Source organism: Ornithorhynchus anatinus, chromosome 7, assembly GCF_004115215.2.
Source record: "Ornithorhynchus anatinus isolate Pmale09 chromosome 7, mOrnAna1.pri.v4, whole genome shotgun sequence".
Taxonomy (NCBI): domain Eukaryota; kingdom Metazoa; phylum Chordata; class Mammalia; order Monotremata; family Ornithorhynchidae; genus Ornithorhynchus; species Ornithorhynchus anatinus.
In genome coordinates, this window is record NC_041734.1 from 31,937,575 (window position 1) to 32,881,458 (window position 943,884).

The 943,884-nt window shown below is 41.9% G+C and overlaps 2 protein-coding genes and 2 non-coding genes across 10 annotated transcripts; 3 read left to right on the forward strand and 1 right to left on the reverse strand.

The window, feature by feature from the left end:
- The first annotated feature begins 129,879 nt into the window (after positions 1–129,879).
- On the forward strand, positions 129,880–886,978 carry AGAP1 (ArfGAP with GTPase domain, ankyrin repeat and PH domain 1). 7 transcript variants are annotated; one of them, XM_029069277.2, is made up of 20 exons: positions 129,880–130,131; positions 414,929–414,987; positions 432,804–432,891; positions 433,546–433,557; positions 465,418–465,503; positions 466,064–466,205; positions 472,836–472,970; positions 540,560–540,687; positions 543,509–543,664; positions 552,109–552,201; positions 640,438–640,542; positions 662,675–662,843; positions 691,927–692,088; positions 741,619–741,780; positions 780,879–780,956; positions 794,563–794,717; positions 797,574–797,664; positions 805,998–806,220; positions 881,506–881,761; positions 885,897–886,978. In XM_029069277.2, the coding sequence occupies exons 1-20, from the start codon at positions 129,969–129,971 to the stop codon at positions 886,098–886,100; spliced, it is 2,667 nt and encodes an 888-aa protein (XP_028925110.1). In that variant the 5' UTR covers positions 129,880–129,968; the 3' UTR covers positions 886,101–886,978. The 7 variants fall into 7 exon arrangements, with proteins under 7 accessions (XP_028925110.1, XP_028925111.1, XP_028925114.1 ...); XM_029069284.2 differs by lacking the exon at positions 129,880–130,131 and adding an exon at positions 349,474–350,691; XM_029069278.2 differs by lacking the exon at positions 433,546–433,557.
- LOC114813454 lies at positions 725,845–725,982 on the forward strand. Its single transcript, XR_003761174.1, has one exon. It is a non-coding gene; the product is annotated as a small nucleolar RNA SNORA7 (small nucleolar RNA).
- A 20,418-nt stretch (positions 886,979–907,396) lies between the features above and the next one.
- Positions 907,397–907,534, forward strand: LOC114813507. The gene has a single exon (XR_003761224.1). It is a non-coding gene; the product is annotated as a small nucleolar RNA SNORA7 (small nucleolar RNA).
- A 24,139-nt stretch (positions 907,535–931,673) lies between these two features.
- Positions 931,674–935,380, reverse strand: GBX2 (gastrulation brain homeobox 2). Its single transcript, XM_001509369.5, has 2 exons — positions 934,690–935,380; positions 931,674–932,264 (listed from the first exon to the last, which is right to left on the reverse strand). Exons 1-2 carry the CDS (start codon positions 935,198–935,200, stop codon positions 931,741–931,743), a joined length of 1,035 nt encoding a protein of 344 aa, XP_001509419.1. The 5' UTR covers positions 935,201–935,380; the 3' UTR covers positions 931,674–931,740.
- Between the last annotated feature and the right edge of the window lie 8,504 nt (positions 935,381–943,884).

A 943,884-nucleotide genomic window follows, 5' to 3' on the forward strand; every position in this document is an offset into this window, starting at 1 on the left:
GATGGTGATGATTATTATGGTGCTTCATTTTCATTCTTCCTTCCTCAAAATAATACCAATAAAAAGCTTTCTTAAAGAATTAAATCTTAAAGAATTAAATCGAGACCTAATAATAATAATGATAATTATGGTATTTGTTAAGTGATTTCCCTGTGCTGAGCACTGTACTAAATGCTGGGATAGATACAAGATACTTAGATCAACCATTCTAAGTAAGAGGGAGCACAGGTATTGAATCCCCATTTTGCAAATGAGGGAACTGAGCAAAGAGAAGTGAAGGGACTTTCCCAAGGTCACATACCAAGGCAGGTATATGGTAATGTATGAGGAAGCTGGGATTAGAACCCAGGCTCTCTAACTCCTGGGCCTGAGCTAGTTTCACTGGGTCATGTGGCTTCCTATCTTGAGTAATGAGGCAGGATTCTCTTTTCCCCACTGCGTTGTCTGTCTTCACTTTTCCCCATTACTAGCAGAGACTCACTCATACCAGGTGTCTGTCCACTTTGCATTTTTTTGTTTCTTTAATTTCATTTGTGTAACCATACCTTTTAACATGCAAATACAACCAGGAAAATACTAGATTTCAGGCTAAACAGTAGTGCAAACCTCCCTTGCCACTGGCTCCAAAACCTGCTTTGCATATTTATGTTTATTCAAACTGAATACAGCTGTTTTTTTCAGACTATGAAAGTTTCCAAGAGGATCAAACATTTCAGCTGTTTTCCCTCTGACCCAGCAAAGGGCATCTGATACCTCCTGAGGTGTTAAATCTCTTTATCAGATTCTCAATCTTGGACATACCTCAGCTCCCGGGATTTCCATTTTCTGAAATAAAATGGGAAAGACTTTGAAAGACTACTTCCTATCTCTGTCATCAAACACTGAAAACCAGTGGAAAGAGCATGAGCTTGGGAGTTGGAGGATCTGGGTTCTCACTCTGGCTCCAGTATGTTCCTGCTATATGATCTTGGGCAAGTCACTGAACTTCTCTGTGCCTCAGTTTGTGGCAGGGACCATGTCTTCCAACACTGTTAGATTGAACTCTTCCAAGCACTTACTACACTGTTGTGCAAATAGTAAGCACTCAGTAAATGTGATTCCTTCCTCTTCTGTAAAATGCAAATTCAATACTTGTTCTTCCACTTAGACTTTTAACCCTATGTGGGACAAGGATAGTCCAACCTGATTGTCTTTTATTTACCCCAGTGCTTAATAAGGTGTTTCACACATAATAAGCGCTCCACAAATATCATCATTATTTATCACCAAAAGTACTGATTGAACACTTATCATGTGGGAACACAATACTGGGCATTGAGGGACTATATAGAAGTGTAAGACTCACTCCCCCCCCTTGAAGAGATAATCATCTTTCTTGATTAATATAAATCCTGCTCTCCTGAGGATGTCTTGGAAGTCATGTAATCCTTCCAGAGCACAGGATTCTGGGTTTCAAATGGAGAGGACAATACCGTTGACCTTCTCATGGGGCTCTTGTGAGGAATGAGTGATTTAATGTTTTGAAACTTCTAGAGTAACAGCCTATTTTCTGAAAGACAGAGAGAGCCATCCAGGAAAACATTCAAAAGAGTCTTTAGTGCCACTCAGTTTAGCACATCCTCATTTTCCATTCCTGGTGGTCAGAACATCAAAGAGAAATCCCTGGATTTGTTGGGGAGCAGGAAACATGTCTACCAACTCTGTTCTTTTGGACTCCCCCAAACACTTAGTAAATTTCTACACACAGAAAACGCTCAGTAAATATGACTGATTATTTGATTGACTGGACATCAGTTCATCCTGGGTTTGGGGAAGCTCATTGTGGGCAGGCAATGTGTCAGTTTATTGTTATATTGTATTCTCCCAAGCTCTTAGTACAGTGCTTTTCACACAGTAAGCGCTCAATAAATTGAATTGAATGAATGAACAAATGAATGAAAATGAAGATTCTAGCCCAAGTATTTTGAGAAGTAACTATTAAACAGGTGGTCAAAGCAGCAGGAGCACAGTGTCAGGCAAGCAACAATGTCAACTATCTCATGTTGGGGGTTTGGATTGAAAGATTAGCAAAGCAGGTTATGGGGAGATACATTCTGTGCTTTTCTCTCACACCTCAGTGAATAAAATAGACTCTACCTTGGACACTAAGACTGCTCAGCACCAGGCAAAAGTCCAGAATCTGTCATTCCTCACTTATGGACATGACTTTTTCAGTTAAATCATATGTTTCTCCTTCCCTCTCATAATTGTGATATTTTAAGTGCTTGCTATGTACCAAGCATTATAATAATAATACTGATGATGACACTAATGATTGTGGTATTTGTTAAGCACTTACTGTGTGCTAAACACTAGGATAGATACAACATAATCAGGTTGGACACAGTCGCTATCTCACAGGGGTCTCACAGATGAGGGAACTGAGGCACAGAGAAGTTAAGTGGCTTGCCCCAAATCACCCAGTAGACATATGGGAGAACCCGAATTAGAACTCAGTTCCTTTGACTCCCACTAGGCTATGTGTCCATTGGAGAAGATGCAAGATACTTAGACCCCACACAGGGCTCAAAGTCTAAGTAGGAGGGAGAAAAGATTTTGAATCCCCATTCTGCAGATGAGGGAACTGAGGCACAGAGAAGTTAAGTGATTGCCCAAGGTCATATATCGAGACAAATGGCAGAGGCGGGATTAGAACCAAGACCTCTGACTCCCTGGTCCATGCTCCTTTTATTAGACTCTGCTGCTTTCCTGATGCTATTGCCTGCAAAAAATTAATATGTCTATCAGTCCAATTCACCCGTAAGTGGCTAGATGCTTTTCTGAATTATTCTCATGCATCCCCCTCCCATAATTCTAATCTTTGCTTGACTGCCTCATTCTCAAGGTTATAAATATTTTAAAATGGGTACTTGTTGCCCCATTAGTGCTGATGCAGCAGAAAGACATTCTGATTTTTGCTTACAGAGCACATACGGACAGCTGATTTTCCTTCTGTCTTGTCTGATTTGAGTGCGGCTTCTGACAGTAGCTATATTGGGAGCTCAACCAAAGCTGCTTTTCCAGTTTCCCCACTCCCCTTCCTTTATTTTACCTCTTTCCTCTTTCTCTTTCTCATTCAGCATATCCTGCATCCAAGGTTCCAATCTCGGCTCTACCACTTGTCTGCTGTGTGACCTTGGGCAAGTCAATTAACTTCTCTTTGTCTCAGTTACCTCATCTGTAAAATGAGAATAAAGACTGTCTGCTCCATGTGGGACAGGGATTATGTCCAAGCTGATTATCTTGTATCTACTATGTGCGCTTTCCACACAGTAAGCACTTAATAAATAGCATTATTATTATTATTATTATTATTATTAAGACAGATGAAAACAGAGCACCAGATTAATACAGTACTTCCTATTATGCTGAGAACAAGCATGGCCTAGTGGAAGGAGCAAGGGCTGAGGAGTCAGAGGGCTTGAGTTCTAATCCTGGTCCAGCCACTTGACAACTGTGGGAGTTTAGGTCTGCCAATTTCCTGGGCCTCAGTTCCTTCATCTACAGAATCAGGATTCAGTACTTACACTGTCAGTCCCATGAGGGACAGGGACTGTATCCAACCTGATTATCGTGTACCTACCCCAGCACATATTACCATGCTTTGAATAGAATAAATGCTTATCAAATATTACAATTATCATTATCAATACCCAAATTCCCTCTGACAATGGCTGCTCCTGGGTGCAAAGGAACTGGACCTTGTGGTCAGGGAATGTGTTCATCAACCCTGTTGTATTGTACTCTCCAAAGTGTTTAATACAGTGTTTTGCACACAGTAAGCACTCAATAAATTCCAATGATTGATTGACTGGATAAGAGGATGTGAATGATTCAGTGCAAGCCATCAGTCCTACTGCAGAAACAACTCAACTGCTCATAGTAGGACATACTCTTCTCCGGGTATATAAGCAGTGCTCACCGGACGAGCAAGATAATACATTACCCTCCCTATATCACAGGCCTGTAACCTTGGCATTAGCCTCAATTCTTCTCCCTCATTCAATTCACCTATTCACTCTGCCACCAAATCCTGTTGGGTCTACCTTCACATCCACTAAAATCAGCCTTTCCTCTCCATCCAAACTGCTATATGCTGATCCAAGCACTTATTTTACCCTCCCTTGAGTAGTTCATCAGCCTCCTCAATGAGCTCCCTGCCTCCTGTCTCTCCCCATTCCAAACTTCACTTTGTTGCCTGTATCATTTTTCTAAAAACATTCAGTCCCCATCTCCCCACTCCTCCAGAATCTCCAGTGGTTGACCATCCACCTCTGCATCAAACAGAAACCCTCTACCAAGAGCTTTAAAAGCACTCAATCAACTTGCCCCCTACTACCTGACCTCACTCCTCCACTCTTCTAACACCAGTATACATACTCTATCTCAATCTCATCTATCTTGCCACCAATCTCTTGCCCATGGCCTGGAACTCCCTCCCCTTCCATATACAATAGACCACCACTCTTCCCACTTTCAAAGTCTTACTAAAATCACATCTTACCTCTGCCTCTTTTCCCCTACTTCCTCTCCCTTCTGCATCCTCTTTGCACTTGGATCTTCATCTTTTAAGCACTTGATACTTAGCCTACCCTCAGCCCCATCCACCACCACTCTCCCCATCTTCACATTATTATTAAGTGCCATCGAGTCATTTCTGATTCATAGCAACTCCATGGATATACTTTCTCCAGAACGTCCTGTCCTCTGCCATAATCCAAAACATTTCTAATAGTTCTTCCATTATCACTGTTTTGGTCTCTATCCATCTAGCTGCTGGTCTGCCTCTTCCTCATTTTCCCTGGACTTTTCCTAGCATTAGTGTCTTCTCCAGAGAATTAGTCCTCCTGGTTACATGTCCAAAATATGCTAATCTAAGTCAAGTTATTTGGCCTTCCAAAGACCACTTTGGTTTAATTTGCTCTAAAATCCTTGTGTTTGTTTTTCAGGCCATGGTATTCACAAAAGCCTTCTCCAACACCACATTTCAAAAGAATCAATGCTCTTTCTATCCTGTTTTTTCATTGCCCAGCTTTCAGATACTAATTGGGGTATTTGTTAAGCACTTACTATGTGCCAAGTACTGTTCTAAGTGCTGGGGGGGATACAAGGTAATCAGGTTGCCCCACATGGGACTCACAGTTTTAATCCCCATTTTACAGATGAGGCCAGAGAAGTTAAGTGACTTATCCAAAGTTACACACCAGATAAGTTGTGGAGACAGAATTAGAACCCATGACCTCCTGGGTTAGTTCCATACACTGTCACTGGAAACACCATAGAATTGACAATTCATATTTTTGTGGTAATTGCTTCATCAGCACATTTCATGACTTTTTCCAGGCTCTTCATAGGATGTCTTCCTTACACTAATCTTCACATCTAAAATCATGTCTCTCCCAAGAAGCCTTTCTTGACTAACCTCTTTCCCACCCATTCTCCCTTCTGCATCACCTATATACTTGGTTCGGTACTTTTATATCCATCTCACCCTAGCCCCATAGCACTTACATACACATCCTTATATTCTGCTATTCCTCTTACTTGTAATTTATTGTACTGTGTCTCTCCTACTAGATTATTAGCTTCTTGAGAGTAGGAATCATGTCTACCAACTCTATTGTATTGTACTCCCCCAAGTGATTAACACAGACTTCTGCACCCAGTAAGCACTCAATAAGTACCATTAATTGTTTAATTGCTTCAATGTATGATGCAACATCCAGAAATAAATTCTGTTGAAATGTCTGGATGCCTTATTTTGTATTTTTCTCTACAGTTGAAGTTGTATTACTGTCTCTCGACATGATATTGTTCATGACTAATTATTGGCAAATCATATGCATTATGTCCAAACTGACAAGTAAGCATTATAATAGCCCTGCATTAAATGAAGTCTTCACATTCAACTGGTTCCTAAGGAAATTATTTTAGAAGAATTTCCATGGGGATTTAAGAAGTAAAATTAAAGCCTTCCTTATATCTGCATCCACATCAATAACATTCCCAATCATGTGCTTTAAGAGAGTGTCCGAAATTTCAATCTTGCCCAAGCTTAGTATGGACATCATTATGGTACAACACAAACTTTGGGAATAAGGAGCAAACTGCATCTGCTGCAGATACAACTCTAATCAGAATAATTTCCTCCTGAATTCTACAAAACTCAAAGGTATTAAGAGACCGGCCAATAAAACAGGTTTCTACAACTGAGCAAACTCCCGCTGTCAACAGAACAATATCATTTCCTATAAGCATGAAAATTATAGGAATACACATTCACCCCACTCTTTGACTCTTCCTCCCCCTTTGTTCCACTGTTCTAGTGATAAGAAAATACTGGTGCAGGAAAAAGAATCTCACTTGTCAGCCAAAATCATTGTAAATTCTGAGGAGCTGGATACCTTGAATATTGCCCTGATGTGAACAGAGAGACTATGGGACTCTGGCCCAATTTGGCATATATAAGTGTGTACGATGGTAAACGTAACTGTGATATCTCATCTTGGCCCATCAGGGAGCCTCCTCAGTGCTTTCTAATTACTGCAGTAAGGTTCCTAGTCATTAAACACAGAGAGTTTGATAGAATTAGTTCCCTCTGAAATTCAAATTTTCTTGTATCCTAGCTTTTAACTCCTCAGGTTTGGTTGGTAACTATGTAGCAGACCCAGATGATTGGTTCTTCTCTGGGATGTGTTTAGGAAATGCTGATAGTCTCTGATCTTGCTCCATGTTCAGTTCATTGGTGTATGATACTGGCGGGGTCTACATGGAGCAAGTAAAGTGGAGAATCTTCAAATATCTCTGACTTTCCCCCTTTGTTTTGTGTCTTCTTTGTGCAGAACACTGTACCAAACACTGGGGAAAACACAGAGATGGTAGTTATGCCTGAAACCTGGCAGTAATAATAATATTAACCACAACTGTGGTATTTGTTAAGTGCTTACTATGTCCCAGGCGCAGTATTAAGTCCTGGGGTTTGATACAATGTAATCTGGTTAGACACAGTCCCTGTTCCACATAGAGATCATAGTTCTAATCCCCATTTTACAGATGAGGGAATTGAGGCACAAAGAAGTGAAGTGACTTGGCCAACGTCACCCAGCAGACAAGTGGCAGAGTTTGGTTTAGAACACAGTTCCTTCTGACTAAGGTACTCACAGTCTAAAAATAAGGAAGAGGAGAGGTGAGAGACAACAAACATATAAGAAAGAATGGACAAATAAACATACAAAAATGATATAAAAGATGGGTAATGGTAAATACAACAAAAAGGATAGGCCATGTGGCAGGAGGATTAGAATTTGGTGACCCTCATAGCTTAGAGTCCAGTGGTCTCAGGTGAGGCTACAGTCTCTGTCATAGAAACCACCACCAGCTTTTTTTAATTTATGGTATTTTTTGAGTGCTTAAAATGAGTCAGACACTAATAAATATTGGGAATATACAAGCTAATCAAGTTGGACACAGTCCATGTCTCACATGGGTCTCACAGTCTTAATCCCCATTTTACTGATGAGTTAACTGAGACACAGAGAAGTTGAAGTGACTTGCCTGGGACCACCCAGCAGACAAGTGGCAGAGCTGGGATTAGAACCCAGGTCGTTATGACTCCCAGGCCCGGCCTCTTTCCATTAGACCACACTGCTTCCCAAGTTACCTGAAAGTTGAGGACACAGGCTGCGGCTGCTTCCTCACTCTCCTGGCTGTAGAAGGAGGGGTGAATGGGGTTTTTGGTGGTGGGTGAGGTGTGGGGAAGGCTCTCTCTCAGGCAGCAGGCCCCAGCAGGCTGGAGTGAGAGGGCTGGATGAGGAGATGAAGGAAAGTTGAACAAAGAGGCAAAGTGAAAACAGCTAGGTGATGGAAAGTAAACACACCAGCACAACGAGGATGGTCTTTGTGTGTGTTCATGTTGTGGTTGGGACTGTGAGCTCCCACACTGACTTTTTCAGCCACAAACTCCTGCCCCCTATACATACACACCCACAAATAAATTTCACCATCATTGGTGCCTTCTTTCCAAAAGAACCTAGCTGACAATCTTTGAGTTTTTTACTGCAAATTCTGCTACAACAGCATTATATTAATTTTTTAAGAGTTTGGCAGTGCTGACCAAAAAAATCACAGAGGTGAATTAACATTCAAAGTTAATTTTTTTGTGAAGCTGTAATGCTATTTAAAGTTATATTACTAAGACGTGGTTTTTGACATCACACAAGAAAAGTTGCTGCTGGAAACATCGGAAAGGCATGCTGAGCTCATATAATATGATGAAATAAAGTAGCATATTAGAGCCACCCCAGCCCAGAGAAGGTCAGCATTAATGAATGCACTTTAGGAAAATAAATACTTACTAACATTTTGTAATCTGCTGCTCTTGCCACATGTATATAAGCCTGAATGCCCTGACTCTGTCCTGCTGTTAAAGACTTCAAACCACAGCCCACCATTTGTAAATCCGATAAATCTTCAGCCGTTTGGATTAATTAACAAGGTTTGACTGTTCATGAAAAGAGATGGTAAGCACAGAGAGCGCAATGCATCTACTAAACTCTATAATCTGGGTGGGCCCAGTAAAATGCATGCTGGAATGACCAGCACATGATTACATGAGAGATAAATGAGGAAAATCCATCCTCCCTCGCACTCAAGTACACAGGTGTGGTAGCGCAGAGCACAGTCATCACGCTTGCCTTTAGGCCTTGGCCCACAGCCCAGAAAGGGAAATGTGGCTGGGGTGGAGGTGGGTCCAAGAAGCCTGCCCAACCAGGATTCCAGAGGTTATGCCCACTGCCTCTGCCCCTCCTTTGTAAGTAAGCCCATCCCTGTGAGCCTAACAAAACTCTTTAGATAGCTTCCACTCCCATTTGGGAGCTCAGCCTTTTTTTTTTAATAGTATTTGTTAAAGACTTACTGTGTGCCAGACACAATACTAAGCGCTGGGTAGATTCAAGGTAATCAGGTTGTATAGAGTCTGTGTCCCACGTGGGGCTCACAATCTTAATCTCCAGTTTTCAGTTGAGGAAACTGAGGCAACAAGAAGTGAAATGGCAACTCCAAAGTCACATAGCAGGTAAATGGCACAGCGATGATTTTATAATCGTTTAGACTGTGAGCCCATCATTGGGCAGGGATTGTCTCTATCTGTTGCCGAATTGTACATTCCAAGTGCTTAGTACAGTGCTCTGCACATAGTAAGTGCTCAATAAATGCTACTGAATGAATGAATATAACCTGCACATTTATTTACTCTTCCCCAAGGCAAGAGGGTGTCCTTTGAATCCTCCCCGTAACATCAACATCATCATCATCATCAGTGGTATTTATTGAGTGTTTACTATGTGCAGAACACTGTACTAAGTTCTTGGGAGAGTGCAGTACAACAGTTGGAAGACAGGTTCCCTGGCCACAACAACCTACACTCCAGAGGTCTAGGAAACACACAGTCCTACAATCAAGTTGATTGTGCTTCCTTCACAAGCATTCCCCAAACGCTTGGTCTCAAACATCTGCCTCACTGATGTTTGCTAAACACAATTCTTTGAAGAGAAATGTATTTATAATTCATATATTTTCTCTCTGGGTTAGGATTACTCCTTCATTATCAGTGGCATTTGCATTAAAGTTAAATTTGGGATCCTGTAGAGAGCACAGCCAGCTTCCTGTTTCCTATTCATAACTTGCTTCTGAAATCAAAATATTGCAGCGTCACCACTCCTGGTTGATGTGGGAATGATTATGCTCGTCAAAGGAAAGGCCAACACCTCAAGTAAAGGAATAAGGAGTGGGAGCGGACACAGAGGCAAGAAATATGGATCCCTTTTCCTTCTGAAATGACAGATGAAAGAAACATACTCTAGAAACTCTGAGACATGAAGGTAGAATTGGTTCAGAATCTTCATTAGGCATCAGCCACTTTGGGGTGGAATATTAAATAAATGTGTCTGCTAATGTAAACATTCATGACCGCAGTAAAGGAAGGCACAAAGAGCTCAACCTTCATTTGGTCATTCTGCATTATTCTTTCCTGACAAATGGGATCATTGTAATCACTTCCAGATATAGTTCATGCATTCAAATTCTTTATGGAGATGAGAGGAATATTTCATTCCATAGTGCATGAAACACACGCCACACATGCTTACATAATGGCTTCTCAGTTGCTCTTTGCAGATAAAAGGCGTTGTGCCAACTTCATTTCCTGGGCACCAACCCAAGCAGTACATTTGGTATCTGACATAGGCTTTTGTCACATGACACCTCATAAGCTCTGAGTATTGCAGAATTGAAAATCTACATGTAACGAACAATATGATTTGTGAAAAAAATGTATTTTGTGTACTTAAATATTTAAATGCCCAGGTTGAAAATAACTTCTCTTAATACTATCAATGTATCTGAAGCTTTAAACTGGCTCTAGGCACCCTTGCTCAATTCTCATTCAGCTTTAAATCAATGAATAGATGATGCAGAATGGGTAGAAAAGAGGATTAAAATGCAATCGTCAGAAACCTACTAGATAATCGCTTAATCACAAATTGTTTTTTATGTAAGGAAATCACTTTGGGAGGGAGACAGAAAAATAGGATTGAATTACCATGTCCTTAAAACAACATCTTAATGATCTAACAACTATAGCCTATGAAAAATCATGGTGACTTTACAAAACACTGCTGCCCCTCATATTCGCTGCTGCTGATGCTATGTTCTTTTCCATTTCTTTGTGACCTAGCAGTTCCCAAAATGGGACATCTTAGAAAAAAGAAATAGCATGGTCTAGTGGAAAGAGCCAGAGGACCTGGGTTCTAATCCCAGTTCTGGCATTTGTCTGCTGTGTGACCCTGGAGAAGTCATTTAACGTCTCTGTGTCTCAGTTACGTCATCTATAAAATGGGGGTTAAGATTGTGAGGTACGCGTGGGACATGGACTGTGTCCAACTTGATTAGCTTGAATCTACTTCAGCGCTTAGTACAGTGCTGGCTCATAGTAAATGCTTAACAAATATCATAATAAGGTTAAAGGAATTCTACTTTCGTTTTCTTTGTCTTTGATCAACAATAAGATTTCCTCCTTATCTACTAAAATAAGAAGCATTTTATAGTTTTTAAACCAAGACAAAAGCTTTCTGATAATAACATAGAAATCTGCCCAAATTCTTGCACTGTATATGAGATCCAATAAACTGTTAACCTAGAGGCTGTTGACAAATTCCCAAGACAAAGTTGACATATTGTGGGGTTGACTATCAATTTCAGAGAAACCAAGACTCCTCCAAGGAGCAGCACTTGAAGGCAAGCAGATCTCTCCCCAGAACCAAGCAAGTTAGGCCATGAAACTGCAGTATCAATAATGAAGAACGATGACAGACAATAATAACAATACTACTTTAAGCCTCTGAAAGCTGATTTTATTCAGGTAGGGAATATTTGTCAGAATACCAAGGCTTTAATCTCTAATCTGTTTTCTAAGAATACTGGTGCTTTACCTTTCACCTATTTCCAGAAATTAAAGAGAATTTTCAATGTTCCCAGAACACACACACACACACACACACACACACACTCACTCACGCACACACTCACACACTGTCTTTGACATAATCCAATGTGGGAAAGTTATGTAACAGACTGAAATTGTTTGGAAAGAATAGGAAATAACAAAGAGAAAAACGAGTACACAATATTTACACATAGCTCTAGTGTGTTTCCCCCTCTAGACTGTAAACTCGTGTGGGCAGGGAATGTTATCTGTTTATAGTTATAGTGTACTTGCCCAATTGCTTAGTACAGTGCTTTGCAAACAGTAAGTGCTCAGTACGTATGGTTGAATGTATGAATGAAAATCCTCAGTCTGAGGAGATTGGTGGCATAAGAAAGATCTTCAAGGAAAGCTAGAACCCCTCCAGCTGTCCACCCCCATCCCACTGTGATTTGTTAGGAGCCCACACCAGAGAATACAGTTTAGACTCACCAAAGAAGAACAGGATTTTCTTCCAGGGCTGTAACTGAAGCTTGAACTAGAAAATGCAGTATCTGTGGCAATTTGTGACTTCTGGGTAGCTGCCTACTATTAGCCCTCTGGCTATCTGTGCTTAGTACAGTGCTCTACACACAGTAAGTGCTCAATAAATATGATTGAATGAATGAATGAAACAGCCTCCCCAAGGCTCTTGACTCCTTTCTTTGCGAGGCATTATTACCCACTGAACCCTCTTTGGAAGAGATGAGGAAGGAGAATCTAGGGATGGATTAATTCTTCCCATTGCATCTGGTCTTTCATTCCAGCCTACCACCAACCAGTGGGAGGGAAATCAATCAATTGATATTTTTGAGTGTGCTCACTGTGTGCAGAACACTGTATTAAGTGCTTGGGAAAGTACAGTGCCATAGTATTGGTAGACATTATCTCTGCCTATGAGGAGGTTGCAGTCTAGAGGGGGAAACAGACACTAAAATAATAAAGATAATAATCATATTTGCTAAGCACTTACTCTGTGCCAAGCACTGTTCTAAGCACTGGGTTAGATTCAAGGTAATCAGGTTGGACTCAGTCTCTGTCCTACATGGGGCTCACAGTCTTAATCCCCTTTTTACAGGTGAGTTAACTGAGTCACAGAGAAGTGAAGTGATTTGCCCAAAGTCATACAGCAGACAAGTGGCAGAGTAGGGATTAGAACCCATGACCTTCTGACCCCCAGGTCCACACTCTAACCAATAGGCCACAAATAAATTACAGATAGGGGAAATGACAGTGTATAAGGGTTTGAACATAAGTGCTGTTAGGCTCAGGGTGGAGTGAAGAACAAATGCTTAAGGGGTACAAATTTGAGTGCTTAGGTGATACAGATGGGAGTGCCAGTAGTGGAAATGAGGACTTGGGGAAGACCTCTTGAAGGAGATGTAATTTTATTAGGGTTTTGAAGATGGGGAGAATGGTGGTCTGTCAGATATGAAGAGGGAGGGAGTTCCAGGAGAGAAGGAGGATGTGGGCAAGAGGTTGGCAGGAGGATAGATGAGAGCAAGGTGCAAAGAGTAGGTTGGCATTAGAGGAGTGAAATCTCATGGCTGGGTCATAGTAGGAAATCAATGAGGTAAGATAGGCAGGCAAAACCTGAGTGTGAGTTTTAAAGGCGATGAAAAGGAGTTTCCTTTTGATGCACAGGTGGATGGGTTTTTGAGGAGTGAGGTGATGTGGACTTTTGGAAAAATGATCCAGGCAGCAGTTAAGTATGGACTGGAATGGGGAAAGACAGGAGGCAGGGAGGTCAGCAAAGAGCCTGATGCAGTAGTCAAGGCAGGATAGGATAAGAGCTTGGATGAGAGAGGTAGCAGTTAGGTAACATTCCAGCATAGACCCCACCTCCCATGCTGTGGGCAACACCAATACCTTCTCCCTTGAAGAGTTCCAAGAAGAAAATACCTTTCCCCTATTACTCCAGTGAAGGGAGCTGAGAGGTCGATCAAGATGGAGACTCCACTCCTCGTCCTCTGCCACCGGATGTGAATGTGGGCCCCAACCTAAGAAATTATCCACTGTCTTGACTGAGTGGCAGGGCAGACTGGAACTGTTTTCTCCTTCTCCCTCCCCTGTGGTGAGCTACATGCTGAGCAGGGAAGTGCAGAAGCCGGGGGGCAAGAACAGCCCCCACTCCAAGCTTCAAGTTACCTACATGGGCCAGTGCAGCCATGGCCAACTGGCACACTATGCAGAGGGCCAGAAGTGCCCTGCAAGGGGTCTGTACATCAAGGGTGAGCTGCACTACAGACAGGGGGCAAGAAGAGCCTCTGTTCCATGCTTCAGCACCCTTGAGGAGAATTAGTCAATCAATTGCATGTTTTGAGCACTTACTGTGTGCAAAGCACTGTACTAAGCACTTGAGAGATTATTAATAATAATAATAATAATAATGATACTTATGGTATTTGTTAAGAGCTTACTATGTGCCAAACACTCTTCGAAGCACTGGGGTAGATACAAAGTAATCAGGTTGTCCCCCGTGGGGCTTACACTTTTAATCCCCATTTTGCAGATGAGGTAACTGAGGCACAGAGAAGTTAAGTGACTTGCCCAAGGTCACACAGCAGACAAGTGGTGGAGCCCGGATTAGAACCCATGTCCTCTGACTCCCAACCTTGGGCTCTTTCCACTAAACCATGCTGCTTCTTTATAGATTATGCTATAACAGAGTTGGTAGACACATTCCTCTTACTGTGGTAGTCAGATTTAGAAGGGCAGCAGCAATGGCAGGGCAGGAGGAGGAGCAGGAAGAGGAGCAGGTGAATAGGATCACCTTTTCTCTCTCCTCTCTTTTTATTGCTCTCTACTCTCTTTTATCTCTCTAGTTCTCTCTCTTCCTCTTTCCATTTTCTTTTCTCTTCTCTCCCGCACTCTTTCGAGTAAATTGTGTATGATTGGCATGAACAACTTATTCCATATGGCTCCTCCTCATGAAAAGACTACAGACCCCTGGTTTAGGATGAAGAGCACGAGCTGGGGTGAGGTAGAAGAAGAGAGCTACTAGGTGAAGGTATAGCAGATATTTTTTTCATGGTATTTGTGAAGGGCTTACTATGTGCCAACCACTTAGTAAGCACTTAACAAATGCCATCATTATTATTATTATAGGGTGATGGGGGCATATGGGCCCCCTGGATCATCTGGGGGTTGGGGGATTTACTAAACCAACTCCAACGACTCCTCCCTTGCTCTATCTTCTCTTGCCATGACCTATGCCTTATGTCTGCTTTCCACAGGGGCTGCAGGTAAACTCTCCCCTACTTCCTCTGTGAGTGTCTTGCCTTCTCTAAGTGGAGACAGCCCCTTCTAGACTGTGAGCCCATTGTTGGGTAGGGATTGTCTCTATCTGTTGCCAAGTTGTGCTTCCCAAGGGCTTAGTATGGTGCTCTGCACACAGAAAGCACTCAATTAATATGATCGAATGAATGAATGGTGTAGATACAAGTTAATCAGGTTGGACATAGTACATGTCCCACATGGGTCTCACAGTCCTAATACCCATTTTACAGATGAGGTAACTGAGGTACAGAGATGTGAAGTGACTTGTCCAAGGTCACACAACAGACAAATGGCAGAGGCAGGAATAGAACCCAGGTCCTTCTGACATCCAGCCTTATGCTCTAATTACTAGGCCATGGTGCAGCTGGACAGTCCCAAGAAATGGTTAGAAGATTTGGCTTTTTGCGAGAAGAAAATGGATGACCATTGAACATGCCAAGAAGGGGAGTGATTTGCTCCAAATAACATTTTTAAATGTTCTGTGCAGCTGTATGTAGGATAGACTCAAAAGGAGAGATGCTTGTTGCAGGGAGGCCAGTAAGGCTCATCATCATCAATGGTATTTCTTGACTGCTTACTCTGTTTAGAGCACTGTACTAAGCATTTGGGAGAGTATCCATTCATTTATTCAATAGTATTTACTGAGCACTTACTATGTGCAGAGCACTCTACTAAGCACTTGGAATGTACAATTCGGCAACAGATAGAGACAATCCCTGCCCACTGACGGGCTTACAGTCTAATCGGGGGAGACAGACAGACAAAAAACAAGACAACTTAATCATGATAAATAGAATCAAGGGGATGTACACCTCATTAACAAAATAAATAAGGTAATAAAATATATACAAATGAGCACAGTGCTAAGGGAGGGGAAGGGAGAGGGAGAGGAGCAGAGGGAAAGGGGCGAAAGGGGGCTTAGCTGAGGGGAGGTGAAGGGGGAGCAGAGAGGGAGCAGACAGAGCAGAGGGAAAAGGGGAAGCTCAGTTTAGGAAGGCCTCTTGGAGGAGTTGAGCTCTTAGTAGGGCTTTAAAGAGGGGATGAGATAGTTTAGCAGAGATGAGGAGGAAGGGCATTCCAGGACAGCGGGAGGACGTGGGCCAGGGGTCGACAGCGGGATAGGCGTGAACGGGGTTCGGTGAGGAGGTGAGCGGCAGAGGAGTGGAGCATGCCGGGTGGGCGGTAGAAAGAGAGAAGGGAAGAGAGGTAGGAGGGGGCAAGGTGATGGAGAGCCTGGAAGCCTAGAGTGAGAAGTTTTTGTTTCATGCAGAGTTGATAGGCAACCACTGGAGGATTTTAAGGAGGGGAGTGACATGCCCAGAGCATTTCTGCAGGAAGATGAGCCGGGCAGCAGAATGAAGAACAGACTGGAGTGGGGAGAGACAGGAGGAAGGGAAATCAGAGAGAAGGCTGACACAATAATACAGTTAGGATATTATGAGAGCTTTTACCAGAAAGATACCCGTTTGGATGGAGAGGAAAGGGCAGATCTTGGCGATATTGTAAAGGTGAGACCCGCAGGCATTGGTGATGGATTGGATGTGTGGGGTGAACGAGAGAGCTGACTCAAGGATGACACCAAGGTTGTGGGTTTGAGAGACGAGAAGGATGGTCGTACCATCCACAGTGACAGGGAAGTCAAGAAGAGGGCAGGGCTTGCGAAGGAAGATAAGGAGCTCAGTTTTGAACATGTTGAGTTTTAGGTGGCAGGCAGACAACCAGGTGGAGACATCCTGGAGGCAGAAGGAGATCCAAGCCTGAAGGGAGGGGGAAAGAATGGGGAGGAGATGTAGATTTGTGTGTTATCTGCATAGAGATGATAGTTGAAACCATGGGAGCGAATGAGTTCACCAAGGGAGTGAGTGTAGATGGAGAATGAGTGTAAATGGAGAACAGTAGAGGGCCAAGAACTGACCTTTGAGGAACCCCTAGAGTTAGAGGATGGGAGGGGGTGGAGGAGCCTGCGAAGGAGACCAAGAATGAACAGCCAGAAAGATAAGAGGAGAACCAGGAGAGGACGGAGTCCATGAAGCCAAGGTGAGATAAGGTGTGGAGGACATGTCTAAGGCAGCTGAGAGGTCGAGTAGGATTAGGATAGACAACACAACAGAGTTAGTAGACATGTTTCCGGCACGCAGCAAGCTTACGGTCTAGAGAAGGTTGCTAGAGCAATCAAGTTCGGAAGTAATGGAGGCATTTTTTAAAAATGGTATTTGTTAAGTGCCTTGTATGTGCAGGACCTCTACTGAGCACTGGGGTAGATGTAAGCTAATCAGGTTGGACACAGTCCCTGTCCCACATGAGACTCACAGTCTTAATCCCCATTTTACAGATGAGGTAACTGAAGCACAGAGAAGTTAAGTGACTTACCCTACGTAACACAACAGACAAGTGGCAGAGCTGGGATTAGAACTGAGGTCTTCTTATTTCCAGGCCTGGGCTGTTCCCTCTAGACTGTAAACTTGGTGTGGAGAGAGAACGTCTGCCAACTCTGTTGTATCCCCCAATCACTAAGTACCGTGTTCTGCACATAGCAATCACTCAATAAATGCCGTTGGTTGATTGATTTCCATGAGGCCATGGTGTTTCTCAGAACTTGAAACTTTTCCTCTAGTTTCCATCAGTCACAGGCATTGGATCCTCTCAGCCAACAAAGGAATAAAAGCATCAACAGGCAAAGCCGCAATTTTGTTCACCAAATCCCACAACGCCAGGACATGGGAATCACCTACTGAATCTTGGAGGTGGAAGGTTCTGAACAAATAAAAGGAAATACTTCTCCCACTGGGTATTAAGTATATGCACCTTGCTCCTCTGGGAAGGTGTGCAGCTGAAAAAATCATCAGGGTGAAGAGGAGTTTGGTTAAATCCATACACAAGAGGTTCAGAGTGAGTTACTAGAGGGAAAGGTTGCTAAGTGGTCTAGCTGTACCTACTAGGCTATATTTATGCAGCTGTCCATCAGAGCTGAACATGACGGCATTAACAGTCATGTTCACGTGTAAGTTTGTGTGTAACTGAAAAGGCCAAAGTGGGATCTGCAGTCTCAGCCATACTGGACACACAATAAGGTGGTCTCTTGCTGGGTTGTTGTGGGTAATATTTACAAGGTCTGGCACCATTTTTTAATTTATGTTGAATGTTGAGAAAATCCACCACCACACTGTTCCTTCCAACATCCCCCTGTCACCTTAAAAGGCAGAAACCTGAGCTAAACTGACCTTCGGTGTGATCCAGTGAAGGCAGTGCTAATTAACTTAATAATAGTGGTAGAGAACCCACGTGGCCTAGTGGACAGAGAAGGGGCCTAGGAGTCAGAAGCTCCTGAATCTTGGGTTCTAATACTGACTCTGCCACTTTTCTGCTGTGAGACCTTGGTCAAGTCACTTCTTTTTGGTCTCCATTACCTCATCTGTAAAATATGGATTAAGACTATTAAACGCATGTTGAACATGGATTGGATCTAAACTCATCAGCTTGTATCAATCCCAGTGCTTATTATAGTGCATGGCATGTACTGAGTGCTTAACAAATATCATAAAAATTGTTATGCACCTACTATGTGCCATGCACTATACTAAAAACTGGGGCAGATACAAGATAGTCAGGTCTCACAAGGGACTCACAGTCTAAGTAGAAGGGAGAAAAGATATTGAATCCCCATTCTACAGATGAGGAAACCAAGGCACAGAGAAGTTAAGTGACTGGCCCAAGGTTACACAGAAAGTACATGGTGGAGTCAGGAGTGAAACCCAGGACTTCTGACTCCAGTCTCTGCTCTTACCACAGAGACACGCTGTTTCTCCCGTGGAGATTCTTATTCTGGGAAAGAAGGCTAGGGCCTTAGAGGACAAGTGATTCCAGACCAGGAAACAATTCCAGTGATCTGAGACTTAAGACTCTGAGCCTTACTCGTGGGTTTTCCATTCAGCTGCTGTGTTGCTACAGGCAAATTACACAGCATCTCTGGATTGTGACTTCCTCATCCGTTTGCTATTATCTTGCAATGGTGTTTCATAAATGAACTAATTAATCAACAAGACTAAGTTAATTAGCAATGATAAAGTGCTGCATAAGGGTTCCATGATGTTATTATTTTTAGCTACGACGCTTGTATTGTGATGTGAAGGGTCATTAGTGAAGACTGTGACAGTGTTTTAATAAGACTTCTGGGAAATGTCAACTTATATTTCTTGGGCTCAGATGAATCATGGCAACAGTCATCTGGCAAGTTTATAATAAAAACTTGTGCTTATTTTGCTATTCCCTCTTTGTCCACCTTTTTTCCCCATCTAACAACAAAAGGGGAAGAAAATGAATGAGAAGAGTAAAAAAAAAATAAACGGGGTGTGGGGGTCCCAGGGCCCATGATTGACATTTGGGCTGAGGGGTTCTTCAACAGGAAGATTTCCTAAGAGTGTTGGAATCTGAGAAATAAAGGAGCCTATGGTGGCATTCACATACCAGACAGGAAGAAGTATGGGATGTCATATGCATACTCTGGGTGTGCAGCATAACAAAGTGATGTCATATATGCTACTCTGTGGAAATATATCCCATTGCCCAAAACTGGAGCTCCCACTTACTTCACACTCTTGGTGTTCCCCTCTAAGTTCCCTCTGAGCACGGTCTCCGCTTCCAAGAGGGGGAACTAGGCAGCAGAGCCTGCAGTGGAAGGAGGCTGGCTGCTTATATAGACTTTAAGGCACTCAATCATCTTGCCCCCTCCAACCTTTCCTCCCTGATTTTCTGTTACAACCCAGCCTGCACACTTTGCCTCTGTAATGCCTACTTACTCTTTGAATCTCGATCTCATCTATCTCACCACCGACCCCTCGCCCATATCTTGCCTCTGGTGTGGATCGCTCTCCCTCTTCAGCTCCTACAGATAATCACTCTCCCCACCTTCAAAGCCTTATTAAAAGCACATCTCCAAGAGGCCTCCCCCAGCTAAGCCCTAATTTCCTCTTGTTCAACTCCCTTCTGCATCACCTCTCTCTTTATTCAACCTTTCCTCAGCCCCACAGAACATATACTTATGAACATATCTATAATTTATTTACTTATTTACAATAATGCCTGTCTCTCCCTCTATACTCTAATCAGGGGACGTGACTACCAATTCCCCTATATTATGCTCTCCCAAGCATTTAGTACAGTGCTCTGCACACAGCAAGTGCTCAGTAAATACAGTTGATTGATTATATGAAAATACCAGATAGATGGGCATCAGGGGGGACAGACCAGCTGAAAACTGGACCATCCAGGACAAAGTAGAATGACCAACCTCTCCTTTGAGAAGAGGATTGCCTAATGGCCAAGAGACACTTGGCAGAGTTTGTATACTGTAAAGCATAAACTATGGAGGAAAGAAAATGCATGATGAATGAAATTCTGCTGCTATAATGCTCTGAAGCCAAGGAGGGGCAGTTTGAATTTGATGTGCAAGGGTGAAGAGGAGCAGTCAGATAGTTTAGAGATGCCACTAAATTAACCGGCAGAGAGACAGAGGGGGGCTAAAACAATCCAGCTGTAGTATTCCAAAGGAAAAAAGACTCAAAATTTGGCCTGAGGATGAGCAAAAAGGATAAAATAGACCAGAAATGTGATGTATGGGCTGTTGGAGTATGTTGAAAGTACAAATGTGAGGGGAGGAAGAATCAAAGCTGTCGCCCAGAGGTCATGTTAATTTGAAAGGAAACATGGTTGTACTCCATACAGTAATCAAGAAGAGGAGGATAAGAGGAAAGGTGGTAGGAGAGGCAAAGGAGCTCAGTTTTCTTCTAGTTCAACATAAAGTGGTAGTAAGACAGGAGGAGACAGAGAATTTTATGGAGTGAGAGGAATCAGAAGGACAAAGATTGAGTTGAGGAACCTGGGGAGATAAAAATCAAGAAAGAAAAGTAACAGACCCACTACAGGAAAAGGGTCTCTTGAAATGGATGCTTGTGCCAAGATTTGAAAAGTGTTGAAGGATTTGGCATGCTGAGAAGGTGCCAGAATGATATATCCTTTCAAATTTATGAAGTGGATTGGAGTGACGGAGACAGCTCCGGAAAAAAAAAGGTGCAGAATTATGTCAAAAAAATACTCTGTGTAAACTATCTGCCCAAGGAAAGTCAGCTGCCAGTTTGTCACTGAAACAGATAGCATTACTATGAGCTTTTGGGGAACATGTCAGCTCTATCTGATAATAGGCACACTTAGAGATTAGTTATTGTCATAAGATAAAGGAACATGAGGATTGAAGGAAAAACCAAAACAATATCTTAAGGCCTGCACTGTAAAAAATTTCTTCATTTCTTTAAGAGATTACAGATATGGAATAACTGTTTTCACTAGCCATTCTTTAGGAAAGTATTATAAGGGCAATTGATAAGAGCTAGGCTCAACAAAACTGCTAGTAGTGTTTTCTACTCAAAGTAAAATGCATTTTCTTTTTTTGATATATATCATTTTAACTCAGAAACCTGCAAATCCCAAATTTAGTAGCGACCAGCCTGGAAGCAGATCATTGGTTCATTTCCTCAAAAGGTTTAGAAAAAACTAGGAGTAAAAGAGCTGCTATACCTATGAGGACTAAGTCTGGGAATGGGAAGAGGTGAGATTTGGGTACTATGGAACTGGCAGATAATATCTGCATATTTTCTAAACTAAAATTCCAAGGTCCAGATATGTATAGAAGCTTACCCCTCTAAGAGAGACAAGAATAACCCTCCCCCCTGACTGCTCCAATCTATTCAGAATTTCACTTCTTTTTTAAAAGCTGCCTTCCCTGATTAAAACCTCTTTTCCCCCTACTCTCTCTCCCTTCTACATTGTCTAGGGACTTGAATCTATACCTTTTGGAAACTTGATGTTCACTCCACCCTCACTGCCACAGCACTTATGTACATTTCTATAAATTATTTATATTAATGTCTGTTTCTCTCGCCCTGCTCCAGACTGTAAGCTCCTTGTGGGAAGGGAATGTGTCTGCCACCTCTGCTGTACTGTAATAATAATTATGGTACCTGTTAAGTGCTTGCTATGGGCTAAACATTGTTCTAAGCACTGTAGATACAAGTTAATCAGGTTGGACATAGTCACTGTCCCACATGAGGCTCACAGTCTAAGTAGGAGGGAAGAGGGAGATTTAATCCCCATTTTACAGATGAGGTAACTGAAGCACAGGGAAGTTAAGAGATTTGCCCAAGGTCACACAGCAGACATGTAGCAGAGTCAGGATTGGAACCCAGGTCCTCTGACTCCCAGGCCTGTGCTCTTTCCACTAGGTCATGCTGCTTCTCAGTGCTTTCCCAAACAGTACAGTGCTCTGCAAACAGTTAACACTCAATAAATACCATTGATTGATAGACTGATCGACTGATCAGTTCATTCAAATATCCCAGTCTTCATTGTTTGGGATACACCTTTGCTGACAAAGCAGTTCATGTTCACTGATATCAGTCAATTAGTATGTCTTGTGTAGGTTACACCTGACCACAGTTGTAAGCAGGCAGTAGCTCCTGGATCATGGGCTAAAGGATTTTCAACACTTCTTGTAGTTCAGTGAGCTGAAATAATTTCCTTACTCCATCACTATCTTCCCTGGCCTGAGAAGCTCACATCCACGAGCCCATTGTTGGGTGGGGACTGTCTCTATTTGTTGCCAAATTGTACTTTCCAAGCACTTAGTACAATGCTTTCCACACAGAAAGTGCTCAATAAATTCGATTGAATGAATGAATCATCCTCAATTTTTTGCTATCTTCTACCTCTCACATTCACTCCAGTGCTAAATCCTCCCTGTTCTTCCTCCATAACACCACCCAAGTTCCCCCTTCTTCTTCATCAATCAGTCAATCAATTTCATTTATTGAGCACTTACTATTTGCAGAGCACTGCACTAAGTCCTTGGGAGAGTACATGACAGAGTTGGGAGCCAAGTTCTCTGCCCACAGTGAACTTAGAATCTAGAGGGGGAGACAGGCATTAATATTAATAAATGAATTATGGATATGTACATAGGTGATGTGGGGCTGAGGGTGGGATGAATGTCAACTGTCCAAAAGTCATAGATCAAAGTGCATAGATGATGCAGAAGGGAGAGGGAACTGGGGAAAAGAAGGCTCTCCCAAGCATTCAGTACAGTGCTCTGCACATAGTAAACACTCAATACATACCATTGATTGTTTGATTGAAAAGGGTCACTCCATTTGAGGAAAGCTGAGAAGTCTCAGTGATTAAGGCAGATTCACAAACCACAACAGGCACAGCAAATGGCAAACAGGTGATCATTGCATAGGTCAACCTTTACGTGCCCACAGTACAGAATGGTTGATTAGACACACATCAGTCTTTGCAGTCACACCCTTACATGTGAATATGATCTCATCATCAGTCGCGTCACCTTCAGATACAGAGGGCCACTAACTCTCTAGACTGTAAATTCACCGTCTAGACTACAAGGTCCCCTTCTAGACTGTAAGTTCCTCCAATAGAGTGTAGACTCCTGGTGGCGGGAACATGTCTACCAACTCTGATGTATTGTACTCCCCTAAGAAATTAGTACACAGCTCTGCACACATTAAGCACTCACAAAATACCATTGATTGACTCTCCATGTATTCATGAAGGCTAGCTCCTCTATCTCTTCCCAGAGTCTCTCTACCACTGGATCACGCTGCCTTTGACTAGGAGCCATATGGAGTTTTCTTTCTAAGTCTCAAACTTAAACTGTCATTGACCTCTTCGGTACTGGACCCAGAGTCAGGCTGCCCAAAACTTGTACAGGCATATGCCCAGTGGCCAGCAAGATGGTCTGGATATCCCTGGAAAAAAGGATGTATGGAAAAATAATTCTAGCTCCACCTTATTCTAGTTCTAACCCATGATGGTGTTAAAAAAAATGGCATCAGTCCCTGAGAGGCCTAAGACCAATAGCAGTGGCCTAGCATCTTGTTGTCTTGCCTTATTTCATCTCCAGTCTTTTCTGACCTATAGCAACACTACAGACACATCTTTCCCAGAACGCCCTGCTCTCCCTCTGCAATTGTGCTGGTAGTGCATCCATAGACTTTTCTTGGTAAAAATATGGAAGTGGTTTACCATTGCCACCTTCCGCACAGTAAACTTGAGTCTCCGCCTTCGATTCTCTCCCATGCCATTGCTGTCCAGCCTGGGTGAGTTTTGACTTATAGCAGATTGCCTTCCACTCGCTAGTCACTGGCGAAGCTAGAAATTAAATGGGTGGGCCTCTGCTTGACTCTCCCTCCCCTAACTGAGACTGGTAGAGAACTGGAAACTCTCCAGATGCGATCCTAAGAGGGGCTTGTTGGTTTAGAGGATGGGAATTACTCTAGCCTGCTGGAAGGAGGTTAATTAATCCTTAATGGAAGCCTTCAGATTCATTCATTCATTCACTAGTATTTATTGAGTGCTTACTATGTGCAGAGCACTGTACTAAGTGCTTGGAATGTACAATTCGGCAGCAGATAAAGACAATCCCTGCCCAATGATGGGCTTACAGTCTAATCGGGGGAGACAGATGGACAAAAACAAGACAACATAATCACAATAAATAGAATCAAGGGGATGTACACCTCATTAACAAAATAAATAGGGTAATAAAAATATATACAAATGAGCACAGTGCTGAGGGGAGGGGAAGGGAGAGGGGGAGGAGCAGAGGGAAAGGAGGCTTAGCTGAAGGGAGATGTAGGGGGGGAAGCGGAGAGAGCAGAGGGCGGAAGGGGAGCAGAGAGGGAGCAAAGGGAAAGGGGGAAGCTCAGTCTGGGAAGGCCTCTTGGAGGAGGTGAGCTCTCAGTAGGGCTTGGAAGAGGGGAAGAGAGTTAGTTTGGCGGAATTGAGGAGGAAGGGCAGTCCAGGACAACGGTATGACGTGGGCATAGTCCCTATGTATTCTCTGTGATCACTTTTCCAGTCAACCAGTGGTATTTATTGAGTGCTTACGGGGTGCAGGACTATGTATCAAGTGCTTATTCAACTAGACTCCCACCCCTCATCTAGCCCCCGAAATTTGATTGAGTGGGAACAAATAAGAATAATGCACCAAGAGGTATTTAAGAATAACTGCAATACCTGTCCATGTTTCTTTTTTTAACTCACAAAGCATCTTAAAACCTAAAACTACTTGGACTTCTTCCTGTTTGAATTCCAAACATCCTTTAGAGGTAGAGAGCAAGAACTGTAATTACTCTTCCTATTGTGTTCATGGACTCCTTCTTTGTCCTGGATTTTAGGCATGTCAATGGAAGGATTTATAAAATGATTCTGGCTTCTGATTTCCACTTCCAACATCGCTTTGGGGTCACTAAATAAACACAAAGACAGAATGAAAATTGTAGTCTGTATAATTTAGAGTGCTTCAGCCTATTGAGTATTCATATCAACAGTATTGATTGAGTGACTACTCTGTCTAGATCCTCTGCTTGCTTGGAGAATATACAAAAGAAATATCAAATATGATCCCTCCCTTGCATCCCTTGCACTTGAAATTAGAGGAGACACACTTCGATAACAAAGTAAGCCCAAAATTCAGTGCCAATTTTTGAGTTTTAAAATGAAAATGAATAAATGAAACACAGAAACACAAGGGTGGGGGTAAGGTTTTAAATTATGTAAATTATGAAGAATGGATAAAAGGGATTTATGTTCAGTATGGGCAGTCTTTGGCCATTATGACAAAGGCTGTCGCAATGTTCTTAAACCTGAACTCTTCTGCAGCTTTATGACGCATCAGTTTTGGGTTTATACACTAGCCTCCTTTATGTTGCCAGGTCTGGGATCATGGCTCGTAGCCAGCCAGGGAAAACAGGAGCCACAGGGAAATAGGGAAATAATTTCAAAAGTGGTGATGGTTTGGGGGAAGAAAATGGAGGGAAAGTGTGAAGAGGGTGGGAAGAGATGAGGGGAATTAGAGTCACAGTGAAAGGAGTTACCTGATCTGAGTCACCCGGAAGTGTCAATACATCCATTTAACTTCTGATTAAGTAAAAGGAGGTTACCTTATCATGAAACCTCTCTGGCTCAATAAAAAGACATTAGTGCATCTAGAGTACTCATCTACTATTGATTGAATGAGCCATTCAGGGTTACTTTAGTAAAAATAGGGTATCTAATTACTGTGGTTCATAGATCAATTCCCAATTTTGTTCCTATGAGAAAATGGTTCCGAATTACATTTTAAGATTTTTTTCAGGAACTGCCTAAGTCGTGGGTCCAAGGACTGCCTGAAATTCTGGTCCTAAAAACTAACCCAATTCTATCAGAATGGCTGAAACCATTTATAGTGGAAATGAGCCCTAAGAGGGGATAAAAATGGATCATCAAAGTAGAACCACTAAATTTTTGAGGTTAAGAAATGTCTCATATGAAAAGCCTTCCTGAGCAGAGAAGCCCAGATTGCCCATCAGGACATAAGACATCAATATCTACCTCAGCGCTCTCTCTCTCTCTCTCGTTCTCTCTCTTTTGCTCACTTTGTGGGGGGAAGGGAGGCGGGGGGGGGCGGCGCGGTGTGTGTGTGTGTGAGAGAGAGAGACAGACACAGAGAGACAGAGAAAGAGAGTGCAAAAGAGAGAGAGAGAGTTTATCTCACTTTAGATAAACAAAATATTTACTCTGGGTGATTTCAAAGAATGATACTATGTCTTGTAATGATAGAGGTGCTGTGAGAATCAAAAAATGAAAATATGCCAAATCCAGGCTCCATTGTTAATGGATAGACTGTTCCATCATTTAGGCATTGCAAAATATGGTTTCCCAGATTTTCTAAAAAGGAGTGCCATATGATGTGTATATGAAAACACTCTTAAGAGGCTATTGTTAGAAACTGCTCTATAGCACCATTAGAAGATAAGAATAGTCCAGGGCCATAAGTCAAGTAATATGAGCCAGCATGCAACTGTGAAACAAAGCCATTAGAAAGCTCTGCAGAACTCAGAAACAGTTAACACAAACCCAGAAACAGCTAGTAGTTAGCTTTGGCCATAGCATCTTGGAGGATGTAGAGATGAAAATTCAAAGGAGGCTTGATTCGGGAAAAGGAAAAACACCAGAATCCATTTTTGCTTGGCTGAGTTTTAATTTGCCAATTAGAATCATTCCTAAATTGCAGAGTGGGTTTTTTTTAAAAAAAGCTCTCTCCATCCATTCTTTTCTTCTTTTTTCTTCTGGACATTTGGTTGCATATGCTTATATGCTAATATTGATGTGATTATTATTGTGCAGTTACAATTGATGCTTAGTGGATCTAGTGTGACTTACTGGGTCCGATTATAAATTTAGCCCAGTTATTATATTTCTAACTCCACTGTATAGCAGAACTCTGTGATGGCTTAAAAAAGTGACTTCTCTTCCAGAATGAGAGTAATTCACTCCCTTATCAGGAAGGATCACACATCCAATGTTCCCTATAATTGCTGCAATTAAGGACCATTTTTGAAATCCGGTTTGTCAAGCATCTCTTTCTCATTAGCGGTGCCTTGCACTTGAGGGACTCTATTGAATGAACAATTAAAAATGTGTAATTCACCCTGATATTAATGTAATATGAATCTAGACACTCTTCTGCAAACAGTATCTCCAGTAGCTACACCTACTAACTCAGGAGCAACAGCAACAGTTTCCCCTTTTCTGCCTTCCTCCTCCCCTCTGCAGAGTAAGCTCCTTATGGATGGGGAAGGTTTCTCTGCTTGTTTTGTGCTACTTGAGCATTTAGCATAGTTAATGATCAATAGAAGCTACTACTACTTTTATTACTACTTCACTACTATTTTTACTACTATTATTACTTTTGCTCTGACTGTTACTACAATAAAGATGACATTCGTTAAGCACTTACTGTATGCTAGTACAATGTACTAGAGTAAATTTATTTTAATCAGATGAGACAGAAGATCAAGCAGATCTTCCCCATCCCGCATGAGGCTCACAGTCTAAAGGAGAGGAAGAACAGGTATCTCACCCTCTTCTTGATATTTGAGGAAACTGAGGTAGAGATAAGTGGCCTGCCTAAAATAATTCTAACAATGATAATGATATTTATTCAGCAGTTACTATGTGCCAAGTTCTGGGGTAGATAGAAGATAATCAGGTAAGACATACTTGGGGCTCACAGTCTAAGAGGGAGGGAGATCAGGAACTTAATTCTCATTTTTATAGAGGAGGAAACTGCAGCACAGAGAAGTTAAGTGACTTGCCCAAGGTCATACAGCAGGAACGTGGCAGAGCCAGGATTAGAACCCACCCACAATGAGCTTATGGTGAATAAGAATAAGAATGGCTTTGGTTAAGCACTGAACTAAGTGCTGGGTTACACCAGATAATCAGACCTGACAGAGTCCCTGTATCACACTGGGCTCACAGCCTAAGAAAAAGGGAGAACAGGTATTTAATCCTCAATTTTAAAGGTGACACACTGAAGCACAGGGAAATTAAGTGAGTCGCCCAAGGTCACAGAGCAGGAAAATGGCTTCCAGGATTGGAATCTAGGTCCTCTGACTCTTAGGCCCATGTTTTTTCCACTAGGTCATGCTGCTTCTCAGCTTGGCCCTCATGTCTGAGTTATTGTGCCACACATGTTGTACCTGCCCCTGTAGGCTGCTGGGACTCCCATTGGACCAACACTCTAGTTGACCCCAGCAGACCTGCTGCATGTAAGTCATTTTGACTCCCAGAAGGGAGGTTTGGGCCCATTTCAGTCAGCTTGTGCTTACTTCTGATTCCAAGGCTCTTAGACCGTGAGGCCCATATGGGTCAGGGACTATGTCCAACCAAATTAGCTTGTATCTACCCCAGCGCTTAGTACAGTGCTTGGCACATAGTAAACTCTTAACAGATGCCATAATTATTATTAGCCACCTCACTGTTCTTCTTCTCATTTAGAATGTGAGCCCCATTTTGGACAGGAATTGTGTCTGATCTGATTAATCTATATCTACCTCAGCACTCTCTCTTTCTCTCTCTTTTGCTGACTTTGGAGGGGGTGTGGGTGTGTGTATGAGAGATACAAACAGACAGACACAGAGAGACAGAGAAAGAGAGTGCAAGAGAGAGAGAGTACAAGTTCGTGTTTCTCCTGCAATGGTGGCAAGGTGAATGGCATGTTTCTGCCTTTATTCCCAAGAAAAAAAGCTCTTGAAGTGAGATGAAGAGTCTACTGCCCGAGAAGCCAGATGATTTTTGCTTTCATTCATTCACTCTCTGGCCTTTGATAGAGGACAATTGGGATATTTCTATCTTACTGCCTGGGAGACCTTCATCTTCACACACTCCAGGAGTCAGTAGGAGCCTGTCAACCTAGTTGCCTCCTGGGAAATGAACAGTTCTACTGACTGTACTAGCATTACACCTCTAAAGGCTAATCGCACGGACTAACCTTTGGGAAGAGACAGCAGTTCCTGGGAGGTGGTGTACCTGTAGGATACAAAGTCCCAGTGAAGTCCACAGTTCAATCCCTCATTCCCTGAAGTGGTACCTTTGGAGTTCAGTGTCACTCCAGGTGTGCAAGCAGTCCAATTTTATAATTTACTGCTTATTCTGAAAGACGGAGAGGGTAGAAAAGGTGCCATAAGATTGCCTGTCTCAGCAAAGTAAAATCTGGGTGATCTGAGGTCTGTGCCTGATGAATTTAATAACAGCGGTATTTACTATGTACTGGCTATTGCCAAGATACAATACAATCAGATCAGATATTTCCTCTGCCACATAAGACTCACAATCTAAGTGGGAAGGAGAACAGGTATTTTATTCCCATTTTACGGAAGAGGAAAAGGTATAGAAGAGGTTCAGAAAAGTCAAGCAACTTGCCTAAGGGTATACAACAGAACAAGTGGCAGAGCCAGGATTAGAACCCAGGTCTCCTGACTCCCAGTCTTGTATGTTTGCCACTAGGCTATGCTGCTTTGATACAATTTTGTAGCTCAGTGCGATAGGAAAAACTTACAAATAGAAAATATCCATCGTGTCATGGAACATCAGGACACTCCAGGAGTGATGACAACAGCAATTGTCCCCATTTGCTCATGTAATGGCCAGGCTCTGAACCAACATTCTGGGATTGAGTTGAAGAAAAATAATTCAGGTTTAGAGTTTGGGCTGGAACTGAGCTCTAGCTCAGTTCCTTTTGGATACAGCTTGCCTCTTTGAATTAGTGCTAAATAAACCAAAGGAAATCATAACTATTTCTCTCAGGAAGAGAGGAGTTTGGCTGCAAGTGTTTCAGTACAGTACCTTGCACACAGTAAGCACTCAACAAGTATGATTGACTCATTGATTTTAGGAAGGGCAACCAGCCCCTCCCCTACATTCTGTCAAAGTATCAGGGATCCTCTTGGACTATGGGAGAGAAAAACATTAAATGATTGGGTTCACCTCCTATTATTTGAATGCAGTCACTGGCTTCCTTTTTCCGAGTGATCCTTCATGTTTAGGTTGTTCTCCGGGTCTCTCATTCACCTACTGCTCTCCCGTTATTTTTTCTGTGTTGACAGGTGAAATGTTCGTCATACAAGTTGTTTGTTCAGTTTACAAGGACTCAGGGCTCTTCAAAGACAAAGCAACTTGATTACAGGGAAAACAGCATCTCCCCAAAAATTAGTGGGCAGAGACCTAGGCTTCCCAAAAATTAGCTGGGCTTCTAGCCTCCTGGAAATATGCTGTTCGCCTCTACCCAACACTGACAAATCCAAATTTTGGCCCCAAATTACATCTAAATAATAAAGGCTCAATTGAGGCTGCCTGGAAGTTATTCAGCCTTTTCCAGGAACAGGCGTGAGAAAGGCAAAAAAGAATTGTAGCACACACACAGCCTGAATGAATTCTATAATCCAGTTCCCACCAAGTTACAATGAGAAACGCATTCTGACAGCTACTTAGACATGGTCCTTTTGGATACAGCTTGCCTCTTTCAATTAGTGCTAAATGAACTAAAGGAAACCCTAACTATTTCTATTGGAATAGAAGGCTGAACATATCTGATGCAAAAGCGGAGCAGCAAAATTACTGACAGCTCTGGATGCCTTGAGGAAGCAGAATCAGTTTCCAGGAGCAGGACTGGAAAAAGTAGGGAGAGGGACATAATCAATAATCAATCATGTTTATTGAGGGCTTACTCTGTGCAGAACACTGAGAGTATACCATAACAATACAACACAGTTGGTAGACACATTAATAATAATAATACTAGTATTTGTTAAGAGCTTACTATGTGCCAAGTACTGTTCTAAATGCTGGGTAGATACAAGGTAATCAGGTTGTCTCACATGGGGCTCACAGTCTTGATCCCCATTTTACAGATGAGGTAAATGAGGCACAGAGAAGGAAGTTAAGTGACTTGCCCATGATTACACAGCAGACAAGTGGAGGAGGTAGGATTAGAACCCATGACCTCTGATTCTCAAGCCTATGCTCTTTCTACTAAGACACGCTGATTTACACTAAGCCACCGTGCTTCCCTTCCTACAACAAGCTGACTGTCTAGAGATGTGAAGAACAAGGGGGTGAGCCCACCTAGAGCCCTGCACCATGTGATCAACACACACCAACTTTCCTGTCTCGTAAGCCCAAAGTCTTGGAGTTATCTTTGACTCATCTCTCATTCAACCCACATATCACTAAATCCTGTCGGCTGAACCTTCACAACATTGCTAAAATCCCCCCTTTCCTCTCCATCCAAACTGCTATCAAGCACTTATCCTATCCTGCTGGGGTTACTGTATCAGCTTCCTTGCTGATCTCCTTACCTCCTGTCTCTTCCTACTCCAGTCCATACATCACTCTGGTGCCCGGATTATTTTTCTACAAAAAAAATTCAGTCCATGTTTCCTCATTTTGCAAGAACCTCCAGTTGTTGCCCTCCTCAACAAACAGGAACTCCTTACCATAGGCCTTAAAGCACTCAATCACCTTGCCCTGTCGTATCTCACCTCTCTGCTCTCCTACTACAACCCAACATTTACACTTCGCTCCTCTAATGCCAACATACTCACTGTCCCTCTATCTCATCTATCTCTCTGCTGATTTCACCCAAATCTTGCCCTTGGCCTGGCACATCCTCCCTCTTCCTATCTGATAATTATTCTCCCTACCTTAAAAGCCTTACTGAAGGCACATTTCCTCCTGGAGACCTTCCCTGACTAAACCTTCATTTCCTCTTTTCCCATTCCCTTTTACATCATCCTGATTTGCCCCCTTTATTCACCTCTTCCTCAGCCCCAAAAGAAATTATGTACATATATGCAATGTATTTATGTTGTCTGTCTCCTCCTCTAGAATGTAAGCTCACTGTGGGAAGAGAATTTATCTACCAACTCTGTTATATTGTTCTGCCCCAAACACAGTACAGTGCTCTGCGCACAGTAAACACTCAAAAAATATGATTGAATGATCATCTGACTTACTGACTGACACCAGTATGCCTGTCAGTATAAGAAGGACCCCCGTGTCACCACTGTAAGATTCCCTTCCACAGCCTGATCAGTGGCATTGCAGAGAAAGTTGTGGTAATGCTTTTGGAAGGACCCTTGTTCACTTTTACCCCACTGCTCTGCTGCCCTTGGCCATGGAAGAAGTCTCACTACCACCAGCATCACTTCCCACAGCCTGAGTGCTTCTGAAACATAATAATAATAATAATGTTGGTATTTGTTAAGCACTTACTATGTGTAGAGCACTGTTCTAAGCGTTGGGGTAGTTACAGGGTAATCAGGTTGTCCCATGTGAGGCTCAAAGTTAATCCCCATTTTACAGATGAGGTAACTGAGGCACAGAGGAGTTATAAGTGATTTGCCCACAGTCACACAGCTGACAAGTGGCGGAGTCAGGATTTGAACCCATGACCTCTGACTCCCAAGCCCGGGCTCTTTCCACTGAGCACGAGGTTCCAGAAACGAGATCCACTTTCCAGACAGAATTATCCCTATGGCAAGCCCTAGAATCAATGTCATATTTATATCAGAGCACTTTACTAAGTATTTGGGAGAGTATAATATAACAGAATGGCCTATGACACTGAAGCCTTCTCTCACTATTGCCCCTCTCTCACCTTGACCCTTCTACTTCAATCTTACACCTCGATGGAAATGGCTATGACCAGGAGAAAAGGAGAAAAGGGACTCAGGCTTTCAGTAAATGCAGTCACCCAGAAACTATTGTAACCTTTTCAATTCTCCAGAGCTGGGGCAGAGTTCTCTCCCATCTGAGAAAGAGGAGATCCATCAAATGCTTATCCAGGAGTGCTCTTTTAGGTCAGCAGAGTATATTGATAGCACCTGCTCTCATGTTCTCCTTTGCCAATTGCGGTATCAGAAATCAAAATTGTATGGTGGGTTATCACCCCCTACCTCTGTTATCTCCAGGCAGTCAGTCAATCATATTTATGGAGTGCTAAGTGTGTGTACAGCACTGTACTAAGTGCTTGGGAGAGTGCAATATAACAATAAACTGACACCTTCCCTGCCCACAACGAGCTTAGTCTAGGGGGGAAGCAGACATTAATATAAATAAATAAATAATTACAGGAATGTACATGACTGCTGTGGGGCAGGGAGGGGAGATGAATAAAGGGAGGAAGTCAGGGTGATGCAGAAGGGAGTGGGAGAAGAGGAAAGGAAAGGAGGGCTTAATCAGGAAAGGCCTCTTGGAGGAGATGTGCCTTTAATAAGGCTTTGAAGCGTGAAAGTAATTATTGCATATGAGGAGGGAGGGCATTCCAGGTGAGAAGCAGGCTGTGGTTGAGAGATCAGCTTCACCAAACTAAATATTAGAATGAACTTGATAGTGCTGACTGTGGGAGCATCTTCTATACTATGCTAACTATCTTAAGAGGTAAGAATAATCACCTTTGGAGGACTTCCTGGAAGTTGTTTTCTGTTTCTGCTGAGGACAGACAATGAGAAATGGATTTAATGTTCAACAGGGATGGATTTAGTGAGACTTGTAGAAAAACTTTCCAACTGCTTTGGTGATGAGTTCATTGAGAGACATTTCCAAGGGAGGTTATGGAGCCTTTGACACTTGGGATTTTTAAGAAAGGAGCAGGCCCATTTTTCTGGGATAGATTCAGGGCTATTTAGAGGCTGGGGGTTAGAGTCTATGACCTCTTACTAACCCTTATCACCCCTTGAGCCTATATTGCTGGAGATCATCTTCTCCAGCAAATCTTCCCTGATTGATCTTTCACATACAGCACTTATGAAATGAGGGCTAGACTATAAATTCATGATAGATAGGGACCATCTCTACCAAGTCTGTTATATTGTATTCTCCCAAGCACTTAGTACAGTGCTCTGCACATAGTAAGTGCTCAATAAATACCCTTGATTGATTGATTGATCAATTTTCTCCAAAATGTGTGAAATAAGGGGTTAGTTAGGGAAAGTCTCTTGGAGGAGATGTGATTTTAGGAGGATCTGAATCAATCAATTGTTTTTATTGAGTACTTACTGTGTGCAGAGTACTATAATAATAATAATGATGATGGTATTTGTTTAGCACTTACTATGTGCCAGGCACTGTTCTAAGCACTGGGGGAGATACAAGGTAATTAGGTTGTCCCAAGTGGGGCTCACAGTCTTAATCCCCATTTTACAGATGAGGTAACTGAGGCACAGAGAAGTTAAGTAATTTGCCCAAAGTCACACAGCTGACAAGTGATGGAACTGGGATTAGAACCCATGACCTCTGACTCCCAACCCAGTGCTCTTTCCACTGAACCACGCTGATTCTCTTATACTAAGTGATTAGATGAATACAATACAACAGAACTGGCAGTCATGTTCCCTGCTGACAGTATCTCTGGCCTTAGAACATTTGATATTTACCCCAGCCTCAACTCCAAAGCATATCTTCAAATTATATATTATAAATTATTTATATTAATGTCTGTCTCCCCCTCCAGACTGTAAGATTATTGTGAGTAGGGAACTTGATTGCCTACTCTGTTGTTCTTTCTCACACACTTATTCCAGTGCTTTACACAGAGTAAGCATTCAGTAAATACCACTGATTGATTGAGGGGAAGTTAGACATTAACATAGCTTAACATAAATTATAAATTGGGTACAGAAGTGCTGTGGGAATGAGGGTGAGGTGAGTAAAAGGTTCAAAACCAAGTACAAGTGTGACACAGAGGAAGAGGGAGTAGAAGAAATGAGGGCTTAGTCAGGGAAGGCCACTTGGAGGAGTTGTGATTTTAATAAGGCTTTGAAGGTGGGTAAAGTGATGGTCTGTTGGATATGAAGAAGGAGGGAGCTCCAGGTCAGAGGCAGGATGTGGAAACTATGTGCTTGAACCAAAACAGCTGATGTCACATTTTAATAATCTAATCCCTGGAAATAAAACTGGTGTTGTGCAGTGTGCTCTAAAATCCTAGCAGTATGGTAACTAAATGAACTTCCTGCAGTTTATATTGACTAGACCAATAGATCTCCTTCGCTGCAGGGTGTCCCTGATAGGGTAGCTAATTGGAGAAAGGCTGGGGTTACCCAGTTGTCAGGCAAGGCAGCCGGGAAGTTTGACACAACCATTTTACTTCTGCTGACGTAGAAGTTGGGTAGCCATTGCAGTATTCCTTTGGAATGACATGGATCTGAAATCCCTGGGTAGAATGTTGCAAACATACATCAGTGGTTCTTCCCCTAAAGGTGCTCTCTTCAAACCACAGGCTTGCCACTCTTTATCCAATGCCCCTGAGTCCTTTCACTAATGTCCTTATAGCATCTCCCTAAATGATGGGGCAAGGTGGCCCATCAAATCCCATCAGAAAAGGAAGGACTGTTCCTCAGATCCTCCCTACATGGCTATGGCCTGTCTGAAAATATCTGCATTCTCACCTTAATGGTCCATGGGTTAAAAAAATATTTAAAAACTGGAGAAAAAAATCTCTGTTCAATTGCCTTTGTAAATCATGTTAGAAAAGTATTGAATCTCTTCTTGGAGGCATGATTGAGGAACATGGAAACCAAGAGAACTCCAGCTGTGTGATTAAGGAGATGCAGATTAAAGCTACAAGGGATTGTATTTGATCTTCAGTCAGAAATTAGAGAAACTCTTTCACTGTGGAAGCCATAATCTCATTTTAGCTGCCACAATGTCCCTGCCCTTATCAGGCCCACAGACAAATATCCATTTGCACAGTGTTGGATGAAACGATCACATCACTATGTCTTCTCCCTCCTTAAACAGGACATGCATGACACAGTTTGAATGAGGAAAAAACATCACTGGAGCAAATTGCCTCTATTGAAAGGAATGAATCAGGTAGACCTGCCAGGAAAGAAATTATTCCACTTTAGAAGGCTGTGGTTACCAAATTTGCCTCAGAAATTGATACAGAAAAGAGAGAAAGAGGAGTTAGAGGAGAGAGGGGGTGGAGGCAATGAGAGAAAGAGGGAGAGAGGGAGGAAAAGAGAGACGTGAGTTTTAGAGAGAGAGGGATGGATGGATGGATGGATGGATGGATGGATGGATGGATGGATGGATGGATGGATGGATGGATGGATGGATAGATGGATGATGAAAATATGATGGATATATGATAGATGGAGGGATGGATGGTGGATGGATGGGAGGAGTAGAAGAGAAGAGTGAAATTACAGAGGCAGCTGAGGGAAAAGAATCAGCGAAGCAGTTATTTAAAATGTGGTCTTGGGCTGGGGGCACAAAATGCTGACCTTTCAGAGTTAGCTGTTTTGTGAATATGCAGTCAAGATTGTTGAACTCAGAGTCGTTACCCTACATAAGCTCCCACACCTGGTAATGCATTTCATTTTGAGGGGGGAAGCAGACATCCTAAAGAGACTAGAGCATTTAAACTTTTGGTATGCAGAGAAATATTTTGCATTAATTTAACAGCCGTCCCTAGCATCTATGTATTTATATCTATGACTATAGATATTGATCGATTGATGGGGTGAATGAACTGGGGCAAAGGAGGCTGAGTATTACGTATAGACAAGAGATCAATTAATCAATTAATGGGATTTATTGTGCTCTTACTTTATATATAGCAATGTAGTAAGTGCTTGGGAGAGCATAACAGAGTTGGTAGACATGAACCCCATGCTCAAGGAGTTTACCTACTAACCAGGGAGACAGGAATTAAATTAAAAATAGGGAAAGCAATCTGAGTATAAGGATAAGTGCTGTGGGACTGGTGCTGGTGGGGAGGGTGAGTATCACAATGTTTAGGAGGAATGAACCCTGGTTCATAGGTGACACAAAAGAGAGAGAAGAGGATTGGGAGATGTGAGGTTATTCAGAGAAGGCTTCCTGGAGGAGAAGTGTTTGAAGATGGAGAAAGTGGTGGTGTGTCAGATATGAGGCTAAAGGAAAGGGTAGTTTCTGGCAGGAGAGAGGGCTGAGTAAAAGGTCAGTGGCAACAGAGAAGAGATCAAGAAGAGGCAGTATTTTATTATTAGTCAATAGCATTTCTTGAGAACCCACTCTAGGCAGAACATTTTGTTAGGGGTGAAGGGTTACTAAAGGAAAAAGACCAAGTTTTACTGTCTAATGGAGTGCACTTTGTTGGAACAGGATTGGCTTCTTCCAAGCTACTTTAAATTCATAGAGCTCAAAAGGACCTAAAGAGGATCACCTAATCTTTTCCTTTGAGACACAGGCACTAACACTTGGGCCAGAAGGAAAGGGAAGAAAGGAGCAAGTGACCAATGCTGATTAAGAAAACCTCACTGAAGCAACATCAACACAACAAGGTGATAGTCAAGGATATCAAGGGCAGGAATAGTGGTTGACATACTCACGCATAATTAATATTAATATTAATGCCTGTCTCCCCCTCTAGACTGTGAGCTTGTTGTAGGCAGAAGTGTGTCTGTTGTTATATTGTACTCCCAAGTGCTTAGTATAGTGCTTTGCATACAGTAAGCACTCAATAAATACAGTTGAATGAATGCATGAATGAATTCACCCCTGCTCTAAATACAGGTGTCGCTGTCAGTTACCCCACCTCTGGCTCTACCCTCCCAGACAACATCAGTCCTCTCCTATCCTCCAACCATTCCTCAGTGCTCGAATGTCCAGGCAACACTGTGGGACTTTTTTTAATGGTATTTGTTAAGTGCTTATTATATGAGATGCAGCATGGAATAGTGGATAGAGAGTGGGGCTGGGAATCAGAAGGTCATGTGTTTTAAACTCAGCTGCACTTGTCTGCTGTATAATTTTGGGCAAGTCACTTTACTTCTTTCTGCCTCAGGTACCTCATCTGTAAAATAGGGATTCATTCATTCATTCAATAGTATTGAGCTCTTACTATGTGCAGAGCACTGTACTAAGCACTTGGAATGAACAAGTCGACAACAGATAGAGACAGTCCCTGCCGTTTGACGGGGTTACAGTCTAATCGGGGGAGACAGGCAGACAAGAACAATGGCAATAAATAGAGTCAAGGAGAAGAACATCTCATAAAAACAATGGCAACTAGATAGAATCAGGGTGATGTACATCTCATTAAACAAAATAAACAAAATAAATAAGGTGGTAAAGATATATACAGTCGAGCGGATGAGTACAGTGCTGAGGGGATGGGAAGGGAGAGGGGGAGGAGGAGAGGGAAGCAGGGAGAAGAGGGTTTAGCTGCAGAGAGGTGAAGGGGGGGTAGAGGTAGCAGAGGGAAAAAGGGGGGAGCTCAGTCTGGGAAGGCCTCTTGGAGGAGGTGAGTTTTAAGTAGGGATTTGAAGAGGGGAAGAGAATTAGATTGTCTGAGGTGAGGAGGGAGGGCATTCCAGGACCGTGGGAGGACGTGGCCCAGGGGTCGACGGCGGGATAGGCGAGACCGAGGGACGGTGAGGAGGTGGGCGGCAAAGGAGTGGAGCATGCGGGGTGGGCAGTAGAAAGAGAGAAGGAAGGAGAGGTAGGAAGGGGCAAGGTGATGGAGAGCCTTGAAGCCTAGAGTGAGGAGTTTTTGTTTGGAGCAGAGGTTGATAGGCAACCACTGAAGGTGTTTAAGAAGGGGAGTGACATGCCCAGATCGTTTCTGCAGGAAGATGAGCCGGGCAGCGGAGTGAAGAATAGACTGGAGCGGGGCGAGAGAGGAGGAAGGGAGATCAGAGAGAAGGCTGACATAGTAGTCTAGCTGGGATATAACAAGGGCCTGTAGCAATAAGGTAGCCTTTGGGTGGAGAGGAAAGGGTGGATCTTGGCGATATTGTAAAGGTGAAACAGGCAGGTCTCGGTAACGGATAGGATGTGTGGGGTGAACGAGAGAGACAAGTCAAAGATGACACCGAGATTGCGGCCCGAGAGACGGGAAGGATGGTCGTGCCATCCACAGTGATAGGGAAGTCTGGGAGAGGACCGGGCTTGGGAGGGAAGATGAGGAGCTCATTCTTGCTCATGTTGAGTTTTAGGTGGCGGGCCGACATCCGGGTGGAGACATCCTGGAGGCAGGAGGAGATGCGAGCCTGAAGGGAGGGGGAGAAGACAGGGGCAGAGATGTAGATCTGCATGTCATCTGCGTAGAGATGGTAGTCAAAGCCGTGAGAGCGAATGAATTCACCAAGGGAGTGAGTGTAAATGGAGAACAGAAGAGGGCCAAGAACTGACCCTTGAGGAACTCCAACAGTTAAAGGATGGGAGGGGGAGGAGGCGCCTGCGAAGGAGACTGAGAATGACTGGCCAGAGAGATAGGAGGAGAACTTCTTCAACCACCTTGACCCCTTTCTCACCTTCCTTCTCTCCTTCTCTCTGCCCACTCTGATCCTTGGAGACTTCAACATCCATACGGATGTACCCGACGACTCCTCTGCCGCCCGCCTGCTATCCCTCCTCGATTCTGCCGACCTCCTCCTCCACCATTCCGCGCCCACTCACCGACTCGGTCACACCCTCGATCTTGTCATCTCCTACCGCTGCACTATCTCCTCACTCACCAACTCTGAAATCCGTCTCTCGGACCATAACCTTCTCACCTGCCTCATCTCTCACACTCCCTCCCCCTGCAAATCTTCGCTACTGCCCCACAGAGACCTCCGCTCTCTCGATCCCATCCGTCTTTCCAATAGCATCTCGCCTCACCTTGCCGCCCTGTCCTCTCTTCCCACTCTCGACGATCAGGTCTCCGCTCTCAACTCCACCCTCACTACTCATCTCGACTCTCTCGCCCCCCTTTCCCTCCACCGCTCTCGCGCCACTAACCCACAGCCCTGGATCACCTCCTCCGTCCGCCTCCTACGCTCCTATGCTCGAGCTGCTGAGCGCCGCTGGCGAAAGTCCAAGCACCAAGCCGACCTCACACACTTCAAATTTATCCTTTCCTGCCTTAACTCTGCCCTCTCCTCCGCCAGGCAAAGCTTCTTCTCCTCCCTCATCGACACCCATGCCCGTCACCCCCGCCGATTGTTCCGGACCTTTAACTCTCTCCTTAGGCCCCCTGTTCCTCCCCCTCCCCCATCTCTCACCCCTAATGATCTGGCCACCTATTTCCTCACGAAAATCAACACGATCAGGTCTGAGCTCCCCAAAGTCACCCCTCCGCCTCTCCCCTCCCCCCCCAACAACCCCCTCCCCTACTTTCCCATCCTTCCCTGCAGTATCCTCAGAGGAGATCTCCTCCCTCCTCGCAAGTGCCACCCCCTCCACCTGCGCCTCGGACCCCATTCCCTCTCACCTTCTTAAAACCATCGCCCCTGCCCTCCTCCCTTCCTTAACTTCTATTTTTAACCACTCAATCTCCAAGGGCTCCTTCCCCTCTGCCTTCAAACACGCCCACGTCTCCCCCATCCTAAAAAAACCCGCTCTTGACCCCACTTCCCCCTCCAGTTATCGTCCTATCTCCCTACTACCCTTCCTTTCCAAAATCTTAGAACGAGTCGTCTACAATCGATGCCTAGAATTCCTTAACTCCCATTCTCTCCTAGACCCCCTCCAATCTGGCTTCCGTCCCCTCCACTCTACCGAGACTGCTCTCTCTAAGGTCACCCATGACCTCCTTCTTGCCAAATCCAATGGCTCCTACTCCATTCTGATCCTCCTTGACCTCTCTGCTGCCTTGACACTGTCGACCATCCCCTCCTCCTCCGTACCTTATCTCACCTTGGCTTCACGGACTCTGTCCTCTCCTGGTTCTCCTCTTACCTCTCTGGCCGATCATTCTCGGTCTCCTACGCTGGAGCCTCCTCCCCCTCCCATCCTTTAACTGTTGGAGTTCCTCAAGGGTCAGTTCTTGGCCCTCTTCTGTTCTCCATTTACACTCACTCCCTCGGTGAACTCATTCGCTCTCACGGCTTTGACTACCATCTCTACGCAGATGACACGCAGATCTACATCTCCGCCCCTGTCCTCTCCCCCTCCCTTCAGGCTCGCATCTCCTCCTGCCTCCGGGACGTCTCCACCTGGATGTCTGCCCGCCACCTAAAACTCAACATGAGCAAGACTGAGCTCCTCATCTTCCCTCCCAAACCCGGTCCGCTCCCAGACTTCTCCATCACCGTGGATGGCACGACCATCCTTCCCGTCCCGCAGGCCCGCAATCTCGGTGTCATCCTTGACTCGTCCCTCTCGTTCACCCCACACATCCTATCCGTTACCAAGACCTGCCGGTTTCACCTCTACAATATCGCCAAGATCCGCCCTTTCCTCTCCACCCAAACGGCTACCTTACTATTACGGGCTCTCGTTATATCCCGGCTAGACTACTGTGTCAGCCTTCTCTCTGACCTCCCTTCCTCCTCTCTCGCCCCGCTCCGGTCTATTCTTCACTCCGCTGCCCGGCTCATCTTCCTGCAGAAACGATCTGGGCATGTCACTCCCCTTCTTAAACAACTCCAGTGGTTGCCTATCGACCTCCGCTCCAAACAAAAACTCCTCACTCTAGGCTTCAAGGCTCTCCATCACCTTGCCCCTTCCTACCTCTCCTCCCTTCTCTCTTTCTACCGCCCACCCCGCACGCTCCGCTCCTCTGCCGCCCACCTCCTCACCGTCCCTCGGTCTCGCCTATCCCGCCGTCGACCCCTGGGTCACGTCCTCCCGCGGTCCTGGAATGCCCTCCCTCCTCACCTCCGCCAAACTGATTCTCTTTTCCTCTTCAAAACCTTACTTAAAAATCACCTCCTCCAAGAGGCCTTCCCAGACTGAGCTCCTCTTCCCCCTCTACTCCCTCTGCCATCCCCCCTTTACCTCTCCGCAGCTAAAGCCTCATTTTCCCCTTTTCCCTCTGCTCCTCCACCTCTCCCTTCCCATCCCCACAGCACTGTACCCGTCCGCTCAACTGTATATATTTTCGTTACCCTATTTATTTTGTTAATGAATTGTACATCGCCTTGATTCTATTTAGTTGCCATTGTTTTTACGAGATGTTCTTCCCCTTGACGCTGTTTAGTGCCATTGTTCTTGTCTGTCCGTCTCCCCCGATTAGACTGTAAGCCCGTCAAACGGCAGGGACTGTCTCTATCTGTTGCCGACTTGTTCATCCCAAGCGCTTAGTACAGTGCTCTGCACATAGTAAGCGCTCAATAAATACTATTGAATGAATGAATGAACCAGGAAAGGACAGCTGTGAGCCCCATGTGAGACAGAGACTGTGTCCAACCAGATTTGCTTGTATCTATCCCAGTGCTTAGTTCAGTGCCTGGTATATAGTACGTGCTTAACAAATTGATATTATTATTATTGTTCCAGGCACTGTACTAAGCACTGGCATCGATACAAGATAATCAGTTTGGATACAGTCCCTGTCCCACATGTGTTAACCTCCATTTTACAGATGAGGTAACTGGCAGAGCTAAGATTAGAACCCAGGTCCTCTGACTCCCAGGCCTGTGTTCTTTCCATTAGGTAATGCCGCTTCTCAGTTTCACCCCATTATAAAACCAGCCTTGGTGAACTTTGTCCTACAGTCTTCACTGTGGTAATGACTGCACTGAGCAGCAAGTTGTGTGTGTGAATTTAGTAATGCCTACACTTTCTGCCTTTCTTATTTGATGGTAGCAACTCCCTTCACAGATGATAAATGAGCCTTGGTCCACTCAAGAAGATTTTGGGACCAAGAACCTTTTTAAAGGAATGGATTCTCTTGTTTATGGTGTGTATATGACCAGTCCACCAAATCATATTTATTGAACATTTATTGTGTGCAAAGCACTCTACTAAGCACTTGGGAGAGTACAATATAAGAGACACATTCCCTGCTCACAATGAGCTCTCCTGCCAGTCATGGTTCCATTGGGATAGGAAGTGCAACAGCTTAGAACAGTGCTTTGCACAGAGTAAGTGCTCAGTAAATACAATTGATTGATTTGGAAAGAGCCCTGGATTGGGGGTCAGAGGTTGTGGGTTATAATCCCAGCTCCACCACTTATCAGCTCTGTGACTTTGGACAAGTCACTTAACTTCTCTGTGCCTCATTTACCTCATCTGCAAAATGCGGTGTATGACTCTGAGCCCCACGTGGGACAAACTAATTACCTTGTTAGTAAGCACTTAAATACCATCATCATCATCTTCACTGATTAAGGTAGGTGAAGCTGGAGTACTCTGAAAAGAGCATGTGAGAATTTTACATAGGATACCAGTTTACGGCCTGAGGCCAAAGAACAGTGCTCATGTGATTGATTAATTGTGCTGCCATGCCACAGACCAATAGGCAGTTGCCTAAGGAGCCACTGTGATCTTCACCCTCATGAGACACACTAAGTGGTTTTTTTCAGACCTTCACCACTGATGGTTTATCTCAGTGACTAAGCTTTCCCAGACTAATATCTCATCTCCCTATCCTCTTTCCCCTCCCTATTGCATCACTCCCTCACTTGAGTCCATACTCCCTAAACACTAAGATCCTCAACCCACCGTCATGACCACATTGCTCACGTACCTAATCATATACTTGGTTGCTTCCCCTTGTCTTCTCTTATGCTGTAGAGTCGTTTCTGACTGATAGCAACATCACGGACACATCTCTCCCAGAACGCACTGCTCTCCATCCACAATTGTTCTGGCAGTGTATCCGTAGAGTTTTCTTGGTAAAAGTATGGAAGGGGTATACCATTGCCTCCTTCCGCACAGTAAACACAAGTCTCTGCCCTCGACTCTCTCCCATGCTGCTACTGCCCAGCATGGGTGAGTTTTGACTTGTAGCAGATTGCCTTCCACTCACTAGCCATTGGAAAAGCTCTGAATGGAATGGGTATTCATTCATTCAATAGTATTTATTGAGCGCTTACTGTGTGCAGAGCACTGAACTTAGAGCTTGGAATGTACAAATCAGTGACAGATAGAGACAGTCCCTGCCCTTTGACGGGCTTACAGTCTAATCGGGGGACAGACAAGAACAATAGCAATAAATAGCCTCTGCTTGACTCTCCCTCCCATAGATAAGACTGGTAGAGAACTGGAAACTCTCCAGGTGTGACCCTGAGAGGGTGTTGCTTCCCCTATCTGTAGTTTATTTCAATGTCTCTCTGCCCCACTAGAATGTAAGCTCCAAGAGGACAGGGATCATGTCTATTTATTGTACTCTCCCAAGCAGTTAGGACATGATGCCGATAATGTTGTTTGTAACATACTTACTATGTGTCAGGCATTTGTTCTAAGCACTGGGGTAGATAAAAGGTAATCAGTTTGGACACAGTCCCTGATGGATATGGGACGCACAGACTAAGTGAGAGGGAGAACAGGTATTGAATCTCCATTTTACAGTTTAGGAAACTGAAGTACAGAGAAGTTGAATGACTTGCCCAAGATGACCCAGCAGGTACAAGGTGGTGTCAGGATTAGAAGCCAGGTTCCACTAGGCCATGATGCTTTGCAATGCTCTGTAGGCAGTAAGTGCTCAGTAAAACCCACTGATTAACTGATCGACTAACATTACTCTCCCACTTCTGATTCACTGTGGTAAACTGTGAGCCACATTTGGGGGGATGTCTTTACATACTATTATCATTATTATCATATTTTATTATTGTATATTATTACTATTATTACTATATACTATAGCTCTTGCTACCTTGCAAGAACAAATATCTGCTTGTCTTTCCTGCAGACTCTCTATTAATTATGCCAAGCAAATAGGGCAAGGGAAAGACCAAAGGCAAATGGCAATGTAATAAAGAGAGAGTTTCCATTGAATGAAACCTCTCATCACTCCAGTGTGAACTTTGGTAGCTTACTGGCAGTGACAGCTGGGTGGCATAATGGTGGACACAGAGAAAGTTCCAGACTGTTCTCCTTTACCCACAAATGGTCTCGAAGGCTGAATCTATCAATGGAATGGTTAGAGTTAAGTTTAGGGAGTAGGCAGAGGATGCAGTATATAAGTGAAGTACACCTCATGCCCATATGTCGATATGCATGTAATGATCCACCTGTATCTCTCTCTACATAGTGTATTTATTGGTGGATATAAATTTATATTATCTGTACTGTGAATGTTTCGATGTGCATGCTTATATCCATCCACCCACAAGCTGTTCTTCTATGTGTACAAAAAAAAAATTAAGCACAAACTGCCTTTGAATTAGGAGGGTTTTTTTTCACAATAGGTTGAAATGTGTTATGCCTCTCAAGCATCCTTGGGATTTTAATCTTTAAATGGACAGGTGTCATAAAAAAAATAGCCTCAGTGACACTCCAGGCTCGTGCAACAAATCACACTCTGACATGACGACCTTCCTTCTCTCCACAGCTATAAATTCACTGCCAGCTGAGAGAGAAGGAAGCCCTTGCAAACCCCCACATGGTGAAGGGTTTTGCCAAGCGTGAGGGTCATATCAGTAGCATGTGTCTCCCAGGGGGAAAGTTCAAGTGAAATGAAGTGTCTCAACTCACGCCCCTGATGTGACGGAGGAATCTCACAGTTGCTAGCTAGCACAGTGCTATTTCCATCTGTGCCACACTCTAATAATACCTTAGAAGAGAAAAAGGCAGTCGTAGAGAACCAAGAAGAATCATATGGCAACTTTCAGAATTCAAAAAGTTTTCTCGAAGTTAATGTCTGGTTAATTCCCATGCTCCCCATTTTCATCTTCCTACTCCCCCAAGCCCAGTTCCCAGTCTGTGTGTTACTGGAGATTGAATTCTGGACTGCTTCCATTTTGACAATTTCCTCTTTGCTCAAAGAAGCTGTAATATTATAACCTCTTTCCCTCAGCCTGACATCTGTTGTCTTCAGTTACACACATGGTATGGAAGGGAGGCTATTCAGACTCATGGACTTCTGCTTTCTCAGTGGAAAAGATATGTTGGTGTGTGTGGTCCAAGAAATGAAGTTTGCATATCTATGCAGGTCCATGGGCCTCAGTTGAACTGAAATCCTCAGTGGGACTAGAAGGTAAATCCCCCTGACAGCCATATGGCAGAGGGAAATGAATTTAAAAATATGCGAACAGCAGTATGGAGGTTTAATGACAGGCAGTGTTGTCAGCTGTGACAGTTGCCATCAGAGAAGGATAACGGATACTGAGACGTAATTAACTTAAAAGGGGGAAAATAGGATTTTAAAGAGGACTTCTGTCCAGGAGAGCAGTATGAGAACAGTTTCATTTGGCTGTTACAGAGCAGAGTGCTGTTGGTGCTTTTCATTTACAAAATCACCAGTATGGTGAGATTTAAGCACCAGATTTTTTTTTGTAGAAAAAAGTAATAGTCTATCGAATGTGTTTAGTTGCTAAATCAAAAAAGAAACATGGCTGCTCTTTGGCTTTCAAATGTAGTCTTCCTCTTGTTGTGGGGAGTGGATATATGCACGTAAAATAACTGATGTTGTCTCGGTGTGTGGGACTCAGAACATATACAGACACATTAGCTTATTGTCTAATGAGAAGGGCGATACTACATAAATGGACAAATTTATAATAATTGAAAGAGCTTAAGCATAGCTCAAACTATAAATTAATTGAATACTGAAGAGGTGGACACATAGGAAGGGGAAAGGGAAATATTGCCTTTATTCCTCAGTAAGAATATGAGAAAGGATCCCTATTTTATTCAGTACTAGGCACTATACTAAGCGCAAGATTTCTCAGTGACAACAAGAACGGAGCATTCGTTTTAAGTTTATACTGGTTTTGCATTAGGAAACTCAAGTAGCTAAGTGGCTATTTCTAACACTTTGCCCCCTGGTTCCCTTCTTACCCAAAATCCCCCAAACCAACTGCAGGGTTATAGAAGAGCAAACGTGAGAAATACAAAGCTAAAATGTAAAATGGAAAGAAACTTTTTAAGTGATGAAAATTGGAGCTCAAAATAGAAATGACATCTCTACCTGAACTATGTTCCTATGATGCTATAATTATATGTTAAATGCAGTAAATTTCCTCTTAAACTGAGTCAACTTAAGCTTGAGAAATCAAAAGATTCTATGGGGCTGCCAAGCACTGCAGTATGAAAATGTTCAGGCTACAAAGTCTTTTAGCACCTTGCGTGGGGATGACATTTCCCATTTTAGTAATAAATTCTGAGCTTTCTGCTGGGGTCAAGCTTTTGGACCTGTGATGTCAGTATCAGAAGTGTTCCAAAATAAAAGATTAGAGTGACTCCATAACTGAGGTTGCTATAAAAGTAGCATGGCATAATATAGAGCACGGACCTGAGAATCAGAAGGTCATGGGTTCTAATTCTGGCTCCACCACTTGTCTGCTGTGTGACCTTGGGCACATCACTTCCCTTCTCTGTGCCTCAGTTACCTCATCTGTGAAATGGGGATTGAGACTGTGAGCCCCATGTGGGACAAGAACTGTGTCCAACCTGGTTTGCTTGTATCCACCCCAGCTCCTGGCACAGAGTAAGCGCTTAACAAATACCACAATTATTATTATTTTTATTGCTAACATTACTCATATGGAATGGGTTCTCTCAGCCCAAAGTACCAGCATGTTTGAGAGATTTGAAAATTTGTGGATGAGTGAGCCATGATAGGCTAGTAGAGGGAAACTAAGGAACATGGATAGTCAAGGTAGGGTTCATCCAAATGGAGAGGGCAGGTGGGCTACCATCCCTTTTTTTTTCCGAGCAATCTGTTGCCCCTGCCAGAAGGAATCATCCTGGTCTGGATGAGTTGTGGTCCCACCTAGAAATGGCATTGTTGATGGGTTTATGTTCTTGTGTTTTCAAGTATTACCAAGTTCCAGCTAGGAGACAAGTTTTAGTGCTTTAATTTATCCCAGAAAACTTCAGAAATTGAATTAAATTTCCACCCTCAGACATTACAGCAAGGATTTCAACTCTAATAAGTGTAATTATTCTTTAAGAGATCCATATGGTGCTCTGTCCTCTAGTTTAATGTTTTAAATGCAGAAGAATGTCCTAGCCCCGGGCTCGAGTAGTGAAATGGGTCTCTGCCTGTTTCCCCTCCATCCCCTCCCCTGGTCAGCCGGACCTGGAACCTGTCATGTCTGCAGAAATGGGTGCTGACCTCAGTCCCAGTTCTGAGCAGTCTCCAGGCCAGGACAATTTGGGAGTGTGCCCATTTCTAGTATTTGGCAACTGAGAGCAGACATGGGGCCAAGCAAAGGGGAGTGGGATTAGGGTGGGTATGAGGAAGGAATGGGAGGGAAAGGAGAAGAAGAGACAGGAAAAGCAGCATGGCCTAGTGGAAAGAGCACAGGCCTGGGACTCAGAGGATCTGGATTCTAATTCAGGCTCTGCCAATTCAATCAATGGCATTTGCTGAGCATTAACTAAGTGTAGAGTACTGAACTAAATCCTTGGAAGAATACAATAAAACACAATTAGCAGACACATTCCCTGCCCACTAAGCTTTCAGTATAGAAGGGGAATTACCAGCTGCCTTCTGTTCGATCTTGGACAAGTCACTTAACTTCTCATAACTGTAAAATGGGGATTAAATACCTGTTGTCTCTGCTGCAGGCAAAGCTTTAGTGTTTCTACAGATAGACTCCTCTCTCAGCCATTTGTGTTGGGTTCTTGAAAGGTCTGGTGCCTTGCAGAACTGGTGAAGGCTTATGGGAAGAATGGCTAAAGGAACTCTGTGCTTTGGACACTCTGGGTCGAATTGAGAAGGTATCCAATGGCCAAAAACAAGCATTTATGCCTGCCCTGCATATGATAATATTTAGTAATAAAGGAACCTACAGTAGTAAAAATACATTTTCTGTCTTTAGTACTGCTAGTTTGATACGCTATAAATACAAATTACTCCATACCTTTATAATAAGTGTCCTACCTATTCTGACCAGAGCCATGGCCAACCCTCTTCCCCCCTCCACCCTCCATGTGCCAAACAGCACTTTGCTGCCTCTGCTTCCCTGTGGTCCTTACCCCAAGAAGGGGGACCTTCTAGGCCTGGGAGTGACCACATGCCCCCTTCTTTTCTGCCTGGCCAACCACCCCCATTCCCCCTGCCACTGAGCATGAGACGAATAGATCCAATTCATCCTCCTGACCCTCGCAGTGGGAGAGCCAGTGATGCCAATTTGAAATGAGAAGCAGCATAGCCTAGTGGAAAGAGCATAGACCTGGGCACCAGAGGGCCTGGGTTCTAATCGCTGCTCTGCCACTTGTTTTCTGAGTGACCTTGAGCAAAGTCATTTAAGTTTTCTAGACTTCAGTTTCCTCATCTCTAAAATGAAGGTTAAAAACCTGTTTCATTCTTATTTACTTAGACTGTGAGCCTGATGAGGGACAGGGACCTATGTCTAATTTAATTGTACTGTATCTACCCCAGCGATTAGAACAGTGTTTGGCACATAGTAAGTACTTAACAAATATCATTAAATAGATGTGGAAAGGCAGGTCATGGGCATCCATGGAAAAGTCTAGTTGCTCATAAGTGTTTACTCTGGCGGCCAAATTTTCCCAGCATAATCATGGTTGGAAAACTCAGGGTAGGAAAGCAAATTTCATTCATTTATTAATTCAATCGTATTTACTGAGGGCTTACTGTGTTCAGAGAACTGTACTAAATGCTTGGAAGAGTACAATATAACATGAAACAGACATATTCCCTGTCCACAGCAAGCTTACAGTCTAGAGGGGGAAACAGACACTAGTAGAAATAAGTAAATTACAGATATGTACATGAGTTCTGAAGGGCTGGGAGGGGGTATGAACAAAGGAAAAAAATCAGTGCAATGCAGAAGGAAGTGGGAGAAGAGGAAAAGAGGGTTTAGTCAGGGAAGGCCTCTTGGAGGAGATGTGCCTTCAATAAGACTTTGAGGTGGTGTCTGTTGGACAAGTTGCTGATAAGATTACTGTGCCAAGCACATAGTCTTTATGTATCCTAGAGTGGGAGTTCCTTGTGGGCAGGGAGCATGACTTGTACTTCTATTAAATGTTTCCAACCACTTAGTAAAATACTTTCACTTAGGCATCAGTGCCATTACTACTAACCTCTACAACTATAACTACCACTACTACTACTGGTACTATTAATATTACTACTAAATATGAGTTGTAATGTGTAATACAATGTGTCCATTCAACATTTTAAGCAGTAACTGTACCAATCTATAGGTGAACCTCAAAATGTGTACTATGTACATTATTAGTTTAGGAAGAGATTCAGCACACAGACCTTTTTAATTATTTATTAAGAATAACCTTTTCTGGCGGCTTCCTGATGGTTGAGATGGAGGAAGAAGCCGGAACAGTAAGATTATCTTGGTATTTTGGTCCCAGAGACCAAAACTAGAGTCTGAACAGCTTTTTGGCAGTGGTTGGGCAGGGCAGGTCTTCCCACTTTTCTAGCTAAACTGTTCATTTGCCTGCATGCTTTTCATTTGATGATGATAATAATAATTTTGATATTTGTTAAATGCTTACTCTGTGCCAAGTACTGTTTTAAGTGTTGGAGTAAATACAAGGTAATCATGTTGGATGCAGTGCCTGTCCCACATGGGCCCAACAGTCTAAACAGTAGAGAGAACAGATAATTTAATCCCCATTTTACAGATAAGTCAATTGAAACACAGAAAAATTGAATGGCTTGCCTAAGGTAACACCACAGGCAAGTGGCAGAGCCAGGACTAGAACCCACATCCTCTGACAATCTGGCCCAATCTCTTTCCACTAGGTCACACAGCTTCTCAGTTCGAGGTTGATTGTGCACTGAACACTCATTAGGACTCCTGTGTTGCATAAAAGACATATAGAGGATAAGGGGAAAAGTGATCTTCTTAGTGTGATACCTGAAGGAATTTAGTTTATGCAGAAGCATGGGGATTTACATTTCTGAGTTCTAATCTTAACTCTGTGTGGTCTCAATAATCCTGGGAAAGGAGAGGCCTAAATGCATGCAGCTCAGTGGGAATGGGTGATTTCAGGAGGAGGCTCTGACCCTCTACTGTCTTGGGATGATGACTTCAGAAATGATAAGGAGGGACCAACTTGGTACTAATTTGACCTCTTGAGCAAGATTGTATGTCTTCTAGTTAAGTAGTGGTTTTCACCAAGGTTTCATTTGCTACAGAGGTCCGGTTCATCACCCTGATGAAGGAGGGATTATCCCCAAATACATCTGCCTCAAAGAATAAGATGTTCTCCATGGGAGGCTGCTCTCACCCGAAGCAAACACAAGGGATTTCAGTCACTGCAACTGATTTATTGCATGGCCAACTTGGGGCTTTGCAGAGGAAGGAGATACCAAACCCCTGCCCCTTTTAGAGAAGGCATTTCAAAGGGATCCTGCTTTTCCTCTCCATCTTAAAGCAAGAAGAAGCTATGTCCAGGAATCCTGATTCCCATCCCACTGGGACCCCCAGGCCTGTCCTCTGGAGGAAGGGCTCTGTGCATCTCTGGTGTGTCTACTCCCTTGGCTCTCAGAAGAGAGAGAACAAAGATGGACTTGCCCAGGCAAGTCTCCTGAGGCCACTTGACTGAGTGATATTGGGGGAGGGAATAATAATAATAATTATGGTATTTGTTAAGCGCTTACTATGTTCCATGCACTGCACTATGCACAGCTGTGTATGCCAGCAAATCGGGTTGGACATAGTCCCTGCCCTGCATACGGCTCACAGTCTTATTCTCCATTTTACAACTGAGGTAACTAAGGCACAGGGAAGTGAAGTAACTTCCCAAGGCCACAGCAGACAAGTGGTGGAGCGGGATTAGAACCCATGACCTGCTGACTCCCAGGCCCAGGTTGTATCCACTAAGCCATGAAATTACTTTCAGGTACAATAGTTCCACTTCTTAAAACACCCCTCTGCAGATCAATTCATTGAAAGCACAGCTTCTTCAAGAGGCCTTTCGTGACTAAGCCCTCCTTTCCTCTTCTCCCTCTCCTTTCTGTGTCACTCTGACTTGTTTCCTTTATAGATCCCCACCCCCAACCCCCAACCCCGATCCCAGCCACATAGAACTTAAGTACATATCTGTAATTTTTTAATTTATATTAATGTTTGTCTCCACCTCTAGACTGTAAGCTCATTCTGGTCAGGGAATGTGACTGTTTATTGTTGTACTCTCCCAAGTGCTTATTACAGTGCTCTGCACATAGTAAGCACTCAGTAAATAAGATTGAATGAATGAATGAATGAATTCACAGAATCATGGAGTCCAAGGTTTCTGGACCATTCAACTCATCCTCACTGAAGGGCTCTTAGTTGAAGAATAGGGTCCTCTGAAACCCACCTGTCCCTGAATCCAGTGAGACTGGCACGGTAGAAGAGTCAATATCTTACAACTTCCTTTTGGATCCTTCCAGGCCACCCCAAAACTGAAAATCACCCACATCACCCAAATCACCCACATCACCCAAAGAGAAGCATTATATCCTAGTGGAAAGAGCACAGGCCTGGGAGTTAGAGGACCTGGGTTCTAATTTCAGCTCTGGAACTTACCTGTTGTGAGATCTTGTACAAGTCATTTCACTTCTCTGTAACAAGTCATTCCACTTCTCTGTACCTCAGTTCTCCCATCTGCAAAATGGGAATTAAATCCTATTCCCTATACTTAGACTCTGAGCTCCTTGTGGGAAAGGGACTGTGTTCAACCTGAATATCTTGTTTCCTGTGTGACCTTGGGCAAATCACTAACTTCACTGTGCCTCAGTTACCTCATCTGAAAATGGGGATTAAAACCTATTCCTGCCTACTTACACTGTGGTAAGGGACTGTGTCCAATCTGATTAACTTCTATCTACCCGGCACTTAGAAGAGTGCTTAGGATATAGTAAGTGCTTAATAATAATGATGATAATGATATCATTATTATTATCACTATTATTATCTTCTTGGATGAGTTAGCTTCTGGAACCCAGTACAGCAAGAGCTAAACTCTTCATCTTCTCTTCTACACTCGTCCTCCTCCTAACTTCCCTATCCCAGTTGTCACCACCAACCTTCTTGTTCTAGAAGCTTGGACTCTTTTATCTGCCCCAGGGCTTAGAACAGTGATAGGCACATAGTAAGCACTTAATGAACATCACTATTATTGTGATTATTATCCTAAATCCCTTTGTTCTTACTGTACATAATATTTCATGGATCCACTCTTTCATCTTCACTGTTACCATAGTCCTGATTCAAGAAGCCTTCATCACTATCTTTACTGGTCTCCCTGCCTCAAGCTTCTTTGCTCTAAGTTTGTCCTACAAACCAGCTACCTGGATCATCTTCTTTAGACACCAGTGAGAACAAGTCATTCCTTTCATCAAAAGTCTCCAGTGGCTGCCCATTTCCCTTCCCATAAAACATTGCTAATAGTATTTATTAAATGCTTAATTATTTATTAAGTGCTTCCTGAATGCAAAATACTGTACTAAGTGCTGGGCAAGAGTATACAAGTGAGAATTAGACATAGATTTTGTCCCTTGGAGATTTCATAGTGAAACTTCTAACCAATGGTTTTAAGTATCTCTACCAATTGTCTTCCTCGTCCCTTTAACATATCCATTTTCATCCACCTCAACTGGCACTTCCAAGTTACCCTCTAATGATACCTGGACCTCAACTTTTTCATCTAGGACTCATTGCTCAGGTCTTTCCCGTTGGATAAAATAATTTCCCAAAACAAATATACCAAACCATGGCCCTCCCCATCTTCAAAGTCTCAAGAGCCTGAGCAAGCAAACAAGGATCTATTTGACATTTCAGAAATCAGTGGGCCTAGATTTCCTCCTGCTTTGTAGCATCTGTGCAGGAGCAGAGGAAGCTTTCGGTACAGGTGCTCCACCGCTAGAATAATAATGATGGCATTTGTTAAGCGCTTACTATGTGCAAAGCACTGTTCTAAGCGCTGGAGAGGATACAAGGTGATCAGGTTGTCCCACATGGGGCTCACAGTCTTAATCCCCATTTTACAAATGAGGTAACTGAGGCACAGAGAAGTTAAGTGACTTGCCCCAAGTCACACAGCTGACAAGTGGCAGAGCCAGTATTTGAACCCATGACCTCTGACTCCCAAGCCCGTGCTCTTTCCACTGAACCACGCTGCTTCTCTAGAAGCAGCATAGCTTAATGGAAAGAGCACAGGCCTGGGAGTCAGAGGAACTGGGTTCTAGTCCCTGCTCTAGCATTTACCTGTTGTAAGACCTAGGACAAGTCACTTCACTTCTCTCTGCCTCAGTTCCCTCATCTGCAAATTGGGAATTAAATCCTACTCTCTATACTGAGACTCTGAGGTCCATGTGGGACAGGGACTGTGTACAACCTGAATATCTTGTATCTACCCCAGGGCATAGAACAGTTCTTGGCACATAGAAAACACTTAGAAATACCATAATTATTAATTATTATCATGGATCTCACTGATTTCCTACTACAATCCAACCCGCACTCTTTGCTCCAGTAATGTCAACCTATTCATTGTTCCTCAGTCTCATCTATCTCACTGCCGACCTCTCGCCCACATCCTGCCTCTGGTCTGGAATGCTCTCCCTCTTCATATCCAACAATCACTGTCTCCACCTTAAAAGCCTTATTGAAGGCATATCTCCTCCAAGAGGCCTTCCCTAAGTCCTCATTTCTTTTCCAATTCCCTCCTGCATCTCCCTGATTTGCTCCCTTTATTCACCCCTTCCTCAGCCCCACAGCAAGTAAGTACATATCCATGATTTATTTATATTAATGTCTGCCTCCCGCTCTAGACTGTAAGCTTGTTATGGACAGGGAATGTGTCTGCCAGCTCAGTTATATTGTACTCTCTCAAGTTCTTAGGACAGAGCTCTGTTCACAATAACCACTCAATAAATATAATTGATTTATTCACTGGGGTTTGCTGAAAAAAAATGGATAGAGATGGAGGAGTGAAGGAGTTCAGTTCAGAGGAGAAAATGGTAATGAGGGTGTGGATTTATGCATCAAGGAAGGGGAGGGAGGGAAGGGAGTCCAGGTTAAGTATGATGTTTGGGATGCAAGTGTCAGGGAGCTAAATATCAAAAGTCTCTGGGGAAAGAGGTGACAGTTTTGTGGGGAGATGGAATGTGGGTGAAATGGCTGGTTAGAAGCTTGTGGTTTGGGGAGATATGAAATGTTGCAGTGATCACAACCAAGTATTTGCTGAAACAGTTTGTGTTAGGGACATGATATTCCTTTTTATCAAGATGGTGGCCATCTTCACTGAGAATCTTTGTTTTAAAACACCTTCCCCAAAAGATACATTTCTCACCCTTGAGTCTCTGCTTGCTCTGCTGAGGAAGAAGTATGGCCTTGTTTTGTTTTATTTCAATTAGGTATTGATAATGCATAAATGGGGTTTGTAATTTGGTTATAAAGTCAAAAAAAAAAGAATTCAGGAGGGTAACTTCCAATTGCAGGATGTGCCTCAGCAGCCTACCACTGTCTATAGCACATGGGGCATTTTCTATACCCAGTCCATGCCCTGTCACCCTCTTCTTGAGATGCAAATGCCAGCCAGTAAACACGGCTATCAGTGAAAATCTTCTATATCATTCATATTCACAGTTTATAATGTTGGCTCTTGACACTTCTCGACCACACAGCATGAAAACATACAGGTTTTTAAGGCGAGAAAATAAACTCTAAAAGCTCACATTTTACCAGCACAAACAAAATGAGATTCCCTTAGCAAATGTCTTGGAATGTGTCAATTCATCTTCAAAAGAGGTCGTAGATCTTCAATGAGCCAAGAGCTTGGGAAAAGGTTTTTTGGCCTTTTCAGATAAAAATGAACTCACTCTAGAGTGGTCCCGCAATTATGAACCTCTATGTATACTATTTCCCCTTCCTGTAGTTGATTTGAATGTCTGTTTCCCCAAGTAGACTGCAAGCTCTCTGTGGGCAGGGATCATATCTACCAATTGTATTGTACTCTCCCACTCAGTACAGTGTTCTGCATACAGAAGCAGCGTGGCTCAGTGAGAAGCAGCGTGGCTCAGTGGAAAGAGCATGGGCTTTGGAGTCAGGGCTCATGAGTTCGAATCCCAGCTCTGCCACTTGTCGGCTGTGTGACTGTGGGCAAGTCACTTAACTTCTCTGTGCCTCAGTTCCCTCATCTGTAAAATGGGGATTAAGACTGTGAGCCCCACGTGGGACAACCTGATTCCCCTATGTCTACCCCAGCGCTTAGAACAGTGCTCGGCACATAGTAAGTGCTTAACAAATACCAACATTATTATTATTATGTTCAATAAATACCACTGATTGATTGACTGATGTCAACAGCTGAAGATGGATCTGAAAATCCTGATCAAAACTTCAGGTTTCTCCTATTTCTATGTGCCACATAGAATGTGGCTTCCTCCATTTATTTAGATGGCCAAGCTAAATAAGGAGCATTCCACTCATTCAACATCATCGTAAATATTATCTTCAACAGCATTATTGAACATCTCCTCCACACCGGGTCCTATTTAAACTCAATCTTGCAAGTACTTACATAAACATTTCCCGCTTTACACAAATATTTTTCCTTTCACTAACCTCCTCAAAAGTTCACAGGATACAGATATTTATCTATAAATATATATATGTATATATATATACACATGTACATATTATATATTTGTATATATATATATTTCTCCTCACTCTGGGGGAATTAATACTAGTCTTGGTCAATTGGTTATTTTCAATTCATTTTATTTTCTTCCATTTATTTGGCACTCATTAATTTGGAGTAACCTAGAGGGAACCCTGTTTCCTGAAGTTCAAACTTTGTAACCTCTAACCTGGGAATGTAAATGAGCCCTAGCTAATTTAACCAGGATTTAAAAGATATCAAGCTGCAGCCCCCAGAGAGTTGATAATGTGGCTTCTCAAAGGAATAGTGCTTATGGAGACAGCTCTGAATATATTTTTAAACTGAATGAATTCATAATCTATAGTGAGAGGCTGAGGACCACATGACAGCACTCTTATTGAAAACTGGGACATCCAGACACCATCCTTAGCTAATATACGCCTTCCCCTCCCATCTCAGAGACTGGTAGAAGTAAAGAAAGAGGGAACGTGTGTGGTTAAAGTCCTCAAGCATTTGGGGGTTTCCATGCTGAATTTCCCAGAATGCTGTCAGACCTGAACAGAGCCTACCCTAGACCAGATGTGGAAATTAAAGCATGACACACAAATTTCTGAGGCATTCCATAATTTTCTGTAATTTATTTATTCATATTAATATTGCTCTCCCCCTCTAGATTGTAAGTTCTTTTGGGCCCGAGAATGTGCCTGTTAAATTGTTATACTGTACTCTCCCAAACGCTTAATTCAGTGCTCTGCACACAGTAAGTGCTCAATAAATACGATTGACTGACTTAAGTGAGCAAGTGCAATTAGGGCTGGGGCCAGGTAGGTTGACCAATTTAGCCAAGACTGACTCAATCAATTAATCAATCAATTAGTTGTATTTATTGAGTGCTTACTGTCTGCAAAGCACTATATAAAGATCTTGGGACAGAACAACATAACAGAGATGTTAGAATGTTCCCTGTCCGCAAGGAGCTTATAGTTTAGAGAGGGAGGCAGATTTAAAAATAAATTACAGATAAATGCATAAATGCTGTGGTGCTGACGGTGGGGTGAATATCAAGTGCTTAAAGGATACAAATCCACTTATAAAGGTAACAGAGAAGAGAAAGAGAATAGAAGAGGTGAGGGCTTAGTTGGGGATGGCCTCTTGGAGAAGATGTGATTTTAATGAGACTTTGAAGGTGTGGAGAATTGTAGCCTGTCAGATGTGAAGGAGGAGAAAATTCCAGACCAGAGGCAGGATGTAGACAAGGAGTTGCAGAGAGATGGATGACATTGTGGTGCAGTGAGTAGGTTGATGTTAGAGGAGCAAAGTGGACATACTGGGTTATATAGGTATTCAGCGAGTTAAAATAAGAAGGGACAAGGTGAGTGAGTGCTTAAAAACCAAAGTGAAGGAGTTTATGTATGATGCAGAGGTGAATGGGCATCTGCTAAAAGTTCTTGAGGAGTGGGGAAACATGGACTGAACAATGTTTTAGAAATATAATCCAGGCAGCAGAATGAAGTATGGACTGGAGTGGAGAGGGAGAGGAGGCACGGAGGTCAGCAAGGAGGCCCATACAGTAGTCAAGGTGGGATAGGCTAAATGCTTGGATCACATAGTTTCCTGGATGGAGAAGAAAGGGCAGATTTTAGAGATGCTGTAAAGATAGAACCAACAGGATTTGGTGACAGATTGAATATGTGGGTTGAATGAGAGAGATGAGTCAAGGATAATGCCAAGGTTATGGGCTTGTGAGACAGGGACTCTCAGTTTCAAGACATGATATATTTTTCTAAAATTGCCAAAGACAACTTATAAAAATCTGTACTTTGAATTTTGAAAATAATGCTACCATAAGTGGGAGAGTTTCTGATATGATGAAAAAGTGGGCATGTGACCACCAATCCCTTCCACATTGTGCCCATGGAAAGGTAGGCACCTCTGTAGTTTAAGTCCCCTCACAGTCTGTGATGTGAAAACCACAAATCCCAGACTGTTATAAAACCTAGCCTCAATATACCTTTGCTACAGTCACGTTCCAACTAGAAGTACCTGAACTGATTTTGATTCTGCCTTCTGATTTCACAGTCTTCTAAGACCTTAGCTCTAAAAGAGTACTCCCTTTCTACATTGTACACAGCAGCCTTAAGTGCTGTTTCTGTCTCCAAGTTGCCCTCAGCTGGATCACCTCACCTGAGGTAGTGTATCACTAAAATATTTTCTCTGTCCTTTCCATTGATGATTCATCCACTTGGCTCTGCATAGAGAAGCGTTTTCAGGTCTCCTCCAGAGAAAGTGGGATGGGACAAGCATCCCTTTGAGACTGGTAGACTGACTCTTGTTCCGGGAAATCATTCTGCTCATCTGCCATTTGATGTTCATTATGAGTTACCTGTGGCACTGGTAGTACTTGTCAAGAAGTCGGATAACTCTGATATATCTTCAGCCAATGAGGAAGTTGTACACTCCAACTGCTCTTCAGTTTGCCCTACAGATTGATGGCATGGTGGAGACATAACACAGCTAAACAGAACACTGGGAGCTGGGAAGGCACTGCTGAATATAACAAGGCAGCATTGGCAAAGTGGCCAGAGGATAATCTGAAGGTGACCCAAAAACACTGTCTTGCAGGAACTCCACAACTAAATATAATTGCTGGAAAGCCTCATGTCTCTTTGAAGAAGGAGCTGTACTTGAGACTAATATTAATAATGTTGGCATTTGTTAAGTGCTTACTATGTGCAGAGCACTGTTCTAAGCGCTCGGAGAGATACAGCGTTATCAGATTGTCCCACGTGAGGATCACAGTCTTCATTCCCATTTTACAGATGAGGTAACTGAGGCACAGAGAAGTTAAGTGACTTGCCCATAGTCACACAGCTGACAAGTGGCAGAGCCAGGATTTGAACCCATGGCCTCTGACTCCCAAGCCTGGGATCTTTCCACTGAGCCACGAATTCTTACTGTGTACAGAGCACTGCCCTGAACAAGTGTTGGAAAAACACAAGGATGATAAGTCTATCAGTGTCTCTGGTCCACAGGGCCTCACAGCCTGGATCACTGGGGTCAGATGGGCACAGTCCTTCGAGGAAATATTGAAATGATAAATGCAGCAGAACAAATTAGAAAATAAGAACACACATACACACTAGTTTCACCCTTCTTCTGCTCCTGGGATTTCTATCACCCAAACATAGTAACTATAGTACTTGTTAAACCCTTACTATTTGCCATGCACTGCTTTAAGCTCTAGGGTAGATACCAGTTAATCAGGTTGGACACAATCCCTGTCCCACATGGGGCTCCCAGTCTTAATCCCCATCTTACAGATGAGGTAACTGAGGCACAGAGAAGTTAAGTGATTTGCCCAAGGTCATAGAGCAGACAGGTGATGGACCCAGGATTAGAACCCAAGTGCTTCTGACTCCCAGGCCACTGCTCTGTCCACTCGACCTCACTGTTTTTAGTGTGCATGTATCCTTATTTTCCAACTTGCTCTGCTGCATTTATCACTTTAATCTTTCCTCACAGGATTTTGCTCAACTGACCCCAGTCCCTGTGATCGTAGACTGTGTTGCCTCTCTCCACTAAGCCATGCTGCTTCTGTATGACCATCTCACCTATTTCCAGAAAGTGGGGTAGAATCGGCAATGAATCCAATGACAATCCCAAGAATATAGAGATCCTGCCAACTCTAGATTGCCCCATATACATTTCTATGAATAATAGAGTAGATTTGCATTAGCCATACAACTGTATGGATCTTTCTCTTCATCCTTATATCTCACCTCCTCCACTAAGCCTTCCTTGACTCACCAGTACTTATGAACATACCTATACTTATCCTCAGCATATATATATGTTTATGTATCTATATATATTTAAATACGCTTTCAATTATTTATCTTAACTACTTCATTGTAAATATTTTTATGTGTCTTCCCCATTAGAGTGGAAACTAATTGTGGGTGAGGAGCATGTGGCTTCTTCGTTTTGTATTTCCCAAGAGCTTTAGTACAGAGTATCACACCTAGTGAGCTCAATGAAAATGAATACTAGTACAGTTATTAATCACAGAGGAAACTGCAGCATGAGACTAGATTTGCATTCTGTTTGAGTTAGAAGAATGTCAGACACTTTGACTTCATGAAGAAAGAAACCAGCGCTTAGAAGCTGACAGGGAACAGGATAGGTCGCCAGCACTAAACACTGTATAAGTGGAAGTTGATGTTCAGGCAAAAGTATGAGGAAATGTTGAAACTAGCCAGTAGAGAGTCTTCAGTCTGCTCCCCTGAATCCTGGGGCCCACTGGGATTACCTCAATGCTACGATGGTGGGCTGGGAGGCTTCCAAGAACCCACTCCAAGTCCCATACACCTCAGGGAACTCGAGACAAGCTTGGGTAGCTCAGGTTCCCCTGCCCCTCACCCTGCCCTGGTGAAGGCAACAAGGCCCAAACCTCTTTCCCACACCCACACCCTTTGCCAAGTCCTCTGGAACCCACTGCCGCAGCCAAGAAGGAAATCCTAAAGCAAGAGTATCCCTACAGCTCCACAGGATTCAGACTCCCCATTATTTCTTCTTCCCTAGGAAGTTTGGCATGTTATCAGGCACTTCGCTGGCCTTCATACTTTCTTTTTTCCCTACCAGATGGCTCCTGTGATCATTATGTTCTTAAAAATCTGTAACTAGTCACTCACACATCAGAATGATGTCTCCAAAAAAGACGAGGTGCCTTAGAGAGAGCAATGGCTGTTTCATAAGTTCACGAACTTTCCTACATATTTTGTCTACATGACGACTGATGGCACATTTGCCTGCCACTGGGATGGAGGCAGGGTCTCAACCGACGGGTGATGAAAGAAACTAAAAAACGCTTAAATTGCTTCCTCCTCTTTCAGTGGCAATTACCTCTATGTTTCTCCAAGTTTCAAAATCCCCAAGTGATTTTCTGTAGATGTCTACCATTGGTCTTTAGTCACCGAAGATCATGCCTGCATATTTTCCCAGCTGTCATATCCATCACCAAGATCTTTTTGGCTCCCTGTGGTCCTCATTTCTTACTTCCAATATCCTAGCACAACTGACAGCCTCTTACCATTTGTTTGGTGGCATTGGATTCCCTAATTAGCATATGAAAGATGCTGTTAATTGTGTGGGTTTGTCTAAGCAACTTTCAAATTCATCCATAGCTTTTTAGTAAAATCTACACACATTTAAATGCCGGTTCTTCCATAAGCTTCAGGAGTCTTTCAAATGTAGCACTTAAACAAGCACAGTTCCAAACTGGTCAATGGCCTCGCTTGGCTTTTCAGCTGTAAAATTTGTTAAATCCAAACTGAGAGAGAAATAGGCTCTTTCAAAAAATTGCTCCATTATGCGATAAACTATCTCTTCCATGTATTTGCTTGGATCCTTGAACTAGTTCATTCACCTTCCAGAATGTGGTTTGTTTTTTCTCCTCTGTAAGATCCCTCTAGACTGTAAACTCATTATAGGCAGGGAACACAACAGCTATTTTTGTTGTATTGTACTCTCCAAAGCTCTTAGAACAGTGCTCTGCACATAGTAAGGGCCTAATAAATACCATAGATTGGTTGTCCTTGTGACTCACAATCAGGGCTATTGCTAAAAGTCTAGCAACTGTGTTATACATAGCCTTGTAACCTACACAATATTCCACATACTAAATAAGCGAAGGGTGGCCCAGCTGCACAAAAGATCAAGAGTGGAACCCTTTCATTTTCAACAGTGATACCTAAAGGATGTTCCTATTATTATCTCCAGACATGGCTGTTGCTCTGATTAGCACCAAAATTTGACTAGGGACATAACCAATGTCCAAAGTAGCATTGAACTATCCAGGTGACTTAATACCAAAACTCTTGGAGGATAAAGGTATTACATCAAGAACATAAACTCCTTTTGGTTAGGAAATAAGTCTACCAACTTTACTGTACTGTTCTCTTTCAAGGGCTTAGTACAGGTAGAGATGTCCTAAAAGGCAGGTGGATTGCAGGGAAGAAGAGAGGTGAGGACTGGAGATAAAGATTTGGGAATCATATGCATAGAAGTACACACATCTTCATACAGAACTTTTTCTCAAGACAAACTTTTCAAGACTTTTATCCCTTTTGTTATCAAGGAATACCTGAATTTGTTCTCCCAGGATTAGGCTGAGTTTGCACAGGCAATTACAAACCCATGGTTGAAAAGGCGAAAAGCAGAGTCACTAATGAGGAATGAAGTAATTCATAAATAATTATTGAATGTTTAATTAAAATCCTACAGCAACATAAGATGGGAAATAGCCCTGTGCATATTTAAATATGAAAAACAAATTTTCTTTACAAAATCTACTTTGTTCCATTTGCTCTAAACTCATGAAATTTAATAACCCTAGGTAATTCATGTCCATCAACTATCAAACAGACTGAAGAGCCTCTTTTTCCCATGAGAGGGTAGCAAAAATTATGATGTGCATTGTACACTTGGCCCTGTCTCTCCCACAGAGACATAACCAGCACGACGATGATGGAGCTTCTGTTGCTTTGGGGCAGGTGGCAGGAGTTCACTAATTTGCCTTAGGTTGGAGGATGTGGAAGGCAAAAAGGAAGGGCTGCACTGGAGATTTCAAAATTCCCCCCTCCCCTCCTCAGGTGCAATCTCACTAAGGTTCTCCCCAAGCTATATATATGTATATATGTATATATATATATATATATATATACATACACACACACACACACACATCATTTGTCTTTGAAGTTGGCATGGTCTCAGTGGAAATACTGGGCTCTGCTTCTCAACTCAAGAATCCCCTTCCACTCTTGCCCTTTTATGAACTTTCTAATCTAGAGAGTATTGAAAGTATCTGATCCAAGAAAGAAAATGAGTTGGAAGTTCAAAAACTGAACCTGTCAACCAACTCTGTTATAGTTTACTCTCCCAAGTGCTTAGTACAGTGCTCTGCACACAGTAAGTAGGTCTCACCTTTACAATATCGCCAAGATCTGCCCTTTCCTCTCCATCCAAACGGCTATTTTACTGGTACAAACTCCCATAATATCCCAGCTGGATTATTGTGTCAGCCTTCTCTCTGATTTCCCTTCCTCCTGTATCCCCCTGCTGCAGTCTATTCTCCATTCTGCTGCCCGGATCATCTTCCTTCAGAAACGCTCTGGGCATGTCACTCCTCTCCTTAAAATCCTCCAGTGGTTGCCTATCAACCTCTGCACGAAACAAAAACTTCTCACTCTGGGCTTCAAGGCTCTCCATCACCTTGCCCCCTCCTACCTCTCTTCCCTTCTCTCTTTCTACTGCCTACCCCGCAATCTCCGCTCCTCTGCCACTCACCTCCTCACTGTCCCCCTTTCACGCCTATGCTGCCGTCGGCCAAGAGGCCTTCCCAGACTGAGCTTCCCCTTTTCCCTCTGCTCTGTCTGCTCCCTCTCTGCCCCCCCTACACCTCCCCTCAGCTAAGCCCCCTTTCGCCCCTTTCCCTCTGCTCCTCCCCATCTCCTTTCCCCTCCCCTCAGCACTGTGCTCATTTGTATATATTTTTATTACCGTATTTATTTTGTTAATGAGGTGTACATCCCCTTGATTTTGTTTATCGTGATCAAGTTGTCTTGTTTTTGTCTATCTCCCCCGATTAGACTGTAAACCCGCCACTGGGCAAGGATTGTCTCTGTTGCTGATTTGTACATTCCAAGCACTTAATACAGTGCTCTGCACTTAGTAGGAGCTCAATAAATACTATTGAATGAATGAATAAATAAATATGATTGACTAATTGATTCATTTTTGAATCATCAAGAAGTTAAGATGAGACCTGCTCCCAGAAAGTTGCCTGCTGAAGGTAAACCACATAATTCAGTTCTTGTTCATTCCAACAAAGCACTCTTTTGAAATAAAAGATTTGCATACCCATGCATCTTCACTCAGAGAAACTAAATACTGTAATCGATGCAGATAAAATACTCTCTGCATATGGGTTAGCTGTCCCAGTCTAATGTTGCCCAGATATTCCTAACCAGCAAATTTTACCTTCATCTTATCTTGGGCTCTGAAATCATTTCCCTAAATGCCTCTTGCTCAAATTCTACTCTAACTCTGCACTCTCTGAGTGTTGGCAGTAAGAAATTTTCAACATTCAACACAGACCCTGATAGATAGCACAGTGCTGTGCACACAGTAAATGCTCAATAAATATGATAGAATAAATGAATGAATGAATAGATTATAGATACAGGCAGGATGTGGGATGAATTATAATCAGACCAAAGAGCATTTCCTGGTCTAGACCTGCACCACAGGCCTGGGTAGACACCAGGCAAGGGAGAAAATGGGGACTGTATGTCAGGCCATCCTCCTCCATTTTCACTTTAGCAGATCCCTGATATAGACTTGCTAAGCGTCTGGTGGGCGGGGATCAGTTGTACTTTCCCACAGACTGATTGATAGTAGTAGTATAGTAACAGTACTTATTAGACATTAAGCAGAGGACTTTACTAAGTGCTGGGGAAAGAGTAACCAGGGGAGAATTAGATACAACCCCTGACCTATTGCCACGGTTAGGGGAAATAATAAATCTGAATCAGAATATAAAGAAGGTTGTTGCTGCCTTTTTAAAATCACCTCTGTTTAGAAACATACATATAGTCTAAAATATTACCTCAACTGTGTAACTTGGAAGAACAGACAACTTTAAAATTTAACTGAATGTTCTGAAGGCTATAAAAAGCTTCTTTGGTTCATTTCTGGGAAAATAAAAAGTCACAAAAGGCCTTCCTAGTATTAGGAGAGGCACTATTTCAAGTCTTCTGGCTGTTAAATAGGTGTTTGTGTCAGCCCACATGATTACACAGTTTCTGTATCTCGACTTCCACCTGCCTGGGTGGTGAAATTGACCATAATGAGGGTGTATATTCACCATGAGCATGCCTTAATCGAATTATTTCCTCTCCTGTGGTGTGAGCAGCCTTAAAAAAATGATGCAAATAGTACAGCATAATTCATAGATACAATACGATCTAATCAAGCACAGACCCTCCCTACATGGAACTCACAGTCCGAGGGAGAGGGAGAACATGTTTTTAGGCCCAGTTTACAGATGAGGAAACTGAGGTTCAGAAACTCAAAGACACATGCCCAAGGTCAGAGAGCAGGCAAATGACAGAGCTGGAATTAGACCCCACGTTACCTGGCTTACAGTTCTATGCACTTTACAATAGGCCACGTTGTTTTCTTGACAACGGTGATTCAGAAGTCAGATTAGCTTGCAGCTAACTAAGCCTGCATCATCATCAACTTGCATCTCCAGAGGGTCCGTAGAAAAGGGTTGCATAGTGAAAGGTCTATAGCATGCAGGTTAGGCTGAGGCATATACTTGGAAAGTGGTAGGATGGCAAGGCTGCATATATCTAGGCCAACGTTGGCCACCACTCATTCATTCAGTCGTATTTATTGAGTGCTTACTGTGTGCAGAGTACTGTACTAAGTGCTTGGGAGAGTACAGTGCAACAATAACAGTCAAATTCCCTGCCTGCAACAAGCTTACACCACCCAGCCAAGACCCTTTCTATAGCCCATTCATTCATTCATTCAATAGTATTTACTGAGCGTTTACTATGTGCAGAGCACTGTACTAAGCATTTGGAATGTACAAATCAGCAACAGATAGAGACAGTCCCTGCCCATTGACAGGTTTACAGTCTAACTGGGGGAGACAGACGGACAAAAACAATAGTAATAAATAGAATCAAGGGGATGAACATCTCATTAAAACAATAGCAATAAATAGAATCAAGGTGATGTACATCTCATTAACAAAATAAATAGGGTAATGAAAATATATACAACTGAGCGAACGAGCACAGTGCTGAGGGGAGGGGAAGGGAGAGGGGGAGGAGCAGAGGGACGGGGGGTTAAGAGGGTTTAGCTGAGGGGAGGTGAAGGGGGGTAGAGGGGGAGCAGAGGGACCAGAGGGAAAAGGGGAAGCTCAGCCTGGGAAGGCCTCTTGGAGGAGGTGAGCTCTAAGTAGGGTTTTGAAGAGGGAAAGAGAATTAGGTGGGCGGAGGTGAGGAGGGAGGGCATTCCAGAACAGCGGGAAGACGTGGCCCAGGGGTCTTTGGCGGGATAGGCGAGAACGAGGGACGGTGAGGAGGTGGGCCGCAGAGGAGCAGAGAGTGAGGGGTGAGCAGTAGAAAGAGAGAAGGGAGGGGAGGTAGGAGGGGGCAAGGTGATGGAGAGCCTTGAAGCCTAGAGTGAGAAGTTTTTGTTTCGTGCAGAGGTTCATAGCCCAGTAGTATCCACTCGAAATCAATCCATTTGGAATATGATTGATTGATTGAGCACTTATTGTGCACAGAACGCTGTACTAACCACTTGGAAGAGCCCACTATAACAGAGTTGGCAGACCCATCATCATCACAAGCAGTGAATCCTGTAGAGGTAGAAACAAGCTTTCTTCTTAGAATAACTTCCCCCAGTGATGATGGCATCTCACAAAAAATAGAGAATTTGCTAATGTGTAAAGACATAGCCTTGAGGCCGATTTTAATGAAGCCACTGCTAGAAGCATAAGCAATGGCAGAAACTCCATGCCTGGAGGACATCTCTACCAAAACCTTTAAGCCAGAAGCTGTTGTTTCTCTCGAACATCTGTACACTTTTCCAAGGAAATTCATCTCAGTTTCAGAAAAAGTCACTTTTGTTTCCATCTTCAAGAAGAAAAGGAAGAGAGTTAGTTGTAGAATCTATACTAGTAGTAAAATGTAGCCGACAGCGTTTAGTAGCTATTACAGTAGATACTGTCACATCTCTTTGTTCCCCATTACTGACAGAAACCTAGCCAGAGACCTTCTGGGTGAGCTCTTCAAGACTTTCTCTATATGAGAATAAATGTGGCTTAGTGAATAATGCGAGGCAGCATGGCCTAGTGGTTAAAGCACAGGCCTGAGAGTCAGAAGGATCTGAGTTGTATTTCCAGCGGTACGACTTGTCTGCTTAGGTAAGTCACTTAACTTCTCTGTGCCTCAGTTACCTCATCTTTTAAATGGGGATTAAGATGGGGAGCCCCATGTAGGATAGGGATTGTGTCCAACCTGATTAACTTGCATCTACCCCAGAACTTAGTATAGTACCTGGCACATAGGAAATGTACCTTTAAAAAAAAACAACTAACCAACCAACACAACTCTATGTGAATGTCCATAGATCTCCCTCTCTAGACTTGTAAGCTTATCGAAGACAGGGATTGTGACTGTTGTATTGTATTCTCCCAAGTGCCCGCTTTATGCACAGTAAGCGCTTAGTAAATACTATTGATTGATGCCCAGCCTGCATCACAGTTCAGTGTGTTTAAAACTAAATTCCTTATAGTCGCTCCAAATCCTCTCCTCCATTTAATATTCCCATCACAAATGCATTGAGAAGCAGTATGGCCTAGTGGGTACGGCATGGGCCTGGGAGTCAGCGTGACCTGGGTTCTAATTTCAGCTCCACCACTTGTCTGCTGTGTGATCTTAGCAAGTCACTTAACTTCTTTGTACCTCAGTTCTCCTATACTCTCTCCTACTTAAACTGTCAGCCCCATATGGGACAAGGGAATGTGTTCAACCTAATTAACTTGTATCTACCTTAGTGCTTAGAACAGTGTTTGACATACAGTAAGCACTTAACAAATAAATGCCATTAAAAACCCCCCAAATCAGATGAAACCCAATCCCACATGGGACTTACAGTCTAAAAGGGAGGGAGAATAGATACTTTCATCCACATTTTACAGATGAGGATACTGAGGCACAGAAAAGCTAAGTGACTTGCCCCAAATCACCCAGCAAGCAAGTGGCAGAGCCAGGATTAGAATCCAGAACTACTGATTCCCAAGCCAGTGTTCTTTCTACTTGCCCACACTGCCTGGTCTTACCTGGAGTTTCTTTCCAAATAAAAGTGCATTTAATTTAAGGCATGAATGAGACAAGCACTGTCCCTTTAAGCAGAGGAGATCGAGCAGCCACAATTAATGTTCAGATCTTTCTTTTCTGATCTCTAAAATGAGGTGAGCATTGATGCTCAAAGATTTTCAGAAATAAACATTAATTTTAGGCTTCAAACTGCAAAGATATTTTTACCTCATGTTCTACGACTCTTTAGTTCAGCAAATCTTGTTGCCTCCCAACCCCTTGCACAGGAGCTCCTACCACATCTGAAGGTACAAAGGCTGACTTACGGTTAAAAAAGTGGGGAGAGGGGCCTTTTATTTCTCTAACCTTGGTATACAAATATAACCATCTGTCAGCCTGGTCTGAACATGACATGCAACCTTTTTCTTAATATTTCCCCCTACCCCCGGCCCAAAGGAAAGCCCAGCTTTTCTTGGTAAAACACGTGGACAAATATTTTCTAGTCATATTCTGAGTATTTTTTTAAAACTGAGATGTGAACCTCTTTGATACCCTGACTCCAAACCCTGATCTCAATTCCCCTGGTTTAAAGACATGTGTGAACACTGGCACCTGAGCGGAGGAGGAGGAAGAGAAGTATGACAGTGAGGAGAAAGAGGACAGGGGGAGGGAGATAGAGCGTGGCTCAGTGGAAGGAGCATGGGCTTGGGAGTCAGAGGTCAAGGGTTCGAATCCCAGCTCTGCCCCTTGTCAGCTGTGTGACTGTGGGCAAGTCACTTAACTTGTCTGTGCCTCAGTTCCCTCATCTGTAAAATGGGGATTAAGACTGTGAGCCTCATATGGGACAACCTGATTACTCTGTACCTACCCCAGCGCTTAGAACAGTGCTCTGCACATAGTAAGCGCTTAACAAATACCAACATTATAGAGGGAAAGGAGAAAGAGAAGGAGGAGAAGAAGGAGGAGGAGGATAAGAAAGAAGGGGCAAGGAGGCAGGGTCGGTGGGAGGGGGGAAGAAAAGGTGGAGGAGGAGATCTGCAGACTCCGAAGATGTTGTTCTTCCTTTCTGGACCATCTTCAGGCTGTCAGAATATTCACCATTACATCTAGCCCATTGACAGCTGCCAGTCAGATGTGGATCCCTTGAGCCACTTGCCAATCATAAGTCCCACTCAGAGGCAGGGGTAAGAGTTTACACCAGCCAACTGCTTGTTTTGGCTGCTTTCATTAGGCACTAATGAACCATTTGGGCTGGCAACCTCTCCTAATTATAGAAAGACAGACCAGTTTGAGGCCAAAATTTTGCAAAAACATTTTACCAGCTGTAATCAGTCTTGCTTTTAAAGAATACTGTCCACCAATTTATTCTGCTCTGCCACTGACTCCTTGGTCAAGTTTTTTGACCACTGTATTGTCTTGGCTCTGGAGATTCATGTAGGTGAATTTAGAGCTGCAGTTTAAAGAAAGAAAAAGGAGTGGGGCAGATCTTCAGAACAAGAAAAGTTCTTCTCTTGACAGGATGGGAAAAAAAAATTCTTTATTTTCTCCCTAAAGGTTGGATTTCCAGTGAATGTAGATTTCTCAGCCAGGCATTCAAATTATCTCCTCCAAGCTCACATCATTAATTTTTCAAAGAAGTCTTATCAACAGTAACTCTGACAGATTGTTTACAATTGATGGTTAATGAGTGAACAGCAGCAGGGAAGCAGCGAGACCTAGTGGAAAGAGTATAGCAGGGGAATTAGGGGACCTGGGTTCTAAGCCTGGCTCCTCCACTTGTCTGCTGTGGGACTTTGTACAACCTACTTGACTTCTCTGTGCCTGTTACCTCATATGTACAATGGGAATTGAGATTGTAGGCTCCCTGTGGAACAGGGACTGTGTCCAACCGGATTATTTTGTATCTACCCCAGTGCTTAGTACAGTACTTGGAATATAATAAGCCCTTAATGCATACCATAAAATATTTTTTAAAAAATCAAACATTAAACCCTTTGCCAGTAAACTACTCTTGAAGTAAGGCAGAAAACTTAATTTTCTACAAATTCTACTGGGAAAAAGTAGACAGATTTAATTGAGTTCAACGACAACATCGAATTGCTGTTTTATCCACACCTCTGTATTATGAAAACCCTCGCAGAGTCTAGGCATTCCAGGAGTTTATTTGAAGTGGCAACTACAGTTTTGATTATATCTTAAGAAAAAAAAATAGAACCCGGTGAAACCCCACCTTAAACTAGCAACATCCATCAGTCAAGCCAACAAAGTCCTTCTGTACATGTTCACAATGGGGAAGAGATTGTCAGTCATGCATCAGAAGATTCAGTCACCCTCTCATACATAAGGAAACTCAACATCAGAGGCTCATAGAATACAAACAGGTACTCCTTCAGTGATATTCCGCCTCAATTAATACTTGACTTCTAAGTCTATACAGTTCCCTAAAACATTCTGACTGCGCACTGTAAGGTCAGGATAATCTAGTAGGCTCTAGCCCCAGTGTCTGTACAATAGAGTTGAAAAGCAATAGTGGACAGAGCATTAAGACTGGGAGTCGGGAATCCTGTGTTTTAATCCTAGCTCCACTACTTGCCTAAAGTGTGGCCTTGAGCAAGTCACTTCTCTTTGCCTCAGTTTCTTCATCTGTAAAAGGGGATTAAATACCTGTTATTCCGCCTCCTTCAACTATGAGCCCCGTGAGACAGGGACAGTGTCTAATCTGATTAAACTACATCTTCCCCAGAGTTTAGCATAGTGCTTTGAACATAATAAGCACTTAACAAATATCACCAGTACAATTAATATCATTATGTGTATTTTTCATTAGCAAGTTTGGGAAATGCCCCAGGAGCATGACCAATTGTGATGCTTAGGAAGAGGAATAACTCATTCCCAAGTCATTTGAGTTACCTCGTTGTTTCCTTACTGTTCATTTAGAAGCACCTGTAATTCTTTTCAGGCCTTCCTGATCTAGCCCAGGAATATAGCGCAGTCTATTTATAGTACCCTCTCTTTAGTGCCCTAAATGAGGTCTATCATTAATAGGTCCGCTTCTGGGAGAAAGGCCTGCATTTTTATTCCATTTGGTCTAATCCTTAGGCTTGGTTCTTGTGGGGAAATTGAAAATAATTCAATTTTAAGAATCTTGCATTTACAAAGCAAACCTTTCCAGACCCAAAGGAAGATTATAGGGTGGGAGTGACCGGTGATACTGATAGAATATATTTCCTTCAGGCAATAATTAATTTAATTCCTTCTCCTTTCATTAGGGAACTCATTCCCCACAGATGCTAATGAAGACAAGTTTTTTCTGCATCCTTCTTGGAGTTCACCATTCCATAGGTTTAGGCCAAAACCATGATGCATAGGTATAGCTGGACAAAAATACTTGCTTTTGTCTGCATAGGAATTCTGAAAAGTAGCTGGCTGACATGGACAGTTGAAGATTGCAGCCAGGTACCAAGGCAACCAGGTTATACCTTGGTTGCCATGGCACAGCAGTGTCACAGTGTTCTGGTTCCTTTGCTTAAAAATGGTTCCTGCATGAAAAAAATCCATGCAAGCACTTCACAGTGAGTCCCTACAAATGCACTGCACTCCATGCCCTATGGTGTTTACTGAGCATTTACTGCTTGAAGACTAATCAATTAATAGTATTTAGCGAATGCCTATTGTGTGCAGAGCTCTCTACTAAGCTCTTGGGAAGGTACAATGAGAAGCAATGTGGCCTAGTGAAAAGAGCATGTCCTGGGAGTCAGAGAACCAGGTTTCTAATCCCAGCTCTGCCACTTCTCTGCTGTGTGACCTTGGGCAAGACATTTAACTTCTTTGACCTTCAGTTTCCATGTCTGTAACATGAGGATTAAATCCCACTCTGCCCTACCTAGACTGTGAGCCCTATGCAGGATCAGGACTGTGTCCAAACTGATAACCTTGTAATAATAATAAGAATAATAATGGTATTTGTTAAGCGCTTACTATATGCCAAGTAAGGGCTAAGGGCTGGGGTAGATACAAGGTAATCAAGTTGTCCCACGTGGGGCTCACAGTCATAATCCCCATTTTACAGATGAGGTCACTGAGGCACAGAGAAGTTAAATGACTTGCCCAAAGTCTCACAGCTGACAGGTGGTGGAGCCGGTGTTAAAACCTATAACCTCTGACTCCCAAGCCCATGATTTTTCCACTGAGCCATGTTGTATATCTACCCCAGTACTTTGAACAGCACATGGCACATAGTAAGCTCTTAACAAATGTCATTATTATTATTATTACAATCCAGGGGGATTAGTAGACATGATCCCTGTCTTCCAATTCTCAGTACTAAGTCTAAGGTCCAATATGTATCTGTCATTGTCATTCTCAGTGGGAAACTCCATAATTATCTTTATGGCATATATAAGCACCATATGTATTTAGGGCTTTTTTTCGTTTTCAAAGGTAATACTATGGGCAGTAAGATTTTAACCACATGTGTGAGTGTGACTGAAAAGAACACACAACCTCTAAACTGAGCTTCTTCTGGGTAGGGAAAGTGTCCACTAACTCTATAATATTGTCCTCGCCCAAGTGCTTAGTCCAGTGTTCTGCACACAGTAAACACTCAATAAATCCCATTGTCTGATTGATTGATGATTGATGCACCCTGCCATAATGTTTGCATTTAAGAATAATTCCTTGCTGAGTTAATTGGTTTAACCCAGAGTCTGTCCCTGTTTTCAAGTCTGTCTTTTGGTATCTCAATCTCCATGAAGTCTTTGTTCAAGGAGAGCAGTTCTCCTGGTTGTTGCCCATCAGGCGGATCTCTTCACTACAGTGATCAGCCAACATTGCACTGTTATGTAATAATAATAATAATTGGTTAAGTGCTTAATATGCACCAGGCACTGTATTAAGGGCTGGGGTACATATAAGGAAATCAGATTGGACACAGTCCCTGTCCCAAGAGGGCTCACAGACTTAATCCCCATTTTACAGAGGAGATAAATGAGGCACAGAGAAGTGAAGTGACTTGACAAAGGTCACATAGCAGATAAGTGGCATGCCAGGATTTGAGCCCCGGTCCTTCTGACTTTCAGGCCTGTGCTCTATCCAGTTGACCATCCTGCTTCTATAATCACATATAATCACACTGTTTGAGACTTTGCTTCTCTAGGTCTTGAGGACAGGGTCACCTTCTCACCTTCACAGCATCACTAAAATCACCCTTTCAACTCCATCCAAACTGCTACCAGATTAATACAATCACTCATCTGATCTCCCCTGAATTACTGCATCAGCTTCCTTGCTGACCTCCCAGCTTCCTGTCTCTCCCCACTCCAGTCCATACTTCACTCTGCTGCCAGGATCATTTTTCTACAGAATTTCTACAGAAACGTTCAGGGCCTGTCTCCCCACTCCTCAAAAAACCCCAGTGGTTGTCCATCCACCTCTGAATCATACAAAAACTCCTCACCATTGTCTTTAAAGTATTCAATCACTTTACCCCCTCCTACCTCACCTGGCTACTCTCCTACCACAATCCAGTCCACACAATTTGCTCCTCTAATGCTAAACTTCTCACTGTTCCTCAATCTCACCTATCTCGACAACTATCCCTTGCCCACGGCCTGCCTCTGATCTGGAATGTCCTCTTCCAATCTGTCAGACAATTACTCTCCCCTGATTCAAGGCCTTATTGAAGGCACAACTCCTTTCCTCTTCTCCCACTCCCTTCTGCATCACCCTGACTTGCTCCCTTAGTTCTTCCCCTCTCCCAGCCCCATTCACTTATGTACATATCTGTAATTTATTTATTTATATTAATGTTTGTCTCCCCTGTCCTAGACTATGAGTAGAAAATGTGTGTGTTTATTGTTGAATTGTACTCTCCCAAGTGCTTAGAACAGTGCTTTGCACACAGTAAGCACTCAATAAATAAGATTGAATGAATGACTCAATCCTCAATAGCTAATTGATAGGGTATTCAAACATGGTCAAATCTACTGTCCCTGAAAAAAGTGTTGGAACTAGTATGACTTTAAGAGGGAAAGTTCCAGATAGAGGAAAGAGGACCCAAGAGATCCAGTACCTGCAGCAGAGGAACTGTCCTTAACAGCTCTAAGTCCAACTTAGACTGTAAGCCCCATATGGGACAGGGACTATGTCCAAACTAATTACCTTGTATTCATTCATATTTTTTGAGCACATACTATGTGCAGAACACTGCATTAAGCACTTGGGAGATTTCAGAATAACAATAAACACACACATTCCCTACCCATAACAAGCTTACAGTCTAGAGCTTAGAACAGTGTTTGAAATATAGTGAGCCCTTAACAAATACCGTAAAAATGAGGGGCTCACTTGGACATAATTTTCTTTACTACAAGGAAAGAAAAACAAAAACCAAGCCAAACCATTTAAATTAAGGATATCTAAGGATATCTGTTTAAAATGATCTATTTAAAGTGGGTATGTGGTCACCCTAATGATTGTATAAAGTATCCCTGTAAAACTACTGTGATTCTTCCTTCTGGAAAACAATTTTGCCAATAGAGCATATAAATGTAGTTGGAAACCGGAATGGTGACGGTCAAACCAAACATACTTTGACCAAAAATGGCTCTATTGGTTCTTCATCCTTTCTCTCCACTTTGGCTTTGTAGATATAGGGCAATGTAGCTCTGTAGCTTGTAACTTGAGTTGCAATTGGTGACAATAAAGCAGTCCCTCAGCCAAATGGACCACTGTGACATGGGTTTCACCTCCAAACAAAATATTTTTTTCACTTCCAAAATTCACACATACCAAGAAGAACTTGCCCATGAATGCTTCTTTCATTCATTCATTCGATCATATTTGTAGAGAAGCAGCGTGGTTCAGTGGAAAGAGCACAGGCTTGTGAGTCAGAGGTCATGGGTTTGAATCCCGGCTCTGCCACTTGTCAGCTATGTGACTTTGGTCAAGTCACTTAACTTCTCGGTGCATCAGTTACCTCATCTGTAAAATAGGGATTAAGACTGTGAGCCTCATGTGGGACAACTGATTACCCTGTATCTACCCCAGCCCTTAGAACAGTGCTCTGCACATAGTAAGTGCTTGACAAAAGCCAACATTAATTAATTAATCAATTAATTTGAGTGCCAAGCGCTGTACTATGCACTTGGGAGAGTAGATAATAACAATAAGCAGACACATTACCTGCCCACAAGGAGCTTACAGTCTAGAGGGGGAGGCAGACAATAATTTAAATAAATACAATTACAGATATGTAAATAAGTTATGTGGGGCTGGGAGGGGGAAAGAATATAGGGAGAAAGGGAGAAAGTCAGAATGATGCAGAAGGGAGTGGAAGAAGAGGAAAAGAGGGTTTAGACAGGGAGGGAAGACAAGGAGAAGGAGATGTGTCTTCAATAAGATTTGAAGAGGTCTTGAAATGAACTGAAAGGATAGAAATGTTAATAATAATAATTATGATATTTGATAAGTGCTTACTATGCACCAGGCACTGTACTGAACACTGGGGTGGACACAAGCAAATTGGGTTGGACACAGTCCCTGTCTCACATGTGGCTCACAGTCTTGAACCCCATTTTATAGATGAGGTAACTGAGGCCCAGAGAAGTGAAGTGACTTGCTCAAGGCCACCCATCAGAAAAGTGGCAGAACCAGGATTAGAACCTATAACTTTTACTACAGGCCCATCTTCTATCCACTACACCAGGCTACTTACAGAATGTATACTAGTATTGTAATATCATGGCCATGGGTACTGTGACCTTCGGTGGGATTAGAAAGACTCTCAAGTGTAGTTTCTTACACTGCCTCTATTCCTTGAAAAAACCTACCTGCAAGGCAGGATGTTTGAATTGTATGTGTTTTTTCCAAGCAGTTGTATTTGTGATTCAGTACAATGTACTATAAAAAAAAACAGTGCTTTAAAAAAGCTCTCTTAAAAGCATGCATATACCTATAGATGTATAGAGCAAAGGGAAGTTTGGAATACAATGCTTTATTTTCCTGCAAAACAACAGTTCAATGATACTAATTTTGCTAGTAACAAGCTCTCAGAAATGTACTTTTCATTCATTCAATCATATTTATTGAGTGCTTACTATGCTCAGAGCACTGTACTAAGTGCCTGGAAAGTACAATTCGGCAACAGATAGAGACAATACCTGCCCAACAATGGGCACACAGTCTAAATGGGGGAGACAGACAGCAGAACACAACAGAACAAAACAAAACAAGTAGCCTGGGGTAAATATCATCAAGATAAATAGAATCATAAATATATACACATCATTAACAAAATAGAGTAATAAATAATTTATACAAATATGCACAGTGCTGTGGGGAGGGGAAGGGGGAAGAGCAGAGGGCAGGAGAAGGGGAAATGGGGAGGGGAAGAGGAGCAGAGGGAAAGGGGGGCTCAGTCTGGGAAGGCCTCCTGGAGGAGGTAAGCTCTCAGTAGGGCTTTGAAGAGGGGAAGAGAGTTAGTTGGGCAGATATGAGGAGGGAGGGCATTCCAGGACAGCTACAGGGGTCGACGGTGAGACAAGTGTGAACGAGGGACCATCAGGAGGTGAGCGGTAGAGGAGCAGAGTGTACGTGTTGGCATTAGTGAAGGACTATTCATTATATGTGAAATATGTATACACCACAAGAGGTGTATGCATATTTAGAAGCAGCATGACCTAATGGAAGGAGCACAGGCCTGGGAGTCAGGGGATCTAAATTCTAATCCCAGCTCCACCCCTTACCTTCTGTGTGACCTTGGTCAAGACACTTAATATCTCTGGGTTACAGTTATCTAATCTGAAAAAAAGGGATTAAGACTGTGATACCTATGTGTAACAGGGACTGTGCCCAACTCATTCATTCATTCATTCAATCATATTTAATGAGCGCTTTCTGTGTGCAGAGCACTGTATTAAGCACTTGGAAAGTACAATTCGACAACAGAGAAAGATAATCCCTACACAAAAACGGGCTCACAGTCTCATGGGCTCACAGGGGGAGACAGGCAACAAAACAAAACAAGTAGACATTCATCAGTAGCATCAAAATAAATAAATTCTAGATATATACACATCATTAATAAAATTAATTGAATAATAAATATGTATAAATATACACAAGTGCTCTGGGTCGGGGAAGGGGGTAGAGCAGAAGGAGGAAGTAGGGGTGATGGGGAGGCGAGGAGGAGCAGAGGAAAAGGGAGGCTCAATCTGGGAAGGCCTCATGGAGGAGGTGAGCTCTCAGTAGGGCTTTGAAGAGAGGAAGAGAACTAGTTTGGTGGATGTGAGGAAGGAGGGCATTCCAGAACAGAAGTAGGATGTGGGCCATGGGTCGATGGCAGGACAGGCGAGAAAGAGGCACAGTGAGGAGGTTAGTGGCAGAGAAGTGGAGTGTGCAAGCTGGGCTATAGAAGGAAAAAGGTGTGGTGAGGAAGGAGGGGGCAAGGTGATGAAGAGTTTTGAAACCAATAGTGAGGAGTTCTGTTACATGCAAAGGTTGATAGGCAACCACTGGAGATTTTTGCGGGGGGGAGTGACATGTCCACAGCATTTCTGTAGAAAGATTAAAGATAATCCAAGCAGCAGAGTGAAGAATAGACTGAAGCAGGGAGAGACAGGAGGATAGGTGATCAGAAAGGAAGCTGATAGAGTAATCTAATTGGGATATGATGAGAGACTGTACCAACAAAGTAGCGGTTTGGATGGAGAGGAAAGGGCGAATCTTAGCAATGTTGTGAAGGTGAGACCAGCAGGTTTTGGTGACGGATTGGATGTCTGGGGTTAATAAGAGAGCAGAATCAATGATGACACCAAGTTTGCTGGCTTGAGAGATGGGAAGGATGGAAGTGTTGTCCACAGTGATGGGAAAGTCAGGGAGAGGATCTTATATCTAACTCAGTGCTAAGAACGGTGCCTGGCACACAGTAAACACTCAACAAATACCATAAAAAAGAGGTTCAAACGTGTGTGGCTTTTAGAGAAATGAGCAAGCAAAAACATTTTAAAAGCATATAAGCATTTCTGAGAAAGTGTGTGTGTGTGCAGGCAGGTGTGTGTCTCTGTGTGTGTTCTTCTATAAGCAAATTCCAAGTGACTGCTTCATCCTGATGCTACTGTGCATTTCCGAATTTGTAGGTTGAGATAGCACCCATTACAGTCTAGTTTAAGTTAGTAAACCCAAAGAGTTTGACAACTTTTGACTCTATAACTTGCTATAGGAAGTTGTACTATTTGAGTATCCACTATGAGTAGAATATTATAGGATGGGGAAGATACAATAAAAACAGATGAGAGCCCTTGCCCTCAAGGTGTTGGCAATCTACAGATCCAACAAGCAGAAAGGCTTGGACACATAACCCTTCCTGTTGATCTATCTTTACACTACATACAAAAAAAAAAAGAAGAAAATTCAATCCAAGCCAAATAAAAAGAATTTGTCAGAATTTGCTATAGGAAACCTATTGGCTCATGAACAGAGGGAGCAGGAAATCTGCTTTGAAATGCTATTTGACTTTTAATTGTACAACAGATTGTTCAGAAATGTTCCCCACTCGTTTTTGTGAATGGGTAGAGATTAAATGTTAGTGCCATTTGTTCCCCATACACACACAAACACACACCACTCTCTCCCTCCCGCTCTCTCTCTCCCTTTCCCTTCCCCTCTCTGCCCTGTAGTAATAAACCAGTCACAGTGTCTTTCTGTGTTTCTATGAGAGGTCCAATAATAATAATAATAATGGTAATTGGTAAGCACTATCTATGTGCCAAGCACTGTTCTAAGCGCCAGTGAAGATACAAGGTAATCAGCTTGTCCCACATGGGGCTCACTGTCATATTCCCCATTTTACAGATGAGGTAACTGAGGCACAGAGAAGTTAAGTGACTTGCCCAAAGTAACACAGCTGAGTAGTGGCGGAGCCGGGATTAAAACCCACAACCTCTGACTCCCAAGCTTCTGCTCTTTCTACTAAGCCACACTGTTTCCGGTGAGTGTTGCTGCTCTAACATGATCATATGATTAGACAACATGAAAAGAAGCCTCAACTTCAGCAGTGACCTGGATGTCATAACCGTAGCAACCACAACAGAAACAGTGTGGCATAATGGAAAGACCCCAGGCCTGGGAGTCAGAAGGACCTGGGTTCTAATCCTGTCTTTGCCCCTTATATGTTGTGTGATCTTGGGCAAGTCACTTAACTTCTCTGTGCCTCCATTACCTCATCTGTAAAATGGGGATTATTACTGTGAGCCTCATGTGGGACATGGACTGTGTCCAACCTAATTAACTTGTGTCTACCCCAGATCTTAGTACAGTACCTGGCACATAGTAAGCACTTAACAAACAACATTTATTTAAACAGTAGCCTCTAATTACAGAAAAGCAGAATTGATAGTGAACACACCACAAGAAGATTTCTGTGAAAGCATCAGTGGACTTTCAACATAAGACCTAAAGGAAGGCAAATATGTGGAGGGTTTATGGTGGACTCACATCTGGCCTAAAGGCAAATAACTGCTGTCATAGTCAGAGGAGCCATTATTTGGATACTTGTCAGTCAGTGAGTCAATTATATTTACTGAGTGATTACTGTGTGCAGAGCGCTGTACTAAATTTTGGGAATGTACAGCAGAGTTGACACATTCCCTACTCACAGTTAGGTTACAGTCTAGCTTGCTGCTGCTGCTGCTTCATATAATGACATCACTCAAGGGCGATAAGATTTTCCTCCAATTATGAGAAATCCCAAGGCACTCGCAAATTAAACATTTGTGAGCAATTCAATGTCTATTTGTGGACTTTCCCCTGCTAGGAAGGCCTCTCATGCAACATAACAGGGCCTAACTGAACCTCATCCGGTGATAACCCCATCATATAGGCAGATAGGGAGATGGGTTGTAAGAGGTGCCAGCTGGAAGCCCGAGTGCCACTCTGGCACCCTTCCCACCACTACCACCTTGCTGGCACAGAAATTTAAACTATGCCCAGTTTACAGGAAATGAATACAGGAAATCATGTCAAGCTACTGGCTTGAGAGATTCATTCCTTCATTCCTTCATTCATTCAATCATATTTAATGAATGGGATAGAGGAGCGGAGTCTTGTCGACTGCTGGTAAAGTTAGGTGGAGGAGAGGGTACGGGAAGGAAGGTGAGGAGTTCAGTTTTGGACATGCTGTGTTTGTTGTGATACCAAAGCATCCATGTAGACATCTCCTGAAGGCAGGAGGAGATGAGAGATTGCAAAAGAGGGAAGTTGGGGCTGGCAAGATAGATTTAGGAATCATCCACCTAGTCATGGAAGCTGAAGTCTTGAGAATGTCTCTTCCAAGAGGCCTTCCCCGACTAAGCCCTCATTTCCTCTCCTCCCACTCCCTTCTGCATCACCCTTACCATTGGATTTGCATCCTTTATTTACCCCCTTCCTCTTCCTTATAGCATTTACATTCATATCTGTAATTTATTTATTTATACTAATGTCTGTCTCCCGCTCTAGGGTGTAAACTTGATGTGGGCAGGGAAGTTGCCTACTACCTCTGTTACACTGTAGTTTCCTAAGCATTTAGTACAGTGCTCTGCACACAGTAAGCGCTCAATAAATATGAATGATCGACTGAGTGGATGAGCTAGCCCAGGATGAGTAGTCGCAGTAGTAGTGCATTACTAGTGTATTACTAATAGTAGTGATAGTATTTATCAAGCACCTACTGGATACAATACCCCATACTAAACACTTGGAAAGAACCAAAGAGATCAGTGGGGTGAGGCAAGCAGCAGCCTCCCCTCACCTCCAATACTGAAGTGTTAGCCGCTTCTCCTAGAAAATCCTAAAATACTGCCCCCTCACTCTGTCTCTGGCAGGGGGTGAGGAAAAGAAGTAACATGGATACTTCACAACACTGGATTTGGGATTCTCATTACAGAGGCTGTAGTGACTACTGGTTTCTGGCCAGTTCTGTCTGGGTGGTGAGGAGGTTGAGTCTTAAACTCACTCCTCTCTCATTATAACCCAGCTGGCATATTATGCTCCTCAAACCCAACCTATTGACTGTCCCCTGATCACATCTATCTTGCTGACGACTCCTGGCTCAGACATTTTTTTATAGTATTTTTTAGGCACTTACTATGTGGTAGGCATTGTACTCTGGGGTAGAGCCAAGCTAATTGAGTTGGACGCAGTCCTTGTCCCACGTAGGGCTAGTCTTGATCCCCATTGTACAGATGAGGTCACTGAGGCACAGAGAAGTTGTAACTTGCCTAAGGTTACACAGCAGAAAAGTGGCAGAGCCAGGACTAGAATCTAGTACCGTCTGACTCCCTGACCCATGCTCTATCCAGTAGGACATGCTGCTTCTCCCTCCTGCGTGGAACTCCCTCCCCTTCATTTCAGACAGACTAGCGCTCTTCCCATCTCTGAAGCCCTACTAAAATAACAATGCCCCCAGGAAGCCTTCCCTGACTTGCCTCTTATCTCCCCATCCTATTTTCCTTCCTTACTGCCTCACCTACACCCAGTCCCACCACCTAAGCGCTTAGATAAACACCCCATCTCCATAGCACTTAATGCATGTATTCTTATGTGCAGTTGCTTCCCCAAACTACATTTTTTTAGTTTCTATTTTCCCTTCACACTAGCATCTTCTTGATGGCAGGGCTCATGTCTACCAACTTTATTGTAATTACTCTCCTTAGCACTTAGCACAATGCTGTACATAAAGTTAATAAATACCATTGATTTATCTGTGGAAACTCCTAGGAAACATATTCTTTTTTCCCATTTTTGTTGTTTTTCTCTCTTTTGTTGTTACCCCTTTTCTTCTATGTCTATAACAGACCACCCTGCATCTTGGAGTTGGGAAAAATGATCTTTTAACCTACCAAACATAAGAAAATCCATATTAATCTTGGGGCACACCAATGGTCTCTTCTCTCTCCAGCCGTGGCAGCAGGATTCTTGGGTGAAGCAATCAATCAATTATATTTATTAAGCACTTACCATGTGCAGAGCGCAGTGCTAAGAACTTGGAAGAGTACAAGGCAACAGAATCAGCAGACATGCTTCCTGCCTATAATGAGCTGAAGCTGAAAATAAATAAATATTTATCTTAATGTCTGTCTCCCCCTAAACAGTAAGCTCATTAAAGGCAGGGAGTGTGTGGTATTTTGTTATATTGTACTTTCCCAAACCATTAATACAGTGTTCTACCTGCAGTAAGAGCTCAATAAATAAAATTGACTGTGGTGGTGGACCCCTCAACATCCACCCTCAACTACACCCGACACTCTTTGATATCTTGGGTATTGGTTTGGGATGTGCCATTTATATCCACCACTGACCTCTCTCCCGTCACTGGGTGGCACCTGGAGTACTCTACCAGTCTCAACAATGGTAGGGAGAGTCAAGCAGAGGCATACTCATTCCGTTCCTAACTTGGGCAGTGGCTAGAGAGTGGAAGGCAATCTGCTACAAGTCAAAACTCACCTGTGTTGGGCAGCAGCAGCATGGGAGATAGTCAAGGGTGGAGAATCAAGTTGACTCTGCAGAAGGAGGCAATGGTAAACCACTTCTGTATTTTAATCAGAAATCATTTTACCAGAACGATTGCAGATGGAGGTGGGGTGCTCTGGGAGAGATGGGTCCATGGCTTCGCTATGAGTCGGAGACAACTTGTTAGCATAAGACGAGACAAGACTGACCTCTCTCCCATGAATTGATCCCAATCCTTTTATAAACCTTATATTTATTTGTCATTTTGGTAACTACTCAAGCAGTAGGCCTACTATAGAGCTCAGAGTTCCTTCTTTTCTCTAATAACTTTGAATAGTGATATTTAAGTACTTGTATTTTGTAAAGAGCCCGGAACTCTTGTGAAGATAAACATTTCAAGTGTTCATATTTTTTCAATTACCTTTCATAGTAGTTGTGCGCAGTAACTGTTTATTAAACTTAAAAATGTTCATCTGTAAAAGTAAAAAGACTGAGGTTGTCACCTTCCTAAAAAGATAGAATAAGCCAGTTGTCTCCTTGTGCTACTTTGCACTGAAGGAATCCACAATCCCAAACACTTTCCCATACCTCCTGAATGACACTCTTTGGATCAGTAGGTTTTTTTCCCTTCACCAGTGGGGTGGTCAAGAACTACCCTTGGCCAATAATCACTCTAGGATTCTAGCCTTTTTGATTCTAAAAGAGTAACTTTACCGATTAATGGACGGGGGCAGGTGTTGAATTTCCTGAGCCTTCTGGGAAAGTTCTTGGGAAATTTGCCTCAGTTACCTCATCTGTCAAATGGGGATTAAGACTGTGAGCCCCCTGTGGAACATGAACTGCATCCAACAGTGTTTGGCACATAATAAATGCTTAACAAATGCCATAAAAGAAAAAAAGTCTGTCATTTCCTGGTAATTTGTGCAAAGCTATCCTATATTAATCTGTCATTGAAAATCACACATAAAACTCCATCTGAGTCTCTACTGGGAGTTTCATTATACTGTACATCTTGCATGTACACTGTGCAAATTCTTTTTTTTCCTTGAATTTTTAAATCTTTCGTGGTTTGAAAAACAATCATCATTTTTGTCCTCATGGACATTTTGCCCCTGGAAAGTCTTAAGCCTTCTTGCATCCAGGCTCTTGGATGGTTCACACATTTTTTTTGCCATCAAGGCAGACCAGGAAGAAGCAGTGCAGCTTAGTGTAAAAGGTACAGCCTCCAGAGCCAGAAGCCCTGGGTTCTAATCCTGACCCTGTCACTTGCCTTCATTTTCAGGTGTCTAAGTTTCCTCATCTGTAAAATGGGGATGCAATATCTGGTCTCCTTTCCCTTTAGACTGTGAGCCGCATAAGGAACAGGGATTGTGTCCATCCTGGTTATCTTGTATCTACCCCAGGACATGGCACATAGTAAGTGCTTAACAAATGCTACAGTGATCATTCATTCATTCATTCATTCATATTTATTGAGTGCTTATGTGTGCAGAGCACTGTACTAAGTGCTTGGTAAAGTACAATAAAAAATAAAGACACATTCCCTGCCCTTGTCCCTTAGGGAAGGCCTTCTGGAGGAGCTGTGCCTTCAATTAGGCCTTGAATCTGGGAGAGTAATTGTCGGTCTGATTTGAGGAGGGATGGTGTTAAAGGCCAGAGGCAGGATGTGGGTGATGGGTCAGCAGTAAAATAGGCGAGATGGAGGCACAGTGAGAAGGTTAGCAGTAGAAGAGCAAAGTGTATGGACTGGGTTGTAGTAGAAGAGTAGTTAGGAGAATTAGGAGGGGGCAAGATGACTGACTGCTTTAAAGCCAATGGTGAGAGTTTTTGTTTGATGGGGTGATGGATGGACAACCACTGGAAATTTCTGAGGAGTGGGGAAACACATCCTGAACATTTTTGTAGAAAAATGATCCAGGCAGCAGAATGAAGTATCACTTGAGTGGGAGAGATGGGAGGCTGGGAAGTCAGTAAGGAGCCCGAGGCAGTAATCCAGGCATGATAGGATGCTTGATTGTATTAACCTGGTAGCAGTTTGGATTGGGAGGAAAGGGAGGATTCTAACAATGCTGTGAAGGTGGGACAAACAGGATTTAGTATTGGATGATTAGTATTATTATTAGGAGGCAGGAGTGGCTTTTACCAGTAGCCTGACTGTTTTCTACAGCTTATTCACTCTGATCCCTTTCCGTCCTTTCCCAAAAGGCCACAGAGGGGTCAGCAACAACAGGAATAACAGCAACAAGATTGGATTTCAGTAAAAGCCAATCAGACATTCGCCTGCCACCTGATCTAGTCTTCTTGGCCTGGAAAGCTACAGGAGCCATGGGACAAAGGACAGAGAAGCATCATGGCTTAGTGAGAAGCAGCATGGTACAGTGGATAGAACACAGTCCTGGGAATCAGAAAGTCATGGATTCTAAGCCCAGCTCCACCACTTCTCTGCTGTGTCATCTTGGCCAGTCACTTCGCTTCTCTGGGACTAGTTATTCCCAGAGAGACAAATGGGGATTGAGACTGTGAGCCCCAAACAGGACACAGACTGTGTCCAACCCAAATTGCTTGTATCCATCCCACCACTTAGTATATTGTAAGTGCTTAACAAATACCATTATTGTTATTATTATTACTATTATTACTAAAAATAACTGGAAATGAATGGGCAAGTGTCGACCAGAGTCCAGATTTGTGTGTCTGCCAGCACTACTCACATGGGTGCACCAGGCCTGGTCAAGAAGAATGAGGACATTTAGTGGCATGCCTTGCAATACCAGGGCAGATCCAACCTAGCACAAGCCCCTGAACCCCTCTAGGCTATAAGATTGCAGTGGACAGGGAATGTGTCTGTTTATTGTTCTTTTGTATCTCCCAAGAGATTAGTACAGTGCTCTGCACCCAATAAGTGCTCAATAATTATGATTGTCTGAGGCTTGGTAAAGGCGTCTCCACTAGAAACCATGGCCTCTCCAATCAATCATATTTATTGAGCACTTACTGTGTGCAAAGCACTGTACTAATCTCTTGGGAGAGTACAATATAACAGAGTTGATACACATATTCCCTGCCCACAATAGGTTTGCAGTCTAGAGGGAAAAGCCTTGGTCTGTGATGGAGAACAACTCCATGACCAAGGCAGAAAGGAAGAGAAAGAGAGAGAGACAGAGGCAAAAAGGAAGAGGAAGAAGGGATAGAGAAATCTAACACTGAAAAGACTTTCCCGTTCTTTTCTTTTTAATTTAAGCGTTTATTACATGCCAGGTACTGTACTAAGAGCTTGGGAAATACAAGCTAATCAGGTTGGACATAGTCTCTGTCCCTCATTGCCCTCACAGTCTTAATCCCCACTTTATGGATGAGGTAACTGAGGCACAGACAAGTGAAGTGATTTGCCCAAGGTCACAGTCACACAGCAGACAAATAGAGTCAGGATTAAAACCCCAGACCTTCTAACTCCCCTTATGAGCCTCTTTTTTTGTCACAGGGCAGAGAGCAGAGCAGTTCAGAAAAGCCATTCAATTGAGTTCCCAATGGGACCACTTTTCACAGCTTTCAGGGAATTGAGCTTCTGCTGCCTAGAAGGGCTGTAGAGATTTAGGAAGCTGTGGAGATAGGTTACAGCAGGTAAAAACATTTGGAAAGGCTGGAGGGCAGAGATGGCTTTAATTGTGTGTCCGTTTGTTTGGGGAGCTGACCTCTTCTGAGGACTAGGATTAACTGTATGGTAGGCTTGGGTTTGGTGGTTCATTATTTACATCTCACAGTTTGATTCAGTCTATTTAAATAGTAATAATTGTATTGGTTAAGTAGTTATACTGTGTCAAGCACATTACTAAATTCAGGGTAGCTCTAAAACAGTCTGATCAGACATAGTCCCTGTCCCACATGGAGTTCACAGTCTAAGTAGGAGGAAAAACAGGCATTTAATCCCCATTTACAGATGACGAAACTGAGAAGTTACATGACCTGCCCCGGGTCAAGTGGCAGGCAAGTGGTGGAATGGGAATTAGAACCCAGGTCCCCATATTCTCAAGCCCATGCTTCTTCCACAAGTCCAAAGGCCTGCTCAACACCTGGAATCCTGAAAATTGTCTCAGTTTGCTCCAAGAAGTTAGTTTGACCTGGGCATTGGCAGCAGAGCAGTGGATGCCATAACTGCCTCTCTCTTCCCCAGCCCCCCAACCTCCACCAATCTTTCTCCATTGCCTCTCAGACCTCAGGAAGTAGATCTGTGTCCAAAACCCAAATCATCACACTCTCAGCTCGGCCCTTATGCAGTGTATGATAAGGACAGGCCACTTCTGTAACCTGACAATTTAACACCTGGTAAAACAACGATATTATCATCATCACCTTGCATTTTTATGAATATCCAAAGTTGATTTTTTTCCAAGTAACATATGAAAGGTTAGACACTCAGTCTCCATAGAAATAGAAACCAGGCAGCTGCTATCAAACAATATTACACACTTAGCCAAATTGACATTATTAGTTACTTTGTACTACATAGACCTTTCTGTGGAAGGCTGGCCGAAATTGAATCATATCTAGGCATCAGCTTATTAAATGCTCGTTATTAATTTTAATTATTACTAATGCCCATTTTAGGCTCTCATTCTTTATAATCTCATTATCATTTCAAAGAAACAAACTATAAGAATTATACATAAGAAGATCGTACTTGTTTCAGTGATGAAAATGCTAAATGAGCTTTGTTATATTGTACTCTCCCAAACACAACAGTGTTCTGCACAGAGTAATTTTGACCCTTAGGACCAAGAGCCTGTAGGACCACAGTGTTCTTTCAGATTAAACATTAATATTGTGCTTGGATTTTATATTATTTGTATATTATGTATCATCTTTTATGTATCGCTCTAACAGACTTCATATTTCACATATATTGTGTTCTTTACCCTTACACAACATTCTTTAAGGGCAGGGAAGAAAACAAAAATGGAGGGGAGTTACAGTGAATGAGGGAGAAAGAGATGAGGGGAAAATGGGGAGAGGGAAGGAGGGGTGTGGGAGAGGAAAAGGGAGACAGAGAAAGAGAAAGAGGTGGAGGATAGAGGGAGAGAGAAATTTACCAGAGAAAAAATTTTTGCAAAGAATGAAAAGTTTATATACTGTATTGTAACTGATCTGTGAAGGGGCTAAGATTAAAGCACAAATCACATAGTGATTTGCAGCCATACCTGGAAATAGAGTAATAGGTTTGAGGACCTCTGGAGTTTCCTTCCAGTTCAATCTTAGAAATCTCTGCTGGGGAAACAGTCTTTTACTGTGATACTTGAATTATTAATGAGAGTCAGAAATCAATTTAAGGAGAAAAGTTTAATTTGAACCATATTAAAAAGGTAAACCACTTGTTTGCAGCTGAGGTCCTTACTGGATTATTGATTTTCAGACTTGAAAGAAACCTCTAAGATGATTGGAACTTTCAGATTAAGTCTATAAGAGAGTTCGTCTCTGAAATCCCACCTCTACTGCTGATCACTGACTTTGTGCTAATTTGCAAGAATGTGTCCAGTGCTGCACAGAAGCCAGCATAATTTTTGAAATAAATTTTCCAGTTGAAAAATCCCCATCTGAACAAACCTCCCCCGGACAAATCCAGCCTTCAGCACCAAATCAATCTTAGCCAAGATCTTGCAGTGTGGCCCAGATTCATGATTTTGGAGTCCTGCACTGCTTCACAGCCCACTTCAGTCTCCCTGATGCCCTCTTGAAAGTTAGGGTAAACATTAAACTTTTCCACCTCCCTCTAGCCCTACCTGTCCAATGACAATGTTAGGTGGCCCCAGGGCAGTTCTAGAGTCCAGGCATGCTGAGGAAGAATGAGATGGAGCCTAGCTCCATCCTGGATGGCCATTTGGGGAGAGAGCTAGTATGAAAGGAGGCTGGAACAGTTGTATGAAATTATTTCTCTTCTTTTCAGTCTTTCCCCTGGTGCAGAAAAGTTAGTGTTATTAGAAAGGTAAGAAAAAAACAAATAGAAACACATATCTTTAAACCCAATAAAGCCATTGTAATACTAATAATTGTGGTATTTGTTAAGTGTTTACTATGTGCCAGGCACTGTACTAAGAGCTGGGGTGGTTACAAGGAAATCAGATTGGACAGAGTCCCTGTCCCACGTGGGGCTCAGTCTTAATTCTCATTTTACAGATGAGGTAACAGAGGCACAGAGAAGTGAAGTGACTTGCCCTAGGTCACACTGCAGACAAGTGGCAGAGCCAAGATTAGAACCCAGGTCCTTCTGACTCCCAGGCCCATGCTCTATCCATTAGACCAAGCTGCTTCTCATGAAACTATAGAATAACTGTATCTGGAATATTGCGTGCAATACAGGTTGTTGCATTTAGGAAGGACAAAAAAGGAGATGGAAATGGGCTACTAAGATAATCAAGGGATGGAGATCTTTTCATGAAAGAATAGGCCAAAAAATGACAAAGGAAGACATTTGAAGTTTTGGGTAGAGCATACTTTGGTTCTCCAAACCCTACCACACCATGGTGATGCATTTAAATAAAGAGTAGGGAAATCTTTCTCACTGAGCAGGTGCTAAGTGTACAGAATCTGTTTTCACAGGGAGGTGTATACGCTGTAAACATTCATGGGATCAAAATGCATTTGAGAAATAGAGGAGGTGTGTGTGTGTGACGTATGTGTGATGTGAAACAGTGAAGATGGATGTCAAAGAGAGCAAGCCTCACAGTGTTCCTCCAAGTGTTCATTGTTGCCATTGTTGGAGACAGAATGTTGAAGGGATGAGCCAGTCGTGTGAATAAGCAACATGGCCTAGTGGATAGAGCACAGGCCTGAGACTCAGAAGATCATAGGTTCTAATCCTGGCTCTGCCCCTTGTCTGCTGTGTAGCCTTGGGCAAATCACTTTACTTTTCTGTGCCTCAGTTAACTTTTCTGTAAAATGGGGATTTATAATGATTATGGTATTTGTTAAGCACTTACTATGCACCAGGCACTGTACTAAGGGCTGGGGCAGATACAAGAAAATCGGTATGAACACAGTCCCTATCCCACGTGGGGCTCACAGTCTCAATCCTCATTTTACAGATTAAGACTGTGAGCGTGATGTGGGACAGGGACTGTGTGCAACCTGACTCTCCCCCAGCCCTTATTACAGTGCCTGGCACATAGTAAGCACTTAACATACCACTACTGTTATTCTTAATTTTATTTCATATTTTAAAGAGAATTGTTTTATTTAACAAAAAAAGGCCTCCCCTCCTTCAAACTCCAAAGACTTTTTCTGTTCACTGATGGGCTCCAATTGCCCATTTTTAGCAATAAGAGAAAAAGAATCCTCGGCAGCAGGTCTTAATCAGTCTGACTCTTAAGTCGGTCAGAAATAATGCCTGATGGTTTGATCAAGGCAACAAACTTGGCCAGTGAATCCTCTCTTAATCCATCATTCTATCCCTGAAGAAATACAACCATTAATTCTTGAAAATTTGTTTCCTGTAACTATATCCATATCTACAGACCCTTTTCAGAATAAACAAGTTATTGTGCCTTCTTCTGTTATCTTAAAAACATGGATCATTACTGATTGGAAGAGTCTCCATCTTCCATTCAATCAATCAATCAGTGTTATTTACTGAACACTTACTGTATGCAGAGCACTGTACTAAATGTTTGGGGAAGTGCAATGCAATAGTTTGTAGATATGATCCCTGCCCACAAAAAGCTTACAGTCAAGAGGGGGAGACAGACAGTGAAATCAATACACATAGAGGAAATGTTCAGCTATAAGGATATATACGTAAGTGCTGTAGGTCTGAGGGAGGGTTTGAATATCAAGTACTTAAAGGAGGGCTTAGATGGAGCAGAGAGCTCAGTGGAAAAGAGCCTGGGCTTCGGAGTCAGAGATCATGAGTTCGACTCCCGGCTCTGCCACTTGTCAGCTGTGTGACTGTGGGCAAGTCATTTAACTTCTCTGTGCCTCAGTTACCTCATCTGTAAAGTGGGGATTAACTGTGAGCCTCACATGGGACAACCTGATTACCCTGTATCTACCCCAGCGCTTAGAACAGTGCTCTGCACATAGTAAGCGCTTAACAAATACCAACATTATTATTATTATTATTATGGAGAAGGACTCTTGAGGAGATGTGATTTTAATAAGGCATTGATGATGAGGAAAGTGGTAGTCTGTAATATATAGAGGGGGAGGGAGCTCTAGGCCAGTGGAAGGACTTGGGCAAGGGATGGGGAGTAAGATAGATGATACTGAGGTACACTGAGTAGGTTGGCATTAGAGGAGTCAAGTGTGGGCTGGGTCATAGTAGGAAATCAGCAAGGTAAAATAGGATGGGGACACCTGATTGAGAACCTTAAAACCAATGATAAAGAGTCCCTGTTTGATGTGAAAGTAGATGTAGGATGGAGGTTTTTGAGGACCAGGGAGATGTGGACTGATTGATTTTTTAGAAAAAATGATCTGGTCAGCAGAGTGAAGTAAAGACTAGAATGGGGTGAGACAGGAGGCATGGAGGTCGGGAGGAAGCTGGTGCAGTAATCAAGATGAGATAGGATAAATGCATGGATTATGAATCATATGGCTGCAGTTTGAAAGGGTGGATTCTAGATATGTGAAAGTTAAAACCAACATCTCCCTTAATCACCTGGTATGTTATATGTTTCCCCTACGTTTCTGCTTTCATTAGTTCTTCAGACTTCATAAAATTCTCCAGTAGGAGGGGTGGGGAGAAAGGGGAGGCAGCTTGAGCATGAGTACAGTCGTCTAATTTTCTTATAACCTCCAAGACCCTAGCATAATAAACAATGAATACTATTCATTGAGGACAATGCTTTCAGCTTGAAAGAGTATAAGAAAGTTAAAAGACTCAATCTATGCCTTCAAGGAGCTTACTAATAGTGTTCTGCACACAGTAGGCAGTCAATAAATATTGATGATAATGGTGATAACTAGAGAGTAAGAACATAATCACTGAATCAAATTTCCACCCAGGATGATATGGCGACTAATGTGATTTTGAATCTGGAACGCTTGCTTGGATTGCTCAAAGTTGAATTTTGGCCATGACTCCTGGTTGCCCCATGATGCTTAAAGAGGTTCAAAGTGTAGTGTTGTATGCATGTTCAAACCTGAGGAAGAACCAGAGAACAGCAGAGCTCTTCAACCATTCAAACACTGGAGTCATTGTGGCCTGGTGGAAAGAACAAGGGTCAGAGGATTTGAGTTCTAATCCTGGCTCTGCTGTTTTTCTGCTGGGTGACCTTGGGAAAGCCACTTAACTTCTCTGTGCCTCGGTTTCCTCATCTGTAAAATGGGGATTAAATCCTACTCCCTCCTATTTAGACTTTGAGCCCCACTAGAATTACTCAGAAAGATACATTTTCTCACCAAAGAAGTGTTACACAAATAGCCCACAGTTCCAACTTCCTCCCACTGGCCTACCTTGAACCATCACTGAAGACAGCAATGCAACTTTTTCCATGAAATCTTCTTGGATCAAGAGACAATTGATCATAAAGAAAAATCTGCCCTTTATTCTTCTGATAAACTAAAAAACTGGGTTTAAATTCATCATCTGTGTATTTTGAAACATGATTTTATTTCTAAAACTCAGAATCATGGTAGCATATGGTATTATTTAAGAAAAAGCAATATGTTGCTCTTTGCCTGAAGAGATTGAACAGATTTATCTGGTAATTCTCTTTCTACAAAAAAAGCATCCAGAAACATCAATTTCCAGGTCCCAGATTCACTGTGGATCTATGTGGGGTGATGGAAAACAAAGGAAGAGAAATGGGAAAAAAATCCCTCAATAATGTTAGTCCCAGAAACCTAAGTTAAAAGACTCCAAACAGCTGAATGGTGGTAAACAGGACCAGGCTGCTCTTTTGAGATGCCAGATTGCTCCATTTATCTTTTCCAAGCATAGGTGCTCACTCTCTTATTTTTGATGGTAACTATGGGATACATTTCAGCTTTTCACTTTTCCCAATAACAGGTACTGAAGCTCCATTTTCATGTTTTCCTATGGGAAAATGCCATGTTTCTATCTTTTAAAAAGGAAAAGAGAGATGGACTGAGTAGCTCTGATATTAAAATACTCAATTGTTATTCTACATTAGGCGTGACTTTTCCTTGGGTAGTTTGGTGTTTACTAATCTTTTATAAGCATAGAAGCAATATTATCTCATGCCTGCTGTTGTTTAGCTGGGCTTTTCTCCAAGAAAATCAAGTGGTAAAACTTTCCCCATCAGGGCCTGAAAAAGACCAGGACTTTATATCTCATTTGCCAGACTTACTATGCAAAGAAGGGGTTAATGGGGAAAATGACCCTGGCCAATCAGAACAATGGAATTGCAGGTCTCATTTCTTGAGCAAGGAAAAATCAACACTCTTTCATCTAAATATCCAATTATTCAACTTGAGACATGTGTTTGCAGAACTGCTGTCCTAGAAGGCAAATAATAGCTCTCCAGCACTAATAGTAATTTTTATTGGTTTCTTGTTACATTGACAGAGATAACTTCTGCACTACAGTTAATTATTCCTGAAGGAGTAGCCAGGCTTAAACAGCTGGGGCCATTCCCAGGACTCTCAAGCCCCAGCTTACTGAACAGAAATAGGTCACTTAGAAACATGGGCTAGTCAAGGAGAATGCAAACGTAATGGCTAGGCTTCCAAAATTATACACAAAAGACCAATGCTTGTTGTTCGCTTCAGGAAATGATGTCAAGGAATAAATAGGGTCACTCAATCCATGGAGAGAACAACTGAGAAGCTTTCTACAGCCTGGGGCATCCTGTGAGGAGAGGGAATTCAGTAGTGGGAATATAAATGGTGCTCTATTGCAATTCCATTTCTTTGTAAGTCTTTACCAAGTCTGAAGAGAAAATATTGGTTCTCCATGCTAATTCTTCTACATCCCTGCCTGTCTCTTCTTCATACAAGTCTACCAAGGACTTCAAGAGGAGTCAGTCATACTGATAGACCTGTGGGGTAAAATTAACAGGATGTTAATTAAAATTAACATCCACGAACATGAACAGGTTAAGATGTAAAGTAATAGGAGTCAGGGAGGCAGTCATTCAGTCAATCATATTTATTCAGTGCTTACTGCATGCACTAAGCACTTACTAAGCACCTGGGAGAGTACAGTATAACAGACATATTCCCTGTCCATAGCAAGCTTACAGTCTAGAGGGGGAGACAGACATAAATTTATTTATAAATAAATAAATTACAACTGTGTATTTAAGTGCTGTGGTGTTGGGAAGGGGGATGAATAAAGGGAGCAAGTCAGGAAGGAGAAGAGAGTTCAAGAGAAGGAAGAGAGGGCTTAATCAGGGAAGGCCTCTTGGAAAAGATGTGCCTTCAATAAGGTTTGAAGCAGAGGGGAGTGATTGTCATTATGAGGAGGAAGGGCTCCAGGCCAGAGGCAGGATGTTGTTGAGAGGGTGGCAGCAAACTAGATGAGAACAAGGTATAGTGAGAGGTTAGCATTAGAGGAGCAAAGTGTGCAGGCTGGATTGTAGTAGGAGAAGGAGGGAATTTAATGATACAAATATTAAAAGTCCAGTAAAGACAAACAAGCTACATGAAGGTCACATATTAATTCAGTAACATTCATGAAGCACTTAACTGTGTTCAGAGCACTGGGGAAAAAATACACAGCTAAGAAGTAGACATGGTCCTTGGCCCCAAAAGGGGCTCATAATCTAAGAAGAGAAGGAGATTGGGAACTGTCACTGGACATATAAGGAATGATGAAAAATAAAAGTGCAAAAACATATCAAAGATAAAAGACAATGCAGGCAACAAGAGCAAAAATGACTTATTTTTCAAGCCAGTTTCTCAGGCATCCCATAAAAGTAGGCAGGATTTTCTTTCAAAAGTATCAACACCTCTGACTATAGGCTCCTCACAGACAGCGATTGCATCTTTTTCTTCTATTTCATGCTCCCCACATACCCAATACAGTGCAATGCCTATTGTTGGCCCTCGATTAATCATCAATGGCATTTATTGAGTGCTTACTGTGTGCAGAGTGCTGTACTGAGCACTTGAGAGAGTGCAACAATACAACAGAGTTAGTAGAAATATTCCCTACCCTCAGTGAGCTTACAGTCTAGAGGGGGAGACATTAATATAAATAAACAATTTATGATATAGTAATGCTGTTGTTGGTGATGATGATGAATCACAAGGCATATCCTCAAGAATATAAACTTGTTATGGGCATGGAACATGTCTGCTAATTCTGATGTACTCTCCCAAGCAATCTGTACATAGTAAGAGCTTAATATGTATGATTGATTGCTGAGTGTGCCTGCACTCTAAATTTTATATTAAAATGTTATTTATATAGATGGTTAAAAATGGTAGATAATAATTATAATGAGAAAAATAATAATAACTGTGGTATTGGTTTAGCACTTACTCTGTGCCAAGAACTGTCGAAGAGCTGGGGTAAATACAAGATAATCAGTTTGGACAAAGTCCCTGTCCCATACAGGGCTAACATTTTAAGGGAGAAGGAATACAGGTATTTAATCTCCATTTTACAGATGAGGGAACTGAGGTACAGAGAAGTTAAGTAACTTACCCATGGTCACATAGGCAAGTGGCAGCGAGGTGGTAAAGTGTGTTTTTATGTATTTCCTGCCAATATATTCAGAAAACCAAAAAAGTTTGAGTGTTAGGCCTTTGTTTCCAAAAGTATCCCAAACTGTATATCCTCAAACCATGTGGCTGCGCAGTGTCGCTTCAACAAACTGCTCATGCCAATCATCTGAAATGTGGTTGTCAGTATTAAATGGATTTTCAAAGAAGATATAAAAAGAATTCCTGAAGGAAATAGATTTGAAGGTGTTTTTACTTTCAAAAGACAGCTTTTTCCAAGCTCAATTGCTTTAGTTTCATTTGTTCCCGGCATACTACCAAATCCTGGGTTTTGATATCATGGCTTTTCCCCCACTAGAAACTAAAGTACCAAACTCTGCTACCTCTGCCCCTGTGAAAATGAGCATCTTTGTCTCATATTCTCTAGCTTGTTTTCTCTATCAAAAACCCTTAATCCAAATGGCATGTGGAGTTAAATGCTTGCATTAGTGTTTCCTTTGTAGTTTAGTGAAAACTAGCCATCCCTTAGAAGTAAAGGCTTGGTGATTTATTATATTTTCTATTATGTGTCCATCACTTCAGCCTTTGGTCCTTTTTTAATTAGTTAAAGCCATGGTTCCTGCCAGTAGGGCTTGCACTAAAACATAATAGGTTTGATGTAAAAACATGCACCCATTCTAATCCCATTGTCAGTAATGGTTTGTGCCTGGGAGACTACTATATTAAAGTCTAGAATGGAGTCCCTATTCTACACTGTACTAGTTTTAGTGGAGAAGTAGGAAGACACTTGCCACAGGGATTATGTCTACCAACTCTACATACTCTCCCAAGTGCTTAGTACAGTGATCCACACACAGAAAGCACTCAATAAATACCACAGATTGATTAACAAAGGAAGGGCTATTATCTTCATGCTAGACCTGCTGTCAGCCAGTGAAGAGCCTTGGGTTGGGACACTTTATTCTTGGGCCTAGTATAGGATGGCTGAAATGCCCAACTATCCCTGATAATAATAATATAATAATGGTCTTGTAAAGTACTTACTATGGCCAAACACTCTTCTAAGTGCTGGAGTAGTTAAGATAATTAGATTGGACACAGTCCCTGTTCCACATTTTTTGCTCTCTGTCTGCCCCTTTTAGACTGTAAGCCCATTGTTGGGCAGGGATTGTCTCAATCTGTTGCCCAATTGTACATTCCAAGCACTTAGTACAGTGCTCTGCGTACAGTAAACACTCAATAAATACAATTGAATGAATGAATGAATAAACCATGGCATGGGGGCTTTCTCCTTTCCCCACCCATTAAACAGCTCATTCTCTCTCTTCCTCCCCACACCAGCCAGGAGATCAGGGCAGGGATGCCAGAGGGAGGCCGGTGGGGAGGGGCCACCCAGATCAGAGTTCCAATACTTAAGATGCCCCCACCTCACTCCTAACCCATAGTAGGATATCCTTAGAGACCAAGAGTCCACCTTCAGTTATTCCCTTTCCCTCCATGTGTCATGCAAAAGCCAAAGTCTGTTATTTTAATAACAATAATCATAATGATTAACAATATAATTGTGGTATTTGACAGTTGCTTGCAGAACCCTTCCTGAAAAATGCTCAGGATTTTGATGGCCTTTTGGCTGCTACTGTACACTAAGCGAATGCATTTGACAAAGCTAATTGTGAACTTCTTGAGGGCAGGGATTTTCATTCCACTGATACTTTGATTAACTGACTGATTGGTTATAACAATCAGACCCTGATTGAAATGTTTTAGAGCCCAAGGGCCAAGTAAATTCAAATACTTTTTGGACAGAATTCAAAAAGTGGTCTTCAGCACTTCCACATTTTTGTGGTTCTGACATTGCATAGTTTGCATTGTTTGAAAGCAAGGCAGCCCCACACTTTTTTAAATGAAAAGTTTTAATGAGAAGGGTTTGATGAAAGAGTAAATTCATGTATACTCTCCTCTCAGAGATTGTAACATATAGAAGGTACTCAATAAATACTGATGATGATGGCGATAAAAAGCATCTAACACGAAAAAACTCTAAAATGGAAAAAAAAACCCAACTAGAAATAAGGGCTCTCCACAGTAGTTTTGAAGGCATCCTCTTCAATACAGAGAAGCAACGTGGCCTAGTGGAAAATGCACGGACCTGAGAGTCAGAAGGGCCTATGTTCTAATCCCAGCTCCACCACATGTTCTGCTGTGTGCTCTTGGCAAATCACTTAACTTCTTTGTGCCTCCATTCCCTCATCTGTAAAATGGGGATTTAGACTATCAGCCCTATGTGGGCAGGATCTATGTCCAACTTAATTATCTTGTACCTACTCCAGTGCTTAGAATAGTGCTTGGCACATAGTAAGAACTTAACCAATACCATGATTATTATTAAATCCAACAGCATTTCAAGAACTTTTCTCTGAATCGTGACTTACAGCCAAGGGTCCAAAATCCTGCATCAAGCCTCCTCCCTGATTTCTCTGCCTCCAGTCTCTTCCCACTCCAGTCCATACTTTTCTCTTCTGCGCTGGATCATTTTTCTAAAAACAATTATATGAATATCTTGCCAATCCTCAAAAACCTTCAATAATTGTCCATCCATCTATGTATCATACAGAAATTTCTTACCATTGCCCTTAAGATACTCAATCAGCAATCTCCCTCCTATCTTACCTCACTAATCTCCTTACTTACAACTCAGCCCACACTTACGATCTTCTAATACCAGTCCATTCACTGTGCCTTGATCTTGTCTCTCTCACAACAGTGACTTGCTCAAGATCTTTCCTCTAGCCTGGAACTGCTTCCCATTCCATATTCACAGTCTATCACACTCTCCATCTTCAAAGGCCTATTAAATATCTCCTTTGATAAACCTTTCCTGACTAACTTCTCTTTTCCCCGCCCAATTCGTCCTCTCTTCTGCACCATCTATATATTTGGGTCTCTACTCTTTAAACCCCCTCTCAGGATCACTCTGGAGAGTTTCCCAGTTCTCTACCAGTCTTGACTATGGGAGGGAGACAGAGGCATGGTCAATGGATATGTCAAATGGAGGCATTATCCATTCCTTTCCTAGCTGGGACAGGTGGCTAGTGAGTGGAAGGCAATCTGTTTACAAGTCAAATCTCACCTGTGCTGGGCAGCAGTGGCATGTGAGGGGAGCCGAGGCAGAGACTCAAGTTTTACTGCATGGAAGGAGGCGAGTGGTAAAATTGCTTCCATATTTTTACCAAGAAAGCTCTATGATACACTACCACAATGATTGCTGATAGACGTGGGATATTCGGGGAGATGTATCCATGGTGTCGCTAAGGGTCAGAGATACCTCAGAACATAAGACAAGACCCTTAAATACTTTCATACTCCCCCACCCCCAGTCCCATACCGCCTATGTACATATCCTTATTTTACTCTTCTACTTCCCTATCTCAAATTTATTTTAATATCAATCAATCCTATTTATTGAACTCTTGCTATGTGCAGAGCACTGTACTAAGAGCTTGGGAGAGTACAGTGTAACAAAATAACAGACTTATTCCCTGCCCAAAATGGCTTTACCCCCCACTAGACTGCAAGCTCTTTGTGTGCAGGGATCATGCCTACCAACTCTATTGTTTTGTACTCTCCCAAACACCTAGTACAGTGCTCTGTACACAGTGAGGGATCAGTTAAAACAACTGATGGATTGCACTTGCTCACACTGAAGCTCATCTGCCACTTTTCTGCCTACTGAGTAGTATGAATTCTTTCCATATTTGGTCTCAACTGTATAGTATCAGAAGAGTTTAGTGTCATCCGCAAGTTTGGAAAGTCCTTTATGGGAACATTAACTATAACTTGTCTTGGAACTGATCATAGGCATAGTCCTGAAAAGTGGCCACTTTTCCCGACCTTTCGTTTCCTATCTTTTAATCATTCATTACTTTACTCACTTCTCTCCAGTCCCATGAGGCTCAAGAGATTTTTTTTTAAGCCTTTGAGGAAGACTTCTGTCAGAGATGTTTTGAAAACTCTAAGAATAATATTCCCATTTGTTTATCTAAAGCCACCTGCTTACTGACCCTTTCATAGCATAGTTAATTAATGAAGCAAGATATCTTCTTAAGGTAACCATGTTGTCTTTCCTCCAAAAGACTGTAATTTTTCCTAAGTGATCCCAAATTGAATTATATTTTCTGCTATTTTGCCAGCTATGTAAGTGAGAGTCACCTGCCCAGAATTTCCAAGGTCATTTTGGGGCCCTTTTCAATATATGGGAGATATGATAGTGATCTGCTGATGGCCAAAGACAATGTAGCCTAGTGGAAAGACCATAGGATTACAGGGCAGGGGTCCCAGTGTCAAGTCCTAGTGCTGTCACTCACTTTCTGGGTGACTTTGGGCAAGTCACTTAATTTTTCTAGACCTCAGTCCCTCATTTATAAAATGGGAATGAGATACCTGGTTCTTCCTTCCTCTTGGACTGTAAGTCTTGCACTTGGAGATTGATGACTATGGCATTCGTTAAGTGTTTACTATATAACATGCCCTACCAAGCCCTGTTCTAAACACTGGGTTAGATAAGCATCAGTCAGGTTGGAAACAGTCCCTGCCCCAAGTGGGGCTCACAATCTAGGTAGGAAACTAAATTTCTCTAGACTATAAGCTCACTGGGGCAGGGAATGTGTCTACCAACTCTTGTATTTTATTCTCCCAGGTGCTTAGTACAATGCCCTGCACACAGTTTAAGTGCTCAATGAATACCATTGGTTGATTGATTGATTGAAGGAGAATGGGTTTTGAATCTCCATTTTACAGATGAGGAAACTGAGGCACAGAGAGGTGAAGTTATTGGTCTAAGTTCTCCCAGCAGTCAAGTGGCAGACCTAGAATTAGAACTAGATTCTGTCACTCCCAGGCTTGTGCTCTTTCTAGTAGTCCAGAAGGACTGTCTCTGTTAGGATTATCTTGTATCATTCCCAGTGCTTAGCACAGTGCTTGGCACATAGTAAGAATTTAATAAATACCATCATCACTATTATTAAAGCATCCTTCAACTTCCCCATGAATCCCTTCAGAACACTTAGGAGAATTTCACTGAGAAGTGGGAACATTCTAATATATTCCTGGTTTAAGCTTGAGCTAAAGCATCCATTGATATTAACAACTATCTCCTTTTCAACTCTGAATGGACTTTTTATGTCATTAACATCAAAGGGCGCCAGAGATTCCTTAGTTGGCTTCCTGCTTTTAATATATTTGAAAAGTCATCATCACCAGCATTTCTTGAGAATCAACTAGGTGATAGAACTAGGAAATTGAGAAGCACACAGTAGAAGTGAAAGCTCTCACAACTGAATGAGTGAATTCTTTATGATTAACTTTGGGCCTTTTTTATGGCATTTGTTAAACACTTATTTTGTTCCAGGCATGGTAATAATAATAACTGTGGTATTTTTTAAGCACTACTATGTGCCAGGCACTGTTCTAAGGCCTGGGGTGGATATGAGCAAAGTGAGTTGGACACAGTTCCTGCCCCACATTGCATCCCTGTCCTACATTGTACCTCTAGACTGTGAGCTTGTTGTGGGCAGGAAATGTGTTTGATGTTATATTGTACTCTCCCAAGGGCTTAGTACAGTGCTTTGCATATAGTAAGTGCTCAATAAATATGATTTGAAAAAAAATTGCACTCACAATCTTAATCCCTATTTACAGATGAGGTAACTTGGCTCAGTGGAAAGAGCATGGGCTTTGGAGTCAGAGGTCATGGGTTCGAATCCCAGCTCAGCCACTTGTCAGCTGTGTGACTTTGGGTTTCTCGGTGCCTCAGTTACCTCATCTGTAAATTGGGGATTAAGACTGTGAGCCCTACGTGGGACAACCTGATTCTCCTGTGTCTACCCCAGTGCTTAGAACAGTGCTCGGCACATAGTAAGCGCTTAACAAATACCAACATTATTAACTAAAGCACAGAGAAGTTAAGTGACTTGCCTGAGGTCACATAGCAGGTATGTGGTGGAGTCGGGATTAGAACCCAGGTCTTCTGACTCCCAGGTCATTGTTCCATTCACTAAGCTATGCTGCTTCACCTAGTGCCCTTTCAGAGCACTCTTCTTATTCCTTTTTGTCCCACTGAATTTCCAGGTTGCCACTGTTTATATGGAGCATTCCTATCCTCCTCATCAGGGTGGATTTTGCATTTCCAAAAGGGTGACCTTTAATCACTAAGCCAGCTAGCCATGCAGGTATCAGTAAGCTATTGTTTTTTGGTATGTTTTCAGCAGTTTTCTAACTTTCACATTTTATCTCTGTTTCCTTTTGTAAAATTAATATTCTTGCGCATTCTTTTTTTTCTTACCATCCCCAGCAAGACTTTGAATTTAATTTTGTTTGATCATTTTATAGGAGTGACTCTCTGCCATAGAGTTTCTGCAACAAATCCTATCCGCTATTCAGAGATGTCTTTATGTATCCAAAAACCTTGTGTCCATTTCTCATTCTAATGAGTTATTTAGTCAGTCAATATGTGGAAAATTTGAAATCTTCCTGAATTTCTGCCAAGAGAACAGTGCTGATCGGAGCAGGTATCTGAGCATGTTTTGCCTCAGAAGTAACTTCGAACTCCAGCTCCCTTTTACCCTTGAAATCACTCATCAAATAATGGTAATTATTGAGCATTTGCTGGGTGCAGAGCATTGTACTAAGCATTTGGAAAGATACTACCTCCTATATATCCAGACCTCTATTATCTCATTTTTCATGGTATTTGTTAAGTGCTTATTATGAGCCAGACACTGTACTAAGCTCTGGGAAAGATAATCAGGTTGGACACGGTCTCACGGTCCCTCTCACAGTCTTGATCCCCATTTTAAAGATGAGGTAACTTAAGGCACAGAGAAGTAAGTGAGTGCCAAGTTCACACAATGGACAAGTGCAAGTCAGGATTAGAACCAGGTGCCTTCTGAATCTCAGACCCATTCTCTATCCATTAGGCCACGCTGCTTTGTCTTGGAAAATCCTGCTGACTGCCACTCTCCCAATATCCATGCTCACAGTGTGGCCCTGAGTAGGCCTCTCCCAAGGTCACTATCAAAAGCCTTGATCCCTCTTTTGAGCTCTGCCATTTACCGGCTGTGTGATCTTGGACAAGTCACTTAACTTCCCTGTGCCCCAGTGCTCTCACCTGCAAAATTGGGATTCAATAACTGTTTCCTTACTATTTAAAACTGGAAGCCTCACTTGGGACCTGTCTCTCTGTATCTACCCCAGTTAGAGAACAGTGCTTGGCATATTGTAGCATTTAACAAATACCACATTTATTATTATGTTATTGTGATGATGATGATATCCTTCCTTTCTAGAGTAAAATACCCTTATTGATGATATCTGGCTTAATCTAGGAGGTCAAATTTTTTTATCATATTTGTTAAGCACTACCATGTGTTAAATACTGTTCTAAGAGCTGGGGTAGATACACGTTAATCAGTTTGAGTACAGTCCCTATCTTATGTGGGCTGGCAGTCTAAGTAGGAGGAGAATGGGTACTGAATATGCACTTTACAATTGAGGAAATTGAGACACAGAGAAATTAAGTGATTGCCCAAGGTCAAACAGTAGGCAACTGGCAGAACCAGAATTACAACTTAGGTCTTCTGACTCTCAGGCTCAAGTTTTATGGATTGAGTAAATTTGTTTACCAAATAAATGCTAAGGGGTTGAGGATGTTTGGGCTGTTAGAATTCCAGCTACAAAAGTCTTGCCTAAGTCAACTCCCTTCTGCTTGTGATGAAAAATCTTCCCTGCTTTTTAATTTCCTCATTGGTTGTCCATCCTTTGGAAATCACAAACAGATTCTCCCTTCATTTCCAAACCTCTCTAAATTCTGCCAAGTTCTCTATTTCTCTACCACCTTTCACCCAAAAAAATTGCTTCCTCTGTGGGGTCCAGATTTCCACAAATCACCACTCTATCTCTTGCTTCACCCACTATACTTGTTTCCCCACCATCCTGTTTCTGGAACAGTATACAAACTAACTCATTTCCCTTCTGTCTTTTGAAAAACAATTCTTGAACACCCTTCTGTTCAGTAAAATAGTGTGCAATGATCCTAATGCTAATCCTAATACTAGATCTCACTTTTTGAAAAAAAGAAAAAATTTAAGATAAATAGGAATTATAGATCTTCCCTGACTTACTCTACGGGCCTCTGAGACCATCTATTTAGACAGTGGTCAAGTCTGCACAAGATCCGTATATTTTTTGAGCCCAAAGAAGATGAAACTATGTTAGTGGAAAGGCAGGGACTTGGCAGGGAGATAGTTGAGGAAGGAACACTGTGAAATTTGGAGTTACTGCATGGAGCATGATGAGAGCTTACATAAAGAAGTTTAAGGAAATGGAATATTCCATGAGACCTGATAGAAAATTCAGAGTTCTGAGGGAAATATATATCCAATCATCTTAGTGTCTGGGAAAAAAAGATAAAGCCAGGCTGTCAGCTTGGAAACAGGATGGGGTGTGGGTTTGAGGAAAAGTTGGAGTAAGAAACAAGGCAAGTTTGGTCTTGATATATTGATTTGAAAAGGTAGCAAATCTTTGTGAAATGAAATGGAAAACATAGGAAAATTTGGTGGAGGATTGAAAATAGTACTGATAATCCTCATAAATTTAAAGAATAATAGAACTAATTAGAATAGCTTAGCTCTTGGACTATTGGAACCTGTGAATTTATTAACTCTGTTGTATTTTCCTCCCAAACACTTAATAGAGTGTTCTGTACATAGTGTTCAGTAAATACCAGTGATTGATTCATTGATTTGTGACAAATATAACTTGCTGGGGGAAATATAACATGGTTACTCTAAAGGCAAATCAAACTTCATTAATCTGATGAGGTTCTGTGAAAGAGTAAATATGCATGGTCTAGAACCAGGAACCCCCAGTGGACATAATGTTATTAAAGTTTTCAAAAGGACTGTTGTCAAAAATTTCACATCAGAAGTTTTCTTTTTTTGTTCTGAGTTAACATGGAATTGGAAGGAATGTTTAGTTATGGATAGAAAACTAATTAAAATAGAGAAATGTAGGTAGGGATAAAGTTACTTTTCTGCAAGAAGAAGTTTAATTTTGTGTCCCAGGGACTGAACCAAAGATAAGACATTCATATCCAATAGATCACACCTCTACCTTTAAAGTCCTTCTGAAATTTCACCTCCTCCAGAAGACCTTCCCAAATTCATTTTCTCCTATCCCCAGTTGTATCCCTTCACTACCACCTTAAGCACTTCTGAGCCAACTTAGAAAAAACTACCTCCATACATACTGTTATATAGTGCTCTCCCAAGCTTTTAGTATAGTGCTTTGTACACAGTAAGCGCTCAATAAATACAATTGAATGAATGAATATTGATTTACACCGCCTCTCATTCACCTACATATTCACTCTTCCTTCTTCCTTTTTCATCTGTAAGTTATTTCAGTATCTTCTCCCCTGCTAGGATGTGAACTCTAGCGGTAGGGAGAGTGCCTATTAACTCTTTTGCAATCAAATGTTTAGTCCAGTTGTTCTAAATATGATTGAGTGATTGACCTGAAGAGGGAACTTGCAGTGAAGGTCTCCAGTTTCACAGATATTAAGCTCTTTCGCATGTGAAATGGCCATGAGGAAAGATCTCAGAAAGCTGAGAGCCAACAGAAAAATGTCAGATGATGATGATGGTATTTGTTAAGCACTTACTATGTTGCCAAGCACTGTTCTAAGTGCTGAGGAGGATACAAGGTAATCAGGTTGCCCCAAGTGGCACTCACAGTCTTAATGTCCATTTTACAGATGAGGTAACTGAGGCACAGAGAAGTTAAGTGATTGCCCAAAGTCACACAGCTGACAAGTGGTGGAGCCAGGATTAGAACCCTTGACCTCTGACGCCTAAGCCCATGCTCTTTTCCATTAAGCCACACTGCTGTTGCCAGCACAAGTGCAAGATAATTCACCTAGGAAAAAAATAATCCAAACTTATAAACTACAAGATAATGGGTCCACAAGGAGATCTTGGTCAGTGCCAACTAGTGCAAACAATAATAGGGTTAGGGGTTAGTAGAGGTGGTTATAGTTAATAGTAGTAATAAGTGATAGCATTTAGTGAATGTACAATTGGTATGGTTTACTCTCCTAGATGCTTGGGAAGTATGAAATGAAGAAAATCCCTGCAAACAAGGAATTTACCTTCTAATTGGGGAGATTTAAAAAAAACTATATAGTTGAACAACTATGTGCATATATATACATATATATGCATACTTGCTCAATTATTTACATGTGTACTAAGTAGGGTGTAAGTGCTAGAGTTGGCTGAAGAGATGACATGGGTCAAGGTGCTGGGATGTTAATTGGGGAAAGTTTTTGGCAGACATGGAATTATAGGAGAGATTTGACTGGGGAGAACTGTGTTCTATCTGAAGAGGGGAAGGAGAGAGTTCCAAGGTAAAGTGCTTAGTATAGTGCTAAGTGCTTAGCACAGTGCTTTGCACCAAGTAAGCACTCAATAAGATTGAATGAGAACAATGTGAGCAAGGAGAAAAGCAAGAGAGCTAAGGGTGAAGCATAGCTAAACAATTAACCAAGCAATGGCATTTATTGAGCACTTTCAGTCAGTCAGTCAATCATATTTATTGAATGCTTATTGTGTGCAGAGCACTATACTAAGCACTTGGGAGAGTACAATAATAACAATGAAAGGAAACATTCCCTTCCCTCAATGAATCTACAGTCCTAGAGGGGCTGTTTTTTTACCCCTGGGCAAGTACAGTACAATAGAGTTGGTAAACTCAATCTCTCTTCTACTTTATAGTGTATGGGGGAGGTAAACATTAAAATAAATTAGGGGAAATAATCAATTGTACTTATTGAGCACTTACTTTGTGCAGAGCTCTGTACTAAGCTCCTGGGAGAGTACAAAATAACAATATAACAGGCACATTCCCGGCCCACAATGAGCTTACAGTCTAGTAGAGTAAAAGGATATCAATCAGTCAATCAATCAGTGATATTTGTTGAGTGTTTACTATATGCAGAGGACTGTACTAAGTGCTGGGGAGAATACAACAGAGCTAGAAGATGCATTCCTTGCCCACAATGAGCTTACATTCTAAAGGGAGCCTAGAATGCAGAGGGGATGATGGGTAGGGGAAAAGAGGGCTTAATTGGAGAAAACCTCTCAGAGGAGATAGGTAGGACTTTGCAGGAAGGGAGAGTGGTGGCTGTCAAATAGGAAGGGCAAAGGAGTTCCAAACCAGAAGGTGGATGAAAGTGAAGAGTTGGTGTTGGGATAGACAAGATCTGGGTTCAGAGAGTAGGTAGGTGTTAGAGGAACAAAGTGTGAAGGTTGGGTTGCTAGAGGGTTGGCTTGAGAGGAATCAAGAGAGCAAGTTCTGGAAGAGAGTTGGGGAAGACAGCCAATAGGTAGGGTGGGGCCAGGTGGATGAGAACTTTGAAGCTAATCGTGAGATGATATTGTTTGATGCATAGAAGCACAGAAAGCCAGTGGAGGGTAATGAGGAGAGAGAAGTCTAGAGGATAGTACATGGGCCTGGTAGACAGACGAACCTAGATTCTAATCCCAGCTCCACCATTTGTCTGCTGTGTGATCTTGAACAAGTCAAATCTACATCTCCTCCCCTGTTCTCTCCCCTTCCCTCCAGGCTCGTATCTCCTCCTGCCTCTAGGATGTCTCCACCTGGATGTCTGCCCGCCACCTAAAACTCAACATGTCTAAAACTGTGCTCCTCATCTTCCCTCCCAAACCCTGTCCTTCTTCCTGACTTCCCTGTCACTGTGGACGGCACGACCATCCTTCCCGTCTCACAGGCCCGCAACCTTGGTGTCATCCTTGACTCAGCTCTCTCATTCACCCCACACATTCAATCCATCACCAACACCTGCCAGAGTCACCTTCACAATATTGCCAAGTTCCACCCTGTCCTCTCCAACCAAACTGCTACCATGCTGGTACAAACTCTCATAATATCCCGACTGGATTATTGTGTTAGCCTCCTCTCTGATCTCCCTTTCTCCTGTCTCTCCCCACTCCAGTCTATTCTTCATTCTACTGCCCGGATCATCTTCCTACAGAAACACTCTGGGTGTATCACTCCCCCTCCTCAAAAACCTCCAGTGGTTGCTTATTAACCTTCGCATGAAACAAAAACTCCTCACTCTGGGCTTCAAGGCTCTCCATCACCTTGCCTCCTCCTACCTCACCTCCCTTCTCTCTTTCTACTGCCCGCCCCATACACACTGCTCCTCTGTCGCTCACCTCCTCATGGTCCCCCATTCGCACCTGTCCCACTGACCCCTGGCCCATGTCCTACCACTGTCCTGGAATGCCCTCCCTCCTCACATCCACTAAACTAACTCTCTTCCTCCCTTCAAAGCCCTACTGAGAGCTCACGTCCTCCAGGAGGCCTTCCCAGACTGAGCCCCCCTTTCCCTCTGCTCTTCCCCCTTCCCCTCCCCTCAGCACTGTGCATATTTGTATGTATTATTTATTACACTATTTATTTTGTTAATGATGTGTATATCTCTATGATTCTATTTATCTTGATGATGTTGTTCTGTTTTGTTCTGTTTGGTTTTGCTGTCTGTCTCTGTCTCCCCCGTTTAGACTGTGAGCCCGTTATTGGGCAGGGATTGTCTCTGTCTATTGCTGAATTGTACATTCTAAGAGCTTAGTACAGTGCTCTGCACATAGTAAGTGCTCAATAAATACTATTGAATAAATGAATGAATATGGAAACTCATGCCCAATGCCTTTGCCAATTGTTCCAGACATATAACTTCCTCCTCAGGCCCCCCCATCCCTCTACCTCCCTCATCCCTTGCTCCTAATAATCTGCCCATTTGCTTTATTAAGAAAATTAACATCATCAGGTATAAGCTCCCTAAAATCGCCACTGCCCTCCTCAGCCCTCGCAACTTTCTGGCCCCCTCTTCAACTTTCCCATCCTTCCTAACAGTATCTCCAGAGATCTCCTGCCTCCATTCAAATGCTACCCCCTCCACAATGCGCATCAGACCCATTCCTTCTCACACCATAAAAACTCTCGGCACCCCTCCCCCCAACAGCCATCTTCAACCATTCACTCTCTAATGGTTTCTTCCCCACTGTCTTCAAACTTGCCCATGTCTCCCATGTCCTAAAAAAAAACTCTCCCTTGACCCCATGACTCCCTCCAGGTATCTCCCCATCTCCCCCCATCATTCCTCTCCAAACTCTCTGAGCGTCTACACCCACCATCTCCCTCTGCTCCTCCCCCTCTCCCTTCCCATCCCCTCAGCACTGTACTCGTCTGGTCAACTGTATATATTTCCATTACCCTATTTATTTTGTTAATGAAATGTACATCGCCTTGATTTTATTTAGTTGCCATTGTTTTTACGAGATGTTCTGCCCCTTGACTCTATTTATTGCCATTGTTCTTGTCTGTCTGTCTCCCCCGATTAGACTGTAAGCCCGTCAAAGGGCAGGGACTGTTTCTATCTGTTGCCAACTTGTTCATTCCAAGCGCTTAGTACAGTGCTTTGCACATAGTAAGCGCTCAATAAATACTATTGAATGAATGAATGAAATTCCTCTCCTCCAATCCTCTCCTGGACCCCCTCGTATCTGGCTTCTGTCCCTTCACTTCATGGAAATCGCCCTCTCAAAGGTCACCATTGATCTCCTTCTTGCCAATCCAAGGGCTTCTACTCCATCCTAATCTTCCTCTACCTCTCAAATGCCTTGACATTGTGGGTCACTCTCTTCTCCTGGAAATGTTATCCAACCTTGGCTTCACGACTCTGCTGTCTCAAGGTTCTCCTCTTATCTCTTTGGCCATTCATTCTCAGTCTCCTTCACGGGCTCCTCCTCTGTCTACCACCCCCTAACTGTGGGGTCCCTTAAGGTTGAGATCTAGGTCTCCTCTATTCTTCATCTACCTTCATTCCCTTGCAGAACTCATTTGCTCCGTGTCTTCAGCTACCATGTCTATCCAGATGATACCCAAATCTACATCACCTCCCTGATCTCGGTCCCTCTTTCCAGGCTTGCATCTCCTCCTGCCTTCAAGACATCTCTACTCGGATGTCTTAACATGGCCAAAACAGAGCTCAATACCTCCACCCAAATCCTGTCCTCTCCCTGAATTTTTTCTGTAGACAGCACACCATCCTTCCCATCTCACTAGGCCATATGGTTATGGTTATGGTTATGGCCTTGGTGTTATCCTTGACTCCTCTTTCTCATTCAACCCACACATTCGATCCTTCAACAAATCCTGTTGGTTCCACCTTCACAACATCGCTAAAATCCACCTTTTCCTCTCCATCAAAACTACTACCATTAATACAATCACTCATCTTATCCTGCCTGCATTACTGCATCAGCCCCTTCCTGACCTCCCAACCTCCTGCTTCACCCTCCCCAGTCCATACTTCACTCCGCTGCCCAGATCATCTTTCTACAGAAACGTTCAGGACATGTCACCCCCCTCCTCAAAATCTCCAGTGGTTGCCTATCCATCTCCCTATCAAAGTATCATTGTTTTGCCATTAATCTCCTAAAATTATATATGGGGATTGTATGGTGCAACATCAGTACATTATGTACAGTGTCAGTGTGTGAAATGTTGGGCTGCTGATAAGTCCTTACTATGTGCTAAGTCCTGGAGTAGATTCAAGATTATAAGACCAGACATAGAGCCTGTCTCATGCAAGGCTCACAACCTTTCTTATCCCCAATTTTTGGAAGAGGAAACTGAAGCTCAAAGGTATTCAACTCCTTGTAGACAGGGATCATCTAATCCTACTCTCTCCAGTGGTTAGTACAATACTCTGCACACACAGTCAAGACTTTCCCAAGGTCACAATATGGGCCAGTGGCAGAGCTTCTACTCCAAGCCCTGTGCTCTTCTCACTTGCACATGCTGCTTCCCTACTGCTGCTGATGGGAATGAACTGCAGAAAGCTCTCATAAAGCTGAATGATAGGGCTGAAAAGTGACAGGTGAACTTCAGTGGGAATAGTATAAAGTACAAAGAGTTGCAGCTAGAGAACAGTAATCAACACTAGAGCTATAAGATCTCAGAGTTTGGTGACTGTTGCTTCAAATTGTTAGCATGGTGTGTGACAAAATTCAATAGGGTCACCAAAATGCTAGCATCTGTCCAGAAAGGTTTGAAAAACAGGTCAAATAGCCAAACCTTGCCTCCATAGAAAACCATGCCCAAACCTGGATTACTGTGTTCAACTTGGGCGGCCTCCTCTTGGAAGGACTTAGAACTGGAAGTCTGTCCAGAGATGGAGCTGGGATGAGAACCCAGGTCTCCTGACTCCCAGGCTTGTGCTCGTTCCACTAGGCCATGCTGCTTCCCCTGCTGCTTCCCATATAAAAGAGGCCCTTAGTTACTCATTAGAGTACTGACAAATTTGACACCTAAGTTTCAATACAGAATAGCTATTTTTGGTAGTGCAATTAGATACAGAAAGATCTTGGTTGTCTTTCAGAATCTAGTATGAGATCCTAGGAAAATCATCTTTTGATTTGTAGGACTACTTTTCTATTTGCCAGTTACTTGACAAATGCAGGATTCTATGGTGGATGTTTCAGAAAGATGCTTTTGTTTCGCACTACACTTAGAATGCTTTATTTTCCAATAAAAGACAAATAATAAGTTAAATTCTCATGTGATCCTAGTCACTGCCTGTTCATATACTCAAGAACAGCAGATCTATGTAGTCAGAAAAGGAGCATCAAATTAAAAAGCCAGAAGTGGCTCCTTTTCCTCATTCTTATTTTGAATTTGAAGGCTTTTTTTTTCCTGGCTTAGCACAATTTCTGTCAGTTCTCTAACAAGGATCTTTCGCCCCAGTCAGACTGCCTCCAGTCAATCAATCAGTCAATCACCTGGTCTTGTTTACTGACCCCTTCACCCCCCCCACACACACTTTGCCAAGTAGGGGACACAGATGTTACATGTCTGTACTCTAGGCAGCAGAAACGTGACTAGCAGGGAGGAGAGAATGCAAAAGGCACTGTGCAAGCCACTAGCACTATAATCCACTCTTCTGCGCAGGTTCTCAGGTTCAGGACTGAGGTTCATCCATCCTTCCTGAAGGAAGACATCACCATCATCAGTTTACCATAGACACCCACACTGCCTAACTTCCATGTGCAACGACAGCACATCTCATAAACACTCTAAACTGGAAGTGATGTAATTACCCTGCTCATTTCTCTTTCAGCCAAAGAAAACCACCAGGAGCTAAATTATAAGCTGACTCAAGCTGCACTCTATTTCCCATATGGCTTGAATGAAAGCACTTCAGGAGGCCATTTAAATTGTCTTCCTTAAACGTTTAGAAATCTGGGTCTTTTTTATAAAATACCCAGTATTACCTATTTGATGTTGAGCTTTTCATTATTTTCAGCAGTTTTCCCCAATGCATGGCTAGAGTCCATACAGTTTACCCATGGTATGAGATTGTTCTGATGCACCTGCTCCAATGGCTTGGCTAATTTTACTTACTGCCACATTTGGGGAAAGCAACATGAGTGATAGGGGAGGGAAAAGTACAAAAAGGACATTAACATGAGTGGCATCTTGGACTCCTCCTTCCTGCTGCACTGGCATGCATCTCTCTCTCTTTCTGATATCACCCAAGTTAACAGTTGGATCATAATTGCTACTCAGGATGCCACATGGTCTAGTGGAAAGAGCACGGGCCTGGAAGTTGGAGGACCCGGGTCCTATTTCCAGCTATGTCACGTACCTGCTGTCTGACCTTGGGCAAGTCACTTAACTTCTCTGTGCTTCAGCTTCCTCATCTATAAAATGGGGATTAAATCCTGCTTCATCCTACTTAGTCAATCGCATTTATTGAGTGCTTCCTGTGTGCAGAGCACTGTACTTAAGTGCTTAGACTGTGAACCCCACGATGGAAGGGACAGACCATGTCCAAACTGATTACCTTTTATCTACCCCAGAGCTTAGTAGTGTGCTTGGTACATAGTAAGCACTTAATAAATACCAAACTTATTACTAAGGAGATGAGTAGGGGATTTAGAGTGATGGATTTTATTGTTATTATTATTATTATTATATTTATCAAGCATCTACTCTGTTCCAAACACTGTAAAAGTGCCAGGTTAAGTTCAAGATAATCAGATCAGACGCAGTACTTGTCCCATATATGCCTCACAATCTATGCTGGCTTTACAGATAGGGAAACTGATCCATAGCATTTAAGTGACTCATCCAAGGTCATGGAGCAGGCTAGTGGTCAAGCTAGGAGTCAGTCTGAAATTTTCCAGTCTGAAATTCTTTCCACTAGGTCACACTGCCTCTTCAAAATCACAGGTGACTTATTCCTCCTTTCATTCTCTAACTGCCACCTGTGCAATTTCCCCCTCACACATGTGCTGTTGCAGCGTGGCTCAGTGGAAAGAGTCCGGGCTTGGGAGTCAGAGGACATGGGTTTGAATCCTGGCTCTTCCACTTGTCAGCTGTGTGATGTGGGCAAGTCACTTAACTTCTCTGTGCCTCAGTTACCTCATCTGTAAAATGGGGATTAACTGTGAACCCCACGGGGGACAACCTGATTACCCTGTATCTACCCCAGTGCTTAGAACAATGCTCTGCACATAGTAAGCACTTAACAAATACCAACATTATTATTTTAGCAGTGGAAAGTTAGTAGCTGCTGTGCTGCTAGCCAGGTACCACACCATGCAATTTGACTAGATAGAATGGGCCTGAAAAGTGGAGTTAGAGTAACACCAAGCAGGGTACTTAGTGGAAAGAGCATGGGCCTGGGAGTCGGGTGACCTGGGTTCAAGTCCCCTCTCCACCACTTGCCTGCTATGACACTTTGGCAAGTCACAGCATGTTCTAGTGGGTAGGGCAAGGTCTGGAATCTGAAGGATCTGAGTTCTAATCCCGGGTCTGCCACTTGTCTGCTGTGTGACCTGGTGCTAGTCACTTAATTTCTCTGTGCCTCACTTACCTCATCTGTAAAACGGGGATTAAAATTGTGAGCCCTTGTGGAATAGGAACTGTATCCCATCTAATTAGCTTGTATCTACCCCAGCACTTAGAACAGTGTTTAACACATAGAAAGTGCTTAACAGATGTCATAATTATTATTATTATTCTCTAGGCCTCAGTATCCTCATCTGTGAAATGGGGATTAAATACATTTAGCCCAAAAAATGTGAGCCCCAGATGGGCCAGGTCTTATATCTAACCTGATTATCTTATCTCTAACCCAGCGGTTTAATATATGCTTTGTGCATAGTAAGCATTTAACAAACACCACAGTTATCATGAAGAATGAATATAAGGTTGATGTTGAGTACTGGAAGCTCTAAAGCCCACAAGTACAATTTAAAAATGCCCTGGGTGTCTCACTGCTAAAATCTAAGGGAGACCTTTTGATAGCATTCAGCTCTGACTCAGAGAATGATTTAATAGCAGGAAATTTTGTCAGTGGTAACAAGCCCAGGAACTCTGTGTTGAGTAAATCCTTGCTAGCAGTAGAGATGAAGAGAATAAATGGTGTTGATCTAGGTTCTGTCGTTCTCAACAGAAGTTTCTATTAACAAAAGGTGAGCACAGGTGCATAGATAATGAGGAAGTGTGGAGGCTGTGAGGGACTGCTGAGATAATTTAAGATTACTCAGAGACGGCATTGGATATGCTATTTCTCCTCATAAAATAGAGCTTCTGGGGAGTTTTGAGCAGGGAGATGACACTTTGTAAAACTGGAGTGAATCTGCAGAGAACAATAAGCATTATTTAGGGGCTATCTGGGTTTACACTTTATATCTTATTTCCTCAGGAAAAGGTAGGATGGAAGTGATGTGGTATAGTCCTTCACTGTAAATTGACGATTTGCTTTGCCCAATAACCGATCTTGATGAAGGAGTCTATTCTGTACTACGCCTGAGAAGTGCGGTGCAGCATACAGGGTATAAATGGAAGCTACAATCTTAGGCAGAGTGGTGGGAAATTCTAAAAAACCTGGGATTCTAGTCTCATTCATTCATTCAACCATATTGATTGAATGCATACTGTGGGCAGAACACTGTACTAAGCGCTTGGGAAAGTACAATGCACCAATAGAGACAATCCCTGCTCACAATGAGCTTACAGTCTAGAGGGGATAGACAAACATCAATACAAGTAAACAAACATCAATATAAATTAAAAATTACAGGTATATACATAAGTGCTGTGGGGCAGGGAGGAGGAAGTCAGGGTATGCATAAAGGAGTGGGAGCTGAGGAAAAGTGGGGCTTTTATCACCAGCTCTGTCATCTGCCTATTAGGTGACTTTGGGAAAACCACTTACTCTTTCTGTGCCCCAGTTTCTTTATCTGTAAGAGGGGGATATTAATTTCTGCCTCTCCTTATTTCACAAGAATGGTTTGAGGTAAGATGGAATAATTTGGATTGTACTGTATACAATTATACTGAATAATGCTCATTGTATAAAGGGCTTATGATGTGCCAGGCACTGTACTAAGCACTGAGGTGGATACACACAAATTGGTATGGACACAGTCCTTTTCCCACATGAGGTTCACAGTCTCAATCCCCATTTTACAGATGAGGTAAGTGAGGCCCAGTGAAATGAAGTGACTTGCCCAAGGTCACACTGCAGACAAGTGACAAGTGATGCTGCGTACTTGTTTGTTTTGTTGTCTGTCTCCCCCTCTAGACTGTGAGCCCACTGTTGGGGAGGAATTGTCTCTATCTGTTGCCAATTATACTTCCCACCTGCTTAGCATACTGCTGTGCACACAGTAAGCGCTCAATAAATACAACTGAAGGAATTAAGTGATGGAGCTGGGATTAGAACCCATGACCTTCTGACTCCCAGTCCCATGCTCTAGCCACTACACCATGCTTAGTACAGTTCCTTGCACACAGTAAGTGCTCAATAAATTACAATTAATTGATTGATTGATAACCAGTGTGAAAACACTTTGAAAAAAAGCTATACTTCATTGATTCCAGGTATTGTATCATTAGCTTCAGAGAGAACCAATAGAGATAAGAGGAATTCGCTGTGAGCAGAGAATGTGTCTGTTTATTATTATATTGTACTCTCTCTAAGCACCAGTGCTTTGTACACAGGAAAGTGCTCAATAAATATGATTGAATGGATGAAAGAGGAGGAAAGGTTGATTAGAAGTTTGAGTTCAATACCTCCCAGAAATAAGTACTTATTTACAACTTTTGCGATTTGAGCTTGGAGGAATAAAAAAATCTTCTGTCAAATGGGAAATTTGTCTGTTCTTGTCTTGATGAAATCATTCTGTTTTTTTTTTTAAAATAATATCTATGTCAGTTGCTTCAAAGAACATTTTTGGCTAAAAATAATCAGCAAAGTTCTCAGTCCTCAAACCACATTCTTGATAGACTTGAAAATCACTACTTGTCATGTGATATTTCTTTGTCCTCCTAAAGTTCAATTAAAGCTGTGAGAAGGTAGAATTGGTTTTCATTAATAAAATTAATGTGACTTCAGAGAATCAGATGGTTTTCAAATAGTTTTGTAAAGATAATCAGAAGGTGATTGTTTACTTTGATTCCAGGGCAAAATTTTTACAGTCCAGTGCATGAAAAATGCATTTTGTTTACATCTGAGGGAGTAGGTTTGTGATCTTTATTTCCAGATATAATATGACCTTCCATAAAAGTTAGAAGTGGATAGTAAATCTATAAGAAACTGTCTGGTGTAAAGATTTGTGTGGAAGTATGGAAGCAAAGAATCAGGGTACTGTATTTCACTATAGAAATTGCTCCCTGGGCCTCAGAGAAGACACTTGGGGATAGTAATTGGATGTTATGGAAGTTCGTCAAGATCCCCAGATAAAAGGTGATATACAAGTGTCATTATAATGGCATTTGTATTCAAGTTGGGCTTTCAATTCCTAATTCTCAAGAGTTTTCCTTTAGGAATTAAGTAATAGTACAGATTCTCAGCCTCATGGTGTAACTACTACTTTTTAAAAGATGTTTATCATAAAATACCATTTATTTTTTGGTATTTTAAATCTTTAAGAAGTTTAATCCCAAATATTGTACAAATCAAAAGTCTTATTTTACAGATCGATTTCTCTTCTTCCAGGTCATAGCCTCCAAACAATCATTCCATATTTTCTCCAAACTTAGCCATACTGCTTTAGAACCCATTGATATACTTACTCTACTATAAGCATTTATTCAGCCTAATATCCTTCTTTTTATTCTCTTCTTCTTCCACTCAATAATGTGTCTGTCTCCCTTGTTAGATTGATGGACTCTTCTTCTCCAAGAGCTTAGTTCAAAATAAATGCTCAAATACGATTGGCTGATGAAGCCCAGTGTTTTCTTTCTTTACAGCAGCATCTCAAAAGATAACATCATGGCCCAGTAGGAAGAGCCTGGGTCTGGGAGTCAGAGGACCAGGGATGTAATCTCAGCTCTGACTCTTTTCTGCTGAGTGACCTTAAACAAGTCACTTAACTTCTCTGTGCCTCAGTTACCTCATCTGTAAAATGAGAAAAAAGTGGGACAGGGACTATGTCCAAATTGCTTATCTTGTATCTACCCCAGCATTTAGTACAGTGCCCTGGAATAAAGTGTTTTTAAATGCCATTTTTAAAAAACAACAAAAAACCAACACAGGAAACTCTAAGTGTACCTAAGAGAAAGATCATGAGATGTCAATATGTTACAGTAGTTTAAATAATAATTGCTCCAAAACAGTCCAAGAGCAAAGTTCCATGAGAAAACATGAAGTTTCCCAAATCTTACAATTGATTCATCAGTTTTCCAAGAAGATGACAAAGTTTTGTAGATGATCTTCTACAATGGAATATAAATAAGTAATCAACTGCAGACACCACTGTGATAAGGAAGAAAAAAATTATAGGGAATATTATATCAATGCTTCCTTTTAATTCTCTGAAGCTTTTTAAGATTTTCACATTATGTAGAAAGGAGAGATTATATAATTTGCATAGTGTATGTAAACTACTAATTTGCATCTGATTTCTCTGTGTCTAATTTGTTCATCAGCAAAGGCTATGTGTATGAAACACACATTTTAATCAGTTAGCATAATGCTTGTAAGCAAATTAATCTTTCAGTTTACTAGAGAAGGATACCATAAACCTGGAATTAATATAAATCTATTCAACTCATGGAGAAAGCAGTGATTTGCATGGCTAGGTCGTAACCGCCTATAAACTCTGATTTTAAAAACACTGCAAATTATTGAATTATGTAACTGCTGCTAACTCACACATGTGCATAGGCCTGATTCTTTTCCAAATGCAACTGACAGTTAACTTCCTTAAATCAGCTTTGCCATAAGGCATTTTAAGGGTAAATTGGGATTTTGTAGAAGTAGGAAAACAATCGCAAGGATGTTCTTCTCAGGAATTTCCTTCTAGGGATAAATTATTGTGTTGTTGAACTCCTATCAGGAAAACAACATTGGAATTTCCTTACTGCTCTTCTCTCTAGTCTCTGTTGCCCGCACCATCTCGCGTGGTCTTCATTGTTTGACATCAACAGATATTTTGGGTTCCATGTCCAAATTGATTTACTACTCTTTGCTTTATTGAAAATGTTGTAACTATATTTAGCAACTTCAGACATCGCTACCAACAGAAGTGTCCTATTGTGTTCCTGTTTAGATCCTGCAATTGCATGATCTAAACTCTCACCATTTTTGTCTTGATTTTGTTCTTGTGGGGTTAGGTTTACTAAGAGACAGGTGGTTTTGCATATCTTGGGGTCTTGCAACGTGAGGATCATGAAAAACTTGCACTACACATTGGCCTCATCACTGGCCTTGTCCTTATCTTCCCACCCTCCTCTGCCAATCAGAAGGAAGCAGCTTAAGCTAGGATAACTTTCAAATTTCCTTTAGCATTTGTTTTCTAGTGGGGGATAGATGGTGGTAGGAGAGATAACATTTGTTGAATGTTCACCAGCTGCAGTAGGGAGTAGAGGCAAGGCCCAATCTTACGTCAAGTCTCTACGATAAAGTTTCTGCTATTGCCGGTTTCTCCCTAATGCTCTCCCTGGACTCTGCCTCCTGGCTAATGATAATGAATAATAATAATAATTGTGGCATTTGTTAAGTGCTTACTATATGACAGGCACTGTTCTTAGTGCTGAGATAGATATAAACTAATCGGGTTGGACACAATCACTTTTTTACATAGGGCTCACAGTCTTAATCCCCATTTTACAGATGAGGGAATTGAGGCACAGAGCAGTTAAGTAACTTGCTCCAGGTCACCCAGCAGACAAGTGGCAGAGCCAGGATTAAGGCCCGGGTACTTCTGACTTCCAGGCCTGTGAACTTTCCACTAGGCACACTGCTTCTCTAGACTTCTCTTGACTTGGGCTAGATTCCCAAGAACTTATCTTGTCATTGTGCATGGTATTCCGTTCTCTCATTGGTCCCCATTGCTCCATCTTTCCCTAATCCCTCCCACCACATCCCCATGAAATTGGAATTGGAATTGGAATATGAAATTGGACAGTGCTGGCTCTGGTTCAGACATGATCTTCTCCTCTCCCCTTCCACTCTGTTTCTAGTTAATCAGCAGGTCATGAGATTATAGTCTGCTGGCAGAGGTGCTAGCAGGTTTGCAAATATCCATATGATCAAATTTCCCAGAATGATGATGATGATGGTATTTGTTAAGCGCTTAAATATGTGCGAGGCACTGTACAAAGCACTGGGTTTGATACAAGCCAATTGGGATGGACCCAGTGTCTGTCCCATGTGGGGCTCACAGTCTCAATCCCCATTTTACAGATGAGATAATTGAGGTCCAGAGAAGCGAAGTTACTTGCCCAAGGTCACACAGCAGACAAGTGGCTGAGCCAGGATTAAGAACCCATGACCTTCTGACTCCCAGGCCATACTCTATCCACCCATGCCATTCTGTTTCTCAAAAAGAAAAACCGTGGAGAAGCCGGGGACTGAACCCAGGGCCTCATACATGCAAAGCATGCGCTCTACCACTGAGCAACATCGCCCAGAAGCCTCCAGGACACCCACGGACCTGCTTCCAGTCAGACTCGGGTTCACTTTCAGACCAGTTCAGAACTACCAAAGCCTGATTGGGTCACTTTAGACCCTAGACTTCCAGGTTGTGTGAGATTCTACTCTATGGTAGAGTGTTGGCTTGGGTGAGATTCCAGGTGTAAAGATGGGAAAGGCCTTTCCTTTCTGTTCTGGATCAGAGTTCCACTTTTTGACACTGCACAGCTCCACCAACACTGTCAACGGCCTCAGCTCAGGAGTGCCCCAAGAAGTAGAAGCTGATGAATGACTCACATTTTCATTCCCAAAGACTGTCCACTTATAACCTAACCCTAAGAGTTCAAGTCAGTGCCTAATGGCAGTAGGGCTATGGGAGTCTGCACTCACGTCAGCAGGATTGACTGAGCACCTACTGTATGCAGAGCACTACCTTAGGTGGCAAGGGAATTGTACTTTCCAAGTGCTTAGTACAGTGCTTTGCACACAGTAAGCACTCAATAAATATGATTGAATGAATGAATGAACATACAAAATTAGCTAAAGGCATGAAATCTTCCCTGGAGGAGCTTACAATCTATAGGAAAAGACAAGCATATAAAAACTACTAATTGTGCAAGAGGAAAAAGAATAACAGAATAGTCACAAATGACTCATTCATTCAATCGTATTTATTGAGCACTTACTGTGTGCAGAGCACTGTCCTAAGCACTTGGCAAGTACGATTTGGCAACAGAGACAATCTCTACCCAACAACGGGCTCACACTCTAGAAGGGGGAGAGAGACAACAAAACAAAACAAGTTAGACAGGCATCAATAGCATCAAAATAGATAAATAGGATTATAGCTATATACATGTCATTAATAAAATCAATAGAATAATAAATATATACAAATATACACAAGTGCTGTGAGGTGGGGAAGGGGATAGAACAGAGGGATGGAGTAAGGGTGATGGGGAGGGGAGGAGGAGCTCCTTCTTGGTTCTAGGGATGTAAGGGTCATTTTGTGACTGATTGTGATGTCCCCCCTTCTTCCTCGTTTCTGCAGTTGTGGGTTTCCAACTTAGTAGAAATGGGGTCTGGTTCAAGGAGAGAAGCAGCATGGCCTAGTGGATAGAGCCTGGGCACAGGAGTCAGAAGGTCCGGGGTTCTAGTCCCAGCTCTGCCAATTGTTGGTGTGACCTTGGGAAAGTCATTCAACTTCTTTGTGCCTCAATTACCTCATTTGTAAAATGAGATTGAGACTGAGCCCCATGTGAGACATGGACTGTGTCTGACCGTGATTAGCTTGTATCTATTCCAGGGCTTACACCATCGCCTGGCAGGTGGTAAGTACTTGAGAAATACCACTGTTGTCATTATTTAGGATAAATTCACTGGGTGTCCGCATAGGTTGTTTCCTTTTCCCCTAGTTTTCACAAGGTAGTGGAAAAGAACTCTTTCCTCTTGCCCCCATCACTGCCTCCCCAAAGCTGAATTAAACTAAGTCATTCAGATCATAATCAATGAGGACTTATGAAAAAGCTGAGCTCTGCTCTTGGTCCAGAGGAAATACTACAACTCTGGAAATCAAGAAATCTAGGTTCTAGTCCCAACTCTGCAGGTAGGGAAATGGCTGATTGGCCTACACTTTCAAAGGTAAATTTTTCTGATCAAAGAACCACCTAGAATGTTCTGTAAGGTGGGAAGGCCCACAGGACTCTTGAAAAACAGCTGGCTAATGTGGGCAGCAAAGACTACAGCAGCTACCAAGGCAACCACCTGTTTGGTTATGGTACTAATGGTACTAGAGAAGCAGCGTGGCTCAGTGGAAAGAGCACGGGCTTTGGAGTCAGGGTTCATGAGTTCAAATCCCAGCTCTGCCACTTGTCGGCTGTGTGACTGTGGGCAAGTCACTTCACTTCTCTGTGCCTCAGTTCCCTCATCTGTAAAATGGGGATTAAGACTGTGAGCCCCACGTGGGACAACCTGATTCCCCTATGTCTATCCCAGTGCTTAGAACAGTGCTCGGCACATAGTAAGCGCTTAACAAATACCAACATTATTATTATTATTATTAATGCATAACACTGGCATTATGCTGTGGTCATTTTGACCATAAAATGAGTCCTACACATTAAAAAACCCCCTCTTCAGTGTACTTCGTGGTATGTGAATCTCTGTGTGTCTATTTGCTTGTTGTACTCTATGGCCCAGAGCACTTAGTACAGTGCTCTGCACATAGTAGGCACTCAATAAATACAATTGAATGAATGAATGAAATGTGACCAGAAGAGATGAGAGAAAGGCACCTATGCAAACCATTTTTACTATAATTAGCCTATCATTGAGTGGTATTTATTGAGCACTAATTAGGTATAGAGCACTGTACTAAACACTTAAGAAATTACAATTAGGGTAGCAGTGTGGCTCAGTGGAAGGAACCCGGGCTTGGGAGTCAGAGGTCATGGGTTCAAATCCCGGATCTGCCCCTTGTCAGCTATGTGATTTTGGGCAAGTCACTTCATTTCTCTGTGCCTCAGTTACCTCATCTGTAAAATGGGGATTAAGATTGTGAGCCCCATGTGGGACAACCTGAGTACCCTGTATCTATCCCAGTGCTTAGAACAGTGCTTTGCACATAGTAAGCACTTAACAAATACCAACATTATTATTATTACTATTATTACAATACATCAGAGTTGGTAAATGCAATCAGCCCCACAAGGAGTTTACAGTCTACAAGGGAAAATAGACATTAAAAGAAATTATAGATGGGGGAAACTGGAGAGTATAAGGGCATGTACATAAATGTTGTATGTTGGGGTGAGTACTGAAGTACTGAAAGAGTACACAGCAAAGACCATAGTTGACGTAGAGGGAAATGGGAAATGAGGGCTTAGTCAGGGAAGACCTCTTGAAGGAAATGTGATTCCTCTGTGTAGAGTCTTGGATCATTTCCATAGTCTGCTTCCTTTACTCCTGTGCATGAGGCACAGAGCACTGCTGTCAGAAATCCAGATATTAGGATCACCTCGTCCACCTTGGGTTCATCCTTCTGTGCTTTGAGCAGAAAATGATTTCTCCATCCTTAGTGGCACCCATATCCATTGCCCTCACCAGTGGTTTGAGAAGTTTAACTTGCTCCTCAAACCCCTTCTCCTTCCAGCTCCCCCATCTCTTGTCCCTAATGACCTGGCTGCTTACTTTATTGAGAAAATTGATACTATCAGGCATGATAGCCCTAAAATTTCCCCCCCAAACCTCCACCCAGACTGTGAGCCTATAGTGGGCAGGGATTGTCTCTCTTTATTGCTGTATTGTACTTTCCAAGTTCTTAGGACAGTGCTCTGCACATAGTAGGCATTCAATAAATGACTGAATGAATGAAAGAATGGCCTCTCTCCCTCTTTGCAGTCTGCCTCTCTGCAGAGGCAGTCTCCTGCCTTCAAGACATCTCTACTTGGATGTCCTTCTGTCACCACAAATTTAACATGTCTGAAGCAGAATTCCTTATCTTCCCACCCAAACCCTGTCCTTCACCTGACTTTTTCATCACTGTGGACAGCACCACCATCCTTCCTGTCTCTCAAGCCCCTAATCTTGGCGCTGTCTTTGACCAACACTCTCATTCAACCCACATATTTAACCTATCACTAAATCCTGTCAACATTGCTAAAATCCACCCTTTCCTCTCCATTCAAACTATTACCCCTCCTCATCGCCCCCACTCCTTCCCTCTGCTGTACCCCCTTCCCCACCTCACAACACTTGCGTTTACCTATATACATATTTATAATTCTATTAATTTTATTAATGATGTGTATAGATCTATAATTCTATTTATTTATATTGATGTTATTGATGCCTGCTTACTTATTTTGATGTCTATCTCCTCCCTTCTAGACTGTGAGTCCACTGTGGGCAAGGATTGTCTCTGTTGCTAAATTGTAATTTCAAAGCACTTAGTACAGTGTTCTGCACACAGTAAGCACTCAATAAATACGATTGAATGAATGAATGATTACTACCATGTTAATCCAAGCATCTATCCTATGCTGCCTTGATTACTGTATCAGCATCCTTGCTGACCTCCCCACCTCCTGTCTCTCCCCCCTCCAGTCCATACTTTGCTCTGCTGCCAGGATCATTTTTCTACAAAAACATTCAACGCATGTTTCCCCACTTCTCAGGAACCTCCAGTGGTAACCCACCCACCTCCACATCCAACAGAAACTCCTTACCATCGGCTTTAAAGCACTCAATCATCTTGCCCCCTTCTACCTCACATTGCTACTCTCCTACTACAACCCAATGCGAATGCTTTGCTCCTCTAAGGCCACCCTACAACCTTGTACCTAAGTCTCATCTATCTCACCGCTGACATCTCAGGGATGTTTCGCCTCTGGTTTGGAATGCCCTCCCTCTTCATATCTGACAGTCAATTATTCTTCACACCTTCAAAGCCTTATTTAAGGCACACCTCCTCCAAAAGGCCTTCTCTAAGTTCTCATTTTCCCTTCTCCCACTCCCTTCTGCATCGCCCTAATTTGCTCCCTTTATTCACTCCCCCTCAACCCAAGTACTTGTGCATGCATCCATAATTTATTTATTTATATTAACGTCTGTCTGCCCGTCTAGACTGTTAAGCTCACTGTGGACAGGGAATGTGTCTACCAACTCTGCTACACTGTTATATTGTGATCTCCCAAGCACTTAGTACAATGATTTGCACACAGTAAGTGCTCAGTGAATACAACGGTGCTCAGTGAATTCGACTGATTGATTGATCTTGGTCCTGAAGCCTCAGAACTGTAACTCACCTATTATTTTCAGGGGAAGACTCCATCATCATGAAATGGATGGGGGCCTAGTGGTGCCTTCTGCTATTGAGATCTCATGGTTTTCTTCCTTCCTTGACTGCTCTTCTCAATTGCTCACTCTGGTGGTTTTTTCACATAAATTCATTCAATCGTATTTTTTGAGCACTTACTATATGAAAAGTGCTGTACTAAGTGCTTGAGAAAGTACAAAACAATAATAAGCAGGCACATTCCCTGCCACAACAAGCACAACCCTATGCTTCCCCTATGTTAAAAAAACCTTCTCGATACCCCCCCGGCACCACATACCCACTTCTCCATCTCCCTCCACCATTCTTATCCAAACTCTTTGAATGGGTTGTATATATTGCTGCCTTCACTTTCTCATCTCCAACTCCTTTCTTGACCCTCTATAATTCTGTTTCTACCCCCTTAACTCTGTTACTCCACTGCAACAATTGTCTCTAAGGTCTTCTGTTACTGCCATCTCACCAAATCTAGTGTATTCTACTCCGTTCCTAACCCTCTTGACTTTTTGGCTGCCTCTGATAATGATGATAATGATAATGATCTCCTCGATTTTCTGCCATAGTTCTATCCCTGTCTTCTTACATATCTGACCAATATTTCTTGGTCTCTTTCACTGGCATGTCTTCTGTCTCCCATCGTCTAACTGTGGGTATCCCTCAGAGCTCTGTTCTTGGCTCCCTTCTCTCCTCAGTTTATACTCAGTCTTTTGGGGAACTCACCTCTCCTCTAGCTTCTATTACCATTCCTCTGCCAATGCCTTCCAAATCTGTCTCTCTAGGCCTGACCATTCTCATTCTCTGCAATCTTGTTTTGCCTTTAAGATATCTTTAGGTGGAGGTCTCACTGATACCTGAAGCTCAGTGTGGCTAAAATTGAAGTCACCTTCCCTCCTAAATCCTCTCTCCTACTTTATTTTACCATCAAGGTAAACAATACCACTGCCCTCCCCATTCTGAAATCTGTAATCTTGGCATTATCTTTGATTCTGTCTTTCAACCCCCATATTCACACTGTTGCTAAATCTGTTAGGTTTTTCCTCCACAACATTTCCAGGATCTCCCCCTTGCTCTCCACTCAAATGGTCACCATGCTGGTCCAGACAGTTGTCCAAACTCAGCTTGCCTCCTGAGTCACCCTCTTCTCTGATCTCCCTGCCTCCAGTCTCTCCCCTCTCCAGTCCACCATACTTCCCTCTGCTTGCTGACTCATTTTTCTAAAATGTCAATCTGTGAACACATCCCTACTCCTCAAAAGCCTCCAATAATAATAATAATAGTATATGTTAAGCACTCACTATGTGCCAGGCCCTGTACTAAGCACCGGGGTAGATGCAAGATGATCAGGTTGGACACATCCCTAGCTCACATGGGGCTCACTGTTTTAATCCCCATTTTACAGATGAGCTAAGTGAGGCACAGATAAGTTAAGTGACTTCCCCAAGGTCACACAGTAGACAAGTGGCAGAGCCAGGATTAGAACCCAGGTCCTTCTGACTCCCAGGCCTAGGCTCTATTCAGCTCAGGGAAGGACTCAATCGGCATCAGGCTGAGGCTTACTCAATTTTTATAATGTTCAGATCACCTCTGCAACAGCATGGGGCTCAACAGACTAGATGGGAGAGAGGAAAGGAGAATCGCCATTTTATAGTCAAAGAAAGTGAAACACAGACAATTCTGAATGAATTCTTTCATTCAGTTGTATTTTTTGAGCACTAACTGTGTGCAGAACCCTGTACTAAGAGTTTGGGAGAGTACACATACAACAGTAAACAGACACATTCCTTGCCCATAACAAGCCAACAGCCTAGAGGGGAAAAGACAGAGATTAATATAAATAAATTACAGATATGTGCATAAGTGCTGTGATGCTGGGGGCTGGGGGGATGAACAAAGGAAATGAGTCAGGGCAATGCAGAAAGGAGTGGGAGAAGAGGAAAGGGGAGCTTAATCAGGGAAGACCTCTTGGAGGAAATGTGTCTACAATAAGGCTTTGAACAGGGGGAAAGTAACTGTATATCGGATTTGAGGAGGGAAGGCTTTCCAGGTCAGAGGCAGGACATGGGCGAGGGGTCAACAGTGAGACAGATGAGATCAAGGCACATTGCGAAGTTTAGCATTAGAGGAGCAAAGTGTGCGGGTCGGATTGTGGTAGGAGAGTAGAGAGGTGAGGTAGGAGGAGGCAAGGTGATTGAGTGCTCAAAGCCTATGGTGAGGAGTTTTTGTTTGATGTAGAGGTGGATGTGCAAACACTGGAGTTTCTTGAGGAGTGGGGACACATATCCTGAGCATTTCTGTTGAAAAATGATCTGGACAGCAGAGTAAAGTATGGAGTGGAGTAGTGAGAGATGGGAGGCAGGGAGGTCAGCAAGGAGGTTGATGCAGTAATCCAGGTGGGATAGGATGATTGACTGTATTAACGTGGTAGCACAACACTTTTGGATAGAGAGGAAAGGGTGGATTTTAGCGATGTTGCAAAGGTGGGACCGACAGGGTTTAGCGATGGATTAAATATGCTTCAAAAGTTGTGTAATGGCCTGGGTCGAATGCAGGGTACTGATTGGCTTTTGAAACTTTTGAATATGTGGGTTGATTGAGAGAGAGGAGTTGAGGATAATGCCAAGGTTATGGGCTTGTAAGACAGGAAGGATGGTGGTGTCATCTGTAGCGATGAGAAATAATAATAATGTTGGTATTTGTTAAGCGCTTACTATGTGCCGAGCACTGTTCTAAGCGCTGGGGTAGACACAGGGGAATCAGGTTGTCCCACGTGGGGCTCACAGTCTGCATCCCCATTTTACAGATGAGGTAACTGAGGCACCAAGAAGTTAAGTGACTTGCCCAAAGTCACACAGCTGACAAGTGACCGAGTCGGGATTCGAACCCATGACCTCTGACTCCAAAGCCCGTTCTCTTTCCACTGAGCCAAAAAGTGAAATGTCCCCTCAATTTGGCAGCCTGACCACCCCTTTCCGCCCCCACCCACCCAAACTCATAAACCCCTAAGTTATATTCCAAGCTGCAACTCCAGTGTGGAGAAGGGGGAACCTGTGTGAGAAAGGAGGAGAGGTTGGGAGCCCCACTTCCCTGCTCAGGATCATTTTTCGACTTCCCTCCTACCAGTTTCCTGGTGAATTACTCTGCCTAAAGAAGGCCTGGACTTGAAACTGACCAGGAGCAAAACTTGTTGATTGGTTCATCCTACCCATCCAACCCTTCGATCCTACTCTCCTCCTCTCTAGGCTCTAAGTCCGTTCTGGGCATGGAACGTGTCTACCAACTCTGTAGTAGTGTACTCTCCCAAGGGCTTAGAGCAGTGTTCCGCACACAGTAAGGGCTCAGCATATCTGATTGATTGATCCACCCCTTGTGAAGGAATGATGATTTTTATATTGTTAAGCACTTACTATGTGTCGGGCATTGTTCTAAGCGCTGGGGTGGGTATAAAAAAGGCAAATGGGTCACAACCCCTGTCCCACGTGGGGCTCACCGTCTCAATCCCCATTTTCTAGCTAGGGGGACTGAGGCCGGAGAAGTGAGGTGCGTTGCCCAAGGTCACAGAGCAGGCAAGTGGTGGAGCTGGCATTAGAACCCATGCACTTCTGATTCCCAGGCTCGTGCTCTATCCACTACATTCATTCATTCAATAGTATTTATTGAGTGCTTACTCTGTGCAGAGCACTGTACTAAGCGCTTGGAATGTACAATTCCGCAGTAGGTAGAGACAATCCACTACAGTCACCTGAGGTCAGACGGCTCGTTGTTGGGTAGGGATTGCCTTTATCTGTCTTGAATTGTACTCCCCAAGAGCTTAGTACAGTGCTCTGCACAGAGTAAGCGCTCAGTAAATGTGCCCTTTTTTGGGCAGGGATTGTCTCTATGTGTTGCCGCATTGTACAGTCCAAGCGCTTAGTCCAGTGCTCTGCACAGAGTAAGCGCTCAATAAATACTATTGAATGAATAAACACGACTGAATTGAACGAATGAACAAATACGCTTGAACGAATGCGGCAATGCCGGATGCTCCCTTCTGATGGTCCACAGCATCCCGGTTCAGTTCGAGTTGCCCACAAATGTAAGAGCTAACGAAGTTGGGTTGGCTTTTTTAAAATTTCTTTCCCCCGCAAACTTGGAGAAAGTGTCCCCCGGGCCGGCGATGCACGTCGGATTTGGGGGGGGGTCCCCCAAAGTCGGGGTGTCGGGCAGACGCCTCCCGGCGGATCCGGGCCGCGGAGCAGCGCAGGGAGCGAAGGAGGGAGGGAAAAAGGGAGGGAAAAAGGGAGGGAAGAAAGGAAGGAAAAAGGGAGGGAGGAGGGAGCGGGGCGTCCGGGCGTCCAGGAGGAGGCCTGCAGGACTACGACTCCCATGAAGCACAGAGGAAGGAGCGGCGGGCCAGGCTCCTCCCGAATTCCTCGGGATCCGGCCTGTTGGGAAGAGCGGCGGGGAGGACGCAGCGGGTCGGGAGGAGGAGCAGGAGCAGGAGGAGCCGCGGCGGCAGCCGGAGCACGAGCAGCAGCAGCAGCAGGAGCAGGAGGGCGAGCAGAGAGAGGGGGAGGCGCCGTTGCCGCCTCTGCTGCCGGTGCTGCAGCCCCGGCTGGAGGGGGCGGGGGCGGGGTCGGAGCGGGCAGGGAGCGGGCAGGGAGGGCGCCAGCCCCGCCGCCGCCGCCGCTTCTCCCCCTCCCCCGGTCCGCCGATCCGCCCAGGCCGGGCCCCCAGCCCACCGCGGCCGGCCTCGACATGGCTGCTTGGCGGGCGAGTGCCTAGCGGGCTCGGGCTTGGCGGCGGGGTGCCCGGCTGCCCGAGAGCTCACCCCCCCGGGGGGCCTCCTGGGCACGGGGGGCTGCCGGCTGCCAGGGAGTTGAGAGGCTGCCGCGCCTCCCGTCCCCCTCCATGGGGGCCGCATCCCCCCGGACCGGCCGCTGACCCCCAGGACTGGCCGCCGCTCGCCCCCCCCAGGACTGGCCGCCGCTCGCCCCCCCCAGGACTGGCCGCCGCTCGCCCCCCCCAGGACTGGCCGCCTCTCGCCCCCCCAGGACTGGCCACCAACGCCCCCCCCCAGGACTGGCCGCTGACCCCCAGGCTTAGCCCCCCATTCCCCTTCCCCCCGATCGTCTCTGCTGACCCCTCCAACCAGCCGCTGACCCCCTTTCCCCCCAGCCCCTGCCCGGCGATGAACTGATCTTCCTCCTCTCTCTGTGCCCGTCGGCGGTGCGCCCGCCGTTGCTGCTGCTGCTGCCCGGGGGCCATCGTGGTGTCGCCCTCCCCGCTGCGGTCGCTCCCCTCTCCCGCTCCCCACTCCTCCCGGTCCCTCTCCCGGGGTCGGGGCCGGGCTGGCGGCCGGCGGGGCCCCGGCGCGGGCGGAGGAGCTGCTGCAGCAATATGAACTATCAGCAGCAGCTGGCCAACTCGGCAGCCATCCGGGCCGAGATCCAGCGCTTCGAGTCGGTGCATCCCAACATCTACTCCATCTACGAGCTGCTCGAGCGGGTGGAGGAGCCCGTGCTGCAGAACCAGATCCGCGAGCATGTCATCGCCATCGAGGGTAAGAGGAGGCGCCCCCGGGGGAGGTGCGGGCGCCCCAGCGGCTTGCGCAGAGTGCCACGCACCCTGGCCCCGGAGCGGGGCTGGGAGGAGACCTCAGTGGGCCTGGCCGGACTCTGGAGGGTGGGCGGGGGGTGACCGGCTCGTTCACCTCGACGATGAGCGCTGGGGTGCTTCCTCCCCCTCCTCGGGTTAGGGGTCAGAGAAGCAGCGTGGCTCAGTGGAAGGAGCCCGGTCTTGGAGTCGGAGGTCATGGGTTCTAATTCCGCGTCCGCCGCTGGTCAGCGCTGTGACTCCGGGCCAGTCACTTCCCTGGGCCTCAGGTACCTCATCTGGAAAATGGGGTTGAAGACTGTCAGCTCCACGTGAGGCATCCTGACCACCTTGTATCCCCCCCCCAGCGCTTAGAACAGTGCTTTGCACATAGTAAGCGCTTAAGAAATACCATTATTATTATTATTAGAGGATTGCCGGGGCCTGTTGAAGACTGTCAGCCCCATGTGGGACAACCTGATGACGTTGTATCCCCCCAGCCCTTAGTACAGTGCTTTGCACATGGTAAGCGCTTAAGAAATACCATGATGATTATTATTAGAGGATTGTGGGAGCCTGTTGATAGGTCCTGGGCTCTTGAGGCCTGACTTCGGGAAAGGTGAATGAGTTGGTGGAGGTGATAACTGGATGGATAAGGGCTCCCTACTGGAAAGAAGTTGTTCTAGGCTGCTACTTTTCAGGGCGTCCGGCCCACGGCGAAGGCCCCGGTGCCCAGATGAGCACATGCCCAGGCCCTTGGTGATGGTGGGGGGGCTGTTCATTCATTCCATCATATTTATGGAGCACCTACTGTGTGCGGAACACTGTACCAAGCGCTTGCAAAGTACCATTCGGCAACACACGGAGACGATCTCTGCCCACTATGGGCTCAGGCGGGTGCAGAAGGTAAAAGTTTCTCTTTTGTCCGGTGGTCTCGAATCCGCTGCAAGAAGTTTCATTATTTGATGTACTAAGAGATCATCGGAAGGTACGGCTTGCAACAGGCCACTGTTGAAAGCCAACTCACAACCTGGATGAGGAAGAACCCCCAGTCGGGGGGGAGTCTTTAGAAACAGAATAATTGATGCCTGGCACATAGTGGGCTTAGAAGCCTAGGAGGGTCTGGCATTCTCTCCCCCAAGCTGATGAGAGATGCAAGGTGAACCGATAGAATTGTAATTTAGTCGTAGAAATTAGCTTTCTGCTCAGCCAGTCAAGATTAGGCTTCTAATTTGTTTCAGTAGTACAGTAATGCGGCTAAGGATTTGAGGCAATTTGTTTCGAAAGTTGTGTGATGGGCTAGGTCGAATGCAGGGTATTGATCAGCCAAATCACTTTCACTGCTTTCCATGCCCTGCACCACCATGGAGGGCCTTTGCCTGAGAATCGTTCCGACCCCAGGTGGAAGAATTCAAGTTAGAGTTCACCCTCATTGTCTGTAGTTATCTCAGCTGAAACCGTGCTGCTGTTTGAGCAGGTATGTTTTGGCGTGAGTAATCTGAACAATCCACTTAACCAGAAGTGTTTTGTAAACAGCTGATTGTCTCAGGCCATTGAAGAGATTGATTAAGTTTGAACAATTTAGAGGATTCACTCCAGGTGGTGGATATTGTCCCCGATAAGGGAAACCCAAGGAATGGTTTGGGTGTCAGAACCCACAGTGCTTTGTAAATAACTGGGAGGTGCAATCTCGCTCCTCACATACCTGGACCTTCGGTGACTATTTTCATTGGAGTTTTTTTTTTCCCCCTTCAAGAGGAAAGCTGCTCTTGGGCCTTTTTTTTTTTAAGCAAAGAATATTTGCACATGCCAATTGGTTGCCTTCTTTCAGTAATGCATAACAGCTTTTTCATTGTTATTTTTAGTTCTTCTGTTCTTGCACTCTGCCTGTTCTCTGGTGAGGGGTTAAAGTGCTGGGAAATGCCACTTTCTGATGTACAACATCTGCCCTGAGAAAGATGTGCGTCATGATAACATAAGATGCCTCTCAATTCCTGGGAGAAGCGAGGGCCTATTAGGCCCTCTAACAAGATCTTACATTAGAGGAAGCTTGCAATACTGCACCCACTTTCCATTAATCTGCTGAACCAGAGGGAAGGTTAAATCCGAGGCCCATCCTTTTATAGCTGTAGAATTGATTTGTGTGCTAATATTAATTTTCCATTCTCTTATCTCCATTTGGCTGCTCCCACAAGAGACCGAGTTGACTCTTAAAGGTGGGGGAAAGAATGAGTTTCCGAAGTAGGAGCTGGTGATGAGCGAGCTTTTCCGAGAGCACCGTGCCACTCTGGAAGGACGGTTGGACAGTGAGTTATGGAGCTAGATGATGTGATCTGTCTGTGAGACAGTCCTTTGTATCTTCCCTTAAAGTGAAAGCTTGGATACTGCCCATCAGCAAAACGATGTAAGTGATTTGTCTACAGTCCAGTTGTGAAGAGGGCAAAAGTGTTTGCCATTCTGGCCCCAGGTTTTCATGCATCAACCTGGCTGCTTTTCTGGATGAAATTTTGAGGTATTGAAGCCTCTGCAGTTTTAATTTTGTGTCTATGGTTAATTAGGTCTTTCCTCATTCAAAAGAAGCAGATATTTGCTTTCCCCTCCCCACCCCCATTTGGGGAACTTGGGTGAGTCTTAGAAAGTTCCAGAAAGTATTTAACTAGTGGAAAGAGCACAGACCTGAGAGTCAGGAGACCTGGGTCCAAATCACCATTCTGCCCATGTGTTTACTATGTGATCTTGGGTAAGGCACTTAACTTCTCTGTATAATGGGAATTCAGGACCTGTTCTCCCTCCCCCTTAGACTGAGTGCCCCACTGGGACGGTACTGAATCTGATCTGACTGGCTTGTATCTATCCCAGCTCTTGGTCCATAGTAAGTGTTTAACAAATACTGCAAATGTTATCGTTATTATTATTGTTAGAATCACTAAAAAAATTGGAAATGTAGTTATGCTGACATCCATTTTTGCTACAGAAAGAGAGAAAAATAATACTCTGCGATTCAAATACAGACTAAGTTGAGGGTGGGGAGGAATTGTGAGACTGGTGGTGGTAGAGTTGGAGAATGGTGGAGTTAATTGGGGAAAGATTCTAGGCAGTGATGGGTCTTGAGCTATGATTTTAAGGTTGGGAGGGATAAGATTGAAAGTGAACAGAAAAGAGGGAGTTGTTATGTGGATAGGAGAAATCTTGGGTTGCATTGAACAGGCAAGATGCGGGCGGACCTCACATTCTAAAGTGTCACAGTGGTGATCTCATTTGTCTTCTCTGTGAGTTTTTAGTGAACATCCTTATACACGTGAGCATGTTATTCTCCAAAAGTTGGAAGCCTCCAGATCAGGTTGAGATGGGCAGAATCCCCTGCCTGCTGAAGTCCCAACCCTTTCCTCCCACCCTCCCTTAGCTTGCCCACCCCGGGAGGGAGATACTGACCTCGTAAGTCTACATACCTTGCCAGTCCTGAAACAGCGGCATCCAAGCCATCCCACTTTTCAGATGACTTCCATCTTGACATTCCCAGCAACGAAGCCTATATTAGCAAAGTTAATATATCCCCGATATTCCTGAAATGAGACAGGATAGATAGTAGTGTTTGCAAATAAGGATTTTAGGTAATTCTCTTCTTCTTAGAACATGTTTCAAAGCAATGTCCCACGGAGATTTTTGTGGCAGGAGTGGAGACTTGGATGTTTAGATTATTGGCATTAAAAGAAAAAAAATATGTTTAATGTATCGCACAGCCAAGCACCTGTGAGAGCCTTCCATGTACATTTCATTCTGCTCAGGGGTTTTCCTTCAAGCAAATTTGATGTTCGTTCCATTTCTTTTGAAACTGGCACGTTCTTGATGGTAGGAGTGAAGCACCGGTATTTTCAAGAAGTAGTGTTAGAAGCTATTCCTAAAAACAATGCACATGGATGACGATTTGCTTCCCTCTTATCACCTTGTCTCCTCTTTGGTGCTTTAGAAAATGTTCATTTTTAGTTGGTGTGATTGACCTTGGAGGTAAATGAGAAAGTGACCATTCCTGTTGGCTGTATCATGATCATTCTCTTCATATAAATCTTTTTTTTATGAGTTAAGTATTTTATCTCATCTTGCATAGCAACAAAATGTGATTTGAATGACAACTACTTGTTCTACTCCAAACTATCAAAGTAGCTGTATGTAGAATGATTTATGGTGCAAGAATTATTAATATGAAGTTATTTCAAGATATTCATAAGTTTTATTTTCATATGTGCAAAATCTAAGTATTACTGATCGCATTCACAATGTTGAGAAGTCACTGTAAACCCCAACATCCACACTCCCTCCCTCTCCCCATGCCCCCAGTAATTTAAGAGACTGCAATTTGCAAAATTTTCCCCTCTGAACACATACTGTTGTTCTAGATCCCAACATGAAGTCTGCTGGACAGTTTCTTCTACATTGCAGGAGCTTCTTGTATGATGGATAATAATAATAATAATGTTGGTATTTGTTAAGCACTTACTATGTGCAGAGCACTGTTCTAAGTGCTGGGGTAGATACAGGGTAATCAGGTTGTCCTGCGTGAGGCTCACAGTCTTAATCCCCACAGTCACACTGCTGACAAGTGGCAGAGGGGGCATTCAAACCCATGACCACTGACTCCCAAGCCCGGGTTCTTTCCACTGAGCCACGCTGCTAAATTTGTGGTAGGTATTTTTTTCCTGAAATAAAAAAGAAATCACCAACTCACCTGTCTCTGGTTTAAAATAGTCTCCCTACAAACTACCACTTCCCATTGTATTATATTGCAGCCAAAATCTGATTGCAGAGTTGATAGTTTGTTCAAATAGCCATATCTTGAGATTTCTTCATCCAGCAATTGGTAGGAAAGCTAAAAGGCTGCCGAAATCTTGAAACTTGTAAATAACAGTAGTGAAATATACAGACCCGAGCATTTCCAAATATAATGGGTTTGTATAAATCTAAATCTAATGTCACATAGCATTTGGGTATGAGGTCAAGTCTTATCCGAGCTTGTGGGGAATATGGACTTTCTGCAGTTGCCGTGAACAAGTGGAGGATTCTTTTCCAATTGGAAATAAGTTACACTGGGAGTTAAACTTCTGTTCTGGTGGAGAATTGGTCTTGTGAGTTTTATTTTGTCCCTTTTTTTTTTTTCAATTATGCTTTGGTCAGGCGTTTCCATTTATTGCAGTCTTTTGAAAGGGTCACTCATTTTTTCCAAGTTTTTTTTTTTAGACTCTGAGCCCTTTTAAAAATGAATCTATGCTCTTGGAGGACTCAAAGAGATGCTAAAGGAGTCTACAGGAAGTGACTCAGAGCTGAAAAAACAAGCTATGGCAATTGTAGAAGCATTGCAAAAGAGTACCTGTTGCTGTGATATCACTGCTTGCTTAACCTAGGCATTTTAAGCTGACTCTGTTTATATATAAAGCTAAAAAGTCTGTATCTTTTTGCTTTAAGCAAGTATGTGCAATACCTTACTCGGTGATTTTTCTCTTACTTTTTTTAATGCAGGCTTTGTTGACCTGTTTGTAAATGCTTTTGAAAATGGAAATTAATACAATGTGTTATTTAAAGTCTGCTTTGGGACATGATCTTGGCCTTTGCCTCGCAATCTTTTAACTTTTAACTCAGCACCTTAATCTGAGAAATTCAAGACGTTAAGTCTGGTTTTCTCGGTTCTAATTCTTTTTTGCATTAGTATTTGAGAGGATGTTTGTATATGTCCTGACTAGTTCCCAACTTGCACTTGGATTTTCTCTCTTTATTCACCCCTCCCTCAGCCCCCAGCACTTATGTACGTATCTGTAGTTTGTTTATTTCTATTAATGTCTGTCTCCCCCACTGAGCTCATTGTGGGCACGGAATGTGACTATTAACTCTGTTATACTCTCCCAAGCGCTGAATGCAGTGCTGTGTACACAATAAAAGATTGATTGATCTGAACTAGTTTGGGGGCAAACAGCGTCGCCTAGTAGAAAGAGCCACTAGGTCTGGAAGTCAGAGGACCTGGGTTCTGATTCTGGTCTACCACTTGACTGCTGTGCATCTTTGGGCAAGTCACTTGTCCTCTCCGTGCCTCAGTTTCCTCATCTTTAAAACGGTGACTAAGCAGCGTGGCTCAGTGGAAAGAACACGGGCTTTGGAGTCAGAGGTCATGGGTTTGAATCCCGGCTCTGCCACTTGTCAGCTGTGTGACTGTGGGCAAGTCACTTAACTTCTCTGGGCCTCAGTTCCGTCATCTGTAAAATGGGGATTAAGACTGTGAGCCCCACGTGGGACAACCTGATTCCCCTGTGTCTACCCCAGCGCTTAGAACAGTGCTCTGCACATAGTAAGCGCTTAACAAATACCAGAATTATTATTATTATTATTACTTGTTTTTCCTCCTTTCTGTGTGAGAGTGTTTCTGACCTGATTCTCTTGTATCTACTCCCAGAGCTTAGAAAAGTGCTTGGCACATAGTAAGCACATGACAAATAGCACAGAAATGATCATTTATATTTACACAGAGAAAATCTGAAGGAGAATGATGCAAAGTGACTTCGTCACAGACTGCTAGGGAGTAGGGAGACGAAGAAGGAGTAACATGTAAATCTCTAGTCCAGAGGTCCTCTTATTTAAACTAGACTACCTTCTCCAAATGCTGGGGCTGTGGAGCGGACTTGGGATTGAATGGAAAGATGTGACATGCTTGGTCAAAATGAATCACAAATGGAAGATTTTAATAACCAAAACTAAAGGGTCTTGAAATTTTCCATGGATGGGGTAGTGATGGACTCTGAGCCCAGGAGGGAGCTTCAAAGGGACTCTATTGTTGGTTATGTTGATCACTTTTAATCAGTTCTAACCATCATTGACAGCCAGTGGTCATTCTGCAATATGGGTGAGCCGATTTGTGGTTGTGTTTTTAAAAAGGGAGGCTCTGTGGATTTAAGGATAAGTTACAAATTTAGCACTCTTTCTGCTACAGTAAAATGATTGTGGCCTTTCCAGATTCCAGTATTTGTGTGGCATTTCTATACAAACAGTCCTTCCTCTAATCACTGGAATGGCTCACGCAATCTGCTTGTAATTAGTAAAGTAGTTCGTAGTAAAACAGGGTGGGAAGCATTTTAATCTTTTCATTGTTTTGGGAGATGAATTCCAAATCAATTCCCAGTCATGTTAACAAATTGTTTTTGCTCTTGGATTTCTGAAATGTCAGTATTCAGCAAGATCAGGTGAACTGAATAATGACGATTTTCAAATCTTCAGTGGCTGTGGTTCATGCAGAGTGCTGCACAGATACTATACCCATTATTTTGGATAAGGGAAACTCAAAAATACAAAGGTCTGGCACATCAGACTGAGTTATAGTTTGTGCATTTTGATTTTCAGTTAACTCCGATTGACTAAAGCTTTTCTGTGTGTTTTTATTTTGGTTTTTTTTTGTTTTTTTTAAATTTCGGAATCAATGCCTATGGCTTCAAGAACTTTCTGGGAAAGAGTTGTTATTATTAAGGGTCACTCAGTGATCCTACCCTTTTCTTTTTATTATCATCAACTGACTGGTTTGACCTATAGTTTTAATCAAATAAGAACTTGGGAATTCATCGCTGCCTTGAAATGTTGATGTTACCCTAGTATTTTCAGTTAGTCTTTTTGTTATGAGAATTTTGTAAATTTTCCAGGGAGTGTTCAGTTGAGAGTCCCTCAGCTTCCTACTCTATTTTTTGTTGTTGGATATTTTTGTGTGTCTGTAAGCAGTGATAACAGTGCACCTATTATGTGTTTAAGCTGCTGTACTAAAAAAAAAAGTCATTGTTTCAATTTTAGCATCAACAAGCAAGTCTCATGATTTTAGGAGAGGTTTATCAATGCAGTGTTGGGTAATGGCATGCAAATGAGAATTAAACTCCAGGAATTTTAGAAAGTGCTAGAAAAAGGACGTACTAAATTGTAGACATCAAATGTTGTAGGCTTTTATTATGTTGGCAGTTTGAGTGATCATATCTTGCATTCATTTTAGTACTGAGAGCATGTCTCCTCAGTATAGTTGTCAAAGAGAAGGAAGCAAGCTCAGAATCACAGCCCATTCTCCACTTCATATATTTTTCGTTTAGCCCTGATTTTTCTAAAGAGTTATCTCTTTTTAATGCCATCTCTTTGCTTTCTACAAAGTGACCAAAGTAAGATTCCCCCAGGCCAGGTGGCCCCTTATCTGGTGAGAGTCTGTTGCTGTTCAAGGGTCAGTTTATTTGCTGTCTTTCACTTTGCTTTTGTCTTCTCAAAATTACTCATTTCCAGTTCTCTGGCAGTAACAGTCTACTGCCCCTGCAAGAACCATTGCTGGTGGGCTGAGATAGCCTTCTTGCCTAGAATATTGTGGGTGACCTGAGAGAGACAAGCTTCTTGCATAGAATACTGGGGCAGGACCGCTCTACGTAGGGGACGGTGCATGGGACAAGTAATTGATGTTCCAGGTGTGTATTGTGCAGTTCAGCCATTGTGCCAGCTAAGAGGAAGTTATAAAAAAAAAGGAAAATCATTAGTGCACCAAAGACAAAGCACTTCTTTTTTTGGTAATGCACAATGGCGTTCCTCATCTGGAGGGTAGGAGCATGCAGAATTTCAGTTCACCACCAACACACCAAAAAGTGTGTAAGAGGACATCTCCCACATAGAAGATAGATATATCTATAACTTTTCATCTGACAAATTGTAGTCTGAGGAACATACTTTTGTACGTTGACACTGTTCTTCACTGTTTTAGAAAAACACTATTGAAATTGGTACGTTTGTAGATCTATTTGGCTGATAATGGGTGAAAAATTTGAATAGTGCTGTAGTGGACTTTCAGAAGAAATGAAGACAAAATGAAGAGAAATTTTACTGGGATTCTTGGACACAAGTCAGTAGTTGTGGATTTCGTTTCTACCAGGTCAGCAAATGCCTTCAGCCTGCTTTGGATCAGGGACTGCTTCACCCCTGTCAAGTGACCACACTCACTCACAGAGCTGGAGACCAGAGTGAGAAGGGGGAAATCTAGGCCTCTGCTTTTTTAGAAGAATGGTTTCCATGAGAGAGAGAGTTTCAGTTGAGAGTTCAGTCCAAGAAACTGAAAGTGTATGCCAGTGATTAAGGAAAGGAAATGTCAGCCATATAAATGTAGAGTTCAACCCCCAGTATTTCAGAAACTTTCCTTGAATAATTATATTGGCCTCTTTCATACACATGATTGATTAATGATATTTATGTAGTAATTACTATGTACCAAGCACTGGGGTAGAGCCCAGATAATCAGCTCAGACATAGTTCCTGTCCCACCTAGGGGGCGGGTCTCACAATCTTAAGAAATCCTAACAAATATATATCCTGTCACAATTTCTTTACAACTTTCATTCTGCATTTGGATGGGGAAATCCTTTTCTTTCCCTTCCACCCTTCCCCCTTATTCTATATCTAGAAATTGAAGGACAGTGAGTCTGAACTGGCATCTGTTTCTCTGCTTGGCTGTTCAAACCACCATAACTACTAGAGGAGGAACTTGAGCAATGGATGATCATTTATATGAAACTGAAAAGTATCCGAAATCCAGACAAAGTTCAAGCTTAAGCGATCATATGTTGTCCCTGACCTAGTAGGTAGAACACAGGCTTGTGAGTCAGAAGGACCAGGGTTCTAATTTTGTCTCTGCCACCTGTCTGCTGTGTAACCTTGGGCAAGTCACTTGACTTTTATGTGCCTCAGTTACCTGATCTGTAAAATGGGGATTTAGACTGTGAGCCCCATGTGGGACATGGACCATGTCCAAGCTGATTAGCTTGTATCTACCCCGGTGCTTAGTACAGTGCCTGTCACACAGTAAGCACTTAAGAAATAACATAAAATATGGACTGAGATGCTCTAATGCCATTGTAGTGCTTCAGTTTTCAAAAAACAAGAAGGACTATATCAAATCATCCATTGGTTTCTCTTACTAGTGCCTATGGAGATCCAAATTTAGGTTCATCAATCAGTGGTATTTAGTGAATGCTTATGTATGCAAAGCACTGTATTAAGTGCTTGGGAGAGTGATGGTAGACATAATCGCTGCCCATAAAGAGTTTACAATCCAGAAGGGGAGACAGCCATTGAAATAAATACAGGAAGGGAAATCAATCAGTGGGAAATGGCAAGATATATTAATATGTACTTAAGTATTGTGGGTGGAATGAATATAATAATTATGGCATTTAAGTGCTTAACTGTGTGCCAGGCACTGTACTAAGCGCTGGGGTGGATACAAGCAGATCGGGTTGGACGCAGTCCCTGTCCCACGTGGGGCTCACAGTCTCAATCCCAATTTTACAGAGGAGGTAGTTGAGGCCTAGAGAAGTAAAGTGACTTGCCCACAGTCACACAGCTGACAAGTGGCAGACTCGGGATTCGAACCTATGACCTCTGACTCCCAAGCCTGGGCTCTTTCCATTGAGCCACGCTGGAATATCAAGTGCTTAAGAAGTATGATCCAAATGCATAGGTGGCACAGGCAACGTAAGGGAAATGAAGTTTTAGGCAAGACCTCTTGGAAGAAATCTGATTTTAGGAAGAGTTTGAAAGCGGGGAGTGTGGTGGACTGTCATATATAACGGCGGAGTGAGTTCCAGGCCAGAGAGAGCAAAATAATAATAATGATGTTGGTATTTAAGTGCTTAGTATGTGCCAAGCACTGTTCTAAGCGCTGGGGGAGATACAAGGACATCAGGTTGTCCCACAATCTTAATCCCCATTTTACAGATGAGGTAACTGAGGCCCAGAGAAGTTAAGCCCAAAGTCACACAGCTGACAAGTGATGAAGTGGGGATTAGAACCCACGACCTCTGATTCCCAAGCCTGTGTTATTCCACTAAGCCACGCTGCTTCTAAATAAAATATTAATACTAATTGTGGTATCCCCTTGCCCCCTCTTACCTCACCTCCCTTCTCTCCTTCTACATCCCAGTCCACACACTCCCCTCCTCTGCTGCTAACTTCCTCACTGTGCCTCGTTCTCATTTGTCCCGCCAAAGACCACTGGCCCATGTCCTACCTCTAGCCTGGAATGCCCTCCCTCCTCACTTCTGCCAAAGTTGCACACTTTCCCCCCCTTAAAAACCCTACTGAAAGCTCACCTCCTTCAGGAGGCCTTCCCAGACTGAGCCCCCCTTTTCCTCTGCTCCCCGTCCCCTCCTCATCTCCCCGACTCCCTCCCTCTGCTCTACCCCCCTGCCCCACAGCACTTGTGTATATATGTATATATTATCCTATTCATTTTATTAATAATATGTATATATCTATAATTCTATTTATACTGATGCTGTTGATGCCTGTCTACTTGTTTTGCTTTGTTTTGTTGTCTCTTTCCCCCTTTCTACACTGTGAGCCCATTGTTGGGTAGGGATTGTCTCTATTTGTTGCCAAATTTTACTCTCCAAGCACTTAGTACACTGCTCTACACACAGTAAGCACTCTATAAATATGAATGAATGAAATGTATTTAAGTACTTACTGTGTGCTAGACACTGTACTAAGCATTGGGGTAGATACAAGATAATCGGGTTGGACACAGTTCCCATCCTACACAGGGATCACAGCCTTTACCCACTTTTTACAGATGAGGTAACTGTCACACAGCGAATTTTAGAATCTTGCCCAAGTCACACGGACAACTAGCAGATCCGGAATTAGAACCTACATCTTCTGACTCCCAGACTCGTACTCTCTCCACTAGGCCACACGGCTTGGAAAGGGGTCAGTGAAATAGACAAGACCAACATACAGTGAGTAGGTTGAAAGGGAAATGAAGTGTTTAGCGTGGGTTATTTTAGGAAATCAGAGAGTTTAGATAGGAGACAGAAAGCGGACTGAGTACCTTAAAGCCAATGGTAAGGAGTTTCTGTTATGAGCAATGATTGGAGGTTTCTTGAGGAGTGGGGAGATGTGGACTGAACTTTGTTTAGATTCAGGCAGCAGGGTGAAGTGCAGGCAGGTCAGTGAGGAGGTTGAGGCAGAAGTTGTCCGGATATAAGTGCTTGGCTCAGCATGGTAGTAGTTTGGATGGAGCAGAAAGATTATGTAATCTCAGTTTCTTGTAAAAGGATCCTTGGTGTCCAAGTTGAATTATTAAAGAGAATTGACACTGTCCATTTCCTGTATGTTTTTTTTCCACCATGTAGTTTTCTTTCCATGGTAATATCAGTTGTTGCATTAAATTTTCTAAAGTCAAACAGTTGGAGTTTCACAAGCAAATGTTAGTTGAATTTCTTTGCTATAGAAACAAGTTTTCTTTGTGGTTTGTGGAGTTAGATTTTACAAGGTTGCAGTTTGTAACCGTATTGAAGTACTGAGTGCAAAATGAAAACAGAACAAAAAAGATATATTACCTTCATAGAAATGCACTGAGCTGTTAGCCCATATTTTACCCTTAATCCACCTGGGCAATCAAGTTTGCCTCCCAGGTTGTATATCTTCAACCTTTAGAAAATTTGAGATTTTTCTTTGATAATACAGTTTGTTTAGCATATGTTGGGAATAGGAAAAGCATCAGAGTTAAAATGTATCACCAGTAAACTGGATGCAAAATAGTGTGGTCAATGGTTTTTAAAATTTGCTTGTTCAATCTTATTAAAAACCTGGATAAGTAAGGACTTTCCATCCAAAATGACAGGATCTGGAAATTTCTGGCCATTTTAGTGCAACTACCATCTGTATGTATGCTTGGGAAGTTTTGACGTCTATGTTTGAATGGAATCCATATTAGTATTCAAGATTAAGTGGAATTTCAAGTAAATGACTCTTCTGAGTCCTGAGATTATGGTGATTCCTGGGAGGTGGAAATAGAGGCTGACTTTTAAAATTTTGGTGTAGCTCACAATTTAGCTGTTGCTGAAATAATTTTGCTTTCTTGATTTTTTTGAAAGCAGTGTTTGCCTCAAAATGAAAATGTTACTTGTCCAGGTCAGTAACCATCAATAACTCTTTGGTGCTAGCTTCTTTGGAAGGTGGCCTAGGAGATCTGGAATCCTTCTGTTTCAGTGAGCAGACAGTCTATTGATTTGATTCTTTTAAGTATATTGGAACCCTTTGGCTCTTTCTTGAGGACAGAAGGAGAGAGTAGTGTGACAAGGCAGAAAAATACAGCAGGAGGAACAGCTGTCTGCGCTGCTCTTTCACCCATTCATTCATTCATTCAGTAATATTTATTGAGTGCTTGCTATGTGCAGAGCACTGTACTAAACGCTTGGAATGTACAGTTCAGCAATAGAGACAATCTCTGCCCAGTAACGGGCTCACAGTCTAAACAGGAGAGACAGATAGCAAAGCAAAACAGAACAAAACAAGTAGTCTGGCATAGATATCATCAAGATAAATAGAATCATATATACCCATCATTAACAAAATAAATAGAGAAATAATATATACAGATATGCATAGTGCTGAGGGCAGGGGAAGGGAGAAGAGCAGAGGGCCGGAGAAGGGGGAATGGGGAGGGGAGGAGGAGCAGAGGGAAAGGGGGGCTCAGTCTGGGAAGGCCTCCTGGAGAAGGTGAACTCTCAGTTCAGTCCAGCTCCTTTCCCAGCCTTGAAGTTGTGGATTTGGAGCTGTGAGTTCAGGGATTGCTTTGTTATGGACCAGCTTTGGTTATCTGCACATACTCGAAGATCTGGGTCCAGAGGTTTAGGTCTATTCATTCCCTAAACAGGCCCCCCTCCCCCCTCCAACCTTGTGGCCAGATTAATGTGGCCTCCCCACTGCTCTCAGGCCCAGACACTCTCCTAGTCTCAAGAAAGATCTGAGAGACATAACTGGGTCTCTCAAGGCTTCTCCAGGTTGGAGTGGTTCCTCCTTACTTCTGGCATTGTACAGGGCCGTCCCCTTAAACCGGGTTGGTGTTCAGGGCTGTCCCCTTAGACCGGGTTGGTGTGTGACAGAAATAGTAATAATGGTAATGATGGTATATCAAGTACTCTTCCAATCACTGGGGTAGATACAAGTTAATCAGGTTGGACACAGTTCCTTTTCCACAGGATGCTCACAAGTCTTAATCCCCATTTTACAGATGAGGTAACTGAGACCCAGAGAAGTTACGTGACTTGCCAAGATCAAGGCATGTGGCAAAGTGGGGATTAGAACTCAGGTCCCTCTGACTCACAAGCCCATGCTCTGTCCATTAGGCCCCGCTGCTCCTCAGTAGACAAGTAGGAAAAATAATAATTTTTTCTCTAAGTTGTCTCCTGATCAGTTATGGGGTGAATGCTTCAGGTTTCTGGATAATTTCTAGCCCTTTTGCTGGCTAAAGCCAAGGAGAGGATTTTTTTTCCTCCCTGTCAATCCGTCTTATTTATTGAGCACTTCCTGTTTGCAGAGCACTGTACTAAGCACTTGGGGGAGTTCAGGAGACATGTTCTTTGCCCACATTGAGCTTACAGTTTAGAGGAAGTGTCTAGGAAGTGGTCCATTTTCCTTCTGTCTGGAACCTTATCTGGACTCCAGTCAGCCGACCCTATCTTTCTGCCCTGAAGGATCTCTGGTAAAAAATTTTTCCTTCCTACATCATGTGGAGTCTTTCCTTCTCAGGCCTTGGAAGAAAATTTGGGAATTTAGATTGTTCGTTCATAACTGTGAGAATGAATGCCCAGGAGGGAACCATAATGTGGTCCCTCCGAGAACCCTGGGAGGGAAGAGCCATTGGTCTGATGCAGGAATGAGACTGCTGCCATAGAAGCCAAAATCAAGACTAGGATCCTGAGCTTTTTGTTCTGATAATCCAAATATTAAAACAAAGCAAAAGAAAGCAACAACAAAAAAACTCTAGCCCTACATTCCACTTTTTGTACACAGTAAGTGCTCAGTAAATACGATTGAATTCCACTTTATCCCTCAGCCTCGAATTTCGTGTTTACAGGGACTATTACTAAGATGCCTCATATTTTCAGGGGAGAAGCAAAGTCCAAACAAACTTTTATTTACACATTATTTCTAATAATATTTATTCTTGCCTCTCTCATTTTGATTTACTGTTTCCTGCACTGAAAAATTTGATAAATTTGAGGCAGGAAAAGGCTGATGGAACAGCATGTTGTTCTTTTTGCCTAATATTTTATGTTGTTTTTAATTATGCTAATGTGCCTTTAGGGTCACTTAGAAAACCCTTGTCTCATAAATGAATGTAGGAGGACTCATTAGTGAATTCATTTGGGCATCCATTTCATCAACTCAAGTTTACATCAATTTTAAGTTATAGATATAGCTTCTATTACACTGTCTTCAAAGTCACTAGGAAACACCCATTGGTTTTGTGTATTTCCTGGCATATAATAATGTGATACTTTTTGTGTGCACTCCCCACCCCCGTAACTTTAGCCGTTCTCTTAAAGCACTAGCTGGATCTGCACTGGGTAAACCAATGAGAAGATGAGGAAATTTCATGGATTCTACCTGGTGTTAATGATATACTGGTTAACTCACTACCTGTGGGAAATTTGATTTAGTACCTGCTCTCCTTTCCCCTTAGACTGGGAGTCCACATGAGATGGGAACTCTGAGCTGATTGTGTTAGATCAATGCAGTGTTTAGCACATAAGCCAGTTAGTAGTACTAGTAGTAATACTAATGCTTTAACGCAGTTGAGCATGGGAGACTTAAAATAATTTAATTAATTTCTCTCTGGCAGTGGGGTAGTTTGGTAGAGAGATTGTCTTGGAGGCACAGTGTGTCTTCAGAAAGGACCCAGGCCTTCCAAATGGTAGATGCAGACCTGTTTTTGTGTTTCCCAGTACAGCTCTTGGGTATGGGGAGGGTCTTGGAAGAGAGACAAGGTTACAGTGTGGTTTTTCAACCAGGCAAATGTGCTGACCTGAGAGTTTCCGGGATGAGATGGGAAGCTGACCTAGTAGTTTGTGGCTCCAAAAATGTTAATCTTGTCTTCAAGCACAGTCCCCACAGCCCTGTAGACTATGAACTCCTAGTGGGCAGGGAACATATCTACCAACTCTGTTATAGTATACTCTCCCAAGTGCTTAGTACCGTTTTGCACATAGTAAGCACTCACTGAATATGACCAATTGACTTCAGTAGGTTGGCATGTAATACATTCAGGCCCAAACCAAAATTTTCTTCTGAAAAATTATCTTCAAAGAAATATCCGGGGTGCTGGGCACGAGAGCTGCTCTGTGGCATTAATTTACCTGCAGTGTTTGCAAATGCCAGTCTTAATTAGGGCCCCAGATTTGCAGATGTATTTTGGAATATGCTTTCTGTATTTTAAGATTACTGACATTTAAAAAACTGGATTTTTCATTGTAAAATATTTTTTTCCCCCACATGAACAAATACAGTATGGAGTGACTGCTCTGTGCAAAAGGACAGCTATGCATTATTTGGCAGGCTGGAGTTTGGCCTCCCAATTGGCAAAGAACCCTTCTATAATATAAATCTCACCACTAAGGGCTCTGAAGACAAAGCTGAAGAGTGTTCACTATTTGCTTTTAAAGGGTAACAATAAGCCCACCCAAGCCCAGGTTTTGTTTTCTTTGTAACCAAGAATTTTAATTGGGGGAGGAAGATTGAAGAAGCTTATTCTTGGAAAACAAACAAAAGTAACCCAAAGTATATCTTTCTAGAAGAACAATGCAGTAGTTTTATTGCTCTCTTTCTGCACTGAGATATTTTATATTCAGAATTCACTGTGAAGGATTCTGAATCATTCCAAAATAGATAGTTGAACAAGCTGGTCGTGCACCTGGAATAACATCATCCTATGGGATAGGGGATTTCTTAGTCTGGGAAATTGAAAGGAGGGAAAAGTGGTGACCTTGGGTCCTCCCCACAATGAAGGTGTTGGTGGTTGTGAGAAGATGTAATCCCCACAATCATCAGGAAGGTGAAGAAAATGAAGAAACACCCGTCTTTTACCAACTTGAACCCAGTTCCCATAGCTCTGGGGGTGGCAAAGCCTCCTGAGCAAGGTTTGGGAGGAGTAGATGTCAGCTTCCTAAGGGCAGACATAGTGTTGTCTACCAAATCTCTTCTTCTCTCCTAAGGGCTTAGTACAGTGCAATACAGCAGTAAGTGCTTAATAAATACCATTGAGAGATGACATGAGGCGGGGAGACTGGGAGTCATTGCTGGCCCGTGAGCAGCCAGAGGGCAGGGACTCTCCCAACATCTCCTGGCCCCACTAGGCCCCAGGAGGCAAGGAGGGCAGGGGTCTAGTGAGGGTGGTAACCCTTTCCATTGCCCTCTGACTTGGCCAGTCCCAGGATCTGGAGAAATAAAGCAGAGATACTTTAGGCCCCAAACTTCAGGTGGCTCTGTTTCATTTCTGGAAGCAGCTTCACTTTGGAAAAATTGAGTTGGCAGGCTTATCCAGGGAGCCAGGGGGAGTGGCTGAAGGAGCAGGAAGTACTGCAGTTTTTTGTTGTTTTTTTTTAATGGCATTTGTTAAGTGCTTACAATGTGCCAGGCACTTTACTCAGCCTTGGGGTAGATAAAAGCTGATCAGGTTGGAGACAGTCCATGTCCTACATGGGGCCCACTGTATTAATCCCTATTTTATAGATGAGGTTACTAATGCACTGCAAAATTTAGTGACTTGCCCTAAGTCACACAGTGGACTGGGACCTGAGCTGAGATTAGAACTCATGTCCTTCAGACACCCAGACCCGTGCACTGTCCATTAGGCCACTCGGCTTCTTCTGCTCCCTAAACTCCTAAACTCCACCCCTCCTTCTCAAAATCCTACTGCTGCTGATTTGCCCGCAATCCATTATCTAAGACAGACCTGACCTCTGGCACAGTCATGCGTTTGGGATAAACAGGCCCCTCCTCCCCCAGCAAAGGTCTCAGTGGTGGGGAAGGATTAACCTGACCTGATTCAGATGATAGGAGAGAAAGAAAGAGGCAAGTTCAGTCTCGCACAGAGGTGGAAAGAAATACCTGGGTGGGGTAAATTGGGTTAACTTTATGGAGGGAATTCCCAACTGCAAGGCAGGCCTGGCTATCTGCGTATCTGGGGAAGTTCCTAGGGTTCTGGGTGGATCAGGAGCTAGAATTGATCTTGCTGATCAATTCTAGTAATGATAATCAACAGCCCACAATTCAAAGCTAATGCTTGATTATTCCCTCTGCATGTTTGATATAAAATAGAGACGCAGGGGGCTATGCTTACCTGCTTATTTACAGCTGGGGCAGAAATTCAGGGGTTTTAGGTACATTACACACTTTACACTTGAATAAAACTTTGCCTTGCCCCCTGTACATCCGGAGCTCATCCTTGATTTTAGGCTCTAGGAAACTTTGTTTTGTATAATGTTGCATTAGTGAAGTGTATGATCTAGGTGATCAAACTGTGCTACCCTGACACTCTCAGGAATATGGGAAAGTTACCAAGGCTGGATCTATATTAGACAAAATCTGTAACTGGATTCTGGGACTCTAAAGTTGCATGTCATCACTACCATAGCTGGGGTTATTTGGTAAGGGTAAAGAAATATTTGAGTATGGGGGGACAAGTGATCTGTAAATTAGCTTTTGTCTACAATACTTGAACAATACCACTGAAGGATGTTGAGCCAATCCATATCAAGGGTGCTGAGGGAAGGGTGAAAATAAAGTGCTTAAGGGGTAGAGATCCAAGTTCACAGGTGACACAGAAGGGAGAAGGGAGTTGGGGAAATGAGGGTTTAGTTGGAGAAGGTCTTTTGGAAGAGATTTGATTTTTTAAAATTAAGCTTAGAATGAGGGGAGTCTCATAGTCTGATCCATATGAAGAGGGAAGGAAGTCCAGGCAAGAGGGAGGATGTGGGCAAGGGGCAGTGTTGGCATGAAAGGAGCAAAGTGTGCGGGATGGGTTGTAGTAGGAAATCAGTGAGGTAAGGTTGTTATGAGCAGGGAACTTCTTATATAGCTCTGTTATATTGTACCCACCAAAGCACTTAGTACAGTGCTCTGCACACAGTAAGTGATCAATAAATGTGATTGATTGTGGTAAAATATGATTGGGTAAGCCATTGGAGAGCTATAAAGCCAGTAGTAAGGAGTTTGTTGTGTTGCAGAGGTGGTTGGGAAACCACTGGAGTTTCTTGAGGAGTGTGGAAATGTGGACTGAACTCTTCTTTAAGGAAAATGATCTGGGCAGCAGAATGAAGTCCACACTGGAATGGGGCACTCATATAAGTGCTTGGATCGGTGTAGTAGCAGTTCTGATGAAGAGCAAAAAGTGGATTGTAGAAATGTTGTGAAGGTAGATAATGGGTCACAAGATACAGTGAGAATAACTAGGATTTTAAATCTGAAACATTTCAAAATTTTTCTAAAGAAAAACAGTGAATGCAGTACCCAGACACTTAAATGCTAGTAGTAATGGTAATCATCAGTGCTTGGCACTTAGAGAAGTAGCGTGGCTCAGTGGAAAGAGCCTGGGCTTGGGAGTCAGAGGTCTTGGGTTCGAATCCTGCGCTAACACTTGTCAGCTGTGTGACTGTGGGCAAGTCACTTAACTTCTCTGTGCCTCAGTTCCCTCATCTGTTTAAAAAAAAAAATGGGGATTAAGACCATGAACCTCACGTGGGACTACCTGATTACCCTGTATCTACCCCAGCACTTAGAACAGTGCTCTGCACATAGTAAGCACTTAACAAATACTAACATTATTATTGTTGTAAGTGCTTAACAAATACCATTATTATTAATAGTCTTTATTAAGAGCTTACTGTGTATTCATTCATTCAGTAGTATTTATTGAGCGCTTACTATGTGCAGAGCACTGTACTAAGCACTTGGAATGAACAAGTCGGCAACAGATAGAGACAGTTCCTGCCCTTTGACGGGCTTACAGTCTAATCGGGGGAGACGGACAGACAAGAACAATGGCAATAAATAGGGTCAAGGGGCAGAACATCTCGTAAAAACAATGGCAACTAAATAGAATCAAGGCGATGTACATTTCATTAACAAAATAAATAGGGTAATAAATATATACAGTTGAGCAGACGAGTACAGTGCTGAGGGGATGGGAAGGGAGAGGAGGAGGAGCAGAGGGAAATGGGGGGAAAAGAGGGTTAAGATGCGGAGAGGTGAAGGGGGGTGGTAGAGGGAGTAGAGGGAGAAGAGGAGCTCAGTCTGGGGCAGGTACTGTGCTAAGTCTTGAGGTAAATAATTCAGACATGGTGTCTAACTTGTGATAGGGTCATAATCTAAATGAGGAAAAATGGACATGTTGACAAAGAAGAATTATGAACAATAAATATCAATTAAACTGCCCAAAATAACAATGCTAAAATAATTACTTGCCACACTGGCAACAATCAATGTTAACTACTACAGTATTCAACCTTCAGAAGTTAAAAATATATTGAGAACAGCTGCTTGCCTAGTGGTTAGAGCGTGGGCCTGCGTATCAGAAAAACCTGGTTCTAATCCTGGCTCTGCCACTTGTCTGCTGTTTGACCTTGGGCAAGCCACTTAACCTCTCTGGTCCTCACCAGTTACCTCATCTTTAAAATGGGGATTAAGACTGTGAGCCCGATATGGGACATGAACTGTGGACTGTGTCTGATTATCTTGATTCTACACCAGTGCTTAGAACAGTGCTTGGTATATAGTAAGTACTTAACAAATACCATGAAAAAAAAATTGAACTCAAACTTTTAAATTACAGAACACTGTACTAAGCTGTGGGACAGAGTACGCATATAGGGATTAGACATTCTCTGTTTTTCGTGTGTGTGTGTGTGTTGGGGGCTCACAGTCTAAGGGTATAAGTGAGGAGAAGAAACTTTGCTATGGATAATAATTCATTATATTCATAATAAAGCCTATGCCCTGAACTGATTAATAATAAAGGTCAGCATCGTGATGATGGCATGTGATTTGCTTGGTTAGGCATCCTTAGGAAATTATTTCCAATACACAAGAAAGCATGTTAGAGAGAGATAGAAATTGAGCTTGACGATACCATTTGGCCTGAAAAGCATTACACAATTTAAATGACTTGGATTGGGATTTTATTTCTCTGTGCTTTACCAGAGTGGTTAGTGGCAGGAATAACATTTCCCCCTTGATTTTTGAGGTAGGCGGTAACAGCTTCAACTTACTGAATAACTGTTTGGAACTTTTTAAAAAGCTGACATTATTTTGAGTTTGAGAAAAGAGGGTAGAAACACATTTTTAAAAATTCTTGGCACTTTATGAAGGAAAATAGGATGCTGACAAAGATGAAAATTTTATAAGTAGAATGTAATTTGTTTTTCAGTGTGCTTTGTCCCTGTTATTTTTCTACTTGTGAATCAGACTTTTACATAAAAGTTTATTTAATTTAATAGCTTACACTTGAAAAAATCTTTAGTGTCTGGAATTTTCTTTGGATTTTTTTTTTCTTCGTGATTAAACACTTTTCTGTTTGAAAAAAAGCAAAAGTTATCTTTTATAGCAATGCTTCAATTTGGTCTCTTGGATAAGTTTGCTGAGTGGCTTTGACTGCAGAGGAATACACAATGGCAGGTTAGTTGTCTGCAGTAGCAGGTTGCAAAGAGGAAAGTTTCCAACTTTCCTTTTAAAATGATTGTTGAATAAATATGCCCTTTTAATCCCAGTAGAAAGGATATCTTTTTAAATTGAAGCCATCTGAATTATGCCCCATTGTAAAAATAGATGTACTTAGCAAGATGTTAATTTTCTCATATCTGGAAGTTAATTGTCTCTGAACTGGTCGTTAGAATAATAGGGAGGAATTGATACAGGGATAGTCCAAGGGATTTGCCTGAGGGTCAAAGAGGGGTCAGTCATGGAAGGAGGAGGAGAATGGATATCCTGTCTCCCATTGCAGTGTTGTATCTATTATGCCAGTGTTCTGAACGGTGGCCGTGCGGGTGGTCGTGTTGAATATTTATTGAGCCCTTATAAAGAGCTCTTCAGAAAATTCACATGACCTGGTCCTTTCCTTTTAGTAACTTGCATTCCAAGGCAGAGTGACCCGTTAGTGCATTATGTATAAAATATATAAGTAATAGATCTCAATATTCAAGCACTTAATAATTATCATTTTTTCCAAATATTTATTTTATCATTTGTTGGTTTTCTTTATTTGCATTTTCTGGCTTCTGGGGGTATTGGGGTGAAAAAGAATTATTAGAGATTTGGGGGAAGTGAGATTCCTCATTCCTCTTTATCTCCCTGAATCTGGCCCTCTCTCCCTTGTCTTTCTTTCACTCCAAAGGCCTTTGCGCCATTCTTAGCCAGAAGTGTGGTTGGCAGGAATATCCTACCACATCACGGCTGGCAGGCAGCCTTTCTCCTCAGCCCTCTAGGCTGGTAGACCTTAGTACCTACTGAAACGTTACGTCCCTGGAGGGCACTCAGTGCCCATTAGTCAGTGACAGAAGGCATGACTTCTTCACAGCTGGCTGAGCAATGAGAATAAAGTCGAGAGCAGGAGGAGGAAATGTGCTGATAATTTGGAACTTGCACATTAGCATGGAACTGGGATCAGAGGGGAAAGGAGAGTTCAGGTGCTTAGTAATGCCAGTGTGGCTCTTGGTACTTCACCTTACATGGGCCGCAGGGCCATTTAAACTGTTGTGATGAACCTGGTGACTGGACCACCCCTCTTTTCCTCAGCTCCCCTTCCCTCCCCATCGCCCCAACTCACTCCCTCTGCTCCATTCATTCAATCATATTTCATGAGCGCTCACTGCATGCAGAGCACTGTACTAAGCACTTGGGAAGTACAATACAAGTCAACAACAAATAGAGGCAATCCATGCCCACAACAGGCTCACAGTCTAGAAGAAGTCTAGCTCTACTCTCCCTCCCCGCCCCACAGCACTTGTGTATGTAAGTACATATCTAGAATTCTATTTATTTATATTAATGCATATTTACTTGTTTTGATGTCTGTCTCCCCCCTTCTAGACTGTGAGCCCGGTGTGGGCAGGGATTGTCTCACTTTGTTGCCGAATTATACTTTCTAAGCACTTAGTACAGTGCTCTGCAAACAGTAAGCGCTCAAAAAATATGATTGAATGAATGACTGGATGACCGTTCTCTGAACTAGTACGTTGCTTTTCACCCAGTAGGCAGTCAGTAATACTGCTGGAGACAAAAGTGGGTAACACAGCTGGTTTGGAAGGAGAATGGAGGATCCTTTTCCCACATCATTTCCCCACCCCCCAAATATATGCCAAACCACTACTTTTCCCAACTTCAGGGCATTATTGAGGTTACATCTTCTCCAAGAGGCCTTCCCCTATTAAGCCGTTTTCCCCCTGCCCCCTCTCCTGTGTCTGTTTGTTGTTGTACTGTACTCTCCCAAGTGCTCTGCACACAGTAAATGCTCAATCAATACAATTGAATGAATGAATGTGTCATCTATGCATTTGGAGCTGCACTCTTTGGGCATTTGATATATGCCCCACCTTCAGCCCCACAGCCTTTATTTACATTTCTTTAAATCATATATTATGAAATTATTTATATTAATGTCTGTGTCCCCCTGTGGGCAGGGAAGGTGACTGCCAATTCTACTGTAAGAGCTTAGTGCAATTCTCCGCACATAATAAGCCTTCAATAAATTCCACTGATGATGAATAGTGGGTAGGTTTTCTTCTCGAGCTCCTGACTCATAGAAGCTCAGTGCCTGGAAGCAAGGCCGTGATAAGAGGAAGAGAATCTCTTTCACAGGGTTTGTGCCCCATATCGTTTACTGAAGAATGTGTCTCATGGCTCACCGAAGAGAGCTTCCTCAGGATTTTTAGTGTCTTACCTTACATTATGTTTTTGGAGAATGTAATCTAGAGATTTATACCAAGTTTTACCTAATCCTAATAGGATACAGTGACAGGGCTGAAACTGATTTGGATCTCTGATTTTGTTTTGTGATTGTGGTTTCAGAGGCTGTGGGGAGGAAAGAATGAGATGTGCATGTTTCTCTGGCAAGGGAAGATGAGGGTCCTGAGCTACCCCCTCTGTGAGTAGTAAGGTTCTCGGCAGTGTCGTCTGGTGAAATACCACTGGGATGGAGTGAGAAGCAGTGTGTCCCAGTGGACAGAGCCTGGGCCTGAGAGTCAAGAGGACCTGGGTTCTAATTCTGGTTCTGTCACTTGTCTGCCCCTGTGAACATGGGCGAATCACTTCACTTCTCTGAGCCTCAGTTACCTCATCTGTAAAATGGGGATTAAAACCCTGAGGCCCCTGTGGGGCATGGACTGTCCCCCACCTGATTAGCTTGTACCTAACCCAGTGCTTAGCACTCTGACAAGTGTACTGTAAGCGCTTAAATACCATTGAAAAAGTGGGCAATAGTGGTTCTATTCTCAGGGTTTCTACCAGTTCACCATGTGGCTACTGGCCCTCTACGTAACCTTTGCAGGCTTTTGTTTCCTTCAATGCAAAATGAGAGTAATAGTATCTACCCTCTGCCATCTTCTCCAGGAAGCTGTGGAGATTAGCATGTCCAAAAAAAAATTTAAGTGCTTTGCATGTCCTCGAAAGAGCAAAAAGAAAAATATGGTGTCAGTAATAAAATTGGGATAATTCTGCACAATCTTAAGAGGTGAACAAGGGAAAGCAAGCTTGTTGAAAAGGTCTGTTCAACATTTAGATATTCTGTGGTGATTTTTGGAACAGTTATCTGAGGTTTGGCATTGCAGATTTTGATTGCCAAAATTGCTCTGTAGAGGGTCATTTGGCTCCAGTATTAGTTACAGACGAGTTTCAGGGGAGGAAGTAATGTTATTGTGTCTGTTACATAGTAGCCGTTTTTAATGAGAATGGATGAAGCTTGATCATGCTTTGGGCTAAGTGATTTTTAAGGGCCGTGGACCACCAGAACTGAATGATATTACTGAATGCAACCCAGCTGTAACAAATGTTGGTTTCAATCAGCCATTAAACTCTATTACCACTCCTCAGGTTCACTTTGGCTGGTGTACTAAGACTGAGGCTTATCTGTTTTGTTTTGTGGTCTTATTTCAGCTCTCCCCACCTCCCACTACTGTTGGCTCATCAACTATGATTTTTCACTTTCATGTGGAGTATCAGACAAGTGTATATGTTAAGTCCCATGCATATTGTGGTAATGTTTTCTAACAAGTGTTTTAAGTCTTGTTTCATTACTGTATATTCAAGGAATTAGTCCTACTCCTATTTATTACAGACCTGATGAATGACCTTTAAAATTTATTGTGGAACTTCTGATGCACTGCCACATTGCACATTCAGTCTAGATTTGGAAATGTTTTTTGTAGCTTGCATCATTTCATTTAAGGTGGTTTAGGAGGCCTTTATTTGAAGGAGACTATAAATGGAAAAAAAATTTTCACTGCACAGAAGTAGAAAACAAAGATTTAACAGCTAAATCTTTCTCCCTCCTTCCCTCCCCACTTTTTAGTGGGTTACTCTCTCCAACATACTAAATTGATGTATATAGTAAAGGAGTAAGGATGACAGTTATCAACCCTACAGTATTTTTTGTGGAAGAACCTAATTCTGGTTCTCCAGGCTCAGAAACCGATCCCCTCTGTTTAAGGAGAGTAGGCTTTAGCTATCAGTACTGGTAGTCAATTGATTATTTTTACTGAGTGCTTCCTGTGTGTAGAGGACTGTACAGAGTGCCTGGGCAATTGCTTACCTGCTTTCACTCTCCCCTCTCATTTGGATTTGGCCAGCCACAGTACTTCTCCATCCTTATTGACTGCTGTGCCCTTTGTTCGCTGCAGTTGTTTCAGACATTTAAGTCCCTCCTCAAACTCCTGATTCCATCTCCCCCCCCCCCATCGCATGCCCCTAATGACCTGGCCTCTTACTTTGTTAATAAAATTAAACCATCAGGTGTGGTCGCCCTAAAATCTCTCCTCCTCCAGAGTTCCTGCTCACTCCTTGACTCTCCCCTATTTTCCAGCAGTAGCTCAAGGAGTTTTCCCACCTTTTTTCAAATTCTTCCTCTCCTTTCTTCGCTTCCTGATTGCCATCTTCAACCACTCACTTTCCATGCCCATGGAAACATGCCCATGTATCCTGTATCCTAAAAAACCCTCCCTTGACCCCCCCCGGCTCCCTCCATTTCGCCCTAAGTGTATCACCCCATCTCCCTCCTACCATTCCTCTCTGAACACCTTGAGTGAGTTGGCTACACTTGCTACCTCCACTTCCTCTCCCAATTATCTCTTTGACCCCCTGCAATATTGCTTTTGCCCCCATCTACTCCGTGGAAACAGCTGTCTTAAAGGTCATCAGTTACCTCCTTCTTGCCAAATCCAGTGGTCTCTACTCCATCCTAATCTTCCTCTATCTTTCTGTTGCCTTTCACACTGGGACCACTGCTTTGTTTTAGAAATATTATCCAGTCTTGGCTTCATTGAAACTGTCCTCTCCTGGTTTTTCTATCTCTCTTACTGCTCCTTCTCAGTGTCTTTTGCAGGCTTCTTCTCTACCTTCCTCCCTCTAACTGTAGGGGATGCCTCAAGGGTCAGTTCTAGGTCCTCTTCTAGTCTCCATTTACACCCACTCCTTTAGGAGAACTCATTCACTCCATGGCTTCAACTACCAACTCTATGTGGATGATCATCTATCACTCTTGCTTTGACTTCTCTCCATACTGCAGTTTCAAATTTCAACTTGTTTCCAGGGCATCTCTACTTGGATGTAATATTGACACCCCAAACTTAACATGTCCAATATAGAAGACTTCATCTTCCCACCCAAACCCTTGCCTCCCTGTGACTTTCCTATCACTGTAGACAGCACCACCATTCTCTCTGCTTTGCAAGCCTGGGACCTTAGATTTATCCTTAGCTCATCTTTCATTCATTCAATTGTATTTTTTTGAGTGCTTACTGTGTGGAAAGTACTGTACTAAGTGCTTTGGAGAGTACAGTATAACAATAAAGTCTCATTCCTTGCCATTAAATCCACACAATGTCTTGTCAGTTTTACCTTCACATCCCTAGAATCCACCCTTTCCTTTCGATTCAGACTGCTACCATGCTGATCCAAGTGCTCATGATTTTTCAGCTTGATTATTGCATCAGCCTCTTCATTGACCTCTCTGTGTTTTATCTCTCCCCGCTCCGCTAAATACTGCACTCTGCTGCCTAGATCATTTTTTCTGAAACACCATTCAATCCACATCTTCCAACTCATCCAATACCACCAGTGATTGCCCATCCACCTCTGCATCAAACAAAACTCCTTGCCTTTGACTTTAAGGTGCTTAAACAGATCTTTCTCTCCTACCTTCTTTGCCTGCAGTAAGCCTTGCTTAGAGAAGCTGTGTGGCCTATTGGAAAGAGAATGGGCCCGGGAGTCAGAGGACCTGGATTCTAATCCTGGTTTGGCCACTTTTCTGCTGAGGGACCTTGGACAAGTCACTTAGCTCTCTGTACCTCAGTTACCTCATCTTTAAATGGGGATTAAGACTGTGAACCCCATGTGGGTAATGGAGGGTGTCCAACCTGATTAGGTTGTTCCTACCCCAGAGCTAAGTAGAGTGCCTGGCCCTTAGTAAGTGCTTAACAAATATTATTAAAAAAAGGAAATACCTTTGATTGTTAAGAGGTGGTATCCAATCCTTTTTGGGTCTTCCCACAATTTTTTTTATTTTTTATTTTTATTTATTCATAGTAATGTCTGTCTCCTCCTCTAGACTATAATTTCCCTATGGGCAGGAAATCTGTTGTTAACTTGTACTCTCCCAAGTGCTTAGTACAGTGCTTTGCACATAGTAAGTGCTCAATAAATATGATCAAATGAATGAATGAACTTCCCATAAAGCATAATGTGTTATATGATCAGCATTTTTTTCTCTAGTCATCAAGGTGAAAGGTGAGATGAGAGCAGGAACCTTAAAATCCATAATGATTTTGTCATTTTTGATTTTACTCATCTAAATTCCTGCTCTTCATGTTTTTCTTCTCTGCCATTTCTGGGGGTTTGTTGTCAAATACCCATTTCAATTCTTTCTTAATTAAAAAAAAGTCATGCTGAGAATTCTTGAACCCTCCTGACACAATAAATAATTTTTCAGGCTTTGAAGGTTCTAAATGCTACCCTGATAATCCCTTAGGTTATATAAGAATGTTTCATATTAGCAGTCATTGTATACATTTTGTCCTAGTATTTCTTTGATTTGTGTGTATGGGTAGCTAGCGTGCCTGTTTATATAAACAAACATATGCAGTAACTAATTATAGCAAGTTAAAACTCAGGAAAATATCCCAGTAGGGTTTGTATGAGAAATTTAGATAATCTTGTATTTCAGATTTGGAAAATTCATGTGGTTAGTGATGTTTGGCATTGGTAGTTTTTATGTCAGGGTTATTCTTAAATAAAGAGATGGCTTCCCAAGGTTGCTCTTTTTGGTTATGTATGCTTTTAATCTGGTTTGTTAACTCATTAGTTAAGAGGATATAAAATACAGTTATATACATCTTCTATATAGACAGGTATAACTTAAAGATGATAATGTTAGAAAGTTGCAGACTTTGCTGTTTTCCTCTTAGTATTCAGCAAGGAACAGACTGACCTGGAAATAGGGGAGAAAGTGGTACTAACAGACCAGGCACATCTCTTCCAAGAAGCCCTCCCTAACTAAGCCCTCCTCTCCTTCTGCACCGCTCTTAGTTGCTCCTTCATTCATTCTTCCTCCCTCCCATCCCCACAGAATGTATGTACATATCTGTTTATATCTGTAACTTATTTATCTATTTATATTAATGTCTGTTTGTCCCTCTAGACTGTGAACTCATTGTGGGCAGGAATGTGTCTGTCTTTGTACTTTCCCAAGCAAGTACAGTGCTTTGCACACAGTAAGCACTGAAATAAATAAAATTGAGTGTATGAATTAACAGACATTCTGGCTTTTGAAATTCTAAATAGTGAATGGGAACTACAATAATTATTTGGTAACTGAAATTATCTTGCAGGGCAATAAGTTGTTCCAGTATCAGGGTGTAAGGAACCATGGCACCAGGCTTGGGGGTGGTCCAAATGGTCATAACTGGCCCCGCCACTTGTTTGCTGTGTAACTTTGGGCAAGTCACTTGACTTCTCTGGGCCTCAGTTGCCTCATCTAAAAAATGGGAATTAGGACTGTGAGCTCCATGTGGGACATGGACTTTCTCCAACCTGATTAGTTTGCATCTACCCCAGTGCTTAGAACAGTGCTTGGCACATAGTAAGCACTTAACAATGCCATCAGCATTATTATTATTTCGACCAGTTCAGGAATGTGTCAATTTATTGCTGTATTGTACTCTCCCAAGCACTTAGTCCAGTGCTCTGCACACAGTAAGCATTCAGTAAATATGACTAACCCCGATCTGTTTGGACCAATTCTAGGAGAAAGAGGAACACTATGTCAAGGACTGACATGACTCCCATGCAATATTAGGCCTAGCAATATGTGAATAATACCTCATACCCACTTCCAGGATGACATGGCTGGGGCTGGAGGCAGTAGTAGTATCAGGGGAGGGCGAGGCAGGCTTTGGAATTCTGGTCAATGCTGGGTGGCCTGAAAAGTTCAGGAATCTCAATTCAGGGGAACCCATCTGTAGCCAAGCTGAAGAGTAGTGTGGCCTAGTGGATAGAGCATGGTTCTGGAAGTCAGAAGCACCTGGGTTCTAATCCTGGTTCCACCATTTGTCTGCTGTGTGACTTTGGGCAAGTCACTTCATTTCTCCATGCCCCAGTTACCACATTGGTAAAATGGAGATGAAGACTGAGAGTCCCATGTGGGATAGAGGCCTTGTCCACCCCAATTTGCTTGTTATCCCCCCCAGCACGTAGTATAGTGTCCACCACATAGTAAACACTTAACACATACCACTATTATGATTAATAATAAATGGCCCTTCCATTTGGCTGTAATTGAGTCTTGTTTGGAGTAAGAGAAGGGCCTGGGAAAAGTGTTTGATCCAAGGCTGGTGGTTAGTGGATCATGTCTTTCTCATAAGGACTGTAGGGGCTAAAGGCCTCTTAGATCTCTTCCATCTTCGTAGTCCCTCCTAGCTCGTGTCCCCTGCTGCCTGGGTATTTTTTCTAAAAGGTCATTCTTCACACATCTTCCCACTCCTTAAATACTTTTAATGGTTAATCATTCTTTCCACATCAAGCCATAGTTCCTCACTGTTGCCTTTAAGGCACTCAAACAGCTCTTTTTCTCCTAGTTTTCCATTCCTCCCTCCCACTACACCCCAGCTTGTACTCTTCCACTCTTCTTTGCTCTCAAGCCAAATCACTTGTTATCTGGCTCTTGTCTCTCCTGACTTTTAACCCTTACACACATTGATCCTCTGGCTTTAAACCTCTTCCCCCTTCATGCCCACTAGATCACAGCTCTCAATCTTTTCAATCCTGAAAACCTACCTCCTCCTGGTAGCCTTTTCCTAATCATTTTCTTCTTCCCAGGTTCTATTCCCAAATCGATTAATCAATTATATTTTTACTGAAGAAAATAAGAAAAATAAGAGGTTTAAGTTGGTGCAAATTTTTGACATTTTATAAAGTATATACTTAAAGCACAGAATTCCAAACATAACCATTTGCAAATGTAAATATGCCCTTATTTTAAACCTCCTGTGAGTTAGCTGACACATTTTAGATTTGAATTTTATCAGATATTGCTCCCCTGAGGGCTTCAGTTTTATTCTCATTCTCACTCTCTTGCTCTAGCTCTCTCCCTCTCCCCTCAATCCCACCCCCCCATGGGAGTTTTCAATATTCTCTTGTCTCATTTACATCTAGAGTTATGGAATGCCCTTACAGTTAGTTGGATCCACCCTTTTCAGGAATTACAAACCTTTCAGAGCCAACTAACTGCAACATGTTTTTACTCTGCATGTGAACATGATGAAGAGGATCATTATGCACCTGAATTCTGGTGAGTGTGGTAGGTCTATTTTATTTCTATATGATATACCCCAAAGTTCCCATGGGGAACAGGATATTTAATCTTAATTAACCTTGCCTTCTTAAAACTTAACATGTTTTAAAAGAGAGCTGAATGAGATGACTTAATAAATCGGGAAGATTTTTGTCATTTGACTTTTCATATACAAATAAGAATTGGGACATTGTAAATGGCTCCTATCCCAATAATGTCCAAAACTCTCTTGTCCAATCCTCCAATGCCGTAGTGAAAGATGCTTTGTAAACAGCAAGCAGTTTTCAATAACATTTTTTCAGTATTTTGGAAATACTATGAATTTCTTGCCCACAATAATTCTAAGGTAATATTTTCCTTTCTTTGATCATAGGGTACTGACTTAATTCCTACCAGGGCCATTAGTGTCTCCCTTTTCTTATTAGTCTTTTCCTGCCTCATAGAGTGTGTGTTGGAGAGGGCATTAAAAGTAGTGTCACAATGAGCCTCAGGAATAATGTGTTTTCCTCCATTCACTTTTCTCATGCAAGTTATTCGTTCTGTCTTAGGTCTTTGCACCCAGGAAAAAAGCATGTTTTGTTGAGTAGGATATGTCATGTTCGTTTTAGTGGATCAAAAATCCAAACCACATAAATAGTATGACATCTGCTGGATAGTGTGGTAGCACTGCAGTGCTTAGTCTTCTCCAATCTCTCCCTTGAATTTATTTCTCAGCCACTGCAGTAGATATTCAAGTTTTGGACTGAAATGTTTCTTCTTTTCCTAAAAGAAAAAGGTTAAGGTTTGGTTTAAAGAGTTTCCCACAACTCTTGCACAGTGTAGATTCTCTCAGAAAATGTGTTTTTTTGGCTAGTACCATTTTGCCACTTCATTCCTGCCATGTTCCTATGAGACAAAAAGTCAAGTCCCCGATATTGGTGTGATGCAGTTGACAGTCCACAGGGAATTAATTTGGTTTACTTGTGCCTAGCTTTGGAGGGTAGTTACACTTCGAAACTATAATTTGGGATAACTTCATTCAGGGCTAACCCAACTATTAAGTTTCAAAAATGATGATTCATCAGTACTTGTTAAGTGCTTATTATGTGCCAAGCACTGTTCTAAGTGCTGGGGTAGATATGTTAATCAGATTGGACACAGTCCCTGTCCCACATGAGGCTCCCAGTCTTAATCCCCATTTTACAGGTGAAGTAAGTAAGGCCCAGGGAAGTTAATTGCCCAAGGGCACACAGCATACATGTGGCAAAGGCAGGATTAGAATCCAGGACCTTTTGATTCTCAGGCCTGTGTTCTCTCCATTAGGCTACGCTAATTTGCCCAAGGACACACAGCGGTTAAATGGTGAAGCTTGTATTAGAATCAAAATCCTCCTGACTCCCAGGGCCTTGTAGTATCTACTAGGCTACGCTGCTTCTTAATTAATGATTAATCAGTTAATAATAAATATTCATTACATTATGATTAGCACTAACTTATTAAAAACTTAATTCCATTTAAGAGAAGTAAAATTAAAATACTTTTGCAGTATTTGTCAGAAATGTTAAGCCCCTCTAAAAAGCATCCTATCCCATTGTTCCCCCTCAGCATTTTACCATTTATTTGTTAGGGATTTATTCACTCATATGTATTTTCTTTCAAAACTATTATATAATTGTTGATTTTTCTACTAGATTGTAAACTTGTTGAGGACAACTATTCTTTCCTTTTCTTTATTTGATTATGCCCCTAAACACCTAGTATAGTGTTCTGGGCACAATTAGGGGCCCAGTAAATACTGCTGAAGTGTGTTCTACCACCATGTATTTTCTAATGGAAAGCAAAATCATTCCCACCCTCCCCAACCCCTATCTCCCCTCCCACCCCCACACATATACTAAGGCTTAGAAATGCCCTGCATCTATTGAGATAACTTGAAGTATTCTTGTTTTCACAGTTCAATTTGTAACATCACCAGTGCAAGTAACTCTGAAGATGGAGTCTTCCATAAAGAACTTTTCTGCTACCCAGAGGACATGTTCTATGGCAATCTAAGCAGTTTCTGCCATGACTCTGTAAGGATTGATAGAGTTCATCTGCTTCTAGCTTGCCTTAGAACATTTGTGAGGCTTCTCTTCAATCTATTCTACTGTTGGTTCCTGAAAGCTCTTTAGGAGCAAGATTCATTCATGATGTCTGTTCGAGTAGATTCAGAACTTGCAGAGCTGCTCTAGGAACAGTTTAAAATTCCCAGTTCTAAATGCCTAGAGACTGAGTTAGACATCAGGTAGTGGTGGACAGGATTCTTAGTAAACTCAATTACTTGTTCTCAGAAAGGCCCTGAGGAGACCCTGTTTTGAAAAGTTGAAGAAAAAAAAGAAAGTTTAAATTAATTTTGTGTAAATTATGGGCTGACACTAATAGTTACTGACAGTAAAACCATTTATTGAAATCATCCATTTACTGGGTTCAGGACAGTTATTTGGGTGTAAGTATATGTGGGAGTATATGAATGTGCATGCAAATTTGTCATTCTGGGTATCCATAGACACACATGCACCCAAACATTGAGGCCTCCAGAGCTTGATTCAGTGGATAATGAGATTTAATCTGTACTTGTGTATGTGTAGGTGATAAGAATGACCACAAAATCAACAATTGCTTCCCTTGTGTATGTAAATATTTTTCCTAGTCAGCAACTTCTGTTGTGCATAATGGCCATACTAAATGTTGGGCTTTTTTGCTTTTGGCTGAAACCAGTGAAAATGGGCTCTTAAATAAATGAGGGAGATTTACTCCATAATGAAGACAAGCAGTGTCTTTTAAATGAGATCCATATGAAAATTATGTAGAAACTTTGAGAAGGGTCAAACCGAGGATAAAGAACCTTCACCAGATAAATGAAACATTCAAATTCATATTTTAAAATTTTGGAGATTCATTATCAAAGAACAGATAGGTATTGCTGGATGCAATTGGCAAAAAGTTCGTAGAAGGTTCAAAATGACCACTTCCTGCTAGTTTCCCATTGCAGTAACCCATATAAGTGTTCCAGGTGTGCTTTATGCTTCAGCTTTCACAAAGTCCTGCCCCCAAAGGAATAGTTTCTGATAAATCGCTTTAACATTGGCATGAAAATGAAGGATTTATGTCAGAAATGAAGAGCCTTTTTGATTTTTACAAGTGATTCAAGCTGATTAAATCAAGAGGATAATTTTGAAACAGCCCACTAATCAGTCACTTGCCCCAATAGTATTGAGTGCCTACAGTGTTCAGAGCATGGTAGAGCGATTGGAAGAGTACAGGAAAATAGAAATATACAGCTCGCCCTGGTTCTCCTCTTAATTCTCTGACCATTCCTATGCAGTCTCTTTCATTGTAATTTCTGTAATTTATTTTTACTAATATCTGTCTCACCCTCTAGCCTGTAAGCTTGAGGGCAGGAAAATGTCTAAAAAGTATAATAAATGATGGTGTTTGTTAAGGGCTTACTAAGTGCCAAGCACTGTTCTAAGCGCTGAGGTCGATACAAGGTAATCAGATTGTACCCCGTAGGGCTCTGTCATAATCCCCATTTTACAGATGAGGTAACTGAGGCACAGAGCGGGTACGTGACTTGCTCAAAGTCACACAACTAACAAGTGGCAGATCTGGGATTAGAAACCACAAACAACTTTGTTATATTGTACAGTGCTTGGCACATAGTATGCGCTTAACAAGTACCATAATTATTATTGTTACTCCTGCTAGTGCTTGGTAAAGTGATCTTCACCAGAAGTGGTTAATAAATATGAATGATTTCACTGGGAATGTGTCTGCAATATTGTTTTACTCTTCCAAATGCTTAAGATAGTGTTCTGCACACAGGAAGTGCTCAGTAAATACGATTGACTGAGTAGTTCTTCCTCCACTGCCCTAAGAGTGGTATCTTTTGGGGCCCTCTCCAGAGTCCCTTTCACTTCTCAATCTACATTCTCATATTTTGAAAGATGACGTACTTACTAGGTGAAAGCATCCTAGATTTTATCCAGATAAATGATTTTTTTTTCCCCACACTAGCTGTTTGGGAGGCAGGTTTTCATACTAAGTTGAGATGCAAGTTTAATATTAGGTAAATTCCTCAACAGAAAAGCCAGATACTTTTATAGGATTAGTGACTTACAGCACTGGGTTGCATCATGTAAAATGCTATATTTTTCCCATGGCAAAGAAGAAGCAATGATGGACCGGGATAATGTTGTTTAAACATAATCTTGGCCTAGTTTGCAAATGCAGCAATATGATCACAGAGCCATTCTGCAACTGCGTTATAAATATGTATCCTGGAGCACAGTGATGTGACCACAATGCTTCCAAAATATGCTGCTGCTGCTGCAAATACTTGTCTTCCAATGTTTGAAAAGTTGTAAGTGGTCTGCAGATCACTTAGCTGCTTTTCATCCCTGCTGGGGACAACCAGGAGGACTAGAAAAAATAAAAATGTTTTCTGTTAGGGAAAATGCTGCAAAAATATCTGTGTGTGTGTTGAATCACCAAAGATGCTCAGGAAAGTAGATTAATTGTTGGTAGAAGATAAGTTCCCTTACATTTGAAGTTTTTTTTTTTTAAATAATCCAGTAGAATAGCTGTTGCAAAGTTACATTCCAACTTGTTCCTTGGATCTGTGCTTGAAGATGATGCTGCTGCTGATGAAGCTGCAAATAAGTGGATGTGTCTTTGTGAAAGAAACTCATGCACACCATGCCCATGAAAATCTACTTGGGCACCTTTCCTGGATCCTGGCCATTTGGGTGATGGTTACTGACACTGTTGGTAAAGGAGGGAGAGATGTTCAGCTGCCAGCGGGACGTGCACTTGAATAGGTTTTGCTCATGATGGTTTGCACGAGCATATCGGTATAGATTTCAGATGGCATTTATCATCTCATGTCCCTTACCCTCCCCTCATGGAAAAAAATAATGTAAAATACTCTTTGAAAGAAGGCTCTCCCATTGCCATTCATAAAAAGGCAAATCAACTCCTCTACTGCACTGCAGCATTTAAATAAGTAGGTTCTATTTTGCTTTTGTTTATTAGGCTAATGGAAATCCAGTGGCCACTGATAAAGTTCCACATATTTAAAATACTCTGTAGAAGTGATTAAACGTTTTCAGAGCAAAACTGAGGTGTGCTTGGAGATGATTTGATGAATGGTTTCTGTCAAATTAATTTTAGATACAAGGAAAGCAGGGAGTGATGCTTTGTGGATAAAGATGTGATCGTTTCCAAGAGTGAAATGTGTTTTCAAAGTTATCCTTACAGTGGTGTGTTTGTGGGTTTTTTTGTATTTCTGGATCTTGACACTATTACTTTATCTCCCACTCAGTCAATCATATTGATTGAGTGCTTACTTTGTGCAGAGAACTGCATTAAGTGCTTGGGAGAATAAAAAATAACGGATTCATTCCCTGTCCACAGCGAGCTTGTCTCATCTTACACCATAGTCATTTCCGACCCATAATAACACCACAGACACATCTCTCCCAGAACGCCCCCTCTCCAACTGCAATTGTTCTGGTAGTTTATCCATAGCATTTTCTTGGTAAAAATATGGAAGTAGTTTATCATTGATGCCTCCCGTGCAGTAAACTCGAGTCTCTGCCCTCGACACTCTCCCTAGTCACTGCTGCCCAGCACGGTTGAGTTTTGACTTGTAGCAGATTTCCTTCCACTCTGTATCCACTGCCCAAGCCACTGCACTTCCACTCCCTAGGAATAGAATGGGTCGGCCTCTGCTTGACTCTCCCTCCCATAAATGAGACTGGTAAAGTAGTGAAAACTCTCCAGGTGTGACCCTGAGATGGGACAGCGCACTTAGTCATAATATGTAATTTTAAATCATGTATACGTAAATACTGTGGGTCTTAGGGTGAGCTGAATTTCAAATGCCCAAAGGTCTCAGGTCCAAGTGCAGAGATGATGCAGGAGCTTAAAACATCAGATTTGCCTTGCTAGTAGACTGTGAAACTTCCATGCAAGACGATTTTTAGGTAGCAAACCTCCACCCCAGCTTCTTCCGGAAGCAATTTGGCAATCATTCACATTGTTTTAATTTCATTTCACAATCTTTGATGAAAAACTGAGCCAGTGAATTCCAACTGATTGAACCCAACAATAATTAAATCAATACATCAACACTGAACTGATGTTTGAAGGTACAAACCCCGGACTGGTCTTTCATTCTAGTTTCTGGCAGAATGATCGTATTCACGTGGCTTGGGTCATTGCCAAATGAAATGAACACAAAAATTGATAATTTTCTTATGGTTGGCAAAACCTTATTAGGTATGAGATATGGCAGGCTGGTGGTCTTTGGAGATTTTAATTCCTTAAATGATCAGGTGGTAGGAACGTGTGTGCACTCTGAAAAATAATTTGTATTCTTCTGTTTATCCTTCTCGTTTGTTTGGATTCTGCTTTTCATTACAGTGGTAGTATTGATAGCTTGAGTTTGGAGCATGTGACCTGATAGTGTGTTCTGTTGATCTCACGCTGCGGTGATCTTTCAATTCCTGCCTGCTGAGGCTGTTGGAGACCTTGGGATGTGTAATATTTGAGAGGCAGAAACCGGTGTTGGTAATATTTAGGCGGTGCAAAGTGGCACATCTGCCAAGTTCCAATTAGGAATAGATTCTTAGGGGGCTACCCATTTCTACAAAAGTGAAAGAGAAGCAGCGTGGCTCAGTGGAAAGAGCATGGACTTTGGAGTCAGAGGTCATGAGTTCGAATCCCAGCTCTGCCACTTGTCAGCTGTGTGACTGTGGGCAAGTCACTTAACTTCTCTGGGCCTCAGTTACCTCATCTGTAAAATGGGGATTAAGACTGTGAGCCCCATGTGGGACAACCTGATTCCTCTGTGTCTCCCCCAGCGCTTAGAACAGTGCTCTGCACATAGTAAGTGCTTAACAAACACCAACATTATTATTACCTTGTATCCCCCCAGCACTTAGAATAGTGCTTGGCACATAGTAAATGCTTAACAAATGCCATTGAAAAAAAAGACCTGGGTTCTTTTCCCAGCCCTGCCACATGTGCACTCTGTGACGTTGGGCAAGTCACTTAATTTTTCTGTGCCTCAGTTACACCCTCTGTAAGATGGGGAGAAAATCCTACTCCCTCCTACTTATACTATGAGCCCCATGTAGGAAAGAGACTTTGTCCAACCTCATTAACTTGTACTTACCCCAGCACTTAGAACAGTGCATGGCACATAGTAAGCACTTAAGTATGATGATGATCATTAATTATTAAAGGTGTGTTCACCTCATCACTGTCCCACTCACCTTCCATTTTGGTCAGGGAGAACAAGAGCAGAGCTTCTGTGATACCCTAACACATTGTGCAATCTCACCACAAAACATTTCACTGAAAAATTGGGGTTTCCTGGCAAGAGTCAACTGCTAAGCCCTACTTGTAATTTATTTTATCATCTTTCTCCCTGCTAATTTGTAAGTAACATAATAATAGTAATAATATTTAGATGCTTACTATATGCCAAGTACTGGGATAATTACAAGTTAATGCCTAGAGTAGGTACAAGGTTATCACCCGCTCTTGACCCCACTTCCCCCTCCAGTTATCGCCCTATCTCCCTACTACCCTTCCTTTCCCAAATCCTAGAACGAGTCGTCTACAATCGATGCTTAGAATTCCTTAACTCCCATTCTCTCCTAGACCCCCTCCAATCTGGCTTCCATCCCCTCCACTCTACTGAGACTGCTCTCTCTAAGGTCACCCATGACCTCCTTCTTGCCAAATCCAATGGCTCCTACTCCATTCTAATCCTCCTTGACCTCTCTGCTGCCTTTGACACTGTCGACCATCCCCTCCTCCTCCATACATTATCTCACCTTGGCTTCACGGACTCCGTCCTCTCCTGGTTTTCCTCTTACCTCTCTGGCCGGTCATTCTCGGTCTCCTTCGCTGGCGCTTCCTCCCCCTCCCATCCTTTAACTGTTGGAGTTCCTCAAGGGTCAGTTCTTGGCCCTCTTCTGTTCTCCATTTACACTCACTCCCTTGATGAACTCATTCGCTCTCACGGCTTTGACTACCATCTCTACGCAGATGACACGCAGAGCTACATCTCCGCCCCTATCCTCTCCCCCTCCCTTCAGGCTCGCATCTCCTCCTGCCTCCAGGACGTCTCCACCTGGATGTCGGCCCGCCACCTAAAACTCAACATGAGCAAGACTGAGCTCCTCATCTTCCCTCCCAAACCCGGTCCTCTCCCAGACTTCTCTATCACTGTGGATGGCACGACCATCCTTCCCGTCTCTCAGGCCCGCAATCTCGGTGTCATCCTTGACTCGTCTCTCTCGTTCACCCCACACATCTGATCCGTTACCAAGACCTGCCGGTTTCACCTTTACAATATTGCCAAGATCCACCCTTTCCTCTCCACCCAAATGACTACCTTACTGCTACAAGCTCTTGTTATATCCCGGCTAGACTACTGTGTCAGCCTTCTCTCCGATCTCCCTTCCTCCTCTCTCGCCCCGCTCCAGTCTATTCTTCATTCTGCTGCCCAGCTCATCTTCCTGCAGAAACGATCTGGGCATGTCACTCCCCTTCTTAAACAACTCCAGTGGTTGCCTATCAACCTCTGCTCCAAACAAAAACTCCTCACTCTAGGCTTCAAGGCTCTCCATCACCTTGCCCCTTCCTACCTCTCCTCCCTTCTCTCTTTCTACCACCCACCCCGCATGCTCTGCTCCTCTGCCGCCCACATCCTCACCGTCCCTCGGTCTTGCCTATCCCGCCGTCGACCCCTGTGTCACGTCCTCCCGCGGTTCTGGAACGCCCTCCCTCCTCACCTCCGCCAAACTGATTCTCTTCCCCTCTTCAAAACCCTACTTAAAACTCACCTCCTCCAAGAGGCCTTCCCAGACTGAGCTCCTCTTCTCCCTCTACTCCCTCTGCCACCCCCCCTTTACCTCTCTGCAGCTAAACCCTCTTTTCCCCCTTTCCCTCTGCTCCTCCACCTCTCCCTTCCCATCCCCACAGCACTGTACTCGTCCACTCAACTGTATATATTTCCATTACCCTATTTATTTTGTTAATGAATTGTACATTGCCTTGATTCTATTTAGTTGCCATTGTTTTTACGAGATGTTCTTCCCCTTGACTCTATTTATTGCCATTGTTCTTGTCTGTCCGTCTCCCCCGATTAGACTGTAAGCCCGTCTCTATCTGTTGCCGACTTGTTCATTCCAAGCGCTTAGTACAGTGCTCTGCACATAGTAAGTGCTCAATAAATACTATTGAATGAATGAATGAAAGGTTGGACATCATGCTCCTTGTCCCGCATGGGACTCTCAATCTAAAGGGTGGGGGGAGTTGAGAGAGAGGGAGACAGAGAAGGAGGGGGGGAGGGAGAGAGGGGAAAGGGAGGAAGGGGGAGGAGGTTGAATCCCCATTTTACAGATGGAAAACTGATGGCCAAAGAGGTTGAGTGATCTGCCCAAGGTCACACAGCCAAAGGGCAGAGATGGGGTTAGAATGCAGGTCCTCCAACACCCAGGGTTTTGCTTTCTTCATTAAGTAGGGATTGTGTCTAGTAACTTGATTGTATTTTTCCATGCTTTTTGTACAGTGGTTCTGTGCAGTTACAGCACTCAGTAAATTCTAATCATTCATTTATCAACTGAGGAACCCAGGTGAGATTAGGATGCAGGACTGCCTATCTGGGCAGATGAAATTATCACTGTTTCAAGGCAGCTAAAGGGTAATAATAATTGTGGTATTTGTTAAGTGCTTACTATGTGCCAGGCACTGTACCAAGCATTGGGCTGGTTACAAGCAAATTGGGTTGGACGCAGTCCTTGTCCCACATGGGCCTCACAGTCTCGATACCCATTTTAAAGATGAGGTAACTGAGGCACAGAAAAGTGAAGGGACTTGCCCAGTGCCACACAGCTGACAAATGTCAGAGCAGGATTAGAACCCATGACTTTCTGACTCCCAGACCCATGCTGTATCCACTACGCCATGCTGCTTCCAGCCCTTGGGGAGAGCTCACCCCACAGTCTAATCTGGTGTGTGTACTTTCAAAAGCTCAATGTACAGATGAGTAACTCTTGGAGGTGCTTATGTGCTAATAATATTTTTATGGAGCAGCAGACTGAGCTGAATAAGAAACCTCATTGAATGGTTCTGGGTTTAATGTCCACTGTCAATTGGATATAGTCTTTACTTAACTTTTCAAATTGCTGTAAGAATGATTTAAATAGTAAAAATCTTATTGTGCCATATATTTCATGTAGTGACACAAATTATATCAACTGCCCTGGGCTGAGAATTTTCTTTTGAAAATATTGTCTTGAGTCCCTTAAAGTATTTGCAGTGGAAGCTGCAGAGTGCAGTGGCTTTCTAACAATGCCTTGACTTTGATCTGGCTTTGGATAGATAAGCACAATAAAATTAGGATTAAAGAAAAAAGTCACCAGAAAGGACAGATAATTCTAGACCTCTGTGTTCTCCTTAATTACCCTTGTGCCTATGAGCAGAATGTATCCAAAGTGCAGTAGGATCAGCTATTCATTATTGGTGTGATGTGATATTTCTTGTTAAATATTAACAGTAGAGGAAAGACATCTGTCTTTCTTCACCTTCCCTCTCCTCTTACCCCAAGATACTTGTTTAATTAGTAAACTTTCTTTTTTGTTTATACAGCTTATAATTAAGTCATTTCATGGTGTTAATTGAGCGCTTATTTTGTGCAGAGCACTGTACTAAGTGCTTGGGAGAGTACTTTATAACAGAGTTGGTAGGCGTGTTCCCTGACCCCAACGAGTTCAGAGAGTTACACTGAAGAGTTACTGCCCCTGCAACAAAATAGGAGTTGGGATGAATTCATTGACAAGAGGTCCATAGTTGGTTAACTGTGGAGGTCACATGGCCTAGTGGAAAGAGCACTGGAATCAGAAGGACTGGGTTCTAATTCTGGTTCCACCACTTGTTTGCTGTGTGACTTTGGCAAGTCATTTGACTTCTTTGGGCCTCAGTTACCTCATCTGTAAAATGGGAATTAAGACTGTGAGCCCCATGTGGGAAAGGGACTTTGTCCAACCTGATTAGTTTGTATCTACTGCAGCGCTTAGAATAGTGCTTGGCACATAGTAAGCACTTAACAAATAACATTATTATTATTATCATTATTGTATCCTTAACCATTAAATCCCGGATCTGCCCTGTGTCTGCTATGTGACCTTGGGCAAGTCACTTCAGTTTTCTGTGCCTCAGTTTTGTCATCTGTAATAGAACAGGCTGTGTGTCCAACCTGATTGGTTTGTATCTACCCCACAGCTTAGAACAATGCCTGGCATATAGTAAGTGCTTAACAAATACCACAATTATTATTAATACTACTACTACTAATAAATGTATTGTTAAGAAGGATCACCACAGCACATTGTCTCCAAGCATTCTGTGACCCTTGGGCAAGTTGGACCATTTATCTGACTGTCAGGGCTGAAGTACTTTATGTTCTTTTGACTCACCTGGATGGAAAGAAGGATACGTTTGTGATCACCAGAAAGACATCTTGCAGTAATCAGAAATCTCCAGAAATGTCATATTACGAGGCCGTTCATCTGTTTATTCATGTAGAATCTGAAACTATTCCTGATCTAGCAAAAAGCACTTTAGAATGAACTATTGAGTTGATGAGATTTTTTTTTAAATAGTAGCCATTGAAAAATAGAAGTTTATTATGTAGGAACAAGCAGCAAAATTGTAAGGATATGGAATTTGAGTAGTCAAGGAAAATCAAACACTCAAATCCACTTAGTAAACATATACGAAAGAACTGTGGCTGAGAGGGAATCCAACTAATATTACATAGTTATCATTATAGTAACAAGTAAGAAAGCTTGACTGCATAAAATGAACTCATCTTCAGTAGTTCCATAATATTTGATGCCATGTTTTAGGAAAATGTCTGTTTCTATTTGACAATATAGTATGGGATAATTACAAGTTATCTAGAAAAAAATGTCAGAAAATGGAATACAGATAAGTTTTGGTGGCTTTGAATTTTAATCACTTGTTACTATTTTTTAAGTGCCTCCTATGTACAGAGCACTGTACTAAGCACTTTTAAAGAACCATTTGTAGAATTCTAGTAGAGCTGATAGTGCTGGTGCTAACTCTTCATTTCTCTGTTTGTTGAACAGTAAGTTTTCATTTGTTGGTCTAGTGGAAAAACATCAGTGCTACAAAGCAGGAAGTGCTGAAGGTGATGTGATGTTGAGAGGGAGCCCCAGCATGAATTATTCAAAATATCAATGAGCAGAATAAAGTGGGCATCTTTTGCACTTTCAATTTTATTAAAAATTTAGTACAAACTGTATAATCAGCTTTATTTATTGACATTGTAGACATAGAAAGTTGCACTGTTGAACAGCGAAAAGCATAATTGGATGGTGAGGTCCCCTGTGTTTGTTTCTAATTTCTACAAAGGGCACATTTTGGGAAATGGACCTTGAGAACAAGGTCAACCTTCAACAGTTCCATTAATCATTGCAGTCTATATCCTGGCACTCTTCTGATGGGTGTTCAAACTCTAATTATTAAAAGCTGTCTGAAGTATTTTTTTCCCCACTGTCCTATGACTGTAGGGGGTTATTTTGCTATTGCGTGGAAGTGGCTAATGAGTTCCAAGTTTGGAGAGCAGAAGGGAAAAACTAGTGGGGCACAGTTGCTGGAAAGCCCAGGTGGGGAAAAAGGAGTAAATGAGAAACTACAAATTTCTTGTGAAGGTTTTTCTGTCCACCTGAGGTTCAGGGGGAGATGACACTGAAGAGGACATAGAGCATTACCTCCAAGTCTTAAGGTCCTACTAACAGAAGATTTGTATTCCCAAAGAAAGGGCACAGGAGGGTGATGCTGTGCTAATCAGTGGTATTTACTGAGTGTTTACTTTATGCAGAACACTGTACTAAGGACTTGGGAGAGCACAGTTTAACAGACACATTCCCTGGCCAAAAAGAGCTTACGGTCTAGAGTGGGAAAGACAGATGTTGAAATAAATTGCCCATAGGAAAGTGGCAAGTTATATGGGCCAGATTGTAGTAGATCAGTGAGGTCAGAAGAGCTGATTCATCACCATCAATGATATTTATTGAGCACTTGTGCAGAGCACTGTGCTAAGCACTTGAGAGAATAAAACACAACGGAGATAGTAGATACATTCCCGGCGCTCAACAAGCCTTAAAACCGATGGCAAGCAGTTTGATGTGGAGGTGAATGGACAACCATTGGAAGAGTGGTCAAATAGGGACTGAACGGCTTTTCAGAAAAAATGATCTGATCAGCAGAGTAAAGTATGGATTGGAGAGGGGTGAGAGTTTGTGGGAAGGTCAGTGAGGAGGCTGTTGTAGTAGTCAGGCAGGAAATGAGTGCCTGGATCAACAGAGTAGCATTTCGGATGAAGAGGAGTAGATTCTAGAAATGTGGTGAAAGAAAGAGCCTGTGGGATTGGTGACAGATTTGAATATGCAGGTTGAACAAGAGGGATGAACCAAGCGGAACGACAAGGTTATGGGCTTGTGAGATGGAGGATAGTGGTGGTGTCTATAGTTATCGGAAAAATGGAGAGGACAGGGTTTGAGTGGGAAGAAGAGCAATTCTGTTTTGGATATGTTAAGTTGGAACCTCCCAGTAGAGAAACCCTGAAGGCAGGAGGAAATGCAAGACTGCAGAGGAGAGGTGGAGTTGAGAATCATCCCTAACTGTGGTATTTGCTAAACACTTACTGTGTACCAAGCACAATACTACACACTGGAGTAGATAGAAGCAAATTGAGTTAGAGATGGTCCCTGTCCCACATGAGGCTCATAGTATTAATCCCCATTTTAGGGATAAGGACCCTGAGGCACAGAAAAGTAAAGTAACTTGCCTAAGGTCACACAACAGACAGGTGGCAGAGCCGGGATTAGGTCCTTCTGACCCCCAGGCGCATGGTCTATCTACTATGCTACGCTACCTCCGTGTAGGTAGTAGTTGAAGCTGTGGGAGTGAATGAGTTCTTCAAGGGAGCAGGTGAAGATGGAGAATAGAAGGGGATCCAGAAATGAACCTTGAGGCACTCCCTACATTAAAGGATGGGAAGCAGGGGAGGAGCTTACAAAAGAGATAGAGAAGGAAACAGGCAGAGAAAGAGAACTAGGAGAGGACAGTGCCAGTGAAGCCAGGGTAGGTGTTTCCAGGAGAAGGCAATCCACCGTTCCAAAAGCAGGCAAGCCGGGAGAACGTAGTCTCTCCCCTCCTCCAGAATGAGTGAAGTCCATAATGACAGAGAATCTATTTACCGCAGAAGAAGGGGTCCTGTACGCTATGTGTGCTTCAGCTTCAGTGACCGTTAAGATGGAATAGCTGGGTTAATTACACTATAATCACCCCACCCCCATCCCTCAGCTTTTATGTACATGTCCTTATTTTCAGCCTCTTGCCCTGTTTTTAATGCCCATCTCCCCCACTGGATTATAAGATGCTTGAGGTCATGCTAACACCTCTAATGGATTGTACTCTCCCAACAGAGAAGCAGCGTGGCGCAGTGGAAAGAGCACGGGCTTTGGAGTCAGGGCTCATGAGTTCGAATCCCAGCTCTGCCACTTGTCGGCTGTGTGACTGTGGGCAAGTCACTTAACTTCTCTGTGCCTCAGTTCCCTCATCTGTAAAATGGGGATTAAGACTGTGAGCCCCACGTGGGACAACCTGATTCCCCTATGTCTACCCCAGCGCTTAGAACAGTGCTCGGCACATAGTAAGCGCTTAACAAATACCAACATTATTATTATTATTAACTGCTTGTTACAGTGCTCTGCATTCAGTAAGTATTCAATAAGTACCACTGATTGTTTGCTAGAAGATGGGCTTGCTGGTAGTGGAGAAGCAGAGTTGTATAGTAGATAGAGCATGGACCTCGAAGGCAGAAGGACCTGGATCCTAATCCCTGCTCTGCCACTTGTCTGCTGTGTGACCTTGGGTAAGTCACTTCACTTCTCTGTGCCTGTTACATCATCTGTAAAACGGGATTAAGACTATGAGCCCTATTTGGGATGAGGACTGTATCTAACCCAATTATCTTGTATGTACCCCAGTGCTTAGTACAATACCTGGGACATAGTAAGTGCTTACAAATACCATTAAAAAAAAAGGTAGCATGACGCTGCTGTGCAGAGCAGACCCAAAGTTTTTGAGCTAACTAAACTTAGATCCGCTGACACCTCAAATTTAGCATGTCCGAAACAGAACTCCCTATCTTCTTATCCAAACCCTGTCCTCCCCCTGATTTTCCCATCACTGTAGACAGCACCACTATTTATTCTGTCTCTCAAGCCCATACTTTGGCATTATCCTTGCCTCTTGCCTCTCATTCATCCCATATATTCAATCTATCACTAAATCCTGGCAGTTCAACCTTCAGAACATTGCTAAAATTGGCCCTTTCCTCTTCATCCAAACTGCCACCATCGTAATCCAAGCATTTATCTTACCACATCTTGTATCAACCTCCTTGCTGAACTCCCTGCCTCCTGTCCTTTCCCACTCCAGTCCACACCTGACTCTGCTGCCCAGTTCATTTTTCTAAAAAAACATTCAGTCCATGTTTCCCCACTCCTCAAGAACCTCCTGTGGTTATCCATCCATCTCTGCATCAAACCATCGGCTTGAAAGCATTCAATCACCTTGCTCCCTCCTTCTTTACCTCACTGCTCTCCTATTACAACCCAGCCCGCTCACTAAGCTCCTCTAATACCAACCTACTCTCTGTACCTCCATCCGACCTCTCACCTACATCTTGCCTCTAACCTGGAATGCCCTCCCTCCTCTTATCAGAAAAACAATTACTCTCTCCACCTTCAAAGCCTTATTGAAGTCACATCCTCTCCAAGAGGATTTCCCTGAGTAAACCCTCATTTAATAATAATAATTATTATTATTATTATAATAGTGGTATTTGTTAGGCATTTACTGTGTGCCGAGCACTGTACTAAGAGCTGGGGTGGACACAAGCAAATTGGTTTGGACACAGTCGCTGTCCTACATGGGTCTTAGAGTCTTAATCTTCATTTTATAGATGAGGTAAGTGAAGCATAGTGAAGTGACTTGCCCAAGGTCATACAGCAGACAAGTGGCCGAACCCGGATTAAAACCCAGGTCCTTCCAACTTCTGGGCCTGTGTTCTATCCACTCTTCTGTGCTGCTTCCCCATTTACTCTTTTCCCACTCCCTTTTGTGTCACCCTGATTTGCTCCCTTTATTCACCCCTTCCTCAGCCCCACAGCACTTTTGTGCTTATCTGTAATTCATTCATTTTTATTAATGTCTTTCTCCTCCTCTAGACTGAGCTCAGTGTGGGCAAGGAATGTGTCCGGTTATTGTTTTATTGTCTTCTCCATAATGCTTAGAACAGTGCTCTGCTCACAGTAAGTGCTCAATCAATATGATTGACTCTAACCTATTAAGTGACATTGGCTATAAAAGCCAATTTCTTCACCCCACCCTCAGCCCCACAGCACTTATGTAAATATCCATAATTTACATTCATGTCTGTCTCTCCTTCTAGTTTGTAAGCTCACTGTGGGCAGGAAACATGTCTACCAACTCTGTTATATTGTACTCACCCAAATGCTTAGTGCTATGCACACAGGAAGCGCTCAATACATACCATTGATTGATTTATTGAAAAGCCAGAGAGGTGGCACTCAAGATCTAAGGTACTCAAGATCTAAGACACAGGAGAGCAACCAGTAGCGTTGAACCCCAGAACACACCTTTCAACATTGAGGATGAGACTCTTTCAAACATTTAAAAAAAACTGGCCAAAATGTCTTAGCTCTAACTTTATATTAAGGAACTTCCCCAGTCGACCCAATATCTGCTGCCATTACTGCATAAATCTACAAATAAAGATGGGTTCCTGGGCAAATGTTCAGCATCTGGAACACTGTGGGAGTTGCCATAAGATTTCAAAAATGTCACCACAGTTACCATCTTCATAAAAAATGAGAGAACTGGCTAATACCTGGGCATCTCACTGTTTTCTATCACCAGCATGAAGGATCTCTCTACATGTATACGATACTGAAGACTTTGGGTTCTGAATTGGTCTCTGCAGCTAAATTCCTGCAGTGATAGTATTTCACCATGAATAACATTATTTCAAACACAAAGTGCAGCGCTTTTTCTTTCTGTCTGTTCCTTCACGCCCAGTTTAGGGGAGGGACTATCAACAGAACATAATCCATGGAAATACAAGAATTGGAAGTTGGAAAACTTGTATTTCTGAGGTTGGAATGGGTAGGAGAGAGTGAAGTGACATGTTTTCCAAAAGTCCTTGTTTCTTCCCTGTTGATGCACCTTTGTCCTCCCCATACAATACTGGGAATGATGGGGCTCCCTCACTTCTCTGCCACCCACAGTCAGCACTAAAAGATTGGTGGAGGGAGGAGAGGCAATGATTTGCCAGGAAACTCTCTTGTCTTTTCAAACTCATCCATTAATTACAGCACCAAGACTTAAGAGATGTTTCTATTATCTCTGTATTTTTAATTTGACTCGTGGAGCTTTAAAAATGGGATGAGTTTTCTCTTAATCCGTTGTAGGTTCATGTGATTTTTACATTTGTATAAAGGAAATCCCAGGAGGGGTGTAGGTGGATTACAATCTCTTTTAAAGAAGGTATTCCTGTCGTCTTAATATTATTATTTTGAAGAAGGCAATCCAAAATGATATCATTGCCTGGGTGAACGAACATCAGGATACAGGCACCCATACGAAGGTTTCTCCACAGAGTCTCTTTGACCTTCACTTTCCCTCTTTCATGTGCTCTAAGCTCACACACCTTGTGGCCAATCAGGTGACTCATGGTTGCGCACAAGGCAACATCAAATTGGAAACAGCTTTAGGTATCTTCAACTCATTTGCATGTGAAATGGGCAAAGAGCAGAGGCCAGTTTGGCATTGGGACCAGATCTGGTTTCTTCTCCCTTGCCAAAAAGCCAGTGTTACCCAGAGGAAAGGTATGATCATGTGTCTTAGGTAGCGTGTCCAATTTCATCCTAAACAGCTATTTCATGTGTGTAAGAGAAGTTCCAGAAAGAACTATAATAGCAAATTGAGTTAAAGAGTGAAATGCTGTACTTGAAGTAGCATACTGAAGAAGGTTTAGAAGTTACTTTCAGTTTGACCTTCATTATGTTCAATGTGACTATCTTAAATTAGAACTTGACTACCTTTTTTCTGCTAAGGTTTAGAATGAATCAGTCTTAAATTCGTATTTTGGATAAAAAAAATTGAAGAGAAACATTCCCTTTATCCTCTTCCCTTTTTCTATTCTACACTGCAGGTAATAAGAAATGCTATAGCAGGGGAAGAATTCCTCAAAGAGCATAGGTGGTAGTGAACTACTGCAGAAGGAGATGAGTGATATGTTTCAGTTAAAGCTTTTCCCTCTCTAACTTCTGCTCTTTGACATATTATACTTTCATTTTGTATTGAAAAGGCTTTTTTCCACCTTTTAAAGGAACTTATATTTCAGCATGAATAAGTGAATATGTGGGAAATACAATAAGCTGTAAGAGCCATAATATGTGGAACAGGATTATGTGGAAGGGCACTGTGTAATGCTCAATTGATTGGACACATGTCTGTCAGAGTTGAAACTGCTTTCTTCGAATGCTAATTAAACAAAAAAATCTTGAGTCTGTGGGAAAAAATGGTTCCCAGGGACAGATAAGAAAGCTGGAAGAGGGAGTCGGAAAGTGTTAGAATTGTGTTGCAAGAGAGCTGTTGAGTAGGCTTATAAAAGTGAATTTTTAACTGGAGATGGTTTGGCTCTGTTTAATAAATTTGGGGTTCTCTTGCCTCTCGTTATTGTGGTGGTATTGCTGTAAATTCCCTCTGCCTTGCCCACCATTTCCTCCCTTCTCTGTCTTCTGGAAATGGGTGTTGAGATTTTGCCTACTAATTGATGAGTTCTGCTTGTAGTGATGTCTGCTGAACTGAGTAATGGAGTGAGGGTTAGATTAGCATTCTAAAGGGGCTCTCCTCTCCATATTGTGGGGGTATTTTGGGGTAAATGCCTATTCCCCTTTGTCTCCTGGCTTGTGGGCATTCCTGAGGGTGATTTTCAAGATTAAAGGTATTGAATAAACAAGGAAGAACAGCAGGGATGTTTGACTTTAGCAAATATAGTTACTGGTGTTTTACTCTTTTGATCAGAGTGGAAGCCATTTGTATTTAAAATTCCATGCTCCTGCCAACAAAAAAAGCTGGGTTTGTGGGATGTTGAACTCAAAGGGTCATTTTGAAAGTCTTATTGCACCTGAATTTATTCAGTCATATTTATTCAGTGCATACTGTATGCAGAACACTGTACTAAGCTCTTGGCAGAGTATATATAACAGTAAGCAGACACATTCCTTGAATTAAAATGTGGTTTGCATGTGGCTATAGGTCACTTGTTCATGTTTGATACTTCCAAGGTATGGGAATTTAGGAGACATAGAGGTTTAAAAGACCTTCCTTTTCATTCCCTGATCTGAGAAAGATAAAATGCTAGGATTCTAGACTGTAAGCTCATTATGGGCAGGGAATGTATCTTCTACTTCTGTTGTATTGTACTCTAACAAGCTCTCAGTACAGTCCTCTGCACATAGTAAGTGCTCAATAAACTGATTCCAAAATGACTGAACCATAGTTTGAATACAACAAAGAAATAATAGATGTTTCTGACTTGTAGAAACTAATCGAATGCTCTAGTTTTGCTCATCCTGGGATCATCTGGTCGTTTACACTCTACAGTGTTTCAAAGTGCAGGACATTAATATTATTCTTAACTAACCAGTCTTCAGTTTTCAGAGGAACATAAAATGTTTGCCTTATCAGATAGGACTTTGAATACTATAATATGGGAAAAGCTAACTTAATTGCTTTCTTTAAAGTAAACAAAATATAGTCAATGTTTCTTTTATTACATAGTTTCCAAGGGGAGTCTGAAGGCCTTTGATGTTTGCCTTTCTCAACTGTTTTCTAGGTGACAGTTAATTTGCAGCAAGGTAGGTGCATAGTAACCAATGCATTTTTCATAGTGAGTAGCGATACTTTCATTTGGCTTGTTTTGGCAGTGTCCCTTACCCTCCCTTAGCCTGGAGAAAATTTTGTTTGGCCTGTGCTTATGGCTGGATTTAAGAGTTTGAAAGGCAAATCACATTAGAGAGGCAGGACATCAGAAGGAGAAGGTGAGCTTTTCTATGATCCCTATTGGTCAGACTCAAGAACTTCCAGGAGGTTCCCATTCCCAAAGGATTTTGGAACATGTAGTCCCAAGTCAGAAAGAGCTCACTGGAATAGGATTTCTACTTCTTCAGCCCTCATAAAACCACTTCACTCCCAAAGGGTTTTTGTGATTTCGTCATCTTGTGCTTGAGGGAGAAAGATAGCAAGTAACTCTTCAGATGAGATGAATATTGGACCAAATAGCCAGTTTGCTTTCAAAAGACCATTAATATGTAAGCTTCTTGAGGCCAAGGATCAAGACTCCTCCTTTTATTGTACTATGCACCAAGTGCACAGTATTGTGCTTTGCACACAGTAAGTGCTCAGTAATGCTGTTGACTTATTATTTTCATCATAATCATCATCCAGTGATTTTAGTGTGTGACTGGTGCTCCCCCCAGATTAGCTAAAGGCTGAATTCTTTGAGAAGGGAAACAGCTGGAGCATATGTAGGTATGTTGTAGAATGCTGGCAGTCTTACAGGATATATATGTACAGGAGAGAGGATGAGGCCTAATTGCTACTACAATTAAAGTAAATGCTGTATTTCCCCAGGTTATAAATGGAATGTTGATTGGGGCTGTTTGGTTAGGGTTATGTTAAAGAATTTAGTAAGATTTGCATTTTCCCATTTACTTTTTATTCATCAGCTAATATGGCCATGAGCAACATGCCTGTGCTTATCAAAGCCTGTCCAAATTGAAGAAAAGGAACTTCATCATATTGCTTATCTCACTAGTTAGCTTACACCTTAGTTTCCACACCAGGAAATAATTTCCAGTTTTGGTAAAGTATTCTGTTAATTGTCTTTCAATTTCTAGGTAGATTAAATTAGTTCCTTTGTCATGTGCAGGGCTATGGCTTTTTATGCCCATTTAAGGAATTGCAGTGATCTTCTCAAAGCTGAAAATCCATCAAAACCCCATATTGAGGAGCGGAGCCCCAATTAAATAATTCAGATGGGCATTGTAGGTGAAGTAGCCTTGTCCGTAACAGCCTTGCAAGTATATTCCTTCAAATATTTCTTGATAGTTGACACTATGTTTTGTTCTCCTGCCTACTTGTTTTAAATAGGGAAGTAAGGTGGCCTATGGATAGAATGCAGGCCTGCAAGTCAGATGGACTTGGGTTTTAGTTCCAGCTCTTCCACTTGTCTGTTATGTGACCTTGGCCAAGTTACTTAGCCCGTTACTAGCCAAGTTACTTAGCTCTCATTATATCCCGGCTAGACTACTGTGTCAGCCTTCTCTCTGACCTCCCTTCCTCCTCTCTCGCCCCGCTCCAGTCTATTCTTCACTCCGCTGCCCGGCTCATCTTCCTGCAGAAACGATCTGAGCATGTCACTCCCCTTCTTAAACAACTCCAGTGGTTGCCTATCAACCTCCGCTCCAAACAAAAACTTCTCACTCTAGGCTTCAAGGCTCTCCATCACCTTGCCCCTTCCTACCTCTCCTCCCTTCTCTCTTTCTACCGCCCACCCCGCACGCTCCGCTCCTCTGCCGCCCACCTCCTCACCGTCCCTCGGTCTCGCCTATCCCGCCGTCGACCCCTGGGTCACGTCCTTCCGCGGTCCTGGAACGCCCTCCCTCCTCACCTCCGCCAGACTGATTCTCTTTCCCTCTTCAAAACCCTACTTAAAACTCACCTCCTCCAAGAGGCGTTCCCAGACTGAGCTCCTCTTCTCCCTCTACTCCCTCTGCCATCCCCCCTTTACCTCTCCGCAGCTAAACCCTCATTTTCCCCTTTTCCCTCTGCTCTTCCACCTCTCCCTTCCCATCCCCACAGCACTGTACTTGTCCGCTCAACTGTATATATTTTCGTTACCCTATTTATTTTGTTAATGAATTGTACATTGCCTTGATTCTATTTAGTTGCCATTGTTTTTACGAGATGTTCTTCCCCTTGACTCTATTTATTGCCATTGTTCTTGTCTGTCCGTCTCCCCCGATTAGACTGTAAGCCCGTCAAACAGCAGGGACCGTCTCTATCTGTTGCCGACTTGTTCATCCCAAGCGCTTAGTACAGTGCTCTGCACATAGTAAGCGCTCAATAAATACTATTGAATGAATGAATACTTAACTTCTCTGTGCCTCAGTGACCTCATCTGTGAAATGGGAATTAAGACTGTGAGACCCACCTGGGATGTAAACTATGTCCCACCTGATTAGCCTATATGTGCCCCAGTGCTTAGTACAGTGTCTGGCACCTAAAAGCAGCTAACAAATTCCACTTAAAAGAAGTAGGCTGAACCACCAGAGCAGCAATTTTAAGACACTGGACTTTCACCTGGTTGGCTTTTTTCTTTGCTCCCTGAGCAACCTGGTTATCTCATTGACCACATCTGAACTGCTTAATTCTCATTTTCAACTGAATTTTAGTTCAGGTCATGTTTGAATTCCAGTAGTGGGTTTTAAAGTCCATCAGGCTATACGTCATGGCTTCAAAGTCCCTTATGGCCAGGGAACAGATATCCCATCTCAGTTAAATTGTACACAGTGCTCTGCACACAGTAAACTTTAATAAATACCATTAGTTGAATTGGGGAAAGGTAATGGGCATGAGATGATAGATTCAGGAAATACTTTTAGCAGCAGTTCATCTCAAAATGGAGGTTGAACATGTAAAACGGTGATTTCCCCTAGCAGAGTGATAAAAGGATTAAACTTGTTTGCTGGAGAGGTTTATAGCTGCAAACCAGTTTTATACCTGCACTAACAAAGTTAACTCATCACAAACTATTCATGTAATAAAACTTGCAGCGTCTGTAAAATGGGAATTAAATACTTGTTCTCCCTCCCCCTGAGACTGAGAGCCCCATGTGATACAGGGTCTATGTTTGACCTGATTACCTTGTATCTACCCTGGCACTTAGTACAGTGCTTGGCACATAATAGATGTTTAGCAGTAAACCAATATTATTGTTATTATTAGATTTAATTGTGCATTTCATCAGAATTACTTTAATTCACCTTTTGCCAGGGATCAGATTCAACACCAGAAATGCTCTATTCCATCCCTTTCCTTCTTTTTCTATTCAATCCTGCTTCTACCGGATTGAAAGAAAAGGAAGAATACTTTAATCAAAACATTCACCAATCATCTAGGTGAATTCTAAAGTCTGAGCGTCATTTAATTTAATACTGCAAATGCTTTCTTTACCTGATAGTCACTAAATGGTTGTTTATCCTTATTTGAGGCAAGTCAGGAATGTACTTACTTGAATGAGACGAAAGTATTGTGCTATGTCATCTCTAGACTGTAACTTCATTGTGGGCGGGGAATGGATCTGTCAACTCCATTGTACTGTACTCTCCCAATCACTTAGTTCAGTGCTCTGAACATAGTAAACACTCAATAGATACCATTGATTAATGTAGCATACTTGTAGGGCAAGATGCTATAAAAAGAGATGTACCCAAAATAATTGTGAAGGCAGTAGTAAGCACTAAATAAATTTATTGATTGATTGACAGTGGAACATTTGAGTATGTCCTGGGTTTCAAATTACATGAAACAGTAACTGGGGAAAGCTTGCCACCTGAACATAACCTGCACATTCACTGCCCCTCAAAAGCGCCACCATTTTAATTGATGGTTGTCCATTACTGGGCAAGTTGGCAAGAAGTACAGTTAACAAATGGAGGAATTACAGTCCAAAGCCAGTGATTCACTCAATCATTCGTATTTACTGAGTGCTTACTGTGTGCAGAGCATCATACTAAGTGCTTGGAAAATACAATACAGCAATAAAGAGAGAAAATCCCTGCCCACAATGAGCTCACAATCTAGTCGGGGAGACTGACACCAATAGAAGTAAACAGGCATCAATATAAATAAATAAAATTATAGATATATGCATATATACATAAGTGCTGTGGGGGCAGGAAGGGGAGAAGAACAAAGGGAGTGAGTCAGGGTGATGTGAAAGTTGAGGAAAAGTGGGGCTTAGTCTGGGAAGGCCTCTTGGAGAGGTGCACCTTTAGTAGGGCTTTGAAGCAAGGGAGAATGATTGGCAAATTTGAGGAGGGAGGGGGCATTCCAGGCTAGAGGTAAGATGTGCGCCAGGGATCGGCAGCGAGACAGGTGAGATCGAGGCACAGTCAGATTAGCACCAGAGGAGCAGAGTGTGGACTGGGATGTAGAAGGAGAGAAGGGAGGTGTGGTAGGAGGGGACAAAGTGAGGGAGAGCTTTACAGCGAGTAGTGAGGAGTTATCTGACCTAACTGGAAATTGAGGCTAGTTTAAATAGTTGAATGTAGGTTTGACTGTTGCAATCCTTTATGGTAGGTTGTCTGCACAGTTTTTTAATAAACTATTGGTTCAATTGGTATGCTCAGTTGACTTAGGGAGCTGGTGCTTTGTTCCCTACATTGTTAATAACTGGTTTTATTAAGCGCTTACTCTGCCAAGTTCTGAGGTAAGTGCTGGACTAAATATAAAATATCCCACCACTGTAGCCAGCACTACCATTTTCCTTGTCTCACAAGCCCTTAACCATGGTATTAACCTTGAATCATAACTCTCCTTAATCCCATATTTTCAGTCTGTCACCAAATATTGTTGGTTCAACCTTCATAAAACTGCTGAAGTCTACCCTTACCTCTCCATCCAAACTGTTACTATGCTGATCTAACCACTTGTCTTATCCCACCTTGACTACTACATCTGCCTCCTCTCTGACCTTCCTGCCTCCTTTCTCTCCCCACTTCAGTCCATACTTGACTCTGCTGTCTGGATCATTTTTCTAAAAAAAATTTCAGTCCATGTTTCCCTATTCCTCCTCTACCTTCACATTAAACAGAAGCTCCTTACCATAGGCTTTAAAACACTCAAACACCGTTTCCCCTCTTATCTTACCTCTTTGATTTCCCATACAACCCAGCCCAAACAGCTCATTCTGCAAATGCTAACCTACTCACAGTACCTCAATCTTGTCTGTCTTACCGTTCACCCCTCACCCATGTCCTGCTTCCGGCCTGGAACTCCCTCCCCCTCTAGATGATCACTCTTCCCATCTTCAAAGCCTTTATAAAATCGCATCTCCTCCAAGAGGCCTTCCCAGTCTATGCCTTCATTTTCCCTACTCCCCTTTGTGCCACAAGGGTGGACTTGGATTCGTACTCGTTATTTGCCCCACCACATTTATGTACATATCCATACTTCATTTTAATGTCTGCCTCCCCAACAGCACTTATGCATATATCTATAATTTATTTTAATGTCTGTTTCCTCCTCCTAACTGTAAACTTCTTGTGTGAAAGGAGGTTGTCTACCAAATCTATTATTTTGTGCTCTCTCAAGTGCTAAGTACAGTGCTCTGCACACAGAGTTCAATAAATATGATTCATTGATAGACCTGTCCAACAGGGACTCACTTCAGAGGGTGGAGGAGGAACAAGTATTTAATCTCTGTGTTACAGATGAAGAAATGTTACAGATGAAGAAATTTAGGCACAAAGAAGTTAAGTGTCTTGTCAAGGACACAGAGAAGGCAAGTAACAGAGTGAGGATCAGAACCCTAGCTATTTCCACTAGGCCGTGCTGATTCTGTCCATGTTGGGAATTTACTTGAGAAGCATAGCTGTGACTGGTGTCCTGTAGAAATTCTGTAGCTCCATTGCCTGTAAATGACTATTTTCAGAATTCAGTGGTATTTTAACCACTTTGTGCAGAGCCCCATGCCATATTCAAAGGCAATACAACTGTTTGAGGTTCTGTCTCCTAACCGTTGCTCCTGCCAGGGCATTTTAGCTTTCATTTATTTTCAGAGAGTTTGACTAATGTGTGATGGAAATGAAACATGTTCCGATCGGAGCAAAATCCCAAATTTTGTGAAAGAACGGCGTTTTACTTTTCCTTCATACTTGTAACTGGAAGCCAAAATGTGGGATCAAACCCAATATACTATGGACATCTCCTGAAAACTGAGCAGGAAGTAGAACCTGAGAACTTTCCTTTCTCCCCTTGTAGGCTTTACAGTTAAATGTTGACTGGCTTCTTCTTGAGGTTCTCTGCTTAAGGATGTATTTTGGGGTATAATCAATGATGTGGCGCATAAAGGATTACATTTCCAACTCTGAACACTGAAGTTAGTTGCAATGGGTGTGAGATCCTATCACCACTTGCCTCTATAGATATCTTTAAGTATAGGTACCACTTGCCATCAAAGACTCCTCTCTAGCAGTTGGCTTTCGGTCTACATTTGCAGGCAAAGGTCGACCCCTGTGTACATGTGATTATTTGTAGAAATTTTACCCTATTCCTTCAGAAGCTTTTTCACCTGCTTGAATTTTTTCGTTCTTGCCAAAGCTCTTCGATATGCTAGAAGTGCAGTAACTCAATATGGCCCTCCCCCAAACTGTCAAACTTGAATTTCCAGTTTATTAAGCATGGAAACCTCCCTTCCTATTAATGTTGACTTTGGTGTACAATTTGTCTTAGACCAAGAGGTTTCTTTGTTCCTTTGTGGTGAAGTCTTGACCAAGTTCAGAATGCAGTGCTCTGTTTCATTTTTGCCCTCTGGTCAGGGGAGATTCCAACGTGATCACCTGCAAGTATTAATATGCCACAAAATAAGATAAAACTAGGCCTTTGTATCCTTTCTCTGCTTCTAACTCTGCTAAATACTTGCCCTTATCAGGTAGAGATCCTCAGGATCTTAAAAAAGCTCAGAGGCTGCATGAAAATTGATCTTGTCTTGCAAAGTGTAAGATCAGTATTGTCATCCAAAGTGGTTGCATAATTAATAGGAGTGTAGAAAATCTTCAAATTAGGACAAGTTAATTGTGGGTAGGGAATGTGTTTGTAGAATGTACCCTCTCAAGCACTTATTACAGTGCTTTGCACATAGTAAACACTCAATAAATATGATTGAATGAGTGAATGACATAACCCACGAAATTTGAGACTGAATTACGGGCTTTCTGTGTGATATTGTCTTTTGAATAAGTCAAGGAAATAGGGAGGCTTTTTTCTTAATCTGTATATTTTGTTTCTCTTTACTTTGCATCCAGATGACAGAAAGTACTCTATAAATAAGGGTTTTTTTAAAACGGTATTTGTTAAACCCTTATGTCAAGAACTGTACTAAGTATGGAGTAGATATCAGGTTGGACACAGTCCCTGTACATCATAGGACTCCCAGTTTGTCAGAGGGAGGAAAATTTAATCTTAATTTTACAGGTGAGGCAACTGAGATCCAGAGAAGTGAAGTGACTTGCCCAAGACCATACAGCAGAAAAATGGCAGAGCTGAGATTAGAACCCTGTTTTGTTTTGTTCTCTTTTGTTTTGTTGCCTGTCTCCCCCGTTTAGAATGTGAGCCCATTGTTGGGCAGGGATTGTCTCTATCTGTTGCTGAATTGTACGTTCCAAGGGCTTAGTACAGTGCTCTGCACATAATTAGCGCTCAATAAATATGAATAAATGAATGAATGGTCATCTGACCCCCAGGACTAGGCTCTTTCCACTAGGCCCTCTTGGGCAATAACTCTTATCTAGGATACTGAAGCAGGGAATTTTCTGATTTTTCATCCATGCTTTTCTACAAAGGAGTCTAACTTTGTATAACTGTTTAACTGACCAGGGCATGCCCACCTGGTTTTCCACTTTGGGAGGCCCTTACCTTCCAAGTGCACTTCCCTCCTTCATGAGTCCTCATGGTCCCGGTAAAGCGGATGCTGGGCAGGTTGGGAGTCTTAGAAAAGATGAAGCAAAGATGATTGGCAGCAAATATCACAGCTGTCAGCTGGTTTGCCAGCACCATCATAGTTCCTGATTTGCTTGGCCCTAGCACCGTGAATTAATCTTGTTGATACTTCAAATATTCTCTAAATATTTGTAATGTACTTTTGTCTCTTGCCAGAATAAGTCATGGTCTTCTAATTTCAGGATTTCAAAGATCCTCTGGGAACAATTTGGAGTAAACTTGCCTTCTGGAGGTGGGCTCCCTTCTTTTTGCCCATATGTGGTTTTGGGAAGATTTCAGCAAGAGAACACTTTGTTGGTATTTTCAGTGTTTAATCTCTTCTCCCTACTTGTTGTCATGCTGGAAATTTGGGGAGTCATTTGGAGTGGAAATACCCTGCTACCACAAAAGATTGCCAACAGATTGAGAAACAGCGTGTCCTAGTGGATAGAGCACAGTTACAGACCTGGGAGTCGGCAGGACCTGGGTTCTAATGTTCCTAGCCACTTGTCTGCTGTGTGACCCTTGTCTGCTGTGTGACCTTGGGCAAGTGGCTTCACTTCTCCATGCCTCAGTTACCTCATCTGTAAAATGGGGATTAAGACTGTGAGCCCCATGTGGGATATGGACTGTGTGCAACCTGAGTAACTCGTATCTACTTCAGCACTTAGTACAGTGCCTGGCACACAGTAAGCACCTAACAAATACCAAAAAAAAAAAAATGACTGAGAGGGTCATGTTGCATCCTTAATCCTTGCCATAGTTTATTCCCATTGTAATAAGAATTCATTAATTACACTCTACTTCTAATAGGTACAGTGCTATTTCCTCACAAATAAACCCAGTAAGTAACTATATCTATTTTATAGGATATTGAACTCCTGAATAGAAAGATTTGTTCAAGTTAACAAGAGGGCCCAGTGGAAAGAGCCTAGTCCTGGGAGTCCTGGTGTTTCAGCTGAGATGAGAACCATGTTCTCTAATTCTGGATTCATTTCTTGGCCTACTGAGCCATACTTGCTATCTTACGGGGATGATAATCAAAACATTAGTACGATTAAATCTCGCTCATTAGTGTTGTAGGAATCAGTGTACAAGAGCTACTTGAGTCTAATGAGATCACTCATATTCATTTATAAATTTTCAATATCTGCTTTTCTATTAAGTATGAAAGGTAAATATTATTTTTAATAACCTTTGAAAGCTTTCTTGAATCTAAGCAGAGCATTAATTGGTAACCCATATTTTTGTAAAGGCCGTTTCTAAACTGGCAAAGAAAGATTACTTATGAAAATTCTGGGAAAAAGGTATGAGCAATAATATGTTGCCAGAAACACTGGAAAATGCACTGATTCATTGAAAAATAATCTCCCCATTGCGTTGAAGTGCTTAGGCTACTCAAACTTTGGGAGAGACTCTAGTTGTCATAGATTCTGGATAGCACTAGTGTGAGCTGCTTGTGGACAGGGAATATATTTACTAACTCTGTTATATTGCACTCTCCCAAGCACTTTGTAATCTGCCCATAGTAAGCACTCAGTAAAATGAATGATCAACTAGGTAGTCTTACTTTCACCTCCCTTCTCAGTTTTTCATTTTCCTCTTGTAGTTTTAGTTTTATTTACTAGGTTATCTTCTTCCTCAGTGCCATTCTTTGAGACCAGGTAGAAAGGAAAAAGCATAAACTTCTTTCTCGCTTGTTTAGAAACTCATATGTTCTGGGGAATGTAATATTTACTTTGCCAATGAAGAAACAGCCTTAAGGTATTTGAATATCTAATTGCTTTGGCAGTGTGAATATTTGTATATGCTTGCATTAATTTTTCTTTTGAGCACCCTGCAGTTCATATCATTCAAAAAAAAGCTATTTAGTTTGTATGGAAAGACAACCTGGATCATAACACGAAAAACTTACTAAATGTGGGCTGTTTCTTCCATCATTTAACACTGGAGGGTCACAAAGAAATTGCGATGGACTTGGTGCCATAAGGTATTAACAGGTACTATTTTATTCAGTTTTTCAGCATACTTACAAACATAATTATCCCAGTATTTGACCCAGATTTGCATATTAAGGATCAGGTTGAAAGGAATTCGATTTATCAAAATATCCTTTCTCTACATTAGGTATTCACTGCTTTGATACAGAGTAGAAGCCAGAAGAGAGCAAGAAAATGCTGTCAGTGATTATGTAGTGCTCAGGGCCAACCTCTTTAATTTTTTTAAAAGTGCCCTTCAGAAATCAGGCTTGTAAAGGCCTGAATCTCTGTAAGGTGAAGGATTTTTTTTTCCTTTGCAGCTTGATTGGCATTTTCAGTACAAAGAAACCACTATCATCACTTTCACATTTTGGCTCTGCTGTGTGACCTTGGGAAAGTCACTTAACTTCTCTGTTCCTCAGTCACCTCAACTGTAAAATGGGGACTAAGACTGTGGGCCCATGTGGGACAGGGACTGTGTTCAATCTGATGATCTTGTATCTACCCCAGCACTTAGAACAGTGCTTGACACATAGTAAGTGCTTAACACATACCATCATTATTATTTTGGGTATTTTATGTGTCTAACAGTTTTAAAAAGAAAATTCCATGGTTTTTTGAGCTTCCTCACTCCACAGGAGAGGAAATACTTGTAGTAAATATGTGTGGTAAATATACACCCTCATTTTTTCAGTTTCACCACACAGACAGGTGGAAGTCGATATACAGAAGATGTGTAGTCATGTGGGATGACACAAACACCTATTTAACAATCAGAAGACTTGTTACCACAATCAGAAGTCTTGTAACAGTGCCTCTGCAGATACCAGGAAGGCCTTTTGTGACTTTTTAAATTTCCCCAAAATAAACTTTCCATGCTTTTGATATCCTTCAGAACATTCAGTTAAATTATAAAGTTGTCAGTCTTCCAGGTAATACAATTGAGATACTATTTTAGAATATAATGTATTCATGAGCAGAGATGGTTTCAAATAGGCAGCAGCAACCTTTTCCGTAGCATGGTTCAAGTTCATTTGATTCCCCTAATTGTGGCAATAGGTCAGGGGCCGTCTCTAATTCTCCCTGGATATTCTTTCCCCAGTGCTTAGTAAAGTCCTCTGCCTAGTGTCTAATAAGTACTATTACTCTACTGCTACTACTATCAATCAGTCAGTGGGAAAGTACAATACAACTGTGATGGTAGATGCGATCCCTGCCCACAGGAAGCTTAGCAAGCCCATATCAGGGATCTGCTGAAGTGAAAATGGAGGAGAATGGTCTGACATACAGTCCCCTTTTTCTCCCATGCCTGCTGGAGACAGCCTAGTGTCTACCTAGGCCTGTGGTGCAGGTCTAGATCAGGAAATGCTCTTTGGCCTGACTGCAGTTCATCCTACATCCGGCCTGTATCTGTGATTATCTGCCAGGGACTATGGTGAATGTTGAAAATTCTTTACCTCTAGCACTCAGAGATTGTGGAATTATGGGTCTGGAAGTCAGAGGACCTGGGTTCTACTCCCGGCTCTGCCACTTGTCTGCTGTGTGACCTTGGGGAAGTCACTTAACTTCTCTGTGCCTCAGTTCCCTCATCTGTAAAATAGGAATTGACTGTGAGGCCCATGTGAGACAGGGACTTTGTCCAACCCAATTATCTTGTATCTAACCCAGCGCCTAATAGAGTGGTTGGCACATAGTAAGTGCTTAACAAATAGCACAATTATCATTATAATTATTATTATTATAATTTGAACAATGACAGGTGTGTGTGTGTGTGTGTGTAGCTTGTGGGGAGGGCCCTGGTGAGATGGCACCTTAGAAGGGGAAGGGGAGAAATGGGTCTGCACATAATAATGTTGGTATTTGTTAAACTCTTACTATGTGCAGAGCACTGTTCTAAGCGCTGGGGTAGATACAGGTTAATCAGGTTGTCCCATGTGAGGCTCACAGTCTTAATCCCCATTTTACAGATGAGGTAACTGAGGCCCAGAGAAGTTTAGTGACTTGCCCACAGTCACACAGCTGGCCAGTGGAAGAGCCTGGATTCGAACCCATGACATCTGACTCCCAAGCCCAGGCTCTTTCCACTGAGCCACGCACATCTCCATGAGGCTACAGCCAATTGCTGCATTCTTGAAATTTCCACTGCAGGTCCTCCTTTCTGCCTTCCACATCTGCCAACCTATGGCAAATCTGGTGAACTCTTGCCACCTGCCTCAAAGCAACAGAAGTTCCGTCAGGACCGTGCTGGTTACATCTCTGTGAGAGGGACAGGGCCAACAGCCTGTTACTCAGCTGGTTTGATAGTTGATGGGCATGAATAAGTTAGGATCATTAAATTTCATGGTTTAAGAGCAAATGGGACAGAGTAGATTTAATGAAGGAAATTTGTTTTTTCTTTTAGATATGCAGAGGGCAATTTCCAACCTTATGTTGTTGTAGAGTTTTAATTATACATGCAGCAATTATTCATGAATTACTACATTCCTCATTAGTGACTCTGCTTTTCTCCTTTTTATCCATGAGTTGATTCCTGCTTGTGCAAATGGGCCTTCTTTTGGGAAAACAAATTCAGGTATTCCTCAATAACTAAATAGGTAGTCTCAAAAGGCTTCTCTCGAGAAGAAGTTCTGTAAATTCTAGTTACTTTCCCTTTAACTTTTTTTCTTATCCTGGAGATGCATCTGCCTCTTGGGTTATCTCAGAATTCTCTATTCTAGAATTGGCAGTGCTTTCCTATTTCCATCCTGACCCACCTGCCGCAGAGTTATCCTCAGTGGCATCCAGAGATGAAGCTTTAGGAGCAGGCATCAGGATCAGAACTCCACCACCCATGGTTTTCAAGTTAATTTGCTTTCAGCCATGGTGATTCCTTAGCTACCAACCACTTTTGGAGCTTAGAGGCTAAATACAACTAGATCTTCAAAGCTAGGAGTTGTGTGAGCTATTGCCATCCTTGAGTTTTCAGTGTTCTTAGTGGTTTTAGTGCCTTTTACCACCTAAACCATAGTAGATTTAAGGAAGGCTTTGAAATTAAGAAGTAGCCTGAAATCCTGGTTCTGTCAGGTGGAGCTTCTGGGATTATTGCCCAGGGACCTGATGTCCTTCCCTTAGAGGGAAGGCAAGGTAAATATTTATGATCCTTAATATAGAATCTTCAGAATTCTAAAATGCCCTCTGTCAAATTGCTTGAATACTTGTATTTACATTATTTCACAATGGCTGTACTTTAATCATATTTGAATTACATGAGAACACCTGAAACCTCATTTAAACAACACCAGAAAGTTGCTTTTTATTGTTTGAATTGGCTAGGAAGCAAGATTTTCCCTTCTGTAGAGGGAGCTGGATACACTCCAAGGGTTTTGAAGGTCCCACTAAGCAAAGCTCAAAGACATTCAAGAAGTTGAATATAACTTGATGCTTTTTAGGAGATTTTCACCACATATGGTAGTGGATAGAGCATGGGGCTGGCAGTCAGAAGGACTTGGGTGTGTGACCTTCAAGTCGTAAACTTCTCCGTGTCTCAGTTACTTCATCTATAAAATGGAGATTAAGACTGGAAGTCCTTTATGGGACATGGACTGTGTCAAGTCGCTTAGTACAGTGCTTGGCTGTACAGATACCATCCCCCCCCCTACACACAAAGGATTAAGGACAAACCAGTTTAGTGTTTAATGCTCCAGACTGGGAAGAGAGATCATCTCTGCAAGCTCATCCTCTAGACTGCAAACTTGCTGTGGGCAGGAATTATGTCTATCAACTCTGTTATAATGTATTCTCCCAAGTGCTTAGTACAGTGCTCTGCACACAGTAAGCACTCAATAAATGACTGATTACATTCACATTATTCTTTAGATGCCTAAAGCTCAATTTCTGAATTACATTTCCTCAACCTTTAAAATAAGGATGAATATATTTGCCCGTTACTGCCAGAATTGTCGTAGAGAAAACTTATTATGCTGTTCAACTTCTCCAGATAAGGTGGAGGTTGTGGATTAATATTATCAAATTATTTTTTTTTTATCTCAGAACTTCAAGCTCTGTTGTAAGGACCTTGCTTGAAGTAGTATATGCCACTTGTATATCCCTAAGTACTTAATTGTTAGGTTAGTTATCAGATCTTGTTGGCAAGAATCTCTTAAGAAGCTTAGATTTTTTAGGAGGCACATTAACTCTTTCAGTTCACTACAATACCATTAAAAGAATTATGGTTTCAGGGATGTCCCTGTCCTTTTCACTGGCCCGAGAGTGTTAATGTTCTTCCAGTTGCTTACTCACCCAACAGGATAATAGGATAATATGCCTAGCAAAATGTTTGAACACTAGAAGAAGTAAAGGTCAGCCAAGAAGACTAGGCAATACAGCGTGAAAAAATTCTCAGTCATGGTCCTTAAACACACACTTCAGTGTGCATGACATGTTATCCCTTGGATAGATTAAAAGAAAAAGAAGTTATTGAATGTTTGCTTTGTGCTAAACACCGTACTATGTAGGCCCTGGGAGAACTACAAAATGAGCAAAATCAGACTTGGTCCCTGGCCCACAAGGGGATCACAGTCTTGGTTGGGGAGAACAGACAGAAAAGAAAAATGAATTGTAGAGAGGGGACAAGGCAAGTTGTAGCACTGAGAAAACAGGGTTTAAAAGCAAGAGCAATAGAAAGGTGTATGAATGAATAAACAGGGCATAGGCAGTTGTGATGGTCACTTTGTCGAATATGAGCACTTACTGTGTGCAGAACACTGTACTAAACACTTGGGAGAGTACAATATATCCTGGTCGATAGACAAGTTCCCTAACCACAAGGAGCTCGGCTTCAGACACAGTTCCTAGTTTGGGTATCTCAACCCCTGTCACATTCTAATATTTATGTAGGCTCCCAAGATGACTTGGGGGGTGGAGGAAGACTATTAGGGGCCCCAGGAGGCTTCTGAGTAGGCAAAAACTCATGGCTGCGCTGACCTCCCCAGTCTCCGCTGGAAGGTGGAGAGAGGCTTTTCAGAGTCCAGGGAGGCCTGTGCAAAGGCCTGAGCAGTGGTTGTGGTAATATTGGTCCTCTGCTGAGGCCAAGAGAATGAGAGAAAGTAAGGCGCCAACCCAGGAGCTGTATTTCATAGCAAACAAAAGATGTACGTTTTCGAGAATTACTTAGGAATGAAATTCAATCAAGTGGAGTGAAGTCCCTTAAAATGGCCATGTTAGCTATCTGGGACTCTGCAGATTCCTTCTCCCGGCTTGCCATGCTGCTGAGCTGTATTGATAGTCTTGTAGAAGGCCGGGGATGTACTTACTCAGTTCTGCCACAGCATATTTCTTCCTTGCATTGTGGCTTGAACACTGTTAAGAAATTAGGGAGTGTTCCTTCTGACAGTGCAAACACTGTCTGGATACAGAGCACTATGGTGCCAAGAGAAGTGGCCTAAGTACATACTGATAGAAATGGGTGAGTATTAGAACCCTGGTTTTGCAAGAACACAGTCATCACTTTAGAGGAGAACCAAGTTTATGTCCTCTTGAAACTTGATCTATTTAAGGAATTTTGTAAAGATAAAGCAATTTATGTGTTTATAGACATGTGTAAATGAGACAAGGAATATCCTCTTAAGCACTTTGATCCCCCAGCCCCACAATACCTGTGTTAGTAGTCTTACACTCCACTTTTTCCTTATCTTTAATCTATTTTAATATCTGTCTCCTTCTGTAGACTGTAAGCTCATTGTGGGCAGGGATCATGTTAACCAATTCTGTAGTATTGAACTTTCCTAAGCGATTAGAACCGTAAGCAAATATTAAGCACTCATTAAATACCATTGATCACATGGAGAGAATTCCCTAATGGATGTTCCAGTGGTTATTTTTGCATTGCTTCAGTTGTATTTTGAGCAAAGTGCCTCTCTTGGAGGCAGATGATGTTGGAAGAAGGGGTCGAGGTTCTTTGCTTCCAATATAATACTTTTTTTCATTAGAACCTGCCACCTCTCTACTAAAGGAGTTTCTTAGGGGCAGGATGGAGGTGGGGCCAGGGTAGACTAGTGGAAAGAAGAGGCCAAGTTTTCCCAAAACAAAAACTTGTCCTATCTCTTGTTCTTTGTACAGGTTATACCAGTTTCTTTTATATTCCTTTTCCAAGCAGCAGAAGTATTTATAAAGCATGAGTTACGATTAACATAACTGAAGAGCTGGCATATGTTGTTATGGCAACTATCTAGCTGGAACCTGAATGGAACTAGAGTGAGACTGTGTGCAAGCATCCTTGAATTAAGGAAGTCAGTTTTATAGTAGTTAAAATTAATATCAGTTTATTATTGGTCAAATAAATAATCATCTTCTGTAGATACATAGTTCTCTGTCACTCAGTGTCTTTTATTTCCACGTAAAACGATCCAGTTAGTACTGGCAATATTGGTGCTAGGATATTTTCAGGCCCATGCTATGACTGGTGTGGGAAGTTTCATTCTTATATTTCTAATGTCATTGGGATTTTAAGTTATCAGTGTCTGAAATATTCTGACATTAATATAAGAAATGTCATTTTGAGTCAGATCAACTGTCAGCTAATTCAATATTTTGCCTGACAGTGATACTGTAGATTGCATCCTAATGGCTAAAAGGCATCATCTAGTATCCCTAAACTTTCGGGCATCATCTAGTATCCCTAAACTTTCCTTGTTAGCCTGTGTTTGTGCCCATGTTACCCATTTTTGAACCTATTGATATTTTTGTCCTGACGAGCTTTCTGTGGTTCCACATGGAATGTGTTCATTGTTCATTGAAGTGTTTTCATGCATGAAACAACTTCCCACTTTCGAGCTTAGTTGGGAACCTCTGGTTCTCTAATTTTGTGAAAAGTGGTTAACAGTGATTCTGTTGCTTTGGTCTACAACTTTTTGTGATTTTTATTAACTTCAGTGATGTGCCTTCTTAGGCATTGTCTTTTGAGACTTGAGGAGTTCTAATTTTATCAGTCTTTCTTTTAATGGCCACTGTTCCATTCCTCTGATGAATTTAGTTTTCCTTCTCTCCTTTTTCTACTTCTATTGTGTCTTTTCCAAGTTATGACAACCAATTCTGCTTGAATTGTTCCATGTGTGGATAAGTGTCCTATGGTTCACATTGTAGTGAAACTGCTCTCTCTGCTCACTGGGCTCCTTTCATTGCTGACTACAAATTTGTCCTCTTGATGGGCCTGAATCACTTGTACAAGTGTGCTTTAATTGTATCACCCAACTGAGAACAACATCTGGCAGCCTAAAAAGCTGCATCAACTGTGGCCCATGACTTTGTTAGCCTCTGGCTGACTCTGCATGGTCCAAGTAAATTGGAGTATTAGGCAGTTATCTATTTGTAGGCAGCCAAACTGGGTAATTCAGGCTCCAAAATGGACTTTTTGTATTGAGCTCACCAAGTGGGTATTTATGTGGAGTTGTTTACTTACTTAACTTCATTTCCTTTAATTCCTCCTAGGACCTTTTTTCTTACTCTACCACTTTTATCAATTTTGGCCTTTTTTCTCTTGTTTCTTCACCCCCTTTTATTAAAGTAATAGTGACCAAAACTCACACACATACCAAGGGTCTACTCAGTGTCCAGCTTCTTCTAAGACTTTCCCAAAAGCATTGCCGACTCACTACACTTTTGGCCGACTATGACTCTCAGGTTCCTTTCTGAGGTGTTTGTGGTGGCATTTTGGTTCCTAAGTGGACTAGTACCTTGCACTTGTCCCTATGGAATTTCTTAGTGTTGTTGTAGGACACCCTCCCAATTTTCTTAACCACAAAATTCAAATCTTCCAAAGCATTAACTACCCCAGCCAATATCATGGTCTGTGTACATGTGATAAGCATACCCCTCATTTACTTCAGCAATCAAGTATACCATCTCCAGTACTGCTCTTGGTGAGTACCACTTAATTCTTTTCCTAAGATTTACTAGGGCTCATTGATGACTATCCTCTGAGGACAATCCCAAACCAGTTGTGCTTTGGCCTCAAAATATTGTGATCAAGACCATATTTTCCCAGTTTATCAGGAAGAATGTCTTGTGGGTGGACAGTGTCATGTCTTACAGGAAGCAGAGTGGCCTAGTGGAAAGAAAACACTCCTGGGTGTCAGAGGACCTGGTTTCTAATCCCAGCTGGCCAGTAATTTCACTTCTCTTTGCCTCAGATACCTCATCTGTAAAATGGGGATTATGACTGTGAGCCCCATGTGAGACAGGGACTGTGTTCAACCCAATTGTCTTGTATCTACCGGTGTTTAGAACAGTGCTTGGCACATAGTGAGCCCGTAACAAATACCATCATTATTATTATTATTATTATTATTATCATGGCAAACTACAAGTGTGGCACAGCCACAGGCAGCAACGGCAAGTTGCCAGTTGGCAGGGGTTTTTGTGCAGCTTTCAATATATTATTTCATGCCAAAAATAAGACTATCCAGCAAGCAGTAAGCTAAGTTGCAACTCACTAAATAAAAGTTCTAGACAATAGACTTGTGTTATAGTTCTGAGAAAAAGTGACATATAGAAAGGTTTATTATACATTGGACATTGGTGGAGAGGATGGGGAGTGATACAAAAGTAACGATGAAAGAATCTGTTATAAAGCACGTCATTTCTGCACAATAAAGTAAAAATACTAATGTGGAATTTTGTAGGCTAGCCCACCTTAATTCCTCCCCCCGCTTCCTGCTCCATTTTCACCTTCTTCCCCTCCTTTGCCACTTCTGGAGTTTCTGCCGAAGCAAATAATTCTGCAGTTGAATAGTGTGGCCTGGCTAGGTTTTGTGTCAAGTTGAATGCTTTATGAAACCTGAGAAATGATAGAAAGTGTTCTTGAAAAGAATGCAGTTTGTGGAGTACTTGAATGGTCCTTTGTGTTTTTATTCATTACAGCCTCCATTGGTGAAGTAAGCTTTGTCTTTTAAGGTGGGATTGATGTGGAATCTATTATTCAAGAAGCTTGTATTGGTATTAAGTGTTTACTTCAGCTCCTTTTGGTTAGTGGAGAGAAGGACAGAATGTGTATTTATTTGGAAGGTGTTCTTAATAGGTTATTGGAGTAGGTATAACCTTTTACGGTGGAGAAATGCATTATCGTTGCTATTTTTTCAGATGGAGAAATTGAGGTAGAAGATTAAACACTCAACTGTAGACCATAAACTCTAGAGTGTAGACTTGTATGGGCAGGGATCATGTCTACCAACTCTGTTATGTTGAACTCTTCCAAGTGCTTAGTACAGTGCTCTGCACACAGTAAGCACTCAATACATATGATTGAGCTGAAGTGGTGGTTGTACAATCAGTAAAATCCAATTTAGTTAGTTTAGTTATTATTAATAACAGGTGCCCATCTATGAGCAATCCACTGAGGGAATCTACAAATGAAGGCCCAGGCAAGTTGCCTTCAAAGAGCTTACAATCCAGTGAGATGAAATGTTAAAGAAGAGCAGTGTAAATTAAAATATACAAAATGTCATAGGTAAATTCAGACCTGCTCAAGGAGCTGAAGAGGATAATGCTACCAGAAAGCACTGTGGGTGCTGGAGTGAGCTGGAGGGAAGGAAAACTAATCTAAGGAAGGTTTTGTGGAGGAAGGGGGTATTCAATAAGTCTTTCTTTGAAAAGGGGCAGGGTTGTAGTTGGAAACATGAGTTCATTCTGTGGAGTTGATGAATCCCTTTCTTTCAAAAACTCTAAAAATCTCAACCTAACACCTCCCACCCCCAGGGAAGGCCAAGAGACAAGGAAAAAATTCATGAGTTAATGGCATTTATTGAGTTCTTATTGTGTGCAGCACACTGTACTAAGCACTTGGAAAAAAAGAAAATGAATTTCCTCTCAAAGGAATTCCTGATGATCTGATATTTAATGCATCCATAGATCTTTTCCATTAGGATCAAGTTTAGAATATGTTTTTCCCTTTAGCTTTCAAAGGCACTGAGAGGGAAAAATGTTTATCTTGTCCCCGTTGAATCTTCTCGTTTGGGTTATCTTGAGTGAGGTGCAGAGCTGGAGGAAAGATTGACGACACAAGACAGGAGTTATTTGACAGTTTTGGCCCATTTTTGCCTTTGGGTGAAGGCAAGCAAGTGCATCAAACCAAAGCCTGACTATGGGAAGATTCTCATAAATTTTACTTGAAAGCTTGCTTACAGAAACCCAACTGAGTGGGTGGGGAGAAGCACTCTGTGCGCCCTTGCAAAACAACAGGCAGTTATACTGGATCTTTGGGCTCCTACTGTAAATTACTTCCTATTTTATGGAAGTTGGATTATAGTAAAAATGCTGTACAATATAGAGGGTTATTTATGTCTATTGTACTGTTCAATTCACATAATGAGAACTTCATGAAACAACCATTTTGGAGGGCTGGCCAAATATCCTTTTTATTAATTCCTTGCATTTATATGGCTTTTCTTTCAAAGGGTTTTCCCTTAGGTTATCTGAAACGAAAGGCATTAAGGTCTAGGAGAGAGAGAGAGAGAAGCTCAAGGAGTCAAGAAACTTGTATTCTAATCCCAGTTCAACCATTAATATACTGTGTGACCAGGACCAAGTCAGTTAATCACTTTGTGCTAAAGTTTCCTCAAGGGTAAACTGAGGATGCTAGTAGCCACCTCTTCTTACTTAACAGGGATGCTGTGAGGGTAAAATGAGATAGCGGATATAAAGTGCTTTGGATAAAGAACGCTTCCACTGGGTTTTGTGGGGTGCTTCCTGGCTGAAATATACTCAGGAAGGTGAGAGCCATTATCAGCTGTATGGGACTTCGTTCTTGGGCATATGAAGGGTGTAGGGCAGAGGAAGTAAACTGTCTTCCCCCAAACAGAAACTCCTCACCATCGGCTTTAAAGCACTCAATCACCTTGCCCCCTCCTACCTCACCTCGCTATTCTCCTACTACAACATAGCCTACACGCTTCGCTCTTCTAATGCTCATCTTCTCACTGCACCTCCATCTCATCTATTTTGCTGCTGACCCCTCGCCCACGTCCTGCCTCTGATCTGGAATGTCCTCCTTCCTCATATCTGACAGATAATTACCCTCCTTCAAAGTCTTATTGAAGGCACATCTTCTCCAATACGCCTTCCCTGACTAAGCCCTCTTTTCCTTTTCTTCCACTCCCTTCTGCATCACCCTGACTTGCTCCCTTTATTCATCCCCCTGCCTCAGCCCCACAGCATTTATATACATATCTGTAATTTATTTATATTAATGTCTGTCACCGCCTCTTGACTGTAAGCTCGTTGTGGACAGGGAATTCATCTGTTTACTGTAGTACAGTGATCTGCACCCAGTAAGGACTCAATAAATTCAATTGACTGTCTGAACTTAGCTGCTTCCTCCAGGAAGCCTAAAACTGTGGTTCCTTTGAAGTATTACTCTCAAACCTTTTTTCAATATGTCTTGTCCAGCTGTGCCCACGAGCTGCCTACCAAGCTATCAACAGTTATTAAAGACCGACATCTCTCAGGAATAAATCTCTGTCAGATTTATTCGTGCTCTAGCCCCATCAGCTGTAGGCAAGGGATTAAGTGTCAGAACAAGATTTAAAATAGGGATTGGGGGCGTGGGTGTGGCCAAAGGGACGTAGCTGTAAATGATAATGTTCTCCCCACTCTGAAACTACCACCCCCATAGGGAGATGAGCAAATCAGAAGCAGCACACCAGAAAGAGAAGCCTTTGTTTTATCTGATTTGCTGTTGGTCCAGTGATAGGAGCACAATTCTGGAAATCAGGAGATTGGGGTTCCCTCTTGGGGCTGTACTATCTGCAGTGTTTCCAACCATCAAACCACTTGGGGTGTTTCGAGGGGTGGATAAACCCAGGAGGAATCCTGAAAAATAACCAATTAATATGGGCAGCACAGAGAGTAGCAGTTTCTGAGCAACTGCTTGCTGGCTTATGATAGCTTTGGCCCTGTGCTATTGTGACCGTGGCCATAAATAGGTACTGCATGTGAAAAACAAAAAACAAACTTCCATATAAATTTCAGTGTGCTGCCCCCTACCTTCAATTTGCTTGTTGCACTCAATCAATTAATATTAAGCAGTGCTTACTGTGTGCAGAGCACTGTGCTGTGCCCTTGGGAGGGTATAGTGCACCAGGTTTGGTAGTTATGTTTCCTGCCCACCAAGAGTTGACAGGGTAGATGGGAAGGCACACACTAAAATAAATTGTGGATATGTACATAAGTGCTCTAGGGTTGAAGGTGGAATGAATATCACCTGCTTTAGAGGAGTAATCCAAATGGATATGCAGTTTAAGAAAGGGAGTAGGGAGATAAAATGTTTAATTGGGAAAGGCCTTTTGGAGAAGATGGAATTTTAATATGGCTTTGAAGGAAGGGGAGTCATGGTCTGGGGGATATGAAGCGGGGAAAGAGTTCCAGGCCATAGAGGGGACATGGACAAGATGAAATGGAAGTACAGTGAGTATGTTGGCATTAGAGGAGCGAAGTGTGTGGGCTGGGTTGTAAGAAATCAGTGATGTAAAGTAGGAGGGAAAGCAGATTGAGTGCTTTGAAAGCTAATAGGAGTTCCTGCTTGATGTGGACATGGATGGGCAACCATTGCAGGTTTTTGAGCAGTGGGGAGACAATCACTCCTCAGAGAGAACATGACTGGCAGGGTCAAGATAGTGTGAATTGCAATGTGCCATATATTATCCTATAATTAATTTCTTCATGCAGGTTCTTGGTCCTGAAGTCTTCAACACTAGACTGTGAGCTCTTTGAAGGCAAGGATTGTGTCTTCCAACTCCATTATACTCTCCTAAATGCTAAGTACCCTGCTTTGCTCACAAAAGCCAAAGAATAAATAATTATAATGGTACTTGTTGCGCACTTACTATGTGCCAACAATGTTCTAAGTGATATTATTGACTGATATATCCTGACTAAGGGTTTTTCTATTGGTCTCAAGAAAGAACTTCATCATCATCAAAATTATGTGATGGGTGAAAAATTTTGGTTTGAAAATGCAATTCACATTGAATCAGAGGATTTCCCTCCAAAGGCCTGCAAGAAAAGCATTCTTCAAGATTCCCCTCCAGGACATAGAAGTCTTTCTTTAAAGGAAGATGGCTCTATCCTGGTGAACAACACTATTTCTTCTTTAAAATTGAAGAAATAGGAAAATGCAAGAGCTAATATTTGTAAAGCGTATTTGAACTACTTGAATAATGTGAAATGAAATGTTATTTTGAAGGGTAGCATACAGTAGTGTTTCATTCTTAAAATGGAACATAAAGCCTTTTTCCTTAAATGTTGATAGATGAGAAGTTAGGTGGTTGCTTCTATTTACACAGGACAGCTGCATTCTGTTCATGTTTAAACACATTCTCTCATCTTGTGACCTTAAATCTGCGCTGTTGTGCATTTTCATCATTTAAATTTTACTTACTTTGGTTATTTTTACGAAGATGAGCATTCAAATCACATTTAGAATAACTAAATTAAAACGGTATTATTATGGAAGCAGGATGAACAAGAATTGGAGCAAATGATTAAAAAAGTATTTGAACATGGATTTGTGGAATGAATAGACTGTAAAGGTATTGATGCTTGAGCTTAGTTATCTTAAGCAAGTCTCTTAAAATATAACACAACGCTTAATTAACCTTCAAGAAAGCTATTTGTAATGACACAGATTCCTTTCTTATCTATCTGGACCCCTCTCCACTGGTTGGCTAATTGAGGATGTATCATTATTTCCACCTTTTACATCAAGGAGTGATTATAATTATAGCTAAATGATATTATCTGCATGTATTATGTAACTATGGCATTTGGAGAATGGGATATTTGAGATGGTGGTTTGCTGTATCCTTTGTCCAAACTGCTGGATGTGGTAAATTGGATTTTTACTTTGATTCTTTGGGGATTATTTTTCTGCACACTGAATTAGCAGTGCCCAGTAGAGAGATTTTGTGAGGTCATACCCTTGATCAGAGAGCACCTCAAGCAAGATGGTGTTCAGATGCCACTGGAAATGACACTGGCTGGATTGTTATTGGTAGACTATACTTGTTGGAAGCAGGGAGTGTCTACCAACTCTGCTATATTGCAGCCTCCCAAGTGCTTAGACCAGTGCTCTGCATATAGTAAGTGCTCAAAAAATACTGTTGATTTGAACCTCTAACAGAACCCAGATCAGCTATGGTACACCAGCAAGATAATGGGATTCTTTCTTTCATTATTTTGGCCCAAGTGATTTCATTAGCTGGGAAGTAAATACAGAATAAGAGTTTGCTTTAGACTAGAGGGAACAAGATGTGATTTTAGGCCCAGCAGGAGTCAGAGAACCAGAATAGATTATCTTTTCTTTGGATAATGCCACAAAACATGCGAATGAAGCCAATCTGCAATTGATAGGACCTAAGTAGAAGCTGTAGTTTAATTTACAAATTCTATGTATTTGGTTGTGGAGCGCCACTCAATGAACTATTGGATGCCAAGAATTAATCCAAAGTAGAGTCCTTGAGAAAGGCCTGATGGAGGACAGTGGGGAGAAATATACTATAGGTGTAGAACACTAAAATCAATAAGATTGTAATGACTGATGAAGATTTACAGATTCTGAGTAGATTACAGCAACTGAAAGCCAATTAAATACCACTGCTGAGGGGGTGGCTGGCATGGGGAATGTGGCAAAGAATACTTTTTGAATCAACCAGGTCCTACTTCAACCAGATGGCTATTCATTCTAAATTATACCCTTTCTTGACCTTGGATTTTGGCTTCTGACCCAGGAATGAATTTTGGAAAGTTTCTATTTTTTATCAAACTGGATAAAAAAATAAACCCCTGAAAAGAAATGGGAGTGTTTGAGATGTTTGGATGTAAATTAAGAATTACTTTACTCAATCAATTATTAGCAGTAACACTGAAGATACTAATGCTATTGATGGCTAATATGCAGTCATAATTTTTTTTGGGAGGGATAATAAAGCTTCCAGTTTCTCATGGAGTTAGAGCTTAATACTGTGAGCCCCACGTGGGACAACCTGATTCCCCTATGTCTACCCCAGCGCTTAGAACAGTGCTTGGCACATAGTAAGCGCTTAACAAATACCAACATTATTATTATTATGGAGTTTCTAAAATGTCCAGGGAAGTTAGTAATTTTCCTGGCTTTCATTTTCCACTGAAGTTCTAACTCTCTCCCCCATCATATCTGACAGATTACCATTCTCCCCCTTTCAAAGCCCTCCTAAAATAATATCTCTTCCAAGAGGGCTTCCCCTACTAAGCCCTGATTTCCTCTCCCTGCCCTCCCCTCTGCATCACATGTGCACTAGAGTCTGTACCTCTTAAGCATCTGATATTCACTGTACCCTCAGCCCCACAGCACTTGTGTGTGTGTAACCTTACACAACCTTTTTTCCCTGTCTGTAATTTTAATGTCTGTTCTAGACTGTAAACTCCTTGTGGACAGGCATCATGTCTAACAATGCTATTGTATTCTGCTTTCCCAACTACTTATGAAAGTATCCTGCACAGATTCATCACTCAATAAATACCATTGATGGATAGATTGATTCACTTATTTCAGCTGGATTTCAGGTCTAAACATCCCCCTCAATCTTATGGTAATGTCCTATATTCCAGCCATAAAAGGGTTTGAGAGCACAGTCTCCAAATGATAACCAAATAGGAGAGGGAATTATTTGTTATAGTAATCTTGAGAACTGTGCAAATGTGAGCAAATTCACTTTAAATATTATGCATAAAACATGCTTAATCCAGAAAATTCTTGCCCCAAACCAATTAAGTTTATACTCATTTAGGGCCCCATTAAATACCTTTTGCTCCTGCCCAACTGGTTTTTCAGCACTTAAAGTGATATTTTGGTCCCAAAGCTTAGTTTTGATTAACATGAAAAGAAAATATTACAATTTAGTGGGTTACCACTTGAATATGCCTAATTCCAGGCAGCATTCCAGGGACTGTAAATCTGAATGACCAAAGGAAAACCCAAAATTATGATCGATAATGGTCATGCATGAAGAGTTTTGCCTTAATTCTCTTAAAGTTCTTTGTTTAAAAGCACACTTGATTTTGCTTTCTGTCAGGGCTAAAATTTAAGGTGCTCAAATTAGACTGTTGTATGAGAATTTCTGCTAGCATAAGAGTTTCTCCTTATCAAAGCAAAGAAGCACAACCTAGTGGATAAAGCATTCATTCATTCAATTAATCATATTTACTAAGTTCTTATTATATGCAGAGAACTGTACTAACCTCTTGAGAAAGTACCATACAGCAATAAAGACTGACATTCCCTGCCTGTAATGAGCTCTCAGTCTAGAGTGTGGGCCTGGGAGTCAAAAGGACCTGTGTTCTAATCCTGGCTCCACCACCTGTCTGCTCTGTGACTTTGGGAAAGTCAGTTCACTTCTGTGTGCCTCAGTTACCTCATCTGTAAAATAGGAATTAAGACTGTGAGCCCCAAGTGGGACAAGGAGGGTGTCCAATGTGATTAACTTGTATCTACCGTACAGTGTAGTACAGTGCTTGGCATATAGTAAATTCTTAACAAATATCATACAAAAAAAATTAATTCATTGACTATTAACTTTGCTGCTCATCACCCCTTTGCCACTATGTGGGACTATCCTTAGAAGAAACATGTTTGCATTAAGCTATATATTTAATAGCACTGCTTAGTTGCTGTGTTTTACTTCTGTTAAGGCCTCTTTTACCCAGTGTGATGTGAAAATATTTAGCCCAGACACAGCCCTTGTCTCATGTAGGCCCCACAGTCTAAAGGGGAGGGAGAACAGGTATAGAGCACCTCCCCCATTGTACAGATGAGGAAACTGAGGCAAAGAATGATTAAGTGACAATCAAAATTACAAAGGAGACAAGTAGGGGAGTTGGATTAGGAACCCAGATCTTCTGACTCCCAATCCTGTGCTCTATTTTTTAATAATATTTATAAGTGCTTACTCTGTGCCAGCCACTGTACTACGTGCTGGGGTAGATGGAAGCAAATGAGGTTGACTCAGTCCATGTCCCATGTCGGGCTTACAGTCTTGATCCCCATATTATAAATAAAATAATTGAGGCTCAGAGCTGTTAAGTGACTTGCCTGAGGTCACAAGATAGACCGGTGGCTGAGCTGGGATTAGAACCCAGATCCTCAGACTACCAGGCCTGTGCTCTTTCTACTAGGCCACTTTTACCACTAGGCCACTCTCCTTTACATCTCATTTTTAGCCTCATCTTTCAACCTGAAAACATGTGTTAGAATGGTCACAGGATATGTGACAAATATAAGAAAATATAAAAATTTAAATTTGTCATTGTCCTGTATGCCAGAGTTTTCTTGTTATATTGCTCTCTCTGTACTCCACCTATTTTTTGATAGGACAGGTAGAAGAATTGCTCCATGGAATGATTTTAAATCTTAACATGATTCATGATTTTGTCCCACTGACTGGCTTGCTGTTCTTTTTTTGTTGGCTGTTTGATGAATCTTTGTGGGCTGCATAATTCCATTTGTTTTCACCTAAAGCTATTAATCTTCATGGTTTTGAAAGGCAGGGACAGCTGCTCTGAGACTAGCTTTGAGAAATGGCTTAATTTAATCAACTTTCATTAATCCAGTGCCCCGACAGATCAAGAAGACTAAATCCTTCATTTTTAGTTTTCAAGTAATAACAATAATGGTGGTGTTGGTTTAGCATTGACTATGTGCCAAACACTGTACTAGGCTCTAGGGTATATACATATATATGCATTACATATAAATATATATATGCACACACACATATGGTATAGGGTATATATGTATATATGTATATATGAGTGTATATAGAGAGGGGTAGATGTACATATCTCTCTAAGTGGTAATTGGGTCAGATATGGTATACTTTCTATATATATATATTATATATCTCTATATATGATAATTGGGTCAGGCACAGCCCCTTTCCCACATGGGGCTTGCAGTCTAAAGAAGTGAAAAAACAGCAATTTCATCCCCATTTTACAGATGAGGAAACTGAGGCACAGAGAAGTGAAGTGCCTGGCCCAAGGTCTCATTTTGGGCAAGTGGCAGAGCCAGGATTTGCAATCAGATACTCTGACTTTCAGGCCGTTGCTCTTTTCACTGTGCTGCTTTTTTATATTGTGAATTACTAACTTCTGTCTCATTAAGTTCTTAAGGGGTTTATTTCTCCTTTCAGAAAAGAAACCAGAACTCTCTGGGAAACAATACTACCAATGGAAACACTTTCTCCCTGCCAGTTGGCTGTTTGGGATCTGATTATAGCTCATTGTGGGCAGGGAATTTGTCTACCAACTCTGTTATATTGTACTCTCAAGTGCTGCGTACAGTGCTCTACACACAATATTTGCCCCATAAATACCGTTGATTGATTGATTGTAATTGGGCCCTACATTCTGTAAGGTGGAATATAAGCCTTGCCATAGTAATGGATTTAATGTGGCTTAAGTAACTACAATGTAGCCTATCCAGAAACCTCATTAATCCAGGGTGACTTTAGGGGTACATTTTTATGAAGGACGACAGCTGTCAATGGATTTGTCCAGGCATTCTTTACTGCCACTCTGGGAGGGAGATGACTGAACTAAATGGACCAGTCTCTTGATCCAGCGTGGCACTTCATTTGTTCTTCTGTTGAGAGGTTCCTCATTGAAGTTTTTTAATTTAATTTTCCACTTGGTGAATTTCATCTCCTATTTCATCACTGACTCTATTAACACCAAAAGAATTCCTTGTTTAAAACGCAGATGCGTTTTGAAATTTTATTAGCAAGAATTGATTTTTTTCCAAGGTTGCAAAGACCTGAGTTTGAAAAGCTAGAACTCAGGGTTCAGATCTGCAGCGACTTGAAAAGTGACCTTGAATGTGGGTTTTGATTGTTCAGGAATCTGTTTCCATATTTGCAAAAAGGGGAAAATAGCGCCTGTCACGAGAAGAACATCGACTTATCTTACATAGACTGTAAGCTTGTTGTGGGCAGAGACTGTATCAACCAACTCTGTTGCATTGTTTTCTCCCAAGCGCTTACTACAGTACTCTGCCCACAAAAGTGCTCAGTAAAGGTCCTTAATGATGAGGTAGTGAGTGAAATCATGAAAAGCATGCTTTTAATCACCTGTCTCCCCTGGTACTGTGTTGTGAGCTCTGCAATTCTCAAAATTCAAGGTAATAATAATTGTGGTATTTAAGTGCTTACTCTTGCCAAGCATTGAACTAAGCACTGGGGTAGATACAAGATAATCAGGTACCACATGGGGTGTGGTCTAATTAGGAAGGAGAATGGGTATTGAATCCCTGTTTTGCAGGTGAACTTGCACAGAAGTCAGGTAACTTGCCCAAGATCACCCAGCTTATAAATGGCAGAGCTGGGATTAGAATCCAGTTTTTAGGATTCCAAGACCCCAGCACTTTCCATTAGGCCACACTTATCCTCCTGCTGAGCAGCAAATGTTTAAAACACTGGAAGAAAGGGAAGAGGGGATCCAGACATTTCCACTAAGTTGGTACATTCTAATTAAGATGAAAAAATTTCAATGCCAATGAAAGGGAATTGATTTTGAAGGGCTATTATTCACTTAGCCACCTAATACAGTGCTCTGCTCAGAGTTGGTGCTAATAAGCAAGGCACTGATGAGTATTTACCCTCTTTGGGCTATTTTATTTAGTTTTCTGCAATTGACCTTAATCCAGACCTGAGTACTTTCAATCCAGTCTGTGGACCTATATGAGAAAATTATACAGTGATTCCGTTGAGGTTGAGCCCATTTAAATGATTCTCTGATTTCACCTGGTTAGGGTGACACCCTGTGTCTTCCACACCGATGTCAAATCATCACCCTCCTGCCATTTTCATCTTGACCTGGTTTTCTATCATGTTAGTTGTCATTAGTGCATATTGTTTGTTACTTGAATTCACGTGGGTTGCTTTTAGCCCATTTCGAGACTAACCTAATACTTCATTCAGAAAGCAGACTCATGACAACTCAAGAGGGTTGACACAGTGTTTGTAGGTTTAATTGAAACTGCAGACTTGATTTTGCTTTCTGGAGTATATCCCCCAATGATTAGCAGTTAATTGATCTTAGTTACTGACCTCATGTGTTTCACTGTTGATAGGGACATTTTGATATGCTAAATTTCAAAATTACTTAAAATTCCATTTCCTCATACTCATGGATTTTATAATTTCCCTGAGGAAGTTTTCCCCAATTAATTTGCAAATCTTTAGATATGTCAACCCAACAGGCACCTTTGTAGCCCCTGAATATTTTATTCCTATAATGATAATAATGTTGGTATTAAGTGCTTACTATGTGCAGGGCACTGTTCTAAGCGCTGGGGTAGATACAGGGTAATCAGGTTGTCCCACGTGAGGCTCACAGTTAATCCCCATTTTACAGATGAAGTAACTGAGGCATAGAGAAGCTAAGTGACTTACCCATAGTCACACAACTGACAAGTGGCAGAGCTGGGATTTGAACTCATGACCTCTGACTCCCAAGTCCGGGCTCTTTCCACTGGGCCACACTGCTTCTCCACATCCTATCCTCAACATGATTTCTGTATTCAGTTATTTATTCAGTAATTTTAGCCTGACATATTTGAACTACTACCTTTTATATCCGTGTTCTTCCTATTCCCACTATTTTCAGTTAATTTTTGTCTGACTCCCTCATTAGCTAGTAAGTGTCCTGAGGAGAGGAAACATGTGTCTTGCTATTATTGTACTCTCCCAAATACTTAGAATAGCGCTTTATACTCAATATCATTGATTAAATTTTGGATTATACATACCTGAATAAGGCAAAATAAGGATGCATTTTCTTCATAATTCTGGGATGCGTATTCATGAGTGTGTACATTTCTGTACTTCAGTTTGCATGTTCTTTACCTGCGACATTAGGTATCTGAATAGATATTTACCTCATCTGTGACAACTTCCCCATTGTTCCTTAGTGTGAAGATGGAGCGGGTGGGATGGGATTTCTCTGGGTAGATTTGATATTTAATTTTCTTCTGAAGAATTTTCCATGTGGATTTTCTCAGGGCAGCATTTTCATGGAAAAGGTCCTTAAGGACTTTACGGAAAGTGGCAGCTCCTCTCTGTCTCTCCTCTCCTCCCTCCCCCAAACAAGTTTCCTGGAATCCATTAAATTCATGAAGCTCTAATTGCAAGTATGTAAAATGACCATAGACTGCACATTCTACTGAATTGGTTTTCAAGTTTGCTATAACACAGCCCATGGGAGAATGGGATTTTTGTGGCAGAGGAGGTTGCCTTCTTTGGGTAATTCCCTTAAAGCAAGACCAGTACCATGAGTGTGTACTGTTCGTAATTCAAGGACCAAAACTAAGGACAGACTTGAGAACATCATCCCAAGTGTTTAGTACAGTGCTCTGCACACAGTAAGCCCTCAATAAATGATTGAATGAATGAAGGCTCCTTGTGGGAGCAAGTAACAAGTCTATCATCTATGTCATATTGTACTCTCCCAAGCACCTCGTAAAATGTTCTGTGTAAAGAGCACAAAAAATTTGACTGATTAATTATGCTGTGATCTAAGGTCCCTCACCATACTAGCATCTAATTGCAGGAACAGGGAGGGTGCAGCTACATTGGGTTGAAATTTGGAGGTTAAATTGGACCTTACTTATGTACAGATCTTTAAATTATGTATGATAAATTACTTATTTACCTGAATGTCTGTCTTACCCTCTAGCCTATAGGTTTCTTATAGGCAAGGAACATGCCTGCTAACTCTAAAGTATTGTACTCTCCCAAGTGCATGCTACAGTGATCTGCACATAGCGCTCAATAAATACCATTGATTGCTAAGGACTTACTGTGAACTAAGCACTAGGGTAGATTACAAATGAATTTGGTCTGACACATTCCCTTTCCCTCCTCATTCCCTTTCCCTCCTGTGGCTCCCAGTCTAAATAGGAGGGAGAACTGATACTCAATCCCCATTTAAAAGATGAGGAGACTGAGACACGAAGAAGTTAACTGACTTATCCAAGATCAGATAGGGAAGTTACAGAGCTGGCATTAGAGCCCAGGTCCTCTTCCAGGCCTTTCCACTAGGCAATATTACTCCTCCTCCCAGGGCTTCATGATTGCATAAGAGCATGTCATTGGTTTTTTGGAGAAATTTAATCAAAATTCATAAGCACTTAGTACTGAGCTCTGCACACACTAAGGGCTCAATAAATGCCATTGAAGATGATGATAATATGGGAAGGTAATGAACCTAGTGGCTTCTAGCACCCTCATTGCACTGAAGGGGTGGTGCAAGGGCTGATAATTACTCCATGTAACATGATCCAGTCAAAACATCTCTTTGCAGCTCAGAGCAAAACATCCTTTATTTGTTTGACAAGCTCAGAGTTTCATTAGATTGAAAGCTTAACCTTAGTGAAAACAGCAATTTGGGACTCTCTTGTGAGGACCCATCTGACATATAGTATTGAAATAGTGAAAAGATTAAAATGGTGCAAGATGATACCAGGCAAACAATGATTAAATATTTATTCACAGAATTTGTCAGAGAGAATGCATAACTGCCCAGATAATACTCCACAACTGAACAGATATGTAATAGCAGGAGCAGAGAACCAGGCACTGTTAGTGGAATATCTGTCTCTATGATGAAATATTTCAAAGTCTTGCATTCATTTTGCTCTCCAGTGGTCAGAGAGATCTGAAATTATAACACCAAGAGGAAGAAAATGTAGTTTGTTGCTTTATCAGGTATTGTGTCGGTGCCTGAGGAGAGAAGAGCAATGATTCTGATTAATGATTGTAGATGGTTTTGGTGGTCTTCTGGGTGATGCAATGGTTGGATTCAGGTTAGCGCCTTGGCAAAGAAAAGTTATTCCATAGCCTTGAGCAGTTGCCTCAGCAAGCTCTGGATGTGTAATAATTAGAGGGAAACAAAATGTCTTGGACTGCTGTCTGATTTCCAGGGACCTTGAAGAAGATCTGGCTTGGTCTGACAACCCACAACCAAGGAAATTGGTCCTGGGTCATCCTTAGACTAAGGATCTCAGGTAGATTAGGAGGGTTCTGGGCCCAGGAAAGCAAATTGCCCTTCTCCATGTGTCCTGCTTGTTGCCAGGTAATGTAGACGACCTCTACACTCCTGCCTTTGTGTCCCTGAAGCAGCTTCCTATCAGTGTGGGTTCTGTTCAGTGTGGGCAGGGAACATGCGGGTCATTCCACTTCACTGTGCCTCAGTTACTGCATCTGTAAATTGGGAATTAAGACTGTGAGCCCTATGTGGGACAGGGACTGTTTCCAACCCTCTTATCTTGTTTCTATTCCTGCGCTTAGTACAGTGCCTGGCACATAGGAAGTGCTTAACAGATACAAAAAAAAAAGCAAACAAAAAGAACACAACAAAAAAAAGCTTGTATTCTCCCAATTGCTTAGTACCGTGCTCTGCACACAGTAAGTACTTGGAGAAGCAACATGGGCTAGTGGAAAGAGCACAGGCTTGGGAATCAGAAGGACCAGGGTTCTGGTCCTGGCTCCACCACTTGTCTGCTGTCTGACCTTGGGTAAGTCATTTACTTTCTCTGTGCCTTGGCCTCATCTGTAAAATGGGAATTAAGACTGTGCCCCCCACATGGGGCAGGGACTGTGTCCAACCTGATTACCTCATAACTACCCCAGCATTTAGAACAGTGCCTGGCGCATAGTAAATGCTTAAGTACCACCATTAAAAAAATGAATGAATCCCACTGATTGATTAATTCCCCTGGCCCAAACCTCCTGTTGACTGGCTATGGAGAAGAAAGCTCCTTCTTCCCTCTCACCCAGGAATCCTGATTCTATGTCAGTCTGCACTTATCTGCCCCCTCTTTCTCCTCTGCTGTGACTGGGAGAGAGGAAGCCTGTTTCCTTTTAGATCTCACCTCTGCTGGGCCTGGGGAGTGGGTGAAGATGCAGGGGTGAGGCTGAGAGGGCAGAGGTGAACCAGGGAAGAAGAAAAAAGACAAAGAGGAGAAGCATAAGATTTAGGAAGTCCAGAGACTGCTTAGCTGTTGCTTCAGGTAAAGTGCTTCCATGAGGTGGGGGCCAGGTTGGGGACAGGGCGGCTGGAGTATGGGCTTCAATAATTTCCGTGGTCTCTTCCTCTTCTTCAAGTCTTCTTTTCCTGCTTTTACCCCTTCCATGCCATATATCTGCAGCAGTGACCACATCATCTGGAGAGGCCACTTAATCTTTTGGGGATTCTGTTCTTCGAACATACACATTTTTCAAGTAGGGGTGGACTATCAAGTAGTCTGTTCAGGTTCATGTCCAGCGATCTGCTTTCAGTCAGTTGTATTAATTGAGCACTTACTGTGCACAGAACACTGTACTAAGCATTTGGGAGAGTACATTATAACAATAGGGCAGAAGTATTCCCTGCCCGACAATAAGCATACAGTCTAGAAGAGGAGAGAGTTATTAATATACATAAATTACATATATATACACATAAGTGCTGTGGCTTTCATAGGTCCTGAATCAAACGCTACCCTTGGGGAACTTTTCGTTCACAAATACTGCATTCCCAAAGTAGTTGTAATTAGATGAGTACAGCTTCTGTGATAATGACCTGCACAAGCCAGGACTTGTCCATTTATGACCCTGTATTCCCGTCCATATGGGTAACTGCTTCCCCGCTGATCTTGTGAAATTTTCCATGTTGGCAGGGATGTTCTATCAGGCAGGTTCAGGTATTTAGCACCACATATTTCAGGCAGGACCATTTCCTGGAATCCCTAGTCCCTGTTCTTCCACCAAAGGAGTGTGGCCTAGTGGAAAGAGCACAGGCCTAAGAGTCAAGGGGACGTGGTTATAATCCCCACTCTACCACTTGCTGCTATGTAGCCTTGTGTAAGTCATTTAACTTCTCTAGGTCTCAGTTTCCTCAACTGTTAAATGGGGATTCAATACTTGTTCTCCTTCATACTTAAACTGCGAGCCCCATGTGGGACAGAGACTGTGTCTAACCTGATTATTCTGTGTCTATCCCCAGCTGTTAACACAGTTCATGGCTATAGTTAACTGTAAACAAAGACCACTATTATTAGTAGTAATAATATCATAATTTATCTTTGCTTCTTTCTCTTTCCAACCGCACCTTTTTGCTGTGGGTATTCTCTCCATTGGTGAGAATCTGCCAAAGTTGCTATAAGCAGCACATTAGCTTGAGTTACTTTATTAGATTTAGGATGGCTTTTGGTTGGCCAGTAGAGGGTTGGTAATGAACTTGAATGTAGCAACAAGCTGCAGCTGCTGCTAAAGTTTCAACTGTGTTTGAGGAAGAAGTAGTTAGGGGCCTCAAAGGAGAAAGATGGGGAGAAAATGTGGGGCAGCAAAATCCAAATGAGAGAATAATTTGAGGAAAGCATTCCTAGGTGAGGAGCTGGTGATCTTGTGTGAAGGTATTTTATAATCCACAAGGAAGATTGAAATAATGGTGCAGAAGAATTTAAGGGCAAGAAAAGAAAGTTTGGGAGAAAAACAGTTGAAATTTGGAGGTAAAAGGAAATAGTAATAATTCTGGTTAAACATGTATTATGTGCCAAGCATTAAGCTAAACCCTGGGGTAGATAACAAGATAAGAGTATTGGACCCAACCCTTATAGCAAATGGGGATCACAGTCTAAAGGGCAGGGAAAGCAGGTATTTAATCTGCATTTTCTGGATGAAGAAATGGAGGCACAGAGAAGTTAAATGACTTGCCTAAGCTCACACAGCAGGAAAGAAAGCTATTTTGCAGAGGAAAGAGTTGTCCAGATAAAGGAGATTATGGCTGTGGGTGGTAACACACTTAAAATTAAAATTGGTGTGATGACTGAGAGCTCCTTGTGGGCAGGGAACATGAATACTAACTCTGTTATACTGTACTCTCCCAAGTGCTTAGAACATCACTCTGCATACAATAAGCACTCAATAAATATGATGGATTGACAGAGGGAGGAGTTGCCAGTTTTATAAGAGCTGCAGGGTTAAGGGAGCTCATAGGGCACAGAGGGGTTGAATGCCATGTGTCCTGTGTCACAGCCTTCTTTAATATATGCAGAAAGCACCAGATGACATCAACAATGTATCACCCTTCTATGACCTAGGACAAAAATGGATTTGACAAAAATGTATGGTGGGTTGTTAAAAGGCAAAAGGATCACACTGCTTATCCTATCCTGCCTTGATTCCTGTATCAACCTCCTTGCTGACCACCCAGCTTCCTGTCTTGCCCCACTCCAGTCCATACTTCACTCTGGTGCCAGATTGTTTTTCTAAAAAAAAAATTCAGTCCATCTTTACCCATTTTGCAAGAACCTCTAGTTGTTGCCCATTCACCTCCTCATCTAAATGGAGCTCCTTACCATAGGCTTTAAAGCACTCAATCACCTTGCTCTGTCCTACCTCACCTGGCTTCTCTCCTCCTACAACCCAGCTCACACACTTTGCTTCTCTAATGCTAACCTTCTCACTGTACCTAAATCTCGTCTATCTTGCCACCAACCTCTCGTCCACATCCTTCCTCTGGCCTGGAATGCCCTTCCTTCTTATATCTGACAGACAGCTACTCCCCCCCACCTCACCCAAAAGCCCTATTAAAGGCGAAGCTCTTCCAAGAAGCCTTCCCAGATTAAGCCCCACTTTTCCTTATTTCCCATTCCCTTCTGCCACCCTGATTTACTCCCTTTATGTTGACCCTGCTATTTCCAGCCCTACAGCATGTATGTACATATCTGTAATTCATTTATTTATATTAATGTCTTTCTCCCCCTCTAGACTGTAAGCTCACTGTGGGTAGGGAATGTGTCTGTTTCATTGTTCTCCCCCAAGCACTTAGTACTGTGCTCTGCACACAATAAGTGTTCAATAAATACTACTGACTGACCAACTGACTCTTAGAGCATTCCAGGGAGATTTTTATCCATGAGAAGGTAAAGTCGTGGAATGAGAACCCAATATGTGCCAATCAGAAGTCCATCAACAGTGTAAGTCCTGTCTTTAAAATAATTTTAAAGTCTTTAAATTTATTTAAAAATTTTAAAAGTCTTTAAATGTATTGGGAGTGCTTAGGTGAAGGCTGGAGTTGGTGGGAGGAAGTTTGGAAGGAGGGGGATGAATAACAGTACATGAGAATAGTCCAAATGCTCCAGACGTGAAAGGGTAGATAGGAGAAGACTCCTAGATACAGAGGAAGTCCAAGATTCCCTGATAGTCACTATTATACTTATAAATCCCCACCTAAGGCATGCAGAAAAACTGCACCTGGTGATATGCAGAAACAGCTATGGGAAAGCAACACAGTGGTCAGTAGAGGCCTTCTCTGATTGAAGCATCTTTTCCCTTCCTCTTCTGCTCACCTGTGCACTTGGGTCTGCATCTTTTAAGGACTTGGTATTTGCTCCACAGCATTAATGTACATATCCATATTTTATTTACTTTAATGACTGTCTCCCCTTTTAGATGGTTAGCTCCTCGTGGGCAGAAAGCGTGTCTACCAGTTCTGTTGTATTCTCCCAAGTGCTTAGTTCAGTGCTCTGTATTCAGTAAGTGCTGGATAAATACCATTGGTTGATTGGTAATTCCAAAGTGGTTACAGGAATGGTTTGGAGACAGTTTTTCTTGAGTTACGTATTAAAAGGTGTTCCTTAAATAAAGCAAAGTGTTCAATAAATGCTTTTGGTGACATTTATTGAGCACCCTCTTTAGGCGATACACTGTTCTGGGCACTTGGGAAGTACAGAAAAATGAAATGATAGTCCCAGCCTCACCAGGAGCTTGCACTCTATTAAGGGGAAACAAACACAACATTATTTCCAAATAGAGAGCTCAACTGTCCTACGGATCAACCTTTCCCTTAGCGGGAGGTTTCTTGATAACATGCTCTTGCCTGAGGGAACTGAGTGTATAACTGGAAAACAGAATTATAAGAATCTGGCATGTGATTATGATGATGCTTTAGAAAGGGAACACGTAAAAAATGTAGAGGTGAAAGGCTGCTGTTAGTTCCTTGTGTTTCATTTCTGTTTGCCTGGGAGCAGTCATAGGAAATGCCTTTCAGTTTAACTTAATACAACCCCAAAGTTTAATTTCACAGGGAAGAAACTTTTCCTCCAGGAAAAGGTAATTAGAACCATCAAATATGGTTTAAGAATTGAGCTTTTAAAATTTTCTTTAAAGAAGTGTTTGGCTGTGGATAGGGAATGCGTCAATTAGATTGTTATATTGTACTCTCCCAAGTGCTTGGTACAGTGCTGTGTACACAGTACGTACTCAATAAATGTGATTGACAGAAGAAGGGATTTTATTCATTCATTTAGTCATATGTATTGAGCGCTTATATACAGATCAGTGTTCTAAGCACCTGGGAGAGTACAATACAGCAGTAAACAAGCACATTCACTTTAGTTTCCAGGAGATAGGTTGGGGTAGCAGCGTACTCAGCTCTCACTATTCACCTATTCCCAGGGTTCTGCGCTCCATTTCTGATCCAATTGGATTTACACAATTCGGCAACAGAGACAATCCCTACCCAACAACAGGCTCACAGTCTAGAAGGGGAAGCAGACAACAAAACAAAACAAGTAGACAGGCATCAATAGCATCAAAGTAGATAAATAGAATTATAGATATATGCACATAGTTAATAAAATAAATAGAATAATAAATACGTACAAATATACACAAGTGCTGTGTGGTGGGGAAGGGGGTAGAGCAGAGGGAGGGAGTAGGGGCAGTGGGGAGGGGAGAATACTTATTGAATACTGTATACAGAGCACTGTACCAAGCACTCCTGGTAAGAAATGAGTGAAAAATGCTTATCTCAGTGCTGTTGATTTCATTGCATGATAATGAACACTTTAGCAAGTTTGAAATTAATATCACAGCCTTTTTGATTAAAGGCTGTCATTGAACAATACAAAATAAACTCAAGTACTAATTTCACCTCCCAGGAACTGGAACCGGAGAAGTGAAGGTACTTGCCCAAGGTTACATAGCAGACAAGTGGTGGAGCCGGGATTAGAAGTAGGTCCTTCTGACTCCCAGCTTCCTACTCTACCCACTCGGCAATGCTGCTTCTTGGAATTCTTGGGCATTCATTACAGTGGTTAACTTGTATCTACCCCAGTACTTATTACAGTGCTTGGCACCTAAGAAGTGCTTAACAGAAACCAGTATTATTATGATTCTTCATGCCTTTCCCCCTTTTGTTTAATCATTTATATTTATTGAGCTCTTACTGTGTTCAGAGCATTCTACTAAGCACTTGGAGAGTTACAATACAGCAGAGTTGGTAGACCCATTCCCTGCCCACAATGAGCTCACAGTCTACTGGGGGAGATGGATGTTAAATAAATAAATTGCAGGTATGTACATAAGTGCTATGGGGCTAAGGGAGGGGTGAATAAAGGGAGCAAATCAGGTTGACTTGTAGTAACCCTCCTGCCTATGCGGAAGGGACTGGGATGGAGTTTTAGCTCTCTGCACCCCAGCCCTCTCCCTGCACCCCATGGTGTGTTCTCTGGGTCTATGGGATGCTCCCTGGGTTAAAGGATCTTCAAGACCTTGCATCTGGCCTCAACCTAAGTCACTCTGAGCAATTGGATTGCTCCTTCTTGCCCCATCTTTATTCCTTGCCATCTTCTCTGCCTCTGTGGTACAGTGGGCGGGGGGAGGGGAGGTGGCAAATCAATCAGCCGTAATTACTGAGCATTTAACTGTGCAGAATACTGTATTAAGCATTTGGGAGAGTACAGTATAGCAGAGTTGATTAACATTTCCTGCCCACAGTGAGCTTACAGTCCTAGAGGGAAAACCAAAGATTGGAGACAGTGGGGTCGAACTACAGAGGGCCTCATATAAGCAAAGCCTCCACTTGACCACTGAGCTACATACCTGCAAAGTGGAGCTGCCCTCTCCTAATTGCCATCTTCCAACTAATGTTAGTCTTTTTGCTCCCAAAGAGCCATGCACTGGACTGAAGGGAATGAGAAATCTTCCAAGCCCTCCTAAAAATCACATATCCTCCAAGAGGCCTTTCCTGACTAACCCCTCATTTCCCCACCCTTCTGACGTCCCTTCTACATTTTGTGAATTTGACTCTCACCCTCCTCTCTTACCTTGCTGATTTCCTATTGCAACCAGCTCATTCACTTCACTTCTTTAATGCCAGTCTGCTCACCCATACCTCATTCTCATCTGTCTCACCACCGATCCTATACCTGTGTCCTCCTTTCATTCATTCATTCAATAGTATTTATTGAGCGCTTACTATGTGCAGAGCACTGTACTAAGCGCTTGGGATGAACAAGTCGGCAACAGATAGAGACAGTCCCTGCCGTTTGACGGGCTTACAGTCTAATCGGGGGAGACGGACAGACAAGAACAATGGCATTAAACAGCGTCAAGGGGAAGAACATCTCGTAAAAACAATGGCAACTAAATAGAATCAAGGCGATGTACAATTCATTAACAAAATAAATAGGGTAACAAAAATATATACAGTTGATATATACTTCTGGCAGAGGGACATGTTCCACAGCAACAGCAACAGCAGTGGTGGTAGGAATTCCTCACCTTACTTCATTCTTTCATTCATTCAATCGTATTCATTGAGCCCTTACTATGTGCAGAGCACTGTACTAAGCGGTTGGAATGTACAATTCGGCAACAGCTAGAGACAATCCCTGCCCAATGATGGGCTCACAGTCTAAACAGGGGAGACAGACGGCAAAGCAAAACAGAACAAAACAAAAACAAGACATCATCATAAAGATAGAGTCAAGGGGATGTACACCTCATTAACAAATTAAATAGGGTAATAAATAATATATACAAATGAGTACAGTGCTGAGGGGAAGGGGAGGAGCAGAGGGTGGGGGAGCAGAGGGAAAGGGGTGCTCAGTCTGGGAAGGCCTCTTGGAAGAGGTGAGCTCTCAGTAGGGCTTTGAAGAGGGGGCCTGGAGCTTCCTCCATCTTCAAATACAACAGACCACTCTCCAGTGCCTTATTAAAATCACATCTCCAAAAGGCCTTTCCTAACTAAGCTGTCATTTCCATTATTCCCTCTCCCTTCGGCATCACCTGTGCATTTGGAGCTGTACTCATTAAGCACTTGATATTCACCCCAGCTCCATAGAACTTATGTATATATCCGTGAACTGTTTTAATTTCTCTTTACCCATCTAGATTGAAGGAAGGTCCTTTTTGGCAGAGAACATGTCTACCAACTCTACTGTACCTTCACAGGTGCTTGGTAGAGTGCTCTACACATAGTACATGCTCAGTAAATACCACTGATTGATGACATGAGGGAGGAGAGTGCAAAGGTGGAATCTGCACCAGAGTCAAAGGTCTGACTCTGAAGAGGAATGGACTGTGTGCTTCCTTGGCTCTGGTTGAGGTCCACAAAAAGACTTCCCATACTCTTTAAAATTATCTTGTGTCTAGCTCAACACTTAGCGCAGTGCTTGGAAAATAGAAAGTGCTTATAAAATACCATCATTGTTATTATTACTTTTTGAAAGGTGACACGTTTCAGAATTATCAGATCATGTATAAGGTATGGTTTAAAGCTGGATACAAATAGAGTTAGAAAATGATCTTCCTTGTGTGCCCTTCCAAACCCAATTTCCATATCCTTTTTATAATATGGTTCATTCGTGGTAGGAAATGGAGGATGAGGTTATTAGATTCACGTGTCTTAACATCTCTAGGTGTTGGATAAAAAAAAATGCAAGTGCTAAAAGCAACGAACACCCACTTTTGTTTCTTGGCGAAAAGCTTTGCTAATAGCTGCAAACCTCTGCAGAGCTTTTAAAATTTCATGAGCTCACATTCTCACCCCAGAATTAAATCACTTCATATAAAGATAAATAAACCCAGAGATTAATTCCATTTAAAGGCCAAGCAGAGGGAGCCATTCTTTAATATCCTAGGTGTCTAATTGTAAGTGGAGTGGTAGATTCAGAACTCCAGGGTCACAGGTACAAAATCAGGCTGCCTTACCCCAAACCACTTGTGTGAGGAAAGGCAGAAAAAAGAAGCTGCAGGACAGTTAGATGAAAGAGGAGCAAATAATTAATTACATGCGGCTTTACCTGTTAGTGGAGCCTTGAGTTTTTTTATTTGAAACAGGTTCATCTGTGAGTCTGAGTTGTCTTTGAGTAGTGGTTGAATGAGGCACAAGCTATATTTTTGAGACTAGTATTGAGCATGGCCCTGATTAGACTGTAAGCCCGTCAAACGGCAGGGACTGTCTCTATCTGTTGCCGACTTGTTCATCCCAAGCGCTTACTTAGTACAGTGCTCTGCACATAGTAAGCGCTCAATAAATACTATTGAATGAATGAATGGCTTGCCCTAAGTTGTGAACCAGCTGAGCTCTCTATTGGTTTAGAATCAAGTGTGCAAATATCCTTCATGCAGCCTGGCCCAGTAGAAAGACCATTGGCCTGAGAATCAGAAAACCAGGGTTCCAATCCTGGTTGTGTCACTTACTTGCTGTGTCATCTTGGACAAGTCACTCAGCTTCTTTGGGCCTCAGTCTCCTCATCTGTAAAATGGGAATTCAGTATCCGTTCTCCCTCCCTTTTAGACTGAGCCCCATGTGGAACAGAGACCATGTCTGACCTAATTATCTTGTATCTATCCCACTGCTTAGGACAAAGCTTGGCACACTGTGTTTAACAAATACCAACGTTGTTATTATTATCATCATCATTATTATGCCTCTAAAATCCTGGAATTAGGAAGTCAGATGATGAAGTGAAGGTCCCACTTCTAGGAAGTGGCTGTGTCATTTCAGTGTATGGTGCCTCTACCCCTCTCTTTTAAGGAACTGGGTTTCTCACCTGTAGAATGAAAAGCAGTAGTCCACTTTGGGGAAGGAAATCTCATTATGATGAATATTGAGCATATGAATCAATCTTCCACAGTGTCATGTTTGCATTTAGAAGATACTGCTACACCTTGAGGCACTTTGTGACCCAGAGCCACTATTTTGGGGAGAAAAGGACTCAGCAAACAATCCCATATAGCTTGTGCCAAAAGTCACAGGGGTTTGATGTTTCTATGTTGACAATGTGAAGATTGTGGCAAAAAAGAACTCAAACATCACCTAGACTACAGGAAAGGCATTGGGAAGAAAATATAAACCTGAAAATGGAGTCTGAACAAGTATTAAAGAATAATCAGCTTTTGCAGGTGGAAGAAATGTCTTCTGGTGTAATATTAAAATAGTGAGGGCAGGCGAAACCCTTCTCTAAGAAGTGAATAAATAAACCAAGATAACTGTTTACAGTGGAAAAGCACTGTTCCAAGAGATTGGCAATCAATCAGTTGGTCAGTGGTACTTATTGAGTGCTCTTATTATGTGTAGAGCGCTATATTAAGCTCTTGGGAGGCAGTAGACAACCCCTGCCATCAAGGAGCTTATTGTCTAGCTTGGGAGTCAGAGGACATGTGTTCCAATCCCAGCTCTATCACTTGTCTGCTGTGAGACCTTGGGGAAGTCACTTAACTTCTCTGTGCTTCAGTTACCTCATTGTAAAATGGGGATTAAAGTTGTGAACCCCATGTGGGACATGACTGTGTCTGACCTAATGATCCTGTATGTACCCCAGCATTTAGTACAGTGCTTGACACTTAGTAAGTGCTTAACCAAAGCTCTTTTTTTAAAAAAAAAGGTTTAGGATGTTATAGTTTACACATCTCACCTATGGGGTTGTTACTGTTGAAGAGATTATCATAGAGGGGTATGGTTATGGTAGAAGGAGAAAGCCCTCTGGTTTGAATCGTAACTGTTTATAAGACCAAAAAATTGCTTCCATTGTTTGCTTTTCACTTTTAAAGCCAGATGGTTCTTGCCTGAGTCTATTTCAAGCCCCTTATCTGTTGTTTCAAAAATTTATAGCCACCTATTACAGGCGGTAACACAAGCTGAGAGCCTACCAGTAGCTTACTATATAGGGCATTGTCTTTTAGGGGTGTGAGTTCAGACAAGGCTGGCATTAGGCAAGTAGAGGCCCCAAACCGAAACATCCTGCCCGTTTCCTACCCAAATGGCCTTCCAGGGCTGGAGGCTGAGGGAGAGGGGAATGGAAGGGGAAATTCTTGCTAGTCTAGATGCTCCACTCCTTGTTACCTTGGATGGCATCTTTTATTTCCAAGTGATCCACACAAGATTTATCCTCCTCCATCGCTGCCGAGTAAAGCACCATGGTAACCACCGCCTTCCCTCCTGCCGCTGAAGTTCACTGTTTCCAACCTCCGTGCCTGCTGGGTTGAGCTTTGAAAGGTGCTCCCGCATACTCTCGAACTCCTCCATCCCTGCCAAGAGAAGCATTCATTCATTCATTCAATCGTATTTATTTAGCACTTACTGCATGCAGATCACTGTACTAAGCGCTTCAGAGAGTACAATATAATAATAATAGACACATTCCCTGCCCACAATGAGCTCACAGTCTAGAGGAGGAAACAGACATTAATATAAATAAATAAATAAATAAATAAATAAATAAATAAATAAAAGCACCCTTGGTAACCTCTCCTTTGTGTGCCCACAGAAGGGGGCCTGCCCAGAACTCCAATCAAGCAATCATATTTATTGAGCACTTACTGTGCACAGAATACTGTACTAAGCACTTGGGGGAGTACAGTGGAACAATATAACAGACACATTTCCTCCCACAAGGAGTTTACAGTCTAGAGGGAGTGGTTGCTGTGGCTATAGGTGTGCCCTGAATTAGGAGCCTAATTTGTGTATTCATATATGTTGTGGCATTATTTTCTTTTTTTTTTAATGGTATTTGTTGAAGTGCTTACTTTGTGCCAGGCACTATACTAAGAGCTGGGGTAGATACAAAGTTGCAGGTTGGATACAGTCTTTGTCCCACATGGGGCTCACAACCTTAATCCCTGTTTTGCAGATGAGGTAAATGGGGCAAAGAGAAGTGAAGTGATTTGCCCAAGATCACACAGCAGACAAGTGGCGGGTCCGGGATTAGAACCATGATCTTTATGACTCCCAGGCGTGTACTCTAGCCACTGGGCCATGCTGCTTCTCAATGCATCTATGCATTCTTTCGCACGATATAGTACAGTGTCCTGCACACAGTGAGCACTAAAATAGTGTTACTACTACTCATTGGCACATTCCCATCCTCCCCAAATTGGGAGCAATAGGGAGGTAAAATAGGAGTTCTGTCCAATGTGAGGCCCTGGGCAATTGCCCTGCCCCTTCTCCCTATCCCCCCCCGCCCAACCCCTATACTTATTTTGAGAAGCAGCATGGAGTAATGGATAGAGCAAGGCCTGCGAGTCAGAAGATCATGGGTTCTAATCCCAGCTCCCCCACTTGTCTGCTGTGTGACTTTGGGCAAATCACTTCACTTCTCAGTACCTCAGTCACCTCATCTGTAAAACAGGGATTGAGACTGTGAGCTCCAGGTGGGTTAGGGACTATGTCCAACCAAATTTGCTTGTACCCACCCCAGCGCTTAATACAGTGCCTGGTTTATAGTAAGCACTTAACAGATACCATAATTATGGAAGCAGCGTGGCTCAGTGGAAAGAGCCTGGGCTTTGGAGTCAGAGGTCATGAGTTCGACTCCCAGCTCTGCCACTTGCCAGCTGTGTGACATTGGGCAAGTGACTTCACTTCTCTGTGCCTCAGTTACCTCATCTGTAAAATGGGGATTAACTGTAAACCTCACGTGGGACAACCTAATAATAATAATAATGTTGGTATTTGTTAAGCGCTTACTATGTGCCGAGCACTGTTCTAAGCGCTGGGGTAGACACAGGGGAATCTGGTTGTCCCACGTGGGGCTCACAGTCTTAATCCCCATTTTACAGATGAGGGAACTGAGGCACCGAGAAGCGAAGTGACTTGCCCAAAGTCACACAGCTGACAAGTGGCCGAGCTGGGATTTGAACCCGTGACCTCTGACTCCAAAGCCCGTGCTCTTTCCACTGAGCCACGCTGCTTCCCCTGTATCTACCCCAGCGCTTAGAACAGTGCTCTGCAAGTAATAAGCACTTAACAAATACCAACATTATTATTATTATTGGGAGTCAGAGGTCATGGGTTCTAATTCCAGCTCTGCTGCTTGTAAGCTGTGTGACTTTGGGCAAGTCACTTAACTTCTCTGTGCCTCAGTTACCTCATCTGTAAAATGGGGATTAAGACTGTGAGCCCCATGTGGAACATTTAACAACCTGATCCCCTTGTATCCCCCCCAGTGCTTAGAGCAGTGCTTTGCACATAGTAAGTGCTTAACTTAATGTGTCTCCCAACTCTGTTGTATTGTACTCTGCTGAGCATTTCATATAGTACCCTGCACACAGTAGACATTCAGTAAATACGACCGATTGATTTAGAATTCTCTGGGTCAGCCTGAGGACCAATAGAACACCATGTTGGTGTAGGATGCTCTGAGCTGGATAAGGGCTGGGGTCAAATTCCCAGATCTCTCCCTTTGAATTTTTTCTAAGAAGTGGGTCTAGAAGGGATGGAATGGTCTTGTGTAGACTCTCCCAGGTATATAAGCATCAAGCATATGGTTCGCTCTCTAAATGAAGGGGGAAGTAAAGGAATGTTTGCCTGTTTTGTACTGATGTTTCCATGCGAAAGATAGGGGTATGTGCGTGTTTAGGTGGAATATTTTAAATTTACACTATGAGTAGCAGAGAAAATAACTCCCGTTTAGCAGAAAAGTGTGGTTCACAGTGTAGTAACACCTTTGAAAGGTGTTATTATCATGCCTTTTACAAGAGAAAAAGTCTAGCTCTATATCATTCCAGTGAAGGTGTTTTCTCACCCAATTTGGAATTACCTTTTAAATTAATAACAGAAAAATACAGCCCTGCAAATAAGCAGATTTGCTCTAGTCCACCAAAATCCCATAATAGCCTCTCCCAGCCCTCATTTTATAATGCCTTCTCCTTCCCTTTACTCCCCTTTGAAATCAAACATCCCACCAAGTTCTTGGGAATACCAAGCAGAATAAAGCAGAATGATATTGGCAAGGTGACTGATTCCACTTAGGCCTTTGGCACATGCTAACTGCCAGGCTGTATTGATACATTGCCTGGAAAATGTCTTTAATTTCCCTTCTGGAATTTAGATTTGATGTAACTTGTGTTTTAATACTTGGGCAGCTGGTGCACTGCCCTTTACCTCTGGCCTTATTTTGCGAAGTTGTTTCATTCCAAAAAAAATTATCCTTATCTGTAAATTCCCGCAGTAATATGCTGCACCTTCTAGAAAGAGTATTTATTCTACTAGCAAATTCTATACTCAAGTTAGTTTCTTACTAACTCCCAAGATTGTTTTTTATTTATTTATAACTGCCACTTGAAGCCCAAAGCTTTATATACTGTAATCACTTAAGATAGTTCTGATGTCAAAACCTTACTTCCTTAGGGTAGAACTTAAAATTTATCTTTGTGAAACCAGAAACTCCTAGCAGGGTAAAACATTCTGCATTTTTACCAGTGAAGAGTTTACATTGTACATCCAAACCACAATTATACATAATGTATCTGATAAACAAAAAGTACATTCACATACTACAGTAGAGACTTTTTTTTTCCCTCCTGGCCTTCCCTCATCCTCCCCTCCTCCCAGAATAGAGTGTAGGCTGGCTATTCCTGAAATTTAATCGCTCTTTCAGAACAACACAAAAGGCTCATGGCTGCAAGGCTTAGGCCTTGATAGATTGCTTTTGTACCATTAAAAAAAATGGACTCAATAGGACTGTTTAGAAAGGGTCATATTGCAGAGAATGGGGAGCAGACAGAGAAAGTCTCTGACATTTCCTTTGAATCAGTAGAACTTGGAGGGGAACTCAGAGGAAGTTGACCAATTCAAAACTTACCCTGAATGGTTATAGGGATAGAAATGATAGGGCATCTCCTGAGTTCTTTTTGTCTGTTGGTGAATCCTAAATGATTACTGATTAAGTGTCAGGAATACCTGAATTTATTTAGGTTTGAAGAGATAATGAATACTGGATGTCTTTTTTTTTAAAGGGCAGAAGCTTTTTAGAGACTTAATTAGAAATGTCAGGCATCCAGATTAGAGTTTTTTTCTGTCAAGCTGCTTTAAGAAAATTAGTTCACTTACCGATTCCCATCATTTTCCTCCTTTGCCCAACCCTCAGATCCTATGAGGTAGAAAAGAATGAACTGTAAAGGGCAAGTCAGAAAATCCCCAAAAGACTTCTTGGAAATAGAATCATGGAAATTGTATTTTTTCATATAAGCAGTCCTCTCTCCTCCACCCCAAACCAGATCTTAATAATCAAAAAAGCATATTCATTTTTTCTGGCCCTTCTTTGACTGCCTGCTCAATTTTGTGGAATTAGAGGGCCTGACATTTGCTGGAATTTGATTCCCTGGGTGGAAATGAGGATGCCTTATTTTGACTATTTTCTCACAATTGTAAGTACAGTTTTTCCAAATATTAAATATAATGAGCAATCAGCATGTCATTATTTGGTTGGATAGCAAAGCGTTTCTCCTGAAAACATGCCCTGCTTAAGTCATCATCCTCTTTGCAATGGGTTTGTGATTATATATCTTCCATGCTCATAGCTAAGAACACTGTAGTTGGTGACTATAATGCTAACATTGTACAGAAAAAATAGGGAAAAACATGCATTTTTCATTGTTATTCTGACCTCTGGTGGCTTACAGATTTTTCAGCATTTTTGTCCCTTTTAAGTTTATTCTAGTTTTTGTTTTTCTAATTGCCTCAAAGTAATCCTGTCCTTTTAATTGGTATAGAGATGCTGATCTGATTTTCTTCCCTCCCTGACCTTCATCTTCAACTGTTTATACTCTGATGACTCCTACCCATCCATTTTCAAACATACCCATACCACCACACTCTAAGAAACAAAAAAAATTATTCTCAGTATCATCCAGCTACCACTCACTCTCCTTCTTACCATTTTTTGATGGTATTTTTAAGCACTTACTATGTGCCAGGCACTGAACTAAGTGCTGGGGAATCTACAAGGTAATGAGGTTGGACAGAGTCCCTGTCCAATAGTGGGCTCCCAATATTAATCCCCATTTTACAGATGAGGGAACTGAGGCACAGAGAAGTTAAGTGATTTGCTCAAGACCACACAGTTGACAATTGGCAGAGCCCGGATTAGAACCAGGCTGAGTACAATTCTGTTGCCAAATTGTACATTCCAAGCGCTTATTACGGTGCTCTGCACGTAGTAAATGCTCAATAAATACGATTGAATGAATGAACCCAGGTCCTTCTGACTTCCCAGGCCTGTGCTCTAGCCTCTAGGCTAGGCTTTTTCCCTTTTCAAACATGCTTATACTCATTGCCTCCACTTTGTCTCCTCCAACTTCCTTCTTGAAAGTGACAGTATTTGTTAACAGTTATTATGTGCCAAGCACTATACTAAGTGCTGAGATAGATTCAAGATAATCAGGTGAGACACAGTACTTGTCTCTCATGGGCCTCACAGGCTAAGTGGGAGGGAGACAGATATTGAATTCCCATTTTACAGATGAGAAAACTGAGGCATAGAGAAGTTAAGTGACTCGCTCAAGGCCACATAGGGAAATGACAAAGCCAAGATTAGAACTAAGGTCCTCTGACTCCCAGGCCTGTAATGTTTCTGGTAGGTCCCTCTGCTTTTGAAGAAACCTAAAACTTTCCTAACACTCAGTAACCTAAGATCTTGCCTGCTCCTTGTGTTTAAAATCATGCATTTGAAGGTGCCAACATTACTTATTTCTTACATAGTAGCACCCCAAAATGGAGCCTTGGCCTTCAGTCAAACTTTCCCACTTGCTCCCATTCCTGAGTTCATCAGAGTGTTGTGAAAACCCCAAGATCAATGTGGGGTTATCCCCTTTGCAAGCACATTTCAGTGGCAATAATCCAGCTCTTTAAATTTTTTTATGGTATTTAAGTGCCTACTATGTTCCAGGCACAGTACTAAGCACTGGGATAGATACAAACCAATCAAATTGGACATAATCCATATTCCATGTGGGACTCATACTCTTAGTCTCCGTTTTACAGATGAGGAAACTGAGACATATAGCAATTGTCAGTCAATCATATTGAGGGCTTACTATGTGCAGAACATTGTACTAAACACTAAACATTGTACAGTATAACGGTGTAATAGGCACATTCCCTCCCCACACCTAGCTAACAGCCTATAGATGGAGGCAGACAATATATATAAATAAAATTACAGATTCGTACATAAGTGCTTTGGGGCTCAAAGAGAGGATGAATAAAGGGAACAAGTCAGGGTGATGCAGAAGGGAGTGGAAGAAAAAGGAAAAGAGGACTTAAGGAAGGTCTCTTAGAGAAGATGTGCCTTCATTAAGACTTTGCAGTGGGGATTGGTGGGTGGGGGGAGAGGGTAGTAATTGTCTGTCGGATATGAAGAGGGAGGGTGTTCCAGGCCAGAGGCGAGATAAGGGCAAGACGACATTGGTGAGGTAGATGAGATCAAGGTTCATTGAAAAGGTTAGCATTAGAGGAGCAAAGTGTATGGGCTGGCTTGTAATGGGAGAACAGCGAGGTGAGGTAGAAGGGGGCAAGGTTATTGAGTGCTTAAATGCTGATGGTAATGAGTTTCTGTTTAATGATGGGGTGACTGGGCAACCACTGGACATTATTGATGCATGGTGTGTCTTCCCCAAGGTCATACAGCAGACAAGCGGCAGAGCTGGAATTAGAACCCAGGTCCTCTGACTTTCAGGCCTGTTCTCTCTCCCCTAGTCCACACTGCTTTTGGCTTTCACTCTGCTGATACTGCCATCACCAACGTCTCCAATAATCTCTTTCTGTACATCTCGTAAACTCTCCTATTTCCCAATGCTCCTCGACCTCTGGCTGCCACTGCCACTCCCACTCCCTTCTGGAAACACTCGCTACCCTTGTTTTTTCTAACAAAGTCGTCCTCAAGTCCTCTTACCTCTTTGTCTGTTCCTTCTCAGTCTCTTCGGCCAACTCTTCCTCTTCCTTCTACCTAACTGAGCCTTGAGGCTCAATTTTGGTTTTCCTTCTAGTCTCAGTCAACACTCACTGTCTCTTGAATATCAATTAATTTGAGATTTCATTCTCAAATCTACAACATTTACCCTGTCATCTATCATTCTCTGCTATCTCAGATCATCCCCCTAGCCTGGAATTCCCTCTCCCTCCATATAAGGTCACATCTTCTCCAAGAGGCCTTCCCTGATAAAGCCTTGCAGTCATGTCTAGTTCTAGTGTTGTATAGCACTCAATTGTATTTATTGAACACTTACTGTGTATGGAGCATTGTACTAAGCGCTTGGGAGAGGACAATGTAACAATATAACAGATGCATCCCCTGCCCAGAACTATCTAATGCCTTCTAAAGTCATGCACCTGCTGGGGTCCAAAATGCAAAAAGTGAATAAGCGAGGGATGCAGTGCATTATGAAGTGCCTGTGTGGTCTTTACCTACTTTAGCCAACTCGAGACAGATCTGGACCTAGAACCTATGTCTCCTGATTGCCAGAGCAGTGCTCTTTCCACTTGTAGCTCACTATGGAGAAAGAACATGTCCACTAATTCTGTTATATTGTATTCTCCCAAGCTCTTAGTACAGTGCCCTGCACATACTATGTGCTCAATAAATACCTTTGATTGGACCAACAGCAAGGCATCGTTCCTCTCTCTCAAACCTCTTAGAATGCCTGATTTATAAATGATGCCCCTTAAGGATATAACTTGTGAATACTATAACTTGTGGTAGTAATTGTGAATTACTACCAGAGTATGATCATTTCTAAGGAACCAGAAAGTTCGGAGATGTGAAACAACTGAGGTGATTGAATGAGCCAAGCAATTTGGTAGCTTTTTTAAGTAGTAGTTGCTGGGAGCCAGACACTACACGTTTATTGTCGAAGTCTGTTATAATTTGGACATGTCCTAGGATTAATGTCAGTATCCAGCATAATGAGAATCACAAAACACCCTTCCTATTTTCTTGGTTTCCTTCTCTTTTTCTTATATTGGTATTTGCTTAGCCCTTTCTATGTGCCAGATGCTGTACTAAGTACTTGAGAGAGAAAACCGCTTTTCAATTCTATATTGAAAAAGCCCCATTTTACAGCATTGGTATGACTTACTTTAATGAATCAGTTACTTAAAATGATTGCAAAGAGCAAGAGGTAGAGTTAAGATTCCCTGTTTGCTGAATTCCAGGTAAAAAACACCCAGAGCATACTTTCTTCATTTTAACATCTCCAACTAAGATGTTCTTTAGCACATCAGATGGCCACTCTAGTCTATTGCACTAACATTGATTGTAGTATTTTCACAATACAAATATACAGTATTTTCACCATGGTTTTTAGCAAAATCTTTTTGGGGGAAGTGGAAGAAGGGGAGTGTTGTACCCCCTGCCTCTGAACAAGGTAGGATTTATCCACTCTCACAGAGACATTCAGAGACAATTACCTTCGCAACATCTCAAGAACTTTCCATTTCCTCTCCATCCAAACTGCTACCATGCTGATCTAAGTGTTTATCACGTCCCGCTTTGATTACTGCATTAGCCTCCTAGCTGACCACCCTCCTTTCTCTCTCCCCACTCCAGTCCATCCTTCACTCTGCTGCCCCGATCATTTAAAAAAAAAAATCCAGAATGAATCTCCTCACTGTTCAAAAATCTTCAGTGGTTGCCCACCCACCTCCACATCCAACAGACACTCATTATCTACTTTAAAGAACTCAGTCAACTCTACCCCTCCTCCTTTATCTTGCTGTTCACCTTCTACCACCCATCCCACACCATTCACTCTTCCAACACCAACCTACCCACTCTACCTCAATCTCATCTATCTCACCATCTTCAAAACCCTCCTAAAGTCACATCTCCTACAAGAGGTCTTTCCTGATAAATTAATTTTCCCTACCCACCCTCGCCTCTACTGGCCTATAGACTCAGATATGTATCTCTTAAGCATCTGATATTCACCTCAGCCCCACAGTACTTATGTATGTATATTCATACACTCTACCATTTCTTCAATCTGTAATTTATTGTAATGTCTTTCTCCCGCTCTAGACTGAAGGCTGCTTTTATTTAAGGATCAGGTCTACCAACTCTATTGTACATCCCCAGGTGCTTAGTAAAATGCCCTTGCACAGTAAGTGCCCAGTAAATATCATTGATTGGCAGGTGTAGCATTAGAATTTGATTTCCTTACTGTTCAGTATTGTAAATTCCAGTGGCTATAGCGTTTCTCTTCCATATCTTGGTGTGCAGGTGGAAGGGCTTTGTATTTCGATGTTGGAAATGTCTATTTTTATTGGTGGCCTCCAGATGACATGGGTCACATTTAAACACCAACAGAAAATAAGGAATTTAAATAGATTAAAATGTACATGCAAATTTTCATCCAGCAGTATCTGAAGAGAAAGGAACTAGCAGTTGAATTCAAATATGAGTTCATGTTATCTCTGAACTCACAAGAACAAAGTAGTCAGGAACAATAAGATCTTCCTTTCCCATAAAGCAAAGCACAATAGGTTCAATTTTGTCTCCCTTTTCTGAGAGTACCATTTAGGCAGTCTAATAATCTGGAGACAAAAGATGGCAATTTGGGCAAATAATTTTCAAAACTTTCTCTAGAGAATTATCAGGTAAGTCTTAAGCAAGAAAGTCGAAGGCATCATTTTGTCACTTTATAAGTTAACGTGGTGTGACTGTTCCTGAAATTCTGTGCTTGGGAAAGACATAAAAGAGTTGGACAAGATACGGAGAAGAGTAACGAGAATGATCACTATACAGCTTCTGAATGAGTATAGTCTCAGCACTCCTGTTTACAAAAAGACATACATGATGTTTACAGAACTCTTAGGGGTGTGGACAGGATAAACAGGTAATTACAATTCACCATACCAGGGCAAAGGGGCACCTATTGAAGCATGGAAATGGCAGATTCACAACCAGCAAAAGCAAACGTCTTCACCGAGTAGATGGTAAATATGGAATTTGTTGCCTCCGAGTTGTGCAGGCTGAAAGTATACCATATTTCCTTGCATAATTGCCACCACTACATTATTTGCCCACTCTGATTTTTAAGGAGGAAGTACATAATGGAAGGCAATGGTAGGGCATTGGTGGGGTAAGAAGAGGAGACACGTAAAAGTGGAGCAGAGTGCCTCATGCCAGTCCATTTGCGGGTGCCCTGTGAGAGAAGATGAGAAACATGGGGAAGTTAATTCATCTAATGCCTACTGTATGCAGCACTTGAATGAATACAAAAGAAGTAGGAGTAAGAAGTAAATGAGAGACAGCCTCAAGTACCTCTTGGTGTAGTGCACTGCACTAGGAGCTTGGGAAGTAGTAAATCAAGAAGTGACACATTCCTTGCCCACAATTTGTACTTTCTGAGAGAGCAGAGCTAGCATAAAACATATTTTTTTATGGTATTCTTTAAGTGCCAGGCACTGTTCTAAGCTCTGATGTAGATGCAAGGTTGTCAGGTTGCACACAGTCCATGTCCCAAGTGGGACTAGCAGTCTTAATCTCCATTTAATTGAGTACAAAAAGGGAAGTGATTTGCACAGCAGACAAGTGGAGGAGCTGAGATTAGAACCCAGGTCCATCTGACTCTAAGGCCCTGGATCTATCCACTAGAAGTCAAAATCCAGCTTTGAATTTTCATGAGTGCTGAGGGTGGGTACAGTTGATTTCATCAGTGGTAGAGTTGGCTGATGGATATATGCGATTTAGAGTGTTGGGAATTAGGAAGACATGGTGGAAGAGGTGGAATTTCAGGATGGACTTGAACATGGGGAGAGCATGATCTGTCATATTTGGGGCTCATACTCATTTCCAGAACTGGTAAGGAAGATGGTGTTGGATCCCAAAGTGTAGGGAACTGGGCCTGGAGGCTGAGGAGCTCACCCAGCCTCAGAAAGTGCCCTGGAATAGCTGGAGAGCCCACTTTTTGGATGTCCTATGCCATACTTAATTTTTCCAATGAGCCAAGCGACCATGTACCATTTCAGAGAAGTAAGTGGAATTTGAGTATCGGTAAAGGATTGAATTACGGTGCCTGCTATATTGGTATCCAGAAATGTTCTCTGTAAATATAAAACAGTAAGTATAAAAAAGTATGGGAAAATATGAAGGCACAGCAGAATATATATATCAGATAACAAAATGCCAGAGGACAAATGACTGGTGGAATTCCAGTTGACAAAGCTTCTTGCAATAAAAATGCTTGCAGACTATCTGTAGTGGACATTTTAGAGCAGATTGCAATACAGGCTAGTTTAAATGGAAGCTCACACAAACAGGAAGCCCTGGCTGACTTTGCCAGAGACCTGAAGTGTTTGTTTATTGACCCAGCTGGGATGTGATTGTTGGGAGACAATACATGTAGGAATCCAGAACTTCTAGTTCCTGCATTGGCCTCATGCCATAGACTCAGCTAGATAGCATACCAGATGCTAATTAGGAGATTTTTAAGCACCAACACAGGCTTTCTGTTGAAGAAACAGATATCGAAAGTGGCTATTATTTTTTATTTAATTGGAGAAAATAGGGGAGATACCTCTATATAATGCAGGTGGTCATTCTAATAGGCTTCCAGGATCTCACCCTAGCATTCAGGCAAGCATCTCATCACGTTATTTGAACCCCAGTTTTGTAGTTAAAGGAACGCTAACCACTTGAAATCCGGCAAACAATAAAACAGCATGGCCTAGTGGAGAGAGCATGGCCTGGAAGTCTAATATTGCCTCTACATCTTACCAGCTATGTAACTGTGGTTAAGTCACTTCTCTTCTCAATGCCTCGGTTCCCCCATTTGTAAAATTGGGGCTTATTACCTGTTCTCCCTCCCACTTCAACTCTGAGCCATATGTGGGGAAGGCACTATGACTCATCTTATTGTTCTCTATATACCCCAACACTTAGTATGTTCTTGGCACTGTTGTTTCTGCCAGAGTAGAGGGGCACTATTATTATTATTAATAATGTATTGACAGAATTTTTTGTTAGAATCAATCAGTGGTATTTACTGAATGCTTACTTATGTGCAGAGCACTTTATTAAGCACTTGGGAGAGTACAATGGAGTTGGTAGATACGATTCCTGCCCACAAGGAGCTTACAATCAAGACTGGAGGGAAACATTAAAAGACACTAAGAGAAATTACAAATAGGGGAAATGACAAGATTATTATTATTATTGTATTTTTTAAGTGCTATGTGTCAGGCACTGTTCTAAGCATTGAGCACCTGGGTGGATACAAATTAAGTTGGACAAAGACCCTGACCCACCTGGGACTCACAATCTACATAAGGATCTAAAGATACAATAATAATAATGGTATTTGTTAAGTGCTTACTATGTGCCAAGCACTGTTATAAGTGTGGGGGTGGAAGGTAGTCAGGTTGTCCCACGTGGGGCTCACAGTCTTAGTCCCCATTTTAAAGATGAGTTAACTGAGGCACGGAGAACTTAAGTGGCTTGACAAAGCAGACAAGTGGCGGAGCAGGATTAGAACACACATCCTCTGACTCCCAAACCTGTGCTTTTTCCACTAAGCCATGCTCCTTGTTCTGGAGCTGAGGGTAGGGTGACTGTCAAGTGCTAAAAGGGTACAAATCCAAGTGCATAGGTGAGGCAGGAGTCTTGCCTTGTCTTATGCTGTTGAGTGGTTAACTACCCAGAGTGGCTCCATCTCTCCCAGATTGCTCCATCTCCATCTGCAATCGTTCGGGTAGTGTATCCATAGAGTTTTCTTGGTAAAAATACACAAGTGATTTTCCATTGCCTTCTTCCATGCAGTAAACTTGAGTCTACATCTTTGACTCTCTTCCATGCCACTGCTGCCCTGCACAGGTGAGTTTAGATTTGGAGCAGTTTACCTTCCACTCATTAGCCAGTGACCAAGCTAGCAGTGGAATGGGTATGCCCCAGCTTGGCTCTTTCTCCTGTAAGCCAAAACTGGTAGAGTACTGGAAACTCTCTAGGTGCAATCCTGAGATGGTGAGGCAGGAGTAGGGCCGGTATATTGCAGGGTGGTGGCAACAGTTATTGGATTGTTGTGAAGGACATTGTTGGTTTAATTGGTGGGGAACCATCCCACTCGGCTTGGTGAACAGTGACACTTAATATACAATCTACACCTCAGGAAAAATCATGTATGAATGACTGACTTTTATAAACTCTAGCCCACGATTCTGCTCTTAATTCAGCCACTGTTTTTGAGATCCATTTAGAAACAACACCCCCTCCGACCCTCCCCCCCAAAATACTTTTGTAACTCAAGCTACACAACTCTCATAACAGGTACATATTTCACAAAGTAGGCAAATGCATTTCAAAATAACAGTATAATTTTGTTAATTTAACTATGCACAAAATCATTGGAAATACAGCTTTCCTGAAGTATCACTCTCCTTATGCCCAGATTACTTTTACATAGGTTGTAATCAGTTCTTGTATCATTATCACTGTCTATAGAAAAAGTGTTTGCATTTTCAGTCGGTTAAGACTCCAAATCCATGTGTCCCCGCTCCTCTCTGCCCCCCCCACCCCCACCCCAAACACACACACACACAAAGAGAAACCAGGAAAGCAACAACAAGGTAAGCAGATGTTATGGGAATATTCTCATTCCCATATTCCCATTGTTATGGGAGAATTCTGCTTTTGGCTTATCTAAATCTGAGGTTCCAGGCACAAGTCGAAGCAAGTGTAAAGTCAACAGTTTTTATATTGGGACCTAGTGAAAGCCCATCACTTGAAACACAATTTATGTTGTAGCAAAAAAACTTTGCCAGAAGTATGTGCACTTAAGCGTTCAAGAATGTTATCCTGTTGTCCTCCACAGTTGCTTTAAATATTTTGTGATGTCTATTCTCAAAAATTTTTGAATGACTTAGTAAATTGCTAGCACATCCCAAGTCTATCAAGTTAATTACAGCTTGAATTACGGTCCCTTTTATCAAAGCTTCTTTCACATTCTGTTAGTTTGAAGGGTCCTCTGAAAAAAAAAATGCTTGTCACATTAATAAATGGTTTAATTCTGGAAAACAATATCCTGTTATTATGCAGTGTCATTCTAGACTAGTGATCAGTTACTAGTTTTTGCGTTTTGGGTATGAGCAGAAGCCTTTTTCTACCTTCAAAAAATATACATATGTAGGATACCTTCTTAGTCTAAGCCAATCTTTACTGATCTTTTCCTTTTCGTGACCATTGGAGTTTATTGAACACTTAATAGGTAATTTCACCACTCCCATTATTAACAGTGCCCCTCATCGTTTTTTCCAGAAAAAAATGTATTGGGAGTAGGTTTTCCTCTTTTCCAAGAAATCTATTTTGACTTTCATTTAGACTGATTAGCTTTCCCAACCTCTTAGTGCAGTGTATTACACTCAGGTGGTGCTCAATAAATTTCATTACTTCTACTACAATTACTACACTATTATATTCCTTCTCTAGTAAGGAATCTCATCTCTGTGCTGCCTTGTGTTCTTTATTACTGTAAATGTGATAATTAATCATGCCACTTTCCAGTATCTTATGATCAGTATTAATTTAAAAGTTTGAGTTCAATTTTTTTTTCATGGTATTTGTTAAGTACTTACTATATACCAAGCACTGTTCTAAGCACTGGTGTAGAATCAAGATAATCAGACACAGTCCACAGTCCATGTCCCATATCGGGCTCACAGTCTTAATCCCCATTTTAAAGATGAGGTAACTGGTGAGGCACAGAGAGGTTAAGTGGCTTGCCCAAGGTCAAACAGTAGACAAGTGGCAGAGCCAGGATTAGAACCCAGGTCTTTCTGATTCCCAGGCCCACGCTCTAACCACTAGGCAAGCAGCTGTTCTCAATATATTTTTAACTTCTGAAGGTTGAATATTGTAGTTGTTAACATTGATTGTTGCCAGTGTGGCAAGTAATTATTTTAGCGCTGTTATTTTGGGCAGTTTAATTGATATTTATTGTTCATAATTCTTCTTTGTCAACATGTCCATTTTTTCTCATTTAGATTATGACCCTATCACAAGTTAGACACCATGTCTGAATTATTTACCTCAAGACTTAGCACAGTACCTGCCATATAGTAACTGATCAATCAACAACTTAAACATTTGCCTTTAAATTGTTTATTATAAAGTAATAAATAGGAATAATTTCTCCATTTATGTAGTAGCTAAGGTGATTATTTCTTTGCCATTCATTTTTATCCTAAAACTATTCCTTGTTTTTTTTTCTTTGTATATTTTTGAAAAGTTAGCATGTATTCTGCAAGTAGCCAAATTATTACTATTTCCTTTCTTTCAATGCTTGGAAATATCCTCTTCCTAATGAAAAAATCAGATTAGGAATTTGAGCTTAATTTTCTTTGAAGGAAGGGTTCTGGATGTTTATTGTGTTTTCTGAATTTGAATGACTGACAATGATATAATGAATGAAAAATAAATGAGAGTAGTCTGAAAGTCTTTTTTAAGGGACCTATTTCATCCTTCTCCCCCTTCATAATAATAGTACTTGTAAAGCACGTACAATATGTCAGGCAATGTTCTAACCCCTACCCATTTACCCTTCCTAATTCCTAATTTCCTTTAGTTCTAGGATTTAGAGATAGCTGATTCAGAGGATGATTGACAGACCACCTGAGTAAATGGGAATGGAACTCAAAGTCCCAAGAGAATGAAAAACATTCTGCCTTTCTACTAATAAGCGTCTTCATCTGAGACCCTACATTGGTCAGCTACCTCAATAACTGGCTGCCTCATGGCAGGGTACAATGCAGTGGAAATTGCCCATTTGATGTCCTGGGAAATCTTTTGGTTCTTTCCCTCCTTATCCTGACCTGGATTTTTATTTTAGGTTCAATGTTTGTTTACAACTGACTACCTCTCTGCCCTCACAACATTTCTCCTTTCACTGCTAACAAAGTCACATGAAATGAAGTGAAAGCCACATGTTGAAATGATTATGTAGCTCTAACATTATGGCTTGTTTGGTAGTTTAATCAAAAGTGTTTGTGGCTCATCATTCTGACTGGGCTAGAAGGTCACCCACCAGCTGGAGTGCACACACCTCCAAATCATCAGGTGACTCCAGGACACTATAGGATCACCCTAGGAGATTTTATGTGTTTGTGTGTGTGTGTGTGTGTGTGTGTGTGTGTGTTGGGGGTGGGCAGGGCGAAGGGCTGGGGAGAGATGGACTAGAGGACTCATGCAATCTTCTTGAGGTCATAGTTGCAGGAAAAAAATGGAGAGAATTCGCTAGGGCTGGAAAAGTTCCAAGTTAGGCACTCTGATAATCCATCAGAGGTATTTATTGAGTACTTATTATGTACAGAGCACTGTGCTTGAAAGAGGACAGTACAACAGAGTTAGTAAACATGTCCTTGGCCACAGTGAGCTTACAGTCTAAAGGACTTTTTCCCTATTCTCCATTCTACCCACTTCTGCCAAGGAGAGGAGATCTGTATTGTCCAGAACCTGCTCCTGGTGGCCCGTTGGCCTGTACCCTGCTGACTGGGCACCATAAACTGGGGGAAAAGGCTGGGGAGGAGCTAGGAAAGGGGATGAATGGGACAAGGGGAAAAAAGGTAAGTGTGCCTTTAAGCATTTTCTTTCTCATCCTTGGTGGGAGGGCAGTTTAAACATTAGGAGACCTAAGTGAGTATTTAACCTTCCTGCTGCTGCCACTAGCCACTCATCCATTTAAAAAAAAAAGTCAGCCCTGTCTCTCTGGTAAAACAAAGATAATTCATTGCTCAACTGGGCTTGAATTGTGAAGGGCCCAGGCACAATTGGCTTGGACTCCCCCAAATCTAGACAAACAGGATCTCATCTCCCAGGAGCACTTCTGAACAGATCCTCCCCTAGGTCAGCCTGAGTGAAGGCAGAACACATTTGATAAAGTTATAATTTGCATGTATTTATGCTATCATCCAAGGTGGGGTTTGATTGCAAGTAACAATGAAATTGAAAAGGAAGCAGCAAGACATAGTGGAAAGATCATAGGGATGGGAGTTGGGTGACTTGGACTCTAATCCCAGCTCCGCTACTTACCTGTTGTGAGACCATGGGCAAGACACGTAACCTCACTGAGCCTCAGTTTTCCCCCTGTAAAATAGGGGTATGCTACCTGTCATCCCACCTGTTAAGATTGTGAGTTCTGTGTGGAACAGGAGCAACATCAGCAGTTATAAAATGCTTTGACATAGGACTGTGCTATGTAATAATGAAGGAGGTATTTCGCTTCTCATCTTGTACCCTGGCTGGTAGTTGAAGAAAGCGGTTCTGAAATTTTAAGAGGGAATAGTTGAACAGATTACATCATCTGAGTCAGCCTGATCAGCCATTCTGGTGAGAATGCCTTTAGTTTCTTGGAACCTGACCCTTTTAAACTTTCTTCTGTTTATAATCTACCAAGTCTTGTTCTGGATTGTTTTTCCTGTCTTTTGTCTGATTAGTCACCCTTTCTAATGGGTACCATCCCTCGGCTTGATGAACACAGGGCTATCTTTATCATTCAATAAATTCTGGTGAATTTTTTAGTGACAGATTCAAGGAGGTGGGTTCTTAGTTCAGCCAACTTCCCTTGTTGGAGATTGTCACTGATAATTATTTGAATGTGTCATTAAGGCCAATGTATATTAAGAAGACTGGGAACCCTAAATTAGGTGGGGTGATAACCGTCTTCTGTAGGTGGGCTAGTGGGACCTCACAATTGCAATGAGGATGAAGGGGCAATCCATTGAATTTACTTAACATGTGGAACAAGGTACTAATCACTTGGGAAAGTACAATATACCAAGAGTGGGTAGGCACATTCCCTGACCACAATGTACTTACAGTCTAGAGGGGCAGCCATGGCAGCAGTGACTGAGGCAGAAAGCCAGTGACAGCCGCAGATAAATGTAAAGAAATACTACCCCTCTTGTTCACTCTTTCTTCCATTTCAGCTCCCCAGTGGAATCCAAGGTCACTGCCACCCACAGACTGTTCCCTCTGGGTTTCTGGGGCAGAAGCAGGGAGTGTAACCCCGAGTGAACCCAAAGGAGCAGTGTGAAGGGAGACTGCCCTGCAAACCTGTCGAACAGCTGATAGCAGTGGGGGAAGGGAACATCATTGCCTCTTTTCTCCTCACTTACCTGGCACTGACATTGCTGGTTGCCTATGCCAAAAACATCATCTGACTGAGGAAGTGTTTCTACTTGTGTGTGCTTATGCAGGAAGTCCTTGAATTTATGGCAATCTTGGTTTCTAAAAACTGCATCCTAAGTCAAAACATAAGTCAAAACCAGTTTTCTCTAAGGAACACATTACCAATGTTACCAAAAGTCAAGTGACTTCTATTTCAACAGAAGTAAATTGGATGGGTCGACCCTTTCTGATGACTCTGTTCTCCTCTCCCCCACCATTTTGGCATGCTGCCCTGAGCAGCATGGCATAGTGGATAGAGCATGGGCCCAGGAATCAGAAGGACCTGGGTTCTAATCCCAGGTCCTCCACTTGTCTGCTGTGTGACTTGGACAAGTCATTTAACTTCTCTATGTCTGTTACCTCATATGTTAAATGGGAATTAAGACTGTGAGCCCTATGTGGGACAGGGACTGTGTCCAACCTGATTATCTTGTATCTACCCCAGCCCTTAGTACAGTGCTTGGCACATAATAAGCACTTAAATACCGTAAAAATACAATAAAAAACCAAAACTATTCACACATTTTCTTTTGGCTCCTGTGAATGACTGCTCTCCCTAAAACAGTGCACTACCCTAAACTAGGGTAGTATAGTTAAAAGCAATATGTTGTAAGGTTAGAACAGAGTGGAAATTTACAAGTATTGAAAATTCTGTTTGCAGTAACTCGAATATCTTAAGTCAACATTTATGTTTGAATGCAGATTTATTGCCCTGCTATTGACTTTGTTGCCTATGTCCCTCTGTTTTTCTTGCCTTTCCCCACTTGAGGACTCCTCCTCCCCCAAATATGGTCAATTTAGTGTATACTCAAATAATGCTCAAATAACAGTTGAACACTGTATGAGCTCTATTTGACTTGTTTATGCCCAGTGTCTCTAGTTGTTCAAGAGCATACTTCAGTCTTACTGTTGGAAAATTCAACAACTAAGCAGGGCTAAAATTTAGCCTAGGCACAATGTTTTACCCACTGTTATGGGAAAATCTTTGATGTGACAACTCACAAACTGAGAGTAATGAAGATACTTGTTTTAAAATCATGCTTTTCTTTTGGGTTTGAAAACGTTCATCAGCTCTCTAATGAAATATTCTTGTTGGTTTAGAGGTTTGGTTTGCTCTGATTTTAAGAAATTATCAGTCAGTCAATAGTATTCATTGAGCAGCTACTGTATGCAGAGCATTGTATGAAGCACATGGGAGAGTACAGTAGGGAAAGTGTAATCACTGACCAAAAGGACCTTATAGTATATTGGGGGAGACCTATATTAAATTGTTTACCAGTAGGAGAAAAACATGCTAAAGTAGTATGGAATATGTAAAATAGTACATACAAAAGTGCAATGGAAAATCCTAAAAGCAAAAATACTGAGATGCTTTGGAGGGAGGAAGTAGAAGTTCCTATGTTACTACAGAGGTTACTATGTGCCGAGTGATGTACTAAGCTTTTGGAAGGATACACTAAAACAGAATTAGCAGACCCATTATCTACTCATGCGAGCTGCAGAATGAAGCATAAACAGGATAGAGGAGAGATTGGTGAGGAGGTGGCTGATACAGTGGCACCATTATAGCAAGGACCTGGAGCAGTGTAGATGGAGGAGAAAGGATGCATCCAGAAGATGCTGTGGAGGAACAAGCAATAGAATTTAACACCAGAAGGCATGGGAGGGGTGAAAGGGAGTGAGGAATCAAGGATGAGTCAACAATGCAGGTTTGGGGCAAGGAAGTTGGTGGTGATGATGGTAACTGTGGTAGGAAGAGTCTGTAAAGGAGAGGACCTACGAGGGAAGATGAGCAGTTCAGTTTTTTAAAGTAGTGTCGTGTTGGTTCTTGCCAGTGTAACCTTTTTGCCACTAGTGAAGAATTATTGAGAAGTGGTATGGCCTAATGGATAGACCGTGTGTCTGGGAGTCAGAAGGACCCGAGTTCTAATCCCAGCTCTGCCACTTGTCTGCTCTTTGACTTTGGACAAGTCACTTAATTTCTGTGTGTCTCAGTTACCTCATCTGTAAAATGGGGATTAAGACTGAGAGTTAGGTGTGACAGGGACTCTGTCTAATCTGATTAGCTTGTGTCTACACCAGCACTTAGTACAATGCCTGGCACATTGTAAGTGCTTAACTAATACCATTTTTTAAAAAAGATGGTGATGTAAAAGCCCATATAATGACATCAAAACTCTATGTGATGGCATTAAATCAAGGTCAGTTTTTAAGTTCAGTTTGGTGAATCTCTATTATAAATGGCTGATGCTAAAATAAGGAATAACTTAAATTTCTTTCATTAGTCATTCAAGAAGAGACTTCTGGGTCTAGCCTATTTCTTGAAACTGGGGATTTCAGCATTATCTATCTCTATGAAAAGGGGATGGGCCTCTTGGATTAGAGAAAACAAAGCTTTATGAATTAGTATTTCCTTGATCTCTCTCTGGAGAAAGGAAGTGGGAAACAGTATATTAAATCATGCCTACAACTGTGGACCTCTGTTTGAGCCACATAATTACTGGTGCAGGCTGTTGAAAATTTTGATAAACACTTGCTCTTCTGTTGTTTTTCTCATTTTCTTTCAACTAAGTTGAGTTAAAGGTTAGTTCATTTTGTGAGACTTTTGGGGAGCAGACTTTTGCCTCAATTGTGGTATTCTGATGAAAAGTCACTTCCTGCAGGGGCAAATGCATAACAATTTTTGTTTAGTACTCCCTTGACAGTGACCCTGACGCAGACTGATATAACGTGAGTTATTTATGTTTTATATATGAATTATATGTATACAAATATGTACATATATATCTTATTTATAAATATATTACATAAAGGAATTTGACAGAGTTGACATAATTTTCTGGTAATCAAAAAAACTCACACCTTGCACGCCTCGTTCTTTTAAGATGACAGGTGTGCAGGAACATCTTCAAGCCTAATCCTATAGAGGACATTGATTTGAAATAATTTTTCTGTCCATTTCCCAAAATACGGAACAGGAGGAGTGAAATTGAATCCATTATGAGCTAGAGTTTAAGGTTAGATCATTGAAGGATACATATTGAAGTTCAGTCCGTATTTCTAGACTGTGAGCCCACTGTTGGGTAGGGATTGTCTCTATCTGTTCCCGAATTGTACTCTCCAAGCACTTAGTACAGTGCTCTGCACACAGTAAGCACTCAATAAATACAATTGAATGAATGAATGAATTTTATTTTATTTGGCTACCATTAGGTGAAAGAAGGTGGTTATCAGGGAAGGTTTTTGAAGGAGGAATGTCAGTGGATTTCCTACTTGAAAGTGGAAGGGGCTGTCATACCATGGGTGTGATAGAAACTCAAAATGGTGTTAAAAATGTCTGAGTGTATCATCCATCATCATGTCATAGTAGCTGAAGATAAGTTTTAATACTTGCTGGTGATACAGTAACCCTTTTGGTCAAGGGTTCCTCTGATTAGTTGTTAGCTTGTCACTTGTTTTTGCGGTTTTCCCAGCCACTACACAAGCGAATTTAAAAGCAGACTGAAACCATGACCCAGAATATGCCTGCTTTGTGACCACACTTTGTTAGCCTGGGGATTTATTTGCTTGTAATAGTTTTTGTAGCAATTCATTGCAGTGAGGCTGAAAACTTAGACACAGCCCATGTAGAAAGGACATATTGCTTAAGGGACTGCACCATTTTTTATATCTCCTAGCTGGTCTGGGATGTCTCTGATGTAGATCATGGTTAGGGAGCTGGCAGTGCTGAATTTTCCACATTGTCCCCCCTCCAGCCTGCTTAAGCTCCTCGTGGGTTGTAGGGATGTAGTTCCTCTGGATTGTAGCTCGCTGTGGGCAGGGAACATGTCTGCCAGCTGTTACACAGTAACACAAAGTAAGCACTTAATAAATACCATAATTAAATGTCATAATTATATTATACTCTCCCAAATGCTTAGTTCGGTGCTCTGCACACAGTAAGCACCAGTAAGCACTTAACAAATCCCATGGATTGATTGATTGAGATAGGGTTAGGGAAGCAGAGTGGAACATGAGTGTGAATGCTGTCTGACCACATGCAGAGTGCAGATCTAAGAGTTTTGGTATCAGGATGGAAGAAGGACAAGTGGTGGAGTGAGCTGGATGTGCAACCAGGTGCATTTCTTGGTGATGCTAGCTGGCCTGGGGAATTTTTGGAGATAATTTTGGTGCTTAATTTTTAATTTGCTCTATAAGTGTTCAAGTCAAAGGCTTTATTTTCTCCTGAAAGGATATCCTAAAAAAAAAATCGCTGCATGGTCCAGACGTGGTTGATGTCTCTTAATTGTTTCAACCTTACCGTGCATCTACTACCTGCTCTTTTTACCCGAGAATAACCCCGTCTTTTCTACTCTAAAGATTGCTCTTTAGAAAGAATGGCCTGGCCTTTTTCCTTTACCCTAAGGAAAATCTTCAGTTCTTGGTTTTCATTATCTCCCACTCACACACACCTTGATGTTGGTGATGTTGTTTATCTGCTGAATATTAACATAAATGGCCCAAATAATTATTTGAAAGTGACTTAAATCACCATGGTATGTATGTAACATGCAAACGTTGTTTTTTCTCTTCATTTCTTACAGTAGCCACTGTACCAAAAAAGTTTACACAACATGGCAGTAACTAACATAAATTCAAAATCAAGAACACCACAACCATCAGTAGCAGAGAGGTTTGGTGGAAAGAGCCTGGGCCTGAGAGTCAGAAGCCCTGGGCTCTGGTACTTCCCTGCCACTTATCTCCTGTGTGACCTTGGGGCAGTCATTTAACTTCTCTGTGCCTCATTTCCCTCATCTGTAAAATGGGGATTGAGACTGTGAGCCCCACGTGGGGCAACCTGATTACCTTATATCCCCCCCCAGCACTTAGAACAGTGCTTCTTCCCACTTCCTCCCCACCCAATGTATCACGGACCCGGTAGTCAGAGGATGTGGGTTCTAATCCCAGCCCTGCAGTTTGTCTGTTGTGTGACCTTGGTCAAGTCCCCTTACCCTCTCCCCCAAACTGTGAGCCCGTTGTGAGCAGGGAATGTCACTGTTTGTTGTTGTACTTTCCCAAGCACTTAGTACAGTGGTCCACACACAAGTGATTAATAAATGATTGAATGAACTTCTCTGTGTTTCAGTTAACTCATCTGTAAAATGAGGATTAAGACTGTAAGACCTATGTGGGGACATGAAATGTGTCTAACCTGATTATTTTGTATCTACCCTAGCACTTAATACAGTTCCTGAAACGTAGTAAGTGCTTAGCAAATATCATTTAAAAAAAGGTGTACATGGTATGTCACCTGACACTTCAAAATATTGAAAGGAAATGGATCTCTTCCAATCAATCTGGGATATTTATTGAAGTACAGCGTTGTGTTCAGAGCACTGTTTTAAATGCTTGAGAGAGTACAATACAACAGAATTAGTAGACAGGTTCCCTGCCCATAAGGAGCCTACAGCCTAGAGGAATAATGATGGATCACATAATGCACTAGGGAAGCATCTCTAACTTGTAACTTGTAGCTCCATAAACTGAGGAGACAGATTGAGACTGCATGGGTTGCAAAATTTAAAATTCAGATCGGTAGCTGAAATCATAAATGTGCAATTTATGTGATCATTAAATTGGGTCCATGTCTGTTTATCACAAAAGGCTGAAACTAAGTCGTTCTGCATCGTCGTTAAGATGCTGCCCCCTCCAGGTAACTCGAATAATTTTCCCCATCTGTTTCTTGTAGAAAACATCCTGATGATTAGTGTTGCTCTTATGCTTCGTGAGCTATCAGGGGAATTGGTTTCACTGGATTCATTATAAAGATCATAAAGGATAAGTGACTATTATTGAGAGTGCAGATGAAATAAGCAATAGGGGAAACAAAATCCTATTTTTGCTTCCAGGAGGAATGACTTGAAAGGTGGATAGACGGAAAGGTGTTCGGTCTGGGGACTGGGTTTCTGGTGCTTGTAGGATGCTCTGTTAGTTGAATTAGAGCCCATTTAAATAATTTTCACTTGACATCAAGTCATTACTATCCTGCCATGCTCTTCTTGGCCTGGTTGTCTATGCTCATTGACATAGTGCATATTGTTTGTCATTTGAATCCACGTGGAGAAATTTCAGCCAATTTGGGGGTTAACACAATTTTTTTACTCTATTGGAAAGCAGATTCAGAAATAAACAAGGCCTAATAAGAGGCAATCATAATGTTTGCAGACTTAGACTTTGCTTTCTGGAAAGCAAAAACAAAATTTAGCAATTAATTGAACCATGTTTTTGAACAAATAAGACACCTTGATCTCAAATACCCACAGTTGATAGTCTTAATCATACTAATTTCAAAAGTTCTTAAAAATCTATTGATTCATTTACATAAATTACATCGTGGTTTACAGACCCAACTCTGTACATCATTTGTCTTCCTCATGCAAACAGAAAGTGAAAGAAAAAAGCGCAAGAGCTTTGTAAAAAAAAAAAAAAAAAGACCATGTTAAATACTCATCATGGTGTTCAGAAAAGTAAATGCAACATAGGAGAGAGACCTAAAGAAGAAATATAAATTAGGCTCAATTCTCTTACTTTGGAAAGTGAAACTTAAAAAGGTGACCATAGAAATTGGGAAATCATAGGCTTTTGGTTTTTCACCATTTCTCCTTCTCACCTTGAATGTTATTCCTGACTTCCAGAGTTTGAGCAAATTGGATGAGCCCATTCCAACTAGTCAGTAATTGGGTTGGATAGGACAGGTTCCAAAATCAATTCCAAAAAAGCACCACTTGATAGGATTTATCTTCCCATTCCCCCCCACGCACCCTCTCCTTTCAACCCCCACCAGTAGCCTTTCACTGAAGATCACTCCTCTTTTTGGATGTAACTCTCAAATCAGCTGTGTTGTTGTCATGACCACCATATGTTCTTTGCTTACAAATGAGGATGTTATGTGGTGTGGAATCAAAAATATAATTGAAATCTAGTTAGATTACAACTACTGCTTCCCCTTAACTATACGGTCTCATTCTAAAATAAAACTGTCAGGCACAGTTTGCTCATACAAAGCTGTTTGTTTCTCCCCAAAATCTTTTATTGTTGCCAATTGTTTTTTTCTGAGGACAAGTGTTGATATTAAGCCTACTACCTTGGAGTTAGCCAAGGATTTATTTTCAGTCTTATAAAGATGGGCAAATCATTTTCCCATTCCCAGGCTCTGAGGACTTCTCCTGCCTTCATGGATTTTTCAAAGATAATAGCTTATGGTACTGCAATAACGTCCACCAATCTTTAAGGACCCTAAGATGCTAGGGATATCCTAGGACCCTGCTGATTTGCATAGAATGTTTGGTAGGATGCCCTTTAGCTGTTTGCTCTTCTATTTTAGTTTAGCTTTTTAACCTTCTCTTGCAGATGAGACTTGTCCTGGACAGCTGTTCACTTGTGATTTTTTTTTTTTGATGGGTGAATGGTGGGAGGGTTAAAGCTGAAATGAACAAAACATGGAAGTCTTGTGTCTTCTCAATCACTTGACCCAGGTGTTTTTAGTTTCAGTATCCCATTGCTTCAATTCCCCAATACAACAAGCTCTTTCAAGAGGCTCTTCTCAGTAGTAATAAGATAATTCCATGTTTACATAGATAGCAAAGATCCCATTGATTTTTAAATCTCAAGTGCCTCTCTGAACAATGGCAAAAAAATAAAAAAAGCAGATAAGGATACAGGAGTGTTTGCTCATGCTCCCGTGCATAGATATTCTGCTTGTGCCATAGACCACAACATCTATTGGCTGGCTTATATTGCCTGATCTCTGGGAGAAGTGGGGGAGACCCTAGGTGGCTCAGTGCAACCATTTACTTTACTGCAAAAACAGTTCCTGCTGTGTGCGGGGAAAATTTAATCAAGAGTTCTATGTGCTTAAGGGGCCCTTGAAATTGACTTCTATTCAGAACTGATATCTCCTTCACTTTTCCCAAATTTGAGTCCAAATCTTAGAAAATTGACTTTCCTTTTAAGTAAGGTCAAGCAGAAATTTAAGATTTTGTTAATCATCTCTAAAAAAATAAAAAAGAATGCTTCTTGCTTTATCATTTTCCAGAGAAAAGAAGGACTTTTCATCCCAGTTGGAGGTGAAAAATTGAATTCTTTCTAATTTTTAACATAGTCGAATCATGCACCAACTCTGCATTGCTTACACTTGTCCACTGAAATTTGAACTTTCAAAAATTGTTGCATCAATACACCAGTTCAGCACTCAGCTCATCGTAGGCAGGGAATGGTCTACTAACTTTGTGGTATTCTGCTCTCCCAGGTGCTTAGTATGGTGCTCGGCACACATTACTCAAAACCATCGATGAGTACATGTTTAGGAACATAAAACTCATGTATGTAAAGTTACCAGAAACAGAAATCGTAGGGGTGGCACTGTGTTTCTTACTTTTTTATTCCATGTGTTCCTGTTAACTGTAAGGTTAAATTTACACTGAACTTAAAACCCAGTGGAATTGAGTTTATATTGGTGCACACAGATGAAAATTGGATTTTAGATGAGAATTGTTGAAGACATGGAACATTTCACCTTAGTTTTATTGAAACAAATTTTCAACTGCTGCCAGCAGATGGAGCGAGCGAGGCATAGAAAGGAAGAATTGATCCTGCATTATTTTCCTGTAAATCCACTGTTGCTCGTGTGCTCCCACAGAAGCCCTCTATGCTAAAAATCAAATCTCAACAATTAATTATTTAACTGAAGTATAAAAATCAGAAGTAGTGTGCTGATCCACAATGGATTACCCCTCTCCCCACCTCCAGACGGTAAGCTTGTTGTGGACAGGGAATGTGTCTGTTTATTGTTGTATTCTCCCAAGCGCTTAGTACGGTACTCTGCACACAGCGAGCACTCAATAAATACCACTGAGTGAATTATATTGTCTTTGTTGCTGAAGAGAGCCCAGGAAAGGATTACAAGGTGGAAATCAGTTACTATCAGACTATGTCCGATCTGCTTATGAGTGCTTAGTACAATGCCTAGCCCACAGTGACCACGTTTTGTCATAAACCATCGGGTAATGTTTGTGGGCAAAATAGTTTTGAGGTTGACAGCTTGATTCTTGTTTGAAGCTGATGGATATTCCAACCCTAGAGTTTCATAAGTCTTTTTTTTGGTCCGTCTCTTAATGTGCTCATCTTGCCTATAAAATGGGAGTTATTTCTTGACAGAGCCCATCATTAAGGAACACTCATGCTAGCAACATGTGCCTTGCCTGCGTTCACAAAAGTACTTCTTCCAGCATCACAGCACGTTCTACCCAGATAGTAGTGTCTGTCAGAAGAACATTCCCAAATTCCCTAAATGTATTTTATCCAAAACATGTGGTGAAAACACGTGTTATGGAAAAACTGAGTGTAGGCAAAACTTAATGTGACCAGGGAAGCATTCTGCAAAAATAAGTGGAGGTTGTCTTAGGCTACTTTTGACAGGTTAGATATTTTTTTATTAAGATAAGAAATGGCCACACTCTCTCCAGGGTTTGTGGTCCCTCCTAAGCCTATCCATTTCTATTTGTAAGCCCATCAGTGATGGAAGGCACCTGGCTGCTTTCCCATGCATCGGGGTTGGATCTCTGGCAGCTGGAATGCTAATAGATCCCAGCAAAGCTCCTGGTTGGGAATTTTGTCAGTGGCAGAAAGAGACCTGGGCCCATGAGATCTTTTGTTTCTCCCTGTGAGGTCTCTTTCCTTCCTGTGTAGCCTAGAAGCAGCATGGTTTAGTGGATAGAGCATGGGCCTGGGATTCAGAAGGACATGGATTTTAATCCTGGTTGTGTCACTTGTCTGTTGTCTGACCTTGGGCAAGTCCCTTAATTTCCTCGTGCCTCAGTTCCCTCATCTGTAAAATGGGGATTAAGACTGTGAGCCCTATCTGGGACAGAGACTGTCCCCAACCAGATTATCTTGTATTTATTCATTCATTCATTCATTCAATTCAATTGTATTTATTGAATGCTTACTGTGTAGAGAGCACTGTACTAAGCACTCAGAAAGTACAATTCGGCAACAAATAGAGATAATCCCTACCCAGTGGGCTCACAGTCTAGAAGGGGGAAGACAGACAACAAAACAAAACAAAGCAAGTAGACAGGCATTAGTAGTATCAATGTAAATATTTAGAATTATACATTCATTCATTCAATAGTATTTATTGAGCGCTTACTATGTGCAGAGCACTGTACTAAGCACTTGGAATGTACAAATTGGTAGCAGATAGAGACAGTCTCTGCCCTTTGACGGGTTTACAGTATAATCGGGGGAGACGGACAGACAAGAACAATAGCAATAAATAAAATCTAGGGGATGACCATCTCATTAAAATAATAGCAAATAAATAGAATTAAGGCGATGTACATTTCATTACCAAAATAAAGAGGGTAATGAAAATATATACAGTTGAGCAGACGAGTACATTGCTGAGGGGATGGGAAGGGAGAGGGGGAGGAGCAGAGGGAAATGGGGGGAAAAGAGGGTTTAGCTGCAGAGAGGTGAGCGGGGGCGGTAGAGGGAGTAGAGGGAGAAGGGGAGTTCAATCTGGGAAGGCCTCTTGGAGGAGGTGAGCTGTAAGGTTTTGAAGAGGGGAAGAGAATAAGTTTGGCGGAGGTGAGGAGGGAGGCGTTCCAGGACCACGGGAGGACGTGGCCCAGGGGTCGACGGCGGGATAGGCGAGAACGGGGGATGGTGAGGAGGTGGGCGGCAGAGGAGCGGAGGAGGAGCGGGTGGGCAGTGGAAAGAGAGAAGGGGGGAGAGGTAGGAGGGGGCAAGGTGATGGAGAGCCTTGAAGCCTTTAAGCCTGTAGATATATACACATGATTAATAAAATAAATAGAATAATATGTACATCTATACACAGTTGCTTTGGGGCAGTGGGTAGAGCAGAGGGAGGGAGTTAGTGGTGATGGGGAGGGAAGGAGGAGCAGAGGAAAAGAGGGGCTCAGCCTGGAAAGGCCTCTTGGAGGAGGAGGTGAGCTTTCACCCCGGTGCCTAGAACGGTGCCTGGCACATAGCAAGCACTTAACAAATACCATTACCATCATCATCCTGTTAACCTCAGCCTTGAGCCAGCAGCCAGGTTGGAGGTCATGGTGTGGGACAGTGTGTTGGACAGCAGGTCAGATGACACTGTGGGTGGCAGATTTCTCTTCCTTGGGATGACAGATGGCAGAAACTGTAGGATCCCTGTCGCCTTCAGTAGCTGCCGAAGCCGGGTTCATCTTAGCAGGCTCATCAATCAGTGGTATTTACTGAGTGCTTACTGTGTGCAGAGCACTATTGTAAGCACTTGGTCTCCCAAGTGTTCCATTAGAAGCAGTGTGGCCTAGAATAGAGTAGGGGCCTGTAAGTCAGAAGTGAGTCAGACAGTCCACCACTTGTCTGCTGTGTGACCTTGGGCAAGTCACTTCACTTGTCTGTTCTTCAGCTACATCATCTGTAAAGTGGAGATTAAGACTGTATGCTCCACATGGGACAGGGACTGTGTCCAACCCAATTTGTTTTCACCCCTGGGCTTAGTAAAGTGCCTGGCACCTAATATAGTGCTTAACAAATACCATAATTACTAGTATTATTACAGTCCAATCTAATTGGTATACATTCCCTGCCCATCAGGAGCTTACAGTCATGGTGGAACAGGATTAGTTTGTTGATAGTGGTGCTTATTAAGGACTTATTTTGTGCTGACCACTTTGGTAGACTCTGGAGGAGAATCAAGGTAATGGTACAGGTAGGAGAGGAATCAGCTTAAGGCATGCAGTCTGCAGAAAGTTGGGGACTGGTGCTCTCTCTCGCCTCAGGGGAGGAGGGCATGAGTGCTTCAGCTGTGGATGTCCTGTGATGGCAGCTATGCCTTCTGACCCTGCCAGGGCTGCAGTCTTGCAGTGGGAAGGCGAACACGTGGCAGGGCTAGGGCCAACAGAAGCAAATGTCCAAATTCACTACTGAATTTAGTAGTCTTTCAAGTAATTCAAGACAGATTTCTTTCTCTGCTGGTGGAGCAGCTGAAGTGCCTCTAATACAGGAGTTGTTTGAATCTGAATGATTCAGACACGAGGAGTTAGCCATCAGTAGCCCTGTGAATACTGCAGACATGTATTTTGTATTTCTCTTCTCCACAGCTGACTCCTTTTCCTGAGGGAAGTAGTTAGTGGAAAGAGCATGGGCTCAGGAGTCAGGGGACCTGAGTTCTAACACCAGTTATGCCACATGCCTGCTGTGTGATCTTGGGCAAGTCTTTTTACTTCTTTGTGCTTCAGTTACCTCATCTGTAAAATGGGGATTAAGAAGGCTGTGAGTATTATGTGGGACAGAGACTGTATCCAACCTGATTAGTAAATGATGAACAAGTACCATTATTATTAGTTAACTGTAAAATAACGATGGATGAAATACCTATCCTCCCTCCCCTTAAACTTCAAGCCCCATTTGGGTCAGGGACTGTGTCCACCCTGATTATCTTGTTTCTACCCAAATGCTTAGTACAGTCCTTGGCACATAACTTTGCTTAACAAGTACTCCTTCCAGGAGTCATCTAATGCCCTCACTCAGTTTTGCAGCCACAACCTATTGGATGGAAGAAAAATTGTTGCCCCCAGATACAGCATTTTCATTAGGAACAAGCAAAGAAGATTATAGAAAACCAGCCTTGCATAAATCCTTTCCTTCGCTTCTAGTTATCCCAGGAGCAAGAAAGGGTTGGCCCAGAGTAGGCAGTCAAAGTATTCACAGCGACCCCAGTAAACCAGTCTAATTATGTCATGGGCTAAGTAGACCAAATGTACCCGGCTTTTCCCTGAACAGTTTAGGACTTGTCTCAGCAGCACCACAGGGGTCAGGGAGATTTGTAGCCCCCTTTCTGTTGGAGGACAGATGGCCTCCAGACTCCCCTCCTTCCCAAGTGGGCCTCTTGGAGAATCCTGCAATACACGCACACTGGGAGTTCGTTGCCTTGTTCCATTTTAGGGAAACAACCCCCCCCTCCAACAAGCCTTCCATGACTAATTTCCCGGTACCGTTGATTGATTGATAATCCCATTAGTCGAACCTAGCAATTATTAATGTATTTATACCCAAATCTCAGCAGTTAGGTATGTATGCTTATTCATTTCTTTATATTTGTCTCGCCACTTAGAGAGTAAGCTCTTGTGGGCAGGGAACATGTCACTTCCTAACTCTGCTCTTCCCTAGGCACATAGTATCATGGAGCACACCATTTGGGAGCTCAATAAATACCACTGTTACTGATGGGACACGGAAGGGAAAAAGAGGTAAAGAATGAGGGAGTCCAATCCATCAGAGTAATTGAGTGCTGACTGTGTGAAGAGCCCTGTACTAAGCACTTGGGAGAGTACAGTATAAAAGAGTTGAAAGATCATTCCTTGCCCACAAGGAGCTTACAGTATAAAGTCCAACTGAATCCACTTCGGAAAGCTGAACAATTGAGGTATTGAGACTCTAGGGGCAGCTTGGTTCAAGCCTGAGAATAATAAAAGAATAACATTGCCTTCCTTAGTAAAAGTATCTAAACAACTACTATAGTCAGTCAGTGGACTAAATATTTAAAGTGGCAAATGGGCTAAACTTCCATTAATATGGTGTTGAAAGGTTAAAGTTAAAATAAGAAAGTTTTTTGTTTGTTTAACTTAATGATAACAAATGAGCTCATTGTTTCCCCCACCAAAGGTGGAGAATGTGTCCTTGCTATTACTAGAATCCTTTGAGGGATTCCCACTTGTCTGCCCTGCTAGAGGATACCTTCATTGAAACCAGCTTAGAAGAGCTGCAGGCACACTGTCCGTTCAGCCAGCTAGATTGACTTGTGTTCTATCCTCGCTCTCTCCCATTTCTCTTCCGCTCCATCTGGGGCTGAAGGGACCACCACAGGACCTTTCAGGTGGTGTGTTCTGGTCCGTCTAATTGTCTCTTGAGGCCAAACTATTCTAGTAGCTCCTAGAGATGCTCATACACCATTTGTTCATTTCATCCCCTTTTTATGAAAGAGGAAACTGAGGCACAGAGGAGTCAAGTGATTTGTCCAAGCACACAGGGCAGGCAAGCAGTAAAGTCGGGATTAGAATCCAGGTGACCTGACTCCCAGGCCCGTGTCCCAGGCCATACTACTTGTTGGCTGTCTTGGCCCAGTAGTTACCAGAACCTCATGAAAGCATTTGGAGTTCCTTCTGTGTCACCCTAACTTACTCCTGTTATTCATCCCCCTTCTCAGCCCCCCCAGCACTCAAGTACATTTTCTGTAATTTTATTTATATTATTGTGTGTTTCCCTTTCTACATTGTAAGCTCTTTGTGAGAGGGAATGTTTCTGTTACTTTGTACTCTCCTAAGAACTCTACACACAGTAAGCACTCAATAACACGATTGACTGACTGTCTCCCACTCCCACAGGAGGTAGGGCAGCCTGCCTGGAAGTGAGGCTGGGTGGGACCCCATCCCCTTGGACTCAACCAAATTGACCTGCCTCAGCCTGGGCTGGTACAAAGGTTATCAGCCCTTGAAGGACTGTGTAGGAGATAAGGCTTCAAGAGGTGGTGCAAGGACAGGTCAGAGGGCACATTGTGGAAGGAGCCAGCCTAGTGGAAGGATGATGGGCCTGGCAGTCAGAGGACCTGGGTAATCATCCCTGCTCTGCCGCTTGCCTACTGTGGGACCTTGAATAAGTCACCTAACTTCTCTGTTCCTTAGCTTCCTATCTGTAAAATTCATTCATTCAATAGTATTTATTGAGCGCTTACTAAGTGCAGAGCACTATACTAAGCGCTTGGAATGTACAAATTGGTAACAGATAGAGACACTCCCTGCCCTTTGATGGGCTTACAGTCTAATGGGAGGAGACAGACAAGAACAATGGCAATAAATAGAATCAAGGGGAAGAACATCTCACTAAAACAATAGCAAATAAATAGAATCAAGGTGATGTACATCTCATTAACATAATAAATAGGGTAATAAAGATGCATACAGTTGAGCGGATGAGTACAGAGTACAGTAAAATCAATCAAACAGCTTGGCCTAATGAATAGAGCCTGGACTTGGGAATCAAAAAGACCTGTGTTCTAATCCTGACTCCTCCACTTATCTGCTCTGTGACCTTGGCCAAGTCACTTCACTATGCCTCAGTCACCTTATCTATAAAATGGGGAGTAGTACTATAAGCCCCATGTGGAACATGGACTGTGTGCAACCTGATAACCTTGAATCTACCTCAGCACTTAGAATAGTGCCTGGCACATAGTAAGCGCTTAATAAATACCATAAAAATTGGTACAGAACACTTTATTAAGCGCTTGGGAGAATAAAACACAACAGACTTGGTAGAGACATTCCCTGCCCACAGTGAGCTGAAAAGCACTGTAGCCTGTCTACTGTCAGCTTCATGTGAGACATGGATTGTGGCCAACCTCCTAAGCTTGTGTCTATCCCAGCAGTTAGTTCCACTGAGCCATGCTGCTGCTCTAATTTACTATATACACACCTACCTTTTGTACTAGAAAGAAATGCCACTGATATTAAAATTCGTGTGTGTATGTGTGTGTTTGAGAGAGAGACTGAAAATAATAATAATGTTGGTATTTGTTAAGCGCTTACTATGTGCCAAGCACTGTTCTACACCGGGGTAGATACAAGGTAATCAGGTTGTCCGACATAGGGGTCACTGAGGGTTCACAATCCTCAAGCCCAAGTCTTTCCCTCGGTATGTGGCCAGGGACATCTCTCTAGTTTGAACTGGGCAAAGGAGTACTAAGTTAAATTGATATTAATCAATTCTTCTGGACTGTAAGATCATTACGGGTGGGGAAATGTGTCCGTTAACTCTGCTCTGAGCACACTAAGCGCTCAGTAAATACCACTGACCGATTGATTGCAGATGAGGAAACTGAAGCACTGAGAAGTGAAGTGATATTCCCAAGGTCAACAAGCAGGCAAGTGGCAGAGCTAGGTTCAGAACACAGGTCCTCTGACTCCCAGGCCCATGCTCTTTCAGGCCGCATATTTACTCTCTAAATCCTCAAATCCTCAGTCTGTGAGCACTTTCATCATTATTGCACCACATTTCTTACATTCCAATCAGCTCCCCTGTTTGGGAAGCAGCCATCTTTAGACCCATTCCAAAAAAGAGAGGGGAAGCATAATCAAATTCCGTGACTCAGTGTTGTAGAAAATAAAGAACATACGGCATTTATTTTTCAAAAGTACTTGAGCACTTCACGGTTTGGCATCTAAATGTGTTTTATTAGAATGAGAGGTGGCGATAAGATATCGAGCGTTCATCTGACCCCCAAAGACGATCCCTCTCACAGAATGTAATTAGTCGTGCTACTAGGTGTCCATGTTTGACCCAGATAATGAATTCATCTTACTCAGGCCTCCGCCATCTTTGCTCAGGGGCACTCAGCCTCAGAAAAAAGAAAAAAGAAAAAAAGAAAAAGTTGCAAGGTCTTTCTTCCCCGCTGACCACCAAGGGGGCAATTTCTATTCTGGTCCTTTGCTCTCCCTGTTCCTTGTCTGTCGAGTCATAAAACTCACCTCCTCCAAGAGGCCTTCCCAGACTGAGCTCCTCTTCTCCCTCTACTCCCTCTGCCACCCCCCCTTTACCTCTCCGCAGCTAAACCCCCTTTTTCCCCTTTTCCCTCTGCTCCTCCACCTCTCCCTTCCCATCCCCACAGCACCGTACTCGTCCGCTCAACTGTATATATTTTCATTATCCTATTTATTTTGTTAATGAATTGTACATCGCCTCGATTCTATTTAGTTGCCATTGTTTTTACGAGATGTTCTTCCCCTCGACTCTATTTATCGCCATTGTTCTCGTCTGTCCGTCTCCCCCGATTAGACCGTAAGCCCGTCAAACGGCAGGGACTGTCTCTATCTGTTGCCGACTTGTTCATCCCAAGCGCTTAGTACAGTGCTCTGCACATAGTAAGCGCTCAATAAATACTATTGAATGAATGAATGAATGAGTCGTTTCCTACCCATAACGACTCCATGGACATATCTCTCCCCAAGCGCCCTGCTCTCCATCTACCATCGTTCTGGGAGTATATCTCGTCCGCTCAACTGTATATATTTTCATTACCTTATTTATTTTGTTAATGAGATGTAAATCACCTTGATTCTATTTATTTGCCATTGTTTTAATGAGATGTTCATCCTCTTGATTCTATTTATTGTTATTGTTTTTATCTGTCTGTCTCCCCGGATTAGACTGTAACCCTGTCAAAGGGCAGGGACCATCTCTATCTGTTAACGATTTGTACATTACAAGCGCTTAGTACAGTGCTCTGCACATAGTAAGCGCTCAATAAATACTATTGAATAAAATGCCTAGCACATAGTAAGTGCTTAACAAATACCACAAAAAAGAGCTTACAGTCTAGAAGACTGTAATAATGGGGATGAATTAACTATTCTCCCTCCTCAGTAGACTAGAGCCCCATTTGGGACAGAGACTCTCTGACTGGATTATTTTATATCTTCATTGCTTAGTACAGTGCTTGGTGCATAAGTACTTGAGTACTATTATTATTAATTATTATTGTTTTTGTGCCTAGATAAAATGGGGGCAACATATTTACAGTGTTCAGTGCTGGACAAATCTTTTCTAAAGCAGTTTTGCAAAAAAAAAATATGAATTTTAGTAAGTTAAAATAATCATCAGCAACAAAAAAGTTTTGGATTGTTTGTGTTCTATTTTCCTGCCCTTTTTTCTGTCTACTAAGCACAATTATCAGTTTCAACAAAACTATACTACTTGGTAATATTTCTAAGAAGTGCTTCCAGCTGATTCAGCTGATATTTTGTAGAAATCAATGCATTTTCTCTTCGCTGCTTTGGATAATTTAGGTATTTTTTACATTGTTTTTGCAGTTTGCAGACTTGAGGAAGGGACAGAAGGGGCAAAAAATGTTTCTAGATGGGTCTTCACTTAAACTGCTTATACGAGTTTCATCAACATCAGCACTCCCATCCCATCTTGGTTCCAGCTACTTTACCTGTTCAGAATGTTATTGAGCCAAAACTGACATTGACTTTGTCTTTTGACATTGCCAGTCTCACTTCGGAAGGGGCCTGGGTCTGGCTCAAACAAATACCCAAGACTATTTGGCATTCAGAATGAAATGCTAAAGCTGAACAGCTGGTTATTCTGTGTGGAAGAACAGACCCAGCAGCTGGAGGGAGAAAGATGCTGAGAGAAGATCTCACACAAACTAAAACTAGCAAACTGGCAAGCCAGCAACAGCATACATAGACAAAGACAGAACGCCTAGGAATGTTGACATTTTGTGGAAAGGGTGATCTAGGCCAACGTTTGTTGAGTCATGGGCTTGGAGAAGAAGGATTGCTAGAATGAGCTGTGTCTGCAGTGTACCAGTCCTGCTCCTTTTAGTATTTGTTTAAGCTTATTTATTGAGAACTTACTGAATGCAAGGTATAATTCAATCATCCCTTGGTATTCGCGGGGAATTGGTTAGAGAAACCTTTGTGAAGGAGGAGAAATCTCAAATACCGTCTGTGCTCTCCTTTTTTTTTTAATATTTGCTAAGCTCTTACTATGAGCCAGCTTCTGTCCTAAGCGCTTGGGTAGATACAAGCAAATTAGGTTGGACACATTCCCTGTTCCATATGGGGCTCACAGTCTTAATCCCCACTTTACAGATGAGGGAACAGAGGCCCGGAGTAAAGAAGTGACTTGCCCAAGGTCACACAGCAGCCAAGTGGCACAGCCAGGATTAAAACTCATGTCCTTCTGACTTCCAGGCCCATGCTCTATCCACTAGGCCATGCTGTTTCCAGGCCATGCGGGAAGGAAGAGGCTTCATAGGGAGAGATGGAAGATCTCATGGGCCCAGGTCTCACTCTGCCATTGACAGAACAATTCCCAACCAGGAGCTGTGCTGGTGTCCTACTAGCCTTCCAGCTGCCTGAGATAAAGTACTGGAGAGTAGTGTGGCTGGAGAGAAACAGCATGGCTTAGTGGATAGAGCACGTGGCAGAGAGAAGGGATTTAGGTTCTAATCCCTGCTTCACCACATGTCTGCTCTGTGACCTTGGACAAATGGTTTCATTTCCTTGGACTTCAGTTACCTCATCTGTAAAATGGGGATTGAGAGTGTGAGCCTCATGTGGGATGGGACTGTGTCCAACTTGCTTACTTGTATCTACTCCAGTGCTTAGAACAATGCTTGATATTGTAAGAGCTTAACAAATATAATGATTATCACTATTACTGAGAGTGAGCATGAATAAATAAATAAGGCCACCTCCATGCTAAGCCTCCCTGTTGAATCCCTTTCACACAGGCAGAGTTAGACTGCAGAGAATTCCTGGACCTCCCTAAGTGGCCCCAGAAAAACAAAAGGAAGAGCATTCTTTAGTTATAGCAACATCTGTCCAGCCCAGTATGCTGTCTCCTACAGTGGCAGTGGGATTGTGGCCTTTCTGAACAGCCATCCTCATAGTAGAGATGTACTATTCATTCATTCAATAATATTTATTGAGTCCTTACTATGTGCAGAGCACATGGCTTGGAATGTACAAATCGGCAACAGATACAGTCCCTGCCCATTGATGGGCTTACAGTCTAATCGGGGAGACAGACAAAAACAATAGCAATAAATAGAATCAAAGGGATGTACATCTCATTAAAACAGTAGCATTTTAAATAGAATCAAGTTGATGTACATCTCATTAACAAAATAGCAACTGGTTCAAGACTTGGGAGATACTGGCATGGTGAGTGTGAGATCCACTAGAATAGTGTGGAATCTGGTCACTGGCACATCTGCTGAAGTTGCTGGGATCAATACCAAATACATTCAGGTACATAGAATCAATCTCCAAACATCAGTCCATGAGTAAAATCTACCCAGGAAAAATTGAAAGGATCTGTGGGGAAGGAGGCATTTTTTTTCCCCAAAGTAACAAAAGTCAGTGTGAAGACAGAGTTGAAAGGACAGGAAAGAGAGGAGCACAGCATAAAAATAAATGCAATTGTCGAGGTAATTTGAAGAGGAGAGAGAAAAGGCTTCCGTGTCTTTCAGGACTGTCTGAGCACACAATTCCTTAATATCCCTTTTGCAATATTATGTAGAGTGTTAACTTTCAATATTGAGAATGATTGCTCCTAAAATATACTGCTTTTTTTTCCATTTGGGAGGTTTTCTCTCAGAACTCAGTTTTTCTTAGTTTTAGTTTTTAATGTTTTAGATTACCCTTAGGACCATCCCATTGTCTGGAATCAGATAATGGCGTATCCCATTTAACTCTTCCCTTCTCACAGCTCTTCCTCCCAAATTCCTCAGTTTTCTAAGCCTTGCAGATTTGTGCTTCAACCACGGGGATCTCCCTCAGCCACACTGTGGATCCCTCTCAGCCCCACTGTTTAGGAAATAGACCTCAAATGACACAAGGGAGCAAACCCTTGGTTCCTCTGTCTCACTGAAATTCACAATACTGAATAAAGGAATTTCTTGGATCTTCACACATCTCATTGACTTATCCATTGTTTAAAGATGGTACTACTAATGACTTGAGAATTATGCTGAAAACATTGGAAAGTTGCTGGCAGGTTTTGCTACACTAATTGGTTGTATTAGTCTGTCCTTAGATAATGGAAGCAGCCACTGCCTTCAGGCCCTTTTACCACTGCAGTCCGGTCTGGTCTCTTAGCTCCAAGGTTTAGCATGCAATTAGCCATTCCCTTTTTTCTCATTAGTCTACCTAAATAGAATGTCTTCCTCTGCTATTTCCTAGCAGTTCCTGACAGCTTTTCATATCTTTGGTATTTCTCTTGGCTATGTCAACTAAGATTTTCATCTTTTAGTGCATCATTTTGTTTCTGCTGTGAAATTCTAGTATCGTCTATTCTCATCACATGATCTGCCATTTTCATACTAAGCTTATCAGAGTGACTGTAACCATTGTGGTCTCTCTTGGAAACCACAGTGTTGGAGATGCTGCCTTTTGAATGTGTGTATTTCGTTGAAGGGGAAACAACTTTATGCATGTGTTCCCAGTGCATAGTACAGAGCACTGTACACAGTAGCACTTAATATTATTACTTCTAGGTACCCTGAAGAATAACCAAATTATTCTCATAAAATAGCACTACAATTTTGAACAAAAGAGTCTAACTTTAAAAAAAAAATTGAGTCATTCCAATTCAGGATAGGGGAGGTCTGTGGAAATGATGCATTCTAAATATTTCCTCCCCAAACCAACTAACACAGTTTCTGTTTAGTAACATTTAATCTCAGCCAAACATTTAGTCATTGAATCTTGAATTTCAGCCATATGTCCTATTAAGGAGCCTGGAATTAGTGAAATATACTGCTGGATATCATCATTATACATATCTATATGTTTTTATGTGAAATGTAGTCATCCACAAAATGTTTCAGTGATCTTCTTAACGTAGGTATGGATGCAGAGAAAAAAATCTTATCTTTCACAGTGGTACTGAAACTTCCTAACCTAATTCCATTATGTTCTTTTGTATCCAAAGCCTCCCCCAGATCAAGGGCCTTTTTATCTCTCATGACTAAATGCTTTAGAGGGATGTATGCGGTACTTTGTTGTGTTCCCATAGGCGTTCTAGTCCATGTTTCTGTCCATACAGATCATTATTGTCCAGATGTTTCTGCAGCTGCACATTCAACACGTTCTCCAGGACAGTGGCCAGATATGGTGGGCAGGAGATGGATGTGTTCATTCTAATCCTGTATTGTGAAAGGAAAACACATTTAGCCTCACAAAAGCAGGACTAATTTGAAAGAGTCTACCTTATGATATTCAGCATGGCCTAGTGGGTAGAGCCCAGGCTTGAAAGTCAGAAGGATCTGGGTTCTACTTCCAGCTCTGCTACTTGTCTGGTGTGTGACCTTGGGCAAGTCACTTCATTTCCCTGTGCCTCTGTTACCTCATTAGTAAAATGTGGACTAAGACTGTGAGCCCCTTGAGGGACCGGGGCAGTGTCCAACTTGATTAGCTTGTATTTGCCCCAGTGCTTAGAACAGTGCTTGGCACAAAGTAAGAGCTTAACATATACCATCATCATCATATTCCAGGATGGGTTTAGTTCTGGCTGAGGTGGACAAATGAGACTGCCCAGCACAACGGACAGCTGTCAACTGAAAACCGACTTGTGACTGCTCCACTAAACTTGTCTAACTGTTCTGAATTCTCGATGACACACATAAAATGTATCTTCATTATGTAGGGCAGTAGATGAGCTCTTCAGTTCATCGATCAATCAGTCATATTTATTGAGCACTTACTGTGTGCAGGGCAATGTAATAAGTGCTTAAGAGAGTACCGCACAACAATATAACAGACACACTCCCCACCCATAACAAGCTTACAGCCTAGACGAGGAGAAGCACGTTAACATAAATAAATTACAGATATATACATAAGTGCTGTGGGGCTGGGGCTGGTGAATATCGGAAACGTTCAATCGTTGATTCATTGTCATATTTGTTGAGCACTTACTCTGTGCAGAGCACTATACCAAGCACTTGGAAGAGTACAGTACAATAATTCCCTACCCACAACGAGCTTTCAGGCTGGAGGGGAAGGCATACATTAATATAAATAAATTAAACATATGGCAAAAGTGACTTGCCCCTTTATTCACCCCCCACACCCCACCCCCACCCCCAGCTCCATGGCACTTGTGTGCATAGCTGTAATTTACTTATTCGTTTATTTAGTCATATTGTCTGTCTCTCCCTCTAGACTGTAAGCTTGTTGTGGGCAGGGAATGTCCCCATTTATTGTTGTGTTGTACTTTCCCAAGACAGGAGGCAGGGAGGTCAGCAAGGAGGCTGATGCAGTAATCTTGGGGGGGTGGGGTAGGATGAGTGATTGTATTAATGCGGTAGCAGTTTGGATGGAGATGAAAGGGTGGATTTTAATAATATGGTGAAGGTGGGACTAACATAATTTAGGAAGCAGCAGTGCGTAAATTCTGTGTAAGAATTAATTATGCTCAGCCCTACAGCACTTTTGTGCATATTCATAAATTATTTATATGTATATAGTAATATCTGTCTCCCCCTCTAGACTCCAAGCTCATTGTGGGCAGGGAACATTTCTATCAGCTCTGTTATATTATACTTTCTCAAGCACTTAGTACAGAGCTCTGCATACAGTAAACACTCAAATGCCATTGATCGATTTGGTAATTTCAAAGTGTTACAGGAATGGTTTGGAAACAGTTTTCCTTGAGATATATATAGAAAGTTGTGTTGATCCTTACATAGGGAAGTGAGCCAGATCTTTAAATTGTTGCCAAAGCAATAAAGTAGATGAAAAGTAAGTAAATGGAAACTGAGACATTTGCAGGAATGAAGAAAAGCACAGAGGCAGGAGCATGTGTAAATATATGTATACGTAGGTATACATATATAGAGATCTAGAGAGAGGGAGGCAGGTGGGGAGAGGAGATCTGAGGAAAAGGGAAGAAATGCACAGTCAAAAATTGGAAAAAGGCACAGTAGCAAGCACCTCAATACAAATTAGAGGAATGAAACAGGAAAAAAAGCTGTAGAGATAAAACAAGTGAGACAGTAGTGGGTTCAGATTCTCCACCTTTTTACTAGCAATGATTTTTAAAAGGAAAATAATATTTTCTCAATATTCAGTGATTCTAGACAGGTAAAGTCATGCAGTACTGCTTAATTGAATGCTGGAAATTCAGGCCTAGTGCTGAAATAGAAAATGGACATTTTCTCTTACCTTATCTTTAATTACAGAAGCCAAAATTTTATACTTTTCCAGACTGAGGAGGAAATTTTCAGAAACTCTTGATTTGGGTGTCCAGGAAAGTTAGAAAAATACTCAAATTGATGATTTAATAGTTGGCTTTAAGTTTCTAAATATATTCTGTCAATTTATTTGTACATAGAGAAGCAGCGTGGCGCATTGGAAAGAGTACGGGCTTTGGAGTCAGGGCTCATGAGTTCGAATCCCAGCTCTGCCACTTGTCAGCTGTGTGACTGTGGGCAAGTCACTTAACTTCTCTGTGCCTCAGTTCCCTCATCTGTAAAATGGGGATTAAGACTGTGAGCCCCACGTGGGACAACCTGATTCCCCTGTGTCTACCCCAGCACTTAGAACAGTGCTCTGCACATAGTAAGCGCTTAACAAAATACCAACATTATTATTAGTGTAATTTTTTTCATGATTTTTTTAACGGCAGGACAACTTGATGACTCTTGTATGGGAATCAGTGACCAAGTTAGAGCTCAGAAGCAGAATTTTAATTTGCTATCAAGTCCCTTCATGCCAAGTTACTATTTAACAATTATTTTAAGTTTGTCAGAATAGTATCTATTAAGCACCTACTGTGCGCAAAGCAGAATGATGAAGAAGATTTCACTGGTAAGGACTTGACACCATTCTTGGCCCTCAAAAAAGTCACAGTCTAAGAATAAAAGGGGTTTAGGAGACTGACGGCAGCCACTTAAGGAGAGTTGAAGCAGTTAAAACAGCAAAGCAGTGTAAGAGGTGAGGATAAATACCTCCCCTCCCCACAAAGAAAATAAAGCCATAGGTCACTGGGGCTACTCACAGGCCCAGAGTCCAACAGTCACACATGTGGCCACAGTGACAGCAGCCACCAGAGCCATCCTGGTGATTGTGGAGGGCTCATGCTGTGGTTCCTGTCCTTTGCAATGCATTGGTGCATGCAAGGTCAGGATTCAGGCCTCAGGAGATCCCAGAGGTGGGGTAGGGTGGGCCACCTGCAGAGTAGCTCAGCTGCCTGAGTCACTAGGGAGATAGAAGGGGCACGAGTGGCTGCCTCTGTTCTTCCTGCTGCACTAGTGCCATAGCACCCGTATTAGATTCCTTCATACTATGTTTATTTGAAATTTATTTTGAGAAAATATGAAGCCTTAATCCTTGGACCCTTGATAAATATTTCTTAAACATTGAATGTCCATCATGCAGGCATTTTCTTGAGAATTTCAAAGCATTTTTCAGTTAATTCATCCTAGCAACAACTGAATTGAGAAGTAGCATGGCCTAATGGATGCAGCATAGGCCTGGGAGTTAGAAGTACCTGAGTTTAATCCCAGCTCTGCCACTTATCCGCTGAATAACCTTGGGCAAGTCACTTAACTTCTCTGTGGCTCAGTTACCTCATCTGTAAAATGGGGATGAAGACCGTGAGGCCCATGTGGGACAAGGGTAATGTCCAACCAGATTAACTGTTATCTTCCCTCAGTGCTTCGTGCAGTGCTTGGCACATAGTAAGCACTAAACAAATACCATATAAAAGCCCCAAACTGAATGAGAATATAGTGCCTGGTATTCTCATTTCCTTTTCACAGAAAGATAAATTGAGGTGCCAGATCAATGGAATTTTCCAAAGACTGTGTAGATCAGCGGTGAAATTTGGAAACCAATATTCTATCCCTGTTAACCCAGGGTTCAGGTGACCTGTGCTGCACTTCCATTCTTAGTAGAAAAGCTTGAGTCCCCAGATCTGGTTGCTGCAAGACATCTGGCCCATTTGTTCACGAACTGACTTTTCCAGGACGTTTCCCCCATTTCGGTAATTCCACAGCACACCGTTATCTCCATCAGAGAGATCCAGTAAAGGGCGATGAGAGTGGGAGATGTGTACTTGCTTCATAGGAAAAAAAATAGTAATTTGGATACAGCCAGTTAATAACTTGGCTCCAATTTCTGAATCCCATAAGGTATAATTTATACCTGTGTTTGAGCATTAGGACATATGAAATTCTTTTGTTTGTGTCTTAGGATCACCAAGGCAGTGTTTTGCCACAGAAGTTCTTAAAAACAGTGGTGACTATGTCAAGGGAAACCTTTTGTGGTTGGTATATGATCCAAACCTCAATGAAAAGTCTCAAAGTTAGAACTGGAATGGTATAATTATAATGTTCCACATCAATCAGTACCTATCTCCCCAATTTTTAATAAGATGAGGATTCATTGTGCATGACCTATTTACACAGAATAATCTGTTTTCATGCATTGTGCTTGAGATCTGTTTCATTGTGGCGTTTCACATTTCCTTCTAAGAATAGTGATTCATTTCTAACTTTGCAGTTGAGAAGGAGTTATAGAGATGTAACTAGAGATTCTATCTGCTTAAGTGCAAGCTTTAAGTGGAATAGTATCTTCAAACTGTATTAAAATAGGTTTGTGATTTAATATTTTGGGAGACTGAAATTCTCATTGTGAGAGTGAGGAAGACATATAGTCTTTGGGAAAAATCGTTTGTTACCCCTAGCTAATAACAGATTTGCCATCAAAAAATCTTATTTGTGAATGTGGCAAGTGAATTACATAAAATCAAATTGGTGATCTACATAAAATTCATAGGTGTGACCTAGTTAAAAGTGAATTATGCTTTATGATTTTACTATTAAGAGTAGCACCACTTTGGACTTTTCTGGGTTTTCTTTTTTATGGTATTTCCTAAGTGTTTACCATGTGCCAGACATTGTACTAAGTGTTTACGTGGATACAAAGTAATCAGGTTGAACATAGGCCACATACCTCATGGGGCTCACAGTTTTCATCCCGATTTTACAGATAAGGTAACTGAAGCACAGGGAGATGAAATGACTTGCCAAAGGTTACATGGCAGAAATGTATTGCAGCCAGAATTAGAACCAGGTCCTTCTGACTCTCAGGCTTGTGCCCTTTATGCTAGGACTTGTTGCTTCTCGTAATATAAAACTGTGCTTTATATTATAGGTGATAGACATATCGTTGACCCCTAACTTTCATATTTGAAGGATTGGCATACTAATTATAATATAGATTATGGGCATAATTAGCAGGAAGCAGCAAGGCCTAATGAACAGAACATGGGCCTGGAAGTCAGAAGGACCTGGGTTCTAATCCTGCTTCCACCACTTGTCGGCTCTCCTTGGGCAAGTTACTTAACCTCTCTGTGCCTCAGTTACCTTATCTGCAAAATGGGGATTAAGACTGTGAGCCCCATGTGGGACAGGGACTATGTCCAACCTGATTAGCTTGATTAGCAATAATAAAGCTGATTAGCAATAATAATTAACAACACTAATAATAATAAATATTTAATCCCAACATTTATATCTTCTCATCTCTTTGGAACGTAAAAGCTCTAGTTAATTGAATCCAATTTCTCTGTGGTGGTGTGGAGTTTGCTCAGCTTTTACTATGTTCATTCCACATGGCTGTTTTAAGTGGGGCACAGATGCACCTTCTGTATATAATGCATGCGCATAATCAAAAGCACAGGATTGCAGTAAATAATTCATGTCAGCTGGAGGGTTCAGCTGTGGTAATGAGATCTCAGGGGCAACGCCTTGAGTGCTGGCCATTTCCAGATGATCTATGAAATGGTCTTGGCTTTTATAGTTATTCAAACTGACATATACTTAGTTAAGAGCTATTGGGATTCATGGGTTTGGGAAAAAGGCAATGAATTCATATAGATTTTTTTCTCAGATGTGCAAGATTTTAAGGGGAATTGTTGTCATGACTTGGTGGTAGGTGAGCATTTTCTAACCACTTTTGGGATTGGACTGTGGTTTCAGTGGATGTTTTGGTGGTGTCATGAATCTGTGTGTTCATTCACTCCTGCAAGTGATCTCTCTCTCTCTCTCTCTCTCCCCTTTTCAAATCATGCCTCATCAAATACATTCAGCCGCTTCTCCATGATGAATGAAAAATCAAGATGGAAGAGGGCACTGGCCCTTTCTTTTGATATGTAATTAGCAAACATAGTAGTGGGAGGCAGGGAGGTACTAAGAGAAAACATCAGACATACCAAAACAAACACACAGTTAAACAAAACAGACCATGGTGAGGTCCATAAAAAAGGTAACTTTGCTTAACTGGTGAAATTTCTTTACAGTTATAACTATTGACATTGAAACATACTGGCCCATGGTGATTGATGGGGATAAGACATCTCATGAGAATATGAGCTGACAACCTCTGAAATCATAGGATGTCTCATGCGTAATGCAAGCATATGAAACTTAATAATCAAAATCTTTCAATTTCATATTGCCTCTAATTAGAAGGACATAGCCCATGCAAATGGAAAACAGTAATCAGGAGAACTAATAGACAAGATTGGCTCTATACCATGTGAGGTTGAGGTAAAGACTGGGAACAGTGCATTGTCAGACCTCAAATAGCATTTGCTTTTTATCCACAATGAGAATTAGTCATTACTGTGTCACAAATGAAGATCCCCATTTTAGGTTTGACCAAGCCATGTTATCTGGTTGTACATGAAAAAAATACCAAAGTAAATTGTTAATTACCTTAAAATATTCCTTCGTGATCATGCTTAATTGGTAGACTTCCCTAGTGTGTATTACTCAAGCAGCCCTGAATGGCTTCCCTAATTAATAGTAAATTGGCATATGGCCTTGCTGTGCAATCAGTTGTGTATCTCCGCCCATCTGCTGCTGTTGGAACTTTTGTGCTCCCCAGTTTGTCTTTGAAGCCATATTGATCCCAATATATTCTGTGGATTGGGGAGCCCCCATTTACCCAGGATATTTTGAAAGAAGAGGCTGTCAGATTAGACTGTAAGCTCCTTGTCAGCAGGGTTTGTGTCTACTTCTGTTGCACTTTTCCAAGCACTTAGTACAGTGCTCTGCGAAGAGTAAGTGCTCAATGCAAACCACTGATTGATTCAGAGATGAGAGCAAATGCTGGAATGTAACTTGTATCACTTTCTTTGCAGTAGTTGGGCAGCCATTGCCCTTAACTAAGTTTACAAAAATAAGACTGTAAGCTCATTGTGGGCTGGGAATGTGTTTGTTATAGTGTTATATTGTACACTCCCAAGTGCTTAGTATAGTGGTCTGTACACAGTAAGTGCTCAAAAAATATGATTGACTAAGGTTCATGCTTCTCAAGCTGGAAGTGGGTATTTCTTGGGGAGTCATTGGCAGTGCCCAAGAGGGTTGGGGGGCCCCTGGCTGCAGGCCCCTCCAGGAGCCCTTTGGTGGTTCATTCATTCAGTTGTATTTATTAAGCGCTTACTGTGTGCAGAGCACTCTTCTAAGAGCATAGGAGAGTACAATACAACAGTAAACAGACATAGATGGCGGTGTCTGGCATTCACGTATGATCATGCATATATTATTTTCCATTTCCCACAACTAGTACCTAGTTCCAACCAAATTCTTTCCTCCTTTTAATTTCTTCTTCTGGGTGAATTTATTTTGGGTGAATCCAAGTAGCAATAATAGTAATAGTGGTGGTGGTTAATAGCATTTATAAAGCACCGACTGTGTGCAAAGCACCATACTAAGTGCTGCAAAAGTATTCAGCAGGAATAAGAAAGGAACCCTGTCCCTTGAGGGGCTCACAGTCAATAAATATAGGTGTGAGATAGTATGTAGTGGGAGTGATCGGTTGTATTTATTGAGCACTTACTGTGAGTAGACCACTGTAGTAAGCGCTTGGGAGAGTATAACAGTTGGTAGACACGTCTAGAGTGTAAACTCATCCAACTAGACTGTAAGCTCGTTGTGGGCAGGAAATGTCTATGTATTGTATTGTACTTTCCCAGGCACTTAGCACTGTACTCTGCACACAGTAAGTGCTCAATAAATATGAATGAATGAATGAGTGGGAGGCAATGAAACAATAAAATGTTAAAACAGCATAAGAAATGAGGATAAATACACAATTCGCAAAGACTGAATTCACAATTCACAAGACTGAAGCCAGTAGGGAGTTGTGGCTAAGAGAGCAGAATTTCAGGTTTTTCATGTTCAAGAGTCCATGGCCCACCTACAACCTCAGTCAATCATGTTTATTGAATGCTTACTGTGTGCAGCGCACTCTACTAAGCACTTGGGAGATTATGATATAATAATTAAAAGACACACCCCCTGCCCAAAATGAGTTTACAGTCTAGAGGGAGAGACAAACATTCATATAAATAAAAAAAAATTACAGACATGCATGCTTTGTGGCTGGGAGGGGGAATGAATAAAAGGAGCAAGTCAAGGTGACACAGAAGGGTGTGGGAAAAGAGGAAAGAAGGGCTTAATCAAGGAAGCCCTCTTGGAGGAGATATGCCATCAGTAGCTATAGCAGTGGCTAAGCAGCCACTAACTTTCCCAAGACTGCATGAGGCCTCTTGCTGCAAGTGCTGTTGTGTTTTCCTCTGGGGTAGTGGAAAGCAGGAGAGAATGGGGTCTCCTTGATAGTGCAGAGCGGAGCCAGTGGCAGTCATTCATTCATTGAATTGTATTTATTGAGTGCTTACTGTGTGCAGAGCACTGTACTAAGCACTTGGGAGAGTACAGTATTGTTTTTACGAGATGTTCTTCCCCTTGACTCTATTTATTGCCATTGTTCTTGTCTGTCCGTCTCCCCCGATTAGACTGTAAGCCCGTCAAACGGCAGGGACTGTCTCTATCTGTTGCCGACTTGTTCATTCCAAGCACTTAGTGCAGTGCTCTGCACATAGTAAGCGCTCAATAAATACTATTGAATGAATACAGTATAGCAGTAAACAGACATGTTTCCTGCCCACAAAGAGCTTACAGTCTAGAGGTGGGAGACAGATATTAATATAAATATATTAAAAGTGCATATAGGTGCTGTGGAGCTGGGAAGGGGAATGAATAACAATAATATTTATGACATTTGTTAAGCACTTAACTGTGTGCCAGCACTGTATTAAGCACTGGGGTGGATACAAGCAAATCAGGTTGGATACAGTTCCTGTCCTTCACAGGGATCAGTCTTAATCCCCATTTTACAGGTGAGGTAACTGAGGCACAGAGGAAGTGAAGTGACTTGCCCAAGGCATGTAGCAGACAAGTTGAGGAGTCGGGATTAAAATCCATGACCTTCTGACTCCCAGGGTCATGCTTTATACACTGTGCCATGCTGCTTCAGGTCAAGGTGACATGAAGGGGGTGGGAGGAGAGGAGGGGCTTAGGGAAGGCCTCTTGGAGGAGATATGCCTTCACTAGGGCTTTGAAGGAGGTCCCCGGAGAGGCAGTGTGGCTGGCACACCAGTTCACTCAGCCACAGTGAGGGTGTGGCAAGAGCATGTAAGGAGGCGAGCGGCAAATGTTGGATGTTTTATTTGGCTCTGGAGATGGAGAGGCTGAGGAGGCAGATAGCGGCTTTTATACCCAGCCTGTGTGCATGGAGCATGCCAGGGATAGGCAGAGATTTTTTATTGTTTTTTTTTTAAATGGTATTCATTAAGCACTTACCAAGTACCAGACACTAAGCACTGGGGTAGATACAAAATAATCAGGTTGGGCCCAGTCCCCATTTTATAGATGAGATACCTGACTCACAGAAAAGTGAAGTGACTTGCCCAAGTTCACACAGCAGACAAGTGGCAGAGCTGGGGTTAGAACCCAGGTTCATTCATTCAATCATATTTATAGAGTGCTTACTCTTTATAGAGTACTGTACTGAGGTCTTGGGAGGGTACAATACAACAATAAGGGAAATTCCCTGCCCAAAATGAGCTTACAATCTAGACGATGGGAGACAGACATCAATACAAATAGATAAAATTACATATATATACAAAAGGCTTTGGGGCTGGGAGGGGTGAAGGGCAAAGGGAACATGTCAGGGTGATGCAGGAGGGAGTGGGATATGAAGAAAAGTGGGGATTAGTCCAGAAAGGGCTCTTGGAGGAGATGTGCCTTCAATAAGGCTTTGTAGTGGGGAAGAGTAATTGTTGGATTTGAGGAGAGAGGGCATTCCAGGCCAGAGCCAAGATGTGGCTAGGGGTCAACAGAGAGATGAAGGCACAGTGAGAGGGTTAGCACTAGAGGAGCGAAATGTTCATTCATTCATTCAATAGTATTTATTGAGTGCTTACTATGTGCAGAACACTGTACTAAGCGCTTGGAATGAACAAGTCAGCAACAGATATAGTCTCTGCCATTTGATGGGTTTTACAGTCTAATTGGGGGAGACAGACAGACAAGAACAATCGCAATAAATAGAGTCAAGGGGAAGAACATCTCATAAAAACAATGGCAACTAAATAGAATCAAGGTGATGTACATTTCATTAACAAAATAAATAGGGTAATTAAAATATATACAGTTGAGCAGAAGAGTGCAGTGCTGAGGGGGTGGGAAGGGAGAGGGGGAGGAGCAGAGGGAAATGGGGGGAAAGGAGGGTTAAGCTGCGGAGAGGTGAAGGGGGAGTAGAGGGAGAAGGGGAGCTCGGTCTGGGAAGACCTCTTGGAGGAGGTGAGTTTTAAGTAGGGTTTTGAAGAGGGGAAGAGAATTAGTTTGGCGGAGATGAGGAGGGAGGGCATTCCAGGACCACGGGAGGACGTGGCCCAGGGGTCGACGGCGGGATAGGCGAGACTGGGGGATGGTGAGGTGGGTGGCAGAGGAGTGGAGCGTGCAGGGTGGGCAGTAGAAAGAAGGGAGGAGAGGTAGGAAGGGGCAAGGTGATGGAGAGCCTTGAAGCCTAGAGTGAGGAGTTTTTGTTTGGAGCGGAGGTTGATAGGCAACCACTGGAGGTGTTTAAGAAGGGGAGTGACATGCCCAGATCGCTTCTGCAGGAAGATGAGCTGGGCAGCGGAGTGAAGGATAGACTGGAGCGGGGCGAGAGAGGAGGAAGGGAGATCAGAGAGAAGGCTGACACAGTAGTTTAGCCGGGCTATAACAAGAGCCTGTAGCAGTAAGGTAGCCATTTGGGTAGAGAGGAAAGGGGGTGGATCTTGGCGATATTGTAAAGGTGAAACCGGCAGGTCTTGGTAACGGATCGGATGTGTGGGGTGAACGAGAGAGACGAGTCCAAGATGACACCGAGATTGCGGGCCTGAGAGACGGGAAGGATGGTCGTGCCATCCACGGTGATAGGGAAGTCTGGGAGAGGACTGGGCTCGGGAGGGAAGATGAGGAGCTCAGTCTTGCTCATGTTGAGTTTTAGGTGGCGGGCCGACATCCAGGTGGAGACATCCTGGAGGCAGGAGGAGATGCAAGCCTGAAGGGAGGGGGAGAGGACAGGGGCAGAGATGTAGATCTGTGAAATGTGTGGGTTGGATTGTAGAAGGAGAGAAGTGAGGTGAGGTAGAAGGCAAGGTGTGGTGGAGTGCTTTAAAGCCAGTGATGAGTAGAGTTTTGTATGATGTGGAGGCGGATGGGCAAACCAATGGAGTTTTTTGAGGAGCAGGTGATGTCCTCAACATTTTTGTAGAAAAATGATCCAGTCAGCAGAGGGAAGTATGGACTGGAATGGAGAGAGACACGAGGCTGGGAGGTCGGTAAGGATGTTGATGCAGTAAGTGATGCAGTTGATGGTAATTCAGGTGGTATATAATGAGTGATTGTATTAACGTGATAGTGATTTGATTGGAGAGGAAGGGGTGGATTGTAGCTATGTTGTGAAAGCAGGACCGACAGGATTTAGTGATGGATAATATGTGGGTTGAGTGACAGAAAGGAGTCAAGCATAATGCCAAGGTTATAGCCTTGCGAGACAGGAAAGATGGAGGTGCCATCTACAGCGATGGGAAAGTCAGGGGGAGGACAAGGTTTAGGTGGGAAAATAAGTTCTGTTTTGGACAGGTTCTTTGACACCTAGGCCCGTACTCTATCCACTAGGCCATGCTGCTTCCCAGCCACATTATGGAGGCGCTGAGGTCTCACAGGGAGATAAGGATGCAGTTACTGGATAATACATTTGAGGAAATATTTTGTTTCCATTCTCTTTATCAGTATTATGGAGACCTGACCACAGGTTTTATTTTTGATGAGGGATTGATAGGAGCTTTGGAGAGAAGCCTTGGGATTGAAATCTAAAAACCATGGTGATATTTAAACAAAATTAACTTGCTGCCCATCATAGTCCAGTGACAAGCTATAAACGTATACAAAGAATCATAAAAACTAACAGGCCTTTATCTGTTCAATTAAACATTTATGCTTGAGTGTGTAACTATTACTAAAGCTTTTTGAAAAAAAGCTCTCATTATAGCTTGTTGCTTCTTTGGAAAAATCATCCTGTTGGGAGTCCCACTGACATTGTTTTCCAAATTAAAAAAAAAATGTTAAACAGTCCTCCTTGTTTATTCGCATATGGAAAATTGTTTTCCTTCCAAGCACTAAATCTTTGGCATTCTTAGGCAGAAAACAGTCAAACATTTTGGCCAAATTTATCTCCAAATATGAATGAGAAACTCATTTGGCATTCCACTCTCCTGTGAGCAAATAGAGCCAACCTGGTGCCAGTATTACAAAACAGCCAGGTCAGCTGTGCCGCAGAAACTGGATTTCACAGGATAAGCACACATTCTGTTTCTTCTGGGAAGCTTGGCATGAGCAAGTCCTATGGGTTTTTGTGAAAGTGGGTCAAGTGCATTTTTTCCTCTCTCCTTTGGCCATTTAAAAGAGAGGAAAAAAAACCCTTCTCATGCACCTGCTTCCAAAAGGGAAGGGAAAACACATACAGCTCATATTGAGCTTCAGGGGCTCACCCCTGCCCCTTCTTTCAGGAGAAAGTAAAAATACACAGATCCCTGTTTTAAGAAGCTGCAGTTGAAATTTCAAGTGTTCACAATTTCACTTCTTTAAGGTACCATGTCAGAAAACCAAGCAAAGAGGTGTTTTCATTTTAGCAACAGCCAAAGAGAGCTCTGTGGTTCTGATTTCTGGCAACCTTTCATTAAAGCTAGTTTGAAGTGAAAGAAAGCATTAAGTAATTGTAAAATTCCATTGTTGGCTTTCTCAGGGTTGCATATTGAATTAACAAATGTGTAAGTGTCATATTTGAGCTTTTAAGTGAATATAAAAAAAGAAAGCATGCTAGTTAGGTCTAGTGGGATTGGGCAGGGCACACATTTTTTTAATTTGAAATACAGAAGGGAAACATTTATATGACTTTTGGCAACTGAAGTGGTATTAGCCAACTTCATTACCAATCAGTTTGGACTCTTCTTGCGTAGGCTTAACAGTTGAGATAGAAAAAGAAAACATTTTTCGAAGCAAAGTTTAGTATGTGTGAACACATCTAACACACACGAACACACACCAAAAAAACCCAACTAGGTTAAAATAACAGCAAAAGATCTGGGTTACTCCATCTCAAACTAGGAAAGTCTCAGGTTTATGCTGTAATTCTGTTCTTGTTTCCTTTGCTGAGTTTAGCACTTGTGCTGACCTCTGATGATGTCATGTTTCACCCAGCTTACAGAATGTGACAAATTTAGGATGCCTGTAAATATTTGAAATGTTTCCCAAATCCCCAATCAGTAACATCTTGGTGGTTGGCTACCCACTTAGTCCCAAACTGAGAGGAACCCAGGGCTGTTACCCTTTTATAGCAGGTGACTTCCAGGGCTGAGGAAAAAGAACCTAAAAGCTGGAAGTAGATCCCTCTTGCCTTTTTTGGCCTAAATGTCCACAGCTTTGTTCTCCACCTATGGCAAAGACTGATGTTGGTTACAGTTAAACCTGGTTCTGTTGTACTGTTGATGTGGAGTCATGAAGACAAGGCAACTCATCTGTGGGTCTCCTTTCTGGACAGAGCTTGGCCTCGCTCCAGACCGGCTGAGGTTGAGCAACACTGAAAACTCTCGATACTTAATGATTCTGGAGCCTAAGAGTGAATTTTGGGGGACTTTTCCCTCAGATTTCCATTTTGCTTCCTTCCCCCCTCAAAAGCTGTCCTCCCTTCCACCCCTCTGCCCTGAGGTTGGGGCAGAATAGGGAAAAGATGACCATCAATTCTTCAGATCATTCTGGAGTTATCAAGATTCCCAGGCAGAAGGACTCACAGGATGGGGCAGAGGGTCTCAATAGCAAATGGGGTATCAGGAGGAAACCCCACAGAAACACTCATTAAGGGCTGAGGATGCTTGTTGGCAGGGAACATGTCTACCAATTCTGTTGTATGTACGCTCCCAACTGCTTAGTACAGTGCTGTGAACATAGTAAGCACTCAATAAATAGCATTGACTGATTGGTTGGAGACCAATCTGCCCCCAGTCTAGCCTGCTTATTCTCCTGGGATTTCCATGAAGCCCTCAAAGAATGGGGTTTGCGGTGCCCAGTGGGGGGCAGTGGGAGAGACATGAGGACATGGCAGAAGGTAAAAACCAAGTCTGAATTATCCATCAATGTAATGTGATAGCTGAAATATCCATCCTTGAGAAATGTTTTTCTGACAGTCCCATTATGAGAATTATTCTGAATGATGACTCCTGGTCTTAGAAGCTAATTGAAGACCAGTTTATTTCCAAAGAAAAGCTCAAAATGCATAGGTGTACATTTTCTGTAAAATTAGGTTGGTGGTTTGATAACAGCTCTACTTCCATATTCTGAGCATTATCTATGAGGAAACCTTTAATGTAGTGAGCCATTGCAAAATAGGAAGGGTTCTTTAGTGATAAATCAAGACTAAAAATAAAGATTTACCTTTGGAGAAACATGGTGTGATCCATGGTACATGTGTTCAATTTACCAGTTTTGGCTGTGTTGATTAAAATTCCATTCTTAACATGTCTTGGGCTTCATGAACTGTTTTGGTGGCATGCACAGCACTCAGATTTACATTGCCCTGAGGTTATAATTTCTCAAATAGTCTGGAAGTTTTAACGACTTCCCAGAATTTGGAGACCCAAGGGCTGTGGGTTGGCATGATGCTGCCTTTCACATTATGGTTAGTCTTAGCCCACAAATGGAAAAGCATTTTAGTTCCTTAGTGGGCTTCCATAGGTGTCATTCAGTGCCAGTAGTCAGTGAGGCTCTACATCCTTCCAGCACATGGAAACTGAGCCAGTTCCATACATTTGAAGTCTTGTTATTGTAAATTCTAGAGAAATTGATCCCTTATTAATCATTTCTGTTCCGTTAATCTCTTCTACTATGTGGTTACAGCATTTATAATGAAATTATCTAGGCTGAGGTGATATACCTAGTATCAGAAATTAGTTTAGTGTTCTACCTTCAAACTTCTTTGGTTCTGTGAGATTTTTTTCCACTCTTGGCAATTTGATCAAAAGATACTCTTTGCCAAAAGGCATTTCCAGCCCATTTGGAAAACTTTAACCCTGAGGTCTCCTGTTTTACCTGAAGCCCCCTTCTTCCCAGCCAGTTCCCCCACATATGTAGTCTCTTTCCATATGCACTGCTCCTTTCATATCCTTCCTTACTCTCGCTAGGAGGGATTTTTTACTGAAGCAGCAACAGTCAAAGCAGGGAAGAAGGGAAACTCATTTTTCCACTGCCTCTGTCCTTAAATCCTTTCTGAGGCAGCAATGCCTCTTGTTGCTGTGCTCCCAGCAGAGGCAGGAACTCTAGGGAGTTGGCAAAAGCTGCAGGAATGGATGTCGTCTTGCCTGCTCTGCTTCTTGCTCGGCCCCTTGAGTCCTCACCTCCTCAGGGAATCCAGCAAGAAGTAATTAGATGTAAACTGTCATCAGTCAAACCCCCAGAGGCCTTTTGGGTACTTAGATAATTGTTCATTCATTCAATCCTATTTACTGAGCACTTACTGTGTTCAGAGCACTGTACTAAGCTCTTGGAAAGTACAGTTCGGCAACAGATAGAGACAATCCCTGCCCACAATGAGCTCACATTATAGAAGGAGGGAGACAGACATCAAAACAAGTAAATAGACATCAGTAGCATCATTATAAATAAATAGTATTATAGATGAATGCAGATCATTAATAAAAATAAATAGAATTATAATTATAAATATGTACATATACACACAAGTGCTGTGGGGCGGGGACGGGGGAAGGGCAAAGGGAGTGAGTTGAGGTGATGGGGAGGGGAGGGGGAGCAGAGGAAAAGTCATGCTTCACTTTCCTCATCTGCAAAATGGGGATTTAATGTCTGTCCTTTGTCGTACTTCCTGTGAGCCCCAGGGTGAACGGGGACTGTATCTGATTTGTTGAACCTGCATCTTCCCTTGGGTTTAGTACAGTGTGTATCACATATTAAGTGCTTAATCAGAACCATTTTTGTTATTAATCATAGCTGCATTTTATCTTTCCTATTAATTTTCTCTTGCTTTCAGTTCCCTGCCAAGTGCCCTTTGCTTCCCTCTCCCTGTAATTTATTTTAGTGTCCATCTTCCCCACTAGATTGGAAGATCCTTTCTTGTGCTCTCCCAAGCATTTAGTGCTGTGCTCTGCACAGAGTAGGTGCTCAGTAAATACTATTGATTAAGAATCCGAATAGGAAACTTGAAGGTCACAAGGAATCTGAGCTGTTTTGTTTAGCCCTCTAAGAGTTTGTTAGATATTCAAATCCTAGGAAACAAAGCATTTCTGTCTTACTCTACTTTTTCTCAGGGGCATGTTCCAAATGGAATTGATTAAAAAATGAGTCTCAGGTATCTGAAGCTATCTTTTCAAAAAACAACTTCCATTTCAAAAGCTGAAATTCATCAGGGTGAAACCCAGCCACTTGGTAATAGAGAGATAACTCAGACAGGTTTAATCTCTTATGAATTTTCTGGGAGAAAACCAATGCTTGGCTCAGTTGGTATAGTCATTTTTAAGTGCATATTTGCCTATTCAACCCTTTTAAATCAAATAATTTCTCATTACACTATAGAATGAGTATTTAGGGAGTAAAGAATATTTTTCATGCCCAGAGCATTAGGTAAATAAATGATTCCAAGTAGGCAGAACACTGAAGTTAAGCAGTTAGGGATGTTCTGAATGTAGCCAACATTTGTTACCCATGATTTTTACTTGTCAGTGCCAAGTAATCTTAGTAATTATATCTGAGGGCCCAGAAAGTGCAATATACTGTACTGAGCACTTGGGAAAGTACAGTAGATAGAAGTGACACAGTCCTTGCTCATAAGGAGTTTTCATTCTAAAGTTCAAACTTGTTTTACAGGAACTAAATAAAAAATTTCCTTTGTCCAAGAGGTAACTCCTGGAAACTCACTTGATTGGATTAAATACCTGCTGTTATTAACATTAGGTTTAAGAGAAGTACATGTGAAGTACTGCAACTTCACAAGTGGTAAGAGCAGTGAAAAATGCACTATTTTCTGTTTATGCTTTTGCTGTGCCTTCCATCTTCCTACTGTCTAATTGTTTCCCTTCTTAATTGCCCACACCCCCCCCTCCTTCCAACACTCTTTTTCTGATTACTTTCCATTATCACAAGTCATTATCAGTCATCTCTAGCATTTGTGTACTGAATATTATTATTATTGTTATGCAGTGCTTATATTTGTCAAGCATTATGCTAAGCACTGGGGTTAGATGCAAGTTCATCAAGTCAGATACAGTAGTCCCTGTTCCACATGAGGCTCACAGTCTACTAATAAGACTAAAAATAGCATTTTTTGTTAAGCTCTTAATGTGTCAAGCATTAAACAAGATAAATATAGATAATCAGGTCCCGCATGGGGCTCACAGTATAAGTAGGAAGAAGAACAGGTATTGAATCCCTATTGTGCGGATGAGGGAACCTAGAAGCAGAGAAGTTGTTCATTGCCAAAGGTCACACAGCAAAAAGCGGCAGAACTGGGATTGGAATCAGGTCCTCCAACTCCCAGGCCCGCATGCTTTCCGTTAAGCCCTAATGCTGTGAGTCTAAGTAGGAGAGGACCCAGGGATCCCTGGAAGTATCCACCAGGAGAAACTTCCCTCCATTCTAAGGAGCCTTACTTTCAGATCTGTCTGATTAGCAGCAGTACAGGGCACCACACCAAGAGGGAACTCAATACAGCAGAGAACCAGTTTGGGGAACACTGGGAAGGCAGCAGTTTCATTGGAAAGACCCTGAAGCCAGTCAGCACCTATATATGTATATGTTTATTCTATTGTACTTTCAATTATTTCTTCAGATTATTCGAGAAATACTTTGTCTGTTTTACCCATCAGGGTGTGAACACTTTGGGCAGGGAATGTGTCTCTTGTTGTGTACTTCTCAAGCTCTTACTACAGTGCATAGCACTCAGTGGCTACTTAATAAATGGAAATACCCCCACCACTACTTCATTCCTTACCCTCTTTTCATTTCTCAATCCCTTTCCCTGTTTCTCCCCTTTCTCCTTTCATGTCTTCATATCTGTCTCTTTTTATTTTCCATATTGAGACCAGGCTCATCTAGCTATCCCAGAAATTACTCAAATATGTACCCTCTGACAGAAGATCATACTCTTGAATGCGCGTGCTCCTGCGCGCGCGCACACACACACACACACGCACCCTACCCCCCCACCTTCCCCAATTTTTGGTTATGTTTAGAACATGTGTTTAGAACAGTGCTATGCACATAGTGTGTGGTCAGCAAATACCATTGATTTATTAGCAAACATTTTGAGGTAATGATACTAATAATTGTGGTATTTGTTAAGAGCTTACTATGTACCAGGCACTGTACTAAGCGCTGGGGTAGATACAAGTTGAGCAGGTTGGACACTGTCCCAGTCCCACATGGGGATCACAGTGCTAATCGCCATTTTGAAGATGAGGTAACTGAGGTACAGAGAAACAAATTGAGTTGCCCATGGTCACACACCAGGCAAGTAGCACAGCCGCGATTGGAACACTGTTCCTTCTGACTCTCAGGCCTGTGCTCTATGCTCCTAAGAGAGGAATTTCTAGCCCTGTCAGGCTTGTGACAGAGGCAGAAACAGGACCCAAGCCCGGTGATTCCCAGACCTGTGCACTGTAAAAGTTGTGCAGAAAATTAAAAGCTTTTTAATTAGAATGCAATAAATACTATTGATTGATTGCTAATACTCTGGAAGTCTAGGCTGAAATATTAATGAAATTGGAGACAGCAACCATGTTTTTGAGTAATCCCCTCATGTGGAATTTGAACAGTTTAGAAGCCAAATGGATCATACTTTTTATGGACAAGTCCATTTATTACAGCATATTTCCTGGATGACGGCTACGTACTGGCAGGCAGCGTGGTGCGGCCTTAACACTTTGCCCCAGTCTTCTCCAAAGCCATGGATATTTTTGTAGGAATGGACCTTCTTTTTCCTGGTTGGAAGTTAAATGCAGCTGCAGAAACAGTTCAAATGAATTGGTTTGCCCTCTGATGGAAACCTTTGAGATTTATGTGCATTCTGCAGAATGACCTCCGCTTGTTGATTTAGGAAGCTATTTGAAAGGCAGAAACATTTATGGAAATTTGCCAAAATGCCAAATCACTTATTTTTGTTGAGTGCTGTGATTGGCAAATGTAAACAAACACACTTGGCAAGGAGTGCCGGGGGGTGTGTGTGTGTGTAGGGGAGATAAATAAGTAAAAAATAGGTTAACCCGCATTATCTCATTAAGCAGTTTGAATGGTGAAGGGTAACTTAGCAGAGAGGAAATGAGAGATTATGTTGGGTATGCCCAAGCAGAGTATAAAATGCTCTGAAAAGCATATCTCAAGTGAAGGGGTCAAATAAGAAGTGGGAGTGTGGAGGAAGTAAAGTCACAGGAAAGAATGGGAGAGATGATGTAGGCATGGAGGAATAAGATTTCCACCTGTCTTGCTGAACGCATTAGTATCTGAGCCCAGGAGAGGCAGATAGGAAGGCAGTGATCTCCAAACACCCCGTCTTCCATTATTCAGGTCAGAAGTGACCCACAAAGCTTGCTGGAGGGGTTAGAAGCAGCAGAATTCCTTGAAGCCAGGAATCTCTGGAAATGTGGCAGCAAAAGTGATCCCAATTGCCACCAATTGGATTCTTTGGTGTTCCAGAGATTCAGATTCCATGCTGTAAATATTTATATATTCAACTCCAGCTCTCTCCTGGACCCCCTCCAATCTCGCTTCCGTCCCCTCCACTGCCCCGAGACTGCTCTCTCAAAGGTCAGCCATGACCCCCTTCTTGCCAAATCCAATGGTTCCTACTCTATCCTAATCCTCCTCGACCTCTCAGCTGCCTTTGACACTGTCGACCATCCCCTTCCCCTCCACACCTTAATTCACCCTGGCTTCGTGGACTCCGTCCTCTCCTGGTTCTCCTCTTATCTTTCTGGCCGTTCATTCTCGATCTCCCTGTCACATCCACTAACTGTAGGGGTTCCTCAAGGGTCAGTTCTTGGCCCTTCTCTGTTCTCCATCTATACTCACTTCCTTGGTGAACTCATTTGCTCCCATGGCTTCAACTATCATCTCTATGCAGATGACACCCAAATCTACATCTCCCCTGTTCTCTCCTCCTCCCTTCAGGCTTGTATCTCCTCTTGCCTCCAGGACGTCTCCACCTGGTTGTCTGCCCACCACCTAAAACTCAACATATCCAACATTGAGCTCCTTATCTTCCCTCCCAAGCCCTGTCCTCTTCCTGACTTCCCTGTCACTGTGGATGGTACGACCATCCTTCCCATCTCACAAGCCCGCAACCTCGGTGTCGTCCTTGACTCAGCTCTCTCATTCACCCTACACATCCAATCTGTCACCAATGCCTGCCGGTCTCACCTTTACAATATCGCCAAGATCCGCCGTTTTCTCTCCATCCAAACAGCTATCGTGCTGGTACAGGCTCTCATAATATCCCGGCTGGATTATTGTGTCAACCTTTTCTCTGATCTCCCTTCCTCCTGTCTCTCCCCACTCCAGTCTATTTTTCATTCCGCTGCCTGCATCACCTTCCTACAGAAACACTCTGGGCATGTCACTCCCCTCCTTAAAAACCTCCAGTGGTTGCCTATCAACCTCTGCACGAAACAAAAACTCCTCACTCTTGGCCTCAAAGCTCTTCATCACCTTGCCCCCTCCTATCTCACCTCCCTTCTGTCTTTCTATTGCCCACCCCCTACAGTCCGCTCCTCTGCCGCTTACCTCCTCACTGTCCCCCGTTCACGCCTATCCCACCGTCGACCTGTGGCCCACAGCCTACCGCTGTCCTGGAATGCCCTCCCTCCTCACATCCGCTAAACTAACTCTCTTCGCCTCCTCAAAGCCCTACTGAGAGCTCATCTCCAAGAGGCCTTCCCAGACTGAGCTCCCCCTCCACCCTCTGCTCCTCTCCCTTCCCCCTTCACCTCCCCTCAGCTGGGCCCCCTTTCTCTGCTCCCACTCCCCTCCCCACCTCATCTCTTACTCCTCCCCCTCCCCCCAGCACTGTGCTCATTTGAATATATTATTTATTGCCCTATTTATTTAGTTAATGAAGTGTACATCCCCTTGATTCTATTTATCGTGATAATGTTGTCTTGTTTTTGTTTCATTCTGTTTTGCTCTGCTATCTGTCTCCCCTTATTAGACTGTGAGCCCATCATTGGGCAGGGATTGTCTCTAACTGTTCCCAAATTGTACATTCCAAGCACCTAGTACAGTGCGATGCACATAGTAAGTGCTCAATAAATATTATTAATTGAATGAATGAATTTGAGTGTTTTTACTGTGTGCAGAACACTGTAATCTAAGCACTTGGGAGAATACAGTATAATAGAGTTGGAAGGCATGTTCCCTGCCCACAGTGATCTTATGGTCTAGAGGGGGGCACAGACATTAATATAAATAAGTACTTATAGGCACAAATACTCTAAGTTCCAAGAAACTCATATGGTGATTGTTTTGATTGGAGGGAAATGAGAAACCAGTGGAAGGAGCAGAAGAGTCAACCATGCATTGGATAAAGAGGTAAGAGGTACACAGGTCAGTGGGATGAAATTATAGTAATCTGGATATGAGATGAATGGAGTTTCAACTAGGCATGGTGGTGAGAGTACCTCCTTGAAATACTCTAGAGGGGGAGCAAAAGAGATATTTGATTGAGAGGATATTAGGGAAGTCTGCATTAAAGATCCTCCATAGTGTAAGTTCATAACTGCCAACTTCATTATATTGTACTCTTCCAAGCACTTAATACAGTCCTCTGCACACAGTAAGCGATCAATAAATAAGATTGATAGTCACAAAATTGTATATGCAATATTTTGCCTAAGAGTAACTTTCAAAGCAAAATATTATTTTGTGGAATTCCTCCTAAGTGGTCTACTGCTATTCTACATGTTTAAAACTTATACTACCCTATTTATGTATGGCAGAGTGGATAGAGCACAGGCCTGGGAGTCAGAAGGTCATGAGTTAATAATGTTGGTATTTGTTGAGCGCTTACTATGTGCAGAGCACTGTTCTAAGCGCTGGGGTAGACATAGGGGAATCAGGTTGTCCCACGTGGGGCTCACAGTCTTAATCTCCATTTTACAGATGAGGGAACTGAGGCACAGAGAAGTTAAGTGACTTGCCCACAGTCACACAGCTGACAAGTGGCAGAGCTGGGATTCGAACTCATGAGCCCTGACTCCAAAGCCCATGCTCTTTCCACTGCGCCACGCTGCTTCTCATCCTAGCTCTGTCACTTGTCTGCTTTGTGACCTCGGCCAAGTTACTTCACTTCTCTGGGCCTCAGTTCCCTCATCTGTCAAATGGGGATTGAGACTGTGAACCCCACATGAGAGAAGGATTAAGACCAAGCCAATTTGCTTGTATCCACCCAGCGCTTATGACAGTGCCTGGCACATAGTAAGCGCTTAACAAATGACATAATTATCTCCCTGTAGACTATGAGCCTGTTGTGAGCAGGCATTGCCTCTATTTGTTTCTGAATTGTATTTTTCAAATGCTTAGTACAGTGCTCTGCACACAGTAAGCGCTCAATAAATACTAACAAATGAATGAATCTAGCATGCATACAAGTGGGAGAGAAAGCACTCATATGTTAAAGACCTAAATGTTGAGAGAAAGGATGCAGTATATCATTCCAGTTTTTAATGTATAGCCATATCTATATTAATATGTACATATTTCTTGAGTAGTCATATAATAGATGAGTCATATTATCCGTATTTATTTGAATAACATGTTTTTGAGGGTGAAACGGAAGATAAATTAATTTTTGAACCATAGAGATCAGTTTTTGACTTGCGACCCCGTGTCTCCGATGACAGAATGAAGTGATGCTTATTTTCCAGATTTGTTTTTCACTTGTCTGAATATGAAAAACAGTGTAGTTTTAGAAGAAAAGAATTGACGTGAATATGAACTTGAAGTTGAAAAAAATGGTCACAAAACAGGGAAGTTTTGTCAAGTTACCTTTGAAGACTTAAATCTATTTGGACAGTTTCTGTACTATCTTTGCCTCTTGTGTCTGTATTTCCTTTTGAGGCCTTAGCCGAAGGCAGTAAGAATTCACAACCTGGAGTGCCGACGATCTGGATTATTATGAGTATTCTTAAGATTTCACATTCTAATACCTCATCTAGCATGGATTGAGAGTCAGACTTGGATCACAAAAAGCATGGTGTCCTTTAGTCGACTGCAGTTTTGCCCTTCTAAAGATCATTTAGTGAATCCTTAACAATAAGATGTCTTTCATCAATGTTTACAGCTCCTTGCTTTGCAAGGCCATTCCCCAAGGCAGAGATAGAAAAATAGTTTTCTCCTAAGGGATATTCCAGTTACTAATTTTGATATTCCCTCCTGAGATGACTCAGTATTGGGGTTCATACTAGCTGCTGAGAAAAGGAAATTGTTTTTCTTGGAATCTCTCTGTGGTTTGAGCATTATCTTTGAATCCTTGCCAAGGTGGAGATGGTGAAGGTTGGAGCTAGGAAAATTTTAGCTCTGAAACCCTTTTGGCTGAAGGAAGACAATCTCTGATAGATTGAATTAAGAAAAGCAAATAACGTGTGTGTGTTGCAAGGGGAAATGAAGGAGAATACTCAACAGGTAGTTGATCAGTCAAAATGATGTATTGCTTAAAAGCATGTACTGGACCGTACTTTGCTTTCTTCTGGTTTTTCCCTGCATTTTGTGCTGGAAAATATGTAATTCTGAATGCTAAATCAATGGTCCTATGTTAATTAGATAATTATTTGTAAATGAGGAATGATGTAGAAGCTTTGGGCCTTGGCACTAGATTTGTGCATTGATTTGTCTGCTGTGACCTTAGGCAAGTCACATAACTTCTCTGTTCCATAGTTACCTCATCTGGAAAATGGGGATGAAAACTGTGCGTCCTATATGGGACATGGACCGTGTCCAACCCGATTACCTTGTATCTACCCTAGTGCTTAGTACAGTGCCAGGCACATAGTAAGCGCTTAACTAATACCACAATTATAGTTGTTATCATTATTATTATTATTATTACTAGACTTTGTAGAGGTTTACAGTTCTCTGGACTGGTCAGGGAACAAGTCTGCCAATTCTATTGTATTGTACTCTTCCAAGCACTGAGGACAGTGTTCTGAACACAGTAAGTGCTCAATACATGCAGTTGAACGATTGAATGTTTGTTGTGGTGGTGTACTCTCCCAAGTGCAGAATACAGTGCTCTGCACACAGTGCACACTCAAACATGACTGATTAATTGATTTATTCTCATTAACATCTTTCAGTTAAGGACGAGGCCATTGAAGGCAAGCATGTCCTCTTCCTGCAGCACGAGGCCCCCTTTGATGGCAGTCGCCGCCATGGCAACTGCTTCTCTTGACACAGCCTCCGTTAGGCATTCCCTTAATTATTTGAAATGACGCATGTGTGCTTGTTCCAGCTCTGTGCTGGGTCTGCATAATACATGAACACAAAATGACAGCCAACAGCAGGGTGGCAAAACAAAAGAGCACTCCTGTGAATGATGGACAGAGTTGGAACATATTGCGAACACATTTTCTGCTAAACGTGAACCGTGACAGCAGACTTATTTGGGGGAGCTGTCAGAAAAATATTATGAGAGAACCAACGACCTGGCTCCTTCACGTGCAAATGCAAAATGTTGGTAACTGAATCGGAAGGTAGTCGCAGAGAGAAGACTCTAGGGATCTGAAAAATATTAGTTTTTTTCCTAATCCAATAAAAAATGGGTTGAAAGTGTTTTTTCATTTTTTCTTCTATATCAATTGCTTAGCTTCGTGGAATTATTTCACCATCAGTCAAATTAGATATTCTATCAAATCGCATTAAATTGTCCAGTTCAAATTAGAATTCTGAAATGCTTATTTTGAAGCATGCAGATCAAGGAATTATAGCCATGATCAGTTTAAGTTCTCTTACCGACTAGAAGCTTAAAAAAAGATTCTGTTTTCTGATTTGAAAGTTTTTTCTAATTAAGCCTGGATCTCTTTCGGGTAATAATATAATAATGATGGGATTTGTTAAGTGCGTACTGTGTGACAGGCACTGTACTAAGTGCTGGGGTGGATACAGGAAAATAGTTGGACACAGTCCATGTCCCATTTAGAGCTAACTGTCTCAATTCCCATTTTCACAGATGAGGTAACTGAGGCACAGAGAACTGAAGTGACTTGCCTAAAATTGCACAGCAGACAGTGGCAGAGCTGGGTTTAGTACCCATGACCTTCTGACTTCCAGGCCCGTGCTCTATCCTCTACTCCATGCTGTGGCAATGTCCATTTTCCTGCCATTTTAATTATCCTTTTTTTATGGGAATGTAAAAAATGCTATTTTAAAAATGAATATTAAAATGTTTGGCGCTTTACACAGCAAATATTTCATTTCAGGCTTAATTGTATGGTGAGTGGTAAAACTATGTTTCCCTTTTTTTTGAAATGTGTATTTGCTTAGTCTAACTCATCCTGTTTTGGAACAGAATTGGAAACATGAGACTCAGAAGATGACTTTCCATAACCACAAACCCTGATGTCCAGGAGCGGTATCTTGGGTGTCAGAAGGACCTGGGTTCTAATTTCACCTCTGCCAGTGTGGCCTAGTGCATTAAGCATGGTCCTGGCAGTCAGAAGGACCTAGATTCTAATCCTGGCTCTACCACTTCCTGCTGTGTGACCCTGGGCAAGTCACTTCACATCTCTGGGCCTCAGTTACCTCATCTGTAAAGTGAGGATTAAGACTGAGAGTCCGATGTGGGACAGAGACTGTGCCTAACTTGATTATGTTGTCCTTACCCTAGCACTTAGTACAATACTTGGCACATAGTAAGTGCTTAACAAATACCACAGTTATTATTGTTATTATTGTCTGCTGCATGGCCTTGGGCAAGTCACTTCACTTCTCTGTGTCTCAGTTACCTCATCTGCAAAATGGGGATTAAAATTGAGCCAGAAAGTCAGGGGTTCTCATCCTGGCGCAACCACTTGTCCATTGTGTGACCTTGGGCAAATTACTTCACTTCTCTGTGCTTCAGTTACCTCATCTGTAAAATGGGGATTGACATTGTGAGCCCCACATGGGACAGGGAACTGTGTCCAACCCGATTTGCTTGTATCCACCCCAGCACTTAGTACAGTGCCCAACACATAGTAAGTGCTTAACAAATACTACAATTATCATCATTGTTATTATAATATGGGCTGTGTACAATATAAGCTTTTATCTACTCCAGCATTTAGTAAGCACTTACCAAATGCCATGGGAAAAAAAAGGTGGGCAACTATCACCCGGTTCCTACCACCAAACTTTAGTACCATTCTCCGAGTCAGATCCTTAGCTGTGGGGCCCGTCAGTCTGGCATTGCTGATGGTCTTCTTTTAAGAGAGTTCAAGTTCAAGTTGAATTTGCTTGGAATAGATCCTCCAGATTTCCAAATTCTGATTCCGTGTCTGGGCTTCCACAACCCGTCAGAGAGGCTGAGCTCACATCATCCTGACCCAGTTTTGCAAATGGAAGCAGACTTTGAAGTCTTACAGCGGTTCCTGCATTACCATCCCCGTGACCTTTCGAGTTGTAATGTGCTCTTCCACGGCCCAACAACCAGAGGACTTTTGCCAGGATCTTCCTTCTATTGGGCGCTTATAAATAAATGGGAACCACAGGAAGAAGGCATCCCTTTGGAATAAAAAAAGTTGAATGGCTTTGCTTTCTACCAGACTAAGCCACGTTCCCTTCAACTCTTTTGAATTATTGATCTCCACAGAGTATCCCCAGAACATCAGCTAATTGATGATGGGAGCCCCGTATGGATCCTGGTATTTTGGATGGATGGATGTATTACATCAGTGAAGTTTTTCCTCTTACTTATGCAAAGTCTTGAGAGTTCTACTGCCTTTAGAAACATCCACATGCATTCTCTTCTTGGTCATCCTTCCCAGTGAGTTCTATAGAAAAAATGAGAAATTTAGGGCTGGAAGAGCTTACAGATCATCCACCAATATGAAGTTAAGTGTGGAGGTATTCCATTATAAAAGCTATCTCCCCACATCGTGGTTCCTTTTCATTAGAAGCTGGTGAGTATTTCCAGATGCTTCCTTGTGAGTTCCTCTTTCCAGGGCTGTACTTAAGCTTTGAAGCAAGAAGACAAAATTGTTTGGTTGTATTGCAAGCTTTGCGGTCCGTGTTCTCAACATAAAGAAGTTTGCCTACAAGAAAAATGTCATTTAATGGTGGAAAAAAAAAATCTCTTCAACTCAAACGTAGGTCATGTATTTCCCTGCCTTCTGAGAAACTTGTAGTGCTTATTTTATATAATGCTTTGTACTACCAACTCTATTGGATTGTGTTCTTCCAGCCGCTTCTATATAGCGAGCAGTACCATCCCCGTGACCTTTCGACCTGTAATGTGCTTTTCCACGGCCCAGCAACCAGAGGACTTTTGCCAGGATCTTCCTTCTATTGGGCGCTTATAAATAAATGGGAACCACAGGAAGAAGGCATCCCTTTGGAATAAAAAAAGGTTGAATGGCTTTGCTTTCTACTTGACTAAGCCACGTTCCCTCTATTAGTAGCTAATAGTAGATTAGTAGCAAGCTATTAGTAGATTTCCCAAATGATGCTCATATCACATTTTTCATCATCCTCATCAGTGTTATTTACTGAGAGCTTACTATGTGCAGAGCACTTTAATAAGTGCTAGTAAGAGTATTCATTCAGTCAGTTGTATTTATTGAGCACTTACTGTGTGCAGAGCTCTGTACTAAGTGCTTGGGAAGTACACTACTATAATAAACAGTGACCATCCCTGCCCACAGTGAGCTCATAGTCTGGAGGAGGGGCAGTTGGGGGACAGACATAAATACAAATGAACAGATATCAATACAATAAATAAAATTACAGATATATTACTATAAGTGCTTTGGGGCTGGGAGGAGGGGGAAGAACAAAGGGAGCAAGTCAGGGTGACACAGAAGGGAGTGGGAGTTGAGGAAAAGTGGGGCTTAGTCTGGGAAGGCCTCTTGGAAGAGAAGCAGCGTGGCTCAGTGGAAAGAGCGTGGGCTGGGGAGTCAGAGGTCATAGGTTCAAATCCTGCTCCGCCGTTTGTCAGCTGTGTGACTTTGGGCAAGTCACTTAACTTTTCTGTGCCTGAGTTACCTCAACTGTAAAATGGGCATTAAGACTGTGAGCCCCAAGTAGGACAACCTGATCACCATGTATCCTGCCCAGTGCTTAGAACAGTGCTTTGCAAATAGTAAGTGCTTAACAAATGCCATTATTATTATTATTATTGTTATTATGGGCCTTCAATAAGGCTTTGAAGTGGGGGGAGAGTAACTGTCTGGCAGATTTGCGGAGGTAGGTCATTCCAGGCCAGAGACAGGATGTGGGCCAGGGTTCGGTGGTGAGACAGGCAAGATCGAGGGACAGTAAAAAAGTTAGAACCAGAGGAGCGAAGCATGCGGGCTGGGTTGTAGAAGAGAAGCAAGTTGAGGTAGGAGGGGATGAAGTGATGGAGTGCTTTAAAGCCAATAGTGGGGAGTTTTTGTGTATTTTGGAGGTGGATAAGCAACCACTGGAGATTTTTGAGGAGTGGGGTGACATGTCCTGAACATTTCTGTAGAAAGATGATCTGAGAAGCGGAGTGAAGTATGGACTGGAGAGGGGAGAGGCAGGAGGTTGGGAGATCAGCAAGGTGGCTGATGCAGTAATCTAGGCGGGATAGGGTGAGTGTATTAACTTGATAGCAGTTTGGATGGAGAGGGAAGGGTGGATTTTAGCAATGCTGTGAAGGTGGAACCAACTGAATTTGCTGACAGTATAACAGGATTGGTGGACATGTTCCCTGCCCGCAATGAATTTGTGGTCTAGAGGGGAATGAGGGCAGATGATTTACAGATGAGGTAGCTGAGGCCCAGAAAAGTTAAATAACTTGCCCAAGGTCACCCAGCAGACAAGTGGTGGAGCCAGGAGTAGAACCTACGTCCTTCTGACTCCTAGAGCCATGCTCTATCCACTAGGCCATGATGCTTCTCAGTTATGAATGGAGTGACTTCTTTACTCTGCAGCTGTGTGTGTGTTTTAGCCCCCTCAGCTTTATCAACACTCAGGCTTTGAGTGACATTTCAGAGGAGGTGAGCAATTCTTCTTAACTAATGAATTATGGTACATGTTAAGCGTTTACTGTGTGCCAAGCATTGTACTAAATCCTGGGATAGATACAAGATAATCAGGTTGGATACAGTCCCTGACCCATATGTGACTCACAGTCTAAGTAGGAGGGAGAACAGGTATTGAATCCCCACTTTACAGATTAGGTAACTGAGGCACAGAGAGGTTTAAGTGACAGCAAGCAAGTGGCAAAACTGGATTAGAACCCAGATCCTCTGACTCCCTGTTCCGTGATGCTTTTTCAACTAAGCCACGCTGCTGCTGTTAGTTTTGCAGAGGTGTGTTACTTGTTAAAGCAGAATGAATTTCACCCATACCCTGATCATTCAGAATCTTAGTAGAAAGCAATATCTTTCATTAACCACTTGGCAAAACTTGACCAGCATTTTAGTAAGTGTGCTAGAAAGGAAAATTAGGAAGATTTTAGGGCCCTTGCTAAATAAATAAGAACTGAAGAACAGCAATATGAAATCACCATGCTGAAAAGCAAGCAGTTTTCTGGAGGCATTAGTCAGTCAGTTGTATTTATTGAGCACTTACTGAGTGCAGAACACTGTACTAAGCACTTGGGAGAGTACAATATAGCAGTAAATGGATACAATCCCTGCCCATATCGAGCTTACAGTGTAGGGGGGAGACAGACATTAATATAAATAATACAGATATGTACATAGCAGTGTAATTGACAGAAAAAAGGGACAGAGGGAAGTTTTCTGGAGGCATTACCATTGAAGCTGCTTGATTTTCAGTTTCTGTTCCCAAGTGGCACATCTGGGAACTCAGGAATAAGGTACCTTGACATTACTGCTTTAAAGTCTCTTCTTCATGGGCTTGTAATCAATCAGTCATATTTATTGAGAGCTTACCATGTACACTGTATTAAGCACTTGAGAGGGTACAATACAGCAGAGTTGGTAGGAGTTGGTAGACGTGATGCCTGTCCAAAGGGAATTTATATCCTAGCTTCACACCCCGGTTTAGCCTCCAAATGGTCTGCAAATGAATCTGCGTAGTAAAGAATGATGGTTCTTTGTGTCTTTCAGCCAACCTTCGATCTTTTCAGCTAGACTCTCGCAGTGGTTGCAATCTCGTCGTCGTCTTTGAACCTAGAGAGTAGTCATAACCCATTTGTATTTTCTTAAGAAAACTTGACATTTTTGTTTGAAGTAAAATGAACTTTCCAGAGACTCTAGGTTGGAAGCAAAAGGAATCGGTTAATCTAGGAAGTTGGGCAAATAGATAACCAAGGGTTTAGAAAGATGAATGGGTCTGGAGTGCCTTGCTCATTAAAAGAGAAGTGGAGATTCCAGAGGGAAAATGTTAGGAGACTTGAGAGGGTATAAGAGACGGTAACTTCATTGTGGGCAGGGAAAGTGTTTATCAGCTCTGTTTTATTGTATTCGCCCAAGTAATTCATACAGTGTGCTGCACAAAGCAAGCACTCATTAAATAAGATTGATCCATTAAAGAGATCCATGTGTTACTGCTGTTGCTCCATAATGGGCTATTAAAGTGAAAGGTTGGGAGGTGTTAGCTGGACCACTCGTTAACCATGGGACCGGTCATAATGCTGGCTCTTTTTTTTTTATTGTATTGGTTAAGCGCTTACAAAGTGCCAGACACTGTTCTAAGCGCTGGGATAGGTAGAAGGTAATCAAGTTGGACACACTCCATGTCCCACATTCATTCAATAGTATTTATTGAGCACTTACTATGTGCAGAGCACTGTACTAAGCACTTGGAATGAACAAGTCAGCAACAGATAGAGAGTGTCCCTGCCGTTTGACGGGCTTACAGTCTAATCGGGGGAAACAGACAGACAAGAACAATGGCAATAAATAGAGTCAAGGGGAAGAACATCTCGTAAAAACAATGGCAACTAAATAGAATCAAGGCAATGTACATTTCATTAACAAAATAAATAGGGGGCTCACACTCTTAATCCCCATTTTACAGATGAGGTAACTGAGGCCCGAGAAGTGAAGTGGTATTTAAGTGCATACTGTGTGCTAGGCATTATACTAAGCGCTGTAGTAGATACAAAGTCATCGGGTTGGGCACAGTCCCTGTATCACACAGGACTCACAGTCTTAATACCTCTTTTACACATGAGGTAAATGAAACACAGAGAAATGACTTGCTTAAGATCACAGAACAGACAAGTGGCGGAGCCAGGATTAGAACCCATGTCCTTCTGACTCCCAGGGCCATGCTCTATCCACCAGGCCATGCTTCCTCTCTAAGTAGTAGTCTCTTCAAGTAGTATGGCCCAGTATGGAATTCTAGCATTCCCTAGCTTCCAGATGTTCTTAATAAGCTCAGTTTTGTCATGAAGTGTGATTTCACTGGGTTGAGCATCATGGGATCAGGCCCAGTCTGGGGCCTCTCACAGTCTCCACCCTGTGGGCGATCACTGGCCCTTGCTTTTGAACAACACACTGTTAAGGAATTAATAATAATCATAATGAAAATTATGGTATCTGTTAAGTGCTTACTACGTGTCAGGCACTGTTCTAAGTGTTGGGGTAGATGTAAGATATTTGGGTTGGACACAGTCCCTCTCCCATATAGGGCTCACAGTCTTAATTCCCATTTTACAGATGAGGGAACTGAGACACAGAGAAGTTAAATGAGTTGCCCAAGGTCACACAGCAAATAAGTGGCAGAGCCAGGATTATAACCCATGACCTTCTGACTCCCAAGCCCGTGCTCTATCCATGCTGCTTTTGTTCACCCAACAGCAAGAGCTGGGAGTGTATTTACCAACTCTATTCTATTGTATTTCCCAAATGCTTAGTCCACTGCTCTGCACACAGCAAGCACTCTATAAATATAATTGAAGAGATCCATGTGCAATAACTCCATGATGGGTTATTAGAGTAATAGTTTGGGGGGATGTCAGCTGCCCCACTGGTAACCATTTTATAAGAGAGAAAATGAAAAACCGTGAACTTCTCAGAGGGAAATAAGACCACTTGACAGAAGCCGTCATCCGATCAGAAAGGCACCCACAACAACGGCCCCACGTTCAGAACTTTACCTTTCTAGGATTTCTACGGCTTGGTAGCTCACGGATTTCACTAGGCCCCATTGTTCACACAGGAGAAACACAAACTCTGCCAGAACAAGAAAGAAAAGTGCAGTTCACCAGTGTAACTAGAACTGCGCTGTGGAACTGTGTCACCAGGGTAAAATAGAGATGGGGCGAGGGAAGAAGTGTCTGGTGGGGAGTGGAAGTGGTCATTAATGCTGTCTTTCCAAGTAGCATGTCCCAATATGGAATTTAACATTGCATTGCTTCCACGTGTTCTTAATTAGCTCAGTTCTGCCATGAGACTAAGGAATTAGGGAACATTCACCCAACATCAAGAGCTGGGAGCCTACTTACCAACTCCCATCTATTATACTCTCCCAAATGCTAAAACAATGCTCTGCACACAGTAAGCACTCAGTGATTACTATTGTGCTTAGCTGGCACATTGCCAAAGATCCAACCACATTTTCAAGAAATGTAACTTTATTGCATTGTGTGGTGCACCTGTATTGGATAGATTTTGACACCTATAAGTGGGATACTGTAAATCTGGCATCATTATAGCCTCAATCATTATCAGTTGTTAAGGAGGTCAGCCATAAGGCTGTTTCCAGTAAACAATTCTGTCGTAGTTTCCAAACTGGCAATAATTAATACCAAGCTTATCCATATTTGTATCCACATAACCTTTGTAATGACCTGATTCATGTTACTTTGCTTTGAAAGATTTTTAACCTACCGCCTCCTACTTTTGGTCTCCCAAACTTCAGAGTTTCCCATCGGAAGTGGAAATTCTGAGTTACGGGGAGAAAATGCTTAAGTAAATAAATAGCTCAGTTTCATTCCCACTGGGTTTACAGATGGTGAAGAAATTGTGTTATAAACTTCTATTACAGGATACCATTTCCTGTCCTTGAATTGAACTGGTATCTCTATGAATCTGTCTAGGTTCTCTGATGCCAGGAACAGCAAAGCTTAATGACCTTCTGGATGCAAGCCAGAAAAGATGGCACATCTCTGCCACTCAACAGTGAAGAGTTGGGGTGGGCGGTGGGGGGAGGAAGAGCATTGAGGAGTTCAAAGTCTGAGTCTACTGGAAAAGTCTTTGAGTTTATGCCCCTCTCAGATCTTTAATCAGTTTCCTGACTCATTATGGAGAAAGCGTAGCCCCCTCCTTCCCATCCCCTCCCCCCTCCCCCCAATATCAAAACAGTGATTTTTCATATACAGACAGGCCAGCTTTTCTTCAGAGAATGTCAGTAAACAGTGGCACTTCCAGCTTGTTTACTGAACTACCATATTCTGTTAACATCCTGAAGACCTCATTAAACCATCTAATTTGGAACCATGGAAATGAAAAATCTGAGCAGATAGAAACTAACCTCAGTTGTTTCTCAGTGATTTTCAATTAATTGTCACCCATTTTTCCACCACCTCTCTTTGGAGGTCCTGTAAAGCTGCTTAGATGCAGGTTTTCAAGGGCACTGGTATGAAAGTGCAAAGAATTACTTTCATGTGCATGTCTAATGAAGAAAAACAGATTCATCCTCTTTCTGCTCGGAGAAGGAGGATGGTGGGAAATTCTGTGGGCTGAAGAGGTTGGGAAGAAAGAATTTTCTCCATGTTCCCTCGTATCTATTTGTAAAATGTATTTAAGCAGCTGTGGATTTTTGTTCTTCTTTAAAAACAAGTTCTTCTTAACCTTTAGCTTACTTATCTCTTTCCCCTCAAAGGGCTTATTCTGTTCTTTAATTCATCAAATAGTTGTGTTCCATAAATTATACAAGAGATGGAAACCACTACTACACCTAGTATGTTGAAGAGTGAGAAAGAGTTTGGAACTTCCAACACAACATTTTCAGAATGGCATTTCAGAGAGGAGGAGGAGGAGGAGGAATCAACATACACTGTAATTCTGCTTAGTTTCACCTGTTGAAACACAATTTTAAGATTATGAAGCTCTAAGGAGTATGAAGAGTTATTTCTAAATATAGGGTGTGCCTGCTGAATTTTAGAGAAACTTGTAATTAGAAAAGAAATGGTATTTTGGTGCAAGGTTCCCTACATTCCAGAACTGCATTCAAGCAGCCCTTTGGTAAGTCAGTATTGGTCGACACAGTCTCAGTTGAATCTCTTACACGCCTCTTGCATTGCTGACCCCTTTGTGCCCATGAGGCTGTTTTCTAGACTGATTACAAGGAATGTGCTTTTTCAGGTTCCTTACTCTAAAAGCCGTGAAACTGTTTTCCTCTCCCAGAGATAAATATGGATGTAAGAACGGGAATTCTGTTCCACCAGTTGCAGCTGTTTCATTTTGTTTGACTGCATGAACGCTTGTGTTCTAAATTTTAAGCGTAATGGTGATGTTTGTTGTGATTTGAAAGTGGAAAGAATGATGAACTAAATTAAATCTCCCAGATTGATTCCTTTAGCCCCCATTCATTTAAATTTATCGGGATGCATTCATCAGGGTATTTCAGAGAAATCTGTTGTAAGCCCTTAATGGGATATGTAAGTAGGAGGCTAAGTAATGAATTTTTATTTTTGAATCTCTTGACATGTTGAATTTATTTTAACACTAGAAGCTTCTGGAGTATCTGAGCCCAACCCTGTGTAGCTCATACTGTACTTTGAAGGTAGAAAGAAGGAAGGGAAGATTCCAGCAAGAGCATTCAAGGACACAAGGAAAATAGAAGAACTAGTCCTAAAGGCCAGTGAGTCCTAGCCCCTTAGGATCAGTCAGTGGTTTTTATTGAGCGCTTACTATGTGCAGAGCCAAGAGGACTTCTCTCATCCTTTTTTCTTCTCCCCTCTCCTCTGCATCGCCCTGACTTGCTCCCTTTATTCATCCCCCTTCCCAGCCCCCAGCACTTATTTATATCAGTGTGTGTCTCCCCTTATAGACCACAAGCTCATTGCGGGCAGGGAATGTCTGTATATTGTTCTGTTGTACTCTTCCAACTGCTTAGTACAGTATTTCACGCACAGAAAGCACACAGTAAGTATGATTGGCTGACTGGCTGCACTAAAAGCTTGGGAGAGTACAGTGCATCAGAATTATCAGGCACGTTCCCTGACCGTAATGAGCTTACAGTCTACAGGACCCAGAAGGGGCAAGGGGATCCCCTCGGAAACTGGAAGAAGTTCTCATTCATAGCTCAGCCATCCATGAAGTCTGAGCTGGAAGTTGTGTATCCCGTAGACCTCCTACATATGCAATATTGTATCATACTGTATCATGTTGCTGTATTACGGATTTCGCTTGTTATTGTTTATTGTTGTCAGTGCTGCCACCTACCTCTCTGGCCTCACCATGTCCCTCCACCTCCCCCCCTCCTGCCCCTTCCTATCCTCCCCTTCCCCTCTCTCACCCAGCTCTTTCCCACTCTCTCCTCTGCCTCCTCCCCCCCCCGCCCTAGAATCCCGCTTTACCAGCGCCACCCCTCTTCCCCCTCCCCCTACTCTCCCACACACCAAACCCCCTCCTCTCACCCTCCCCTCTTCCCTCTTCCCTACCCATGCCCCATCCCAGTCCTCCTGTCCCACCATCACCCCCCCCCCCCCCATCCAGGGCCCCACCACCTCCTTCCCATCCAAACCCTCCCCTCCCCCCGTTCCCCCCCTCCCTCCCTTGCACCCACATCTACTTTCAAGTTTGGCCTCTGGAACCCCCGCTCCATTACAGGTAAACTACCTTTCATCCATGACCTTTTCCCTTCCCGCTCTCTCCTCCTCCTCGCCCTTTTGGAAATATGGCTCACTCCTGAAGACATGGTCTCCGCCGCTGCTCTCTCCAGCGGAGGCTTCTCCTTCTCCCACTCCCCCAGACTCACCGATAAGGGAGGAGGCGTTGGCTTCCTCATCTCACCCCGTTGCCGATTCCACACTATCCCTCCTCCCCCCTCCCTCTCCTTCCCCTCCTTCGAAGCCCATATCATTCGCCTCTACCACCCCCTTCAGAGACTTGTTGCTTTCATCTACCGCCCTCCTGGTCCCACCTCCGACTTCTTCAACCACCTATACCCCTTTCTCACCTTCCTTCTCTTTGCCCACTGTGATCCTCGGAGACTTCAACATCCATATGGATGTACCCGATGACTCCTCTGCTGCCCGCCTGCTATTCCTCCTCGACTCTGCCGACCTCCTGCTCCACCATACCACACCTACTCACCAACTCGGTCACACCCTCGATCTCGTCATCTCCCACCGCTGCACTACCTCCTCCCTCACCAACTCTGAAATCCCTCTCTCTGACCATAACCTTCTCACCTGCCTCATCCCTCACACTCCCTCCTCCTGCAAATCTTTGCTACTCCCCCCCAGAGACCTCCGCTCTCTTGATCCCATCCGTCTTTCCCAAAGCATCTCTCTCCACCTTGCCACCCTGTCCTCACTTCCCACTCTCGATGATCAGGTCACCGCTCTCAACTCCACCCTCTCTAATCATCTCAACTCTCTTGCCCCCCTTTCCCTCCGCCACTCTCGCTCCACTAACCCACAGCCCTGGATCACCACCTCTGTCTGCCTCCTACGCTCCTATGCTCGAGCTGCCGAGCGCTGCTGGCGAAAGTCCAAGCACCAAGCCAACCTCATACATTACAAATTTATCCTTTCCTGCCTTAACTCTGCCCTCTCCTCCGCCAGGCTAAACTTCTTCTCCTCCTTCATCGACACCCATGCCCGTCACCCCCACTAATTGTTCCGGACCTTTAACTCTCTCCTTAGGCCCCCTGTTCCTCCCCCTCCCCCATCTCTCACCCCCAGTGATCTGGCCACCTACTTCATCACAAAAATCAACACAATCAGGTCTGAGCTCCCAAAAGTCACCCCTCCCCCTCTTGCCTCCCCCCCCGCAACCCTCTACCCTACTTTCCCATCCTTCCCTGCAGTATCCTCAGAGGAGATCTCCTCCCTCCTCGTAAGTGACACCCCCTCCACCTGCTCCTCGGACCCTATTCCCTCTCACCTTATAAAAACCATCGCCCTTGCCCTCCTCCCCTCCTTAACTTCTATCTTTAACCACTCAATCTTCAATGGCTCCTTCCCCTCTGCCTTCAAACATGCCCATGTCTTCCCCATCCTAAAAAAAACCCCTCTCTTGACCCCACTTCCCCTTCCAGTTATCGCCCTATCTCCCTACTACCCTTCCTTTCCAAAATCCTAGAACGAGTTGTCTACACTCGCTGCTTAGAATTCCTTAACTCCCATTCTCTCCTGGACCCCCTCCAATCTGGCTTCTGTCCCCTCCACTCTACCTAGACTGCTCTCTCTAAGGTCACCCAGGACCTCCTTCTTGCCAAATCCAATGGCTCCTACTCCATTCTAACCCTCCTTGACCTCTCAGCTGCCTTTGACACTGTCAACCATCCCCTCCTCCTCCATACCTTATCTCACCTTGGCTTCACGGACTCCGTCCTCTCCTGGTTCTCCTCTTATCTCTCTGGCCGGTCATTCTCGGTCTCCTTCGCAGGCGCCTCCTCCCCCTCCCATCCTTTAACTATTGGAGTTCCTCAGGGGTCAGTTCTCGGCCCTCTTCTGTTTTCCATTTACACTCCCTTGGTGAACTCATTCGCTCTCACGGCTTTGACTACCATCTCTACGCAGATGACACGCAGATCTACATCTCCGCCCCTGTCCTATCCCCCTCCCTTCAGGCTCGCATCTCCTCCTGCCTCCAGGATGTCTCCACCTGGATGTCGACCCGCCACCTAAAACTCAACGTGAGCAAGACTGAGCTCCTCATCTTCCCTCCCAAGCCCGGTCCTCTCCCAGACTTCCCTATCACCGTGGATGGTACGACCATCCTTCCCGTCTCTCAGGCCCGCAACCTCAGTGTCATCCGATTAGACTGTAAGCCCGTCAAACGGCAGGGACTGTCTCTATCTGTTGCCGACTTGTTCATCCCAAGTGCTTAGTACAGCTCTGCACATAGTAAGCGCTCAATAAATACTATTGAATGAATCTCTGACTCGTCTCTCCCGTTCACCCCACACATCCGATCCATTACCAAGACCTGACGGTTTCACCTTTACAATATCGCCAAGATCCGCCCTTTCCTCTCCACCCAAATGACTACCTTAATGCTACAGGCTCTTGTTATATCCCGGCTAGACTACTGTGTCAGCCTTCTCTCTAATCTGCCTTCTTCCTCTCGCCCCATTCCAGTCTATTCTTCACTCTGCTGCCTGGCTCTTCTTCCTGCAGAAACCATCTGGGCATGTCACTCCCCTTCTTAAACACCTCCAGTGTTTGCCTATCGACCTCCTCACATTAGGCTTCGAGGCTCTCCACCACCTTGCCCCTTCCTACCTCTCCTCCCTTCTCTCTTTCTACTGCCCACCCTGCATGCTCCGCTCCTCTGCCGCCCACCTCCTCACCGTCCCTCGGTCTCACCTATCCCGCCTATCCCGCCGTCGACCCCTGGGCCACGTCCTCCCTCCTCACCTCTGACAATCTAATTCTTTTCCCCTCTTCAAATCCCTACTTAAAGCTCACCTCCTCCAAGAGGCCTTCCCAGACTGAGCTCCCCCCCTTTTCCCTCTGCTCCCTCTAGCCCCCCTTCACCTCTCCGCAGCTAAGCCCTCTTCTCCCCCATTTCCCTCTGCTCCTCCCTCTCTCCTGTCCCATCCCCTCAGCACTGTACTCATCCGCTCAACTGTATATATCTTCATCAACCTATTTATTTTGTTTAGTGATATGTACATCACCCTGATTCTATTTATTTGCCATTGTTTTAATGAGATTTCTTCCCCTTGACTCTATTTATTGCCATTGGTCTTGTCTGTCTGTCTCCCCCGATTAGACTGTAAGCCCATCAAAGGGCAGGAACTGTCTCTATCTGTTGCCCATTTGTACTTTCCAAGCGCTTAGTACAGTGCTCTGCACATAGTAAGCACTCAGTAAATACTATTGAATGAATGAATGAATTTGGAACCAAACAGGGTCTGAGTCTTCCCCCCACCTTGTACTTTCCCCTCTGTCTGCTCACCAAGACACCTCAGCATTTGAAGTTGATAGACAGTCAAGGAACTTCATCTTCCTGTCCCACTTGATAAAGGAGAAACTCACAAGGAAAGTGGATGAGAGGCTCTTAAGTTGGAGTGAATATGTGAGAGAATATTCGTTATATAAATTCATTCATTAAATCATATTTATTGAGCATTAACTATGTGCAGAGCACTGTACCAAGCACTTGGGAGAGTACAATAGAACAGTAAACAGACACATTCCCTGCTAGTGGAGTAATTCCCTGCTGTAGGCAGTTACCATTGTAGCCTCTGTGGTCTTGATATTTTCTAAATTGTATTAACCATAAAATTAAAAATTATGCAAGTAAATCAAAAGGTATGACTTTACCCTTTAATGTTTACACTTGGTACAGGGTCTCAGGCCTTAATCCCTCTTCAAAACCTGTAAAGTCTTTTATTTTCAACAGGAGTGAATAAATTCTCTTGAATCTTGAATGGTGGAGAGTTCACAAGTTCAGGATTGCTTGGAATGTGAAAAATGGATCTTTAAGTTGATATCTCATCTTCAGTGCTCTATACATTTTGCAAAACAATCCACGATATGGTGAATGTCACCACTGTTTGTGCTTTGAGGTATGATCCTAAATGATTGTTGGAAATTCACATAAATCCTAGAAATTTGGTTTATCGAAGTGGAAGATGGAGTTTCCAAGGGAATTTGAAATGCAGTCATTTTAAGTGTTCAAGGCCATCATGGTGTATGCTTAATTAATTTGTGTGTCAGGAAGGTCTGATTATTGGGGAAGGGAACGTGTCTGTCAATTCTGTTGTGTTGCGCTCTCCCAAGTGCGTAGTAGAGTGCTCTGCTCATAGTCTAATGTATCACTGATGATAATGGTGGCAACTATCCAATCATTATGATATTCATTAAGCACTTTATGTCAAACTCTGTGCTAAGAGTTGGGTAGATAATATATTATCAGATGATACACAGTTCCTCTATCGGTTGGGGCAGCCTAAGGGGTAGGAAAAGTAGGTAACATATGCCCATTTTACAGATTAGGAAATTGTAGTTCAGAGCTCATTGTGGGGCAAGGAATGTGTCTATTAGCTCTGTTATGTTGTACTCTTCCAAAAGCCTAGTACATTCCTCTGCATAGAGTATGTGATCAATAAATATGATTGATTGTCATGCCCAGGGTCACACAGGTTAGTGGCAGTGCTCTCAGTAGAATTTGTGGTTCCTGATTTTCAGTCCTTTAGTCTTTCCACTAGGCCATGCTACCTCTCTAATATGAGGGTGGTTGTCTAGAAGGACAGCCGTCTCGTGCATCCTGTTATCATGTTAGAAGTCAGTCAGTTGATCGTATTTATTGAGTGCTTACTGTATGCAGAGCACTATATTAAGTACTTGGGAGAGTGTATTCTAACAATACAACAGGCACATACCCTGTCCACAACGAGCTTATAGTTTAGAGGGAAAACTGTAATAATAATGTTGGTATTTGTTAAGCGCTTACTATGTGCAGAGCACTGTTCTAAGTGCTGGGGTAGATACAGGGTAATCAGGTTGTCCCACGTGAGGGTCACATTCTTCATCCCCATTTTACAGATGAGGTAACTGAGGCACAGAGAAGTTAATTGATTTGCCCACAGTCATACAGCCAACACGTTGCAGATCCTGGATTCGAACCCATGACCTCTGACTCCCAAGCCCAGGCTCTTTCCTCTGAGCCAAGCTGCTTCTCAATAAATTGTGGTATTTGTGGTATTTGTTAAGCACTTACTATGTGCATAGCACTGTTCTAAGTGCTGGGGGATACAAGGTGATCAGGTTGTCCCATGTGGGGCTCACAGTTTTTTTTTAATCCCCATTTGACAGATGAGGTAACTGAGGCACAGAGAAGTTAAGTGACTTGCCCAAGGTCACACAGCTGACTAGCTGCAGAGCTGGAATTAGAACCTGTGACCTCTGACTCCCAAGCCCGTGCTCTTTCCACTGAGCCACGCTGCTTCTCAAAGACAGAATTCTGTTCTGGATGGATCATTGTTTTGATGATGATGATGATGATGATAGTGATACTTGTTAAGCTCTTATTATGTGCCAAGCACGGTTCTAAGCGCTGGGGTAGATACAAGGTAGTCAGGGTGCCCAGCGTGGGGCTCCCAGTCATAATCTCCATTTTACAGATGAGGGAACTGAGGCACAGAGAAGTTAAGTGAGTTGCCCAAAGTCACACAGCTGATAAGTGGCAGAGTCGGATTAGTACTCATGACCTCAGGCTCCCAAGCCTGGGCTCTTTCCACTAAGCCACACTGCTTCTTGTGATCCTGGAGAGTATTTCTGTGTTCAGCGTGGCTCAGTGGAAAGAGCCCGGGCTTGGGAGTCGGAGGTCATGGGCTCTAATGCCGGCTCCACCGCTTGTCAGCTGTGTGACTTTGGGTGAGTCACTTAACTTCTCTGTGCCTCACTTCCCTCATCTGTAAAATGGGGATGAAGACTGTGAGCCCCACATGGGACAACCTGATTACCTTGTATCCCCTCAGTGCTTAGAACAGTGCTTGGCACATAGTAAGCGCTAACAAATACCATCATTATTATTATTATGTTTACTTTTCTTGAACAGTTACCTGCTTTGTTGTAAGCACACATAAGTATACACCATGCACTGATAACATCAATTTGTATAAACAGTATATGCAAATTTTTAAATGTTTAACTCATTCCCTTGAAATCCAGTCAGAGCTATTTCTAAGATGGTGTTGAACCTAGAGTAGGAGAATATGGGATCTGGAAGAAGAAAAGCAAAAGGAAGAAGGAATTCTAAGGCTCATATGTTGATAGTTATGCTGTTTTTGAAGGGCTGAGTTTTTAGAACTTCATTTTCCAGAAAAGTTAAGGGCAGTGGAAGCGTAGAGGTAGCATGGGGCCCTGTCTAGCTGCTGCTGTTTTCGTCATCCTGGAATTTCTGTAATGAAATGAGCAGTAAGCCTGTCATTATAGAAGCCCTGATGACAGTTTTCTCCTTGCCCACTTCTTTGGCATTGATGCTCACTCATGTTTTAAAGTGGTTTTTTCCTTTATGTAGCAACACTAGAAACTATCTTTTGGAAACTTAAAAAATGGAAACTTGGTAGTTGAGATAAACATATAAAATAGTATTGATAGTTGATATATAGCAAGATCACATTACTCTTCCTCTTGTTACTGTTATGCATGAAAGTGTTTTAATATCTGCCAATAGAGTGCAGAAAATTTTCTATTCTCCATGGTTGTATACTTCTTTAATTACACCCCATATTATTTATCTTTAATTATTCCCAACCTATTCCAACCTGATGATATATGTAGTGGATAACTTAAAATATATGTGGCCATTTTGGATTTTATTATCCATTCTGCCACCAAGTTTGGGAGATGGCTTGAACATTTTAAATAATCATTATTAACACTGCAAGTTCTTAGCTTGAGACAACTCATTTCCCTTCAATCAATATATTTTCAGAAATTTAGTAAGTAATCAAAAAGGTAATTGCAATCACCATAATTTGGAAAAAATTCTGACTTCATCTGAGACAAATTTAGTGGAAGAGGTAAGTTTAGTGTGAAAAGGTGAAATGTGTGTGGCATGGATGCCAAATGTATAGCATTGGGAACTTTTAAAGCCAACTGAAATTGCATCAATTCTGTAGCATTCCCTTTTTTTATAAACAGTAATTAGGTACTTCTTAGAACTATTACTTTAAACAATAGAGATCTGAATATAATTTCAGACTTTTTCTTCTTTTTTTTCTCACAACTGACCAGAAGTTTAGATAACCTTATTTAAAATACTTGAATTGCTTGTAGCCAAACTTTGATATGTTATGGGGTAGTTATAAATACTGATCTGCCAATTTGACACATGAATATTTTCCTTATTATGCAGAGGACTCAAGTGGTCCAGTATGTGTATGCTTTGGAGAATGATTAGTAAAAATATTCGATCTTGTAATTTTCAGAAGTATTGTCTGTAAGTAATACTAAGTAGATGAAGCATTCCAAGTCAGCCTTAATGTACTTGGTCAAAGTATGTTCTTTTTTGCAGTCCTTTTCTTTCAGGAAATAACAAAAAGTTGAATAGGACCATGAGCTTTGTATATATGTGCAAGTGAAATATACTATATTTTTGCTTTTAAGAAATGAAACTTAAATATTCCAGTAATGAAACAAAATCAATTAAATTAATGTCCTTGTCTACTTCAGAGTAAACAAGGTGTATATTTATATGCAACAATTTTATCTCCTTTTGCCACAGACTAATAGATTATCATTTGAACAACCCCAATTAGAAGTGTATTGTAATCTGGTGAAGTGGTTAAATTTCCTTCGAAAACTTAAATTTGATCTTTTAACGAGCTCATATTAAAGAACTAAAAATGATGGAATATGAATGATTTCAACAAAAGGAAAATTCACCTTCATATAGCCCTTGGGCTATTTCAAGTGGTTTCTGTAGGTATGTATAGCTGTCCTTTGTGTCTTAACGGCCAGCTTCTGGGGACAAGATCCTGTTTATACACATGAGTTTAGCTGAAAATGACCCTCTGTTTCACTCTGGACATGAAGATTGTCTTTGTTATGCTGGTCCATTGGTCTCTTGCAGCACCTCTTGATTTCTAACTCTCCCTTGACCTCTGCAAAGTCTCTCTCTTTGCTTACAGAGAAGAAGACTGTAAGCCCCTTCTAAACTGTGAGCCCCATGTTGGTTAGGGATTGTCTCTATCCGTTGGTGAATTGTACTTTCCAAGAGCTTAGTAAAGTGTTCTGCACTCAGTAAGCGCTCAATAAATACCATTGAGTGAATGAATGAACCTCTTTCCTGCTTGTCTCAGCCTCTGTTGGCCTGTCTGATGCTGTCCTGTCTTATCATCTATGGCTCCATCTCATTACTTTTCAAATGTTTGTCTGCTTTTCCTGTTTGCAAATACGCCCATTTTAGTTCAGCACCCAGCAGTTTCTTCATATCCTGTTGCCTATTCCGTGCTACAAAGCTGCCTGCCAACAAAGTTAGGTCACTTTGAGCAGGCCTGTAATACTGGTACAGGACCTACTTTGTAGTGAGTTTGCCGTGCCCTTGTTTGTTCACATATGATGCCGATGAGGCTTCTCGAGTCACATGTGTCTCCTGTGGGAGGTTGATTAGATCTAGGTCTCCTGCCCTATAGAAACCTGAATATTACTCATCCAACTCCAGTTTTGGAGACTTTTTTGTTTGGGATGAAGCTTGGTGACTCATTGTCATCACCTCCTGCACTTCTCTCAGATGAAATACTGGTCTTCAGTAACTATTCTACTAATCTGTTAGAGTGCCATACTAGATTGTATTCCCTCCAGGTAGTAAAATTTGGTGACATATTTAGCAGGGTGCTGCCAGTGAAAGCCTGTTGAGTTTAAGATTTCAAAGATTCAGATTGGTACGATCTCAGATCGGATTTATTGTCAGTCCGCAATGCTGCAGTGACTCTGCCAGCTCTTCATAATTATAATGATTGTCCTCATCAGGTTAGACAGCCGTGGCCTAGTGGATAGAGCACAGACCTGGGCGTCAGAAGGACCTGGGTTCTAATCCCAGGTCCTCCACTTGTCTGCTGTATGACTTGGGGTAAAAATCACTTAACTTCTCTGTGCCTCAGTTACCTCATCTGTAAAATGGCGATTAAGACTGCGAGTCCCATGAAGTATAGGCATGGTGTTCAAACTGATCAGATTGTATCTACCCCAGAGCTTAGAACAGTGCTTGACACATAGTAAGCACTTAAGAAATACCATCATCATCATCGGATTATTTGTTAAATGCTTACTTGTGTGCCAAGTACCCTACTAAATGTTGGGGGAGATCCAGTTGTATGTAGATGAGACACAGTCCCTATCCCACATGGGCTTATTGTCTAATGATCTGTATGTCTGCTTGTGTTTCTGCTTCCAGGGTCCAAGCATCAGCAAATAACAGTTCTTGGATAACTTTTTCAAGGATTTTTAATGGTATCCATTGCTTCAGTTTGTAAGCATTAATTGGTGGGGCAGAAACATATTCAGATCACAATTTATTGGTCCCTTATCGCAACTTGCAGTCCACCACCCGAGGTTGATCAGGATAGGATTTACTGTCCAGGCTGCTTTACTCCTGATTCTCTCCTTGACTCAGATGCAGGGATGTTGTGTTGCTCCATGCAACAGCTTCTTCTGCTGGGAGGTACTCAGACCTTCACACTTGGGTTCAATAAGTACCAGTACTAGCCCTTTTTGATGACTGTACTTCAATCCCACGTCATTCTCTCACCTTTCTGGCTCTGGTCCACCCCCAAAAGTTACATGGGTTTCCCTCTCCTATATAGACCCCCTCCTGGGATCCTAACAGCTAATCCCCAGCGAAGCTGACCAAGTATCAGCAAACCTGTATCATTCCCACCTGAATATTTTTTTTTCTCAAAACTGAATACAGGGCTCTGCACATTATAAGCACTTAAGTACTAATACTCCACCTACTGCTACTACTAACCAATGCCTGGGGCTCTACTGGGCACAATCAAGGGTAATGTTTTGCTTGTTATTTTTGTAGAAATCTAGAAGTGAGGTGATCTTATAGCAATACATATTGTTATGAAGACAAGAAAACCCTAAATGATCTCTTACATTAATATCACAAATAAATGTTAGAGCCAGAGCACATGCTTGGACTCTTAGGCTATCCTCAGAGGAAGTTCATGGGAGTCTAATCGCATGGAGGAAAACAGATGGGAAATGGATGACACAGGTCTATTATGAAATATGTTACTCTGCTAATTCCACATTCATGTGGATGCCAAGAGTCTTTGGGTTATTTTGCAGGAATGAAAAAAAAATTAGATTCCCATATAATTGTACAATTGGTATTCCTTTGGAATTATAAAAAAGACACTTTGTACTCTTGAATATGCAATGGATACATTTGAGTCTCTCATGCTCCAGGGGGTTGGAAAGAGCTCTAACTGTTGAGAGCAGGAGAGAAAAGATAGGAGGGAAAATTCCTTTTGCTTTTGTTTAGATAATGCAGAAGAAGAGCAAGGAGGAGAGGATGCCATATATGGAATCTTCCTCCCAATGTACCACTTTCCAATGAGGCTAGGCGTCTCTGGAAAGTTTAATCCTCTACATGTGTTTGTACATATGCATTCCAGTAGTTTGCAGAATGAAGTAATAGAAGGATAGTCATCAGTGGAATCCTTGGTTAAATGATTTGCTTCCATATGAGACAAGCTAGCTGAATTTTACATTTAGCAATAAAATTCAGTCTGTAAAGAGTTAACTGTTAAGTTTTCTTCATTAGAGATGAAGAGGTGACCTAATAATTGTGGAAAGCTCCAGCCGATATTGTCTGAACTCAGGGGAAAACTATCCAGTGACAGGTGAATTGACAGGTGACCAGTCTAAGTAGAATTTGGTCAGAGAGCTTTAAGGGATTTGTGCTCCCTTTGGTGATCTTTTCCGGTCAAGGCAAGTAGAATTCTTTGTAGTCATCTACTGGCAGGGAATGTGTCTGCTAATTCTACCATTTTGTACTCTCTCTGGTGCTTAGTACAGTGCTGTGCACATAGTAAGTGCTTAATAAATACCATTGATTGCTTGCTTAATTTGTTCAAAATAGTTTATTTGGGTAGACTATACCTGAGACTGTCGATATTAAATGCAAATGCAGTGATTTAGATTAAGCTGCTTCTCACAATGTAATTACTTGCCAGATTGCAAATACAATGAGACCACTTTCAGTCAGTCATATTTACTGATATTGTACTGTGTGCAGAGCACTGTACTTAGCACTTCGGAGAGTACAATACAGCAATAAACTTTGCTCTTCCTCCCCTCCCTGCCCCACCAAATTTATGTACATATTTGTAATTTATTTATTTGTATTGATATCTTTCTCTCTGCCTCTAGAAGATTGTAAGCTCGCTCTAGGCAGGGAATGTGTCTGTTTATTGTTGCATTGTACTCTCCCAAGCACTTGGTACAATGCTGTGCACACAGTAAGCACTCAGTAAATACGTTTGAATGAATGAATGAATAAATAGATAGAAGGGATCATTTTGCCACAGAAGGAAAAGAGCACTTTGAGGTTTGAACCAAAAGCACTCACACAACCAGCTGTACCCATGGTCATCGTGAAAGGAGTGATCGTGGATGGTACCCAAATGGAAGAAAAAATTTCTTCCTCCATTTAAACTAAACTTGGATTTACAGAAAAGAAGCTTAATAAATGAAAGAAAGATCTCTGGAATGTTGGAAAACCCGGCAATATTTTAGTGAGTAGAAATAGTATTTATTAGGCATGTACTATGTACTAAGAGCCGAGGAAGAATACACAGGTGGGAATAGATATGGCCCCTATCCCTTGAGAGGCTGACAATCTAAGAAACTCAATTGGCAACTTTGCCCTAATATGGGCCCTAGGTGCAACTTGTAGAGGGTATTTCTTAATGGCTCCTTACCAAAGTAATGACTGTTAGGATTTTGGGGGGCATTACGTACAAGCTTAAACATCATTTAGGGAACCCTACAGTCCTTGCAGAAAGTCCTTGTCTCAGACTAGGCTGCTAGATAGAAGATGGTATGTCTCATATATTCACTCTGTGGGAGCCTCAGTATAGGTGAAGCAACATTAAAATCTCAGTTTTGTTCAGAGGGAATTTAAATCAAAGTCTTCTAAATTCAATTCTGCCAATTGTGGTTGTGCAGCACCCTATAAACATAAGATTAATGAGTCCAGGACGGTTGCCCATTGTGTCCCATACATTGGCCTCAAAGACTAGCCTTTTTAAAAGATTCCTTAGGAAAGATTGCACCCAACCCCCCTTCCCCTGGCCCTGGTCCATCCCCCATCCAATGCTGTTTCCTCTACCTCTCCAATGAATTTTAAAGGAAAACAAATAGGGGCAAAAGCCTGCTGAATTGCACCTGGAGATTCACTGATATTCTTAGAATCACTATTTGTCAGGGTTACAGCACAGGACTGTTAATCTTACCTGGAAAACAAAAATCTCATAGCATTTGAAAGAAATGTATGTAACCACTTTTTGGTATATTTAGGTAAATTATCATATGCAACCTGCCCTCCCTCCATCCCCCCACTCCCATATGTGAAGATTTTGGTCTTACTGTGGGATTCATCCTAGTCATAGATTTTTTTCAGTGGGATTTGCATGCTTACCGTGTGCAGAGCCCTAGGCACTTGGGAGATTACAGTGAAGGCAAAAGACAGGGCCCCTGCCCTCAAGGAGTTTATCAATCAACAATATTTATTTAGCATTTACTGTTTGCAGAGCACTGCACTAAGCACTTGGGAGAGTTCAGTACAACAGAGTTCGTGTACACGTTCCCCACCTAACACGAGCTTACAGTGAAGAGTTTGTGGTCAACAGCGGAGACAGACAAACATAAATTGTCTGAAGCCTTAATAGTTGTCAATACAGAGTACTTGTGGAGAATACAATTAAATTCCAGATATAGCACTGCGGGCCAGTTGTTCTTGAGATCACACTAATAATTTATGATTGCAAAGCAACATCTAATTGTGGAATTTAGAAGCATTGCTTAGGTCTTTTTTTAATAACATACCATCTAATTCCTCCAAAGTCATAGGAGTTATCACAGAAAGAGGTCAGGACTACTGGTATTCTGTATTGGTTAAGTCAGGATGTGAAAAGCAGCATGGCTTAGTGAAAGCAGCACAGGCCTGGGAGTCAGAAGATCTGGGTTCTAATCCACTACTTGTCTGCTGTGTTACCTTGGGCTTAACTTCCCTGGGTCTCAGTTACCTCATCTCTGAAATGGGAATTGACTGTGAACCCCCTGAGGGACATGGACTGTGTCCGACTGTGTCCAAAAGTGGGGCTTGTGTCTAACCCAGTGCTTAGTATAGTGTCTGGCATATAGTAAGTGCTTAATAAATACCATAAATAAAAAAGGACAAGTTATTCCTCTATGGAAAAACAGTGTTTTCTTGGTCACTCCTGAAAATAATTATGGCATTTGTCTTTATCCTCTTCAGCAGAATGAATTAAGGCTACTGCCATAGAGGCATCTCCACTCAGAAACCATGACACTCATTGGTGCTGGGAGCCCTCCAAGAGCACAGCTTTTACAATTAAATGTAAGGATGCTCTATTGGATCCCAGGAGTATCACTCAGGCTTCACTCAGCACTCCAGGGACCACAGCCTCAGGAAACCTCCAAGTCTTCAGTCTTTAAGCCCCTGTCTCTCCAGAGTAATTGCATTTGCTCTCAGGGACCACATACCAGTATTGCAGCATCAGTCAATCAATGGTATTTATTGAGTGCTTACCGTGTGCAAAGCACTATACTGAGTGCCTGGGAAAGTACAGTTCAGTAGAGTTGGTAGATGCGATTTCTGCCCAGAAGGAGCTTACAGTCTACAGGGGGAGACAGACATTAAAATAGATTAGGAATAGGGGAAAAAGAAAATGACGGCTGCACCACCAGAACTGAAATTCTGTTTTGGGTCTCCAAATTATATTATTAAGGAAAATGAAAACAGATTGTGACAAAATTCCACACTAAGGGGAAGAGGTACAATTAGGATAATCATGATGAATTGTGGGGGAACTACGAAGAACAATTAAACTTGCCTCACATGTTTTAAATCCCTCACCGTGTAGCCCCAGACTACCATACTGACACAAAATAAAGGCAATTAGAAAATTACAAAGACTGATAATTAGAGAGAGTAGAGGAATATAGTGTTGGCATCTTAATAGCAATGATGCAGGGTATTTTTATTTCGGTAAGATCTTGAGTGGCCTATCAAACATACAACTTGTGTCACAAGCAAACAGAATGGAATTAAGTTGCACCATACTCTTGCAACCAGATAAGATGAATATGGCATTCCCTGTCTCACATCACTCATTCCTTTTGCCCCACTCCTTAGTGCTCTTATTGGTCATGCCCCACTCATAACCTCTTCTTTGTCTCTTAGGTGGCTCCCTTCATTCTAGCCTTCACCCAGCTATTAAAATCAGTTTTCTTACCTACCACTTCAGCTACATCATTGCTTCACCCTGATGTGGCTCCTGCTTTCTGTCGTTCGCTTCTTGTCTTTGTTTCCATCTTTGATACTTTATTAATCTGTCTCTTCACTGTGAGACTCTATCCTCTCCCTCAAATGTAGCCTCCCAGCTCTAGAATTCTCTCAATCCTATTCCCTCCTTACCCTCTTCAGAGACTGTTAGAAAATTCCATTTTCCTCCAAAAAGCATTTTGTCCACCAAGTGGATACAGGAATGATAGATCCAGCCCCTCAATCTTTCACTGTCCCAAAATGTTCATATGTACCAACCATATATTTTTAATATAATTTGTTCTTAGGCTAAATTAATTTATATATGGAATTGTTGATATGTCATTTTGGCTTTTTTTTTTTTTCAAGGCAGTGTCATGGGTGTTAGATCCTATCTCTTGAGGGGCACCGTTCAAGACTTATTTGTTCTGAAGAGTGCCAGGTGAAGGTGAAGACTAAATTTGTACTACAGGATATCAGGGCCTACCCTTGGATGTACTTTCCCTCCTTTGAAGATATCTTTAATGTAGATTAAAGGCAGAATAAGGAGTTTTTAGTGTAGCAGCTTTCTGCCAAAGAATTTGGAGTTCTTGGCAATATTAACTCACCCTCCAAACGTTGCAAGGACAGTGAGAATATTCTCATAGCTGGCTTTACTGATCCACTTCTTCCTTATGTTTTTAGAGAAGTACTTTGGCCAACAGTTCTAGGAATAGCAATGCATAACTTCCTGGAAGATGGATAATAACTGTATTCAGGGCTGTGTAGCATTATGCTATAATTAAATCTCTGTTAACCAAATATCCAGAAAATCATGCTGGATATTTAAATAGAACTTTAAAATCATATTTTAGGTGATACAATCTTACAATCTTACAATCAATACAGGGACAATACAATCGTCTTGTATTGTCCCTGTATTTTGAAAAATATAAAAGCCATGCATCTAACCAAATGAAAAGTCCTTAGCTATATGTCATGAAAGCTCAATTAATTCTGATGTTCAAGAACAGGACATAGGTGAATCATTAATGGTGGGAGGTGAGGATCAATAACAGGGAGGACTGTATTTAAAGGAGTCCTGGCAGGCTGTTTGCCAGATTTTTATATTCTCCTCATGCCTTGGAAAACATAGGATGGCTGTTTCACAGGCCTGCTTTTTGTTGAAATTAGTGACTGAGAAATGTTCAGAGGAGGAAATCTCTCCGGCTCTTCCTTAATCCCTCACCATGTAGCTCTAGACTACTGTCCTGACACTTTCTGACACTCGGCAACTATAACTATTCATTGGTAACTAGGCAATGAAAGGACTCTGTATGCTCTTTTCTCTGCAACCTTTATTTATGAGGGCTATATCTAAAATACCATATTTTGAAAATTGAAACAAACTCCATGATACTTTAAATTGTTTCTTAAAGTAACCTATTAGAAGCAATGTTCATGATATTTGAAAGATGAAAATCAGAGAATTTGAAGAAATGCAAATACAGTGAATTGGGTAAAGTGTTTTTGGTGTGGCAGGGGAAAAATGTCTTGGTAAACAATTAGGTGTGTCTTCAGTTAGTGTTTATGGACTTAAATTGAAATGCAGATTTGCAGAGGAAATGGAATCACGTTCCTCCATATTGCTTAGAGTTAAGCTTCAATTTTAAACTGTTGCAACTTTTCCCTTGAGAAAAACGCCTTAGAGAAGCAGGGTGGCTCAGTGGAAAGAGCACGGACTTTGGAGTCAGAGTTCATGGGTTCGAATCCCGGCTTGGCCACTTGTCAGCTGTGTGACTTTGGGCAAGTCACTTAACTTCTCTGTGCCTCAGTTACCTCATCTGTAAAATGGGGATTAAGACTGTGAGCCCCACGTGGGACAACCTGATTCCCCTGTGTCTACCCCAGCGCTTAGAACAGTGCTCGGCACATAGTAAGCGCTTAACAAATACCAACATTATTATTATTAACATTATTAAAACTGTGTTCTCCAGCTAAGCTGTCTGACTTTACATTTTTGAACTACTTATATCATTTGCTCAAGTCTATTTTGACAATACCAAGTCTTTTGAACATCTTTCCCAACTAGTTTGTGCCCAGGTATCTTTCTTCTTTTACTCTGAGAACATATTTGCAAAGATAATTAGGTAGCTATTCTAAAAAGAATGATTGAGAAGACAGATGAACTGCAGAAAATTGGAGCATTCCCCCTCATTTTCAGTAACTACCGGTTGGGGTCTCTGACATATCCAGGCTATCATGATTTAAGAATAAAATAAGAACATGTGAAACCACTGATGCCTGCTAAAGCTCTTCCTCAAATATGTAAGCTTTTTTATTATGGTGTGCTTTCTGTATTTCCCCTCCCTTTTTATTTATTGAGAAATGTTTTACATGAAAATATTTTCTTGAATTTATCTTCCAAGTTAGTGACATTATTTCCAAAGCTTTAATATATAGTACAGCATACTGAAGGCTTAGTAAGAAGTAAGGTTTTGGAGCTGTAACCTATTTTGGTTCAGAAGTGGTGTAGGGAATGCATAAGGGCCCCCAAAGAGTAATTGATAAAGCAATACATTGTGCAATCCAAAAGAGCTTTTAAAAGTCCTTTAAATATTCTCCTCTGGGTTTTTTTCACAAGTTAAAATTTCAAGGAAATGCTTAAAATTTATGCTAAACTCATGTCCCTGTGAGCTTTTGTCTCACGTGGCTTTCATATCAGTGCATTCATTTTCTTGAAAAGTTCTAAAATAGAATAATTTTACACTGCCTATTTTAAAGAGGAGTACCCTCTGTTAGATTTCTATAAACCTCATAATCTCACATATCAAAATTCCACACCATAGGGTAAGAGTGACAATTAGGATAACATGGTGAATGCTGGGGGAACCACAAAAAACAATTAAAGTTGCCTCACATGGCCTAAATTCCCACAGAACTTAGAGACACTGTAATTTTGATTTAAGATGGCGAAAGACTTCTACAAAATCTGGGGGAGGAGGGAAGCTAAATTCATGGTTTTCATTTTGAAGAAGCTTCAGAAGAGGGCAAGCAGAAATATTAAAGAATTGGAAAACCGCATTTTTGAGGAAAAGTTAAAGAAACTGATTCTTTTTCATATAAGGGAAGAAAAGGCTGAGAGTGACTCAGTAATGGCCTCCGAATATGTGAGGAGCTATTTGGAATGTAGCCATTCATTGTCTATTAAAGAGACAAAAAAGAAAACAGATGAGATAGGGTCCCAGCAAGAGAAATTTAGAACAACTAGCACCTCCTCTAGAGATGCCTTACATTAGGGCAGATAGAATAAGATTTTTAGTTAAACTGCAGCCTTGAATGGAAGTGAGGGAATGGATGATATGAATTTCAAGTCAATTCCAGCTCAATTATCCTATTTTTTTTTGTTTACAGTTTATTGGATGTATTAAAAGGTCCCATGAAGTATTTAGAGATAAGGGAGTTCCTGGGAGGTGTTTACAGATAAGGATCCTTTGGAGCATTGAAGGGAGTTTGATGGAGTTAATTTTTTTTTAATGGAATGTTTTAGATATCTAGCGAAGTGATCCTGATCCTCTTGTCCTTGCTGGTTCTTATTCATGAGATTTGTATCTGCATTCTTGAGTTTTTTGGTATCGATTTGTAAAATGATAAGGTGACAAAAGAAAGTTGAAAAAGGTTTCATTTTATAAGAATACACTTTATGTGCTGTTTGGATTTCTGGCCTGTTCACAGCATGGAAAACCTTTGACAGGAGTCCCGATTGATTCTTCCATGTTCAATAATGTGTTCATTGCGATGGTATTTCCTGGACAGCTGGGATTGCTTAGCCTTGGAACTGCAACTGCAAAACCAAAGAAATGAATTTTCCAATTGTACATGAAAAAAATAGTTTTGTTAAATATTATACATCACATGTTGACAGAGTGAGAGTAAAAAGACTTTTCCTAGCTATCATTTTGATAGGTTTGTTGACCCAACAGTATGAGTTGGGCACCATGTCAAAGTGAGGTGCTGTGTCTCAGACCGACTATGGGCAGTCGGTTTCTCCAACCCCAACATTAAATCTTGAAATTACTGGGATCGGTGGTGGTTTTCTGGGAGGACAAAGCGGATCAATACTCTGGACCATACAAATTACGGGCAATGACCTGGAATAGAACTTAATTTTTAAAAACCTATTTCTGTTTTCACCTCATTAGAAACTTTATACAGATCAAAATTAAATGTGAATGAACAATGACAAATTTGCTTTTTGTTACCCAAATGAAGCCTGTGAGGAGCCCCAAAGGACTCTCTTGGCTCAGGGCCCCATGAACCCTAATGACACCATTGGTGTAGTAACTTCAAATTTAGCTATGTTGGCCCCAGTCCTGGACAGAAATCATCTCATATTCCCACCAGTGCAAAATGTTGAGCAGCACTCTTTCCTCAGTTGTTTGTTCACAAAAAGAAAATATAATTGAAAATTAAATTTTCCTGTGGGCCAGATCTCTATTGCCAAGATGATTTTATCAGTGCCCTGCTATGGACAGGAGAATGTGGTAAGGCTTTAATTTTATAGTTTTTTTTCCCTCTCATAATTCTTATGTCCATAACAGAGACATTCTTGTCATACAGTCTATAATGTCTCCTATAAATATTCATAAATTTGGCTTCTGTGCTTTGGACCCTGGCAGTAAGCCTTACGTACATTTGAAAAGAAGTGTGATACTATATATGTGTTTAGAGTGGTCTTCTTAATTCAGATTGGTGTCTTTTAAGAGTTAGATGGACAATTTGATCGCCTGAGTCTCAGCCTCCGAAATACAAGAAAGAAAATGACTGACCCCCGTGACTTCCCCCAAATACAAGGGATTTGCTGTTATGATCAGGTCCTTACCCCTCCAACTGAAAGAAAAATTTAATAAGGGTCAGGGCGCTCTCAAGATATCAGTTCCAAAATCTGCCAAGACACTTGTCATGGGGGATTTCAGTGCTGCATGGATGTTATTTCTTGTGGGTAGGGGGGTAGGAGGGAGTGCTGTTTGGGGTTTGACTAGAAATTCTTGGCCCATGAAGGGTTAGAAAGTTAACAAATAATGTTGACTCCTTCTTATTGGATGTCTCAAATGCCACCTCATAATTACCAACACTGTTTACCATCATGAAAATAAAAAGAACAAATCCTGTCTTCACTGAAACTTGTGACTCTAAACCATTCTTGTGTGCCTGGGGAATCTGAAATACTGTCATGTGCAGTGCCAGGGGCTGGATTGACCATTGTCTGAAGGAGTCTAACTCATACTTACAAGACATCCAGTACATGGAAAGGTTAACATCCAAGCTGTCAGGACAATTCCATGTCAAGCACCTGAAGAATGCAGATATTTTTTATGTGCTTACTGTGGAGTGGCTCATCGGGCACCTATCACTTCCATCAGCCAGGCACACACATCAATAAATCCTCTTTGATTGTGTAGGGCAGGCCTACCGAATCTCTCAAATCAAATATAATATTCCACGAATGAAGTACAGTAATCTCTGAGTTATAACTCAGTTCCTGGTTCCAGCTCAGTCCATTGTTGTTGTCCGTTCAAAGAAATGTTTGTTTCAGTACAAAGTCATAATGGGTTTAACAGAGCCGATTTGCGTTGTGAAAATTACTCATGGTTGAATCTACTTCACTGATTGAATTGTATTCGGTGTATAGGGACTGAATTACAGGATGGCACTGCCAATATTTGTCTTGGTTCATTTGCACTCATTTGTTCTAACTTTAAACTGTTCATTTTTTGTTTATTGTAGATTTTGAATTAAAATTTGAATATATATATATTTTCCTTGGCGTATGTAAAGGAATTAAGATTGTGCAAAAAACTAGGTGTGAAGTTCCCCAGAAAACCCTACCCTGAATTTCACTCTAAGTAATCTCAAGAGAACATTAACAATGCCTTTCAAAGTTAGGAAACAATTCAAGGTAACAACTAAAACTTTTTATTTTTCCTGAAGCATTCACATTGGCAAAAGTGCTGAGTCTGTGCTGAGTACTTAGCCGTCAACATCTAGGGCACTGGAGGAGAGGAATTTGGGAGAGAAAACCCTATTCAGGGAAAGAAAGGTGGAGGGAGGAAGTGTGTTAAATAGCTGCTCTGCCTCCGGGACCATCTGACAGAACCAGGCCTGGAAGTCAGAAGGACTTGGGTTCTAATCCCAGCTCTGCCACTTGTCTGCTGTGTGACCTTGGGCAAGGCCCTTCACTTCTCTGAACCTCAGTTATCTCACCTAAAAAGTGGGTATTAAGACTGCAAGGCCCATGTGGGACAGGGACTATGTACAACCCAATTATCTTGTATCTACCCCAGTGCTTAGAACAGTGCCTAGCACATAGTAACTGCCTAGCACATAGTAGCTGCTTAACAGATACCACAATTATTATTTAACTGTTCAGAACCCCAGGTGCAAGGATTCTGGGCAAGCGCTGTTGTAGATGATTACCCAGTTCAACTTTAGTCTCTCAGTCATACTTTAACCTATAAATGAAAGTTCTAGGATCAATCAATTAATCAACCAGTGATATTAATTGAGCCCCTACTTAGAGCAATGAACCATACTGAACACTTTGGAGAGTCCTTAGGACCGTTTTTGGCCGAAAAAGAGCCACTGGCACCACCTCTGAAACCTTTGCAAGCTTTGGTTGTCCTTTTATCATGGGTAGAAGTAAATTTAAAATTGTGTTTTATATAGAACAGTGCTTGGCACAAAGTAAGTACTTAACAAATACCATCATTATTATTACATTGCCTTTCTAAAGTGTTACTGCAAAAGTTCAAGGAAATAAAATCTGAGACCAGTCCAGCCATGATTATTCATTTGTTTGAATTCCACATGTTTAATGTAACCATAAGCAGTTTTTTATTAAAATGCTCTTATGTGAAATACCTTTCCCTGGAAGAATTTCTTATTCGTGCATATTGGGACATTATCTTGGAGAAAAAAGTATTTGCTTAGAGTCAATCAATCAATCCATCATATTTATTGAGCAGAACACTATTCTAACTGCTTGGTTGAGTACAATATAACTAATAGACATTTTCCCTGCCCACAAAGAGCTTAGAGTCTAGAGGGGGAGACAGGCATGAAAATAAATTACAAATATTACAGATAGGGCTGAGGGTGGGTGAATAAAGGGTACAAATGCAAGTGCAAGGGTGATGCAGAAGGGAGAGGGAGTAGGGGAAATAAGGACTTAAGGCAGGTGTGTAGGAGGAGATGTGATTTTAGTTAGGCTTTGAAGGTGGGAAGAGGTGTGGTCTGTCAGTTATGAAGGAGGAGGGAGTTCTAGGCCAAAGGGAGGACATGAGTGAAGGGTCAGCAATGAGATAGACAAGATCTAGATGATAAGCAGCGTGGCCTGTGGAGAGAGCTGTCCTGGGAGTCAGAGGACCTGGATTCTAATCCTGGCTTTGCCACATGTCTTTGTGACCTTGGCAAGTCATTCAACTATTCTGAGCTTCAGTTCCCTCATTCATTAAATGGGGATTCAGAATGTGAGCCTCATGTGGGGCAAGGACTATTCAACCTGAATAGTTTGTATCTACCGTATCACTTACTATGTACGTGGCACATAGTAAGCCACATAGCATTAAAAAAAAATAGTGAGTAGGGTTGTGTTAGAGCAGCAAAGTGTGCTGACTTGGTTTTAGTTTGAAATAAGCAAAATAAGATTGGAGCAGCAAAGTGATTGAGTCCTTTAAAGCCAATGGTAAGTAGTTTCTGTTTGATGCAGAAATGAATGGGCAACCGCTGGAGGTTCTTTAGGAGTAGGGAAACAGGGTCTGTACGGTTTAAAAAAAAAATCCAGGCAGCAGAGTGAAGTTGGACTGGAGAGGAGAGGGAGAGGAGGCAAGGAGGTATTTAGTGAAATAATATCCTCAGGTCAGTTATATCCTTAAGCAATTGAGGCTTACACAGTCTTAAATTTTTCTCAAATTCAAAGATGTTTGTCAGTGTTTTGACTGCCACTTCCCTAGTATTATCAGGGCTGAGTCTGGTGCTTCTGGAGTTGGGATTTTATGGCCCTGGTTCTTCTGGGTTTGAATGATGCATTTATGGGTCTGGAACATCATGATGCTACTGCTGCTTGCTCTATCTCCAGCAAATCTTGGATTAAAAATTAAGCCTAGTATTTGAGGTGCATTCATTCCCAGAAATCAAATGTGACATAAAAGTAGACTGGCAAAAGCATTTCTGTGGGCATCAGACCATGCTACTTCCATTTATTTTACTGACTGGGCACTTCTTATGGGGAAGATGGGCTTGTAAAAATACCTGTGGGAAGGTAATTTCTTGTATTTATTAAGAAAGCTGCTTCACAGGCATCTTTATTAAACAAAATGAGGTCAATATATGGTCCATTTCTACTCATGATCTTTATTGTTGACCTTGGTGACTTACAAAGTCATTAAAACCAGTAAATAAGATAACGGAAAAGGTGGGAAAAATTTCATTCCATGCCAGGGATCCTTTATTAGAATTTTATTTTCAAAAAATGAGGTTCACTAGCATCAATGGTTGAATTTGCATTTGGAATTAAATGAACCTAACTATGTTTGGAAGCTTCATGATACCAAACAACGAAGGGTATTTATTGAGTGCTTACTCTGTGCAGGGTACTGTACTAAGCATGTGGGAAAGTACAATAGAATAAGTAGACAGGCTCCCTGCCCTTAAGAAACTTAGCAACACATAATTATGATGAAAGATGAAAAAGATTTCACTAGTGTACTCTAAAAGCAAATACTAGGACATATATTTGAATATAACCTTTATGGTTTCTTCTCTATTCTCAAGGTAAAATTGAAAGTGGACTTTCTTCCTTTTGTTTAAGATGAAGATGCACTTAATTGCTCCTTAGCTTACGTGTAGCCTCATATATATGAGATCCTGATCTATTTTAAGGCCAGAGTGCCTCAGAAGTTGAATTAAAATCGATTTTAGGGACTTCATCCTATTCATTAATAAGGTCATGGCCCAAATGCTGAACAACTTGCTTAGTAGTCTCAGTGCCTGGATTAAGTGTGTTGAGCCCTTCCGAAAAAAGGCTTTATTAAATCCATAGTATTATAAGTTTTAAAGAAGTAAATATCATTAGTAAGCTGATTACTGGATGTAAATGGCTCCCCTTTGTTGCTTCCAAGTCTTTGTGTTCATTATTAGTACCCTGGACTAGATGATGGGACTTACTACTGAAGTTGAATTTTCAAACCTGTCTGCACATTGCTTTCTGTTCAAAGTCAAGAAAGCTTTGATGAGGTAAATTAAACATTCATGAAAAACATTTTTCTCTAACTTTTCTTCATTCATTTGGAAAATCATTCATTATTTTTCCTTTGATGTTGATATCTTTAACTCTTGCCAGAATTGCTTGGGTATGAGAGCTAAGACTGAAGGTTTATAGCTCTCACTGGTCATCACTGTCCTCACTGGTTAGACATGGTCATTCTGAAAGAGGATTTTCTCTTTCTGGGTTATGGTCGCCTCCTAAGCTGAGAACAGTCAATGATGCCTCATGCCAGCTGCTCTTTCTTTGATCTGAATGTATGATTATAGCTGGGCTAGTTCTTGCTGATAAGAGGCAAAAAGATGTAGAGTTACTATACTAATCATATGGCTCCAGGAGATGAGGACAGAAATGGAATGATGCTGCGTTCACAGGAAATTACTGTTTCTCTTTCCCAAACCCTCTTCCAAGATGAGGTTTTTGGTTTTCTGGTGGCAAATGTGTCTGCGTAGCATAGAACAATTTTGACATGCCAGTGGTGGGGAATGGAGTGTCGGGTGGCATAGGGCTTATCAACTAAACCCACACACAAGAATATGACCTCACTTATCATATTTGAATACAAAGGACTATCTCTCTAAGCCTGAAAGCCCCATAATTAGAAGAAAAAAGTGTAAGTAAGGAATTTTAGAATTTTCTTTGGTTTGACATCATTTTACTAGCAACCTCAAATACAAATATCACTGCCTAATCCTACAGCCTCCATCACCACCTCTCCTCCCATCCCCTTCCTTCCCTGTGGCCAAGTTTTGCAAAAGTTAATAGTGAAGATGTATAGCAAGAATTGCCTGTTGTTTATAGCCTCATAGTTATATATAGCTGAGTCAGTACAAATAAGATGGCCAACTGAATATGTTGATAAATATTTGGAAAACCACCCTGAATCAACTATTCCAGATAACAAATCGCCCAAGAAAGTCCAAATGATTGCACCAGGGACCAGCTGCTGAATTATTAGATATTAATCTAGCCAATCAGTGACAGCCGATGGTGGAATTGTTGGTGTTTTGATTTCTAATTCCCGCACAATGTTCCATTGACCTTTTTCTATTAATGTCGAAAACCACTGTTGGCTATGTTCCAAGCATTTGTATATCACGGAGGAAAAGGAGATGCCAGATTTGGCCAACCTACTTCTGTAATTTTTCAAGTAGAGGATTCATTTTAGTTTTGTCTCTGCCCTGAGCCGGACGATAGATGCTTTTTTCTAGGGTTTCTTCTATTAGATATAGAGGGAGTTTATGCAGATTGCTGGCAAGATTGTAGAATCTGCTCCTGTATTCATTTATTAGCCAATTCCTCTCGAAGTCCACCCTCTGCACCTGGGCCTCCAACCCCATCTATTTGCTATTTCTCAGGACATTTGCCCCCTCCCTTCTTTCCTCCTTGCCCTCCCTCTTCATCTGTTCACTTTCCAATGGCTTCTTCCCCTCTGCTTTCAAATATTCTCATGTTTTTCCCTGTCCTAAAAAACCCTGCCTTGACCCTATAGCTCTCTTCAGTTATCGCCCCATCTCCTCCTACCATTCCTCCAAACTCCTTGAGCGAGTTATCTACACACTCTTCTTCCTCCTCTCCAATTCTCTCCCTAGTCCCTTCCAATCTAGCTTCTGCCCCCTTCACTGCACAGAAACAGCCCTCTCACAATTCACCAATCTCCTCCTTCTTGCCAAATCCAACAACATCTACTCCATCCTAATCCTCTTCAACTGCTCAGCTGTCTTCAGCACTGTGGATTCCCCCCCCCCCCCCTTTTGGAAACATCATTCATTCAATCAATCATATTTATTGAGCTCTTACTGTATGAAGTGCACTGTACTAAGAGCTTGGAAGAGTACAATACAATAAATAGGCAGATTTCCTGCCCACAATGAGCTTACAGTCTATAGGGGGAGACAGACATTAATATAAATAAATTACAGATATGTACATAAATGCTGAGGGGCTAATCTTGGCTTCACTGACACTGTCCTCTCCTGGTTAGTCTCCTATCTCTATGGCCACTAATTATCAGACTCTTTCGTGGGCTCCTCCACTGCCTCTCACCCCTGAACTGTGAGAGTCCCTCAAGAGCTCAGTTCTGGGACCCCTTCTAGTCTCCATCTTATATTACTCCTTGGAGAACTCTCATTCACTCTCCCAGCTTTAACTACCATCTCTTTGTGGATGACTCCCAAATCTACATCTCCAGTCTGGATCTTTCTCCTTTTCTGTAGTTTCACATTTCCTCCTGTCTTCAGGACACCTCTACTCGGATGTCCCGCAAACATTTTGAACTTAACATGTCCAAAACAGAACTCCACATCTTCCCACGCAAACCCTGTCCCCGCTCCGATTTACCAGTCACTGTAGACAGTACCACCATCTTCCCTGTGTCACAAGCCTATAGCATTGGTGTTATTCTCCTCTAATATCTCTCATACAACCCACAAATTCAATCTCTCACCAAATCCTTTTGATTATACCTCCACAACATCTCTAAAATCTGCTCTTTCTTCTCCATCCAAACTGCTACTACACTTATCCCAGGTCTGCCACTTGTCAGCTGTGTGATTGTGGGCAAGTCACTTAACTTCTCTGTGCCTCAGTTCCCTCAACTGTAAAATGGGGATTAAAACTGTGAGCCTCATGTGGGACAACCTGATTACCCTGTATCTACCCCAGTGCTTAGAACAGTGCTCTGCACACAGTAAGCGCTTAACAAATACCAACATTATTATTATCTTATCCCACCTTGACTACTGGATCAGTCTCCTTGCAAATCTCCCTGCTTACTTTCCCCTCTCCAGCTCATAATTCACTCTGCTGCCTAGATCATTTTTCTTAAAAAAAACAAGCCCCATTCAGTCCATATTTCCCCGTCCCTCAAATATCTCCAGTGGTTGCCCATCCACCACCACATCAAACAGAAACTCCTTATCACAGGTTTTAAACAACTCAATCACTTGACTCCCTCCTATCTTTCCTCTGCTTTCCTTCTACAACTCAGCCCATGCACTTTGCTTCTCTAACACCAACCTTCTTATTCTACCTCGATTTAATCTGTCCTGCCATTGAGTCCTTCCGCCCATCCTCCCTCTGGCCTGGAATTCCCGCCCCTTTCGTATCCAGCAGACCACCATATTCCCCACTTTCAAAGCCTTTTAAAATGTCAACTTCCCCAAGAGGCACTCCCAGTCTAAACCCTCATTTCCCTTTCTCCCTGTCCCTTTTGAATCACCCTTACACCTGAATTTGTATTCTTTATTCATTCATTCAATAGTATTTATTGAGCACTTACTAGGTGTAAAGCACTGTAGTAAGTTCATTCATTCATTCAATAGTATTTATTGAGCACTTACTATGTGCAGAGCACTGTACTAATCGCTTGGAATGAACAAGTCAGCAACAGATAGGGACAGTCCCTGCCATTTGACGGGCTTACAGTCTAATCGGGGGAGACAGGCAGACAAGAACAATGGCAATAAATAGAGTCAAGGGGAAGAATATCTTGTAAAAACAATGGCAACTAAATAGAATCAAGGCGATGTACATTTCATTAACAAAATAAATAAGGTAATGAAAATATATACAGTTGAGCAGACGAGTACAGTGCTAAGGGGATGGGAAGGGAGAGGGGGAGGAGCAGAGGGAAATGGGGGGAAAAGAGGGTTAAGCTTTGGAGAGGTGGGGCGGGCGGTAGAGGGAGTAGAGGGAGAAGGGGAGCTCAGTCTGGGAAGGCCTCTTGGAGGAGGTGAGTTTTAAGTAGGGTTTTGAAGAGGGGAAGAGAATCAGTTTGGCAAGGTGAGGAGGGAGGGCGTTCCAGGACCGCGAGAGGACGTGGCCCAGGGGTCGACGGTGGGATAAGCGAGACCGAGGGACGGTGAGGAGGTGGGCAGCGGAGGAGCGGAGCGTGCGAGGTGGGTGGTAGAAAGAGAGAAGGGAGGAGAGGTAGGAAGGGGCAAAGTGATGGGGAGCCTTGAAGCCTAGAGTGAGGAGTTTTTGTTTGGAGCGGAGGTCGATAGGCAACCACTGGAGTTGTTTAAGAAGGGGAGTGACATGCCCAGATCGTTTCTGCAGGAAGATGAGCCGGGCAGCGGGGTGAAGAATAGACTGGAGTGGGGAGAGAGAGGAGGAAGGGAGATCAGAGAGAAGCCTGACACAGTAGTCTAGCCGGGATATAACAAGAGCCTGTAGCAGTAAGGTAGCCATTTGGGTGGAGAGGAAAGGGCGGATCTTGGCGATATTGTAAAGGTGAAACCGGCAGGTCTCGGTAAAGGATAGGATGTGTGGGGTGAACGAGAGAGATGAGTCAAAGATGACACCGAGGTTGCGGGCCTGAGAGACGGGAAGGATGGTCGTGCCATCCACGGTGATAGGGAAGTCTGGGAGAGGACCGGGCTTGGGAGGGAAGATGAGGAGCTCCGTCTTGCTCATGTTGAGTTTTAGGTGGCGGGCCGACATCCAGGTGGAGACATTGTGGAGGCAGGAGGAGATGCGAGCCTGAAGGGAGGGGGAGAGGACAGGAGCGGAGATGTAGATCTGCGTGTCATCTGCGTAGAGATGGTAGTCAAAGCCGTGAGAGTGAATGAGTTCACCAAGGGAGTGAGTGTAAATGGAGAACAGAAGAGGGCCAAGAACTGACCTTGAGGAACTCCAACAGTTAAAGGATGGGAGGGGAAGGAGGTGCCTGCGAAGGAGACCGAGAATGACCGGCCATACTAAGTGCTTGGAATGTACAATTCGGCAACAGAGAGAGACAATCCCTGCCCAATTATGGGCTCTCAGGTAATATTTACCCCACCCTCAGCCACAGAACTCATATATATAGCCATAATTTGTTTTAGTGTTTGTCTCCCTCTCTTGACTGTAAGCTCCTTGTGGGCAGGGAGCATGTCTACCAACTCAGTTCTGTTATACTCTCCCAAGCAATTAGTACAGGGTTCTGCACACAGTATGTGGTCAATAAATGCCATTGATTGCTAGTTGAATGGAGTTCTGAAGGAAGCAGTGTGGCTTAGTGGATAGAGCATGGGTCTGGGAGTCTGAGAGCACGTGCTTCAAAGTCAGAGGTCATGGGTTCTAATCCTGGCTCTGCCGTTTATCAGCTGTGTGACTTTGGGCAAGTCACTTAATTTCTTTGTGCCTCAGTTACCTCATCTGTAAAATGGGGACTAAGACTGTGAGCCCTACACGGCATAACCTGATTACACTGTATCTCCCCCCAGTTCTTAGAACAATGCTTGGCACATAGTAAGTGAGTAACAAATACCAAAAAACAAAACAAACAAACAATCCTGGCTCCCCCACTTGTCTGCTTTGGGTCTTTGGAGAAGTCACTTAACTTCTCTTTGCACAGTTACCTCATCTCTAAAATGGGGGTTCAATACCTGTTCTCCCTCATACTTAGACTTTGTCCCGTATGGGTTAGTAACTGTATCCAACCTGATTATCTTGCATCCACTCCAGTGCTTAGTACAGTGCTTGGCACATAGTAAACACTTAACAAGTACCACAGTTAGTTAACAGAATGGCTCACCTCCTCTGAAATGTCACTCAATGCCCGAATGGTGAAGAAGCTGAGGAGACTAAAACACATTCACAGATGCAGAGTAAAAAAGTCACTCCATTCAAAGCTGAGAAACATTGTGGTCTAGTGGATAGAGCATGGGCCTGGGAGTCAGAAGGACCAATGTTCTACTCCTGGATCCACCACTTGTCTCTGTGTGACCTTGGGTAAGTCATCTGTAAAGTGGAGTTCAAGACTGTGAGCCACATGTGGGACAGGGACTTTGTCCAACCCGATTTGCTTGTACCCACCCTAGGGCTTAGTAGAGTGACTGGCACATAGTGACCGCTTAACAAATAGTGTAATTAATTACACAAGGCAAGGGTAAGTGCAACAAGAGTGTCTGTGTTTTGGAACCAAACCCCAAGGGCTTTAGACGCAGCTTGGGTTCACATTCTGGATGGCTGTTATGCACTAGCTCTAGAGTATTTATTCATTCAGTTGTATTTATTGAGTGCTTACTGTGTGTAGAGTACTGTACTAAGCATTTGGGAGAGTACAATAAAAGCTTGAGCATTTGGGAGAGTACAATAAACAATAAGCAGTCATATTCCCTGGCCACAGTGAGCTTAGAGTCTGGGAGTTGAGGTTGGGGAGTGGGAGAGAAAGACTTTAATACAAATTAATAAAACAGACATATGTATCTAAGTGCTATGGGCTGGGAGAGGGGAAGAGCAAAGGGAGTAAGTCAGAGCCATGCAGAAGGGAGAGGGAGATGAGGAAAAGTGGGGCTTAGTTTGGGAAGGCTTCTTGGAGGAGATGTGCCTTCAATAAGGCTTTGAATGGGAGGAGAGTAATTGTCTGGTGGATTTGAGAGAGGGCATTGCAGCCCAGAGGCAGAACTTGAGTGAGGGGTTGACCGTGAGACGAGCAAGATCAAGGCACAGTGAGAAGGTTAGTACTAGAGGAGCGAAGGGTGTGAGCTGAGTTGTAGAAGGAGAGAAGTGAGGTGAGGTAGGAGGGGGCAAGGAGCTGAATGCTTTAAAACCAATGGTAAGGAGTTTTTGTTTGATGTAGAGGTGGATGGGCAACCACTGGAGCTTTTTGAGGAGTGGGGTGATGTCCGGAATGTTGTTATAGAAAAGTGATCCATGCAACAGAGTGAAGTATGGACTGGAGTGGGGCAAGACAGCAGGCTGGGAGGTCAGCAGTGATGCTGATGCAGTAATCCAGGTGGGATAGGATGAGTGTATTAATTTGGTAGCAGTTTGGATGGAGAGGAAAGGGCGGATTTTAGCTATGTTGTGAAAGTGGGACCAACAGGATTTAGTGATAGATTAAATATATGGGTTAAATGACAGAGAGGCGGCAAGGATAACGCCAGAGATATGGGCTTGTGAGACAGGAAGTATGGTGGTGCCGTCTACAGTCATGGGAATGTTAGGGGAAGACAGGGTTTAGGTGGGAAGATAAAGAGTTCTGTTTTGGACGTGTTAAGTTCGAGGTGACAGGAGGACATCCAAGTACAGATGACTTGAAGTCACGAGGAGATGCGAGACTGGAGAGAGGGGGAATGGTCAGGGCTGAAGATGTAGATTTGGGTATCATACACATAGAGGTGGTAGTTGAAGCCATGGGAGCCAAAGAAGTCTTCAAGGGAGTGGGTGTAGATGGAGAATAGAAGGGGAGCTAGAACTCAACCTTGAGGGACCCCCCCACAGTTAAGGGATGAGAGGCAGAGGAGGAGCCCGCGAAGGCAACTGAGAATGAGTGGTCAGAGAGATATGAGGAGAACCAGGAGAGGACAGAGTCAGTGAAGGTTGGTTTAATATTTCCAGGAATAGGGGGTGGTCGACAGTGTCGAAGCCAGCTGAGAGGTTGAGGAGGGTTAAGATGGAGTAGAAGCCATTGGTTTTGGCAAGATCATTGGTGACCTTTGAGAGGGCAGTTTCTGTGGAGTATTCTCTTCCCCATCATACTCCAGCATTGCACGCTGATTTTTTAATGACAAACAGTGGGTGGAAAGCTGTGTCTTAAATCTCTAGTTAGGAAAGGAGATTGGAGTTTCACCTCATTTTATAACAACAGAACTGCTTCTGGTGACCTAATTTTCCCCTTTTACAAACGGATCTAATACAAGATGCAGGTACTTGGGAGAGATAGCTGGCCCCAGAATTTAACCTTTAGCATATTTATCTTCTGAAAGCTATAAAATATTAAGTTAGCAATTTGTAGGCTAATAAAAGAACGGAAATGGCTCTGTCATTCGCAGTGTTTTTGACAGAAGACGTAAGCATATGCAGTAGAAAAGCAGAATAGGACTGCCCCCTTTTGAAGTGGTAATTTAGAAAAAACATATTCATATTAGAAATAAGTTATAGAGTATATTGTTTGGAAAGTAATTGCAGCCACCACACATTTCCTATTCTGTACTATGTTGCTGTGTATTCAGGAAAAAGAAATAGCTGTAAGGTTGTAAATAAGTAATGGTTTTCGGTGCATATTAGCTAACAAATCATGAATATATAGGAATCTCTCCTAATAAATTCCAGCTCTCCTGTGAGGTGATGTGCAGTTATCAAATGCCTCCATTGGGACAAACTGAGCTTCATGAGTCCAGTCTAAGTAATTCAGGCAGCAGTATTTTGCTTTGGCTTTTGTTTAATTCCCAGTTCAATCAAGATTGTGCAGTCTATGGTTTACAGTGTCAATAAATGTACTGTAGAGGAGTTGCTTGCTCTCTTGTAGTGCTTTCCTGGTCAATTTATATTAAGGAAATCTGCAAAATGATCTTTTAGAAGTTCTAGTTTTGATAACAGCACCTGACTAATAACCACATCCAAAGCTTGAGAGAGCAAATGCCCAACATCTGACCCACATCCAAAATGAAAGAATGCCAGTTTTGCCTCAGCAAGACAGGTTCTACTAGGTACCTTAATTCGCAGACAGGACAGTAGATTAGAGAAGTCTTTCAATTACCAATCCTGCAAACTTAAGCCTTACTTGCCTGCAGCTATGTTTCAGTCAGGTATAAAATTATTTCCTACCTTTGGAGGGACTTTGATGTTTTCAGAGTGTTCCTCACCTTACCTTCTACTGTAAAGCACAGGTATGTCAGAGGAAGGTATTGGTAGGGAAATCAGCACCAAGATGAAATAAACTGTGGAAGTGCTTTGGGGTACGTCCAGTTCTCCTACAATTCACTATATATCTGACACTATGCACATGTGCACAACCCTTTCTTCAGAAAGGGTTGCACTAAATCCAGACAGGCTTGTGTTGTCAGAAAGATGTTCCCTAATGCTGCTGTTGGGGTCTATTCAAAAAATGACTGAACATGCCCATTAATGGGAGAAATGACCCTAGCTGCAGTAATACATTTCCCTTCAAATAACTGAAAAAATAGAATACATCCAACCGAGTATATAGTGCATCTTTGCTAAAACTAGTTCCTTCTTTTCTCCAGCTACACCCTCTCCCTTGGAGAACTAATTTGCTCTCACAACTTCAACTACCATATCTGTGTGGATGATTCCCAAATCTACTTCTCTCCTTCTCTGCAGTCTCACATTTCCTCCTGCCTTCAGTGCATCTCCACTTGGATATTCTGCCAACACCTTAAACTTAACATGTCCAAAATGGAGTGCCTCATCTTCCCACCCAAATCCTGTCCTCTCCTGATTTTCTGTCACCGTATACAACCTTACCATCGTCCCTCTCTTACAGGCCCATAACCATATCCTCGACTCATCTCTCTCATTCAGCTGGCACACTGAGCCTGTCACAAAATCCTATCAGTTCTCCCTTCACAACATCTCTAGAATCTGTCCTTTCCCCTCCATCCAAACTGCTGCCATGCTGATCCAAGCTCTTACCATTCTCTGCCTTAACTGTTGCATATGTCTCCTCCCTGACCTCCCTTCCTCCTGTTTCTCCTCGCTCTGGTCCATTCTTCACTTTACTTCCCAAATAATTTTTCTGAAAAAACATTCGGTGTGTGTTTCCCCATTACTCAGAAACCTCCATTGATTGCCCATCCACCTCCATGTTAAACACAAACGCTTTACAATAGACTTTAAGGCACTCTGATAGCTCCCTCTCTCTTACCTCACCTCTCTGATCTACTACAACACAGGCCACACTCTTCACTCCCTTAACGCCAACTTACTCTCTATCTCAATTTTGCTTTTCTTGCTGCGATCCCCTTGCCCAAGTCCTTCCTCTGGCTGGAACTCCTTCCCCTTTCATATATGACACAGGTCCACCCTCCCCACCTTCAAAATACTCCTAAATGACACAGTTCCACCCTCCCCACCATCAAAAGCCTACTAAAATCACATTTCCAAGACTCTTCCCTGACTAAATTCTCGTTTCCCTTACCCACCCTTCCCTCTCTATGTTGTCTAGGCAGTCAGGTGTGTACCCCTTAAAGATATTCCCCCGATTAGACTGTAAGCCCATCTAAGGGCAGGGACTGTCTCTGTTACCGATTTGTACATTCCAAGCACTTAGTACAGTGCTCCGCACATAGTAAGCACTCAATACTATTGATTGAATTGAATATTGAATGAATACTCCAGTCCCACAACACTTATGTACATATCCTTATACTGTATTTCCCCTATCTGTAATTAATTTTAATTTTAATGTCTCTCTCTCCCCCTGTAGACTGTAAGCTCTTTGGTGGGCAGGGATCATGTTTACTCTGTTGTTCTTTTCCAACTCCAGGGAATGTGTCTGTTTATTGGTATATTGTACTCTCCCAAGTGCTTAGTACAGTGCTCTGCACACAGTAAGCACCCAGTAAATACAGTTGAATGAATGAACTCCATTATATTTTCCCAAGCGTTTAGTATAGTTCTCTGCACACAATAAGTGCACAGTAAACATCATTGATAGGTATCTGTTGAATGTTTAGTATTGGCAGTTTAAAATCAATCAGTATTATTAACTGAGCACCCACTCTATTTGAGCACAGTGCAAAGTGCTTGAGAGAATAGCAGTAGAAGACACTATTCCTGCCCTCAGGAAGATAGAGTATAATGGAGTCCATCACTCCTTTCCTGTTTGCTGTTCACAGGGCTGGTTTGCCTGTGGCAAAAATGATCCCAGTTTTCATTTGGGGTACAGCATTGTCTACAGCTATGGTTTATTTTTTCCTTAGAGCATTTCTTCAGTCCTTCTTACTTGAGATTTTCCACTTTCAGCCTATTGCACAGCATCTATGTGGGTATCCTGCTGTCATCCATTCTCTTCACGTTTCTCTGCTCAGCACAGTTATTTTGCTTTAAGCAGAGCATCAGGAAAAGAGACTGACTTAGGTCTTTGTGATCCAGCTCTGTAATTTGATGTTGAGCATACCCTGTGAGTTACCCTCTTGGAGCAGCTCAAGTCATCAGATGGGACAACAGGGTGAGTCCAGATCTCCCAGCTATAAAGCACTTACAACAGCACTGAAGCCCTGTAGACCATTAATTTGGTTTAGAGCCTGGTAATGATGCTGTTGTCACATTGTTTGAATGAGCTGGTCTTCTTGATTCAATTTAGGCAGCCAGTCCTCCTCACTTAGATTTCCTTACAAGCCCTTGGCTTCTGAGCCAATTGGCACTATTTATGATCCTACTTAACTTTGCTTTTCATGTGACCATGATTTTCCCCCATCCCTTTTTATTTTTGATTCCTCCTCTGTTTTTGCCGTGAAATGTAGGACACCTTACCAACTGGTATCAGGCAAATACAACTTCTGAATCAGTGTGGTGACTGATTTCAGGAAATATTTGCATATTCAAACACAAATTCAGTGGTACAAAAATGTGTGGGTGTTCAATATTATTCCCATAAATCCACTTGAAACCTCAGTGACAGACCTGAAACCACCTACTCTAGTTCAGAATTGGGTCTCTGATTATGGCAATGAGATGCAGCAACAAGCAGCATGATCTAGTGGAAAGAGCACAGGTCTGGGAGCCAGAGGAACTGGGTTCTTTTCCTGGCCCTGCAGCTTGCCTGCTGTGTGACCTTGGGCAAGTTGCTTTACTTCTCTATGCTTCAGTTTTATCTGTTAATTGGGGGTTCAATACCTGTTCTCCTACTTAAGAAGGTGAGCTGTGGATGGGACAGGGATACCATGATCAACCTGATTACCTTGTACCTAGCCAAGCAGTTAGTACAGAGCTTGGCATATAGTAAGCACTTAAATATTATTCTTCTTTTTATTTTTAGATAAATTGCAATGGTTACTTTCCTTGTCAGCCACCCTCATGATTATGGAGGCACCATCAATTCTGTCACAGTATTTATCCAGCATTTACTCTGTGCAAAGCACTGTACTAAATGCAATAGAACTGGAAAACACTCTCCCTGCCCTCATTGATTTTACAACGATTTATATCCCTAACTTTACTTCTAGATATCTAATATGGGCTTATTTTGGGTTTATTCATACCTCCTGAAGAAATTCCATGTGATAACCAACTCAGTTTCTGTGGTCTGCTGTTTTCAGATTGTACAAGGAGATAGTCTTGGCTCTAGTAGTTAACAGATAATGGGATAGGCTGTTGAATAGTGTTTAGTGACTTGATCAAGGTCATTCATTGGTAGAGGACAGATAAGAACTCAAAGTCTAGGAGTTAACCATCTTTTGCTTAACCCACTGAACATTTTGGTTTCCCACAAGAAGAGTGCAATTACCTCACTGAGAGTTTCTCAGCCTTCTCACCCTGAAATGTGTTTGTGTATGGAAGCACTAGGGAAACTGCTTGTGGGTGTGATTATGCACCTGATTTACAAAGTTACTTTGAAAAGGTGCTGGGTAAGAGTGAAATGTAGGCGCCTGCCTTCAGAAGAGCAGGTGAAACCTTTTACAATGAAATAAATTCACCATAGGGCACAGGTGTCTCCAGTCCCTGGCAGATGTTCATGGAAAGTAATTTTGTTGATCTTGTTAGCGTGTTAGCGTGAAAAGAATAGTACAGATAATGAATCTTTTTTTTTCTTCAAACTAGTCACTTGATTGCTTGCATAATTGACATGATTCACTACAGGATCTTTACCCCCTTTTCCCTTCCCTTTTATTCCCCTTCATAAGATGTGTTTCGCAGCATGACTTAGTGGAGAGAACATAGGTCTGGGAGTCAGAGGACATGGGTTCTAGTTCCAGCTCTGCCACTTGTCTGCTGGGTGACCTTGGGCAAGTCACTTAACTTCTCTGTCAGCTGTGTGACTGTGGGCAAGTCACTTAACTTCTCTGTGCCTCAGTTACCTCATCTGTAAAATGGGGATTAACTGTGAGCCTCACGTGGGACAACCTGATTACCCTGTCTCTACCCCAGCACTTTAAACAGTGCTCTGCACATAGTAAGTGCTTAACAAATACCAACGTTATTATTATTCTCCTCTGTGCCTCAGTTACCTCATCTGTAAAATGGGGATTAAGACTGTGAGCCTCATGTGGGATATGGATTGGGTCCAATCTGATAATCTTGTATCTACCCCAGTGCTTAGTACAGTGCCTGGCACATATTAAGCACTTAACAAATACCATAAAAAAAATTTTGACCCAAGGGAGGACCAGACCATGTGGCCAGCAACTAGTATTTTTCTTTTCTGTCGTCTTCCTTTGCTAGCCATCAAATTCATGCTGTATGCTTTCTGTTCTTCTGTTCTTGGGATTCATTTATTCAATTGTATTTATTGAGCACTTACTATGGGCAGAGCACTGTACTAAGTGCTTGGGAGAGTAAAATATTACAATAAGCAGACACATTCCCTGCCCACAATGAGCATGCAGTATCACACTCTCCCTAACAATTTCTCTGCCCTTTTTCTACCTCTTCCCACTTCTGGACTGGAAGCATGATGGTAATGGGCAAGTAGAGTGAACTGGTTACTGGTTCTCAAGCCTGTCTGGCTACCAGGATACCCCATAACCCTGTGGAAACAGGTACTCCAGTACAGCACTAAACTCTTTAGTACTCCAGTACAGCACTAAACTCTTTAGCAAATTTGAAACTTTTTTTTTTTAGCTTGCAGTTTCTAGCCATTAGCTCTATAACTTTACTTCTGGGAGAACAACAATTCTGGCTATTCATACTAAAGTGAGGACCCAATATAACTGTATTTGATTTTGATTTTCCCAAATACCACCTTATATAGTTCTTTGTAAATGCACACTTTATGACAAAGCTGCAATATGTTCCTTGAAAACGTGTCTGTATTTTGACCAATTGTATAATGAAGTGCATTTTTCCATAGTTTTGTATGTTATAAGTTGGAATCTATTCTTACAACTCTGGAAATTGAAATTTCTCTGTTTGAACTCTCTCTCTCTCTCTCTCCCTCTCCCTCCATATATATATATATATATACACACACACAAATCAAAACCTGGGAGACTAGTTAGTTATATATACATATATATATATATATGCATAACCCAGCCATATATATTTAGCTGTATACTTTTATATTAAGTATTACTAAATTATGGTTTAATCTTTTGGGTTTTTGATTAAGACATTTGTTAAGCGCTGGGGTAGATGCAAGTTTATCAGGTTGGACATGGTCCCTGTCCCACACAGGGTTCACAGTCTAGATTTGAGGTGGAGTATTTAATCCCCATTTTACAGGTGAGGTAATTGAGACAGAGAAATTAAGTGATTTGTCCAAGGTCAGGCAGGAAGCAGTTGGCAAAGCTGGAATTAGAACCTGGGTCCTGAGACTCTCAGGCCCATGTTCTTTCCACTGGGCCATGCTGCTGTAAAAGTAATTCAAGGCATAATATCACAACATTTACTAAATGAGAGGCTCCACAGTGATTATGAATCTTTGCAGCAGGCTGCCAAAGCAAGAGTGTTTGGTCTGGTGACTGGTGTACAACTTTAGTGAAGAACTTATTCAATTTAGATTGAACTGCAACCTTCTTGTCTTCATAAAATATCTCATAGCAGGCCAACTCTTTCTAAACACCTTTAAACACCTCTCCCCATCAAGCTCTCTTTCAGTTACTATAATCAATTTCATTAGGTTATGTGAAAAATTGGTACATGACTTTGTAATTCCAAAATTTTAGGTAGTCACGGAGAGTCCATAATTTTATCGCCTGAGTGTACAGTGGATCTTGCAATGACGGATTGGATCATCAGTAAGTTGGACAATAACGTCTGGGTTTCCGTGCTGTGGGTGTCATAGGGGGTGGAATATTGGGGTCTGCCTGCACTCTTGTACTTCATCACCCCTCTGTCGTGTGAGGAATGAAAGGTATACATGCCCATAGCTTGTTTGGCTGCTTTCATCTTTGAGGTCAATTAGAGTCATCAAAAGACTGCTCTGGCAGAGAAGGGTATAGTACCTATTGAAGTCATAGCTTTCATCTTCTGAGATCTGGTTTTAGTGGGCTAGCAGTCAAGGTGAATGAATTCCTCATTTAAATTGTTGCTTCACTTGGACTTTTGCTAAGGAAAGGGGGGAAATTGGGGCCTCTCTTTGGTCTAGGAAATGTTTTGCTGATTTTATTGTGTCTATCTAGTGTTACTCATCAAGGTAGGGGTCAACGAGTGCTGGGTTCTGTTCAAGCCGGGGACTACACCAGCTGAGGAGCCCCAAGGTCTGTAGGGACCCACAGAAGCTTCTTTACACCGCTGCAGGAGAGCACTTGGTCCTCGGACACCATGGGGCTCCCATCTGGAAGCTACACTGTCTGGGCCCGGGGGTGCAGGAAGCAGGATGGCCTGGTCGATAGAGCAGGGGCCTGGGAGTTAGAAGGACCTGGGGTTCTAATCCCGGCTCCTCCACTTGTCCGCTGTGTGACCTTGGGCGAGTCACTTCACTTTTCTGGACCTCAGGTACCTCATCTGTAAAATGGGGATTAAGACTGAGAGCCCCATGTGGGACAGGGACTATGACAAACCTGATTAGCTTGTATCTACCCTAGCGCTTAGAACAGTACTTGGTATGTAATAAGTGCTTAAGAAATATCATCATTATTATTATTAGTGGTGCAGGAGTGGAGGAAAGGCAGCTTGAAGGGTGGAGCTAACTTCCAGGCCTAGAGAAGAACCACCCTTCCACTGGCAACATGGCCTAGTGGATAGAGTACGGGCCTGGGAGTCAGAAGGACCTGGATTCTAGCCCCGGCTCCACCATTTGCCTGCTGTGTGACCTTGGGCAAGTCACTTCACTTCCTCTGTGCCTTGGTGACCTCATCTGTAAAATGGGGATTAATAATAATAATAATAATGATAATGTTAGTATTTGCTAAGCGCTTACTATGTGCAGAGCACTGTTCCAAGCACTGGGGTAGATACAGGTAATCAGGTTGTCCCACGCGGGGCTCACAGTCTTCATTTTACAGATGAGGTAACTGAGGCACAGAGAAGTTAAATGACTTGCCCACAGTCACACAGCTGACATATGGCAGAGCTGGGATTCGAACCCATGACCTCTGACTCGCAAGCCCATGCTCTTTCCGCTGAGCGACACTGCCTGAGCCCCACGTGGGGGAGGGTTTGTGGCCGAAGTGATTACCTTGTATCTACCCCAATGCTTAGAACAGTGCCTAGCACATAGCAAGAACTTAGCAGATACCATTTAAAAAAAAATCCATTTATGTGGATTTACATAAAAAAATTGAACCTGGAGACTAGTTAATTTTCAATCCTGGTAGACCCACCCACAGTTTATGGTCTCCCTAAGATTAGATTTATTGGCCCTGGAAACATGGGCTCATTATATCCTCAATGCTGCCGGAGTTTCACAGAAATTGGCCTAGAGGTTATGTCAAATGTAAGAAGCAGAGCTCTCGTGGAATTGAAACTGGTTAAATGCAACAGCTTCGAGCAGGGATTTTAAAGGAGAACCTGTCTTTCACTTCTCTAAAGATGTAATTAAATGTTTACAGTGCGTGACAAGAGCGTGTGTGCCATTCTTTGCATTGGAGCAGTCCATTTTTATTAGCAAGGGGTGGAAGTGGAAATGCTAAATGAGGCCAGATTGTCCTTTTTTTAGTATTTATCTCATAAACAAAATTATGGAGCTGTGTGGGGAAAAAAATCGGATGATTCTCTTGAAAGGGACAAACCCCTTAAAGGTGCTTGTGAACAGTTTGCTTGCAGTGGTTTCTGTGGTGAATGTGTCATCTAAGGTGGGTAAAAATGGATTATTCTACTCCATAGTGAGAAGTCTACAATCATTTTACGGTCTTGTGGAAATTGTGGTGTGGATTTTTGCAGAAGGCACAGTCCTCTAAATGGTAGATGAAAATGTTGTTGTATACATATTTTGTGCTCTGGAAAATATTTTCTTTCTGTGGCAATACATAGATAATACCCCACGTATGCCTCAGCTAGTTAAGTTTTAATAGTTGAATAGTTAGGAAATTATGATGGATTGTGACTGAATCCCCAGGTGATCAATGACCCTCGTAGGAGCTGAGAGTGTTTTCTATTTTCAACAGATTTTTCCAGTTTGAGAAATGGTATGGATTTCAGATTTGTACTGTAGAATTCCATTACTGGAAGCATTACAACGATCCATGGGGTTATTTTTAAAGGGCCGCTCTTGTAATGCAGAATACTTGTCATCCAACAGCTATTCTTGTAATCAGACCTAAGGCATATATGTAGGTGTTTGCTCCAGGTGTGAAAATGTCTGGTGTATAGTGTCACTAAACATAAAAGATTATTCCAGTATATTTTAAATCAATCAGTGGTATTTATTGAACATTTATTGTATCCAGAGCATTGTAGTTTCAATGATTAATATTCATTTGTTCATTCAATCATATTTGAGTGTTTATTGGGTGCAGAGCACTGTACTAAGCGCTTGGAAAGTACAAATCAGCATTAGAGACAATCCCTGCCCACAACAGGCCTACAGTCTAGAAGGTGGAAGATTGAAACAAGTCAACAGGCACCAGAATAAAAGAATTATAGATATATACACATCAAAATAAGTAAACAGGCATTAATGTAAACAAATAGAATTATAGATTTGTACATATATACACAAGTGCTGCAGGGTGGGGAGGTGGGTTAGAGAAAAGGGAGCGAGTCGGGAAGGGGAAGGGGAGCTGAGAAAAAGAGGGGCTTAGTCTGGGACGGCCCATTGGAGGGAGGTGAGCCTTCAGTAGGGTTTTGAAGGGGGGAGGTGTGATTGGCAGATTTGAGGAGGGTGGGCATTCCAGGCCAGAGGTAGGACGTGGACCACGGGCCAGGGGACGACGATGGCGGGACAGGTGAGAATGAGGCACAGTGAGTAGGTTAGCACCAGAGGAGCAGAGTGTGTGGGCTGGGCTGTAGAAGGAGAGAAGGAAGGTGAGGTAGGAGGGGGTAAGGTGATGGAGAGCTTTGAAGCCAATAGTGAGGAGTTATTGCTTGTTACGGAGATTGATAAATAACCACTGGAGATTTTTTGAGGGGGAGCGGTGACATGCCCAAAACCTTTCTGTAGAAAGATAATCTGGGCAGCAGAGTGAAGTATAGATTGAAGTGGGGAGAGACAGGAGGTTGGGAGATCAGAAAGGAGGCAGATGCAGTAATCCAGTCGGGCTATGATGAGAGATTGTACTAACGTGGTAACGGTTTGAGTGGAGAGGAAAGAGCGGATCTTGATGAAGTTGTGAAGATGAGACCGGCAGATTTTGGTGACATATTGGATACGTGGGGTGAATGAGAAACCGGAGTCAAGGATGACACCAAGTTTGTGGGTTTGTGAGACGGGAAGGATGGTAGTGCCGTCCACAGTGACGGGAAAGTCAGGGAGAGGACAGGGTTTGGCGGAGAAGTAAGGAGCTCGGTCTATTTCTAAATTGCCTGGAAATATGGCAGAGTCGAGGAGAATTCAGTGTAGGATAGTGGTTGAGCCCAATTTAGAATATGCAGCTTTTAAAACCACTAGAGTACCATCCCACTTTATCAATTCCAACCTTCTAGTTTTAGTGACTTTTCCAGAAAACCCTCAGGAAGCTGCTAGCCTGTGTTATTCCCTTCAGGTATTTCATCTTTGCCAAAGCTATAGTTGCTCAAGTTTTTTCAGTGATTTTTATTTTGTTTGTGGCAATTGTTATATATGGGGACAGTGGGGTGAGTTCAAAATGTGGTTATAATCAGAAATGTTTCTTAAAAGTGTGCCAAAATAAGCTCACCAACCTCCCCCTTCCATATTTAAAAAAGTGACTCGGCTAGTGGTTTACCTTTGTCTTACCACTGAATGGCCAGCTCCGCTTTCCAAACAGGGTTCATAGGAAGACGGTCTTTTATTTTGTCTGTGACTGCCACTTGGAGAGCTTGTTGTTGCTTTATTGTCTGCATTGCACCTTTGTTCACAAGGAGCAAAATAGTGGCATCACAGGGCATCCATTCCCACAGACCTCCATCGGGGCCCAGTGAGATCCATACTGCCCACCCTGGTCTAGCAGCACTGCTTTGAAGATGAGGTATGGTCTATGCCACCTCAGTCTTCTTGGTCAACATGGAGCCCTAGGTGCTTCCCTTCCTTAATCATAATTTTGGCATTTAAATGCCTACTGTGTGCTAAGCACCATACTAAGCTTTCTACTGAGGTAAAAACAAGATAATCACATTGTACACAATCCCTGCTTCCCACATTGGCCTCTCAGTCTAAGTAATGCTCTTAATGCTCTCGTATTTCCCAGCTATGTCCCAGATTAATTGATCTCTTGATTTTGTTCTGCAGCAATGCTACTTCCTGACATTGGTGGGTACCCATCTGTTGTTCCTTCTGCCTGCCCTCTTTGGCGGGCGGGCGGGCGGGCGGGGGCCTCTCCCTTAATTATATCTAGTCTATATAGTCTATATAGTCTAGCCGTTATATCCCGGCTAGACTACTGTGTCAGCCTTCTCTCTGACCTCCCTTCCTCCTCTCTCGCCCCGCTCCGGTCTATTCTTCACTCCGCTGCCCGGCTCATCTTCCTGCAGAAACGATCTGGGCATGTCACTCCCCTTCTTAAACAACTCCAGTGGTTGCCTATCGACCTCCGCTCCAAACAAAAACTCCTCACTCTAGGCTTCAAGGCTCTCCAACACTTTGCCCCTTCCTACCTCTCCTCCCTTCTCTCTTTCTACCGCCCACCCCGCACGCTCCGCTCCTCTGCCGCCCACCTCCTCACCGTCCCTCGGTCTCGCCTATCCCGCCGTCGACCCCTGGGTCACGTCCTCCCGCGGTCCTGGAACGCCCTCCCTCCTCACCTCCGCCAAACCGATTCTCTTTCCCTCTTCAAAACCTTACTTAAAAATCACCTCCTCCAAGAGGCGTTCCCAGACTGAGCTCCTCTTCCCCCTCTACTCCCTCTGCCATCCCCCCTTTACCTCTCCGCAGCTAAAGCCTCATTTTCCCCTTTTCCCTCTGCTCCTCCACCTCTCCCTTCCCATCCCCACAGCACTGTACTCGTCCGCTCAACTGTATATATTTTCATTACCCTATTTATTTTGTTAATGAATTGTACATCGCCTTGATTCTATTTAGTTGCCATCGGTTTTTACGAGATGTTCTTCCCCTTGACGCTGTTTAGTGCCATTGTTCTTGTCTGTCCGTCTCCCCCGATTAGACTGTAAGCCCGTCAAACGGCAGGGACCGTCTCTATCTGTTGCCGACTTGTTCATCCCAAGCGCTTAGTACAGTGCTCTGCACATAGTAAGCGCTCAATAAATACTATTGAATGAATGAATGAATGAATAATTCTGTTTTCAGGGTTTAGCTTTATGATGCCACAGGCAACACGGAAGCAGGTATTTAACTAGACTTCAAGATCTCTGGAAGTCTTCTGACCACCTCCAAATGTTATCAAGGATCCTACTAAAGCAGAGTTTCTGGTGGGGAAGAAAAATATTAGAGAATTTTCACTAGGCAATGGTGGTCTATTATTAGCTTACCATCGAAAATATCCCTCAAGCTGCTTTGAAGCAGAGTAGGCAATTAGTGTGTCTTTAATAAATCAGTAAGTTGTATTTATTGATCAAACAATTATATTTCTTGTGCACTTACTGTGTGCAAAGCCCTGTAGTAAGTACCAGGAGAGTGCAATCTGACAGAGTTGGTAGACAGGTTCCCTGCCTATGAGTGCTTACTATGTGCAACACTCTGTACTTTTAAGCATTTAAGCACGGGAAGCACCTATGTCTCAGTTGGAGTTAGGGAAGCTACCTTAATCCTGCAGTTGGGAAAAGTCAGAATTATTTTTTTTTTTGAAAGATTCTACTAAAGACCTCATATCTTTACCTCTAAAGTCACTAAACTAAGCTTTTAAAAATTGTTCTTGACTAGCATCCTAAGGAAGGTCTGGATGAGACTTTTCGTAGAGCTATTTTGAGGTCAGCAGAGAGGTTGTCTGTGGGCTCACTACGGATGTATGTGGGTAGATAAAGATAGTAAATGAACAAAGGCGGTAGACAGATATAGCACTCCAATCCCTAGTTGGTGTCAAGTGTTTTGGACCCTTTCCCAAACTCAAGTAAGTCCAAGCAATCGATCAGTGGTATTAACCGTGTGCAGTGCGCTTGGGAGATTACAACAGAGTTAAAAGTTGGAACTTGAGTTCCTTTGACAGGTCATTGAAATGATATTTTAGGGACCATTTTCTGTCGCCAAAAAAAAAGTCTTCTTAAACAGTGAATACCTTGAGCAGTTGTGCCTCAGTTTCTTCATTGGAATTTGGGGGTTACGCACCCGTTCTCCTTTCTTCTTAAACTGTGAGCCTCCAAAGAGGAAAGGTATTGCACCTGATCTCATTGTATTGCAGCTACCCCAGTATTTAGCCAGGTGCTCATTCCGTAGTAAATGTTTAGTAAACAGACACCACAATTATTGTTGTTACAGGATGGCTGTAAGTAGTTGGGTAGTGGGAGACATCAGGAAATGTCATTCTAGGACTTCCTGTCCACGGCAATCTGCAGATAATTTGGCGTTTCACTGTGTTTAGGCTTGGCACAGGAGTTTGATACTCTCAATTAAGCAAGGTTGCTGTAAACTATGTAAGGAATGTCCACAGGTAGTTGGGAAGTTGAGTGTTCATTTAGTCCTCTGCAAATACAGGCAAGGAGCCACAACAGCAGAGAAACCGTCACCACGTAGATTTGCTTCATTTATGTGACTCGTCATGGTGAAGACTAAAACCCAAGGCGTTGGGGAAAGCAACCCGGATTTTTTATTCATTGATTTTTAACTGAACCACCCTCGGAAATGTGTGTCTTGTATACCCCCCAGATTGGAGAAGCAGCGTGGCCTACTGGCTAGAGCCTGGGATTGGGAGGCAGGGGTCGTGGGTTCTAATGCCACTTCTGCCACTTGTCAGCTATGTGACTTTGAGCAAGTCACTTGATAATAATAACAATAATAAGTTGGTATTTGTTAAGCGCTTACTATGTGCAAAGCACTGTTCTAAGTGCTGGGGGGTATACGAGATGATCAGGTTGTCCCTTGTGGGGCTCACAGTCTTCATCCCCATTTGACAGATGAGGTAACTCAGGCTCAGAGAAGCTAAGTGACTTGCCCAAAGTCACATTGCTGACAAGTGGCGGAGCCGGGATTAGGTCATGGGTTTGAATCCCAGCTCTGCCACTTGTCAGCTGTGTGACTGTGGGCAAGTCACTTAACTTCTCTGGGCCTCAGTTACCTCATCTGTAAAATGGGGAATAACGGTGAGCCTCACATGGGACAACCTGATTACCCTCTATCTACCCCAATGCTTAGAACAGTGCTCTGCACATAGTATGCACTTAACAAATACCAACATTATTATTATTATTAGAACCCATGACCTCTGACTCCCAAGCCTGTGCTCTTTCCACCAAGCCACGCTGCTTCTCTGACTTCCCTGGGCCTCAGTTCCCTCACCTGCAGAATGGGGATGAAGTCTGTGAGCCCTCCTTGGGACCTCCCTGATTACCTCAGAGCCGTGCTTTGCGCATAGCAAGCGCTTAATAATAATGTCGGTATTTGTTAAGCACCTACTATGCGCAGAGCACTATTCTAAGCACTGGGGTAGATAGAGGGTAATCAGGTTGTCCCACATGAGGCTCACCATCTTCATCCCCATTTTACAGATGAGGGAACTGAGGCCCAGAAAAGTGACTTGCCCACAGTCACACAGCTGACAAGTGGCAGAGCGTGGCTCAGTGGAAAGAGTCCAGGCTTGGGAGTCAGAGTTCATGGGTTCGAATCCCGGCTCTGCCACTTGTCAGCTGACTGTGGGCAAGTCAATTTACTTCTCTGGGCCTCAGTTCCCTCATCTGTAAAATGGGGATTAACTGTGAGCCTCACGTGGGACAACCTGATTACTCTGTATCTACCCCAGTGCTTAGAACAGTGCTCTGCACATAGTAAGCGCTTAACAAATACCAACATTATTATTATTATTTGAACCCATGAACTCTGGCTCCCATGCCTGGGCTCTTTCCATGGAGCCACACTGCTTAACACCACCATCATCATTATGATTATTATATCTTTACGCCAGCTGTGCAGTTTGGGAGGTAGGTTTAGAAGGGAGGAGGGCCGTGGCAGGCCTGGCTAGGGCTGCCTGGAGGCGGCGGCTGGAGGTCGAGAGGTTCGTTCCTTGCAGAAGCGACTGCGGAATCCGGTCCGAGGTTTGGCTGCGGCTGCCGCTCGCCCCTCTCCTCTGGAATAGCTCTTTCCTGATGTCGGGAGGCCGGGCGCGCTGATGGCCCTGCTGCTGCAGAGGATGTTTGTCTGCAGCTCGGATTACCTTGCCCCTCCGCCGCTGGCAGCAGCCGTCATTTTCATTCCTTCCTTCCTTCCATAGTAGTATCTAGCGCTTACTATGTGCAGAGTACTGGAATGAATAATTTGGCAACACACAGAGGCCATCCCTGCCCGATGACGGGCTCACAGTCCCAACGGGGGAGGCAGGCAGCAAAGCAAAACACAACAATTTTTCTGTTTCATTAGACACCTCCCTGTCCCCCTCTCGTCCCCCAGCCCACCCTTCCCCCTCCCCCAGGTCGGGGACTGGCCGCCTCCTCCAGGAATAAATACCCTCCCGCCTCCCTCCTAAGGAAAGAGGAACGGGGACGTAATGGGATTTAACTGTGCAAAAGCCAAAAAAGGGGGGTGTGTGTGCAAGAAATGCAAGCGTGCAATCCGCAGTAAACAATGAACCGGCCGAGGAAGTCGCTGCTGAGCCTTTTCTCCAGCCTGGAGCCTCCCTCCTCCTCCCCCTCCTCCTCCCTCCACTCTCTCCGGGCGATGCAGTGTGGAGCTACAGGAAAATGCATGTAATCTCAGGACGGGGGCTGGGGGTTTTGCGGGTGGTGGTGGTTTTTTCTTGGATGTCGAGGATCTGTCGGTGTTCCTGAGCTCGCACGGGCGGAGATGGGGGCGTCCACGGGCCTGGAGTCCCGCAGCAGCAATAGGGGGATCGGCGGTGCGGGGATCCAGAGAGAAGCAGCTGTAGGATCGGCGGTGCGGGAAGCGGGAGAGGCGCAGCAGCAGCTGTAGGATCGGCGGTGCGGCAAGCGGGAGAGGAGCAGCAGCAGCTGTAGGATCGGCGGTGCGGGGATCCGGAGAGAAACAGCAGCAGCAGCTGTGGGCTCGGCCGGGCGGGAAGCGGGAGCTGGAAAATCGACCGCGCTCGGAGAGCAGGACCGGCGCTCCCACGCGGGAATTTCTGGCCCCGAAACCGTGCGGCACCTTCCTCCTTCCCGCCTCCCCCGATTTATCACTGTCATTATCCTTCTGATTCGTCTTTTCCGCCCTCCCCGGCGGTCGCTCTGCGTCGACCCGGAGCGTCGGGGCTGAAGATGCCTCGGCTGGATGCTGCGGCGTGAGCGGCCCGACATGTACCTCCTGGACGGCGCCGGGGAGCCCGCCCAGCCCGGGCCGGGGTCCCCGGAGGGGCCGATGCAGCGGGGCGGCCCGCAGAGAAAGACGGTCTACCGCATCTCCGTCACCCTGGTGAAGAAGGAGCGGCTGCCCCGGCCGCCCGGAGCCGACGAGCCAGGAGCCCGGCCGGACCCGCCCCGACGGCGGCGGCGGCGAGGAGGCCCGAGCCCCCGGCCCCCGCCGACCCCCGACGGCCCCGACGACCCCGGCCTGCTGCTGTTCCTCCGGGAGGACGGCCACTCCCGGGACGATGACGACGACGACGAGGAGGAGGACCGGTCCCCCGGCGGAGGGGAGGAGGAGAAGGACCGGTCCCTCGGCGGAGGGGTGGAGGAGAAGGACCGGTCTCCCGTCGGAGGAGCGGAGAAGGACCGGTCTCCCGTCGGAGGGGCGGAGGAGGAGGACCGGGCCCCCGTCGAAGGGGCGGAGGAGGAGGACCGGTCTCCCGGCGGAGGAGCGGAGGAGAAGGACTGGTCCCTCGACGCAGGGACGGAGGAGGAGGACCAGTCCCCCGTCGGAGGGGCGGAGGAGAAGGACTGGTCCCCCGTCGGAGGAGCGGAGGAGAAGGACTGGTCCCCCGTCGGAGGGGCGGAGGAGAAAAACCGGTCTCCCGGCGGAGGAGCGGAGAGGGACCGGTCTCCCGGCGGAGGAGCGGAGAGGGACCGGTCCCCCGTCGGACGGACGGCGGAGGAGGAGGAGGACCGGCCCCCCGACGGCGGGAAGGACCGCCAGTTGGACGGCCCCGGGGCCTTCCGCAACTTGAGGACCCGCAGCGCCGGGCAGCTGGAGCTGGGCCGCCTCCAGGTGTCCCGGCGGGAGGCCCCGCGGCCCGCCTGCCCCCGGGAGCGGCCCTTGGAGGCGGAGCGGCCCGCCGAGAGTACGCCTGGAGGGGAGCCGAGGGCCTCGCCCCGCAGCCCCCAGTGCGGGCAGCTGCGGAGGAGCTTGAGCTTCAGGCACCGTCCCGGCGGGGAGCGGCGCGGGGCGCCAACCCTCAGCCAGGACCGGCCGCCGGGCAGCTCGGGCGGCCTGGCCCCGGGGGTGCCGGGGGTGCCGGGGGTCCCGGGCTCCCCGCCCCCGGAGAAGCGCAACACCCTGGACGTGGGCGAGGTGCTCAGCAAGACCGAGTCCCTGTCGGACCTGGAGCGCTGGGAGCGGAGCAAGAGCAAGAACCGGACCCTCGATAACAGCGACTTGCAGCGGCTGGAGCGGGCCCGGGCCGGGAGCGGGAGCGGCCCCGCCTCCGACCGCCGCCTGCTGCGCTTCTTCAGCGGCATCTTCGCCCGCCGGGACCCCGGCCCCGGCCCCGGCTCGCCCCGAGGAGGCTGCTCTCGCCCCCGCGGATACTTCGGCAGCCTCAAGCGGCCCGTCCTCGACGGCCGCTCCAGCAGCGAGAGCATCCACGGATCCCCCCGGAAAGGTCGGGCCGTCGGGGGGCGGCGGGACGGGGCGGACGGGGCGGGCCGGGGACCACGACCTCCCTCCATCCGACCCCCGCCGGGAGGCCGCCGCAGCGGAGGAGCGGCCTGGTCGGTGGGAAGAGCCAGAGGTCAGGGGTTCGAATTCCGGCTCTGCCACCTGTGTGACTCTGGCCAAGTCACTTCTCTGGGCCCCAGTTCCCTCATCTGCAAAATGGGGATGAAGACGGTGAGCCTCATGGGGGACAACCTGATGACCCTCTATCTGCCCCTGCACTTAGAACGGTGCTCTGCGCATAGTAAGCGCTTCACAAATACCAACAGTATTACTGCGCGCAAGTCACTTTATCGAATCCCATCTCTGCCACCTGTGTGACTGTGGGAAAGTCACTCCACTCCTCTGGGCCTCAGTTCCCTCATTTGCAAAATGGGGATGAAGACTGTGAGCCTCATGGGGGACAACCTGATGACCCTCTATCTGCCCCAGCGCTTAGAACGGTGCTCTGCACGTAGTAGGAGCTTAAATGCCAACATTACTATTATTGTTAAGCACTTACTATACGCAAAGCACTGCTCTAAGGTGATCAGGAGGATTCCAAGGAGGGCTCACAGACTTCATCCCCATTTTGCAGATGAGGGAAGTTAGAGAAGCAGCGTGTCTCAGTGAAAAGAGCCTGGGCTAGGGAGCCAGAGGTCCTAGGTTCGAATTCCAACTCTGCCACCTGTCAGCTGGATGACTTTGGGCAAGTCGCTTCACTTCTCTGTGCCTCAGTTACCTCATCTGGAAAATGGGGATTAAGACTGAGCCTCATGTGGGACAACCTGATGACCTTGCATCTGCCCCAGCATTTAGAAAGGTGCTCTGCACATAGTAAGCGCTTAACAAATACCAACATTATTACTGTGCACAAGTCACTTTATCGAATCCCCGCTCTGCCACCTGTGTGATGACTGTCGGAAAGTCACTTCACTTCTCTGGGCCTCACTTCCCTCTTCTGCAAAATGGGGATGAAGACTGTGAGCCTCATGTGGGACAACCTGATGACTCTGTATCTACCCCAGCGCTTAGAACGGTGTTCTGCATATAGTAGGCGCTTAGCAAATACCAACATTATTACTTTGTGCAAAGCACTGCTCTAAGGTAGTCAGGGGGGTCTAGTCAGGGGGGTCCCAAGGAGGGCTCACAGACTTCATCCCCATTCTGCAGATGAGGGGAGCTAGAGAAGCAGGGTGGCTCAGTGGAAAGAGCCCGGGCTTGGGAGCCAGAGTTCATGGGTTCAAATCCCGGCTCTGACAAGGAGCCAGAGTTCATGGGTTCAAATCCCGGCTCTGACACCTGTGTGGCTGTGGGCAAGTCACTTCACTTCTCTGGGCCTCAGATCCCTCATCTGCAAAATGGGGATGAAGACTGTGAGCCTCATGTGGGACAACCTGATAACCCTCTATCTACCCCAGCGGTTAGAACGTTGCTCTGCATATAGTAGGTGCTTAAATGCCAACATTATTATTATCGTTAAGCTCTTACTGTGTGCTAAGCAGTGCTCTAAGGTGATTGGGGGATTCCCAAGGAGGGCTCACAGACCTCATCCCCATTCTGCAGATGAGGGACATTAAAGAAGCAGCGTGGCTCAGTGGAAAGAGCCCAGGCTTGGGAGCCAGAGATCATGGGTTCAAATCCCTGCTCTGCCACCTGTCAGCTGTGTGACTGTGGGCAAGTCACTTTATTTGTCTGGGCCTCAGTTCCCTCATCTGTAAAATGGGGATGAAGACTGTGAGCCTCATGTGGCACAACCTGATTACCTTGTATCTACCCCAGTGCTTAGAACCGTGCTCTGCATATAATAAGCGCTTAACAAATGCTAACATATATATTCATTTGGCCGCAGTTGTGGAGCGCTGAGCATTCCAAGGGCTTACTACAGTGCTCCGCACATAGCGCTCAATAAAACGAATGAATTCAATCGTATTTATTGAGTGCTTACTATGTGCGGAGCACTGTATTAAGCCCTTGGAATGTGCAGTTCAGCACTGCGCTGCCCCCTCCTCCCCTCCCAACCGCCTCTCTCCTGGGGCGTTTTCATCTCAGTCGTCATCATCATCGATGGCATTTTCCTTCAGCAGCATTTATTGAGCGCTGGCTAGGTGCAGAGCACTCTACTAAGCGCTTGCTGGCAGCACTCACTACGAGTAGGGCACTGTACTGTGTGCTCGGCGCAACAGCGTTGGCAGACACGTTCCCTGCCCACGGCGAGCTTACCTGGGCGGAAGGCCTGCGCGGGCCGGGAAGGGGGAAGGAAGCCTCACCATTGGGTTTCAGAAATAGGGCTGTCTTCTCAGGGATGATGATGGTATTTCTTAAGCGCTTACTATGTGCCGCGCACTGTACTGAGCGCTGGGGTGGATACAAGCAAATCGGGTTGGACATAGGCCCTGTCCCATGCAGGGTGCACAGTCTCCATTCCCATTTTCCAGATGAGGTCACTGAGACCCAGAGAAGTGAAGCGACTTGCCCAAGGGCACACAGCAAACAAGTTGTGGAGCTGGGATTAGAACCCATGACCTTCTGACTCCCAGGTCCGGGCTCTATCCACTGCACCATGCTGCTTCTCCATGCCACACTGCTTATGTATATATGTAGAAAGGTGTGGGCCCATCATCATTTGCTGCTTCAGAGCTTCCTTTATGGCTCTGTGAAGCAGTTGGTCAGCCGTTTGTGGTAGATGCCAAGGGAAATGACAGTAGGTTGGGCTTGGTACCGCTTGGTACCACGGACAGGATCCTGGGGAAGGCCATCATAGCTCCTTAGGTTGGTAGGGCCCCCTTTCCGGGGGACCGTCGCACAAAAGATATTTGGCTGCCAACCGGTGTGCATCTTCGAGGATCATCGTATTTTTCAGAGGATGGAGTTGAGATGTAATGAGGAAACTCTAATGACATGGCCCTATCCCCCACTCGGCCAGTCCCGTGAAAATTTAGACAGACACACCCGCCTCCACCATGGAATGGTACAGGACTGCTTTGTTTTGTTAAAATAATAAAATGAAGCAAAATGCTACCGCCACCAATTAAATGTGTTCAGCCGAATGCCAAATCACCGGGTCCCACTTCTCTGTTTAATAGTAGTCTTACGTGTTGATAAACATAGATCTGAAAGGAAAACAGTAATTAGCTGCTTAGACTGCAGACAAGTACCTCTCAAAAGAGGTAGATGAAGTAATGCATAGTCAATTGTTTAGAGTAAAAATATCCTACTGTAGTACCTGTTCTTACAAGTTGTAAATCGTAGTTAGTTTGGTATGCCGCCTTTTATAGAAATGATTGACGTCCATTAGAGGACTCGAGTGATAAACCTGTTCAGTGGTGGTTGCGGGTTTGTTGGGGGAAGGGGAGAGGCTTTTTCCTTAGTGTCAGGCAGTTGGCAATAGTTCCTATCCGAGGTATTGTGACCGAACTGAACCACTGTGTAATATCTTGGATGGAGAAACGTCTTGAAGTACATGCCTCTAATCATAATGATGTGGTGGAATTTGTAGGAGTAAGTTGTGTGAAAAAAAGAAGTTTTTGGAGATTATAGAAAATCCTTCCAGAATTTGTCCTTTCACTTTGTTTTGAAGATTTCGGTAACCACAACAGAAAGCTTTCCCTTTCGCATAGATAAAGCATTTTTTCTTTGTTGAAATGCCTGGAATGTCAAAGGGTTTTATGGTGTAGTTTAGAGTGATGATTGTATGATACTTAGCCTCTACAAATTCCATTCCTCAGATGGAACTTTTATTTCATTTTGAGAAATGACTTCAACCAAAAGAAAATCACTTCAGTTTCCCCTCAGATTTGCTTGGGCTGTTGATAAGGCAAAAATAATGAAAAGCTTGTTATAGTAATAGTAGTAGTGGCATGGATGGAGTATCTGTGACATAGATGGAGTATCTTTGTGGTGCTAAGCCCTGTGGAATGTACAACAGGTGTGCAAGACTTGTTCCCTGACCAAAGTGAATTTGTGCAATAATTTAGAGCTATATGTATATATATGCATAGCACTATGATTTCCCACATCCTCACTGCCCTCTTAACCTAAGGTTGTTGGTTTTTTTTCTGGTATCTGTGTAACACTAACTCTGTGTCAAACACTGTTCTAAGTGCTGGGATAGGTACAAGTGAATTAGGTCGGATGCAGTCAGTCCCTGTCCCACAGGGAGAACAGGCAAATCCCTATTTTACAGTGGAGGTTCTCTTCTCTTTCCCTCCCTCCCCCCCGATTCTCATTATTGAATTAGGTTTTCATGAGGTTATTTAAGTCTGATGAGCTTTTTGGGCAACTGGTTTTGGGCAAAATTCAACACTTATTTTATCTTGTCCATAATCCACCAATTGAGAGAAATATCAAATGATCCCTAGGTTTGCTGTATGTCAATCAATCAGTGGTATTTAATGAGCGCTTACTGTATGCAGGGCACTGTACTAGGCGCTTGGGGGAGTTCAATTTAACAGAGTTGGTAGCCATGTTTCTTGCCCTCTAGGCAGGAATTAAAAAAATTAAGCGTATATTTATATGTATATAAATGCTGAGAGGGCAGAGGGTAGCCTGAATATTAAGTCCCTGAAGGGCACAGTTCTAAATGTGTAGGCAATGAAGAAGGGAGAGGGAGTTGGGAAAAAGAGGCCCTCATTGGGAAAAAGAGCTCCAAGGCTTTGAGGGGGTAATGGGGAAAAATGGTGGTCTGGCCTATAGGGGAGCGGAGAGAGTTCCAGGCCAGAGAGAGCACATGCAAAAGGGGTCGGTGGAGAGATAGGTGAGAAGAGTCTCTGGTAGCCCATGTGATTAAACTGGAGTTTTAGGAACAAAATGTTGGTATTGGGTTGTTGCAGGAAACTAGCGAGGTAAGGTAGGAGGAGGTGAGCTGATTTCTGTAAAGCTGATGTAAGGAGTTTCTGGTTGAAGTGGATGGACAATCACTGGAGGTCCTTGAGGAGACCCTCCTCTAGACTGTAAACTCACTGTGGGCAGAGAATGTGTCTGTTATATATTGTACTCTCCCAAGCGCTTAGGGGAAGCGGCACCGTATAGTGGATAGAGCACAGGCCTGGGAGTCAGAAAGTCATGAGTTCTAATCCTGGATCCACTGCTTGTCTGCTGCTTGGGCAAGTCACTTCACTGCTCTGGGCCTCAGTTACCTCATCTCTAAAATGGGGATTAAGACTCTGAGCCTCAAGAGGGACAGGGACTGTGTCCAACCCAATTGGCTTTTATCCATCCCAGAGCTTAGTACAGTGCTTGGCACATAGTAAGTGCTTAACAAATACCAAAATTATTATTACAGTGCTCTGCACACTGTAAGCACTCAATAAATATGATTGAGTGGGAAGATAGGGACTGGATTTTTTTTTTTCTAGAAAAATGATCCAGGCAGTAGAATTAAGTATGGACCTGAGTGGGGAAAGACAGGAGGCCTGGAGGTCAGCAGAGAGATTGATTTAGTAGTCAAGGTGGGATAGGATAAGTGCTTGGATCAACATAGTAGCAGTTTGGATGGAGAGGATAGGGCAGATTTTAGTGATGCTTTGAAGGTAGAACCGACAGGATTTGGTGACATGGAATAAGTGGGTTGAATGAAAGAGATGAGTTGAAGGTAATGCCAAGGTTACTAGATTGAGAGATAGAGAGGATACTGGTGCTATCTATAGTGATGAAAAAGACAGTGGGGATCAGGGCAAGAATGAGTTCTGTTTTGGACATGTTTAGTTTCAGGTATTAGCAGGACATCTAGGTAGAAATGTCCTTCTGAAGGCAGAAGAAGTGAGAGATCATGGTGGGAAAGGTAGATTTGGGAAGAGATTGTAGTTGAAGCCACAGGAGCAAATGAGTTCTCCAAGGGAGTGGGTGTATATTGAGAATAAAAGGGGTCCTTGAGGAATTTCCCCAGATAGAGGGTGGGAGGTAGAGGAGCCTGCAAAAGAGGCTGAGAATGAGCAACCAGAGAGATAGGAGAACTAGGAATGAACAGTGATAATTATTATGGTATTTCTTAAGTGCTTACTATGTGCCAGGCACTGTTCTAAACACTGGGGTAGGTACACAATAATTGGGTTGAACATAGTCCCTGTCCTAAAGTTCCTGGTTCACAGTCTTAATCCCTGTTTTATAGTTGAGGGATCTGAGGCACAGAGAAAGTGACTTGCCCAAGGTCACACAGCAGACAAGGGGCAAAACTGGAATTAGCACCCGTGACCCTCCGACTCCCAGGCTCATGCTCTCTTCACTAGGCAATGCTGCTTCCATGTCACTGGCAGTAATGTCAGTGAAACCAAGATGAGATAATATTTAAAGGATTGGTCAGCAGAATCAGGTTTGGACTGGAATGGGAAGGGACAGGAGACAAGGAGGTCAGCGAGGAGGCTGATGCATAGTCAAGGCAGGATAGGATAAATCTACAGTGTTAGAGGCAGCAGAGAAGTCAGGGAGAGTTAGAGGGAATAGAAGAGTTCATAAATGTTATGTGGTGCTGATAATGCCCCCTTAATTTATTGGGGCACTTTTGAATTCAGCTTCTGCTTTCAATATATTTTACAACGATTTTTAGTGTTATAAATAATTGCATAATATTTCAAAGATTAAGGAAAATTAGGAGGTGATCAGTAATAAGGTCTCAACAGAAAAAAAAATCACACCATTTTGGCCCCTTTAAAAATATTCGACATATAGTCGTCTAATTTGTACTGAGCCTAGTTCTCCAATTTATGTTGTGGATATAATGGACGTTGGAAAATCAATGTTTAAATGCAAAATTTCTATCTGATAGCCAGAAGAATATGTTAAGTCAATTTAAAAAATAAAATTCCTTCTCCAAAATTAGGTTATGGAAATTTGCATGTTAACTGCTATTTAGTGTAGGTCTATTGACAAAAAGGGAAATTAACTAGAGAAAGAGATCAGAAACTAAATACAGCAAAAAGCCGATAATCTCGACTAATTGGGACCAAGACTGGTCTAGATGAAAGCTCGGCCAAAAGAAGGCTAAGGTGACTGAAGCAAATTTTGTTTGTCTCAGACAGGCAGTAGCCTTATTTTGTTTTGGTTCTTCAGGCTTTTAACAATCATTTGGTTAGGATAACTAGTGGGTTTAGAAAAGTAAGAGTTTGATACCCGGCTTTCTTCTGTCATAAATGTCACGCCAGTAGGCCACTTTCCTTATTGATAATAATAATAATCAACAACAATAGTATTTGTTAAGCGCTTACTATGTGCCAGGCACTGTAGTAAGCGCTGGGGTGGATACAAGCAAATCAGGTTGGACACAGTCCCTCTCCCACACAGGGCTCACAGTCTGAAGGCTGTCCCCATTTTACAGATGAGGTAACTAAGGCAAACAGAAGTGAAGTGGCTTGCCCAAGGTCACACAGGAGACAATTGGTGGACCTGGGATTACCAGCGCTTAGAACAGTGCTTTGCACATAGCGTTTAAAAAATATCATCATTATTATTATTATTAGAACCCATGACCTTCAGACTCCAGGCCTGTATGCCATCCACTATGCCATGCTCCTCCTTTTTTCATACTATCTGATTTATAGTGAATGGCATCCAAAGAATCTTGAGACAGTTCTTCAGATTTGATAAAGGCCTAAATTTGCCAGGGCCATCATAGCTATTTAAATGTCTTTTGACCACGATAAAAGGAATTGTGAGAAGAAAATGATTTATCAATGGGCTGGAGCTGGTGGTTTTGCAGTTAGTAATTCATAAATCAGTTTTGGTATCAGAATGGTCAGGTGGAGTTGGTAGGTGACAGGGCAACTTTGGTACTTTCGTTCTGCTCATGGAACATTTTTCCAGAACAAGAAGTTTCTGTTTTAACGCTTTAGACAGCAAATTTTGTGTGGTTTGAGTGATCATATATTAAGACTGTTTTGATTTTTTTGATGTTACAGGGAGCCTTTTCCCTTCTTTCTCCTAGTTATTATTATTATTAATAATAATAATAATAATGGTAATTGTAAGCTCTTACTATGTGTCAAGCACTGTTCTAAGCATTGGGGGTAAATACAAGGTAATCAGGTTGTCCCAAGTGGAGCTCACACTCCTAATCCCCATTTTACAGATGAGGTAACTGAGGCACAGAGAAGTTAAGTGACCTGACGAAGGTCACACAGCACACAGGTGGCGGAGCTGGGAGTAGAACCCACAGCCTCTGACTCCCAAGCCCGTGCTCTGCTCTTCTTACAAATATGGAGTCCCTAATGAATTTATTAACTTTGACTTGTATTTGATACAATGTCTGGAAGTCTTGTGGAACTCAAGCTCAAGCTTTTGAAGAAGAAAGAGGTAGTTAAGGTCAGCCAAAATGGTTAAGCCTTTGCTGGAGTCTTAAGTATGAATCATTCTGAAGTTTTAGGGATTTTTTTTTCCTTAGAACAGATTTCTTGTCCCTTAAAGATATGCTATTCACCCCAACCAAGACCCACAGCATTTACGTACATGTCCTTACATGCTGCCACTTCCCCTCTCTGAAATTTAATTTGTCTGTCTCCCTCTCTAGATTGTTAGCACTTGTGTCTATCATGTCTATCAATTCCATGGTATTGACCTCTCCCAAGGACTTAATACAGTGCTCCACAAGTACTAAGTGCTCAATAAATACCATTCATTCATTGATTGATCTCTTGTCAGCAAAAGTGACTTTTAAAGATGAGAATCCAAACTGGGATATGTTGTAAACCAAAGGAATCTGAAAGTGAGGATTAATGCTAAATTCCTGGAATTTTAAACAACTCCCAGTTTCAGGTGTTTTTGTGAGTCAATGAGTATGTGTCTGTTTTTGGAAGACTTCTACGTTATTCACTCCTATTTAGGGGTCTTGGAGAAACAAGAGAGCAGGATGTCTTCAAAGGTTCTCACTAGTTTGCACCAGAGCTAGCTTCTCTATAGAGGTGATATACTTGTTGCTGTCATCTACCGCCCTCCTGGTCCCACCTCCGACTTGTTCAACCACCTAGACCCCTTTCTCACCTTCCTTCTCTCCTTCTCTCTGCCCACTCTGATCCTCGGAGATTTCAACATCCATATGGTTGTACCCGACGACTCCTCTGCCGCCCCCCTGCTATCCCTCCTCGACTCTGCCGACTTCCTGCTCCACCACAACGCGCCCACTCACCGACTCGGTCACACCCTCGATCTCGTCGTCTCCTACCGCTGCACTATCTCCTCCCTCACCAACTCTGAAATCCCGCACTCTGACCATAACCTTCTCACCTGCCTCATCTCTCACACTCCCTCCCCCTGCAAATCTTTGCTACTGCCCCACAGAGACCTCCGCTCTCTTGATCCCATCCGTCTTTCCAAAAGCATCTCTCCTCACCTTGCCACCCTGTCCTCACTTCCCAGTCTCTATGATCAGGTCTCCGCTCTCAACTCCACCCTCTTTACTCATCTCAACTCTCTTGCCCCCCTTTCCCTCCGCCGCTCTCGCTCCACTAACCCACAGCCCTGGATCACCACCTCTGTCTGCCTCCTACGCTCCTATGCTCGAGCTGCCGAGCGCTGCTGGCGAAAGTCCAAGCACCAAGCCGACCTCACACACTTCAAATTTATCCTTTCCTGCCTTAACTCTGCCCTCTCCTCCGCCAGGCAAAACTTCTTCTCCTCCCTCATCGACACCCATGCCTGTCACCCCCGCCAATTTAACTCTCTCCTTAGGCCCCCTGTTCCTCCCCCTCCCCCATCTCTCACCCCCAGTGATCTGGCCACCTACTTCATCACAAAAATCAACACAATCAGGTCTGAGCTCCCAAAAGTCACCCCTCCCCCTCTTGCCTCCCCCCCCAACCCTCTACCCTACTTTCCCATCCTTCCCTGCAGTATCCTCAGAGGAGATCTCCTCCCTCCTCGCAAGTGACACCCCCTCCACCTGCTCCTCGGACCCTATTCCCTCTCACCTTATAAAAACCATCGCCCCTGCCCTCCTCCCCTCCTTAACTTCTATCTTTAACCACTCAATCTTCAATGGCTCCTTCCCCTCTGCCTTCAAACATGCCCATGTCTCCCCCATCCTAAAAACACCCCTCTCTCGACCCCACTTCCCCTTCCAGTTATCGCCCTATCTCCCTACTACCCTTCCTTTCCAAAATCCTAGAACGAGTTGTCTACACTCGCTGCTTAGAATTCTTTAACTCCCATTCTCTCCTGGATCCCCTCCAATCTGGCTTCTGTCCCCTCCACTCTACCTAGACTATTCTCTCTAAGGTCACCCAGGACCTCCTTCTTGCCAAATCCAATGGCTCCTACTCCATTCTAACCCTCCTTGACCTCTCAGCTGCCTTTGACACTGTCGACCATCCCCTCCTCCTCCATACCTTATCTCACCTTGGCTTCACGGACTCTCCTCTCCTGGTTCTCCTCTTATCTCTCTGGCTGGTCATTCTCGGTCTCCTTCGCAGGCGCCTCCTCCCCCTCCCATCCTTTAACTATTGGAGTTCCTCAGGGGTCAGTTCTCGGCCCTCTTCTGTTTTCCATGTACACTCACTCCCTTGGTGAACTCATTCGCTCTCACGGCTTTGACTACCATCTCTACGCAGATGACACGCAGATCTACATCTCCGCCCCTGTCCTATCCCCCTCCCTTCAGGCTCGCATCTCCTCCTGCCTCCAGGATGTCTCCACCTGGATGTCGACCCGCCACCTAAAACTCAACATGAGCAAGACTGAGCTCCTCATCTTCCCTCCCGAGCCCGGTCCTCTCCCAGACTTCCCTATCACCATGGATGGCACGACCATCCTTCCCGTCTCTCAGGCCCGCAATCTCGGTGTCATCTTGGACTCGTCTCTCTCGTTCACCCCACACATCTGATCCGTTACCAAGACCTGCCGGTTTCACCTTTACAATATCACCAAGATCTGCCCTTCATCTCCACCCAAATGACTACCTTACTGCTACAGGCTCTTGTTATATCCCGGCTAGACTACTGTGTCAGCCTTCTCTCCGATCTCCCTTCCTCCTCTCTCGCCCCGCTCCAGTCTATTCTTCACTCTGCTGCCCGGCTCATCTTCCTGCAGAAACGCTCTGGGCATGTCACTCCCCTTCTTAAACACCTCCAGTGGTTGCCTATCAACCTCCGCTCCAAACAAAAATTCCTCATTCTAGGCTTCAAGGCTCTCCATCACCTTGCCCCTTCCTACCTGTCCTCCCTTCTCTCTTTCTACCACCCACCCTGCACGCTCCGCTCCTCTGCCGCCCACCTCCTCACCGTCCCTCGGTCTCGCCTATCCCGCCGTTGACCCCCGGGCCATATCCTCCCGCGGTCCTGGAATGCCCTCCCTCCTCACCTCCGCCAAACTAATTCTTTTCCCCTCTTCAAAACCCTTCTTAAACCTCACCTCCTCCAAGAGGCCTTCCCAGACTGAGCTCCCCTTCTCCCTCTACTCCCTCTACCGCCCCCCCTTCACCTCTCCGCAGCTTAACCCTCTTTTCCCCCCATTTCCCTCTGCTCCTCCCCCTCTACCTTCCTATCCCTTCAGCACTGTACTCGTCTGCTCAACTGCATATATTTTCATTACCCTATTTATTTTGTTAATGAAATGTACATCGCCTCGATTCTATGTAGTTGCCATTGTTTTTATGAGATGTTCTTCCCCTTGACTCTATTTACTGCCATTGTTCTTGTCTGTCCGTCTCCCCCGATTAGACTGTAAGCCCGTCAAATGGCAGGGACTGTCTCTATCTGTTGCCGACCTGTTCATCCCATGCGCTTAGTACAGTGCTCTGCACATAGTAAGCACTCAATAAATACTATTGAATGAATGAAATAGCATATCCTTGAATACAGTAAGCGTTTAATAAATTCCATTGATTGATTAGATGGAAAAAGGATGAAATTGCTGCATGATTAGAGATGTTTTATAAGATGCTGCATTTATTTTCCAAAGTAGGTATTCCTGTGTAGTAACCACATGTGAGACATGACTGATTTCTGGCCACATGTTTCCACAACATTTTATGTACATATTGGTGATTTATTTATATTAATGTCTTTCTCCCACTCTAGAATGTAATCTCGTTATGGGCAGGGAATGTATCTGTTGTTTATACTCTCCCAAGAACTTCATACAGTGCTTTGCTCACAGTAAGCTCTCAATAATTATGATTGAATTAATGAATACTAGGTATTTTCAGAATAAATTATAGGCATTTGATTCTTAGGTTTTATACGATTTTAAGTTTTATCACATGGTGAGAGATTTCTATTTTACACTGTTTTTTCTCCTATTGGGGCAGTTTTATATCAGAGACAAAGTGGATACCAGCTGCGTTGATATAGCCCGATGATTAAGAACTGAAGTGGTATTAAGGTCACTATCTGAATTAGAAGGGAAGAGCTTAGTGTCTGCATTATTTAGCGATGGCACCAGATGCCAGAATTTATTTTTTTTTTTATTTTGATTTAGGCTAAAATTGCATTCTAATTTTTAACTTGACACTGCTTTGACAAGAGGAATAAGTTCCAAAAAGAAGAATGTTGAGGGCTATATTACTTGGAAATGGTATTTTACATCTTTTTCACAATCTAGGTTACTTAAGAGTTTAATATATTTATAAATGTTGCTTCTCCTCCATTCTGAGCCCCTTGTGGGCAAGGAACATGTCTAGCAAGTCTGTTATATTGTATTCTCCCAAGCACTTAGTACAGTGTGCTGTACAATTAAGCACTAATAATGATTGATTGATTGGTTTAAACAGATGATTGGGGCACATCTAATCCTTCTCCTCTCACTTTTGTTAAGAGGAAACTCAAGACTAATATGGCACAGTCTTTTTTAAGATGGTTTTCTAGATGTCAATTCTCATGTCTGGCGCAGTGAGAGAATCGTGGAGCTCCTGTAGATCACAAAGTAACCAGGAGCTGGCACATAGGAATATGTATGCTCCTCTCCTCTCTTTAGGAGCAGCCAAAGGGATCCATTTGTCTTCCATTGAAGGAGGATCACCTTGTCATCTAGTGAACCTATTAATGAAGATCTTTTGAAACCATTATTCCAAGGAGACTCATTTCAGACTGCTTAGAAGACAGCATAAACTGCAGGCTTTGATTTATTTCTTGTAGCTAGAGAGGTGCCACTAGTGATAGTAGCATTAGCAAAGTTATTTATTGAGTGTCCATTGAGGGCAATGCATAGTATCAAGCGTTTGGGAAAGAACAAAAGAAGCCTTAGGTGATTTAGCTGCCCACAAGGAGCTTACATTCATAATGTAAGCCAGGACCATGCAAAGCATTGTTAAAATTAAGAGGATTTGGACGCTCCAGCAGCTTGCACTTGCTGAACTTTAAAAATTATATTTAATGGGTATGAGGAATTAATGTCTGAATTTAGTAGAGAGTCTTTGGATCAGTGAGTAATGTATTCATTTCATTCGACCTGTGTGTATTTTCATTCATGTAAAACTTTTTAAAAGAGCCTGCTGTTCCCAGCACCTCTTCACTATTTCAGTGTGGGCCATTGCATGGATTTCTTTCAACACTACTGGGAGTGTCTCAGCAAACCAGATCTTAACCTTCCGCAAACAGTTCTCTTGCTACTCGCACCCTCAGGTTAGACAATACTAACTCAGGTCATATTAGGTGGAAGATAGTTGGTGCCCAGAGTTTACATAATTGCTTCCTGTGTCAGATAAATAGGAAGCGACCTTTTGTTTCTTAATGGTATTTCTTAAGCACTTACTATGTGTCAGGCAATGCCCTACATGCTGGGTTAGATACAGGAAAATCAGGTTGAATGTCATCTATGTCCCATATAGGGCTCATAATATAAATTGGAGGGAGAAGGATTAAATAACCATTTTATAGATGTGGTAGCTGAGGCACAGAGAGAAGTGACTTGCCCAGCATCACACAGCTGACAGTGGCAAAGGCAGGATTAGAACCCAGGTCTTCCGATTCCCAGGCCCATTCTCTTTCCATTAGGCCAAGCTACTTCTCAAATATACTGACTTCCTGCCTAGGAAATAGAAATATAAGCTAGAAGTGTATGGGAAGTTACATGGTTCATAAGAACCCACACTCCAGGAAAAGGGAAACTGTAGACTTGCTCACTGTGGGCAGAGAATGTGTCTGTTTATTGTTATATTGTACTCTGCCAAGTGCTTAGTACAATGCCCTGCACAGAGTAAGCACTTAATAAATATGATTGAGTGACTGACTCGGGAGACTACAGTGACTGTGTGGGCGACACTGTTTGTAGAAGCCAAGTGCATTTGTCTTTGTGGAATCAGTTTTGCATTGTCAGAATGCTCAGCAACACCATGGTGTCTATCTGGAGTGGGTACCTCCCAGGGCCATTCTGGAGAACTAGATGCTGGGTAGAGCCCCATTCCAGGAGAAGTGGGAGTCCAAGGAATTTGGGAGGAGACAGAGGAGAAGCTTCACTCACCCAGGTTAGTTCACCAGGTTTGTTACTGAAGAGATGACTTGGGTGTATAATCAATCATTTTTATTTATTGAGAACTTACTGTGTGCAGAGCTCTATACTCAACTCTTAAGATAGTTCAATAAAACAGATATGGTAGACTTGTTTCCTGCTCACAAGCAGTTTACAGTCTTACAGTCTAAAGTTTGTTCTCTTTGCCGTGTTGCTGCTACTGCTCAGCTCTTCTCACCTGCTCCTTATTTTTCAATGGTATTTGTTAAGCACTTTTTTTAAGGGGTTTGTTAAGCACTTCCTATGTACCAGGCACTATACTAATGCTAGTGTAGATAGAGGCTAATCCTGTCCCACGTGGGGCTCATAGTCTTAATCCCCCATTTTACAGATGAGGTAACTGAAGCACAGAGAAGTTAAGTGACTTGCCCAAGGTCCCACAGCAGACAAATGGTGGAGTTGGCATTAGAACCCAGGTCCTCTGATTCCCAGGCTGGCGTCCTCCCATTAGGTCGTGCTGCTTCTCTATGTGCCGGGCACTGCACTGAACACTGGGGTAAATACAGGCTAATCAGGTCGTATATACGTCCAACATGGGGCTGACAGTTTTAACAGCTGAGGTAACTGAGGCAGAGAGTAGTTAAGTGACTTGCCCAAGGTCACACAGCAGACAAGTGGCAGAGCCAGGAGTAGAACCCAGATCTTCTAACTCCCAAGCCCATCCACTAGGCCACAATGCTTCTCTTCCCAGTTTCCATCCTGTTGTTTCCCAAAGCAAATCCCAGGAGCAGGAGTAATAATAATAATAATGTTGGTATTTGTTAAGCGCTTACTATGTGCCGAGCACTGTTCTAAGCGCTGGGGTAGACATAGGGGAATCAGGTTGTCCCACATGGGGCTCACAGTCTTAATCCCCATTTTACAGATGAGGGAACTGAGGCACAGAGAAGTTAATTGACTTGCCCACAGTCACACAGCCGACAAGTGGCAGAGCTGGGATTCGAACTCATGAGCCCTGACTCCAAAGCCCATGCTCTTTTCACTGAGCCACGGAGTAGAGTGCCCCCTTACACTCCCCACCAGTCACCAGTGGAATAAGTCCCCATGGTTCTGCTCTTGTAACTCTTGGTCTCTTCCCCACAAATGGGCCTGAGTGTGGTCTTTCTGGAGCCAGCAGCTGCCCAAGTCAGCCCTTCTGGGTATGGACACCCCGAGTGTAAGTGTCTGGCAACACTGCAGTGCCTTCGGCAAGGTCTTGAATCATTATCCCCGCAATAACTGATTCTGTCATTCTCTTTCTCCTGGATCACCTTGACAGGCTAAGGCAGTTCCCAGGTGGAGCAGCTGTTTCACAGAGCTGCAGGAAACATTTTTTCATTCTCCCTTTTAGGTTCTTGAATATATACTTGGAGGCAAAATGTGACTACAGTTATCTTAGGCTCAAAAGTGTCTTTAGGATGCAGGATGGATTTTTCTGTAATACATCCTCCACATTTTCCGAAGAATAAAGAAAAATCAAATATGTGACCGATGTCGGATTTATAGTTACATTGAGATGGCCATACCTCTGGTTCCTGTGGAATTCCTGCTTGTATTCAGTGCCCATTTTCCATGAGTTGATTGTATTGTTCTTCCTTTTCTGGGCCTGAGGTTTGATGTGTTTTTAAAACAGTGTGGTGTTTTTTTTTGGTGTATGTTCAGCATCTACTGTATGCCAGGCATAAGATAATCAGGTTGGACACAGTACATGTCCCACATGGAGCTAGCTCACAAGCTTAAACCCCATTTTGCTGGTCAGATAACTGAAGCACAGAGAAGTTAAGTGACGTGTTCAGGTCACACACAGACAAGTAACAGAGCAGGGATTAGAACCTAGGTCCTTCTTATTCCTAGGCCCTTGCTGTTTTCACTAGGTCATGCTGCTGCTCTAGTATTGCCCTTGGAAAGTCAGAAATGCTGAATATCTAAAAATGCAATGACTTTGATTCATTTTCTGTGGCTTTCTGTTGTTTTTTCTTGAGGAAATCGCTTTGTAGATTTTGGCATTCATTTGCATACTGATTTATATCAAATACTTTTTCGTTTTGAAAACCAACCACGGTCTGAGCCTTAGCATTTCCCTTAAAATTGTTCTTTGGACTTTTCCACAGAACTAGGGTATATATTCCAAATGCACACTTTTTGGTCCTATAATTCTGGCCTAGGCTTTTTATGTCAAAAGATATATTTTCAGAATGCCTAATCTGTATATATCTTAACTTAAAATGTAGAGTGTGTTGGGTGAATTTCTTGACACTAATAATTATTCTGGTATTCCTTTCATGCTGTTGAGTCGTCTCCGACCCATAGCGAGTCCATGGACACATCTCTCCCAGTATGTCCCCACCTCCATCTGCAGTGGTTCTGGTAGTGTATTCATAGAGTTTTCTTGGTAAAAATGCGGAAGTGGTTAACCATTGCTTTCTTCCGCACAGAAACTTGAGTCTCCATCCTCCACTCTCCCATGCTGCTGCTCCCAGCATAGGTGAGTTTTGACTTGTAGCTGATGGCTTTCCACTCTCTACCCACTGCCTAAGCTAAGAATGGAATGAGTATGCCTCTCCTTGACTCTCCTTCCCATAGCCGAGACTGGTAGAGTGCCGGAAACTCACCAGGTGCAATTCTGAGAGGGGGATTCTGGTAGTAGCTACTTCAAAATAAAGTGTTAGTATTTTGTCAGTGATATTTACGGAGATTGCACTTTATGCAGAGCACTGCACTAAGTGCTTCTTGTTTAAGTGGTACATAATGTGATTGTGCAAAATAACCTAATACCAACATACCCAAGCACTAGTAAAACAAATCTAAGGGGTGATGTTGCATTGAACATTGCTGCAAGGTAGACCAGTTACAATCAAGCCAACTTCTGCTGCTTCTTGTTTGTATCGAGCTTCTGGAGGAAGCTACTGTGATGTAACCATCTAAGGTAGCACGATCTAGCCTCCCAGTATAAATAGAAACCATAATTGACTATAGGCTGGAAGCTGAAGGTTTACATAAGAAGGATAAGATTACATTAAGTGCATGTAATGACCTGTATCATTCTGAGCTGGAAACAAACTTAAGTCTATGCTGTGTTTTTAATGAGCTGAATTTAGTTACCAAAGTTAAGGTTACATGGAATGAATTTACTATCTGAGAAAACAAGCCCCTATTAAACCTGGATACTTTGTGGGCCTGGGTGGGGGTCAGTAATTTCATGCCTTAAAAAGAGTAACTTTCATTCACCGTCCCAGAGGATGGGAGTGGAGAGGCTTGGGGGAGGTGGGGTATCATGAAGAGAGGGGGTAAAAAATCAGGGAAAGTCTCAGTTTCCAAGATATTGCTTGAACAGTTTGGCTTTTGAACCAGAATTTGAAAGCTTTGATTGATTTGAGCCCTCAGGATCCTTGCTATGTAAGCTTGTTGTGGGCAGGGAATATGTGTATTATATTGTTATATTTTACACTCCAAGTGCTTACTACAGTGCTTAATAATAATAATAATGTTTGTATTTGTTAAGCGCTTACTATGTGCCGAGCATTGTTCTAAGCGCTGGGGTAGACACAGGGGAATCAGGTTGTCCCACGTGGGGCTCACAGTCTTAATCCCCATTTTACAGATGAGGGAACTGAGGCACAGAGAAGTTAAGTGACTTGCCCACAGTCACACAGCCGACAAGTAGCAGAGCTGGGATTTGAACTCATGAGCCCTGACTCCAAAGCCCGTACTCTTTCCACTGAGCCACGCTGCTTCTCTAGCCATGCTGCTTCTCTAGCCACGCTGCTTCTCTAGCCACAGTGCTTGGCACAGAGTAAGCATTCAGTTAATATGATTGATTTTCCTGGGGGAGAAGTGTCATTGTTAAAGTAGAAGGTAAAACTGTGACAACACCCTAATTCCTGAAGTGACTGTTGGACGCAAGACGGAAGGTATCTCTTCATGCTGGATATAAACTGGTGAAAAGCATTTGTATTCTCACTGCGGTGCAGTTGTAAGATTTGTATCAGAGTGGCTTCTCAGAAGGTAAAATTGCTGTCCTACTTGCATTTTGGGAAGTCACATTGGACACGTGCTTAGTAAACTATAGCTGTTCTCCAAGAATGGGTAAAAGTCATTTTGGATTGTAGCCTTTCATTGCAGGGCCTGAAACTGAAAGTGAACCAATGCTGTTGTCACGGTGGCTGTCGTGGTGGAGTAGAAGAGCATTATTCAATGTTCATGTGGTAGTCAGTTATCCTGAATCTTTGGCTTTCATTGTTGAGTGTTTTGGACAGGTGGTGGACTGCATGCTCTACTTACATATTGGTAAAATCCTCCATATTACTGCATGTGAGGAAACTGCAGGTCACGGTAATTTTTGAACATTTATTTTGCACACATCTGCACAATTAAAATCATTCTTCTTGACAGCACTCAGACAAATGTAGGGGGTAGAGTCGAAGGGGACAATTAGGAGAAGCTCCTAATTCCACCATTCTGTTTCTTTCTTCTTTTGCTTGGGATTACATGATTATTGCTTATTCCATCGCAGGGGAAAAGAGGAAGCAGAATGTTTTCCCCATGGGCCACAGTTTAATCGATAAATCAGTGGTATTTACTGAGTGCTTACTATTTGCAGAGCACTATACTAAGCATTTGAGAGAGTACAGTACAACAGAATTAGCAGACCCATTCTGGGATAGGCATTTTGTGGGCCCTGTGTGGGACAAGGCCTGTATCCGACCTGATTATCTTTTATCTACCCCAGCATTTAGTACAGACTTTGATATATAGTGAGTACTTAGCAAAAACCACAGTTATTAACCACATCCATAAGCAACTTTACTGGAGCCAGCGGCTGTCCCAGACAGCTCTTCTGGTAATGACACCCAGATGTGTCAGCATGAGGCATCATTGCATTGTCTCTGGAGGGTCCTGCAGTGGAATCTGATTCTCTCATTCTCCTTCTAGGTTATCTTGATGGGCAGGTGACTTCCCAAATCCAGTATCTTCTCAGTTCTGGTTAAAAGAAGTATTCTCCCATTCCTGTTCCTAGGGATGTCCTTTAAGGCAACACATTACAGCTTTTATCTTAGTCTCAGAATTGTCTTTTGGATACAAGGTGAATGATGCTTTGAGGTTGATTTTTTTTTTTTAACTCACAGTCACCTGTAGCACATATATATGCCTCATGTATGCTCCTTTACTTCCTCCTATCTGTAATTTACTGTGTCTTTCTCCCTGGCAAGATTGTAAACTCCTTGAAGGCAGGGAACTGTAAGCCCATTAGGGGCAGGGATTGTCTCTCTTTATTGCTGAATTGCACTTTCCAAGTGCTTAGTACTGGGCTCTGCACACAGAAAACACTCAGTAAATGCGACTGAATGAATGAATGAATCATTAGTATTAATTATTATGGTATTTGTTAAGCACTTACTGTGTGCCAAGCACTGTTCTAAGCGCTAGGGTAAATACAAAGCGATCAAGTTGTCCCATGTGGGGCTCACAGTCTCAATCCCCATTTTACAAATGAGGTAACTTAGGCACAGAGAAGTTAAGTGACTTACCCAAGGTCACACAGCAGACAAATGGCAGAACTGGGATTAGAACCCACGACCTCTGAGTCCCAAGCCCAGCCTCTTTCCACTAAGCCATGCTGCTTCCCTATTTACTCTGTTGTTCTCTCTTACATGCTTACTATAGTGTTCTGCACTGAGTCAGTGTTGGCTAAATGTTATTGATTGAATGTGGAATTGGGAACCGTCTATTTGTCCAGGGTTTGGAGTAACTGTAGCCCTAAAGTGTCAGCAGATACAAGAAGGTATTTTAGGGGTTTTCCTGAGCTTTAAAATAATATAAAGGCGGGCAGCCATAATGCTATTTTACTGCCATTGTTGGAGACATAATATTTTGAATGATCTAGCATAGCCATGACCAAAAAACACAATCCTTTAAGCTCAATTGTATGGAAAGCTCAGGGAAAAGGAGAAAAAAAACACACTTGCACTTGTCTTTATACATGGTTGGTCTTCCCCTGTCCTCAACTCTCACCCCTTTCATATCTGGTAGCCTAAAACTATCCCCATGCAGCATGGCCTAGTGGAAAGAGCTTGGGCTTGGGAGTCAGAGGACCTGGGTTCTAATCCTGACTCTGACACCTGTCTGCTATGTGACCTTGGGAGAGTCACTTAATTTCTTTGTGCCTCAGTTACCTCGTCTATAAAATGGGGATTAAGACTGTGAGGCCCATGTGAGATAATGATGTTGGTATTTGTTGGTATTTGTTAAGCGCTTACTATGTGCAGAGCACTGTTCTAAGCGCTGGGGTAGATACAGGGTAATCAGGTTCTCCCACGTGAGGCTCACAGTTAATCACCATTTTACAGATGAGGTAACTGAGGCACAGAGAAGTTAAGTGACTTACCCACAGTCACACAGCTGCCAAGTAGCAGAGCCGGAATTCGAATCCATGACCTCTGACTCCCAAACCCGGGCTCTTTCCACTGAGCCACGCATAGGGATTGTGACCATCTTGATGAGCTTGTATCAACTCCGTTGCTTAGTTCAGTGCCTGGTACATAGTAAGCTCTTAACAAAAACCATGTTTAAAAATTCCTAATTCTGCTTCTTAGCTCCTGTGTGACCTTGGACAAGTCACTTAACTTCTAGGCTTTAGTTTTCTCATCTGTAAAATGAGGATAAAATATACATCTTCTCTCTCCTACTTAGACAAGATGTTCTATGTGAGACTTGAGCTGTGTGTGACCTCATTATCTTTTCTCTGCTACAGAGCACTGTTCTGAGTACAATGCCTAACACATAGTAAGCACTTTAAAAATACCACAGTTTTTATTATTGAAATCACATTTGCTTTAGGAGGCTTTCCCTAGTTAATTTCTAGTCTCCCTATATTCCTGCAACTGCCATATTCATTTTTTCATTCAACTGTATTTATTGAGCGCTTACTCTGTGCAGAGCACTGTACTAAACACTTGGGAAGTACAGTCAGCATTGCTTAAACATTTTAGGACTCGTGTTCCATATCATAAATACTCTATAATAATAATTAATAATAGTAATGCATTCCAGTAATGTTAATGCAAAATCATGACATTTAAGTGCGTATTAGGTGCCAAGCACTGTGCCAAACATTGGAGTAGATACAAACCAACCGGTCCCACATAGAGATCACAGTCTAAGTAGGAGGGAGAACAGGTATTGAATCCCCATTTTGCAGATGAGGGAACTGAGGCATGGTTAAGTTACTTGCCGTGTCCAAGGTCAGAAAGCAAACAAATGGCAGAACTGGGATTAGAACCCAGATCCTCTGACTCCTAGGCACGTGCTCTTTCCACTAAGCCACAATGCTTCTATATATAATAGATTTTAAAGTCAGTCTCTCTCACTAGGTCATGAACCCCTTGAGGGTAGAAATCCTATCTACTAATTTTATTTTGCTCTCCAAGTTGACTGCTCTGCACATGCGTACTCAGTAAATACGTATGGTAGAATGATGACATCTCACTTGGCTTCTCACTAGGCATCTCACTAGGAGAAGCAGCGTGGCGCAGTGGAAAGAGCACGGGCTTTGGAGTCAGGGCTCATGAGTTCGAATCCCAGCTCTGCCACTTGTCAGCTGTGTGACTGTGGGCAAGTCACTTAACTTCTCTGTGCCTCAGTTCCCTCATCTGTAAAATGGGGATTAAGACTGTGAGCCCCACGTGGGACAACCTGATTCCCCTGTATCTACCCCAGTGCTTACCACAGTGCTGGGCACATAGTAAGCGCTTAACAAATGCCAACATTATTATTATTATTGGCTTGGGCAGGTCATTTAGCCTCTCTGGGCCTCAGTTTCATTGTCTGTGAAATGGGGGTAAAATACCAGTTTTTTCTCCCTTCCTCTGACTGTGAGCCCTGTGTGGGATAGGGTCTGGTGCTAACCTTCTCACTGTGCCTCGCTCGCTCCTGTCCCACCTTGGACCCCTGGTCCATGTCCTACCTGTGGCCTAGAACGCTTTCCCTCCTCAAATCTGCCAATCACATTGCCTCTGTTCAAAGCCCTACTGAAGGCTCTCCTCCAAGAGGCCTTCCCGGAATAAGCCCCCCTTTTCCTCAGCTTCCCCTCCCCTCTGCATCACCCCGACTCACTCTCTTTGTTCCCCCCCAAAGTACTTGTGTATATATGTACATATCTGTAATTCTATTTATATTAATGCCTTAGTTGTTTTGATGTATACATATCTATAACTCTGTTTATATTGATGCCTGCTTACTTTTTTGATGTCTTTTTTGCCCCTTCTAGACTGAAAGCCCAGTGTGGGCAGAGATTGTTTCTTTATTGCTGAATTGTACTTTCCAAGCACTTAGTACAGTGCTCTGCACACTGTTAGCTCTCAATAAATATGATTGAATGAATGAATGAGGCATAGATTTGATAAATGCCTTTTCTGCATTCAGTAAACTGAAAGTTTGTGATTTGATTTTTAAATCCAGAAACGAGTGGCTTTTTTTGAAAGAAAAATATATGTTACTTGCCCATAGAAATGAGCAGTTGGTTTTTTTTGAGACATTATTAACCCAGACTTAGTACTACTTAGTAAGGCACAGCGAGGATTTACTAGTGGTTCTACTTCATGGGGGTTTATGAATGTTTTTTTCTTCAGCCTTCTGAAGTTTTCATTTTTCTTCCCTCGTTTGTTGACACCAGGCTTGTCTGTGGAGGCAGGTAATCAAATTTCCCTTCAGGCAGATAGCCAGCCTTTCTGCTGCTACACATAGCACCAAATAAATCAGGAGCCCTAACATTCTTAAGTGTCAGTTTGTGTCAGTTTATAATCAATTTCATTTAAATTGCCAATGCTTTCTTTTCCTTGAGTAATTTTGTGTGTGTGCATGGGTGTGTACTGTACCCTACAGCATCTTTTATTTTTTGATCCCTTGTTGACTTTTTGGGGGGGACAGTCTGGGGTGTAAAATGCAAATTACAGTTTGCATTGATTGCCTATTAGCTTTCCATTTCCAAGAAAGCTGTCCACTGACTATTTTAAATCAGATCAATAAGCACGTGAAAAGGGAGCTTGGAAAATTGAGAAGGATTTATTTTGCATGTTAAACTTCAGGAAGACCAAAGTTATTTTGGTTATTGACCAATCTTTGTGGAGATAAAAGGCCAGCTGTGAAGGAGAAAGCTTTTGGTCTTCCCAGTGAATTAATGCGCTCTGTGATCCATCTAGGTAGAACTGCCTTTTGTGTTGTTCACAGAATAGAGCCCCTCACAGAGTGCTGTGCGGAGCCTCTGTCCTTTACACTCACAAGGGCTGTTGGCATGAGACTCAGCACTCTCCATAACTTGAAATTCCTGAGCTTTTGACTCCTCAAGGTGTGTCTGTATGGGAGGGACACAGGGCCAGGATGCCTCTTTGTTTGGTTTCCCTGCAGGCAGATAGCCAGGCCTTCTGCTACCTCTCCCGGTTCCCTGGTGTTTAGTGAAATAAATGAAACGAAATTGAGGCTCTCCTCGGTTGTCTAGGGAGCCAAAGATGGCATGATCCTGCCTGTTTTGAATGCAGAAAATGCAATCAAGCAGCCAGGCAGGGACAACCATTGGACGGATTAGAGGGTTTTTCCTGCTTTCACTTCCCCACAACCATTTCACCCGAAATAGAATGGAAAACATAAAAAAGACCAATCTCAGGGCCCTCACGTGCCTCTTATTCTGATGACATTTGTGTATGGGGAAGAGGCTTGAAATGATCATTTCAGTCGTATTGGCTGAGGGTAAGATAATAATGATCATGGGTGCCAGAAAGCAGCCCAGTTTTCTATCCTTTTCTTGGGGTTTTGGTATCTTGATCTCTTAACAGCTGTCACTTTTGCCGGGCCTTAATTTCTCAAATATTGTTTGCTCACCAGGGCTGGTAAATGAGAAGTTTTCTAGAAGACATTTGTGTGTGATTTTGAACCCCTGGGTCCTATGTGCTAGTCTGCTAATAGGTTTAACTACCAGCCATTGGTTTCTATTTTTAGCCCGCAAAGGGGAAATAGCATTGTGTGGTGTTATGTCTTTGATGTCTAACTATCATCGCATTGTGCAGTCAATATAAGGTCCATAACTAAAGCGGTCATTTCCCTTCTGGGACAAAATAAAATGGACTCTGCTACAGAAAGTGAAACCGAAGCATCTGTTCTCAGATGTGCCTTTGCAGTTTAGTCTACAGTGACTACAGACATACCAGGTGCAACCAATTTTCAAACCTAAAAGCAAACTATTAAAGGTTTGAGTAGCTGGTGAAGCAACCAATGACTCTTACACTGTAATCTGCTGTGTTCCTCATGACATTGTTTTATCTAATTATCTTGTTTCTATCCCAGTGTTTAGTCCAGTGCTTAGCACATAGAAAATGCTTAATAAATACCAGTCATACTAAGCACTTATTGTGCACAGAACACTCTACTAAGTGTTTGGGAGAGTACAACATAACAGTTGGTAGACATGTTCCCTGCCCTATTATTACAGTCTAGAAAATTATTATTATTGTTACTATTAGTATAGTAGTAGTGAAAGTTGTTTTTTTTTAAGTTCTTACTGTGCTTGCCATGTGCAAAGGACTATATTAAGCATTGGGAAAGAATACAGTGGTGGGAATTAGATATGTTCCCTGTCACATTATGGTACTAAAAAGCCTATATTTACATAAATGAGCTCTTTAAGAAGTGACTGTAATTTAGGGACAGACAGCAACCTTTGGTTATCTGGGTTTGTGTTCTCGTGTCTGTTACATGGATTTCAAAGCCTCTGACCTGCAGGAATTGTGCTTATGTTGCCTTTTCTTTACCTGTGGAGGTATAGCTAATCTGTTCATCCAGCATAAGATTGCTGGTTTGACCCTTTGCATTTCTGGATCTGTGTGGGAACCAGAAGGAGAGGAGTCCTTACTCTTATTAGAATAAATGAAATGAATAAATGGTATTAGCAGCAATTAATGGTATTATTAATGATATTAAGGAGCATACTGGGGAAAACACAGAGACACAAATAATATACTCAATTTAGACTCCAGTTCTTGGAATAGGTTTAGATACGTAACTGCTGAGGGTGGTTGAAATCTATACAAGTGAGGATCAATACATTGCTCAAGTTGGCTGTTGCAGAATTTACCTGGGGATGATGGAACTTAATCAGAAAAGGCTTCTTGGAGAAGGTGTCTTTTAGGAGGGCTTTGAAGATAGAACTGTGGTATTTTGGATCTTAAGGGGAGGGGAATTCCAGGTATGGACATCAGAGGCGGGAGAGGGATTAAACCTCTACTCAGTGCCAAGCACATTGCTAAGCCTTGGGGGTAGATATAACATAATCATATCAGACACAGTCTCTGTTAAACAATACTCACAGTCAGAGAGGAAGGGAGGGCAGCCATTCTATCCCCATTTTACAGATGAGAAATTCTCTGGCCTAGCACTTAAGCAAATATTTTATGCAATGCACTCTATTACTTACTCTTATTGATAATTTACTAAAGTGTCTGCCTCCTGTGCTACATTGTAGCTCCGAGGGATCATGTAGATATTTTTTGTTGTACTCTCCAAAGTGCTTATTTCAGTGCTGTGGTACACAGTGGGTGATCACTAAATACTATTGGTCGACTGAATGGATCCAGCTTTGATTCCAGTGAATGAACTTTGCTGGCCTATCTCCTACAACTTGGCCACTTTATCCACCAACCATCAGAGGGTCATCCTGAGAACAGAGTGGTAGGATGAATGTCGTTGTGCATCTGAAAATGCCGTGCTGGGGCCCTGCACAACTTTTCACAGTTCTCATGTGTATTTTCTGCCCTTGGTGATTTAGCTAAAACTAGTGTGAGGGGGTGGGGATGAGGGTTTATTGGTGACTGTCCTCTTGCCTCACTTGCTGGAAAAGATTCATCCCATTCTGATTCTAGTGTAAGCATGAGATGTATGATAACTGTGCCACAAAGTACTGTAAAGCAAGTTATGGGAAGGGAACGTATGTGCTAATTCTACTGCATTGTTTTCTCCCACATGCTTAGTACAGTGCTCTGCACATAGTAAGCGCTCAATAAATATCATTCATTGGCTCTTTTTTGATATGTAGCGAAAATATTGTAATTTCTGGCTTTTGCGTTAGGGAGATGGTAGGTGTATAACTAAAAAACAATGGCCATAGTGATGATGGGGGGGCGGGGAGAAGAAAGGCGGGATTAACCTGGGTCAAAATGACAAGGGTAATGCCAAGGTTACATCATCCAAAATTGGTCAACTCTAAAATTTAGGAATAATAAGTCAGGTATTCCTGGGGTTACAAGAATGGTAATCTGGAGCTAGAAGAACAAGGCTGTGTCTTCCATGCAATGTTCTGTTGGGACGATGAGGGAAGGAAGGTTGGGAGGGATCTATGCTGTATCTTTAAATTCCCTGCAGGACTTGGTTGTCACATCAAGGACTGGAAAGTAATTTATGTTTGATTCCATGAGAAAACTTATCCCACAATATGATGTTTCACAACACCCCCACATTTTGAGGAGCATCTTTTTGAAGCCTGGGAGTCAGAATGACCTGGGTTCTGTGACCTTGGGCAAGTCTTTTAAATATTGCGCCTCAGTTACCTTATCTGTAAAATGGAGATTAAGACTGTGAGTCCCATATGAGATATGGTCTGTGTCCAAACTGATTATCTTGTATGTACCCTAGCACTTTGTACAGTGCCTAACTGTGCTAGGAAACATCTAACAAATATCTAGTCTTACGCCATCGAGTTGTTTCTGACCTATGGTGATGCCATGGGCACATCTCTCCCAGCACGTCCCACCTCTGTCTGCAATCATTCTGGCACTGTAGCCATTGAGTTTTCTTGGTAAAAATAAGGAAGTGGTTTACCAATGCCTCCTTCTGTGCAGTAAACTTGAGTCTCCGCCCTCAACTCTCTCCCATGCCACTGCTGCCCAGCACAAGTGAGTTTGTAGCAGGTTGGCTTCCACTCGCTAGCCACTGCCCAAACTAGGAGTATAATGGATATGCCCTCTGCTTGACCCCCTCTCCCATAGTTGAGACTGGTAGAGTACTGGAAACTCTCCAGATGCAACCCTGAGAGGGGAACAAATACCATCCCCATCCCCCCTAAAAATGTATATATTTCCTTGAGTTTACCCCATCCCCCCTAAAAATGTATATATTTCCTTGAGTTTACATAGAACAATTTCATTTGCATGTAGTGAAGTATATTTTAAGAATCAAATTCTAAGTAGGTAAGGAGTCTTAAGCATTAGAGTAGTCAATGATTCCATTATTACTCGGATGATTAAACCTTTAGTTGTTCCCAAACGAATAATTATGTTTTAAAAGTCTAATGCAAAATGCAATTTGCCAGTGGTTAGTATTTGAGGGACAGCACTTCACACTTTCCTTCTAAAATTCATTTAGTTTTCTTCAAGTTCCTATTTTAAAGAACTGAAAAAATGGTATGTGTGAATGGAACAACTCTATGGAGGTTGCTGTTGCAACAGATCTAGTATGGCTAAAGTGTCTTGCATTTTGGACCTTTCATTAATTCAGATGTATTTATTGAGCGCTTGCTGTGTGCAGAGCACTGTACTAAGTGCTTGGAGTGTACAATGCGGTAACAGATAGAGATAGTCCCTGCCCAACAACAGGCTCAAAGTCTAAAAGGGGGAGACAGACAACAAAATGAAACAAGTAGTCAGGCATCAATACCATCGAGTTAAATAGAATCATAGCTATATACACATCATTAATAAAATAGAGTAATAAATAATATAGAATGCTTGCTGGAAGGGGAAGAAAAACAAGGTGTCTATTTCTAAGGTAACCTTGAAAAGAATAGGAGATTGTGAAAGCAACCCAGGGGAACATTGGAAAAGTGTCATTGAAGTGACTGGCCCTGTTATGGGAGCTGCAGTAGACTCTGAGATTTGACGGTTTGTACTACACTTCCCTCAGCTCTCTCAGCATGGGCTGGGTCACATGCTTTATTGCCTTGTTGAAAGCCCATCTCTTTCAAGAGGCCTTCCCCGATTAAGACCTCTTTTCCACTCCCTTCTGCGTCACCCTGACCTGCTCCCTCTTTCATGCCCCCTCTCAGCCCCACCGCACTCATATGGACATAATTTATTTATGTTAATTTTTCTCTCCCCCTCTAGACTCTAAGGTCATTGTGGGCAGAGAATGTGTATGTTATATTGTTCTGTTGTACTCTCCCAAGTGCTCTGTATGCAGTAAGCACTCAATAAATACAATTGACTTACTGATGTGCCCTTCTGAGGCCTCTGCCGTCTCTTCGGAGACAGACCAGTTTCCACTTGTGTAGATTCTAGGTACTCAGGAAATGTTAAGGTTGTGAATGGAAGTCAGTTGGAAATGCAGAGCAGGGCTTGTGGTCAGATTGGGCCAGGGACCATTCTTCCCCGTCTAACAGGGCACGGCAGGGTGACTTGAAGATGTGTGGTACAGCAAACTTGAGGCTCACCCAAGATGGTGGAGCAGGAATCCAGTGTCTATATCATCTCTCCCATTCCCTCTGCTTCCATTTTGATTAATAATTCATTTATTCATTCAATCATATTTATTGAGCATTTACTCTGTGCAAAGCACTGTACTAAGCACTTGGAAAGTACAATATGGCAACAAATAGAGACAATCCCTACCCAACAACGAGCTCACAGTCTAGAAGGGGGGAGACAGACAACAAAACAAAACAAAAACAAATAGGCTTCAAGAGCATCAATATAAATCAATAGAATTATAGATACACAATAAAATAAGTAGAATAATACATGTACATATGTACATAAGTGCTGTGGGGCGGGAGGTAGGTAGAGAAGAGGGAGGGAGTCTGGGCGATAGGGAGGGGAGAAGGAGCATTGGAAAAGGGGGGCTCAGTTTGGGAAGTCTTCCTAGAGGAGGTAAGCTTTCAGTAGGGCTTTGGAGGGGGGAAGTGTGCTAGTTTGGTAGATGTGAGGAGGAAGAGCATTCCAGGCCATGGGATGTGGGCCAGGGGTCGATGGCGGAACGGGCAAGAACGAAGCACAGTCAAAAGTTTAGCACCAGAGAAGCAGAGTTTCCGACTGGGCTGTAGAAGGAGAGAAAGGAGGTGAGGTAGAAGTGGGGCAAGGTGATGGAGAGCTTTGAAGACAATAGTGAGGAGTGTTTGCTTGATATGAAGGTTGATAGGCAACCACTGAAGATTTTTGAGGAGGTTAATGTAACTTCACTTAGGTTATGTGCCCCATATTCCCAGCACAGGGTTGTGTCCACCCTGATCATCTTGGATCTACCTCAAGGTTAACACAGTACTCTTGACATAGCAGACACTTAACAAATACCACAATTATTGTTGCATTTCTTTTGAGAGCACATATTATGTTTGGATTGTGATCCTAATGGGCCTATTCTGAGATCAAACAGGATCCTGGTATTAGGGAACGATGAGGTAAACAAAGAGAATATATGAAGGTTGCAAGCATTTGGTGACTCGAAGGACTGAAATTCCAATCATAAAACTGGGGATTAGAAATGTCCAAGCTCTCTACCTTGGGGAGAAAACTGACCATTTTATTTTTAAAAATAAAACAATTAAGAATTTTTGAAGTAGGACATGACAGTTTTCTCTACTAGCGTATCAGGTTCTCCAAAAAATTGGTGGTGTAAGTAAACAAAGATAAGAGGAAAGCTCTCTTGCATCTACTGACCATCCCTTTATTTGATGAATTGACTTCAGAGTGCATCTCTTTCCCTGACACTCTTAGCTCCTCTCCTGTTAAGCAATTCTAAGAATGGGCCAATCTTTCCACCTCATCTACTAGTCAGTTTGTTTATTTACAGACATTCCTCTGTCTTCTGCCCTTATCTGGCAACTTTTCCAAGATTATTTTTCTTTTTTTTAAAAAAAAAATTGAATACTTGGTGGTACATTGTTGGGAAATAATTAGTTTGAAAGAAAACAAAGGAATGGAGACTTAGATTTGTGTTTCCCCTTCCACTGGGGCAGTTTACTTTTAAGAGAAATGCAAAAAAGAACTCCTGGTTCCTACAGAAGTACCACAGACCCCATTGAATTGTGAATAAGAAACAGGCACAGTTGAATCGTGGGTGCGGAGTGATGAATTAGGTTCCTGTGGTTTGAGAATTTATCTTGCATCCTCCCTCATGTGAGTCCCTATCTTTAAATCTGTTCATATTAACCATTGGGGTCCCTGTTGATTTGAGTGCAGCACAGCTGGCATTTGGGCCTGGTGAATAGAGAGGAAAGGGATGTTAGAAAGAGAAGGATTTCTTGGACAGTAGGTCCAGGATGAGTTTATTTGAGTTAATGATGAATGTCTCGAAAAGCTAGCATCGTGTTGTCACAGCTGGAGTCAGACTAGTGGGCTGGATGGAGCTTTGCTGTGACCCCATAGTGATTGTGCTCATGGTCTTCAGGTCCCTGGCCTGGTTACAGTTTGAGCGGTACAGCTGCCAGAGGGGGAGAGGGTGAGCAGGGTTCTGCCAGCTGTGTCTCCATGTGACACAGGCGACTGAGCCACTGTGTTACTTAGGTCTTGGGGAAGGAGGACCTAGCGAGTGTCCTTTAGGGTTCAGCACCTTTTGGGTTGAAGTAGGGAACTGTGACTCTGCCTTAGGAACTGAGATTTATCTGGGAAGGCAGCTTCTCCTTTGGGACACAGCCCAGAGAACATGCCTAAGTTTTCCACTGCCTCACTGTTCCTGGACCCTGTCCCTGCTGATGGTGTCACATCAAGAGCTCTCTCCAGGCATTCCTGAGTTGGAGCTCATGAACATTGTGCCCTCGTGCCGTGCCAAGGGCGAGAAGGCTGGAAGACGGCAGGGATGGGCTTACATGCACCTCTCCTCCCCTTTCTTCTGCCACCTTTCCTCCCACATTGCCTGTAGGTTGTCTAGCAACATCAGGGTGTTGGCTCCATTGACCATGAATGGTAGGTACCCTAACCCAAATTTTGAGAGAGGAAAAATCATAAGAAATTTTACTAGCAAGGCAAATAGCTTGAAAAGTCATGACAAAAACAGAGGTGGGGGGCATGGGGAGTATACAAGGAGAAATGATACCGGAGGAGGATAATTTTTATGAAGACTGGAAAAAAAAAAAACTCCTCGAAACACAGGTAGCAACTTGTATCTTGGAGATTTCCCCCTCCCCATACCATCAGCTTAGTTGAAGTCCCAGACCCTTCCTGCTTCTCGCCTCACCTGATCTTGCTTCTTGGAGAGGAACAATAATTAGTGTGGGCTCTGGGCAGAGAGAGGAAACGCTCTTGCAATTTCTGGAAATGCTGCGCAAGCCAGGGTAAAAGAGAAGGGAGAGGAGGAGGAGGAAAGCTTGAAAAAAGGGAAGAGAAAGAGAAGATAGGGAGGAAACAGACAGGGTTTAGGTGGAGAAAATTGGGGAGGAGTTGCGAGATCATGAATAGGAGAGAGACTCAAAAACAAAGGATTTCAGGGACTGGGAAAGGGAGAAAGAGGCTGAAAAGGAAACTATTGAAAGGCAACATGAAGGATGAGAGAGAGACATAGAGTGAGGGAACACATTAAGTGGATTGGTAAACCCAGAGGAAGGAAGAGATGGAAAAACCAAGAGTTGAAGTAACAGTAGTTATAAAATGGTTATTCTGTGTAGAACATCATACTGGAAAAGAATACGTGAGTGAAAATTAGATTCAGAGTGGGACTTAAGGTCCAGAGGGTATGTGTGGTGAAGTAGCAGGAAGAGAGTGCTGGGAAAAGAGGATAGGAAGTAAGGAAAATGGTGGGGAGAAGTTCAGCATCTATGCAACCTGGGTGAAGACTTGTTTTTTCTTGCTTACTGTAGTTGTGGTTGAATGTCCACCATTAGCAATTTGAGGCTAGAATCATTCGCTTGGCTCTTGGAGTTGAACTGTGGCTTTAGGCTACAGTGGGGAACAGCAAACCTGATCTTCCTTGCACATCAAATACAGAATTGTACAAGGACCATAATCTGACTTCTAGAGCAATTTCATTGGTGTCACTGATGAACCCCACTCAACTCAGATGATGGTACTGGGATCTTAAAATACTGTGAGTCTGTGCATATAGTCAGTCCACTAACTTCAAAGCATCCACCTTAGTTGGACAGAACATGTGACGAGGATAGGCTGTGAGCTTTATGTGGGACAGGCACTATGTCCCGTATCAATCAATTGTATTGAGCGCTTACTGTGTGGAGAGCACTGGATTAAATGTTTGGAGAGTACACTCAAACAATGTAACAGACACACTCCCTGCTCACAATGAGCTTACAGTCCAGAGGATATGAGTACCCTGTATCTACCCCAGGGCTTAATACAATGCTTGGCACATAGTAAGTTAAGCACATAATAATAGTGATAATAATAGTAATAACCAAGCACTATACTAAGCACTGGGATAAGTACAAGCCAATCAGATCCTACATGGAGCTCACAATCTAAGTAGAGAAGAGATCAAGTTTTGAGTCCCCATTTTGCAGATGAGGAAACTGAGGCACCGAGAAATGAAGTGACTTGCTCAAGGTCACATAAGTACGTGGGGGAGCCAGGATTAGGATCAGTCCTCTGATTCCCAGGCCCATGCTCTTTCCAGTAGGTCATGCTGTTTCTCACACATCTGCTTAACAAACACAATTATTATTCTTATAAATAGCCTTCCTCAGCGGCTACTCTACAATGATACAAATGGGGAACCACAAATTGGGAGTCGGGAAGAAATGTTTTTGAAGACACAACGAAGCAAAGCCTCTTACCAAGGGCATAGATATGAGCCCTTGGGTAGGAGCATTAGAGGGAGGATCCACCTTGAATATAGCAATTAAAAATGGTTTGGCTCTTAGAGCGGAAGCTAGGAAAAGATTGCTACATCAAAAGGCAGCATCTGAAATAGCATCAGGCCCCACAGATAGTAAATGTGCCAGTGCATCGAGGGGCAAACTTTATTTGTACGTGATAAGAAAGGAATACACTGGTGTTTCATACTCTTCTCCAGGAGGAAAATGGAGAGATGGTGATACTTCTTTTAAAAATAACTTTCAGCTCCATACTGTGAACTATTTCCAGAACATCATTTCCCACAGTCAAAGATCATGTTATTTCAAAGAACATTACTTTAATCCTACTTACCTTGCTGCCCTAGGGATTAAATATAAATGGCATGTAATTCCTACTCTCACTAATGTTTTCACTTTAGGAGGGAAAAAACAATTTTTTGTTGTTTGTAGTTTTCTTTTTTGATTTTTACAAGCTAGTTTTTATTTAAAATATATCCTGGAATACATACCTTGCATCATATTTTGTTCTCTCATATGAGAAACCTGCAAGTGATCAACAAATTGGTAGGAAATACCATTACTGTTCCGGGTTCTGCGCCAGCCTGGCTTTTTCATTGAACTGATTTGCCCCTGGCTTCCCTCCTTTGCAGATTGTCCTGCTAGTATGCCAGCTGTCTCCATTCACTGCCCTCTCTCTCTGCTCATAGAATCGTGTCTTCCTGTTCCACTCCAATTTTTTTCCTACCTTCTCCGTCTCCTTACAAACCCTTCTTTCCACGTCCTGAGCCAGATCTGTTAGTTCCTGAAACCATCCTGGCTTCTTTCGTCTATAGAGACCATTTTTATTTTTAACTTAGTTGCTGATCCATTCCCCTTCCGTGGTATGTGGCATTTCCCCACCTCTTATGTACTCATGCACATCTTTATCCTGGTCAAAGCTGACCCAGCTGAAATTCGGGGAGTTTAGTTGTTGCTCAGCTTTCTGTGGAACTCTCTCGTGACCACTGCAGCTGTCAGTTCTAGAACTGTATTATATATATATTGATATATATTTCACTAGAGTTCGGCGGTGTGAGCACTTAACTTGTCCTCTAGACTCTGAGCTCCCTGTGGGGAGGGAATATATCTGTGTATTGTTATGTTGTGCTCTCTCAAGCGCCAAGTACAGTGCTCTACACACAATAAGTGCTAAATAAATATGATTGAATGAATAAATTAAATATATCATAAATGGTCCTGCACATGAAACACTTTTGCCCAAACGTGGTTGTGTGCTGCATCCCTGCCCACCTACTTGCTCATTGCACTCCTTGCACCAGAAGGCTGTAAGCTTGTGGTGGGCAGGGAAGTGTGTTATTTGTTATAGTATACTTTCCCAAGTGCTTAGTACAGTGCTTTGTATGCAGTAAGCGCTCAATAAGTACAGTTGATTGAATGCATGAATGAAGAGGAAGCTCATAGTCAGGGAAGATATAGTGCGAATAGCTAGTACTGTAGTCAGTTCCTCTGCAGAGATTATCCATCTCAGGAGAAGTCTCAGGACTCAAGCTCATCTATTCTGAACTGAAGACTGTGTTCATCTACTCAAAGAAGTGGCAGTTCCAGGAAGCCTACTGCTCAAAATAAGCATTAATAGTTCCTTCTCTGCAGAATTATGAGCTACTATAAATAGTTTGTTGCAGTGTTAGTGCAATATTATTCAACGACGTGAAATTGCACATCAGTTTTTGGGAAGAGAAAGTGAACCATTTACAATAAACTACTGTAATGGGAGGCAGGTAGGTTTGACTCTGAGGAATAGCTGGTGCTTTTTCTTAGGGAAGCAGTATGGAGTATTGGATATAGCATGGGCCTAAGAGTCAGAAGGTCGTGGGTTCTAATCCTGGCTCCACAATTTATTTGCTGTGTGACCATGGGCAATTCACTTCACTCCTCTGGGCCTCAGTTAACCTCATCTGTAAAATGGGGACTGCGACTGTGATTCCCACGTCGGACAAGAGACTGTGTTCAACCCAATTACCTTGTATGTACCCCAGCACTTAATACAGTGCTTGACACATAATAAGTGCTTAACAAATACCACAATTATTATTATTGCCATTAATAATAATAATTAGCATTTTTTTCTCAAGACACATTCATTTCAAACAGGAGCCTCCTGCAAAGTCCAGCCAGAAGCAGCACTGCAGGATTCATTCATTCATTCAATAGTATTTATTGAGCGCTTACTATGTGCAGAGCACTGTACTAAGTGCTTGGAATGTATAATTTGGCAACAGAAAGAGACAATCCCTGTGCAATGATAGGCTTACAGTCCAATCGGGGGAGACAGACGGACAAAAACAAGACAACATAATCACGATAAATAGAATCATTTCACCTCATTAACAAAATAAATAGGATAGTAATATATACAAATGAGCGCAGTGCCGAGGGGAAGGAATGAGGAGCAGAGGGCAAAGGGGGGCTTAGCTGAGGGGAGGTGATGGGGGAAAAGGGGAGGAAGCAGAGGGGGAGCAGAGGGAGCAAAGGGAAAAGGGGAAGCTCAGTCTGGGAAGGCCTCTTGGAGGAGGTGAGCTCTCAGTAGGGCTTTGAAGAGGGGAAGAGAGTTTGGCGGAGGTGAGGAGGTAGGACATTCCAGGACAGCGGTAGGATGTGGGCCAGAGGTCAGTGGCGGGATAGGAGTGAACGGGGGACAGTGAGGAGGTGAGTGGCAGAGGAGCGGAGTGTAGGGGGTGGGCAGTAGAAAGAGAGAAGGGAGGTAAGGTAGGAGGGGGCAAGGTGATGGAGAGCCTTGAAGCCCAGAGTGAGGAGTTTTTGTTTCAAGTGGAGGTTGATAGGCAACCACTGGAGGTTTTTGAGGAGAGGAGTGACATGCCCAGAGCATTTCTGTAGGAAGATGATCCAGGCGGTGGAATGAAGAATAGTATGGAGTGTGGAGAGACAGGAGGAAGGGAGATCAGAGAGAACGCTGACACAGTACTTCAGCCGGATATTATGAGAGTTTGTACTAGCATGATAGCCGTTTGGACGGAGAGGAAAGGCGGATCTTGGCGATCTTGTAAAGGTGAGACCGGCAGGCCTTGGTGACGGATTGGATGTGTGGGGTGAATGAGAGAGCTGAGTCAAGGATGACACCGAGATTGTGGGCTTGAAAGACGGGAAGAGTGGTTGTGCCCTCCACAGTGACAGGGAAGTCAGGGAGAGGACAGAGTTTGTGAGGGAAGATAAGGAGCTCAGTTTGGGGCATGTTGAGTTTTAAGTGGCGGGCAGACATCCAGGTGGAGAGGTCTTGGAGACAGGAGGAGATATGAGCCTGAAGGGAGGGGGAGAGAACAGGTGAGGAGATGTAGATTTGGGTGTCATTTGCATAGAGATGATAGTTGAAGCCGTGGGAGCAAATGAGTTCACCAAGGGAGTGAGTGTAGATGGAGAACAGAAGAGGGCCAAGAACTGATCCTGGAGGAACTCCTACAGTTAGTGGGTGGGAGGGGGAGGAGGAGCCCGCAAAGGAGACCGAGAATGAACGGCCAGAAAGATAAGTGGAGAGCCAGGAGAGGAAGGAGTTCGTGAAACCAAGGTGAGATAAGGTGTGGAGGAGAAGGGGATGGTCGACAGTGTCAAAGGCAGCTGAGAGGTTGAGGATTAGGATAGAGTAGGAGCCATTGGATTTGGCAAGAAGGAGGTCATGGGTGACCCTTGAGAGCGCAGTCTCGGTAGAGTGGAGGGGACAGAAACTAGATTGGGGGGGGTGGTCCAGGAGAGAGTTGGAGATGAGAAATTCAAGGCAGCGAGTGTAGACAACTCGTTCTAGGCATTTGGAAAGGAAGGGTAGGAGGGAGATAGGGCGATAACTGGAAGGGGAAATGGGGTCAAGAGAGAGATTTTTTTGGTTGGGGGAGACATGGGCATGTTTGAAGGCAGAGGGGAAGAAGCCCTTGGAAAGTGAGTGGTTAAAGAGAGAAGCTAAGGAGGGGAGGAGGGAAGGGGCGATGTTTTATAAGGTGAGAGGGAATGGAGTCCAAAGCACAGGTGGGGGGTGGCACTTGCCATGAGGGAGGAGATCTCCTCTGAGGATACTGCAGGGAAGGATGGGAAAGTGGAGGAGAGGGTTGGGGGAGGGGAAGCAGAAGGGGGAGGGGTGACTTTAGGGAGCTCAGACCTGATTGTGTTAATTTTCGTGATGAAGTAGGTGGCTGGATCATTGAGGGTGAGGGATGGGGGAGGGGGAGGAACAGGGGAACAATTGGCGGGGGTGACGGGCATGGGCGTCAATGAGGGAAAAAAGTAGTTTTGCCTGGCAGAGGAGAGGGCAGTGTTAAGGCAGGAAAGGATAAATTTGAATGGATAAGGTTGGCATGGCACTTGGACCTTTGCCGCCAGCGCTCAGCAGCTCGAGCATAAGAGCGAAGGAGGCGGACAGAGGCAGAGATCCAGGGCTGCGGGTTAGTGGAGTGAGAGTGGCGGAGGGAAAGGGGGGTTAGTGAGTTGAGATGAGTAGAGAAGGTGGAGTTGAGAGCGGTAACCTGATCATCGAGAGTGGGAAGAGAGGATAGGGAGGCAAGGTGGGGAGAGATGCTTTGGGAGAGATGGATGGGATCAAGAGAGCGGAGGTCTCTGTGGGATTTAGACAGGTGTCAAACAGGTGACCATTCATAGGATTTGCCACTTGACTGTTACATGTTCTCCCAAATAGAAGCCATTCAAGCTGGAAACAAATTGACCTAAGGTGTGATGGGCCAAGCATAGAATGGCAAACAAAGAAACTGGTGTTTGCTCATGGAACCTAGAAAGCCTCTTACAAATACCATGTGTTAGAATGGCATTTATTTACATCTCTTCTGTCATTTAGGCCTATTTAATTGAAATTCCCAGCATTCTTAGATAGACGGGCTTGCGTTTAGCTAATATTTACAGATCTGTAAGAGGTTTACTATTGTATTTCTTCGTGGGTGGAGTTTTTTCAATTTCTTGTCATTTTCTGAAAAACAGCACTTTGCTTCGACTGCTTGTGCAACTTAATAAATGTAAAATCTTTTCAACCTGGTCTCTCTGTTGAGAAACAAATAAATAGATGATAAAGCTAATGGTTGATGAAACAGAAGATAAACTAGGAATGACAGAAATGATTGAATTCATTGTTTAGGCCTATTCCACTTCTTATATTACAGTAAGACTCTGTTTTGCCAAATGCAGTCTTAGACAAGTGCTGCTAAAAAGCACCAGATCTATCATTATTGTGCTTACCAATCAGACAAACAAAAGGCCCCAAATGGCCATCATTTCCAGATGATAGGAGAAATGAGGGTTGGCCTCTGAGCGGTCCTTTTTCACAGCCCTGTTAAAAAGATCACTTTTCTCCATGTCGCCAGGATTCCAGCTGTCCCTCTTTCCTTTCACAAACCTTTTCATCTCCTCCCTGCATTCTCTTTCTCTCTTCCCTCTCCCCACTTCTTTCCTCTTATCTGTCCAAGGTCTGAGAAGGTGGTCTGCTTAATCCACCTCCATCACTTGGCTCACCATCATGTTCAATGTCTGACAATCAACCAGCTATCCACCAAATTACAGCTTCAAGTACTTCAGTTACAGGTGGGAATGCTAACATAGAAAAACCTATTTGTAGGCAAGAAAAAATGTGTTCTTTCCCTTGGTTTTAAAGAGTCGATATTGAAATTAATGTACTTTCCATAAAAACACATAGTTATCTATAGACTCTGAACTCCTTGAGGACAGGGATCATGTCTACCAAGTCTGTTGTACTTAGAACTTACTGTTCTTAGGACTTAGAACAGTGCTGTGCACCCAGTAAACCTGCAGTAAATCCCATTGATTGATTTGTTACATAATATGGTATTAACAGTTATTCCTGTTTGGGAGAGAGTGATAGTTTAAGGAATTCCTACTGCTTCCTCTTTTGAGAATTACTGTGCTCTGTAAATATGAAATAAGAAACTAGTCTGGAAGTGTAAGTGACTTCCTCTAAGTATGAGAACTAGTTAGTGAATACTGCTAGACTAGAAATAAAAATCTGTCTCTGGATTTTCATTCTGAATTGCCCTGGCTCCTCCCTGGTGTGAGACTAGGAATGGGAGAATGCAGAGAACCTCGTTGCAGGCAGGGAATGTGTCTGTTTATGGTAAATTGTACTCCCCCAAGTGCTTAGTACAGTGCTCTGCACACAGTAAGGGCTCAGTAAATGCAATTGATTGAATGAATGAATGAAAAGCGAAGAGAAGAACATCATATTGTGTCAAATACTAGAAATATAGCTTCCATTTTGAAAAAGATGATTGGCTGGAAATTTAATTGCAACTTGGCGTACAATATTTATTTTAATTATGTAACAACTGTAAAACTGGTAGTGGCACCATGAAATTACTGCCAGTTGCCTAGACACCGTCTGCAAACTTGTTTATGAAAAATCTATTTAAGCTAATATGCGGGAGGCTCCTTTTCCCCCAACCCTCCCTTGGGGAAACTAACGTCCTTAACTGGCGTGTCTCATCTGGTTGCTAATTTGGAAGGCAGAAATCCAATATTTCCCTGAACCTGAGGATTTTGAATGCATCAGGATGGTGCACTTCTACTGTCCATAGATGTGTTGTGGAAAGTTAATGAACTGATCTGGGCAAGCTTTTCTTTAAAAAATGCTATTTTGATTGCAGCTGAAGAGCAGAGCTCCCAAACAAGCATTTTAGCCTTGTATTGAATGTGAATAAAAGATATTTCTTGTAGCACCAGCACGCATATATTATATAAACCGAATTTCAATCAAAGGGGACTTTGCATTGGGACTTTGGTATGCCTCTGTTCCTTATAAGCAGTATTTCATTAAAATGCAGCTATAAAGAATCCGTGAAACTTACTCTTAAGGGAAATTTCATCTGAAGAAGCCCATTTCCTTAGATGCTATGTACTGCCATTCTTCTTTGGTTTAACAGAATGAGTTGTCTTGCATTCAGGCAGACTTTCATCTGTTTGGCCAAGAGTATTGGCTATGGTGTTGTTCCAGTTCCCTTGTCTCTCCACCTGGAATCAATCAATAAGTGGTATTTATTAAGTGCTTACTGTGTGCAGAGAACTGTACTAAATGCTTGGGAGAGTATGATAAAACAGGGTTGGTAGATATGTTTCCTGCCAACAGAAAACCAGCATAGTAGTGACTATCAATAACAAGAATTGCACCATTGTGAATGAAATGGTAGAACCAGTATTTGATGCTTGGGCTAAATTTCCTGTTTTTATTAAACAATCAATGATATTTATTGGCTGTTTACTGTGTGTAGAACACTGTTCTAAATACCTGGGAGAGTACAATATAATGAAGTTGGTAGACATGCTCCCTGCCATCAAGGAGCTATTAGTTTAGAGGAAGGAGATGTGATTTTTGACTTGTCTTGATGAATCTGCTTTTCAGGATTTCTGATTCACAAAGAAAGAGGAAGTGGTATTTTGGTGCAACGTAGAGGGAGTCAGTTTAGATCGAAGAAAACTTGCTAAACAGTGAAGTTAATTCAGCATCAGAATGTGTTAGGGTGGTGGCTGATGGAATGTTTCTTGGGAAGATTTTACAAACCAAATGCACTTTCACATTGGGCCATGATAGTTTCACATGTAGCTGTGCATCAAGATAGGATCGATCAGCCAATCATATTTATTGAGTGCTTAATGTCTGCAGAGTACTGTACTAAGCTCTTGGGCAAGTATGATATAATGGAGTTGGTAGATACGTTCTCTGCCCACAATGGGTTTACAGTCTAGAGGAGAGAAGGCTGCATAAATCTTACACCATTGCCAGTCCTCTGTTTCTTTGGCAGTTCTGTAATTGCCAAAAATCTTGGAATGATATCTACTAGGTTCACTCTCCATATGTACGTCTTCTTATTAAGCTTAACATTTAGTAGAAGGTCTACTCAATGGGTGATTGTTCTGTCATAAAAGTTCAGACCCAATTCAAACACATCATTGGGTTGCTACTTAAGTAAGTTCCTACTTCCAATATTATCTACATTCCACCTGCGTCTGAAATGTCAGAGTCATCCTATATTTCCTCCAAATATTACAATAGAATTCCACCACAGTCAGTAAAGCTTTCCTCTCCCAGTTACCTTCCTCTAATTTAATGGAGACATCCTGGGTGCTCAAAGGCCTTTGGCTACAATCTACATGTGACCAAGACTATCAAACACCCTAAGCTACTACCGCAAGCCAGGAGGAATAGTAAAACACCTAGCTATGTTGGCATTTCTGCAGAAATGTACAAATAAAAGGGATTGAATCCTCAAATGTTTTATGAGCTTTTTAGCACTGAAGAAATGCCACAGAAGTTCCAAGATGCTACTACAGACAACAATGTCATCAGGAACATGAGAAAGGTGACTGTGGAAAATAACAGACATTGTCCATGATTCTAATCAGAATAGTTAATAATGATAATAATAATTGTGGTGTTTAAGTGCTTACCCTGTACCAAGCGCTGTACTAAGCACTGGGATTAATACAAGATAATAAGGTCCCACATGGAGCTCATAGTTTAAGTCAGAGGAAGGTCAGGTATTGAATCCCCATTTTGTAGATGAGGTAACCAAGGCATAGGTAAGTTAAATGAGTTGCCCGAGGTCACACAGCGGGAAAGTGGCAGAACTAGGATTAGAACCCAGGTCCTCTGACATCGAAGTCCGTGCTCTTTCTTCTAGGACAAGCTGCACCTTCTTGGCGGACTCCTGAAGAATACAGTCAGCTGTGAATTACTTGAATCTTCAAGTAGCTTTAGACTAAAATGCAGAATTATTAAAAGATTTGATGCCATCAGCATAGCTGAGCTCTGACAGCCGATAATCAGTCGATGGTATTTATTGAGCATGTAGTGTGATAAGTAAATTTGACTGCCTTCATACATTCACAAAGATCCTTAACCCGCTACACAGTGACACTCCTACTCCATGGTCAACAAGTCCAAGTTGAAGGTTCATTACCTGACGCTCACCATCCCTCCCATCACCAAGGAACAGTATCTGATAATAGGCCCGATCTGGTTAGAGCTATTATAAGCCACCATATTTGAGGTTTCCATAATGGAAGCAAGAGTCAGCATTGACTTCTGATCCACTATCCCAGAGCTTAGTACAGTGCCTGGCACAAATTTAAGCACTTAAGTACTATTAAAAAAACAAACAAACAAAAAACTCCAATAACCTATGAGCTTATTCATAAGCTTTTGAGGTAATCATTCAGGAACTTTGTATGCTGATAGTTGTGTTCTCGAGGCATAAACGCTAAAAGATTTGCCAAAGGTGATGAGTCAATCATACTTATTGAGCACTTACTGTGTGCAGAGCACTGTATTAAGTCTTGGGAGAGTACAGTATAACAGAATTGGTAGACATCTTCCATTAATTCATTCAGTCGTATTTATTGAGCACTTACTGTGTGCAAAGCACTATATTAAGCACTTGGGAGAGTACAATACAGCAGACACATTCCCTGTCCACAGTGAGCTCACAGTCTAGAGAGAGAGAGAGACATTAATACAAATGAATTACAGATATGTACATAAGTGCATACATGAGTATTCAGAGTTGGCAAAGTTGTATGGTCTAAAAAGTCTGCATATGAACTTGAGATTATGCTTCAAACTATTCCCAAGAAATCATATTCATAGCCAACAGTTTATGTTGGAAATTCAGGACCTAATACTATAAATGAATTCCCTTCCCTAGGTAGTACACTATTTAACATACAAAGAAGTTGAGAGGTGAATTTAAAGGGCTAAAATGGGTTTAGGGAGATACTGTAGTGATGAGTCTTTAACCTTTGTTCCAATTTGAAGGTCTATAAATCTGTAGAGATGTGCAGCCATCCTGCTGGGTACAGACACATGCAGCTTCTTGAGCAGTTTCATCAGGTCACCTATGAGCTGTACTTAGCATAAGATGGCAGGGTGCAATTACTTGAAACAGGATCGTGGAATACAATAAAGTCACCAGCAATGATTCATTGCTCTCTGCAATCCTGCCTTACTGGGCTGAAAATATGGGGAAAATGTACGAGAGCAGGATTTCCAAGCATCTGCTGTGTGATTACTTGAAATCAAGCACATTCAAGCAGGGGGTACAGAACAGATATTTTAAAGACACAGTGAAACAGTCTCATCAAACAGTGTGACCTAGTAGTGGACTTATGGCAGGCTGAGGAAGTAGACAGGTCAGTATGGAGCCAGCAAGCTGGAGAGGAGATACTCTTCTTGAGAAAGATGCTTTCTGAAGACTGAGGTATCCAGAGAATTTTGGAAACAATTAGATCCTGTGTGGAGCAAATACACCAGTGTAACAAAAATTTATCTTTATATATTCAAAATGTGGAATAGGTTATAGGTTGTGCAAAAGACTTTCAGCTACAACTCCACATCATTTTTGAAAATGAATGCCCCTAATATAGGTCATTTATAATAAGATACGTTTAACGTTATAGTAAACCTCATAGAGAAGCCCCCGCATTATTATCTTCTTAACTATTTTGAGTGGTGGCTCTATGCCTTTATAATATTAAATAACATTTTTAACATATCCTCATTTTTTTCAGCCCAGAAATGAGATATATGCATACATTCCTTTTTTTATTGAGGACCAAATCCTTCTTCAGGAGGCAATTGGATGTTTTAATTCATAAATTTAGCAATGCTTTTTTTCTTTGAAATAATATATAAAGATAAATTGTGGTTTTCTGGTGCTGAAAGTGTATTCCCTTTGATCTGTGGCAAAATGTGTTATGGTTTTAAAAGAAACTTTGAAAAAGGCAAAGTTAATTTTTCTTTGACATAACCAATATTATTACTAAATAAATCTGGTTACCATTCACCTGCTATTTCTGGCTCATTGTTTTCCTGCATTTCAAACTATGTTTGCATGTGCAGTGCAATATGAAGTGGCTTTAACCGGTCAATACTGAATGGAAAGATTAATGGAGCAATAAGGCCTCATAAACCAGGTATAATTGTGGTTGCAAGCTGGGCATCTGGTTGATAATTTAAAAGAACAAATAAGGGGTCACATCCCCTCTTGGGGGGAGAGCAAGCTAGCAAGATTGATGGCATGTTTAATTTAGGAAAGATGGAGTTGCATTTGGGTGATTTATTTTAGCTCAGGCCTGCTCTAAATTTCTGCTCTGCTGCTGCTTCAAAAGCATTATTCCTTCTTCTTGAGGCTATGCTACTGAACCCTCGAAAAGAGAACAAAGTACTGTAATGGGATGATTACAAAGCACATTTATAAACTATTATAGAATGTAATATATTCTTGCATCTTTTTAAAAGGATGGTTCTTATCAACACATTTCATCCCCCAAATGCCCTATTGTTTCCCTTTTTTGCCAAAGAGGTTTCAGGAATTAGCCAGAATACTTACTGATGAGTGAATCAAATACTTAGATTGTTATGACTTTTGGGTTTCTGATAAGAGGGGAAGTTTGATTTTATGTAATAGAATTTTCAAACATCAGACACTGGAAAGAAAGGAAGTGTAGTTTACATCCTCATGAAATGATCTTATATTGTGGTTTTCTTTTGTGTATTGTGAAGAATAACTGGTTAAAGGGGAGTCAGGGTTTTGGTTATTTAGTCTGAGGGTTACGGTAACACTCTACAATAGAATTAGACTTATGATTGCTGACTTGCACACGTGTTTGCTAGTATCCACTGCTTTTTCCATTGCTAATATAGTGAAAACTTGTCATCAAGAAAAGGGATAATGTAGACAAGCAAACCTGGGCAACAGTAGTAACTGAGGTTTGATCTCCTCGAATGTAATTAATAATGAGCCAAGAGGTGGGAGGAGACATTGGGACAGTGTTGGCGGGGAGTAGGAGAGGAGCAGGAGAGAGAGAACTGGGAGGCAGGGGGGAAAAATCAATCGTATTTATTGAGAATTTATGGGGTGCAGAGCACTGTACTAACACATGGGGGAGTACAGTATGACAGAGTGGTAGATACATTCATTGCCCACAGTGAGTTTATGGCCTAGAGGGTGGCAATTCCCACTCCTAGCTGTTTACTTCATCCCCACAGTTTTTTGATTTCTCATCTTTTGTATAATCTCTGACCTCACTGGGTCTGAAATTCCAACTCTGACAACATCCTTCTCCCCTGCCTTCTCTTCCGCCCCCACCCACAAATCTCACCTGTTCCCATAGAGACCTCTGATCTTTTGACCCCCTCCAATTTCAAAAATCATTGTCTCTGTCTACCTACCTTTTCTTGACACATGAATCTCCACCCACAACATCTTCAATCATGGTATTTGAATGCTTACTATGTGCAAAACACTGCACTAAGTGCTTGGGAATGTCCCGTATAGTAGAGTTGATAGACACGATTTCTGCCCACAAGGAGCTTGCAGTTTAGAGAGTAAGATGGACGTAAAAATAAAATACAGATAGGGGAAATAGTGGAGTGTAAGGATGTATGCATAAGTGCCTTGGGACTGAGGGTGGGGTGAATATCAAGGACTCCAGAAATACAGATCTAGTGCATAATTGACCCAGAGGGGAGGGCGAGTTGAGAACTTAGAGTAGGCCCCCTGGAGTAGATGTGATTTTTAGGAGGACTCCGAAGATGGGGAGAGTGGTGATCTGTCAGGTATGGAAGAAGAGGAAGGTCCAGGCCAGAGGGAGGATGGGAGTCAAGGGGTCGATAACAAGATAGGCAAAATTGAAGGAAATAGCTTGGTTTTAGAGTGAAATGTGCAGTTTGGATTGCAGTAGAAAATCAGTGAGGTAAGAAAAGAGGGAAAGAACTGATTTAGTGTGTAAAAGGCAATGGTAAGGAGTTTCTGTTTGATCTAGAGGTGGATGGGCAGCCATTGGAGGTTTTCTGAGGAGTGGAGTAGTCATAGTGTCAGAAGCAGGAGAGAGATTCAAGACGACTAAGGTAAGGTAGAAGCTATGGGACTTGGCAAGAAGGAGGTCATTGATGATTACATGGGGACGAGAAGAAAATTAAAGCAGAGTTAGTGGAGGCAGCAACTATAGACTACTCGCTCAAGGATTTTGGGGAGGTATGGTAACTGGAGGCTGATATAGGGTCAAAGGAAGGTTTTTTTTTAGGATAGGTGATATATGGGCATGTTTGAAAGCAGTGGGGAAGGAGCTTAGAAAGTGAGCGGTTGATGATTGGACAGGCTACCCTTCCTTTCTTGTTGGATGGAGAGATACCCCAAAGATGGATCATGCCACAATCATCTCGGCTCATCCCGGCCCTGAGAGTGGCTATTTCCCCCTTGTTAGAACTTTATGGACTTGGCTTGCCCCTCTTCTTATGTCTCCTTAGCCTCTTCCCCAGTTCTACCACACACACACACTCCTTGGTAGTCACTTGTGCATTCTCCCTCTCCCCCTCTGTCCCCCCCCCTTTCTCTCCCTCTGTCCCCCTCCCACTCCTCCCCCTCCTCTCTCTCCCCTCTCTCCCTCCCCCCACCTCTCTCTTTGTCGGATTCTTTCATGCAGGCACACACACTCTGACCGCTTTGATCTTTCTCGCTTTGGTATCTGGCTCAGACTATATCTCTGACTATGTCTCTCTATATCCTGCCCCTTTTTACCTCCACCCATCAAAACCCTGTCTTCTTCAACGACCCTCATATAAAAAGTTAAAAATTGGGCCCCATAACAATTGTGTGGCCAGAAGGTGAGCATATAGAAGAAAGAGGAAGAGAAGGAGTGTAAATGTAAAGAATTCACTGTATGGAAAAATCAGCCCCAGAAGAATTGAAAGTAGACTTGATTCACTTTTGATATTTCAGCATTATCACTTCTATAAGTTTGAGAATAGCATGCTAAGTTTATGTTGTCTGTGTACCTCCTATGTGTAGGAGAGGTTTCTTGTTATCTAGATCTCAGAGAAAAATGTCTCTCTAGTGTTCTAATTAATTCATTTTAATGTTCTCCCCACAATTCAGAGCAGCTATTCCACCCAACTTTCATTTTAGACTTGAGGTTCTTGCTTGTAGTCTTTGAAAGCCAAAAATTCAAGTCCATCTGCCTATTTCCCTATGATTTTCTGACACATTGTGTTGGAAAAGCAATAGTGTCTTAGAACAAATAAAAACTGCTTAAATAGAGCCATGTGTGATATTAACAGCTTTCATTCTGGGTTTTGCTGTGAAAATTCATTTCTGAAATTGCCAATCTCCAAAATACAAATTGGCTGAGGTGGGAAAAGTAACTATTATGTTTATTGACTATATTACCACAGAAAACAATAGTACCATCTGCTTTCTGTAAAGAAGACTTCTGTTTTTAAGCCACACTGCAATTGTAAAGGATGAGAACTGATTTTGCATTTCACGTTGTTGTTTGGGAAGTTAGGCATTGTTTCTTTCCCTGAGTATTTTACCAAATCTTACATGAAAATCTGTTGCTGGTTTCCATAGTAATTTAACTCTTGTTGAAGAACTGGCACCTTTTTTTTCCAAAGTTGTTCCATTATAAAATGTCCTTAAGCAAGCTAATGAGAATTATTTTTCTAATAGATTCCTGTTTTATTATTAAAAATGAATTGGATATTCTGCTAGTCACCATGCAGTACAACAGTGATCATGTGTGGACAGAAATGAAAGAATTTAAACCCTTAAGGTAACCTTATAACCTACCAGCCCCAAGACAATAGAAATTAATTTTTCTCTGAAGTAGTTGAAAATTTCATTGGTGATTCTTACCACCATTTGATTATGCACAGCTAGAACCAGAATAGTAAAAATGAGGCTAGTTCAGTGTGTAGCATTAATCTTGTATTCAGTTATTTCATATTCTGAGTTGGAATAAATGGTGACAGTTTGGAGGAAAATATCAAGAGCTATGAATTTTTAGCTACTCAAAAGGCAAGCTAATTGGGGGCTGCAAAAGCCTATCTCAAGGCAATCCTTGGATTCTCATTGTTGCTGCTGCTTATTATGTGTAAATGGGAGAGAGCAGAGAATTACCAAAGGTTTTTGGAGTGTTAAGAAGAAAGAAAAAAATGTATTTCAGATGCAGCCTTCAAGTGCAGATACTGGATTCTGTGTTGGGCTTCAGTTTTTGTCACTACTATTCCCTCCACCTTTAAGGCCACCAATTTGCCTCAACTCTGATGTGAAGAAAGGAAGATGATTACTCAAAGGGAAACCGACATCTGAACCTTGTTGGTCTGGATTTCCTCTTCAATCTGCTTTTAGGGAATTGTATAGGAATCATGCTCTCTGACTCCCATTTCTTGGGCCGTGAGCTAAATGCCTCAAATTCAAAGACATTTTGCCTTTTCAAATATGATACAGGGATTTTGTCCCAAATTTAGAAACCTTAAGTAACATATTAGCTCTCATTTATCAGACAGAATTATTTAATTGCATGTTAACCCAGAAATTATCCTTCAGTCAGTCTCAGCAGGAATGCAGGGAATACATGAAATTTGCAATGACTGAGAAATTTTCTCAAAGTAACAATTGAGGAAAAAAAAACTCAAGATAAAAATAAATGAAATAAAAAATAAACAAATGGTTCTATTTCTTTCTTACACATTAGAGTACAGGAAGGCTTCATGTTCTCTTCTCATCCATCCATCTCATTGCACATTCAGATTTCATGAAGAAGTTCAAAGTCCCTTCTTTATCATGCATAAGTAATGTATATGTACATGCTTTGGGCCACGGAGTGGAAGAAGAAGCAGGGACTTGCTAGAATAGAATGTCCGCCATGGAGTCTGCCTCGTTTTTACATTTCTCTCATGTTTCAGAAAGCAGTTGCTTTCTGGCATGCTGGGAAAAGATCCTTTGCTCTGAAACAAGTCTCTTGATTTCTTTTTAGCTGCTTGTCTGGAAAAGAGCAGGGAAGGAGACTTTGGGACACCCAGGGGCAAGCTTTTGAGATGCTTTCTAAGAATCATCAAAGATTCAAGTCTTTTTGTGTTTGCTCTTGAAAGCCTTAACACTTCTTACTCTTATTCCCTCTGGGGAGACATTTTGGCATGTTTATGTCAAAATCAGTTAGAAGTAAGCACGAGATACAAAAACCTTATTTAAATGTATGTTAAGGCCAAAACAGTTCAGGTATTTGAGATACAATAAGACACAAAATAGGGTTTGGAAAAATATCAGATATCTGAGAAGGTGAAATGGGGATATCTAGATTAACAGAATTGGATATCAAGATGTACTCAGTTTGATCAGTTCTCACAGTGTGTTGCCTCTTGGCATGGCCCTGGAAATGCAACATTTAGAAGACCTCTGTGCTCTCTTACAGGTTAAAATAGGCAATTCATTGGACATTCAGGCTAAAATAATTTGCCACTGAAGAGGAGTATGTATCGTTGACATTTAAATGGTTAAAAACTTAGACTCTGAGCCCAATGTGGGACAGGGACTGTTTCTAACCTGGTTGATTTGTATGTATTCCAGTGTTTGGAACAGTGCTTGATGTGTAGTAATTGCTTTGTGGGTTGGGGAATAAGGGGATCGATGTTCTAATCCCAGCCCTGCCGATTGCTTGTTCTGTGACCTTGGGCAAGTCACTTAACTTCCTTTTGTCTCAGTTACCTCATCTGTAAAATGAGGATTAAGTACCTGTTCTCCTTCCTACTTAGACTGTGAGGCTCATGTGGGACAGGGACTGTGTCCACCCTAATTAATTTGTACCCACCCCAGCACTTAAAATAATGTTTGACACATAGTAAGCACTTAATTATCGTAAAAAAACACCACACAAAAAAGTGACCACTATAAAATTGTGGGGTAAGGAATGTGCACATACTTATTTTTTGGAGTCATTTGAAAAAGTTTATCCATTTTATTTCCATATTAGCGTCCTTCAGGAGGTCTTCCCTGACGAAGCCCTCATTTCCCTCTTCTCTCACCCTTCTGCGTCACCCTTGCACTTGGGTTTACACCCTTTGTACATCCCCTCTGTCATTCCCAGAGCACTTATGTACATATCCATAATTCATTTACAGTAATATCTGTCTCCTCCTGTAGGCTGTGTGCTCATTGTGGCAGGGAATGTCTACCAACTCTTTTATACCGTACTCTTCACATAGTAAACACTCAATAAATGCTATTGATTATTTGACTGACAAAGCATAATAGGAGAAGCATTATTGAGAACTGAGCTAGGTCCTTAGAAAGTGCAGAATAGCAAGGTGGTATGTTCCTTGCTCACAAGGAGCTTATGTGCAAACAGGAGGAAAACATAAAATATTTACAGTTAGAGAGATGAGAAATAAAGAAACAAAGGAGGTTGGGAATAAGTCTGAAAGTAGAAACAGCTTGGCCTTGTGGAAGGAGCATGGGTCTGGGAATCAGAGAACCTGGGTTCTAATTCTGGCTCTATCACGTGTCTACTGGGTAACCTTGGATAAACTGTACATTATATTTAGAGCATAGCTTAAAGTAGATGTGTGTGTCTGTGTGTAAAATTGATTGGTTCTGCCAACTTTGGATTTTCAGGGGTGGAATTTTTTTTATATTATTTTCTAGACAGTGCTGCTCTTTTTCTTTCTCACTTTACTCATCTTTTACCCATTGTTTGAGCTGATCATATCTTTCATCAGATGACTTATATAACCAAGAAAAAGAGGTAAACCTCAACGCCATGTCTTTTGAAAATTGATTCCTGAGTTTCTCATCAGTGACCTATTGGGCTACTTTTGTGGAATATTTAGAGAATGTCTGAAAGTGTCTTCTGTCTAATACTCATATTGCTAATGAACAGTGATTGCAATTTCTTTACCAAGTGGTAAACATTTAAAAATAATTTGCCTGAATGTTGATTTCTACACTTCTACATTATAAATGTATATTTTAATCTGGATTTCAAATGGAAATGAATTCTAGGAATTGGCACCCAATTAGTGTATAGTTCATTATCTGTGATTTTTGGTAACCTGCCAAAATTTTCCTCTACTACCCTGAGTAGTAGAGAGACTATTCTGGAGGTTATATTGAAATTAGAATTATGAGTAAATCTGTGACCTTTAGGAGTTGAAAACATAAATTCCCCTATGCTTTGATTATGACTTCTGCATTTAAAAAATCAGGCTTTAAGTAAGAGGGTCTTTCAAATAAGCTAAGCCAACCATTCTGTAATGAGCATGCTTGTGTGTCAGTGTGTCAGTGTAATTAGTGGAATTCTGCCGTGTCTGAGGTTAGAAGCAGGAGTAGCCTGCCTTTCTCCTCACACTTCAAATCCATCTCAGCCACGCAGCTTCACTCCTTTAGCCCCCACCCACAAGCTCCCATAGTTATGAGAAGAGCTGGGCCTGTCACTCAGAACATTGGCTAGGGCTGGACGTTGCTGAAAGGGCAACCGTGATAATGTCAGTGGGAAAGGTTGTGGATTGAGCCACCACCTCTTGAGATCACCCTCCTTAGACATGGAAGGAAGTGTATGCCTATCTGTTGGATTTCAGAAGGACTGCAAGACTGCTATGTTCCTTTTCCTGTTCATGGCAAAATTTACCTTCAGATTCACAACTGTTGCCACCATTTTGTTTTTCTTTTACTGTGAGAATCCTTTGAACCTAATTTTCCTAGACTTTAGTGTAGCATCTATCATGAAAGAAATGTACTAGTAATCATTTTATTAAGCCTCTAGTGTGTGCCAAACATCATACTAGGAAAGAAGTACAGCGACGGGCTAGCGACACAGTCCCTGGCCCCCAAGGGGCTCACAGTCTAAGAGTAAGGAGGTAATGGAGTTGGTGACAGATATATAAGGAAAAATGAAACAAACATATAAAAGACAAGGATGAGGATAATAAATAAAACAGGTGCATCCTGGCCTCAGGCTTCCTCACAGTGGAGACAAACAGCCGCAGCAGTCACTCACAGTTACCGTTGTAGTGGTGGCCTTCCCAAGATTTTAAAAACTGAGGATGCACACAGATTTGTTAGTCTCTAACCACAGGGTTCTTTGACCTAGCCTAATATTAAATTGATATTTTTGCAATAATTTATGTCAGTAAACATAACTTTTAGGTGACTCTTACTTTCTAATTTGCTATTTGCTATTACTATTAAATTACTATTACTATTAAATTACTATTAATTGGCAAATCATTTGTGGCAGTAAATATTAATAACTTTTAGGTGACTAAATCATTTGTTGGCCTTGATTGTTTAATTGTATGTAGATGACATTCATTCGGAATATCTTTCTACAGAAACGCTCTGGGTATGTCATTCCCCTCCTCAAAACCCTCCAGTGGTTGCCTTTCAACCTTCGCATGAAACAAAAACTCCTCACTCTTGGCTTCAGAGCTCTTCCTCACCTGCCCCCCTCCTACTTCACCTCCCTTCTCTTCTTCTACAGCCCACCCTGTACACTCCGCTCCTCTGCCACTAACCTCCTCATGGTCTCATTCGCGCCTGTCCTGCCGTCGACCCCTGTCGCATGTCCTTCTACTGACCTGGAATGCCCTCCATCTCACATCCGCCAAACTAACTCTCTTCCCCTTTTCAAAGCCCTCCTGAGAGCTCACCTCCTCCAGGAGCCCTTCCCAGACTGAGCCCTCTCTTTCCCTCTGCTCCTCCTCCTATCCCCATTCCCTCTACTCCCTCCCTCCGCTCTTCCCCCTTCCCCTCCCCACAGCACTTGTGTGTATTTGTATATATTATTTATTACTTTGGTTTGTTAATGATGTGTATATATATACGATTCTACTTTTCTATTTATCTTGACAGTATTCATGCCAGACTACTTGTTTTGTTGTCTGCCTCCCCCATTTAGACTCTGAGCTTGTTGTTGGGCAGGATTGTCTCTATCTGTTGTTAAATTGTACATTTCAAGCGCTTAGTACAATACTCTGCAGATAATGATCACTCAAATATGACTGAATTAATGAATTTTTCGCTAGTGGTCCTTCTAAGGTAAGATATAGGATTCTTACCTGGACTGTCCTTTCCCGATTCACAACCCAACTTTACAATGGTTGTTTCTTGTAACACTTGGTGTTGTCATTTCTCAATTTCTCTTGATTACTCATCTAGGTAGCTATTATGGCCTGGAAAAATGGAGGAGTATTTTTCCTGTCCCACATTCACTTTCTAATTCAGCAAGTTTTTACTTTTCCTTCTCATTTCTTTCTTTCATCAAGTTTCTCTGCATTTAATTTTCTTGCATGCATTTTTCATGTATTTGGATCATGTTCTCTCTGATGTTGCTTTCCCTTCCTGACTGTCCTTGTGTTCTACTCTTCAGCTGCATGTTCCAGTCTAAAGAATTTGACTCTTTGGAAGGGCATATTTTGGCATATCTTTCTGCTTCTTGGACCTTATTAAGATTTTCTTTCTCCATAAGTAGCATTGCAAGTGGATTCTCTGCAGTGGCTAACAAGTGGTAATGTGTTACTGGTGAAAGCTATTCAAATATATCCTTAATCCACTTTAGAAATGACCCATGATAACCTACACCAGATAAAAATCCAAAGCAGCTTAGAGTCCTTACTGAACCAATGTAATGAAACACTGGCTGTAACTTTGGCTTTGATAATCTGTTGAAAAATGTAGAAGTGACATTTCCAAAAGCCGTTTCAAAGCTAATTCTAGTACATTTTCTCTAGACTGCAGCAATGCAATTCCTTGCTATCGAAGGGTAGTTGAGTCCTCCTCTTCTTCATCCTCATCATCAGTGTATTTATTGAGCATTTACCATGTGCAGAGCATGGTACTAAGCACTTGGGAGAGTACAGTGCAACAGAACTGGTAGACACAATTCCTGCCCTCAACGAGCTTACAGTCTAGAGAGGAAGGCAGGCATTAATATAAATAATTTATATTTAATTTCTAGATGTGTGACTTCTGATTAGAAGAGTGTGGGTGAATAGTTCCAGTTTGTGGCAGGCCTCAGGAGTTTCTGACCAGCCATTCTGTCTGGTCTGACCAGCCAATTTTGTCTGGGCTTACACAGAGGCCCAGAAAAAATGTCCAAAAAATTCTCCCTGTGGTGATAGGGAGAGGGAATGGCAGAGAGAGCAGAGGGGATTTGGCTGCCTGCTGATCTGGGGCAACCCAATTGGGTCTGCCTTCCCTCAGCTTCCCTTGCCCTTTCCGTCCTTTTTCCTGAGACTCCTGCCACCTGCCTTGCACTGGTGACCTTTTTCTGCATGCCTGCCACAGCTGCCTTAACTTTCCCACAGGATCCCGTACACACTTTATGCTTCTCTCTGCCTCCCATTTTGTGTTTGGCCCAGTTCACTCATTTTGGTGCATTTGGTAGGAAAGAAAGTAAATTGTTAATTATCCTTCTGTGGGTTTTATATTGCTTACAAATGTCCCAGGAGTTTGCTGGACTTCTGAAACAATACTAGAATTGGAAATGAGACCTGAACTATTAAAAGCCACTTGGATCAGCCTATTGTTCTATTCCTTTAGAAACACTAGAATGTCCATGAATTCTGAATTAGGCTTCTATTGGCCTTGGGTGGCAACCATAGACAATTCTATGATTGGTGAAAAAGAAGTGTGAGCAAGGACTTATTCTTACTTCAAGGGAAGCCTTTGGAAACTGGGATCTTGAGCAGAGATCAGTGTGTTCAGAATCTCTGGACTTCCTATGGGATTTTTAGGTTGCTCGCTCCTCCACTAACATGTCCAGTAGATTCAACAAGGGCTGGGAAAATTTTATCGAGAGTGTTCCATGATAAGTTAATTATAAGGGAAACAGGGATCTAGAAGGGAAAAGTTAGGCATGTTAGATGGTCCATTCTTAGATCTTAGGAAGAAAGTCAAGGAGGATGTTTCCCCTAAGCATCCATTCAGTCAGTCAGTTATATTTATTCAATGATTACTGTGTGAAGAGCATCATACTAAGTGTTGGGGAGAGTATAAATCAATAGTAAACACACATTCCCTGCCCACAGCGAGCTTAAAATCTAGAGGGGGAGACAGACATTAATATAAATAAATTACAGATATATGTATAAGTGTTCTGGGGCTGGGAGGGGCTGTGAATAAAGGGAGTAAATCGGAGCAATGCAGAATGGAGTGGGAAAAGAGAAAAGAGGGTTAAGTCAGGAAAGCCCTCTTGGAGAACATGTCCCTTCAGTAAGGCCTTGAAGGGGGTGGAGTAATTATCTTTCAGCTATAAGGAAGGAAGGCGGTTCAGGCCAGAGGCAGGACGTGGACTAGATGGAGGTGAAATGCTGCCCCTAATAGATCTTTGTTCAGAATTGATAAGGGCCATCACTCTTGGTTTTATGTCCAGTGATGTCCTCCTCATACTAGTTGGACCATTGGTTTTGACATGCAGGGGTTGATTATATGCATTATGCCATTTGTAGAAAGCTGCATTCTTGGGTCATTCAGGTTTGCTGTGTTTTTTTTATAATAGTATTTGTTAAGCACTTATGATCTGTCAAACACTGTTCTAATATCTGGGGTAGGTACAAATTAATTAGTTGGGACACAGTCCCTATCCAAGGTGGTGCTCACAATCTAAGTAGGAGAGAGAACAGGTATTTAATCCCCATTTTCATATGAGAGAACTGAGGCACACAGAAGTTAAGCGACTTGCTTAAAGTCACATAGTAAGCAATGGGCAGAGCTGGGCTTAGAACCCCGATCCCTGGACTTCCAGTTTCATGCTCTTAACATGAGACCATGCTGCTTATGTGTGCATATTTGTGCTCTAGAAATAAGCACTTTAATGTACACCATGTCATCTTGCGAATTATGCCACTTGTTCAAGATGCTGAGTTAAACTCTTTTGAGAGAAAGAAAATCAATATTTTGATTGAAAAGTGTGATTCGATGTGAATATGATTGTTTTGATACGTCTGATTCATTTAACTTCTCAAAGCCCAACAATGTGTCTTGCATTGCCTTATAAAGCAAGCAGCGCATTACTCTTGTAATTTATGGAGGAAAGTGAGGTGCAGTTAACCTGAGTAAGTCAATGAATGTCACATAATGAGGCAGTTGGAGATTTATGAATAGTGTAAGGGCCTCCGTGTTTCAGATCATATGCCTGCCTTTGTGGAATAAGAACGATTTCCCTATGTGGAATAAGAATATATCCCTTCTTTTTCCTGGAATGGCTAATTGTTTAGAAGAGATCCAGTCTCATTAAATTTGTGTGTTTGTCCACCTTGGGGCTGTGGTTTGAGTAGCACCTGAGGTTTAGTCTAGCTAGACTGAAGCTGGAATAGTTGCTGCAGGTGAGGGGAAGTCTAGGATCTGAATTCATAGTGGAAAGGGCTGCAGTCAGTCATTCATATTTATTGAGTGCTTACCGTGTGCAGAGCACTATACTAAGCCCTTGGGAGAGTACACTATAACAATAGACATAGTCCCTGCCCACAGTGAGCTTACAGTCTGGAGCCTGCACCACCTGACTGGACCCTGTGTACCCTGGTGGAGTGGAGTGAGGGCACTGGGTGGGATGTAGCTATGCAGTCCAGAACAGGGGATCCTGGGACATGAAGGGTGTGGAGAAGAGGTACTGTGCTTTTCCCCAGATCCTCCCTTTCTTAGGGGGCACAATCATAAGCTGGTTTTGTAGCCAACTTAGACTGGTGAAAAAGTTTGATCCCTGGAGTCCCAGACAGATACATTGGCTTTGAAGAGCAGGCTAACTATTGGGATGTTTTTAGAGGTGCCCTGGCATTTTAAATACTAATTATTATTGCATTAAACACTTACTATGTGCCACACACTGTTCTAAGCACTGGGGTAGGTACTAGTAATCAGGTTGTCCCAAGTGGGGCTCAGAGTCTTAGTCCCCATTTTACAGATGAGGTAACTAAAGCACATAGAAGTTGAATGGCTTGCCCAAGGTTACACAGCAGACAGGTGGGGAAGCCAGGATTAGAACCCATTTCCTTTGACTCCCAAGCCTGTGCTCTTTTCACTGTGGTGGACTTTGTCAAGTTTTGGTAGTTTGGGTAGCCGGGGGAGGAAGGGAGGATGGGAAAGAGAGAGAGAAAGAGAGAGTGTGTGTGTGAGTGTAAGGATTCAACTGGGAGCTTTCCAAGGGCAGGGATTATGTCTGTTCTCCTTTCCTCAGTACCTGATGCAGGGCTTGACACATTTTAGCCGGTTTATTTGGGGATGAAGGTGGTGATGGTAGCATCATTCTATAAATGTGATCCTAAAAGAGACAGGAAAAGTCAGAGTTGGGAAACATACTGACCCAGTTTAGGCGGACAGGTAAGGAGAGGTCAGAAGTTAGTGAGCACCATGGCTTAATTAGTAAAAGTTATATAGAGCCTGTTTACAGGGCTGGTCCTTTCAGGTTGCCTTGGTTATCTCCTCCAAGAAAACTTACGGCAACAACAGAAACTGCATTGTGACAGAAAAGAACCAATCTAGAAGAGGATTTGGATGAAGGCAGGGTTGAGAGATAAGGAGAAAGACCGTTTAAATAGAAATGTGAAGTGTCAGATAACTGCAGATAGGAGATCAGCCGTTCCCTTTTCTCAGTCGGAGAGTCAGAGTATTGAAGCTGCTGGCTGGCGGATGGGAGAACCAAGGACCACCCAAGGAAAGTACGGGAGTGGGGCTCTTTGGTTTAGGAGGAGAGGTTGTTCCTTGAAGTAGGTGAACTTTTACAATGGGAAGCGTCCGTTCTGTTCAGTTATTTTACATCTGTTCTTTATAGGAAGGTTAACTGTTTTGAGCTCCTGTAACTTATTGAACCATGTTCTATAATTACTTTGTCCTTTGTTACTAGGTGGGGAATGGAGTGGAAGTCAAGTTTGCAAGGGTTACTCTCTCAAGACCTGGAAAGTCAGTCAGTCCATTGTACTTATTGAGCAGTTACTATGTGCAGAGTACTGTACTAAGCACTTGGGAGACAATATAGCAGTATGTCGGTCAATTTTATTTATTGAGTGCTTACTGTGTGCATAGTACTGTACTAAGCACTTGGGAAAGTACAATATAACGATATATATCAGTCCATCAATCATATTTAATAAGTGCTTACTGTATTCAGAACATCGTACTAAGGGTTTGGGAGAGTACAGTATAACAAATATACAGACAGGTTCCCTGTTCACACATTCCATGCCCACAACGAACATACGGCCTAGAGGGGGAGCTTAGACATGAGGGCTCCCCAAGTTAAAATCCTCCAGCTCTGGGAGTTTCTTGGGCAAGCTGAAACCCTCTTGACCCACTCTCACAGCAGAGTTGGGAGGTACTTTTTAAGTTAAGTAAAATGGCAGCAGGGTAAAACCTTTGGAGAGTATTTGAATCCTGGGACTTGTCAAGGCATCCGAACTCTCCTCCCCTTTAGCAATTGTAATTATAGAAAATGGTAGTATGTCATGCATGGAAACCTTAAGCAGTGGGAACAGAGTTGAGTCATCCAGAGAGAGGTGGCTGGATTTGGGGGTGAGATGGAAAATTGAACAGTGGAAAGTGATGACAATGATCAATGGAAACAGGTAGGATTTTCATCCCAAGGGGCATTGATTTTTGTCACCTAAGTGAAGTGCCAGGGTACAATAACAAAATGCATCCTGCTTCTTCAGTGCTGAGATCGGTTCAGATACTCCACTATTTTGGATAACAAAATATGCTGATTACTGGCATCTCAGTGAGCCAGTTGCTATGGTAACTCTTGAAGGTACCTTGGGGTCACCCCCATGGGATCTCCCTGTGGCAATTCAGTGGATAAAATGACTGCCCTAAAGGAAGCTAGAGAATTCGCTGTTCCAAAGGGAGCAACAAGAAGCTCATCATGCAGCAGTCATATTTCTTTCAAATGTCGTGGAAAATTTAAATCTTCTAGCAGCTGGACTGTGGACAAATTGGAACTGAACTGTTTCTGATGGACTTTATTACATATTATTATTATGTATTATGTATGGATTTAATTTTAGAGAGTTGAATTTCTTCTCTGCATGTGTTTTTACACCCCGCTTGAAATCCAGGGTTTAATTTCAAAATATTTTCCCCTGCCGCCTAATTCAGTGCATATTGTAGAACATTAATAAATCCTTGGGAATGGTGATAATTTTGAATAGATGGATATGTGCTTAAAAAGTCAGAGGGATTGAGGGGATGGCAAGAGTGGAAGGTTAGGGGGATTAATTGGCAAATGCCTTCAAGAGTTGCCTTTCTAGAAGGGGTCTGAAACAAGGGAGGGAATGTTGTTGGGGAAAGCTAAAGCGGTAGGGCACTCCAGCCCAAGATGGTCATTTCATTCAGTCATATATAGAGCACTTATTTGTGCAGAGCACTGTACTAGCCACTTGGAAGAGTAAAATGTGACAGTAAACAGACACATTCCCTGCCCACAATGAGCTAGCAGTGGATCAGAGGCAAGAGGATCGTGGCAAGCTGAGGATAGAAGGTTTGGTCGGGTCGAGCAGAAGCAGAAGAGAGCAGTGTAGAGTTAGATGGAGTTAGTTAATGGAAAGCATTTAAGCTGATGGTCAAACTTTTTTTAATGGTATTTGTTAAGCACTCATTTTGTGCCAGTCACTGTAGTAAGCACAGGGATAGATAACACGGTAATCAGGTTGGACACAGGCCATGTCCACAAGGGGTTCACAGTCCTAACCCCCATTTTGCAGATAAGGTAACTGAGACACCGAGATATGAAATGACTTGCCGAAGGTCACACAGCAGACAAGTGGTGTGTTTTCAAAATTAATTGCTCATTTTATTCAGGAAGCAATGAGGAGCCATTGGAAATGGACATGGAATACTTGGAAACAATTTTGAAAATTGATATACATGGTTATTTGTGAGATAGACTGAGCTGGGGAGAGACCATGGGAGAGAGGCCTGGTCCAGCCAGTGTGGCCACGTAAAGTCCTTGCAGATCCCAGACATCGAGACGAACATGATACTGTGTGTGGTACAAAGTGCTGTCCATCTGAGGTCAGCCAAACCTATAGCAGGTCTCCACAACCACTGACCCCCTCACTTGCTCCAAAGCCATTGCATTTTCCTTTTGTCTTTTAGAAAAGAGGCACCACTTCCAAGTCATGGAAATCAGTAGCAAGAGTGAAAAAAGAGGGAGGCTGGGACTTAAAAATACAAGGTATAAATGCATCCAGTGCCATGTCAGCCCGTGGCTCAGTGGAAAGAGCACGGGCTTTGGAGTCAGGGCTCATGAGTTCGAATCCCAGCTCTGCCACTTGTCGGCTGTGTGACTGTGGGCAAGTCACTTAACTTCTCTCTGCCTCAGTTCCCTCATCTGTAAAATGGGGATTAAGACTGTGAGCCCCACGTGGGACAACCTGATTCCCCTATGTCTACCCCAGCGCTTAGAACAGTGCTCGGCACATAGTAAGCGCTTAACAAATACCTACATTATTATTATTATTATTATTACCGGCCTGGGGCAGACCAGCTGAGAACCAGGCAACGCAGTGTAAAATGAGACAAATGACCATATATTACCAGCTGGGTAGAGAAATGCTCCTGGATTAGGGTGACAGTAAAGAAAATCAGAAATAAAATGGCTTTTGGAAATTAAAATGTTACTATTTAGACCAAGGAACAGCTAAATTTTGAATATATTTTAAGTTGATTCAGGAAGTTTTTGTTTTGCTTTGACGTGTTAAGGAGCCAAGGTAGATAAAACTGTCTAGTTAGGGACTGTTACCAACAAATTTCAGCACCAGTCTAAGTAACCATCTGAGATTTAAAAATTTTTAAAGGTTAGGAAGTCCTGCTGTATTTTTTTTTAGAAGTGACAAAACACATTTAAAAATATCCCATTCAGTTATTGTAGCACAGTTGTATAGTGAATATAAAGTATAGTGGGGGATGGATCGTAGGTGACACAAAAAGTAAGCTTAGAGATGAGGAAATATCAGTTATTCATTCAATCATATTTACTGAGCACTTACTTTGTGCAAAGTACTGTAATAAGTGCTTGGGAGAGTGCAGTATAACAGTAAATAGGAACAGTCCCTTCCTACAAGGAACTTACAGTCTATCATTGGCTCACAGTCTCATTGGGCCACAGGAAATGGTGGAAAGTGGCTTCACAGTCTGGTTCACTGAAAGGCAAATGAGATGTGAAAACATTTGCTCTTAAATGCATTTTGTTCTATCTTAAAAATCTTCTTTATTTTACATTATCCCCTTTTTTCTTGTAAATTCAGTCGTATTGTTCATTATGAAAGCGCAGAAACAGCACGTAAAAATGGCACTAGGCGCAGGTAGATAGTTTCATGTTTGATGGTGTGTGGAGTAAGTCATCTACCAGAATTGTATATTTTCCAATAGGGTTGTTATTTTAGCAGCTATAAATACATATTTTCTGCAAGTAGAACAAGTGGTTCTTTGTAGTTTCCGTGATAGTTCTCAACCAAAGTTTCTTCAGATAATCAATTGGATTTATTGAGTGCTTACTGTGTGCAGAGCACACTACTAAGTGCTTGTGAGATTGCAATATAATAGACACATTCCCTGCCTAAAACAAGTTTATATTCCTGGAGAGAGTTTATTGTGTAGAGCTGTAGGAAAACTATTCTAGTGTTTGCTTTAATAAGAGATGATGAGGGCAATCTGTTTTGTATTTTAGTAATTGTAAGATCTTTTTAACATAGGCATGTAAATTGTTAATCAGTTGTTTATGGAATACTTACTGTGTGCACACCACTGTAACAAACGTTTGGTAGAGTATACTATAACAGAGTTAATAGAAACTTTCCATTCCCACAACGAGCTTGTGTGGTTTCATTTGTTTGGTTCAAAGGGGTTATTCAGCAGGGAGATTAAATCTACATGAGGTCACTCGGGGAAGAGAACATGTCTATTCATTCATTCGTTCATTCATTCAATAGTATTTATTGAGCGCTTAGTATGTGCAGAGCACTGTACTAAGCGCTTGGGATGGACAATCCGGCAACAGATAGAGATGATCCCTGCCCATTGACGGGCTCACAGTCTAATCAGGGTCCGACGGACGATCACGCTCCCGCCGCCCTTCAGAGCCTTATCGGAGGACCTTTTCATTCATTCAATCATTCAGTCGTACTTATTGCACGCTTCCTGTGTACAGAGCACTGTACTAAGCGCTTGGAGAGGACAATACAACAATAAAGAGACATACTCGCTGCCCACAATGAGCTTACAGTCTAGAGCCCTCATTCCCTCTTCTCATGTCCCTTCGGCGGCAACGTGCAGAGAAGCAGCGTGGCACAGTGGAAAGAGCCCGGGCTCGGGAGTCAGAGAGCAAGAGTTCTAATCCCGCTCCGCCGTGCGTTAGCTGGGTGACTTTGGGCAAGTCACTTCACTTCTCTGGGCCTCAGTGATCCTTTGGAAAAGGACGGGCTTTGAAGAGTTAGCAGCTGCGCATCTGGGCTTCCATCTCAAAAAGAGAAGCAGCGTGGCTCAGTGGAAAGAGCCCGGGCTTGGGAGTCAGAGGTCATGGGTTCAAATCCCGGCTCAGCTGCTTGTCCGCTTTGTGACTTTGAGCAAGTCACTTAACTTCCCTGTGCCTCAGTGACCTCATCGTGTGCTGTCCTGAGCGTGCCTCAGTAGAAAGAGCCCTGGCTGGGGAGTCAGAGGTCTTGGGTTCGAATCCTGGCTCGGCCACTTGTCAGCTGGGGGACTGTGGGCAGGTCACTTCACTGGGCCTCGGTGACCTCATCTGCAAAATGGGGATTAAAACTGAGAGCCCCACGTGGGCCAACCTGATGACCTTGTATCTGCCCCAGCGCTTGGAACAGGACTTGGCACGTGGAAGGGCCTAACAAAATGCCATTAACAGATACCTTAAAAAAAAAAAAGCATGCCAGATACCCAGAGTCCTTTGCTTTCCAAAACCACCTGGGGGTTTCTGGTCCTTGTGGTGAGGGAGGGGTCTTCTCTAAACCAGCTGGATAATAATAATAATAATAATTGTGGTGTTTGTTAATCCGAACACCCTCCACGTTTCCCTGCCCTACCAACTCTGTTATACTATGCTGTCCCTAGCGCTTAATACAGTGCTCTGCACACAAAGGCTCAGCACAATTAAAAGACCTGTAGAAATAAGAGAGGTTTTAATTTTCCTTCTTTGCCTGTAGAACCATGGCCCCGCTGTGATTAACAAGACCTGAAAGCATTCAGTGTTAATTCCAAATAGGAATGACTTTGTGTGACAACTGGGGAACATGATGAGATTTTGTAACTCAGTGTTGTCATAGGAAAGATAATTTGATAATGTTGTGATTGGATGAGAACCATTTTCATGTTTTTTCTCCTAAATCCTGGACTCCCAATTAAAACCGAAGAGGCGTGCAGACTCTTTGATATAACATAATCCTGTTCTTGCCTCTGATGGTTAGTCTGTGTTGGGAACAACTCATGACAGCCACAAAAACATCATTTAGTTTAGTTCCCAGAGGCTTTCTGTGTGGATTTGTTTCTGGGACATCTGAGTGTGAAAGAAATAACTTATTTTTTATTGAAAAAAACTAAGACATACGAGGCAAGTTATTTTGGTGGAACATATTTGTCTTCTTGGTAAAACAGTAACTTTTGGAAATTCTTTGGCGTTGAGTACTAATTTGGTAAACTTTTTTTACTGCTATCTAAAGAAAGTTTACCAAATTAGTAAATTTTTACTGCTATCTAAAGAGAATCCCCAACCAGATAGGTTTCAGGGATGGCTCTTGTTTCCTCGTATTTCAGAAGACAGGCCACGTGCTCTGAGTTGATTAGGGTTTTGGACTCTTTTAGTTAATTCTAGGTCATCCAGACAATCTGGGATAATCTTCCTCCTACAACATCCACAGGCCATACGTCGAGTTTAGTCAATCACTCAGTGGTAATGGCACTCAGTGGTAATGGTGTTTATTGAGTGCCTACTGTGTGCAGAGCACTGTACTAAGTGCTTGAGAGAGTACAATGTAAGAGTTGGTAGACCTGTTTCCTGCCCACGAGAAGCTTACAGTCTAGAGACCTTATGCATTTTATGCTCTTGATGGCAGGCACTCCTGGCCAATGTGTTATGTCCAGCTGGGCAGGTGGAATGGGGTAAAGGAGGTAGACGCTACTTATGGGAAGTCAAGTTTTCTAATATTATTATTCCTCCTTCTCCTGTTTTACAGATGCCTTTGTAAACAGTCAAGAATGGACTCTAAGTCGATCAGTACCAGAGCTGAAAGTGGTGAGTAATTGATACCTGCATACATGTTGATTTTTATGTTCTGATTCTGATTCCCCCCTCCCTTCACTTGTGCTGGGAAGGGCAAAGCAGGGCAGCCCCTCACAGGAGAAAGAGGAAATCCAAACCTGCTTGCCTCCTGAAGAAAACGATGATGACCGGGAGTCCCAGCGTGGCTGATGGATTAGTGAAAGTCTTCCCGGCCCCTAGCTGCACTTAGCTAACAGGCTGCTGAGTTCACAGGATCGGTGATGCTGTCACTCTGCTGTTTCATCAGGCACCTTCCAGAGGTGGCAGGCTGAGAACCACTCTTCAGCTCCCTGGAGCCCTGGGACAGTTGGGAGGGAGAAATGTGATGAGAGGTGAAGCAACATGACTTAGTGGAAAGAACATGGGCCTGGGAGTCAGAGGATCTGAGATTCGAATCCTGGATCCCCCATTTGCCTAATGGGTGACCTCAGACAAGCCACTTGACTTCTATATGCCTCAGTTTCCTCATCTGTAAAATGGTAATTCAGTATCTCTTCCCCCTTCTCCATTGACGTGAGTCCCATGTTGGACTGGGACTGTACCCAACCCGAGAATTATGTATCTACCCTAGTGCTTCGTACAGTGTTTGGCACATAGTAAATTAGCAAATACCATTATTATTAGCTGAAGGACGGGGTGGGTCATATAACTTGAATCCGCTACTCTAAGTGCCCCCAGAAGTTTTCATTTGTTTCAACTTCAGGTTGAACCTTTGGTTCCAGCTGTAGCCCTCGTTAGTCTCCTCCAGCACCAATGCCGTGGCCTGTTAGCATGAGGGTATGGTAATATTTAGGTCTGATGTAGAGACCAATCTAAGCCAGAGATCTGGCCCCCTAGACCTCAGATAGGCAGGCCAAGAGTCTGCCTTGAAAACCTAACAGCCAATACAAGGGCTTTTCAACCCAGCTGGGTGGCAGCGTGTAGGCTTTCGAAGGGTGGCAGGGATGTTGTGCCTTCCCCGACAGCACCAACCAACCTCGGGCATCAGACGATTTTGGAGGTGGAGAGGAGGCTGGGTTGGGTACCTCAGAAGCAGGTCAGTGTTGGCATTTGTCCAGACCCTATGCAGCACTCAGTTGGGCCCAGGGGAGACCAGCACTTGTGACTGAACCTAGATCTGCATTGAATAAATGGATCAAGCTGTTGGGAGAAAAAGTTACTGACATCCCCTCCAATATATAGGTAGGGGCTGGATTCCATCCTTTTTTATTTAAATATACATACTTTGGGTTATTGGGTTCTTTTCAACTCAGACAAAAACGTGTTTCAGTTTTGTTTTTTTAAATTGCCTAGCAAATGGTCACAACCAAAGTAGTTGACTAAGCATCAAAGCTGCCTGTTCTTCCTGTAGGCATGCAAAACAGTGCTAAGGTCACCTTGCTTAATTTAGGTTTTCTGTGTCAGTCTGAACTTTTACAAATCCTGTTTTTCTGGTGAGGATTTTGCATCAGAGCCAGAACAAAGGGATAGAAGAAGTAAAAAACTGACTAGGGATGCCAGCTATCAAGAGACTCTGTACAGAATGAGAATAGAAAAATTTCCCAGAAAATGATTTCTGACAAGAAGAAATAATTGAAACCGCCAAGGTACAGGACTACCACATTTTGACTCTCTCCTTTAAGCTCTTTTTTTTGTGATTGTGATTTAAATGTCACTGTTATGAAAACTTTTCACTTGGAGATAGTAGTAGTAATAGTATTTATTAAGTGTTTATTGTGATCAGAGCCCAGTAATAAGCACTGGGAGAGAATACACAGGTGGGAATTGGATACGGTCCCTGTCATTGTTAGGGAGAACTCAAAGATAAAAACTGCATAGTTTACCTTGGCTTAGCCCTTTTCTTTCCTTCCTTGTAAAGTCTAGTGGTTGACCTGAATAGAGTGACTAGATGCTATTTCAATTTAGTATTATTTGAGGACAACAGATCTATTAAGCAGAGATCATGGTAGAGCACTAGGTTCTGTTTTGTTGAAAAGGCATAGGAGTAGTAGAGTTGTCTATGATTCAAAGATGCTACTGTGTCCTCACCCATTTGCTAAACTGTGATGGAATATGATATTCAGATTGACTTAATAAGGGGTGGAAGGCACCTTTTCCACTTAATAGGTAAAAGCAAAGAACAAATAAAGAAAAGAACACAAAAAAAGTAACAACAACAGAAAAATCCACAGTGGTCCTTTGCAAACTAGATAGGCCAGAGCCAGAAAATAGCGGGAGTATCAGAGTAGGGCAGAAACAGGCAGTAGTAGTCATTCATCAGCTTGATCTGGTGGAAGGAGCAAGGACTTGGAAGTGCCACCACTTGCCTGCTGTGTCACCTTGGGCAAGTCCCTTAGCTTTCCTGTGCCTCAGTTTCCTCATCTATAAAATGGGGACTCAATACCCATTCTCCCTCCCAATGAGACCATGAGTCCCCAAGGGAGGCAGAGACTGCACCTAATGTGATTTTCTTGTATTTACTCCACTGCCTGGCACATAGTAATCACTAAATAAATATTATCATTATTATTATTATTATTATTTCACAGAGCAGTACGGTATTCCCTAACCTCTTCCTTCTGATGAATAGGATGTGAAAGATAACATGTTGTCATTAAGTACTGTATTAGTGTTGGTCAATACTTGGGATCTTGGGAATGCCCAAATGCACTTAACGTATTTCTTATGAGAAATGCTATTTCATTGTAGTGCTCATACACTTCATGCTTTCTACGTGCAACTGATCGAAAATGCTAATTAGGTTTTTTATCATATTTTCAATCATATGTTAGTTCTAATAATGGGGGTACTTTCATCACACAAATATGCTAAATTGATCATTTTGGAAGTGGAAATAAGAAAAACATTAGAGGAGAAAACATTTTCCCAGTTTTAGCCTTAATTTTAGGAAAGGATTCAGAGAGCAGACATTGAGTTAAGTCCCATATGGGACAGAGACTGTGTCTAATCTGTTTATGTTATATCTTTCCTAGGTCTTAGCACAGTGCTACCAAGTACCCCAGTTGTTATGGAATAAAATGCCAAAAGTTTGGAAGCTGAACCATCTCCTATTTAAAGGAAACTGGCCCCGAGACTTTATTCTAAATTCATTACACAAAACCTGCCAATTAATGTTAAGGTTTTCAATTGGTTGATTTTTTTCCTCTTGACTAAACTTGTTATGGGCAAGGAACATGTCTGCCAACTCTGTTGTATTGTACTCCACCAAGCTGTTACAGTGCTCTGCATACAGTAAGCACTTGATAAATACAAATGATGATGATTTCTTTATAAGTAGGTTCATTCATTCATTCAATAGTATTTATTGAGTGCTTTCTACGTGCAGAGCACTGTACTAAGCGCTTGGAATGAACAAGTCGGCAACAGATAGAGACAGTCCCTGCCGTTTGACGGGCTTACAGACTAATTGGGGGAGATGGACAGACAAGAACAATGGCAATAAATAGAGTCAAGGGGAAGAACATCTCGTAAAAACAATGGCAACTAAATAGAATCAAGGCGATGTACCTTTCATTAACAAAATAAATAGGGTAATATATACAGTTGAGCAGACGAGTACAGTGTTAAGGGGATGGGAAAGGAGAGGAGGAGGAGCAGAGGGAAATGGGGGAAAAGAGGGTTAAGCTGCGGAGAGGTGAAGGGGGGGGTGGTAGAGGGAGTAGAGGGAGAAGAGGAGCTTAGTCTGGGAAGGCCTCTTGGAGGAGGTGAGTTTTAAGTAGGGTTTTGAAGAGGGGAAGAGAATCAGTTTGGCGGAGGTGAGGAGGGAGGGCGTTCCAGGACCGCGGGAGGACGTGGCCCAGGGGTCGACGGCGGGATAGGCGAGACCGAGGGACGGTGAGGAGGTGGGTGGCAGAGGAGCGGAGCGTGCGGGGTGGGCGGTAGAAAGAGAGAAAGGATGAGAAGTAGGAAGGGGCAAGGTGATGTAGAGCCTTGAAGCCTAGAGTGAGGAGGTTCTATGGTTCTAAAACATTACTGAGAATTTTCTTTGTAATTTAAACAAGGAGGATGTCCTATAAGGCTTCAATGTGCAAGTAGCTTTATTTCATTTTTTTAATAATCGTCCCAGTTGTTAAACCAATTTTCAGGATGATCATTTAAGCTGACATTTCATGTGGAATAACATGCAACTGTACAATTGGGTATTTCCCTCAGAACTGTAGAAAAAGGAACTTAAATGGAAGCTTGATCATGCACTGTGCAATGTATAGGACTTTGATGAATTTAAAAAGATAAAAAGTCAAAGCACTCTGTTTGAAGCTCTTAAGGATTACAGTATGTTGAAGTATACATGAAAAATAGGGAGATACTTGTCCCACTGCATAATTTGAGGAACATTAGCTCTTGGGATCATTTTTTTTAATTTTCCACTGAATTGTGAGTCCAGACTCAGTTTTTCTACATGGTACAGATTAGCATTGGAAATCCAAAAGAGTTCGTACAGAATTCACTCCCTGGTTTTTAAAATGGCTCATTTTGATTGATGAAAACACTTGGGTGTACAGAGGGATTGTGTCTGACCTGATTATCTTATACTTACCCCAGTGCTTAGTGGAGTTCGTGACACATAGTAAGCACTTAATACACCACAGTTACTGCCTTTATGACTTGGACTCTTATTGACCTAGTTGTAAGTAGGCAAAGTAAGTCACTTTGCAATTCCTCACGTGTCCTCTAATAATGTAACAATAATAATAAAATTGTATTTTAAAAAAACTAAGTGCCAAGCACTGTACTAAGATTTGGGGTCTTGTTTTATGCCTTTGAGTTGTTTCCAACCCATGGCAACATCACGGACACATCTCTCCCAGAAAGTCCTGCTCTCCATCCGCAGTCGTTCTGATAGTGTATCCGTAGAGTTTTCTTGGTAAAAATACGGAAGTGGTTTACTATGAAACCTTCCATGCGGTAAACTCGAGTCTCCGCCCTCGACTCTCTCCCATGCTGCTGCTGCCCAGTATGGGTATGTTTTGACTTGTATCTGATTGCCTTCCACTCGCTAGCCACTGCCCAAGCTAGGAATGAAATGAGTAGGTCTCTGCTTGACTCTTCCTCCCAAAGCCAAGACTGGTAGTGTACTGGCCACTCTCCAGATGCGATCCTGAGAGTTGATGACTTGGGGTAGATACAAGATGACCAGTTCAGGCACTGTCCCTGTCCCACATGAGACTCACAATCTAAGAGGGAGAGAGAGCAGGTATTTTATCTCCATTTTACAGTTGGGGAAATTGAGGCACAGAGAATTTGTGATGTGCCCAAGGTTCCACAGTAGGCAAGCGGGCAGAGTTGGGCTGCCACTGTTGAATACCTCTTCTCTCTGCCACTTACACCGTCAGCCCCACTGGGGCAGGAACTGTGTCCAACCTGATTATCTGTAAGTACTCCAGTGATTAGTACAGTGCTTGGCACATAGTGCTCAAGAAATAGCATTGTTATTGTTATTATTATTATTATTATTATTATTATTATTATTAGGTCCTCTGACTCCCAAGCCCATGCTCTTTCCATTGGGCCATGCTGGTTTTCTAATGTGACCCTCAGTCTTCCACAGAGTCCCAAATAAAAAAACCCAGTGATTCTAGCCCCAGAGGGATCATTCTTTAGCGATTTGAAGAATGGCCTTTAACTGTAACCTCCTTGTGGTCTGGGAATGTGTCTGCTAATTCTGCTGTATTGTACTCTCCCAAGTGTTTAGTTATAGTGCTCTGCACATAGTAAGTGCTGAACAAATGGCATTGATTGGAGGCACCATGGTGAACTCAGCAGGCTGCCTGTATTGGCCAGGAAGGATTCTTCTCTACCCCAAGTGGTTCCCCCGCCAGTGCAGAGCATGCTGAGTGCCAGCCTCCGAGCTTGATCTGGTGAGCTCTGATGCTGAGTGTTTTTCCCAAATTACTTATGGAAAAGGTTCCCTGTTAAGTGAAAAGATGCTTGCTCAAAGGTGGAAGAATAAGATCCCAGTTGAAACTGTCACCTCACAGAGAAGCAGCATAGCATAGTGGATAGAGCATAGGCCTGGGAATCAGAAGGTCCTGGGTTTTAATCCTAACTCTGCCACTTGTTGGCTGTGTGACCTTGGGCAAGTCACTTCACTTCTCTAGGCCTCAGTTACCTTGTCTGTAAAATGGGGATTGAGACTGTGAGCCCCACATAATAATAATGTTGGTATTTGTTAAGAGCTTACTATGTGCAGAGCACTGTTCTAAGCGCTGGGGGAGATACAGGGTCATCAGCTTGTCCCACGTGAGGCTCACATTTAATCCCCATTTTACAGATGAGGTAACTGAGGCCCAGAGAAGTGAAGTGACTTGCCCACAGTCACACAGCTGACAAGTGACAGAGCCGGGAGTCGAACCCATGACTTCTGACTCCGAAGCCCAGGCTCTTTCCACTGAGCCATGCTGCTCCAACCCGACTTGCTAGTGTCCACCCCAGTGCTTAGTATAGTGCCTGGAACATAGTAAGTGCTTAACCAATGCCATATATTACTACTTGGTTTAATTCTTGGACTTTATTTTGAAGGGGGAAAAGGTTGGGAAATTGTTTTTTAATCTTAATAAGAATATCACTTCTTCTGCAGTTTCCTGTTCAGCTCCTATGTCACCCACAGCCTTGGTGGGCCTGGGCCCATCAGCACTGGACAAGCCACGCAAAGCTGAACTGGATTGGGTTTGGGCTGCGTGGGTTCTCCTCCGCACCCTCTCCAGTAGCTTCACATGCACCAGTTTAGAAGGCTTAAGACCAGGGCACTGCCATCACAGTTTAGTTGTTTTGCACTTGGGTGAGATTGCAGGGACTTTATTTCCAGAAAGGTCAAGGGCAATGGGATGTAGAATCAGTAGAAACCCGGATTCAGAGTGGGCTGTGGAACTGTGGGTGGCTCTTGTGGGGTGGGGAGAGCACAACCTCTCCCCCACCGCCACTCCTGCGAACCACTCCAGCTGGGGTCTGGGTTTGTCTGCCATAGCTGCCCACCTTCCTGACTCCACAGTGCCTGGACCTCTGAGAGTAAGCCTGAATCCAGGCCTCTGAGGGAGACTCGTGCCCTCCCCAGGACCCCTGCTAGGCTAGCTGCCGCATGGGTTAGTGGATAGAGGATAGAGGCCTGGGCATCAGAAGGTCTTGGGCTCTAATCCCGGCTCTGCCATGTGTCTGACATGTGGGAAAGTCATTTCACTTCTCTGGGCCTCAGTTACCTCATCTGTAAAATGGGGATTCAGAGTGTGAGCTCCATGTGGGACAGGGACTGTGTCCAACCTACTTAACTTGTATCTACCCCGGTGCTCAGAACAGTGCTTGGCATATAGTAATGGCTTAACAAGTACCATAATTATTATCGAGCATTTACTGTGTGCAGAACACTGTGCTAAGCACTTGGGAGAGTATACTATAACATTGTAACAGACACATTCCCTGCCCACAATGAACTTACAGTCTAGAGAGGGAAACAGACATTAATGCTGCTGCTTGACCCACTCTACCTCCTACCAAAATAACCAAAGTTATCTCATTTTAGGTTTCACACATGTCTGACCAGCCAAACCTTCTTGCCCATGTTTTGCATAATCATGCCCCTAGGGTATCCAGGCTGCTAAGATGAAAAAGCATTCAAGAGCTGCATGAGGAAGAGAGAAATCACATGACTGTCTAACCTCTAATTAGAGTGGTATTTTAGCCTGGAGATAATGGGGTTTTTTTGCTAGGCCACTCCTCCTTCCTGATCTCTGTTGGGCAACAAATGACTAGATCAGTGGTTGAGGGTAGGGGCATAGGAGGAATCTCTTTCAGTGGTTTATGATTAAATCAATCAATCGTATTTATTGAGCGGTTACTGTGTGCAGGGCACAATAAAGCAATATAACAGACACATTCCCTGCCCATAATAAACTCACAATCTATAGATAAATAAGATTTGTAAGATGAATGACATATATAATAAGATATATAAGGTAAGATAAATAAGATTTGTTTACCTATATTCATGTCCCAAGCAGAATTTCTGTGAATGTAATTCAGAGGGGCAATGGATAGTATAAGCCACTCTGACTTTTGACCTCCAGTTTTGATCCTAGTTATTATTAATATTATTATTGTAATTATTATTAATTGGCATTTATTAAGTGTTTACTGTGTGTTAAGCACTTTTCTAGGTGCTGGGGTTGATACAAGATAATTAGGTTGTCCACAGTCCCTGTCCCACATGAGGCTCACAGTCTAAATTGGAAGGAGAAAAGGAGAACAGGCATGGAGAAGTTAAGTGACTAGCCCATGGTTACATAGCAAGCATTTGGCAGAGCTAGGATTAGAACCCAGGTCCTCTGACTCCCAGGCTCATCCTCTTTCCACTAGGCTATGCTCCGTCTCAAACTTATATTTCTTTGAGTGGAATTCAAAGGAATATAACATTTTAAACTAGGAAGCATCAGGATTAATTAATATTTAATGAAGACTGAGAGACCAATCCTCCATTTGTCTGCCTAATAACAAAATAATAATTGTGGTATTCGTTAAGCACTTATAGTATGCCAAGCACTGCACTAAGCACTGGGGTAGATGCATAATAATCAGGTCAGACATTGTCCCTCTTCCACATGGGTCTTAGAGTCTAAGAGGGAGTTAAACCTGATATTAAGCCTCCATTTTAGAGAGGAGGAAAGTGAGGTACAGAGAAGTTGAGTGACTTTCCCAGAGTCACACCGTGGGAAAGTAGCAAAGTTGGGATTAGATCTCAGGTCCCGTGACTCACAGGCCTGGACTTTTTCCACAAGGCCATGCTGCTTCCCAGTCTTGTATTCCTTTGGGCCTAATTCAAAGGAATATAGCATTATGAACTAAGAAGCATTAGTAGAAATTAATTCCAAAGCCCTATTGAAATATTGCCTCCTGGAAGCCTTCCCTATCTTTTACCCTAACCACCCCAGTGACAAACACACTCTCTTTTCCCTCCCTACTACCTAACCCTCACATTTTGTCCCCTTTCTGAAGCACTTATGTACAAATCTTAGTCAGACCTTCCCTATCTAAGCTGCCCTTTCCTCCTCTCCCACTCTCTTCTGTGTCACCCTGACTTGCTTCCTTTGTTCTCCATCCCCCACCCCTAACCACCCCCCCACCAAGCTGCACAGCATTTAAGTACATATTTGTGATTTATTTATTTATATTAATGTCTGTATCCTCTCTAGACTGTAAATTTGTTGTGGGCAGGGAATTTGTTTATTGTTGTATTGTACCCTCCCAAGTGCTTAGTACAGTGCTCTACACATAGTAGGCACTCAATAAATGCAAATGAATGAATGAATAAATATCTTCCTACTTGGTGGTTTCCCTTTCTTGGGAATTATTTTAATATCTTCCCTGGTCAACTTTAAGGTCCCTGAGGTGAGGGATCATGTCTACCAACTGAATATACTTTTCCCAAGCACTAGCACAGTGCTCTGCACCATCAGCACTCAGATACCATTGATTAATTGCAGAGCACTACATTAAGCAGTTGCAAGAGTACAGTTAAAGTTGAAGATATGGCTCCTTTCCCTTAATTCATTTACCACCTAGCTGGGAGAAACTGGTACAGTTTTTCACTGGAAGTTTGAAGAGTAGAAAGGAGCAAAGTGTAAATAGAGATAATGGCATTCATCGAGTGCCTACTTTGTATAGCAAACTGTACTAAATACTAAGGAAAGTGCAACAGAAGCAAAAAAAAAATTTCTTGCCCCAAATTTACAAATAAGGAGCAGCAGGACGAAGGATTCAAGAGGAAGTAAAAAAAAAAGGTCAAGATGAAATATCAGAATCATTAATTACAGGTCCAATTGAACATATATAGGAACTCAAGTGCTGAGGTTGGGATTAAGTATACACATTAGGAGTGGCTGTTGGATTGATATGAATCACGATGGGGGAAGACTTTCTGGAGAATTTAGGATTTTAAGAGGGCAGCTTTGAGTTCTAGGTCAGGGGAACAACATGAGGGAGGCAGGATGCTATTTGAAGGTGAGGTTGGAAAGAACAATAGGTACAAGCAAGGGAGAAGTTGAAAAAGAAAGTTGATATATTGAAATATTAATGAGAAGCAACATGGCGAGTTAGTAGATATGATAGCTGCCCTTAAGGAATTTACAGTCTATTGGCAGAGAGAGAGATTAAAATGAATAACAGATAAAGGAAACACCAAGGGTTTGAGCCTATGTACTTTAAGGGCTGTGGACCTGGGGGTGGGTTGAGTATCAAAGTGCTAAAGTGGTACAGACCCATGTGCATAGGCTAAGCTGAAGGGAGGGAAAACAGAGTGGGGAAAAGAGTTAATCAGGGAAAGCTTCCTGGAGGAGCTGTGATTTTAGTAGGACTTTGAAGATGGGGAGATTGGTCGACTGTTGGATATGAAGTGGAAGGGAGTTCCAGGCCAAAGGGAGGATGTGGGGTGAGGAAGTCCCAGGTCAAAAGCAGGATGTGAGCAAAGTTTTGGTCGTGAGATGAGAATAAGTAGCTGTTTGAGGAATGATGTGTTTGTCCTGGGTTGTAGTGGGAAATTAGCAAGGGGAGGTAGGAAGCGGGGAGCTGTAGTCTGGGGGAAGAATAAACAGATGGGAATTAGATGCAGTCCCCATTCTTCAGGGGGGCTCACAGTCTTAAAAACACTAAAGATATTAGAGAAGGCTGGTTAGGAGACTTGAAATTTATGGATAGGTGGTTTTGTTTTGATGTGGAAGGAAATGCACAGCCGTTGAATGCTTTTGAGGTGTGGAAAAATCATTGCTGAGTGACACTTCAGAAAGGTTATCTGTGCAGCAGTGTGGACAAAAAGGGGAAGAGGTTGGAAAAAGGAGGCCAGTGACAAGAGAATTAATGTATCTCTATATATACTCTTTTGTACTCTCCTAAACACTTAATCCAGTGCTCTGCACACAGTAAGCACTCCTCTATCAATACGATTGATACACTATGTTAGAGTAGGTAGACACATTCCTTTCCCACAGCCAGCTTACAGTCTACAGGGGGAGATAGACATTAATATAAATGCATTATGGATATGTATGTAAGTACTTTGGGGCTGAAAGTTGGGCGAATAAGGGATGCAGATCCAAGTGCAAGGGTTTTGCAGAAGGGAGTGGGAGAAGAGGAAATGAGGCTTAGTCGAGGAAGGCCTACTGAAGGAGATGTGCTTTTAATAAGGCTTTGAAGGTGGGGAAAATGATCAACTGTCATATATAAAGGAGGAGGAAGTTCCAAGCCAGAGGCATGATGTGGGCAAGGGGTGGGCAGCAAGATAGATGAGATTGGGGTACAGTTGAGTAAGTATCAAGTAAGTTGGCATTAGAGGAGCAAAGTGTGCGGGCTGGGTTGTAGTAGGACAGACGTGAGGTAAGGTAGGAGGAGTCAGGGTGATCGAGTGCTTTAAAGTCAATGGTAAAGAGTTTCTGTCTGATATGAAGATGGATGGGCAACCACAGGAGCTTCTTGAGCAGTGGGGAAACATGGCCTTAACATTTTCAATTTTCATATAGACTGAAATGTGGAGAGACAGGAGGCAGGGAGATTAGCAAGGAGGGTGATTGAGTAACCAAGGTGGTTTAGGTTAAATGCTGGGATTAGAATGGTAGCAGTTTGTGTGGAGAGGAAAGGGAGAATTTTAGAGATGTTGTGAAAGTTGAACCGACAGTGACTGAATGTCAATTCATCGTATTTATCGAGCACTTACTGTGTGCAGAACACTGTACTAACCACTTGAGAGAGTACAATATAACAGAGTTGGCAGACGTGCCCTGCCCACAATGAGCTTACAGGGTAGGGAATATGTGGAATGAATAAGAGAGATGAATCGGGGATAATGCCAAAGGTATGGGCTTGCAAGACAGGGAGGATGGTGGTGCTGTGTGCAATGATGGGAAAAGTCAGTGGGAGGATGCTTCCATTTATCTTTGATGCAGAAATGGAAGTGACTTGGAATTAACTCATGGGGCTCTCTGGTGTAGCAACTTCTCATTCCACTCACTGTATTTGGAGGTTTGTGAGGAGTAGAGAGATGATAATTTTGGAATTCATTAAGGCCATACTATGAGCTAAATGCTTGAGCACATTCAAGATAGGTCAGAAGCAGTCCCGGTTTCAACCAGAACTCAAAATGAAAGACCTAACATCTATGTGATGCCCATTTTACAGATGTGGAAATGAGACCCACAGAGGTCGAGTCATTTGCTCAAGGTTACAGTAGGCTAGTGACAGGAGCTAAGATTAGAACTCTGGTCCCTTGAGTGCAAGACCTAGCCACTTTCTAGTATTTTTAGAAAATTGAATGATTCAGCGAAGTGATACAGGACCTACACAATCCTTCAATCAACCAGTCATTTTTAATTAAGTACTTACTATGTGCAGAGCACTGTACTAAGTGCTTAGAAGTGTACAGTATAGCTGAGTTGGTAGATATTCCCTGCCCACAAGGAGTTTCATGGCTTGTCTCTTTTATCCAGATATTCATTCAATCATATTTATTGATTACTTAACTGTGTGCATAGCACTGTACTAAGTGCTTGGGAGAGTACAACAATAAATGGACACATTCCCTGCCCACAACAAGCTTACAGTATGGAGCGAATATTCCTAGTAGATGTCAAAATATTTCTGATTACTTAATTTAGAATGATGCTTGTAATTACAATTTAGACAATTAAAAGTTGAACAGTGACTGTAACTTAAAAATTGATTGTTTTCTAAAGTGAAACAGAATGATACCCTCAATTCCTCATCTCTTTTCTGTGTTCTTGAGCAGAAGAGCAAATTATTTATTAAAATCCCTAAACTGTGTCATATTTCATAGAAATGCCATATGCTTTTATCAGAAATATTAGATTTTCCCTGCTCAGAATAGAGTTATTCTTCAGCAGCCATGCTTCCTCATTGGACCCTCATTTTTAAGACTGTTTTACGGCTAGCTTATGGTAAATGTTGAAACTTCAGTCTGCGAGGAGACTTTTGTGTGAGTGTTTCTTTTGGTGACAGCCTTTGTTTATCCGTCCGAATGTCATTGTTTCCAATCTGAACACACACTTTGTGTAGACGGTTTCTTTCTGAGTCAGAGCCATAGAAGCAAATGGTGCTGCTATAAAGCTGATAGCAATTAAGTCCTATCCTGGCAGACATATGCTCTCTCTCTTACCTCCGGAGATAACAAAGTTTATGTTGGCCTTCATTGAAGAAAATGAATATTCAGGGGTTGTTTGCTTTGAGTAGTAATCTTATATTGCCTTCACATTACTGAGTTGTACATCCTACTGAAAGTGTGAGCATATTTATTGAATGCCACACATGCATTTACTAAAGCTGGTTTTTTCCCCCCAAATTTCAGAATTAAATAACTTTCCTTAGCACTGTATCAGATATAAAATAGGTATTGGTATTGAACAAAGGAGTTATTTTTTTCTTTTGGCTTTATTTACCTCTTTCACATCCCATCAAATATTTTTCACATCACTGAAGAGTGAGAGAGAAGGAAAGTTAACTCCAGTGTATTGTTAGTACTATGCCATTTGATTCTTATTTAAATACCACCTCTATGAAGTAAACTTATATTAAAATATTGTTCCCCAAAAATTCAAGATGTGCCTTGCCTTGTCTGATTTTTATCCATTTGGCTTCACCTTGTTGATGCTATGATAACTGGGTCTGCTTGGAGCAGATCCTTGCACAGAACCCTGCCAACTAGACTGGCCTTGAGTCACTTTAGGACAGCTCCCCTATCCCTTGCAGCCTCCTCTTTTGAGTCAAAGCCCACCTGAGCAGGAAATGAGTCTGGCAAATAGGAAGTGACCTAAACTTATTCATGGAAGGCCTTGCGCCATGGCCACCTGAAGCTCAGGCTAATGTACTTCCTGTTCAATGCCAGGCCACCACAGGCAGAGGCCAGAATTGGAGTTCTGCCTGCTCAATAGGCAATCTCTTCTCTTCTAGTGTGTGATTGAGAAGGATGTGGGTTCTGATTCTGGCTCCACCACTTATCTGCTGTGTGACCTTGGGCAAATCCCAGCCCCGCCACTTGACTGCCGTGTGAAGCATCGTGGCTTGAGAAGCAGTATGGCTCAGTGGAAAGAGCATGGGCTTTGGAGTCAGGGCTCATGAGTTCGAATCCCAGCTCTGCCACTTGTCAGCTGTGTGACTGTGGGCAAGTCACTTAACTTCTCTGTGCCTCAGTTCCCTCATCTGTAAAATGGGGATTAAGACTGTGAGCCCCACGTGGGACAACCTGATTCCCCTATGTCTACCCCAGCGCTTAAAACAGTGCTCGGCACATAGTAAGCGCTTAACAAATACCAACATTATTATTATTATGTGTGACCTTGGACAAACCACTTAACTTCTCTGTACCTCAGTTAACTCATCTGAAAAGTGGGGGTTAAGACTGTGAGCCCTATGTGGGACACCCTGATTACCTTGTGTCTACTCCAGCACTCAAAACAATGCTTGGCACGTCGTAAGTGCTAAACAAATACCATAATAATAATTATTATTATTAATAAGTCACTTAACTTTTCTTTACCTCATCTTTAAAATGTGGATTAAGACTGTCTTAACTTCTTTGTGCTTCAGTTATCTACCTCATCTTTAAAATGGGGATTAAGACGGTGAGCCCCATATGGGACATGGACAGTGTCCAACCTGATTTGCTTATGCCTGCCCCAGTGCTTAGTACAATGACTGGCACATAGTGAACTAGTTAGCAATACCATTAAAAACAAGCACTATATTAAGCCCTGAGATAGATACTTGATAATCAGATCAAACACAGATTGTATCTTACATGGGACTTACCGTCTGAATAGGAGAAAAATTAAGTATTAAATTCCCATTTTCCAGCTGAGGAAACTGAGGGACAGAGAAATTAAGTGATTTGTGCAAAGTCACATAGCAGGTCTTTAGAACTCAGGTCCTCTGACTCCCAGGCCTGTACTCTTTCTACTAGGTCATGCTGCTGCTAGATTGTTGTCAGGCATGGGGTTAGTGTTTTCGATACTACCCTTGTTATAGGGGAGTCACTTTGTGATACTCACACCTTGACCGGCACTTAGCTCATGTACACAATGGCTTCTTCCAAAATTGTATCACATCCTAATTCCCCAACAAGGTTCTATCCAAAGCATGTAGTGGAAACATACAATAGGGGAGAACAGATTCACTTTAGATAAAAACCCTTTAACAATTATTTAGTAACTTTGCATTGAACTGAAACAATGCAATTTCCTTTCAGTGATTTTTAAGAATACCCAAGACTTTGGATTGTATTGGAAGAGAGGGAAGATGAATTAATTTTACAGACTTTCAGAAATGGAAAAATGGACAGAAGTATTGGTTTCTGTTTGTATTCAGGATTTAGGCGCAAAAGTAGCAAATCATTTTTCTCATTTCTTAAATTTAATAGGTAATCTTAAGGTATTTAGGTATCCTTCACTTAAAAAGTATCATAATGTGTATTGGTAAAATGTTTTGTTGACATAAATTCTGTGTTTTGTTGTTGTTGATCTACCTTGTTAAAGTTCTGGTACCATTTGAATAGTTAGCAAACTATTCGAGGATTTTGTTTTGGTTTGCTACTAATTTTAGAAATTATTTCTTTACTCTGACTAATCAACAGCACTGAACGGTATTCTTAATATCTGTGCGACCTCCTAGTTGGCAGAATTCTTTAGCAAATGCACTCACGAATACCACATGTATTGTTGCCAGTTACATTAAAAGGTTCTGCGGCTCATAGTTCTCCAAAATAATTGTTAATCCCAACAATCACATATAAACAGTCAAGAATAATAGTAATAGTAATAATAATTGTGGTATTTAAGTGCTTACTCTGTGCCAAGCACTGTACTAAGTGCTGGGGTAGATAGAAGATAATCAGATCACTTGGGATTCAGATTCTTAAGAGGGAGGGAGAACAGATGTTCATTCCTACGTTGAATACGAGGAACATGAGGCACTGAGAAGCTAAGTGACTTGCCCATAGTCAAAGTGGCAGAGCTGGAATTAGAACCCAGGTCCTCTGACTTCCAGGTCCACACTCTACCCACCAGGCCATCCTGCTCTTATTCGCATAGTTTGTGATGAATGCCCAGTGTCCTGTAGTTGGCAAAGTGGCTTGGTCTCTTGCCTCAATCCTTTGCTTAAGCTCCTGAAGGTGGCCCTTACCCTGGAAATGCCATCACTCTTTGACAAAGCAATAAAAAAAGGAGTTTATATAAAGTGGAAGAGTTTACATAGTTAAATAGGGTTGGAGTTTGGACTGTCTGAAAATACAAAATGCATTCCAAGAGCTTCCCAAGGTGATTTTTATAGATCGGGGCCAAACAAAAGAGTCTTAAACTTTCAGAAAAACTTTATCTCTTTCCCGTTTTGAATTTTGTAATTAAATTCAGAGATCAGAAGTATTTAGCTGGTCCTCCATTTAGACGGAGGCTGTGGGGTTTTTTTTCAATTCTACTAAAATTCACTTTAGTTTTGCAGAAAAAAAAAATGGGGAGGGCTTAATTTCCAGAATCCCTGCCACTGTCTCTAATGTAATGAGAAGCAATATGACCTAATGGAAAGAGCAGGGGCTTGGGAGTCAGAGGAACTGGGGTCTAATCTTGGCTCTGCCATATGTCCACTGTGTGACCTTGAGCAAGTCATTTAGCTTCTATGTGCCTCAGTTACCTCATTTGTAAAATGGAGATTACGACTGTGAACCCTGTGTGGGGCAGGTACCGTATCCAATCCTATTATCATATATCTACCCCAGTGCTTAGCACAGTGACTGACACAATGAAAGCATATAATATAAAATAAAGCAAGGAAACAAACAAAACCCCTTTAAAATATGTGTTTATGAAAGGCAGTGAGAAGCGAACTTGTATACAACAGTCTTTTTGAAGTTTTTCTTGAAGAGCATGAATCTGAAATTTACCAATTATTAGGACTTAATCTTTTCTTACCATTTTACAAATGAAATGTCTCCAGTGGTCCATCTGTGTGTTTTATTGTGTATGTTTATGCATGGGCACACCTCTGGAGTTATATATTCCATCACTACTTTATCTGGCAATTTTATAGTTGGGTGATGTAGTTATGAAAATACAGTTTTCTGTGAATTGCTGTTGAATTCCTGCCAGTTCTTGCTTTACATGCCACACAGCTGGGCCAGCCAACCCAGCCAAAGAATGAAGCGACATTTTCATTACTCTCATCGTTTGTCAGCTTCTCTGTGGCCCCAAATCTTAATTTTATACATAATTTTAGAGCCATGAAGTGATGGTTTTAGAACAGCCTATCTAGTAGGTACAAAAGATTTACTCTCCTACCTTTACTTAACAATGTCAGAGTAAGAGAAGAAAGGACATTTAAGAAGTTTAGTTTTCCTTTCTTCCCTCCGGTTTTGTATTTTTTGAACATGGAGACTGTAATGAAGTCGTATTTGCTGAGCAAATTCTAGAACAGTATATTTACCAACACAGCCCTGCATGTATCTTAAAGATCTGCAAACATTTTTACAATAATTTTCAGATTATCGGGGAAGCGTTCTGTTTAACTTATTTCATGAACTAGCTGGCATGATGGTTTGTTTAATCAGGATAAATGACCTTTAATACTCTAAGGAAGTGCCTGTCAAAAAGGGCTAGGGTGGATAAACTGCTGGATAATCCATAAGACCATATTTCAAAATTGAAGCTGTAACAATTTGCTTGAAAACGTGTATATTTCAAAAATGTTAGCGATATTTGGGAAATTCCAAATAAAGTGGTGGTACAGATAAATAATTTCCATTTCCTTTATTTCAGGGAATTGTAGGTAATTTAGCTAGCGGCAAGTCGGCTCTGGTACATCGATACCTCACAGGCACCTATGTCCAAGAGGAGTCACCAGAAGGTAAGCAACTGGGAAAACTGCTTTGAGCTTGTCATGTTCATTTTCTGGCTTTCATTTATTACAACTTTAGTCATTGTTTTTTTATTATCATGTGGAAAAAAGAAAGTAAAAATAAAAGTGTACCTGGAACTTTCACCATAAATATGTAGCCAGCACAACATACTTCCTTTAGCATTTGGAATAGAGAAGATAGGTTGAGTCCAGGATTTCAGCTGAGTACATTTCTTTTATGGCTGTTTAGTGCTTTGAATTGCTTTTTCATTAAATATTTATTCATGTGGAAAATTTTCTGTAATTCCAAAGTTCTGTTTGATTAGGAACCAACTCTTTTTTATGTAGAGGCATTACCAACTTTCCAGTGAGCAGGTGATGTTATTTATTTTAATTAGTATTTTTAAGATGCAACCTTGTTTTTTATTCTTTGGCAATTTGTCCTTAATACCTCGGTTTATGAGTTCCCAGACATTGATTTGTCTTTTATGTGGAAATTTAGTTGATAAATTTTACCAGCACAAAGAAGCACATAATCAAGGTATACCATTCACTAAAAATATTATCTTAATTTTATTACTCTCCGTATAATATTAAGTCCAATTCTGAGACACTGAATTTCTGGTTCCTTCTTTCTCTTACTGGCTGTTCCATTCTTTGCAGATATGGATGCAGGTAACTATACTTCTCTTCATGGCAGCGCTTGTCTTGTTTTGAAGAGAGGAGAAACAGCTCTTGTACCGTAGAGTTTTCCACCCCACTCCTCGTTCTGTGTTTCATCTAATTTGTTTTTATTTTCCTTTTTTTTTCTAAGCTTCAGTTCATCTCACTCTGTTTTGTCCCTTAGATGTTGTTTTAGCAGTAGCGTATGTCTCCTATAACACCTGTTTCCAGTTTTTAACTTTTTGTCATGGGCACTGTATTAACTCAGAACATTCTTAGTTCATAACCATGATGGACTTTGGTTTACAGTAGTAGCAATTTTGCTGTGAGGGCCAAGATTTGGTCACTTCAGGCATGAGGAGAAATGCTGCCTTTGCCTCATCACTGTTACTTATTTTGATGGGTGTAATTTAGGAAACAAAATCCAGAGTTGAATGCTAGAGGAACAAAGGAAGAAACTGATGTGGTTTATTGAGCAACTTGATCACTAGCCATTAGGAAAATATTCAGATAAATTGCAAAATGGGTCTGAAATCTTAGAAGAGGAAGGAGTTGACCATCTTTGTCCCTCAGTTGTTTTTCACTGCCTCATGCACTGAAGGTGATCCGCTTTATTTTCCCCTTGAAAGTATAAATATGTTCTTCTTTATGTTTTAGATTTAATTTTACTGACATTCTCCCATTTGACCATGATTATTTATCCAATGGATTCTCTGATTTTGAGGATTGGACTCCTAGCTATGTTATTTAATTTTAGGTATCTCATGGATACTGTATCTCAAAGTGGCATTTAAGGTATTAATAAGAAATAGATTTCACTTGAATGGAGTAGTATCACTTTTTTCCAGTTAAATATGTGATGAGCCTTTCAGGTAATATGTTCCATTATATAATGGGACAGGTGGGAATAATTAGGAATCACAGTTCACCTATTTGTATATAAAATAACAATAATGGAGGGAATCCTGCTAGCCCTAGGTTGTGTAGCATCATCTCCCTAAATGAAACATGTCATACTTGTAGAGAATTAGCTACCCTAATTGACTTCATTTCATCTTATGAAGGTTTTGGTTTCTTCCATTTTCTTCTCTTGTGGAGCTCACAGTGCTTGGCCTTTTTATTTTGGGAACTGGTGATTTGCTTACTCTGTATGAAGTGTTCTTGTAGCTTGGTTGGCAGGAATCACTACTGTCTAGGAAATTGTTTGGAATTCAGCCTCATACAGCTGAATTATACCCTGTAGATGTGTCCAGAATAATGTTGAGGAAGTCTGGTCTTTGGATGTGAGTTTGGGTCGAGTTGCAAATTAGATCTGTTTTACAGTGTTGTCCATTGAGGGGTATTATATGCCAAGAGCAGCATTCAGTAATACTAATAATAATGGTGCTATTTGTTAAGCACTTAAAACATGCCAAGCACTATGCTAAGAGTTGGGGTAGGTACAAGTTAATCACATTGCACACAGTCCCAGTCCCACATGGGACTTACAGTTCAAGTAGGAGAGAGAACAGGTATTTAATCCCCATTTTACAGAAGAAAAAACAGAGGCATGGTTATTTAAGTGACTTTCCCAAAGCCAAACAGCAGACAAATTCCTGAGCCGTGATTAGGAACTCTGCCTGTGCTCTTTCCACTAGGCCATGCTGCTTTTTGTTTAAGGGCAAGAAGTGTGGCCTAATGGAAGGAGCGTGAGCTAGGGAGTCAGAAGACTTGGGTTGTAATCCCAGCTCTGCCAACTGGTTGCTGTGTGACCTTGGGCAACTCATTTAACTTCTCTGTGCCTCAGTTTCCTCAACTGTAAAGTGGGGATTCAATACCTGTTCTTCCTCCCACTTCAGAATATGAGCCCCATGGCAGGACAGAGACTGTGTCTGACCTAATTGACTTGGGCCTTCCCTGACACTTAGAATAGTGTCCGATGCATAGTAAGTGCTTAACAAGTACTATAAAACAAAAAAAATACAATTTAAAGAACCAATCAAAACAAAAACCTCATTAGGTTGTTGAAGTTCACTTAAGAAATACATATATATATAAAAAGTTGTGTGTTTATACATATATGTATATATATATATATATATATATATATATATATAGTTCAATAAAGGTGTAAACATACAACTTTATCAATCTGCAAATTGGGAATAAATTGTTAAACTCACAGGAAGTATGTCTGCAAGGCAGGTAGCAAAGGAAACTTTACTACCAATGTTTCACAACTTCTGGGGAGTAGAGAGGAGTGGGTGAGTAGAGGAAAAGACAGTTTTCTCTCTTTTCCCCCTTTACTCCTGCCTGCCTTAGTTGGTCACAACTGCCACCATCATATTTCTCTTTCCTCATGTGATCAGAAAACTGCCTTCATTCTCCTGCCCATGTGATCAGGTTTCAAAGTCCGCCCTTAGCAGCAGCAGTAGTAAAGAGAACCGAAGCTGTAATTCTTCTTAAAAAGGTCTCACCATTATTTTATTTCTCCCTCTTCCACCCATTTATATGGGAAAGCACAGCTATTTTGAATGAATTATTTCAGGTTCTCCTCTTCCCTCAGATGGCTCCTCTCCCGAAAATTACCATACTGAGCGTGGATTCCTCCAGTTACATCCTTCCTCTCCCCCGTGTAATTTTGAAGCTTTGTGCATAACAAGCCTTCCTCTCCATCTGCGAGTCGAACCCTTATAGTAACCCAGAGCAAAGTCTCTTCATTTATTCAAGTTGTCGAGGTGATATCTTTGTTCAAATACCGTGTTTTGTGATGGTTAAAGTATAATGATCTCTTCTGCTAAATGTGGCTACTAGAACTTAAGTGATCCAATAACTTGACATCCAGAATCTCCCTCCTGTATTCTACTCCTAACTTGCACTTCTGGAATGCACTGTTTTGTTTTGTTTTATGGTATTTGTTAAATGCTTACTGTGTTCCAGGTACTGTATTAGGTGCCAGGGTAGATGCAAGCTGACCAGGTTGGACACAATCCATGTCCCATATGGGGCTCACAGTTTAATCCCCATTTTACAGATGAGGTTACTGAGGCCCAGATAATCCAAGTGACTTGCCCAGGGTCACAGAGCTGACAAGTGTCAGAGGCAGGATTAGAACCCAGTTCCAGGTCTTTTCCCTAGCCACTAGACCACACTGCTTTTCTATCCAGTCTGATTCACTTTGCAGGAAGAATCTTCTGTGATTCCATAATAGTGTCTTTTATAAATTATGCAATGAAAACATATGCGGTGGAAGAACTGAGTGTTCACTGAAGTCTGCCATGTTTTAGAGAACGATTTGGCCCATGTTAACTATCTAGGGATCATGAATGCAACAGATATCATGAATGACTCATCTGTGGTGCTCCTTATTTTTCTTCTGTTCTTGAATTCTGTTGTGGACACCCTCCTAGCAGATATATTCTCATTTAAATGCCACTCCACCTTTACAGATGCTTCAGTGCTGCTTTGGGCCTTTCCAGTGACTTTCTGCTTGAAGAATCTTCAGTCACTCTTGCCTTTGGCACTTTTTCTCCTCAATACTTCATTCTAAATGCATGGCTTAATATTTCCCAAGGTTCACTGAGACCCAGGTAGCTCAGAGGAAACTGCATGACAAACTGTATGCCCTCTCTTCTGTGAGACTACTGTGTGCATTGTGGACCACTTTGCAAAGATAAAAACAGAATAAATTTGGCAAGATATTTGATCTTCATTTTTCCTCTTTTGGATCCAGGAGACTGCTGTGGTGAGTAGTTTCTGAGTGTGAGAATGAGCTTTTTTTCACCTTTTCAGGAAGACGTGGGTGGGACTAGAGAGGTAAATCTCTAGGGGAGAAAAGGTTCTAGAGCTCTGACTGACCAAGAAGGTTTTTATCCAAACTCATGCTATCCCCAAGACTCGAGAGTTACTGGGTTTTAGTTGAAGGCTGTTCCCATGTTACAGAAGAGTCATAGATAATACCTGACGAAAGGGAGGACAGATTTACAACCATAACTTAAATGATTGTGAAGTAAAGATTTTAACTATTATTGCTGGATGTGTTTTTCTGTGAAATTAGCAAATTCCCATGAATTTGTCCTTGATGGCAACAAAATAAATGTTTTTGGATAGTGGGTTTGAATTCCTTCATTTCCATCCCCTGTCTCTTGTATGCTGAGGTAAAATGGCTTTTACACTGCCAGTGAGGTATAAGGGAAGAGCAGGATGGGAAGGTGTGGGGGATCCCTGGGCAGGCAGGCATGCACAGATGCTTTGCCAACATGAAACCAATAGGAAACCAATTAAATTCAGAGGACTTGTTGGGGCTATCTGCCTTTTTTTTTTTCCCACAGTAAAGGCAGGAGAGACATGAGACAGCTCCTCCCTCAGCATGTGTTTAAACCACAGCCAATATATAAGAGCTGCAAATAGATTAGATTAGATTCAATGTGACCTTCACTACTCCAGCTAAAATGGAGCAAAGAAATTATTTTTCCCTTGGAAAATGGGCTTAACTAGGAATTACATTTCTCCTTTCCTTAATGAGTAGCTTTCAGAACTGGAAAAAACTATCCAAGGCAGCCGGAATCCTCCCCCACCCCTTTTATGATATATGCTAAGTTCTTATTATGTGCCAGACACTGGACTAAGTGCTGGGGTAGATACAAGCATCAGATTGGGCACAGTCAATGTCTCTCATGAGGCCCATAATCTTGAAGCTCATTTAACAGAAGAGGTAACTCTCCCAAACGCTTAGTACAGTGCTGTGCATACAGTAAGTGCTCAATAAATTCTATTGACTGATGCACAGAGAAGTGAAGTTACTTGCACAAAGTCACACAGCAGACAAGGGCAGATCCAGGATTAGAGATCATGTCCTTCTGACTCCCAGACCTATGCACTAGACCATGCTGCTTTTCTGTTTTCTGTATCGTAGGTATTTTATAGTTCTTTGCTGGTAGTAATTTTGATGGGTCCGTCACCAAACACTATAGTTAAAGAGTCAGCACTGATGCCTCATTTTCTCCTGAGGAGTAACAAAGAAAATAAACTGGAGCTCAATATTGTTTCTCGGTTACAGCAAGGATGTACTTAGCTAAAGATACCATTCCATTTTTGCTCTAAGTAGGAAGATCTTAGTGTTTTTTCTGTATTCCTTTATAATTGTGTACTGTGCACTTAAATTGCTCTTGGAAAGTCAATTACTTCCTATCCCTTTTTCTTGTGTGTTGTGCTTGGTCAAGATATTCACCTTGTGCCATCCCAGGTTTTATTTGGAAAACGAAGTAGTATTTAGGGGATTTATTTGCAGAGCAAAAATGTTCTCTTTTTGTTCTGAGTTTCTGGATTCCTCTCACTTGACTGAAGTTTTCTTTTGTACTTAGATCAGTCAATCAGTGGTATCATTGAGCACTTACTGTGTGCAGAGAACTGCACTAAGCACTTGGGACAGTACAGTACTAAAGTTCTGTTCCCAAGTTCCAATGAAACGAGGGACACCATTGTCTGGAGCTGGTTCTCCGTCACTCAATGAGTGACCCAGGCTGATGACCTGACAGAGCCAATTGATGGCCCTGGGGAGTTGGCAAGGTTCTATACCTCTCAACATATGGGTTGATAGTATAAACCTGTCCCAAAGAATTGTTCCCTAAATGCAGTGTAATCTGGCAGCTAATGCAGTATTGATATGACAAATGTAAACAGTCATTATGACTAGTGTACACATCATTAAACTAACTCAAACAAAAAACAAAATTCAGTATTGACATTGGCAAATACCAGCAGGCATTATGACCAGTGTACACAACTTTACAGTAACCTAAACAAAAAACAAAATGCTCTATTGATATTGACAGATAGCAGTCATTATGACTAGCTCATACAACTTTACACTAACCCAAACAAAAACAACTCCAGGAAAACCCACAGCTGTTTCCTATGCCTGGATTTCAGATCTAGCCTAAAAGTTATTGCCCCAAAGTGGTTGGGTTAATTTGAGTTCACTATCACAATACACCAGAGGTCACTGTGGACCTTGAGAAACAAACTGACTTAGCTTATTAATAGTAGATCATGGATTTCTTCATATTGTATTTTCCTGAAGCCGTAGCATTATCCACAGGACCTCATAGTTTGATTCAAGCAGTGCAAAATATGGCCTGCCCCTTAAACAAAGTATAATTTACTTCATATAAGAGCATGTCTTAGAAAAATCAATTGATTTCCAAGCATATTTCACCTTTGGTGTGAAATCATCCTTGGGTTGCTGTTACTATTAATAATAATTATGGCACTTGTTAATAGCTTATTGTTTACCAGTCACTCAGAGTATTAAGAGCTGGAGTAGATACAAGATAACTGGATTGGGCACATTTCCTTGTCCCATATGGGGTCTCACAGTCTAATTAGAAGAGAGTAGGATTTAAATAATAATTATGGTATTTGTTAAGTGCTTTCTATGTGTGAGGCACTGTACTAAGCACTGGGGCAGATACTAGCTAATTGGGTTGGGCATGGTCCCTGTCCCGTATGGGGTTCACAGTCTCAATCCCCATTTTACAGATAAGGTTACTGAAGCCCAGAGAAGTGATTTGCCCAAGGTGACCAGTAGACAAATGGCTGTAGCAGGAAATGAACCCATGACCTTCTGACTTCCTGGCCTGTGCTGTTTCCACTTCGCCATGCTGGTCCTGTAAAAAGTCCACTTCACCACCTGTAAAAAGTCCATTATACAGATGAAGAAATTGAAGCCCAGAAGTTAAGTGACTTGTCCAAGATTCTGTAGTAGACAAGTGCAGAGCTGGTATTTGAACCCATATCCTGTGACTTCCAGGTCCTTGCTGTTTTCACTAGGGCACACTATTTAAACAACTTGGAAAGAAATATAAAATTTCAGAGTCAATTCCATACAAAGACGACTCAGCCTACATGGAACAAGAACGTCAGCTATTGCTCCAGGTCCCTAGAGCATTTAACTTCAGAATTTACTTCTTCAGTAATCTGCCACATTTTATCTGCCTGACACCCTCATGTGGGACCTGATTATCTGGTATCTACCCAGTGCTTACTACATGCTTAACTTCTCTGTGCCTCAGTTACCTCATCTGTAAAATGGGGATTAACTGTGAGCCTCACGTGGGACAACCTGATTACCCTGTATCTACCCCAGCGCTTAGAACAGTGCTCTGCACATAGTAAGCGCTCAACAAATACCAACATTATCATTATTATTATGCTTGGCACATAATAAGCGCTTAACAAATACAATTATTATTATTATTATCAGTTAGTAGACCTTATCCCTGACTTCAAAGAAATTGCAGTCTACACAAAGTCTGAATGTTGATGCTTTGAAAAATAATTATTAAATTCACCTGAAGAGGTGTTGGAAACAGTAAAAATGTAAGTACCAACAGTAAAAAGACATTCTTGCCCAAACCCCAAATTGAAATATGGTTATAAACTAATTAATCACTCTGTGAAGACCAGTCAGTCAGTTATATTTATTGAGTGCTTACAGTCTGCAGAGCACTGTACTAAGTGCTTGAGAGAGTACACTGTAACAATATAACAGACACTTTCTCTGCCCACACCAAGCTTATAGTCTAGAGTGGGAGACAGACATTAATATAAATAAATTATAGATACCACTGTACAAGAGGTATAAGAGAATATAATAGAAGTAAGAAGGCATCCTCCCTGCCCTCGGGGAGCATACAGACTCTCAGAAGAGGCAGGCATATAATGATTTAGGAAAAACATAATGAAAAAATGGATGAGAATAAAGAAGTGCTTAACCAGAGGAATATTCAAATCACTATGTACTTAAGTGCTTTAGGTGAATGTGTGTACATAAAGTACAGAGGAAATAATTGGGATGATGTAATATAGAGAGATGAGATTAATTACAGAATGCCTTCTGGGGGAGATTGGATTTCAGGAGGGTTTAGAAGAAGGGGAGAGCTGTGGTTTTGAGAGATTTGGAGGAGGAGGCATCTCCAGGAAGGGATTTAGGCATGAATAAGTGAGCAGAGGCAGGGGAGATGAGAGCCAAGATCAGTGAAAACATTCATTTAGATAGTCTAGAATGTAGTCTGGGGAGTAGAGTGAAGGGGACAGATAGATGAGAGATCTGAAACCAAGAGTCAGGAGTTTTTACTTCATGCAGAAGAAAATGAGTAGCTGTTGGAGGTCTTTGAGGAGGGGAGAGGTGTGAGCAGAGTGAAATTATAGGAATCAATGATATTTCAATCAATCAGTTATATTTATTGAGCACTTACTGTGTGTGGAGCACTGTACTAAGCACTGGGAGAATACGATACAAAAGAGTTGGTAGATGTTCCCTCCCCACAATGAGCTTGAGTGCTTATGCTGTGCAGAGCACTGTTTTAAATGCTTGAGAGAGTACCATACAAAAGATTGGTAGAGACATTCCCTGCCCACAAGGGACTTTACAGTCTAGATGGGGAGACAGACTTAAAATGATTTAGAGATACGTATATAAGTGCTATGGGGCTGAGGGTGAGGTGACAATCAAGTGTTCAGAAGGAACAGGTCTAAATTCATTCAGTTGTATTTACTGAGTACTTACTGTGTGCAGAGCACAGTACTAAGTGCTTGGGGAGGTAAAGTACAACAATAAACAGACATATTCCCTTCCCACAACAAGTTTACATGCATAGGAAGCTGGGCTGTGCTGCAGAGTGTAGTATAGATTGAAGAGGGAAGAAGTAGGAAGAAGTAGGAGACGGAGGCAGACCAATGAAGAGACTAATTCTGTAATATAATCCAGAGAGGTGAGAACTTGAACCTGCTAGGAGTCTGTTTGGATCTGAAAAATGTTGTGGATAAAGAGCCAGCAGGATATAGCTGCAGGAGGAATGTGAGGGTTAAAAGATAGAGAAGAGCCAAAAAATGGCACCAGAGTTCCAGGCTTCTGCAACAGGGACACGCAGAGTAGCCCAAGGGAAAGAGCATGGGCCTGGGAGTCAGAACACCTGGGTTCTGATCCCGGTTCTGCCACCTGAGAAAATACTATTAAAAAAGTACAAAAAAAAAAAACCCACACCCCAGGGAGGTTAGTGGTATTGTCAACAGGGTTGGGGAAGTTAGCAGGTGGAGTGTGTAAAAGAGCAAAGGTGAGGAGTTGCATTTCAGACATCTTCAAGTGAAGTTTCTGGTAGAAAATTCATGTGAAGCTAGTCTTGAAACAAGGGGAAATATGTGATTATTTAGCTGAAGAGAGGTTGGGGTTTGGAGAACAGGACTGAAACTTGAAAAGATTTCTTACTGGTATACGTATGATGTCACACATGTGACTCCGGGGACACAGTGTAATGTGATGATGTAATGGGGAGGTCAGAGGTGCTTCCCACCAAAACCTCTCCATATTGAGCAGGAGTCATAAATCCTCATTTCCCCCCTTCTCTTCCCTACCCAAAGTACATTACAATGGGGATATGGTCTCCGAGGTATCCATCCTCTTCCGTGGAACACCTCGGTGGTGATGGTGAGGCATTAGGAGGAAGGAAGTGAGCAGGGAGCCTTCAATTTTTAATGTGAGAAACCAGGGTAGAGGGAAGAGGGCAGGAAAGTTTACCTGGATGGATGGGGAGGTGGCAGCTGAGAAGATGTGCTAGCTAGACTGGCCCTTGCTGGGAAGTTGCTCCATGTCATTCAGTCATTCATTTGTATTTATTGAATGCTTATTGTGTGCAGAGCACTGTACTAAGTGGGAGAGCACAGTACAACAATAAACAGACAAGTTCCCTGCCCACAACTAGCTTTCAGTCTAGATTGGAGACAGACATTAATATAAACAAATAAATTACAGCTATAGATATTAGTGCTATGGGGCTGGTGGGACTCTGTACTTTGAGCTACATTGCCTTCAACTCTCCACAACCCCCATCCTGACTGGTGCTCGCTTCCGGAGGCATCTCCGAAGGGAGGTTCTGTGGATCAATCAATGGTGTTTATTGAGCACTTACTATGTGCAGAGTACTGTACTAAGCACTTGGGAAAGGACAATATAACAGAATTAGCAGACATGTTCCCTTCCCAGAACAAGCTTAATCTGTTCTTGACCTGGCCCCCAACAAGAGCCTGGCTCCCACCCACGCCCCCCCCCCCAAAAAAAAAGAGGAGCCCTGCTTGCAACTCCACCTGCTAGCAGTGGGGCCAGGAGCTAAATAATTCTCATAACCACAATGGTTCTAATTGTGGTATTTGAGCCCTTGATATGTGCCAGACACTATATTAGGCACTGGGGTGAATACCAACATTTGTGTTGGACACAGTCCAATTAATAATAATATAATCATATTATAATCTAAAATATAACAATTCTTATTACTAATAAGAATGACGATGGTATTTGTTAAGCACTTACTATGTATCAGGAACTGTTCTAAGCACTGGGCTAGATACAAGTTACGCAGATTGGACACAGTTCCTGTCCCACATGGGACTCACAGCCTTAATCCCCATTTTACAAATGAAGTAACTGAGGCACTGAGAAGTGAAGTGACTTGCCCAAGTTCACAAAGCAGACAAGTGGCAAAGCTAGAATTAGAACCCAAGTCCTTCTGACTCCTAGTTCCATGCTCAGACCACTAGGCCATGTAGAGTTGCAGCGTATTCCACCGTACTGCTAGTGAGATAGTTTCAGAGACCATCCGCATAGAGCCGAAGTCATATGAGTGGATGACACTTTGCCCAGTGGGTCAGTCTAGAGTGAGAAAACCAGGGGAGACAGAACAGAAATGTGAGGGACATTGACAGTGGGGGAGATGAGATTTTGAGGAAGAGCCAGTGAATGAAACTGAAAAGGACCATTCAGAGAGGAAGGGGGAGAGCCGGGTAGGTACTCTGTTGCAAAACCGAGATAAGAGGGATAATAGGAGAAGGGAGTGAGTAATGCTGTGGAAGGCAAAGGAGAGATGAAGGAGGAGTAGGACAAAGTAGAGACTATTAGGCTTAGCTATGAAGAGCAGTTGGTAACTTTTGGAGGAGTCGCCTCAAGGGCAAAAACCTGGTTGTAGTGGGTTAAGAAAAGAGTTGGAGAGGAAGTAAAGTCAGTGTGGGTAAATCTACCCATTTGAGGGGTGTGGCCAGAAATAGAAACGGCAGAGTGGGGGCACTATGGATACACATACCAGATCGACTTTGACAGAAGATAGGATGTTCTGAAGAGGGTGTGTTTATGGAGTAGCTATGGGTCGGAAGCCACTTGATGACATTTGAAGAAGAATGTGAGGGGGCAGTGGGATCCAGAGAAGTACTTTTCACTCTGAAAAGGACTTTTAAGTCATGAGGAAAAGAGCCAGTGGGGAGAGAGAGAGAGAGAGAGAGAGAGAGAGAGAGAGTTAAAAAAGGGAGGGGAAGAAAATGGGAGCAGAAGTTTTTTTAAAAGGTAAGAGGGGGTGGTCCCAGGATAGAGGTGGGCAGGGTAGATTTTGAATGCAGGCAGGAGACTCCCTTCTGAGCCTGCAGCTGGAGAAGCAGAAAGAGGATGTGAGAGTGTCAGAACATCAAGCAGGCAAGGATGGGACTTGGGGAAGTTCATGCTTACGAAGAAAAAAAACCTAAATTATTGCCACTCCCTTCAGATTCAGCTTCACAGGTTTTCCATTTTCTCTTTTCTGTCTTCTTTCTTATCCTTTTTAATATCCCCTAAAACTTTGCATGATATTTCAATGGGTTCTCGAGCCCTGTGAGCACTTGTGTTTGCTAACTTGGAGAGTGCTGAGGGGGTGGGAGGTTGGGAGAGAGACTGGGAAAGGTCAGGAATGTGTTTCCTGCCATTTGGCTGAATCCTTAGTGTCCTCTCTATCTTCAAGAGTTTCCGAATCTGTAATTAATAATAATTGTGGTGTTTGTTAAACGTGAACCATGTGCCAGGCACTATACTAAGCCCAGGGGTAAATAAGAAGGTAATTGGGCTGGACATAGTCCCTGCCCCATAGTGTGCTCACAGTCTTAATCCCCATTTTATAAATAAGGTAACCAAGGCACAGAGAAGTGAAGTGACTTGTCCAAGGTCACAGAGCAGACAAGCGACAAAGCTGAGATTAGAACCCATGTCTTTCTGACTCCCAGGCCCATTACTGAACTACTAGGCCACACTACCTCCCGATTTAACATATTAGCAGAAAGCCCTCCATTGATTAATGGAATATCCTCCAGGGTGACCTGAGGTTTTCCCACTTGTACCATCTTTGTTTTCCCACTACAAATGAGAAGATTGTATCCAGAAAATCCAAGGGGCCCATGAACCATGCATTTCACCTTAGTTGAAGTGTCGCATCGCACAGAAGACAGGTGATTGTTCTCTTACTGTTAGACTCTGTGATCTAAAACAAGAAAAGCCAGCCTATTTTCTTTATCAAACAGAAAATCCTACCCATTGGGTTTAAAGCATTCAATCAGCTTGCCCCTCCTATCTGTCCTTAGTGATCTCCTATTAACAGCCCAGCCTGCTCACTTTCCCCCCTCTAGGGCCAGTTTGCTTACTGTGACACGATCTTATCTAATTTACCAGTGACCCCTTTCTCACATCCTTCCCCTAGCCTGGATTTCCCTCCTCCATATATGCTAGACCTCCACTCTCTCTACCTTTAAAGCATCATTAATTTCACATCTGGCCTTCCCCAGTTAAACTCTCTTTTCCCCAGCTCCTTCTCCCTTCTGCATCTACTGTGCACTTGCATTTGTGGTCTTTGGGCATTTGTTATTCACCCCACCCTCAGCTCCAAATCACTTATTTCCCTATTTTAAATTATATATATATTGTAAATTACTGATTTATGTTGTTGTCTTAGCACTCAACAAATACCATTTATTGATTCATTAAAATGATGATAATAATCTGTCCTTATGGTCCTTTCCATCCTGTTCGACAAGTTTTGAAAATTTTGTCTCCAAGTTCACTTAAATTCCTGAAAGGAAGATACTATATAACCGAAAAGTGTTAGAAACCGTGTGGCCTAATGAAAAGAGCATGGGTCTGGGATTCAGGAGACTAGATTCTAATTTTGGCTCTAATTTCATTCATTTATTCAGTCATATTTATTAAGCACTTACTGTGTACAGAGCACTGTACTAAGCACTTGGGAAGGTACAGTACAACAATAAACAGTGACAATCCCTGCCCACAGTGAGCTCACAGTTTAGCCGGGGAAGACATCAATAAAAATAAACAGACATCAGTTGGCCCTGGCATGGCACTTAACTTTCCTGTCCCTGTTTCCGTATCTGCAAAATGGAGTTAAAATACCTGTTTTCTCACCTCCTTTGCTGTGAACTTCATGGGTGACCTGATTATCTTATATCTACCCCACCGCTTAGTGCAGTGCTTGTCATGTAATCAGAAGCAGCATGGCTCAGTGGAAAGAGCATGGGCTTTGGAGTCAGAGATCATGGGTTCGAATCCCAGCTCTGCCACTTGTCAGCTGTGTGACTGTGGGCAAGTCACTTAACTTCTCTGTGCCTCAGTTACCTCATCTGTAAAATGGGGATTAAGACTGTGAGTCCTATGTGGGACAACCTGATTCCCTTGTGTCTTCCCCAGCGCTTAGAACAGTGCTCTGCACATAGTAAGCGCTTAACAAATACCAACATTATTAGCGCTTAACCAATATCACAGTTTTTATTAGTAATACTAGTAGCGTGACTGCGAATACTTAGGAGGTATTGTTATGCATTCATTCTTTTTAACATACTACAATCTTTCACTTTGCCCAAGGAAATGAGAATGTGCCCATGCAGTTGGTTAGAATGAAGGACTAGATGTTGTTCTCTTTTCTGCAAAATGCAGAGCAGTGTGGCTTTTGACAGATTTTTAAATCTACTTGTGCCTCCTCTTTTCCAGGCTGAACAGCAGAGATAACAGAAATTGCCACCTAGATTTGTAATAGGATTTTCTAAAGTTTAAATTTGTGTTGCAAAATTTGCAGTGTCATCAGAGTAGAGATATTACCTAGGGATCATTACAATTGCATGGAAATATAGATCAATTTTTGGCATGGCAAGACCCTGAACTTTACATTCCTGAAAGGGAAAGAAAGGAAAATGTTTCACTTCCTATATTTTAGAAACTACCATTCAACAGTTAAGGAAATAAAAATGGTTGTTCTTGAAGTTTCATTTCTCTTTCATGTAGATCAACTAAAATTTTAGCAAAGCCACAGTTTTTTATGCCAAGTCGAAAAAGATATGGACTACAATTAATCAGTGGTATTTATTGAGGGCTTACTATGTGGAGAGTACTAAGTGCTGGGGTGAATACAATATAACAGAGTTGGTAGACACGTACTCTGCCCACGGTGAGCTTACAGTCTAGAGGGACTGCAATAAAATACTGTGAATAACTACACTCTTGGTAAAGCTGAAAGAAGTGAATTAATGGCATTTTGGCCAGGTGAAAATCAAGTCCCATTTCTCTTGGCCAGAGGTTTGTCCCTTAAAGTATGTGATTATGTCCTCATTGAGAAATTTAGTATTTTTAAGGCCACTTTCATTCCAGGAAGGGATCTTGTAAGTTTTTTAATGCGAGTCTCCTGTGGAACAGTCTGTACCTGATCTGATTGTATTGTGTCTATTCCAGTACTGAGCATAGTGCTTGGAACCAAGTAAGTGCTTGACAAGTACCCTGGTTCCTTATGCGAAGAGAATGTATTTACCCACTCTCCCAAAAATTTAGCACAGTGCTCTTCACGCAACAAGTGCTCAGTAATACCATTGATTAATTGGTAGATTGTGTTGTCAGAAGTTTGCTTTCCCCTGCCCTTTATGCAAGGCAGAAATACATTGAAATCCCACAGAACATCGAGTGGAGGGATGTCTTAATTCAGCAACACCTCTGAAAGGAAACATATGAGTAGCTCTTCTCTCTCACCTTGACCTTGTCCATTTTAGTATAAGTAATAGTTTGAACTTTTTCTTTTAGTTTCCTTTTATGTATAAATATGTCAAAATTGAGAAATATAACTGATAATAACAATTGTTAATATTATCATTGTGCTTACTGTATTCTAAGTACCTTTCAACCACTGGGGTAAAAACAAGGTTATCGGTTGGGTATCGTCCCTGTCCCACATGGATCTCACAGCCTATGTAGCAGGGAATCAGATGTAATCCCCATTTTTACAGATAAGGATACTGAAGCACAGAGAAGTTAAGCGACTTGCCCAAGGTCTCACAACAGACAAGTGGTGGATCCATGTCCTCTGATTCTCAAGCCCATGCTCTTTCCACTAGGCCATGCTTCTTCTCCAGCACGTTTTATAATTAAATATTTTATTTTGAAATAGTCTTTTGCTCAGAGAAAGAAAAAGAAATGCTAAACATAAGGCACTGGGCTAGTCACTCTCTTCGAGTAGATATATTAGTATTTGGAGTAGTCAGTGTTAGGAGAGCTATTCTTTACAACAGTAATATTTCCATTTCAGCCCACCCCTGTTAGGTTTATTTTCCATCCCACAATAACTTTGCCTTTGATGGCACTCATTTCTCAGAAGACCAAGATTGTTTTTGACGTTTTTGTCTTTCATGGGGAATGGTTTCCCACATATTCTCACATCTTCAATGCCAGAATGTTGTTATCATGGGAAGTTTTTCAGTTTTGCATGGCATTCAGAGTTTCTAGCCTCCCTTTTTCATCTGACCCTAACAACTTATCTCTTAAATAAACTTTGCTGTAGGCATTGTGCCTGGAAAAGAACACTGAACTCTATTCCTGGACTTCACCACTATATTCTAATTGGTTTGCGTATTCAAATACTCAAAAGTAGATCTGTTTTCACATTTCATAGTGGGGAAGTGGGAGTGAAGGGTTTTCCTCAGAACTTAGTGGAAGTACTTAATAGTACTTTGTACAGTGCTTGGCAGACTGTAGGTGCTTAGAAAACACTATTACCACTACTATTACTCCATATGTACAGTGCCTCTTAGCTTAACATCTTTGTAATGTTAGCAGACTGTAGGTGCTTAGAAAACACTATTACCACTACTATTACTCCATATTTACAGTGCCTCTTAGCTTAACATCTTTGTAATGTTATTTTGTTCTTAGATGTTTGTAATTGCTGGGCATGACCTAGTGGCAAGGGCACGGTCTTGGGAGACAGAGGACATGGGTCCTAACCCCTGTGCTGCCACTTGTCTGCTGTGTGACGTAGAGCAAGTCACTTCACTGCTCTGTGCCTCAGTTACCTCATCTGGAAGAAAGAGTATGAGACCCATGTGGGACAACCTGATTACCTTGTATCTACTCCAGTGCTTAGAACAGTGTTTGGCACATAGTAAGCTCCTAACAAATGCCATCATTATTATTAACTGCATTCCTGAGAAACATTTGAACTCTGACTCTTGATAATCTTCCCATTTTGCACTTGCCTGAGATTTCTAATAATACCGAAAAGAATTTAGTTTTGGTAGTACCCAGTGAAAAGCGTTTTCAGTCAATCGATCAATGAATTTATTGAACACTTACTGTATGCAGAGCACTGGATTAAGCACTTGGGAGAGTACACTATAATAGAGTTGCTAGACATGTTCCCTGCCCACAACAGGCTTAAAATCTAAGGGGGAGACAGTAGAAATAAATAAATGAATTAGGCATATGTACATAAGTGCTGTGCGGGTGAGAGAAGGATGAACAAATAATGTGAATCCAGGTGCAAAGGAGATGCAGAAGGGAGTGGAAGAAGTGGAAGTGACGGCTTAATTGGAGGAGGAATCCTTTTGGAGGAGATGTGCTTTTAATAAGGCTTTCAAGGTGAAGAGAATGATTTCTGTTGCATATGAAGAGGGAGGACATTCTGGGCCAAAGGAAGGATGAGGGTGAGGGTTTGGCATTTAAACGAGATCAAGATGCAGTGAGTAGGTTGGCATTAGAGGAGTGAAATGTGTGGGATGGGCTGTAGCAAGAAATCAGGGAGTTAAAATAGGAAGGGGAAAAGTGGTTTTGTGCTTTAAAGAGCCAATGGTAAGGCATTTGTGTTCGATGCGGATGTGGCTGAGCAATTATTTGAGGTTCTTGAGGAGTGTGGAAAGCATGGACTGAATATTTTTGTAGAAAAATTATTTGGGCTGGAGAGTGAAGTATGGACTCAACTGTGGGGAGAGACAGGAGGCAAGGCTATCGGAAAGGAGGCTGATGCAGTAATCAAGGTAGGATAGGATAAGTGATCGGATCAACATAGTTTAGATGGAGAGGTAAGGGTGAGTTTTAGCGATGTTGTGAAGGTTGAACTGACACATTTGGTGACAAATTTACTATTTGGTTGGAATGAGAGAGATGAGTCAAGAACACCACCAAGGTTATGAACTTGTGAGAGAGGGAGGATGGTGATGCTGTATGCACTGATGGGAATGTCAGGGAAGGGATGGGGGGAGCAGACAAGGGTTATTTTTGTTTGTTTTCTTTGTATTTATAATTAAATTTCCTTAGAAGGCAACTGTCATCAAATCTTTATATGAACTTTTTTCCCCTTGGTAATCCCCTCAGGATTCCCTAAATATCCCAAAATTATGGAAACATAAGAGTAATATATAGCCAATATGATCTCTAGTTTAGACTGCCTTTGTTGAGGTCTGTTACCTTCTGATGTCACCTTTAGTTAACACATCTGTCCTAGAAGAAGGTTAGTCATTCTTTTTCCTGGAGGTGAATTATTCCCCAGTCTTCCAGACAATCATCAAGACTTACTTTTTCATTATTGCTCAGTTTGGTTTTCGTGAAAATGCTTACAAAGTCAGGTGGAGACAACTCCAAATGTATATGTCATGAGCAAAACACCAAACAGGCTAATTTAGGTTGTGTCAGGTCACAAATTATTTTTAACTAAAGGGGTTTAGTAGGTCCTCTTTTTGTTTTTTTTCCTTTGCCTTTACCCTCACTAGCTTGTAAGCTCTTTGTGGCCAGGGATCGTGTCTACCAAATCCATTGTATTGTACACTCCAAAGTACTTAGGATATAGTAGGCATTCAATAAAAACCCTAGATTGTTTGATTTATTTTTCCCTTTCTCCCTTCTATGTAGCGTGTTTGTCTCCACTGGTTCCCTGTTTTGTCAATGGGCTCTATCTGTGTGTGTCTCTCTCTTTCCCTCTCCCTTCCTCCAGTCTCCCTTTTCTCTGGACTGTAGCTTCCACTTTCTTAGGTCTGCAGCTGTTTGGCCCACTAAGCCCCCACCACTCCCCCCACTATTCCTCTGGTGTTTCTTTTTACACTTTTTCTGTATTTGAGCAACTGTTCTGCCTAAGCACCACTTGTCCCATTTTCTGGTGCCTGTTGTGCACTCTTTTGATTTTGCTGTGAGTGTGTTAGCCTATCACATGTAGTCTCCACTCCAATTCTCTCTCTTTTTCTCCTATTTTCAGATGCTCCTATATATTTTTAATTGAATTTTGGTTAAGGATATTTTCACACACCTGAAGAAATAGTCATCTTTCCTTCTTGCACTTCAGTTTGTGGTTTGAAGAGGGGCATGCAAATTATTTTTGACTTCTCCTTATATGTTCATCATTTGTTCCTGCACAAATCTCATAGATACTGATTTGTTCTGACCCCAAAGTGGTGTTTTTTTAAATCAGACCAGTATTAGTGATATTATATGAGTGAATTTTTTTGATGACTGTAAAAGTTCTTCTTTTCTGGAAATTGGCAATTGTACAACAATGGAAACTCTAAAGCAAATTTTTATTTTTGTTGAGGGATTTGAAGTATTCATCCTGGTAAAGGATTCCAATAGGGTCATCTGGCTTCTGAAGTAAAATCTTTTAAGAATTCCGTAAATAATGTTTTTTGATATACAATATGCTTTTCTCCTTAAAGAGAAAATTAATAATGTTCCATTTTCAGTTCTAGAATTTAGCGGTCCATATTTGAGATATTCTAGTAGTAGTTGTGGAAATAGTATTTAATAAAGCCTAATGTGTGCAAAGTTCAAACTTAAAGCCCATATAGAAATAATTGCTTTGCCACAAATTATTTGGCAGTATTTAAAAAGCCTTGTAGTGAATTTTGTCATTAAGCTAATTTTATATAAAATATATGCCTGATGTTGACAATAAAGGAAATTGACTGTTGAACAACGTTTTCTTTGGTCAAACTCTCAGTTCCTCATGTTGTATATAAGTTTCAAAAAGACATTAGAGAGGAGGAAGCTCCTTCAGAATTGTTTTTGCTTTGTTTTGCTTTGGGTTTGAGTTAAAAAACACATTAAAAAGCAGAAGTTATTCTTTCCTCAATTATCTCGAAGCTTAAATTCCATCAGGTTAAATTTATTAATCTGAAAAAGGCAGTGTAATTTTTTCCCCAAATTCTATTTGAATGAATATGATTTTCTTTCCCATTTCCTAAGTTACTTTATTAATATAGTTAGCTAGTTAAACCTACTCCCACAAAACTGGTGATACTGTGCATTCAGTTGTAAACGTATCAAATGAAATCCTAACTTTCTCTTTAACTTCTCAATTGGGTTAACTTTGATTTATGGCAGACAAATGGCTGGCCTGTAGTAATTTCACAAAAGATTTCTGATGTATTTAGGTTTAGGATCCTAGCTTTTTAAATTACTGTTGTTATTCAATTGCACTAAATCACTACACTAAATTATCTTCTTTTTTTAGTATTATCATCTAAGTACAAATTTTCTAATACTGACTAATTGACCGTGTTAAAATATAATTGGTGGAAAAGAATAAACCTGAAAAAAAATCATGAATATGCATATTTTCCAGTATTAGAAAAACTCCCTTCTCTCTTTCTACTACCCACCCCGTACACTCTGCTCTTCTGCCGCTCACCTCCTCACCGTCCCCCGTTCACGCCTATCCCGCCATTAACCCCTGATCCACATCCTACACCTGTCCTGGAATGCCCTCCCTCCTTAGTCCACCAACCTCTCTTCCCCTCTTCAAAGCCCTACTGAGAGCTCACCTCCTCCAAGAGGCCTTCCCAAACCGAGCCCCCCTTTCCCTCTGTTCTCCCTCCCGTACCCCTTACCATCTGCTCCTCCCCCTTCCCCTCCCCTCAGCACTGTGCTCATTTATATATATCATTTATTACCCTATTTATTTTGTTCATGAGGTGTATATCTCCTTGATTCTATTTATCTTGATGATGTCTTGTTTTTGTTTTGTTCTGTTTTGCTTTACTGTCTGTCTCCCCCGTTTAGGCTGTGAGTCCATCATGGGCAGGGATTGGATCTATCTGTTGCTGAATTGTACATTCCAAGCACTTAGTACAGTGCTCTGCACACAGTAAGCTCTCAATAAATGATAATGAATGAATTAATTAGGTTTAACATAAGCAAGTGTTACTGAAGCATCCAATTCCATTTCAGTAATACCTTCCTTCACAGATGGAAATGTCCAAGCTGTGATAATGATGTTAGGTGTATGACCATGGGTGAGCTTCAAGCCTACCTAGCCTGCACTCAGTACTTTTCCTAAATGAAATGCCTAACAGTCTCTTGTTCTCACCTATGGCTAGTTATGTCTTTCCCCAATCCTGAACTCCATCCCCCTCCAAATCCACCAGATCCCAGGCTTTCCCACCTTTGTCCATCAGTCAGTTATATATATTGAGTGCTTACTGTGTGCAGAGCACTGTACTAAGCGTTTGGGTGAATACACTAAAACAATAGCAATAAACAGACACATTCCCTGCCCACAACGAGCTTACAGTCTAGAGGGAACTTTATCCTTCCTGAAACCCACCTCTCCAAGAGGCATTCCTCAATTCATCTTGTGCTTCCCAGGTCATCTCCTCCCAATCATTATTACCTTAGCACTTTAGGTGCCCATAGCTGCCCATAGCACTTAAGTACAAATCGATTTATGAACTCTAATCAATCTTTAAATCAGGAGTACAGACTGAGCACTTACTCTGTTCAGTGCACCATACTTGGGAGAGTACAATAGAGTTGGTAGACTACCTTTTAATACATTCATTTTTCTATTATTTGTCTCTCCTAACATTAATAAGTGTCTCTCTCTCCTATTATATTGTACTAAAGTTGTATTTGTATTAGATTTGTATTAGAGTGTTTTGACACCTTAAAATCAGAGTTTGTGTTCTCACTTGTACTTTCCCAATTGCTTAATTCAATGCCCTGTGCACAGTAGGTTTTTAATAAATACTATTGATTGATTTTTCTTTTCTGTCTCTTGCTATCACAAACTTCCCAGAACCTGTGTTCCTATCCTAATTGCTGCACATTAAAATAGCCCATTTGCCTCATTTTTATCTTCCAGCAGTTCATTACTGTGCCCTCTCTCCTGAGATCATGCTTTATTAAATCCTGTCTTTCATTTTCACACTTTGACGCACCAGTCACCAGGTGCTAGTTTTCCTGTTAGCATTCACTCTCTTCATGCCCCACCTGGTGCAACTATGTCAATTCTGAAGGACTGACTCCGTTCTGAGACCTTAATTTTCTGCTTTATCAATTTATGTTTAATAGGACTTTCTCTAGATGAAACTGCTCAAGAAACATGAAACTGCTCAAGAAATTAAGTGTGGTACATATGGTAGTAAGCCCACATCTCGGCCACATGGAAGTTTAGATAGCATAATCTCTCCGAAGGCCCTCTAGGTGTTGTGCAACTCAATACCATAATGGCACCACAGTCCACCTATCACTGTGTCTTTAGTATTAATTGAGTGTCTGTTATGTGGATAGGATATTCATTCATTCAATAGTATTTATTGAGCACTTACTATGTGCAGAGCACTGTACTAAGCGCTTGGGATGAACAAGTCGGCAACAGATAGAGACAGTCCCTGCCGTTTGACGGGCTTACAGTCTAATCGGGGGAGACGGACAGACGAGAACAATGGCACTAAACAGCGTCAAGAGGAAGAACATCTCGTAAAAACAATGGCAACTAAATAGAATCAAGGCGATGTACAATTCATTAACAAAATAAATAGGGTAACGAAAATATATACAGTTGAGCGGACGAGTACAGTGCTGTGGGGATGGGAAGGGAGAGGTGGAGGAGCAGAGGGAAAAGGGGAAAATGAGGCTTTAGCTGCGGAGAGGTAAAGGGGGGATGGCAGAGGGAGTAGAGGGGGAAGAGGAGCTCAGTCTGGGAACGCCTCTTGGAGGAGGTGATTTTTAAGTAAGGTTTTGAAGAGGGAAAGAGAATCAGTTTGGCGGAGGTGAGGAGGGAGGGCGTTCCAGGACCGTGGGAGGACGTGACCCAGGGGTCGACGGCGGGATAGGCGAGACCGAGGGACGGTGAGGAGGTGGGCGGCAGAGGAGCGGAGCGTGCGGGGTGGGCGGTAGAAAGAGAGAAGGGAGGAGAGGTAGGAAGGGGCAAGGTGATGGAGAGCCTTGAAGCCTAGAGTGAGGAGTTTTTGTTTGGAGCGGAGGTCGATAGGCAACCACTGGAGTTGTTTAAGAAGGGGAGTGACATGCCCAGATCGTTTCTGCAGGAAGATGAGCCGGGCAGCGGAGTGAAGAATAGACTGGAGCGGGGCGAGAGAGGAGGAAGGGAGGTCAGAGAGAAGGCTGACACAGTAGTCTAGCCGGGATATAACGAGAGCCCGTAATAGTAAGGTAGCCGTTTGGGTGGAGAGGAAAGGGCGGATCTTGGCGATATTGTAGAGGTGAAACCGGCAGGTCTTGGTAACGGATAGGATGTGTGGGGTGAACGAGAGGGACGAGTCAAGGATGACACCGAGATTGCGGGCCTGCGGGACGGGAAGGATGGTCGTGCCATCCACGGTGATAGAGAAGTCTGGGAGCGGACCGGGTTTGGGAGGGAAGATGAGGAGCTCAGTCTTGCTCAAGTTGAGTTTTAGGTGGTGGGCCGACATCCAGGTGGAGACGTCCAGGAGGCAGGAGGAGATGCGAGCCTGAAGGGAGGGGGAGAGGACAGGGGCGGAGATGTAGATCTGCGTGTCATCTGCGTAGAGATGGTAGTCAAAGCCGTGAGAGCGGATGAGTTCACCGAGGGAGTGAGTGTAAATGGAGAACAGAAGAGGGCCAAGAACTGACCCTTGAGGAACTCCAACAGTTAAAGGATGGGAGGGGGAGGAGGCTCCAGCGTAGGAGACCGAGAATGATCGGCCAGAGAGGTAAGAGGAGAACCAGGAGAGGACAGAGTCCGTGAAGCCAAGGTGAGATAAGGTATGGAGGAGGAGGGGATGGTCGACAGTGTCAAAGGCAGCAGAGAGGTCAAGGAGGATCAGAATGGAGTAGGAGCCATTGGATTTGGCAAGAAGGAGGTCATGGGTGACCTTAGAGAGAGCAGTCTCGGTAGAGTGGAGGGGACGGAAGCCAGATTGGAGGGGGTCTAGGAGAGAATGGGAGTTAAGGAATTCTAGGCATCGATTGTAGACGACTCGTTCTAGGATTTTGGAAAGGAAGGGTAGTAGGGAGATAGGACGATAACTGGAGGGGGAAGTGGGGTCAAGAGTGGGTTTTTTTAGGATGGGGGAGACGTGGGCATGTTTGAAGGCAGAGGGGAAGGAGCCCTTGGAGATTGAGTGGTTAAAAATAGAAGTTAAGGAAGGGAGGAGGGCAGGGGCGATGGTTTTAAGAAGGTGAGAGGGAATGGGGTCCGAGGCGCAGGTGGAGGGGGTGGCACTTGCGAGGAGGGAGGAGATCTCCTCTGAGGATACTGCAGGGAAGGATGGGAAAGTAGGGGAGGGGGTTGTTGGGGGGGGGAGGGGAGAGGCGGAGGGGTGACTTCGGGGAGCTCAGACCTGATCGTGTTGATTTTCGTGAGGAAATAGGTGGCCAGATCATTGGGGGTGAGAGATGGGGGAGGGGGAGGAACAGGGGGCCTAAGGAGAGAGTTAAAGGTCTGGAACAATCGGCAGGGGTGACGGGCATGGGTGTCGATGAGGGCGGAGAAGAAGCTTTGCCTGGCGGAGGAGAGGGCAGAGTTAAGGCAGGAAAGGATAAATTTGAAGTGTGTGAGGTCGGCTTGGTGCTTGGACTTTCGCCAGCAGCGCTCAGCAGCTCGAGCATAGGAGCGTAGGAGGCGGACGGAGGAGGTGATCCAGGGCTGTGGGTTAGTGGAGCGAGAGCGGCGGAGGGAAAGGGGGGCGAGAGAGTCGAGATGAGTAGAGAGGGTGGAGTTGAGAGCGGTGACCTGATCGTCGAGAGTGGGAAGAGAGGACAGGGCGGCAAGGTGAGGCGAGATGCTATTGGAAAGACGGATGGGATCGAGAGAGCGGAGGTCTCTGTGGGGCAGTAGCGAAGATTTGTAGGGGGAGGGAGTGTGAGAGATGAGGCAGGTGAGAAGGTTATGGTCAGAGAGAGGGATTTCAGAGTTGGTGAGGGAGGAGATAGTGCAGCGGTAGGAGATGACGAGATCGAGGGTGTGACCGAGTCGGTGAGTGGGCGCGGTATGGTGGAGGAGGAGGTCGGCAGAGTCGAGGAGGGATAGCAGGCGGGCGGCAGAGGAGTCGTCGGGTACATCCGTATGGATGTTGAAGTCTCCAAGGATCAGAGTGGGCAGAGAGAAGGAGAGAAGGAAGGTGAGAAAGGGGTCAAGGTGGTTGAAGAAGTCGGAGGTGGGACCGGGAGGGCGGTAGATGACGGCGACAAGTAACTGGAGTGGGTGGTAGAGGCGAATGATATGGGCTTCGAAGGAGGGGAAGGAGAGGGAGGGGGGAGGAGGGATAGTTCAGGCTCGCATCTCCTCCTGCCTCCGGGACGTCTCCACCTGGATGTCGGCCCGCCACCTAAAACTCAACATGAGCAAGACTGAGCTCCTCATCTTCCCTCCCAAGCCCGGTCCGCTCCCAGACTTCTCCATCACCGTGGATGGCACGACCATCCTTCCCGTCCCGCAGGCCCGCAATCTCGGTGTCATCCTTGACCCGTCCCTCTCGTTCACCCCACACATCCTATCCGTTACCAAGACCTGCCGGTTTCACCTCTACAATATCGCCAAGATCCGCCCTTTCCTCTCCACCCAAACGGCTACCTTACTATTACGGGCTCTCGTTGTATCCCGGCTAGACTACTGTGTCAGCCTTCTCTCTGACCTCCCTTCCTCCTCTCTCGCCCCGCTCCGGTCTATTCTTCACTCCGCTGCCCGGCTCATCTTCCTGCAGAAACGATCTGGGCATGTCACTCCCCTTCTTAAACAACTCCAGTGGTTGCCTATCGACCTCCGCTCCAAACAAAAACTCCTCACTCTAGGCTTCAAGGCTCTCCATCACCTTGCCCCTTCCTACCTCTCCTCCCTTCTCTCTTTCTACCGCCCACCCCGCACGCTCCGCTCCTCTGCCGCCCGCCTCCTCACCATCCCCCGTTCTCCCCTATCCCGCTGTTGACCCCTGGCCCACGTCCTCCCGCGGTCCTGGAATGCCCTCCCTCGTCACCTCCACCAAACTAACTCTCTTCCCCTCTTCAAAGCCCTACTGAGAGCTCTCCTACTCTAAGAAGCCTTCCCAGACTGAGCTTCCCCTTTTCCCTCTGCTCCCTCTGCTGCCTCTCTGCCCCGCCCTTCACCTCTCCTCAGCTAAGCTCCCTTTCTCCCCTTTCCCTCTGCTCTTCCCCCTCTCCCTTCCCCTCCCCTCAACACTGTGCTCATTTATATATATTTTTATTACGCTTTTTATTTTGTTAATGAGATGTACATCCCCTTGATTCTATTTATTGCTATTGTTTTTGTCTGTTTGTCTTCCCCGATTAGTCTGTAAGCCTGTAAATGGGCAGGGATTGTCTCTATCTGTTGCCGAATTGTACATTCCAAGTGCTTAGTATAGTGCTCTGCACATAGTAAGCACTCAATAAATACTATTGAATGAATGAATGGATATCCATTATAAGTTCTTGACGAGTGGGGAACCGTGGTTTGAACCTTTTTGTAGAAAAATGATCCAGACAGCAGAGTGCTGTATGGATTAGAGTGGGGAAAGACAGGAGGCTGATGCAAACTGATGCAAATCAAGGAGGGCTAGAATATGTATGTGGATCAATGTGGTACAAGTGTGGATGGAGAGGAAACGGCAGATTTTCATGACAAATTGAATATGTAGGTTGAATGAGGGAGATGAGTCAAGGATAACGCCAAAGTTATGGGTTTATGAGACAGGGAAGATGGTGGTGCTGTGTACAGTGTTGGGAAAGTCAAGGGGAGGACAGGATTTGGATTGAAACATAAGGAGTATTTTAATTTTTGTATCTGTATTTGTATTTGCATTTTGTAATTAGCTTGTATCTAATCCAGTGCTTAGTATAGTGCCTGGCACATACTAAGCGCTGAACAGATAGTATTTAAAAAAAAGATGTTTTTTCATCTGTTGAAGAATTCACAAAATACCTCTGAGAGAGGTGGAAAAATAACCACAAAGGGATCAATAAATGTCAATCATGTAGTAAAAGAATAAACATCTCATCTGGGAAAATAGGTGGAGGAGGTTTTAAAGGACCATATTGGCCCTGCCTTTATCAACAGCTGTTTGGCCTCCTACATTTTGGTTTCCAGAATTCTTACCACCCTCTTTATCAGTCAATCTGTGATATTTATTGAGCACTTACAGTGTGTGGAGTGCTATTCTAAGCGCTAGAGAACATGCAGTAGAGTTGGTAGACACAATCCCTGTCCACAAGAGGCTTACAGTCTAGTTGAGGAAACAGTAAAATAAATTACAGATGGGAGAAGTAATGGAGTATAGAGATATTAACATAAATTCTTCCCTTGCTCAACCCAAGATCCCAGAGATTGACTTTACCAGGATTGTCTAAATAATCTCCCGGTCTAAGACTGTAAACGCCATGTGAACAAGGAACATGTTTACCAACTCTATTGTACTGTACAATCCCAAGTAGTTAGTACGTTACTTTACACACAGTAAGTGCTCAATAAATAGCATTGAGTGATTTATTAGTAAAAGTAAAACTTCATTAAGGTACAAGTACGGTAAATCAATTATACTGTGTGCAGAGCACTGTACATAAGCAATACAGTAGAGTTGGTAGACTCAATTCCTGTCCGCAAGTAATTTTCATTCTAGTTTACAATCCATTATTTATAAATGATTCACATGTAAAAATATCTGCTTCAGCGTCATATGTTTCTTTAGCCTGAAGGGGTTTAGGGTGACCTGAGCACTTTTCTTGCACTTCACTGTGGTGCTTCTCAAAAATGATCAGTGCCAAAAGGAAGCATCTTGTGTTCGATACTTTAAAGTGTCTTTTTAAGCAAACCTAGTCGTCAGATAATCAGGAAGCAGGCATGTCAGAAAATGTGTAAAGCCCAGAGTTCAGAGATTGAGGGTCCAAAGAAGGAATCAGAAGCTCCGAATATCCTCTAGACTGTAAACTCCTTGTAGGCAGGGAATATGTCTGCCAACTCTGTTGTGTTGTACTCTCTCAAGCACTTAATACAGTTCTCTTCATACAGTAAGTGCTCAATAAATATGATTGACCAAGTGATGGACTACTGAAATTAGAGATACATGTCACATGGGCACAGTCATGAACATGAAAAATGATGTGCCTTCAAAGAAACCACACAACCCATTTTCAGTGTAGTACCAGCCACTGCCAGGTTTTTGCTTCTTGAGTAACATCCCAAAGGCTTCTGGATAATTGCTCCCACTGGTAATTCCCTGAGCCCAAAGAGAGTGGGAATAAATATCAAGCTTGAGACATTTCACAACAGATCAATCAGTTGTTGCTTCATCCTAAAATTTCAAAATGAAACACATGGTCAGAAATGAAATTTGAAAAAAAAAAGGGGGAGTGGGTTCAAAGAAACAAACTAAAATCTTACCAAAACAAACAGAAATAATTTTACTCATCTCTGTAGTCAGAATCTCTGTGAAGGAAACCAGTTTTTAGGCCTAATCAACCTGATCAGGGACGAAGATTTATTTTCCCCTCACTCTAAGTCCCAAAGCGAAACCTATCTCCAGGTTCTTTCAGATAGTCTTTCTTAGGAACCCATATACAGGATAGCTCTACTTCAGTTGTGTTATCAAGCAGTAGCGTTTGGACATAGGAGATTTAGATTCCTTGCTTGCATCTTAGAAGAGTTAGTTTCAAATCTCACTGATGTGTGACCCCCTTCTGTGGTCACTGCAAGTCAATTTCAAAATGATTTGCCAATCTGATCAGTATCAGTCCCTGTATCCATGATTTCTCTACAGCATTGATGATTCTCAGATGGCTTTCTTTTTGAAAATAAAGCTAAAATATAACTGAAAATTCTACCCACTTCTTGATCCAGTTGCCTTAGCCTTTAGGTAGATTCACAGTTACAAAGTTTTCATTTTTCTTCATACATCTATTTTGTGATAGTGCTGTAAATCCAGATCCTCTCATGATATATAACCAGATATCTAGTCCCAGAGAGACAGAGAGTGGTTTGGGTCTAGTCATACAAATCCTTGGGTTTTCTAATAGCTGTAGTTGAGAACTTAGGTGTAAACATTTTAGACACCTAGTTGGAAAATGGTTTTTGTCAATTTTTCCCTTCTCTTGACCAAATTTTGTTGCCATCTTTTGGCAATGTAGACGAAGGAATGAACTTGAATGTGCTGTGACAGGGAACATCGAAACTCTAGCATTCTACTTCTATTGTAGTATTCGTTAAGTGCTTGTTGTGTATTAAAGACTGTACTAAGCACTAGAGTATAAATAAGATAATTGGGTGTCCCATATGGAGTTCACATTCTCAGTGGAATGGAGGCAACACAAAACCATGGAGACTGAATTTATAGGCCATCTTAAAGGTCAGCTGGAAATGTGGCCCTCTAGAACAGTGAGGCGACCATGAGGACGACTCACTTTCCTTTCTGAATTGGCTTACCCAGAACCCCTTTGGTTTGTTCAGTGTCCGTCAAAGCCTCCCCATCAAGGGAAAGCAGGGGAAAGGAGCAGAAACTTAAAGTTAATCATTCTAGTTGTTGATTCTGAATCCAAATCCTGCTCCCCTTTTCTTTCTTCCCTCACTTTGTTACCCTCCCATCTCCTGGTTGATTTGCTCTGGGAACTAATGGGAATGTTGAAGAGAGTCCCAAAGCCAGTCCTTTTTTCTTCTCCTCAAAGGCCAAATTGTTTGGATCAGGAGGAACTAATTAGCCAAACCCTGAGGCATCACAAGCCAAAGAAGGGTCTTTTGCTTTGCCTTAACCCTGCCTTTCCTCTACAATAATCCTCTGGGATGATGGGGAGGAGGGAGTTGCCTTAGCTTTGAAGACTGAAAAGTCCATACAGGTTATGTTTGCATTTTCAGGAATGTAAATAGATTGTTTGTGGGAGTTCTGAGCTATTGTGAGCAATTGTACTCTGGGTTTTCAAAAATTTTCCTGACTTGCTGATGTGCCTGAAATCACCACTGACCTAAGCTATGAAATTATCATTTCCCTTTGGATGTGGAAAAATGGACTTTTGAACAAAGTCACCTAATTTATTTTTCTTTTATTCCTCTGGTCGCTTTGAAAAATGCTTGTAAATATCCTTATGAAGACAAAAGAAAAGTATCTTCATGATACCCACCCAGAAAATTGTTTCAGGCAGAGGGAATTGTTTTTACAAAACAGTTGTGATACTTTATTTCCCCAGATTTTACCAAAATGGCCATGATCTTCAGCTGGTACTGGCTATTCATATCAAACCAAAGTGACTATCCAGTTTTTCACATCCAAAGAGCCAGTAAATTAGAAAGTTTATGCAGATTGGAACTCCAAAGGCATCATCATTTGATTGAACAGTTAATATATAAACCCAAGTACACAATTATTTTGTTTTCAGTCTCCACTTATTCCATGAGGTCCTAATTTGGAAAGTGTAACTTGACCTATCAAGACAGGGTGTTGACAATACACTAGAGGTTTAATGCATTGAGAGAGTCTCTTTTGTAAGGCAAAGGACAATGACTTTTCTTCATGAAGGAGATTCAGTAGCTGGCCTAGTTTGGGTTTTTTGTGTTTTTGGGGGGTGTATGTGTGTGGCTTTGGATTTTTTTTTTTTAAGGAATTAATTTCACTAACATTATTTAGAAGATGCCTGCTTTGGCATTTTTCATTCCACAGTAGAGATAAATGGGATTAGGAGAAATTTCAAGTTACACTAAACTCAGACCAGATATATTTCTTTATAACACACATACTCATTTTGAAAAACTAGGGCTAGGCATTAATTAAAAGATCCTTTCCCAGCTTTAGAGAAGAAGTCTGAATCAGCTTCGTAAAGGAGATAATCACAGCATTTCTGATAGTATATGCATGTGCATTCTAAGGGAAGGAAACAGCAGCAAAATTGTGTTTGCTATCACTCTGCTGGTGGCCCTGACTTTGATTTAATGAATAAGGGTAGAGGAAGGCTATGTTCTAGTCTTACAAACTAACTGATATGTTGACAAATGAAAGGGTGGTTTCCTCAGGGACTCTCTGGTCATCTGGAAAGAACATTCAATTCTCCACAATGAACACTTCCAAACTTAACCTGGGCAAAAGTTACATTCAAAATGTCATCATCAGGAAGACATTAAGAAGCAAATATTATCATTTGCTTCGTAAGAATTGATTCCAGGGGTGAAGACTCTCCCCGTCACCCTTGATTTGATTGAGAAAACATTGACTTGATTGAGGTAGCATTGTGCATTTTAAGTCTGCTAGTAGTTTACCTATGGATTGTAGATATTTATATTCAACAGTATTCTTTTCAATCAGGGAGTCAAGTTAAGGAGTGTCCGTTTTGATGATGATGAATGATCGTATGCTTTTTAAAAGGAAAGGTGGGAGTGTTTAGTCTTGCCAGATACCTATGAAACACCGCAGCCTTTATACTGTTATCTGGACTGAGTTTAATGTGTGGGTTAATTGAAAGGCATTAAGTACTGAGATGTTGAGGGCTTGTGTGCTCTAGTTAGGGAGAAAAAGACTGCTTTCACTTTTGTAAACAAGGAAGAATGGCTCTTACCTATGGGTTTCACCAGCCCTCATTATCTGATCTCAGATTTGTCCCAGTCACCTCAGAAACACTGAACTAATTTATTCTTCAGGGTCAGCTGGGGAAAACACTAAGAAGCATTAAATGCCTCTCCCTCACCAGGGAAGAGAAATCAGCCAGAGCTTCAGATTAGATTTGCTGTAGGTGGCCTTAATTTGATCAGCCACTGTCCAGAAGACACACAGCAAAACTTTTGTGCCGTAGAAATCCTGTGGAGTTCACGAGCACTGACTATCTCTTCTTCGTGCCTCAGTCATAAAATGCTTTGAAGATCTAGACTTGTCCCGGTGTCCCACTAAGTTGTCCTCATTATAATGTTATCTCTTACTCGGATTAGTCTAAGAATCCTATGTTTAGGAAGTTGCACAGTTCGTGGCTCATAATTTACTATGTCTAAGTAGCTACCTAGAAGCCATCATAGTAGTTTTTGTCTAACATGTGTGTAGTTTGACAGCATCCTTCTAATTGTTAACTGTGTAAACAGAAATACCATTCTCATAATGTTCTGTGTTTCCTTTCAAGAACTGGGCTTCTCTTGTGGAAAAATGTGGATCCTCTGCAGTTTTATTTCTTGATGTAAGGATGATATAGCCCAGTAAAAAAAGCCACTCTAGTACTGGGTTCAAACCGTAGGATATATGAGGAGTCAAGATTTCATGCCACCAGTAATTCAAATCATTCTGCTGATACCCTCTAATTTCTTATTTATTGTAAGAACGATTATGTATGACAGGAAACAACTGGTTCCAAGTATGAAGACTTATTGATTTTCAAAATGGAGCATTTAATTCTGGCTTCTGAAGCTCTTTATAACAGTGCTTAGTGGATAAAAGGCAAAAAAAATTCTGTCCATGATCAGTATTCAGATTTACTCTAGTTAATGTTTAAATTACATTTTTCCACAAGTGAATCCTATGTACTTTATCTTGTGTGGTATTTATTATGTATAACAGCTTTTTTTTGTATGTGTGTGACAGGTGGGAGATTCAAGAAAGAGATAGTTGTTGATGGACAGAGCTATTTGTTGCTGATTCGAGATGAAGGGGGCCCTCCAGAGGCACAGGTAAGCATTCCATCTAGCACTGACATCATTGTCATCACCATTTTTACATTAAGCTCTCAGTAAATGCTATGATTGAGGTAGATGCAGGGTAATCAGATCAAATGGCATTTCTGCTCCTCACAAGCTTCAGAGTCTAAGAGGATATATTTGTATTGACCTCTTATCAAGTATTACATTCAGTTTAGCAGTGCAGTAGTAGTTCTAAGTAGTAGCAGTTTAAAGGTAAAGTGTATTGTTAGGCCTCAAATCAGCAGTAGAGATCTCGAATCTGCCCATAGGCCAACTTCATTCATTAAATAAAAATATTAATCATAGAAACGTATGCATCATATGCAATCTGTGGCCATAAGTGGAGTGCACTTCCTGATAGGATTGTATTCAGTTGTGTTCACTGAGCACTTAATGTGTGCAGAGCATTGGAAGGGTAGAGTATAACAGAGTTAGTAGACAAGTTCCCCGCCCACAACATTCACACATGTTAATTCTCACTGCTCCTGTTGCTTCGTGCCCACTTCTGTCTCACTGGATCTTTTGCTTTCTTCCCACTCGTTTCTTTTCAGTTTGCCATGTGGGTGGATGCTGTAATATTCGTCTTCAGCTTGGAGGATGAAATAAGCTTCCAGACGGTGTACCACTACTATAGTCGGATGGCCAACTATCGCAACACTAGTGAAATCCCAATGGTACTAGTGGGAACCCAGGGTGAGTGATATCCTGAGGACACATTTTCTCACAGATAACAGCTGCTGAGTGGTTAGTTTCAGCTTCAGTTTTTTGCTGAGCCAGCTGAAGCCGTCCTGAAAGAATGGAACTCTACTGAAGACTTCACAGATGTTCCAATGAATGCTATGACATATAAATCCATCTATTTCCTCTTCTTAATCTTTGGAGAAAGACATGTGGCCAGCGTGGTTGAAAACACAGAGGACCAATTTAGAAATATCCTTGGTTAAAAGAGCTGATAGGAGTTCTTTTGGCTCAGACTAAAAAAGGGATGTTCATGGAAAATTATTCTGTTGATCTAGGGATAGTTGGTATTCTGACATTTTGATTTTCAGTAACAGAGAACAAGGGTTCCTTAGAGGATACAGAACAGAGTGCTTTGCATCATGCCTTGGGAATTTATCTTCACCATTAAGACAATGGCTGGCTTTAAAATGGATGCTACCTTCCTTTCCCCTTTAAGATGGAGCAGAAGAATTTGCTCTAACACAAAATAATTACAGGATAGATGAAAATTATGAAAATTTTACTATATGCTAAGCATTGGGGTAGTTGCAAGGTAATCAGTTCTGCTAGTGTCCCACCTGAGACTCACGGTCTAAAAAAAGCATTTGTGCAGATGTACATATGAATGTGCAGAGAAGAAACTGTGTGTGTGAGTGTGTGTATAGAGAAACTATATATAAATATACACACACGCACACATATATGCTAAATATAGTTTCTTCTCAGCACATTCATTAGAAATACTGATTTTTAAGGTAAGGATTTGCAATCCCAGATTTGTGGGCAGGGAATGTGTCTTTTATTTTGTTGTATTGTCCTCTGCCAAGCACTTATTGTGTGCAGAGCACTGTACTAAGTGCTCAATAAATACAATTGAAATCTTAATTTGTAGCATTAAAACCATCATATCACAAAAGGTACGAGCATAAAAGAGCAATAGTTTTACTTTAAGTGGGAATTTCTGTAAATTTATAGAATATATACATATATATTCTATATAATCAATATAATTTCTATATAATAGAAATATATTTCTATATAACACATAGAAATCCTCACTTAAAGTAAAACTATTTACTGCTCTTCTTATATGCTTTGATATTTGTGATTTAAAAAGAAATTCTCAAAATTCTCTTAAGATTGTAAAGAGGAGTATTTCTCGTAAAATGTGCAGAGAAGAAACTAAAAATAAGCCCAATAGTAATGGTGAAGTATGAAGATTGAAATCCATGAGCAGCATGACTTAGTGGATAGAGCACGGTCCTGGGAGACAGAAGGACTTGGGTTCTAATCCTGGTTCGACTACTTGTCGGCTGTTTGATCATGGGCAAGTCATTTAACTTCTCTGTACCTCAGTTATCTCATCTGTAAAATGGGTTTAACACTGTTAGGACCATGTGGGACAGGGACTATGTCCAACTTGATAACCTTACATCTACCCCAGAAGTTAGAACAGTGCTTGACAGATAGTAAGTGCTTTAACAAATACGATCATTATTATTATGAAAGGGAACTTCAGCTGAAAGTTTATTTTTTGGAGAGCATAATTATACTGGTGGGTGGCATTGGGGATGCAATCATGGTAGTATAAAATTATTCTTTAGTTATGACTTGTATTTTTTTTTTAATAAAATACAAGTTCAAAGGGTTCAAATTAAAGAGATAGGGGTTTTCAGAGGGGATACTGTACATTTTTTGCCTATATTTAATGAGATTCAACTCCTGTATACTTTATCGTATCTTCTGTTCTATTCTTTAAATTTTAAAAGTTTTTTTGTGTAAAACCAGGTATGGACAAATAAAGTGTGTGTGTGTGTGTACATATACATATATAAAATATATCTTTCCATTTTACATTAGTACCATAAGCACCCTCTTGTGGCTGAACAAAAAACATCCAGGGTGAAGCTAATTTTGCAGTTAGTAATGGACCTAGACACAGTATGTTCCAAGTGTCATTGTAATGCAGAATTATAGAAAGGATTGAAACTGGAGACTCATTTAGTATGTCCAATAAAAATTTCCTTTATATTAAATGGGACCTCATTTAGATGAAGTACACAGTAGTTAGGACATAAATAGAGAATCTGTGGATAGTAGAGCAATAAAATGTATATCAGCAGATTTCCTATTGACACCTACTTTCAGTTAAGTTGTAATTAACTTTACAGTTTCCATAAAATTAGCCCACTTTGAAGTGTATATCCACCAGGGATTATTTTTATGAGCTTACTGCAGGAAAGAGAGTTTCACATATATTCTGGTTTCTGTTTTATTCAGACAAAAATTATTAATGTTGCCTTAAACTGTTTTGATTTGGCTTTGGGGTATTTATGAGCCCCTTCTTCCCTTGTCGCTTCCCTATCATCCTCAGTCCAGCATAAGGCCATGACAAACTCAGAAATTAATTGGAGGCATCAGCATCTATTATTATTTATTGAACTGAGAAGCAGCTTGGCCTAGTAGGTAGAATTCGGGCCTGGGAGTCAGAAGGACCTTGGTTCTAATCCCAGCTCCGCCACTTGTCTGTTGTGTGACCTTGGGCAAATTACTTAACTTCTCTGTGCCTCAGTTACCTCATCTGTCAAATGGGGATTAATAACGTGAGCACCATCTGGCACATGAACTGTATCCAACATGATTATCTCATCTACCCTAGTGCTTAATACAGTACCTGGCATGTAGTAAGCGCTAAACAAGTATCACTAAAAACAATACAACAAAACTAGGTGCTGTGCAGTGGACTAGTGCATGAAGGAAGTAGTCTTTTTACTACTGTGGTATTTACATTCCAGAGAGGCCAGCAGAGTGAATATTAATTCTCTTTCTTCCTTGCAGGTTAACATATATGCCTTTTGTTCTTTACTTAACAGATCACTACAGGTTGTAGGGAAAGCTTTTGCTAACAACCTCCTCACTTCACTGATTCCTTGCATTTTTGGTCTTGCGGAGGGGGAAGTGGAACAGCCTATCAGTCAATGGTATTCATTAAGCACTTACTGTGGGCAGAGCATTGTACTAAGTGCTTGGGAGAGTACAGGACAGTAGAGTTGGTAGACAATCTCCCTGCCAACAATGAGCTTGCAGTCTAGATATAATGATTATGATAACTTTGGTAACTGTTAAGTGCTTACTCTATGCCAAACACTATACTGAGACTGAGGTAGATAAGCACATTTGACACAGTCCCTGTCCCACATGGAGCTCTTAATCTAAGGAAGAGGGAAGATTTTACATTTTACAGATGAGAAAGTTGAGGCACGGAGAAGTTAAATGATTTGCCCCAGGTCACACAGCAGGCAAGTGGTGAAGCTGGAATTAGAACCCAGATCCTCTGATTTACAGGCCTTGCTGCTTCTTTAAGATATGTGATTAAAATGAGGTCTGGAGACAACTACTAGCCTACCACTCCCTATTTCTAGTTCAAAAGGATCGGTCTTGCAGATGAAGAAAAATAGCAGATTTTTAAGTGAAGGAAGTGAAGTGTTCTAAGCACCAGATAATTTTTGCAAAGCATAGAGGTGACAATTTGGTAATTGGATAATATATTAAAAGGACTGCCTGGGACCCAATTAAAAGCAGCACAAAAACTTAGAAAACCAAATGTTACCCCATATTTACATAGTTCTAAAAGGGAAGTTTGAACCCAGAAAATCTCATCCAAGGTCCACTATTCCACTAGTCTGTTGTTTGACCTCAAACAAGTAATTTCTCTGAGCCTCAGTTTCTTTGTTAGCAAGATGGGGATAATAAAACATTCCTTACATCGTAATTTTCCTGAGGATAAAGTGAGATTATTGGTAAAGTTTTTTTGGAAAATAAAAAAAAGTAATGCTGATTTAGGGTTATACTTATTGAGTGCATCCAATGCCTATGTCTGTGAGCTGTTCTTTATGAGGTCATGGGGTTTTTAACTCTCTGGTATTGATGATCCTCTATCAGCTCTGCCACTTGTCAGCTGTGTGACTGTGGGCAAGTCACTTAACTTCTCTGTGCCTCAGTTACCTCACCTGCAAAATGGGGATTAAGACTGTGAGCTTCACGTGGGACAACCTGATTCCCCTGTGTCTACCCCAGCGCTTAGAACAGTCCTCTGCACATAGTAAGTGCTTACAAATACCAACATTATTATTATTAGGTAACTCACTTGCAACAAGGGCCACTTTTTTGTGAATGACTGCTCTTAGTAGCATCATGCTAAGTCTTTCTGGCCCCTGTTCTTATCCCGGCTCCACCACTTGTCTGCTGTCTGAACCTGGGCAAATCATTTGACTTCTCTGTGCCTGAGTTACCTCATCTGTAAAATGGGGATCATGACTGTGAGCCCCATGTGGGACAGGGATTGTGTCTAACCTGATTTACTAGTATCCACCCCAGTGCTTAGTGCAGTGCCTGGCACATAGTAAGCGCTTAACAAATACCATAATAAAACAATAAATAAATGTGGTAATGATTACTTCTCCTGTATTGTTTTAAGCCTCCCACAATCAAATTCCATGGGAGACTGACCTCTCTCTAGCTTAGTGTTTAGTAAGTAGGTATTCTACCACCTTGACCCCTCTTACCTCACCTTACTACTCTCCTTCTACAGTCCATGTGCACACTTTGCTTCTCTCGTGATAGCCTTCTTACTGTGCCTCGATCTTGCCTTTCTCACCACCAACTGCTAGGCCACATCCTGCCTCTGGCCTGGAATGCCCTCCCTTCTCAAATTCAACAATTACTCTCCCCCTCCTTCAAAGGCTTATTGAAGGTGCATCTCCTTCGTGAGGCCTTCCCAGACCAAGCCCCCCGGCCCTTCCTCTTCTCCCACTCCCTTCTACATGGCCCTGACTAGCTTCCTTTGTTCCTTGCCCCTCCCAGACCCACAGCACTTATGTACATGTCTGTAATTTATTTGTATTGATGTATGTCTCCCCTCTGCTAGACTCTCAGCTCACTGTAGGCAGGGAATGTGACTGTTTATTGTTGTATTGTACTCTCCCAAGCACTTAGTACAGTGCTCTGCACACAGTAAGTGCTCAATAAATACGAATGAATGAATGAAAGAATGAAGTGGGACAGGCATTTGGGGGGCAGGTTTAGTAATTCTTTCCCCATGTGGGCTGACACAAAATAGGACTATCTCAGATGCCCAAAGCATTACCATTGTTTCTTTTTCAGCAAACTACAAGTTACTTTGTAGGGTCCTTGTTCGGGATAGGGTACATGCTCTTGATTTATTTTTCCAGTGCTGGTGATGAACTGCCTTGAACCATCTACATGCCCTCGTTCACTCTCCTTTAGCCTATAATTCAAGATTGAGAATGAGGGCATATTGGTGTCTTTTAATGAGAAAAGTGTAAAGATACATTTACTTTCCTGACCACATTCCATCTGAAACACAGCTGTTCCTTTAAAGCCATAGATTTATCTTCTTTCTAGTTCCTAATTATAGAGCCAAAGAAATCTTCTGTTTTGATATTTTGAAAAATGTAAAGGTATTCGAGGAACTTATAAATCATGTTGTTAATACTATACCATTAAGACTCTCATTTCTCTCAAATAATGAATGGTGCCTAAACATAAATAAGAAATAATCACGGATATGAACGTTACTAGTAAAGGTGTGTTAGGTTGGTGGAAAAGAACATTTTTCAGGGAATACATTTTTTTGAGGGTACTTGTTGTTTCAGTCTTTTAGCCGATTGAATTTCCCTATTCAAAAACTTTTTTCCGTATGCAGAGTAACCATTTATTCAGACTGTACAGGGACTAACCAAGAGAGATGTTAGCAGGAACAAATTAATATTCATCTTTGATATTTTATATGGCACATATTCAAAATAGTTTGGTTCCTGAAGGGAAACATAATGTGTAGATATGGATGGGAATCAGAAAATATTCTTTCTTGACCCTTAGGTGACGCTAAACCCAGATTCAAGGATTAAAATGGCCACATTATAATAATGATAATAATGGTATTTAAGCGCTTACTATGTGTCAAGCACTGTTCTAAGCACTGGCACTGTTGTCTAATTCTCCGACTGCCATAGTTTTACTTAGAGCTACTGAAGTATTAGTGTATCTCTATATCTATATATGATTGTTTGTTTGTGAGCCATTATGCCACTTCGCCACATTTATCAAGTTCCTTGAACTACTTCCATCTTGGCAGAGTAGAAGAGGTTGTAGGAGGGTCCATATTTTTCTCTTTTCAAGCCTGTTCTGGTAGTCAGATCCAAAGTTATCTATTTTGGATCTTATTCTCAGAAATATAATTTTTGACGGTACTTTTGTCCTCAAATTCAAGGAGTCATGATAGTCTTTTAAATCCATTCATTTAATCATATTTATTGAGCGCTTACTGTGTGCAGTCAGAGTATAGAATATGGAGCAAAAATAGACACATTCCCTTCCCACATTGAGGTTTCGATCTAGCTTACAATCTAGAGCTGCAATGAAGAAATATTGCATTTTGTAACTAGTAGGCTTAAATCCTTACATGTAAAGGAACTGTACGTAAATGAGGTTTTGGAGATGTTTTGGCTAGATTATCAAGTAATGGAAAAAAAAATTATTTAATGGTTCTACTGAACTCTTATTTTTTTTCTTCTCTCTTAGATGCCATAAGTTCCAGTAATCCACGGGTTATTGATGATGCAAGAGCAAGGAAGTTGTCCAATGATTTGAAGAGATGCACTTATTACGAGACCTGTGCTACATATGGACTGAACGTGGAGAGGGTCTTCCAAGATGGTAAAGATTGACTATATGTTGATAATTTTTTGCTATATTGAGAAATCCAGGAAAATTCAACATCTACCCTTTGGTCGCATTCCTGCTTCTACTGTCAAAAAACCCCCAGGGGGCGGGGTATAAAAAAAAGTCCTATTTTGGAATTTGTTCCCCTACAAAGACTGGGTTCTAATCCTTTGGAAGTTGAAGATAATTATGAATGTTTATGGCCTTGCTATATCCCAAGTTAATTAAGTTGAGTACCTCAGCAAGAGATGAGTTGTATGAAGCCCTATTGCTCTGCAAGGTAACTTGTCAATTGTGAATCTACCACAGTTCTCAGAAATAGTGATGATAAGATAAGGGGAGATAGGCTGAAATGTCAGAATTGTTAAGGGAAGAGCCCAGTGTGGAGAGGTTGCGACAGGGTTGGACAGAATGAGAACTGCAGGAGCCAACTGGACAGCAAGAAAAAGAAAAGTTCAAATACAAAAGTGACTTTAACTTTTCCCAAAGTGGCAACCTTGACTTTTTTTATTAGTACTTAGATTCCAGAGATCACGCATTTTGTCTTTCACATTAATCACCAGGCTGCTCTTAAACTATCTGAAATTGATTGCTATCTGTCCTAACCAGTAGAAAGAGATTTTATGAGCTCTTTGAATAGTTTAGAGATGTCAGTGTATTTTGTTCCTGCACTTAACCAGGCAGTTAGATGTTTCTCAGCCTCAAACCCTCTTGCTGTAGTAATTTGACTGCTCAATATTCCATTTCTACGTTGTAGCGATTGTGTGCAATTGAAGCAATACTTTAGTGAGGGAGGAGTCACTGGCTACCTTGGGAAGAAATGGTTTATGCCAAGGTAACCTTTCAGTGGCATTTTTTCTCCACCCCAGCCCATTTTTTCTGTAACCTCCCTGTAGCTTACTATGCATCTTGCTCACCAAGAAGGACAACCTGTTCTTTTCCCAACAAAAAATGTCCCTCCTACTTGCAACTTGATTCCTCAGCTAGTGAATTGTAATAGTAGCAATCATAAAAATAATATTTGTGATACTTGGTAAAAGTTTTACTATATGCCAAACATCATACCAAGTGCTAGGGTAAGTGTGAGATAATCAGGTCGGATTCAATCCCTATCTCACATGAGGCTCACAGTCTAAGTAGGAAGGAGAACATTTTGCAGATAAAACTAAGGCACAGATAAGTGATTTACCCAAGGTCATAAAAAGGGTAAGTTGTGGAGCCAAGATAGAGCCCAGGTACCATGACTTAGGTCTGTGCTCCTTCCACTTGGCCCCAATGTTCCCCACTAGTCTACTGTCTCACCTTTGGTCTCCAAAAGCCCCTGGCAAAGCTCTGGAAACACCCGGAGTCAATTTGAGAAACAGTTGCTCACATTGTAAGTTCCTTTTTTTCCTTTTATGGTATTTGTTAGGCACTTTATATGTGTCAAGTACTGTTTGTTCTAAACACTAGGGTAGATACAAGTTAACCAGTTGGGACTCAATCCTCGTTACCCCTCCCGGGGCTCGCAGTCTAAGTAGCAAAGAGAACAGGTTGAGGCACAGAAAAGTTAAGTGATTTGCCCAAGTGGCAGGATTGGGATTAGAACCCAGGTCCTCTGACTCCCAGGGCTAGTCTCTTTCCACTAGGGTATACTGCTACCTGAGGGAAGTCCTTGAGAATAGATATCATGTCTACTTACTGTATTTTGTGTAGTCTCCCAAAGCAGCATGGCTCAGTGGAAAGAGCATGGGCTTGGGAGCCAGAGGTCATGGGTTCGAATCCTGGCTCGGCCACTTGGCAGCTGTGTGACTGTGGGCAAGTTACTTCACTTCTCTGTGCCTCAGTTCCCTCATCTGTAAAATGGGGATGAAGACTGTGAGCCTCACGTGGGACAACCTGATGACCCTGGATCTACCCCAGTGCTTAGAACAGTGCTCTACACATAGTAAGTGCTTAAAAAATACCAACATTATTATGCTTGGCACATAATAATGCTCAGTAACTGGCATTGTTTGGTGGATTGATTGGCTATTAAGAATGTACACAGCCTAAGGCTCTGAAGTTCTTTGATGGTGCTGAGTTAGGAGAAAACCATGAAAATGATCATGTGGATTCCCTAGCATTTACTGTGTACCTGTTGAGTCTTTTTTATTTTTTTGAGCAGTCAATTCAAATCTTCAAAAAGTCAGAATGAAATATCCTCCTGGAATTTACTCAGAAAAATAAGCATTTTGGTCCCATGTGAAATGTTGTGGTAGTAAACTTCATAACAGATGCCTCAGACCTATTCATATTAAATTGAAATTCAAATTTAGTATGGAAATTGGGGTTGGGAGAAAGAATATGCATGTCTTCTCTAAAGAGGCTCATGGTATCCCTCAGACTTTTGTATCCCAAGGATCCAGTGTACTATGATAAATTGTGTTGTAAATGATCAAAAACCTACCTTCAGTTTTGGGTGCAAAATTTCAAAAGTACTTGAAAAAATATAGGAAGCACATTGTGTTATTTTAAAATGACACAGAATGAAATTTGGGGATGGCTATTATGGTTTCTTTATGTATTAACCTTGTCTTTGGGTTCCCCCTAGTGGCAACTCTAAAATTTCTATTGAATTCCTGCAATATTTTCCGATCTTGATATTGTTATTAGTGATCTGCAAAGAAACTTGAACTTTTTTTTATTCTTGCACTTATCCATATTCACTAATGTTATTTGTAGTGTATTTGAAAATGAATTAGTCGGTTGAGAAGGAATTTCCGACATTTTAAATTATTGCATTGGTTTTTTAAAACCCTGGATTCCTGGGTAAATTTTTCAGGGCTTTCAGTGAAGCCTAATTATTAGTGTTCTTCCCCAGTTCCTTTCTAAAAGCTTCCAGTTGGTTCATTTTAAAGTGGTTCTAAATCACTTTGTGGAAGATTTAAAATATTGCCTTTTTTGTGGATTTATGCAGTCCTAGTAGTTCCCAGTGAAGTCTGTTTATTTGTAACACAGCAGTGTGATTTTTGTCACCCTTCAGTTTAGTCTTCCTCACTGCTTCCTTACACTTAAGATACTTATTTTTTATTTCTAATTTATCCCTCTGGGTATAACCTGTCTTTTCCCCTCAGCTGCACATAAGCTTTACTATTCTGCTTATTTTTTCTACTTTTCTCATCTATCTTCTTACCACACCTCTCTGTGGTCACCATGCCCTCTGACTGTTACCTGTTTCATTGTTGTTGTTTTTTTATGGTGTTTGTTAAGTGCTAGCTATTGTCCAGCACTGTTAACATTGTTGGAGTAGATACAAATTAATCAAGTTAGGTACAATCCTTGTTCCATAAAGGGGCTAACAGTAAAGTAGGACGGTGAACAGGCATTGAATCTCCATTTTGTGGTTGAGCAGATTGAGGCATGGAGAAGTTGTGACTTGCCCAAAGTCACACAGGAGGCGAGTGGTAGAGCTGGGATTAGAACCCAGATCTTCTGGTTCCCAGGCCCATGCTTTATACACTAGGTCATACTGTTTTCTAAATGATTTCTGTTTTCTCCATAATTCCTGTTTTTCTTCCATATACTTCTCACTTTTTACAGTTTGCTCCCCTACCAGCCACATTTCTTTTTTATTCACTATCATTTCATGTTTTAACTTTCTTTTGGATCCCAAAGTTAATATGTTTTTCTCCACCCCAGCCCATTTTTTCTGTAACCTCCCTGTAGCTTACTGTGCATCTTGCTCACAAAGGAGAACAACCTGCTCTTTTCCCAACAAAAAATGTTCCTCCTACTTGCAACCTGATTCCTCAGTAAGTGAATATGTTTGTTGGATTTTAGAGGATGTTCATTGCTGATGGAGACAGTTCATCATTTGAGGAAGTGAGAAGCAGTGTGGCCTAGCAGAGAGAGCCGGACCTGAGAGTCAGAAGGGCCTAGGTCCTAATCCTGACTCTGCCAATTGCTTGCTGTTTGACCCTGGCAAATTCCTGAACTTCTCTGTCCCTCAGTTTCTTCAACTGTAAAATGGAGATATCTGTTCTCCCTCCTACTTAGACTGTGAGCCTCATGTGGGACAGGGACTATGTCTGATCCAGTTAACTTGTATTTACCCCAGCACTTTGAACAGTGTTTCCCACATAGTAAGTGCTTAACAAATGCTATTTTAAAAAGTAAGTTAGGTTTTGGGGGGGGGGGCGGTGGGAGGGGGGTTTTTTTGGTTTTGTTTCTTTACAAAAATCAGTGCAGGAACAAACCCTCCAGCATGAATTATGTGAACCAGTGGTATTTATTGAGGGCATACTGGTTCCAGGCCACTGTGCTTGGAGTATGCATTTACACTGACATATCCTCTGAGGAGTGAACAGAGGGATTGCATTGCTATGCTAATATAGAATAGATTATTCATTTTCATTCTTTGAAGCTTCAACCATGAAAAGCTGATTTCCACTTTAATGCATCCAAACTTTCTTTTCTTAGTGCTTCTGCTGATCAGACCCTAATTTTCCATGCCTTCCCTGCATTCCCATTATTATTCCCCAACTGCATAACCCTCCCACTAAATGCTGACACTTTGCCGTTATGGTGGCTTGTAAAGTGTTGGGAAAGGCTTTATGAAAGTAGCGTGGCATTTCAGCTTAATGTAGCCTTTTATGACATTCATATCAGAACATGGCTGCATAGTTCATATTAGAAGAGTTTAATTTGAATTTCTGAATGTGTTGATTACATACTATACATTTTCATCAAAAATTAGCCTGATTTCCAACACCTTATAGAGAGCATGTATAAAAATCAAAATATTTTGCACTGCCGTCTTTATGACTGTGATCTTAATTAAAGGAGAAACATGAACAGGAATTACAATATTAATGAGACCGGTTTATTGGATAATTCAATGTTACTCAAAATAATTGCAAGCCTTAGATCATCATTTTGCTAAGTAACCTTCTAGGATTTCCTTTGGAATCTTCAGTTCTTTGAACTATTCTTTTTGGTTGCCTGTAATATGTGACTAAAATTCACATATCTAAGTCCCTTATCAACACTGGCTTTCAACATAACTGAAAAAGGGTAAGAACCTAAAATCTCTTGAATTTAAATCCAACTCAATTCTAAATTTTATCATTTTTGTTTAGGTGAGTTTGGGCTTTGAAAATGCAAGACTGTGAATTCTTAAATCAGTTTGTTTCCCTCTTAACTCAAAGAGTATGGACCTGGTAGTCAAAGGATTTGGATTCTAATTTTGGCTCTACCATTTGCCTACTGTGTGCCTCTGGCCCTGTCACTTAACTCCTCTCTGTCTCCCTTTCCTCATCTCTAAAAGGGGATCCAGTACCTGATTTGCCTATTACTTCATCCATGAACCCATGTTGGACAAAGGACTGCCTGACCTGATTATCTTGAATTGACCCCTGTGCTTAGTACAGTCCCTGGCATAAAATAAGCACTTAAATGCCACAATTCTTATCACCATTTTTCAAAGTCAGAGTTGTTGTTTTTGCTGTCATCATCATCATTATTGATAATAACAATAATTCTAACAGTAATAATATGTTTAACCAAAATTGTCCAAATTGGACCATGAGCTGTTCATAAATGTATGGTAATTTGAGTCTGTAGTTGCTGACCTTTTCCAAAATGATGCAATAATAATGATACTATATATCTTTAGTTGGAGATGATACAGTATTTGAGTTAATAACATATTGCAGTCACCTTGCTGAGGAGCTCTCTTTGGAAGCCAGAATCAGTGACAATGGGAGAATATGTTCCACAGTAACCGAAAAATGAAAGTGGAATAGAAAAAAAGAATGCCTTTTGCTCCCTGTCTACCTTGAAAGCAGTACAAGTATCCAGATAGAGAACAGTGTTCTTTGTTCCCCCAAATATCCGGTACTTGAAGAGATGGTGATAATGATAATGTTTATAATGATAATGGAGGTATTTAAGTGGGTTCTATATGCCCAGTACTTTGCTAATTGCTAGGTTAGCTAAAATGCAATCAGATCAGTCACACAGTCTGTGTCCCACATGGGGCTCACAGTCTTAAGGGGAGGGAGAACAGGTATTGTATCCTCACTGCACAGATGAAGGAACTGAGGCCCAGTTAAGTGATTTATCTAAGGTCACACAGCAGGTAAGAGGTGGAGCTGGGACTAGAACCCAAGTCTTCTGATTACAAGTTAGAAGCTTGTTTCCCTAGACCATGCTACTTCTCTGATGATGTTAATAACATATAATAAATTATCTGTATTGCTGACCTTTTTTCACCTCTAGATGTGGAATTTTGCTATCGGTGATCTATTCCTGTAAACCTTTGAATCTTTTTGGATCTTCTATACTTACTGTATACATTGTACTATGTATTTTAAAAGAAGCTTCAATTTGTCCATTTGTGGAAAAAAAGAGACTTCTTTAAAAGTAAATCTCTTTTATAATGTTGCTAGCAAGTGATCTCTGTTTCAATTTTTCTATTAAGATATATATATTCTTCACTCATAAATAATTATAATTAGCAGTATTGAAAAGATGATTTTAATATTTCCTGTCTGGCCAATTTCGTCATGAGTAGTCTTGCCCCAGGATGCTTCACTAATGATTTTAGCGTGCTTGATTTAGTTTGATGTGTCTTTAATGCATAAAAATTGCCTTTATTTTTGCTCATGATGTGTTCATAATTACATGGTTTTCTGCGTTCGCATTTTTTCAAAATTATTTTTTTTCCTAGTTACCCCTCCTCCCTATAGAACTATCATATTAGTTGTGGATAAGATTGGAAAAATGCAAGCTTCTTAGATTGGCTTTATTGTTACAGGGTACACTTTTTATGTGGGCTTACATTTAGAATTTGATTTGAAGTCTGATACCCGCAACCCTCATTTTTTCCACTTTCACTGCATTTGATTTGAAGCTCTATAGTTGGATATTTTAAAAATCTTGCTCTTACTCATGTCTATCTAAACCATGTTTTTTCTCAAGAACTTTTAAAAGATTGAATTTATTTGGATTTTATGGGAATGGAATTGAACATTTTTCTTCAAAACTAACTGAGCCTTGAACTTTTCCCAGCAGCAAATCAGCAAAGTATCAGCATCAGCTTCCAGAGTTCACTGTTACATTGAGTGGCATAAAATCAATCAGTGGCATTTGAGTGCTTGCTGCGCAGAGCACTGTACTAAAAGCTTGGGAGAGTACAGTACAATTGAGTTTGTAGACATGATCCCTGCCCTCAAGGAGCTTACAGTCTGGAAGGGGAGACAGACATCACCTTGCCTCCTCCTACCTCACCTCCCTTCTCTCTTTCTACTGCCCACCCCATACACTCCACTCCTTTACCGCTCACCTCCTCTCTGTCCCCCGTTCACGCCTAACCTGCCGTCGACCCCTGGCCCACGTGCTACCGCTGTCTTCGAATGCCCTCCCTCCTCATGTCCGCCAAACTCTCTTCCCCTCTTCAAAGCCCTACTGAGAGCTCACCTCCTCTAAGAAGCCTTCCCAGACTGAGCCCCCCTTTCCCTCTGCTCCCTCTCCCCTCACCGTCTGCTCTTCCCCCTTCCCCTCCCCTCAGCTCTGTGCTCATTTGTATATATTATTTATTACCCTATTTATTTTGTTAATGAGGTATACATCCCCTTGTTTTCTATATATCTTGATGATGTTGTCTTGTTTTTGTTTTGTTCTGTTTTGCTTTGCTGTCTCTCTTCCCCATTTAGACTGTGAGCCCCTCATTGGGCAGGGATTGTCTCTATCTGTTGCCGAATTGTACTTTCCAAGCATTTAGTACAGTGTTCTGCACATAGTAAGCACTCAAAAAATACTATTGAATGAATGAATGAATGACATTAAAATAAATTGCAGTTAAGGGAAATAGAGTAAAAGGATATGCACATAAGTGCTGCGATTCTAGGATGAGTATCAAAGTACTTAAGGGGTATAGAGCCAAGGGAATAGATGATACAGAAATCAGGGAGAACATGGGAAATGAGGGGTCCTTAGAGGAGATGTGATTTTAGCAGTGTTTTAAAGGTGGAGAGAGAGGCAGACTGTTGGTTATGAAGGAAAGGAAAGATGTAGGCAAGGGATCAGCAGTGGGATAGATGAGATTGTGGTTTATAGACTGGCATTAGAAGAGCCAAGTTTATAGGATGGATTATAGTAGGAGATCAGGGAGGAGAGGTAGGAGGGAGAGAAAGAGCTGATTGCCTTAAAACTGATGGTAAGGAGTTTCTGTCTGATGTGAAGGCACATGGACCATTGGAGGTTTTTGAGGAGTGGGGAATTAGGGATTGAACTTTTTTTTTTCCATAAAAATGATCTTGGCAGTAGAGTGCAATATGAACTGAAGAGGGGAGAGACAGGATGCAGGGAGATCAGCAAGCAAGTGGATGTGGTAGCTAAGGTGGGAAATAAGTGTTTGGATCAGCATTGTGGCAGTTGGGTGAGAGGAAAGGGCAGATTCCAGAAATGTAAAGGTAGAACCAACATGATTTCATGATAGACTGAATGTGTAGGTTTAAAGAGACTGATGAATCAAGGATAATGCCAATTTTACAGGCTTGTGAGATGGGGAGGGTGGTGGTGGTATTCCGGGTAGTCATTGGGGAGCACAGGGTTTGGATAGGACAATGAGGTGGTCTCTTTTGGGCATGCTAAATTTGAGGTTTTGGCAGGACATCCAAGTACAGATGTCCTGAAGGTAGAGGAAATGTGAGCCTGAAGAAAATGAAAGATGTCAGGGTTGGGGAGTTAGATTTGGGAATCACCCACGTAGAGATGGTAGTTGAAGCCATAGTGGAAGGTTGCCTCCAGGATGTCTCCACCTGGATGTTGGCCCGCCACCTAAAACTCAACATGAGCAAGACTGAGCTCCTCATCTTCCCTCCCAAACCCGGTCCTCTCCCAGACTTCCCTAACACCGTGGATGGTACGACCATCCTTCCCGTCTCTCAGGCCCGCAATCTCGGTGTCATCCTTGACTCGTCTCTCTCGTTCACCCCACACATCCTGTCTGTTATCAAGACCTGCCGGTTTCATCTTTACAATATTGCCAAGATCCGCCCTTTCCTCTCCACCCAAACGGCTACCTTACTGCTACGGGCTCTCGTTATATCCTGGCTAGACTACTGTGTCAGCCTTTTCTCTGACCTCCCTTCCTCTTCTCTCACCCCGCTGCAGTCTATTCTTCACTCCGCTGCCCAGCTCATCTTCCCGCAGAAACGATCTGGGCATGTCACTCCCCTTCTTGAACAACTCCAGTGGTTGCCTATCAACTTCCGCTCCAAACAAAAACTCCTCACTCTAGGCTTCAAGGCTCTCCATCACCTTGCCCCTTCCTACCTCTCCTCCCTTCTCTCTTTCTACCGCCTACCCCGCACGCTCTGCTCCTCTGCAGCCCACCTCCTCACCGTCCCTCGGTCTCGCCCATCCTGCCATCGACCCCTGGGCCACATCCTCCCGCGGTCCTGGAACGCCCTCCCTCCTCACCTCCGCCAAACTGATTCACTTCCCCTCTTCAAAACCCTACTTAAAACTCACCTCCTCCAAGAGGTCTTCCCAGACTGAGCTCCTCTTCTCCCTCTACTACAGAGAAGCAGCGTGGCTCAGTGGAAAGAGCACGGGCTTTGGAGTCAGGGCTCATGAGTTCGAATCCCAGCTCTGCCACTTGTCGGCTGTGTGACTGTGGGCGAGTCACTTAACTTCTCTGGGCCTCAGTTCCCTCATCTGTAAAATGGGGATTAAGACTGTGAGCCCCACGTGGGACAACCTGATTCCCCTATGTCTACCCCAGTGCTTAGAACAGTGCTCGGCACATAGTAAGCGCTTAACAAATACCAACATTACTCCCTCTACCACCCCCCCCCTTCACCTCTCCGCAGCTAAACCCTCTTTTCCCCCCATTTCCCTCTGCTCCTCCCCCTCTCCCTTCCCATCCCCTCAGCACTGTACTCGTCCGCTCAACTGTATATATTTTCATTACCCTATTTATTTTATTAATGAAATGTACGTCGCCTTGATTCTATTTAGTTGCCATTGTTTTTACGAGATGTTCTTCCCCTCGACTCTATTTATTGCCATCGTTCTCGTCTGTCCGTCTCCCCCGATTAGACTTTAAGCCCGTCAAACGGCAGGGACTGTCTCTATCTGTTGCCGACCTGTTCATTCCAAGCGCTTAGTACAGTGCTCTGCACAAAGTAAGCGCTCAATAAATACTAATGAATGAATGAATGAATGAATTATGGAAGGTTCTTGGGTTTGCTGAAGTGCGGTGCTGGTTCACTCTCTAGTTTTGGTGCCAATAGAGTGTAAAGCATATCCTAGGAATAAGTCATCACTTGAGTGGAGTCTTTCTCAATTAATTAATTATCCCAATTACAGTGGATAGAGTAATCATAAGGTAAATGTGTTTGTTAGGGAATACAGTTCAGTGCACACACCAGGAAAGAATAAAAAATGATTTTGAAAGCTATTTTAGTTATATTTATAAATTAAAGACCCTTCACTGTGCGTGCATGTGTGTGTGTGTGTGTTTAACTCTGGGACCTCCTCTTGGCTGGGCTGAGGTGTTGAGCTTACAGTATTAAATATGAACTATTAGAGAAGTATTTGCCTACAACATCATTTAAAGGGATCTTTCATATCACAGTTTCATCTGTATGATCCACCAATCATTAGAAGTGTTAGATGGAAACCATGGAATAATAATAATATTGGTATTTGTTAAGCGCTTACTTTGTGCAGAGCACTGTTCTAAGCGCTGGGGGAGATACAGGGTAATCAGGTCATCCCACGTAAGGCTCACAGTTAATCCCCATTTTACAGATGAGGTAACTGAGGCACAGAGAAGTTAAGTGACTTGCCCACAGTCACACAGCTGACAAGTGGCAAAGCCGGGAGTCGAACCCATGACCTCTGACTCCGAAGTCCAGGCTCTTTCCACTGAGCCACACTTGTATACCCTATTCTGGCTTGAATTTTTATGCCTTTGAAAAACAGACCTGAATTAGTATATCATCTTCTGCTGATGTATTTTCTCTAAGGGATGAGTCTCTCTAATGGAAGGGAAGCAAACTTTAGCCATGTCCTGAAGTAGCCCTTAAAAGAAGCTCAACTTGTAGGGTGAAGTTTGGTTGAAGAGCCAAATTAAAGAACAAGGTATTTAGCATTTTGTCTTGTCTTAAGCTGTCATGTTGTCTCCGACCCATAGCGATGCCATGGACACATCTCTCCCAGAATGCCCCACCTGCATCTGCATTCGTTCTGGTAGTGTATCCATAGAATTTTCTTGGTAAAGATACAGAAATGCTTTACCATTGCCTCTTTCCACGCAATAACCTTGACTCTCTGCCCTCGACTCTTTCCCATGCTGCAGCTCCCCAGTACAGGTGAGTTTTGACTTGTAGCAGATTGCTTTCCACTAGCTAGCCACTGCCCAAGCTAAGAATGGAATGGATATGCCTCTGGTTGACTTTCCCTCCTATAGTTGAGACTGGTAGAGTACTGGAAACTCTCCAGGTGTTACCCACAGAGGGTTATTTAGAATTTGTTATTTCATAAATTTCAGGTATGTGTAGCTGTAACCTTTTAGTAATTTGCTTATGCCTTCAGTGCCACATGTGAAGTGACCCCCAGCCCTGGTTGCTCATTAACGAGTCTAGCCAAAGCAAGACAGTATTAGTCAGTGTCAAATCTGATTTTTGTAGAAAGAAGCTAATATCCTACCACTGAATTTTCCTGCTAGCAAAAAAATACATTGAAAAAAGCACAATTTTAATAAGTTTAATAAATCTGCATTAAGTACAATATTGTTTCTTCTTTTACTCTAACATTTCTCCTGTTACTCTATTATTTCCCCTATCCATAATCTATTTTAATGTCTGTCTCCCACTGTAGAATGTAAGCCTTTTTTTTTTAGCATGTTTGTTAAGCACTTAAGAGCTGGAGTAGGTACAAGCTAATCAGGTTGGACACCATCCATGTCCCACATGGGGCTCACAGTTGTAATCCCCATTTTATAGGTGAAGGATCTGAGACGCAGAGAAGTTAAGTGACGTGCCCAAGATCACACACTAGACAAGTGACAGAACTAGGATTAGAATCCAGGTCCTTCTGACTCCCAGGTCCATGCTCTATCCACTAGGCCATGCTGTTTCCCTTTTGGGCAGGGATCATGTCTACCAACTGTGTTGCATTTTACTTTCCAATCAATCAATCAATCAAGTGCTCAATTAAGAGCACTTACTGTGAGCAGAGCACTGTACTAAGTGCTTGGGAGAGTACCACACAACAATATCACTATTGACTTCAAAGCTCTCCATCACCTTGCCCCCTCCTACCTCACCTCCCTTCTCTCCTTCTACATCCCACCCCATACACTCCGCTCCTCTGCCGCTAACTTCCTCACTGTGCCTCATTCTCGCCTGTCCCACCGTCATTCCCTGGCCCACCTCTGACCTGGAATGCCCTCCCTCCTCACATCCACCAAACTAAATCTCTTCCCCTCTTCAAAGCCCTACTGAGAGCTCACCTCCTCCAGGAAGCCTTCCCAGACTGAGCCCTCCCTTTCCCTCTGCCCCTCCACCCCTCCCCATTGCCCCTACTCCCTCCCGCTGCTCCACCCCCTTCCCTTCCCCACAGCAGTTGTGTATATTTGTATATATAATTTATTACCCTACTTTATTAATGATGTATATAATACTGTTGGTATTTGTTAAGCGCTTACTATGTGCAGAGCACTGTTCTAAGCGCTGGGGGAGATACAGGGTAATCAGGTTGTCCCACGTGAGGCTCACAGTCTTCATCCCCATTTTACAGATGAGGTAACTGAGGCACAGAGAAGTTAAGCGACTTGCCCACAGTCACACAGCTGGGCTCCTTCCCCGCTGCCTTCAAACATGCCCACGTCTTCCCCATCCTAAAAAACCCCACTCTTGACCCCACTTCCCCCTCCAGTTATCGCCCTATCTCCCTACTACCCTTCCTTTCCAAAATCCTAGAACGAGTCGTCTACAATCGATGCTTAGAATTCCTTAACTCCCATTCTCTCCTAGACCCCCTCCAATCTGGCTTCCGTCCCCTCCACTCTACTGAGACTGCTCTCTCTAAGGTCACCCATGACCTCCTTCTTGCCAAATCCAATGGCTCCTACTCCATTCTAATCCTCCTTGACCTCTCTGCTGCCTTTGACACTGTCGACCATCCCCTCCTCCTCCATACCTTATCTCACCTTGGCTTCACGGACTCTGTCCTCTCCTGGTTCTCCTCTTACCTCTCTGGCCGATCATTCTCGGTCTCCTACGCTGGAGCCTCCTCCCCCTCCCATCCTTTAACTGTTGGAGTTCCTCAAGGGTCAGTTCTTGGCCCTCTTCTGTTCTCCATTTACACTCACTCCCTCGGTGAACTCATCCGCTCTCACGGCTTTGACTACCATCTCTACGCAGATGACACGCAGATCTACATCTCCGCCCCGTCCTCTCCCCCTCCCTTCAGGCTCGCATCTCCTCCTGCCTCCGGGACGTCTCCACCTGGATGTCGGCCCGCCACCTAAAACTCAACATGAGCAAGACTGAGCTCCTCATCTTCCCTCCCAAACCCGGTCCGCTCCCAGACTTCTCTATCACGGTGGATGGCACGACCATCCTTCCCGTCCCGCAGGCCCGCAATCTCAGTGTCATCTTTGACTAATATCTCTCGTTCACCCCACACATTCGATCCGTTACCAAGACCTGTCGGTTTCACCTTTACAATATCGCCAAGATCCGCCCTATCCTCTCCACCCAAACGGCTACCTTACTGCTACAGGCTCTCGTTATATCCCGGCTAGACTACTGTGTCAGCCTTCTCTCCCATCTCCCTTCCTCCTCTCTCTCCCCGCTCCAGTCTATTCTTCACTCCGCTGCCCAGCTCATCTTCCTGCAGAAACGATCTGGGCATGTCACTCCCCTTCTTAACAACTCCAGTGGTTGCCTATCAACCTCCGCTCCAAACAAAAACTCCTCACTCTAGGCTTCAAGGCTCTCCATCACCTTGCCCCTTCCTACCTCTCCTCCCTTCTCTCTTTCTACCACCCACCCCGCACGCTCCGCTCCTCTGCCGCCCACCCCCTCACCGTCCCTCGGTCTCGCCTATCCCGCCGTCGACCCCTGGGCCACGTCCTCCCGCGGTCCCAGAATGCCCTCCCTCCTCACCTCCACCAAACTGATTCTCTTCCCCTCTTCAAAACCCTACTTAAAACTCACCTTCTCCAAGAGGCCTTCCCAGACTGAGCTCCCTTCTCCCTCTACTCCCTCTACCACCCCCCTTCACCTCTCCGCAGCTAAACCCTCTTTTCCCCCTTTCCCTCTGCTCCTCCATCTCTCCCTTCCCCTCCCCACAGCACTGTACTCGTCCGCTCAACTGTATATATTTCCATTACCCTATTTATTTTGTTAATGAATTGTGCATCGCCTTGATTCTATTTAGTTGCCATTGTTTTTACGAGATGTTCTTCCCCTCGACTCTATTTATTGCCATTGTTCTTGTCTGTCCATCTCCCCCGATTAGACTGTAAGCCCGTCAAACAGCAGGGACTGTCTCTATCTGTTGCCGACCTGTTCATCCCAAGCGCTTAGTACAGTGCTCTGCACATAGTAAGCGCTCAATAAATACTATTGAATGAATGAAAAGTGGCAGAGCTGGAATTCGAATCTATGACCTCTGACTCCCAAGCTCATGCTCTTTCCACTGAGCCACGCTGCTGTGTATATATCTATGATTCTATTTATCTATTTGGATGGTATTGATGCCTGACTACTTGTTTTGTTTTGCTAGTCTGTCTCCCCCTTTAAGATTGTAAGCCCATAGTTGGGCAGGGATTGTCTCAATCTGTTGCTGAATTGTACATTCCAAGCGCTTAGTACAGTGCTCTGCACACAGTAAGTACTCAATAAATATGATTGAATGAACATTCCCATCCCAAAATGGACATATACTAACTACATTGCTCTGCACACTATAGGCACTTCAATAAATACCATTGACTGAATACTAAATATTAGTGTCCTTAGCTGGGATATGTGAGACATTAAAATGGGATTTTTGTGTGTTTTTTAAATTGATATATTTTTTCCTTCTTGGACTCATTTCTTTCCCATCCTGATCTTCTTCTCCCAGGGATTCGCCAATCTTCCACTCTCTCTTCCTCACTTATTATGTCTTCTAGTCTCTGATTCCTCGTTCTCTACTGAGTAGGTCCATCTTGTAAGACCTTTGTGCCTCATTTTTCCTTGCTGTGTTCTGTCTGTTAGTCCCTGTATTTCAAGGATGTCTAGATAATGATTTCATTCTACAAGGATTTCTATATATCTCTGTTTCCCTGGAGAGTGTGTTTCATGTAAGTGTTCATGAATGTCTATATGGGTCCATTTTCCCAGAGCATTTATGTGGCACAGCAGGTACTCATATGTATCTGTTTACATCCTGCTGCCAGAAGATGGGGCCAGAAGAGATTGCCTGGAGGTTGGTCAACATGAAGGAGAAGGACTTCTGCTATCCTCTAATTATCTGCTACCAGGGTCCACCTTCTTTATTAAATGGTGTTTAAGTGCTTACTATATAGCAGGCAGTGTACTAAGCACTGGGGTAGATATAAGCTAAGAAGGTTGGACACAGTCCATGGCCCACATGAGACTCAGTCATAATCCCTATTTTATAGAGGAGGTAACTGAGGCACAGAGATGTGAAATGACTTGCCCAAGGTCACGCAGTGGATATGTGGAGGAGCCAGGATTAGAGCCCAGGACCTTCTGACTCCCAGAGCTTGGGCCTGGGAGCTGACTCCCAGGCCCAAGCTCTAGGCCACAGTGCTTCCCTATTCCATTTTTCAATGGACTGCACTGGCCCCATTGTCCTTCCACCCACTTTTGGAGTTAGCTGTGAGTGGTCAGTTTTGACAGATAAGTGATGCTCAGGCTCCATCCCTGTGATCTTTGTTCTCTGGGTATGACCTATATTACAGGGAGAGCTGAGATCCTATCCACATTAGGAATTGTCTCCTAAATCCCACTTCATTAACACAGCTCCAGGTAAGGGAGAATCTTTAAATATCGAGTCCTCTACTCCCTGTGGTAATAAAGTGTAATAATAGTAGTGTCTGTATTTATATCTTGGCTTCCTACATCCTGTTCTTTCTGACCCTCTGTCCAGTAGACAGCATTCATTTTTAATAACTCCTTAAAATATTGAATCTTACCCTAACTCATTCACTACTATGTCTCATCTCACTTTTTGTAATATTTTTCATCTCAGATAATAAAAGGAACTATAGACGTGTGGTACAGTGCTCTATACGCAGAGAGGTCTCAACAAATACCATTGATTATTATTGAAATTAATTTAGTTGTGTGAAAGATCATAAAGTCCAAATTTAGTGAAAAACTTCTGAATCACAATATTTTCTCCATTAAAGGTAAATATAGATAATGGAATTATTATCTATCTGCAAAACTTCCAAGGATATGAAGAATATGCAAAGAAAAAAGAAACTTTGACGAGAGTAGTATTTTGAAATTCAGAAAGTAGTCACTAGGGGGCATTGTAGCCTTTTCTGATGATCCTTCTCATTCAGCTATTTTTCCTTTTGCTGTCACCGCTGAGGATACAGACATAATAAAACTAACACACTGGTTTAAGAGACCATTTAAACCTGCAATAAGATACACTCCATAAAATATTTGAAGTTACTGTATCAGCAGTACATGGATCTAGAAGTCAAAAAGTTTAACTCATTAGGGGTGGGGGAAGCAGGAAGAAAAAGGTGAAATTGTGCACATTTATGGCTTAGAAATCCACCCTTTCTGTCTTCCCTATGTGGCACTTATAGTTAATCAGAACCAAGGAGAAAATCAGGATGTAGAAAATCTGTTTTTGCTCTATAAATCAGAATTGATGGATGAATTCGGAGAACCTTTGAAAAAAGAAAATCATTTTTGGAAAAAAACCCACACTGATTTGGTTGGAAGAACGAGCAGTGAATGCAAAATTTGAAAGTAAATTTGCTATCCTTAAAGTTCCTAGCTATGACTCCAGGTCTGGATATTGAATGAATATTGAGCAGATCCGATTTCTATCAGACTGTGAGTGCTGATTTGGGAAAGAACAAGAAATGAAAGGTGTCTTCTCCTGGAGTTTGCTGCCATTTAGTCTGTTTTCTGCCTCAGTGTCTTCTTCTGTAAACTGGGTATAACTGTTTATTTCTTTGATTTGCAAAAATGGGAAACGACCTGGTATAAAACTGAGATTACTACTGAGCACAGAGTGAAATGTTTTGTTTTTGAAAGTGCAAAGCTTCTTTCAGAACATTATGGCACTTCGTGAAAGTGGCCTCTTCTCCCTTACTATTTTTATTTAATTTCTATTTGCAGTGTATTTTCCTTATACTTGCCCTGTTTTGCTGTGATTTTTGTCTTCCTCTCTGCTGTTGTTCTGGGTTAACTTTGTTACTTTCCCCTTTCAGTTTCTCTGTTTTCCTCTCATTTTTTAAAAATTTGCTCCCCTCTCCTTAATTTTCTTTTTTCTCATCCTTCTCTTTTCTTTTTCTTCTGTCCCTATACCTTTCTCTTTTCTATTTTTTCCTATCCATATGTTCTTGTTTTTTTTGTGCATCCCTGCATTGTTGGCTAATGAACTGCAAAGGTAGCAGAATTCAGTGACATTAAGTTTTGTTTCGCTATTAAAAAATCTTTGGTTGTGGAGGGTTTATAAGGTGCTGGCTGGATGATCTCAGTTCTTTTCAGACATTTTGTTCTCTGTGCTGATTCTTTGAAGCAATTCACAGTCAATTGCTTATTGTATTGTGAGTGTGCTTTCTGTGTCACTCCAACTAGCCTCACACTCGGGACGGGGTGGGAGGGAGGAAGATATTAGGAGGAGAGTACATCCATAGTACTTCACGCTGAGGGAAGGTTAACTGGATCTGGTATTAAAGGGTTTCATCTTCTCGACTTCAACTCACCCAGAGGGAAGGATTGGGAAGAACTAAGTTGGGGCCAGATAATTGGGGACAGGGCTCCTTAAAATTTCAGGGTCAGAATCATTTTGTCAATTGATGTTATTTATTGAAGGTTTACTGAACACTGTACTAAGCACTGGGGAAAGTACAACAGAGTGGTAGGCATGTTCCTTTCCCACGAGGAACTAGAAGGGGAGGTAGACATTAAGATATTCATTCATTCATTCATTCAATAGTATTTATTCAGTGCTTACTATGTCCAGAGCACTGTACTAAGCGCTTGGAATGTACAGTTCAGCAACAGATAGAGACAATCCCTGCCCATTGACGGGCTTAAAGTCGAATTGGGGGAGACAGACGGACAAAAACAAAGCAACTTAATCACAATAAATAGAATCAAGGGGTTGTACACCTCATTAACAAAATAAATAGGGTAATAAAATATGTACAAATGAGCACAGTGCTGAGGGGTGGGGGAGAGGGAGAGGAGCAGAGGGAAATGGGGGAAAGGGGGCTTAACTGGGGGGAAGTTAAGGAGAGGCAGAGAGGGAGCAGAGGGAAAAGGGGAAGCTCAGTCTGAGAAGACCTCTTGGAGGAGGTGAGCTCTCAGTAGGGCATTGAAGAGGGGAAGAGAGTTAGTTTGGCAGAGGTGAGGAGGGAGGGCATTCCAGGTCAGTGGTAGGACGTGAGCCAGAGGTTGATGGTGGGATAGGCGTGAACGGGGGATGGTGAGGAGGCAAGCGGCAGAGGAGCGGAGCATGCAGGATGGGCAGTAAAAAGAGAGAAGGGAGGAGAGGTAGGAGGAGGCAAGGTGATGGAGAGCCTTGAAGCCCAGAGTGAGAAGTTTTTGTTTCATGCAGAGGTTGATAGGCAACCACTGGAGGATTTTAAGGAGGGGAGTGACATGCCCAGAGTGTTTCTGCAGGAAGATGATCCGGGCAGCGGAATGAAGAATAGACTGGAGCGGGGAGAGACAGGAGGAAGGGAGATCAGAGAGAAAGCTGACACCATAATCCAGTTGGGATATTATGAGAGCCTGTACCAGTAAGATAGCTGTTTGGATGGAGAGGAAAGGGCAGATTTTGGCGATATTATAAAGGTGAGACCAGCAGGCATTAGTGACGGATTGGATATGTGGGGTGAATGAGAGAGCAGAGTCAAGGGTGACACCAAGGTTGAGGGCTTGAGAGATGGGAAGGATGGTTGTATGATCCACAGTGACAAGGAAGTCAGGAAGAGGACAGGGCTTGGGAGGGAAGATAAGGAGCTCAGTTTTGGACATGTTGAGTTTTAGGTGGTGGGGAGACATCCAGGTGGAAACGTCCTGGAAGCAGGAGGAGATATGAGCCTGAAGGGAGGGGGAAAGAACAGGGGGAGGAGATGTTGATTTATAGATAGATAAATTACAGATTTGTAGAGAAGTGCTGTGGGACCGAGGGTGGGTGAATATCAAGTGCTTAAAGGATACAGAGCCAAGGGTACATGTGACAGAAGGGAAGAGGAGTTAGGGTAAGTGAAGGCTTTAGTCGAGGAAGACCTCTTGTAAGAGTTATGATTTTAATAAAGCTTTGAAGGTTGTTGTTTGTCATATGAAGGGGAAAGGGGTTCTATGCCAGAGGAAGGGCATGGGTAAAAGATCAGCAGTGAGATATATAAGATCGAGATACACTGAATAGATTGCCATTAGAGAATAATAATAATGATGGTATTTGTTAAGTGCTTACTATGGGCCAAGCACTGTTCTAAGCACTGGGGAAGATAAAGGTAATCAGGTTATCACAAGTAGGGCTCATAGTCTTAATCCCCATTTTGCAGATGAGGTAACTGAGGCACAGAGAAGTGAAGTGACTTGTCCAAAGTCACACAGCTGATAAGTGGCAGAGCCAGGATTAGAATCCATGACCTCTGACTCCCAAGCCTGTGCCCTTTCCACTAAGCCACGTTGCTTTTCAGAAGCGAAGTACGCGGACTGCGTTGCAATAGGAAATTGGTGAGGTAAGGTACAAGAGGGCAGGGTGATCGAGTGTTTTTAAGCTGATGGTAAGGAATTTCTATTCGATGTGGAGGTGGATGGGCAATCTCTGAAGGTTTTTGAGGAGTGGGAAGATTTGGACTGAACCTTTTTTAGAGTTGGGAGAGACAGGGGGCAGTGAGGTCATTGAGGAGGCTGATGCAGTATCAAGGGGGGGGCGATATGATAAGTAGTTGGATCAGCATAGTAGCAGTTTGGATGGAGAGGAAACCGCAGATCTTAGTGATGTTGTGATGGTAGAATTGAAAGGATTTGTTGACAGATTGAATAAATTGATTGAATGAGAGGGCTGAGTCAATAATAATGCCAAGGTTTCAGGCTTGTGAGCAGGGAGGATAGTAGTCTTGTATACAGTGGGAAAGACGGGGAGGAGAGGAGGTGGGTGGGAAGAATGGGAGCTCTATTTTGGACATGTTTAGTTTGAGGAGTTGGGACATCCAAATAGAAATATCCTAAGGCAGGGAAGCCCCTCTCAGGGTCGCACCTGAAGAGTTTCTAGTACTCTACCAGTCTCAGCTACGTCCAGCAGAGGCATAGTCATTCCATTCCTAGCTTGGCCAGTGGCTATCGAGTGGAAAGCAATCTGCTACAAGTCACAATTCACCTATGCAGGGCAGCAGTGGCATGGGAGAGGGTCAAGTGTAGAGACTCAAGTTTACTGCGTGGAAGGAGGCAATGGTAAACCACTTGCAAATTTTACCAAGAAAACTGTATGAATACACTACCAGAACGATTGCAGATGGAGAGCAGGGTGTTTTGGGAGAGATATGTCCATGGTGTCTCAATGGATTGGAAACATCTCAGCGGCATCAGACAAGGCAGAAAGAACTGCAAGACTGCAGAGGAGGAGAGAGGTCAGGACTGGAGAGGTAGATTAAGGAATCATCCACATAGAAATAGCAGTTGAAGTCATGGGAGTGGATGAGTTCTTCAAGAGAATGGATATAGATGGAGACCAAGAAGGGGTCCCAGGCTGAACCTTGAGTTAGAGGGTGGGAAATAGAGGAGGACACCTGTGGAAGACTGAGAAGGAACAGCCAGAGAGATAGGAGAACCAAGAGAGGACTGGATCAGTGAAGCCAAGGTTAGATATTGTTTCCAGAATGAAGAACTCCATAGTGTCTAAGACACCTGAGAGATCAGGGAGGATTAGGATGGTATAGAAGCCATTGGTTTGGCAAGAAGGAGGTCATTAGTGACTTTAGAAAGGGCACTTTCTGTTGGGGGGGGGGGCGGCGGGCAGGAGATCTGAGCCATGATCCTGGAAATCACAAGAAGCAGAAAGGGATCTGAGATATGATTCCCAGAAAATCAGGATACCTAGATACATAAGATGCCTAGGATACCTAGAATGTTTGGCTTCTAGAGGTTAGAACTATGGAGGAATGAGGCTATTCCTTATGGAATTAGTTAAGTGCTTAATATGTGCCAGGTAAGTGCTGGGATAGGAACAAGCTGATCACATTGGACACAGACCCTGTCCCACATGGGGCTCACAGTCTTAATTCCCAGTTTACAGTTGAGGTAACTGAGGGGCAGATAATTACTCATCCCCCCACCTTCAAAGCCTTATTGAAGGCACATCTCCTCCAAGAGACCTTCCCTGTTAAGCCCTCCTTTCCCCTTGTCCTACTCCCTTTTGTGTCACCCTGACTTGCTCCCTTTATAAATACCCCCTCCCAGCCCCACAGCACTTATTTGCAAATCTGTAATTTATTTATATTAAGGTCTCTTTCCTTCTCTAGACTGTAACCTTACTGAGGGCAGGGAGTGTGTCTGTTGGTGGTGGTGGTATTTGTTAAGCGCTTACTATGTGCAGAGCACTGTTCTAAGCACTGGGGTAGACACAGGGGAATCAGGTTGTCCCACGTGGGGCTCACAGTCTTCATCCCCATTTTACAGATGAGGTAACTGAGGCACAGAGAAGTGAAGTGACTTGCCCAAGGTCACACAGCAGACAAATGGTGGAGTGTACTCTCCCAAGTGCTTAGTAGAGTGCTTCACTCTACTACGTGCTTCACACACAGTAAGCACTCAGTAAATATGATTGAATGAATGAATAAACTTAGGCCCAGAGAAGTGAAGTGACTTGCCCAAGGTCACACAGCAGACAAATGGTAGAGCAGGAATTAGAACATAGGCCCTTCTGACTCGCAGGCCCTTGCTCTATCCACTAGGCTACGCTACTCCCACCCCTCAGGGGGAGAATTGGCTGCGAACTACCTGAGCATTCACAGACCCATGGGAGGGTGAGACTAGAATCTGGGCCTCTCCAAGAGGAGAGGGGAAAAGACCAGAAGAATGTTAGCACCAGGACACCTACCAGAAAATGGAAAGAATCCTGGGGGAAGAGTCATAGAGATAAGGGAAGGCAATTTGAAAGTGAATTCTTTTGTTACCTGATGAAGAGCATTAGTAATACTTGCAGGATGTCTATTAAAACATATTCAGATCTCTGACTTTGGTGTCGGCATGTGGTATGGATTGGAGGAGAAGCTCCAGATACCAGGAAGACATGACTAATAATAATAATATTTGTTAAATATTTACTGTGTGCCAGGCACCATACTATGAACTGGGGTGGATACAAGCAAATTGGGTTGAACACAGTCCCTTTCTCACATGGGGCACATAGTCTTAATCCCCTTTTTACAGATGAGGTAACTGAAGCACAGAGAAAATTAGTGACTTTCCCAAGGTCACACAGCAGACAGGTGGCAGAGCTGAAACTGGAACACAGGTCGTTCTGACTCCCCAGCCCATGCTCTATCCTCTAGGCAACAGTGTTTCTCCAGGATTCTAGGAATCTGATGGGAACACTTTCTTTGTGAGCTTCTTATAACCAGCCCTAAGTAGTTCCTTTGTTTTCGAGGAAATGCGTAGCTTGAGACTCAAGAGGTCGTGACAGCAAATGAGGGGGTGCAGGACTTGCTGCTGGATAGTCAGGAAACAACTCAGAAAGTGAAAACTGTAGTGGTTTAACAACCCAGCAGAAGCTAACAGGGTTCTGGGCACTCCTCAGTGACTCTCGGGGCTTATTTTGCCAGGATTTAGTGCAGGGAACTCCGCCAAGCATCACAAGTGCCTTAGGTGCATGGTTATCAGTTCAGAGCATTTCCCACATGATTATTCCAAGACTAAAGTTGAGTTGGAAGACTTTTCCGATGGCTTGGAAGGCTTTCCCAGTGGTGTGGAAGAGCATCCTGACTCCAGATACCTTGTTGCATACTCAAAAATGGTGGCAAAGAATAAGTTAAATAGGACCAGACCTTTCTCATAACCTTGTTCTACTCCATGATTGTCAGGCCAAAGGTCAAACAAAGCATCTTCAACTCTGACGTGACAGACTATGTTGTCTTGGAGATGCCTAAAAAGTATGGCTTAGTGGATACAGCTTGAGTCTCAGAGCCAGAAGGTCATAGGTTCTAATCCCGGCTCCTCCATTTGTCTCCTGTGTAGCCTTGGACAAGTCACTTCATTTCTCTTTGCCTCAGTTAACCTAATGTGTAAAATGGGGATTTATAGTGTGAGCCCTATGTTGAACAGGGACTGTGTCCAACCTGATTAACTTGTATGTACCCCAGCACCTCAGGGCAACCAAATGTGAATAGTATTTTTCAGAGCCTAGTCTATTGATGATAGCAAATGTTTTTGTATAAGGACTATGAAAACTACTAGCAAGGATTTTGTGTATTTACTAGAATTGTTCCAAGCATTTAGTATATCGCTCTACACAGAATAAGTGTTTTAAAATTCTATTGATTGATTGCCTTAAAACAGTGTGGAGATCTTATTTCCTGCACAATCTGTTATGCTACATAGATGCTGTGTTTTGGATTAAGGCCACATTGTGTCTTAGGTAATGCACAGTGCACACTTTGTTCAGTAGTTCTATGAAGAGGGATTCCGGATAGCATCTTGCCCATAACCCAAAGCATTGAAGTGACCTGGTAGTTCTAGATTTCACCTTTCTTCTTGAAGTAGATAACTACTGAACCATGATTTTGGCTCTGCATTTTTTGTTTTATTTTATTAAGGGTTTTTTTCCCTGTGAGTTTATTTTGGCAGGAATGAAAAATTTGTGAAAATTGGTTGGGGAAAAATGTATAGTATTTCTGTAAAAGTATCAGTGTTTTAGTGAATGGAAGGATTGCTGACAGGGAACATGTCTGCCAACTTGGTTGTATTGTACTCTCCCAAGCACTTAGTACAGTACTCTGTGCACAGTGAGTGCTCAGTAACCAAACTCTGATGATGATGATTAAATGGCAAAAGGTCCTTGGCTGAGTATGGAGCTGCTGGTGGGAGTATAGGTTCCCTTCTGACAGCGCCAAGGCTCAGGAAAGAATAAAAAAGGCTATTTCCAAGTTATATTGTAGGTAGAGTATAACTACTAGTATCGATGTGGCCCTTAAAATAGTGAAGATCATGGGGAAACCCTTTCCGCCTCACTCATTTGTATTTATTGAGTGCTTACTGTGTGCAGAGCACTGTACTAAGTCTGTGGGAGAGTACAATATAACAATAAACTGACACATTCCCTGCCCATAACGAGCTTGCAGTCTTGAGAATGGATGTACTATACCCTCTCAATTATAGAACATTATGGGCCTTCCAGTGGTTTCTTGAGATCATAGAATAAATACCAGCATTAAGGATTTCTGCTTTTGGCTTTTTTGTTGTTTTAATCCTTGGGCCACCTTTATACTCTACCAAATCTTTGGGGGTTGGGAATGAAGAAACAGAGAAAGGGCCAATGAGTTTCTTGTGGAGCTTAGTAACTGGTCCTGTCAGCTGATGGCAAATGCAAAAGCTGCCTCACTTTAAGCACTTGGTCAGACTATGTTGTTGTGGCTCACTTTGTTAAAGTTGCCTGGAATTAGTTGGCTCTCATAAGAAATGACTACAATTATGAGTATGATATGGCAAATTGCAGTAACAGCAGAACTGTTCTTATTTCATTCAAAACGATGTATAAACTATCATTTGGCAGGTGTTCCTCCTGACCTAATAAAATTCTGTTTCCAGTACTTTAAAATACTCCCCTGCTAGTTGTTTTTATAATCAAATCTTCAGATTCACAAAGGCCGATCCAAATTTCCTCCCACCTAAAATGGCCTATATGATTAACACTCCTAGGATCAAGGGATTATTACAGTTGGAGATGTGTACACACCCTTTCATGAACTAAATGAACCATTCATGGTGGATCTGTCTGGAAAAAAAAACCAATCTCATTATCGGCAGCATTTGATTGATCAGAGAACTGTACTGCATGCTTGGGAACATACAGTACATCATTAACCTGTAATCAACTGATTTTTCATCAAATTCTGTGCCACATCAGCCCCATATTCTAGAGATTGTTCTTTCATTCACCCCTTGACTCATAAAAAGCTGATTTCCCTATTTTTCCTCAAATTGCCCTAACCCTTTTTAGTAATTTTCCAGCAACCTAACAGCCATCATGATATAGAAGAAATGCAGTAGGTTCATATGAATAAGTAAAGTTGACACGTGAAAAACTCAAAAATTTTCCATAGAATCTACATTACTTTCAAAGAAAATTAAAATAATCATTTGTGCTGCACACCTCATGTAAAGCATGCTTCTTCCTGCAATCGGGCTGTCTCATTTTCTTCCTTTCCAAAAGATGAAAAACTGTTGGTGATCATTTTGTGATTGCATCAGTTTTTTACTCTGAGAACATGAAGTTCATTTGAAATCTGCGATTGAAATCAAAGTACTGCTGTAAAGATAAAGGCATTCTGCTGTAGCTTAGGTAATTGCTAGCCTGTTAATAACTATTTTAATTATTGTGTTTAAGAATAAGACATTGATTCAGGATATTAGCTAAAATACCAGTTTTAAAACTATCCTCTTCTTTTCCCGAATCCACTGTCCCCATGACTAATTTATAGGCTGTGTATGTGTATTCATCTGTCTTGATTTTGAGTTCCTGCGGAAATCTTGGTAAGACAGTTAGACACCCTGATTTTAAAGGGTTTGTCTAACTTTGTTGAAACGTGCCGTCAGTTTTAAGGGGGTCATCCACTTGATGAGCTTTTAATGCCATCACTCCCGATTGGACCAGGGGATGAGACAGAAAAGATGAGATGAATTCTCAACTGTCCCTTGCTGCAAATTGCTTCCTGATTACTTAACTTTGCTGATCAAGATTTACTTCAATGGAATGAACATTTCTGGACCCTCAATTGCAGGGGACGAATCCAACCGTCAGAATAAAGAATACAGTTTGCTTTTAATAGTAGTTGATAGACCTCTAGCCCAGCTCTTGCTATTGCTAATGATGTTGAAATAAAAGCTGTTGGATCTGACCAGGAGGTTACATAAGTTTCTAAAGGGGCTCAACCAGAGCGTATCCTACTTTAAGTGGTGAGAGTTTAAATCTCTTGATCATGGCAAAATCATTTTTCTTTCTTCTGATAATCTTTCTTTTAGAAGGGCCTTCCTACCTAATCTATACCTGTTCCACTGGGAAAAGCTGTCTCTGTGAAGCAAAGACATATTGATCACTAAACAGCAATTACATACATATTTATAAACTATATATTAAAAATGATGTATATATTTATATTGTATTCCTATTAATCTGTCTCTCCCTCAAGACAGTAAACTCAATTTTGGGGGGGAATGTGCCTACCAACTCTGTTGTTGTCTACCAAGTGCTTAGAAAGTGCTCTGCAAACAATAAGTGCTCAATAAATACCATTGATGATGAGGAGGAGGAGGATGAACTATATTATCTCATGTCATAGATATACAGAACATGGGTCACTTTTCTTTAAGTGTTTAAAATGCCCTAGGGTTTTCCTGTAAACCTTTACCTAATTCTTAGCATTGTTTTGAGGTTGTTTAAAATAGAATAAAAAATAAAACAGGTATTCCTATTCCCATTTTGCAGATTGGCAAAACAAGGCAGAGCTTTTCAAATGACTTCCTCTTTTTTTTGTTTAAATTATATTTGTTAGGCATTTACACTATGTGCCATGTACTGTACTAAGCGCTGGGGCAGATACTCGATAAAGAGGACACAGTGCATATTCCACATGGGACTCACAGTCTTAACCTCCATTTTACCGATGGAGGCACAGGCTTGCCCAGTGTCATACAGCAGAAAAGGGGCAAAGCTGGGATTAGAACCCAGATCCTTCTGACTCCCATGCTCTTTCCACTAGGCCACACTGATTCTCCTCCTGTGCTTGCAGTTGAGTTGTGGAGGATATTTTTCTTCAGATTTCCAGTCCAGCATTCTTTCTACTAGGCCATTTGAAACCCTCTGAGAGCAATTTCATCAGAGTAAATGAGTCAGTCTAGCTTGCCTAGCTACATTTTAGTAAATATTCTGCAGCGTCTATCTTTAAGGTGTTATTAGTAAGTTCTCATAGAGTAGTTCCTTTTTCAGCTTACCGTGCCATTAGCACCTGCTCAGTTTACCTTATCATTAGTGAAGCTATAAGAAACATCTGCGGCTTCCTGTGTGTTTTTTTGCCTTTACCAATTTTCTTTATGGATATATTCATGGAATTTGGTCTGGCTTTATTTTTGAAAGTGTAGAAGGAACTTCATTGTACTTTCCAAGCCCTTAGTTCAGTGCTCTGTACACAATAAGCTCTCAATAAATAGATTGAATGAATAAATGAATGAAAATACCTTTAATTGAAGAGGACCAGTGGCTTCGCAGTGATAACCATGAAATTTATTGAGCATACTGTGTACAGAATGTAAAGGGTTTGAGAGTGTACATAGACTTGTCCTTAGGTTTGAGGATGACACTACCGGTCGAGGGGTGTGTGGGTGTGGTGTCGATGAATGAGAATCATTTGGACACTCTGTTGGGACCAGAGAATTAAAAGACATTGACTCTGACCTCAAGGAGTTTCACTTCATTTGCAACTGGGGAGGTAGCTAGTTCTTATTTTTTTACTTCAGGGAGGTACCCAAGCATATTACCTGGACTCCTTAGTGTCATAAAGTGTGAGCGTGCTCTAACTGGTAGCATATCTGAGTTTATTTCCTGCCTAGTGGCTCAGCAGAAACTTGCGTAGGAGTGAGACAGTGGGGCTTAGTGATCATCAGTCAGCTTTCCAGCTTCAGTGAAAGAGAAAAATAGATCCCAAGTAGTGTGACTTGTGGCTTAATCTCTACTTGAGCTTCTGCAGTAGGAATACTGAGTGTGGTGTATTACACTAAGCATTTGAGAAGAACATCTGGAACATGAGACATATTCCCTGGCCATTAGGAGTTAGCACTCCTACAAAGTGTAAGCTTCCTGGAAAGAACAGATGTAGAAATATTCACAAGTCGTGCAGTCAGAATACATACAATTGAATGGTGAATCGATTCTACATATATACACAAGTGGTGAGGGTGGGAATAAAGACGTAAGTGGGAGAAGTCACTGTAGGGTTGGTAAGATTCATTGTGCTGATAAAGAGTCATGAAAGTCTTGTTGGAAGTAAGATTTTTAGGAGAGCTTTGAAGATGAGGGTGGGGAGGGGGCTGAGATCTGTTGGATCTGAGGGAGATGGGAGTTAGAGAATTTATGGCCAGTGTGTGCAACAGGTTGAGAGACAGGCACAAAGAAGATCTGGTCCTGTCCAGTGATGATGGGTTTAGGAAAAGTGAAGTGGCGACGCAGGCAAGTGGTGGGTGAGGAGAGGTGAAAAGTAAGGTGGAGAGACATGGTGCAGACCCGTGAAGATGTTTGTTTGATGTGGGAGAAGGTGGGCAACTGTCAAAGGGAGAAGCGGCATGGCCTAATGGAAAGAGCACAGGCCTGGGATTCAAAGGATCTGGTTCTCCTCCCAACTCCGCTACTTGTCTATGTGATCTTGGGCAAGTGATTTAACCTCTCCGTGCCTCAGTTACCTCATCTGCAAAATAGGGATTCCGTTCTGCTTCTTTCTTATTCTGTGAGCGCTATGTGCAACATGATTATCTTGTTTCTACTCAAATGCAGCAAGCGCTTAACAAATACCAGTAATATTAAAGAAAACTTTGTGCAGAGCATTGCACTAATATGCACTTGGGAGAGTACAATTTAGTAGGGAAGCAGCATGGCCTAGTGGAAAAAAGCATGGACCTGGGAATCAAAGGACCTTGGTTCTAATCCTGGCTCTGGCACTTGTTTTTGTGTGACCCTGGATAAGTCACTTAATTTATCTATGCCTCAGTTTCCTCAACTGTAAAATAGGGATGCAGTATCTGTTCTCTCTCCTGCTTATCTGTGAGTCCCATTTGGGATAGGGAATCTGTTTGACATGATTGACTTGTATCTACCCTAGCATTTAGAACGACACTTGACACATAGTAAGCGCTGAACAAATCCCATAAAAAAGAGAGGGAGAGGTGAATCTACCTGCTAAGAGTTTATAGTAATGATGGTATTTAAGTGCTTACTCTGTGCCAACCACTGTTCTAAGCAGTGGAACAAATACAGAGTGATCAGGTTGTCCCATGTGGGGCATGCAGACTTAGTCCCCATTTTACAGAGGAGGTAACTGAGGCATAGAGAAGTTAAGTAACTTGCACAAAGTCACACAACTGATAAGTGGCGGATCCGGGATTAGAACCCACGACCTCTAACTCCCAAGCCCGTGCTCTTTCCACTAAGCCATGCGCTTCTCCAAGGCCATTTTTTATAGTCTATTTGCGGGGAGGTGGGACAAACAGACACAAGCCATATGTAGATGCTGAGGTAGTTGATAGCAAAATGTGCAAAGAGATAAATGTAGAAGAATAGGTGAATAAGTATAAATGAATCTGTGAGAATATGCAGAAGTACTGAAGATAGTTATTGGGTGGACTGAGCTGGGATGCTGGATCTTGATCAGGGAAGACCTCCTAGATAAGGTGTCTGGGTGCCGATAAGGGTGGGATTCTGGCCAGATCAGCTTGGACTGTGATGAGTGAAAGAATGAAAGAGCCCCAACATGTAAGTTCAATATGGGCAAAGAACATGTCCACTAATTTTGTTGTATACTACTCTCCCAAATGCTTACACAGTGCTCTGCACAGGGTGAATGTTCAGTAAATACCATTGATTGATTGATTGATCGATCTTAGAGAAGCAGCATGGCTCACTGGAAAGAGCACGGGCTTTGGAGTCAGAGGTCACGGGTTCGAACCCCAGCTCTGCCACTTGCCAGCTGTGTGACTTTGGGCAAGTCACTTAACTTCTCGGTGCCTCAGTTCCCTCATCTGTAAAATGGGGATTAAGACTGTGAGCCCCACGTGGGACAACCTGATTCCCCTGTGTCTACGAAGCAGCGTGGCTCAGTGGAAAGAGCACAGGCTTTGGAGTCAGAGGTCATGAGTTCGAATCCCAGCTCTGCCACTTGTCAGCTGTGTGACTGTGGGCAAGTCACTTAACTTCTCTGTGCCTCAGTTCCCTCATCTGTAAAATGGGGATTAGGACTGTGAGCCCCACGTGGGACAACCTGATATCCCTGTGTCTACCCCAGCACTTAGAACAGTGCTCTGCACATAGTAAGTGCTTAACAAATACCAACATTATTATTATTATTATTACCCCAGCGCTTAGAACAGTGCTCGGCACATAGTAAGCGCTTAACAAATACCAACATTATTATTATTATCTATCATCCGTATGCATGGGATAACAAATGACCAAGACTGTGCTCCAGTCTATCCTGAGGCAGCCTCAACTCTCCCATTTTCTCCCCTTCTCTTTCCTACTCTTGGCCCTTCCCTCTCCCAGACTTGCCCCTCTCCCAGCCTGCACCTATAATCTGGTGGGGAGAACAACAGGACAGAATGACTGATCCTTGAGGGTGGGATCCTACCTACTTACTCTAAGCAGCATGGTGTAGTGATTAGAGCACAGGCCTGGGACTCAGAGGGTCATAATTTCTAATCCTGACTCCTCCACTGCTGTGTGACCTTGGGCAAATCACTTCATTTCTCTGTACTTCAGTTACCTCATCTGTAAAATGGGGCTTGAGACTGTGAGCCCACATGGGACAGAGATTGTGTCCAACCCAGTTTGCTTGTATCCACCCCAGCACTTAGTAAAGTGCCTGGCACTTAGCGCTTGACAAATACAACAGTTATTACTATTATTGTTATTACTCCTGAAGGCTTAGTACTGTGTTCTGTACACAATATGCACTCAATAAATGTCATTGATTGACTGCCAGTATATTCATCTGGAATACATAGGCAGGTGCCCTGGAAAAATCAATATTTATTGAGCTCTTACTGTCTGCAGAGCACTGTAGGAAGCTCTTGGGAGAGTATAATATAACAATAAACAGACACATTCCCTGCCCACAATGAGCGTAGTGTATTCCTGTGCCAGCTTTTAGGGTCCCTGTCACTTCTGCAGGCATGAAGGCTTAGAATAGATTGATTAGAACTGCCCTGCTTTACCTTGAGGGTAATAAAGAAAGTGGCAGAACCTGATGTAACCAGCCGTGCTGGTATCTGGATTTAGGATTTTTCAAACTTCTTAGAATAGCTATTTTTTTTCAAGTGACCAAATCCTTGGTCCAGTGGAGATTTTAAGGGATTTTTATACATTTCCAAATACAATGTTGAGATCTTGGTGGCATTTTTGTTCAGAATTTACTGTTCTGAAATACTAGTGTCTGCTGGATCTCTTTGGGACTGAACTGTGTCATGAAGCAGAGAAGACTTTTTTTGTGTTTTTTTTTGTTTACTTTTTATTATGATCTGTTAAGCACTTAGCCCACTCCTTTAGTGCTAGCATACTCACTGTGCTCCAACTCATCTGTCTCACCACCAATCCCTTTCCCATGTCCTCCCCCTAGCCTGGAACTCTTCCTCCCCCACTCCTGTAATAATGTTGGTATTTGTTAAGCGCTTACTATGTGCAGAGCACGGTTCTAAGTGCTGGGGGAGATCCAGGGTCATCAGCTTGTCCCACATGAGGCTCACAGTTAATCCCCATTTTACTGATGAGGGAACTGAGGCCCAGAGAATTGAAGTGACTTGCCCACAGTCACACAGCTGACAAGTGGCAGAGGTGGGATTCGAACCCATTACCTCTGACTCCCAAGCCCGAGCTCTTTCCACGGAGCCACGCTGCTTCTCAGACCTCCACTAACTCTACCTTCAAAACGTTATTAAGGTCACGTCTCCTCCAAGAGACCTTCCCCAATTAGGCCCTCTTTTCCCTAGCTTGCTCTTCTTTCTATGTCATCTGTAAATTTGGATCTCTGACCTTTGGACATCTGATATTCACTCCACCCCCAGCCCCACAGCACTTAAGTACATATCTTTACATGATATATTTTAAATTATTTATTCCTATAAATATCTGTCTCCCCCTCTAAACTGTAAGTTCATTATCTGCAGGGACCATGTCTACTAATTCTGTATATTGTACTCTCCCAAATACTTAGCACAGTGCTAAGCACTTAAAAAGTCATAAATAAATACCATTGATTGATTATGTGCCAAACATTGTTCTAAACCCTGGGGTAGATACAAGGTAACCAGATTGGGAAAAGTCCCTCTCCCACATGGAACGTGCAGGCTAAGGTCCTGAAGTCTCTTTGTTGTCAGTCCGGAGTGGTCCGAGTAGGCTTTTGCCAGCAATGGAGAACCAGGAGTTTACCCCCAAGCATTACTTTCCCAGTCAGTTTTCTCATATTTCTTCTCGAAGAAGTGATTATGGCAAGTTTGATATTCTGTGATATTTCTTCAGTCTCATATTTTGAAGAAAAGCTGAGAATCAGTGCAGCCTAGTGGACAGAGAGCATAGAGCTGGGAGTTAGAGGATCTGGTTCTAATCCCAGCTCTACCACTTTCCTACTGCATGACCACGGGCAAAACACCTAACATCTCACTTTCCTCACTTTCCTCCTCTACAGAATGGGGATTTGATACCTGTTCTCCCTCACTTTTAGACTGTGAGCCCCATGTGGGACAAGGACTGTGTCCAACTTGATTATCTTACGCATACCCCAGTGCTTAGCATGGCTCAGCACAAGAGCCTGGGCTTGGGAGTCAGAGGTCATGAGTTTGAATCCTGGCTCTGCCACTTATGAGCTGTGTGACTGTGGGCAAGTCACTTCACTTCTCTGGGCCGCAGTTTCCTCATCTGTAAAATGGGGATTAACTGTGAGCCTCATGTGGGACAACCTTTCATTCATTCATTCAATAGTATTTATTGAGCGCTTACTTTGTGCAGAGCACTGTACTAAGCGCTTGGAGTGAACAAGTCGGCAACAGATAGAGACAGTCCCCGCCCTTTGACGGGCTTACGGTCTAATTGGGGGAGATGGACAGACAAGAACAATGGCAATAAATAGAGTCAAGGGGAAGAACATCTCGTAAAAACAATGGCAACTAAATAGAATCAAGGCAATGTACAATTCATTAACAAAATAAATAGGGTAACGAAAATATATACAGTTGAGTGGACGAGTACAGTGCTGTGGGGATGGGAAGGGAGAGGTGGAGGAGCAGAGGGAAAAGGGGAAAAAGAGGGTTAAGCTGCGGAGAGGTAAAGGGGGGATGGCAGAGGGAGTAGAGGGAGAAGAGGAGCTCAGTCTGGGAACACCTCTTGGAGGAGGTGAGTTTTAAGTAGGGTTTTGAAGAGGGCAAGAGAATTAGTTTGGCAGAGGTGAGGAGGGAGGGCGTTCCAGGACCGCGGGAGGACGTGGCCCAGGGGTCGACGACGGGATAGGCGAGACCGAGGGACGGTGAGGAGGTGGGCGGCAGAGGAGCGGAGCGTGCGGGGTGGGCGGTAGAAAGAGAGAAGGGAGGAGAGGTAGGAAGGGGCAAGGTGATGGAGAGCCTTGAAGCCTAGAATGAGGAGTTTTTGTTTGGAGCGGAGGTTGATAGGCAACCACTGGAGTTGTTTAAGAAGGGGAGGGACATGCCCAGATCGTTTCTGCAGGAAGATGAGCTGGGCAGCAGAGTGAAGAATAGACTGGAGCGGGGCGAGAGAGGAGGAAGGGAGATGAGAGAGAAGGCTGACACAGTAGTCTAGCCGGGATATAACAAGAGCCTGTAGCAGTAAGGTAGCCGTTTGGGTGGAGAGGAAAGGGCGGATCCTGATTACCCTGTATCCACTGCAGCGCTTAGAACAGTGCTCTGCACATAGTAAGTGTTTAACAAATACCAACATTATTATTATTACAATGCTCAGCCATAGGAATTGCTTAGCAAATACCTATGGAAAAGCTGTTGCCGACTAAGCTTTACAGATCCTTCTTGCCTGTAGCTTTGTGCAGGGATGACAACAGAATCAGGTGCATTGCAGTAGAGACTTCCTCAAAGGTTTGGGCTTTTGCCATGATTTGACACTTGGGTCAACTGTACAGATTCTATTCATTTGCTATTGTTTTAATGAGATGTTCATCCCCTTGATTCTATTTATTGCTATTGTTTTTGGCTGTCCGTCTCCCCCGATTAGACCGTAAGCGCGTCAAAGAGCAGGGACTGTCTCTATCTGTTACCGATTTGTACATTCCAAGCGCTTAGTACAGTGCTCTGCACATAGTAAGCTCTCAATAAATACTATTGAATGAATGAATGAATTTCGGAAGTTTATCCGACCCTTGTCCACCAGATGGCAGTACAGTCACACCTTCAACTGCAATTGATGACTTCTACGAAAATTGAACTCCCCTCAAATTCTGTGCAAATCATTTTCTTTAGGTGAAATAAGCAGCAGCATATAGACCATGCCTTCTACTGATGAAACAAGTTAATGTGCTACATCAATTTTAATTTGAAAGATACAATTAATTAAATTAAGCATAAAGTGGCTGTGATAGAAACTGGAAACTGTGGTTGGGTAGTGTGGTCATTTTGGTGTTTCGAAAACAGAATTGAAAAAGAAGGGTGGTTAATGCTTTGATGATTTCCCTCATTTTCTAGAAATGAAAGGGAGGATAGAAAATTTCGATGTTAAGGTTGTAATCTGGATCTAACTTGTTAAATTTATTATCTGTTGTTTACTTTATAAAAATAGCCCGTGACATCTAGCCTCAGATATTGGACATACTCTAGCTCCTTGCTGGGTTTCTGTTTTCCTAGATAGTACTTTCAATCAGGTAGCTAGTGAAAAAACTACTCAAAGGAGCAAGTCATTTAGAATAGTATGAGACTGTCCACTCTTTGACTGGGAATGGTGCTAGGGTAGAGTGCTGATTTTATAGAATTTGGATAATGGTGCCAATTTCGACCTCACAAGCAGTTTAGAAGTAGAGACCACAGCAATGTTGCAGGACAGTAGTCCTCCTTGACTTGATGCATCACACCTTCAAACAGGTTCCCGCTGCCTGTGGAGAACTCCTCAGCATCCATCGGCCGTGGTTCCTTTTCAAAAATTCTCTCTGAGGATGCTTTTTAGCTTTAAAATAATAATTGTGGGGAATCTTGGTTTAAAAAAATGAATAGCTTCAGGTAACTGCAAAAGATATCATCGGCAGATGCAGCAGCAAATATTTTTGCACAGAAAATTGGATTTTGCACATAAAACTTCCTAATATTAATAAAGAAGGGTCATTACTAGTTTTAAGCCCCAAAAGCAAACTCAGAGATGTGCTGCCAGTATGATTTTTGGTAGGTTGGGGTGGAGGGTGGGGGCGGGGGGAGGGGGAAAGAGGAGTGTGTATGTGTGTGTGTTTAATGGAGAAGGTAAATCAGCAATAGCCCTGCCGTGTGCTCTACAGATTTGCTCAAATCATTCATGCCACTTCCAATGGAGGGTAGAGCTGCTTGTGTCCAATAATTTACAGTACTGTGGGAAGGTATGTTTATATTTAAGCAGGGAATGGTGTAGCTAATGAAAAATATAGAAAATTTACAGCTCCTGATGAGTGATAGAAGAGCTGTCTAGACATTAATTGAAACCAGAGAGCTAGCAGCTGTGTTTAAGTTGGAAAAGCAGAGTTCAAGTAAAGCAAAACTTTTAAATTTGTTTTCTAACGTTTTCAAAGAGTTTTCATGCTGCAGTAGTGGTTGGTGGTAGTAATTGTTGACACTTTTCAGTGCCTGGGTAATTATGCTTGTGTAATTATTGTATGCTCTATAACTTACCCATGGAGGTTGGTTATAAATATATGCAATAAAAAGTGACTGTGGTGCTTTAAAAATGATTTTTAAATTCAATGTGAATCTTCATAACAAAAGTCTCTAGTAATGATTTCTTTTCACTGTTGAAAGTCTGATGGGAAATTGTGCAGAATTTGCATTTTTAAAAAGAATGCACATTCAGTAGTCATGTAAGTAGCTGCCCACTCAGTCGTTTTCACTGGTCTTTGCCCTAAACCTTAAGTGTAACCTATCGAATTTGGTAATCTTCAGAGAAATACCATGCTTCTTCCCTCCTGCTTGTCAATTTGTAAGATGTACCATTCTCCCTGACGCTTAGTCTTGTGAAAATGTCTGAATCTTCCCATTAAGTGTTTAAAAAGTAATAAAACTAAAATCATTAGCCTTCACTCGTCAATTCTGTATCGAGAAAAATATTCTTTCTTGTAATAAATCTGATCAAGTATTCGACATTTATATCATTTGGCTTCATTCTCTGGAAATGGTGTTTGAAGGTAAATTGCATTAAGTAGGGCAGTTTAAATTTTTAATACAATCTTATTGTAACTGTTAGCAAATGATTAAAGTGCAGGGGGCCTTCTATGTTTTGTAAGATTTATTATAAATGCTATATGGTGTCTTCACTATGCCAAATTGATTGTTTTATGGCAATTAAGTACTTTATAAAGGTCAAAAAGCACAAATGAACAGTTTGGGTTTAGTAGAACTGGGAAGGCTATCCCCTGTTTCCAATTGGCGAAGAATATTTTGATTTCTGAGATTCATCATTTACCATAAAATTGTAAACTTTTCCTACCTGTGTAAGAAGCTGCCAGATATGCTAAAAGGCAGTTAAGCTCACCCACATACAGAAAGGAGCATCCCCTCTTGGACTATCCTCCCAACTAATTTGGATTGAGTCTGTGAGTTTTAGGATTTTCTTGGGACTGCACAAGCTCACTGACAAGAGAGGGGGCATCACCTTCATTTCTTGCTGTTCTGACATTTTTAGAACTCTGGGGGCAAAAAATTGCACAATTTTAAATCCTCTTTGAGAGATGCTTCTCCATCAAATTCTTATCAGGTGGAAATAATCAGCTGTATAAATACTACAGAGGAGTACTCCATGTTCTAACTGGGTCCTGCTCTTTGAAAAACTGTAGTAGATAGAGCACGGGCCTGGGAGTCAGAAGTTCATGGGTTCTAATTCTGGCTGTGCCACTTTCATTCAATTCATTCAATCAATCATATTTATTAAGCACTTACCATGTGCAGGACACTGCACTAAGCACTTGGGAAAGAACAGTACAACATCTGCTATGACCTTAGGCAAGGCACTTTACTTCTCTGGGCTTCAGTTACCTCATCTGTAAAATGGGGACAAGGACAGTGAACCCCATGTGGGACAGGGACTGTCTCCAACTTGATTTCCTTGTATCTATGCCAGCTCTTATTACAGTGCCTGGCATGTAATGCTTAACAATACCACAATAAGTACTTAATCCCTGATGCTGTTACCCTTGGCTTTAGCTGAGGAGGTGAGACAGGGCTCTTAAGTTGGGGAAATGGAGGAGTGTGTGGGCAGTATTGACAGCAGCAATCGTAGCAGCAACAATAGCTGTTGACTGTGATTGAAAGTTGAAAGAAGAACAATATATATTGGAGAGGGGAATGAGTTTTGGGAGAAGAACAATATATACTGGAGAAGGGGAGTGAATTTGGGGTATGGGAATGGGACAGAGTAAGGGAAGGAGGAAGAAGGGTGGGAGTTGATTTTCCAGCAGTGATTGGATGTAGCATTGAGGCTGGATGAACGTGTGCTGAAGTAAGTAAGCAAACAGTACAAGACAGTTCCCAGAGTTTTATGTCTCTGGGTCACTCATAAGCTTTACGTGTGCATATAGCAAAGCACCTCAACAAAGAACAACCCCCAGATGCTTGGTTTGTTCTTTGAGTGCACTGCTTGCTCCCTTTTGAGTTGCTTCACCCAACTCCTTGCCTTGATATCTTTCCTTGATCGTCTTTCGGGCGGAATTTCATGGACAACGGGAGTTGACATGTTATCCTGAAATGGGAAAACCATATAATGAAGGTGAATGGAAGAAAGAGAAGCAGTATGGCTTAGTGGATAAAGCACGGGCTTGGGAGTCAGAGGTCATGGGTTCTAATCCAGGATCCGCCACTTGTCAGCTATGTGACTTCGGGCAAGTCACTTACCTTCTCTGTGCCTCAGTTACCTCATTGGTAAAATGGGGATTGACTGTGAGCCCCACGTGGGACAACTTGATTACTTTGTATCTACCCCAGTGCTTAGAACAGTGCTTGGCATATAGTAAGCACTTAACAAATACCAGCATTATTATTATTGTTATTAGAAAGGTTTTTAAGCACACAATGAAACATTACCTCAAAATTGTAGCTGAGCTGAGGACCTTTAGGAGTCAGCCGCAAAAGACAGGGCAGCCTTTCATTCATTCGATCATTCCTTCAATCGTATTTATTGAGCACTTCCTGTGTGCGGAGCACTGTATTAAGCACGTGGGAGAGTACAGTGCCACAATAAACAGACACATTCCCTGCCCACAATGAGCTTACAGTCTAGAGGGGGAGGCAGAACCAAAGTCAGGGCGACCTTCCCAGAATAGAGACTTCCAAGAAATCAAGAAGTGAGAAATAAGAATGGCTGCAAGCACTCTGGTTAAGAAATGCCATAGTGAGTGAGGAATAAGTTTTACACACGTATTATGTGGAAAATGTTGTTGGTCATTCATTGGTTTTACCAGTCACTGTCACACACAGTGAAAACATTTCATCACCAGTAGCAAAGTCTTTGAAACCAGATGATGATCATATATGGTTTTATGTGCCTCGTCACGTTAAACATAACTCTGCATGTATGTGCATATATATATAGATATAAACATATGTCTATATATATTATCAGTCATTCAAACATATTTACTGACTTTACTAAGCGCTTGGGAGAGTACAGTGTAACAGACACATTCCCTCTCTGCAGTGGGCTTACAGTCTTTATGTGTGAACCTGTGTATTTGTTGTATATGTTTTGTAGCTGTCAATCTTCCACTTTTAATGATGCCTCTGAGAGTAGACATTGCACTTATGTAAATAGTGTTTTTTAATTTACAGGTACCCCTTTCAAGCATCCTTCACTATTGTTTGTGACTGCCTTATTTAATTCATGATCTGAGCAAAACCTGTTTGTTCTATTTGCTGCATGCATATCAACTAGTCTAAATCCACCATTCCTCCCTCCCAGCAGTCTAGATGCAAAAAAAACCCCAAATATCATGGTTTTGTATCAGAGTCTTTTCACTGAATTCTTTTCATTCATTCATATTTATTAATCGCTTACTGTGTGCAGAACACTATATTAAGCACTTGGGAAAGTACAGTGCAACAATAAACAGTGATATTCCCTGCCCACTTGAGCTCACAGGCTAGAAGAGGATAGCCAGACATCAATACAAATAAATAAAATTACATACACACACACACACACACATATAAGTTCTTTGGGGCTGAGGTGGGCGGGAAGAGCAAATAGAGCAAGTCAGGGCAACGCAGAAGGGAGTAGGAAATGAGGAAAAGTGGAGCTTAGTCTGGGAAGGCCTCTTGGAGGAGATATGTCTTCAGTAAGACTTTGAAGGTGGTGGAGAGTAATTGTTTATACAGCATAAGAATCATACTAATAGAAAGTTAAAAAAAACTAAAACAAACCATGGTCAGCGTCCAGCTGACCGGGAACTATCCTGGATAGTTGATTTTTTTCTTAATGGTATTTAAGTGCTTACTATGTGCCAGGCACTGTTCTAAGTGCTGGAGTAGATACAGTCAATTTGGATGCAGTCCATGTCCTACTTGGAGCTCACAAGTCTTAATCCTTATTTTACAGATGAGGTAAATGAAGTACAGAGAAGTGAAGTGACTTGCCTGATTAACTTGTCTGTACCCCAGCGTTTATTACAGTACCTGGCACATAGTAAGCACTTAACAAGTACGGTCAAAACAAAACAAAAAAACAAAAAATACAGCATAGGGCTTCTTTCCTTGATCTGACAGGATGCCAAAACACGGATCCCAGAAGTATCAAATGGTAACACTTCTTTGTACAAGGTTCAGAATAGAGCTTTATGACTAGTATCACCTTTAGTAGCATCCTCTTTGTAAATAGAGGACAACCTCACTTCGGGTTTCTTTCCCTTTCATTTGCTCACTTTTTGAATCTAAAATAATGAGTTTGGAAATATGGTAAAGGGAGGTTAGATAATCTAGATTTTTTTTTCAAGACTAGTGCAAACTACTTTTTCTCAGGTGATTTAAGGACAGTCTTTTTAAGAAGAAGAGATGGATAGACTAGTCATCTGACTTTCAAAGTCTCCTTCGTTTTATAGTTTTATGAGACCGAAATGATCAAACTGTAACATCCCCTTGATTCTATTTATCATCCCCTTGATTCTATTTATTGCTATTGTTTTTGTCTGTCTCCCCCGATTAGACTGTAAGCCCATCAAAGGGCAGGGACTGTCTCGATCTGTTATCGATTTGTACATTTTAAGCGCTTAGTACAGTGCTCTGCAAATAGTAAGCGCTCAATAAATACTATTGAATGAATAATGTAAAGATAGTTCATATGGCTGAATGAATGGAAACACCCCCAGAATTTAATCACTTGTATTCATTAAGCACTTATTGTGTGCAGAGTGCTATACTAAGCACTTGAAAGTGCAACTGTGGGTGTTATTCAGTGTTCATGCTGAGAGTGAGAATTCTCTGTTTCATATCAAATTTAGCACACTCCAAATAGTATGGTCAATATAGTTAGGAGCCACAAATTTAAGTAAACGTAAAGACTTTTCCAGGAAGGATTCCACGGAGTCTGTTTATTCAGTCTTTCAGTAATTCATGAAAACTCTAGCAGTGCAACAGAAATTGAGTGCATTGACATTATCACTGATATGAATTTGCAGCAGATTACAAATTCAAAATCAATCAGTATTCTCTCCTTAACTCTAATTAACACTTAAATGTTATTAGTCAGAGCATGAAATCTTGATCAGAGATGACCTCAGGTATTCTAAATGTAAATAAAATTAGATTTAGATCTCTCTTAATTACTTTGAGGTGCTACAAGTAATTACAGTAGCAATTGATAAACTTAATTTCTTTAAAAAAATAACCCTATGAAAAGTCTCCCTAAGCTGTACACTTAACTCTTTGAGTTTCCAGTGTCTTGATCTGGTTGGGTGGATTATAAATAACAGATATATCTTTCTTTATGTTTGTGTCACCAACCCCCTCAAATCCTTGCTTATCATTAAATTGTGAGCCCCCTCTTGGGAAGTACCATTTCTAATTTTAAACCATGTTTTTTTTTCCCCAGTTGTTAACATAGTGTTTTGCACGTAGTACATGCTTATTAATAAATACCGTAATTACTATCAATAGCAGATGGCCTTCATTTTACATGTGGAATTATGGGTTTTAGGGAAAGAATCTGAAGTATTTTCCAAAACAGTACATTTTTTGGATTTTCTTAATGCAATTCCTCATACTTACGTGCACCATAGGGATTCATTTACAGCCAACAGAATTCTTATGTTTTCAAGAAAGTGGATCTCTGGATTGCAATCCTTGTTAAATAATAATTGATGGGAGGTGGGCCAAGCATTGCAATGACTTAATGCACAAAGCCCTGTTGAGAAACAAGCGAAAATCTGTTTTGTCATCTCATCCTTCTTCCTAATTGCACCACAATGCATTGTGTAATTCAACTTGTGTGTCAATGTCACTGCTTAAGAGGGTCCTACGATTGAAAGAGCTGGAATTGTTGTGGGTTCATTAGCCCAGTTCTGGGGGGAAGAGAGAATTTTCTCAGTAATAATTATCCCAGATGAAAATAAAAACGTCCTTCCTTTTTTTGTTGTTGTTTACTTAAGATAACAAAATGGAAATTTTGTCTAGAGATGGTTTAGTTAAGTCTAGGTACTGACATTTAAGAAGTTTAGATCTCTTTCTTGTAGATGTTGGGAAGCACATATAGAAGCGAAGGGGGATGTTGAGAGCAACCAAATAGAGCGTGATTAACATATTTTTGTAAAGAACAAATTGTGCCAGGTAAATACAACCTCCTACATGATATTATTAAGACTTCACTGAGGCGTGCTCTTTAAGAGCTCTCAGTTGTTACTGGCGTGTAAAGATAAGTGAAGATCAAAATCAGTTATCCTATATTTAGGATGATTAAGAACAGATATGGAGGAAAGAATTCCATCCAGGATTCAAATGAGAGTTGGGGGGAGGCCTCGGTTATCATGGTTGAATCAGATTCCTAAACCAGAAAAGATCAGTTGGTATTTAATTAGACCCATAGTTGGGAAAGATCTGAAGTCAAGTCTTGCAGGGTAAAAGGGTAATTTTACAGCACTGAGGTTTTAAGACCGTCAGGCCTGAGCTAAGGATTTGATTAGAAGGTAAATGCAGGTTTGGGAAAAAGGCTAGGAAATAAGCTTTAATCTAAAATAATCCTCAGACTATGGTAATAACCAAATTTAGCTGCTGGCTTCTCTTATTCTGCAGGTGTAATTTATGTAGAGAGAATTAGATTTACTGGATGATGATCTCTTCTAGCTGGGATTCCTAGAATCAATGGTATTTAGTGAGTGCTTACTATCTGCAAAGCACTGTATTAAGCGCTTGGAAGAGTGCAGTACAACAGAATTGACAGACACATTCCCTGCCCGTAATGAGCTTACAGTCTAGAGGTAAGACAGACATTAATGTGAATGAATAAGTAATTTGTAAGAAGAAGCAGGCAGACACTTGACAGTCAGGAAGAAGCTCCAGCTGTGTGACTTCTCTTTGCTCTGCCCTCAGAAGGATTTGGCCTTGGGGGGGGGGGGGGGGACGGGGGACGGGGAGGGGGGCGTGGAGGAGGGGAAGCTTTTTCACTATTGGCAGAAAAGGCTGCCTCTTCCCAGAATCTGGAGGTGTTTGTCCTTCCACTAGGACCATGATGTGGGTGCTTAATAGATAAGGACAGGCCAGAATTCATAGATTACATCCATCGCTTTTCCTTGCATATGTAGGTAGTGGGCTTTTGAATCCATCAAACATGACATCCTCTTAGCAAGCTGGGAGGGTCTTGGCCAAAGTATTGTTAGAGAAGCAGCATGGCCTAGTGGAAGGAGCACGGGCCTGGGAGTCAGAGGACCTGGGTTCTAATCCTAACTCCACTGCCTGTCTGCTGTGTGACCTTGGGCAAGTCACTTCTCTATGCCTCAGTTATCTCATCTGTAAAATGGGGATTACGATTGTGAGCTCTATGTGGAACAGGGACTGTGTACAACCCGATTATCTCATATCTACCCTGGTGCTTAGTATAGTGCTTGGTACATAGTAAACACTTAACCAAATGCCATTAAAAAAAGTGCATGCATACCTGGCTAGAGGATCTCACCTCAGGGTTATCAATGATTCAGCATTACCCTGCTGAGATGAATTATAATAAAATAAAGATAAATTGTGGTATTTCTTAAGTGCTTACTATGTTCTAAACGCTGGGGGATACAAGGTGATCAGGTTGTTTCACGTGGGGCTCACAGTTTTAATCCCATTTTACAGATGAGGTAATTGAGGCACAGAGAAGTTAAGTGATTTGCCCAAAGTCACACTGCTGGCAAGTGGCGGAGCAGGGATTAGAACCCCTGATCTCTGACCTACAAGCTGCTTCACAGGTAAGGATGTGGGACAGTTCTATTCCATAACTTTATTCATCACCCAGGCAGAGGAATAAAAGGCATGTAAACAGATGTTAAGATTAGACTCAGTTGGACCAGCTTAAATAACCCTTTGGAAGAAAGAAATGAAATTCCAAGTGATTTAGACAAATTGGGAAAATGGTCCAACAAAATTGGATGAAATTGAATAGAGGTGTGTACGAGAGTAAGGCATTTAGGGACAAACACCAACAGCACAGATGCAGAATAGCAAATAACTGGTTGAGAACAAGGATAGCAGAAAAGATTCAGGGCATTGTAGTTGACCAGAACCAACATATGAGCTACCCCTTAAGCATCTTAAAAACTCACACCACCCCCAAATTCCAAAGCACTTATGGATATATCTTCATATTCTGCTATTTCTCCTGCCTGTAATTTATTTTAATGCCTGTCTTCCCTTCTAGACTATAAACTCCTTATGGGAAGGGATCCTTTCTGCCAACTCTATTGTAGTGTACTCTTTCAACCACTTAGTAAAGTGTTGTGTACACAGTGAGGTCTTAATAGATACCAATGATTGATCAACAAAATGGAAGTAGAGAACAAAAAATGATTCAGGGATTTAGCAATAGGATTATGACTTATAAGAGTTCAAGAGTAATCCTTCTCTTATATTCTTCCCTGGTCAGACCTGTTTTAGAGTATTGTGTGCATGTTAGGTTTCGGTCCTTGAAAAAAGAGGGTAGAGAAGCTGGGGACAGCTCAGAGAAGAGCAACAGATTTGATTAAGGGGCTGCGAAATTGTTCCTGTGAGAAATTGTGAAAAAAAAATTAAGGTTGTCATTTTATAGAAGAGTGTTAGGGTATGATATCTCTAAGTTTGCAAAGGTTTTCATGGGGATGTTAGTTACCTTCCTTACCCATCGAAGCAATGTTAGAGCATAATGTGAGTATATGTAGGAGCCAGAGAGACTTGGGTTTGTATGTAAGGAAAAATTTCCTGACTATATAACAACTCATTTTTCCTCCCAAAGCTAATCCTTCCTTTGACCCTAACCACCTCTATTATATTGCACTTTCCCAAGGCTTAGTTTAGTACTCTGCACCCAGTAAGTACTCCATAAATAAGCACTCCATAAATTGATTGAAACATGTCTTTATACTTTGTGTCTTCCCTTACCTATAATTTGTCACTGTCTGTCTCCTCATACTAGATTGTAATCTCCCTGAGGGCAGAGATCATATCAGTTGAATTCTCTTAAGCGCTTAGTACAGTGATCTGCACAGGAAAAGTACTCAACAAATATTATTGACTCTATTTATTGCCTTGACTCTATTTATTGCCATTGTTCTTGTCTGTCCGTCTCCCCCGATTAGACTGTAAGCCCGTCAAACGGCAGGGACTGTCTCTATCTGTTGCCGACTTGTTCATCCCAAGCGCTTAGTACAGTGCTCTGCACATAGTAAGCGCTCAATAAATACTATTGAATGAAAGGGTGATTTCATATTAGAAGAGACTGCTGAGGAAGGTTTTACAGTTTCCATTATGGAAGTTGTTAAGAAAGAAGAGATCCTTTCTCTATTTGACTTGAATAATTTAGTTATTTACCTGGCTAAAAATGGGGAGGTGGAAGAAAAGATCCCTTGAGATCCCTTCCAGTTCTGTAATTCCATGACAGAGGTATCTGGGAAGTGTTTAGATTTTTTTTTCCCCCTCTGGGCACGTATAAAATAAACAAATTGTATAAAGCCCATTCAACAAATTGTATTCATGAAAAAGCAAAATCAATTTTAGTACTTAATTGTGTCTGTCTCAAAGGCTGTGATTTCAAATTGTCATTAAAGCTTTTGTGTCTTTTATTTACACACATTTTAAATTTGAATCTGTTAGAACCTTTAACCTCTTCATATTTTTAGCCTGCCCTCTCTCTGGATTATTTTCCCCATTACATGCTTCTTTCTCTTCTTCTCTCGAATGTTTTTGTTTTTACAAGTTTTATATTTTTAAATATTATTTCTTTTTCCACCTATCATTCTTGAATTCCCTTCACAATTACATTTCTGTGATTCTTAAAATTCACAAATTTCAAATACTCATGTAGAGATTTTCATTTTGAGTTTTGATTTTAGTCCTTTCAAAGTATTTTAGGTTTTAGAAATGTTTTTGTCATTGGAGAAAGAATGCATTGCCAGAATAAAGGGATCATTCAGCTTTCTGCCAGGATACCCTGACAGCTTGATGAGTTGAGAAGAACTGATGGGCTCATTTCTCCTATCTATGTTAAAATCATTTTTCGTTTATATTCATGACTCCATCCAAATTGTATTGCCAATTTATTGGAACATTCCCACCTCTTCTTGGGAGGTTCTGATTTGTACCATCCTTGGGAATAAGTGAATATAAGAGCTTAATCATTTTTCTACCCATAGACTAGATTTAGACTGGCAATTAAGCCTTTTAAATATCTGTTTTATGTATTAGCCAAATTCTTTGCCAAGTAAAACCTGATATATATTACCTTTTCCTCTTTTTGCCATGATAAAGCAGAGTTGTGAGTGATATTGGAATGAAAATCGAATAGTGCCAACATATGGTAATGGAGTACCCAGTGGTAATATGGAGCACTAGTCAGTAAAAATAATTTGAAAAGACTAAAATGAAAACTTAAAATGAAAATCTCTATGTGAATATTTGAAATTCGTGAATTTCAAGAATCATGGAATTGTAATTGTGAAGAGAATTTTAAGAATGATAGATTAAGAAATAAAATTAAAAAATATAAACCTTACATAAAGGTCCTCTTAAATAAGACCTTTATTCATATCCATCATACTACTTATACTACACCTGGTAATAGGTGTGTGTATACGTACATAGTCAGATTTATCAAAGCTGTGCAAATATCCCTGAAAATCTCTTCCTTGTTACACTTATGAGGAAAGTGGTCCTTCCTAGACTGTTTCCTATTAGCATATTGACAGTTATATTAATAAATCAGTGATATTTGAGTCCTAATTGTATACAGAACACTGTTCTAAGCATTTTGGAAAGTGAAATATAATATAGAATTGGTAGATATGAAACCTTCTGACGAGTAGCTAACATTCTTTCAAGGGAGAATTACAGAGAAGGGAATAGAAGAGTATAAGGATATGTACCTAAGTGCTGCGGGGCAGAGGGTGGGGTGAATATCAGTTATTTAAAGGGTTCCCATCCAAGTGCATAGGCGATGAAGGGAGAGAGAGTTGAGGACTTAGTCAGGGAAAGGCTCTTTGAGGAGATGCAATTTTTAGAAGGACTTTGAAGGTGGGGAGAATGGTGGTCTGATGGATGTGAACCTCAACAAAGATGCAAATTACTTATGAGAAATGTGTATTTGCCCTTCATTTCGAAGATGACACCACTGGTGAATAATATGACTGTGAACTCATTGTGGGCAGGGAATATGTCTATCAGCTGTTCATTGTAGTCTCCCAAGTGCTTAGTGCTCAGCACACTGTGAGCACGTAATAAATACAGTTGATTGACTGCAGACTGATGCACGACAAACAACACATCCTGCCACATTGATCGCCCCTCAAGATAGATCCTGGCTTTGTCAATGTGTTTGGCCCATCCTGGCCCTGCCTCTGTTATCGAACCTACTTCTTGGTAGCTCAATCTTTGAGAAATCTTGCTCAAGGAGAGTATCTCCTTTCCCTAATACTGCCCACCAGCCTAGTCTAAGCGATTCCCCTGTGGTCCTCTGCTGGTCATATCATTTGAGACTATGCTACACTGTGTCTTTATGTCACTTATTCTGTTCTCATGGCTTGCATGTGCCCTTTTAATTCACCACACAGCAACTATTTAGGTATTCTGCCGTTGTCCATTATCACAGGGAGGTGTGTTGCTATGAGCATTGGTTTGATGTTCGTGAACTAACTGAGATCCAGGACTTCATCTTTGGTCATCATGTCCTGCCTTTTCAGGGTTGGATATAGTTCAAGGATGGCATTGGTGAAACTGCTTTACAAGCAGGATGTGATTGCTTTACAAGCAGGTCTCACAGACATGGAAGGGTGGACATTACAACAGCTATGTAGACCTACAGCATGGTATGGATATTGATACCCTATTGCTGCCGCACACTGTTTTGTTATTTGCCGAAAGCCATGCTGGCCTCTTTCATTCTGTTCAGGCATGGTCAAAGGTGAAGAAGCAGTGTGGTCTAGTAGGTAGAGCACAGGCCTGGGAGTCAGAAGGATATGGGTTCCAAGCCCGTCTCTGCCACTTGTCTGCTGTATAACCTTGGGCAAGTCACTTCATCCCCTCTGTGCTTCAGTTACCTCATCTGTAAAATAGGGATTAAGTGTATGAACCCCATGTAGGACATGGATCGGGTCCAATGTGATTATCTTGTCTCTACCCTAGTGCTTATTAGAATGCATGGCACATAGTAAGCACTTAACAAATACTTATTATTATTATTGCTAATAAAAATAATAAAGATGCCCTACCAGATCCTTTCCCCGCTCCACTGGAGTGAGGCAGGACATCATGGGAGATACTGTCCTATACTCTCCCGAGTGCTTAATACAGTGCTCTGCACTTAGTAAGCACTCAATAAATATTTACTGAGTAACTGAGTATCAATCAGAGTATGCTTTATTGCCATGGTAGACTATATGAGGAAGACCCTGGCTGCAGAAACATAATACACTTCCAGTTTCATTAAGAAATTCTTCCAACCTTTCTTCCAGGCTCTGAGCATCCTCAAAAATCTTTGAGGTGGTCAACCAGAAGTTACTGAATACTGATGACTGAGCTCGGGATCCACTTAAACTCGATTAGCTTAAATCCACGCCAGCGCTTAGTTCAGTGCCTGGCCCATAGTAAGAGCTTAACAAATACCATTATTATTATTATTATTATTATTATTATTATTGTTATTATTAATGATGATGATGATGATGTTGGTATTTGTTAAGCGCTTACTATGTGCCGAGCACTGTTCTAAGCGCTGGGGTAGACATAGGGGAATTAGGTTGTCCCACGTGGGGCTCACAGTCTTAATCCCCATTTTACAGATGAGGGAACTGAGGCACAGAGAAGTTAAGTGACTTGCCCACAGTCACACAGCCGAGAAGTGGCAGAGCTGGGATTCGAACTCATGAGCCCTGACTCCAAAGCCCATGCTCTTTCCACTGAGCCACGCTGCTTCTCCAATAAATTATTGGAATTTATAATTAAATTATAAATAATAATAATAATAAACACAATGCCATAATCATAACAATCAATTTCTTTGTAAAGTAAGCAAAGATTTATTGTGTGATGATGAGCCTGATGAAAACCTAGGTTAAGTACCAAACTGCACCTGGGAAACTAACATATACCCAAGGATTTTCCTTAGCAACTCTGTCATTAAAATAGCACACCATATAATATTTCATGGATTGACAAATAATTAGAAAAGCAGTGTTGCCTAGCAGATGGAGCACGATCCTGGGAGTTAGAAGGATCTGGGTTCTAGTCCTGCCTCTGCCTCTTGTCTCCTGTGTGACCTTGGGCAAATCACTTCACTTTTCTGTGCCTCAATTACTTCATCTGTAAAATGGGGATTAATGCTGAACCTCATGTGGCACAGGGATTGTGTCCAACCTGATTACCTTGTATCTACTGCAGCACTTAGAACAGTGTCTGGCACATAGTGAATGCATAACAAATATCATTTTAAAAAAATGCCAAATCAAGAAGCCCAGCGAGCCGTTCGGGAGATTGGTAGAGTGAGGACACAATGGTGATAGGTCTATAACAGTGAATTTCGTGTGTCATCAGTTCTGTGGCGTGAAATCTTACTCTGTCTTTGGCTTTTCAACCTGTTTGACCATGGTTTCCCAAGAGCCTTACTGAGTATCTAATGAGAGGGCATCATCAACAACAATAAGGTCCTGGAAGACAGTAATCTCACCAATAGTAAAGCAGTGGTCAGAGTAACAATTTTTGTGGGTCACTTGAGGAAATTGGACAATAATGGCAATAACTGTAGTATTTATTAAATTCTTGCTATGTGCTAAATACCGGGGTAGATACAATATAATCAGAATGGACGCAGCCCCTGTCATCCATGGGACTCGCAGTCTCTTAGGAGGGGGAACAGGTATTGGAATCCCCATTTTCCACATGGGAAAACTGAGAGAGACATGGAGCAGTGACGTAACTTGTCTGAGGTCACACAATAGGCAAGTCGCAGTCGGGATTAGAACCCAAGTCTCCTGATTCCCAGGCAGATGCTCTTTCTGCTACCAAGGAACTCCTGTTTGGTGAACTGAAATAAGAGATCACAGAAAAGGGATAACAGAATAAACCTTTTACAATCCTGATGTAGCACAAAGTCAAAAAATTTTGGTGTAGTTGCAAGTAAACTGATTTAACTCATGGCAGTTAATCAGTGACATTTATTGAGTGCTTACCAGACTGTACTAAGTGCTTGGAGGGTACAATACAATAAGAGTTGGTAGACATGATCCCTGCCCTCAGAGAGCTTACAGTTAAGTGGAGAAAGAGAAAATTGCTCTCCTTAAGCACAAGACTTTGTGAAAAAGAAAGATAGAAAGATTTGAAAGCAGAAATAGGTGCATGTCAGTAGTAAATATATTAGTGCAGCAAACGAGTTTATAAAGCAGTGTGGTCTAGTGGGAAAGAACACAGAACTGGGTTCTAATCATAGCTCCATCACTTATCTGCTGTGTGACCTTGGGCAGTTCATTTAACTTCTCTACAAAATGGGGATTCAATACCTCTTCTCCCTTGTAATTAGACTGTGAGCACCATGTGGCACTGGATGATCTTATATGTACCCCAGCGCTTTGTACAGTGCTCGGCACATAGTAAGTGCTTAACAAATATCAGAATTATTTAAATGCACACTAGTTTAAAAGAGTCTCAGTTAATCTTGGCTATTTCTGCCACCCCAGCAATTTGGGTCTCACTGACAATAGCATCATCTTCAGATAAGAAGGGCAGTGAGAGAAGGCAAGAACTGTAATTCCAGCTGTTTTTCGTATTCTAAAGAGAGGCCAAAGAAGGAGAGTTTGAAACCTACGTGTGTGTGTAACTAGAAAAAGGTGAAGGACTGCCAAGAGCTGGCGGGGGGAAGGGGGGGAACGGAGAGAGAATGAAAATGAAGAAACAGGAACTAGCCTTCAGGAATTTTCTTGCACCAGGGACTAGACGAGAGTGAGCATTAGGAATCATAGTTGGCTGATCCTGAAAAGCTGATCGTTAGCTCTGCCTTGTAACTTTGGAAAAGGAAATAATGGAGAAGCTGGGTGTGGAAAATAAATCCTTGTTTTCCTTGTTTTAAGTGTGGTGTATTTGGTGAGGATATAACATCCTTAAGAAAGATTATTCAGCCCAAAACAGGGCAACAGTAATTACTTTGAAGTTCAGTTGGTAGGTTTTCACATGTGTTTTCCCTGGAGGTAACAACTGTAGACATTTTTACTAGTGACAGAGTAGAGAAACCTTCCATCATGGTCAGAATCAAAAGCAATAACCCACACCTAATGCATGTCCAATTGTCAACTTACTACATTGTCTCAGTCTTCCTGTTATCCAAAGGATTGTGTTTGGTAAATATTTCAGGTGGAAACTTAAGATCTGTAAACACAATTCGATGCTTAATACCTTCAACTTCAAATGAAGAGTGGAATAAATTAAACCTATTTGAACAGTAAACACAGACTTGAGTTACAGAAATCTTCTAGCTTTTTAGATTGGCAAATGAATGAAAGTATCCTGTTCTTCCCATTTTGTTGATTGAGTTCTGCCATTAACCTCCCACCATGAATTGTATTTTTGCACAAATACATTTTTTGGGGTGATGAGAACTAATATATTACTAAGGACTTAGAGAGGTGAGTACTCTCCTGTGATTCAGAAACCTGTCAATGGAAGTTGCTCTCTTAAGGGGAGGGAGATCAATTTCCCCCTCTCCCTTCCCCCAGTAGCTCAAAGGAATCCTGAGTTGGACATAAAGGTCATAAACACCAGTTTATGCTGATTTTGACTGAAGCAAGAATTTTTAATCTTCTTTCACATTTCTGCATCAGAGTGTACTAGAGGTTTCCACTATTCTAAAAATGAAATCTAGCAGGCTTGACTTTGTTCCATCCTGAAGGTAACTGTTTATTACAGTCGGCATTTAAATTCCCCGATTAATAGGAGCAATTAAACAATAGCTTCATTTCCAGCAAATTAACAGCCCTAAGAGATAATTGCGACATAAATGAAGATAAATTTGTTTTAAAATGAGATAAAAAAAGAATACAGACAAGAACTGAATCTCAGATGAAAAATGCAATCGTTATTATTTCAGAAAATACTTGGAAGTTTCAGTAGTGAAATCTTAGACAAGTTTTTCTCCTGTCAGCTGTGATCCACTTATGAGTCATGGGCCATTCTTTGGGATCAGGAACTTTCATTTGACCCAGGTGGGATACTGATGATACTGGATACTGATGATACTGACGTACGTAATTAGTGTTTCACCCTTGGTGGAATCCAAAAGCACAGCAATGATTTTGAGCTTCAAACTCTAAGTACTTACCTGGAAATTTTTGAGATTGTTGCATTTTCTGGAAAGTCCTGAAAATAGATTTCAAGTGAATTAAAGGCAACTTCTGGTGAGAGATGTGCTTTCACAGTTAACCTATTGTAGTTTATGGACATCAGTAGTTAGTGTTTCATAGGTCTCCATTTCCTGAGTGTGGAGCACTGGTCACACCATGAGCTTATTAAAGTCAGACCTCTAAAGAGATAAAGTTTTTTTCCAAGTCAGCAGGACATGCCTCTTCTAGGGACAGAGCCAATGGCCTGAACATGTTTGGAGAGGAAGGAAAGGTGGGAGATAAGGAAGTTAGACAAAGGGATGAAAGAGGGGCCCTTCTAAATGTCTCCATACACCTTCACACTGAAGCCAACACCAAACGCGGTCCTCTCCCAGACTTCTCTATCACCGTGGATGGCACGACCATCCTTCCCGTCTCTCAGGCCCGCAATCTCGGTGTCATCCTTGACTCGTCTCTTTCGTTCACCCCACACATGCTATCCGTTACCAAGACCTGCCGGTTTCACCTCTACAATATCGCCAAGATCCGCCCTTTCCTCTCCACCCAAACGGCTACCTTACTGTTACGGGCTCTCGTTATATCCCGGCTAGACTACTGTGTCAGCCTTCTCTCTGACCTCCCTTCCTCCTCTCTCGCCCCGCTCCGGTCTGTTCTTCACTCTGCTGCCCGGCTCATCTTCCTGCAGAAACGATCTGGGCATGTCACTCCCCTTCTTAAACAACTCCAGTGGTTGCCTATCAACCTCCGCTCCAAACAAAAACTCCTCACTCTAGGCTTCAAGGCTCTCCATCACCTTGCCCCTTCCTACCTCTCCTCCCTTCTCTCTTTCTACCACCCACCCCGCACGCTCCGCTCCTCTACCGCCCACCTCCTCACTGTCCCTCGGTCTCGCGTATCCCGCCGTCGACCCCTGGGTTACGTCCTCCTGCGGTCCTGGAACGCCCTCCCTCCTCACCTCCACCAAACTGATTCTCTTTCCCTCTTCAAAACCCTACTTAAAACTCACCTCCTCCAAGAGGTGTTCCCAGACTGAGCTCCTCTTCTCCCTCTACTCCCTCTGCCATCCCCCCTTTACCTCTCCGCAGCTTAACCCTCTTTTTCCCCTTTTCCCTCTGCTCCTCCACCTCTCCCTTCCCATCCCCACAGCACTGTACTCGTCCGCTCAACTGTATATATTTTCGTTACCCTATTTATTTTGTTAATGAATTGTACATTGCCTTGATTCTATTTAGTTGCCATTGTTTTTATGAGATGTTCTTCCCCTTGACTCTATTTATTACCATTATTCTTGTCTGTCCGTCTCCCCCGATTAGACTGTAAGCCCGTCAAACGGCAGGGACTGTCTCTATCTGTTGCCGACTTGTTTATCCCAAGCGCTTAGTACAGTGCTCTGCACATAGTAAGCGCTCAATAAATACTATTGAATGAATGAATGAACACCGCAAGGACACATACACCTGGAGAAATAAACAGTGTCACTTAACTTTCACTGTCCAGTCCCTCCTTGTGTGGAGAGCACTGTACTAAGCACTTTTGGGGAGTGCAGTAGAGCTGGTATAGATGATCTCTGACCTCAGAGATCTTAGAATCTAAGGGGAAGGCAGGTACTAAAATAATTTACATGTAGGAGGAGTAACAGTTTTCATAAATGCTATGGGGCTGACAGATATGGCAATAGGGAGGGCAGATGAGAGCTTAATCAGGGAAAGCTTCCTAGAGGAGGTACGATTTCAGAAGGGCCTTGAGGAAGAGAACAGTAATCTGCCTTATATGAAGAAGGACCGAGTTCCAGGGAGAAGGGAGGGTGTGAGCAAGAGAGCCAAGAATGACGCTGAGTGAAGGGAAATATGTAAAACGAAATGTGGTGGGAGAGGAGTGAGGATGAGTGGAGGGAGAGAACAGATTAAGGTAAAGCCAAAGGTCAGGAGAGTCAGCTCGATGCAGTGAGGAATGGAGAACCACCGTTAAGAATTTTGAGAGGTGAGGAATCACATGCAAAATACTATTTTCGCAAAATGACAGGGGCAGCAGAGTAAACTAAAGATTGGAGAGACTTAGGGCAGCTGCAAAAAGAGGCTAATGCAATAGTTGAGTTAGGATATAAAACTTGTGGGGCAGAGGTTAAAGGACGGTGGGTGTCTCCTGAGCTTGACAGGGAAGGCCCACATTCCAAAATGCTAGCTGCACCTTGGGGACAGCGACTGTAATTCCGACTGCATCTCATGATGACTTACATTTTGGGATGACGTGATATGTTTGTACCTGGAGGTTTGGGTTGATGCTTTTCCTTCAGTATTTTAAAAGCAAAGAATTAACAGTATGGTCCTTCCTGAAGGTTGCAGATGAAGTGATTGGGTCTAAAATTGGCTCTTTTGAAAGTAGTCTCATCGATAATTGTAAACATTCATTCATTCATTCAGTAGTATTTATTGAGCGCTTACTATGTGCAGAGCACTGTACTAAGCGCTTGGAATGTGATTTTTTTGATAAAAGTGTTAATTTTATGATCTGGCCTAGTTAAAAAGGGGCTCATAAAATGTGTGATTGCAACTACATTTTTTAGCAGTTAATTATGGTAAACATGGACTATTATTTAAATAGCAATAACAATTGAAACCAGGCTCAGAGATTAATCCATAATTCAAGTAGGAATTATTAGAGAAGCAGCGTGGCTCAGTGGAAAGAGCCCGGGCTTGGGAGTCAGAGGTTATGGGTTCGAATCCTGTCTCCGCCACTTGTCAGCTGTGTGACTGTGGGCGAATCAGTTCACTTCTCTGTGCCTCAGTTACCTCATCTGTAAAATGGGGATGAAGCCTGTGAGCCTCACGTAGGACCACCTGATGACTCTGTATCTACCCCAGCGCTTAGAACAGTGCTCTGCACATAGTAAGCGCTTAAGAAATACCAATAATAAGAAGTAGGAAGAGGCAATCAGCTTAGAGTCTAAAAAAATGTTGGTCCATAGATTCAAATTGGACATTGTTATATGAGATGGGCACCTTTTGGTCACTAGCTAGAAGATTTTCTGAAAGACCAGGTTTTGCTCTTTCATGCTGTGGGTTTAGTGCAGTTGCTTGAATAGAGTTCCTTCCTTTCTTCCCCAACCTGTTTTTCCCACATAGGAAGCAGCATGGACTAGAGCACAAGACTGGGAGTCAGAGGATCTGGGCTTGAATTCTGACTCTGCCAGTTGCCTGCTGTTTGACCTTGGGCAAGTCACTTAACTTCTCTGTGCCTCCGTTCCCTAATCTGCAAAGTGGGGATTCATTACCTGTTCTCCCTCCTACCTAGACTGAATCCCGATTGACCAGATGAGGTTACCTGCTTAAAGTAGCCTCCATCATTTGAGACTTAGTCCTGTGATTTGTCTCCTAAGTCAACCTGTACATTTTGAGGACTGAGGTTACAAAAACTGCACTGTACAAATTGTCAACTTTATATAAGCACTGTTACTGGAGGCCAGGCATAAATCTTTTTGGCCACACCTTAGGATAAAATCTCAGTAGTGTCACCTTCATATTGCCACAGTCAACATGTTTGCTGTCTTTCATGGAAGGGGTCTTTCAACTCTGAAATCTTGCTTTTGCTCGCACTCTCTTATCGCCCTCTTAGTACTTGATATTAGACAATTTGTCATACCCCACCCCTTTAACCATTTTAAGGTTGTCAAATCTTTCTGTATTTAATAATTCTGGCTAGTTCCTTATTAGTCTTTCACTGTTAAAGTAAAGAGATTTAGACCTACTTTATGGCAATCAGTTCTGAATCTTTCAATCAGTTCTCTGGAAGTGGTTCTAAGTTTCTTTTAAATTTTGTCTTAAAAAGTTAAAGCTCTTCCATTCTTTGCAGAAGAAGCAGCGTGGTTCAGTGGAAAGAGCACAGGCTTGGGAGTCAGAGTTCATGGGTTCTAATCCCGGCTCTGCCACTTGTCAGCTGTGTGACCTTGGGCAAGTCACTTAACTTCTCTGTGCCTCAGTTCCCTCATCTGTAAAATGGGGATTAAGATTGTGAGCCCCAAATGGGACAACCTGATTACCTTGTATCCCCTGAGCACTTAGAACAGTGCTTGGCACATAGTAAGCGCTTTACAGATACCAACATTACTATTGTTTGCTGAAGAGGTAGTTTCTTCAACAATTGAATATTCTGTATACAATTTGTTTGGTGTTATTTACAGCAACCGGAGGCAGCAAAGAAACCTTTGACATGTACAGATAATTTAGAAAGTTTTGTATAGTTCCAATTGATTTCTTAAATGGGATCAGAACATGAGGGAGAGTGAGCTGTACCAAACAAATGATGGCTTAGTTCACCAGGAAGAACAAAATTACCAGGCTCATGACTCATGCCTATATTTGGCTGAACTGTTTTTTGTTTTTATTGTTTCATTTGTTCACTCCTCTCATTGCCCTTTTTTCTCATCAAACTGGATTTTTTACTTGACCCCAGTGATTACACAAGTATATTAGTAAATTCTGCTGAAGAAACCGAGGCATATATTCCATAGTCAGTATGATGTTATTCAGGTCTCAGATGAGAGAGAGTCAAGATAAAAAGGAAGCAATAATGTGATTTCTTTAATTCAGGTTAATTGAATTTATCCCAGTTTCTTGCCTCTAGAAAGTATATGGAAAATAGAATCCACAGACTAGATTTCAAAGCTAGTAAATTCCATTCAGTAGATTTTTACAATGACAATGAGAAAACTCCTAAATCAAAGGGGTTTTAACAGGCTTGAAACACCTTCACTCTCTAGTCTCATTGTATCAGTAGTATTGAAGAAAATCAGAAAGAAGTGGATAATGACATTTTTAATCAACTCATTGTGGTAAAGATGGCCTTGATATTTAATGTGGCCTACCTTTCTGGCAGTTGGAAAGTCTTTCCATAATCTGATGTTAATTCTCTTAAAAGCTAAATTTCAGAAATAATATGTTAATACCACACCTCTCCCCAAGTTGTTTACTGGAGAGAAGCAAGCAGCGTGAGCAGAGAAGCAGCATGGCTCAGTGGAAGGAACACTGGCTTGGGAGTCAGAGGTCATGGGTTCTAATCCCGATTCCACCACTTGTCAGCTGTGTGACTTGGGGCAAGTCACTTAACTTCTCTATGCCTCAGTTACCTCATCTGGAAAATGGCGATTAAAACTGTGAGACCCACGTGGGGCAACCTGTTTACCTTGTATCTACCCAGAGCTTAGAACAGTGCTTGGCACATAGTAAGTGCTTAACAAATAACAAATTATTATTATTATTATTTATTGTTCCATTTGACAGACTATCGTTGGAAACACTGGGTACTGCCAATATGGAATCTGCAGCTCTTTCTGGGACCTTTGTAATTTTTTTATTTTTTTTGGCCCAGGAGTTTGACTTGCATGTCTCTCTACCAAATACAGCTGCATTAATTAGATTTTTAGAGCAACAGCTGCTCCCCTTGAAGAAATTTAATGCTTCACAAGAGGCTGATGCAGGAACAGTCTTTTGAACCAATAAAAGACCACTCTCTGAGATCAGTTGCTCTGGCAACAGTGTTTCCAATAGCGATTAGCTCAAATATGGAGTATAATAAAGATTTAGTTAATTCTGGGGTCATTGATCTTGGTCTTGGGGACAGGTAACCTGAAATTCCTCCTTGACAGGAATGCTGACATTGGTGAGTCATCTCCAATCAATCAGTTGTATTTGTGGAGCGCTTACTGTGTGCAGTACACTGTACTAAATGCTTGGGAGAGTACAATGTTACAATATAACAGATACATTCCCTGCCCACAGTGAGCTTGCAGTTTAGAAGGGCAGGCAGACATTAATCTAAATAAGTACATTATGTCTATGTACATAAATGTTGTGGGGCTGGGAGGGGGGATGAATAAAGGGAGCAAGTCAGGAGAAGCAGAAGGGAGTTGAAGGAAAAGGGAGCTTAGTCAGTGAAGGCCTCTTGGAGCAGATGTGCCTTCAGTAAGGCTTTGAAGAGGGGACAGTAATTGTCATATATGAAAATGAAGGGTATTCCAGGCCAGAGGCAGAACGTGGGTGAGAGGTCAGCGGCAAGATAAACGATATTGAGGTACAGTGAGTAGGTTAGCATTAGAGGAACAATGTGTCCGGGCCGAATTGTAGTAGGAAAGTAGCAAGGCGAGGTAGGAGGGGGCAAGGTGATTGAATGCTTGGAAGAGCACTTTTTGATAAATCAGGGTAATCTTAATGTTAGTTTTTTGGTGTTTACTCTTCCATACCCTGCTGGTTGACCAGAACAGCACAGCACTAAGTATTCAATCTAAAAATCCAGACAAAAATGTTGGATTTTTCTAAAAAAAAAAAAAAAAATATGGCTTTGGAATTAGAACATATTTATCTACATTGAATTAACCAAAAAAATCATAAAATCCTAAGTAGAGTCAGGGCAGTGAATCAACTCCATCAAGAAAAAAAGCAAAATCCCCATCATTTCCAGGGAATACTATTGACAATATTAGACGCTGGTATGGCAGTTCATTTTAACCTAATATTGTGTTTGTGAACAGGAGTGAATACAATAGAAATAATCTTATGAAAATATTTTTAAAAGCATTTCATCAAATGATTACCAAAACATTAGCCGTAATCCAAATATGATTATGAATATCATATGAGAGAGGGTTTTTTTAATCTTCTTTGTATTGTCCTTCCATTTTTCTTTCCTTCCCTCCCCTCAGCTGGGGACTGACAGCATCCACCTGGGGGCACTTAAACCACCCATTTCTTTATTTCTTCATCAATGGTAATCCTACAGTCTGATCTGAATGTTTGTCATAACTGCTGTCTTGCAGCAATTTTTAAAACTATAAGCAGCTCTTGTGGGCAGGCAACGTGTCTTTCAACTCTGTCGTACTCTCCCAAGCATTTTGTACAGTTATGTGCACACAGTGAGCTTTCAATAAATGTGATTGATTGGAAGGGTCAGAAGAGGATGGTACTGGGGAATCAGTTTCATGCAATAGCTGCCTTGTATCGTCTGCCTTATTGGCATCCAATTTAGAGGACTTTAAGGCAGTGGAAATGGATCCAGGAACTGTCCTGGGCTCTGTCAATCAGTGGCATTTATTGACCGCTTATTGTGTACAGAGCACTGTGCTAAGTGCTTGGGAGAGTACAGTAAAACAGAGTTGGTAGAAATGTTCCTTGCCCACAATGAGCTAACAGTCTAGAGGTTCTGAAACTTGGAGGATAGCGAAGGTCTAGGTTTGAAGCACTATGACCTAGTAGATAGAGCACAGTCTTGGAAGTCACAAGGACCTGAGTTCTAATGTTGACTGCCACTTGCCTGCTGTGTGACCTTGGCCAAGTCACATAACTTCTTTCTGCCTCAGTTTCCTTGTCTCTAAAATGGGGATTAAGACTGTGACCCCCAAGTGGGACAGGGACTTTTCCAACCCTACTTGCTTGTATCTACCCTAGTGCTTAGTACATTGCCTGTCACATAGTAAACATTTAACAGAAACCACAATGATTAACAACCACTCAGAGACCTTCCTCTCCACCCCCTCCCCCCCGCCATCCCCTCCCACACACATATATAGTAATTAGATGCCACTGAGGCCGTACATATCCTCCTTCATGGTCTCTGGACCCAAACAGTTGCCCGAATCCATGTGGTAACAGCTCTCTGGAATGATAGAGGTGTTTAGGATGAGCCCAAGGTATGAAATGATCACAGTTTTTCCTTGTTTTGTATTTTTTAATCATATAACCTTCATCAAATTACACATGTAATGGCTAGAGAAACTTATGGATAGAGAATACAAAAAATGTACCCTTTACACTTAGGGACATGAATCATTTGATGAACATCCTCAGAGATAACATGGAATTTAGTAATGTTTCACTAACAGGAGTCTTGGGGACAGAACTGGTTAAGCAAAATAGAATGATTTTAGAATAAGTGATTGGTTTAATTAGAATTTTCAATAAAGGCCAGTCCATTATCAAGTGGAAAATGAATTAGCCACAAATTCAGAAGATTAGTTAGGGTGCTAAGAGGTTCCTTCTTGAATTTGAATTCAAAGATCATATCTTCTGCTGCTAGTGTACAAGCACTTAGTACAGTGTTCTGCACACAGGCACTCAATAAGTACTATTGATGTTGATGATGCTGATGAACATCTTAAATCTATAGTAATTAAAACAACCAAGAAATCAGTAGAAGGGCCTATCTGTGTATAGCATGTACGCTACAATAATTGTGGTAATTGTTGAGCACTTACTATGTGCTAAGCTTTGTACTAAGCACTGGAATAGATACAAGATAATCAGGTTGGACCTAGACCCTGTTCTATATGGGTCTCACATTCTAAGTAGGAGGGTGTAGAATTTAATCCCCTTTTTACAGATGAGGAAACTGAGGCCCAGAGACATTGTGGCTTGCCTAAGATCACACAGCAGGCAAGTGACAGAGTCAGGATTAGAACACAGGTTCTCTGACTTCTAGCCCCATGCTCTTTTCACTAGTCCATGCTGCTGTTCTACAAGGCTATGTTATTGGCATTACTCAAGTGAATTAAGCACATTTTTAGTAATGATGTTTAACTGGCCCCTTTGCATTTGGGTTGACCTAATTTAAAATACAGATGTGGGGGTTGCAACAAGGACTCTCTAGTTGTGTTCTTACTTAGAATCTGTTATTATTAGGTGAGTATAATTTCAAATAGCATCTCTGATCAGAAGACCACTAATTAAAATATTGAGGTTTTAATAGCAATGATGGAAAGGAGTAGAGGTGGCAACCTAATTCTTGGAGCCAGAGGGCAAACCTGAGGCAGAGCTAAGACTGGGAGAGGCTTAAAGTGGGGGAGGCTTCCATAAATGGAACATCAACCCCCAAAACCTCCCTCATGTAAGTACAAATAGCAGTCCCAGACAACATAAGATCGTGGGACATCAAAGTGGATTTTAACATTGGATGATGGAGCAAAATTATTTCAATACACAGACTCCTGGCAGAATTGTTCTCATGCTTCCCTATCTCACACTGCCTCACATTTTGGAAATATGTCTGTCCCAATTCAGCGATGAAATCCAAATCCACTTGGTTTTACCTCACAAAATGTCAGTCCTGGCACTATAAGACATTCCTTTCTCCCCATCTTTTATACAGAGATTGCAGTCCTGCTGGACTACCACCTTTTAACTCCAGAACTCCCCACATGCTAAATGGAATAAAGGAAGGTTGAATATACTAGCTTCAGAGGCCATTAGACCTCATTAGCTACTTCTTGAAACTGTCTAAAATGGTGAAAGTATGTGCTTGCTCATTATGCATTTGAGAACACTTTGAAAGGAGCCTAGGAAGTATTGCTGGGGAGATGAACAGTACAGATTTAGGGTACTGTTCCCCTAATTTTTTTCCCTCAACTCCAATGATGGAGACTCTTCCATTTTCCCAGGTAGCTTCTTTTGATGATATTCAAGAAGTTTTTCTTTATGATGAAACTATGTGGAAACATAAGCCCTTTCATTGTGTTTTAAAAAAAGTTCAGCATAAGCACAGTGCAATTTGTTTTTTATTTCTATAGTTGAAAGATGTTCATCCTTTAGTTTCTGGTTTTAAATGATTAACCTAAGATTATAGTGAACTAAGATTATAATGAATTTTACTCAAACTGGCCTGTCTTCTGTTAATCACACATTTACAGTATCTTAAAGAAGATATTGATTTGTGAGGGATATCCCACAGCTGTATCTTTTTTAAAATAGCTGAAATGTTTTCTTTTTAATATTTACAGGGAAATAAAATTAAGGTGCCAAAAACTAAAGCTTTCAGAGAAATTTTACCAGCCCATGTTTTATTTTCCAGTTTATTAGGCAGTATTCCTTCAGGAAATCTCAGGTAGCAAACAAAAGGAAATAGTATTATCTCACACATGGCATAAATGGTCACAGAATATTTTAGGAGAAAAGCTGACTTCAATTTTCCACATACAAAATTGAGATATAGACCTATAATGGCAATAGAAATTAAAACAGTCTCAGCCTTTCCAACCTTTACCATTAGACGCTCAGTAAATACTATTGAGTGAATAGTACATCAGCAAACATCACTCAGAGGAGAGTCTCTGCCAAGATGATGTTTGGGCAGGGAGGTGCTTGCTCACAACACAAGGAAGAGCTGCCTCCTGATGGAGTGGAGGGCAGAGGTGTGCTGACTTTTCAAATCAACCATGGGGGTGAACCTATGGGTGGAGCTTTGATGAAATTGGGGCCGGACTTGGAGGGAATGGGAAGAAGAAATGGAGGAGAAAAGAGAAAGAGGGAGCAAGAGAAATGAGAGAAAAAAGGAGAAAGTAAAAGGTAGCAGTATGGAGCCACTTCCTCTACCTTTTCCATCTCCTCCCCTAAGGTCCTCACTTTGCACTGGGGCCGGACATGAGTGGTTCCCATCACCCCACCCAGAGCCGTCCTCTGCTTGCCTACTCCTTGCCCTACTGCAACCCCTTGGGGATCCCACACATCCCATCTCGTAATAGACGTAATGTAGATGCAGGGCCACCGAGACTCCAGCCCATACCAATTACAGGCTGAGATGGTGGAGACCCCACCCAATTTTCACTGAGAGGACCTGAGCCTTCCATGCACAACAGAGACTCCAGTCTCCTTCCAGCTGCTTTTAGTACTGCAGAGGTCTACACTTCTCCCGCCTCCCCACTTGTGCCATAGGGACTGCAGGTGAATTTAATGGCATCACCTCCTGTTGCCACGCCTAGGGGAGTCATGACCCCCATGAATCTGTGAAGTGGATGCCAGTGGGACAGACAACCCAGGTCTCCTGATTCCCAGTACAAAGCTTGTTTCACTCTACCATGCTGCTTCTCTGATGACGATAGCAACAGTAGTAAATTAACCTAAATTGCTGACCGTTTTTTGCCTCTAGATGTGGTATTTTGCTGTAGGTGATCTATTCCTGAAAACTTTGCAATCTTTTTGGTTCTTCTGTACTAACTATATATTGGACTGTGGATTTTAAAAGAAGCTTCAATGAGAAGATGAGACTTCTTTTAAAGTAAATCTCTCTTATAATGTTATTAGTAAGTGATCTCTGTTTGAATTTCTCTACGAAGATATGTCCTTTGATCATAAAAAATTGTTATTACCAGTATTAGCTTGGTGTGGGGAGGGATTGTCTCTGTTACTGAATTGTACTTTCCAAGCGCTTTGTACAGTGCTGTGCACATAGTGAGCGGTCAATAAATATGATTGAATGAATGAATAAATGAACAAGCAGAGTCACTTTGGGCTGGCAAATCCCCTCACTCTGGGAATTTATAGACTTTTGGAAAAACTAACTATTAGGAAACCCCTTTGATGTTTTGCTTCCTCGTGGCAGCCTTCCTGATGGAGAGCTGGGCTGGGAAAAGAGGTGAAACATTGGCTTATTTGTTCTCCAAAGAAAGGAAGGCATTCCTGGGGATGAAAAAAGAAGTTTTCTATCTCCCCCTCCCCACCTTCCCCCACCTGCCAATTCCTTCCCCCCTTCTGCTTGACTGTGGATCGATAGGTGAAACTCCTGTCAGCAGCTGCAGTTCTGCTGTGGATTCTAACTCTCACTATGGCCTGGGCGCCTGTCCCATCACTGTTCTGTGATTTTTCTTACTCTTCCACTGGTCATTTGAAGGGGGAGGGGAGTGAGGGATGGGGAGTGAGAGAGAAGTCAATGGTATGGAGAACTTAGTGTCCACAGAGCACCGAACTAAGTGCTTTGTGTAATATAGTACAACAGTTGATAGAAATGTTCCCTGCCCAAAAATAGCTTACAGACTATTGGGGGGGTTGGGGGGGGCATAGAGAGAGAAAAAAGGCATAGTATTCGATACTATTCAGTGAGTTCTTACTGTGTGCACAGCAGTGCACTAAGCACTTGGGAGAGTATAGTATAACAGTATCGGTAGCCCAATTGCCTGTCCACAATGAACTTAGAAACTAGAATGAAGTAAACCCAGTTTTCCTTAAAAGAAAGTGTATCTTTTGTAACCTTAAGGAATGTAAGACATAACTTTTTTCATACTTAATGATCAGCAGCAGCAGAATTTCTTGAGGACCCATGATTACAGAACCATGAACTAGGAACTTGTGAGCCAGATTGTGAGCTTCTTAAGAGCAAGGGATCATGTCTACTTATCCTATAGTACTCTGCCAAGCATATGGTACAGTCCTCTGCACACAGTAAGTGCTCAGTAATACTGCTGATAACCTGTATCACTTAGGTGAGCATTACAATCGCCACATAAAATATAGAGAATATGATCTAAATGTGTGTATTATTTGATATTTAGTTGCTTTAGTTGATTTTGCAATCTGGATCCCCTTCTATTCTCAGTTTATACCCACTCCTAAAGGAAGTTCATCCACACTTACTGCTCCAATTGCTGTCTCTGGACAGATGACTCTCAAACCTACCTGGTAATTTATTTTAGTGGCTATTTCTCCCACTAGATTGTAAGATCTTGAGGGCAGGGATTGTTTCTATTAACTCTGATGTACTCCCAAACTCTTAATACAGTATTCTGTAAAAAGTAAGTGCTCAATATGTACTATTGGTTGCTTGATTGATTCATTCTTATTTGTTGAATTTTACTGTAATGGAATATTTGTAGCTACTGTGCAGTTAAAGAAACTATATCTCATAGTCAGAAAACAGTATGAATAATTTGCCTACATATATAAAATTTGGTTCCTTTGCTTTAAGTGTGTTTGTTTTTACGTAATAGTAGCATGGGTGAAAGAAAAGCATAAATTAAATTTTTTTATTGAAAAGAGTTCCATATTTCTAGGCATTAACATATTCAATTACAGTCTGCCTTATCTGAATGACTCTCCTCTGAAAGTGATGTTCATAATAATAATTGTGGCATGTGTTAAGTGCTTTCTATGTGCCAGGCACTGTACTAAGCACTGTGATGATTACAAACAAATAGAGTTGGACACAGTCCTTGTCCCACATGGGGCTCACAGTCTCAATCCCCATTTTACAGATGAGGTAACTGTGGCCCAGTGAAGTGACTTGCCCAAGGTCACACAGCGGACAAGTGGCAGAGGTCAGATTAGAACCCCTGACCTTCTGACTCCCAGGCCTGTGGTCTGTCCATTCCATTCCCTTTTTCTCCTTCCCAGTGGAAGGGAGTTTTTTATTCTAGAGTTCCCTGAAATAAGGCCTCTTTACATTAAATTACTTGATTTTCAAACAACTTGCAATTCTCAAATCCTCAAGATAGAGGTAAAACTTCTAAAAAAACAAAAACAAACCCCAACCTCTTTTAATAGGTTCAATGAACATTTAAAAATCAAAGTCCAGACAATCATTGAGTTACATGATGATTCTAAATCTTTGATTGAAATTAAGGACAATCAAGAATCCTTATAAATCCTCAGAAGAAACCAAGAAAGCTGGCATTGATATATCATGATATTTAATGTACTTTTAGTCTTAATTTAAGTGTTTTGAGGCATATGGAATACGAATACTTTTCAGCTGTTAGTGTCATACCTTAGTTTGCAATCAGCAACTTCATAATGGTTTCTAAAATTTTCAAGTATATGTCTCTGAAGACCTCGGATCAATAAGCCAGTGGTTCTGAAATGACGAAGTGCTACGATATTCCTCTGTAATTTAAACCTGATTAGCTGATGAAAGTTATGATCAATACTCTACAAGAAGATAAATTAATTGATATCATCCTTTCAGGATGATAAGAGGGCTACTGGAAGAGGATGGTAACTAATGAAGCTGGAGTTTCATATATATGAGCCATTTTTAATATGAGAATGCTCATATATTGTTTTTTCACTAAGCCATGGTTATGCTATCATTCATTTTATAGAAAAAAAGTCCAACTGTAGGCAGACCAGTTTCCTCTGAAAAAAAGTGCATGATAACATTGTGCAACAATATCTCTTGTTATACTGGATTGGGTGGAAAATATGTAAATAATATTTGTATAAATAAATTCAGTCAGTTTTCATAACATGGGACTTACCTTCTCGGCATATAGCACTTTAAGGAGCTGTGTTGTAATGTTCACACAACCTGCACCATGCACATGCATGCAGCTATTTCTTCCAATAATGAATGCCATTCCATCTAGAGAGATTCATATTTTGGGAGAACAGATACCAAATTAACCAATAATGTTCTATCCAAAACAAGTATGAAAACCACTTCTATGGGAGAACTGGCTAAACCTTCATTTTTATGATATCTGAGCAATATGGGCATTGACAATCCATTGAATTACATAAGGTCTTCAGTGAATTAAAAACTCTCCCACTGGGAAGGAGGAAAAAGGGAATGCAGTGGATAGAGCATGGGCCTGGGTGTCAGAAGGTCATGGGTTCTAATCCGGCCTCTGCCAATGGTCAGCTGTGTGAGCTTGGGCAAGTCACTTCACTTATTTGGCGAAGAACAAGAAGAAGACACAAAGAAGACGCCCACACAAGGGCCCTGAGATTTCTCTTCCTGAGGAACCCGCCATCGGCCCATGAGTCCCTTTGTTTCCGTAAGGGTCTTTCGCCTCTGGATGCTCAGAAAGGGTGCCAAGATCTCCCTTCCTGATGAGCCCGCCATCAGACCACGGGTCCCCCTCTTCCCAGTAAAAATGAGTTACTCTCCTTCAGTGACAACTACTGGTCTGGGAAAGCATGGCTAATTGCAAGCTTCTTTTGCATTCTAACTTTCCTTATTATACCATATATCCTGTACTGCAGGAGTAGTTAAGACTGTATGAATTTTGAGTTGTGTAAAAGTGTAAAGAAAATGGGGTTGCATATACTAAGTGGAACTAAGATTTATATTCTCATGTTAATAGGGTTGTTTACATTACTTTTTGATATAAAAACTTTTTGTCCAAGGCCATTTTGTATTGCTTTTTAAGTCATTTAACAATGAAGCTTTCATATTTAACATTCTAGATGGTGTCTACACTCTTTGCAGTACCAACTGACTAGGATAAACCATCAAAATTTGTAGGAACAGCACGTTAAGAGAAGAATTTTGATCTCTCAATTCCTCTATCTTCTCTTGTTGATCACCTTAAAGAATAATTCAATTGGAAATCCAGAAATACCACACTTTGATTCACATGGACCTTGTTCACTTGTTCCATATTTAGAATGTATATTTTGCATTTTATATTCATTTTTCTCATTCTTTCTGTCTCCCTAAGTTGCCCAGAAGATTGTAGCGATGAGGAAGAAACAGCAGCTTTCAATAGGGCCCTGCAAGTCATTACCAAACTCTCCTAGTCACTCCTCTGTGTGTTCAGCTCAAGTATCTGCTGTGCATATAAGCCAGGTATGAAATGGAAACTTTTTTTTAATCCTTGAGATGAAAAATGAGTTAGGACATAGGAACTGAGTTAAAAGTTCCAGTCCAAACATTCTTTGTTAAGTTGTTCATGAGTTTGTTGCTTTTTCTAATCCCTGTAGTAAATAACAGCGTGATGGTAATTGCTTCAACATTGCTTTAAGACATTACAGTAGCAAACCTTTTTTTTTATTGGGAATGTGCTTTAATGCTTCCTTTTTTCATGCTGGTTATGTTATGTGTCATACCGGCATGAGGGCAGCAGTTGTTACAAAAGCAAGGTATATATCTTGCTACCTTTGTTGTTGTTTAACTTATTTTGGCCTTGGTTCGGGTCGGCTCAAGATGCCACACAGTAGTCGACTAATTGCTGTGGATCTCGCATGTTAAGGTTAAATTTGGCATCCACATTCAATTATAATTATTACAATTACCGTCTCCCATGTGCTCTATTGAGTCTTTCACTCTGCATGATGTAACTGCATGTTTGTTGAATTATTTACTTAAAAGCAAACTGAGTCAGGCACAGATTAAGTCTGCCAGAAAATAACTCAAGTTGGATTCTTTGCAACTGGAACCAATAATAATAATTAATAATTATGGTATTTGTTAAGCATTTACTATGTGCCAGGCACTGTTCTAAGTGCTGGTATAGGTCCTGGATATTTGAGTTGGACACAGTCCCTGTCCCACACGGGGCTCACAGTCTTAATCTCCATTTTACAGATGGGGTAACTGAGGCCAGAGAAGTGAAGTGACCTGCCAGTGGTCACACAGCAGACAAGTGGCGGAGCTAGGATTAGAACCCTTGACCTTCTGACTCCTCAGTCCTTTGCTCTATCCACTAGTCCATGCTGCTTCTCTAAGTCTAGATGTGTTTGTGGTATGTTGATTGTGCACTCTAAATTTAAAATGATTTAGGTTTTGCATTTCAATTTAAATATTAGAGCTGAGGTTCTACAGTTTACGTAGAAATTGCCATAGGAGTGTCTTTAGACCTTGATCAAAAATCCCCTAGATTCAATTCCACAGGGAATCCTGTGGAGTGCAACAGGTTCAGTGGAAGTTAAGCCAAATATATGGTCATTATTTTGATCAAGGGAAGTAAATAGGAAAAGCATCATATTCAGAACATTTTAAATTGCTTTTTTCTCAGGTAGCATTGAATTATATATTCGTTGTATTGCAATATGTGTGTGTGTATATATATATATAGTTTCTATTTTTATTATTTTCTAATGTTCAGTAGAGCCTAGGCATTATTTGAATTGTCTCAAGAATAAAATTGTCAACTTTTCATGATTATGAAATAAAATTTTATTATATTTTAGCATAAAGTGAGCCTTGACTCTGAATTTCTCTGTGTCCTTGTCAAGGTAGACATTTTGATTGATGAACTCACTTCTTTCCAAACCTCTCCCAAAAAAGATACCCATAACAGCTGGTGGATTATTTTACTGTTTTCTGAACCTGTCGCAATTTACCCTTTGGGTTTTTTTTCTAAATTTGATGTAATATTTTTCCACTGTGGCAGCCTTCATTCCTCAATGTAAGCACTGCATATAATCTTGGCCCTACAAATGTGTGAAAAAGATATTTCCAGGTTATTTTTTTCTTGGGAAACATGGAGTAGACAGGGCTGGATGTTTCAAGCAACATATGCCCTTGAGATTCTGCCTTCTGCTTTAAAAATAATAATAATAATAATAATGATGATACTTACGCACATACCTGCCAAGTACTGTTCTAAGTGCTGGGGAAGATACAGGGTAATCAGGTTGGCCCATGTGGGGTTCACAGTCTTAATCCCTGTTTTACAGATGAAGTAACTGAGGCTAAGAGAAGTGAAGTTACTTGCCCAAAGTCACACAGCTGACAAGTGGCGGAGTCAGGAATAGAACCCATGACCTCTGACTCCCAAGCTGCTGCTCTTTCCACTAAGCCATGCTGCTGCTTCTGCCGCTTTAGGAGCTGTGGTGTGTAGCTGGTTACTCCCCTCCTGGCTGGTTACCCAGGAACCTCAGCTTTTAAACCATCCCAATGGCAGTGGCCCCAGGGTGGTGTAGACAATACTGATAGGAGATTGGGTAAAGGAGGAGACCAACAGGAAGAAGACTGGTTGGGTGGGTCATCTGGGAGACAAGAGGAGCTGGTAGATAGTTGGAGTAGAAAAGTGACTGGGCGAGCTCTCCATTGAGCTTCTATTCACAGAAGGGAAACTTCCACCTTGACACCTAACCTCTCTCTGGTTTGTCCTCTCTCTGCCCAATGAGACATGGTAGGGTCAGAGAGGGGACAAACCCTAGAATTCCCCTTCTGGTGTTAGGGGGACTTGAAAGAGCCAAAGTGGGAAACAGGTTTAGAGCCTTACATTTTGAGGAGAATGAGTAACCTCTGTGAAGGAGACTTAGTACTTTATAATGTGAAACTCCAGATCTTTCCAAAATGTGTTTACATGTTATAATGTTCAACATGATTTAGCAAACAGCTAAAAGTGTGGAGGAAAATGCTAAATAAACTTTAACTCTTAATATCTCCAACTCATTCAGTGGCATTAGTTTGGATATGATTTTTCCCAAATTTCCTAACCATTTTGTTCATTAACCGTGTTCTCACCAGAAAATAATTGAAATGTATATGTTGTCCCAAAATAGTAGTGCTAAGCATCCCCTAAGAAAGACAGTAATCTCTTTCCCCTCTATATTTTCTTGAAGGAACCATTGCTTATAAATGATGGATATTTAAATTGGCTAAGGAAAGTGTCTTGGACTCAGGACACTATGATAAAAACAAATTTTCATTGTTACAGACAAGTAACGGAGGTGGGAGTTTAAGTGACTATTCCTCCTCTGTCCCGTCCACCCCAAGCACCAGCCAGAAGGAGCTTCGAATTGATGTTCCTCCTACTGCCAATACCCCCACACCTGTCCGAAAGCAGTCCAAACGCCGGTCCAACCTTTTCACGGTAAGGTTGTATTCTTGTATTCTTGAGGGCATCGAATATGTTTTGAACAAATTTCTGTTTTATTTCATTGTCAGTCCGATATAGAGCAGTTAAGCAGTCAGTAGTATTTATTGAGTGCATATTGCGGGCAGAGCACTGTACTAAGCATTTAGTTCAGATCCTTGGGCCATCGAGCCCAATGTTTGAACTCCATCAGTGCACTAAAGGATGCATGAGTCAATCAATCAATCAATCAGGAGTATTTATTGAGCACTTATTGGGTGCAGAGCACTGCTAAGGGCTTGGAAGAGTACAAATAAGGAACAGGATGATGGTTACTGTCCTTGGCCTCTGACTTTATCATTAGAGATGAATCATCTAACTTCCTTAACCTTTTCCTTTAAATACCTTGCTTTCTAGTAATATGAAGATACTAAAAATTTCAAGGCCATCCAAATCCATTTTCTCAAAGTTGCCTTAGGCTAGAAAATTAAGTAATGAGAACTTTCTTAGTGTGTTTTAGGCGTGCTTTGATTTACGTTTAATTCCCCAACCCCACCCATTCTTATTATACATTGGTTGCCCACAAAAAAACAATTAAGAGTGTGATAATTAATTAGAAATATTAATTAGTGGAACTTTGAAGCACTTTTATTAGCCAGAGCTAATGCAGATGTAGTGTCACTTGCACCGTATGCCCCTTGTGGAATTTGGATGCAAAGTTTTAGACCTCTTCCCTTAACTAAGAGAATGAGGGAAGTCTGTGTCCTTTAAGGGAACCCTCCATCATATTATAAGACCCAAGCCCCTTCCTAGATAGAGCTATGCAGGCTTAGCCAACAAGTATGTCCCAAGTTGTAGACTTGGCCAAAAACAAGCACAGATGGATTGAGGCTTGGTTCTGGGAGTCAGAAGGTCCTGGTTTCCAATCCCACCACTTATTTTCTGTGTGACCTCGGAAAAGTCTCTTTGCTTCTCTGTGCCTCAGTTACCTCATCTTTAAAATTGGGATTAAGACTATGAGGCCCATGTGGGACATGGACTCTGTCCAACCAGATTAGTTTATATCTACCCCAACACTTAGTATAGTGCATGCCATATAATAAGTGCTTAACAAATGGCATTTAAAAAAAAGTCACCAAAACATGAAGGTCTTATCACTGGGTGGTCCTTGTGTTGGGTAGAAGTGCTTAATACAGTGCTCTGCACACAGCAAGCGCTCAATAAGTACGATTGAATGAATGAATGAATCTTAAAGTATATATGTTTATTTTGTAAAGTACAAACCCCCAACCCCTCAGCTCCTGTGTACATATGCTTATACTCTGCCATTTCTCCTATCTATAATTTATTTAAAAATCAGTCTCCCCATCTATACTGCAAGCTCGCTGTGAGTAGAGGTCACATCTGACAACTTTTATTGTACTGTCTCAAGGTGCCTAGTACGGTGCTCTGCACACATTAAATGATGAATAAAAACCATTGATTGATTAGCAGTGTTATGTTTCAGTCATTGTTCAAATGTCTTTTGCATATATTTACATACAACACTCTAAGAAATTTTATTCTGCATACTTCCCGAGTTTAATACGATTACCTCATGCATTTGGATGGAGTCTCTCATCAGGAAGGATGCTTGAGTCTCGGCCCTGAGAGGCCAGAACTGAAAATCTCTGCAGAGAAATTATAGTTTTATTGGCTTGTCTGACTCCACTTGCCCCTGTCATGTGCTAGGCTTGTTCCTCAGAGGAGGCACAGAGTGCAGCAAGCAAGGAGTTGGGCAGGGGTGCAGCACATTTTGAAATGCATGTGTGATGTTCACCCATTTTAGCTACTGGTAGATCTGGGACTAGGACCTCAGTCTCCTAATTCCAGTGCCCCTTCCTCTGAACCAATAACAGGGCTATTACTAAGTGCACACTACTGATGTAATATACATAGCTAAAACTGTAATGGATTTGCATTAAGGTATTTAATTAAAAAAATAACAACCCTAAATAGCTTTTTAAGATCCCAAGCAGTGCCAAACTGTTGGCTGTTAACTGTCATTTGACATTGAGCAGAATTGATGGTGATGATGTATGGGGGCTTAAATTTAGAAGATCTTGCAAAATATTAGCTCCACTAGATGTCAGTCTCATCCAAGGAACTAAAATCAGGCAAATTGATTTTGAAATGGTCACAACTGAGGATAGTTTTAGCCAAATACAGGAATTCTTTCCAGCCAGATCCCATTCCTAAATATATATTAAAAAATTACTTGGGATTGTAGTTTTAGGTGTCAGAGATTGGAAATCAGGTACTGGCTGCAATTAAAAAAAAAATCTATCCATTTAGAAACTCCACTTATTTTAGAATGTGGAAAGCAAAGTCTTCATGAATAAAAATTCATTCAGAGAGCAATTATTAAATTAGAATGCTATTAGATGAAAATACCTAATTAGTTAAGATATCTTAAATAGTAAACAAATAACATCAACCCCCCTTCCATTTAAAATGCAGTGTGAATCAAGAAATATTGTAAGCATAATCATACTAGTTTCCATTTAGGATTGAATTATTTGTTTTTTATTACTCATCACCTCTCATTTATCTGGCCATTTCTTTGTACTTCCTTAGTTTAGGAGAACATTGAATAGACAAACTTGTTAAGCCTAAAACTACTGAAGTTCAGATTTTTAAAAAAATTACAGATTTTATCAATTAATTGTAAAATGACATGAAATGTGCAGAAAAATTATATCTTGGAAATAGTATCAGGTGTAAAGTAACTGAAGGTAGTGTGTGTGTTTGGTTCTGTCAGTCATTTGTATTTGTTGAGCACCTACTCTGTACAGATCACTGCACTAAGATCTTGGGAGAGTATAATAGAATTATTAGAGTAGGTGTGTGTGTGTGTGTTTGACTCTGTCAGTCAGTTGTATTTATTGAGCACCTACTCTGTACAGAACACTGCACTAAGAGCTTGGGAGAGAATTCACCCACCTCAAAGACATAGAATTTGTCAGTGGAATGTGTGTATATATTTAAAACACAATGGGAAAAGCCTTAATTTGTCACGCTAAAGGTATGTGTGAAGGAAATGTGACTATTCTGCCACAGGGATGGAAGAAAATGTATATATTTAATGTATAAAATCTTGGGAGCAGAGGTAACTTGTCATTAAGCTGGCAGTCCATCCTAAATTCAGGTTGCTACCCATCACTTCCTCATCTTCTCTTAGACATGGTAAAGTTGCACCAAAATGCCCCCATAGAACATCATAAGCTTGTTCCCCCTAAAATTTGCTTTTTTGTTGGCATTTTGTCATCTATTAGAGTGAGATTTAGTCTCCATATTGTGGATTAACATCAGGGTCACATTCCTATGAAATCATTCTGACAGGAATAACCCTACCTTCGAAAAATTTGAAGATTACACTGCTGACACTGTGACTTCCATATCTGAGTGGACTGCAAAGTCAAGCTCATAATGGCCTGTGTTTCTTTCTGTCAATATCTGTTTGTAGGTCGTATTTTTGTATACCCCATTGCTGTTAGCATCTTGATTTCAATAGGCAATGTCCTTTCATAGAATGAGCCCCCCTGTCTTTGTATGCAGTACTCCAAATTTATCGCTACAATTGCTTCTCAGCAGTCAACATCTCTGCTGCAACTCTGATGTTTCCACTGTGGAGTCACACACATTGTCTGAGCATTATTCAGAGCAGTTACAAATGCAAGGTAGTTAATGTCACTATGGAATTGCACTTAATTGTAGTTTCTGTTAAAGCAAAATAATCTCCAGGAAAATTGCATCACTTTGGTATGAGGCCAGAACCAATAAATGAAGCCAGTTAGACAGTAAAACCCTTTTAACAATTATAAAAATCTAAAAGCTAGAACAGGAACCCACCTCATAGAAAGTTGCTACACCCTTAGTTCTTTCACTCCATCATGGTTTGTTTTTTTCATTCAGATCCTGCTTTATAGAATCCTGCATTATAATAGCCTGCATCTAATGCTGTTATGTGGGAGCCAACCATTTCTTCTAGCAGTGTGCCATGCTGTGTCCAGACATGTGTTGGAAGAACTTTGCATAATTCTTGCTCTTACATTCTATCCAAAACATGCAGTAGAAATGAGAATTCTGTCTGATATGAGTATATAATGAGGTTATTAAGTTGAGCCTTAAGTAACTTATGTGATTTTTTCAGGGTGGGTATATGTGTATTTTCAAAAACAGAGTAACAGACGTTTCTGTGAACATATTGCCCATGCAAATTTTGACTTAATATATATAATTGCTTTTGATTTTTTTTGTAAGTCTGTGTATCCTCCCTTATCTCTACAAACCTATTGTTTGGATGGTCAGAATTCTTTATAAGGCCTGAGTTTAGGTCTTAGTAGGGAATGTGTCTACCAACTCTGTTATGTTGTTATATTGTACCCTCCCAAGTGCTCAGTACAGTATTCTGCACATAGTAAGTGCTCAATAAATACAATTGATTGATTTATTAATATTGAAGAGAGAGTGAAATGAATAAGACATTGGTGGTGTAGTTTCTGGATCATTTAAACATCATTTATGCTCATTATTGTCTAGGATACCTAAGAGATACTGTAATACAATTATTGTGATAATGATATTTTGCAACTGCTTTTTTATGAAAGCTATCACTAGGGAATCCCCCAGGCAGTGAAAAGCAGAGAGATTGAGTTTCTGTAGTAGTTTCTGTAGTAAGGTTTGGGAGGGTTTTTTTTTAATGGTATTTGTTAAGTACTTAGAAGGTAATCAGGTTGGACACAGTCCATGCCCCACATGAGACTCACAGTCTTAATCCCTGTTTCACAGATGAGGTAACTGAGCCACAGGGAAGTTGTGTCTTGCCCAAGGTCACACAGCAGACAAGTCATGAAGCCAGATCTAGAAACCAGGTCCTTCCCTATTTCTAGGCCCATGCTGTATCCATTAGGCTAGGATGCTTTCTTGAAGATATTCATAATTAGTGTATCTTTGGGTCCTGTGGCATTTCTGTAGTACTCCTTATCAATCAGTGATATTTATTGAGCACTTACTGTGTGTGGAGCTCTGTGCTAAACATTTGGGAGAGTATAGCTACAGTACAACAGAATTGGTAGACACTTTCCGTGACCACAATGAGCTTACAGTTTAGAGGGGGGAGACGGACCTGAATTTAAATAAATAAATTGTGGATATGTACATAAGTGCTTTGGGGTTGAGAGTGGGGTCAATACCAATTGCCCAAAGGGTACAGATCCAAGTGCAGTGACTTAACAGAAGGAAGAGGGAGTTAGGGAAAAGAGAGCTTAATCAGGGAAGACCTCTTGGAGGAGGTGTGACCTTATATCAAGAAATAGCCCATGCAAATAACATTTAAGGATTTAGACCCCCTTCTTGCTTGAAGATATTCTTAAATATAACATAATATCCAGTTGAAAAACCATTTGTTTTGACTTTCAGTATAGTAGGGACTTTTTCAAAAGTTAGAGTGAAAGCCTCACTTTCTCATCTTGTCAGGTTCCCTATACTTAATAGGGTCTCATCCTTGATTGAGAAATGTTTAAAAGATCATTGTAGGGTTGTTTCCATTTCTGCTGGATTCCCTCAGTGTCCAGGATAAGGATATGTAGAGGAACTACTTCTTTCGTAGTTCTTTGTGCCAGGTACCATATGACTTTTTAGATATGAGTTAAAAGTCCTTGACTACATATAATAGTGAATTGTTGGAAGCAACAGTTGCCTACAAATCAACCTGGTGTACAACTGTGAGGATTTGAGCAATGTCTTGGGAAGATCAGAAGATCAGTAAGTAAATTCAAGAATTACAGCACTTCTTAGAAGCCAGTGAACTGCATCAGCATGACAAAGGACATGCTTTACTTGCATGCCTCATGAATCAGAGGGCCAGGCATGCTTAGATCTTTTTAGCCACACCTGCTCACATAAACTGTAAGCTTGCTGTGGTCAGGGAGTAAGTTTATCAACTATCTTATATTGAATTCTCCCAAGTGCTTAGTTTAGTGTTCTGCACACAGTAGGCACTCAATAAATATGATTGATTGGTCAATTGATAGGAGCACACTTAGAAACAATCTGAAGCACAGTTGTTTTTTATATCCACCCCTGTTGACTGCAACAACCTCCCAACTGACTTCCGTGCCTCCAGTCTCACCCCCTCTCCATATCATCCTTTGTTTGATTGCTTCACTCATTTTTCTATAGTATTGTTCTGCATAAGTCTCCCTGCTCCACAAAAGCGGCCAGTGGTGGCCCATTCCTCTTCACATCAAGCTGAAACTCTTGACCGTTGGCCTTAAAGCACTCATCAGCCCTCTCCCTCTTACTTATCCACCTTTCTCCCGCTCCACCCCAACTCTCAAACTACCCTTTTCACTTGGCCTCAATCCCATCTTTCCAGGCATCAACCTCTTGCTCATGTCCCTGGCCCCTTCCATGTCCATCTTTTCACATGACAGACCACTGCTTTTCCAGTCTTCCCAGTGCTTCTGAAATCACATTTTCTATCCCTGCTACTGCCACTTTAGCACTTTGATGCCATCTAAGCATTAGAGGACTCACACACCTCATAGCACTTATATACGTGTCCTTTTAATCTATTTCTTCCTGTAATATATATTAAAGTCTGTCCCTCCTGCTAGATGGTATTATCCTTAAGGGCAGGGAGGATATCTACTAATTCTGTTGTATTCTTTTGCAAATAAAGTGTTCTGTGCAGAATAAGCACTCAGTAAATATGATTGCTTTGTTCTGAACACATTAGATGTACAATAAGTACTTTTGAGATCGAATTTATGGTAATATGGAAGTAGAGTAAACCAATATTTCGCAAAACAGACATGGAACAAATATATTGTCAACAGAGTTTCTGTATATTTCTGATCCTGCTCAGGAGACTACAAATGAAAAACAGAACAGTCCCAGATGGAAGTCTCTATAAAATTTAATATCAAAAAAATGAGTATGACTGTTATTGTTATCTTATCCAGATTTAATAGCTACGAATAGATCTTCAGCCTTCCCCTGTTTGCTTTTTCTGTGTCTTTCTGTTATTCCCTGATATAGCATTCTAAAGTCTTCAATCATGCAAACTTGTTTGCACAGGCACTCTGGAACACAACCTGGAGGAGCCCGGATGCCTTACTGAATAATTATGCTCCTTGAAATTCCTCTGTCCTGAATTTTCATTTTTCCCCAGGGCAGCTGTTTTGGGAGCAACCACCTGCTTTGTCCTCCGTCCCAGCTCTGACAAAGAGCTTGTGGGCCTGGGGGGTGACTGTTCCTGTGATTCTAAGCCTCCTCCAATCAGCTTCATGTTTTCAGTTTAGCCATTCACATCCTGACCCTTAAAATGAACTGAAAATCAGCTGCTGCATTTCCCATCTCTAAAAACCAGGGTCTCATTAGCTTTTCTATTGCGGCCCTGGACACCACAAGTATATTCATTTCATATATCATCTGAGATTTGAAAAGCACATGAAAATGTTTCCCCATTTTCAATATTGCGTGAGTAATGTTCCCATTGAAAAGTAATGGAGTGAAGTTGTCACTTGTCAGCGCAGTTATTAAGGAGGACGAGTCTCAGATCTTTCTCTCATAATAAAATAAATCTGTCAGAAAATCATCGTGCTCACACATTCTTATGCCATAAAAGATGGGGACTTGGCACTTCAATATTTCTTAAATTTTCCTTTAAGTAAAGTCTGTGTTGATTTCATGGCCCCACTGTATTAAAATGTGCAACCTTCCATCCTATTAGTGGTTGCCTAGATGCCTCTTGTATTTCACTCAGAGAATGTAGCATATAGAGAACCTCTGCAGATATGTAAAAATCTCTTTCTCTCTTTTTCTCTCAAATACAGCTTTGGAGTCTTCCACAGCATTCATACTTTGTCTTACAAATATTTCCTTTTTTTTTCCAATTTTAGATGAGGCTTGAGCTTGACTTTGAGGTTGTTACTTTGTAACCACCCAAAAGCATTAAAAAAGAACCTTGATAGTAATCTAAGGTGTACCATTAAATTGCACAATGGAGTGGCTAATAGAATTTTAAAACCATTCAGATATTAGTTAAATATATACATTTATGTAGTAAGTAGGTTTTCCAAACTGAAAGCTAGAAGCCACTTTCTCCCTTGAAGCTATTAGCCAAAGTTTTAAAAATGTGTTTTCCTGTTGGGGTTACTTTCATATATGGTCCATTGGTTTTTAGTAATTGAATTTTGAATGTTATGAAAAATGAAAGGCTAATTTTATAATGAGGGACCAAAGTATTGGAAAATATATTTGAAAGCATGTGACAGTGATGATCAAGTTGTCGGAAATCTTGTTTTAAGGTATTTATTACTTCAAATGTGTGTTTTTAGAAAATGTTTAAATAGGCTTAGCCCTTCTCTGTGAAACACAGCACTTAACAGAATATGAACTTTCTTTTTGCTCTGCAGTCTCGGAAAGGGAGCGACCCAGACAAAGAGAAGAAAGGTCTGGAGAGTCGAGCCGATAGCATTGGCAGCGGTCGTGCAATACCAATTAAACAGGTATGCAGCTTTCCGGCCACCTCAAAAACACACACACAAACAGACGCACCCGTGAGTGCACACACACACACACACTTTTTTTTTTCCACCCCTCCCTGTAGTTGGAGACACACCTCAGGTCTTAAACACTATGATACTGGGCTCGTGAGCCAAGATTTGTTTGATGTGCTCTGGTGATGAATGTGGAAGTCACTCACTTGACATCAATTAGGAGAGGTTCCTATGTGTATTAAAATAGGATCATTAGAATAAGAAGAGGGAAAATGTGACAACAGGCCTAATGAAGTGCAGTCTGCCGGCCTGCATATGGAGCGTGTTTCTAGGCTGAGCTGGCTTCAAAGCTTGCCTTTGTAGAAAGTGCTTTGATTGGGCCGTTTGCTGCCAGTCGACAGGGGTAAATCAGATCGCTGTACAAGAGCCCCTTGTGATCGCAGAAATAGCCTGATGTGGCCCTAATTTGCTATTGCAGACGGACATCTGAACACTGTTTCAGGCTGGTTTGTAACAACGAGGCAATTAGTTGTGATAATCATAGCCGGTGTGTCAGCTGTGCGCTCTTGTTTGTAATTTGCTAATGAAGGAATTGTAACTTTGATTAGGTTCAGTTTCATTTAGACCTTATTATATAAGAGAACATTTACAGCTGTAATGTGTGGCCTTAATTAAACTTCCTCATTACACAACAGGACTTGAATTCAAGGATTTGTTTTGGCCTGTGTTACTAGCCTAGAATATGATTTCATTAGCCCTGAAACTGGTTTAGAAATTACATGCACATATGCACGTTATTTCTCAGGTGAAATTGTAGTTTGCAATTTGATATTAAGTATTATCCCACAGAATTTTACCAGGGAGATGCAGATGTAAAGTACTTCAGATTGTCATGATATTGCATTTTAGGAGAAAAGTAACTTTTTGAGGATAATCCTCATTGTGTTTTGTTAAAAATGGCCATTTGTAGTGTATCATTCATCTGCACCTCTTTTTTCCTTATATGTCTCTTATTTTCCTTTTTCATATCTTGAGAGTTATTCCCTAATCTTCTCCTTGTTCCGTTTATTCTGATATGAATTTCTGTTCATTCTCGCTTACTTTTAATGTCTCTTCTAGAAAATATTTTTGGCAATCCTTAATAGACTAGAGTATACTGCTCCTCATTTGCCAGTTCATCTAATTTAGTCGAGATTATTCAATCAGTTCTGGTTTTAGCATTCTTTTAGCAGAACTTGGAGTGTGGATATGTAAAGGAGAATTCCATATCATGCAAGAAGGCTGTGTATGTGAATGAGCGAGGATTATAAATGTTATTCTCTTGCCAACAGCACTGCCTAGAAGAACCAAATGCAAAATCCAAAATTAGCTGAAAAAATAGTCAAAATAAAAGGGGCATGTTCACTTTCATGAACCTAGATAGCCACTGAAGTTTCAACAGATACTCTGTAAAGAACTGAGGGAAGGCCATATGAGACTTTGGACCAAAACATAGAAAGATGCAGGTGGTATTAAAATGCTGATACTTTTAAAACATCACACATTTGAGAAATTCCTAAATAGACTCCTTTGATATATGTATGTGCCAAAAAAACCCAAAAAACAACTGGTTTTCCCTCAGTATGGGGCAAAAGACTGAACAACCCAAAATTTAGCAACAGTTCCTTTTTTATCAGTTGAATTTTCAGGTCCAAGGGAAGTGTTGTTATTTTTGTTTGTTTGTTTTGGGTTTTTTATATGTTTTTTTTTTTCTGGAACATCAACTCACACTCTTCCTAAATTCTTTGTTTTGTTTTTGGTCGCTTCTGTGTGACTTAAGTATATACTTATACAAAGGTGGTGTCTCTATTAATGGACAGATTATTTAAATCAAAATAATTAGGCAAATATCTTTAAAAAATCCTTCAAAATTCCAGAAATCAAAATCAGTCCAACTAAAGAGTCAGTCACTGATGAAAAGCCATGGAGGCCATGGTGGGTAGTTATAAACTTCACCATGATTTATTTTTCCAGGAGCTTTGGGCAATTAGATAATTAGGATTTTGTAAAGATAATTTGTTTTTAGTTACTTTATTATTGATGATTTATTTGTTATGGAACAGGGAAATTTATAGTTAGTGCTTCATGGTGTAAGGCTATATCAAGCCATTATGTGTGTATTTCTATGAAACAACAAAAAACCTAACTCCTTTACTCTCTCCCTCTGCCTATTTATTGGTATTGTACAATTTATTTTATGACTTTTTATATTTTAAATGTAAAATCCAATTTGGTGCCTTAATTATTTTCTTGTATTTAACTTAGTGGAAATATTTGTTGGTATTGAAAATGCACTATAAATGTGAGCACTGTAAGGCTACCGTTTAATTGAAAGCCCAACACCAAACGTATAGAGCTAATTTACACAGTTAGATTATTTTTAGAGACTAGATTTCCAATATAAGTAGGGATGGAATAGACCGTCAGGCGTAAAATGAGTATAATTCAGCCTTTGGCAGGCTGTTGGCTGTAAGTGTTCAAAATAATATGTGAAGCTTGAAGTCCTGTACTAGAGTCCAGATTTCTTAGTGATAGATACGGATGGTGGAATATATTTATTCCATGTCAACTTTACCTCCAAAAGACCTGAAGAATTCACAGTTAAGTAAGGACTGTGAGTCAATATTAGGAAATATCCATTCACCCACATTTATTTTGGAATTCCAGCTGTCCATGTTATGATCTAGGTGTCCGTTTCAGATCAATGTATTAGGAAATTTAACTTTCTCTGAAGGTTTTTGGAATATTTAAAAGGAATCTAGCCAAAGGGTTAGATAGATAGGTAACTCTTCAAAATGCTATTTTAACTTCAAAAGAACCCGATTTTGGAATGTTTAATTGCTTTTATTTCAATTATTTGAATAGGCAAATAAAATTAGAGGCAGCACTACTATAACCTCAACTGTTAGAATGCTTTGGAACCAAATTTGTTGCACTTTAATGAAACACCAGATCATCCACCTCCAAAAATATTATTTTATTTCCAACATTCTGATTAGAAACAATAATCATTATATGGTGATAAATCTCCCGTTCTGAAAGATGGATAAACCTCAGTGCAGTTAAGATTTCAGGACTGATAACCTGCCCAAAGGAACTGATTATTGAGTTAATGGATTATGCAGTGCCACTCATAATCTTTCCTCCCTGCCTACCATGTTCCCACTGGGGCAGTGGGTGCAATGTAGGAGGGCAGGGATAAAATACATTGTGAAGGGTCTTCAAGAGTTTGATGTTCAAAACCCTTCTGTGTCACCTGTGACTAGCCTCCAGCTCCTGTCCCTATTTCTCTTCCATTCTGTCTGTCTCTCCAGCTAGATTGTAACCTCTTTGAGGGCAGGGATCATGTCTCTACACTACCTTTAGTGTAGTGCTGTGCCCACAGTAAACATTTGATAAATACCCTTGATTGACTGATTGAATGAAAACCCATCTTTAACCAACAGGGCTACAGCCAAACGCGAAGGCTGCCATAGTAGCCGAGATCAGCAGGTGGTTACCAAAATAGCTGCTCCCTTAGCCACTGTGGTTTTCACCGCCCTTGTCATCCAGCTATTTTTAGGATTCCTGTTAAGCCCTTGTTCACCATTATCCAATTTTTGTTTATCCAATCTTTGTTCACCTTTTCCCTCACTTTTTCCCCTTAATTTAAATCCATTAGCATAGCAGCAACCTGGCCAAAGGGCGAGGTCCTATGTTATGTTGAATGAATCCAATGCCTTAGTCTTTGATAACTCTTACTACTATTCCCAACTCCCCCTCATTTAGTCATGATATAGGAAGATTGTTAATACCCGAGAGCGGCTGGTGCAAAGTTGATTCCAGCTGAGCTTTGTAGATCGGTTGCCTGGACGTGGTCTATGATGATGTTCAGGTTTGTCATTTAAAAAGATAAAATATCTGAGTGAGTAAAATATTTAAAATTATGTTAAAAAAAATCCTGGGTTTTTTGTTACCAAAAGGTGAAACATATTTTCAGATTATTAAGTATCCCATCTTGTTTAGGTATATAAGAATGGAATCTTTTCCAGTAGGGATTTGAAAAGGATTTAGAGGATGGGACAGAGCATAGACCAGGAAGTATATGAATAAAGTGATGTAATCTTAGAGCCCCACAATGCTACTATGACTTAAGTACCCCTCCCTATTGGCCTAGCTTGTGGGTAGATGGTTTCAACTATCTGGTCTTCTGAAGCAACTCATTTGTTGCGAGCTTCAAGCCCAGTGTCATGTGGGCTAGCTGAATAATTAAAAATAACTGTGATAGTGAAGCCATTTTTCTTATTAAATAGATTTCCGATGAAGAGTATCGCTTATATTTTTTGAATGCATTTTTAATCTTGGTCAGGCTGCATATTTTGGTGGAGGTGGAAGGTGATCCTGCTAACTGCTAAACCTTTGTCAGAAGGATTGAGTCAAATAAAAATGTAAAAAAACACCCGCAAAACAAGAAAAATAAAAGCGAGAGGTTCAGCTCAGCGGTGAGTGGGCTTGTCATGTATTAATTTTTCATTGCTGTGGAGAATTGTACATACATAATCACTTGATTGCAGTGGGAGTTAGCGAGCTCCTATGGTGTCATTTGCATAAATCTTGTTAAGTCAATGGCAGTTAATGAAGTACAAATGAGCCAGGAGAAGGTGACATGCAAATTGTGGGTGGCAGATGGGAGGTCTGTTTTGGGGATGGCAGCTGTGTGCTCTTTTCTTTCTTTTTCATTTTTTTCCCCCTCTCTAGATTTGAGTGCAGATATATATCCATAAGTACTGGCCTTGGCTCTACCTGTGCTAATCATAAATGCTTCGAACTTCAGCATTGCTGCTCATACTATGGAGTTGGCTAAAATGTAACCTTGACTTTGCTTTTATTCACTATCTGAAAATCAAGGTTTCAGTTGTCCCTATTAGAGGTCAGAATCTTAGAGCAATGGAGTGAAAGTGCAAACATTTTATTTGATGAAAATAAACCACTCTAATTCCTGTGTATTTCCTAGTATATTATGTTTTTTAAGAAGTCAGGTGTATCATTTCAAAAGATGAGTATCTGAGTGAGTAAAATATTACAATAACATTCTAATTTTATCCTGGTTTCTTTTTTTTTTTACCAAAAAGTGAAACACATTTTCAAATTATGAAGTATCAAATCTAGTTTGGGTAGACAAATATATGTAGCTGTCCTTCATTTTCAAAGATGATCCTGCTGCTCTTGAGTTCCTAATCCGTGCTTGCAAGTATATCTTAAAAGAGGAAAGTGTCATCAGTCAATCAGCAGCACATTTGTCTAAGTTGTTTTTCTAGTGATGGTGATGTTTTGTGTTGTCATCCACACTCTCTCACCCAGTCCCCATGTGACCAGCAGCAGGTATTGTGAGGGTAAGGCTGCAGTCTGAGCCCAAGGGCTCCGCACCCACTACCATAACAGACGCTGCTTAACCTCATCTGTTTTCATGCCATTGTTGGGCAACACACCCTACAGGCAAATTGTTAGGGTATTTTTTCCAGAAGAGACGTTAAAAGACCATCGAGTAGGCTTCTTCAGCCAGGGACATAACAGACCTATGGAATCATTGAAGAATAATTAAGGGTGGGAAAATGGGGGAGGGCAACTAAAAAGAAATGGATAGAGCTGCTGACCTTTCCAAGGTTACATACAGGTTTGAATATGGAAACAACTACAAAGTGATCCATTGAGAACTGAATCTATTCAGGGCCATACCTTTTAAGTGGGTCCATTTGGAAAGTGTGACTGAAGAACCTGTCACTGTTGATGATGCCAGGGGGAAATTTTCTAAGGGGGTGTGTGTATGTGTGTGTGTGCACGCTCGCTCCTGCGTGTAACAGAAAGAGGAAAATACATTTTCATTTGCTGTGATGCCGGCCAATCAGTGGTATTTATTAAGTGCTTACGTATGTGCAGAGTACTGTATTACATGATTGGGCAAGTGCAGTTCAATAGGGTTAGTTGGCATGATCCGCCTTCAAGGAGTTTACCATATAGTTGGGGGAGACAGACATTAAAATAAATTACAGGTTCGGGGCGCAACCAAGTATTAGTACATTCAATAGTATTTATTGAGCGCTTACTATGTGCAGAGCACTGTACTAAATGCTTGGAATGTACAATTCGGCAACAGAGAGAGAGAATGAATAGGGTAATAAAAATATATACAAATGAGCACAGTGCTGAGTGGAGGGGAAGGGAGGCGGGAGGAGCAGAGGGAAAGTGGGGGAAAGGAGGCTTAGCTGAGGGGAGGTGAAGTGGGGGGCAGAGAGGGAGCAGAGGGAAAAGGGGAAGCTCAGTGTGGGAAGGCCTCTTAGGGGAGGTGAGCTCTCAGTAGGGCTTTGAAGAGGGAAAGAGAATTAGTTTGGTGGAGGTGAGGAGGGAGGGGATTCCAGGACAGCGGGAGGACATGGGCCAGGGGTCGACGGTGGGATAGGCGAGAACGGGGGACGGTGAGCAGGTGGGCAGCAGAGGAGTGGAGCCTATGGGGTGGGCAGTAGAAAGAGAGAAGGGAGGAGAGGTAGGAGGGGGCAAGGTGATGGAGAGCCTTGAAGCCTAGAGTGAGAAGTTTTTGTTTCGTGCGGAGGTTGATAGGCAACCACTGGAGGTTTTTAAGAAGGAGAATGACATGCCCAGAGTGTTTCTGCAGGAAGATGATCCGGGCAGCAGAATGAAGAAGAGACTGGAGCGGGGAGAGACAGGAGCAAGGGAGATTAGAGAGAAGGCTGACACAATAATCCAGCCAGGATATTATGAGAGCCCGTACCAGTAAGATAGCCGTTTGGGTGGAGAGGAAAAGGCAGATCTTGGCAATATTATAAAGGTGAGACCGGCAGGTCTTGATAACGGATTGGATGTGTGGGGTGAATGAGAGAGCCGAGTCAAGGATAACACCGAGGTTGCGGGCTTGAGAGACGGGAAGGTTGGTCGTACCATCCACAGTGATAGGAAAGTCAGGAAGAGGACAGGGTTTGGGAGGGAAGATAAGGAGCTCAGTTTTGGACATGTGGGAGTTTTAGGTGGCAGGCAGACATCCAGGTAGAGACATCCTGGAGGCAGGAGGAGATACGAGCCTGAAGGGAGGGGGAAAGGACAGGGGCAGAGATGCAGATATGTGTGTCATCTGCATAGAGATGATAGTTGAAGCCGTGAGAGCGAATGAGTTCACCGAGGGAGTGAGTGTAGATGGAGAACAGAAGAGGGCCAAGAACTGACCCTTGAGGAACTCCTACAGTTAGAGGATAGGAGGGGGAGGAGGAACCCACGAAGGAGACCGAGAATGAATGGCCATAAAGATAAGAGGAGAACCAGGAGAGGACGGAGTTGGTGAAGCCAAGGTGAGATAAGGTGTGAAGGAGAAGGGGATGGTCTACAGTGTCAAAGGCAGCTGCGATGTCGAGGAGGATTAGGATAGAGTAGGAGCCATTGGATTTGGCAAGAAGGAGGTCATGGGTGACCTTTGAGAGAGCAGTCTCGGTAGAGTGGAGGGGACGGAGCCAGATTGGAGGGGGTCCAGGAGAGAATTGGAGTTACGGAATTCTAGGCAGCGAGTGTAGACCACTCATTCTAGGAGCTTGGAAAGGAAAGGTAGAAGGGAGATAGGGCAATAACTGGAAGGGGAAGTGGGGTCGAGAGAGGGTTTTTCTAGGGTGGGGGAGACATGGGCATGTTTGAAGGCAGAGGGGAAGAAACCATTGGAGAGTGAGCGGTTAAAGATAAAAATTAAGGAGGGGAGGAGGGAAGGGGCAATGGTTTTTATAAGGTGAGAGGGAATGGGGTCCAAAGCACAGGTGGGGGGGGGTGTCACTTGCGAGGAGGGAGGAGATCTCCTCCGAGGATACTGCAGGGAAGGATGGGAAAGTAGGGGAGAGGGTTGGTGGGGGGGGAGGCAGAAGGAGGAGGGGTGATTTTGGGGAGCTCAGACCTGATTATGTTAATTTTCATGATGAAGTAGGTGGCCAGATCGTTGGGGGTAAGGGATGGGGGATAAGGAGGAACAGGATAAGTGCATAAGTACTGTGGAGTGGGACAGAGGGTAAGGCAGAGAGAGTGAGTGGTTATATGGTGGTCAGGGAGGGAGTAAAGGTCGATACAAATGCTTTAAAAAGACCAAGCAGTGGGGTGGGAGTTGCAGGTGGGAAGGGGTAGATATTGAGAGGAGATGGGAGAGGTGGACATCGAACAGAACTACCTCACCTTGCAACTCTTACTACAACCCAGCTTCATTTCGCTCCTCTAATGCCAGCCCATGTACTGTACCTCTATCTCACCTATCTCACCCCCGACCTCTCGCCCACATCCTGCTTCTGTGCTGGATTGTCCTCCTTCTTCATATCCGATGTACAATTACTCTCCCCCACTTGAAAGCCATATTGCGGGTGCATCTCCTCCAAGAGGCCTTCCCTGATTAAACTCTCATTTCCTTTTCTCCTATTCCCTTCTGTATCACCCTGATTTGCTCCTTTATTTACCCCCTCCCTCAGCCCCATAGCACATATGCATATATCTGTAATTTACTTATTTATATTACTGTCTGTATTCCCCTGTAGTGTCTGTTAAATTGTTATATTGTACTCTCCCAAGCTCTTAGTACTGTGCTCTGGACACAGTAAGCACTCAGTAAATATGATTGATTGCTAAGAGACTGAATGGGGAAATAAGAATGGGTAGGGATTGGGGTGGTGAAAGAGACATTTGGAGGATATCATGCTTGATGGTTTCAATTTTGTCAATGAGTTGTGCCGGTGATGACAATGATTTGGGGGGGTTTCTGCTCCAGTTAGAGCCTGCCAGATTAGGAAATGTGACTGTTTTGCTTGTGTGGCCAAACTAAAGCATGTGGTGGCTTTGTACCTTAACAGGTACAGTTTAGTTAATAATTAGTGCCCAGAGGCTGAACATGCCCTCTCCTAGTCACTTCAACAGGTCCTGCCCTTCTTTGAAAAGTCTGTGGGGATCCAAGGAACTCAATGCCTTAGTTTTTTGGGTTTTTTTCCTATTTTGGGGCTTTACTTTCAATTTTTATTTTTGGTGTTGAACCTGAGTGTTTAGGCTACTCCAGCACTAATATTTCTAAAGCAGGCAGAACAACAGTTGTAGCAGCTTGTTGAAGACCAGAGATTAAAAAAAGAAAGGCCCTCAAGTTGTTGAAAAAAGAACTTGTGTGAGTGCAGGGATCGCTTTAGGCTTAGCCATTGGGCTTGTGAAGTATCACATGATTTGGGTTCGCAGTTGAGGGGGAAAAAAAAGAGGCAATTGTCAGGTGAAAGGAAGCCACTGGAGTTAATCCCTGCATCCATCCTGCTGAAGGCTATTGATCTCTGTTGTTTGGTCCTTGGGATAGCATTGGGGGATGCAGGGGTGGTCTACTGTATGACCCCACCTGAAGAAAGACAATCTAATACTGTTCTTTTTAAAACTGCCTGAATGTTTGACCCCATTCACAGCTATTTTGTCTATGATCAGCTCTCACAGAGAGAGCCAGGTTCAAGATTATCTGAAATTTGCTCTGAATTTCCTGAGAGTGAAAGAAGAAACTACACCTTTCCTCACAGGAATGTTTGAGAATGAATTATATGATGTCTGTGAAGCAGTTGCTGCTTAGAGAAAGGGGCTAAGTAAATGCAGGTACAATTACTGTCAGGTTTCATATTTACTGTATTAGAATAAACCTATGGGAGGCAAGGTGAGTTTTGGGATTATGTTGTTCACCCATGTGGCAAATAAACTTGTAGGACATCAGGGTGTCATTTAGTCCTCTAGAAGAAAGTAATTTACTAACTTATACTCTGGCACTCTTGCAAGTAAATTCACTTCACTTGGGTAAATAACTCCCAGAGAGAATTTTACTCAACCAGATTCACCAAAGGATTAGGCCATTTACATGTATTAATTTAATTTAATGGGTCAAGTGGGCATATTGTCTGCTTTAACTTTACTGGTTGGGAGTTTTTTTACATTAGAAAAACTGATCCAAACATTTGACTATTACCTTTTTTTTCCCTTTCTGCCCAGAGATGAACACTGTACCAATCTAAGTAGGTAATGATGTGATATGATAGTGAGAGTGTGGTACAATTGGACTAGTAATAATTAGGAAAGGTGGCTAAGAGAAGAAATAAGGGAATGAATATGTATTCTTTGTGAATGGCTACATGTATTCATACTAAGGGATAAGCATTAAGATGGATGTTGAGATTACGTGAAAAGCAGCATGGCCTAGTAGATAGAACATAGGACTGGAAGTCAGAAGGTCCTGGCTTCTAATCTCAGCTCTGCCACTTGTCTCCTGTGTGACCTTAGGCAAATCACTTCACTTTTACAGTTACCTCATCTGTCAAATGAGGATTAAGACTGTGAGCCCCAAGTGGGACAGGGACTGCATCCAACCCTATTTGCTTGTGTCCACCCCAGTGCTTAGTACAGTGCCTGGCACATATTCATTCATTCATTCATTCAATAGTATTTATTGAGCGTTTACTATGTGCAGAGCACTGTACTAAGCGCTTGGGATGAACAAGTCGGCAACAGATAGAGACAGTCCCTGCCGTTTGACGGGCTTACAGTCTAATCGGGGGAGACGGACAGACGAGAACAATGGCACTAAACAGCGTCAAGAGGAAGAACATCTCGTAAAAACAATGGCAACTAAATAGAATCAAGGCGATGTACAATTCATTAACAAAATAAATAGGGTAACGAAAATATATACAGTTGAGCGGACGAGTACAGTGCTGTGGGGATGGGAAGGGAGAGGTGGAGGAGCAGAGGGAAAAGGGGAAAATGAGGCTTTAGCTGCGGAGAGGTAAAGGGGGGATGGCAGAGGGAGTAGAGGGGGAAGAGGAGCTCAGTCTGGGAACGCCTCTTGAAGGAGGTGATTTTTAAGTAAGGTTTTGCAGAGGGAAAGAGAATCAGTTTGGCGGAGGTGAGGAGGGAGGGCGTTCCAGGACCGTGGGAGGACGTGACCCAGGGGTCGACGGCGGGATAGGCGAGACCGAGGGACGGTGAGGAGGTGGGAAGGAGTGAGTGAATTGTGTAGCAATGCAAGAAAGAGCATGTTGGTGGAGAATCTTGAATCCAGTGGGTTTATCCCTAGTGTAAAGGGAAATGGGTAACCATTGGAGATTTTTCAGGATGGGAGAGATGTGTGCTCAAAACTGCATTTTATTATTATTAATAATAATAATAATAATAATAATGATGATGGTATTTGTTAAGCACTTACTATGTGCTCAGTTCTGTTCTAAGTGCTGCGGGAGATTCAAGGTAATCAGGTTGTCCCACGTGGGGCTCACAGTCTTAATCCCCATTTTACAGATGAGGTAACTGAGTCACAGAGAAGTCAAGTGACTTGCCCAAAGTCACATAGCTGATCAGTGGCAGAGGCAGAATTAGAACCCACGACCTCTGACTCTCAAGCCCATGCTCTTTCCACTAAGCCACACTGCTTCTCACACTGCTTTTAGAAAGATGATATGGGCAGCAGAGCATAGTATTCATTCAGTCATATTTTTTGAGCACCTATTATGTTCAGAGCTCTGTACTCAGTGCTTGGAAAGTAAAATTGGAGAGACAATCTCTGCCCACACCAGGTTTACAGTCAAGAAGTGGAGAGACAGACATCAAAACCAGTTTCTCCTTCCAATAAGTTTTGAAACAAACTCATCCCATAAATCAGTATGATTTCATTAAAATCTCTAAACTAACAAAGTAGCACTCTGAGTCCTGCAGGCAAATGTCAGTCCCATCACCCAGGATCGCCCAAAGCAAAAGATGTTTTCCTAGAACATTTTAAGAATATGTAATTGTGTTCTAAATAGACAAAATAGAAGAAAGTTGAGGAGAAACTCCTATGAAAAACACATGGTGTTTAACAACTTTTGTAATACAAAGAAACCATAATAATAATAATGTTCATATTTGTTAAGCGCTTACTATGTGCAGAGCACTGTTCCAAGCGCTGGGGTAGATACAGGGGAATCTGGTTGTCCCACGTGGGGCTCACAGTCTTAATCCCCATTTTACAGATGAGGTAACTGAGGCACAGAGAAGTGAAGTGACTTGCCCACAGTCACACAGCTGACAAGCGGCAGAGCTGGGATTCGAACCCATGGCCTCTGACTCCCAAGCCCAGGCTCGTTCCACTGAGCCACGCTGCTTCTCTTTCAAATGAGCCATTATGGAAGTGATGATGTATGAACTAGATCATACTGAAAGAGAAGCTAGATCAGATTAACCAAGGATTGTTGAATCAAGTTGAATCAACGAAACAGCACAGATCTGGGAGTTAGAAGACCTAGGTTCTAATCCAGGCTCTGCTGATTTCTTGCTGTGTGATTTTGGGCAAGTCACTTAACTTCTCTGTGCTTCATTTTCCTCAACTATAAAATGAGGATTACATATGTGTTCTCCCTTATATGATAATAATAATAATGGTACTTGTTAAATGCTTACTATGTGCCAAGCAGTGTTCTAAGCACTGGGATAGATACAAGTTCATCAGGTTGGACATAGTCTCTGTCTCACATGGGGGTTACACTCTTAATCTCCATTTTACAGATGAGGTAACTGAGGCCCAGAGAAGTGAAGTGACTTGCCCAAGGTCATATAGCAATCAACTGGTAGAGCTTGGATTAGAACCCAGGTCCTTCAGACTCCCAGGCTCATGCTCTATGCGCTAAGCCACACTGCTGCTTAGACTGTGAGCCCCATACAGGACGAGGGACTGTGTCTAACATAATTAGCTAGTTACTACCCCAGCACTTTAACCAGTGTTTGGCACATAGGAAGCACTTAACTAATAGAGAAGCAGAGTGGCTCAGTGGAAAGAGCCCGGGCGTCGGAGTCGAAGGTCATAGGTTCAAATCCCGACTCTGCCACTTCTCAGCCGTGTGACTTTGGGCAAGTCACTTCACTTCTTTGGGCCTGTTACCTCATCTGTAAAATGGGGATGACTGTGAGCCTCATGTGGGACCACCTGATGACCCTGTATCTCCCCCAGCGCTTAGAGCAGTGCTGTGCACATAGTAAGCGCTTAACAAATACCAACATTATTAATACCCTAAAAAAGTTGCATCCCTGTCTCTGGATTCAAATTATTATTATTACGGTATTTGTTAAGCTCTTACTATGCGCCAAAACACTGTTCTAAGCAATGGGGTAGATACAAGATAATCGGGTTGTCCCACGTGAGAGTCACAGTCTTAATCCCCATTGTACAGATGAGGGAACAGAGGCACAGAGAAGTTAAATGGCTTGCCTAAGGTCACACAGCAGACAAGTGGCGGAGCCAGGATTAGAACCCTCTGACTCCCATTACAACCAACCTTTTAAAAGCATATAAGAATAAATACTTCTGAGGGATAGACATAAATCCTTTACTTGTAGTTACAAATAACACCTGAAAGCAGATCCCTTCTTCCAGGTCCCGTAGGAACAAGTTTGCAATATAATTAAATTTAATTTCACTTTGGAAATATTCACTAACATGAAACTGGGGCTTCTGTTGCTGAAAAGTCAGGCACACGCAGATACCACTAGCATTCTGAAATAAAACTGGTTTCAGGAATTGATGACCCATAGAGACTGGTATGCAGGCGGCAGCAGAACATCTGGTTGGAATTGAATGAGAAAGAAGTAAAATAGAGGGTTGAGGAAAGTGGCATTGGGGAGGGTAGTACCTGATGAACCCCGAGGAAAAGCCACCTCTTCTCCCTCAACACATACAAAGCCTGTGAAACCTCTTCATTGCCTTTAACTCTACTGCCATTAAATGGTGGTTTTCTAGGAACTGTTGAATACTGGTACATGTGTTTGTTGCAGAAGTGAGTCTTTTTTGAGACAGTTCTTTCTTTGTACCACAGGGGCTTGGAACTGCATAAACCCCCAAAGTTAAACGTGTACACATAAACTGACCCAACTGCAAACTTTATTTTCATTCATTCATTAAAAAAAGTCCTCCCTGCCTTATTTTAGGAATGAGATGCCCTTTTTTCTCTGTTAGAACCAATTTGCTTTTATGAGTTTAATATCATTCTTGTTTTTCTGATATAAGTTAATCTTCAGTTGCTTTATACTGAGGCAGCCAACATGCTCTGTAATATGATCTCCTCTACTCTTGGACCTTGAACTTGGCCTTTTCAATCTGAGGCTCTCTCTTCAAAATCATCAAAAACATTTAAGATGTGCATGTTCCATCTCAGAATTTTGTCGAGTTGGTTCTGGAACCTTGTCTTACACCAAATACATTTTCATATTTCCACTGAATTCATTTAATCTTCTTTGGTTTTTGTCTTTGTATCTGCACAGTTCTTGGATTCTTTGACTCTAAAATGCTGAGAAAATGGATTATCAGATGATTTTGTGCAGCTTGATTTTTTTCTTTTGGAAAATATGGCTGCTCATAACCATTCTTTAATACCTCTCCTAACCATGCTCTTCCATTTTTTAATGATGTTTTTTCAAGTAACAATAATAATAATAATGTTGGTATATGTTAAGCGCTTACTATGTGCCAAGCATATAATAATAATAATGTTGGTATTTGTTAAGCGCTTACTATGTGCCAAGCACTGTTCTAAGCGCTGGGGTAGACACAGGGGAATCAGGTTGTCCCACGTGGGGCTCACAGTCTTAATCCCCATTTTACAGATGAGGTAACTGAGGCACCGAGAAGTTAAGTGACTTGCCCAAAGTCACACAGCTGACAAGTGGTAGAGCCGGGGTTCGAACCCATGACCTCTGACTCCAAAGCCCGTGCTCTTTCCAGTGAGCCACGCTGCTTCTCATGTACTGTTCCAAGCACTGTTCTAAGTACTGGGGTAGGTACAAGGTAATCAGGTTGTCCCACTTGGGGCTCACAGTCTTCATCCCCATTTTACAGTTGAGGGAACTGAGGCACAGAGAAGTGAAGTGACTTGCCCAAAGTCACACAGCAGACAAGTGGCGGAGCCAGGATTAGAACCCGTGACCTCTGAGTCCCAGGCCTGGGCTTTTTCCACTAAGCCACGCTGCTTACTATATTCCAGGCACTGTACTGATACAAGCTAATCTACTCAAATCCCAAAATGAGGCTCACAATCTTAAAGCCCCAAATTTACAGATGAGATAACTGAGGCACAGAGAAGTTAAGTAACTTGCCCAAGGTCACACAGCAGACAGGTGTTGGAACCAGGATTAGAATCCAGGTCCTCTGACTTCCAGGCCCATGCTCTTTCCACTAGTCCACACTGCTTCTCAACGATGATACTTATTTACTAGAAAGGTAAAGCCCAGGTAGGTACATTTTGAGTCTAAATATTTAAAATTCCTTTAGGATCAAAATTTATTGTGTCTATTGAAAGCTGTAGCTTAGTGTTTTTAAATGTTTTGTGACCCAGTTTAATGTTTTGAAAGAAAGGATTTGTTAAAGGAGTCTACTCCTAATTTTAGTATGTGAAAATTAATACCTCAGGTAATTTTAATTAAAAAGGAAAAATATGTAGGGCTTAGGGATATATAGTGGAAAATATCAGAATGATATTCTCAAATTCTTAACATCAAGAAAAAGATTTACTATACAATATCCCAAACAAAAAGAAAAGTATTTTTCGCTGCTTTCTTAACTATCCTTCTAAAGGAAAAAAAAAATTAATTCTAACATTTGAAAGTCATAAATCTTAAGCCTAAAAAATAAATAAATGAACTGTAATAACAGAAAATTGGGGGAAGGGGAAGCCCAAATAAAATATAAAGAAAATTCTAGAAGATAATTAAAGAATAGTCTAATTGCAGCCATTAAAATTAATTTTAGAGTTTTTTTCCCATCCATTGGCTCAGACTCTTAGTTAAAAGTGTCTTGATACATACTTGGATATCTTCCTTTTGGCACCACAAATAGCAAAGGACAGAATCAGTTTCATAGATCAACAGTTAGCAAACTACAAGGGCTAGTCCCAAAAATTTCTCACGTCCTCCCAAACTAAGCTATAATAATACAACAAAGGATGACAGAGAAGAAATGTAATCAAAAGGATGCCCCTTGCCTAAGATTTGCAATTTTACTTTTGCCCATGGAGATTTCTCAGGGTGTTAAACCCACAGTTTTAAGATTTAGAATATTTGCTAACTGCAGAATTGGTCCCACTGCAGCCTGATTCAATTCAGGCTTTCATCGCAGATCTAGTGGAGCACAAGGGTTTGGAAATTTAGATTTAAGTCAGGAACGAAAACGGCAATGGCATCGTTTTCACATGTCTTTTTTTCCCCCCTCTGGTGATTGTGCCTACCTGAAACTAGTGTCTCATCTAATGCCACTTTAAATGTTTTTAAAAGGAATATTTCCTTTATTTCATTGCCCTTGGATGAATCTTGATTTCAGGTGCAAGCAACTAGACATTTTGGTAAAGGGAGATGCAGTGAGACTTGAGATACTCAGAAAAGAAATGGGATTAGGGCTATGTACAACCTAATTATGTCGCATCTATCCCAGCGCTTAGTACAGTGCTTGACACATAGTAAGTGCTTAACAAAAACACAATTATTATTATCATAACTATTAAATAATAATATGGATTACCCAAAATTCAATTACCCAAAGGAAATAAAAAGAAGAAACCACCCAGTTTCATTATTTCCTGGTGTGTCCCCATCTTTGTTTTGCTGTGAGTCTTTAGCCTGTGAAAATAAGTACCACAATCTGGAGTCTAGGCTATAGAAGTTGGTTGTCATCAGCAAGGACCTTTTCGAAGTTAAATTTCATTTAGAATCATCAGGAATGCTGCTAACATCATGCCATTTTCCAAAACTTGATTGTTTTCTCTTGCTCAGAGGTAGTGCTGACTCCAGTGTTGCCACTTTGTTTCTTTTTCTCTCTTCTTTCTTTTATCTTTTTTTCATGACATTTGTTAAGCACTTTACTAAGTGCCAGGCACTGTATTAAACACTGGGACAGATACAAGTTAATCTTGGATGGGTGCAGCTCATGTCCCACATGGGGTTTGTAGTCTTAATCACCATTTTGTTGGTGAGGGAACCAAGGCCCAGAGAAGTGAATTGACATGCCCAAGATCACACAGCAGCCTCCCTGACTTTCTCCCCTCATTCATTTCCCTTCCCAGCCCCACAGCACTTATGTACATATCTGTAATTTATTTATATAAATGTCTGTTTCCCACTCAAAGGTGCAAGCTCGTTATGGGCAGGAAATGTGTCTGTTCATTGTTATGTTGTAGTTCCCCATATGGTTAGTACAATGCACAGCACACCGCAAGCACTCAATAAATATGATTGAATGAAAGTGACAAAGCCAACTTTAGAACTCAGGTTTTTCGGACTCCCAGGCCCATGCTCTATCCACTAGGTCATTTCATCCCACTCCACTAATTTTAAATTGATTGAGTCCCTCTCAGACATGTGCTGTAAGTAATTTTTACTTTCTGAACAGAGACAGGAAGAAATGTTGAGTCCTCTCCTACATTGTGTTTTGTTTCAATTAATGAGTTGGGCTTGAAAAATATCCTCCCAGTAGTTTCACCATTTTTTTCCCCTTTACCATTTTCTATCCCCGAAAATATATTGCCTCTTTCCTTTTCCAAGTTGCAGATTTCCAGCTCTCTCCTCAGCATATTACTGATTGGATTTTGAGGCCCCCTTTCTGTCTTACCCATTGTAATCAATCACTCAATCAATGCTATTTATTGAGCACTTACTATGTGCAAAGCACTGTATTAGTTGCTTGGGATTGTGCATAACCAGCAGATTAAATTGAACACGTTCCCTGCCCTATCAAGCAATCTGTCCTGTTCTAATTTGCCAGGCAGGATATCAGTTAGTGGTATTTACTGAGCACTTATTTTGTGCACAATACTATACTAAATGCTTGGGAAAGTATATTATAACTGAGTTAGTAAATGCAATCTGGTAAATATCTGGATATTCATTCATTCAATAGTATTTATTGAGCGCTTACTATGTGCAGAGCACTGTATTAAGCGCTTGGAATGAACAAGTCAGCAACAGATAGAGACAGTCCCTGCCGTTTGGCGGGCTTACGGTCTAATTGGGGGAGACAGACAGACAAGAATAATGGCAATAAGTAGAGTCAAGGGGAAGAACATCTCGTAAAAACAATGGCAACTAAATAGAATCAAGGGGATGTACATTTCATTAACAAAATAAATAGGGTAATGTAAATATATACAGTTGAGCAGACGAGTACAGTGCTGAAGGGATGGGAAGGGAGAGGGGGAGGAGCAGAGGGAGATGAGGGGAAAAGAGGGTTAAGCTGTGGAGAGGTGAAGGGGGGCGGTAGAGGGAGTAGAGGGAGAAGGGGAGCTCAGTCTGGGAAGGCCTCTTGGAGGAGGTGAGTTTTAAGTAGGGTTTTGAAGAGGGGAAGAGAAGTAGTTTGGCGGAGGTGAGGAGGGAGGACATTCCAGGACCGCGGGAGGACGTGGCCCAGGGATCGACGGCGGGATGGGCGAGATCGAGGGACAGTGAGGAGGTGGGCGGCAGAGGAGCGGAGCATGCGGGGTGGGCAGTAGAAAGAGAGAAGGGAGGAGAGGTAGGAAGGGGCAAGGTGATGGAGAGCCTTGAAGCCTAGAGTGAGGAGTTTTTGTTTGGAACGGAGGTTGATAGGCAACCACTGGAGGTGTTTAATAAGGGGAGTGACATGCCCAGAGCGTTCCTGCAGGAAGATGAGCCGGGCAGCGGAGTGAAGAATAGACTGGAGCAGGGCGAGAGAGGAGGAAGGGAGATGAGAGAGAAGGCTGACGCAGTAGTCTAGCCTGGATATAACGAGAGCCCATAGCAGTAAGGTAGCCATTTGGGTGGAGAGGATAGGGCGGATCTTGGCGATATTGTAAAGGTGAAACCGACAGGTCTTGGTAACGGATCGGATGTGTGGGGTGAACGAGAGATACTAGTCAAAGATGACACTGAGATTGCGGGCCCGAGAGACGGGAAGGATGGTCGTGCCATCCACGGTAATAGGGAAGTCTGGGAGAGGACCGGGCTTGGGAGGGAAGATGAGGAGCTCAGTCTTGCTCATGTTGAGTTTTAGGTGGCGGGCCGACATCCAGGTGGAGACATCCTGGAGGCAGGAGAAGATGCGAGCCTGAAGGGAGGGGGAGAGGACAGGGGCAGAGATGTAGATCTGCGTAGAGATGGTAGTCAAAGCCGTGAGAGCAAATGAGTTCACCGAGGGAGTGAGTGTAAATGGAGAACAGAAGAGGGCCAAGAACTGACCCTTGAGGAACTCCAACAATTAAAGGATGGGAGGGGGAGGAGGCACCTGCAAAGGAGACCGAGAATGACCGGCCAGAGAGATAGAGGAGAACCAGGAGAGGACGGAGTCTGTGAAGCCAAGGTGAGATAAGGTGTGGAGGAGGAGGGGATGGTCGACAGTGTCAAAGGCAGCAGAGAGGTCAAGGAGGATCAGAATGGAGTAGGAGCCATTGGATTTAGCAAGAAGGAGGTCATGGGTGATGGTAGAGAAATAGCAAAAGATGTTTTAAAGCTGGGTGTTTGCCCATGATTTTGCTTTCACTGACATCGAGGGAAAGACAGTTCAGCAAAAATATCTGGACCCCCCCCCCCCCCACCCAACTCAAGCCTCCAGAATGCATCAGGGTTACATTCATTTGGCCACAAGCCAGGGTGGAGAAAAGGCAGCAGGAAGGATTTGCCCTAGATGCTTCAGAAATTAACTTCAGGACCATTCTCTAGACTCTAAACTCGGTTTGAGCAGGGAATATGTGTACCAACTCTGTTATAATGTACTGTCCCAAGGACTTACTACAGAGCTCTGCACACAATAAGCACTCAATAAATGCAATTGATTGATTTATTGGTAAGATGCATTAGAACTTAAGCCCTCGAAGGCATCCCAAAGATACAAAATTTTCAGTGAATGCATTCAGCCTTTCTCTTTTACATTTACATGACCAGGAAATCCACCCTGAGACTTCACCACCACCACATAAAAGCCTGGTACTTGTCATTATTCTTAATGCAAGAGTCATCTAACTGAATTGGACTACAGTTGTTTATACTTAGAGTATGCAGAATTCACATTTTTTCATTAGTTGATTACTAGTTCTTTAAAATGTACTGTATTCACTTTGGGTCTTGTAAATTGTTAACCGGTTGTTGCTACCAGTATAATTAAATATTTCAGAGCACTTGGCTACAGTTGCATTGAACTGTGAAGAAATAATGTTATATAGCCAATCAAAAAGAGATAGTTGTAAACTCATTTAAAGCGTCAGTGTGTGTTAGTACTATCATGGTGATGCTTATTGAAGGAGAAATTAAAGATACAGTTTTGTGCTAAGAGGCAATCCAGAAATTAGTTCCTGAATTAGTTGTTAATTGATTTGGTAATTCCCTCGGGTCTGCATGGTCTTTTTTTTCTCTTTTTGTTGTTGCATTCACTTAACAGTGACTATTCCCAGAGCACTTGATATATTTTTTCCAATTAGATCAAATGTGCCCTTACATCAGAGGGGTAGCTCTAGCTATGTATACCTGCTTGGAATAATGTTTAATTTAATTTAAATATGGCAATTTTTTTTCTTCACTGTTGGATTCTTACATACACTAATCAATTCAATTATTATTATTATTAGTATTGTTGTTATTATTTTACTTAAGTGCTTATTGTGTGCCAAGCACTCTTCTAAGCACTGGGGTAGACACAGTTAATCAGATCATGGGAACTGCTGTTCTTGGGTTTCTCTCAGGGTAGAAAATTACCTGATTTTCAAGTGACAGCCTCCATCATATTAGTTTTTGATTCTTCACAAAGGCACTGATTTAGTGGACCTGATGCATAGAAATCTCTCCTTAGCATTTCCAATTCAGCAGGAATAACCACCCGAAACAACCATTTAGAAAAAATGCAGAATACCAGTGGAGTGATAGAGTAAGAAAATGAATTCAGTTTCTTACAGTGTAAATTGAGTGAGTGCCAAAATGAACATGGAAAACCAGGCAGGACCTATCAAGAGTTGCTAGCTACTTTCTAGCCTTTCTTTTTTTTCTATTTCTTCCCTTTAAACAAAGAGGAAAATCTCTTATTCAAATATTAACATAGGAAACTTGGAAAATATTTTGAAATTGCCAACTCTTATCTCTGGAAAAGTTGGGATTGCTGTCACTATCACAGGGTCTGTTTTATTGTGCTTGACACAACCTTTCTATGCAGGCAGGGTCTTGAAACATCACTCAGCAAAATCACCCCACACTTCAAGAGCATCCAATGGTTACCCCTCCCTAGCCACATCAAACAGGGACTCCTTACCACGGGCTTAGAGGCTCCCTAACTTGCACTCTTCATCAGCTCTGTCAATCAGTCATATATATTAAGCACAGAGCTCTGTACTAAGCACTTTGGAGAGTACAGTTTAACAGTATAACAGTCACATTTTGTCAGCACTAATCCCTTTCTCATACTCTTTGGTCACACCCAACCCACCAGTAATATTAATGAGTATTAAGTGCTTACTATGTGCGAGGCACTGAACTAAGCACTGGAGTGGATACAAGCAAATCAGGTTGGACACGGTCCTTGTCCCACATGGGGCTCACAGTCTCAATCCCCATTTTACCGATGAGGTAACTGAGGCCCAGAGAAGTGAAACGACTTGCCCAGAGTCACACAGCAGAAAAGTGGCAGAGCCAGGAGTTGGTCATAGCCAGCTATTATTTTGCCCGTCTCCACCCCCTTCTTCATGCTGCATCCAGGGCCTGAAATGTACTTCTCTCTCAAATTGGCCAGATCTCAATGCTCTCTATCTTGAAAACCCTTCTACAATTCCATCTACCTTCCCTGACTATCAAGTATCATGAATCTTATCAACCCTTCAGCCACCTCTTGAACTTAGGCATTTTTTATGCTCATCTTCAGTGCTTGTGTATATCTTTCTGGTGCACATGAATGTTTTTCTTTGTCTTTACTGTTAGAATACAAGCTCCTTTTGATCAGGGAATGTGTCTAGTGTTCCCTTTGTACTTCCCAAGTCTTTAATTGAATCAGACAACCAGTCAATCAAACAATGGTATTTATTAAGCCCTTACTTTGTGCAGAACACTATACTAAACACTTGGAAGAGTACAAAACGATAGAGTTGGTAGAATGTTTACAGTCTAGAGGTGAGGAGAGATGTTAAAATAAATTATGGCTATGTAGATAACTACTTTGAGGGTACAGATCCAAGTGCATAAGTGACACACAAGGGAGAGGAAGTAGGGGAAATGAGGGCATAGGAAAGAAGACCTTTTGTGGGAGATGTGATTTTAGCATGGCTTTGAAGCTGGGCAAGTGGTGGTCTCTTGGATATACAGGGGAAGGGATTACCAGGCCAGAAGGAGGACATAAGCAAGAGGTCAGCAGCAAGATCTGCAGTATTGGGATACAGTGAGTAGTTTGACATTAGAGGAACGAAGTGTGTGAATGTAGTAGGACATCAGTGAGGTAAGCAAGGAGGGGAGAGCTAATTGAGTACCTTAAAGCCAATGGTAAGGAGTTTCTTTTTGATTCTGAGGTGGATGGACAACTTTGGGAATTTTTTGATGAGTGAAGAGATGTGGACTGAATGGATTTCCCAGTATTGAACCAGGCATAAGAGTGTATGGACTGGAATGGGGAGAGGAAGGAGGCAGAGAAGTTGAGAGAGGAGACTGGATGCAGTAATCAAGGCAGGATAGGATAAATGCTTGGATTAACTTGGTAACAGTTTGGATGGAGAAAAAGGCAAATTTTAGCAATATTATGAAGGTTGAATTTACCAGATTTGGTGACACATAATAATAATGTTGGTATTTGTTAAGCGCTTACTATGTGCAGAGCACTGTTCTAAGCGCTGGGGTAGATACAGGATAATCAGGTTGTCCCATGTGAGGCTCACAGTTAATCCCCATTTTACAGATGAGGTAACTGAGGCACAGAGAAGTTAAGTGACTTGCCCACTGTCACACAGCTGACAAGTGGCAGAGCCGGGATTCAAACTCATCACCTCTGACTCCCAAGCCCGTGCTCTTTCCACTGAGCCATGCTGCTTGAATTTATGGGTTGAATGGAAGAGATGAGTCAAGGATAATGCCAAGGGGTTATGGGCTTGTTAGACAGGGAGGAGAGTGGTGGTGTTTATAGTGATGGGAAAGTCATGGGGAGGACAAGGTTTGAGTAGGAAGATAAAGAGTTTGTTCTTCTTTGGACATGTTAAGTTCGAGGTGGTGCCGGGACATTCATTCAGTCGTATTTATTGAGTTCTACTATGTACAGAGCACTTACTAAGCACTTGGAAGAGTAGAATACAACCATAAGTAGACACATTTCCTGCCCACAGCGAGTTTATAGAGATGTGCCAAAGGCAGGGGGAAATGTGTAACTGCAGAGAAGGAGAGAGTTCAGGGCTGGAGATATAGATTTGGGGATCATCTGCACAGAGATGGTAGTTGAAGCCATGGAAACTAATGAGTTCTCCAAGTGAGTGGGTGTAGATGGAGAATAGAAGGGGACTCAGAATTAAGCCTTGAGGGACTCCCCCATTTAGAAGGTGGGTGGCAGAGGAGGAGCCCTTGATAGAAACTGAGAAAGAGCGGCCAGAGAGATAGGAAGAGAACCAGGAAAGGACAATATCAGTGATGCCAAGTTTGGATAATGTTTCCAGGCAAAGGGGCTCGTCCACAGTGTTGAAAGCAGCTAAAAGAAGGAACTCAGTAAATTGACTACCAGACAGCACAATGCATATCATATTTGATAACCCATGAGTACAGAATTGAAGAAATATTTTCCTCAATTTTAAGTTTACAATTTGGGGCAGATTAATTGAGCAGTAGAACAGTCTTTTTTTTTCCTATGTCAAGAAATCTAAATATAAATGTTCCATTTCCCCAAAATTGCCTATTCCACTTCATTTATATGCATTCTTAAGGTAATAGAGAAACTTCAAAATTTTTTGGGATCAGTTCCTCCTATTTGGTAAAGTGGTTTTAAAAATTGCAAATCATTAAGTTTTCTCCTACACTGTTTTATTTTTATAAGAATCTCTTATAAAGTGTGAAGTTCATTTAATTCAGTGTTATTTATTAAGCACCCACTGCACAGAGCATTTTTCTATATGTTCTAAATGCCTTTTAAATAGTTGTATGAACAGCGATCCTGTCTGAGAGGGCCCCAGGCTGTGTAGCATTCTCAGGTCTTGAGTATTGGGCAAGATATCTTCTGTTGCTTCACTAATAAATTTGGTAAGCAGTGTGTGTGTGTGTGTGTGTGTGTGTGTGTGTGTGTGTTCACCAATCAAGTTGATAAATGTATTCCATTCAAAACCATAAAACCTCATTTAGATATGACACAGAGTTACTTAACTTTGTTTTGATTTTGCCAAAGGTATCTTGTATTGAACAGGATGCCAGCCATATGTAGCACAACACCAGATGTACCTTTGGGCTTCGTTCCAGATTCATCTTTTAGGAAACGTCAGCATTCCCTTCATGGGGATTTAGTGACTGGTAGTTTGCTTTATTAATTTGGTAACAAATCACTCATTTTATCATGCACAAACAAGATCTGCACTCGATTCCTTTTGTTACCTAGATTTCACCTTCTTTTGGTGATTAGATATGCATAATGGCTCAGCTTATATAACAAATCACCAATTTTCCCAGCCAGGATTTCTCATGTAAAAGATTTTAGCAAAAGGGTCAGACTCGTCTGATGTCACTCTGCCTTTCATTAATAGCACGCTGTGAAGAAATTTAAGAGAAAGTCAAGTTGTTTTGTTTCATCTCCCAAAAGATCAAATAAAAGAACACAAATGATGTTATTTGTCAGAGGAGTGATCCATACAGTCAGTAGTTGGTTTCTGTGGCAACAAGATGTTTGGAGATAGAATCCGGGTGGTTGCACTCCTGAATGTCCATTTTCATGGCTAGAAGTGGACTATCACCCCTAATTTTCCCTCTCAACCTTCCCATCTTTCCTTCAACTAACTCATTATGGGCCTCTCCTCCATTAATTTATCCAAAGCCCTCTTTAACCTACTGATATTTTTTGGCCAGCTCACTTAGGTCAATTTGTGTATTTTACTAAGCTCTTTCAGGGGTGATGCCATGAAAGTAGAATCTCCAGCAGTGATTTTCAGGGATTTGAAAGTTTTCAGGTATTTGATATCCCCCAGATCAAAACCCAAGCAACAGAAAAAATAATTTTAGAACACCTGTTAAATATAGAACATCATATATAATGTATTGGGAGAGGCAAAGGAAACAGAAAACAATGTTGCTGATTTTTAGAAGCTCACAGTTTAATGAGAAATAATAGAAATGTCAACATAGCAATCGAAACATATAAACTTGTAAGAACTCCTACTGGATAGGCATGAGTTGAGGTAACATGCAAAATAACAGTTCAACTGGTGGTAGTGTGGGAAGACTTTATGAAGTTCAGTCAGTCCATCGAATATATTGAGTGCTTACCGTGTGCAGGGCACTGTACTAAGTGCTTGGGAGAGTACAATGTAACAGACACATTCCCTGCCCACAATGAGTTTACAGTCTAGAGGGATGAAAGTGTGAGTGATCTTGAGAGGAGATTTAATGGGAGAACATTCTCAGGGGGTAAAATGGCTTATGTGATAGGTTGTTGCTGATGGATAAAAATAACATTGGCTTTTCCAGTTATCTAGTGTTAATTTTTAGGTTGAGTATGTTTAAAATAAACCCTAAAGATTTGATCCAAAGTGACAGGGTTTACAGAGTTGCAAGTCATATGTGTCTTTCCACCAAAAGGAGGAAGAACTTGATGTTTAGTGGTAGTAGAATAGAGTTTTTCCCAGATTCATTAGTAGCCACTTTTGCAGTCTGAATTTGTTTCCCCAGCCTGTGCTGTGGTGGGCATCACCTTGGGCATTTTACCAGGGAGCAGGCTCTAGGGTGGGACACCACATGCTTAGTATAGTGCTCGGCACATAGAAAGTGCTCAATAAATACCATTGAGTGAATGAATGAATCCTCTCCTGTCTGCGTCCCTTCTGGCAGAACCTCAGTGGTGAATTTGCCTTCTCGACACCTGAAGAAACTTGAAAGAATTTCTGGCAGTGCCATATTTCCAGACCTCTCTGGCTTCAGGAATGCGAGTCGGTTTTCTGGGTCCCTGTTTGTACCCTCTCTGGACTTGGCTCATGACTGCTGCCATGCTTACCTTGTCCTGCCACCGACTGCCGAGTTAGGCTTCAGAGTCTTTCCAGTGAAACTGCTGCCTCCCCAATGTTCCCCATGTTCCTCCAAGCATGTTCTCTGCTATATCAAGAAATAAATGGTATTAATTGAGCATTTATGGTGTACAGAGCACTACACTAAGCATTGGGAGAGTACAGTACAACAGAATTGGTAGACTCATCTTCTGCCCACAATGTGCTTATGGTCCAGAGGGGGAGACAAACATTAATATAAATAAATTACAGATTATGGATATGCATATAAGTGATGTGGGGCTGAGGGAGGGGTGAAAAAAGGAACAAATCTAAGTGCAAGGGCGATTCCAATTGCAGTCTTGAGGGCCCTCTTTGTGTGGTGCTCTGTATTACAGCTACTTGGACAGATATGAAACTAAGGTTCCTTAGAATGAAGGAAAGTTTCCGTTGTTGGATATTTCCAAGGTTCCCTGGGTTTCATAAGGCAAGGAAGAGATAAGAAGGTCAAGGGACTAACATAGAATGAACTAACCTAATCCTATATCATTCTTCCTTATGTAGGCATTTTTTTCTTAATTCTAAATTCTAAAACCACAGAACTTGCTTACTGCTTAGTACTGTGCCCTGCACATAGTAAGCACTCAATAAATTCTGATTTTTTTTTCTGTTCACTTTGTGAAGGCACAGTAGCCCCATCTTCAACCTGTAAACCATTTTTGTACTGTATACTTCGCAGATGATCACTTTAGGAGAATATTTTAAAGGATATATCCTTAAAATGGTAGAAAACAATAGAAAATGTTAGAAGGGGAAAATAAAACAATAAACCATTAGAAAAACCAAACATTATGAATCGAAAAGGACTTTACTGGGGATGACTTTTATGATGAAGGGTTTGTTTGCTTTACAGTAGTGTCCTATTATGTAACTTGGATTTAAAACTGAGCTGACTTGTCTTTAAAAGTCTAGTATTATCTAGTATTCCGCATTAGATGGTGTGCTACAGAGTAAGTCTAGGGATGAAGTGTAGCGAACTAAATGGATATGTTCATTTCCCTTGTATCATAATTATATATTTATTGGGTTGTAAGACCTTTGAGGGTAGGAATCTTGACTACTAACTGAGTAGTACTCTCATAAGTGCTCTCTACAATGAGCAACACAGATTAAGCAGTCAATACTATTGATTGATTCCTTGAATATGTTATTTAGGCAAGCATCAAAATTTACTACTTATAGAATAAAGAGAATGTGATCCAAATGTGTATATTACTTGACTTTTAGTTGCTTTAGTTAGTTACTTCCTAATGGGCAAGATTGATAGATGATTTCCTAGTAATGAGCCTCCCATAACAATCATGAAACAGAATTATAACAAATCCCTTAGGACAAACGATTTTTTGTTACATTCTTATATCTGTAGCAGAGAGAAACTTTACAATGCATTACAACATGAATTGCCAGCATCCTTTATCAGATACAATTTCCAGGGGATTGAGTTGAAAATCAGTGATTTATAAAACAAGATTAAGTAGAATGCTGATGACAGTTAGCAAGTCAGATTACTTGCCAGACTTCGGTTGACACAATGATTATTAATTCATTGTAAAGATGTTTTGGGGATTCCGCCATATTTTGCATGGTTGCCAACAAAATGTTGACAGTTGCATTGTGGTTAATAAATTCATTTAGATTTATAAGCATTGTTTACAGAACCTGTTCGCCTGCTGAAACTCTAACAGCATCTGTTCCTTCTTACTAATTAACTGCTAATTACGAATGAGCTTTGTGTGTTTGTCAGTATAACTGGCTCATGCATTTTGTAAGGAACATTAACAAATTGATTTACATAGTGGCAAAGCAATCAAAAGAGTAAACTGAACAGCAAGCATTTAAAGCCCTTTAGCCTGTTTTTGAAAGAAACAAACTTTTGATGCCATAAATATTGTGATAAATATCCTGTTACCTTAATCCTTTTGTTAAAGTACACTGATCAAAAGCTATATTTAATAGTCCAATTAAAGCAATACAGATGGTGAGGAAAGAGAACCACGAAAGGTAACCTGCAGCATCGCTCTAGGAGTTCAAAAAAAAAAAAGGAACATTCATCCAGTGGAGAAAATTACTTCCAGAGTCTTGTGGAATGCAAAAATGCCTGCTTCTTGGGAAGCATTGTCCTATCACCTACGACTGGTTCAAAAGTACTTACACGGAACTATTCCGTAGACGACTCATACTGGAAAGTAAGTGAAATGTCTGAGGCAATTTTTAGAAAATCAATCAATCAATCAATTGTATTTATTGAGCACTTAGTGTGTGCAGAGCACTTGAGGAGGGTGGTCATATGCTTAGTCTTGGAATGTCTTGAGGAGATCACAAGAAGGAAGTTTGCAATTTTTTGAAAAAATATGCATTGAGCAGCAGCATGAACTATTCATTTTATGATAGAAAATCAGTTTTACTTAGATTTGAATGGAGGATAGTGCTGAGGAGCATATACTGAATTATTAGTGAAAATAGGCAAGTCCGAAATTTTACATGCAGAAACAGTACTTCTCTCTACTTTGAAAAGTGGGTGATAAGATTAAAAATCTTTGGAAATAAATTAAGATTATAGATGACAATTAAAGGCAAAGAAAAATACATAACAAAGACCATTTCAGAGTAACTGTTGCTAAAATAGTATCTCAAATTTATAAGAAAAAAGAAATATTGTCATTGCATAAAGAAAATGTATTCTCATTTATAAACTATTATTTGACGGAAAAAAATTTAGCTTGATTACCAGTGAATAGCATTTGAATAGCATAGTGAAGGGAATTTATAAAGAATATATCTACACTTCTTTTAAAATGAGAAATTCAATGAAGGGAGACGACATAAGCAGAAAAGGAGAAAATTAAAACCCAAAATTATTTATGAGCAAAATAATTTTTCCACCTAAATGTATGCTAGATGTTTACTCAGAACTTTTGAAGAGAAGGTGGTAATCACATAAGTTAACAGTCCTTCAGAAGTTAAATGTCTTCATTCAGTTCTTCAAAGACCTGCTTTCTACTATTGAGTGATGGGTTCCACTTTTTAGATTCATATATGTATACTATCACAGCTGTTAGTATGTTTCAGGCTAAAGAAGATATTCCTTTTTCTCACTACTGCTCTGTTAAACTTTGTCCAAGAGTGATACTGTGTTCTATGTTGGAACATCCTCAGATTTATGAAGATAGCAGCACCATTTATGTTTGCTACCTCTGATTTCTATTATGTAACACTATATGTAGGCAATAGAAAGGAGTAAGCAAGAATTGGCTTCGAAGTTCTTGTGCTCAAAGCCGCATGTAGAAATTTGCTCCTCTTAATTTTGAAAGACAGTAAACTATTCAATCCATTCATTGTCATATTTATTGAGCACTTACTGTGTGCAGAGAACTGTACTAAGCGCTTGGAAAGTACAATTTGAAAACAGATAGAGACAATCCCTACCCAACAACAGGCCTAAATGTCGACTTTTGACTGTACTTGTAAAGATGCATCCTTTAATTTTCCTCCTTTAAGTGTCAAAGAAAGGCCAAAATTAAAGCAAACTTATTTGCTAACCTAGTCGTGGATATCTGTTTAAAAGAAGATGAATTACAGGCCACGTAATTGTGACTCTTCATAAGTAGGACAGTCTTTCACATTAAAAAACTGAATTGTCTCAGTTCTCCTATAAGGTACAATGTGGGGATATTGTTCTTGATGAATTAAGGAAAACTCACATTATAATATGTAATAATTGTGGTACTTGTTATGTGCTTACTATGTGCCAGCACTATACTAAGAACTAAGTTAGATACAAGATAATCAGTTTGGACACAGTCCTTGTCTCACACAGAGCTCACTGTCTAAAAAGGAGAGAAAGAGAGAGCAGATGTCAAGTCCCCATTTTACAGATGAGGAAGATCTGAGAAGTTGTCAGTCCATCTCAAAAGAGAGGTTGTCACTTGTCCAAGGTTACAAAGCAGTTAGTGGCAGAGGCAGGGTTAAATACAATCAATCAACATTATTTACTAAGTGCTTACTGTGTGCAGAGTACTGTACTAAGCATTTAGGAGAGTTCAACAAAACAAAGTTGTTAGACATGCTGTTCCCTGCCCACAAGAAGATTACTTCCAATATCTGTTGCATTCTATCTAGGTAGATGTGCATTGTCAAAAGAACTTTCATTAATATACTAATGGCTTTCTATCCTAAATAGTCATTAAGAAAATGGGGTGTATAGCAATGGCATTAGTTGAGAAGCTATTTCAATTAATTGGTGACATTTTTTGAGCACTTACTATGTGTAGAGTACTGTACTAAGTGCTTGGGAGGGTACAGTATAAAAGAGTTGCCAGACATTCGCTGCCCACAATGAGCTTACAGTCTAGAGGGGGAGACAGACATTAATATAAATAAATCATTAATAATTTATAATTTTAAGATATGTACATAGTTCTGTGGGGTTGAGGGTGGGGCGAATATCATATGCCCATCTCAGACCCAGGTGCCCAGACAATGTGGAATAGTGTTTATTTGGGGGACTGTATTTTTCTTTTTTTCAGTTGATTTGCAGTTGTACCCCTTGATGCTGCCATTTACAATGCAATCATGCTTTCAAAGAACATATTTTGAGGTACTCTGACTCATAGGTGTACATGCAGTGAGATAGGTTCTGTTCCAGAACCAGTCTCGAAATGATGACTGGCTACCTTTGGGTAAGTAAAAATTGCTCTCTAAATCCCTCCACTCCATTCTCCTCTTCTTCGTCACCTATTCTTATGGGTTTCCTGCCTCACCCCTCTCCCCCACAACATCTCCCTAAGCCACCTGCTCTAGTGCTTTGTTAGTTTTTTAAATGTTATTCCTAGCAGTTCTACTGTAGACTCTGTTTGTTATAGGTAGGGATGGTGTCTGCTAATTCTATTGTCTTGTACTCTCCAAACCACTTACTACTAATAATAATAATAATGTTGGTATTTGTTAAGCGCTTACTATGTGCAGAGCACTGTTCTAAGCGCTGGGGAAGATACAGGGTGATGAGGTTGTCCCACGTGGGGCTACCAGTTTAAATCCCCATTTTACAGATGAGGTAACTGAGGCTCAGAGAAGTTAAGTGACTTGCCCACAGACACACAGCTGACAAGTGGCAGAGTTGGGATTTGAACCCATGATCTCTGACTCCCAAGCCTGGGCTCTTTCCATTGCTCTGCTGCTAGAAAGCACTCAGTAAATGCCATTGATTGATGATTGATTGATAGATAGCAACTGCCATTGCTGCCAGTGAAGCTAGCTCTATCCCCTGCTCCTCCCCACCTCCCAGCCACAGCCAGAAATAGGGGGAAGAATGAAAGTGGAAGGGCAGCAACCATGCCCATATCCTGCCTTGACCACATCCAGGTGGTCACCATTCCCAAAGCTGTCACTGGGAAGAGGAGCTGGGACTACAAGTGAGAGGTAGTCCCAGAAGCAGCAAGGCCAAGTGGATAAAGCATAGTCTTGGAAATCAGAAAGACCCGGATTCTAATCCCAGCTCCTTCCCTTGTCTGATGTGTGACCTTGGGCAAGTCACTTCACTTCTCTGGGCCTCAGTCACCTCATCTGTAAAACGGGGATTAAGACAGTGAGCCCCATTTGGGAAAGGTACCGTGCCCAACCTGATAAACTTGTATATACCCCAGTGCTTAGTACAGTGCCTAGCACATAGTAAGTGCTTAACAAATACCATTTAAAAGAAAAAAAAGTGGGGTTGGTGTCTCATGGGATGTTACTGTGGCCAGAGAGGACGCAGGAGGTGTTTGGCACATTTTATTGGTAGAACAGGCACAGGGCAGGGCACATAGCATCCTCAGTCCAGACACAGTCTGTGGCTTTTGAGTGGCAATGATGGGGATTCCTAAGGCTGGTGGTAGTGGCTCAGGCTCCTACAGTTTTCAGCTGCATATTGATGCCTGACTGCTTGTTTTGTTTTGCTGTCTGTCTCCCCCTTTTAAACTGTGAGCCCTTTGTTGGGCAGGAATTGTCTCTATCTATTGCCGAATTGTACATTCCAAGCGCTTAGTACAGTGCTCTGGATACAATAAGCGTTCAATAAATGCAGTTGAATGACAGGAGTCTATGTAGCCTAATATAGTTTGCAGCACTACTTGTGTCTCAAGTTTAAAAATGTATTGCAGTACCGGAGCACCTCGAGGCAGGAGAGTCAAAGTGGGAAATTATGGGGAGAGTTAAGGATGGGGTGGCTGAAAAACCACCTGGTATGGGAAAGCAGGAATGGAAGTGCACAAGACGGTTGGGAGTGGAAAAGAATTGATTTCCCATGTCGGCTGGGCATAATGATGGATGAGATTTATACATAATCTGTGCATGACACGGGCCTGGGAGTCGGAAGGACATAGATTCTGATCCCAGCTCTGCCACCTGACTGCTGTGTGACCTTGAGCAAGTCACTGCACTTCTCTGGGCCTCAGTTCCATCATCTGCAAAATGGGGATTAAGGCTATGAGCCCCATGTGAGACAAGGGACTGTGTCCAACCCAAGTTGCTTGTATCCACCCTAGCACTTAGTACTGTGCTTGGCACATAGTAAGTGCTGAACAGTTACCACATTTATCTTGGTGTATATGTATAGGGTCCTCTTTTAGATCAATGGCATATTATACTCCATATAATAATAATGATGGTATTTGTTAAGTGCTTACTATGCACAAAGCACTGTTCTAAGCGCTGGGGGTGGGTGGAATGCAAGGTAATCAGGTTGTCCCAATTGGGGCTCACAGTTTTAATCCCCATTTTACAGATGAGAGAACTGAGGCACAGAGAAATTAAGTGACTTGCCCAAAGTCACACAGCTGATAAATGGCAGAGTCGGGATTAGAACTTGTGACCTCTGACTTCCAAGCCCGTGCTCTTTCCACTGAGCCACGTGTGAGTTCATTTTGTTGGTAGAATTGGTATGTGATGAATGTCTCCTACCAAGACCCTAAGAAGTTACTCAATTTTTTGTTTCAGGGTGACAATTTGCAATAATAATAATGGTATTTGTTAAGTACTAACTGTGTGCTATGCACTGAACTAAGCATTGGGGTAGATACAAGTCAATCAGGGCATGCACAGACCCTGTCCCACTTGGGGCTCACAGTCTAGAGGAGCGGGAGAACAGGAATTTAATCCTTATTTTGCAGATTAGAAGCTGAGGCACGAAGAAGTGAACTGAATTGCCCAACATCACACAGTCAGCTAGTGGCAAGCTGGGATTAGAACCCAGATCCTCTGACTCCCAGGGCGGTGTTATTTCCATTAGGCCTTCCTGATTCTCAGTGAAGATTGAGACAAATGAAGATAGAGTCTGATGCCAGACAAAAATTGATACAGTCAGATGTTGAACAGATGATCTTCTCCAGAGCCTATCCATTGTTTAGTTTAAATCTAAGCATCTTAGAAATAGTAAGCACATTTCTGTTGTTTTTTCTCACATGTTCTGCTTTTGATGTGTACAGCATCAAATTGGTTTCATGTAGAGATGGATTTTCACTGATGGCAAATGTTCAAAATTGGATCCCCAAAACAAGACTGAAAGAGGGGGCTTCCACTCACAAAGTGGTGAAGAGAGGGTGAGTGAGAGCTGATGAATCTCTCAGCATACCATTGTGCTGCTCCAAGTGATGCTGGTTTTAGAAATGTATGCCTATGATTTCAATAAGGAATTTAATGAAATAGTTCTGAATTTATATAACCCATTCATTCATTCAGTAATATTTATTGAGCGCTTACTATGTGAGAGCACTGTACTAAGCACTTGGAATGTACAATTTGGCAACAGATAGAGACAATCCCTGCCCAATGATGGGCTTACATTCTAATCGGGAGAGACGGACAGAAACAAGACAACATAATCACGATAAATAGAATCAGGGGGAGTACACCTCATTAACAAAATAAATAAGGTAATAAAAATATATACAAATGAGCACAGTGCTGAGGAGAGGGGAAGGGAGAGGGGGAGGAGCAGAGGGAAAGGGAGGCTTAGCTGAGGGAGGTGAAGGGGGGAAGGGGGAGGGAGCAAAGGGCAGAGGGGGAGCAGAGAGAGAACAGAGGGAAAAGGGAAAGCTCAGTCTGGGAAGTCCTCTTGGAGGAAGTGAGCTCTCAGTAGGGCTTTGAAGAGGGGAAGAGAGTTATTTTGGTGGGGATGAGGAGGGAGGGCATTCCAGGATAGCGGTAGAACGGGGGCCAGATGTCGACGGTGGGATAGGTGTGGGGGGAATGGTGAGCGGCAGAGGAACGGAGTGTGCGGGGTGGGCAGTAGAAAGAGAGAAGGGAGGAAAGGTAGGAGGGGGCAAGTTGATGGAGAGCCTTGAAGCTTAGAATGAGAAGTTTTTGTTTCATGCAAAGGTTGATAGGCAACCACTGGAGGTTTTTTTAAGGAGGGGAGTGACATGCCCAGAGTGTTTCTGCAGGAAGATGATGCGGGCAGTGGAATGAAGAATAGACTGGAGTGGGGAGAGACAGGAGGAAGGGAGATCAGAGAGGAGGCTGACACAGTAATCCAGCTGGTATATTATGAGAGCTTGTACCAGTACGATAGCCGTTTGGATGGAGTAGAAAGAGTGGATCTTGGCGATATTGTAAAGGTGAGACCGGCAGGCATTGGTGATGGATTGGATGTGTGGGGTGAATGAGAGAGCTGAGTCAAGGATGACACCAAGGTTGTGGGCTTGAGAGACGGGGAGGATGGTCGTACCATCCACAGTGACAGAGAAGTCAGGGAGAGGACAGGGTTTGGGAAGTAAGGAGCTCAGTTTTGGATATGTTGAGTTTTAGGTGGCAAGCAGACATCCAGGTGGAGACATCCTGGAGGCAGGAGGAGTTACGAGCTTGAAGGGAGGAGGAGAGAAGGAGGAGGAGATGTAGAATTGGGTGTCATCTGCGTAGAGATGATAGTTGAAGCCATGGGAGCGAATGAGTTCACCGAGGGAGTGAGTGTAAATGGAGAACAGAAGAGGGCCAAGAACTGACCCTTGAGGAACCCCTACAGTTAGAGGATGGGAGGGGGAGGAGGAGCCCACAAAGGAGACCGAGAATGAACGGCCAGAAAGATAAGAGGAGAACCAGGAGAGGACGGAGTCTGTGAAGCCCAGGTGAGATAAGGTATGGAGGAGAAGGGGATGGTCGACACAGTGTCAAAGGCAGCTGAGAGGTCGAGAAGGATTACAGTAGAGTAGTAGCCATTGGATTTAGCAAGAAGGAAGTCATGGGTGACCTTTGAGAGAGCAGTCTCGGTAGAGTGGAGGGGGTGGAAGCCAGATTGGAGGGGGTCCAGGAGAGAGTTGGAGTTGAGAAATTCAAGGCAGCGAGTGTAGACGACTCGTTCTAGGAGTTTGGAAAGGAAGGGTAGGAGGGAGATAAGGTGATAACTGGAAGGGGAAGTGGGGTCGAGAGAGGGGCTTTTTTAGGATGGGGGAGACATGGGCATGTTTGAAGGCAGAGGGGAAGAAGCCATTGGAGAATGAGTAGTTAAAGACAGAAGTTAAGGAGGGGAGGAGGGAAGGGACGATGGTTTTTATAAGGTGAGCGGGAATGTGGTCCGAAGCACAGGTGAAGGGGGTGGCACAAGGTGAGCGGGAATGTGGTCCGAAGCACAGGTGAAGGGGGTGGCACAAGGTGAGCGGGAATGTGGTCCGAAGCACAGGTGAAGGGGGTGGCACTTGCAAGGAGGGAAGAGATCTCCTCTGAGGATACTGCAGGGAAGGATGGGAAAGTAGGAGAGAGGGTTGGGAGGGGGGCCTTCAGGGAAGACTCCTAAGCAGTGTTATATGTGAAGCATCATGGCTTAGTGGAAAGAGCACAGGTGTTGAAGTTGAGGACCTGGGTTCTAATTCTGGTTCTGCCATTTGCCTAGCTGTATGATCCTGGGCAAGTTACTCAGCTCTCTATGCCTCAGTTTTCTCAGCTGTAAAATGGAGTTTCCCATTCCTGTTGAATGAGTTTTTTTCATTTTATGATAATAATAATAATAATAGTATTTGTTAAGCATTTACTATATGTGAAAGCACTGTACTGAGCACTGGAGTAGATGTGAGATATTCAGGTCCGACATGGGACTTAATCTAAGTAAGAAGGGAGAAAGATATTGAATTCCCATTTTGCAGAGGAGCAAACTGAGGCATTGACAAGTGAAGTGACTTGCTCAACGTCATGCAGCAGACAAGAAGTGGAGCCAGGATTAGAACCCAGGTCCTCTGACTCCCAAGCCCACGCTCCATCCACAGAGCCACACTGCCTCTCTGTTGTAGCACTTATTAACTGAAGACACGAAATTTCCTGGGTTTATGTGGCCACAATCAGTGTACAGTTTTTTTGTTGATTGATATGGAGAAGTTGTTGAAAACACTGGGAAGAGCTACTAGGAGAGACTTCTAAGAATGAGATGTGGAGAGTTCTCTCAAATGGGTGTTCCAGTCTTATTTTAAGGTCTGCCTCTTCTGGCAGACTGTAAGCTCCCTGTGGGCAGGGATAACGTCCAACAACTCTGTTATATTGTACTTTCCCAAACAGTACAGTGTTCTGTATATAGTAAACATTCAATGAATATTGATTAATTAATTAAAGAACCTCATGTTTTAGGAGAATTTTATTATGGTGATCTTTGATTCAATGCAGATAAAAGCAAATGCAAATTATTTTGTTATCATTACCCACCAATCAGTTAGTAGTATTTATCGAGCACTTATTGTATGCTGAGCATTGATGAAGAATTTGAGAGAGTAAAGTAGAGTAGGTGGATGTTGCTGTCAAGGAGCATGCAGTCTAGCAGGGGAAATGGACATTAAAATAACAGGTTGGGGAAGCAACAGCATTTGAGGAGCGCTTAGAATAGTGCTTGACACATAGTAAGCACCTACCAAATACCATAACTATTATTATTATATGGATTAAGGACACAAACGTTAAGAATAATGCTCTGAAGAAGGGATGATTACCCAAGTGCTTAGGGGCTAAAGACTTCAGTGCATATGTGGCATGGAGAGAGGGAAAATAGGGTAAGGAGATGAGCCATTAGTGAGGGAAGACTTCTTGGAGGAAGTACAATTTTAGCAAGGCTCTGAAGGTGGGGAGAATGGTGGATTGTCAATACTTTACACCTCTGCCATGCCAAAGTACCAGACAGGCAGAGAACTGGAAACATAGCATCACTGTGCTTTGACCAACACCAACAGAGGCACCCAACCATTGCATCACATCTTTTCTGTTCACATCAACCTGTGAATCATGGTAAAGCGCTTGGGCTGTGGAAAGAAGTTGTTAATTCTTCCATCATGTCATCTAAGGCAAGTGATAGAAACGTGTACAATAGCAGAATGGGTAATAGGTTCATTGGTCAGGGATGGTCCCTGCAGATCTGCTTAAAAACAAGGTAATGGATTAAATTATCCTTATGGGTTTCAGCCTTCTTTTCAGTGTAAAAAAAATCATAAAACTGAAATTATGTTCTCTGAGGCCAAGCAAATTGTTTTCTAAGAAGGTACTCTAAGAGGTGTTCAAGTTTAAGATTACACCACTGCAGTTTCTAAGAGAAAAATGATTAAATTGTTTTCTCAAAAGGACAACAATTCCTGATTATCAGCCACGCCCAAATATGTTTCCACCAATATCATCCCAAATGTGAATGTATCTTTCCTTCTACTAACATCAGAGTTAACAGTAGTAACTCATCCCCACTCTGTGACTTCTTACCCCCTGGGAAGATGATTTTGTCTCCTTAGAAATCTGTATTTAGGGTCATCTTGGCTATGAATTTCTGGCTTCCTTCTGCTTTGTATTTTTTATAAAACTCTTTAATCCTCTTCTTCTAAACTGTACATTGAGCAGAACGGCCAGCCTCCTCTTCTAGTAGGTATCAGCTCTCCTTCATTATGGGAGTTGTGCTCTTGAAGAATCTCATGTTAGAGATATCACTTTATATGCCTACCAATGCCTTGCAATTTATGTGCCCATTAATGTTTCTTCCTATATCCCATTGGGTTCTCTCACAGGGTCAGAAGAATAGCCCCCAATTCCTCAAAAGTATTCTATCCAAGAGATAATAAAAGCATACGTTAAAGAATTCACCATTTACCAATGTCCACCTCAGGCACACAAACAAGTATTCCAACCCTAAAAGGTTTGATGGTTTCCCGAAATGCTTGGAGAGCTATTTTTGGATTTTTGTTAGAAAACAAAATAAATTTCAGGAAGGTAGTTTCATTGCTTTCTTAAATGAAGATATGATTGAACCAATATGCTTGAAAAGGAAAGTAATTTGCAATAATACTATTTCATTAAATGCTTGTCAGGAAGGGAATTTAGTGGCCTCTGATATTTTATATTAAATGACTAGAATCTGTGCATGTTAGATATAGGCAATATGTGAAAGTATGTGCGCATTCAGTGAAAGTATGTGCGCATTCAACATTGTTAGCCATCGTGAGCATGATCATTCTGAGAGACATGTCCATTCTAAATCCTTGCTTTAATAAATTTTCCAAAAAATGCGTACATTAATATTTAGTGGCATAAATGGGTGTCCATATAAACTGAGTGTCAACACATAAAGACTTCCATTTCCTGTCCTAAATCATATTTCCTTACTCCCCTAAGGTCTTGAAAAGTTTTTTTTCCTTTATCTTTTTTTTAAGTCAGTGATATTATCCAGCCTTCCAATATTTGGAAACACCATGTTTCCACTCTCTCAGTTCTCTACCTCTACCTTGTTTAGCGTCTTTAAAGCCCTTGAAGCATTTCCCTTTCTCATCTGAGCTAAGCAGGTATCCTGGCGGTGTTGTTCGTTAAAGCTCTAAGTAAAAATGACTTTGTTCTGTGCTATGTTAAATTGGCTGGTTAATTCTGGTGTTATTTACCCTGTAATTCATTAGTTTTACTCTACCATTGGCAGCTGACAGGCTGTAATTTCACGCCTTGCAATAAAAGATGTCTCATAATCTGCTTCATTTAGCAGCAAGAGAATTTAATGAAATTAACTGCGGTCCTAATTATGCCAGTGAATACTAAAGACCGCTATCAAGTTTCCTCAGGAAAGGACAAGGTCCACCTCATGAAGGATTTAGAATATAATTTCCTGGGAAAAGTTGCAAATGTCTCCTCTATTGGCCAATAAGGGCTGATTATAAGTGCAGATGTGACTTTAATGAACTACTTTGTTCTGACAACACATCTCAAGAAATTGATGTTTTTATTTTTACATCATTTTAAAAAGCAATTGCTGCATTTCATAATGATTTGCTATAGTCACATTAATATTAAATTTCCAAAAATAAAAAGGATGTGAGCTTTTTTAGGGGGTGGGGTTTGGCAATTGTGTGTCCTTAGATTGGTGGGGCCCCAGTTGCCTTTATTTTTAAATGTGAAAGTGTCTCCTGTTTTCCCAGAAAGTTAATATAAATTTTTGGTCGTATCCTGGAAATGCCAATTTTATTCTTAAAAATTAGAAATTATCAAGAAAGCTATCCATTGATAGGCTGAAATCTCTGAAAGACTAAGTTCAAATTGCATATAGGACATGGAATTTTTCATCCCCATTCAACCTATCAAAAATCACATGAATAAAGTAAACCTTATGCATTATACTAACGTCTGCCTTTCCCTCTATGCTGTGTGTTGTGGGCAGGGAACATGTCTAACAGCTCTGTCGTACTGTACTCTACCAAGTACCTAGTACAATGCTCTGCACACAGTAAGTGCTTAGTAAATACCATCGATGATTATGAAGTCATTTGGTATACTTTGCGAAAAATGTGGGTGATTTCCATGCTTTGAAAACTAGAGCATAAGGAATGTAATATTAGTAAAAATCTGAGTACTGTGATCTGAATGTTCATGAAATTTGACCAGAGATCACACTCAGAATTCCTAGGTCTGGCTACTTGTAACCACCCCTTATTTAGAGAAAATTTTGCAAATTCATTATATTCTACTCTTTAATTGAACAGCGATATCTCCCTCTCTTTCTCTCCACTCCCTCCTACTTCCCTTCTTCTTCATTCCATGTTTCCTTCTCTCATGTACCCCCCTCACACTCCCATGTATTGAATCACACTTTTCCTAATTGTATATGCTGTGATATTTTCAATTGAAAAGGAAAGATGAACAGCTGCCTGCCATGGGGGAGCTGTCCATGGTTACTGTAGAGTAGGAGAAATACATGAAATTTTCAAACATATTCAGCCCCACGGGCTCAAGGTGGCTAATAGGAGCAAGTGTTCTGATACTTACCTTATGCCTGTGAGTGTGGGAGTGAGTCGGGTTGGGAAGAATAAGGATCCAGGGAAGGAGGATGCATAAAGACAGGAACCTGGGAAAGGGAGAGAGTGGAGGGAGACTTTCAGAACCAATCCCCCGCAAAATAAAGTTTGATTTTAGCCATAGTCTCAGGAACATTGATTTCTTATTTCAGTGAGGACGCTGAATATCCTGTGTCTGAATTGGGTGATCTGGGTAATGGTCTTATTTTCCCCAAGGTTGATACTGTGCCCTGCCGTGAAGGGTATATTAGGGCTAGGACTGATGTCTTTTTTTTTTTTAACTTAAGAAATGGTTTTAATCCATGTGGCAAATATTTTACCTATAAAGGTTCTATTTTTGCTATGTCAAACGGGGACTCAGGCCTCTAGGTGGGCTAGGCTGGGATACAACTAGTGATAGCTCAGATCCCATAGGAGCATCTTTGACCAGTTATAGACATTCCTTTTGTATGTAAATTTCATTATTATTAGTGTTTTGCCAACTCATATATTTAAGTGTTTGGCACTTTGCTCATTAATTGCTTGAGTTAGTTGTGTTTTTATGTTGACTGTGAGTCCCACAAGGGACAGGAACTGTGTCTAGTTCTCACCTGTGAATTTACTCCCAGTGCTTAGTACAGTGCTCTGCACCGAGTGTTTAATAAATACTGTTACTACTACTGTTGCTTCCAGGGACCCTACTTACAGACTTATTAGCATGTAATCCTGAGCAGCTGTCTGGTGGTATATATGTCGGTAGTGCATGCTGGGTTTTGTTTTGGTGAATTCGTGCAAGTACATCCCTTTCTAGCAAGGTGTGAGGGCACCTGTGTTTGCCCCATTCCAGGCTTGTCGTTATTTTTAGACTCCCTCTTAGTGTCCTCATATTTGCAGGCCCTCATCTGAAGGAAAACAACCCCTCTTCTGAATCCTGCCTCCTAGGCCATTATTATCTGCCGCAGTAATCCCCCAGTAGCCTACTGCAATTTCACATTAATTTAGTCTGCTATGCCATGTCTTTAAGTCATTTATTCTGAAACAGAAGTGCCTAGTGGATGGAGCACAGGCCTGGGATCATAAGGTCCTGGGTTGTAATTTCGGCTCTGCCACTTGTCTGCCATATGACCTTCGGCAAATTGTTTCACTTCTCTGGGCCTCAGTTACCTCATCTGTAAAATGGGGTTGAAGACTGTGAGCCCCATGCAGGAAAGAGACTGTGTCCACCCCGGTTTGCTTGTATTCACCCCATCGCTTAGTACAGTGCCTTGCACATAGTAAGTGCTTAACAAATACAAAATACCATTGCCCTCCAGGCTTCCTTGCACCCCTTTTCAGTTCACCACACTGCAGCTGAAATGTACAGCCCATTTTGTTGGTTTTTCACCTGCTATTATAAAAATATCATTAGTCAGGTAATCAATCGGTACTACTGTTCAAAGTATCTCAACCCAAATTTCATTACAGGCCACAAGAAAGTAGGAAACATTACATTGAATGAAATTCCTAATAACGGCAGGCTGATGACTGTTTATTCACATTACCAAATGTATTGTTTTCTGGTGTAGTGATTATGATGAGCAAAGATTATCACTTTGAAGAAAAACCTGTACTATTTTTAGTGGTTGAACAGCACTTTGTATTTTTAAACACTTGATGGTAACTTTTATTTTTCAGTTTTAAGGATCATCTCCAAGGTGCTAAGAATGCTTCAGATGTCTGTTTTAAAAGTTGAAATAGGTGTTCAGCAGAGTTCCTACAGTTGGTATAAAGCCATTCCTATCTTTCTGTTGATGGAGTGATGATTTCCAACCAACGGATGAAGCTACCTAACTTTGATTATTTGCTGTCCTTCCAGTCTTCCTGTAAATGATTATTAGATGTCACTTTTACAGAAACATTTTTTCCAGAGGGTTTTATGTATGTAAAATTATATATGGTACTTTTAATATAAAACACACTAATAGAACCAGCATGGCCTAATGGATCGAGCATGGGTCTGGGAATCAATCAGTCAATCAGTGGTATTTATTAAGTGCTTACTGTGTTTTGAGCACTATAGTAAGTACTTGGGAGAGTACAATATAACAGAATTCGCCAACATGTTACCTACCCATAATGAGCTTACAGTCTAGAAGGGAAGACAGACATTGATGTGAATAAATAAGTTTTGTCTTATGCTGTTGAATCGTCTCTGACCCAGAGTGACGCCATGGACACATCTCTCCCAGAATGCCCCACCTCCATCTGCAGTCTTTCTGGTAGTCCATAGAGTTTTCTTGCTAAAAATACAGAAGTGGTTTACCATTGCCTCTTTCCGCACAGTAAACTTGAGTCTCCACTCTCAGCTTTTTCCCATTCCACACTGCTGCCCAGCACAGGTGAATTTTGACTTGTAGCAGATTGCCTTCCACTCACTAGCCACTGCCCAAGCTAGGAGTGGAATGGATATGCCTCTGCTTGACTCTCCTACCCCTGGTCGAGACTGGTAGAGTACTGGAAAATCTTCAGATGTGACCCTGAGAGGGAAATAGATAAGTAGTTTATAATATATAGTATAAAGTAGCTTCCTTAAGTGCTCTGGGGTTGGGAGTGGGGTGAATATCAATTATCCAAAAGTCACAGATCCAAGTGCCGAGTCAGTACAGAAGGGAGAGCAAGCCGGGAAAAAGAGGGTCTAATCGGGGAAGGCCTCTTAGAGAACCCAAGTAATGCTTTGAAAGTGGAGAGAGTGGTGGTCCAACATGTATGGAGGGGGAGGGAGTTCCAGGCTAGGGAGAGGAAATGGGAAAGGGGTCGGTGGTGAGATAGATGAGATCAGGGCACAGTGAGTAAGCTGGCACTAGAGGAGCAGAGTGTGTGGGTTGGGCTATAGTAGGAGATTAGTGAGTTGAGGTAGGAGGGGGAGAGTTGATTGAGTGCTTTAAAGCCAATGATAAGGACTTTATGTTTGTTACGGAGGTGGATGGGCAGCTATTGGAAGTTCGTGAGGAGTGGGGAGACATGGACTGAACATTTTTGTTGATAAATGATCAGGCAGCAGAGTGAAATAAGGACTACAGTGGAGAGGGTCAGGCGGTTGGGAGGTCAGCAAGGAGGCAGGTGCAGAGGCAAGACAGGCTAGGATAAGTGCTGGGATCAGCATGGTAGAAGTTTGGGTGGAGAGGAAAGGGCAGATTTTAGCAATGTTTTGAAGGCAGAACTGACAGGATTTGGTGACAGATTGAGTATGTAGGTGGAATGAGACAGATGAGTCCAGGCCAATGTCAAGGTTATGGGCTTATGAGATGAGGATAGTGGTGTCTACAGTGATGGAAAAGACAGGGGACAGGGTTTGGGTGGCAAGATAAGGAGTTCAGTTTGGGACATGTTTAATTTGAGATGTCAGCAGGACATCAAGGTAAATATGTCCTGAACACAGGAGAAAATGTAAGATTTCAAGAAAGGAGAGAGGTCAGGCCCAGAGCTGTATATTTGGGAATCATTTGTGTGTATATGTATATATATATATACATATACATATATATATATAAACATATACACACAAATGATTATATATATATATATATATATGCTAATTGAAGCCATGGGAGCATATGAATTCTCCAAGGGATTGGGGGTAGATGGAGAATAGAAGAGGACCAAGAACTGAGACTTGAGAGACCACCTACTGTCAGAAGGTAGGAGGCAGAATAGAAGTCAGCCAAGGAGTCTTAGAAGGAGCTGTCAGAGAAAGAAGAGGAAAATCAAGAGTAAATATTCAATAAATATGATTGAATGAATGAATGAGTGAATCCAAGGTTGGGTGAAGTTTCAAGGAGAAGGGGTTGGTCTACAGGGTTGAAGGTGTTTTAGAAGTCCAGGAGGATTAGGATAGAGTAGACACCATCTGATTTGGCGAGAAGCTTATTTGTTACCTTAGGGAGCTGTTTCTGCAGAGTGATGGGGATGGAAACCAGATTGGAGGCGATCTAGGAAAGAATAGGAGGAGAGGAAAGGGAGGCAGCAGAAATAAACAACTCTCTCAAGAAGTTTGAGAGAAATGTTAAGAGGGAGATGGGGCAATCACTGGAGGGAGCCATGGGATCAAGGGAGGCTTTTTGTAGGATAGGGAATGAATAAGCATGTTTGAAAGCAGTGGGGAAGAAGCCATTGGAAAGTGAACAGTTGAAAATGCTAGTTAAAAAATAAATGGTGGTATTTGTTAAGCGCTTACTATGTGCAAAGCACTGTTCTAAGCGCTGGGGGATACAAGGTAATCAGGTTGTCCCACGTGGGGCTCACAGTTTTAATCCCCATTTTACAGATGAGGTAACTGAGGCACAGAGAAGTTAAGTGTCTTGCCCAAAGTCACACAGCTGGCAAGTGGTGGAGCCGGGATTCGAACCCATGAACTCTGACTCCCAAGCCCGTGCTCTTTCCACTGTACCATGGGAGTGTTTTAAGTAGGTATGAAGGCATGGGGTTCAGATGGAGAGGGTAAATTTAGAGAAGAGATGAGAGATTTCATCTTGTGTTACTGCAGTGAACATAGGGAAAGTCAAAGAGGGTGGAGGAGGTGGGGTTTGGAGAGGAGTAGGAGAGATTTTCGGGAGATACTGCCTAATGGTTTCAGTTTTGTATGTGGCCAGGTCATTAGGGGAAAGAGGTGGTAGGAGCAGGGGGATAAGAAGGAGAAGGGAATTTGGAGTAGGGAATTACATGTCTGGAATAGCTGATGGGGGCAGTGGATATAGGAGTGAATTAAGATGGAGAAGTATTGTTGTCAAGCAGTGGAGAGGGCTTAATTTTAGCAGAGAAGAATGAATTTTAGGTGGACAAAGTCTGAGAGATGTCTGGATTTCCTCCAGCAGCTCCACAACTCAGGCACAGGAGTGGAGGAAGCATACTGTGGAGGTGATCCAGGGATGCGGGTTAGTGGTACTGGCAGAGGGACAAGGGATCATGGGAATTCAGTGGAGAGGGTGGTGTTGAGTGTGTCGACTTGTGCATCAGGAGAAAATGGTCTTGATATGGAAACCAGATGGGGTAGGTTGGTAGGTTGGCTGTATAGTATTGGAGAGAGACAAAATAATTTGTGGAGGGAAAGGACAGATTTGTGATGAGTGGTATATGGGAAAGAGAGCAGGTGAGGAGGTTGAGGTCTGTTGGAGGAATTTCAGAATTGGTGGTAGTAGAGGTTGTACAGTGACTAGAGATAATAAGTTCGTGTGTGCCCCAAGCTGGTGAGTGTGTGAGGTGAGGTGGAGCAGGAGGTCACTGGAATATGGGAGGGAGAGGAGGTGGACTTTGGAAGGATTGTCAGGGATATCCACATGAATATTGAAGTCCCCAAGGATGAATGTAGGGTAGGAATGGAGACAGAGAGAAGGTGTGAGAGAAAGCGATCAAAATGTTTCCAAAATTTGGGGGTGAGGCCCGGGGGTAGCATTAGTTGACCGTAACTAGTAATTGGAGTGGGTGGTCAAAGGAAGGGAAAGAGAGGGATGGAGGTGGGGTGGGGTGAAAACGGTATTGGGGAGCAAGAAGATAACCGACTCCCCCCCCTTTCCCAGTGAGTCTTGGGGAGTGAGAGAAGACAAGATCCCCTCCAGAGAAAGCATCAGGGGAGACTGTGTCACCTGGGGAGACCCAGGTATCAGTGATCACAAGGAGGAGTAGTGACTGCATCAGGAACAGGCCAGTAATGAAGTGTTAGAAGGACCTGATTTCTAATGCTGGCCTCTGCCACTTCAGTCAATCAGTGGTATTTTCTGAGCACTTACTATATGCAGACACTGAACTAAGCAGGCACGTTCCCTATCCATAAAGAGCTTATACTTGTCTGCTGGGTGACCTTGGGCAAGTCACTTAACTACTCTGTGCCTCAGTTACCTCATCTGGAAAATGGGGATTAAGACTGTGAGCCCATGTGGGACATGGACTTTGACCTACCTGATGAGCTTGTATCTACCCCAGTACTTAGTACACTGCCTGGTACATAGAAGGCTCTCAACAATACCAATACAAATGCACATTACTGATATTGAGCTACTTTAAAAGAAATGTATCATTTCAAGTTAGAAGACTATCTACAAGAACCTGTACAATATATCCCAGTCTTTAATAATCAATAAAGCTTTCTCTTAAATGGATTGTCAGTCTAAGGCTTCAGAGGAAGATAGAAAATTATACCTTGAACTATTTTGCTACTAAATAGAAGCTAAAAATCTGGATAACATAATCCTGTTTTGTAAAGCTTTTTTTTTAATATTGCAGAATTCATCTTGGATTTATGGAATAGTGCTGAATTTGTGTACATGAATTGTCTCTTGCCATTGCCTTGCTATTTAAAGGAATGAACAGCATGGCCTAATGAAAAGGGCTCAGGCTTGACCATCAGAAGACGTAGGTTCTAATACCAGCTATTCCAGTTACCTGGGTAATTTGGGCAAGTCATTTAACTTCTCTGTGCCACAGTTTCCTCATCTGCTAAATGAGGACTTAATGCCATCCTTCTCCATACTTAGATCATGTGCTCCATGTAGGACAGGGACTGTCTGACCTGATTAGTTCGCTTCTACAGTGCTTGACACACAGTAAGCATTTAACAAATACTTTAATAATAATAATAGTAATAAAGGCAACTTCTGGTTTCCCTCTAGACTGTAAACTCCTTGTAGGCAGGGGATATGACTGCCAACTCTGTTACATATTGCACTTTCCCAAGTGTTTAGTTCAGTGCTCTGCTCTCAATATATACAATTAACTGATTAATTGTAGTCTAAAGTCAAAAAGTTTTGCTTTAGCTCTGGCTAACAAAACCTCAGGAATATTGCAGGTTCCTGGGTAAGAAAAGAAGCAGCATGGTTTAGTGGAAAGACCCCAGGCTTGGGAGTCAGAAGTCAGCTTGGTAACAGAGAAGCAGCTTGGGAGTGAGGAAGCAGAGGTACACAAGGGATGGGTTGTGGGGGACAGAGATGGAGTGAGGACAGAAGGCAAGGGCATGATTCAGTGGGCCTGCTGTGGCCCTAAAAGTACAGAACTTCCACAGAGGCCACTCTGCAACTGGCAGCCATCTTGGCAGCAAGACTTGAGGCTCTGTCAGTGCCATTTTTTAATTAATTTAGCAAATGCAGAGTTTCCACTTCTCAGGAGTCCCCTCCTGATGGAAATAGGGGCAGGGAAACACCTTGCCCCCCCCCCCACCCACCCAGCACCATGGATTGTCAGCAGCTCTGCGGGAAAGTAGCAATGGGCCCTCCCCCTCTTTCCTGAAAGTAGGACGCCAGGTTAGTAAGGGAGGTTTCAAGATATGCCTTTTAAATTTGGGTCCTTTCACAAAATGCTTCTGATATACCGGTGTGGGAAGGTTTTAAAGAAAATTAAAGCAGAGAATTAAAGGAAATATTACAGTGGGAAATGTTTTAAAACATAAACTTTGAAAACTACCAGAAATATGTTGAATCAGAGTTAAAACTGAGGATACCTAACATGGAGTGTGTGAGAGAGACTGTGTTTGTATACACATTAGTAATGAGTTTTGTTGCCCTTGCTCATATGATAACATGTTCAACAGATACCTTTCCTTTACTTTTTTTATGGTATTCGTTAAGCGTTTCCTATGTGCCGGGTACTGTTCTAGGGTAGATTCAAGCTAATCAGGTTGGACACAGTCCATGTCCCACATGCATCTCACAGAATTAATCCCTCTTTTACAGGTGAGGTAGCAGGCACAGAGAAATTAAGTGACTTGCCCATGGTCACGCAGCAGACAAATGTTAGAGGCAGGATTAGAATTTAGGTCCTTTTGTCTCTGTGTTTTATCCAGGAGGCCACGCTGCTTCTCACGCTCCTTCACTCTGCTTTACTCTGATGTGTAATTGAAGTCGTTAGCAGTGGTGAAGGAAAATGGGGGTAGAAGGAGGGGAACATGTGAGCATAAAGTAGAGAAAGCATGATTTTTATTAGTCATAGAAAACTATAAAACTCTTGTTAATGGGTCTTTGAGTAGAAAGCTGTAGAGGTAATGGTATTTAGAGAACATTCATTCATTCAATCATATTTATTGAGTGCTTACTGTATGCAGAGCACTGTACTAAGCTATTGAATACTATGTGCTTTACTGAGTGCTTTAGAAAATGAAACATTAACACAAGACATTCGCTACCCATCAGCTTACATACGCTTGGGGGAGAAAAAATTCATAAGCAGTATAGGAATCAAAGTAAAACTTAATGGCTAAATCCTCTTCATTGTTAAGGTAGTTTTTGGTTTTGTTTTTTGTTTTTAAGGGTTTGGGTTTTGGTGTTTTTTTTTTAATTTGCCAATCAGATAAAGCCCTCATGCAGAATTAGTCAGATGGACAGAATACATTCCAGAGCCAGACTGTGACCTCGTTAGGGGCAGGCACTGTGTCTGCTAATTCTGTTGTATTGTGCTCTCCCAGCAATTAGTATCTTGCTTTGCACATAATAAGCTCTGATTGATTGATATGAGCTACTAGTGAAGAGGGATGGTTTGGCCCAGATTTTAGGAGTTTGAGAGACAGGGAATGGGTTCTTCTACTTTTTAATAATTATACTAATGTTGATATTTGTTAAGCGCTCACTATGTACCTAGCACTGTTTTAAGCTCTGGGGTAGATATAAGGTAATCAAGTCATCCATGTGGGGCTCACAGTCTTCATCCCCATTTTACAGATGAGGGAACTGAGGCACAGAGAAGTTAAGTGACTTGCCCAAGGTCACATAGCTGACATGGGGCAGAGCCGGGATTAGAACCCATGACCTCTGACTCCCAAGCCCGGGCTCTTTCCACTGAGCCACATATCATGCACTCTGCACAAAATAGTTACTCCAAAGATCCTATAGATGATGCTCGTGAAAATGAGAGAGAGCAAATGAAAAAGTTTCAAAACAGAGCAATAGGCTCTCTTTTCCACAGGATAAGAAAATATAACTCCTTTGTAAGAGATTTAAAATAAAAAAATAAATTGTGGTATTTGTTAAGCGCTTACTATGTGCAAAGCACTGTTCTAAGCGCTGGGGGATACAAGGTGATCAGTTTGTCCCACGTGGGCTCACAGTTTTAATCCCCATTTGACAGATGAGGTAACTGAGGCACAGAGAAGTTAAGTGACTTGCCCAAGGTCACACAACTGACTAGCGGTAGAGCTGGGATTAGAACCCGTGATCTCTGACTCCCAAGCCCGCGCTCTTTCCACTGAGCCTTTAGGAACCCTTTGTGTAACTTCATATATCGGTTTGTCCAGAAGTTTGCCTATGCATGTGAGACTGAAAAGGGGACATGAGGATGACCATTCCTCCCCATCAGTCACATACAAAGACTCTCCCTTTTGTCCTGATGTGTCTGTTGTTTGGGGTGCATGGCATTTCTCTGTTTGCCTCTTGGTTTGATGAGCCTCTCAAATTTTTTTCTCAAAACTTCATTTTGAACCTAGCCAGTCCTTGCAGGTTTTATTAAATGGCACTCGACTAATTAATTTGTCTAATATAGCTATGTGCAAGTGAACCAGCCTCCATCCCCAATTCTACAGTTGCTTTCTGTTTTTTCATGTCACACTTTATATCTATCCCTCTCAAACACTTGCTGTATTAGAAGAATACTCCCCCAACAAAAAAAACAAAACCCTTCATCGGAAGACTAACTGGGATGTGATGGGTGCGTTGAGCTAGTGTCAAATAAAGCCACAGTAGCTGGAATTTGAGACAAGGCAAGGCGCTGACATGAATTAAGAGTTAATCCCAGAATGAATGAAAGGAGGCCTGTGTGCCTGGTTGTCCATTCTGGAGTGACTCTTTTCAAAACTTTTCAAGTAAAATCTTCTGTGGTGGAATGTCAGACTTTTCGTTTTCCAAATTAAAAGCTCCATTTAGAATTCTGAAGCGAACAGAAGCTTATGAAGGTAGAAGCTCAGCTGTGAGAGGGAGCTTTGATGTATATAATGTCTATTGTTTAATGTCTGGTTTTTGCTTTAAAATGCCAGTACCCAGCATGGGGGAAATGCCCTCCCATTGTGCGACGGAGGGTGCTTTGGGTGGGAAAGAGGGAAAAAAAGAGAAAGGTTCCATCCTGTGAGGAAAAAGTTGACAGGTATGAATGCCTTTGGAGATCTTTTTTAAGAAATTGTGTGTTAGAGGGTGCAAATCTGAAGTAAGCATGCTGCGTGTGTATGTGTGTAGGAGAAAGTTACCAGTCAGTCAAGTTTTATCTCTTAATGAATAGAGACTGCTGAAGTAAGGGTTAGGTAATTGAGTTTATAATTAATTAGCCATAACCCTCATCAGATAAAGCAGTTGTCGAGTTTTTTTTTTTTTATCTCCTTTCTCTCCCCAGGGTCTGCCCTTCTTTGTCCTTGCCCTGACAGCCTGCACTTATCTCAGGCCTGTCCCCATCAGCCCCTCCCCCATCTGGTTGATTTTGGTGGTCAGCCGAGACCCTCATTGTGCTATAAGGCTCACAATCAGCCTAGCTGTCCACTGGTGGGATGATGAATTAGCAGTAGGAGTTAACGTAGAGGTGAACTCTAGATTGGACCACCGATATCTTGCAGAGTGGTGTCTGTTTGTTAGTCACTTGGTTGAAGTCCTGATAAACTGCTGACACTTTCCAACAAAGAGGTTAAAAAGGTAGATGTAGGAAAAATGGAGTGTTTCCCAAGAAACTTGGGCTTCTCACAAAGGAACCCTTAATTTCTTCAGCGGAGCAATTCACTGTAACAATACCCAGAAAATAAATGAGATTTCTAGACTCACATCTTTTGGAGACCTTATCTCGTACATTGTTGATTGAACAGTGTGGATGAAAATTTTAGAGATTTAAAAAAGAAAAAAAATCAAAATTATTCTTTCAGTCAATGTGGTAAGCCCTGTTTAGATACTTTAGGCTCTTGGGGGAAACTATGACTGTTTTGCTTCTTTAATGGCAAAAAAGAGCTTTATCATTGTGTTTACAGATTTGTGGGACCCTGTCGATTTTAGGAAGATAGACTGGCTGGTATTCAGTTTACAGAAACAAATCTGTTTGGTCTCTGAATTAGGAATGTAGAAAAAAGCTAACCTTCAGAATTCATCATATTGACTGCCTTATGATCTGCCTGCTCTTTCTCCCTTTATTAAAGAAGGGAGCTGCAAATAATTATAATTACACTGCCTAGCGTGAAAGGGCAAGGTTTTATCAATCAATGGCATTTCTTGAGTGCTATGTGCAGAGCACTTTACAAAGCACTGTGAATTGTACAACAGAGTTGGCAGACACGTTCACTGCCCTTAATGAGCTTACAGTCTAGATAGATGTTCCTTCCTAAAAGGTTTGTTCAACCTGTCTCATCTGTGATGTATGATGATTGGATAAGCCCACCAGATATCAGCCGAAATATTTATTCTATCTTGTCTCTGACTATCCTTTTTTTGAATCAGAAGCCAGAATCCTTTATGCTGTACTCTTGATTTATATTGAAAATGAAATCAGACTAATAGATAGTTCTTCCCATTTTACTAGGTCTAATGATTGTAATTATACGTATTTCACTTTATAGCACAAACTGGCTCATTGCATAGTAAAGGAGCAGTGAGCTGGAAGTGAGAGTTCTTGAGTTGGTTTTCTTGGAGAAGCTTTCTCAGTCCATTCTGAGTTTTTATCTTAAGGGGATATTGGATGCTGTTTTAGTTTTTGGTGCGCAAAATTATGTAACTAAATTGGCAGTTTAAAAAAAAAATCAATCTTTGTTCCAATAAATGCAAGATCAGGAGTTGCCAGGAATAGTTTGAGGGATTGCATGACAAATTGTCAAAAAAAAGCAAACCAAATTTCTAAAAACATCCATTTGTCTAATTATCCAAGAGTTTGGAAAATGCTAAAAGAATATTTTTGCCTTGTTCTCAGTGACATTTTAACAATGATTGGCTTTTTAGTCAGAATAATTTTGGTTTCTGGAACCTTCAAGTGTTTCTGTTGTCAGACTATTTGACTTTAGACAATTTGTCATCAGATTTAGCCAGAGCCCTGAGGAAGAACACTTGCTGGGTGTGTCTGATGGATCTGAATTGTCCACTGATACCAACTGGTAAACCAATATGGAGCATCAGCATTGTTTCAGAAAGAATAATTGACTGGGAGCCTGAAGCCATCATTGATCCTTCTGTTCTAGAAATATTGCTACCCTGTGAAGGTTCTGTTCACCCTAGAAATGGAGGGGATCAAAACAGGACAAAAGAATAATAATAATGATGGTGGTATTTGTTAAGTGCTTAGTATGTGCCAGGCACTGTATAAAACACTGGGGTATATATAAGCAAATTGGGTTGGACTCAGTCCCTGTTCCACATGGGGCTCACAGTCTTAATCCCCATTTTGCAAATGAGGGAACTGAGGCACAGAGAAGTTAAATGACCGCCCAGGATCACACAGCAGACAACTGGCAGAGCCAAAATTAAAACCCAAGTCCTTCTACTCGAGGTCTGTGCTATATCTACTGGGCCACTCTGCTTCTTCCCAAACCATTGCAAACAAGTTGTCTAATTGAAGCTTCCACCCTGTGAGAGAGATGCCAGCATCAGTGAAGAGGACTGTGGGAAGATCTTCTGTAACTTCTGCATCTCCAAGCCCAAGATGTAGGTATGGGAGCCCAAGTTTCTTCCCCAAGCAGCATTAAGGGTATCCAGGGGGAAGCTCAGAATGAGCATTTCCTTGGCACTGTGGAAAAGGCTGCAAGGGTTCCTTTAACCTCCTGGAATAATAATAATAATAATGTTGGTATTTGTTAAGCGCTTACTATGTGCAGAGCACTGTTCTAAGCGCTAGGGTAGACATAGGGGAATCAGGTTGTCCCACATGGGGCTCACAGTCTTAATCCCCATTTTACAGATGAGGTAACTGAGGCCCAGAGAAGTTAAGTGACTTGCCCACAGTCACACAGCTGACAGGTGGCCAAACCGGGATTCGAACTCATGACCTCTGACTCCAAAGCCCGTGCTCTTTCCACTGAGCCACGCTGCTTTTCTGGAACAACAGGAAACCACTTTCAGGTGCAGGGATGTTTGGGACACAGCTTTTATAACAGTGCCTAGCACATGGTAAGCACTTAGCAAATACCATAAAAAAGTGTAGGAGGGGAGTAAACTGCCTTTTGCCAGAAAGGGGGGCTTTTGAGGAAGTGTGGTTCTCCTGACTGATGTGGTGCCAAAAGTGGGTCTTTCATTCTTCCATTCTTCCATTCTTTCACTAGCCAACTGACATCTCCTTTATACTGAATAAATCAGGAGTATTTATTGAGCACCTGCTGTGTACTGAGTACTATACAAATGGGCTGGAAGAGTATTATAGAGGTACAAGACATGAACCCTCTAGTTCCAATCTAAGTCTTACCAATTCTGAAAGGCATGGGGAACCAGGCAAGCAAGTTTGGATGGCTCAGCACAGACCATCACCACTGTTTCAGATGCAAATCAAATACATGTCCTCCACTTCTTAACCATTGGTGTCTGAGCAGTGTTTATTTCTCAAGCAACCCAACTTGTACCACCACGTCAGAAGTGGGCGGGATGAGTGGAGAACGGAGAGGGCTCGAGAGAGAACCAAGAGAGCAAGGTAGTAGCGGTGATGGGGTGAACTATGCAACCAAGCAAGAGTTTTGGTTTTTTCCCCTCAATTACATTCTCACTCAGGAATACAATTTTACAGTCAGCAAAACCTTATTCAAGTCAGAAGGTGGCTATCCCGATTGTGAGGTTCTGCTTGTGCGTTATGATTTAACACACTGGTTTTCAAGCCTTTCAGCTGAAAGGCCATTTTGACAAAATGGATCTCCACTGGGATATTCCTTCTGCTATAGACAACAATTTTGTCACCTCTGGGAGAGAGAGGGAAAGGATTGGTGCCTGCCACCAACTTGTAACCACTTGCAAATCCAACATTTTGCATCAATCAATTGATCAGTGGTATTTATTGAGTGATTACTGTGTACAGAGAACTGTATTGCCTACCTACTTGGGAGAGTAAAATATAAGAGTTGGTAGACACAATCCATGTCCACAAAGAGCTCTGCTACCGGTCTGCTCTGTGACCTTGGGCAAATCACTTGACTTCTCTGTGCCTCATTTACCTCCTTTGTAAAATGGGGATTAAGGCATATCACAGTTATTATTATGGTTATTATTATTATGAGAAGGGAAACAGACATTAAAATAAGTTACAAATAGATCAAAATATTTATAAGGGTCCATAACCATAGGGGAAGGACTTAAAGCAAAAGGGATTCCCTTTCAAATCACACTACAAGAATTATCATTTTGTGGGTTCTCCTACCAATCAATCAGGGTTATTTATTGAGCCCTTACTAACTAGCGCTTATACAGTGCCTAGCACTAAGTACAGTGCCTGGCACATAGTTAAGCGCTTGGCTCAGTGGAAAGAGCACGGGCTTTGGAGTCAGGGATCATGAGTTTGAATCCTGGCTCTGCCACTTGTCAGCTGTGTGACTGTGGGCAAGTCACTTAACTTCTCTGTGCCTCAGCTACCTCATCTGTAAAATGGGGATTAAGACTGTGAGCCCCACGTGGGACAACCTGATTACCCTCTATCTTCCCCAGCGCTTAGAACAGTGCTCTGCACATAGTAAGTGCTTAACAAATACCAACATTATTATTATTATTAACAAATACCATCATTATTATTATTAGGTGCAGAGCACTGTATTAAGCGCTTGGGAGAGTACAACAGTATTGGTAGACACGATTCCACCCTTACAATCTCTTCAACTAATTTGTAGGAGAAATTGATTTAGCTTGGACAGCAATACCTAACTCTGAAGTCATAAAGAGCATACTGAGTAAGTAGCAGAGAAAACTGGAGCTCAGTATAGGACCTAGATAGAGTTGTAATGATTTGGTACATTCTCTGAAGAATGGGGTCATTGTGGACCCTGGTTCATATTGTTCTGTGGGCCAGGGGCACTGCCAGGAAGCAGCGAGTCCTTGGAGGTTGGAACCTCTTATCCTTTTCTTCCACTTCCTCCAGCCCTGGAAACTGGAATGTGGTTTTCATCAGGGCTTAGGACCCTTCTAAATCACTACCCCAGTACAGTTGATTCTTAAGCTACATGTTCCACTGAGACTCCTTTGAATTCCTAATGCTGGATCAAATTTCCCACTTAAACATTTCTGCTACTTTCAAGCAGTGATAACTCATTAATTGTAATCAATAGAGGAAAAATAGCATTCTGAAAATTGATTCATGCATCTCCAGAAATCTGTTTTCACTCATCTGTAAATAGCATAATATTGGGGATCTGGTTTTGCTCTTCTGTATTTTTGCAGACAAAAAAAGATAGAGAAAGATAACAAATTTTGTCCAAAGGCAGAAATAACACCACTAATTTTCATGACATTTGTTCATCTTGTAGCTCCATATTGATTTTTGTCATCATACTCTTTCTCTTATAGCTCCCATTAGGGTTCAGCGGTACTATTGATGGTGAGGTTTTTTTGGGTGGGGTGTGTGTGTGTGCGTGCGCGCACGCACATGCGTATGCAGGACAAACCTTATACATGGCCAGAATTTCCCTCTCCATCATTCACATCATGTGCCTTGCTAAATTTTTACATCAGTGACCTGCAGTGCTTTCAGCCATTTTAGTTTTTTTCATGTTGTGTAGCAGTCTTCTGTTCTATCTGCACTATCCCAGAAGACCATAAGGTATTATACAGGCTAATCCTACGTAAATCTCCAGTCATCCTATTGTAATAGATTCTATCTGCCCTGTTTTATGATGAGAAACTGAGGAAGAGAGAAGTTACGAGACTTGTATGGAGTCATTGCAAAACCCATCTAATGATTCCAGTGCTTTAATCCAAAACATTGAGTGACTTCTCACAAACACTTTTCATTTAAGGCTAGGACCTTATATTTTCCCTAATTTTTAAACATTGGTAAATTAAGACTACTATATGGTTAAGTAAGCAGGATGACAGGAGAAGACATATGAGTGTCATTCATCAAAGTCGATCAACAGGATACATTTTCAGATGTTGTAGAAAGATAACACTAATATGAAATGCACTTTAAACAATCAGGTGAACATTTGTGTGAATATTAAATATTATGCAATTTTTAGAAGTGTTGTTTTTCCACTATATTTCTTAATATTTATCAATAGGTATTGATACAATCTGAGAAACAGGAAAATTAGACCATTAAATCGATACATCTTACTGCGAATATAATTTGCAAATATTTTCCTTGGGAGTTTTTGAAATTTGTGTGAGCCTGAGTTTTGCAATGAACTTAGGGAGACTTATTTGGGGGTTCAGTTCTGTAGTCACTAGGAAAAATTCAGACATATCTGTGACCCTGTGCAATGCCTCAGTGGTGAGGCAGATTGGATCAGTCAATGGTGTTTACTGAGTGCTTTCTCTGTACAGAGCAGTGTACCAAGCACTTGGGAGAGTGCAATACAGTAGAATTAGTGGGCACATACCCTGCCCATTGCTGGTCTTCATGGGGCTCTAGAACCAGGGGCAACAGGAGTCTCTCAACTCAGTCCCAGAACCCGATGAGAGTAAGGAAGACCACCCTTTCCAGCTAACATCTCAACTCCACCTCCGTCCCTTTCTAGCTCCAAGCAACATGGAGAAATAGCTCTGTTTGACTACTCTTGTGTCTACCAACTATGTTTTATTTTACTCTCCCAAGTGCTTAGTACAGTGCTCTGCGTATAGTAAGCACTCAATAAATGCCACTGATTGATTAATTATTCCTGGGCTACAATGTCTTTCAAAACAGCTAGTTGAACCTCTTGATGAAAGAGGAGCTAAGTGACTAGGAAAAGAGCTGGACTACTTTTCCCAACAAGTAAATGGTTTCCTGTGGAATTTTGGTCACAATTCCCAGAGAGGAAAAGGGCAATCCCCCTCTAGACTGTAAGCTCGTTGTTGGCAGGGAATGTGTCTGTTGTTATATTGTACTCTTCCAAGTGCTTAGTACAGTGCTCTGCACACAGTAGCGTTATTAATTCGACTAACTGGTGAAGCAGCTTCCCAGACGTCCTTTAAGATCTCCTGCATCTGGTGGGCTCTCTCCTCTGTTTTAACTCCTCTGAGTGTTGGTTTCTGGTTCCATCTGGTCTCAGAAAATAGGCCTCATTAGGCCCATCCTTGGGGTGTTTACCTATTACCAACTACTTGTTGCTTCCCGGTAGAGTTTAGGTTAAGCAAATTGGGGTGGGACTTTGTGGATTGTGGTGTGTGTATTTCTCCTGATTTTCCTTCCGAACTCCAATTCCTTCTGAGCACATAATTCAATCAGTGGTATGTACTGAGTGCTAGCTGTAGGCAGAGCACTGTACTAAATGCTTGACAAAGTATAATACAATAATTGCTTGTAAATCTATTTTGTTTGTAGAGTCCTTATCCATCTATTGTGTGAAAATGGATTCATACTTGCCCGAAAGCCTTAGACAAGGTCACAGATAGAGGCCTGGTCAGATCTTTGGGAAGGGAATGTGCCTGTTTATTGTTGTATTGTACTCTCCCAAGCGCTTAGAACCCTGATCTGTACATAGTAAGTGCTCAATTAATATGATTGAATGAATGAATCTTCCAACACTCTGGTTTACCTGTCTATTTTTGGGTGGAACTAGGATTTTGATACTCACTTGAGGCAGTTTAATAACATTGTCCAAATCTAGCAGCTGACCTGTACAAAAAGCTGCAAAACCTTAAGTGGTAATCCCATAAGGGGTGACGTCCCCCTTATCCCTTATAGAGTTGGCACCTATCATATAGACCTTATGGCTGTGAGGCTGCATAGGTCAGAGATGTCACATATATTTTCTAGAGCAGTTCTAGGCATTACCTATCCTCTAGGGGCAAGACAGGACAATTAATAGTAAATTTCTTCGAGTGCAGTCAGATATTACCCTCATCAAAGCAATTTGTCACATCATACCTTGGCTGGGCAGGGAATATGAAGAGAATGGATGACAGGAAGATACAATCAATCATCGGTATTTATTGAGCACGTACTATGTGCAGAGTAGTGTACTAAGTACTTGAGAGAGTACAATACAGCCAAGTTAGACACTTTCCCCTCCCACTTTGTTTACAGTATACAGGGGGAGACAGATGTTAATGTAAATAAACGAATTATCAGACAAAAACTCCTCACCATTGGCTTTGAAGCATTTCATCACCTAGCACCCTCCCACCTCACCTTTCTTCTCTCCTTCTACAAACTCTGCCCACATACTTCGCTCCTCTAGTGCTAACCTTCTCACTGTGCCCTGATCTCAATTGTATTGCTGCTGACCCCTGGCACATATCTTCCTCTGGCCTGGAATACCATCCCTCCTCAAATCCACCAGTCAATCACTCTCCTTCCCTTCAAAGCCTTATTGAAGGCACATCTCCTCCAAGAGGCCGTCCCAGACTAAGCCCCACTTTTCCTTATCACCCACTCCCTTCTGCATCACCCAACTTGCTCCCAGTGCTCTTCTCCCCCTGCCTCCGCTCCCACCCCCAGCCCCACAACACTTATGTATGCATCTATAATTTGATTTATTTATATTGACGTCTGTCTCTCCCTCTCTAGACTGTGAGCTCATTCTGGGCAGAGAATGTCATTGTTTAGTTGTATGTACTTTCCCAAGTGTTTAGTACAGTGCTGTGGCCACAGTAAGCACTTAATAAATACAATTGAATGAATGAATGAATGTGAGTTATGTAAATTCTGTGGGTTGAGGGTGGGGTGAATATAAAGTGCTTAAAAAGTACAGAACCAAGTAGGTGGATGACACAGAAGGGAGAGGGAATTGAGGAGAAGAGGGCTTAGGCCTCAGGTCAGGTCTCTTGGAGGAGACGTGACCTTAATAAGACTGTGAAGGTGGGTAGGGTGGTGGCCTGATAAGGAGGTGGAGGGATGTTCCAAGTCAGAGGATAGATGTGGCAAAGGGAATGTCAGCGAGGTAGATGATATCAAGACACAGTGAGCAAGCTGGTGCTCATGGAGCGAAGTATGCAGGCTGGACTATAGTAATAATAATAATAATGTTGGTATTTGTTAAGCGCTTACTATGTGCCAAACACTGTTCTAAGCGCTGGGGTAGACATGGGGAATCAGGTTGTCCCACGTGGGGCTCACAGTCTTAATCCCCATTTTACAGATGAGGGAACTGAGGCACAGAGAAGTTGTGACTTTCCCACAGTCACACAGCCAAGTGGCAGAGCTGGGATTCGAACTCATGAGCCCTGACTCCAAAGCCCAGGCTTTTTCCACTGAGCCACGTAGTAGATCAGTGAGGTAAGGTAGGAGGGTTTGAGTGATTAGGAGGGTTTGAGTGATTAAGTGCTTTAAAGCCAATGATGAAAGGGTGGTTTTTAATGTTTAAAGCATTTTTGTGTGTGTGTATGCTGGCACAGAACTTGGAGGTTATCAACAAACTATAGTTTTGCAGGATTCCACTTGAGTATTGTAGTTTCAGTAGAGTATTTTAGTCATTTTATTCATTAACTTTTTGTAGATTCAAATTGATTGTAATTCACTCTATAAAAGCAATCTTTAGCAAATCCCCTTTTTACTATCAGAGCAGTGACGAAACAGAAGTTGAGTGTATAAAATTTTAATTCATTCAATTTTTCTTTCATTTGTAAGAAAAATACTATTCTGCTATAAACCATTTTTAAAAATCTAGGACTTCTGAATCATTTGTTAAAATGAAATAATGCTTCAAGAAGTACATATATGCATTTTTCTATTTCTCAACTTCCTCAGCATTATTTGTTTCAGAACTATGTAGATCTTTTTGTTGATTTCAAAAGAAACAAGGGAGAGAGTAGGTTTTTTTTACTGCCATCGGTTGTGTTTTTCTATAATGTGGTAGTTTTGTTTTTGAAGAATTTATAAAGTAGAATAATCACTTCATGATTCTTGTGCCTATACTGACATCAGACACAGATTGACTTGTGCTGGCAAAGATCGTGTTGTACCCAGATCAGAGTTGCACTGTAGAGAGAACAGCCCCTGATTCTTCACTAGTTCACTCTCTAAATGATGTAATGAAAATGTGTTCAGAACCCAACCACTGACTGTATTGGAGCTTTCACAACTATAACCTGATAAATTGGTGAGTTTATTGTGAAAAATACCTAGACTGCGAGTCCCATGAGTATCTTTTTTATGGTATTTTTAAAGTGCTTACTATGGTAGTAATAATTATCGTATTTCGGTAAGCGCTTACTATGTGCCAGACATTGTACTAAGCCCTGGGGAGGCATAGCTCAGTAAAAAGAGCCCGGACTTGGGAGTCAGCGGTCATGGGTTCAAATCCCGGCTCTGCCACTTGTCAGCTGTGACTGTGGGCAAGTCACTTAACTTCCCTGTGCCTCAGTTACCTCATCTGTAAAATGAGAATTAACTGTGAGCCTCACATCGGACAACCTGATGACCCTGTATCTACCCCAGCACTTAGAACAGTGCTCTGCACAAAGTAAGTGCTTAACAAATATCAACATTATTATTATTATTACAAGCAAATTGGGTTGGATACAGTCCCTGTCCCAGGTAGGGCTCACAGTCTCAATCCCCATTTTACAGATGAAGTAATTTAGGCACATTGAAATGAAGTGGCTTGTCCAAGGTCACACAGCAGATAAGTGGCAGACTCCCAGGCCCCTGTTGCCAAGCCTGAGCTCTGTTCACTACACCATGCTGTTTCTCTACACATCAAGCACTGTTCTAATAATATAATAATAGTAATAATAATAATAGTAATGGTATTTGTTATGCATTTACTTTGTTCCAAGCACTGTTCTTAGAACTGGTATAGATACAAGGTAATCAGTTTGTCCCACATGAGGCTCACAGTCTTAATCCCCATTTTACAGATGAAGTAACTGAGGCACATAGAAGGTAAGTGACTTGTCCAAGGTCATCCAGCAGACAAGTGGTGGAGCTGGGATTAGAAGCGACATCCTCTGATTCTCAAGCCCCTGCTCTTGCCACTAGGCCATGCTGCTGGGGTAGGTACAAGTTTATCAGGTTGGACACAGTCCCTGTCCCATAGGGGGCTCACATTCTCAGTTGGAAGAAGGATTTTATCTCCATTTTACAGATGTGGTAACTGAGGCATGGAGAAGTTAAGTGACTGGCTCGAGGTCACACTTAGAACAGCTTTTGACACATAGTAATCACTTAACAAATATTAAAAAAAGTATACCTAAGATCTACTGTACATCTCAAAAACCTTTCCAAGCAGTGATTAGTTTTTCCTCTTTTGACAGCATTATATATGCCCCTTTTTCTCTAATGTTATTTTGGGTCCTTGCAGCATGAATGTGGACTGCCTATTCCGTATCCTTGAGCAATTGATTAGGTAATGGGTTTTTGGTGCCCAGTGTTATTAAATGTCTACATCACAATGCCAAAAATACAACTGCCTGACCTACCCGAGAGTAGAGGCATCAAAGTTGGTGGGACAAAGTATCATCTATAGCTGTAATTGACAAATAATACCCCTCATAAATACTGCCAGTCTTTTCAATTAGTTTTCGTCTAAAATTCGGGATGCAAAATGATGGCCTGTCAACTGACAATGAATGGCAAAAATTAATAAATTGTCTTCTAAATAGTATGGACACTTAAGAAAAATTGGGCAGCCAATTTAGCACAGCATGAAGCGGGGGGAACCTTTTGTACTGTTGCCGTGCCACTAATGTTGTCTGGGTCTTTATTAATGGTCCTTGGCTGCTGCTGACAGTTTTGTTGCTACTGGCAACTTTCTTCATTAAAATTAAAGCCTGCGTCAAATCCCATTAGCTGCACTCTGGGTACCTTGCATTTTTATTTATATATTTTTTTCTTTTTTTAACACATTCTCCTTCCCTAAAAAGTTAGAAAGAGGTTAAAAAGAAGCTCATTCATTGCTAGCCATTTAAAAAATGTATTTAATAAAAGGGTAAAATAAAATAAAATAGTAGATGCACTATTCACGTTATTTTTGTAAGATGAGTTGCCAGTTAGACTACAGTACCCTTGACTTAAATTTGCTTCATGGTCCCATTAGGATTTTTTTGTTAACAAATAACAATGTGCAGGCTGAAACCATTTCACTTTATTTCTTCCTCCCCAGTCCCAATTAAAAAGTGCTACACTTGGAATTCAAGGTTTTGTTCTTTGGATTTTGTTTTTGTTTTTAAACTCTAATGGTCGCCTAACTTCAGATGTGAATCTGTCTTGGTAAATATGTTGTTTATGATATCTGACTTCTTTCAGAAAGGCACAACTAATCAATATTAATCCGTGGTTTTTATTCCAGTGTAGTTGTGTCCACACCTTTAAAGATGCTGGAAGGGTAGAATTTATTTAGGAGCAGGGATTGACCTGTTCCTTGGAGTGATGTGAAATTGTCAAGAAATATCTGGAATTACCATTATCTGCTAGACACATTTAATTCATGTTCTTAATAGTGTGGCCTAGTGGAAAGACCACGGCACTGGGAGTCAGAGAACCTGAGTTCTAATCCTGACTCTGCCATTTGTCTTCTGGGTGACCTTGGGCAAGTCAGGTAGCTTCTCTGTTCCTTAGTTACCTCATCTGTAAAATGGGGGTAAATCTTCCTCCATCAGACGTAGACTGTGAGCCCCCATATGGGACAGGCACTGTGTCAACGTGATTATCTGGTATTTACCCCAGAGCTTAGAATGGTGCTTGACACATAGTAAGTGCTTAAAAAATATCATTGATAAAATAGCTATGGGGGCCTATGTTCCATAATCTGCACTACAAAGGGACAGGGCAGCCTCCTGATTATATGACAGTGTACACCCTCACGCACTTTGTATTTAAGAAGTTTCATTTCTAGGTCATTTCAACCCTTGTCTATCCTGGTGCTTTTGCCCAGACGTCCAAGGATAGTCTGTAGATGGTGATCTAGATGCCTAGTTAGAAGTAACTCTTCTGAAACAACCAGTGCAGTTGCTGTGACTTGCCAAATAATTGTCAAGCAGTCGTTTTCCCGTTCTGATCAGGACTGGATTTGTATTTGCAATCTAGAGGTTAAAAATCTTGTCTGTCCCTGTCACCAATTCCTCTAGACCAATACAACACCAACTAAGTGGTGATTTAAAGCTTAAAAAATGAACATGATTCCTAAGAGTGAGGTAAAAGATTCAATTTCTTCTGAAGGACAAACTCGGATGGAAACTGCCATTGTTACATAGCCTATGTTAAATAGATAGGACTTCAGGGCAGCATTCAAGATATTTAAAATTGGAAATAGACATCATAAAAACAATATCAAATCATTCCTGTTTTACCTGTTTTGCCAATTATTTTGTTGCCACTAAAGTCGACCACTCAGGATTCTAAACACACTATTATTGTTTAAAGTTCATGGAATATTAAAAAATGCAATAAACAATGTTTTAACTCCATTTTTTTCTTTAATACTATTTTGAATTCAAAAGATATAGCTATTGATTGAGTAATTTTAGTGTTAAAAATAATGAACATCTTAAATGATGTTTTAAGTAGATGCATCTAATTTTTTTTAACAGAAAAATGTGTTCTTTGAAGCTTTTAGAGTTACTAAATGTAGATGAAATGATTTAATATCTTCTGACAGGAATGAAAACAAACACAAAATGCAGGCCAATCCGAACCAGCTTCAGACAAGTAAACCCAAAGGCTGTTTTCGCACCTTAAAGGGCTCCCTTATATTGCACCAAGCCAGGAGTCAGTTATTACTTGATGACTGAACCCTCTAATATCTGTTACAGCAAATGGGGCATGAAATACAATACTTTATATATAGTATGTACTAAGTGATTCTTATATTGAAAAAACAGGGCCATTTTTAACTTGCTGACAGAGTATTTGCAGTGTTTTATTGTTAAATTGACCTGATTAACATCCACGTTTGTGTGGTTGCATGTTGTTATAATTTTTTTTATGGGTTGAGTCAAAGGATTTGTTAAATCACACTTCATTTGCTCCTACAGGAAGGCTATTAGTATCTTAGGGGTATTTGACTAAAAATTCCTAAATTAAGGCATTCATCTATTTGAATTTTGTGTAGGATCACGTTGTTTGGCAGTTCCTAGAATTTTCAGCCAGACTTTTTCCATACATGAAATTTCATATTTGTGGCCCAATTTAAAACTATGGTTTAATTCTGGCTCTTTATTGAAAGAGACGTTTAAGAAACTGAGGCTGTTCATTCTGTGGTTGAAGACATTATAGGCATTTACCGTTTTTTATTAGGAAGAAAGTATATTCAAAACGAAGTCATTCCTCAAATAATTTCGCCCCCCTCAGTGTCTGGTATCTCTGTGTTACAAGAGTGGTAGCCCCCACCAGGCGATGCGTGCATACAGAGTGATAACACCAATTCTATTGATGAGTGCCAAACACGAAGGGTATTTATGCTGGGTGACATAGCCTCTGGTAGAAAACAATTGTGTTTCTCTGGCGTAGGGCTATGGCTGTGATACTGACACTAAAATGGACTTTTTACACCCCAGAATAGAACTTCATTTCATAATATGACAACAAAAGATGCCCGATTGAAATTGGATTAATGTATTTAGAGGTTGAGGTGGCCATTCATCCGTTTTTCAGCTGCTCTGTCATCTTCCGGTTTGAATAATAATAGTAATAATAATAATTATGGTATTTGTTAAGTGCTTACTATGTGCCAAGCACTGTTGTAAGTGCTGGGGTAGATAGAGTATAATCAGGTTTTCCCACGTGGGGCTCACACTTTTAATCACCCTTTTACAAATGAGGTAACTGAGGCCCAGATAAATTAAGTGACCTGCCCAAAGTCACACAGCAGACAAGTGGTGCAGCTGGGATTAGAACACGTCCTCTGACTCCCAAGCCCGTGCTTCTTCCTCTAAGCCACGCTACTTATACTTTATATTTTTTTTTATTTGTTTTTTTTTTATTTGAAGCACCTAACCTCCCACTGCCTTGGCTCCTGCCACTGGGTCCCCAAGTTTGGAAGCAGTACCTGTGTCCATGTCTCTGGAAAGAGATCATAATAACTATGGACCAAATGAAATGTCAGCAATCACCCCCAGGTTCAGGTGGACCTCCACAAAGTGCACTGTAACATTGTCATTATTATTATAGTTGTTATTGTTGGAGTTATCATCATTGCTGTATTTGTTAAACACTGTGTGTCAGTCACTGGGATAGATACAAGTGAATCAGATAAGGACACAGTCTCTGTCCCACGTGGGGCTCACAGTCTAAGTAGGAGGGAGAATGGGTATTGAATCCCTATTTTACAGTTGAGGAAACTAAATCACAAAGAAGTTAAATAACTTGCCCAAGGTCACCCAGTAAACCATTAGCAGAGCTGGGATTAGAAACCCAGGTCCTCTGATTTCTAGGCCTGAGATTTTTCAACTAGGCCATGTTACTTCCTTTTTTGACATTACGTAACGTCCCACTATGACATTGTTATGCAGTTGCCCTGTGAAACCCATGTGCCTCTTGGTGTTATTGACAAATGGTGTCACCGGCCACCCGGGAAGAGGGTTTTGCCCTAGCTTCTCCTACCATGTTGCTTACACTTGCAAGCAAATTATGGGGAGCAGCATGGCCTAGTAGATAAAGCATGGGTCTTGGAGTCAGAAGAACCTGGATTCTAATACTGCCTCCACACCCTTGTCTGTGTGACCTCGGGCAAATTACTTATCTGTCCCTCAGTTACCTTATCTGAAAAATGGGCATTAGTGCTGTGAGCCCCATGTGGGACATGGACTGTGTCCAACACTTGTACCTACTCCAGTGCATAGTACAGAGCCTGGCACATAGTAAACGCTTAACCCACTCTAGACTGTAAGCTCATTGTGGGCAGGGAATATATCTGTGATATTGTTGTGTTGTATTTTCTCAAGCGCTTAGTACAATGCCCTGCACACAGTAAGTGCTCAATAAATATGATTGATTGATTAGCAAATACCATAAAGAAAACCTTGCAATTGACATAGATCTCCAACAGTAACTCTTGGGTTACCCACCTTCAGATGGTCTGATCTTCCCAGTGAAACAAGAGCTACATGAAGAGAAGAATAAGGCCAATGACCCATGTGCCCAGTTTGCTAGAAGATAGACTTCAGTCCCATTTAATTTTTCAATAAAATGAGAGGAAATAACTCAATTTGAGAAATATTAAACTCTAGCACATCTACTAATCACTTCCCAGTTATGTGACACTGTTGTAGGTGCTGTATGTTGTTACCTGAGGCAAAGAGCAAAAACCTTCTTCATTTTGAAGCTTTCTAATTCCTTGAATAATAGTAGAAGATAAATGCAAAGAAACATGATGGGGTGAAAGGAGCAAAGAATTAAAAAAACTTAGGGCTTAAACACTTTTATGCCTATACCGAACATGTAATTTTTAAGCATCTCAGATTTCACATCTATAATATAGGAATAACTCAACTTGAAGATTTTTGGGAGGAACATATAGCAAAAATCATTGAATATACTTTGTGTTTATAAAGTAGTACTGCCAGATAATTGATACCTGATCAATTCCTGAAGGGCATTTCTAACAAAAACACATAAAGACATTAGGTATAGCAAACTACGTGACTTTTTAGTGCTATTACAAACTCGCATGCTTATTTGCACTGAGTTTAATTCAGTAAATTGTTAACAGTTGGTCTCAATGGCGAGAAAAAATAAATCACTACTTGAAACACTCTACAAACACCATCCAAAACAACATCAATTCTCTGATCTTATGTGTGATATGTAGACCGCTATCTTCACTAGAAAGATTTGTGAGTAGTCAAGTTAAACCAAACACAGTTTTATTGTTGGCATCCCACCAATCAATCAGTGATATTTTTTGAGTGCTTACTGTGTGCAGAGTAATAATAATAATGTTGGTATTTGTTAAGCACTTACTATGTGCAGAGCACTGTTCTAAGCGCTGGGGTAGATACAGGGTAATCAGGTTGTCCCACGTGAGGCTCACAGTTAATCCCCTTTTTACAGATGAGGTAACTGAGGTACAGAGAAGTTAAGTGACTTGCCCACAGTCACACAGCTGACAAGCGGCAGAGCCAGGATTCAAACCCATGACCTCTGACTCCCAAGCCCATGCTCGTTCCACTGAGCCATGCTGCTTCTCTCTACTAAGTACTTGGGAAAGTACAGTAGGATAGAGTTGGTAGACGTGATCCTTGCCCTTAAGAAGCTTACAGTTTAGTGGAATGGAGGAGATGGACATTAAAAAAAAAATTGCAGTTAGCAGAAGCAGCAAACCTTAAGGATATGTGCATAAATGCTATGAGGGGTAGGGTGAGTGTTAAAGTGTTTATGGAGTAAAGACCCAGAACATAGATGACAAAGAAGGGAAAAAAAAGTAGAGTGGGGAGATAAGAGATTAGTCAGGGATTACTCAGGGAAGGTTTCTTGGAGGAGATAATCGATCCATTCATATTTATTGAATGCTTACTGTGTGCAGGGTACTGTGCTAAGTGACTGGACAGTACAAACAAGAAATAACAGACACATTCCCTGACCACAAGCTTACAGTCTATAGGGACAAACCTAAGTCTAGAGGGATCAGATAAGATGGAGAGAGAGGAGTGGTATGTCAGATCAATCAGTCAATATAATCACTGGCATTTATTGAGTACTTACTGTGTGCAGACTAATAATAATAATGATGGTATTTGTTAAGCGCTTACTATGTGTCAAGCACTGTTCTAAGCGCTGCAGTAGATACAAGATAATCAGGTTATCCCATGTAGGGGTCACAGTCTTAATCCCCATTTTACAGTTGAGGTAACTGAAGCACAGAGAAGTTAAGTGACTTGCCCAAAGTCACACAGCTGATAAATGGTGGAGCCGAAATTAGAACCCGTGACCTCTGACTCTCAAGCCCTTGCTCTTTCCACTAAGCCAGGCTGCTGCTTCAACTACTTAGACTACTGTAATAAGTACTTGGGAGAGGACATTATAACAGATTTGGTAGACCCATTCCTGCCCATAGAAGAACGCATATTCTAAAGGGGGAGCTTACAGTCTAAATATGAAGTGCTTGTGAGTTCCAAGCAGGGAGTTGATGGGCTTAATCTTAAATCCATCTCTCCAAGGCAGCAATAATTGGGTCATGTTTGCCAGGAAAGTTCAAATGGCATTCCTGCATTATATCTGTGTATTGTAAAACAATACAGTAATAGCATGGCAAATGGAGTTTTTGAAATGTATTGTACAGGATATGCATATGCATTTTTTCATGTTGTCCATAAGTGTGTAATTGAGTACGTGTACACATCCATTCAGACATGATTTTTTTACTAAAATCTTGAATTTTGCAATAATTAATAATATAAGAAAATACAACCTAGTCTCCCTCTTCTATACTCCACTCTCATCTCAGCTGTGCCCTTAGATTTTGTTGGTTTCCTCTATGACTATTATTTCTTTACACAAGCTTTATTTCCACACATAAGTACAAATATTGACACATTTCTCAGCCATAACTACCAGAACTTAACCATTTCAGTTATGTGTGGTTGACAATTGCAGGCGTACGCACTGCCTGTTCTTAAAATGAAATGATGGTTTATTTAGGATGCATATGAATAAAAAGTAACATTAATTAGCTGTTTTTGTTTGTTTTCTTAAGAAACCATTCCTTAAGATGCCTATAAGCATTACATAAAATTCATTTTTTTCACACCAACATGTATTTCCTGTTGTGTAATCATAGTGTGACACCTTAGAGAATCTGTTGACACTCTGGCCTGACATTGGGCTGAACTGTTGGACTATTGTTGGATTATCCACCATCACAATATGGTCCTTGGTTTAATTCGCACACCCAAACTAAAATTCTTTATGTGACTGCAAACGGTGCATTTCTAGGCCATTGAAAGCTACTGTTGATTTTGCTTATAATTGTTGGCCTTAGGGGAGGTTTTGGGTGGGAGTCAAACCCATCGGCAGCGGGAAAAATGATTGAGCATCTTTGCACCACTGAGCCAGCTCAATAAGTCCCTCGGTGATGGTCAGTGTTGGAGGGGAGCCAGCACTCCTATCGTTACCCAGACGTGAGGGTAGATATTGCAGTCTGGGGTGCTGGTACAGAAAGGAATAGTGGGGAAAAAAAACCACAAGGTAATCAGGAGGTTATCATTAATTAGAAAATTTAGAAGTGGCAGAATGAAAGGAAAAAAACAGTAGTAGTTTTTTGAAAACTAAGCATACCAAGAGTAAATGATTTTTCATTTGTGAGAGGAGAACTTTTTTGATTAAAAATAAATCCCCATCCTAGTTATGAGTTGATGAGACCAGCTCTGCTAGACTATCATGGCCCCTAAACTTAACATGAAGTACAAACAGATTGAATATGATCTGTAACTCACCTGAAAAAAATGCACCCACGAAGACTACATTTTCCTATCAATATTCTTAGGTTTGTTATTCAGGAGATGCTCTATTAAATTGGATTCTGTGTCCATCATTATTAAAATGTGAAGTGTGTCGGTCACAAAGCATACATTTCAGGGCAGTTAGCCGAATAATTCTTTTCTTTATTATCCCAAATTACTGCCGAGCTCTGGAGAGGTGAGCAGTTTAGCCAATTATTGCCATTTGAGCTGGATTTGTGGGTGATTAGCTCCTGGTCGAATTCAGTCCTGGCAAGGGCTTTGAAGCCTTCGCTTGTGTGATTTTCACAGCAGTGAGGTAGGAATAAACGCAGCTAATGACAGGAAGGTCGCCTGGGTTCTGTGACCTGTGATGGGGGGATTGGGTTTAGCAAATAGGGCATCCACAATAACAAGTGTGTCACTAACCCTGCCGTGCATAATCGGGGCTTTAGAGGATTGTTGGAGATGCTGACAGCTCAATTAAAGTGTAACCCTCTGTACCGTACACCCTGGCAGAATGACAGAAATATTACCAACAGAAAAGGAGGGGGCCACAAGGGAACTGGTTAAAGATCCTGTCTCTCCATTGCGTCGTTTCCTCCCTCTCCCTTCCCCCCACCTCCCACCCCCATATCCTGGAAAGAGCAATATGGAAAAAGCATCCATTTGTGAAATCGGAGGTTCTCCAGGAGAGGAATGTGATGGCAAGCATTACTATGAAAAAGGCTCTATTAAGCGTTCTAACTGATGTTTCTATGGAAACACTTTTTACCGGATAGAAAGTCAGAATTTGCTTTTTGAGAATAACAAAATTAGTATTATTATTATTTTCTGTCATCATTCTCTCCCCCACAAAAAAAATTCCCTGAAATCTGAGCCTCATTTTTTATGAATTTTCTAAAGGTTTTCTATAGAGAGGCAACTGGGAAACATATATTACAGATCATATTATCGCTTAATAGTGATCGTCATATGCTTAATTTTTATTACATTTTTTCTCAAATAAAACTATTTTACTTTCTTCATTTTTTCTTCAAACCAGCTGTTGTGACTCAACCTCATCTTCAAAGTTGGGCATTCATGTCCCTCATAACCCAACATTGCTGTTGAACACATTCATTTGTCCAGATTTCACTTCACACTGATTTACCCTAAGTGACAGTATTTTGCTGCTAGGTTTTTTGGTTTAAACTAACTTTCTTCCTGTACTTAAATACAAAATGGACAAACCTCTGATAACAGAAGATGCCATTTGGGCTATTAAAGTGGGTTTTGGATAGTGTTGGTCTCTGAGTCAGATTCAGTGTTATCTTCAGTTATCTTCAACTCATATTGTTGAAGTCAGAGAAGACACAGAAACAAAGGGAAAGACAATGGTCAGAGAGAGCAGAGACAACAGAGAGACAGACACACTGGTTATGTGGAATCTCTCATATTCCTGAGGCTTCATCCCATTTCCTTCTCCATACACATATACACTCCCACATTCAGCCTCAGGCATTCATGCATTTCCAGTGACAACCAGGTTCCTATAGGCCCTTGACACCTAGACATACCCATGCCTAGAACACTGCCCCAAGTCATCCCTCTCCTATTGCTCACCTCCAAAGACCCTTCTCCTCCTCCTTTTTATTTTATTCCTTGCTGAGGCTGAATCACTGCCATTTCTTTTGGGGTCCTAGCTATATCTCTGGCCCACGCCCTACCACTGTCCTGGAATGCCCTCCCTCCTCACGTCTGCCAAACCAACTCTCTTCCCCTCTTCAAAGCCCTACTGAGAGCTCACCTCCTCCAAAAGGCCTTCCCAGACTGAGCTCCCCCCCTTTTCCCTCTGCTCCCCCTCCACCCTCTGCTCCTCCCCCTCCCTCCTTCCCCTCCCCTCAGCACTGTGCTCATTTGTATATAGTATTTATTACCCTATTTATTTTGTTAATGATAATGTTATTTTGTTAACATCCCCTTGATTCTACTTATCATGATAATGTTGTCTTGTTTTTGTTTGATTCTGTTTTGCTTGGCCGTCTGTCTCCCCCCGATTAGACTGTGAGCTCGTCATTGGGCGGGGATTGTCTCTATCTGTTGCTGAATTATACATTTCAAGGGCTTAGTACAGTGCTCCGCACACAGTAAGCACTCAATAATTACTATTGAATGAATGAATCTGTTACTGACTGTTCCCTGGGGGTGTCAAGAGCGACACCCCTTCCTCCTCACTGGGTTTCCAGCTTGCTGAAACACCCCAAGTGATAGTGCACAGAAGTGACCAGGGGCAGCGAAGCAGCAAAAAGAGCAGAAGAAGAGGAAACATGGCAGCAACTTTCAGCTGTGACTTCACCACTGTATCCCATAACTGTCACTCTGCCAAAAAAACCAAACCCCTTCCTTCACCCCCCTGCAAAAAATGGAACTCATCCCATTTCAGATGGTGGGGAAGGGGCTCAAAATGCCATTCCATGAGCCATCTAGTACTAGATTGGCAATCTTGTGAGGGGACAGAATCTCTTACTCCAAGCCGTATGAAACACAAATTTTATAAAGTATCAGCCCAATCACCCGGTACATATTTAGCACTGTAGGCACTTCTAGACATGAATGCCATTAGTGAGTTCATCCAAGAGCAATTGGGAAAAGTTTTCAACAAATTAGAAAATCATTGAAAATGTAGTGTGAATGATTAAGTCAAGTTCGGCTTTTTTATTATTGCATTGAATGCTAATAAAATATTTTCAATTTACAGAATGTTTCTATTTTACATTGGAAGTTATTACTTTTAAAAGAACTTATTAATGATCTTCAATATAAAGAAGTCTGTAAATACAATACAGAGATCTTGAATTCAAGATTATAAACTCCTTGCAGTCAGGCATTGTGTTTACCCAACTCTTGTCCCAGCTGCTTAGTCCAGTGCCCCCTAGGGTGATCCGCACAGACTACTGTATTTGCTGGGGTAGTTACGATAGCCCCAGAGTTGGCTAGTGGGTTTATGTCATGTGGGGTGCTGGGCATTAATCAGGGAAGGCTTGCTGGAAGATAATAATGATATTTGTTAAGTGCTTACTATGTGCCAAGCACTGTTCTAAGTGCTGGGATAGATACAGGATAATCAGATTGTCCCACGTGGGACTCACAGTCTTAATCCTCATTTTACAGATGAGGTCACTGAGGCCCAGAGAAGTTAAGTGACTTGCCCATAGTCACACAGCTGACAAGTGGCAGAGCCGGGATTCGAACCCATGACCTCTGACTCCAAAGCCCGTGCTCTTTCCACTGAGCCACGCTGCCTTTCAGGAGGGCTTTGAATTTGGGGAGGGATTTGATCTGTCAGTTTTGGGGAGGAAGTTAGTGCCAAGCTGGGGAAGCAGCACAAAGAAAGGAAAGGAGGTAGGAGAGTCGAGAGTGAAGTTGGGACTGAAGCTTGGGAGGAACAAAGAGGGTGAGTTGCAAAGAAGTCAGTGAAGAGATCAGAGGGTGCTGGTGGGAAAGCTTCAAGCCAATTGTGAGGAATTCTTGCTCGATGAGGAGGGACAACAAAAGCAGCCCATCACTGGAGAGTCTTGAGGTGTGGAGAGATAATGTGCCAAATGGTACTTCGAGAAGATGGTCCATGTCTACTAACCCTGTCGTATTGTACTCTGTCAAGCGCTTAGTGCAGTGCTCAGCATACAGTAAGTTCTCAATAAATACCATTGATTGATTAATTGATCCATGCAGCAGTGGGTAGTATAGATTGGTTAGGAAATAGCTGGAATCAGGGAAATCAGAAAAGAAGTGATATAATAGCCTAGGCATAATTCGACAAGGGCTGGTAGTACAGTGGTAGCTCTTTCGGTGAGGAGGAAGTGGGGAATCTGGGATATGTTGTGTAGGAGTAGCAGGTGTAATAGGTGTAATAGTAATAGGAATACTAATATTCCTATTAGTAGTAATAGGAAATAGCATTACCGTATTTATTTTGTTAATTAAATGTACATCACCTTGATTCTATTTAGTTGCCATTGTTTTTACGAGATGTTCTTCCCCTTGACTCTATTTTTTGCCATTGTTCTTGTCTGTCTGTCTCCCCCAATTAGACTGTAAGCCCGTCAAACGGCAGGGACTGTCACTATCTGTTGCCAACTTGTTCATTCCAAGTGCTTAGTACAGCGCTCTGCACATAGTAAGCGCTCAGTAAATGCTACTGAATGAATGAATGAAAGGTGAACGGAGTTGACTTGTTAACCTGCTATGTCTGCCCATCTTGACAGAGACAGGCAGATAGATGTCAAGAGAGACATAAGTGGTCCTTCATTCTAAATAATTATCGTAATGATTTTCCTCAACTGTGAGCGTAATAAAGTTTCTCCTGTGGTGTGGTTGCTGCCATTCACAAGATTGTTGCATTCCTAGTGATAACAAGAGTTCATTCTTCTCCCAAAGTGCCTTAATGCCAAGAAGAAAACTTGGTTACTGGTAGAATTGGGTTCAGTATTTCTGTGCCTCTAAAGACATGAGGGATAATGACATGGAGGATTGTCACTCTGCAGTGCCGTTATGAGAAAAAGAATCAATGGACTTAGGGAAGAATTTCTTTGGAGTGTTCTTCAATTCGCTCATCAGCGCTTAATAGTTTTATCGTAAGAATCTGCCAGGATTGTGTGTGAACTAAGAAGTTATCTCAGTCCCTGTAGGAAGGGAGAATTCTGAAAAGAGCACAAATTCCTATGAAACAGAACTTTTAAGGAAAAATTCTGGGTGAAATGATAAGTAATTTGTCATAGATCATTCAAACCAATATTTTTACCTTTTTGAAAAGCACCAAGTGGAGACTAGGAATTGAGCACGGTATTTTTTCTGGAGTTTTTGGTTTTTAGCATAATTTTTCAAACTAGAAAGTTCAGTGGGAAATTATGGACTAAGAACAGTTGAATGGTCAAAAGTAATGTTAATTCATTTGAAATAGTTATGTAATTTTATCAGTATGATGACTCATTGAAAAATGAAAACAAGAGACTTTGCATTAGTGTTGTAATAGAATCTTGTTATTGATCTAGAAACAATGATATGAAGGGTATAATTATCATCCCTGCCCTTATACAACAGCATTTATGGATAACATATACATTTCTATTAATCCAGCTTGCTTCACATTAGCATTTTCTTGATGGAATGGGTTGTGGAGATGGGCGTGTAATGACTGAATACCCTGTATTTTCAGAGCATTATCCAATTACTAGTTAATCTATGTAGAACCAATGGGAGAAAGTAGCAGGATAAACCCCATTTCACTGCAGATTTAAAAGAAAGAAGGAATTTTTAATCTTTTGAGTAGAAAACCCAGCTCTGCCACTTTATGATCTGTGTGACTGCTACTTTATCTCTTCTAGTTATTTTTTCTCTCTAGCATCTTCTGGAAGATGTTCTTTAGAAATACATGAAATACTATAAAGTGGATTCAAGAATATAAGCACTCCCATTACTTCTTCAGATCAATGATCCATTCAGCCCAGTATTCTGCCTCTGACAGCAATAGGATGCTTGGAAGAACAGTGTGATAGTTGCCCTCCTGGACATCCATCGTAATATTTAGGAAGATCCACTCTATGGTTTTTCCTTTAGGATTACCTTGATTCACACACATGCACCTACGGACACGGACACAGACATAGACACCAGTATGCCACCCCTCAACATGCTACACGTGACCTGTAATAGCACTACCGCCTCTTGAATGCCCAAACTTTCCTTTGTGCTTAATTCAAACTAGGGCAAAGCTCAACACATGTGGCATTTCCTGGCTCTGCCTTGAGCTCAGAAACTATCTTTGGACTCGCAATCACAGACGTTACCCATACAGTGAACTCTAGGCTTTTACTGCCTGATAATAGGTTTACATTTTCCTATGTCAGTCTAAGCACTTTGTAGGAACTAGTTGCTAATAGGAAGGAGATGGTGGAAGGGGCCAGAAAGGTAATGGTTTATACTAGGACATCTTCAATCTTCCATGGTTACATTTCGTGAATCTAGAACTCTGTGTTATTGATGGGTGTTCATGTGTTATATGTTTGAAAACATATACAGGTAAATTATTATTTTGATAGATTTATCCTATTATTAATATATGAAACTTTAGGAGTAACAAAATATTTAACTGGGTAGTTGTCACAGATGAATTTGAAAGCTGAATTTAGAAATCAGTAATTGATAGTTATGCATTCTCTTTGGAAATTATTGCTCTGTATTTGTTAGTCCTCATTCTTGACAATCAACTGCCATCTTTTAAAACTTTGTCAATCAATCAGTTATTTTTTGAGCACTTATGTGCAAACCACTGTACTTAGCACTTGGGGAGAGCACAATACAGAATTAGCAGACACTCCCCCTGCCCACAACCAGCTCACAGTCTAGAAGTTTTATGAGGTTTAAATGAGAGCCTTAAGGGACATTCAGAGTTTGAGGGCGAGAAGCAAAATGGAAGACAGGAAAACAGAATGAGAAAAGGTGGCCACCTCACCTTCTCCTGTGCCTCATTCTCAGCTTTTCAGCCTCCAACCCATACTCATGCCTTCCTTATGGGTGCAGCATTGCCTAAGAAAGCAGCATGAGCTAGTGGATAGAGTGTGGGTCTGAGAGTGAGAAAGACCTGCATTCTAATTCCAGCTCCACCACTCCTCTGGTGTGTGACCTTGGGCAAGTCACTTAACTTCTTTGGGCCTCAGTTCCCTCATCTGTAAAGTGGGGATTAAGACTGTGAGCTCCATGTGGGAAAGGGACTGTGTCTAATCCAGCATGGCTCAGTGGAAAGAGCATGGGCTTGGAGTCAGAGGTCATGGGTTCAAATCCCAGCTCTGCCACTTGTCAGCTGTGTGACAGTGGGCAAGTCACTTAACTTCTCTGTGCCTCAGTTACCTCATCTGTCAGATGGGGAGTAAGTCTGTGAGCCTCATGAGGGACAACCTGATTACCCTGTATCTACTCCAGTGCTTAGAACAGTGCTCTGCATATAGTAAGCACTTAACAAATACCAATATCATTATTATTATTAATTAGCTTGTATCTGCCCCAGCACTTAGAACAATTTGTAAGCACTTAGTAAATATCATCATTATTATTTTTATTATTCCTATCATCTAGAACACCATCCAATTAATCATTCAGTTGTATTTTTGAGCACTTAACTTTTGCAGAGCACTTGGGAGAATACAATATGACAGGATTGGTAGTCAGGATCCCTGCTCATTAGTTCACAGTCTAGTCTAATCATATCAAATCCATCAGACTACATTTCTCCCCATCTTCCCAATTCTTCTGAAATCCCACCAACTCCAAGAGGTTATCTAAAATTAATTTTTCTTTTCCCCAGTACAGCTTTCCTACATCCTTCCCTCAGCACTTTGGCACACACACTTCCTGTTGCACTTTTGTACTCTGTACTTTGTGAGCACTTTTTCCTCCTATTTGTACGTTGTTTTATGTCTGTCTTCCCTAGCTAGGTTGTAGTTTGTTGTGGGCAGGAATATTTTTTTCTGTTTCTGTTGTATTCAACCACTTTGAGTAGTATGCACAGTAAACATTCAAGAACTACTATTGATTAAATGATTGATTAAATTATTTCCATGCTTATCTCCAGAAAGTCTTAGCTGGAGTCCCAGCTACTTGCATTATGAAAGTTAGTGCAAATTTATCAAGGAGACACTGTAAGGCATTTTAAATTGTTCAAGGAGTTACATCCTTGAGTGTTATTGCCATACTTAGACAGTGAACCCATTGCAGGAGCGGGACTGTGTTCACCTGATTATCTTGCATTCATTCCAGAGTTTAATACAATGATTGACACATAGTAAGCACTTAACAAATGTTATTTATTATTATTGTCATCATCATTAATATTATTATTATCTTTACTGCTTTTTGGAGCCATTCACTTTTCTTAAAACTATCATTTGTATAGTATATTAAGGCAATGATTTTCACTAATCTATCAAAGAGTACTTTCTACTTCATTGTCCTCATACATGGCTGCGCAATAGGTAGATAATCTGAAAGAATACTAGCTCTTCAATTAAATCTCATTACTTAGTTGAAATAAAAATGATAACGAAGCCTGGTCAGTCCTGGGCCACAGAACTGAAAAGCCTAGTACTTTGCTTCTACCATCCCACTTTTCCACCAGGAAAAGCTGTTTTATATAACTTTCTTTTAAAGATAATTTTTCCAATGGAAAGATCCTTTCCAAGAACCCAGACTCATATGTGTGGATTTCTACACCCATCATGTTGTAAATAGGCAGTAAGCTAAGTGGAATCTGTGTGTTTTTTTCCCCAAGTTCCCCAGTAAAGATGGTTATGTAAGGAATATGGAATGTAATAACATTCCCCTGAATGTTATTGATTTATGCAGTTTGATTGGTGAAAGACTATTGGCCTGTTTCTTCAATATTGCCCAGTCCCATAGGTTATAGCAGTTATTGAAGACAGACACATTTTCTGATTTCCTTTTTTCTCTGAAAAAAAATTCATTTTGGCATAAATTTTAAGGGTATTTTTTTACCTATCACTGTGTCTGATTCCAGTCTCTCCCACTGCCACCTCATGCTCATGCCCTTCTTCCTGTATGGAATTCCTTCCCCCTTCACTTCCAGGACACCTCTGCTCTCTATCTTCAAAGCCCTTCTGAAGTCATATCTCCTCCAGGAAGCCTTTCCTCATTGATTTCTAATCTCCACATTCTATCCCTAGCTTCCATTTCAACACTTCTATGACACCTAAGCACTTATTACTCATAACTCCCAGAAAAAATTATGGTTCATATCTTTATAGACTATCACTTCCTCCTATCTGTCTCCCCTGCTACATGGCAGACTGTGTGAGGTTAGGGATCATATCTATTAACTATGTTTACTTTTCTAAGCTCTAAGTACAATGCTCTGCAATCCACACTCTCAATAAATACTATTGATTGAATGAATGTTTGACTGTAATATGTGTAGCATGGCAACCCTGATTTACTAAATTTGTATAAAAATAGTTGCAAATGTAGATCCTCCTTAGCATTTTTTAGGAAACAGTACATGCACCAATAGTTTTCAAAGCTAATTTTACAGTGCCAAACTTGCCAATAGTTCAGAGTCCTGAATTTCATTCATGGACACTCTTAGCCCATGGGAAAATGAGCTATTGGAATATATTGATTACTGTTCTCCTAGTGTCTAACCTTCCTGGAACTGTCAGGGGTTTTTTTTATGGTATTTGCTACATGATTACTAGGTGTCAACCATTGTTCTAAGTGCTGGAGTAAGAATAGGTTAATCGAGTCAGATGCAGTCCCTGTCCCACATGGAGCTCACAGTTTAAGTAGGAGGGAGAACAAGTGGTGATCCCCATTTTACAGTTGAGGAAATTGAGGCACATAGAAGTTAAATGATTTGCACAAAGTTGCACAACTAACAAGTAGCAGAGCTGAAATTGCCCCAAGAGGGTTGCCTTAAATTATTGCACTGGGGCATTAAATCTTTGAAACTTCCCTAACCATTCAAAGAAGTAGCTTAGGCATTGAAAGATTCATGTGTACTGTTTGTGCTGGTATAATACATTTGGGGTTCTTTGGGTATAGGAGGCTAAAATATTCTATGTGAATCAAAGAGCTACTCAAAGTTCACTTTAAAAGGAACTCTAAACAATTCTAAACCTGCAACCCATTCCTAAACCATTTTCTTTGGTAATTAGGCAGCTGCTGGCATAACCTTCAGTGCAATAGCATAATTCTATTTATACCACCACACTCAATCACAGTTGGGTTTTCCTACACTTCCTGTCAGATGAATGTATAGCATTTCAAAGCTGCAAAAGCAGATAAGAATTGTTGCCTCGAGAGAAAAGGTGGATAGTTGATTTTATTGTTGATAGCCAGATCTTTGAACCAACTGGTTTTCTAGAACATACACACCGTCCCCCTGACCAAGCAGCCCCTTGTCTCTTGAACAGCAGACACCCACATGGGAGCTTTGTCATTAACCGTTCCCACTGTCAATGTAATGATCTGGATGCTGAGCCCGATAGCAGGCCGAAGCTTCACTTGGTGCCTCAGAACTCAAAAACACCGGCTGATTGGCTCAGTTAGGGCCCCCAATCTCTAACAGCAAATGCAATCAATAAATCTTTGTTGGTAAATAATTGCTATTGAACAGAGTTTTAATATAAATTTATGAGCGGTGTTTTATCACGGCTTGAGGCTACAGCAAGCCACTGAGTGATGGATTTCAGATAACACTTACATTCATTATATTAACTTTGTAAGTTATTTAAAGCTTGTACACTTAACATTGCTTTTGGCATGCATTGACCTCCTGGGACTAGCCCCAGAATACACATTACTAATAAAGAGATTGCAACAGACAGTTCAACCATTTGACTCCACCACAGAAAAAGTTCCTTGAGCAAAAGCAAGAAGTGAACACACTGAGTCCTGGATGCTTTTGCTGGGGAGGTCACTCATTAAAGCCACCAGCAGACTTGTTAGGCATTAAAGTAACTAGGTGACGGTCAGCTATTACAGCGGGAGATTTTGTTTTGAATGATGAATGCAAATTACTGTGAAGAACCCTTTTCTCCCTTCCTTTCCATCTCCCCCGCTTCAGGAGATTTTGATATACAAATGAAAGATGTTTTATCAGAAAAGTCTTGAAGGTGAAACTCTGGCCCTACAAAAGTTATATGAAGATTTTACTGAATGTCTTTTCTGAGATTGTCCAATCAGTATGAAAAAACAAATGAATTCTTTATAGGCTTAGACTAGTTGCATGTGAATTGACTCTTGCATCGATTGTATATTGCCAAGTATGTAATACAATCTTCTGCACAAAGTAAGTGTTCAGTAACTTCCAATGAATTAAATAATGAATACCCCTGGCAGTTCTTTTGAGTCATTCTAAAATGTTTTCATAAATCAAGCAGTCAGTCAGTCGTGTTTATTGAGCACTTACTCTGTGCAGAGGACTATACCAAACAGTTAGGGGAGTACAGTACAACCGAGTTGTTAGATATTGTGAATATCTGTAATTCTATTTATTTATATTGATCCTACTGATGTCTATCTTCTTGTTTTGTTTCTTTGTCTCCCCCCTTCTAGACTGTGAGCCCGTTGTTGGGTAGGGATTGTCACTATCTGTTGCTGAAATGTACTTTCCAAGCACTTAGTACGGTGCTCTGCACACAGTAAGTGCTCAATAAATACGACTGACTGAATATTGTGCTTGCCCACAAGGAGCTTACAGTCTACAGGACTTAAAGGCATACTGTGTCAAAATACACTGGGTTGATGAACAAAAGCATGAACTGATCCATGCAAAGCATTTAAAAGACTGAGACCAGTTAAATGATTTGTCTCTGCAGTAAACTCTATTTTAATGTATTCATATTTAATGTACTCTATATTTAGTAATACAAAATGACAGTCTAGATATTGAAACTAAGATTAATACAGGAACAAGGACAGCCCATTTTGTGAGTGTTCTTTAAATTAAAAAGTTTGTTATAGTGCTTATTAAAATGGGAACTGAGTGAATACGTTAAATGATATTGTGAAAAAAAATTGAACAGAGAAGCTACAGATTATGCAAATACCATAAAGACAAAACACATTTAAACATTTAACCATGATGGTGTTTGGTGGGTTATATATGATTTTCAAAGGAAGGATGCAATTGACAATATTTTTAAAGTGCTTCTTTTGTCACTTGCAGACCCCACTTAAAACATTTAGTACACAGAAATAATGTTAGAATAGTACACTCTCTTTTTAATTTAAAAATTATGTTGAGTTCATTTGGTGGATTTGTAGTCTTTCCAAGTCTCTTAAAATTGTGCATGTCAGTGAAACTGCTTTTTGTGTGTTCATCAGGAACACCAAAAACTCAACTTTGATTTGTAAATTTGCTGTAGTTGTAGAAGAAATAGTAATAAGAAGTTGATAAAAGTTATACCTTGCAGGGTATCAGTCTCTATCCATTATCTCTTTTCTCTTGTGTTGGTTAATGCCTTCTACATTTCTCTAACACTAAACTCTCTTCATGGTTTTTTTCCTATTGTCTTGCCTTGGGATTATTGCATATTTGAAGTAATTTGCATCTCCATATGTATGGCATAGTTAAGATGAAGTTGTGGTCATTAATTAATCCCTATCCTTCCCCCTGTTTAAGTTAGCCCAGAAGCAGCGTGGGTCAGTCAGTGGAAAGAGCCTGGGCTTGGGACTCAGAGGTCATGGGTTCTAATCCCAGCTCTGCCACTTATTCGCTGTGGGACCTTGGGCAAGCCACTTAACTACTCCGTGCCTCAGTTACCTCATCTGGAAAATGGGGATTAGAACTGTGAGCCCCAGGTGGGGCAAACTGATTACCTTGTATCTACCCAGCGCTTAGAACAGTAGTAAGCGCTTAACAAACAAATTTTTATTATTAATTATAGAGAGGGCAAAAATTATAGTATATCACACCTTCTCCTCAGCTTGGAAGTTGACTTTCCTATCAGCGTCAGCATCAGTACCACCTACTATCAAAAGCCCTCATGGGTGTGGCAGTATGTTAGTTGCTGAACAAAGTGAGATGAAAAACAATTTGGGGACTAATAGGAGCTTCCAGTTTGGGTCAGGTCAAGCTTGTAGGTGTATTGAAGTCAAACAGAAAAATGAGTACTTAGAAATGCCTCAAGTAAGTAAAGGAGATGTCCATACCAAATTGTCCCAGTAATTTCCCTCCATATCAGAAAAGCCAGAGGGATTAGTAAGGCTAGGTTCTTTTCTTCTTTCTGCTTCTCCTCTAGACTGCAACCTCGTTGTGGGAAGGGAATGGGTCTGTTATATTGTACTCTCCCAAGTGCTTAGTACAGTGCTCTGCATACAGTAAGTGCTCAATAAATACAGTTGACTGACTGACTTGCACCCCCTTCAGTCTACCGAAACTGATCTCTCTAAAGTGTCCAGTAATCCTTTCCTTGCCAAATTTGACAGTCTAATCCTACTTGGCCTTTCAGCTGCCTTCAGCACTGTGGACCACCCCCGTCTGTTGGAAACATTAACCCTTGGCTTCACTGACACTGTCCTCTCCTGGTTCTCCTAGTTCTCTGGCTGCTTATTCTCAGTCTCTTTTGCAAGCTCATCCTCTGCTTCCCACCCCATCACTGTGAGAGCCCCTGAGGGCTTAGTAATGGCTCCACTTCTATTCTATGTCTACACCCATGGCCTTGGGGCAGTCATTTGCTCCCATGTCTGCAACTATCATCTCTACACATATGCTTCCCAAATCTATCTCCCCAGTCCTGACAGTCTTCTCTGCAGTCTCACATTTCCTCCTGACTTCAGGGTATCTCTCCTTGGATGCCCCACTATTATCTCTAAACATGTCCAAGCCAGGACTCATCTTCCCACCCAAACCCTGTCCTCCCTCTGTCATTCCTGTCACAGTAGGCAACACCACTATCCTCTGTATCTCACAAGCTCTAACCTTGGCATCATCCTCAACTCATCTCTGTCATTCAACCCAGATATTCAATCTGTCACCAAATCATGTCGGTTCTACCTTCACAATACTGCAGAAATCCACCCTCCCTCTCCATCCAACCTGTTACTACACTGATCCAAGAATTTATTCTATCGTCCCTTAACTACTGCATCAGCCTCCTTGCTGACTTCCCTCCCTCTTGTCTCCACTCTACTGCCCCGGTCATTGTTTTTGAGCCAGTGTGGACTAGTGGAAAGAGCATGGGTCTGGGAGTCAGAGGACCTAGGTTCTAATTCCAGCATTGCCAGTGTCCCGGTGTGTGTTCTTGGGCAAGTCACTTAATTACTCTGGGCCTCAGTTTCCTCAACTGTAAGAATGGAGCTAAAATAACTGTTTACCCTTCATCCTTAGACTGTGACCCCCAGATAGGATGGGGACGCTGTCTGACCCGATTTCTTTTATCTACCTCAGTGCTTAGTAAAGTGCTTGACACTTAGTAAGCACTTACCAGATACCACCATTATTAGTGCTATTATTATTATTATTTTCTAAAACAAGTTCAGTCCACATCTACCCACTCCTCAACAACCTGCAGTGGTTACCCATCCACCTCCACATCAAATAGAAATGTACTACCTTTGGATTAAAAGCACTCAATCATCTGGTCCCCTCCTACCTTACCTTGCTGATTTCCTATTACAACCCAGTCCACACAATTCGTTACCCTAACATCAACTTACTCAGTGAACCTCAGTCTCATCTATCTCACTGCCGACCCCTTGCCCATCTCCTTCTTCCGGCCTGGAGCTCCCTCCTCACTTTATATCCCTTTGTCTAACACTCTCTTCACCTTCAAAGCTTTATTAAAGTCACATCTTCTCTGAAAGCCCTTCCCCGATTAAGCCATGTTTTTCCCTACTCCCTCTCCTCTCTGTGTTACCTAAGCATTTGGATCGGTACCCTTTAAGCACTTGATATTCACCCCAGCCTCAGCCCCACTGCTAAGTGCTTAGTACAGTGCTCTGCATATAGTAAGTACTCAGTAAACAGCAATGAATGAATAACTGTAATTTGCATATTAATTCAGCATCTGTCTCTCCCTGTAGTCTGTGGACTCCTTGTGGGAAGGGAACATGTTTACCAACTCTATTGTGTTGTACTCTCCCAAGTGCTTAGAGCAGTGATCTGCACACAGAACCACTATATACAATGCCCTGCACACAGAAGCGCTCAGTAAATGCCATTGGTTGAGTTGTTAGAAGTTCCTGCTGGATGCAGAGAGGAGTGGGCCTCAACCAATTGAGATTTTTGAGGATTGGGAAGATGTGAACAAAATAACATTTTATAAAAGTGATCTGGGCAGCAGAGTAGAGTATGGACTGAACAGGGGAGAGATTGAAGGTAGGAAGATCTACCAGGAGGCTGATGGCAGATGTGAGGAGAATGGATGCAAGCAGTGTGACAAAGCAGCTTTAGGCACGCGGAAGAAAGGTTATAAAGTTAGAGTAAAGCACAGGCCATTCAATGTTTGGAGGCAACTTCAGCAGAAAGGTAACAATTACAAGAATGATTGCTCTCCTTGAAGAGAAACTACAAGATGGCTGAAATAGCAAAAGACAGATTTTAAGACACTGCTGAATTCTCCAGAGAGTTAATTGTACTTGACCTGAGAGTTCTGATGTCAGCATGTAGGGGTTGTAGTTCTTCCCAAGTTTCTTCAAGCAAACCAATATGTGAGTAGTACATTGCAACCATAAATTGACCTCTTGATTATGAAATTCCTAATTTCCCTTTTTAAAATTTGAATTCTATCTCTAAAGAATTTTTTAGTGGTTTATTTTAGATTATTCCACATGGGCTGAAAGAAGTATTACCATATTTGAAGTTCCTCCTCCAAGAAGGGTCTTTAAGTTTGAAATAATAACTTTTAGAAAGAGACAACTCTCAGAACTCAGAGTTAATTTCACCTCCCAAGCTATCATGAAGTCATTTTCCACATCAGGTCCTGCAGTATTTCAAAATTTAATTTTAACCCTATTGCCTTAAATTATGGACTTTTTGGCTTCCATCTAAGGAATATGTCCAGGAAATCATCAGAATCAGCAGAATTTATTAAGCATCTAATATGATCAAGGCACCGAATTAAGTGCTTGGTGGGCATTTGACAGAGCGGAAGACATGATTCTTGCTCTCAAGGAGTTTATAGTCAATTAGGGGATACTATAACTTTAAACTGATGACTGCATGATTGTTAAGAAAAACAAATAAATGAATATATAATAGATGAAGACTGAAAAGCATGATTGAGTATCATAATGATAATATGATAATTGCATTATCTGTTAAACACTCAGTGGGCCAAGCATTGTGCTAAGTGTTAGGGTAGTTACAGTGCAGCCAAATCAGACACCGTCTCTGTTCAATGTAGTCTCTGCAAATGTGGAAACTAGGGCCAAAAAAAAGTTAATTACCCTAGGTCACACAGACAAGTGCAGAGCTGGGATTAGAACACCTGTCTGGTTTTGAGAAAGCCAACACAAAGTTGCCTAGAGTGTTATAAATCACTTTAGATTGAGGTTACAGGATTGCAAATTGACATTTATTATTTGACGTTTGAGCAAAGACAAGAAATATTTGAACAATGGGTTCTAATCCCGTAGTTCTGATTTTTCCATGGCTTATAACTGACTCATGTCCTGAAATGTTGTTAAGAATTGATCCATATTTGCTGGAAAAATGTAGCAGAAGTTACTTTAGTACGGGTTATGATAAAAATATAAAGGCACTAAGCTCAGAACTCATATTGGATAGAAATATTTGATATTTTTTAAGGGTAAATAGCATATATTCCCCCTTCCTGTTATGTGGTATTTGATATTTTTTAAGGGTAAATAGTATATATTCCCCCTTCCTGTTATGTCAATCCATTTGATTATGTGAAAGTGGTCTTTTGAAAACTTTTTAAGCTCCCATGACAAGAAAAATTCCCGTCAGAGTTTTAGTTTAAATTGAGAGTGCTTAGGCTGACACAGGTCATATTTTATCTAGGAGAGTCCTAGACTTTTATAGATAATTCCAACAATTTTAAACAAATATGCAAAGGTCTTGGGAGTTGCTTCTGTCCCAGCTAAACCACCCAGTTTGCCTTGCATAACTCTTAACTGCTTTTGTTTTGATCAAATGCTTGTACTTCTATAGTGGATATGGAGTTTATTCAATACACTCTCAGTTTAAATCCCCTAGGATTTTAGGGTCTTGTTCAGATATCCAGAATGACTTTAAATTTGCACTTTCCCATTTTCCCTGACAGCATGGTTGCCAGGAGAAAAAATAATTTGACCAAGCTTTCAGCAGTGTTCTGACATTCTAATTTTTTAAAATGCAATAAACTTGTTAAGCATAATAGTATATTAGCTAGCAAACTATAGTTCCTCAGAAAGGGCAGATTATTCTGTAATTTCCTGGCATGAGATTTTCATTCATTCTTTTTTTGAGGGTCTGAAAATTACAGAGTTCTGTGGCCTTTTCAGGTTTCCGTGCTGTTTGCAGTTAACCAGTTGTAGACACAGTTTTAGTGGAATGTTTATCTGTGGAGTTAATTGTTTTGCTGAGGTGTAACACACTGCGATCTAAATTATGCCATGGATACCTGAATTGTAAGAACTTTGATAGTTCCCAAAAGGAGAAGTTTAAGATAAAAAAAAATCATCAAAATAATTTCATTGATGCCTCTTTGAAGAGTTTCTTTTAGCTTACAAGTTTAAATTCCAAGCTACTTTAGGACCCTGGGGCCTTTGAGGAGTATCATAGTTGTGAAGGGTTTGGAAATTTTTTTGAGCAGGCCATAGTTGGGAAGGGTTTGGGAATTTTTTCACCAAGCACTGTTTATGTTGTAGTGAAGTGCCTGCGGACTGCTCCCTCCCAAGTATTGTTTTCCTTACATATTTTAATTTTAACATTTTGGATTGATAAATTTTAGCTTACTCACATAATATCCCATATGTTTGTCCTGTCTCTCTTAGATTATGAGTTCTTGTGAGTCAGGAATCATGTGTTTGTTGCTGTTCCTGGATTTACTCCAGTGTCTGTACAATGTTTCATACATGTGATCATACAATAAATGGTGTTGGTAATAGTAATTTCAAAGCATTTCACAACACTAAACTTACAGGAAGAAATATGAAACCAAACCATTTCATTAATGTAGACTAAAATTAGGAATTTGTGATTTTACAAGTGGGTTTTCTTACATTGTTCTTATTATCATTACACTAATGTTTATTTCATTTGTTAAGCATTGACTTTGTACAGAGCCTGTCGTAAGCACTGGGGAGAGATGTGAAAATGGTTAGTCATATAGGAGGTCCCTACCCCACAGGGGTTCAAAGTCCAAAAGTAAGGGGAAAGAGGGAAGTTTGGCAACAGACACATAGAAAACAAAATCAGTAGGTACAGTCATCCTAAACAGCAATCCAACAACATTCCTCTAGATTGTGAGCTCACTGTGGACAGGAATGTGTCTGTTTGTTGTTATATTGTAATCTCCCAAGCACTTAGTACCTTACCTTTGCACCAGTAAACGCTCCATAAATAGGATTGAATGAATGAACGAATGAATGAAAAATATGCAAATCACTACTGGAGGAAATAATTCTCAAGCTTCTCACCACCAGCAGCAGGCCATCTTTGATCCACATATTACTGCCATCCCCGTGTTCTAAAAGGATTTCATATACTTTCAATTTTGAAGTGAAAGGTGGAGGAAGGGAAAGAGTGGATGGGAAAGAGTGAATTTTAGCTATAATCCGAATGTTTTCTTTATCTGTCCTCTTATTCCAATTATCATTCTTTTCTAAACAGTCACATTTTCTTGTTCCTAGGGTATGCTGCTGAAGCGAAGTGGCAAATCATTGAATAAGGAATGGAAAAAGAAGTATGTGACCCTGTGTGACAATGGAGTACTGACATATCATCCAAGTTTACATGTAAGTGTGGCCTTTTGTTGCAGCTTGCAGACATCAGACCTCTTAACCACCAAAAATGTATTTCTTTGTCTTTGAAGCAAAAATGTCATTTGCAGATGTTTGCCTAAATTAAAACCTTTCCTTGGTGCCATTTTGCTTAGATTCAAAGGGAATAAAGTATTCCAATTATTGCTTTTCCTGTTCTAGAAGGACTTCTCATGAGTATGAGGAAAGCATACCATAGTACCAGGGCCCACCAATCACTGGCCCAAAAAATCTTTAAGTAGAGGGATTATGTCTACCAACTCTATTATATTGTGCTTTTCCAAGCCCTTAAATCGTACAGGGCCCCACCAGTCACTGGCCCAGAAAGCCTTCAAGAAGAGGGATTGTGTCTAAACTCTATTATATTGTTCTCTCCCAAGCACTTAGAACAGTGCTCTTCATGCAGTAAACACTGAATAAATACCATTGATTGATGGACACGGCTGGACAAGACTAACTTGAGTTGCCTTTCATTGCTGCCTCTGTCCCGTCATGCCCTCCTTGCACCCTTGATAGCTAAGGCACTTTTCCAGAAGTGGGGATTGCTCTGCCCATCACAATGTAGGCCCATCATGCTACAGTTTCCTGAAGTCAGAACTGTCTTTCTTGCCTACTTCTAAAATGGATATTTCAAAACTGAAATCCTGACCCTAAAGAAGTGATCTTTATGGTAGTATAGACTGATTCATGTTACCTTTAGAGTTTTTCAGTCAGTCAATGGCATTGATCACTTACTGTGTGCAAAGTATTAAACTAAGTGCTTGGGAGAGTACAGTACAATACAGGTGGTAGACATGTTCCCTGTCTACAATGATTTTACAGTCTACAGGAGGAGGTTTTAGGGAGAATGTTCCCACCCACTGAATAGCACTAAGTCCTCTTTTGTTTCTTCCCATTTACTTCCCCTTTCTCACAACTCTTACCATTCTTTTATAAAGCGAGAATGAGCAAAAACTCAACTCTCTTCTCTTGTTCAGGAACTGTCAGGCTGTAGAATATATAATATCCTCCAAGAATGGAACAGCATACTTGTTTCTGTTCTGTCATTTCTAGAAACTGTTGTAGCAGGAGTGAGCAGAATATTTTGTAATATCTCTTAAACTCTCCTGCTATGGAGGGTGGCAAAAGGAATAATGAATTCATTTCTTCAACCTTCGTGATTCTTGATGATGCTTTAAAATAGCTGATTCAGGGATACTATTATGTTGTATGACATCATTCTTGAAATACTTTACAATATTTAGAAGCAAGCTCCTATTTAAACCAAAAAAGATGGTAGTAGTGTTAAGAAGAAATATGATATAAGTAGTAGTAGTGGATGAATTATATTGGTCATCAACATTCTTATTTAAAGTTCTTCTTGTTTTAAACCCCTAGTTCAATGATCTTGCCTCATTGGAAATAAATTTGCGTGAGGTTTGACATTTGTTATCAAAGTATATTTCTGAATTGTTACCAAACCAATTTCCATTTAAGGTTTTTAATTTAGAAATTTGATTTAGAGTAGAAAAATAAACCTGGTGTTTTACTTTTTTTTTAAACCTGTACATCAGAGACCAACTTAACTATTGAACAATTTTAATAATGCTGAAATCATGGGGGTGTTATGATCAAAGTTCCAAGGAGAAAGGAGCAATAGGAGAGACAGTACTATTTCAGAGGAAAGGAAGAAAACCAGAAATTTTTAGCTCTCTCAGCACCTAGGAATAATAGAGTGTGAAGGTGGAGCTTTTGATCTAGACACTCTGGGAATAAAGCCATTTAAAAAAAAAAAGATTGAAGATTAGAGAATTTGGTGGTCCCAGGGACCCCAATCATTCATTCATTCATTCATTCAATAGTATTTATTGAGCGCTTACTATGTGCAGAGCACTGTACTAAGCGCTTGGAATGTAAAAATCGGTAACAGATAGAGACAGTCCCTGCCCTTTGATGGGTTTACAGTCTAATCGGGGGACCCAGCAGACAAGAACAATGGCAGTAAATAGAATCAATCATGGACTACGGAGTCAGTTCCATTAGTTAATAGTATTTATTGAATGCCTAGTGCACGCAGAAAATTTTGCTACTGTCAAGGAGAATACATTAGGGGTAGATGACTCAATTCCTGTCCTAATGGAGAAGCTTTGGGTAGAATAGATCGGATGCAATTGGCCCTCCTCAATGTCCATCACCGTTTGACAGCTCTTCTATAGACTTATTTAAATAAATCAACATTGATTTTATTGTTATCAGTTAAATGGCTGCAAATATGCAATCTTGATATCTCCAGGTGGAGGTAGTATATTTTTTTCAATGGTATTTGTTAAGCATTTACTATATGCCAGGCACTGTGCTAAGCACAGGAGTAGATACAGGATAATCAGGTTGAACACAGTCCCTGTCCCATATAGGGCTCGCTGTCCTAAACCCCATATTACAGATAAGATAATTCAAGCACAGATAATTCAAGTGCAGAGAAGCAACATGGCTAGTGGATAAGGCAGAGGCCTAGGAGTCAGAGAGTCATGGGTTCTAATCCCAACACTGCCACTTGTCTGCTGTGTGACCTTAGGCAAGTCACTTCACTTCTCTGGGGCTCAGTTACCTCATCTGTAAAATGGGGACTGAAACTGTGAGCCCCACATAGGATGGGGACTGTGTCCAACCCAATTTGCTTGTATCCACCCCGGCGCTTAGTAATAATAATAATGATAATGGTATTTATTAAGTACTTACCATGTGCCAAGCACTGTTTTAAGCACCAGAGTAGATACAAAGTAATCAGGTTGTCCCATGTGGGGCTCACGGTCTTACTCTCCATTTTGCAGGGGAGGTAACTGAGGCACAGAGAAGTTAAGTGGCTTGCCCAAGGTCACACAGTGGGCAAGTGGTAAAGCGGGGGATTAGAACCCTCATCCTCTGACTCCCAAGCCTGTGCTCTTGCCACTAAACCATGTTGTTTCTTAGTAAAGTCCCTGGCACATAGTAAGTGCTTAACAAATACCTTAAGTATTGTTATTATTATCATTAAGTGACTTGCCCAAGGTCACACTGCCAACGAGTGGTGGAGCCGGGATTAGAACACAGATCCTCTGACTCCCAGGCCCATGCTCTTTCCACTAGGCCCACTGCTTCCCCATATTGACTGACCAATGCCGGTTTCTTTGCACTGATACTTTAAGAAGTTTATTTGTTTGATGGCTAATGAAAGACTGTGTCCAATATCTTAGTAAACACAAGATGGTGTCACTTTGAAAACTGTCAAGTAATTTGATTTCCTATAGGTTTTTAATGGATGTTTGGTTAACCCCAATCAAGGTGGGCTCAGTCACAACAGCCAGGTCAAAGAATTCTCAGCTTTCTCTAACAGGGATTGAAATGTGTGCCTTAGGAAGCACCTTGATGGAAAAACAGAGGGCATAATGAGAAAGAACTTCGACCTCAGGGCTTCACAGTTCAGTACAGCTACCTATTCATCTTGTGTGTCTACCGCACAGTCATTGAGTGCACAGTTGAAATTCTGGTTGACACAGATTTGTGCTCTTGATTCCCTAAAGGCATCTATAAGAATTACCCCAAGTGTCTCTTGGATTTTAATGGTGTTAGTGAAGAGGTATTGAATGGATATCCTACATAATCTTTCTGTGCCTTGAATAGGTCCTAGATCCAATCGTGTCTTCCTGGTTAATTCAGTAGCATTTGTGTTTTGATCCCCAACTTCCTATATGTGTTCTTCCCAGCACAGAGCCCCTTGTTTGGTACATAGAACATCAGTTTTTGTTTGAGCTTTCTAACGTGTTACAGTGGCTTTTGAATTGATTATTTCAAGTGCAAGTGACACTGTGGCTATTTCAATAAACCAATCAATTGTATTTATTGAGTGCTTACTGTGTGCAGTGCTTAGTGCAATGCTCTGCAATGTACTAAGCACTTGGGAGAGTACAATATAACAGAGTTGGTACATGTTCTCTGCCTTCAACGAGCTTATAGTCTAGACAGAAAGACAGACAATATTAGTAGACAAATTATGGATAGGTACATTAGTGCTACAGGACTGAGGGAGGAAGGGATAAAGGGAGCAAATCCAAGGGTAAGGGTGATGCAGAAGAGAGTGGGAGAAGAGGCTTAGTCAGAGAAGGCCTGTTGGGAGAGATGTGCCTTCAATAAAGCTCTAAAGATGGGGAGAGTAAATGTAGGCTGAATATGAAGAAGGAGGGTGTTCCAGGCCAGAGGCAGGATGTGGGTAAGTCAGTGGTGAAATAGATAAGCTCTAGGTACAGAGAGTAGGTTGGCATTAGAGGAGCCCAGTGTGTGGGCTGGGTTGTGGTAAGAGAGTGGTGAGGTAAGGTAGGCGGGGGCAAGGTGATTGAGTGCTTTAAAGCAGATGGAATGGAGTTACTGTTTGATGCAGAGGTAGATGAGTAACTACTGAAGAGTCGGGGAAGTGGGGAAACTCACACTGAACCTTTTTGTAGAAACATGATCCCGGCAGCAGAGTCAAGTGTGGACTGGAGTGGGGAGAGATAGGAGGCAGGGAAGGCAGCAAGGAGGTTGATACAGTAAACAAAGCAGGGTAGAATCAATTATTAGGCAAACATGATAGCAGTTTGGATGAAAAGGAAAGGGCGGATTTTAATGATATTCTGAAGGTTGCACCGACAGAATTTAATGACAGATTAAAAATATGTGAGTTGAATGAGAGAAATAAGTCAAGGATAATGCCAAGATGGGGCTTGCAAGACTGAAAGGGTGGTAGCATTGTCTAAAGTGACAGGGAAATTTGAGGGAGGACAAGATTTGGGTGGGAAGATAAGGAGTTTTGCTTTGCACATAGTAAATTTGAGATGTTGGCAGGACCTCCAAGTAGAGATGCCATGAAGGCAGGGGGAATGCAAGACTGCAGAGAGGGAGAGAGATCAGGGCTGGAGATGTAGCCTTGAGAATCATCCACAGAGGTGGCCGATGAAGCTATGGGAGCTAATGAGCTCTCCAAGGGAATGGGTATAGAAGGAGATTCAGAACTGAGCCATGAAGGACCTCCACAGTTAGGGAGAAAGAACCCTCAGGAAGAGAGGGAGAATGAGCAGCCAGAGAGATGAGAAGAACCAGGAGAAGTCATTGGCAGTGAAGCCAAGGTTGGATAACATTTTCAGGTGAAGGGGGTGGTCAGCAGTGCCAAAGGCAGCTGAGAGGTCAAGGGGGATTAGGATGGAGTTCAGACTGTTCGATTTGGCAAGAAGGAGATCATTTTGCTAAAAAAAAGAAGATCATTTTGCTAAAAAAAGAGGTTTCTCAGCAAGAGTTACAGTGACATTTTTACCTGGCAGTTCCATTTTAGACAATAAAATGCCCTAAAATCACAAACCAGATGCAGGGCCCTTTTTTTGTTTTCAAAATAGTCTTAAAATCCTATTCAGTACGTTCATTAGTGTTCTTTCCCTCTAGATTTTAAGTTCCTTGTGAGTAGGAACACGTCTACCAACTCTGTTATATTGTAGTCTGCCAAGCATTTAGTACACTGTTCTGTACACAGTACGTGTTCAGTAAATTTTATTGACTGATAAAACTTTACACAGGGCGCCTAGTATGTTCAATTCTGAAAAGAGTTTTTCTTCTCTAGGGAACTGCCCTGCTCTGTATCTATCTCATTGTATAGCCCATAGAAAGCTCATAATAAATGCTACAAGAATTAGCGAAGAAACAGTAGACAGGATGTGGAGACTGACTGAATTTGAGGATTGAAAGAGAAAGTGAATTCAAGGATAATGCCTAGTTTGTGGACTTGAGAGATGGGAAGAAAGGTGGTGGGGTCAGCAATGATGGGAAAGTTGGAGGGAGGCTAACTTTTAGGTGGGAAGGTGGGGAGTTCAGTTTTGGACATGTTGAGCTTTGAGTGCCAGTAGGTCATCCTTGTAGAGCTGTCATGGAAGCAGGAGGAAATGTTAAATTGCAGAGGAGGATAGAGGTCAGAGCTAATAAAGTAAATATGGGAGTCACCTGATTTGAGATGGGAGTTGAAGCCATGAAAGCAGATGTTTTCCCCAAGGGAATGAATGTAAAAAGAGAACATAAAGGATCCCAGAACTGAGCCTCGAATCCCCATGGTTAGGGAATAGGAGGCGGAGGAGGAGCCCATGAAAGAGATCAAGAAAGGATGGCCAGAGGGGAAAACCAGGAGAGGACTGTCAGAGAAACCAACGTTGGTTCGTGTTCCCATTTGAAGGGTAGAGTTCACAGTAGCAGTGGCAGCTTAGAAGTCAAAGGTTTAGGACAGAATAGATTCCAAAAGATTTAGTGTGGAGGAAGTCACTGGTGACCTTGGAGAGAGCAATTTCACTGGAGTGGAGTGGGTGGAAGCTAGATTGTCGAGGAGGGGGTTGGAAGAGAGGAAGTAGAGGCAGTGGGAGTAAAACAAGCCATTCAAGGAGTTGGCCACTTATTTTTCCCTCTCCTTCCTATCACCTTCAGTCTTCAGCAGATGATTTTTCCCCTGCTATGGAATTTGATGCACCACAATTTGATCTCCTCCTCCCTTTACATATCTTTTATAATTTTGACAAGTCCCATGGCCCACTTGGGTTGATCTCTCAGCAATACTAAACGGGCCAAACCTTAAAATGATCTGGAAAAGTACCCTAAAATGACACAAGGGAAACTGTGTAGAGGAAATCCTGTTTATGTTAACATAATATGTCATTCACCATGTCAGTCGTACTTATTGAGCATTTACTATGTGCAGAGCACTGTACTAAGCCCTTGGGAGAGTATAACATAACAGAGTTGGAAGATGAACTCCCTCCCCACAATGAGCTTACAGTCTAGAAACGAAGTTTATGGAGGGACCAACTTGATTAATCTGTTAGAAATTTTACATAAATATTAGTGAGAATCAGTGCTACCTAGTGGAAAGAGCACGGGCCTAGGCATTGGAGGACTTGGGTTCTAATCTCAGTTCCTCCACTTGCTAGGCATGTAACCTTAGTCTAGTCACCTAACTTCTCTGTGCCTCAGTTTCATCAACTGTAAAAAAAGGGGATTCAATGCCTGCTCTCCCTCGTACTTAGACTGTGAGCCCCATGTGGGACAGGGACTGTCAGACCTGATTAAGTTGTATCTACCAGAGCGCTAAGAATAGTTCCTGACACACAGAAAGAAGTTAATATACTATAAAAATTTAAAAAAGTCTACCATACTCTCCCAAGTACTTAGTTGAGTGCTCAGTATACAGTAGTCAATAAATATCACTGATTGATTTATTGTTTAGTGATGATAGGATTTCCCTTTTGGCAAAATTACAACTAAATTAATGACAGCACCTTGTGGTTTATGATCACACTCTTTTATTTTTCAAGTAAATTCTACATAGCCTCTCTATTCTGAGGGTTAGCTTACACCCCATCATGTATTCTTAGGTTGTCTAATGGTCTTCTAGTCCTGCATCATTTCCTAAGCTTCTTGTGCATACATGAAATATGTGCTGTCCTGCTTCAGTTCCATGGCTCTGGAAGCTGGAACTTTATAGGTTTCCCTTAGGCTCAGTGATAAGCGGACACATCAAATGGAGGTCTCCATGTTTGCATCCTCCTTCTTGACCATACAGATATACATCTCTCTCTCTCTCTCTCTCTCCCCCCCCCCCACACACACACACTCTTTCTCTCCCCTCTCTCCCCTCCCCCTTCCCTCCCTTCTCTCCTGTTGCCCAATTCCCTAAGACAGTGTAATAATAATAATAATAATGTTGGTATTTGTTAAGCGCTTACTATGTGCCGAGCACTGTTCTAAGCGCTGGGGTAGACATAGGGGAATCAGGTTGTCCCACGTGGGGCTCACAGTCTTAATCCCCATTTTACAGATGAGGGAACTGAGGCACGGAGAAGTTAAGTGACTTGCCCACAGTCACACAGCCGACAAGTGGCAGAGCTGGGATTCGAACTCATGAGCCCTGACTCCAAAGCCCGTGCTCTTTCCACTGAGCCACGCTGCTTCTCCTGTGTAGTGGGAGGCACAGTGGATTAGTAGAAAGAGTGCAGGTTTAGCACTCAGAAACCCAGGTCCTAGTCCTGCTCCACCACTTGCCTGCTCAGTGACCTTGGGCATGTCACTTAACCCTGTGCCTTAGTTTCCTCATCTGTAAAATGGGGATAAAATACCTGTTCAAAGAGGTTCGCATACAGAAACTATTTCTCTCAACCTGAATCATGCACATAGTCAAAAGGAACTTAGAGCAGATGCATGTGGCTATCATCTTAATTTGCGAGTTATCTTAGGCTAAACTATGTTGCAAAGTCTTTTCCCCAGGCAAAGCCTTCAGGCAGGCCACAAGGTCTGACCAATTGACTTGTGTTAATCAAATCTAGAGCTTGGCCATGACAGTCTTAAACAGCAGTGGCTGTTACCATTAATAATAATAATAATGTTGGTATTTGTTAAGCGCTTACTATGTGCCAAGCACTGTTCTAAGCACTGGGGTAGACACAGGGGAATCAGGTTGTCCCACGTGGGGCTCACAGTCTTAATCCCCATTTTACAGATGAGGTAACTAAGGCACCGAGAAGTTAAGTGACTTGCCCAAAGTCACCCAGCTGACAAGTGGTAGAGCCGGGGTTCGAACCCATGACCCATGACCATTACCCTGCAAACCCTGATTTTAACATCTTCTGTTGTGGACTTTTCCCCTTTGTGTCACTGGTCATATTCTGATTTGATTTATCTTATTTGGGGATCTGATTTAGCCATGGTCCGTAAAGCCTTCGCAAAACCCTCAACTGCATCCTGGGGGAAGGTTTTATCCTGTCTGCCTTGGATAATATCGATCAAAGGGTGGTCAGTAATTTTAGCCCTAGTTCAATGGTATATAGCAAAGTATGTTCCAAACAGAGTCCCATTTACTCTACTGGACATTACTCTTGCCCTTAAATTTGTGCCATTGAAAACTCTAATCCTAAATGTAATGCATCTTGTCATGCCTTCTCCAGATTGTTCTGACTTCCACTTGAATGAGAATATTTTTCTGATCTCCTTCTCATGTGCAATTTTCATATAGAGAACTGAGGGTTTTATGATGGGGCAGTGTACGCTAACTTCAAATGTGCATGAAAATGGATGAAAAATTAAATGTTGGATATTGTTGAGAACTGCCTTTTTTGGACATATTTACTTGTATAACCCTTTTAAAGGCTATCAGTTCTATCATAGCATAAGTTTTCACCATGTATTTTGTTAGAACACCAGTATTAGGGAATGTTCTTCTGACAACATGCACCTATCTAGTTAAAACACAATGTGGTGTCAGTAGAAACACTTGTCCCCATGTGCCCGGCATAAAATGTAGTGAGAGAACTTCAGGGAGAGAATACCTTAGCATGGAAGTTTACATCCAGAATGTAGTCCCCCACACTATCAGAGAATAGACTATTGGTGAAATGATTCTGTCCTATGCATTGGAATATATGTAGCTGTTTAAGTCAAGAGAGATCTCTTTGCTTTTCATTTGGCATTTATGGATTTCACTCCTAACTTTGGAAAGGGTCAAGATGACCTTTTCATTCATACCCATCAGGGATTTAAATTGTCTATAGTAATTTCTGAGTAATTAGGTTTACACTTTAGTCTTTTGAACATTAGATTGCCAAAAATCATTATGCAGGGATGGGGAGGAAATTAGTGAAAAGCTTTCACTTTACTGTTTGATAATAAGTAGTGACAGAGGACATGCTGTATGAGAAAGAGTGAATATTGGGGATAAATGAGGAAACAGTCTTTCAGTCTACCAAGAAATTGAATTCCATGATTGTATTTTATAAATATTTTTTTCTCCTGCTCGTAACCTGATTGTTCACTCATTGCTCTGGTCTTTTTGAGGAAGAGGGAGGTGGGAGTAGGAGATTGTTGTTTCTTCTCAGGTGTGCCGGTGGCCCCAAATGGAAACCAATCAAGGTGCGATTTATGTTCATTAAGTGCTTGTCAAAACTGAAAAATTTTCTAATCAACAGCAATCTAGCTGAGGCCCCCTCAATGGCTGGGAGTGTCGCCTCTGCAGTATCGGCTATTTGCCTGTTACAACTCTAGGCTAGAAATCCGCTGATGATTACATTAGGCTAAGCTGCGAAGTAAATGAACCATGTCTTATTTAGGTGCAACTAGCTTCAGTGTAGTCCTGCCCCGCAGGGCACTTTATAGCGTTTTATGGCTTTAAAATTAGTGTAGCTTCCCATTTGCTGCAGGGTGCTGCATGTTATGCCTTTGAACTCAATAAGCAAAGGGAAGGGGGCCTTTTGTTGTTTCCCCCTTATTTTTTCTCTCTGCAGTTTAGCAATTTGGTTTTGCATCTTTTCCAGACGGCGTTTTGCAATAAAAATGTCTGACTGCCACATACCCACAAAAAAAGTAAGGGTTTTAGCATTGGCCTGGACTCAGATTATTTGAAGCAGTCGTTGCTGAACATCGAACAATAGCTTTGCGAGCTCACCCCTCGTGGCTTACTAAGTCAGATTTGTTCCCTCAAATGTGATATCTTCTTTCATCTCCCCCCCATCTCCAAGGAATGTCAGAATGTCATCCAGAGAGAGATGTTCTCTCAATATCCTGGTAAGGCAGGAAACTACTGCTCTCAGTATGAGCCCCTGAGGAGGGGGAAGAGGAGAATGTTCAATTTCACCCAGGCAGGTGCTGGCATTCTCCAAAGCTTTCATTTGGCAGGGAGACCAGGAATGACAGCAACTGAAGAGTTAAGCAGTACGCACACTTATAGATAAAACCTGCTTCCGGGTAAATTAAAGGATGGAAGAAAATTAAAGGATGGAAGGTGGTAGAAAGCTGCTTTCAGGGAAAGAGATGTTTAAAGGGGGAAAATGGCAATACAGAGAGGTCTTTCCCTTCCAGGTTTGAAAATTTTTGAAAAAATTAGAAGTCCAATACTTAAAAATCTGGGAAATTTAGCAGCCAAGTCAGGAATTATTCTGTTCTACCCTGGGTTCTATTGTGTGGAATTTCACATAGATATCATCTTCCACCCACATAGAGTGGAGAATGGGGATGGATGTGTGTGTATATGGTTTCTAGACAATTTCTAGTTGCTCCCAACTCTCTCCCCACCCCCTCCACCCTCCCTCCCTATTTATCCCTGTTTGCAAGCATCACCTAGCTAGGGGACAAAATGTTGCCCAATTGCCTCCTGACATTACATAAAATAACATCAGTAAAAACTTGTGAAACTTCATTTCGTTTCATGCTGTTTGTGAAAAACATTTCTGGAAGTTGGAAAATTGTACACTTAATATTAAAAAAAATAACAAAATAGCACATCTTGTCCCCAAAGGGTCAACTTTTACTTATCACCTTTATCTAGATTTCAGATGTGCCACTTGTGGCCACTCAATTTGAGTTTTCCACTTATTGGCCACACTTATGAGTTATACTTCGTTTTAATGGGTGATAAAATTTCAGGTGATAGAGGGTAGTGATAATGTAAATAGACACTGTGCACTTGAAATATCATTTGTTTTATTGAAAAACGAAAACCTCTTGTTAAATAAAAAGGTCTCCCAAACTTTTCTGCTCACTCTCTTGATTATGATCCATGGGGTAGAAGAGAAAGTACATAAAATATGTATGTTTGTGATTATAAGTGCTCAATAAATGTGATTGATTACAAAATCCAGTCCAGAGGGTATATTTTATACAAAATATCTTGACCTTTTTCATACTCTTCTTATGTAGTCTACTTTGTAATTTTTTAAGATTTAGATTTAAGATATTTAAGATTTAGCACTGATTTATGAATGTTATCCTGTTGATGTTCATTTCAGGTTTTTGCAGAAAGATCCTCTGTAATCTAGTAAATACATCACTTCTGTTTGTGACCTCATGAATGAAATATGAAGAACAAAATCCGTTTTTTAATGTAATGATAAATAGTTTGTTCTTGTGCTTCTTAAACTTACTTTGTTCTCATCTTTAATTCAGCATATGAAACCCATCAGCCAACTCTAGCACATACATACCCATCCTCAGCACTCCTCTATATATGTTTATCCAATTGTAAATTCAATTATTCATTTTAACTACTTTTATTGTTAACACATTTAAGCCAGTCAATCTCATAAGAGTATAAACTCTCTCTGGGAAGGAAACATTCTGTACTTCCCAAGAACCTAGTACAGTCTTCCCCACCAGCATGGCGTAGGGGATAGAGTACAAGCTTGGGAGTCAGAAGATTGTGGGTTCTAATCCAGGCTCTGTCACTTGTCTGCTGTATGACCTTGGGCAACTCACTTCACTTCTCTTGTCCTCAGTTTCCTCATCTGTAAAATGGGTATTGAGACTGTGAGCCCCACACGAGGACAGGGGTAAACCCGGTGTGGGCAGGGATTGGTTCTCTTTATTGCTGAATTGTACTTTCCAAGTGCTTACTACAGTGTTCTGCACACAATAAGCACTAAATAAGCATGTTTGAATGAATGAATGAATGAATGAATGAATGAATATGAATGAATGATTGTGTCCAACCCGATTTGCTTGTATCCACCCCAGTGCTTAGTACAGTGTCTAGCACACAGTAAGCACCTAACAAATGCCAGAATTCTTCTTCTTCTTATAATTATTATTATTATTACTGAGTGGCCTAGTGAAGCAGTGTGGCCTGCTGGAAAGAGCATGGGCCTGGGACTCACAGGACCTGGGTTCTAATCCTGATCTGCCAATTGCTTGCTATGTCACCGTGGTAACTTAACTTCTCTATGCCTCAGTTTCCTCAACTGTAAAATGGGGATTAAACCCTGCTTTCTTCTACTTAGACTGTGAGTTCCATATACCACAGGGACTGTGTCCAACCTGATAAATTTATACTTCACCAGGGTTAAATTTGTGTGAAGCCTTATTGATATAGTTCTTTTGCCCTCGCCAAACTGAAACAATGGTGTTGCCTATACAGAGAGGAACCACACCATAGCTTTTGAAGTGCAAATATTTAGACTGCAAAAAATCGTACCTAGATTTACAGCCTATTTGACATTAAACCAAATTTTGCGCTGGTAGGACCATTATAATTTGTTGAAATAATTTCCTCTAATTTAATTCTACAAATGGGTTTTATTTCTTAATCTTAATGAATGAGTACTATAGGTAATAAGTGGTTGCATAATTTAAAATTATTTGCAACAACTTGGCCTATTAATTCATGCTAGCATTGCCAAATAACATTTTAGTCCATCTAGCTAAATTGATATGATAATCACATTTTAAGCATTTTATTTAACCTTAAGGATTTTGCTCTTTGAGTAGCCAAACGAGCACATCAGCAAAATGCTCTTTGGTCAGAATGCCATCAGCAACTTCTGATTGAAAGGCAATGAGAATCAATATAAAGAGAATACTTTTAGGGTTTATTGATTGAATGTTGTATCCTAGTTTAACTGCACTTGCTGAAGTGCCCCACAGCTGACTAAGATGAAGTTGTGAGTTACTAAGAACTGTAGGTCATTACGAAGCTAGTATTTCCTGACTTGAAGATCGGGTATATGTTTTGCTCTCCTCCATCAGATCTAGCAAGACTGGTATATTTTATTTTGGTGGATTTATGAAATATTTTTAGGCAGCATCTACTGCCTCACAATCCTTCCTGGAGTGAAATGATATGCATTTGTTAATTTGCTGTGCTGGTAACACAAATGACAATGAGATTTTAAGACAACATCGAGCAGCGATGAATCAATTAATTCTTCGTAGAGGGATCTATTTGGTACACTGAGGCACTAATGGCTTATCTCCCCTCTCCAAGGGCAGCGCCACAGAAGGTTGTAGCCATGTTAAGCTGTGCTTTTGTCAGCAAGCTGAAAGCTATGGGTTTCTGACACAACTCTCAATTGCTAGCAGGTTTCTCTCATTGCACCTCATTTGCATCTGGGACATCAATTAGCATGTTTGTTGAGGCTAATTGAATGAAACTCAATCATAGCCCTTAATTGCTTGACTATGTGAAAAGAAATCACATTAATGCAGCTAATTAAGTGTACGGCAATAGATGCAACATAATTAGGAGTGAAATGTAAAAAACAAGTGATGGCAAAGGTGCAGGAGCCAGGGTGTGGGGTGTGGGGATTGAGGAGCCCTGCTATTTTATCAGCGCATTGGAGAAGGGTTCCCTATGCTCTAGTGCCTACAACTTAAAAAAAAAAAAATTCTTGAGTGATGAACATGAACAACTTGAGAAGAAAAATGCAAATAGGTTTGCAATTACTACTTTTTCAAGCTGTTGAGGGGCAGGAGATAGCACTTCTGGGGTGGCCTGCTGTTGAGTGGACTCTAGGGACTTGTTAAATGCTGTTTAAAAGTGCTTGGCTCTGAATTACCCTCATGCCTTGTTAAAGGGATTTTCCCCCCTTTTTTCTCAGATCAGCATTTTCTGCAACGAACCTGGAGGAGAGTTGTATTGTATCCATGCTGTTTGCATATGAAAATCAACGTTGCTGTTGCCTTTACTCCCAGTGTATTCCTCATCAGTCCTAATCAGATCAGACTACCCGACATCCTTTAAAGTGGCTTTTTCTCGTGGTGGTAGTGAATTAGATCCCTCTGTGGTCCAAGGGAGGGAAATAGGTCTAGCTAACATGTCTAAAAGGAAGTTTGATGCTCCTCACCCTGTGAGAAAATACATAGATATTCTTGATCGTATAATTTCCAGAAGACGGCAAAACACCTTTGTGTCATGTACCCATTATGAGGATGGGCTTCCAGAAATGCAGTGACCAAATCTTTACTAATGTGAGAGGCTCAATAAGGTTTGCTGTAGTCTCTTGAATTAGTGGCCTTTATCTTTGGCCTTTTGAAATTGTCTCCAAACTAAATCAATTAATGGTCATACAAGAGTGTTTGCTGCTTGGCATATTTAGGGTTAAAAATAGCGCCATTCTCTTAACATGCTTAACTCTCAAATGAGCAAACATTTGGTACATTTCAATAACAAATTTAAATAAAATATTGTATTTATTGTATGTTAAAACATGTCTATTAAAAGAGCACATGCTGAGGTTTAGTTACTATCTGATTAGCCTCATTTTAGAGCCCATAAGCAATAAATGCTCAATTACACTCCTGTTATTGTATTTTAATTTGTTAAGAATTGGTATTAAAAAAGAAAGTTAGAGCAAGTTGATATTTTGAAAGGCCACTGGGGTCTATTTTGATTATTTTAAATGAGAAAAATAGTTAAAATATGAATTCTGTCATGTTTGACAAAGCACACCTTTGAATTTTGTTTGGGAGATCTACATAAGAATCACCACAGTAGAAGTAATGATGGCATTTATTGAGTCCTGAGTGTTGAAAACTGTACTAAGTTTAGCTGAGATGTTTACGAAATAAGAAAATTTGTTCACGTTCCCTGCCCCGCAGGAGGTTCATGCTCTAGGAGGGAAAGATTTGAAGCCTTTATTTACCCCAGCCTCAGCCTCACAGCACTTATGTTCATATCCACAATTTATATTATTGTCTGTCTCCCCGTCTCAACTGTACGCTCATTATGTGCAAGCAGTGTGTCTTCCATCTGCAATGTTGTACTCTCCCAAGCACTTTGTAGTGCTCTACCCACAGTAAGTGCTCAATAAATTCCATTGATTCATTGAGAGGATATAGAAATAGAGTATTCATTCATTCATTCAATAGTATTTATTGAGCGCTTACTATGTGCAGAGCACTGTACTAAGTGCTTGGAATGAACAAGTCAGCAACAGATAGAGACAGTCCCTGCTGTTTGACGGGCTTACAGTCTAATCGGGGGAGACAGACAGACAAGAACAATGGCAATAAATAGAGTCAAGGGGAAGAACATCTCATAAAAACAATGGCAACTAAATAGAATCAAGGCGATGTACATTTCATTAACAAAATAAATAGGGTAATGAAAATAAAAATGAAAATATAGAATATGAAAATATAGAGTATATAGAGAATAGAAAGTAAGCCACAGAACAACGTGGCCATCTAAAATACAAGAATCAATAGCCAATGGAATAGTCAAGTGCTATGTAAGTTAACAGGTTTTGGAAGGGACAGTCACTGAATCAATAGTATTGGAGTGCTTTTTGTGTGCAAAGTGCTGTTCTAAACATTTGTAAGAGTACTGCAGAGTTAGTAGACAAGTTGCCACTTGTCTGCTGTGTTACCTTGAGCGAGTCACTTAACTTCTCTGTGCCTCAGTTACCACATCTGTAAGATGAGGAGTAAGACTCTCAGTCCCATGTGGGACAGGGACTGTGTCCAACCGGATTTGATTGTATACACCCCAGCGCTTAGTACAGTGCCTGGCACATAATAAGCACTTAACAAATACAATTATTATTATTATTGTTATTATTATCCGTGCTTTAGAATTTACAATCTACCAGGGGAGACAGACATTAAAATAAATTGCAGGAATAAGAAAGCAGTCAGGATCGGGATATGTGCTTAAATTTAAGTATGGGGTGAAGGTGGATTGTGGGGTTCAGACTCAAGTGCATAGCCGACACAGTAGGGAGGGTTAATAGGTCAGGGAGATGTAAGATTAGTCAGGGATGGCTTCTTGGAGGAGGTGTGATTTTAGTAGCGCTCCGAAGTAAGGGATTGTGGTGGTCTGTTGGATATGGGGGGGTCAGTGAGGGCTGTGAACAAGGGGTCGACAGCAAGAGAGAGAAATAAAACTGAGATACAGTGAGAAGGTTGTTATCAGAGGAGTACAGATAGAACACAGGGCTGGGCATCAGAAATACCTGGGTCCCAGTCACAGCTCTGCCACTTTTTTGCTGATTGACCTTGGGCAGTCACTTCACTTCTCCGGGTCTCAATTACCTCACTGTAAAATGGGGATTAAGAATCTGAGCCTGACATGAGTCAAGGACTGTGTCCAACCTAATTAGCTTGCATTTATCCCAGTACTTAGTACGGTGTCTGGCACATAGTAAGCATTTAACACATTACCGTAAGAGGGAACATCAGTAAGTAAGAAGGAGCATCATATGGAGCACTGATCACAGAAAGGTCCCTCTGCTAACCCGAAAAGAGTTGCTTTTCTTCTCTTATAGTACCAGGCAAAAGTGGTCCAGGATCTAGGTTTTCTCTCTATCTAGGCCCCAAGGTGCGATTTATTGCCATCTGGTCTATCCAGAATAAAATTATGAGTTGGAGGGATTCGTGGCCTGGTAGTCTGTTTTTCACTCAATCTTTTTGAGAAGGGTAGATCATCATGTTTTAAAGCAGGCTACCAGAACCCCCAAGATTTTCTTGAATTTCTGCCCCTTCCCTCCTTCTAAATTCTAGCCTACAGTGAGAATAGGGGCTCAAATTAGGACCCCGATTAAATACAGAGGGGGGCGCTAAGTGAAAGACAAAGTTAAAAGCCATCGGCCTGGAGAGAATTTATTCTGGCCCTCCTTAAGTATTTAAGTCCTTTATAATTGTATAAAGTATAAATATATACACTACTCCCTAAGTTATGAGTGCAGTCAGCTCTCAATTATTTAATAGTCTGTCCACTTTGGGAATTAACCAAGACAGGTAGAGCATGGGTAGAAATGATCTTATATTGTGTGCCTTAATATAGTTTAAGGAATTTGTCTTGGGCTTCACCATAAATCAGTAGTAGAAGCCAGGAGGATAATTTATAGACCTTATTTTTTTGTCTTAATATATATCCATCTATTTGCTCTGTCTGTTTCCATTTTGCCTTGTATTAGCTATGGGAACTCACAGTTCTTCCATAAATAGTAAAGCAGCATGGCCTAGTAGAAAGAGCACGGGCCTGGAAGTTAGAGGAACTGGATTCTAATCCTGGCTCTGCCACGTTTCCGCTGTGCGACCTTGGGCAAATCAGTTAACTTCTCTCTACATCAATTCCTTCATCTGTAAAATGAGGATTAAATTCTACTCCCTCCTCCTTAACTGTGAGCCCCATGTGAGATGGGAACTATAACCAACCTGATTGATTTGTATCTATCCCAGTGCTTAGAACAGTGCTCGGCACATAGAAGCACTTAAGTACCATTATGATTGCTATTGTACCATAAAAAAGGAGTGACATATGTAGTCTGGGTTGTCATGAAAGAGGAGGGAAGATAGATTGGGGGAGAGAGCTGATTGAGTGCCTCAAAACTAATGGTGAGTTTCTTCTTGTGTAGAAGTATGGGCAGCCATTGGAGCTTTTTGAGCGGTGAGAGACATGGGCAGAATGACTTTTTTTAGAAAACTGATTTGGGCATCAGATGGACTATGAATTGGCAAAGGCTAGGCTGGAAGCAGCGATAATAGAGAGCAGTCTGATGGAAAAGGCAAGATGGACTATGACAATTGTTTGGGTGTCGGGGGTAGCAGTTTGGATAGAGAAGAAGGATCAGAATCTGGTGATGCTGTGAATGGAAATGTTGTGAAGATAAAATGGGCGGGATTTGGTGACTGAATATGTGAGTCAGAGGAGAGAGTTGATGCAAGAATAGTACTAAACTGAAAGTTTATGAGACAGGATCTAGGGTGGTGGTGTCAATGGTGATGGGAAAAGAGGAGGGATGATAAAGTTTGGGAAAAAAGATGAGGAGTTAATTTTTGGACATGCTGAGTTCGAGGTGACAGTGAGGCATTCAGGTACAGATGTCCCAAAGTCAGGAGGAAATGCCAGACTAGATTTGTAGAGTCATACACATAGAGTTGGTACTAGAATCTATGGGAATGGCAGTTCTAAAGTTTTTTCCTACTTGTTGACTACCGGCATTCCTTAGTTTCAAACTGGCTTGTCCTCGCCAACACCCCCGATGTTTCTAAAGCCAGGTTCCATAATTGTAGACACTGGACTGCCTTGTTTCTGGCTTTTGTGCTGGACCAAGGTTGGGGAGAGAACATGGAGGGCTAGGGCAAGGTTTAAGCTCGCTGGACAATGGGTTTGGTAGAGGAAGTTGTTTGGAGCTTTGACAGACCCTGAAGCTCACGGTGAGTACTTTAGAACAAAGTTTAGAAATACCATTGCCACGTGTCATTCCAGACTAAAATTCAAGGCAAAAGTTGTTCCAGCCTCCATGCTCCATGACCAAGACAGTTTTTGGCTAGCCCAGGCAGGTGGGCTCAAATTCCTGGAAGCCCACAAGGCCCACATTGGAGTGGCCCTGGGAGATTTGTTTCATCCTTGCTTGAAATAACTCCCAGAAATCCAAAATCCCTTCCGTTGACTTGTGTAACCGCTAGGATGTCACTGAATTATCCCAGTCTCCTAAGATTTCTTGGATCGGCAATTTCTTGCAGCAAATCTGACCTCCCAGTTTAACCCTGCACCCTCAGTTTTGAAACCCCTTCCCCAGTCCAGGGGCTCCTGCTAGATCACAGTTTCCTTTAGATCAAGGATCCTGTCTATCAGTCAATCATATGTATTGAGCACTTACTGTGTAGAGAATTGTATTAAGCTCTTGGGAGAGTACAATATAACAATAAATCGACACATTCCCTGCCCACAACAAGGTTATAGTATAGAGGGGGAGACAGACGTTAATATAAATGAATTACAGCTATATACACAAGTGCTGTGGGGCTGAGGGTGGGAGCGCTCAGCACACTTCAGCGCTGCGGCAACACCATATCATATTCTCCTAATGACTTAGAACACTGCCCCGTACACAGTAAGCACTCAATAGATCCCACTGGGGATGATATTCATTGATTGATTGAAGGGCTTTTGCCTTTCTAATTGGAATCCTTGTTGAACTCCCCTCTTTCTTGGGGCTGTAATGAACAAACACACTGTTTTTAAAATGTAGTTTGGCTTTTCTTCTACTCGAGTAAATTTCAAATGAAAACAGGATTTTTTTTAGAAATAAAAAGTGTGAAGGCAAAGGTGTTGCATCTTGGTCTCTCTGCATAGTTGAACAAGCCGTGCCAGCAAATTCTACTCCTATTAGGAGATCAAGAAAAGTAAAGAATGTTCCCACTGGCAGCCCACCCACTCGCTTCTTCCCACTCCCCAACTTCCCCGACTTCCTGCTCCACCCTACCTTACCCATTCAATCAATTAATGGATATTTATTGAAGGGAGAAGGAGTAGGGTAAATGAGGACTTAATCAGGGAAGGCCTCTTGGAGATGTGATTTCTAGAGAGCTTTAAGATGGGGAGAGTGGTGGACTGTTGGATTTAAAGGGGAAATTATTCCATACCACAGAGAAAATGTGGGGAAAAAGTCAGTGACAGGATAGATGAGACTGATGTACAGGAAGTAGGATAGTGTTATTCATTCATTCATTCATTCAATAGTATTTATTGAGCGCTTACTATGTGCAGAGCACTGTACTAAGCGCTTGGGATGAACAAGTCAGCAACAGATAGAGACAGTCCCTGCCGTTTGACGGGCTTACAGTCTAATCGGGGGAGACGGACGGACAAGAACAATGGCACTAAACAGCGTCAAGGGGAAGAACATCTCGTAAAAACAATGGCAACTAAATAGAATCAAGGCGATGTACAATCCATTAACAAAATAAATAGGGTAACGAAAATATATACAGTTGAGCGGACGGGTACAGTGCTGTGGGGATGGGAAGGGAGAGGTGGAGGAGCAGAGGGAAAAGGGGAAAGTGAGGCTTTAGCTGCGGAGAGGTAAAGGGGGGATGGCAGAGGGAGTAGAGGGGGAAGAGGAGCTCAGTCTGGGAACGCCTCTTGGAGGAGGTGATTTTTAAGTAAGGTTTTGAAGAGGGAAAGAGAATCAGTTTGGCGGAGGTGAGGAGGGAGGGCGTTCCAGGACCGCGGGAGGACGTGACCCAGGGGTCGACGGCGGGATAGGCGAGACCGAGGGACGGTGAGGAGGTGGGCGGCAGAGGAGCGGAGCGTGCGGGGTGGGCGGTAGAAAGAGAGAAGGGAGGAGAGGTAGGAAGGGGCAAGGTGATGGAGAGCCTCGAAGCCTAGAGTGAGGAGTTTTTGTTTGGAGCGGAGGTCAATAGGCAACCACTGGAGTTGTTTAAGAAGGGGAGTGACATGCCCAGATCGTTTCTGCAGGAAGATGAGCCGGGCAGCGGAGTGAAGAATAGACCGGAGCGGGGCGAGAGAGGAGGAAGGGAGGTCAGAGAGAAGGCTGACACAGTAGTCTAGCCAGGATATAACGAGAGCCCGTAATAGTAAGGTAGCCGTTTGGGTGGAGAGGAAAGGGCGGATCTTGGCGATATTGTAGAGGTGAAACCGGCAGGTCTTGGTAACGGAGAGGATGTGTGGGGTGAACGAGAGGGACGAGTCAAGGATGACACCGAGATTGCGGGCCTGCAGGATGGGAAGGATGGTCGTGCCATCCACGGTGATAGAGAAGTCTGGGAGCGGACCGGGTTTGGGAGGGAAGATGAGGAGCTCAGTCTTGCTCATGTTGAGTTTTAGGTGGCGGGCCGACATCCAGGTGGAGACGTCCCGGAGGCAGGAGGAGATGTGAGCCTGAAGGGAGGGGGAGAGGACGGGGCTGAGATGTAGATCTGCGTGTCATCTGCGTAGAGATGGTAGTCAAAGCCGTGAGAGCGGATGAGTTCACCGAGGGAGTGAGTGTAAATGGAGAACAGAAGAGGGCCAAGAACTGACCCTTGAGGAACTCCAACAGTTAAAGGATGGGAGGGGGAGGAGGCTCCAGCGTAGGAGACCGAGAATGATCGGCCAGAGAGGTAAGAGGAGAACCAGGAGTTAGAGGAGTAGAGTGTACATCTGGGGTTATAGTAGGAGATCAACAAGGTAGGGTAGTCAGGTAAAGAGCTGATAGAATGCCTTAAAGCTAATCAATTGTTATTTTGTTGTTCCTAATACAATTTTATTTATTATTGCTCTTGTCTTTTTATGGTGTTTGTACATTTTTATTGTCCCTTCTTTCCTTCTGTGTCCATTGCCAGCCTCTTCCTTCTCCACGACCCTCCCCATGCCCCTCGTACCCCTTTTTCTAGATTGGGAACTTTCTGGAAAGCTCGTACCGGGTGATTTTCATCTATGTATTTTTCCCAACAGTTATTATGGGGTTTGCACACATTAGGCACTCAGTTGTTATTGAATGAGTGAAGGAATCACCAGCCATAGAGACCTCATTGTTCCTTAAATAAAGGCTAACTTTTCAAGCCATCCTGATCTTTATTTTTTTTTTCTTTTTTCAAACAGGATTATATGCAGAATGTTCATGGAAAAGAGATTGACCTTCTAAGAACCACTGTGAAAGTCCCAGGAAAGAGGCCACCTCGAGCAACTTCAGCCTGTGCCCCTATCTCCAGCCCAAAAACCAATGGCCTGTCCAAAGACATGAGCAGTTTGCATATCTCACCAAATACAGGTAAGCTAACCTACCGTGGTCGACACCTACTACCAAGGAAAGTTGTCTTCCTTTACAACCTGGCTCTGGATGTAAAAGAGATGTGAAATGAAAAAAGCACACTTTGGTGATTTTGAGAGAGCTCTTCTTTACAAGGTGGAAGCAGCCAGGTGAACACAAATGGAGTCTTAATTTAACTGGCATCTTGTCTCGAAGTTATAAATTGAATCATACTACTGGAAAGTACATTACATTAAAATAGAAAATAAAACATATTTTCTTGAGGATTGAGGATATTGAAGATTGGCATAGAGTCTGAAGTATGGGTTCCAAGCAGTTGGTCAAAGATCATTATTTGGTGGTGATCATCTTCTAGCCCAGCACACTTGAATGGCTTATCAATGTCCAGAGACATGAACCACTAGACTTTCTTTAGCCATTAAAATAAAAATTCTACAGCTATAGTATGGTGTATGGTTCTTCAGGGAAAAATCTTTCCTATTGAATGTTTGTGTTGTATTCAGGAACAATTAGTGCGAATCATTTAGCCTAATTGACTGTTTCCTTTAAAAAAGTAGTTATTTTAAAAATATTTTCTGACTCGAACAGATATGAGAACCTGGTGAACAGTAATCTTTCAACTTTTCTTGGCAAGATTTTTTTTTAAATTGCTGCTACCCATCATCATTGCATTTCCGAGAACATTGTGGGTATAGATCATTCAGCATAAAGGGTCAGCTATATGGCAGCCAGAACTGGTGAGGCCCATCTTGTAGATTTCTACGAGTTGGATGCAACTTCAGTGGTGCGGCAGGGGCAAAATAGTGTGGGTGGAGATGTGTGTACATCATCCAGGGCAAAAGAATCCTTAAACTGTTGGTAAAGTTATTCCCAGCGTGCCCACATTCCCAACAGCAGTAGCTTTAGGAATCACAGAAACCAAAGCCCAGCATGATGTTTACATGGATCTTCCCAACTCAGCACCACTGTTCTTCCCTTTGCCTTCCCTCCCCACCTAGTTTGGATCTTAACCACACTTGCCTCTGGCTTCTAGAGATAAGTAATTTCTTTCCTTTGGAAATTTGGAGTTTACTTCCCCTCCTCTTCCTTCGGCCCAACCTCTGGTCAGATTTATTTTGGGAGCAGCCTCTCCCCCCGGCCGATGTTGCCCTAGAAGAGTTATGTCCCCCCAACCTGGGTGCAAAGTTTCTTCAGTTCTAAATCAGAAACTCAAACTACAGTGGTTCATTTGGAGCTTAGTGGAGATTGAAGGCCACTGCCCCTGAGAGTCATCTCCCATGGATCCTCTGATCAGGTGGTTGAGGAAATAAGAAATTCATTTCCAAGGAAGACCTCTCCTTTGAGCGCCCCCTTTAGACTGTAAGCTCCCTTTAGACTGTAAGCTTGTTATGGGCAGGGAGCGTGTGTCTAATTCTGTTGTGTTGTACTCTCCCAAACACTTAGTTCAGTGCTCTGCACATAGTAAGTTACTCTATAAATACCATTGATTGATTGATCGATTGATTGATTGATGAGTCAGTGGAGTCCTAAGAAATAATGAGGAGGAAATTCTGGAGTTGGAGTGGGAAAGAGGATCAGGTTGAACATCATTGAAAATCATTCATAACAAAGCTATTGCTTGACTTTCCATCCATTTGATCACTAAAAGTACAGATATATTTCCTATAGTGTGTGTTTATTGGGGAGGGGGGCTGACATTGCCTCCCTTTTCTGATCTACAGCATTCAGATTGCATAGCTTTAATCCTTCAAAACACTTTACAACTTTTTGCTTGTCAGGGATTTCTATCAGTTTGCTTCTCATTTCTGTGCCTGAGTCCCTTTTCACCCTAAATGATTATTTTAAAATTAATACAACTCCCCACCAGTGTTCAGGAAGTTTCTGTAGCAGTTATTCTTTCACTACAGGTCTGAACTCCATTCTGTAATTCCAATTTATTAATTTTTTTCCAACCTTATTCCCTAATATGAAACTATCTAAATAATCCCTTTGAGCTGAGAAAAACCTCTTTTTTAAATAATCCTACCTATTAAAGGAAGGCATGTGTGTGTGTGTGTGTGAGAGAGAGAGAGAGAGAGAGAGAGAGAGAGAGAGAGAGAGAGTGGTGGGGGGAGAGTGAGAGGGACGGGAGGGGGAGAGAGAGAGAGATTCAGGCTTTCACCAAATCCTGTCTGATTTTCCTCTGCAGTGTTTCCAGAGCCTGCCCCTTCTTCTTCATTTAAACTCCCACCCCATTTTTCCAGGGACTTGTCATATTCTGACTTGACGATTGCATCAACTCCCTCAATGGTCTCCCTCCCTTCAGTCTCTATCCTCTCTGGTTTATTCTTCTCTCTGCTGCCTGGATCTAAAACATCCTTCTGCATACATCTTAAGCACTTGATAGTCACTCCACCCTCAGCCCCAAAGCCCTTATGTAAATATCTGTAGTTTATTCATGTATATTAATGCTTGTCTCCCGTTCTGGAGTATAAGCTCATGTGGGCAGAGAATGTCTACCAATTCTGTTTTACTGTATTCCTTAAGTACTTGATATAGTGCTCTGCATACATTATGTGCCTAATAAATACCTTTGATTGATCTTCCACTCCTCAAAAACCTCCAATTTTAATCCATCCTTTATATCAAACAGAAATTTCTGACCTTTGGCTTTAAGGCACTCAGTCAGTTCTCTCCTCACCTATTTCTCCTCCCTCCCTTCGACTCCCTCTGTCTCCTGCTGGCACACTTCATTCCTCCAGCCAACTTACTTACTCACTGTGCCTCATTCTCATCTTCCCTGCCAAAGATCTCTTGCTCATGTCTCCCTTCTGCCTGGAACCCCTTCCTTCCTTCACATCCGGCAGATCATTCCTCTCCCCATCATCGAAGCCCTTGTAAAATCACATCTCCAAGTGGCCCTCTTTGATTAATCTCTTACCTCCCCACCCTGTTTATCCCTAAACTGCCACTTCAGCACTTCCTCATCACTTAAGCATGTACCCTTCCCTCCCCTAAACACTTATGTACATATCTTTATACTTTATTACTTCTTCCTACCTGTAATTGATTTTGGATGTCTTTCTCCTCCATAGTAAGAAGGTTATCTTGGGAGAGGTGAAGAGTGCATATGGACACATAGGTGAAAAGAGCTGGTAGACTCAGTTCTGATATAATTCATATTTACATTATGCCTTTTGGTTAGAGGCTGTAGGGAACCTACTTCCAGTTTTGGAAGTCTGTTTGGTTACAGTGCCATATGGTGTCAGAAGAAACAATTGTGCCCAAGCTCACAGCAATGAGAACTACAATGTAAGAGTTCCTTGATTTGGGGTTTTGCAGTATCATAATCCAAGCGTGATAGGAATACTGGATGAGTGTAAGAAGGGAGATAGTTTGGGGCACAGTGTTATAGCTAATGGGCAAAGGCTTTTACTTGATGCAGGGGGAGTTGGGGTAGTCATTTAAGGTTTTTTGAAGAAGAGGGAGTTGTGTGTTCAGTGATTAATCAGAGTGAATTGAAGAAGGGACAGTTCGAGTTCACAAGTCCAGTGATGAGGCCATTGCCATGTAGTCTAGTAAGAAGATGACAAGAATTTTGAACCAGGAGAGTAGGTTTGGGGGAAGTAAAAAATAAAAAGCCAAGTCATGAAATGTTATGGAAAAAGATTTACAAGATTCATGATAATGATGAAGAAAGATAATTTTGCTAAGAAGAAATTCTTATTATATTGTCAGAAGGAGCTTTAGTGGAGTAATTTTCAATTTATCAACAACTAAGTCACTATTACTTGGGAATTTAGCACACTCTTATAGCAGTAACAGCCCTAGGATACCACAACTATTAGTAAATGAACACCTCTCAAGAGTTTCCAATAATAAAGATATTAATTTGAAAAGGGAGAAATAGATCAAGAATAACAAAGAGTAATAACATTTTGCCAGAAGAGATAGCATACACCTGTCATTTTTGAAAAATATGAAATTTTGACCAGTTCACAATTTAATCATGGATGTTTTTCTCAGTACATTTCAAGAGGGTGTGAGTCACTAAGGAAATGTGTAATAGCCACTTGGAATTTGGGGGACTGTGAAAGGCAATCTAATCCATTCCCTTACCTTTAAACATTTTTGTATTTAGTTACTGCCAACAAATGGATTTTAATCTCCCTATTAGAATACTCTTTGAGATCAGGAAACATGTCTTTTGTTTCTGTTGCACTCTCCCTCGTGTAGTAAAGTCCTCTGTATACAGTAAACGCTCAAGAATACCACTCTGCCACATTTCCATCAGAAACTCACTTCCAGCATCCCACACATTTACTATATGAAATTACATGTAACCTAAGTATCTCAAGTGGCCCAATGGAATCAGAGAAAAATGTTTAACTCACTTTTATAAAGATATGTTCAACAACATCATTTAGGTATAATGACAAGATCACTTATATAATTACATATTTAAAGACTAATTAAATCCATACCCTTTTCTTATATACCAAAATATTTGTCTCACTTACTGGGGAACATAACCGTAAACAGTAAGCTCATGTGGGCAGGGAATGGGTCTGCTATTATCATATTGTATTCTCCCAAGCACTTAGTACAGTGCTGCGCACACAGTAAGCACTCAACAAATAAGATTGATTGAATTTGTTAGAAGACAAATTTGTATTTCTGTAGCACTTTATCCACAACCCCCACCAAAAAAAATTAGTCTTAGACAATTTAGTCTATAGTTTATTTTACTATCATCCTCTTCATGCTGGTGAAGGAGATTCACCCAGACAGATCATAGTCATAATTCACCTGGAAGGAAAATATTGTCTAGAGCCATTTAAGTCTGTTGATGTGGACATGCTTTGTACCAAGTATACCAGAAAGAGTTTACCACAAGGTCATTCAGAATATGATGACCTCAGTTAAAATGTGAGGCCCACAGTGTTAGCATATGGGGGGCATATGGGGGTGGCCCCGGGTGACTTCCCCTTGATGTAATTTATCTGAGCTGGCATCTGGCCATTTTCCTTACTGCCTACTTCTGTTCATTTTTGGACTTCTGATGGGAAGTCAGTATTGCCTGATTGTGTCAAGTACAACAGGAGTGTTACACATTGCCAAAATTGTGATGAGCAATTTCATTTCTCCTCTGTTAAGTAATGGGCAGGAGTCTGGTTCTCATGGAGAGAAATGGGGAAAGTCCATGGTTCCTGAAAACCTGGGTATCTAAGTCGTAGAGGCATAAATTGTTTAAATGTGAAGTTTTCTAATCAAGTGCAATTTTTGAGCTTCTCTAAGCTGCATTTCTTGTTGTCAAATGACCTTAATTTTGAGCCCCAACAACTTACTAGAGTGATCTTTGGAATTAAATTTTGTTATTATTATTGTTAATATTAATAATGGTATTTGTTAAGCTCTTACTATGTGCTAGGCACTGTACTAAGCACTGGGGTGGGTACAAGCCAATCGGGATGGACACAGATACTGTCCCACATGGGGCTCACAATCTCAATTCCCATTTTAGAGATGAGGTAACTGAGGCACAGAGAAGTGAAGTGACTTGCCCCACCTCCCATAACAAACACATGGTGGAGCTGGGATTAGAATCCATAACCTTCTTACTTCCAGGCCCGTGCTCTTATCTACAAAGCCATGCTGCAATGTAGTCTATTCCATCTCCTCAGCCCAGAAGTCCCATTGAAGTCATTGGCCTTCAGCAACCAAAAAGACAGTACCATAACTCCAAAACCAAATGTTTGTTGTTGTTTTTTAAATGCTTTGAAAAATGTTACTTTAAAATTTATCAAACATATTATCTGATTACATATATTCTGGTTAAATATAAGCATTTCCTTTGTGATCTTTCTAAGGGTATTTTATTTCCAAAAATATGTCACAACAGTAATGCAACAAAAATGTGAGAGGCAGGGCAATATGATCTGGAAAAAAACATGCACGAGAGACAAAGTGGGTGCCCAAGGGAGAGGCCAGTCATCACTTTCACATTTTTGCACCCTTTTACTCCTTCTCTTCTTCCACCATTGTAGGTTTTCAACTGGGAAATGAAATTTTAGATCAGCCAATCAATGGCATTCGTTAAACACTTATTCTGTGCAAGCACTCTAAGCTCTTCAGAGAGTGTAGTAGAGTAAGTAAACACAGTCCCTGCCCTCAAGGAGCACACATTCTGACAGGAAATGTACAGTTAGGTCTCTTCTAGAACAGGAGTTCCATTCTTGAAGAAACTTATGTTAAGAAAAATGCACGTTTTAGTGCTTACTCTTTGACCTGGGCTGCATCCAGCCTTTCCTATTGACAGAACATTGTGTTCACTACAGATAATAAATATTGTCAGAAGAAGGTTTCTTTATGCCACATTAGCATTCTATTCAAAAAGCGTAGTGAAAGCACACATTTTATATATATGTCTACACTGAATAGTATACGTATGTACGTGTAGATATATATCTTTCTCTCTTTGTATATGTATATGTATATACACTATAACTAGATAAAGCTGCTTCCCCAAATATATGGGGAAACAGCATAACCTAGTGGAAAGAGTGCTGGCCTGGGAGTCAGAGGACCTGGATTCTAATCCCACCTCTGCCAATTAATCAATTGTATTTATTGAGTGATTACAGTGGGCAGAGCTCTATACTAAGTGCTTGGGAGAGTACAACAAAATTAGCAGTCATGTTCTCTGTCCATAATGAGTTTCCAGTCCAGGGGGGAGAAAGACATTAATATAAATAAATAATATAATATATTATATTTTAAATATAATATTATATATATATAAAATAATATAATATAATAAATAATTTAAAGATAAGTGCTGTGGGTTTGCATGTGGGGTGAGTATCAAATGTCCCAAGGTCTGCCTCTTACTGCTGTATGACCTTAGTCAAGTCATTTCATTTCTCTGTGCTTCAGTTCCCTCATCTTTAAAATGGGGATTCACAGTATCTGTTCTCCCGCTTACTTAGACTGTGAGCCCCATGGGGACCCCGATTATCCTGTATCATCCCCAGTGCTCAGTACAGTGTTTGACATATAGTAAGTACTTAACAAATACCATATTTGTATGTAAACAAAGAAGGTGGGGAAAAGGTGGTAATAAGGAATAAATTGCCACAGATGCAATTTACCTTGTTATAGCCCTGCTTATGGTAGTTACGATTCCATGTAGTTTAGAGATGCAAAAAAAAAATTGACATTCCTGAGAAGCAGTGTGGTCTAGTGGAAAAAGCACAGGACTGATATTCAGAGGACCTGGTTTCTAATTCTGACCTGACCACTTGTCTGCTATGGAGAAGCAGTGTGGCTCAGTGGAAAGAGCACGGGTTTGGGAGTCAAAGGACATGGGTTCTAATCCCGGCTCTGCCACTTATCAGCTGTGTGACTTTGGGCAAGTCACTTAACTTCTCTGTGCCTCAGTTACCTTACCTGTAATATGGGGATTAAGACTGTGAGCCTCAAGTGGAACAACCTAATTACCTTGCATCTACTCAGCGCTTAGAACAGTGCTTGGCACATAGTAAGCGCTTAACAAATACCAAAATTAATTAATTGACCTTGGGCAAGTCACTTAACTTCTCTGCTCCTCTGTGAAGCAGTGTTGCTCAGTGGAAAGAGCACAGGCTTGGGAGTCAAAGGACGTAGATTCTAGTCCCGGCTCTACCACTTATCTGCTTTGGGACCTTGGTTGAGCCACTTAACTTCTCTGTGCCTCAGTTACCTTTTCTGTAAAATGGGGATTAAACTGTGAGCCTCACGTGGGACAACCTGATTACCTTGTATCTACCCCAGTGCTTAGAACAGTGCTCGGCACATAGTAAGTGCTTAACAAATACCATAATTATTATTATTAGCTTCTCTGTACCTCAGTCTCCTCAACTGCAAAATGGGAATTAATACTCTGACCCCGATGTGGGACAGGGACTGGGTCCAACCTGATTATCTTATGTCTACCCCAGCTCTGAGTGCAGTACCTGCCATGTAATAAGAACTTATCAAATACCATAAAAAAGGTCATCATAGAAATGGGATGAAAAATGAAGCGGTTGATGAAGAGAGGGCTAGAACTGTGATTCTATGCATTAGGAGTATCTTGAGGAAAGGTGGAAGGCTCAGAATCTTTCCATGAACTGATCGTGACTCCTAGTATGACAGTACCACTCAGTTCAGTACATGAGAGAATTGAGAGATGGGCCTGTTGTTTTATTTCTTCCAGAGAAGTACAGTACACTTCAGGCTCCAGAACCAAAGAAACTTTAAGCAAGTAAGAAGAAAAATACTTTTTGCCCATTGCCCATGAGGAGACATTGTGTACATTTATGTTCATAGGTTCTGGTGCAAGCTTTTCTTGTCATTGCTCAATCTTGCTGAGTTAAGTACCACAAGCCATCAGCATTTTCATTACTATGTAAAGTATAAAGCACTGGGCTTGATCCTGTTGGTAAGGAAAGTCTAAATTGCTTTCTGGAAGTACATTAGCTCTTGCAGGCCAATAGGGTACACCTGGTAAATTGCTTCTTCCAGTGAATTGAGGTGTCCTAGTGACCCGAAAAATTCAACATCTCAACAAATAAGCTACTTTTCTTCCTTCTATCCACTGGGATAAAGATGCTTAGTAAACCATAAATTCAATTTATTCAGGATGGGGAAATTAACTGGATTTTTCTCTCTTTCAATATTGTTTAAAAAGCCAAGGAAAGAAAGGGGATGTGAATGTAAAAGTAGGATGTGATAAGTAGGTGGTTGAAAATCTCAAGAGCAGAATTTTTGGCAAGTTCTATGATCTCGGTCAGGCGGTCAGAGTTTAGGTATATTGTATAAATGTGCATCTCTCTGCTAATTAATAAGTATATCTAAATCTTTTACAGGCCTTTAACTGTTTGATCCTTTTTGCTATGATTCTGCCATTGCACTCTCTGGCTTCAGCCCTAGTGAAAACTTGAATGTTAATCACAGGATGGTCAATGGGTCATCTCTAGTACCAAAATGGTTACAGTGGAAGTTTTCTCTTCTTTCTGAAGAAAATGGGGGTATCCCATAAACAAAGAAGACTAGATAGACTGTGTGCCCCCTGTGGGATAGGACCTGTGTCCAACCAGATAAACATATATCTTCCCCAGTTCATAGAAAAGTGCTTGAGACACCTAATAAATACCATTTTTAAAAAATTGTTCAGAGAAATACATTCAAAAGACCAATAAAACAACTTAATATTATGGAAACAGAAAAATTGGAACAATCTATAGACTTTCTAGGGTTTTCCATTGAATATCAATGAAGAGCAAATGGGAGACTCTAGAAAGAGGCAAATTAGAAAACATGAAGATCCTTTGCGATTACAGAGGGTGTCATTGGGAAAGTGCTATCAGATGCATAATCTCTTTCCTTATGTGAAGACCTGTTAAGGCTGTCTGGAAGGGAAGAAAAGAATACCCAGGCACTCTAAGAGTGTGCAAATTCTTTAGTGAAGAAATTTGTTAGTACTCCAGAAGAATTAGTGCACCTCCAAAGAATAAACAGTTCAGTACATGTTTACGTTCAGTGTGAGGTCCAAGGAAAATTTTTAAAAGTCAAAAATTCTCAGTGTCATTTCTAGGAATAGGATCCACCTTGATCATTTTAAATATATGTAGGGTATCTGGAGGAAAGTAACTTTGTCTTGAATAGTATAAAAAATAATTTTAAAGGAGATATAGTTCTTTGTCATCTAAATAACAACTAGGTCATTGCAGCTCTTTAATGTGAAGTCATTGTTCTCCTAAAAAATATATGACCCAATAAGTCTGGAATGCGTAATATACAGAGAGAACCAAAGATGTGCTTTTTCAGTGACTTGGACTTTTACGTGAAAACATATGCAGTTAATTTTCATAAATTCATTTCAATTGAACTAATTTTTAATTTTTAATCTCAAAATCAGATCCAAGTTCTGCTACTAGGTTTTTGTTTTTTAAAAAAAAATAGCATTTACCAAATCCACTATTGCTCCCAAACCATAATGACCTCAAATTTCATTTGGCTAACCAAAATCTGATGCCGCAAATGTAAAAAGAAGTGTATGTAGTTATAATCAGTGATGCAACTGGGTTGTGTTCTTTGAAAATGTGGGTAGATTGGGAGACAAGGATGCTTAGCTTTCGTAGATTTGCATATTATCAAATCTGGAAATCATGCTATCTGTCCAAATTCTCTGCGAAAAAGCCTATTGAAATTCATATTATGCAGGGTCTCTTAAATATCAACCAAACTGGGTAGTCTATTTTTCTTGCACGTAATTAAAGGATAGGATTATGCAAATATTAAATTGGGAACTCTGCATATGAATAAGCTTTCTGTAGGCAGGGGTGCTAAGGAACTAGAAGCTTGTTCTGGATTTATTGTTTCTTTGTTTTAAGATATTTGTTTAAACACTTAACTATGTGGCCAGGCATGTATTTAAGCCTGGGGTAAATACAAGATAACTCAGGATTGGCACACCAACCCATCACCTCCACATGGGGCTCAACAGTTTTAATCCCCATTTTCCAGATGAGGTAAGGCTGGAAGCACAGAGGAAAGTTGAAGTGACTTGCCCAAGTATGACAGCAGACAAGTGACAGAGTCAGGACTTAGAACCCAGGTCTTTCTGTCTCCCTGGCTGCATCGCTCATAGTCCATTAGCGCCATGCTGTTTCTCACCAAAGTTGTTATGTGGTGGGAAGAAAACATAGCTTGTTCATATGTTTTGGCATCTTGCAGTAGTGCCTAAAGAAATCTTCTCCAGTAAAATTTTTGGACTGCCTAAAATTCTGTAAGATCCTCATTGGACAGTGATTCATCCAACAGCTTCAACATTGGCCTCAGTCATTTTCTAAATTTAGTTGCTTCTCCACTTCACCAATGTCTTTGATTCCATAGGTAGACTTAGGAAGAAAATTACACTCATAACTACCACATCTAAACACCCATGGAAATTCACTGTCGTTGCCAGCAAAAATGTATTCATCTCTAGTAACAGAGATTCAGATCAAGAAATTGAGCAGCGTAACTTAGTGGAAAGAGCTTGGGCTTGGAAGTCAGAGGGCATGGGTTCTAATTCCGGCTCCGCCACTTGTCTGCTGTGTGACCTTGGGCAAGTCACTTAACTTCTCTGTGCCTCACTTACCTCATCCGCAAAAATGGGGATTAAAAAATGTGTGCCCCACATGGAAAAAACCCTGATTACCTGGATCTACCCCAGCGTTAGACAGTACTCTGCACATAGTAAGCACTTAGCAGAATACCATGGTTATTATTATCTTATTGAAAATATTTCCCATCTAATGCAGGCCAATATGGATGGATTGAATGATTGTGGTAAAAAAAAAGATTTTACCATTAGAATAACAAGGTCACCTATTAGTGCTATAAAGTTTCAGAGGGTGCTGGTTAATGCCTATTATTCATCTCTCTTTAGGGATTTTTACACATACTAGTAATAAATGCTGATGTCCTGTTTTAATAGTTTTTAAAATGATAGTTCATATTTCATAGCTTTTCAATGCAGTTCACTATAAAGTAAGTTATTTAAAGCAAAGCCATCTCCCCATAGTACAAACCATTTTTCCCAGCCTTTTGTGTACTTTAAAATTTCAGGTCTTAATTCCAATAGAAACCCATTTTACCTTTTAAATATGAAGCAACCACTTGTAAAACGAAATGAAGGAACTTTACAATCCCTGTTATCTTTTAACTCACTTGGAAAACTTCCACGCTTTCGTTACAATAGCCATAGTGAATTGGTTAGTAATGATCTTTAAAGTAGTTTTGTAGCATTCATTAGAAACAAAACCAAGGGCAGAAGTTATCACATGGTTCAGTAACTCAAGAGAAGATCCTTTACTATTGCCAAACTTTATATCTTGCTCATTTTAAATACACTGAATAAAGCTGTAGATTATTGTATTCTTTCACCCAGAAGATAAGTAAGCAAGTAACAAAGATATAAATAAAGTGGAATAAATCACTTAGTTGTAAGCACATCTTTAAAGACACATCTTAAGTTTAATGTTCTAACTATGGAGGCAAGAGATAGAAAAGATCAGAAATTTGACCCAAATGGTAGTTCCAAAGAAATCTTCTCCAATAAAATTACTTTAGTAGCAGCAGTTTTCCTCTAATTGGTGTAATCTATTCCAGGAGATCCTGTGTTCTAGATAAATGTGGGCAAGTAAAATTGCCATTGCTGATTGAGTATAAACTAATATGTTTCTGGGCTTCAGCCCCACTGTATGATAGATTCTGCCAGAATTTGAACCCACCGTGATGTGTTTGACTTGCATCAATTTCATTCTTAATCACCAGATTGTCTTTTTGGAACTCTAGTATCTGGAGAGGACTCAGGGGTAAAGGATTGCAGTGACTGCTCTCCCTTCTGGTAGTCCAACACAAACCTACCCTAAAATCAATTTTATTTTAGAGCCAGTTTTGTCAGACTGCACTCATATGTACAAAAGCCAAGTATTAATTACCTTGGAGATTACCCTGTCATCCCACTAGAGGTGATCCTTCAAGGTCAGACTGCAGTTCATCACTACATATTGTCCCAGCACTATTAGGAGAAAGAAAGAACATGAGCTTTCACTGCAGGCAGAAGGGGGAGAAAAGCAAGGGCTTAGTATGGAGATGAAAAATCCTCATTTCATTCTTTTGCATTTATTAAGAGGGTCTGTGTGTATGGAAACCAAAGTAAATGATTAAGAATTCGCTTCATGTGCTCTCCACGGACAAAATGAAATTAGCAAGGCACATATTAGAATTGCGGCCTAAACTTTAATAGACCCAAATGTAGCTTTCATTACCGCATGATATCATTACTCATCAGACCGCCAGTGATGTCTCTCTGACTGCGACTTTGATTCCTGTGTTCTCCTTAGCACTTAGTTATGATGTCCTGCTCTCAGATCACAGATTTATCTTGTCCCAATGATACAGTCCTGTTGAGCTTTGGCCGTTATATGTGTTCTCATTCTAACCGCTTGAGGCTCAATCCTTTGTGAAAAGCTGTCGGTCTTTTTTTCTGCCCCCTCTGGTTCCCCAGTGGTTTAAAAATATGAAAGCCATCAGGAGGGTTGAAGCTGATTTACCAAAGGGGAAAAAAAAAATTTCTCAAATGTGTTTGAGTATTGAACTGCCGTTGACATCTAAAGTCCCAACCATGCTGTTTTCCTCCACACTCCAGCAATCAGGACATCCAGCAAACCCATAAAAAACCAAACTAATAGCATGAATATTCAGTGACCTAGAATACTAATTATTGTCATGAATATTAATGTGATCGGACTTGCTTTCTCCTCTCCTTTTTCTCTCCCTCTCCCTCTCTCTCTTACTCTCTCTCTCTCCCTCTCTCTCTTTCTCTCTCTCTTCTTTCCACTCAGCCAGCTCTAAAGATGGGCCATAATGAGAGCATTTAAGAGAGAGAGCGCTCTCCGCCGTGACAGGGACTGGGGTAATAAGGAGAGCTTGATTAACGTGGTGCACTTGGGGGAGAGATGAGAGGCTTCACGTGGTCCTGTTGTGGGGAGGCAATGAGGCACCGGCGGCTGTGTTGCTGCTCCCTCAGATTAATGAGGCCTAAGAGTGCATTAGGAACAGTGACAAAGGTTTGATCTAATGGGCTCAGTCATTTTTCCTTTGAGTGACAGACGCACAGAAGTAATTGGCTGTGCAGAATGGCAGCTCATTGGCAGTACTTAAGGATACATTATCCCCGTTGTGTGGCCCGCAGAGGCTGTTTATCAAAACTGCTCACACTGCAGACATGCATTCACTAAGCTGCTGTTACAGTGGTAATAGCTGTATATATATATAAAAAATAACGCAACATCAAAACTAGATCCATTGTTGTCTCAGAGAAACAAAGTTTTTCTTTGTTTACTTTCAAATGGTCTAGAAAACATTTTAATAACTCTGGAGCCTGCTCGATACCCTGAGTGAGTTTATGCACATCAACGTTTGTTTCCTTCACTCTTTGAGGAAAGGCGCGTTACTACTTTGAATATTGTCGAGTTACTTTTCACCCCATTTCTCCTTCGGTCGCCCATTAATTTTCCCCTGTTTGGACTTTGTTTATATAATTTATTTTTCTAAAGTGTGGTTTGAGAGTTTCCAGTTTAGTTATGAAATTGAAGCGCCGCCCCGGTAAGATCCGCAGTGTGCTGCAACTTGAAGGCACCCAGCTGATTTAAAAATTACAGTTTTAAGACCTTTTTAAAATAAATACTTTCAAATGTGAGTTACTTCATCCACAGCTGGGAAGCAGCTCTTCCTAGAGAGAATGGTGATGGCTAGTTCTCAGGCTCTCCAACAAAAGGATTGTAGTCTACCAGGACAATTAAAAATCCAGCACAGGCAGATGTTGGCAGAGCACTAGAACTATCACCCAAGCGCCTGCAGGAAGTGTGCAACTTGAGTGGCACCACCTTTTAAAAATATTTCTGCCACTGGACTGACGGATTCACTTTATGCTATCTTCAGCTTGGATTGGATGTGCTCTCAGGCAGAGATCATATTTTTTGCTTCTTTCGAAAGTCCTCTAGATTGCTTAGTAAAATTTTCTACACCTAGTGCTGCCTGAATCTCGACTGATGGAAATTGAAAAGAAAAACGTAATTAAAGATGACAGATGGTCAGAACACTGATTTTTATCTTCCTTCCAGGAGGGAACATCTCTAAAAGCTCTCTCTCACTTATTTCTGAGATAACATTTTGGGTGCCGTCTAACTCAAAGCATTGTGCCCTCAGAGATACCCCTCATTGTGAATGACAGAGAGTTCGGACTCACTAGTGAGATGCCATCAAACCGAGAATTCCTGAACCTTCATCGTTACGCTCCCTCCTTAAATAGCGACATAGTTAAATAGTGTAACAGTTCCTAAAGATTTCACCTTTGCCACAAAGTGCCACTGGGGACTGCTCCTGCGGCAGGTCTTGTGGTTGAAGCAGTCCCCCAATGTAGCTGTGAGGTCCCAGTGGAGTCGACACGGGTTGAGCTGACTTTGATTATGTTCCCGGGTTCACTCATATCGGTCGCGCACCAACACCAATCAGAACATGTTTTTGCTGCCATCCCGACATGTTTTATGCCCCTGGAATGCTTTTCTTGAACAGTCTCATTGGGTTCAAATCAGTTTTTATAGTTTAGTAATTTCCACGTTCCCAAATTTCAGATTAGCATTCAACACCGATATGTGTGAGTGTGAGTGAGGGGAGTGGGAGGAGGGGGTGTTTAAAGGTCACATTACTGTTGACATTTTATCAGTGTGGGTGGGTGTGGATGTAAAGATTTATGCTGCTCTGACAACCCTTCCACCCTGCTCAAATGAAAAGTCATCATTTGCAACCTGCAGGGTCTAGCACCATTTAAAATTTTGTCTCTTGGAATTATAATCTTCCTGAAATATGATCTTTCTAAGAGAGTCTTTCAGATCGCACACACCAAGTTGGTCTCTCAGCTACTCTGTTTTCCTTGCAGGTCAGAGCGAAGTAGTGTCCATGGGTGTGTGTTCCATTGAGTCTGTAAAAATCTGTTTTTTTCCCGCTCATTTGGTTGTGAGCTCATGCTCCCAAAGCAAAAACATAGCTTCAGTGTCAGTGTACTCACATTATCCCAAAGGCCTGTTGTTGGTGATTCTCTCTTGCCAGCTGATGTTGAATAATGAATATTGGTGAGTGATGAAACTGTTCAAAAAAATCACATGAAATAATAATGATAATAATAATAATATTGGTATTTGTTAAGCGCTTACTATGTGCCCAGCACTGTGGTAAGCACTGGGGTAGATACAGGGTAATCAGGTTGTCCCACGTGAGGCTCACAGTCTTCATCCCCATTTTTACAGATGAGGTAACTGAGGCACAGAGAAGTGAAGTGACTTGCCCACAGTCACATAGCTGACAAGTGGCAGAGCCTGGATTTGAACCCATGACCTCTGGCTCCCAAGCTCGTGCTCTTTCCACTGAGCCACTCTGCTTCTCTGCTTCTCTGTATGAAATGTCTGAGACAGGACCAGGCAGGGAAGATTGGATACTACAACTGCCCTATTAAGTATTCAGTTTGTTCTAAGCTTCATAATAATAATTATAATAATGATGATGGTATTTCTTAAGCACTTACTCTGTGTCAAGCACTTTTCTAAGCTTTGGGGTAAATACAAGCTAATCAGGTTGGACACAGTCCCTGTCCCACCTGGGGCTCATAGTCTTCCCAATACTACTACTACTAATAATAGTAATAAGGGTAGTACTTGTTAAGCACTTACTATGTTCCAAGCACTGTTCTAAGCACTGGGGTAGATACAGTTTCATCAGGTTGGACACAGTCCTTATCCCACATAGGGCTCACACTCTTATCCCCACTTTACAGATGAGGTAACTGACACCTAGAGAAGTAAAGTGACTTGCCCAAGATCACACAGCGGACATGTGGCAAAGCTGGGATTAGAACCCAGATCCTTTTGACTGACTGGGTCCCTCTGACTCCCAGGCCCATGCTCTATCCACTAAGCCACGCTGCTTCTGTTTTACTGTTATTAATAATAATAATAATAATAATAATGATGGTATTTGTTAACCACTTACTATGAGCCAGGCACTGTTCTAAGCACTGGGGTAGCTACAAGGTAAATGGGTTGGACACATTCCCTGTCCCACATAGGGCTCACAGTTTTAGTCCTCATTTTACAGATGAGGGACCTGAGGCACAGAGAAGTGACTTGCTCAAGGTCACTGGAGAGAAGTGCAGATAAGTGGCAGAGCCAGGATTAGAGCCCAGGTCCTTCTGTTTCCCGAGGCCCATGGCCTATTCACTAGGCCACCGCTGCTCCTCTGTTATTCTGTTGTCCTCTCCTAAGTGCTTAGTCCAATGCCCTGCACACAGTCAGCGCTCAATAGATATGACTGAGTGAATGAATGAATGGGTTTGGACCACTGGGCAAAGCATTTGGGAGAAACTGTCCCTGCCCACCAGGAGCTTCCGGTATACAGTCCGACTGATGGTCCAGGCGCCCTCATTTTAGAGATGAGGTAAGTGAGGCACAGAGAAGTGAAGTGACTCATCCAGACACCTGGCAGAGCCAGGATTAGAGCCCAGATCCTCTGACTCCCACGCCCGTGCTGTGTCCACTAGGCCTTGCTGCTTCGTGTGAGAGTCTTGCCCCTCACTCAGCCTCTGGCCCCTTGAGCCGCCGCCACTGCAGCCAAAAGCCAATTGGAGGGTCTTCCAGGTCAGATATACTTCTCCTAGCCCTGGACCAGGTTTAGCAACTCCAGGCCCACCCCACTGCTGTTGGATCTGCTGTGGGTGCCCCCTCAGTCGCACTTGCAGCCCCTCCTCTACTTCCCAACCTCAGCCGTGGGAGTGGAGATGGGGGCAGAATGGGTGCAGTGGTTGTTGCTGTGGGCATGGCTGTCAGGGCTGTTCCTTCACTCCCCTCCCCTTTCCCATGCACACTTGGTTGGGGGTGAGGAGGTATGGGGCAGAAGAGCACAAAAATGCTAGAGCAGGTGGATGGGAAGACAGGAAAAAACGGGGCCAGGTTCAGTGAGCAGAAAAGCCTCCAAAAACAGGGAGAGGGAATGTGAGAGGCGGGGTGTAGTAGAGAAGGATTTAGAATGTAATATTTGCTCATCCATGTTACCACTCTCTCTCTGGTCAAAACTACTGACCATTGTATCAAGTGACACCACCACCAGCCAAACACACAAACACACCAGACTTTATCCCACTATTTACCAACATTTGCTACTTCTGTTCACTACTAGCCTTGAACAACATACTAAGTTCTCGCAACTGCCAACCACCCAGTGTTGAAGTTGAGAAGCTCCACAGACTGTTGCTGTTCATGTACACCTTCCTTCCCCCACAAGACAACTCCTCCCTGGTCCGATCACTCCTCCTACTCTTGCTTATCCCCCCACACTCTCCCGGCAGTCCCCTTTTCCCTACACGCTTTCTCATCAGCCCCACGCGGGTAGGGACACAGCCTGTTTCTGCACTTCACATCCTCTCCCTTTGGTAGGTATAAAAACGGTGAGGCCTGCTTGTGATAAGGTAGTCCTGTCGCCTCTCACATGCAGGGGCTCCATCTAGCAATGGTGGTGGTTCTACCAGAGTTCATTATGAGGCTAACCAACTTGTCCTTAGTCTTCTAAGGCAAGCTCTGGGCACTCTCTTGCTGCCAGTCAATCTTCAAATTGGTGGTTCTGCCATTGGTGCATACAAAAACTGGAAGCAGACTGTAAAACTTGGTCATCAAGTGTTGGAATGGAACCTAACGAATGGCATCTCTGTCCAAGAGGAAATCTATCCCGTGATGTAGCCACTGATATACTATATCCAGTGCTTAATACAGTGCCTGCCACTTAGTAAACAGTTACCAAATGCTATTAAAAATAATGATAATTGTGGTATTTAAGTGCTTTACTGTGTGCCAGGCACTGTACTTAGCACTGGAGTAGATAGAAGCAAGTGACACAGTCCCTGTCCCATATGGGGCTCACTGTATTAATCCTCATTTTACAGATGAGGGAACTGAGGCACAGGGAAGTGGAGTGACTTGCCCAAGGTCACACAGCAGACAAGTGGCAGAGCTGGAATTAGAACTTGGGTGCTTCTGATTCCCAGGCATTATGTTTTATCTACTAGACCATGCTGCTTTCACGTACATACCACATTTTGAGGAATACATCACAGCATATTGTGAGGTTAATGTACACTAGACCACTGACCTCACAACCACCTTTTCAGCCACACCTACATTTGTGGTAATCAATCAGTCATATTCATTGAGCGTTCACTGTGTGCAGAGCACTCTACTACATGCTTGGGAGAGTACAGAGTTGCTAGACATGTTCCCTGCCCACAGTTAGTTCTCATTCAGAGGGGCTGTTGGCTGAGTACCTCATTGAACTTCAACCATCCAATACATCACTGGAAGATGAAGAGGTATTTATGGTTGTATCATCACCAGCTAAAATTTTGGGATTGGAAAGTTTTGCGGCCATTCTTAATAAAGCAGATTAATTTATAAATATAATTTAAGAAGATGACCATGATGGAGGGAAGATTTCAAAGGTGGGCAGAGGTGTTTAGAAAGAATTTACTTAGAAAGAGGAAATAAGGCTGCATTTCAGCCTATTGTGGACAAATTCACTAAAATTAAAAAACCAATACCGCAATCACAGGAGAACAAACTCCTCTACTGTTCTGCAAAGACTCAATCATGGCATCAATAATTTAGTCAGTGCTTTGGAATTATATTTAGAATTACTTTGACAGAGCTTAAAAATAATTTGGCAGTGTTTAAAATTACAATATATAGCTCATAAAGGAATTTTATATTACTTTTCCAGGGTTTGGGAATATAACCTATTTAGAACAGGTAAGTGTATGGGAAAACATACCCCATAATGCAGCCATTCACAATGCAACCATAACCCTGTTCAAGAAACATAACCCTGTTCTATTGTGGGGTAAGCCTATATATAAAAAAGGTATACTATAGTATTTATTTCTATGATGTGTTGTCCAGTTTCAACAGTTGGGAATTCCTGCTTCCCTTCATGTTCCCTTCAGATGTCACTCTACTAGTATTTGAGAGGGTAATTTCCCATTTTTAGAGTGCATTCTGCATGCATTAAATGAACAGCAAAAATACAATTGGTTGGTAGGGTGAATAAGCATCCATCGTATGTAGGTGGCCACTTTTTCTCTTCTAGCCTCATTATAAGAGCTTCTCTTTCTAGAAAATCTCTGGGCATCAGATTGTTCCGCAAAGTCACTGATACCTGGATCTCAGATTTTGTATTAAAAAATGTTCTAAGTGTGCCCTGGGGAAAAAAAAAAACACCCTTTCTAATGAAATTCTGTTTGCTAAGAAAAAAGCACATCACCACCAATGAATGAGCTTTAGTGAATGAAGATAACACAAACGAACCCCACTCTTTTATGGTGGAATTATGAATCATATTCATTTTTCATTTGTAATTAGAGGACAGAACAGATGGTGAAAGCTTAGTTGAGATGACAAATCCATTAAAATTATGTGCTGGCCAGTAATGGTTCCATATAACAAGTCTTTCATTTTCCCAGCTGAAACAGTATTAGGAGGCTTGAGTTTTCAAAATCATTTCCTATGTTTTTGAAGAATGTAAATGGGAAAGGATAAGAAACGCCATTATATTCTTCAGAATAGAGTTTATAGATGAAAAGTATAGACTGTGACTTGCATATATTTCTGTGTGAATTAACAAACTAAAGAATAATGGTAACTGTTTTATTAGTGTTTTCAACTGGAAGTAATGCTATCAGCTATTGGAAAAGACTAGGACAGCAATATATGGCATATTTAAAATGCTCTGACTTATTGGGAGTGATAGTTTTTCCATTTGGCTATGCAAAGAGTAAACCTGATTGATACATGATACATGGGGTTTGTGAGCCTAGCGTTGCAGTTGGTATTTAAAGTGCCTTTTATAGACATTTAAAGCTATTTTTTCAAAACAAAATGCCACCAATATTCATCTCTGTCATTCCATCATGGGCAAACCTATATGGTTTGGGCCTCTAATACCCTTCATTGCCACCTTTTCCCAGTTTTATTTTCCCAATAAATGAAACACTCAATTACTTTTTTTCATCTTTTATGATCATAATTTAGAGTAAATTTCTTAGATTAACTAAGCTTCAAAGATGTCGTGAACAATTCTGAGCCCAATAATAATGATTGTTTATGAATCTCTACTAAAGGTCCCTGAGAACTGCATCATACCAGGCTATGTAAAATATCAGAAAGGGCTGTTTCAAAAGTAATAAGCCTATATACAGCTAGAAAGGGAAATTCGGCCTTTGATGTCATTTTGGTAGATGAAAACATTTTTGTTCAATAGGAAACCTGCATCTTTTTTGCTCATTTGAGATCAGTTCTGGCAACATACTGATATTCATTCAGCTATAAATGCCATAGTCACTTTGAAATGCAAATTGTTTAAAGAAAAATAGCATATGGTAGAGGTAAGTACCTTTTCAAATCAGCTCTCACACTTTAGGGATATAAGTACAGCTAAAATTATTCTTTGGAAAGAATTTGGAGCCTTTGACACATTGAAGCTTGAACTAATCAAGGCTTCCCAGTAAGCATATACACATATCCATATCAAGGAAATGGTGCTGCGAATACATGGATTAGCATAGTAATTTAACTGCCCCCTGCTAATCAACTTAAGCAGCCAGCTGATGCGTACATGATGTATTTGAAGCAGCACTCTTTCAGAACCTAGAATGGACCAGGTAGTTGACCATGTATTTCATATTAATGCAGTCATACTTGAATAAAATCAGAGGGAGAGACAGATGCCTAGTACAGCAAGTCCTTGCTTGTAAGACCTTGACACAAATCCTTTCATATACCTCTTCACACTGTAATCACCCTCCTCTAAGGGGTAGAATTGTATTGTAGGTTGAGCCACTTTTCAGTGAACTTTGCATTTCTGGCAATTGTTTAATTTCCTGATGTGGATTCATCTGGAGAAATTCCTGACAGCAGCTTTTGGGACCTGTTATCTGTCCATGTTCTTGGAGAAGAAGCTCCCTACTTAGGATAGCAATGAAACCTCATAGAAGGGATGGTAGATAAGTGGGCATTTGATGAACTCTGCATTATGGAAATCACTCTACCCATTTCAGTCCCTCCAGAACAGGAGTAAACTCTTGATCTAATAAGAGCTTAGAACGGTGCTGGACACATAGTAAGCGCTTAACAAATATCATCATTATTATTAATAAGAATAAGAATAACTGTGGTATTTGTTAAGCACTTGCAATGTGCCAGTCACTGGACTAAGCTCCCGATATACGATAATCAGGTCGAAAGCATTACTTGTCCCACATAGGACTCTGTGTCTAAAAGGGAGGGAGAGCAGGTATTTATTTTATCCTCATTTTAATCATAATAATAATTGTGATATTTCATAAGCACTTTCTCTGTGCCAGTCACTGTGCTAAGAATTGGGGCAGATACAAGCTAAATAGGTTGGACACAGCCCATGTCCCACATGGGACTCACAGTCTTAATCCCCATTTTACAGATGAGGGAACTGAGGCCCAGAGATGTTAAGTGACTTGCCCAAGGTCGCACCCCAGACCAATGGTAGATCAGTGATTAGAAGCCAGGCCCTTCTGTCTCCCAGGCCTGGGATCTATTCACTAGGCCACACGTGAGATAACTGAGTCACAGAGAAATTAAGTGACTCAGCAGCAAAGGGCAGAGCCAGGCTTAGAACCCTGATTCTGATTCCTAGGCCCATGCTCTTTCCACTAAGCCACACTGCTTCTGCTCTAGTGAAGCAATGGTCTTACAAATTATCAAATGGGGTCTCTGGTGGCCCAGGAACTGGGCTATGCATTCCGGATGGAGATAAACCAAGCTCCACTTCCTCATCCACCCTGACCTCCCGAAACATCTCATCTTCCATCAAGGAAATTCTCATTTAAATTCCGGGACCTCCCATCTATGTCATCTTGGCCTTTCAGAACTTCAGAGCCTCAGGAACATTCTAAATTCAAAAGACAACACATCTTCCCTTTTGGGATGATGGCTTAAAAACATCTCAGTAGCTGCATCCATACAAATTTAGCAATCAATCGTGTTTGTTGAGTGCTTAGTGTGTGCAGAACACTCTAAGTGCTTTAGAGAGTACAGTATAACAATATAACAGACTCATTCCATGCCCACAATGAGCTTACAGGCTAGAAATCTATATCACCCAATTGAATTTCAAACTAATGCCTAACCCAGGGCATGGAGCACCTGGGGACAAACTGGAATCAGTTCCAAAGAAGGCCACTTTCCTCAAACATAAGTGTCCAGACTGATTCTACCTGGTGACTCTTCTTCATTCCTCAGATTTTCATTCCTAGGAATTTTCCATGTCCAATGTTCCTGATGGCCTCTATGGTCTGACAGCAGCCTAGTCCCTCAGTTGCTATTCCAAGGAATGATCCTCAAATGTCTTTTGCTGGCAGCCCTTAATAATAATAATTATGGCACTTGTTAAGTGCTTATTATGTGCTAAGCACTGTTCTAAACACTGTGGTATGTACAGGTTAATCAGGTTGGACTCAGTCCTTGTCCCACATGAGGCTCACAGTCTAAGGGAGAACATCATGGCCTAGTAGAAAGGGCACAGGCCTGAGTTCCGATCCCACTCTGACATTTGTCTGCTCTGGGACTTTGGGCAAATCACTTAACTTCTCTGGGTTTCAGTTACCATTATGGGTAGGGAACATATCAACTAATTCTGTTGTAATGTAGTCTCCCAAATGCTTAGTACAGTGGTCTGCATATAGAAAGTGCTCAATAAATAAGATTGATTGATTGCTTCATTTCTAAAATATAATGATGGTATTTGCTAAGCACTTATTATAAGCCAGGCACTGTACTAAGCACTGGAGTGTTTACAGGCAAATCAAGTTGGACACAGGCCCTGTCCCTTGTGGAGCTCACAGTCTCAATCCCCATTTTACAGATGAGGTAACTGAGGCACAGAGAAGTGAATCAACTTGCCCAAGGTCACATAGGCAAGTGGCAGAGCTGGGTTTAGAATCCATGACCTTTTGACTCTCAGGCCTGGGTCCTAAGCATTATACCATGGTGCTTCGTGGGGATTAAGATTATGAGCCTCATGTAGGACATGTACTGTGTCCAACCTGATTAGTTTGTATCTTCCGTAGTGCTTTGTACAGTGCTTGGCACATAAGAAGCACTTAACAAATATCATTTAAAAAAAAACAAAACACCCTGGAGAATGAGTTTTGTGTGTCTCGGAACTGCAGATGGAAGGGAGAGGGGGACCAAGGTACCCCAATATGTGTTTGTAAAGACAGCCCCTTGTGGCATTGATCTGTTTATGCCACTTGCAACACCTGTCACTGCTAACCTGTCTATGGCTCTCAAATCCTGGGTGAGGAGAGAAATCCTCTCTTCTTGATTACTGTGCCGTGGTTGGTCAGTCTAGGGTCAGTTTTCTCCTAACCCAGTCCATTACTATTCCACATTGTTTGAGGTTATAATATATAATTTTGTGCTGCTATGTTAAGGCAGGAATTAATCTCCAGGAGAAGTCACTGTCTTTCACCTCAGGGAATGAACAGCTGCCCCAGTGATAATAATAATAGTAATTGTGGTATTTGTTAAGCACTTACTATGTGTCAAGCACTGTACTAAGAATTGGGGTAGGTAATCTTTGAAAGCTAAGTGTTTGTGTTGTGGTGTGTGTGTGTGTGTGTCCTTTTATCAAACTTGCTTCCCATCGGAAGTGTGGGGTAGATTTTTGTGAGCTCAGCCAATGTTTAGAAATATGAGACGCCATCCATGATGAACTTCACAAAAGTCAAATATGCAGGCTTTAAAAAAATCAGTCAGTGCAGTCATTGTCCTTTTGAAGCAAATAGAGGTGATTAACTTTTCTTCGGGATCTTCTATATCAGTTCATTCCATTCTAAAAATCATCAAATTTGAACAAGCAGAACTTTAGCTTCAGAATTTTAAGTTTGTTGTGATATGTATTATCTCCTTGTGGGCAAGGAACATGTTACCAACTATTATATTGAGAAGCAGCATGGCTTAATGGAAAGAGGCTGGGCCTGGAAGTCAGGGCCTGGGTTCTAATCTTGGCTCCACCACTTGTCTGCTGTGTGACCTTGGTCAAGTTACTTACCTTCTCTTTGCCTCAGTTCCCTCATCTGCAAAGTGGGGTTTCAATGTGTATTTTCCATCCTGCTTAGACTGTGAGCCTCATGTGGGAGTTGATAATCTTGTACCTACCCAGTGCTTAGTACAGTGCTTGACACAAAGGAAGTGCTTAACGAATACCACAATTATTATTATCAATATTATCATTGCTCTCCCAAGCATTTAGTTCAGTTCTCTGCCCACAGTAAGTGTTCAATAAATATGATTGATATTGTTCTTCATTCAGCCTCTCCGATGTGTACCTGCTTTTCATTTGTCCTCCCCACTAGATTGTTACCTCTTGGCGGGCAGTGATTGTGTATCTTGCTTCTGTTGTACCCTTCCAAGCAGTTAGAACAGTGCTTTGCACCCAGTAAATATCACTGTAATGAGGAGGTCGAAGTTGATTAAGGCCAAAGACAAAGGATTTATGAAACATCTCCTTTGTAAACTAGGTCCCACGATTGCTATGCATCTGGTTTAGTGGGTTTGAGTTGAAGTTTCCTGCTTCGTATTTCTAAAATTCAGTCCTCTTTTATGCAGACTATTTTAATTTTTGCTTGGGGACGTGAACTATTGTAACTTTTCCCTAGTCCTCCCAACTCTGTCACCTGACTCCCAGACGCAGCATACTTCCCCCTTCAAAAGAGGAGCAGCGTGGCTCAGTGGAAAGAGCCCAGGCATGGGAGTCAGAGGTCATGGGTTCTAATCCCGGCTCCACCGCTTGCCTGCTGTGTGACTTTGGGCAAGTCACTTAACTTCTCTGTACCTCATTTACCTCATCTGTAAAATGAGGATGAAAACTGTGAGCCCCATGTGGGACAACCTGATTACCTTGTATCTCCCCAGCTCTTAGAACAGCACTTTGCACATAGTAAGCACTTAACAAATACCACCATTATTATTATCATTATCATTATTATTAAAGCCCTACTGAAAGCTCACCTTCTCCAGGAGGCCTTCCCAGGCAAAGCTCCCCTTTTCCTCTGCTCATCTTCCCCTCCCTATTGCCCTGACTTGCTCCCTCTGGTATACCCCCCTCCCCACCCCACAGCACTTGTGTATATATGTACATATTTAGTATTCTATTTTATTAATGATATGTATATATAATTCTGTTTATTTGTATTGATGCTATTGTTGCCTGTTTACTTGCTTTGATGTCTGTCTCCCCCTTTCTAAACTGTGAGCCCATTATTGGGCAGGGATGGTCTCAATTTGTTGCTGAATTGTACTTTCCAAGCTCTTAGTACAGTACTCTGCACATAGTAAGTGCTCAATAAATACGAATAAATGAATGAATGCTCTTTTTACATGACAACATTGCCTCACCCTGATAGGGCCTGAATAATCCCATGAGTTAGGGAGCAGCAGGAGTTTTAGTTCACATATTATAGATAGGAAACTGAGGTACAGAGATTAAGCAAATTGCACAACAAAATCCTGGCAAAGAAAGGACTAGAAATTAGATCTATATCCACAGCACTGCAGTGTCTTCTTGTTCTTGTTAAAAAGGAGCATGTAATTTGGGAGAAGCTTAATCATTTATTATGCTATGTTTCCTTCATAGCTAGAGTTAAAGATTTGGTACTAGTCCTAGACCCTCTCCTTTCTGTGTCATCTGTGCATTTGGATCTATACGCTTTAAGCATTTGGTAGTCACCCCACCCTCAGCCCCGCAGGCCGTATGTATATAGCTGCAATTTATTTTAATGTCTGTCTCCCCCTCTAGATTGTAAGCTCCTTGTGGGCAGGGAACATGCCTACCAGCTCTGTTGTATTGTTCTCCTCCAAGCACTTAAGCAGTGTTCTGCACACAGTAAGCACTCAGTTAATACCATTGATTGATTTTACTGTGGTTTTGAATATAAGAAAAATGGCCATTAAGTATTTTTATTAACTAGGTCTCTCTTACATTTTAACATTTATGCACCTATATTGGGTTTCCGGTGAATAGTTTGGCTGATTCCGTAGTGTCTGACTAATGATTTGTGTCCCTGGGTTATCTTCAAAGTTAGTCTCTTCACTGTATAAAGACAAATTCCTCTGGGGAATTCAGTACAGTATTTTTAGGATAACACACTTTTTTCCCTACTTCAGCTGAAGTACACATCTGTAACTCAAAGTAATGTTAAAGCAGTATAATACATATCAAGTTTGTTGAAGATTTTGTAGTTATTGTTAAATTGACCACTAAAAGTTAATCATTCATTATCTGTCAATGCCATTATACAGTCACAAACAAATGCTCTGCTCAAGTCTTAAATAAAGGATGGTTAAACTGAAATAAATTAGGGTAAAGAATGTTTTTGTTCTCAGAGAAGGAAGTTTTAGATGGTGAGCTATTTCCTCCAGTGATCTTTTGCAAAGATTAAGCAATTAAAAAATTCATGTTTATTTCTTAAAATACTGGTGTAGTACAGCTACCACCTTACTGACATTCCAGAGGAGCATGTTAGCATTGGAAACTGAAGTGGGTTGAATTTTCTTGATTGCAAGTTCTAAGGATTCCTTCCACTTGTCCTTATTTTCTGGTTATCCAAGTTTTGAGGTGATGAACTTTTAGATATAAAATGGGTGAATCGATTTCTAGTAGCAGATCTTTCCATTTGAAAGCCATGTGAATTTTCTTAATCTATCAACTGAATAGGTTTTATGGGTATCCGAAGATAATAATGAAAACACTTCTTCAAACATTTACATTGTTCTGCACGTGTCTCCCCACTTCTTAAAAACTCCCAGTGGTTGTCCATTCCTCTCCGCATCAGGCAGGAACTTCTGAGACCTTCCGTAGGCTTTCTCCTCCCCATCTTATCCTCACTTCTCTCCCACTACAACTCAGCCTGCACACTTTGCTCCTCTCAAGCCAACCTAAGCATCTGTGCTTTGTTCTCAGCTCATTTGCCTACCTACTTCTTGTTTACTTCCCTCCTTTGGCCTGGTACTCCCTCTCCTTCATATCTGTTAGCCCACTGCTCCCTCTGTCTTCAAGGCCCTTCTGAAATCACATCTCCAGGAGGCTTTCCCCAATTTATCCCCCTCTCCTCAAGCTTTTCTCCCTCCCTACACCTTTTCCGCCTCACCAAAACACTTGGCTAATTGTTATTGTCCCCTACCGGACCTCGTATGAATATATCTTTATGTTCCTATTGTGTTCCCCACCAGTAATTTATTTTAGTGTCTTTCTACCCCACTAGACTGGAAGCTCCTTGAGAGCAGGGTTTGTGTCTACTAACTAGTGTACTCTTCCAAGCACTTAGTATAGTGTTCTTTAGAAAGTGAGCACTTAATAAATACTGTTAACAGACTGAATGGTTGATTGATTGATGTGCCAAACACTGTGCTAAACTAAGGGGCAGATGCAAGATAATCAGATCAGATTTGGTCCCTGTCCCACAGATTTCTGTGTATTCCCTGCATTAGTGTGGTCGGCCCTACAGTTCAACATTTCCAGGTTGCCTAGATCCTACATTTTTTCCAGTCAACAAAAACTAGCAGTAAAACCAGAAAACATCTTATTGTTAAAATGTAATCAGAGGACAGGAATCCATGCCAAGAATAACCTATTGCTGATGTTTCTGATTTATTCAGCTTCCTGAGTATTATAATTATGTTTTGTAACTAAAATTGATGCATCAAATAATAGTTCATATGTTCAGAGTTGATATTCTTCTAATTCCTATCGCCAGCATCTTGATCTAATCATTAAAAGTTTAAGATTATTTTTTGAAAGTGCTATAATTATTAGAAATTTCCTAATTTTTAAAGTTATATATTTTAATGGTCACCATTCTTCTTGTTCCTGAAGGTGTTGCTTGGTTGGAACTAATGTTAAATCAGGCTGTTAATGGGCCAGAACAGTTTTGTGTTGTGTTTGTGCGAAAAGGTGGTCTCCAGATTGGTGGTGGAGCAGAGTTAGTGATCGGGATGGATAATTGCTCTGGTGATGATAGTTTTGTTGGTGGCTATTCAAAAAGTTTGATCTTGATTAGCAGTGAAAATGTCTTTGAATTCACTTTTGGGTTTGTAGGATTGAAAGTTTGTATTTTGGTTAGTTTCACGCTTTAGGGTTATAGGGGATTTTATCATTGTACTTGATTGTTGAGGGGTCGATTTAGCTACCTGTACATGCATTCAAAGGCAGTGGCATATGGTTTATTGATGCTTAAGCATTTATATTTTTAAAGGCAGTGGTCTCTTCCTGACATAGGGCATTGTTGGCATTGTACAGTGATTAGACCAATGTTGCTAGTGATTGTAGGTTCATCCTCAAAACAAATCTGTTATATTCTGTGGTAATGAAATATGTGGTGTTCATATTACTTGTTTATTTCTAGGGAATGTTACTACTAGTACGTCTGTGTCTCAGATGGCAAGTGGCATCAGCCTAGTCTCCTTCAACAGTCGCCCTGATGGCATGCATCAACGCTCTTACTCCGTCTCCAGCGCTGACCAGTGGAGCGAGGCCACAGTCATTGCAAATTCTGGCATCAGCAGTGGTAAGAGAGGACTCTTTCACTACAGACCTTTAGCACGTTGAGGTGAAGCCGGGTGCTCATTCAGGCACCAGTGTCTCAGGAGAACTACTACCATTGTGAATGCTAGGATTTCTGTAGCCTAATTGTAGGCTTTCTCAGGACATAGATTTTCTTTCTAAATATCTGGAAGTCTCAGCAATTCAGTAAAATTAACTTTTTGTTTTCATCAGGATCACAGTCTCTTAAAGAGTAAATATACTCTGTGAACATGCTCTTTCATTTGTACTGTTATATAAATAATGAAACATAGTTGTGCAGTGCTAATACATGCTTTGCCTGTGGCATGCATCTAAGGACCATTCACCATTATTTAAAGGAACTCTCACTGTTGGATAGGAACTATCAAATAGGATTTTAGAGAGAATTTTTGGCCTAATTTGTACTAATTAAAACATTTCAGCATTGGGTCTTCCCTATAGGCTTACCACCTGCTGCAGCACTACGTTTGCTCTTTACTCCAGCACCATTAGCCAGAAATACAACTGCAAAAATATTACTTCTGTACTAAAAAAAAAGAAAATCTTCCTTAGAAGATATTTGAAAACTAGATGAAAATGAAAAGATGCCTCCCCCAATAAAAGCCCCAATATTACATAGAAGAAATAAAATGAAAAGCTTCAGGACTTGAGAAGTGAAGATGCATGGATAGTCTAAGGAGGATAAATTCCATTTTCCTAGAAAATCTTTTATCCGGGAAGCCTTTGCGGAAAGTGTTCTTTCTGATCCATACCCCAGCATCCACTTGGAAGGCTCCCGGGCTGGGAATATCTGTTTGGCCTGGAATGCCTATATCTTTGCTGCTCAGAAGGCATCCTCCAGCTATTCTAGAAGTCAAGATTTGAGGTGTATCATTCCTCAAGAAAATATATTCATCCACATGAGGCTCTATCCCATTCCATCTTATTAGCAGGGTTTTCTTGCACCCTAAATGTAGTGGTTTGGGACTCAGTGCTCCCTTGGTATAGGCGCAACGTGCCCTAGTGGAGAGAGGACGGCCCTGGGAGTCAGATGGCCCTGGGTTCTAATATCAGCTCTACCAATTGCTTGGTGTGCAATCTTGGGCCAGTCACATAACCTCTCCATGCTTCAGTTTCCTCAACTGTAAAAAGGGGATACCTGTTCTTCCTCCTACTTAGACTGTGAGCCCCATATGGATTGGGGACCATAACCGACCTAATTAACTTGTACCTTTCCCAGCTCTTAGAATAGTATTCTACACATAGTAAGTGCTTAACAAATACCATACTTTAAAAAGGAAAAGGTTATGGGTGAGTGTTACATGCAGTATAGAAGATAACTACTCTGCCATCACCTTTGAGAGGGAAAGAAGCAGAGTGGAATAGTAGGTGGCGCACAAGGCCTGGGATTTAGAGGGCCTGGGTTCTAATCATGGCTCTGCCCCTTGTGTGCTGTGTGACCTTGGGCAAGTCACTTCTCTGGGCCTCAGTTACCTCATCTCTAAAATAAGGATTATGACAGTGAGCCCTATGGGGAGTAAGGACTGTGTCCAAGCCAATTATCTTGTATCTAACCCAGTGCTTAGTACAGTGCCTGGCACATATACCATAAAAAGTGTTTACTCTCTGTAGAGCATGGCACTACACTCTGGGAGAGAATACATAGCTGGGAACTGGATATGTTCTTTTGGGGGCAGGGGACTCATAAACTGAAACTGAAAAGGGGAGAAGGGAGTGGCAACACATACATATAGAAGCAAGGATTTGAAGGTAGGAGATTTGCACAGGAGGTGTAGGTTTTGGATTTACATATAACCTATTCTGTTTCCCTGGATCCTTGGAATTGTTTCAGCCACAGTGGGGTAATCCAAACTCTGAAAAATTCAAAGCTGGGCTCACCCAGAGCAGGACTACCTATCCCAGAAACACCCAGTCTATGGGCTGTGGATGTGGGCACTGCAAAGATCAATACCTACAAACGAATACATAAACAAAGCATTTACCCTATGGGAGAAAATATTACCACTCTTACTTCCTCTACTAATAATAATAATTGTGGTATTTGTTAAGTGCTTACTATGTGCCAGGCAATGTACTAAGCACTGGGGTAGATACAAGCAAATCGTGTTGGACACAGTCCCTGTCTCTCAAGTGGGGCTCACAGTCTTAATACTCGTTTTACAGATGAGGTCATTGAGGCACAAAAAAGTTAAGCGACTTGCCCAAGATCACGCAGCAGACAAGCGGCAGAGCCAGGATTAGAACCCATGACTTGCTGACTCCCAGGCCCATGCTCTCTCCACCATGGTACTTTCCACATAGGTAGATGTTGATTTTGATATGATCCTGAAGTCTCCTGTTTTAAACTGTCATCTGTGCTCCCTTGCATATTGGCTTTGCAAGGAGTTTCACTGAACACCAAGCTTTTTTGTATATGGATCTTCTTTATATATAGGCAGTCCTCCTATAATGCAGATGTTTGCTTCTTTGATGAATCGTATGTTAAAGAAAACTCATGTTATATTTAGTTCCTGTGCCTTGAACAATAATAATAATAGTAATGATGATATTTGTTAAGTGCTTACTATGTGCTAAGCAATATTCTAAGCGCTGGGGTAGATGCAAGATCATCAGGTTGTCCCATGTGGGGCTCACAGTCTTAATCCCTATTTTCCAGATGAGGTAACTGAGGCACAGAGAAGTTAAATGGCTTGCCCAAGGTCACACAGCAGACAAGTTGTGGAGCCAGGATTAGAACCCACGTCCTCTGACTCCCAAGCCCGTGCTTTTTCCACTTAAGCCATGCTGCTTCTCTGTTATGCCCATACAGACAGCCATTTCTTCCCAACACCGCACTGCATTCTAATCCAGACAGATACATGCAGCAGAAAGAATGTTCTCTAATTATATAATTCTGTCCACCATATGTAGTGAAAACACATGTTATGGCAGAGTTGAGTATTTTTCAAAGAATACATAGTAAGTGCTTTAAAATACCATTAAAAACAAAGGGTTAAACAGTTCATATACCTTAGATTTTTCCAAAAGTGATGCCAGATTTTCAATCCTACCATTCCTTTCTTTGAAATATGTGTTTTTAGCAGTTTTCTATTTGCGAAGAGAATTTTCTGCTTATGAAGGGGAAATTCTGGTTTGGCCTTTTCTTCCGATATAGAGGAAGAACCTCTTCCTCATTGTGACTGTTTTCATGCTAGACATGTTCTAATTAAATAACTAGGTGTACACAGTGGTTTTAGAACAAGGAAGCATGGCTAGGGAGACCAGTGTGTTTTTTACCCCCTTCTACTGAAACTATTCTGGTAAAGAACTCCAATAATCTTAGCCATGTCTAGTGCAATATACTCCTGTCTTAAACCTTCTTAGCGTCTTGGCTGCTCTTGACATTGCTAACCGCGGGCTTCTCCTGAGAACACTATCCAACTTTGGTTTCACTGACAAGGCACCTACCTTGTTCTCCTCCTGCCTTTCTGTACTCTTCATTTCAGTCCTCTTTATTACCTCTTCTTTTGCCTCTCACCTCCTAATCCTTCTAGACTGTGAGTCTGTTGTTGGGTAGGGATTGTCTCTATCTATTGCGTAATTGTACTTTCCAAGCACTTAGTACAGTGCACGCAGTAAACACTCAATAAATACGATTGAATGAATGAATGAATAATTGAGTGGCTCATAGGGTATTGCTTTGAATTCCGTACTTGTCTCATTTTATATTCTCTCAGGTAGGTCATTTGCTCATCTGGCTTCTGCTCTCACCTCTGTATGGATGACTACCAAATCTACCTCAGTAGCCACAGCTTCTCACCTGTTCTTCAAACTTGCATGTTCTCTCGCCTCTAGATCCCCTCTATCTGACTATCCCACTGGCATCTTAAATTCAGCGTGATTAAAACTGAGCTCCTCATCTTTCCTCCTAAACCCATTATTCTTCTTAATTTTCCTTCAGACAGAAGTACTGCCATCCTTCCTATTCCAGAATCTTATAATCTTAGGGTTCTCATCTACTCCTTGGTGCCTTTTAACTCACACATTCAATGTCTCAGTAAATTCTGCCTGTTTTTCAACCTCCCCAGTCATGCCCCTTTCCCTCTTCCAAAATAGCCAACACTCTGGTTCAAATTGTCAACACATCCAAACTTGACTATTGCATCAGCCTCCTCACTGGTCTCTCTGCCTTCAACCACTCCTGTCTTCAGTCTATACTACACTCTACTGCCTGGCCCATCTTTTTAAAACATAATTTGAGACCAGTAACTTCAAACAACTACCCGTCTCTTTTGGTATCAAGCAAAAACTACTGACGGCTTCAAAGCTCATGATAAACTCTCTCCTTCTTACGTATCTTCTGTCTTCACTCGTAATTCCCCAGCTCTCTCTCTTCATTTCTCCCAAGCAAACCTTCTTAACTTGTCTCGCTCTTGAGGCTCCCACCCTAACTACTTCCTCATGCTTTTCCCCTTATCTGGAACTCCCTCTCTCTTCAAATCCACCAAACAATAGCCCTCCCCATCTTCAAAACTTCCTGAAATTCCATCACCTCCAGTAAACATTCCCTGATTAATTTTCATCACTACAAATTGTCATCACAGCAGCCACCATTAGCACATCCAAATATACTGCTACCCTCTGTATTCATTAATATATCCATGTATGTGTTCTAATTATGCATTTGCTATTTATTCACTCATTCATTTTTCCAAGCATTTGCTCGTACTGCTCCCGCTATTTGTAAATTTGTAGCTCTCTTGCTCCCTCTGTTTGTAAATCATGTGTCTTCCTTTCCCCCATTAGATCGTGTCTTCTCTCTTTTGTACTCTCCCAAATACTTAAGTGAGATCGGTAGATTTATTGGTGTTCAAACCAAAGTGTTCTTGATTGTCCAATTAAAGGTAGCCTTCAATTATAGGTACTTACTCATTTAATGACTAAAACCCATTTTTATTTTTAATCTAGCCTCTGTAATATTGGTGGTCTCCTGGATGAGTTTCACTGAACTTAAATTTTTTCAGTACTTAAACTTTCCTATTCGGGTTACACATCTCTAAAATCAGGTATTTAGGAATCATGTATAGGGAATTTGTGTGGGTAATTCCATTATTATCATTATTAGATTCAACATTTACTGTATGCCAAATACTGTGCTATTCTGGAGTAGATTAGATTCATGTTTTTCAAATGTCAAAACTGCAGGAGTCAAGATGGCAGATCTTTAAGCTCCCTCAAAGTGCACTGTAGGAATCGCCAAGGGGTATACATTTAAAATTAGTTATCTTTTCCCTCAGTGTTTACAGAAGGGCAGGTGATGTGGGTAGCCAGATAATGACAGTGATTTCAGAAGTGTATTTGGAAACAAGAGTCTCTTAGAAGTTTTCAATTGGACTGAATGAGTAGGAGGGGATTGCCCTGCTCACATTAGGGGCTCAGTAAATACCACTGATTGATTGCTTGGAGGGGCAAATTAATCAGGGCACTCTATCTCAGAGAGGAATTAGGTGAGGATTATGAGCATTTGGGACAGCCTGGACATCTGCTCATTGACACCCATGCCCATTGCCCTCGCCATTTGTTCCAGATGTTTAACTCCCTCAATCGCCTTATACCCCGGCACCTCCCATCCCTTGCCCCTAATGACCTGACTGCCTACTTTCCTGAGAAAATTAAAACTATCAGGCATGATCTACCTAAAATCTCCCCTGCTTCTCTCCAGGCCCTTCCTCCTCCTGCCCCTTCTTCAACTCTCCCATCCTTCCCAGCAATATCTCAAGAGGAGATCTCCTGCCTTCTTTCAAAATCCACCCCCTCCATCTGCGCATCCAACCTGTCCCTTCACACCTTATTAAAACACTTGCCACTTCAACTGTTCGCTGTCCAGTGACTTCTTCCCAGTTGCTTTTAAACATGTTCATGTTTCCCTTTGCCTAAAAAAGCCCTCCCTTGACCCCATGCCTCCATCCAGTTATTGCCTATTCCCATCTTCCTCCTACCATTACTCTCCAAACTCCTTGAGTGGTTTGTTTACACCTGCTCTCTCATGTTCCTCTCCATTTCTCTCCTTGGGTCCCCTTTGTTCCAAAGAAACTTCCCCCTCAGAGGTCACAGATGATCTCGTTCTTGCCAAATCCAACAGCCTCTATTCCACTCTAATCTTCCTAGGCCTCTCAGCTGCCATCAACACTGTCCACCATCCTCTTCTCCTGGAAACATTATCCAACCCCAGCTTCACTGATACTGTGGTCTGGCTCTCCTCCCATCTTTCTGGCCACTCATACTGTCTCTTTCACAGACTCTTCCTCTTCCTCCCATCCCCTAACTGTGAGTGTCCTTCGAGGTTTAGTTCTGGGTTCCCTTCTATTCTCCATCTACACCGATTCCCTTGGAGAACACATTTGCTCCCATGGCTTCAGTTACCACCTCTATGTGGATAATACCCAAATCTACATCTCTAGCCCTGATCTCTCTCCCTCTCTGCAGTGTCACATTCCCTCCTGCCTTTAAAACATCTCTACTTGGTTATCCTGCCATCAGTTCATACTTAAACGTGTCGAAAACATAACTCCTTATCTTTCCACCCAAGCCCTGTCCTCTCCTTGGCTTTCCCATCCCTGAGATCAGCACCTCCATCCTCCCTGTCTCACAAGCCCATAACCTTGGTATTATCCTTGACTCCTGTCTCTCAATTAACCCACATATTCAATCATCAATAAATCCTGTCAGGTTAACCTTCACAACGTTTCTAAAATACGCTCTTTCCTCTTTGTCCAAACTCCTACCACGTGAATCCAAGTACTTGTTTTATTCCACCTAGATTACTGTATCAACCTCCTTTCTGACCTCCCTGCCTCCTATCTCTCTCCACTCCAGTCTGTACTTAACTCTGCTGCCCAGATTATTTTACTACAGAAATGTTCATTCTGTTTCCCCACTCCTCAAGAACCACCAGTGGTTACCTGAACTTCCAGTCTTTGCCCATCCACCTCTGCATCAAACAGAAACTCCTTACCATTAATTTTAAAGCACTTAGTCACCCTGCCCCCACCTACCTAATCTCACTTATTTCCTACTACAACCCAGCCCACACACTTTGCTTCTCTAATGCCAACCTACTCACTGTCCCTCAATCTCATCTGTCTCATCACTGACCTCACACCCACTTCCTTCTTCTGGCCTGGAATGCCCTCCCTTTTCATATCCAACAGACAGTTACTCTCCCCTCCATCAAAGCCTTATTGAAGGCACAATTCCAAGAGGCCTTCTGTGACTAAACCCTCATTTCCTCTTTTCCCACTCCCTTCTGCATCACCCTAACTGGCTCCTTTTATTCACCAACAGCCCCCTCCCAGCCCCAGAGCACTTATGTACATATCCATAATTTATATTAATGTCTGTCTCCCCCTCTAGACTGAAAGCTCATTGTGGGCAGGGAATATGTCAGTTATAATCTAGTGCTGTACTCTCCCAAGTGCTTAGTACAGTGCTCTGTACACAGTAAATGCTCAATAAATACCATTGATTGATCCATTGATTGATTTGGAAGTAGAAGAGGAAGGACAAGGTGGCTAGGGGAGGCTGAAGACCAGTTTTTTTGGAGCAAAGGGTGGGTTTGAAGTGTGCCAATGGCACAGATAAAGGGAGGTCAAATGATAGAACTGCAATTGGACAGTCATATTAGCTTTCTTTCCCAGAGTTGTTGTTTCAAGACATACAAAGAGAAAACCAGGTTACTAGATACTAACTTAAGTATCTCAGTCCTATCCAGAACCTCCATGAATCCTTTCTTCTATTGGCATGTGTTTTAGATTATAAATTATCTTACAAATTACTGTGGAGAAGGAAGTCTTAGTCGTTTTTATCAGCTTGGGATGTAAGTAGCCCAGAGAACATTTACAAGGTTGCAAGTATCCAGATTGTAACCGGTTCTAAGTTTCCGGATTTTGACACATTTGAATTAATTCTAGGGCCTGTGGTGTGGTGTGCAACTTGAAGAGATTGTATTCATGACCAAATTTCAGCCCATCTTGAACATAAACATGTAGTGGTATGCTGAAAAACCCGATAGCTGAGGAGCCCCAAATGTGATGAAGGTGCTACTGTGTATGCTTGCTCACTCTGTTCATGCGATCCTTTTTTAAGGTTACAGTTGATAGATGAAAAACCCTTTTTAATTTTAGCTTTTTTCCCCAGTAAAGGATTTTGGATTTGAGAGCCATAAAAAGATAGTACTGTGCAAGCAGCAGGGATGGGGAGAAACTAAGCAGCTTTTGGAATTCAAATGCCAATGTTCTGGTGAATATGCCTGCTTGTTGTCACATGCTTTTATTGTAGAAAAAATAACATATTGCGATTCAATTTTTCTTTGCCCCTTTTTTCACATTAAATTAATACTTTGTGTGGCTCTTGAGAACTTTTCAAAGTGTTCCGATCTAGACCTTTAGGTTTCCTGGAGCTTCTGTCTTTTAAGCAGCTGTGAGCATCTCCTAATTAGATAAATTACTTTGTAGTGGGCAGAGCCACAAAACAGGAGGTGCTGGTTAAATTAAAGGGGAAAAAATAGAAAAATCCATTCTGTGAAATGGAATGCCCCACTGCTTTATGACTATTACTGTTGTAAGGTTTTACATTTAACTACCTGAGGTTTAAAATTAAATGTCTAATATGATTTGGCATTGGTAACATGAGGCCTGTGTTTGCCCTTAGAGAAAATCTAGACAGCATAGTTCAGTGTCTCAAATTGCTGTCTACTGGATAGTGAACAAACGCAGGGGATTGGATCACTATTTAGCTAAGTACCACATGCTGCTCAGTATAATTTTTTAAATGCAGAAACATATTCATCTTTAGGCCTCTGCATTTAAAAAGGCTATTCTAGGACTACATGAAAAATTATTTTTTTCTTTACCTTTTTTTCTTATACTCCTAAGTGTTTGACAGAAGTAATTTTAGAAGTAAGAATAAAAACTGGTAGCAGTAAATTCCTGTCCTGGAACCTCTGTGTAGATTCTTTATGGACCCAGAATTGATCTACATGTCACATTCTGATGTAGTTTAAACTGTTTATCACCCTAATGGCAGTAGTGAGACCATGAACATCAACTTATAATCCTGTGTGAAAGAAATTGGTGTATGCAGACAATGAAGGAGCTGCGTAGCTTTATTGATAGATTTAGAACAATTACCTCTTCAACAACTATTGGCTGAGGATTTCCTTGCATCCTATTGGAAGCCTGAGTTTTTTGGGTTTGTTTTGTTTTTTTTTGGTTAATCATTTTCTCTATAGGTAATTTTCTCTAAAAGTGTTATCTATGACTTGGAATGGTCTCATGCCCTCTGGGAAATAATCTGTAAGCATTTAGTAGTCATATCTCCCTTTAAGGCAGGGTCCATTGTATGCCTGTCACTCCCACTTAAGGAATCTGAATTGTTTCTTTGGTGTCTGAAGTTAATAATATTGATATTGTTCTCTCTTGAACATGCAGATATGGCTGACCAGGCAGGGTTAGGGAAAAAGCTAAGAAGCCCATCTGAGGGTTTCTTTCCCGGCCAGTTGCATCTAGAGTCTGCCCAGAAAATAACTCCAGTGTTAACTTATCGACAGAGTTGCCAGGTTATTGCTTTGGCGGGGGGAGAGGGGTGGTGACTGGTGGGGATCTCCTGTCGCCAGGACTCCAAGTTTTCATGTTATTGCCCAAATGTCCCCCCGCCCCCATCTCTGATTGCTGTAAAAAAAATTATGGTATTTGTTAAGCACTTATTATGTACCAAGCACTGTTCTAAGCTCTAGGGTAAATACAAGGTAATCAGATTGTCCCACGTGGGGCTCATAGTCTCAATCCCCATTTTACAGATGAGGTAACTGAGGCACAGAGAGGTTAAGTGACTTGCCCAAGGTCACACAGCAGATAAGTGGCGGTATCGGGATTAGAAGCCACTACCTCTCACTCCCAAGCCCATGCTCTTGCCACTAGGCCGTGGGTTGGCTGTACTCCAACCCAGTGTGTTTCCCACTGTTCATGCCCAGCCATTAGTGTCAACAGCGCATGCTTCAGTGTGTCTCTTCAACCTTCTTCCATCAGATTGCCCTTCATCAGATTAACCTACAGGTCAGTGACAAGTATAAATTGTCAGTGACAAGTATAAATACCACAACCATGACTTGTTTTGTTCCTTTGAAATGAAAAGAAGGGGCTTTGCTTCCCTGCTCTTTGTGTTCAGTCCTTGGGGCACATTCTACCATCTGTTAAATCACATGTTATGTTTGTGATCAATAGGCTGAATGATCTAAGACAAGAGTAAGCTCATCTCTAGACTGTAAACTCATTGTCGACAGGGAATGTGTCTATTTATTGTTATACTCTCCCAAGTGCTTAGTACAATGCTTTGCACACAGTAAGTGCTCAATAAATGACTGAATGAATGAAGAGTCCTTGTCCTTCCATATAATAATAATAACAATAATAATAATAATAGTGGTATTTGTTAAGCACCTGCTATGTGCCAGGCACTTTTCTAAACACTGGGGTGGATACACGATAATTGGCTTGGACACAGTCCCTGCCTTACATATGGCTCACAGTCTTAATCCCCATTATACAGATGAGGGAACCGAGGCTCAGAAAAGTGAAGTTCCATGCCCAAGGTCACATAGCGGACAGCTGGCAGAGCCAGGATTAGAACCCAGGTCTTTTTGACTCCCAGGCCTGTGCTTTAGCCACTAGGCCATGCTGTTCCTTATGTGTTGGCATTATTTTGCATTAGGAAAAACTAATTCTGCAGGCCCATTGAACACCTTCAAGCTTAATCTTCAAGCTTGATCCCATGTCTACCCAATAACTCCACTGCCCTTCCCTGATTAGATGGCTGCCAAACTATCTTCGGGGGATCACAGGGCAAGAATTCCTGTCCTCAAGCCAGCTGGGGAGCCATTTTCTGGCTTCCAACTTATATCGTCAGAGCTGCATGCATGGCCCCCATAGTGGGAAGTTGTGCTCTAGGATTTGATCCGAACATTGAAGATGGTTTGCTCTCTCAGTGGAACCTTCACCATATAGAATTTCCAATACTCATTTGCTTCCATGAAAGGTTATAGTGCCAGTCACAGATTGTCTCCAGCCAAATTTCAGTTACTCAAGGTAATGGAAACAGATTGCCCCAATCATATGTAATTAAGAGGATATGCAATAAACTACAATCAATCAATGATATTTATTGAGCACTTACTACTACTAATAATAATTATGGTATTGATTAAGCACTTACTATGAGCCAAGGACTGTGGTAAGCATTGGGGTAGATACAAGGTAATCAGATTGTCCCATGTAAGGCTCACAGTCTTAATCCCCATTTTACAGATGAGATAACTGAGGTACAGGGAAGTGAAGTGGCTAGCCTAAGGTCACATAGCAGACAAGTGGCGGAGCCGGAATTAGAACCCACATCCTCTGACTCCCAAGCACATGGTCTTTCCACTAGATCATGCTGCTTCTCAGCTTACTGTGTTCAGGCTTTGAACTAAGCACTTGAGAAAACATTACCAATTTGTTAGGCCCCCCAGTATCTACTAAAATATTTGTTTAGTTGCTAGCCAAGCTACATTTTACTATCAAAAATATAGGAATCAAGCCCTTCACATATAAACAAGTAGCCTTCTTGATTTTCAAAGATGACACTGATGGAGAGGCTCTATCCATACAGACCAGTGACGTGGGAACGACACACTCTCTCTCATTGTGTGAACATAAATAAATCTCCTTGGATAAATGTGTTTACCTAATACTATTTTAATAATAATGATAACTGTGGTATTTAAGTGCTTACTATATGAAGCAGTATGGTGTAGTGGATAAAGCACAGATCTGGGAGTCAGAAGGTCATAGGTTCTAATCCTGGCTCCACCACCTGTCTGCTGTGTGACCTTAGGCAAATCACATCACTTCTCTGTGCCTCTGTTACCTCATCTGGAAAATGGGGATTGAGACTGAGTCCCACATGGGATAGGGACTGTGCCCAACCCGATTTGCCCATATCCACCTCAGCACTTTGTAGAGTGCCTGGAATGTAGTAAGTGCTGAACATTATACCGTAATTATTATTATTATTATTATATGCCCAGCACTGTACTAAGCACTGGAGCAGATACAAGAAAATCAGGTCCCACATGGGGCTCCCAATCCAAGTAGAAGGGAGAACAGGTATTGATTCCCCATTTTGCAAATGAGAAAACTGTGGCACAGAAGTTAAGTGACTTGCCCAAGGTTGCGCAGAAGGTAAGTGGCAGAGCCCATACAGGGTCTGTCTTCCTAGTGGCTCTCATTTAGATGTCCTGGGCATAGGGAATGGTCATGGGAAACAGGTGAACCGTAAAGTGGAAGTTGAAAACAGAGAAGAGCTGGCCCTGCCTTTCTCTGTTTTTGAGCCTGTTTCCTCATGAATTTTTAGCCCATGAATTATTGTTCTTCAGGTTTGTGTTGCTGCTCTAAAACTGAGCTCCTTATCTTCCCTCCCAAACCCTGTCCCCTACCTGACTTCCCTGTCACTGTGGACGGTACGACCATCCTTCCCGTCTCACAGCCTGCAACCTTGGTGTCGTCCTTGACTCAGCTCTCTCATTCACCCAACACATCCAATCTGTCACCAACACCTGCCAGTCTCACCTTCACAATATCACCAAGATCCACCCTTTCCTCTCCATCCAAACTGCTATCGTGCTGGTACGAGCTCTCGTAATATCCCGACTGGATTATTGTGTCAGCCTCCTCTCTGATCGCCCTTCCTCCTGTCTCTCCCCAGTCCAGTCTATTCTTCACTCTGCTGCCCGGATCATCTTCCTACAGAAACGCTCTGGGCATGTCACTCCCCTCCTCAAAAACCTCCAGTGGTTGCCTGTCAATCTTCACACAAAACAAAAACTCCTCACTCTTGGCTTCAAAGCTCTCCATCACCTTGCCCCCTCCTTCCTCACCTCCCTTCTCTCTTTCTGCTGCCCACCCTGTACACTCTACTCCTCTGCCACTCACCTCCTCACGGTCCCCTGTTCACACCTATCCAGCCATCAACCCCCGGCCCACGTCCTACCGCTGTCCTGGAATGCCCTCCCTCCTCCCATCTGCCAAACTAACCCTCTTTCCCTTTTCAAAGCCCTACTGAGAGCTCACCTCCTCCAGGAGGCCTTCAGACTGAGCCCCCCCTTCCCTCTGCTCCCCCTCTCCTCCCCCCACCCTCTGTTCTTCCCCCTTCCCCTCCCTTCATCACTGTGCTCACTTGTATATATTAATGATTACCCTATTAATTTTGTTAATGAGGTGTATGTCTCCTTGATTCTATGTGGCTTGATGATGTTGTCTTGTTTTTGTTTTTGTTTTGTTCTGTTTTGCTTTGCTGTCTTTCTCCCCCATTTAGACTGTGAGCCCATCACTGGGCAGGTATTGTCTCTGTTGCTGAATTGTGCATTCCAAGCACTTAGTACAGTGCTCTGCACATAGTAAGTGCTCAATAAATACTATTGAATGAATGAATGCTGCAGAAGACTCCAACTGTCCACTCCTCCGTTTCATAGTTTGAGAATATACTTCACTCTCTTTAAGTAGTTTATTCAATCCTTCTGACTTGTGGGTTCCCCTTTTCCATTCATGTAGGAGCTGGCAGGTGGGATGGTCCAGGACCCAACTGGAGCTGTCTGCTTTCCTGGGGAGTGGACGGAGTCCACAGGAAGCAGCATGGCATTATTGGATAGAGTATGGGCCTGGGAGTCAGAAGGACATTCATTCATTCAGTAGTATTTATTGAGCTCTTACTATGTGTAGAGCACTGTACTAAGCGCTTGGAATGACATGGGTTCTAATCTCGGCTCTGCTACTTGTCTGCTGTGTGATCTTGAGTAAATCACTTCACTTCTCTGTGCCTCAGGTACCTCATATGTAAAATGGGGCCAGCGTGGCTTAGTGGAAGGACCACGGGCTTGGGAGTCAGAGCTCACCTCCTCCAGGAGGTCTTTCAGGACTAAACTCTCTTTTCCTCTGCTCTCCCTCCCCATCATCCCAACTCCCTCTCTCTTCTCTACACCCCTCCCTGCACCCCAGCCTTGTGTGTCTATTTGTACAAATTTTAAGTCTATTCATTTTAATGATGTGCATATATCTATAATTGTATTTATTTATATTGATGCCATTGATGCCTGTTTACTTGTTTTGATGTCTTTCTTCCCCTTCTAGACTGTGAGCCCGCTGTGGGCAGGGAACATCTCTATTTGTTGCTGAATTCTACTTTCCAAATGCTTAGTACAGTGCTCTGCACACAGTAAATGTTCAATAAATACGATTGAATGAATGAATGAATGGACGTGGGTTCTAATGCTGCCTCCACCACTTGTCTGCTCTGTGACCTTGGGCAAGTCGCTTAACTTCTCTGTGCCTTAGTTACCTCTTCTGTAAAATGGGGATTAAAAGTGTGAGCCCTTCGTGGGACAACCTGATTACCCTGTATCTACCCCAGCACTTAGAGCAGTGCTTAGCACATAGTAAGTGCTTAACAAATACCATAATAATAATAATAGTATTATTATCATTATTATTATGCTGCCCTCTCATTTATTTTCAACACATGCCCCACCGAGTGAAGTTATGTTGTTGGGTGCATTGTTTCAGTGCTGGTAAAGTGAATACAGTGTAAGACTTCATTGTTGGTAACCTTGAACTGCCATATTATTTGACTGAGGTTATAGGAGCCCCTGATGGAACTGCTACAGAATCTGGATCTGTAATTGTAATCTATGAAAATCTTACAGCCACCACAGCTGAATAAACCTTCAACTAGCTAGATGTCATTCATTCATTCAGTTATTATTTATTGAGTGCTTACTGTGTGCAGAACACTGTACTGAGCACTTGGGAAAGTACATTACAACAATAAACAGACATATTCCCTGCCCAAAACAACCATGTCCTCAAGATGACATACCTGGTCAATTTGCCAAAACTGTGTTGACCTTTTTCATTCTGTGATCTACCTGGTATGTTCATGCATTGTTATTAATATATTTTAGTGATATTCTTAAGCTCTGCGTATTTGATTACCATCTTTAATATTACTGTACTTAAGCTTTTCTATCTTCTAAGGCACCGAGCTAAGAATTTGAGTAGGTACAAGATAATTAGGTAAAACACAGTCACTAAAACATTGGCCATATGTAGGATTGCTTTGATTCATGTGGAATTTCCCAGTGTAAACTGGTACCTAACTTCAATTTTCTTCTGATATATCATCAGTCTCTAGTGTTGTATTGCAACTGCAAAGCAGCTAATATCATCCATATGTGTGGGTGTCTCAAACTCTACTCAATAGTTACTGTACTACTGTCTCAGAGACTTTTGATGATGCTTGTAGCCTGATCACATCTCCTCCAGGAAGTCTTCCCTGACTAATTTCAAAACTCCCCATCTTCTATCCTCTATTCTGCCACTACAGCATTTCCACACTACCTAAGTACTTAAGTTATCACATTTCCTTTGGCTTTTCTATTCTCTATTACTTCCTCCTATCTGTAATTAATTTTCATGTCTGAAGTGTTCCAATACAGTGTAAACTCCTTGAAAGCAGGGATTATGTCTACTAATTTTGTTGTACTCTCCCAACCAATTAGTACAGTGCTCTGCTTAAAGGCCTGGGAGTCAGAAGGACTTGGGTTATAATCCCAGTTCTGCCACTTGTTTGCTCTGTGACCTTGGGCAAGTCACTTAACTTCTCTGTGCCTCAGTTACCTTATATGTAAAATGAAGATTAAGATTGTGATCCCCATGTGGGACATGAGCTCCCTCAGTATCTACGTGGTAAGCACTTAACAGGTACTATTTTTAAAAATTCCATAGATGCTCAATAAATGCATCATTTTCAAGTATATCCCAGTGAATCAAAAGTTTATTCCAATTTTAGCTTCCAGATCCTCAAGCAAAACAACATAGAATAGGTTAAATGAGATTGGACTAACCTAGTCAATCATTCAAGTCAGTCAGTGGTATTCATTGAGCACTTATGTATGCAGAGCACTGTACTAAGCACTACAATACAAAGGAATTGGTGAACACATTCCCTGCTTCAATCTGATGGTGCTGGAGTTGTGATCAAACAGAGGGCACCTTCAGTTCCTTCTGAGGTAGCCTAAGAACCTTGGTGAATTTCTCAGAACAATTTAATTTACTGAGCAATTGCCAGAGCCTTGGTCTGTTGATAGTACAAATTGCTTTCATAAGGTTTGTGAAAACAATATAGAAGTTTGAGTGTTGCTCTCTCTGTTTTTGCTGTATCTCTCATGCTGCCAGATCATATCTGTTGAATTCTCTTTTGGTTTGAAGAGACAATGCAAGTAAGGTGGTACAGGATTTATCTTGTTCTTCAGCAGTCTTTCAGAAAGATTCTGCTTAGACTCACTTGGGCACTGGAAAGCTGGGAGAAGTCCTGGTTATCTGTCCCCCCCTCTAGACAGTAAGCTCCTTGTGGGCGGGGAATATGTCTTTTACTGTTTTATGGTACTTTCCCAAGCACTTAATAATTATGGTATTTAAGTGCTTACTGTATGTCAGGTACTGTTCTAAGCACTGGAGTAAGTACTCTGGACACAGTAAGTGCTCAGTAAATATGATTGGCTGATTAGTCAGTTTTTTCCCTTTCTTTTCTTGAAAATGGTGATTATGGTGGGCTCTTCAAAGTCCTTTTGCATTTCCTCAGTGCTCCATATGTTAAGGAAGAGCTGACACAGAAGTCTGTGTGTTAACTATTATCCTGATGTGAAGATTTCTGCTGAAATTCCATCAGATCTAAGTGGTCTACCAATTTTCATGGCTCAGATTGTAGAAATTCTTCAGCGTGCAAAGCTAAGGCTTTGCCTTCACATTTTGACCAGTTTGGGCCAGTTTCACAGGACCTCTTCCTTAGTGGTGGATGATGATTATAATGCTTTTCTAGGTATACAAGATTCTCTCTTTGTTAGGGAAGATGGTGGTTCTGTCTGTTCTCTTATGTTGCCATGGCAAAATGAATGCAGTCAGAAATTTTTGTAATGAGTTCAAGTCCTTTGTTTGTTAGTGATCTGCTTATCACTGAATCTTTCCAGTTTGGGTAGCCTAGCACTACTGGTCCATGTTTATTAGTTTGAGGCGAATGTCCCATCACTGTTTTTTTTAATCAACATCATGAGGGTTTACTATGTGCAGATTTGTGTACTGAGCATTTGGGAGAATACAGTACTACAGAGTTAGTAGACATGTTCCCCACCTGCAACAAGCTTCAGTCTAGAGGGGGAGATAGGTGATATAAATAAATAATTTATAATATATAATTTATAGATATGTACTTAAGTGTTGAGAGATTGAGGGAGGGGATAATACCAAATGCCCGGGGATCACAGAAATAAGTGCATAGATGACACGGAAGGGAGAGGCAGCTGGAGAAAAGAGGGCTTAATTGGGGAAGGTGTCTTGGAGGAGAGGTGACCTTAATAAGGCTTTGAAGTGGGGGAGATTGGTGGTCTCCCCACTTTCTACAGGGGCTTTTATGCTTCAGTAGTCAGGAAGGCCCCAATATTTGCTTCAGCAGGCATGAGTGTCTCACTTAACATAGATGAATATTGGTGGGGTATGCTGTTATGGGGGCTACAGAGAGGTAACCTCAGTTCTCCTATAATAATAATTGTGGTATTTGTTAACTACTACATGTCAAGCATCGTTCTGTAAGATAAACCTGTCCCCAACCACATAGGGCTCACATTCTAAGAGAATATAACCCCTAAGACACAGGGATTGCACTTTGGCAAAATCCTATCCTAAGGAAAACTAAACACAGTTTTGCCTTGTTGGGCAACATTTCCTAACTGCATTCTAGTCAAAACATGTAGTTTGATGATGTTCTATGGTAGAATCAAGTATATTGTGTCCTGTGGCTACAGACCACATCTCATTCCTGATGAAGGCTGTAACAATTTGTACAGCACATGTGAAAGCTTCACAGTAGTTACAAAAGCACTCCATCCTATGGAAACTCACAGGTCAACAGAGCAAAACGTGTTATTTGTAGAGCCTATGATTCATTACTTTTTAATAGTCAATGGCTTGAAAGTGACTTACATTTCCTTCTAAAATTACAATATTTATCTTAGCATATTTCATGTATTTCCTTGATGTTGAGTCCTTAAATTCATTATTTCATTTTCTTTAAGAGTTTCAACTATAAGATGAACTTCTAAAAATGTAAAGTAGTACCAGTCAGTAGTTTTTAAAAAATTCAATTACAGCCAGTAGTTTTTAAAAAATAGCAGTAGCTACAGGGAAATAATAATAATAATGTTGGTATTTGTTAAGTGCTTACTATGTGCAGAGCACTGTTCTAAGCGCTGGGGGAGATAAAGGGTAATCAGATTGTCCCACATGAGGCTCACAGTCTTAATCCCCATTTTACAGATGAGGTAACTGAGGCATAGAGAAGTGAAATGACTTGCCCATAGTCACACAGCTGATGTGTGGCAGAGCCAACATTCGAACCCATGACCTCTGACTCCCAATCCTGGGCTCTTTCCACTGAGCCACGCTGCTTTGATAAAAATCTCACCTGGGGCAAGTAAATATATGCTCCAGTAATTAGATATTGCAATAACTTAACATCCCACTATATACATTTGTACACGTCAAAGTGTGTTATAAAGGGTTAGGCTTTTTTATCATCATTGTAACCTTAAATGTTTGTATCTTTTAGGCCAGTAGCCTTAAGGTCTTCACTATAATTTTCTCATCAGGTTACCTAACTGGGAAAGCTATAAAGTAAGTTTCCCATCAGCCCTTCCCCCACTAACCTACTTGTCAACTATTATGATAATAGAAATGAGAGTCAGTTCGAGAGTCTACTATATTATTTGTAGTATCAGGAATCCTGGAAGATAGATAAAGTGAGAGGGAGAGATTAAGGAGCCAGGGAATTTAGACAAAAAACAGATGAGAAAAGATCTTGTAGCAGACAGTTTCCAAGCAGAGAAAGTTGTTCTAATGGGACCCCACTATGGGTCAGATAGGCAGAGGAACACGAGAAGAAATCTTTCTCTATTTCCTAAAGTATTTGGGTGTTTTCAATCCTTTTTATAAATTCTTTGCCTTTTGTGTCCATTATGTCCTTCGTTTTTCCTTGCTTTATTATCTGACATACAAGATTAGTAAGAGAAAGAGATATTAATATTAATTACACAGATGATAAAAATTTTAATATCTTATAAGAAAACAGATGGCTATTTAAAATGACTTTAAAATTCTGCTGTTTTATATTAAGAAGCATGTTTAATAAATTTGATTTTAAAATGCACTTTTAATTGATGCTTTTATAATTCCCAAATTGAGCTTTGTAACTTATAATTATATTTGAAGGAATTAGGATCCACTCCATCATTTTCTTTAAATGGGCACTTTTTACATGAAAACATTTAACATTTCACTTAAATATATTGAAAATCCAAGTCAAGGATAATATTAACACCATGCAGTGCGTATAAGCTTACGGTACCAAAGAATTTCATCAAGAAGCACTGAACTCTGGTTCTTCCCCCACTCTTTGTACTTAGTTATTGAGCTCAGATTTATGTTTATTTTCCTTGCAGAAATGTGTCCCTTTGCACTTACATGTTAGCTAGTAATAATAATAACTGGTATTTCATGTAATTCTTGGATCCTCTAACTAAACAAATGTGGTTTCTGAGCTAAGACCTAGGAGCTACTGTACCAATATCTTCTTAGTCATGTAAAAATTATTTTAACTATTTCTAATCTATAGGTTTACAGTTCACTTTTAAACCATCAACTATCCTGAGTTTCCTCTCCCTTTTATTGTAATGCTGATAAGAGTTCATTGTATCCCAAAAGTAGTGCTCCTGAGAACATTTGAAATGAACCTTAATGTGTCCTATTTTTTCACTTCCATTTGACAACAAACTGTTGAGCACATTCATAGACCTTTTCTAATTGTCTGTATCAGTTTGCGTCTTTGCCTGTTGGAGTGCAGTAGCAGAATTGGAATTTGAGAGGCATGTCAAGACTCAATCAATCAGAGAGCTGTGGCAGGCTCAGGAAGATAAACTTATGTTAGTTCCTCCAGATGAGCTTTGCAAGGCTACACCATACTGTCCTGGCCACCTGTTTTGGAAATGTTATTATTTTGAAATAACATGTCAGGGATTCAGGTTTGGCTTATTAAGTGAGCATCCAACTCTTTTCTGTACCTGAATGCATTCCACAATTACAGTGATGGACTATTAAGGATTATAAAGGACATTTTTTAAAAATTGTATTATTATAGTTTTTGTTAAGCACTTATTAAGTGTCAAGCACTGTTCTAATCTCTGGGGTAGATAAAGGTCAATCAGGTTGTTCACACTCCCTTTCCCACACAGGGCTCACAGTATTAGTAGGAGGGAGAACAGGTGTTGCTGTGTGACCTTGGACAAGTCACTCAACTTCTCGATGCCTCAGTTACCTCATCTGTAAAATGGGAATTAAGACTGTGAACCCCATGTGGGATAGAGACTGTGTCCGAGCAGCTTGTATCTAGCCTGGTGCTTAGAACAGTGTTTGACACATAGTAAGTGCTTAACAAATACCATCATCATCATTATTGTTATTATTATTATGTGGTTAATCTCCATTTCCAGTTGAGAAAACTGAGGCACAGAGAAGTTAAGTGAGTTGGTGAGGGACACGTAGGAAGTAAATGGCAAGGCTGGGATTAGAACCCAGGTCCTCTGACTCCCAGTCCTGTACTCTTTCCTCTAGGCATCATTGCTTCTGAAACCAAATGCTGCTTTTGAAACCAAATCCTTAGAGATCTCAAGTGATTAGAGGAAGCCAATAAAACTGATTGGCCATTGGAAAGAAAAATCAAATTAAAGAGGTTTTCCAGTAATTTTGAAATCCCTTCTTAAGATGTTTCTTTTCCTGCTAAATTTACCAGATAAGTACCACTTGCTACACAAAACTAAATTTTCATACTGTGTTTACCTTGAAAACAAAATCACCTCTATCTGGCCACCTCTGGGAGCCTGCCTTTACCTACCTACACCTGCCTGCCTGAAATACAATATGTTTAAAGGTAGAATTCACCCTAGAAATATTTCACACTAGACTTCTTATTTGAAGAAAGTAGACCCACTATTTTAGTTTAAGGTTTAGATTTTGGAAAAAAAAAGGTCAACTATTTGAATGACCACTTTTTAAATGAGCATGGCCTCACAATGTCTCAGAATGTTTTGACAGTTGGAATAAAAATCTTAACTAAGGAACGGGAGAGAAATTAGCCTTTCTTAGTTTTGTAAGTGATAAACATAAAGCAGTTTTATGTTCCTTCAGATTTGCAGAAAAGACAGCTTCTACCAGCAGTCAAATTAATTCTGGGTGAGTTCTGTGTTTTTTTGTTTTGTTTTGTTTTTAAAGGGACGGGACTAAATCCTTGATGACTGGAAAATTTAAAAGAGAAAAATGATGCAAAATTGGAAAGGCCTTATTGAGAATTGCTACAAACAAAAAATGTTTTTTTCACTAAATATGAAAATATGAATGGAGATGAGGAATATGTGTCTTTGAAACTGTAAAAATTCAGCCTTCTAACACATGTTGCAATTGGGAGTCCATAAAAACAGTTTGTGGAATCCTAAAGAGGAGATGAGTTGAATAAAAATCTCAATGCTTTTGGGTCAAGGCAGGATTATATATGGGCAATATTTCAGAGGTAGTGAATAGGAAAAATTGGACAGAGGAAATTTTGGAAAAGAATTGAAGTTCAGGGTCAAGGTTAACACTGAAGTGGTAAGGAGATGATACTGGAAAGTGTGAAATCTGAGTTGAGAAGTAAAACAGAAAAAATGAACCGTATCAAAGCATAAACCCTGATTTTACTTCCAGTTCAGGGAGAATAGGCTGTCTTTAGTCTGCATAGATTAACAGTGTGTCTCCTGTCTATGCACTAGCCAAAGATGGTAGGATTTGCCAAATTGTTCAGAAGCAGGCTGTAGGTGTGCAGTGCCAGCAATTCTGGGAGTGGTGGTGGGTGCCGACCCATCATCTTCATCATTATCACTAGTACTTACTGAGCATTTATTGTGGGCAGAGCTCTGTACAAAGCAATTGGAAAAGTACAGTATAATAGAGTAGGCAGGCACCTTCCCTGCCCACAGTGAGTTTACAATCTAGAGGGGGAGACAGACAATAGAAATGGATAATTTATACAATGTGGAGATATGGACATGAGTGCTGTGGGGTTGTGCGGGGAGGGTGAACATCAAATGCCCAGACAACACAGAAGGGAGAGGGAGCTGGGGAAAAGAGGGCTTAAATGAGGGAGGCCTTTTGGGGGATATGCAAACTAAATAATGCTTTGAAGGTGAGGAGAGTGGTGGTCTGGCATATATGGAAGTTGAGGGAGTTCCAGGCTAGAGAGAGGATGTGGGGAAGGAGTCAGCAGTGAGATAGTCGAGACTGGGGCAGTGAGTAAACTTACTCACATACTCCTTCCCGCCTGGAACTCCTTCCCTCTTGGCATACAACACACCAAGCAGCATGGCTTATTGGATAGAGTACAGGCCTGGGAGTCACAAGGTTGTGGGTTCTAATCCTGGCTCCTTCACATGTCTGCTATGTGACTTGGGCAAGTCACTTCACTTCTCTGGGCCTCAGTTCCCTCATCTGTAAAATTCAATCGTGTTTATTGAGTGCTTACTGTGTGCAGAGCACTGTACTAAGCACTTAATGGGAATTGAGTCTGCGAGCCCCATTTGGGACGGGAACTGTTTCCAACCCAATTTGCTTGTATCCACACCAGTGCTTAGTACAGTGCCTGGCACACAATAAGTGCTTAACAAATACCACAATTATTATTATTATTATTACCCCTCCTCCAAGAGACCTTCTCCAACTAAGCTTTCATTTCCCCTACTCCTTCTCCCTTCTGCATCTTATGCACTTGGCTCTGTATCAATTAAACATTTGATATTCACCCCATAGCACTTAGGTACGTTTGTAAAATTTATTTTAACTACTCTTTCCCCCTCTAGGACTGTAAGCTCTTTGTGGAAATGTGTCCACCAACTCTGTTGTACTCTCCCAAGCACTTAATACAGTACTCTGTACGTAGTTAAGCTCTCATAAGTGCTGTGTCCACCCTGAGTATATCTACCCCAGCATTTAATACAGTGCCCAGAACATAGTAAGTGTGTAACAAATTCCGTAAACAAGTAAATGAATGAGTACATAAGTAAATGTCATTGATTCTATAGCTCTGCTCTGTTCTGACTGCAGCTCTGACTTTTGCCTCGGCTCTACTCCGCTTCAAGTAACTCTCAAAGTGCCTCAGGATGTAAGGGGTGGCTCAAGGCAGCTGGGCATGGAGGAGTGGGTGGCAGCACCGACTCACTTGCTCAAGTGGAGAGTTAAATGAGTAATGGTGAGAAGGGGCACCAAGAGATCTCACCAGTGCATGCAAGAAAATGGTGGTCACAGTTCTTACCTGAAAACAGCTCTCAATGATTGGAAATGGTGTCCGACACGTTGGAAGACAGTGGTTCGCTTCCTTGGTGTTGGCAGACCAAGGATAGTTATGGTGCACAAATTTCTAATATGCTTGATAAATAATGACTAATGAGGATGAAAATTTTATCTGGGAATAAATGTAGACATCAGAGAAGGGAAATTGAAAAGTTTTGGGTCCCGGGAGTTCAGCCTTGTGTGGCTTAATAAAAAAAATGACAGCAACCACCATCAGTCTGAAATACACAAGAATTTGAGACACACAGAACATGGGAGAAAAACAAGTGCACTCAAAGAGAAAATGAGGCTATTTAAAACTAAGTCGATACCTAGAATATAGGAAACCACATAGAATTCAAGGAGAAGGGAGGAGTAGAGATAGCTTCTGTCCATTTTGTAGAAGAAAGTATTTTCTGTCTGGTGACCAGAGTAACATCTAGCTTCAGATTAGTTATACATGCAGGTCAGAAACAGGAAGAGGGAGTTTGAGAATTATTTTTCAAGACCCTAATGGAAAAATGGAAAATTAAAAGCTAATCTCAGGGCAGACACTATTGAATCTGTCAAGGGGAAGTGCTCTTTTGGACCTCTGCCCCATCAGGCTGGTGGTTTCCTATTTGGCAGTGTTCCACAAGGTGTCAGGGACGGAGACATTATTGGCAAGGGCAGTAGAGTAAAGGACTAAAGGGGTATGAACACCATCAAATTAGGAGGAAGAGCAGTCAAGCTGTGGATTTTATTGGGAACATTCAGAAGGAATAAGGAAGAGAAAGAAGAGGAAAATAATCTATTTGTGAGGAATTGCCGCTGGCAGTATCACCAGCAGAAGAGAGTCTCGAGTTTCAAATCATCCTTGTGGTGGAGGCTGGTAGGTAGTTACTTCTTTTAACCTCCCTCTAGGGGGTGAAAGGCAGCAGTTAGGAGTAAGGATGGGGCTGAAAAAGCCTTTGATGATCAACCAGCAGCAGGAGGTCCATTTTACTGTTCTTTGTGCTTGGCAGCTGCATCCAAAGCTGACCCTACCTCCAGCCCCAGGGGGCTGCGAAGATTCTGCTTGGGGAAAAATGGAAAGAGGCAACATTAGTACCTCGCAGAGCGTGATCAAATTTTTCTTGGAATTAAAAAGTGGTGTCTCTCTGCAAGCCCACTCCTTTTTCTACCCACACTCCTGATTGACCAGTGTTCACATTTGTGTGGAGAAGAAAATAGTGCAAAACCCTTGCAAAACCTGTGAAATCCTAGACCTGGGAAAAAAAATCTCAGAGAATATGTGCCATCGGCATCAAAATTCCAAGAAGAAAGAGCAGGGGGTTTGAGAAAATTGGTTCAGTGGCAAAGGGCTGGAATTTTTCTTATTCTGCCTGGAACTCCCTCCTCCTCATAGCCAACAGATCACCACTCTCCTTCAAAGCCTTACTAAAATAGTATCTGCTGCAAGGAGCCTTCCCTAAACTAATCTCATCTCCCCACCTTATTTTCCTTCCCTCCTGCATTACCTATGCCCTTAAATCCAAACCCCTAAACACCTTAATATTGATTCCACTCCCATCCCAACACAGCATTTTTAAATTTAAACTATTACTCTGTTGCTTTGCCCTACCTGTAATTTACCTTAATGTTTGTGTCCCCACTAGACAAAGTTCCTTGAGGGCAGGGATCCTGCCTACCAACTCTATTATATTCTCCCAAACTCTTGGTATGGTACTCTGCAAACAGTAAGCACTCAATAAATACCATTGATTGATTGACTGAGGCAGATGTCTACCCCAGGTTAGATTTTAGTTTCCTTGTAGCTATTGCTATTTTTTAAACTACTAGCTGTAATGTGAAATTAAAATAGGTCTAGTAGTTTCTCACATTTTTTAAAGTTCATTTTGAAGTTGAAACTCAAAAGAAAATGAAAGGAGTTTAAGGGCTCAAGAAAATCACCCAAATACAATGAATATGAGGGCAGCGATAATGTCTACATCTGTATTGCACTTTCCCAAGCACTTATTATAGTGCTCTGCATACATTGAGTGCTCAATAAATAGGATTGATTCATTCATTCACCAAGGAATAATAGATCTCTAGAGACCTTGTTTTTAAATATTTCAGTACCTGTCTCCCTTGTTATAATATCAACCCAATCAGTGGTATTTATCGAGTGCTTACTATGTGAAGATCACTGTGTTAAGCACTTGGGAGAGAGTACAAAACAACAGAATTAGTGGATACATTCCCTGCCCAAAAGGAACTTACAGTCTAGAGTAAAGTATTAGCTTCTTGTGAGTAGGGATTATGCCTCGTGCTTCCGTTGTACTTTCCCAACCACTAGGTGCTTGACACCAGTAGCCACTCAGGACATACCACTGCTGCTACTACCACTGGTCCAGTCCTGTTCCTAAAGGGAAGTAGTGATTGAATAGATGAATTAGGCAGTGGTTATTTCTTGAACATCTCCATGAATGGAGATTCCCAGGGTTTATTCCTCTACCAGTCAGGCGATTCTTCCAACCCAAATCTCCCCTGTCTTATTTAAGCCAATATTCTCTTATAGACATGAGCAGTCAGTCAATTATTTTTATAGAGCGCTTACTGTGTGCAGAGCATTGTACTAAGTGCTAGGGAGAGTACAATATAACAATATAGCATACACATTGCCTGCCCACTACAAGCTTACAGTCTAGAGCAGTTTAGCATCATCTTCAGATAAACTCTTCAGATGCTTTAAGGCAGTTACTAAATCTCATCTAATGTTTCTTTTTTCTATATCAAACAATCCCCAAACAAGATTGAGCCTTTTCTGCATAGGGACAGGTCTAATTAATCTGCTTACATTGTAATTATCCCAGTGCTTAACTTGGGTGTTCCCTATCTACTAAGTACTTAGTAAGTATTATTTTCTATCACTATAGACAGCACCACCACTCTCTGTAATTTTGACAATATCCTCAACTCATCTGTATCATTCAACCCACACATTCAGTCTGTCATGAAACCCTTTTGTTTCTACCTTCACAACCTCTCTAGAATACACCATTTCCTCTCCACTAAACTGCTACCACAATGATCCAAGACCCCATCATATCCTGCCTTGACTACTGCATCAGCCTCTTCATTGACTTCCCTGCCTTCTATCTCTCTTCACTCCTTTGCAATATTTCACTCTGTTGCCTGGATCATTTTTCTAAAAAAAGTTCAGTCCAAAGGGAGGATGTGGGCAATGAGTCGGCAACAATTTAGATGATATCGAGGTACAGTGAGTAGGATGGCATTAGAGGAGCAAAGTGAACAAGCTGGGTTGACTAGGAATTCATAGAGGTAAGGTAGTCTCTAAGGGAAAGCTGATTGAGTGCTTTAAAGACAATGGTAAGGAGTTTCTGTTTCATGCGGAGATAGATGGGCAACTACTGGAAGTTCTTGAGGAATGGGGAAGAATGGAGAGTCATGGACTAAATTTTGTTTTAGAAAAATGACCTGGGCAACAGGGTGACATAAGGACTGGATTGGGGAGAGATAGAGGCAGGGAGGAGGTCAGCAAGGAGGCTAACACAGTAGTTAAATATACCAATGGATAACGTGATAAAATGAGGACATTCCCTTGTTTTCCCTTTTTTCTTAAAACTATAGCACACTATCTGCCCTCGCCGTTCCCTTAAGACTTTTCTTGCCTTTTATTGGTTTCTGCTGATCTCAAGAAGCATTTGGGCATAATGGATAAAGCACAAGCTTGGGAGACAGAAGAATTTGAGTCGTTACCTCATCTGTAAAATGAGGATTAAGACTGTGACTTAAAACTCACCTCCTCCAAGAGGCCTTCCCAGACTGAGCTCCTCTTCTCCCTCTACTCCCTCTACCACCCCCCCTTTACCTCTCTGCAGCTAAACCCTCTTTTCCCCCTTTCCCTCTGCTCCTCCCCCTCTCCCTTCCCATCCCCACAGCACTGTACTCGTCCGCTCAACTGTATATATTTCCATTACCCTATTTATTTTGTTAATGAATTGTACATTGCCTTGATTCTATTTAGTTGCCATTGTTTTTACGAGATGTTCTTCCCCTTGACTCTATTTATTGCCATTGTTCTCATCTGTCCGTCTCCCCAGATTAGACTGTAAGCCCGTCACACGGCAGGGACTGTCTCTATCTGTTGCCGACTTGTTCATTCCAAGGGCTTAGTACAGTGCTGTGCACATAGTAAGCACTCAATAAATACTATTGAATGAATTAATGTGGGACCTGAACTGTGTCCAACCTGATTACCTTGTTTTTACCCTAACACCTTTTACCATACCTGGCACATAAGCACTTAAATGCCATAAAAAATAAAAAGAGTAACACTGAAGAAAGGTAGGTAGTATGGTGAAGTATTAGAGGAAGAAGACCTCAAGAAATCTCCTAATCCTGGCACGAGACTGCACTTAGGCTCCCCAGCCTGTTTCCTATTTATTACATGTTCTTTTGTGCTAAGGAGTTTTATTTGCTGCTAATCCCATTTACATGTTAGCTGAGGATAATTGTTCAGAGTACTTGATATATGCCTTCCAGCTAACTCTGAAAGGACCACCTTCACTGTCCATGCATAAGAATGCTAATAGTTAATAATTCTAATAGTCACACCAATAATCACAACAGGCATCTGCAGCATAAGGCTAGTACTCTGAATGCTTCAATTTCTATTAACTTGCCTTCTTACCCCTGACCTGAGCTTCTGCTCTCTGCAGTTACTTTCAGGTATGGGTCTGTTGTTAGTGCTAACATTAAGCGACTATTGAGCATCATATTCTTTCTGTCCTAATAGTAGTAGCAGTGGTATTTTGTATTAAGTGCTTACTGTTTACAGAGTCCTGTACTAAGTGACAGGAAGCTTGTCCCTCTAGGTAGAAAGCTTGTTGTGGGCAGGGAAAGTATTATATTGTACTTTCCCAAGCGCGTAGTACAATGTTCTGCACATATTAAGCACTGAGTAAATGTGATTGATTGAAATAATAGGCAGGTGAGAAATTAGACATGGGCCCCTCCCCCTCAGTGGTTCAGGCAAAATGCATGTGCTGTGTAAAACAGATGATCACTTGGCTGGCTCAGAAATAATAACAATAATAATTATGGTATATGTTAACCATTTGTGCTGGGCACATATACTAAGTACTGTAGTAAATACAAGATGATTGGGTTGGGCTCAGTCCTTGACTCATTTTACAGATGAGATAAATGAGGCCCAGAGAAGTGAAGTGACTTGCCCAAGATTACTCAGGAGACAAATGGCATCAGGATTAGAACCCAGGCCCTCTGACTCCCAGGTCCGGGCTCTTTCTATTAGATCACACTGCTTCTCAGTAATTCAGTAACACTGGATGGGTAGTCAGGTCTATTTATTGTGATATTTTGCCCAAATCTGTAAAAAGCATTCTTGAAATTAGCCCCCAGGCAAATGTTAGTAAAAATTGAGCCTTAAAGATAAGATGTTGTCCCCTTCTCCTCTCCTCCACAAGACCTTGACCTCAGCACTTCCGTATCAGGCAGCATCTGGAGCCTCAGCCCAGATTCATTCATTCATTCAGTGGTATTTATTGAGCGCTTATTGTGTGCAGAGCACTCTAAAATAGAACAATAAACAGACACATTCCCTGCCCTTAACGAGTTTACAGTCTAAGGGACCCCACATCAGGGATGTCAGAACTGGCAGGCAGCAGTATGGGAGCCTGGAGGGGAGGGAGCGGGGAAGCAGTGATTGATCATATGGATTCCAGGGCTATTCTTTAAAGGCTCTGGAAGATTCCCAACCCCACTGCACTTAGGTACGATCTTTAAATTGTATAAGTTACTTATTCATATTAAAGTCTCCCCCTCTAGACTGTAAACTCTTGGGCAGGGAACATGTCTGCTAATTCTGTTGTATTGTTCTCTCCCAAGCACTTAGTACAAGGCTCTGCGTGTAATAATAATAATGGTATTTAACTGTTTGCTATGTACCAAGAACTGTTCTAAGCGCTGGGGTAGATACAAGGTAATCAGGTTGTCCCACGAGGGGCTCACAGTCTTAATCCCCATTTTACAGATGAGGTAACTGAGACACAGAGAAGTTAACTGACATGCCCAAATTCAAACATCTTACAAGTGGCGGAGCGGGATTAGAATCCACGACCTCTGACTCCCAAGCCCCGGATCTTTCCACTAAGCCACGGATTGATACACAGATGTGGGGACAGCTCTCTGACTGCTCCATCTCACCCCCTAATACTATTGAACCCTGTAATGAGGAATTGCATTTCAAAGCTGACCAGCTATAGGAATCAGAAGAGGAAATGTTGACTCTGATGTTTCATTCATTCATTCAATAGTATTTATTGAGCGCTTACTATGTGCAGAGCACTGTACTAAGTGCTTGGAATAAACAAGTCAGCAACAGATAAAGACAGTCCCTGCCGTTTGACGGGCTTACAGTCTAATGGGGGAGACAGGCAGACAAGAGCAATGGCAATAAATAGAGTCAAGGGTAAGAACATCTCATAAAAACAATGGCAACTAAATAGAATCATTTTTCAACCTACCCCTAGATTTGCCCAAGCAAACCCAGCCATTATTTCCTCATAATATTAAAAGTAACTGTTCCTGTAACCCTAAAGAAATTTCACATTTTTTAATAGAACCAAATTAACTGTTTCTTCCCAGGATTGCTTCAGAATACTGTCACTTCCCTACATCAGACTTTCAAGAGAATATCACAGAGTAATAACGCCAGGGTCATTGCTATTCAGGAAACACCAATACTTTGCCACTTTCCTTATTCTAAAATTATCAGCTGGCAAAGATATCTCTAGAAAGAAAGAAAACTATGGTGTCTTTGTAGCTCAAACAATGGACACTTGACAGATACTTAAAAGCTGTTAAAACATGTTTGATTTTCCATGTTAGTAATAGTTTGTCAGAAGTGAAGGGTCTGGTTGTAACAACCTCTCATATGTCAAGATTCCACTGATTTCCATGAACCTTAGTGCCGTCTTTTTTTTTTTTTAACAATTTTGATAGTTTGATAGATAAATGTTTAAATCATTCATTTAGAGTAAATGATGCTCTAACACTACTCTCCTCTTTCCTCTTCTTAGATACTGGGCTCTATTGTAATTTTTACCCTTGATGGAGGTGTGGAGAAAGTTTACCTTCACATTAAAATCTCTGTAAAACTTCTGCTGGAGTCATTAGTCATTAACAGCATGTTAGTGAAATTCATAAGCAGCAGGAGAGATGGATGCACTCACAGCAGTAGCTGTGAATAAAGTCAGCTCTTTCTGTTTCCTAAGATATTTCTGGTGTGGGGAGTTGGGATACTTTATATGCTTACCATTTAACCAAAATGTGTGCAGTGCACTGTGCAAGGATCGTGCACCGCTTTAATATGTCTGTGTGGACACTGGCTATATTTATGGGTGTAAATATTTAAGTATTCTTACACCTTCATATCAACGTATCTGTTGGAAGAAAATCCTCACCAGTTTGTGTGTTAAACAAAGCAGTGCTTGATATTTCTGTTCTTTCAAGTTTAATCAATGACCTGCTCCAATTAAAATTGGGAAATTAATTGTGACATCCAGCCCACTTAGTACAGCCTGGCCATCTTTCCAGTCTAGATCACAGAGCTGTGGGTGCAAGGTCATCATGTATATGTTACTTCTGGATTCCTACACTTCAAAGCTTCCTCATCTTGTGTACAGTTCAAGAAGTGAAGGAGATCTGTTTGCTGAACCTGATCCAGTCCCTCTTCACAACCTGGCAATTGTTAGGGCACAGGTGTGGCAGAAAGGAAGGGTATTTCCTGTGGATTGAAGAGCCAGTCCTTTCAAGTTTCTAGCCCCTTCATTTGATGCAACTGATACCATCAGGGAACTGAGTGATTGTTTTGTGTGACCCACAACCAAGGCCAATAACTTTCAAAGAAGTATCCAATTTCATAATCTTTGGGCTAGGGCAAGATACAACCAGATTTCCAGTGTACTTAAGAGCAGTCAAATTGTATTGGCGAATTCAGAAATTTGAAAATATCATTAGGCCCTTCTCAAAGGCTAAATCCCTGAAGTAGCAAAAAATAAATGTTGTACCACCCCTGATTTGGGGTTCTGTGTCAAAGAAGTTGTTGTTTGGGTCGTTTGTTTTTGTTTTTTTAAAAATTTGCATGGTACAGGGGATTATAACAGAAGTATAAATGTGGTAGTCAGCAGGAATCCAAGCTTTAAAAGAAAACATAATTGAAATATTATTGAATCTTTACCAGTATGTAGTATTTTTCTCCAGAGGACTCAAAACCCTTCATAAACAGAAGCTTGTTCCTTGAATCAGTCTCTCTGAGAAACTGGTAAAATTTATATCCAGGTACTTGTCCTGCCCCAACGAGACAACAGCATCTGCTTCCTCACGATATTCCTACTGCCATTCTCTTCTCTCTCCAGCCCATCCTTCACTCCACTGCTTGGGCCATTTTTCTAAAATGCCATTCTGTGCACTTCATCCCACTCCTCAGAAACCTTCAAGGGATTGCCCTACTTCTCTTCTCATCAAATAGAAACTTCTGATCATGAGTTTTAAGGCAGTCAGTTAGCTCTCTTCCCCACTACCTATCCTCTCTCTCCTCCTACTACACCTGAGCTCACACACTTCATTCCCCTCAAGCTAACCTATATGCTGTGCCTTGTTCTCGTATTCCCCATTGCCAAACTCGTACTCACATGCTCCCTCCTGTTTGGAACTCCCCTTCCCTTCCACATCTGGTAGACCACTGCTTTCCCCATCTTAGTTCTTGTGAAATTTTCCAGGAAGCCTTCCCTGATTAATCACTCATCTCCCAATCTCAAATCCTTCCTAACTACATCTTCAGCCTTTCCAAGTCACCTAAGCATTTAGATTCTCACTCTCCCAGCTCCGTCCAGCATATCACTTATATATATGTATATATATACATATATAGTTTTATACTTTTATTTCTTCCTGTTGTCAGGGTATTTTCATATTTGTCTCCACTGCTAGATTGTAAGCCCCTTGAGGGCAGGGGTCGTGTCCACTAATTCAGTTGTGCTCGCCCAAGTGCTTACTTGGAGAAGCAGTGTGGCTTAGTGGATATACCACAGGTTTGGGAGTCAGAAGGACCTGGAATGAAATCCTTGCTCTTCCACATGTCTGTTGCGTGACCTTGATTAAATCACTAAACTTCTCTGGGCCTCACTTACCTCGTCTGTAAAATGGGGATTAAGACTGTGAGTCCCATATGATGAAGAGACTTTGTCCAACCTGATTAACTTGTATCTACCACAGTGCTTAGAACAGTGCTTGACACACAGTAATAGCTTAACAAGTACCATAATTTTTATTAATTATGATCTATAAATACTATTGCTATATACATGACATTCGTAACATACGTACATGTTATAGAGTTAACTTACAAAATGGGTCAGGGCATGAGCTGTCTGATGCTCTTCAAGTCATGGAGATATTCTGTTCCAATACCTTGGACTGCACCCTTTCTCCTTACCCACTGTCTCTCCATATGTACTTACTGGGCACTGAGGAAACAGGCAAGAGCGTGGAAGAATCAACACAAATGATTACCTACCATGTGCTGCCAGACCTACTCTGGCTTCTGGCCTGCTTATAGTAGGACACTATCTTTCTCCTGTTAGCCTCTGGTGCCTGAACAATGCTCACCCCAAATGACAAGGGGTTAAGAAAAGCAGCACTATTTTATATCATGTGCATTGCACTGTAAGTTTCTTGAGGGCAGGGGTCTTATCTACCATATTGTATCATACCCAGTAAGCACTCAGTAAATATCACTGATTGATTGATGGCATAATATGCAAGGGAGTCTGTTTTTCAATCCCACCCGTGGTTCTAACTTGACCATCAGCAGCATCAACATGGAACCAAAGGACAACTCTAAATATCGTCATATTTGCATCTGTGGTTCCAGTGTTTCATCTTTTCTACCACCTGCTTTTTTTGCATGCAGTCAGTTGCTCCATACTACCCATTCTGCATAGAACAGGATGGCAGAATCAGGGAATGTTTTTTCAAAATGGGGTATGTGTCTGGATACAGCCCACCACTTTATCAGAAGAAACTCTGTGTGCATGAGTGTGTGTGCACATGCCCTGCATCTGACACAGGGTAATAATTATGGTATATGTTAAGCACTTACTATATGCCAATATTACAGTAAGCACTGGGTTAGATGCAAGATCCCCCTCTCAGGATGGCGCCTGGAGAGTTTCCAGTACTCCACCAGTCTTGGCTGCAGGAGGGAGAGTCAAGCAGAAGTATACCCATTCCATTCCTAGCTTGGCCAATGGCTAGTGAATAGAAGGCAATCTGCTACCAGTCAAAACTCACCTGTGCTGGGCAGCAGTGGCACAGGGAAAATTCGAGAATGGAGACTCACGTTTACTGTGTGAAAGAGGGCAAATAATAATAATTATGATATTTATTATTAATAATAATAATGTTGGTATTTGTTAAGCGCTTACTATGCGCCAAGCACTGTTCTAAGCTCTGGGGTAGACACAGGGAAATCAGGTTGTCCCACATGGGGCTCACAGTCTTAATCTTCATTTTACAGATGAGGTAACTGAGGCACCAAGAAGTTAAGTGACTTGCCCAAAGTCACACAGCTGACAAGCGGCCGAGCTGGGATTCGAACTCATGACCTCTGACTCCAAAGCCTGTGCTCTTTCCACTGAGCCACGCTGATATTTGTTATGTGCTTACTATGTGCCAAGCACTGTACTAAGTACTAAGCACTAAGCACTAAGTACTAAGCACTGGGGTGGATACGATCAAATCAGGTTGGACACAGTTCCTGTCCCACATGGGGCTTGCAGTCTCAATCCCCATTTTACAGATGAGGTAACTGAGGCCCAGAGAAGTGAAATGACTCACCCAAGATCACATAGCAGACAGGTGGTGGAACCAGGATTAGAACCCATGACGTTCTGACTCCCAGGCCCGAACTCTATCCACTATGCCATACTGCTTCTCCTAATAACTTGTTAAGTGCTTACTATGTGCCAAGCACTGTTCTAAGCAGTGAGGTAGATTCAAGTAAGATTGGACAAAGTCCCTGTCCCACAAAGGGCTCACACTCTTATCCCCATTTGTCAGATGTGATAATTGAGGCCCAGAGAAGTGAAGTGACTTGCCCAAGGTCACACAGCAGATGTGGTGTAGCTGAGATTAGAACCCATGACCTTTTGACTTCCAGTCCCATGCTCTATCCAGTAAGCCACGCTGCTTTAAGCTTGGTAAACCACTTCCATATTTTGACCAAGAATACTCTATGGATCCACTACCAGAACGATGGCAGATGGAGGTTTGGCATTCTGAGAGAGATGTGTCCATGGAGTCACAATGGGTCAGAGATGACTCAACAGCATAAGACAAGACATGATACAAATTAATCAGGCTGGACATAGTCTATCTTCCACATGGGATTTATAGTCTAAGTAGGAGGGGGGATTTAATCTCCATTTTACAGACAAGGTACAGAGAAATGAAGTGGCTTGCCCAAGGCCACACAGTAGATAAGTGGTGAAGTCAGAGTTAGAATCCAGGTCCTCTGACTCGCAGGCCCATGCTCTTTCCCTTAGGCCTGTCTGTTTCCCTGATTAAAATGGAAAAACGTAATAAACCCAGCATTGTAGGATCAACGGTATTTATAGAATCCTAACTGTGTGTAGAGCAATGTACTAAGTATTTAGGACATTTTAATAGAGTACCATTTAATAGAGTTGGTAGACATGATCCCTGACCACAAGGAGTTTACAGTATAGAAGGGAAGATAGATATTAAAATAAATTACAGGTAGGCTGGGGCTGAACATGTATTGATATCAAGTGCTTAAAGGTTACAGATCCAAGCATAAAGGCAATGGGGAGGGAGAAGGCCTCCTGGAGGAGATATGATTTTAGAAGGGTTTTGAACGTAGGGAGATTTAAGGTCTGTGGGATATGAAGGGAGAGGGAGGGTGTGAGCAAGAGGTCTACAAGATAGAAGATATGAAGGGAGAGGGTGGGTGTGAGCAAGAGGTCTATAAGATAGAAGATAAGAAGAAGCATGACCAGTAAGAAGAGTCCAGGCCTCAGTCAGAGGACCTGGATTCTAATCAATGCTCCGTTACTTGTCTGTCATGTGACCTTGGGCAACTCACTTAACTTCTCTGTGCCTCAGTTACCTCATCTGTAAAATGGGGATTAAGACTTTGGGCCCCGCATGAGATATGGACTGCGTCCAACCCGATTAGCTTGTATCTACCCCAGCACATAGTACAGTGCCTGGCACATAGTAAGTGCTCAACAAATACCATTAAAAATAGTAGATAAAATCAAGGTACAGAGATTAGTTTGGCAATCTAGAAGCAAAGTATGTGGGTTGATTGAGTTGTAGTAGAGAATTAGCAAGGTGAGGGAGGAGGAGGTGAGCTGATTGAGTGCCTTGAACTCTGTGGTAGAGTTGTTGTGAAGGTAAGCATGATGTCATGAAGGATAGATGAGCGTATGTATGTTCACAAAAATATATTTCAGATAGTTTATGTTTATCTTGCAATTATCTTTGGAACCCATAGTTCCCTAACGTGTTAGAACTTGTGTGATTTCTACCTCATAGTAAAACTGCACAGTTGACATCTCTCTCTACTTCCCTTTCTTTGGACTCTAGACATATATTACCTTTGTGTTCCTGGCACAAAGCAATTAGCTGCCTGTTTGTTATAAGTTGATCAACCTTAATTGTTAACATGTTCCTTGACTTTATTATAATATCAAGGAGTTCTTATTTAACTCCTGTCGACTGATAATTGAAGTCTCACATCCTCTCCACAGGACAAATCTTATTTATTTATTTCTAACGGATTTGGAGTCTACTTCTGTGATGAAAATAGTCTTACTTTATAAATTGATAATATTGTACTATCCCTGCGGCCCACCCTATGGGAATATGAGTGTACGTTAGATTCTGGTGCACATTTGCTCATAAATTAAACATTTCTCAAGAGTTTTTATTGTAATGGTATTTTGCTAAAATGTAATGTATAGCTTTATATAGTCATATGTAGTACTGACAAATGGATTCTTGAGAGCTTTTTTTAATTGAAATTACCTTTTGTGATATTTTGTATTAATAGGAAATATGGGGATACAAAGCTGAAGGAGAAGGAAAACAGATGCAGCAACCTCTAGAGTTGAGAAGCAGCATGGCCTAGTGGATAGAGCACAGGCCTGGGAATCAGTAAGACCTGAGTTCTAATGCTGGCTCCCCCACTTGTCTGCTGTGTGACCTTGGGCAAGTCACTTCATTTCTTTCTGCCTCAGTTACTTCATCTGTAAAATGGGGATTGTGACTGTCAGCCCCGTGTGGGACAGGGACTTTGTCCAACGTGATTTGCTTGTAGTAAGCATTTAATGAAATGTAGTCTTTCCATTTCTAAGCTGATTCTATTGACAGTGAGATTCCACCCATAACATATGAGGGTGGAAAGGCTAATTCATTCATTCAATAGTATTTATTGAGCGCTTACTATGTGCAGAGCACTGTACTAAGCGCTTGGGATGAACAAGTCGGCAAAAGATAGAGACAGTCCCTGCCGTTTGACGGGCTTACAGTCTAATCAGGGGAGACGGACAGACAAGAACAATGGCAATAAACATAGTCAAGGGGAAGAACATCTCGTAAAAACAATGGCAACTAAATAGAATCAAGGCGATGTACAATTCATTAGCAAAATAAATAGGGTAACGAAAATATATACAGTTGAGCGGACGAGTACAGTGCTGTGGGGATGGGAAGGGAGAGGTGGAGGAGAAGAGGGAAAAGGGGAAAATGAGGGTTTAGCTGCGGAGAGGTAAAGGGGGGATGGCAGAGGGAGAAGAGGAGCTCAGTCTGGGAAGGCCTCTTGGAGGAGGTGAGTTTTAAGTAGGGTTTTGAAGAGGGAAAGAGAATCAGTTTGGCAGAGGTGAGGAGGGAGGGTGTTCCAGGACCGCGGGAGGACGTGACCCAGGGGTTGACGGCGGGATAGGCGAGACCGAGGGACGGTGAGGAGGTGGGCGGCAGAGGAGCGGAGCGTGCGGGGTGGGCGGTAGAAAGAGAAAGGAGGAGAGGTAGGAAGGGGCAAGGTGATGGAGAGCCTTGAAGCCTAGAGTGAGGAAAGGCTAATGTGTAACTGACACTGTCTTTCATGCTGTATGCACATAAAGGTAGTTCCTTACTGCTCAGTTGTATTTTCCTCACTCAGGGTCTCTCTCATCACAATCATTATTATCATCATTCTTATTCTTGTTATTATTATTAGTAGGAGTATGAGTATGGGACCAACCTGCTTATGATCTGGAGGAATGGGAAGATGCCAAGTGGAGAGAAGGAAATGGGGCTTGTAAATCCATTAGAAGGAAATCCTGTGGGAAACAGCATAGTACCAAGCCATCACCAGGTTTTCCAAATGATTTCTCATCCAGGCAATCACTGATCAGTCAATCAGTGGTATTTACTGAGTGCTTACTTTGTGCAGAACAATGTACTAAGTGTTTGGGACAGTATAATTCAACAGAGGTGATAGATGCAATCCTTGCCCACAAGGAGCTTACAGTCCACAGCGGGAGACAGACATTAAAAGAAATTATGGACAAGGGAAATAGTAGAGTGTAAAGATATGTGCGTAAGTGGGGCTCAGATGAGTATCAAAAGTAAGTGGTACACAATCCAGTGCTTAATCAATGCATAGTCACAACATTTGGTGTTATAAAGTAAATTGTTGAGGTTCCAAACCAGGAGCATGGTGACTGCTTTTTGTGAGAAACTACTGATATGTAATGTAAAAATGAGTATATGTGTGTGTGTGTTGTGTGTGTGAATGTATGCACATGTGTTTCCTATCATGACCATAGAATTCAATATAATCATCCTGAGCCTTTATAAATGTTATTCTATCTTTGGCAGTCTATGTACAAATGAACTGTAGTCTTTCCATTTCTAAGCTGATTCTATTGACAGTGAGATTCCACCCACAACATATGAGGATGGAAAGGCTAATGTGTAACTGACACTGTCTTTCATGCTGTATGCACATAAAGGTAGTTCCTTACTGCTCAGATGTATTTTCCTCACTCAGGGTCTCTCTCATTTTTTAAAGCTGCCACTTGGTATTGTGTTCTTTGCATAGCCTTCACTAAAGAAGAACTGCTCATCAGACAAATGATCTCCTTTGGTGGTTTTCCAATAGTCCACTGCTATATTGCATCCATTGACATCATTTGTACCCCCTAGAGAATCATTTGTTCTTTTTCTTTTTTTCATGGTATTCGCTAAGGGCCTACTATGTGCCAGGCACTGTACTAAGCACTAGGATAGGTACAAGATACTCAGGATAGACATAGTCTTAATCCCCAATTTTACAGATGAGGTAACCGAGGCCCAGAGAAATGAAGTGACTTGCCCAAGGTCACACAGCAGTCAAGTGGTGGAATCAGAATTAGAACCCAGGTCCTTCTTACTCCTAGGCCCATGCTCTATCCTCTAGGCTTCATTGCATCTCCTAGGCCATAAATGCTTCTCATATTCTGCCTTTCTTTTAGTTTCTACATAGCAACTGCGTATGTATCCTGATTTTGCCTGTATCCTGTTTTTGCCTATTCTCCCGTCATTCTTCCACCCAGCAAAGCTTTTTGCCGTGAATATTGTTTTAGTTCTGGTAAGATGAATGCATTCGTGGTCCATGTTGTTTATTACTCTTAATATTATTTATATTGATTTCTGTCTTTCCCCGATAGTTGTATTCATTCATTCATTCAATAGTATTTATTGAGCGCTTACTATGTGCAGAACACTGTACTAAGGGCTTGGGATGAACAAGTCGGCAACAGATAGAGACAGTCCCTGCCGTTTGACGGGCTTACAGTCTAATCTGGGGAGATGGACAGATGAGAACAATGGCAATAAATAGAGTCAAGGGGAAGAACATCTCGTAGAAACAATGGCAACTAAATAGAATCAAGGCAATGTACAATTCATTAACAAAATAAATAGGGTAATGGAAATATATACAGTTGAGCGGACGAGTACAGTGCTGTGGGGATGAGAAGGGAGACGTGGAGGAGCAGAGGGAAAGGGGGAAAAGAGGGTTTAGCTGCGGAGAAGTAAAGGGGGGGTGGTAGAGGGTGTAGAGGGAGAAGAGGAGCTCAGTCTGGGAAAGCCTCTTGGAGGAGGTGAGTTTTAAGTAGGGTTTTGAAGAGGGGAAGAGAATCAGTTTGGCGGAGGTGAGGAGGGAGGGCGTTGCAGGACCGCGGGAGGACGTGGCCCAGGGGTCGACGGCGGGATAGGCGAGACCGAGGGACAGGTGAGGAGGTGGGTGGCAGAGGAGCGGAGCGTGCGGGGTGGGCGGTAGAAAGAGAGAAGGGAGGAGAGGTAGGAAGGGGCAAGGTGATGTAGAGCCTTGAAGCCTAGAGTGAGGAGTTTTTGTTTGGAGCGGAGGTTGATAGGCAACCACTGGAGTTGTTTAAGAAGGGGAGTGACATGCCCAGATCGTTTCTGCAGGAAGATGAGCCGGGCAGCGGAGTGAAGAATAGACTGGAGCGGGGGGAGATAGGAGGAAGGGTTATGGGCAGGGAACAGATTTTCCAACCCTGTTAGGTTGTATTCTCCCCACTTAGTACAGTGCTCTGCTCATAGTAAATACTCAAGGAAAGCGATTGATTAATTGTTGTTCATAACCTTTTGATACTGACTGGGATTTTTAGTTGACCCTGTTGTAACTGCTCCAAAATCTGGACAGCACTTCAACGTTATTCACCTTCAGCTTGTATGGAGCTAATCCATCTAATAATAATAATAATGGTTATGATACTTGTTAAGCATTTTCTATGTGCCAAACATCATTGTAAGCAATGGGGTAGATACAGGTTAATCAGGCTGGACACAGTCCCTGTCCCACATGGGGCTCACAGTGTTAATTCCCACTTTACAGATGAGGTAATTAGGCAAAGAGAATAATAATGTTGGTATTTGTTAAGCGCTTACTATGTGCAGAGCACTGTTCTAAGCTCTGGGGGAGATACAGGATGATCAGGTTGTCCCACGTGAGGCTCACAGTTAATCCCCATTTTACAGATGAGGTAACTGAGGCACAGAGAAGTTAAGTGACTTGCCCACAGTCACACAGCTGCCAAGTGGCAGAGCCGGGATTCGAACCCATGCCCTCTGACTCCAAAGCCCGTGCTCTTTCCACTGAGCCACGCTGCTTCTCTTCTGAGAAGTGAAATGACTTGCCATAAGTCACACAGCAGACGTGGCAGAGCCGGGATTAGAACCAAGGTCCTTCTGATTCCCAGGCCTGTGCTCTATCCACAAAACCGTGCTGCTTTTCCATCTGGAAAAAAGCATTTATCTTAGTCTCTTGAAACTTTTTTCCACTTGTGCATCTTTGAGTGGTGTACTGCTTTGGTAGCGAATTTTGGGGACAGCATGAAGTTCTGTGTTGCTGATGAAGATCTTTAGCTATATGTAAAAGTTCCCAATGTAGCCTGGTATATGACTTCAATTTACCTCAGATTTTGGTCAGATTTTTGGACATTATCTGTGAAAAAACGATTCATAATCGTTTGTGTATGTGTCTTCTTGCATTTGTATTTCAAGACCGTGGTCATCTGCATTCAGCTGTTTCTGAACAATTGCTTCAAAGACTAGATATGTTTGTAGCCTGTTGATGTAATAGAGTTTGCCTGTGGCTCAGAAGTTTATTCCAACTCCAGCTTCCAGATCCTTTGAATTCTGTGACTACTTAGATTCAGCCCCAGGAGGCGACAGTGGCCCTGTCCTACCTCAGTATCTTGCACCTCCTCCAGCCCGTAGTACAGTCCTTGGCACAAATACCAGAAGTGTCATTATGTTGTTGTTATTGTGTGTCTCACCACCAATAAAGAAAATGTAGACAGGTTTTGCTTTTTAACCTAATCAAGGCATTATGATTGGTAATCATAATGGGGAATCATAATGGGATTGAGAATCCCATTGATTGTGGTTTGTTTTATCTTTATGGTTTAACTTCGCATTGAATTGGGTGAGAAAACGAATTAGTGCTTTTCTTAAAAGGAAAGGGGTAGCCTTTCTGCCTGTTTTCACACTTCCTCGACTATAGGCTGTGAATGTGAGGCAGAAATGTGCCCTTCAGAGCAGCACACTTTCTCTTCATCTCTAGTTGATATCTGTTTTAACTCAGTAGTGAAGGAGTGAACTGCTGTGTTTTATTGCTATTAGATTTGAACCACTATGACTGTTTTTAGGATTCTTTCGTTCAATCTCTTCTTCACTCCACCTCCTCAGAAACTTGAAAAAGTTATTAAATGCCGTGTTTTTGAATTTGTGTATTTTTAGGTGACAGCAAACATTTTTTACTGAGGAAGTTAACGCCTGTTACTGTTGGGGGTTTTTCATCTTTGCATTTCCTTCATTTGCTAAAGCTGGTAGTTCTAATTCTGTTGATGCTACTGCTTTGTTAATTGAGTCTTTTCGCAGATTCTGCCCTTATAGTATCACTGTGTCTTTTTGCCTCATTAAGAAAAATTAACCCCAAACTAATCAGACCCCAGCCTTCAGAGAAAAAAGATGCCCCAGAGAGTGCTATGGTTCCAAAAATCTAATTCCACTTGAAAAATCATATGGAAAAATTTCCAAAAAAATTGCTAAATAATGCAAATAAAATAAAGATAAACATTGAGCATTGTGACACATTTTCTGTCAAGGTTTTAAAATTTAGTAAATGAGAAGAAATGGCCTGATCACCACTGCCTAGAAAATATTTTGGATCAGAAGTTAAAAGCTGCATAAGGCTCACTCAATCCTGTGCCGAGTTCTGCCTTGCAGTGAAGTCTGCCATGTCACCTTCTGCCTCAGCCTTTCCCGGATGGAATTTTAAAAGGGTGAAATTGGGAAGGCATGTCCACTCCCTCCTGATAGGAAAGATGACACCTCTAGTCACTTGTCCCAAAATGAACTCATCCTCTGTGCCATGTGTCTCTCTTTGATTTTAAAAATAACATAACTCAAGAGGTATGTTTAATATGAAGCAGGAATTTTTCTTACCTATTATAAATGCATAGCCTTGACAACCCTTGGAATGTCTTAGTCTAGAAATGGCTTATATTTAATTGCATATGTGCTATCTGAAAATGCCATCAATCTGATTATTTTCCCCAGTAGATTGTTTTATTGGTGATTACAACTCGGAAATGAAATCTCTTGCACACCTCCAAAGGTCATTTTTCAAAAGGTGAATCAGAGATTAGCTGTGTACAAGGCACAGAGTGTGTGTATGTGTCCACATATACATATGTGCCTTTATCTATATTTGTAGGTAAAGTGGTTTGTTAGAAGGTGCATGGGTTGAGTTGTCTTGGGAAGTCCAACTCCTGAGCATTTTTCTGTTTCTTATCCTGTGGAATAGGCAAAACAAAACGGCATTCTCTTGTCCCAACCTTGTAGACTGAGAGAAGTAGCTGTTTGTTAGTCCCCTACAAGAAAGCTTCCACCTCCCTAAATACATAAGTGTATCACCAAGGTGGGTCCTGGTGCCACCTAGCTGATGCATGTTTGGATTCATTCATTCAATCATATTTATTGAGCGCTTACTGTTTGCAGGGCATTGTATTAGCGCTTGTAAAGTACAATTTGGCAATAAATAGAGACTATCCCTACCCAACAATGGGCTCACAATCTAGAAGCGAGGAGAGAGACAACAAAACAAAACAAGTAGACAGGCTTGAATAGCATCAATATAAATAGATAGAATTATAGACATATACACATCATTAATAAAATAAATAGAATAATAAATATGTACATATATGCACAAGTGCTGTGGGGTCGGGAGTGAGGTAGAGCAGAGGAAGGGAGTAAGGACGATGGGGAGGGGAGGAGGAGCAGAGGCAAAGGGGGGCTCAGTCTGGGAAGGCCTCCTGGAGGAGGGAAGCTTTCAGTAGGGCTTTAAAGGGCAGGGGGGAACCCCAGGGAATTCAGTGATCCATTCAACTGTATTTATTGAGGCCTTACTGTGTGCAGGCAGCAGTGTGCTAAGCATTTGGGAGAGTACAGTTCAACAATAAACAGACCCATTCCCTGCCCAAAGCGATCTCACAGTCTAGAGGGGGAAGAAAGACATCAATACAAATTACAGATATGTACATAAGTGCTGTGGCGCTGAGATGGGGGAAGAGCAAAGGGAGCAAGTTAGAGCAATGCAGAAGGGAGTTGGGGTTGGGGGCCACAGTCTGGTATGACTTCTTGGAGGAGCTGTGTTTTCAATAAGGCTTTGAAGAGGGAATTGTCTATAGGATTTGAGTATGAAGGGCATTCCAGGCCAGAGGCAGGATGTAGGAGAGGAGTAGGCAGTGAGGTAGGCGAGATCGAGGCACAGCGAGAAGGTTAGCATTAGAGGAGTGAGTGCAGGCTGTGTTGTGATAGGAGAGCAGCAAGGTGAGTGGGGGGACATAGGAAGGAGCAGGAACCAGCATGGCAGTAGCCAAGAGGGTAGTTCATATCCCTGAATCCTGAAGGAATAATCCCTTGATTCCACCCAAGTGGAGAGAAATTCCTAGTGGCAACGTTTTTAAACATTTAGATGCATAGAAGTAAAAATGATCCTACTGGAGGTGTAGTGACATCCTCCACCTCCTTGAGAGCGATAGCCACCATGAGGGAGTGCTGCCTTCCACAGGCCATCAAAAATGACCCAGCTAATGATGGGCTGGGCAGATAATCGGGGGAGAGTTAATTGTAAGGTTCGATATGGCATCTTGTCAGCAGAGATAAGTTGTCACGTTTTCCACTTGAGCTGAAACTAAATGATTGTAAAATAAGTTATGAGTGTCCTTGGGCCTGTCTGCCAGAATGATGGCTAAGAATACATTCCTGGCCCATCAGTCTCAAGCAGCCTGCTTGATATTTATGCGAACCGAATGTTATTTTATTCCCCCTCTAGTCATGCTTGTCAGCTTCCCGAGTGAAAAGTGAAACTGCTTCTTTGACTCATACTTCAAGTATTGAAGCTTGGAGAGTCTGCAGATTGTTATTATTATTACTAGTATTATATATTTTTTTGGGTGTGCATTGAACATTGATGCCCGATTGGGAAGAACTAATGGCTGACATTGAATGCACAGGATGGCTGCCACATAGCCCATCCCAACTCAGTGAAACGCATCTTATGAGTTCTAGTGCTTCTGTCAAAGCTGGTTTTGATGTGGAGTAATGAGGCGCTTGCTTTTTTAATTTGGCGTGCCTTTTTTCTTTTCCCTCATGCCCATATTTAACATCGTCCATAGTGGTTGGCTGTTGGCGCACACCCAGTAATTGATACAAAATAAAATACATTATTTGTATTCAGTCAGGAGTATGAAATTGCATTCAGTGGGCTGAAGCTGGAACTCATTTATAGTTTTCTGAAGCTGGGCTTTCAGAAGCCATCTTTTCAATTTAAGGAATACCTTGTCAGGCAACAGAAGTAGTCAGAAATCGGAAAGCACAGCGTGTAAGCCTGGTCCATTTAGATTGTTCATATTTTAAACCAGGAGAATGTTAAATAACTTCTCTCATGAAAGGTGGTCTCATAACTAGGCCCAGGGGCATTAACAGGCTCACCCAGAAGCTCAGCATCCTGTTAGCCTGAAATTCAGCATTCCTATTTGTGGGGAGGAGGGGGAAGAGAAGGTTATTCTCTTGATCCTCATTCACTGCAAAGTATCTTGACCCAGGAAAATAGGTCACTATATGGAAAGGCTATATATTGTCTGGGCATATGGCAGTAAATTCAATCTGCAATACTCATCCACTAGAAGCGTGGTAGAAGGAAGCTTTCAAAGAAGCTAGGTCAAAAGCTCTGTCCAGTTTTAAATAATTCCCACAGAAGATTATTCTGAATTCCTGGAACCTGGGTGAATTACTAAATTAATTAATAAAAATTAATAAAAATAAAAAAATATTGTTCAAGTGTAAATAACCCTCCTAGAGTTGGGCAACTTGTCTTTTTGTTCAACCAATTCAAACGTTGATGCCCAATCACAGAAATACGTTTAAAATTGGCTTCCAGCTGAGAGAAGACCAGGCCTAAAATGCCACCCACTTTCATAAAATAGTCACAGACATTTTTTTTCTGGCCAGTGTTTGTGCTTTTTCACAGTATCTGACAAAGACAATATCCGTGACATCAGGAGCATTTCCTAAGCTGTTTAACTCAATTGCACTTTGGACAATACCACATGTTATTTTATATATGGATGTATGTAGGTCAAATGTCAACCCATATCACAATCTTAACTTTTTCACAGAGCTGAATGAACTTGTTTATCAAACTAATGCAATTCACAGAGTAAAAATAATGTACTTACTGCTTATTGGCCAATTGGCTAACAGTGAAATATAGTACTAGATTGTACTTGAACTGAAGGTGTCTTTGATTGCTCTTGTGGTCTAGATAAGAATTTTTAGTTGGAGTATGATGACTCAAGTGGACACAATTGAATCTCCTTCATCCAGTTTCTCCTTTTTATGAATGCAGTAACAAAACTAATATAGAGCTGTTCAGGTTCAGCAAAGACCATCAACAAGTTGGTTCAAGCTGTGCATTAGTAGGAAATAAGAATAATGATTCTAACAGTGGTAAGGAGAAGTGGAAAGAGCATAGTCCTGGGAATCAGAGGATCTGGGTTCTAATCCCACCTCTGCAGGTTGCCTGCTGTTCTCCCCCCTTCTTAGACTGTGAGCCCCAAGTGGGACAGGGACTGTGTTTGACCTAATTGACTTGTTGACCCCAACACTTAAAAGAGTACTTTGGTACTTAACAAATACCAAAACAATAATTGTGCCTCTTCCAGTACAGTGCTCTGCACACAGTAAGTGCTCAATAAATACAAATGAATGAATGAGTAAATTCCAAGCACTTCCTTGTTGAATTTGAGCAGCTCCAGAACCCTTTAGAATTTTTCTCAAATAGGCCAAGGTCAAAGCTTCAGCAAGAGTTAAAATTCCCCAAACTACTGGAGTGCACCAAGAGAAAGAAAAGAAAAAAAAACCAACAAAGCAAAACAAAATTTCTGGCCCTTCCTGCCTTGATTGTTGTTGGACAGAAAAAAAAAGTCATATGGTTAGATTTCGTTTTTCAAGAGCGAGATGACATGGCTTTATATGCGAATCAGGATAGTGACTGGTGATAGTGTATCCATAGAAACATCTAGACCATAGAACATGGTCTAGGGAAAATAGCATGAGTCTGGGAGTCAGAAGACCTGGGTTCTAATCCTGTCTCTTCCCCTTGCCTTCTGTGACCTTGGGCAAAACTGCTGTGTGACCTTGTGCAAGTCACTTAACTTCTCTGTGCCTCGGTTCTCTCATCTGTAAAATGGGGATTAAGACATGAGCTCCATGCGGGACAGGGACTGTATTCCTCCTGATTAGCTTGAATCTATCCCAGCACTTAGTTTGGCACATAGCGCTTAACAAATACCATAAAAGCCACTGTTATTATTATTGTTATTGTTCCACCAGTCTCTTCTACCCATCATTGAGTCTGTGAAGGCAATTAAACAATCATTCATTTATATTGGGCACTTGAGTACTTATATTGTACTCTCCCAAGCGCTTAATACATTGCTCTGCACCCAGTAAGCACTCAATAAATATGATTGACTGACTGACTAGAGGACTAGAAGTGCTAGCAATTAGAAGTTGCTTACAAAGATGGGGAAGAGGAGGAGGAGGAGATAGGTCGGGGTGGGGGGGGCTTTGGGGGTAAGGGGGAGGGCTGGGGCTTGGGTCCTAACTCTCTCCCATAGCTCCTCCCTCATCAGTGCACTTGTCCACGGATTGGCCCTCTCTTTGGCTGGAGGACCCTGCCCTCCACCATCACAGCACTTATAATAATAATGTTGGTATTTGTTAAGTGCTTACTATGTGCAAAGCACTGTTCTAAGTGCTGGGGTAGACACAGGGGAATCAGGTTGTCCCATGTGGGCTCACAGTCTTAATCCCCATTTTACAGATGAAGTAACTGAGGCACAGAGAAGTTAAGTGACTTGCCCACAGTCACACAGCTGACAAGTGGCAGAGCTGGGATTCAAACCCATGACCTCTGACTCCAAAGCCCGTGCTCTTTCCACTGAGCCACACTGCTTCACTTATGCATTTATCTATCAATTATTTATTTATATCCAAGTCCGCTCCCCCTCTAGAATGCAAGCTCGTTGTGGGCAGAGAACGTGATTACCAACTCTGTGGCATTGTACTCTCCCAAGTGCTTAGTATAGTGTACCGCACACAGTAAGTGCTCAATAAGTACCATTGCTGTGGATGATGGTGGAGGATTGTCTTACCAGCTCCAGTCTTATCAAAACACTTCTCCTGCATGTGATGAGTACTTGAAGAGAGAGTATGAATCATATGAGCCTGTGATGGGCGAAAGAGAGTACCTGGCCCCTAGGCTATAAAAGATTGAACAGTGGCCCTAGAACCAGGGGACTCTCATTCTGCACCCCAAAAAGCCATGGAAGAGGTCACTTTTTGGTTCTTTTGTGAAATATTTTTTTCAAGTGATTGATTAAATACTTTCTCAATTTCTCAGTCCCACTTTGGGATTCTCTGAATTGAGGCAAACCACCTCAAAATGATGAACAATGGGATGGAGAATGCAAATCCGAGATCAGTTTTATGGTAGCAAGAAGGGACAGAATACTCTACCTGGCATCTGGAGCCAGTTATTGGCTAAATACAAAAGAGCGGCCTACAAAATCCACAGAAAATTGGAATAAAATGAAATGATTCCTTGCTGCTTATGTTAAAATGTCAGTAGTACTATTACTATGACCCATGCCATAATAATAAATTAAGGTTGCTCGCCCATTTATAACTGATTTAACAGTCAACATTGCTCTATGGCATTCATCTTAATAGTTGCATCAGAATAACTACTAAAATGCTAATGTTCAAGGAACAAGCATACATTTTCTTAATTACTTCCCCAATTCCATGCAGCAGAGGAATTAATATCCGCTTTAGCCTAGGAGTGAAGTTAAAAGTATAGTTTTCTGACACAGTAGGTACTCAATAAATACTATTATGGGCAGGAATTGTGTTTTATCAACTCTGTTGCACTGTACTCTCCCAAGCGCTGAGTTCAGTTCTCTGCACACAGTAAAAGCTCAATAAATAAATAATAGAAGTAGAGTGGCTTAGTGGATACAGCATGAGTCTGGCAGTCAGAGGACCTGGGTTCTAACCTCTCCTCTGCCACTTGTCTGCTGTGTGATCTTGGACAAGTCACTTCTCTCTTCCTCAATTACTTCATCGTAAAAATGGGAGTTAAAACTGTGATCCCTATGGGGGACATGGACTGTGTCCAACATGCAAGCAGCATGGCATAGTGGATAGATCCTGGGCCTTGGAGTCAGAAGGTCATGGGTTCTAATTCCAGTTCTGCCAGTTGTGTACTGTATGACCTTGGGCAAGTCACTTCACTTCTCTGGGCCTCAGTTACCTCATCTGTAAAATAGGGATTGAGAATGTGAGTCCCATGTGGGGCAGGACTGTGTCCAACCCTATCTGCTTGAATGTACCCCAGCATTTAGTACAGTGCCTGGCACATAGTTAAGTGCTTAACAAATACCATTATTAATATTATTAGCTTATATCCACACTAGCACTTAGTACAATGCCTTGTACATAGTAAGCACTTAACAAATGCTATTAAAAATGCCATTCATGGATTGATTATTAATTGATTGAAAATAATCAGTTTTCTTTCAGTAGGTGACACAATAGAGTCAGAGGGAAAAAAATAATTTGGATGTACAGATGACCTCATAGCTCTAATATTGGATGATTATCATGTCACATTTTAAAAAATGAGATCTTGGCCATTGTTGAAGAAACTTTACTGTGCTTACTATTGTAGCTTTATTAATTTTCCTTATTTGTCTTTATTTTAATTGTAGATACAGGTTTGGGAGATTCTGTGTGTTCTAGTCCAAGTATATCAAGTACCACCAGCCCCAAACTTGATCCTCCTCCGTCTCCTCATGCAAACAGAAAGAAGCATCGAAGGAAGAAAAGCACTAGCAATTTTAAAGCTGATGGTATCTCAGGCACGGCTGAAGGTAAAGCTTCTCCTAAAGTAATTTACAATTGAAAGGCTGCATTATGTTCATTTGTTTTCCTTTTTTTTTTTGGTAATTTTTTTAATTACACACTAAGAAAGTTTCAGAATATGACTTCAGTAATCTCATTATAAGCCTTCTGTTTTCAAGCTAGCTTCTTTGGTCTTTTCATTCTTTCATAATGAATGAAATTATGTCTCATTAAAGGGTGAAGAGCTCTAAAGTGATAAATATGAGTAAAAAAATCTCTGTTGGGCTTTAGTAAACATTACGCATCATCATTTGATAGAACAAATATTTACTTTTCCTTCTCGGTGCCTCATTCCAGGCTTTGTCAAAGTCTTTAGCAAGACCCAGCATTATTTAACCTTCCAACTACACTATTTCACCAACCAGACAACCAACCATTTACCATACTTTAATGTAGTCACATGCTCTGTTGCATATGGTGCCTGTAATGTTTTATTAATGGGAGATTTTCTCAGAGTAAACTGTTGTCCATAGAGCTAATAAAATAAGGCCATTAATGGGGTTACCTTAGAATTGTCTTTAAGTGCACAGTGGACATTTTTGGATGTTAATGTTACCAAGGGTATCTAAGTTTTTCCAGTCCTTCCCATTATTGATTCAGTTGTATATTTTTGCCTGCTCTTATGTCCGTTCATTTGTTTCCATTATCTGAAACCTAAATTGAGGTTTCCTGCGGAACTTCTTCAGATGAATTTCAGCATTTTGATTTTTCTTTTCCAGCAGCATGGCCTAGCGGATAGAGCATTGGCCTATAAGTCTGAGGACCTGCTCCAACATTTTTCTGCTATGTAAACTGGGTGAATCACTTCACTTCTCTGTGCCTCTGATTTCTCATCTGTAAAATGGGGATTAACTCCTACTCTCTACTACTTAGACTGTGAGCCCCATTTGGGGCAGGGACTGTCTCCAAACTGATTGTCTTGTAGCTATTTCAGCACATAGTACAGTGCTTGCACATAGTAAGCTTAACAAATAGTATTACTATCAATATTATCATCATCATCATTATTATTTTATCAGCAGCAGCATATGTGGGTAGGGAGGCACTGTGGCTCAGTGGAAAGAGTCCAGGCTTGGGAGTCAGTGTTCGTGGGTTCAAATCCCGGCTCCGCCGCTTGTCAGCTGTGTGACTGTGGGCAAGTCACTTAACTTCTCTATGCCTCAGTTACCTCATCTGTAAAATGGGGATCAAGACTGTGAGCCCCATGTGGGACAACCTGATTACCCTGTATCTACCCCAGCGCTTAAAACAGTGCTCTGCACAGAGTAAGCGCTTAACAAATACCAACATTATTACTAATGAGGGTGAAATAGAGGGTGAAATGAGCCTACTTATACAATATCAAGCAGCATTTGAAATGCCAGAGAAAAATGTTAAATGCTATAGAAGTATGAATATTTCACGTGGTCCAATTAAAAAACAAATAACTGATCAACAGTTTCTTAAGGCTATAATATATCATGTAAAGAGTAGTGACCACAGCCTTCTAGCTTCAACTCTTGAAAAATAGGAAGGAAAGAAAAGAAGGGAGAGTGACAGAATGATTCAGATCATCTTACTCTCCATCGAACACATATTACTCTAACTCTGAGAGACCAATCATAATTATTGTGGTATATGTTAAGCCCTTACTAAGCCCCAAGCACTGTACTAAGGTCTGGAGTAGATACAGTATAAACCAACCAGATTCTCTGTCCCACATGTATCTCACAGTCTAAGAGGGAAGAACAACAGACATTTTATAAGAAAACTAAGGCACAGAGTAGTAAAGTGACTTGTCCAAGATCACAAAGAAGGCAAGTAGCCAGAGCCGGGAGTAGACCCAGTTTTCATGACTACTGGGTCCGGGTTCCTTCACTGGACCACTCTACTCCTCAGACCAATCCAACTGAAGTAAATTCTGCTGCCTTTCCCCATAAATCTAACAACATTAGAAGTATGTTACTCTGGTCCATCATACTCGCAGCTGGTACAGAAGCTATTGTTCTGATTAACTAAGCCTTGCAAAATCTGCAGATGATGGAAAGTCAGGACTGTGCCCTAGTGGACAGCGCATGGGCCTGGGAGTCAGAAGACTAGAGAAGCAGCGTGGCTCAGTGGAAAGAGCCCGGGCTTGGGAGTCAGAGGTCTTGTGTTCGAACCCTGGCTCTGCCACTTGTCAGCTGTGTGACTGTGGGCAAGTCACTTAACTTCTCTGTGCCTCAGTTACCTCATCTGTAAAATGGGGATTAAGACTGTGAGTCTCATGTAGGACAACCTGATTACTCTGTATCTACCCCAGCGCTTAGAACAGTGCTCTGCACATAGTAAGCGCTTAACAAATACCAACATTATTATTATTATTGTTATTGTTCCGGCTCCACCACTTATCTGTGGTGATCTTAGGCAAGACACTTAATTTCTTTGTGCCTCAGTTTCCTCATCTGTAAAATAGGGATTAAGACTGTGAGCCCCTTGTGAAACATGGACTGTGACTAACCTGATCAGCTTGTATCTACCCTGTCACATAGAACAGTGCTTGACACATAATCAGCGGTTAACCAATACCATAAAAAAGACATATCCCTGGGCAAAGTGATCCTTTCTCAGGTGCATTCCTCAGTCACTGGACAGGGGAAAATAGGTAAAAATATTCATTTTGAGCCCTGGCAACATTTTGGAGGGAATTTGCTGATAAAGTGTCAGCACTACCACTCCCAGGCTGGTAAGAATTGGAAGTTGACAATCATTCTATCAAGCATCAGCAAATCACAACTGCTGCACAAGGTCTCCTTCAGACTAGTGAGTTCCAAGAAGTTGAATAAGTGTTCCTCCCTAGCAGGTCAGATAAAGGGATCTATCTTTTCTGTTTGCTTTCTCGTTTGGAGATTTTTTTTTTCCTTTTAGGAAAATGCCCTTAGCTATACTCTATATATTCAGTGTGATATCTCCCTTCTTTTGCCTTCAGCACACACACCTGAAAAACTGTTCAACACAAAGAAGTGGCTCTTCTGCTGTTTGTTAAGTAAAATAGTGCAGAATATGATGCCCTGAACTAGACTTGCCCAAAGACAAACAACAAGGTCACCCTGGAGAAACTTCAGTTAGAAGTCCCAGAACTCACAACTCTTCTTCATAAAGTGCTTTTTTTCCATGTATATTTTGCTTGCATCTTTTGGAAAGATCAGTGCATATATGCAATCAGAACAATGCCAAGAACTAAATAATATTAGTGCTTGTGATTGTAATGCATCCAAAAAAAAAGCCTTAGAATTAGATGAGCCTAAATTGGAAATATCAGCATGATTGATCTAGGCAAATAAATATTTTTCATCCAGAGAGCATCTAACTGTTCTTCATAGCAATCATCAACACTAATTATTAAAGTGACAATTCCCATATTATTAAATATTAGTAAATAAATTGGATGAACAGGAGAGGCATATGCTGAGAATTAATGAAAAATTTCCTGGTTTCCATATGTATGAAAGATTTTTGTAGTTCCACATTGCTTTTCATTTTTTCTAATTATAAATTGTCTCCTGTGAGTTTATAATAGAAGGAACTTCAACCAAATTTGTGTTGGGGGTTTTAATTTGTTTTGAAACATTTCAGACTTTACATTGAACTCTGATATTAACTTGACTGACAGGTGATTAGGTCAGTGGTGATTAAGGGAAAAGGACAAAAGGTACATCACTGAATTTATTATGTAAAGCAGTAGATTGACCTATGGTTTTTCAAGACATTCAGTCTGTCCTTATGTAACTAACTAAAATACGGTCTTGATGAGTCATGAATGTTCTCTGGAAATTTTGAGCCCTATCACATATTCCAGAACCTGGAAGTTTGGGTGTGACAGAGGGTATTGATGGGGAAAACAGGGGACCAAACAACACCTCGGGTTGGAAAACCTACAAAAGAAGCCTGAGGAAGGAGGCATCCATGGATGGGCTGGAAAATTGGGATATGGCATCATCTTCTGTGACCCCTGTTTAAGCCTGGTATGGTCCTGGACCCCAAACCCAACCCACCGTTCCTATCAACTGAAAGTGCATGGTGCTGAACCAGAAATGCCTGCAAGTTTGCTTCCACCTGAAATGATGTGGAAGGACAAGAAAACAGGATCAGAGCAAGGTGGGGGTAGGGGGAGGACTCTCCTCTCGTCTATAAACTTGTTGTATTATAATGTACTCTCCAAGTGCTTCGTACAGTGCTCTTCACAGAGTAAGCGCTCTGCACACAGTAAGCGCTCAATAAATAGATTGCCTGACTAACTGGTAACCTGGTTCTGTTTTGTGCCAAACCAAACTGAGCCTGGCATTCAGATCCTGCCCAAGCAAGATTATGTTTTCTTGTTTCTGCCTTGCCCTGTTCCTTGCCCCTCTGGCTTGCAATGTGCCCTGACTGCCTGGTCTCCTTTCATGCTTTACGAAGCATTATGCTTGCCCCTGTAGACTGTAAGCTCATCCTGGGCCAGGAACGTGTTTGCTAATTCTGTTGCATTGTGTTCTCTCAAGCCCTTAGTACAGTAATTTGCACATAATAAACGCTCAGTAAATACGATTGATTGATCTTGTTTTTGAGTTATTGTTTATAGGTCTGGATTTTAACTGGTGTTATCAATTAGCCGATTGATCCTTCTCCTTGTAAGCAACAATTGGCAAGTCCTCTGGAAGTGTCATCAATTGAAGTATTAGAAATAGTTGACTGTTCGCTAATGTTCAATACCAAAGCACTTTGTCTTGCCCAGACTGGGTTCATGCTCACTGGCAGCATTTTGGTGACTGTTTCGACCTCCTCAAACCTTCTGTTTCTTTCACAAATGAAACAGTGTTCAGTCATGGCTCAGTGGGAAGCAGCGTGGTTCAGTGGAAAAGAGCCTGGGCTTGGGAGTCAGAGGTCATGAGTTCGACTCCCGGCTCTGCCACTTGTCACCTGTGTGACTGTGGGCAAGTCACTTCACTTCTCTGTGCCTCAGTTACCTCATCTGTAAAATGGGGATTAACTGTGAGCCTCACGTGGGACAACCTGATTACGCTGTATCTACCCCAGCGCTTAGAACAGTGCTCTGCACATAGTAAGCGCTTAACAAATACCAACATTATTATTATAAGGCATGGAGAAAAGACTCTTGGATAAGCCATGTTTGCAGAGGCTGTGTTAAGTTTTACAAATCGAATGGTTTGTCTCCACCTGGTTGATGGACAAGTGTGTAGGCAGGGAACATGTCTGCCAACTCTGTTGTATTGTGCTCTCCAAAGTGCTTAGTACAGTGCTCTGCACACAGTAAGTGCTCCATAAATGTGTTTGATTCAGTGCAAGTACGAATGGATTCTTGAGCAGGTGACATTCAAAATACTTTATTTTAGCAAAGGATACCAACTGAATTCTCCTTCCACATCATTTTTGTAGAGTTGCACTGTGTACTTGCAGAAAACTTTTCATTTTGACATTCATATTTGTTTGAACAGTTAAAAATACTTCAGCAGTATTAATGGTTAAGATACTATTGCCGAAATTTGTCACTTCTGGTAACGCTGATATTTGATACGTAAAATTCACTGAATTGCAGTAGATTGTCATTAGTCACCAGGAAATGAAAAGGTAATGGAATAAGAGTAAAATGTTTGAAATGTTGCCAAAAGACAATGTAAACACATAAACCAGTCCTTTAATAGCATTTAGCTTTAGTTGGCATGGGTTTTTTGCTGCTGAAATACTGCTCCCTGATGACTGAGAATGTAGATCAAGGCAGGAGCAGCACTTATTTTAGAGATTTAAAATTTCTATCAATCCCAAATTTGAAAACATAGAGTTGTCCCATTTCCTCATCTTAAAACAAACATTGAGGTAAAATGGGGTGACGATAGGAAATTCTGGAAAATTGCAGAAATGAGATTGATTGTCAGTGAATCCCTCAGTGAAAAAGTAACTGAATTCCAGAATGTCTTACAAAAATAATGTGATATTAAAAATTAAAAAATTAACTTCTATCACTAGAAATGATTTTTGAGATATTGGTATTTTTAGCGTGGCTCAGTGGAAAGAGCCCGGGCTTGGGAGTCAGAGGCCATGGGTTCTTATCCCGGCTCTGCCCCTTGTCAGCTGTGTGACTGTGGGCAAGTCACTTCACTTCTCTGTGCCTCAGTTACCTCATCTGTAAAATGAGGATTGACTGTGAGCCTCACGTGGGACAACCTGATGACCCTATATCTATCCCAGCGCTTAGAACAGTGCTCTGCACATAGTAAGCGCTTAACAAATACCAACATTATTAATATCAGCCACAAAATTAGATATTTGTCTAGAATTCAAAATTCTAACATTGTTGCAACAGTTGAAGTTGGCAAGCCAGTTTTTAAAACATCATGAAAATTTCTGTTTATCAAGTAAATAAAATAGTGCAGTGCGTACTTTATATTGTAACATCAATTTCAAACATCTTCATGTATGAACTTTATAAAGGAATAGGCATTTACTTTTGTGAACTTTGTTTTCATGAAAATCACTTTAAAATATTCCATAACACAGACTGATAGAAAAAAGCACTCGAAAGAGGTGTTAATAAAGACTCATAAACCATGGTATTTGTAGTTATTGACATTAATACAAAAAACATATTGCAGTATTATGTATTTTAAAATAGTATCTCAATAATATGTTCTGCTATCATTATTTGCTATCATAACTTTAACCTTTTGCTTCCTAAAATATTTTTTGTTTTATATTTAGGATGATGGCTTATGTGAGTAGAATACTTAATGGGTGCCAGTTTTAAAATACTTAGTCTTATCATTGATAATGCTTTTTTGAAGCAATGTGACCTAGTGAAAAGAGTCTAGGACTGGAACTCACAAGACCTGGGTTCTAATTCATACTCTAACTGCCTCCTTTGTAACCTTGGACAAGTCACTTAACTTCACCAAGCCTCAGTTTCCTCATCTGTATTCAACAGGGGATTCAAAACCCAATCTCTCTCCCCCTTAGACTATGAGCCTCAAGTGGGAAAAGGAGTGTTTGATCACACTATATCGCGTATACCCCAGTGCTTAGTACAGTGCTTGTCACATAGTAAGTGCTTTATAATATCATTATCATTGCCATTATTATTATTATTATCATCTTGAAGTGAACTTATTAAAACATTTTTGGCACTTAAACTGCTCACAAATTGGGGTAGATATATAGGTTAAAGTGAAGTTTGTGTCAAAATATTTGAAAACCCACTGGTCTTTAGTAAACTTTAAATTTTAAGGGATAGATTATATATTTCTATTTTTTCCCTAGAGGGTATTGATGATGGGAATAAACTTTCCAGTTGTTTTTATTTTCTCAGTTTGGAGTTGCCTGGCATTCAGTCCTGGTGAAAAGCTCTCAAATGCATATACCTGAAATGTATTCTATGTTTGAGTGCCTGGTGTCCCCTAAAATGCTACTCTAGGGACTTGGAAGAGTTAGAACACCCTCCTTAGTGCCTAGAGCCAGAATGTGATTAATCATCTAATCCTCAAAATATTCCTGGAAAGTGGGACCCATTTCCCTTTTACAGGTGTAAAAGATAAAGCCTAGAGAATTTAAGTAATTTTCTTGCTGAAAGTCAGAGAAAGATTTGATTCTTTCAGTGGTAAATGAAGTTTTGACAGTTGATGGACACCTCTGAACCCAGAACTTTGCTAAGCTCCATAGCTCTATGTTTCTGAAATTCTGAAAAAATACATTAATCAGTCGTATTTATTGAGCAGTTACTATGTATAGTACACTATACTAAGTCCTTGGGAGAGTACAATACAATATAGTCACTATATTGTCACTATATACAATGAGTTTATAGCCTAGAGGGGGAGACATTAATATAAATAAGTAATTTATAGTATATAATTTAAAGATATGCACGTAAGTACTGTGGGATTGAGGGTGGAGTGAGTATCAAATGTCTAAGGGTAAAGGATGGTATATTCATGTACTTGAACAGTCACATTTGATCTGAAGGATATGCCATCCTATGCCAACCTTAATAAACATTACCATTTAGCAGAAATTTTTTATCCAAATATTCAGTTGTCTTTATTGAGGAGTTAAGCATTGAATTATCAATGTGAACAAACTATTGAACTTAGTTGTACTATCTTGGGTCTTAATTTTGGCTTCTCATCATGTCACTTTGCTACTGCTTCATTCTTGGATTTTTACCCACTTATTTTTTGGAATTGCCTAGACATAGCCCAAGATATCCATCTTGCTACAAACTTTATTCCAATAGGAACTTCATAATGCCTGTCCTTCTGTTAACATTAGGTAAAGATTACCATAGTTTTTGTCATTGGTCAGTGATGGTTTAGCATTCTTGATGGATTGATTAATTATAGAGGCATTTGTTGAATGCTTAGTGTATACCAGGCACTGTACTATGCTCTGGGGTAAATAGAAGATAATTTGGTGCTACATGGACTCATAGTTTCAGTAGAAGGGACAACAGATTTTGAATCTCCATTTCACAAATGAGGGAACCGAGACCTAGATAAATTCAGTGACTTGCCCAGGGTCACAGAATAGGAAAGTGGTAGAACTAGGATTAGTTGCCTCCAAAGTTGTAGACATTGCAGAATACTGATTCTTTTCATTTCTACCAAATATATTACCTACTTTAGGACTCATTTTACCTCATTTATTTTAAAATTGCCTGATTTACAATTTTGTGAGGGAGAGCATAGCTGGAAGTGTGCATGTAACTTATTCAGTAGTCAGGCAGAAGGCATCAGTTTACTCCTACGGACATCCATATTGCCAATATTCATTCATTCATTTATTCAGTTGTATTTATTGACCACTTATTGTTTGCAGAGCACAGTACTAAGCCCTTTGGAGAGTATAATCCAACAGTAAACAGAGACATTCCCTGCCCACAACGAGTTTACAGTTTAAGAGGATAACCGCTTAATGCTCATTGTAATAAATTCTGAATTGATTTTTGGAACTGCTGATTATATGCTAAAAGTGGCAAAAATCAGAAAAAGAAACCTCCTGCATCTCTTAATGGCTTTTATGAGCGACCTTACTCTTGACTAGTTATGTGAAATATTTAATATATTGTTTTAGAGGAAACCTCGTACTCTTAAGTCCTTAGTATTGATTTTTTTCTTATTCTCAGTGTTTTTAAGAAATAACCATTTATAAGCAGTTGAGCCTTGCGGTAATTATAAATCATACATTTGTGATGGTGGTCATGCAATTTGGGGAGTATACTTTGTGATCCAGAAGTTGCTGTGTTTTTTTTGTTTACCAGAATGTAGCCAATTCTTAGGTACCTTATTGCGTTGATATGATCATTTATTCTTCTTTTTTGGATTAATAAATGGGTTAATGCAATATACAATGCACATGTTAAATAAAAGCCTAGAGCAGAGTGCATCTAGCTTTTTTATTTATTGTTTTCTTGGATTTTTGTTTTGTGTTGGTTTGGGATCGAATGTTTTAGAACAAATAAATGAGTGATTACCCATAAAAGTGATTACCCATAAAAGCCAACTTGAAATATTTTAGCATGTATAGCAGTAATTGGTTGTGTAAACTCTTTCTAATTGGTGCAGACTGCGGACCAAACTACACCTAAATTTTTCTTTAATTTTTTAAAATGGTATTTGTTAAATGCTTACTAAATGCCAAGCACTGTACTAATTGCTGGAGTAGATATAGATTATACAGTTTCGACATAGTCCATGTTCCATTTGGGGCTCACAGTCTTAATCCCCATTTTACAGATGAAGCAACTGAGGCCCAGAGACATGAAGTGACTTGGCCAAGGTCACACGGCAGATGAGTGGCTAAGCCAGGATTAAAACCCAGGTCCTTCTGACTTCCAGGCCTGTGCTGTATTCACTAGACCATGCTGCTTCACTGGGGTTCACCCTCTCTGGAGTTCACAAATTCTAATGCATCAGATCACCAGAGTAAGCTTAATGGTCAGACTCAAAGATCAGTTTTTTACCTAGGGTTCCAGGAAAGGAAAAATATGATTGTTTGTTGCTCTGACCATTGAGTGAAGACTTATCTATCACAAACATACTACCTGCTTAGGGACAACAGTATTCCTAATTATTGGATGGAAAAATGAGATAAGGCTTTTGAGCCTTGATGGAAATAAAATTTTTGTTAAGAATTAAGTAAGGGGGTACTAAATCAAAATAGCTAAGCTAACAATGACTAAAGGAGAGTGTAAGAATCTAAAATTAATTTTCTAAAAAAGCTGAAAATCAACATTGTACTCCCTATTTGAAGTATGGGACACAAGACTTGGTAAAGATCAGCTATCAATTTCTGTTTAGTTTATTGTTCTTTCTACCTATCTGAAAGGTGAGGGCCTAATGATCCAATGTCTTATTATCTGTTATATTAACTGTCTGGCCTGATTATACTATGTGTGACCTGATTATACTACATGTGATCTGATTATATTACACTATGTTTGACCTGATTATACTGTATCTGCCTCAGAGCTTATTAGACAGCTTGGCACATAGTAAGCATTGAACAAATGCTATTATCATTATTGTTAGTGTTATTATAAGAAGGATCCTCAGTTCTAATCAGTTCAGATAATAGACTTCTATTTGTAAAAAGAGGAAAAAGAAAACAAGAAAAACTTAGAAAGGGGGGAGAAATGAGTGACCTGTTTTTTGTATTTTTTTTAAGCCTGGAATTCCAGTTTTATAATTAGATATATTAGATTCAAAATTTCCACCTGTAAAGCATTGAGTTTTCCTAAATTCTTGATACTCATATATTCACATTTTGCATATTGTGTATATACCTCAAGCAGGTCAGGGCATCTATAATCATATCTTTGGTAGATGCATATTCAAACTCAAATCAAGTTAATGAAGGAATTTGTTTTATAATATATTGAGAACATATTTACTAGCTTGACTATGTCCATTTATCTACTCCAAACTGTAATGAAATCAAATACTGCTTTATTATATATTTAGGGAGGCTTGCTGTTTTGATTAAAGGATAAAGTCAATAGTAGTTTTTATTGGGTATTTACTGTGTGCAGAGCACTGTACAAGGCACTTGGGAGAGTACAATAGAGTAAGTACACATGATCCCTGCCTTTAAAGACTTTACAATCTAGTCTGTGGGAAAGTAGTTAAATGTATGGAAAGAATAGAAATTCAGGTACAGACTTGCAAATATTTGGCTTTTGTTACTGCCGTTTCATGCGTTTTCTCTCCCTAGTTAGACTGATTTTCTACCAGAACCTATTGTAGGTGCTGTCACCAATCCCTAAATTCAGATACCAAATATGTAATGCCCCTTTTTAGTTCATGTGGAGTTGACTTTTATGTTTCCATAGTATTGCTTTGTTTCCAAGGAAAAGACATGATGGAAACTTGCCAAGCTCAACAAGGGAAAAGTTCTTCACTCAGAGGCACTATTCATCACTGTCTCTTTCCATCCTCCTTGCATTGGGTGGCCAATTTTTTCCCTTCCTGGTTGTTGAAGGTCCACCTCTGCCCATAGCCTCTCTGTCCTAAGTGTTCCTGTGATCCTTTACAGGATCCTTTTTCCCTAAGTTTTGAAGAGAAAGAATCTCTAATAAGGAACTCAGTGGGGATAAATTTTGATTCCCTTGATTTAATCTGCCCTGTCTTCTTTAAACCTCTCGAGGGGCATGAGTAGCCAAGAAAATGAAATTTCTATGCACGTTTGGTTTAAGATTCTTGCAAGAATTGAACATTGAACTAGATGCAAATCACTACCCTCTGATGCCTTGTGGGAAAACACCATGGACTACTGTTGAGAGGACATACTTCCATCTTTTGATAAAACTGAACATCAAAATAGCCATCTTTTTCGAGGCGAGGTAGTAAAATCCAGCCTAAAGAGCAAGAGAAGAAAACTCCCAATTTATTTGATCTGTTCACATTTTTTCAGGTAAACTTCAGAATGAACCAAATTTGGATATTGATATGGGCTATGTGAGCTCATTAAAAAGGGATATTCAGAATATGGATGTTGTGAAAAGTAATATTTTGGATAATTTCAGACATCTGATGATTTTCATTTAAGGCCTGCATTGTTGATCTAAATTTTAATGATCTCCCTGCCTTAAATTGGCTGTCAGATTTACCAGTGGAACTCAACTCTCCATAGATAATCTATTGTTGAACATTTGGGATTGTTTAGTAATCTAGTCGTTCATTCACTGCTACCTTTTTAAACTCCTACCACTTTCTCCTACAGAACTGTGTACTAGGACTACGTAAAAGAACAGGACACAAAATAGAATAAGTAGTTAAAAACTTGAGCAGACCCTGTCATTTACTTTCCTTCCCCCCTTCTCCCCCTCAAAAAAAAAAAACCTTTAATAAGACTTCTTTTGTACATGGGAAATGGAGAAAATTGGCCATTTGTCTGTGGCATAATCAGATCTTCTGTAATATGAAATTTATCAAATGATTAAATTCAGTGACATTAAGTCTGAGTTCATGAAAAGAGAATACTGCACACAGTTTAATTCCATTTAATTTTTCAGGGGAAAAAAAAAGCAAAGGAAAAATGTTTGAGTTTCTCTTAAGCTGATTTCTCTCTGCTTTTTCTTAAAAGTGCCTTTTTAGTTGCCACACAGTGATATGATCATTATCTGTCACCTCGTCGCCTTGCTGCCTCTACATGCAGTAAAATACAAAAAAAAAAAAGAGAGAGAGAGACCAGAGGAGCTTGTGAAGTATGACTTCCTATCCCAAGACTCATTGCCTGCGATTCGTACCGCTTGACAGTAATGATCTTATTACAGTACTCTGGACCTTGAAGAGATTTCATGAGGAGAGTGAAAGGACGTGCCTCCATGTAATCAAGTGGCGCTGAATATTCCACGCGTTTTTGATCACACACTGATTGGGCACAGTTTTAGCCCATCTTCTAGTCAATTATGCATGGCCCCTTGTGCTCCTGTGATAGTCAGAAACATTGATAGCTGTTGTCTGGATTTTGGCAGCCAGCCAGGGTTTTGAAGTGCCTTACACACAGTCGTTCCAGGATAAGTGCTTTTTAGTTGGAATTGATTACCTTTCTTTAGGTTTTGCTTAATAGCAAAACTGCATTGGAGAGGGCTTCAGGTGAAAAATGGACATATTAGCCATTTAGAGTATCTGAACTCCTAGTCAATTTTTAGTCTTCCCTTGTTTCCATCTAATTTATATTTAATGATGTAACATTTGATAATATTTAAGATATTTCATTTTAGTTGGTGCTGAGCACACATGTTGAGCACATGCTAAATTAGACTGCATCAATTTTCAGGTTTTTGAAATTAATCCAGTTTAACCTCCAAACTGTTGAGATGTTTATTGGTTAACATACCTCTGGGATTGGGCAAAGGCCACATATTTTCTAAGCATGGCTTCTTCCGAAGGTTAATTGTACATGATCACTTTTTAAGATTGAGCACATAATTTGGGGAAATCATGGAACGAATAGTTTCATTTGATATGATTTCCATTGTAAATTTGAATTCCCCCACTTTCTTGTTATAATTGTTACAAAGGATTATCTTGTATAAATCTAATAAACTTTCAGATGTTTATCATATGTCTTTATAATTGATTAAAATGTTGATAAGAGTGTTGAAAAGGGTAGGGGAGGCAGGTATTGTCACTATCAAGGACCTGGGGTTAAAAGTGGTCAATTTGAGCACTTTTGAGTAATGTGACATGTCCCCATCCTTCCAAAATAAGCATATACCCACCAAACAAAAATATTTAAGTGTCTTCTGTATAGAGAGCACTGTACTAAGCATTTGGGAGACTATAGTATAACTAGCACTCATGATGCCTGTCCTCAAGGACCTTACAATCTAGGAGAGATTGTGGATATAGAATACAATTTGGAATACATTGTTTTGCAAGCCTCATCTCAGTCTTACTTAAAAGTACTTTTTAGGCAGTGAACCCTAACCAGATGAAAGTCAGGGAAATTTAAATGCACCAATTCTTTTTCTTACAAACCACTGTCTGCCTTCTGTTCCATTGGGCAATCCCATTACAAAATGAACTGTATCTTCCTGCATGTAAGATTCAGTGTGCAGATGAGATCCTATGCTCCCTGTCACTAAAAACAAAGGTACATTTTAGCACATATATTAATGATTGGAAGTGATGACATTTGATTCCAGTGATGTTCTCGGGAATGCACGTATAATTTGATAGATCCTAGTGCTTTTAAGTAGGCATTTCTAAGTTTCTGCATACATGTGGAATTATTCTTTCCAATTGGGATCATTGGAAAAACCAGGAAACAGAGAGCTTGGATTTGCAAAGTAATATTGTTTTGTAAAGGTTTTGCAGACCATTGACATTTTTTTGAGTTCCTAAAATTATTCTGGATCTGTGACCTTGGGATATTTGATGGTCACCCCACCCTCAACCTCAAAGCACTTAGGTACATATCTACAAATTATTTGTTCATATTAATTTGTGACTTTCCCCTTAGACTGTAGCCCATAGTGGGCAGGGAACGTGTCTACCTTCTCTGTTGTATTGTCCTCTCCCAAGCACTTAGTACAGTGCTGTGCATACAGTACACCCAATAAATGCCATTGATTATGATGATTCTCCCTCTCTGATTCAAAAGAAAGTGGCTTGCTTTCAAAATTTTAGGTTTAGCCAATATTTTCAGTTGGAAAATCAAGTGAACATGGTGTTTCCTGGTTAAATGAGCATGAGGTAGAAGTCAGGAGACCCAGGTTCTAATGTCCAGTCTGCCTCTGGCCTGATGGTGACTTTGGGCAAGTAACTTAAATGCTATGGACCGCAGTCTTCCTCAACTGTAAGATGCAGATGAGATCCTTTTCCTCCCTACCTCTTACAGTGTAAACCCTGTGTCAGGGATGTGTCTGACCAGATTGTCTTGTATCTACCATAATGCTTAGCACGAAATAAATCCTTAAAAAAATAGCTAATTGAAGGTAAATTATTTTATCACATTTAATCCCATATTAAGAAATCAATATAGCTGAATCTTCCAGAGGATCTTTTTTCTTTTGTAGAAGAAATCTCCCTTTCCAGTCTACCTAAACTATCTCCAGTTCTCCCCAGACATATACTTATCACAAGCACTAGACTTATTTTAAAATAAAGAAGAGAACACAGGGTGTTTTGGAGTTATTGGGAAGTTAGTCATATATCTGAGTCAGCCAAGATAGTCCTAGATATATCTAGACTACCCTGGGGAATTTTTTTTAAAGAATAAACCACAAAGGGGCAAACTGGGATGTCACAGGACTTGGGACCCTCCAGGACCAAGTCTGAACAGGTTGAGTGAAATTTTGGTAGTTCATTTTCCTGTCAAAAGTGTATTTTTTACTCTGAATAAGCCCAGGGTGACATGAAGAAGCAACGTGGCTTAGTGGAAGGAGCATGGGCTTGGGAGTCAGAGGTCCTGGGTTTGAATCCCGGCTCTACCACTTGTCAGCTGTATGACTGGGCAAGTCACTTCTCTGTGCCTCAGTTACCTTATCTGTAAAATGGGGATTAAGACTGTGAGCCCTACGTGAGACAACGTGATAACCTTGTATCTAACCCAGCACTTAGAGCTTACTTGGCACCTTGGCAAATAGCACTTGAGAAATACCATCGTCATCATTATTATTATTGTGATTGTGTTCTGCAGATGTATTCTCCCAAGTGCTTAGTACAGTACTTTGCACAGAATAAGCACTTAGTAAATATGATTGACTGGCTAAATATGACTGACAAAACAGTTGCTTTTGGAGCTATGATCCAGAGTCTAATCTCTGGGAGCATATGATGTTAGCATGTCTGTTGGTGTCTATACAGTATATTGGCCATTTCCATTTCCCAGTGCTGCCATTATGGGGATTCAGGACTATACTGCAGATGGGTATACTGCAGGTGGGTGACCTAGGGGGAGGGAAAAGTTAGAGGGTGTAGCATCTTTAAACAACAGCTCTCTGTTGGGGGAATCACCAGGCAAAATGGGAAGCAGACAGGAAGAAGCGATCTCACAGAAGTAAAAGTGTCCTATCTGCATGACCTCAGCTTGGTGATCTTCCCTTCTTCCGTGCTTGAACTGCAACAAAATATACTGGCAAGCAAAGCACACTGAAATTATCAATCAATCAGTAGCATTTATTGAGGGCTTACTGTGTGCAGAGCATCCAGCTAAGCGCTTGGGAGAGTTCAGTATAACAGAGTTAGTAGACACATTCCCTGCCCACAATAACCTTATAGCCTAGCTGCTGAGTCAGACCTTAATGATGCCATTAAAATGTGAATGGGTTCTATGACATTCTTTCAATGCTAAGTGTACCCCTTAAAGAAATATGGATAGTTTGTTTCACTAATCAAGATACACAAATGAATTTGGGAAAAATAATCTACTCGTGGAGCTAGTTACCACCTGTGTTTTACTTCCCACTTTCTGGTTTTTTATCAGTAAATTTTATTCTGTCTTGTGAAGAAAAAGTTTCCATTCTATGTTTTCATGTAGCATAAAACTTTTTCCAGGAATTTTGAAGAAAGGGAATGTCAAGATCAAGTAAATCCTGGGAATGTGAAGAGTTTTAGCCTCAGGCATAGAAATTCAAAGATGTAAGTTATTCTAAAGATCTGATGTTTAGGAAGCCACCCAAGAAAGTTTTGGAAAGTTTGGAATACCACAGGTGAATTTCTTTGTGGAGAGGTCTCGTCTGGCAAAAGAAGCAGTGGCGCCTAGTAGAAGTAGTGTGGCCTAGTAACAGCAGTGTTGCCTAATGGAAAGAATACAGGCTTTTTAGAACTTGGGTTTTAGTCCTGGCTCTGCCACTTCTCTGCTCTGTGACCTTGGGCAAGTCACCAAACTTCTCTGTGCCTCATTTACCTCATCTATAAAGTGGGGATTAAGGCTGTGAGCCCCATTTGGGGCATGGATTGTGTCCAACCTGATTATCTTGTGTCTCTGTGACTGGCACATAATAAGTGCTTAACAAATACCATTTTAAAAAATCCCATGTGAAAGCAGTGGGCAGTTCAAGTAACAACTTTATAGATTACCACAAGTAGAGTAAGAGGAAGGACTGATTAATTAGTGGTTAATTTGGCGGTATTGTGAACACTAAGAAGTTGAGCATTCATAAAATAAATTGCAAACATAAATACACATTTCTCTTTTTTGATTTATAAGGAAGAAACTTAACTGAAATCAAAGAGCAAGGATTTTTAAGTATTCTATATGTTTATTTTCTAATTACTTAGGATACATTTGAAAACTGTTGTTCATGACAAGTTAGTATACCTGCCTATCTCTTTCCTCCAATTACTTATTGAAGAGTGTACAGAGTTAAACAGTTTCCCAAATATCATATCATATTCCCATTATTTGTAGCCTCACAATTATTTCCACAACAGAGGTAAATAAGAATCCTGAGACTTTTTGATGTCAGGAATACATGCAGCTACAGACAAATTCTGAAAACACAAAGATTCTGTTTTCATGCATACAGTCTCAGTGATAAAGAATGAAAGAGGCAAATGTGCACAAAAGGGTTCCAAACCAATTTCTTTTTGAATAGGATAATTTTCAAAGGTTTGAAGGAGGCATCAACCACTTTTTAACAATAGGGAAGATGCATGAACGTTTCATACCACGTTTTCTGGTCTCCAAGTCTTCCTAAATGAAGGCAATCACTGGATAAGCCTTTCTTGCTTCATGGGTAATTAAGGCATTTCACTCTCTGCAATTCTTTATAATAATGAAGAGGAAAAAGTTTCTTTTCTGCTGAAATATTCTTTTAAGCATTTTATTCCTTCTAAAGGCTTTGATTTAGGAAAATGTTCTTGTTACATATCATCAGGTACCATAATTTGTCATAATCTGACTCAATAGTTAATCTAAAAAATTTAAAGGGATAAAGTCAAGGTTGAAGGATCCAAGATTTAACCTTTAAAAGAGCCTGTTCTTTTGAACCTGAAATTTGAACAGAATCTGTTTAGCTGTGGTAGCTGCAAACTAAAACATAGTTCATACTTCTAGAACTCAAGAACATTTGTAGTTGCATGTTGTTCTTTGCCAACTATGAACCTTTTTCATGGCTGATGGGAGACATAGTTCTTGACTTCCTAGATGCCTTTCAGATGCCTTTGTACGGGGGAGAGAATCCCAAACTACTGCTGTCAAGCCAAATTAGGGCAAGATGCCCATGAATTTAAATATTGCTTCTATTGCCAAAAATTTAGCAAAATGTCATGATAGATGCGGTTTCTAATGCTTCTACTTAAAAAACCACTTTGGTAAATATGTTGTACCACCTTTGATTCCTTGTGAAAACTGAGCACTAAGGGGAAAAAAAAGCAAAAAATCAATCAGTGGTATTTATTGAGCTATTTACTGGGTGCGGAACACTGTACTAAGCACTTGGGAGAGTGCAGGACAACAGAGTTGATAGAAACATTCCCTGCCCAAAAGGAGTTTACAGTTTAAATGGGGAAACAGACATTAAAATAAATCGTGGATATGTACATAACTGCTTTGGGGCCAAGGGTGGAGTGAATATCAAGTGCTAAAACAGTACACATTGAAGGGCAAAGGCAAAGCAGAAGTGAGTAGGGGAAATGAGGGCTTAGGGAAAGCCGCTTGGAGAACATGTGATTTTAATGAATCTTTAAAACTGGAAAGAATGGGATTCTCTCATATATGAAGTGGGAGGGAGTTCCAGGCAGAGGATGGACATGGTCAAGGGGTCGGTGGTGAGATGGACAAGATTGAGGTACACTGAGTAGGTTGGTGTTAGAGGATTAAAGCATACAGGCTGAATTGTAGTGGAAAGTCAGCAAAGTGAGGTGGGAGGGTGGGAGCAGATTGAGTGTTTTAAATCAGTCAATCCATGATATTTTTTGAGTGCTTACTTTATGCCGAGCACTGTGCTAAGCATTTGGGAGAGTACAGTGCAACAGAGTTAGTAGACACAGTCCCTGCCCACCAGGAGTTTACAAATCTAGGGAGGAAACAGACATTGATATAGATTATAGATATATTCATAAATGCTGTGGGACTAAGGAGGGGATGAATATCAAGTGCTTAAAGGGTACAGATCGAAGTGTATATGGGACACAGAAAGGAAAGGGTGTAGGGGAAATGAGGGCTTAATTGGGGAGACCAATGGTAAGGATTCTCTTTTTGATGTGGAGGTGGGTGAGCAACTACTGGGGGTACTTGAAGATTGGAGAGAAGTGGACTGAAATTTTTTTTAGAAAAAATATCTGGGCAGTAGAGTGAAGTAAGGTAAGGACTGAAGTGTGGAGAGAGAGGGAAGTCAGCAAGAAGGGCAATGCAGTAATAAAGGCACATTTATATTTCCAGATTTTGGAGCTACAGGAATTAGCTCAGACCAGCTTCTTGGATCCAGGCTAGCACAGGGGCTGTGGTCTATCAATTAGCATTCACATTATCTCTTAGTATTTCTCTTAAGTGAAAATTATCTTCCTCCCCTTCTTTTTCAAGCTTTATAGTTTATTTTCTTAAGTGTTCAGCCAGTGCCATCTTGACTATTTTAGGAATTGTCTCAGTTTTGAAACTTTGAACCACTCATTGAATCAATGACTAGTTTTTTATGTAGGTTATGTACATTTTTCCTAAATAAACTTTCTAATTTGATTTGTCATATTCAAAACCACGAACCATGGGGTATATAAAATATAAGTAAATCATTGTTAGGGAATTTAAAACTTCTAATGTGCATTTATTATATAGTTTGACTATTCTTTTAAAATGAAATTTGTTAAGCGCTTATTAAGTGCCAAGCACTGTACTAACTTCTGGGGTAGATAATCAATCAATTGTATTTATTGAACACTTTCTGTGTGCAGAACACTGTACTAAGTGCTTGGGAGAGGACAGCTCAACAGTATAACAGACCCATTCCGTGCCCACATTGAGCTTACAGTCTAGAGGGGGAGACAGACATTGCTATAAATAAGTAAATTATGGATATGTACATAAATGCTGGGGCTGGGGTGGGGGGATGAATAAAGGGAGCAAGTCAGAGTGATGCAGAAGGGAGTAGAAGAAAAGGAAAAGAGAGCTTAATCAGGGAAGGCAACTGGATTGGGTTGGAAAAAGAGGTTGTGCACATGTGTGTGCTATCAGTCAAGGCATGAGTCCTGTAGCATAATTTCTCCTTTGCACTTGCTTCTTCACAAATACAACTCCCTTGTTTTAGGATGGCTGACTACATTTTTGAAACCAAATTATTGACCTCCCAATAGTACAGATTTCAATATGCTCCTTTTTAATTTTCCACACATGAGCTAGCGTGCACTCAAATTGGGGGTTTTGTCCAAATGGAGAGAAAGTATATCATGGAGTCCTTTGCCAGTATCCATAGAATATGCAATTCCTGCTCTTGAAAGAACAGCTTTGTAGAATTTATTTGACTTTCACAGGCAGTAGAATGAGACATTCCATACAATACCATACAGATCAAGTGACTATTGGTTTGTTGCTTATAAATATAAAGTTTCATTCATTTCTCAAAAAAAATCATTTCCTAATAACTCCAAAGAGGCTACATCCTTCTTCTGCCTCCCAGGGAAAATAGAATTCACTGCACACAGCAGGAAATATAACATTACACCACAACATAACAAACAACCTTGACAGGCTTATATGATGCTGCATTTCAGATTTTGCCATCATGGAAATCTATAAACTATACACAGAGCTTTCTGAAAGTCATTAATGACTCGGTTGTATTGATGATTTCATTTCTGGGTTTCAGGACTGTGGCCTAGCTACCTTAACTGCTGGCTTTGGCTTATAATTTTTATAGTTTTTACGATATTCCTTGTCTTTGTCTCTCATTCCAGTCTCCCCACCCCCACTCACCAAGAAAAAAAATCCATTGTGCAAATTGATTTGGAGAACAGCTTTGATAAAATACCAGTATTCAGCCCCTCACAACATCATAGCTGTATTGTTAGCAGTTCTTGATTATTCGGATGTTCTAGCAGAAGCCGCTGCATCAGGCTCAGAGGTGTGCAGAGATTAACTGGTGTCTTTCCAACCATTTGTCACACAAATAACAGTGCCAGTAAAGTGAAATACTATAAATCATTTTTTTCCAGGATTGAAACCTTTTATCAGTTGTGTCAGTTTCATTATTCAATAAGCGATTAGTAACAGCCATTGTCATTTAGCCATTTAGTAGTTAACAACTCAGATCTTTTGCTAGCAGGGAAACTGTTTGACACTAGCATCTGATGTAAAAGGAAGTTTTAATACCCATCTGTCCAGATGAAATGCAGTTGAATTTGCTAGTCAATTACTTAACGCTTGCTGAAAGATTAAAGATAATAAAGCTTAGACCCGAGGCTCATAATTTTAAGACGGTTGTGTTTTGTCATACAGTTAACTCTGAAATCAGTTATGAATATAGTAATTATGCATAGATATTGTGTTTGGGTCTTTCACTATGCCTTTCATTCAAGGATCTTCGAGTATTTCCATCTCTTAATTCAGCTCCCATTCTCCCTTTTCTCTCCTCCCCTCCCCCCAGTTTCCATAGTGTGGACAACAGCTGCAGTCTGGCTTAACTTGCGCTCTGCTCCTGTGGAGAGGGTAGGACTAGCTAAAATGCAGGACAATTCTATACTCCTTTTGCAAGATCTTTCTGGAAACATAGCACAAGGCAGTAAACTAAGGAACAACCACTTATCCATAGGAGAGTTGACAATCCAGTTCATTCACCTGTCCTAATGAAAGAATTAAAATTCAGCCTATGTTACAGATAGGACATTCAGTGGACAGGAAATGCGTCTACCAATTCTGTTGTATTCTACTTTCCCAAGTGCTTAGGTATGGTGCTTTGCATTCAGTGTAAGCTACTTGTGAGCAGGGGACAGGTCTACCAAATATGTTATGTTGTACTTTCCCAAATGCTTAGAACAGTGTTCTGCACACAGTAAGCGCTCTATAAAAATGACTGATTAAGCACTCCATAAGTACCACTGATTGACACAGTTTGTGATCCAGCCTGGCGCATTCACTGGTGAATGGCAGATATCTCCTTGTTTATTTTCCCAATAAAGCAGGGAAGATAAAGCAGTTTGGTTTTTTTTAAGTTGTTTTTAAAGTAAAATCCTCTCATAGAAAACACTTCTACTAACTGAATGTACCAAAAATGAAGTACGAGATGTGTTAAATTCTGTTAGACAAAGTGCTGAATTTATTAAGTCATTTTCTTTAAGATGGAATTTTCTGATCTGATGTGTATTGAAAATAAAGTAACAGTGGTGGATGGGATATCCGGGAAACACAGAACCACTTAATGAAGCAGCGTTGCTCAGTGGAAAGAGCCCGGGCTTGGGATTCAGAAGTCACAGGCTCAAATCCCGGCTCTGCCGCTTGTCAGCTGTGTGATTTTGGGCAAGTCACTTAACTTCTCTGTGCCTCAGTTACCTCATCTGTAAAATGAGGGACAACCTGTGCCTCATGTGGGACAACCTGATTACCCTGTATACCCCAGCGCTTAGAACAGAGCTCTGCACATAGTAAGCGCTTAACAAATACCAACATTATTAAATTTAAAAAAAAATTCAAGTAGAAATGAACTTAATTATACTTTTGAGTCTTTACTAACAGTGTTTGAAGGTTTTTTATTTAAACCCATTTAATTTTATTTTTTGCCCGAAGTACTAGTGTTCCAAAGTTGTGAAGCCATTTTCTCCAGAAATAAGTTTTTGTCATTTTTATCTTGTGTTTTATCATTTAACATTCATTCAACTCTAAAAACTTTCTGAACATTCCCTTATTTTATCCTGGTTCTGCATTTCTTCTCCTGTTCTTTCTCCTTGGTTCTGCTTGTGTAAAAACATGTGTCGACTCACTATCCTGGGTGTTATATTTGCCATCCCTGTGGAATTACGGGTGTCAGATATAAGTGCGGACTTCTCATTTGAACCATGGATGTGGAAAGGGAAGGGGGCAATCGTGGTCGGGAATAAGTGGGACAAGATATGGGAATGACATTCAGTCCACCAATGCTAGGCTGTTTAGACTGTAAGTTCTACACTGTAACCCTCTAGACTGTAAGCCTCTAGGCTATAAGCTCGTTGTGGGCAGGAAATGTGTCTGTTTATAGTTGTTACTATTCCCAAGCATTTAGTACAGTGCTCTGCACACAGTGCTCAATAATTAAGATTGAATGAATGAATGAATGAATGAATGAATGAATGAAATGCTAGACCCAACTTAAATCCATTTCAACCTCACTTGAAAGATCTCGGGTCTGGGCCAAGGCCTAGAGTGAGTGAGGTGGGGAGTCTAGCTCATATAGTTATTTCCCAAGAGCTGCCCATTGGGGCAATAGTCCAGTTCCAGGTGGCTAGTACCAGGGCTTTGGTGTTATGGACATTCAGATACATATATCATTATGCGTGTTATGCACAAAGCAGTATAGTATTCTGGAAAAAGCACAGGCCTGGGAGTCAGATGACCTGGATTCTAATTCCAGCTCTACCACTTGCTGTGTGACCTTGGGCAAATCACTTCACTTCTCTGTACCTCAGTTCCCTCATCTGTAAAATGGGTATTTTTTAATGGTATTTGTTAAGCACTTACTATATGCCAAGCACTGTTCTAAGCGCTGAATACTGAATAAGGGTATTCAATACCTGCTCTCCCTCCTGCTTAAACTGGCGCCCCATGTGAGATTTGATTTTCTAGTATATACTCCAGCACGTGGTCAGTCAGTCATATTTATTGAACACTTTTTGTGTACAGGCCACTGTACTTAGTGCTTGGGAGAGTATAATATAACAATATGAGACACATTCCCATCCCACAGCAAGCTTACAATCTAAAGGGGAAGTACAGTGACATAGTACAGTTGTAGCACATAGTTGGTACTTTAGAAATGCCACAGAATTCATTATTATTTAATCATCTTTATTGAGCACTTACTATGTGCAGAGTACTATACTAAGCACTTCGGAGAGCACAATGCTATGATAGACACATTGCTTGGCCACAATGAAAAGTGTAACGTGATGAAGTCACATCATTTGGGGAATTTCCACCGGAACTCAGAGCATTTTCATTCAATCATTTATTGAGTGACTACTCTGTGCAAAGCACCATACTAAATGCTTGGGAGAGTACAATATAACTGAGTTATATTTCTCCCTGGCCCCCCAGTGTACTCCTTCCCATTCCCTTCCCAGGGCCCGGCTAACACATTTGCCTATTTCAGGCCGTGGGACTAGTGAGCAGCACCCAAGGCAGATGGAAACTGGGAGCTTCAAATTTTCAGGCATTAGGACATCCAGTGCCAGAACTGTTAAAACCAGGCAGTCTGGTAATGAAATGGATGAGTGGCCTTTCTGCATTCCTCCTCTTCTCAATCAATCAGTTGGTCATATGTATTGAGCACTTATTCTGTACAGAGCACTGTACTAAGCGCTTAGGAAAGTACGATATAACAGAGTTTGTAGATACCATTCCCTACCTACAAGGAGTGATAGTCTATAGGCCTTGATGCTTGGAAATCTGGGCATGGCTTTCCTCGGTACATAAACCCAGAGCCCTGGAGAGTGGCTCTGGAACAAATGCTATATCAATTAATCAATCAATGCTATACTAAACTTTACAATAAATGCTATATCAGTCAATACTATTGAGCACCTACTGTGTGCAAAGCACTGAACTAAGTGCTTGAGAGAATGCAGTAGAAAAAAGAGGCATGATTCCCTCACTTCAAGGAACTTACAGTCCAGCAGAGGAGACAGACATGAATAAATTGCATGTAAGAGAAAAAAGGGAAAGGAGATATGTATATGTGTTAGTTATTAAGTGAGTCTTCAAGTTTTGTAAAATGTTTTGTGGGAGGTTGTGAGAATTTAAATAGTTCAGGTGGCACAGAAAATTTTAACTGGCCAAAAGTGAGGGGGTAGGAAGCTAATCAGGAAGACCTCCTGGAGTAGATGCGATTTCAGAAAAGCTTTGAAAGTGGTGATATGTTGAATTAGAAGGGAGATGGAATTCCAAGTGGAGGAGAAAATGTGATGAAGAGGTTAGCAATGAGAGAGACAGCATGTCCTGCCTAGTGGAAAGAGCATTAAACTGAAATTCTGCACCAGGGTCCATCACTTGCTTGCTGCGCAACCCTAGGCAAGTCCCTTCACTTTTTGGTTACCTCAGTTTCCTCATCTGTACAATGGGGATAAAATGAGATTTCCTCATCTCCCTTCCCTTACACTGTGAACCCCATATGAGACAGGTACTGTATCTGATATGCCCAGCACTTAGTATAGTGCCTGACGCATAGTGAGCGCTTAATACATACCATAATTATTATAGAAAAGCCTTAATACATGCCACAATGATTAACAAGTTCCTTAGTGTCATTAGAGACAGGAATGAGGCATAGCGAATAGGCAAGCAAGGGAAGAGTGCAACCTGAGGTTTAGTAGAAGAGCCAGTTTACCTAAGAGGGAGAGAACTGATTGAGTGCCTTAAAGCCATTGATCAGGAGTTTCTCTTGGATTCAGAGAGGTATGAATGGGCAACCACTGGAAGTTTTTGAGGAGTGGGGGGATCTGCAGAATGGCATTTTTAAAAAATGATCTGGGCAGCACATGAAATGCAAAATGGAGAGGGGTAAGATAGTAGATAGGGAGATTAGCAAGGAGGCAGTTGCAGGAGCCAAACAGGCAAGCAAATGCACCAGCATAGTGGTCATTTGGATGGGAGAGGCAGAAATGTAGAGGAAAAACAGACAGTACTTGGAGGCAGAATGAATATGTGGCTTGAAAGAAAGGGAGAAGTCAGGTATAATGCTATGGTTGTGGGCCTCAGAAACAGGGAAGATAGTGGTATTGTCACCTATATGGGTAAATTGGCCATAGGAGATGATTTGGAAGAATAGCTGAGGAATTCAGTCAGACACATGGAGCTCAAGGTGCAGGTGGGAAATACACATAAAGATCTCCTGGAGGCAGGAGAAAATATGAAGTTGCAGGGGAGAGGGCAGGGCTACCAAAATAAATTTGGGAATCTTTCATAGAGAGGTGGAAGTTGAAGTCTTGGGAGCAGATGAACTCCCAAAGGGAATGTGTAAAGTGAGAAGAGGCCCCAGAAGGGCCCTGAAAGGCAACTTCAGCTGATGGGAAGCAGAGTAGAGCCTGCTAAGGAGATACCTCCTTATTAAACTTTTCAAGATTACTATCCTTTCGAGAGAATAGGTCTGGAGGGCACAGAGGTGAATACATTTGGAACCATGTTTTAATTTTTCACAGGGTAATTTTTCACCAGGATGTTCTGTTGGGCCTAGGAAAGGATTGTATGGCTTTTTATTTCTCCAATTTGGGCTCATTTGTGATCCTCTCAGAGAACCAAGATTCTAATAATAATAATTATGGCATTTGTTAAGTGCTTACTATGTGCCGGGCAGTGTACTAAGTCCTGGGGTAGATACAAGCAAATCAGGTTGGACACAATCCCTGTCCCACATGGAGCACACAGTCTCAATCCCCATTTTACAGATGAGGGTGGTAATAATAATAATATTTGTTAAGCACTTATGTGCCAAACACTGTTCTATGCGCTGGGGTAGATACAAGGTAATCAGGTTGTCCCTCATGGGCTCACAGTCTTATTCCCCATTTTAGAGATGAGGGAACTGAGGCCCAGTGAAGTGGCTTGCCCAAGGTCACCTAGCAGACAAGTGGCAGAGTCGGCTTAGAACCCATAACCTTCTGACTCCCAGGCCCAGGCTCTATCCACTACTCCATGCTGCTTTTATCATGGTATGTTTGAATAATTTCTCCACCCAGTGGGGTTACTTTATTCTAGTATCAAATTTTCCCATAATGAGAAAATGACTATTACTAGGGTCCTGAAATTTAAGTAAAATTGAAGTTTACCCAGCACTGAAATTCCTCTGCAAGTATCTCTTTTCATTGTCTTGTAACTTTTGCCATGACAGTAGTGCCTTTACTATCTTCAAAGTGTGGCTGCGTTTTACTGAAAGAAAGAGAAAATACGGAACAATGCATCTTTGATAATGGATGTAAATGTTCCTTGTTTATCGGCCTATAACGGGCAAGATTGCAAGCACCCTATCCATAGATGAAACTGATGGTCCAAAACCAGAATAAATTCATCATGCTGTAAAAGTAGTGGTTCTCTATGGATTAAGCTAGTAAGTGTTTTCTCTTTGAAGAAAGTCAGTTTGGTGTTTGAACAACAAAATAGGCCCTTATGACTCAGACCCTTGAGTATTCCTCCTCTTTGTTTCTGACAATATGCCCCAGACAGTTTCATTCTTCCTTTCTCCTATTACTGATATCTGACTTCCTGATATTTTATTATTTTCATCTTTCTGTTAAAGAAAAGCTATCTCAGTTGTGAATTATATCGCATTATGCATAGTGCAGTGAAAACATTACCAACTGAAGATTGCATTGAAACTATCATGATCCTTTCACTTGAGATATTTTTCATTTAGACACTTTGCTACAGATGGATTTCCCTCAGTAGGAGTTGTTCAGGAGGTGGTTGAAAGAACTGCAGAGCAGCAGCATAATTTTTTGAAGAGGAGTTATGTTTTTGTCCTAGCGTATTAGCTAAGGAGTGGAAGTTAAATTCCATGGAAGTCGTTAAGCATTTTTCTTAATCTCTACCAATTGCAAGATTGAGCATCCATTTAAGAGTTAGCATGGGATATTGTTCACATTTGGGGTAGGAAATCCACAGTTACAGGAAGTCCAGAGGCTATCTTGGCAAGTGCATAAGGCCAGAAAAGAAAACATTGAGAGCCTTGAGAAACATTGAGAGTAATTTTTCAATATATTCCCCTCGAAAAATAGCTTCTAGAAAATACATATTTTTAAAATTTAACTAGCAGAGAAGTCCATCAACAAATAGATGTTATCACTCGATAATGATAATGACTCAGCCTTTTAAAATATGAAATGTGTGCCATTACTGATGAAATAATACTTCCCATTATTCTTAGTTGATCAAAGTTGATGATTAGAATAAATAACATATTGAAATGATTTTAGAAAAGCAGTCTAGCTAAATAATGTTTCATATGCCCCAAGTAAATTATGAATTAATGTGACAATTATTAAAATAAAATTAAGGAAAATAATAATACATTTATATCCAAATTTTTTAAACTGCATTTGTTTCAGAGAACTTAGGGTAATAGAGGGCTTGATTAACTCTTTAAAAGTTGCTCAGTGCATCACAAATGTTACTGAGCATGGGACTTAATAAGCCTTAAGCACTTGATATTCACACCACCCACAGCCTCACAACTCTTATATACATATACCACTTATACATATGTGGCCTAGTGGAAAGAGCATGGGCCTGGAATTCAGAAGACCTGGGTTCTAAACCCAGCTCCACCAAGTGTCTGTTATATGACCTTGGGCAAATCACTTCTCGGTGTCTCATTTGCCTCATCTGTCAAATGGGGATTCAGTATCTGTTCTCCCTCTTACTTGTGAGCCCTATGTGGGACAGGGACTGTGTCTGATCTGATTATACCATATTGTCCCCAGTGTTTAGAACAGTGCTTGACACATAGTAAGCACTTAAATACCACAATTATCATTGTTATTGAACATATCCTTACACCATCACTGTCCTCCTTCTCACCATCATGAATGTATGAAGCCCTTTAAGGAATATACAGAAAGTACAACATACAGTCTAAGATAAACACCATATATAAAATTATGGAGAGTGAGAGCTGAAGGACCTTTGGGAATTCTTGAATGCGTGCTGCCAAACCCATCTTTTCTCATTCAGACAACAAGAATTTGCACACCTAGAGCCTGTGTATAATTTCTCTATCCATAAAATGGGGTTAACCATATTTGAGATTTCCATTTGAAGTGTGCAAAATCTTAACACATTAGGAAAAGTGATTTAGTAAATATTTTCTGATCAAAATGGCCACAGAGGAAATATTATTGACCAATTATACTCTTAATGTCATTTAGCCATGTGGAGGATTCCCAGTTACAGAACTAATCTTTAGAGATCCGTAGATCAAATGCTTCAAGAAAGGTGCTTGTTTTTCAGTTTTGAAGCTGGTGGTCCAATGATCACAGCCAACCAATTATGGCCCTGTTAGATAGCATGAGTAGTAGTCATTAAATAATTATACCTTTGATTAGCTGCTTTAACTGGCCACTGCCTTTGAAATACGATAGTCCAATGTGAAGCTTTTATTAAAAGCCCATTTTTTTCTGAGTTGTCGAAAAATATTTTTTTCTCTGTATATAAAAGATACAATTTTCTACTAAGACCTATTATAACATTGAGTAGAAAAATAAAAATGTTTCCAATTAACATTTATTCTTTTTCAGTGAGTCTTGGATGGTTGTAATATGTTGGTTAAAAGATTTAGATTTTTAGACAGCACACATAGGTTTTAAGAAGAAGACTTGCCCAGTAAGGCATGTATGCAAGACATACATGGATATTCTTTTTTATTAACATTAATTATTGCCTTTTTTGAATGTGTGGCATTTAGGTTTTTTTCATTTTAAGTAACCATTAAATGCCTAATCATACAGCGTTTAATGAATATCATCGTTAACTAGGCTCCATCTAAGAATCTGAAAATATGTCCCAAAAAGGAAACGGTTACGTCATTACAGTTATGCAACCAATACAGGGAAACTTTTTAATTTATCCCAGCTCATGCAGCAGGTTAGCAGTTGAGCCAAGCTCAATGAATACTTAAGCAACCCACTGTTAGTCTCATGTCAGCCAAAACTCTAAGATCCAGCCTGAAATGATGCTGCTTATGTAGCCTTTGTTGATATTTATGAATCAGTATTTGAATATGTATCAAACTGAAAAATGTGAATTTCAAATTTGAAGGAAAGTATTAGTATAACATCAAAAATACTTATTCCCAGAGACCAACCAATGGCCAAGGTTTGGCATTTTTGGTCATTTAAATAGAATAACCACAGATTGTGATCTGAGCATGACATAAACTTAAACCGTACTTTATTTTATTCATTCATTCATTCAGTAGTATTTATTGAGCACTTACTATGCTCAGAGCACTGGCTAAGTGCTTGGAATGTACAATTCGGCAACAGATAGAGACAATCCCTGCCCATTGATGGGCTTACAGTCTAATCGGGGGAGACAGACAAAAACAATAGCTATAAATAGTATCAAGGGGATGTACATCTCATTAACAAAATAAATAGGGTAATAAAAACCGTACTCTGATTTTTAAAGACTCCTTTTTTGCAGAATGCGTAGTACTATCCTCACTCACTGTAAGTGAAAATGGGAGACACTTGCCATTCAAAAATGTATAGATTACTCCCTTTCCTTGGACTGTATATTTTGGGTCTCCTTGAATTTTAGACAAGTGGAATTTTGATCTACTGTATAAACATATGGAGCCCCATTTTTTTAATGGCACAGTTCTTTCCAAACGCATAGTGTTAGTGTATAAGAGAGTCAAGCCTTAGGTCCTCAGTGTGTTCTCCTGATACCTCCGTTTACTTCCTTTCTGTCCTCCTTTTCCTTCACCCCCCACCAAAAAAAATCCAACTATTGTACCTAATTGAGACTCCTAGTTTTATGGTGTGTCCTGGAGTTTTTGCTTGGCTTTTATTTTAGCTCTTGACTGGGGTTAATGGTATTTCCTGTGTGGATCCACATTAGCCTTTTAAAGAGAACCCTATGGCAATTTGCAAACTTGTTTATGAGGTTTAATGAAGCCTCTAGTGTGGAAATCTTATTTGCTATAGAGTTAACTGTGATGGTTTATTGGAAACTGAAATCAGGTGACATAATTAAGGATTGTTTAGGTTTTGAGTTAAATTTATAGAAAAAAAGTATATGGGCTCTTTCTCTTAATATTTTTGAAGGTTCAGAAACTGATGCAACAAGTTATTTTACTTTATGGAGGTGTATCCTATGTTTCCTGGCCTTGAGTTGTTTTTTTTTAATCCTTTCAAAGGCCTTTTAGTACATGTTTCAACATTACTACTTCTCTGTGTTATCCTCCAGAAAAAGAGCATTGTGTCAAGCCCCTTCACAGTTGAAGTAACAAGTTCATAGAGTGTAAGAATCTTCTGGGTTGCATCTTATAAAAAAAAAACCTGCTCCTATTATAAGAGAATAGAACATTTACACAGTCTTGTTGAGCAAATAAGCGTTCAAATGGCCAACACAAAAGAGAAATCCCCAATCTGCAGCTTCACAATGAAATCACCACTGACAAAAGATCATGGGATGCAGAGCATTCTACAGTGGAAGTGACACAAAACAACAGTGGAATCCATCGCCTCCTATAGAGGTGTCTGTGGGATTGTCTTTATGTGAAATGTCGCAGAGCATGGGTCATCTTAAAATATTCCTGTAACATACAGGCTTACGTCTCTGTAAAATTGGTGCCTTCATAGGTTTTTCACTGGAATTTTCTATTTTTAAAATACATAAGAATATGGACTGGGTGCATTATCTTTTTATATCATATTATCAAGGTTATCATCTGATTTTTTCTTTTTTTTTCTTTTTTTTAGAAGCACAAGTTTGAATTCCCTTCTGTGAAAGGACAGAGTTATTTATTTTGTGTTGGAGATTAAACATTCTTAGAAATGAGTGGCACACTATCTTCAACCCAACCCCCTTCCTCCAGTATAGGTGAAAAGATCCTATTATTTCTGATAATTGATGCTGAGGGCTGTGGCGTGCCTCATTTAATCAACACTGTTCAGCACACTCCAGGGATGTAATTCATGCACACTTTAACATCCAACATGGCTGACAAGGCTTGGACACACAACCTAACGGCTACATCATTTTTTAATCAGCTATCTGAGGACTATTTATCTAATCAACAAAGAACTCTGTCAGATGGCAAGCAGAGGTGATGTTAATAACTCTGTAGTTTCTTGGTACTGTGATGGAAGAAGATTTTAGGACCTTATTGAAGTGTTTTTGAAACTACAGAAGACTAATATGCATTTATATTTCACATATCAAAATTCCGTTAGCAAGCTCTAACCGTGGGAGATGTACTTTCTGGGAGTAGTTTTCAGATTTTCAAATGAAGCACTATCCACCAAAAAATGAATTTAAGACAAGTACAATACCTGAAATTCCTATTTAAAAATCAAATCTGAAAGCTTTTCATAGGAGAATGATTGCAGTTGTAGTCTGGAAAAATAAGGTGATGCCCAATAATTGAGAGCAATTAAGTTTAAATGATTTCCAGTTACTCTAATTTTGCAAAAGGCCTTTATTTGTGCACATACGCACACATACAAACACACACACACACACACACACACTCTTTCTCTCCCTTTGTTTTAAGGGAGATTGTTAATAATTATGAGGAGTTGAGGATATCATTCATAGTTCTTTAATGTGGACTGTGAATTCATCATTAAGTGCCAAGCAATAGCAATCTCTTAAAATCCTTCTTGTAAATACTTGTTTCAACTTGTTTTACTTTAAAATTATTGCTAAGGAAGGTAACCCAAGAAAGAAACATCAGTCCATCAATAATATTTCTTGAGCACTGACTGAATGTAGAGCACTGTACTTTGTACATGAGGAAGTGTAATAATATAAATAGGCATGACTCCTCCCTCAAGGAGTTTACAGTCTAATGGGAGGAGGTAGACACTAAAGTAATTTACAGACAGCAGGAAAAGAGTGCAAGGGGTTATGGACAAAAAATTGTACGTGACCACTCAATGGGTGTTTTGGGATTGTCATCTCCTGAGTTTTTGAGGTAGACATCCAAACTTGCTCATCTCAGCTTTGAGAGTTTCCAGTCAGGGTTGAAAAGTCCAAAATGGTAACTTTTCACCTTATTAGCTCTTTGATGCCTGTCCCCTTCCAGTCCAGATCCCTTCTCTAGTCACTGCCCCCTTTTCACCCCTGCCCTCAGAATGAAGAGTTGGCACTTATGCATGAATTAATGCTTAGTTAACAGTATATGCAAGATATGCATTTAAGTGCTTCGAATGGTTGTGATGACACCAGTGCTTAGGTGGCATACAATCAATCCATTGTATTTTTTGAGCACTTAGTGCATGCAGAGCACTGTACTAAGCGCTTTGGAGAATATGCTAGAGTTGGTAGACACGTTCCTTGCCTACAATGACCTTACAGTCTAGAGGAGTGCTGAAGTGGTAATTTGATGGATATACACTAAGGAGATTTAGAGATTAAGCAGCAAAGACTGATGTGGTTCATTTTGATGTATGTCTTCCACTTTAGACTGTGAGCTAGCTCTCTGTGGGCAGGAAATGTGTTTACCAACTCTACTGTATTGTTTTCTCTCAACCACCTAGTGCAGTGCTCACCATACAGTTAGTGCTCAATAAATACAATTGATTGATTAATTCAAACAGACTTTGAAGATGAGAGCTGTGGTCTGTCAAATTTGAAGTGGGAGTGGAAAAGGTGTGAATAAGAAGTTCAAGGTAGGAAAGGTGAACGTGACCCACAACAAGTAAGTAGGTGAATGAGCGGAATGAAGACTGTGAGCAGTAGAAAAGCATGAATAAGCAGGAAGGAGAGAGATGATCAAGTTCCTTAACGCTTTTGGTCAGGAGTTCCTGCTTGATGCAGAAAAAAATTGGAAACCATTCGTGACTTTAAACACTGGGAAGAAAAATGATGGGGCAACCGAGTGAAATAAGGACTAGAGAGGGGCATGTGGAGGCAGGAAGACCAGAGGGTGCTGATGCTGTAGTCAAGTCAGGATATGGCAAGTTCCTGGACCTATATGGTAGTTATTTGGAGACAGGGGACAGACCCAATCCTGGAAGTGTTGTGAAGATAAACTCACATGATTTGCCAAGAGATGAAATATGGTACTAAGATAGAGGAAGGATTAACGGATAATGCTTAAGTTGCAGGCCTCGGGGACTTGGAGACTGGGGGTGTCAACTGTGATGGAAAAGTTTTTTGGAGAAGAGGATTTGGGAGGGAAGATGAAGAGCTTAGTGTGGGGAAGGGGTTTGAATCTATTCCTCCAGCACACAGAGCAATCGGAACAGGAACCCTTCCTGCCCCTGCAGAGAAGGAAGCTCACTGTGTTCACACCAAAGCAGTGCGTTCTTCTTGCTTCCTGTCCAGTGTGCCACTGTCCACTCCCACCATCTTTGTGCAGAATCCTCCAGTGCCCGTGAGGGTATTCCTCGCCCAGCTTGACTATCCTGCTCAGCCCAACTGATGTTTGCAAGGGGGTCAGTGATGAGGATGGGAAGACAAGAGCACTTCTGCTTGCTGTGCCATTTGAAGATGATGTGGGGATCCCACCACTTTCCAGGCTAGGACCACAGACTGATAGTTGGGCCCAAGCAGTGGAGCCACCCTCTTTCCAGTTCAGAGGAGTGGAGAGGGCTATCTGAGTCTACCCTGAAAGTGAGAGAGTTGATGATGTTATCCTCATGGTGCTGAATCCAGTCCCAGAATGGGCACCTATACTGGAAGGTTGCTTCTGGAGTCATCAGGAGCCAGCCAGACTAGATCAGACTATATAGGTTTCCAGTCCCCGTGGCCTGGGATAAATGGATTGAGTCTAGAGAGAGGAAATATCTTCAGGAATGTGAAAAGGCAGGTTAAGAGGCTGTGGTCAGAAAGTGGGATTTCAGAGTTGATAGGTTAGAAATGGAACAGTGACAGTTTGTCAGATCCCTCATGCTTATCTGCAAATTAGGTAACTGCCCATTGAAGAATAAGTAGTTGAGCTTGGAGCGTGAACTTACAGTCAAAGGAGTTCCTTTGGGAAGGGTGAAAATAGCATCTATGCATTTTCTGGCACAATGAACTCTCAGTTAGTGTCCTAAAACAGTCTGCATGGAAGGTTGAAGTATTTTCATGTCTTGCCAAATACGGGTTTGTGTCTTTGCATTTTAGAAGAATCTCACAGAAATCTGTTAAATGATGTCAAAGCTTAGGTCACATACATTTTGGCCTCTCCATTGATGTCAAACAAATTTTTCTGTCCCCAGAAGACCTAAGACAATCGATGACACATCATTATAACATTAAGTATCCTAAATACTGTTGGTAAGCTTAATTGTCATCCTCCATATAGATTAGTCACTATGCTCTATTCACTTGCCTGGAGTAATGAGTTTCTATGAATATCATTGATGATTGATTTATTGTAAAGTATATAGCTTTGTGCCACTCAAAGGAAGCCCAGTGGTAAAGGTATTTTTTAAAAAAACAGCATTGATAGTTTTGTCATTTTAAGAACCTTTTAATCCCTTCTTAGAAAACATGTTCAAGTGTTATAATAAAGGTTGGAAATTTTTTTGTTTGGTTTTTTATAAAAATCTTTAAAATTCAAGTAGTTGTTCTCATATACTCATTTGAAAAAAAGGTGAAATTTAACTTGTGTTCAACTAAAGATGTAGAGATAACAATGTTGTGTTGGCTCAGATTATGATGTCATTAACAAGGATAATGCTGTGTTGTTAATAGCACACAGTAGTGTAGTATCGCCAAGCTACAGTACAAAAGATGACTTATGATTGGGATTCAGAAAGCACCATTTAATTTGCAGTCTAAATGATTGGAGTGTAATACTAGCCATTTAATTCTGACTGTTAGTTTGTATCAGGTATAAAATTATTCATTATATGGGTGTGAATATGTATATTGGCTTTGTAGGAGTTGATTCATATACATTTTTTGATTGGAGGTGTTTCTATGGAAAAACATGTAGCTTTATGAAAACCCAATAATATAGATTAATGTATGTCAATATGAGAGAGTAGTTCATTTGAGGTGAATAAAAAAATGAATTTTGTCTTCATTGTGAGTTTGAAATAAAATGAATTTCTAAAAAGAGAATCATCTAACATTTTAGGAAATGCATGCCAAAAAAATGTTCCCTTTGGAACAAAATGTAATCTTGAATGGAAAAAACCCGAGTTTTCCTTCCAAATTAAGGTAGCAAACATTGAAGTTTGAGAAGATGCATATCTGAGCCCAGATCCTAGGCTGTATTAGCTGTCTGAGTATAAAAATAGCAAACCTGCATTAGTAATTAAACCTGATCCTGGCCACCGCCTTTAATAATTATATCAATTTTGAAGTGGTACAGGTGGTATGACCCTGTCAGTCAAACTGAGGCTGCCACATTCGGCAAAATCCAAAGCTTGTAGGTGATAATGTTGTTTTCTTGAATAGAGTAGCCCCTAAAAAAGTAGGCTTAGAGCAATCGATGCTCTAGGAGACAACACATGTATCAGGACCTGAGTATCAGCCAGGAAACATCCATTTGTTTAAAAAGAAGAAAAAGGCATGACATTTTACACATTAAAATTGATTATTTCATCAATAGGTTAATAGAAAACCAGGCTGCAAGTTCACTTCCTGCTTATACATCCATACTCTAATGTGAGATTGGAGTATGAAAAATGAAAGACATAAAACAGACTGGGAAAGAGGCTTTACATACTGGAGATTTCCTCCCCTTCACAGGGGTGCTAAGCTTAGACTTTGCCTATTTATATGTAAATGTTTCCCAAACAGGTAAGTTTTAAGCCAGGGAATTGAGCCTCCTTAGGTTTTGTTACTTTTTAGGACTTGTAAAATGCATCAACAATACAAAAGTGTTAAAAATTCAGTAATTAGCATACTGAGAGCTGCAAACTGAAATTATTTTGGTGATATAAATTTTCATTCATTATTTCTAAAATAGATTTTACTTGATCTTAATATAGAGGGTCAAGTTTTTCTTTTCTTTTCTTTTGATTTTACTGAAAATGGCATAGAGCTCAGGCCCAAATGTTTATGGAAAGCCTATTTTCTATGCATTTTTAATGAGAGGTAGAGACTGGTACTATTTTTCATTTATCAAGATGAAACCATAATTGAAACTTAGAAAAATATACTTGTCAAATAAAAACATGCTTGTGTCCTGTCAGTATGATGGTGTTTTTGTATGGGGCCATACTTTCACTTGGGAGTTCATTTGGAAGCTATAGAAGGGGGTTATGTTTTTATTGAATAAGTAGTGACTTAAATTACTTCTATTAGATAAGGCGCTTGATCAAGAAGGGCGTATGTGTGCTGTGTATGTGTGTGTGTGTGTGTTGCTAGTTCTAGAAATAGAATTAAAATTAAATCCAAGAAAAGTATATCGCAGGTGTGGGTGAGGGAATTTTGACTGTCACCTCACACATCTATTAGAATAAATTTCCTGGTTCTAATTAGATTATTTAACTTGTTGTGGACAGGGAATGTGTCTGCCAACTCAGTTACATTGTACTCTACCATTTGCTTCAAACAGAACTCTGCACACAATAGGCATTCAATAAATACAGTTGATTATATTTTCCAGAATATAACTGTTGGATGGTAATAGGAAAACTTCAGTGAATGAACAGATTAAAGAGATTTGCCTTTCCTAAGTAATATGAAATAAACAACCTAATATCAGATGATAGATTATTGTGGGTATGATATATTGTACATTTCATTTTTTTATTGTATTCATTTAAGCTAATGGACTTTCCAAATTTAAAGGCTGCCATGTGTGCAGAAATATTTAAAATTCCATTCAGCAACTAAAATATATTATCCAAGGACACTAATTAGCCTGTATCAAGTGAGTGGTGATACCTGTTCCATACAGGACAGGCCCACTAATAAAGGCAGATGGAGCCTGCTCTTCCATATTTTAGCATTTATTTTTATGGAACTGTTCTGTTCTCTTGTCCTTTCTTGGCTAAATAGAATACAACTCTTTCAAGTTTTTGAAAATTCTCATCTAAACAATCACCAGTCATATTTACTGAGCATTTACTGTGTGTAGAGCATTGTTCTGAGCACTTGGGAGAGTACTATACAGCAGACTTGGCAAACAGGTTTTCCCTGCCCCCAGGGAGCTTACAATCCAGAGAAGAAGTTTACCATCTAGAATCATCTCACCTTCTTATGACATCTGAAGGGAAGAGTGATCTTAAAGTTATATTTGCCTTGGCCATAGATGTTAGAAGTCTGTTCTTTTTGCACCATTTGAATGGCTAATCTGGAAGTAGTTATTTATTTGGTTAATACCTCGTCCCCGAAGTGATCCTTTTAGGTGACAGTTGGGAAACATTCAAATACTATGAGAGTGGCATTTAACTGCTGCTGTCCGGGCAGTGGATATTCTTTGGTTAAATAGAACATTTCCCTTTCCATTATCCTTGAGTTGATATTTTACTCTTGTGTTAACTACTCTACCAGGGGGAAAAAGATAGTGATTCATTTTCAAAGTGTTCTCATTTCTGCGAGCAGGGATTTAAGTGGCTATTTGCTATTAATGCTAACAGGATTTTAAAAGCATAAATCCCTTGGGATTGCGAAAGAAAATAGAACCCTAAAGGTTCATTGCAGTTGCAGTCAAGTGACACTGGGACCTTTGCTATAAACCAGAAAAATGTTTGTTTCCCAACAGGAATCTCAGTTTTCCACAGACCAGTATGAAAAATAATGTTTGTACTCATTTTGCTACATATTGTAAACTTGAAGCACTGTGAAGGCTCTTTAGGTTATCTGTAACTAATTGTATATTTGCCAAATTAGAGGTCTTGTGGTGTTTTGTTGTTTATGGTTACAGCTGACTCTTCCACCAGTGGAGATTCTTTGGTCCAAAGAGCTCATGGAATAGGGCTTCAGAGCAGTGCTTACAATGTCATGGGAACAGTACATCAACAGTACATCAACAAGAAGACTAGTACATGCAAAATCCATGTTCCTTTCCCAGCTTTTCCAATGTGTGTGGTTCTGATTTTTAAGCACATTTTGCTTGGCCTATCTTCTATGCTAAATACTTATATGTGTCCTTTGAAAATGAAAATGAAAGAGAGGAGTTTAGTTGTGCATGATAATTTTAGGTGCTCTGTTTTTCAGAGTGGAGTGACTACTTTTGTGCATAGCTGCTTCACAATACTACAGGCTTATGCTTGAATATTACTTCACATGCTACGTTGACATTTTTCTCCCCTTTTCATTTTTTTCTTTCCTTTTTTTCTTTTGTCTTTTTTTTTTCTCTTCCCCTTCTGCTCTCGGGATGCAGCCAAACGCAAAGCATGGAAACTAAACCGTGTTGGTAGCCTGCGAAATATATACAGCAGCAGCAGTACCAACACCGAAGGTAACAAACGAACACCTCCACCCCTTTACCTGCCTTTTTCAGCACTGTCACTTTTGCCTTCTGTTTCTTTCCAATGCAGACATGGAAATCAGATTTGCCCAAAGCTTGCATGCTTTCATCTTGTGATTGCAGAGTCATTCTTATGGTCTTTTCATCTTTTTGTTTGTGCATTTTGTTTTGCCATTCATGTTCCTTTCAGCTTACTTAAATTTTGACCTTTCCCTCTGGTCGTAGAGTGGTGATGTTTAAATTACTTCAGAAACCTATTTTCGTCTCTCTCTCTCCCCCCCCCCATACATGTGGGCACTCAATGTAATATTTCCCAAGTTATTACAGTTTTTAAAAGTGTTAGTATCAGGTGTAATGATCTGTAGCCAAATACAATAGTGTGCCGTGACATTTAAGTAACAGTCTTAATTTGTTTTGTGAAAGCGTTCTCCATAATGCTCTTTGCAGCTCTAATCCAAAGGCGAGACAGAGTTGGGTCATTTGCATGTGCTACTCTTGCTTGTAAATTCTGTATATTGTTGTATTTCTAAAGGTCGCCTGGTGCCAAAGTTCACAAATTGACTTACATTGCTTTTTTCACCGAAGACAGCCGTCATGGCTTTTGTATAATAGCAGATTGAATTTTTCCCCCACCTTCATTTGAACAACACAATTATAAAGTGCTTTTTTTTTATTATTACAAATGTCAAGGGTCAGAATTACTTGGATGCCAGGCAAGGAAAAAAACGCCACCACCAACTCACAGCATGTAAGAGAGGATAGTGTACAAAATATGGAATGCAAAATAGGTCACAATCCAATGATCTTGGTATAATAGGGAGAAATTTTTTTCACTTAAGTGCAAACCAAATGGGTCAAGTAATCGCGAGCGCATGCCCTAACACTAATTGACTTATTTTGGAATGATTATAACTGTAATATTTTTCTTAATGTCACTGTTTTCTGGGCTGTTGATTTTAGCGATTGCCAAGCAGTGGCATTAAATCTCTTGTAAATTTTAAATTGCATGCTATTTCTGTAAACAAGTCCCTCTGTTCACATCCTGATCATTAACCTTTGGTGATTTATATCACCATCTTTTTTTTTTTTTAACACAATTACTACTGTATTGCCACCGAACGCCCACTCTCCATGCCAGATAAAACGCATCTGGGAAACAAAAGTGCATTTTTACTATGTCTTGTTAAGGAGCCATTTTTTATTCTAATCTTGTATCGGTCCTTCTTGTGAAACTGCCACCTTTTAAAAGTAACAACCGAACCCAAAACCCGTTAGATTCATTTCCCAAAATATTTATTTAAGGATAAAATGTAAAATAAGGCAGAATGCAATAGTTTGGTTAAATATCAAGTAGTTGCATTTCCAAAATCCATCTAGATACATTGAACAGTTTTTCAAATACGATTAGTGAATGACTCCCCTTGCCTGTATCCTGATCACACCCACCCTAACTTCCCCCTTTCTTTGTCCTTGTTACCTGTATATAAGGAAGCTCGGTATGGGCAGAGAATGAGCCCTCTAATTCTGTTGTTTTGTACTCTCCCAAGTGCTTAGTACAGTACACTGCATATAGTAAGTGCTCAATAAATACCTTTGATTTATTGCCTGAATGATATTGATACCTCTGTTCATTTGGATCGCATCCAAATTATAAACTGCAAGCTTGAATTTATCCTCCAAAAAAAAAAAAGGCAAAACATTGTTTTCAGAGGTCAAGTACAGAGACCAGATATAGGAAAATAGAAAAATCAAATAATTGACCTTTACACCATGAAAGTAGTTGTTTTTGAAATTTGCATGTTCTATATGGAAAGTTTTTCTGAAAATTCTAGAGTTGTCAAGTATGGAATAACCCATGGCTCTCTAGCCTACTCCTTCTAGAATTTGAGATTTTGCAACAGAAATGATCATTTCTCCATGTTAGCTAATCAAAAACAGTGTTCCTTAAAGTCCATGTAGAGTTATTCCATCAAAAACTGGGTTGTAGTCTATGAAATTTAAACCAGTAGACAGTGAATGAATTAAACTAATTCTAATCTTAAATTTACACTAAAGAGCTATGGATTTTATAGCATCCCCACATGGCATCATTACTTCACTCTGCAACCAGCTCAATATAATTGTGTCATCTTGTCATGTGGCTGCTTCAAAGCAACTTCAAACAGTTGCTGCTGCCAAAGGGAATGGGAAAGAAAGGAAGGAAAAAGAGGGAGGGGAAGGGAAAGAGGAAAGGAAAGTGAGAAGGGAAGTGGGGAAAGAAGAGAGAGGGAAGCAAACTGCAGAGAGGAAGAGGAAGAAGACAGGGCAAAGGACACAAGAACAGACAGACCATCCAAAGTCCCCCGAGAAGGCACAGGCATGGTCTCCCACCTCAGGCACCCCCCAGGGGACCAGAGAGAACCTGAATCCAGGACCTGGACATACTACACCAATCAAACCACCCATCTTGTTCCAGTTGCACTGGATTGTTTGAGTGGCCAATTGACAGATGGATTGTTCCTGAGAAATACTCCCTTCAGAAAATAGCCCCCATTCAAGGAATATTCTTACTGAGGTGCAAATCATTTTCTCCATGCTGTTTCAGTTGAACTGGAAGGTTCAATGGTGCTGCTCTTTAATGTCAGTATTGGGTTGATCTCAAATGTGGCTGTTTAGAGCAAATATGCCTGGGTGAATGTTTTGAGCACCTGAGTTAGATTTTATGCCCTAGAGCTAAATTAACTTGCTTTATGTGTTCAGGATGTTATAATTCAACCTTCAACAGTCTGTTTCTTTTGAAATATCATCAACTAAAACAAAGTGATATTTAAGAAATATAAACCAACTCTAAAAATATCTTTGTTGTAAACATTTAGTTGCAAATATAGTCTGTTAACCCATGCATAGTCTTTTTTTCTTCCTTCTACAATCAAGAGAGGCTTAAGTTTTTAGGTAAACTCAGAAAATCTTGTTCTTAACCAAAGTGAGATCAATTTCATTCCTAAAGATGCTTGAAATTGTAAAGATTTGAAAATAGAGCTGTGGAATGAAAATGCCTTATCTCTGTCTATGCAGCTAATCACTTATTATATCCCTACATATACACATATGTATTTAAATGAGCTTTCATTTACCTTCCAAATCTCTCTCAAATTATATAACTGTGGAAAGTTACATGATCCTATTTAATGTTCTGTTAAAGTATCAAGAGGACAAAGAAAAGATGAGTATCTTGTGATGGGGGAACTGAGAGTGAATATCAAATCATTTCAAATCATTTTGGCACCGGTTCTTGCTGAATAAGGGACTTAGAAAATAAGATTCACAATGGAAATAAGGTTGTTGGCTTATTTTTTTCCTTTATTCTTTTTCTTTAAGGAGTAAAATGGCATAACAAGATTTCTTCAGTCACTATTGTCAATTGATGGGTTCTTTAGGAGAAAAAAAAAATCTATGGGCAACTACATTACAACCAATGTGCAAAGCTGCATTGTCCTGTTGAGGTTGAATTTCCAGACTAATTAGATTTACACATTCAGTTTAGAAAAAAGAGAGAAGTATTAGCAGAGAGTTTCCCAGTGGGATGTGGCACAAATATACTTCCTTAATTGGGACATCTAATAAACATACTTATCTTGAAAATTATGAAGATAAATTACAGTGAGTGACAAATGGTTATGATACCAAGGATTATCTATTATCTAAACAAATTATAACAGATCTCTCTGATTTTTCTCTCAGCCTTCACAAGTAGGGCTTGATCTTACAGCTCCTTCTGCTTGAGCAATTCCAGGAGAATCTAAGCTTTAATGAGTAGGCAGAGAACAGAAACAGCATAATGTAAAGACACACACACATTTGTCTTCTACCATTCTGAGGTGTTTGTAATTTCAGAATCCAATCATTTAGGTTTTTTGGAGAGTTTATTTTGGAGGCTTTACTTGATTTAGGAATGTGTGGCACCCTACTGTTTAGAAGGTAAAACTTTTGAATGCAGTTTCTAAAAAGGAGGCATTCAAACTAATGAGCCAGCAGTTGAGAGCACATTTTGGTAAATATAAGCCATATTTGTGACTCTTTCCCATTACAGGATCCACTCACATTAGTACAATATTTAATAGTGAGGATTCTCAATATGTCCCGTCCACTTTCATTCATTAATTCATATATATTGAGCATTACCTTGTGCAAAGCACTGTACTAAGCACTTGGGAGAGTACAATAAAACAACAGACACATTCCCTGCCCACAAGGCTTGAGGCCTTATCAAAGTGTTGTTTTGATTGCTATGATATACTACTAACATTGTCCAAAATTAGGAATTTTCAGCATGTAGGGATATAAATGTTTGTGTGCGTAACCATGAAGGATAAGGTTTCCTTTTGTGTAGCAATAGTAACTTTTGCAATCTCACCTGAACACTGTTATGAAAATTGGTCTAGTTTTGTGAGAAGCATACTGTCTCCTGGAAACTATTTCAGCAGGTTGACCTTCAGGTGGATAATTTAATGAAAAAGGGTGGAACAGAATATGTAATAAAAGAAGTTTATTAACAATCCATTACACAGGTTTGGATTTAGAACCATTTTTGAATGCCTAATGCATACCTGAGGTTTTCTTCTTACGGGGACTAACTTGTAAATTTTGGTGAAATATTTGAGCCATGTATCTACAACATTAGCTATTTCCAAAATATACTCATGGTGAAGGAATATGGGGGGCACTCTATTTCTTGAGATGGTGTATCAGAACTGTCACGATACTGGGTTAGTTTATTAAGGATAATTTACTAAAGAACCAAGAGGAAGCCTGAAAGATTCTCTTACAGGAGGTCCTAAACTGAAATCCTTCTTTTATGCCACTTAAAGAGATTTCACAAATTGGTAATTTTTTCACCTGATAATTTCACTTTTCCATTATATGTGGGCTGCTGAATGATTTGGGTACTGGTGGGTTTGAAGTCCTAGATCTGTGGGGATCATTTTCACAATGACTTAGGGATGGTAAGGGAAAGGTTATTATATAGTGAGCATCTTCACCTGACCTCCTCTCTGCTGGTGATAAATATGTTGATCTGACTTTTGCCTCTGAGTTTTCTAATAACTCCACCGCCAGATAAGTCATTTTCTTTTACTGAATTTACCTGATGTGATTAAACAGAGCTGAAAGGACAATGGAGAAAGTCCAGTTGAACAGTGTCAGTTAGTATTCAATTAATCAAATGGATTGATGAATATATATTCTTAATTGCACTGGCTACACAAGCATTTTCATCCCAGGGTCTAGCAGCGTTGCATTATTGTTTGGGGCGGGGGGGGGGGGGAGGTACCTGGATAACGTTTGTCCTTTGAAAAAACATCCCATGCTTGGAGTCTGGCCTGGACTAGTTCCAATAGGTCATGAGTGTAGGTGGAGGTCTCTTTTTCCCAGCTTTCCCCACCCCCAAAAGTGCATTTTCTTCAGATGTCTTCTGTTGATGATAACTTCCAAATGTAATATGGTTGCAGCTGCTTTTTAGCACTTTAACCCTTTGCCTACTAGTTTCCATAGAAATAATTGATGACTGATTGGCCCATTAACCTTTAAAAAAAAAAAGTTTGACAGCCCCGACTTGTGTAATGAGAAGGGATTCCTTGTGAAATCAGTTTGATGGCTGAGTTGCTTGCCCCTGAGGATGCAAAATTAGCCCCTTGGGACCTCGTCTGCATAGAAACTGGACACAATTAGTGTAATATCCGGTGTTATTAATGTAGTTTGGAGTAATTGGGCAGGTTGATTTCGACAGGTTCATGGTGCTAAAATGCTATTATAGTGGACCTTTCTATGAATAACTGTTAAACATAGAAAACTGTTCAAATCCCTGTGAGCCCAATCACAAAATTTTATTAAACAGCTTAGCCTATAGTATTGCCCTGTGAAACAATGAACAATTTAGGGTTTTTTGTTTAGTATTTTGCTGTTTGGGTTTGTGATAGGTATTTAAGATCCATGCACATTATTAGGTTAAACTTTTTAAAAGTATTTTTAAGGTTAAAAAAATGGGCATTTTTAAGGCATTTAGGTGTCACATGAAAAAGACAGGATAATATGTAATATATTTTGGCTTCTGGTTTTTAAATTAGAAGATAATAGATATTAACTTCCTAGCAATTTTCCACAGTTGTATTTTTTATTAGTTATCACCCATAATCGCCTTTCAATATTTCTTCCATTTTAATTTTAAAAAAGAAGCCATTGAAGGAGAAATTTCAGCTCCACCTCTCTGACTAATCGGTTTCACTCGCCAATAATTGTGCATATCATGATCATTTTTCATCTCATTACTTAACACCAAAATGCCATTGTGATGCCACTATAAAATATGATGGAACCTACTCATCTAACAGCAATCTGGATTAAATTGTTGTAGGGTGAAAAACTAAATGTGATCTCTAGAATATTCTCGGAAGAGCTTTCTGAAGGTAGTAAGCATTCAGGTCTTTCTTCTCTGGTCTCCCTACCTCCAAACAAAACGAACAGTTGTGTGGAGTTTACTGTGGTTGAGGAACACATTCTGAATGGCAGGACCATAATCTGAAATAGGGTCTAAAAGGGAAAAAGTAATGTGTGAATGTTGGGTAACCTATAGAAATCTACTCATGAACTCCTTCAGTCACTAGTATTTGAAAATGAAAGTATTTTCCTTCAGTGAATATTTGTAATAATTAATTGTAATAATAAATAATGGTGTAACAGTGAAGTATTTTCTAAATTCTACATACCCAGAGCTGGGATCGGCAGCCTTTTTGATCAGAAGAGCCAAAACTAATGAAAACCTTTGAGCAGGTGATGCATGGAGAGCCATACAATTTATGGCCCCAACATGATGCGTAACATAATATACTATGCTGTGTGATGAAATGATTGCCCCACATGGTTGCTTCATGTTTGCAACGGTCATGGCTGCCAACAGAAATGGGACAGAGGAGAGGAAGGAGAAGAGGGGAGAGGATGAGGAGTGAAGAAGAAAGATTGGTGTTGGGGAGAGGGCTAGGGAGACTACGGGCTGGCCCTTTCCCCTGCCCACAGTTCAGCAGAATTGGGAGGGTAGAAGGGAGGTGGGCATTTGCGAGTCAGTCTTGACCATGCTACTGTCTAAATTTGCCAAAGCTGGGAACAGAGGCAACAGGTGGCAGTCTGCAGTTCTGGCCCTGCTCCTGCCACTTCTCATGCTCAACCTGTGGGATAGTTAATATGGTTTGGGGGGAAATTCTCCTCCCACATTAGTGCCAACAGAAGCTAGGAGTGAGAGGACTTGGTAAGATTGGCGGAGGAGAGACAGACATAGAAGCAGAGACAGATATTTTTTTTTCTTCCCTCACTGTTGCCCAACTGCCCTGGGACTTGACACATATCGGAGCCTGCAATAAGTTCTCATGGCACCTGGCACAGGGGCTAAACTCTCCTCTTGCCCTTCACTTTATGAGAAGCACTGTGGCCTAGTGAATAGAGCATGGGCCTGGGAGTCAGAAGGACTTGGGTTCTAATCCCAGCTCCACCACTTGTCTTCTGAGTGACCTTGGGAAAGTCACTTCACTTCTCTAGGCCTCAATTTCCTCATCTGTAAAATGGGAATTGAGACAGCAAGCTCTGTGTGGAACAGAGACTGTGTCTAACCAGATTATCTTGTATCTACCCCAGTGCTTAGAACAGTGCCTGGCATACAGTAAGCACTTAAGAGGACTCACAATTATTATTAGTATTACTTTCCTGCCCAACATGCAGCTCCTCTGTGATTGCTATTGGCTTTCATGGTACCCAGGATGGAGCTGCTCTTAGCCCTTGTCCACATCAAGGGATGATCAGTCTTCTTCCCTGCCTGTCTAAACTGGCCCAACTCAGTGCCCCTACTACATGCCACGAGTGTGAGGTTGGAAGGACCTAATGTCACTTGATTTCACTGTGCAATCCAGCAAGGCATGGAGCGACCATCTTGGCTCCTCCTTAGTCCTTTATAAGATCAAAGAGGCATATGGCCCTTGTAACTTCTTACCCAGCTTCCTGCATAGCTTCTTGCCATGCAGACAGAGCTAACGGCATGACCCTCATGGTATCGAGTCTGGGAAGGGTGGGGGTGGAGGCTGCCTTTGCTCACAGCCACATATGATGCCAAGAAGAGCCAGATGTGGGTCATGAGCCATAAGTTCCTGACCCCAGATATATACTGTTTAGCACACAGTACCAAAGAAATTAGTAGGGAACCAAGGGGATTAACTGACACTTTAATATATTGCTGATTATTTTCAGCTGTGAGCACTTGCAGACTTTGCTAGAGTAAATATCTAAATAAATAAATTTAAGTTTGCTCTCAAATATAGTTTGTTCAAATATATTTCAAATATAGTATCACAAGTAAGACTAATGGAAGTTCTATTTTACAACCATTATCTGGGTTCAAAATGTATTGATGAGCACCACTGTAATAGATTTATAATATGCTGATTAGTTCCAGTGACAAAGATTTTGAGCCAGAAATAGATATGGCTTATCAGAGAGTTGGATGACATTTCTTTGCAGTCATGAAAGAGTAGACAAGAGAGGGACAGAGGGAATTTTTTTTAACTAAAAAATATTGACATTTGATTCAGAAGTATTCAAAAGTCCACGTAGAGATCCCAAAGCAGTACCCTGGGATAACTTCTAACCAGACATAAATTGGATTGAGTTTTCCTTCCCCAGATGTAGAAACTTGTCACTTAGAAAAATATTGCCCTCAATCTTAGAATCTCCAACCACAGTACTAAATAGTCCACTCATCGACTGGCTGATGTAGCAACAGCTGGTTAAAGTTATATCCAAGTTCAGACATTAATATCTACCTTATGTAGTGAAGGGACCACCTCTTCTGTTTTTCATTGTACTCCTCTCATTCCTCTGTGTTTGTTTTTTCTTAGTTTTAGGAAAATCCTTTTATATTCCCTCCCTACTGAATCACCTACGCACTTGAGCCTTCATCCCCTAAGCATTTAGATACTCATGCTTACCCTGTCCCCACATCCCTTATGAACACATATCCTTATACCTGGTTGTTTCTCCTACCTGTAATTTATTTTAATCTCCACCTCCCTCTCCCCATCGCCTCCCTCCACCCCCAACATTAGATTTTAAGCCTTTTGAGGGCAGGGATTATATTTTCTTACTCTATGGTATTGTACTCTCCCAAGTGCTTAGAGAAGGTGCTCAATAAACATCATTGTTTGATTGAAAACTTTGGATTTTTAGAGATTTCTCCAAAATATAGTATATGATTCTGAAATCACTGACCAACCTTCTATTACTACCCATATGTTTGTCTTACTGCTTTAATAATGACTTACTCAAGACTTTTTGTTTCCAATTCTTAGGCTATATTTTGGCAGACTACCAGTCTAGAATAATGTATAGGTTCTCAACACAACCTACACAAATGAGTGCCCAAGAAAAATTTAGCCTTGATGTTTTTACCTTTTTCAGAACTATTCTAATTCAGTGCTACAAATCCTTACTACTCTAGTGACGCCAAAGAGTTCAAATTTCCTCCAGGTAGCAACTTCAGCGTGCTGTGGTTCTGGTGGGTGGAAGTATATAATGAAGTCTGCATTGTTCTGTGGGCTGCTTGCTTCCTTCAAAAATCATATCTTCACATATTACTAAAGAAGACCATTTCCTTCACAAACAAATGAGAGCTTATGAAAAAGTAATTGAATGTTTTTAACAGTTGATGATTTCCTCTTAAACATTTCATTGAGATACTTTTGAGGAGAATGATAATAATGTGTCAGTCATGATAAAGTTAATAATTATTCTTTAAAGTTGGAAACTTTACTTCTTGAGTTTTAAACACTGAGTTTTGCTTTTTGAGGTACAGGGGTGGGGGTAAGGGAAGCAATCAATGCTTTCTTCATTGAAATGATTATCTTATTCCCTAAAAATAGATAAAATCTACAGAAGAAAAGTTGGAGAAGTAATGTCTTTTGCTTTTGAAAGGCTTTGTCTTTAGCTGGAAGTTAATGGAAGCTCTGAATATGTGAAGACTATTTCAGAAAATGGGGAAAAAAGGAATGTCAGTGTTCTTAGGAGTGGAAATTAGGTGATTTGTGCCTGAGAAGCAATTGCAGTCTTTCTTTTGTTTTAACTTGACTGTTGGGCAGTGCAGAATTCTGACTCAAATGATCCTCAAAAAGATGTGGGGTTAGGTAGGTTCTGAGGACACCTAACTGAGAGACTGATGGTTGTAACAAAAATTTCACAAGAATTCTTAATAAATTCTGATCAGAGGGAGAAGTTATGTGCTTGGTTGAATTTCACACATTTCACACACTGTGAACGTGTCCATTAAAAGTCTTATTCCACAGTTGTGACGTTCTATCCATAAATTATTGAGTTGTCCTTGTGGCTTAACAATGAATTATCTAGTTCTTTCCTGCCTTACCTTTTAGTTAACTAGGATAATTTAATTTTGCATGAAATACATGGATAGGAGCAGGACCTCACAAGAACTGGAGTTTTTCAAAGTTGGAATGCCCAGAATTGGGGCATCCAGGCCATAAATTACACAGTTCTACCATTTAAAATGCACATATTATAACATCCCAGTCAACAATTGCAATGTAAAATACAGATTACTGCTCAGCCCCAGAAAAACCATTTAAAGATCACAGCTGATTGCTGATATAATAATAATAATAATGTTGGTATTTGTTAAGCGCTTACTATGTGCAGAGCACTGTTCTAAGCGCTGGGGTAGACACAAGGTAATCAGGTTGTCCCACGTGGGGCTCACAGTCTTAATCCCCATTTTACAGATGAGGTAACTGAGGCACAGAGAAGTTAAGTGACTTGCCCACAGTCACACAGCTGACAAGTGGCAGAGCTCGGATTCGAACTCATGACCTCTGACTCCAAAGCCCGTGCTCTTTCCCCTGAGCCACGCTGCAGATCCTACATGCAAGAAGTAATTACTGGGAGGCCAAGCTCAATTGTCACTTTCACTTTTCCACAGAAAGACTCTGTAAGAAGCAGCATGGCATAGTGGAAAGATCCTGGTCCTCAGAGTCAGAGGTTCTGGGTTGTAATCCCAGCTCCACCACTTGTCTGCCATGTGACCTTGATCAAGTCACTTAACCTCTTTGGGTCTCAGTTGCCTCATCTGTAAACTGTGGATGAAGACTTTGAATCCCTTATAGGACATGGACTCTGTCCAACCTGCTTATCTTGTACCTACCCCAGCTTTCAGTACAGTGCATGGCACATAGTAAGTGCTTAACAAATACCATTAAATAAGGCTTAGTGTGTTCTGCTTCCTGCAGATTATATATATAATATATATATATAATATATATATCCATTTATAACTTGAATACTCACCATTATGATGAATGACTTCTCACTCAAATTGCCTTACATAAACCTTTTTGTCTTTTCACGTTATGTTGTGTAACATATCTGGATTTTGGAGACCTGATTTCTTTTATGAGCTCTGCAGGAGTGTTTGTGAAACCCCAAATCCTAAAAACTCTTGGAGTAAGTTAGAAAACCACTGTTGCATCCTGGTTGAAAGGCTTAACTGAAGTCATGGGGCAAGATTTGATAAAGACTGTGAGTCCCATGTGGGACAGGGACTGTGTCCAACCTAATTATCTTGTATCTACTCCAGTGCTTAGGACAGTGCCTGACATATAGTAAGTGCTTAAATAGTACAATTATTATTGTTATTTTTCCTAATAATCCACTTGTATTATGATTTGGGTTGTTATTGACTCTCTGTGAAGCAGTGTGGTCTAGTGGAAAGAGCATGGTCCTGGATGTCAGAGGATCTGGGTTCAATTCCAGATCTGGCATTTACATGCTTTGAGACCTACAGCAAGTTGCTTAATATCTCTGTGCCTCAGTTCCCTCATCTGCAAAATGGGGATTCAATCTCTGTTCTCCCTCCTACTTAGACGGTGAGCCCCATGTGGGACCTGATCTGCTCCAGCATTTAGTGCAGTTTCTGTCACATAGAAAGCACTTACAAATTCTACTGTTGTATCATTATTAAGTAAGGATGAGAGCTTGAGGTATGGTACTGTATTGGTAAACTGAAGTTATTTTATGTTCCAATCTCCCAGAGAGTCATTCAGTAAAGCATTTTCCTTCCTGGTAAAGGATGGTATGGTGTAGAATTGTCTGCCTTCTCCTCACACTAATCTAGCCAAAAAGGCCAAGAGGCTGCATTCAAATGGTTTAACTGTGAAAATCTCTGTCTTTGGATCTCTCATAAGAGGATAAGCATTCCAAGTGCAGTGTAGAGTTTATCGAGACATACAATTGAAGGGAACCATCATTCTTACTTTAATATGGGCTGGTACCTGAAGATCAGTTATTTGAATGTCAATCAGTGATGTCTTTTAAGCATTTACTATGTCCAGAGCACTGTACTAAGCTCTTGGGAGACTACAGTACACCAGAATTAGCAAACACATTCCCTGCCCATAAAGAGTTTAAAAATGTTTCAAAATTGCATGCAGAAGCTGAAAGTGATATTTCCTAAATTCCGGAGATAGTTCCATGAGACCCCCCCACTTTCCACTTGGCCTTAACCATGTATATTTGGAACTCCTTCATTTCAAATCCCTTTACACTCTAAGGTTGATGTCCTGAACATGTTTCCTCTGTCATCTAAGCTTATTTTCTTCTCTGTTAGTTCCATATAACCCTGTTCTTTCACTCAACGATGTTTCTTTGTTTTAAAAGAGTACCATACAAAGAGTTCTTGGCTCATGTCCTATGCCAGTGGCTAATCAGTGGGAGAACAGATGGTAGGTTAAGAATGGAGAAATAAGATAACACTTACTTGGAGAAAGGAAACTTTAATAATATACATATTAAGGAGGAGAACTGCTAGCTTAAGCAAACAAATAGATTGCCTGCAAACTCTCCTACACCATAGGATTATACAATGGCTTCAGTTGAGTACTAAGTAGTGAACTGTGACCAAGTACTTATTACTGCTAAAACAATGCTTTACCATCACAGAAATGACTCACTGGTAAAAAAAAATATGCATTATCTTATACTAAATACAGCATGTTATTCAGAATCTGTGAAAATACTAGCATTCTTCATATTTTTATCAAGCAGCATGATTCATGTAGACATTTACTAGTATGTCTACATATACATGTGTATATTTGCTTATGTGTGTGGAAATAGGTACTTATAGAATAATTAAAACTATTCATGAGATTTAGCATCATTAATTTTAATTTTACTTCCACAAAAATCGACACCAAGCAATACAAGTTATTTTCCTAGGTGCGTCAGCAGGTTTTGATACAGTGAAATCACAAGATTCTCTTCTTTTTCTTTTTCTTTTTTTTTCTTTTTTTGAGCATTTACTGAAATACAGCAAAAACATGCTGGTTTGAGGAACCAAATCTTGAGTATTTGGAGGTATTTGGATTTAGATCTCAGCTACTGCAGTTGTCAGTCTTATGTTTGCCTGTAGCACCATGCAGATTCTATTGAAGTGAAAGGCACTTTTATGCTAGAGGACTGGCAGAGGGGGTTGCTGTTTCATTAAAGCTAAACTCTTCATCCCCACCACTCTATGTTTCAGAACAAGAAGAAAACTTTGAGTTTATCATTGTGTCCCTCACTGGCCAGACATGGCACTTTGAAGCTACCACATATGAAGAGAGAGATGCATGGGTACAAGCCATAGAAAGTCAGATCCTGGCCAGTTTACAGTCATGTGAGAGCAGCAAGAATAAGGTAAGACCCCCAGCATGTGGTTAAAGGAAATCAAGGGCTGTTGATCATTAAAGCAAAATCAAAATCCAGAGTAATGCACAGAAAAAAAATTCATATTGATGGCTGGGTCCAATTATTCTTTCAGGACAAGCAGCCAAATAATTGAAAGCCTTGAAAACATTGTATCTCCAATAGTTTTCTGTGGATCGTGTATATTCTAGTCTGCATCTTGGGTTTCTGTAATGTTAAAGTTAGCAATTTGGAACATTTTTAATCTTAGAATTTTGGACACAAGAAATTGATCTTTGAGAATGGAGAGCCAGTTCCTTTGTGACTGTGACTTCTGCCATCCCATATTTCTTTAGCAAATAATTTCACTCTTATAGACAGAATGTAGTCAGGGAAAAGTCAAGAGACTATTCAGATATACAGAAAATCAATGCCCAATTGTTTTCTCTTTTACTATTAACAGGTTATGTAGTAACATACTCAAAATTCTATAATGTAGTGTGTTTAATTAAAACATTCCTGTTACATAATAAAAAATCAGGTTCACACATGTGGCACAAACTAATTTTTAAAAGACCAATTATTGTTCATTCTAAAAAAGTGTTTTGTGAAGCTTGAGTTAGTTTGTATTCCATCAATTAGATCTAATCATTTTGCAGTTTTTCAACTAGTGTAAGCTAACCCATTTCCCTGAACGATATTTCTACGACATATTCTGTGTACTGATTATCCTCCCTCATTTGGTGTTGGAGGTAATGGCTCCTCAAAATGACAAAAAAATCATGTAAATCAAATTGCTCCAATTATTTCAACCCTCAGCATTTGCCTTTTAAAGTCTGTCCTATCACTTCAGTGAACTCTTGGATTTCCAAACAGATATTAATTTGAAACTAAGAGGAAAGATATTGCCCACAGACCTGTAGATTCATTTTGCACCTATTTAAGGAAGCATGTATGATTTATGTTCTGCTTTGTCATTAAGAAGGGAACCTATCTTTCAGAAAGATAGAGTGTCTTATTTTATTACCTCTTTATCCTGGGTAAACCAGACTACAGTAATTATTATCATAATATAATTTGCTTCTCTTTTTTAAAGACATTTCATACCCAAGGTGGAAAAAATCACTACCCCCTATTTCTATGGAATTTGACTTAAGTAAAGAACACACTTCAGTGCACTCATACCAAAAGGGGAAAAAAACCAAACACCCAGATACATCAGCCACTAGGGTAGAAATTTAAAGCACAAGGATAAATAAGGTTGACTTTAGGACTTTCCATTTTTAACAAAGGGGGAAAAATACTGCATTGGTAGAACAGGAATTAATGTTGAAAAGACTCGTGTAAGAATTCAGATTTCTTAGGAGTATGTATCAGATGACTACTTTCATGTGATGGGTTCTTGCAGTTGGATATAAGGTTTCCTGAAAGGTGTTCAAATTACTGCAAAAAGATCTAGTAGTCAGATACTCAAACCATCTTTGTATCTATTCCCAACTATTTTATAGTATTTTCTGAGAAACACTTCTGGACTGCAGGAGTTAAACCCAAAATCAATTATGGAGTCTCCAAGGGATGGATTTCAGAGTGAAAATTGGAATCAACTGGCAGGGCATGATGAAGGGATTATCACGGTAGCCACCTGATTTGACCCTTATCTATGGATTAAAAGAGAAATGACTTCATTTTCTTCTCATTCTAAATAATAATGACTTAAGCACTTAATATGTGCAAAATACTGTGCTAAGCACTGGGGTGCATACAATATAAGCAGATGAGATAAAGGCCCTGTTCCACATGAGGCTCATAGTCAAAGAGATAGAGAAAACAAGTATTTTGTCCCTATTTTATAGACTTGGTAACTGAGGCACAGAGATGTTAAATGCTTTGCCCAGGGTCAAGCAGTGGGCAAACAATCAAGGGTGGGGGTTAGAACCCAGGCCTTCTGACTCCCAGGCTCTATTCACTAGGCAACCCTTCCTCTTCCTGATCACAAGTCCTATATACAGAAAATTCTATTATTTTGGAAAATTACCAAGTCACCCCATCTACAATATCAGTTGAGTGTTCATGATGTGCTTAGTGCTGTGTAAGAACTGAAGGCAATTTAAAGGAAGTAAAAGGCACAGTCTTGATCTTGGAGAGTTTACAACCTATTAATGGAAGCCGACTGAACATAAGTAGATTAGCATATACAATTGGAAATATACTATTCAGAGAATTACCATGAGAACACAAATGACAGAATTTACAAACATATTTTAGAGAGTACCTCCCAATTGCAAAATTATTACCAAAATAATGGGTTTAGTCTAAAAAGTCTTCCTGGAGGAATTGATCTTTAGCAGAGATTTTAAGAAAGCAATATTCACAATCACCGGAAGGAATGTAATTAATAGGAGCTGAAAGCAGGGAGAAGCCAACTGGTTGAAGGCCCAAAGCTAGAAGTTTTAATTTGATATGAATATCAATTAGGAGTCACTGAGTACTTCTGGGTAGGTAGTGACATCATCAGAGCAAAACCTGGGTACAATTCACAGTGAAGATCAGCATTTTTCAGTGTGCAATTTGTCTGTATTTTATGCTAGAAGCTTTAGAAAAGAACAGTCAACAATGTAGGTAGGATAGGGTGGAGTGTTGTCAAGTGCGCTGTGAATAGTCTTTAAGATACCAAGGATTGTTTATCTAAGATACAACAACCGCATCAAATTCCTTGTTTGTGTTCAGTTCCCTAGTTTGACTTCTCACTCAAATAGTTGACAGTTGTGTTATTTGTTGTGTTATAAGACTTTACTTTGGGCTCTTAAATCTTATCAATTGTTTTCTGTTTTTTGTTTTTATGTGTATGTGTTCATCTGTAATATACAGTCCCGAATGACAAGCCAGAATGAAGCCGTGGCCCTACAGTCAATAAGAAACATCAGAGGAAATTCTCACTGTGTGGATTGTGAGACACAAAGTAAGTTCAGACATTTCTCCAGGAGGCATGTTCTACTTGGGTTTGTAGAATGTCCCATGTGTTTTTTGGTTCAAGAGTATGTGATCACCTGTAATAATTCTTTCTCACCTTGCTGCTATAAAGAGCACAGTCTGGGGAGTCAGAGATCATGGGTTCAAATCCTGGCTCTGCCGCTTGTCAGCTGTGTGACTTTGGGCAAGTCACTTAAGTTCGCTGTGCCTCAGTTCCCTCATCTGTAAAATGGACATTAAGACTGTGAGCCCCACGTGGGACAACCTAATCACCTTGTATACTCCCCAGGGCATAGAACAGTGCTTTGCACAAAGTAAGCGCTTAATAAATGTCATCATTATTATTATTATTATTATTCCAACCCTTTTCAAGTTCATTCTTCTTGAAGGAATTTGGATAGATTTTTTGCAATTCAGTGGTACTGTATATTAGGTGGCATTAATCCTGTGATTTTTTATCTTCCACTACTCTTGAGGAATGAAAAATCACATTTTTTTTCCTTTTGATAAAAACTTAAAAAGATTGTTTTGTGGTTCATGTCTTCCATTCAAAACATAGAGTTGTCATCCTAAAAATAGGTTCCCAATGTTGTCAGACAAGTAAAGCTTTCTAATTAATGAAAAAATAAAATATCTAATGTTGTTGGAAGTGCACAAAATAAATTTAAGGGTCACTTTCATTGATTAGTGGGATAGAGTGTGGGCCCAGGAGTCACAGGACCTGGGTTATAGTGCTGGCTCTGCCACTTGTCCCTTGTGTGTTCTTGGGGAAGTCACCTAACTTTCCTATGCCTCAGGTACCTTACCTGTAAAATGGGGATTGATTAAAACCATACGCCCTTTTTTGGACAGGAACCTGATTACCTTGTAACTACCCCAGTGCTTGGTACAATACCTAACATATAATAAGTGCTTAACAAATACCACAACTATCATTATTATTAATAATAATAATAATATTTATATTTATTCTTATCATTATCAGAGAGCTAGCTATCTAACTTAGTAAATTATCATTACAATACATGAGCGCTGCTGGCAAAGGTCCAAGCACCAAGCTAACCTTATCCATTTCAAATTTATCCTTTCCTGCTTTAACTCTGCCCTCTCCTCCGCCAGGCAAAACTACTTTTCTTCCCTCATTGATGCCCAGGCTCGTCACCCCCGCCAATTTTTTTCGGACCTTTAATTCTCTCCTTAGGCCCCTGTTCCTCCCCCTCCCCCATTCCTCATCCCCAACAATCTGGCCACCTACTTCATCACGAAAATTAGCACAATCAGGTCTGAGCTCCCCAAAGTCACTCCTCCCTCTTCTGCCTGCCCCCGCCCCCCAACCCTCTCCCATGCTTTCCCATCCTTCCCTGCAGTATCCTCAGAGGACATCTCCTCCCTCCTCACAAGTGCCACCCCCTCCACCTGTCCTTTGGACCCCATTTCCGCTCACCTTATAAAAACCATCGCCCCTTCCTTCCTCCCCTCAACTTCTATCTTTAACCGCTCACTCTCCAATGGCTTCTTCCCCTCTGCCTTCAAACATGCCCATGTCTCCCCCATCCTAAAAAAAGCCCTTTCTCAACCCCACTTCCCCTTCCAGTTATCGCCCTATCTCCCTTTTACCCCTCCTTTCTAAGCTCCTAAAACGAGTCATCTACACTCGCTGCCTAGAATTCCTTAACTCCAATTCTCTCCTGGACCCCCTCCAATCTGGCTTCTGTCCCCTCCACTCTACCGAGACTGCTCTCTCAGAGGTCACCCATGACCTCCTTCTTGCCAAATCCAATGGCTCCTAATCCTTCTCGACCTCTCAGCTGCCTTTGACTCTGTAGACCATCCCGTTCTCCTCCACACCTCATCTCACCTTGGCTTCATGGACTCCATCCTTTCCTGGTTCTCCTCTAATCTTTCTGACATTCATTCACGGTTTCCTTCACGGGCTCCTCCTCCCCCTCCCATCCTCTAACTGTAGGGGTTCCTCAAGGGTCAGTTCTTGGCCCTCTTCTGATCTCATTTACACTAACTCCCTTGGTGAACTCATTCACTCCCACAGCTTCAACTATCATCTCTATGCAGATGACACACAAATCTACATCTCTGCCCCTGTCCTCTCCCCCTCCCTTCAGGCTCATATCTCCTCCTGCCTCCAGGACGTCTCCATCTGGATGTCTGCCCGCCACCTAAAGCTCAACAAAATTGAGCTCCTTATTTTCCCCCCCAAGCCCTGTCCTCTTCCTGACTTCCCTATCACTGTGGATGGTTCGGCCATCCTTCCCATGTCTCAAGCCCGCAACCTTGGTGTCATCCTTTATTCAGCTCTCTCATTCACCCCTCACATCCAATCCGTCACCAAGGCCAGCCAGTCTCACCTTTATAATATTGCCAAGGTCTGCCCTTTCCTCTCCATCCAAACAGCTATCTTACTGGTACAGGCTCTCATAATATCCTGGCTGGATTATTGTGTCAGCCTTCTCTCTAATCTCCCTTGCTCCTGTCTCTCCCCGCCCCAGTCTATTCTTCATTCCGCTGCCCGGATCATCTTCCTGCAGAAACGCTCTGGGCATGTTACTCCCCTCCTTAAAAACCTCCAGTGGCTGCCTATCAACCTACGCACGAAACAAAAACTTCTCACTCTGGGCTTCAAGGCTCTCCATCACCTTGCCCCATCCTACCTCTCCTCCCTTGTCTCTTTCTACTGACCACCCCACATGCTCCGCTCCTCTGCCGCTCACCTCCTCACCGTCCCCCGTTCATGCCTATCCCACCATTGACCTCTGGCCCACGTCCTCCCACTGCCCTGGAACGCCCTCCCTCCTCACCTCCACCAAACTAACTCTCTTCCCCTCTTCAAAGCCCTACTGAGAGCTCACCTTCTCCAAGAGGCCTTCCCACACTGAGCTTCCCCTTTTCCCTCTGCTCCCTCTGCTGCCTCTCTGCCCCCCTTCACCTCCCCTCAGCTAAGCCCCCTTTCCCCCCTTTCCCTCTGCTCCTCCCCCTCTCCCTTCCCCTCCCTCCCCTCCCCTATTTATTTTGTTAATGAGGTGTACATCCCCTTGTTTCTATGTATTGATATTGTTTTTGTCTGCCTGTCTCCCCCGATTACACCGTAAGCCCGTCACTGGGCAGGGATTGTCTCTGTCTGTTGCCGAATTGTACATTCCAAGAGCCTAGTACGGTGCTCTGCACATAGTAAGCGCTCAATAAATACTATTGAATGAATGAATGAATGAATGAATGAATGAATGAATACAGGAGCCTGTCAATTTTAGGCTTTACCACTTATTTCATCTCTAATCATTTGAGAGCAAAGTACAAAAATTCAGAAGTTGAACATTTCAAGTTTTTCCTTAAGTTTTTTTGGTGATTTTTTTAATTTAAATTTTTTTTAAAGTTAAAAATCTTAGGGTAATGAAAGAATATAAAAAAGAATGAACATGGTTCAGATATTTTTCTAAAAGAGCAAATAGTCTTTTTAGAGAGCACGCATTTTTAGACCCATAAAATCTAAAGCAGGTACATGCCCTGGGGGGAACATCCATAATTGTTTCTCCACTGCCACTGGGGAAAAAAAACACCTTTTTCTTGGCACACAGTCATTTTGTTCTTTCTTTTTCAAGGAGGGTCCCTTCTAAAACTGGAAATCATTAATCATCTCATATTTTCTTGAGTTGCCAGTCACCACAAAAAATATAAATAGTTCTCCTCTGTGGTCAAATATAGCCCTGTTGATTGTGATACTTAATCTATTCATTCATTCATTCATTCAATAGTATTTATTGAGCGCTTACTATGTGCAGAGCACTGTACTAAGCGCTTGGGATGAACAAGTCGGCAACAGATAGAAACAGTCCCTGCCGTTTGACGGGCTTACAGTCTAATCGGGGGAGACGGACAGACAAGAACAATGGCACTAAACAGCGTCAAGGGGAAGAACATCTCGTAAAAACAATGGCAACTAAATAGAATCAAGGCGATGTACAATTCATTAACAAAATAAATAGGGTAACGAAAATATATACAGTTGAGCGGACGAGTACAGTGCTGTGGGGATGGGAAGGGAGAGGTGGAGGAGCAGAGAGAAAAGGGGAAAATGAGGCTTTAGCTGCGGAGAGGTAAAGGGGGGATGACAGAGGGAGTAGAGGGGGAAGAGGAGCTCAGTCTGGGAACGCCTCTTGGAGGAGGTGATTTTTAAGTAAGGTTTTGAAGAGGGAAAGAGAATCAGTTTGGCGGAGGTGAGGAGGGAGGGCGTTCCAGGACCGCGGGGGGACGTGACCCAGGGGTCGACGGCGGGATAGGCAAGACCGAGGGGTGAAGGTGAGACTTCAAAGATGATAGTGTAACAACCAGCACATTTCAAAATGTGCACAAATAAATCTCTTAGGTATTTTACACCAGCTGGTGTCGCTGAGTATCATGATCTCAGGGATTCTGAGGTCAGAAGGTAGTGGAAGCCAATACTCTCACTGAGCTGAATTGGAAGGACCAACCAAAAGCTGGAACCATGACAGAACTATGTGGGCCTTGGTTCTCTCCTGTCGAGGGCCAGAAATGGGAGCTGGAACTCTGGGACATGCTGGCCCCAGCCTTTTCAGGAAATGGGTATAATCCCCTTCCCCCAGCCTCAGTGGGGAATGGGCAATCTGAACCATGTGTGTAGGTGTATGATTCAACACATGCCCTCCTCCTAGGCCCTGGATTTTGTGTCTGTCTGCATGACTTCCTCTCCAGCTCTGTGTGTCTCTCAGTTTTCCCCATTTCCAATCCACCAGAACCCCTGTCCCCTGGGAGTTCCTCCCAAGTGTGATCCCATACTAAAAATGAAAATTCAGTACCCCCATTGACTTCCTAAAACATAAGCCCATTTCTGCTTATTTCATCCATGCAGGTCTGTCAGCCTAGGAATCAATGTTCTGTTGCACTATTTGAGTTTCTACTAAATGTATATCTTCAAAATATTTTTTATCTACCCTGCAGGCTGTGATTGCCCCACCTTCAGTTCCTTTTCTACAGCATGAGTCTCATTTGAACTCCTTAGCAAAGTTGTATCACATTACCATCATTTTGAAGCTGGATGGCTTACTGCCTCCTAAGACATCATTGTTTGCAGGTTCCAAAAAAGCATAGCAACTTATACTTCTAGATAAAGTAAATTTGTCCTGTCATCCCATGCAGTTATCCCCAGGTGACAACCATATAATTACAAACTCTCTGTCACTTCTTTCCTTATTACCGTACAGGTCCCATTCACGTTCCCCCTTGACACTGATGCATTTCCACTAACAATAATAATAATTGTGGTATTTGTTAAGCACTTACTATGTGCCAGGCACTGTACTAAGCACTGGGGTGGATACAAGCAAATAGGATTGGACACAGTCCCTGTCCCACGTGAGGCTCCCAGTCTCAGTTTCCCTACCACTTCTCGTACCAGGCTAGACTCATCTGGCATAGCTTTTTACCTTTTTTTAAAAAACTTTATGTCATGCCACCCACTCCCTAATTTTCAGCTTCTTTTTCTGGGATCCCCAAAGCCAAGGAGACAAGGGCTGGTCAAGGTAAAGAAAGGAAAGAGCAGCAGCAGTTCCCCCTCAGGCTTTCCTCCGGGCCCCGGCTGTCCCCATTCCTGTGGCTGTGAGGGTCTCTGAAATAGGAACTGCAAGACAAGGCAACAGCTGGCAACAACAAAACATGGTTTAAAAAATGTCTGGCAGGGAGGGACCTTGAGCTTCCTCTAGATTGTAAATTTGTTCTGGGAAGAGAATGTGTCTGCCAACTCGTTGTATTGTACTCTCCCAAGTGCTTAGTAGAGTGCTCTGCACATTGTAAGCACTCAATAAATACCATTGATGAGGAGGAGGAGGAGGAGAAGGAGGAAAGTGGAGCAGGGAGCACACGGGGATATACATGGGAGCTACAGGAAAATGGGGAAAAAAAGCTTGAAAGCAGCAGAGGGAATTGAGAGGTAGGAAGGTCCTAAAACCAGCAGAAATGGGGGAGAGGGGAAGAAAGGTGTAGTGAGGATGTTGACTTCAGCGTGGAACACCAAGCTTTCTTTGCTCAGAAGTAAAAGTTTTTTTCAGTCCTGTCTTAGAACTTAATTTTAAGCATGACTGTGTAAGGAGCTACTGTCATGTAGCTCTATAGACAACTGGACACTTCTTCAATTCTATCGAACTCTAATTTGGGCCATAATTTGATGTCTCTTTGCCAATGCATTCTGACTATTAAGTCCCTAATTTTTTTTTAACTTTTCGCCATCAGGGCATCATTGTCAAATACTTCTCCCTAGGAGGATTGAATGACATCCTTGATATCTGCATTGCCAAAGAAAATCATTGGTTATATGTAATCTTTCTCCAATTCCAAGTAATTAATAGCTGTATCTTCTGTAGATTTATTTTAATTGGGCAGCACTGCTCTGTTCCTGCCAGTAGTTCATCATCATTACATTGTTCAAACGACTTTGTATATACATTCAATCATATTTATTGAGCCCTTACTATGTGCAGAGCACTGTACTAAGCTCTTGGAAGAGTACAGGCTAACAGTTGGTAAACACGTTCCTTGCCTCCAATGAATTTAAAGCCTAGAGGAGGATATAGACATTAATATAAAATCAATTAGGGAAATGTGCATAAGTGCTGTGGGGCTGAAGGAGAGGTAAATAAAGGTTGCAGATCCAAGTGCGAGAGTGATGCAGAGGGTAGTGGGAGAAGAGGAAATGAGGGCCAGTGTTGAAGATCTCAGCGATTTAAATGGTGAACATGTGTCAATGTCAAAACGGTCTGTAAAATGAGTTGAGCTTCAGAAGCTATCTGCTGCTGTGGAAGACATCAAGAGAGATTTTTTCCCCCTATAAAACAGATGTTAGCCTAAAAATCAAAAGGACCTTACATTTTTTTTTATCAGTGAGTGCATGAATTGTGTCCAACTTCAGGCTTTTTTACCCTGATATAGGTAGAAGAATGGACAAAGATTTGTTTGGACATTTTCTTCTGAATATTCTCCCAATTATTAAGCCTAAATTTTTTTGTGTAGGTAGTCACAGTTTGACATCTTGAACTCTTCACTAAAGATGTTTTTTCTCTATTTCTTAGCAGTTTAAGCCAGAGAGGTGGCATCTGCTCTGGCCAGTTGAACAGAGATTGTCAGAGGATATATCCTGTTCAGAGACTGGACTCTGAGACTCAAATGAGCCATTTGTAATACTTTAACAACAGAAGGAATTGGGTGACATTTCCATGGCCTTTTGGCTACTCAGGAATTAGGAAGTGTAATCTCAGACACCCAAATTACCTGCATTCCCAGCAGCACTGAAGCATTTACTCATACCCAAAGCTTCTTGGTTGACTGGTCTTTCCAGAGCTAACTCCTCATATCTTCATTGCTTTGACTGCTAAATCCAAAAAAAAATAAAGAAAAAATATGTTCATTGTTGCTAGTTGATCTTAACAGAAAGTGGAAGCACAAGAGTTTTGCCGGTGCTGATTTTGATGTGTAGGAGATACGTAGTTGGCTTTCATTCATGATTTTTATCACAGAAATGCTTTATAGCTAATCAATTGATCGTAATCATTGAGCACTTACTATGTGCAAAGCACTGTACTAATTGCTTAGGAGAGTACAATGCAACATAATTAGCAGGCATACTCCCTGCTCATAATGAGCTTGCATGCTTTCTCTAATAAATGTTTAAGGAATATATTCGCCCAGATCAGTCAATAAATAGTATTTATTGAACACTTACTGTGTGCAAAGCACTATACTAAGAGCTTGGGAGAGTAAAGTACAACAGATTCATTAGATATGTTCCCTGCCCACAATGAGCTTACAGTCTAGAGAGAGAGAGACAGACATTAATATAAATAACTAATTTACTGATATGTACATAAATCAAAATGAACAGTCCTTGGGAGTTACTCAAGAAATTCTTATTAAATCATTTCACTGTGAGGGGAAGAATTGGCATGTACAGTTACTTTCAAACAACCTCCATTATTTGTTGAATCTTAAATGGAAGGAGAGAAATAAAGGAAAATTTATTATTCAAACAAGCGTGCTTAAAATTCAAGGAAACTCATGTGGTGCCTCACAGCATGCTGTCATGGAAGGAACAAAATTCCGTTACATTATAACTAAACCTAGTTCTCTTTTTAATTAAATAATGCTAGAATATTTCCAGCCTGTTTAGTAGGCAGTAGATACTGAAAGATAAATCTCATTGCGTTTTGAATTTATTTTGTAGTGTTTATTTCTAGGGAAGAAAACCACATAACACTAGCCACATGTCAGTTCAACAGTTTTATTTCTATGTTTTTTCTTTCTCAGACCCCAACTGGGCAAGTTTGAACCTGGGAGCCCTTATGTGTATTGAATGCTCAGGGATACACCGGAACCTCGGCACCCACCTTTCTCGTGTCCGGTCGCTTGACCTAGATGACTGGCCCATTGAGCTCATCAAGGTGATGTCGTCCATTGGAAATGAGTTAGCAAACAGCATCTGGGAAGAGAGCATCCAGGGACGAATGAAACCTTCATTGGACTCCACAAGGTAGATCATTTTAGAATGCTTTATAGCTCTGATTTGTTTTGCCAACATAGAATGCTTGGTTTAAATACTGCAGTAGGTAGATTTGGGTCCCTGTTTTCTATCCAAAAAACTGAGAATTCAAACCTCTCTCTGTTTATGCTCTGATTCAAGCCTCCTTGGGTTTTTACCTTTTTTCATTGTTTTTCTTTTGATGAATTGGCCAGTCACTAAACTTCGGAATAGAATATTCTAATTAACTATAGGCTCAAGATGTGAGGATCGGATTTCCTGATACGATATGTAGGAGCAGAAGTTAGTGTCAGGACCTTATGAAAAGGAAACATTACGTTTCTATTGTCAAATGGAATAGTGCAATGCGATTTGTTCCCTTTGTTTCTTTACCACAAAGATCAATTTGTGGTGGCACCTACTGTTCAATATAAAGAGTGAAGTTATGTATAAATTATACCTTTTGCAATGAGTATGTGTCAAAGCAAATAGGGCAAAGCCAGATTAAGGCCATAATAGAGCACTAGGGAAGGAAAGGAGGTGAAAAGGATATATCTGAAGAGCTATGGTTCCTATGCTTCCACCATACCACAGTTCTCCTACCAGGCTTTGAGGCAAAGCTGCACTCCGGAACATTCAGAGCATTGGAACACAGCATGAACGGGGAACAAAGTAGGAGAACGGCCTCAGGGTGGAAGCAAAAGAACTTGTGAGCCCAACCCAACCCAGGAAAATGAACCAACTGGCCAAGGGTGGGCCCCTGGATAAATGGGCTGGCGAAGCAGTTCCTTCATTTCACTAGGGTGAATCTGGCCCTGGAGGGCGAGGAAAAGGAGGGAAGGAAAGCAAAGGGAGAGAGGAGAAAGAGGAGGAAAGAGAGAGGGGAAAGGGGGAATAGCAGAGGGGGCCAAGAGAGGGGAATTGATGAGGGAGAAAAAAGGGGGAGAGCAAGAGAAATGGTGATTGTCCATAAAGCAAAATTTGATTTTTCTTTAAATGTCATTTCCATACACTCACTTTTATATTATAGGTATACATATATAAATGTAGTGTCCTGGGTAAAGAAGAGAAACCAACTTTCTGATTTTAAGACATCATTTCATATTTTAACACTGATTTTAATTTCATAAGGAATACTGTACAGTATAGGGATTTCATATATATATATACACATATGTGTTTGTGTGTGTGTTTAAACATACAGATATATATGTATATAGGTTCTAAATGGGAAACAAATTATTTTACTAGCAAATGTAACTCATGAAGGTAAAACTTTTTTAATTGACTTATTTTGCACAATTAGGCTTTCGATGCTTATTAGAAAATAAAAATTACTCGGTTCTAATTAAGTCATGGACTATTTAAATTCATATCCTATAGATGGGATATTAATATACCAACTGTGATTTATTTTCAAATGTATCCTCCTCACTCATATTCTATTTGTTATATAAATTTTACTCTGTGTGTGTGATTACACCATCGTCTATACTATCCTGATCCTTCCTCAGATGTGACTATAGAAATACTTCCCTTGTGTATAGTTATGTGAAAACATTTAAATATATAAACTCCAAATATTATTTTATTTCTCTTCAAAGGTGCTGATGTGATCACAGATTAGGTTCCACTGTATATTTGGTATTTATAGTTTCATTGTGCTTTTGTGCTAATATAGGAACATTTGTGTTTTTAAATTAATTTCCTTAATGTTTTATTGTAGTTGCATTTAGTAAACTTTAGGAAAGCAATGCAGCCTAATGGATAGAAAATGGCCCTGGGAGTCCGAAGGAGCTGGGTTCTAATCCTGGTTCAGCCACTTCTCTGCTGTGTGACCTCTGTGCCGCAGTTTCCCTCATTTGCAAATAGGGATTCAATATCCGTGTTCCTTCCTTCTTAGACTGGGAGCCCCATGTGGGACCTGATGATCTTGTATCTACCTCAGTGCCTAGTACACTGCTATGCACATAGTAACAAATATCACAATTATTATTATTATTATCATTTTCATTATTTTAAGGAGTCATTTAGAATAATAATGTGCTAATGAGCTCCCTCAATTCTCACCCCGTAAGTAATTAGGTACTCACCCTTTTCCCTTCCACTGAAAGCACTTAAGTACATATCTTTAACTCTTTTGCTTCCCCTTACCTGTAATTTATTGTAGTATGTTTCATCTACCAGATTGCAAGCTTTTTGAGGTTGGGGATTGTTTCTGTTAAACTTTATTGCAGTCTCCCAAAAGCTGTTTATACTTTTCTGCACACAGAACTCAGGAATCTAGACTGTGAGCTTGATCTGGGCAGGAAATGTCACTGTTTATTGTTGTTCTGTACTTTCCCAAGCGCTTAGTACAGTGCACTGCACACAGTAAGCATTCAATAAATACAATTGAATGAATAAATGCCATTATAACATTTTTAATGGTAATCGTTAAGTAATTACTATTTTCCAAGCATTGTACAAAACTGTGAGGTAGATACAAACTAATCAGTTTGAACAGTCCCTGTCCCACATAGGCCTCACAATCTTAATCCCCATTTTACAGGTGGAGTAAATGACACTCTGAGAAGTTAAGTTTACACGGCAGACATGTGGTAGAGTTGGGATTAGAACCCAGGTCCTTCTTATTTCCAGGCCCATGCTCTAGCCTGGTTGACCTCAGTGGCCTCAAGCAAAAATATATCAGAAAGTCCTGGCTATAATTTTAGAATAATTTGATGAGAGCTTTGTTTAGGTTTTGATAGCTCCCCATGTAGGGATGTGAGTCTAGATAATAAAAGCTCTAAAGCAATCAAGGGGGAACATTTAAAGAACTTTCTTGACCTTGCCCGAATAGCACATTGTTGATGGATGAAATTGCTCTTCAGTCAAATTGTATTGAGTGCTTACTGTATATAGAGCACTATACTAAGAGCTTGGGAGAGTACAGTATAACAGTGTAACAGAGTTGGTAGACACATTCCCTGCGAAGCAGTGTGGCTCAGTGGAAAGAGCACGGGCTTTGGAGTCAGAGGTCACGGGTTCAAATCCCAGCTCGGCCGCTTGTCAGCTGTGTGACTTTGGGCAAGTCACTTCACTTCTCGGTGCCTCAGTTCCCTCATCTGTAAAATGGGGATTAAGACTGTGAGCCCCACGTGGGACAACCAGATTCCCCTGTGTCTACCCCAGCGCTTAGAACAGTGCTCGGCACATAGTAAGCGCTTAACAAATACCAACATTATTAAATACCAACACGGTGATCTTACAGTCTAAATGAAGTGAAGCCTAAAATATCTCAATCTTTCTGCTTTGTCTTTTACTCCCTGACATGGGAAGCCCGAGGCATTTTGTATTCTGAAAAGTTAAGAAACAATGCATTGCCTCCAAAAAGCATTCCAAATAGAGAAAGAGACTAAAGCAATGATCTCCAAAACAGGACTAGCACTCCAGAAGGGATTTGGGATCCACAGGAAAATATGGAGGGGAAAAGCTTCTCTCTTCCAGAGAGAGAAACAAGAAACAGTCTTGTCAGATAAACACCAGTCAGTTTAACCCCAACAGAAAGTTGAAAGAATCAGAAAAATTGAAAATTCTGACCAGCTGGCTTGTGGTCAGCTTTAGAGACTTCTAATTGGTTCCAGCAATTACCAACAGCCCTGAAAACTGCCGTTCAAATTTCTAGAGTATTGTGACAAATTGAAGCTGACTGCTGCTGAAGGAGTATTGACTTTCCATTTCTAAACTGGAGAATCATTAGTCAAGAAAAGCATCTTTTAATTACTCTCAGGAAGAAAAAAAAAGAAAAAAATCTTTTAGTATGGATCCTGCAGCAATTGCCATTTTTTTCAAGGTATTCAATATTAAATTTATTGTTGGAGGGGTATACTTTGCCTCCTTCCCTCAGTAATGTAGGTTTAATTTGGAGTGAGAAGTCAAATTAGAGTAGATCAATGTTACAACAATTAACTGCATCTGGGGCGAAATCAGAATTTTCCTCTCTAATTGCTATTGATACCATTTAAGCACACACTTAAAATATTGATTTTAAATGGTAATACTGAAGTGGGTTTCAGATAGTACCAGGGGGAGAATAAAGTGAATTACTGAGGTCTAGAACTTAAGTGCTTTGGAAGGCAGTTTACCAGTTTGGGAATCAGAGATGCTGGGAAAGTTACACGAGTAAACTGGTTTTTATGTTTAGTGCCTTTGTGAAAAATGTTGGTCATGGTTTGGGATTTTCCACAGCTGGTTTGAAGTAATTCAGTAAATTCCTGCAATGTCCAATTTCTCTTTCTGCCAACACTATGCATATTTTCTGCATCGCCCCCTAGTGACAAATGCTAGCTTTGATTGTTGCAATGGAGGTCACGCTAACAGCCAGGTGGTCGGAGTTGGTGTAATGGCTGTTGCTGCCAAATATTTGGCAGATTTTGGGGGTTTTTTTAACTTCGCTCATATGTAAAAGGTTTCTCAACATAAGAACAGGAGGATGCTTCTATTCTAGTTATAAAGGTGTTTTTTTTTTCATTTTGGACTAGACACACACTTCTCTACGTTGTTCTCTACGCTACCGCCCTGAATCCAAATCCAAAGGAATGTTTTGGTTACATGGCCCGGGGCCATTGTTCCAACCTGCATTTCAGTCCAGGTGGTCTGAATAGGTTCGAAGAAGAAATCAAGGAAAACGTGGCAGGCAAGGATTGTACTGTACTTGAAATTTTGAAATTTTGTCCAAGGATCCTCTCAGGAGGCTTTGAAGGTGATTGGCAGCCCCTTTTATCTCCTGAGTGATCTGAGTTTGCCAATTTCAGGAAAACACTATGTGGCTCAGTACAGGTAATAGACTTCTTTTCCATTTTTAGCATTATCTCCCTTTTTATAATGTTACATTCCCCCTACTGTCTAAACTCCCTACTTCCCTGTAACCTGTAAAGAATGTGTCGCTCCAGATAGGATGATTTGGTCCCCTGGTACCAAGAATCTGTGTGGGGAAAGCCGTCAGCTGACTCCCAGATGAAATAGGTTTGTTCCAATGATGTTAGTTCAGTCTCTTTTGATTTCTGAACACTACTTTCATCTTATTTATGCACATGGAGATATTGATAAAGGGGAAATGTATCAAAACTGGAAATAATTGGATCCCTACAGTTTACTCTGAAATATTAAAAGCAGTGTCACTTCAACATTTCTTTGTCTTGTTCAGTTTGATCATAAAATGATGGTATAGTAATCTTAGTCTCAAATTTCTGGCATAAGGATGCACTGTGACAAACGTGACCTCAGGGAACATTGGCAATTCTAAAGCCACAGAATTGTCCGGTCTTATTATTTCGTACCAGTTCTTGGCCTGGTGAGGTCAGTGTTTTGTCCCTTTTGAATATTCTTCCAAGCTTGACACCTTTTCTTTTTTATATTTTTTTTTTGAGTGTGTGTTGCAGGGGGAAGTATTGGTGGGTTTTTTCTTTTTTTTAAAAAAAAAAAAAGGCTTTGCTGTGATGGGCTGGCCAGAGCCCATCTGCAGTTGGGTGGCATCTGCTCCCCACATGTCACTTCCCTCATTAACAAGCAATTGAATTAATTAAATGCTACTCAGAACACGCATAACAAGCTACCGGCAGTGTCCAAATTAGCACTGATAATCAAGGATGATTTCCTTTATTATCCTGCTAAGTGGTGTGCAGGCTCTGATCTCCCTGTCTGCCCTCATCTATTTACATACCCCCAGCTTCTGCCTTTAGAAGCCGAGGTTATCTTACCTTGTTAATTTGCCACGATCACCAAGCATGGCGGATTGATATCCCTGCCTCTGCCGAAGCAGCCCCCACCCCTCTTTTTCCTCCCTCCCCCAGCCTGGTCCTTTGTATCTCCTGCTCACTGATAAATTAAAAGCCACCCCTGTGGTCTCTCAAGTGAGTAATAGAGGCAGAAATTTCATTTTGCAACTGGCTGATTTAATGATCCAAAGGGTAATTAATGGCCTGATTATCTTAATGTTAAATATGTCCGGCAGCAATTACTGTGACCTCCCGCTTGTCAAGGTCCGGGCTATGCTCTTCTTTCAATTAAGTTCTCTGGGGCTTAATGGTATGAATAAACTCCTCTGATTCTATCATTCCGGACTCTGAGATTTAAGCGAGCTAGGGGCTCGGTTGGAGTTTTAATCAGCCCGTCTTCTACTCGAGCGATCAGAGTTAACAATTATAACAAGGACAGTTTAACTTTCTTTCTCCCCCCTTTGCCTTTCTACTTTCCTTTTATTTTATTTTCTTTAGGTCCCCTTTTTTTTCTTTTTCTTTTTCGACCTTTCTTTATTAAATGCTCCAAGGGGGGATTCTGTTGGCCGCAGCAGTGGCTGTGACGTGCTCGTCTCTCCCTATATAAATTATCATGTGAATGCTGCTGTTTTTCTATTTGACAGACTTAATTAATTGGCAGGAGCGCCCGAAAATGACAGTGCCACTAATTAGACCTCAAAGTAAATTTCTGTCATTGTGGCACGCTTGTCAGCGGGCATGCCTCCGTCTCACTGCAGCCAGAGTTTGTTGACGTTTTCTATTTCAGTTTTCACATCTCGTCGGGAAATGTGATCCTCTGTGATAGCAGTAACAAACTAAGATGTGCCTGTGGGTTTTGTAGACATGCGGTTTGTGTGCAAGAATGACATTTACTACCAATAAAGTGTATACATCTGTGGTTATGCAAACCAAACAGCTGCTAGGGGACTTCAGATTTTACTTAAGCAATTTTAGCAACTTCTCTTCGGCGGGGAGACTTTGAATCAAACTGTGAGAGTCATAGCTCACTTAGTGCCACTTTCTGACTGAACCGTCCTCATTAACACATCACCAAATGTGATTGCCTCTATTGCCTGGATCAGAGGTATTCCACTCTAAACAGTAAGCCAATTAGTGTAATGTACAAATTTGAAGTACGTTTACATCGTCTTGAAAAGAATACTACAGTTAACAGTTGGCACAACATCAATCAGTCCGTGTTATGTATTGAGCGTTAACTGCGTGCAGAGCACTGTTCTATGCTCTTGGGAGAGTAGGATATGCTAGAATTGGTAGACATGATCCTTACTGTCAAGGAATTTACAATCTAGTGGAAGTGACAGACATTAAAATAAATTATAGTTAGGAGAAGCAACAGAATATAAGGATATGTACATCAGGGCTGTGGGGCTGTGGTGAGAATCAAAGTACTTAAGAGATACAGAATTAAATGCATGGGCAGTGGAGAAGAAAAAGCCAATAGAATGGGGAAATGAGAGTTAGTCAGGGAAGACTTCTTGGAAGAGGTATGAATTTAGTTGGGTTATAAAGAGAGAAGAGTGGTAGTCTGTCAGATATGAAGAGGGAGGGAATTCCAGGCCAATGAAAGGATGTGGTCAAGGAGTCTGTGACAGGCCAACAAGATTGAGATAGAGAGAACAGGTTTGCATTAGAGGAATGAAGTGTGCGGATTGGGTTGTAGTAGGAAATTAACAAGGTCTGGTAGGAGGGGGAAAGCTGATTAAGTGCCCTAAAGCTGGTAGTAAGGAGTTTCTGTTTGCTGCAGGGACAGATGGGCAACTATTGGAGGCTTCTGAGGAGTGAAAAGATGTGCACAGTACAGTTTTTTTGAAAGATGATTCAGGCAAGCTAGCGAAGTGTGAATTCAAATGGTGAATGGGAGGCAGGGAAGCCAGTGAGAAGACTGATGCAGTAATTAAGACAAGTTATGGTAAGCACTTGGACAAGCATCATAACAGGTTGCATGAAGAGGAAGGGATTCTAGAGATTCTAGAGATATTGTAAATGTAGAACTGGGAGGATTTGATGACAGGTTGAATATGCTAGTAAGCTCCTTATGGACTGGGAATGTGTCTGTGAACTCTGTTATATTGTACTCTCCCAAGGGCTTAATGCAGTGCTTGGTGCACATTTAGAACTCAATAAATATGATTGATTGGGACATCCAGGTAGGAGTGTTGAGGGGTCAGAAGAAAACATAATATTGCAAAGAAGGAAAACATTCTGGACTAGAAAAATAGATAACAGGGGCCATTCAGATTCCAAACAGCTCCAACATTATCTCTCCAACAATTTATAAAGGTCCCATTTACCAAGGGAAACATTAAGATTCACTTAGGCAACATGTTAAATATTTCTGTTTTTTCAAGGTGTTCAAAGTTGATGATGGTATCTGTTGAACGCTTACTATGTGCTAAGCACTGTTCTAAGCGCTGGGGTAGAAACCAGGTAATCAGGTTGTCCCACAAGGGGCTCACAGTCGTAATCCCCATTTTACAGATGAGGGAACTGAGGCACAGAGAAGTTAAGTGACTTGCCTAAGGTCACACTGCAGAAAAGTCACGGAGCCGAAATTAGAACCCATGGCCTCTGACTCCTAAGCCCGTGCTCTTTCCACTAAGCCATGCTGCTTCTCTGAATGGGAGTTCCAAAGAGGGGTTCCATTATCAGTAGCACTAGCAATAATAATCATTGTTAAGCTTACTCTGTACCAAGCACTGAACTTAGCACTGGAGTAGATACAAGATAATCAACTTGGGCACACTTCCTTTCCCACAGGGGGCTCAAAATCTGAGTAACAGAGAGAGTGGGAATTTAACCCCCATTTTACAGATGAGGAAACTGAAGCAAGGAACAGTTAGGTGACTTGCCCAAGGTCAAAGAGCACACAGGTGGCAGAACCAGGATTAGAATCCAGGTCTTCTGACTCCCACTCTCAGTATCGGGTGACAACATTTATCCTGGACTGAGCTATAATAATGGAGTATAGCAGAGATGGTAACAGATTTGGTAGACATGCTGCTTGCCCACCACGAGCTTACAGTTTAGAGGGGTAGACAGACATCAATCAGTGGTATTTATTGAGTCCTTGTTATGTGCAGGAGCACTGTATTAAGTGTTTGGGGAGAGTACAACAGAATTAGCAGACACGTTTCCTACCCATAACGAGTTTACAGTTTAGGGGACATTAAAATGAATTACAGATATGAACCTAAGTGCTATGGACCTGAGGGTGGGATGAATAAAGGGTACAAATCTAAGTACAAGGGTGATGCAGAAGAGAGAGGGAGTAGGGGAAACGAGGGCTCAGTCAGGGAAGGCCTCTTGAAAGAAGATGTGATTTTAATAAGGCTTCTAAGGTGGGAAGAGTGATAATCTATTAGATATGTTGGTATTTGTATTTGTTAAGCGCTTACTATGTGCCGAGCACTGTTCTAAGCGCTGGGGTAGGCACAGGGGAATCAGGTTGTCCCACGTGGGGCTCACAGTCTTAATCCCCATTTTACAGATGAGGGAACTGAGGCACCGAGAAGTTAAGTGACTTGCCCAAACACCACCCCGGCGCCTGGGACCCGACCTGGACCCCTCAGCCGAGGGAGGGACCGGAGACGCGTCGGGGGGCGGCCCGCGCGCACCGGCCCAAACGCCCCAGCGGGTCCTTCGAGCGGGCAAGGCCACGAAGCGACTAGGTCCCGCGGGGGAGAGAGGTGGGGCGGCGGGGGCAGGGGTGGTGGTGGTGGTGGTGGGGAAGCCGGCTCGCGCTGGGACGAACGGGTCACAGGCCCACACACACACACACACACACACAGCCACCTACCCCGCACACTCCCCCCGGCCACTCTCCGCCCCGGCGGGGACCTCCGACACCCTAGGCCATCAGGAAGCGGGTCGGCCGACAGCGTCCAGGCAGAGGAGGGTCTAGAGCTCTGGGCAGCCCGGGCTGCCAGGCGGGGGTAGGACCCGCTCCTCGCTGCTCCCGGCTCACGGAGGACACCCTCAGAGAGGTCGCGCCAGAGACTAAGTCCCACCAAAAAACGCGTCGCCGAAAATCTCCGCACACATTTATGAAGGGGGAGGGAGTTTCAGGCCAGAGGCAGGATGTGGGCAAAGCCTCGACAGTGAGATAAATGAGACCGAGCAACAGTGAGTAGGTTTGCGTTAGAGGAGTGAAGTGAGTGTGCTGAGTTATAGGAAATCAACGAGATAAGATCGGAGGGGGCAAGGTGATTGAGTGTTTTAAAGCCAATGAGAAGTTTTTGTTTCATGTGAAGGTCAGTGGGCAACCACTGGAAGTTCTTGAGAGGTGAGGAAACATGGACTGAACTTTTTTTTTTTTTAGAAAAATGATCCAGGCAGCAGAGGGAAGAATGAACTGGTGTTGGGAGAGACAGGAGGTGGGAAATAGTCAAAGTGCTTGAATTAACAAGGTAGCAGTTTGGATGGAGAGTAAAGGGCAGGTATAGTGAAGGCAGAACTAACAGGATTTGATGATAGATTGAATATGTGTGTTGAAAGGTAAATTGAAGATGATGCCATGATTATGGACTTGTGAGTCAGGGATGGTGGTCCTGTCTGCAGTGATGGGAAAGGCAGGGGGAAGACAGGTTTAGATGGGAAAGATGAAGACTTACGTTTTGGACATGTTTAGTTTGAAGTAGAAATGACCTGAAGGCAGGAAATAATATAAGAATGGAGAGAAGGAGAGAGATCAGGATTTGAGAGGTAGATTTGGGGATTATCTGTGTAGTGATGGTAATTGAAGTCATGGGAGTGAATGAGTTCTCCAGAGAACTAGGTATAGACCCAGAACTAAGCCTAAAGGGACTCCCACAGTTAGAGGGTGAGAGGCAGCGGTAGACCCCATGAGACTGCGAATGAGAGGGCAGGGAGACAGTAGGAGAACCAGAAGAGGATGGTGACAATGAAGCCAAGGTTAGATAATGTTTACATGAGAAGGGGGTGGTCCACAGTGTTGAAGGCAACTGAAAAGTTGAAGGTTAGGAGTTAAAACAGTAGAAGCTGTTTTATTTGGCAAGAAGTAGATCATTGGTGACCTTTGACAGGGTAGTTTCTGTGGAGTAAAGCGGGGTGGAAGCCAAACTAGAAGGGGGTCAAAGTTGGGGATGGGGAAATAACTGGAGGGAGCCAAGAAGCCAAGTGAGGGATTTTTTTCAAGATAGAGGATATGTGACCATGCTTGAAAGCGGTGGGGAAGAAGCCGTTGGAGGATGAACAGTCAAAGATGATAATTAAGAAGGGAGTAAGGGAGGGGGCAAGTGTTTTGATAAGATGCAGAGGGATGAATTTATAGGAGGAGGTCAAAGGAGTAGATTTTGAGAGGATGTGGGAGATCTCCTTTTGAGGTACTGTTGGGAAAGATGGGAGAGTTGGAGAAGGGGCAAGAGTTGGGAAGGACTGGAGAGGAGCAGGGGAGGTTTTAGGAAGATAACACTTGGTTTTAATTTCATCAGTAAGATCCATGGCCAGGTCACTGTGAGCAAGAGATGGGTAAGGGCAGGGATACAGGGGGGTTGAGGAAGGAGTTAAACGCCTGAAACAACTAATGAACAGCAACATCGGCTTTAAGGCACTCAGTCAGATCTTCCCCTCCTAACTCTGTGATATACTATAACTCAACATGTACACTCTGCTCCTCTATCACCAACCTACTCACTGTACCTTGATCTCATCTATCTCACAACCACCCCCTTGTCTCCCTCTAACCTGGAACTCTCCTTCTTCATATCTACAAATCCTCCTAAAATCACATCTCTTCCAAGAGGCCTTCCCTGAGTAAGCTCTTATTTCCCCTCCCTGCCCTCCTGTCTGCATCAACTAAGCATTTGGATGTATACTCCTTAAGCACTTTGATAACTCATACCAACCCCACACAATTATGTAAAGCACTCAATAAATACTATTGATTAATTAATTTGTTTATCAATCCTCTCTCCTCAAAATGATTAGTGAATGCAAAACCATTTTTCTCTGTCCAAACTCATGTTATGTTGTCTCTTCTTCCATCTCTAATAGATATCAATCAGTCAAGCAGTGGTATTTTTTGAGCATTTACTGTGTCCTAGATAAAGTATTGTTTTGATTTGGTTTGTAATTCTTTGTGTCCATGTATACAGCATCAGCTACTAAATTTTGGAGTTTAGGTGGGTGGGTTTTTTTTGCATTTTTAACACTTCACGAAATAAGGGAGTATAGGAATTGAACCTTTGGTGGCATTTCTGAGGATTATTGATTTTCCTCAGGCCAACATCCCATACTAGTCTAATTTTGCTCCTCAACAACTGGTGTCTCATGCCAAAAAACTTCCTATCTTGAGCAGCAATGTTAAAATACAAACCAGAGAAGGCAAGAAATACAGAGAAAGTATTACAGAGTGGAACTATGAAAAGATTAAGTGAAAGCCTGTAAACAAACTGTCAGGCTCAAAGCTATTTTTGCTTTACCAATTCAACAGCCAAATGTTTCAGGAGAATAAACCTTAGCATGATCAGATCCTACCATCAAGTGCCCTGACTGGCTGAGGCTGCCTAGACAACCAAAAATTTTCATATTTTTGTCCAGTAAAAATTGAACCCACAGTACGGGGCTTAGGAGAGACAGGCAGACCCCAAAGAATGTAAGCTGAGACCTGAAGAACTGGAACTCAAGCCTTTCTGAGCCCACCCTGCTCCAGCTCTGATGGGATACTCTCCCCTTGCACCCACAGCTACTTTCAAGTGTGGCCTCTGGAACCCCCGCTCTGTTACAGGCAAGCTACCTTTCATCCATGACCTTTTCCTCTCCCGCTCTCTCCTCCTCCTCGCCCTTTCGGAAACGTGGCTCTCTCCCGAAGACACGGTCTCCGCCGCCGCTCTCTCCAGCGGAGGCCTCTCCTTCTCCCACTCCCCCAGACTCACCGGTAAGGGAGGAGGTGTCGGCTTCCTCCTCTCGCCCCGATGCCGCTTCCGCACTATCCCTCCTCCCCCCTCCCTCTCCTTCCCCTCCTTCGAAGCCCATATCATTCGCCTCTACCACCCACTCCAGTTACTTGTCGCCGTCATCTACCGCCCTCCCGGTCCCACCTCCGACTTCTTCAACCACCTTGACCCCTTTCTCACCTTCCTTCTCTCCTTCTCTCTGCCCACTCTGATCCTTGGAGACTTCAACATCCATACGGATGTACCCGACGACTCCTCTGCCGCCCGCCTGCTATCCCTCCTCGACTCTGCCGACCTCCTCCTCCACCATACCGCGCCCACTCACCGACTCGGTCACACCCTCGATCTTGTCATCTCCTACCGCTGCACTATCTCCTCACTCACCAACTCTGAAATCCCTCTCTCGGACCATAACCTTCTCACCTGCCTCATCTCTCACACTCCCTCCCCCTGCAAATCTTCGCTACTGCCCCACAGAGACCTCCGCTCTCTCGATCCCATCCGTCTTTCCAATAGCATCTCGCCTCACCTTGCCGCCCTGTCCTCTCTTCCCACTCTCGACGATCAGGTCTCCGCTCTCAACTCCACCCTCTCTACTCATCTTGACTCTCTCGCCCCCCTTTCCCTCCGCCGCTCTCGCGCCACTAACCCACAGCCCTGGATCACCTCCTCCGTCCGCCTCCTACGCTCCTATGCTCGAGCTGCTGAGCGCCGCTGGCGAAAGTCCAAGCACCAAGCCGACCTCACACACTTCAAATTTATCCTTTCCTGCCTTAACTCTGCCCTCTCCTCCGCCAGGCAAAGCTTCTTCTCCTCCCTCATCGACACCCATGCCCGTCACCCCCGCCGATTGTTCCGGACCTTTAACTCTCTCCTTAGACCCCCTGTTCCTCCCCCTCCCCCATCTCTCACCCCTAATGATCTGGCCACCTATTTCCTCACGAAAATCAACACGATCAGGTCTGAGCTCCCCAAAGTCACCCCTCCGCCTCTCCCCTCCCCCCCAACAACCCCCTCCCCTACTTTCCCATCCTTCCCTGCAGTATCCTCAGAGGAGATCTCCTCCCTCCTCGCAAGTGCCACCCCCTCCACCTGCGCCTCGGACCCCATTCCCTCTCACCTTCTTAAAACCATCGCCCCTGCCCTCCTCCCTTCCTTAACTTCTATTTTTAACCACTCAATCTCCAAGGGCTCCTTCCCCTCTGCCTTCAAACACGCCCACGTCTCCCCCATCCTAAAAAAACCTGCTCTTGACCCCACTTCCCCCTCCAGTTATCGTCCTATCTCCCTACTACCCTTCCTTTCCAAAATCTTAGAACGAGTCGTCTACAATCGATGCCTAGAATTCCTTAACTCCCATTCTCTCCTAGACCCCCTCCAATCTGGCTTCCGTCCCCTCCACTCTACCGAGACTGCTCTCTCTAAGGTCACCCATGACCTGCTTCTTGCCAAATCCAATGGCTCCTACTCCATTCTGATCCTCCTTGACCTCTCTGCTGCCTTTGACACTGTCGACCATCCCCTCCTCCTCCATACCTTATCTCACCTTGGCTTCATGGACTCTGTCCTCTCCTGGTTCTCCTCTTACCTCTCTGGCCGATCATTCTCGGTCTCCTACGCTGGAGCCTCCTCCCCCTCCCATCCTTTAACTGTTGGAGTTCCTCAAGGGTCAGTTCTTGGCCCTCTTCTGTTCTCCATTTACACTCACTCCCTCGGTGAACTCATCCGCTCTCACGGCTTTGACTACCATCTCTACGCAGATGACACGCAGATCTACATCTCCGCCCCTGTCCTCTCCCCCTCCCTTCAGGCTCGCATCTCCTCCTGCCTCCGGGACGTCTCCACCTGGATGTCGGCCCGCCACCTAAAACTCAACATGAGCAAGACTGAGCTCCTCATCTTCCCTCCCAAGCCCGGTCCGCTCCCAGACTTCTCCGTCACCGTGGATGGCACGACCATCCTTCCCGTCCCGCAGGCCCGCAATCTCGGTGTCATCCTTGACTCATCCCTCTCGTTCACCCCACACATCCTATCCGTTACCAAGACCTGCCGGTTTCACCTCTACAATATCGCCAAGATCTGCCCTTTCCTCTCCACCCAAACGGCTACCTTACTATTACGGGCTCTCGTTATATCCCGGCTAGACTACTGTGTCAGCCTTCTCTCTGACCTCCCTTCCTCCTCTCTCGCCCCGCTCCGGTCTATTCTTCACTCCGCTGCCCGGCTCATCTTCCTGCAGAAACGATCTGGGCATGTCACTCCCCTTCTTAAACAACTCCAGTGGTTGCCTATCGACCTCCGCTCCAAACAAAAACTCCTCACTCTAGGCTTCAAGGCTCTCCATCACCTTGCCCCTTCCTACCTCTCCTCCCTTCTCTCTTTCTACCGCCCACCCCGCACGCTCCGCTCCTCTGCCGCCCACCTCCTCGCCGTCCCTCGGTCTCGCCTATCCCACCGTCGACCCCTGGGTCACGTCCTCCCGCGGTCCTGGAACGCCCTCCCTCCTCACCTCCGCCAAACTGATTCTCTTTCCCTCTTCAAAACCTTACTTAAAAATCACCTCCTCCAAGAGGCCTTCCCAGACTGAGCTCCTCTTCCCCCTCTACTCCCTCTGCCATCCCCCCTTTACCTCTCCGCAGCTAAAGCCTCATTTTCCCCTTTTCCCTCTGCTCCTCCACCTCTCCCTTCCCATCCCCACAGCACTGTACTCGTCCGCTCAACTGTATATATTTTCGTTACCCTATTTATTTTGTTAATGAATTGTACATCGCCTTGATTCTATTTAGTTGCCATTGTTTTTACGAGATGTTCTTCCCCTTGACGCTGTTTAGTGCCATTGTTCTTGTCTGTCCGTCTCCCCCGATTAGACTGTAAGCCCGTCAAACGGCAGGGACTGTCTCTATCTGTTGCCGACTTGTTCATCCCAAGCGCTTAGTACAGTGCTCTGCACATAGTAAGCGCTCAATAAATACTATTGAATGAATGAATGAATGTGTTCAGACCCTATTCAAAAACCTTCAGATTAAAGCACATCCAAGTAGAGCATAGATCAAAAAAAGCTGTGGGGTTTGAATGGCTTCGTCCCAGTCATCTAACATTTTAACCCCATGAAATTGGTGTCTTTGAGCTAAACTGAAAACTCTTAGCCTTAAATTCTTAGGTGTGACCATGGTCTCAAGAAAAATGAGCAGGTTGATAGGCTCTGAGCTATTAGTCACACCTCAGGAAATAAATCTGAGTCACTGTTGACTGGTCTTTTATATCATCTATTCACTGCGTAGCAGCAGTCAAAAAGGCAGCATCAGGAAAGGGATAGACAACAAAACCACAGTGGCATAGTTTACACCTAATCAAAACCATGGTATTCCTGCACATGCAAAACTCTTTGAAGTTCTGGTTGCTGAAACTTAGGAAAGTTGTATCTTTGAGTGTATGTGAGTTTCATGCATCCTCTTTCCACTGAAAGAAAAGTAAATGAGACCAAGTCTTTTGAAGTTGGGACAATTAGTTTGCAGTATCCTGATATGACAAAAGCATTTTCTTTCAGTAGGAACAGGGAGCATTCATTCTTTATCCCCTGTGCCAGAGGTTTTTTAAACTTCTTTAGAAACCTGCCCAGAGCCATGTTTATATACGTTTGAGCTCAGGACTCACCTGTCACAAGAGGCCCCCATGTGACCTGTGACACAGGTGACATCATACGCACTACTGCATGATGCGTCTGATCACACTGTAACTCCTCCTCACTTCAGCTTCTCCAGACTCCAGATCTCCCCAGCTACAGAGCCTTTCTGAAGAGCACAGACCCCCTCCTCCAAGACTCCTGCTACTTTCTCAGCAGTAGAATGATCTGTGATAGGAACGGGGGAGGGAATCAGTCAATCAGTCACATTTTTTGAGCACTTACTGTATGCAGGGCACTGTACTAAGTGCTTGGGAGAGTACAATGTAACTGAGTAGGTAGACAGGTTCCCTGACCACAACAAGCTTACCGTCTAGAGAGGGAGAAAGACATTAATTTAAATAAATAAATTTTGGATATGAACCTAAGTGCCATGGGGCTGAGGAAGGAGTGAAGGAAGCAAATTCAAATGCAAGGGCAACTTCATTCAATCTTATTTACTGAGTGCTTACTGTATGTAGAGCACTGTACTAAGCACTTGGGAGAATACAGTATAACAATAAACGGACACATTCCCTACCCACAATGAGTTTACAGTCTAAAGGGGGAGACAGACATTAATGTAAATAAATAAATTACAGATATGTACATAAGTGCTTTGGGGCTGGGAATGGGATGAATAAAGGGAGCAAGTCAGGTCAATGCAGAAGTGGGAGAAGAGGAAAAGGGGACTTAGTCATGGGAGGCCTCTTGGAGGAGATATGCCTTCAATCAGGCATTGAAGTGGGGGAAGGTAATTGTCATATTTGAAAAGGAAGGGAATTCCAGGCCAGTGGGAGGACATGGGCGAGGGGTTGGCAGTGAGATAAAAGAGATCCAGGTACAGTGAGAAGGTTAGCACTGGGGCAATCAAGAGGGGAGTGGGAGAAGAAGAAACGAGGGCTTGATCGGGGAAGACCTCTTGGAGGATATGTGCCTTCAATAAGGCTTTGAAGAGGGAAGAGTGATTGTCAGATATGAAGAGGGAGGGCGTTCCAGGCCAGAGGCAGGACCTGGGCAAGAGGTCGGCGGAGAGATAAGAGGAGATCGAGGCACAGTGAGTAGGTTGACATTAGAGGAGCAAAGTATGTGGGCTGGGTAGTAGTAGGAAATCAGTGAGATAAGGTAGGAGGGAGAGGGAAGGGAGGAAGTGGCACTCTTGAGTCGCGGCATGGGTGGCAACATGGGTGCTCTGGACTGCAGAAGCATCGTGGCTGTGGAAGATGGTAACAGCAGCAGACCATGGTTCTAGATGGTAATTGAAGGTGGAAGGTAATGATGGAAACATGCCCAGTTGTGGCAGCTCACGATTTCCCCCAGTGGTAACATCAGAGGCCTGGGCTTCTGAATTCCAGTGGAATCTTTTGAACCTGTGGCCTTGGGCTTGAGGCCCTAGAGCCCCTGCAGTTAGTCACTCATATTTATTGAGCACTTATTTTGTGCAGAGTACTGTGCTAAGTGCTGGAGAGAGTACAATAGGGCAATAAATAGACACATTCCTTGCCAGTCTAGAGGGGGAGACAGATATTATTGTGTTAAATAATATAATAATAATTAATTACATTAATCCAGCCCTGACTGTGTCCATGTTCTCATGGTTCCCCCCTTTAAAAACCTCCCCATCACATGCAACTACCTTTCCCCCTTACTACAGACCAAGGACTACACCCCAGAGCTAGAGACAGGGAGCGGAGGGGCAGCAGTCAAAACAGGTGAAAAGAGAAATTGATCCTGCTGCTGCTCCCGGACTTCATATCTCTGCCAGGAGCACAGCAAATGGTCCCACAGCCCTTGAAACATAAGCTCCAAGGAGTTAGTAGCAAGAGGAATGGTTTATCTTCTCACCAACCCCAGCTGCCACTGTTCCATTTCTTGCTGGGTCCTCTGGAGTTTGTACATTATCAAGAGCAGTTGCTGCTGCTACCATTGCCAAAGCCTTCGTTGCCATTCCTGCTCTAGTCCTCTTAAAGTACTACTGCTGTGCCGTAGCACGCGTTTTATCTTCACTAGGAGGAAATTAGGAAATACTTGTCTGACAGGCTGAGCCAGTTTAGATACAGTGGGATGCAGGGTCAGAAGAAACATTTGTGTATCTGTATATGGAGTTGGATGTAGAGAATACTACAATGTATGCTTTCTTTAGACCAGAGTTCTGCAAGAATGCAACCTCCACATTATAATATAACTGGATGTGTATCTAAGGCTACTCGTACTCGTGGTGGAAAACCCTGTGCTTGCACCTAAGACTGAAATTCCATTCACCTCTCCTCCACTGTCATTGTATCCCAACTCCTACTTTGACCCATGATACCCTGTCCACTGGCTCCAAAATTAGAAAGAGTGACCAATTTCTCTAATTAATCATCAGCTGTCATTGTACCCCTAATTTCCATTTGAAATAATTTCCTTTAATCAGGGGCTGACTTGGTGATTTGCTGGACTGTATCACATGGCTGGCTAAGGTTCTGGTTGGAGTGTTTTCATGAGAAAAAAAGTGCCTGAGGTGGATATAAAAGAATTATTAGACGGTTCACTGTAAATCCCTAGCTGACTAAGTTTTGTCTAGAGTGTATCAGTTTTAAAAAAAAGTCTGCAGGAAAATAAAAAGTCATCTCTCTTACACTACAAACTTTCATTAGCCTTCTCTGAAAGTGCTAGTTGGAATGCTCTATATATTATCACCAGCTGAGTTGACTGCCAATTTGCAAACCAAGAAGCTTTATTGCAAGAGTAGGGGGTTTGGAGCTGTTCTTTTTTGATGCCAAGTTACAGTGAAGAGGGAAAAGGGTGAGTCATGAATGGGGAAGAGCAAAGAGAAATAGAAGGAAAAAGATAATTTTCTCTGATTGCATTGTAAATACCTGACCTGGAAAAGGTGGCCAGAGGGATCTGTATTCAATATTTTAAATATGAAAAACAATGGAATTCTCATTATTCTATACAACAGTTGGAAAAGAAGTCATTTCTAAGATTGAGTAGAAACCTTTCTATTTCATTGATTATCAATTTGTATTTAATTAATCCAGATAAATATAAATGCTTTAGTATTTCTCTACCTATTCTCAATGTAAGATCTTTATTGTCATATCAGACAGTTGTATTTATTGAACACTTATTGTGTGCAAAGCACTGTACAAAGCACTTGGGAGCATAAAATAGCATTACCCTATTTATTTTGTCATTACCCTATTTATTTTGTTAATGAGATGTACATCACCTTGATTCTATTTATTTGCTATTGTTTTAATTAGATGTTCTTCCCCTTGATTCTATTCATTGCCATTGTTCTTGTCTGTCCATCTCCCCCGATTAGACTGTAAGCCCGTCAAAGGGCAGGGACTGTCTCTATCTGTTACTGATTTGTACATTCCAAGCGCTTAGTACAGTGCTTTGCACATAGTAAGTGCTCAATAAATACTATTGAATGAATGAATGAATAAAACCTAGCAGGGTTAGTAGACATGTTCCCTGCCCACAACGAGCTATCGGCCATATGCATACTCCATTCAGTCAGTCAATCAGTGGTATTTATTGAAGATGCACTGTGCTATGCGTTTGGGAAAGTACAGTATAATAGAACTGGTAGAAGGAGTCTCTGCCCACAAGGAGCTTATGGTCTACAGATAATCTGTAGTGGTTATCTACTAGAGCCCTGGTACACCCACAAAATAATAAACACACACATTCACTAACAAGCATTCCTTTTCCCTTTCCATTCCTTTTGCTCTGAATTTCAAGTCTTTCCATCTTCTCAATCCACTTGAGTTGTTAGAGGCTGTTTCAGACAGGGGCCAGCTGCAGCCTCAATCTTAGTAACCACTGACCCAAATGGGCTCCAAGCCCAGTCTGAGCCCATCAGGGGTCCACAGCCTCCAGGGAGAAGTGGTAGTGGCAGGATGGATAGAGATGGATACAGAATGAGGCAAACTAGATGGCCTGTTCAATTCCACTCCTAGTGAATATTTTTAAGTCCATCTCCCCCATTATCCAGTCATTCATTCAGTCATATTTATTGAGCTTTTACTGTGTGCAAAGTACTGTACTAATCATCATTAAGAGTGTAAGCTCCATGTGGGAAGGGAAGCATTTACTATAGTGCATTGTCCCCAGTGGCTGCTCAATAAATTTCATTCAAAGTACGAAAGAGTCTGGGCTTGGGAGTCAGAGGTCATGGGTTCGACTCCCGGCTCTGCCACTTGTCACCTGTGTGACTGTGGGCAAGTCACTTCACTTCTCTGTGCCTCAGTTACCTCATCTGTAAAATGGGGATTAACTGTGAGCCTCACGTGGGACAACCTGATTACCCTGTATCTACCCCAGCGCTTAGAACAGTGCTCTGCACATAGTAAGCGCTTAACAAATACCAACATTATTATTATTATTACTGTTGTTCTAGCACATTCTGATAGGAGAGGAGAGAGTGAAGGTGGTCCATTTCAAAGCTGGGCAGAGTGTATAGAGTGGACTTGTACTTGTGTGTGTTTGTGTGTGGGGGCCGGGGGAGGAAGGTACAATGGAAAGGTGAAGATTTGTGTGCATAGCTAGTAAGTTGTAGTGTTAACTGAGGTTGTGTGAGTATTTCAGTATGTGACTAACAAGAACAGTTCACTACTCATTGCCCAGTCTCCAAAACACGAGTGCCACTGGGTGAGAGAGTAGAAAGTTCTGGTAACCTGATGACCCTAAATCCTGGAGACAAACTTAGGTCTGTCTCTTACAGTGTATGCATGATGCATGTGTGTGTGTGTACGTGTTTGAATCCTTGTTGGCAAGGAAAATGTGTTTTGCTTCTGTTAGTGCCGTGTATTGGCCCAATTGTCACTGAATAAATACCATGATTATTCATTCATCTGTTACTGTATTGCATATAGGTGTCATGCAAACTCTAAAAGGCATTAGTGATGATAAAATTCTTCTGTGAGTACATGTTTGGTTGAAAAGTCCATTTGAGTACCCAAAGTCCAATTACATCATGCCCACACAAAGACCGTCTTGTGTTGCGCTGCTGTGTTTGTTGTTTATAGTATCTGGTCCTCTGCTTTTGCCTTCTTGTTTCACAATCCTTTTAAAGTTTCTTCTCAGAGTTTGGGGTCATTTTCTTTTAGCTTTCCCTCTCTTTTCCATTGTGTACAAGGAGACAAATGTGCTCAAGAGTTAGAAGAAACATGGCAGCAGTAATAGCATCTATTGAGCATCCAGTAAGAGTAATACACTGTAGTGTTTAGGAGATACCAGACAAGCGGGTGACATGCTTCCTACCCACATGGAGCTTACTCACTGTGATGAGGTAGATGGCATGAAAGTGTTTATCAACAATAATCAAAATCAGTAATTGAATGTACCATTGAAAAGTGCTGTGGATGGGTGTAACTTAGTACATAAGTGCTAGAGGTGGCTAATGGGTTTATAGAACTTGGGATTCTGGGTGTTAATTGGAGAAGGTATGTTGGATGAGGTGAGCTTTCAAAAGGGCTTTGAAAACAGGGAGAGAGAAAATTCCAAGCCAGGGGTTGGTGGGGGAGAGTGTGAGGAGAGGATGGAGGCAGAAAAATTGAGAAGGGAATACAGTTAGAAGATTAGCCTGGGCGAACGAAGAGAGAAGGGAATTGGAGAGTGGAAGGGGAAGAGAGCAGATAAGAGGTTTGGGGTGATAAATCCATCTTTTTCTGCAGTTAGCCAGGACCCCGGTCTTTTGATTTGGGAGACTGCAAATGCATGAGGTGAAGATACCCTGAACCACCTGGCAACTCCAAGAAATGAGAGTGAATTGTTTTTCCCCAGGAGGCAGCATAGCATAGTAGATAGAACACAGGCCTGGGATTCAGACGTCGTGAGTTCTAATCCCTACTCCACTTGTCTGCTGTGTAACCTTGGGCAAGTCACTTTACTTCTGTGGGCCTTAGCTACCTCCTCTGGAAAATGGGGTTTAAGCCCCACTTGGGACAATCTACCTTGTATCTCCCCCCGCACTTAGAACAGTGCTTGGCATATAGTAAGCACTTAACAAATACCATAATAATAATAATAAATTCAGCCATCTAGCTCACTGTATGGGAGACAAGCATCTGAGACACAGAGGCAGGAGACACATAAGCATGGCTCATTTCCAACTATCTGGGACAGTCCTCAAAATCCAGAATTCACCTGGCTACAGCAGTCTGTACCAGCAGCCTAGCTATGTATGTAGTCCCATATATACTGGGATCATATAACTTAAGTTAGCTTTATTGTAAAAGTTGTGTTCCCTGGGACTTGAAACTGTGACCTGCATTGACTCTTAAACCTTAGAGGTTTTAAGAATTTGTTTCCAGGATTGTTTAGTCAATTTTCAACTTGATAAACCATTTGCAATCTTAACCTGCAAATTTAATTATTTAGTTATTTAGTGGTCAATCGGTAGTATTTATTGAGTGCCAAATTTGTACAGAGAGCTCTACCAAGTGCTTGAGGGAGTACAGTTGGATAAGAGACAGAGACCCATCCCATAAGCTCCTTGGGGGAGTCTAATGGGTGGGGAGATGACTGACAGACATGAACCATTCATAAAGGATGCTGCTTTTCCTAGCAAAAGTGTAGAAAGATAAATAGAGATATGTGTAAGTTTATCTAAGATAAGTGCTCATAAGTGCGAAGGGCAGCTGATAGATATATTAATTCATTCAATAGTATTTATTGAGCGCTTACTACGTGCAGAGCACTGTATTAAGCGCTTGGAATGTACAATTTGGCAATAGATAGAGACAATCCCTGCCCAAAGAGGGGCTCACAGTCTAATCGGAGGAGACAGACGGACAAAAGCAAGACAACATAGTCACGATAAATAGAATCAAGAGGATAAACACCTAATCAACAAAATAAATAGGGTAATAAAAATATATACAAATGAGCACAGTGCTGAGGGGAGGGGGAGGAGCAGAGGGAAAGGGCTTAGCTGAGGAAAGGTGAAGGGGGAAGGAGGAGGGAGCAGAGGGCGGAGGGGGAGCAGAGAGGAAACAGAGGGGAAAAGGGGTAACGCAGCCTGGGAAGGCCTCTTGGAGGAGGTGAGCTTTCAGTAAGGCTTTGAAGAGGGGAAGAGAGTTAGTTTGGCGGAGGTGAGGAGGGAGGGCATTCCAGGACAGCGGTAGGATGTGGGCCAGAGGTCGACTGCGGATAGACGGGAGAGTGAGGATATATATGATCTGGGAAGACGGAACATTATTGGGGATTGCCTTCTGGAGGCAATGAGTTTCCAGGAGGGCTGTGAAGATAGTGAAAGGTGTTGTCTGGCAGATTTGAAAGGAGAGAGCATTTCAGGTAGGGGGAAGGGAGTGAGCAGGGAGGCGGAGCCAGGGGAGTCTAGAAGGAGGCAAAGTGAGAAAGTTTTGAGGAAATGGAGAGATGTGTGCAGAACAGCATTTTATAGAAGTGATACAGGTAGCAAAATGAAGGGTGGACTAGAAAGGGAGAAGACTGGAAAAAGAGACACCAGAAAGGAAGTTGATATGGTAGCAGTCTAGCCAAGATGTAAGGGCCTGGAAATCAGAGTGATGGCTGTAAGGGTAGGCAGTATGATTTCTTAACTGAGATCTCTTAAACTCTTTTTGGGACAATAAGTCCAAAAGTTTCAATTAAAATAAGTGGAGCTTTTTGAAAGGAGAAAGAAATAAGGAACCAGAGGGGGAAAAATATAATTCCATGGAATTTTACATTCAGTCCCCCTCAGAATTACCTATATTCTTAAACCAAAGATTTTTTAAAAATAAAATATTTATTTGAAACAGTTTTTGTTTCCTTAAGTGGCATGAAAAATAAACTTCATTTGTATTCTCTTGGTTGTAAAATATTTTATTCTTTAGTGTACAAGATCTTTTGTTTCAAAGAGTTGAAGCCACATGCTACTACCTTCTCACACTTCATTCTTTTTTAAACATAAAAATTTCTCCCAGCATCTTATTCAAATGGATCATCTCGTGTCATTAGAGCTGTATTGTCACATGTCTCTTGAATGCTCAAAAACCTCAAATGACTATCCATTACCTTTCAGCTGAAGTAAAATCTCCCTTTCACTAGCTTCAGAACTCTTCTCCAGCTTCTCCTTTAGTACATAGCTGCTCTTTTCATCCACTAATCTAGGTCCCAGCTAATTTTGCCTCCTTCATAAATCTCCCACCTCCAACCCCTGGTATATGTATTTATTTACCTCTTTCATACAGGAATGTTTGTATTATTACCATTATTATATTATACCCTTGATAATCCTCCTACTTCCACTATTGTACACAATTTACATCTTCCCGTCTCCCCCATTAGATTGTAAGATCCTTGAGAGCAGGGAATTGTGTATTTGTCTTCTGGTCTCCTCTCCTAAATGCCTAGTACAGTTCTCTGCATTCAGTGAGTACTTAATAAGTACCATTGATTGATAGATTGGGGCACCTGGATTTTTTGATCACTTATAGAACAAAATAACCCCTCAAAATAGAGAAAAAATAAAGTTGGGAGTTTTTTTCAAAATTCTTAAATGCTTTCTCGCCCAAGATGGTATCTACAATCTTTAGGATAAATTAAAATCTCCAAACTTCCCTCTCAATCAATCTTGATTTCTTGGGGAATGGCACAGAGTCCACCCTCTTTTTTGAACTTTTATAATAGAGGTGGCAAGGAACTAAGCTTCAGCTGCTAATTGGAGTGTTTCTGATTTCCAGAACCATAGGTTCAAATACCAGCAAACAGATGGGTTGTTTTACCCTTCAGAATGATTCCATTGCAAATTACCATTAAGTTCCACATCAGGACTCCCTATTCCTAGAAATATCAGTTACCTAGGCTTAGGAAGCAAAGATAAAATGTGTGATGTTTGAAGAATAGTTGAACTAAACTATGCCTACAAAGCAGCTTGGCCTACTGGGAAAAGGCACATTCCTGAGAGGCAGAGGACCTGAGTTCCAATCCCAGCTCTGCCACTCACCTGTTGTGTATCTTTGGGCAACTGACTTAGCTTCTCTGTGCCTCAATTTCCTCATCTGTAAATTAAGGTTCAATACCTGTTTTCCTTCCTACATAAAAATAAGTTTGGTGGTATTTGTTAAGCACTTACTATGTGCCAGTCACTGTACTAAGAGCTGGGGTAGATGCAATTAAATTGTGTTCAACACAGTCCCTGTCCCACATGGGACTCAGAGTCTCAATCCTCCTTTTACATATGAGATAACTGAAGCCCAGAGAAGTCAAGTGACTTGCTCAAAGTCACCCAGAAAACAAGTCATGGCGTAGTGGTTAGAGCATGGGCCTGGGAGTCAGAAGTGTTCTAATTCTGGCTCCGCCACATCTCTGCTACGTGATCTTGGGCAAGTCACTTCACTTCTGTGTGCCTCAGTTACTTCATCTGTAAAATGGGGATTGAGGCTGTGAGCCCTATGTGGGACAGGGACTGTGTCCAATCTAATTTGCTGGTATCCACTGCAGCGCTTAGTACAGTGCCTGACATATACTAAGCACTTAACAAATACTATTATTATTATTATTATTATCATTATTAAGGGGCAGAGCCAGGACTAGAACCCATGACTTTCTGAATCCTAGGCCCATGCTCTATCCCCTACATCATGTTGCTTCTCTAATTAGTGTGTGAGCCTCATGTGGAACAGAGAGTATCTACTCCAACACTTAATACAGTGCTTGGTGCATAGTAAGTGCTTAAAAAACACTAGTATCATTATTGTTATCTTTATTTATAATCCCTAATAAAAGATAATCACTGATCTCAGTGTCCGTAAATGGCAAGGTCCATGCAAACCCAGTATCAGAAAATGACTCCTGAGCAGCGTGGCTCAGTGGAAAGAGCCTGGGCTTGGGAGTCAGAGGTCATGGTTTCGAATCCCTGCTCTGCCACTTGTCAGCTGTGTGACCTTGGGCAAGTCACTTAACTTCTCTGGGCCTCAGTTACCTCATCTGTAAAATGGGGATTAACTGTGAGCCTCACGTGGGACAACCTGAATACCCTGTATCTACCCCAGCGCTAAGAACAGTGCTCTGCACATAGTAAGCACTTAACAAATACCAACATTATTATTATATGTTATATCAAACCTGCCCAAATCTCTGGGTCCCCCGCATGATGCTGGGCTGGACTCTGAGTTCTTTGAAAAGGAAGGGTAGAGTTAAAAAAAACTACATTAACGTATCTGGCTATTCTAATATCTGAACTAGCTTCAAATCCAAGCAGTTTAGATGATTGAGCTTTAACTGTATTGGGCCAGGCCTTTTGGAAAAGATCTTAAGTCAACATTCTTGATTTTGTATACCAAATTTTCATCTTCATGATGATTTTCCCTTATAAAACTGCATATCTGAAAGGCACCTTGATAAGAATCAGAGGACCAGAATGGTAGAAAAATATTTTTATTCTTTAAAAAAGAATAAAATGAGAAAAGTCAGTGGCATGTGGTTTCAATCCTTTGAAACTAAAACTCCCTTCTGCATTCAGAGGAATAAAATCTTTCACAACCAAGAGAATATAAATGCAGTTTACTTTCAGGCTACTTACAGAGACAAAAACTGTTTTAAATAAATATTTAATGTTCGTGTGATAAATATCATCTTTAAAACAAGGTTGATTTGAAGAGTTTTTCGTAACTAGAAAGGAATAAGCTGAAAAAAAATTGAACTCCAGACTCTTCTCATCACCTGTTTAGAAGATCTTTTTCACCCATTGGATGGTGACAGTACAATCTTGATAATTTTGGGGTTCTCCAACTGTGAACTATTCTACAGTAATGACCAAGTTAGGAGACTGACTCAAAAACTGAAGCTAAGATGTATGGAGATACAGGAGAAGAGGAATGGGATGTTAATCCTAAATTGTGTAAATTTGGCAAAAACAGGTGAATGGGAGTTTTAGCTCAGAAATTTTCTGTACCTGTCATAACCTGGTTGAAAATTTTGTTTGGGTAGTGTTTGCATTTGGCTTAGAGTTATTGTGAATAAAGGCATTTTCTAAATTCAAGCTATGTTCTTACTTGAACCTGATGGGAAGCAGCATGACCTAATGGATAGATCATGGATCTGAGAGTCAGAAGGCCCTGGGTTCTAATCTCAGTTCTGTCACATATCTGTTGGGCAGCCTTGGGCTAGTAACTTCTCTGTGCCTCAGTTACCTCATCTGTAAAATGGGGATTAAGAGTGTGAGCCCTATGTGGGACAAGGATTGTGTCAAACCTGATCAACTTCTATCTACCCCTGTGCTTAAGATAGTGCCTGGCACTATCACTAGAACTTCACAAATTCTATTAAAAACAACCCAAAACAAAATTCACTGCTGCGTATTTGTGAGTATTAAGCAAATTGAACAGCAGTAGCAGTAGAAGAGTATTTATTGAGCACCCACTGGGCACAATTCACTGTAAAGTGTTTGGGGAAATGAAACAGAATAGAAGAGACATATTCCTCTGTCCATGGGGAGCTTACATTCTAATTGGGGAAGCATATTTCTGTTTTGTACTGAGTCTCTGCGTACTTTGCAAACAAATATATTAGGTAGTATCTGTTCAATACAAGAGGAAATGTAGGTGGGAGAGTTCTAGATTATTTCTACATTTGCCACCTTTTAGCATCCCCACTGACTTAGTTTTGCAGGTTGTGAAAAATTAGTGTAACATTTCTATACCATCAACACTGCCAGATTTAAACACTTTACTTTCAAGACTTGTAATGAAGCAAAATTGGCTACCATTTCCACGGAAAGAATATTGATAAAATAAAATGATGTTCCAGTTATATGAAAAAGTTTCTGCTGTAGTCTGAGACTCATCTAGGAATCCTAGAAACAGGATCAGAGACTGAAAATATGTGATTCTGAACTTCAGGCAATTTTTTACACAGTCCTCTCTCATTAAAAGCCTGAGACATTTTTCATTAGAAGTTTGCCAAACTTTCATTTTTTGGTCCCAATTGTCTATGTAAAATTCTGGTATTTGTTAAATGCTTTCTGTGTGTCAGGTATTCTACTAAGCTCTGGGGTGGATACAAGCAAATCAGGTTAGACACAGTCCTTGTCCCACATGGGGCTCACAGTCTCAGTCTCCATTTTACAGATGAGGAAACTGAGGCTCAGAGAGTGAAGTGACTTGCCCAAAGTCACAGCAGAAAAGTGGCGGAGCCAGGATTAGAACCCATGACCATCTCACTCCCAGGCCCATGATCTATCCAGTATGCCATTATGCTTTCCACACGTTAAAGTGCAGTAACTGTGGCATTGCTCATTCATTCATTCAGTCTTATTTATTGAGTGCTTACTGTGTGCAAAGCACTGTACTAAACACTTGGGCAAGAACAATATAATGATAAAGAGACACATTCCTCCCTTTTATGGTTTGTGGGAATCCATGAGGGTAGAAGATACTATATGAATGAAAAATATTTTGATTATCTACTTAGTGCATCCTAATGGCTTTTTCAGAGTTATTAGGGTTTATCATTGTGTCAGTCTGTAATATAGAGACCCTGCAATGTTAATACATATTATGCATGTAAGGAAGTTGATGATCATTTTTTACACGGTCTTAGGTGCAGTTGATTTTCAAAAGTTAATAAACTCAGCTATCTCAAGCTCATTGTTAAATACTAGAAGAATCCATTTCATTTTACTGAGTAATACCCTAAATAAAATCTCATTGTAGGAAAATTAAAACACATACCTGGGTATCATAGTTGTTATCTGCATTTGTCTTTTCAGCCTCACTTAAAAAAATACAAAAGCAGTTAAGCCATAAGCACTGATATGTTTGAATAGGAAGGTAACAATAACTTTAATACCAAAAGCTGTCTCAAATTGGTTCTTATTTCCAAGTGTATATATTTAAAAATAACTAAAAGGACAGAGAACTGGGCCACAGAGTATGCTGCACTGTCTGAAGTTTGGCCAAATCTAAATGGTAGTTAACAGCTTTATGACCTAAAGAATATCCATTTATGATGAAAGGAATAAAAGTGTTACTTTTAGTTCCTGGATGGTTAAACAGAACAAAGGGAAAGGAGATTTTCAACAATCAATCAGTGTTATTTATTGAGTGCTTACTGTGAGCAGAGCATTATACCACTGCTTGGCAGAGTACAATGCATACCATTGGTAGATATGAACCTTGCCCTCACGGAACTTACCATCTGAAATTGCTTTAGAACTCCAAGTGTTATGGAAAACCTCCACTCCTCATGGCCTGGTAACCCCCACTCCCATAACATCTCAACCACAGTATCCTCCCAACCCTTCCAACCCTCCCCCTCTCCCCCATGTCAGCCCAAAAGCCAGGGCCATACTATTTTAAGCAAATATAGGCTTTATTGCTGTGGTCCCCCACTTTGGACTCCTCAGGAAGCTTCTAAATCTGACCCCCAAAAGATGAGAAGACGATGCAGGTTGAATGATTTTATCATTTATACACACCTAACCTTTGGTCGCCTCTTCCACGACAGTGTAGTTCGTGTGGATTTTTCCAAGAAGCTTCTCCTGTTCTTCCCAAAGAAATGGAGAATGGAGAAGCAGGCAGCTTCAAGGGTAGTTAGTCGCCACCCCGCTTCATTAATCCTTAGCCTCTCCTTGGGTGGGACCCCTGTCTACTGGTTTCAACTAGAGATTTGCAATGCATCCTTACTTCTGTGCCTCCTGACTCCGTGACTTGCTTTCTTCTGGTGGTCAATATCTTGTCCAGAGTAACTGACCTTTCACCTATTTCACAACCCTGGTTTATCAATCAATCGTATTTATTGAGCGCTTACTGTGTGCAAAGCATTGTACTAAGTGCTTGGGAGAGAACAACATGGCAGAGTTGGTAGACATACACCCTGCCCACAACAAGCTTAAAGTCTAGAAACCGAGTTTTCATCTAACACCTGGACCTCTGCTGTACATGAGAAGCAGTGTGGCTTAGTGGAAAGAGCACGGGCTTGGGAGTCAGAGTACATGGGTTCTAATCCTGCCTCTGCCACTTGTCACTTAACTTCTCTGTGCCTCAGTTACCTCATCTGTAAAATGGCTATTTGGAATGTAAGCCCCACATGGGACAACCTGATTACTTTATATCTACCCCAGCGCTTAGAACAGTGCTTGGCACATAGTAAGCGCTTAACAAATACTATAATTATTATTATTACATTCTCTTTGCAGTTCTAGTTTTTCACCTTACATTTTTCTTGGCAAACCTGGCTTTGCACCTTACATCCTTAGGTAAAACTGGCATTCTGCATTACACCCTTATCTCTGTTAAGTTTGAGCAGGATCTGGCAACTGTAGTCCCCAGATACTTCTAGTTTCTCAGGACCTTTTCCCACAGTAACACCAAGAGTCACCAAGCCCATGAGGACATACTTACCAATCAATCAATCATATTTATTGAGTGGTTATTGTGTGCAGAGCACTGTACTAAGTGCTTGGGAGAGTACAGTATAACAGAGTGTGTAGACTTTTGTCCTCTGCCCAAAAGAATTTGAGCAGGTAGTAGTCCTCGACGGTAGTAATGGGTAGCTTTGTTTTGCCAGCAAAATATTGAGATAGACAATTACCAGTACATTATCATAATCAGAACTGAATTTTCAACCTGAGGTATTTAATTATTATCCTACCAAAGTTAATAGGAAATTAACCTGCATGTTTTGTTTTGGGATAAATGAAGTTCATTTCCAATGATCCTGCAGGTATGGAATCATATAATATAGTGAGAGAAAGCTCTTTCCACTTCTGGATTCAGATCTAAAAATGCAGATCCAGGAGTTAAATGGTAAATGATTCTCCCCTGGCACCCTTCCACCTTGAGAATGCGCATCCCTGGAATATGTTGAATCAGTGCACTCCTCCTGTGCTCCATCACTGCCCTCTTGGCCCATCACCTAACTCAGATATTCCTAATATGAGAGCCAAAGCTGTTAAAGGTGAGCTTCATCTCCTCTTCCTCCCAGGTGACATGTTTTCCATTTTTCCTTTCCCTGGACCATCCCTAATTTCCTCCCATCTCACTTCCCTTCCACCTCTACCCCTTCCCCTTCGTCCATTTTTCTCCATGACTCTCCACAGTACCCCTAGCAGGGTCCTCTCTCAGTTGTCAGCGCTGCATTTTTCAAACCAAACCACCAAGAGCACAATTGATTGAGGTATGGGGCCACAGACCTTTATTTGCTTTTGCTCCACACACAACTTCTCCCCTTGCAAGTCTTTTCATGTGTTTTTTTCATCCTTATAACCATCATTAAAAGCCCTCAGCTGTAAGAAAAGGAAAAGGGCTGCAGTAATATGAAATGAGAGTGACATGAATAAAAGCAGCTTCTCATTGGGGAAAAAGGAGCATTCTAAAACTGGGCACCTAGATATTTGACTTGTTATTCATTCATTCATTCAATAGTATTTATTCAGCACTTACTCAAATCAGCAAGTTATGGCTGCTTCCACCTAAAATGGCACAGAAATGGACTCTTTTTTAAAAAAAGACAAAAGGAAAATGCAAGAAAATAACTGAAATCATCTCCGATGGTAATCAGAAAGCACTCTTAAAATAAAACGAGTCTTTTTCAGTATCAAGGAATGGATTAATTTTCATATAATTCTTCTTCTTGTTATGATGGCACATAGCCCAAGCCTAAAATGTTCACCATTGGTTGTGGAAACCTTTTTTAAAAAAAACCAGCAACAACACTTGTTTATTTTATACAACCAGGAGTGGTGGGTCTCTAAGGCTTGAGCTGTATGTCATTACAATTTCCAAGAAAATCATACGGAAATTATCTTATCATGCAACATCGAACTAAAATAAGGGAGATGGGCAGGATACCCATGAACTTCCTTATAATACTGTTATTTATTTCATTCTCATATGCTTGGTGCTATAGAAGACCCCAGTTCAGACAATGCTTCTTACCCAGTGAACTTAAAGACAAATCAGAAAAAGAATAGGGCTGAAGAAATTTCAAAATCAACTAGTCTAAGTTCCTGTGTATTGTAGGACCATCTCATTCCAAATAGCAAATGTACCAAAAGTTAAGCAAAGGATGAATGTACAAGGTATTAAAATAGCTATAACAATAATTGCATTACTTAATCAATCCCTGTTGTAGCCTACATATTAGATATCAAAAATGATCTCCCACAAAAAGGCACCTGTCAATTTGAAATATTTTGAAACAAAATATGTAATTAGATTTATGAAGTTTCTCTTGTTCTTAAACCAAGTTTAACTGATGTATCCCAGGATTGAATCAACACATTGGAGAGAGCCTCCCCAAGGCAAAGCATTATCATTCCTATATGGAAGCAGGTTCTTCTCCTTGCTCAGCATAATTTGTTAGAGTATAATTGGCTGAGTGTTAACAAAGCCAATTAGAGAATATTTGGCTGCCACTGGATTGACTTGGAGATCATATTTCATCTGAACATGCTCTCCTACTCCCCATACAATCCAGTTCTCTCTACAGTCTTCACAGAAACCTTCTCACTCCTCAGCCAATCACCTCAATCAATGGTTGTGAACAATTTCCCTGCAGCTCCCCGCCACACCTGACAATTCAAGCCATCTCTTCTGTGTTTCTCACCAGAGCTATGGAAACAGAAGCAGCCTAGGCTACAAATTTCTCTTGACCACCACCTTCTCTTACATAGATACATGAAGCTTGGCAGGCCCTTCTCTGTCCTCCCCGTCTAGGCTCCAAGCCCATTGTGGGCAGGGAATGCGTCTGTTATATTGTAATTTTGTACTCTTCCACGCACAAAGTAGAATATTCTGTACACGGTAAGCGCTCAATAAATATGACTGACTGACTCACTCATTCCCCAGAATTGCAAAGAGTAGGATTGAAGGGAAAAATGAGACCGAGAAAACAAGGTCTATCAGCACAGACAATGCCAGCACGCCCCTGGTTTCCTACCATTCATGTTCTGTACTTTTTCTCACACCCCACACAGAGCATAGGAATCCTTAATAATAATAATAATAGCATTAATTAAATGCTTATTATGTGCCAAGCAGTATTCTAAGCACTGGGGTAATGCAAGGATTTCAATTTGCACACACTCCTTGTCCCACTTGGGGCTCACAGGCTAGGCAGGAGGGAGTAGGATTGAAACCCTATTTTACAGATGAGGAAACTGAAGCACAGAGAAGATGTGACTTGTTTAAGGTCACACAGCAGACAAGTGGTGGAGCTGGGATTAGAATCCAGGCCCTCTGACTTCCAGACTCATACTCTTAGTACTAGGCCAAGCTACTTCTTAAAGGGATAGGGATAGGCAGGTACCACATTCTTGGGAGATTCTTAAGTCAAAGTAAAGGACTGATAATTAAAGTTATTTCCCATTCCTAGCCCAATTAGATTAAACTGTATGTCTGCACAGAATTTAATTTCTTACCATTTCTGAAATTCTTTCCAGGGACTAATCTTTAATCTCTTTTTCTCTGTGTGGACCTTTTTTAGTAAATTACATAAATGGGTTAGAAAATGGCACTGACAAGAAAATGAGAATGTATAAGAACAATTGTTAACTCTGTTTTCCTTATTCTTCTTCTCCTCACATCCATCATTTCCTTTATCTTTATGTATTCCTCTTCCAATGGTAGAAACGTAAGATCATTAGTGCTACCACTGCTAGATCCAGGCACACCAACATTCTATTTCTAGCAATTAAGATGTCTATACCTATGCCATCTAATGCCCCTACCTTTTACCTCTAAAAATTAAACTTATAATGATTGGCAGCTCAAAGATAATGCTAGAACTTGATAAGCAAGTCTTCTAGAGGTCACATCTACTCCAAGATACCTTCCCCAATTAAGCCCCCTTTAGCCTGGCTTGCTCTTCCTTCCTCATTGTCTGTGTGATTGGACACCTGTGGACATTTGATATTCGCCCCACCCCTAAACCCACAGCACTTAGGTACATATCTTTAAATTATGTTTTATAAATTACTTATTCATATTAATGTCTGTCTCCCCATCTAGACTGTGAGCCCATTACGGACAGGGAGCGTGTCTGAAAATTCTGTTGTATTCTCCAAAGCACTTAGTACTGTGCTCTGCATATAGTAAGCACTCAAATACTATTGATTGATTGACTGATTAGAATGCAGTTGTACCTTAAAAAATAAGTTCCCTGAAACCTGGAGGCATAAAAGCACCATTTCAGAAGCCCTTGTAAAAGATGTGCCACAGAACAAAACCCAGAAACCAGGCATCCAAATAGGCACTACATGACTTGACTACCAGGGTTAAAGATTTTAAAAAAGATGAGAAAGTGAAAGATCATTCTTTCAAAAGTAGGAAGTTCACGTGAAAGATAGCAAAGTCCATAAAGATTGGCAGGTGAGGTGCAAACAAGAAATTAGGCAGCCTGAAAAGCAGTTTGAGGATTATAGAGGGGATGCCAAAACTAATAAAATATTCTTCAGATATGTCAAAAACAGGATGCTGTCTAGGAATTGGTGGGGCTTCTTGGTGATCATGGAGCTAAAGCTACAGTGGGGATGAAAAGAAATAGCAGAGAGGTTCTGTGAGTTCCTTATTTCTGTCTTTTCTGGAAAGATGGTAGACTCAGAATTTGTATTTTAAATTCTTATCAGAAGAAACTCATTAAATTGTGGTCAGCAAATAATTTACTCCAGACTGGCATCCACCCAAGAGATTGGAGGAGAAATAGCAATACTCATGGCAAGTGTGTGTAACCTATCTTTACAAATTACTAGTGTACTGAAGGACTAGTGGCTCACCCTTCTAACTACTAAAAGGTTTACAAAGCTGATCCTGGGAAAAGCAGCATAACCTAGTGGATAGAGCATGGGCCTGAGAATCAGAAGGACATGGCTTCTCATCATGGATATGCCACTTCATTCTTTCAATCGTATTTACTTGTCTGCTATGTGAACTTGGGCAAGTCACTTTACTTTTCTGGGCCTCAGTTCCTTCATCAGTAAAATGGAGTTTAAGATTGTGAGTACCATATGGGACAGAGACTGTGTACAACCCAGTTTGCTTGTATCCACCCAGTGCATAGTACAGTGCCTGGCACATAGTAAGCACTTAAGAAATACCGTAAAAAATTTTTGACTGGTGAATCGCATTAGTATATCTGGCAAAATAGAAGAATCTATAATTAAGCTTAGGACCAGTGAACCCATTAAAAAACCCAACCTCTTATGGAAAGCCAGTATCCGTAAAGGAAAATGATGTCTTTTAAGTTCTTTGAAGAAGTCAACAAAATGTAGATTGAGGGAAACCAGTAAATGTATATTTAGATTTTCAAAAAGCCTTTGACAAATTCCCCCAAAAAGTTTTTTAAAAACTGAATACATAGGAGTGATGTTTTGTGATGGATTTTAAAAAAAGAAAACTGGCTGAAAGATAAGAAACAGCATGCCTGTCTACTTTTTTTGTTTTGTTTTGTTTTGTTGTCTGTCTCCCCCTTCTAGACCGTGAGCCCATTGTAGGGTAGGGAATGTCTCTGTCTATTGCCAAACTGTACTTTCCAAGCGCTTAGTACAGTGCTCAGCACACAGTGAGTGCTAAATAAATACGATTGAATGAATGAATTGGACAGTGATAAGAAACATAAGATGATGATAAACAACCACTTGGATTTCTGCTAGATTGTAAGCACCTGAGGGTAGGGATCATGTCTATTAATGCTACTATTAATGCTCTCCCAAGTGCTTAGTACAGTGCTCTACACAGCCTACTAATCAGTAAGATTGATTAATTGGCCCCTCAGGGACCAGGGCTAGGATGGATTTTGTTTAACATCTTCACCAGTAATCTGAAAGAGCAGGTGTGAAGTGAAATCTCCTATTTTGCAGATGGCCTAAGCCCTTCTGGCTAGTGAAATGCCATGCAGATGGGGATAAATTGCGAGAAGACTTCATAAAGTTTTAAAATGGCAGATGAGCTCCAATATGCATTAGTACAAAGTAATGTACTTAGGGAGAAATAACCCAAATTACAACTATGTAATGATGGGCTCTGAACCATCAATCATGATTTAGGCCAGAGATCTGAGTTACTGGAGTCACCCTTAACCATTCTCTTAAATCACTGGGCTAGTGTGGCAGTAGCCAAAAACTGTGATAGTTGTGGACAGAACAAACTGACATTCACCATATTTCCCAACACCAGGAAAATGACACACCCACTGAAGCAAGAAGGTAAAAGGAAACATTTCTTTGCCCAGCAGGTGATAAGCATCTGGGATTCATTATTACAAGAAGTTGTGCAAAACAAAAGTATCAAGCAGAGTTTGGATAAATTCATGGACTGTATATGTACACTGGGTTGCTAGATACAAAATTTAGCATTTAATGGGAAAAGTTAGTGATGTTAGTTGGTAAGTTTCTAAGTATTAGAGTAGATGTTGAGGGAGCAACCATCACATGGATCTTTAAGCATCCTGAATCCTAGTTGGAATCTGAATGCCATCAGTCATGAAATCCCCCAAATTTCTCCTCATCAGCCATCTCCTGCTTCCATCCACATCCATTCTCTTATCCATTTTAACAGTTTCAGGAGGAAAACTTCCATCTGCTTTAAAAATTGACCCCCTCCACCCCCTCTCTCAACTCATTCCCCCTTGTAAAAACACTTCTGCCTACTCTTTTCCCTTCCTGACGACCATATTCACTTACCTACCCTTTCTCTGCCTTCATACATGCCCATGTCTCTCCTCTCCTAAAAAGCCTTCTCTGGATGCCACTACCCCATACAGCTACTGCCCCATCCCTCTCCTCCCGTTCCTGCCCAAACACTCACTGCCTCTACTTCCTGTCCTCCAACTTACTTTACAGACTTCTATAATTCAACTTCCACCCCCTTCACTCCATCAAGACTGCTCTCTCCCAGGGTATCAATGCCCACCTTCTTGCCAAATGAGATGGACATAATTCGGTTCCAATCCATCTAGATGCAAGGCTGCCTTTGACACCATGGCAGCCTTTTCTTCTGGAAAGATGGTCCAAACCTGGTTTTTCATAGTTTTTTCCTGCTTCTCCTTTTACCTCTCTGGCTACTCCTTCTCAGTGTCTTTCACTGGCTCTTTATCTGTGCCTCCTACCCTCTATTTATGGATCTCCCTTTGGTAGCTATCAGAGTCCTCTTCTCAATTTACACTTATTTCCTTGAGTATCTTATCTGCTCCTGTGGCTTCAACTACCACCTCTATAGCCCTAACTTTTTTCCTTCTCAGGAGTCTCATGTTTCCTTCCGCCTCCAGAACAAATCTGCATCTGCCAGGATCACATACTCCGTATGTCCAAACCTGAATTCCTCATCTCCCCATAGCACTTATGTATGTACATACCCATAATTTATTTTAATGTGTCTCTCTCCCTCTTGACTGTAAGCTCCTTGTGAGCAAAGGAACTTGTCTAGCAACTCTGTTGTATTGTGCCCTCCCAAGCATTTAGTACAGTGTTCTGCACCCAGTAAGTGCATAGTAAACACCACTGATTGATTGATGGATTCCCTAACAAATCCTTTCCTTTTATGTTGTCTCCTCAATTCACTTCATTATTCTGACATTCCCAAGCAACCTAGTACAGTGCATTGCACCAAATAGGCACTCATTAAATGATGCTGCTGCTCTTGCTACTATCCCTTTGCACTCATTTTCCCATCACAGTCACCACCACACCATCCTTTCCTTCTCTAAAAGTTGCCACCTTGGCATTATCCTTAATTCCTCCCTCTTTTTCAACTCCCACATGAAGAATGTTGCCAAATCCTATTGGCAACAATATTCCAAGACCCCTTCCTCTCCATCCAAATGCCCACCATGCTGGTCCAGACACTCATAATATCCTGACTTGACTACTGCATCAGCCTCATTGTTGATCTCTCTGATTTCCTCTCCAGACCATACTTCACTCTGCTGCCTGGACCATTTCCTCCTAAAACATCATCCTCCATATGTTTCCCCATTCTTTAAAACCCCAAGTAGTGGCCTTTTATCTTCATTATCAAGCAGAAGTCAATCAATCAGTGGTTGAGTACTTACTGTGAGCAGAGCACTGAAGTAAGTCCTTGGAAGACATGTTCCCTCCCTAAAAAGAATTAACAGCCCAGGATGAAACTCCTACTGTTGACTTCAAAGTATTAAATTAGCTCTCTCCAAACTCCTTATCCACCTTTCACTCCCAGCATGGCCTAGTAGTTAGGACATAGGCCTGGGAGTCAGAAAGACCTGGGTTCTAATACCAGCTCTTCCACTTGTCTGCTGTGTGACCTTAGGTAAATCACAGGTAATCTTCCTGCAGAAACGATCTGGGCATGTCACTCCCCTTCTTAAACACCTCCAGTGGTTGCCTATCAACCTCCGCTGCAAACAAAAACTCCTCACTTAGGCTTCAAGCCTCTCCATCACCTTGCCCCTTCCTACCTCTCCTTCCTTCTCTCTTTCTACTGCCTGTCTCCCCCGATTTGACTGTAAGCCCGTCAAATGGCAGGGATTATCTCTATCTGTTGCCGACTTGTTCATTCGAAGCGCTTAGTACAGTGCTCTGCACATAGTAAGCGCTCAATAAATACTATTGAATGAATGTATTTACCCCCCAGCTCTCAAATTCCATCCCTCTTAAACTTAACGACTGTTTTATTCTCACCTCTCCTGCCCCCTATTTCTTGTTCACACCTTGTCCTGTGCCCAGAACTCCCTCCTCCTCCTTCATACCTGACAAAGCACAGCTCTACCCATCTTGAAAGCCATTCATTCATTCAATTGTATTTATTGAACGCTTACTGTGTGCAGAGCACTGTACTAAGGTCTTGGAAGGTACAATTCATCAGTAAAGACAGGCCCTGCTCACAATGGGTTCACAGTTTAGAGATGGAATAATTATGGCATTTGTTAAGCACTTGCTATGTGTTAGGCACTGTACTAAGTGCTGGGGTGGATAATCGGGTTGGACATAGTCCCTATCTCATGTGGGGCTCACAGTCTCAATCCCCATTTGACAGATGAGGTAACAGAGGCCTAGAGAAGCAGAGTGACTTGCCCAAGGTCACAAAGCAGACAAGCGGTGGAGCCGGGATCAGAACCCAAGACCTCTGACTCCCTGGCCTGTGCTCTTTCCACTCTGCCATGCACTAATAGGGTAGTATAAGCTTTGAACATATAGAATAGCAGTAGACCACTTAGGAGGAATTCCACAAAATAATATTTGCTTCGAAAGTTACTCTTAGTCACAAAATTGCATAGGAAATATTTTCCCATCAATCATATTTATTGAGAACTTATTGTGTACAAAAAACTGTATTAAGTGCTTGGAATAGTACAGTATAATGAAGCTGGCAGTTATGAGCTTACACTCTGAAGGATCTTTAATGCAGACTTCCCAAATATTCTCTCATAATCAAGTATCTCTTTCTTTTCCCCATTCCCAGAACATCTCAAGGATGTACTCCCAATCATGCCTAGTTGAAACTCCATTCATCTCATATCCAGATTACTATAATTTCATCCTACTGACCTGTGTACCTCTTACCTCTTTATCCAGTGCATGGTTGACTATTCTGCTCCTTCCACTAGTTTCTCATTTCCCTCCGATCAAAACAATCACCTTATGAGTTTCTTGAAACTTAGAGTATTTGTGCTGATAAGTACTTATTTATATTAACATCTGTCTCCCCCAGAGATTTCATCTCCTCCAGGTAGCCTTCTCCAAGTAATTTCTCATCTTCCCACCTTGTACCCCCTAACTAGTACATCTTTCCCATGCCACCTTTGCAGATTACTCACCTCTTGTGGCACATGTGTACATATCATATATAATCTATTACTCCCTGTATCAGGAATCTTGTGTCCATTTTCCCCTGATACACTGTAAACTCCCTGAGGGCAGAATTATGTTGTCTAACTCTTTTGTACTCTCTCAAGTGCTTAATATAGTGCTCTGCACAAAATAGGTGCTCAGTAAACACTGTTAATGTTGATAACCCTGTTGCCACTGTCAGAGACAGTGGACTGGGAAAGATGGTCCCTTCCTTTGGCCTAGTAAAGACATTTCTTCTGAAGAATTTTAAGTCCTCTATGGTAAATTACAGTTTCCAAAGGATCTTTTCATTGGGATGTTTTTGGAGTTTGAGCTAATTTATAAAGGATCTTTAAAAATAAAAGTATAGTTGTATCATCAGATATCTTTATGTCAGTAACTTAGATATACTATTTTTCCCCTAATTACCCAAGTCCTTTCCAGTATATTAAAATTGGTCTTGATTCTGCCAGAGCTTCATTTTGGGTGTTAAAGCTTTAATAAGCACAAGTACTATATTTTTTGGTCAACACTTGTCTAAGTATGCATAGCTATTTCCATTGGATTTATTGAGTCCCATCTGGAATCACTAGTAAGGAGATATTTGTACTTAATACAGGAAGAAAAACTTTTTGTTACTCTCAATTATGTTTTTTTTAAAAAAAAATAAAGGCCATATTTGAAGAGATGATAAAACCTAACAGAGACATAACAGAGTAAGAAAAGATTATATTAGTAGTCATACAAAAAAGTACACTGAGTCCCCGTAATTCAGGATGTTCTGAGCCATCCTACAGTTGAGGTGATTGGTCTGAAGTCATCTCAAATATAAATTTTTACTGCCGGATTAGAAGGGGGAACAGGACCCCAAATTACAGTTGTGAGTTTGGAAAGTGGGGATGACCAACTGCCAGGGAAAAAATAAAGTTAAATTAAGAGGCTGAACATTCAGCACAACAAAGCAACCGTTGGCTTCAATTCTGCCTTTCTGATTCTTTTTAACCGTTACCATAAATCAAAAAGCAAAGCAAGAAAATGTGGACAGGGAAAGGACTGCAGTTAACCGATGGAAAAATATACCAATAAAGTAGACGAGAGCTTTCAAGCTGTTTTTCTCTTGTGTCCTTTCTCCCCTGATCCCATCGACTAGATGTCCATTTCTGCAAGTTTTCCCTTCAGAACAAACCTATCATTCTTCACCACAGGATATTTACAGCTTCAATCAGTGCCAAATTCAATTGGCTTCTGATCTCATCGCTGGAAGTTATAGATGCAGATATTATTTGCACTGCGGTTAATTATGGAGCAATCAAACTTTGGCTTTTCCACTGTAATTTCCTCTGCCAGCTAATTTAATTAATCACCCCCAGCTCAGCTCTTCCAGCTGCGACCGGCAGGGTCATTAATTAGGCATGTGGCGGTAGCTCACAGACCAGTTCCTGTTAAGCGGCTGCTGCCCACTTGATCTCTAAGGGAGGGCTGGCTTTTCCTAAGCATCCAGGCCAGATTAGAGGTAGTGATACATTACGATAGTCCCTCTAGAAAGGAAGGCTATTCCCAAAAGACACATCAGGACCAAACAACTTATCTGTGGTGACACCCATTCATTGTACTCATATATTAAGGATTTACCTTGTATTAGATTACCTTGTATTCACTCTGTTAGATTGAAGAATTTACAAGAGGAATATATCATTCAGGTATGTTTACCAGTTTTCCAAACTTGCCTGACTTTGTGCATACAAATGATGTTTTGTAGCTAATGTAGAATTCAGTCAGTCAATCATATTTATTTAGCACTTACTGTGTGCAGGGCACTGTACTAAGCACATGGGAGCATATAACAATATAACAATTGCATTCCCTTCCCAGAATGAGCTTACAGTCTAGAAGGGGAAATACAGTAATTTGGATTTAATTGAGAAATTCAGTAATTTATTATTAAAGGGTGTGCTTATGTGTGTTTGTCAATATGTAGAGTAGTTATATATATATATATGTGTGTGTGTGTTTCTCACATTATTGGTGCAGCTTCAAAGGTGTCACAGGAAAAGGTTGGAGTGTTTATCTTATTTTTAGTACCTGAGAACTAAAAGACATTTTATAGCTATCTTTGTTTTGAGGAACCTGCCTATTCTCAGGAAGTTAAATGCCTCATACTTCTTGTCAAAATACATGTCATATTCCATAGCTCAGAAAAAAAGAAGCTTATTTAGGCTGTAGATAGGCCTTAAAGGTTTCATTTTGGAGGTAGCAAGAGAAGGGATCTAAGGTTCAGAAATTGAACATGACAGCTAATTTTCTCTGAGGCCACTATTAAAATAAGCAACTGAAATTTGGGGTGGTTTGCCTTAATCTTTGTAGAAACAATTCAGTTAAACTATACTTTCTGTTCTAAAAATAATCCAATTCAAGTTGAACTTTTTCATCGAAAAACTTTATGGCACTTAAGAAAAATCTAATTTCAAAAAAAAAAAATGTACCTGTGGGAAAACAGACGTCTGGGTGCTTTTTAGGAGATCTCCACACACCCAATATAATGTCCTCTCCTGTCTTCTAGACCACATTTCATCTCAACTAACTGGAGATAAGTGTGAGTGAGAAAAGGACTTCACCATGGGAGATGATTGAAAGGAAGGGGTTAAATGGGGCTAGGAGTAGGAGCTGGGAAGGGTTGTGCCAGATGGGAAAAGAGCTTGCAGGAAGAAGGGTACAGGGAAGGATGTAGCAGTATGTGATGTGTTTGCAGCTAGGCAGGAAATACCCACCCTACCATAAAATTCATAAAGTCTGAAAAGCCCCCTAACTTCCCGCAAGGGTGTAACTGGTGTTGAGAAAATCCTGATTGCTTAATGACTCCTAGTGCATTGTCAGCCTTAGCCGTTGGCTTCCTGGAATGGAGGTGGTCACAATGGCTACCTTTAACGTTAATAAGTTTGTTCAGTGTGGAGGAGCAGCCCAGTGGATACTATAGCATCATCCAAACACGTGGCACACCCCCTGGGGTTTACCAAGGGAGAACAAGGTACCCGGTGAAATGAAGGAAACCACCAGATTGGGGAAGGGGGAAGAGGATAATTTCAGATTCTCATCTAAGGGAATGCCCAGTCTTCATTGGATTGGAAAAACAATATTCACAAAAACCGGCCTCTCTTCTCATTTCCTTTTTACAAAAAAGCCAGTTTAAAAGTGGATTAAAAATTCTCCCAATTGATGTGAACATATTCTTCCTTGAGCAGACTTGATAGCTGCAAAGATTTCTCCTTACCCCAGAGTTTTCCAAATGACTTGTCTTCTGCCTAAGTAATACACAGATTTTGTCTCCGGATCTTTGAATGACAAGATTAACTATACAATATGAATTGTCAGGTTTATCGTGCAATCAGTGGTCTTTATTGAGTGCTTACTGTGTGCAGAGCACGGAACTAAGCACTTGGGAGAATACATTGCAGGAGAGTTGGTAGACACATTCCCTGCCTACAAGGAACAGCATGTCCATAGAGCACAGGCCCAGGAATTAGAAGGACCCAGATTATAATCCTGGCTCTACTATTTGTCTTCTTTATGACCTTGGGCAAGTCATTTAACTTCTCTCTGCCTCAATTACCTCCTCTGTAAAATGGGGATTAAGACTGTGAGCCCTACTGTGAGACAGGGACTGTGTCCAACCTGATTATCTTGTATCTATCTCAGTGCTTAGAACAGTGCTTGACACACAGTAAGCGTTTAACAAATATCAACATCACTATTATCATTATTAAGGAGTTCACAATCTAGAGAACCTAGGAAATGAACAGAATCCAGGAGAAGGGGCGCTTCCAGGATCACTGTCCCAGAGGGCAGCCGACTCATGGTTTCTGCAAGCATCTTAGGTCCCCAACAGAGACAGATTTCTGGCTTGGATGGGCCCTGCCTCTTTCCCAGAAATGAAATTGCACAGAAATATCATAAGACCAAAATACAGTCATATGCCCAGAGGAAGTGGTTTACTCAAATCCAACCCCATTGGCTGGGACCACACAGCCCCTGTTCCACAGGAGGAAAGGAAGGGAGAAAGGTATTTTTGGAGGCTTTTAAACATTTCAAAATAATATTGTTGGCTTTTTAGACCACTTAGGAGACAATGAGAGATTCTAGTACTGCCCTAGAATAATGGTCCATCTGTTAGATTGAGCACACTATTGCCTCTATCAGAGGCAGAATGCTGAGCTGGATGGACCACTAGTAAACTGAGTCGCCACCCACAAGTTGGCACATACCTGCCTGTCCCTGACATGCCCCATGAGGTAAGGTTGAGGGTTTAGCAGTTAATAGGCTGAAGGGAACTGGTCCTGAGGAGAAGTATATGGAAGGAGAGAGGTTAGGGCAAGAGGGGAAAATGAGCCCAGGATCTAGATGGCTCCCATCTACCTGCAGGAAACAGCATGCTGCCTCACCTGGAATCATTAGGGCTGTGTACCCAGCTTCTGGGCTGTGTTCTTGCTAGTCCCGTTGTGAGTGGGCATATTTCCGGTTGCCAGCCCAGGGCACTAAGTGGCACTGGTAGTAACTGTGATATTTGTTAAACCCTTAAACTATATTAAGTGCTGGTGCGGGTACAAGTCAGTCAGGTCGGGTGCAGTCCTTGTCCCTCATGGGGCCCACAGTCCAAGTAGGAGGGATTCTGCAGTTGAGAAAATGGAGGGACAGAGAAGCCAATGACCTGTCCAAGGTCCCACAACAGGCAGAGTCTGGATCAGAATTTAGGATATTTAGAATCAGCTTTAGGAAAATGTTCTGTCTCCCACTCAGCATCTACTTAATGTGTGGTTATTAAAGTTGAATTACTGGCAATACAACATAATTTCTGGTAGGGTTTTTTCAAATGATTGCTATTTGCTGGGTGGATACTAACCTCTCACATCTTGCCCTGGACCAAAGTCTCAATCACCTGGCTCTCCCTTTTCAATTCTTCTTTCTTTAACACCATTATCACCTACCAAGCCAGCAATCCAACCAAACATTAGCTCCACTTGGAAGCTGCCCAGTAAGCCAGGCAGGAAAGCCACTGAAGCAAAGAAGGGGGTTATTACTTTGTCTTTTTTCCTTTTGTGAATTTTCCTCAGTCTTTCACGCAGGACCCATTTTGTACTATTGAAGTTCCAAGTGAAAAGAAATGTATCAAGAAAGAGAGGTAAGAACCACATTAGGAAAGAGGGCTAAGAATTTTAAAAGGTGTGTGAGAGTCACTTAGGGAAAATTATAGGGGCTCCCAACTGGAGATGACAGTCTCTAGTCCCTGAATAGTAAATCCAAGTCTGGACTGACATACACTATGACTGAGCAGAATGGGTAGGTGATTAGCCCAGTCTGAGTGTGATCAAGGTAAAGCCCTGATTACAGTTGTCAGTTCTCTGCTGTTACAGTCACTGCTATCTGATATGAGTACACCACATTCACTGCATTTTAAAAAGGTTCCCTAATCTTCCCTCTTTTCTCCTCCCCATGCTTAAAAAACACAGGCGCGCTGACAGTCCGAATGTTTGAAATAATTGGATTCTGCATTCTAATTCATCTGTAAAGTATTCCTTGATTAAATTAGCCTAATAGATATTATTTCTTACATGACTGCATAATTTCATCCTGATTGGATCTCTGCGGCAGCACTAACGAGTCCCCCAATTTACTATTGACTTGAGACTTACGGAAGGATAGACATGACTATCGTCTTGTTTCATTCTTTTTTCCCAGGCTAAAAGTTAAACTGATTTATACTCAAAGTGCATTCTGTTCATGCATAGGGGCCCTTGGGCAGTGTATTTTAGTCCTTCAGACCTCATATTAAAAGATGAAATATTGTTTCGTATAATATTGAGCCCCCTTTTATTCAGTGGGCTGTTCTGAAGCAGAAGGATGCACTGACCATTCTAATTCCTATGGAGCTGAATTTAATGCAGGCTCATTTTTAATCAGATTAATTTCTATTTTATCATAAAGCATGAATTGTAAAACAAATCCTAGAAGAATGGTATATTTCAAATTGCAAAAATGTTTGAGTTGCCGAGTTGGTAACCTTTTAAGTAGTGCTGGATGAAATTTTAAAATTAAAGACAGGGAAAGTAAAAGGTATTGAAGAAGCTAAGTGGGAACACATCATTCAGGCTGGTTTTTAGCTGAGGAGAGCTGTGATGGGTGTCTTCTGCGTAATCACACCAAACATATTTTTTTAGCTCTTTCCCTGAATTTAATCTTCCCTCTTCCTCCCCCCAGCCAATAATTCTGTCTATAAGGGGTTAACAATAAAATTCACTTCTCCTTGGTTCAATAGCTGGAAACAGCTGGTGAGTTTTGTATAGCACCGGTGAACTGAACAGTGGAGGAGAAAAAAAAAAGTTTCAGCAAACACTCGGCAGGCCCAGGACAGAAGAAGTGGGTAAACTCAGGAAACTGTTTTCATGAGTAAACGAAGGAAACAAAGGCTTCTCAGCAGGAACAGAAGGGACACACACTCCCTCTGAATAGCTCCCTAAAAACAGAGCTGAAAAGGAAGAAGGCCCATTTGCTTCTGGGAATCCAATAAATTGTTTCAGGAAGTGAAAGTCTGTCCACACTAATGGAGCTGTGATTGACAGTTGGTTCTCATTACGGAGCCCATCAGGGGACAGAGTGCATTCCAACGTTATTTAGAAGGTTACGTGGGAATAAGATGGAGGTGGTGGCCTCAGTTTGAGCATTCTGTGACCTCTGTTTACATGGAGGATATCTGGCAAAATAAAGGGGCTTTTTTGTTTATTTTCCAAAGAGATGGGAAAAAAATCTGAAGCTATTTAAAAAGTATGGAACACCTAAGCAACAGAAAGGAAAAAGTAAAATCTCATTTTAGATTTATTATATGTGTGTTTTCACATATATCATTCCATAGTAATTTTCATAGGTTTTTGGGTTTTAATCATTCGCATCCCCTCCTTGTATGTACCTCTACCCTGCCTAGCAGGCCCAATTACTGGAAGCACTTACTAAATAATAACTAAATAATAATATGAAGAGCAGTGTATGTCTCTATTGATGTGCTCTTTGGATAAAGCCTTGTTGGGGTTTTAAGTTATTTATTTAATTTGGTGTATTTTATGGGTGACCATTTAAAAAAGACCCTTCTCCATTTATCTACAAGAAATGGTTCACTGTAATAATTGACCAGGAAATGTTCTCCCAAAGGTGTATTGGCAAGACTGGCCTCTGTGGGTGAGGCACTAATCCAATCTCATTTCCCTCTTATGCCAAGAAGTCCAGCAGAATGGAAAATTTTCCTGGAGTTTGCAAAACCTTATCAATCAGTGGTATTTAGTGAGCATGTACTCTGTGCAGAGCACAGTAGTAAGCGCTCAACGGAGTTGGTAGACACGTTCCCTGCCCACAATGAGTTTACAGTCTAGGGATGATCTTATAGCCCATCCATTGATAATATGTGTTAGTCATCAGTGATTTATGAATACTTTTGTCTGTTAACTTCAGAGTGGAAGATTCTGAGTCCTATTAACAACCATTTCAGTCATCAGGACAATGTCTTTTTCTTAAAGGTGGAAGGAAGGCAGCCAGATTTTGCTTGAAGGAAAGACTTGTGTTTTGGCCACCTTTGGTCCCTGAAATCACAGACAGATATAGGATATGCTCCATACCCCTAGCACAGTAGGTCATCCCTGCAGACTGGGTAGATATGCTGTGGTTGTTCAATGAACACCAATAAATATTAACTAAATGAATAACCGTGCATATACGTATTAAGGTACCTATAGGCTCTAACCGCACTGATTTATTCCTACGAACTCTCCAATGTTAATCGTTTGGGAGAACATCTTCTATTTAGCCACAGAGTAGGTTCACCATAGAAATTGGCTGAGCAAAGTTCCCCACAGTGAAACTGACAGGACCAGCCCCAGGGGAGAGAGACGAGTCCCATCCGGTGGTTGACTGAAGTTTTTATCCTTTACAAAAATGTTAATCACTTTTGTGAAGACCTACAGAGACATTTGGGCTTGCATATGTTAGAATGAAAGAAAAAAAATAGGCCAAATTTAAATTTAGGCAAGCAAAATTTTGTAGAAATTATCAGGATTCCTGCTAGAACATGTGAACAAGTCCTACCCTCACCTACGAGAACATATGAGGTTGGAGAAATATTTCATTGCCAGCAGTCATGTCATTTTGAAAGGAAAATTCACGAGACCTTTGAATTTGGAATTTGATTTTATGATGGAAATTTGAAAGGCTCATGAAGAGAAAAAAAACAACAAGGGGCCTTGTAAATATTGGCATCACCAAATACTGATTCCATTTCCTCTGAAACCATTTTAATGCCTCTGGAATTGAAGACTTCGAACTGTACATGTCCTCCATGTGGTATTTCCCAAATTGTAAAGATTGTCTCTTTTAACTTGTACCTGGATATGGTACAAAAATCTGACCTAGATTATTTGCAGTTTATTACTATTGATCATGTTATTTGCTTCCACTACTCTAAATGTTATCTTTCAAAATTAATCAGTCCTTATAATTACATGATGCATTAAAGTCTCTGTCTTTCTCAAATTAGATGGCTGCATACCTGACTTACAACTAATTTTCTTCCCCTCTTCAAAGCCCTATTTAGAGCTCACCTCCTCCGAGAGGCCTTCCCAGACTGAGTTTCCCCTTTTCCCTCTGCTCCCTCTGCTGATCCTCTACCCCCCTTCACCTCCCCTCAGCTAAGCCCCCTTTTCCCCCCGCTTTCCCTCTGCTCCTCCTCCCTCCCTTTCCCTCCCCAAGCTCTGTGCTCATCCGCTCAATTGTATATATTTTTTATTATCCTATTTATTTTGTTAATGAGATGTACATCACCTTGATTCTATTTATTGCTATTGTTTTAATGAGATGGCCATCCCCTTGATTCTATTTATTGCTCTTGTTTTTGTCTGTCTGTCTTCCCCGATTAGACTGTAAGCCCGTCAATGGGCAGGGACTGTCTCTGTTGCCGATTTGTACATTCCAAGCGCTTAGTACAGTGCTCTGCACATAGTAAGCGCTCAATAAATACTATTGAATGAATGAATGAATGAATGAATCTTTCCACTTACCCGTGACCCTGTGCTGTTTTCTGTTTGGATTAGTGGAAAGGTCCAGGGAGGGTGAGGTGGGGCAGGGAGTCAGAGGACCTGGGTTGTGATTCTGGTTCTGCCACTTGCCTGCTGTGTGACCTTGGGCAAATCCATTAACTTTTCTCTGCCATGGTTTCCTTATCTGTTAAATGGGGATTAAATACTGCAAGCCCCATGTGGGACAAGGACTGCATCTGACCTGATTATCTTGTATCTAACCCCAGTGCTTAATAGAGTGGCTGACCCATAGTAGGCATATATGACACAAATCATTATCATTATTGTAGTTGTTGTTCAAAACCTTTGTTGAATCACATCTCCTCCTATAAGCCTTCCCTGAGTAAGCCCTTCATTTCCCCATGTGCTGGAACTATGTACTTGGCTGTGTACTCCTTAAGCACTTTGGTGCCCTCAGCCCCAAAGTACTAATGTAATATTCTCATACTCTACTATTTCCATTATCCATATCTATTTCAATGTCTGTATGCCCCTGTAAACTCCTTTTGGATAGGGATTCTGTCTAGCAACTCTATTGTCATTAACTTTCCCAACCGCTGAATACAGGGCTCTGCTCACTTCAAGCTCTCACTAAATACCACTGCTTCATTGATTGATTGATTGATTGATTGATTATTATTTAGTCAACTTCTTGGAGGCAGGGACCAAATGTATTCAGGTTGAACCTATGTAGTGCCTACAACAGTTATATGCATGTGTAAGGGCACTTGCATATCATTTGAGGCAGGAGTTTGCTAAGCTGCCTCAGGACTCCAAAAGCTTTTAGAGACCCATTCTTTTTGAGGTGGGAGGAGGGGGCCAGGGATGGGGAAAGAACCCCCAAATAGGGCTAATTTATCCTGATGAGAAGCAGGGTAAATTTCTTTGATAAGTACTGAAAGTAAGTACCAAGGAGCTCCATAAAAGTCACAGGATCAAAAAACAAAATTTGTCCAGATTTATGTACAGTAGATTCCATATAGATTGTTGATTGCCATGGCTGGAGTTGTGGATTACATTGGAAATTGCAAGTTTAAGTTTAATTGTCTTTACGTCGATACTTCGTGCCAAGCAGGGAGTTATGAAGAGAGTGGTACTCTATGACAGGCGCATGATAAGAAAAGGCAGTACTAATAGGAGTCTTTGTATTGATAGAATATTGTGTGGTGCATGATTAAATACACTGAGGTCATTTAGCCAAGAGATTCACGGATGGTTTGTGAATGGTGGTGAAACCCGCAAGTATGAAGTCTGTAATAAATTTGCTCTCTGCAGAATTAATGCTGTATTAAGAAATTATTATTTACCATAGAAGTACAAGAGGAGTCATATAGAAGATGTGAAAAAAGGCCACCTGAAGGAAAAAGTCCCCAATATTTGACTTTCATAAATGGATTCCAGCACAATATTAGTATGCTATTTTTCACAAATATAAATGTAGAATTGAATCACAGAGCTAACGGCGCTAACGAGAACATTCATGGAATGATAACCTGAGGGGTACTCTGCTTTTTAAATGGCTGAAGGGGTCTAATTGGCATATAACGCACTATAAATTTATTAGTGTGCCTTCCATTCTCATTGGTGGATGTTCTACTGTTAACCACCACGAAATTACCAATTTTCAGGAGTTAGTCACTCAAGTCGTACTCTATCTGGATTTTTTTTTTAATCTCCATTGCTTCTTTTATAAATCAAGATTATGCCTTGTACATCAGTAGTTCTGTTGAAAATTAGGGACTTTGGCAGGAGTTGTTGAGGGAAAGAGTATGTGTTTACGGTGAAACTTTCTATTCTTCCTTACTCTCTCTCCTCCCTCCCACTGTTCTCAAGTTCTTCACAGAGACCATTAGGAGCTCACTAATCAGTTTGGCAGCCTCTGGGCTCCAGATGCCAGGAACCAATGTCTGCACTTTGTAGAAATTACAATTTTGTGGCAGTTCATGTTCAGGGCTTTGATGTACTTATTGATACATTCAGCCCTAGGGCAGATCTTGCAAAGAGGATGTACCCACCCTCTTATTTCAAGAGCATAATAGAAATATTCAGGAGCAGACATAATTATTTCAATTACTTCTCTTTGGTTTTGAGACACATACTCAAGAGTCACAAATTAGAAAATAATATTCACATGTTTCTTCTAATTGGTAACAGATTAGAGGCATTTTATCTTTTTAAATAATTTCCAAATGTGCCTTGCAGAAGCTGCAGAAAAAAGCTAAAATGTATTATAAACAAACATTACTTTATGTGAATGGAAAACCACCATCCAGTTTTGACAGGAGTCTCACATTCCAATCCATTGTTATCTGGTTCTTCTAAAATAACCGTTTCTCACTAATTCATCTCTCACCATTAATCAGGTGCTTGTATTCTTTTGAACTTTATAGTGGATTGTTTTTCATGTCTTACTGAACAGTAGTAAGCTCTAAACTTTTGGGTAATGTTACACACCCATAATTATGTACCATATTTGTGTCGGCATATTTTTTCCAGAGCCATATTGATGCTGTGCTCAAATATATGCTCAAGGAGCCCTTCTTCCCCTCCCCCCTTCGCTACCCCTGCCCCAACCTCAGAGAGCTGAGTCAAAGGTGATGTTTGACCTAGGGTCACCTTGCATTCCACTTTTCTATTTAAATGGAACAAACCTGGGAACACAGGACCTCCAAAACCCACTAGAAATATGCACATTTCAGATCTTTAAATTGACAGCAGAGAACCCAAATTCAGGGCTCAAAGAAAACAGATATAGTTTTTGTAAAGACCCAAAAGATAGCAGAAGATTCTGTGTTATAAAAAGAGGGAAACCTTTGAATGCTAAATTGTCAGAATGGATATGTGTTCTTGGGTAGTTTGATTTTCTTTAAGAAGAAAAAAATCTTGAGTTTTACCAAACTAGAACTACTGATCTGACTTTTCCACCAGTAAAATTAATGAAAAGTTAAGTCCATGAATCAAAACAGAATAAATTCATCACTGGCACCAACAACAATTTGGTTTTAGACCATATTGTGTGAAAAGTTAACACTAATCAGAATTTAACTTTCTCAAGGAATTTGAGCAGTTTTTGTTTTTTCTACGTATACCCACTCTCCCCTTACCCCTCCCCCCTCATTGAAGCTATCCACCCAGTAGCTTCCTACTTTTTCTAACCTTGCCCTTTAAGTTAACTACAGAGAAGCCGACTGCCTCCTTTCAGTTCCTCTACCCTCCTTCCTCAGAAGATGCTTCATTCATGGCTGGTCTTAGATTTCTTCTTTGCAGTTACTTAGGCAGCATTGATGCACTTACAGTGAAGATCTTTATCCATTTTACAGTATTACAAGCAGAGGAAAAGCTCCATTTCTCTTCTCTCATCTGTTTATGATGCAATATGTTCCAAAGCAGATCACATCAGCAACTGTTATGGTAGCCTTAATGCAGTGTGATAGTGGCACCGCTGTAGAGACTGCTGTGGAGCCTTTCACTGATGTACATCCCTGTTTTATGCCACATTACACTGAATCTATGTGGACCTCACTTGACTACCTCTGTGTCTCTCTCACCTGGCACAGATTTATTGAGATTTATGCTCTCAATTCTTTTTTTTCACATTCTTTCCACCAGTAAAGTATAGATAGGCATGTCTAAGTGAACTTCCTTGTGATTTGGATTTGGAAAAGGAAGGCTATTTTCAGCAGGTAATGAGCTTGATTTTTTCTTCATATGTATCTGCCATGTACGCATATATGTGGTGGTGATTTGAATATTTGACAAACATAGGGACCTCAGGCATCTACTCACTGCTGAACTTAATACTTTCTTAAAGTAAGGGAGAGCCAAGTGCATCCTTTATAAGCTTAACTTTCTTCCCACACAGAGTTGCCAGGAAATCATTTGAAGAGAAACATACCCCTCCAAAGAGATTCTTAGTTTTTCATTATCTATGGTAGAAGGGAGATAGTTTGCAAGTTAAAATTAATAAAATCCTTATAAATGTTATTAGGTATAATTCTGTCAACTGCATTTCCACATTTTTGGTCATTTCGAAGGTCTTGATGAGGAAAGCAGCTCTTCGCTGAAAAAATAAATGGAGTGAAGGACCACTAAATAATTTATGTTAAATTTTAAATTTGAATTGGTGTGCATTTAAGAAATAACTCAATGCAATTTGTGATTTGCATAATAGATGTATCTTGATAAGTAAAGTTATACATGCATAGTACCATTTATCCTAAAATTCACTGGATTCATATATTGAGGCCCTGGGGCTAATCTATGGAGGTAATGCTATGTCTTCTGTAACAAATGTAGAGCTTAACTAGGGTGATTGATTTCCTTATCATGGTGTTTATTCAAAATGAACCTTGAGATCTTTCAATTTCTTTCCCAGTCTTGATATACAGTAGCCTCTATTTTCTCTAGGTAATATATTATTATGGTATTTGTTAAGCACTTACTACATGCCAAGCACTGTTCTAAGCACTGGGGTAGATGCAAAGTATCAGGTTGTCCCACGTGGGGCTCACAGTTTTGATCCCCATTTTGCAGATGAGGTAACTGAGGCACAGAGAAGTTAAATGACTTGCCCCAGGTCACACAGCAGACAAGTGGCGGAGCCGGGATTAGAGCCCACATCCTCTGACTCCCAATCCTGTGCTCTTGCCCCCAGGCTATGCTGCTGATCCCCAACATATAGACCTATCAATCACCAGATACCTTATTAATATGACTCAACTCTGGAGATTCCAACTCTATTGTATTATACTCTGCCAAACTCTTAGTACTACAGTTGCTCTTTGCACAGTAAGCATTCCCTTAATGTCACTGACTGATTAATGGTTTGAAATCCCACCAACCTGGATTCAATAGCTATTCTGACCTGATGAGGTGGTGAATAATGATGCCTTACTGTTAGGAAATATCATAATAATAATAATAGCAATAATAATTATGGTACTTGTTAAGTGCTTACTATGTGGCAAGAACTGTTCTGAGCAATGGGGTAGATACAAGTTAATCAGGTTGGACACAGTCCCTGGCCCACACAGGGTTCACAGTCTTAATCCCCATTCTACAGATGCGGTAACTGAGCCCCTGAGAAGTTAAGTGACTTGCCCAAGGTCACACAGCAGACAGGTGGTGTAGCAGGGATTAGAAACTAGGTCCTTATGTCTTGCAGGCCCCTGCCCTATGAACTAAGCTACACTGCTTCTGATCTGATCATGATGTTTTCAAAAGATTAACTGGAAAATTCAAGTCATTTCAAGGTAGCAAATGACTCTGAGAAGCAAAAACATTTGGTCCTACTAGCCTCCATGACATTGCCGGTAGTCAGTGACTCTCCTTCCAAACATATTTCAGAGGCCCAACAAGGGCAGCATCCCCAGCGTGATGCAAATAAACCAGGGCAAGCAAGGTAGGGCTGGTGTCCCAGGGAAGAATTGCTCCTGCTGCAGTGATACCTATTAAAAGTTCAAAAGTACCTATCCTTTCCTTCATCGTCTGCCCAGCACTGAAGGTATTAGTCTAGTCCCAGCCCATCCCCAGCCCAGAGGTTCCTGGTCAGGTGCGGTTTGAGTCTGCTCTGGTGTGGGCTTGAAGGTTCAGTTTGATTCATTTTGACCTCGAAGGCCCCCCAGGCCTGCTGGAGAGTGGACCCAAGCCATTTCACCAACCCCAAACTCTTGGAGATGCTCTCCTCCAGCTCCATACCAGTCCAGGACTGGGCCCAAGCAGTATTGTGGCTTAGTGGATTAACAAGTGTGATAATTCTAATAATAATGATAATAATAATTGCCAAATTATTATTGCCCAGGGGAAGAGAGGCAGTGAGGAGGCTGAGCCACTGCTGAATAAGCCTCTGGAAGTAGGACGTTGGTATTTGTTATCTAGAGTTTGCAGACTTCTGCCCAAGGCCCTTGGGGAATCTACAGAATCAACTGATAAAGGCCCTCTCAGGAAACCTATGATTTGAGAAAGAAAGAAGGTTAGCTAAATAAAAAGCTGGGTGTAGGAGATTGCAGACTTTCTAGCAAAGTTCACCAAGGCCCAAGCCAAAGGAAACAAGGGACATAACCACCCCTGGGAATAATAATGGTATTCATTAAGCACTTAGTGTATGCCAAGCACTGTACTAGCTGCTGGAATACCAGGGTGACATCATACTGCTACAGCAATAGTTAACCAGTCAGCTACTAGGTTTAAGGTTGTTTCCTTAAGTGTGTGTCTCTTGGCAAGATGGATAACATTTCTGTGCCTGAAAAAACAGCCCCTGTTAGTAATGGTAGCTTTTTCATCCTAGTTAAAGGGCATATGAAATTAATAACTGGATAGGCAGCTGCACTGAGCTCTCACTTTATAGTTGGAGTACAGGATCAATTAGTCAGTGATATTTATTGAGTGCTTACCATATGCAGAGCACTGTACTAAGCCCTTGGAAGAGTACAATATGGCAGAGTTGGTAGACACATTCCCTGCCCTTGACGAGCTTACAGTCTTGAGGGAGATACCACAGGCAGCGTGATTCCTCCATGAGGCTGAAGGGACTTACCCTAGAGGCTGTAGTCCTCTAGACTGTAAGCCCACTGTGGGCAGGGAATGAGTCTGTTATATTGTTATAGTTTGCTCAGCCATGCGTTTAGTACAGTAAGTGTTCAGTAAATACAACTGATTGACTGACTTCCCACATTGAGCCTCCAGTTTGCTGTGGATGTGGAGGCTTAGTTATAGACTGAATCATGATGATGGTGAACAGTGCAGAGATTGGAAGCCTAAGTGACGTCCAGTTAGGTTGATGGGAGGAGCTTTCCCAAAGCCAAAAGGATACTGAGTCAGCACTCCTTCCAAAATGGTTTTGATGTTTGAGAGCCATTCATCAAAATCAGAAACAGATTTGAAAATTTATCAGGTGAAAGGGAAAAAAATACCATAATGTGTTTCAGTCAAGCAGTATCGAACTGGAAGTCGGACTTCTTGTACTCATGTCTGGATTGACCCCTGACTCAAAGTACGACATTGACATTTGACCTCTTTGCCTCAGTTTCCCATAGAAATGCTGCCCTCATCAAACCCACAGTGATATTGTGGAGAGTATTACTGTTACCACGTTGATGACGATCACTACTACTACTAGGGTAGTATTTAAGGAAAAGGTCCTGAAAGTTTAAAGCACATTATGACTTTTATTGTCACACATTAATCAGAGCACTGCGTATAGACAAGAACTATCAGTGGAAGAACATTTTGAACTGGCAGGAAGTGTATGCTCTCTAATGCATATGCTAGCGGCTATTAGAGCAAAGAGTAGAAAAACTGCAAAGGGCAGCGGAGGTCTCAAACCTGAACAGAGGACCCAGCTATAATAGAAGCATTAGAATTGAACCAAGCTGCAAATCACCCCATAATTGAACTCCGTCCTTATTCAAATCTCTTCCCTAGAGCCAAACCCTTAGCGTGTTTGCACAGAGCAGTACAAAGAAGACTAAAAGCTCTTCTTAGCAATGTTTCTTGCAACAAGAAGTACCTGAGCTCATGCCTCTTGTTGCAGCAGCAGTTAAAGCTGTCCACTTAGATGTTGTCGTGCCCACGGATTTGCTGAATTTCTCCACTCTGTCTGCTTGGTGTTTTCAACTATAACTTGAGAGTGATAATCAGCCTAATAAGTTGACTTTATTTAATTAATAATGATCCTTTTCTGTTCTTTAAGGCTCATAAAACACCCTGTAGGTTGGCAAAACACAAATAATATTGATCAGGAGCCACTGGGATATTTATTTCTTCTTTGCCCCGGTGAGCATAAATCCTTGTGCCTCAACTCCTTTGCTCGGCATGCGGGACTTACAGTGGCCATTTCCTGAAAGCTTTCAGTAATTAAGGAATAAATATCCATCAGTCTTTGTTTGCTGTCCGTGGTCCCCTTGTTTGCCAGGAACCTGCACCCCAGTAGAACTACACTGCTGCCCCCTTAGCAACGCAGCCTTAGAGAGAAGGCATGCATGTGAGAAAGCAGTCAACTGCTAAGCACTTACTTTGCAATAGAGTTGGTCTTCTCCTGCAGAGAGAGGAAGCCTCTTCTGTTTTCTCAGCACATTGTTCCAGGCTCCTCTTCCATGCCTCCCCTCCCAGTTCCTGCTTTGCTTGCCTCAGGAAGACACTTTGTAAATTCCTTGCTGCTAGCCTTTTCTTCTCTCTTCTTCTCCCTCTCTTTCTGTCTTTCTCCATCCTCTCCAATTACAATTAAAACCGGGTGTATCTTCCCCAGCTTCCTCCCCGGCCAATATCACTCTCACTCTGTCTCATGCTGCCTCATTTTATATCTCTCTCTTTTGCTCTCTCTCTCTGCCTCTTTTTCTCTCATCATCCCTCTCTGCTAGGAAATTTCAAAATACAAAAAAAGTCTGTATTACTCTGAGAAAACAGGGTATTTCAAAATAGGATGAAAGAAAAAAGTTTATAATTTTTCCTTTAAAATATTGTTTGGCAGAGTGATCTCTTTGAACATCATAAGTGATTATGTGTTTATATCAATCAGTCAGTGGTATGAGTGCTTACTATGTGCACTGCATAGCACTAAGCAAAACAGAGTTGGTGGATACATAGCCTCCCCTCAAGAAACTTACAGTCTAATCTAGTTTGTATGGTAGCAAAATTGCTTCGTGGTCTTTTGTCCAAGACTTTAAAGGAAAGCCTAGTGTGGTCATACTTAAATATGGTGATAATCTTACTAGGTGGCACTTACATGACACAGACCAGGCAAAGATGATCTGAAGGGTAACGATGGTGCACATCGTAAGCACTTAATTAGAAACTGTTATTACTATTGCCTCACCTCTGAGTTGAGGTGGCAGCAGAAAGGAACGGGATAGTCCACAGATTAGCAGATGATGCAAGCATGGGAGAGGGAAAGGGACACAAACTTCCGTTCTCATCAACTCACCTCCTCCAAGAGGCCTTCCCAGACTGAGCTCCCCTTCTCCCTCTACTCCCTCTACCGCCCCCCCCTTCACCTCTCCACATCTTAAGCCTCTTTTCCCCCCATTTCCCTCTGCTCCTCCCCCTCTCCCTTCCCATCCCCTCAGCACTGCACCCATCTGCTCAACTGTATATATTTTCATTACCCTATTCATTTTGTTAATGAAATGTACATCGCCTTGATTCTATTTAGTTGCCACTGTTTTTATGAGATGTTCTTCCCCTTGACTCTGTTTATTGCCACTGTTCTCGTCTGTCTGTCTCCCCCGATTAAACTGTAAACCCGTCAAATGGCAGGGACTGTCTCTACCTGTTGCCGACTTGTTAATTCCAAGCGCTTAGTACAGTGCTCTGCACATAGTAAGCGCTCAATAATACTATAAATATTATTGAATATCAGCATAAGTATTGCAATAGCAGTGTTAGTAGTAGTAATAGTATTGATTAAGGGCTTACTATGTGCAAAACACCATACTAAGCCCTGGTAAAGAAATACATTGATAAACTTAAAGGCGTGGGTCTTTGGCCTTCAGCAAATCAGGAAGGGCAGTAAGGATGAGTGGTTAGCTTTCAGCTGCAGTTCAGTTGTAGTCTTGTTGAGGCTAAGCTAAATAGAACTGGTGACTTTAATCCTGGAATTCCTAGGGAGGTACATTAGAAAGTCATGTTTTAGTAGCTTTTGATATTTGTGAATAACTTCATTCATTCAGTAGTATTTATTGAGTGCTTACTATGTGCAGAGTACTGTATTAAGCGCTTGGAATGTACAATACGGCAATAGAGACAATCCCTGCCCAGTAACAGGCTCACAGTCTAATCGGGGGGACACATAGCAAAGCAGAACAGAACAAAACAAAAACAAGACAGCATTATCTAGATAAATAGAATCAAGGGGCTGTACACCTCTTTAACAAATAAAATAATAAATAAAGGGGTAAATAAATGGGGTAATAAATAATATATACAAATGAACACAGTGCTGAGGGGAGGGGGAGGGGCAGAGGGGGGAGGGGAGGGGGAGCAGAGGGAAAGGGGGTTCAGCTGAGGGAAGGGGAAGGGGGGATGGGGAGGAGCAGAGGGTGGGGGGGGAGCAAAGTGAAAGGCAGGGTTCAATCTGGGAAGGCCTCTTGGAGGAGGTGAGCTCTCAATAGGGCTTTGAAGAGGGGAAGAGAGTTAGTTTGGCGGACGTGAGGAGGGAGAGCATTCCAGGACGGCGGTAAGACGTAGGCCAGAGGTCGATGGCGGGATAAACATGAACGGGGGACAGTGAGGAGGTGAGCGGCAGAGGAGCGGAGTATGGGGTGGGCAGTAGAAAGAGAGAAGGGAGGTGAGGTAGGAGGGGGCAAGGTGATGGAGAGCTTTGAAGCCAAGAGTGGGGAGTTTTTGTTTCGTGTGGAGGTTGATAGGTAACCACTGGAGGTTTTTGAGGAGGGAGTGACATGCCCAGAGTGTTTCCAAATTATTAATCTCTTCAGCCTTTTCCTAAAAAATGCTCTTCCTGAACCCAACAAAGGAGAATTTTGCTTCTGATGCTGTCAAGGTAAGTAGTGTTCTATTAAATCACAGAGATGCACAGACAAAAGTCACTCTAAGGTCTCTTGTTCTCTTTTCGCACAGATCTGGTTTTGAGAAAATAGGTTCTCAGATTCACTCAACATCTTATTGCCCGTCAACTGAAAAAGATTTGCAAATGGTTAATTGAAATTGAGATGACAGAGTCATTTGAAAATGCCAAATGAGCCTTGGGTTGTTCCCTTTTGGTTTCTTTGAAGAGCTCTTCAGGCCATGGCATGAGGCATACAGCCAAAACAGACTGTGCATGTGAAGGTTAGCACTGATTGCTCTGCTGTGCTTAAATCTGCCGTTCCCCCAGGCCAAAGCCCATTTGTGGAGGCATTACACACTTGTCCCCAAAATTAACATAGTATGCCAGGTATCAGTAAGCATCACCATTCGTAGGTCAAACCATTGGTCCATCCAACCCAATGCTCCATCACCCTCAGTGGTGGCACTACCCATGTAATGGTTGCCTTCTTTGACATCCAAACCATCTAAAATTCCTATCTCTTTTCTTTTTACATCCCTAATTTTCCTGTATGTCATATGAAATGGACCTTTCATCCCCCCCTTCGAAGCCTTATTGAAGGCACATCTCCTCCAGGAGGCCTTCCATGACTAAGCACCCCCTTTTTCTTTTCCCACTCCCTTCTGCATTGCCCTGACTTGCTCCCTTTGTTCTTCCTCCCTCCCAGTCCCACAGCACTTATTTACATGTTTGTAATATGCTTATTTACATTAACATCTATCTCCCCACCTCTAGACTGTAAGATCACTGTGGGCAGGAAATGCGTCTGTTTATTGTTGTACTCTCCCAGCACTTAGTACAGTGCTGTGCACCCAGTAAGTGCTCAGTAAATACAATTGAATAAATGAATGAATGATAACTTGTTGGTATCTTTGGGTTACACAACTTCCTGGGTTAGCAATTCACAAATGCACCCCAGCCACTGTGAGTAGTGTTTGCCTTTGTTTGTTCTGAACCCATCTCTTCCTGGGTTCATTGACTACCCCCTTATCCTGGTGGTGTAGGATATAGTGAGCAATAATTCTGTGTCCACACATATCACCATGCCCACATTTTTCAAGATTCTCTGGACTTCAGTCATGTCCCCTCTCAGTCTGCATCTTTCCAGATTGAAGATCAATCAATCAAACATATTTATTGAGTAGTTACTGTGTGTAGAACACTCTACTGTGCTTGGTAGAGTACAGTGTAACAGAGTTGGTAGACATGTTCCCTGCCCAAAACTAACTTAAAGTCTTGAGGGAGGAGACAGACATTAACATAGATAAATAAATTATGGATATTTACATAAAAGCTTTGGGGCTAAGGGTGGGGTGAATAAAGTGCAAAGGTGACACTGAAGAAAGTGGGAGAAGAGCAAATGAGTGCTTAGTTGGGGGAAGCCTCCTAAAGGAAATGTGTTGTAAACAAGATTTCGAAGGTAAGGAGAGTGATCATCTGTTGGATAGGATATGTTGGATATGATGGGGGAGGGTGTTCCAGGCCAGCGGGAGGATGCGGACAAGGGATCGGTGGCAAGATAGATAACCTCGAGGTACCATGAGTAGATAGGCATTAGAGGAGCGATTGTATATGGGCTGGGTTGTAGTAGTGAATCAGAGAGGTAAAGCATGAGGGGCAAGGTGAATGAGAGCTTTAAAGCCACTGGTAAGGAATTTATGTTTTGATGGGGAGATAGATGGGCTACCACTGGGGTTTTTTAAAGAGTAAGGAAACATGGACTGAATGGTTTTGTAGAAAAACAGTCCAGGCAACAGAGTGAAGTATAGACTGAAGTAGGGAGACAGGAGGCAGAGAGGTCAGCAAGGAGGCTGATGCAGCAATCAAGGCAGGATAGGATAAGCACTTGTATCGACATGGTAGCAATTAGATAGAGAGGAAAAGGAGGGTTTTAGCAATGTTGTGAAGGTTGAACTGACAGAATTTGGTGACATTAAATTTGTGTGTTGAATGACAGAGATGAGTTAAGAATAATGCTATAGGTACGAGCTTGTGAGACAGGTAGGATAGTGGTGCTCTCTACAGTGATGGGTATGTCAGGAAGAGGACACGATTTGGGTGGAAAGTTGAAGAGTCCTGGTTTGCATATATTAAGCTTGAGATGTCAGTGGAACATCCAAGTAAAAATTTCCTGAAAACAGAAGCAAATGTATTACTACAGAGAAGGAGAGAATTCAGGGCTGGTGATGTAGATTTGGGAATCATCTGCATTGAAGCCAGGGGAGTGAAGGAGTTCTCCAAGGGAGTGGGTATAGATGGAGAACAGCAGGGGACCCTAAGCTGAGACTTGTGCGATTCCCACAGTTCGGGGGGGAGGAGGAGAGAGAGAAGAAGAGCCTGTGAAAGGGACTGAGAATGAGCTGCCAGCAAGAGAGAGGAGAAACAGGAGAGGATAGTGTCAGTGAAGCCAAGTTAGGATTATTTTTCCAGTAGGAATTGGTCAACAGTTTCAAAGATGATGGAGTGGAGGGCATTGGATTTGGCAAGAAAGAGATTTAGCATGATTCCTAATCTTTTGGGTCTTCCCTTATTCAGAAATTGCTTCAACCACCTGATAATCATGACTGCCCACCTCTGTTTCAACTCTGTCCTGTCTTTTCTAAGATGTGGCCCTCAGCAGGCATGTGGAGTTCCTGCACTCCACGTGCCAGAGCATGCTCTTCCCAGTAATTCTAACACACTCACCTCTGGGCAGCAATTCAGGTACTCCATCACTATCCATGCCTCTTCTACCTCATTACAGTGCTCCTTCTTGGCCCCCACCTGTTCTCCCTGTTCTCCCCACTCCCTGCCACTCTACCCTGCTTGAGTTAGAAGCACTTTGGTAGGGTATGGTTGGGAGGGGGTGGCATGTGGCCCAAAAGGGCCAACGCAAGACTGCAGGATGGGCAGACAAGTGGAACTGGACAAGTTCTGGCAGTGACAGAATGGTGGCAACCACTGGGGAACAGGCCACCTACTCTCCTCTCTATTAAATGCCTTGGCAATAAAGAAAGTTGCCAATTCGTCTAATAAGCCTTCTGTATTCAATCAATCAGTGGCATTTATTGAGCATTTGCTACTTGCAGAGAACTGTACTAAGCACTTGGGAGAGCACAGTAGAATTAACACATACGTCCCCTGCCTAGAATGAGTTTACAGTCTAGTGGACTATATGAAATTCTAACAAATAGCCATGCGTCTTAAATGAACACTACTTACTCACTGTCCACTGGTAGCAGAGGAGACCCTCACCTGCCACTCCCACCCTACCTAGCCAACTCACTTTATCTCTGGTTCTCTTTTTTCTTTTTTTATGGTATTTGTTAGCATTTACTATGTACTAGACACTGTACTAAGCATTGGGGTTGTTACAAGCTAATCAGATTGGACACAATCCATCTCCCACTTGGGGCTCACCGCCTTAATCCCCATTTTACAAATGAGTAACTGAAGTTAAGTGACTTGCCCAAGGTCACACAGCAGACAAGTGACAGAACCAGGATTAGAACTCCAAACCACTTATGTACATATCTGTAATTTTATTTATGTGTACTGATGTTTTGTCTCCCCCACTCTAGACTATGAGCTTGTTGTGGGCAGGGAATGTCAGTGTTTAATGTTGTATTGTGCTGTCCCAAGCACTTGGTACTGTGCTCTGAACACAGTAAGCACTCAGTAAATACTATTGAATGAATGAATAAGTGAATGACCGAACCCAGGTCCTCTGACTCCCGGGCCAGTGCTCTTTCCATTAGGCCACACTGGTTCAATTTAATAGGCTGACTGCCATGGCCCTGATGCCTGGTTTGTACAGTGCTCTGCATGGAGTAAGTGCATAAGTGCTCAATAAATGTTATTTATTGATTGATTTTTCAAATCAAATTCATGCATCTCCATCATACCATTTAACTTTACTGTTTTCACCTGTGCTTTTATGTACCCTGGTTACTTTGTAAAAAAGAAGATTAGTATGGAAAAGCTTGGATTAGCTTGATTAGCTTGTGTCTATCTGAGCGCTTAGTACAGTGCCTAGCATGTTGTCGGCACTTAAATACCATAAAGAAAAAAAAAATAAAGTCCAATCCAGTGATTAGTCTATGGGAATTAACAGGATGCCACAGAGCAGAGAATTTTACTGCCTTCCATATTTCAGAATTGAAAACGTACCAATCGTGGTTAATAATAATAATAATAATTATAATGTTGGTATTTGTTAAGCGCTTACTATGTGCCAAGCACAGTTCTAAGGACTGGGGTAGATATAGGGTCATCAGGTTATCGATTAGACTGTGAGCCTATCATTGGGCAGGGATTGTCTCTTGTCTGTTGCCGAATTGTACATTCCAAGCGCTTAGTACAGTGCTCTGCACATAGTAAGCGTTCAATAAATACTAATGAATGATTGAATGACTCCCACGTAGGGCTCACAGTCTTCATCCCCATTTTAAAGATGAGGGAACTGAGGCACAGAGAAGTTAAGAGACTTGCCCAAGGTCACACAGCTGACAAATGGCAGAGCCGGGATTAGAACCTATGACCTCGGACTCCCAAGCCCATGTTCTTTCCACTGAGTCACGTTGCTTCAATTTTGATACAGAGTAATTGTCTAAAGCAAAGTTGGCTGTTTTTAAAATAACTACAATCCCTCTTTATCACCATTCTCTTTGAATATTTAAATTTCCAGATCAACATAATGATTGACTTAGGTTAATAATACACTGTATTTATGTAGGGCAGAAGTAATTTGAATAAAGTAATTAGGCTGCCATATAAAGCAAACATAATTAGGTGAAAATGAAGAGCTTTACTTTTTTCTGTGGGGTTTCCTTTTTTTTTTAGTCCCAAAGTGCCCAATTTTCACAATTTACACATAGGAAGGTGATCCTCTTGGTCCAGAAGTCAAGAAAATGATGGTGTTTTGTCAAATAAATTATTTGTTAATTTCCTTAACCTCATGTGGGAGCCTTGATATTGAATATTGTATTCCCTTAGAACCTAGTACAATGCTCAGCAAACAGTAGGTGCTCAAATATTAAGGAAAGAACCAATGAATGTGTGAATGAACAAATACCCTAGTGTGTCTGTCCTTTTTTTATGAAGGCTTTGACCTCAAATGGTTACCCGTCTTCCTCCTCATCAAGCAGAAACTCCAGACCATTGGCACTCAGTTTGTTCTTTCCCTCCTTCTTATTATTTCTGTTATTATTATTTTTACTATTATATTTGTTAAGCGCTTCCTATGTGTCAAGTAGCATACTAAGTACTGGGTTATATACAAGTTAATCAGGTCAAACACAATCCCTGTCCCACTTGTAAGGGATAAAGAGAGGGAGAACGGGCATAAAATTCCTGTTTTACAGATGAGGAAACTGAGGTATAGAGAAGCGAAGCAACTCCCCTGAGGTCACACAGCCAAGGGCAGAGCCAGAATTAGAACCTGGATCCTCTGACTCCCAGGCTCATGTGCTTTCCACTAGGCCATGTTGCTGTAAATAGGGAAAGAGGCTGTTGTGGGATTCTGTAAACGTCACTCGATCACACTAGTTATAACAGAACAAAACTTAACTTTGATGGTGAATCCTTTTTTCGTCTCCTGATTAATAGTGATCGATTCCTACACAAACAGCCAGATGCTCTGTAACGACTGGTGCTTTGTTGATCATAGCTCACATTCTACTACCCAGACGTAGTGGCAGTGAGAGGCTTTCTCACCCTTCATCTAAATCTCAGCAGCAGTTAGTGCTGGTCCCAACTTGGGACCCCCTCAGACCGGGATTCCTCACACTGTTCTGGTTCACAGCCAGACGGCCCTCACCCCCTTTAACTTCAACCAAGAATACAAACTCTGAAGCTAGTTTGACACTTTTTGGGCTGAGAGAAGGGGGTAGCTCTCACACGTTCCATGCTAAAAGTGGTATATTTAATGATTTTAGTATAAGCACTTACTATGTTCCAGGCAGTGTACTGAGCCCTGGGGTGGATACAAACAAATCGGATTGGTCACAGTCTTTGTCCTGCATGGGACTCACAGTCTCAATCCCCATGTCACAGATGAAGTAACTGAGAAACAGAGAAGTCAAGTGACTTGCCCAGGGCCACAGAACCCATGACCGTCTTATTCCCAGGCCCATGCTCTATCCACTACACTATGCTGCTTCCCCTAAGCAAGACGCAGCTGAGACAGGAAGAGAGGGGCAGTCAAAAGTAGACAGCACAATGGGGTCTTGGCCCCCTGCATGTTTCCTCAAACTGAAAAGTTTGGGAGTTGCAGCACTGGAAAAATCCACTCAAAATGAAGTGAAATACTTTACTTAATACTTGTTGAGGGTTCTCCCAATCTTCCTTATTCTAAACACCAGTAATACCCATCTTGTAAATCAACAGTGTTCAAAGTTTAGGCTTCCTTTCTGGGAAAGGATGGAAATGAAAGATCTAAAATATCTGACTTTTTCACAATTCGAAGTGTTAATTCCAAGAAAAGGTAAATTGAAGGCTAAAGAATGCACTATCAACTCCCACATCATGCTCATGCTCTTCAGTCCTCTCAATCTTGTATATGCAGTGTGCCTTATTCTTTTCTTTCTCACCTCTGGCCTCTTTCCCATGCCTTTCTTCCTGCTTGGGACTCCCTTTCCCTTCAGTCTAACACCCCACAACTCTCCCCATCTTCAGAACTGTTCTGAAATCATGTCTCCTCCAGAAGACCTTTCTGATTAATTTCTAATCTTCTCAGATTATATCCCCCCACAACTGCTACTTCAACTCTTCTTTGCCATCTAAGTATTTATGAACTCACAGTGCCCACAGTCCTTATGTACATATCTTACACATCATGACCTAGGTGAAAGAGAACACGAATGAGGGTCAGGAGACCTGGGTTGTCATCCCAATTCTACCACTTGCCTTCTGTGTAACCTTGGGTAAGTGACTTAATTTTTCTGTGTCTCAGTTTCCTCATCTGTAAAATGAGAGTAGATACCGTTGCTCCCTCCCCCTTAGACTGTGAGCCCTATGTGGAACAGGGACTGTATCCAAACTGATTATCTTGTATCTACCCAAGAATTTAGCACGGAATATGGCACATAGTAAATGCTTATCGCACCACAGTTATTACTATTAACCTACAACTTAAACAGTATCCTCCCTGTAGTTTATTTTAGAGTCTGCCTACCTGACTAGATTTTAAGCTCTTCGAGGTCAGGGGTCTTGTCTGCTAATTCTTTTGTACAAAGTCTCCCAAGCACTTAGTACATTGCTGTGCACACAATAGGCCCTCAAAGAATACTTTATTGATTTGTCCCTGAGCTTTTTTAGGTTTTAGTTTTGTCACTGGTAATAATAATAATAATTATAATTGTGGTATATGCTAAGCTCTGAACTAAGTGCTGGGATAGATTAAAGATAATCAGGTGGGGCACAGTCCCTGTCCCACAGGGGGTTTACAGTCTAAATCAGAGGGAGAACAGGTATTTAATCCCCAGTATACAGATGAGGGAATTGAGGCACGGAGAAATTACGTGACTTGCCCAAGGTTTCACAGCAGGCAAGTGGCAGCACCTGGATAAGAACCCAGGTCTCCTGACTCCAGGCTTGTGCTATTTCCACTAAGCAACACTGCTTCTCATGCTAAAATGGAGATGACCGTATCTGAATCTACCTATCTTATTTGAATGTTGTAATCCTAAATTTTAAAATTAAAAATATGTGAGGAACAATGCAGTAATATATATGGAAGTAACCTGAGGGAGAGGAAGTAGTTTAAGTGCCATGGAATTCGTATTATTAATTGGCATTAGAATTATTTTCATCATCATAAACCAAAACAAATTGGTGCTTATCTCATCCAATTTTCTATAGATCTGTTAGGGCACAATTGGGCATTCAGTGAGTCCACGAGTTTTAAATAAAATGTCACCCTGGGAGTCGATTTTGGAGTACAGTATTACTAGCCATCAAGGTCAGGTGAAGCAGGATGGTTTTGTCCTTCTCAGTCAGTTGTGCTTTGGAAGAAAGTTCTCCCAGGTCTGGCGAATTACCGAAGAGCCAACCGTATCGTGTGTAACATCTCCAGGAGGCTGGTTTTAGCCTGTTTTCTGAACCAGAAAAAACTATGCTAATATATCTGGCTGACAGAGTAAACACGTTGACTGCACTTACAAGCAGCTTTTGCTGGGGTGTATTATGAAAATTCCTTTGTCCTTTTTCAAATCTAGAAAGAGGTTGTCCTTGGAAAGGTTTAATGCTGTTCAACAAGAAGAGAAAAGCAATATTTACTAGCAGTTTTACAATTGCTCCGTTTTCTTTTATTTTTAGGGATTGGTTCAGTGTCTTTCTCCTGATTAGTTGTTCACTCTCTCATTTCCTCTCACTCTTATTCACTTGATTTATTTAAAGGTATGTCAGCACGGCGCTGAAATGAAGCGCTGTGCCTCCTCTTTCTGCTTATTGCTGACCGCTCCAATAATTCATTTTTTAGCTCATTAGCTAACAGGGGATGTGAACAGTGGTCCTCCAGGGGATTGGAATGAGGTTAAGTGATCTACTGCTGACAACTCTGCTCTTGGGCAGGCCTTCCTTGGGGAAAATGAAAGGCTCAACGAAGACAAGCTGTGGCTCCCAGAAGTCAAATTGGGGCATCAAAGTAACAATGATCATATTTATGTCACAGTCTCCCGACTTCCAGGGTGAAGCAGATTTAGCCAAACAGTCTCTCAGACAGAAAGAAAAAAGTTCCCCTTTATAGAATTTTGAGAGTTTTAATAGTTTAATTTTAATCATTTCCCTTTGAATTATTCACCCAGAAAAGAGATTGGGTCAGGAGGGTGGATAAAGCATTGGGAACATCTTGGCAAAGTGACAAAGACTTGAGTTGCCAGAGCATAGGGATCATGTCTGATCTGCATACATTATGTATACCCCAGTGCTTCGTACAGTGTTTTGCATATAGTAAGTGCTTAAAAAGTCCATTATTATTACTGTTGTTGCTCACAGAGCAGTGTAAGGTCTAAAGAATACACTTGATATTTTATTTTTCTTTCGTGAGAATCAGTAGTATTTGTTGAGCATCAGCAATTTGCAGAACACTGTACTAAGTGCTTTGGAACTGAGCAAACAGAACATGCTGCCAACACAATCCCATTGAGCAGGGAGCACATTTACCAAATCTATTATATTATACTCTCCCAAGAATTTAGTACAGTGCTCTGCACCCAGTGAGCACTCAATAAATATGATTGATTGACTGACTGGTCGTGGTCAGAGTGAACCACAAGACTTCTGCTCACACGAGTCATATCAGCTCCAACTCCAGGATCGTCTACTAAATCAGAGATGGCTGTCCAAAAGTGTCTTAAGGAGCAGTAGTCCTTTGGGAACAGCCATCTTTCCAAATAAAATGTCAAGAAGTCACTCCAGACAAGTTTCTGTACTTCAAACCATGGAACCTTAATCTTTAAATTAAAAGAGGAGGAAGAATAATAATATTTATTAAATTTATTAAATGCTTGTGCCAGGAAAAATATATAAGCTTTTTGAGTGTCTTAAAGCTAAGGATCAGGAGTTTCTGCTTGATGCAAAAGAGGAATGGGCAACCAATGGGTGATTTAGAGAAGACATCCATAAAACAATGGTTTAGAAAAAATGATCTGGACAGCAAAGCAAAATATGGACTGAAAAGATAAGCTGGCAGATAAAAGGAGGCAGATGCACATGTCAAGAGAGGATATGAATAGTACTTGTAGTACTTAGACTGGTATGGTGACAATTTGGAAAGAAAGAGGCAGATTTTGGAGATGCTGTGAAGGGGAAAACAGCAGGATTTGGAAGTTAAATAGTGGACATTTTGAGCTTGAGGTGCCTTTGGGACATCCAAGCAGAAGAAGCCTTTGATTCAGTGATGGTTGCAAGAACATTTCATTCAGGAGAACCAAAGGATAGTATATAATAGAAGATGTATTTCTTCCCTTGAGAAGTATACAGTCTAGTAAGTCAAACAACAGATAAAATAATTAGGTGGGGTGAGATGAAAGGAGGAAGGGGTAGGGTGAGCTCACAGTTTATTTTTATCTAGTCCTCTCCCATCACAAAAGGACTGATTCTGCACCAGAATCAAATCAATTGCATACCAGTCTTTGGACAAACTTACCCCTCAATGCAGCCATATTTTCAAGAAATGTAACCATGTTGGATCATAGGGCATGCATGTGTAGGAAGGACTTGAGCATATATGAAAGTTTAGGGTAAAAGCCAATGGAGAATGAGAGGAAGAAGGTGTTAGTAGGGGAGGAAAGGAAGGTGACACCAAGAGTTTCTAGACATTAAAGGTGATGGGATCCTGGTCGGAAGTGGATGGAGTAGATTTTAAGAACATTCAGGAAACCTCTGGAGAAGCAGCTGGGAAAGAGGAAAAAGAGAATGTGGAAATATGAAGGCAAGTAGCAAGTAGTAGTTTAGCATCCATTTGGTGAGGTGCACTGTGCTAGGCACCTGGGAAGTAGAGAATAATGAAGTGACACATTCCCTGCCCAATAGGAGCTTGTAATCTACTGGAGGAGCCAGTCATAAAAATATTTACAAATTAAGTAAATATAATAGTCAAAATAAAGAGAGCACACATGCCTACTCATATATGTGTATGATAAGGAGGGTGTAAATAAGTTCATAAGGACTAGAGGGATGATGCAGCTAAGGGAGCTGGAAACTGAATCTGGGAGAGCTTGTTCCAGAAGATGGAATTTTTGGAGGGATTTGGAAGTGGGGAGAGCTATGGTCTCTCTGATGTAGGGATGGGAGAAGTTCCAAACCAGGGAAACAGCGTGAGCAAGGGGATAGAGGAGGAAGTCAAGAATAAGGTTCAGCTAATAGTTTGGCATGGGAAGAATAAAGACAGGCAAGGGTAGGGCTTGGAGGAGTTCACATTGGTGGGGTCTTATTTTGCATACAAAGTGGTTGGTAAGGTCATCAGGGGTTAGAAATGGGGAGATGGGGGAACTGGGAACTTCAGTAAAGCGTGAAAAGGTCTGGGGTACTTGTTGGTGCAGTGGGCTTGGGAATCAATGAAAGAGGAAAGTGAGTGTTGTCGAGCAGAAGAGAATCCTGAATTGTAGCAAGCTAGGATGAATTTAAAGTGGCAGAAATCAGTCTGGATTTCTTCCAACAACATTCTGTGGCAGTAATCTAGAGAAGCAGACTGTGGGGGTGATCCAAGGGTGGGGGTTGGTGGTACATGATTAACAGAAAGAGGAGGAGGGAGAATCTTACCTCCCACTATAGTTGTAATAGCAAACATGCCTTTTTTCCTTATCTCCCCTGAGATTTGTATTTTGAATTAAATGCAAGCATTCAATTATCCTTTAATACTTCTACATTGAATGATGATGAAAATATACTTCCTATTTGTGGAAAAAGTTCAAGGTTTACTAATAAATTTTCATTTTCCATAGATAATATTCTATTTTGAATATATTTCAACCAAAAGCTTGAGGAATATTTTTGCATTTCAATAATGCAAACATAGTAATCAACAAACATAGTTGCTGGATCAGCAGTGAGGGATGCATTAAAAGCTTAGTGCTATTGTGAAAAATTTTCAACTGGGCATCAGTTGTTTGAGGGAGCTACAGCTGAGACAGAAGCTGATCTCATCTCCTAGAAACCCAACAGAAATAAAAAAAAGACCCTTCTCTACCCATTGCTGGGTTCTGAATAAAATAGAAATGTTTATTTAAAGCTTCTGGTTTCTCTGAACCACAAACAACTTCAGTCAGAACCATGGTTACCTAAGATAATAGATGTCCCTGCTTGAATAGAACTGCCAGAGCAACTTTGAGTCGATGGAGTCTGCAGGGAAGGAACCAAGTTGGTGTTTGGAAAGGAAGAAGTAAAGAAATGGTATTTTCATGCTTCCACTGCTGCCTTTTTACCAAAGCTTTGAACAAGATATTTGCAGAAAAGTTTTGTTCTTTATCTTTAAGCTTAGGGCACATCCCAACGACATTTAACACAGTTTTTGTTCTACAATTGTACAATTTGATGGACCCCTTTTCAAATAATCAAGGCACTTCCCAAATCCTTTTTCTAGTGAGTATTGAATAATGAGTATTTACTGCCAGAATTCCTGCTGTAAAAAATACAAAGAATACTCCGTTTTTGAAAAAAAAAAAACCAACAAAGAAAATCCCACATAGTGTTTATCAACTGCCCAAACACGTCAGCAATTGGAGTGTGTTTGGCCTTTCAGTCTGAGTCATTTTTGTCTTATATTTGAGTAAATGATGGCGGGGGCGGGGAGACACTGAGTGACCTCCAGATACTGAACTCTAAGGGTTCACCAGCCCTGTGGATGCACTTGTATGGATACATAAAAGAGCTCTGAATGGGTCTGTTCTTGTCATTGTAATCTTGCTCAGAGATCTAGAAATGTTTTGAGTAAATTTAACCATAATAGGAAATGTAGTCCCTGTTTGTAAATTTTGACTTGCTCATTTTTATTTTTTTTGCATTTAACAACTATCAACTAGGACATAGAGAAATAAGACTCAAGGGTTTACCGTCCGTTGATAAATTTCCCATTAGTTCTGTTTGCGTTTTTGTTTTCCTGTCCTTAAAAGATACAACAGTAATTTAAACTTGGAATTTTCATAATTTGAACTTGTAATTTTCTTGTGATGTACTTCATTTTAACTGAAGTTTTACAATCATACAAATCAAATATTTCAATTGCACCATGTTCATTGTTTTTAAAGGCAGTTTCTGGATCAAGTGTCCAGAGGTATTTTCTTGATGCTCACTACTTCTGGTTTGCGTTCAGGGTGAAAAATTACTTGCATTTGCACATTGTCTACAGCCTAGTCTAAAATGTCACTCCTCAGTGTAGTGAAACATTTGACCTGGAAATCTTTGTGTGAAAGGAGTCAGAGAGGTTACCATAGGGTCACTCTGCATGTACCAGGAAGTGATGCAAAACTAATCCAGATTTACTCTTGGAAGAAGTTGTTTACCTAAGTATTTAAAAACAGATTAGGGCTAACCTGACACTAGATTACTAGGGGTAGTGTAAACATGGCTAAAAGGTGTAAGCAGAGTCCTTCTTTTTGTACTCCAGGGGAAAAAAAAACTCATCACTAATGAGTTTTCTTCCCAAATCCTGGATATGATATGCATCGAATACTCTGATCTCTCAAGAAACACTCCTCCTGACCTATAGGGAAGATATGAATTTGAGTGATCCATATCTCCAGTGCCACTTTTTAGTTGGTGGACATCCTCAAGAGGAAGAACTTCTTGTAAGATCTGCCATTGTTCTTCAGAAAATGTGGACTTCATTCTGTTGTATTCTTCAGAGGGAGGAAGTCAGAGTCTCTGGGGCCAATTTCTGGGAAAGTTGAGCCTGGGGAAATTGAGTGGTGCTTGAAGAATGCATTTTGGCAAGGAGGAAACAGGTTTCATTTAGTCAGCCAAAGCACCTTCTCCTTTGATGGATCTCAGAAAGGGCAGACTTCCTTAGCGGACACCCGGCCTTCCCTAATGCCTCAACTAAAAGAGTTTTTATCCCCTGTTGTTCAACCCCTGCCTCCTCTCCACCCCAGGGGCCCTAGTGGGAATTTTCTGGGATCTCATTTGTCGCAAACACAGAGGACTCCATTTTCAATGCAAGTGCAAGGGCAAATAGGAATGATTCATTTGGTCGGGGGGAACAAGTGGAATGGAGCTTGGGAGAGCTTTGAAGGCTAACAGGATTCAGAAGCTCCAGGTCTTCTCAGAGATCTGGGATCGGCAGGTTGGGAGTGGCCCAAAATGTTGTGGGAGGTGAAACAATGATGTCGCCCCACAGCTAGAGATGTAGCAAAGAAATGGTCACTATCACTCCCATAAGAGACAGTGAAGTCTGGTAGGAAGGCCTGGACCTGGGTGTTAGGAGTCTTGGGTTCTAGTTCCACATCTGCCCTTGGCCTGTTGAATGATCTCAAGGCAAATCACTTAATCCCCCTGTGCCTCGGTTTCTTCATCTGTAAAACGGGGTGAATTCCACCTGCCTCTTCCTTCCTCACTGGGCTCTGGTGAGGCTAAAATCAAATGACTTGGATGAAAGTGTTTTGGAAAAATAAATGCACTCTACAGATTTGGGATATTATTCTGGTGAACAGAACCAGGATTTTTACCAACAGCTCTAAATCTTTTAGATTGTAAGCTTCTGAATGGTATTTAAATAAAGTATTACCCAGAGTGGCAATATGCAACAGCGCACACAAAGGCATATAATTCAGTGTATTTTCATTATTTGTTAAACGCTCAATAAATATGGTTGAATGAATGAATGAATTATTATGATGGGTTTAAAGAATTGTAGTCCCCAAGTGTAGTTGATGCAATAAACTAAGCCTAGAGGAGCCTAGACAGGTCATGACTGCCTCACTAGCATTAGTGGGGACCATGCATCTCCAGGTAGCCCATCCTGAAACTCTGTGGTGGTCTGACATAACAGGCATGAATGTGGTCATGCAGTGCCGGATTTCCCAGCATCTGAGTTGCTTTCCAGCCTGGAGCCCTCAGTAAAGGTTCCACAACCCTTGGGCAGTATAAGATACTCCTCCGTTGGACCTAATGAGAGCAGTTTGAGCGGTGTGTATTGCTCTCGGTCTCGTAAAGGCTGTAGTCCTAGGGGACTCTGAGCACTCAAAGAAAACCGTGCCCACCACCTTGGTCATTTCTGAGTTGGCCCAAAATCCTCTAGTGCTTCTCTTGCAAGGTATGTTGTGGTGTCACTAATGCAGCAATAATACTAATAATAATTGTGGTATGTGTTCAGCAATTACTACATGCCAAGCACTGTACTAAGTGCTGGGGTAAATACAAGCTAGTCAGGTTCCACATGGAGCTTACAGTTCAAGTGGGAAGCAGCGTGGCTCAGTGGAAAGAGCATGGGCTTTGGAGTCAGGGCTCATGAGTTCGAATCCCAGCTCTGCCACTTGTCGGCTGTGTGACTGTGGGCAAGTCACTTAACTTCTCTGTGCCTCAGTTCCCTCATCTGTAAAAGGGGGATGAAGACTGTGAGCCCCACGTGGGACAACCTGATTCCCCTATGTCTACCCCAGCGCTTAGAACAGTGCTCGGCACATAGTAAGCGCTTAACAAATACCAACATTATTAAGTGGGAGGGAGAACAGCATTTTGCAGATGAGGGAACTAAGGCACAGAAAAGTCAACACAGCAGACAAGTGGCGGAGCCAGGATTAGAACCCAGGTCCTCTGCCTCCCAGTCCCATGCTCTGACCACCAAGCCACACTGCTTCCGATGGTGAATCCTCGAAAGTAGCATGAGGCATTGCAGGAGGTGAGCCCACCCAGATGGTGAACCCAAATGAATTACCTCCATTTAATACCCTTTAATCCTGGTGTAGAACATGGATGCCATTTGAACCCTGATCTCCTCATTAGCAAAGGGCCCCCTGTCACCCCGAGTTGGAGATTTATCAACCTTAACTTTTATGGCACTTCCTCTGAGAGACTGAAACCATTTTGAACAAGCCATTTCTGATTCTTTTTTTTCAGGGAAGAAAAAGAACGTTGGATCCGGGCAAAATATGAACAGAAACTCTTCCTCGCCCCACTGCCCTGCATGGACCTGTCCCTGGGCCAGCACCTGCTGAGAGCCACTGCTGATGAAGATTTACGGACGGTCATCCTGCTGCTTGCCCATGGCTCCCGGGAAGAAGTGAACGAGACCTGCGGAGAGGCGGATGGGCGTACCGCTCTCCACTTGGCCTGCCGAAAGGGGAATGTCGTCTTAGTTCAACTCTTAATTTGGGTAAGTGCCCCTTGAGGGTGACTGTGGGAAGCACCATATGGATAATTGACAAACTTCCACCCCACTCCTGACTGGTGGAAGGGAGAGGGAGAGAAGCAGAGCAAAGAATCTGAACTGAGCAGCAGGGGTGGCCTGAACCCAGATCTGAGAACAAAGTGAGCAGAGCTCATGGGGAGAGAGGGTGCGACCTACTGAAGGCTCAGAGCAGCTAAGAAGGCACTGAAAAGCAGTTTCTAGAATTCACAGTCCCAGGGATGGCCAATGCAGATAGGGCAGTGGCCAAATTGCCACCATATGCCTGGGTGAAGTGGCCTGTTTTGGGTCAGGTTGCTGCTGCTACCGCCTGGTGTCTCTGACAACAATTCAGCCCGGATGTGGTAGTTCACCGCAGGATTCCACTGGAGGTAATAAAGGCGCAAGCAGCCCTTAGAAGCAGCATGGTATAGTGGGTAAACCATGGGCCTGGGAGTCAGAAGGTTATGGGTTCTAATTCTGACTCTGCCACCTGGCTGCTGTGTGACCTTGGGAAAGTCACTTCACTTCTCTGGGCCTCAGTTACCTCATCTGTTAAATGGGGATTGACACTGTGAGCCTCACATGGGACCCGGACTGTGTCCAACTCTATTTGCTTGTATCCACCCCAGGGCTCAGTACAGTGTTTGGCACATAGTAAGTGGTTAAAAAATACCCTCATTAACAAATACCATCCTGAGCTGGGTCACAACCGAGCCAATGCAGAAGCAAAGAGGGGTGACTTGTGCCTTTTGGTCCTTTGCTACTCTCCTTTCTCCCTTCTCCCCTTTCCCCACTTTGCCTTTTCCCCATCCTCTTTCAATTTATTACCTTTTCCCACCTTACACCTCTCTGCCCCCTGACCTTAAGAAGCAGCATGGGCTAGTGGAAAGAGCACAGTCCTGGGAGTCACAGGACATGGGTTCTAATCCCGGCTCTGCTTCATGTCTGCTGTTTGACTTTGGGCAAATCACTTAACTTCTCTGAGCCTCAGTTACCTAATCTATAAAATAGAGATCAAGATTGTGAGCCCCGTGTGGGACAAGGGACTATGTCCAAACTGATTACCTTGTATCTACTCCAGTTCTAAGAACAGTGCTTGGTACATAGTAAACATTTAACAAATACCACAGTTATTCTCCTTTTCTGCTTTCCCCTCTCCTGCTGCTCCTCGACCTTTTCCCTGCCCCTCATCTGCCTAAACTTCTAAACAGCTAGAAGAGGGAAGAAAGCTGAACAGAGACAGATGATGGCAAGATATGCAATGGGGGCCTAGAGGGAAGAGGAGATACCTAAAATCTTCAGCTCCCCCAAAATTATTTAGTTTCTTTCCTATAAAATGGTAAAATCCATCAGCCACATTTTTGTGGATAGCTAAATACCCATTGCTCTCCCCTCTTTTAACCAGTGTGAAATCTGAATTCTTAAGTCTACTTTAAATGCTAACCCTGCCTTCCTAATGAATCTTGGAGCCTCTGCTCAAAAGTGCTGGACACTAAAAGGAGGAATGTTAAAGGGGAAGAGGCAGCTAATGAGGCGTACTTGAGTTAAAAGTTGAAAAGCAGTTTTCATTATTGCCAGTTTTTACTGCTATCAGTTTCCTAAAACTTCATCTCTGGAGTCAAACCTTTTCTCTCCCGGGCTGTCTGACAAAAATGTGTTTCAGATCCCAATCTGATTTTTTTTTATTTTGTTTAAAAAAAAAATCCATCATTAAATTTTTTTTGACTCATGAGAGTATTGACAAAAAGGTTCCCATAGTCAAAATATCTTGGCCTTTTTTTGTCATTCAGAGAAGTCAGAAATAATCCAGTGAGTAGCACCTAGTGAGCACTTAACAAATACTGTAATTATTATTAAATATCACAATTATTAATCCATCTCTGAAATTTCATAAATGGTATTTCCGACTTGGCTTGGTTTAGTCAAGAGTTTGTGATTTCACAAGCTGTTATTATTTTCAAGTCTATATTGACACGTTCCAGGACAAGCATCAGTAGAATATGCCAGAAATCAGACCATGCTACCCAAATCCAGTGGTCCAGAAGGAATAGCACTTAGTACAGTGCCTCAGTGCTTAGTACAGTGCCTGGCACATAGTACATGCTTAATAAATACCATAAAAAAGAGTACCCGGTGTGCTGCCTGAGAGCAGCTTTGACAAGACTCACTGCCCGACTGAGTAACTGAGAAGCAGTATGGCCTAGAGGATAGAGCACAACCCTGGGAGTCAGAAGGACCTGAGTTCTAAACCAGCTCTGCCACTTATCTGTTTTGTAACTTTGGGCAAGTCACTTTACTTCTCTGTGCTTCAGTTACCTCATCTGTAAAATGGGGATTAAGAGTTTGAGCCCCTGTGGGACATGGACTCTTTCCAACCTAATTAGTTTGTGTCTTCCCCAGGGCTTAGTAACAGTATCTGGCACATAGTAAGCACTTAACATATACCATTTTTTTAAAAAAGGAATAGCATTCCAGTTTAGCTAGAAGCTTGCGGTCCCGAGTGGTTGCCACTAATCTCCAGCAGCAGCAGTAGAGGTTGGCCCAGTATCATCACCAGAACAAGAATGCCAGTGGCCCAGAGCAGGACTGGATTGGGTGCTCTCTGGGGATCAGATCAAGAGAGCTGGAGGGAAGGAGAAGATGCAGCAGTGCCATTTCACACATCTCACAGTCTCCTACCTGGCTCAGGACAGCTCACCCTAATCCATTTTGGGCCCTAAGAAGTGGGGACTGGAGGAAATAACTCCAGGCTAACTGGCCTGAGCCCAGCAAATCAGTTCTCCAGCTGAGGGATTCATGGCATGGTTTCATTAGAAAGATCACCTGTAGTTCCCAGTATAACAGTGCCCAAACACTGCCCCTTGGGGCCTCCCATCACCCACCATTTCTCTGTCCAGCAGACACTCAATTTGATTAAATCAAACTGACAGTGCACCTAAAGGATGCACCGTACAAGGTGCTTGGGTGAGTACACTGGAAATTAAAGACAAGATCCCTACCCTCAAGGAGCTCACCTCCCCAGTAGATCTGTTTAGGTAGAGCCTGAGAAATAGATTTTTTTTTCCATTTTTAAAATTAGGAAGCTAATTGTATAAATACTATGTGAAATACTCTTTGCTGACATGGAAAAACTGTACCGTATGTTCAAGCTTCCTTTATCCAAGAACCTGGATTCTGACATCTCACAACTCCAGTCAGTCAATCAATGGTACTGAGAAGCAGCATGGATAAAGCACCAGAGTCAGAAGGACCTGGGTTATAATTTCAGCTCTACCACTTGTCAGCTGTGTGACCTTGGGCAAGTCATTTAACTTCTCTGTACCTCAGTTACCTCATCTGGAAAATGGGGATTAAGACTGTGGACCCCACATGGGAGATGGACTATGTCCAATCTGATTAGCTTATGTCTACCCCAACACTTAGTACAGTGCTTGGCACATAGTAATCCTTAAAAATACCATTAAATATACATATATATCCGTTGAGCACTTACTATATGCAGAGCACTTGGAAGGGTTCATTGAAAAAGAGTAGGTAGGTATGATCCCTGTCCTCAAGGAGCTAGCAGTCTAGTGGCCATTGACTAGAGTCATCAGGAGAGAGTTTTACGTTCTTGACCAGTGTGGGTTCATGGAGCTATCTGCAATCATTCATATTTATTGAGCGTTTGCTATGTGCTGAGCACTGTACTAAGCGCTTTGGGGAGTACAGTACAGAGTTGATAGACACATTCCCTGCCCACAGTGAGCTTTTGCTTAATGGAAAGAGCACAGGCCTGGGAATCAGAGGACATGGGTTCTAATCCCAACTTTGCCACCGGTCTGTTGGGTGACCTTGGGCAAGTCACTTCACTTCTCTGGGCCTCAGTTACCTCATCTATGAAATGGGGATTAAGAATATGAGCCCCATGTGGAACAGGGACTGTGTCCGTCCTGATACCTTGTATCTACCCTGGTGCTTAAAACAGTGCTTGGCACGTAGTCAGCACTTAACAAATACCATTATTATTATTATTATTGTTATCATTTTAAAGTTTAGCCCCTCACCCTCACTCCAGCTCTGCCAGGTCTCTAGTGTTTTTGATTCCATTCTTAGTAAAAAGAATGTGTTGTCTCCACAGTATGGCGTTGACGTCATGGCCCGCGATGCCCATGGAAACACAGCTCTGGCCTACGCCAGACAAGCCACAAGTCAAGAGTGCATTGACATTCTCCTGCAGTATGGCTGTCCTGACGAGCGCTTTGCCCTCATGGCGACTCCCAACCTGTCCAGGAAGAACAATAACAGAAACAACAGCAGTGGACGGATGCCCACCATCATCTGAGCAGTGGGACCACCGACTGGCTGACGCAAATAAAATCAGCGGCCGCATTACTCCATTTCTCTTTGCTGTTGTAACCTGTGAGTCTCATGTCGCCTTCCTGGCCTCTCTCTCCACCTCTGTCCCCCTTCAGCCCGACCCACCAAGCAGAATAGAGTCACCGATATGGACATTATGAAGAGAAGAGGAGATGGAGTTGCAGAATCCCTTCATCTTTATAAAGATCCCATATGATTAACACTGAAAGGGGAGGAAAAGAAGAGGTCCCACATTCTGATTTTCACACATGATATGGGACCATTTGCCTGGTCACCTGGGGGTGGGGTGTCTCCAAGTGTCGGGGGAGGGACTGGGGGAAGCAGGTAGAGGAGAAGAAAGAGAAATGGTAACTTTCCTTAACTGGCAGTTAAGCACATCAGTACATTTCACCTCTACCAAACGGAACACTTGGGTTTCATTCTCTTCTCCGAAGAGCTTGACGGCATAAATCAGAAGCAAGCACAGAGTTTGTCAGGTTTGAAGCTCCTATGATGGTATGTGTCAAATCAGTTGTAGCTAATCTGTCCAGGGAGAATACTGGCTTCATTACACTTGTATAGTTGAGTTCTTCCAGCATTACCGCTGTTTAATAGAACATGATTAGTCATCACGGAGAAAAAAGCATATTAGCTGAGGAGGTAGTTACACGGCACGCTTCGGTGATTGCTTGGATGTGATTGCAATATTCTTAGAAGCATCATATTATCTCAGACATGTTCTTTCGAGCCCTTGGAGCCTCCTTTCTAAATTCACTGTCATAATTTAGTATCTGTTTAATTTTTCAGTCCAAAGAGAGAAAACCAGTTGCTGAGTGTTATTTGACTGCAGTCTCCTTGGTGTAACAACAAAATGGAAAAAATAAATAAGAGTAACTATGAACTACAGAAAAGGAATAATGAATACTGCTAACAATAACATTTCAAGTACATTTAGTAAAGTAAATAAATGAATAAAAGGCTCCTTTTTTCAGCCACAAGAGATATGTTCTGTCATTTTGCCAAGGTGAATGTGTTGAATTTTTGGTCACTCCTGTGCTGCATTGCCTAAGTTATACAGATTTTGTATTGTGTCTTTAGATGAGATATGTGTAAAATCTATTTGAATTTTTAAAAGTTCATAAATATGCATTGATTTTTGTACAGACAAATGACACCTCTGTTAATTTATAAATTGTATTGGATATGGACTAATAATGTGTAAGAAGTTGGGATCAGAAGGTTACAGATCTTTGTTCATGGAAAAGATACCCAGCAGCAAACACTTTCCACATTATTTGAGGTATCTTGAAAAAACATATCAGAATAAGATAGTGACCCACTTCAATTATGAAGAAAAAAAAGATACTGAGGCATGTTAGAAAAGGAAAGGGGACGATGTGTGTCTTTATGCAGTGCAAACATATTTTAGATGCCACACACAAAAGGCCACAAGGTAAAGAAAAAATGAACCTAAAACTAACCCTATGTACTCTGCAAAGATAGGCCATGATTGCACTGCCTCACTGGCTATTCTGCAGATACGACTGAATGATGGAAAGAATGAGGATGGTGGCCAATATGTTACCCATTTTAATATGTACTTTGACATTCGGGAACTATTCAGTTGATGATGTCTTCTGTCATCTTTCATAAAATGGGAAGTCCAGCTCAGCAAAACATATCATTATGGCTTCAACCATAAGAGGAGATTGTACAGAGCATAGAACAAGTTGGAGTCATGGGTTCCTTGGCTGTATTAGAGAACAAGAACAATTATGCAAAATTAGGTGCATTTGGCAAGGTAATTTTAAAAAGTTGTTTGCTCACATTCCTATATTTCACAGGATTTCAGTGTTGCAGAACTGTGGCCATTTTTTTCTCCTTTTTCTTTTTTAATTAAAATGTAAGAGAAAAAAGAGAAGATGGAATGGAATTTTAAGTGGACCAACATTTCAAATAAAATCTTCACCTTTAAATAATACAGGGAAGTGGGTGGGTGGTCCAGAGAAATGATCAAAATTCCAAACAATCCAGGGAAAATGTGTGAAGTATGCAATTTTGAGCACCCTGATGAGGCTTTGCATTCTTCCACTAGTAGCCTAGGTCCAGGATTTGTTATGGGACACTTACTTTAAATATGAATGGAAAAGACTTTCATTGTATTTTTCTAAGTTATTTTAAGGTCCAGTCCAGTAACTGTCCTTTATGCTTCCTCACACTCCCAAAGTAGCCTTTGTAAAGAGTACTCTAAAATGGTAAAATGAAAAATCCTAAATTGTTTTTTGTCCCATTAGTCTACTTAAAGCAAAATCCTCCCTGTGAAGAAAGAGTCATTCCTTATTAGGGTTGTGTTGAGCATTTCTGGGAGTATAAATATATTAACGTGTGTTGCATAATTTTCCAAAAGGGTTTCCTTTTTCATTTAGCCTGCCAAGACCACTGACTGAGCTCTACATTTTTGCTACCAAAACCATAAGCCACCATCTCTGTTTGACTAAGACCAGGAGATGTGCACTTTTTGGCGCTTTAAGTGTGCTGATGTGCTCATAGCGGAAGCCTGGATTCCTGAGCTCACATCTCTCAAATAACTTCAGTCTATGAGTCCGTTTCAAAGAGTCTCTTTTTAAAGGGCTGTGTCAGTTCTAAGCAGCGATATGTTGGTGCTTACAAAATTGGAGTGTCTTTATTCACAGAGCTATTCCTGTTTTAATGTTGTGTAGCACAAAGGCAGCAAGAGACATGCGTATCTGGGTCAGGCATGGAAATATTCAGTGTTTGGCGGTGGATGAGACGGATTTTAAATGGTAATTTCATGGCTGATCTGTGATGTGTAAGAGCAAGTAGATGGGGCAACCAGCTACAACTGGGGGTGTCATAATCTAGCACAGCCTACTCTAGGAAAGATTCAACAGGAACAAGCAGAAAAACATGAAACAGAATTTTCTGAAAAAGAATCCCCCCCCCCCACCAAAAAAAGACCAGCTTCCTGAATTTGATCTTGAAATCTGAAGAACAGTGGTAGGTATGCTTAGGCAAGTGTTATTTGACCTTGGTCATGTTAGTGGTTGTTTGAATGGATTTTTGCAGAGCCAGCTGGTTTTATCCACAAGTAAAAAGAAAACCGGTAGTCTAGCCTTGCCGCTAGTTGCTAGCCTTCTTGACCCAGAGATTGTTGTGTCTTTATTACCCTCTGAAGGAGGGTAAACAGAGAAAAAAGTGGGATCTTGTACTGGGTACATTATGAAACAAATGAGAATAATTTTGGAGGGACCTAACAATACTCTGCCTTTCTTTGTCCCTCTCTTTTGACCAACAGTTGAATTTTGTTTCTGATGACTCTCTTGTGAATAGATCTAGTATTCCATCCCCCAGTAAAACACCCACTTCAACATATGCATGCTGTAGAAAGGTGGTGTAGAGGCCATATCCATTTATAATGACGTACTGAAAGAGATGGGCTATGGGAGGAAGTGTTCTGTACAATCTCGACCCACTGCTAGTTTAGTCATTTGGTTCCAGTAAATTCACCAAAATAGGTAGTTATTCGAGAGGACTGAGGGAGATTGCTGGATGTGGAAGTAGAGGAGGAGCTGACAAGTTTTCATTTCATCTCAGAGATGTGAGTGATGGATTTGTTGCAGGAGTCCACATCCTGAGAACCATCTTATTTATATCTAAAAATAAAAGGACAAACCCGCCACCTCTCTGGTAGGGAAGTGGAGATCTTGCTAGGTGAAAGAAGCCGGTGGTAATTGTGTAAGAGAAAACTTTGTCATTCTGACTGCAGGGTCTCCAAAGGAGTAAGAATGCATTTGAAACCCAGGCTCTGCGGGTATGTTTGATATGCACAATATCTTACAACTAATTCAGCTTTGTGCCTCTCTCCATTCCTCGCTCTTGCTGTTAGCTCCTCTTGAAGTGAGTTTCTCTGGAGCCCACCTGCCTTTGTGTTTACACCTATCAAGCATGTTATGAGCAAATTAAAAACAAATTGAAAAGCAGTCAATAAGAAATCCCAGGAGAAATGTACAGAAGACATAAATCTCCAGCTTTCCTCCCACCCCAAATATTATATTTATATATATATAAAATTGATTTCTATATCTATTTCTTCTAGCCAACTCTATTGTAACAGGTCTCTTCCCCCTCTGATTTCTTTCCTTTCCCACAAATTAAGGTCAAAAAGGTAAAAGATCTTGTACATTTGCTTTTTCCTCATTGAATTATCTAGGCCAATATTTACTTTTCAAGTTACAAATTGGCAGTTCTTTTCTTTGGGAAGCCATTACAGGATCCCTTAGTAAGTTGCAAACCCAGAGCCATCAATTCAGTAATGAGTTTTTGGCGGGCGGGGTGGGGGTGGGGAGGTGGCGGGGGTGGTTTAACACTAGAAAGAGATGAGGTAGAAAGGTAAGCTGTGCAGCTTCAGTAATTGACCCATGATTTTTTTTTTCCCCAGTTGGATGTGTGTTTCCTCCCTTGCTCCCTATCTAGGAGGGCAGAGTTTCAGTTTCAGGAGGCTTGGTGGAAATGTGAGACCAGGTTTTAGGCAGTTATGATCAATGTAGTCCCCAAAGAAAGAATGCAGTGCACTGAGATCATTTGCATCAGGGCCAGGAAAGTATCATCTGCCGCTTTTGTCTTCTGAGAGATGAGAGAAGGAAACAACTTGAGAACCTCCTATCAAGCTTAGTTGCATCTCTGTGTCTGCAGGGGAAATATAAAATGAATAAAATTTCTGATGATCTTCTAGATCATCTTTGGAACCAAACATTTTCGCCTCACAATAGAATGAAGTCTGTCCTTGAAATATGGGGACTTGTGGGCCTTTGGATGCCTTAATTTATATCAGGCCTCTAAATCACCCTATTTATTCTTTATTCTTTTGTTGGTAACTAAAGGTCAGATCCTTAGGTTAGTGAGAATTTGTTTCTGTAGGCTCTTCTGGAAAGAGTTCCAGGTTATAGTTCTTTTTGCCCAAAACCATAGGAACACTAGCCCTTACTTTCCATGACCAGTTTTGATTTAGAAAATGTTTTTTGTTGGTTCCTTCTTTACCCTACCTCCCCAGGAGAAAGAAAGTAAAATTGTTTAAATTTTAAACATTTCTACAGCAGAATTTATTAAAAAACAAAAATAGTCATTGAAATAATAGAAATTTTTCTCTAAGGTGGTAACATTGACCTGTGTTTGTGAGGACCTATTCTCTTTTATTTTCTGAAAGTCCCAATCAGGGGAAATGAACTTAAATTAATTACTCCAGCAGGTGCAGTTGTGTGAACAGACAGGCAAGCACTGAAGATTGAAGGTTCACTATTTTAAGGTACCTTTAAGGCCATTTTGCAGCTTGCAGCTAGAAAAACTCTAAACACTGACCAAGGTTTCTTTGGGACTAAAAACCATATTGCACCAGAATTAGAATCAAACTTGCAAACAACCGTTCAAGGTTCATTGATAAGAGCATTCGTACTGTCCAAAATTAGTTTTCCCAATGTTGACCTGACCTGGTGGTTGCCAATAATTTGAGTCAAATGAGACATGAGCTAGAAATCTTCAAATTCTACTTAGAATAATCCCATCATAATTATATATGGACTGGGAGATGCAGATGAGCAAGATATTGGAATAGGAAGTGAAAGTATCAAAAAATCTTTAAGTTCCTTTAATTTAAATAAGCAAACCACCCAGTTTTCAATATTAGGCCATTGGTTGGGGAGAGACCAGCATAAACTGGCTTTAGGATTATACAGTGCCGAATCATATACTGTTAAGAACTTGGAAGGATGGGAAGCTTAGCAGTTCAAGAACAAATTGGAAATCCATAGGAAAGGAAAAGAAATAGCATGATTACAAGCTGATTCTGAGAGAACCAGTTTGCATTGATAAGGTTTAATGGTAAAGTTTTCTGGATAATGAAGAAAATGTCGGGTCTCACTGCCTCTTGTTTAATGTGTGTACATAGAAATCTTCAGAAATACCCTTAGTGCAAGGTGTATAAAAATTCCTGAGTGGTGACCAGGCTAGTAGTGCATTTAGTCAGTCCTTCCCTGTCTCCCTTCTTACATTCCTGTCAGTAAAGTGTGTGTGTGTGTGTGTGTGTGTGTGTGTGTGCGTGCGTGCGCGCGCGGTGGGGGTTATTTGGGGTGGGGGGAGGGAAGATGAGGAAACTTAGGTGTAGACTAAGGGTGCAAAAAGACCCTGAGTAATAGTGGTTAGTCTAGGAAAATTAGCTTTCCTGGCTTGCTTACCCTAATCCGTGTTTATTGGCATCAGTTTTTATCAAAACTGGTGGGGAGGCATGAAAACCAGGCTGTTGAGGTGAAGGGGGCTAGCTACTCATTGGATATGAAAGGCACAGAGAGAAACTGCTTGAGGTTTGGGGTTTTTTGAATCTGCACCTTGAGCTGAAAAGACATACTTCCTCAAAGATATGAAAAGCATCCCTAGCGTTCCCTCCCGCCCTATATGTTTGGTGATCTGAGTGATTTCAGGCCTTCAGATAACAGCCATCGGTGTGTCCGATACTAACCCACAGGGAGAAGCAATTAAAGTCCTCTTAAAGCACAGCCATCTCTTTTGTGGGAGTGGAAGGACCTCTGATCAATTGCATAGTGGATAAAAACTGGTAAATCGTTCTTTTTTGAGTGTTAACACAGATTGAATGCACTGGGACGTTAGCATGAATGTATAAGGATTTTTGTTTCCCCATGATTTTGTCTGACACCTGGAGAGGCTTGGAGAGACTTATGCTCTTGTGTGAAGGCGAGAGAAGCCACTGGGGTTCTGAAGGTCCATCCTGCCTGGAGAGGACCTGTTCTCTACAGATTGTGGAGGGTGGCAACTCAGAGGGTTCAGGGTGGACCACAGTTTTCTGGGAAGTGTTAGGAGAGCAGTTCCCTTGGGATAGTCCCAGAGAAGTGCCCTCTGTTTTACAGACTAACTGGCAGAGAGTCATACTTAACTCCCTCCCCAAATTCCGGATCGAGAGTGATGGAGGACCAGGCCAGGACCACCCGAAAGCCCCTCGGGAGCTAACTTGAGAGGGGAAGTGGCGAGGAGGATTGAGGGAGCAGAAGTTGCTTTCCATCTCCACACTCTAATTGGATCCATGCTAAAGAGTCGCTCTCCTCTCTGTCTCCAAGTGACTTTTTGGCTATTATCCAATTAGAATAGAGAGATGGAAATGAGAGGACTTCCAGGAGCTGCTCAACCCAACTCCAATGCACACAGAGTCCAGGGCAGTTGTTCCATTGCACCAGGGTTGATTCGGACCAGTCCCCCCTGTTCCCCAGCTTGGTGTGGAGCCCACGAGTCCAGGGAACCAAATGGGGATCTGAGCCACTTACTGGTTTCACCCTAGCATCCATTCCAAGGGCATTTTAGAGGGGCGGTATCACTGAGTGCAACCAGGCTGGGGAAGAACAGCTTTTCCGTTGTAAAGATCTTAAGTCTCTGGTTTCATAGTTTCATACCACCATCCAACTCCAGTTTTTCATTTGTTTGTTCCCATTCTGCTGATCTCATTCATTGGTATCTTGTAGCAATGGGACATTTCTTAAAGGGAGGAAAGGGAGTGGGTGAATGATGATGCCTGAGGTGTATTCTTGGGCTGTGGCAGAAATTGCCTAGCACACAGCAGACTTTATAGCAAGATTTTCAGTTTCTGTAAATAGCAATGTATAAATGATGAAAAAGCAATGTGGAAATTATTAAAAAAAATTGTTTTTTGGTTGTTTTTCTATTACCTCATTCAGCAAGTTTATGTTTTACAATGACTTAATGATGCTTTATTTATATTGTTTGTAATTAAAACCATTGACAGACATTTCACTATGCTTGTTATTATTTCCTATGATCTTGTTTTGATTCAGTATGCCAGTTTGTATTATGTTTTTCTTCCCTTGGGTTTTGTTTTTTTTTTGTGTCAGCTGTACAGTATTCTGAGCAAAAAAAGAAAGAAAAAGCTGTAAAGTAATGCAGAGAGAGAGACTGCTATATTGTATAGGTCTCTTTCTAATAAAGAAAAGAAAATATGTCTGTTCTGCCTCTGTGGGGTTTTTGGGGGATGGCAGATTGGGGAGTTTCTTACTGGGGGTAGTAATGGAGAAGCACTTGATGGTATCCATAGCCTAGTGGAAAGAGTGTGGGACTGAGAGGCAGGAGAACCAGATTCTAATCATGATTTCACCGTTTGCCTGCTGCGTGACCTTGGGCAAATCACTTAACTTCTCTGGGCCTCATCTCTGAAGTGGAGATTGAATGTCTGTTCAGACTGGGAACCCAGTGTGAGTTAGGGACTGTACCTAGTTTGATCATCTTGTATCTACCCCAGTGCTTAGCATAGTGCTTGGCACATAGTAAGTGCTAAAAAATTATTATTGATGTTGTTATTAATAATATTGGTGATAATGATTGCTGGTATTGATAATTCATGATAATATTAATGATAATTTCCAGCAGGGAACAAACCAGAAAGGACTCAATACGACTGATGGATTGAAAAATACAATTGATTGAAAAGACATAGGTGAGAGCTGCTTTACCTTATGTTCGTACATTGGAGGGAGTTGGATGTATCTCTGAAAGCTCTTGGACTCCCATGCCCAAATGATTTGAAGCCCTAACATTTCACCTCATGAGTGTTGGGTGGTTTGCATTAGGTGGGCAAGTAAATTTCAGGATGGTTTCACACTTTCTGGGTGTGACCGCCAGAAGACTAATTAGTCTTGTGGACAGAATCACTTGGGTCCTGGGAAAAGAAAGCAACACAGGGCAAATGATGGACTCACATCTGTCTTTATCTCCTTCTCTCTCCCAATCTCTTTTCTTGCCATCAGTGGTAGTTATTGAACATTTACTGGGTGCAAAGAATCGTACAAAGTGCTTGGGAGAGTGCAATACAACAGAGTTGGTAGATGGGTTTCCGTATCTTTCTCACACACAGACACACTCTAAAATGTTTAAATTTAAGATCCTTTGTTTCCTTTTTACCAGAGAAGTTTTATTCATAAGAGACAGAGAGAAGGTTCTAATTTTGAAACTTGCCACCGTAGTACACCTCTGGAAATGAATTATTTTGATCAGCAACCACTTCCACAGCCATGGCAGAGAGACACTGCCTTATCTGGAAAACATTCCCAGCTTCAAGAAGTTACTGCTTTCATAGGAAAAAACAAATCTTCCACATCCACTGCAGTCCAGTACTCCAGCTTTAGAGCTTTGGATTATTGGAAGAGAAAAATTTTCTAAAACATTTTATGAGCATAAAGATTTTCTTAATAAAATTACTTAGAGTCCTTTAAACTTTGTGTTAATATTATACTGATCTTTACATGTTCCCCGATGAGGCTGGAAGACCCAAGAAAAGGCCAATGATCTTTGAATATCACTCTCCGGGTCAGGTAGGCATGAGTTTGGCTTACTAAATTTGGTCCTTGGAGGCCATGTTCTGCCAAAGCCCTCTTAAGCATAAGTTTCCGGATCCTGAACTTCCAGCTCAATTTCCCTACCTGTAAAACTGTGACCCAAACCAACAGTACAAAGCACCTCAGGATAAGATGAGCTACATCTGGATCCAGATATCAGTCTTAGAATGGGAGACTAATTCTGGGGAAGGGAGAGTTTGTTCACAGACATATGGTGCTGGGATCACAGGACCAAGAAGCTGAAAGAGAAGCAGAGTGGCCTAGTGGAAAGTGCACAGGCCTAAGAGTCAGAAGGACCTGAATTCTAAACTCGGATCTACCACTTGTCTGCTGTGTGACCTTGGGCAAGTCACCAAACTTCTCCGTGCCTCAGTTACCTCACTTGTAAAGTGGGAATTAAGACTGCCCAATGTGGGGCAACCTGATTACCCTGTATCTACCCCAGTGCTTAGTACAATGCCTGGTACATAGTAAGTGATTAACAAATACAATAAAAACCAGATAAAAAAAGAGTGCACTAGGGAACAGTCTGGTCCTGCCCCTGCCTTAGTGAGTGATAACCATCCAGGACATGAGAATGTCTGGTCTTAAGGTCCTTCAAGGATGGAGACCCAAAAATCTTCCCTGGTTTTATCACCCAGGTGGTCATAAAGTCCTCCCTCATGTTCAACCGAAACCTTTCAGTTAATAATAGTAATTGTGACATTTCAGTGTTTACTACATGTCAAGCACTGTACTAAGTACTGATAATTGGACACAGACTCTGTCCTATATTGGGCTAATAGTCTAAGGGTAGAGGAAAATTGGTATTGAATCCCCATTTTACAGATGAGGAAGCTGAGGCACATAGAAGGTAAGTGACTTGCTCAAGGTCACAAAGAAAACAAGACGCAAACACCTCCTTTTCTGGGGTCACAGTGAATGACAAGAAGAACTGGTATTCATCTTCCCCACAAACAAACCCTTTTGGAGACTTGAAGAATTTATGAATTCATCTCAGCCTATTTTTCTCCTGGCTGAACAAAAACATATGGATCTCATTTATTCATTTTTTGTCCATTTTACCTGGGGCCTTTTGTTCCTCTACATTATTTTTAAGTTTGGAACCAGAACTAAGCCAAAAGTGTGATAAAAGAAGAGTCTAGCAGATAGATTGCTCTCAGCTCTTTCCAGTTTGCTGAATTCCTGTACCAAGTCAGTTCTTTAATAGTGAAACTATACTGATGATGATGTTGGTATTTGTTAAGCGCTTACTATGTACAGAGCACTGTTCTAAGCGCTGGGGTAGATACAGGGGAATCAGGTTGTCCCACGTGGGGTTCACAATCTCAATCTCCATTTTACAGATGAGGTAACTGAGGTACAGAGAAGTTAAGTGACTTGCCCACAGTCACACAGCTGACAAGTGGCAGAGCTGGGATTCAAACTCATGACCTCTGACTCCAAAGCCCGTGCTCTTTCCACTGAGCTATGCTGCTTCTCTACTGCCAACTCGGATTTGGCTTCTAGTCCACCATGACCCCCTGGTCTTCTTCCACCTCCTTACCTCAAGAAATCTTACTCTTTTCTTGGCCTCTGCTCTAAATCCTCTTGCTAAATTTAAGAATGCCACTAAAATTCAATGAAAGTTCTCCCTCTTTGTGTTTGAAGGCTGAAGACTTGTTTTCCTTTTGTTATTTTCCTTTCACAATTGTGCATATTTGAAATATTTCCAAATTCTCAGGTGAAAGATAAAAGTCCCTAATATAACCAGAAGGTGTTGTGACATCCAGATAAGGATCATAGGTCTCAAACTGTTGGTCTAATGTGCTAAATCTTAGGGAATCTGTAATACTCTGATAATATCCATTTTTTTATATAATTACTTAGGACTTCCAACAAGATGGATTATCCTATACCCAGTGTTTGTTGGGGCAATATTTGCCCATTAGTGACACTGTTTCTTATAAAAGGATTACCTTCTTTGACCATTATTTTTGTCATCAAGAGTTTTTTTCTTTTTAGAGAATGGATTTTACCATCATTTGGTAGGAAATCAACAAGTCTCCTCCCAAAATATCGCAAGACCCTTGAGGGCAGTGTTCATATCTTTGGCTACTAGAATACTCTTCCAAGCACTTAGTGCAGTTCTCTGCACACAGTAAGTGTCCAAAAAATGGATTATATTGAAGCCCTGGTGCAATATGGCTCATCGGAGATGCAAGTAAACATGAGCTAGATCTATCAAACAATCGTATATGAGTGCTTACTGTGTACTAGGTGCTTGGAAGAATACACTACAGCAGAGTTGGTAGATACATTTCCTGTCCATAAGGGGTTTACAATCTGAAAGATTGTGGAAATGTACATAAGGGCTGTGGGACAGGGAGATAGATGAGGTTGAGATAAAGTGAGTAAATTGGCATTTGAGGGGTGAAGTTTGTGGGTTGGGTTACAGTAGGAAATCAGCAATGTAAGGTAGGAGGGGGAGAGCTGATTGCTTTAAAGGCAATGGTAAGGGCTTCTATTTAATGCATAGATAGATGGGCAACCACTGGAGATTCTTGAGCGGTGGGGAGATGTGGACTGAATTATTTTTTAGAAAATGATCTGGGCAGAATAGTGGACTGGAGTGGGGAGAGACTGGAGATAGGGAGATCAGCGAGGAGGCTGATGCAATAATCAAGGCTTGATATAAGTGCTTGGATCAGTGTAGATTTGGGAATCATTTGTGTTTAGAGGTAGTGGAAGTTGTGGATGTGAATGAGTTCTCCAAGGGAGAGAGTCTGATGGAATATAGGAGACCCAAACCTATAGTTAGACCTCCATAGTTAGAGGGTGGGAGGCAGAGGAGGAGCCAGTGAATGAAACTAAGTGGCCAGGAGGATAGGAGGAGAACCAGGAGAGGACAGTGTCAGTGAAGCCAAGGTTAGATGGTGTTTCCAGGAGAAGGGAGTGGACCACATTGTCAAAGGCAGCTTAGAGGTCAAGGAAGATTAGGATGGAGTAGAGGCCACTGGATTCGGCAAGAAGGAGGTCATGGGTGATCTTAGAGAGGGCCATTTCCATGGAATAGAGGGGGGAAAGCTGAATTGCAGGGGCTTGAGAAGAGAGTTTGAGGAAAGGAAATGGAAGAAGCAAGTGTAGACAATTCACTCAGGCAATTTGAAGAGAAATGGTAGGGGGGAGATGGAGCAATAACCGCAGGGAGCCTTGAGGTCAAGTGGGGGATATTGTGAAAAGGGATACACAGGCAGATTTGAAAGCAGTGTGGAAGCAGTCACTGAAAAGTGAGTGGTTAAAGATGGCCATTAGGGAGGAAGGAGGGGAAGGGGCAGTTGTTTTAACAAGGTGAAGAGATGGGGTTGGAGGTACAGGTGGAGGGGGATAGAAATTGAGAAGGCAAGAGATTTCTTGAAATACTGCTGGGTAGGTGGGTGCATCCCACTCATCCACAGTTCCCAGTGGGAGACATCATCACTGCCACCTTTCAGGCGAACAGGTTGAAAGAATCAAATCAGGTGTCTTTAAATTGCTTTGCACTTCCTGAAGAATGATGTAGTAGATAGAGCATGGGCCTGGCAGTCAGGTCATGAGTTCTAATCCCAACTCCTCCACTGGCCTGCTGTGTAGCCTTGGGTAAGTCACTTGACTTCTCTGTGTCTCAGTTACCTCATCTGTAAAATGGGGATTAAGACTATGAGCCCTCCAACCCTATTCGCTGTATCCACTCTAGTGCTTAGTACAGTGCCTGGCACACAGTAAGTGTGTAGCAAATACCATAATTATTATAATTATTATCATTATTATGTACCAGGTGTGATTAAGATTGTTCTTTTTGGTAAGGTTAGGATTTCATGGTCATCCATGGAACCACCATTCAATCAATCAATCAATCAATCATATTAATAGAGCATTTCCTATGTGCAGAACATTGAAGTAAGTTCCTAAGAGAATACATTCATTCATTCAATCGTATTTATTGAGCACTTACTGTGTGCACAGCACTGTACTAAGAGCTTGGAAAGTACAATTTGGCAACAAATACAGACAATCCCTACCCAACAATGGGCTCACAGTCTAGAAGGGGGAGACAGACAGCAAAATAAAACAAGTAGACAGGTATCAATACCATCAAAACAGATAAATAGAATTATAGCTATATACACATCATTAATAAATAGAGTAATAAATATGTACAATATACACAAATGCTGTGGGGAGGGAAAGGGGGTAGAGCAGAGGGAGGGAGTAGGGGCAATGGGGAGGGGAGGAGGAGCAGAGGAAAAGGGGGAGCTCAGTGTGGGAAGGCCTCCTGGAGGAGGTGAACTCTCAGTAGGGCTTTGAAGAGGGGAAGAGAGCTAGTTTGGTGGATATGAGGAGGGAGGGCATTCCAGGCCAGAGGTAGGATATGGGCCAGGGGTTAATGGCGGGACAGGCGAGAAAGAGGCAGAGTGAAAAGGTTAGCGGCCGAGAAGCGGAGTGTGCAGACTGGGCTGTAGAAGGAGAGAAGGGAGCTGAGGTAGGAGGGGGCAAGGGGATGGAGAGCTTTGAAGCCAATAGTGAGGAATTTTTGCTTCATGCAATGGTTGATAGGCAACCACTGGAGATTTTGGAGGAGGGCGGTGACATGCCCAGAGCATTTCTGTAGAAAGATCATCCAGGCAGCAGAGTGAAGTATAGACTAAAGCAGGGAGAGAAAGGAGGATGGAATATCAGAAAGGAGGCTGATACAGTAATCCAGTTGGGATATGATGAGAAATTGTACCAGCAAGGTAGCAGTTTGGATGGCGAGGCAAGGGCAGATCTTGGCGATGTTGTGAAGGTGAGACCGGCAGGTTTTCGTGATGAATTGGATGTGTGGGGTGAATGAGAGAGCAGAGTCAAGGATGACACCAAGGTTGCGGGCTTGTGAGACAGGAAGGATGGTAGTGCCATCCACATAAAACAGAGTTACTAGACAAGTTCCCTACCCACAATGAGCTTGCAGTATAGAGGGAATCGATTATATTTATTAAGCTTTTACTGGTGCAGGGCACTGTAGTAAACACTTTGGGAGAGTAATATAAAACAGAGTTGGTGGACATGTTCCTTGCCCAAAATGAGTTTATAGTCTAGAGGACAATCTTAGAATCTAGAGGATGAGTGTACGGTTTAGAGGATGAGCTTACAGTCTAGAGGAATGGCATCCAACAGCTGTCATACAGATGTAAATATAGGATTGTTCTTTGGGCTTCAGCTGTCTTGTTTCCAGTGGAACCCTGGGATTTGTGTACTGGGACAATTTGTTGTTCGCTGAATAACCTGTAGTTTAAGAGTCTATTGACTTAGCTCCAACTGATCAAAAAACCCTGTTTTCCAAAATAGTATCTCAATGGGAAAATAGGTTTTTTTTGTCCAGCATCCTTGTCTTTCTGTCTGCTTGCCCCTCTGCCTTTGTGGTAAACCCCTTCTGCTAAAACAAACCACATTCCTGATGTGAAGGAGGGAAAAACAAAGGTGACAACTGAAAACTAAGCAAGGCGAAGGGTACAGGAAAGGAATAATTCCCTTCCCTCAGGCTCTAGGAATTAAAACTAAAATTCCGAGTTTAACACATGCCTCCAAGCTGTCAAGAAAGCTCAGACCCAGGAAAAGTTGAATGCCCCCCTGGGAGGATTTGAGTTTGACCCTTCCATTGCTGGCACATTTTTCTTTGGCTCTTTTGATTTATCAGAAAGTAGAAACTTTAAAATCCAAGTGGGATCAAGAAAAACAACGCTATCCAACCAGGGATGGGCCCTAAACCTTTTGAGTAGTTGTGGGATTGATTTGGCTGGTGCATTACCTTCTGAGGAATTCACTAAATGTAAAGTACTAAAAGCTCAAGTCACATTTTCACAGTGACACATTGTGATTACCAATTCAGCGGCAATTTACCACTACTAAAGTCAAGTAACGCTGTTAATTGGCCAATAAATGTGGCCACAATAACTGCACCTGACACACAAAGACCCAGCTGACAATTACCGCTTATTTATTTGTGTGTGATATTGACCAATCTCCAGCCCTCTGGGTTTTCAAGATGTGTTTATATTTAAAACAAGAATTGGTCCTGTGAACCACAGCAGGAAGGAAACTCCCAGGAGCGGAAGAACAGAAAGAACACAAGACGGAAGCCCTGGCAGTAACGACAAAGAAACGCTTGCCGAGCTACTGGCTGTGAGTCATGGAGATTCTTCACATGGCACCAGCTTGTAAAACACCCACCAAATCAACGCCTCGCCTCGTGCTCAGCTGCTTTCCTTCATTCATCATTCCTTCAATCGTATTTATTGAGTGTTTATTGTGTGAAAAACACTGTACTAAGCATACTAAGCGCCTAGAGGAGTGGAATATAACAATAAACAGTCACTTTCCCTTCCAACAAAGAGCTCTGCCACTTAAAGGAGTTTGGAGTACAGGGATAGGCATCCTATCATTCTTCAGTAGCAGTGGACTCATCTCCAAACATCTCCAGGAAAAGAAAAAAGTAATGAAATGAAATAGCCCAATGATAATAATAATAATAACTGTAGTATTTGTTAAGTACTTTCTATGTGCAGGCACCGTATTAAGTGCTGGGAGAGGTAGAAGCAATTGGTTGGACACAGTCCCTGTCCCACATGGGGCTCACAGTCTTAATCCCCATTTTATACATGTAGTAGTTGTGGCACAAAGAAGTTAAGCGACTTGCCCAAGGTGACACTGCATACACATGGCAGAGCTGGGATTAGAATCCAGGTCTTTCTGACTCCCAGGCCTATGCTGTCTCCACTAGGCCATGCTGTTTCTTTATTCGTCCCACTTATATATTTTCAATTGCTGCATTTCACAGACAGAAGTGACTTCTTACCTTAAAAAAATAATTTCCTGAGGCTTTAGATGCCATAAGTTTATTCAGGATCCAGTGAGCTCCTTCAGGAAGACCCAAAAATAGTCTCTATGGCAGATTTCAAGAAAGATCATTTGGGTAAAGGAACTGTTGCACCTTATCAATCAATTGTATTTATTGAGCATTTACTCTGTACAGTGCACTGCACTAAGCACTTGGAAGAGTACAGCATAACAGAGTTGGTAGACACATTCACAAGCTTACAATTTAGAGGAGGCTGTAGACAGTAATATAAATAAATAACTAAATAATTGTGGATATGTATGTAAGTCCTGTGGAACTAAGGGAGGGGTGAGTAAAAGGTGCAAAATCAAATGCAAAGGCTACACAGACGGGAGTTGGATAAGTGGAAATGAGGGGGAAGGCCTTTTTATAAGCCTCAATATAAGCTTTATCACATTGTGGCAGGGATTGTCTCTCTATTGCTGTACTGTACTTTCCAAGAGCTTAGTACAGTGCTCTGCACACAGTAAGTGCTCAATAAATACGATTGAATGAATTAACTATTGCTTTACTTGTTTAATAAAAAATGAGACAACTACACTACCTAAACTGGCAGGCCATCAAACTATCCCCATGACCCAATTAGCCATGTGTTTAGATTTAAACCCACTGATAACCATCACAATAATTTGCAGGTGTGTAGATAATCTAATATAAATATCTGATAACAAGGGAAAGTAGATCTAGTTCATTGATTCACTCATTCAATCACATTTATTGAGCAGTTGCTGTATGAAGAGCACTGTAGTAAACTCTTTGGAGAGTAAACAGTAAACAAACACATTCCGTTTCCACTACCAGCTTACAGTCATTCATTCAATAGTATTCACTGAGCGCCTACTGTGTGAAGAGCATTATAATAAGGCGGGGAGGCAGACATCAAAACAAATAAATTACAGATATGTACATAAGTGGTGTGGCACTGGGAGGAGAGAAGAGCAAGGGGAGCAAGTCAGGGCGACACAAAGGGAGAAGGAGAAAAGGAAAAGTAGGGCTTAATCTGGGAAGGCTGCTTGGAGGAGATGTTCCTTTGGTAAATTTTGTTTCAGTGCCACCCACATTCAATCTATTTAGTGTGACCTCTCCAAGCTCAGGGCCTGGTACTCCTCTAGAACTGAACAGCCACTGAGATTTTTGCACCTCCGTTCCAATCAATCAATTATGGGTATTTATAGAGTGCTTTCTCTGTGCAGAGCACTGTACTAAGCACCTGATAGAGTACGATCGAGCTAATAAACACACTTCCTACCTTCAAGAAGTATATAAACTAGTGGGGAAAGAGAGACAAGAAAATAAATTACAAGGAGGGGGGAAGCAACAGAGTTTAAAGGTACATACCTAAGTGCCACTGGAGGAAGTATGGGGGTCGCACATGAAAGTACTGGACTGGGAGTAGAGAGGGTAATAAGGTGAGATGATGAAAGATTAATCATGGAAGGCCCCCTGGAGGAGATGCGATTTCAGAAGGTTTTTGAATATGGGGAGAGTAGTCCACAAGATGTGAAGGCCAAATTTGCAATTCAACCAACTAGCCTGGAGAGCTTTCTGCAATGCTAATAAGCAGGCTACCCCAGGTACCTGAGCCATGAGCTGGTCTGGATGAAACTCATGTCAACTTTTCCAGGTTTTAAAATTCTGTTTTTGAAACATTTCTTGGTATTGCTACCTAAACAGTAAATGTGTGACAAGGGGATATGACCCTCTGGGCTTTAAGCTCACTGTGGGCAGGGAACGTGTTGGTTAATTCTGTTGTGTTATACTCTCCCAAGTGCTTTAGTACAGTGCTCTGCAGATAGTAAGTGCTCAATAAATACCATTGATTTATTGATCGATCTAAATTTGGTAAAGTTGGTTTTTTAATAATTCTGGAGAGTAAGAGCTAGCATTCAGATAGAATGGAAGGCCTGGTGGCTCTTTGGGGGATCTGGACTCCCAGGATGTCTGGGAAATTAGTCTCTGGCCCAGCTAAGAATAGGGTGAGCATCATCATGAACTAAGCCATGTGGCCTAGTATATAAAGCACAGGCCTGGGAGTCAGAAGGACCTGGGTTCTAATTCCAGCTCTGCCACATGCCTTCTGTGTGACCTTGGGCAAGTTACTTTACTTCTCTGTGCCTCAGTTCCCTCATCTATAAAAAATAAGGACTAAGACTTTGAGCCCATTGTGGGACAGGGACTTATGTCCAACCAAATTACCTTGTATCCACCCCAGTGTTTAGTACATTGCCTGGCGCAAAGTAAGCGCTTAGCAAATACAATTATTATTATTTTTATTTTTATTATTGAGAGAGCAAGGTTCACTATCCTAAAGCACTACCCAGAATCTGGACAATGTGTGGTCATGGCATAGCCCTCCGCATTAAAGACCCAGTTGTCCTGCCCCCAGTGAGACGCTACTGGATTTCAACACCCTCTCCGACCAATCTCCCAGATGTCTTCAGGACATGAATATGCCCCACTTTCAGACATGGTGGTAGGGGTGGCCTGGACAGCCGTCAAGCTAGGGATGAATCAGAAGTTGTCACACTCATTGTAATGGTTGTGCTTTCAAGTTGGGTCTGGACAAACCCGTGGGAGAAGACCAGTGACCCCACTGGCCATGGAATTGGTGAGCCCTCTGCCACACTTTTCTGCTCCACTCCCTGTTTCTGCTGGGGCTGAGGGAGGACTTAAACAGCAGCAGCAGCATGAGCCATCGGTCATTCCCCATACAGCTGGCTACTAGGGCCCAATGACTCAGGAGAGACACTGTCCCACCCTCCTTGCCACCAGGACTCCCCTTGACCCCTGCTCCAGCCCAGGAAGGACTCTGACATTGACAGCTTGAGGACTTCTCAACCTTTAGAACATTAAGAAGGTAACTGCTCTAACAGCAGCTGTGATTCTGTGACTGTCCGTCTGAGTCGTGAAGAGCTTGAAATCCTGCTGCTCCTTTCGTGTTTATCATCATCCTTGCCTTTTATACTTTTGTTCACATTTCCTTACATGTCTGTCACCAGCCCTCTCCTCAAGTTATTCTTAGACTGCGAGCTCCATTGAGGTCAGGGACTGTGTCCATATCTCATCTGTGTACCTCTTTATCAGGCCTTAGTACAGTGCTTTCCTTATGTTAAGTGCTTAGTAAATACCATTATTACAGCTACTACTCCTTTGCAAAACAGACAGTGGGATTGAGGGTGAAGGGAGGGCACACTGTCTCCGACTCCAGACCCTTCTCATTCCCCAGATGACCTCTCACCTGGTGACAGCAGACCCCATAGAGAAAACAGTGAGGCAATGGCAAGAGTACTCAATATGAACTCAGCAGAGATCCTATAAAAACCCTGAAGTAACCCCAGGGAGGGGAGACACCCACGGAGAGTCAGTCAGTCATTCAGTCAATTGTATTTATTGAGCGCTTACTGTGAGCAGAGCGTTGTACTAAGCACTTGGGAGAGTACAATAGAACAATATAATAGGACACATTCCCTGCCCACAATGAGCTTACTGTCTAGAGGAGGAGACAGGCATTAATATAGATTAATAATATTACAGGTACGTACATAAGTGCTCTGGGGCTGGAAGGGGGGATTGACTAAAGGGAGCAAGTCAGGGCGATGCAGAAGGGAGTAGGAGAAGAGGAAAGGAGGTCTTAGTCAGGGAAGGCCTCTCTGAGGAGTTGTGCCTTCGGTAAGAGTAAAATAAGGGGAGAATAAAATTGTCTGTCAGATTCGAAGAGGGAGGGTGTTTCAGGCCAGAGGCAGGACATGGGAGAGGAGAAACACCCGAGGCCCCTAGACTGTAAGCTCTTTGTGGGCTGGGAATGTGTCTGTTTACTGTGTATATTTATATACGCAGAGTGTATTTTATGTACTCTCCCAAGTGCTTAGTACAATGCTCTGCTCATAGTAAGCACTCAATAAATATGATTGAATGAATGAATGAATGAAAAAGATGAAAAAGGGGGGAATAAACAGAACATTGTACAGGTTTCCGACAACAGGATTTCAACAAGATTTTGCCTATATTTGCAGCCATTTAATCTTTGCTCTTGGGTTTTTCAAAACTGGAGGTTTTGTCCTTCCAAGTTTCTCTGAAGAGAGGCTCAATCGAGCCATGATGAATCCAGACAAAATTTGGTGCTGCCCAGATGAACTTATAGCTTCTGCCTTTACCAAGCAGCTGCCACACAGTGCACAAGTGCCAAAAAAAGCTTCAAATCAGGGGCAGAGAGAGAAAATTGGGCAGAATATATTGATATTGTGTCACAGTAAGAAAGTGTCAAACCATATAGAGAAAAATAAAGCCTCCATCCTGCTGGGCTTGATAAATCCTTGGTGATATCAGTTCTTGGATCCAAGATCCTAAAACGCGGTTAGGATTTTCATTGCCATACTTAAGTGTTAGAGATATCAACTGGAAGTAGAATGGGAGCTGATGTGACATGCTAATATTGTTCAGGAAAATAGAAATTTGAGAACTTGAACTTCTCAGCTCCCAGGAATTGCCTTAGAGGCAGCCAGGAGAGAAAAACTCTACTGCTCCTTCAAATCTCCATTGCTTGCAGGTGTGGACCTGCTGCTGATTCCTGGTCACTGACCTTAATGCACCCAACAGTCTGAGCTCCATGATGACTCCAACCTATTTCCTTTTTGACCAGGCCCCACGAAGGAATGTATTGTCCACTGTCCTGGCTATTGGCCCTGGAGTTTCCACATCCTGCCTCTGGCCTGGAATGCCCTCCCTCCTCATATCTGACAGTTACTTCCCCCCACTCCTCTCCCCGCCATTCGAAGCCTTATCGAAGGCACATCTCCTCTGAGAGACCTTCCCTGCCTAAGCCCTCTTTTCCTTTTCAATTGCCTTCTGGTTCGCTCTGACTTGCTCTCTTTATTCATCCTCCCTCCCAACCCCTCAGCATGTATATGCATATCTGTAATTTTATTTATTTATTTATATTAATGGCTGTCTTCCTCTCTAGATCCCCTCTCAGGGTTGCACCTGGAAAGTTTCCAGTACTCTACCAGTATTGACTACGGGAGGGACAGTCAACCAGAGGCCTACCCATTCCATTCCTAGCTTGGGCAGTGGCTAGCGAGTGGAAAGCAATCTGCTACAAGTCAAAACTCACCAGTGCTGGGCAGCAGCCACGTGGGAGAGAGTCAAAAGTGGAGACTCAAGTTGACTGCGCTGAAGGACGCAATGGTAAACCACTTCTGTATTTTTACCCAGAAAACTCTATGGATCCAGTACCAGAACGATTGCAGATGGAGGTGGGGGGGCGTTCTGGGAGAGATGTGTCCATGGCAACGCTATGGGTCGGAGACAACTCTATGGCATAAGGCAAGACAAGCCCCTTCTAGACTGTAAACTTGTTGTGGGCAAGGAATGTATCTGTTATATTTTTATATTATACTCTTCCAAGTGCTTAGTACAGTGCTCTGCACACAGTAAGTGCTCAATAAATATGATTGACTGACTGATTGAAGTCTCTTGGCAAACAAACAAAGAGGGATGGCGGATGGATTTGATCAGGAATCCAATCACTCAATCAATCAATGGTATTTAATGAGCGCTTACTGTGTGCAGAGTACTGCATTAAGTATGCCACCAACCTCTCGCCCACATCCTATCTCTGACCTGAAACACCCTCCCTCCTCATATCAGACAGATAATTTCTTTCCCCCACTTTAAAGCTTACTAAAGGCACATCTCCAAGAAACCTTCCCTGACTAAGCCCTTCTCTCCTCTTCTTTCACTCCCTTCTGTGCCACTCTTATTTTCTCCTTTATTCATCCTGCCTCCCATCCCCACAGCACATATGTATATATATATATATATGTATATATCTGTTATTAATTAATTAATTAATTAATTTTAATGTCCATCTCCCGTTCCAGACTATGAGCTCGTCATAGGCAGGAATGTTTCTGTTGTTCTATTGTACTCTCTCCCGTGCTTAGTACAGTGGTTTGCACACAGTAAGTGCTCAATAAATACGATTGAATGAATTAATGAGAGTAGAGTTGCTAGGCACAATCCCTGCCCAAAAGGAGTTTGAAAGAGTGACTTTCACAGTTTTGCTCACTAACTACCTGAGTGTTGCATTGAAATAGCCACAGACTTGGCAAATGTCCCAGATTTCAGAATTTGACCTGGAAAAGAGAAGACAGAGAATCCGGGAAGCTGAAGAGAAGCAGGCCCATTGCCTCGACAGCAAGGGGGTGATGTTTCGTGGGGATGAAACCAGAAAACACTACACCAACACCCCGAAATCGATTGAGAATCCAGTACGTGGCTGCCATAGTATGGAGTGCTACGGAGACTACAGGTGATCAGGTGTTTACAGTATAATGAGTAGTTCCCTCTTTGGACCACAGCCCAGAAATCTGAAACCTGTACTCCTGCTGAAGCTCATTCAGTAAGTGAAATTTCTCTTGCTTGTTTTCCAGGAGCTTCAGTGCTTTTCTTGAGAAATGCAGTAGAGAACTGAGTCAAAGTAAAGGCTCAGAGTGGGACTTGTCCTCGAGGAAGTCCTCAGAGAGAAATCACCAATGGCCAGCAATAACAATTACCACTATCACTGTTTTTTTCTCTCTCTCCTCTCTCTCACTCTCTCTCTCTCCCTCCTCCTCCTCCTTCTCCTCTCTGGTCTGGATAACCTAGGAATACTGGAGTCCTTAAGGGCCTTCAGTAGGCCATCTAGGAGATTTGGTAATTGGCTTCCTGATCCTGCTATTTCAACCCTGGTTTCCAGTTTAATAAAGACACAAAAGGAAAAGTGTGGGAGAGTGCAGCATAAATTCCTATGTCAGAAGGGATTTTGAGATAAGAATTCCAAGTCCATGCTACTTTCTAATACTGAGGCAAGATGATTGCTGGGTTCTTGGCCTCACCCACCATGTAGTAGAGACAAAAGTCTGAAGACCTGAGCCCTTAGAAACTCCAGCTAGAACTGAACTGACCTAGGGAGATGCTGGGAAAATCCTGGTAGGCCAGGTCCAGACTAGACATGGGTGGGCAGCTTTTGGCTCCTAGAGCCTCATGGAAGTACCTAGAATTCCACCTAGCATTCATAAGTAATTCTCTGACTCCCCCTTCATATCCAACAGACTACCTGTCCCCATCCTCAAACCTTACTAAAATCATATCTTGTGCAAAATAACTTCCCTGACTAACCTCCCTTTTTTCCCCACCTTATTCACCCTTTGTTCTGTGTTACCTATGTACTTGGGTCTGGAGCCCTTAAGGATTTTGATACACACCCCACCCTCGTTCCACAACACTTATCTTTCTATCCTTATAGTCTGCTGCTTCCCCTACCTGTGATTTATTTTAAAGTCTGCCTCCCCAACTAAGCTGTAAACTCATAATAATAATAATAATAATAATGATAATTTTAGTATTGGTTAAGCTCTTACTATGTGCCAGGCACTGTACTAGGTGCTGGGGTGGATACAAGGTAATTGGTTGGACACAGTCCCTGTCCCATGTGCGGCTCACAATCTCAATCCCAATCCCCATTTTACAGATGAGGTAACTGAGGCACAGAGAAGTGATTTGCTCAAGATCACACAACAGACAAGTGCACCCTTTCCTCTCCATCCAAACTGCTACCGTGTTAATATAATAACTCAACCTATCCCACCTAGATTACTGCATCAGCCTCCTTTCTGACTTTCCAACCTCTTGTCTCTCCCTACTACAGTCCATACTTCACTCCACTGCCTGGATCATCTTTCTACAGAAACGTTCAGGACATGTCACCCGCTCCTCAAAAATTTCCAGTGTTTGCCTATCCACCTCTGTATCAAAAACTCCTTACCACTGGTTTTAAAGCACTCCACCACCTTGCCCCCTCATATGTCACCTCACTTTTCTACTTCTACAACCCTGCCTGCATACTTTGCTCCTCTAGTGCTAACCTTCTCACTATGCTTCGATCACCTGTCCCGCTGCCAACCCCTGGCCCATGTTCAGCCTCTGGCCTGGAATGCCCTCCCTCTTCAAATTCAAAAGACAATTACTCTCCCCCCATTCAAAGCCATATTAAAGGTACATCTCCTCCAAGAGGCCTTCCCAGATTATGCCCCACTTTTCCTCATCTCCCACTCCTTTCTGCGTCTCCCTGACTTGCTCCTTTTGCTCTTCCCCCCTCTTCCCAGCCCCACAGCACTTTTGTATATAGCTGTAATTTTATTTATGTGTATTGATGTCTGTCTCCCCTACTCTAGACTGTGAGCTCAATATGGGTAGGGAATGCCACTGTTTATTGTTGTATTATACTTTCCCAAGCACTTAATATAGTGCTCTGCACATATTAAGTGCTTAATAAATACAATTGAGTGAATGAATGAGAATGGCAGAGTCAGGATTAGAACCTATGACCTTCTGACTCCCAGGCCCATGGTCTATCTACCAAGTCATGCTGCTACTCTCTTCTATCGTACTCTCCTAAGCACTTAGTACAGTGGTCTGCACAGAGTATGTTCTTAATAAATACCATTAATTGACTGATTAAGTTAATGGTATTGCAGACAAAAGTAAGGGAGCTGCCACTCTTCAAACACTCTTCCCAGCAATTTCCTGGAAGAATTTTGAAGCCAGTCCAACTCTGGCTCATATTTTACTTGCAAGAGGCTCTGCAGTTCTCCAAGACACTTTTGTCATTTATTACTGCAGCCACAAGTGATGCAGTAATGGCAATGTACCTCTTTGCAAAGATTTTTAATGGTATTAAGCAGTTCTAATCCCACTTGTTTACAGTACAGAGAGGCCTGATACGACCCAACTCCCACTTAGGTTACTCAGTGCCCACTGCCAAATTGCTCCAATTGAAATAATTTGCTAAGCAATCAATCCATGGAATTTATCGAGTACTTAATGACTGCCATGCACTGTACTAAGCATTTCGGAAAGTACAGTACAATAGAGTTGCACTGCTCAATTTGCAAGCAGCGGACACTTCAACCATCCCTGGCCCCTTACCTCAGTTCAGTGCCTCAAACCCATGACCGTCCACCAGTGATGATGATGATGTTGTTTTGTAATAATGTATTTGTTAAGCGCTTACTATGTGCAGAGCACTGTTCTAAGCGCTGGGGTAGACACAGGGGAATCAGGTTGTCCCACGTGGGGCTCACAGTCTTAATTCCCATTTTGCAGATGAGGTAACTGAGGCACAGAGAAGTTAAGTGACTTGCCTACAGTCACACAGCTGACAAGTGGCAGAGCTGGGATTCGAACTCATGACGTCTGACTCCAAAGCCCGTGCTCTTTCCACTGAGCCACGCTGCTTCTCATGGTATTGTTCTGTTCTCTTTCGCTTTGCTGTCTGTGTCCCCCGTTTAGACTGTGACCCTGTTATTGGGCAGGGATTGTCTCTATCGGTTGCCGAATTGTATATTCCAAGCATTTAGTACAGTGTTCTGCACATAGTAAGCGCTCAATAAATACTATCGAACTAATGAATGAATGAAAGTTGGTAGACATGATCTCTGCCACTGAAGAGCTTACAATCAGTTACCTCATCTGTAAAATGGGGTCTAAGACTGTGAGCCCCATGTGGGACAACCTGATTCCCCTGTGTCTACCCCAGTGCTTAGAACAGTGCTCTGCACATAGTAAGCGCTTAACAAATACCAACATTATTATTATTATTATTACAATCGAGCTGCACTTTTCCCTTTTCCTGTCCTCTCCTCCAAGCCCTGCTCAAAGAAAAGAGATAAATTAGATAAATTGAGGGGACCCGGTCCTCAGAAGAGGCCTGGGTAAGGTGTCCTGTGGGAAGTATCCACACTGCACCAACAGTAGCCAAATTTGATGGTCTTCAGGCCTTGGTATAAGATATTTCTGTTTTCTCAGCCTTATGGTATCCCTTACCTATAAAATTGAGGATTATAATACTTGCTGCCTAACATTAATTGATATAATATATCATTAATCCCAGGTGATGAATGCTTTGTTAAAGTTTATAGCTAGAACTCTCAACTCACCTTTCCATTTTAGCCTGAAATTTGGGGGGAGAGAGGAGGTGCCGGGGAGGGGGTTCTATTTCTGTTTTCTATTTTTCTACCAAATGCTAAAAAGCAAAAATTTGGATTTTGGAGAGAAAGTATACCCATTTCTATCCCGGTTAGCTATGAAACTGTCTTCTGAATGGAGAGAGTAATTAGAGGGAGTAATTGGAATCGCCTTACTTTACAAATGTTACTTTGCAAAATGAGGCAGGAAGACAGATCGGTCTCAACTATTATTCATTAAGGAAAGTCCTTTATAAATCCCAAATTAACAATTTCCCCTTTAAAGATGGGCTATTATCATTCTTTCACAGCAACTTATCATAGCTTTGGAAATGTTGAAATATGAAAATTATTGGAAAAAAATACTAGTAGTCGTCATGGAAATATTGAAATGCCTGTTAAAAATGATCAATAATATAGGGCTAAAAAAGTTAATGATTACATATATTTTTTAAATTATTACCTTGATAATATTAATGGCATGAATGGTGGCATTAAGAATTTACTCATCATTTGTAAATGAGTACTGAGCTGCATTAAAGTAAGATTACTAATGATTTTTCCAGCTGGATCTTATCAGGTACCAAATATTTTTAGGAGAAAAGACAATATTTTGAATACCTATTTTTTCTTAAAATATGCAAAAGATTCACTCTGATCTATAAATAACCTTACCTCTTACCTCTGAAGGTAGCTTGTTGAATAGTGCTATCTTTATATATATATATATATATTACAATTATTCCCAAAGCATCTTTGCATCACTTACGTCATATGGAGAAGAAACCACGTAATGATTGGGAAATCATAGAATAAGAGAACACATATGCAGCAAAACTGCTACAATGCAATCATATTAGGAGTTAAAACTGTTTAGAGTGAAGGAGGTTGAGGTTGAGGGGTGGGTGTTTTGATCACCTCCATTATATATTTGAAAGGCTAATTTGGCAAGAGGAAAGCCCCTCCATTCTTGGTTTCCACAAGAGCAGAATCAGAAGGTAGAGTATTAAAATGCGGCAAGAGATTGTGTAGGCATAAGAAACAACTCCCTGACAATATAGGTAATTAAACTCAAATAGGCAACTGAAATCTTTAAGAACAGGGTAAATGACCATCTTTCTTGGTCAGCAGGAGAGAAAGGACTAAATGTTCTCTTTTACATCTTTCAATCAATCAATCATATTTATTGAATACATACTGTGTGCCGAGCACTGAAGTAAGTGCTTAGGAGAATACAGTAAAGCAGATAGGATTCCTGCCCTCCAAGAGTTTACAGTCTAGCAAAGGAGACAGTCATTAAAATAAATTGCAGGAAGGGGAAGCAATTGAGAATAAAGATAGGTACCATAAGTATTATGGAAGGGGAAAGAGAAGTGAATACTTAAATGGTTCCCAGGTATGAACTCAAATGAAGAAGGGGAAGAATATAAGATTCTGTCATCCAGAGGTTAAGGATACCATCCCAGAAAAGTAGTCACAAGAATCTATCCTGCTCTCTGCTTATGGAAATCCAAATAATACATTCATTAGATCATATTCAATCATATTGATTGAGCATTTACTATGTGCAGAGCACTGTACTAAATGTTTGGGAGAGTACAATCTAACAGTAAACAGACACATTCCCTGCCCATAACGTACTCACAGTCTAGAGGGGAGGCAAACTGTCACAGCTGGAAAGTAGATAGAAACCAAGGAAAGGATCTTAGGGGGAAATGGGGCCTCTTGTAGCTTCAGTTACTTAAACCTGATAAGGGACTATAAAAATAAATAGATGGTCTTATGATACTCTCAAAAATAGAATGGGGATCCTGTCTATCAACTACACTGTACTCTCCCAATTGCTTAGTAGAGTGCTCTGTGCAAAGCACTTAAGCAATATCAATCAATCAATTTATTGATCCCACAGCTTCTCCGGAAAGTGCGGGAGACTGGTTGGAGATGAAACCCCTCTTGATCACTACTGAAGGGACTAAAATCTCCTTACCCAGATTCCTCTGCTGTCATTCTTATTTTTGCTAACACAAAGGAAGCTGTGGTTGAAGGAGAAATTTTGTCATAGGCCAGCTGAAATGTTAAACTTCCAAGGTAAATGTGAGTTTAATAGGGATGGGGGGCGAGGGGGCAAGAGGCTTAAATTCTAATCCTATCCTGCCCCCTGCCTTCCACTGTGGCCGTGGACAAGCTCTTGCTTCTGTTTCCCCACCTGTAAAATGAGCCAGATGTAATATCCTGGGCCTTGTGGGATGGAGGGGACACTGGTAGTAAATGTGAGCGAAACATTTCAAAACCCTAAAATACAAAGGTGTTTTTCACCTTACTAATTCCACTCTAAAGGACATCATCCCCACTTCCAGACCAGGACGATGTAAGACAGTGAGTCCCACACCCAGTTTTGGTAGGGGGTGGTTTAAGGAGAGGCAGGAAGTTCTACCTTCACCTTTCCCTCTCTTGACCCAGGGCTGTGAAATGCTCATTTGCTTGGGGTCCTTCAACACAAGCACTGGACCAAGAGGTATGATCAAGCTCATTCCACACCAAGGTCAGCTTCAAACATTTGGCTTCCCCAAGGAATTCACTACTCCCTCCCATTCCCTATCATGTCATATGCACCATTTTGTGGAACCCCATATGAGCCCTCCTAAACCTAGGGTGTCTCTGGAGGGCCCCTGCACCCACTTCTGTTCTAGACCTACCAAGTCCCTGTGAGCACTGTGCTGCATGCAGATGGCTATTAAACTACTTCACCCAGGTTCCATATCAGTTATCTCCTTTCATCTGTACCACGTTCCTGTGAGGTAGAGAGAGGCACAGTTGAGTAAAATGAGTTGCAGAGTAGACTTACGCAGGGCCATAAAGCAGGTCAGAGGCAGAGCTAAGGCTAGCACCCAAGTCTTCTGGGTTTGGGGTTCTGTGTTCAGTCTGTGGCTCCCAGGAGCACTGCTGATTCCCTGATGAATAACCAGGTGGTGTTATCTAGTTCAGTCACATTCGAGATGAATTAGGTTAGCCTAAACAGCTCAATGAGAAGCAGCAAATCCAATGCCCCTTCCACATCCATATGATGTTACTGAGTCCACTAGGGTGGTTTTCAGTGCAAGTACTGTGCAAGCATTTAGTGCAGTGCTGAGTGCTCAGTACAGTGTTCTGCACATAGTCAATGCTCAGTAAATATGATTGATTGTTTGATTTTCCTGGGGCATCCTTAAAGAGGAGTTCCCCCTGTTCTAGATCAAGCAACCAATGGTATTTACTGAGTTGCTCACTGTGGGCAGAGCACTGTACTAAGTGCTTGGGTAAGGACAATGCAACATAGTTGGTAGACACAATCCCTGCCAGCTAGGAGTCATCAGGTTGCCTTCCTAGGTCCTTACTAACACAGGAGTTGCTTCCAGAAGGTGAAGAAAAGCTGAGCAATTGTACTCTCCAAGCACTTAGTACAGTGCTCTGCATACACTAAGCACTCAATAAATACGAATGAATGAATGAATGAATGAATGAATGAGCATTTCTCTGTCCCTGACATCCACCTTCAGTGATGGCTCACCCTAAGGTGGTACCTCTCTTGCTTACTTCCTGAAGCCAGCCCTGAGTATGCAGGTAGCTCCCAGTGAAAATCTGAAGGCTGTGTGTATGTGTGTGTGTGTGTGTGTGTGTGTGTGTGTGTGGCCTATAGTTGAAGTTAAAGAGCTACAGCTACTCAACAGTGCAACATTTTTCTTTTTAATATTTATTTGTCTCCACACTCTTCCTGATATTCAAGAAATACCGTCTGCATTTTCAGCACTGGGGATTGAGGGGGATGTTACCTAAACCTCATTCAGCTTTCCACCCTCCCATTCCACTCTAAACTGGAGTGAATTTAGCATTTTGTCAAATATATGTCCTAAGCCTATTGTCGCCTCTTAGTTTTTAAATTATAGTATCTTTATCCCTTTTTTCTTTAGCTAGTTTTTTATACTGAGATTCACTCAACCTCTTTCACCCATCAATCCTTATTTTTTTTTGTTTAGCTTTTTGCCTCACATACACAACTGCACACTCCAGAGGCAAGATCGTTTCCAGGCCCCTGCAGTCATACAGGGAATCCTGTCCTATTGTTACTGTATACGCCAGTATAGTTTGTAGGGAACAAATTACAATGTAAAAAATATATATAGTTACTTTGTATTGTTTCTTGCTTGTGTGCTGTGACATTTGTTAAGCACTTACAATATTGAGGGTACAGTATTAAGTACAGAAAAAAGGTCCAGAGGGGTCACAATCTAAGGGGAGAGGGAATGGAAGACAGGGTCACAGGGAAAGAATATTAGGGTAAATTCAATATTTTTGTTGAGTTCAACAAAACTAGGATAGAATCGCAGGGCATCACTGCTGGGGAAGAAAAGTCCTTCAAAATGCAGGATGTAGGGCGGGAGAGACTAGAATGGTCCAGAAATGATCTGAACGATAGAGTAAAGTAAAGATTGGAGAAGGGAGAGAAGACTAGAGGCAGGATGACCTTTGAGGAGGCTGATGCTGTAATTAAATAGGAACATAAGTACCTGGACAAGCATGGTGGCAGTTTAGATGGGAAGTGAATTCTGGAGATGTGGACAAAGGATCAACACACTGACTATGGGGGTTGGAAGAGAGGAAAAAGTCAAGGATAATGTCTAAGTTATGGTCTTGAGTTTGATGGAGAGGGAGCATTTGTGTATCAAGAGAGGAAACTTTTGCAACCTTTCAGTCAAGGATGGGGCAAGGACAGTTTCCAACTGGATCTCCCGTAAGTTCCCTATGATAGCAGGTCTTGCCAGCAGTAAAGAGGACAGGACAGTATCCCCATGTTATGGCTTGGCATGGACCTTCCCCCATAAATTTCTGCAGCCCTTGGAAGTGAAAGGAAGGGGTCCCTTCCCTTCTGTTACCTCTCCTTTCCACTCCTCAGTATGCAGGGTCGATGGGGAGAAGGGGCAAGAGAGGGGTCGATTGAGAACTCCCCCGATTAAACTGTAAGCCCGTCAAACGGCAGGGACTGTCTCTATCTGTCTCTATCTGTTGCCGACTTGTTCATCCCAAGCGCTTAGTACAGTGCTCTGCACATAGTAAGTGCTCAATAAATACTATTGAATGAATGAATGAAGAACTGGAGTCAGGAGATCACTATTTCTGAGCAAAGGGCCAGTGCTCAACCTTCAAGTTGCTCCAAAGGTCATTTCATCCACCCTGCCTCCTGGAAGGTCCAGGCCAAGCAATTGTCTCTCCAGGGGATAGTCCTTCTCAAAAGGAGCCTTCATACTTGGCCCAGAATCTCCCCCACACTTCTGGGTCAGGCAATACACAACCCCCCAAAGCCTGACTCCCATCCTTCATACTGAGGCTCCATCTTGTTTCCAGAGAGATGTAGCAAGGGAAAATTTCTGTTTAGCCTTAACATCAAATAAAGAAAAAACTTTGCTTCTCCTGGGTAAACAACTCCAGCCCCTTTAATGCTCCTTTCAGACCTTACTGTTCTGCCCGGAAACTTTGGCTGGAAAGCCATCTATCTCCCTAGGACCCCTTTATCTGACTATATGGTGCCTCTCACCCTCCTGGAGGTACACCCTCTGGAAGGCACCATTAGGAGAAAGGAGGGGTGAAGGGGTAGTGAAGACACAAGAAATTCCTTTCAGCTCCTAGTCTAATAATAATTATTATTATTATGGTATTTGTAAAGCGCTTACTATGTGCCAAGCAATGTTCTAAGCACTGGGGTAGATACAAGATAATCAAGTTGTCCCAGGTGGGGCTCACAGTCTTTATCTCCATTTTACAGATGAAGTAACTGAGGCACAGAGAAGTTAAGTGGTTTGCCCAAGGTCACACGGTAGATGAGTGGTAGAGCCAGGATTAGAACTCAGGTCCTCTGACTCCCAAGCCCAGGCTCTTGCCACTGAGCTATTCTGCTTCTCTAGCCTATGAGATTTCCTCGGCTCTGGAATCACCTAGGCAGCCAGCCGACTTGACTACTTCACTGGCTTCTTTGGAAAAATTGCTGCCCCCAAATTTTGATGTTCTAGATCAGGGTCTTCAGGGGCCACTGGGACAGTCTCCACAGTAGTAGTATTCATTCATTCATTCATTCATTCATTCAATAGTATTTATTGAGCACTTACTATATGCAGAGCACTGTACTAAGCGCTTGGAATGTACAAGTCTGCCACAGATAGAGACAATCGCTGCCCAATGACGGGCTCACAGTCTAATCGGGGGAGACAGATGGCAGAGCCAGACAGAACGAAACAAAAACAAGGCAACATTATCACGATAAATAGAATCAAGGGGATGTACACCTCATTAACAAAATAAATAGGGTAATAAATAATATATACAAATGAGCACAGTACTGAGGGGAAGGGAAGGGGGGAGGGGGAGGACCAGAGGGTGGAGTGGGGAGGGGAGGGGAGGCGGAGCAGAGGGAAAGGGCGCTCAACTGAGAGGAGGTAAAGGGGGAAGGGGGAGGAGCAGAGGGTGGAGGGGGAGCAAAGGGAAAGGGGGGAGCTCAGTCTGGGAAGGCCTCTTGGAGGAGGTGAGCTCTCAGTAGTAGTGATAGTAGTGGTAGTAGTATCTGCAGAGGGAACCTCAGTAGCCCAAGACACATTTCCTGTACACAAGAAGCTTACACCCTACGGGGTGAAGCCTCTTCAGAGAAGCTTTATGAACTCAATTAGCCAAATAGAGAAAGTGTTGAGAGAAAAGGGCTGGACTGCTTGAAGACAGCTAAGACTTCTCTGACTAAGGTCTCCATTCTTTTTCTCCCACTCACTTCTGAGTCACCCTGACTTGCTCCCTTTATTCATTCCCCTCCCAGCCCCACAGCACCTCTGTACATATCTGTAATTCATTTATTTATATTTATGTTTTTCTCCCACTCTAGGCTGCTAGCTCATTGTGGGCTGGGAGTGTGTCTGTTATATTGCTCTATTGTACTCTCCCAAGTGCTTAGTACAGTGCTCTGCACACGGTAAGCGCTCAATAAATATGATTGACAGAATAAGGCCACATTTTTCTTCCTCTGCAGAATGTAAGGAAGAGCTGGTTTTAGTGGCAGATTAAGTGAGCAGAAATCCCAAATCATCGAGTCTGGTGCAGAACTTCTAGAAACAATGGCTCCAAAACTCAGTCCTGGAGGTGAGATTTGGGAAAGTTACCCCACCTAAGCCCCAAGCAGCCAGTTCTTTGCAAACTTGAATAATATTCTGAGGCTTCCAGATGTGTTGCCACCCATACTGTAATACTGTAGGCAGGGCATGTATCTGTTATTTTGTTTCACTGTGCTACCAAGTGCTTAGTACAGTGCTCTGCACACAGTAAGCACTCTATAAATATGTTTGATTGATTGATTGATTGATTACTGATTGGGTACTGCTAACTGGAACCCAACTTAAAGGCTGCAGTGCCTGGCAGCATCTCTAAATGAGGTTGCAATTTCACATGACCCAGAGAGTACACTGCAAGCCCAGCCAAATGGCTTGAAACTTGTCTGTAATCCAGACATGGATGAGCACACACTGCAAGAAATGAACAAACAGAAAAAACGTTTAGTAATTAGTATGGACCCATGTTGTAACAATGCCATATCTCCCTGAGCATAAATGATCATTTGGTAGAGCAAATGAAAAATTTCACATCTCCTCCAAGAGAACTTCCCCAACTAAACTCTGCTGCCCAGATCATTTTTCTACAAAAATGTTCAGGACGTTTCCCCCCCTCCTCAAGAAACTCCAGTGGTTGTCCATCCACCTCCGCATCAAACAAAAACTCCTCAAGGTTGGCTTTAAAGCACTCAATCACCTTCTCCCCTCCTACCTCACCTTTCTATTCTCCTTCTACAGCCCAGACCTCACACCTCATTCTTCTAATGCCAACTTTTTCACTGCACCTCGATCTCGCCTAATTCAATCATTCATTCTTTCAATCACTATCACCCCTTAGCTTATGTCCTACCTTTGGCCTGGAACATCCTCCCTCCTCAAATCCAACAGACAATTACTCTCGCCACCTTCAAAACCTTATTGAAGGCACGTCTTCTCCAAGAGGCCTTCTTTGATTAAGGCCCCCTTTCCTCTTCTTCCATTCCCTTCTACATCACCATGACTTGCTCCCTTTATTCATCACCCCCTCCCAGCCCCACCATACTTATGTACATACTTTTAATTTATTTATTTATATAAATATCTGTCTCCCCCTCTAGACTGTACAGAGAATGTGTCTGTCTATTGTTATACTGTACTCTCCCAAGTGCTTAATACAATGCTCTGCACACAGTAAGCGCTCAATAAATAGGATTGAATGGATGAATGAATGAACTAAACCCTTATGTCTCCTACTTCCTCTCTCTTCTGTGTCACCTAGGCACTCAAACCTCTACTCCTGAATTCACCCCACCCTCAGCCCTATATCACTAATGTATATATCTCCTTGACTGTAAGCCTCTTGTGAACAGGGATCACTTCTAACTTTGTTATATTGTACTTTCCCAAGCCCTTATTACATTAAGGGTTCAATAAATACCACTGATTGATCATTCATATCTGTAATAAATTTTAATGTCCATCTTCCCCCCTAGACAATGGGCGCCTTGTGAACAGGGAACGTTTCTATCAATTCTGCTGTACTGTTCTCTCCCAAGTGCCAAGGACAGAGCTCTGCACACTGTAAGGACTCAAGAAATTCCATTGATTGATGGATTGATTGATGACTGTGGAGGCTTCATTCAATCGTATTTATTGAACGCTTACTGTGTGCAGAGCACTGAAATGCTTAGAAAGTACTGGGAATGACTGAGGAGATAACTAAATTCCATCATATGATGCAAGAATGCCTGGTCATATCAAAAAGAGATAAATCCATTATCATAATCCATTACCTTATATTCAACTGAGCCAATCTCATTGGTGGAAATTCAGGTGGATTTTAAAAGGTATATTGAAAGGGGGAATACTGCAATGTGCTTTGCAATTATTGTTGTACTCTGGTCTGAGTCAAAGAGTAAATGTTTTAATCCATTCAGTGGTCAGTAGTATTATTGAGGACCTACTCTTTGCAGGGTACTGGCCTCAACACTTGAGAGAGATCATTAAGTTGACATGATTTCTGAAGTGAAGACTGTTGCTGACTTTAAAAGACTAAGACTATCTGATTCCTTCAAGCTGCTCTGGATGGATTTGTCCATCTGCTGTCTCTGAAATTGACTTTGGAACGCACCCATTACTGAAGGCAATAGAGAGCAAAAGAGAAAGAGAGAGATAGTTTCCTGAGGCGTAATCACTCTGCATCCATCAGAAAGTTTGATGTTGCCCTTCTGAACTAAGAAGGTCTTCTTGGATTGGTGATTCTGTGGACACTTTGAGTCCCTCACACTGGCCCAATGGAGGCAGTCCAGAGAAAGTGGAGAAGAAAGGGAAGGGAGGGGGACAGAGAAAGGAGGAGGAGGAAGAAAAGGAGGAGAGTGAGGAGGAAGAGGAAGGGGATGAAAAGGAGTAGGAGGGAGAGGAGGAGGAGAAGGAAGAAGAAGAGAAGAAGGATGAGGAGAAGGAGAAGGCAAAAGAGGAGGAGGAGGATAGGCCGAGGGGGAGGGTGTTAAGTAAATTTGCAGAACGAGCTGGAGGGAGGTCAACAGCAGATCGATTGGAAGAGTTTAATAGGATCAGGTCAGTGTAATCCTGTTTTATCCATTGTCATTCAGGCAGCCAAGGAGACCCCAAACTAGAGGGGAAGGGGCTTTTAAAGAGCTGAGCGGCCATACCACAAAGCCGGGGCTGGGGGCATGACAAAGGCGGGAGAGGAGATAAAGTGGCTTGAAATAAATAGATTAGAGTTCTCTATGGCCGAGGCACAGCGGGGAAAAAGAGCAACCGCGGACCTGGAGGCTTTTTCTGATGCCCCGTTTGCCTTTGCGTGAGGCTTCCCAGCTTCCAGGGCCGAATTGCACTTTTTCAAAGCGCAGCATTGGGGCGGGGAAGAGGAGGAATTTGCCCCCGCCCCCTCCTCCTCCTTCCTGAGCCCGGTATCGTCGTGCTCCGGATTTGCAAAGCAAATACATTTTAACTCGAAGAGAGCCGTTTAACATCAGAGAGAGGCTCCCTCAGTGGTCAGATGAAAGTCCCGAGTAGGCAATGTTTGGAGATTTAGAAGGCCCCCTCGTCTCTCCCCCTCTACACTTTCTCCTCCTCCCCACTCTCCTCTTCCTCGACCCTGCGCTCCGGCCAGGCGGCCTTTTCGGGGGCGTACAGACCCTGTGCGCTGCGTGTGGGCGCACTTTATCCTTGGCCTGGCCGAGGTTCCCACTCAAGACACCATGAGCCATCCAATCACAGCTAAACAGCTAAGGCGTCTTTTTTTTTAAAAAAAAAAAAGTGCAGCAGGAACCTCGGCAGCCCAGAGTCCAGAGGGAACTGGGGTACCATCCCCTTGGAAACCCCGAGTGGGCCCTCCCCCGTTCATCCCTTATAATAATTATGGTCTTTGATAAGTGCTTACCATTTGCCAAGCACTTTACTAAGCTCTGGGGTAGATAGAAGGTATTCAGGTTGGACATGATCGCTGACCCATGTGGGCCTCGCAGTCTAAGTAGGAGGGAGTAGGATTTAATCTCCATTTTACAGATGAGGTAACTGAGGTACAGATAAATTAAGCGACTTGCTCAAGGTCACACAGCAGACAAGTGGTGGAGTTGGAATTAGAATCCGGGGCCTCTGACTCCCAGACCTGTGCTCTTTGAACTAAACCACACTGCTTCTCCTATTCCTCACTGCCGCCCCCCCCCCCCCCGCCCTCCATCACCCACCCCAGTGGGTCGGGCATGGAAGGGAGACTCGGTTCGGGGGACCAGGGAGACTAAAGTAGAGGCAGGAGATTCCCCTGGCCACTCTCTCCTTGCAGGCCCTTTCTGTGGAACGAGAAAGGCAAATCATACACCAATTCTTTTTTTTCCCTTAATGACATTTGTTAAGGACTTATTATATTGCAGGCACTGTACTAGCGCTGGGGTAGATACAAACTAATCAGATTGGACACAGTCCCTGTCCCACATGGGGCTTATATAATTAATCTCCATTATACAGATGAGACCACTGAGGACTAGAGAAGTGAAGTGACTTGCCCAAGGTCACACAGCAGGCAAGGGACAGAGCCAGGATTAGAACCCAGGTCCTTCCATCTCCCAGGCCCATGTTCTCTCCACTAGGCCATACTGCTTCTCGTTGACATTCTCCTTTGGCCCAAGTGGGGGCAGGTTGTCTGTGATGGCCAAGTGGGGACTTACATGCTTGCTTTCAGGTCTTGAACATACCGACTTGCTCGGGCCAGGATTAGGGGTAATAATAATTGAGGAATTGCTTGAACCGCTTGGTATGTGTCAAGCTCTGTATTAAGCATGGGTATAAATTCAATTAATGGGGCTGAGCACAGTCGCTGTCCCATAAGGGACTCACGACCTAAGGATAGTGCTCTGCATACAGCAAGTTCTCAGTAAATATAATTAATTAAGGAAAGGGGCGGGGGGAGACAGGCACTTAACCTCCATTTTACAGAAAAGGAAACTGAGGCCCAGAGAAATGAAATGATTCGCCCAAGGTCACATAGTCGAGATCAGAACCCAGGTCCTGCGATGGTCAGGCTAGTGCTCTTTCCAGTAGGCAACAGTGCTTTGCTCACTGTCCACCCCGTTTTAACCCTACAGTCCGGTTCGGTTGCTCAGCTTGTCGGTCTTTAGACTACCTGGCCATGGGTAGGGAAGGGCGGCCATCGCCACAGAGGCTTCCCTCTCTTCCCTCCGCCCCCTACCAAGTGGATGGCAGACCTTTGTTGGTGGACAGCAGGGCCAGGAGATTGTCGCTGGCCGTCGTCCCGTCAGAGATGGCCCTTCCCTTGCATCCGTGGGAGTTGAAACCTATTAAGTGCATCCCGAAGCGGGAGAAATCTGAATTAATTCGTGCAGGAACTCCACCTCCGGCTATAACCACTAGGGGGCCTGAAATCACGACTGGTCCTATGAGGCTTCAACAGTCGATAGGCCAAAGTCAGGTCTCGTTGCGATAGAGGTCTAGATCCTTCATCATCATCGTGTGATGAACGCCCCATTCGACTATCTCGTGCTGGACAGAGGCGGCAGGTCTTTTTTCATGAAGCAGGCAGAACCCCAAATTGAAAGTTTGAGAAGACTTTTTTTTGGCAAAATCTGTGGCAAACCTTAAATACAGGTTGACCTTTAACCAAGCCAGTGAAGGTGAATATCGAGGTGGATTCCTTATTTCTGAACGGTTAAAATAAGGCCATCAATTTTTATGATGTAATTTATAATTCATACAGGTTGTCTTCATACATATGGTGTTGCTTTTGTGTGTCAGGGTTTCAGGTGCTTTATTACTGTGACAGTGTGATTTGCATTCATGTTCAGTTACCCCGCTCAATTTCTCTTGTTTACACCATAAGGGCTTAATATGAAGATTAATACTTCTTGTTTCTGCTTCCTACATGTCTTGTCATATAGAAAATATAAGGTGGCGGGGGGAGGGGCAAGGGGAAGACGGGAAGGAAGAGCGCTGTGTGCTACATCGCTTCAGATTAAGTAGGTTTCTGTCCAGTGTGCAAAAAGATCCTATTTGGGGGTTCTTGTTGCCAAAGGATTAGCAAAATGCTGCTTGTACTGAACCCAATCCATCCATTCCAACATCCCGCCTGCCCCCCAGTTTCTTTAATCTAATGGGAAGAGCATGGGTCCGAGAGCCAGGAGACCCGAATTCTGGCTTTGGCTTGCTGTGCCACTTCAATCCAGTCACTTAACCCCTCTGTTGCTTCGGTTTCTTCATTTGTGAAAGGGCATAATAACTCCTGCCTCTCCCTCCCCACTTCACAGGAATGTGGTGAAAGCGTTTTCAACAAATGACCGCGTTGTAATAGTCGAGATGGCTGTAATTATTATTCCTGCTGGATCGGGTTTCGGAGTTAGGGGCTGAGGGGAGGGAGGCTACAGGGAACTTTCCCTTCTCTCCAGGGTGCTGGTAAGGCAAGATGCCCTGTCCAGCGGAGAGACTGGAAGACCGAGCTGCCCGGGTACGGAACTGGAAAGCAAAGTCCCTGCTCTCATCCCGGTTGTAGGCGATGGACAGTGTGGTCCTTCTGGTCCACCCTGACTGGCCCGAGCCCCGTGACCTTGGGCAAGTCACAACTTCTCTGTGCCTCAGTTACCTCAACTGTAAAGTGGGGGTGAAGAATGTGAGCCCTACATGGGACAGCCTGATTAACTTGTATCTACCCCAGCGCTTAGAACAGTGCTTGGCACATAGTAAGCGCTTAACAAATACCAACATTATTATTATTATCCGAACTCCATCTGAGAGAGGTGTGCACCCGGCCCTGGCTTCTCCTCTCCATAGTGCCGGGCTCGTCCTTCTCCTTGGGCCTACGAGAACAATCCCTCCGGAGTTAAAAAAAAAACCCTCTTGGAGGAAGAGAAAGAGAAGGAGGAGAGGGGAGGGTCCCATCGTGGTGGAAAACGAACGGAGCCGCCTTTCATCTCCTCCATCCTGGAGCACAAAGAGCCCCTTGTATCTCTCTGGCTGCTCGGCCGCCCCCCTCCCCCCCCTTCCCCACAGGAGATCCCGGCAGAGACCCCTGGGACGGGAGGGTGAGTGTGTGTGGTGGCGGTTAAGGAGACACGACGCCGAGGATTGCCAATCACAGCTGAAATAATTAAACCAATTAAGTCAATACAAACAGAAACAAGGTGGGAGAGAGGTCTGACCCTCTGACAAGGAAAGCAGTCGGGCTCCTTGGAACAGATGTGTTTACCCCAGAGACATATGTGTGCTGGTAAATTACGTGCAATGCAGGAATAGCGTGATGAGTTTACAATAATACAAACATCATAATGATCGTCCCCGCAATAAAAACAACGGGGTAACACATGCCAGTGGGAAACCTATAGGTGACCCCCACCCCCTACAGACACATACATACACACCACCCACCCTCTCCACCCCTACTCCCCCCCCCCCCACCATTCTGGAGGAGAAGCGATCATTGAAAAATGAGTTTGGAGGGGCTAGAAATTGGTTATGTGTCTCTCCCGGTACACACAGAACACGTAGTATCTAAGGAACACGATGTTCAGCACCACCAGCGGCAGAAAGCGGTGGAAGCAGAAAGCGAGAACGGGGAAAGAGGATATTTGTACGGTTCAGATCCAAGCTATTTCGAAACAAATCACAACCTTTGCAGTAGGGTGGATCCATTCAACTCCATTTCCCACCAGGAAATACTGCTCGCCTCTCCCTCGACCCTCAAGTCGAATATTATTTTCCCTTATGGAAGTAGCTACCTTTTTAAAAGTACGCAAGCGGGGAAAAGGAAAATCATGGACAGAAAGGAGACCGAGGTCGTAGTGGATGTATTCACGATCCTTAGGCGTTTGGGGCCCTGAAGGGTTAATGTTTGCAAATAAAATTGGATTCCCCATTTACTAGCTGGAGTTTGCACTGCCTCTCCCATCCCTTGTGTTTCTCCCAGCACACTTGTACCTGGGAGAAAAACGGCGTCCATCCCGAAGCCCTTGTTAGAAAGGGCAGTAGTCCAGATAATAGCTTTGATAGCTTTCCTTGTCCCTTTCTGTCTTCTTGTTGCGGGCCAGACAGATACTTAGAAGATGGTAAGAGCCCAGGTCTGCGGATTCACAGCCCAAGTTGGAAGCTTGGGTCCAGATTTGTGTTGTTACCGAGTCATTGTAATTATTTGATCTGCAGATGTAAGTGGAATTTATTGTAACAACAAATATAGTGATGTCAAAACCCAACCTTGGATTAAAGCCGGCAGCCAAAGGGGAAGTGTATTAATTTCCAACAGCATCACAGGCCAGTGCCTATTAGAACGAGCTATTCTTCAGTCCCCCATCAGAATTAATCATTGGGAGTTAATTTGAAGCTCAGACAAGTTGCTGTTAATTTAGTGCAGGGAGGACGGGATGGAATAAAAAGCTGAGGTGCTGGCCAGGCCTCGTGGGTCTCATTAATCAGCCAGCTGAGACGGCCTGGCTTGATTACAATTTGCAAAAAAATTCATTAGAGCCTGGGCGATTGACAATTTTTCTCTCTGCCTGTGATCTGACTCATTAGGCAGCCAAATGAAAGCCATGATGATGGTGATGATGACAGCCATCAAACTCCCTCACTTGTTTATCTTCTATCTTTCTCCTCTCCCTGTCTCTGTGGCCTCCACTTCAGGGCACTTCAAGTCTTTCTTTCTCTGTCTGCCTTTCTCTTCCACTCTTCCTCTCACCCCTTCTCTCTCTAATAAATACCATTCTGCTAGCTATTCTGTTCTATTGTGTATCTCATATTCTTCCCATTCATCCCCTTTCCATGCTATACTATCCTCACTTTGCTCCTGTTGGGAAAAGTATAGGTCGAGCAGAAGTTATTCTTTGCTTAATTTTTTCTAAAGGGGGAGGGTCGGGGTGGGGGATCGTCAATGGACTTTCCTGGAGCTAAAAGAGAGAGCTGGGTTTGTGATCCTGGGGAGGTCAAGATAGAGAGTCCTCCAACTCAAGGCCACCTCTAAGAAATCTGCTCAGAGCAAAGCTCTAACTGATTTGGCCTTTTCCTCGAGACTTACGGATGTATCTGTCTGTCGGGTTCCTTGGAAGCTTCAGAGAAAGAAAAAAAAAGGATAGAAAGCGTCATCTATTAATGGTCACCTACTAAAAAACAAAAATACGAAAACCAAGTTTCTGTCATGAAAACGCTCAAAACACTCTAAATATATTCTCATTCTTAAACTTTCTGAAACACGGGTCAGTCCGAGATGCGTATCTTCGTTTGTGTTTTTACACTTGTTACAATGAAGTGTGTGTGTGTGAGAGACAGAGAGAGAGAGTGTGTGTGTGTGAGAGTGTGTGTGTGTGTGTTTGGGGGAAGGGGGGAGGGGAAAAGGGGAAGGAGGGGTCCTCTGAAGTCAAGCGAAGCCAGCTCTTGGTTCAGTATTTAGTATGCGTTACTATTACGCATTTTGCATGTTTATGGCCCTTTCCCTCCGAAGAGCTCTAGGCACGTTACAAAATCGAAGAGTGAGTATTACATAAACGTAGCTATGTTTGGGTGGCAAAAATCTGTCTAAAGCTAAAATGAATATATAATCCATGTGCTAAATTTCCCTGCCTATCATTTCCCCACAAATGAACATGTTTCTTCTTGAACTATTTATATCTATCCACCTACCTAGATTGACACTAAGTATCATGCACAGATAAGTGTACTAACTCAGTGAATTTATAAATTAAAATCCACCACGATTTAGCCTAAACTGCTAAATAAATGCACGAACCTACGTAATAAGCCAAAATCATAAGCAGTTTATTCTCTCAATATCTTTGTGCGGATCGAGACAGTGATTAGAACGTTTATCCAATCTCAGTAGCAACACAATTTTGAAAACACTTATAAAGAGGGAACGAAATTGAATCTATATCCTCATAAACTAAACATTTATGTAGACATATGGGCACTGCAAGTTGATAATAATGCCAAAGGCATGATAGTTCTGCAAAAACAAAAAAGAATGAAAACCAAAAAAAAAAAGCTTTCTCCTCATCACCCTGATTAGATTAACGGTGCATGTGAAAATGTCCTGTTGCATTTTATAAATCCTTTTTAATATGTCTAGGTCGCTTATCAGTCAGTCTAAATGATAAAGCCCTTGGTCTAAAAAAGATCCATTTTGGTCAGGCTACTTACTTGTAACATTTAGCTTTTAGAATAGTGTAGAAGTGAAAACCTGGTAACTAGTCTCACTACAAAACCTCTTTTCCACCTGATTCTCATGCAATTCAGCCCCGATATTAAATAAAAAGATGAAGTGTTACTGATATAAATTATGTTAATATTGGTATTGACCTGCAACACTTCATTCTCAGTTCTAGAGCTTAAACTTGGATACTTTAGCTGCCTTCGAAACTCCTACTTACACCTCTTCTTAATTGTTTCGATTCCTAATTCTTTATGCATAATTTTCTCTTTAAAAAATCAGATTTCAATTATTATTTAGATTTTCCCCTTAAAAATGGCTAATTTGATGTACATGTAGATATATATGAATATATCAAATCTATACCTATATCTATAATACATAGAACTATATATAGTAGATATATATCTATAGGTATAGATAGATAGATAGATCTCATCTCCTAGTTCTGTTTAGGCGCAAGCACACATTTTAAAATCGTCGTCTCTCTCTTGTTCCCCATCCCCGGCGCTCGGGGCCGGACTATGGCTTAATGTTCTCAGGGTGAGATCACCGCACCTTGCACTAACTGAATAATGTTGCTTGTCCGGGACTGATTCTCAGCTAACAAGCTGGCCGGCGTGGCAGGGCGGGGGGAGGGGGCGAGAATGGGGAAGAAGCCACATCATCCCAAGAAGTCGTTCAGATGGGCGTGGAGCAAGGCAGATGCTGAGATGTAGATCAAGATCTGGGGATAAAAGCCGGCCCTCCCGTTTCACGAGACCGAATGTCTCTAACCAATTGCGGGAGAAACTCAGCCCTTGATCTTTTGCTGCAAACTCTCATCTAGCAAGCCCCGACTTCTCCAAAAGAGAATAAGGGGGAAAGGGGGAGGTGGGAAGAGATGCACGAATTGGAAGTTTAGAAAACAACCCGAAGGGCTCCCCTTAAAAACAAAACAACAACAAAAAACACAAAAAACAAACAGTCAAGTAAACAGTCAGGGTTTTTTGGTAGAAATTTTCTGAATCCATAACCCTGATTTTTTCCTAAAGGTAAAAAGGAGGCCACAGGAAACGAATTCGGGGGGGGGGGGGGGGAGAAGAGCACTCCAGGAGGTAGGGGAGAGGAGGTAGAGTAGTTTGGCTGGAATCTCCTTTATAACGCTCCATCCGGGGGGCCCAGGGGCCGAATAGCCTTCGGTTAGAAACTATTTGCAGCCCTTAGTACAGACAGACTCAGGCTGTTTCATTTATGCTTCTGTCGGAAGTTAAATCCGAGCCGATAATTTATGGACTTTTCAGCCCTGGCTGCTTTGAAAGGCCTACTCGGGTTGAGGGTTGGGGGAGCGCGGGACGCGTGTGGTAGGATGTGTTTTATGAGGGTGTTTCGCCTTGAAATTTCTCAATTGGATGTAGCACCATTAAGACCCCCAATTTTCTCGGATAACCATTGCTTCTCTGAACGTTTTACTCTTCTGTCTTCAACTCCCCCCCTAAGCCCCATCCTCCAACATGTCCTCCTTCCCTCCCCCCTCATCAAGGACCGGGTGGTGGCTGGAAGGTTCTGTGGTTAAAATCTATTTCCGAAAATCACCCTTCTGACGGAGAGAAACTCTTGCCCTCCAGATCGAAACTTTGAAACACTTCGCATTGCCCCACTTCCACCAACAACCTGCCTCAAAGAGCCACAGGTCACCTACCTAGAATCTGTTTTTCCAACCCTTCCAAGGAGGAACCCGCAGCTACAAACCCGCCATCCCACAAGAAGATTCAGATTCTGTACAGATTTAGCAGGTCTGGTGTCCTTTTTCTTTTCTTTTCTTTTTTATTATTCACAAGACTGAGTTCGTTTTCAACTTCATAACTTATAAAGGCGATAAGCTACATTGAAATAAATTAAAACACCATAGATAGAGACGGAGCTTTAGACACGGCTTGTTCAGAAGAAGCCACCCAACGGAGAGAAAGCCAAGCACGAACCCAGTTACCAAGGAGGGCTCAAAAAGGTCTTGCCTCTCAGCCAACCCAAAAAAGGCAAAAGAAGACAAACAAAACAAAACCACAAAAAAAGTCAAACGTTCACTCTTTTGTTTCATTTTACCTTTGGAAAGAGTAAGAAACAAAAAACGGAAGGTGATTATTATGCATTTCAGGTTTTCTCTGTGTTCGTGTGTGTGCGTGGTTTGTTGTTGGTTTTTTTTTTCCTTCTGGAATGTCAGACGTTCATGTCACTGGGTGTTTGGTCCCCCAACAGTCAAAATACTGCAGCTGAGATCCAGTATATATAGATATATATATACAAAGTAAGATAGTATAATAAATATTTTAGTGTCTCTCTTCAGGTTTGATTTCCCCCCCCCCCCTTCAAAAGTAGTTTGTTGGGTTTTTTTTTAAAGGACTGTATTCTCGGTTTACTTGAAATGTCAAAGTTCAGATTTCAGTTTCTCTAATTTTTCAAACTTGATTCGGAGAAAGGCCGTTAGACCTTCTCTTTTCCTTTCCTCTCGACTTAATCTTGGCGTCGGTGGAGGCGTTGGGGTCTTGAGGGCCCGGAGGCCGCTCAGGGTCTGGCTTGCTCCAGCTGCTGGTGTTGACTTCTGATGGCAAATCTGCTGACGTGGACTGGGATGGGCACGACGATCTTGGGGTTTCTGGAGGGCTCCCCCGTCTTGGAGTTGGCGTTGCCGGCTTTCACGCGTTTCCACTTGGCCCTGCGGTTCTGGAACCAGATTTTGACCTGCACCTCGCTGAGTTTGAGGGCGTGGGCGATCTGGGACCGCTCCGTCAAGGACAGGTACTTTTTGCAGTGAAACTCCTTCTCCAGCTCGAGCAGCTGCTCGCTGGTGAAGGCCGTCCTCCGCCGCCGGTTCTTGCCGGTGGACGTGGTGCTCCCGGCGCTGGGCGCACTCTGGGCGCTCTCCTCCAGCGCGGCGCCCGGGTCTTCCTCCTTGTGTCCGGCCGGGCCCGGGAGGTTGTCGTCCGAGCTGTAGTCGAGGTCGCTGTCCATGGAGAAACTTTCCTCTTTGCCCTTCGAGTCGTCTTCCCCTTTGGCATCGTCTTTCCCGGGGACCCTGACAGCCCCGACTGGAAAAGCCAAACCGCAGGGGCGTTATTGGATTATGGCCCCGCACATGAGGGACCGTTTCCCTTTCCCTCCCCCCACGACTTTCCCACGTTGAATTTTCCTTTAGGTGATCGATCGATAGATCGGACGAACACTCTGGGATCGACCTGCCCCGGGAGCGCCAACAAGGAGATAGGTAGCACAAGGACGGGGAGGGGGCGGGGAAGGGACCCTGGAAGATCCAGCTGACCCTGGAAGATCCAGCTTCCTTGGTGAGGTTCTCTCCTCCTCCCAAACGCTCCGGCCCCTTTTCCCATCTCCCCATCCCGGTTCCCGGAGCCTCCGGCGAGAGGAGGGACGGAGGATTGCACGGGGCGGGAGGCGGAGAGAATGGGATGGAGAAAGGGCTCCCTGCCCCCTCCAGGCTGACCATCTCCCCCCAGGCTGACCATCTCCCTCCAGGCTGACCATCTCCCCCCCAGGCTGACCATCTCCTCTCCGCACCGGCCTCGCCGAGGGCAGCCTGATGTTACACTTTTCCGGAAGAAAGGGATCGGGGTGAGAGGGTCAGGGGGCGGGGGAGAAGACCACAAGAGGTCGGTGGGTCCTGGGGAGCTGCGAGGGAAGCGCGAGTGGATGAGCTTTTCCTGCCCACTAATGGTATTTGGTCCATCGGTCCAAGGGGGGACATTTCCGTTTTCTTGGGAGAACGTAGGAAACTCTCCCTCCCTCGACCAAGGCCTGCCCAGCCTCCAGCTCTTCGAGGTGGTAATTGCCCCTGGGAGCAGGTTTAAAGGGTGTTGGGCCAAGCTGGGAGCCTGGCCGCGGGCACTTTCTCTCTCTCTCCCCTTCGAGTTAATCTACCCTCGGCCCCTCCGGAACGAAATGGGAAACCCAATTTCCCTCGGCCTGCAGCCCCCGGCCCCCAGCCCCAGCCGGCGCTGACAGATATATGGCCCAATTCAGCTGTCCGCCGCCGGGCGCGCAATGACCTCCCCCGGCGCGCTGTACCGGTTTAAATGCCCCGCTGGGAGCCCGGCTGCCCTTTCCGGCCCGGCCTCGTCTGCCCGCCGGGTCCACCGCGGGGGCAGCGCCAGACGGGGCCGGGAGGGTGGATGGACAGGGCTGCTGGGGGAGGGGGAGGACGGGCAGAGCTGGGGGAGGCCAGGAGAGGACTGGCAGAGCCAGGAGGGAGTGGGAGAGCCAAGGAGGACTGGCAGAGCCAAGAAGGACTGGCAGAGCTGAGGAGGACTGGCAGAGCTGGGGGAGGAGTGGCAGAGCTGGGGGAGGCCCGGAGAGGAGTGGCAGAACCAGGGAGGGGTGACAGAGCCAGGGAGGAGTCGGGGAGCCAAGGGGGACTGGCAGAACTGAGGAGGCCTGGCAGAGCTGGGGGAGGAGTGGCAGAGCTGGGGGAGGCCCGGAGAAGAGTGGCAGAACCAGGGAGGGGTGACAGAGCCAGGGAAGAGTGGGAAAGCCAAGGGGGACTGGCGGAGCTGAGGAGGACTGGCAGAGCTGGGGGAGGAGTGGCAGAGCTGGGGGAGGCCCGGAGAAGAGTGGCAGAACCAGGGAGGGGTGACAGAGCCAGGGAAGAGTGGGAAAGCCAAGGGGGACTGGCGGAGCTGAGGAGGACTGGCAGAGCTGGGGGAGGAGTGGCAGAGCCGTTGGAGGCCCGGAGAGGAGTGGCAGAGCCGGGGAGGGGTGACAGAACCAGGGAGGAGTGGGACATCCAAGGGGCACTGGCGGAGCTGAGGAGGACTGGCAGAGCTGGGGGAGGAGTGGCAGAGCCGTTGGAGGCCCGGAGAAGAGTGGCAGAGCTGGGGAAGGGTAACAGAGCCAGGGAGGAGTGGGAGAGCCGAGGAGGACTGGCAGAACTGAGGAGGACAGACACCACAGGAAAAGCTGGGAAGGACTGGCAGAGCTGAGGAGGACAGACACCACAGGAAGAGCTGGGAAGGACTGGCAGAGCTGAGGAGGACAGACACCACAGGAAGAGCTGGGAAGGACTGGCAGAGCTGAGGACAGACACCCCAAGAAGAGCTGGGGAGGACTGGCAGAGCTGAGGAGGACAGACACCACAGTACGAGCTGGGGAGGACTGGCAGAGTTGGGGAGACTGGAGCCTCTTTGACCTCAGTTCCAGCGACTCTCTCCACCCCGAGGCAGCGGCATCCGCGGGGCAGTTGGCATCAGAGAAAGCTCACTGGGGCCATCTCTCTGGAGCCAAGGCGTCCGCATCACTTCCTCCTCCCCTTGCCCCCCTGTCCTGCTCTCCCCTTGCCCCCCCTGCCCTGCTCTCCCCTTGCGCCCCTGCCCTGCTCTCCCCTTGCCCCCTTGCCCTGCTCTCCCCTTGCCCCCCTGCCCTGCTCTCCCCTTGCTTCCGCAGCACCCCCATCCCCTCCCCTCCGTCCCGGCCCCTCATTTCGCACTCCCCCCAGGCCGGACTCACCGAGGGAGGCTTGCACCGCCTCGGAGGCCGAGAAGGACAACAGGGAGCTCTCCTTGCCCAGGAAGGACTTCCCATCCTCCGTCTCCGGCTGGATGCCCTCGGCCTTGTCGAAGTTTCCCTGCAGGGCTTGAGGCGCAAACTTCCGAGCCGTGTCCTGGTGCTGGGGGGAAGCCGAGAAGCTGCTGGGCAGGGTGGCCATGAGGGTGGAGGTCAGGGCCATGCCTTGAGCCAGGCTGGAGCAGAAGCCGGTGGGCAGGCTGGGGATCTGGTGGTGGGGGTGGGACGGGGGCAGGGCCGGTTGCAGGGAGGCTTGAGGGAGCGTGGGCGGGGGCGGGGGAGGAGGGGGTAAGACCACCGGCCGGTAAGGCATGAACATGGGGTAGCCGGTGTAGACGAAGTGGCCCGGGCTGGGCTGGGGAGGGCTGCCTATCAGAGAGTCTATGCTGAAGGCGGTGCTGCTTCCCAAGGGGCGCTGCATCATCATTAGGGACGACTGAAAGGCTGCACTCATATAAGCTCTTGGTAGTGTAAATGCAAGGGGGTGGGTAAAAAAAAAAAAAGAGAAAGAAACCTACAGAAACAGAATTAAATTCTGGCCCAAGGCGGCGAAAGCCTTTCCTACCGGGGAGGAGCAGGGCAAAAGGAGAGACAGAGAGAGAGAAAGAGAATGAAGTCCGGGGGCAGGAGGGGTGGGGGTGTAGACCGAAAATCACCCTTCAATCCTGTGACTTGTCCATTGATGGAGGGGGGGCGGGGGAGGGAGGGGTCCAGGAGCCCAGAGGGATTAAAGCCACGGGTATCTGGGGGGGCTGCGAAGTGGCATCGAAGAGAGACCCCCCCGGGCCGCCCAAGGTCTCCCGATCCCGGCCGGTCCCTCGTCTGCGGTGGGAGGGGGCCGGGGTTGGGGGGGAGGGAGGGGGAAGGGGAGAGGAAGGGGCTCCAAGGGTCAGCGGGGATCCGGCCGGACGGACTCCCCCTTTTCTCCTCTTCTTCGCCTTGCAGAGGCTCGGCCGCCGGGGTCCCGGAGCTCCCCCCACCCCGCCCCCCGCCGCTGTAAGGTCCCGGACGGGGCTCCCGCGCTGGGCGGCGGTGGCTAGCCGAGGCTGGCCCGTGGCTAGCTGCGTCCGGCGGAGGCTCGCTCTCCCGGGTGCCGCCAGCCCCTTTAAATCGCGCTCTTCGTTCTCATTCACATTTTGCCAGCTCCGGAGCCTTGCCCGCCTCACGTGGGCGTCTGAGCCTCTCACCATTGGCCGGAGGAAGGGAGGGCGGCCGCTGCCGGGCCCCGCCCACTCCGGCCCTGCGCCCCGCCGCCCGTTTCCACCGACCGGGGAGCCCCGAAATCGCGAGGGAGGAATCCCGACATGATTCTTTTTAGCTATTACTATTGTTCTCGTCTGTCCGTCTCCCCCGATTAGACCGTAAGCCCGTCAAAGGGCAGGGACTGTCTCTCTCTGTTACCGATTTGGACATTCCGAGCGCTTAGTCCAGTGCTCTGCACATAGTAAGCGCTCAATAAATGCTATTGAATGAATGAATGAATGGGGGGGACCTGACCGGGGGGGGGCGGCCAAACAGCTCCCGCAGCCCGGACCGCTGAGAACTTGCGATCCCCTACCCCCCACACCATTAGCACTTGCAAGGACCGGCTGTTCCCCCGCGAGCTTTAGGCGGGAGGTGGGGCTGCAAGGGGACAGGGACATACACACATAGAGATGCACTTCATTCCATTCAGGAGGAAAAGCACATCAAAAAGCGGCTCCCTTCGCATGCAATCCCGGGGCGAGCTTTCTTCTCCCCCTCCCACCCCCCTCCCTCAAAGACTTCCTGCGGGCTCCGCACATCGGCCGAGGCGGTATCGGGATGATTTCTTAATTAGCCCGTCCCCGCTGTGACACATTGGAGGATTCACGTGCCCGGAATCGGATGCGGAGGTATTTTTCTCTAGGTGCCCCCCTCCCCAGTGACCTGGTCCTTAAGGCCATCACAATCCTATGAGACGAAGCGGGGTGCTTGGGCATGGGCAAAGGCGCCGCTGGCCCGTGGGTTCCTTTTCTGGCTATCCCGAGTCACACACTTAGGGGACTGATTTTCATTTCCCCTTCTGACACTGCTAACCCTAACCCCGCCCCGGGCCCACTCTGGCCCAGAGAAGGGCCTCCGCCATCGATCTGAATAATCAAGTGAGTCTTTGCCTTTTCTTCCTCCTTGGCACCGAGCCGCGAGGTGCAGTGCCTCCGGATTATATATAAGGCGCTACTTTGCCCTGGTGCTGGAGCGCGCCAGGGAGAGGCTTAGAGGAAAACTCCGTTTTTGCAAACAGGCGCTAATTCTGCACCCTCCTAATGTAGACGAAGCTCTGGCTACGGCGAAGCGACTTGGTGAAGACACCAAGAACGATTTTTAGGTTCAGCAGATAGGGTTGGCTGCCTGAAAGAATAAAGTTGAGCGAGTTCGCCCTGTGTTTTTGGTCTGAAGGCATCCGGAGTATTTCTTCCCCACTCGATTTATTATTATTATTTTTTAAAGTCACTGTATAGACTAGAACAATCCCATTAGATTGCGAAGCGGGGGAGAGATGCGAGTCCACACACGGCCATTCAGACATCTCCCGGGGACCGACTTTAAACTTATTTCAACTGTTTCGTGTGAACAAAGACCCGAGAAGTTAGTTACAAAGCGCAGGGCCATCTCTTCTAAAATAAAAGAGGCTCACAAACGAGATAAGGAGATGGTGGATGGCTCTCCTTCAAAACACATTTAATTGGAAAATAAAGGCAAATCGATATTTACGAATTCATGAACTCAGTACTTTGAAAACCCTCTTTCCTGCTCGTTCTGTCGAAACCCCAAGGTACATTGGGGAATATTTTAGTCGTCCATCTGGAGAAGCCGTCCAGGAGAAAGACTTCACATCAAACGAGACCATGTGGACAAAGTCGAGGGTCTGATCTGTCTTTAGTGCCTTAGAGCGTTTAGAAAACTTGATGTCACCACTCTCAGCCCCTTCCCCTCCCCTCATCACCAGCCTCCCCTCGGAATAAAAACGTTTCCTCAGCGAACGGACCAGGATATCTGGAGGGAAGCCATTAAGGATGCTGACTGCAGCTTCGGTCTTTGTGGGGACAGAATCAGAGGGATGTGCTCCCCTAGGTGCCAGAGGGAAAAAAAGAGGCAGATGGATGTCATCTCTGACTTCTACCCGCTTTCTCCAAAATACAAATAAGTGTTCGATACCCAAGAAAAAACGTTAACAATCAGAAACAACTCAATCGTCCCAGTCCATCAAGAGATTGTGACCGAAATCCTTTCATTCAGAGTCTTGCTATTGTATAGCATTTTATTGGCGTCGTGGACTTTCTGCTCACCTTATTTGATTTCTGTTTCTGAATTTTGGCCTCTTTCCCTTTTGCCACTTGCGTTCATTCGGTTTCCCACTAATTTTCCTGAGATTGCACATAGCTGTTGTGTACTTGTACACACACACACAGAGAGAGAGAGAGAGAGAGAGAGAGAGAGAGAGCCTTTTGCAATTTGCTGATTCCCGACAAAAAAAAAAAGATTGTTCTTGGAACTTGCGAAACGTGATGGCTCTTGAAGAGATCGGAATGTCCTTGATAATTTTGGTATTAATTCTACGTTTCGACTCCACGAGGAAGATCTGGGTCTATTGAATTATGCCTACCCTTGAAATAATTTGATGGCATATTATTTACATCTATAAATTGCCATTGAAAGTATTGACTGCAGGGGTTATAACACTAATCTTCTTTTATTAGTGAGTTCAGAGTGGTCTCATCAATATGAATTTTATTTACTAGGGTGCTTTTTCTTGAGAACAAGAGTAATATTTTTCATCTAATGTTTAACTGCTTAGAAAACGACTGTACATGTCATAAAAGTATCCTTGTGTTTTTGCGGTGATTAACAAGCTAGATTCTAGGCACCTTAATCCAGCTGCAATGCGTTTAGAGCGCGGGGACTGCAATAAAAACCTTTACAATTTTTATTCTGCTCCTTGAAGAGATTTATTGAGAGCGTGCGACAGGTGCATTGCTTATCTTTTTATCAATCTATCATCTAGCTCTCGCCCTCCCTCCTCTCTCTCTCATTTCTTTTAACACACCTACCTACCTGTCTGCATTTACCTACCTACCTAGTTGTATTAATTCAAATCGAGAGGTCTTTGATAATTCCTCTAGTAATTTAGCTCCTCAGTTCACACCCCTTTTCCGTCAAACCGAGAATGCCTGGGGGGAAGGGGAGGGAGAAAAATCAGCGCAGGAAATCTGGCGATCACTTTAAAAAAATACTCTCGGATTCACATTCTAAAGAGGTTAATGCGGGCAGCGAACTAACTGGCCCAAGTTTATCTGGAATAGGGTCTTGGTGACGTTTCTGACCTCCACATCGTATCCAGTCCCATTCAGCAGCTCAAACGCCTGGAAAACTAATGGTAATTAAGTTGTCTCCACGCCGTTTGACTGCTTAGAGGTTTCAGCCTGTATTTGCATACCGGTGTACGGACCGTGAGGTTAGTTAGCCCTTAAAGGCAGGAAAAAATTCACGTTAAAGTTGCCTTTAACGTCGTCTATTGCCTTTATGACTGAGTGCATGCGAAACAGTAGGTTGTACGGATTCGTCCCTTGTCTAATGTGCTTCTGTATTCCACCGGGAGCTCTCGATTGCTCCCGGAATGAACGCCCCTCCAAGGCTGCTGCTGCCGCTGCCGCCACGAATCGGTGCTCGGAAAACTTTCCAGGCCTCTTGCTCCCTGGATTGCCCCGGCCTGAATCTCGGCTGTTCCTCTTGCGCTGCAGGTCGGTCCTGGGACAGGTTGGTTTCTCGGGAAACGCCGCCCTTTTTATTTATAGTGCGTTTTAGTGGCCCGATCACTCGGTCATTACCGCAGCTCTTGCTACTGGCAACAGTTTGGGAAATAGCTTGGGATGGGTTTTATTTATGGAAGGGTAATTGCCATTCACATCCAGCTAACCTAGAACAGTCCCTCCCGAGTCCAAGATGGACCCACAAAGGGGTGCTTGTGTAAAATTCCCCATCAGACACACCAATTTGCAAGTAGCAAAAGCATTGAAGCCTTCGCTTTTTAAACTATTATATTCAGGCCTCTTTTTTTTTATCTGAAAGCCCAAAATAGACTCCATGTGGTTCTAAGTGAAGTCAGCCCCTGGCTTGGCTTTGAAATAGCTCCTGCAATTATGTAAAAGAGCCATTCACTAACAGGGCCGAATTAAAAGGGTTCTCGCCTGCTCCCCTTTCACTGCTAGCCTCTCATGTTTGGCTTTTCAAAGCACTTCCAACACGATGTCTTTCTCCAGGACAAAAGGCAGAACAAAAAAAAGTCCCCAAACTTGTAAATTGAACGTCAAGGGAACTTTAAACAATTTAAAGTCCATAAATAATGATAAAGGGGACTGGCCAAAAAAAAAAGGCAAACCCATTCAATTAATAGAGTTTCCCAAGCAAAGATCAAGTGGTTGATAAAATAAAAGTCTTCCTTCCTTTATGCTGCTACTAGGGCAGGGAAAAAGCGGGCAGCAATTCTTCTAAAGAGCCTGGAAAATAAATACTCGGGGGGGGGGAGGAGGAGGGGGGTGAAACCTCTGTGCCGAAAGTTTTTGCTTTGCTGTTTTTTTGAAAGGGGGGGAGGAGCAAAAGAGGGTCCAGGGGCGTCTCCTTTAGGGAGTTTAAAACCCCGGCACCTCCACGTGATGTGATCCTTCAAAACGAGGCTGGCTGCCCAGGCTCCCAGCCCAAGATCAAGCCCATCCCATCCCATCCCATCCCATCCCCTGCCCGCCCGGTGGCAGCCTGTCCCGGCTGGGCTCCTCCTCCCCCGAAATCCCCAAAGCTTGGCTGGCCTGCCCGGTCCTGCCCAAGGCCGGGGGTCGGGGGCTCCGGGGGTCTCCGGACGTCCCTATCAGCTAGGCCCACTCATTCTCCCAGCTCCACTTTCCGGAGAGGTTGCTTTTCCCGGGATGGCGTTTTCAGCTCCCGTTTAGGCCGTGGTGGTCTCGTCTTCCCCGGAGCCAGGAGGGGAGAGGACCATCGTCATTTCTCACTTGCGGGCCGGATTGCTCTGCCTTGCTCCGTCCCTAATGGTTGGGGTGGAGTTGTGAGCTGCAGCCTACGGGCCTAACGAGGGAAAGGGAGGTGGGGGGGGGGGGGGGGCGGAGCGGTGATAATAATCATCATCATGGCATTTGTTAAGCGCTTACTGCGTGCCAGGCACTGTATTAAGCGCCGGTGTGGCTACAAGCAAATTGGGTTCGACACAGTCCCTGTCCTACGTGGGGCTCACAGTCTCAATCCCCATTTTACAGGTGAGGTAACTGAGGCCCAGTGAAGTGACTTGCCAAAGGCCACTCAGCGGACGTGGCAGAATCGGGATTAGAACCCATGACCTTCCGACTCCCAGAGCCGTGCTCTGGCCACTATGCCATGCTGCTTCTCTTAGGCCCTTCTGTTGTGCTGCCTCGATGCTGCTCCAGAAGGAAGCATGAGAATCAGATTGTTGTGACACATGAAGGGGAAAAAATCAATCAGTCAATCGATTGATCAGCACAGGGCTTCGATCCCGCCCAGATCTGTGGGCTCATTGGAATGTGAGGCAGAAAATTCTCTGAGCAGTGGGGCTATTTTGAGCAGGCGGAGAAGACGCAGGGTGTTAACCCTGAAGCCAACCCAGAGCGATCCCCCAGGCCCAGCAACCTGTGCCTACCATCCCAGCCCCAGTTGTCTGCGGCTATTATCCCAGACGTGATGGCCTATGCCTACCACTCTGAGCCAGTGGCCTGGATCTAACATCCAGCATATCAGACATGACAGCCCCTTTCGATCACCCAGGCCCAGTGGCCTGTATATACCATCTCTGCCCAGCAGACTGTGACTGCCATCCCATCCTCAGCAGCCTATGCCATCCTCAAAAGCCTGTTTACCAACCCTGGCCCAGTGGATACTATCTACCATCTGGGGCTCAGCGCCCTTTGTCTACTGTCCCAGCTCCAAATCCCCTGTTTCTACCAACCCAAGTCCAGTGGCCTATGTCTCCCATCCTGGCCTCAGTGTACTGTTTACCATCCCAGCCTCAGCACCCTTTGTCTACCATCCCAGGCCCAGCAACCTGTGCCTATTGTCCTGCCTCAACAGGGTGTATCTACCATCCCAGCCCAACAGCCTTCATCTTATGAGAAGCAGCGTGGCTCACTGGAAAGAGCACGGGCTTTGGAGTCAGAGGTCATGGGTTCGACTCTCTGCTCTGCCACTTGTCAGCTGTGTGACTGTGGGCAAGTCACTTCACTTCTCTGTGCCTCAGTTCCCTCATCTGTAAAATGAGGATTAAGACTGTGAGCCCCACGTGGGACAACCTGATTCCCTTGTGTCTACCCCAGCGCTTAGAACAGTGCTCGGCACATAGTAAGCGCTTAACAAATACCAACATTATTATTATTATTACCATGGTTAGCTCAGCAGGCAGTGATTTCCATCTTGGTCCAGGGACCTGAGTCTACCAATCCCAGCCTCAACAACTGTCTACCGTCCCAACCTCCTCAGCCTATACCTATCATCCGAGCACCAGAAGACTATGTCTACCAAATCTGGCCCAGTGTCCTTTGTCTACCATCCTGGCCCAGCAACCTGTGTCTACCAGCTCGGCCTCAGCACCCATGTCTACCATCCTGGCCCAGCTCCCTGTGCCTACCATCCCAGCTCAGCAGCCTGTGACTTCCTTCTGGGTCAAGTAGCCTGTGTCTTCCATCCCAGACCAGAAGCCTGTTTCTACTATCTTGATCTCAACAGCATCAGGGCCCAGTAGCCTATATCTACTACCCTTACCCAGCAGCCTGTGTCTACCATCCTGACCTCAGCAGCCTGTGACTACCATCCCAGCAACAGCAGCCTGTGTCTACCATTCCAGCCTTTATCAATGCATCAATCAGTCAATGGTATGTATTGAGCATTTATTGTGTGCAGAGCACAGTACTAACCACTCAGAGTACAGTACAGTAGGGTAGGTAGACACAATCCCCACCCACAAACAGCTTACAGTCTACTTGGAAAAGACGTACTAAAATAAATTGCAGATCGGGGAAATGGAGGACTAGAAGGATTTGTGTACATGTAGGAAAGCAGCATGGCCTAATGGATAGACCACAGGCCTGGGATTCAGAAGAACCTGGGGTCAAATTCCGGCTCTGCCATTTGCCTGCTGTGTGACCTTGGGCTGGTGATTTAACGTCTTTAGGCCTCAGTTACCTCATCTGTAAAATGGGGATTAAAACTATGAGACCTATATGGGGCAGGAACTGTGTCCAACCTGATTAGCTTGTATCTACCCTTGTATTTACCCTTACATTAGGTTGGCACAATGTAAGTGCTTAACAAATACCATTATTATTATTATTATAATGTTGGTATTTGTTAAGCGCTTACTATGTGCAAAGCACTGTTCTAAGCGCTGGGGTAGACATAGGGGAATCAGGTTGTCCCACATGGGGCTCACAGTCTTAATCCCCATTTTACAGATGAGGTAACTGAGGCCCAGAGAAGTTAAGTGACTCGCCCACAGTCACACAGCTGACAAGTGGCAGAGCTGGGATTCGAACTCATGACCTCTGACTTCAAATCCCGTGCTCTTTCCACTGAGCCACGCTGCTTCTCTATTATTTTATTATTATTATTATTATTACTGTTATTGCTATCATGTGCTGTGGGGCTGAGGCTGTGGTGAGTGTAAAGTGATGCAGAGGATGCAGAAAATACAGTGGGAAAATAAGGGGTTGGTCAGGGAAAGTCTCTTGGTGGAGATATGATTTTCATAGGAATTTGAAGATGAATAGTCCCTCTAGACTGTAAGCTCCTTGTGGGAAGATAACATATCTGCCAATTCTCCTTTACTGTGTTCTTCCAAGCCCTTAGTTCAGTGCTTTGCATATAGTAAGCACTCAATAAATACGATTGATTGATTGATTGGTCTGTTGCAGATGAAGGGAAAAGGAGTTCCAAGAAAGATGGAGGAGATTGGCAAATGTTCGGCTGCAGGATAGATGAGTGCAAGATACAGAGATTAGGTTGTCATTACAGGAGCAAAGTATGTGGGTTGGGTTATAGTAGAAGGTTAGTGAGGTAAGGTAATAAGTAATGATAATAATGGTATTTGTTAAGTATTTACTGTAT

Bases quoted from the DNA above. Each gene is read 5' to 3' on its own strand.
- GBX2 (XM_001509369.5), bottom strand. From the start codon at position 935,200: ATGAGTGCAGCCTTTCAGTCGTCCCTAATGATGATGCAGCGCCCCTTG. The intron at 932,265-934,689 runs GTGAGTCCGGCC...TGGCTTTTCCAG, and splicing joins GGCGGTGCAAGCCTCCCTCG to TCGGGGCTGTCAGGGTCCCC.
- AGAP1 (XM_029069277.2), top strand. From the start codon at position 129,969: ATGAACTATCAGCAGCAGCTGGCCAACTCGGCAGCCATCCGGGCCGAG. The intron at 662,844-691,926 runs GTAAGCTAACCT...GTTTATTTCTAG, and splicing joins GCATATCTCACCAAATACAG to GGAATGTTACTACTAGTACG. The intron at 881,762-885,896 runs GTAAGTGCCCCT...TTGTCTCCACAG, and splicing joins TAGTTCAACTCTTAATTTGG to TATGGCGTTGACGTCATGGC.